Source organism: Lithobates pipiens, unplaced genomic scaffold (assembly GCF_037356315.1).
Source record: "Lithobates pipiens isolate NorthernLeopardFrog02 unplaced genomic scaffold, aLitPip1_a1.2 Scaffold_8, whole genome shotgun sequence".
Classification (NCBI taxonomy): Eukaryota; Metazoa; Chordata; class Amphibia; order Anura; family Ranidae; genus Lithobates; species Lithobates pipiens.
The window spans coordinates 277,577,430-278,507,012 of record NW_027507903.1 but is presented as its reverse complement, the minus strand read 5'-3'; the positions used below and the strand labels follow the sequence as shown (position 1 = coordinate 278,507,012).

The window sequence follows — 929,583 nt, the reverse complement described above, 5'->3', positions numbered from 1 at the left end:
AGAGAGGGGGGGAGGGAGAGGTAAAAGGTATTCAACTTTCTGCAATACTAACGGTTTTCTTTACCTCAATGCTCACTGTGTGGGTCTTCACTCAACAAGCTCCCAGTCTTTCTCACTAGACCTCCAGATCCCCTAGTCACTGGATCACCTAAGCTCTTTCACTGTAGCACTCAGTATCTTCCTCAAGCATCACACCTGCTTCCTTGCCGAGTCCCAGATACTCCTCAAGCTTCACCGCTGCTGACACATTAGGTCCCTGGCTTGGCACTCCACAAGCGTCACCTCTGCTGTGCCGCTGGGTCCCTGACTTAGCACTTGCTGATGCTTTCCCATTTCTTTACCGTCCCTGGCTGGCAAGAAGTCTGCTCTGGTACTGGCCTCAGGTTACTCACAATGGTCTCCAGTAGCAAGATGGGTGGTTCCTTGGTGGCAACAGCTTCCCTTCTACCTCTGACCACAACAGACCCCCCCCCCCCCCCCCCGTCCGGTGGAACAGTTACTTCTGGTTGGACTATAAGCCAGCAGTCCCAAGCCTGCACTACTTCTGGATAGGCTCTCAGATAGCCTAGTAGCCAGATGTCCCCAGGATAGGTCTTAGGTTTTTGGTCTAGCAGCCCTGGGTCATACGACACACGTCCACCCAGACAGCCACCCAGGTGGCACAGAACCCCGATCACCTGACTCCACCCAAATAAATAGGCTCTCCCAGCAGGCCAAGGGACCCAAGAAAATCCCTGCCCATTTGTCTGAGACACCCTATTCATTCCTAATCTGTCCTTGCAATGCCCTCGTCTTACCTAATGTCACCACATACCTGGCTATCTAGTGACAGAAGATCGAAGTGCAGCAATTCCAGAATTAGGGTGAAATTGAACTATCAATTGGCCAAGGCAACTATTACATGGCAATTAAATTTAATAGCAACCCTGCCTAAATATCAGGGTGCTATAGATTCATACCCAAAAAGACTGAGCGCTGAAATAAATTCTAAAGGTGCTTCAACAAAGTATTAGTTTAAGGGTGTGCACACTTATGCAACCATATGATTTTAGTTTTACTTCCCTCCACCTAAAAGATTTAATTTTGTTGTCCAGAGTTGTACAGTTTATTGGTCACATTAAAAGGTGGAAAAAGGTCTGAAATGATTTATCTTTGTCTCATTTTTTTACATCACAGAAACCTGACAATTTAACAGGGGTGTGTAGACTTTATATATCCACTGTATATCTCCATTGCACATCAGACCATACTAGTAAGGCTGGCCATCGATTATGAAATTTTCTTACTTTCAAACACGGGTTCGCATTAGTGATCATAGTATTTTGACAGAAGGCAAACCTCTAGCTGTCAGAATACAATTGTGCACTAGGAGGGATTCCCCCATCAACATTGACTGTCTGACAGCAAGAGGTTTGCCTGCCATCAGAATACAATAATTGCTGCCGGTGGCTTTTGCTGCTAGCAGTGATCGTATGAAAAAAAAAACATGACAGCCTGGTTGTACAGAAGTCCATTTGCAACACATTTTTCATTTGAGGAAGACCTGTCTGATAATAAATGTATAACTTTAGAACATCATCCATATTTTATACCTTTCCCCTGGCATGTAATAATCCTTGGGAAATTGATCAGACCCATAATTAAACGATACGAGAAAGAGGAGTGCTCCATCCACGCAGGTGACCGACACCATTGCATTGTCACTGTTCCATTCATCTACATACAGACTTGGCAGGCAACATTTTTCGGTTTTACATGCTGTCGGTATTCTAAAGTACACAAAACTTTACCTAGTCTGCTTCCATTCCTGGGCATTGCCATAAATGAGCCAAGGCTTCCACCTATAACACTGTGGGGTCTTCTCAGCGGTGGCTTCTTGAAGGATCCTGTGTATTGATGAAGGAAGGAGTGCATACTATGAGATGTTGGAGGCCTGCCATTCTTCACAATAGGTTCTAGAAATCCCAAAGGCCAAGATAGATCCATGCCATCAGAAAAGGAAAGATTGTAAAATAGGAAAAGACCCAAGGAGAGAAAAAAAAGGAAGAAAAAGAGAATAGAATTACTATACACACCACCTTACAATGATTAAGACAGAAACGGTCAAATCAGTCACCAGTTTTTAGAATTGTTGATCCAGATTTCAATACATATCACATTCAGTGTATTATTGAAAGCAGAGGTTCTTAATCAGGTGATCATAAAATAGCTTCCATCACCCATTAATCTTTTCTAAAATGATGAATGTATAATTTAAAGTGGTTGCAAACCTCAGATATGAAATAAGCAAAGAATTCTATAGTGTGCGTTTATCTCAATCCAGAGAACCAAGTGTCATTTCTCTGCCGTTTCGTTCCTCCGCCATCAGCATTAGTCAATTCCTATGATGTTTTCCTGACACCAGGAGAAAAGTGGCGACGGAAGGAAACAGTTTGACAACCTCAGCACTGTTCCTGTGTGCCATATAAATGGGGGTGCATCCCATCCCTCCAATTAGCTCTCCTCATTGATGTAACTTCAGCTCTCCACCGCCTTCTTTTCAGGGCTGAGAGATCTTGTATAAATTCTGCACTTTGAATAAATGTGGAGAAAAAACAGCTGTAGATAAACAGGTACAACCTATGTGGGAGGAATGGTTTCATCTCTGTGTATCACCTGAGGCCAGTAACTTCACTGAGTATATATAATGGTTTACAACCACTTTAAATTAATTTGGGATGGCTTCATATGCATGTCCCTTGTGTTGACCCATAGCTGTTCAAAAAACTGAAGTTATAAAATGGATAAAAATTTCAATTGCAGGCATGTGAATTCGGATTTTCATAAGCCGTGCTATAAAGATGTGACCTACAAATTAAAAACCTCTGCTTTAGGTGGTGTTAGAATCCCTTCACCAATCACAAACTTGTTTTAACCAAAACATTACAACTTGTTGATTGTAAGTTAGTTCATGCCCAAAAGATTGAAGGAAATGCGTGGAAAAAAGCCTCAATACCCTCAAGGCAAACATTAAAAAGATTGATTTATAAAATATATGACTGTGTATACAAAAGGGAGGAATACATAGCAACCAATCAGCTTTTGCCTTATATTAGTTTACAATGATTAAGAAAGATAAGATTTAATCAGATTTGGTGATACCAGGTACCTATTTACGACCTGTGTCGATATCATCAGTTTCACATGCTTTTGAGATCTTTCAGAATTAATTGACAGGTGCACTTGACCTGCGGATGACCTCCTCCTGACCTACATCTACTTCAAACCGGGTTTATATTCCCCATAACACTGCATGGGAATGCAATACCCATCCAGAAAGGTCCTTAAAGTGGTATCCCAGACAAAACAATTTTTATTCTTGGTTTTGGACCAAGCTAGAGTCACAACCGCTCGAGTTTTTGTTGCTTTCCGAGGTCTTACTTTGCCACTTTGGAGTTAACTCTGAGTTATACTCAGAGTAATCTTTTACATAATACGCTGTGAAACACATCATGGCAGAGCAAAGGGAGGATTGACGAACATCCATTGATCAATCCTCCAACTTCTCCAGGTTTGCAGCTGTGAGATTTTGGCTGCATTCGCTTTTCCCACTGTCTTTGCGATATGCTGCAGGTGCCATTATATTAAAAACAGCACCCCAAATTCGGATCGCAAATGCCGTATTATTGCAGGCACCAGATTGCATGGTACGGTAGTACTGGTGCGGCGCACTCTCAAAAGTAGTGCATACACTACTTTGTGCGATTCAGTGCAAATTGCACTGTAGGGGAATGTACAGGTGCATATTCCTGTGTCATTCTGGTGTGAAGCGATCCTCAGTGTTTGTAAGCAGTGCAAGGGAGACATCAAATGTCTGACAGATCTGACATCTCCATAAAAAGGACAAAAGGACATGTCACATAAAATTTAATATTACATAGGGGCTTAACAATCATTGTAACAGTAAGCGGAAGTAAAGGCAAAACCTAACTCTAAACTTATTCTCACCCACATTCTAAAGCCTACTACACACAGGCCAAATGTCTGGCAGCATTGACTGGTTCAATAGAAACTTCGGCCCATGTGTACTGCAGCCAGTCTCACAGGGGGATAAAAATTTCTGCCGATGGGCTCCCAATCAGCGTTCTCAGCCAATGGATGAAGCCACTCTGGCGGCACCCTCTGTGTGCAGGAGAAAGCCGACAATGGGTGGGAAATGCCTGGAAAAAGATGTCCCCCATAGACTTAATATGGGGCTTCCATTGTCGATGGCCTCTCCTACAAACTGAAGCTGCCGCTGACAGAGTGGCTGCACAATAGGCAGGTATAGTTATCTTTTCTTTACAGGGCTAGATAGATTAGGTTTCATTAATTAGGTTTTGCATTTACTTTCACTTTAAGTAAAAATATACAAACTTAAAAAAAATAAAAATAAATGTTTTTTAAAAGGACCCCCCTTATATACACACACCCCTAGGACATTCATAGGTTAACAGTTTGTGTAACACATACAGGATATCAACATAGATGCCAGTGAAAGAGGAATAATTCTAAGGCCTTTATTTACAGTTAAATGTAACACGGATAACCTATAAAAGATGGCGTAAAAGTAAAGCAACACTTGGAGTATTTTTGTTAACATTTTGCTTGGCCACAGGCAGCAGTAAAATTTGACATGAGTTCAAGCAAATCCATTCTATCTGCAACTACATTCAACAGACTCATTCTCATATAAGGGCTTTAGCTATATGTAGACTGATGAGTTGTTCTTTTACAAATACTAAAACTTAAACTTTTTCAGCTTTTCTGAGATTTTACTTCATTGATCCGGAAGAGGGGACCAATTACATATACAGTGGGTATAGAAAAGAATCACCCCCCTTTAAAAATTCAATTTTGTTGCTCTGAAGCCTGAAATGAAGACAGACAGCTTTTGTTTTATCCAGCTGTATTTACTCAGTGCAACTTATAACATTCATGTGAAAGATATAACAGCAATATGTCAGAAAAAAATAATAATTCAGAAACACGGTTTGTGATGGAGTTGGAAAAAAAGATCACCCTCTTATGTCAGTATTTTGTTGAACCAGCCTTTGTTTTAAATTACAGCCTTTAGTTTGTTGGGCTATGTCGCTACTAATTTTGCACATCTAGACTTTACAATATTTGCCACTCTTCTTTGCTGAACTGCTTAAAATGGAAGTAAACCCTTCCAAACAACTTTGACCTACAGGTAAGCCTAGATTAAGGCTTACCTGTAGGTCCAAGTAATATCTCCTAAACCTATATGGTTTAGGAGATATTTGCCCGAAAATGGGCACCGCTGTCTACGGCGCATGCGCCGTAGACAGCGGCGCGCAGGCGCACTAAATGCGGCAAGTCCAAGAATGGATTTGCCAAATTTGTCTACTCCCGTGCGCATGCGCGGGAGTGACGTCATCGCGGCTCCGGCGAATGGCAGCGTCGGAGCTCCGAGACGCGACTCCCGTGCGCATGCGCGGGAGTGACGTCATCGCGGCTTCTCCGCTGTCATTCGTCGGAGCTGCGAGAGACGCCACAACCAAGATGGATGCGGCGGACTACAGGTGACAGCGGCGACTTCGCTGGCTCCTGTGTCAGGTAAGTGACACATAATGAGCTACTATGCGATGCATAGTAGTCCATTATGCTTTACCTTTGCAGGGAAAAAAAGAGGAAGTAAACCCATCAGGGTTTACTTCCTCTTTAAGTCCAGTTAAATTTGATGGTGACCATTTGTGGACTGCAGTCTAATGCCACATACACACGATCGGTGTCTTCATCTGAAAAATCTTGGATGATTTTTCCTGACGGAATTACGCTCAAGCTTGGCTTGCATACGGTCACACAAAATTCCCTGAACTTTCGACCATCAAGAACGAGATGACTTACAACACTATGACGAGCCGAGAAAATGAAGTTCAATGCTTTTGAGCATGCGTCAAATGGTTTCCGAGCATGCGTAGGAATTATGTGCGTCGGAATTCCTACAGACGATCGGAATTTCCGATCGGAACTTTTCCCGTCGGAAAAATGGAGAACCTGCTCTCAATCTTTTGTTGGCAGAAATCCCGCCAGCAAAAGTACGATGGACCATACACACGGTCGGAATTTCTGACCAAAAGCTCTCATCTGACTTTTGCTGGAAGGATTTCCGATCGTGTGTACGAGGCTTAAATCTCATTCCACAGATTTTCAATGGGGTTTAAGTGTAGGCCCTGACTAAGCCATGCAAGAACAATCACCGTTTTCTCCTTCAACCACTGTGTGGTAATTTTTGCTGTGTACTTAGTGTCATTGTCATGTTGGAAGGTAAACCTTCTTCCCATTGACAACTTTCTGGCAGAGGGCAGCAGATTTTCCTCAAGAATTTGATGGTATTTTGCCCCACCCATTTTTACTTCTAACCTACCAAGTGCTCCCCCTGTTGCAGAGAAACACCCCCATAACATGATAATACCACCTTCATGCTTTTCTGTAGGAATGGCATTATTTGGATAATGAGCTGTATTGAATTTCCGTCACACACAGTTTGGCGTTGAGACCAAATACTGTAATAAAATTTTAGTCTCATCTGACCATAACACCTTTTTCCATGTGGCCTCAATCTTCAAGGCGCGTTTTGGCCTTTTTTGAGGGGTGGCTTATTTTTGCAACCCTCCCATACAAGCCACATTTGTGATATTATTGTCACATAACACATACACAATGACCACTCTGTCCTAAATTCCTGCAACTGCTTCAGAGTTGCTGTAGGCCTCTTGGTATCAAAATACATCTGGACCACAAGAATACTATGTAGGCAAAGCAAGTATCCAGCACAGCATAGTCCTCTGAATCTTTCTGTTATTTTACCAGCATTCAAATCGATCCACCAATGTGATTCTGCTGCAAAGGGCCTTAGTCAGAGCTATAGATAGGTATGTAGTAGGTTGAAAATGTAATCTGTGTGAGGTTAGCTTAAAAAGGTTGTAATCCCTCTTTCCTACTTCCCTCCACTGTGCAGTTCGTTTTGCTCAGCTGGGCCCCGATCCTCAACTTCTGGGGTCCTCTGGTGGTGCTGGTAGCTCCTCCCCACATTGAAGAAGGAGGACACCTGTGCGGGCACGCTCCTGAGTCCTGCTTCTCTGTCCATTCACATAGAATGCCGGACTAGGCCCCGCCCCCTCGTCATTGGATTTAATTGACAGCAGCAGCGCCCGTGTCATTGGATTTTTATTGAGCTTTGCAAAAGTAACAACTTTCCAAATGTACCAAACAATGCCAGGCACAGTGATACTGTGAGCACCCATAAAACATACACCCACATAGTCTGAGAGGTCTGTCTTCCCCATAAGTGTCAGACAGGCATTAGACTGACCCCAGAATTTAACTTGAGGGCATAGCCCATAAAGCAATATCAACTACCTGCAAGGTCGAAACAGACAATAAAGCTGTGTCAAAACATCACAACTGGTGGTAGGGTGGGCAATTTTTGTGACAGCTGAACCTCCTCAGAGCAGTTGGACGTGCTCCAGCATAGGCTTTTCCTAGAGTTCAGGCTCCCCCCATTCACCTCAGGTCTTTGTAGCCAATCCCAAGGGAGCTACTTAAAAGAGAAGTATGGGATATGGTTTTTTTGCAAATACGTACTTACCTAGGTGGATGCAGCATCGGTCCAATGCGGCATCGGTCCAATGCGGCATCTGTCCCCAGGCGCCTCTGCACTGAGAAATGAGCAATTGAACACCGTCGATCACTCGGTGCACACAGCTCCCCGAGCAGAGAGCTGATGACTGTCAGTCACTGCTCTCTGCTCTGCCCCTCCTCACTCATTGGAGCGCTGACCTGTCGAGCGGGGTGGGTGTCCGACTCAGGCTCTTAGCGGCTCGCTGGGATGGGTGTTGGTCCAGGGATCTAGCGGATCCCGACTCTGTGGTCATGATGATGCGGAGCCTGGACCAACTTCTATGACATCAGCAGAGAGCGGACTTCTGCTGGAATCGGGTCACAGGAGTGCAAAACAAAATACAGGAGCAGTACAGCCAAACAAACTTTGGCTGTACTTTTTGTTTTTTACTCCCTTTTAGGTTCACACCCACAGTGATGCCATGCTTCCAGCAGTCAAGGCTCCCTTTCCCTAAAGCCCCTTTCACACTGGGGCAGTGGGTGCGTCGGCGGTAAAGTGGCGTTATTTTTAGCAGCGCTTTACGGTCAATTTCGCTGAGCTATTCGACCGCTAGTGGGGCGCTTTTACCCCTGCTAGCGGCCGAGAAAGGGTTAAAACCCTTTGCTGGCGGTATAGCCACGCTGCCCATTGATTTCAATGGCCAGGAGCGGTATACGCACCGCTCCTTCACTGCTCCAAAGATGTTGCTAGCTGGACTTTTTTTTAGTGCCCTGTCAGAGCACCGCTCCAGAGTGAAAGCCCTTGGGCTTCAAACTGGAAGCACAGGAGCAGCACTTTCAGGGTGCTTTGCCGGCGCTATTTTTATTGCTGTAGCGCCTGCCAAGCGCCCCAGTGTGATAAGGGTCTAAAGGAGGTTCAAAGGTTTTACCTGAAGCAGGGACACAGAACTACAACATTTCTTTCCCTTCTGTCAAACTACATTGAGGCTGACCATACAGACACTTTAAATTTGTTACAGATTCCTAGAAAGAAATATCTTGCATACTGGAAACGCTAAAACCTACTCAATTAAGAGGACTCACTAAAATTACACTAAAGTTTCCCATTTATTTAAAAAGATCAAAGAACAGAAAAATACATTAATCTAACACTAAGGAAAAAAATGCAGGGACACTTCCTAAAGAAAACCCTTACAGAGCTGGTACTGTCCCCGGAAACACGGTACAGAAGGAAACCATGGAGCTAAGGCTATTCTTAGTCTATTGAAGATCTTCTGCAACTGTTACTTATGATAACCACTTAAACGACTGCTGCAACCTCTGTGTGCACAAGCTGGCCTATAAAGAGATCACACTTCCGTGTGAAAAACAGCATCTAGACACTGTGGTAAACCTTCCTGTAGCTCAGTATGAGAAGCCTGAACTCTCAGAAGAACGGTGATTATTTCTGTAAACAGATCATAAATAGCCTGCATCTATGACACAAGAAAAAAAGTGCCTCATCTTACAACCTTCCATGTTATTATTATTTTATTACTTTATGTATATTTTATTGCAGTTATGTCCATACACAACCCCATCTCTACCCGCTTTGCCACAATATAAACAAAGATTTGGGCACGGAATGAGCTGTGTAGGTCAAGAAATAATAAGGAATGCTTGTGAGCACTGGAAGCATTCATCACACACAGATTTGTTTTAATGGTTGGAAAATCTTCATGCATGTGCTTGTCAGGAGCTTGTGCCTTTTTCAGGAGAAAAGGGAACAAGAAAATCCCAGCCTCACACCAACAGCTGAGAAGCAAATATCAGTGAAATATGAAGGTAGCCACCTTCATTAGGGTGACACTTCATTTCATGTGGTTATGGCAGTGTAGCATTCACTGAAGAGCACACTTAGGCATGCACAGGCACTACAGGGCCATTACTATTGTGTCCTGTTCCATGTAGACAGCTCACCTGCCTGGTCTGCCCGCATGGGTAAAATGGTCAGTTTTGCTCCAATTCAAACCAAAAGTGTTTTCATTTGCACAGCTAGCTTTCTGGATAAGATGAGCCGTTAAACCCGATATACTGTAAATGGCAAAATTGTAATTATTTGCACTAAAACGATAACAACCCATATAGTTTTACACCATCAGCAAGCATGCTCCTTCTCCCTGTCTGCTCGCCTCCTCCCCCTCCCTGTCTGCTCGCTCGCCTCCTCCTCCCTGTCTCCTCCTCCCCCCTGTCTGCTCGCTCGCCTCCTCCTCCTCCTCCTCCCTGTCTGCTCGCTCGCCTCCTCCTCCTCCTCCTCCTCCTCCCTGTCTGCTCGCTCGCCTCCTCCTCCTCCCCGTCTGCTCACTCGCCTCCTCCTCCTCCTCCTCCTCCCTGTCTGCTCGCTCGCCTCCTCCTCCTCCCTGTCTGCTCGCTCGCCTCCTTCTCCTCCTCCTCCCTGTCTGCTCGCTCGCCGCCTCCTCCTCCTCCTCCTCCCTGTCTGCTCGCTCGCCGCCTCCTCCTCCCTGTCTGCTCGCTCGCCTCCTCCTCCTCCCTGTCTGCTCGCTCGCCGCCTCCTCCTCCTCCTCCTCCCTGTCTGCTCGCTCGCCGCCTCCTCCTCCTCCTCCTCCCTGTCTGCTCGCTCGCCGCCTCCTCCTCCTCCCCGTCTGCTCGCTCGCCTCCTCCTCCTCCTCCCCGTCTGCTCGCTCGCCTCCTCCGCCCCCTCCTCCCTGTCTGCTCGCTCGCCTCCTCCTCCTCCTCCCTGTCTGCTCGCTCGCCTCCTCCTCCCTGTCTGCTCGCTCGCCTCCTCCTCCTTCTCCCTGTCTGCTCGCTCGCCTCCTCCTCCTCCTCCCTGTCTGCTCGCTCGCCTCCGCCTCCTCCTCCCTGTCTGCTCGCTCGCCTCCTCCTCCCTGTCTGCTCGCTCGCCTCCTCCTCCTCCTCCCTGGCTGCTCGCTCGCCTCCTCCTCCCTGGCTGCTCGCTTGCCTCCTCCTCCTCCTCCTCCCTGGCTGCTCGCCTCCCCCTCCCTGTCTGCTCCTCCTTCTCCGTTCACCTCCTCCTTAGACCCCTTTCACACGGGCGGATAAAATTCAGCTTTTAGGTGCAGACAGATCAAGTTATCTACCGTAGCTAAACTCACACAATGCTTTCCTATGGCTCCATTCACACACTGCATTTAGCGATGGTTTCGTTACATGGGGTTTTGTGTGGTTAGAAAAAATAAATTTGACTTAGTCCAGGACCAATTTAGTGCAGCTACCTGCACATAACTGCATGTAATCGCAGTGTACCATTTCTTCTGCGGATAGGAGTGGCAACAAGGAAAGAAAAACAGGAAGCACATCAGAAATGGCAAGAATGTTCAACCGCAGCTAAACGCAGTGGCATGTAAATGCACATGCATTTACACTGCTAATCGCAACGTACAACTGCAAGTGATTGCTGTGCCTGGAGTCTAGGAATTTCAAAATAAAACATGCTTTTAACAGCAGGACAGCTGCCCGTGTGAAAGAGGCCTTACAAGAGAACATTGTACAAGGAACCCTTCAGTACTGATTGCAGGAAACAATAAACTTTACACTCATAGCACATACTCTGTCTCCGTCCTCCCCAGTGTGCGCCCACATACTTTCCTTAGGCCCCCTTTCACGCTATCGTGACTTCAAAGTCACACGATTTTAGGGAATGTCTGTGTATCAAAGTCGAAACAAAGTAGTACAGGGACAACTTTGAAGTCACACAGATATGAGTGGTACTCATTGGAAATCATGGGGTACAACTCGTCCTGCACCTTTGCAGTCCCAAGTCGCAGCACAAGGCACACAAGTGTGAAAAGGGCCTTAGCAATGTTACAGTCTCCTTCTGCAACCCCCCTTTGATGTTATCCTGCATTCTTAATTGAGTATGCAGCAAGAGCAAACACATGCTACATAAACCACACCATAATACTGCATTTAAATAAAACACAATTTCATGTTAGGCACAAAAGAGACATATTTTTCCATTATTAAAAAAATCTGAAGGAGTTCTCCCATCTTATTGGCACACATGTGATATGTATTCCCTGAAAGTGTTAAGTACTCAATTAGAAAACACAGGGTAGTCAATCATTTATCTTGCTTCTTCCCCCATTGGTACTTGTGCATGTTGATGTGACAAAAGAAAGTTAGGTTAGGAGCTCTATTAGAACAAGCAACTCTAAATTGCTGTGCAATATGTCTGCACTATAATTACACTGTGTATGCATTCCGTGTTAAAGCGGAACTACAGTGTGTCTGAGCATCACAAACCAAATACACCAATTATATTTTAATATTCAGAACAAACTCTCCATCCATCCATGCCTCTGTTATTTATTTTTCTAAGAAAGCACCCCCTAGCATTTCTGGCTGTGGCCATCTTGAGTAAGGGCAGGTGATTCATGTAATGGGCGGCACAGTGGTGTAATGGATAGCACTTTCACCTAGCAGTAAGAAGGGTTGCTGGTTCGAACCCAAACCACGACACTACCTGCTCGGAGTTTGCATGTTCTCCCTGTGCCTGCGTGGGTTTCCTCCAGGTACTCCGGTTTCCTCCCACACTCCAAAGACATGCTGGTAGGTTAATTGGATCCTGTTTAAATTGTCCCTAGTATGTATGAATGTGAGTTAGGGACCTTAGATTGTAAGCTCCTTGAGGGTAGGGACTGATGTGAATGTACAATGTCTATGTAAAGCGCTGCGTAAATTGATGGCGCTATATAATTAACTGAAATAAATAAAAATAAATGTAAAATTTACTTCTTGGAATCTGTCTTCCCATAGCTTAAGGCAGGGGTCTCCAAACTATGGCCCCCCAGTTGTTCAGGAACTACAATTCCCATCACTCCTAGTCATGTCTATGAATGTCAGGCCGCGTACACACGCGCGGACTGTTCGCCCAACCTTGTTCGGCAAACAGTTTGTCAAACAGTCCGCTCAAAATTTGCATGAGCGGACGTGCCCACACACGAGCGGACTGTTTGACGAACAAGGTTGGGCAAACAGTTCGCTCAACTTTTGAAATGAACGGACTCGCCCACGTAAGGCGGAGGCAAATCCGCCCATTTCGAGCGCGTGTACAGGTAGGCGGGGCCCGCGAAGGAGACGTCGCGGGCTCCGCCGCCTGGAATGGGCTTAAAGGGGAACCCCAACGACGAAAAAAATCGGCGTGGGGGTTCCCCCCAAGTCCACACCAGACCCTTGTCCGAGCACGCTACCCGGCCGGCCAGGAAAGGGGGCGAGCGAGCGCGCCCCCCCTCCTGAGCCGTACCAGGCCGCGTGCCCTCAACATGGGGGGTGCCTTGGGGAAGGGGGGGCCGCGCGGCCCCCCCACCCCAAAGCACCTTGTCCCCATGTTGATAAGGACAAGGGCCTCTTCCCGACAACCCTGGCCGTTGGTTGTCGGGGTCTGCGGGCGGGGGGCTTATCGGAATCCGGGAGCCCCCTTTAAGAAGGGGGCCCCCGGATACCGGCCCCCCACCCTATGTGAATGAGTATGGGGTACAATGTACCCCTACCCATTCACCTGTGAAATAAAGTACAAATAAAAACACAACACAGGGGGAAAAAATATTTTATTGCACAGCTCCGGGGGTCTTCCGTCTTCGGGGGTCTTCTCGCCGGACTCCTCCGCTATGTGTGTGTAGCTCTTTTGCCAGCGGAGGAGTCCGGCTTTCTTCCTCCCCGCCGCCGGCCTCTTCTCCCGACTTCGGGGGTCTTGTCCCCCTCTTCGGTTCTTCTGCCGGGCCACCGCGCCTTCTTGTAGCTCTTTTACAGGCGGTGGCCCGGTCTTCTGTCGCCGTCGCCGCCTTCCGTTCGTGTTCTTCTTCTTGTTCTTCTTGTTCTTCTCCAGGCGATGTTGACACGTCGCTCCCTCCGGCCGGAATGCCAGAGCCGCCCTGCGCTGTGACTTATATAGTGACAATGGGGCGGGGTCACATGGTATATGTCACATGGGTTGATGTCACATGGTGACCCCGCCCCCTTACGATGTCATAGTCCCCATGTGACATCAACCCATGTGACCAACCCATGTGACATATACCATGTGACCCCGCCCCATTGTCACTATATAAGTGACCGCACAGCGCGTCCCCGGCATTCCGGCCGGAGAGCTCGTCGAGTCAACATCGCCTGGAGAAGAACAAGAAGAACAAGAAGAAGAACACGAACGGAAGGCGGCGATGGCGACAGAAGACCGGGCCACCGCCTGTAAAAGAGCTACAAGAAGGCGCGGTGGCCCGGCAGAAGAACCGAAGGCGGCGACAGAAGAACGGAAGACGGTGACAGAAGACCGGGCCACCGGACCAGGCGCGGTGGCCCGGCAGAAGAACCGAAGAGGGGGACAAGACCCCCGAAGTCGGGAGAAGAGGCCGGCGGCGGGGGAGGAAGAAAGCCGGACTCCTCCGCTGGCAAAAGAGCTACACACACATAGCGGAGGAGTCCGGCGAGAAGACCCCCGAAGACGGAAGACCCCCGGAGCTGTGCAATAAAATATTTTTTCCCCCTGTGTTGTGTTTTTATTTGTACTTTATTTCACAGGTGAATGGGTAGGGGTACATTGTACCCCATACTCATTCACATAGGGTGGGGGGCCGGTATCCGGGGGCCCCCTTCTTAAAGGGGGCTCCCGGATTCCGATAAGCCCCCGCCCGCAGACCCCGACAACCAACGGCCAGGGTTGTCGGGAAGAGGCCCCTGTCCTCATCAACATGGGGACAAGGTGCTTTGGGGTGGGGGGGCCGCGCGGCCCCCCCCTTCCCCAAGGCACCCCCCATGTTGAGGGCACGCGGCCTGGTACGGCTCAGGAGGGGGGGCACGCTCGCTCGCCCCCCTTTCCTGGCCGGCCGGGTAGCGTGCTCGGACAAGGGTCTGGTGTGGACTTGGGGGGAACCCCCACGCCGATTTTTTTCGGCGTTGGGGTTCCCCTTTAAGCCCATTCCAGGCGGCGGAGCCCGCGACGTCTCCTTCGCGGGCCCCGCCTACCTGTACACGCGCTCAAAATGGGCGGACTTTCCGAGCGGGAACAGTCCGCTCATTTCGAAAGTACAGCGGACAAGCCCACACACGGGCGGACTGTTCGCTCAAACACAGTTTCAGCGGACAGTTTTTCGGAATTTCCGAAAGACTTTGTCCGTCCAACTGTCCGCTGAAACTGTCCGCTGAAAGCCCACACACGAGCGGACTGTCCGCCCAAACACTGTTCAGCGGACAAGGTTGGGCGGACAGTCCGCCCGTGTGTACGCGGCCTCAGAGTTTTAAAATGCCTTATGGGATCTGTAGTTTTGCAACAGCTGGAGGGCCGTAGTTTGGAGATCCCTGGCTTAAGGCATGGAGGCAGAAGGGTGTGTTTAGCTAAGAAAACCCCTCCTGCCTCTCCTAAAGGGTCTTTGGGGAAGTAAGACATCATTTGCCTAGGCCTGAAAATGAGGAAGTAACTGAGGAAATAAACAAAAAAGTTTAAAAACAAAGTAAATATGATAGTCTTTTAGAGTCCATTCACACAGGGGCAACACGACTTCCAGCAAGACTTTGGGAAGCAACTTTGACATGAATTGAGTATGAATCACAGCATGACTTGAGGCAACTTACAAGACAACTTGAAGTTGCCTCCAGGACAGGGGACTTTGCCAGTGGCCAATCACATAATAATCACCTCTGTGGAAGGGAGAGGTTTGCCTAGAAAAATATTTTTACTTCCTGGAAAGTTGCTTCAGTTAAGACAGGAGATCCGACTTGGAGGCAACTTCCCTTGAAATCAATGGGTACAAGTCGCCTAGAAGTCAGATTGAAGTCATACAGGAACCTTTTATGAAGTTGGAGCGACTTCAGTAGTGTACATTAAGATGGCTCCATTCACTAACATTGATTTATCATGAAGGAGAAGGGATCTCACCGCTCCAGCAGCACACATGCAGGCTGTAAACTGTCTCTTCGGATGGGAAGCCACAGGTGCTGGCTATTACCACTTGCAACAGACGAAAAACAAGCTGTGGACTGCCGCACTCTTCAGAAGAGCACTTTCTTTTATTGGTTGAGCTGTGATGTGATGTGATGTGATTTTCCAATAAAAGAAAGTGGTCTTCTGAAAAGTGCGGCAGTCCACAGCTTGTTTTTCGTCTGACATTGATTTCATCATGTTGCGCGACTTGAGAAAACTTGGGACGACTTCAAGTCAGATGCAAAGTTGCCCATGTGTGAATGGACTCTAATGCTGCGTACACACGATCGGAATTCCAGCCAGAAAAAGACAGATGAGAGCTTTTCAATGGAAAATGCGACCGTGTGTATGCTCCATTGGAATTTAGCTGTCCAAATTTCCGCCAGCCAAAAATTGATAGCATGTTCTCAATTTTCCAGACGGAAAAACTTTCTATCGGTAATTCCAATCGCGTGTATGCAATTCCGACACGACAAAAATCACGCATGCTCAGATTCAACTACGAGACAGAAGCTATTGGCTACTGGCTATTGAACTTCCTTTTTCTAGTCACGTCATACGTGTTGTACGTCACCGCGTTATAAATGATCGGAATTTGATGTGACCGTGTGTAGGCAAGACAGCTTGAGCCGTATTCCGTCAGAATTCTGTCGGGAAAACCATCAGAGCTTTTTCCGACGAGAATTCGGATCGTGTGTACGTGGCATTAGTGTTAACATGCCCTAGCTTATAGCAAACAATCAGTTTCTAATCACAATGAACTACAATAGGTGAATATTAACTTTGCAGTCATTTAGTGCAACAGTCAATTTTTTTAAATTATTCTCTAATTGAAAAACATCGGAATTCTAATTTAACAAAATCCAACTTTTCTTCAACAAGGAAATTGTGATTTATTTGATTTACTCTAAGCTTTCATTCACACTTGAACGTGAGGGGTTTTTGTGCATTTTTGGAAATGCAAATTGTATGATTTTCATGCTTCAGGCATTTTTGTTTTGGCCCATCATGTGTGACATCATATGACGTCGTCCTTATATTTGTTTCCTATTTTTTCTGTGTAATGCTTTCTCTTGTCATAATTCTTAGCCATGTCTGTTATTGTCCTCTGCAGATTGCCATGGTTTTTGTAATGGCCATCACTGGGGTTTTAGAGGTTCTTGTGGGCCCTCACCAGGCAGATGAGAGTCTCCACATCAAGTATGGACACTCCTGAATCCTACATTTTGTTCACAGGCCTAAGGCTGCTGGGAGGAGGAAACCAGTTAAATGCAAAAAACAAAAACATGTGGAGAACACGCTAAAATACTTGGGTTGCATGCTTTCAAGCACTCCTATTGAAGCCTAAAAGGTTCAAAAAAACATGCAAATCTGCCAGAAAAAATTAAAAATTATTACATTTTTGTCATGACAAGTGGCAGCATGAGGCTCAGGTGTAAGTGGGCATCACTGAATATAATAGGAATCTTCATGTTGAATGTTGAATGTACAAATCATTCGTTAATGGGGACGTAAATGTGCCCTCACCCCAGAGCTGCTTTTTTTCAGTTACAACAGCTAAAAATCAGAGAATGTTGCAAATATGCAGGAGTACAAGAGGCAAAGATTACAATTTATAACATTCTCTGATCCAAGCTGCCGGTACTTACTGGCTTTCCGAAAACTAAACCCTAGGGCAAGGGTTACACTACAATATGCGACACTCAAAAGTAATCATAGCTGGAAACGTTCAAAACAAATTCGATATTTTCATGATTTTTACCCAGTTTGTTCATTTAAAAATCAACTGATTTTTGCCACATGAAGGCAAGATAACTGTATCCTTATGAAGGCCTGTAGAAAGGTCAGAGCTGTGTTTTGTTGCTGGGTAAATGCCAAACAGATAAGAATTATTTAACATGACTTGCTTATGAACCAACAGTGAAGGAAGCAAACAAAGAGCTCTCCAATAGCACAGCATGGTCTAGGTGGGTGGAGGAGAAAAAGGAAGCATTCTCCTGTAACTACAAGGGAATTAACACTATACACACAAAAGACGTACCGTACACAATGCAAGTTTGTACAGATGCCACAAGTACAGCTGTCAGCAGGGGCACCTGCCAGCCCATGAGAGATACGTGTAGGCTGCCAATGCAGACCTCTCATTCCTAAAATACAGTTTTCCTGGTTATCTCACTAGAATATTAGCTTCAATACGTCAAGCCAAAGACCTGCACCATATAAGCAGTTGTGGGGGTTCACTGGGGGGAGATACTTGGTGGGGAGGGACAGCACACCAGCAGCATACCAAGTTCAGTAGTCAAAAGTATGTAATGCAGCAGTTAGGATATTGTAGTGGGGAAATTCAGGGACAAGAGCTCTGTACTTGGGAGGGGATTGGTAGAATTTGGAGGGAGGTCATTTCTGGCTGTGAGATTATGTACTCCTGAAGCCTGCATTCTACCGCCTGCACTCCCTGCGCTGTCGCGCCCAAAATGCCTGCGCGCGCCGGGCTGTCGTGCCCAAAACGCCTGCGCGCGCCGGGCTGTCGCGCCCAAAACGCCTGCGCGCGCAGGGTTGTCGTACGCAAACACCTGCACGCGCAGGGGTGTCGTACGCAAACACCTGCACTCGCAGGGCTGTTGTACGCAAACACCTGTACGCGCAGGGCCGTTGTACGCAAACAGCTGTTCTCCCAGCCACGTTGGATGCAAACACCTGTACTCCTAGGCACAGAAATAAAAGTTTCTATTGATGGAGTATGGCCCTCTGTACCCATGTGAATAAGCACATAGAATTTACTTATTTTCATAATCAAGCAAGCGGAAACAAACCTAACTAAAGTTCACTGCTACCACAGATTTCTTCTGCTGTATGTTCTCAGTGCTCCTGGCAACACTGACCGTTATCAATCAAGGAACGAAGCTTGGGGGAGCAGAGATACAGCAGGGCAGGTCGCAAGTTTGCTCCATTGTAGCCTCACACACTACAGTCCAAAGCTCCTAGGATCTAAGCACAAGGTATGAATGGAGACATACCAGAACAGGCTTCATTAAAACATTATACGCCTTTGTCAGTATTTGGAGATTCTAAAAAGGTGATGCAGGAGGCTTGTCGTGGATTACAATTCATGGAAGCAGAGGGGGGCACGACACAGAGCAAACCTCACACACCACTTCTAGGCAGGACACTGATCTGTGATTTGAGCCTCAGAGAGGCAGAGTAAAGTGGGGTGAACTTGGCATTATTGAAAAAAAATTTTTTTGGTAGTAAGATTAACTGGGCAGGCGGTGAGGAGACTGGTCACCCAGAACATAGGCTAGAGTTACCGGTCATAACAGGCATTGTAAAGGCAAGCTTGCTGCCACACTAGTCCTTTTAGTCCTCATAAATAAACATAGAGCTACAGTGCCGCAAAAAAATAAAATAAAAAAATTGCTAAAAAAAACAAAAAAACACCACATATATAAATATATATATATATATATATATCACTGTGCTATAAAATACACACAGTGCTCACAGTGTACAAGATCAAAATATGAGTGAGAAATATCTGAAAAAAAGTGTTTGTAAAAATTGTCCATAAGCCCAAATCAGACAAAATATCCAACTACCACACTTCTCCACTTTGTAAGTGCTTGTGAGTAACAAATCCAAGAGACCACCACCTGCACACTAGTGAATCTACGCTCAGCTTAATCACTGGACCGTTAAAACATAAAAAGGTCAGGCATGCATAGTCCCCTTTAAGGCCAGAACAGGCTCTGTCAGAAATGATGGATCACTCCACCAAATGGAGTATCACAGATAAATTCTGAATATAACTCAAAAAGAAGAAAATTTAAAAATCTATAGTGCTCTCGAGTAACCCCCAGGGTAGCAGAGAGAACTATGACTACTACTATTCTATGCCAGGAAAGCTATAACACTCTGCTGGAAAAAAATTATTATTATTATTATTATTATAAAGATACATACAATCATAGAGGCTGTCCCAAAAAATACGACAAAGTCTGGGCCATGTAGCTAGTGGCGCCTCCTACGGTGGTAGATGGTTATATCTCTGCACATGTAACCCAACGATCAATGCTTTTTGCTTGAGAGTGCATAGGGCCTTTTTACGTTCCTGAAACTGTTCGTCAGAATGGTCTGTGATACACCGGTTTCTCTAATTTTTGTGCTGTATGTTGTACAGTCCTTAACGCCACCCTAAACCATGTCTGGTGTCCTTGCCTTCAGATTATATGTGCCCCTGTGTGGGCTAAGTGCTTGAGACTGGAATGTTGTGTTCTGTGTATTTATTTTGTACTGTATTGATAAAATTCTAAAGAAAAGAGTTTAAAAAAAAAAAAAAATCTATAGGGCTCTTCATTGTGTACCCATGACACTATACATAAGTCACGTACAAGAGCAGGGACAGCTCTCACCACTTCAGTGTTAATGGACTGGTGGCTGCTGTTCTCCCTCTCGTCTGTAAGCAAAACTGGCAGGTCTTGGCACTCCACCCTACGCGTTACGTCAACTTCTTCATTGAAAGAAGTTAATGGATACAGTTGAATGTATAGATATAATACTGTTCTAGAAAGAGTGATGGAAGTTTGGCACCTGTATGATAATAGAGTGTGTTATCCTTCCTGTGCTTGCCTGGAAACATATCACATACATTGGTGTTCATTTACTATGGGAATGGAAAATGTTCACTTTATAAAGTGTATATTTAGTTTAGGTAATATAGTCCAGCTCCATTTACTTCAATCATCCAATCATTTGCAAGCAGAAATCTAATTTTTAAATTCCCTTGCAGATGTTTGGGTATTTAAAATGTATATAGCTTCACATTATTTACCAAGCCAAACTCTCACTTGGTTAAGAAAAAAACCTCAACTGTTAGTAAATCAGCTCGTCTATACTTTGTTTCATACCTTTGTAGTAAAAAGTAACGTATTAACAAGGATGCCCAGTTTAGGAAGCAGAAAGTTATGAATGAAGCAGGGGGATCATTCCTTGCATGTTCTCAGATGCAGCTTCCTTTCCAGGTACAGCACACTAGTGACTACATCTAATTTTACACCACATTTCATGGGACTAGCAGTCAGAGTCAGCGTTGCCTTATAATCAAAGGCTAAAAGCACCAATTATAGAAAAACAATAATACTTTATTAACAATTAATGCATAACAATAAAACACATTTAAAATACTGCAAACTAACTGCAATAGCAGCTAAACCTCTCCAATGTGGACTATAAAATGTCAGAAATCATGCCATATAGGACATGTATGACTTAAACAGATAATAACATTCACTGCTACATAGTAGGTGTTGTTGAAAAAAGACACAAGTCCAACCTATGTGTGTGATTATATGTCAGCATTACAGTGTACGTTGCGGTTGTTCAGGTGCTTATCTAATAGTTTCTTGAAAATATCAATGCCACTCCACTGAGACCACTGCCTGTGGAAGGGAATTCCACATCCTTGCTGCTCTTACAGTAAAGAACCCAATACGTAGTTTAAGGTTAAACTTCTTTTCTTCTAATAATGAGTGGCCTCGAGTCTTGTTAAACTCCCTTTTGCAAAAAAGTTTGATCCCTATTGTGGGGTCACCAGTACGGTATATGTATATTGAAATCATATCCCCTCTCAAGAGTCTCTTCTCCAGAGAGAATAAGTTCAGTGCTCGCAACCTTTCCTCATAACTATTATCCTCCAAACCCTTTATTAGCTTTGTTGCCCTTCTTTGTACTCGCTCCATTTCCAGTACATCCTTCCTGAGGACTGATGCCCAAAACTGGACAGCATACTCCAGGTGCAGCTGGACCAGAGTCTTGTAGAGCGGGAGAATAATGGTTTCATCTCTGGAGTTGATCCCCTTTTTAATGCATGCCAATATTCTGTTTGCTTTGTTAGCAGCAGTTTGGCATTACATGCCATTTCTAAGCCTATCATATACTAGGACCCCCAGGTCCTTTTCCATCCTAGATTCCCCCAGAGGTTCTCCCCCCAGTGTATAGAGTGCATTCATAGTTTTGCCACCCAAATGCATTTTACTTTTTTATACATTGAACCTCTTGTCATGTAGTTGCCCACCCCATTAAATTTGTTTAGATCTTTTTGCAAGGTTTCCACATCACTGTTTACAATGAATATTATCTATTTAAGTCATACATGTCCGATATATTAGTCCACAATGGAAAGGTTTAGCTGCTATTGCAATTAGTTTGCAGTATCTTAAAGGTTTTTTATTGTTATGTATAAATTGTTAATAAAATAATATTGTTTATTTTTCTCTGATTGGTGCCTGAAAAGTAAAATTTTTCAACTTCCTTTATTCATTCAACTAATATTTAGGACATGGCACTGCACTAATTTAGGCTCCCACAGTTCCACCCTGTGTTGGTGCCTTTTGCAACGCTTTGATTCATAAGGCTAAAAGCAGAGGTGTGCCTAAGCACAGGAAATGCACTGCTATTTTTCAGGAGGAATTCAAGACAAAAGTAAGCTCAGGCACAGCTAATGGTTCCAGATGTCCCCTTTTAAAATACGGGGTTAAAATACCCTGCACTACAGCAATCTGGAGAGTCGGCCGCCTGCGGCGCTCACACTACGCAGCGGTGGCCTGGCTCTCTAGAATGAGGCAGCACAGACTTTTTTTAACCCTTTCTGCAGCACTTACCAGCTGAGTAAAGAATAGGTGAAAATCAGATACCGTATATTACTGTATTTGCAGATTGGATACAGTAAACCATTATGGATTCAGTTGGGCTTTAAAAACTTGATCTCAGGCTTTCCAATAGAACCATTGCAGCTGAAACCATATCACATCTTGTACACAGGACACCCCTTACGTGGGTTCTGCCTGCTTGAATTTAGCATTCTACAGAAGAAAAAAAAAATAGTATCCCTGTGCAGGCATTTTTTGTAATTACTAAATACTGATAATGCTTTGCAAATTCAAAGGAAGCATGTTCATTTCTGAGATTGAGAGTGACAGAATGAGTGTGCTGGCTCACTTTCCAGTGCACAAATGAGAGCATATCAAAGGAATGTTGCACTTGAGCCAACTTTTATTATTTTAATGAACACAGTTGAATGACAGTCAATGGCAATGTCATATCTGTGAGAGCTGGTCTCTGGAGATGTGCATGGGTTTTGATCATGCTTGCAATAGCGGTTTGCTTCTATGTGTATTTCTACAGATAGCAGGCCTTTCCCAGATAATATGTCGAAGGAGAAAATAGTCCAATTTGGGCAAGGATTCTTGGTTTTCTAGACAGCTAAGGTTTACAAATCTCTACAGTATATACTGGCTGTTATGACCCGCAGATATACAAGTCTATCAATGGATTCTGCATTAACGGCAGTATGTGAAAGAAAGCGTGCAAGTCACTTGGAATTCTAATTACAAACACTATAAATAATAAATAATATTCTTCTGAGAATTGTAGAACAATGACAAGCCAATGCAGCAAGGGTTAAAATACTGTTTGCTTGAACCATGCAAGAAAGTTGAATTGTAGCTCAACGCAGAGCACTGCAGCCCAGTCTCCGGTGGTCTGACACCCCTGCCAAGTGCTCAGTTCCGTGAACAGCGCTATCCATCAAAGCATTGGGTATGAGGCATTTTCATTTTATGCTAAAGCCTGGTACACACCACTATTTTTTTTTTTTTTTTTAACGACTACGGTCAGAGCCACTGTACTAATGATCTGACGTTAGTACAGCGATCTCCCCCACTGATCTATTGTGTTCTGACAGAGGGACGCCCACCCCCCCTTCCCGAACACTCTGGTCAGTGCTCTGTCACTGGCTGAGAGCGCTGATCGGGAGCCTTTCAGCTTCTGTTTTTCCAGCATGCGCCTCCGACAGAAGACACCAAACAGCTGGCTTCTGTCGGACTGGCTGCTATGCACATGGACTGAATGTTGGGCACTTTTTATTGAACCGAATGTTGCTGGACATTCTGCCCATGCGTACTAGGTTTTAGAGGGGTCAGACTATGTTAAAGCTGTTACCAATTCTCCCTTCATTTTTTTAACCAACCTTACTAGGGGTTGTCATCTGCAAAATGCAGGTACCCACCCAGCAGATCCAGATTTGTCACGCTGACGTCCACTTCTATTTTGCCACCACTTGATCCCATGCTGCCATGTTTTTTCTGTGACATCATTGGTGGGCGCTGGCTTTTCTGGGTTCAGTCGGTGGGCCTACTGATGACATGTAGCTAGGCCCGCCCCCATCTCGTTTACTGAATACAGGACAATGCCTCCTGTGGTATGTGACATGCATAACCCAGGAAGCAAAGAGCACAGTGCGTGTCATTTGGCTAGGCGAATGTTGTTCACCTGGGGGCAGCCTGAAAACTTTTTTCTAAAGGTGTGGGGGGGGGGGGGGGGGGGGACAGAGTGAAGATCCAACTTTATTGAGCTTACTTCTATTTAAATAATGGATGCTGATCACCTTTTTACCCCCTCTGTTCCTGACAATTACCAAAACTTTGTGCATGGTCAGGAAGAGGTGGGTGTTAGAGATGAGACTGACTGTGAGACCTGCGGAATTTATAGCCTGAGTATCCAGGTAGTGCAACCTGGAACTGGACTTCCTCCCGCATATCCACTAAATAATTTGTAGAACATAGAAAAAATATGCATGCATGAAAGATGGGGCACTTCTAAGGAACAAGGTGTGCTTGCTTGAAACCTGTGAAGGTCATTTATTATGTTGCTGACTTAGATGTAGGTAGTCTTCAGTGGAGTTCTACTGTAAAGCGTACCTGAGGGGAAAGAGGGGGCACATTTTTAAAGCACCACTTGCACTGATCAGTAGGCTCCAGGTTCTGTACATTGCCTCCAGTTCCCTGTAGAGACCTGGGTACTCCTGTAAATTTTGACCAACTCCCTGTATACTAGTTCTGGACAGCTCTCTTCATTCACATGCCTCATTCTATAGGTTCATAAGATACATGAGACAGGAATAGAATTAATACTATTAGTTGGGTAACTAAGTTCTGAATTTCTAGGGATTGGGGGCCTAAATTTGGTCGCATCACCTGCCTCCTTCCCCCAGGCACCTCCACCCACACTTTCTTTTAAATACAGTAAATATACGACAGGCTGAACACCAGTCAGGTGTGACCTGGATTTAAACAAAAGCTGTCACAAGAGAAACATTCTCATGAAAATGCTTGATGCCTGGCTCCCTCCTTAGCCCTCTGGCTTCAGTAGAGGTCATTCTCAATGTGTGGGCATAACGGCCAAGCACCTAAAAAACATAGATGTTAGTTTAGGGTAGTCGGATCTTTAAAACATGATTTCTGGCTGCATTCTGTGGCCAGCTGCTCTGTGCACATTGCTGTCTGTCTTATTGAATAAGCTTGATGGTTCCTCAGATGTTTCTAACATTCTCTCCCAGCCTTTCATATGGCACTCAAGTGCCTTTCCAGCCAAAAAAAAAAAAAAATTAACAAATCCTAATGTATTCAGAAATCTCTGTCATGCGTACAGTAAAATGAACGTCCTGCATTCTCAAATCTTTAGTGCATCCGATTAACTTTATTAGAGATTTAGTAGAGAGATGGTATGTTGTCTCCTGCTCCATAAGAAATAAGCAGCTTAATCCATAACTGCAGATCCTCTTAGGTTTAGTTCTGTATTATGGAATTTTTATTACAGATGATCCCTTTTAAGATCTAAAATGACTGTAGTGATCTACCCCTAGCAGCACTGAGTTATTCAGTCTACTTTAGCACACAATGATAAAAAAATATATAAACTGACCTGACTGACACAAAATAAAAATTAAGATAAGGAATAGGGATGAGCTCGGTGTTCGTCTCAAACATCGGCTGTTCGGCAAATTCAGAACTTTGTGGACCGTTCGCACCAAATTCGTGTGGCGCGAACGGCCCACAATGCACTATGCCATCGCAGTGCATTGCTGGCTCATGATTGGCCAAGCATGCACTCTGACCCCACATGTCGGCAGTGAGGAGAGTCATAATTGGCCACAGGAAGGATGCCTGTGGCCAATTATTGCTCAGGGGGTTTAGTACACGCCCCACACTATATAAGGCCGCCAGCGCGGCGGCCTTGTGTAGTGTGTTTCGGCGTGCAGAGAAAGAGCTAGATAGGCAGGGACAGTGTGTTCTTTTCTCAGGCATCTTAACATTAAAGTGGTGTTGTGTGCCTCCAGCACAGTATACACCTGTATCTATCCTTTATTGCTGTTTTTTTCTAATAGAGGCATCTGCAGGAGTTAGTGGGTGTTGTGTGCCTCCAGCACAGGATACACCTGTATCTATCCTTTATTGCTGTTTTTCTCTAATAGAGGCATCTGCAGGAGTTAGTGGGTGTTGTGTGCCTCCAGCACAGTATACAGCTGTATCTACCCTTTATTGCTGGTGTTCTCTAATACTGGCATCTGCAGGAGTTAGTGGGTGTTGTGTGACTCCAGCACAGCATACACCTGTATCTACCCTTTATTGCTGGTGTTCTCTAATACTGGCATCTGCAGGAGTTAGTGGGTGTTGTGTGCCTCCAGCACAGTATACACCTGAAGATACCCCCTTGTTGCTGGTGTTGTCTGTTGCATATCTTGCATATTAGCCTTTAAAATTAGCACTTTTGATTTGGAACTTTCAAGTCCCATAGACTTTAATAAGGTTCTAAAGTTCGTACGAATTTTCAGACCGTTCAAAGTTTCTGGTGCGAACCGAACAGGGGGGTGTTTGGCTCATCCCTAATAAGGAAAGACTAACAAAGGAAATTGATTGTGGGAAAGTAAACCCTATAGAATTTACTATGAAGCAACAGGGAGAAGAGTGTAATCAATCTATCTCTGGCACAATTACTTTATTTGCCGATTTACTTACAGTAGATACTGGAATGACAAGGGAATTCTCTGTTCCCCTGTCACCCAACAGCATCACTATGCCTATGTTTCCCCTGGCTGCCACTGAGTCCTGTGATGAGGTCACAGGGAATACACAGAAGAATACATCTTCATAGGAAACAGCTAATTGAAAAACTACTTCCGCTACAGGCTTTGCATATGGTGACGGTGCTAGGGAGATCATTTTTTTGCCTTGCCCATTCAGCTTTAACCACTTGCATGAGCTGGGTAAATTGCTTTGGCTTTGAAGTTGACTTTGAAGTCAGAGCCAGGCAAAGGTTCACAAACACTGTCAAGAGGGAGTAAGAAGGAATAGGATTTATGGTATTTGGCTAGTCGTCTTCTGCTTGGCCAGCATCTGTTTTTCCATTTAGGCAAAAGTAACAAATTAAATCTTTCATTAAATAAGTTCACTCTAAATAAAAAAAAATGTACATTCTTTTTGCAGGTAAAAAAAAATAAAATAAAAAAAAAAACTATGCATTTAGCTATTTTTTTTTTGGAGCCTGTAAAGCACTACTGAGCGCTGGTGCCATGCAGATTTCCTGTGGATCTATCAGTGTATCTGTGTGCCCTTTACAGGAAAGCAGATACACTGACAGGAAGAATCAATGAACTACCACAGTGCTATGGTAGTTCACTGAGAATGTGGCCGTGTGGGCAGAGCGCCGCACGACCACGTGGATTTCAAATCGTGACAGAGAAGTTTCCCAATACTGCTGTCACAAGGGGAGCGGGGGGAAATGGGGAAGTAGCTACAGCATTAGAAACATTACAAGTTCCACCCTAAAAAAAGGTGGAAGATGTAACAAAGGTGAACTTATCCTTTAAAGTGGAAGTCCATGCAAAAACTAAAATCCCTGCATCTATAGATCTAACACTAACCTATCTAGCCCTGTAAAGAAAAATCGTGTATACATACCTTTTTTGAAGCCGTTCCGACCCGATCCGCGGCTTCACTGTGCGCTGATGACAGGTGCAGAGGACACGGACAACGACGGAAGCCCCATAGTAAGTCTATGGGTGACCTCACTTCCCATTCATTTCACAGCCATTGTAAGCCATGTCCTCTGCAGAGCTTCTGGCGCTGGAGATCGGATCACATTGGGTTAAAAAAAAAATGTATACAAATTTTTTTCTTCACAGGGCTAGATAGGTTAGGGTTAGATCGGTGGTTTCAATAGATGCAGGGATTTTAGTTTTTACATTGACTTCCACTTTAAGTGAAGTACTGTTATAATGCTGCACATTTACTAGAAGTTGCAAGACTACTTTAGTCTACAAAAAGGCAAAGTCCTGTCTTAGGCCTGTTTCACACATTTGGATTCTAACACATGTCGGACCTTGCTAAAACGCATCTGCAATAAATGGCAATGTTATTGATAGAGCCTGTTCTCATCTGTGTGCTGCAAGGCAGTGAGTTTTTGAAAAATAGATCAGATCCAATCTTTGCTACAGTTTCATGCATTTTTTAGGACCACGGGAGTCAATGGAAGTGCATGAAAATGCATGTATGATGCGCTTTCCACCCCCTGGATACCTGTCATGTGTTCTCATACACCAGTGCAACCTGGCTGCAGTAGAGGGATTCTTTGATGCAGAAATGTTGATCAGAAAGATTCAACGCATCCCCCGTTCTACAATCTCTCCCACCACAACTTTGCTCTTTGTGCACCAATACGCACCACAAGGAATCCTGAAAGTAGACCCCGAAAATCAACAAGTGATGATGTCACAGTGTAAATAGATTTTTATAGGCTACAGTATAAAAAAAAAAAAAAAAAAAAAAGCACATGAAAAGGCACGTGCAAGTAAAACATTCCTCAACGCTCATAAAAAGAACGGGTAACAAAATACATGAACCTAGCCATAAGCAATTTTATGGTGCAAAGTTACTTTTATGTTCTACCTATAGACATTATACAGTCACTGGGCTGAAAAAAACAAAATCACACTGCCAAAAGTTTTCAGTTGTTTTCAGTACATGCAAGTTTGTAGCCTCAAACTACACGTTTCCGTGTAGTGTGTGAACTGAGCCGCGGGCTCCAGGAACAGGCCAGCTGGGCGGCCACAAAAAGGCTGGGAGAGCAGTGTGGGCTTCAGGAACTGCCCAGGATTCGGTGACCCCTGGCAAATCATCATTTGACCCCCAGGTTAAGAACCACTGGTGTAGTCAGAGCAGGGCCGCTGATAGGGCAGTACAACCAGCCCTGTTGTACCGGGCCCGGCCAGCAGGGGGGGCCCGAGCAGCTTTTAACTTCTAGCTAAAAAAAAACAAAAAAAAAAACGAAATAACTATATTAACCTGCACCCACTTGATTACTAACATATATAAGGAATATATATTCATTTCCTGGGCCCCATCAGGTTACCAGAGGGGCCCAGGAGGTGAAAGCAGAAGAGGGACTTTTTTTCTATTTTCGGGTGCAGGGATACAATGCTGTGCCGCATGCTGTTCTCAGTATACCTGCACAAACTAAAGTTCTTCCTGCTCACTGTATGCCTCTCCGGCGGATGGATATTACTGTTATACGGCTCCCTTCATCCAGTAAGTGCTGCAGCTTGAGGGACTTATCACTGGGACGGCTGAGACAGACAGAGCAGCAGGAGTAATCTGGACAATGGCATTGGTGCACAGGCAAGCAGTCCCCTGCACACACACACACACACACTGACAGGTCACACTATTGTAGCATGTGCAGTCCCTAGACTCTGTGTGCTCATGGTTATTATCATTATGATGATCAGGGCACAGTAGGTGCTGTATGGCTCTGTCAGTGTAACATGGCTGTTGGGTGCTGACTTTCCTGATATATGACTGTACTGTGTGTTACAGACTATAACTCAGCACAGCCATAACAAAGTCAGCATCACACAGTCATGTTACACTGACAGAGCCACATAGCACCTGCTGTGCACTGATCATCATAATGATAATGACCATGAGCACATAGTGAGATGCTACTTTTACACATGTGATGGGGGAAGGGACAGTAAAAATACATAGCCAAGCTGCATTTTTACCACCCCCAAACCACTCTCCTTTCATAACCTTTCACCCAAGCTTTGCAATTAGGTCCTTTTTCATGCAGACCTGATTGAAAGCTCCGTATGAAGACACAAACTGAATGGGCACAGATGTCAAAACACTGACATCTCTCCCATTCAGATGCAGTTATGATTGGTGGGGCGCTGTAAATGTTAAATGTTCCAGCTCCTGCCTCCTGCCCTGACAGCGTGGAGGCAGGGGTGGGGTTATGGGCGGAGCCAGGATGGGTTGTGGGCGGGGTCAATGGGGCCCCGTCAGGTAGGCTGTATGGGGCCCCATGATTTCTAACAGCGGCCCTGAGTCAGAGCTAAGCTTATTTCTGTAGAAATAAGAAGATAAATTGGCAATTGGCCATTCCACTTTTGGAGAAACCCAAGCTTTACAGACTTGGATATTGTACTATACACCATGTTTAAGCAATGTTGTCAGTCCTAAACTGCTCTTCTTCAAATGTACATTTTACTCTTCAACTTCTTTTTAAGATATTTCATAAAATAATATGCAACCTTTAGTCAGAACATCACAGAGCCAGACCAGGCTGTGGAAAGAGCGCGACAATATGGTCGGCATCTGCCCACAACCCTGGACCGGCACTTGTCAGAACCTGAGCCAGCCGCTCACACACCAACCCCCCAGGGCAGTTTTTGGTGAGTCTGATGGGGGGTCAGGGCAGACAGTGGTGATTACCGTATATACTCGAGTATAGGCCGACCCGAATATAAGCCGAGGCCCCCAATTTACCCCCAAAAAACTGGAAAACTTATTGACTCGTGTATAAGCCGAGGGTGAGACATGGCTGTCCATCCCTGTGTGTCCGTCCATCCCTGTGTGTGTGTCCGTCCATCCATCCCTGTGTGTGTGTCCATCCATCCATCCATCCATCCCTGTGTGTCCGTCCATCCATCCCTGTGTGTGTATCCATCCATCCCTGTGTGTGTGTGTGTGTGTGTGTGTGTGTGTGTGTGTGTGTGTGTGTGTGTGTGTGTGTGTGTGTTCATCCATCCATCCATCCCTGTGTGTGTGTGTGTGTGTGTGTATCCATCCATCCATCCATCCATCCATCCCTGTGTGTGTGTGTGTGTGTGTGTGTGTGTGTGTGTGTGTGTGTGTCCGTGCAGCCTTGTGTGCGTGTCCAGCCTACCTGTGTCCCAAGCCTCCGTCCCGAGCCGCCGTCGTCCCGAGCCTCCTCTGTCCCGAGCCTCCTCTGTCCCGTGCCTCCTCTGTCCCGTGCCTCCTCTGTCCCGTGCCTCCTCCGTCCCGTGCCTCCTCCGTCCCGTGCCTCCTCCGTCCCGTGCCTCCTCCGTCCCGTGCCTCCTCCGTCCCGTGCCTCCTCCGTCCCGTGCCTCCTCCGTCCCGTGTCGTGCCGATGGATCGCCGCTCTTCTCGGCGGCCATTCTACGATTCAAAAGCTGCGCCTCCGTCCTCCGCCTGTGATAGGCGGAACACTCAATTTCCCAGCAGCCTGTGTTCCGCCTATCACGGACATCCTCTCATACTCGTCCGTAGTATGAGAATGAACGGATGTCCGTGATAGGCGGAACACTGACTGCTGGGAAATTCAGTGTTCCGCCTATCACAGGCGGAGGCGGAGAAGGAGGCGCGGCTTTTGAATTTTAATGTCCGCCGTCTGTCTGCTCGATACGCTGATCGAGCAGTCAGACAGCGGTGACTCGAGTATAAGCCGAGGGGGCACTTTCAGCCTCAAAAAAGAGGCTGAAAATCTCGGCTTATACTCGAGTATATACGGTAACAGCCACCTGCTCTCTGCTCACAGAGCTCTGAAAACAAAGTGACCAGCGGTGTTTGATCACTTGTTTCTCAGTCTTAGAGCTGGTGGGGGACCGATGCTGCATCCACCTAGGTAACTAGGATTCTTAAAAAATAATTCCCATACTGCTCTTTTAAAGAGTAACTCCACTTTTGCCGAGAAAAAAAAAATGAAAAACATTCCCCTCTATGTACATTGCAAGGATTTTAACAAACTGTTGCATATTCCTACCTTTTGTTATTCTGAAATAATAGCACTTTGTCTGTGTCCCTGGGCACAGTAAATGTGTATGGGGGTGATTTTATAATTATGAATCAGCTGCTGAACTTGCTGGACTCTAATGAGAAAACTGCAGGGTTTCCTATTGGGAGTATCTCACCAAAAATAATTTTTATTTTTTTTGCAGGGATGGCCAAGTTCCACCTTGTATCTTAATGCAGGCTTCTGAGAAAATTGGCGAGCCAATCACACAAGCAGGAAATTAACTTGTATATAACTTGTGTACACAACGGCTCCTGGTAGCCATATTGCATTGCATTTTACAGAAAATTACAGCACTGCAGATGAAGAATGAGAAGTTATTTTTTTTAAATAACATTCACTTACAATATGACTTGTGTAGTAACTGTATATGCTATAAAAAATCATTTTTTTTGTTATTTGCCATTTTTCCCCATGAGAGTGGAGTTAAAAGCATAAATTCCCCTTTATCTCCTGCTTCTCCCACATTTACCGTTTTTTTGTTTGTTTTTTAGTGAACGGGTGACTAGTACTCACAAATACCCACTTCCATCGGGATCACCTAGGCAAGTGGTCTCCAAACTGTGGCTTGGGGGCCGGCTGCATTCCTTTGCTTGCCTTTATCTGGTCCATGAAGCACTATTCACCCCACTGACACCAACAGTGGGGCACTACTCCTCCCACTGACATCAGCAATAGGGCACTATTCCCCCCCACTGATGCCAATGATGGGGCACTATTCTTTACCCAATACCCCCAATGGGGCACTATTCTTCCCACTGATACCAATGAGGTGACTTGTTTACCCCCAGGGCATTTTCTACTCACACTGGCCACTGTCCGATGCTGCCCACAAAGTCTGAAGGCCTGTAAATTGGCCCTTTAAAAGGTTTGGAGACCCCTGACCCCAGGCAATCTAAAGCTGAATATATATACTATACAACTTGCTTGTCCGATGCTGCATCTGTCACCCGGAGCCTTTGCGCTAAAAACCAAGCAATCCAACATCGCCAATCACTCGGTTTTCAGAGCTCCATGAGCAGAGAGCTGTAGACTGTCAGTCACAGTTCTCTACTCATCTCCCTCTGCGCTCATTGGAGCTGTGGAGGGGGCAGAGTGGGCCATCTTAGGCGTTCACCGGCTTAGAGAGGCTGACATGGGTGTCAGTCCAGGCACCAACCGGATCCAGACTTTGACGCAATGATGGTATCTTGACTGAAATCCATGATATCAGCAGAGAGCGGACGAAAATGAATTGCTCTCATGTGATCCATAGGAAAAGCCCAGCCAAACAAGCTTTGGCTAGACTTCTCCTTTAAGTAGAAGCTTACCTCCCCTCTCCCACAATACAAATTTTGTAACTGCTGCTGTTTGTGTTATTTTTCTCAAAAAGACTGAAGACTCTAAGCTCGGGGGTACCGCTTGAACTATATGAATCTCAGAAAAAAGACAAGGAAAAATAATAGATTTTCTCATTCAACACTTTACTGCCCTGATTATCCAATATATAAAATATTACATTGTATTCAGCTGCCCCGACTGTGAAATTTTCACCTAAAACAGAAATACAGCCAAGAAGAGCTACATTTCAGAATACACTCTCCCTTTTTTATAGAAGTAAATGGTGAATATAGCACATTGTGGGGAAATGGTAGCAGGATGTGGGCAAGCAAGTTAGTCTGAAGGTGAGATATTAGAGAAACAGGCCATCCACAACATACAAAGAGCATCTCCCGTTCATGCATGCTGCTTACCGTTGTCCTTACTACTGTTTTCTTCAATGGTCATTTGCTCTGCCAGTTCAGATAGAGACTCGTCTATGGTCTGACTGCCCCGCAGAGTGAGAGACAGCCTTCTCTTAAACTTTTTCATGTTTCACGTAAAAGTGCACAGAGTAGGGAAGCCTGAAAGATAAAAAGAAAAGATGTGGGGTACAGTTAGCACAGCTGTCTGCAGCAGTTTATGCATTAATGTTAATTTTGGAGAACTGCAGTCAAGCATTCGGTCTTAATGATTCATAGAATATGAGTGCATTTCTTCTGATTAACTGAAGAATATACAATGGGGAAATGTGCAAAGACTGTGCACATTCCATTCTTTGATTCTTATAAAGACATGGCAATCTGGTTAGCAGTGTAATTTTTCTTTATTTTACACTCTCTTCAATTCTTCAGCACTGTGTAAGGATTTTCTCTTTTTTACGTGACATACAAGATATTAGAAGGGGGGGGGGGGGGGGGGCGACGACAAAAAACACACTTCAAGTGGTTCTAAAAGGCTAATAAATATATATATATATATATATATATATATATATATATATATATATATATATGCACTCTGTATTAAAGTGATTGTAAAGTCTCATTTAAAAAAAACTAAAAAAAAAACTAAAAAATTAAAAATTAAAATACATGTTATACTTACCTGCTCTGTGCAGTGGTTTTGCACAGAGCAGCCTGCATCCTCCTCTTCTCGGGTCCCTCTTCGGTGCTCCTGGCCCTTCCCTCCTGTTGAGTGTCCCCACAGCAAGCAGATTGCTATGGGGATCACCCGAGCCAAGCTGCAGCTCCATGTGCCCATTCAGACATGGAGCTGCCGTTCGGCCCCACCCCCTCTCCAGATTGGCTAGCTGACTTTGACAGCCACGGGAGCCAATGGCGCTGCTGCTGTGTCTCAGCCAAACAGTCCCGGACAGCCGAGTGATTCGTGGACATTGCTGGACAGAGTATTAGGAGGTGCTGGGGAGGCTGCTACACACAGAAGGAGTTATATCTTGATTGCATAGCGTGCATTAAGATAAAAAAAAAACCTTCGGACTTTACCACTCCTTTAAGGTAAAGCCTTCCAGTATCAGCTTCCCCCAAATACCTACCTGACTGCTCTTTCAGGTCATCAGAACTAGTGTTTCGATTGGAAGATTTTCCCTCTGTTACTTTTCTGGAGAAAACCCAAAATTTGGGATTTTAGTTTTACTTTCAGTTTAAGGATGGGTTCACACTGTGTGTAGGTCAGCTTGCAGAAGGGGGTCCGCTGCGTCCTTGTTCACCGTTTTAGGTCTGAATTATTGGCTGAATTCTGACCTAAAATGGATCCAAAGATGCACAGGATTCCGTAGCCGTCTCGGAGATGTGTGAACCGGCTCCTTTGAAAGATGAGGAAACCTGCATCCAATTCGCAGTAGTGTGAACCCAGCATTAAGGATAATGGTAAACAGGACAAATAACAAGGGTGAATCTCCTTACTGGGGACAGACCGCAATAAAAACTGATAAGCGTTCCAATCCCTCTCCACTGTAAGCAAAAAAAAAAAAAAAGAAGAATTGTCTTTAGTTATACTTTGAAGCGGAGTTGCACCCAAAAGTGGAACTTCTGCTCGTTGTACTCCTCCCCCCCTCCGGTGCCACATTTGGTGCCTTTCGGGGGGGGGGGGGGGCTGGGGGAGGAGGGGGGGGGGGGGGATACCCAATACAGGTATCCTATTCCCATTTCTGGGAGCCCCAGCTGTGGGTATTGAGGTCTTCGCAGGCCTCCCTCCTGCTCCCTCCTCCTTTCCTGGCTGCCGGGCCAGTAGGAAACAGGAGCATGCGCAGTAGGGTTCCTGGCGTGAAGCCGTAAGGCCTCACTGCTGGGTTCCCTTACTCGCAATGGAGTCGGCATGCACTCGACAGCTGATGGAAACATCAGCTGCAGTGCTGACATTGCTGGACTCCAGGACAGGTAAGTGTCCTATTATTAAAAGTCTTAATTTTTGCAGAGGTGGGCAGACCACTGCTTTAAGCTTTACAATCACTTTCAGTTAGAATTATAATAGAAGTTATTGATTTCACACCAGGTGCACTGAGCTGCATATAACAGCACAAGGAAACATAGAAAACAATCGTTGTGCGTGTGCCCTGTTCATGCTATACATGCAAGCTGTGTAAAAAAGCAGCAGGTTTGCATATTTACACAAGTCATCGCATGCCAATGCATCGCAGCATAAAGTTAAATAGTTTTTGCCAACGTTGTAACAAAGCATCGCACAGCCCCTATACAAGGAACACCAGCAAGTGCTTGTTATGGAGCACAACGTGTGTGGTCTGGCGTAAACAGGCCCTAAATCTTTTCAACTGTATCGTTTTCTGTTTAAAGATGACACGCTAGTAAATGTTTTACACCCTGAAATAGATTATTTCATACTACGCCTTCTTTTTTTTTTATATTATGAAAAGTTTTGTACTGTGATGTTTTATCTAGTCATTTCTATTATCTTTTATCAAGTAGAAGTGCATGTCATTGGCTACCTTTATACAAGTGCCTCTGATTATTTTGCTAGGAACAATCAGACCTTTGAATGGTATGGTTTTTTTTATGCGTCATGCAAATACACTGGATAAAGCGCGATGGACAACCCCTTCATTCAGGAATAATCAGCTTAATAAACAGTGTGCAAATGGGAACTGCTAGGGCAACTTCTAGATCGATCAGAACGGCCCAAAGGTCAGCGAAGATCTGCTTCACACGTAGTCAGAAGGTTGTACAACCTAATACTCTGATCAGACTATTTATGTCTGTGCACAGGTACCCTCAAAGTGATACTAAAGTCTCTTTTTTTGCTTAAAAATAACAAACATGTTATATTTACCTGCTTTGTGCAGTGGTTTTGCACAGGGCAGCTCAGATCCTCCTCTTCTCGGGTCCCTCTTTGGCTCTCCTGGCCCTTCCCTCCTGCCGAGTGCCCCCAAAGCAAGCAGCTTGCTATTCCAACACAAAGCCATGGCTAGGCCCCGCCTCCTCTCATCTCATCGGTTCAATGACTGACAGCAGCGAGAGCCACTGGTGCTCCGCTTCCGTCTCAGCCAATGAGGAGAGGAGTCACAGGCAGCTGAGTCTCTCCTGTAACATCACTGGATAAAGATGGGACTCAGGTAAGTATTAGAAGGGGCTGCTGCACACAGAAGGCTTTTTAATCTTAATGCACAGAATGCATTAAGATAAAAAATCATCTGCCTTTACAATCACTTTAAGCCTAGTACATACTAGTCATTTTTTCTTTCAACCCGGCAGGGCCAAAAAAAAAAAAAAAACAGCTCAGGAGGAGCCGCTGTTCTAACAATCTGATGTTAGTACAGCAATCTGCCCTTTTGTTCTATTGTGTTCTGACAGGAGGACGGAACTCCTGCCAGAACACTCCGGTCAGCGCTGATTGGGAGCCAATCAGCAGATCATTTTTGGCCATGTTTGCAGACTGTCAAAATCGAAGAAAACCTAAAATATGCGGCGGCTGCATGCTGTATTGAGTAGTACTCGCATAAAGGGGGCAGGCATTCAAGGATGTATGCCCAGAACGCAGGAATTCCAAATGCAAGAACCATTCAGTATAGCATCCAGTTGCTGCATATTTTTGAGTCAGCTGGCAGTGGAGCTGGACACTGTACCAGTGCCACCCAAGCCCCTGAACATCCTGTAATTTGACGCACGTCGGCTAGACGTCCAGTGTACATATAGCCTTAAACGGATAGTAAAGGCAATTTTTTTTCTTTTAAATAACAAATATGTCATACTTACCTGCTCTGTACAATGGTTTTGCACAGAGCAACACCGATCCTCCTCTTCTGTGGTCCCTCACTGGCCCTTCCCTCCTGCCGAGTGCCCCTAGAGTAAGTAATTTGCTATGGGGGAACCAAAGAAGACTCGATCCCAAGCCACTGCTCTAAGTGTTCAATCACACACACACACACAGAGGCTCGGCCCGCCCTCTCTCTCTCCCCATTGCCTCATTGGCTGTGATTTACAACAGTGGGAGCCATTGGTTGTCTCATCCAATGAGGTAGGAGAGTCCCCGGAGAGCCGAAGCCTTTGTGGACATCGCTGGATCACGATGGGGCTAAGGTAAATATTACGGGGACTGGTGCACAGAGGTTTTTCACCTTCGTGCATAGAATGCATGAAGGTTAAGAAAAAAACCTTGAGCCTTTAGAACCAGAAGAGGTTGTATAGGTATTCCCACCCCCCCCCTAAAATAATAAACAGAGTATACTTACCTGTGTGTGCAATTGTGTTGCACAGAGTGGCCTTGAACCTTCTCTTCTGGGGTCCCCTGCCGGTGCTTTATACTCCTCTTCTGCTATTGGGGCACTCATGTGGGTGCGCTCCTGAGCTGAGCGAGGCCAGAAAGGCTCGAACCCGTTCCCTCCTCCTAATATCTGATTGACAGCAGCAGAAGGCAATAGCCTCACTGCTGCTGCGTCATGCAAAGAGAGGCACAGCGACCAGCGCTGTCGCAGACAGGCACAACGCTGGAACAAGATCTGGCTCCGGTAAGTATATAGGGAGCGGAGAGAGCGATGCAATTACTGGGACATTTTTTTTACCTTTTTGCAGAAAATGCATTAAGGTAAAAAATGTCCTGCCCTTAGAACTACTTTAAGCTGGCAGTATACTGTTTTTTTTTCAACATTTTCTGTATTGGATGAATTTCAATCAGTGTATTTCAAGCCTTATGCGGGCATAAACTGCCAATAACAAGGCTAAAACCGGCCCTCTGAAACCATATTATATGCATGGATGGAAAAATAGTGTGGTTTAAAAAATGACCCAAATTGCATCAGGAATTGAAACATTTATATATATAATTTTTAACACAAGATGCCAGGCATTTATAAATATGACCCATGTTCGAACAAAGATGAAAAGAAAAGAAAATAATAATGTGGCAAATTGGACAAAGAAAACTTAAGCATTATAGATTTCCCCAATGAGTAGGTGACAAAGAATACACGTAGCTATTTATATACTACTGGAGGCGCAAGTGGGCAACGCCGCTTAATGATTTCCTTTGATTAATTTTTTATATTTTTTTTTATCAATGTGTGCCTAGTTATAAATGAAGTTTCACGCAGAGTACTCTGACACCTGATAAAAAAAAAATATATAATATATATCACAAAAGACGCAAGTGGGCTTTCATAAAACGCTATTAAAATGGCTTTACAGGCCTTGATACTTTAAAGTCGCACACACAGAACAAGTCTGGGTCACAGTGACAGAGCTTCTAAGCCAGAGGACCAGCATTTCAGACAAGCAATTAGCAATTTCAGATGGAGATCAGCATTGACAGCGCCCTTATTTTTCCCCTCGACAGTCTGAAAAGTATTGCACAATAAGCCATCAAGGAGATGGGTTTACAAACCCATTAATATCAGCACACTATTGATAATGATATCGTTGTGTGATGGACGCCTGAGCTTCCAGTATGGATTGATAATAGATCAAAAAAATAAACAATGTAATGTTTAAATTTGACAACAGCATGACTTTTTTTTTATGTTTTATTAACATTCAGATTATTGTCTCACAATCTAGGTGTCTTTTAGCCAACTAAATATTCCTGGATGAACCCTCTGCATCCTGCTATGCAGCCTTTCTAGTAAACTTTTCAATAAAAAAAAAAAAAACTGGGATTTTTACTTCACATACACCATTTCTTCCGTTTTTTTTTTTGCTGACAGAGACAGCAAAGAATTTAACGCCCTCATCAGATAAATAGCTTTTTCCCAGTTTAGACATGCTCAGCAATGACACGGTAAGGAGGTGGAGTGGTAGAGACTATATATCACCTTTATCTGTGGAGGATTGCATTAAAGTAGACCTGTTGCTTTGCTCTCCACAGGTAAACAATATTTTCATGCCATTGCTGACCTCTAAAAATGCTTGCTGCCCAGTTGTGTTTGGTAGGGATGAGCACAGGCGTGTTCGCATGGAACACGTGCAGAGCCCGCCAGGAAGTCGGCGCAGCGCTGAGCTAATCACAGGCAGTGACATTGCCTGATCTCTGCAGCTGCGCATTGGGGCAACGTCTCACTGCCTGTGATTATCGCTGCGCCAACTTCCTGGCGGGCTCTGCAAGTGTTCCAATGTGAACACGCCTGAGCTCATCCTTAGTGTTTGGCTTCAATATGGAGACCCCATTCACACTTGTGCGTTTTTTAGCTCAAATCTTGACGCTCAGAAATGCTCAGCAAGCTGAAACTCTGTTTATTTCAATGTTCCCTGTTCACATTTGAGAGTTTGCCACCTGTACCTAGGGCTGGTGCAAAGATTTTTGACAGCCTAGGCGAAACTTAATTTTTCTTCCTGCCCCCCCTTGGCTCCACCCCTGCCCATGTATACCCCACCTTTTTAATACAGCGCCCATCAAATGCAGCCTCACCAGGGCCCATCAATGAATGTTTGCTTGCTTCTATTAATTCGGGAGTCGGGACACAGTCCTCCGCTGCCGTTGTGCCTCTGACACTATGTGCGAATGGAGCGGCGGCTGATTGCCGAGACTTAGTTGCTTGCTGCAGAGAGACGAGAGTAGGAACACCAGTGGCCGGGCGGCTGCCTAGTTTGCCTAATGGTAGCACCGGCCCTGCCTGTAGCAAAACGTACATGAGCTACCGTATATACTCGAGTATAAGCCGAGATTTTCAGCCTCTTTTTTGAGGCTGAAAGTGCCCCCCTCGGCTTATACTCGAGTCATCGCTGTCTGCCCGCTCGATCAGCGTGTCGAGCACACAGACAGCGGCCATTCTATTCAAAAGCCGCGCCTCCGGCTCCGCCTTCGCCTGTGATAGGCGGAACACTGAATTTCCCAGCAGCCTGTGTTCCGCCTATCACGGACATCGTATCATCCTCGTACTACGGACGAGGATGATACGACGTCTGTGATAGGCGGAACACAGGCTGCTGGGAAATTCAGTGTTCCGCCTATCACAGGCGAAGGCGGCGGCGCAGCTTTTGAACTTTACAATGGCCGCCGACGAAGAGGGCACGGGACGGAGGCAAGGGAAGGCACGGCACGGGACGGGACGGGACGGCGGCGGCAAGGCAAGGCAAGGCACGACACGGGACGGATGCAAGGAGGCAAGTCACGGCACGGGACGGAGGCAAGGCACGGGACGGAGGCTCGGGACAAAGGTAGGCTGGACACACACACACACACACACACACACACACACACACACGGATGGAGACACACACAGGGATGGATGGATGGAGACACACACACACACAGGGATGGATGGATGGATGGATGGAGACACACACACACACAGGGATGGATGGATGGATGGATGGAGACACACACACACAGGGATGGATGGATGGATGGACACACACACACACAGGGATGGATGGACGGACACACAGGGATGGACGGACACACAGGGATGGACGGACACACAGGGATGGACGGACACACAGGGATGGACGGACACACAGGGATGGACGGACACACACACAGGGATGGACAGGCATGTCTCACCCTCGGCTTATACACGAGTCAATAAGTTTGCCAGTTTTTTTGGGGGTAAATTGGGGGCCTCGGCTTATATTCGGGTCGGCCTATACTCGAGTATATACGGTACTTTTCAGGCAGATTTGAATGTTTGTCTCCATAGACTTCAAAGGAAAACCTTTGAGGAGCGAGAACTTATCAAGCATTTTTTTTATTCAGCTTAAACCGTAGCTCTCTAGTATCGCTCCACACCTTACACAGGTTTCTATTGGCCACAGCAAAAACGCCTAATGAAAAACAGCTGGGTGAAAAAAAAATGCCTATATTTGCAAATCTGCTAAAAAAATAAATAAATAAAAAAAACACACATAAAATGCCTGAAAAAAAATGTCTGGAAAAAAAATGCTTGAAAACACTCAGCTCAGGTGTGAATTTAGTCTGAATAACTTACAAAGCAAGCATGCTATAACTGAGTGTCCAAAAAGTGACAACATTCCTTGCCTATATTTGTATCAGGTCAACAAATCCAGCAGCAAGAGAGTAGGGTTGAAAAAGGTCTTTATTGATCTTGTTTGTTTCCCCCTTCCCTGCAAAGTAAAGGCATAATGTGCTAGTATGCATCGCTTACTAGAACATTATGTGAAACTTACCTGCAAACCAAGCCTGGCGTCGTCCCTGCTACAGGTCGGATCCATCTTTGCTCATCTTCCTTCCGGGGCTGCAGACTCTGGCTGTGTGGCTGGCCAGAGCGGTGTGATGTCACTTCCACATAGGAGTCGACGGTCATGGCACAGGCGTACATTCCTTCAGAGCGCATGCGCCGTGACATCATTGGTGCAGTATACAGCAAACGTTTAGAAGATATTTACAGTACCTATAGGTAAGCGTTATTATAAGCTTACCTATAGGTACAAACATAGGGAGGTTTACAACCTCTAAGCCCTTGTACACACGGTCGGACATTCTGACAACCAAATCCGATGGATTTTGTCCGAAAATGTTGCATACACACGGTCGGACAAAGTTGTCGGAAAATCCGATTGTACATAATGTGATGTCGTTATTTCGTTACGACAGGACTACGTTCAGGCTAGTAACCAATAGCTTTGGTCTAGGAATTTGATCTGAGCATGTGTGGCACTTTGTCCATCCGAGTAGGCTACACATGATCGGAGTATGTCCAATCGGAGCATTTTGATGGAAAATTTTACCGGCAAGTAGGAAAAGTTGGTCCGTTGGATATTCTGATGGAAACAGTCCGATGCAGACCACACACAGTTGGAATATCCGACAAAACGGTCCGATAGGACACATTTCTTCGGAATCTCCGACCGTGTGTACAAGGGCTATGAATTCCCTTCACTGGAACTAAGAGGCCAAGCCCAACCTTTGAAAAGAAACCCCACCCCATAATCCCCCTTCCACCAAATGATTTGGATCAATGCACAAAGCAAGGTCCATAAAGACGTGGATTAGCTAGTTTCTGGTGGAGGAACCTGACTGGCCTGCACAAACTGACCCCAACCTGATAGAACACCTTTGGAATGAATTAGAGCGGAGACAGCAAGCAAGCCTTTTTCATCTACATCGGTGCCTAAACTCATAAATGCTCTTCTGGAAGAACGGTCAAACATCCCGATAGACACACTCCTAAACCTTGTGGACAGCCTTTCCAGAAGAGTTTAAGCTGTTATAGCTGCAAAGGGTGGGCCAACCCAATATTGAACCCTATGGACTAAGACTGGTATGCCATTAAGTTCATGTGTGTAAAGGCAGGTATCCCAATACTTTTGACAATATAGTTAGAGAGTGTGTGTATGTATTTACTTCCACCGTATAAATTAACCCCTTAAAGTAGTGATTATGATTTTGTTTTTCCACCCCATCATGGCAACAGATGAAGTTGAAGTGGGCAAAGTACTTGCAGATTGCACCTAAGCCTCCTGGGATGTGTGACCTGACTATACCAGGAGTCTTAAGGCAGCCTTGGTGAGGAAGGCACAAATGACAGTTAGAGGAACCTTAGAAAAAGTATTTAGGAGAAACAAACCAATAAAAGTGCAGTTCTTTAACACATGAGGTTACAATTAAATACAAAGTAAAGTGGAGAATGAGGATGAAATTCTGCATTACGACACCATTTTGGATACACTGCAGTATTGGATTTACTTTGTTTTGGAGCCACAGGTACCAGGTTGGTAACTAGGTAAAGCACACAGAACACAACACATACCTAATCTGCCATCCGTAGCCAACCTGGCCCCCAGCTTATTTCCACAAAGGGGAATGTTTGCTGTACTTCCCATAAGCTGCTTGCTAATTTCTAGATTTTTTTCTGTGTGACAGGTACATGGTGACATCAGCCAAAAACCCTTGGCAGTGACATTTCTGGGAAAGCAATATACAGAACCACATCCTGCAGCCTTCAATTCTCTGCCATATGTTCTGCTAAGAACACCTGCGTGCCCGCTCAGAGAGGAACACAGCGTGGCATAATTACTCATATTGTAGCAGTACATGCTTACTCCTGTGCCCTAGTGACATTCTATTACAAGAGCCATTTCATCTTCTCTGAATCTAGAATTAGGCATCAACAGTCCTTTTCATATCATGTAAATTTGTTAATTAATCCCAAGTGGCTCATTGACATATTAATTCACCAGTACACTTCATTCATTACTCTCACTATTCATGTTTAGCATTATTTTTCCACTTAGGTACTTGAAAACACTCATTAACTAGCAGAGAATAACAGATCTAACCAACATCCAGTTGTTACTATCACTACAGACAGCGGGATTCTGCATGCGGTGTGAAGCTGCAGAATTTCAATTTCCTGTGTGCTGGCCAGACACAAATAAAACAGTCAGAAAACGGCCAGACCCAACAAATGGCAATTGCAAAAAACACGTCCTAGAAATGTTCATTCCTTTTGTTCATTCAATCTTTATTTTTACAATCGCATGGATGTTAGCAGAATTAAGGACCTGCACAACTTGGCACATCATACACGAAGCAGATGACATACAGTATCTCACAAAAGTGAGTACACCCCTCACATTTTGTAAATATTTCATTATATCTTTTCATGTGACAACACTGAAGAAATGACACTTTGCTACAATGTAAAGTAGTGAGTGTACAGCTTGTATAACAGTATAAATTTGCTGTCTCTCAAAATAATTCAACACACAGTCATTAATGTCTAAACTGCTGGCAACAAAAGTGAATGCCATCAGCTTCAAGATCGAACGTAGCGCACACCTGTTTTTTTTCTCGGTGACCTGGGGAGCCTCATTTAGGGCCAACAACTCTGTCGTTAGGGGGCTATTCTGAACCCCCCCCCCCAGCCCCTGGGGACAGTGGATGTATTAGTCACATCCTTTACTCTGAAGTATTTATGGAGGACTGCGCTATGAGTTACCATTGTAGTTACAGATCTGCCATTGCGTTTAAGTGATTTTGGCACTTACAAGCGCTTCCACCTTACATATTTGGAAGAGCGCTTCTAATAAGAAATACCACAATATTACTAGTTCCTGCTCTCTACACCTGATGAAAGTTCTCTAACAACAGAAACTGGAAACGCGTCGGGTTTGGGACATCTACGAGAGTATTAGTGGTCTTTGTATAGATGTTTTCTGCTGTAATTTTTTCGCTGTATATTTTATTGGAGACATCTCATGTCTGTGTGTCTCTTTTTATCATTCTGTACTTCATAAATAAAATGCATGTTTTAGTTGCATTTTGGTGGTGTTGGTGGTCTATTAAGGTCCCATTAAGGGGGTTTCCTTTTTGAATTAGATATAGGGATGGGACCACCACGCTACATTTGTTAACTCAGTGAAAGTCCTCCTCTTTGTGTAGTGTCAATAGAGCAGCACACATGACCACAAGTAGCATTTAGTATCTCTAAAGTGGTTGTAAACCCTTACAACCAACTTTGACCTACAGGTAAGCCTAGATTAAGGCTTACCTGTAGGTCCAAGAAATATCTCCTAAACCTACACGGTTTAGGAGATATTTGCCGAAAGACAGGCACCGCTTTCTACGGGGCATGCGCCGGAGACAGCGGCGCGCAGGCGTACTGAGCGCACCGTGGTCAATGTCGATATGCCGCGAGTGGCGGCTCCCGTGCACATGTGCGGGAGTGACGTCATCGCGGCTTCGCCGAATGACAGCGGCGGAGCAGCGAGACCCACGAGAAGATGGATGCGCCGGACTACAGGGGACAGCGGTGACTTGGCTGGCTCCTGTGTCAAGTAAGTGACACATAATGGACTACTATGCGATGCATAGTAGTCAATTATGCTTTACCTTTGCAGGGAATGAAAGAGGAAGTAAACTCATCAGGGTATACTTCCTCTTTAATGAACATGCTATCTAACAAAGCACACAAAATTTCACCCTGTGTGGCTAACTCAACTTGCAATGGCTGTAGGCAGAAAAGCTCTTTTCCCCATCTCTGGGTCTCAGGAAACGTAAGCGAAGGAAGGGAAGAAAAAAAAATTAGGTGACGAGAAGCGGTAAGAACTGTTATAGAGGGAAATAAAGACAGACCAACCAACCTGTATCTTCTAACCTGTTGGCCGTATGGACAAATGGGTATTCAAAAGACGTATACAAATCCTTTCCAGGCTGGGTTCACATCTTTGCTGTAATTTGCAGTCCGAGGTTTGGTGCGTTCCTGTTCACCAGTTCAGGTGAATTTTTGCACCTGAACTGGACCCAAAAACGCAGAGGACCCTTTTTGAAACTGCACCACCACCACCCCGGTCACATTCACACGTCATGCAAAATGGATGCGGTTTAAACGCATCCAATTCATATATATGGGAATCCAGGCTCAAAAATAAGACATCATATTTTAGAGGCATACCTATCCGTACACCAGTGTGAAGGAACTTTTTGACCGCACAGGTGTTTCTTGCATCTGCGTCCAGGCAATCCAAATCATATCTATAGGGACACGGTCGCTGGTCCCAATCTGAAAGCCGTGGAGGTATGTGTTCCAAAATAGCAACCCCACAGCTGTCAAATTGGGAATAGCAGCTGTGTCCATACAGTCACTGTATCCAAACTGATATGACTGCCCGCATGCAGATGCACAGGACACCTGTGCATCTCTCGCGTAGGTGTGTGGATTGTTACACCCCCGTGTCATCGAGGCCTAAGTCTCCATAGTAGCAAAATAGATCCACCCTGCTCAGGTAGCACAGAAGAAATTATATTGATCCCATGTATGCAGTGTATACACTGCATTTATATAGTATTCGAACCCTCTTAAATTTTGTTATGTTGGATCAGTTTTTCCTTTTTAATAAATTCACAGACATTTCTAAAATTATGTTTTCACTTTGTCATTTTGGAGCGCTGGGTGTAGATTAATAAGGGAAAAAATAATTTAAACTGTAGTAGCAGGCTGCAATATAAAAAAAATTGAAAAAAGCTCAGTGGGTCTGAATACTTTATAAATGCACTGTATGTACTCTGTTCTCCAACTGCAAGGTATGAGGCACCTAGCCACATTAAAGACGAGCTCCAGGCTTCCCAATAAAAATAAAGTCAGCAGCTACAAATACTGTAGCTGCTGACTTTTAAATATTAGGGCACTTACCTGTTCAGAAATCCAGTAGTGCCCTCACCTGAGCTGATTTTTTAATTGGCTATCAGGTGCTGGTGCCAGCAGTGAGGCCTTACGACTTCACAGCCATTTTTCCTGGAGCGGTTTGATTTGTGAATGGGCTGGCCATGAGGGGAAGGAGAGGGGCCCAACTTTGGGTCATCATAACCAGCTACCTGCCCCCCCACTAAAAGTTGCCAAATGTAGCAGTGGCGAGGGCGAGGAGGCACGCAAACGGATCTCCCCTTTTTGGGTAGAGCTCCGCTTTAAGGAGACAGGGCATTAAGGTTAACAATTCTTACTTGAGAGAGCAGTCGTATGGGAAAGCAAAGCCATTGGTCATCTAGGACCATTACAAGAAATCCTTCTTAACCTGAAAAAATCATGTCAACATTATTATTCTACAAAACTTATATAGCACCAACAGTTTACACAGCGCTTTACAATGTAGAGGGAGGACAGCACAATTGCAGTACAGTTCAATACAGAAAGGCCCTGCTCATAGAGCTTACATTCTAAAGGGAGGGGGTCGTGGTACAAAAGGTAATAGATGCGAGGAATGATTTGATGGGGGTGGCTCGGGGACATCAGTTCCATTACTTTATAATTACCATAAACTAAAAATTAAAAGTACTTTTACTATGGGAGCAAGGGCTCACAACAACCAGAGTTTACTAACTGTACTTCGAGAAATTCCAGATTATTTGTGATTGCTTGGTATGGGAAATGGTATGTCACCTATTCAAATATGCTAAAACAAAGTATTATTTTAAAGATTAATCTAGTCAATAAAGCTGTCCATGCACCAGCATGCTCAGACTAGCCATACTGCTGATAATATGTTAATATTTAGCCACAAGGGCCTACTCCTACTTTTTTACTGTTCTATGTGAAAGGGCCATAAGTGTCAAGTAGCCATATATTTATGCAATTTGGTCGTGAGTACTGTGCCTAGATTTTTTATATCCATCTGTTCAGCTCCAGAGGAGAGATAGCCATAGAATAAATGAAAGCCAACAGATGTGGTGGAACAACATTCACGTGTGGCCATCATACAACTAAATTATTCATCAAAGCTTCGGGATAACAGACTGTGAGAGGGGTCATTGTTGCTCTACAGAGGCTGATTATCATCAACGTTATAGGAGGGTACATATGGGCAGTTATACCCCTGAGAACTATGGGCAGTGAGAGGTTTGCATAGTCAGAACTTTAAGACCAGTCATTTTCTTTAACGTATGATGACACCAACTCCTTCATTCTTAGAAATAACCCCAGCCATGGTCTCTCAAAGGCACTTGTTGTCCCCCCAGGATGTAAGAAATTGCAAGCTCAAATTGGAAGAATCACTTTCTCTATTGGGCCCCTTAGGGCCAGTCTATCAGAAGTGGTTCCATTTGACACCTTGATTACTCTGTTCATAGCCTAAAAGCCGATAAGGGTAAGCTACAATTCTGAAAGGACTCCATACATACAGTTGTACTGCTTATCTCCAAAGCTAATAACAAATTCTGTGTTGTCTTCTCAGGGCTGGCTGATAAAAGATCACTGGCAATGATTAGAATAACGTGACTTACAAAAGGAAGAAATGATTGCTTATATGCCAAACATACAGCAGTTCTGCAACATACCGGCTTTGGGGATTAACAAAAGCGGAACTCTAATTAGTTTGTTTATGGATGTAGGAAAATTCTAGCGCAGGATGCAGATTTCATTGTGACTGTGGATTTCATTCGTACATCTAAAGACTAGCAAGAAGGTTTATGCTGCAAAAGCCTAATTGGACTTAACTTTAAGTAGAAGTTCACCCTAAAACTAAAACACACACACACACACACACACACACACACACACCTTTTCTAAAGCCGCTCTTGTCTGGTCTCCAGCGGCAGAAGCTCTGTGCATGAGAAAGCCAACAATTGCTGGGAAATTAATGAGAAATGGCATCGCCCATAGACTTACTATAGGGCTTCTGTTGTCGGCTGCCACTCCTGCATCCACCTCCACAGTAAAGCCACCGCTGACAGCTCAGCGTGGAACCAGAGTGGCATCAGAAAAGGTATTTATAGCGATTTTCTTCTTTACAGGGCTAGATAGGTTAGTCTTAGATTGTGGATGCCTATAGATTTACAAATTTTTGTGTTAAGGTGAACTTCTACTTTAAATAGGAGATATGGAGCAATAAACTTAGAAGGCATCAAAAGGTGACCAGCCTTCTTAATGATCACTTAACACAGCTCAGTAAAGATGAGGAAGGGTGGAAGTTTTATTCCAGGTAGTTGATCACAAAGCACAGTGTATCAGTAATAAGCATGACATCTGCATCCTGTCTATAGAAATCACAATTAGCTGGACGCAGGAAACGCAGCAGAGAAACCATGAATCATAACATATACCTACTTCAGGAGCATGGTAGAACCAGTCATTTCACACAACATACTTTATGTTCAAACTATGCCTTGAGGCCGACATCAAGGCACCAGAATAAGACATAGCTCCTTAAATTGTAGAAAAACGACTGATAAATGCTAAAAACCTTTAAAGCTAGGTTCACACGTGTCCAGGTTCAGTTTGCAGTCAGTTTTTAAAATGCGTCCGGTGCAAATTTTTACTTAAATTCGCACCTGAGCCGGACCTAAAAATCTCACAGGACTCTTGTAAAAATGGACTGCGCCCGTCCTGGACATTTGTGAACTCCACTGACCTTGCACGATTTCAAACCGGCATTTCAGTCCGACTTCATGGGTGATTTGACAGACATCTTGGCAGGTTCATGCACATACGTCTATTGAAACTGCCCCCGAAATCGCCAAAAGTAGTGCAGAAACTACTTTTGGGAATCGTTGTGGCGCCGCAAAGTCGATGTCGCACCGATTCGGATGGTGCCATTGCCTGGCAATAGGCTCCTATTTGGGATGCCAAATCAGCCCAATGTGAACGTGGGCTAAGTGATGCAACACAGAGAAATGGCAAGACATGAATTAGATGCTGTGTGATGCAGGAAAAGAAGTTGCCTGTCCCTTTAACAAATAGGGACAAGTTAGGTGAATGAATACATGGACATAGGGGAATCAGTTAGCCATTTAACTATAAACTGCAGCCACAACATCTAAGCCCATCAATACAAGGTAAGGCAATCAAACGACACAGGGAATATAACCACATGAAAACAACTAAAGCATTTGGAAGTGTACAACAGCTTTAATATTACTGTGAAAGAATAAAAGTCCCACAGCTGCAGTGTATTTGCTTTAGCCCAGGTTCACAGTGACAGCGGGATGGAAATTGCGTGAGTTCAGAGGGACTGAAATCATGAGAGTTCAACTGAACTCACACGATTTCGTACCAGCATGTCAGTCCGAACTGAGGTAGGCGATTTCAGAGACATCTGTAGGAGTTTCTGCACAAATGTCCAATGAAATCACACCCGAAGTCACCAGAAGTAGTACAAAAACGACTTTTGAGAATCAAGAGAGGGATGTGAGCCGCCTGCCAACAGGAATCTGTGGCATTTTTCTATATGGAGAACTGACGTATTCTCTCAATCAGGTGTGGACCTGCGCTAGTTTTAATTTCACTCTGAAATAGAAAATGGCGCAAGTAGAGCAGACAGTCTTGCAACAGGTTTACATGCTATATTAATGGTGCACACGCCACTTCTAACCGTTTCCTGTACCATAATAATGGCACAGGAAGCTTTGTTATATTCCCTGGTTTGTGAGTTATTGTCTCCACTAGTAGCAGAACACCATTGTGCCAAACATGCTCAGAAGTCAGAACCTCATCAGCTGGCCTTTGCTAAGAATAGTGGCCCGTTTACTTTTCTAACAAACCTAAGTGTAGGTACAGTTAGCCATCAATACATAATGCCTACACACAATATTGCCCTGTACACACGATCGGACTTTCCGACAACAAAACCATGGATTTTTGCTTGAAGGGTGTTGGCTCCAACTTGTCTTGCATACATAGGGTCACACAAATGTTAGCCAACAATTACAAACGTGGTGACGTACAAGACCTACATGATATCTCCATTACGAACGCTAGTTTTACAAGACTGAGCACTTCCGGCTTGTACTTGGTTCCCAGCATGCGTGAACTTTTGTGCGAACGACTTGTGTACACATGATCGCAAAGTCCAACCAAGTTTTGTTAGTGGAAAATTTGAGAACCTGCTAGCCAACAAATGTTCAATGGAGCATACACACAGTCGGACTTTCAGCCAACAAGCTCACATCCAACATTTGTTGTCGGAAAATCCGACCATGTGTACGGGGCATAAGAATATTGGACGAATGATCGTCCATTATTTTAAATTTTTTGGATGCTAGTCTCATATGGGAAAACCAATAGGTTACTAAAGTTACAAATGTTCTCCTATGACAAAATACACCTTCAGAAGCGATATGCAATGTATTTTTTCATTTTCGAGCATGCGCGGGCTTAGTCATAATATTTTCTGTACAAATACTATGCCAATTAAACCAAAATCATTTGTTCTGTTATAGTACAAGAAACTTTTTCTTGTCTGTCCCTTCGGAAAATTTTGCATGAACGGCTGTGATCAGGGCTCAAAAGCGGTGTACTAACTATCAGATTATTGATCGCTCCAAAAGGCGGTATTTTTCATCTTGTGTAATAGGCTTAAGGCTGATCTATATATAAAGTTTAAATTAAGCCTGGGGTCCCCCTTTAAACCCCAATCTAGAATCCACACAGAAGGTCCAAACTCCACACTATCAGTGAATGCTTGCTTAAGAGGTTTAAAACTCAAGCAGTCTCCAACAACGCATAATAGCAGCGATAGGCAGCATAGTACAGTCCCTCCTAGCGCTGTACCCTATGCCAGAAAGAATAATAAACATTGCACCGTAATTCTTCTTGTACACAGGAAATAAATGTCATGAACATTCTTTAAAACCGGTCGCTCTCTCTCGTTCTGCATTTACTGGCGCTTCCGCTTCCTTTAAAACACAACTAGAATAACCACTGAGCAATGACAAAGTAATTGGAGCATTTTGTTTTGCTTTACTATTAAAGCACATCACCTTGATACAGTGAGTCACACACACAGCATCTGTGTTACCGGTTTATTGAAGAGAGATCGGTGCGGTCTACAAAACCAGTGCTATGACACACACACAAACAAAAACAAAAGCCAGTTTCAAGTTCCATTTTAGCAGGGGAGGTTTCCAAGCTGCTAACATTCACTGTCACTATTGTCCAGGTGACTACCGTCAAAAAATCTAAAATTGATTACAACAAATACAATAAATATACAGGTGTCACTGGAACAGGAAGTGAGGGAGAAACTGAAACGAGGACACGTGTTCTGGTGGTGACAAAGTTTGGAGAGATTTTTTGCATACTTCCAATTTTGTTTCCAAACAGGAAGTGAAGGCATATCTCAAAAATATGACATAGAAAATAATATTAATAATTCGTCTAGGCGAATGACATGCAATTTGCCCACATCGCCTCCTGGGATATGTACATCTCATATCCCAGGAGGCATAGTCCTTCATTGGAAAGAAGGAGGTGGCAGGGCCATGTGACAGGTCCTCAGCTTAACCCCAGAAGAGCCGGCAGCTTACCGATTTGGTTACAGAGAATAATAGCTGCGTGGGACCGAGGGGAGTGCAGAGAAGAAGTGGAACTCAGCAGGACAAAAAACGGGATCCACTGGGTGGGTGAGTACCTTAAAGTGTGCAACGAGGTAAGTGGTATCCCAAAAGAAAAGAGGGAAAAGAAAAAAAAAAAAAAACACACACACACAAACACACACAAACACTTGGTACTGTAATGCAGGGGTCTCCAAACTTTCTAAACAATGGCACAGTTTACAGTCTTTCAGACCTTAAGGGGGCCGGCCCGTGGCCATTGGGAGTAGAAAATATCCCAGAATCAATGGGAGTAAACAATGCCCCATCTCTCGTGTCATTGGGGGGAATTGTGTCCCAGAGTTGGCATCTGTAAGAGTCCAGGGCTTATTACGCATGCACCAATGGCACGTTGCCGCAAGAGGAAATCTGTGCCAACTGAGCATGCGCCAAAGACACCTCAGTGCGCCAATCCACACCTGTGCAGAAGACTTGATGGAAAAAAGACAGGAAAATGCCCAGGAGGCATACAGGAAGTGACCTCAACTGATGGAAAAAGGCAGGAAAATGCCCAGGAGGCACACAGGAAATGACCTCAACTGATGGAAAAAGGCGGGAAAATGCCCAAGAGGCACACAGGAAGCGACTTCAAACTTCCCTACATAAGCCCAGCCCAGACACTGCCATATTGCTGGATTATTGTTCCTTGTTCCTGTGCTAGTGTGTGATCTGTCTGAACTATTTGACTACTCTTGATTGTTGCTTGCCATTGACCTTGGATTTGTACCTTGACCATTCTACTTCTTTGCCCCTTTTGTACTCAGCTGCCAGTTTGGAACCGACCCCAGCTTGGACCTTGACCATTCTTCTTTTGATTAACCCTTTTATACTTTCATTGCCAAACTGGACTTGACCTCGGCTTGGATCTCGGACTAAGGCTTGCACGGTGCTCCGCACCCCTGGCACCCGCGCCACTCTGTGTCCACCAAGTCTCTGTCTCCATCTCCAGAGGCTTCAAGGACCCAAGGTGCAAGGAAGGCCTCCCTACTACTTTGGTCTTACATCAGGCATGTGGCCCACTGGGTGGAATTATACCCCATCGTTGGTGTCAGTGGATGAAATCGTGCCCCAAGGGCCAGATAAAAGCAAGCAAAAGGTCGCAATTTTGGAGACAACTGCTTATAAAGTATTAGCTGGTATTTGGCTTCAATTTGTTAGTGTATTTAAATCCATTTAACACTCCCCTCGCTCAGGTGTGACAATACTGCTGTGTAAAGATATCTCCTGTGCTCGTTCATCCAGATTGGGGGCACTCTAATACAGGAGTTGTGTTACTGACAGATCACCAAGGGAAAAAGCCTAAAAAAGAAAACAAATGCAGCCATCACATCTAATGATTAGTAAGCTGCAATATATTACATTTTTGGTTTTAAGTTTAATATGACTTTAAGATACCAAAACACATAGGTCATCTGGCTTCTTTAAAGAACTTATACATATCCTTCATTCAGTCCCTAATGGTCAATGCTCTGCAAATTACAAACAGTTCAGAATTTTTCCTAACACTATACCTACCCCTATATTCCCCCAGGCACAAGTTACATAGGCTGGTCCAACCATATGTTCCCTCTATCTGCATGCTCCTATATAGACATTTGGCTTTTACTGCAATATGAGGAGTTCTGTGATTTACGAGTCACATGCAATTATGACTAATGGCTGGTAACAGCGCAATTGTTAAGGTGTATTAGCATTAGGACTGGTAAGTGGGGGGGGGGGGGCTTTCTAATTTTCACCCTAAGAGCTCTAATTTCTGAAAACAGCTTAGATTACTAAACTTAAAGACAACAAATCTTACAAAAAAAATCATTAGACAATCCAGTATATTGTAGACTGCTATGCCCTGTACTTTTGTTACTATGGATGGTACGTAAAAAAGAAATTCGTTTTGCTCCTGGTAAATCATAAACCAGATCCCTTTACAAATATTCTGCTGGGACACCATGGGACGACAAGACACACATTCTTGCCATGCATAGGTTTTACAGGATGAAGGCCAGCAATGTAAAAGAAGAGAGAGAATACATGTTTAATGATTAACAATATAAAACATAGATGGTCTACCTGCCAAAATTGCATTTTTTTTTTTTAAAGCCCAAACTTTCTGAAAGCTCTTTTCACTAAAAACTGCGGTCACATGATCCTCCAGCATTCAATCTTTCTCCTCTTTATTTACGACCTACAGGGGTCCTTCTTCTGGGCTATCATATCACTGCCTGCTTGACATGGACAATTCCCTTTTGGTTGTCCAGCAGAGTCCTCCAGTGTCAAGAAAAGATGTGACATCTTTCTGGCACATCTACAGCACTGGAAGAGCAGTGTAGATTTTTTTGGGGGGGGGGGGGGGGGGGGGGGAGAGTAGAGAGATGTGCTCTCAGCTGAGTATAATTTGTTTCACCAGGTTAAAAAAAAAAAAAAAAAAAAAAAATACCTGGCCAGAGCAGTAAAGGGGTTAGAAACAAAAAAAAAAAAAAAAAACGGTTGAGAGGTTAGAAAAAATACCAACATACTTCCCCTTCCATCTGGTTTCCATCTACATCCCCTAGGCAACATCCTGATCCTTCCATTGTGATCCTGGGAACAACGAGTATCTTAAATCTCAAGGGAAGATGTTCATGCACAGAATAGCATTAAAGCACCAATAAGAAATACTTGGCACTATAAACTAACCTCATGCTGTCACTGGTTTCGGAACTGGTCACCATATGATTACATGCACTGACTGCTGCATATGTTTTTACTACTTGCCATCCGAATTTTTAAAATCATGCTTACGTGATCCTTGTGCATCAGTAATGAAATGACTGCACAATATCTGGACCGTCTAGGTATTTGGCTACTTGCTCGAGCACGTCTCTACCTGGTGACATTGTGGGCTTTTCCAAATCTCCCCCAGTGGTGGGCTGCTGCTACTACAGTCAGAGGGCCTCAGGATGATGGATGGAGCTGGATATCCAGAGAGTGGAAGCTGGGATTGTTAATGCCCAAAACGTGATTGTTGCATTGGCAGCTAGTGAGCCGGTGAGTGTGGTCAACCCTCAGTTGCACATGGTGTCCCTTTTATTGGATGGTGGAAGCAATACATGGACATTTCTGGTGTTAAGAACTTTTTAGTTTATTTATGCATTTTTTGTGTGTTATTTTTACGGGTTTTATGCCCATGATTTAAAGTGGATGTTTTAATTTATTATTTACAAGATTTAATTAGCTGTTGCTATATTAAAAGCGGTGCTCCAGCCCCCCCACGAAAAAATTTAAAATGTCAACAGCTATACATACTGTAGCTGTTGACTTTTAATATTAGGACACACACCCGCCCTGGAGTCCACTGATGTTGGCACTCCAGCCGACGTTTCCATTGGCTCTCGGTGCTGCCACTGCAATAGCCTGTAAAGGGAAACCAGCAGCTTCAGAGCCGATTCCTTGATGCACAACTGCAAAGCACGCTGAATGGCCCATCAGTGGAGAAGGAGAAGGGGGACTGAATTTCTGACAAGGTCAGACAGAAGTGGGGACAGGTACCTGTCAAAAACAGGTAGGCTCCCTTGACCCACCACAAGTTCTTAACGTAACGGTTTTGAAAACCAGTCAAAATAGTTGTGGTCAGATGTGAAAAACGAACAAAGCACATCCCACATTAGTATGTAGTATTTTGAATCCAAATCACCAACTCTTGATCCTCTCTGATCTCGCCTCTCTCGCTGCCAAGTCCTAATGGATTAGCCTCTTGATGGGGAAAACGTCAGCCCGAGGCACACAAGTGAATGTTCTCACTCTGGACTCTAACCACTACCAAGAAACACCCAATGCAATGCTGTTTAACAAATGTCCAGGTAACCTACATCTTAAAAACAACCTTACCGGTACATTTGCCATTCCAAAATCATCTTTAGGTACAACTATAAAATATTTAAATAAACCTTCCAATGGCAATGAACAATATGTACATAAGTGTACTGTTAAGAGTCTGTACACTTTCATATCACTACCTAGTATTTATACAATCCCTCTGGTATCACTAGGCAGTATTTACTTATTAATGTCAATTTTATATAAGGAATTTGACATCGTTCCTTCCTGCTCATTTGTTAACTATTTTATACTTGCTACTTAAGGTTTTGAAACCGTGCAAGCTGTTCTGTATGAACACAATGAAATATATCAATCATTCTTAGATGTAATGGCTATATTAGTTTCCTTTTGCAGGCTTTCTTCCATTTTCATGTGGTCATCCAGCCGGTAAGTCTGTCTTTCAACAAAAAAGCTCTCTTGCCGTTATAGCGATGGGACAGACCATGTAACACTGGCAGGGATGCTTAGAATAATCAGCTTTTAAATATTTATGTAAAAACGATATGCCAAAAGGAAAAACAAACTACTGTTACCGATTAGAAAGTATTAGCTGGAGTTTGGCTTCAATTTGTTACTGTATTTAAATCTGCTAAGACATCTAACATCCGCCCCCCCCGCCCCCCCGACTCACAATGCTGAAGTCCAAATCTGCCCCATGTGCTCATTCATCCAGAGTGGTGTCTGTATAATACAGGAGTGTTACTGGCCAGATCATCAGGTGAAAACTGAAAAGGGGGGGGGGGGGGGGGATAGAAACGGAAAACTGATGCAGCCACCAAATCTAAGGATTGGAAAGCCGCTATATGTAACATTTTTGGTTTTGGGCTTAATATGGCTTTCAGCTGGCCATAAACTGTGCTTGCAGGCTGAACAAAGAGGCAGCCATCAGAATTCCCCAACGGCAGATGCATCAGTGGCTAAGAGGCACTTACACCTAGCAGATCTAGGGTCGCCAGTTCGAATCCCCATCACTACACTACCTGCCTCGAGTGTGCCTGCGTGGGTTTACTCTGTGTTCCTCCCACACTCTAAAGACATGCGAAATAGGTTAATTAGATTGTGTCCAAATTGTGTATGAATGCGAGTTAGGGACCTTAGATTGTAAGCTCCTTGAGGGCAGGAACTGATGTGAATGTACAGTAGATACACACACAAATTATATATATATATATATATATATATATATATATATATATATATATATATATATATATATATATATATATATATATATATACACATATACATACACATACATATACATATACACACACACAGATACCATGCTGTGTAAATTGACAGTGCTGTATAAGTACCTATAAATAATAAATCTGGCCAACAATTTTGGGAAAAAAAAAAAAAAAGGGGGGAGGGTGAAATAAGGTGGAGACGTCACTGTTCCCCTTCCCCATCTCAGCCAATCAGCGAACGATTCACATTTACTGAGAAAATCTTTGAATGGCACCTGCACTGAGCAGCTGACCTTAAAACAAAGCAGGTTACTGGTTGGATCACCAGATGAGAATTATGGAGGCCTGAAAAAAAAAATTATGCAGCCAACACATAAGGACTGGTAAGCAGAAAATATATTAAATTGCTTTTAGGCAAGGGGGCAAAAGATCTGCCGCTCCAAAATAGGGCCAGTTCAGAACTGTAATGTGATGGCATTCTCTGGTATAGTGCACGCTTTAAATGCAACACAGTGCGTGCCCGCTGTTACTGCTTCAGTCAAAGTGGTCATCATATTTTCCTATTTTTCTAATATTCGTAATTTAGTCTGATGCATACATGCTGAGCTAAAATGCATTCATAAAGGCTGGATGAAATTTATTTCAGATTTCTTCAGTACATTGGCAACTAAGAGCTTTAACGATTTTAATTAGTAGCAGGGAAACCAAATGCACCATCTGCTAGTGACACACAGCTGCCCTTTTGGCGTCATAAGCAGAATAATTTGAGCTGCTTCAAAGGCCACATTTCAAGGGCAAGAAGCATGCCTGCGCTTTCAAACCAAAAATATGGAGACAAGAGGCCAGTGTACAATTCTCCTAACATGAACCTTTAATGAATCTTCACCAACATCCATCAAACAAAGCAATCTATTGTATAGGCCTACAGGAGGCATGGCTGATACAGATGCCCATAATAAGAAATCTGGTAGCTTAATTACTAATAAACTGTAGAGTAATGAGGAACACCCCATACAGTATATGTCACTAGATATGAAATTTCACAGTGGCTGCTAAGAGTGGTTTCCATTTGCTAATGGTGTATCTCAGAAAAATGATCCCGTTTAGACTGATCCAACTACACCATTACAGACATGAGAATTCTTTTTATTTAGAGAGAACTTTTTTAAATGTGTATGAAAGATACATGGAAGTTGTACAATTACGGATACCTGGGTTTCCATGTAGTCTCTAACACCTTGAAAAATAAGGATATTGAACGTGAGAAGAGAACAAGTTATACACTATATTACCAAAAGCATTGTGATGCCTGCCTTTAGACGCAACATTTACTTTAATGGCAGCCCAGTCTTAGTCCTAAAGGGTTCAATATTGAGTTGGCCCACAATTTGCAGCTATAACATCTTTAACTTTTCTGGGAAGGGTGTCCAGTGTCCACAAGGTTTAGGAGCGTCTCTATGGGAATATTTGACCAATCTTCTAGAAGCGTATTTGTGAGGTCAGGCACTTATGTGGATGAGAAGGCCTGGCTGATGGTCTCTGCTTCAATTCACCCCAAAGATGTTCTATCGGGATAAGGTCAAGACACTGTGTAGGCCAGTCCAAGTTCTTCCACCCCAAACTCAATCGCCCATGTCTTTATGGACCTTTCTTTGTGCACTGATCCAAATCATTTGGTGGAGATGGGATTATGGTGTGGGGATGTTCTTCAGGGGTTGGGCTTGGCCCGTAGTTCTAGTGAAGGGAATGCCTAAGGCATCAGTGTATAAAGACATTTTAGGCAATTTCATGCTCCCAACTTTGTGGAAACAGTTTAGGGATGGCCCCTTCCTGTTCCAACATGACTGTGCACCGGTGCACAAATAAGGTCCATGAAGACATGGATGAGCAAGTTTGGGGTGGAGGAACTCTTTTGGATATATTTGTCCAAGTGATCACCGAATAAACGTTACCCATGAAACGGCAAACCTGCCAATAACTTTACAAGGAAGCTTGGCTAACCAGTTCTTAAGCCATAAAAGTCTGCATATATGTACAGACAAGAGAGCCAGATGAGAAACTTGATGCATTGAATCCTTTAAATCAGCGCTCTCCAAACTGCGGCCCACGGGCCGGATGTGGCCCTCTGCTTGCCTTTTTCCGGCCCTTGGGGTACTATTCCTCCCTGATATGAGACACTACTCTGCCACCAACATTGGGGGCACCATTTCTCCCACTAACACCAAAAATGGGGTACTATTCCTTCCCATAAAACCAAATGTTTACTCCCACTGATGCCAAAAAAAAATCCACTCTCGCTGTCCTCAGTCTGGCCCTCCTGAAGTCTGAAGGACAATAAACCGTCCCTTTGTTTACAATGTTTGGAGACCCCTGCTTTAAATCATCTACATCAAAACACAATGCTCAAGGAATGTCTGTCTTACTTTCAGGCAGATCATCCTCCTGGTTAGGCCTATCTGGCCCTTTGACCTGATCCTTTACGGACTGGCAAATACCAATTGCTGCAACAGCTGGCTGATAGCTGAACTGGCCAAAGAAAAGGAAGGCTTTAATAATAACTCCAATTTCTTTTGAACAGGGTCTTTCAAGCCCTGTGCGTTATCTACTGGACAAGTTAAGTTCTTGTTTAAGGAAGAGACTGCTGCATCTAGGGCTGGCACGCTCCATTTTTTAACAAACTTTTCATCCATGGGATATATAAAAAGGGAAAACCAAGAGTCCTGTCAGGATGTTTCCAATCAGCATACATTGCCTGTTGCAACAAGGGGGCAGAGGGAAAGTCTGTTGCGACCTGAAGATGCCTCAGAGATCCCAAAGAGGACCACGGGGGCTCAGTCACCTCTGCAAGAGGCAACTGAACCATTTCGGTCAGAGTCATGGTCCAAAAGTCTCTGCAACCGAGAGGCAGACATCGACTGGACAGCTTCTTTTCCAGATTTCTCAAAAGCAGACTCATCTGTCGGGCACTCCACCGAATCCTCATCAATCCCCATACTCAACCCATTCCTGCTCCAATCTAGGAGGCTCCGGGGAGGGGGGGGATCTGTCACGCTTCCTGCCACCCTGCGGGGTGGAGGCAATCATGCCAGTAATCCTGTGCTCCAACCTGGCTAGGGCTAAGGACAGTTGATCCTTGAAAGGATGAAGCAGCAGCGTCGACTGTAGGCACAATACCAGATAGGCACATCGGCTCAGATTGCACGGAAGCCTCTGGTCCTTCAGGGAATACAACACGAGGGATACAACTAGGTTCATCAGGAACTACTGATGACATAGGTGTACCCTTCCTTGTGGCGTTAGTCCCACTCCTCTTTTTGGAAGACATTTAATAGCCACAAACAAAGAGTACTTTGGTGAAGTTAAAACACACCTCAGAAGGGAGACCCTTTAATAGGGCTCACCAAGCCCCTGTGCAACAATCCTGCTAACCACCTTTAGCCTGCCAAGCAACACCTGGTGACTCATGTGACCCGGGTAAGGAAAAATGAACCACTGCAAGTGCCTGTTAAGAGCCTGCTCTGTGTCCCACAGCTGCCTTCTGGAAGCACCACATGCTTGGCCTACACAGTTTAAATAAATTGGGTGTGTGCCACAATGTTCTGTGCATGCACATGCACGTGCATGGTCCCGGTGAATGGGCGTGACTATATTCACGTACGATGCAAATCTTTGTGCGCTCAGATAAAGGCCACTGTGCATGTGCGGCAAAGCCGTGTGAGTCAGGGGCGCCAAACAAACTGCTGAGCACAATGGTGCACTTGCAAATGCACGTGTGCCATGGTGAACCAAGGCGAAATGGCACATCGTAGTGCGCCATCATACAGGTATGAAACAGCCAGAAACAAGCAAAAAAAAAAGGTATACTTTGCAAACACCCACAGCTAGCTCAGAACTCCCCTGTATGGTCACCGCACACAGGTGTTCAGCATTTAGCTAGCTTGACTAATTGTTACAATCACTGGGACACCCCACAATAATAGAATCAAGGGGTTTCACTTAAAAGTCCAGGTGCATGGCCACTTACAAACCAGGGGCCCAATTTTCACCCTTCATGGCGTGTTGCTGTCACTTGGACCTCTTCAAGGACTGGGTACCCTTTTCATGTTTAGGGTTCATTCCCTTGGACCTGTAAAGCACCCTGTAGGAAATGCCTTAGCGCTATAATGCCCAGGATTTCCACTCCACAGGGTCAAGCGCCCGAAGGCCACATTACAGGCAAAACCTTGCAGGATCTTGAGTCTTCTTTGCAAGGCTCGGGTACCATGCATCCAAGCATAAAAGCCTATGTCAAATGGATCCGATTGGTCAATCCCCTGATTCATTTTGGAACCATTTGTGGGACTAAAAACCTCAAGCTCAGAGAGCTCAAACAAACTGTGCCATTCACCTTGCAGACACTGGTAAAAAAACGAAAGTACTTCCTGTATGGGAGGAGTTATATAGGGGATCACTTTGTCTGAAGACCTTTGTTCTACCAGTGTCCATTCACCTGATGATGAACTATAACCCAGCAGGTAATTAGCCTGTGTGCCCCATGATGTATGGAAAATAAAAAGACAGACTGTGGGAGAGTTCCTTATGGTGTAGTAGTGACAGATATTTGAAATATATGATGAAAAGGTCAATTGCAATGGTGTACTCACATCTGTGAGGTTGCGGAGCTCCCTAATGGGGGATCAGACAACCCGGAGTAAAAGCCTACAGGGAATACGACTGTCCCTGCACAGAGTAAGGTCACTCTTGATGTTTGGTGGGTTGATCTGGACGATCCTATGTTTTGCGGCCTTAGGATTCCCCTGTCTTCACAGCAAGAGGTTTAAGAGCCTCAAAAGATGGACAACTGGTGTCACCAGGGTCGCCCAAATGTGAGGGCTCAGCTTCTCCTTCACATTCTGGCACTTCTGCTAACACCAGTTTCACAACTTTTGGTCCTCTTAAACCTCTTACTGCTTTCCTAGCAGTAAAAGGTTCCTAGCTAAGTTAAAGAAATGCCAGGTTGGGCAGAAGGGGTTAAAAAGGACATGAGGTCAAAGAGGAGGAGGTAAAAATGTACACTGGAACCACAGTTACACCCAGCTAGACTTACTGTTTGACTTGCGATTCTGTTCAGTCACATATCTAACACATCGTATAAAAACCACTGTAAAGCTGCCCACACACAGTTTGAATTTCAGACAAATCCTGAGAAATTGGTATAGCGGGTGGACCAGTCAGCCCCCTCCTGCCCCACATCCTTCAAATGAAAGATTTCAGAAAATGTCGGCTGAACAGCACCTTCATCAACTCAGATGCAGCCCCAGTTCAAGTATTTTGACCTTCGCAGAACGCAATAGCGGCAGAAGGGGATTCAGCTATCCGTGCTGTATAGTGTAGATGGAGTATGGCGGATTGGTGACAATGTAGATTCATTGTCCAATGAGCCAGCTGGAGGTAGAAAAAGAAAGCTACAAAACTGTACCAAGAAATTGGGGGTCAAAATTAGTTGTGCAGTGTGGGGAGACTGTGTAAAGCACAAGGGTAGACAAGAATTATAAAAATCCTTTGGCCGATTAAAAAGTAAACCAATGTTTTCAAACAGTGTACATAATCATCTAGGTGGCTGAATTGCCTCTTTAGGCCTGGTTCAACCTATGTATGTTGCGGTTGATGCATTTTCCCAGTGCAGTATGCATTTTTTTACATACGTTTTTGTTGTGTTTTGCGTTTTTGGAAGGGTTCTGTTGTCTTGCAGAAGAAACCAGCAAAACGCAGTAGCAACACATTAAAAGCCCAAGTACTGCAATTCTGATATGTTTCCATTAGAGATGCACCGAAATTTCGGCCGCCGAAACATATCGGCCAAAAATGGCCTTTTCGGCAATTTGCAGAAAGAGAAAAACGGCCGATAATGGAGACGAAAATGGGGCGTGGCCCTGCCCCCGGTGCCGCCCATCATGGGGGTATACTATAGCGCAGGAGAGCCGCCTCCACCGCCTGTTTGATCACAGCGCCGGGAACATCACAGCTTTAATTTCAATAGCTGTGTGTTCCCGGCCACGCCGTCACACACAGCCCCTCCCCCTTGTCCGGTCACTTTGATAGACAGATCATCCATCTAATCCTGCGGGTGATCTGTCTATCAAAGTGCCCGGACAAGGGGGAGGGCTGCGTGTGACGGCATGGCCGGGAACACACAGCTATTGAAATGAAAGCTGTTGATGTTCCCGGCGCTGTGATTAAACAGGCGGCGGAGGCGGCTCTCTTCCCTGCACAGGCTGGCTGCAAAATGGGACACAGGCACACTGGCCTGCAATGGGGGCACAGGCACACTGGCCTGCAATGGGTGCACAGGCACACTGGCCTGCAATGGGGGCACAGGCACACTGGCCTGCAATGGGGGCACAGGCACACTGGCCTGCAATGGGGGCACAGGCACACTGGCCTGCAATGGGGGCACAGGCACACTGGCCTGCAATGGGGGCACAGGCACACTGGCCTGCAATGGGGGACGCTGGCCTGCAATGGGGGACACCTCCTGTACCACATCCTCTGTCTGACCATCTCCTGTACCACGTCCCCAGTCTCTGACCATCTCCTGTATAAAAATATTTTTTTTTTAACGGTGTTTCAGTATCGGTGCTGTTTTGGTATTGGTTTTGGTTTTTGGCCTAGTGTATTTTTCATTTTCGGTATCGGTTTTGGCACCAAAAAACCCATTCGGTGCACCCCTAGTTTCCATTGACATTTATGGAACCAAAAAGGCAATCTGCTGCGGGGGAAAAAAAAAAAGTCCCCAAAACTTTCCAAAAGATGCCCCAGTGGAAAACACACAGACGTGAAAATGACTCTTAGGGAACCATGCTAAATGGACTGTAGCGTGTATTTGCAAAACTGAAAATGCACTGAAAAATGCTTAAGTGTGAACCAGGCTTTCGGTGTTCGACTAATGGCAACACAGTCTTTCCCTAACCCATCAGAATCCACTTTTGTGTTATATAATGATGAAAGTAAAAAAATCGACTTGGTTGTTAAATATAACTGACATTAATTCAAACAGACAAAGAGGTGTCTTAATATTAAAATATAAAAAATGCCATAGCTGTTCAGCCATTGAAATTGCATGCAAATTTGCTCTGTGGGAAAAGAGGCAAAACGACATAGTCTTAAGCTACGTTCACAGCAAATCAAATGTGATCATAAAACAAAAAGTGAATGGGAAAATACTGCATTATGGGCACTAAAAGGAGCCGTGAAGCATATTGTTCTATCCTAATCAGTGCCATCTACACAAAATAAAGAAGTATTTTTCCCTTTCATACAGTTTTATTTTATTTTTTTTAAAGAATACCATTCAATCTAAAAAAAAAAAAAAAAAAAAAATATTGTCTAGACTCACTTTTTGCCCCATTCGTACAGAAATAATTTTTATGGACAGTTACAGGTGTGCTCATAAGTTTACAAATCTTGGCAGAATTTATGATTTCTTGGGAAATTTTCAGAGAATATGAATAACAAAAACTTTTCTTTCACTCATGGTCAGTGTTTGGCTGAAGCCATTTATTATCAATCAACTGTATTTACACTTTATAAATCATAATGGCAACAGAAACTACCCAAATTACCCTGATCAAAAGTTTACATACCCTGGTGTTATCATTCATATTCTCTGAAAAATGGCTGATAAATCAAATTCTGTCTGGGTATGTAAACTTATGAGCACAATTGTATGTGAATACACTCCTTAAAGTGAAACTTTTCATAGTATATAGTACATGCTAAGTCAGTGATTCTCAGCCAGGGTTCCGTGTAACCCTAGGGTTCCTCCAAAGGTGGCTAGGGGTTCCTTCAGCATTGGGCAATCTCTGCCTCTCAAATAAGTTCCCATTGACACCATTCATCTTTTTAGCTATCTGTAAGGAGGTAATTCCCCCCAATGACCTCAAGTGTAAGGACCATTCTTCCTACTGACCATCACACTAATGTATCATGAGTTGTAGATCTCTCATTTTTAGCCGGGGCTTCCCCGAGGCCAGAGAACTATTTCAAGGGTTCCTCTGTGTTGAATAAGTTGAGAAAGGCTGTGCTAAGTTATCAAATTTCATAATGATACTCTATAGATACTCCTTCTACAGCAGAAGCATCCTCTGTGCAAAGCCAAGGCAATGATCATGCTTGCTGAATGACTGATAAAATGTAATCAGTTTGAAGATAAGCCATCTATAAAGTATAGGCATAGACTTTGACAGTGGTAAAAGGAAGGAGAAGCCAGAATAACGACAGTATCACTAAGCAGGGAAAACATCAGGTAAACCTATAAAAACACATATAAGTACAAAGTGCATGAAGCAAACAAGATTTTTACTATCCGCAGAAAGAAAAAAGTCTATACAATTTTGCTATGTTTACACAGATCTGCCATATTTTGAGATCTTACCTAGACATATCTATAGACCTCTTGTACGCAAACCAAAAAAGTAAATTACAGCGTAGGAGCAAAGTGTAAAATATAAATATGTCTGTTGTGGCACTCAAGAGATGCAGATGTCGCATATTTTTGTCCAAAGGAATGCATTGCAGAAAATACTGCGCAGTTAAAGAGATTCCAAGACCCCTTTCACACGGAGGGCGTTTTGTAGGCGCTATAGCGTTAGAAATAGCGCCTGCAATCTGCCCTCAAACGCCTGCTCCTTTGTCTCCAGTGTGAAAGCCCCGAGGGCTTTCATACCAGAGTGTTGCGTTGGCAGGACGTCAGGAAAAGCCCTGCCAGCAGCTTCTTTGGAGCGGTGAAGGAGCGGTGTGTTTACTGCTGCTCCCCATTGAAATCAATGGGGCAGCGCTGTATTACCGCCGGCAAAACACCGCTATTGCGGCGTATTGCCGGCGGTTTTAACCCTTTCTCGGCCGCTAGTGGGGGTAAAAGCGCCCCGCTAGCGGCCAAAATGCGCTGCAAATCCGGCGGAGAACCGCCGCAAAAAAATTTGCGTTTTACCGCAGACACTATGGGCGTGGCAGTGTGAAAGGGGTCTAAAGGTTGTTATTTAAAACCACCCCCCACCCCAAAAACAAAACATGTTATACTTGCCTGTGTAATTGTTTTGCACAGAGCAGCCCTGATCCTCTTTTTTTTTTTTTTTCGGTCCCCCACCGACTGTCCTGGCTCCACTCGCCAAGTGCCCCCAATAGCATGCCTCTTGCTATGGGCAAGGTTCACTGCTGAGCCATGGTCATGTGAATGGACATTGTCCATTCACACACAAAGCGCAGTTCGGCCCCGCCCCACATTTTACCTTACAGCTGAACTCCATCTTTTTTTATTAGACTTACATAGTTTGATTGTCCCCCACTAGCATGTGAGGCCCCTGGATGTGCAGTATAAACTGTATGCAGCTCTGGCTACATACACAATACTGCACTGCGTTCCGGGTTTGAGCCAAGACTTCCTATCTCATACCCAGAACACAGTGGAGTATATTACAGCGGCGCTCAGCCATTCACAGAAAACTGTGTAGTCCAATGAATACAAAGCTTCCTCTGACTGGCTTAGTCATAGGTAGGCTGATGTCAAAACCTCTGACTCAGCCAATCAGAAGGAGCTTTGTATTCGTTGATAGAATACACAGCTGTCTGTGAAGGGCCGAGTGTCGCTGTGTTATTATGGTACTTATATAGCACCGTCAATTTACGCAGAGATTTACATATACATTGTACATTCACATCAGTCCCTACCCTCAAGGAGCTTACAGCCTAACATCCCTAACCCACATTCATACATTCACTAAGGCCAATTTAGACAGGATCCGATTAACCTACCAGCATGTCTTTAGAGTGTGGGAAGAAACCGGAGTACCTGGGGGAAACCCACAGGGAGGAGAACAGGGAGAACATGCAAACTCCAGGCGTCGTCCCGACCACGTGGTGTCGTGGTCCAGATTTGAACTTTTTTGCTGCTAGGTGAAAGTGCTAATCACTACACCACTGTGCTGCTCATAGAATACTGTGTTCCGGGTATGAGAGGAAGTCTTGGCTCAAACCTGGAACAGTGTGGTATGGTGTATGTAGCCTCAGCTACATACAGTTTATACAGCACATCCAGCACCCTCACGTTAGTGAGGGACATAAGTTTGTTTGGGCCAGCTTGGCCCAAATAAAATAAGTAAAGTCTAACAATAGAGTTCAGCTTTAATGCATAGACTACATTAAGGTAAAAAAAAACCTTCTGCCTTTAGGAAGACATTACCTGAGGAATGCTTGTGCAAGCATGAGTGTATTTTTCAAAATGTAAGATTTTAGGTTTTGAAAATGACGCCCATACGCATGTGCAAGTACAGATGGGTGCCATGGGGTTTTATGTGATGCATTCCTATGAGTGCCACAACAACAGACCTATTTTAAACTGTATGCCCACACAATGTACTTCGTCGCTGTGTGCAAACAGCTACGTTTCCTAAATCAAGTAGGAAAAGACAAATATTTGCCACCCTTATCTATACTTGAGACCTAAAGCTAGGATCAGGAAAAGGAAAAAAAATGTTAAATGGCTTTTCAGGAAACAAACTGAAATTTGCATTGAAGTATACAAACCTTTGTTTCCTGAGCAAGTGGAAGCAAGAACTGAGTCACGCCGCTTTGAAAAAGCAGCCACACCTTATTCTTGAGTAAGCTTTCCGTAAACTTCATACTGCTATAAACAAACCATGGTTACCCAAAAGGCATCCCTGGGAAGAACCACATTAAGAACTTCGGATTGGGGCAAAAAACATTTAAAATCTCACGCAGTATACACTGGATATATAAAAGGCTACACACCCCTGTTAAGTCAGGTTTCTGTTATTAAAAAAATAAAAAAAAAATAAAAAGAAAAACCACCAAGATAAATCATTTCAGAACTTTTTCCACCTTTGTGACCTATAGACAGTACAACTCAGTTGAACAAACTGATATCTTTTAGGTGGAGGGTGGTACAAATAAAATAATATGGTTGCATAAGTGTGCACACCCTTTAACTTTGAAGCACCTTTTGATTTTATTACAGCACTCAGTCTTTTGGGGTATGAGTCTATCAGCATGGAACATCTTGATTTGGCAACACAGCCCTCTTCAGATCTTCCCACAGAGTTTCAATCGGATTCAGGTGTGGGCTCTGGCTGGGTTATTCCAAAAATGTAACCTTCCTCTGGTGAAGCATAGCTCTGATGCTTTGGAAGCTCTCTGCGGACCATGGCTTTTTCTGTAGGATGTGACTAAGAAAATGTCAGGAAAGACCTACTAGAACAGCTGAAGTTTATTTGGGGTTAATTTGAGGCACTTCAAATGATGGCAGTTGTGAACGGACTCCCATTTAACATGAGTTTGAATGTGATTGCCTAATTCTGAACACAGCTACATCCACAGTTATAAGGTGGTATTGCACACTTATGTAACCACATGATTCTAGAAATTATTTTAAACCAAACCCCCCCCCAAAGATTTCAGTTTGTTTTTCAATTGAGTAGTACACTTTATAGTTCACATTAAAAGGTGAAAAAAGTTCTGAAACGATTTACCTTTGTTCCATTCTTCTACATCACAGAAAACTGGCATTTTATATCGCGCGTTTGTGTCTGTGCGCGTGCACACACACACACACACACACACATATACATACACAGCATCTCACAAAAGCGAGTACACCCCACACATTATTGTAAATATATTATATCTTTTCATGTGACAACACTGAAGAAATTACACTTTGCTACAATGTATAGTAGTGAGTGTACAGCTTGTATAACAGTGCAAATTTGCTGTCCCCTCAAAATAACTAATCACACAGCCATTAATGTCTAAATCGCTGGCAACAAAAGCGAGTACATCCCTAAGTGAAAATGTCCAAATTGGGCACAAAGTGTCAATATTTTGTGTGGCCACCATTATTTTCCAGCACTGCCCTAACCCTCTTGGGCATGGAGTTCACCAGAGCTTCACAGGTTGCCACTGAAGTCCTCTTCCACTCCTCCATGACGACATCACAGAGCTGGTGGATGTCAGAGACCTTGCGCTCCTCCACTTTCTGTTTGAGGATTTATGTCTGGAGAAATGCTTGGCTAGGCCATCACCTTTACCCTCAGCTTCTTTAGCAAGGCAGTGTTGGTCTTGGAGGTGTGTTTGGAGTAGTTATGTTGGAATGCTGCCCTGTGGCCTAATCTCCAAAGTGAGGGGATCATGCTCATCTTCAGTATGTCACAGTATGTCAGTAGGTCACCTGGTTGCCTCCACACACGCTTGACACCATCTGAACCAAATAAGTTTATTTTGGTCTCAACAGACCACAGGACATGGCTCTAGTAATCAATGCCCTTAGTCTGCTTGTATTCAGGAAACTGTTTGTGGGCTTTCTTGTGCATCATCTTAAGAAGAGGCTTCCTTCTGTAACAGCCATGCAGACCAATTTGATACAGTGTGCAGCATATGGTCCGAGCACTGACAGGTTGACCCCCCCCCCCCCCCCAACTCTTCAACCTGTACAATGCTGGCAGCAAATATCCATTTCCCAAAGACAACCCCTGGATATGACGCTGAGCACGTGCAACCTGTCCTGTTAAACCACTGTATGATCTTGTCCACCGTGCTTCAGCTCAGTTTCAGGGTCTTGGTAATCATCCTATAGCCTAGGCCATTTTTTATGTAAAGCAACAATTCTTTTTATTTTCAGATCCTCAGAGAGTTTTTTGTCACAAGGTGCCATGTTAAACCTCCAGTGACCAGTATGAGAGAGTGAGAGCAATAACGCCAAATTTAACACACCTGCTCCCCATTCCCACCAGAGACCTTGTAACATTAACGAGTCACATGACACCAGGGAGGGAAAATGGCTAATTGGGCCCAACTTGGACATTTTCACTTAGGGGTGTATTCACTTTTGTTGCCAGTTTGGACATTAATAGCTGTGTGTTGAGTTATCTTGAGACAGCAAATTTACACCGTTATACAAGCTGTAAACTCACTACTTTACATTGTAGCAATATTAAATTTTTTAAGTGTTGTCACATGAAAAGATATAATAAAATATTTACAAAAAAATGTTAGGGGGCGCAGTCACTTATGAAATATGAAAATTTCTTACAAAGAAATGAAGGGTCCATCATTTTTATCATAGGTGTATTTTAAATGAGACGCATAAGATATCAACCAAAAATCCAGAAAAAAAAACCACAATACAAATGTCATAAACTGAGTTACAGTTCAGTGAGTAAAATAGGAAATTTGATCTACCAACCAATATTTCTGGCTCCCACAGACTGAATACAGTATGTGCTCATGTGGTACACGGATTAGCCCTGTCAATTTAAGACGGTGCTCCTAATGAAAATTCATTATGTGTATAAAAGACACCTGTCCACAAAATCTTTTTCTTCCATTCAAACCTCACAATCATGGGCAAGACCAAAGAGCTATCAAAAAAAGGACATCAGGGACACGATTGTAGACCTGCACAAGGCTGGAATGGGCTACAAGGCCATCAGCAAGAAGCTTGCTGAGACAGAGATAACTGTTGGAGTGCTAATTTGTAAATGGAAGAAATACAAAATAACCAACAATTGTCCTCGGTCTGTAGCTCCATGCAAGAATTTGCCTCATGGAGTAAGCCCAGAACGACATGAGAGGAACTTGTGAACGATCTCAAGGCAGTTGGGTCCACAGTCACCAAACAAACCATTAGAAACGCAATACGTTGCCATGGATTGAAATCCTGCAGCACCCACAAGGTTCCTTTCCTCAAGAAGGCACATGTATAGCAGGCCTCTCTGAATTTTGCCAATGAAAATATAAATGATTCAGGGAAGGTTTGGAAGAAAGTGCTATGGTCAGATGAGACCCCCAACTGAGCTCTTTGGTATTAACTCTCAAGCTCGCTGTGTTTGGAGGAAGGAAAATGCTGACTACGACCCTAAGAACACCATCCCTACAGTCAAGCATGGAGGTGGAAACATTATGCTTTGGGGCTGCTTCTCTGCTAACAGTACAGGCAGACTTCGCCTCATTGAGGGATCAATGGACGGGGCCATGTATTGTAAAATCTTGGATGAGAACCTTCTTCCCTCAGCCAGTACACTGAAGATGGGTTATTGATGGGTCTTCCAGCATGACAATGACCCAAAACATACCACAAAAGGCAACAAAGAAGGGGCTCAAGAAGAAGCACATTAAGGTCATGGAGTGGCCTAGCCAGTCTCCAGACCTTAATCCTATAAGAAATTTATGGAGAGCGTGGAAACTGAGTCACCAAGCGACAGCCAAGAAACCTTAAGGATTTAGAGAAGATCTGTAAAGAATTGAAGCGCAAAATCCCTCCTGAGATGTGTGCAAACCTAGTAACCAACTACAAGAAACAGCTTACCTCTGCTCTCGCCAGCAAGGGTTTTTCCAGCAAGTACCAAGTCATGTTTTCTTGGGGATCAAGAACTTATTTTACATGCATTTCTTCTGTATTTCTGGTTGATATCTGCCTCTATCATTTAAAATACACCTATGATAAAAATTATAGACCCTTCATTTCTTTGTAAGTGGGCAAACTTACAAAATTTGCAGGGGATCAAATAATTATTTTCCCCACAGTATATACATACATATACACACTGTATACACAGTATGTTATGCTGGTCAGAGAATACAGCTGGCCTTCGATTTTTTTATTAAATAATAATTTTCTTCATAATTGTTGTGCATAAGTCACTCCTGGAGCAAGAGGGCCAGTCATGGCAGCTCCCAATGTTTCACCCTCGTCAGGTTTCTTGTATGTAGTGTGTATGTAACCGTAGCATTGAGCTGCTCTTACTTGCTCCCTTTTAGCCTGGTATATAAACTATTAAAAGTCTTTTGTTTTAAATGTATGGCCTAATGCATACTGGACAGCTTTAATGCTTCTCCAATGGGCCTCCATACGCCCCCCATGTTAGCCTATAGGGAGATTTATGACAACTGGAGCACACAGAATCTGGTGCAACTGTGCATAGAAATCAATCAGCTTCTAACTTCAGTTTGTTCAATTAAGCTTTGACAATTAGCCCACATTCAGACAGAGGGCAGATTTCAAAGCGCCAGCCGGGGGGCGATTTGACAAACATCTGTGTGGGTTCAAGCACAGGTGTCCATAGAAATCGTCCCCGATTAGGGAATAGGTGCAGCCCTGCAAAGTTGGCGTAGCACCGATTCAGACGGGGCCATTGACAGCAATAGGCTCCGATTTGGCATGCAATTTGACAAATCAGCCCAATGTGAATGTGGGACAAAACCTAGAAGCTGCACCAGGTTCTGTGTGCACCAATCTCCTCCTGTGTGTCCATGAACACAGAGGCATTTAGATGAGTTTAGAGACAGCAGTGTTTAACCACTTGCCTACTGGGCACTTAAACACCCTTTCTGCCCAGACCAATTTTCAGCTTTCGGTGCGCTCAAACTTTGAATGACAATTACTCAGTCATGCAAGAGTGTACCCAAATAAATTTTTTGTCCTTTTTTTCCCACAAATAGAGCTTTCTTTTGGTGGTATTTGATCACCTCTGGGGTTTTTATTTTTTGCGCTATAAATGAAAAAAGACCGAAAATTTTGAAAAAAAATGCATATTTCTTTGTTTCTGTGGCAAAATTATGCAAATTATTAATTTTTCGTCATAAATTTTGGCCACAACTTATACTGCTACATATCTTTGGTAAAAATAACCCAAATTAGTGGATATTATTTGGTCTTTGTGAAAGTTAGAGAGTCTACAAGCTGTGGTGCGAATCATACAAAATTGATCACATCTGATGGACTGGTGGCCTATCTCGCTTCTTGTGACCCAAACAAGCCAGGAAAGTACAAATACCCCCCAAATGACCACTTTTTGGAAAGTAGACACTCCAAGGTATTTAGTAAGAGGCATGGTGAGCTTTTTGATGTAGTCATTTTTCCCATGATTCTTTGCAAAATTAAGATTTTTTTTTTCCCCACAAAATTGTCATTGTAATAGGTTATTTCTCTCACATGGCATGTGTATACCACAAATGACACCCCCAAACAAATTCTGCTACACCTCCTGAGTATTATAATACCACATGTGTGGGACTTTTTCACAGCCTGGCCACATAGAAAGGCCCAACATGCAGGGAGCGCCATCACGTGTTCTAGGAGCATAAATTACACATCTAACTTGTTGACTACCTATTACACTTTTGAAGGCCCTGGAGCACCAGGACAATGACATGTGGCACTGATGACACGTAGCACTTATACGTGGCACTGATGACACGTGGCGCTAATACATGGCACCGATGACACGTGACACTGATGACAGATGGCACTGATAAGTGGCATTGACACGTGACACTGACAACAGATGGCACGTGACACTGACAGGTGGCACTGATGACAAATGGCACTGATACGTGGCACTGATGACAGATGGCACTAATACGTGGCACTGACGACAGATGGCACTGGGGACAAATGGCACTGATACGTGGCACTGATGACAGATGGCACTAATACGTGGCACTGACGACAGATGGCACTGGGGACAAATGGCACTGACAACAGGTGGCACTGGGGACAGATAGCACTAACAGGTGGCACTGGGTGAGGATGGCACTTTTTTTCCTTTTTTTTGTTTTGTTTTCTAACTTACGGCCGCTGCAGCCGTTGATCTCTCCCTCCTCACGCGCTGTCTGTGTGAGGAGGGAGAGCCGTGCTGAGAGATGATCTCATATGTTTACATATGAGATCATCTCTCATTGGACACGCTGATCGCGCTGTAAACGGCCGCTGTGATTAGCCGTTTAAAGCGATCTGTGACTGGCTGTGTCTAAGGGACACGGCCAGCACAGAACTTCCCCGATGCACGCTGGCCAATGAAATAAATGAATGCACAGGTGCTTGATGCGCCTAAAAATATTACATGCATTTACAGGTGTTAAGCATTCTTTCTGCCAAAATGCCACTGCCAGGATAGGAGTCTAGGCAAAACGTCCATTGTGCATGAGGCCTTATATAAGAAATGTTGAGGCTGAACTAAGGCTGGATTCACACCTATGAAGTTTTGGTGCTTTGTGCATTTTGCAGATTTGCACTACAGTCCATTTAACATGGTTTTCTATGAAACACGTTCTGTAGTGCAAATCTGCAGAATGTAAAAAGCACTAAAAATGCATAGGTGTGAATCCAGCCTAAATCTTGTGAGCTACTAGTTTCCTGCCATCTCTGCAGACTACAAAACACTTCCCCATCGTTATGCAGAATAGAAGAGATGTTTCTGCAGTTGTGGATTTGTCCTTCAGATATACACTATGGTGAGTAAAGCATGGTCACGCTAGGGCAGGAAGAAGGTGCGACTAAAATGTTTCTGTTTAGGGCAATGGCTTCATAGAAGATTTGACCATGCATGTCCATCCAGGGCTTTGATCTAAGGCCAGCTTTAACAGTCACATCAGATTTATCTAAAGTTAACTGAACCTTAGGAGTTTGGGCTGCATTAACTACTTCAAAACACTAAATCTGATATACTGTCAGACATTAAAGTTTGGCTCCATGGCAATCCATCGACCTACTGGGTACAACCAACAGAACACAATAACCTTGGGACATCAGCATCTTGAGAACAATAGTGACATCATAGTCTGTAAATGTCCTGTCTGTTCTCTACTGTACTCTTATTACAGTAAGGATATAGGTTGGCACCATGGTTGTTAGCCTATGGAGTGTTTGTACAAAATGCACAGCACAGTAGAAAATCTGGTTACAAAGAAGGGATGTGATAGTCTTCAAAAGCCTTATGCAGACATTGTTATCTGAAGGTGAACAGTCTAAAGTGAAAACCATTATAGCACTGCTGACATGCTGAAAGACAAATTTAGAGATTGTTCCTTAGTAGTCTTAGTTGCAGATGTGATCAGTTTTACAACTGCTCTGCTTCATTTAGAGCACATTCTTTGTACTCCTCCAATGTAATGAAATATTCAAGACAATTAAAAGTTTACGCATATTCCCCACCGCCATAAAGAAAGCTACTCTGAAGGTTCACTTCAACAAACAATCTCAACTCATTGCAGCATTCTTTCACCTTCCCCTATCTATTTCAGCAACATATCCAATTCCCCAGCCATCCATGTATTATTCAAATGTTACAGATAGTAAACCTCCATCTGTATTCCCCAGGGAACCTGCTGGATGCATTTTTCCTCAATTTCATCCATTCACATCACTTCCCATCTCCTGTGAGCTGTCCTACACTGCATTTTCAGGGAAAGCCAATATATTCATTTCACATTCCCCCCAGCTTCTACATCAAGCATCAGCAGTTAGGTTATAAAACCATAATGACTCCTGGAAAAAAAAAAAAGTTAAACAAAATTATTCCACGCATGGTAAAATTATGTCAGTTTTAGTCATGTAAAAATGAGAACTTTAATTACCATCCAAAAAGGTACACATAAAATGTAACCTTTAGTATTTCAGCCTGCCATAAGCCTTAGACAAAATGCAGGCATTGCCCCTGTGTCTTCCGGCCCACTAAAATGCCAGGATTGAATGCACACCAGTTATAATGCTTGGTGTGCAAGGGGCCTTGGGGAGGGACTAAAATGACTTCCTGAACCTACCTCATCACCTCAGGGTATAAAGTTACTCTATGATAGACTGTGTTCAGCACTACACACCAATTCTTGCAATTCTATTAAAATGAAAAGCTCTACGCAGGGCTTGCGTCAATTTAGAAGTATGAGAACCAGTGCCCTCAATGTGCACAAAGACAAGTACAGGGAGCGATATGTTGCTGGAGACCACAGAAACCCTGCGTCTTGTGAACACTGTCCAACCTTGGGCAAGCAGGACATTGTTAGATAAAGCCAGGATAAGGGTGTTTCCCAATAGCCTATACCAGGGGTGTCTAACCCCAGAGAGTTTAGAATGTGGTGTGGGCCAGTCCAGAGGGAAGCCATGCAAGCACAGCAGCCACTGCGGCTGACATAAGTAATTCCGGCCCATGCACGTCTGTAGGGTTGCGGGGGATGGCATGCAAACATAGCAGTTAAAGCACGCCACATTGACAAGACAGGCAAATGCACACCTGGAGGGATCCTGTGGCTGCCATGTTTGCAATAGCACTTGCAGCAGGGAATGTAGGGGCACCAGGTAAGTAAATGCTGCATGCCTGGATCTGGGGGGGGTGATAAGGTGGGCTGCGCCCCCCCCCCCTCATTTCAGTTGTGCCCACACCCACAACCCCCTTTACCTCCCAACACAGCACATACATAGATAACATTCACACCAGTGATTAGGGCCTGCAGTGATCACTGCTGGATTCACTTTGTCTGTGGCCAGCAGCGATAACCGCAGGTCATCACTGGCTGTGTAGAAAGCCACGAATAGGTGGCAGCCACCAGCAACCTATCATAGTGAACGGGCCTGGCAGCCGGGCACAGGAGGAACTACTTATCAGCTTTCTTAGTGTATCTGATGTGCAGCCCAAGACCATTTCTCTTCTTTCAATGTGGCCCAGGAAGGTAAAAAGTTTGGACACCCCTTAGTCTATACTAAGATGACAAAAAAAAAAAAAAAAAAAAAGAAACTCCCTCATTAGGTTCTTCACCTTTTGTCTGCACCCTGTACTTGCCTTTTTTCAGATTCTCTATAATATTCTAATATTCTGCAACTTTGCACATGAATCACCACATCACACAGTGCAGGCAGCATCATTAGCCCACTGATTATTACATTTTCTATCAAGCTCTGTGCATAGCTTTCGCCTATACCAAGTGTGGGTGGTGTCAAACACCCACGTTGTGTAGGCTAGATGGTAGAAAGATCTGAATGAATACAGGCATTGCTGGCCATCCTTTATCTATGGGATGTGACCGGACAAAAATGATAGTAAGCTCTAACTATCAGGGCCCTCTGATTTATCCTGTACAATTGTATTCTAATTTTACTCTCTGCCCTGATATTTTAAAGCGCTACGCAAACTGTTGGCACTATATAAATCCTGTATTATAATAATAATAATAATATGCAAGTCTGACATCAACCAGTATCTTAGACAGAAAATGGTGTCGAGCATATGTTCTAGAGGACATCATATACTAAAAATTGGTACATTGGTGCAAAATATGGAGCACTTCCATAGAACATTATATAATTTAGTGGCTGATACAATGTCTCATCTTAAAGTGCAACTCCACTTTTGTTGAGAAAAAAAAAAAAAAAAAACATTCTCCTTTGGGTAATCAATGTACATTACAAGGATTATAACAACCTTTGTTGCAGATTCTGAAGAAATCACCGTTTGTTTCTCTGTACTGAGTCGGTCTAATGGGAGTGCTTTCATAAATTATCAGCTGTGCACCTGCACAGCACTAATGAGGAAATCTGCTGGGCCTGCATCCCTTTAGACGTGATTTCCTATTGAAAGTATTTCACTAAAAATTACATTTTTGTTGCAGGGGGGTGTCTGAAATCTGACTTGTAGCTTATGCAGACTTCTGGGAAAATTGGTGAGCCAATCACACAAGCAGGAAATGATGTTTCTGGGGAGTGGTCAGTACACACTGTGTGTACAGAACAACTCCATGTTGCATTTATAGAAAATTACAACGGCTGCAGATTGAAAAGGAAAAGGTAATTTTTAATAACATTCAATTACAGTTTGACTTGTGTAGCAATTGTGTACGCTATACAGTATTATTGTTGTTTACCATTTTGCTTTGTTTTTTTCTCCCACGAAAGTGGAGTTACCCTTTAAGATAAATTGACAGCTTTTCAGTTGTCTAAGCCAGTCTTTCTCTATTTTTTTTACCCAAGCGGAACTCCCAAAATCATTTCAAGGTTTAGGGTAATACTTATGTAGCGATGTAGTTGCTGCTATTAAACAATCCACCAATTCACCCCACTGCCAGACTTCATAGATCACTTTCAGAGAATGAACATTTTTGCTGGTCTCGTCTTTGTTGTTTTATTGGGGGGTACAACTTGGATAGGGGAAAGGGATACGTGATGCCCATAGAGCTCAGCATTGCCATCATATTTAAGATTTAAGCACGACAGCACAAAATTAGAGCCAGAAGATTAGATGTGCATTCAAACTGATTGTGAATCTCCTACTGAATTTACCTGCAGACTGTTGGTTCTCCTCTGCACAAGTTCCGCAGATTATTCCTTCTAAATCCCCATACCTTCCCCCCTGCAAACAGACCACAATAATCATGGCTGCTGAGCCCCTGACATTGTGGTCTGTCTGCGTGATTCCGTCAGCCGTAGCTCTCCTGTGTGTCCTCCGTCCTCCTCCCCTCCCTGCTCGTACCTGCGCCCGCCCCTTCACTTTTGTTGCCAGCAGTTTAGACATTAATGGCTGCGTGTTGAGTTATTTTGAGGGGACAGCAAATTTACACTTTTATACAAGCTGTACACTCACTACTTTACATTGTAGCAAAGTGTAATTTCTTCAGTGATGGGAGATACTGTGTGTGTGTGTGTGTGTGTGTGCGTGTATAATAGAGATGTATATATATATATATATATATATATATATATATATATATATATATATATATATATATATATATATATATATATATATACATACATACATACACACACACATACACACACACTGCATGACAGCGATATACAAGTACATAAAAAAAAAAAAATTACCCAGCAACAAATTATTTGATAGATGATATAGGCGAATATGAAGATGAGCAAAAACAAGTGCAAAAACACAAAATTCTGGTGTTTGCACTGTCTATGGCCTGTCTTATACTTGACAGCATCAGATGACAACTAAACCACTGTCAGCTTGTCCCTTTTGAGAAATGTAGATAACTAAGGGAAGCCTCAAATCAGGGAGAAAAAATATTTACCTAGGTTACCTATAATACCTAGGTCAGAATTGTAACTAATAGTATAATGAGCTTATGATACAAGATAAGAGCTTTGCAATATATGCCCATTTTCCCAAAGACTGTTTGATTTGGGCACAAAAAGGGCAACTATCTTCTCATGTCTAAACAGCTTGATGTCCATGGGCAGCTTAACACACAGCCCTGCATGAGAGAAGAATTCTTTAACCTTCATTATGTAGAGAATCTTTATAAAGCTGCTTGTTCATTCAGGCTGTACAGATCAGCCTAGCGTTACAGTTACATTATGATGTAACCACCCTCAACACTTCTTTGCATTCATACAGATCAGACAGAATGACATACCAAATAATACACGCTGTAGAAGTGCCAAGGAAATAAGTGTCAGGAGTGGGGTGACACCGTTTTCTCCTTACTCTGTACCAGCACCACAACACAATGAAACACTTTAGAATGCATCTACTAAAAAAGCAAGCACAAAGGAAGCAAGTCACAGCCAAACCTCAACAGTATGCGTTTTCTTTACCAAGCTCCAATAGTGAACAATAACCAACTTTCTAAGCTTTTTTTTTTTTTTCCTTCTTGTAATATACGGTTATTTGACAAGCTTATTTATGGGCTTTACCCAACTTGACCCTCTTTGCTTTGCACATTTCCTAACAATTTAGGCCTCATGCACACTGGACCTAATAAAAAAAAAAAACGCCAGTAGCGTTAGCTGTAGAAAGCTGCCGTTTCTCAGCGATTTTTAGCTGTTTTTTTTGGAAATCCATACCCCCACAAAAGCTTACTGCTCAAAAACGCTGATAAGCGGCGAAACAGCTGCGTTATTCAGCTTTCATGAGAGTTATGGCTGTACACACGATCCGAATATTGTACAACAGATCGTACAACCTTTTTCGCTGAATAGTCGCAAGTAGAAATTGAATAGGTAAATAAATGCCCGAAAAATTCTCGTACGACAGGAAAAAAAAATTGGAAGTGATGTCATGTGTTGCAATGTATTTGTATTGTATTTTTGGACGACAACTATACTGACTAAATGAAAATCGTACGATTTTTTATTTTTTGCGTGAAAGCGCCTCAGTATGAAAGGGGTCTTATGAATAATTACAAATGCAAATGGTTGTTGCAAGGAACAAAATATTCACACTATTCTAACTTTTAAAAATCAGTGTTCTAAAACATCCTTATTGAAAAGATGAGCGAGAATCAGATTCCTGCCATATCAGCAGTTCACAGAGCTTAGTAAAAAGAAACTGATCCTTGGCCTTGGAGGCACTAAAGAGATTACGTAACGCAGTGCGCTGCATATATCATTGTGAGAGTTGCTGCTGGAGCCCCGGGCCTTTCTATCTCGTCACACCCCTCGGGCCTGTGAATGCCAATGTGCTCACTCACATACCACCCAACAATAAATACAGCTATGGTCACCGTAACATGACACGCATTCTGCTACAAAACCTTCAGGCAGGTTAGAAGAAAAATAATAATGTTATTAATAGCCCTGTTTGCATCTAAAATCACTACATAACACATGGCAGCCATATTGTATTTCATCATTATGGCATGTTTAGAGACAGGTAGCCAACAAAGCATTCTTGTCCAAACTATTAGTATCTTTGAGGCCTACATCTGTGATCTATTTCCTGAGAGTTTGCTGTGCTCCTTTGAACATCTTTCTCCTAGGAGGAGAAAAGCAGCTTACTGCTGGCCCTTTAAGGGGTTTGCTATGGCGGGAGGCAGGACAGGGCTTTATGGCCACTCGACCGCCATGATTGTCAGTCACATGATCAGAAATGTCTAACACGCAAATGGTAAAGCACACAAATATGTGGCCGCTCAGCGCCAAGGCCCAGCCACCAAGAGACCGCCTATTTCCATGTGCTCAGCACGAAGAGGTTATAAAGAAAAAAAAAAAAAAAAAAGGAGAGTCTTGCACATGCGTTTATGCATTTTATTTGCCAGAGGGCATTATTGCACAAACGCACCTAGAGTTCATGCGTATTCCACACTTTCTGCTCAATTGCTCCCTTCCTGAATGGACTGGTGATTGTTATTATACAGGATTTATATAGCGCCAACCGTTTACGCAGTGCTGTGCTTTACAATTTAAAAAAAGTAGACAATACAGTTATAATACAATAAAATACAAGAGGATTAAGAGGGCCCTGCTCACAAGAGCTTACAATCTAAATTGATGGGTTTGTTTTTATTTCTTTTGTTTTTTTAGAGACTGTAAAGGGTGCATGGATACATAGGCTAACATACAGATGCTTTTAAAGGATAACTCCACTTTCTTGGGAAAAGACAATAAAAAAAAAATAATATATATATAGCGTATTCAATTGAGACACAAGTCATATTGTAATTTAATCACTTCTGCCCCGGAAGATTTTACCCCCTTCCTGACCAGAGCACTTTTTACGATTTGGCACTCGACCCAAACGAAATTTGCATATTCCCCCCCCCCCCCCCCCGCAAATAGAGCTTTCTTTTGTCGGTATTTTATCACCTCGGCAGTTTTTATTTTTTGAGATATAAACAAAAAAAAAAGATATATATATTTTATTTTATTTTTTTGCTATAATAAATATTGCGCAAATTTAAAAAAAATTATTTGCGTGATATTTGTTATAGCAAAAAAAAAATTTTTTTTGTTTTTTTTTTAACCAAAATCGCAATAAGCATATATTGATTGATTTGTACAAAAGTTATAGTGTCTACTGGGAAAGATTTGTGGCATTTTTTTTTTTTTTTTTGTTTTACTAGTATTGACGGTGATCTGCGATTTTTAGCAGTACTGCGACAGACAGAATGGAGACTTGACACTTTTTGGGGAATATTGGCATTTACACAGCAATCAGTGCTATAAAAATGCACTGATTACTGTGTAAATGTCATGGCCAGGGAAGGGGTTAACACTAGTGAGCGATCAAGGGGTTAATTGTGTGTTCCCTGTGTGTGTTCTAACTGTGGGGGGATGGAACTGACTAGGAGGGGACATACCATATATACTCGAGTATAAGCCGAGATTTTCAGCCCCTTTTTTTTTAGGCTGAAAGTGCCCCCCTCGGCTTATACTCGAGTCACGGAGATCAGGTAGACAGACGGCGGCCATTCCACTATTCAAAAGCCGCGCCTCCCTGTCTGTGATAGGCAGAACACTCAATTTCCCAGCAGTCAGTGTTCCGCCTATCACGGACATCCGCTCATTCTCATACTACGGACGAGGATGAGAGGATGTCCGTGATAGCCGGAACACTGACTGCTGGGAAATTGAGTGTTCCGCCTATCACAGACAGAGAGGCGTGGCTTTTGAACAGTGGAATGGCCGCCGTCTGTCAGACGAGGAGGAGAGGTGCTGCATGGCACACAGAGGCTGCAGATTGGCACAGGTAGGCAGGGATGGACACAGCGATGGACGGGACACAGCGATGGACGGGACACAGCGATGGACGGGACACAGCGATGGACACATGGATGTCTCACCCTTGGCTTATACATGAGTCAATAAGTTTTCCCAGATTTTTTGTGGTAAATTAGGGGCCTCGGCTTATACTCGGATCGACCTATACTCGAGTATATACGGTATTGTTTTTCCTACTTAGTAGGAACAAACGATAAGGCTCCTCTTCCATGATGCGCAGCGAGTCCCCTGCCATGCAGCCGATGCGCGACCTCGGTGGCTGCTAAAGGAATGAATAGTAACCATACTGGGGAGCCAATCTGAAGCAGTATATCTGCATAAGCTGGACCTATGATGCGTGGCCGCATTTAACATCAGCATACCTCTGATCCGTCACATTTAGGTCATAAAGAAAAGAAAAATAATAGGTTTACAGGTAGGCAGATCTAAACAAAGACATTGCTATCTTCTATCCAGTAGAACAACTTCATTTCAGAAGCACAAACATTGGAAGACAGGTGTGAAAAAGCAGAAAACACTGCATGCGTTTCACGGTATAAACCAGCTAAAAGGGTTTATTGGACTGGTTAGAATCAGCTCCGCTTGTATTGCTCTCCTGCTTGTAATGCACCTGGGAAAATGACTCATCCTTGCAGATGTAACAAATGCTTGTTATTTAAGGGACGGCAAAAAAAGAAGCAAATGTCCCAATTTCTGGATGGTCTTGAAACATATTGCTGTACAGAACCGCAGGCTAAGAAAAAAAAAAGCAACAGAAAGTATTTTCCAGTGGCATGTTTAACAGACGTTTAAAACTCAAATGCTCAAATAATGTTACGGTTTAGTATATTTTAGTTTATATTGTAAATTGGACAAAAAGTTGAAAGTGTTACCCTGAATTTACTATATCTGGTCTCCCACAGTACACCGAAATGCAATTATTTTAGTAAATATAAACCACTAAATGCCTTTTCTCATCAGCAATATATAGCAGTCTTGTGACTTCTATCAGTGTCTGGTTAAAGCTTGTAGGAGGAGTTTTCATTCTCCTCTGACTGTCCTCTGAGGCTGTAGGACCCCTGAGCCTGTGTCTGGACAGTGCTGATTGGCCCAGTGCTGATCACATGCACCCTCCTGAGAGAAAAAAAAAACCCTCTCCAGCAATACACATCAAAACTGAGCATGTGCAGAGTGACTTCAAAGGCTCTGTCTCATCAGGCGATGGATTGTGGACAGTAAAAAGGAGAGGATCATTGAAGATAGGATCAAATAGCCTTTTTACACAATGCAGAGGATTAACCCCTTAGGTTCCACAGTGAGTATAACAAGTATGCTTTACTGCATATACAGTATACGTTGTGGGTATAGTAACAGTTTAAGGGCCAAGTGTAGGTGGATATGAAAAACACATATACATGCATATTATATATATGGAGTGCAACTTTGACTCTATCTTGGATGGAGCAACTTGGATAGGACTTGCTGTTCCTCTGCAAAGTTGGACCCATTGTTGCATGTAAAACATTCAGGTACGACTATCGCAACTTTTAAGGGTTAACACTGAAGTCTATGGCAATCAAGCACGAAAGTCAGAACAAAATGATGCACACTGAAGTCGCCACAACTTTAGGTCGCACATATATGAATCGTTATCACTGGGAAAAAAAGGGGGGGGGTACTACTTGTCATGTGACTTTTATGTTCAAAAGTCATATAGCAAGTTGCACACGTGTGAATGTGGTGTAAAGTGCCAAAAATTGCACTCACAAGATCTAGACACTCCATGTGCAAGGGGTCTTTTAATTGTCTATAGCAGTTTTTCTCAACCTTTTCAATATGGAGGTGAAAATAATTTTCCGATCTCAAGCAAGCCCTGCTAATTATTATTACCTACAGCCCATGGCGTATTAGCATGAGGGTCGGTGGGAAGAATCCCTACTTACCGACAGCAAAATAGATCTTTGGTGTCAGGGGTTACTTATCTGAGAAGTAAAAATTGCTTATGGACCGTTTCACACCATGCCCACACATGAATTGCTCAGGAACGTGCTGTGCGTCCCTGTGCGATTCAGAAGCGGTTCTGTGTAGTGCGAGTTCAACCCATTTATTTTGAATGGGATAAAATAGCATTACACCACATCAAAGTAGTGCATGGACTTCTTTTTAAAACACTGCAACCGGATCACATAGTACACAAGTACCATGCAATCCAGTGTGGGCAAACGCTTTGCATTTGCAACCTGCGTTTGGGCTGTCATTAACTTTCTATTGAAACCTGCTGCAGATCTTAAAAGAAGTGTGTTTTGCATGCGGTCTGAATTGCCCAGGCATGGATAGAGTGTACCTGTGCGATTCATTTGGTGTGGACATGGTGTGAACTGGCCCTAAGGAACTCCTAGGAATCTCTGGAGGAACCCTGGCTGTAAATAATCATCTCTAAAATGTTCTTGCGGTGCATGTATCCTGTTTAAAAAAACGGCGGTATAATTTTCCCAAACGTTGTATCCGTTTATAACAATCTTTATCATCACATAAACATTTTGGAATACTGAATACAAAATATATCTCTAGTTGGTTGCATTTGCCAGGAACATGCATGACTTCCTTCGGCATTGTATTCAGTTCGAATTTGGCAAATCGCAATCGCTTATGGCAGGGGTTTCAAACTGGTGGCCCTCCAGCTGTTGCAGAACTACAATTCCCATGATGCATTGCAAGGCTGCAAGTTACAAACTCCCACAGGCAAAGCAATGATGGGACCTGTAGTCCCACAACAGCTGGAGAGCTGCCAATTTAAGACCCCTGACCTTTGATCACATATGGACCACGGTGTAAAGAAGTGCTCAGTTCTAGTCCTTTAAGGGGTTGCCCCCTCTGTTACATTCTACATTGCAATAGTGGACAAAATGGAGAGCATAATACCACCATCTAAACATCTTCACTGTTGTAAGGTGCCATTTTTTGAATACGTACAACTCAGTCTTCTAGCTATAAATCACAAGATCAATCCACGCGTTTTAAAATTCAGCAGTGAGCCAACTTCATGAGCAGGAATGGACATCTCAGGAGGAGGTCTACTTTTCAACAAGAATGCCCCCCTTAGTTACAAAGAAGCCACAAACACAACCTGTTGGGAAAATCAAAAAGTTTTTTTCCAGCCGAAACTGAGTCTAGGATTATAAAGAAAATTGCATAAAAAGTCTGTATAGCGGTTATTTAAAAAAAAAGTTAAAAAAAAAAAGTTAAAGAGAAAAAGCTCAATTTACAGAACAACTCCAGTCAAAATAAGAAACAACTAGCTTATCCCATTAAAAAGTTAAAATAATAAAAGCATCGTTTGCCACAATATTCACCTTTATTCTAGAGCTCTTCTTGTAGTACACATTTTCCACCACTAGATATCCTTAGCTTGATATCAACCAATATTCAACTTCCTCTTAAGTGGTGGTAAAAACAGGTAGTTGAGACAATTTTTCCACCCTTCAAAAATGCAAAGGCAACCTTACAAGGGTATCATACACAACGCTTACATATTCCCCCCGTTATGTTCGGTGATCAGTACCACCCTGCCAAATGTGACCCATTCAACTGAATCATGCCATGACCAATGCACTGTGGTTCTGGAATGATGGGGTAGCCTTCTAGCGGGCAGCGAGGAAACATCCCCTCACCTACTGTAAAACACCACCGCAGAGCACTAGTTAGAGGGCTACTGCCAGTGTAAACAAGCCCTAAAAAATACATTTATGGTGCATTTGTCAGCCGATTCATTGTGACTTCATGCAGCCAACTGTCCCTGGTGAACTTACAATAGACGACTCAGCCAATAAATTTCAGCAAGAAGAAATTGTTACTGCTTTAGGAAGTACCACGCAACAATTCATCAAAAGCTTCTGGGTCATCACATCTCACAAATGTCTTAGGAATTCAATGAATACAAGGTATTTTTCATTTCCGTTACAAGCGAGAAATCCTGGAAGCCATATAAGCAGTCCTTGGCAGCATCCTTGATTTAATGGATTTCAAATAAAAGTATTTGTGATACATCCACATGTGGCGGCACAGTAGTATCAAATATGCTGTACATCCTTCAGGAAAAAAATAAATAAATTACTGGAGTAAAGACCATTAAATCTGATTGGCTTGATCTATTTATCTAAACCAGTATACAGCCATTAATGACTGAACAGAAATCTGTCTAAATTGGCCCTAGTATATGAATGTGAGTTAGGGACCTTAGATTGTAAGCGCCTTGAGGGTAGGGGGCGATGTGAATGTACAATGTATATGTAAAGCGCTGCATAATTTGACGGCTCTATACAAGTACCTTAAGTAATAATAAATCATTAAGTAGAAACGCCAGGTTATTTGGCCTAATACAGCAGGCATTAGATTCATCTGCCAAAATACAAAGCCCAATTACTATTTTTCTTTTTTTGGGGTGGACAGGGAAAGGGTTGGAGCCCCTGCCAAGCTTCTATTGCCATCTGAACCACTATTAGGAGCCTTTCTGACAACAGAGGAAGCGAATGGAAATCTTTTTAACAGAGACACATTTTATCAGAGTGTTTTATTGAAGTGGGAGTAAACTTCCATGCGTGAATTTTACCTATCGGTAAGCCTGTAAGACAAAATTATTGGCACTTCTCAAAATGTAAAAAAATAATTGCATTCAAAGTTTGAGATGCTTCTGTAATTTGTAATAAAACTCGTCTGTACCAATTAACAGGTGCTGGCAATAGAGAAATCACACCGGCAATTAGAGCTGCACGATTCTGCTGAAAATGAGAGTCACAAATTTTTTTTTCTTAGAATAAAGTTCACAATTCTCGTGGCGTAACATCATCTTTCACATCATACAAAAAGATTGGGCTAAGCTTACTAGTTCGTTTTTTTTTTTAAATACGTTAAAGTGTATTTTTTCCTGCTGCAGCTGCTGACTTAATAAAATCAGACACTTACCTGTCCCAGGGTTCAGCGATGCGTGGCACTGGCGTTGTCACTGTGGGCACTCGGCTGTAGCTTCAGTGAGCCACGCTGCACGCTGTGACTGGTCGGGCAAACATCTGGGAACCGTGACGTGTCCCAGATGATTTCCAAGAGGGAGGGGGGAGAGGTGAACTTACTTCCAGCGCCGCGGTGCCCCGGGAGGAAGTGGGAGCTGGAACCCTCTAAAAAAAGGGTATTCACCCCCCCCCCCCCAAAAAAGTGATATGCCAAATGTGACATGTCAGGGGGTCACCTTCCCTTAAAGCGTAAGTTACATTTTTGGGTGAACTCCACTTTAAGTAGTTAAACTGACCTCACCTACATACCAAAGTTCATTCCTTTGATCTAAAAGTACAAATGTTACAGTGCTTGGCTTTATCTTGCCTGAGGATGTTGTGATAAACTTGCCAGGCAGCCTGTGTTTTTATTTTTTTTGACAGCTTGAGCAGAGAACTCTCTGTACTGGATACAGGAAATGCTGTTTTAAGATCAGGAGGGGGGTAGACTCACGATCTTGATTATTTAACGATTAATCAAGCAGCTCTACCGACAACCAGTTTAAATGGTGAAAAATTTACTCAACCTTTCTGTCACGTCTCTCTCTGTGCAACATGGAGCACGGAGAAGAGAAAGAGCAGAATAGTCTAAGGATTTGAGAACAAATATTGTGGAAAAGCATGGACAATCTCATGGATACAAGTCCATCTCCAGAGATCTTAATGTTCCAGTGTCCACTGTGCGCAACATTGTCAAGAAGTTTACTGCCCATGGCGCTGTAGCTAATCTCCTTGGACATAGACAAAAGAGAAAAACTAATCAAAGGTTGCAATGAAGGATTGTTCAAATGGTGGATAAAGACCCTCAATTAACTTCTAGACAAATTCAAGCCGACTTTCAGGCACAGGGAACAACTGTGTCAGCTCGCACTATACATCGCCATCTGAATGAAAGAGGGCGCTCTGGTAGGAGACCCAGAAGAACCCTATTTCTGAAACAGGAACATAAATAAGCCAGATTGGAGTTGGCCAAAACTTACTTGAGAGAGAAAAAAAAAAAAGACTGATGTTTTGGGGTTGCTTTGCTGCTTTAGGCACTGGATGTCTTGACTGTGTACATGACATTACGAAATCTAAAGACTACCAAATATTTATGGGGTGCAATGTAGGGCCCAGTGTCAGAAAGTTGTGTCTCCAGAGGTCATGGGTCTTACAGCAGGACAACAACCCAAAGCACATGTCAAAAAGCACCCAGAAATTGTTTAAAGGGGTCATAAAGGTTTAATTTTTTTTGTTTTTTTAAATAACAAACATGTCATACTTACCTCCACTGTGCAGTTTGTTTGCACAGAGTGGCCCTGATCCTCTTCCGGGGCCCCCAAGCGGTTGTCTTGACTCCTCCCCGCAAGACCTAACCCCCCCCCCTCTGGGAAGCGCTCTCCCAAGGGAGTTAGCTTGTGGGCATGCTCCCGTGTGATATACTCGGAGGCCATAGACCACGAATGTATCACTCGGCCCCGCCCCCACCACGTCATTGATTTGGTTGACAGCAGCAGGAGCCAATGGCTGCGCTACTTTCATCCATCCAATGAAGAGCCCACAAGAGCTGGGGGAAAGCAACGTGGGATCGTGTCCCACTGAGATTCTGGGCTCAGGTAAGTAAAACGGGGCTGGGGGGGGGGGGGGGGGCGGAGAGTGCAAGGTGTTTTTTCACCTTAATTCATAGGATGCATTAAGGTGAAAAACACAAAGCTTTACAACCCCTTTAAGACAAAGCGCTGGAGAGTACTGAACTAGTCAGCAATGAGTCCATATCTAAATCCAATAGAGCACTTGTGGAGAGACCTCAAAACAGCAGTAGGGAAAAATGAACCCTTCCAAACTGAGACCCCTGGAGCAGTTGGCGAAAGAAGAGTGGTCCAAAATCCCAGTAGATAGGAGTAAAAACTCAATGATGGTTACAGGAAGCAATTGATTTCAGGTATTTTTTCCAAGGGGAGTGCTTCCAAATATTAAGTTGAGGGTGCAAATAATTATGTCCAGTCCATTTTTGGGTCTTACGTGGAATGTGTCAGATTTGGCTTTGTTCCACCACATTTTTATGTTGTGTTATACTGATACAAACAAAAGAAAAACATGAGTGCCTAAATATTTGTAATTGCACCAATTTTCTGGGTGAAGTGGTGCAATATCTAAAAGAAATGCTGGGGTGCCAATATTTTTGGCCAGGACTATATTATCTATCTAATATATATATATATTATATATATATATATATATATATATATATATATATATATATATATATACACACACACACACACACACACACACACACACACACATACACATACATACATATACACACATTGTACATATAACATATAGGTATCCTACATATTCCATGTAGCAGAAGGTGAACTCTATCATACAAAACTGTAAACCAGCCCCAACTTTTAAGAAAAATTGATCTTCTTCGTTTTGGCTGTCAATAGTCTTCAATACTTTCAGGTTCTTTGCTCTTAAACAGATCAAGACTCTTGGTTTCACTTTTCTAATCTCCATGCTTGTTCCAGGTCAGCGACACGTAAATCACTGAACCCAGAAAGAGCCAGTTAACAGTCCAATGCAGAAAGAGACCAGAATAAAATATGACAGCCTCCACATTTCTTAAATGACAGGTTTCCTTTAAATCAGTGATATGCAATTAGCGGACCTCCAGCTGTTGCAAAACTACAAATCCCATCATGCCTCTGCCTCTGGGTGTCATGCTTGTGGCTGCCAGAGTCTTGCTATGCCTCATGGGACTTGTAGTTCTGCAACAGTTGGAGGTCCGCTAATTGCATATCCCTGCTTTAAATCATGTAACGGATGTTTAAAAAACAAAATGTAAAAAAATAACACATTATAAAATGACCTGTAACCTACACACAATTTCCATCTACGCCATGAACATTCTATTTAAAGTGCTTAGTGTATGAAAAAACTACGTAGGCACTTGTGACGTGCTCTGTATTCTCAAATGGTTCCCAATGTACACTTTATATTGGTGAACAGCAGTATATATTATATATAAATAAGTATCTCTAATCTCCTTCAACAGAGCACAGAATGACTCACCTGAGCTCCGCTTCATGCAGAGGTGTGGGTGGATTTCTTTGTACTCCACGTCTCTATTTTTTTTGTATTTTCTGCACTCTTGAAATGAAAGTACCGGTACCATGGAAATTTACAGAAATAGTTTGCTTTTTTATGAATGCAGATGTAGAAATCTTTAAATAAAATAGGCAAGGGAATTTACAGATATGGACACAGTTTAAAGAAAACCTGTCACTTCAACACAAAGGTTCTTTTGATAAGGCATCTCTCAACATGGATACTTACCTTCATCACACTCCTCCACCTCGCTGTTTATCTGAGGAATCCCAAGTCCTAAACCCTATGTGAGCTCCAAGTCAGCTATAAAACAGGGCATGACCCCTTTCACACTGAGGTCGTTTTCAGGCGTTTTAGCACTAGAAATAGCGCCTGTAAAGCGTCTCAAAACTTCCTCCCATGCTGGCCGAATGTAAAAGCCTGAGTGCTTTCACCCTGAGGCAGTGCGCTTGCAGGACAATATGATGGAAGCAGCACTCCAAAAATGCCCTGCCCATTGAAATGAATGTGCAGTGCTTCCAAAGTGCCTGAAAAGCTCTTCCAAAGCCCCACATGGGTGCTTTTAACCCCTTCTTCAGCTGCTAAAAGCACCCTGCTAGTGACCGAAAAGCTCCGCTTAACCACTTACCTATGTGTGCATAGACAGCTTTAGACTATCGCTCTCAGACTGAACGGCTCCATATTAACCAACAAGGGAGTACAGAAGTGGCAGAAATAGTTAGAAATAGTTAGCTGTGTGTATAAACTTAAAGTAGAACTATAGGCAAACTTTTTTTTATCATTTCGGCTAGAGTAAGGCAGGGTTATAACCCGTCAGATTTGTTTTCACCATCTGTGTCCCATGGGGGAGATTTCCCTTCACTTCCTGTCCCACAGCCAACCAGGAAGTGAAAGGAAATCCCTGCAAATTAAGGCAATTCCTTGGGGATCCCCATGTCACCAGAACTAGTGTCCCAATTGGAAGATTTCCCCCCCCCTATTATGCCGCGTACTCACGATCGGACATTCCGACAACAAAATCTATGGGATTTTTTGAGGACAACCCAAAATATGGGATTTCCTTTTACTTTCAATGATAAAATGGTAAAACAGGACAAATGGGGAGCGTGAATCTCCTTAACGGGGGGCACAGGCAGCAATAAAAACTGACAAGCATTCTAAACCCTCTCCACTCTATCCAAAACTAATAAAAAAAAAAAAAAAAAGTTTTGCCTTTAGTTACTGAGACATTCCACTCTGTAAAAAAGCTTTTTCAGCAATGCTGCTAACTGCGAGCAGAACTATATTCACTGGCTCCTCTGCAGATGTCCTTACCCGCTCCATCTGCTGGCACGTCTATCTTTTCCTGTGGCTCATCTACTGATTCGGGAGCCACTTCTGAGAACGCATGCATGCGTTTTTTTATTTGCAGGTTTTTCTACAAATTCTGCGGCTGAACCAGGTCTATACAAGCAAATACAATACAGCTAAAAAAAAAAAAAAAAAAAAAAAAAAAAAAAAAATTGCAAAGTAGCATCAGCACTCAAGAGTTTTGCTGCATCGATCTATGTTATACCAAAGTTTTCTATTCAATTAGGGCCCTAGGAGTCATCCAAAAAAGTAGAACACGTTCAAAGCTCAAAATAATCGACAGAACATGGTAAGACAGAGTAGCTTCCATGTTTAAATACGTATTTTGGGTAATGAAGTAATTACAGCTTAACTATTGCAAGCGCAAGCATTAATCACAGCAATTCATGTGCGCAATCTGGCTATGAAGAGCGAAGGCTGACAGAATGTGAAGAGACATAAGCATGAAGAATGCAGGCAGCCAAGCCAAAGCTGTTACCCTGACAACTCGTGGCCATCACACAGTAATGTGACGAGGACTTGGCTATAATGCTTTCTGCCTCACAAGAGATTTATTAGTCAGCATCCAACCAGAGGTCTATAGTAAGAGGGAACTACCAAGTGACTGGATCAATAACGTCCTTCAGCTCAGTGACAACATTGCTAGCAGTGAGATGGGCTCTCTAGGAGGAAGGGCCTTGACATGTACTTCAAGTTATTGTGGTTCCAGCAGTAGCAAGGACTGGTATGTTGCATTCCAAAGGAGTGACTAGATAGCCACACACAAAAGGAGAACGGCCATTCAATAGGAAACAAACCAGTCAGCACAGACCAATTCACAGGCCTGACAAACACTTTCCAGTTTGCATGTCACAATGGGAACCCAGACGAGAAAGCAGCACCAGGTTCATCTCCGACTTGACTAACACAAGTAACTTTGGTGACCTCAGAATTTCTGCTTCGCAACTTTGTACAACATATTATTTTCATCTTGTGATCGAAATAATTCAAATCACTTAATAACACTTAGGCAGGACATAGACTGTGCAAATTTCTCTCATGCAACCACGGGGAAATTTGCAAGATTCCCTCTTCAACACAGACTGTGTTGACAGGGGAATCCCTCCTGCCAAGCAATGGTCTTCTCCTGGTGGAGGGGCAGGAGCGGGTGGGCAAAGACAGCGATTATCACTAGCGGCTGTAGCAGCCGCTTGCAATAAATCGCAGGCAAATCCAGCAGGCCGATTGTACCCAAGTCGATCGATCAACTTGGTACATTCAGCCTGCTCATTAATGGTTCGAATCTCAGCCAGTTCCTGCTAAACCCACCGAGATTTGAACCATGTATGGTCGGCCGTTAGGCAGCTTTCATACTACTCTTCTGCAAAAACAAGGTAAAAACGTGCGTGTGTTTTTGAAGCATTTCCAGTGTGTTCTGCACTTGGAAAAAAGGGCAAGCCACTCAAAAAAATGCACTAAATACACAACTGCAGGTGCATTTTTTGCAGCACTTTTCATTCTATTCTTTACCTGCAAAAATGCAGTCTGCAGGACTTTTAAAAACGCAACTGACTGATGTGAAGTGTTCCATAGTATTTAATGGTCATGCACATTTCAAAAACAAACACACAAAAAAAAAATGGATCAGTGTGAAAGGACCCTTACTAAATATATAAAAAGGGTTCCCTTTTCTCTCCAATGTGTAAAAAAAAAAAAAAAAAAAAAAACTAAAACTAAAACAAAGAAAGAAATAAGGGTTAGCGTCTCTGTTGTGGCATTTCAGTGTCCCTATAGGGCAGATTTCTCCTCACTTCCTGGATAAGAAAGCGCTCAAAGGAGGCATAAAAAAATGCCCCACATTTCTAGGGCTTCATTCACATGGCCGCAGAGGGCCGTACACTGCATAAATATGTATATTTCTGCACAGCAACCTACACAAAGCAATGCTTCAGCTATATTCCGATTATCACACACCCACACATTTGCATGCATCCTGGGATGGATGTGACCCCCCTAGACAAAAAGAGGGGAAGACTAGGGCAGCCTGGCAACCTATCAGCTTCTAGCTTTCAATTTTAAAGCTTAAAATGAACAAGCTCAGGATAGAAGTTGATTGGTCACCACACAGAGCTGCTCCAAATTCTTTCCACTCTAGTTTGAGTAAACCCCCCCTCCAAGATTCTGTCAGTTCAAGTTTTAGTAAATTAACCCCTTAATTAAATCAAACCCCCACCCCCCCCCCCCCACACACACACACACACAGTTTGCATCCAGGGTTACACATCTCTATGCACACGTAAACTCTCCACCGTGCACTTAACAGACTGTCAGTGATTTGTACAGGCCGCAATTCACAAACACCTGTACTCCTGGGTGCAGAAATATAGACTTCTCTTCAGTGTACGACCCTCCCACCATTTCCGCAAATAAAACCTAGTAAAGTCAACATTTCTGTCAATGTTTTAATTTCATGCTGCACCCAATGATAGCACACCCCCTCCTCTTTTTTTTGTATGTAGTCAAAAGGGACAGGAAGTGACGGAAATTATCCCCGTAGAGGTCACAGTTCAAAATCTGAATAATTCCTCACAAAAAAAATAAAAATAAATAAATGGAATTGGGCTTTAACAAGCAGATTACACTAAACCTAAATCTCACCTAAAATGTGCGCCAAAAGCATAATGAAATACAAAATCAAAAGCATAATAAAAAATAAAAAGGCAAACCGCGTATAAATGGAAATTTACAAAATAAGTATGTTTTCCATTTCAACATAAATCCGATTTATCGAACATAAAAAGGTTTCCTATGTGTACATGTTGAAGCGGAATAAACTGCCCAGTTTTTCTCATTTTTACTAGTATTTTTAGGAAAATACTAGTAAAAAGTGAATGAAAAGGAGCCCGTGGCGTCAGCTGCCATGTTTGTCTGAACACACTTCTACCTTTAATTTACACTGACGGCGCACCTCAAACAAACTGTCAAACGTCAGTGACATTTAGATTGCTGTCACTGCAAATCATGGAAGAATGCCAAGAGATGTCTAAAACCATTCCAGCACGGCAAAATTCAAGATCCGCATTGATAGCCTCAGAACATGGCAAGATTCTGTGCTGAGCGGCTCTTTATTTCCACAGCAGCCTTTGATGACCAAACCACTTGTAGCTCCAAGAAAGCTACATATGGTTTCAAGGCCAAGTTTGCAGTTGGGGAGGAAGATACAGAACTGGTAGCTCCCCCCCTCCTTAACATATCCTTTTAGTTGCAAAAGCAGCGGCCAAAACTATAGCACGTTGCATTTGGCAGGCATGACCACCGCCCAAACGCGACCAATTCAAGTTAATAGGGCCACGCTGCATGCCATTGTGGCACAGTGGTGCAGGCCTTTATTTAAAGGGAGTTCATGCAAAAGCCCTCTGAAAAGGGATCTTCCGCAAATCGCTCTTCAGAGGGTGCTGCTTGTGTAAACATGCCCTTACAGCAGAAACTGGTTTTAGTCATTACTGTTGTGTATTAAAAAAAAAAGTATATAATGAGGTTTTTTTCCCCACATCCAGATCGCTGGACATTCTTTTAAAATGTTAACTTTCATTTATGCCAGATGGTATAGCTCATGCTACATTTCTAGCCCTCTAGGTTTTCATACAGTGCAGTGATAGAATTTTTTATTCACCCCCCTCTGCCTTTGTCCATTTACAGAACAACTTTATTTGGTTAAATAGTTCACGATCTACCCACAACCTCCTACAAAACAGATATAAGAGACTAAGTTTTGCCAGCCATTCTTTGTCTCTAAAATACTGCTATTATTGTAATATGTTTCCAAGCAGTAGAGAGGGAGACGTTTAGAGAGAACCTCAGCAGTGTGATGGTGCCTTTCCATAGACCAATTTGTGTGGCATAGAAACCTACAAATACCAGTGCCCGTCACCTATCTAGCACTGTACATTGCACAGCTATAACAGCTTCAACTCTTCTAGGAAGGATGTCCACAAGATTTAAGAGTGTGTCTATGGGAACGTTTGATCATTCTTCCAGAAGCACATCTGTGAGGTCAGGCACTCATGTTTGACGAGAAGGCCTAGCTCACAGTCTCTGCTCTAATGCATCCCAAAGGTGTTCCATTAGGTTGAGGCTACTCAAGTTCCTCCACCCCAAACTCACTCATCCATGTCTTTATGAACCTTGCTTTGTGCACTGGTCCAAATCATTCAGTGGAGGGATTATGGCAGGGGTGTCCAAACTTTTTTCAAAGAGGGCCGGATTTGATGAAGTGAACATGCGCGAGGGCCGACCATTTTGCCTGACATTCTTTGAATCGTTAAAATTCGGTCTAAGTGTGTTCGTTCGAGCACTAATACATTGCCCAACAAGAATTCTCTTGCCTTTGTGGCTGTGTGTGGGAAGAATTGAGCTTGGGCGTATTTGTACATACTGTATTAATTGGCGTATAACACACACCTTCACTTTAAGAGGGAAGTTTCAGGAAAAAAAAATGTTTAAATAAAGAACTGTGAAGCAAAATAATGGTCAGTGCCCACCAATGCAGCCTAATCAGTGCACATCTGCAGACCCACCACAGCCAGGAATGCCCCCCACCATAGCCAGGAATGCCCCCCCATAGCCAGGAATGCCCCCCACCATAGCCAGGAATGCCCCCACCATAGCCAGGAATTCCCCCACCATTGCCAGGGACGCAGCACCATTGCCAGGAATGCCTCCCCAAATGCCTCACCATTGCCAGGAATGACTCACCATTGCCAGGGACGCAGCACCATTGCCAGGGACGCAGCACCATTGCCAGGGACGCAGCACCATTGCCTGGGACGCAGCACCATTGCCTGGGACGCAGCACCATTGCCTGGGACGCAGCACCATTGCCTGGGACGCAGCACCATTGCCTGGGACGCAGCACCATTGCCTGGGACGCAGCACCATTGCCTGGGACGCAGCACCATTGCCTGGGACGCAGCACCATTGCCAGGAATGCCTCCCCAAATGCCTCACCATTGCCAGGAATGCCTCCCCAAATGCCTCACCATTGCCAGGAATGCCTCCCCAAATGCCTCACCATTGCCAGGAACGCAGCACCATTGCCAGGGACGCAGCACCATTGCCTGGGACGCAGCACCATTGCCAGGAATGCCTCCCCAAATGCCTCACCATTGCCAGGAATGCCTCCCCAAATGCCTCACCATTGCCAGGAATGCCTCCCCAAATGCCTCACCATTGCCAGGAACGCAGCACCATTGCCAGGAACGCAGCACCATTGCCAGGAACACAGCACCATTGCCAGGAACACAGCACCATTGCCAGGAATGCACTGACGAGCGCCAAAGGAGAATCTCCTGTTTACACGGCGGCTTCTTTAATAGAAAGTCCCGCCTCCTTTGATGGACAGAAAAGTCGTCCAATGGCAGTGCAGGAGAAGGACTTCCTATTACAGAGGCCGCCCGTAAACAGGAAATTCTCCTGTGTACGGCGCTCGGTCCTGTCCTCCCTGTACCTTCCGAAGCATATATATCAGGGGTAATGAATTCAAATTAAAGGAGGTCCGGTCGCCAAAATTTTCTTTGGGCCGAGGTCCGAATCTCAAGTCTGTGCTACGACTCAGAAATATTGTAGTAACTGTATATCTATCAAAAACATGAGAAATGTACAATTTCCTTAGCATTTCAACAATATTTATTGTCAAGTTAAATCTGGTGTCCCCATCACAGTGCCCCTTTACATCAGGTGTCCCCATCACAGTGCCCCTTTACATCAGGTGTCCCCATCACAGTGCCCCTTTACATCAGGTGTCCCCATCACAGTGCCCCTTTACATCAGGTGTCCCCATCACAGTGCCCCTTTACATCAGGTGTCCCCATCACAGTGCCCCTTTACATCAGGTGTCCCCATCACAGTGCCCCTTTACATCAGGTGTCCCCATCACAGTGCCCCTTTACATCAGGTGTCCCCATCACAGTGCCCCTTTACATCAGGTGTCCCCATCACAGTGCCCCTTTACATCAGGTGTCCCCATCACAGTGCCCCTTTACATCAGGTGTCCCCATCACAGTGCCCCTTTACATCAGGTGTCCCCATCACAGTGCCCCTTTACATCAGGTGTCCCCATCACAGTGCCCCTTTACATCAGGTGTCCCCATCACAGTGCCCCTTTACATCAGGTGTCCCCATCACAGTGCCTCTTTACATCAGGTGTCCCCATCACAGTGCCCCTTTACATCAGGTGTCCCCATCACAGTGCCCCTTTACATCAGGTGTCCCCATCACAGTGCCCCTTAACATAAAATGTGCACATCAGGATTTCCCTTAACATAAAATAAGTGTCATGCTGATAGGCACATTTTATATTAAGGGGCACTCTGATGGACACAACAAAACATGCCCCTTAACTTAAAATTTGCCCATCAAAGTGCCCCTTTTAATATAAAATGTACCTATCAGTGTTGCTCTTAAAATAAAATCTGCCCATCAGCGTGCCCCTTAACATGAAATAAGGGTCACACTGATGGGCACCTATTATGTTAGGAGGCATTCTGATGGACAATTTTTATTTTAAGGGGCATGCTGATGAGTATATTTTTAATGTGCACATCGATGGGCATATTTTGTAGGGCACATTTTGTTGTACCCATCAGCGTGCCCCTTAACAAAATATGCCCATCGATGTGCACATTAAAAATATACCCATCAGCGTGCCCCGTAAAATAAAATTTGTCCATCGGATTACCCCTTAACATAAAAGGTGCCCATCAGCGTGACCCTTATTTTATGTTAAGGGGCACGTTGATGGGAAAATTTTATGTTAAAGGGAACTCTGATGGGCACATTTTATTTTAAGGGACACGCTGATGGGTATATTTTTAATGTGCACATCAATGGGCATATTTTGTTAAGGGGCACCTTAACAAAACATGCCCATCAGTGTGCACATAAAAAATATATCCATCAGCGTGCCCCTTAAAATAAAATGTGCCCATCAGAGTGTCCTTTAACATAAAATTTTCCCATCAGCGTGCCCTTTACAAAAAAAAGCCCCTTAAAATATGCCCAACAGTGTGCACAACACTGATCACTAATAGATAACTAATGTGCCCACATACCTTAACTGCAGCAGGAGTGTGGGCACAACTGAAGCTGCCTCGTGATGAGATCCAGGACCCGGGAACCGCGGGCAGCAGGGGGGCAGGGCGCGCACGTGACGTCACACCCCTACTGCCCGTGTCTCTTCAGCTCCGAGAGACGCGGCCAGGAGCAGGGGGCGGGCGCATGCGCGCAGCGTCACTGGTTGCTGGGGAAACCCGCGGTCCCAGCAAACCAGTGATTGCTGTCGCTTGCTACACTGGCGGCATGGCGGTCCGGGCAGAAGCGCTGCTCGGTCCGGACTCGGACCGCCATTTTAGTGACGGCTGATATATATCTTTTGTGGCCCCGGCGCTGGGAGATCGTCGGGGGCCACAAAAGATATGTATGTCCAAATAACCAGGCGGGCCGTTCAAAACCGGGATCGCGGGCCGCAATTGGCCCGCGGGCCGGACTTTGGACATGCCTGGATTATGGTGTGGGGTTGCTTTTCAGGGGTTGGGCCTTGGCTCCTTAGTTTCAGTGAAGGGAACTCCTAATATGTCCGCATGCCAAGACATTTTGGACAGTTTCATGCACCCAACTTTGTGGGAACAGTTTGGGGAAGGCCCCTTCCTGTTCCAACATGCCTGCACACAGTGCACAAAGCAAGGTCCATATATAAAGACATGGATGAGCGATTTTGGGGTAGAGGAACTTGACTGGTCTGCACAACCCTGATAGAACACCTTTGGGATGAATTAGAGTGGAGGCTGCGAGTTAGGCCTTCTCAACCGACATTAGTGCCTGACCTCAAAAATTAGCTTCTGGAAGAATGGTCAAACATTCCCATAGACACACTCCTAAACCTTGTGGACAGCCTTCCCATTAGAGTTGATGCTGTTAGAGCTTCAAAGAGTGGGCCAACTCAATACTGAACCCTACGGACCAAGATTGAGATGCCATTAAAATGTATGCGTGTATAAAGGCAGGCATCCCAATACCTCTGGCAATATAGTGTACATACACAATTATTTTCAATCTCAACACACTGAACACACAGCCATCAATGTCTAAACCGCTGGCAACAAAAGTGAGTACACCCCTAAGCAATTTTTCTTTTTCTTTTATCACTTATTGCTGTCACAAGGAATGTAAACCTCCCTTGTGGCAGTATTAGGCAGTGGCAGATATTCTTTATGGAGGAATCTGGGGTCTTTAGGACCCCAAACTCCTCCTCTGCACTTCAAAGTATTCAAAACTCCAAGATCGGTGTTTGTGAACACTTTCTATTTTTTTTTGTTTTTGTTTTTGTTTTTTAAACGGGCGTCTTTAGGATGCCAGTAATTTGGAAGGGATGTCCCTTCCCACTGCTTGTGATAACGGCCGAGCGGCTGCTTAGCCGGATCAGTTGTTATTACAAGAAAGCTGACCATCCGCTCTATAGAACGATTGCAGGCATCACCCTGGTACAACCCCTTGAAGCAATAGCGGTACGTTTCTGACTGGTACCGATACTTTGAAAAATGTGAATGTCGCCCCGAGATAATAGGCCGCTCTGATAATCGGGCAACCCCTAATGTGCAGCACCATGGCAACTCCAGATCCTACAGAGACTAAGATGGCCGCTTCCTAGAGTGTAAAAGTAGAGGAGGATTTAGTTCCACTTTAATGCAGCTCTGTATTTTAAAACCAAAATGGAGTGAGGACTACACATGAGAACCACTGCAGAACATCATCACCTAAACTGGCGATATGATACCAGCTGGGCCACCTATAGCTACTGGCTTACAAGCTGACTCCACCTCAAGCAACCTACCCTTCTATGATCAAAACACTTTTTCAGCGTTCTGCCTTACTAATGAAGAATTGGGTTGGTTTTCCTAAAAATATATCTTCTTAAACTTGTCCAATGCCAAGAACATCCCCTCATAAAACACATTTAGGGCACTGTAATTCTGTAAGTTTGGTAAAGCCAAGAGAAATTAAATCTTTGTTATACTGTACTCTTTTAGTAGTAGACACTTCCAACTACTCGCTCCTTTCACCTCACAATGTGGTATGGATAATTACTTTTCCCCCACCTCACACACACTCTAGTGGCCCCTATGTGTCTATGGCGCCAGTCAGTGTGTTGTAACTTGTCAACCATTTAGTGATATGCACTTGGACATAAAGTCAAGTGGCAACCCATGCCAAACATATTCACAACCCAATCTGGATCCAGACTCATAGCTTAATAAACACAGTTTCAAATAATTTCTTTAGATCAATTATGAATGTAAAAAAAACCTTTGAAACTAACTGGAAACACAGTGAATGCAATTAACAAATATAATGCTAGATTTTGTAGCCCTATGTAGACAGCTGTATTTACATACTGCAAAAAGTTGCCAAAGACTTAACGCTCACTGTTGGGTGGGAACAAATAGTAGAACTTTTATGAATCGACAAAAACCCTTTCTACCTTTTTAAGCAAGCCAGCAAAATGTGCATAATACTAAAATATGAGCAGACTTAGGGTCCTTTCACACGGGGCGGATCAGTTCTGATCCGCCCCGTGGATGTCCGTTTGCTCAGCGGGGATCACTCCGCCGATCCCCGCTGAGCAGGGAGATGACAGGTCTGTCTCCGCACACTGTGCAGGGACGGACCTGTCACAGCGCCGCTCTCCCCTATGGGAGATCGGATGACGACGGACCGCAGTGCCCGTCGTCACCCGATCCGATCCGCAGACGGATGGAAAAATAGCTTTTTCCTCCGTCACACTTTTTCGGATCGGAGCGGGTCGGATGTCAGCGGACATGTCACCGCTGACATCCGACGCTCCATAGAGCTCTATGGAGCACCCGTTCAGGTCCGCCTGAAAAACTGACAGGCGGGCCTGAACGGGACGTTAGTGTGAAAGGGGCCTAACAGTATGATTTATAATGTAAAAATCATAAATAATTAACATAATGTTTTCAGCAAGAGCAGCGATCCCCTGGCATCACTACAAAGACAATTCTGCTAAAGTACGCCCATTGTTCCTGCTGTCTGGTAGTCAAGGCTTTATATACTGAGCAGTCAGGGCACATTCTGTATATTCAAATATTTTGTTTGATTAAAAAAAGGTGAAACTTCAAAAGTCTGAAGGTTGTGCAAGATATTTGGGGATCATTTCTTTTCCCCACATACAGGAATGATGCAGATTACATAAAAACACTATTGCACGGCTGACTGAGTCCCATGCTTTTTGAGTAAATGGTCCAGAACAAGCACGCAGCATGTTGAGTCAATAGAGTCAGAGTACATTCACAACTACTGATCTATATACTTAGGGCACTCTCACACTGGGGTGGGCGTTGGCGGTAAAGCGGCGCTATTAGCCGTAGTTTTTGCTGTGCTTTTCGGGCGCTAGCGGGGCGCTTTTAACCCGCTAACAGCTGAAAAAGGGTTAAGCGCCCGCAGAGAGATTAACCCTTCAATGAGCAGGGGCGCTCTAGGAGCGGTGTATACACCACTCAAACAATGCCTCAAAGATGCTGCTTGCAGGACTTTGAGCGTCCTGCCAGCACACCGCTCCAGTATGAAAGCCCTCAGGCTCTCACACTGGAGTGAGAGGAGAGGCGCTTTACAGGCGATATTTTTAGTGCTATAGTACCTGTAAAACTCCTCAGCATGAAAGTAGCCTTACAGTGGATGTAAACCCGATTCACAAAATTTGAGCTGGGCACAAATATCTGCAGTGTTTTCTTATCTCTCTTCAAAGCCCTATGTCCCATGGCTTTCTCCTGCTTGTTCTTCTGTTATCAGCCTGATAACTTATGGCAAGTTCTCAGTCAAGACGAAAGCAGCCGAAGTTTTGTGTTGGGAAGGATGCTTTAAATAGATTAGCAGAAAGCTGAACTATTCAATGAACAGCTCTGAAAGTCTCTACCTACAGTATGTGGAGAGGGCATGTGTGCCTTCCCTCCAATCAGCGGTCTTGGTTGTATGCCCAGGCTGCACTGCAGTGCTAACCAGGAATACAAAATCTAACAGGATCTGAACATAAAGAATATATAAAGCTGAAGACAGCAGCTATACATGTAAAACTTATGTAGGGAGATTGGTTTCATCCCTATGTATCATCTGAGGCTGTTTACTTCACTGGGTATATGTGAGGGTTTACACCAACTTTAAGTCAGTTACATAAATCTGAAGTTTAGTTATGGCATTTTTACATAGTTACACTGGAACATCTCAGTCCAATGTAAGGTGTATGTGGTCATACCTGTTGGATCTCCGCAGAAATTCAAAATCGCTTTTGTAGGCATACTACAGCGATTGTCACAAGCTTCCGGGTCCTGTGTTGAGCGCTGTCCTGTTGCTCATTTTGCATGGGTGCCATTCAAAGAACACTTTGTATTCTTTCAAATGCAAACAATTTTCTAATTGGAATAGGTGGAGATAGTGACATCACTGCCCAAGCCTTTTCATGCTCTCCAATCAGATGTACTGCATGCAAAGTGAATAAAAATGCAAATTGTTTGCTGAATGGTGCCGATGCCAGCTGAGCTACCTCCTGTATTTACAACGCATCAGAGCACCATGGGACCCTTAAGCTCCATTCACACCTGGGCGATTCGCCATGATTACAAATCATGGCAAATCACAGGATGCTTGTGCGATGCCATTGCTTCTTAATGGCACCCAAATCGAGGCATGATAAATTGTGTTGCAGTCGTGTCAGATCGCAACGCTTGCCGCTCAAAAAAGGACCAGGAGCATCTTTTAAAGCAGTAGCACTGCGACTTGCCCCGATTTATCATCATGCCATTTGGGGGTGCCATTAAGAAGTAATCTCATTGCACAAGCGTCCCACGATTTGGAATCATGGCGATTCCGTCCAGGATTCCAATCGCCCATGTGTGAATGGTGCCTTATGCTTGGACCTGAAGGTCTCGATTATTCCTGTATGAATTGAAAAATTATAAAGGCTTAAAAAAAAAAAAAAAATAATAATAAATAAAAGTTGCCGTACCTAAATGTCAGGTTTAATATAATGAATCCATAGGCTCACCGTGATGGCCAGGCAACTAGTATCTTCAAAAAGTGTAATCAGGACTGCCAGTCTTCATATTTCTATCGGTACGCGTTATCTTTAATTAGCAGAGAATATGCAAAATGCCATTACCTAAAATGCAATCAGAATCATGCTAAAATGATTGCACATCCTCACTGCCCTGTTCATCGTTTGGCCAAATTACACAGAATAATTTGGTGTATGAGCTCCTCCACTCATGGGACTTTACAACCCTGTCCCTCAACTATAACAGTTAGGCTTAACTAGTTAAGGGGTAAGCCTATTTTTCAGATTTGGCGTTTACAAGTTAAAATCATTTTTTTTGCTAGAAAATTACTTAAAACCCCCAAACATTATATCTATTTTTTTCAGACACCCTAAATAAAATGGTGGTCGTTGCAATACTTTGTCACACCGTACTTGCACTGCAGTCTTACAAATGCAATGTTTTGGGAAAAAGTACATTTTTATATAAAAAAAAATAAAACAGTAAAGTTAGCCCAATTTTTTTTTTTAATTATGAAAGATAATATTGCACTGAGTAAATTGATACCAAACATGTCACGCTTCAAAATTGCACCTGCTCATGGATGGCGACAAACTTTGACCCTTAAAAAATCTAAATAGGCGACATTTAAAAATTTCTACATGTTACCACTTTTGAGTTACAGAGAAGTACTAGGATTATTGCTCTCGCTCCAACGATCACCGTGATACCGCACATGTGTGGTTTGAACACCATTTTCATATGCGAGCGTGACTTGCATATGCGTTCGCTTCTGCGCACGATCTCGGCAGGACGGTGCGCTTTCAATTTTTTTTTCTTATTTATTTTACTTTTACACAGTCCTTTAAAAAAAAAATATATATATATTCCTATTACAAGGAATATAAACATCCCTTGTAATATAAAAAAAAAAAAAAAAGCATGACAGGACCTCTTAAATGTGAGATCTGGGGTCAAAAAGACCTCAGATCTCACATTTACACTTAAATGCGATAAAAAAAAACAAAAAAAAAACACCCCTTTAAGACAGTTGGGCAGAAGTGATGTTTTGACGTCAATTCCATAATCCAATGGTATAGAGCCGAGCGAGGGGTGATCGTTCCCTCACTCGCAATCCAGCCTCACCGGGTAAAGGACACCATCGTCTCCGCCGCTGCCAGTAAGAAGCGGAGACGACCGAAGTGTGGCAGGAAGGGGGGGGGACCCTCTCCTGCCCTCGATAAAAGTGATCTTGCGGCGAATCCGCCACACAGACCACTGTTATTTGAAAGACGACTGTCCGCTGTTGAAGATGATACTGTGGTTATGGCAGCTATTCCACTTCAAGCAGCCACAGTATAAGGACGGCAGGCAGTCCACAAGTGGTTAAATGTACACGGGACGTTTTACAACCTCTCCTTTAACTTGACAGATAGTAACCGAGGTTTAAAAAAAAAAATTTCCAAGCATCCGTGATTCTAATTCAGCTGGATATGTCAGTTTCATAAGATAATGTGCTGTATTCTGCGAGAGAATAGCCTTCTGAAAATCCCTGAAGCCTTCAATGATGTCATGCTACTCATTTGAGAAGGAAGGCCAATAAAACCATGAGGAGCTGGCAAGGGAAGCAAGAATTTATGCAAGAAAAGCAACGTTCCCTTCAGAAAGTAGCATTCCTTTCAACAACTTGAATAGTTGGTGATCTAATAACTGTGATATAAAAGGCTTAGAAATACAGGGTGATAAAGTATTTGTAGAGTACCCAGGGTTTCCAGGACATTTCTCAGTAATGATTTCATACTATCACAGCATGACAAGAGTCTTCTCTAGTTTATAGGAAATCTGCAAACCGCATTTAGTATCACATATTTATATACGGAAAAACTGTTTACCAATGGATTTGTTTTTTCATTTCTCATTACAGCATGTGCAAATAAAAAAAAAAAAAAAAAAAGAAGTTTAATTTTTTTTTAGGCCTGAATAAGGAAAAAAAAATGATTTCACCAACATTATCTAGGAGCGGTACCACCAACAAGCAAAAACATCCTTTTATCTCAACAAGGCACAAACTTACTTGCTGGGCACTGGGCGGGGCATACTGTATAAAGCTGACATTTTCTACATTATATTAAATAACGCTGTACCACATTTGGTGATTATCATCCTAACTGTAGCTCTCCTTCTACTTTAAAGTTCCAGAAAAAAAAAACTCTCTAAGCCCTCGTTCACATTGAATGCAGCTTTGAAATAGTGCCACTTCATTTGAAATTGCACAATTTCAAAGTCGCACGTCAGTGTGACTTTGAAGACATCTGTGCAGAAAAGTTGCACCCAAAATCGGCAAGAGTAGTGCAGGAACTACTTTTTCACATAGATGCGGCACCGCAAACGTCAGAGCCGCACAGATTCAAACATGGCTGACATCAGGGTGCTACGTGATTTGACCTGTCAAAACGCTCCAAAAAAAAAATAAAAAAAATAAAAAACTTAGAAACAAGAAAACATAATATACCTTGAAATTCTTACTGGGCACTTAAACCCCCCTCAGTCCCAGACCAATTTTCAGCTTTCAGCGCTGATGCACTTTGAATGACAATTGCGCGGGCATACAACACTGTACCCAAATGAAATTTTTATCATTTTTTCCCCACAAATAGAGCTTTCTTTTGGTGGTATTTAATCACAGCTGGGAGTTTTATTTTTTGCTAAACAAACAAAAAAAGATGCAAAAAAAATAAAAAATCATGTTTAATAGTTTGTTATAAAATTTTGCAAACAGGTCATTTTTCTCCTTCATTGAAGTGCGCTGATGAGGCGGCACTGATAGGCTGCACTGGTGGGCACTAATAGGCACAGATAAGGCGGCACCGATGGGCACAGATAAGGCGGCACCGATGGGCACAGATAAGGCGGCACCGATGGGCACAGATAAGGCGGCACCGATGGGCAAAGACGGGCACAGGTGGGTGGCACTGATAGGTGGGCACTGATAGGTGGGCACGATAGGTGGGCACTGCTGGGCACGGATATGTGGCACTGGGGTGCAGCACCTTTGTTGAGGCAGACTGTGGGCACTGCTGGGTGGCACTGTGGGCACTGCTGGGTGGCACTATGGGCACTGCTGGGTGGCACTATGGGCACTGCTGGGGGGGACACATTTTTTATTCAGGCAGGCAAAGCAGGGGGCAGGTGGGCACTGGCAGGGCTGGCCGTGATCGGGACATCGCCGCCGGTGATCGGCTTTTTTTTTTTCTCCTCGCGCTGTGAGCACGAGGAGGAATAATAGCCGATTACCGGCTCCGTTATATCACATGATCAGCTGTCATTGGCTGACAGCTGATCACGTGATAAGGGGTCGCAATCGACCCCTTGCACGGATCGGTGATCAGGCGAGTCTCGTAGACTCGCCGATCACAGAGGGCGCAGCGCGCGCCCCTCAGGGGGCGCGCAGGCCGCTCGTGCACGGGACTACGTCAATAGACGTAGTCCCGGAAAAAGGATCTCAAGTGGTAATGTAGCAGCGCAGGCATTAACAATAGCTAATGTTGACAGAGTTTAGTTTTGCTTTAACACTATGGTAAACTCCAGTAAGGGAAATTAAAATAAACTACTATATATATATTTTAGGGACATCACAATCTGGCATAGCCTGCAAAATAACAAGGCAACTGAGCACAAATCTACACACATATGAATAATGCACGGGATGTAGACCACAGCTCCCATGGGCTCATAACGATTGCCAGTGTGAAATGGCCTTGAGAGCAAGTATCACTAGATATGTTATGTGAATCTATAATGTCACTGTTCAATGACACAGCAAAGCAGCCAATGAGACTAAAATAGGGCAACTAGTGCCAAACATTTTGGAGCCTATTCTCAACTGCAGGACAAAATTCCTGTTTTTGGCTCAAGTCAAAAATGTTTTTGCCCTGAAAAAACTGAAGAGGATAAGACATTAGGTGAGGTATCTCATGCCTAGCTGTGCCCCATTATATTGCAGCAATAAAATCTTCACAAAAGGTTCTTATTCCTTCCTGCTCTAAAAAATACTTAGACCAGTCTTTCTCCAATTTTTTACCCTGGATGAACTCTTGAAATAAATTTGAAGTCTCTGGGAATCTCTACTAAAAATATATCTATATTTAACAATAAAATAGTATGATCAGTTAGCTGTTGAACGAGAGCCCAACTCTTGGAAAAGTAAAAGTTCTCTCTTGAAGTGGGGCTCTGCCCGCACTGCAATGGTTAAAGCCTTGTTTACTCTGTGGGTAATAAAGTACTTTTATTTACTGATCCGCCAATTCCCGGTAAACAGTGTTCCCCTATACCCAAAAGTGGCCTGATGCTTAAGTTTTGCGGAAAAGGGCCCCCACCTTACGTTTTGCGGAAAAAGGCCCCAACCTTACGTTTGGGGACTGTGTAGAAAGGCCCTGTCACTTGTGTCTAGAGGAGAAAGACCCCCTTCATTGGTAGTCATTGTGAGTGGGAGAGCAATATATCATTGCTCACTTCTCAAGGGACCCCTAGCAACCTCTGGAGGAACTCTAGGGTTCCACAGAACCTTGGTAGAAAAAGCCTGACTTATGTTGGCCATTAACTATACCAAAAATCTGCCGAAATTTGGTCATTTAGACAGTTTGCTCCTTTTTCGGCCAGTTAATGGGCATGAAATGAAGGACAAGTTTGCAAATTTTCTGCCGAACAAACGATACATTGAAAGGTTAATGTGTTTCCCGTCCGAACTGTCTGCACTAGGTATATATAAAAAAACAAAAATGGGGGGGGGGGGGGGGTGATAGTGTATGGCCAGCATTACACAGCATTTTAAAACTAACTTCTGTCTTTGAAATCCTAAACTGTGTATCCCTGCCACATAAAACCAACCGATCAGGTGAAAGGGACACAGAAAAATGAAAAAAAAAAAAAAAATAGTGCACAGTAAATCTCTAGGCCTAGAAACTTTTATTGGTCTTCGCCATGTATACTCTGATAGGAGTTGCACAATGCAAAATGGACATGTATTTTGTAAAGTGCTGAAAAAACTACTAATAATAATAGTAGTAAATGTGTTGCAGGGGCATTCAAACATCAGGCAAAAAAAATAATAATAATCTACTGTGTTGTATGACAAGCTAGGGCTTTGCTACAATGTAAGCACTTGCCGGCAGTAATCTCATTTGCAGCACAGTCAAATCAAAGTCCTGCTAATGAGATGATGGTCAACAAGTAGGGAAAACTCACAGTAGCAAAGAGGTTTTAATTGCCTGTGTAGCACTCCGCCAAAACCTGATCAAAATAGTCAACAGCGAAGGCTAATCTAATGTTCAATGTCCATTGATAAAGTGTATGTCAATATGACTCACTGAGAGAAAGGTTAGTTTAACAGGTTGGGAACTTTTTTTTCTAAATCGAAACAATGACATCACCAGAAATAGAAAAAAAAGGTGGTGTAATGGATGGTCACATGAAAGTCAATATAAAAGCTAGTATAATATGACGTGACATACTTAGGCATTGCTCCAACAATCCCGCCCATGATATTGACATAATGCGCACAAGTCAGATATTTGTCATGTACACATTACTTCGAAATGCTGTCTCAATACTGACTGTGTAACATGCAAAGGAATGCAGAAATAATTAATATGATCTCAAAGAACTGTACACCCTACTAGCTCTTAAATGGAACACCAGGCACCTCCAGCTGCCTGCATGCTTCATTTCAGAGCTCTCCCCAGCAATACGGTACCCAGGGCATTTGGCACCCGGGCCGGATCCTATATCTGGCGACCCAACCCCCACGTAGAAAAAAAAAAAAAAAGTGCACAATGCTTGTCGCTCAAAAGGAGGAGCTTATTTAGAGTAACAGCGTCGCATGTTTTGATTTGCCACAACTGCAGCACGGTTTATTGCATGGCAAAGCCGCACTGGGGGTGCCATTAAGAAGGGTAGGGTATTATAGTGGCAGGTTTGGGTAGTACAGGGTATTCTAGTGGCAGGTCTGGGTAATACAGGGCAGTGTTTTTCAACAGGTCACGTTTTAAGGATTTCCCTCTGAGCCTGAAAACGTGACCTGTTGGGGCACCTTGGGGACTGGAGTTGAGAAACACTGGTATAAGGTGTCATGGTGGCAGGTCTGGGTAGCATAAGGTGTCATGGTGGCAGGTCTGGGTAGCATAAGGTGTCATGGTGGCAGGTCTGGGTAGCATAAGGTGTCATGGTGGCAGGTCTGGGTAGCATAAGGTGTCATGGTGGCAGGTCTGGGTAGCATAAGGTGTCATGGTGGCAGGTCTGGGTAGCATAAGGTGTCATGGTGGCAGGTCTGGGTAGCATAAGGTGTCATGGTGGCAGGTCTGGGTAGCATAAGGTGTCATGGTGGCAGGTCTGGGTAGCATAAGGTGTCATGGTGGCAGGTCTGGGTAGCATAGGGCATTATAGTGGCAGGTCTGGGTAGCATAAGGTGTAATGGTGGCAGGTCTGGGTAGTATAGGGTATTATAGTGTCAGGTCTGGGTATTATAGTGGCAGGCTAGGGCTGTATGTGGTGACAAGTGTTCTCAGGCACTTACAGCATTGCCTGAAAAAGCAGACACTTATGGCTCCTGTGTTCTCTCCTTTCTCCTCCTTCAGCCACACCCCCGTCTCCACCCACCAACTCCAACTGCCACAGAAGATATTGAAGATGTCCCCAAGGGACAGCCTGACCTGATTGGATGGCTGGGGAGACAGGCAGCCACCCTTCCCCACACCCCTGGGACCCCTGCTGACCCGATGGACTTTTAATGTTTACAAATCTGGGTAAGTGCAGGGGACCCACTCATAAAGATAGCCCTGCTGCAATCTCCTCTCTGGATCATTCCACATTGCACACCCCCAGGCTGAAACCCCCCACCCTCTTCTGCTGCTGCTGGGAAGAACCTGGAAGTGGTTCTGGGAAGTAGAAAGTGCAGGGTCTGGAGGAGGAACAAAGGAGGGCTGGAGTCTGCTGAATTCTGAGACCAGGGGAGGACAAGTGGTTGCTGCAGCTGCAAAGAGGCACAGGAACTGTAGGAGGTTTCTATCCTTCTCTCTGTTGCTAACTGCTAAGGCAAGCTGGGGGTGGAGACGATAGTTGTGCTGTAGCTGCAAGAGGCGCGAGAGCTACACGAAAATTAACTGGAGGGCCAGATTTGGCCTGCGGGCCTTGTGTTTGACACATTGTGCCAAGGATGTCAAACGCAATTTCATTGTGGGCTGCATTAGCATTGTGTCACCCTCAAAGGGTCAGTTGTATCTTTAAAGCCTCGCGCATACGGTACGATTGTTGGCCGAGCGCCTTATTTTTGTCAAAAAGACAATTGCCAGGATCTTGTCTTGCATACTAACAGTACACAATTGTCATGCAACAAACACAAACGCAGTGACGTACTATGAGGAATTTCAGCTCTTGAGCGCCACCCTTTCGGCCCCTTCTGCTAATTTCGTGTTTGGGGAGCATGGATTCTGAGCATGTGCTTTTGTACTTTCGACTTGTGTACTGACCATACGACATCAAACCATTATCCGCCGACAATTTACTAGCCCGCCATCCAACATTTGTTGGCCAAAAGTTGGACAACTGTCAAAGGAGCCTATTAACGGTAAGATTTTAGGACAACAGTCTTTTCACAGACAATCCCCCGCCAACAATCGTACCCTTTGTACGAGGCTTTAGACTAAATACATTTATCCAGGACTTTTTTTTTCCTCATGCACCTCTCCCCCCTAACCAAAACAGTGGGAGGAAGGATCTTAAAGGGGGCAATAAATAACAAGAGTGTATTTTGTGTGGGGCTCAGCAACACGCTATGCACAAAGTGCAGGGTTCAGGAATGCGCTATGCACAAAGTACAGGCTGCAAAGTTCAAGGGGTGCGCAGCTTAGGGGTGTGCGGTGTACAGGGTCCCTGCGGTGTACACATCTCCCCTTGTCCCAGCCATGAAGGTAAGGCAGGCAAGGATCTGTGAAAGCCAATGAGAGGAAAGCTGACCTCGTACATACAGAAGGCTTCTGAGTAAACATTGGCGTGGAGGGCAAGAGCCGGAGGTAAAGAAATTTATTTCAACCAGCTAATGAAAAGTCCTGGGGGTGCGAGGGCCGCATGAAATGGTCTAGCGGTCCATATTCAGCCCGTGGAACTTGTGTTTGACTCGTGCGTTAAATGGGGGGGGGGGGGGGCGGTTGTTCCAGTGAACTGCCTTACCTTCTATTTACTTCTATTTACTTCTCTCCATTTTTACAATACAGTCCTCAGTGCAATATGTCTGAAAGAGCAGCTTTATTTGCTTTCCACATTAACATTCTCTTAAATTAACAAAAATATATTTTTTTCCCCCCTGAAATGTATTAGCTTACCCATGATGTCTAAACTCGCACATAACGCCAAATGAAAACACAAGTGAACATTATGATAACGAAGACATCCTTCAACGAGGCAGCACAGAGGACAGCCTTGTCTCCAGAAGAATTACACTGCTGTACTGAATTTCTTGTTAAAGAGTTGGCCGAAAATCTCGAGCAGCTAGTGTTCCTGGATTGCCAGCAACTAGCCAGGACAAGACATGTAAACATCTACGCTGAAGCCTGGCAGCAGGCTGACAGCTCTAGATAAAAAGATACCTTGTTAAAAAGTCTATCGGCAGGAGCTGGAAATCTGTTCACCACAAGGCCTGTGTAAAAAAACAGGAAGGGAGCAAGGAGAAACCACAGAAGACACGGCAGACTTCTACGAAAATGACTCTCTGTACTCAACACAAACAATATAGATTTCCAATGAGACTGGTGGTTCACTTTATATAAAATTGCAACTTCATGTGCCAGTCTATGGTATTTATGAAGGTGTCTCCGATACCCTTCTGAGCAGAATACTCCTAGTGGTCTACTGAAAACAGACCCTCTGTGGACCCAACTTCTAATATCACAATGGCGTGGAATGGGAACCTCAGTCATAAACGGAATATATCACAAACATAGAAGTGGATCTATACTCAAATGTCATTATAACGTTATGTTTATAGACATGCTAGGATGGATGCATGTTTAATAATGGGCCAAAATATTTGCATTTCCAGGAGAAATTGTTGCTCCCAAGTTCTCCCCAGAGCTGATAGCATGACAAAAATGACTAACTCTTTCCTAGATTAAGGCTTACCTGCAAGTACAAGAAATATCTCCAAACCTAAAAAGTATAGGAGATATTTTCAGAAATAGCAGCACCGATCACGCCGTTAGTGGTGGCACCAGCGCACATGCGCGGGAGTGACGTCATCGCTGCTCCTGCCAGTCACAGTGGCGGAGCAGTGATACCCAGAAGACACGCCGAGTCAACATGTCAGCAACGGAGGAGGTGAACGAGAGTCGCTTTGGGGGCTTCGATCTCAGGTAATTCATAACGAGCTAGTATGCTATGCATACTAGCTCCTTATGCTTTTGTCTGGCAGGGTTTACGTCCTCTTTAATATCAGAATCTCTGCTAAAAAGATGACTAATCCAATCTTAAAGTTAATACTCCCCTTCTACAGAGATTACATGACTAGAGTTTTGGTAATGCGACCAGTACCGATGGAAACCCAAGAAGAACATTCTCCAGGAAACATGTTTCCCCCTGTCAATTTTTACTCTTTACTATTCAGTTGGCTTGTGAGGCTGAGAGCCAGGGTCAGCTGATCCCACCCCCTCTACAGTGAACACTGTAAAAGCAGAGTGGAGAGCAGTGACTGACAGTCACTGCTCTCTGCTCCAAGCTGACCGAGAACTGAGCGATCATGTGATCACTCAGCTTTTGGTCTTAGAGCCAAAGTGGGACGGCTGTAGCATCACACCAATACTGCACAGTGGGGACTTTAGGTTGTTTTTTTGCAAAAAAGACAGTATAGCTATTCTGCAATAACGAACCTACTTGCAATTTTCCTTGTTTGCACATTTTCTCCTCCAGTTTTCTCCTCTAATTTTAAAGTGGAACTAATGAGGAGTGAGACGCCAGTGCCAACCCACCATCTTTCAAAGCCTGCAGTTCCTGCAGTCTCATGATGCAAGTGCTCAGAAAAAGTTTCTCATCCTTTCCACACTCCAGCGCTACCTTTCACAACCTACATGGATACTTGTCACTGCCCACTTCTGGGAGGAATGGTGGCCAGCGAAATTAAACGAGCGTAGGCTGTCATGGACCCCCACAGATGCATCGTAACACTAGCCTGGACTTACAGTACTGCTGCGCTAAGCCTCAGTTCACGCTGCTGTGACATGGGATCCGACTTGTGAGACTCAAAGTTGGGTGACATGTGGAATCCCATGTTAGTCAATGATGTCTGTCTTATTTAGCACTACTGAAGTCGTGGATGTGACATTACAGGAAGATTACCCAGGCATTCTCTGAAAGTTGCTTCAGTCGTAGTACTCAAGTCACCAGCAAATTGCACCATAAGTCGCACGACTTTCAGGTTGTGGCAGTGTGAATCGAGCCTAAATGGTTTTAAAACGTAATTGTATGAAAGCAGCTCAGTGTTACACCAAGTATCACCCACTGAAGATGCCATCAGACCAGCCAGAAGACAACAACAATTAAGGAATGTATTTAAGGAATTGCTTTAAAAAAAATGATGCAGCAATACTTGTTAAATGCTAAAGCATTTCTAAAGTAAAGTCAATTATGTTTTTAATGGGAAGTATTTTAAATTTTAAACACAGTAACCTGCTGAACAGGGAAGACTTATATACTATACATATGTAACACACACACACACACACACACACACAAACTGATACTGCACGAGCAAACACAGTAGATCTCAGCTTAGGCCATGATCTCAGATAAGGGCAACCTGACTCACAATGAAGCTCTGTGCTCCATCAGGATGCCAGGCAGACGTACAACATTCCACTCCTAGAGCTCCTCATGCAGGCTATAGTAGTTTGCTCGGGTGAAACTAGTCAATCCCCATGTAAATGGATTGAGCCAACATTGGCAGGATGTACTCTACATTCACTTAATAATACCGGCTTGTCCAAACAAGCAACAATCTGGCGTTCTTGACATACCAGGTATGCATACTTAGATTGTGATTTGTAGTTCTGAAATACGTTTTTTTAAATGAGTAATCAAAACCAGACGAAGAGTCCTATGGCAAAACATAATTCTACATTTCACCCACTTGGCTTTATTTATTTTTTTTTGCTCGTTCATAATATCATCTCATTCCAAAAAGATTCCAGTGCAACAACTGTAGGTACACAACGCAAACTAATACTAAGTTTTATGCATACCCAAAATGTATTGTAATACTAACTGCCATAATTTAGCTATAACTCCTAGAAAACACATTTAGAGTATTTGTAAAGTCAGAAGATTTTTTTTTATCTTAATGCATTCTCTGCATTAAGATAAAAAACCTTATGTGTGCAGCAACCTCCCCTAATACTTACTTGAGCCCCATCTCGATCCAGCGATATGCAAAAGTGTCACTCCTGATTGACTGAGACACAGCAGCAGCGCCATTGGCTCCCGCTTCTCTCAAAGTCATTTAGCCAATCAGAAAAGAGGGGGCATGGTCTGAATGGACACACAGAGCTGCGGCTCAGCTCCGGTGCCCCCATAGCAAGCTACTTGCTGTAGGGGCACTCGACCGGGGGGGGGGGGAATAGGCCAGGAGCTCCAAAGTGGGACCCGCCAGTGATGTCACTGGCTGCATGGACACTAAATATCTCCTTAACGGTGCACACTTAGGAGATATTTACACTTACCTATACGTAAAAGTTCATGTTGGAAGTTTACTTTCACTTTAATGGGCAGCAAGGCACACATTCAAGTATGAATAGGAAAGATGTGAAAAGTGTAGCTGAATTTTGCATTTAACCAGTTGCCGACCAGGCCATAGCCGAATGAAGGCTACAGCACGGTCGCATAACTCTAGGACATACTATGCCATCCTTCCAGAATCACACTCCCATCACTTGTAAAACCGGCGCCATGTGCAGTTTGGCTTCTCCCATCTCCTCGCATGCATTGGTAATACGGTACAGCGTGTGAGAAGGGGGAGCGGGGGGAGCGGGTGCAGCAGCGCTATGGGCTGGATCTGAAGTGCCCACAGCGCTGATCTGTGCCTCATCCATCCACCGTCCCTGCCTCACCCATCTTCATTCATGCTCCATTCCCATCTCATCCATCCACATTCATGCTCCATTCCTGGCTCATCCATCCACATTCATGCTCAATCCATGCTCCATTGCTGGCTCATCCATGCCACATCAGTACAGTGCCTCACAAACGTGCAATAGCTAGTCAAATTAGATTTAAAATGTATGTCCCTAGAATAACAGATGGCGCACCCTGCATGTTGGGTCTCTGTATGTGGCCAGGCTGTGTAAAAGTCTCACATGTGGTATCGTCATACTCAGGAGTAGAAGAATATGTTTTGAGGGGTAATTTTTGCCATGCACAAGCTATGTGTTAGAAATCTCAAACAACTTTGAGCAAAAAAGGAAAAAATGCCTCGTATAATAAACATTGGGGTGTTTACTTTCCAAAATGGGGTCATTTTTAGGGCGTTTCCATTGTCCTGGTGCTCCAGGACCTTCAAAAGTGAGATAAATAGTCAAGAAATTATATGTGTAATTTATGCTCCTAGAACATCTGATGGTGCTCCCTGCATGTTAGGCCTCTGTATGTTCAGGAGTAGTAGTAGAATTTATTTTGGGGTATAGTTGCAAGAATGCATATGCTATGTGTGAGAAATAACCTGTTAATACAATTTTGTGAAAAAATAAATAAAATAATAACCTTCATTTTGCAAAGAATTGTGGAGAAAAAACAAAAAAAAAACAAACACACAACTCACCATGCCTCTTACTAAATACATTGGAATGTCTACTTTCCAAAAAGGGGTCATGGGGGGGGGGGTATTCGTACTTTCCTGGCTTGTTAGGGTCTCAAGAAACGAGATAGGCCTTCAGTACATCAGATGTGATCAATTCAGTGATTGGCACCATAGTTTGTGGACTCTATAAGTTTCACAAAGACCAAATAACACGAACTTATTTGGGTTATTTTTACCAAAGATATGTAGCAGTATAAATGGTAGCAAAAATTTATGAAGAAACATTACTCATTTTATAATAAACCCAGTGTTGATCAAATACAAAGCTCTATTTGTGTGGAAAAAAAAAGGACAAAAATGTAATATGGGTACAGTGTTGCATGACTGAGTCATTCAAAATGTGAGAGCACTGAAAGCTGAAAATTGGTCTGGTTAGAAAGGGGGTTTAAGTGCCCAGTGGCAAGTGATTAAAGTTGCTGTAGACCCTCACATATACCTAGTGAAGGGACAAGCCTCCAGTCATGCACAGAGATGAAACAAATCCTCCTACATACGTTGTACCTGTTTATTTACAGCCATCTTTCCCCTACATCCATTAAGGCTGGGAGATTTTGATCGGCTCTCTATGGAGCCGGTTCACAAAACTCTGCTGCGGCTCCAGTACGAATTTGAGCAGGAGCCCTGTATGTCTTTTGGTCCATTTCCGGTCCGAATTCAGCCATAAATTTTGTCCTGAAACGGTGAATGGGGACGCATCAGAACCCTACTGTGAGCTGCATGCAAAGATAGCGTGAACCCAGCCTTAAAGTGCAGAATTTATACAGAATCCCTCAGCTCTGAAAAGCAGGGGACAGAGAGCTGAAGCTTTATCAGTGAGGAGATCTGATTGGGGGAATGGGACACACCCTCTTCACACAGGAACAAATCTGAGGCTGTCAATCAGCAAGAGGTCCCACCCCTGTCACCATTTTTCTCTTGGTGTCAGAAAACTTGTCAGATGCGATTCATGCTGATAGAGGAATGTAGCAGCAGACGGAAAGAACACTAAGCGCTGTTAATTGAGAGAAGCACACACTATAGAGGGATAGTCTTTGTTCATATTTCATGTCCGAGGTTTACAACCACTTTAAAACGTCAGCTGCTTAGATTTATAGATCTAGGACAAAACAATTATGTTCTGGTATCTTAAAATCTGCAAAATTTTGAGTAAATGTTCATCCATAAAATAAACTTATACTGCTTTAAAGTCCAACTCCAGGCGACTAAAATGCTTAACATTTTACTTTCAGCAGTACACTTAGTGGGCAGTGCTAAGATATTAATATTTCACAGGAATGTCAGGATGCCAGTAAACCTGGGGATCTGTAAACTGTTGCTATGCAACCTGTGCCATTTTCCAAAGGGCTTCATGTTATGGTTTAGGCTTATGTAACACAACACATAATGCAGAGTATGTAATTATTACATGCATCCATTTCGAATATATTAATAACTTTTAAATCCCTAAAGCCATGCTTTTCCTTTTGTTTGATCATTTATATGCACGGATTAAGAAAAGTACTCTAGTCTACGTAGGTCAGCGGCTTCCTAAATGAGAACTTATGCACATAGTTTTATTATTTAAAAGTTTTAAAAAAAGTTCACTTTAAACTAAAACCCACTCTGCAAGCTCCCAACCTTCTAGAAAGTAGAATCTCCCACATACTTCATTAGTCACCTCCAACAGCAGCCGCCTCCTCTGATGTTTGGATCATATCCTTTCTTGGACTTGCTGAGCTGGCCCAGCGAGTCTCCATAAAACGGTGCTGTCCCTTTGGAGTCTGTAGTGTAGGAATACGACCCTGATCGAATCCATGGGGGGGTCACTGCACAGACAACCAATCTTCCCATGCTAGATTTACTAACTGCAAAACGCTCCCGCAGAAAGAACACATACCACACAAAGTGTATGAAGGAGATCCCAAGTCCCGCAGAGAATTTAAGAGATAAATCTCAACGTTAAAACCCTGCAAAAGGATTAGGGTGGATTGAAAGCGCCCCCATGAGGGAGTGCACAGAATAGCGAGAAAGAATTGCCAGACTGAGTGTTGGATGGAGCCAATGCATCCTCCTAAGCACACAAAAATGTCATACAAGAAGACTCCAAAAGGAAACACCTTGCAAAAGTTAACCTCAAGCTATATAAGCTTAAAGAAAGCTTTGGACCCTCAACCCCCCCCCCCCCCCTCCCAAATCCAGCGTCAGGTGTTGGGGGCATTACAGGTTCTGAATAAGCCGAGGGATCACATGAGGGACTACTTGGTCCATAATGACACACATATTGCTGCTTACAAAGCAGACCTAGAACAGAGAAGTGGACTGAAATGGGCAGGGAAAAAAAAAAAAAAAAAGGGAGGTGGTGACCTTGAAAGCTGGACCCTCCTATGAGGGAGCAGAAGGGGAGAACCCCCATGGTAAGGGACCTGAGCTCACAGTCTGTGGACCTTTATTGTAATGGCCAAAAAGGTGAAAAGCCTCTCTAAGCCCTTGTACACACGGTCGGAGAATCTGTCGGAATGTGTCCTATCAGACCGTGTCGTCGGATAATCCGAATGTGTGTGGTATGCATCGGACTGATTCTGTCGGAATATCCGTCGGACCCAATTTTCCAACATGTTGGAAATATTTCCCAACCAACTGGGCCGATCGGACATACTCCGATCATGTGTAGAGAATTTTGATCGGACCAAGTGCCACGCATGCTCAGATCAAATTCCTACATCAAAGCTATTGGCTACTAGCCTGAATGTAGTCCCATCGTAACGAAATTACGTCATCACGTTCTGAAAGATCGGATTTTTTCACCAACAGTTTCAGACAATATCTGACGGGCAAAATCCGACGGGCAAAATCCGACGGGCAAAATCCGACGGGCAAAATCCGACGGGCAAAATCCGACGGGCAAAATCCGACGGGCAAAATCCAACGGATTTGGTTGTAGAAATCTCCGACCGTGTGTACAGGGGCTTAGAGGTGAAAAATAGTTACCAATACTGGAACTTTAAAGGAACCTGATCCGGCCAGATCTTGCTGGTTTTAGACCCTTTGGTAGGTTGCTGGCAACCAAAATCCATGAAGTGGATGTTCTTCACAGGAGGACAGCTAAGCGTCCCAAATGTGGATGCCCGGAAAAGGCACTAGGCTGAACACAGGAGCCAAGGCTCTAAAAAGTATAATGTTCGCTGAATGACACCAAGGATCCTGCTAGGGAACAGTTAGAGTTGGTCCCAGTTGACCCATTAGACCAGGGGGTCCCTCAGGAGAGAAAGGCAGCTGATGGAGAACAATGTACCATAAAGAGCTTCAAGACACAGACATTGGTTTTCCTCAGTTAAGGAGTGAAGGCCCAGATGAGGCACGGCTCTAGATACAGAGTTGACACCTGGACTGGAGCAAGGAGTCCAGGGGTGAGATGAACACAAGGACTGGGAAAGTGCATTAATCTGTTCAGGAGCAAAGTTAGATACAAAAAGAGCAACTGATGAGGGTAGCAAAGGCAAGGAATTAGTATGGGTGCCTATAGGGGTACTCTCTGAACTTGAATGCCATTGAGACAAAACTACATAAGGACTCGCCAGGGTTCACAGTCAGCCTCCTACTTTTAGAAGACTTTTCACAGGATTTATATGATCTCTGATTTGAGGGCTATAGAAACAGTACTCCTCCCTAAACCTCCGGGTAGTATGCACTACACCAATAAGGTCCGAAACAAGCCCCTGTAGTCTTGGGGGCGACAACAGACTGAAATACCTCTCTTTAGAGACAGACTGTCTGGAACATGAATTGGAGTCAGATCACCACAGTCAGTTAGCAGTGATGCTACTAGGCCCATAGTGTGATGTAAGGCCTCAGGTACTCACAAGTGTAACTAGTATAAGTGTGTTTCAGAATGCCACAGGTGACCAGGCCACTGTAGGCAGGCAGTAGGAACAGACTAAAGAATGAAGTTCCACTTGGTATTTTGCAAAGAAGGGGTAGCAGTAGGATGGTGTTTCCGCTACGCTGAATGGTGGAAAACAAAATTGGGAGCATGACACTCCACTCAGCAGATGGTATCAGTGCTCAGTCTATCGATGTTAATCCTTTCCATGGTAAAATTGGCAGTGCAGGAAATCTGAAAGGCTCCCAGGGGTGCAAACTGTGGGGGTAGCTCCTAAAGCTTCAGCCCAAATGGCCCAAAGACTCAACCTTCAGAGACAGGGCTGAGCACTGTCATGACATCGTTATACACAATATGTATTTGTTGCATTAAACATAACTTCTGCCTGACCATCTACTACATAGCCCTAAAAAAATATTTTGTTAATGAACAGAGCTGTACTGACAAGGCTATAAAGGCCATATAGTTTATTCTATAAGAATAAGAAAACATGTTGGCTAGCGACAATATCATGCCGACTACACATGGCATCTACTCTGTGCACAAAGTAGAAATCACTTTTATTTTCCTAGAGACCCTATGAAAGGTCCTAAAGATTAGGAGAAGTAATAAAATCTTGCATTACACACCCACAGCTAAAAAAAAAAAAAAAAAAAAAAAAAAAAAAAATGGAGAAAAACTCACATTATTAACACCTACACACCAAGTAATGTTTTCCGCTTCTCACTGACATAACGAATAATGATACCATAGCAACCAAGGCTCATGTACCACATCCCGAAAGACATGAAGAAATTGGGGCGTAAATGAAAGGTTTTCTCAGGAGACTAAAATAATAAAAATCAGGGAACAGAAATAACCAATTACATGAGAGCAAAAACGTGGAGGTTCCCCTTGCTGGCCCTGTACTTTTCTCTAATGAAATCGAAAAAAAATTATTTCTCTTGATGGAAAAAAAACAAAAAAAAAAAACAAACAGCCATGCTGGGCCCACTTACTTTCATAGGTGGACCCTTTCCAGGTATATTTTGCAATAGCGTTTTTTTTTTTTTTCAACCTAAATTGCTTACACTAGCTAAGAAAAAGGCCTCATTAAATTACTCATATACATGTAATTTAGGTAACTGCAAGACTTTAACAGCTTCCGGACCACCCCATGTACATTTACTGCGGCAGGGTTGCACAAAATCACATACCTGCATGTGATTTCATGCATGCGGTAGGGAGTGCCATGATTGGACACAGCGGGAGCCAATCAGTGGGTCTGTCGGCTGCTGCGACCCGCTGATCGTTCACAGGAGAGACGAATCAGCCATCTGCCTGCGTAAGGGCCGGTTCACACTGCAGGCGAGGCGAGGCGACACAGACTTGCCTCGCCGCGACCTGCCGCGACCTCAGCGGCAACTTGCAGATGACTTCTGTATAGAAGTCAATGCAAGTCGCCCCGAGGTCGCCCAGAAGTAGTACAGGAACCTTTTTTCTGAGTCGGAGCGACTCGAGTCGCTCCTCTCAGAACGGTTCCATTGTACAGAACGGGGGCGACTTGTCACACTGCGGCGAGGCGAGTCGTGTCGCCTCGCATCGCCCGCAGTGTGAACCGGCCCTAAACAAGGCAAATGGCAGATCTGTCAGGAAGGGAAAGAAAGATCTTGTGATTCAGCTAAGCTGAATCGCAGATCTCTCTATTACTTCAGTGTGACACTGCCCCACACAGTTAATAAGCACCTCCCTATGAAACATTTAACCCTTTGATCGACCCTGGTGTTAACCCCCTCCCCGCCAGTGCGATTTATACAGTAATCAGTGCATTTTTATAGCACTAATCACAGTATTGGTATCACTCATCCCCAAAAAGGGTCGCTCTGTGTCAGATTTGTCCCCTGTAATGTCGCAGTCCCACTTAAAATTGCAGATCGCTGCCATAACCAGTTAAATATTAAATAAAATGAATAAAAACCTAAAAAATACAGCGCTGTTCCTATGTAAACTTAATGTGAAGTAATGAAACAAAAAAAAAAAAATAATAATAAATTGTGAATTATAAACGCAGCAGCAGCTTTAACCGTGAGATACCCACAATTCAAATAATTATTCCCAAATAAGCTGCGCTATACTGATCCGATAAATGCTATGTGAAGCAAATGAGTGAATAAATAAAGCATGAAATCAAAAAATATTAACAAAGTGCAGACAGGGAAATGCATATACTAATGTTCAAATATTAGTCCATCATCCCATCAACAAAAAACGTTTTGCTTGTAATCTCCAACGTGTTTTAAACACACCACACCGATATAGGAAAAGTGTCATCAGAGTTTGCAGGAAAAAAGAGGACTTCCACCACCAACACTACTGCCGCTTACCAGCTACACTGATCCCATCTCAGAGACCAGATATCGCCAAATCAAAAACGCTTCCTCTGAGTCAGGACTGCATGGAGGGTGTATCCTCTTTAAGCGCTTGGTTCAAATGGTTAGAAGAATCCTACGGCCACACCGCTTATTCCAATGGTTAGAAAAATCCTACGGCCACACCGCTCATTGCCCAGCACATATAATAACGAAAGGAATCGCCATAGTGTGATATAGTCACGAAATTTAATATAATAAAAAAGATTGCACTTACATCAAGTAGAAAAAACTTTGCTTTGTAAAACAAACAAATTCGCCGGCCGGCTTAGTAACGCTGCCCGTCGCTTCCGGGTCCAGCGTAGATCGCGGTGACGTCAATACGTCGCTCCTCCCTACGCCGTTTCGTTATAGGTAACGTCTTCCAGGGGCACAGGCGGCGTACTGACTCACCGCATTAAATAGCACTGTGTACAATTAACTCCGCCCCGCTCTGAGCTTCCATTGACCATGTCAGTTAAGGGCAAGATTCCCTATAATGTGGGCGGAAATGAGATCACTTCCGCCACATGTGATCAGCTGTAATGAGATCACTTCCGCCCCATGTGATCAGCTGTAATGAGATCACTTCCGCCCCATGTGATCAGCTGTAATGAGATCACTTCCGCCCCATGTGATCAGCTGTAATGAGATCACTTCCGCCACATGTGATCAGCTGTAATGAGACGGCGGAAGTGATCTCATTACAGCTGATCACATGTGGCGGAAGTGATCTCATTACAGCTGATCACATGGGGCGGAAGTGATCTCATTACAGCTGATCACATGGGGCGGAAGTGATCTCATTACAGCTGATCACATGGGGCGGAAGTGATCTCATTACAGCTGATCACATGTGGCGGAAGTGATCTCATTTCCGCCCACATTATAGGGAATCTTGCCCTTAACTGACATGGTCAATGGAAGCTCAGAGCGGGGCGGAGTTAATTGTACACAGTGCTATTTAATGCGGTGAGTCAGTACGCCGCCTGTGCCCCTGGAAGACGTTACCTATAACGAAACGGCGTAGGGAGGAGTGATGTATTGACGTCACCGCGATCTACGCTGGACCCGGAAGCGACGGGCAGCGTTACTAAGCCGGCCGGCGAATTTGTTTGTTTTACAAAGCAAAGTTTTTTCTACTTGATGTAAGTGCAATCTTTTTTATTATATTAAATTTCGTGACTATATCACACTATGGCGATTCCTTTCGTTATTATATGTGCTGGGCAATGAGCGGTGTGGCCGTAGGATTTTTCTAACCATTGGAATAAGCGGTGTGGCCGTAGGATTCTTCTAACCATTTGAACCAAGCGCTTAAAGAGGATACACCCTCCATGCAGTCCTGACTCAGAGGAAGCGTTTTTGATTTGGCGATATCTGGTCTCTGAGATGGGATCAGTGTAGCTGGTAAGCGGCAGTAGTGTTGGTGGTGGAAGTCCTCTTTTTTCCTGCAAACTCTGATGACACTTTTCCTATATCGGTGTGGTGTGTTTAAAACACGTTGGAGATTACAAGCAAAACGTTTTTTGTTGATGGGATGATGGACTAATATTTGAACATTAGTATATGCATTTCCCTGTCTGCACTTTGTTAATATTTTTTGATTTCATGCTTTATTTATTCACTCATTTGCTTCACATAGCATTTATCGGATCAGTATAGCGCAGCTTATTTGGGAATAATTAAATAAAATGAGTCCCTAAATCTTTCCCGTAGTTTGTAGATGCTATAACTTTTGCGCCAAACCAATCAATACATCTTTTTTTTTTTAAACCAAAAATATGTAGAAAAATACATATTGGCCTAAATTCATAAAGAAATTTATAATATAGCAGAAAAGTAAAAAATTGTTTAACGTAAAGTATAGTTTAAATAGTTAAAACCTTCCGGAGCTGAAGTGGTTAAAAAACTATTTGTCAGAATTCCAAATCGTATAATGAAAAATAAATTAAATATAATATATTATAATAAAGCATTATCTTATTAAGGTGTTTGAGTTCCACTCTCAATTCCTGTATATAAAAAATAACGTAAACGTACTGACAACACATCAACCTGTAGACACAGTGACTACTAGGTCCTAAAAATACATGCTACTGGAAAGAATTTTATTTTTTGTATATCTCTCAAGGCAAACTCCCAAAAATCTATAAATTCAAAGAAAAAATCCTCCTCCTTTGAAACGGATATTACATAGGAAGCATTCTGTATGACAAAACTGCAGCCCCTCCTCCGACTGACTATGGGCTAAATTGCAGACAGCATTCACTATTACTGAAGCATAATTAAAAGAAAATTTTACACAGTCCAAGTACTACAAGTTTGCTGTTGACTTATCCCGACCCGAAGTTCTCTGAAACACAGGCATAAGCTTAGAATGTTCTCCCTACCCCGTTTCCCCGAAAATAAGACAGTGTCTTATATTAATTTTTGCTCCCAAAGATGCGCTAGGTCTTATTTTCAGGGGATGTCTTATTTTTCCATGAAGATGAATAAGGTACACATTTATTGATCCCCCCCCCCCTTCTGATCCTCCTGTGCCATTTTGATTCCCCCCCCCCCCTTAAATCCACCCTGTGTCATTTTAAGTAAGTCCCCTTTCCCCCACCCCTGTGCCAGTGGATTAGTCTCCCCCTCCCTTTACCAGACATTCCCCACCTTTATCAGACATTTCCCCCCCACCAAAGTTACCCCTGTGTGTCTGTGGTGGCCAGATTCCACACAATGTGCCCGACTTCTGCCCCGCTAACCCACACACTGTCTAATTGTGAGTCAGCCAGACTCCGCCAGGGCCGAGCGAGCAGAAGGTGGCAGTTTGTCCTGGTGGCAGGGCGGGCTCTCTTATGACGGGTGATGTCACTCGTCATCCAGCTCACTGATTTAAAGAGACCTCGCACCTGCCTGAACAGCTCCGGCTGCACTGCGGCCAATCAGTGAGCTGCGTGGCAGCGCCCACCGCTATGGTCCAGAGGAGTCAGTCGCCTTACGGTAGCTTCAGGGGCCTTTTATTCCGGGGTGGCCTTATTATCGGGGGTGCCTTTATATTACAGCGAGAGGAAAAGCTGGAAGTAGGTATTATTTTCGGGGAAAGACGGTAGTTATGAGATTTGTCCAGAGCTACTAAATTGGGAGTTGCAGATGTAACTGCTTCCGGTATAAAAGCTTGTGAATCTTGCACTATTTGCACAAAATTCTATTGCCAATAAGGAAGAAGAATCATGCACATCCAAGCCTGCCAAGTGATGGAAAAAAAAAAAAAAGGACAACAAAAAATAAAATGCACAAACCATAGAAAGCTTACTGCTACTGTAAAGTCTGTTGACTAAACGCACAATCATTCCTTAACAAAGCAACCATCTAAACTCATCTCACCCTCTCACTGCAAAGGAATTTACTATTTAAAAAAGTCACAGAGAAGTTTATTGGAACATAAACAAGAGGTGTCAAAGTTTAAACAACAAAAAAAAAAAAACACCATTAAAAATGTATGCACTCTGAATTCATTCATTGTAAAACTAACCCCTAACTATGGCCATCTCAAATGTAAAAAAAAAAAAAAAAAAAACACAAAATCACTTCTACTACCGAATGTGAATAAATCAGAAACTTTCCATTGCCTACAGACATAACATACCATTTGCCTGATCCAACCAGTCCAGCCCACCCATGGAAAAACTTGAACGATCATAAATAAAAAGGTCCTATTATTTATCACTGAAGACCAGGAGCTCCCAACTCACGTTATATAAGCAAACATGCAAGTTCGCACAATACAAATGTGCATGGACAATAGCTAGCGATCTGACGAAAGGTCTCGAGGCACCTAGATCCGATAGGCTACTATGGTGCAACTAAAGGGCCCCACTCACAATCACACACACACCGACACAAGAATTCATTCTCATAGGATTGCTCAACAATGAGGACAGTAGATTACAGTCAACCATGGAGAAATCTGATTGGAAAGCTACGCCCTCTGCTAATTTGCCAAAATATATTCCATTGCCATATATATTCCTCCCTAGTAAGCTTGTCCCAAATGCGCACACACTTGGGAGGAGATTTACTAAAACTAGAGCACTCAGAATCTGGAGCCACTGTGCATGGTGGCCAATCAGTTTCTAACTTCAGTTTGTTTAATTAAAGGGTAATGCCACTTTCGGGGGGGGGGGGGGGACAAAGAAAAAAGAATAAAATAATTTAGCGTGTACAACTGCGATACAAGTCATATAGTAATTGAACGTTATTAAAAATGACTCCTTTTCAGTCTGCAGCCGCTGTAATTTTCAATAAATGAATGCGACGTTTAGGAATATACGCCAGGGAGTTACGAAGAACAGTATATAAAAAGTGCGGCAGGAAGATCATCTTAAATATATTTACCCTACCTATTAAGTTCAAGAGGAGTTTAGACCAAACTTTTAAGATATTTTTTTAAGTCCACCGATGAGAGTGTCAAGGTTATTTTTAAGTTCTAGTGATATCGGCCACTGATGCCCAGGTAACGAAAGCTAGAGTCAATTGCGAGTGGGCATGAGGACGGAAGGGAAATCAGAACATAGTCTATTGGAAACAAGAGGGATTTTTCACAGTTTACTAAGAATACTGAGAAATTACAGAATCTTTGAGTAATCTGCAATTGTAAAATCAGTGTGAATAGATCAGCATGTCATCTGAGTAAAGAGACACGTTTTACTTCAGTCTATTGATCACTAATCCTTTGATAGACGAATTAGCTCTTATCAGCTCAGCTAGGGGTTCTATTGCCATGACAAATAATAAATGGTGACGGGTGAAACTCTGTCCAGTGCCTCTTGCGATGGGAAAGGATTCAGAAATACAGTTTCTCATCCGTAGTCTTGGGCCTACAATACAGCAGCTGAATACACCGCAGGAAGGTATCACCAAAGCCAAAAACTTTGCCAGTACTTCCTGTAAATACGGCCATTTGACCAAATCAAAGGCTTTGTGTGTATCTAGTGACTATACAGCCCTAGAGCTGTTTGGCCTGCAAATTAGTAAAAAGTCTACATAAATTAATGAGTGGACCGACCAGCGATAAACCCCTTTTGAACTAATCTAAAAAAAAAAAAAAAAAAAAAAAAAAAAAAAAGTGCGCTGCAGGTCGGTGATCTGTGCTCTCTTCCACGTTGCTCAGGTAGATCTCCACCTCTCAAAGGTTGCCTACCCCTGAACTAAAGTATACAATTTACCTAGAACTTCAAGACCAAGAATAACGAAGCATCCTCTGGAATCTGTTTTATTATGTTTAAGGGTAATCTGGGTCAGACTTAGTGATTAGTATAGAAGTAGCCATAGCCATTCAACTTGGAGGCTCTTTGGTTCCTAATTTGTAAAAAAAAATAAAAATAAAATGTACAGAAGCAAAATCATGTGTTTTTTGCATTTAAAAACTTTATTGGGAGTGCGTGAAAAAACACATTCAGGTGCTGCAACTTAAAATCCTACAGGGCCAAAAATGCAAGATTCTGCTCCTGTACTAAAAAATTCAAGTATAATCACTGAGCTATATAGGCCTACATTAAGGAAGGCCACACATTGTACAAATTTCTTTCCTTCCATATCAGGTTGAAGGAAAGAAATTTGCTCAATTCTCGCACTAACACATTCAGTGTTGATGGGGGGATCCCTCTTTCTGCACTGTTTCATTCTGACAGCAGAAGGTTTCCTCACTGTCAGAATACAATGATCACTGCCAGCAGATATAACCACTGGTAGTCATTCATGAAAACGGGGACACACACACACACACACACACACACACACACACACACACAACAGGCACTGGTTCAACCAACCTGCTCATAGATGGATCAAAATTTGTATGGTTCCTACAGAACCAGATTCATTTGGATCAGTCTATGAGTGGCTTAAAGTGTTACTAAGCCCACAACAGTAAAATCAGTCTGTAAATGGAGTAAACCATGCTGGTTATACTCACTGTGCAACCTAAGGGGTTAATCCTCCACACTGTGTAAAAGGATGTTTGATCCTGTCTTCCCTGATTCTCTCCTCCTTCCACTGTCTCCAATCCATCTCCTGATAGTACAGAGCCCTGGAAGCACTCTGCACATGCTCAGTTTGGCGTGTATTGCTAGAGAGTTTTGCCAATCGGCACTGTCCAGACAGAGGGTCAGGGGTCATGCAGCCTCATAGGACAGCCAGAGCAGAATGAAACTCCTCCTACAAGCTCTAACCAGACACTGATAGAAGTCACAAGACTTCTATATACTGCTGATGAGAAAGGGTATTTAGCAGTTTATAGTTACTAAAATAATTGCATTACCATGTTCTGTGCACTGTGGGAGACCAGATATAGTGAATGCAGGGTCCTGGGTTAAGTAACACCAACTGTGATTGAGGGCTCAGTGGTTGAACAAATGTCATATATACACAGTAAATAATAAATGCAGTTACCTCCATAGAAAATACAATGTGGTATTAAGATTACCCAGCTACTATCAAAGGTCAAAACAGACATGTTACTTGCAACCATCAGGCCACGTATGGTGCCCAGTCACATTTCCCGAATCTCTATCCACGCACATAGTTTAAGTTTTCCTTTGAAACAGAAGAAAGAAAAAAAGTTTTCTTCTTTTGATCCGATATGGTAATAGCTCAGATACGAACTACAGTTGGGTCCCTTAATCACAAGGCTAAAAAGCTAACCAAACAACATTTAGACCAACTATAAATATAACAAGTAATCATTTCATAGCATATATTTATGAACAGTAATACGATTTTATACCGCGCTTAGGTTTATTTCCTGTGGTTCCAATCTTTACGAATGATATTAATGAAGCTACAATTGAAGTAAACAATACTGCTCTGTTGATCTTGCCTTCACCCAAATGCTTTATTACTACCATTAGTCACAAAGGAAGGTAAAAAGGGAATGCTCGTTAACTGTATGTACAATAAATCATACAAGCCGGCATGACAGAGGGTCATTCGTAAGTGAGGCAAACAATACCCCGGAGCTTGAGCTGCAATTTCTCTTTTACATTGGAAAGCATGGAAGCATTTCAGACAGCAGCAAGCTCATCACTTTATGCCTGGGATGAGGATGTACTAAGCTAGGGGATCTGTGCTTCCCAATTCAAATGCCTTACATTATCGAAGAAATGACAGCACATACTCCTGCTATCATTAGGCTTTCTTGCTACACAATATTTTCTGGTATAAACACGACCACACAAGAACAAGAGGAGTTGAAGTTTGGCCAAGTCTGAGATAAATTTACACATACACGTTCAAATTTGGGCCTTTTGGAGAAGAGCTGAGCGAAATCTGTGGCATGGGTGGGCCTGTTGACACCACTCCACCCAATTCTTTGACCTGAAAAAAAACTAAGTTACCAGATGGAAAATAGATGTAGCCAATTCTTCAGGTATTCTGACAGCCATCCAACAGCAGGAGATTCATCTATTCATGCAATAGGGGCATCTGTCGAGTTCCCCGGTTAAGCCTACTGGCTAAACCAGGGAATCAAAGAGCCTGTTAACATCTGATATTGGGGGGGAGGGTGGTAAAACCAGGTGTTTGAGCTGCAGTTTGATTTTTTTCTACTGACTGCTCACCTGAACACTCGTATACAGCCACTCGCAGCTTTAAACATGCTGCAGCCGTGTCACGCTCAGCAGCAGTGTCTCTCTGAACCTAAGTAATGGAGTTCTACAGGGCCACACAGGAACTACACTGCAACCTCTTGAAATGCAAGCACTTGAGGTGCAGTATTACAATAACCAGGCAGTGAGGAGGCAACAAATTACCGACTGTCAAACACCTCCGAAAAGCAATCTGAGCATAGAGGGTGCTTGAATGAGCCCTAAGAGTGTACAGCCAGCCTAAGTTTCCAGCATACTTACACAAGGCCCGGGGCCCGAACATATTCAACCATCAAAAGTCCAGTTTGTATGACTAGATATGATCATACTGTACCATGCCCTGGTCCTCCAGAAAAGATGGGTTCAGGCACGCCATGCACCCGTGTGACACTGAGGTGTGGGCCTGGCACAGTCCAACATGGGAGAGGGGACGGAAGCCAACTGCACTCGAACATGGCTGGTCAATGTCACCAACAAATGACTCTGAATAACTGCTACTTACTAAAACATACATTATCTCGATTGATAATGGAAATGCCACTTTACAAAAACTCTTGTTAGGGAACATCTGGAGTACTCAATCCAGTTCTGGTCACCAGTTTTCAGAAGGGATGTGCTGGAACTTGAGAGAGTCCATAGAAGGGCAACAAAATTAATAAGGGGCCTTGGCAACCTCAATTATGAGGAATGACTACAAGCACTAAATGTAGTCTCACTAGGGAAGCAATGCTTGAGAGGAGACATGATAGCGATTTACAAATACCTCAATGGTGATCCCAGCATAGGAAAAAAACAATTCAGTCTCAGAGTGTAAGAGGACACTGGCCACACAATGAGATTGGAGGAGAAGCGGTTTAACCTTAAACTGCACAAGGGGTTTTTCACTCTCAGGGCAACAAGGCTGTGGAACTCTCTACCACAATTGGTGGTGGCAGTGGGGAGTAAGGATGTTTTTAAAAGACTCTTGGATGTGCATCTTAAAGAACACAATACACAGGGATATGGGAAATTATAAACATCAACGTACGTACACCTACACAGGTTGAATTGGATGGACCATTGTCTTTATTCAACCTTACCTACTATGCAACTATAAAATTGAACTGCTATTCTGTAATCACTGTTCCAAACTCGGAGAGCAGTTTTCAAAACCAGCATCTACCACGTGAAGCAGCATAGTGGCTAAGTGGTTAGCACGTCCACCTAGCAGCACTAGGGGTTACTGGTTTATATCCCAACCTCGATACTACATGCACAGAGTTTGCATGTTCTCCCTGTGCCTACATGGGCTTCCTCCAGGTACTCCGATTTCCACCCAAACACATGCTGGTAAGGTAATTGGATCCCGTCTAAATTGGCCTTAGTATGTGTATATATGAATGTGAGTTAGGAACCTAAGATTGTAAGCTCCTTGAGGGCAAGGTCTGGTATGAATGTTACAACATACAAAGTGCTGTGTAAAAAAAAAAAAAATAATAATAATAATAATTGGAGAATGAATTCAGCAACTTTCTGATAGAGTAAAGCTGGCCATGTATGCGAAAGTTTAGTATGACTTAAACTTAACGTTTTTCAAGCAGCCAGTTATATACACATTTATGACATCTAGGAGGTGAAATACTTAACCCAGGAATTTGTAATCGTGCTGAACCAGTTTTGTAATTTGGCATAACCAGTCTCGCAGTTCAGGCATGTACAGGTCGCTGACCTCCTATAAAAATTGGTAAAGAGGCTGTGGCTGGAAAAATAAGGAAACAGCACCATGTAGACAAGGTCCTATATCTGCTCACTCTGCTTTGTCAGCAGGCTCTCAGTGTTAAACGGACACCAAATGAAAACGGTTGAGGCAAACTCCAAAACACTGCTTGCTCTTCAAGTCTGAATCCTAATGTGCACAGAAAGCCAATGTACAGAGATGTAAGCATTTATACTAACTGTATTTAGGAGTATAGTAAATGATTTTATGCGCGGCATAACTAGATTAAAATCAGTCTCTATGAATCAAAATTCAGCTGGTTCAGCAGGGACCAGGCGATATTTTGATCCATGTATAGGCAGGGAGGTTGAGAAGTGAATCCACCAATCGACTCCTGCACTACCACCCTGTCAGATTTTCCTTGCTCAAGCAACACTGTAGCCTGCAATGCTGATCAGTGTATTCCGATGGTAAGGGAGTTTCCACACTTTCAAGATTCAATAGTTCAGTGGGGAGGATTCTCCCATCCACATCTAGTGTGTGGATGGGGGATATGAGCCAGTCTTTTTTGTTCAACCCGCTGGTTGAATGACAAAAACTGACTTATCCATGGCCTGCCTATGGTAAACAAAGTGGTTGAAAACCCTTCCATATATCCAGTGAAGTGCCTACACAGAGATGAAACAAGTCCTCTTACATAACGGGTATCTGTCAGCAGGCTTCTCTTCTGTATATCCATTCAAAGTGCTGAATTCATAAAGCTTGCCTGATAGTTCGGAAAAAAGGGGGCGGAGAGCTGAAGTTCCACTCTGCAGAGCTCAGTGAGGAGAGCTCTGAAAGCTGATTGGAGGGAAGAGACACACCCACCTTCACACAACACACAAGAAAAAAAAGAGCCGAGGCTGTCACTCTGCTGGAGTGCCCTCCCGTCACCATTTTTCTCTGTGTCGCTTGGTGTTCTTTTGATAGCAGAGGGACATGTTATTAGGGTTTTTTCTTCTTTTTTTTTTTTCTTTTTTCCCTGCTAAACCCCAAATAATTGGTTTTGCAAGCATTACACAAAACCTCAACTTTTTTAGGGTCTTTCTGGGGTAAAAAGGCTGGGATAGATAGTTTATTATTGGTTGAATGGCTTGAACAGGATTGTATCTACTATTCTACTCATGAGTAAGCACCATCATTTTATATATAAAAAAAATAAATAAATAAATAAATAGGTCAAGCTATTATCATATAACAAAACAGCCTTCTCTATCACAAAAGAGAACATGGTAACACACAGCTGCAATGCAAAACTGTACTAGTGACCTCAAGATACACGGTGCGTCTCCGAGGTCCAACGGGAGACTTCTGTATTGACAAGAAAAGTACCTATAGTATCAGACCAGCGACTATAAATAGCGTACGTCAGAAAGCCTGCGAGTGCCTGACACAAATACCTTGTAATACTGAGCTGACCCATCACCTCTCCGCTCACTTTTTCCACAATGCTCTCAGCATCAACAGCCAGGCTTCAAACCTCACCCATCCACATTGTGAACACCCTGCTAAGTCATTGGCTGCTGTCCCTATGAAAGTGAATTCCAGGCCTGTCCTCGCTGACGTGAACTCACTGGGTGAAAAGGGAATGCACCGCACACGAATCTCAAACTTCTTGCCTCTTTCTTCCAGACCCGATTACATCTCTTGCCTGAGGGCAAATACAAACAAACTTTCAAAAACAAAGCCAGTCTTAGACACATTCGTAGTTGAGTGCATTATATTTTAAATCTACCGTGGCAGACATTTGATGAAGTACCTAAATTACCACAGACCAACTTTATTTGTACTCAAAACTCTGCTTAACAACATGTAGTACATAACATATCATTAGACCGCTTATTTTCAAGTGAGGAAAACACGAGAGAGGGCGTAGGTGACTGCAGCCTACTGCTGTGGTAAAACTACAAATCCCATCATGCCTCTTCATCTAGGAGTAATGCCGGTGGCTGACAGGCCTCGTTCACGCAGATGGAGGGTCGCAATTGTGTTGCAGTAGTGCCAACCATGTTTTTACACCATGCAATCAAATGGGGCAGCACAGGACTAGAGCTTCCAGGTCACTTTGCAGCATCTCAGTTTCGACTCATGTTGTGTTTGGCAAGCATTTTGCCTGCCTCATACATCCATTAATGTCAACGAGGATGCAACGATACCCTACCAAGGTGATTTATATAAGAACATTTAGGTTGCCCATCCAAATATGACAAACTCTGGTGTAGATAGCTCTCCTTGCCCACTTCCTGTAACACCTTGTATTTTTCTATAAAGCTTAATAGGGGTTCCCTCATTAGAAGAAATGGGACTTTAAAGGCTCAAAGAGTGAACATGTAATTCTGTTAAAAAGTTATAGTTTTATTCATAGAACAAGGATAGTTTTTTACAGTACAGGTCTTAAGTTCATCAATGAGACAACTCAGGTTTTCAGTGAGAGCAGCATCACAAGTCTCTGAAACGGGTCTCCCAGGTGGATTTTTTTTTATTTCTTTTTTAAATTCTTGCATATCTTGGAGAGCGAATAGAATGTTGGAGTATTAGGAAAACTGGTGCAGACAAATCCCCATGCGTTTTTGGTTATGGTGCCATTCCTGAAAGCCGTGTCAACCAGATCATAAAGCTGTTTATTGAACATGTCGATCAGCCTTGGAGTTATGGGACGGTACCAATAGGTGTTGTCCAATATTTTTATTTTTTTTACACATGGACACATTTTTCGTTGTTCACGACAACGACATTACCTCCCTTTGATGGTTTGATCGTTAAGGTGTGATTGTTGGCCAGTCTTTCATCATTTGTCAAGTTATCCTTTTGTATGGTATGAATGGACAATTTTCTATATCTCGTTACTAATTTCAAAAAAGCAGCTACGTTTGAATTTGAGCTGCATGGTGGGAAACCATCTGATTTTTTTTTTCTAGGAAGGAACTTTGGTGAACAGGTTCCGCCGTTTGTTCCTCACACTTTTGTAGAAGTTGGTTAATGTCAATGCAATCGATCAGATTCTTCTGCAGAGTGTTTGGGCTTATCTGTAATATCTGCCATATATACCCCCTTTGTAGCTGGTTTTGAATACCAATATACCTGGTATGTGATCTTTATTGCAAGACTATACACATATACCTTTATACATATTATATGTTGCTTTGATCCATACTCCTATATTTTTCATTAACACTTTTTATCCCCTTTTTTTATGGCAGGTAGTCTTGAGGCTTGCCTAGCAGTCTCTGCCCTGGCAATTTTTTCCACCTACTTCCTGTTGGATGGTTTGGTGGTTTTTGTTTATTTGCTTTTATGATGGTTTGTGTCAAAACATGGGGGAGCTCTGCGACTATCACACTTTGAACCCACTTCTTTCAATATATACCGCCATATAGTATGGGATATAGATAAATATATATATATATATATATATATATATATATATATATATATATAATATAATTTGCACACATACACACACACACACACACACACACACACACACAATTATGTGTGCCATTTAATATGATACAAAAACGTATCTTTCTAGACCATATCAACATTACACACAGAGGTTTCCCTGAGGGAAAAGTCTCAAGTCTGAAACGCGTTGGATTTTGCTTATGCAACCTCTGCATGTTTACTTTAACAGTATCTTTAGGCGATTCTGCCATAAGTAACAACGTACCTCACTTTTACATGTATTTATTTATGATTAAATGTTTTGTAATGTATACAACTACCCTTGTTCTATGAATAAAACGAAATAAAACTAACATAATTACATGTTCACTCTTTGAGCCTATACAGTCCCATTTCTTCTAACAAGGGAACCCCAATTTTTCTATATAGTTTTGGGATGTGGCCACATACAGCAGAATAAATCTCCCCATTTTAAACTTGTATTTAGCCTAGTACCTGAATGTCGGCTGGCATCAGCCGGTTCAACAGAAACCGGCAGACATTCAGCCTTTTGTATGGCAGCCACTGTTGAAGGCTCATGCTTGAGAAAGGTCTGCCGACCGCCTCCTGATCAGCACTCTCCCAATGGCTGAAAGCACTGACCGGAGTGTTCTAGCAGCAGGGTCGTCCCCCTGTCAGAACACAATAGCTCAGCAAGGGAGATTGCTGTAATAACATTGGATTCTTAGTACAGTGGCTCCGACCAGAGTCGGCAGTTTTTTTTTGTTAAACCCAGCAAAAAACTAGTGGCGAGTACTAGGTTTAAGAAGGATGTTAACCCAATTCATGAAATTTGAGCTGGGCACAAATATCTGCAGTTTTCTTATCTCTCTTCAAAGCACTAAGTGCTCCATTCTTCTGTTATCAGCATGAAAACTAATGACAGGTTCTCAGTCAACTGTGATAAAACCAGGCTGAATTTTGAATCAGGGTGGGTGCTATAAAAAAAATTAGCAGAGCTGATCAATTCACAGTACAGTTCTGCAAGTCTCTCTGGCTATGTGAAAAGGGGGTGTGTGCCTTTCCTCCAATCAGCTGTCTCACAGTGTATGGCAAGAATCCACTCCCACAGGTGAATCAGAAAAAGAAAATTCTAACAGGATGTGCACTGTCTAAACAGTATATAAAGCTGAAGATAGTAGATATGCATGTTAAACTTATGTAGATTTGTTTAGTCTCTGTGTATGATCTGAGGTTGTTCACTTCACTAGGTATATGTGCGAATTTACATCTACTTTAAGTCTCACACCTGGTGAAAGGGGGATCTTTAGATTACTATATTTTTTTCTTTCCTTACATTTTTATGCAGGATTTCCAATCAGGTCGGCCTGTCAATTTTTCAGGTAGACCTGCCTTGAAGATCAATACAGACCAAAAGACAGGCAAATTATGTTTCACCACATGTGCCTACTTCCAAATTTAAACCAGGTTTGAAAATTATATATATTATATATATATATATATATATATATATATATATATATATATATATATATATATATATATATATATATATATATATATATATATATATATATATACACTTTTTTTTTATTTTATTAAAAATAATAAAAAGCATTATCTGTATTAAAGTGGTTGTCAAGCCACTATAAACTGTATACACCATCAGAACTGCCTCCAATTGTAGTATCCCCCCCCTATGTGTGATTTATAAAAATAAATGCTGCAAATAACTAATTTCACTGCCAAGATTGCGATCACATGACTGCCCAGCTTTCCCCTTTCCTCATCTGAGAGATGCAGCGGGCGGGGCTGAGATTCCTTTGCTGATGTCAGTCTGGAGGGGAGGAGGAGAGGAGCGAGCTGGCTGGTCATGTGATCGCAATCTCAGCTCTTAAATTAGGCATTTACACACACATATGTATATGTAAGTTAGTACACCCCTCACATCTTTGTAAATATTTTATCTTTCCATGACAACACAGAAGAAATGACACCTTGCTACAATGTAAAGTAGTGAGTGTACAGCATGTATAACAGTGTATATTTGCTAGCCCCTCAAAATAACTCAACAGAGCCATGGATGTCTAAACCGCTGGCAACAAAAGCAAGTGCACCCTTAAGTGAAAATATCCAAATTGGACCCAATTAGCCATTTTCCCTCCCCAGTGTCAAGTGACTCGTTAGTGTTAGAAGGTCTCAGGTGTGAACGGGTAGCAGGTGTGTTAAATTTGGTATTATCGCTCTCACTCTTCTCATACTGGTCATTGGAAGTTCAACATGGCACCTCATGTCAAAAAACTCTGAGGATCTGAGAAAAAAAAAAAAAAAATGTTCTACATCAAGATGGCCTACGCCATTAGAAGATTGCCAAGACCCTGAAACTGAGCTGCACAGTGGCCAAGACCATACAGCCATGGACAGGTTACACTCAGAACAGGCCTCGCCATGGTCGACCAAAGAAGTTGAGTGCATGTGCTCAGCGTCATATGCAGAGATGGTCTTTGGGAAATAGAAGTATGAGTGCTGCCGGCATTGCTGCAGAGGTTGAAGGGGTAGGAGGGTCAGCTTGTCATTGCTCAGACCATGTGCCGCACACTGTATCAAATTGGTCTGCATGGCTGTCGTCCCACAAGGAAGCCTCTTCTAAAGATGATGCACAAGAAAGCCCACAAAGAAATTGCTGAAGACAAGCAGACTAAGGACATGGATTACTGGAACCATGTCCCGTGGTCTAATGAGACCAAGATAAACTTATTTGGTTCAGATGGTGTCAAGAGTGTTTGGCAGCAACCAGGTGTGGAGTACAAAGACAAGTGTGTCTTACCTACAGTCAAGCATGGTGGTGGAAGTGTCATGGTCTGGGGCTGCATGAGTGCTGCCGGCACTGGGGAGCTACAGTTCATTGAGGGGACCATGAATGCCAACATGTACTGTGACATACTGAAGCAGTGCATGGTTCCCTGCCTTTGAAGCCTGGGTCGCAGGGCAGTATTCCAACATGAACATGAGCCCAAACACAGCTCCAAGATGACTACTGCCATGCTAAAGAAGCAGAGGGTAAAGGTGATGAACTGACCAAGCATGTCTACAGACATTTTTGGGGCATCCTCAAACAGAAGGTGGAGGAACACAAGGTCTCCAACATCCATCAGCTCTGCGATATCATCATGGAGGAGTAGAAGAGGACTCCAGTGGCAACCTGTGACGCTCTGGTGAACTCCATGCCCCAGAGGGTTAAGGCAGTGCTGGAAAATAATGGTGGCCACACAAAATATTGACACTTTGGGCCCAATTTTGACATTTAGGGGTGTACTCACTTTTGTTGCCAGCAATTTAGACATTAATGGCTGTGTGTTGAGGGGACAGAAAAATTACATTGTTATACAAGATGTACACTCACTACTTAACATTGTAGCAAAGTGTAATTTCTTCACTATTGTCACATGAAAAGATAATCAAATATTTACAAAAATGTGAGGGGTGTACTCACTTTTGTGAGTTACTGTATATATTACAGGAAAGGACTGCACCCTTTTCTAGTTTTCTAGACTTAAACATGATGGTCCAGAGTTAGCCTGATATAAACAGACACAAATCCGTTCTCTTCCGGCCGCCCATAGAGCCATCACGGGTCAGCCAACATCTGCTGTCAAAACGTGGGTAAAAAAAAAAAAAAAATGTAATGGGCATGGTTGCAACAAAACTGACCTCCGCCACATCAGCTCTGATTTAGCTGAGGATCTGTTGAACAAAGCAAAGCACTCCTGCCTTTAGGGACCCCAACTCACCCACTTCTATTTTTCGCATTGGAGTGCTTCTTGCCCCTTTCTTTTCTTAGTAATGGACCACAAATAGGAAGCATTTGTCAAAATTGTACATACCGGTAGTTGATTTTTTTTTGTTTCGAATTTCTATTCATCTCCTTTCCTGGTATGGGAGCAATAACTTTTTATCTTCCTGCTCAAACAATGACTGATATCATACGAGACCGTCTGATTGCACTCTATACTCATTACATGTGAACTGCTTATATGACTTGCCTGACCTGTAATTATACCCTGTCTTTTATTCATAAGAAGTGTAATTAAATGATGGAAGTTCTCCTCCCATACTATTCTGTATGTGCATTAGATTCATTACAATACAGTTTGCTCTGTAAGAAGGGGTATTTAAAAATAAAACCAAAACACACACACACACACACACACACACACGTTAATGGGAGCATGCCAAAACGGAATGCCCAACACGGCTACGACTGTTGCAGCATGGTATTTCAATGCAAAATCACCCATGGAATAAAAATAAAATAAAAAAGGTTGGCCATACACAACTTCAACTTCTGAGAATGTTTATTTGATTTTCTAAGGGCCCATTCACACTAGAATACAATACGAGAAACCTGTGTTTATGTGCAGTTTGTCACACTACATTCCAAATCGCATTGCCCTTGTGATCTGCAGTGGGTGTCATTACAAAGCATTTTTTTTTTTTTTTCAAAACAGCAGCTCTCCATCGCGCTTTCTATTGGCTAAAACAAAAACACCTGAAGCTGTAAAGTGCTTGTAATATGCTTCTAGTACACTTCGAAAAACGCTTAAAAACTCTAAAATGAAAAATGCCTGAAAGTTGCTCTGCTCAGCTATGAATACACCAATGCAGGCCATACATGAGTCAAATTCCAAACAAATTTTCATTTGAAAATCAGAACGTTTGAGTATTTTGTGATCCAATGATGCCACCATTGATTTTCGAAATTCAACCAACCAAACCTTAAATTTCACCTCATGTTGCTAAAGAAAAACATTTTCGTGGCTGGGAATCTTCCTCTCTTTCCGGGAATCTTTTCTTGCGCTTGTGCGCATTTCTTATTCGATTAGAAAATCGTTCATTTTTCTAAAAATCTACAACATGCCCGATCACTCAGATTTGATGGCCACATGAAATTTGGCCTTTGTTGTGGCCCACTTATGGTGCAAAATTCCAAAGAAAATTCTTAAGCCTCGTACACACGATCAGATTTTCGTCAGGGAATTGTGTGGCGACAGACTGCCTAAAATCTGGCCGTTATTACGCTCCATCAGACAATTGTTGTCCAACTTTCCACCAACAAATGTTGGACGGCCGGCTAGTAAATTTTTGGCAGACAACGTTCTGTTGTCAGATTTTCCTATTGTGTGTACACAAATCTGTCATAGAGAAGTCCAAAGTACAAACACGCATGCTCGGAATCAATTCCCAACAAACAAGACATTAGCAGAAGGTGCCCAAAGGGTGGCGCACAAGAGTTGAAATTTCACGTAGTATGTCACTACGTTCGTGTTTGTTGGTCGACAATTGTGTACCGTTTGTTTGCAAGACAAGTTCCTAGCACATGCCCTTCAGGTAAAAGTCTGATGCTTTGACAAAGATCCGATCGTGTGTACAAGGCTTTAGTTAAGATTTTCTAAAGATAATTATTTTGGAAATTTGACCCATGTATGGCCGGCCTCATTGGATTTATAAGTTCCACAGCAGCTGGAGTGCCAATGACTGCCTACTCTCGCACTAGAATTTCATCATGCTTCTTGCTTACATGTCCGCAAAGCTCATATCTGTGTTCTTGTCTAGCCTAATCAGACAAGTCCAAAAGACCGTTCCCACATGACCACACCAAATCTCCAGGAACCAACTGCCATTAGGCGCAGCAATGTTTATGCAAACAAAATTGTGGTGAATAAAGTGAGCCACATAAAATAAACAGGATGGCACATCAGTGCTGTTCATTTCTTATGATTAAGGATGAGCTAAGGCAGTGATGGCGAACCTTGGCACTCCAGATGTTTTGGAACTACATTTCCCATGATGCTCAACTACACTGCAGAGTGCATGAGCATCATGGGAAATGTAGTTCCAAAACATCTGGCATGCCAAGGTTCACCATCACTGAGCTAAGGTGTGTTCACAAGTCCACGTGCCCATGCCCGTCAGGAAGCTGACACTCCACAGTGCTACTCTCAATCTGTGCAGCTGCGAAATCGGCAAATGTCTCACTGCCTGTGATTAGCGCTGTGTAGTGTCAGCTTTCTGGTGGGCGCGGCACGTGGACTTGCAAACCCACCTTAGCTCATCCTTACTCATGATGTCTCCATTTTAAATCGGTGTGCAATGAAAACAGTGGCCACATATGCACACAGTGCTAGGACGGTCCCTCTACGTGAATCTGTAATCAGACTTGCTCCTCATGAGGATGGGTAGGTTCTCCTCCAATTCCTGTACACATGTACAGATAGAGACCAATTCGACAGATCAGTGCAGTGTCCGATTCAGCTGCGCACGATTGCGATGCGATCACAACACCGATTTCACGTGACTAACTTATCTTCTGCTGCACTCAAGGGATTTATAATGGTGGTACTCCACGCAGCACATAATTGGTGTCATTTCAAGCAGTATTAGCTGCTGCAGTGCGAAAACTCGATTCATCAACAAGAAAAGGCGTCATGAGTTAATAACGTGTGAAAATTTCACCCAGCATTAACACGTGAGCCATTACTTTTCTGATGTTAACACTTACCGCAGGCTTTGCTGTTTCACACATTTTGTATCCAAGGTATTAATGCTGCTTTTGTTCCCATCAGCTACAACCCGGTGGAAGGTTAGTAGTTCTCAGGTGTGAGCCTGCTCCTGTCATTTCACAGAGCAATGCTGGTGGATGCATGAAAAAGGGATCCATCCAGCTGTTCCTAGGCCCCCCTTTCATGCATGGAGCTGCATTAACTCCTTCCCACCAAGCAACAGTGTCCCTTTACACCTGGGGGCGGGACTGACTTCACAATCACATGACCACCGACTGGCAGTCACTGTAGTCATATGATCGGAAGCCCATGCCGTCAGCTCCCAATCATGATCAGAGACTGAGCACTGTCCATGACAGCTCAGTCACTGTGCAGGAAGTACACAGAGGGGATGTTCTCAGCATAGAAACCTCAGCTGTCCATACGTTACGTGGGCGGCGAGGGGTTAACCAAAGAAGATCAATCTAAGCAAATGTTATTCAGAAGGCTAACAACTTCATGCTTCAAAATATTTACATGAAATGTTCAATTAGCCAATTTCCAAGGAAAAATTATGACCCGTTCACACCAGTGAGCCACACTAAAGCCTGATTCACACCTATGCATTTTTAGTGCTTTTTTACAGATTTGCACTACAGAACGTGTTCCATAGGAAACCATGTTAAATGGACTGCAGTGCAAATCTGCAAAATGCAAAAAGCACTAAAACTGCATAGGTGTGAATCCAGCCTAATGGCTGTGGGTTCAGGCCTGGTTCACACCTATGAATTTTTAGCGCTTTTTGCATTTTGCAGATTTGCACTGCAGTCCATTTAACATGGTTTCCTATGGAACACGTTCTGTAGTGCAAATCTGTAAAAAAGCACAAAAAATGCATAGGTGTGAATTCAGCCTTAGTGTGGGCTATAGGCTTTTTTAGGTCTAGGGCACATGCGTCAAACACTAAGGCCCACGGGCCGAATCCGGCCCTCCAGGCCATTTCATGTGGCCCCTGCACCTCTCCTGCAACTGCAGCACTCCCCTTGTCTCAGCAGTTGGCAGCAGAGGACAGAACTCCTCCTATAGATGACTTGACATCTGATGTAAAAGGGGGGAGGGGGGGGTGTGCATTGGACATCTATACGTACAGATAAAACTGGCCCTTTGAGGGCAACCATAATGCTGATTTGGCCCACAATGAAACCCCTGGTCTAGGGGGGGGGGGGTCTGAAAAGGCAGTGGACTATCCCTCAGTGTCCTCACATCGAACGCAAGGCTTTGGGTTTTGCATTGTACTTAATGACATCAAAGAACCTGTGGCTCCCAGAGCATTGGGGTAGAAGGGGCTGTGGGGACTGGCTTATGCCGCGTACACACGGGCGGACTGTATGGCGTACTTAGTCCGTCGAAACACATTTCAGCGGACAATCCACTCGTGTGTGGGCTTCAGCAGACTTTTTCAGCGTGCAGTCCGGCGTACTAAGTATTTCGTTTTTTTTTTTATTCTGTCCGTCGTACTTTGGTTTCAGCGGACAATCCGCTCGTCAGTATGCTAGTTCGACGGACTAAGAATGGCGCATGCCCAGAAAGGATTTACACGGCGGAAGGGTGCTTTGCTGTGTCTTGGACTTCCTATTTCTAGTCCCGTCGTACGTGCTGTACACGTCATCGCGCAAGCTTTCGACGGACTGTTTGTGCATCCGTGTGTGGTCAAGTCCGTTCAGTCGAAAGTACAACGGACTGTCCGTCGGATTGTATGACGAACTAAGTATGCCATACAGTCCGCTCGTGTGTACGCGGCATTAGAAGCATGGAAGGAACCTATTGGAGAACCCCTAGAACTAAAACAAGAATTTAACCCTTCAAATACAAAGGCTACCCTTGGAGGATTTTTACTTTCTCTGGAATTCAGCTCTATAATGATCTAAGACCAACTTTCCAAACCTTTTTATCATGCAGAAACCCTTGAGAAAATGTTCTGGTCTCAAGGAAACCCTGCTAATAATTACTATATCTACAGCTCACTGGTTACTAGCGTGATGGCCAGTGGGAAGAACGCTCCCTACATTTGTGGTCATTTAAAAGAAAATAGATATCTAAAAGGGTCATTGGTGTTAGTGGGAACTTATCACAGAGGGAAAGATTTCTCATTGCTCAAGGAAACCCTCATTGAGAAAGGATAATCTAGGACAGGGGTGTCCAATGTTTTGACCTTCCTGGGCCACAGAGGATTTGTCTTGGGTCGCACATAAAATACACTAATAACAAAGAAAACTGGTGAGCCGTTCCTCCTGTGGCTCTCATCGGGTAGGTGCGGGCATCGGGCCCGTTTACTATGACAGGTCGCCGGTGGCTGCACCTATTCGTGGCCCTCTACACAGCTAGCAATTACCTATGGTGATCGCTGCAAGACACAGACAATTCACACTGGCCCAAATTGCTGGTGTGAATGTGCTGTGTGGGGAAGAAAAGAATGTGGGGGGGGGGGGGCATAGCCCACCATGGTACCCCCCCCCCCCCCAGATCCAGTGATGCAGAATTGACTTACCTGGTGCCCCTGCATTCCCTGCTGCTGCTGGTGGTATTGCAAAAACGACAGCCACGGCATCCCTCCAGACATGCATTTGCCTGGTTTGTCATTGTAGGATGCTGCGGCTGCTATGTTGTTGTGGCATCCCTACATATGTACATGGACTGGCTTGTCTGTGTCTGCTGCTATGCTTGCACAGCATTGCCCCAGATGGGCCTGGGCCACAACAATGGTAAATTCTGTGGGACTGCATGTGGGTTAAATGCCCACCCTGATCTAGGGCATAATGCAAGCTGCATGGCTGTCATTCTGATTGAACGTCTTCAATATCTCATAAATGTTTGGTCTGGAACAAATATGCAGATCAGAAAGGCTGGATTCACTTGCATTATGCTTGTTCTTGGCAAGCAATTTAGACAGCCAGATACCTAGCATTTTCAGACGCAGTTCAGCAACGGTTGTCGGTTTTTCCCTCATTTAAGGAAACTACTAAACTACAGCTGGTTCTAACAGATTACAGCTGCTCAACTGTCTCTTACACTCTTCCATTCAATCAGTTTCTAAGAAACAAGAGAAATTTGCCATCCTAATGGTACCATTTAAATGCCCGATTTTATGGAAGTCACAGATGTTCTTACACAGACTGTGCAGTGCCAACATGACAACAATGGCACTCATAGGGCAGTTAGAGATTGTGCCAAAATAATCTCTAAATGAATTATTCTGCTCCGCGACAAGCACTTCTGCCTTGTAGCACTGGTGTCCTCTGTTTATATCCTAGCCAGGACACTATCTGCATGGAGTATGTATGTTCTCCTGTGCTTGTGTGGGCACTCTGGTTTCCTCCCGCACTTCAAAGGCATGCTGGTAAATGGCTCCCATCTAAAATTGGTCTTATTCTGTTTATACATACATGGTATGCATGCAAGGTGGGGGCGTTCTTAGATTGTAAGCTCCTTAAAGAGCAGGGCCCTCGGATTCCTTCTATAATGAATTATAAAGGTAACTGTACTAACAGTATGTGCTGCACAAACTGTTGGCCTTCTATAAATCCTGTATAATAATAATAATAGCAGGGACGGATGTGAATGTACAGTATGTCTAGCCATACACAGTTAGGCTGTGTTCACACACGTCCGGTTGCAGTTTGCAGTCTGGAGTTCAGTGTTTTGTTCACCGATTCAGGTGCTAATTTTTACCTGAACTTGCACCTAAACTGGATGCAAAAAAATTGCACAGGACCCTTTTCAGAAAGGGACCGCGGCCGCCCTGGACAAGTGTGAACCAGCTCCATTGAAAGCCGGTCCAATTCCTGTTATGCAAATCGGAAGCTGTTAAAAATGCATCCAATTCACATATGTATATATTCATACCGAGGCCCCATTCACACCTGGGTGTTTTGTAGCTTCAGGCTTCAAGCTACAAAAATGCTGGGAGGGGAAAAAACATAAAATTATTCTCTATGGAGATGGTTCACATCTCCACTCCAAAACACCTGAAGCCAGAAGCTCAAAAAACACCTTAAGCTCAAACAAGTTCTGGAACTTTTTTTTTTAGGCAGATTTGGGCATTTTTCTGCTTTTTACACTGGTGACCTTTTCATCTGCACAAGATCGCAGCAAAACGCTGTAAAAAAACACCGCAAAAATTGTGGCAGATCATGGTAAAAAAACTGCCTGAAAAAAACTGCTACGCTCAGGTGTGAATGGGGTCTTAGCGTTTTGTTTTCTTTCCATTCAGCAATTGGACTGGCGCATAAACAAAACTCAAGCATCTTCCTCCAACCAGACAAATAAGGTGGAGGTAGGAATCTCCTTCACTGGGACATGCCATTCTGACAGCATCACCCCAGACTACACTGATCAATCACAATTTTTCCAACATGTGCCTTTGATGTTGATTAAATAATCGCCTTCTTTTGTGATGGAGAGGCCAAATACTGGATTTAAAATTTTTGATCAGTGTATGGGCAACTTATGTAAAATAACTGAATAAATTATCAGCCCTATATAAGGCCAGAGTCACACCTATCCATTTTTAGTGCTTTCTATAGATTTGCACTACAGAACGTGTTCCATAGGAAACCATGTTAAATAGACTGCAGTGCAGATCTGCAAAATGCTAAAGGACTAAAAATGCTTAGGTGTGAATCCAGGCTAAGGCCTGATTCACACCTATGCATTTTTTAGTGTGTTTTCAGTTTTGCAGAAACACACTACAGTCCATTTACATGGTTTCCTATGGGGATTTAGTTCACATCTGTGCATTTTATAAAAAGGACCAGGGACTTTTTTTTCTGGTTCCATAGACTTCAATGGATCAAAAGCGTGTATCGAAAAAATGCAAAATGTACCTGCAATATGCAAACGGCAACCTGCATAGGTGTGAATCAGGCCTTAATATGTTAGTTAATGTTATTTTAATTATATTAAAAATAAATTAGAGGAAAAAAAAAAAAAAAAAATCTTCTGGGGTATGTCTCTGTACACTACTAAAATAGAACAGAGGGAAAGACAGGGGAAAACCAATTTAAGGATTAAGCCAAATGCCGTGCAATAACCACCAAATACGGTAATTAACCTCTTCAACATCTTCTATGCAGCAATTATAGGAATAGCAACCTCTGTTTAATAATTTAAAAAAAATTCTTGTTTGAAATTGTTAAAACAGAGGCCGCTATACAAATAAATGCTGCATAGAATACGCTCTATATATAGAGAGTTATTATTCACGATTTATATAGCGCCATCAGTTTACACAGCGCTTTACAATGTATGGGGGGGGGGGGGGGGGACAACAACACAATTTTAGTACAGTTCAATACAAAAGGTAAAAGTTCAATAATATTATATATATATATATATACACACACACACATACACACACACACACACACACACACACACATATATATATACACACATATACATATATACACATATACACACACACACACGATATCTCACAAAAGTGAGTACACCCCTCACATTTTTGAAATAGTTAAAACAGAGGCTGCTATCCCAATAAAATGTTGTGTGTATATATTTTTTTTTTTTTTTTTTTATGTATTATTAAACAAAACACACACAAACTAGGACTATACTAGCACTAGACAAAATATGCGGCCGGGGGAAAAAAAAAAGGGCCACCTTTATGTTGTGTTTATTTCATTACACAGAGTAAAATGCGATTTGTACTAGATATGAGGGGGGCAACCATAGAAGCGTGCAGATCTCTTGATTTGTATTTCAGGCAGCATTGTGCTGATAAGTGATTAGCATTGTTGCTTTGCAGCTCTGAGTGGTGGGTTTAAATTCCACCGTGGACACCATCTGCATACATCCTATACATCCTCCCTGTGATTGTGTGGGGTTTCTCCTCTTATTATACAACATACTAGTATATTAAATTGTTTTCTCCCTAGATGACTCCTAGTGTTTGTTCCTGTGTACTAGGGACATTAGATAGTAAGCTCCTTTGAGGAACAACTGATGCAAATGAGCAAGTATAATTGAAAGCTTTCCATATAATCTGCAGACAGTGAAAATCATGCTAAGTATCATCATCCCTGCTAATCTGCGATTCCTGGCCCTCCCCATCCCCCTGAAAAGCGAGCTTCACCATTTGGAGCAGTTGCTGAGATGAATGCTTGCTGTGCTGATGAGATTTCCCTGCGTTCTACAGTCACTGGTGTTTCCCTAGAACCCCATGATAGGGCTACAAGAAATCACTCTGCTCCGTCACACACCAGCCAGCCTGCAACCGCCAATCACATCACGGCTGGCTGGACTTGCTGGTTTAAAATAGGTAAGCAAAGCAAAATAAACACAAAGGCCATGACGATTGCACTCACAGCCATCCATACGACATCTAGGTGACAGCAGGACTCCCAGAAAAAACAAAAACAAAACGCCAAATAAGATCATTGCTGACCAATGAGAATTATCTTTAGAGGGTGAATATTAACTAACAATCGTTTATGTTTACACTGTAGTCCTTTTAAAGATCCTGATCGAAAGATTTCTGCTATTTTACTGGAAAGAAATAAAAAAAAAACCAAAACAGGATCACACTTCATTGCTGGATTTTCAGGCATTTTTCAGCATTTTTTGTTTTTTTTTTAAAACATGTATGTTTTCAGACATAAACATTTTTATTTAGGCCAATGGAAAGCAGGCTGCTAGGAACCTATGGGGGGCAAAATCGCACAATTCTGTGACAGCACATTCCTTAATGTGAATGGGCTCTATAGAATTAAATGGAAATCCTGCGATTCTAGTAATGAGCCACAAAAATCGGTGATCACGGGCTAAAAGGAGCATTGATACGTGTACCAGGGCGACCTCTGCTCACGATGCTGGGACTTGTGTACACCAGATGTAGTCCCAAACATTTGTAAACGCAGTACAATCATATATGTAAGAACATTTTATTATTCCATAAGCACAGTTTGCATTGAAAAAAAAAAAAAAAAAAAAAAAAAAAAAACACACAAACAAAACAAAATAAATAAACACCAAACAAAACACCACAAAAAAATAAACACAAACAAGCAAAATACCACATACATTTTTTACACCAGAAGACATTGCACATGTAAATGTAACCCAGAAAAAAAAAAGTATATATATATATATATATATATATATATATATATATATATATATATATATATATATATATATATATATATATATATATATATATATATATATACATACATATATATATATACATATACATACATACATACATACATACATAATCTTTTTTTTTTATTATTATTGAAAAAAAAATGCACTACACAGGATTGCACTTTAAATGATCACTAACAGGACATGCTGAACCAAAACAAACAAACAATCAGCTACATATACAATGGGGTTATGTCAAAGGCTGGCCATACACTATATGACCTGATTATACAAATCTCCTTTATGTATCTGATAAATAAACTTTTCCCAGAATCCACTAAAATTATCGGATTAATAAAATACGTGAAAGGACATAAATCGATTTAATCAAAATTCTTCTGATCTGGGAAAAAATAAAAAATAAATTGTAGGAAAGTAGAAAAGCTGATTATTGGTGGTTAAAACACTCAATGTACAAATTTAAATAAAACGATTCAATCCGCACACAACTTCCCTTGCAATTTAGTTCAGATTTGACTGAATGGATCGGCCAGAACCAAATATTAGCCATTACTTTGCATTAACAGGCAGCCCTTTAATATTATGGCACATCGGATCGATTAGGGGATTACATGGTGAAAACAGAGATGCGACCGATAATTTTCAACAGTCCTCACTATTGATCCGCATCCCTACATGTGAAATATCGAACAAATGGGTTATCTGTTATAGATCCCGACTGTTCGTTATTGAAGAATGACTGAAAAAAGGAATAGTTGTCAAAGCATGAATGATCCTTGTGATTGTCGATAGATTTTCTGTCCAATCTGATCATATATAAAATCACTCGCTGTTAAGTTCCATACACGCTATTAGATTTTCTGAAGATTTTTGTCAACGGATTTACCAAAACCATATAATATGAGGTCAAACCTTAGGAGTTCCAATGTGTATACAATCAGGCAGGCCCTTGTACTACATGGTTTTGGTAAATCTGAAGACAAAAACCTGCAGAAAATCTAATAGTGTGTATGGGTCTAGATATAGAACGCTAAGGACAAACCTAAACAAACCATTTCATCCAATCAGTATCCCATCAGGCAGGCCCTTGCACTACAAAGTCAATGGTAGATGTGATTGTATAGTGTATGGGCAGGCAATTTCAAACATAGATCCATGTGTTGTGTATGAGATGCGATGTGCAGATCGCACACACATGTAGGACAGGGAAGATGTGTTCAGGAAGAGGTCAGGCTGACAGATGGGGGAGGGGGTGCATAGGACACATGGGGGCGATCAGGATACTCACAGGCGATGATCGGCTGTCTTCACACAGGCCGGATTGGGCGGTGTATGGGGAGATCGCTCAGTCTATACACACACAGTCCACCTCGGTGTACCGGATCGTCACCGGCTGTGCAGTGTCATGACCCGGACACATCACCGGGCTGTGCACACATCATGGCTCCTTCCCTCCCCCTCCCTGGCTGGGCCAGTCCTCTACTCGTCCGATCTCCTTCCCTCCGTGTACGATCAGTGACAGGCGCCTCTCCGGAACCTCGGGCCAAGGCTGACGTCTGCTCCGGATCCCTTTCTCCGGGTACGATCCTGCTCCGGCTCTCTCGCTCTTTTTTTTTTTTTTTTCTTCTACAACGCAGCAGATCCGCCCCCGGCCTGGCGCCTAATGGAGGAGGAGTAATAGTGTGAGAATGGCAGCGCGGCGCCCCCTGCTGCTTCCTGTCTGCTACTGCGTCATCTGGGGATTCCTCCATTCACAGGCTCGCTCTGATCTCTGAATGGAAGGACAGTCCTATCCGGGCTCACCCATCACTCCTCCGAGACGGGTGTACAGTGGCAAATGACAAAGGCTACTCTCCCTTCACACTGCTTCATTGTTAAAAAGCTGTAACTAAAGACAAAACGTTTTTTTTTCATCTTAGAGGGTCAGTTTTATTTCATCACCTGTGTCCCATTGGGGAGAATTCCCTTAATTTCCTGTCCCATAGCCCAAACAGGAAGCGGAAGGAAATCCCCCCAAAGTGAGGGAATCCCGAGTGGCACCAGAACTAGTGTCTGGGTTGGAGGTTTCCCTTCTTTGTCATGATGTCAAGACAAAATGTGACATTTTCCTTTACTATCACTTCTGATGATGACAGTAAACATGACTAATGGAGAGGCTGATTCTCCTGACGGGGGCACAGATCACAATAAACGCTGATTTGTGTCCTAATGCCAGAATCCTGCCCAAAACTAAACATAAAATAGGCGATTTCTTTACCCAGGGCTTTGTTTACATCTCAGGAGTCTATAGGCGGAGAATTCCAAGTATTACACGTTTCAAATACACGAGTGATCAAAACCATCGAGAAAAATCCACATTTGTGCAAAATCCTCATCCTCATCCTTCTCCAGAATAATCCTCTCCACAATGTAACTCCATCATCCTCATCTCTCTCCAGAATCATCCTCATCCCTTTTTACAATGTAACTCCATCATCCTCATCCCTCCCCAGAATCACCCTCATCATTCTCCAGAATAATCCCTCATCCCTTTTTACAATGTAACTCCATCATCCTCATCCTTCTCCAGAATAATCCCCATCCCTCTCCACAATGTAACTCCATCATCCTCATGTCCCTCCAGAATCATCCTCATCCCTCTCCAGAATCATCCTCATCCCTCTCTACCATATAACTCCATCATCCTCATCCCTCCCCAGAATCATCCTCACCCCACTCCAGAATCATCCTCACCTCTCTCCAGAATCATCCTCATCCCTCTCCAGAATCATCCTCATTCCTCTCCAGAATCATCCTCATCCCTCCCCAGAATCATCCTCATCCCTCTCCAGAATCATCCTCCTCCCTCCCTAGAATCATCCTCATCCCTCCCCAGAATCATCCTCATCCCTCTCCAGAATCATCCTCATCCCTCCCTAGAATCATCCTCATCTCTCTCCAGAATCATCCTCACCCCCCCTCCAGAATCATTCTCATCATCCTCATCCCTGTCTAGAATCATCCTCATCCCTCTCCACAATGTCACTCCATCATCCTCATACCTCTCTGGAACCATCCTCGCCCCTCTCCAAAATGTAACTCTATCATCCTCACCCCCCCTCTAGAATCATTCTCTTCCCTCTCCACAATGTAACTCCATCATCCTCATCCCTCTTCAGAATCATCCTCATCCATCTTCACAATGTCACTCCATCATACTCACCCCCCTTCAGAATCATTCTCATCCCTCTTCACAATGTCACTCCATCATCCTTATCACTTCTCAGAATCATCCTCATTTTAACCGCCTCAGCCCCGGAAGATTTTACCCTCTTCCTGACCAGACTACTTTTTGCGATTCGGCACTGCGTCGCTTTAACTGACAATTGCGCGGTCGTGCGACGTGGCTCCCAAACAAAATTGGCATCTTTTTTTCCCACAAATAGAGCTTTCTTTTGGTGGTATTTGATCACCCCTGCGGTTTTTAATTTTTGCACCATAAACAAAAAAAGAGCGAAAATTTTGAAAAAAACGCATTATTTTTACTTTTTTCTATAATAAATATCCCCCACAAATATATAAAAAAAACTATTTTTTTTCCTCAGTTTAGGCCGATATGTATTCTTCTACATATTTTTGGTAAAAAAAAAAAAATCGCAATAAGCGTTTATTGATTGGTTTGCACAAAAGTTATAGCGTCTACAAAATAGGGGATAGTTTTATGGCATTTTGATTATTATTTTTTCTTTTACTAGTAATGGCGGCGATCTGCAATTTTTATTGGGACTGCGACATTATGGCGGACACATTGGACACTTTTGAATTTTGAGACCATTGTCATTTATACAGCGATCAGTGCTATACAAATGCGTTGATTACTATAAAAATGTCACTGGCAGGGAAAGGGTTAATGCCAGGGGGCAATCAAGGGGTTAATTGTGTACCCTGGGAGTTGATTCTAACGGAAGAAGGGAGGGGACTGTGTAGGGGAGATAACAGATCGCTGTTTATACTTTGTATGAACAGACGATCAGTCTCTTCTCCCCTCAGAGAACTGTTTACACACACAGATCCCGGTTCTCTATGTGTCAGCAGCGATCGCGGCTCAGAGGGAAAGCAGCGGGCGCGCCGCACTCCCCTAGCAGCCACAGGGCGAAGCGATGTAACATAAGGTCGCTTTGCCCAGCCATGCCATTCAGCCGCAGTACAACAATTGGTCAGCAAGTGGCTAGTCTCAATTTACACTGCTTCTAAAGTCTACATTTCATGTTAAATAGAGCAAGGGAGGGCTATAACCCCTGTCAGTTTTATTTTGTTATATTTGTCCCATTGGGGAGATTTCCCTTCACTTCCTGTCCCATAGCCCAAACAGGAAGCGGAAGTAAATTCCCCCAAAGTGAGGAAATCCTGGCGTGTCACCAGAACTAGTGTCCACATTGAAGGTTTCTCTTCTTTTAATGTTCTGATATTAAGCTAAAATGTGGAAAATAAACAGGAGTAAAACCAAGGAACCAAATAAGGGGACCACACTGAACCGCTGTGCTCACACTCAAATGACCAAATGAGAAAGGACAGAAAAAACACACTAGGGCAAAATGTGGGATTTTCCTTTACTTTCACTTCTGAAGATAATGGTAAACATGACTAATAGAGAGGGTGAATCTCCTAATGGGGACACAGATTGCAATTAAGGCTATATTTCCACTATTGCACCCCCAAAGTCGCACGATTTTGCGACAATTTTTACCACTTTTTTTTTGTTGGCACGACTTGAAGCAATACCTGTGTAATCTTGAGGTCTATGGACCTCAAATCGCATCAAAGTGGGGCCAAAGTAGTGCAGGGACTACTTTGAAGTCGCTGCATCTTGAAGTCGCACAGATATGAATGGTACTCATTGGAAATCATGGGGGCGACTTCTCATGCAACTTTTCAGTCCCAAATCGCATGAAAAGTCGCACTAGCGGAAACCTAGCCAAAGACTGATTTGTGTCCTAATCCTGTCCTGTTTTGCCGTTAGCCAGGGCTGGATTTACATCTCAGGGGTCTATAGGCAGAGAATTACAAGTATTACACATTTCAAATACATGAGGTATGAAAACCATGGAGAAGAGTCCAAATTTGTGCAAAATATCAAAAAATAATATATAAAACATTACAGCAGCCAGAACCTTGGTGCATATTATCAGAAACAATGGAAAGTGAGCACAGCATAATACCTAACATGCGTAGATAAAAGTCCAATTAGTAGCCATCTAGTTCACCCAAAATGGGGGCTAGAAAAAATATAAAATCTTATGCCGCGTACACACGATCGGAATTCCTGCCAGAAAAAGACCGATGAGAGATTTTCATCAGAAAATGCGACGTGTGTATGCTCCATCGGAATTTAACTGTCCGAATTTCCGCCAGCCAAAAATTGATAGCATGTTCTCAATATTCCCGACGGAAAAACTTTCTATCGGTAATTCCGATCGTGTGTATGCAATTCCGACATGCCAAAAATCACGCATGCTCAGATTCAACTACGAGACAGAAGCTATTGGCTACTGACTATTGAACTTCCTTTTTCTAGTCACGTCGTACGTGCTGTACGTCACCGCGTTATAAATGATCGGAATTTGATGTGACCATGTGTAGGCAAGACAGCTTGAGCGGAATTCCGTCGGGAAAACCATCAGAGCTTTTTCCGACGAGAATTCCGATCGTGTGTACGCGGCATAAGAGCTGCACGTTTCTGGCTAAAATGAGAATCACAATTTTTTTGCTTAGAAGATAGATCACGATTCTTGTGTCGTAACATCATCTTTCACATTAAAACAAAAAAATTGGGCTAACTTTACTGTTTCATTTTTTTTTTTTTATTCGATGAAGTGTATCCCCCCCCCCCAAAAAAAACGCTGGGCAAATACAGTGTGACATAAAATATTGCAGCAATTGAAATTTCTTTCCCTAGGGTCTCTGCTAAAATATATATAATGTTTGGGGGTTCAAGTAATTTTCTAGCAAAAAATATTGATTTCAACTTAAGAAACAAGTGTCAGAAAAAGATTTAGACTTTAAGTGGTTAAACTTCCTGCATTTACACAAAAGAATGCCTGGATTTTTTCTTTACACACAGAAGTTTCCCTTTGATCTAAGAAGGAAGTTGGTTACAATGTTTCATTTTAAAAACTTGGCAGACTGCCCAGATGTTTTCTTTTCACAGCTGAGTGAGCAGATAAGTCTCTCCACTTACCTGCTCACTCAGAATCGACAAACTCTGCAATAGAGATCGTCTGGGGGGTTGAATCGAGATCACGATTTTTTTAACAATATATTGTGCAGCTCTAGTAGGGTTGCTTTTCGTTCATTAACCACTTCACCTCCGGAATGTTTATCCTCCCCCCTTCCTGACCAGGTCATTTTCTAAGATACAGCACTGTGTTACTTTAACTGACAATTGCGCGGTCGTGCGACGTTGTACCCAAATAAAACAAATGGCCCTTTTTTCCCACAAATAGAGCTTTATTTTGGTGGCATTTGATCACCTCTGGGTTAAAAAAAACAAGGGCAATAGATTTAATAGATGGGAAGTTGAAAAAAATGACTGACAGCCTGTTCACACCTGAACGTTTTGTAGCCCTACGCCTGAAGCTACAAAACGCTGGAGGGGAAAAAATCCATTATTCTCAATGGAGATGGTTCACATCTCCACTCCATGTCGCCTGAAGCCCAACGCCTGAAGCTCAAACAAGTTCCGGACCCTTTTTTGTCGCGCGAATTGGGCTGATTTGGGCGTTTTCATTCCCATAGAAACTAATGGAAACGCTCGATTCGAGCGTTTAGCGCGACAACGAGCGTTTCTACGGGCGTTTTGACGCTGTATCTGCTCAAGAAAAAATAAGCAGATGAAAAATATTTTTCCTATTGGCTGAAAAAAAACGCAGAAGTTAAAAAACGCTCGTTGTCGCGCGTTGTAGTGTGACAAAAAGCTAGTTGTCGCGCGTTGTAGTGTGACAAAACGCTCGTTGTCGCGCGACAAAACGCAGGTAAAAACGTTCAAACACGCTACACTCAGGTGTGAATGCAGCCTGAAGGTCCGATACCAACCTGTCCTTGTGTAACATCAGAACAAATTCTTTACAGGACAAAACTACCAAATTAGGTAAACACCTTGCAGAGGTGATGACAACTTTGTGAGAGTTGTGAAATGCGGAATATCCCTAATAGGCTCAAAAGCTATATTTTAAAGGGCTGAGAGTATAAAATTTAAATTGGAGACACAGCTGGGTGCCACATGAGAAACACCCAGTAGGAAGATATTGAGCGTGGTACTCTCTTGACCCTCCCTCTTAGATTGTAAGCTCTAACAAGCAGGGCTCTCTGATTCCTTCTGTAATGAATTGTATGGGAACTGTACTGTCTGTCTTCATGTTGTAAGAGAGGGGGGATTTGGGACTGTAAATGAAGCACAATTAAGTGCCTCCATCCCGGTAATAGGTGCGTATAAAAGGAAGTTGGGACTTTAAATGAAGCACTTGGATAGTGGAGGTGAATTTTAACCATGTTTAAATATTTATTGTTTGTTAATTAAAAAGACAGTAAAAAGTATCAATTTCATTATATGTAAAGGCATCAATATAGTAGAGGCATGATATATAGTATATACACACAACAGCGCCTGATAATAATAAATAAATTAAATAGTGTAGCATAATAGTACCCATAACGGCATGCCCGATATCGACAAATATACCCACATGGTAAGTATACATCCACTAGATATAAAAATTTCTTTGTATATAATTATAATGGCTCCGTATAAAATATAGCTGGGGCATCAAATCAAAAGCTCAATGCGTTTCGTGGGTGTATCCCCACTCATCAGGAGCCGATGCGACCAAAAAATTCCTACGGAATATAAATAGAAAGTATAATATACTAACCATATAGACAAATATATACGTTAATAAACATTTACTGCGTATAGATGGTTAGCCAGAACACACTCACCAATCCGGACGGCAAGTGCAGTGCACGGCGGTGGACGTAGGGTGGGCCAGGAGCATAATCCCTCCACGGGAACTGAGGCGGCATGAATATGGATGCGATATCGGGCAGAATATAGGAATGCACCACCCCACGGAAAAAGTTTCTATTGGAAATTTCCGATCATGTGTATGCAATTCCAACGTGCAAAAACTCACGCATGCTCAGATTCAACTACGAGACGAACGCTATTGGCTACTGAACTTCCTTTTTCTGGTCCCGTCGTACATGTTGTACGTCACCGCGTTCTTGATGCTCGGAATTTGGTGTGACCGTGTGTATGCAAGACAACTTGAGCGAAATCCCGTCGGAATTCCGTCTGGAAAACCATCAGAGCTTTTTCGAACCAAAATTCCGATCCTGTGTATGTGGCATGACAGTCATCAGTTTTCTGCTCAGGGAGCTGTGAGAACCAAGCGATTGGTGGTGTTTGACCACTCGGTCCTCAGTGTTAGAGCCGATGGGGGACAGATGCAACATTGAAATGATGCTGCATCCACCTAGGTAAGTATGATTCTACAATAAAAAAAAGTCCATACTTTTAAGTTGTTCGCATTAAGATCACCCAATGTCATTGGTGTGACCTGGAGATTAATTTTAAGTATATACAGTATACTGTATTTTTTTTTACAGTGATCTCCTATAGGCACTCCTATGGAATATAGTAGTGAAATTGGAAGCCAAATGTCGCGTAAAAACAGTCAGACTTTCTGGCAGAAAAGGTCAGACAGAATCATTCCATCGGATATTTCGATCATGTGTGGGCTTCATCTGACTTATTTTTTTAAAAAATTCTGACGGACCTAGAAATAGAACATGTTTTAAATCTTTCAGACGGAATCAATTCCTATCAGGAAAACCGTTTGTCTGTATACTATTCCGACAGACCAAAAACGACCTAAGGGCAGCTATTGGCTACTGGCTATTTAACTTCCTTTTACTAGACCCGTCGTACGTGTTGTACGTCACTGCGTTCTAAACAATTGGACTTTGGTGTGATCGTGTGTACGCAAGTCCGTTTCAGCGGAACTACGTCGGAATTCCATCATATTCTGACAGAAAAACTGGTCGTGTGTACGCGGCATAAGAACTGAACGTCTTAGCTCCTTGGCTTAGAGCTGGACCACAGCTTTTACTGACAGCAATCAGTTTCTGCATTAGTACCAGTGGGGGCCTGCAGGACCGGTTTTAGTTTGATACCAGGGACACAACATTTTAATGATTGTCTAAAGCCAAATTTTTTTTTTAACTTTAGATAGAATAGGTAATGGGGAAACCCCCATCAGTAATTTGCCATCTCTGTTCCAGAAAAACCTCTCCAAAGTTTCATAAATCCCCTCTTACACAGTTATTACCAGAACTATTACTGTTCCGACAACTCAAAAATTTGGGATTTGCCCTCACCTTTTTTATGGTGGCCACCAGGACAAACAGAGAAGTTTTCACATATGTGATGCATCATCCCCATCAAGCTATCTGCACCACAACTCATTCAACAAACCTAGGGGTAGGCATAGACCAAAATTCACAAATAATGCTTGTGATTTTGAATATTGCTTGGGATATTGGGGTGTTTGTGAACTCTAAAGCTAGGTTCACACTATTGCAGGTGCTGGAATGGGTGTAAATCGCACACGTTCCCACTCCAGTAGCCAAAACCCACTGCTCTTTAGCAGATGCCTGGAGTGCCCTTAATAGCACTCACCCACATCAGAAAACGCAATGCATTTTCAGGTACGTAAACCCACATGGTGCCGCAGCAGCCCGTGGGTCTATGACGTTGCCTTGTGGGTGTGTTTTGGAAAAAAGTTTAAGAACCTTTTTCTTGCCTGTCCTGCATGTACAGCAGCCCATTTAAACGGGCGACACGCAGAAAATGAAAAGATGTGAACCTAGCCTAAAGTCCCATACACACTATAAGATTTTCTGCTAATTTTTGTCTTCAGATTTACCAAAACCATGTAGTGCAAGGGCCTGCCTGATTGCCTACAAATTGAAACTCTTAAAGAGGAAGTAAACCCTGATGAGTTTACTTCCTCTTTCATTCCCTGCAAAGGCAAAGCATAATGGACTACTATGCATCGCATAGTAGTCCATTATGTGTCACTTACCTGACACAGGAGCCAGCGAAGTCGCCGCTGCCCCCTGTAGTCCGCCACATCCATCTTATGGTGGGGTCTCGCAGCTCCGCCGCTGTCATTCGGCGAAGCCGCAATGACGTCACTCCCGCGCATGCGCACGGGAGCCGACGCGCGCGCCAGCTCCGTCGCTGAGAATGCCGCGCTCAGTGCGCCTGCGCGCCACTGTCTACGGCGCATGCGCCGTAGACAGCGGTGCCTGTTTTCGGGCAAATATCTCCTAAACCATATAGGTTTAGGAGATATTTCTTGGACCTACAGTTAAGCCTTAATCTAGGCTTACCTGTAGGTCAAAGTGGTTTGTAAGGGTTTACAACCACTTTAAGGTTTGACCTCATATTATATGGTTTTGGTAGATCTGAAGGAAAAAAAATCAGCAGAAAATCTGATAGTGTATAGGGCTTAGGATGGCAATAAAAAGCACCTCAAGCAAGTGGAAGCTCTTGCTACTGGTGGTTTTCCAATCTCCCTGTAAGTGGACCCATCATTTTCATCTGCTGCAGAAAGCAACATTTTGCTTGTGTCCCATTTTCACTCCCAGATGAGGATTGTTGTGTTTCAGCGCTTATGTGACTCAAAGAGAAACGTATTTTCCTGGCCATACTTTTCAGGAAGATATCTGCTGATCTGTAGCCGACCCAAAGCTGGCCATACGCATATAGATTTTTCTACTAGATTCATTTTTCCAACCAACACAATGTAGATGGGCAAATATCCCACTGCACCTATTGTATTCTGACCGTTGGTCCCACCAGCTGTCAAAATACCTGAACAGGGCCAGCATCTGATGGGATTCAGCCAATGATTTTCAGCCTGGTCCCTCCTATTTTTTTAATCAAAGATGTCGGGGAAGAGGTGGTCAAAGGGGCCATTTACTAAGTGAATTTTGGCTGGTTCATCAGGACCTGGTCAAATTTTCTCTGTCTATGGCCAGGATAACATCAATAAGCTGTAGTATTTACAATCAGGGAAGTTTTATTAGATCTATAGACATGTGCAGAATGAAAAAAATTGTTTTGTTATTTACATAAATTATTTAAGTTCAATTTATTTAACTCGTTTAATTCATTTTCAGAATTTGTTTAATTTATTCAAATTCTAATTGGTTCAAACCTTCCAAATTCCATCAAATTGAGTTCAATTCAACAGAATTTAAAAAAATGTATTCTATTCTAAATTCTAATTTTGGAACATGGTTTCTATTCTATTCTATTCTTTTATTTTCTATTCTTCTCTTTTATTTTTTATTTTTTATTCTATTCAAATTTATTCTATTAGAAATTAAAATGTCAGAAGATGGTTATATTGTTATATTCATCCTTTTCTATCCTAGTCTTTTGTTTTTTCTGTTTCTATTCTTTTCTATTCTATAACTTTATCTTCTATTCTATTCTATTCTATTTGAATTTATTCCATTTGAATTTGAATTTATTCTATTCGAAATTTGAATTTCGGGTGATGGTTAAATTCGTTCTGTTGTATTGTTTTACTCTATTCTAATTGATGCTTTTATTTTTTATTCTATTCTACTCTAATCTTTTCTAGTCTATTCAAAGTTTGGGAAATGGCTATATTTATTCTATTCTATTATTTTCTATTGTTTTTTTTCTATTGTTTTCTATGCTATTATTTTATTCTGTTATATTCTATAGTTTTTTTTTCTATTCTATTTTAATTCACATTTATTTTACTTGAAATTTGCATTTCAGAAGATGGATATATTCTATTTTATTTTATTCCTTTTTAATATTCTATTCCTTTATTTTCTATTTTATTCTGTTCTTTTATTTCAATTCTATTTTGTTCTGTGTTATGCTTTTCTATTCTATTCTATTATTTTATTTTCTATAGTATTCCTTTCTTTTCTAGTCTATTTATTTTCTGTTCTATTATGTTCTATTCTATTCTACTTTTTCTATTTTATTCCTTTATTTTCTATTCTACTTTATTCTCTTTTGAAATTCAAATTCCATTCACAAACAATTTAAATTCAATTTGAAACCTATTGGAATTCTATTTGGAAAAATTTGATTTGAAGACTATTCAAATTCGATTTGAAAACTATTTGAATTCAAAATTGATCTGATATGTTGTTTCATTCATTTAGATGCTTTTAAATTCGTTACTATTGTCATTCGGAAATTCAGATGCATCCAAATTTCTGAAAAATTTGTACAAAGTTCAATTCAAAACAAACCGTGAAGAAGATCTGCCATATATGGGCAAACTGTAGCAAAGTGTCCCAACAAATTATATTCCATTTTTGGCAATCACAGGTTCATAGTTGGCTTTCTGTAATCTCTTTCTACTTATTTATTGCACAATTCATGTTCTGCCAAGTAATGATATGTGATGCTAAGACTGTAAAATCGAATGTATATACTGTATGAGCAGTTTCTTATAAAGCAACTGAACCGGACGGTGAATTCTTAGCTTCCTCCGTGGTCAATTACCCATAAGAAGATTCATGTTTCTGCTTGACTGAGACAAAATAACTGAACCAATAATTAAGTGGCCAGCACTAGAAGGACGATATCACTAGGAAAATCGCTGTGAAGGTAAACATACCGGTCGAACGAGCTTTTCCACATAAAGAAAAGTTTATACATATTTGAAGGATGTTTATGAAAACTGGAAAAACGCCAACATGGAGCAAATGGAATTCACTGAAAACATTGATCATCTCCATGCATGTCGCACTGACTGGTAATGTATGTCAATTTAAAAGCCTTGGGGTTCCTCTACCTTGCACCAGGTAATTACTCTCTGAGGTCAATACTATTTTTTAATAAAATTGCAGCTTAAATAAAAGCTGAACCCCTGGCATTTTCTGCAAACTACACTGTATTAAAAAAAAAAATCATAATAGAATTGTAGAGGCTGCTGTTACTGACCTCTTCTACTTAAAATGGCAATTGCCTGGCTGTTTTGCCTTTGGCTTTACCACTTTGAGGGCTTAATTCACTAATGATTATCACAAGTGATATTGGAAATATTTTTTAGATAATAACTTCTCCGCAGGATGTGGAAACCTTGCTAAAAGATCTGAACAAATTAATGGGGTGGACAAATACATAGCAAATGAGAAAAATGTAAAATAATGCATTTAGGTAGCAAAAATATGAATGCCATCTATACACTGGGGGGAGAACCTCTGGGGGAATCTAGGATGGAAAAGGACCTGGGGGTCCTTGTAGATGATAGGCTCAGCAATGGCATGCAATGCCAAGCTGCTGCTAACAAAGCAAACAGAATATTGGCATGCATTAAAAAAAGGGATTAACTCCAGGGATAAAATAATAATTCTCCCGCTCTACAAGACTCTGGTCTGGCCGCACCTAGAGTATGCTGTCCAGTTCTGGGCACCAGTCCTCAGGAAAGATGTACTGGAAATGGAGCAAGTACAGAGAAGGGCAACAAAGCTAATAAAAAGTCTGGAGGATATTAGTTATGAGGAAAAGTTGCGAGCATTGAACTTATTTTCTCTGGAGAAGAGGCGCTTGGGAGGGGATATGATTTCAATATACAGATGCCGTACTGGTGACCCCACAATAGGGATAAAACTTTTTTTGCGGAAGGGAGGTTAAAAAGACACCTGGCCACTCATTAAAATTAGAAGAAAAGAGGTTTACCTTAAACTATGTAGAGGGTTCTTTACTGTAAGAGCGGCAAGGATGTGGAATTCCCTTCCACAGGTGGTGGTTTCAGAAGGGGGCATCAATAGTTTAAAAAAAACTATTAGATAACTACCTGAATGACCGCAACATACAGGGATTTACAATGTAATACTGACATTTAATCACACACATAGGTTGGACTTGATGGACTTGTGTCTTTTTTAAACTTCTCCTACTATGCATGCAAAAATAAAAAAGTTACTTCATCAAGGTAAAATATAAAATTTGAGGTAAATATCACAAATTCATTAAAAATGGTGGGTAAAAAAAAAAGAATCCTACTGTAATTGCCCCACTGGATCATGTACCTGTATGTTGGCGGGTTCTTCCGGGTATGTGAGTTTGCATGCTGACCACGCTGTGCTTGGACACAGTGCGGGTTTGTCAATGTACCCAATAATTCATGGCTGAGACCTGCTTATCAGCTGTGTCCAATCATGGCACAGAGCCCTGTGTGTTTACAAACACACAGAGCTCTGTACACTGATCAGTGATCTGGATGTTTCTTTTCCCTGCATAGCAGGGAGAAAAAACAACCAGATAGAAAAGCATTACACATTACACATTGTTAGGCATAGAATTAACCCCTTGATTTCCCCTAGATGGTAACCCCTTCCCAGACAGTGTCATTAGTACATTGTCAGTGTATAGTATTAACACTGATCACGGTATGAGTGTCACTAGCGATGTCAGTGTCAGTTAGTGATGCTCTCAGAGAGTGTCTGTTAGTGCCAGGTTGTCCACCACCCTAACACAGTCACACTATCAGTTGAAGCAAACCCCTTTAAAAACACATCAGCCTGCAGGGACTCCAGTGATGTCACCCCTTATGTACTGGTGACTGTCCAATTTGGGAGTACCAAGCCATGGATGAGTGGCTAGAAAAGTGCTTTTAACTCGTGTTTGTGAGTAGTTTTTTATTCCTTATTGTGATTGGATTGGAAGTTTTTTTTTTTTTTTTTTTTTACCAAACACATGTAGCAGAACACATTTTTGCCTAAATGTATGAAGAAGTTTGATTTTTAAATGTTTTTATTGGATGTCTTTTATAGCAGAAAGTAGAAAGTATCATTCTTCTTTTTTTGAAATTTTCTGTCTTTTTTTTATTTCACAAAAAATAACAAATCCTGTGGTGATCAAGCAAAACTAATAACGCTCTTTTTCATGTGAAAAAAAAATGTAATTTGCATCCAGTGTTGCATGACTGCTCAATTGTCAGTGCAGTTCTGAATAGTAAAAAAGAAAATGATCATGAAGGGGTTAAAGTCAAGTCACTAAAAAAAGAACCACACACATATGTTATTATTACAGGCACTTAACATTTTAGGAATATACAAAATAACAATGAGGGGAACACTACAATAGCCAGTAAGTTAAAATTATACAATGTATCAGTGTGGAAATATTCTGCCCTAAACTCCGTAAAATAAATTGTAACATTTTTGCAATATTTCTGTGTGCCTTCATTCATAGGACAACCTTCCTTTGGTGCACTCTTAGACTGTGAACAAATAATTGTGATAAAACATCATAAAAATAACATTTGGTTTAAGTGCTAAATATTGCAAAACATAGATCTTTCATGTATTGGTTCAATAATAAAAACATTTTTTGTGAATTGACAATGTATGAGCTAAAAACAGAATTAGTTATTAGTTAGGCCCCTTTCACACTGGGGCGGTTTTCAGGCGCTACAACGCAAAAAAATCGCTCCTGTGTAGGGCCTGAAAAAAACGGCCCCTTTCACTCCACTGTGAAAGCCCGAGGGGCATCTACACTGGAGCGGTGTGCTAGCAGGACGGTGAAAAAAGTCCTGCTAGCCGCATCTTTGGAGCGGTGAAAGGAGCGGTGTATTCACCGCTCCTACCCATTGAAATCAATGGGGCAGCGCGGCTATAACGCCAGCAAAGCGCCGCTGCAGTGGGCGGTTTTAACCCTTTTTCGGACGCTAGTGGGGGCTAAAACCACCCCGCTAGCGGCCGCAGACCGCCGCTAAGACAACGGTAAAGAGGCGCTAAAAAGAGCGGTGCTTTACCGCCGACGCCCGCACCGCCCCAGTGTGAAAGGGGCCTTAGTATTTATCCCTAAAGGCCCGTACTCACGATACGAAAATCAGAAGGAAAAATTTGTACAAAGAGCTGTCTGCCGATTTTTGGATCATTAGTATGATGCTTTCAACAATCGATTCAGATTTTTCGTCCGACAAAAGCTAGATGTGCAGACTATAAAATTTTTGTCGTACGTGAACGCAACCTCCGATAAAAATGATAAAAATCGTAAAAGAACAAGACTATGCATGCTCAGAAACAAAAGAATACATACAGAACTATTCAACACATGACGTCACTTCTGACGTTGAATTCTGTTGTATGAAAATGTTCGTATTGTGAGTAACCTCTTCACTTTGGACATGAGACTAGCACGCAACAAAAATGGATGTTCGTTCATCCGAAAATCTAAGCGTGTGTATGAGGCTTTAGTATCTCTTGCCTTCTCCTGAGACGACTATGGACTATGAGCTTTGAAGTGAATGAATAAATGAATGTTAGAGGGAAAAGGAGATGCTGGGAGCTCTCAAAGGACATCACAAGAAGGAAGGAAAGCATAGTAGGAAACATTTTTATGAAAAATTAAGAAATGGACACTTATGGATTATGTTTGGAGATTAGGTTTGTCACATTAATACATGAATGAACAAAAAAACAAAAAATGTAAGGAGAGAGATAGGGTAAAGGCACTAGTCCCAATAATAAATAATGCTCACATACAGGGCTGCTGTTAGAAACCACAGGACCCCATACAGGCAACCTGACACAGGCACCAATGCTTCAGTTATGAATGGACACAGTGCGTGATTGGAACCGTTCACTTATTGCAGGGATATGCAATTAGTGGACCTCCAGCTGTTGCAAAACTACAAATCCCATCATGCCTCTGCCTCTGGGTGTCATGCTTGTGGCTGTCAGAGTCTTGCTATGCCTCATATGACTTGTAGTTCCGCAACAGCTGGAGGTCCGCTAATTGCATATCCCTGACTTATTGTATTCATTCAGGAAAGAGAGAGGCTGGTAAATATGACATATGTATCAGACCCTTCTCCCACTATCAATCTTGAAGGATCCGATTGTGTGCTTGCATCTGCTGAAGGGAAGGTGAGGAGGGAAGTCAGCATCACTGCAAGGGTGGGGCACACAGAGAGGCAGGGGGTAATCAGTGTGGCGGGAGGGGGGCCTTTACTGGAACCGATCCTTTGTATGGCTCTCTCAGCAGCAGCTGAAAACCAATAGGAGGGAGAGAAAAATAAGCCAGCTTTCAGTTGCTGTAGAGAGAGCCATACATGGGATTGATTCCAGTAATTGCCCCCCTGCCGCACTGACCACCCTCCCTGCCCCCATCCAATTCTCCCTGCTGCATGGGCTCCCTGCTGCCTGGGCCCCCTGCTGGCCCAGGATCCGTACAGGAGAACTGGTGGTACCCCCTTATCTATGGCTCTGCTAACATACAAGAGTAACAATAATAAAATTAAGGAAAGTGGTAGTTTTAAATACTAGTTAAAATGCTAATAATATTGACCTAATTAGGGGGGGGGGGGGGGGTTTAGGAAAACTCTAGAGAGACAAGACAGAAAAGAGTGGTGCAAACACCACCATAGTGTAGTATTTATTAGGAATTCTGATTTATAAATATGTATTAATTATTAATAATTGGTACATTTGATGATATACTCAACTACAGTTGTGTTTGCAGCACTTTTTACTGTTGTTCATTAATGTGAACCTGTGCTTTGCACGTGCAGGGCAAAGCAACAGGTTCTCTTTAATATCAGTTAGTATCACCAGTATTGCCACAAGGATGGAAGGGAAGAAAGTCATATGCCCATCCATATTGGAAGTACCAGGTAGGTCACTCCATTTTTCTGGGTAGATGAACAGTGAGGAAGGAAGGTAAATACAAGCAGCTGCGGGGGCCAGCATTACAGTGCATGGGCAAAGCTTAGGTTCCCTGTCTCAGCAGAATCACTTGTAGACTAGAGAAATCTTCAGTGCGCAACAGCCCCCCCTATTACTTACCCGAGCCCCATCTCTATCCAGCGATGTTTTGCACGAGAGCCTCAGGCTGTCTGGGACTCTCCCTCCTCATTGGCTCCCGCTGCGGTCAATCAAAGTCAGTGAGCCAATAAGGAGAGAGAGGGGGCAGGGCTGAACCACAGCTCCATGTCTGAATGGACACACAGAACAGCGGCTCAGCTCAGGTGCCCCCACAGCAAGCTTCTTGCTGTAGGGGCACTCAACAGGAGGGATGGGACAGGAGCATCGGTGGGGGACCCGAGAAGAGGAGGATCTGGGCTGCTTTGTGCAAAACCACTGCACGGAACTGGTATGTATAACATGTTTGTTATTTTTAAATTAAAAAAAATGAGATTTTAATATCACTTAGGAAAACTTGTATCTCCTTATTTCTCTGCACACGTAAGCCTATACTCCTTCTCAAAAGGAATTAACTTCAAGAAAAGGGGGGAAATATGTAAAAAATGAGTTGTTGCAATAATCAAGTTACATCTTTTATAGTATAGGAAACAATTCACTTTTTCACAATTTCTTTTCTCATGATTTTTTTTTAAATAGCCCTGTGTGATACCCAGGGAGCGCAGACATAGCATGGATTCCACTTACTCCCAAAGTGGATCAGCGAATGACAAAAATAATTCTGGATTATAGCTCTTCCCACTTTAGAAACAGAGACATCACTTACTGTATACATGGTTATATTTAGGGATCTAACTAGCTCTCCTGTTGAATCTATAGAAAGCTTTTTGTTTATGTAACAATTACTTTGTAACTCTATGCAATAAAGCAGACCAAGCCACACATGTCCATCCTAGTTCATTTAGCTTTGGTCCAATGGAAGTGCTCTGGGGGTGTCTGCTGTATGGTATATACTTCTGATAGTCATATAAACCTGTGAAAATGGTCATAAAGGATGGGCAAGTAAGTGGGCACCCCGTTTTGCTTCTTGATCACACATGAAGGGTCCTGGTCGGTATGGGTTGGCAAGGTAAGAACAAATACAAAGTACTCTTGATTTAACCACTTAAGGACCAGGCCTCTTTTTCGGACTTGGTGTTTCCATGTTTAAAACAGTTTTTTTTGCTAGAAAATTACTTAGAACCCCCAAACATTTTATATTGTTTTTTTTCTAACACCCTAGAGAATAAAATGGCGGTCATTGAAATACTTTTTTTCACACCGTATTTGCGCAGCGGTCTTAGAAGCGCACTTTTTTTGGAAAAAATTCACTTTTTTGAATAAAAAAATAAGACAACAGTAAAATTAGCCCAATTTTTTTTATACTGTGAAAGATAATGGTATGCCGAGTAAATTGATACCCAACATGTCACGCTTCAAAATTGCGCCCGCTCGTGGAATGGCGTCAAACTTTTAGCCTCAAAAATCTCCATAAGCGACATTTAAAAAATTCTACAGGTTGCATTTTTTGCGTTACAGAGGAGGTCTACGGCTAGAATTATTGCTCTCGCTCTACCGATCGCGGCGATGCCTCACATATGTGGTTTGACCACCGTTTTCATATGCGGGCGCTACTCACGTATGCGCTCGCTTCTGTGCGCAAGCTCGTCGTAACGGGGTGTTTTTAAAAAAAATTTTTTTTTTTCTTCTTATTTATTTTAATTTATTTTATTTATTTTTACACTTTTTAAAAAAAAATAAAATAAAATGGATCACTTTTATTCCTATTACAAGGAATGTAAACATCCCTTGTAATAGATAAAAGCATGACAGGTCCTCTTAAATATGAGATCTGGGGTCAAAAGGTCCTCAGATCTCATATTTGGGCTAAAATGCAAAAAAATAAAAAAAAAATAAAGAAAATCTGACATTTAAAAAAAAATATACCTTTAAGAGGTATGGGCGGAAGTGACGTTTTGACGTCGCTTCCGCCCTCCTATGGTATAGAGACGAGTGGGGGCCATCTTAGCCTCACTTGTCTCTATGCCCAGCCGACAGAAGGACCCGATCGCCTCCGCCGCTACCGACGGCTCCGGTAAGCGGCGGAAGGTGCGGGAGGGCGGCGGGAGGGGGGGTGGCACCTCTCCCGCCGCCGATAGCGGTGATCTCGCGGCGAATCCGCCGTGGAGACCACTGTTATCGTACAGCCGACCGCCGCCTGAAGAGATGGATATCTCGGTTGTGGCAGCAGCTGCTGCCGTTACCGAGATATCCCTCTTCAAAAAATGGACGTACATCGTCGTGCGGCGGTCGGCAAGTGGTTAATTATAGCAGCCGCACACAAGCACAACTTGCAAACACAATCAGTTTTCATTTACTGATAAAAAAGAAATAAACTCTTCTCTTGGTACCTCCTAGGACAGTGATGGCAAACCTTGGCACCCCAGATGTTCACATGATGCTCATGCACTCTGCAGTGTAGGTGAGCATCATGGGAAATGTAGTTCCAAAACATCTGGGATGTCAAGGTTCACCATCACTGTCCTAGAAGGCTACATACAGTGCCTTGAAAAAGTATTCACACCCCTTGAAATTTTCCAAATTTTGTCATGTTACAACCAAAAATGTAAATATACTTTATCGGGATTTGTGATATGTGGGATTTGGGATATGTGATAGACCAACACAAAATGGCATATAATTGTGAAGTGGAAGGAAATGATTAATGGTTTTCAATTTTTTTTACAAATAAATATCTGAAAAGTGTGGCGTGCATCTGTATTCAGCCCCCTTTACTCTGATATCCCTAACTAAAATCTAGTGGAACCAATTGCCTTTAGAAGTCACCTAATTAGTAAATAGAGTCTGCCTGTGTATAACTTTAGCTCAGTATAAATACAGCTGTTCTGTGAAACCCTCAGAGGTTTGTTAGAGAACCTTAGTCAACAAACAGCATTATGAAGGCCAAGGAACACACTGGACAGGTCAGGGATAAAGTTGTGGAGAAGTTTAAATCAGGGTTAGGTTATAAAGAAATATCCTAAGCTTTGAACATCTCACAGAGCACTGTTCAATCGATCATCCAAAAATAGAAAGAGTATAGCACAACTGTAAACCTACCAAGACATGGCCATCCACCTAAACTGACAGGCCGGGGAAGGGGAGCATTAATCAGAGAAGCAGCCAAGAGGCAATTCTGGAGGAGCTGCAGAGATCCACAGCTCAGGTGAGAGAATCTGCCCACAGGACAACTATTAATCATGCTGCGTGCAGTCCACAAATCTGGCCTTTATGGAAGAGTGGCAAGAAGAAAGCAATTGTTGAATGAAAGCCATAGGAAAGTCCTGTTTTTTTAATTTGCGAGAAGCCATGTGGCGGACACAGAAAACATATGGAAAAAGGTGCTCTGGTCAGATGAGACCAAAATTGAACTTTTTGGCCTAAAAGCAAAAAATGCTATGTGTGGCAGAAAATTAACACTGCACATCACCCTGAACACAGTATCCCCACCGTGAAACATGGTGGTGGCAGCATCATACTGTGGGGATGCTTTTCTTCAGCAGGGACGGGGAAGCTGGTCAGAGTTGATAAGAAGATGGATGGAGCCAAATGCAGGGAAATCTTAGAAGAAAATCTGTTAGAGTCTGCAAAAGACTTGAGACTGGGGCGGAGGTTCACCTTCCAGCAGGACAACGACCCTAAACATACAGCCAGAACTACAAAGGAATGGTTTAAATCAAAGCATATTCATGTGTTAGAATGGCCCAGTCAAAGTCCAGACCTAAAGCCACAATGTTCACAGACGCTTTCCATCCAATCTGACAGAGCTTGCGCTATTTTGCATAAATGGGAAAAAATTCCACTTTCTAGATGTGTAAAGCTGGTAGAGACATACCCAAAAAGACTTGCAGCTGTAATTGCAGCAAAAGGTGGTTCTACAAAGTATTGACTCAGGGGGTGGAATACAAATGCACGCCACACTTTTCAGATATTTATTTGTAGAAAATTTGGAAAATCATTTATCATTTTCCTTCCACTTCACAATTATGTGCCACTTTGTGCTGGTCTATCACATAAAATCCCAATAAAATACATTTTAATGTGGTTTCAAATGTGGAAAATTTCAAGGGGTGTGAATACTTTTTCAAGGCAGAAATATATAATATTTCTTTTAATAAAATGACCTTATTTTGCGCTATAGTGGTAGTGAATGCTCTTTGTAAATCATCATACTATAGTCTTTAGGACCAGCAAACACCCGTGTAAACTGTCACTAAGGATGGAGCAGCATGAGACTTTTGCCGCGTACACACGATCGGAATTCCGGCCAGAAAAAGACCGATGAGAGCTTTTCATCGGAAAATGCGACCGTGTGTACGCTCCATCGGAATTTAGCTGTCCGAATTTCCGCCAGCCAAAAATTGATAGCATGTTCTCAATTTTTCCGATGGAAAAACTTTCTATCGGTAATTCCAATCGTGTGTATGCAATTCCGACACGCCAAAAATCACGCATGCTCAGATTGAACTACGAGACAGAAGCTATTGGCTACTGGCTATTGAACTTCCTTTTTCTAGTCACGTCGTATGTGTTGTACGTCCCCATGTTATAAATGATCGAAATTTGATGTGACCGTGTGTAGGCAAGACAGCCAAAAACCATCAGAGCTTTTTCCGACGAGAATTCCGATCGTGTGTACGCGGCATAAGTCATCTCGAGTTCTGTGAATTTAGGCTACTCAGTCCCCACACAATGTGCAAAAATAGAATAAAATAAACAGAGTTGCAGACAAAGACATTAGTCACAATAGCAAATTCAAATTAGTACTTACAGCTCAGTTTCAGTTATTAGTCATATGTTGTATAAAGTAACAGGTAAGTAACTACAAAATAAAGTATAAAACTTTATGGCTGCCCTTGGCTATATTTGACTACTGTGGTTACATAGGGCACCTGCAGGGGGCACCCTAATTCAGATTTTTAACTCGCAGTGTGAACATTTACAGGGTGCCATTGTTGAACTCTCTGTTTGAAAATGCTGCTTGCCTGGCTGTTATGTTTATCCTGAGGTTTTTTTTTTTTAAAATATATATATTTATTTATGTAGAAAAACATTTCTCTTACAGAAAGTAAAATAAAGTAAAGTAAAACAGCAAGAAAAAAAAAAGGTAACATAAAAAATAAAAAAAAATAAAAAAAAAAAAGAATAAAAGGGAAACATCAGTTATCACAAAAGTGTCAAATATAGACTTCCACATAAAGCAGGGACCCGGATTCCTGAGGCTTCAGGATCCCAGCCATCAACTAGGGCACCATAGTACACACAAGCATGGCACCCTGAGGGTAAGGGGTGCCCCCCCACGGGAGAAAGGCCCACATAAAAATTTATGGGTTCCCCCCCCGCAAGGGACTCCCCGACATCAGTGACAACCCGGGAGATACCGAGATAGAACAGAAGACCAAAACACAAGGCCATCGGATCTGTTGAAATGCTGTAAGTTGGAACTGTTAAACAGAAACCAGTTAACAGGGAATATGACTAAGGGGACACTAAGAAGATATATAATAAAGCAGCAGTCATCTGCACTAGTTGGTAGGCTTAAAGAAAAATTTAAGGAAAAATTAAAATAAAACTAAAACAAGAAGCACAGACTGCATAGCATGCAATGATAGGAAAGTAAAAAGACCTTAAACTTTGGTAATGGCTGCATAATTCACATAGGTACTTTCAACGAGGGTTCTGTTAACTCCAACAAGGCAACGTCTAAGCTAGACGAAACTCTGGATCAAAAGTGTGGTCCTGCCACGCTGCCCACCTACTTAAAAATTTCTCATATCTGTCCATACATGTTGTCACCCACTCCTCCACTTCCATAATCCCATTCACCTTCCCAATCCACTCCTCTGTACTGGCCACATGTGTTCACTTCCAGTAGATAGGGATTAATCTCTTTGCCACATTTAGGAGGTGTGGGAGTGCGCTTTTCTTATAATGACTGAGTGGGATGGTAGGAATATGGAGTAGAAAATGAGACGGGGACAGAGGGACGTCTACCCCAAGTACATTTTTTATCTGATCTTTAACTTGGAACCAGAAGGGTCGAATCATGGGACACTCCAACCACAGGTGCAGGAGCGTGCCTCTCTGGCCACAACCTCTCTAACAAAGATTGGGGACTGAAGGGTATATTCGTGATAAGGTCGAAGGCACACGGTACCATGTCGTCAGTAACTTATAATTAGTCTCTTGGGTCCTGCATTCAGTAGAGCTGGAATGGGTTAATTGGTATTTGTATGTAAGTTGGGCAGCCAAGAACTCCATCCCCAGGTTGTGTTCCCACTCCTGAATAAACGCGGCTTTAGTTATTGTGGGAGCGGAACACAGTAGTTTATACAATACTGAGACTAAGTGGGGTAGGGGCTCTTTTTCTATGAACAGCTGCTCAATTGGGGTAAGTGTAGACAACTCCCTAATAGAGCGTTCATGGGCAGCAAAAAAATGATGCAATTGTTTGTAATGCCAAAAGTCCATGGGAAAACTTCAAAATCTCTCTCTAAGGGTTTCCATGGAAAGCAGCCTACCATTTTTTCCAGAAATTTACCACAGCTGGGATTACTGGCAGCTGTTCATGACCTAAAAAATGCCAGGCTTTTCCCGGGGGGAAACCATAGGAACCCGCCTACAGGTGCCAATGGGGACAAAGAGGGGGCCAATGAGAATAGTTGATGAATGTGATCCCAGACACGTAGGAGGTGTGTTGTGAATGGAGATGTTGTCGCCGACAACCCCCTGTGTTCCCGAGGCAGCCAGTGGCGCCACTAGGGTTAGTGTCACCTGGTGCGGAAAACATTGATGTCACCCCCCCTCCACCAACTATAGTCCCCCCTCAGTACAGACCCCCTCACTAAGTAAAGACTCCCCCTTCCTCAGTACAGACCCCACAGTATAAATCCCCCTCACTAAGAACAGACACTATTTCCTCAGTACAGACCACCCTCCATCAGTATAGACCCCCCCACTAAGTACAGACCCCCCTCTCTCAGTACAGACCACCCTCCTTCAGTGTAGACCCCCCACTAAGTACAGTCCCCCTCCCTCAATACAGACCACCCTCCCTCAGTATAGACCCCTCACTAAGTACAGACCCCCCTCCCTCAGTACAGACCACCCTCCGTTAGTATATACCCCCCTCAGTACAGACCCCCCTCACTACAGACACCCCCATCAGTGTAGAATCCCCCCTCTTAGTGCAGACACCCCCCTTTAGTGCATACCCCCATCGGTATAGAAACCCCCTTAGTGCAGACCCCCATCAGTATAGAACCACCTTAGTGCAGACCCCCCATCAGTATAGAATCCCCCCTTAGTGCAGACCCGCCATCAGTATAGAACCCCCTTAGTGCAGACCCCCACATCAGTATAGACACCCCTGCTTAATACAGACCCCCCCATCAGTATAGACACCCCCTTAGTTCAAACCCTTGCAGTATAGACACCGCCCATTTAGTGCAGACCCCCGCAGTATAGACACCCCCCTTAGTGCAGACCCCCCATCAGCATAGGCACCAATATCCCCTCTCATAGCGCCCCCCCCCCCACACATGTCCATTTACTTATAATAAAGTGTACAGTACAGACCTCAGAACAGCGTGGCCATGGACGTATACACACAGCGGTGTGTGTCCCTCGGGCTCCTCCTCCTCATTTGATGTAAACAGAGAGGCGGAGGCGCCGGTGGCTTTAGCCGGCTCCTTTGACACAGAGCAAGGTGCAGATCATCAGGGCAGCGGGCAGTGTTAGTGGTGCCGCAATCCACGTGTGTCACCCCTCTGGCGGGTGTCATCCGGGTGTGGCCCACACCCCCCGCCCCCACCTAGCAACGCTACTGTAGGCAGCCAAGAGGCATATGATAGATTATGGCTTTCCAAGCATTTCTCCAAGGAGACCCACAGTTTAGTGTGATTATCCTGATGTTTTAATACTTTGCAAATCACTGGCACAGAGTAAATATGTAGATCGGGGGTTGTGACTTTTTACTGACTTTGGCTGCGTTCTGGTTATAAGTCTGTTACTCACAGGAAAGGACTCATTTAAAAAGCAGAGTTGTGCTTTACAAATACAATCTGTCCTCTGCCAGCTCCTATGACAAGCCAGAGGAGTGCAGAAATAATGAATAGAGAATAAAAAAAAAAAAGGAGAGCCTGGTCCTGTGCCCTTGAAAATCGTGTGACCGGCCATTAAGCAGAGAGAACTCTGTGGAGCTGCCCCAATTATAACCTCAATTCAGAAAAAGTTAGGATGCTGTGTATAATCTACACAGGATGTAATCTTTTGCAAATCCCATAAATCCATATTTTATTCACAATAGGAAATAGAAAGCATATCATTGCACCATTTAAGAACAAATAAGGTCATTTTGAAATTGATGGCAGCAGCACATCTCAAAAAAAGTTGGGATGGGGCCACAAAAAGCTGCCAAAGTTGTACATATCATTGCCTAGATTTATGAATAGGAAAACTGCTTTGTTGTAAATGTTGCTGTTTTCAATGAGCCCCAAAGTATTGAGGCCAAAGACATATGGGCAACTGCCATTCTCAGAAGGAGGCTATCATTGGTAGCCTCTGCATTTCTCTTAGTATAGGTAGGCTTCCTTTAAACCTAATTGCAGGTTTAGATCTTTATAGCATATGGAAGGGTTAGAACCTCTGTCCATTTTGCATCCCCATTAGTGAAACTTACTCCGAACTTCTGTCTCGGTGACAGGGGGGCATCACAAGTACAGGACATGGTGGGGTATTCCTGTTGAAAATATAGACAAAGACCAAAAGTACATTTATTTAGTAGAGCAGGGAGATCACCTGTTGGGTTTTTATTGATGAGTCTTCCTCTCCCAGGCATACCATATGCCTTTAGGCTTAGTTTACACTTGTGGTTGGGGTGCTAAAAGCAGGTGGTTGAGCAGTGTTTTTACCTCTTCAACTGCTCCCTCTAAACTGGAAATTATTTTTGCACCCATAGAATTCAGGGCCACACCCCAACTGGCCCGCAATCACATGCAAGACCCAGTTGTGTGGGCTTTTAGGGGTCAACAGGCAGTGAGGTGGCCTCCTCCCCAGGAGCAACGAATCGGTCCATAAGAGGAGCAGGGGTGCTGCCCCCCTAGTTTGCATTCGGGATGCATGCGTTGCACCAGACTCATAGGTTTCTATGAGGTTTTTTTTTCAAGACACATGATTAGAGCCTGAGGCTCTAATTGGCTTGAAAAAGGTTGGGCTTGGGGCACAGAGTATTGTGCCCCGAATTCACCCACTTGTGAGACTAGTGAATCAATATTTACTATTGTCTTCCGGCATCTTATCAAGACAGAAGGCAGACCAGGTTGGCTGGGAGTAGAAGGCGAGGAAGCCGTGGAGGGGCTGAGTGCAGGGGACCATGGAGGTGTGAGATCGGAGGGGACCGGGAGGGGTGAGCGCGGGGAGGACTGTGGAGGGCTTACTGCGGACCTGATGGGGGTTTGTTTGCCACCCCCCAAAACATTTAGTATCAGCCGCCACTGCTTTTTGCCACATGTCAATTGCCCTCTGAAAAGCAATCCATCACAGAGTGTTCTTCAGAGGTGTCGTGCTTATGAGAGTAAATTTTAAACGATAATATTTTTAACATACATGATCAAACAAATATGACCAGAGTCTAAAAATATTAAATGTATTCACCAGACATGTAATCATACAAAATAGTTATAAATATATTGGTTGACAAAAACAAACATTATATAAAATTAAAATACTGATTGTTATACATAAAATTAAGAGTCTCAATTCAAACAACCCGCTAATGGGAGTGTTGTACCTTTTAAATGACACAGCAATAACCAGACATATAACCATACAAAATAGTTATATACAGATTGGTTGACAAAACAAATGTTAAATAAAATTAAAATCATAATTATGCTATATAAAAGATTGAATAGCAATTGAAACACCCGCTAAATGGGAGTGTAGTACTTTTGAAAGGACACAGCAATGGTAAACTTCCCTGTAGAATCAATAACCTTGTAAAAATGACAATAAGATAAAAGATCTGTTCTTCACAATTTCAACCGTTACTATACTGCAGATAAGTAAATGGTTAACAACGTGAAATAAAATTAGACGTTTGTTATTGTCTATAGAGTGGAGAGTATGCAAATGAAAAATATTGAAAATGTAATCTTTAGAGAAAAATCTACAAAGCGGTTACTGATTCGAGAGAATAATTATCAACTGTATATTATTCAATAAATCAATATCTAAGAGAACAAAAAGGAATATAAGGTAAAAATCAACACAACATAATTGCCTGTTCCAAAAATGGCTACTGGTCTGAATGGCTGGTTACCAGAGTTTTTAGAATGGCTGCTGTGGCTTTCAAAATGGCTACTCTTAAAGAGGAATTATTTCTTGTGACCTCCGTGTTTCAAAGCATTAGGTGTCCAGGAATCTTCATGAATAGAGAGGTATGAGTTGATGATTGGAGTGTGTGTGTGTGTGTGTGCGTGTCTGATTGAGTGGGTGATTGAGTCTCTCTCCATGGTATCTATCTGGCTCATAAATACCATGTCCGACAAAAGCATCATAAAAATTATAATAAGCTCAGCCCAAAAGGTATGACTTCTATGACTTCTTTTCCATTGGTTGTAAAAAGATCTAATGATTAACCTTTTCTGAATTCAGGTAATATCACCTTCAACCACTAGGCATGTCTGAGGGCATAAAAACGTGTTCTGAACTATCTGTTAAATAATATGTTTTATTTTCATAATGCGTATATGTTTGTATAATGGTGCTGATGAATACTGTATATGTTTATTGTTCATTGATTAATCAATATCACATAAAATGATTATCTATATGGATAAACATATAATTCTTGTATGTCCTATGAATACTTATTTATCTTGGAACAACACATGCTATATGTGTATTTTTATGCAGATGTAGTCACAATTTATATGTCTTTCATAACAATGATTGGTATCTTAACACAATTCTTACTTCTAATTTGTACATCAACATATTATATTTTTACCTTAGGACAGAATAATCATTGGGTCAGTAGAAACTAAAATCATAATTGTATTTATGACCTAGAATATAAGTAGACAGCGTAGACAGAATTCTGTCTGTCAGAAATGTTTGAAATGAACTTTGTACAGACTCAATGAATATTTAGATAGATTTTAGCTGTATAAACAATTCCTAGAGTCTAACAGCCAAAACCACATGCTGGATGGCCACTGTAGAAGTGAAATACATGATCTGCAAAGATCTGTTGACCTCGCAATTCGCACAGGTAAATTGTTATCTGGATTTTGGAGCTGGTATAGGCTGAGAACTGTTATACAACACTTCTTTTTAATTTTGAGACAGTACATCCAAAAACAAAATGCCAACACAGGAACATTGCTGAGGTTTGAATATTTATTTGAGATTTGAGTTTTGCAGAGACTGTTAACTTTTTTTTGTTTAAGGCTTAATGCACAGTGGCTTAAAAATCACTGATTCTACAAGAGTTTTGAGTTCTGCCTGTAGAAGCAGCTCAATATTATCCTATGTGTCCATGCACATTAGGATGATTACAGGCAAGGGTCAAGTCCTGGGGAAAAAAGTGCGGGAACTCCCACCCAAGATCCACTCGCCCACCAAAAAATAAAATAAAAAATGATACGCTCATATGCACGAACGCTTCAAAAGTGGTATTTTTCATCCAATTTTCGTATTGTATGAAGCTCAACTGTTAGTACATAAAAAAAAACAATCCTCAATAAACATAAATACAGTAATTCTCTGAATAATCAGCATTCATTCAATTGTGCTTCCATGCAAATGTGAACATCATGTTCTGATCTTTATTGGGGAATTTTATTTTGTATATAGAGTGTTTATATGGTGAGTTTACACTTTTCATTGAACAGAGTTTGGATAACAAAGGGTTAAACGGAAAGGTCATAAATTAACTGCACATTATCTGGACAGAATGCTTGGGGAGATAGTGATGTGTTCCTGCTTAGGAGATGTATGTTAGCTTGGGGGGCTGCAAAATCTGCAGGGATCTAACACACACTCTCTGCTATTCCAACCCTTCACATATTACCACATAAACTTCCCTCCTGGCGTTAAACTTTGCCAGGTATTGTGCTCAGCTTACCCACCCCAAACTCATGTTCCTCCCTCAGCTCACCTCTCTCCCTGCATGTCCTGTGAGCAGAATAACTGTGCTCCTCCTCTGGGTTCTCTCATCATATGGCACTGAAGATAGAGGAGGGGAGATTCAGCGGGACACACAGAGCAAGTATGCAGGAGACTGGGGGGGGGGGGGGATGAGGAGACAGAAAATCAGGAGGGGCCGGCGGGGAGGAGCACATCATGAGAGGTGACTAAATACAATCTCTTAGCAGCAGGGACCTGATCTACCTGTCAGCTAGCTGTGATTGCCAGGTAGATTGAAGCGGAAGCTGTCATGGGGCCCCCTACTGGAAATGCCTGAATGGTCCACCCCTGGTGTGCGGCACTTACTATTGTGAGCTGCTGGTGTAGAACATGCCACACAGCTCGTATACTTCAAAGTCTTGCAGGACATGGCTGCTAACGGGAACTGAGTTCCTGTTGTGGAAAAAGTACAGGAACTCCATTCCCATGCGTTCCCGCAGGACTTGAGCCCTGATTACAGGCATATTTTAAACTCAATGTTTAGAGGCAGGAAAAAAAAGCCTTCTGGTTTGTGTTTCTTATTGGAGTTTACTGGCAGAAAAAACGCACAACTCTCCTAAACTCTGTAGAACAAATGCTCTACAGTAGATGAGCGTTTTCTTCTGCCAAGGGAACCGGCGTTTTCTTTAAGCCTCGTGTGCATGGAGCCTTACACTGCAGATCCAAAATACTTATGTTTTGAAGTATATTGTTTCCTGAATATCTTCATCTTTTCCCAACCTGGCCATTCTTTCATGATGCAAGTTTGTTCTTGTCTTTCCACAGAACCTTCTTCCTGGGCGCAGTCTTGTGAATTTACTACATTTCAGCGACAGATCAGTAATATTCCTGTCCTGGTTTATACTAATTACATAAGTACTGATTTATGCAGGCATGGACCAGGTCAAGGTTGCTGTTATATCTAAAAAGTGATATGATAGTGCTCTACTTCACAGACCTTTCACATTTGATGATACACAAGCAGAGCTGCCTAAGATGGTGTGACATGCATGTACAAATCCTGATAATCCTGCAAAGTCTAATGACATAGTTTCCCATTGGTAGATAGCAGTGCACCCATATCAGTTTATATTAATATTTGTCTGCAAGGTATGGTGTTGAAGGTCAGATTATAGGGGCAGCTTAGTTTTTAATACATAAAAAAATACATATGAAAAATGCAAAGTCTTAAAGTAGAGCTATAAGCAAAACGTATTTTTTCATTTTTAATTTGGTTATAACCTCTGTCTGGCTGGAAGGTTGCCGTAGCTTACATGTTTTGCGCAAATGCTTTGATAATGCGCATACACGCAAAACATGTAAGCTACGGCAACCTTCCAGCTTGTGGTTCACAACTACACAAAGGATTCCTATTTCCAGAGTTGGGCGTTGGGCTCCAGTGGCTGCGCTCAGCTTCCCTGGCTTTATCCTTCAGCGGCAGCAGACACACTACACCCCATACAGCTTGGCACAGCGCTGTTGGATCATCGTGGTCAGTTCCATCCTTCACCGCGGCCAGCCAGTCAGGGCCGTCTTTAAGGCAGGGAAAAGGGGCAGCTGCCCTGGGCCCTGTCATTGTTGTGGGGCCCAAAACAGCTGCCTCATACTTGCCAACTATCCAGGTTTAAATTCCCTTGTACCTTGAAGTTTTATTCCTGTTCTGTGTCCCGATATCTCAGTGTGAAGTGCTGGTACTAATGCTGCCCAGCTCTGCCTTATTGTTGTGTACCAGTGACTCACCTTCAAACCCTGTGTTTACATGTAAATAACCAGCATTCATATGTAAATTGCGGTGACAATACTGAGTAAATAGCTGCGGCTGGCGGCATTGATATGTAAATAAAGGCATCATTCCTATGTATATCATGCTCCCCTGCTGTGAGGAGGTGATGTGTTGTAACCTCTAGCAACGAATCAGTGAGCCGTAATGTGTGCTGTAACCTCTAGCAACTAGTCAGTAAGCAGTAATGATATGCTGTAACTGCTGGCAACCAATCGCAATTGCTGCCTGATGTGATATGGAAAACTGATTTTAAGTCAAGCTGCTATTTATTCTATGTCTCAGAGTAGGTGGAGAGGGAAATTGAATGGGTGGGGGCCCAAAGAAAAATGTTGCCCAGGGTCCAATCTATATTAAAGACGGCCCTGCAGCCAGTGTCTCCCTGCTCATGCCGTATTCTGCTGGATCCTCATAGTACCTGACCTCCCATCAGAGGCAAGAGGCTGCCTATTACCCCATATTCTTCCATCGGGATAATAACATTCCCCATACTGTTTGGGATGACCTCTCTCTCCAACTTTTGTGGCCTTTGGCTGGTGGTAACCTTCCATCCATAGGAGGCCTTCTCCTCCTTCCAGCCTACTACCTTGCACTAAATGTATTGCTACTTCTCCTCACGTGTCTCTTCTTCTACCCTTCTTCTTACCCATCCCCTGTTCCTGACCTACCCCTCCCTCTCCCCTCCCTAGACACATACCCTTAGCCTCTGTGACCCAGTCACATTGACCTAAACCTTCAACTGCATCCAATTATGGTGCCTCTAAATGTTCTTACCCTTAATATGTAGGGCCTCAACTCCCCCTTTAAATGAACTAAAGCATTTTGTTTGTTCTCTTCACTCTCAGCAGAAGTGTTTTGTTTACAGTTTAATGTTTAGAGGCAGGAAAAAAAAAACCTTCTGGTTTGCGTTTCTGATTGGAGTTTACTGGCAGAAAAATGCACAACTCTCTTAAACTTCTCAAAACTCTGTACAACAAATGCTCTACAGTATATGAGCATTTTCTTCTGCCAAGGGAACTGGCATTTTCTTTAAAGTGGGGTGCCCCCTAAAAAAAAATAAAATAATAAAAATTAAAATAATAATCGGACACTTATCTGTCCCAGGGTCCAGGGAACGAAGCCCCCCCCCCCCCTTGTTCCCCGCTCCATTCTCGGCGCCGTCATTCTTACTGTGGGCACCCGGCCGTGGCATTACAGCCGGGCACCCACTGCGCATGCGCCGTGATACGCCGCACAGTCATCTGGGACACGTGACAGGTCCCACATGACTTGCGGTGCGAGGGATAGTGATGTCACCAGCCTGGGCAAGGAAGAAGGCAGACTACGAGGGACCCCCTAGCAACAGGTATTTAGAGGTGAGTAAACAATTTTTTTTGTTCCAATTATTATTATTTTTTTTTAAGAATTTTAAACTATTTTTTATTTTTTGGTGGCAACACCACTTTAAGCCCAGTGTGCATTGGGCCTTACACTGCAGATCCAAAATACTTACATTTTGAGGTATAGTGTTTCCTGAATATCTTCATCTTTTCCCAACCTGACCATTCTCTCATGATTCAAGTATGTTCTTGTCTCTCCACAGAACCTTCCTCCTAGGTGCAGTCTTGTGAATTTACTACATTTCAGCAACACATCAGTAATATTCCTGTCCTGGTTTATACTAATTACATAAGTACTGATTTACACAGGCATGGATTAGGTCAAGGTTGCTGTTATATCTAAAAAGTGATATAATAGTGCTCTACTTCACAGACCTTTCACATTTGATGGAACACAAGCAGAGCTAGTTATAGCTGCCTAGGACGGTGTGACATGCATGTACAAATCCTGATAATCCTGGAAAGTCTACTGACATAGTTTCCCATTGGTAGATAGCAGTGCACCCATATCAGTTTATATTAATATTTGTCTGCAAGGTATGGTGTTGAAGGTCAGATTATAGGGGCAGCTTAGTTTTTATTTTTTGGAAAAAAACGTTTTTTATTGAACAATTTACAGTTTAAACATATTTCTGCAGGTTATAATGCAATACTCTAGAAATGCATATAACAAAGATATGTGGTTTATGTACATATAAACACAACAATTCAGGAACCTATACAGATTTAACAATGGACTTAGTGACTATCAATTGGGTGGTAACCCTCCCTTCATGCTATTCATGTGATTTCACATTGGGAGAGGTTATGACTTTATGAACCCCCATTGCATGCTCATTGATGGGGGGAAGGGTGAAGGTGTCAAACAAGTGGTTATAGAGGGACAATAATTGGGAGTAAGTATCTCGCTGTATTGAGCGTAGAAGTCTATGGGTAACCCGTCTGAACCCAGGGCCTTGGATCTGGCGAAGCTTGCAATAGCTGAGATTATTTCCTCTTTTGTAAGAGATGCATCTAGCATAGCCATTTGGGCATCATTTAGCTGTGGGAAGGTAATTCCCGTTAGTAGATCCTCCAATTGGGCTGCGGTGGTGGAGACCTGGGTCGTGTAAAGCTGCGCATAGAAGTGCCTAAATTTGGCGGTGACAGCCTGAGGCTCCGTGATCTTTTCCCCATTAGGGCCAGTAAGTGAAATGACGGGGGGGACGGGGGGGGTGGGGGATGGGGGGGGGCGGTCTATCCTCACTATGTACTAAATAGGCCAACAGTTTACCCGATCTCTCTCCATGTTCAAACAATTTTTGTCTGGCAAAGAAAAGTTTTTTCCTGGCCATCTCGTGTGGAAGCTGGTTGACCACCCTGGTTTGTAACTTGAGTTGGGCAGCCCCAGCGGGAGAGGGGTTTGACATGTAGTTCTGTTCAGAGGAGTACAGATCTTGCATTGCCCCGTCCAGTGCGGCTGCTGAGTTAGCCTTCAGCCTGTTGATACAGGAGGTCAGAGTCAGGCGTACGTGTAGTTTAAAGGTTTACCATACTATATCTGGGAATGCGGATCCGTCATTCTCCAGTAAGTAAGTTCTCCAACTGTTACCAAGTTTGTCATCCTCCAGTAGCAGGGTGAGCCAGATTGGATTCAGGCACCACATACGAGGTGGTCTGTCTATTGGGTCCGAAAGCATAATCCAGTATGGGCTATGGTCTGAAAGTAGTCTAGGAGAAAACTCAGCTCTCAGCAACCTTGGGGCAAGGGTGTTGGAGATTAGTATTAGGTCTATGTGGGACATGGTATTATGAGTGGCTGAGAAACAGGAGTAAGCTCAGTCGAGCAGGAATTTAAGGCGCCAGGTATCAGTGAAATTTAAAGGAGGTGATAAGTCGGGAGAATCTAGTGTGGGTTGGAGCTGTAGTAAGTAATGGTGAGGGTGAGAGTTTATCTAATGCTGGGTTCAGCGTAATATTAAAATCTCCTGGCCACACTGCCTGAATCGAGGGATGACGAGTCATATACAGCAAGTCCTCTGTAATTATAGTAGAATTAAATGGGGGAGGTACATAGAATGCCATCAAAAGGAAAGGTTCACCATACAATTTAACAGAAAGAAAAACATATCGCCCAGGGTAGTGTGCCACGGGTAGCCAAGGGGGGACAATCAAAAGGTAACGTACCAGGGTTCGATGCATTTGCAGACTCCTGTGGTGGTGCGTAGTATGTGGGTGCTGGCGATTAACGATCAGTGGTGCTGATGGACATATTCAATCAGGTCACTCTGCTGCCTTTCTGTGGGGTTCTGGTCACTCCAACCAAGTAAGGACTTCCTCAGGATTCTCAAAGAAGAACACTCAGCCATCTCTCTCAACTCCAAGACGAGCTGGGAATAGCATAGAGTATTTAAGATGTTGTATCCTTGGTGGTGACCCTGTACCTCGGCAGAGAAGTCAGGGAAGATGGCGATCCTGGAATGTCCAAGGTGAATGTTACCTTTTTCCCTAGCCATGCCTAGCGCTGCATCTCTGTTCTTGTAGTTTCCGAATTTTGCTATAAACAGGGAGGAGGTTTGGCAGGCATACGGTGGGCCCTCTCCACTGCAAGGATCAGGGAGAAGGCCTCATGGCCATATGGGTCAACAAGAAGTTGCTCCAGGAAGGTGGTGGGATCTTTGCCCTCAGCTCCCTCAGGGAGCCTAATGAATCGAAGGTTGCGCTTCTGGAGCCTATTCTCCATATTGTCTTGCTTGCTCAGGATCTGGTTTATTTGGAGCTGCATACTATCCGAGCTGATCTGGAGTGTCGTAATGGCATCCTCACCACTCCTATGCGGGTTTCGGCTGTTGTGACCCTCTCACTGAGTTTTTGGAAGTCCTGTTGTATAAGCAAGATGTCCACCTTGACCTCCTCTATTTGGGCTGTCAAAGACGTCCGGCAGAATGCGATCGCCTCAAGCACTCTTGCAGTGTCATTTCCCGGAGTGTCCCGCTCGCTGCACGTGGCGCCGCCACCCTCCCCAGCTCTTTCTTTCTCCTGGTGGCGATATTGATCCAGTTTAGCCAGGGTGGCATTTGGCATTTTTGGCAGGGTCATGGCTAGTATCTGTGGTGGTCCTCACCCTCACTGAGTCTGACTAGTTAAGCTGTCCCCGGGGGTATGGAATTGTGGGCCAGAAAGGCCTGGATTTAATGCTGGTCAGCAGGCTGGGTGAAGCAAGATGGCCGCCAGCCTCCAGGACTAGGCCAAAGCCACGGTCCTTCCCAAACGCGGCCACCTCTGAGGCCTCGGTATAATCAAAGGGTAGTGGTACTGTGGCTGCAGGTGTGCAGGGCCTTAAGGGTTTCTTGCTAGACTGGTGCTTGATATGGCTGGGAGGTAATACTCATCTGCCAGCCGGGTGAAGCAAGATGGCCGCGGACTTCCAGGACTAGGTCGTAGTCACAGCCTTTCCTGAATGTGGTGGCCACGTTCGGGGTCTCCGCTCCACGGTGGAGCCGCAGCTACAAGTGCTCAGGGTCCTCAGGTGGTCCTGTTGGGTTGATTCAGGATTATGCTAGATTGCAGGATATAATAGAAAAAGGAGTAATGGACAGAGCACAGGGTACACACGTCCTACTCCATGCTGTGTCAGGCTACGCCCCCCTCGCAGCTTAGTTTTTAATACATAAAATGCACATCTGAAATGAAAAATGCAAAAAGTCTTAGGCTGCTTTCACACTGGGGCGGTATTCAGGCGTTACAGCGCTAAAAATAGCACCTGTGTAGCGCCTGAAAAAAACCGGCCCCTTTCACTCCAGTGTGAAAGCCGGAGGGCTTTCACACTGGAGCGGTGCGCTGGCAGGACAGTGAAAAAAGTCCTGCTAGCCACATCTTTGGAGCGGTGAAGGAGCGGTGTATTCACCGCTCCTAAACCGCTCCTACCCATTGATATCAATGGGACAGCGCGGCAATACCGCCGGCATAGCGCCGCTGCAGCAGCGCTATGCGGCCGGTTTTAACCCTTTTTCAGCCGCTAGCGGGGGTTAAAACCACCCTGCTAGCGCCCGCAGACCGCCGCTAAAACGACGGTAAAGCGCCGCTAAAAATAGCGGCACTTTACCGCCGACGGCAGCACCGCCCCAGTGTAAAGGGGCCTTAAAGTAGAACTATAAGCAAAACTTATTTTTTCATTTTTAATTTGGTTATAACCCCTGTCAGGCTAGAAGGATGCTGTAGCTTACATGTTTTGTGCACATGCTTTGATAAAGTGCATGCGCACAAAACATTTAAGCTATGGCAACCTTCCAGCTTGCGGTTCACCATTACACAAAGGGTTCCTGTTTGTGGAATGGCATTGACATTATCTCAAGTGCCTAGGCTCCAGTGGCTGCGCTCGGCTTCCCCGGCTCCATCCTCCAGTGGCCGCAGACACACTACACCCAATACAGCTTGGTACAGCACTGTTGGATCATTGTGGTCAGTTCCAGCCTTCACCGCGGCCAGCTAGTGCCTCCCTTCTCATGCCGTAGTCCTCTGGATCCTTATAGTAACTGACCTCCCGTCAGAGGCAAGACGCTGCCCATTACCCCACTTTCTTCCATAGGGATAATACCGTTCCCCATACGATTTGGAATGACTTCTCTCCACGTGTGATCGGCAAGCCTTCTGAAAACATTAACCCCTTCTCATCTAGACATCATTGGGGTACAATTAGTTTTTTTATAAAATATATTTACAAATTGCTGCAGTCTGTACCAGCACTAACAGCGTCTTATTAGTTGCCATGTAATTCTCTACAGTGCAATAAACTAACTATATATATATTGTTTTGGCTCCTACCCATAGAGTGCTGCTTTTTTGTCTTTTGATTCCTGCTCCCCATTTCTCCAGTGGTTGGCAGCTGCACTGGGTATCAGTTTTGTCCATGTATATCCACATATAACTGACAGTCTCTAGCACTTTAGGAGCCTGTTGTTTGTCCTATTTAAGGGGAATGAGCCAGGTGATCAGTGTTCTTTGAGCCCCAGGACGTGGCCTGGGGGCTGTATGTGAAGCAGAAGCTGAAGGTTAGGCCTAAGCCAGAGGCCTAGCCACATGTGTAGAGGCTCAGCCAGAGGTGAGCCTGATCGTTGCAGAGGTTCAGCCGGACGATGAACCGAATGTTGCCGGAGGTGAAGGAGAAGCAGTTGCCACATGGGACAACCACTCCTGTTACCAGAAGCCAGGTTTGTGAAGTCTGAAGTATCAGAGCAGCCTTTGTTCTGCAGTTCTGCATTCAGCTTAGAAGCCCTCAACCTGTATAGCTGTCTGCCTATTTTGTCTTGGAGTCTGCCAGTTGCTATTGCATCTGCCTAAGGGTGTTCAGGCCCTAACCCTTTGTTTGCATTCTGTTATGTCCCTCTCAGGGTGTTGCTAGCAATGCTGCCAGTGTCTGCTCAGCAAGTTACACACAGGCTGGATGCACTTCTTAACTAGGGAAGGGTTTATTACTCACTCAAAAAGCGATGAACATTCTTACATGGATGAGTCATACACAACAGATCTCCCTCTAATTATCATGCTGCTGCTTCCAGTCCCACACACACTGTGAATGACTTCCCGGTACAGCCCCTCCCCCAGCATGTATCAAGAGAAAGGGGTTAAGGGTCACAGTGATTCTGCATAAACGTTACACCTCCTCTTTTTCTTGAAGAAAAATAAATAAAACATAAAAAATATATATATATATATATATATATATATATATATATATATATATATATATATATATATATATATATTGTACAGGACTCCGTGGCTGGGTCCTGGAAGGTCGCTATGTTTCCCCTCTGTTTGGACTGTGGTCCCTTTAAGGGAACAAAAGTGGTTAACTCACCTGTCAGAGGAAGTGTGTTTAAAAACAAGACAGGAAGTTGTAGATGGGTGTGGAGGAGTGTAGAGGACATGATGGATGGTGTTTGTGTTTGGGTTGCAGCAACAAAAGTGGACAGCAGTGTCCTGCCTGGAAGCCTTCTGGCAGGGGAAGCTACCTGCCATAGAAATCAAGGACTGTTTGACTGAGACAGCAGTTCTGGACTGCAAATCAGTGAGACTAAAACCTTTTTCTTTTGTTTTTGGCTGCTGTAAAGCTGTTTAAGTTTAATAAACCTCATTTTGAGTGAAAAGCCTGTGTCCTGTGATCTAGCTGGTCCCCCGAACATTACAATATATACACTACCGTTCAAAAGTTTGGGGTCACCCAAACAATTTTGTGTTTTCCATGAAAAGTCACACTTATTCACCACCATACGTTGTGAAATGAATAGAAAATAGAGTCAAGACATTGAAAAGGTTAGAAATAATGATTTGTATTTGAAATAACATTGTTTTTACATCAAACTTTGCTTTCGTCAAAGAATCCTCCTTTTGCAGCAATTACAGCATTGCACACCTTTGGCATTCTAGCTGTTAATTTATTGAGGTAAGCTGGAGAAATTGCACCCCACGCTTCTAGAAGCAGCTCCCACAAGTTGGATTGGTTGGATGGGCACTTCTGGCGTACCATACGGTCAAGCTGCTCCCACAACAGCTCAATGGGGTTCAGATCTGGTGACTGTGCTGGCCACTCCATTACCGATAGAATACCAGCTGCCTGCTTCTGCTGTAAATAGTTCTTGCACAATTTGGAGGTGTGTTTAGGGTCATTGTCCTGTTGTAGGATGAAATTGGCTCCAATCAAGCGCTGTCCACTGGGTATGGCATGGCGTTGCAAAATGGAGTGATAGCCTTCCTTATTCAGAATCCCTTTTACCCTGTACAAAGCTCCCACCTTACCAGCACCAAAGCAACCCCAGACCATCACATTACCTCCACCATGCTTAACAGATGGCGTCAGGCATTCTTCCAGCATCTTTTCATTTGTTCTGCGTCTCACAAACGTTCTTCTTTGTGATCCAAACACCTCAAACTTGGATTCATCCGTCCACAACACTTTTTTCCAGTCTTCCTCTGTCCAGTGTCTGTTCTTTTGCCCATCTTAATCTTTTTCTTTTATTGGCCAGTCTCAGATATGGCTTTTTCTTTGCCACTCTGCCCTGAAGCCCAAAATCCCGCAGCCGCCTCTTCACTGTAGATGTTGACACTGGTGTTTTGCGGGTACTATTTAATGAAGATGCCAGTTGGGGACCTGTGAGGCGTCTGTTTCTCAAACTAGAGACTCTAATGTGCTTATCTTCTTGCTTAGTTGTGCAACGCGGCCTCCCACTTCTTTTTCTACTCTGGTTAGAGCCTGTTTGTGCTGTCCTCTGAAGGGAGTAGTACACACCGTTGTAGGAAATCTTCAATTTCTTTGCAATTTCTCGCATGGAATAGCCTTCATTTCTAAGAACAAGAATAGACTGTCGAGTTTCAGATGAAAGTTCTCTTTTTCTGGCCATTTTGAGCGTTTAATTGACCCCACAAATGTGATGCTCCAGAAACTCAATCTGCTCACAGGAAGGTCAGTTTTGTAGCTTCTGGAAGGAGCTAGACTGTTTTTAGATGTGTGAACATGATTGCACAAGGGTTTGCTAATCATCAATTAGCCTTGTGAGCCAATGAGCAAACACATTGTACCATTAGAACACTGGAGTGATAGTTGCTGGAAATGGGCCTCTATACACCTATGTAGATATTGCACCAAAAACTAGACATTTGCAGTTAGAATAGTCATTTGCCACATTAGCAATGTATAGAGTATATTTGTTTAAAGTTAGGACTAGTTTAAAGTTAGCTTCATTGAAAAGTACAGTGCTTTTCCTTCAAAAATAAGGACATTTCAATGTGACCCCAAACTTTTGAACGGTAGTGTATATATATATATATATATATATATATATATATATATATATATATTGTAAGGGATCTTCCCGGGGTAGGGTGTGTTTGGACACAGTTCACAGCAGACTTGGAATTTATAAAGCAGATCTTGGCGTTTATTCGTGGTACAAACAGTCCAGCAAACAAAATATACAGCAACACCGTGCTTTCTAAGTACCACAAAAATAAAAGTCCTAGCCCGGCTGGGCGCTTACTAACAGGTTCTGCTCACCTATCTGACACTTACAAACACAGCGTCTTTCACCTGGATATCGCAGGGTGAGTTTTAGCTCCAGCAGTGGCTGTGCTTGCAGCTTCCTTCAACACACAGATTGTTCATTCCCTGGCTGAGAGCAATCACCTGCAGACCCTGCAGAGCCTTTAGCTTCCCAGGCTAATTAGGATCAAAGCTCACCTGATCCCAAACCCAGAACTGGATCGGGGGATGTGGAATGACAGGTCCCTCTACCAAACCTACCTGCCATTCCATATAAACCCAGGCCCGGCAAAATTAAATAACAACTCAGCAGCATATCGCTGCTGAGAAACTGATCCATCCTGGATTTACCATCTCACACTGTGTAGCAACCTAGGTGAGATGTACACCCCCTCGATCACTTCTCCAGTGACATGTCTACAATATATAAAACAAGAGAACAAATACACAACACATAAAATACTCAACACATAAAGAACAAGGCAAACAGGATCAGTTCAGCAAGTAGTATCTCGAACTCAGTCCTATGGCTGCCGCAGCACTTCAGGAGCCTTTTTCTCCATTTCCTGTCCCATAAGATTTCAGTGCCAAAGAGTCTGCTGTCTTTGGCGGGCAGACTGGAAGGGATAGAGTCGGTCAAGGGTTCTGTAGATGTCAGTGGGTGTCCAACAAACCAATCAGTCTCTGCGACCCCCAGGCACATGTCCGGACTCCTCAGGAATATGGTCACCAACTTTTTCAGGGGTAGGTTGGGAACTTGTGGGATCATGCCAGACACCATGCCATGTGTCACCAGTAGAGCTCTGAGTAGACTCTGGTGGTTGGTTAGAAAGGGGGACCAGCTCTTTAGTGGTCAGCAAATGCCCTCCTCAACTGCGAAAGGTGTTGTCGAACATAAAAGCCATTCTCCAGGCAAACAAGGTACATTCTTCTTCCAAGAGGTCCATCAATTATACCAGGAAGCCAATGAGGCAAAACGCTGTAATTCCGAAACCATACAAGATCACCGGCACGGAATCCAGGACGGCCTGGTGGAGGAGGTGTTGGTGACTGTTCCTGTGGATGGACTAAATCCAGTTTGGTGCGGAGATGCCTGCCAAACATAAGAAAAGCAGGGTAGTAGCGTGTTTTGTGTTTCGGTACATGGTCAAGAAGTCCAGCAGCTTCTCCTCTGACAGTCCGATCTAGTCCAGAGTGGACAGTAAGTGCTTCTTAAACGTCTGCACAAACTGATTCTGCCAGCCCATTCGAGGCTGGGTGATAAGGAGCTGTTTTGTAGTGTTGGATGCTCAAGCCACTGAGGAAGGATTGAAACTCATGCGATGTAACTTGAGTTCCATTGTTCAAGACTATGGCTGTTGGCAAGCCATACTGAGCAATGAGCTTCCTTAAGACTAGAATGGTAGCAGGTGAGGTAGTAGAAGGCATTTGAAATACCTCCGGCCATTTTGAATGTGCATCTACCATGATCAAATACATTTTACCCTGGATTGAGCCAGCAAAATCAAGATGAAGTCTTGACCACGGATCTGTCGGCCCTGGCCAAGGTAGCAGAGTTCCTTTCTTTTGGGGTCGCTGAGCTTGACAGCACCCAGGACATTGAGCCACATAATCTTCAATTGCTTTATCCATTTGTGGCCACCAAACATAGCTCTGGGCTCGCTGCTTCATGCGCACCATGCCAGGATAGCCCTCATGCAGTATCCTTAGCATGGTTGGTTGCAAATACTTTGGTTGCAAGTACATATTTATATGTACATTACTATGTGTGCATGCTCCCCGGTGTATGTTAATCCCTTCGTTTAAGGCATTTTCACCGGGTAGTATCTGCATTGCAAACATTGTTGTTTGATAAACGGGGCATGTTCGTATAATATATGTATGTTTTTTAGATATATAAAGAGGCATTTTGACTTGTATACAGTAAGGGGATATGTATTCATCCAAATATTAGTATGTGAACATATATATATATATATATATATATATATATATATATCCTCTTTTTTGTTTCAAGTTCAAAGGATGCACTGAAAGAGGTATCGGATTTGAAGGTATCCAATTGCCCGTTTTTGGAGCAAAGGGGCAGGAACTGATTGAAGTTTCCTTTCTAGAACGTAGTCAATGACGAAATGCGTACGACGGAGCCACGCACACAAAGTCACTTCCGGACACTGATCGTGTGGAACGCAGCTGGAGTGCACGCCGCTCTCCCACAGATCAAGCGCTTTCCTTGTAACAGCTGATCTGAATGGACCTTTTTTGATTTTACATAGCAAGGTGTTTTGTCATTCTGAACACACTGGTTACTAGTGGGAGGAATAACGTTGCTGGTAAACCTCACTGGATGGATGTTATTGCTATCTGACAGATGGTTTTATATATTTTTATTTTTGGTTTATTAATTTAATTTTTTGATCATGTTTTTTTAATGGATTTTTAATAAATTAATTTTGCAAGTTAAAACCACTACACTACGGGAGCCATTCTTTGTCTCTTTTGAGGACTCATCTGAGCATACCTATATATATATACATACATACATACATACATACATACAAGTATACAAATATAAAGGGGAGACCCCCATGACTGCAAGGACCCCTTAAAGTGTGCGGAGTGGAGATAGAAGGTGAAGGAGCCGAGCAGATCCAGCTGGCCACACAGAGGGACTACACGCACATTACCCCTGTAGGGGTGCCAGGATCCAGTGAGTAGAGATCCTTGAGGGGGAGCACGAAAGTCACTGGAATCTCTTCTCAAGCACTAAAGTCATCTTTTATTCATTTTTTCTGGACTTTCTAAATATATATTTTTGCACTTTAATATAGTTTTTTGCACTTATTTTGATATAATTGATATATGGACATTTGGTTTTCTTATATATAGTTTATATATGCATATATATTTTTCATCACATATAGTCTCACAACGGTGTTGGGACCACAGTAATTATTATTTTACCTAATTATTTACTCTTTATGGAGTAATTTTTGCACTGTGTTACTTTTAACTATATTTATATGTATAATTGGATTTAGTATGTACAGTGGTGTGAAAAAGTGTTTGCCCCCTTCCTCATTTCCTGTTCCTTTGCATGTTTGTCACACTTAAGTGTTTCGGAACATCAAACCAATTTAAACAATAGTCAAGGACAACACAAGTAAACACAAAATGCAATTTGTAAATTAAGGTGTTTATTATTAAAGGTGAAAAAAAATCCAAACCACCATGAACCTGTGTGAAAAAGTGATTGCCCCCTAAACCTAATAACTGATTGGGCCACCCTTAGCAGCAACAACTGCAACCAAGCGTTTGCGATAACGTGCAATGAGGCTTTTACAGCGTCCTGGAGGAATTTTGGCCCACTCATCTTTGCAGAATTGTCCTAATTCAGTTACATTAGAGGGTTTTCGAGCATGAAGGCCTTTTTAAGGTCATACCACAACATCTCAATAGGATTCAGGTCAGGACTTTGGCTAGGCCATTTCAAAGTCTTCATTTTGTTTTTCTTCAGCCATTCGGTGGTGGACTTGCTGGTGTGTTTAGGATCATTGTCCTGCTGCAGAACCCAAGTTCGTTTCAGCTTGAGTACATGAACAGATGGTTGGACATTCTCCTTCAGGATCTCTTGGTAGACAGCAGAATTCATAGTTCCTTTTATCACGGCAAGTCTTCCAGGTCCTGAAGCAGCAAAACAGCCCCAGACCATCACACTACCACCACCATATTTTACTGTTATGTATAATGTTCTTTTTATGAAATGCAGTGTTCCTTCTACGCCAGATATACTTGGACACACACCTTCCAAAGGGTTCCACTTTTGTCTCATCGGTCCACAGAATGTTGTCCCAAAAGTCTTGGGGATCATCAAGATGTGTTGTGGAGAAATTGAGATGAGCTTTGATGTTCTTTTTGCTCAGCAGTGGTTTTCTCCTTGGAACTCTGCCATGCAGGCCATTTTTGCCCAGTCTTTTCCTGATGGTGGAGGCATGAACGCTGATCTTAACTGAGGCAAGTGAGGCCTGCAGTTCCTTGGACGTTGTTGTGGGGTCTTTTGTGACCTCTTGGATGAGTCGTCGCTGCACTCTTGGGGTAATTTTGGGCGGCCGGCCACTCCTGGGAAGGTTCACCACTGTTCCATGTCTTCGCCATTTGTGGATAATGGCTCTCACTGTGGTTCGCTGGATTCCCAAAGCTTTGGAAATGGCTTTATAACCCTTTCCAGACTGATATATCTCAATTACTTTCTTTCTCAATTGTTCCTGAATTTCTTTGGGTCTCGGCATGATGTGTAGCTTTTAAGGATCTTCTGGTGGACCTTACTGTGTCAAGCAGCTCCTATTTAAGTGATGCCTTGATTGTGAACAGGTGTGGCAATAATCAGGCCTGGGTGTGGCTAGAGAAATTGAACTCAGGTGTGGACAACCACAGTTATAGTATGTTTTACCAAGGGGGGCAATCACTTTTTCACACAGGGCCATGATGGTTTGGATTTTTTTTCACCTTTAATAATAAACACCTTCATTTACAAATTGCATTTTGTGTTTACTTGTGTTGTCCTTGACTATTGTTTAAATTGGTTTGATGTTCCGAAACACTTAAGTGTGACAAACATGCAAAGGAACAGGAAATGAGGAAGGGGGCAAACACTTTTTCACACCACTGTATGCATAGCATGGTATTCGTCATGTGCAATATGTGTTTAACATAGGGACTAAATACTGCTATTGCAAGTTAATGACCTATGGTTAACTCATCAGCCTACTCTTACTGTGTATATTGCATATATGGTTCTTGGAACTTGGGTATTATAGGTTTAGCATATATTATTACATAAGCTGTTGTTTGCACCTAGGTTTTTACTTTGCAAGTCTGTGCACTAATTTAGCACACTAACATACTTACTTTGGCACCTTCTAACACATTCTTTTATAGTGGATATTGAGGTGTGTCCTTTGGTATTTGGGGGATTTACTAGAGATTAGCTACTCCCATTCCCCCCACCCCACCTTCCTATATTCTCCTTTATTAATGGTTGATAGGACTTCTGGGAGAGCTGTCACTGGAGGGAGCTTCTCCTAAGGAAACTATTTATAAGTACACTTTGAGGTAGCGCCACTTACCCCATCTTTTTATACAACAAATACTGAGGTATAATCACTCTATTGCCCCACTGTAGGCAACCAGCATTAGTCACAAGCTCACATTTTCTGGTAAGGTATGGACGAAATTCACCTGGGACTTTCTCTGGCCATCCAGCCTGAACATACGAGAATATCTGAGACAGAAAGGGATCTGTGGCTGTATGTCTGGCAATTAGGGAGGTGGAAATGCAGGACCGTGGCCTGTGTACTTCCACTATGCGTATGTCTCTAGGTGGGTGGTCTCCAATTGGCCAATCTGGAAAATGCATCTGCATTGCCATGGGCCTCGTGGGAGTGATATCTGATGGAATAAGTATAACCTCCCAAGAATAAAGCGTACCTTTGTAAGTGAGATGCGGTTGTTGTAGAAATTCCTTTCTCAGGATTCAGTATGGACAACGGAGGTTTGTGGTCAGTGATAAGTGTGATCTCCCATCCATAGATGTACTTGTGAAATTTTTTGTGGCCCATACAATAGCCAAAGCTTCCTTGTCTATCTGGGAGTAGTTTTGTTCTGCTGAGGTTAAAGACCTGGAGGCAAAAGAAATGGGGAGCTCCGTGCCATCTGGCATGATATGGTAAAGCACGGCACACAGTCCATAAGGTGAGGCGTCACAAGCCAAGGTGACGTGTTTCTTTAAATCGTAGTGAACCAGAACCTGAGAGGACAGAATGAACTCTTTAGAAAGCCAAAAAGCTTCTTTACATTTGTCTGTCCATATCAATTTATCTCTTGTGTCCAGTAAGCGATGTAACAGGTAGAGCTGGTGTGCTAGGTTTGGCAAGAAACGGTGGTAGTAATTTAGGAGGCCAAGTTAGGACCTGAGCTGTGTGACATTCTGGGGAGTATGGCCGCAGGGCTGCCATCAGAGGGGTACAGCCGATACACATGTACTGGGCCTGAGTGTCTGCAGGGGCTTGGCGGCAACCAGGAAGTGTGCAGGAGAGAGGGCCCGGAGGAAATATAGTGCAGGTCTGCAGGAGACAAGCGGCCGTAGGCTAAGCATAGTAAACTAGCACGGCTGGGACTTGGGAGATGGTATGAGGGAGGGACTCAACAGCCTTTCAATTGCTCATTGGCTGAGGAGTCAGCAGGAGGTGGGCTGCTCCGCCTCCAGCTGCCTCCTTAGCCAATAGGTACACAGAGTGCACTGTCCATCACTGAAGAGCCTCCTGCTTCCTGTGTTGGTGGGAGGGACAGAATTCCTCTGTAAAGAAGCTGCTGCAGAGATCAAGGTAAGTGAAAAAAAAAAGTGTTTCCCTGAAGCTGCTAGAAGAAATGTACAGTGCACAGCCTGTGCTCCCCTATTAATACCAATCACTGTATTGCCAGACCTAGCACAGTGAAAGTAACATTACACATATGTAGCATAGGTGTCAGCTTATGTCACCATGTTGAAAGGATGGCAATATGGGTAGCATTACAGTGATTGTTATTAGTTCAGGTTCACTAAACTAGCCAATGCTCTGAAAAGCAATACATGCAATCCATACTGTCTGTGTTAATGGCAGAATGGAACAATTTTTTTCCTGCAATCCGTGGGACACAGATGGGGGGAAAAAAAAATCATAATTTGGCCAAAATGGGGAAATAAGTGCTTGCTTTATATATACTTTTGTATCATACATAACTAGAACATCTAACAGGGTTATGTCATTGCAGATTTCTCCTCACTTTCTGTCTTGATGTCACCAGAACAGGAAAAGAGGAAATCTCCCTGTGGGAATATAGCCAGCAATTTGTATAATATATATATATATATATATATATATATATATATATATATATATATATATATTTTATTATAATTTGGACATTATAAGGCAACAAATCAATAAATCCTGTTTTGGAGACACTAATGCCACGTACACACGATCAAACTATCCGGGGGACTTGATCGTGTGTGGGCTCCGGCTGACTTTTTGTCCCCAAAAGTCCGGCGGACTTAGAAAGTAGTTTTGACTCAAAAATTGTCCGGCGGACTGCGAGTCCGGCGGACAATCCGGCCGTGTGTGTGCTAGTCCGCCGGACTTTTGAAATGAACGGACTTGCCCACACACGGAGGAAAGTCTGTTCATTCTGAACTAAATAGCGAAGCAAGTCAATGTCGCCGCCTTAGGCGGCGAGATTGACACGTCGCTGGCCCCGTCACCTGGTATGGACTTAAAGGGGAAGCCCTACGCCGAAAAAACGGCATGGGGGTCCCCCCCAAGGTCCATATAAGACCCTTATCCGAGCACGCAGCCCGGCCAGTCAGGAAAGGGGGTGGGAACGAGTGAGCGCCCCCCTTCCTGAACCATACCAGGCCGCATGCCCTCAACATGGGAGGGTGCTTTGGGGAAAGGGGGGCCGTGCGGCCCCCCCACCCCAAAGCACCTTGTCCCCATATTGATGAGGACAAGGGCCTCTTCCCGACAACCCTGGCCGTTGGTTGTCGGGGTCTGCGGGCGGGGAGGCTTATCGGAATCCGGGAGCCCCCTTTAATAAGGGGGCCCCAGATACCGGCCCCCCACACTATGTGAATGAGTATGGGGTACAATGTACCCCTACCCATTCACCTGTGAAAATTTTTTTTTATAAAACACAACACACAAGGGTTTAAATAATTTATTGCACAGCTCCGGGGGTCTTCTTGCGTCTTGGGGGGTCTTCTCGCCGGACTCTTCCGCTATCTTCTGCTAGCTCTTTTACTAGCGGAGGAGCCCGGCTTTCTTCTTCGTCACCGCCCGGGGGTCTTCTTCCGACTTCGGGGGTCTTGTCCCCCTCTTCGGGGGTCTTGTCCCCCTCTTCAGTTCTTCTTGCCGGCCCTACACTTTCCTCCTTTAGCTCTTTTACTAGCGGTGGCCCGGTCTTCTGTCGCCACCACCGCCTCTTCTTCTGACTTCGGGGGTCTTGTCCCCCTCTTCAGTTCTTCTTGCCGGGCCTCTGCTCCTTCCTGCTCTCACCTTTTCTTCAGTAGTGTGTAACCCATGTCGGTCCACAGTGTGGGCACAAAACTCCAGTCGAGACTTGAAAAATTTGCATTTTGAAAGATTAGCACCTAAACCATATCATTGGAGTCTCTCTAGCACAGCTTCAACATTCTTTCTGTGTTTTTCATCAGTGGGACCAGTAATGAGCATATCATTTAGTAAACATTGGGTGAAAGTTATGCCTGCCGGGACCTCATCCATGATCCCCTGCCAAATGTCTGGAGCTGGGGCTATGCCAAAAACCATGCGGTTATATTGGAATAATCCTTTATGGGTGTTAATGGTCAACAGATGGTGTGAATCTGGGTGTACTTGCAGTTGCAGGTAAGCTTGCTTTAAGTCTATTTTTGTAAACTTTTGCCCCCCAGCCAGTGAGCCAAATAGATCTTCAAGTCGAGGCAACGGGTATTGATCCACAAGAAGTTGGTTGTTCAGGGCAACCCTGAAATCCCCATAAATTCTAATGTCTCCATTATTTTTCTTGACGGGCACTATTGGCAATGCCCATTCACTTCTATCAACTTTAGTTATGATCTTTTCAGCCAATAGATGGTCCAGCTCTGCTTCCACTTTCTTCTGCAAGGCAAAGGGCACTGATCTTGCCTTACAAAAATGAGGTGTAGCCCAGGCTTTAAGATAAGGTGGGCCATTTTTCCTTTTACCGAGTTCAAAGAGTTCTCAAAAACCTCCTTAACCACTTTCATTTTGCTGGTAAATGACCAGAGGTCTTTTTACACTTTGGCACTGCGCTGCTTTAACTGGTAATTGCGCGGTCATGCAATGTTGTACCCAAACGAAATTTGCGTCCTTTTCTTCCCACAAATAGAGCTTTCTTTTGATGGTATTTGATTGCCTCTGCGATTTTTATTTTTTGCGATATAAACGTAAAAAGACCGCAAATTTTGAAAAAAAATGATATTTTCTACTTTTTGTTATTAGAAAAATCCAATAAACTCAATTTTAGTCATACATTTAGGCCAAAATGTATTCAGCCACATGTCTTTGGTAAAAAAAAAGTCAATAACTGTATATTTATTGGTTTGCGCAAAAGTTGTCACATCTACAAACTAAGGTACGTTTTCTGGAATTTACGCAGCTTTTAGTTTACGACTGCCTATCTCATTTCTTGAGGTGCTAAAATGGCAGGGCAGTACAAAAACCCCCCAAATGACCCCATTTTGGAAAGTAGACCCCCTAAGGAAATTGATAAGTGGCATGTTGAGCCCATTGAATATTTTATTTTTTTGCCTCAAGCGATTGAATAATGACAAAAAATTTGTTTTTTTTTACACAAAGTTGTCATTAAATGATATATTGCTCACACATGCTATGGGCATATGTGAAATGACACCCCAAAATAAATTCTGCTGCTTCTCCTGAGTACAGGGATACCACATATGTGGTACTTTTTGGGAGCCTAGCCGTTTTACGGGGCCCTGAAAACCAAGCACCGCCTTCAGGCTTTCTAAGGGCGTAAATTTTTGAGTTCACTTCTCACTACCTATTACAGTTTTGAAGGCCATAAAATGCCAAGATGGCACAAAACCCCCACAAATGACCCCATTTTAGAAAGTAGACACCCCAAGCTATTTGCTGAGAGGCATGTTGAGTCCATGGAATATTTTATATTTTGCCACAAGTTGCGGGAAAATTACAAACTTTTTTTTTTTTTTTTACACAAAGTTGTCATTAAATGATATATTGCTCACACATGCTATGGGCATATGTGAAATGACACCCCAAAATAAATTCTGCTGCTTCTCCTGAGTACGGGGATACCACATATGTGGGACTTTTTGGGAGCCTAGCCGCGTACGGGGCCCCGAAAACCAAGCACCGCCATCAGGCTTTCTAAGGGCGTAATTTTTTGATTTCACTTCTCACTACCTATTACAGTTTTGAAGGCCATAAAATGCCAAGATGGCACAAAACCCCCACAAATGACCCCATTTTAGAAAGTAGACACCCCAAGCTATTTGCTGAGAGGCATGTTGAGTCCATGGAATATTTTATATTTTGCCACAAGTTGCGGGAAAATTACAAACTTTTTTTTTTTTTTTTTTTTTTACACAAAGTTGTCACTAAATGATATATTGCTCACGCATGCCATGGGCATATGTGAAATGACACCCCAAAATAAATTCTGCTGCTTCTCCTGAGTATGGGGATACCACATATGTGGGACTTTTTGGGAGCCTAGCCGCGTACGGGGCCCCGAGAACCAAGCACCGCCTTCAGGCTTTCTAAGGGCGTTACAGTTTTGAAGGCCATAAAATGCCAAGATGGCACAAACCCACCCCCAAATGACCCCATTTTGGAAAGTAGACACCCCTAAATTTACGGGTACACTAGTGAGACTAGGTAATAAATGGCGGGTGCCCTGAAACTATAAAAAAATACCTAACCAACCAGCGTCACCTGTAACAGTTATATGGTGATCACTGGTGAAAGGGTTAACTAGGGGGCAATCAGGGGGCTTTATGCGGTAGTATATGGGGGTCCCTGGCGCTATAAAAAGCTGCGGCGAACCTAAATACCTACCTGCCTAACTAGCGTCACCTGTGACACTAATACAGCGATCAGAAAAACGATCGCTTATTAGGCTGGGTTCACACTGGAGCGATGCGGGAACGCCACGAATCCGCGGCGGGTTCCCGCATCGCATGCCTCCCGGCGGCAGTTCACACTGCCCTATGCGAACTGCTGGGAGGGTCAGTGAAATGTTAATGACACCCCCAGATCAGTTCGCATATCGCAGTGCGATCTGCAAACTCGGATCGCATGGTGTGAACACCCATGTGATCCGATTCTGCTGCGGACCAAAAAAAGGGTCCCGTGCGAGTTTGCGGCGGGTGCGGCGGGTGCGGCGGGTGCAACGCGAATTCAGCCATACTATCTGTATGGCTGAACTCGAATCGCACAGAGATCGGATGTGATTTGCACTGCAGTGCGGTGCGAATCACATCCGTTCTCATAAACCACTGCAATGTGAACCCAGCCTTAGTGACACTGGCGACGGGGGGTGATCACGGGGTTAAACCTTTATTGGGGGGGTTAGGGGGGTACCTTAGAACTAAAGGGGGCTAACCCTAACTGCCCTAACAGTTATTACAGTCACAAATGACACCCGCCGTGTGATCAGGGGGTTAAACCTTTATTAGGTAATAAATGGCGGGTGCCCTGAAACTATAAAAAAATAACTAACCAACCAGCGTCACCTGTAACAGTTATATGGTGATCACTGGTGAAAGGGTTAACTAGGGGGCAATCAGCGGGCTTTATGCGGTAGTATATGGGGGTCCCTGGCGCTATAAAAAGCTGCGGCGAACCTAAATACCTACCTGCCTAACTAGCGTCACCTGTGACACTAATACAGCGATCAGAAAAATGATCGCTTATTAGGCTGGGTTCACACTGGAGTGATGCGGGAACGCCACGAATCCGCGGCGGGTTCCCGCATCGCATGCCTCCCGGCGGCAGTTCACACTGCCCTATGCGAACTGCTAGGAGTGTCAGTAAAATGTTAATGACACCCCCAGATCAGTTCGCATATCGCAGTGCGATCTGCAAACTCGGATCGCATGGTGTGAACACCCATGCGATCCGATTCTGCTGCGGACCAAAAAAAGGGTCCCGTGCGAATTTGCGGCGGGTGCGGCGGGTGCGGCGAATGGCTGAACTCGAATCGCAGAGATCGGATGTGATTTGCACTGCAGTGCGGTGCGAATCACATCCATTCTCATAAACCGCTGCAATGTGAACCCAGCCTTAGTGACACTGGCGACGGGGGGTGATCACGGGGTTAAACCTTTATTGGGGGGGTTAGGGGGGTACATTAGAACTAAAGGGGGCTAACCCTAACTGCCCTAACAGTTATTACAGTGACAAATGACACCAATGCAAAAAAAAAAAAAAATGCATTGGTGTCACTGTGACTGGGGGGGGGGGGGCAGGGGTAATTGGGGGGGTGATCGGGGGGTAAAGGGGGGGTGTGAGTGTGCCTGGCATGTTCTACTGTGTAGTGTAGTGCTTGTGCAACTCACCGATTACATCACTTCCTCTCCTGTGTTTACATTACAGGAGAGGAAGTGATGCAATGCTTCACTCCCATTCGTCAGGAGCAATCGCGAGGGGGTGGCCATGAACGAATGGCCGCCTCCTCATCACCGATCGCTCCTGCATGGATACCGACCGCCGCAGGCACCGGGCGGGGGCCCGATCGGGCCCCCGACCCGCGGGAAGGCAGGGACGTACATGTACGCCCATATGCCTGCCCGTGCCATGCTGTCGACGTACATCGTCGTGCGCCGGTCGGGAAGTGGTTAAAGAGTGACTTCAGGGATTCCACCCAATGGTCTACCTTAGAAAGCAATGTACATTGGGCAATGGGGGGCATGCCCAGGGCTTTGATCCAGTCCCTACCATACAGCGGAGGATCTCCTTTACTTTCAACATAAAGGCATAAAGGTTTACTGCGCTTGCCTAATGTCACAATGAGTTTCACATAACCTAAGGGCTGTAGCAGTTCCTTGTTGTAGGTTTGTAGTGTGAGATTTGTAGGTTGGAGCGGTAGGGAGAGACCCGATGCCTTTAAATCAGTCCATGAAATGACGGATACAGCCGCCCCTGTATCAACATCCATGAAGAGAGGACAGCCATGGAGTGTGTCCACTTTTATCGCAGGAGTGTTCCCAGCTCCTCGAAACAGTCCAACATGCTGGACACAGGTCTCCTCATCAGAGCTGGAGCTGTTCTTGTCAGTATCCACATGAAATGTCTTTTTACGTCTACATTTCGTGGTAGTGTTCGGGAAGTGTGAGCTGCTGCAAACACGCCCAATATGACCAGTCTTTCCACAAAGAAAACTAATGACATCCTTGAACTTGCAAGCAGGTGCACTGTGAGAAGTGTTACCACAACGGTAGCAAGTTGGTATTCTAGAGACAGAAGAATGAGGGTGGCGAGGTTTAGGTTGATTTGGCGACGGCCGTCGTGGGTGTCGGGTGATAGCAGTGTGAAATATTTCCTTTCCCTGGCTTGCAGGAGGTTCAGGTGGTGCCTTCAGTAGGGTGGCGTCCTGTGTAGCCAACTCCCTGACCGTAGCAAGGATCGTGGCTTTCGTCAGAGTCAAGTCGGGTTCTCTGAGTAAACGTTTCTGTATCGCTGGGTTGCAGAGTCCCATGACAAACATGTCGCGGAGAGCCGTCCACAGGTAGTCTCCAAACTGACAAGTGGCAGCTAGTTTACGTAAAGCAATGATATAAGTCTTTATATCCTCCCCAGCATGCTGCCTCCTACTGTAAAATTTAAACCACTCTGCGATTTCTAATGGCTTTGGGTTGTAGTGCTCATGTAGACTCTGGATTAACTCAGGCAGGGGCTTAGAGGCCGGCTTGTCTGGAGAAATTAAGTCTCTGAAGTGCCATATGCAGCCTGACCCAATGCTGTGAGGAAAACTGCAACTTTCTTTTCTACAGCCACACTATTTGCTTCCATATACTGCTCCAGCCTCTCCACCCAGGAACTCCATGATTCAGCAGCAGGATCAAATGGTTGAATAAACCCTATGAAAGCCATGTGTGCTAAAATCCACAATCCTCGTTGCCACTTTTATGTCCCTTGGACACAGGGTCTCTCAGGGTGTTGCTAGCAATGCTGCCAGTGTCTACTCAGCAAGTTACACACAGGCTGGATGCACTACTTAACCAGGGAAAGGTTTATTACTCACTTAGAAAGCGATGTACATTCTTACATGGAGGAGTCATATACAACAGATCTCCCTCTAATTATAATGCTGCTGCTTCCAGTCCCACACACACTGTGAATGACTTCCTGGTATAGCCCCTCCCCCAGCATGCATCAGGAGAAAGGGGTTAAGGGTTACAGTGATTCTGCATAAACATTACACATTCAAAAAATGACTGGCGCCCAATCATTCTATCTTGCTTTACACCCACTATTTAGTGAAATAATCTCAGCGACAAAAGCAATAGTAATAAAAATAAATTAACTGTTGCTCCCCTGAAAGAGTCAAGTGACTCCTAATGACATATATAACAAGATAGGGGGCGCTGTTCATGTGCCACAGTGATAGTGATTATGAATCTGTGCTATATTAAACCATCTGATGCTAGTAAAATGCACATATGTGAAAAACAAAAAAATTATCAAAATAGTCCCAACAAAGTATAAACAATCTTGAACATCCAGTGACAGAAATTTCTTGCTGTGTGATATTAATAAGGTTTAATCCTTCACCAAGACATCTTGCAGAAAAACTACATCCAAAGTGCAAGAGATAAGTGGTCTGCTTACCAGATGTATCTGACTTCTTTAATTAAAAAGAAAGTCAGATATTGCTTTGGCAGGATAAGGTCTGCTCGCATATCGATATGACAGGAGTGGTATGGTACCTCTTCCTCATAGTTAAAGGAAGGATATAGAAAAGGAATGGAAAGCATCCATAGTGTAATACAAATTTATTAAATAAAAAAAATAGTCAAATGGCTCATTAAAAAGTGACGACCCGGCACTGGGTTTGCTGGCTTGTCTGAATCACCTTGCTTCCACCTCCGTGGATGGCGTGCTTTCCACCGGCCATGTACAGCAACCAGAGGGACCGGAAGTGGCGTGAGATAACGTGACCAGGTACCGCCGCCGACGTACGCTTCTTGGTTGCGTCTTCAGTGGGTTACCCACGCTACAAAGAAGAATGTCAGCTCTCCCTGACTCTGGAGGTCACCATTAGGCCTCTAGGGGTTGTGGTCATTGCTACATACTTATTTTTTACGGTTTCACCATTACTCCATGCTCTGGGGCCTGTTTCCCCCCGCTGGGCCCACGGGAGATCCCAGGCCCCTGACAATGGAAGCTCTAGTTCCTTGTGTTTCCTTTATACCCTCTGGGTTCATAGGTGTCAGTTGTCAACATCTGATGCCACTGCCTTACCCCCCAGCAGTGGTCCTAGACCCCACCCTCCTTCCGACCTTTATGATTACTTCTACCACTGGAATTAACCGCCTGTTCTTGTGCAACAGCCTACTTTCCATTTGCTAGAAGTTCCCTATGTTTTTTTTGACTAGCGTTATTTAATTTGCACAATTTTTTCTACTTAATATAATCACTTCTTTGGCTGTCACAGTCTAGAAGACTGCTCAATCTTCCCCAACTAGTCCTCAAATACCCCCCATCTTTGTTTGGGTATTCTTTGGATCCTTTTGTGGTGGTAAGCCTCCATCCATTGGATGCCTTTTCCTCCTTCCAGCCTAATACCTCCAGGCTCCCACTAAACGTATTGCTACCTCTCCTCCCGTGTCTCTTCTTCTACCCTTCTACTTACTCACCCTCTGTTCCTGACCTACCTCTCCCTCTCCCCTCCCTAGAGAGATACCCTTAGCCTCTGTGACCCAGTCACATTAACCACAACCTTCAACTGCATCCAGTTATGGTGCATCTAAATGTTCTTACCCTTAATGTCCAGGGCCTCAACTCCCCCCTATATATGTACTAAAGCATTTTGATCATCTTCTTCACTCTCAGCCCAAATGGTTTGTTTACATGAGACACATTTCTCCACTCAGTCCACATCAACATTTTTTGGTTGCCAATATCCACAAGTATACACAGCCTCAGCCTCCACTAAACAACAAGATGTTTTGATTGTGTTCCATCGATCCACACCATTCACTCTCCAGGAGGAGACCAGAGACCCCGAGGGTCGCTATCTTATACTCACAGGTTACCTGCTAGACAGCAAAATCACAGTTGTCTCATTATGCCCCTAACAAACACAACCTATAATTTCTCTCCCATTTATTCTCTATAATTGCACCCCACAAATGTGGAACACTGCTAATTTGTGGTGACTCAAACCAAGTGCTTTATCCCCTTTTGGATAAGTCCCTAGCCTTTCCTATCAACAACTCCTAAACCAATACTCGCAACACATCCCCCACAGCTACTACCCTTTGTTACACTTGACTGTCCCTTCTTGTAAGCTCTAACAAGCAGGGCCCTCCGATCCCTCCTGTATTGAATTGTTCTGTAACTGTACTGTCTTCCCCCATGTTGTAAAGCGCTGTGCAAACTGTTGGCACTATATAAATCCTGTATAACAATAATAATATTGGACTCCTGGTGGGAACAGAACCCTGAAAAGTGACAATACACCCACTAGACCTAACCACCATGTCAGGTCACCTTGAAGCAAGGTGACAGATGCACACCGTAGGGATCAGTAGTGCACCGCAAGGTTGTGGACCCTAAGGCTGACTGCTGCGGACGGAGACAGATCCCACCAAGGTTAGAGCGTAAGATTCCCTGGGGCGCGGAGTCTAAGAGCCAGCAGGTGTTCACCAGAGCCTCTAGTGGTGAGGATGGACTTGGCTGCAACTGGCTCCAGGTCGCGACCCCCAGGTCCCCCAGCTCGCACCCACAGTAGGCAACAGGAGGATAGGGATAGTGAGGGATAAAGCCAAGGTCGGGGGCAACAAGCAGACAGGAATAGTCAGGGACACGCCAATAGGTCAGGATCACAGGCAAACAGGGATAGTCAAGGACACGCCAAAGTCGGTAACGGAACAACAGAAGAGCACACGGCAGGTAACAGGAAGCTAAAAACACAAAGGAATACACAATGGTTGATCAGCAGGGTTGGCCTGCAGTGCACAGGTTAATATAGAGTTCTCTGATAGGAGCTAGGGTGGAGTTATGCCAGAGGATGGATTACAAAAGCAGTCAGGTGAGTGTCGGCTGGTCTCTAGAGATGAACACATGGAACAGGTAAGCAGACAAACTCTATTGCATAACCATGACCCTCCCTGTCAAATAAACAAACCTTTGAAAAAGCACGATTAGAACTTGACCTCTTCTTGATGGAATCGGCAGGTCGCAACACACACTTTATATGAAATCAAACAAACCAGACACATTTCTGCCCCTAGCTCTCCGCAAGGCCAATTACACCCCTAAACCTATATGACTAAAACCACCCAAAGACACCTACTCCAGTAACGCCCTAAAAAGTCTTCAAGAATTCCTTAGAAAACTTTCTGTGCTCAGAACCCCGATACATTTGACCAAGCCCGCTTGGATACCCTTCTCTCTTCTATGCACCTCCCTTCTCTATCATCTTCCCACTGTGTGGCCCTAGACAGGCCCATCACAGCCAAAGAAATACAATATGCTTTTAAAACCTTGAAACCATGTAAACGTCCAGGCCCAGACAGCTTTTTGGCATCCTACTATAAATGCTTCGCAGCCCTGCTGACCCCCCTTTTGGTTGAAGCCTTCGATTCCCTCCCTGAAGGCCACTCCTTTTGTACAGACTCCCTCATGGCAGCTGTATCCATGATTCCTAAACCGAGTACGGATAATACCTCCTGGTCCAACTACAGCCTGATACCTATACTTAATATAGATATTAAGTTATTAGCCAAGGTTCTCTCCAATCGTTTTAACACCATCATCAGTACCTTAATCCACAAAGACTAAACTGGGTTTATTCCCTCCCGACAAGCTGGAGACAACATACGTCAAGCTACGCTTCTAGCCCATGCTGCCCATGCCCAGCTTATTTTGTCATGTTTTTTCTCCCTTGACATACTCAAGGCGTTTTATACGCTATCCTGGCCCTACCTCAACTTTATCCTACATTGCTGGGGGTTTGGCACACAGTTTTTGCAATGGATTTCTACCTTATATCAAAACCCTAAAGCTTATTTCGAAATGGTCCTCTTTACCACTAGCATAGATGGGCAGAGTAACAGTGGTTAAAATCCTAACGATTCCTAAAATCCTCTATCTCTTTAGGGTGCTCCCAATACAAACTCCTTCCTGCTACTTGTGCATCTTACAATGCAGAACCTCACAATATATTTGGGGAAAACTCAAGCCCAGTCTACTTAAAATAACCCCATACACTCCTCGCATCCGGGGCGGGCTTAGTGTACCCAACTTCACTAATACTCTTATGCTGCCAACCTGGCACAGCTTCCTAAGTAGCACTCCACCAAAGAAACCCCACTGTGCATTGCACTAGAAGCCATTGACTGTGATCTTCTCTCCACAGCGAACCTCCTGTGGCTAGCACCGAAGCAGCGTATGTCCATCACCAATCCCATCACTAAGTACAGCCTAACCATATGGGATAGACTTTGATGGCCCTATGGCCTCCAATCCCCCCACAATCCCCTCCTCGCCTTCCTCCCTAATCCTGCCTTTTACCCAGCCTGGTCCTTCCAGACCTCTTTTTTGGCCTGGTCAAATGCAGAATTGCTACACGTCTATCATTTTTTTTTGCTTCCAAAACCATTATATCCTTTCCCACACTCAGGGAGTCACATAATCTTCCTTCCTCTGAACTCTTTAGATACCTACAAATCAAACATTTCTTTGCCCATTGCGCACCACCTGACTTCAGGTTTTTCTACCTTTGAACGTGCATGCAAATCTGATCCACACAGACGAGGACTCATCACAGACTTATATGCACAACTTTTATCTTACCCAACATCCTCCCGCCAACATAAACTAATAAATGGGAGAGAGATCTTAGTCTAACGCTTGACCCAGCTGATTGGATGCAAATCTGGCAGGCAACTAAATCTGCATCATCAAATATCTTGGCTCTTAAAACCAACTATAAAGTGCTGGTACCTGGTCCCTGCCAGGATCTCTAAATGTATTCCCCTATATCCCCCTCATTACTTCTGAGGCTGTGACACACCAGGCGCGCAGGTACATACCTGGGGGGAGTGCCCCATAGTTTGAACCTTCTGGTCTGATGTGTTTGGGATCCTATCAACCCTTTTTGATACATCCTTGAAACTGGACCCAACAGTAGCGCTCCTGGATAACAAACCATTGGCTCTAACACACCGTCAGTTAAAACTTCTTTTTATTACCATAGCAGCAAAACAAACCATTGCAAAATTGTGGAAATTCTCCTCACTATGTATCTTAGTGGTAAAAAATAGGGTCACTCAAGCTTTGATCCACGCTAAAACTGAAGCAGTTATAATCATAGTTACATAGCAGGTGAAGTTGAAAAATGACACAAGTCCTTCAAGTCCAACATATGTGTGTGATTTTATGTCAGTATTACATTGTATATGTAATAGTGTATGTTGTGGTCATTCCGGTGCTTATCTAATTGTTTTTTTTTAATTATCGATGCTCCCCGCTGAAACCACTGCCTCTGGAAGGAAATTCCACATCCTAACCGCTCTTACAGTAAAAAACCCTCTACGCAGTTTAAAGTTAAACTGCTTTTCTTTTCATTTTAGTGAATGGCCGTGTGTCTTATTAAATTCCCTTATGCATAAAATTGTTATCCTTATTGTGGGGTCACCAGTACGGTATTTGTACACTGAAATCATATCCCCTCTTAAGCGTCTCTTCTCCAGAGAGAACACGTTCAGTGCTCGTAACCTTTCCTTGTAACTAATGTCCTCCAGACCCTTTACTAGTTTTGTTGCACTTCTCTGGACTCTCTCCAGCTCTAGCACATCCTTCCTGAGGACTGGTGCCCAGAACTGGACAGCATATTCCAGATGCGGCCGGACCAGAGTCTTGTAGAGTAGGAAAATTATCATTTTATCTCTGAAGTTAATCTCCTTTTTAATGAATGCAAAAATTCTGTTTGCTTTGTTTGCAGCAGCTTTGCATTGCATGCCATTGCCGAGCCTGTCATCTACTAGGACCCCCAGGTCCTTTTCCATCCTAGATTCCCCCAGAGGTTCTCTGTCCCCCCCCCCCCAGTGAGTAGATTGCATTCATATTTTTGCCACCCAAATGCATTATTTTACATTTTTCCACAATAAACCTCATTTGCCATGTGGTTGCCCACCCCATTAATTTGTTCAGATCTTCTTGCAAGGTTTCCACATCCTGTGGAGAAGTTATTGTCCTGCTTAGCTTAGTATCGTCCACAAATACAGAGATTGAACTGTTTCTCCCATCCTCTAGGTCGTTTATGAATATATTAAATAGGATCGGTCCCAGGACAAAACCCTGGGGGACCCCACTTTATACCCCTGCCCATTCTGAGTACTCCCCATTTATCATTACCCTCTGAACTCACCCCTGTAGCCAATTTTCAATCCATGTACTGACCTTACTTTGTACAGTAAACATTTATGGGGAACTGTATCAAATGCTTTTGCAAAATCTAGATACACCATGTCTACAGGCCTTACTTTATCTAGGTGGTAGCTCACCTCCCCATAGAAGGTTAATAGATTGGTTTGGCAAGAACGATTCTTCATAAATCCATGCTGATTACTGCTAATGATACAGTTGTAATTGTTAAAATCTTGTACAATTGATGTTAGGCTAACTTGTCTGTAATTCCCAGGGATGTTTCTTGGCCCTTTTTTAAATATTGGGGCTACATTGGCTTTTCTCCAATCAGCTGGTACCATTTCAGTCAGTAGACTCTTCATAAAAAATAGGAACAATGGTCTGGCAATTACTTGACTGAGTTCCTTAAGGACCCTCTGGTCTTATTAATTTAAGTTTTTCAAGTCTATTTTATATTTCTAATTCTGTCCTCTGTTTGCCACAAGGGTGCTTCCTGTGATGTGTCATTATTAGTATTATTATTATTATAATAAAGGATTTATATAGCGCCAACAGTTTACGAAGCGCTTTACAACATGAGGGCAGTCAGTACACTTACAATACAAATCAATACAGGATTGTTCAGAGGGCCCTGCTCGTTAGAGCTTACAATCTAGAAGGGAGGGTCAAGTGGAAACAAAAGGTAATCACTGAGGGAGAAAATGAAAAAACTGTTGATGTTAGGTGTGGGTAGGGTAGGCTTCTCTGAAGAGTCTAAAAGCTAATAGAGTAGGAGATAAGTGGACAGATTGGGGTAGGGCATTCCATAGGATTGGAGAGACTTTGCAAAGGTTCTGGAGACGAGCATGGGAGGAGGTGATGAGGGAGCTAGAGAGCAGAAGGTCTTGAGAGGAATGAAGAGAACGAGTAAGTTGGTATTTAGAGGCTAGTGATGTAGCTGGGGGCTAAATTTTGGATGGCTTTGTACGTAGTTGTGAGTATGAGGATAAACATTGCAGTTTTGGTTACTGAAACCCCCCGGTTCCCTCGTGAAGACTGGGAATAATAAATTCACTACCTTCGCCATCTTTCCATCTTTAGTAACCAGATTCCCTTCATCATTCTTTATGGGAACAATATAATCGTACCTCCCTTTCTTGCTGTTTATGTACTTAAAGAATTTCTTGGGATTTTTCTTACTCTTCCCCGCTATGTGCCTTTCATTTTCTATCTTAGCCACCCTGATTACACCCCACAGGATAGATAGGGTAAGTATATCTGCTTACCAGATTTTTTGACTCTCCAGGGTCTATATGCACATTAGTGAGCTTTTACCCCTCACTATGGGCTCAACCGCATCCACTACCCAGCCTGCTTAATTGGATTCCACAGATGTATACACCACAGTTATCATCTGTCAAAGAAACTTCAGAGTCCGGTCACACATTTATCATATGAAAGAGGAAGATAAACTCATTGCGCAACATTCTTTAAAACTACACAAGAGTTTATTAAAAGTTGTACTTACAACAAAAAAATGATAAAATTAGGCTCAAAATGGAAACATTTGTTTGTCCAGCACCCTCCACATGTGTTCAGACGTCACTGCTGCTCTGTTCTCTTTTTAAAGGGTATCCTATATTTATAGATATTGTAACGAAATGTCCCACACTCCGCTTGAGTACTTTTGTCATATACCGCTTCCACCCAGTCTGAATATAGATATCAGATATTCCAACCACTGCTAACAACCAACAAAACAAGACAATACTCGTTTGGTTGCTGAACATGGACTGTTTTTTGAAAACACAGGTAATATTCTGAACAACCCCCCCACCTTTGCATTCCAGGCGGGTTAGACTGTCCAATCAGCAGTGAGAGTTGTTGGAGAACATTGGAATACAGCCACACCCCAAATGACCCAGCAAAGAGTACGCAACAAAATGAGACAATATACCAACCACCCCAAGCTGGCAGAGACCATCATGGTCTCCTCAATAATGTCCTTTTGCATTACATAACAGAATATCTTCCTAAATGCTTGTAGCTCCCTCAAATGCCAGGGCCCATAGTCGGTAAGCTAGCATTCAGTCCCCTCCAAAAGCCTCTGTCCTGGGTGAGTCTGCAACATTTCTCCCCCCATCAAAAGTCAACTAACAAGGTCCCAGACCTCCACCTGGTCTGGACATGCATTAGTCAGGCAGAGTGAACTCACATAGTCTGTCCGCATGATCTCTATTCTTGGCTGCAAGGAATATTTGACCTCAGTAGGTGTGGGGCAGAGGTCATTGACTCTCTGTCTGGCTGCCAGCATTTTAGTTTAGTGGTTTTTAACATTCTGGGGTTTGGTCTGCTACTGGGCAGAGAGGCCGATCGCCCCAGCTTCCTGAAGCTCTAGAGACACTGTAGGTGCTAGTCCAGTGGCGCTCTGCCCTGTTGCCAGCACTTCTGCTGAGGACACCACATCATCCGCTTTGGCTAACCGTTGGGCAGGAGGCTGGATTCCTCCACTCCCAAACTGTGTAGCTGCCTTGGGGGAGGTGAGACAGCTGCTTCCTCTTCTGTTCCCTCATCTGGCTGCTGAGGCGACATGTCTGTGGTACTGTCTCCCAGGTGCATGGATCTTTGCTAGGGAGGAATGACTGCTTCCTCCACCCTAGCCAGCTGTTGGGGAGGGACAACGAACACAGTAGCATTTCTAGGTGGGGGCGGGGTGTGCGGGCCGCCAGAGGAGTGACACCCACTGCTAACACCGCCCGCTGCCCTGATGATCTGCCCCTTGCTCTGTGTTAGTGGAGCAGACTAAAGCCGCCGGCACCTCCTCCTCTCTGTTTACATTCAATGAGGAGGAGGAGCTCAAGGGACACACACCACTGTGTGTATACGTCCGCGGCCGCGCTGTTCTGAGGTCTGTACTGTACACTTTATTATAAGTAGATTGACATGTGCGGGGGGCACTATGGGAGGGGGGAGGGGTGCCTATGCTGATGGGGGGGTCTGCACTAAGGGGGATGTCTATACTGTGGGGGTCTGCACTAAATGGGGGATGTCTATACTGCGAGGGTTTGCACTAAGGGGGGTGTCTATACTGATGGGGGTCTGTATTCAGGGGGCTGTCTATACTGATGGGGGTCTGCACTAAAGGGGGGTGTCTGCACTAAGAGGGGGGATTCTACACTGATGGAGGTGTCTGTACTGAGGGAGGGGGTCGGTACTTAGTGAGGGTGGTCTGTACTGAGGGGGGTCTATATTAACGGAGGGTGGTCTGTACTGAGGGAGGGGGGTCTGTACTTAGTGGGGGTCTATACTGACGAAGGGTAGTCTGTATTGAAGGAGGGGTGGTCTGTACTTATTGGGGTGTCTATACTGACAGAGGGTGGTCTGTACTTAGTGGGGGGTCTATACTGACAGAGGGTGGTCTGTACTGAGGGAGGGGGGTCTGTACTTAGTGGGGGGTCTATACTGTCGGAGGGTGGTCTGTACTGAGGAAGGGGGGTCTGTTCTTAGTGAGGGGGATCTATACTGAGGGAGGGGGGTCTGTACTTAGTGGGGGGGTCTGCACTGAGGGGGGATTATAGTTGGTGGAGGGGGGGTGACACCAATGTTTTTCACACCCGGTGACACCAACCCCAGTGATTGGTCGAACATCTCCTCTACCTTCTCCCCCTATATCCTGATCTGCTGCTGAAAAGTGACCGCCACCTTCTCACTCTGAGCAACAGGGGCAGAGATCTCTGACTCTGTCCGGTGGCCAGTGCTTCAGCTGGGGAAGTTCCACAGATGCTGCTATTAATGCTGGGTAGAGCTCCATGGCATTCTGCCCTGATACTAGTTCTTTTGCTGGAGGCTCACTCAGTTGTTCTTCCTCAGCAGAAAAGTCAATTAAATCACAAGTCTCTGGAATTGACAGGTGAATTATAACCTATAACATCCTATGATGAATGGTCAATTAAATCCATACATTCTGTGGTCTGTGGCTGGAGAGATGAGCCGACTGCTCCATCTCCTGTGCCCTCATCCATCTGCTGAACAGACGCATTCCTCCATCCAAAATCATCCCATGCAGAAACAGGATCATCAACATCAGTCAGTACTTGCTGCATTTGCCATAAGACCTCCGCTTCCATAATAAGGGCAGGTGTCATAAACCATGAATAAAACTGAGACAGAAGTACAGTTAAATCACACTTGTTTATTATTAATAATAATAATAATAATAATAATAAAAGTAAATAGAACAAACGTAGTCAAAACATAGCCAAAGTTCGGTAACCGGAACAAATAGTCGGCCAAGCCAGAAAGTCAGGGATCAGTGTAGTGAAACAGCAAGCAGGATCTAGAGCCAGAAGGGATGTCAGCCAAGCAAGTCTTTAACAGTAAGGCAGGAGATAGTCTCTGTGATGTTGACCAAGGGGAAGGCAGAGATCCTCTGAGCTGGACGGCTTAAGTAGGGAGGACTGAGGAGCAGGATCTCATCGACAGGGGAGTAACTGTGGAGAGATAGGAGCTGGCAATTAGCTGACAGCTGAGTGGCCAGCTCAGAGAAGGAAGGGCTGATCCCAGCCCTGACAGTACCCCCTCCTCAACGAACCCTCCCCCTCAGAGGACCACCAGGCTTGAGGGGAAAACATCTATAGAAATCACGGAGAAGGACAGGGGCATGTATGTCCGAGGATGAGACCCAAGAGCGTTCCTCCGGACCATACCCCTTGCAATGCACCAGGTATTGTATGCACCCACTGAACCTACTGGAGTCAAAAATGGACTGTACTTCATACTCCTCATGGTTCCCAATCTGTACAAAGTAAGGACGTGACAGACACTGAGGTGGTAAAGCGGTTGCAGACCAAAGGTTTTAATAAGGAGACAGGAAATACATTTGAAATACGCATATTAGAAGGAAGGTCTAATGTGCAAGCCACATTATTAATCCTGCGAAGAATACGAAAAGGCCCAATAAACCGAGGTGCGAACTTCAGAGAGGGAACACAAAGTCGGAGGTTGCGAGATTACAGCCAGACCCTGTCCCCAACCTAGTAGGAAGGCGCAGGCATCTGTGGTCATCAAGGAGTCTCTACCTATCATTAGCATGATGTAAAGCCTCCTGGACTTGTGCTCAAGTGAAACATAGACCACGTAGATGCTCCTCTAATGCAGGAATACTCTGCGAAATAAATGAGTCAGGCAACATGGAAGGTTGGAAACCATAGTTCGCCATAAACGGGGACAATCGGGAAGCAGAATTCAAGGCACTATTGTGAGCAAACTCTGCCCAAGGTAATAGGTCTGACCAGTTGTTATGATGGTCAGAAATATAGCAAAATAGGAATTGTTTCAAAGACTGATTGGTTTGTTCTATGGCCCCATTAGACTGCAGGTGATACGCAGAGAAGAAAGCAAGACTCGCCAGAACCGGGACACAAACTGACTACCCCTGTCCGAGACAATCACCTTGAGTAGCCCATATAAGCTTCCTCAAGATCTGTACTGTCCTCCTGTCCTTTAGCTTAAATAGACAGGGGACACGGACCTCCCTCTCCTTTCTCTCTCTTTTCCTTTTAGAGAGACCGTTGGGATGACATAGCTCTACTGCAACCTCATGTGCCATCTTCCCAGATCATTAACTGAGCATTATGATGGACAACGGCCATTCGATACCCCTAACACCTTGTAATGAGCAACTCAACCATACCATCTACTGAGCCTGTCCCTTTTGACGAGTTTAATTGATGTTACTTTATTTTCATACAGAACTGTTTTGTTTATCAACCTTCTCTACCTGAGGCTTGCCTCTCATTTCATTTTATATAACCTATCATTAGGTATATTGGAAGGTTGTAAAATGCTTGATGTTATACATATTATGGTATTTGTTGACTGCCTACATTTTGCACCTATCTCTTTATGATATGGTTTTGAGCTGTTTTTACTCATTCCAACAAGGAAAAATAAACTACATGTAAGAAGCAAAAAAAAAAAAAAGAAGAGGAATAGAACACAAAGGGCTTTGTGTGGAAGGGAAGTTAGGTGATACAGGTAGTAAAATACGCATTAGTCTTTTGCTCCAAAACACAGAAAAATCAAAAGGTTTGAAAGTCCCACCAAGAGAATGTGCATAATATCGCCAGTGAATTGAATGACCAACTGGAAAAGGGAGGGCAAATACTAAAAGTACATTGCCAAATATAGGTTTTATTTAGGAATGTAAAGCATACTATTCTGACAGATATTATTAATAGGTGTTGATCCTACCTCACTTACACTGGCCGAATATTGGCTGTTTTGTAGAATTTAGACCAATTTTTATTAGCATTAAATATGTAAATATATATGTAAATCCAAAAGGTTTGTATTTTACAGAAAAAAACAATCCATGTGTAACTTTCAAAGCTTTTAAACCAAACACTGCCTCATGCATCTTCAATGGCAAAAAGTTGAATACCTTAGATATTCAGACATCTCTATCGCTATTAAATAAATGCTTACGCAAAGCTGTAAACAATGTTGGTTCCCATGTAGTAGCCAACACTGAGCACTTATTTGTGAATGAACATCATGCCGTTAAATAACTTATTCTCTTCTCCACCCCATTCTGACCTTCTTCACAGCAGAGCAGTATTAGAATTGTCAGAGTATACTGAGCTGAAGGACACGGGACAATTGATGTGTCGCGGGTTTGTATTTCTTCTTTTATCATGGAAATGAAGCCAAGAAACACAGACACTACCCATACTGTCCTCTCTGACCCAGAACAGCTGGCTAAGCTTGTTGTTATAGATTTGTCATTTGGTTTTGTGCCAGGAAGGAGGTTTGCTATGTTGAGGAAACAGTTACATTTCTAATAGTAAGAACTGTAAAGTTCAAACTTTTCAGCTTTTAAAAACGTCTCAAAAAGTTAGTAGTTATCAAAGTAGTCTGAAAATAGCTACCTTTAGGGAGGGGGACATTTCTTAATCAGGCACAATATACAGTATCTCACAAAAGTGAGTACACTCCTCACATTTTTGTAAATATTTTATTATACCTATTTATGTGACAACACTGAAGAAATTACACTTTGCTACAATGTAAAGTAGTGAGTGTACAGTTTGTATAACAGTGTAAATTTGCTGTCCCCTCAAAATAACTCAACACACAGCCATTAATGTCTAAACCTCTGGCAACAAAAGTGAGTACACTCCTAAGTGAAAATTTTTTAATTGGGCCCAATTAGCCATTTTCCCTCCCCGATGTCATGTGATTCCTTAGTGTTATAAGGTCTCAGGTGTGAATGGGGAGCAGGTGTGTTATATTTGGTGTTATCGCTCTCTCTCTCATGGTCACTGGAAGTTCAACATGGCACCTCATGGCAAAGAACTCTGAGGATCTGAAAAAAAATAATTGTTGCTCTACATAAAGATAGCCTAAGCTATAAGAAGATTGGCAAGACCCTGAAACTGAGCTACAGCATGGTGGCCAAGACAATACAGCGGTTTAACAGGACAGGTTCCACTCAGAACAGGCCTCGCTATGGTCAACCAAAGCAGTTGAGTGCACGTGCTCAGCGTCATATCCAGAGGTCATCTTTGGGAAATAGACATATGAGTGCTGCCAGCATTGCTGCAGAGGTTGAAGGAGTGGGGTGGGGGGGGGGGGGTCAGCCTGTGGGTGCTAAGACCATATGCCGCACACTGCATCAAATTGGTCTGCATGGCTGTCGTCCCAGGAGGAAGCCTCTTCTAACAAGCAGAATAAGGACATGAATTACTGGAACCATGTCCTGTGGTCTGATGAGATCAAGATAAACGTATTTAGTTCAGATGGTGTCAAACGTGTGGTGGCAACCAGGGGAGCAGTACAAAGATAAGTGTGGCTTGCGTACAGTTAAGCATGGTGGTAGGAGTGTCATGGGCTGGGGCTGCATGAGTGCTGCCGCCACTGTGGAGCTACAGTTCATTGAGGTAACCATTAATGCCAACATGTACTGTGACTTCCTGTCGACACCACCGAATGTAAAAGAGAGTTCCACATTCTTAATGCCCTGACAGTGAAAAACCTCCTATGCAGCTTACGGGTATATAACCCAAGTCAAGCTTATTATAATGTTCCCAGAAAAAGGACTCATGTTGCCCAAACAAATGCAATGTTGCCAGACTCAGAATCAATTCCACATCTCAAGGGCCAGAATCATTAAAATGTTTTTAAAATGGCGCTCTTAAAGTATAACTGTCACTGCCAGCTCTCCAATGCCTAAAGAGCCAGGACTCAAATGAGTCAAAATCATTAAAGTCAAGGGGATCAGCACAATATCCAGGCAACTTACATTTTCAGAAACTGCAACTAGCATTTTCAGAAAGTTACCTACTGTAACCTAGCCAGTTTTTCTTTCCTGTAAATTAAGAGCATGAAAACATCAAAGCTGCTTCTGAATATGAAATCACCGGGCCTTTACCCATGACAGTTCAACCTATGCCTTTAAGTTACAACAGTGGCCAAACAAACAATAGCTAGTTCCTGAAAAAAACTCAGGCCCATAATAGGATCACACAAGCTATGACCAAGCTAAAATCGAAGCTGTACTATTGGACAAAGTGACCCAATATGAGAAGCTTTGGAGACCTTGGGTTAAGAACTATCTACCCTCCAGCTTTGATAGTACGTTGTTACTACCATAACTACCATAACTACCCACAGGCATCCACACAGTGCATCTTTCACATATCCCTTAGATGACCCAGTCCCCCTCCCCCCCAGGGTTAGACACTCCCTAACCTCCCTTTCCTTTGCCTCTCCAATATTCTCTACCTATAGCTCTTCTTTTTATATACCTATCTTCCACAAGTTTATCCTAGTACAGTATCTAACAAAAGTGAGTACACCCCTCACATTTTTGTAAATATATTTTATTATATTTTGTGACAAAACTGAAGAAATTACACTTTGCTACAATGTAAAGTAGTGAGTGTACGGTTTGTATAACAATGCCAATTTGCTGTCCCCTAAAAACAAAACTGAGTACACCCCTAAATGAAAATGTCCAAATTTGACCCAAAGTGTCAATATTTTGTGAGGCCACCATTATTTTCCAGCACTGCCTTAAACCTCTTGGGCAAGAGATCTGCAGAGCTTCACAGGTTGCCACTGGAGTCCTCTTCCACTCTTTCACGATGACATCACAGAGCTGGTGGATGTTAGAGACCTTGCGCTCCTCACCTTCCCTTTGAGAATGCCCCACAGATGCAAAATAGGGTTTAGGTCTGGAGACATGCTTGGCGAGTCCATCACCTTTACCCTCAGCTTCTTCAGCAAGTCAGTGGTCGTCTTGGAGGTGTGTATGGGGTCGTTATCATGTTGGAATACTGCCCTGCGGCCCAATCTCTGAAGGGGGGGGGGATCATGCTCTGCTTTAGTATGTCACGGTACATGTTGGCATTCATGGTTTACTTAATGAACTGTAGCTCCCCAGTGCTGGCAGCACTCATGCAGCCCCAGACCATGACCCTCCCACCACCATGCTTGACTGTAGGCAAGACACACTTGTCTTTGTACTCCTTACCTGGTTGCTGCCACACACGCTTGACACCATCTTAATCAAATACGTTTATCTTGGTCTCATCAGACCACAGGACATGGTTCCAGTAATCCATGTCCTAAGTGTGCTTGTCTTCAGCAAATTGTTTGCAACCTTTCTTGTGCATCATCTTTAGATGAGGCTTCCTTCTGGGACCACAGACATGCGGTGTATGGTCTGAGCACTGACAGGCTGACCCCCCCACTCCTTCAACCTCTGCGGCAATGCTGACAGCACTCAAACGTCTATTTCCCAAAGACTGGATATGATGCAGAGCAAGTGCACTCAACTTCTTTGGTTGACCATGGTGAGGCCTGTTCTGAGTGGAACCTGTCCTGTTAAACCTCTGTATGGTCTTGGCCACTGTGCTGCAGCTTAGTTTCAGGGACTTGACAATCTTCTTATAGCCTAAGACATCTTTATGTAGAGCAACAATTCTTTTTGTTCAGATCCTCAGAGAGTTCTTTGCATTGAGGTGCCATGTTGAACTTCCAGTGACCAGTATGATAGAGTGAGAGTGATAACACCAAATATAACACACTTATTCCCCATTCAAACCTGAGACCTTGTAACACTAATGAGTCACATGACACTGAGGAGGGAAATGGCTAATTGGGCCCAATTTGGAAATTTTCACTTAGGGGTGTACTCACTTTTGTTGCCAGCGGTTTAGACATTAATGGCTGTGTGTCGAGTTATTTTGAGGGAACAGCAAATTTACACTGTAATACAAGCTGTACACTCACTACTGTACATTGTAGCAAAGTGTAATTTCTTTAGTGTTGTCACATGGAAAGATATAATAAAATATTTACAAAAATGTGAGGGGTGCACTCACTTTTGTGAGATACTGCACCTCTATGATTTACTAAAGCCTTAACGCCGCCTGTTTTCCATGCCTAATCTTTCGTTAGAGCACCATTTCTTACACTGATATTGGCCTTCCCACCCGATTAGGTTAGGAACTACCACGGTACTCCTTTTACCATAATACCCCGAGACTTTGGTATATTTTGACTCTAACATGTCATGTTTTTGTTTTTAACTATCTCTGCAATGTCCCCCCCCCCCCCCCAACTTGGGCGCCACTGGTCTAATGAACCCTGATGACAATGTTTCTGATATAATCATTTCATTACATTGCATTATTGTTTTGTTTGTACCCATCGTCATTTCAATATCAGTTTGTTGTACTCATCATCTCATGACACTCTGTTTGTAAGTGACATTCTAATTGTTTTCTGTACTTATCCTTCCTTCACCAACAATAATTTTGAACAAGAAAACATCAGAGTTTTAACATTTGCTTCTACTTTATTATATTACAATACTGTACATCAGATCTTAAAGTTTTTGTTACCACAACATTTCATATTCCTGATATGTGTTTGCTGTACCATGTACTTGTATGATAAAATATCCTGTTCTGCTTCTTTTGTGCAAAATAACCGGTGATCGTTCCACTTCTCCTGTTTTTTCTACTTCAAACTGAGCACCCTACGCTAGGCATAGAAACACATCCATCCATGTGTGTGGTCAATTTTTTGTCAGTATTATAAATATAGTGATAGCACAGCCTGCCTGTTCTCCATTGGCCAAAGATCTGTGCTGACACATCCCCATACACAACGATTAGCTTTAAATAGATTGGAAGAAGATAAGTCCATAATCATCTGGAATTCGGACAAAGGAGGCATGATTGTCAGCCAGCCACACATACATGTGATTAAAGGGGGACCCCACGAAAAAATTCAAATCTACTTTAACAGAACTGCTCATCTTAACCACTTCAATACCAAGTCTATTTTGGCACTCCTCTCCTACATGTAAAAAATCATAATTTTTTTGCTAGAAAATTACACAGAACCCCCAAAAATTATATATATATTTTTTAGCAGACACCTGGCGGTTATTGAAACTTTTTATCTTGCACGATATTTGAGCAACAATTTTTCAAACATGTTTTTGTTGGAAAAAAGTTTCATAATTTAAAAAAAATAACAAAACAATAAAGTTAGCTCAATTTCTTTTTATATAATGTGAAACATGTCACGCTTTAAAATTGCACACACTCATGGAATGATGCCAAACATAGGCGACACTTCAACATTTTTTATATACATGTTTAGAGTTACAGAGGAGGTCTAGATACCTCACGTGTGTGGTTTGAACGGTGTTTACATATGTGGGCGGGACTAACATGTGCATTAATTTCTATGGACAAGCTGCCGGGGACAGGGGCGTTTTACTTTTTTTTATTTGACTTCTTTTTTTTACTTTCTTTTACATTTCTTTTTATCACGTTTATTCCTATGACAAGGGATGCAAACGTCCCTTGAAATAGGAATCATTTGTGACAGTTCCTCTTTATGGAGAGATGCGGGGTCAATAAAACCCCACATCTCTCCTCCAGGCCGGAAAGCATGAGATCAGAAAAAAAATCCACAATCTCATGCTTACCCACCACAATCGCGGCTTTGTTTACATCTGTGGCCCGGACGTCATAACGTCGCGACCTTGCCTCCGACGATCATAGAGGTGACCGGTGACCATCTAGACACTGGAAATCTCTATGCTTGTCATCCAGCGGGGGCTGGCGGTAGGAGGGGGGATGTTCCCTCCAACTGCCTGTAAGAACGATCAAGCGGCGGAACTGCCGCTATGATCATTCTTATGGTTCACAGGATCGCCGGCGGAAAACAAGGATATCTGAATGATGCCTGTAGCTGCAGGCATCATTCAGATATTCCCACTGAAATTCCAGGATGTCATATGACGTCCTTGGACGGAAAGTTAACATCACCTCACTAAAATCAAATTTATTGCTATTGTAAAGCTATCATTTTTTTTTTTCAGTATCGGAAACCCACATGATCATTTTTGTGAATTGCAAAATAACTTATAATTTGATAAAATTACAGGCATGTGATGAATTGCTGATAGAAAAAAACCTTATTCAACTGTTAAAAAAGGCAAAAAATAAAAATACAGCGTGTGTATGCTTTTGTGAATTGATCCTTACAGGAGGACTGAACTGGTAATAATTGGACACCCGGAGAAATGTAAAATGTGTTTAGTCTCTCTGATACATAAAACGAAACAATATTGCAAAACTGGTTTCAGAGAAACAGTATGCAGGTTGCCTGTAATCTATCAAAGGACATAGAATAAACTGAAAGATAGGTAATAAATCAATGATAAATGATTAGAAAGGGAATAAACTTGATACTTATAGTCAAACCCCTTTTTTTATTTTTTATACAGTAGTAGAGAATGTTTAGAACCCCTGTCAAATATTTATTAAGATCTGTGTCACCATTGGGGAGATTCATTCTATTTGTTCTCCTAACTGTCAAAATTGATGAGAAATCCAACATTTTACAGTTGTCACCAGAGGAAAAGGTGATGGTAAATCTTCCAATGTGGATACCTCTGAAATGTCTACAGCTTCAAATGGATTTTAGACGCATTTAGGAAGTGTTAGAAAGTCTTTTCAAAGCTCTCAAAACACAATTTTTAAGAGGAGGACAAGGACAGATCCATGCCGTAGCAGTTCACAATCGTGTGTTCAGAAAACATTGCAGCACGTGTCTATTTACTTTAGCTGAGGCCATGTCAAGCTTTGTAAATTGCAATGCTTGCTGAATAATGCTGGCAGGATCAAAATCAATGCAAAGCCATGTAAATGCATTGTGTGTTGCAGACTAGTCACTAGTCATATAAAGAACTGGCTTGTGCTTTGCAAAACTTTTGTAAAATTTTGTTATAGGAGATCTATAGTCACAGCATATCATTTAATGGTTATAACATCAGCTATGTAATAATAATACAAACAGGAGTCATTTATGGCAGTCCAGTATCAGCTTACATGTAAAATGTCCTTTGATGTTGTGAGTGCTGCCTATCTGCTGGACATTTATTTCCATAATCTCCTGGATTCCCTGCATGTTTTGTAGCCTCTCTTCTGCTGTTTACATTCAATTTCTACAGACTACATGTAGGCAGGCTTTAAATGTGGTTAGCTGTCCAGGCACTAGCCCTGGCTGGTGAAAGGGTTAAACATATTTGGTTTGGTTCCCGGGCTTTTGGTTTTGGCGGGCCCATCAGTTATATAAAAAGATGGACATCTAAGATCAAGGGCTCTCCAGAGAAAGGGGAAATGGTCACTTATAGGTGAATTGTAGACTCACTTATGAGTGCAAGTGTGGTGCTGAAGAATCGGGGATCATGGACAGCACCCAAGCTTTGGATATTGCCATTATGGACTCTCACCTCAGGGAGGTATGTCTGGGCCACTACCCTATTTTAGTTAGGATCAGGGATATAATATTGCCCTTAAACAGTAGTACCACTTGGTGCTCCATCCAGCTGCAGTTGCCTCTTGCAGGCTGCAGGCTGTCGGCATCAGAGCTGGACAGTGCACCTGTGTCTGATGACATTTTGTCTGAAGTATTGGAGGGCTCTCAGAAAGTGCAACCCTAGATGGGAAGTGTGGCCTACATGAAGTTAATTCACATTGAGGGGAAGAAAAGATCACTAGATTTTAATGCTACAAGAGCTTGGAGTAAGCCTGGTAGCTTTCTGTGTTGACATTTCAGATCCATTATTACATGTATTTTTTGAAAAGGCATCTAAATAAATTACTTTAGAAAGTTGACGAGTGTAATAGTTTTGTATTTCTTAAATCCAGTTGGACTACAGAATGCCTTTTCAAAAAAATGTAAATAAAAAAATGGCTTATTGCTGTATCCAGTCTATCCGTTGTGTGTTTACAATGATATGAAATGATTTGTGACATTTGTAGACTTGTTATATACTGCACAAAGCCACGTTAAGGGTAACTATAGCGGTTGCTGCCTCCCCTGAAACTTACAGTCCCCTAGGGGACTATAGGTATAGAATATTGTATAACAAAGTGGGGTCAGTGGCGCTACCTCAAAAAGTGCACATTATATATATATATATATATATATATATATATATATATATATACTGAAAAACCTTCCCCAGTACAGCCTCCCTGTAGATACTCTTAACCAAAAAAAGAGAAAAGAGAGAAAGGTGTGAGGGAGGAGAGGTAAGGGGGAGGGGGGGATAGTCTGCAAAGGATCCAAAATCACAGAGGGCGTCCTTCAATTTACCCTATCAATGTAAATATATGCTGACTATATGCCAAAATATACTATTACACTCAATTTGTGCACCTTACATATGAAAACTGTGTCACATATATATTCTTATCACCCTGTGCATATACGTAATTGCTAACAAGCAATGTTGGTGCGTTATAAAAAAGAGAAAAAAATATATAAAAAATTAGGCAAAAAAAAATTAAAAATGATTTTAGGCAAAAAAAAGCACACAGTTAAATAACATCCCTATATCAAAATGTGTTCCATATAACACATTCATAGGCTGTGCATCCAGCCCTAAACCATGTGCATTTGAAAATATCCAAGTGAATAAGTATGATGATAATAGTAATAATAATAAAAATAGTAAAATTGGTAACTGTGACTCTTTAATATCATAAACAACAAAATCGTGAATATATGTAACCTGTGTACTTAAATAAATAAAATGTCCATATATACTTATATCAAATTAGTGTGCAAAAAAAGTCCAGAAAAATCCAGAGAACATAAACGAAGGTGACTTTAGTACTTGAGAGAAATTTCCAATGACCTCCGTGCTCCCCCTCAAGGATCCCTACTCACCGGATCCTCGCACCCCTGCAGGGGTAATGGGCATGTAATTCCACTGTTTCCAGCTGGACCTGCTCAGCTCCTGCAGCTGCTATCTCCACTCCACACACCTCCAGGGGTCTTTCCTTACCAACGGTCCCCCCTTTTTTTCCCCCATTTTGTTGTTTAAATGTATATAAGGATATACTCGAATGGAGTCCTGGAAGACAGACACAAGCCCTGTACCCGCCAACACTCCACCTTCCATGTACCGCAACGTCCCTCCGTTTAGGCAGCAGACCAGCTACAAATACAGTGTTCTCCAGACCTCTCCACCGGGGGGGGGGGGGGGGGACACAAAGGAAGGCGGAACCTGTGAACAGAGCGGAACATGGACAGACTTGTAGACTTGTACTAGTTTTTTGTTTAACCACTTACAGACCGGACCATTTTGCTGGTCAAAGACCAGACCACTTTTTGCGATTCGGCACTGCGTCGCTTTAACTGACAATTGCGCGGTCATGCGACGTGGCTCCCAAACAAAATTGACGTCCTTTTTTTCCAACAAATAGAGCTTTCTTTTGGTGGTATTTGATCACCCCTGCAGTTTTTATTTTTTGCGCTATAAACAAAAATAGAGCGACAATTTTGAAAAAAACGCATTATTTTTTACTTTTTGTTATAATAAATATCCCCCAAAAATATATAAAAAAACATTGTTTTCCCTCAGTTTAGGCCGATACGTATTCTTCTACATATTTTTGATTAAAAAAAATCGCAATAAGCGATTATTGATTGGTTTGCGCAAAAGTTATAGCTTTTACAAAATAGGGATAGTTAAAAAAAGCATTTTTATTAATAATTTTTTATTATTATTTTTTTTTACTAGTAATGGCGGTGATCAGCGATTTTTATTGTGACTGCGACATTGTGGGGGACACATCGGACATTTTTGACACATTTTTGGGACCATTGTCATTTATACAGTAATCACTGCTATATAAATGCAGTGATTCCTGTGTAAATGACACTGGCAGTGAAGGGGTTAACCAGTGGGTGGCAGTGTAGGGGTTAAGAGTTCCTAGGGGTGTGTTACTAACTGTGGGGGGGTTGGGCTTTCATTTAGTAAACACTGATCTCTGCTCCAATCACATGGAGCAGAGATCAGCGTCACTAGTTGCTAGGCAGAATGGAGAAATGCTGTTTACACGGCATTTCCTCCATTCAGCCGTCCCGTGAGACGATCGCAGGTATGCCCGCGGCGTTCGAGTCTGCGGGTCCTGCAACCGGACTCACGGGGGTCCCGACCAGCGCGGGAGCGTGCCGCCGGCGGCGCGCTCCCGATGGCAGGGCGGCATTGAAGATTGGACGTACATATACGCCAATATGCCTGCCCGTGCCATTCTGTCGACGTACATCGTTGTGCGCTGGTCGGGAACCGGTTAAAGGGTATAATAAAAAATTTCCTTTGCGAGAGGCAAAAATTATTAAATATATAGGAGTGAAGAATAGTAAAAAAAAAAATACCTTTATCAATTTTGTGTTATTAAAGTGGTGTTGCCACCAAAAAATAAAAAATAGTTTAACCACTTTCAGACCGGACCAATTTGCTGGTCAAAGACCAGACCACTTTTTGCGATTCGGCACTGCGTCGCTTTAACTGACAATTGCGCGGTCGTGCGACGTGGCTCCCAAACAAAATTGACGTCCTTTTTTTCCCACAAATAGAGCTTTCTTTTGGTGGTATTTGATCACCCCTGCGGTTTTTATTTTTTGCGCTATAAACAAAAATAGAGCGACAATTTTGAAAAAAACGCATTATTTTTTACTTTTTGTTATAATAAATATCCCCCAAAAATATATAAAAAAACATTTTTTTCCTGAAAGGCTCCATGGCAGCATACGTGTGGGTAGCCCCGCCTCCACGATTACCCAATAGGACCCAACTCCCATAAATCTTTGCTCCCGGCTACTATCAGTGTTCCTTTTTTGTCCTCCCCAGTAGGACCAGATGGTTTCTTTCCTGGAAATAAAACTTCACGACGATCGATTGGCTGATTGACTGAGAATTTTTCCTCCGATAGGCCCTGACTGTTAAGCAGGGTATGGAGAGTATTTGCAGAGTAGCGCTGAAGAAAGGATTTCCTACCTGAGTGCGCACGGTCTGTGTCCCATTGCTATGGGTGACCATTATCTGCTGGAGGTATGGCGTGTGTGTTCCAGTCCGTTCGGCCAGGTGATCGTTGGTGGAGTGGTGAGCCTTTTATCTATCCATGGCAGCATTGTATTTGTGTGTATTTCTTTTGTTTGTCTTGCGGTCTCCTCCATGCCGTTTGCGTTCGCTTCCGCGTTCCAGCAAACCTCTCTCCTACTTCCGGGTTATGCAGGCGTTCTGCGCATGTGCGAACCCGGTATGAGACCGAGGCTTGGTTCCCGCGCATGCGCGCGAGCGCCTCGCGTCTGACGTCGGCGATGACGTCACGGGCGCCAAATTTAAAAGGCTTTGGAAGCTGTCAGAACCCTGGGAATGTTTGCAGTGGTCGCAGCGACTTCCCGGGGCTGTCAGCGCGGCGGTTTAAGGTAAGAGCATGTCCCTTAGGCTGGGGAAATGCTTTTTAAAAAAAAAAAAAAAAAAATGTGTGCTTTATTTTTCTCTTTGGTTGCAGTGTTTCTTAAACTGTGGGTTTATTGTGAATATGGACGCCTTACTGCCTCCTAGTGGCCAGCCCGCTCATGTTAGGTAGGTCTTTAGTATTTATGCTTTTTATATATTGGAGAGAGTGTTTGGCATAGGTAGGATTGACTGTTTATCCTTTTCTCTCTCTGTCTGTTTTACCCTTACAGCCCTTCTGGGTCTGATCCACAACCTAACACTTCTAGACGCAGTGGATCATCAAGATCACACCGCCATAAATCCTCCTCAAGATCTAGCCAGCATAGGTCAAGATCTGAACAGCATAATAAGAATTATTCTCACCCCCCTGCTGCTCACTCCAGCAAGCGTACGGAAAAATCATGCTGGGGGTGCAGGATGCCTGTTCCTTCGGACGTATCCTTATGCGATCATTGCTTCTCCAAAGCTGCAGATGAAAGGGATGGTGCAGACCAGCGTTTGGAGTCAATAGTAAGACGGGTTGTGAAGGAGTCTCTGCAGGAGAGGGACGCTCTACAGCTGTGTGAATCCCCGTCAGAATTATTGGCTCCTCCACCTGGAGAGAACCCATTGCAGGAGACATGGGAATCCTCTCAGCCAAGCCGCCTATCTGCTCCCATCTCAGATAGTAAATCTGACTGTGAGGATCCTGGTTTAGGTTTTGACTATGGACTGGTGCCTTCATTGGTCAAAGCAGTGAGAGAGGCTCTGAAGTGGGAAGACCCTATTACATCCCCACTAAAGCAGAGAAAGTTCTTTAAACAGCTCAATAAGGAGCGACAATTTTTTCCCTTCCTTTCAGAGTTGGGTGACATTATTACCGAGGAATGGAGCAAGGTGGATAAAAAGGGTTCCATGCAGTCAAAAATCCTGAAATTATATCCCTTTAAAGAAGAGGATGTGAAGCACCTGGAGTCAGCACCACTGGTGGATGCAGCACTCATGCGTTTGGTGAGATATGTAACCCTACCCTTAGAGGATACGGTATCCTTTAAAGATCCTTTGGAAAGGCGGATCGATTCAGACCTTAAGAGGATATATCTGACTTCTGGAATGGCTTGCAAACCAGTGCTTGCAATGGCAGCGGTATCCAAGGCCATAGAATCATGGGCTGACTCTGTAGAGGAATTCCTGAGGGGTATTTCTATTGAATCAGCAAAAGACTCCCCTATTCAAGAAATCAGGATGGCGTCTGCCTTTTTGGGGGAGGCATCTATTGATGTTATCCACCTGATATCTCGGGATATGTTAGCAGCAGTCTCAGCTCGCCGTGCGTTATGGCTCCGTCCATGGCTGGCGGATCCAGCATCCAAACAGGCCTGGTGCCGTATTCCCTTTGAGGGGTCATCTTTGTTTGGTAACAAGCTGGATACTGCCATATCCCGGGCTACAGGTGGGAAATCTGGGTTTCTTCCCCAGGACAGACGTCTTCAAAATCAAAGGCGTCCATTTCCTAGAAGACAAGGCCCTGATCGTGCCAGGGAGGCGCGGAGCTATAGACCTGGTCGAGAATTCTCGAGGTCATGGAGATCCAGGCAATCTTCTTTCAAAAATACCTCAAAAGGGGGTTCGTCCGGCAAGCAGGATTCCGCGAAATCCTTTTGAAATTGGGCCCGCTCAAACTTGTCAGGTGGGGGCTCGTCTTCTCCACTTCAGGCATGTTTGGGCGGCCTCAATTCGGGATTTTTGGACTGTAAAAACAATTTCCTCAGGTCACAAGTGGGGTTTTATCAGCACCCCAAAGCTAAGATTTATTCCCACAAATCTTCCAGAATCAAAAGAGAAGAAACAAGTCCTATTGACCTACGTGAACTCTTTACTGGATCAAGGCGCAGCCGTTCCCGTTCCAGAAGAAGAACGTGGAGAGGGCATGTATTCCCCTTTGTTTCTGGTTCAAAAGAAAAACGGCACATGGAGGCCGGTAATAGATTTGGCCCATCTCAATTCCTTCATTCGCAAAGAGAAGTTCAAGATGGAATCTCTGCTTACCATCCAGCAGTCCGTGTATCTGGGGGACTGGATGATATCAGTCGATTTGAAGGACGCTTACTTCCATGTTCCCGTGGCAAAGGAGTTTCAACAATACCTCCGCTTTGCAGTAGGCATTCAACATCTTCAATTTACATGTCTTCCCTTTGGGTTAACAACGTCCCCACGGGTCTTCTCCAAAGTTCTTTTGGCAGTTGTGGCCTTTCTCAGAGTCAAAGGTGTTCGTCTCCATCACTATCTCGACGACCTTCTTCTGCTATCCCAGAACAAAGATCAGCTCTTGGAGCACAAAGACCTAGTCATCTCCACTCTACAGGAGTTCGGGTGGCTTCTGAACTTAGAAAAGAGTCACCTAGATCCAACTCAGTCTCTTGTTTTCCTAGGGGCGCAGTTCAACACAGCAGAAGGTACTATCGCCCCTTCCAGAAGAGAAGGTTGGAGTCATACGAGACAGGATTCATGCAGCCCTTGCAGCATCCCATCTCTCGGCTCTCCAATGTCTGAGGGTGATTGGCACAATGTCAGCCACCATTCCCATGGTAAAGTGGGCCCAGTGGCACACTCGTCCCTTTCAGAAGGGGTTTCTACAACAGTGGGACTTATCCAGCCAGACACAGCGCATATTCCTCACTCCAGCCATGAGGACGTCTCTTCTTTGGTGGCTACAGGGGAAGAACCTGCGCAACCACCATTCAATCATTCCCATCTCATGGGTCACGGTAACTTCAGATGCCAGCAACCGAGGATGGGGCGCTCACTGCCTTTCGGAGGTCGCTCAGGGCAGGTGGACGTTTCCATCACAGAGAGTCGTCTCCAATGTTCTGGAGCTAAGAGCGGCCTTCTAGGCGCTTCGGTCATTCCATCATCTGACAGCGAATGCCTCGGTCATGCTAAGGTTGGACAACACAACCGCGGTGGCTTACGTAAAGAAGCAAGGGGGAACTCGCAGCTGGTCCCTGTTACAGGAGACGGAGCCAATAATGAATTGGGCTCAGAAGAATTTGTCCAACCTTTCTGCAGTCTACATCCCAGGGGTGCAGAATGTTCAGGCGGACTTCCTATCGCGTGTCGAGTTGGACAACAACGAGTGGTCTCTACACCGGGAAGTATTCGATTGGCTCCTGACCTTAGGATTGTCCCTGGAAGTCGACTTGTTCGCTTCCCCGTGCAATCGGAAGCTTCCGAAATATTACTCAAGGTTCAGGGATCCCCAGGCATATGGGATAGATGCCCTCACAGAACATTGGAAGTTTCAGACAGCTTAGGCCTTCCCTCCAGTTCCGGTGATCCTGCAATTCCTTCGGAGACTCAGGTCAGAGAAGGCGGAGATTCTCGCAGTGATTCCTTTCTGGCCCAACAGACCTTGGTTCCCTCTACTGCTGCTCCTCAGTTTTCAAGAGCCAGTTCCCCTGCCTCTCAGGTCGGATTTGCTATCTCAAGGTACAAGGTTACATCCATGCCCATCATGTCTGAACCTCAAGGTATGGTTTTTGAGAGGGAAAGGCTAGAAGCTCTTGGTTGTCCGGAAGAGGTCATCCCAACCCTTCTCAATTCCAGACGCGGGAGTACTAATAGGGTATATGAGCGTATATGGTCCAAGTTTTCGGCCCATATGTCCACCAGAGAAAATTCTTGCAGTTCTCCAACAATACAAGACATACTAAGCTTTCTTCAAACAGGCCTTGATTTACCTCTAGCTATCAGTTCATTGAGAGTCCAAGTATCGGCTATTTCAGCCTTTACGGGTATTTCCTGGGCAAACCATGCACTGGTACAACAATTCTTCAAGGGAGCTACCAGGCTCAGACCCCAAAGAAAACCAAGGTTTCCTAAATGGGACCTCCCTTTAGTGCTGGATTTTCTCTCAAACCTTGGAAAGGATTCTACGGAGCCTCTGTCCATAAGGGATCTCACTCTCAAGACCATCTTCTTGGTAGCTATAACCTCAGCCAAGAGAGTTTCTGAGATTAGGAATCTAGGTTCGGAAGAACCCTTTCTGACTTTCTTTCCAGATAGGGCAGTATTGATTCCCATGTTGGGATCGCATCCCAAAGTAACCTCGGTCTTCCATGAGAATCAGGAAGTTGTGCTTCCCACTTTCAAAAACTCAGAGAGTCAGGATGTTCATCCTCTGGACGTAGGACACGCGCTTAAACAATATTTGGAAGTCACAGCTCCCTTTAGACAAATGAAATTTCTTTTTGTTCTCCCTCATGGCAAGAATAAAGGATTGCGAGCTTCGGCTAGATCTATCTCTACCTGGATCGTTCAGATCATTCAGAGGGCGTACAGAGCAAAGGGCTTGGCTCCTCCTGAGGCATTAACGGCTCATTCAACACGGAGTATTTCAACATCGTGGGCAGCTTCTCGCCATGTAGCGCCTGAAGTTATTTGCAGAGCGGCCTCTTGGTCTTCTATTAATACCTTTGTTTCTCATTACTGTGTAGAGCCAGCGGCTCTGTCTTCTGTTAATTTTGGTTTGCAAGTTTTGTCGGTTGACAATGCTAAATAAACTTTTGTTCTTTGCTCGACATTTTGCCCACCCGGGTGTGTTTGGCGAGTTATTTCCCACACGTATGCTGCCATGGAGCCTTTCAGGAAAATGGAAAATTTATATCAAATACTTACCGTAATTTTCCTTTCCTGATAGGCTCCATGGCAGCAGGAGTTCCCTCCCAAATGTCTGGAGTTGGCTAGTTACGGAACACTGATAGTAGCCGGGAGCAAAGATTTATGGGAGTTGGGTCCTATTGGGTAATCGTGGAGGCGGGGCTACCCACAGGTATGCTGCCATGGAGCCTATCAGGAAAGGAAAATTACGGTAAGTATTTGATATAAATTTTCCGTTTTCCCTCAATTTAGGCCGATACGTATTCTTCTACATATTTTTGGTAAAAAAAATCGCAATAAGCGATTATTGATTGGTTTGCGCAAAAGTTATAGCGCTTACAAAATAGGGATAGTTTTATAGCATTTTATTAATCATTTTTTATTATTTTTTTTTTTACTAGTAATGGCGGCGATCTGCGATTTTTATTGTGACTGCGACATTGTCGGGGACCCATCGGACATTTTTGACACATTTTTGGGACCATTGTCATTTATACAGTAATCACTGCTATATAAATGCAGTGATTCCTGTGTAAATGACACTGGCAGTGAAGGGGTTAACCAGTGGGTGGCAGTGTAGGGGTTAAGTGTTCCTAGGGGTGTGTTACTAACTGTGGGGGGGTTGGGCTTTCATTTAGTGTACACTGATCTCTGCTCCAATCACATGGAGCAGAGATCAGCGTCACTAGTTGCTAGGCAGAATGGGAAAATGTTGTTTATACAGCATTTCCTCCATTCGGCCGCTCCGTGAGACGATCGCGGGGATGCCCGCGGCGATCGAGTCCGCGGGTCCCGCGACCGGACTCACGGGGGTCCCGACCAGCGCGGGAGCGCGCCGCCGGCGGCGCGCTCCCGATGGCACGGCGGCAACGAATATTGGACGTACATGTACGCCAATATGCCTGCCCGTGCCATTCTGTTGTCGACGTACATCGTCGTGCGCTGGTCGGGAAGTGGTTAAAATTCTTCATAAAAAAAATAATTGGAAAAAAAACATTTTTTACTCACCTCTAAATGCCTATTGCTAGGGGGCCCCTCGTAGTCTGCCTTCTTCATTGCCTGGGCTGGTGACATCACTTTCCCTTGCGCCACACAGTCATCTGGGACCTGTCACGTGTCCCAGATGACTGTGCGGCGTATCATGGCACCCTGTGCCGCTCGCGCATGCGCAGTGGGTGCCCGGCTGTGAAGCCACAGCCGGGTGCCCACAGTAAGAATGACGGTGCGCGGATCGGGGAATGAGGGGGGGCTTTGTTCCCCTGCATCGCTGGACCCTGGGACAGGTAAGTGTCCGATTATTAAAAGTCAGCAGCTGCAGTATTTGTAGCTGCTGACTTTTATTTTTATTTTTTTAGGGGGCACCCCACTTTAATGATTAAAGGTCGCCAAAGGTCACTCAGCCCCCCTAAAACAGCAAAAAGATGTGAAACCGGGCTCGTTGGTTATGCTACGTTTGTGCTGTTTACATTTCTGTTCTATCTTTTATCATTTTTGCCTTATTAATGATTTATTATAGGTCACCAAAGGTCACTCAGCCCCCCTACAACAGCAAAAAGACGTGAAACCGGGCTCGTTGATTATGCTAAGTTTGTGCTGCTAAAATGTATATTTGTGCTGTTATGGTTTTTTAGTTATAACATTTTTCTTTTTTAATCAAACCTCACCCACTTTGCCCCCCTACAATCAGCACACATAAAAACCCAGGTGTGCTTCTTTAATGCTATGTTTGTGCTGTTTTGTGCCAAAAAGTGTCACTTAGTGTCTAATTTGTCCGCTGCAATATCGCAGTCCCGCTATAAGTCGCTGATCACCGCTATTACTAGTAAAAATAAAACAAATAAATAAATATTCTATAAAAATATCCCATAGTGTGTAGAAGCTATAACTTTTGCGCAAACCAATCAATATATTGGGATTTTTTTTTACAAAAAATATGTAGCAGAATACATATTGGCCTAAATTGATGAAGAAATTCGATTTTTACATTTTTCTATTGGGTGTTTTATAGTGGAAAGTAAAAAATATTGTTTTTTTTTCAAAATTGGCAGTCTTTTTTTTGTTTACAGCGCAAAAAATAAAAACTGCAGGGGTGATCAAAAACCACCAAAAGAAAGCTCTATTTGTGGGTACAACATCACACGACCGCACAATTGTCAGTTAAATTAATGCAGTGCCGTATCGCAAAAAAAAAGGTCTGGTCATGAAGGGGGGTAAACCTTCCCGGGGCTGAAGTGGTTAAAGGTAAAGAAGAGATTTGGGGTCTTTTTGACCACAGATCTCTTCATAAAAAGGACCTGTCATCCTTTTTTGTATTACAAGGGATATTTAGTTTCTTTGTAATAGGAATAAAAGTGATTAAAAAAAATAACAATAATAATTAAAGGGACAGTGTAAAAATAAAAAGTAAAATGAATAAGGAAAAAAAAGAAATGGAAAGAGCCCCATCCCTCCGTGTTCACGCACATTCTGTATGTAAACGGCATTTGCACCACACATGTGAGGTATCACCGCAAAATGTTAGAGCGAGAGCAACAATTCTAACGCTAGACCTCCTCTGTAACTCTAAACAGGTAACCTGTAAAGGTGTTTAAAGCGTTGCCTATGGAGATTTTTGAAAGAGAAGTATGTTCTTTTTTTCCCAGATTCATACTTACCTAGGTGGATGCAGCATTGGTCCGATGCTGCATCTGTCCCCTGTAATCTGCACTGAGAACCGACCAATTGAACACCGCTGATGGCTCGGTTCTCACTGTTACCTGAGCAGAGAGCTGCAGACTGTCAATCAGCAGCTCCCCTCCTCTGCTCCTCCACTCTCATTGGAGTGCTGAGCTGAGGAGGGGCGGGGAGCTACCTAAATTGCTGCATTTGTAAATTCCAAAAGCCGATATAAAGGAATAGTAGTGGCAAAAAAAAAACACTTGGTTTAAGCAATGTTTTTTTTTTCCGGTACAATTCTCCTTTAAGGGGGCGTGGCAAGGGGTGTGTCCTATGCCTGCATACTTTTTCTGATAGGTGTTCCTCATTCGCATCAAGTTGGGAGGTATTGGTATCTATTTACGCACTATTACATCATCTTTCACATTTTATAAAAAAAATTAGGGAGTATATTGTGTTTAGTTCATCATTTTTTCACCAAAAGTTGCGTTTGCGGCGCAAATACCACGAGACATAAAAAATTGCAACGATCGCCATTTATTCTCCAGGGTCTCTGCTACAAAAATAATATATACGTTTGGTGGTTTTGAGTAATTTTGTAGCAAAAAACAAAACAAAAACGTTTAAACAAAAAAGTTCCAGAGGAAGCATGTACATCTAGGATAAAAAGGAATTCCCCCCTCCAATAGCTGAATATAAAAGAACAATTGAGACACCGGAAGCCGCTGCATATATCTGACCCCGCATATATCTGACATGGAAATAGAAGTGGGCGTACAGCGAGTGACGTCACCCGCCTCGTGCGCCCAGTCGACTTCCCAGTGCTGCGGCTGACAGTGTAGCGGTTGCTATGGAGACCGTTCCCTAGCAACGCCTTTAGTATACATCTGACCGCCTGTACACTCGGAGAGGCGATCAATATGGAACCCTTACCGGCCACGTTTTATGGAAATGTAGACCAGAAGAATCCGGTGATCGCCACCTTTGAAAATGAAATCAAACAGCTGCTTGGTTTTATGAGAAAGCTGCAGAGATCGTCCCCGGGAGACACACAGCAGGAGGAGCACAGGAGGGGGTAACTCATACTGGACACATTGGATCCACTAATAATCTTATACTGCTATCAATGCAAATGTTCTTATACCCTATCAGAAGCCAAGGGGTGTTTTAGATAAATAAGGAAATGGAGAAACACCTGTGAGTTTTGCAATTTTTTTTCGCTGTGTGCCCTATTGGGGAGATTTCTCTTCACATCCTGGGACAGGATAGGAAGGGAGAGGAAGTCTCTCCAAATTGAGACTGTTGTCACCTACAGGTGTTCCAGTGACGATGGTTAGGGAACATTCACACCATGTATGTTGAGCTGAGATGATCTGCGTAGATCGACACAGACTGAACACTAAGGCACACAGAAAACACTTGTACCCTATTCAAATGACAGCACTGGGGGTTATTTACAAAAGGTAAATCCACTTTGCACTTGGAAGTGCAGTTGCTATAAATGTGAGGGGGTCATGCAAGGAAAATAAAAAAACAGCATTTTAGCTTGCACATGATTGGATGATAAAATCAGCAGAGCTTCCCCTCATTTCAGAGCTACCCCTCAGATTTACAGCGACTGCACTTCTAAGTGCACTTTCAGTGCCATTTCAAGTGCACTTTGCACATGTAGTGCAAAGTGGCTTTGCCTTTAGTAAATAACCCCCATTTTCTTGGGCAGTCAATGTCATTCCTTATTATCTCTTGTCTTTGGACATAAACTATGAAAAGACAAAAAATAAATAAATAACTTGTGTGTTACTAAACACAGCTGGTTGTATAAAATCATTTTGTAGTGAAGAATTTAAAAAAAATCCCTTTTGCATAGTGACAAAGTAGTTAACCACTTGACGTCCGCGCTATAGCCGAATGACGGCTACAGCGCGGACCTGAATTTCCGGGAGGCCGTCATAGGATGGCCTCCCCTTTGCACACTCCCCACGTGCCCCCTGCAGGGAGCACGCTGTGATCACAGAGTCACCGAGACTCGGGTGATCACCGATCTGAGTAAGCGGCCAATTCCGGCCCCTTACCACATGATCAGCTGTCAGCCAATGACAGCCAAACACGTGTGTAAACAAAAGCTCACAATTGTTTTTTTTTATCGCCTCATGCTGATAGTGTGGGGAGAAAAAAAAGCCGATCACCGGCTTATGCTCAAAGAACATCTGCCCCCTCCTCTGCCTCCTCTGTGCCTGTCAATGCCACCTGCCATCGCCACCAGCCAGTGCCCACAGTGGCCACCAGTGCCACCTATCAATGCCCATGAGTGCCACCTATCAATGCCTACAAGTACCATCTATAAATGTCCACCAGTGGTGTCAATCAGTGCCACCTAGCAGTGCTGCCTTTCAGTGTAACCTACCAGTGCCGATCAGTGCCCATCACTGCCAGCTATCAGTGCCACCTATTAGTGCCACTTCTCAGTGCCCACCAATGCCACCTATCAATGCCCTTCAGTGCCACCCATCAGTGCCACTTCTCAGTGTCACCTCTCAGTGCACACCAGTGCCGCCTATCAGTGCCCACCAGTGCTGCCCTATCGTGCCCATCAATGCAGCCCATTGGTGCCCATCAGGGCAGCTTATCGGTGCCAATCAGTGCAGCCTCATCAGCGTACATCAATGAAGGTGAAAAATTACCCGTTTGCAACTCTGCACTACAAGTGCACTTAAAGTGCAGTCACTGTAGATCTGAGGGGAAGGTCTGAAATGAGGGGAAGCTCTGATGATTTTATCATCCAATCGTGCAAGCAAAACTGTTTATTTTCCTTGCGACTGTACTTCCAAGTGCACTTGTAGTGCAAAGTGAATTTGTCTTTAGTAAATAAACCCCAATGTCTGCTTTTTTATGCAGTGCAACTTACTGCTCTGCATGTCAGATTTACTAAAATTGGAGCACTAAAGCCCCATACACACTATCAGATTTTCTGCTGATTTTATCCTTCACATTTACCAAAACCATGTAGTGGGAGGGCCTGCCTGATGCATACAAATTGAAACTCCTAAGGTTTGACCTCATATTATATGGTTTTGTGGTAAATCTGAAGGAAAAATCAGCAGAAAATCTGATGTGTGTATGGGGCTTAAGGATCTGGTATAGCTGTGCATTAGAGCTGCACAATTAATCGTTAAAAAATCGTGATCTCGATTCAATCCCCCTGACAATCTCTATTGCAGTTGGCCGATTCTTTCATGTAACAAGTGGAGAGACTTATCTGCTCACTCAGCTGTCAAAAGAAAACATCTGGGCAGTCTGCCAAGTTTTTAAAATGAAACATTGTAAGTAACTTCCTTCGTAGATCTTAGGCCCCTTTCACACGTGCGGACTGTATGTCCATATTTCATCCATCCGTTTTCAGATGAAATACGGACATACATGCATCCCTATGGGATGTTCATCCACTGACACCCGATATCATCTGTCTCCGCTATGGTCTGATTCTGCAGACGGAGGAAAATCCTATTTTTCTATCCGTCTGCAGAGTGGATCGGATTAACACAGACAGATCGTCCGTGTTCATCTGATCCCCCATAGAGGAGAGCGGAGATCTGACAGGGAGGTCCCTGCACAGTGTGCCGGGACCGCCCTGTCATCTGCCGGCTCAGCGGGGATGAACGGAGCGATCTCCGCTGAGCAAGCATATGTTCACGGGGCGGATCATCACGGATCTGTCCTGTGTGAAATGGACCAAAGAGAAACTTCTGTGTGTAAAGAAAAAATCCAGGCAGTCTGCCAAGTTTTTAAACAACCTGTAAATGCAGGAAGTTTAACCACTTAAAGTCTAAATCTTTTTCTGACACTTGTTTAAGTTAAAATCAATATTTTTTGCTAGAAAATTACTTGGAACCCCCAATCATTATATATATTTTAGCAGAGACCCTAGGGAAAAAAATGTCAATTGCTGCAATATTTTATCTCACACTGTATTTGCCCAGCGGTCTTTCAAACGCAATTTTTTGGGAAAAAATACACTTCACTGAATAAAAAAAAAAAATGAAACAGTAAAGTTAGCCCAATTTTTTTGTTTTAATGTTAAAGATGATGTTACGCCGCGAGAATCGTGATCTATCTACTAAGCAAAAAAATCGTGATTCTCATTTTAGCCAAAATCATGCAGCTCTACTGTGCATGATAGCCAATCAGCTTCTAACTTCAACTTGTTCAATGGAGCTTTGACAATAAAATCTGGAAGCTGAATGGTTTCTCTGCAGAGCTGCACCAGAGTATGCACTCTCCAGATTTAGTAAATCTCCCCCTTTGCATCGCAACATGCTGTGGTCAGTGCCAGATTACCAAATAGGAAAAGTAGGCACAAGCATATGGGTTTACTTCCTCTTTAACCACTTGGGTACCGCGCTATTGCCGAATGACGGCATTAGCGCGGACCTAGATTTCCAGGACTACGTCTATTGACGTCGTCCTGGTTACGAGCGGCCTGCGCGCCCCCTGAGGGGCGCGCGCGGCGCGCTCTGTGATCGGCGAGTCCGTGAGACTCGCCTGATCACCGATCCGTGTAAGGGGTCGTTCCCGACCCCTTATCACGTGATCAGCTGTCAGCCAATGACAGCTGATCATGTGATAGAACGGAGCCGGTAATCGGCTATTATTCCTCCTCGCGCTGACAGCGCGAGGAGAAAAAAAAAAAGCCGATCACCGGCGGCCGTGATCGGGACATCAGTCCCGATCACGGCCAGCAATGAAAGGCACCACATGCCACCTGCCAGTGCCCACCTGCCTCCCGCAGTGCCATCCTGAAAAATAACAAAGTAAAAGTAAGTGCCCCCCGTCTGTGCCCATAATGCCCACAGTGCCACCCCACAGTGCCACCCACAGTGCCACCCCACAGTGCCACCCCACAGTGCCACCCACAGTGCCACCCACAGTGCCACCCAATCTGCCTCAAAGGTGCTGCACCCCAGTGCCGCCCATCAGTGCCCAGCAGTGCCGCCCATCAGTGCCCAGCAGTGCCGCCCATCAGTGCCCAGCAGTGCCACCTATCAGAGCCACCTATCAGTGCCACCTATCAGTGCCCATCAGTCCCATCTATCTGTGGTACCTATCAGTGCCACCCATCCGTGCCACTTATCCGTGCCACCCATCCGTGCCATCTTATCTGTGCCCATCTTTGCCCATCAGTGCCGCCTTATCTGTGCCCATCAGTGCCGCCTTATCTGTGCCTATTAGTGCCGCCTTAACTATGCCTATCAGTGCCCACAAGTGCAGCCTATCAGTGCCCACCAATGCAGCCTATCAGTGCCCACCAATGCAGCCCATCAGTGCCCACCAATGCAGCCTATCAGTGCCGCCTTATCAGCGCACTTCAATGAAGGAGAAAAATGACCCGTTTGCAAAATTTTATAACAAACTATTAAAACATGATTTTTTTTTTTTTTTTTTTTGTTTGTTTAGCAAAAAATAAAACTCCGAGCTGTAACTAAATACCACCAAAAGAAAGCTCTATTTGTGGGAAAAAAATGATAGAAATTTCATTTGGGTACAGTGTTGTATGCCCGCGCAATTGTCATTCAAAGTGCATCAGCGCTGAAAGCTGAAAATTGGTCTGGGACTGAGGGGGGTTTAAGTGCCCAGTAAGCAAGTGGTTAACAACAGATCATAATAATATTGATTTTATCTTAAAAGAAAATTACAATGAAGATTTCTTAAAGCGATAGTGTAACTCGGCAGTGTTTGAAATAAAAAAACACCTGTAAGACAATGGCATAATGTGCTAGAATGCATCGCTTACTAGCACATTATGAAATACTTACCTTAGAATGATATTTTCCCCTGGTCTTTCTTCCGGGTTTCATGGATTCCGACACTGTGAGTGGCCGGAGAGGCGATCACATCACTCCTGCACATGCTCACGGGAGCCCTTGGTTCCGGCACAAAGCTCCGAAAGTGCCAGACTTTCAGAGTGCATGCGCCAATGAGGATACTGGCTGCATCCAGGGTGAATATCTCCTAAACCGTACAGTACGGGGGGGGGGGGGTGAGGAGGGGGTACTGTGTAAGTTCACCTTACAGATTTTTTACTTAAAAAAATAAAATAAAAAAATAACAAACATTTTATACTTATCTGCTTTTCTCGGGTCCCCCACCAGTGCCCCTGGCCCCTCCCTCCTGTCAAGTGCCCTCAGAGGAAACTGATTGCTCTGGGGGCACCCGAGCAGGCTCACTCCGGAGCTGCTACTCTGTGTCCATTCATGCACAGAGCCCTGGCTCGGCCCCACCCCTTACTCTCCTCATTGGCTCACTGACTGTGAATGACAGAAGTGGGCGCCAATGGCTCAGCCAAGGCTCTCATGCACATCGCTGGATCAAGAGGGGGCTTAAGTGAGTATTAGGGGGGCTGAGGGGGGCTGCTGCACACAGAAGGTTTTTTATCCTAATGCATAGAATACATTAAAGCGGTTGTTTACCCGCTGAATTTTTTTTTTTTTTTTACTCACCTGCAAAGAAAAAGGCATAATAAGCTAGTATGCACCGCATACGTACCTTAGAACGAGGCCCCGACATCTGGCCCGATCCACGCCAAGGGAGCTGACATGTTCCCTCTGCGTTTCTTTCGGGTATCGCGGCTCTGGCGCTGTGAGTGGCCGGAGCCGCAATATCGTCACTCCGGCACATGCGCGCAAGAGATTTCTTCCCGGCAGGGTCCGCCATCTGCCAGACTTTCAGCCGAGATTCCCCTGTGCGCATGCGCCACTGCAGTCAGCGGCGCATTGCGAGGGGAATATTTTTTTTTACCTACGGGTAAGCCATATTATAGGCTTTCCTGTAGGTAAAAGTCCCAAAATTTACTATACAACCACTTTAAGGTAAAAAACCTTCTGCCTTTAGAACCACTTTAAAGTACATTAACCATACACATCAGGTTCACATTACAGTTTTGTCTCTTAAAGGGGAACTTTATCGATAACAGCTTTATAAAAAATAATGTTATTTAGCAAGGAACAAAAAAAGAAAAGGAGGGCGCACCGACCTAGTGCATTACCACTAATAGAACTTTATTCAAAGAGCACAGCAAATAATATACTCACAAATGAGTATTGATAGAAGGCATAATCAATACAACAGGGTCAACTTTCCGAACATCGACAAGCCTGGACCTGATGTCAAGTAAATCAAGCAATACCCCAAAACAATGGCTGATGCGTTTCAGGGGAGAACCCCTTTCTTCAGAGCCTAGACGGGCAATGGTTTCTCGCATACAGACAGCCCTATATATGTGTATGTGTGTCACAGCAAGGGACATACATTCCACATTATTCAATATGATCCCTGAGCAGACGTAAATCATAAAGCGGAACTAAACCCGTAAGGGGTTTCAGAAAACAGTTGCATTCCTGGAATGCTGGGATTGCTAACTGTCACATTTGCTTGCGTCCTCAACCAAACTGTCAAACCATCAATTGGCTGGTGTCATAACTGATCACATGTGCAGCAACCATGGCAGTTCAAATAGAAGCAGTTTCCTTTTCTATAAAGAATAAGAGGGTTTACAAATTCAGCACAGTGCCGAAGAATATAGAGCAAATGGACATGTGCAGAGACAGTGTATTATTTAAAATGATTATTTTAAACAGTATAGATGCTTATTTTTAATATTATATAGCTATACATGCAAAAGGGGGCAGCCTAAAGTGATCTAGCAAGACTTAATTTTCTGACTAAAGTTCCACTTTAACCACTTCAGCCCTGGAAGGATTTACGCCCTTAATGACCAGGCCATTTTTTGCAATACAGCACTGCATCGCTTTAACTGACACTTGCGTGGGCATGTGACGTTGTAACCAAACAAAGTGTCCTTTTTTTCCCCACAAATAGAGCTTTCTTTTGGTGGTATTTGATCACCTCTGTGGTTTTTATTTGTTGCGTTATAAACAAAAAAAGAGCGACAATTTTTTTACTCTTTCTTCTATTATACACATCCCAAAAAAATTAAAAAATTTAATTTCTTCATCAGTTTAGACCAAGACATATTTTTGGTAATATACATATTTTTGGTAAAAAAAAAAAAATCACAATAAGCATATATTGATTGGTTTGCACAAAAGTTATAGCGTCTACAAAATAGGGTATAGATTTAGGAACTTTTATTTTTATTTTTTTATTGTTTTTACTGGTAATGGCAGTGATCTGCGATTTTTAGCAGGACTGCGACATTGTGGCAGACAAATCTGACCATTAGTGACACTTTTTTGGGGATCAGTGACACCAATACAGTGATCAGTGCTAAAAAAAGCGTTTAAAGTGGTTCTTCATTGTGAAAAAAATCAGTCAGCAGCTACAAATACTGTAGCTGCTGACTTAAAAAATAAAAAATTACACTTACCTGTCAAGGGATCCAGCGCCATCCTCACTAGTTCTTCACCGGTCTTCGGGTTCCCAGTGCCTGCATGTTTAGTGTGGGACGCTGGCTGTGACTCCTTGCGGTGGGCTTCCCACTGCGCATTTGCAAGCCATGCTTCACGGTGTGAATTGTCCTGCAGCCTGCTGGGACCTGTGACATGTCCCAGGCGGCTGTAGGCATGAAGGGGGTGCCAAACTTCCAGTGGAATCTCCTAGGCTGCTTGACCAGAAGTTGGAGCAAGTACCCACCAAAACTAAGTACCCCCCCCAAAAAAAAGTTCCTAAAGAAGAAAGGCAGGGGGAAAAGGGACATAAGGCGAAACTTTGCCTTTAGGGTAAAGTTCCACTTTGAAAGCTTATCTTCTTTCAGCTGTCAGTTTGTAAAAAAAATGAGTGTAACCTACATACTTGTAATGTACAATAGCGATGGCCATCTCCTAGCGGCTGATGGGTACACTACTTAGTTCAAAGTTATCCAACTAGAGTGCGCAAACAAGAAACCTCTGGAAACCAGCGTGGTGGGCCTCAAGGTTTCAGCTGTCTAGGGACCTACACAGAATCTAATCTCGCGCTGGTTGTGGTGCTTAGACTAGACTGAAGCATCATTTTACAGCCCTTCAATAAAGTAAAAAAAGCAAAAACAGTGCAATGAGGGTTATTTACTAAAGGAAAATCCACTTTGCACTGCAAGTGCACTTGGAAGTGCAGTCGCTGTAGATCCGAGGGGGACATGCAAGGAAAATAAAAAACAGCATTTTAGCTTGCACATGATTGGAGGATAAAATCAGCAGAGCTTCCACTCATTTCAGATCTACCCCTCAGATTTAGAGTGACTGCACTTCCAAGTGCACTTGTAAATAACCCTGAATGTGTTGCAACAATGCTTCACACCGCCCCTTATTTTACCTACACATTGAATACCAGTGTTGACACATTTTAGAAGGCTGGGAATGAACTCTGAATATACCATCAGTTTCTGTTGCAGTAATAGTATTCACATAAGGAATTGTAAATCCCCCACACAGAGCAATAAAAACCAGGCAGAGATTCTAACTCTTCTCTACCCTCTCCAACATTTAAAAAAAGTTTTGGTTTTAGAAAGAGAGTAGCTACATTTAGGCCTAAATGTGAAATTGTGAGGTGTGGCTATGTCTGTGCAGCCACTGCATTCCAATTGATATGAATGGGACTGCCTGCATGGGATGCACAGTACACCTGCACATTCCCATGCATCCCCATGCGGGCAAACATAGCTCTTGCACGGGCGTTTGAACAAGGCCTTAGAATTCCACCTCATGGTTACACACATAACACAAAGGTCTTCTAACTACTTCCCATGGGACACATCCGGCTTGCTACAAGATTTTAACTGTCTCTGAAAATACCTCGGCTGGCTGGCAGAGTAATACAGAGACTAACACCGATGGTGGTCAAGCAACCACTGAGATGTTTCTCTGCCCCCAGTAATTATAGGAGGACCACGCTTCTTCTGTCTCCCAAGTTTCATCCTGCTGCTCTGCACCCTGAAAGTTAAAGGGGGACTCTGCTGGGCACTCCTGGATGTAAGGGGGAACTCTGCTGGACACTCCTGGATATAAGGGGGGACTCTGCTTGGCACTCTTGGATATAAGGGGGTACTGGATGTAAGTGGATAATCTTCTGGGCACTCCTGGATATAAGGGGGGACTCTACTGGGCACTCTTGGATATAAGGGGGTACTGGATGTAAGTGGATAATCTGCTGGGCACTCCTGGATGTAAGGAGGGACTTTGCTGAGCTCTCCTGGATATAAGGACTGGGCACTCTTGGATATATAGGGGTACTCTGCAGGCCACTCCTGGATGTAAGGGGGGTTGTACTGAGCATCCTGGATGTAAGGAGGTACTCTGTTGGCCACTTCTGTAGCTAAGGAGGTACTCTGCTGGGCACAAGGGGGATATAAGGGGACACTTTGCTGAGCACTTCTGAACAAAAGGGGGGCTCTACGGAAAATAGATTTTTTTTCAGCCTGCAAATATTTGTAAAATATCCACTGTGGCTTTTGAACTGAAAGGTTTAGAGACCCCTGCACTAAGCAACACACCTGCATTGAAGTGTTTCAGAGTGCAATGCATTTCAGGGTTCAATAATGTCAATGGGCTGCCTTAAGAAGATGCATATTAATGAGCGACATAACACACGTTAACACATTTGCATTAAAGGCCTTTTAATACTTATTTGTCCAGTAAGGCATGCTGTGTTCTAGCAGCCTATACAGCAAAATACATGGTTATGCTTATTAGATCAGGGCCCCCACCTCCTGTATAAATTACTATACAGTCACACGAAAGGGTAAGTACACCCCATGGGGCACGTGAACTTTTTCTTCTTTGAGTGAAGATCTAATATTTGCCTGTTCAAATATCTTCAAAAATTAAACAATCTCTATGGGGTGTACTTTATTTTTCACATAACTATATATATTAGTAAGGCAAAAATGATCTGCGGTGTCTGTCCCAATCAGCAGGGGATCCGTGAACATATCCTTTTTCGATTCAGAGCCAAGCCAAGTATGTTACGTTTGTGACATCTGTGTTCATTCAGGTTTGCCCTCCCAGAGCTTATTGGACCCATGTTAGGTCTATGGGTGGATGCAAACAGATGCCTTTGTGAAAGGGGCCTAAAGAACACTGTTAGAATGAATACTTGCCTTCCCCCTGTGTAAACCAGGGGTCGGCAACCTGAAGATGGTGAAGATCTACCTGAACAACATAAAAGAGATCAAAGATCCTATTTATTTTAAGAAATTAATTAGCAAGGCCTATCTAAATAGTAAGGGAAGCTTTAAAACATATAATAAAACAAATGTCACTATAAAAATATAAACTTAGCCCATCTTAAATGTGGACAGTGTCAATAGGGCAGTGGATGGTGTCAGTAGTTTTTTTAATCTAATTTTTTAATTCATTTGTACAACTTTTTTAACTGCTTAAGGACCACCTGGGCACAATCACGTACCTGTAGGTTGCCTTTAAGTCCCCAGCCATGGGTCATGCATGCGCCGCCAGCGGCGCACGCGCGACGCGGTTCTGAGCTCCGTGACCACGGCCGCGGGACCCGTGGACCCGATCGCCGCCGGTGTCCCGCGATCTGGTCACAGAGCTGAAGAACAAGGAGAGGTAAGTGTAAACAAACCTCTCCTCGTGCTTCCTACTGAGGCTGTCACTGATCGTCTGTTCCCTGTTATAGGGAAAGACGATCAGTGACGTCAGATGCCAAGCCACGCCCCCTACAGAAAAAAAACACACACGCACACTTAACCCCTACACTTCCCCCTAGTGGTTAACCCCTTCACTGCCAGTGACATTTTTACAGTAATCAGTGCATTTTTAATCGCACTGATTGCTGTATTAATGCCAATGGTCCCAAAAATGTGTCAAAATTGTCCTTTGTGTCCGCCATAATGTCGCAGTCACAATAAAAATCGTTGATCGTCGCCATTACTAGCAAAAAAAATTAATAAAAATGCCATAAAACTATCCCCTATTTTGTAGATGATATAACTTTTGTGCAAACCAATCAATAAGCGCTTATTGCGATTTATTTTACCAAAAATATGTAGAAGAATATGTATCGGCCTAAACTGAGGAAAAACATTTTTTTTTATATATTTTTGGGGGATATTTATTATAGCAAAAAAAAAAGCTCTATTTTTTTATAAAAAACACAGAGGTGATCAAATACCACCAAAAGAAAGCACTATTTGTGGGAAAAAAAGGATGCCAATTTTGTTTGGGAGCCACGTTGCACGACCGCGCAATTGTCAGTTAAAACGACACAGTGCCGAAAATGGTCCAGGGCTTAAGTGGTTAAACAAAATTTGACTATATTATTTTTAGGTGCCCTGATGTCTCATTTTTGAGATAGAGAAAGGGACTGAGGAAAGACTCCCCAGTCCCTTTTTCTGCAGCCTCAACTGCAAGTGGCTGGGGATTTGGATTTTACTACCACCACCCATATTCTGGCGCTTTAAGGCTGCTACCCCCCTTCAGATCACCCCCCCCCCCACACACAGTAGTGTCTCTACTGACCCTCTGCCTCCTCCCATAGCAGTGTCCGCTGCCCTCTTTACATTACCCCCCCCCAGTAGTGTCTTCTGCCTATCTGCCCCCCCATTGCAGTGTCCTCTGTCCCCTTCACATAACCCCTCTCCCCACAGTAGTGTCCTCTGAACCTCTGCCCCTTTCCCCCACCCCCACAATAGTGCCCTCTGCCCCCATAGCAATGTCCTGTGCTCCTTTTACCTCCCCCACACACTTACAATAGTGCCCACTGCACCCCCCCCACATCCCCATATCAATGTCCTCTGCTTCTTTGACCCCCCCTACAGACACAATAGTGCCCCCTGCCCCCCATCCCCATATCAATGTCCTGTGCTTCTTTCTCATCCCCCCTACAATTGTGCCCCCTGCCCCTCCCCATCCCCATACCAATGTCCTCTGCTATTTTACCCCCCCAATAGTGCTCTCTGCCCCCCACCATCCCCATAGCAATGTCCTCTGCTCCTTTAAAACCCTCTCCACAATAGTGCCCCCCCTCCCCTTAGTAATCTCCTCTGCTCCTTTAACCCCCCCCCCCCGCACAATAGTGCCCTCTGCCCCCCTCTCCATCCCCACAGTAATGCCCTCTGCTCCTTTGGCATCCCCCTCCCACCACAATAGTGCCCTCTGTCCCCCCCCAGCAGTATCCTCTGCCCCCTTTACCCCACCCCCCCCCCCCCACACACACATATATATAAATGCAACAGTAAAATACAAATTGTTTCGCCTCTCCTACCTACATAGGTGTACACAGGAGGCCACACATCTCTGGACAGGGGCGGGAGCATGAGCTTATGGAGTTAACATTCCATAATACCAAGCCGGTGATTGGTTGCTAGTACTGCCCCATGTTCTGGCAACCAATCATAATTTCAAAAGTTAACTTGGCCAACTCGCTCCGTCCATTGCCTGTCAAGAGAATTGTAGCCTCCTGCTCTCCTGTGATTAAGGACGAGCGAGGAGGCTGGAGGAAGGACTGGCTCTAAAGTAGCAGGGGTCGGCAAAGCAGAGAAGGGTTTCCAATTGACCCGTACACCCGTCTGCGATCGACAGGTCGATTGGGATTGACAGGCTGCCGACTGCCGGTCTAAACTAATAGCATGTCAGTGCACATGGCACCACAAGGTACTTATGATTGCAAACATAACAACATTGTAACTATAACTTGAAAGTCGCTTTATAAACATGTTATTGTGTCTGCACACGTTGATTAAACAATGCATTGTAGCTTAAACTGTGTACATAACAGCAAAATACAAAATACAGCAGAGTATTATGTAATCATAGACAATATAAGGTACCTTCACATTAATTAATTTAAATAAAACTTAAGTGGTTCCAAAGGCTAATGGTTTTTCATTGTTCATCTTCAGCTTCACAGTATTCCCAGAAAATATCTATCTCTGTAGTTCCGGAAGCAGGGCGCTGAGCGTTCTGAGCTATATGCATCTTGAACTGTCGCAGAAGCTGCTATACCCACCCCTCCCTTCCTCCAGCCCAACAACAGAAGCCTTCGTATTATGTTAACTCACTCACAAAATACAAAGGCTTCTGTGAATGGGCAGCAGATGTGAGGGGTGGGCATACCTGCTCTGGGTCTCTGTCTGCTTCTCTCCTCACAGATCCCAGAGTGTCTCTCAGGCAGAGCAATAAACCAATCAAATGTAAATAATAAAGATAAACCCAGGGGATCTCATGCAGCTCCTTAGATTTAACTCAGTGTGCCTTCACTTTTTACAAAGTGGCTGAATTCTCTGGAATTCATCTTTAATGCATTTTCTGCATTTAAGTAAAGAATGTCCCACTACCTGTCCTACCTCTCTCTGTCAATAAACACTTTGTCAGGTCACCTGAGGCCAGGTGACAGATGCACCCTGCTGGGGTCAAGTGTGCACTGCTAAGCTTGTGGACCCTTCAGCTGAGTGATGCAGATGGAGCTCTGGGTGGTTCAGGAAAGCAGCTTTACCTGAGCACTGACATGGATTAAACAGGGAGCTAGAGCATAAGATTCCCCAGAGCGTGGAGTCTAAGAGCAAGCAGGTTTTCATCAGAGCCTCTGATGGTGGGGATGGACTTTGCTGCAGCTAATGTTCACGGCAGACGCTGGTGGATGGAGAGGAAGCAGCAGTGCAGGGCAACAAGAAAAATTTAGAAGGACAAGCCAAGGGTCAGGGTAACAAGCAAACAGGGATGGTCAGGAGAACACACCAAAGGTTGGGGCTACAAACAGACAGGGATAGTCAGGAGAACACGCCATAGTCGGTACATGGAATCAAACGTAGAGCACACAACAAGAAACACACTATTGCTTGGGCAAGGCTGGCTTGCAGTGCACAGTGTTAAATAGTGTTTCCCGTTAGAGGCTTGGGTGGAAAAGATTACTTAAACATGCAGGTGTGAGAGACCGCCGTCCCTAAGCTGATACACAGACCATAGGTAAGCAGACAGACAGGGCATGAAACATTACTTCATGACACACTTACCTGGCTCCATGTCACTATTCCAGGGCTGTCTCTGACTCCAGCACAACTCCTCTCACTTCCTGTATTCACAGATGAAACTGAGGGTAACAGAGACATAGGTGAGGAGGGAGTGGGGGTGTGGCATGTTCTGCAGTGTGTGTCTATAGACACACACAGCCTGGTTCAGGAAACACGGGGAGGGAGAAGTAGGAGGTAAGTGACCTTTCTATGCAATATCATTGCACAGAGCAGGTAAGTATAACCTGAAAAAAATACCTAATTTGTAGTTATCTCTTGCACTAGGGGCCATGTCCACACTGCAAGGGTAAATTTCCCATTTAAGTCTAGGGACTTGTTGTAGATTTACTTACCTGCGTGAGATCATTTTCAAGTTTCCCAGTGGTGGGATTTAACTTACATGACCCCATATTACCACCCAATATCAAGGGTGTGAGGAGGTCCTTAAAGTGGTGTTCCAGCCATTTCTGTGTTTATTATTAATAAAAACACACTCACCTGTCCCATGGTCCAGCGATGCGGCCACCTATAGCCTCGATTCTCTCCCCCTCCTCTCCTCTGCACTGGCATCACTAGTGTGGGCACCCGGCTGTGACACACCTAAACCTTATTGAGCATCTGTGAAGCATCCTCAAATGGAAAGTGGAAGAGTGCAAGGTCTCTAACATCCTCCAGCCATGTTATGTCATCATGGAGGAGTGGAAGAGGACTCCGGTGGCAACCTGTGTAGCTCTAGTGAACTTCATGCCCAAGAGAGTTAAGGCAGTGCTGGAAAATAATGGTGGCCACACAAAATATTGACACTTGGGTCCAGTTTGGACATTTTCACTTAGGGGTGTACTCCCTTTTGTTGACAGCGGTTTAGACATTAATGGCTGTGTGTTGCATTATTTTGAGGGGACAGCAAATTTACACTGTTATACAAGCTGTACACTCACTACTTTACATTGTAGCAAAGTGTCATTTCTTCAGTGTTGTCACATGAAAGGATATAATAAAATATTTACAAAAAATATGAGGGGTGTGCTCACTTTTGTGAGATACTGTATATACATTATATCTCCCAGCAGAATTCATGACAAATGTTAATTTTAAATTTATAGGTTGAGTACAGAAGGCAAGGTAACCTTTTTTTTTTTCTTTTGGGGACCGCCTAGCTTTTTCATCGTAAGTGCTAAATCTGTCTCAGAACTTTGCAAATCTGTCACAGTGGGCTGCTCAGGATTGCAGGGGTCACAAATAAGGGTCCGTTCACACCAGCCACTACATTACAATGCAGCAGCTGCTGTGTAGTGGGATGACAGCAGCGCCATTTTTTTTTTTTTTTTAAACAAACTTTATTGAATTGTGACATTCCATTTTCTATTAGCCGCTGTTTAGTGAGAGGTGGTGGATTGCCTTGTAACGCATTGCGCTAAAAAGAATCCCCGCTGCACCTGGAGTGAATATGGCCTAAAACTGTCACACAATCTTTGCTCAATGTGAGGCAGCTTGATTAGGCTGGATTCACACCTGTGCATTTTAAGTGCTTTTTGCATTTTCCAGATTTGCACTACAGCCCATTTAACATGGTTTCCTATGGAACACGTTCTGTAGCGCAAATCTGCAAAATGCAAAAAGCACTAAAAATCCATAGGTGTGAATCAGGCCTTAGTGCCTAATTTATATTGTTAATTTGCTTAATAAATAGTCCCCTGAATGCATTGAAGTGGAGATGTGATTGGTTTGTTTTAGTAATTCAATTTTTTGCGTGCCAAACCAGAGCATTGTCGTGTGTACTGACATTATTAAAAGTCTTTAGTATGTAGTGAACAGTGAGGCCAACGTGGTGATCATTCCCGCGCCATAACATGACGTTTTGGTGTTTGTGGTGTTGCTTAGTGAGTGTGTTGTTATCTCTATTCTGGGATGTTTCTCTGGCCTGTTCTCATGTTCCTCCCAAAGCTGTTAAATTGTCACTGTTTCTTAATTTAGGAAAGGCCAACTTGCCTCAGATGGATATAGACAGGTGAAAATGTAAAGGACTTTATGGAAGTACACAGACTTGGATAGGAGGAAGGCACAAGTTCAATTCAAAGTTTTAGTTTTTTTTAATAAGCCGTAGCTACCAATTTTATGAGAAGAGAAATAAAATATGTGGGAAGAAATATGGCATTGTAAAACTGTGTCTGTTACTTAATGTGTTAATTAACCACTTCCCCTCTCACATCTGTACATTTCTTATAGACCAGTGCAGTTTTTACATTTCTGCTATGGACCTAATTACTCAGCAATAACTTTGTCAATACTTAAAGAGGAACTTCAGTTTTCTTTTTTAAGGCTGGATTCACACCTATGCAGTTTCAGTGCTTTTTGCATTTTGCAGATTTGCACTACAGAACGTGTTCCATAGGAAACCATGGTAAATGGACTGTAGTGCAAATCTGAAAAATGCAAAAAGCACTAAAACTGCATAGGTGTGAATCCAGCCTAAAAGTCGGCAACTACAAATACTGAGGCTCTTACCATTTCCTGGGGTCCAGTGCTGTCTTCCCACAGCTGCTTCTTCTTGTGGGTCTCCAGCACCACCATCTTGGATATAGGAGCTGGCTGTGGCTTCCTGAGGATCCACAGCTGGCTTTCCACTGCACATGCGCACGCTTGCAATGCACTTTGTGTATGGTCCTACAGCCTGTTGGGACATGTGACAGGCAAGACCCACAATCCTCACCTAGGCGAGGATTGTGCCGATAAAAATCTGTATGGGCTCCACGCAGTTATAGGCTTGGAGGAGGGCGTAAACCAGCGGAACTTCACTTTTTAAGTGAAGTTTTGCTTTGAGGTAACAAAGTACAACAACATGTTAGTAGTGCACTGACGTGAAAATTACGGCGCCAAAACCAAAAATTCAGGATGCACTTGGCCGACAAACTGGAACTAAAATGCACAATTTTTTAAATTAAAATAAAATTAATAATTAATTTAAGTGGTTGTAAAGGCTTACAACCACTTATGCATTTTGCAAGGGGGAGGGGCCTAGAGTGCTGCCGGGGGATCAGGGTTGCTCTGTGCAAAACCACTGCACAGAGCAGGTAAGTATAAAATGTTTTTTTTTTTAAATAAAATGTTTTCCTTTACAATCACTTTAATGTGGCTGGCAATTTTGCATTGAAGTTAATAGTGGGCATTTTTACATTGAAGTCAATAGGATGCGATTTTTCATTGAAACCACTAGGGGGCCTTTTTGCACTGAAGTCAATGTGATGCGATTCTGCATTGAAGTCAATGGGATGCATTCTTTATTGAAGTCAATGGGACGCAATTCTGCATTGAAATCAATGGGGTGTGATTTAGCATTGAAGACGATGGGATGCAGCATGCCATTATCGACACCTTTTTTTTCTGGTAAAAAGGTGATAACCCTATTTTCAGCTGACAGTTTTTGGTGCATCCCTACAACATATGTTGTTTTTTAAAGGACAACCTACATATACACTAAAATTATGATTTGTTATCTACTTACTTGTTATTTACAAATTAAAATAAAGTGTTTTTTTTTTTGTGCTTTTGTGAAATGTAATGTTTGGGAAAAAAAAACTCAAACAATACAAAAAAAGTATAAAATAATGTTTAATAAAATAGAAAGTAAATAAGAATAAGCAGGAAAATAATCGGAGAAGAAGGCATTAATAATTAGGGTTTAGTAACGTAAACTATTAGTTGATAAGAAGTTAAACAGAGGCAATTTTTATTTTAAAAAAACAAACAGACTTTTTTTTTTTACTTGCCAAACTTCTTTAAGATCCCTTTCACACTGGGGCATTTTTCAGACGAGTTGGCACTAAAAATAGCGTCTGTAAAGCGCCTGAAAAATGCCCCATCTGCAGTCCCAGTGTGAAAGCCTGAGTGCTTTCACACTGGGGTGGTGCGCTTGCAGGACATTAGAAAAAGTCCTGCAAGCAGCATCTTTGAGGCGGTTTTGCGAGCGGTGTATACACCACTCCTCCACCGCCCCTGCCCATTGGTATGCATGGGCAGTGCTGTGGAAGGAGTTAAAAGCGTCCCGTTCCTGCCCGCATATAACAGCGGTAAAGCTCTGCTAAGACTAGCGGCACTTTACTGCTACCGCCCCCGCCGCCCCAGTATGAAAGGGCTCTTATATGACATAATATTCAGACTGAAGCTGATCCCTTTGAAGAATGAAACAGAGTAGATACAAACAGTAGCAATGTTTCTTTGTATCACATTATTTCACTTCTAAACAGTGTTAAAAAAAAAAACACAAAGAAAGATAGCTACCAGAGCTGCTCTATGCATACAGCAACTCCCAGCTTTGATTAATCAGAACTCAGAAGGAGGGGTTATGGCAGCAGGACAGAAAAGTTGGATTATGACGTTTTTTTGTGTAGATATCCAGTGTCCTAAACTAGTTACATTTAAAATGTACATCAGTTGAGTGCTGTGAACTTTGTGCTCCTATAAGGATTCGCCTGTTGTTAAAATAGTGTGGTCATATGTTTGGGAAGTGTGGTGTTTACTGTCAGTCCTAGGGTGTGGTTATACAATGCTATATCAGTTCCAGGGAATACACTTGATGTGGCAGTAGGTTGCAAATGTTATCAGGTGATTGGCATTATCTCCCTAATCCTGGAGGTGCAAGCATGTGGCTATCATTTCTTCAGGAGTTCAGATTAAAGAAGTGTAGGAAAACAAGTGGCTATGTGCAGTTCATGAAGACTGGCTGATTGAGAGCAGTGTCGGCTATGGTTTTGGTGAAGTTTCAATAGTTTGTTTGGACCAAGCTGGGTGCCAACCTTCTCTACTAGGTGCGCCCACTGTATGAGCGGTATAAACTGTATGTAGCCTCTGCTACATACAGTATACAGTGCTTTGTCAGTGGGATGGGTTTCATGCCGCAATCTTGGAACAAAATGGAGTCAAGCTGCTCTTCAGCCATTCAGAGCAAGCTTTGTGTTCATGCATAAAAAAAAATTGAACTGGATGACAGGAGAGTATGACCGTCTCAAAATGGAGCTGAGTCACACATGTCCTGGGCAGCCGCGGAGCGCACTGCAGAAGGGTCCTGTGCGGTTTTGGCTCAGTTTCAGGTCCGATTTCAGGCAAAAATGCGGACCTAATTCAGACCTTAAGGCTACTTTCAACCTGGGGTGTTGGGGGCGTCGACGGTAATGTCACTTTTGTGGAGGTTTTCGCCCACTAGCGGGGTGCTTTTAACCCCCGCTAGCGGCCAAAAAAGGGTTAAAACCGCCTGCACATCGTGCCGTATAGCATAAAACTGCCTGGTCACGAAGGGGGGCAAATCTTCCAGAGGTCAAGTGGTTAAAGTGAATCTGAGCTTTGCTCATTGAGAGCAAGGTAACACGTTTACTTCACTACAGACCTCCATAGCTGGATATACAGTATCTCACAAAAGTGAGTACACCCCTCACATTTTTGTAAATATTTTATTACATCTTTTCATGGGACAACACTGAAGAAATTACACTTTGCTACAATATAAAGTAGTGAGTGTACAGCTTGTATAACTGTGTACATTTGCTGTCCCCTCAAAATAACTCAACACACAGCCATTAATGTCTAAACTGCTGACAGCAAAAGTGAGTGCACACCTAAGTGAAAATGTCCAAATTGGGCCCAATTAGCCATTTTCCCTCCCCGGTGTCATGTGACTCATTAGTGTTACAAACTCTTGTGTGAATGGGGAGCAGGTGTGTTAAATTTGGTGTTATCGCTATCTCTGTCTCATACTGGTCAATGGAAGTTCAACATGGCACCTCATGGAAAATAACTCTCTGAGGATCTGAAAAAAAAGAATTGTTGCTCTACATAAAGATGCCCTAGGCTATAAGATTGCCAAGACCCTGAAACTGAACTGCAGCATGAGTGCTGGCGGCACTGGGGAGCTACGGTTCATTGAGGGAACCATGAATGCCAACATGTACTGTGACATACTGAAGCCGAGCATGAACCCCTCCCTTCGGAGATTGGGCTGCGGGGCAGTATTCAAACATGATAACAAACACCTCAAAGATGACCACTGCCTTGCTAAAGAAGCTGAGGGTAAAGGTGAGGGACTGGCCAAGCATATCTCCAGACCTAAACCATATTGAGCATCTGTGGGGCATCCTCAAATGGAAGGTGGAGGAGCGCAAGATCTCTAACATCCACCAGCTCCGTGATATCATCATGGAGGAGTGGAAGAGGAGTCAAGTGGCAACCTGTGACGTTCTGGTGAACTCCATGCCCAAGATGGTTAAGACAGTGCTGGAAAATAATGGTGGCCACACAAAATATTGACACTTTGGCCCTAATTTGGACATTTTCACTCAGGGGTGTACTAAATTTTATTGCCAGCAGTTTAGACATTAATGACTGTGTATTGACTTATTTTTAGACTTATTTTGAGGGGACATCAAATTTACACTGTTATACAAGCTGTACACTCACTACTTTACCTTGTAGAAAAGTGTAATTTATATACTGTTGTCAAACGAAAAATGTGAGGGGTGTACTCCTCCATACCTGGAATTAACAAGTATTGCCTACAATGCCTGGTGCTATTTCTAGGGTTGGGGAGATTAACCCAAATCTGTTTGTTTGCCCTGAATCGACAAAGCACAATTTTATTCTAAAATTGTTGGTTGGCCCAGCTGTATAAGCCCTTGTACACACGGTCGGACATTCTGACAACCAAATCCGTTGGATTTTGTCCGACTGATTTTGTCCGAAACTATTGCATACACACGGTCGGACAAAGTTGTCGGAAAATCCAATTGTACATAACATGATGACGTTATTTCATTATGACAGGACTACGTTCAGGCTAGTAGCCAATAGCTTTGGTCTAGGAATTTGATCTGAGCATGTGTGGCACTTTGTCCGTCGGAGTAGGCTACACATGATCGGAACATTTTGTCGGAAAATTTTACGGACAAGTTGGTCCATCGGATACTCCAACGGAAACAGTCCGATGGAGACCACACACAGTTGGATTATCCGACAAAACAATCTGATAGGACACATTCCGTCGGAATCTCCGACCGTGTGTACAAGGGCTTACACTTTGTGCTTGTTGATCCAAATTGTGGCAGTATCCCTTTCTTTGTAAATTCCAGTTTATAAATATTCTAAATGATAGAACCTGTGTAGAATGGTAGTGGTGTAGTAGTAGTGTAGAATATAGATGGCATCTAGGTAGTACTGATAGGGCTAACATTGTGATAAAGTTGACCTATCAGTTCATTTACACGTCTTTACATTTCTAAATTATCATTATATACTTCAATGGTATGTGTTTTTAAAATGCTGTACTTTAACCATTAAGTAGTCTACGATCTCTCTCTCAAATGACTAGACAGAGGAAGAAACTGGGAGAATAATGTAATTGATCTGCTGCAGGCAGGAGGAAGTATTTCCTCAATTTACTCCCCATCTTCAATCAGAGTGCAACTTTGTAACAAGTATTTTTGGCAGTGTATAGATGCCACAGGCATTCTGGGGACAAAGGCAGATGAACGCATTGTCAGCGTGAGTATCGTGATGTCTGTGAGAAAAGAAAAAAAAAAACTGTTAACATAAATAAAATACTTAACAAGAACACACTTAAGAGAAGTATGGATACACTTTTTTTAATCATAATTCTCTTTTGGGTCACAGGAGCACATGTAAATGTACTCCTATGACCCAGCGTCAGCTGATAGCGGGCCAATGCCCTGTGTCAGCTGAGGGGGCAGAGTCTAGTCCAATATTGTTGGGATCCACCAGTCTGCCTAACTGACAACTGGCTCCACTTTTCAGTGCACAGCAGAGCACTAGAGCTATCAATGCTTGCCCCCTTCCAAGCCTGGCGCTCCAGTGGGAGCTGGAGGAGCAGAGCGTGGTACATGACTGACATTCACCATTCTCTGTTTTCAGCAGACTGAGAGCTGACCTATCAGTGGTCGTATGATCTGTCAGATCTTGTTCTTAGAGCTGGTGGGGGACATGATTCTGCAGTGTATGTGTATATATATATATTATATATATACATACATACATACATATATATATATATATATATATATATATATATATATATATATATATATATATACACACACATATATATATATATATATATATATATATATATATATATACGCACACACACACACACACACACACACACACACACACACACACACACACACACACACACACACACACACACACACACACACACACACACACACACACACAGTGCCTTGAAAAAGTATTCATACCCCTTGAAATTTTCCACACTTGGTCATGTTACACTAATGTATTTTATTGGGATTTTATGTGATAGACTAACACAAAGTGGCACATAATTGTGAAGTGGAGGGAAAATTATAAATGGTTTTCAACATTTTTCAATAAATAAATACCTAAAACGTGTGGCGTGCATTTGTATTCAGCCCCCTTTACTCTGATACCCCTAACTAAAGTCAAGGGGAACCAATTACCTTCAGAAGTCACCCAATTAGTAAATAGACCTGTGTGTAATTTAATCTCAGTATACATGCAGCTATTCTGTGAAGCCCTCAGAGGTTTGTTAGAGAACCTTAGCCAACAAAAGCATTATGAAGGCCAGGGAACACACAGACAGCTACAATGGAATGGTTTAGATCAAAGCATATTCAGGTGTTAGAATGGCCCAGTCAAAGTCCAGACCTAAATACAATTGAGAATCTGTGGCAAGACATGAAAATTACTGTTCACAGACACCTTCCATCCAATCTGATAGAGCTTGAGCTATTTTGCAAAGAAGAATGGGCAAAAATCTCACTCTCTAGATTTGCCATTTCCCCTTCACAGACCCTGCTCCACAGTATGGAATCACAATATGTTCTGATGATGCTCAGGTTAACCATGGTTCCTGATTGCCAGTGCTAAGGCCATCTGTGAGCCCTACCACCCCCTTAATATAAGCAATTATAAAAGAAAATAAGATGTATATGTTTGTTACAATGTTTTGTTGCATGCCACATTAACTAAGCGGGCAGAACTGTTTCAAGTCTCTTTGTGCCACCTATGCCAGTTTCTGTTTCATAGTAAAATAGAACCTGGCACAGGGTCTACTGCTAATTAACAAAGGGATTTCAGTGTTTTTTTAATATAGAAAACTGACACACATCCAAGCCAGATCAGACCCCGTGTATGGGATGTGCACTGTCTGCAGACATCTCAAATGACTGTCTGCCCGTGCAGCGATACACTGCACGAGCCGAGCTTACATGATTAACAACCCTCTGACTTCCCTACCACACTCAGTTGAGGAGGGGAAGAGGATCAGAGTGAGCAGCTCCAGTTAAACTGACCTGTGCTGTATCTGTTACCGACACAGCATAGAGCAGATTGCTCCTAATTATCATAGTTTCTTGCTCCCTTTGATTAGGAGCAGCATTTGCTCCATTTTCTCAGCTTGGAAGAGTAGTACAGACAAAAGCCTGTGACACTCTTTAACTCCCTCAGTCAGCTAAAACAAATGCAAATTTAGCCTACGGCCCCCTTTTCTTTTGGGACTCTTGCTCTGCACCTAATATACAATGTCTGCCTATTGATCCATTACCAGTAATCACCTGGCTTGAAGCAGTAACTGAAATAACTCAAGCTTGCAAATTGCACTAAAACCGTAGCTTCTGTTTTGGAAACCGTAATGTAATGATTTTTCATAACATTAGATTTGCATTTTTAAACATATACCTCTTTTTTTCCAGATCAAGTACATTGTTTCATATTTGGGTCAAGTATAAACCTCGACTGCCAGCCTGGTATTATCAAGAAAAGCTTCTTAAGGTTGGAGATAGCCTTGTTCAGATCAGAGTAAGTCAAGGTTATTCACAGGCAAATGTATCCATCAAGTCAAATACATTTCACTTTTCTTCTTTTTATCATTCATACTGTTTTAATGAAGATTATCATAAAAGTGTGCTGCATTTTTGGAGGAGATTAGTCATCATAAAACCATCTATTCTAGGCACATTGATGAATCATACGGTATATCACTGATGTACTTTCATTCACCCTATTGAGAAAATTATGCTTTTAAGCCAGGAAGTAGGACTTTTATGGTCACAATAATATATATTATATTGAACGCCATTCTTTTTGTTGTAGTCTTGAAGGTGTTAAAACTCTTGATTTTTACTGATGTTGTTGGAGAGAATTTCAATCTGAAATATGAAAGTGATCGAAAATCCAACATTTTACAGTTGTCACTTAGTCATTTATCACCAACATATTTCACTTCAATCAATTATTCTCTCTCCCTGTTCCTTGAATGAGATCATAATCAGATATCTCCATCAGACTGATGCATACACTTGGAGCAGTTTGGGAGGAAACAAATGAAACCAGCAGTACTTTTGCATTGTGGTAGTATTCCAGAGTACGTGGAGGAAACCCACGCAAGCCTAGGAATTCATTATCAACATATTATCTCATTTATATTTTCTAGGAATATAAACTCGCACTTTTTCAGTGCTATGGCCGCTATCTGGAACAGTTTTGCTCAGCTGACATTGATGAAATTACAGATATAGAAAAATTTAAGGCTACATTTTTTCCATCTGGAACGGATGACAAAAATGCTGGTTTGACGGTATGTACAATGTTTATTTACATGTTTAACTCAAGTACAATTGATGAATTCTAATTGAAGGAACTCATTACTAATTAGGGAGCCTAAAAATGTGTATAGTGTGCCCCTGATTTTCAGTAATATTGTTTTAAGAGATATCCTATTTGATCAAAAGTTTGACACCTGACCAAGCCAGGCTCAGTTTAAATTCTAACTCAGTGTGCTGGAATAACTGTATTCTTGCACAAGCACAGGAGTGACAACATCTCATGCCAACCAATAAAGATGGTCACAGCTTGTGGAACATTGGAATGTTGGGAAAAAGGTAAGTATCATGGGGTTTAGCTCTGCTTTAATTCTAAAGCAGTGGTCTCCAAACTGCAGCCCAGAGGCCGAATGTAGCTCCTTGCTTGCCTTTTTACGGCTATTGGGGCACTATTCCTCCCACTGACACCAACAGTAGGGTAATAATTCCTGTACTGACATCAACAATAGGGCACTTTTCTTACCACTGATACCAACAATGGGGCATTATTGTTTCCACAGATACCTACGATGGGGCACTATTTCCACTGATACCAATGATGGGGCACTACAGTATTCTTTCCACTGATACCAAGGATGGGGCACTATTCTTCTCACTGATACCAACAATGGGGCACTATTTTTTCCACAGATAGCAACGTTGGGGTACCATTCTTAACACTAACACCAATGATGGGAAAACTATTCCTCCCACTGACACCAATGATGGGGCACTGTTCTTCCCACTGATACTAAGGATGGGGCACTATTCCTCCCATTGACACCAATGATGGGGCACTAATTCCCCTAATACCAAAGATGAGACTGATGCTGTGACATTTTTCACTTCCACTGGCCATGGTCCAGCCTAGTAAAGTCTAAAACACAGTAATCTGATCCTTTGTTTGGAAAGTTTGGAGATCCCTATTCTAAAGCATACAATGCCATTTACACATTTGCGCACTTCCAAGCTTGTAGCAAGATTTATGTATGTAGGTCAGTGGTCAGTGTATGTAGGTCAGGCAGTTCAGTGTATGTAGGTCAGGCGGATCAGTGTATGTAGGTCAGGCAGGTCAGTGTATGTAGGTCAGGCAGGTCAGTGTATGTAGGTCAGTGGTCAGTGTATGTAGGTCAGGCAGGTCAGTGTATGTAGGTCAGGCAAGTCAGTGTATGTAGTTCAGTGTATGTAGGTCAGTGGTCAGTGTATGTAAGTCAGTGGTCAGTGTATGTAGGTCAGTGGTCAGTGTATGTAAGTCAGTGTATGTAGGTCAGTGGTCAGTGTATGTAGGTCAGGCAGGTCAGTATATGTAGGTCAGGCAGGTCAGAGTATGTAGGTCAGGCACGTCAGTGGTCAGTTTATGTAGGTCAGGCAGGTCAGTGTATGTAGGTCAGTGGTCAGTGTATGTAGGTCAGGCAGGTCAGTGTATGTAGGTCAGGCAGGTCAGTGTATGTAGGTCAGTGGTCAGTGTATGTAGGTCAGTGGTCAGTGTATGTAGGTCAGGCAGGTCAGTGGTCAGTGTATGTAGGTCAGGCAGGTCAGTGTATGTAGGTCAGTGTATGTAGGTCAGCGGTCAGTGTATGTAGGTCAGGCAGGTCAGTGTATGTAGGTCAGGCAGGTCAGTGTATGTAGGTCAGGCAGGTCAGTGTATGTAGGTCAGGCAAGTCAGTGTATGTAGATCAGGCAGGTCAGTGTATGTAGGTCAGGCAGGTCAGTGTAGGTCAGTGTATGTAGATCAGGCAGGTCAGTGTATGTAGGTCAGGCAGGTCAGTGGTCAGTGTATGTAGGTCAGGTAGGTCAGGCAGGTCAGTGTATGTAGGTCAGGCAGGTCAGAGGTCAGTGTGTGTAGGTCAGGCAGGTCAGTGTAATGGTCAGTGTCAGGCAGTTGTGTTTACTTGGTAAGTCACACAACCCCACCATCCAGCCCCCAAAAAAATGCAATGTAATATGGTAACCTGAAGGCATTCTGTACACAGATGATGTATGGAGCGTGCCCCAGAAATGTAATTTCCTACTTGGGTGATTGCCTTACTCATTTTCCCAGAGGTCTGCACTAAGATACATGTTATATATTTTTTTCAAATAACGTTTTATTAATTTCCAGCGGTTGCATAGGAACATAAACTGTACAGAAGTACAGTGGTAGGCGAGTATCTACATAGCTTTGCAAGAGTAAGAATAGACATGCAATATGCAGTGTCAAATCACAGGCGTGTGCAGTAGATTTCAGTAGTTTGGACGGTGGAGTGCTGGGGGGCATGGGACACCAAAAGTCAGCTGCCCATCCCACGACCCCTACGGCCCGGTATGAGCTGCCTTGCGGCCTATGCAAAACACGTAATTCGTAGCAGACGAGGTCCGCTATAGAAACAGGGGAGGTGAAAAGGGAAAAGACAGAGAAGAAAAAGAAAAGAAAGTGCCAGAGATCCAGGTCGCCATACCTTATCCAATTCGCCCTTAGTCCTCCCGCAGCCGCCATCTCTCCAAGACTTGGTCAAATTCCTCCAGCCTGTCCCGTATTCTGGCAGTCATTTATTCCATAAGTTCTACGTCCTTTATCCTGGAATAAAGGGCTTCCATAGATGGGGCCAGTCGACTCTTCCAGTTAAGAGCTATTAGGCAACGGGCTGCTGTGAGGATATGTCTTAGAAGCTTCCTGGACGGCTTAGCCATCTTTGGTTGGGACAAGCCAAATAGGAAGAGCTTGGGTACGAACGGGACAGGCACCTCAAATATCCGGATAAGGAGCTGTTGGATTGATTTCCAGAATGGGGCTATCAAAGGGCAAGTCCAGTATATATGGAACAGGGTGCCCCTGTCCCTCAGGAGGCGCCAGCATCGATCAGAGGCGGAGGGATACATTTTGTGGAGTACAACTGGGGTCTGGTACCAGTGGTAGAGAATTTTATAGAAGTTTTCCTTGTAAAGGGTACATAGGGAGGACTTAGCTGCCTGTCTCCACACCCCCTGCCAAGCTTCCAGCAGAAGTTCCTCACCCAACTCCTTTTCCCATCGCAACATATACTTGTGCTTGCCCTTTGCATGAAAGTGGTGTGAGCTGAGGATGCGGTAGAGGTCTGATATCATTCCCCTGCGATTCCGTCCCTCAAGTATAATCAGTTTGAATGCAGAGGGTGGGGAGAATTGGAGTCTCGGGGCTATGGTTTGCGAAAAATGTCTGATTTGTAGGCAACTGTAGAATGTCTGTCGGTGGAGGTCGTGTTTAGTCTGCAGCTCTGAGAAAGACAGCAGTTTTCTCGATCTGGGGTCTACTAGATGTCCCAGGTGGAATAAACCTCGGGATGCCCAGGGCCATGACATCTGGTGGGTTAGGCTGTCCGGGAGTTTAGGGTTACAAAGAAACAAGGTCAGCAAGGATGCCTCCAAATGGAGCCTGCGTTCCCAGGAGAGTTTCCTCCAGAGCTGGTTAAGCTGAGCCATCGGCCCTAATAGCTGGTTTGTATCCATCTGTATTTCCGCTCCCCAGAGCAGGCTGTTCGGGTGCACCGGAGCTAGCCATAGCTTCTCTATCTCTGACCACTTGTTGTACGACCGTTGTGGGAACCATGAGACTATAGCCCGTAGCTGCGCCGCTTGATAGTACCTAACCAAGTCGGGGAACGCCAGGCCGCCGTCCGAGCGCAAAGCAGTCATAACGGAGGCAGGAACCCGATGTTTTTTATAGTTCCACAGGAACTTCAGCAAGTCTTTCTGGAGCAAACGGAGGTGCGCGTAGGGGATCTGAACCGGAAGCGTCTGATATAAGTAAAGGAGTTTGGGGAGAATTACCATTTTGATGGACGCGAGCCGACCTATGAGCGATATTTGGTGTGCCTTCCATTTGTGGATAAGTTCCCTAATCTCCCTGTAAAGGGGGGGGGGGGAAGTTGGCCTGGTACAGAGTATGGAAGGATGGGGTAATGAGAACCCCCAAGTATTTGAGAGAGGAGTTCTCCCATCTGTAGGGAAACACCGAGCGTAGGTGAGTCTCCTCCGCCGGTGGTATATTAATCGGGAGGGCCACTGACTTGGAGGCATTAATTTTATAACCCGAGATCTCCCCGTATCGTCGCAGTTCCGCATTCAGGTTGGGCAAGGACGTCCTAGGCTGGGTCAGGGTAACGATGATGTCATCCGCGAATAGAGATATTTTGAATTCCCTGTCCCGAACCAAAATTCCCCTGACATCCGGATTGCTTCTAATGGCCTCCGCCAGGGGCTCCACACAGAGTGCAAACAGCAAAGGAGATAGCGGGCAGCCCTGGCGGGTGCCACTGGCGATAGAGAAGATCGGAGATGTTGCATACGGGGTTTTAACTTGCGAGGTGGGGGTGGTGTAAAGGTGTTGTATTGCGTGTAGGAAAGGACCTTTAAAGCCCATGTGGCGTAGAGTTGCCGTCATGAATGGCCAGCTCAGGCGGTCAAATGCCTTTTCTGCGTCTAGACTCAGGACCAGGTAGGGGAGAGTAGTCTTGTTAGCTACGTCAATAAGGTCAATAATTTTTCTGGTGTTATCGCCCGCCTGTCTGAGAAGTACAAAGCCTACCTGGTCCTTATGGATCAAAGCAGGAAGAATCGCATTGAGGCTGAGAATTTTTGTGAAAATTTTTAAATCCGAGTCCCAGGATCCCTTCTGGCCAGGCAAGTGTGGAGGTTCGGAATGCCTGTGCTGGGCCTCCAGGCCTGCTGGCTCCGTGCTGTCTGTGCGGCCTAGGCCGGATCGCGGCCTGTGCTCCCCCGCGGCCTGGTCGTGCCTGGACTCATGAGGTAAATGTATGGGGCGGCTCAAGTTGTCCAGCTCCCGGAGGGAGTCCGTGGCGTGCGGGTGTGGGAGCTCCGAGCGGTGCTTGCATTGCTGCTGCGGCGGTGACCTGAGGTCCCTCAGCATCGCGGCCGGGCCGTCCGGCGGCATCTTGCGGCCTCCGCCCGGCGGAATCCCGGGTGGCTGAAAGAACACTTTAAGGGAGGATGACGAGCCCGGAGGCGGCTGAGATGACCCCCGGGCGGATGAGGACCTCGTAGCTCTCGATCTCCCCATCGTACGTGGCTTTAAACCCCCGAGTAAGGCCGTTGTAGTGCTGGGCTGGAGGAGAGCTCTCACTCACAGCGTCCTTCCAGCTCGGCTTCCGGTCACGCCCCCCCATAAGGTTATATTTTGGGTATCCCCTGCAACAAAAATCATTTTTGGTGAGATACTCCCAAAGGGAAGTCACATCTAAAGGAATGCAGACCCTGCCAATTTCCTCAATAGAACTCTACAAGTGCAGCAGCTGATTGATAATTATAAAGTCACTCCCATTCACATGGACACAGACAAATAAACAGCTATTTCTTCAGAATAACAAAAGGTAGAAATTGGGTCGGGAATGCTCCACGTGATTTTAAAAAAAGGGGTTAGGGACTTTTTTTACCTGCATTGAAACAGGTAGGGCAGCACAATAAAATGAATGGCCTGTCTACACACAGAACGCAGCATGCAGATGTGTAAACCTTGCCTTATACCAAGCACAATTGTGAAACCGTTACATACAAGTATGTCTCACTGAATGTTTTTGCTCTATTTTTTTTTTTTTTAGAACTTTGTGTCAATGTATAATGTGTCAAAGCAACAGAAAATTAAATAATAACAAGTTAATTGTGTTTAGGAAGTGAAAGCTGCTTGTAACTGGGGAATATAAAATACATTATCACCTTCCACACAGGGCTTTTCAACTGCAGTGCATCCATCCTGGCACTTCATTGTGCCTTGGAGGCATAGGTGGAGCGTCCAGCCCGATGCAGTCAGCTTGTCAATGTCTATGGCAGGCTGAGGCTGGTCAAAGCTGACCGTAGAGCTGTGTAGTACCATCGTTTAGGGACAAGGTTACGAACCCTAAAAGCTGGTGCCAGTTGGTACATAGTTCAGCTCCATCCAGAGCCATAGACTTTTCCAAATGTTTTGACAGGTAGACTGCAAGCAGGCACAGGCACAGCTGCAGTGAAATGCCAGTGTGGACACATTGCAGATAGAAGACCCCATGGGCATGGTACCTAAAGAGGGCATTTGTTTTTTTTTGTTTTTTTTTGTTTGTTTTTTGGTGATGCTTTCAGAATGCTCATCTGTACTTGGTACAGATGGATACATAGTGGTTCAGTATTTGTAGGTGCTTATACTTGCCTTGCACTTCATCATGTTAAAACCTTGGAACTGCAGATCTCTTCCTATGCTACTGCTTCCCTAGGTTAGCCTTGTATCCTGGGAGAGAGTAGGTGACAGTGACAGTAAATGACAATGCAGCGTTTACATTAACAGTATATACCCATAGATTAGTAATGTCTTATCAACGTGTGGGAAAGAAAGGTTCCTGAAAACTCATTTGATTCTTGTGAAAACTTTCTCAGTGTGAGAGTGTGGGAAAATTCTTTGCAATATGCAAATATCACCTGTGGCATATCTTCTCCTTTGTACAATTCAAGACATGGGCCTCTATTCCTACAATGGCAACCTATGTGCTTTCAATGAAGAACTATGAGGAAAGGCCACAGCCGCTAGCGGAGATTTGTGTTTTGTCCCGTGTTAGGCGCCCCTAACATAGGACTAAATGCTATCCATAAATTGATTGACTACGTAATCCATAAATATGAGGTGACCATTGTCTGATACCATGGATACGATCATATTTGTTTGGCAATTAGACAGTGGAAGGGGGGGAGTAACTGTAAAACATAAAATAGAGTTGGTCAATTAACGAGGTTGGGAATTGTATCCACCTTCCCATGGTATCCTAATTTACCTATAGAAAGAAAGCCGCATCTATGTTTATGACAGAAAAAACAGTTACACGTTTTTTAGGGGCCCCAAACACATTTTTATGAGAGCCTTTTCAGAGAAAAGGCTTTCATAAAAATGTGAAGTATGTGCAGGCACACGCTGAGATGATCAGGCATATGTCATGCTTCCAACATTGTGAGATGGAGAATAATGCCATTTACACACGGTCAGACATTCCGACAACAAAATCTGTTGGATTTTTTCTGACGAATTTTGGCCGGAACTTGTCTTGCATACACACGGTCGCACAAAGTTGTCAGAAAATCCGATCGTTCAGAACGAGGTCACGTACAACACCTAAAATGGGACTGTAAAGAGGCCAGTAGCCAATAGCTTTTGTCTCGTAATTTATTCTGAGCATGCGTGGCACTTTGTGCATCAGAATTGTCTACACATGATCAGAATTTACGCAATTGGATTTTGTTGTCGGAAAATTTTAGATCCAGCTCTAAAACTTTGTGTGTCAGGAATTCCGATGGAAAAAGTCTGATGGACCCTACACACGGTCGGAATTTCCGACAACACAGTCCAATCGCACATTTTACGTCGGAAAGTCTGACCGTGTGTACAGGGCATAATACCAACATTGCTAGGCAAAATACGCCCTTCCTATTTGCCTGGTGATGTATCCAGCATGTCAAATTACAAAGTTTGGAGTTTATAGAGTCAAGGAATCATTTGCTGGTTTGGAGTTCATCACTTCTGCACACATGGCTCAGTATATTCCAAAAGAAAAGCCATACGCTGATCATGTCTTCACAAGCTGTAAGATTTAAAGTAGAACTATAGGAACATTTTTTTGAGTAAGGGAGGGCTATAACTCCTGTTAGTTTTTTTATGCCATATATGCTCGATTGGGGAGATTTACCTTCACTTCCTGTCCCACAGCCAAAACAGGAAGTGAACGGAAATCCCTGTAAATTAAAGGAATCCTGTGGGGACCCCCAGGTCATCAGAACTAGTGTCCACATTGGACGTTTTCCCCTCTATTACATTTCTTGGGACAACCTAAAATTTGGGATTTTCTTTTACTTTCACTTTCAATGGCAATTGTAAACAGGACAACCAAAGAGGGTGAATCTCCCTAATGGGGGCACAGACAACAATAAAAACTTGACAGGTATTCACACAGCCAACAAGCTTCAGCACATGGACCTACACCCAGGACCACCAATCTTTAGGGAGACCTCATTGGTGTGTGGCTTTTCTTTTCTTCTGATACACATTCATGAATTCTGAGGCACCTTGCAATAGAAATACTAAACATATACACCACCTAAACACGTTGGTTGACTGGATAGCTGTCTAGAACGCTTTAATTCCTCTGGCTTAGATTGTTGGCTTCAAAAACCCATAAAACTGAAATAAAAACACTCCTCCAGAACACCGCAGCAAATGACGCTATGAGACAAGAAGAGGCATTTTTCCCTTCGTATACTTGGATTAGTGCCAGCATAAATATGTTTCATCTGAATTAAGCAGTTTTAGTACTAATTTGTACATGCCCATGCAACACAAACTATATACAAGATAACAGGAGCCTTCATATAGTAATTCACCTTGGTAAGTAATGGATTTTTAGAAAAAAAAAAAAAAAACACATTCCACTCTGCCCTTTTCTATGATTTTAAAGGTCTCCATACTTTCTTAATTGCCTTTTTTGAATGCAACGATTCCAAGTAAATGTTTTATTAAATATTACCAATCAAGGCAATATTTCACTAATTTAATTGTTATGCTTTTTTACAGTTCCATGCCCTGCAAGGCAGATGTATTTGCATGTACCAGTTGGTGAAGACCAGTGATGCTAATTTTCAAAACCAGGAATCTGTAAAGAAATGCCTTAGAATTTTGTCTTTTCTACAACTCATCATGCAGGTTGTCCTTCCACAGGAACATCTTTGTTGGTTGATTTTTAATGGTATGTATATCATGATTTGTTACTGGCGGTTAGCAGTAATGTGTGCAAACATCCATGTCATAAAACTAAATAACGTTAGTGTCTAATGCAGTCATTAGTCAAATATTCAGAAGTATTTATAGAATGATAATGGTAGATGATCTGGAGCTATATATCATTTGTAAAGGGAAAATGATAACAATACAGTAATTAATCTTACACGTAGAATTAATATGAAACAAAATTAAGGAAAATACATATATATCACAATATACACATTTAGGTAAGTTCTTCCATGTTTGGAAACCAGTAGGTTTTTGGGGCCTCGGGTGGCTGATAAATAGAAGAAGAAATAGTATCCAGAAGAGAACCAATCAGGAATTGCCATTTGTATGAATGTGAATCTTCACTATTAAATTGTTATAATATTGAAACCTTTCTGCGCAAGGATAGACATGTGCTGTTATTTCATTGTATTCTCTTCCCTTTTGGAGCTAACATATCAGTCCAGTGTGGGGCTGTAAGACTCTCATGATGCATTAATAAGAGCTGATAACTCTTCTGGAGGAAGTTGAAATTGAAATTTAACACACTCTTTGGTCTCTTTTTTTGCATTATATTGACAGCACCATAAGGCCTGGACATTTTTCTAACTCCCCTAGGCTCCTTTCCTCCTGGCATCGGAGTTTTGACGTAAAAAACACTTTACGCTTGTAAATTCGTGTAACGTGTTTAGATCCCTCAGTTGCTTGGGCGTTATTTAATTTTCTTGGTCATAATAATAATTTTTGGCCATTGAATTAAATTAACGCTCAAATATTAAGACATATTTAGAAGCGTTTACATGTGTTTTGGCGCATCAATCGTTTTTTCTGACAAAAATCCTGGATGCACTAGCTGTGGGTTTTCTTTTCTGCCTCTAAATTCCTCTACCTGCTTTGTGTGCATGGGCAAAACTTGCTGCTAAAATGCCACTTTTGGGTGGAATGACCCTTGTGTCATGTAAATGTAGCTCTACCCAGGCAGGAGCTGCTGATAAATGTTGGTTATCTGCTAAACTGCACAGCATGGGACAGGCATTTCTCAATTACTCCGGAGACAAGAAGCAATCCTTGCTTCTTGGTTTTGTTTTTTTATTTAGGGGTTTAAACTTGGATGGGGAAGGGTTGTTATGGGATGCCCATTTGGTCAGTAGAAACTCTTCAGGGACACAACCTATATACATCTGGTATTTACACACCTCTTTTTCTACCTCCAGCAAAGACTTGCTTCTCAGGACCAGCTAGCACTGACTGTTTGATCTAACAAAATCTCAGTTAGATCCTTGTGAATGTCCTTTGCCGGCAGGGGCCGCGTACCTCTTTGGTAGTGCAGCAAAAATAGAGGTCTTTGGTGCTAGCTGTCCTATTCTTGTGGCTACTGCACCCAGTACCATCTCTTCAGGCACTGCCAGACCGCCTAGCTTCAGCTGCCCCTTTCACTAGTCCTCCTGGCTACTTCTCCGCAGTCCTCCCAGACTGACTCTGCATCCATCCCAGACTGTTTGCACCCAGTCCCTTCAGGCATGCCTCTCGGTCCTTTGACTGCAACACTCACCAGCCCACGTGGCTGCCTTTTTCCCTGGAGATTTGCCTGGCAGTGTTCTATACTTGTCAGTATCCCTCTATGTGTCATGAAGAGGGGTCCCTTCCGTACCTGAGCCCAGGTCTGAGTTCACCCCCCAGACTGGGGAGCTACTCTCAAAGGCCCCCGACAGCCTAACACTCCACCTCCATCTTCCACCCCGAACTCCACACTGCCCCTTCTGGGCTGACCCAGAATATTTGAGGGGGCCTTCCCCCTGCCAATCCTTCTATTGGGGATTGGTCAGGGCCCTCAGAATACTCCAGCTAGCTCCTCCCAGACTCCTCCTAACTGCTTATGGAACTTTCTCCTAGTTTCCATCAAGCTGGGAGGAGTTACCAGAGAAGCTGCTCCTGAGTCACTCACCCAAACCAGAAAAAAAACACACAGGATTGGCTACCAGCCAAGCCTGAAAATGTACCTACACTAACACAATTTATCCTACTCTAGCACTCTAGCAACGCTAGGGGGTGCTATATAAACATGCAGAAGCATTTAGTAGAGGCAAGGAAACCCCCCCGCCAAACTACCCTAAGAGCAGCAGAAAATCTGTGCAGTGTGCAGGTGGCCTACATATGACAGTTTCTGTGTCTGTTATTTGCACTAAACTCAGGCAGGTGTAGGAACTGTTTTACTTGTTAAACCTGGTACATCTGCTTGCACAGACACAGTATATAGGTAAATAATCAAAGATCAAGTAATCTCTGAGCAAAAAAGACAAACCTAATTTATTGGTTTATGAGTGGATACTCATACCATCACAAATGCCCATTGATGACTGGTCTTCATTAATTATTAACCACTAACCAACAACTGATTTCAAACAGTTTTAAATGTCAAGTACATTTCTAATACTAAAAAATTAAAGTGCCGTGATTCACTGGCACCACCAGTGCCAGCCAGACATGCCCACATTTTCACATTCTAGTTTTGTTCCTCATAATAATCACTGAGTAAATGGGGGGGGGGGGGGGAACAACCTTTTCCTTTAAGCACATCCACTAAGGAAACAATGCATGAACTCTCAGACATTAGTCCTCATGGCTAGTATTGAAAAAAAATAAAACTTCCTTAGTTTGTAGCATTTATAGTATAGGAAAACAGGAAATGTCTCTTGTCTTTGTAAGACAGCCCAGGACCCTTGATTATTTATTATACAGGACATAGCTATTAAAGCAGTATTCCAAACTAAATAATTGCAGAAGGATACATCCTTAAAGATGTGGAGAAAGGATTAAAGTTCGACTTTATCAAGTATGTGTCAATGGCGCTAACAAACCTTAATAGTGTCAATCTCAAATTGTGTTTGCTGCAGTTAAATATATATCCCACCCTAGAGTGGGGTAATTAAAAAACAGAGAAAAAAGTGATAACTGCGCTAACTTTGATATATAATAAACATTACTAATTCAGCAATAATGTGCAATTATTAAATGATAAATGTGCAACTTTAAATGTTGATACCCTTAAAACAACTACGATCAAATGGTTCCCTATGTGCTTGTTCAGTGATACAATAACAGAGCATGAATCACCAAGCAGATCAAAAAAAAAAAAACACACAACAAAAAACAATAAATAATTTGGAAAGAGTCCAAGATTTAAAAGAGATTGATTTAAATATATTGTATATTATAGTCCCAGTGAATCTCTTCAGTGCAGTTCAACTGTAGATTTCTGAAATCAACCATTTGTCCGTGACTCAGCACATCTGTGTTCCACCAATTTGTGATGGTACCACTACCTTATAAGTTGGCCACTCACCAGAAGTAATCTATATGTGCACCTTTGGTTCATCTATGGGATAACCACTCCCCTCTCAAAGATCAGCCTGAAGCCTTCCCCAGTCAGCGTATCAGCAATATCAGCATGTCAGCAATTGGCTTCTGCTATGTTATTATCAGGAGCTTGTGCAGAAATGAATAGCCATCATTGCGCAGTATGTCTGCTACTTTATTGAAAAAAGTTAAAAACAATTGCATTTACAATTTTCAGTGCCCATAAGCTGGCACCAAGCCTTTCCAGCAGTGTAAGGCTCCTTTCACACGGACGATCCGTTCTGGTCCGCCTGTCAGTTTTTCAGGCGGATCTGAACGGATGCTCCATAGAGGTCTATGGAGCGTCGGATGTCGGATACTGCGGTCCGATACGGGAGAGCGGCGCTGTGACAGGTCCGTCTCTGAGCAGTATGCAGAGACGGACCTGTCCTCGCTCCGGCGATCCCCGCTGTGCAAGCGGATATCCACAGGACAGATTATCACTGATCCGCCCCGTGTGAAGGGACCCTAATGAAGCTGATTTCCCAACAAGTGTTCCCCTGTGGGCAAACGCGTCAAACGCGTAGAGCAGCCTCTACGCGTTTCGCAATCAAATTTGCGCCATCAAGAAGTTCGACTTTAAACAGATATTTTAAAAAAGTCAATTGATTCAGTTATGTATTCACAAAAATAGTATTTGTTAATGCAACTGGTCTTCATTATCTGTATCAGTTCAGTGTCTGAATTTTACTTGGTGTCTGACTGTTGTAATCATCTGTGCAGTAGACTTTAGTCTGGGAAAGGGAAGACTAGCACAAGGAGCCAATTCAGTGTGTTGCATACGCAGCGCTAACAAGGAACATGCTAACGGGGTAGAGAGGACAGTGATAGCTTCATCAGTCTGGTGCTATTTTATTGTGCAATCACAGGCTGGGGGCTGGGAAATGACCAAGCTGTATTGCATAACTATGATAGTCACCAATATGGCTGTGTTGTCTGTCTGGTAAATCTGAGTACTGGATGGACACAAATACCAATGCTTTCCTGTTCCCAGTTGTGTGTAGTCTTTACAGCATTGCCAGCTGTACGGGACACAGGGAATGTATCCTAGATGGTAGGTATATTTCCCCATTATTTGGTTTGTGGTCCCTTTAAGGGGATGACTTGTATGTTGTTTGAGTACTCAGGTGTTCTCACCCATGCAGGATAGTCGTGTTGGAAAGCAGAGGACTGATATTGTCAGGGCTGGGCTCAGCCCTTCCTTTTCAGAGCAGGCTTCTCAGCTGCCGGTTAATTGCCAGCTCCAATCTTTTCCACAGTGACTCACCTGATAATGATATCCTGTTTGTCAGTCCTGCTGGTTACTTAAGCTGTTCAGTTCAGTTCCCTTCTGCCTTCTTCTTGGTCAACACATCCAGAGACTCTCTCCTGTGTACCTGTTGAAGACTTGCTTGGCTGATGTCCCTTCTGGTTCCCGATCCTGCTTACTGTTCCACTATGCCGATTCTCCAGCTTACTGATTTGCTGATCTGTCCTGAAGTACGCTGATCCCTGGCTCTCTGATGTCCTGGCTTGTCTGACTATCCGTTCTGGTTACCAAGTTCTGGCTATGATTTGACTACATTGCTCTGTTTACCTTTTATTATTATTATTATTATATTAAACAAGGGTAATTTTAACTGCACTTCTGTCTCGGTCTGATTCATGGTTTCTGACAGTAGGCGAAAGCCATGAATTCAGAAGATGCAGTTAATCCACTTGTTGGTAATATTTTTTCCAGGTTGGATGAGCAGGATCACCATATGGATCAGTTTACCTTAGCGTTACAGATGCTCCTAAATCGCACGGCTCATCTGGAATCTCCCATTGGCTGCTCCGGTACAACCTGTGTTGCAGGCTGTCCCTGCTGCTGCTTCAGTCTCTGTGCAGGCACCCGCCTTAAGTATTACCTCGATAAGAGGTAAGTCTGGTTCCGCTCTGCTTCCCCAGCAATTTGGGGGTGATCCAGTTCAATGCAGAGGGTTTCTTAATCAGGTTGAGATATACTTTGAGATGCTGCCCCAGGAATTTTCCATGGACAGAAGCAAATTAGGTTTTGTGATATCTTTGCTTTCTGAGAGAGCCGTGGCCTGGGTAAACCCTCTATGGGAAACACAAAAACCTGTTGTCCTGAGTTACCTAGAGTTTGTGGCTTCCTTTAAAAGGGTATTTGATGTTCCCGCACACTCTGCTTCTGCTGCCATGTGCCTTATCATACCTGTCCAGGGAACACCCAAACTTTGAGGTCCTGTAGCGGAGGGTTTCTTAATCAGGTTGAGATATACTTTGAGATGCTGCCCCAGGAATTTTCCATGGACAGAAGCAAATTAGGTTTTGTGATATCTTTGCTTTCTGAGAGAGCCGTGGCCTGGGTAAACCCTCTATGGGAAACACAAAAACCTGTTGTCCTGAGTTACCTAGAGTTTGTGGCTTCCTTTAAAAGGGTATTTGATGTTCCCGCACACTCTGCTTCTGCTGCCATGTGCCTCATGCCCATCAAACAGATTACAAGAACTGTTGCCTATTATGCCACTGAATTCCATACTCTGGCATCAGAGATTGCATGGAACAATGAGGCCCTAGGGGCTGCTTTTTCTCATGGTCTCTCGGATACCAGCACGAGATATACCCACTGAGCTGGAGACATTGATCATGTTTGCCATCCTCATTGACTCCAGACTCAGAGAACGACTCTCTTTTAAAGAGCGCTTGCGGAAGCCTCCTGTATATTTGTCTCTGAGCTTTGCAGTGCCACTCTTGCCTCCCTCACCTCCCATCCCTCCTGGTACAGAGTCGGTCAGTGAAGATGAACCCATGCACTTTGGCTTCACGCGTCTCTCTGCAGTTGAGATTGCACCTTTATTGATGCCAGGCAGGTCACTTTTGGAAATCTTATCATACCTGTCCAGGGAACACCCAAACTTTGAGGTCCTGTAGCGGACCCCCCTTGGTGGCGTTGTTTTGTCCCAAGTTGTCCAGAAGCATAAGCCTCTGGTCCTGGTTATCCTTTCTTGGTCTGAGTCATCCGTCGAGATACAGGCTCTAATCGACTCTGGGGCTGCAGGACTGTTCAATGATGCTGCCTTTGGATCTAAGCACTTGATTCTGCTGCAGCTTCGTGCCACTCCACTTGCCATTGAGGCCAGGGCCGTCTTTAGCGCAGGGCAAACGGGGCACCTGCCCTGGGCCCAATGTTTGTAGAGGGGCCCCGTTACCCGCGAATTGTGGCCCCAATAAAGGTTTTGCAGAGTGCGCAGAGGACACGGGAGGCTGCATTCCCGTGCTAGCCAGCTGAGAGGGGGCGGTGCCGGGAGCTCCACTGACGCTCTGACCCCGCCCCCATGCAGCCGGAACAGAGCGGCTGTAGTGAGAGCCAGTGATCGGAGTGGGAGCATCAGTGGAGCTCCCGGCCCGCCCCGGACCTCTGTATTCCCCAGCCAGTATAGAGGGGGCGGGGCCGGGAGCTCCACTGACGCTCCCACGCCGATCACTGGCTCTCATTACAGCCGCTCTGTTCCGAGCATACAGGCTGCACAGGGGCGGGGTCAGAGCGTCAGTGGAACTCCCGGCCCCGCCCCCTTTCAGCTGGCTAGCGCGGGAATACAGCCTCCCGTGTCCTCTGTGCACTCTGCAAAACGTTCATCGGGGCCCCAATTCACGGGTAACGGGGCCCCCCTACAAAGCATCAGTGGAGCTCCCGGCTGTTGTAGTGAGATCAGAGAATGGAAGCCCAGCCCACATACCTCTAAATGTATGTAGTGAGTTTGTCTGGCCAGGTATGTCCTTGCACCCATAAAATGCCTGACTACTTAAACCCTGAGCTGTGTTATTCAACTGTCAAGCTGTGCGTTGCTGAAAGTTCTCTGACCATCACCTGTAGCATGTCTGCAGTCTCTGTCTCCTGCAGTATGTCCGCAGTCTCTAATTGTCTCCTGCCGTATGTCCGCAGTCTCTGATTGTCTCCTGTAGTATGTCCGCAGTCTCTGATTGTCTCCTGCAGTATGTCCGCAGTCTCTGATTGTCTCCTGCAGTATGTCCGCAGTCTCTGATTGTCTCCTGCAGTATGTCCGCAGTCTTTGATTGTCTCCTGTAGTATGTCCGCAGTCTCTGATTGTCTCCTGCAGTATGTCCGCAGTCTCTGATTGTCTCCTGCAGTATGTCCGCAGTCTCTGATTGTCTCCTGTAGTATGTCCCCAATCTCTGATTGTCTCCTGCCGTATGTCCGCTGTCTCTGATTGTCTCCTGCAGTATGTCCGCAGTCTCTGATTGTCTCCTGTAGTATGTCCCCAATCTCTGATTGTCTCCTGCCGTATGTCCGCAGTCTCTGATTGTCTCCTGCAGTATGTCCGCAGTCTTTGATTGTCTTCTGCAGTATGTCCACAGTCTCTGATTGTCTCCTGCAGTATGTCCGCAGTCTCTAATTGTCTCCTTCAGTATGTCCGCAGTCTCTGATTGTCTCCTGTAATATGTCCGCAGTCTCTGATTGTCTCCTGTAATATGTCCGCAATCTCTGATTGTCTCCTGTAATATGTCCGCAGTCTCTGATTGTCTCCTGCAGTATGTCCCCAGTCTTTGGTAATCTCCTGCAGTATGTCTGCAGTCTCTGAACCTCTCCTGTAGTATGTCTGCACTCTCTGACACTCTCCTGTAGTATGTGTATTAATGTGCCCCTTGCTCAATTATTCAGTGAGCGGTAATGATGTGCATTAACCTGTAGCAACCAATCAGCGAACAGTAGTGATCTGCTTTAATCTCTAACAGCCAATCAGTAGGTGGTAATGATGTGCATTAACCTCTAGCAACCAATCGGCAAGCAGAAATTATGTGTTGTAACCTCTAGCAACCAATCGGCAAGCAGAAATTATGTGTTGTAACCTCTAGCAACCAGCCAGCGAGCAGTAAGGATAGGCTGTAACCTCTGGCAAACAATTGCAATCACTGCGTGATCTGCTGCAGTAAACTGATTTTGAGTCTACCTGCTATTTTTTGTATGTCTCAGAATGGAGGGGGGGCCCCAAGAAAATGTTTGCCCAGGGCCCAATCAAAATTAAAGACGGCCCTGATTGAGGCTCTTGACAGAAGACCTTTACAGCCTGCCCATGTGACTGTTCTGTTGTCCATGGCTGTAGAGGCTCTTCACCATGAGATAATCCAATTCCAAGTTAATGCCTCACCTAAGTTTCCGCTGGTTATTGGTTATCCTTGGCTACAGAGGCACAACCCCTCTTTTGATTGGCTTCGTGCTCAGGTTCTCACCTGGTCGCCACAATACATGTTTCCAGAGTATGGCTAAGGTCCTATGCACCTCTTCACTCCTCTCCCTGCCGGAGGAGTACTGTGATTATAGCAATGTCTTTGACAAAGGTCAAGGTAGTTTTCCTCCACGCCGGTCGTATGATTGCACAATTGATCTTCAAACTGGTGCCATACCCCCTCGTGGCCAAGTTTACCCTTTGTAGGTCTCAGAGGATAAGGCCATGGAGGAGTGTGTTGCAGAGGCATGCTCTCGAGGATTTAAGGTCCTACTGGTTACTTAAGCTGTTCAGTTCAGTTCCTCTCTGCCTTCACCTTGGTTAACACATCCAGAGAATCTATCTTGTGTACCTGTTAAAGACTTGCTTGGCTGATGTCCCTCCTGGTTCCTGATCCTGCTTGCTGTTCCACTACACTGATTCTCTGGTTTTCTGATTTCCTGGCCTGTTCTGAAGTACACTGATCTCTGGCTCCCTGATGTCCTGGCTTGTCAAACTATCTGATCTGGTTATCGAACTTTGGCTATGATTTGACTATGTTGCTCTGTTCACCTTTTATTATTATTATTATTATTATTATTAATAAACAAGTGTGATTTTAACTGCACTTCTGTCTCGTTCTGATTCATGATTTCTGACAGATATACAGTTCTCTCAGGACTACTAAGTCCTTGTTTAGGACCCGGAATACTAGGATTCCGAGACTTTGGTTGGAAAGGAACCTCCAAACCCTGATTACAGAGACTTTGGTCCTGCAGGGGTTAAGACATCTGTAAGCCTTTGTACACACGGTCGGAGATTCCGACAGAATGTGTCCTATCGGACCGTTTTGTTGGATATTCCGACTGTGTGTGGTCTCCATCGGACTGTTTCCGTCGGAATATCCAACGGACCAACTTTTTCAACTTGCCGGTAAAATTTTCCGACAAAATTCTCCAATCGGACATACTCCGATCATGTGTAGCCTACTCCGACGGACAAAGTGCCACGCATGCTCAGATCAAATTCCTAGACCAAAGCTATTGGCTACTAGCCTGAACGTAGTCCTGTCGTAATGAAATAACGTCATCACGTTATGTACAATCGGATTTTCCGACAACTTTGTCCGACCGTGTGTATGCAACAGTTTCGGACAAAATCCGTCTGACAAAATTCGTCGGACAAAATCCAACGGATTTGGTTGTCAAAATGTCCGACCGTGTGTACAAGGGCTAAGGGAGTTTTGAAAAGCAATGGGAAGTAATCATCACCAAGCTGTGAGGGAGGGAATAAACCCTCTGGAGACTAAGACATGATATGATTAAATCCTGGGTCTCTTGTGGTACCCCTGAAGCAGACTGGAATCTCAAATCCTAGTGTGGGACTGGTATATTGGCCATAACTTTCTCTTGTTATGTTTGTACCATGGTGGTGGGCTGTTTGTTACTTATGCTGAAGAAAAGCTGTTTATTTTCCTGAATTTGAAAATGCAATAAAAACTGTTCACTTTTACAAGTGGCTAGCTGATGGTCTTGGGCTCTCCAGATTACACAGTTTATGAAGGTTTCGTCTGTTTAACCTGTAAGGTGTCTTCTACGACTTCAGAAGACATGAGCTTGGGTGTCCTTTGACCTTCTCTCTCGCTGACCTTGCACTGATTTTTAACGCTAATGGGCTGCAGGCTGGGTGTTTTCTGCCCTGCAGCTCATGTAAAGGCTGCGGGACAGTGAATGATGCAGCTCATTGGAGTAAACAAATTAGCACAATTTTAATTTGGCTAGATGGGTTTGTAGGATGCCAAGCTCATCTGTTTCCTAGTTTCTCTCTAAAGTTCCCCTGACATGCACGCTCCTCGTGCTTTGTGCGTGGGACGCATGCGCAATAGTGGCCGCTGGTTCCAGCACATGCGCATTAGGGGCCAATGCCTCTCAACAGCCTGGAACTGTCCCTAGCCAGCATGTGCATGACAGGGCTTGCCGGCACTGTCTGGCTGGTGCGTGCACTATTTTTCTGAGATCTGGAACTGTGCTCGGCTACTATGAGCCGTAGAGGCCTGTACTGTGCATGCAATGGCTGGGAAAAGACCTCAGAAAGACAGCAGCCCCTAATTGCGCATGTGTCTACCACATAGCCCCCAGCTGTCCCTACCACACACATCCAAAGCACTTCCGATGGGAAAGAAAAAGGCATAAAAATATAAGGTTTGGGGGCACAAAGAAAATAAAAATATTTTACAATATTTGAGTGGTGAATATTAAGGTTATTTTTATTTAAGGTTTATACTGCTTTAAAAGTCACATACTACATGATGTTATGGGCTCGCCCTTGGCTCTAGACCCCAAACCTTGTCTACTAGGGATATTTCCTGACGTATTAGATAAAACTACTGGCACTTTCCTGCAGGAAACCTTGTTTTCTGTTCGAAAAGTGATAGCTAGACAGTGGATGAGGCCCCTTCCACCCCGGATTGAGGACTGGAAACGGGAAGTTAATCTTACGCTCCCATACAAAAAATTCTTATATAAAAATAGGGGTTGCCCAGCTAAATATCATAGAATATGGGATAAATGGCTGCAGGAGGCTGCCACGTGTGATGAGGGAATTTGATGTACTGTTACAGTAAATAACATGTCAATGTTAGGACTTTCCTTGACTGTGATACATAATCGCTACTGTAATGGAAAAATGTCTTTTATCTACTGTTATGGTTATGACGCAACGCCTTTTGAATGTTCGGTGTATGCCACTGTGATTGTAATCTCTGCAATAATGTTCAATAAACATTACCTGTTTAAAAGTAAAAAAAAAAAAAAGTCACATACTGTAAGTTATTAAACAAAAAATTCAAAGGACAACCAATCATGGTAGTTGAACTACAACATAATTGTATTGTCCAGATTGATCTTCATTGACCAATCATGGTGGTTCAGCTGGACCACAAATGCCTGTACTCATATGTACATTTATATATTATATAGTATAGTATATTTCTGTAAGAAAACATTTTCTTACCTACTATAAACTGTGCAGTATTAATTATATATGGATTTTTAACTTTATTTTTTTTTTCTATTTTTGAATTAAGCAATTTCACCCTTTTTTGTGCTTAGGTACCCTTCATATATACACGATATGCAGACACTTAATGGTACTGGGACATTCATCACAGGTAGGAAACAAGTAACATTGTCACTGAGATACTGTATATTGCCACTTGTAACATGCTATTACAGATAATATGGAGCATTAGGTGGTACTTGGCTTCATAGGAAATGTGAAAATTATTCTGAATACATTTTGTTGGTCAGCACATAGGAAATTGAATATACATATTTTACAAAAATATCAATAGCTGTTTTTCCAAGCTATTGCTTTACTTTCTATAGATTGCTAACTTTTGGAGGATATATTTTGATATTCTTTACCTCTGATAACTGTTTGTAGCACTACCCCTGCAGGGGTTGCAGATGACTGGTTTCCCGACTCCTGCACAGCCAGGCGACCAGCATTTTCTACTTTCATCCAGCTACAAAAGGACAGTCTTTGAGCTTGGTTTTTGTTGTTTATTACAACAGCAGGTCAATCACAAGCCTTTTGCTACATTTTAAATTTTCACTTTCAATACATTTTTATTGAAGTAATTCAGAATAAATATCATAACATCTAACAGAGAAATATGGACCCTGCACTTTTGGCCATTAGGATTGTAGCCACCGATATCACAAGTTTGTGACAAAAACTCCATAAATGTTTGGAGTAGTAAACCTGTAATATAAAGGTGATCAGTAGTTAACGAGAAGGGTTTTGGTGGCTTACATTTTGCTTTTTGCTTTTTTAACGCTTGCACTTCAGCAGTTGCATTGAAATGCATAAGGCACGAAATGCACGTTTTGAATCTGCTGAGCTGGTCGAGATTCAAACTGTTAATAGGCAGGCTTAATGTACCAAGTTGGTTGATCGATCAACTTGGGTACAACCAGCCTGATGATCACTGTCTTCTCCGGGCGGGGGGTGGCTTCCCTCGCCTGCCCCCCTGCCAGGGGCAGACAATTGCTTGGCAGGAGGGATTCCCCTGGCAGCACTGTCTGTGTTGATGGGGTAATTGTGCAAATTTCTTTCCTGCACCCTGTGGTTGCAGGAAAGAAATTCACACTGTGTATTGGCCAGTCTAGGGCATAAGGGGAGCATAAGTCCTTAAAGCGTTGTGCTTTTATCTGATGTCACTCTTCTTTGCACTAGTGGCCAGACAACATTTCATTCATAAAGAGTGTCTTAGTTTTGTGTTATAATCATAATACTTGGATTCCTACCTCATTTCAGTCTTATCTAAAAACTCATCAAACACCATAAAGGCATGTTAAATATGTCAGTTTTAAAAGTAGGACATACTGTCATTTGTAGTGTAATTCTTTTACAGGATATTCATTTTTAGATTTCATTGTTTTAGCTCATTTCCTCCCCTGTGTTTAGGGAAGCAGATCAGGTAGTTATCTGCTCAAATTAAAATCTATTCAAAAATGATCATTCATAACACACAAACACACACACACACTCTCTCTGCAATGACATCAAAATCATTTTCATCATGCTTAGATTAAAGGCCTGGGACACTGGGTGGGCAGAAGGGGTGACTGCCTTGGGCACTGTGGTATCATGTGAAGTGGGGGGGCACCACAAGGAGATTTGGGGGGAGGGGATTTGTGTTGAAAGGGGGAATATGGGGGACTGCAGGGGGTAAGTACTCTTCTAGGAGGGGAAATTGGGGAGGGGAATGCTAAGAGTGGTGATATGGGGGCGAAGAAGATTTGTGATAGGTGGGGGAATTGAGGGGACTTTGTGCTGGTGGGGGGGGGGGGGGGGGTGTCTACTGGAAATGGAAGTTTAAGGGGTAGAGGATTGGTGCTAGGAGTGATTTTCTTGTTGGAGGGGGGAGGGCATTTGATCTAGGAGGATGGGGCAAATATTTGTGCTGTGATGGGTGATTTTGGCAGTGGGGGCCGGTTTGTACTGGGAGGTGGGGGGATTTATGCTTAGAGGGTAAGCATGCAGATTAATGCTCAATGTTTTGGTGGGGAGATTTTTGCTGACACATAAAGCTCATACATCTTGGAGAGGGAAGGGGGGAGGGCGCAGTTTGGCATGTTCGCCCTGGACTTTAGATGACCTTGTCCCAGCACTGTTTAGATTCTTATATAAGCCCAGTCTTAGTAGGTTCTCTTTACACTGTCCCGGAAGCTATTTTAAAATGACACTGGGATTACATTTGTTTGTCCTAACACCATTTTAAAAACTACACCCATCACACAAGTGGTTATCATAGCTAAGAAGTATCAAAAACATTTGCCCCAGGTATTTTATGGAGGTCAAGGCACCAATTAAACATATAGAGTATAAAATGCCATGCTCTTTTTATTACAAATATCCAATAAAAAAGTAAAAAAAAAAAAAAGGTGCACCAAAGCAAAACAAAAATGCTACATGTATTGTTTCAAAATGCAGTTATATTATTCTACATGCTCCAGTACAAACTACATTTACAACATAACTCCACAGGGTGGAAAACATCATAATCTCAATGCGTTTCCTGAAACAGGGTTCACTTCATCAGGAGTTTGATGATGTTGGTGGTGTCTGTAATTACAGTAAATGCATAAAGTAAAAAAAAAAAAAAAAAAAAAGAAGAAGGAGAGGGAGAAAAAAAAAAAGCTTACTAAACATCCAAAATAGTGGTCAACTCTGTAGATCCACACAAGAGGAGTCTATCTCGGAGGCAGTGGAAACCAAGGGACTCATTGTGTTCAAAGCCAAAGCTCTCTAATGCCATCTGTGACACCATCTATTCAACTTTAGAAGCTATCTTTTTAGACTTGGCAAAACCTGATGCATCTCTATCTTGCTTCTCGGCAGCAACAAATCGCTCTAATAATAGTGACAACTGACTGGTGACAGTGAACAATCGATCAATATAAGTGATCTTTTGCTGCAGTGACAAATGGACAGGTTGGATTCAGTTTATGTGACTGACCCAGCTTCCCAAAATAAAAAAAAGGAATACATTAAAATAAATCAGTTAAAAAATTATAAATACTTAAAATAATTAAGAATTTTTGCAATTGCAGATCTATAAAAATGGAAATATTGTGCTTATTCCTGTTCACACATACTTAAAGTGGTTTACACCTAAACCATTTTTTACCTTAAAGTGGTTCTAAATTATAAACGTTTCTTTACCATAATGCATTCAGCACCAATCCCCCCCCCCCCCAATCCCCCAGGCCCCAAACACTTACCTGAGTCCTCTTTATCGATCCAGCACTGTGCCTGGCTGCAGATCTTCTCTCCCTGCTCTCACAGGCTACACTGAGAGCAGTGGGAGCCATTGGTTCCTACTGCTGTCAGTCAAATCCTGTGAGGAGGGAGCAGGGGGCATCGCCTAGCACTGCTGTGTACGTATGTGGACGCAAACAGCCTGGTTTGGGAGTGTGCTCACACATGTGCCTTCATAACACATGGCTTGTTATGGGGCACACATAAGGGAGGAAGCAGTGCCAGTGTGGGACTGCAGAAGAGGAGGTATACCACTGTTCTGTGCAATACCATGGCACAGAGCAAGCAGGTTAGTATACTATGTTTATTATTTGAATTGAAAGAATAGCCTTTATCACCATCTTAATTTATCTTAGTGTTACACTCACAATGTATGCAAGATGTTAGTGGTAAACATTGAATGTAGCATTTCAATGTAGCTCTCTTTGATTAAAAGGTGATCTTTCAGTTTTAGTTATAATATTCTGCTATACTACATATAAATCACACTTATGTGATATCTTTTTTAGCCAAAAGACTTTATAATTTTTTTATATATTTTTTGTTTTTACTTTCTTCCAAATGAAAATGAAAAAAACAAAAAGGTTTGTGTCCAAATTTGCTACTATATATACATTAGCTCTATCTGGCTGTATAAAAAAAATAAGAAACCCCATTTTAAGCGTTTGTTTCCCCAACACTTTATATTCCTGAGATGTGGTTGCTGTGCCATGTACAGTACTTGATTGAGAAAGTCTCCTGTTCTGTTTATATTGCTTCCTTTATGTGAAATCCCTTGTGTTCCTACCAGTCCCTCTGCTTTCATATTAAAAACTGACCACACTAAGCAGGACAGCCCACCTTGTTCAGTTCCCCAGCTAAGCTGGGAATTTTGCCTTCTCTCCTACAATGATCAGACTTATCCTGACACGCCCCTGCTGCACAGCCATTCACTGGGAAGATCAGTGTACTGTTGCTGCTCCTTCCCCCAGCTCGTATGCAGCTGAGAACAGCTCTTATGCAGCCGATCACTTATAAAAAAGGGAAAAAAGTTGTTTATGTTTTTTTTTAATATCTATACAAAAATGTTTTGCCTTTAGTTTATATTTTAAACTGAATGGGTTGTTTTACAAGGTGATTGTTTACAATCACTTTAAACTCCCATGTCAGGATTTGGAGTTTACACAGGGCTGAGTTTTTTTCCCTTGCTCCCATGTAACCTTGCTGGTGCCCTGAACAAGCAATTGACATGCAGGAGGAAAGGGAATAAGTCATATTTTTGCTAATATCTGAATATACTAGGTATGTCACTGCTTGTTTCTGGAGATGTGGGAATGCAAAGGGAAAGTGAGAATACGCAGCTGCAGCAGTGGGTGGCATTAGGGTGAACCTGTTGCATTACACTGCTCTGGCAGCTACATTTTAAGGTGGGAAGGGTGGAAAAATCTCTAGGGCTAAAACTGTTAAAGTGGAACTTCAGTTCATTTTTTCAACTTTCCATCTATTAAATCTTTTGCCCTTGTTGTTTTAACTGGATAGTAAAACATTTTTTTGCTGCCAGTAAATACCTTATACAGCTCCCTACCTGTTTCTTTTCTGGTCATTAGCCTAGGCTTATGACATCATGCACAGCCTTCTCTCTCACTCTGTGAGAGTTTGCTAGGAAGGGGGGGGGGGTGAGTCATAAGAGGGCCAATGAGAGCTGCAGAGCTGGAGGTGTGCCTCTGTGTGTCTGTATAAATGAACACAGTGAACAGGCAGCAGCTTCAGCTGCCCACTATTAAAATGGATGCAGCCAGACTCATTTCTTGGATGCTGACAAATATTGCTTAACCTTTTTGCTAGTCAGAGACTGTGTATGCCTCACCACCATATAACCGCCTGCTAGAGTTATCCTACCAAACCCTTCAAAATTCCTACTACTGACTGCATAGTGCAATCATCCCGTGGTCAATGTTCTCATTAAACATGTGCGATTAGTTTTGTACGAATTGAAAATTCGTAGGAATTTCCGTAAATTCGTATATTCGGGAGGATCCAAAATAAGAATTGCTATGCTTCCGAATTTTGTATGAAATACAAAATTTCGTTTACAAATTTCGGATCCAAATTCTGTTACAACGGAAACATGACTGGTGTTTTGTTGACCAGAGGTTTTCTTCTGCTGCTGAGTGAGGGTTTGGAAAATGACCTTTTTTAATATGGGATTGGGAGACTGGTACTGGTAGTCGATGGGAGATTCAGAATCAGACAAAATAAGAATTTTCGTTAATTGCGATTATTCGTTATGATGAAGTTGAAAACCCAGGAAGTCAACACAGCACAGGGATGGTGGGAGCCCCTCATAATGAGCACAGCACATGGATGGTGGGAGCCCCTCATAATGATTACAGCACAGGGATGGTGGGAGCCCCTCATAATGAGCACAGCACAGGGATAGTGGGAGCCCCTCATAATGAGCACAGCACAGGGATGGTGGGAGCCCCTCATAATGAGCACAGCACAGGGATAGAGGGGAGCCCCTCATAATGAGCACAGCACAGGGATGGTGGGAGTCCCTCATAATGAGCACATTACAGGGATGGAGGGGAGCCCCTCGTAATGAGCATAGCACAGGGATGGAGGGGAGCCCCTCGTAATGAGCACAGCACAGGGATGGAGGGGAGACCGTCATAATGAGCACAGCACAGGGATGGAGGGGAGCCCCTCATAATGAGCACAGCACAGGGATGGAAGGGAGCCCCTCATAATGGGTACAGCACAGGGATAGTGGGAGCCCCTCATAATGGGCACAGCACAGGGATAGTGGGAGCCCCTCATAATGAGCACAGCACAGGGATGGTGGGAGACCCTCATAATGAGCACAGCACAGGGATGGTGGGAGACCCTCATAATGAGCACAGCACAGGGATAGAGGGGAGCCCCTCATAATGAGCACAGCACAGGGATGGAGGGGAGCCCCTCATAATGAGCACAGCAGAGGGATGGAGGGGAGCCCCTCATAATGAGCACAGCACAGGGATAGTGGGAGACCCTCATAATGAGCACAGCACAGGGATAGTGGGAGTCCCTCATAATGAGCACAGCACAGGGATGGTGGGAGCCCCTCATAATGAGCACATTACCGGGATGGAGGGGAGCCCCTCGTAATGAGCATAGCACAGGGATGGAGGGGAGCCCCTCGTAATGAGCACAGCACAGGGATGGAGGGGAGACCCTCATAATGAGCACAGCACATGGATGGTGGGAGCCCCTCATAATGAGCACAGCACAGGGATAGTGGGATTCCCTCACAATGAGCAAAGCACAGGGATAGTGGGAGCCCCTCATAATGAGCACAGCACAGGGATGGAGGGGAGCCCCTCATAATGAGCACAGCACAGGGATGGTGGGAGACCCTCATAATGAACACAGCACAGGGATGGAGGGAGCCCCTCATAATGAGCACAGCACAGGGATGGAGGGGAGCCCCTCATAATGAGCACAGCACAGGGATGGTGGGAGACCCTCATAATGAGCACAGCACAGGGATGGAGGGGAGCCCCTCATAATGAGCATAGCACAGGGATGGAGGGGAGCCCCTCATAATGAGCACAGCACAGGGATGGTGGGAGACCCTCATAATGAGCAAAGCACAGGGATGGTGGGAGCCCCTCATAATAAGCACAGCACAGGGATAGTGGGAGACCCTCATAATGAGCACAGCACAGGGATGGAGGGGAAACCCTCATAATGAGCACAGCACAGGGATGGTGGGAGCACCTCATAATGAGCACAGCATATGGATGGTGGGAGCCCCTCATAATGAGCACAGCACAGGGATAGTGGGAGCCCCTCACAATGAGCAAAGCACAGGGATAGTGGGAGCCCCTCATAATGAGCACAGCACAGGGATGGAGGGGAGCCCCTCATAATGAGCACAGCACAGGGATGGTGGGAGACCCTCATAATGAACACAGCACAGGGATGGAGGGAGCCCCTCATAATGAGCACAGCACAGGGATGGAGGGGAGCCCCTCATAATGAGCACAGCACAGGGATGGTGGGAGACCCTCATAATGAGCACAGCACAGGGATGGAGGGGAGCCCCTCATAATGAACACAGCACAGGGATGGAGGGAGCCCCTCATAATGAGCACAGCACAGGGATGGTGGGAGACCCTCATAATGAGCACAGCACAGAGATGGAGGGGAGCCCTTCATAATGAGCACAGCACAGGGATGGTGGGAGCTCCTCATAATGAGCACAGCACAGGGATGGTGGGAGCCCCTCGTAATGAGCACAGCACAGGGATGGTGGGAGCTCCTCATAATGAGCACAGCACAGGGATGGTGGGAGTCCCTCATAATGAGCACAGCACAGGGATGGTGGGAGCCCCTCATAATGAGCACATTACAGGGATGGAGGGGAGCCCCTCGTAATGAGCACAGCACAGGGATGGAGGGGAGCCCCTCGTAATGAGCACAGCACAGGGATGGAGGGGAGCCCCTCGTAATGAGCACAGCACAGGGATGGAGGGGAGCCCCTCATAATGAGCACAGCACAGGGATGGAGGGGAGCCCCTCATAATGAGCACAGCAGAGGGATGGAGGGGAGCCCCTCATAATGGGCACAGCACAGGGATAGTGGGAGCCCCTCATAATGAGCACAGCACAGGGATGGTGGGAGACCCTCATATTGAGAACAGCACAGGGATAGAGGGGAGCCCCTCATAATGAGCACAGCACAGGGATGGTGGGAGTCCCTCATAATGAGCACATCACAGGGATGGTGGGAGCCCCTCATAATGAGCACATTACAGGGATGGAGGGGAGCCCCTCGTAATGAGCACATTACAGGGATGGAGGGGAGCCCCTCGTAATGAGCACAGCACAGGGATGGAGGGGAGACCCTCATAATGAGCACAGCACAGGGATGGTGGGAGACCCTCATAATGAACACAGCACAGGGATGGAGGGAGCCCCTCATAATGAGCACAGCACAGGGATGGAGGGGAGCCCCTCATAATGAGCACAGCACAGGGATGGTGGGAGACCCTCATAATGAGCACAGGGATGGAGGGGAGCCCTTCATAATGAACACAGCACAGGGATGGAGGGAGCCCCTCATAATGAGCACAGCACAGGGATGGTGGGAGCCCCTCATAATGAGCACAGCACAGGGATGGAGGGGAGCCCCTCATAATGAGCACAGCACAGGGATGGTGGGAGCTCCTCATAATGAGCACAGCACAGGGATGGTGGGAGTCCCTCATAATGAGCACAGCACAGGGATGGTGGGAGCCCCTCATAATGAGCACATTACAGGGATGGAGGGGAGACCCTCATAATGAGCATAGCACATGGATGGAGGGGAGCCCCTCATAATGAGCACAGCAGAGGGATGGAGGGGAGCCCCTCATAATGAGCACAGCACAGGGATAGTGGGAGACCCTCATAATGAGCACAGCACAGGGATAGTGGGAGTCCCTCATAATGAGCACAGCACAGGGATGGTGGGAGCCCCTCATAATGAGCACATTAGCGGGATGGAGGGGAGCCCCTCGTAATGAGCACAGCACAGGGATGGAGGGGAGCCCCTCGTAATGAGCACAGCACAGGGATGGAGGGTAGACCCTCATAATGAACACAGCACAGGGATGGTGGGAGACCCTCATAATGAGCACAGCACAGGGATGGTGGGAGCCCCTCATAATATGCACAGCACAGGGATAGTGGGAGACCCTCATAATGAGCACAGCACAGGGATGGAGGGGAAACCCTCATAATGAGCACAGCACAGGGTTGGTGGGAGCCCCTCATAATGAGCACAGCACAGGGATAGTGGGAGCCCCTCACAATGAGCACAGCACAGGGATGGTGGGAGACCCTCATAATGAGCACAGCACAGGGATAATGGGAGCCTCTCATAATGAGCACACCACAGGGATAATGGGAGCCCCTCATAATGGGCACAGCACAGGGATGGAGGGGAGCCCCTCATATTGGGCACAGCACAGGGATAGTGGGAGCCCCTCATAATGAGCACAGCACAGGGATGGAGGGGAGCCCCTCATAATGAGCACAGCACAGGGATGGAGGGGAGCCCCTCATAATGAGCACAGCACAGGGATGGAGGGGAGCCCCTCATAATGAGCACAGCACAGGGATGAGGGGAGCCCCTCATAATGAGCACAGCACAGGGATGGAGGGGAGACCCTCATAATGAGCACAGCACAGGGATGGAGGGGAGCCCCTCATAATGAGCACAGCACAGGGATTGTGGGAGACCCTCATAATGAGCACAGCACAGGGATGGTGGGAGTCCCTCATAAGGAGCACAGCACAGGGATGGTGGGAGCCCCTCATAATGAGCACATTAGCGGGATGGAGGGGAGCCCCTCGTAATGAGCACAGCACAGGGATGGAGGGGAGCCCCTCGTAATGAGCACAGCACAGGGATGGAGGGGAGACCCTCATAATGAGCACAGCACAGGGATGGTGGGAGACCCTCATAATGAGCACAGCACAGGGATGGTGGGAGCCCCTCATAATGAGCACAGCACAGGGATGGAGGGGAAACCCTCATAATGAGCACAGCACAGGGTTGGTGGGAGCCCCTCATAATGAGCACAGCACAGGGATAGTGGGAGCCCCTCACAATGAGCACAGCACAGGGATGGTGGGAGACCCTCATAATGAGCACAGCACAGGGATAATGAGAGCCTCTCATAATGAGCACACCACAGGGATGGTGGGAGCCCCTCATAATGGGCACAGCACAGGGATGGAGGGGAGCCCCTCATATTGGGCACAGCACAGGGATAGTGGGAGCCCCTCATAATGAGCACAGCACAGGGATGGAGGGGAGTCCCTCATAATGAGCACATCACAGGGATGGAGGGGAGTCCCTCATAATGAGCACAGCACATGGATGGAGGGAGCCCCTCATAATGAGCACAGCACATGGATGGAGGGGAGCCCCTCATAATGAGCACAGCACATGGATGGAGGGGAGCCCCTCATAATGAGCACAGCACAGGGATGGAGGGAGCCTCTCACAATGAGCACAGCACAGGGATGGAGGGAGCCCCTCACAATGAGCACAGCACAGGGATGGAGGGGAGCCCCTCATAATGAGCACAGCACAGGGATGGTGGGAGCCCCTCATAATGAGCACATTACAGGGATGGAGGGGAGCCCCTCGTAATGAGCATAGCACAGGGATGGAGGGGAGCCCCTCATAATGAGCACAGCAGAGGGATGGAGGGGAGCCCCTCATAATGGGCACAGCACAGGGATAGTGGGAGCCCCTCATAATGAGCACAGCACAGGGATGGTGGGAGACCCTCATAATGAGCACAGCACAGGGATAGAGGGGAGCCCCTCATAATGAGCACAGCACAGGGATGGTGGGAGACCCTCATAATGAGCACAGCACAGGGATGGAGGGGAGCCCCTCATAATGAACACAGCACAGGGATGGAGGGAGCCCCTCATAATGAGCACAGCACAGGGATGGTGGGAGACCCTCATAATGAGCACAGCACAGGGATGGAGGGGAGCCCCTCGTAATGAGCATAGCACAGGGATGGAGGGGAGCCCCTCGTAATGAGCATAGCACAGGGATGGAGGGGAGCCCCTCGTAATGAGCACAGCACAGGGATGGAGGGGAGACCCTCATAATGAGCACAGCACAGGGATGGAGGGGAGCCCCTCATAATGAGCACAGCACAGGGATGGAGGGAGCCCTTCATAATGAGCACAGCACAGGGATTGTGGGAGACCCTCATAATGAGCACAGCACAGGGATGGTGGGAGTCCCTCATAAGGAGCACAGCACAGGGATGGTGGGAGCCCCTCATAATGAGCACATTAGCGGGATGGAGGGGAGCCCCTCGTAATGAGCACAGCACAGGGATGGAGGGGAGCCCCTCGTAATGAGCACAGCACAGGGATGGAGGGGAGACCCTCATAATGAGCACAGCACAGGGATGGTGGGAGACCCTCATAATGAGCACAGCACAGGGATGGTGGGAGCCCCTCATAATAAGCACAGCACAGGGATAGTGGGAGACCCTCATCATGAGCACAGCACAGGGATGGAGGGGAAACCCTCATAATGAGCACAGCACAGGGTTGGTGGGAGCCCCTCATAATGAGCACAGCACAGGGATAGTGGGAGCCCCTCACAATGAGCACAGCACAGGGATGGTGAGAGACCCTCATAATGAGCACAGCACAGGGATAATGAGAGCCTCTCATAATGAGCACACCACAGGGATGGTGGGAGCCCCTCATAATGGGCACAGCACAGGGATGGAGGGGAGCCCCTCATATTGGGCACAGCACAGGGATGGAGGGAGCCCCTCATAATGAGCACAGCACAGGGATGGAGGGGAGTCCCTCATAATGAGCACATCACAGGGATGGAGGGGAGTCCCTCATAATGAGCACAGCACAGGGAAGGAGGGGAGTCCCTCATAATGAGCACATCACAGGGAAGGAGGGGAGTCCCTCATAATGAGCACATCACAGGGATGGAGGGGAGTCCCTCATAATGAGCACAGCACAGGGATGGAGGGAGCCCCTCATAATGAGCACAGCACAGGGATGGAGGGGAGACCCTCATAATGAGCACAGCACAGGGATGGTGGGAGATCCTCATAATAAGCACAGCACAGGGATGGTGGGAGTCCCTCATAATGAGCACATCACAGGGATGGTGGGAGCCCCTCATAATGAGCACATTACAGGGGTGGAGGGGAGCCCCTCATAATGAGCACAGCACAGGGATGGTGGGAGACCCTCATAATGAGCACAGGGATGGAGGGGAGCCATTCATAATGAACACAGCACAGGGATGGAGGGAGCCCCTCATAATGAGCACAGCACAGGGATGGTGGGAGCCCCTCATAATGAGCACAGCACAGGGATGGAGGGGAGCCCCTCATAATGAGCACAGCACAGGGATGGTGGGAGCTCCTCATAATGAGCACAGCACAGGGATGGTGGGAGTCCCTCATAATGAGCACAGCACAGGGATGGTGGGAGCCCCTCATAATGAGCACATTACAGGGATGGAGGGGAGCCCCTCATAATGAGCATAGCACATGGATGGAGGGGAGCCCCTCATAATGAGCACAGCAGAGGGATGGAGGGGAGCCCCTCATATTGGGCACAGCACAGGGATAGTGGGAGCCCCTCATAATGAGCACAGCACAGGGATGGGGGGAGACCCTCATAATGAGCACAGCACAGGGATAGAGGGGAGCCCCTCATAATGAGCACAGCACAGGGATAGAGGGGAGCCCCTCATAATGAGCACAGCACAGGGATGGAGGGGAGCCCCTCATAATGAGCACAGCACAGGGATAGTGGGAGACCCTCATAATGAGCACAGCACAGGGATAGTGGGAGTCCCTCATAATGAGCACAGCACAGGGATGGTGGGAGCCCCTCATAATGAGCACATTAGCGGGATGGAGGGGAGCCCCTCGTAATGAGCACAGCACAGGGATGGAGGGTAGACCCTCATAATGAACACAGCACAGGGATGGTGGGAGACCCTCATAATGAGCACAGCACAGGGATGGTGGGAGCCCCTCATAATAAGCACAGCACAGGGATAGTGGGAGACCCTCATAATGAGCACAGCACAGGGATGGAGGGGAAACCCTCATAATGAGCACAGCACAGGGTTGGTGGGAGCCCCTCATAATGAGCACAGCACAGGGATAGTGGGAGCCCCTCACAATGAGCACAGCACAGGGATGGTGGGAGACCCTCATAATGAGCACAGCACAGGGATAATGGGAGCCTCTCATAATGAGCACACCACAGGGATAATGGGAGCCCCTCATAATGGGCACAGCACAGGGATGGAGGGGAGCCCCTCATATTGGGCACAGCACAGGGATAGTGGGAGCCCCTCATAATGAGCACAGCACAGGGATGGAGGGGAGCCCCTCATAATGAGCACAGCACAGGGATGGAGGGGAGCCCCTCATAATAAGCACAGCACAGGGATGGAGGGGAGACCCTCATGATGAGCACAGCACAGGGATGAGGGGAGCCCCTCATAATGAGCACAGCACAGGGATGGAGGGGAGACCCTCATAATGAGCACAGCACAGGGATGGAGGGGAGCCCCTCATAATGAGCACAGCACAGGGATGGAGGGAGCCCTTCATAATGAGCACAGCACAGGGATTGTGGGAGACCCTCATAATGAGCACAGCACAGGGATGGTGGGAGTCCCTCATAATGAGCACATTAGCGGGATGGAGGGGAGCCCCTCGTAATGAGCACAGCACAGGGATGGAGGGGAGCCCCTCGTAATGAGCACAGCACAGGGATGGAGGGGAGACCCTCATAATGAGCACAGCACAGGGATGGTGGGAGACCCTCATAATGAGCACAGCACAGGGATGGTGGGAGCCCCTCATAATAAAGCACAGCACAGGGATAGTGGGAGACCCTCATAATGAGCACAGCACAGGGATGGAGGGGAAACCCTCATAATGAGCACAGCACAGGGTTGGTGGGAGCCCCTCATAATGAGCACAGCACAGGGATAGTGGGAGCCCCTCACAATGAGCACAGCACAGGGATGGTGGGAGACCCTCATAATGAGCACAGCACAGGGATAATGAGAGCCTCTCATAATGAGCACACCACAGGGATGGTGGGAGCCCCTCATAATGGGCACAGCACAGGGATGGAGGGGAGCCCCTCATATTGGGCACAGCACAGGGATAGTGGGAGCCCCTCATAATGAGCACAGCACAGGGATGGAGGGGAGTCCCTCATAATGAGCACATCACAGGGATGGAGGGGAGTCCCTCATAATGAGCACAGCACAGGGATGGAGGGGAGCTCCTCATAATGGAGCACAGCACAGGGATGGAGGGGAGCTCCTCATAATGGAGCACAGCACAGGGATGGAGGGAGCCCCTCACAATGAGCACAGCACAGGGATGGAGGGAGCCCCTCACAATGAGCACAGCACATGGATGGTGGGAGCCCCTCATAATGAGCAAAGCACAGGGATGGAGGGGAGCCCCTCATAATGAGCACAGCACATGGATGGTGGGAGCCCCTCATAATGAGCAAAGCACAGGGATGGAGGGGAGCCCCTCATAATGAGCACAGCACAGGGATGGAGGGAGCCCCTCACAATGAGCACAGCACAGGGATGGAGGGGAGCACCTCATAATGAGCACAGCACAGGGATGGAGGGGAGTCCCTCATAATGAGCACATCACAGGGATCGAGGGGAGTCCCTCACAATGAGCACAACACATGGATGGAGGGAGCCCCTCACAATGAGCACAGCACAGGGATGGAGGGGAGTCCCTCGTAATGAGCACAGCACAGGGATGGAGGGAGCCCCTCATAATGAGCACAGCACAGGGATGGAGGGAGCCCCTCATAATGAGCACAGCACAGGGATGGAGGGAGCCTCTCACAATGAGCACAGCACAGGGATGGAGGGAGACCCTCACAATGAGCACAGCACAGGGATGGAGGGGAGCCCCTCATAATGAGCACAGCACAGGGATAGTGGGAGTCCCTCATAATGAGCACAGCACAGGGATGGTGGGAGCCCCTCGTAATGAGCACAGCACAGGGATGGAGGGGAGCCCCTCGTAATGAGCACAGCACAGGGATGGAGGAGAGCTCCTCATAATGAGCACAGCACAGGGATGGAGGGGAGCTCCTCATAATGAGCACAGCACAGGGATGGAGGGAGCCGCTCATAATGAGCACAGCACAGGGATGGAGGGAGCCCCTCATATTGAGCACAGCACATGGATGGTGGGAGCCCCTCATAATGAGCACAGCACAGGGATGGAGGGGAGCCCCTCATAATGAGCACAGCACAGGGATGGAGGGGAGCCCCTCATAATGAGCACAGCACAGGGATGGAGGGGAGCCCCTCATAATGAGCACAGCACAGGGATGGAGGGGAGCCCCTCATAATGAGCACAGCACAGGGATGGAGGGGAGCCCCTCATAATGAGCACAGCACAGGGATGGAGGGGAGCCCCTCATAATGAGCACAGCACAGGGATGGAGGGGAGCCCCTCATAATGAGCACAGCACAGGGATGGAGGGGAGCCCCTCATAATGAGCACAGCACAGGGATGGAGGGAGCCCCTCACAATGAGCACAGCACATGGATGGTGGGACCCCCTTATAATGAGCAAAGCACAGGGATGGAGGGGAGCCCCTCATAATGAGCACAGCACAGGGATGGAGGGAGCCCCTCACAATGAGCACAGCTGTCACGATCTGGAGTCAGGCTCAGAGGCCAGTAGCTATAGCAGCAGAGCAGATATTCATACAGGTCACCCTGGCTGGTGACACAGGTTCACCTGAGGTGCAGGGTCTAAGCACTAACCGGTATTCACCAGTGCTCCCAAAGGTGGAGATGGGCTTGGCTGCGTGCTAGTGCCAGGTCGCGGTCCTCAGGATAGCCCCACCAGGAGGTGAGCAAGCCGGGGGTCTGGTAGCAGATATAGCAGGTAGGGATCAATCAGAAGCGTAGTTGAGAAACAAGCTAAAAGTCGGTAACAAATAGTTGCAGGTTGGGATTCAGCAGAAGCGTAGTCCAGGAACAAGCCAAATGTCGGTAACGAATTGTAGCGAGGATACGGTCGGCAGCAGGAGAGATAGGCGCAAGATATTGGCTGGTGAAGGCACAATATTCTGGCAAGCAGGAAGTGCAGAGACATGGCTTAAATCAGGAAGTTCATGGGAGGAGCAAAGGGTTCAAGGTTCAAGGCAAACAAGATTCAAGACAAGATCATTCAAGGAATTGTCCAAGGAGCTGTCCAGCGTTCCAGGTGGCTCAGCAAGCAGAGTCACTGCCAGACACACCAGAGGTCCCAGGTTCAAGCCCAGGTCCCAACAACAGCACAGGGATGGAGGGGAGCCCCTCACAATGAGCACAGCAAAGGGATGGAGGGGAGCCCCTCATAATGGGCACAGCACAGGGATGGAGGGGAGCCCCTCACAATGGGCACAGCACAGGGATGGAGGGGAGACCCTCACAATGAGCACAGCGAAGGGATATTCAGAGCCCCTATTAATGATAAATTCATCATAACAAACATTTGTAATTGTTGCAAAAAGTTAACAAACATTCGTATTTCGTACAAATCAAAATTACAGTTCGGACACGAAATACGAATTAACGGCTAATATGAAACGCAACGAAACAAAACAAATTTATTGACGGCGCACAAGTCTAGTTCTCATGAAGTTAATTTTTTGGTGCTAAAAATTGCAAGGAAAAAACATTTAAAAGGAGGAAGGTGGGTAGTCACACAGCTCTAAATTGTTTACATTTGTCATGTCTGCAGGCACAGGGATCACATATCATTTTTTTAATTTTTCACTAAATGTATTGTTTTTTTATTTTTTCAAATAATGTTACATAATGACACATAAGGAGGGTTAATTACAGCAAACATATGGCAATGGTTTATGTAAATTGCATATGATGGTTAACATACATTGATACAAATACAAGCATCTTATCATAGAAACATAGAGAGAAAGAGAGACGTAATTATTTTTGATCAAATTTCACATAGATTGTGTTATATGAAATTCATAGGACATGAAGTCATACACCTAACTTTGGGTTTAAGAGCAATCAGAAGGTGATGTTTCCCATGCATACCATGTACTATAAATCAGTTCTTGAACAGTCACGAATATGGATGAGGATCGTGAACTATATGGATATTTTTATGCCATAAAACTAATTCAGGTCATCAGTTTCTGTCTGCCAAGGCTTTCATGAGAGATGCAATCTTGTGCTTGAATTCTAAAACCTCATCTAATGGGGACCTCTAGTGGACAAGGTAGGGAATGTGCGACATGAAGAACCTCAGGTAGTAGTGTTTGTTTTCTTGATCTTTGCAAACACTTTTATCAGAGCCTATATAAAATAATAAATCTAACTGTTAGGCTGTAATGCATTTATAGCATCATTTACTAGATAGTGACACTAAATAAATTTGTTATTGTCATTCTAGGCCAATAAATGTCAAATCTTTGTTAGCAGAGTAAACATTGTACCTTGTCTTTCTCTTTATTTAAAGGCTCTAGAGTTCCTCTTATGGGCAAGTGTGTGTATGGAATCATCGGTTCCCCTGCTATCACTTCACTATCTGAAATGGAGGGCGACACTCTACACTGCTGTGTGCCAGTGCTACTTTGACTGCGGAGAAGGAGTTCATGGAGAGGTAAAGTGCAATTTCCATATGCTAGAGGCACTGCAATGACTTTCCTGCTAGCAATGGCTAAAACTGGTACTTTCTCATTTAGGCTTACCTGTTTCAGTTTCCTTTTGATACAAAATAATACTAACCTTTGTAAAATCAAAGGATTTTTTTTTTTTTTTTTTTTTATTAGTGATGCATTGGGGGTTATTTACGAAAAGGCAAATCCACTTTGCACTACAAGTGCAAACTACAAGTGCAAAGTGCACTTGAAATTGCACTGAAATTGCACTTGGAAGAGCAGTCGCTGTAAATCTGAGGGGTAGATCTGAAATAAGGAGAAGCTCTGCTGATTTTATTATCCAATCATGTGCAAGCTAAAATGCTGTTTTTATTTTCCTTGCATTTCCCCCTCAGATCTACAGTGCAATTTCAAGTGCACTTTGCACTTGTAGTTTAAACTTGTAGTGCAAAGTGGATTTGCCTTTCGTAAATAACCCCCACTGTTTTGTATGCCAAGGCTGGAAGAAAAATAAAAGCTCTTCCTTGCTCATAGCAACCAGTGGAATTGCAGCTTTCAGTGCAGGTTAGCAAACTAAGGAACAATCTTTTTTGGATGTAATTTGCAAAGTTAATAGCCAGGTCTATGACCTTACACCCCCCTACTGTAGTTAAGCAATACAACCTTGTCACCCACATGCTCCCAGCACAATTTCCCTGTATTTTTGAGGTTATGACTTTGCTCACTCTGGCCTCCAGTGTTAGATTGGTAGTTCTGTGGAATGTAGTAGAGCCTAATTCATTCAGACTGTTGGCCCTTCTTCTACCATTCCTAGGGCTGGCTCACACCACATGCAGTCCAGTGCCTTATTTTTTTGCCTCAGAAAACACATGGATGGTAAGTTACATGGATTTCAATGGAAAAGTTTACACCAGGGGTCTTCAAACTACGGCCCTCCAGTTGTTCAGGAACTACAATTCCCATCATGCCTAGTCATGTCTGTGAATGTCAGAGTTTTACAATGCCTCATGGGATGTGTAGTTCCGCAACAGCTGGAGGGCCGTAGTTTGAGGATCCCTGGTTTACACCATTACAGTGTGTTCCAGTCAGTGGGGTATTTTTGTTTTGTGCTGCCCTGGGCAAGACTAAAATCTGATGCCACCTCCCCATGTAGTGGTATGTAGAGGTGTCACCCCCCCCCAATGTAGTGGTACGGACAGGTGTGACCCCTCCATGTAGTGATATGGACAGGTTTGCCCCCCCCCCAAATGTAGTGATATGGACAGGTGTGACCCTCCCCACCCATTTCCTATGTAGAGGTGGGGTCAGATGTGATGTTGACTGTCCTGTGTCTCACCTCCCCCTCGCCGGTATGATGCTAACTCTGTCTGGTTTCTTCCAGAACCTCCTCCGCTGCTCTGCCCTGGTGATTCTCGGCAGCCTCAGTGGTCAGCGCTCCACCATGGACTTGGTGCGAGAGGTGTTGGGCTCCTGGGGCCTCCCGATGTGGTGAAGTCTGGAAAGGAGAGGGAGATGAGCCATCTGTGGACATTCCGGGATTGGTCGGGCTCAGTGTCCCCCCATCGGCTGGCTCAGGCAGCTTCTTCTACCTGGGCACCGGGGACTGGTGGAGGAGCCTGCCATACATTTCCTGGATTCTGGAATTGTCTGTCTGGATATCTCTGGAGAGCAGAAAATCCACCTTCACCACCCACCAATACAGGGGGTTCATAGTGTAGCATCCTCTAGTTAGTGAGTGCTAGAAGTGAGGATTTTTGACAGGCTAGGAAAATTTGGACAGGCCTAGCTGGTGGCTAGGCCTGTTTGTTTTCATTCTGGGCTGGGAGTGGCTCAGGGAGAGAGCTGGGTGACTGACAGGTGGCATCACCATCACCTCCCCCTTTCTTCTAGAAGGTGCTGGAAGGAGAGAGGAGGAGAGGTGGAGCTGCCTGAGGGATCTCTAGAAGCCTTGACCAATCCCCAACTTGGATTGGCAGGGACCAGGCCTCCTTAAATACCTGTGGTCAGCCCAGCTGGGGATGAGTTGTCGGGTGGAAGAGCTGAAGTGAGAGGGTGTGGAGGCTGTTGGGCCCACGGGAAGCTCCCCTGTCTGGGGGTGACCCTGGGCTGGGGCTTGGGTGCATCCGGGAGGAGTGAAGAGATCCTGGAATCAGAGGCACATGAGAGAGCAGAAAAGAGGACAATGGGAGAGAACACACCAAGAGTCTCCAGGAGGACTACAGGTCACAGCCAGGAGGGCTGATGAGTGAGCACAGTCGAAAAGGATTGGGAAGGCATGCCTGAGAAAACGGGGACATTGCAGTTTGAGAGATGTGGAGAGAGGACTGTGGAGAAAGTGGAAAGGGGTCTTTACAGTTGGGCTGGCTTGCAGGGCCTGAAGAGAGCTATCTGGGAGTGGTAGCTGAGCAGAGGACAGCTAGCATCTGGACTATTCTACACCACAGGGCCCGAAGGTCCCTGCCCACAAAAGGCAGTTCAAGTGAGGCCTGGCAGAAGTAGCGTCAGGCCTACCCATGTGGTGCTAGCTGGTCCAGAGGAGTGATAGTCTGCAACAAGGGAAGCGGTGGCGGTGTGTGTCCATAAGGGCACCCGGGCACCGCCCCCTCTCTCCTGTCACCCCCTCTATCACCAATAGGTAGATTCATGCATTGCAGTACATCACTACGTTTGTGTTTGTTGGCCGACAATTCCTTGCCGTTTGTATGCAAGACAAGTTCCTGGCCAATGCCCTTTTGTCTGCAGAAAATCCGATTGTGTGTACGAGGCTTAACTCTTTGAGAAACCTGTTTGCTCGGGGAGGGGCCCCTCCCACCTGGAACTCCAAGAAGAATTTTTCTTTGAAAAAGAAAACACACACAATGCATATATTATGTATTTTTTTCCTTTTCCTTTGAAGTTCCACAGGAGCCTGAGGTCCCTGCCCGCAAAAGGCAGTTCAGTGAGGCTTGGCAGAAGTAGCGTCAGGCCTACCCATGTAGTGCTAGCTGGTACAGAGGAGTGATAGTCTGCAGCAAGGGAAGCAGTGGTGGTGCGTCCAAAAGGGCGGCCCTCTCTCCTGCCACCCCTCTATTACCAATAGATAGATTCATGCATTGCAGTACATCACTACGTTCATTTTTATTGGCCAATTATTCCTTGCCATTTGTATGCAAGGCAAGTTCCTGGCAAATGGTCTTTGGACAAAAGTCTGACATTTTGTCGGTGGAAAATCCGATCGTGTGTACAAGGCTTAACTCTTTGAGGAACCTGTTTGCTCGTGGAGAGGCCTCTCCCACTTTGAACTCCAAGAAGAAAGTGGAAAGGGATCTTGGCAACTGGGCTGGCTGGCAGGGCCTGAAGAGAGCTATCTGGGAGTGGTAGCTGAGCAGAGGACAGCTAGCATCTGGACTATTCTACACCACAGGGGCCTCGGGTCCCTGGCAGAAATAGCATCAGGCCTACCCATGTGGTGCTAGCTGATCTGCAGGAGTCATAGTCTGCAGCCAGGGAAGTGCTGGTGAAGGAACCTCCTCCAGCAAGTGAAGTGCTGGAAGAGGAACAGTGTGCAGCAAGCAAAGTGCTAGAGAGAAGATTGAGGTGTATGTACAGCGAGTGTACATAGTAGTCCCAATTGATGGATATACAATTCACAATTGATTGTTCTGCAACTTACAATTGATTGATCTACAATTCACAAGTGTTTGTTCTGAAATCCTGGGCATCCCATAATTCCCTAATATCCCCTATTCCCTCTATGCCTTCAGCCCCCCTCACACCTCTACGCACTCAGCCCCCCACACACCGTAGACTGTCAGGATCACTTTTGTGCTCCTGCTCCTCATTCCAGCATCTGGGTGTTGGCTGTTGCATTCTCCCTGTCTGTGTTCACCTGCAAGGTGATTGATATGGTCAGTAATCTGTTATGGGTAAGGATGAGCTCAGGCGCGTTCGCAAACAGCGTGTGCAGAGCCCGCCAGGAAGTCGGCAACGCACATCGCTAATCACAAGCAGTGAGACATTATCCGCGCGGCTACAGAGATTGGGAAATGTCTCACTGCCTCTGATTAGCAATGTGAAGTGCCGACTTCCTGGCGGGCTCTGCACGTGCTGTTTGTGAACATGCCTGACCTCATCTGGCTCCAGATCCTGCTTGCTGTTTTACTACGCTCATCTCCAGCTCCCTGATGTTTGGCTTGTCTGACTATCCGTTCCGGTTCCTGAACTCTGGCTATGTTTTGACTATGTTTGTTTTATTTACTTTTATTATTAAACAAGTGAGTGTGATTTAACTGTACTTCTGTTTCAGTCTGATTTCATGGTTTCTGACAGTAGGCAAAGGCCATGAATTTAGAAGATGCAGTCAATCCACTTGTTGGTAATATTTTTTGCAGATTAGATGAGCATGATCACCACATGGATCAGTTTGCCATCAGTTAGTGAGTCGCATGGCTCACCTGGAAACTACCTGAGTTGCAGGCTGTCCCTGCTGCTGCCCCAGTCTCTGTGCAGGCACCCAACTTGAGTATTACCTCTATAAGAGGTATGTCTGGTTTCACTCCGCTTCCCAGGTGATTTGGGGGCGATCCAGTACAATGCAGAGGGTTTCTCAACCAGGTTGAGATATACTTTGAGATGCTGCCCCAGGGGCTGACAGAAGCAAAGTAGGTTTCATGATATCTTTGCTTTCCGAGAAAGCCTTGGCCTGGGCAAACCCTCAATGGGAGACGCACAAACCTGTTGTCTTGAGTTACCCAGAATTTGTGGCCTCCTTTAAAAGGGTATTTGACGTTCCCGCACACTCTGCTTCTGCTGCCAAGTGCCTCATGTCCATCAAAACAGAGTATGAGAACTGTTGCAGACTACGCCATTGAATTCTGTACTCTGGCAGCAGAGGCTGCTTGGAACAGTGAGGCCCTCATGGCTTTTTCTCATGGTCTCTCAGATTCCATCAAGGATGAGATAGCAGCCCGAGATATACCCACTGAGCTGGAGAAGTTGATGACGTTTGACATCCTCATTAGTCCATACTCAAAGACTCTTTTAAGGAGCGCTTGCAGAAGCCTCCTGTACGTTTGCTTCCAAGCTTTACAGTCCCACCCGTGCCTCCCTCACCTCCCATGCCTCCTGGTCCCGAGTCGGTCAATGAAGATGAACCCATGCACTTTGGTTTCACGCGTCTCTCTGAGGATGAGAGAACCTTTAGGAGGAGGGAGAGATTGTGCCCTTATTGTGGCCAGGCAGGTCACTCTTTGAAGTCTTGTCATACCTGTCCAGGGCATGCCGAACCTTGAGGCCCTGTCATGGACAGACCTTAGGTGGCATTGTTTTGTCCCCAGTTATCCAGAAGGATAAGCCCCTGGTTTCAGTCACCCTTTCTTGGGCTGAGTCATCCGAGATACAGGCTCTAATCGACCCTGGGGCGAGTTCATTGATGCTGCCTTTGTATCAAAGCACTCGATTCCGCTGCAGCTGCGTGACACTCCACTTGCCATTGAGGCTCTTGATGGGAGACCTCTACAGCCTGCCCATGTGACTCATGAGACGGTTCCATTGTCTATGGCCGTAGGGACTCTTCACCTTGAGATAATACAATTATAAGTTATTGCCTCAACTAAGTTTCCACTGGTTATTGGTTATCCTTGGTTACAGAGGCACAACCCCTCTTTTGATTGGTTCCGTGCTGAGGTTCTCTCCTGGTCGCCACAATGCAGCAAGACATGCTTCCAGAAGGTAGCCAAGGTCCTGTGCACCTCTTCACTCTCCTCCCTGCCGGAGGAGTACCGCCATTTTAGCAATGTCTTTGACAAAGGTCAAGCCGGTAGTTTTCCTCCACACTTGCCATATGATTGCGCAATTGACCTTCAACCTGGTGCCATACCCCCTCTTGGCTGAGTTTACCCTTTGTCGGTCTTGGAGGATAAGGCCATGGAGGATAAGGCCATGGAGGAGTATGTTGCAGATGCACTTTCTCAAGGTTTCAGCCGCAAATCCTCCTCCCTTGCTGGTGCTGGTTTCTTCTTAGTGAAGAAGAGTGGTTAACTGAGACCTTGTATTTATTATAGGGGTCGCAATCATTTCACAATTAAGAATGCCTGTCTGATTCCGTTGATTATGGAGTTATTTGACCGCCTCAAGGGAGCAATGGTTTTCACAAAGCTTGATTTGAGAGGGGCATACAATCTTGTGAGGATTAAAGAGGGCGACAAGTGGAAAACTGTGTTTAATACCAGAACAGGCCATTATCAATACCTCGTAATGCCTTTTGGCCTTTGTAATGCCCCGGCAGTTTTCCAGGAAATCATTAACAATGTCCTCCGAGATTTGTGGCAGTTATGTGTGGTGGTTTATCTCGACGATATCCTCATATTTTCCAAGTCCCTGGAGAGCCATTACACAGATGTCTGTTGTGTGCTTCAGAAACTAAGAGAGAACAATCTCTATTGAAAATTGTAGAAGGTCGGGTTCCATACTACTTACTACTACTGGGTTCCATCGAGAACAGGTTAAATTCCTGGGTTATGTCATTTCCACTGCTGTTTTTTTGATGGACCCAGAGAAGCTTTCAGTAGTCCTACAGTGGCCCCGACCCATGGGTTTATATCCTCTGCAGCGTTTCCTGGGCTTTGCCAACTATTATCAGAAGTTTATTCGTAACTTCTCATCTCTGGTCAAGCCCCTGACTGATATGACCGAAAAGGACGGTAATTCACAGAGTTGGCCTCTGGAGTCCGTAAAGGCCTTTGAGAGTCTCAAGGCTGCCTTTGTTTCTGCTCCAGTGTTGGCACATCCTGATTCTACCTTTTATCCTTGAGTTTGATGCTTCTGAGACTTGAGTTGGCGCCCTTCTGTCTCAACGTCCTACCTCAGAGCGCTTTGCATCCTTGTTGCTACTTTTCCAAGAAATTGTCACCTGCGGAGTGCAATTACGAGATTGGTGACAGGGAGCTGTTGCCGATCATTTTAGCCCTGAGAGAATGGAGACATCTCCTCGAAGGTACCACTGTGCCGGTTCTCATTCTTACTGACCTAAAAATCTTGCATTCTTGCCTTAGGCTAAACACCTCTCTCCCAGAAGGGCACGATGGGCTCTTTTCTTGTCAAGTTTCATTTACATTGTGTCATTCTTACCAGGTACTAAGAATGTAAGGGCTGATGCCTTGTCACGACAATTTCCCTCTACTTCCAAGTTGAAGTCGGTTCTGGTGCCTGTGATTCCTCCTGATCGTATTCTGGCTACGGTTCGCACCAGTCTCATTTCTCCTTTGGGTGACAAAATCCTTGCTGCTCAGGTCCATGCTCCTCCTGAGAAACCTTGTGACCGCTGCTTTGTCCCAGAGAGCCTCCGTTCTGCCATGCTCCAGACTTACCATTCTCCCAAGGCTGCTGGCCACCCTGGGAAGAATCAATTATTTTGGGCCATTTCCCAACAATTCTGGTGCTCTAGTCTATGTGATGATGTAACTGCCTTGGTATAGCTGCCTGTTCTGTGTGTGCTCATAGTAAGACTCCATGACACCTTCCAATGGACCTTCTACAACCCATACCCAATGGAGAGAGGCCCTGGAACCACCTGTCTATGGATTTCATTGTGGAGTTACCCAACTCCCAAGACAACACAGTTATCCTTATGGTGGTTGACCGGTTCTCAAAGATTTGTCATTGTATTCCACTTAAGTTGCCCACTTCTAAGGAACTGGCTTCCATTTTTGCTCGGGAGATCTTTTGCTTACATGGACTACCCAAGGTGATGGTCTCGGATGAGGGTAGTCAGTTTGTGTCCCTGTTCTGGCAAGCCTTTTGTGCACAGTTGGGAATTCAGCTTGCTATCTCCTCTGCGTATCACCCGCAGTCTAATGGGACCACAGAACGAGCCAATGAGTCCTTGGAGCAATTCCTACGTTGCTATATTTCTGCCCATCATAACAACTGGTCAGACCTATTACCATGGGCAGAGTTTGCTCACAACAGTGCCTTTAATTCTGCTTCCCGATTGTCCCCGTTTATGAGGAATTATGGTTTCCAACCTTCTATGTTGCCTGACTCATTTGTTCCGCAGAATATTCCTGCATTAGATGAGCATCTCTGTGGTCTTCGTTCCACTTGTCCAGGAGGCTTTGCGACATGCTAATGATGGTTACAGACTCCATGCTGACCGGAGACACATGCCTGTGCCTTCTTACCAGGTTGGGGACAGGATCTGGCTGTCATCTCGCAACCTCCAACTTCATGTTCCTTCACTGAAGTTCGCACCTCGGTTTATTGGACCTTTCCGTATTCTTTGCAGGATTAACCCAGTGGCTTACGCATTAGACCTTCCTTCTAATATGCGTATTTCAAATGTATTTCATGTCTCCTTATTAAAACCTTGGTCTGCAACCGCTTTACCACCTCAGTGCCACGTCCTCACCCTGTACAGGTTGAGAACCATGAGGAGTATGAAGTACAATCCATTGTTGACTCCCATAGGTTCTGTGGGTGCATACAGTACCTGGTGCATTGGAAAGGGTATGGTCCGGAGGAACGCCCTTGGGTCTCATTCTCGGACGTACATGCCCCTGTCCTCCTCCGTGATTTCCATAGATGTTTTCCCCTCAATGCCGGCGCTGCCAAACAGAGGGGGGTGCGAGTGGGGCTTCAATCCCCTGCATCGCTGGACCCTGGGACAGGTAGGTGTCCGATTATTAAAAGTCAGCAGCTGCAGTATTTGTAGCTGCTGACTTTTAATTTTTTTAAATGGGAACCCCTCTTTAAGCCATCCAGTCCAGAGAAGCACTGCTTTCACCTTAGTCAACATCACAAAGACGCTCTCCTGCATTCTTGTAAAAAGACTTGCTTGGCTGACATCCCTTCTGACTCCAGATCCCGCTTGCTGTATTACTACGCTCATCTCCGGCTCCCTGACGTTTGGCTTGTCTGACTATCCGTTCCATTTCCTGCACTCTGGCTATGTTTTGACTACGTTTGTTCTATTTACTTTTATTATTAAACAAGTGTGATTTAACTGTACTTCTGTCTCGGTCTGATTTCATGATTTCTGACAATTGTTCCTGTTCAAGCCTCCCGTTTGTCTGACCTGCTTTGCTAGTCTGGATTTCCCTGTGTATTACCTGTATCGGATATTGGACTATTCCCTGAACTCTGCATGCCTTTTACCTGGACTGTCATTGTTATCCATCTGCTAACTGCAAGTAGCAAGTGTTTGCTCTGTTCGCATCTGCCCTGGCGTAGTGACCAGGCACTATAGCATTGTGTATAAGTCCTGGGGGCAAACAAGTACTGATAGACCTGCTTGCCTTAAGGGAAAGGGGGCTGCTTTAGGTGAAGCACACAGTAGCTAGTATAGTGTCTGACCACCTGCGTTGGGTTAGATGTGACATTATTACAAGCCTTTAACAAAAAAATTTCTGTCAAGATGGACTCTACACAGGCTTGCTTATTTGCTGAGAACATTTTTGCAAACTAACACGCCAAGTCCAGGAACTGACTGTGCGTGCAAATGCACCTCCAGCAGTAACGCTGGAGCCAGAGCCCAAAGTTGCCTGACAATTTTTCTGGTGACCCCCATATGTTTTCCAACTTTAAAAATATTTGTATGCTATACTTTAAGCTTAAACCTCTTCCTGTTCATAAACACAGCGGGTCAGCCTGATTATTACATGGTTACGGGGGGATCCCCAGTCTTGGACATTTAGTCTCCCCAAAGATGACCCAGTCAGAGGGTCGGTTGAAGCCTTTTTCAAAGCCTTAGGCTTACTATGTGATAATCCTGACCGTGTCCATTCAGCTGAAGCTAACATTAGGTCATTACGTCAGGTAAATGCACCGCTGAACAATACTGTTCTGATTTCCACACTGGGCACCTGACTCTGACTGTAAGAATCCAGTTCAGGTTAGGCTTATCAGACTCGATCAAAGAATCCTTAGTACACTACCCTAAACCAAAGTCATTGAATGAAGCCATGCAAGTAGCCATCCATATATAGACAGGGAAAGGCGTACAGAGAGGTTTGTTTCTTCTCCTCCCAGTATGTCACCTATTTGTCCCCATTTGTCCTCTGGGGAAAAGGCTAGAAGGAGATCTCAGGGACTCTACTTATATTGTGGCAACCACAGCCACTTTGTCGCTGGCTGTACTAATAAGCCGAAAAACACCAAGAGTCTAATGCGGGTGGGGTCCGCTTCTATAGATCATTCTGTGTCTGTTTTCCTCAGAGATAAATTATTTGTTCCTGCACAACTTAGCTCTGCCAAGTTTTCTCATCACCTCTCAGCTTTCATAGATTCTGGTGCTGCTAGCAATTTCATTTATAGGGACCTAGCACACTGTATACAGATTCCGGTCACTAAGGTGCACAGACCCTTCTCAGTCCTACCCATTGATAACTCTCCCTTGTCCATGGGCCTGGTGACCTTGTGCACTGTACCTATAACCTGGACCATTGGAGAATTTCATAGGGAGACATCAGCTTTTACTTGATCTCATCTCCTGCTTATCCCCTTTTCTTAGGATATCCCTGGCTTAAACTTCACAACCCGCACATAGACCGGCTGCAGAGGAGATTGGGTCCTGGTCCCAGACCTGCATCCAGAATTGCGTTAAAAATGCTGACCACTTGCCTATTTATTACTCTTGTGTGGCCAGTACCAGTCACATGCCTTTATTACAGTCCTATTCAGATCCTGAACATAATGTTTCCAAATGAGACTACAGTTTACATAACCATGTGCCTTTATATCAGGGATATGCAATTAGCGGACCTCCAGCTGTTGCAGAACTTCAAGTCCCATGAGGCATAGCAAGACTCTGACAGCCACAAGCATGACACCCAGAGGCAGAGGCATGATGGGACTTGTAGTTTTGCAACAGCTGGAGGTCTGCTAATTGCATATCCCTGCTTTATATGACTCTGTTATAACAAAAGACGCTGACAAGTCTATTGAATTCTCTACAGGTCACCTCTCCAGCCAATTGTTGTTGTTCATTGAGCTCCTGCTCCTCATTCCAGCATCTGGGTGTTGGCTGTTGCATTCTCCCTGTCTGTGGTCACCTGCAAGGTGATTGATATGGTCAGTCACCTGTTATGGGCAAACCAAACACTCTATCCCTTGCTTGTGATAGAGACAGTATACCTGCATTGTTCCTGTTCAAGTCTCCCATTTGTCTGCCCTGCTTTGCTAGTCTGGATTTCCCTGTTTCGGATATTGGACTATTCCTTGAAATCTGCCTGCCTTTTTCCTGGATTGTTATTGGATTGGATATTGGACTATTCCCTGAACTCAGTCTGCCTTTTACCTAGACAGTAATAGAACCACTTTATCCATCTGCTAACTGCAAGTAATCTGTGTGTTTGCTCTGTTTGCATCTGCCCTGGCATGGTGACCAGGCACTATAGCATTGTGTAAGTCCTGGGGGCAACCAAGTACAGGTAGACCTGCTTGCCTTAAGGGAAAGGGGACTGCTATAGGTGAAGCCCACAGTAGCTAGCTATAGTTTCTGACCACCTGCGTTGGGGTAGACATGACATAGATACTCAGCTGCCCCCCACACCTATACACACTCAGCTGCCCCCCACACATCTGTACATACTCAGCTGCCCCCCCCCACACACCTGTACACACTCAGCTGCCCCCTCACACGTGTACACACTCAGCTGTCCCCCTCACACCTGTACGCACTCAGCTGTCCCCCTCACACCTGTACACACTCAGCTGTCCCACACACACACCTATACACACTCAGATGCCCCCTCTCACACCTGTACACACTCAGATGCCCCCTCTCACACCTGTACACACTTAGCTGTCCCCCTCAGACCTGTACACACTCAGCTCCACACACACACACTGTACACACTCAGCACCCCCCCCCCCCACACACACACACATATATCTGTACACACTCAGCTCCCCCCCCCCACACACTGGTACACACTCAGCTGCCCCCCCCTCATCTGTATATATGTCAGGCCCCACACACACAGTTCTGCCCCCCCCCCCGTACACAAACAGCCTCCTCACTTCACTTGTACTCACAGCCTCCACTTGCAAGGTGCTCTTCCTAGTCCCAGGTCCTGTTTCTACATGTCCTTGTGAGACATGAGAGGAGCAATCCAAAATACAGTACAGGCAATACACACAAGGGGCGCACATGCAGGAAGCAGCCAAAGCTGGCAGTAAAGAGCCCGGTTGTGAGCTTAATAACACAAAGCAGCAGCTGCCAACTCGCACAAATATAGAGAGCCAGCACAGCTACAGAGCAACCGCCCTGCCTTGTTCTGTCCCTGATAGCTGGCCTGACACCCCCCAATGTGGGGCACCCGGGGTGGACCCCCCCTGCCTCCCCGTAAGTACGCCACTGGACAGGGCTCCCTGTTAGCACAATCAGGAGGAAGGAAATCTGCCGGAACTCACTGATCACACCGTACCGGACACAGGGAGATCAGAGTACACTGGATAATCCTCCATTGGGGAGAGGAGTGGGGACTTTTACACCCACGATCACCGCTATCTGTAGGGAAGAAGGGGGGAACCTCCACATAGATGGGCAGGACCTCTGAACAGTTGGACAGAACCTTAGCATGGAGCACTAGGACCTCCAAACAGATTAGCAGATCCTTGCGGGGCAGTGCTTCTCCTGCGAGCCAATCCTTTGAAGTTGGAAGCCCGGGAATGGCTCGACACCGAGCACCGCAAATTCTTCCCCACCTGTCCCCATCAACTGGATCAAGTGGATGGACACATCTTCAGCTAGATCCACCGACTGCCCAGGAAAGAAAAGATGATGACGCCATCTCCCACGAGCTACTGGACATGACCATGTCCCTTTTGCCTGGGGGGGAGGGGGGCAGCGCTGAATCCTTGAAAAATGCTGCCCAAGGCAAACGTCTTATTTGCCTCATAGCGGATACGCTCCTGGTTCCAGTACAGTCAACAAAGGTGGGACATACTGCATTTTGTCTACAGGAAACTGAATGGAACATGGTATAACGCATCAAAAATGCACTGGAACACATCTAAACGCATCCAAAAAACACAAACGCATTACATCATAAAAAAAGATAATACACAAAATTTTAGGGGAAAAAGCAACAGGGGGAAAAAAATGCACTGGAACACATTTAAAACGTATAATGTCTTTGCTCATGATTAAGTTCTTGGTAGTAGTACATTAAGACCTCTTGCACACTGTGGCGCTTTACAGGTGCTACAGCGCTAAAAAATAGCGCCTGCATAGCGTCTGTACAGCGCCACTTCTGTCTCTCCAGTGTGAAAGCCCGGGTGCTTTCACACTGGGGCGGTGTATACGCTGCTCCTAAACCGCTCCTGCCCATTGAAATCAATGGGGCAGCGCGGCTATACTGCCGCTATACCGCCGCTGCAGCAGTGCTTTGCGGTAGTTTTAACCATTTTTCGGCCGCTAGCGGGGGCTAAAAGCTTTACCACAGACGCACTCACCGCCCCAGTGTGAAAGGGGCCTTATTGGGGTTTTTTTGGCGATATTTCATCCTTTTTTTGTTATTTTTACTATTGCCAACTTTGTTTATTATAATAACATTATTGAATTGAAATATTGTATATAAAATAAGAGATACTAACCACATCTAACCGAGCCTACAATCTAAAGCCAACAAGGAAAAACAGTAAACATGGTAATTTGACCAGCTTCCAACTACTGGAATTACAAATGCGATCATAAGTGCTCTCCAAAAATGCATCAATCTACCACCCATGAGTATGAACAGCCAGAGTTCAATAAACTCTAGGGTTGAAATTGGGTAATAAGTTGACAAATTCAATGCAGTATTGAAAGATCAGATCTTAAATGAAAGAAAAACTATGGAAATGTCTACAAATGATTGTATATTTTTTCTCCCTTGGGTTTACTCAAAGCTACTGTATATTGATCCTATCTCCTTGTGGTTATTTGAGACCATCATTTTTATATTTAAATTGCTTTGTGATATTGACAAAAATAGAAGAAAAAAAAAAGCGGGGAGAAGGAGAAGTAGAAGTAGAAGAATAGGCTGAGAAGAATGATTGTTCAGAGACTGGATATCAAGTGTAAGAGAGCCCAAGGCTGGGTGGATAACCAGATGGAGTTATGTAGTTCTGAAGATCAGAAAATAAACAACAGGGTCAGGAAAGCAAAATTAAGACTATTCAACCCAACCTCTTTATTTACCATGGCAGTGATTTAAAGATTCGGGGATTTGGCCAAGCTTATAAAGAAGCAATACTGAGTCCATTAGTAAACAACACTGGATGATCGTAGGAGGATCAGATTGCTTCCAGTTCTTAAGAATGGCCTTTCTAGCATAGAAACTGATATAGAACACAAAAAGCTTTTTATGGCTAGATTGACCCACCGAGTCACAAATTCCTAATAAAAGTGTCCTTGGATCCAACGCCATAGAGAGATCACTAAGCATATTAATCTCCAGTACTACTTCCTTCAAGAAGTCTTGAATAAGAGGACAGTCCCATATTACAAGAAAATACATCCCCACCACCTGTTGATATTTTAGACATGGCTCGGATCGTGTAGGGTAGATTGACCCACGAGTCACAAATTCCCAATAAAAGTGTCCTTGGATCCAACCCCATAGAGAGATCACTAAGCATATTAATCTCCAGTACTACTTCCTTCAAGAAGTCTTGAATAAGAGGACACTCCCATATTACAAGAAAATACATCCCCACCACCTGTTGATATTTTAGACATGGCTCGGATCGTGTAGGGTAGATCCGGGAGAGGTCCTACGGGGGTATAGTAAGCCCTATGAATAAATTTAAGCTGTATGAATATGAATCTCTTGCCGAAATAACTGTGGGTATAAACTTCTGAACCCCTTCTTCCTATGTGAGGTTGGGAATGTCTTCCTGCCAGGAGTGGATACTGAATTTTTTTATTTGTTTATTATAGTTTCCCCTGATTCCAGGGATATCCTCTTGCTGTCCCTCCTCTTCTCCAGAGACAATAGGATACATATTTGTGTTATCAAATTGTTCTTGCTCTACAATGTCTACCCACTAGTGCAAATTACCTCAATAATTACTACAACGAAATACACTGGAAATTACAATTGTAGTCATATATATCAACAGCCCGCTTGCACTAATGTGTTTCTACACTTCACTGGAATGTCATAACTAAAAGTGCAGCACTACTCTGAATATCAATAAATATGCTATGAAAATTACCTGCTTGCTGAAAGTAAATTTCAATAAATATATCACCATAAATGCATCACAATTCTTAAAATCAACACAAATACCAATTATACTTAATAATCAACCAAATGACTTTAATGTCAATGGAGACTTAATTGTGCAAGTTTATAAATAATAATTAATAAAAAGTACTTCAGTGCTCTTAGATGAAAGTGCTCATGTGCTTCAAATAATACTCTTGTGCTTCACACTCTGTGTTCACAAACTGCTCACCTCTGTATTTGACTTATAAATAGGGATGAGCCGAACACCCCCCGGTTCGGTTCGCACCAGAACTTGCGAACGACCCCCGCGTTCGGCACGAACGTTAGAACCCCATTGAAGTCTATGGGACTCGAACGTTCGAATTGGAAAGTGCTAATTTTAACGGCTAATATGCAAGATAGTGTGCTAAAAAGGGTTTGGCGATCTGCCTCCTGCCTCAGGGGACATGGGTCACTGCAAAAAAAAGTTTTAAAAACTACCGTTTTGGCGGGAGCACTGATTTTAATGACGATTAAAGTGAAAAAAAAAGTGAAATATTCCTTTAAATATGGTGCCTGGGGGGTGTCTATAGTATGCCTGTGAAGTGCCACGTGTTTCCCGTGTTTAGAACAGTCCCTGCACAAAATGACATTAAACGGAAATAACACCATTTAAAACTGCTTGCGGTTTTAATGTTATATCTGGTTCCTGTAATATGGTTGAAAATCATTCAGAAAAATGGCATGGGTAGCCCTCCCTGCCCATTACCAGCCTATTTGGGTCTTGTACGCATATTAAGGGGAACCCCGTACCCATATTAAAAAAAGGAAATGCGTGTGGCCCCCAGGCCCTATATACTCAGAACAGCAGTATACAGGCGGTGCAAACAAGACAGGGACTGTGTAGGTTTGTTGTGTTAAGTTGAATCTGTTTGTCATTTTCAAGCGGTACATTTTTAAAGTGTAGCTCCAGTCAAAAAAAATATCTTTAAGCTTTTTGGAAAACATAGGGAAGGGTTATCACCCCTGTATAATTTGTTTTGTCGTCCATCTTTTTTCATCTCACTTGCTGTTGTCTCCTTCCGTTTGCAAGTAGGAGATGTTTGTAAATTGGATGTTTGAAAGTAGGGGCCTGCCCTATATGCTCTGCAGAAATGGCGGAACAAGGTGTTGGTTTTGCAACAACATTGTAAGCCCTCAAAGTGACTCTTGGTGGCCGCTGGAGCGCCCTGCTGTGAACGATTATATCAAGAATTGTAATTACATGCCATTGTTGAACAGTGGTAGAAAAATTGACCTTTGGTGGTTGTGGTGCTGGTGCCACAACACTATAAGTCCTCACAGTTACTCTGGGTGGGCACAGGAAGGGGCCCTCCTGTGAAATATTATATCAAGAATTGTAATTACATGTCCCTGTTAAACAGGGGCAGAAAAATTGGGCCTTAGGCACTGGTGCCATCACACTGCAACCTCTGCCATACACTCTAGTTTTATTGCAGGAATTAGCCCTGCTGCAAAGCATTGCATCAAAAATTGTACTTAAACGCCCCTGTTAAACAGGGGCAGAAAAATTGGGCCTTAGGCACTGGTGCCATCACACTGCAACCTCTGCCATACACTCTAGTTTTATTGCAGGAATTAGCCCTGCTGCAAAGCATTGCATCAAAAATTGTACTTAAACGCCCCTGTTAAACAGGGGCAGAAAAATTGGGCCTTAGGCACTGGTGCCATCACACTGCAACCTCTGCCATACACTCTAGTTTTATTGCAGGAATTAGCCCTGCTGCAAAGCATTGCATCAAAAATTGTACTTAAACGCCCCTGTTAAACAGGGGCAGAAAAATTGGGCCTTAGGCACTGGTGCCATCACACTGCAACCTCTGCCATACACTCTAGTTTTTTTGCAGGAATTAGCCCTGCTGCAAAGCATTGCATCAAAAATTGTACTTAAACACCCCTGTTAAACAGGGGCAGAAAAATTGGGCTGCTGGCATCACCCAGAACCAAAAATGTTCTTCCAACATATCAGCGGAGGAGGAAGAGGATAGACAATCAACATAACAGGACAGTCACTCAGCATCAGCATAGGCAGTCTTGAAGGGATGTGGTATTTCAAAAAAAATTATTCGGTTACATCAGCTTCAGGTGCTTGGTAGCTGTGGGTGATCCAAGACTGATTCATCTTGATGAAGGTCAGTCGATCAACTGATTCGGTGGACAGGCGCACCCTGTGATCGGTAACGAAGCCACCAGCAGCACTGAAGGTGCGTTCCGAAAGAACGCTGGATGCAGGACAGGCCAGGAGCTCAATTGCATACTGTGCAAGCTCTGGCCAGTGATCCATCCTCAAGACCCAGTAAGCCAGAGGATTTTCAGTGGGAAAGGTGTCCAAGTCTGACCTTGCCCCTAGGTATTCCTGCACCATGTAAATTAGACGCTGGCGATGGGTGCTGGAACCAATCATACCTTGGGGCTGCGGACTAAAAAATTGTCTGAACGCATCAGTCAGACGGCCACCTTCTCCACCGCTCCTTCTGACTGATGCCTCAGCAACACGTTGTCCAGGACCAGGAGTTTGTGACCTCCCAGTCTCTGGGAACGCGTTGCACAGAGCTTTCTGCAAGGCCTCCCGGAGATGTCTCATCCTCTGCTCCCTCTGCGATGGCAAGATAAGGTCGGCAACCTTACCCTTGTACCGTAGATCAAGGAGAGTGGCCAGCCAGTAATGGTCCCTCTCCTTGATCCGAAGAATACGAGGATCCTTCCGCAGGCTTTGCAGGATCAGGGAGGCCATGCAGCGTAGGTTAGCTGAGGCATTCGGTCCGGAGTCCTCTGGGTCACTAAGGACAACATGATCCGCAGCTACCTCCTCCCAGCCACGTACAAGTCCACGTGTTTCTTGGGACTGTAAATCATCCCTATAAGACTGCTGCTGCTGATGCTGAGTGCCAGCCTCCACCTCCATGCTGACACAATCATCCTCCTCCTCCTCTTCCTCCTCCTCACCCTCTTCCTGTGTGATGGGTGGCACAGCAGGAACACTGTCTGGATAAAGGGGGCCTTGAGAGGCAAGGAAGTCCTCCTCTTCCTGCCTCTGTTCTGCCTCAAGTGCCCTGTCCATTATTCCACGCAGCGTATGCTCCAAGAGGTGGACAAGAGGTATAGTGTCACTGATGCATGCACTGTCACTGCTCACCATCCTTGTGGCCTCCTCAAACGGTGACAGGACAGTGCATGCATCCCTGATCATGCCCCACTGGCGTGGTGAGAAAAAACCAAGCTCTCCTGACCCTGTCCTGGTGCCGTAGTCGCACAGGTACTCATTGATGGCCCTCTGCTGCGTGTGCAGCCGCTGCAGCATGGCCAATGTTGAGTTCCATCTGGTGGGCATGTCACATATAAGGCGGTTCTTGGGCAGGTTCAACTCCTTTTGGAGCTCAGCCAGCCGAGCACAGGCATTAAATGATCGGCGGAAATGCACACAGACTCTCCTGGCCTGTTTCAGGACATCCTGTAAGCCGGGGTACCTGCCCAAGAACCGCTGCACCACCAGGTTAAGGACGTGAGCTACACAGGGCACATGGGTCAGTTGTCCCTGTCGGAGGGCGGAGAGGAGGTTGGTGCCATTGTCGCAAACCACCATTCCTGGCTTAAGCTGGCGTGGCGTCAACCACCTCTCGGCCTGCCCCTGCAGAGCTGACAAAACATCCGCCCCAGTGTGGCTCCTGTCCCCCAAACAAACCAGCGCAAGCACGGCATGGCATCGTTTTGCCTGCGTACTTGCGTAGCCCCTGCAACGCCTACGGAGCACCGCTGGTTCTGAGGACAGAGCACTGGAAGAGGCCGTGGAGGAAGAAGAAGAGGAGGGGGTGGAGGAGAGAGGTGTGTCACAACCAATAGTAGCATTTTGGAGGCGTGGTGGCGGAACAACCTCCAATACTACTGCACCTTGTCCTGCATCCTTCCCAGCAGCCAGAAGAGTGACCCAATGGGCCGTGAAAGACAGGTAACGTCCCTGTCCATGCCTGCTGGACCATGAGTCAGCGGTAATATGCACCTTACCGCTGACCGCCCTGTCCAGCGAGGCAAGGACATTGCCTTCCACATGCCGGTAGAAAGCCGGAATTGCCTTCCGTGAGAAAAAGTGGCGTTTGGGGACCTGCCACTGAGGAACCGCACATTGTACAAACTCACGGAAGGGGGCCGAATCTACCAACTGAAAAGGCAGCAGTTGAAGTGCTAGCAATTTAGCCAAGCTAGCATTCAACCGCTGGGCATGTGGATGGCTGGGAGTAAATTTCTTCCGCCGGTCCAGCAGCTGGGGCAGGGACATTTGTCTGCTATAATCGGACGTGGATGTACCACTAGCAGAGTTCCCGGAAGCACTTGGCTGTGACACACCTAATTCTACACCTTCATTCCTCTCAGAGCAGGTTTCAGAGAGGACTGAAGGTCTAGTGGGGTTGGAGATGCCAGCTGATGAGGAGCAAGGAGAGGTCCGCTTTGTTCTTTGGTGTGGGTCTTTGAGGTATGCTTGCCAACGAGCTGCATGGCAGGTCAACATATGTCTGGTCAAGCATGTGGTGCCCAAGCGGCTGATGTTTTGGCCACGTGAGATACGCTTGAGACATATGTTGCAAATAGCAGCGGTGCGATCTGATGCACTCGTCTCAAAAAAGGCCCACACCAAAGAACTTTTAGAATAACGCGCAGAGGAAGCGCTCTGCGCAGAGGAAGCGCTCTGCGCAGGCGGAGCTCTGCGGTGTGATTCAGTCGGTGTGCTGCCCCTAAGCTGGCCCCCGGAGGGCATCCTGCCTCGTTGGACATGTGCCTCCTCCTCCTCCTCCTCCTCCTCCCTCCTTCCAGGCACCCATGTGGAGTCAGTGCCCTCATCATCCCCTCCCTCTTCATCGCTGTAGCAAACCTGGCAGTATGCTGCAGCTTGTGGAACATTACTGCCAGATTGCTGTCCTTCTTGAGCATCCCCTCTCTCTGTGCTCACGCTACTGCCTTCCTCTAGCTGAGTGTCATCATCAGAGCCCACCAAACACTGGGCATCCTCCTGGAGCATGTACCCAACACTGTGCTCAAAGAGTTCAGGAGACTCCTCAGGAGGACGTGGTGGGTCTAGGGAAGGAGTCACTGATGATGACATTGAGAGGAGGGACGACGATGTGTTGGCAGCTGCTTTTCTACTACCCTGAGACTGGGTGAGAGAGGATGAGGAGGATGAAGAGGGCTTGGTCATCCACTCTACCAAGTCGTTGGCATGTTGCGGTTCAACATGTCCAGCTGCAGAAAAGAAGGACAAGCATGTCCCATGGCCACGTGCTGATGACAATGCACCGCGTCCCCGACCAGCACTGTTGTCTCTAGACACAGAGCCTGCTTGCCCTCTTTTATCGGCTCGCGCCTGTCTGCCTCTCCTTGCTGGCCTTCCAGACATGGTAATGGCCTGAAGGGAGTTGGGTAAAACAGTAGTTGGGTAGTTTATATTGTGCTGGAGGCACACAACACCCACTAACTCCTGCAGATGCCTTTTTTATAGAACAGCAGAGTTAAAGGGGTATATACAGATGTATACTGTGCTGTGCTGGAAGCACACACAACTTCCAATAACTCCAGCAGATGCCAATCGGGCCCAAATACAGAACAGCTATGTAGGTGGATAATAGCGGTATGTACTGGGTACAGAGCAGGCACACAGCACGCACTATCTCCTGAGTGACACTGCTGACTGCAAGCTCTATTGTTAAAGATGGACCACTAGCTATATAGGTGAGGTGAATATCACGGTGTATACTGCGGTCAGGGCACGCAGACAATAACAAGAAAACAGCAGAGTTAAAGGGGTATATACAGCTGTATACTGTGCTGTGCTGGAGGCACACACAACTTCCAATAACTCCAGCAGATGTCAATCGGGCCCAAATAGAGAACAGCTATGTAGGTGGATAATAGCGGTATGTACTGGGTACAGAGCAGGCACACAGCACGCACTATCTCCTGAGTGACACTGCTGACTGCAAGCTCTATTGTTAAAGATGGACCACTAGCTATATAGGTGAGGTGAATATCACGGTGTATACTGCGGTCAGGGCACGCAGACAATAACAAGAAAACAGCAGAGTTAAAGGGGTATATACAGCTGTATACTGTGCTGTGCTGGAGGCACACACAACTTCCAATAACTCCAGCAGATGTCAATCGGGCCCAAATAGAGAACAGCTATGTAGGTGGATAATAGCGGTATGTACTGGGTACAGAGCAGGCACACAGCACGCACTATCTCCTGAGTGACACTGCTGACTGCAAGCTCTATTGTTAAAGATGGACCACTAGCTATATAGGTGAGGTGAATATCACGGTGTATACTGCGGTCAGGGCACGCAGACAATAACAAGAAAACAGCAGAGTTAAAGGGGCATATACAGCTGTATACTGTGCTGTGCTGGAGGCACACACAACTTCCAATAACTCCAGCAAATGACAATCGGGCTCAAATAGAGAACAGCTATGTAGGTGTAAATAGTGGTATGTACTGGGTACAGAGCACGCAGACAGCACGCACTAACACTACTGACTGCAAGCTCTATTATTAAAGCTAGATCACTAGCTATATAGGTGAGGTGAATATAGTGGTGTATACTGCGGTCAGGGCACAGACAGTAACCACTACACAAGAGCAAAATAGTAAATCAGCCAAAAACGATTGGTGTGTAACTGTGTTGAAGGTACACAGAACACCCACTGCTTCAGATGCTAACAAACACTACACGAGGCCGCCTGAAAGGCAGCTTTATATAGTGTGGGGCGTGCACTACACTGTCTGAGCTATGATTGGCCACAGGCAGGATGCCTGTGACCAACCATTGCTCTTCCCGCTACTGGCGCTGCGATTGGCCAAGCATGCGGGGTCACAGTGCATGCTTGGCCAATCGTGAGACAGCAATGCATTGCGCCATCGCAGTGCATTGTGGGCCACACGAATTTTGCCGCGAACGGCCCAAACGTTCGGAATTCGGCGAACGCACGAACGACCGATGTTCGAGTCGAACATGCGTTCGACTCGAACACGAAGCTCATCCCTACTTATAAAGATCTATAGATTAACCACTTGCTTACTGGGCACTTCAACCTCCCTCCTGCCCAGACCAATTTTCAGCTTTCAGCACTGATGCACTTTGAATGACAATTGCGCTGTCCTACAACACCGTACCCAAATGAAATTTTTATCATTTTTTTCCCACAAATAGAGCTTTCTTTTGGTGGTATTTAATTCCATCTGGGAGTTTTATTTTTTGCTAAACAAACAAAAAAAGATGCAAAAAAAAATCATGTTTAATAGTTTGTTATAAAATTTTGCAAACAGGCCATTTTTCTCCTTCATTGAAATGCGCTGATGAGGCGGCGCTGGTGGACACTGATAGGCTGCACTGTTGGGCACTGATAGGCACAGTTAAGTTGGCACTAATAGGCACAGATAAGGTGGCACCGATGGGCACAGATAAGGCAGTACTGATGGGCACAGATAAGGCGGCACTGATGGGCAAAGATCGGCACAGATAAGATGGCACAGATGGGTGGCACGGATGGGTGGCACGGATGAGTGGCACGGATGAGTGGCATGGATGAGTGGCATGGATGGGTACCACTGATAGATGGGACTGATGGGCACTAATAGGTGGCACTGAAATAGCCGATTACCGGCTCTGTTTTGTCACATGATCAGCTGTCATTGGCTGACAGCTGATCACGTGGTAAGGGGTCGGGATCGACCCCTTGCTCGGATCCGTGATCAGGTGAGTCTCATAGACTCACCGATCACAGAGCATGCCGCGCGCTCCCCTCAGGGGGCGCACAGGCGGCCGCTCGTGCACGGGACGACGTCAATAGACGTAGTCCCGGCAAAGCAGGTCCGCGCTGTAGCCGTCATTCGGCTATAGCGCTGATCTCTAGAGGTTAAATGTGTGCTTTGCTCTTTAAGGGATCTCAGATACCACTGTGTGGACTTAGAATTCTTCTCTCTTTCTCCTTCTGATGTATACTAGTTTAAATTAGTAATTGCACCAATATTCATCACACCCAGATCCACCAGATTTAGCTTTGTAAAAGTGCATTATTTTGGTGCACCACAAAGAAATGAGTATATCACCTAAAGGACTGACCGCTGTTGTGAGCAGCACTGCTCGATGTGGTGCCTGCTCACTTTTGGTACAACGTAATGACATCACTGTCCCTGCACTGATGCGTTTCGTCATAGACACATGACTTTCTCAAAGAATCGTATGCCAGTGTTACATGTTGGTTGAAAACACCACTGCTTGTTTACTGGTTGCCATGGTGATATATCCTTACTTACAGACCACTATACATCTATTTAAAACTGCTTAGAACTATGCATATCCCACTACAAATCTTCAGAATAAAACCAAACTATTATATTTAAAAAAAAAAATAAACTTACAATAACATAAACCTTTATTTACAATTTTTTGATATTTAACCCCTGTTAAAATGTACACCAACACCATCTAGTGTCCAAATTTTAATATTACCCATACTTTTAAAAGTCATTAATAAAGCCATTTCAATCTAGGGCAACATTTAACCCTTTAGGCTCTAATGTTTTTATTTTGAATATCCACCTAGATTCCTTCTGACTTAATTGTTTTACTTTATTATTCCCCCGCCAATGTAGTTTAAACTTTTCAACACACTGAAATTATAAACCTGAGACATTGTTATCATGATATAATAAAAGTGCTTTGATAAATAATACTTTTTTGTAATCTATAGTGATACTATAGATATGTTCTTTTATACTCTTGTTTAATGCTCCCTTAGTGCATCCCATGTACTCTAAGCCACATGGGCTTTGTATACAATACACAACCCTCTCTGTGTGGCAGCTAATACATTCTTTATTAATGTATTCTCTATTGCAGTGGTCATCAACCCTGTCCTCAGGGCCCACTAACAGGCCAGGTTTTATGTATTACCTTGGGGGAGATGCAGACTAGAATACTGCAATCACTGAGCAGCAAATGATATCACCTGTGATGTATTTCAGTTATCTTGCAAACCTGGCCTGTTAATGGGCCCTGAGGACAGGTTTGATGACCACTGCTCTATTGGTTATTTTTGGTGTATGCATTTTTCCCTTTTATTTTTAATATTATTCACCCTGGTACAGCTATAATAACATTTACCTTCAAAAAACAAAAATGTCTCTCTTTAGGAGGGTCTACTACATTTTTAATCAGTTTGATTTCTCAGGGTTGGTGCTTTTCGATAGATAAATATTGGTTTATCCAGGAGAATCCCCCTCCCCACTGTATATCTCCTTTAATTATAGACCAATGTTTTTTTCTTATTATGTTCTCTAATTTTTTAGGTTGTAAATTATAATTCATAATAATTGCCATATTGCCATATTGAACATTGTCCCAATATTTAAATTTTTCCTTCAATAACTCAAAAGTAGCTAAAAAAAAAAAGAATGAATAAAACACCTGTCAAGTTTTGATGTCTGTTTCTCTGTTGCACAGGTTTTACTTCACTTTGTCCTGTTTACAGGTTTCAAAAGGAAGCAATGGGAAATCATTGCTGCTGAGACAGCAATTGAAACCCAAGTGTGGTTTCTAACTCTTTCTCATTCTATTATAAATGTTAAAAACTTTTTTGTTTGGAGTTGAGTTTTAGGACTCATAACGTCGCTTTACCTTGTTAGTAAAAATCAATGTTTTGGCTGCTAAACTTACCTTGCATTATTTATAATGTTTATAATGTTCCCTCAAGCAAGTTCACAGACCATGAGATTTTGAAATTTTTTGGCGTCACGTAAAGTTGTTAGATTTTCTTAGCACCTACCGTACTATATACAGTATTCCAAAGCTAAAATAATATATCTTTACCCAATGCAGCATTCCATTTGCCGTATTATACTTGTAGTGAATATGTAAAACACAAACTTATTTTATCTTTTACAAATACAAATAAATAAATTCCGTTTCTATCCAATAATTTCCAATAAATTAAGTAAAAACAAATATCTTTTAAGGCCCCCAGTGGCCTGTGGCCTTCCTTGTTTACAGAAGATTATGCCATAATTAATGTTTGTTCGATGGTGCATTGTTTCTTTTTATACCATTGAGAATTATTGCAAAATGTTGTATTTGATGTTTGTGTTTCTTTTTAGGTGTTTGCTCGTCGTGCTCTCAGTAAGATAAGTGAGCTTAGTCAGCTTGAAAACATGAGTGATTCTTCCTACAATGAAGGAGCAAAGAAAGCTTTTAAAGAGTCCACTCTTAAGGTAAACAAGCATTTTTTGTGGCTTAAGAAGTATTGCATTGACTGGTTCAAGGCATGAGTTACAATCTCAATAAGATATTCACATACACGTGAGTCAGTGATTCATACAATGCATTTTTGTAATACTTGCTGTGAGGCTTCTTTTATAAGTTTCTATAATCTTCTTTTACTGAAATTTGTTGTTACGGATTTTCTTGCATGGAAAAGATCATCTGCCATTTTCACATCTCAGTTTCAAGGAACTACTTTGGGGCTAGGACCTGTATATAATGTTTGTAGTATAAGGTTCAGTTATATAAATGACAAGCTTCCTAATGGAAAAAGAAAAAAATCGTATAATTATATTTGCGAATAAATGTTTAAATCAATATAGAAAAGATGATTTTAGCAGTTAATTTCCCACAAGAATCAAACTTCAACAAAGAAAAAAATGGCAAATGTTGCTGGTAAGCCTCTTTTAACCTTAATTAGAGGATATTATTGAGCTTTAGGCTACAAAGCTGGAGTTAAAATCAATGAAAAACATCAGAGTTGCCTGTGTCCCAAATCTCTATTCACCTCCTAGGTGATGATAGGACAATTAAAGGTTTTGCGTATCTTATTTTGAGAAGAATGAGGAAGCCCCCTCCATCTTCCTTCATAAGCAGCATAAAGACTCTGGTCTTTGAGTCTCATTTTTAAATTGTGTAAAATAAGAACTGTCTGTGTTGCCATGTAACAACTAATCATATTAAATTCCACAAAAAAATAAGAAAAAAGACAATTGGAGAATAAAAAGATAAGTTGATTGAATGCCATGCAGGTTAAAGCAGTAGTATCCCAAAATATGCTTCCTTTCTTATTTTTACCTGTTGATCTGGCCAGTAAGTCTGTTATTTTTCAACTTCCTATAACAGACCAAGCTATCCAGGTAAAGTGGCAGTTAGAGAGTTGAGAAATAAATGTTTAAGATAAGAGAGAGAGGCGCCTCTGAGTGTAGACTGTAAAATTCTTATTTAATGCACAGGTGGTTAAAAACACTCACATTAAGTAGTACATTAACAGGCAATGTAAAGATTCCAAACTGGAGGGAGACCCTCGATGTGTCATCTGTATCCCTTGCGCTGGGGGAGTCCTGTTGGCATGTGTCCGCTCCTGGGGGCTGTATTAGATGTGCAGAGCCGGCCGATGTAGAGCAGTGAGCGTTAGTCCGAGGCGTGGAACGCACGAGGAACTCCGGGCGACGGGAGATGACGTCACAGGGGATGCCGTCGCCTGGAGTTCCTCGTGCGTTCCACGCCTCGGACTAATGCTCACTGCTCTACATCGGCCGGCTCTGCACATCTAATACAGCCCCCAGGAGCGGACACACGCCAACAGGACTCCCCCAGCGCAAGGGATACAGATGACACATTGAGCGTCTCCCTCCGGTTTGGAATCTTTACATTGCCTGTTAATGCACTACTTAATGTGAGTGTTTTTAACCACCTATGCATTAAATAAGAATTTTACAGTCTACACTCAGAGGCGCCTCTCTCTCTTATCTTTACAGTACTAATTGGGAACCTGTTTCAGTTTCCACTGGATGGCTGCCGTGTTTGGGCCGTACTTTTACCCCCCTGAGAGTTTTTACCCCCCTGAGAGTGATTAACCCCTTCCCTGTCGGATTTTAGACCTAGTTAAGGAAGCGGTCCTCTACTTCCGCCCCTTTCACTCCCATCCCCCCCATCCCTTTCCATTCCCCCTCTTGTGCTGATTGCACCTATAGCATTATTACTTGCAGAATTATCATTATGCCTTTTTAATATGTTTTTTAAATATTGTGTTTATTAAGTGTTTTTCACTTCTTGAAAAATAGTGATAGGCGGGTGGGTGTTTTTATGAGCGCCATAATACTTGTATAAATAAATGTTTAACACTGACAGGGGTGTTAAAATTTTCATCTTTTATTCATTAAAGAAACAATGATGGTGATAGTGCTGCTGGCCAAATGAGTCTCTGTTGCTCCTCCATTCTGAGTGGAGACACCCAGGTCCGCCATCAGGGGGGTACAGCCCATACACCTGTAAGGGGTCTGAGCGTCTGGACGGGCCTGGCCAGGTGGGAGAAGGCAAGGACTGGTGTAGGGGAGCTCTGTGGCTGCGCTGGCTTTTGGAGTGAATGTGAGTTGGCAGCTGTATCACTGAGCTTGCATTGGGCTCTTTGCGGACACCGCTGGCAAATTCCTGCATGTGCACTCCTCGTGTTTGCACAAGAGCTGAGACCAGGAACACCACCTTACAAGTAAGGGCTGTTCTACAAGTGAAGGGGGAGAGGGTGTACATGTGTGTGTTCAATGGGTACATGTGTCAGTGTACGTGTGTGTGTGATCAATGGGTACGTGTGTGTGTGTGTGTGTCTGTGTTCAATGGGTACATGTGTTTGTGCACATGTGTGTGTATGTGTCTGTGTACATGTATGTGTCTGTGTACATGTCTCTGTGTACATATGTGTGTGTATGTGTCTGTGCACATGTGTGTGTGTGTGTGTATATGTCTCTGTGTACACGTGTGTGTGCCTCTGTGTACATGCGTGTGTATGTCTGTGTACATGTGTATGTGTGTGTGTATGTCTGTCTGTGTCTGCGTGTCATATATACACATGTAAGGGGGGCTGAGAGCATTCAGCTGCTGGATCTGGATGTCTCTTTTTGGCATATAATTTCCTACTGTTAAACCTTGAAAGCACTAATGACTTATAATACATGTGTGCATTTTCATATATGACATTGTATGAGTGTTAAAATAAAAGTGTGTGCACTGAAGGACTTGGTGGGATAGCTAGTGGGCGGATTTGGTGGGATGGCCAGTGAATGGGCCCTGGGAAATGTTGGTGGTTAGGCCTGGGGGGGCCCCAGGCCTCAAGCTGTCTAAGGGGCCCCACAATTTCTGATGGCTGCCCTGGAGACACCCTAAGCCCTTGTACACACGGTCGGACATTGCGACAACAAAATCCATCAGATTTTGTCCGAAACTGGTGTTGCATACACACGGTCGGACAAAGTTGTCGGAAAATCCGATCGTTCGGAATGTGATGACGTTATTTAGTTATGACAGGACTACGTTCAGGCTAGTAGCCAATAGCTTTGGTCTAAGAATTTGATCTGAGCATGCGTGGCACTTTGTCCAGTCGGAATTCTCTACAAACGATCGGACAAAGTCCGATCGTATCATGTTGTTGGAAAAATGTTATATCCAGCTCTCAAACTTTGTTGGTCGGACATTCCGATAACACGATGAAGCCCACACACGGTCGGATTATCCGAAAACGCGATCCGATTGGACATTTTCCGTCTGAATGTCCGATCGTGTGTACAAGGCCTAAGACAGACAGTGTGCTACTGATTGAATTACAGGATGAAAATAAAGAAAACAATCCAAAATAGAAAACGAATACAGCCAGCACATCTAAGAAGTGGTTAACTGCAATATATTAACCACTTGCCTGGCCTACCGTAAAGTTATGTCTGAGCAGGAGCATTACTATCCTAGGTGGGTGTCATATGGCGTCCTCCAGGTGGGCTCATCGTATGTGCCCTAGGGGTCATGCAGCGGCATGGTCTTTCACCCGCTGTGTCCACCGGACATGTCGAAAGACAGATTTTGTACTGGGCTGGGCCTGATACCATGTGATCACTGTGACTGGTACCATGTGATCACTGTGACTAATCACAACAGTACACAATTGCTTTTATTTATAGCCATTCTTTGTGTACTATTGTGATCTCTGTGATTGGTCACAGTTATCGCATGGTACAGGGGCTAGTCACAGTGGACCTCTACCTTGTGATGGCTGTGGCCAATTGGGCATTGGTAGTAAACATTGGTACATGAATGGATGCCATTCAAAAAAATGATTACTTATAACAGGGATCAGATCTTGACTGTAAAATGCATTCATAGTGAAAAAAACATGCCATGAGTGTGTGTGTGTGTGTGTGTGTGGGGGGGGGGGGGGTTAGGTACCAGAAAAGATTTGGTAGGGATAGAGAAGGACACATGTTGTCTCAAGGCTTAGGGCACCCCATGAGATGGAGGGCTGAAGGGATACTGATGTGGTCTGATTAGCCCTGTGCAACATGGCATAATGTAGAGGGCTTAAGAAGAGAATGCAGAAGATAAAAAGGAGGAGAAGAAGAGAGAAAAAGTGAGAGGGAAAAAATAAAGGGCGGGGGGGGGGGGGGGGGTAAGGTAGGGAAGGAGGGATAAGAGGCAGGTCTTTTTTTTTGTTTTTAGTCACTGCCACACCATGATGACTCTGTACTGCTCTGGTGACAAAAAAAAAGACAAAAAAAAGAAAATTTTTAATTTATTTCTTCATTTTCCAAAAATTTTTCAAAAGGGCTCATTTGGGGGGTATTTGTATTACCCTGGCGTTTTAGGGCCTCAAGACATGAGATAATACTATACAATGAATTGGGTTATTTTTAACAAATGTCACAGAATACATTTTGGCCTAAATTTATGACAGAAACAAAGAAAAACAGCAGAGAGTGGACTTCAGCCCGTTCTCTGCTGATGTCACAGATGTCAGTCCAGGCACAGCATCATCCCGACCACGGAGTCTTGATCTGTCAAGTGCCTGGGCAAGACATCTGGTTCAGCCTCTCAGCGAGCCACTGAGAGATTGAGCTAGCCACCTCGCCAACTCCACAGCTCAGCGCTCTGATGAGCAAGGAGGGAGCAGAGCAGAGAGCTGTGACTAACAGTCTACAGCTCTCTGCTCATGGAGCTCTGAAAACTGATTGATTGGCGATGTTCAAACGATCAGTTCTCAATGCAGAGGCACCAGGGGACAGATGCAGCATCGGACTGATGCTGCATCCACCTAGCTAAGTATGATGGGGGAAAAAAAAATCCTTTACTTCTCTTTTACATACCACCAAAGGAAATCTTTATCTGTCTAAGAAAATGGATGTTCACACCCATGAGATCCGATGCCTATCTGAGTTTGCAGATCGCACTGCGATATGCAAACTGATTTGGGGGTGTCATTAACTTTTAACTGACACTCCCAGCAGTTTGCATAGGGCAGTGTGAACTGCCGCCGGGAGATATGCGATGCGGGAACCCACAGTGGATTTGCAGGGTTCCCACATTGCACCAGTGGGAACCGCCTCTTAGTGTTGTCAGTGGTGCCCAGTGTAGGGTTGCCACCTCATCCCTTTAAACCTGAACACGTATGCTGCTGAAAAATTTTCTGTAGCCAACACTTCTGGGTGTTCCAGATGCTGTCACATGCTGTGGTTCCTTCCACTGGCCCCTACATCTCTGCTATGTCCTCTATTTATGTAGGGATCAACAGATGGAAGATTTTTCAGGCAGCTGTACCTCTTTTAGACAGTGAAGGCAGTGGGATAGTAAGTATTAGGAAGTAGTAAAGGAAAGAAAATTGCTTGATTCCCCTATCAGCACAGTCAGTGTTAGTGGGGCAAACCCTTGTGCTTGCACTATAGTGGGAGATTTCTCCACTGTCAGAATACAATAATCACGGCTGGCGGGTATAGTCGATAGATCGACATTAATACATCCAGCCTGCCCACAGATGGCTCTAAATTCATCCAGGTCCTGTTGAATTTTAAATCCTCTATGGCTGGCTTGACTCGTAAAAATGAATAGCAGCAGGAATCTGAATACGTTGATACTATATACCGGTATTTAAAAAAAAAATCATGTTGGCAAATATGTAACATTTCGCAAAAAAAAATAAAAAATAGAGAAGATTATATGCAGAACATTTAGGGAAAAAACTGAGAGCAGCCTTATAAATTATTTTGCTGTGTTAGTAATTGTTTGCTGGAATATCTAGTTAATACTCATTAATACTTTTCTTTCTTGATTAAAAAGATGTAAACAACAATTTTCCATCTTCTAAACCATTAGAACAAACAAAATATGTAACCTCTCCTATTAAAGTTGTATAATCAATCATGAAAAACACAAATACAAATTTAAAAAATATGTTTTGTATTTTGTGATAATCATTTCTCATATTTGAAATAGCAGCATGATTCACCACTAAAACTTTTAAAACTAACAAATTCCCAAAACTTTTTTGTTAAAACACCCTTATTACGGATGCATGGTACCCAGCAGGGTGAAGGTTTAGACTTGGTTTCAATTGACTAAGTTGCAGTATCACTTGTGACATTTAGTCAGGAATTAGGATATGTAGGGCTTCCCTAGGGGTAATAATGAGCCCTTTCCTTGGTCAGAAGTGCTACATTTCAAAATACCGATAATGGTTATCAGCCTAGAACATTGTGGCAGTTCACAGTAGAGCAGCAATGCATTTGAGGACAGCCAGATGTCGTATGACCACCTGCTGTCAGTGACTCATCTGCTTGTTTGTGGGCAGCCTATTAATGTGACAGACTTATCTTAAAATTTGAAAGTATAATCTAAATATGATTAACAAATTGTAGATACACAAGTAAATTTGTATATATAATAACCAAATTATTGTTTTTCATCAGATGGCAGTGATGATCTTCAAAAGAGCTGTGTTTGAGTCTAGAAGAAAACCAAAAGAAATTCTTCGCCCAAAACTGAAGAACAATCTAAAGGATGCAGAAAAGGTAAATCTGATATATATCTAGTATTCCAGGACTGTTGTCACAATCAGGGGTCAGGCTTGAAGACCAATTGCTATAGCAGTTGCAGGACTACCACTAACCAGCAGGATAGGTACACATGCAGTCACCCTGGCAGATGACACAGGCTCATCTGAGGTTTGGAATCTAAGTACTAACCTGTTTTCACCAGAGCTCCTGATGGAGGAGATGGCTTTAGCTGCGTGTTAGTACCAGGTCGCGGTCCTCAGGATCGGCCCACCAGGAGGTGAGCAAGCCGGGGTTCAGTAGCGGATGAGCAGGTAAGGATCAAACAGAAGCGTGGTCAGAAAGCAAGCCAAAAGGTCGGTAACGAGTTGTTGCAGGTTGGGATCAGGCAGAAGCATAGTCGTGGAACAAGCCAAGGGTCGATAACGAGCAGATAAAATATAAACGGCAGCAGGGAAGATAGGAGCGAGATACAGGCTGGAGATAGCACCATATTCTGGCAAGGAGGAAGTGAAGAAACATGGCTTATATCAGGAAGTTCATGGGAGGAGCAAAGAGTTCAAGGTTCAGCTGAAATCAAGGTATAAGACAGGGTTGTCTAAAGGATCCGACAAGGCACTGTCCAGCATCTCATAAAGCTCAGTGAGAAGTTTAATTGCCAGACACAGCTGAGGTCCCAGATTCAAGTCCATGTCCTGACAACTGTACTTATTATCTTGTACTCATGAGCCAATGGCTAATGCAGCAGGGTAAAGTGGGCTCACTCCGAAACCAACTCCAAGCGTATGTACAGCGCTCGCTCCACTCATTTTAAGATTGGCCTTTACCTGTGTTGACACCCAGTTATCCACAGGAGTACAGGACCCAACTGTGGTGGAACTGCTTGCCCTCCAAACTGTTCCAGTAGACCGCGAGCTAATACCAGCCCTTCTACCCCAAGCATTATACACAGACAAGATGTTGGGATAAGAACCAAAGGAATGACCATTTATTGAACAGAAATACAGGTTTTTATACACTTCAATAGTAGATCAGTCACAGCATGAACAATAAAACCAAATATTTATCAAAAACATTACACAAAAGTTTAGATAACGAGGTAAAGTTGACACAAGGCAAATCCCATCATAGGAACCTCCCAGAGTTATCCAAATTAGCCAACAGACAGAAACAATAGGTGACTCAACAATGGGAATGCACACCTAGGAGGCATACAATGGGAGAAACACACTTAATAAACATAACACCTTAATATTTAGACTACAGCAGGAGCCCACCAGCATCAGGTTGCTTGAGTTGATTATATTAACATCTGCTCTGAGTCTCACAGTCTAAAGCAGTCATTGCTGGTTTGGGCATAGAGACCCCAAATATGTATATGGGTCCTCCAGTTCCCAGAGTCTGTATGTTTTGGGGAAACATGGACTTGAGTCCGAAGCAAGACCACTCCAAGGGTCCCCCAGGCACACACCTCCTAAAGAGTAGTGTTCCCTTAAATGCTAGGGCCCATAGTCAGTGGGCAAGAGGTCACCCTGCAGTCCCCTCCAAAAGCCCTTGTCCTGGTTGGGTCTGTCAAACCCAAATAAGAGTGAAGGGAACCAATGGCTCGCAGTAAAAGTTGGGCAAACTTACTTCCTATTTCTCTTGGGGGGGGGGTCTGCAAATATTTTTGAGATTAACATTAACCACTTGGCGCCCATACTACGTCTATTGACCTCATGGGCTTTCAGTGGTTATATCTAAATGATGCCTGAGGCCATAGACATCATTCAGATATTGCCGTTTTCAGCCGGCGATTCCCTGAACCATAAGAACAATCATAGCGGCTGTTCCGCCGCTTGATCGTTCTTACGGGCAGCGGGAGGGGACGCCCCCCCCGCCGCCCTCCGGTGCTTCTACCGACTCACCGTTTCCATCGGTGAGTCGGTCACAGGATCCGCCGGCCCATAGAGATTTCCGGCGCACTAGATCGTCCCCGGGGTCTCTATGATCGTTCGGAGGCCGGGCGCGATGTTATGACGTCACGCCCGGCCTCTGTATTCAAACGGCGCCGATCTGGCTATGAAGCCAGGATCGTTTTTTTTTTTTTTTTATTCTTCCCAGCCTAGAGGTGAGATATGGGGTCTTATTGACCCCATATCTCACTGTAAATATGTCCGATCATGCCATATTCCTATTACAAGGGATGTTTACATTCCTTGTAATAGGAATAAAAGTCATCAATTTTTTTTTTTAAGTGTAAAACTAAAATAAATAAATAAAATTAACAATAAAAAAAATAATATTTAAAGCGCCCCAGTCCCCGTGAGCTCGCACACAGAAGCGAACGCATACGTAAGTCCCGCCCACATATGAAAACGGTGTTCAAACCACACATGTGAGATATCGCCACGAACGTTAGAGTGAGAGCAATAATTCTAGCCCTAGACCTCCCCTGTAACCCAAAATATGTAACCAGTAAAAAAATTTAAAGCATCGCCTATGGGGATTTTTAAATACCAAAGTTTGACGCCATTCCAAGAGCGCGTGCAATTTTGTGGCTATGGGGCAGGAAGTGAAGGAAAACCTCCCCAGTGGGACACAGATGGCAAAGAAATATGACAGGAGTTATAACCCTCACTTACTCTATCCAACATGAAAAAAAGTTTTGCCTTTAGTTCTTTAGGACAAGGTGAAGATAGCAGTAATAGTAAGGGATCTCTGCTGGCAATGTAGACATGAACTTCTGAACTGTCAAAAGAAAAATTGTTAAGTGATCAAAATGTGCATACTTTGAACTCTACCATTTTATGTCTATGGCCAACTTCATTGTAAAACCTTTTTTTGCAATTGTTTACTCAGTAATGAAAGAAGTATCTCCATATGATTTTAGGCAATCACCTTTCCAAGCAACAGCGGAAAAACAAATAATTCATGTGATCTGGATGTGTTTTCCCTCCGAGTGCTGTGTCTCTAATGTTGATTATTTCATAACAGTAAAGGTTGTTATCCATAATTATGTCTAATTGGCAGAATTGTTTCCAGAAGGCAAGAAGTGTTGCTTGTTTTTTTAATTATTTTATTATACCCAAAACATTTCCAAACACTACTATGAAGATTTGCATGATTGTGTTTTTATGTGTTTCAATATGTAACTTGCCTGGTGGCATGATATTTTTTAAATATCTAACATTTTAAAGGACTGTCGTGTATTTATGTATGATTCAATCTAACTCTATGTTTTTTTCGGCAAATATGATAACACCAGGTACTGTTAGAATGAAACATACGTGAAATGGGGTATTAAGTATTCTACCCTTGCTGATTGGTCTTTAAATTTGGCTGATTCTAACTTCTTTTGGCTGCTGTCTAATGTGACCATACCACACACATATGACAGGTCACCCCCACTGTACCAAACAGATGCATGGTACCAATCTACAGTAACTCAAATTTTACTACTTCTGTGTGTGTGGGTGACTGTATATAGAAAGAAATTAAAATCCCAACCTGAATACATAGCCTTCCTCCTGCTAGATGCTGTGCTAGAACAGATTATGTGTTTTGACAGTGAGTAGTGGGAGAGGCAGTAGACTGAGTGATTTAGTGCCCCTCCACCTGGGTGGGAGCAAGGCGCAGGATATAATATAATATAATATAATATAATGAAAGTAGAAGCACTTATTGTTAAGCTCAAGTGTATTTTCCATTCTACTTTTTGCTATCATAGCAGAAGAGTAAATGGAAGGGTTTTTTGACAACCAGACTGGGATTATTTACTTCATTGACAGACCGGGAATTATTAACATTACCTCTTATGAATACAGTAGCTTCAGTGATATAGGTAATGTTCCTTCTACACATCAGTCTGATAAAATATATGTAAAGCCAGCTTGTCGGCACGTTGGCCATGTAATATAAGAGCTGGAGGCAGATAAAGGATCAGTGCACTTATGTATCACTTTGGGGGACCATAAGGCAGGTTGTTTATGGCTTGGCTAATTATCTTGAGCAGTAGAAAGACAGTGCAGAACTGGTCATTTGTTGCATCATGTTGCCTTGATTACTGTTCTCCTTATCCCCACTAGCATGTAGTTGGGATATGAGTAGTTGGGATATGAGTAGTTGGGATATGAGGGGCACGATCTATGACATATTGGCTGACATGCCAAAATAACATGCCAAATGTGGCATGTCAGGGGGTCAGGAGTCCTTAAATCAGAAGTTCCAAACCATATGTTGGTTTCTACAACAAGTGAGATGCTTAAATGTACCATGGAGAATTAGTATTTGTCGCTCCACCCTCTCTCAAAGTTTTTTTTTCACGTGTCTTATTTTGAAGAATACGTGGACGTACCCACTCATACTCATTCTCCATGATACATTTAAGCATCACACTTGTTGCAGAAACCAACATAATGTATTTAGTGGAACTTCTGATTTAAGGACACCTGACCCTCTAACATGGCACATTTGGCATGTAATTTTTTAGAGGGGGGGGGGACGGGGGGCAGAGTGGGTACCTAGTTTTGACAGGTACTCAGCTCCCACTTCTGCTTTTGCTGTCTAGACATTTTGAGCGGAAGTTCTCCATTCTTCCTCCCTTCCTGCAATCTTCTGGGACAATTCACAGGTCCCAGAAGATTGCCCGGCCATTGAGGAGGCGCAACAGGCAGCTGTGAAGCCACAAGCTATAATCAATACCCCCCCCAAAAAAAACAAATTTCTTCATCAGTTTAGGCCAATATATATTCTTCTGCATATGGTATATTTGGTAAAAAAAAAACAAAAAAAAAAAACACACTAAGCGTTTATTGATTGGTTTGATCAAAATTTATAGCATCTGCAAACTATGGGAAAGATTTATGGCATTTTTATAATTATTATTTTTTTTTACTAGTAATGGTGGCAATCTGGGATTTTTAGCATTACGGCAACATTGCAGCCAACAGATTGGACACTTTTGACACTTTTTGGGACCATTGACATATATTCAGCGATCAGTGCTATAAAAATGCACTGAATACTGTGTAAATGTCACTGGTAGGGAAGGGGTTAATACTAGGGGGCGATCAAGGGGTTAAATGTGTGTTCCCTCAGTGTGTTCTAACAGTATGGGGATACGACTGACTGGAGGAGGATATCTATCATTGTTTCTACTTAGTAGGAACAAACGACATGTCTCATCTCCCCTGTCCGAACAGGGATTTGTGTGTTTACACACACAAATCCCTGTGCGGGCTCTCTTGCACGCCCTCTGGCATCTCTTAAAGGGTACAACGTACCCGTACAGGGTTTTGCGCAGTCGTGCCATTCTGCCACAGTATATCTGCGTGAGGCGGTCGGCAAGTGGTTAAGATTTCTTATGACATTGGCTAAATTTAAAAAAATAACAAAACATGGCACCAGTCAAATGGCATACAGAAACTAAATAGATTTTGTGATAACCATATTTTAAAATAGAACTAGTGTTAATCAAAACAGAATAACAATGTGCATATGTTTTTTCATTTTAGTTACCATGGCCCCGTACTAACACAGAACGATTACTAGTAGAGATGTTTGGTAACAATGCCGCCCAGTTCCTTGCTATCATTGAAGCCCTGACCGATAGTAATAGACGAGTGCTCCAGGCTGGACCACCTTTGCCCGATGAACCAGAGATACATGATGTTATTGCAGAACTATTTTTTGCAGGCATTGATATCCTTTCAGGTAATGTTTGCTATGACTATATTTAAATAACTGTATTGTTAAGAAAACAGCTATAAATAAAGTCAGTGTCCAAAAATGGATTGCCCAAACATAAAGCACGGATTACAAAATCACATCTCTAAAATGTCAAAACAAGGCCATCATGTATGCAACTTGGATATATCATTAAAACAGTATTTATTAAAGTGGTTTTAAAATCAAGACATTTTTTACCTTAATGCATTTCCTGCATTGAGGTAAAAAATGTCCCACTACCCCCCCTCCACATACACTTACTTGAGTCCTCTCTCAATCCAGCGCTGTGCCCATCTGCAGCAGCACTGCTCTCTCTTCCTGGTGTCATAGTAGACTCTGAGAGCAACAGGAGCCATTGGCTGCTGCTGAAGTCAGTCAAATCCTGTGAGGAGGAAGTCGAGGGTGTGGCCAAACCATGTTGTGTGTGTGTGTGTGTATGTGTCTTAAAGCATAGACTTAAAGCAGAACTAATCCCCCCTGTGCTTTACAGCCAAGGAGGCTGCCATCCCAGTCGCTGTTTGATCTGAAGTTGCCATGGTGCTGCACATATTAGTTATGACACCAGACATTTAATGACTTGACAGTTCAGGTTAAGAGCACAAACAAATGTGGCAGTTATCATTCATGGCATGTCTTAAAGTGATTGTAAAACCTTGAATTTTCTCTTTAAATAAAAAACACGTCATACTTACCTACTCTATGGTTTTGCACAGAGCAGCCCTGATCCTCCTCTTTTGGGGTCCCCAGCTGACTTCTCCCCCCCCCCACCAAGTGTCCACCACGCCTCCATTGAGGGCACACGTCTCGCTCCTGAGCCGGTGTCCTATCATATATGGTCCCCCATCGGATAGTGTCTGCTGTGTACTGTGCATGCGCAGTACACAGCACACACAGATTCCGAATATACCTGAGGATGAACGGCGCCTGCGCCGTGAGTCCAGGTTTTATCCCCACCCACCAAGTGGACATAGACTTAGAATAAAAAGAGCCGAGCGCCCTCTAATTTTCACAACCCTATGTCCGCTTGGATGGGGGGGCTACCACCTCCACTCGAGGCGCAGGCGCCGTTTATCTTCGGAGATTTTCCGAAGCTTCTTCTGCCCTGTACTGGGCATGCGCAGTACGGGGCGGACACTATATGATGGCAGGACACTATCTGCCAGAACACCGGCTCTGTGAGTCCATGAACACAAAAAGCGCATATTGGCCCTACCCTTACTTCCTCCTCACTGGCTGTGATTGACTGTCTCTGAGCCTATGGTAAGGGAGAGAGCCGTGCTCTTGTGCACATTGCTGGATCGAGATCAAGTTCAGCTAAGTATAAGGGGTGGCTGGGGGAGCTGCACTTAGAAGGTTTTTTTTAATTCAATGTAGAAAATTCATTAAGTTAAAAGGTCTTTGGCTTTTAAAACCACTTTAAATGTAACCATTTTGGTAAACCTTTAAACTGACTTTTAGTTGTGCTTTAAATAAAGTGTAATTTTCTGACACGTCAATATTGTTTAAAAAAAAAAGTTAATAATGCAAGAACTGCTCCTACACAATAAATGCAATTTCTTACTAACCTTTAAATGAACCTGTGCCAAGACTATGGACAGTAGATTGCTAACATATTCCTACCAAGAAGTAAATGACTTTAAAAAAGTCACCCCTGACCTCTCTAGCTGCTTGTACTGTGAAGTAATTCCTCTGAGATTACACCAAAGAAGTCTATTTAAGATGGTTTTAGCAGTTTATAAACAGCCGCAGTGTATTTATATTAGAGGGTAGGCTAGCTGCAAGGGTTCTACTCTTCATAGAGAGATGCTGAGATTTCAGTTCACTTTGAGAATAATTCCCCAATGATACTTATCTGCTAGCTCCTAGCTATAGAGGTGAGTATGACTTGTTTTTAAGTGCTTTTACTGCTTTTTCAGAATGTATAAATACTGTTGTGTGTGTTCTGGGCACAAGTTCACTTTAATGCTGATATTTTTCTGAGAACACCTTCAGTCATTTAGTTAAAACCTTGTTTGTAGAATTGCTGCCCAATCTTAAGCTGCATTTTAATGTAGTTTTAATTAGATTGTTTATAAGATTAAGCAATATCATTAAAACTGACATGGCAATTCGTAGCAAATACGGGATATATAGTAGCCCTCATCCCCCATTATAAATTTGCTAGGGATGTAAAAAAAAATAAAAATTACCCCCAAAAACAGAAAGGAAATTACCATTGACCCCAGCTTCTAGTTGCCTCATCTTGGTAAGTGTGATGCCCCTAATGCTGCGTACACACGATCGGACTATCTGGCGGACTTTGTTTGGGCTTCAGCTGACTTTTTTTCCCCAAAAGTCTGGCTGACTTAGAAAGAAGTTTTGACTCAAAAATTGTCCGCCGGACTGCGAGTCCAGCGGACAATCCGGCCGCCTGTGTGCTAGTCCGCCAGACTTTTGAAATGAACAGACTTGCCCACACACGGAGAAAAGTCAGTTCATTTTGAACATGGCTCCAGGTAGATGGGACTAGCGAAGGAAGTCAATGTCGCCGCCTCCATATGCGAGATTGACACGTCGCGGGCCCGTCACCTGGTATGGAAAGAGGAAACCCTACGCCGAAAAAATGTTGGTGCCCCCCAAAGTCCATATCAGACCCTTATCCGAGCACACAGCCCGGCCAGGCAGGAAAGGGGGTGGGGACGAGCGAGCGCTCCCCCTCCTGAGCCGTACCAGGCCGCGTGCCCTCAACATGGGGGGTGCTTTGGGGAAGGGGGGCCCTGCGGCCCCCCCACCCCAAAGCACCTTGTCCCCATGTTGATGAGGACAAGGGCCTCTTCCCGACAACCCTGGCCATTGGTTGTCGGAATCTGGGCGGGGGGCTTATCGGAATCCGGGAGCCCCCTTTAATAAGGGGCCCCAGATACCGGCCCCCCACCCTATGTGAATGAGTATGGGGCCCCCTTTCCCCAAATCACCCCCCATGTTGAGGGCACGCGGCCTGGTAAGGCTCAGGGGGGGAACTCGCTCGTCCCCACCCCCTTTCCTGACCGGCCGGGCTGCGTGCTCGGATAAGGGTCTGACCTTGGGGAGACCCCCACGCCGTTTTTTCGGCATAGGGCTTCTCCTTTAAGTCCATACCAGGTGACGGGGCCAGCGACGTGTCAATCTCGCCGATGGAGGCGGCTACATTGACCTCCTTCGCTAGTCCCGTCTACCTGGAGCCACATTAAAAATGAACAGACTTTCCTCCGTGTGTGGGCAAGTCCGTTCATTTCAAAAGTCTGGCAGACTCCCGCCATAGTCCGCCGGGTTGTCTGCCGGACTTATTCCCCTAGAAAAGTCTGGTCGTGTGTGGGCAGGTCCATCGTTCGGAAAGTCCAGCGGACTTCAGCTGCAAGGTCCGGAGGGTTTTCCGCCGGACTAGGTCCACCGTACTAAGTCCGCTGGATAGTCCGATCGTGTGTATGCGGCATAAGTGCTTTTGCTCGATTAACATGATTGAATAGCATGGGTAGTTTGCCTTGCAAGTTGTAATTTTGGAAAAAGGGCAAATATGTAAACATGACAGCAAAGTCACTCTTGAATGTGAAATATATTAGCAATATAATTTGAAAGTACATGTGAATATATATTTTGCCTTTATTCCTTGTATTTGTTTCAGGTGGAGGAGTCAAACCTGAGCGTGCTACTTTGGGTAATATCCAGGCTGAATTGGGAAGATTGCTGAATGACTGCTCACTTTTAGAGCTAGCTGTGGAAGGTAAGAATCAGCAATACATATAGTAAATACTCAGGCTAGACAATGCTTAATTCTTTTTTTAAGAGGAACATTTCTATTCCCCAAGCACATAACCATAGTGGTAACCTCATAATCAGTTTCACTTGTTTCTAACATGTTCCTTCATTCAGATACATAGAGAGAAATCATGGATTTTAAAGGGACCAATATATAAAAAAATAATTTTCATTATAATACATTTACAAAATATCTTAAAAGCATATAAAAAGTGAATACAGACTTTTACAAACAATAATCAACACAACCAACTCTAACCACTGGGCCAGGGTCAGTAGATGTAACAACCACTGGGAATATCCCTTAGCAGAGTGGAAGCAGAATAGCATTTTGGAGATGTAAGCTCTACGTGTTTCACAATACAACGCTTCTTTAGGAGCTTATCAATATTTTACACTGAATAAATGGAAAAAACACATAAATATGCAAATTGTCAAAAACAATATATGCATTTTGTTTTGTAAAGGAAGCAAAAAGCATAGATTGAGACTGAGTTCAGGATCCTAAAACTAGGAGAAGGCATATATAGAGTGAAATGGAAAAAAAGCAGACACCATCACAACACCCAGTGTCTAGAGTGTATACTAAGGCCGCGTACACACGCGGGGACTGATCGCCCAACTTTGTCCGTCAAACAGTTTCGGCAAACAGTCCGCTCAAAATTAGCATGGACGGACATGGCCACACACGACGGACGAACAGTTTGCTGAAACCGTGCGCAATGACGTGAACGGCACGTACGACGGGACGAAAAATACGACGTTCTATACATTGCATTGTAACTTTCGGCGTGTAAATCCTTTCTGAGCATGCGCGGAACTTAGTTTGTCGAACAAGCCTACACACGAGGGAACTGTTCGCTGAAACAAGGTTTCAGCGGACAGTTTTTCGGAAATTCCGAAAAACCTTGTTCAGCGGACTGTTCGCTGAAACTGTCCGCTGAACGCCCACACACGAGCGGACTGTCCGCTGAAACCTTGTTTCGGCGGACAGTTTCAGCAAACAGTCCCCGCGTGTGTACGCGGCCTTAGAAAATAACATTTCTTACCATAGTTAAGTATGTATATGTCTAGCAGCTCCAAGGATGGGTACCTTAGTATTAGCAGTCCAGCAGACACACAAGAGGAGGATACTAACAATGCCTTCTTCAGAAGTACTAGTACTAATAACCATCCAGAGTTGTATGTCTGTAATTATTATTATTACACATGAATAATTGATACATGCTCATTATTTGAGGTTAGTATGATATAACTACTTTTCAATTAACAATGACTTTAGATAGGGACACATATGGTCCCTTATAAATTGATGTATACAATTTATGGATTTATCTTTTTCTATACCCCCAGACTAAACATCGAAATGTTGCCAGCTTATTACAAGCCATTGTTAGTATCCTCCTCTTTTGTGTCTGCTGGTCTGCTCATGCTTAGGAACCTATCCTCGGGCCGATAGACATACACATACTTACCTATGGTAAGTTATGTTATTTTTAAGTATACATCCCAGACACTGGGTGTGATGATGGTGTCTACCTTTTTCTGTTTCATTCTACATATGCACTACTCCTATTGAGGCATCAGGCTTTCTTTTAACCTGTGGATACTGGGTGTATCCCCACATTTTTTCTTGCCCTGGTTGCATGCCTTCTCCTAGTTTTGGGATCCTGAACTCAGTCTTAATCTGTGTTTTTTTTCCTCATAACGTCTTCCTTTACAAAACAAAATGCATATTTCTTTCTAGTACATCACGGGACACAGAGACTCAGTAATTACTGGTTGGTTATAGGGTATCACTAGGTGATTGGTCACTGGCACACCCTAGAAAGGGTGTTCAATCCCCCATATAACCCCTCCTCCTACTGGAAGTACCTCAGTTTTTTTGCCAGTGTCTTAGGTGTTGGTCACAAGTAAAGATGTGCTGTGCTGAGCTCTGCTGGAATATCCTTACTGGGGCCAGCTATGCGACCGGATCCATTCAAGGTGTCTTTTCCAGGCCGAATTGGATGGTACCCGGGCCTCGTGTCCGAAGAAACAAGGTTTTACCTGTAACACTTCTCTTTTTAGAGAGCTGAACCCTGGGATCCAGTATTTGTTTTATTCAGTCATATTCCTGGCAGGGTGCTTTACGGGCCCAGAACTGCGGATCCCCTATTCAAGGGGGCCCCAGTCTCTGATGGTTTTTTCCTAACGGAGCCCACCATGAGAGGTGAAGATTGGGTCTGTTATTCAGACCCTGCAGCTGGATAAGGTAAGGGAGACCCCTCAAGAATTTTTCTAGTTCTGGTAGGTTTTCCCCTTTTAAGTAAATGTATGCTATGCCTATAGTCGCCACCGGAGGCTGCCAAGAGCACATACCTTTTAATGCCTTGTCTGTCTGCTGCTGTCCACGCTCTATGCTTCTCCAAGCCATGCTCCAGGAAGGATGAAGGTAAGGGTTTTTTTTCCTTCTGGGATTCTCCCTCCACGGATTACGGGGCTGAGACAGGCCTGGGCAGAGAGCAGTAATATACCCCACCACCCGCCGCCGTCCGCCCCGTCCACCACCGCCATTACAGCGGCCTCACATTCACCGGCCCTTCCCTCTCCTCTGTCCCAGCCTCCCCTCCATGCTTGCCAGCAGGGTTGGAGCCTCTGCTCGCGCGGGAAACGCTCATTTTTAAAAATGAGCGGGGGGGCGGGCTGAAGTGGTCGGAGGAGGGGGGGGGCGGAGCACTAGGCTACACAGGCTTTAAAGTGCACTCTTTTTCAGATGCACAGAGCCTATGGAGGGACACAGAGCTGACAGGCGCATGTGAGTGTGGGAGACATAGGCATTCCCAGGCAGCATTTACTTAGGCACCAGACTGAGTCTTAAGTAGCAGCGGCAGTTGCTAAACTACAGGGCTCAGCAGTCAGTGCATTTTTGTGTGTGGTACCTCTACCTTTTGTTGCTTTGCACTATGGGTAAAAAAGGTTCAAGTACCCCGAAGAATAGGGGCTCTAAGAGGTCCCCTTCAGGCTCTGAGGACCCCTCCCCTGCAGCACCTTCCCCCCCTGTAGGACCTGGGGAGGCTGGCCAAGGAGAGTCGTTGGGGTCAGGGGCTGCAGCTGCTTCTGGCACTTCAGCCCCTGTGTACATTACACAGGAGGTTTTTTCCTCAACCATAAATGGTTTCGAGGAAAGATTAGTGGCCTTAATCGCATCTTCACTCAGTGGAAGAAAACGCACTAGGCCCCCCTCTGTCACCCAGGACCCTCAGAGTGAGGAACTCTGGGATAAAGGAGAGGAATCCCCCTCAGAGGATTGGGAGGAAACTGATGATTCCACTTCTGAGGAATCTAGTGGAGAAGGGCCCTCTTCAGCTTCTCAGAATGAGAAAATGTTGGTGCAAGTTCTTGCTGGATTGGTCCGTTCCACGTTTACGTTACCTGTACCTGTGTCAGTTAAAGAACCCACTTCTTCTCTGTGTTCACTGAAACCTCCTCAAACTGCACATGCTTTTCCTGTGCATGGTTTGCTGGAAAATCTTATCTATTCTGAGTGGGATCACCCAGCCATTTCCTCCGTAAACAAAAGCCTGACTTGTCCTGTTCGCTCAGATACCTAGGGATCCAACTGATAAGAAAATGGAATTCCTATTAAAAAATGTTTTCTCCTTGGCAGGTTCAGTAGCACAACCTGCAGTGGCAGCAATTTGAGTCTGTCAATATTTGAGAGACCATGTTAAACAGGTGCTTAAAGCCTTACCTAAACAGCAAGCCCAGGGGTTAGCTAACCTTCCAGCGGCTCTGTGTTTTGCTGTTGATGCTATCAGAGATTCTATCCTTCAGACGTCTCGCCTTACGCTTGGATTGGTACACATGCGTAGAATCTTGTGGCTGAAAAATTGGTCAGCCGAATCACCATGTAAGAAACTCCTGGGGGGATTTCCCTTTCGTGGTGGAAAACTGTTTGAAGAGGACTTGGACAATTATATCCAAAGGATCTCTAGTGGGAAAAGAACCCTTTTACCAGTCAAGAAGAGGAGTAAACGTCCCTCCTTTAAACGGGTGCTTTCTCCAGTACCAGGGGCATCAGCCTCCAGGCAGTCACGACGGCCTCCTCTGTCAAGCTCTAAGGTTAAAACTCAGAGTCAACCCCAGGGGCAAAAGAAGTCCTGGGGGAGAAGGTCTTCAAGACAAAACGCTAAGACCTCCTTATGAAGGGGTGCCCCCGCTCACTCAAGTGGGGGGAAGACTACTAAAGTTCTCAGGGCTCTGACAGGAGGAATTTCGGGACAAATGGGTGGTCTCCACAATAACTCTAGGTTACAAACTACAATTCTGAGAATTCCCTTCTCCTCGTTTCCTCAGATCAAATGTACCTAGAGACCAAGAAAGAAGAGAAAAAGAAGTCTCTCCTTCTAGCGTTGGAGTGACTATTGTCGCAAAAAGTTATCATGGTAGTTCCCATGCAAGAGCAGGGAATGGGGTTTTATTCAAACCTTTTCACGGTACCAAAGCCAAAGGAGATGTCAGACCCATTCTAGATCTCAAAGATCTAAACCGATTTCTAGAGATACAGTCCTTTCGCATGGAATCAATCCGATCGGTAGTCTCCATCCTACGAGGAGGAGAACTTCTGGCATCAATAGACATCAAGGATGTGTACCTGCATGTACCTATTTTCCCTGCTCATCAAAAATTCCTGCGTTTTGAAGTAGAAAAACGCCACTTTCAGTTTGTATTTACAGAGATCTTGGCCCCTCCTCCGGCCAGATTAAGGGCCCAAGGTATAACGATAATAGCATACCTAGACGACTTGCTCTTGATAGACCAGTCGGTAGCCTGCCTGGACCAAAATCTGGTCACCACAATCAACTACCTGGAACGCCTAGGTTGGGTCCTCAACTTAGAGAAGTCTTCTTTAAAACCAGTAAGAAGACTAGAGTATTTGGGTCTGGTCATAGATACAGCCCAGCAGAGGGTATTCCTACCCCAAGCAAAGATCAGTGCTATAAGAGAACTAATTCAGGTAGTCAGGGCAAAGAAGGATCCTTATATTCGTCTTTGTATGAGGTTGTTGGGGAAGATGGTGGCTTAATTCATAGCAGTTCCCTACGCTCAGTCTCATTCAAAGCTACTGCAAAACAGTATCCTATTGGCCTGGAACAGGTTCAGGTTCAGGCGTTAGATTTTGCGATGCATCTGTCCCCTACACCGCGTCAGAGCCTCAGCTGGTGGTAGATACCCAAAAAACTGCGGAAAGGAAAATCCTTTTTACCGGTTACCTGGACAGTGGTAACAACAGATGTCAGTCTTTCGGGTTGGGGGGCAGTCCTGGAACAGTCGACTGTCCAAGGGAAATGGTCCAAGACAGAGAGAGCCTTACCCATCAACATTCTGGAGATCCCTGCGGCGTATCTAGCCCTAAAAGCCTGGACACTCAGGTTGCAGGGTTGCCCTGTCAGGATCCAGTCCGACAATGCCACAACAGTGGCTTATATCAATCACCAAGGGGGCACCGAGAGTCGTGCAGCTCAGGAAGAAGTAAACCAGATCTTAATCTGGGCAGAAAGACATGTACCATGCATATCGGCAGTCTTCATTCCGGGGGTAGAGAACTGGCAGGTTGACTACTTGAGCCGCCAGCAGTTAGTGACAGGGGAATGGTTTCTCCACCTCAACGTCTTTTTGGCCATATGACAGAGATGGGGGGTTTCGGATGTAGATCTCTTTGCGTCCAGGTTCAACAACAAGGTCGACAACTTTGTGTCAAGAACGAGGGATCCTCTTGCATGTGGGACAGATGCGTTCGTCACTCCATGGCATCAGTTCTCTCTGATTTATGCGTTCCCTCCTATTGTGCTACTGCCAACACTCCTTTGCAGGATCAGGCAGGAAAAGAAGTTGGTGCTTCTGGTGGCCCCAGCGTGGCCCAGAAGAGCTTGGTATGCAGAAATAGTGAAGATGACGGTAGGCTCTCCTTGGACCCTACCGTCCCGTCCAGACCTACTATCCCAGGGATCAGTATTGCATCCTACCTTACAAACGCTAAATTGAATGGTTTGGCTATTGAAACCCACATTCTGAAGAATCGTGGGCTTTCGGGCCCTGTGATATCTACCTTGATCAATGCAAGAAAGTCAGCTTCCAGAATGATTTATCATAGAGTCTGGCAAGCATATGTCTCCTGGTGTGAACCCAGGGGTTGGCACCCCAGAAAATATGTCATAGGCAGAATCCTTAAATTTCTGCAAAATGGGTTAGGCCGCGTACACACGCGCGGACTGTTCGCCCAACTTTGTCCGCTGAACAGTGTTTGGGCGGACAGTCCGCTCGTGTGTGGGCTTTCAGCGGACAGTTTCAGCGGACAGTTGGACGGACAAGGTTTTTCGGAAATTCCGAAAAACTGTCCGCTGAAACCTTGTTTGAGCGAACAGTCCGCCCGTGTGTAGGCTTGTTCGTCAAACAAAGTTGCGCGCATGCTCAGAAAGGATTTTCACGCCGAAAGCTATAATGCAGTGTATAGGACGTCGTATTTTTCGTCCCGTCGTACGTGCCGTTCACGTCATCGCGCACGGTTTCAGCAAACTGTTCGTTCGTCGTGTGTGGGCATGTCCGTCCATGCTAATTTTGAGCGGACTGTTTGCCGAAACTGTTGGACGGACAAAGTTGGGCGAACAGTCCGCGCGTGTGTACGCGGCCTTAGAGGTGAAACTGGCCTTGAGTAACATCAAGGGCCAAGTCTCGGCCTTATCGGTTCTGTTTCAATGTCCACTTGCTTCACATTCTTTGGTCCGAAGATTTATACAAGGGGTATCATGCCTTAATCCTCCAGTTAGGGCGCCTCTGAACCCCTGGGATTTGAATTTACTTCTGTAAGCTTTACAGAAGCAGCCTTTTGAACCAATACATCAGATTCCCTTATTTCTGTTGACAAGGAAATACATTTTTCTGGTGGCCATTTCTTCTGCCAGAAGAGTATCAGAATTAGCGGCCCTCTCTTGTAAAGAACCGTATCTGATAATGCACAAGGATAGAGTGGTGTTACGCCCTCATCCTAGTTTTCTACCGAAGGTGGTCTCAGGTTTTCATCTAAACCAAGATATTGTTCTGCCTTCCTTTTTTCCAAATCCCCGTTCTACGGAAGAGAAGTCACTACATTCTTTGGATGTAGTGAGAGCAGTCAAAGCCTATCTGGAAGCGACGGCTTAGGTTCACAAAACTGATGTTTTGTTCGTATTGCCAGAGGGTCCTAAGAGTGCACAGGTAGCATCAAAATCTACCATTGCTAAATCGATTCGACAAGTAATTGTTCAGGCTTATGGTTTGAAGCAAAAGATTCCGCCTTTTCAGATCAAGGCACACTCCACTAGGAGAAGAGTTTTTGCTTGATGCTTAATGTTTCTAAGCTGAATAATTCATATCTGGCAGCAAATATTATAAACATTGGCAAAGGAAAGGGCTACTTTAAGACCAAGGCCTCATTCACACAGACAAATTAGCTATTTTGAGGCAATTATGTTACAAAAAACTGTGCCAGGAGCCCAGGTGTGTACCGATAGCCAGGGTTGGGGGGTAGTTTCACAGGGAGTGATTACCTGTGGCTAGGAAAAGGAACAGTCCTTTTTCAGCGACCCCTGGTGTCTCACTCTATAGTGAGTACTTTTGCTCAAGGGGTGCGATATGTAGTCCCTCCGATGCATCCACCGTTACCCCAGTTGGATCTGAACCTGGTATTATCGGTGCTTCAGAAACTGCCATTTGAAAATATCAGAGAGTTTCCCCTGTTGACTCTTTCCCAGAAAGTGGTCTTTCTAGTGGCCATTACATCGGCCAGGAGGGTTTCGGAACCATCTCTGTGTCCTAAGCCAACACATCCTAAGGAGGTGGCCCTTCATGCTCTGGATGTGGTTCAGGCTCTGAAGGTGTATTTGTCTGCCACGGTTCCCTTCCGGAAGTCAGACTCACTGTTTGTTTTGGTGGCTGGTCCACAGAAAGGCATGGTGGTCTTGTAGGCCACCATTTCCACCATTTCCAGGTGCATCAGACAGATTGTAGTACAAGCCTACACCTTGAATGGGCAGGTGCCCCCCTTTCCAGTCATGGTCCACTCCACGATGGCAATCAGAACGTCTTGGACCTTCCGACATCAAGCGTCTGTCGCTCAAGTGTGTAAAGCGGCGTCCGATCGGACAAAACGCGTATGGGCGGGATCGTGCAGCTGTTCACTGTCATGGTAGGAGTGCAGGTCTTCCCGGGACTCGCCACCAACACCGGAGTTTACTACCATCTTTCATCCGGGCTGTGGTGAGATCAGACCGTGCGCCACTGATGACGTTATATGTGATTTTATACTAACTACATTGTACGTAGGTTTTTAATGAGTGTGAATTTGGTTTCTTATTAAAATGGTATGCACTATGGATTGTATCTTTTGACTCTTTTCCATATGCGAAACACCAATGAATTTTACTTTGAGGAGAGAGTTTCTCTGGAAGTTTTGGCTTGGAACACCCGTAATGATCTATATCTAGAGTTACCTTTTAAGTGCCATTATATAACCCATTTAGGGGTAAGTGCATTACCATTGGGAGTGACACTGAGCACGAGGGTTCTCTTTGGAGATAGCGGTGTGGTGAATTCTTTGCAAGGGATTCCTCCCCTCGTCTGAGAACTGTGTGGAGCACTCTATTCACACTCTAAGCCCTTGTACACACGGTCGGACATTCCGATGGACAATGTCCGATAGGACCGTATTGTTGGATAATCTGACAGTGTGTGGGCTCCATCGGACTGTTTCCGTCGGAGTATCCGATGGACCAAGTTTTCCAGCTGGGGTATAAAATTTTCCGACAACATGATTTGATCACACTTTGTCCGATTAAATCCGACGGTTTTTGTTGTCGGAATGTCCGATCGTGTGTACAAGGGCTAAGACTTTGCACATTTTTTGAGACTTATGAACTATTCTGTCTTCATTTTCTGATATTTTTATTTCGTTTATTTATAACCTTTAGCGCTGTCAATATAGTAGCTACTGTTTACTAGTGTTTCTGAATAAGTGTTACTATATATTTTTTCAGAATTTTGTGATATGGTTATAAAGGAAAGAGCAGCAAACAAATATTTAAGGAAGAGTCTTTGTTTTATGAGAGTAGATTATGGAGAATCTACATATTTAATCCATGAGCATTGTAAACATCAATTTATTAGATCTATAGTTAAACATCTTCACGTGAACTAATAAATAGGTAAGGAAGAAAAGATAAATAAAACACTAATGTAGTTTGTGGTAGTATGTCTAGAAGAAATAATTATTGTTTCATGAACATGGCTTCATTAACTGACTCTACATTAATTTGTTTTATCTGGAAACTAATCCTCTTATAAATCAACAAAAAAGGCACACGCTTGATCCCATGGGTTAATCTGTCAGTCATACATATGCACACCCTTATTGATTAATGAAGAGTGTGGGTAACACATTAGTCATAGGCTGTGGATACATTTTAGTAATTATGGAAAAAATTATCTTAGGCCAAATTAACACAGAACAAATGTTAAAATACAATTTGTAATATAGATGAGTTATTTCACCTAATTTTATTTATCTAGTTTTGCGATTCGCACACATCTGTGCAGACAGTCACTTGACACCACTATTGGCTATTCAACTTGGCAACTTAGGCTGGTCATACATTGTACAATTGTCTTGTACAATTTCTGTACGGTCACCTTTAGATTTACATACTACTCTGTAGTGTGAGGGCCTGTCTGATTGGATACATATTGAAAGTGTTGTTTAGGTTTGACCTTATATTATGCAAAATGCTATGTGGCAGAAAACTAACACTGCACATCTCCCTGAACACACCATCCCCATTGTGAAACATGGTAGTGACAGCATCATGTTGTAGGGATGCTTTTCTTCAGCAGGGACAGGGAAGCTGGTCAGAGTTGATGGGTAGTTGGATAGAGCCAAATACAATGCATTCTTAGAAGAAAGCCTGTTAGAGTCTGCAAAAGACTTGAGACTGGGGCAGAGGTTCACCTTCCAGCAGGACAACGCCCCTAAACATACAGCAAGAGCTACAATGGAATGGTTTAGATCAAAGCATATTCATGTGTTAGAATTGCCCAGTCAAAGTCCAGACCTAAATCCAATCGAGAATCTGTGGCAAGAATTGAAAATTGCTGTTCAGACGCTCTCCATCCAATCTGACAGAGCTTCAGCTATATTGCACAGAAGAATGGACAAAAAATTTGCTAAGTTGGTAGAGACATACCCAAAAAGACTTGCAGCTGTAATTGCAGCGAAAGGTGGTTCTACAAAGTATTGACTCAGGGGGGCTGAATACAAATTCATACTTTTCAAATTTTTTTGTAACCATGTATCATTTTCCTTCCACTTCACAATTGTGTGCCACTTTGTGTTGGTCTATCACATAAAATCCCAATAAAATACATGTACGTTTTTGTTTGTAACATGACAAGGGATATGAATATTTTTTGCAAGCCACTGTATGTGGCATTTTCCTTATTATGTTACAGAATAAAAAATAAAAATGTATGTTTTTTTTTCATTTTTAGTCCAATAAATAGTGGCGGCTGGTGTGTTTTTTTTTTGGGTGGGGCGGCAAACTATCCACCCAACGCCACCCCCCCTGTCAGTCGGGGCACAGGTGACACCTACCCCCCACCACCGTTGGATGGTCAGCTGGTCAGGTCATGGGGGTCACAGGTCGGTCAGTCAGTAGTCAGGACCCCGCACTTCCACCATCTTGCGGGCTGTGGGTGGTTGCTTTCTTGGTTCCCCTGTGTCTCCGTCCTCCTCCTGGAGGCCAATCTGATTGGATCTCCTTTCGGCCAATGGGGTGATGGGTCTTGATCCCGCTTCCTGAATGGCCCGGAGGAGAATTAGTATTTACAATAGCGAATATTTATTTGCTATTGTCACACAACTGGGCGGGCTTCGGATGCAGCGATCTGCGCCCCAAGCCCAAACCTTTTTGAAGCCTATTAAGCCCCATACACACTATCAGATTATCTGCTGAGTTTTTCCTTCAGATTTACCAAAACCATGTAGTAGAATGGCCTGCCTGATTGCATACACATTGAAACTCCTAAGGTTTGTCCTCATATTATATGGTTTTGGTAAATCTAAAGGAAAAACTCAGCAGATAATCTGATAGTGTGTATGGGGCTTTAGACCCTCTGGCTCTAATCACATACTTGAAAGAAAAAAATTTGAATCTATGCATCCGGTGCCCTGCATGTAGATCAGGGGGCCGGATACATGGATAGGTGGGGGGGATGGGCCACCACTGACAATAAAGATGAAATGCTGCATATGTATATTTATTTGAATCATTTTAGTCAGCTGGTTGGTATTTGAAGCTCCTTTTTTAAATGTTTAGGCTAACTAGTTTTCAGGGAAAAAAAGTTTTTACAGAGCTCAATAACTGAATATCAGATTACAGAGAAAGCTGAATGGATTGGGCGAGTGGCTTACCCCCTTCCACTCTGCTATTTAGGGCTCCATGTGTACTCTTTTGGATAAATGCTTAATATATCTGGAAAAAAAAAATTATATAATATATCAGTTTCAAAAACTTGCAAACTACAAAATATAAATAAATCCATAATATTTTCCTTGTATTTTTTTATGTTGCACTTTGCTAGCCTTAACTGCCTGTCTAGGGCAGGGTTTCAATCTTGGCTGTTCGAGGACCCTTCACCAGTATCTGTGACATTTGGTCTTTAAAGTCATATCACATGACATAACTGACTGTGGTCTTATTTTTAGTGATATTATCTACCATTCCCTTATTTGATTGAACTCTGTTTTGCCAGTCAGAAAGAGTGGAACCACACAGGGGCATATATCCAGATTTATGTCTACACTTCATTTGTACTGGTCTGTGTCTGAATGCTATACGTGTATTATCTCAGTCTCTTAGCAAAGATGCAGACAAGACAAAAGTGCATGCTACATAACTGATGGCTTAATCATGTGCAGTAAGATAAATGAACTGCAATAAAACTGAAATAAATCATTCAAAAACAAATGTTCGCAGATCATCCTCGAAGATTCACAAGGTGCCAAAGGCAGCATTACATTGTCTAAAACTAGTTTAAAATGTTCCCCTTGCCACCCACACTTCATCCTGTGACTGATGAGTTATTGATATCAATGTCTTACTATGCAGCAGAGCGATTTATTGTGCTCTGAGTGTTCGGAGAGGAACATGGCTTTAAATCTTGTCTTTTTTCTGTTGTGTCTCTTCCAGAAAAGAATGCAGTCTCTGCTGAAGCTGTTGTGAAATTTTCAAAGTTAGCATTTAGCTATGAACACTGGGAAGTGTTTGATGCCATTATGCCTCCATTATACACCTTTCTACAGGTAATGTCATTAAAAGCATATCTCGTTTAAGCTGTCTTAGTAGTTCATACAAGGTCAAGCCTTGCTGCTGTATTGCCTCACCTAATGCCCTTGTCAGAGAACCCAAAGAACAGTGTGGGTTTTCTAATGCGCAAGTCTTATTCTTAAAATAATTAATTCAGCAACTGGCATACGAATGTGGGTTATGCAGTATGCTCTCATCTAAACCGACATTAATTGGGTGCAACCCTATCTATGTGTACACTATTCAGCCCCAATGCTTTTATCGCATATAGATAATGTACATTTATACAGTGATAATATTTTATACAATATGTAATAAATTACGATTTTTTTTATTTTTTTTTAAAGAAAATCTCTGGGCAGATATAAAGAACGCAAATGAATGCAGCACTGTATTTAGTAATGCATCCTTATTTGTTTTCAATGCGAGCAGTTATAGCACATGAATGTATTTTGGAAATCAGAGTCTTGCACTCCATGAAAGCAGTTAGTTCATGAGCTCTCAAGGAGCATGCTGGTAGTAGGAGAAACCAGAATGACAGAGAGATAAGCTCATCATTGTCCTGCTGTCCAGTCACAGGCTTGACAGCCTGGACTCGAAGGAAGTGGGTTGAGTGATGCTGAACGTCAAGATGGAAAAGTGAGGACATCTTGCATTGGAAAGGAAGTCTTGCTATTTATTTTATGTTAATAGGCTAATCTTTTTTTTTTTTTGGTTTAAGTTCTGCTTAAATTGCAACCTAGCTTTCTGGATGACTACAGACACATTATGGAATGTGGGCAGATTGCAGCCACTGCCTTTGGACCCTAGGCATCTTTTGTGCTAGTTTCCAGATGTGACTACTGCTGTACATCCCTGGCTCTGAATATGCTGCTGCTTAGAAATTGAAAGGGTCATACTTTTTAGTCCCGTGGAAAGACGTAGGCATATAGACATTTTCTGGCATGCTTTTGTTGCCAGCCATTTCTTTATACAGGAAGTGATACAGCATAAAAGTGACAACCAGCAATGCTTAGATACCATAGCTGATGTCAACAGTGACTACACTAATAGCCTATACAGTCTTCATTGTTTAGTAGTGTCCATCTACAATATCTTATTAAAATGCATATGTTTAAAATATTGGTTTAAATACTGGACATAAAGTACATTTGGCTTTATTCAAAATTTTGGAAAACAAAATATCAAACCTTTCAGGGCTTTTCTGCAGTGCAGCAATTACTTTTAGGAAAATGGCTTTTCTTAGTTTTTATGGGAAATATATCAGCAGTGCAATATGCTTTCCAGCAATGCATTTCACATCTATTTTACTTTCCTGTGAAGAGGTAATCTGTGTGAACCAATATTTTATGTCAGTGCATATTCTCTCATGCCAGTATGGTAGTAAGTCATACTGTTTTATTATTTTATATATATATATATATAGTACTGACACAATGTGGACAATTTCAACGGGTTTGAATACTTTTTCAAGGTACTGTATAGGTTGAGGTGGTTGCCATTTGTACTATCATGGAATGGAACCTGGGACCAAACAGCCAGACCAGTCCCAGTATGCCTTAGCACAGAGAACATTAAACCATTCACTTTAGTTCATCCCCAAAAGATCATATGATCTAATATTTTTATCAGACATGCACTACTAAGAGCCGGTTCACACAGCGAGGCGATGCGAGGCGACACGACTCGCCTCGCCTCGCTCCCGCAAGTCGCCCCCGTTCTGTACAATGGAACCGTTCTGAGAGGAGCGACTCGAGTCGCTCCGACTCAGAAAAAAGGTTCCTGTACTACTTCTGGGCGACTTCGGGGGCGACTTGCATTGACTTCTATACAGAAGTCCTCTGCAAGTCGCCGCTGAGGTCCCCGCAGGTCGCGGCGAGGCAAGTCGGAGACGCCTCGCCGCGCCTCGCTGTGTGAACCGGCCCTAACAGCAGGAGAGTTTTTAGGGAATTTTTATTTAAAATTCAGTTGACCTACTGTATGTTTTTGAATTGTGCGAGCAAACTGGAACACCCAGAGCAGTGATGGCGAACCATGGCACCCCAGATGTTTTTGAACTACATTGCCCATGATACACTGCAGAGTGCATGAGCATCATGGGAAATGTAGTTCCAAAACATCTGGGGTGCCAAGGTTCACCATCACTGACCTAGAGGAAATTATTACAAACTAAGCACTCAGGTACAACCCTGACCTGTTTGAATCATTACATATCTAAATTGGGGTATTTTTACAATACCTAAACCTTGGGCCTGCTTATAACTGCAGTGTTGTAGTGAAATGATGTACCCCTACCCTGCTAGGTATGTAACTGTAACCTAACAGCAGTCAGCATCTGTAATGCATCCCTCAGTTTATGGTCTTCTCAGTTCTTGAAAATTCAGTGGGTCTGTTCACTGTAAAAGGTGATATTTACAAACCCCCAGCTCAGTTGACTTATGGCACCAGAGTGAGTGGTAGGGCATTACACCATAGGGAGATTAGGTATGACAAAGCACAAGCTGATCTGTAAATTACTTAGTGGGGCAATGAATTTTCCCATCTAGGTTGGACTGGGACATGGTTCCAACCCTGCCATGTCTTTATTATTTTCCTGCACCAGGAAAGGGTAATCTCCCTACCATCCCTGGGGAGATGTTTTTGTCACCAATATCTAAATTCTTCAGATGTTCCTTCCTTCAAGGTTTTTAAATCTAGCTCTTAGCCTGTCAAGGTTATTCAGGAGGTGCAGAGATCTCTACACTAGAGAGCTAAGGTTAGCAGTGAAGACCTGGAAACAAATTCTAGTCAACTTTGCTGCATCCAAGCTGTGGAAATAATTTTAAACGAAATTCCAAAGACGAGATAAAATTTTAAAATTCTTTAATACAGTAAGTCCCCTACATACGAACCTTCAAGTTGTGAACTTTCAAAGATGCAAACGTGTTTGAAAAGTTTTTTTTTTTTATTCAACACAGTTTGCTGAACGAAAAAAAAACTGACCGATTGCCATACCAACACAAGCAATGTTGGTGCAGTGTTTTCTCCCCGCCAGAACGCAGTGATCATCGATCATGGCTTTTGTCTGCAAGCACTGATCTTTTTTGGAATTATGAACAAGTTATGCGGCATACACATGACCGGACTTTTTCGACGGACTAGGTCCGACGGTCTTCCCGACGGACTTTCGGTGGAGGTCTGACGGACTTTCTGAACAAAACGGACTTGGACACACATGACCGAACTAAGTCCATTTGAAAGTCGGTTAGTTTGAACGTTATGACGTAAATGGAACTAAACTAGGACGTTCAATAGCCAGTAGCCAATAGCTGCCCTTTTGTCGTATTTGGTCCATCGGACTAGCAGACAGACAAACGGTTTTCCAGATTTTTAGTCCGTCGGATATATTTAAAACATGTTTTATTTCTAGGTCCGTCTGACTTTTGGGGAAAAAAAGTCAGCTGGTGCCCACACATGATCGAATTGTCCAACGGATCAAGTCTACCGGAAAGTCAGATCGCGTGTATGCCGCATTAGACTTACCAACGAGCTCCCGAAACAGAACTTGTTCAAAGTAGGGGACTTATTGTAATGCATGATTGGAAAAGCTGCAGAGTCTTGAGAGGTGGCTACAAATGTACAGATTCTTGAGAATAACTGGAATAAGTTAAACTATATCAAGGGGGTCTAGGTTTTAAAAAAAACAGTCAACTGTACAATAAAACTGGAAGTGAACTATATATAATAATCCATTTAATGTGAAAACATAATTTTAAATATGTATGTATATTACTATATTAGTCGCGTTTGACTTCAATTGTATACAGTGGCACAGAGACATGTCTTTTAATCACATTTATATGTTGTAGACACAGGAAGATAAAAAATGGAAGAAAGAAGAAATGGTTCTTAGGATACTACTTGCTGCTGAGCCTTTGTTGTCTGGGAAAAAGCATACACACGGTTTAATAACCAAAGATGATCAAAAATCAAGATCAGTTATTCCAAATTATCTAAGCATTTTTGGACTTCAAGGTGAGTGAAAATATCATAAATGTACATTTACTAATGATACATTTTTAACATTTGTTTTATGTATTACATAGACCAATGGTATCCTGTGCAGTAATCTTATAAATCCACCAGGTGGCACCCTTATCAAGCAAACAGAATAAAGTACTCGAGAAGAATGTTTCAACTCGGCTAATATATTCCCTATGCTTGGTTTTGCCTCAAATGCTTAGACTTTTAACCCATTTGAAAATACAGCAAAGTGTTTTAGCCTTTTCTAAGAGTTTATTTTTTTTCTTTACACATTAAACAAGTTCTTTTAAGGTAAAAAGTCAGGAGTAGAAAGGTGAAGATGCCTCATTAAAGCGTAGTGTGCGCTTGCAGTCTAACTGATTAACGCTTCCTCTACTGAGGGGATAACCCGACAAATTAAAATATGCATGAGTCTTCACAGTGATTATGCTTCTTGAAACATTAAACACTATTCATAATCAGTAGACACTTCATGTGTATATAACTGATCCTTTATTTGTATTTATTTATTGGAAGAGAAAGTTGCATGCATACTAAATACAAAATGGTGCAAAGATTTTTTTTTTCTTTCTTTCTTTAAAGGATAACAACTTTTAAAAACACATTCGCTCTTTTAAGCTGTCTAGAAATGGCAAACGACTTTTATAAAATTAGGCAAAAGCTGTCTGCTTCTGGTAGTTTTCAGTCTAAGTGCAGCATAGAAGTCATCATTTGTGGCTTCAAAGTCATTGAATCAAACGGATATGTAGTGCAGTTGTGCCTTGCTTAGCTATTCTTAGCTCTTATCTGCATACATATTGTCTTCTACACTGTACCATTCAGGCTGAACATAAATCGAGCAATTTTTTACCCTTGCATATTCGAGTGATGACAGCTCTTAAAGCACAGAAAAAGAAATGTCAGAAGTAAGAGGTTATTTTAGCAAAGTGGTTTGGTATCTCTAGATATATTAAAAGAGGTAACCTGTTTTTAAAGTAAGGTTATCCTTTAAACATTTCTTTTTTTTTTTTTTTTTTTTAAACTAGTATCAAAGACAAAACTTTTTTTTTTTCCAAAAGAGGAAATTTCTCCAAAGTTAGCAAAATCCCTGGTTGTCATTGGGTCATCAGAACTAATGTCCCCATGTCTTGTTCTAGTGACAACCCAAAATTAGTGATTTTTTTTTTTTTACTTTTACTTTTGATGATAATGGTAAAGACGACAAAGAGAGAGGGTGAATCTCCCCAATGGAGATCCAGACAGCAATAAAAACTGAGGGGTGTTCTAATTCCTCTCTATTCAAAACTATGAAAAAAAAAATGCCCTTTGTTACACTTTAGGGTAAAGAAATGAAAGGCAGTTAAATGCATAGTTAAATTACTGTATATAAGTATTTATGATTCCTTTAAGCCAGTCTTGGAATCCAGGACCCTGACTTTACTTTTTCACTACAATCAAAACAACACAGCTTTCTCATGGACCTGCACCAGGCCACAATTGAATAGTGAAGCAGCAGCAAAGGATGAGTATCTCAGTAATATCTCCTATCAAAAAGCTTTGCACGTCAAGCTGGCCATAGATGGATTTTACCCCCCCCCCCCCCCAAGAAAGAGGGATAGATTCTTCCATTCACAAATCAAGATGGATGGAGGAATCCTCCTGCTGTATTCTGACAGCAGGGACTCGCCGCTATCAGAATACACAGTTCAGTGGCTTCAGCCAATAATCAAGATAAAAATTCCAACAAGCTGGTTGGACAAGTAGCAATAAAAATAATGTTGCGCTATAAGCGAATCATAAACATATAACAAAATATGTGAATAAATATTGAAACTCAAAAGTGAGTCACAAAATTGCCCATATTGTATGCAGTGGAAATAAACTGAACAAATGTCCAATCCAATTAGCACGCAGATGACACCATCGATCAACTTTCACTGTAGTCAGATCTTTGTAAACGAAAAAGCCTGTTGACCTATTCCTGCACCGCTGCTTGTTGCTGTGTCTCTTCGTTCATTTCCAGAAGCTGCCGGCAGAGTTCGGGACATTAGTGATCCATCGGTCCCTGCTGAGGGCTGGATTTGCTTGCGCTGTTGACTCCGCCTGCAGGGGAGTCCAATAGGTCAACAGGCTTTTTCGTTTACAAAGATCTGACTACAGTGAAAGTTGATCGATGGTGTCATCTGCGTGCTAATTGAATTGGACATTTGTTCAGTTTATTTCCACTGCATAGAATATCGACAATTTTGTGACTCACTTTTGATTTTCATTATTTATTCACATATTTTGTTATATGTTTATTATTCAATTATAGCGCCAAATTTTTATTGCTACTTGTTTACACCACAGGCATATTTGATTGTTTTTTGTTGCAGCTTTTGATTATTATGTTTTCTAGCGTGGTATTTTTTACCCTTACATATATAAAAGCCAGTTGGACAGAAGTTGATGGTTGAGCAGGAGCGTTCATACACGGATCAAAAGTCATCTGGCTCTTGTGGAACTGGCTACATTTTGGCTAGGTTAAGACTGACAGCACTATACAAACAAGCAAAGCTCAAGGGACAATGCAGAGGGCTACAGGAGGCTGTTTTCAAGGCCTTTTAATCTATTTTTAATGTATAACTGGATATGCATAGTTGGCAATGATCTCTGACTTAAAGGACAGTCCCAGGTTATGATTTGTCTTTCTGATCATCCATGTTTCATTGTTACCAGTTATGTAATACATTTTTAATTTTATACATGCTAGATTCATTTGTTATATTGTCTTTCTATTCTCTGAAATCTTAATGTTTACTAAAAGTCTCAAAAACTCAATTTACTTAAGAATTGACCAAAAAAATAGAAAATAGCAATGCAGTCTATGAATATGCAGTTAGTGCTTAGGTGGTCTCGTTGACTTCAACTCTTATATACATGTGGAAAAATAAAGTAGGTTTGTGTGGTCGCTCCATCTGTTCGGTGTATACAGTAATCACTGTCAGTTGTGGGGGGGCTGTATAGACCACCTGTCTACCAATAATCTTTAAGTAGTCATAGACCAATTAGGGACACTTAGATTAGTGTGATCCCTTAAAGTCTTGTGACATCTTAAGCCCCATGCACGCTATCAGTTTTTCTGCAGATTTTTTCCTTCAGATTTACCAAAACCATATAATATGAGGTCAAACCTTAGGAGTTTTAATTTGTATGCAATCAGGCAGGTCCTTGCACTACATGTCTTTGGTAAATTTGAAGGAAAAAAATCATCAGAAAATCTGATAGTGTGTATTGGGCATTAATGTTAATGCAAGCAAGGAGATTATGTATTCTATTTGTAATGTGCCAAACGTTTATATACGACTACTGTTTTTACTGTTGATCAACTATAACAGCTTTTTTTTTCATGACTGACGTTATTCTGTTTATTTGTGTTGGCAGGTGAATCTGTAGAAAACAAGATTCCAGATGATTATGTTAGACTGGCGGAAACGCTCTATTGCTGCATTTGTAACTCTTTACAGGTCAGCATTACTCTGTGTTAGCTCTAGGGAAAATAGGACATAAATATGATTCAATTTCAGTGTTTGCCAAGAAGTTACAGTACCAATAAAACAGGTAGTGATCCTCTACAGTCTGGCTTCAATTGTAAAGTGCATTTTCCAGTACAGACAATTGTTTTATTAATAATTTAATTCTAATCTATTACCTATTAATTTCCAAAATAAAGCCAATGGTTATGAATGCAGTATTGAGTGAAACCTTCCATTCTCAGATCATGCAGAAATAGTCGTATCATCATAATCCACTGCAGCTGTTTCAAACAAACTCATTCGCTACTCAAAATGTTCAGCCTAAGCAGACTCAGTGACATTTTATTGATATGCAAATTTAGAATTTTTGTCAAAAGTCACTAACTAAGTCCTCACCTCCATCTTTAACTTTTCCTCTTAGCAACTGACATATATCTACTGCCTTGTAGGAAGCAATGGTTCATGACTGTCACAAAAAGAATAGAAGTGTCTGACATGCAGCCTGCTTTCACATGTTTGCATTGCTAGAAGCAAGATGAAAATGAGAAATAATTTTGTGTAGTCATCTTCTGTTAGAATTTGTATCTCCACTCTTAGATTGTTATAATAATTCAGCTTTACTTCTTAGAATTTTTTATTATTTACTTGAGTTCGTTCCCCGTCAGAGCCGTCTCCTGTCTAATCTCAATTTTAATAACAGCCGCCCATAAAACTGTCATAACAATGAACAAAGTAAAAGCTTTGTTGATTGGCATTTCACTCTCCCCTAGCAACCCGGGCAGAGTGCCAGTTATGAGACCTGAGCTTAGGTAGCCTCCATGGAAGCTTTACCCCCTGACACTAGGCTAACTTGGTCCTGCCAGGAACAGAAAAAAAGTACACAAACATTTCTCAGACGTAAGGATGCACATTTTTTATTCCATTTAGGCTCAATGCACATTGTTTCTACAGGCGTTTTGTGTTCTGCCTGTAGAAGCAGCTCAATGTTATCCTATGTATCCATGCACATTAGGATGATTACAGGCATATTTTGAGCTCAATGTTTAGAGGCAGGAAAATAACCCCTTCTGGTTTGCGTTTCTAAATAGGGGATTACTGGCAGTAAAAACGTTAAACTCTCCTAAACGCATCTAAACTTTGTACAAATAATGCTTTATATGAGCGCTTCTTACTGCCAAGAGAATAGACTTTTTTGAAAGCCCACTGTGCATGGAGCCTAATGCCGCTTACACATGACCGGACTTTCCAGCAGACTAGGTCCGACGGAATCAGTCTGTCGGACAATCCGATCGTGTGTGGGCTAATCCGATTTTCATTAAAAAAAATCTGACGGACCTAGAAATAGAACACATTTCAAATCTGTCCGACGGACTCAATTCCTATCGGGAAAACCGTTTGTCTGTCTGCTGGTCTGATGGACCAAATACGACGCAAGGGCAGCTATTGGCTACTGGCTATTGAACTTCATTTTTTAGTCCCGTCTTACGTCATCATGTTCAAAATGAACAGACTTTCGAACAGACTTAGTCCGTTCGTGTGTGGCCAAGTCCGTTCGTTTGGAAGTCCGTCGGAACACCGCTGAATAGGCAGTCGGGAAGACCGTCGGACCTAGTCTGCCAGAAAGTCCGGTCGTGTGTAAGTGGCATAAAAGTGGAAATATGGATTCTTACAAAGGCCCATTACTGATTCAGAAGAAGAATATATTATCAATGAAAAATTCAGTCATTAGGCTTTCCCTTCCAGTAATGATGGACCATTGATGGATGTGCTTGATATAGAACCAAATTGTTATCCATTCCTACCAAAGTCAAATAAAAAGCAGTAGTAGAACTTTCAGAATAGTAGGATTACACAGGCTCTAGCATGTTTGCAGTGTTTAAAGACACACACAATAAGCTGATTCAAAGTCACCCTCTAAACTTTCTCTTCGCATTTTTTGTTTGGAAACAACCATAATAATATCTGCAGCCACATTGCGACACACAGAAGAACTTTAAATAAAAATAGGCACCCATTTTATTTTTCACAAAAGAATTTGAAATTTAAATGAGAAATTATTGAATGCTGTGAGTGATAGATAATCCATTAAAGTATGCGTCACTGCAAACAGTCAGTGAAACTGACAAGAAATCAGTGAAACTTGACAGGTTTTGTCTAGGTCTGCATATAAATCAATCACAGGGACGGTACAGGGGGATTGCTCTCCTTCTCTTATTGTGAGGAAACACGGGGCTTGCTTGGGCTCTTGTCATCATCTCAAGATAGAAAAAAATTGAACGTGAATTTCTTTTTTTTAAAGGTAAACAGAGGATTACCAAATGATTTATTATATGCATGACATATAATATAACGTTTTTTAAATGGCCAGTTTATTAGGAAATTACTTTATATATCTGTTTTTTTATTTATTTTTTTAAATGTTTTGTAATGGATGTTGAAAGGCTGTTTGCACTGGGCAGCATTTTTTTCCCTTTTATATTTTTGAATTAACGATACAAAAAGCTAAAGTTTCATTTGAAAATAGAAAAAAAGTACAAAAAGAATACAGTTACAATAATATTTGGTGTATTTAATTAGAGCAAGTTGGTTTAAGTTAGGTTTGCAATATCACATCGTAAAATTGTTATGCTACTGCTTGAACTGGGAAAGACAATATGACATACGAAAACGTTTAATGCACTTACTTTAAATAAACTTTAACTAAGAGAAATTTAGGGGCTTCCTTAGGCTGGCCATACATGGTTCGAATCCCAGCCAGTTCTTGCTGAACTGGCCGAGATTTGAATCAGTAATGGGTGGCTGAATGTACCAAGTTGATTGATGAACTTGTGTACAACCAACCCGCCAGATTTGCTTCCAATTATTGCAAGCGGCTGCTATAGCTGCTAGCTCCAATCATTGTCTTCTCCCAGCGGGGACGCCCCCCAATCTGTCTGTGTTCATGGGGGAATTGTGAAAATGTATTTCTGCAATGAAATTCATGCCATCTATAGGCTGCCTTAGCTGCAATCCTGCAAATATTAGTTGCACGAATCTATACTAACATATTGGCTTCAGTAATTATTATTATTGTTAAAATTATTTTTTTATTTCATTGATAAACATACATACAACAGTAGGCCACAGATCATGCAGATGATGGACCTCAACCACTGGCTACAATACACCTACTGGTGTACATTTACAAGAAAAATAAACATAGTGAAGAAAAAGAACAAAAAAGCAGTACCAAAGATAACCCCCTCCCCCTTCCCCCAAAAGCAACAGAACTTTTTGCCTAGACAGATACAATCATTGCTTTAACCCCCAGCCGGAGGTACTGCCAGCACTATATGACACCCTGCGCAGTCTTATTGGATACTGCCAGTAATACGGTCCCCTCACCCCCCCCCCCCCATAGTAAAAAAGAAGAGCTGGTATGGAGAAAACTGCTCCCTACCCCAGAGTGATTAGGACACCAAGTACTGGTTAGCTAATAGCCACCCAATACCTCAGTTGTATTCACCTGCCTTCTTTTTATATTATTCCAAGGGTCAGTAGCTATAACCTTCCTGAAATTAGAGACCGTGTCCATAAAAGCCACCCAACCTCCTCAGATCTTGTCAAATTTAGTTAGTGCCCCTCTGCTCAATTAGGTGGCTTTGTAAAAGGGTAATGTTGTTGACCAGTGCCTTCCAAAACTCCAAATTTGGAGTCAAAGAGCTCTTCCATGAAAGGATAATACACTTTTTAGCATAGAATAGCAATAGGGTAAGGAGAGTCCTTGTTGCCCTGGTAGTAGCTAAAGGTTCCACCAGATGCAATCGACACACCTTAATGGACATGGGGATCGAAATAGAAGTGACCGATTTAATAAATCATGCAACAGCTTGCCAGTAGGGTTTGACCTGTGGACAGTTCCAAAATAAATGCATGAAGTTTGCTAGTGGGCTGAGTACCTCCAGAATACAGATTGTTGGTTCCTAAACATTTTAGCAAGTCTAGCTGGGGTGAGATAAATCCTATGCAGGAATTTATAATGGATTAGTCTGTCTCTGGTAGAAACCAGATACTGAAATGCAGTTCCCCACATATCTTCCCAGTCATCCCTGTCCAACCCCAGGGCTACAGCCTCCCAAGCCTGTCTTCATGACTCCAGTAATTTGGTCGTCTCCTGGAAGAGGTCCTTATATAGGCTGGAGACCGGTTTAGATAAAGACTCACTGCGTGTCAATAATTCTAGGTCGCTAGGCTCAAGCTCAAGAGGCTCTCTGCCAAATTGGGAGCAAAAAAGCATGTCTCAATTGAATGTATCTAAAATAATGTGAGTTTGGTAGGTCATAGCGTAGTTTTTGTCATTGAATGTCATTAGGGTTTGTTCACTACAATGTGTTGTAACGACTTAATTCCGTATTTAGTCCAAACTACCGGGTCTGGGTAATCAAAAAAATTTGATAAGTTGGGATTTATCCATAAGGGGAGATTGGGGGAAAGCTTACATTGACTAGGCGGCCTCAATCCCTTTTGTCTTAGACCATGCCCTTATCACTGAGCGCAAGGAGGGAGTCAGGGGATAAGGAGCCCTCAGACCCCTGTAGACAAGGTGAGACAGCGCCTCATATGAGCCCATACATGCAGCCCCCAGAGTCACCGGGCATCATGCGGTGGGGTAGTCAACCAACGGCGTGCCACCAGCTAGGAAGTATTTGTGGAAGTTAAAGGACGGCTAATTTAGGGCGGGGAAGCCTCCCTGCCACAAGAAGGAGGAAATCATACTGTCGATTGACTTAAAAATAGACTATGGAATCCACACTGGAGGGTTCCCGAGGGTGAATAATAATAAGGGTAGAATCTTCATTTTAATCAGGTTTATCTTCCCAATGAGGGACAAGGGGAGATTTTTCCAGGTGTGAAGTTTCTTAGATATAATGACAAGCAACGGGGAGACATTTGGGCGAATGATATCCGTCACTAAGTTTGTATTTTGGAGTCCCAGGTACTTAATTTGCGTTACCCATTGCAGGGGGTTGTTGGGGTCTGCCTGATTAGGCACTGTATGGGAACGTAAGAGAAGTATTTTGGACTTAGTCCAGTTGACCTTGACACCAGAGACCACAGTAAATCCTCCTACTAGTGATAGCGTAGCTTGTAAAGAGGGCCCAGTATCACTAATGAACAGAACTAGATCACCTGCATAGAGAGCTGTAGTTTCAGTAAGGGTACCCACCCCAATCCCCCAGATTTGGAGGCAGGAGCGCAGTGAAATTGCCAGGGGTTCCATAACCAATGCAAATAAACCTTGTGAGAGGCGGAACCCCTGTCTGGTGCCTCTGGACACTGGAAAGGCACCCGACACCCTGCCATTAAATCAGAGGGCCGCTACCGGATGATCATATAGCAATGATATCCATTTGCGGAATATAGGATCAAACCCTATGCATTGCAATACATGGGTCGTATGTCCCCAATCAATGGAATCAAAGGCCTTTTCCAGGTCAGAAAAAACACCAGAGTCCCCCCGATGACGTCTGCTCATCTATCTGAGTATGGGTATTCACCCTCCGGAGATTAATATCAGTAGCTTCTTTAAGCATGAACCCGGTCTGGTCAGGTGATACTAAGTGGTGCAGAATTTTTATCAACCTATTAGCTACCATTTTGGTAAGTATTTTAAGATCCATATTTAACAGTGCTGTAGGTCTATAGGAGGAGCAGAAGAGAGGGTCCTTGTCAGGTTTGGGGAGTAACACCACATGGGCTTCATAAAAGGAGGCAGGTAGGATCAATCACCACATGCTCTATAGAACATGCCGCCGCTTTTGGATTAAGATAGCCACTCCCCTGGCATATGAGGAGGGAGTAGAATGTATGTCTCTCTGTATCCAGTTCCTGTTTAGGGACAACATTTTGTTACCAGTTAAATGGTTTCTTGTAGGAGGACAATATGGGGATTCTGGGATTTAAGGTATTGAAAGACTAGGGAACGTTTGAATTTGGAGTTTAATCCACAGACATTCCATGAAAGGAGGTTAAGATCACTCATTAGGTAGGGTAGCACATATCATGGGGACAGGAGAGATATTAAGGATATCTGAGAGAAGGGGGGGGGGGGGGGACGACCTGGGCACAGAGAGACACAAAGAATCACATAGCAGCATTTGAACATCATATACTGTACTAGGCAAATAACAAACCCCCTTGCGTGAGCCTTTACGGCAAGCCACAAAAGGAAAAGAAAAGTACCCCAAAGAAAAAATGTTGAAAAGAAAAAAAGCAAAACAGTCATAAAAGATAACAGGTGAAAAACACAATGCCCTGTTTTCTCCAGGCGAACATACTGTAACCAAAAAGGGAGAAAAACCGCTGGAGAATTTTTAGTCCCAAAAACATCATAGTAAACAGTAGTTGATTTTTCCAAGAGTCCATCCACTCAGGAAAGAGTCATGGAGACGTGTAAGTGGTTCAAAACATTCAGAACTGTACCTGAGGTTTCTGCAGTAAACAGATGAATGGCCTCAAATTCTGTAGCATAGTCTACTCATCTGGAAAAGTAGTCACAGTAGGAGATCACGGTTCTAGCAGAGGCCCTTAAGAGCAGGAACCCCAACTCCCAGCTTCTTCCCATCAAGGCGTTAGGTAGACTTGAGCCCCCAGCCCCGGGCACTAAGCTTGCAAGACATGCACCCTGATCGCAACTCTAGGTAATGGAATCCAGCGAGTCAACCTCATCTGCAGGGAAATCAAAAAACTTTGCAGAACTATTATGAATCCCTTTTAGGCTGCTCGGATAAAGCATGCTATACACCAGGCCCTTCTCCCTCAGGATATCTGTAAAGTAGCGTTGTTTTTTCTGTAGATCTGGAGAGAAATCAGCATATAGGTGTATGATAGCATTTTCATATTTCAGCTGTTCAGGTGTTTGCGGGCTTCTGCCAGGATCAAGTCTCTATCCCTGAAGTTAAGCAGGCGAACAAGAAAAGCGTGTGACCATGCACCAGCAGGCCTCTGGCCAGTGGGCACCCTGAGTGCTCGCTCCATCATGTACACTGGGGACAGGAGCCGTTTTAAAAAGACCTCTGCAAACACCACAGGGTTGGGGCCCTCCTCGCCCTGCGAAAGCCCAACTACCTGGACATTGTTACACCTGAGACGGTTCTCTACGTCTTGTGAGCAAGCCATAAGGATTTTAACCTGCTGCTGCAACTCCACCACAGTTTGCGCAGTGGAGGCAGCAGTTGTTAAGGCAGTCCCTGAATTTGTCCATATGCTGCCTAATCATCCATATTCAATCATTAGGGCGTCAATCTTCCCTTCCACAGCTGACTTACTCTCTGCAATAGCTGCCAGGATTGTTGCAGTGGACTGTTCTCCCAGCAGCTCCAGTGCAGCCTATGGAGCCACAGGGGACCCTTCCGGATCCGATGCCCCAAACGCCGCCATCGAGGAGTCTGTCTGTACCGCCACAGGGGCCGGAGGTGAGAATATGACAGGCAAGATGGCCGCAGCATGAGTGTTCGGCGGCGGAATACAGGGGATGGGAGCGGCTGATTTACACTTGCCAGTCATAGGAAGGACCAGGGTAGCCCCCCAAATCACAGGAAGGTGTTTGCTCAGCAGGATGGCCTGGGAAAAACCGGGATGCAGGCGGATGGTGTATATGGTTGGCAGGAGCTTAGGCTGAACACGTCTATCTCTTCTCACATCCCAGCCACGCCCCTTGGCTTCATTATTTGAGTTAGTGACTTATAAATGCAGATAAGGACTTTCCCAGATCTTTGTGATCTGCATACTTGTTCAGATCTTTGACAAGTATTTGGTCCAAAGGGATAGTCAGGCACCTATGTTTTTCAGAAGGAGGTCAGCAGTGGTAACCTCTATATTTTAGTCAGGAAATTTTATTTTATTTTTATCATATATACTATTTTATATTTTATTGGGAAAAACATTTCTTCTCACGTGGCACTGCTTACTGCTTCTTGCCAAAGAATGAATAATTTAGTTTAGCCCCTCTTGTGATTCACTCTCTCATCAAACTGCACAGCAAAAAAGAGATCACTCTGCCACTGCCTAATTCTTATTTATTGCTTGGTGGACCTTGCTTCTAATTAGACAGAGGTGATGATGCTGGTTCATCATCTAATGAGAATACTGGAGGTTGAGAGGTAACATAGAAAGCTACATTACTGAACTAGAAAATAAGCTTTTCATCTGCCTGGCTGCACAGTGAGGCAGAGATGGGTAAATTGTCTCAACAGAATTACAAATCTGTTGGCAGGTAAAATAGTGCACTTATTATTGGTTCAACCATGTATTTATCTATTTTCCAGATAAATGCAATAGATTTCACATTAAAAAATAAGCTAAAAAATGCCCATCAGCCAGTAAGTGGAAATAAACCTCAAAAATACTTACCTTCACCTCCAGCTTTTGAGTGGTTATACTACTCATTGGCCACTGTCACCTGTCTCCCAGCTACTTCTGGCTGACAGATTTATGGCCTCTTGATTGGCCATAACAAAGCTCTATTTGTGGGGACATAAATTTTGTTTGTGTACAACGTTGTATGACTGCACAATTGTCAGTTAAAGCAACGCCTGTGATCACACCATGCATGTGCACAGGGGTCAGTCATTCTGGCACAGCTGGTGTGTTGGGCATGCATGCTGAGCTGCGCATGTGCAGTTCAGGTTATATTCAATAGAAGACAGCGATCAGGCAGGTGTGTGTTATTCAATCCTGCAGTAACAGCTGGTTCTCATCTGGAAATATACCTCCCAAGTATTCCCCCTTCCTCTCCAGCGGCGAATACTTAGGAAGGTTTGGCGAGCAATCAGGGAGGCTTTATCCATTTATGGCCCTATGAAGTTTACTCCACTGTGGAATGATCCTAATTATCCTGAACTATGCAAGCTACAGGGATTTTCCCTGTGGAGGCAGCAAGGGATCTGTTTTTTTTGGACAATTATACTCTAGTAACACTCTCAAGGCATATGATCACTTATGTGCGGAATTTTTACTTACACATAAACAATTCTATCAATATCTCCAACTCAGGCATGCAATGCAGACCCAAAAACAAACACTAAACTTAATTGTATCCAGTTCCCCGCTACTGCAGGAGGTTCTGCAGGTGACCACCATAGGAGTTTGATATCGAGAGTGTATTCAGTATTAACTCCTTCCCGCCGAGCGTACGCAGATGTGCGTACTCAGCTTTCGGGGGTTATACCGGAATGATGCCCGCAGCTGCAGGCATCATCCCAGTACTGTTTTTTAGAGTCGGCGATCTGCTTTCTAGTGATAACAACCGATGCGGCTAAAAGGTGCTCAACTGTTATACTGGAGGAGCGGGAGGGGACTACCTCCTCCCGCCACCTCCCGCCGCTCTTACAGGGGTTCCCGTTCCATCGGGAGCCCCGATCAACAAACCGCTGCAAGCGGCTTCATTCCAGCCTCCTAATTGTAAACACGGAAGCAATGTCATGACATCACTTCCTTTTTACTCGGCTGCCAATGGCGCCAGTTTTAAAAAAATATACAGTATTCAGAATCGCCGAAATCTGAATACTTTGAAGTGCATAAAGAGTACCTGTCACCACCTATTACTGTCACAAGGGATGTTTACATTCCTTGTGACAGCAATAAAAGTGATCAAAACATTTTTTTTTAAAAACAATTTATTAATTTTAAAATAAATAAGAATTTTTTTTTTAAAGCGCCCCTGTCGCCGCGAGCTCGCGCAGCAAAGAAAACACATATTGAAGTCGCGCCCGCATATGTAAATGGTGTTCAAATCACACATGTGAGGCATCGTCAGAGAGAGAGCTGGTGGTCGCCTTGGTGGTCCCTGGGCGGAAAGAGGAAGTGGGACAGGAAGTTCCCCTCCTAACGAAGCCCCCCCAAAAAAAATTACATGCCAAATGTGGCATGTAAGGGGGCGAGGAGTGATTAAAGCGGAAGTTCAATTTTTTTTGGGTGGAACTCTGCTTTAATGTAGAGTAGGATGGGGTTGGATGGTGGCAAGAAATCAGCTGAATCTTTGTGGTTCTCTTTTACTGCCAAAAGATCAGCTTATATGACACTTAACTGTCTTTGAGCAGCTCTCCCAGCCCATATTGATTCGCTTCAGGAAACTGATTGTTTGCAAACAGCGTGTTTCCTTTGTGTCTATTCACCTTTAACTGTAGCTTCGTCAAACACAGTGTTTGAATTACATTGTTCTATTTGATGGCTCACAATAATCTGTTTGTGACAGCCATAAATAAAAACTAGCCTAATATAAGAGTTTAATTCTTTCCAGTTACAACTGGTAAAATACAAATACACAATAACATTAAAAGCAGCAACAGTAGGTCATATGTATTTAAATTTGTGTCTACAAATAACACATTGCTATATTATCAAATACAAAATATATTTTATCTGCTGATTACACTGAATCACTGCATAATAATGTCTGTGTCCTCAATAGGTAAGGCATGATCTGCAATGACAAGCATTCATTATTACTTTGCAAAGGTCCCTTTATTGATTTCAGACTGTGCTTCTCCTAATATATAATTTTCTGCTTGAGAAGTGAGGATGAAAATATTGTGCACGCTTTTGCCCCCAATTGTATACCGTTAAAAAAAAAAATTGCCCTGTAATCCTATTGCTTATTCTCTCTGCACAAAGTATTGTTAGTTCCATATGGGTTTATATGCTGATTATAGCTCTCTTATTAGTATTTCAAATAATTCATACATGTTTTAATTCATCATATTCTGTCCCAGGTAGCAAAGTGAAGCTGCCCAGGAGTGCTGTTTCGCACATCAGGCCCACCATTCCTAGACTTACCTTCTCAGCATTCCTCCAAACATCAGTAGTATACATTTACCAGTTATTAATGTAACTCTTCTCCAGTAATTCTGTGTTCTGAACTATTTTTGCATGTTACTGTTGGCTGAAAATGGAGATATAACAGCCCAATATTCATACTAAAACACAGTATAAGATGCCGTATTTATCAGCGTATAACACGCACAGGCATGTAACACGCACCCCAATTTTAAGAGAGAAGTTTAAGGAAAAAATGTTTTCAAAACCCCCTTTACAGTACACAGCCCCCCATCCAGTACACAGCCCCCCTCTTCCATGCACAGTACACAGTCCCCCATCCAGTATACAGCTCCCCTCCCCAGTACACAGCCCCCCATCCAGTACACCTCCCCCTGCACAGTACACAGCCCCCCTCCCCAATACACAGCCCCCTCCTCCATGCACAGTACACAGTCTCCCATCCAGTATACAGCTCCCCTCCCCAATACACAGCATCCCATCCAGTATACCTCCCCCTGAACAGTACACAGCCCCCCTCCCCAGTACACAGCCCCCCTCCTCCATCCACAGTACACAGTTCCCCATCCAGTATACAGCTCCCCTCCCCAGTACACAGCCTCCCATCCTGTATACCTCCCCCTGCACAGTACACAGCCCCCCCTCCCAGTACACAGCCCCCTCCCCCTCTACAGCATACAGCCTCCCTCCCCAGTGCACAGCCCCCTATCCAGTTCACAGTCCCCCTGTACAGTACACAGCCCCCCCCATCCAGTATACAGCCCCCCTCCCCCTGCACAGTACACAGCCCCCCATCCAGTACACAGCCCCTCATTCAGTATATAGCCCCTCCCCCTACACAGCCCCCATCCAGTACACAGCCCTCCATCCAGTATACAGCCCTCCATCTAATATACATCCCCCCTCCCCCCACACTGCCCCCCCCATCCAGTACACAGCCCCCCATCCAGTATACAGACCCCCTCCCCCCACACAGCCCCCCATCCAGTACACAGCTCCCCTACACTCCCAGGAGACCCCCAGCCTCCTGGGACAGCACTGCCAGCATACTCTACAGTTAAGAAAAAAATCAGCCCTTTCTACACTGCTCCTCCTGTGTCACTCATATTGTAAAACAAAGCTTGCATATACCTCAATAGATCAGTTTTTCACTGACCTGGTCACATGACTGCTCTCCGCTGACATTACATAGATGGTCATGTGACCACTTTCCTCTTCCTCCAATCTAAAGCTACACTCAAAGAGGAGGAGGAGGAGTAGAAGGAGGAGGAGAGCAGCCAGAAAAAAACTGAGCTATTAAGATATTTACAAGCTTCATTTTTATAATGACACTGACACAGGAGGAGCGGTGTAGGAGAAGGGGCTGGCAAGTGATTTTTCTCTCAAATTTAGACTATGCAGGCAGCACTGTCCCAGGGCCAGGAGAGGCGGGGCGGCCGGCCTGACACACCCCCCCCCCCCAATGTGTGGCTTTCGGGGCGGACCACCTGATCCCCGCCCCTTGTTGGTAAAACATATTATCTGCTTATAACACGCAGGCACTGTTTACCCTCTGTTTTCATGGCAAAAAAGTGCGTGTTATACACTGATAAATACGGTAATCTGCTGACATACAGGACAACTTTGATAAAATATGTTCTTATATTGTTCACTTCATTAGGATCTATAGCTTTATTTCCTATAATTTCTAGGTTGCTGTATGTGCCATACAGGACAGCGTAAGTAAAATTTTCTTCTTTATTAATATTTACTGTATATGCTAAAAATAACGTTTCAGCATATACTGTCAATAAACACATATGTAGGTGATGGGGGCAGACATATTTGCTTAATACACATTCAACAGCACAGTGATTGTACTTTGCTGCTTCTCTTATTTCACTGCAAAGCTTCCAGACAGGCTCAGTTTGGAGACAACAAACTCTTTGCAGTCCATAAAGATGGAAAGTTCCCCCAGTGCTGTTGTCGGAGACCATGTGATTTTGACTGCCTAGGCTTTAGGCCACAATTGGAGCTCAGAAATTCTGACATGTATCTTATTGATTCATGAGATCTATGAATTTTATTGATGAGACCAATTTAATCCCTTGGACATTTGAGTAAACCAAAAGACTGTTGTTCATTTAGAAATGAGAAAATCCTTGATCACTGAAAGACATCAGTTTCAAACCACTATTAATCCTTTACATTCTAAACCCCTGCACAGATAGGCACATTCCCTGTCAACCTTTGACTTTTCTTCTTAGGCAGTTTGATCAATTCAGTCAAAGGTCATGTGTGTAAATACAGGTCATGTACAAGTAATTCCATAGGTATTGTTATTCATATGTGACTACATGTGGATTGTGGATGCTTGTTCCTAATTAACACAATATATGTTTGTTCCAGGATGTCCAGCCTGACAGGGATGTTGTAATTGATGTTATTTTATTTCTGTGGCAAAAATGCAAGACGGGAGTGCAGAGAATCCATACTGGTGCAGTTGATGGATCCAAATTTACGCAGAAGTGTGAAATGAACAGCAAGGTATGGTTGAATTAATAGGAATGCGTCAAATCCCTTTTCATTTTATTGCAAATTAAACAAGGTCTCTTTGTCACATTTCCTGATTGTAAAACTAACTTTTGCTAAGACATATATATGTCAGATTCTGGATTGAGACCCCAAAGGGGAAGGTGCTACTTGGTCTGATTGGGGGGTGAGCGCATAGTGTGACTGGTGGAGTATCCACTTGGTGTTAAGTCACTCATTTGTCATCATTCACTGTGGACAACATTGGTTTACAGAAGATATTACTGGATTCATGGACTTTGTCTGACATATATATGTGTTATAATTTTTGTACCCACTAGAGGTCATTGGTTGCACTTACCATTTTTTGTGATATATGGGGTCACCATTTTATTTTTATATTATTTTATTTTACACACGACCAAACTTTCCGGCAGAATAGGTCAGATGGAATAATTCCGTTGGATAGTCCATTCGTTTGTGGGATAGTCCGCTCGTTTTTCTTTAAAAAATTCAGACGGACCTAGAAATAGAACATGTTTCAAATCTGTCCGTTGGACTCAATTCCTGTCGGGAAAACCACTCGCCTGTATGCTGGTCCGACAGAGCAAATACGACGCAAGAGCAGCTATTGGCTACTGGCTATTGAATTTCGTTTTCTAGTCCATCACGTTCAAAACGAATGGGCTTTCGAACGGACTTTAGTCTGTTCGTGTGTGGGCAAGTCTGTTCGTTCGGAAGTCTGTCGTAACTCCATCAAAGTATGTTGGGAAGACCATCGGACCTTTTCTGCCGGCATTAGATTTAATATACAGTATAGCACTTATTTTAAATTAGTAGCGCGTAAGTACATTCCTTTCAACTTTTACTAAGGCCTTCCACAAAAATGCGGGTCCACCCCAGTCTGCTTTGGAGTGAAGTCGTTTCCACACACTTTAAACTATATTTTCACTAGTGTTAATTTTCTCCATAGTCAGACTTGTGGTGACACTAGGAGAATGGCTTCTTTGTGCTGGAGAAATGGGTCTGTTATGCACAACAAGACGGGATAGGGAGATTAAAAGTGGCACTCTTTTGTCTGTTAATTCTGTGGTTGCTAGATACCATGAGCACTTTGGGGCTGCTTTACACATAGTGCAACAAAGGGCTATTGCTCACAACAATCACTAATGATAGTTCTTCCTTGTTCCACTTAATGGATTGGTTGCTATGAATAGCTATATTTCATCTGTTACCCACCTCATAGAGTTTCCCACAGTTCATGGAGGGTGCCGTAGTAAATTGGTGAATGGTGTCACCATATAATCATATGGAAAACATTATTTTCACCAGCACACCTTGGTATAGTGAAAACCTTGTATTTTATTCACATAAAGCAACCGGCATCACAGGCCGACATTTTAGGATCTCACAGGATCCCTTACTGCCTTGAGAAAAGTATCTTGCGAGGTCCTGAATCGGTTTGTGATGGCTGTTGCGTTATAGGAATAAAGGATACGATCATTACAATACCAAGATGTGCTGGTAATGATTCTTTTTTTTTCTTTATAGTTTCTATTAATGACATCTTTTTTTGCAGCAGTTTTAAAAAATCAGCTCTGAATGTTCTTACGGAAAACCATATCTTTCAAATTGTTGTGTTAGCATTCTCCTTATAAAGACAGGTCCTGCCTTCTGGCAGCATGAACTAAAAGCATGAGAATATGTTATCTTCAAAGTAAATGACATTCAAACAGATGGTCATTGACTTACTGGGAAGAGTCTTGTGGATTGTTTTAAAAATGAAACACCTACTGTGTGTTTAATTTCCTTTCAGAATTTAAAATCAGGTGGCAGACAGCTAAGTGCAAAGTTATACATATATACATACAAATTACAAAATATATATACTGTGTCATTACTGCTTTACCTATTGAAGAATTTGTAATTCTGTTCCACCAGTCTTTTGATTCATATACCTCTGCCACACTGCACAACTGGGAAGAACACTGTATTCACCCTAAAGCATGCCATAAATCATGCAATTTTTTTCCCTTCAACCAGTATTTATGATTCTACTACTCCCGTGTCCCTTGATGAACGCCATGAAAATTATTTTTACAGTGAGCACAGTTTGCCTGAATTCAGCTTAAAGCGGAGGTCCACCCTAAAATGGACCTCCGCTCATCGGAATCCCCCCCCCTCCGGCGCCACGATTGGCACCTTTCAGGGGGGAGGGGGGTGCAGTTACCTGGATAATCCAGGTAACTGCACCCACTTCCGGGATAGCTGTCTGCGGAAAGGGGCGTAGATTACGCCCCTTTCCGCAAGTGCCCGCCCCTTTGCGCAAGTGCCCCGCTGCCTGCTGGGAAACACACAGATCCCAGAGGCAGCGGGGACCGTCCTGATTGCGCCGCGCGCATCGCGCATGCGCAGTAGGGAACCGGGAAATGAAGCCGAAAGGCTCCATTTCCTGATTCCCATAGCCAAGATGGCGGCGGCAGCACCCGAGTGTCGATCTAGAGATCGGCTTCAGGTGCCGACATCGCGGGCGCGCTGGACAGGTAAGTGTCACTATTTTAAAAGTCAGCAGCTGCAGTATTTGTAGCTGCTGACTTTAAAAAAAAAAACAATACGCGGAGTCTCGGCGGACTCCCGCTTTAAACATGGCTAGTATCCTTAAAGTGGATGTAAACCCAATTTATGAAATTTGAGCTGGGCTCATATATCTGCAGTGTTCTTCAAAGAACTATGGCCTGTAGCTGTCTCCTGCTCCATTCTTCTGTTATCAGCTTGAAAACATCTGACAAGTTCTCCTTCACATATGATAAAAGCAGCCTGAGTTTTGTGCTAGGGAGGATGCTATAAATAGACTAGCAGAGCCCTGAACTTCAACCATCGGCTCTGAAAGTCTCTACCTATGAGAAGAGGGGGTGTGTGTCTTTCCTCCAATCAGCTGTCTTGGCTGTATGCCCAGATTTCCCTGCAGTGTTGAACGGGAACAGAAAATCTCCTTAGACAATCTGAACTTTCTAAACCGTATATAAAGCTGAAGATAGCAGATATACATGTAAAACTTATGTAGAGAGCAGTGGCGACTGGTGTTCAAAATTTTTTGGGGGGCACAAACAAAATGAAAAATACTGAAACCCCCCATCAATTGTAGCCTCACTGTGCCCATCGATTGAAGCCATTGTGCTCATCAATTGCAGCCATCGTGCCCATAAAATGCAGCCACTGTGCCCATCATATGCAGCCACTGTGCCCATCATATGCAGCCACTGTGCCCATCATATGCAGTCATTGTGTCCATCATATGCAGCCATGTGTGCCCATCATATGTAGCTTCTGTGCCCATCATATGCAGCCACTGTGCCCATCAAATGCAGCCACTTGTGCCCATCATATGTAGCCTCTGTGCCCATCATATGCAGCCACTTGTGCCCATCATATGCATCCACTTGTGCCCATAAAATGCAGCCACTTGTTCCAAGTTTATGCAGCCATTTTTGCCCAGTTTATTCAGCCACTTGTGCCCAGTTTATGCAGCCACTTGTGCCCATCATATGCAGCCACTGTGCCCACCAACCCCCCCCCCCCATTCGCAGGGCTTGTGGTTCTGGTAGCACCCCCAACCCCCCCCCCCCCCCCCCCCGCACACACACACATGGCTCTGACAGACCCCCTGGCATTTACCACCAGGCAGCAGCTCCTCTCAGTGCAGTGAGTGCACCAGAGCAGCGGCGACCTCCTCCACTGAGTCCGATCCTTTTCCTAAGTGCCAGAAATCCAATAGGGTGGCCTGGCGCTTTGGTCAATCAAGAAACAGGTCTGACACCCTGCCTCCTGCTTGGCAGGGAGGAAGATTAGTGTGAAAATAGCGAAAATTTATTTGCTATTGATACAAAATTGGGTGGGATCAGGGCATACTCTCTGCCCCCCCCCCCCCCCCCCCCCGAGCCCACACTATTTTGAAGCCTATTAGAGCCTCTGGCTCTAATCAGGTGCTTCAAAAAGTAACACCACCTCCCGCCCCTGCCATAGGTATCCATGTGTCTGGCATTCTGAAAGGTGCCAGGCGCATGGATGGAGGGATGCGGCACCCTTGCGCCCACAGTGCATGGGCTGTCACTGGTAGGGAGATTGTTTTCATCCCTGTGTATCATCTGAGGCAGTTCACTTCACTAGGTATATGTAAGGGTTTACATCCGCTTTAATATGCTGGTAACATTACTTATTAGTATACAAGTAACTGTAGCAGTGTACAAACCTAATTTAATAACAAAACACAAGCTTGCACTTGGACATGAAAGTGCCAAGAAAAGAAGTTTAGTTTATGGCATTTCATATCTTTATGTTTGCTACTTACAAAATGGGTTTGCTCTTGATGTACTGTATCCTTGTTGTTGCCTGGACAGTAAGCACTTTACTTATAAGGCCATGATCTTGATCTTGGAAAGGCAGAGAGGGCTTAAGGCTATGCAGTGTGATGCTTGGATTTGTTGAAATAAAAACATAAGCGACAATAATAGTAGTAATAATAAATAGCAGCTACACCATCTCTGTTTCAGCCACATATGCTGATCTGATGTAGACGTTATTACTACACATATACACATATATTATTATTTGAGGAATTGTTAATATATGAGCTGTGTGCTTTTTCCCATGTAGTGGATCTATATCCTTTGTCTTGTTTATGAAGTGATGCAACAATCCAGCATTATGGATACTGATGCTGTTATACTGGGAGAAGCTGCATTGCGATTGGCAGGAATTGCTGAAACCTTGGCCGATACCTCTAGGAAATATGGAAGAAAGTCAGGTAAATTATTGATTTAATCTTTTCTGGTGAATAGGTGCATGGTCGGTGTTGGAAAGAATCTACTTTAAGCAAAAAGCATTTATGATGCATCGTATTACATACATTACTATCAAGTGGGAGGTTTTGTTTCTGTGCAAGCAAGATATGTGCATTCTCATTGTCTTATTACCATTATTGGCAAATGTGTGCTATTAATCATAGTACCTGTAATTACAGTCAAATTTGAAAATCAAATACGATTTTTTAGATTTATTTTACCCAAAAACATTCTTTTTCATTCTTACAGTAAATTTAAACTGTAATTGGGTGACATTTAACTTGCTAAACTACTGTGTATTTTACACAGGTGTAATTGCATTGAACTTCTGGCAGGGCCAATAGGCATTCTTTGTACGTCTAGAAGAGATATAATAAGATGATTTTAACAGAATAAAAGGGAGATATTAAAAAAAAAAGTTCACTGTCAGGTTTTACATATATTTTACAGCTGACTTTATTGGCATCAATAGACAGTAGTTTAGTTGCTCCTCAGGGCTTGTGTATTTTAATTCTAAAATATATTGTAATAACCATATATTTACAATCACATTGGCTACACATGCAACTTTACAAATAGATATGCATCTTCACAAATCTTCATTTTTAAAACTGGGAACCAATTGAGTGGTTTAAATCATAATGTGTCTCAAGTGCCTACCCAGCAGGCATTTCCCAGTAATGCCCATCAGTTCTCACAATTTAATTAGTTAGACGGATATCCTGAATTCAAATAAACAATTCACGCCTTGTTCAAGTCTATTGTAATACCTAGGTAAATATTAATTGATTTTTAGAGTTTCTGCAATAAGGATAAAAAAAGAAAAAAACCATCACAGAATGAAAAGATTCTCAGTATTTTTCTATTTTCCGACATGTAGAGAAATGACAATGTCACTCTGCATTTTCCTTTTCTTCCAAGAAAAATGACATTCTCGGCTCCAAAACATTGAAACCTGCGTAAAGAATATGATGACTTAGATGCCAAAGTGAACTCATTACGTATAGCCTTCAACGTTAATGTGAAGTTGTGAAAGAACATGTGCCAGCCTCCAGTTTTCAGCTACCAAAAGCTTACTAATAGCAAATGAAATGTCAAATAGGATACCAAAATCCCGAAAAGGACATTTCTTTTTGTGGGTTTTTGCTTTCCTGTGTACGTTGGTTTTAAAGAGAAGTTAAAACTATTTTTTTTATTTTATTTATATAATGACAAGGAAAGAAGTGCACTGATTAATTTACAATAACACATAAAACAGGTCCTTCACCCTAGGATGTTTATTGTCTTTTATTTGCCAATAAGTAGGATACTTATGGTGTCCTTGCAAAGGATTTACAATCGTTCACAATTCACCAAGTTTTTAATGTATCTTAAAGTACACCTGTCATCTGTGTCCTGAATGTGCAAATTGACAGGTGTCATTTTAAACGTATCTAAACCTCAAAACAAAACAAAAAAAATATTCATGGGTTTAGATACACTTTAAAGGAGAAGTAGGACCAAAGCTCTTTTGGCTCTCCTTCTCCTGTGGGTCAAAAGAGTGCAGTTAGTTCATCGGTCCTGTAATCCAGATTCAGCTGACAGCATCTAAAGTTCACTCAATTCTCAGTCTTCATTGAGCAAAGAGCTGGTGATTGTGACTGGAGCACTGGGTTGTGGAGGGGTCTAGCAGATGGCTCAGCCTTTTAGTGAGCCACTGAGAGCCTTAGCCAGCTACCCCCTCCACAGCCCAGCTCTCCAGGGACAAGTCACCAGCTCTCTGGTCAATGAAGACCAAGAACTGAGCAGTCGGCAGCCTTTGATCACTTAGTTCTCAGTCTTAGAGCGGACAGGGGACAATGCTGCTTTCACCTAGGTAAGTATGTGTGTTTGTTCTTTTGAAATCCTGAACTTCTCTTTAAAGGGGTGAGTTAAAAAAAAAATTGCATTGCAATTTGCCCAGTGAGAGTACATGTACATTAGTTTTGTGTGAATGGAGCAGACAAACAAATATGAGCATATCTGTTGCTAGATAGCACTAAGTATCGTAGGAAATCCCATCTAATGACCAAATGCAATGTTTTCCTTTTTAAGTCATTCAAAAACATTTGATCAGCACAGAAAATAACCTAATACTATTAGTTTTTTGCCCTAATTGTACAGATCGAATGTACATGTACTGGGTGAATTGCTATGCAATGTTTTTATAAATACACGCCTATGTTTTCTTCAATGAAATAGCGCCTATGGAACATTTATTCAAATTACCAAACAACCTCAACAAGCTTCTATCTGTGGAGGTCAAATGAGCAAAAATGTTCATTAAAGGTAATCCTAAAAAAAGTATAAACTAAAATGTTACAATTTGCACCACTTACAAACTTAGGTTAATGAAAGGGATAAGGAATACTTGGTAACATGACTGTACTTACACTATTATATTAATTCCCGTGATGCTGGAATACTAATGCTTTATTAGTGCATTATTGATTAGTGTACTGTAATAGCTTCTGAATTTCTTTACAAGGTCTTTCATTTACTGTCTATTATGAGGATTGGGTACCTAATATAGGATTTCCTAGAGCAAGGTTGCAACTAATTAAATATCTCTTAGCTCTCCTCAATCTGTAACATAGATGCACATAAATTGTGAAGTTGAATAATAATGTTCATTTAATATGGCCTGGAGCCAACCACTCTTGTTATAATCATTATCAGATATGTTGGTAAATATTTGTTAACAAAGCAGATGACTGCCATAAGGCATGTGCAAGTGCTGACTTCCTCATTAAATAAATGCACACGTTTTCAGAGACCCCTATATCTACTAATGCAGATACCTGCAAGATAGTATAGTAATCACTGCTATCATGCCCATTTCCCATTCATTCCCTATTTTAGCATTGGCTGAGACCCGAGAACTTTTTCAGATCTAGTCCATACTCCTTTATATATTACATTCATTAATTATTTATTTGGCACTCCCTTATCATAAGAAAAATACCACTTGCCCACTAGAGTATACAATTCCATAATCTGTACCACCATGCTAAATGGTGGGTGTGTCCAAATTGCACAGTGTGAGTGGGTTAGAGGGGTCTCACTATATAAAACCTACGCCTACTTTGCTCTGGGTCAGGAGTAGGCAAGGAACAGAGTGCAGGGGTCAGGAGTGCATAAGCCACAGAATGTAGGGGCCAGAAGCAAGTAAGGTGTGCCCTCAAAGTGAAAATGTCCCCCTCCTTCCTCTTTATGAACTGAAAGAGAAATGTGATTTGCATAAATGAATGGAAGTATGAATTGAAGATATTAGAAATTATTTAAACTAGCAGGATTGAAAGTAGGAATGTATGCTTCTGTGGGCTGTTACCTGGCTGACATATTAACCTCTGATACCTGCTCCTCAGATCCTCACCACTAACCTGCAAGCTGTCCTCCACTTCCACATCCTTGTCCTATGCCACTTCACAGTGCAGATGCAGCTAAGCTCCAGTCTGGACAGGGCTTGCTGTGTGCTACGCCCATCCCATTTCCAGGCCTACCTGCTGATCTGGTTGAGCCCTAAGTGCTAAGACAAGAGGAGAACAACTCACACCTTCTCCCCAGCACTGTGAAGAGAGCACAACCCACATCTCCTCCCTGTTATTTCCTTCTCCCCAGGACTGACTCAGTGATGTCATTGTGTTCCCACTAGTAATGCCATACCATATTTGGTAAACATTTTTTTCTTAGTTATTGGTTGAACTCTGTGGGTCTTTTTTTGCATCCTAACGATGTATTCTATAACTTTGAGGTTTGTATCTGTTACATGCGGCCACATCCCTATATAGCTGTAGAAAAAGAGTGTCCTCCCATTTAATGGGACTTTAAAGGCTCAGAGAGTAAACATATACGTAAATTTAACAGCTGTATTTTTATTCATAGAAAATTACATACAAAAAGTATTGACAAATGTATCAAGAATTGTACACAGTACACACAATTGCACATTTGCAAAATCACACAATATTGCTATACATATCTATTGCAGAGATTGCAAAGGCATAGCCAACACATTTCGGAGTCACTTGGTTTCTTACTCAGGGATAGCTCTGCAGTATAATGTGGATACAATCTAGAAATAAAAGTCATATCTCATTAAAACACATATTTATATATATGCATCGGCATCTTATATTGACTATAGGGAATTGACATCAGCAGCGATCTGGGGTGACAGTTGGAGGCGTGCGGGATTGAATTCCCAGCAGTGAGTTTATGATGGAGGAGACTTGTAAGCATATCATCGCCATCTCGTGTGACAGTAACATCCAAGAAAGTCACCTCCTTGGGATTGCATGACATTGTAAAAGTTAGATTAAAATCATTTTTATTGAGTTTCTCCAGGCAGATCTTAACCACTTAGACCCCTTTCACACTTGATCGTTTTGCAGGTGCTACAGCGCTAAAAATTGTTTCTCCAACGTGAAAGCCCCGAGGGCTTTCACACTGAAGCGGTGCGCTAGCAGGACAGTAAAAAAATTCCTGCTAGCAGCATCTTCGGAGCTGTGTATACACGGCTCCTTCACTGCTCCTGCCCATTGAAATCAATGGGGCAGCGCGGCAATACTGGCGGCAAAGTGCCTCTCTCTGCCTTTCTCGGCTGCTAGAGGGGGGTAAAACCACCCTGCTAGTGGCCGAATAGCGCTGCAAATCTGACGGTAAAGGACCACCAAAAATAGTGGCGTTTTACCGCCGACACTTTTCCCATCCCAGTGTGAAAGGGGCCTTAAGGACTGAGCCTCTTTCTGAGATTTGTTGTTTACAAGTTAAAAACATTTTTGTTTGCTAGAAAACTACCTAGAACCCCCAAACATTATACATTTTTACTTCTAACACCCTAGAGAATAAAATGGCCTTCGTTGCAATACTTTCTGTTACACTGTATTTACGCAGCGGCCTTACAAGCTTACTTTTTTTTGGGCAAAAATACACTTTTTTGAATTAAATAATAAGACAACAGTAAAGTTAGTCTATTTTTGTTATATTGTGAAAGATAATATTACACAGAGTAAATTGATACCCAACATGTCACGCTTCAAAATTGCGCCCGCTCATGGAATGGCGTCAAACTTTTACCTTTAAAAATCTCCATAGGAAACGTTTAAAAAATTCTACAGGATGCATGTTTTAAGTTTCAGAGTAGATCTAGAGCTAGAATTTTTGCTCTCGCTCTACCGATCACAACAAGCTACTCACATATATGTTTGCTTCTACACATGAGCTTGGCGGGATGGGGCGCGTTGAAAAAAAAAAAATTCTTATTTATTTTTCCTTTTATATTTTATTTTTACACTGTTCTTTAAAAAAAATAAAAGTGTCACTTTTACTTCTATTACAAGGAATGTAAAAATCACGACAGGACCTCTTAAATATGTGATCTGGGGTAAAAAAGACCTCAGATCTCACATTTACACTATAATACAATAAAAAAAAAACAAAAAAAACATTTTGTCATTTGAAAAAAAAAATGGCCCTTCAAGAGCTATGGACAGAAGTGACATTTTGATATAGTTTCCGCCTGCAATTGTATGGAGATGGGTGGGGGCTATCTTCCCCTCACTCATCACAATACCCAGGAAGGAGAAGGATTCGATCGTCTCCATCGCTACCAACGGCTCCGGTAAGTGGTGGAGGGCACCAGAGAGCACCAGGAGGGGGGCCCTATTCCACCGCCAATAAAAGTGATTGTGGGGCGAATCCTCCGCAGAGACCACTATTATCGAAATCGGACCACCCTAGCTGCTGCCATAACAAAGATATTCCTCTTCAAAGATAGGACATATATCAGCGTGCGGCGGTCAGGAAGTAGATCCTCAGGGCCATCCCATATCATGAACTTGTTGTCGATATAGCGATGCCACAAAACAATGTGGTCTGTATATAGACAACTGCACGTCGGCCATGCGCATACATTCCCACTCCCCCAGGTACACTCTCTGCACCTGGAGGTAGTGGGAACTATCAAAAGTAAAGATGTTGTGATTGAATACAAAATCCAATGACTGTAATATGAAGTCATTGAAGGCCCATTCCTCCTGTCTTCTTTGGACCAGGACATGCCTGATAGCTGTTAGGCCTAGCTCATGGCGGATGGAGCTATATAAGGCCTCCACGTCAATGGTGACTAGAAGTGTGTGTGCAGGCATGTGAAGGTTGTCAAGAATTTTCAAAAAGGGTATTGTGCCTTTTATATACAAGGGGAGACTCACCATGTGGGGTCTAAGGTATTCATTGATGAGGTGGCTAAAATTTCCAGTGAGGACACTGTTGCTTTAAATGATTGGTCTGCCGGGAGCAAATAAAAAGTGGGGGTCTTTAGGAAGTTGGTACGAATGATTGATATGCCTATGCAATCTCTGCAATAGATATGTATAGCAATATTGTGCGATTTTGCAAATGTGTACTCATGTACCCCATTTTCTACTGTGTACAATTCTTGATACATTTTTCAATACTTTTTGTGTGTGATTGTCTATGAATAAAAATACAGCTTTTAAATTTAAGTATATGTTTACACTCTGAGCCTTTAAAGACCAGGCGCAGCATAGCCCTACCCCCACCATGGAGGTGGCGTGACATGCGGGATGACGTCACATGCCAAGGGCCCGTCAACATGCAAAAGGCCGGTCCAGATGTTGCTAGGCAACAGTGAGGAACATGAGAGTGGCAGCACCCCAAGGTGGGGGACAAGGCCAGGTCTCTCCCGTCCAAACCAAACCTATATTTATCTTCAAAATAAATAGTGCTTTTGGACAAATGCACAAGGCCTGTGCACTCTGTCTTTCGTCTTTTGTTTTCCGGTAATGTAGTGCATATGGATCACCCCGGTCTGAGGAGGTCAGCAAGGCTTGGTGGATATTTGATGGTGAGTTTTACTCCTATAGGTTCTGTAACAGAGAGCATCTCCATAATTTTTTGTTCCACACTTGAGTATGGAAGTTGGTTTTGTTGGGCAAAGTTTAAACAGTGTAATAATCCCACCTCCATCCCGTGAGACAGTGCTTATACCTGGAGGTGCCAAGAAATGCATCATGGGAGCAAGGATAGAAGATCAAATGCCCTTTGATAAGTGCTCTGCCAGGTGCACATAGTGGTGCGGGAGCTTAGCAAAAATAAGCATTATCAAAATCTTTAACCTTTCGCTGAGCATAGCTTAACTCAAAACTAAAAATGTAATATATTTCAGCTTACCAGTCCTTATATGTGGTGTAGTTTTCTTTTCACCTGGTGATGTTGCAAGAAACACACTTCTTGTGCAAGGCTGATAAAGATTGATCACTTTACTATATTTATGGAGAGTCAGCAGTGTCACCCTAAGCCCTTGTACACACGGTCGGAGATTCCGTCTGAATGTGTCCGATCGGAGCGGTTTGTCGGTTATTCCGACTGTGTGTGGTATGCATCGGACTGTTTCCTTCGGAATATCCGTCGGACCAAATTTTCCAACTTGCTGGAAATATTTTCCCACAAACTGCTCTGATCGGACATACTCCGATCATGTGTAGAGAATTCCGATCGGACAAAGTGCCACGCATGCTCAGATCAAATTCCTACATCAAAGCTATTGGCTACTAGCCTGAACATAGTCCCATCGTATCGAAATTACGTCATCACGTTCTGAAAGATCGGATTTTCTGACAACTTTGTCCGACCGTGTGTATGCAACAGTTTCGGACAAGATCCGTCGGACAAAATCCGACGGATTTGGTTGTCGGAATCTCCGACCGTGTGTACAAGGGCTAAGACTGGAGATGTGTTGGGAATACAGAACACATAACCTTCTCCTCATCATCATAGCATAGAGGGATTTCTGTAAACCACAAAGAGAACTGGGCACAATGATTACTGCTAACAGTCTGCACAGTCAGAGTGCATGAAAAGTTATCAGCTCTTTTTTGCACTTATTGAACAGATATAACACAATGCTTTCAATAGTACATTTGCTAGATTTAATTAGTAGAAGTTCATGGTGAGTATTTTCATATATACAGTGATATGGGGATGTTTAGTTCTTGTGGTAAATGTAGTTTTGTACAGTGAGTCCACGTCACACAGGAGTTATAGTTAAGGGCCTGGTAGCCCACTTTTATATTAAATAAAAATTAAAAGGTCCATTCAGGATTTCCACACAGGGGTTTCAACTTTACTCAGCATCAAAGATTGCTCTTATGCCGCGTACACACGATCGGACTTTCCGGCAGACTTAGTCCGGTGGACCGTAATCCGTCGGACAATTCGATCGTGTGAGGGCTCCAGCAGACTTTTTTCTTCTAATAGTCAGACGGACCTAGAAATAAAACATGTTTCAAATCTATCCGACAGACTCGAGTCCGACGGACTAAAAATCGGGAAAACCGTTTGTCTGTCTGCTAGTCTGACAGACCAAATACGACGCATGGGCAGCTATTGGCTACTGGCTATTGAACTTCCTTGTTTAGTCCCATTTACGTCATCACGGTCAAAACGAACAGACTTTCGAATGGACTTAGTCCGGTTGTGTGTGGCCAAGTCCGTTTCATTCAGAAAGTCCGTCGGACCTCCACCGAAAGTCTGTCGGGAAGACCGTCAGACCTAGTCTGACGAAAAGTCTGGTCGTGTGTACGCAGCATTAGGCCGCGTACACACGAGAGGATTGTCCGTCCAACTAAGTCCGTCAGAAAATCCGACAGACAGTCCGTCCTACTTTTGAATGAACGGACTTGACCACACACGATGAACAGACAGTCCGTTGAAAGCTTGCGCGATGACGTGTACAGCACGTACGACGGGACTAGAAAAACGACGTCCAATACACTGCAATGCAACCTTCGGCCGTGTAAATCCTTTCTGAGCATGCGCCATACTTAGTCCGTCCAACTAGCCTACTCACGAGCGGACTGTCCGCTGAAACCAAAGTTGGACGGACTGTATTACGGAAATTCCGAAATACTTAGTCCGCCAGACTGTCCGCTGAAAAAGTCCGCTGAAGCCCACACACGAGCGGACTGTCCGCTGAAACACGTTTCAGCGGACTAAGTTGGACGGACAATCCTCTCGTGTGTACGCGGCCTTACTCAGTCCCAACTGCAGTACCTTTCTGCAGAGGCACACTCCTAGCCTTCAAATATGGCTCTCCAGCTCCCCTGGGTTTGCTACCCCCCTGGGTCTCCAACTAATCTGGGACCCTTCTGTTTTGAGTTATTATTGATGAAATAATGGGGATGATCGATCTGCATATAAGTTGATGGTAGTATCCCACATCTATTGACCCAATTTTGCGAATCTTGTTCATGTCCCCTTCTTTGTAGTAGGCCTGAGTGACAATTTGGGTCTATATACTACCACCTATTTGGGTGGTTTAGATCCATTAAAGGTTTTTTTTTTGCCGGGATACATTAATAAGCCCCCTTTTCGTCTTTGTAGCGCCAGAATATTTTGTACATTTGTATATCTGTATCTCCCAATTGAGGGCTCTAGGGCCAGGCATTACTGTTTTTTATTCATTCTCACTTGTATGAGGTTTACTAGGTAATATCTGGGTTTGCTCAGGTGTTAATCTATTTGGGGATGGGTTGTTATATCTGGCTTACCATTGTTAATATTTGGTTGATTCTCTCTATATTAATACCAGCACCTGCATATAAAGCTCATATTTATATGATGACTATATTATTGGACTGTTGCGATATATAATGTAGTTCACTTTTGGGACCCCCCTTTCTATCCATCTTTATGCAAGCTTATTTGATAGTTCTGAGATATGCATTCTTAATGGTAGCTCATCCATCTTCTTTGGCTTACTGCCTCTCATACTATATATATATATTTCAATAAACTTTTTATTTTTTTCATTTAATTATCAAGGTTTACAAGGTAAGATCTGGGTTTGCCCGGTATCCAGTCCCTTTTGTGGTCTGGGCTGTAATTTTACGGCTGACCACTTGGGACATACTCCCATTAATTGAATAGGCCATCTTATTTAGGATAGGGATTTTCTCATATATAATATGGGGATTTACCGGTAAAAGTATGGCTGATTTTTAATTTGATTGCAATATTATGCTCTATTACTCTTGTGTGTTAATAAGAATGTTAGGGGAGCAATAATTTAATAATGGTTTTATTATTAGCTATATCGGGTATATGCCACTGTTACTGCGTGCAATTTTATATTTATACTCTCACCCTAGGGTTAATTTGGGAGCACCCGCCCCTTGTGGCAATGTATGTTGCTCATTATCTATTCCCTGTGGGGGGGGGGGGGGCCTGCATGGCCACTTGACTTATAAGCTGTGGGGTGTAGCAAGATGACGCTGCCTTTGAGAACGTCAATGACGAAATTCGTACGGTGGAGCCACGCACTTACGCTACTTACGCTAGCAGGGAGCTGGAACGCAGTTGGAGCTCACACTGCGAACCTACTCCTGCACACACTGTATTTGACTGGTTAGTTTTTTAAGGGCTGCACCCACTTGGTGAGAAGCCTGCTATTTGTTTTTATTTTATTTTTTAAATAAATTTACCTTTTTTACTATACTATGGGAGCCATATCTTTTTTCTTGTGAGGATTAATTCCTGGAAACCCATAAATTTTTTTTCTGGAAACTGCAATTGGAGAGTTCTGATTAGGAGAGTGGCTCTGAACATCCTGATCTGGAGGACTGACCGGATGAGCCATCAGGGGACACCACGCCAGGCGAATCTGCTGGAGGATATAGCAAGGGACATCCAGGGCTCAAGTCCTGCGGGAATGCATGGGAACGGAGTTCCTGCACTTTTTCCACAACAGGAACTCAGTTCCCGTTAGCAGCCGTGTCCTGAAAGACTTTGAAGTATGTGAGCTGTGTGGGAGGTGATACACCAGCAGCTGCCGACACAGCACGCAATAGTAAGTGCCGCACACCTGACCATTCAGGCATTGCCAGTAGGGGGCCCCATGACAGTTTCGGCTTCCTGTCAATCACAGCTAGCTAACAGGTAGATCAGGTCCCTGCTGCTAAGAGATTGTATTTAGTCAGACCTCTCGTGATGCGCTCCTCCCCGCCAGCCCCTCTTGATTTTCTGTCCCCTCATCCCCCCAGTCTCTTGCATACTTGCTCTGTGTGTCCCGCTGAATCCCCCCTCCTCTATCTTCAGTGCCATATGATGAGAGAACCCAGAGGAGGAGCACAGCTATTCTGCTCACAGGACATGCAGGGAGAGAGGTGAGCTGAGGGAGGGACATCAGTTTGGGTTGGTAAGCTGAGCACAATACCTGTCAAAGTTTAATGCCAGGAGGGAAGTTTATGTGGAAATATGTGAAGGGTTGGAATAGCAGCGAGTGTGTGTTGGAGCCCTGTAGAGTTTGCAGCCCCCCAAGCTAACATACATCTCCTAAGCAGGAACACATCACTATCTCCCCAAGCATTCTGTCCAGATAATGTGAAGTTCATTTATGACCTTTCCGTTTAACCCTGTGTTATCCAAACTCTGTTCAATGAAAAGTGTAAACTCACCACATAAACACTCTATATACAAAATAAAATTCCCCAATAAAGATCAGAACACGATGTTCACATTTGCATGGAAGCACAATTGAATGAATGCTGACTATTCAGAGAATTACCGTATTTATGTTTATTGAGGATTGTTTTTTTTTTATGTACTAACAGTTAAGCTTCATGCACACAATAAGAAAATTGGATGAAAAATACCACTTTTGGAGAATTCGTGCATATGAGAGTATCATTTTTTTTTTTTGGTGGGGGAGTGGATCTTGGGTGGGAGTTCCCACACTTTTTTCCCCAGGACTTGACCCCTGGGGACATCTAACCCCCTGGTTACCTATACATGCCAATCACCCCTGCAGGGGTAGTGGGAGCTGGTGAGTGGGGACCCTTGAGGGGGAGCACAAGAGTCACCTGATCTGCTGAGCACTGTGGTCACTTTGGATTCGTTGGCACTTTTTACAGCACTTTTGCACATTATTTATGTGGGATTATTGATTAGCATTAATTTGCTCCTATATATATAATTTTTTCACGAACATATATATTGACTTTTCACATTAAGTGTAATATACATACACACACACACATATATATATATATATATATATATATATATATATATATATATATTTTTTTTCGTTTTCTTTTTGTATATCTGTTATTATATACGGTATTCATTTCTTTTATTATTATTATTTTATTTTTTATGGTGTTGCAATTTACACTTGGGATGTAGGTATTTATTGGAATTGTAAGTTTAAGGCACTTATGGTTTTCACCACCTTTTGATGTGTTATATCTGTTACAGCATTGCTATTATTATGTCACATAAGAATATCTATTACTTCTGTATGTAAGCAAGGTGAGGGTGGTATACTGCTGTGGGTTATAGATTAATACCACCCCTCATCATATTAGGGTAGCGCCGCTCACCCCATCTTTCTTTTATAACTTCTACCTCTCCAAGACTTCCAGATTAGCTCCAGCCTCCCTAGACTCCCTAGCCTCCTTGACTTTCCCTGCTTCCCAAACCTGGGTAGCCATCCCGACCTTCCCAGTCCTAGGATACAGTTTTTTCTGCTCACAAAACATCTCCTGGCACTTCTCAAACTGACTCTTTGGGATTCCTGTGTCCTTTTTAAACCCATTTATATAGTGGCAGGGACTCTCACTGTCACAATACCTTAACCACTTCATTCCTGGTGTATAGTCAAATGACGTCCGCAGATGAGATTTCCCATCCTGGGTGGGTGTCATATGACGTCTTCCGCTTCCCGCCAGTAAAGGGAGCATGCGTGCCGTGTCACTGGGGAGCCGATGCGCATAGCCGGCGGCTGCAATGTCCGCCGGGCACCCGCGATCACTCCTGACAGGGCAGGAACATGGATCTGTGTGTGTAAACACACAAATCCACATTCTGAAAGGGCAGAGGAGACAGATTGTGTGTTCCTAGTATATAGGAACACCGATCGGTCTCCTCCCCAGTCAGTCCCATCCCCCACACAGTGAGGGAACACATTTAACCCCTTGGTCACCCCCTAGTGTTAACCCCTTCGTTGCCAGTGACATTTATACAGTAATCAGTGGCTATTTATAGCACTGATCGCTGTATAAATGTCAATGGCTTCAAAAAAATTGTCAAAAGTGTCTGATCTGTCCACCGCAATGTTGCAGTCCCAATAAATCGCCGCCATTACTAGTAAAAAAAAACAAAAATGATAAAAATGCCATAAACCAATAACCTTTTTTGTAGGCGCTATAACTGTTGCACAAACCAATCATTATATGCTTATTGCATTTATTTTTACCAAAAATATGTAGAAGAATACATATCGGCCTAAACTAAGGAAAAAATATTATTATTTTTTAAATTGAGGATATTTATTATAGCGCAAAAAGTAAAAACTGCAGAGGTGATCAGATACCACCAAAAGAAAGCTCTATTTGTATGAAAAAAATGTCAAAAGGAGTACAGTGTTGCATTACCATGCAATTGTCATTCAGGGTGCGACAGCGCTGAAAGCCAGAGGGGCCGGAAGAAGAAAGATAGACTTGCATAACCAGGCACGCCTCAACGTACGTTTCGAGTCCCGTCCTCAGGAGGCGTGCCTGGTTACTAAAATAGCTAGCGTAAATGGAGAATGTGGGCCAATTAAAAAATTGTAAAAAAATGCCTCCTGAGGACGGGACTCGAAACGTACGCTGAGGCATGCCTGGTTACGCAAGTCTATATTTCTTCTTCTGGCCCCTCTGGCTGTCAGCGCTGGAACGCACGCTGTAGCAGAATACAGATACAGAGGGTTTCTCCATTATTGTACGGACTCGTTGGCCCCAGTGCCGGGTGCTGGCACCATCAAAAGTAAGCGGCCATTTGGCATCTTGTTTTTATCATATGTTTTATTAAAATGGGATTACACTATGTTGCTGCCTGATTTCTTTGCATAAATACCCCGGCTGGCATATACTGGTGGAGAGGAGGTGCATAAACTCTGCATGGGACAATGCTTGGTTGAGTCACACTTGCAGTAAGCGCATTTGACCTTTTTCTAACCATTAGGCCGCGTACACACGCGGGGACTGTTCGCTCAACTTTGTCCGCTGAACAGTGTTTCGGCGGACAGTCCGCTCGTGTGTGGGCTTTCAGCGGACAGTTTCAGCGGACAGTCTGACGAACAAAGTTTTTCGGAAATTCCGAAAAACTGTCCGCTGAAACTTGGTTTGAGCGGACAGTCCGCCCGTGTGTAGGCTTGTTCGTCAAACTAAGTCTCGCGCATGCTCAGAAAGAATTTACACGCCGAAGGTTGCATTGCAGTGTATAGGACGTCGTTTTCTAGTCCCGTCGTACGTGCCGTTCACGTCATCGCGCACGGTTTCAGCGGACTGTTCGTTCGTCGTGTGTGGGCAAGTCCGTCCATGCTAATTTTGAGCGGACTGTCCGCTGAAACTGTTTGACGGACAAAGTTGAGCGAACAGTCCCCGCGTGTGTACGCGGCCTCAAGGTCAACACCTGCTGGTAAGGAGACATCCATACTTTGAGCAAATTTGGGTGTGTGTTACAGTTGGTGAAGGTGGTTTCATCTGCACAGTGGAAGTAATTTCTGCGCATGATCACAAACAACTCGGATTGAAACCTGCACAGAGGACATTCATATATATTTCTTTTCAGGATTGCACAGATTTTATGTACCTTATTGCATTTTTTCAGACTTTATTTATGATTGGACTTTTATGTTTAATAGCACTATTTTCACGTTGGTTTTTTTGTGTAGATGCGTTTGGTGATTATAGGTCAATTTTTTCATATCGTATTTTGTTTTAAAAAAAAATTTTTTGCATGCATACTTAGCCATAGTTCCAACAGCTTGGTATTATTAGTGTTCAATTTTCAGCACCCCTCATTGCACAATTTTTTTCACTGTCTCACCCTACTCTGCACATGCTCAGTTGCTTTCTATTTTCGGCGCTGTGCTGACATCAGAGCCACTAGAGGCTCACCACTTAAAGATTTACTGTTGCTGAAGAGAAAAGAAAAGCAGGAGAGGTGACAGGACAAACTCTGATGCCAGGGAGACACACAGGATTTTCTCTCCTTTCTTCTCATTGGCAGCCTGTGAACTTCAGCACTGTAAAATGACGGTCAGCCTTCCTTTCTAGCTAAGCCAAGACATACAATCAAGACTGGAAGTGTACATATTTTAATTACTGAAGGTGACATAGTTTTTTAGCCCAAGACAACCATGGTGCGATCCATAGTTACAGTGAAAGGTTAAACAGTCACCCAGGAATAAAAAGTGTGTAATTTACAACATTACCAGTTAAAAAGAGGTGCAAAGACAGAAAAGCTCTAATGCAGGCACCTTACAGTATCTAAGCTGTAATATGTAATATAGTGCATCTTTATAAGTCCTTATGTGGTGGTTTCATTTGTTTTCTTTCTTCCAGGCTTTTGTTCACTTTATGTCTACCTGGTGATTGTGCCCTAGGTTGACAACACTCAGTTATTGTACTTTATCTATTTAGAGGCAATGTTGTCACTCAAGCCTGTTTGTGCCTGACTTGGACTTCAGGATGCCTACCCCTCATCTAACATGGGAAAGGGTGTTCTATATTTCAAGAAAAATATCTGGGCATGGCTGATAACACTACACAGTACACATGAAGTTACAAGCTCTCTGGATTGCTTTTAGAATTAAAAAGCATTTACCAAACAAATATAACTCTTTCAGTGGTATATTTAACAGACTAAAAGGCATCAAATAAGAAAAGGTCCATTATTGGGGTTTACTTTAAAGCCAGGTACACATGGGCTGAATGTCAGGAGACATTATCTGGTTCAAAACAAAATGGCCGACATTCGGTCCATGTGTATGTTAGTCTGTTGGACATGCATGCTGGAAAACCAGCAGCCGAACGACTCCGGATTAGCACTCTCAGCCAATGTCAGAGAGGGCCATCCCCCTATCAGAACACATCAGCTCAGCAGGTGAGATTGCTGTACTAATGTCGGATGGTTAGTACAGCGTCTCCGACCGGAGCTGACAGTTTTGCTTTCGTTCATCTTGCTGGGTTGTAGGAAAGAAAACTTATAGTGTGTATCCACCTTAAGTTTGTGCACTGCCCGGGTAAAGAACAACTGAATGAATGCGAAGACTCAGACCAACAACATATTTTCATACGAAAGAAATCAAAATATATTATAAAATGGAATACATAACTGCTTTAGACATTGTAGACTCATACTTTGATGCATCTACCCAGCATATGTAGGTTGAGTAAGGTAAAGTACAATGAGTACACTTTTGTACCTGGATGGAAAGATTGATTTAATTAATAAAAATAGCACATTCATAACACTGACTAGGATTGTGTTTGTGAGCTCTGCTGAAAACACTGCCAAAGTGAATTTGAACTAGGGCCCTTTGACCATGGCGGAAATTAGTTTTCTGCTGCAAGGATATTCGTCAGACAACAGGAAAATTAACCCAGAGGGACACTTTGAACTTAGAGCCTGGAGAATCAGATTCTGGAGACCTTGTAAAATAAACCACTTAGCAGTGTAGCTAGAAGCTGAAATATATAATTGACCTGTGAGAAAAAAATGATATTTTATCCATGGTACTACAATTCCTGTAATCTGCGAATTAACCTCCCGATCAAAGGGCATGCTTGTATTCTTTAACCCTGGACAAATCTGTTTATAGTATTATTCATGTCCTATAATGTGAATAGTTGGAGGAATAAACAGATACAATTTTTTAAAGCAGCAAGATTATTTTCTAGATTAAATGAGTGTGTGCTTAGGTCAAAAAAATCATAATTCAGAATGCAGAACGTTTAAATTGACAGTGGGAGAAATTAGAGCTAAATACAATATACAGTTCGTGAAGTCTCAGAATTTTGTTCTTAGGTTGTCTTTGATGTGTATAAAACAACAATTTCCGCACTAAATTGTTAACCACTTGACCACTGGGCACTTAAACCCCCTTCCTAACCAGACCAATTTTCAGCTTTCAGTGCTCTCACATTTTGAATGACAACATCTGAATGATGTCTGTAGCTGCAGGAATCATTCAGATATCCCCACACAAAGTCAAGGACGTCATATGATGGCCGGCAGGTGGGAAGTGGTTAAAACGCTTTTTTTTTAAAAACAAAGTTGTCCATTTATACAATATTTCTAAAACTTAGCATGTACATACCAAAAATGACAGCCTGAAATAGATTATCCTACTCCTCCTGAGTACGGCGATACCACATGTGTGAGACTTCCACAGCCTGGCCACACACAGAGGCCGAGTACAGCCTGTATGGCTGAGCATAGCAGAGTATGGCTGAGCATGGCCGAGTATGGCTGAGCATGGCTGGGTATGGCTGAGCATGGCTGGGTATTGCAGAGTATGGCTGGGTATGGCAGAGTATGGCTGGATATCACAGAGTATTCCAGAGTATGGCTGGGTATTGCACAATATGCTAGGGTATTGCAGAGTATGGCAGGGTATGGCAGAGTATGGCAGGGTATTGTATAATATGGCAGGGTATTGTAGGCCATTTACCATGATCCGTGATGAGCCAGGTCCTCCGGATCCGGGGGTCACGGACGTTCTCGGGTGCACGCCCCAGGTGGCGCACGAGAATGGGATTCTGGGAGGAAGTCACTGTACGCCCTCCCAGAGTTATGCAACTGCCCTGTAGCTGCTATTCGGTGACAATAATCAGTCCATGGGATTTCCATATACATCCATATAAAAATAAATGTGATAAATTGTTGCAACATGGGTCCAAAGATAGTGAGCGACCGTACACCCAAGTGTGCCCTCCACTGTATTAGTACAAGATGTGCCCTTACCAGATAGCTAGATTCCACGTTATAGGAGTCTAGTCACACATGGAATCACAGATCATGAAGGATCCATCCACTGAAGGTGGAGAAGGATAGCGTCATAGCCACTGGTGCTGGTTGGTCACTCTTCACAAAAACTTTCCCCACTCAGCTCACCTCCCTTCCTGCTTGTAGTGTGCAGTAGCCGGCAGTAGCTATGGCTATATTCCTCCTCCGGGTCATATCACACTGCACTGAAGATGGGGGGGAATCTGATAGCTAGACCCAACGTTATAGGAGTTTAGTCACACATGGAATCACAGATCAGATATATGCAGTCAAGGGACCCCAGTAGGTATTAAAAAAAGGGGCAGCTTTGTAAAATGTTCATTAATTACGAGGGGCGTTCAAGTCAAACCAGGACTTTTGGGTTTATTTAAAAAAGTAATACATTTCAAGGTGTGGAAACTGCTTTTATTTTTCAACCTACTCCCATGCTACATTTATACACTTATCCCAGCGTTTAACTAATGCCTGGAAAGCTTCAGCATAGAAAGATTTTTCAGTAGGCCTGAATCATCCTAGGACAACAGCCTGCTTCACTTCACCATCAGTACTGAAATGATGGAGCTCCCACTGCTGTCAGTCAATATCGGTCAGCCAATGAGGAGAGAAAGGGGAGGAGCCAGGCTGCGGCTCTGTGTCTGAATGGACACAGGGAGCTGTGACCTGGCTTGGGTGCCCCCATAGCAAGCTGCTTGCTGTGGGGGCATTCAACAGGAGATAAAGGACAGGAGAGCCAAAGAGGGACCAGACAAGAGGAGGACCTGGGCTGCTCTGAGTAAATCCACTGCACAAGGCAGGCAAGTAAAACATGTAAGGCAGAAAGTTTTTTTTATCTTAATGCATTCTATGCATTAGGATAAAAAACCTTCTGTGTGTAGCAGCCTCCCCAGCACCTCCTAATTACCTACCTGAGCTCCTTCTCTCTCCATCGATGTCCACGATTCCCTCAGCCATCCAGTACACTCCTCCTGATTGGCTGAGACAGAGCAGTGGGGCTATTGGCTCTCACGGCTGTCAATCAAAATCAGTCTGCCAATCAGGGAAGAGAGGGGATAGGGCCAGGTCGGGGCTCCGTGTCTGAATGGATACATGGAGCTCTGACTCACCTTGGGTGACCCCTGTAGCAAGCTACTAGCTGAGGGGCACTCAAAGGAGGGAAGGACTACGAGCAGCAAAGATAGACCCAAGAAGAGGAGGATCCAGGCTGCTCTGTGCAAAACCAACTGCACAGAGGAGGTAAGTATAACATGTTTGTTATTTTAAAAAAAATAATAATTTGCCTTTACAATCACTTTAAACCCAAAAGCAAACATTCATTATAGTGCAACATAACATACAAATTATTAGATGTGATGGCTGCATTAGCTTTCTTTTTCAGACTTTTTTCTTTTATTTTCACCTGGTGATCCTGCCAGTAATTCTGTTGTTTTTCAACAGAAAAAGCTGCTCTGTAGATATATCAGAGAGTTGAGACAAACCAGATACCACTAACAGGGGGTGCTTACAGTACCGCCATTATTTTGTTTACAAATCTTGCACACTACAGTCATCACCTTGAACTATACAAACAAAAGAAACCACGAAAACAAACAAGAATAAAGTAACCAGATTTTGGCCTCAATTAAATATTGCCTAATATGTTCTGGCCAGGATCAGGCAATATAGGACTCTCCCAGATGCTAGAAATGTCATACTGTCTATTCTATGTTATTATACAATGGCTGGTGGTCTGTCCATCCAAACACCACTATTAAATATTTATGCCTAATGTGACTTTTTATTTGCATAAATTACATTTGTTAGTTTAAGGTTTCACATGGATACTTTGTGCTCCTTTGTGCTGAGATAAAAAATCCTTGGCACTTTATGGGACCTGGGGAGCCACATCAGCCAAGCACATCCAACAAAACAAGGAAATTACTATACATGGCCATGATTGCCATGTCTTGGCACTGACGTTTACTCACATGTGTGTGTGTATAGGGCTTCCCCTGAAATGCACCACTTTCATGCTTGTGGAGAAGCTCTGTGCGCGCATGCACAGGTAAATGCTAATGCAGAAGCCAATGGTGTTTAACTGAAAACGTCTGCTTACAGCCAGTTACTTAAAGTGTAGCTCCACTTTCATGGGGAAAAAAATTGCAAATAAAAACAAAAAACAATAAGGCGTAAACAATTGCAACACAAATCATATTGTAATTCAATGTCATTAAAAATTACCTTTCCTTTTCAATCTGCAGCACTGTAATTTTCTGTGAAATGCAACATGGCAACTGGTAGGCCTTCTGTACACACATGGTGTACAGTACATCCCCCAGAAATGCCTTTTCCTGCTTGTGTGATTGGCTTACAAGATACAAGTTGGATTTTGGGCATCCCCTGCAACAAAAATGGCATTTAGGTGAGATAATCCCAAAAGGACATCACGTCTGAAAGGAACTGGGCTTTGCCACTTTCCTCATTAGGACCCTGCAAGTGCAGTAACTGATTGATAATTAAACACTGAACGTGTTTAAAAATTGCTGCTCTAAACCCCTAATCCAAATTAAAATAATGAAATAAGTACAGCTGCTGACTAGGGATGAGCTTCGTGTTCGAGTCGAACGTACGTTCGACTCGAACATTGGTCGTTCGGGCGTTCGGCGAATTCCGAACGTTTGGGCCGTTCGCGGCAAAATTCGTGTGGCCCACAATGCACTGCGATGGCGCAGTGCATTGCTGGCTCATGATTGGCCAAGCATGCACTGTGACCCCGCATGCTTGGCCAATCGCAGCGCCAGCAGCGAGGAGAGCCATGATTGCCCACGGGCGTCCTGCCTGTGGCCAATCATAGCTCAGGCTGTGTAGTGCACGCCCCACACTATATAAGGCCGCCTTTGAGGCGGCCTCGTGTAGTGTGTTGGCATCTGAAGCAGTGGGTGTTCTGTGTACCTTCAACACAGTTACACACCAATCGTTTTTGGCTGATTTCCTATCTTGCTCTTGTGTAGTGGTTATTGTCTGTGCCCTGACAGCAGTATACACCACTATATTCACCTCACCTATATAGCTAGTGATCTATCTTTAATAATAGAGCTTGCAGTCAGTAGTGTTAGGAGATAGTGCGTGCTGTCTGCATGCTCTGTACCCAGTACATACCGCTATAATCCACCTACATAGCTGTTCTCTATTTGGGCCCAATTGTCATCTGCAGGAGTTATTGGAAGTTGTGTGTGCTTCCAGCACAGCACAGTATACATTTGTATATACCCCTTTAACTCTGCTGTTTTCTGGTTATTGCCTGCATGCCCTGAACGCAGTATACACCGTGATATTCACCTCACCTATATAGCTAGTGGTCCATCTTTAATAATAGAGCTTGCAGTCAGTAGTGTCAGGAGATAGTGCGTGCTGTCTGCGTGCTCTGTACCCAGTACATACCGCTATAATCCACCTACATAGCTGTTCTCTATTTGGGCCCAATTGTCATCTGCAGGAGTTATTGGAAGTTGTGTGTGCTTCCAGCACAGCACAGTATACATCTGTATATACCCCTTTATCTCTGCTGTTCTATAAAAAAGGCATCTGCAGGAGTTAGTGGGTGTTGTGTGCCTCCAGCACAATATAAACTACCCAACTACTGTTTTACCCAACTCCCTTCAGGCCATTACCATGTCTGGAAGGCCAGCAAGGAGAGGCAGACAGGCGCGAGCCGATAAAAGAGGGCAAGCAGGCTCTGTGTCTAGAGACAACAGTGCTGGTCATGGACGCGGTGCATTGTCATCAGCACGTGGCCATGGGACATGCTTGTCCTTCTTTTCTGCAGCTGGACATGTTGAACCGCAACATGCCAACGACTTGGTAGAGTGGATGACCAAGCCCTCTTCATCCTCCTCATCCTCTCTCACCCAGTCTCAGGGTAGTAGCAAAGCAGCTGCCAACACATCGTCTTCCCTCCTCTCAATGTCATCATCAGTGACTCCTTCCCTAGACCCACCACGTCCTCCTGAGGAGTCTCCTGAACTCTTTGAGCACAGTGTTGGGTACATACTCCAGGAGGATGCCCAGTGTTTGGTGGGCTCTGATGATGACACTCAGCTAGAGGAAGGCAGTAGCGTGAGCGCAGAGAGAGGGGATGCTCAAGAAGGACAGCAATCTGGCAGTCATGTTCCACAAGCTGCAGCATACTGCCAGGTTTGCTACAGCGATGAAGAGGGAGGGGATGATGAGGGCACTGACTCCACGTGGGTGCCTGGAAGGAGGGAGGAGGAGGAGGAGGAGGAGGAGGAGGCACATGTCCAACGAGGCAGGATGCCCTCCGTGGGTCAGCTTAGGGGCAGCACACCAACTGAATCACACCGCAGAGCTCCGCCTGCGCAGAGCGCTTCCTCTGCGCGTTATTCTAAAAGTTCTTTGGTGTGGGCCTTTTTTGAGACGAGTGCATCAGATCGCACCGCTGCTATTTGCAACATATGTCTCAAGCGTATCTCACGTGGCCAAAACATCAGCCGCTTGGGCACCACATGCTTGACCAGACATATGTTGACCTGCCATGCAGCTCGTTGGCAAGCGTACCTCAAAGACCCACACCAAAGAACAAAGCGGACGTCTCCTTGCTCCTCATCAGCTGGCATCTCCAACCCCACTAGACCTTCAGTCCTCTCTGAAACCTGCTCTGAGAGGAATGAAGGTGTAGAATTAGGTGTGTCACAGCCAAGTGCTTCCGGGAACTCTGCTAGTGGTACATCCACATCTGATTATAGCAGGCAAATGTCCCTGCCCCAGCTGCTGGACCGGCGGAAGAAGTTTACTCCCAGCCATCCACATGCCCAGTGGTTGAATGCTAGCTTGGCTAAATTGCTAGCACTTCAACTGCTGCCTTTTCAGTTGGTAGACTCGGCCCCCTTCCGTGAGTTTGTACAATGTGCGGTTCCTCAGTGGCAGGTCCCCAAACGCCACTTTTTCTCACGGAAGGCGATTCCGGCTCTCTACCGGCATGTGGAAGGCAATGTCCTTGCCTCGCTGGACAGGGCGGTCAGCGGTAAGGTGCATATTACCGCTGACTCATGGTCCAGCAGGCATGGACAGGGACGTTACCTGTCTTTCACGGCCCATTGGGTCACTCTTCTGGCTGCTGGGAAGGATGCAGGACAAGGTGCAGTAGTGTTGGAGGTTGTTCCGCCACCACGCCTCCAAAATGATACTATTGGTTGTGACACACCTCTCTCCTCCACCCCCTCCTCTTCTTCTTCCTCCATGGCCTCTTCCAGTGCTCTGTCCTCAGAACCAGCGGTGCTCCGTAGGCGTTCCAGGGGCTACGCAAGTACGCAGGCAAAACGATGCCATGCCGTGCTTGTGCTGGTTTGTTTGGGGGACAGGAGCCACACTGGGGCGGATGTTTTGTCAGCTCTGCAGGGGCAGGCCGAGAGGTGGTTGACGCCACGCCAGCTTAAGCCAGGAATGGTGGTTTGCGACAATGGCACCAACCTCCTCTCCGCCCTCCGACAGGGACAACTGACCCATGTGCCCTGTGTAGCTCACGTCCTTAACCTGGTGGTGCAGCGGTTCTTGGGCAGGTACCCCGGCTTACATGATGTCCTGAAGCAGGCCAGGAAAGTCTGTGTGCATTTCCGCCGATCATTTAATGCCTGTGCTCGGCTGGCTGAGCTCCAAAAGGAGTTGAACCTGCCCAAGAACCGCCTTATATGTGACATGCCCACCAGATGGAACTCAACATTGGCCATGCTGCAGCGGCTGCACACGCAGCAGAGGGCCATCAATGAGTACCTGTGCGACTACGGCACCAGGACAGGGTCAGGGGAGCTTGGTTTTTTTCTCACCACGCCAGTGGGGCATGATCAGGGATGCATGCACTGTCCTGTCACCGTTTGAGGAGGCCACAAGGATGGTGAGCAGTGACAGTGCATGCATCAGTGACACTGTACCTCTTGTCCACCTCTTGGAGCATACGCTGCATGGAATAATGGACAGGGCACTTGAGGCAGAACAGAGGCAGGAAGAGGAGGACTTCCTTGCCTCTCAAGGCCCCCTTTATCCAGACAGTGTTCCTGCTGTGCCACCCATCACACAGGAAGAGGGTGAGGAGGAGGAAGAGGAGGAGGAGGATGATTGTGTCAGCATGGAGGTGGAGGCTGGCACTCAGCATCAGCATCAGCAGCAGCAGTCTTATAGGGATGATTTACAGTCCCAAGAAACACGTGGACTTGTACGTGGCTGGGAGGAGGTAGCTGCGGATCATGTTGTCCTTAGTGACCCAGAGGACTCCGGACCGAATGCCTCAGCTAACCTACGCTGCATGGCCTCCCTGATCCTGCAAAGCCTGCGGAAGCATCCTCGTATTCTTCGGATCAAGGAGAGGGACCATTACTGGCTGGCCACTCTCCTTGATCCACGGTACAAGGGTAAGGTTGCCGACCTTATCTTGCCATCGCAGAGGGAGCAGAGGATGAGACATCTCCGGGAGGCCTTGCAGAAAGCTCTGTGCAACGCGTTCCCAGAGACTGGGAGGTCACAAACTCCTGGTCCTGGACAACGTGTTGCTGAGGCATCAGTCAGAAGGAGCGGTGGAGAAGGTGGCCGTCTGATGCTTTCAGACAATTTTTAGTCCGCAGCCCCAAGGTATGATTGGTTCCAGCACCCATCGCCAGCGTCTAATTTACATGGTGCAGGAATACCTAGGGGCAAGGTCAGACTTGGACACCTTTCCCACTGAAAATCCTCTGGCTTACTGGGTCTTGAGGATGGATCACTGGCCAGAGCTTGCACAGTATGCAATTGAGCTACTGGCCTGTCCTGCATCCAGCGTTCTTTCGGAACGCACCTTCAGTGCTGCTGGTGGCTTTGTTACCGATCACAGGGTGCGCCTGTCCACCGAATCAGTTGATCGACTGACCTTCATCAAGATGAATCAGTCTTGGATCACCCACAGCTACCAAGCACCTGAAGCTGATGTAACCGAATAATTTTTTTTGAAATACCACATCCCTTCAAGACTGCCTATGCTGATGCTGAGTGACTATCCTGTTATGTTGATTGTCTATCCTCTTCCTCCTCCGCTGATATGTTGGAAGAACATTTTTGGTTCTGGGTGATGCCAGCAGCCCAATTTTTCTGCCCCTGTTTAACAGGGGCGTTTAATTACAATTTTTGATGCAATGCTTTGCAGCAGGGCTAATTCCTGCAATAAAACTAGAGTATATGGCAGAGGTTGGAGTGTGGTGGCACCAGCACCAGTGCCTAAGGCCCAATTTTTCTGCCCCTGTTTAACAGGGGCGTTTAAGTACAATTTTTGATGCAATGCTTTGCAGCAGGGCTAATTCCTGCAATAAAAATCAGCAGAGCTTCCCCTCATTTCAGATCTACATCTTAGATTTAGAGTGACTGCACTTCCAATTGTACTTTCAGTGTACTTTCAAGTGCACTTGCAGTGCAAAGTGGATTTACCTTTCGTAAATAACCCCCAATAAATTTGACTAAAGTGGTATCCTTTGTGGCAGGTAGAAATGGAGTGAACACAATGGTGGCTGTGTGACACAATGGGTAACTGGGAATGAATGAGCATTCATCAAATGTAAAATAATGGATGGGTACTTCTTAGCGGATACGGTGGGCACACCTGTCATATGACAGTGGGCCAGTCAGGCGTATGTTCTGACCAAAAGTCAAACACTTATCCGTGCTCCCAATTGGAAGAGGGACGATATCAATGAAGACATCTCTCCAGAGGCAGGTATTGTGCCAATTGGTCAATCAGGATCCAGATAGTGTAATCGAATATCCAAGACTCAGGCGAATGAAATGTAAGCCAGACCTCCGGAGGAGATCAGTGGCCAAGTAAGTGACACAATGGAACGGTGTCACATGTAGACCATAAAAGAAGGAAAAAAGAAAAAAGGAGGCTTCATATGGTGCAGGTCATAAAAAAATTTGATAGATTTGAATCTTATAAAAAAAATTAAGGGAACATCAAATGACAGATGTTAGTATTAAAAGTGATCACAAAAATAGTAGAAGCAATGTGGGAAGCATGTATAGCAATCCCTACGCGTTTCAACCTAGTGGCCCCAGTTGAAGGTCATGCCCCAGTTGAATGCCACTAGGTTGAAACGCGTAGGGATTCCTATACATGCTTCCCACATTGCTTTTACTATTTTTGTGATCACTTTTAATGCTAACATCTGTCATTTGATGTTCTGTTAATTTTTTTTATAAGATTAAAATCTTTCAAATTTTTTATGACCTGCACCATATGGAGCCCCCTTTTTTCCTTCTTATATGGTCTAAATGTGACACCGTTCTATTGTGTCACTTACTTGCCTACTTATCTCCTCCTTTGGTCTGGCTTACATTTCATTTGCCTGAGTCTTGGATATTTGGTTACCTATCTGGATCCTGATTTACCAATTGGCTCAATACCTCCCTCTGGAGAGATGTCTTCATTGATATTGTCCCTCTTCCAATTGGGAGCATGGATAAATGTTTGACTTTCGGTCAGAACAAACGCCTGATTGGCCCACTGTTGTATGACAGGTGTGCCCACCGTGTCCGGTAAGAAGTAACCATCCATAATTTTACATTTGATGAATGCTCATTCATTCCCAATTTCCCATTGTGTCACACAGCCACCATTGTGTTCACTCCATTTCTACCATCTGCCACAGAGGATAACACTTTAGTCATATTAAGTGGACTTCCATTCACAAACTAAGACCCCTTTCATATTGGGGCGTTTTTTAGGCGTTTTTCAGGCGCTTTAGCGTTAAAAAAGCGCCTGTAAAGCGCTTGAAAGAAGCCTCATCTGCAGTCCCAATGTGAAAGCCCAAGTGCTTTAAGAGCCCTTTCACAATGTCAGTGCCTGAGAAACGCTTGTAAAGCGCCGCTTAAACTAGCAGCGCTTTACCAGCGTTTTTTGAGCGTTATTGGGGCGCTTTCAACCCCTGCTAGTGACCAAATAAAGGGTTAAAAGCGCCCACAAAACGCTGCTGCCAATAGCGCTTTTCAGGCGCTTTTCAGGCGTTTTACAGGCGTTTTACAGGCGTTTTACAGGCGCTTCCCATTGATTTCAATGGGAAGGGGCGCTTTAGGAGCGTTGTCTTCACCACTCCAAAAGCGCTGCAAATAAGCTTCTTGCAGGACTTTTTTTGACGCCCTGCCAGCGCAACGCCTCAGTGTGAAAGCACTCAGGCTTTTACTTTGGGATTGCAGTTGCAGCTTCTTTCAAGCGCTTTACAGCCGCTTTTTTTAACGCCAAAGCACCTGAAAAATGCCCCAGTGTGAAAGGGGTCTTATTGTTTTATTGTTTCATCAGTGTTTGGACTCTATTATATTTTAGCCAGCACACACGATTATTTTATTACTTCTGATTTTCAGTTATTTTATCACATTTGTTTATACTTTGAAACACATTTCACTATCATAGTGATCTTTATTCATAAGTGCTACACTTTTTTATCTTCAATTAAAAAAACACTCCCATCCACATTCACATTGCACATGGACACAGACAAATTTCTTCGAAATAACAAAAGGTAGGAATCTGCGACAAAGTTTGGTAAAATCCCTGTAATGTACATAGATCACCCAGAGGGGAATGTTTTTTTCTCAACAAAAGTGGAGTTACTTTTTAAATTGATAGCAGTACGTGACACATGTGGCTCCCCAGGTACCAGAAAGCGCTAGGCGTTTTATGCCTTAGCACAGAGGGGCTGGTAATGTCTTCAATTCTGGAAGATAACAGAAAATAAACTGCGCTTAATGTTACATACTAATAAAAATAATAGCAGTGTGCTTTTGAAATAACCAGTTCCCAACATGTTATAAATAAGCTTCTTTGTATTTTCAATTGGTGAAAATATTATAACTGATATTAAATCTTGAAGAATATTAAGGGTTTAAGAGATTTACCAGAGTGTGTATATATGCAGCATCATCATATAAATGGCTTTTTCTTACGTACCCTAAGTAGAACGGATAAATAAAATAACACGTTGTAGTATTATATTTTATCCTGAGGAATTATTTTTATGCTTTTTATTGTAATCATTTTAATTTGTTTTGTGAAACCAATATGCTTTATTTGCATTTTTTGTAGTTCAGTTTGATGTATTTTCTAACAAAAAAAAACAAGGATAAACAATGAAACACAATGCTATTGTTAATAGTAAGTATATCTGTTCCTTCCTTTTCAGACAAGTCAAATGAAAAAATGAACATGGACTTGAGTAATCAAAGAAATAGACCTGGTTTTATTAAGGTGGGCAGAGTATTTTTCTTCTTCAATGTTTTTATTGATTTTTTGAAGTTACAAATAACAATTGCATAAAGGCACTTGGGTGACTAAATGTACAGAAAATGTTACAAGGGTACATTCCTGTGCGTATACAAGTCAGCATAATAAAGCGGGATTATGAGTTTTAGTAAATCTGGTTTCTAAAGCTTGTAAAAGGTTGTTCCAACATGAAGCAAGGTCAATAAAGACATGGATGAGCGAGTTTGGGGTGGACAAACTTGACTGGTCTTCACAACCCGATAGAACACCTTTGGGATGAATTAGAGCGGAGACTGCGAGCCAGGCCTTCTTGTCCAACATCAGTGCCTGACCTCACAAATGAGCTTGTGGAAGAATGGTCAAACATTCCCATAGACACCCTCCTAAACCTTGTGGACATCCTTCCCAGAGGAGTTGTTATAGCTGCAAAGGGTGGGCCAACTCAATATTGAACCCTACAGGTTGGGATTAAATTCATGTGCGTGTAAAGGCAGGTGTCCCAATACTTTTGGCAGTATAGTGTATGTGAAGATTGATGTGTGTGCTTATTAGACATCTAATTCATAAGCATTAATGTATAGAAAAAAATTTGCACAGGTTTCTCGAGCTGTCATCTTAATTTTCTTAAGCACCTTCAGCACCATCTAGTGGCAATAATGCAGTATTTTTTCTATTTCAGGAAAAAACACTGCAATATTGCCACTAGATGGCACTGACAATCCTAGGAAATAAACCTATTTGAGCAATTACAGTGAATCATCTTTGAGCTTGTGTACATGACTGACATATTCGCACAGGATTTTATTTTAATACGTAGACCCCATAATGAAAACAGAATGATGCCTGATTATATCTCTTCAAAGATCTATGAACATATCAAACCCATAGTCCCATTGAAAGCTGCGGCAGCATAGATTTTACTAGACGCTACATAGGTTGAGGTTATAAATCAGGAAAATGTATTGGGATGGTATATGGCTGGAATAGTCTGGAATAAAATATATTTTACAGAGGATTTTCTAGCAGCGGTTGGTATCAATTGATTTCATTTCGCTGTCTGACACAAAGATAGGTGTGCTATATACTCGCTGCAATTAAGTATATGTAAAAATAAGACACAGAGCACGTATAGTATATAAAGACACTACTATTATATTTTAAGATCAATTTAAAAACAAAATTGATACAAAAAATCCACCCATGGACCATTGCACCATGTTATATACAGTATTTAAATGATCAGATTATTGTAAAAACACGTTGCTGTATATTTGCCAGTCTGCCAGGCAGCTTTAATCCTACTGTTTTGAATGTTCTAAAATATATAATCTATGTATACTGTAGGCATGTATCTATAAAAGTGAAATAGTAGTCACCCCCTAAATACCTCCAATTCGAGTCACTACTAAAAAGTTAGAAAATGATAGAGACTGCCATTGCTTTTGTAGAAATTCTAGTGGTTTGGCTGTTACACTGAACCACAAATTTAATTGAACCCTTGGGAAGTATCACACCAAAACTAAAATACCTGTTGCAGAGAGTGAACAAAATTTGACGTGCAGACTAATGGGAAAATCAGTAAGCCAATAACACAAAAAAGGAAATTACTTTTTCTGGCTTGTTCTGTACAGAACGCCTCTACTTTGCCATATTGGACTGAGATTTACAGAGAATTACAGTGGCTGCAGATTAAAAAGGAAATGTAATTTATAATAACATTAAATGACAACAGGGCTTGTGTAGAAATTGTACTTTATATGCTACAGTATGTGTTTTTTTTTTCTTTATTTTATTGAATTTTTACTACGAAGGTGGATTTTCCCTTTACAGACAATGCAGCAAAGGTGGTTATATTCTTCATCTGTTTCTCTGGTTTCTTTAGCACCAGGCCTTCCAATCTGAGCCAAGGTTCTTTTTTGCCTCTTGGTAGAAACAGTCCTGTTCCTAGAAAAAAGTATCAGGTTAACATTACACATTGGGAGGGGAAGGGAGGGGAAGGGAGGGAGACAGCGCAACTACTGTGGTGTAGTAAGTTTCAAGAAGGTTTAATTACAAAGAAAATTTGAAAATGGATACTCCCAAAATGTATAAAAGCCACACACACATATATATATATATATATATATATATATATATATATATATATATATATATATATATATATATATATGTATATATATGGAAGTCCACAGGAGAGTGATATGCAGCGTACACAGGATCGAAATTTCCATCAACAAATGTTCGATGTGAGCTTGTTGTCAGAAATTTGGACTGTGTGTAGACTCCATTGGACATTTTTTGTCAGAATTTCCGACCAACGAAATTTGAGAGCTGGTTCTCAAATTTTCCAACAACAAAATCCGTTGTCGTAAATGCCGATTGTGTGTGTACACAATTACGACGCACAAACTTTCACGCATGCTCGGAATCAAGCAGAAGAGCTGCACTGGCTATTGAACTTCCTTCTTCTAGTCCCGTTGTACGCATTGTACTTCACCATGTTCTTGACGTTCGTAATTTCCGTCAACATTTGTCCAACCATGTGTATGCAAGACAAGTTTCAGCCAACATCCGTCGGAAATAAATCCACAGTTTGGTTGTCCGAAATTCCGATCATCTGTACGCGGCATAAGCCTGTCGTGGAGGCACAGTGCTGTGGCTTCCTGGCAGAGCCATTTCCCCATTAACAGCCAGTGACACAGAGATCCAGACTTTGTGCCTGTAGCAGCTTATCATCCATCCATCCAGCTGCACCCTTTTAGGACTGTGCCTCCACCACAGGCTTATCCTGTGGACCTCCATATATATGTGTGACTTTTATACTTTTGTCAGTAAGCACACTTAGGCCATCAGTTCCTTTTGTCTATCTAGAAGGGCCATCCACTCATAAAGCCCCCCCCCCCCCCCCCATTAATGGTCTGTATTGTCTTTGTTCATTTTATGGTTTATGTTTTAACGGCATCATTCACATTTCTCATGAGTGGTTGAGCGCTGATAGCCTAGCGCCATTCCTTGCATTGGGAAATAGTAATTTTTTATTTTTAGGTTGGTTAACATTACACATTGGCCCAACTTTTGATTTTATCACACTGGGGCAGCTAAAAGTGGTTGTAAACCCTCACATATAGCCAATGAAATGACTGGCCTCATGTGGTTCACAGAGATTTAACAAATCATCCTACATAAGTTGTACCTGATTGTCTGCAGTCTTCTCTTCTCTGCATCTGTTCAAAGTGCTGAATTTTTAAAGCTTGGCTGAGAGTTCATAAAGCAGTGGGCGGAGAGCTGAAATTACACTTTGCAGAGCTCAGTGAGGAGAGCTGTGAGAGCTGATTGGAGGGAAGGGTCCAATCATCACAGCACACAGGAACAGAGCTGAGGCTGCCAATCAGCTGGAGATCCAGATCCAGATTGCCAGAAGTGACTCATGCTGATAGCAGAGGAAGTAGGCAGCAGACAGAAATTATACTTAGGGGGTTATTTACTAAAGACAAATCCACTTTGCACTGAAAGTGCACTTGGCAGTAAAGTCGCTGTAGATCCGAGGGGGACATGCAAGGAAAAAAAAACAGCATTTTAGCTTGTACATGATTGAATAATAAAATCAGCAGAGCTTCCCCAAATTTCAGATCTACCCCCCTTAGATTTAGAGCGACTGCACTTCCAAGTACACTTTCTGTCCAAAGTGGAGTTGCCTTTTGTAAATAACCCCCATAATGCTCTGGATTGAGGCAAGTACACACTATAGAGAGATATGTATTGCTCATATTTCATATCTGAGGTTTACAACCACTTTAAGGGTTTCAATCCACTTTTGTGTAAAAAGTTTGGTGTTTTATACTCTTTTTTTTTTTTGGCTAACTTAAAGTGGAACCTCACTCAAAAAGTTAAGTACCACTGGTTTGCTCCCTCCCCTCAGCCTGTAAATGAGTTACAGGTTTTTTGTTCCAATTTATATCATTGCCCGCAATCCTCAGCTAGGAAAGGATGATGCCACTTGCCCAGCCTCCTCCACTCCTGCAGCCACCAGGGACACATCACATGTCCCAGGAGGCTGCGTGACCATTCACAGAGAACAGCCGGCTCCCATACCCAAGATGACGGCACTGGGGACCCACAGAGGTAAGAAGATACACCTGGGGAAGATAGCGCTGGACTCCAGGAATTGATAAATACCTGAGTTCTAAAAGTAAACAGCTAGAATATTTGTAGCTGCTGATTTAAATAAAAACAAATTCCTCTTTAAGTTATTGAACTTGAAAGCTTTTGGAATAACTTAGATCCTTTTTCAGGCTTTATACAAATGTATAAATATGTGAAGTCGGAAGAAAGTAACTTATTATGAACGTAAGTTATTCAGAATGCTTGCATCTTTAACAACTTAAGTTAGCCAGTAAAAAGGTATCACTTACACTCCAAATTGCACGGATTAACTGGTGGGCAACATGGTACAATACTCTACCACTCCACTTATTTTGAAACATTCTTTCAAATCACACATTACTGGTAAAATCAATCTTATTGATACAAATACAATTCAGGTGAGCTGTCATAGAAAAATCTATTTGGATATTTACTTTGTCGTTGGTACAAACAGGTCCATGAGTCTTATGCATCAGACATGGAGGGCCGAAAAAGAAGGATTAATTGATCCCACAGGGATGTCTTTTGGAAATTAAAGCTTCAGGATTGTCTATTATGTTCTGATAAAGTAGCATTGTAAACTAAGTGTGGCAAACATCTTTTAAAAGCAATTATCACCTAAATATGTTTTACTATTGCTCTAGAAAACACCAGTTACGCAGCTGATCTTTGCATATGAAACCCTAGACAAGGCAATAAAAGGATTGTCAATTTCACGTTCAAAAGGCTCTGTAACAAGTGGAGAAGTGGTGGACCACTATATCACAAGGGTTAGTATACAGACTTTTTGTATATGAATTTGTTCACTATGAAGCATAGTGTTGGATCACAGGAATATAAATTGCTTTAAATAATGTGTAGCTGTTGCTCATAGAAAGGAAGCACATTCCAGATGCTTCTTTGTCAGTGCAGATTACAATGTTACGTTGTAAAACAAGCATGCAGTTGGGGATATGGAAACAGCCCACTCATTTCTTTACTCTTTTTTTGTAACTCTTTATTCAAATCAGAAACCTCTTACAATCCACAAAGAGTAACTGAACAATGGATAGTAGGGAGAAAGAAGTAATCCGAGCGTTACTATATCTTTTTTCACTCTTTTTAAATAAAATGTATTGAATGCATATGAGAGTGAGTGTCTATCTTGGTTAAAGAGCCAGTCCAAATCCTTACTTGGATAAATAGAACAATAAGAACCATTTATATGGATACATTTTCAAAATGTGTCACAGATGTGGGCACACAAGGCCATTAATGCACCTGGAAGATTGATATCTCTATTTGAATTTCTTGAATTAAAACCTAGGTGTAGTAAAATGTGTTAAATATTATTCGGTGTATAGTGTCACCAAATTTATATAAAAAAAATAAGGAAATCGGCTCAGAACATCTTCATGGTTCTCCACAAAACACTTGAAAACATTGACCAAGCATCATCCATTGTGGCCAGTTAGAAGAGACAATTTCTTGTGTTTGAAAAAAAATGCTTTTGTGTTAATCTCTGTATTTGGATCCACACAAATGTGCAAACAGATTTGCCATACCTAAGTATAGTGTGAAGTCCATTTTGAAGGTGACCTAAGCCGATTTTTTTTTTTGTTCAACTGATTGAATGCAATTTTTTTTATTTTTGTATAATGCATGGCTTGCCTTACAGATAATTTAGAAATAAGATAAAGGATAAGTCAGAGGTGTGTGTGCAAGTGAAATTAATATCTTGCAGGCCGGGTAATAAGACAACTAAACCATAAAATACAGGGACAGGCATACTGAAACTGTAAATTTAGTTTACACTTCAGTACATGTTTTTGGTAAATTTGAACAAGTTTTGTGCATACCAGTTAATATAATAATAATAATTGGGTTTAACTTGCCAATAATAGTAACACCATGGGGGCAAAAACTGAAAATACACTTTTCTATTCATACAGGACTCCAGCATTTTTAATCAGTATGGTTAAATTATATGCAGCCACATTCAAGTGATTGGACACTGACAAAAAAGCTTCTGGCAGGGACATTCCCTACATAACCTCTCCCACTCTAGCTAGCCCTAGTTGTTTTCTAGTGATTTAAATTTGGATTAATTTCTGTGGGGCACCTTTGCATCTGCACACATCTCCTATGTGGCACCTAGTGCACCTATGACTGTGTGCCCAGTGTCTTGGGTCCCCCTCTGTACTGCAGCATATAAGCAGCTAGTATTACAATTACTCGGTTTAAGAGGCCTACAGGTGTTTAAAACAAAGTCATTCACTCTCCCTCCTTACCGCTGTGCATATTGTGAGTACCCCTCTGGGGTAATTTTCACAAACATAGTGGATCATAAGTGCAGAATAAAGGTTCAGAAGGACTTGCTAGCACAGACTTAGCTATTAGGCCCATTGTGGGTGGTAGTTTCTCCATATAGGGCACTAGTACCTTTTCCTATTACTCCCGGCCTTCCCCTGGCCTTTTGAATGGCTCTCCTGCTCTTTTCAATCTAGAGAAGAATTTTCTGCCACAGTGTCAGATTCATAGGTGGAATTTTCAGTATGTTCTTGCTTAGCATTGGAGCATCCTCAGATTGTACTAGGGCATCCAATATAGAATTCCTTAAATTCTTAAAGACTTTCCCAGTCCATGTGCTGGTACAGCCAGTCCTGCATGGATATTCACCCATTGAAGATTTGTTCTGACAGAATGTATCGTGTTTGAGAACAGTTTTAATTGTAAATGGGTACTTCCTGTGACAGATCCTGCTTTCTCTTGCCGTAGCAAGACCCTCATGGTCTCCGTGGACAATATGCCTATCTTCAAAGGTCCCAGTTGATAAGAGGTTAGAGGCTCTGTTAAAGTTCTTGCCCCGTAATGTGAACCGTGGTTGCACCTATGGCAATTTGTCAGACCACTGCTGCCTAAACTAAGCTTATGGGCTGCAGTCCTAGATTGATTGATCGTACAACCAGCACACCAGGTTTTACCTGCAAATAAGGCTAACAACTTCTATAGCCGCTAACAATAATCACTGTCTTTTCCTGGTGGGGACAACTTCCCCCGCTCCTCTGCCAGGAGAAGTCAATGGCCCGGCAGGAGGAATTCCTGCATCAACACTGTCTGTGTTGATTGACGAATCAAGTGAATTTCTTTCCTGCAACCCATGGTTGCAGAAAAGAAATTTGCTTTCAGAATGGCTGGCCTAAGGCCTTCCTTCCTAGGGTGGTCTCTACCTTCCACTGAAATCAGGACATTGTCTTTCCATCTTACATCCTGCTCTGAATTATCCTAACAAAATTTCCCTGCACTGTCTGAATGTAGTGCACACTGTGAGAGTCTACCTCTCAGCTACTGTTTCCTTTAGGATTCCCTCTTGTGTTACCTGATGGTTCCAGTATGGGTCTTCTTGTGTCTTGTTTTATTTTTGCTAGGTAGATCAGACAAGTTATTATTAGAGCCTGCAGTCTGAAGGATAGAGTTCTGTCCTTCCCTCTACTAGATCTGTTAGTGCTTCATTGGCCTTCCAACATCAGGCATTTGTTTTTCAGATCAGAAAGCTGCCTCTTAGATTTCTGTTCTCACATTTGTTAAGTTCTGCCAGGTGAATATTTAAGCCTATTCTGATGCCAGTTTCGGGCATAAGGTGCTACAAGCTGCTCTCCGACGCTATCAGTCCTTCTTGACCCATCTAGTAATGTGGGCCTCTTGGCATATATTCTCTGTGCTGCCCACTGATTGAACTTCTTTTGGATGTTCCACTCATAATGATTTAAGAAGCCTGTCCTGTAATGTACGACCGGCAAAATATGATTTTTAACTTATCATTAAAATCAATATACAGTAGTACAGTATGAGACATGGGTCCCTCCCCTCGGTCTTTGTGATCTCCCTATTGCTTGCCACAAAATTGATGCTAGCAGGGAGTGGGAAGGGATTTATAATGGGGATTTCCAAGCAGCTTCCAATTATTTCTAATATACAGCACCCAATTATGCACTTGCATGCTGGTTGTCCAATGCGTTTAAATAAACACCAAGCGATATATTTATAAAGTAATGATTCTGCCAGTCACCAAACATTCACATTAATGTGTTTTTTAAATTACAGTGATTGATTTAGCGCGAGTGAATGTTTGCTGAAAGTCACATCCACTGCCTCTTAATGTGGAAAAAAGTTGCTGATTTCTGATCTAAACCCTAATTGAATGACATCTAGTTTGCTAAACCACTAAATATCATAAACAATTACAAGGTTTTGTGTTTTTTAATTAAATACCTTTTTTATATTGGTTCATTTATTTTCTTGCATCTCAGCATTGCTAATCTCCTTTAGCCTCCAACACCTTTTTTCCATGCACTTGCTCTGGTGTCTACAGCATATCATTGCTGTGGATCAGCTTCCTGATAGTAACAATTGTGGACTGTGAATTGTGTCAGCATCGCAACTTGTAGTCTCCATCACTGAGCATGAGACAGGGTGATAAGGCAGGAGCACTATTAGGAGACAGTTGTCACTCGATAACTGAAAGTAAACAACTTAGATTTGCAATAACACCTTAAAGCGTATATGCGATTTTTATAGACTGGGTTTTAATCTACTTAAAACACAGCTGACATCCTCCTTAGTGGACCCATTAAAAGACACTGCAGGCATTCTCAGATAACTGGCATTAAAGAGAATTTGTCGCTGAAAACAAAAAAAGGTGCAGGTATAAAGCACCACAAATACTCTGTAGGAAACCCTTATATGTATATACTGTATATATATGCTTTGGCCAAATCCTAGACCATTCTGACAGACAAAGGTTTTATGACACCTTTAATAATGCATTGTAGGTGCTTCGTAGGATCGGGCCTTTTGATTGTACACACTGCAATATTAATAAATGACCCTCTGTATCTTGTCAATTTGCAGCCTACTACTACTTATTATATGAAATTCCGATTCACATACCATGACTTAAAAAAATGCTGTTTACGTTTTTAACCACTTCAGCTTCTGAAGGCTTTACCCACATCCTGACCAGGCCATTTTTTGCGATATGGCACTGCGTCGCTTTAACTGACAATTTGTGCAATGCTGTACCCAAATAAAATTGACGTCCTTTTTTTTCCCACAAATAGAGCTTTCTTTTAGTGGTATTTGATTGCCTCTGCGCTTTAAATTTTTTGCACTATAAAAAAAGAAAACTGAAATTTAGAAAAAAAAAATATATTTTTTACTTTCTGCTATAATACATATCCCCAAAAAATGTAAAAAATAAAAAAATGTCTTTATCAATTTAGGCCAATATGTCTTTTTCTACATATTTTTGTCCCAATAAGTGTATATTGATTGGTTTGTACAAAAGTTATAGCGTCTACAAACTGCGGATAGATTGAGGGAGTTATATATATATATATATTTTATTTTACTGGTAGTGGCAGAATGACAGAGATCTATGATTTTTAGTGGGACTGCGACATTGCTTCGGAGAAATCTGACACTGAGTTTCACTTTTTGGGGACCAGTGACATCAATACAGTGATCAGTGCTATAAAAATGCACTGATTACTGGATAAATGACACTGGCAGGAAAGGGGAAAGGGGTTAACACCAGGGGTGATCAAGGGTTTAAATGTTCCCTAGGGAGGTGCTTACTAACTGTGTGGAGCAGTGTCACACTGAAGGAAAAGAGAGATCCGTGATTCAGCTTAGCTAAATGACAAGATCACTCTTTCTCTTCCTGACAGATCCACCGTTTGCCTTGTTTACACAGGCAGACGGCTGATCTGTCTCTCCTGCGAATAGGGTTGCCACGTCATCCCTTTAATCCAGGACACATTAATTACACAGGTTCTGTGGCTGATTAAGGGGGTAATTAAACTCACTTGGTGCCTTATCTGCATTAAATCAGCATCAGAACCTGTGTAATTCATGCGTCTTGGATTAAAGGGATGATGTGGAAACCCTACCTGTGAATGATCAGAAAGTCGCGGAGGCCATCGCGGCTGCCGTACCAGCTGACTGGCTCCTGCTGTGTCCGCACATGCCCTCTAAACCACGTGCACAAAATCACATACAGGTATGGGATTTTGCACAGCTGGGCCTCCATGCCACAGTAAATGTACGTAGGGCAGTCCAGAAGTGGTTAAATGATCTTTCCTGAAAACTCCAGGATTAAAAAATCCTAGCTGGCTCCCCATATGCAATGCTTATGAAGGGGCTAGGTAACTGTTTGTGCCTTAATTAACCATGTCTGTACTGTGCTGGCAGATTTCGTTGTCAATTGTTAACTCGATGTGCACACTGTCTGTCCTAACAAAGGATTAAAGACCTCAAGTCATTGTATGTTAATGCACTGTCCTGAGTATTGTCCCCCAGCTATCCCCTATCTCCACATTGCTCCACATCTTTGTGGAGATTGAATGCAATAGAAGCTGTCTGTAGAGTCCTATGTATAATTTTACTCCAAATAAACAGCTAGAAAGGTAAGATTTGTTTTAAAATATTTTTAGGTGTGCTGTGCGAATGGAGGTTTTCGACTACAAAGGTAGAAATACACTTTAAAGCCAAAGTCTTCACTGGTAACACAGTGCATCACTATTTTTAATAAATGGTGGCACGTAAATTTGTCGTAAAGGTATTTAATGTCATACTACCAGCTTAAATCTGGGGTTCACTGGACATCTGGATAAATAATCCTGTCCCAAGATGTAGTTCTCTCTCATGTTTACTTCTTCTTATTCAGCTGAATGTATGAAAAAGGCATGTATTATGGAGATTTCTTGATTACTGAATATTTAATGATTTGTAAATTCTTAGTTGTCTTTGAAGTAATGTTTGTTAGGATTATAAACTAATTAAAAAACAACAACACAAATGCATACTAATCCTTTCTCTCTGTGTTTTCCGTCAGCTGGGTGTAAAGAGACAGCATGAAAATAACACAGCTGAAGTGCAGAGAAGCTCCTCCAAGTCACTCACACATAACGTGACGATGATGGATTTACAGCTTGAGCTAATTGTGGCCCAGCACTGCGTGTCAGTCAAAATCCTCAATTGTCTACAAGGTAAGCGATGACCCTGACGTAATATACCTGCTCAAAGTCATGACTGTTATGACAGTGCCCATCAACACTTTACACAGCGAAGCTAATTAACATGCTAATGCAGCTGAGTTGATAGATTTATGTGGGTTTATTCATATTTTCAATCTATCGGTCTGTAGACAACATACTCTGCAACATCCAGAAATATTTTTTTTTTTTTTTCACAAAAATGTCTAGATTTGCTACATTTTAAAGGTTTTCACTAAAGACTGTGCATACGATGTTCCACCTGACTAGAAAAATTCAAACATTAAAAAATAGCAAACTTGTAGGTTGATATCAAGTGCTAAAAAAAGTTTTGGCTGGTGTTCCACTTTAACCACGACAAAGAATTCCCAGAGCCCTATCGATTAGGTAAAAGGACAGGACAGCAGACAGGGGCAGGCAGGAGCTGCTCTTATTATTATTATTTTTTTTTTTACAGAACTATGGGGTCAGTTCACTAACGTTTACCGTTTTCACACAAGAAAAAACAAAATGATTATGCGGTATTCCCTGAAAAATTAAAAATGTGCCTGTATTTATCGCCAAAATACCAAGCTCTTAAGTCCAATTCACAAATGGAACAGAGAGTAAAAAACATGCAATATTTATCAGCAGGGTTTTACTGGCAGTATAGCCTGCGGTATTTGTCAGAAACAGTGTGAGGGTTCCCCCCAATAGCTGGTTGCTAAGGAGCTAAGGTTCCCTCTAAAATCCATACTAGACCCGAAGGGCATGTTATGTATTGGGGGGGGGGGGCACTCTGTTTTTTTCCATAATTTTTTAATTGCCGTCATATTTAAGTAGTTATAGTTAAAGACGCGGCGGCCGGCTTCCCGTTCCGCTCTATAGCAACCAGCTCAATGCGATGAATTAGCGCATGAAAATTAGCGGTAATTACTGCATTATTGAAAGTTTGCCACAGTAGTTATTTACTGCACAATTCTTAGTAAATTGCACTTTCAAAACTGATTTAATGCAAGAGCTATTCTACCGCATTTTATTTTTCATTATTTAACTCTTAGTGAATTGAGCCCTATGTATCAAACTTCTCCATTCCCATATGCAGTATTAACTTAGTTTTAAACAAATAAAAATTTAAAAATGCTACGCAAGGCATTTGTTATTACTTATTAAAGGTTATCACCTCTACTTGGCTATTGTGAGTGCTAGTGCTCCACTAATAGATAATACATTTCATTTGTATTTTACATTTATTTTACCTAATAGTGAAAAATGTGCACTGTCAGAACTTACATGGCAGAGTAAAAAAATAAATGTATGTAGTACATCTCTGCAATACATGCACACTGCCCTGTGTTTTAGACCCTGACCTGTTGTTCTGCCAGAAATGCACAATGTGACCTCAATGGTGTCAGCCCTGCCTCATTGTCTTTTGCTAAACTGCCTAAACCCTACCACTCTCTTCTCTATCTGTACAGCATATACAGTAATTATATGTAGTTCAAGATAAGAATCACCAACATACAACCATAAAAGAAATGGTTGGTATTGAGTCACTTATTAGTAATTCAAGTTTCTTTTAGACTGTCATTCACAGGTAACAAATGATCGATTTGTTAGTACAACGGTATAGTGCATTCTTCACAGTCATGTGTACAAACAGTTTTTATCTTGGGTGTGTTGGAATAACCGTAATATGTACCCATGTCTTTTGGTTTTAGTGGACGGTGAACAGATGAGATTGTCTAAAAACTGCAACCAGAACAAAAACAGTGAGCCTATAAGTTTCTACACAGGTAAAATAATGCAGTGATTACTTGACAGATACGTATACCTATAGGATATAAACATGTGAATTTTATTATATATTGTATTTCTTTTGGATTGCAGAATCGGAGATAATTGACAATATCAACAAGAACAACCTGTCCAAAGCCATATTTTTAATGCAAAAGGCAGTACTGTTTACTAAGAGACTGGACAGTTCTCCTAATAAGCTTCTGGAGGTAAATGTATTCGCATTTTATGATAATCATACTTTATGCATATTGGTGAGACTGCAGAAATGTATTGCAATCCAGCTGACCAACTGAAAACAATCCGTTGTGTGGTTTGCTAATCTCAGCAATGCTGTTAAAAAGCATGGTGATAGCTACCTCTAGTGCCTTCTTTACAAATCTATATATTTAAAGTTAAATGCTAGGTGATACTTTTTTTTGCATAATTACATTGATCCAGCTCGGACCTATGTAAGTATGCATATCTCATACCTAAATAATTGCTAAGGAAGCTGTAAATCATTGTAGTAGTCACCACTACTACAGTGATCAGTGGCGGCCTGTCCATAGGGGCCGCCCCCCCCCCAGCAGTAATTTTTTTTTCATTTAAACATGTCCCTTTAAGAAAAAATAAAATAAAAAAAAAGTCCTTATGTGCACTGTGTCCTGGCGCCGGGCGCAGTGCAATATGGGAAGGGCCACGTCTATGCAATCACGATATTGCAGACGAGGCGCTTCATTTGCTGCAAAAAACTTGCTCTGTGGCGCAGTCGATCGCGCCACAGCTTCTGGCGCGATGGACTGGCCGCGCAGGTTTCACTTTCACCTGGGACATGGGCGGGCAATCAGTGATTGCCACTATCTTCTGGGTCCTGTGCCATACAGTTGCCCTCCTAGTAACCATGGTGGAGATTGTAATGTCCCCATCCCACTTCTCCACCTTGTGCAATCAGGGAATGCCTTGTATTCTTTAAAAATTGCTGTGGTAACAAATAAGCACCCCCCTGTTCTTACTTTGTGGAATGGCACAGGACCTTGAAAAAAGTAGTAATCACTGTAGTAGCAAGGACTACTACAGTGATTTGCAGCTTCCCCAGGGATTGCTTGAAGCGCTGTTTTCTTCCGCCTGAAGCTTTGGCCTGTAAGCAGCTTCTCAGCTTCATTATGTGCAGTGCAGGGCTATAAACCATGCATTTTATGTGAGACAAGCATGTGATCTGGGCCCACACTGGCGGCGGCACTGTACTGGTTGCACAGCTGAAGGAACCCTGCTGCAGCAAGGAATAAAATATGAACTCTTATTCATGCAACCCCAGAGTAAATGAGCATTCTGAGGGTAGTTTGTTTAATTCCTTGAGCCAAAAATGTTTTATTGGATTTTGATAGGAAATGTTTAAAATCCTTGTCAGATTATCCTTCACCTCCTGTATTGGACACACAACAGGAAGTGAGAGAAAATCTCGACACCAAATTAAATCCCCTGTTAAGCCTCATACACACGATAGGACTTTGTACAAACTTTCCCTTGGATTTTTGTACAAAGGGCGTCGGCCCTGAACTTGTATTGCATACACACAGCAGGACTTTTTCAGCCAACTTTCACCAAATCATGTGGTTTTTCTGCTCTTTACTGCCACCTTTGGTCAACTTCTGTATTGTTGTCTGATCTTTTGCATTGGTTCTGAGCATGCCTGTTTGCACTTTGTACAAAAGTCCTATGGTTTTCTCTACACATGATCAGACTTTGCTCCATCGGACTTTTGTTGCCAGAAAGTTTGTCCGTTCGCACAGCCAACAAAAGTCAGATGAAAACCAAAAAAGTTTGTCCGATGGAGCGTACACACGGTCGGATGTTGCTCCAAAACAGCTAATTTGCATGTTTGTTGTCAAAAAGTCTGATCGTGTGTATGGGCCTTAAGACAGAGAAACTTTGAACCCTTAGCGTTCCATTAATTGTATAGCTCAACCAAGTAAATCCAATGCAAACTGACTGCATCCTATTTCACCCAAAGCTTTGTCCTGACATATTGGAGCAGTGGTATGCAGACACAAGCACTGATGAATAAGCTTTCTGGTGAACTTTGCTATAACTGGATACTATTGTCATGGCTCCAAGGAGAGAAATGTGCCCAAACCATGGCTTGCTGTAGATTGAATAGAAAGGGTAATTTTAGTACATTAAAAATAGGCTTTGTGGAAATATGGAGTTTTAATTTTAAAGAGGTTTAAAGGTAAGAACTTTAAAGCCCGACTCTGGGAATTTTTAATTGTCCCTCAGCAGGGTTTAATATTTATATTTATCTATTCTCTGGCATTGTCTTTCTCAGTAAATCCATTCAGTTACAAAACCTCAGTCTTTCTTGTTGCATGACGCTGTATGTCATTCAACCCAGAAGGCTGAAGAAATACTATGGGTGCATGGTGCAATGGACCCGTTCTTGAGTGGGTGTAACATTGACACATTGCACTAATAATCTAATGATGCAAAGAGCAGCACTGAGCTCACTGAGGTCTGTCCGCCACTGTGAGAAGATCTGAGGACAAAGAGGACCCTGGGAGTCATGTTACCATCCTAAAAACATGTACAGTGGTGTCTCCAGCTTTCATATTTAGGGGGGCACATGGGGGGACAGGGACAAAAGTAGGGGGGCAACTATAAAACGCAAATATATATATATATGTATCAGTGCCCATCAATACAGCCTGGTCAGTGCCCATCAATACAGCCTGGTCAGTGCCCATCAAATGCAGCCTGATCAGTGCCCATCAAATGCAGCCTGATCAGTGCCCATCAATGCAGTCTGATCAGTGCCCGTCAAATGCAGCCTTACCATTGCTCATCAATGCAGCCTTACCATTGCTCGTCAATGCAGCCTGATCAGTGTCTATCAAATGCAGCCTGATCAGTGCCCATCAATGCAGCCCTACCAGTGCCTATCAAATGCAGCCTGATCAGTGCTCATCAATGCAGCCTTACCAGTGCCCATCAAATGCAGCCTGATCAGTGCCCATCAAATGCAGCCTGATCGGTGCCCATCAAATGCAGCCTGATCAGGGCCCATCAAATGCAGCCTGATCAGTGCCCATGAAATGCAGCCTTATCAGTGCCCATAAAATGTAGCCTACCAGTACCCAGTACCCAGATCTCCCATGGAGCTTGGATTTGAATATCCCGGCAGCCGCTGTAACAAAGTTCCCCCCTCCTAGACCGGCTCCTATGATACACATCACACTGGTCCAGTTTCCTGGCATTGAATCAGTGTTCCATCTATCACCGGACACGAGCCAGTCTAGGAGACGGGACTTTGTTACAGCTTCCGCTGGAGGAGGAAGGAGGGGAGGACGGGTGCGCTGGGATGACACTCCTACCTGACACCTCCCCCCAATGTGTGGCACCTGGGGTGAACCACTCTCCCCGTTGGCACGGATGCTCTCCCTTGTGATTCCTCTGCTCCTCCTTCCTCCCTCACACTTACCGGATCTCCATCCTTCCCCCTCTACAGGTCCCACACACACACAGCATGGCCAATCCTGGGCCCTGCTATATGTGGCAGTGTGTGCCATAGAAACTAAAATTGTTGCGGCGTCAGGCCCAGAGAAGTAGCGAGTGGGCAGTGCCACTTGAGCTGCATCGCCCCCCTCTGTCTCAGCTCACTGTGCCTGGGCGCGGTGCACCCTGTGCACTGTGCCCAGGACCGGCCCTGTTGGGGGGGTACATGGGGGCCCCCCTCTGTCCCAATGATGCTGCTGGACATGTAAAGGTAAGTATAAATAAAAAAATACGGGGGGGGGGTATTGGGGCTTTAGGTGGGCTGGAGGGGTCCAGAGTTGGTTTATAACAGTAGATGGCTTAGATCAACCACATTGCTGATTTGTTCTTGTGTTGTTTTATATGCAGGATTCAGAGAAATTGATTCAACAGGCTGACGCTGAAGAGAATGCAGTCTTTTTATCTTGCGTTAAACAACCAGAATCTAAAAATGGGAAATTGATTATTCCTCCTCCACCCATTTTAATTAGCAGAACAGAAAATTCAATGGTGTTTAAGCCAGCTCCATTCGCAGCAGGCATTAAGGTGATCATGATCATAGACTACGTGGCCATATACAACATGGGCAGCAATCATTGAATCAGGTTTAATATACTATTTCTGGTGCTTTTCTGTATTTTACACAGGTGGCTTGGTACTGCCTATTTGGACGCTGTGTTACAGGACCCAGTTTAAAAGTAAGGCTAAATGATCACCATCTTCCTGGGACAGGAGAAGAGGTAATCTGCTTTTGACTTTGCTGTGATGTATTTCCCATTATACTTTTAACTTACGGTAGGTAAAAGTTTAAAGCTCCGCACAAAGCTAAGGAGGAATCTTTTCCTTGGATCCGCAAAGAAAGGGGTGCAGGCGTATCGTTATACTTATGCAGAAAGTAACATGCACATAAATATAAGGAACTCTGCTTTTTTGACCAGCCCGTGTAACCAGCAGTGTCAGCCTACACGCCTCAATCAAACCACACTCTTCGCCTTTCGCCCTGCTCACTGGGGCTTAGTCATAGGGGTCTAAGACTTTGAATTTGCTGCTTTTTTAAAAGTAGAAATCCAGGGGAAATTTTTTTCTGTAATGCCGCGTACACACGATCGAATTGTATGGCGGACTTAGTCCGTCATACAATCCGGCGGACAATCCGGCGGACTTTCTACCGAACGGACATGGCCACACACGGATACACAAAAAGTCAGACGAAAGCTTGCACGATGACGTACAGCACGTACGACGGGACTAGAAATAGGAAGTCCAAGACACAGCAAAGCACCCTTTGGGCTCCTTCTGCTGACTTTGCGTTAGTGGAAGTTTGGTTAGAGACGATTCGCGCTTTTCAGACTTCAGCTTAATTCGTCCGTTATTTTATTTTTTTATTTATTCTCGAATTGGAATATTAATCATAAGATGAGGATGAATAAAGACATTTGTGATAACTGTGTGTGAATATAAGCAGCAAAGCAACTTCACTTTTCTCGCATTATGAAGAAGAAAAGAATGGGCTATATTAAAAGATCACAAAATTAGCAGCATGACGAATATGCTAGCTTCAATATGAACACTAGTTTTACAAGACAGAGCGCTTCCGCCCTGTAAATCCTTTCTGGGCATGCGCCATTCTTAGTCCGTCGGACTAGCATACTGACGAACGTATTGTCCGCTGAAACCAAAGTACGACGGGAAGATTGGTGCAAACCGGCCTTCTTAGTACTCCGGACTACACGCTGAAAAAGTCCGCTGAAGCCCACACACGATCGGATTGTCCGTTGAAATGCGTTTCAACGGACTAAGTACGTCATACAATTCGATCGTGTGTACGCGGCATTACATGCACAAGTGAAATAATCTACCTCTAATGCTGATTATCCTATTGTCGACTATCTGCTAGTTACTACAAATCTTTTTCATCTTGGGTACTACACACAGCACTCCTCCAGGGATGCAACTAACAATTCATACAGTAGAAGATCATGATGTTTTCTTTCTCTCATCCTCATCACAAAAAGCCGTGCATTCTTTTTACATAATACAATAAAACCTTGGTTTGAGAGTAACTTGTTTTGAGAGCGTTTTGCAAGACAAGCAACATTTTTATTTTTTTTATAAATTTTGACTTGATATACAATATCTCACAAAAGTGAGTACACCCCTCACATTTTTGTAAATATTTTATTCTATCTTTTCATGTGACAACACTGAAGAAATTACACTTTGCTACTATGTAAAGTAGTGAGTGTACAGCTTGTATAACTGTAAATTTGCTGCCCCCTCAAAATAACTCAACACACAGCCATTAATGTCTAAACCGCTGGCAACAAAAGTTAGTACACCCCTAAGAGAAAATGTCCAAATTGGGGCCAATTAGCCATTTTCCCTCCACGGTGTCATGTGACTCGTTGGTGTTACAAGGTCTCAAGTGTGAATGGTGAGCAGGTGTGTTAAATTTGGTGTTATCGCTCTCACTCTCTCATACTGGTCACTGGAAGTTCAACATGGCACCTCATGGCAAAGACCTCTCTGAGGATCTGAAAAAAGAATTGTTGCACTACATAAAGATGGCCTAGACTATAGGAAGATTGCCAAGACCCTAAAACTGAGCTTCAGCACAGTGGCCAAGACCATACAGTGGTTTAACAGCACAGGTTCCACTCATAACAGACCTCGCCATGGTTGACCAAAGGAGTTGTGTGCACGTACTCAGCGTCATAGCCAGAGGTTGTCTTTGGGAAATAGATGTATGAGTGCTGCCAGCATTTCTGCAGAGGTTGAAGGGGTGGGGGTCAGCCTTTAAGTGCTCAGACCATACGCTGCACACTGCATCAAATTGGTCAGCGTGGCTGTCATCCCAGAAGGAAGCCTCTTCTAAAGATGATGTACAAGAAAGCCTGCAAACAGTTTGCTGAAGACAAGCAGACTAAGGACATTGATTACTGGAACAATTTCCTGTGGTCTGATGAGACCAAGATAAACCTATTTGGTTCAGATGGTGTCAAGCATGTGTGGCGTCAACCAGGTGAATAGTTCAAAGACAAGTGTGTCTTGCCTACAGTCAAGCATGGTGGTAGGAGTGTCATGGTTTGGAGCAGCATGAGTGCTGACATACTGAAGCAGAGCATGATCCCCTCCCTTTGGAGACTGAGCCACAGGGCTGTGTTCCAACATGATAATGACCCCAAACACACCTCCAAGATAACGAATGACTTGCTAAAGAAACTGAGGGTAAAGGTGATGGACTGGCCAAGCATGTCTCCAGACCTAAACCATAATGAGCATCTGAGGGGCATCCTCAAACGGAAGTTGGAGGAGCACAGGGTCTCTCACATCCACCAGCTCTGTGAGTGGAAGAGAACTCCAATGGCAACCTGTGAAGCTCTGGTGAACTCCATGCCCAAGAGGGTTAAGGCAGTGCTGGAAAATAATGGTGGCCACACAAAATATTGACGCTCGGTGCCCAATTTGGACATTTTCACTTAGGGGTGTACTCACTTTTGTTGCCAGCGGTTTAGACATTAATGGCTGTGTGCTGAATTATTTTGAGGGGGCAGCAAATGTACACTGTTATACAAGCTGTACACTCACTACTTTTCATTGTAGCAAAGTGTTATTTCTTCAGTGTTGTCACAAAAAAGATAAATACACTATATATATATATATATATATATATATATATACATATATTATATTTTATTATATAAAAGATATAATAAAATATTTACAAAAAATGTGAAGGGTGTACTCACTTTTGAGAGATATTGTACAAGCAATGTTTTGTCTTGATATACAAGTAGCGTCATGTCACAACTGAGTATAAAAGAGTAGAGTGGCGCTTCTAAGTGTAGCAATATAGTTACATTTAATGAAGGTACAACATTTAGGAACTCACATGGTTTATGATTAAAACAGGCACATCTAAGTATGCAGGCATCCAGAGAAAAGATGTCCACATAGACCATCCTCCTCACTGTCATTGACGTCGTCCCTTCCACGTTGCGCTCCGCGAGCAGTTCAAGCCTCACTTTCAGAAGCTCTACAGGAGGGTAGTCTTCCTGGTCACGATTGCAGACAGCTTTACGCCAGATGCCTGCATACTTAGGCCGCGTACACACGGGCGGATTGTCTGCCCAACTAAGTTCGTCAGACAATCCGACAGACAGTCCGTCCAACATTTGAATGAACGGACTTGACCACACACGATGAACAGACAGTCCGCTGAAAGCTTGCGCGATGACGTGTACAGCACGTACAACGGGACTAGAAAAACGGCGTCCAATACACTGCAATGCAACCTTCGGCCGTGTAAATCCTTTCTGAGCATGCGCCATACTTAGTCCGTCCAACTTGCCTACACACGAGCGGACTGTCCGCTGAAACCAAGTTTGGACGGACAAAACCAAGTTTGGACGGACAAAATTACGGAAATTCCGAAAGACTTAGTCCGTCAGACTGTCCGCTGAAAAAGTCCGCTGAAGCCCACACACGAGCGGATTGTCCGCTGAAACACGGTTCAGCGGACTAAGTTGGGCAGACAATCCGCCCGTGTGTACGCGGCCTTAGGCCGCGTACACACGCGCGGACTGTTCGCCCAACTTTGTCCGTCCAACAGTTTCGGCAAACAGTCCGCTCAAACTTAGCATGGACGGACATGGCCACACACGACGGACGAACAGTTTGCTGAAACCGTGCGCGATGACGTGAACGGCACGTACGGCGGGACGAAAAATACGTATACACTGCATTATAGCTTTCGGCGTGAAAATCCTTTCTGAGCATGCGCACAACTTTGTTTGACGAACAAGCCTACACACGGGCGGACTGTTCGCTGAAACAAGGTTTCAGCGGACAGTTTTTCGGAAATTCCGAAAAACCTTGTCCGTCCAACTGTCCGCTGAAACTGTCCGCTGAAAGCCCACACACGAGCGGACTGTCCGCCCAAACACTGTTCAGCGGACAAAGTTGGGCGAACAGTCCGCCCGTGTGTACGCGGCCTTAGAGTTGGCTCTTTTAATCATCAACCAAATGTTGTACCTTCACTAAATGTAACCATATTCCTACACTTAGAGGCGCCCTCTTCTATTTTATACTCTGTAGCTCCTGCTGATTTTTGCGTCTAATCCCCTTTCGGAGGTTTCTATTTGTGGATGAACATTTTATGGTTACACAACCCATCACATTGCTATAATCTTTTTATATGGACTAAAAACTGAAGGACTTATGAATAAATGGTTGTAGAAGGAATCCATTATTTCTTAACGGGAAATTCGCTTTGATATACAAGTGCTTTGGATTACAACCAAGGTTTTACTGTACAAGGCATTCTATTAATGGACAAGGGAAAATACCATCCTTTACCTGCCTGGCCTGCCCCCTTTTGCAAAGAATGCTTTGTATTCTGTGAACAGTATACAAGGCTTTTTGTGAATGGACAAGGCAATAGAAAATAGAGTGAGAGACATGGTACTTGCAGCACCAGAGGAAGAGCACTGCTCAGGGCTGTAAGAAACTAATACTTGTACTGTAACCAGCAGCCAATATAATAAACAACATTAAAGGTAAATTATTTCATGGGTGCCTATGGCAAAACATTGTTTTTATTGGAGCTCTACTTTAAGCTTAACTGATGCCGTGTAGCTGCAGTACCGGACAGTCAGGGCGGTTTCATAAAATGTGTGCTAACGTCACGTTTATGCATATATTTCCTCATTTAGCAATACATTATACTAAGTGGAGGCTTTACAATCATGAGTAAATATCATCCATTTTTCTGATGTGCTAAAAAAAAATGCACATGGCAAAATGTATTTTTTAGGCTTTTGCATTCATCGGGGTGGTTATGTTTTAACTGTGTTAATGCAGAATGCACTGACAGAGAAATAGGGGCATATTTAAAAATCCGTAACACATGTACCTGGAAAATGCACCTGCTCTTTAAGCTGAACTCCAGGCACAAAAACTCAGTGTAAATATTTTCATCAATAGCCACAAGCCGCTTGCTATGGGGGCACTTATGTCTGCTCGCTCCTCAGCCCCGTTTCTAAAGATTCCTAATGGTAATCTTTGTATATCTCTTCACAGGTTCCAGCAAATGGCAATAATTTATTGAAGGCTAGGTGCCTGAAAAAAAATGAGAGGTACATCTTTGCTGTAGCAGCATATTCAAGAGATGGACGTCTCATTGGGGATTCAGTTGGAGAAACCACTAAACCAATTCTTGCCTTTCCTCCTCTGTCTGTGCCTGCCACATGGGCCTACCTAGCACAGGTAAGTTTCATTAGTATAGATTAGATATGTATACAGTGAGTATAGAAAAGAATCACCACCCTTTAATATAATCACAATTTGTTGCTTTGCAGCCTGAAATAAAGACAGACACAGTTTTTGTTTTATCCAGTTGTATTTACTCAGTGCAACTTATAACATCCAAGTGAAAGATGTAACACCAACATGTCAGAAAAAAATCAAAAAATCAAAAACAGAATCACTGAGTTGGAGAAAGGGTCACCCTCCTTGTGTCAGTATTTTGTTGAACCACCTTTTGCTTTAATTACAGCCTTTAGAGCCCTTTCACACTGTGCCGCCTAGGGCGTCAGCGGTAAAGCCACGTTACCATCATTTTAGCGGTGCTATTCGGCCGCTAGCGGGGAGGTTTTAACCCCCCGCTAGTGGCTGAAAAGGGCTTAAATCCACCCGCAAAATGCCACTGCAGTGGCGTTTTGTCGGCGGTATAGCAGCGCTGGCCCATTGATTTCAATGAGGAGGAGCGGTGGAGGAGCAGTGGAGGACCGGTGAAGGAGCGTTGAGTTAACCGCTCCATCACTGCTCTAAAGAAGCTACTGGCAGGACTTTTTCTGACGCCCTGCCAGCGCACCGCTCCAGTGTGAAAGCCCGAGGGCTTTCACACTGGAGACAATGGAGCAGCTGTTTTAGGGAGGTTTGCAGTCACTATTTTTAACAGTATAGTGCCTGCAAAATGCCCAAAAGTGTGAAAGGGGTCTTACTCTGTTGGGATATGTCTCTACTAATTTTGCACATACTTTGCAATATTTGCCCACTCTCTTTGCAGAACTGCTCAAGTTCAGTTACATTTGATGGTGACCGTTTGTGGTCTGCAGTCTTCAAGTATTTTCACAGGTTTGGGCTCTGACTAGGCCGTGCAAGGGCATTCACCTTTTTTTCCTTCAACCACTGTGTGGTCATTTTTGCTGGTCATTGTCATGTTGGAAGGTAAACCTTCATCCCATTGACAACTTTCTGGCAGAGGACAGCAGATTTTTCCCATCTATTTTTCCTTCTATCTTGAAAAGTGCTGCAGTTCCTTCTTCACACCCCCATAACACGATAATACCACCTCCATGCTTTACTGTAGGAATGGTAGTATTTGGATGGTGAGCTGTATTGGATTTCCACCAGACATACCATTTGGTGTTGAGGCCAAATAATTTAATTTTAGTCTCATCTGCCTATAGCACCTTTTTCCATGTGGCCTTAGAGTCTTAAAGTTGCATTTTGGTAAAACTTTTTTCTTGCAACCCTCCTATACATGCCACATTTGTAAAGAATTGATAATGTTGTCGTATGACCACTCTGTCATAAATTCTTGCAACTGTTTCAGAGTTGCTGTAGGTCTCTTGGTAGCCTCTCCGACCAGCTTCCTCCTGGTACATTTATCCAGTTTGGAGTGGCATCCAGATCCAGGGGAGGGGTCTGTGTTGTACCAAATACCTTCCACTTCCTACTAATAGACTTCACTGTGCTTCTAGGCATTGATAAAGCCTCTGAAATTTTTTAAATATCCATCTCCTGACTTGTGCCTGTCCACAACTATATCCCAGAGTTCTTTTGACAGTGGTTTGCCATCCATAGTTAATTGTTTGCTTCAGTTGCAGTAGCAGGGACTGAAATGCTCCAGGAAAGCTCTTTTCATGCTGAGCTAATCAAAATGACCACAGCTAATCACATTTGAAAGTCAAATGGCTTTATGTGCCATTGAGAAGGTGATTGGCTACACCTGATTGAGTTTACAATTCATTTTTGGAAAGAGGGTAATCCTTTGAACTCAGCGATTCTGTTTACTTATTTATTTTTTTATGACATGTTGTTATATCTTTCACTTGGATGTTTAAAGTTGCACTGAGTAAATACAGCTGGATAAAACAAATACTGTTTCTGTCCATTTCAGGCTGCAAAGCAACAAAACATGATTATTTTAAAGGGAAGTGACTCTTTTCTATACCCAGTGTACACGCAACTGAATTCATGGTTGAAATACATGTATGCAAACGTTGTTCAGCCAGTCTTGTGGTCTCCCACCTTTGGCAAACTGCTCAGACAGGAAGATCACTCTAGTACTTCCAGTTCAGCTTTACTGCTTCCTACATCACCTCCCTTCTAATTGATTGGAAATAATGGCACTGATTCATTGGGGGTTATTTACAAAAGGCAAAACCGCTTTGCACCAAAAGTGCACTTGGAAGTGCAGTCGCTCTAAATCTAAGGGGCAGATCTGAAATGAGGGGAAGCTCTGCTGATTTTATCATCCAATCATGTGCAAGATAAAATGCTGTTTTTTATTTTCCTTACATGTCCCTCTCAGATCTACAGCGACTTTACTTCCAAGTGCACTTGCAGTGCAAAGTGGATTTTCCTTTAGTAAATAACCCCCATTCTCTAACAACAAGCTGGACGTGGAGAGGAATTTAGGAAGCTGTATAGCTGATGTAGGAAATAAGTGTATCTCAGGGGCACAACGGTAAGTGAATGGAAATGTTTTCAAAGTGAGGGGAAATCCACTCTTAGGCATCAGTCCTGGGAAATGGGGTCTAGATACAAGATTTCCTCTCACCTCTTGTTCTAGTGACACTCATAACAATATAGATGCACTAATTATTTTTGTTGCTGGCATTGGTCACCATGATGCAGAGGGAACAAAGACAGAAATGAAAACTTTACATGGGTTCTAACCCATGCCTACATTTCCAGAACAAAGATGTGAAATGAATTTACATGCATTCAGATGGGGATGTCCCCGCTCTCTCTCACTTAGCATGTTAGGACTTCCTGCTGGTTGTTTTTGCAAGTGGGTCTAGTGACCATTAAAAAGGCATCATGAATTCCCATGGAGTCCAGATATTGGTGTAAACAGCTGTTTAGCTGTGCTTTGAGGTATTTCAGATTATGAACATCATGACTATGTTTATATGTGACAGCCTTGTTAGTTGCTTTCATTTTAATGCTCTTAGATATCTTGCTGTAAATGGCTTTTTAATAGAGCACATACATTTTATTACCAAAAGTTTTGGGACACCTGCCTTTACACGCGCATGAACCTTATTGGCATCAGAGTCTTAGTTCGTAGGGTTCGATATCGAGCTGGCCCACCCTTTTCAGCTATAACAACTTCAACTCTTCTGGGTAAGATGTCCACAAGGTTTAGGAGTGTGTCTATAAGAATGTTTGACCATTCTTCCTGAAGCGCATTTGTGAGGTCAGGCACGTATGTTGGATGAGAAGGCCTGGCTTGCAGTCTCTGCTCTAATTTATCCCAAAGGTTTTCAGATTGAGGTGCAGGCCTATCAAGTTCCTCCACCCCAAACTCGCTTATCCATGTATTTATGGACCTTGCTTTGTGCACTGGTCCAAATCATTTGGTGGAGGGGGATTATGGTGTGGAGTTGTTTTTCTGGCGATAGGCTTGGCCTCTTAGTTCCAGTGCAGGGAACTTTTAATTAGTCAGCATACACATTTTGGACAATTTCATGCTCCCAACATTGCGGGAACAGTTTGGGAAAGGCCCCTTTCTGTTCCAACATGACTGTGCCCCAGTGCGCAAAGCATACATATGTTTATGAACTTTGCAGGTCAAAAAGTAGATATATGATTGCATTATGTTTATCACATATCGGTGTGTGTCTTTAGGTATTTTCAGTAAATATTTCTGATCTTGATCAAATTATCTTTATAACTTAGTCCCATGTAGATTTCAGCCAGTTAATGAAAGCTTTGGGTCCAGAAGAAAATGTCACTGACATTTGTAAAATATCCAAACAGAAAAACGTCATCACCGGGTAATGGTTCTTTAGAACTTCTCCGACAGAGGTTACATGATCCCACATAGAAATATTGATGCGTTTCAGCCCGGGTGGGCTTTAGTCATAACCAGTCATATAGTCATAGTCATATAGTATTTTTGAAAAATACTATAAGTGAACAAAAAGGGTTGTAAGAGACTAGTATATGCCAACAGCACATGTAAAAAAATGCCAATGACATTGCAAGGGGTAACACGTCAGCCAAAATGCTGCAAAAAATTGATACAATGCAATGACAAGTTATGAGAGATAGTTGTGATTCCTAATATGCCACATAAACAATTCTGTTCTGAAACATGTAAGCATTTTCAGCTTAAGATTGAATGTTAACAGAATCCTATTTCTAGAAATGTCCTAGACGTGTCTGGCTGTTGTTTAATTGTGCAGACGATTGTGAGTTTTCCTACAGTTCCAATCTGTTTTCAGCAATGAAATATTATTTTCATTTGTACAGAGCGCGTATCATGTTGGCAACTATAAAGTAGCTAAGAGGGCATGCTCCATGCTATGGAACTACTTTGTTTTGTCACCAGTTCCTTCATCTACTGATCTGGCTATATCACAAAACAGGGAAGGTTATATACATCAGACAAGGTAAGTAGCTACAAGAAATGTATCCGTTGATCCATTATTTTTATTTGCTGCCTTCTAATTTTAAATCATGAAAGGCCCTCATGTTATAGTAATCCCCCCCAGAAAACAGAAAAAAAAAGAGCTGAATAACTAGGTTGCAAGTGCTACTGTCTAAGTAGTATAAACAGTATTTAATGGTGCAGCGCAGAATTTAGAGCTGGTACCTCTGAGTCCTTAATGGAAAAGCAGGCATTTGGTTCAGGAAAACGCAGAGCTTCTGTGTGCCTCTATTTTTGTGACTTGTTCAAGCTGGCCTTTCAATTTGACCACTCATGCCACGTACACACGATCGGAATTCTCGTCGGAAAAAGGTCTGATGGTTTTCCCGATGGAATTCCGCTCAAGCTGTCTTGCCTACACACGGTCACACCAAATTCCGATCGTTTAGAACGCGGTGACGTACAACACGTAGGACGGGACTTGAAAAAGGAAGTTCAATAGCCAGTAGCCAATAGCTTCCATCTCGTAGTTGAATCTGAGCACGCGTGATTTTTGGAGTGTCAGAATTGCATACACACGATAGGAATGTCCGATAGAAAGTTTTTCCGTTGGGAAAATTGAGAACATGCTATCAATTTTTGGCTGGCTGAAATTCGGACAGCTAAATTCCGATGGAACATACACACGGTTGCATTTTCCGATGAAAAGCTCTCATCAGTCTTTTTCTGGCCGGAATTACGATCGTGTGTATGATCTATTTAGCATCAGTGTATCATCCCCTTCAGTATATACTGAACAAAAATTGGCAGATGTAAAGCTGAACACACATCTAACAATTTTTGCAATTAGCCAACACGCTGATAGAAAAAGGCTGAACAGATTGCTCCAGTCATATAAACGAGTTAGATGAAGGAATCTTTCTCACTGTGCTATTGTATTCTGACTTTGGGGTCTCCTCCCCCCTGATTGGCTGCAGTACCAATCAAACACAAATTTCCCAACAAGCCCATTCATGAAAAGCTGGTCGTTAGAATGGAAACAGCCATAGACAGATCAAAATTCATTTGGTCCCTGCTAAACCGGCCGAATTTCGAGCCATCTATAGCAAGGCTTATAAACACAGCTCTCCTATTCTCTAATTATTATGATTAAGTAATAAGGAATGTCCATAAATATCACTTGAAAATGGTTTTAGGCACTGGAGAAGGTGTTTATAAATTGTAAAGAAGCTGTGGTTTTAATATTTAGCAGTATGTTACTTTGTATATTTTCATGCCTATATACAGTGCCTTAAAAAAATATTCACCCCTCTTGGCATTTTCCGTGTTTTGTTGCCTCAAAACCTAGAATTAACATGGATTGTTTGAGGATTTGCATCATTTAATTTACAGAACATGCCCACAGCTTTGAAGATATTTTTTTTATTGTGAAGCAAACAACAAATAGGACGAAATAACAGAATGAGTCAATGTGCATAACTATTCACCCCCCTAAAGTCAATACTTTGTAGAGCCACAGCTCCAAGTCACTTTGGATAAGTCTCTTTGAGCTTGCTACATCTTACCACTGGTATTTTTGCCCATTACTCCTTGCAAAGTTGCTCCACCTCACTTGTGAACAGCAATCTTTAAGTCTGAGTACAGATTTTCTATTGGATTGAGGTCTGGACTTTGACTAAGCCATTCCAACACATTTATGCTTCCCCTTAAAGTGTTGCTTTAGCATTGTGTTTTGGGTCATTGTCCTGCTGGAATGTAACCTCCACCCTAGCCTCAGATCACACACAGAGTGGTACAGGTTTTGCTCAACAATATCCCTGTATTTAGCACTATCCATCTTTCCCTCAACTATGACCAGTTTTCCAGTCCTGACTGCTGGAAAAACAGGTGTTCTTTGTATGATGTGATGTGTAGCGTTTTCTTTGATGGCCAAATCTCATCAGACCAGAGCACCTTCCTCCATACAGTTTGAGAGTCTCCCACTTGCCTTTTCGCAAACACAAAACGTGCCATTTTGTTTTTTTCTGAAAGTAATGGTTTTCTTCTTGCCACCTTGCCATAAAGCCCAACTCTATGGAGCGTATGTTGTTGTCCTATGTACAGATACTCTAGTTTCTGCTGTGGAACTCTGCAGCTCCTCCAGGGTTACCTTAGGTCTCTGTGCTGCCTCTCTGATTAATGCTCTCCTTGCCTGGTCCGTGAGTTTTGGTGTGAGGCAGTCTCTTGGCTGGTTTGCTGTTGTGCCATGTTCTTTTCATTTGGTTATGAGATAGATTTGATGGTGCTCCTAGGGATCATCAGAGAATTTGATTTTTTTTTTATAACCTAACCCTGACTTGTACTTCTACAACATTGTCCCTTATTTGTTTGGAGAGTTCCTTTGTCTTCATAGTAGTTTTTGGTTAGTGGTGCCTCTTGCTTAGGTATTGCAGCCTCTGGGGCCTTTCCAAAAGGTGTGTATATGTACTGACAGATCATGTGACACTTAGATTGCACACAGGTCATTTCACTAATTATGTGACTTATGAAGGTAATTGGTGGCACCAGAGCTTTTTATGGGCTTCATAACAAAGGAGGTGAATACATACACACGTGCCAGTTATTTTTTTATTTCTGAAAAATAATTTTATATATATATATATATATATATATATATATAATTTTTTTTCTTCTAATTTTACTTTACCAACTTAGACTATTGTGTTCTGATCCATCACATATAATTCAGATTAAAAAAGACATTGAACTAAAGGCTGTAATGTAACAAAATAGGTAAAAAGCCAAGGGGGTGAATACTTTTGCAAGGCACTGTACCATCAACAAATGCATAGTTGTTGGTTACCTAGGGTAACCTCGTAGGATTTGACTGAACATTGTCACACAGAAATTAGAATTTGTTTTCTTACCAGTTGTTGAATACCTTTTGATGTATTTCCCTGGAAAACAACATATTATATTCTACATAGTATGCATGAAATAATAGATAATGCATAGATATTTCTAGCCACTCTGTCATGCATTTCTTATTTTTTTAAAAAGGGCTATTGAGGGTTTCCATGGTAACTATAATAGCCAATGTAGACCTGCTGTGTATATGGAAAATGAATAATTAGCACTTTGTTACTCTCAAGTAGAATGTTAGTCTTTGGTAATCTCTAACATCTTTCATCTTCTCTAGAAACTAATCAGCTTTGATAATCATGACGCAATTAGTATCATTATTAAAATAACATTTTATTTTTGTAATTCTTATTATATAAGCTTAAGTCTTTGATAAACCTGTGGATGTGACGCATATGCTTTCCCATAGTTTGTGTAATGACACCATATCAAAGTCTTCTCCCATACTGCTGCAACTATTCCTTGGAAGTATTTTTACAGTGAGTGAAATAAACATAAAAGAAGGAGCACTCTTTTGTGACTCGCTTTGTGATGGAGGTGTTCTTCTCAAGGGGCAAGTAAGTAATGAGTTAATAACTGTTATTAATGAGTACTGATTTACCGAATATTAATAAATATATATGAAAGGGAATGTGATACAGCTATATTATTGATGACTGAGATTAAAATTAATATAAGATAATTAATACTAGATCAGAAATGACCTTGGGTCCTTTGAAAATTATTGAAAAAAATATTCATTTTTATTCACAATAGTATAATTAATGTCAAAATCAAAGTAATAATGTTATGGGCATAATTGACTTTAACATAAAAATATAGATTGCAATGTCAGAAAATTAAGTGAATGCTTTTTCGAATTTAGAACTCCAGGAAATTTAAAAAGTCTGTTAACTGCAGTTAGTTTATTAATAAAAAAAATCATAAAAAGCATTTAAAATACTGAAAGTATAATTGCAATATACATGTCTTTTTTATTATCTTCCTACAATTCCCTGCACAGAAGAATAACGCTTGTAAAGCTAGGTTAACATTTGCAATGCACAGTACTCTCTGTCTAAAAGCATTACCCAATCCAAATGTCCAATTTCTTTATGGGGTATAATTATTAAGCAGTGGTTTAAATTGCACAGTGGTCTGCATTTTATAAATGGGCTGTAAAAAAGCGGTCCGCGGTGTACATCGTGGAGTATAACAGAGAGTGACAGTGTAATCTGCTCCCCATTATAAATATGCCCCTATATGATTATCTTTCACTGCACACTTTACGGATATTATTAAAAATTCTCACAATGTTCACGTTTCCAAGATCACTTTTCCAACGCCTACAGAAATAAAGATTAGTAATAACAAAACCTCAGTCAGGGGCACACCTTCCTTCTTGTTTGCTGCATATGAATAACATGGTCCTTGGTTGTCCAAGAAGTAGAGGCCTCCTGAAGCACTGGAATAACAAGCAATCTTTAAATCCTACAATAATTTGTCTCCCACACAGCTTTGATGCTCTAAAGCAGTGGTCATCAACCCTGTCCTCAGTGCCCACTAACATACCAGGTTTTATGTATTACCTTGGGGAGATGCAGACTAGAAAACTGCAATCACTGAGCAGCAAATTATATCACCTGTGATGTATTTCAGTTATCTTGCAAAACTGACCTCTTAGTGGGCCCCCAGGACAGGGTTGACGACCACTGCTCTAAAGGACAACTTTACGCATGCATCGTCCTCTATACAAGTGTGAGTAGTGTGACCAGATTTGCGTTTGCCTCCAAAATGCTCTATGCTGTAACCAAATCACTTCACCTACCAATGTGTTTTATTTGGAAAAAACAAGGTATCCCCCATTGGGAACGGGACTATGAGGGCAACAAGATTACCAAATAGGATTGTTTAAAATAGCATATTTTTATTGATACAAAAAGGAACGTATGAACATACACATGTGATATAGTGTCTGTGTAAAGACACATAAAAAGTACACCTTTCACTGTATAACCATGTTGAAAATACATATACTTTGTTGTCTCCAATGTACCCAACACGTTTCTGGTTTGAACACCTTTCCTTAGGGGTATTGGTAAGGAGATATGTATTCATTCAATGGTTCACTTGGAGTAGTGTACAGTCATGCACATGAGTAAAAACATGGACAAGATCAACCTGCCTTCGCTCGGGTGGGACAGGCATGAAGGGGCGTCAGCAGCGCCAGGTCACATGAACCCCCACAGAGGTCCCCAATATGGAAGCCACAAGTATGGGACACAAAGGTCTTGAAGATTCTGTGTCTTCTCAGTAAAATATATAGTCTGATATCATAGAGAAGTAATATGGTCTTGTATGTCAGCAGGTCCCCCTCATGGTAAACATCTCCCTAGCTAGAGTCCAAAGACTGAACATCCGTCTACGGTCCTCCTGGCTGTAGCACTTAATGAACCTGATTTATGCTCTGTTGTTAAAGAGACGACATGCCCACATATGTAGCAGGAAAACATGAATGTTTTATCAATATCAGTCAAAGACTATGATTTTTGTCCTTTTGAGTGTTTTATTACATATTCTTTATGACGACTACGTAGAATGTAAAGGATCAGTCCTTTCATTTCTAAAAATCTACTGAAAGTTCATGGAGACCTAAAGTAGAATTCCAGCTAAAGACCAACTAGGCTTAAAAATGTTTCCTCCCCCTCCTAATACCTATACTAACTAATCTATGTAAAAAAGATGTATATACTTACCTATTTTCAGCCGATTCAGTCCAGTCACATAATGTGTCTCTCTCTATCCCCCTGCAATCGCCTCTGACTGACTTGGGGATCACATGACAGGACCAGAGCAAGCTGAAAATAGGTAAGTATATACATCTTTTTTACAAAGGTTAGTTAGTATAAGAGGAAGGAGGGAGCATTTTTAAGACTAGCTAAGCTTTAGCTGGAATTCTACTTTAAAGTGGATCTTCACTGCATCTGATCACCACAAACCAACAATACTATTTGATTCATTTTTATTATTTAAAGCAAACTCCAACATTCCATCCATGTCCCTATGCTTTATTTTTTTGCAAAATCAATCACTTTGAAAATCAACCCCATAGCATTTCTGACCTTGGCTATCTTGAGTGGCTATCTTGAGCAAATGATTTATGAAGCACCAGGAAGTAACTGAATTTAGGTAAAAAAAATGTTTAAAACATGTAAATATGATATACTTTCCTATCTATTTACTAATGCTAGCAGCATAAGGATTAAAATGAATAATGAATGTTGATTGGGAGAGGGAAGTTCCATTTTCGGTTCCTGTGAACAGGAGGTGCTGCAATTGGAAGGGAACATCCAAGACCCCCAGGTGTATGGAGATGGAAGCAGAGAAAACTTGCTGTTGGAGTGTTCAAGACATTTTAAAAGCAAGGGTCTGACTTACCACCAGGCCACCAGGCACCATTTATAATTAAAATGCCACTGTTAGGTGGACTTGACCTTCAATATTAGAACTGTAAACAATGGTGTAAGAACTTCCATTAAATAATGGGAAAAAATGGTAGCAATTCAATATAACCTACTGTGTTCAGATTAGTTGGGTAATTTCACCCCACTAGAATGAAAATTAAATGATTAATGCCATTTGCCTGCAAATGTGTTGTAAATGCCTTTATAAAAGTGCTCTGATGGCACCACTTTATTACGCTTCTGCCCAACATTTCCTTACAATGTAATAGTCATATCCCCAAATAACACTTTATATTGTTTTCACAACATTCTGGATGTCAGTAGGGCATACAAGGACTATGCAGCTGCTTAATGTTCCATTGACCGAAGAGTATTATGCTCAGCCAACTTGAAAATAAAAATTTATTGCTGCAAACCTCTCTAGGAAAAAACAACAAAAATAAAACAAAACTTGTGTTGTGAGGTAATGGGGATTATGGAATCTAAGAAGCGAAACAGTTGACCAAATTGGTAGTGAATGGAGTATAACCAAGGAGCAAACCATAGTAATTCTTCACTGCACATTAGAAGGTTATTATTGAAATAACTCTCTTGAAGAGACAACCACAACAGGCAATTTGGAAAATCAAAGTTTATATAATCCACAAAGGGAAATATATGTATTACAAATTGATTTGCAGGAAACAGAGTTTATAAAAGTATTTACATTTAGATTGGCAGAACCCTTTAGTATAAGATTTTACAGAAATATCTGCTCCACTGAGCTAAATATCTGTTTGTTATCTTTAGCTTTGTCGGATAGCTGAATGCGAAAGATTGTTAGTGGCTCTTGATGTTAGTACCTTGCTGAGCGATGCCAACTATGCCCTTCAAGCTGTTGTTCAATGCTATGGTCTGATTGCTCCAGTAATCTATCACAGAATCCCTTCTGTTCCAGTAGTGCAGGTAAGCAGAAATGTACCCATACAAATTCATTACAGCCATGATAAGCAATCATTTATATTTATGTTTTTAAACAAAACAAGTCATTCAGATACAAGCAATAATGATTGATCCGGTCTGATGTAAATGTACCTATTAATATTAGAGAGGTCTGTTGTGAAGCTTCAAATCACACATAAGTAGTCAGCACCGAGTGTGGTGCCACACAGTGGGTGAATGAAGCCATTCTGTGCAAGAGAGATCCTATTGCTCTCTAATTAGACACCCGTCATTTGTTAAACTAACCAAGTTCCAAAAACCTTTTCGTTTCTTGTATATTATGCGGTCATATTTGTATTAGCCTTTACCCTTTTAATTACAATTTTGTTTGTACATCTCCTATTGTTAAGCACTATGGGTTATTTACATTGGATCTTATGATTTATGTTTTGTGGTAACGTATATACTTACTTTTCAGTGCTGATTTATTTCTGATATGTAAAGGTTGAAAATTTGAAAGTATATGTATAGATTTAATAAACAGCTAAAACATTGCCAACAGTAGATATGCCTACGGATCTTTTATCTGTCTTTTTGTCATTTTTCACTGGGCTTCTTTTTCCCCTTGCAATTCAGATGCTGATGTCTTTTCTTTAATCTTAGCAATCAATAAAGCTCATGGTGTTTGAGTTATGTTATTGGGATTTAGTCTTAAATTGATGTCTTGGATTGATTGACTACGCTATCCATAAATATGAGGTGACCATTGTCTGATACCATGGATACGATCATATTTGTTTGGCAATTAGACAGTGGAAGGGGGGAGTAACTGCAAAACATAAAATAGAGTTGGTCAAAAAACGAGATTGGGATTTTTTTCCACCTTCTCATGGTATCCTACTTTACCTATGGAAAGAAACCTGCATCTATGTTTATGACAGAAAAAACAATTACACGTTTTATAGATATACATATCTGAAAGATACAGTAATTCAGTGTCCATGATAATATCCACTACGCCTGCAAGAAACACTATAAATGAGTATAGTTTGATTTCCCAGGCAAGGGCCATAGGAGAATATGTGTATGGTGCTTGAAAGTACAGGGACCATCGAGGGACATAGGAATTGTAGAAATTCTTAAATGGTTGGTTATACTGCCACTTCCAGGACATTAACAAGCAAAAAAATTTTAAGGCAGCCTTCGTATAACCCTGCCTCCAATTATCATGCCTCTGTTTTTTGCTTGTGTCCTAGGAGGTTTGACAGCTTTTGCTCAGCACTGCAGAAAAAAAAGCTTACTAAATTTCCGTCTGTATTTTTACTAGCTCTTTTATTTTTCTTCATTCAAGATACTTGGTAAAACATAGATATTTTTCTTCTTTGATGTCTTCAATCAAGACTTCAATTATGCTGTTTGAGCTAGTCTCTGCACAGCAGCTATCTGGATCAAGGTTCTTTCAGCAGCAGCTTTCCAGGTTGCACCTCAGGGAACTGAAGATTGCATGGCTTGTTGGGAATATGACCTTTGGACACTAGGGTCTGTATTTTGGTGATTTCCAGACCCTTGTGTAGAGTGTAACTTAGTCACAGAGCAATCTCCAGGTCCAGAGCTGCGGCACAGCCACTGGTGTGACCCAGTCTTTCAGGACTCCTGTAGTAAGTGAAGCTGGTCTGGCTGAAGCACCAGGAGTTACCTCATTGATGGTATCAAATGGATTTATTTTCAAATCCCTTCCACCGTCATTTTGCTGTGGTAATTTTTAAGGCTGATGAAAAAGAGCATTGACATGATCTGCTATGGGGAGTGTAGCGCACATGCGTACCATGTTTATTTTACTGCTATTCAGTCTAGTGGAAGAAGAACTTCATCTGGTCTGGGGTCTAGTTCCACTGCCTGTCTTCAGTAACTTGGTCACCCTCATTGTCATATAGAATTATATACTTAGTGGTTAGGTAGGTTTGCTGTGTGGTTGCCACACCTTTAAAACACCTATGGATGTTTGTTAGAAGGGTTTATTTTCATCCTTTTGGTCCTGATGTTTATTGTATTCTAGTTTGCATTGCAATAAGTCCTCATTCCTGCCTGCCTTTATATACATGTTGTTGATCACTCCACTTTCACCTTAGAAAAGATTTAGGGTAGTGCTCTTCAGTTTTGGAGAGCTAAGGGTTTCTTCTATTATCTCCATTTTCCTGTGTCCCTCAATGGACAATAAAAAAAAATTGTATGTACTGAAGCTGGCTTAATATATTTTGATTGCATCACTGTGCATTGTATTGTGCTGCAGCGCATGTGTGTTGGAGCTGCATTGCCTCAAAATGAATGGCACTGCAATGAGTAAATCCACATGTTACCCATACTGTATCACCAATGTGTGTTTGACCCATCTTTTGGGCCCCATCATACATAGGTATGCCCTTGTTATCAGGTTTTGAAATTGTTACCATTCTACACATGGGAAGGTTCCTAGAGGAATGAACATCTTTTGATATCTCCATTTATCACTCTACCAATCTGGGTTCCTAAAACTTTAACCGTACTTTCACTTACTATATATTATACATTTCTACCTGTCCCACCAGCATCTAAAACAGCCACTCTGATAGGATAGCTTCATTGAAGAGAAGTTCTTTTTATATTTCAATATTTTTTATTAAAAGAACAAAAAAGTTTAGAATAACCAGACACATTGCCAGAAAGGCGTAAATTTTTGGAATCGTCGCATCACAATACAGAGAAATAAAAGGTATGGCTATAATCATCTATCACAATAACAGAACGTAACAGGTGTGATATGTATCTAGAAATGAATGGGGGTTAACAGTAGTCTCCCAGCTATATTCCGGAGTACCCCTGTATGAAGGGAAGGTAGAGATCCAGAGTCACGGGAAGTCCCGGTTGCGATCCCTGGGACAATCTCAGGACTCACAGTCTTATGTGGCCCCATACGTGATCGACTGTATTCTGTATAAAATTTCTGAAAGAGAAAACAAGTAATGAAGAGAAGAAAAGAGAGAAGAGAGAGAGAAACAAGGGAAAAGAGGGAGATGAGGAGAGCGAGGGTCATCCTGGAGTTTACTACTGAGTTGAAATCAATCCACGGGTCCCATATCTTGTTAAATTTCTTGGTTTTATTACAAAGAATATGGGTGAGTTTATCATTAATCATAATCCAATTGAGTTTACTTTTAACCTGGTCAAGAGAAACTACAGACTGTTTCCAGTGTCTAGCAATTGTGATTCTCGCCGCCAACAATATATAGTTAATCAATTTTACAGATTTTTTGGGTGTTTCGTCAGGTAGTTTGTGTAAGAGAGCGGCTTCTGGAGATCTGCGATCTGTTAAGAGGGGGATTGCCACCAGATAGGGTGCATCGTCCCCAACTGTCCACATCGTCGGAAGCAGTTTGGCGAAGTAGAAGGATGCATCTTAGCTACCCTAGTGGGTATCAAGTACCCACATAGGAGCGTTTTATAGTTGGCCTCTATAAGAGTGGTATTAATGGAAATTTTGGATAGCTGATAAGCAATATCTTGCCATTCAGTCAGATCAAAGGTAAGGTTCAAATCCCTTTTCCACTGGTCCATATAGGCAAGTTTTGAGTCTGGCTTAGTAAAAGAAGTATATATCGCAGATATCCGATCCCTCTGGAAGGCTCTGGCCTAACATGTCAATTCAAATGTTGTAAGCGTAAGGGGGCCCACCACTTGGTTAAGTTTGGATATGACAAACCATGCGATTTGGTTGTATCAAAATATTTAATTAGGAGGCATTAGAAACTTGTCTTTAAAATGTTGTATAGTATATAACTGATCCCCGTTAAGGAAATCGCCAATTCTCAGTAGCCCCTTATTGGGCATCTATGGAGCAATCTCGATGGGCAATCTGGGCTGCTTGGTAATATGCTTGTAAATTGGGAAGACCAAGCCCCCCCTCCATAGGTTTAGGTGTATAAAGTGTTCACTTTTGTATTCAAGGTATCTTGTTACCAATTTTCCAATGCAAATAAAAAAGGGGATATTGGGCATCCCTGTCTCGACAGGGAATAGTGGTGATTTATGACCTCTAATGGAAACTTGGGCTACTGGGGAATTATATAACGTTTTCAGCAGGGAAAGGAACGTAGGACCGAACCCTAGGGTCTCAAGAGTGACAAAAAGGTAGTTCCAATTTAGGCTATCAAAGGCCTTATTAAGGTCCAGTGAAAGGAGCAAGAGTTCCCGGGTGAGTGGAGCATCCCGCGAGATCAGGTTACGCGCCACTGAGATCAGGGTTATGGATCTACAAATTTGATCTAGGGTCTGATGTCCCGTTATAAATCCCGTTTGGTCTTTATGAATGTAATGTTCTAAAAAGGTGTTAAGGTGAGAGGCCAAAATTTTCATAAGGATCTTTAAATCGCAGTTTATTAGTGAAATTGGGCAGTAGTAACGAACGTCAGTAGGGTCCCTGTTGGGTTTAGCGTTAACACTAATATAGGCTTTATTTTCATGCAAAGGGACCGTACTGCCATCCCACAGGGAATTAAAATAAAGAGCCATCTGTAGAACTAATTGTCTGGAATTTTTTTTATAATAAAGATTAGGAAGACCATCGGGGCCAGGAGATTTATGGAGTGAGAGTGTTGTGATAGCATCGCAGATCTCCTCGCCCATAAAAGGTTGGTCCATAAGGTCTTTATGATCATCTGTGATGGACAAGAGGAGGAGATTCCCCAAGAATTCCCTAATGGATGGAGGGGCCGCGTCCCAAGGACTTCCATATAGATCAGCAATCATGGAGCTCCCGAATAATTTTTTGGGGGTCCTGAGAGAGATGGCCTACTGACAGTCTAATTTTGGGGACTGCCAGGTGGTAGTGCCTAAGGGTAAGCTTGCATGCTAATAAAGAACCTTGGTGGTCTTGCCAAGCGAAAAACTTGTGATTCGTCCACTGTAGTTGTTTCTCGGCCTTAGTGGTAAGGCAGATATTAAGTTCCAAGCGGGATTGTTCCATTTCAATAAATAGATTAGAGGACGGAGAGCTGTTTCATTGTAGAACATACGTATGTAATCAATAGTAGATGTATGATTCCATTGTTTGAGTTATACACTCGCGTGAAGCGACTGAAATGTCTACTTTTCTTTCTATACTATTTTGCTATTCAACTACTATTTTTGTACTTATTCTTGAAAATTTCAATAAAAAATACTTTTAAAAGAGGACGGAGAGCGTTTATGTTGTTTAGTTAAAGCTTCAAACTCCCTGGTCTTGGCAGAGATCAATTCAGTGTGAGCTTTTTTGAGTCTGGAGGACAAATGAATAAAGGTTCCCTGGACAGAAGCTTTGTGTGTGGCCCTGTTAATAGCAGGGGATGTGTCTCAGTGGAATGTTAATATCAAAGTAAGTTTGTAAATAGTTAGAAATCTCAAGACAGTGAGATTCGTCACCGAGTAGAGATTCATTCAGTTGCCAATGTGGATTTGTTGTCCTACTGGTAAGGTCCGAGATCTGAGCCATAACGGGGTCATGGTCCGACCAGGAAGTAGATAATATCTTGTCAGACTTAAATTTAGGCAACAGTCCTGAGAGGAGAAATATGTGATCTATACGTGAATAATGTCTCATGTGTTCTTGAATAATGAGAGTGATATCTAGCGGTGGGGTTTGCTTCCCTCCAAGCATCCACTAAATCATAATGATAAATCAGTTGTGCAAATTTGTGACTCTGTTTAGGAGGGGGTCGGAGTCCTGCGGTGTGTGATTTGTCTTTAGAGAAGTTCTTTTTACAGAAACAATGCCTAGAGCCTAAATACTTTTTGCTATACCCTAAAAATTGTGCTTCCAGGAGAGAGATTATTCAGCTCAAATGCAGAGAGGATCACCTGTCACTTAACAGCACAGTCTACTAATGACCGCAAAAAGCTTATTCACAGCAAAGATGGGTGCAAATTTAGGGTCAGTCAGGATTTATTAAAAAAAAAGTGCATGCATAGGTCCTTTGTACCAAAGCTAAATACATTTCAATAGAAATGCGTTGGTACTAGATATAAAAGTTGGAAGCATGTTACCCGGAACATTGTTACCATGCTATCAGAGTTAGTAAAGCCACATTACCCAAATCTGTAAATTGATGTCACTGGGGCCAGAAAGAATATTTTTTTTTTATTCAATAAATTTAAAATAAAATTAAATTGAGTTAATATAAGTGAAATACAAACATTCAGTGTGTAAAGTACAGTACAAGTCTCAAAGAGCAGTCAGGTACAATTCTTTCATGTGGATAATTCAGTAGTATTCAAAAACTTCTGAGTATACAACGTTTAGGGTATAATGTTCATTACTTATCATGTAGCCATACAGGGGGGAGCCAAACTCCTTTCTGTCCAGATGCTCCAGGACTTGGGGAAGGCATCATATTTCAGAGCGTTCATGGCCAACAGACGCTCAAAGGTATAGTTATCATTGCCCAATCTCACCACATCTGAGAGGTTAGGAGCTAGAGTTGGTTTCCAGTTCCTAGGTACTGCTAAGTGTGGTACTAGTAATATGTGGGTAACAACTGGTTGGTATGGGGGTGGGTAGAGGTCTATCCCTATGTTCAGTAGGGCTAGGGCAGAAGTTGGGCTTACCAATATCCCCTGCAAGTGGATACTAATTTGAATGTTTGTCTCCTGAAGCTGGTGAGCAGGGATGAGTTTGATGTTTGAGTCAAACGTAAGTTCGACTCATACATCGGCTGTTCATTTGTTCGTAGAACCAACAAACATATGGTGCGCTCGCTGCAAGTTTGCCTGCCGTGTAGTGCCCATAATGCACTGCAAAATTGCAATGCATTGACAGCTGCTGATTGGCCAAAGCATGCACCTGACATGCATGCTTTTGCCAATCACAGCGCCATGTGCTGTGAGAGCCATGATTGGCCAAAGGCAGTGTGCTTTTCATAGCTAAGGGGCTAAGTCCACACCCCAATCTATATAATGTTGCTGATTACATGGCGGCTGTATATAGTGAATGAACGGAGATTAGGCAGGTAGTGCAGTGTACAGTCAGTCAGTGTAGTATATATAACACAGCTCAGAGTATATAGTGCAGCTAGTGAAGTATATATAATACAGTTCAGAGTATATAGTGCAGTCCGTGTATTATATATAATACAGTTCAGATTATATAGTGCAGTCCCTGTAGTATATATAATAGAATTCAGAGTATACAGTGCAGTCTGTGCAGTATATATAATGCAGTTCAGAGTATACAGTGCAGCCAGTGTAGTATATATAATACAGTTCGGAGTATATAGTGCAGTCCGTGTAATCTATATAATACAGTTCAGAGTATATAGTGCAGTCCGTGTAGTATATATATATAGTCCAGAGTATATAACTCAGTCCGTGTATTATATATAATACAGTTCAGATTATATAGTGCAGTCCCTTTAGTATATATAATAGAATTCAGAGTATATAGTGCAGTCTGTGCAGTATATATAATACAGTTCAGAGTATATAGTGCAGTCCGTGTAGTATATATACAGTCCAGAGTATATAACTCAGTCCGTGTATTATATATAATACAGTTCAGATTCATATAGTGCAGTCCCTTTAGTATATATAATAGAATTCAGAGTATATAGTGCAGTCTGTGCAGTATATATAATACAGTTCAGAGTATATAGTGCAGCCAGTGTAGTATATATAATACAGTTCAGAGTATATAGTGCAGTCCGTGTAATATATATATACAGTCCAGAGTATATAGCTCAGTCCGTGTATCATATATAATACAGTTCAGAGTATATAGTGCAGTCAGTGTAGTATATATAATACAGTTCAGAGTATATAGTGCAGTCCATGTATTATATATAATACAGTTCAGATTATATAGTGCAGTCCCTTTCGTATATATATAATAGAATTCAGAGTATATAGTGCAGTCTGTGCAGTATATATAATACAGTTCAGAGTATATAGTGCAGTCAGTGTAGTATATATAATACAGTTCAGAGTATATAGTGCAGTCCGTGTAATATATATTATACAGTTCAGAGTATATAGTGCAGTCTGTGTAGTATATATAATACAGTTTAGAGTATGTAGTGCAGTGCAGAGTATATAATACAGTGTATTGAAATGGTTGAGGGAAACCCTATGACAGAATTAAGAAAAAAAATGGCGTGGAGTCCCCCCCCCAAAATCCATTTGGGTTTGGTATAGGTTTTAAGGGGAATTCCACACCAAAATAAAAAAAAACAGCATGGAGTCCCCCCTAAAATCAATACCAGGCCCTTTAGGGCTGGCATAGATTTTAAGGGGAACTCCACACTAATTTTAGAAAACATGGCATGGGGCCCCCCTAAAATCCATACCAGACCCTTATCCGAGCATGCAGCCTGGTAGGCCAGGAATAGGAGGGAACGAGCACCACCCCCCTTCTGAACCATACCAGGCCGCTTGCCCTCAACATGGTGGCGGGGCTTTGGGGGGCCCCCCAAAGCACCTTGTCCCCATGTTGATGGGGACAAGGGCCTCTTCCTGACAACCCTGGTCGGTGTATTAAAAATGCACTGATTACTGTGTAAATGTCACTGACAGGGAAGGGGTTAACACTAGGGGCGATCAAGGGGTCAAATGTGTTACCTAGGGAGTAATTCTAAATGTGAGGAGAGGGCACTAACTGGCCTCTATACAAGGAACTGTCAGTCTCCTCCCCCTGACAGGACATGGATCTGTGTGTTGATGGGGACAAAGGCCTCTTCCCGACAACCCTGGCTGGTTGTTGTCGGGGTTTGTGGGGGGGCCCCCAGATCCCGGCCCCTCTATGTGAATGGGTATCGGGTACATTGTACTCCTACCCAGTCACAAAAAAAAGTAAAAAAGTCAAAACCACAACCGGCCTTTTTTTGACAATTCTTTTATTAAAAAAAAAAAAAAGATGTGTCTTGTGATGTACATCCATCTTCAATCACGCTGCCCAACGGACCCGAAAAATAGAAAAACAAAAAAGCTCCACCTCGATGGGAGGCCTCCTGGTGACTGCTGTCTTTTGGCTTTGACAGCTGTTATATAGGCAAGGACAGGGCCACACGGTAATGTAACCGAGGAGCCCACCCCCTTCTGACCTCATGTGATGCCAGAGGGGGCAGGGTCATCCAGTTACATCAGCGGATGGCCCCGCCTTTGTCTATAGAAGAGTTTTTACAACGAAAAGACAGCAGTCACAGGAGTCCATCGAGCGGCGTGATTGAGGATGGATGTACATCACAGGACGCTTTTTTTTCTTTTTTAATAAAGGAATTGATAAAAACTGTCTCTTGTGGGGACAAGGTGCTTTGGGGTGGGGGGCATGTTGAGGGCATGTGGCATGGTATGGTTCAAGAGGGGGGGCACTTTCTCGCCCCCCCAGTCCTGAACTTCAGGCTGCATGCTTGGATAAGGGTCTGGTATGGATTTTGGGGGGGCTTACATGTTTGCTAGAACATTTTGCTAGTTCCAGGTGTTCTGGTGTGAACCAAACTGGGGGGGGGGGGTGTTCAGCCCATCCCTACTGGTGAGATTAGGGGAAGCTACATTTCTAAGGACAGTCTCACTATTTTAGGAAGGACAATGAGTAACTGGGGGATTGAAGTCACCTGAGACTGAAGGACCATGTTACCAGAGGTCGCATGCTCATAATACCCGTAGCACTGTTCCCATTTGGTGAAGTTAACACGGTCATAGTAACCTGTGATTTATTCCCATTAGAGCTGCACAATTCTGGTTAAAATGAGAATCGCAATTTTTTTGCTTAGAATAAAAAGATCACGATTCTCGCAGCGTAAAATGTTTCACAAAAAAAATGGGCTAACTTTACTTTTTTTTTTTAATTCATTAGAGTAATAAAAAAAAAATTGCATTTGAAAGATCGCTGCGCAAATACAGTGTGACATAAAATATTGCAACAACCACCATTTTATTCTCTAGGGCAGTGATGGCGAACCTTGGCACCCCAGATGTTTTGAAACTACATTTCCCATGATGCTCCTGCACTCTGCAGTGTAGTTGAGCATCATGGGAAATGTAGTTCCAAAACATCTGGGGTGCCAAGGTTCGCCATCGCTGCTCTAGGGTGTCTACTAAAAAAAATATATATATATAATGTTTGGGGGTTCTAAGTAATTTTCTAGCAAAAAAAAAGATTTTTTACTTGAAAACAACAAATTTCAGAAAAAGTTTTAGTGTTTAACCACTTGCCGACTGCTGTCCGCATATATAAGTTGGCAGAATGGCACGGCTGGGCAAAGTAACGTACCCGTACGCTACTTTGAAATTCCCGCCATGCGTGCGCGAGCGCCTGCCGCAAGCTCTGTGACCGTGCCTGCTGGACCCGCGGACTCGATTGCCGCGGGCATACCCGCAATTGTGTCACGGAGCTCAAGAATGGGGAGAAGCCAATGTAAACAGCATCTCCCTGTACTGCCTAATGACAGGACACTGATCGTCTGCTCCCTATCATCGAGAGCAGCGATCAGTGTCCACGTCACACACAGCCCATCCCCCAGACAGTTAGAAACACTCCCCCTAGGACACACTTAACCCCTCCCTGCCCCCTAGTGGTTAACCCCTTCACTGCCAGTGACATTTTTACAGTAATCAATGCAATTTTAAAGCATTGATTGCTGTATTAATGCCAATGGTCCCAAAAATGTGTCAAAACTGTCTGATGTGTCCGCCATAATGTCGCAGTCACAATAAAAATCGCTGGTCGATGCCATTACTAGTAAAAAAAAAAATATTAATAAAAATGCCATAAAACTATCCCCTATTTTGTAGACGCTGTAACTTTTGCGCAAACCAATCAACAAACGCTTATTGCGATTTTTTTTCCTGCCAAAAATATGTAAAAGAATACGTATCGGCCTAAACTGAGGAAAATAAATGTTTTTTTTTTTTTATAGATTTTTGGGGGGTATTTATTATAGCAAAAAGTAAAAAAAGTTTTTTTCCAAATTGTCGCTATTCTTTTGTTTATAGCGCAAAAAAAAAAAAAACGCAGGGGTGATCAAATACCACCAAAAGAAAGCTCTATTTGTGGGAAAAAAAGGACGCCAATTGTGTTTGGGAGCCACGTTGCACGACCGCGCAGTTGTCAGTTAAAGCGACACAGTGCCGAATCGCAAAAAGCGCTCTGGTTAGGAAGGGGGTAAATCCTTCCAGGGATGAAGTGGTTAAGTGGTTAAACTTTTTTCACTTGCACACAAAGTCTATTCCATTGACAAATTGTTGCAATGTTTATACTTAAGTTCAACTGATAAAGAATGTTGTGATTCTTGGCAGACTGCCCAGTTTTTCTCTTCTTTTCTTTTGAGGGCTGTGGCATCAGAAGAGCAGAGAGAATTCTTTGCATAGAAAGAATTGTGAAACGCTTTAGTCAAGATTGCGATAACGATTCTTGGTGATTAATCGTGCAGCTCTAATTCCCATGTACCGTATACTACAGTATAGCTGCACTGCACAAAGTTTTGAGTTCATTTTACCTGTAGTGCCAACTCAGCTGCTTTCTATCTGTGGTAAATAAAACCAAAGCACAGTGACCAAAATTCACATGGAAGCACCAGTGACCAAAACTCACATGGAAGCACCAAATATGTGTTGACTATGCAAAGGATCTTTACCTAATTAGACCGATTCTTAATAGTCATTATTTAATGTGCTATAATAAGAGTAAGATATTACAATAGACGATTATTTTCTAGCAACAAAGAGGTTAATACTATAATGCATAATTTCACATTTTTGTTCATGTTTTCAGATCCTAATTAAATGCTTGGCAGTTTTTCAAGAGATCCCCAGCAGCACCTGGCAGAAAAAACAGGCTGGTGTAACAGAGGGCGTACTGTACATGACAGCCTGCATCGTGTATTATGTAGCCAAGGTACTTATTTAGATGCTTCCAACATGGCAATCAAAAGAATGCTTATTATATTTCTATTTTAGGATGACATTCAAAGCAAACACTTCTCCTGTTACTTATGTATTTCTGATAATTGAACATATCATTATTTCTGAGTCGTGACCCTTTTATGAGCCTGTGTAAATATTGTGTATGATTAACGGATTAATGCATTTAATAATCTACCCTGTCTAATCCCATGATATGTATATTTTCTTTTACTACCACAAAGGCAGGAGAAGCTGTAGGAGTCTGGTTCACTAAAAGCAAAATTGCCAGGTTCATATCGTAGAAGAGAGCATTTTCCAATGTACAGCTACCTGCCGCAGCCAATTGAAAGTTATCTGTCTTTGATATCTCTTTAGATGTTTGAATTCTGGTTTCTGTGGGTGCCTAAAATTTACACTAAACTGTAATTTTACACACTGCTGTGTATAAAAAGCAATTTCCAGATATTATGATGATCTGCCTGACGCCATCAGAAGATTTAGATGCTTTTGTAGCAGCTTAGAGATTCTCAGTCGTGCTACGGCCTCATGTCAGCAGGCGTGGTTCTCCTGCGTTGACATGCATGGAAATGCTTGTCCAATGCAGGTCAGCAAAACCCCATTGACTTTAATTGAGCAGTGCAGACACATGGCAGATAAGGGCTATGTATGACCTACTTTGCATTGTGTTACATTGTGTCCTATTAAAGTGCATTGTGTTTGAATAGGAAATGCAGCATTTAAAAAGAATGCCGTCAACATGATCCCTAAGATGATAGTTTTGCAGCACCCAATTCATGAGCATTATAGCATATCTAAGGCCAGTTTTTTTATATTTTGTATAGAGTGGAATATTGTAAAGCAACTACATGGGATCAGTAACGAGAAGTTTTTTTCATGCTAATACTAAAATATACCAGCTATATTTGCAATTTTAACTTGTATATTCAATATATACAACAATGACACACATAGTGAGGATGCTAGTGAAATTGAATACAAGCAAATATCTCCATCCCAATCTTATTCGTAACGCATCTCTGGCAGGGCCGTCTTTAATTTTGATTGGGCCCTGGGCAAACATTTTCTTGGGGCCCCCCCTCCACTTACTGATTGGCTGCTAGAGATTAAAGCAGATCACTACTGTTCGCTGATTGGTTGCTACAGGTTAATGCACATCATTACCTCTCACTGAGACTGCGGACATACTGCGGGAGACAATCAGAGACTGCAGACATACTACAGGAGACAATCAGAGACTGCGGACATACGGCAGGAGACAATCAGAGACTGCGGACATACTGCAGGAGACAATCAGAGACTGCGGACATACTGCAGGAGACAATCAGAGACTGCGGACATACTGCAGGAGACAATCAAAGACTGTAGACATACCGCAGGAGACAATCAGAGACTGCGGACATGCTACAGGTGATGGTCAGAGAACTTTCAGCAACGCACAGCTTGACAGTTGAATAACACAGCTCAGGGTTTAAGCAGTCAGGCATTTTATGGGTGCAAGGACATACCTGGGCAGCCAAACCTACTACATACATTTAGAGGTATGTTGGCGGGGCTTCCATTCTCTGATCTCACTACAACAGCCGGGAGCTCCACTGATGTTTGTAGGGGGCCCCGTTACCCGTGAATTGGGGCCCCAATGAAGGTTTTGCAGAGTGCACAGAGGACACGGGAGGCTGTATTCCCGTGCTAGCCATCTGAGAGGGGGCGGGGCCGGGAGCTCCACTGACGCTCTGACCCCGCCCCTGTGCAGCCTGTATGCTCGGAACAGCTGTGGTGAGAGCCAGTGATCGGAGTGGGAGCGTCAGTGGAGCTCCTGGCCCCGCCCCCTCTATACTGGCTGGGGAATACAGAGGTCCAGCTCCACTGACGCTCCCACTCCGATCACTGGCTCTCACTACAGCCGCTCTGTTCCGAGCATACAGGCTGCACGGGGGCGGGGTCAGAGCGTCAGTGGATCTCCCAGCCCCGCCCCCTCTCAGCTGGCTAGCATTGGAATACAGCCTACCGTGTCCTCTGTGCACTCTGCAAAACCTTCATTGGGGCCCCAATTCGCGGGTAGCAGTGCGGGACCCCCTACAAACATTGGGCCTAGGGCAGGTGCCCCGTTTGCCCTGCGCTAAAGACGGCCCTGATCTCTGGCCATTCTTAAAGGGCATTCATGCGTCTGCGTTTATAAATGTTTTAATACATATTTAAAATTAATGTAAAATGCAGGATGAGTTAGGTGATAATTCATATAAATTGCATGTAAAACCCATGTAATGCATGGTTTACATGGATCTTGTATTAAAATAAAAGCCGGAACTCCCTACTTACGTTATGTTACTTTTAAAATGTAATGTTGTAACATGCACTAAAAACACCCTGCACTGCATTAAAAATGCTTTCAGAACACATGTAAAATGCTTATTCAAACATGCATGAAAACATGCATATTTTCCAACGCTCCGCTGTGAATGACCCTCAGTCTAGAGCTCCAAACTGTGGCCCGTAGGCCTAATACGGACATTTGCTTGCTTTTATATGGCCCTTGAGGCCTTATTCCTGCCATGGACACCAACAATAGGGGGAAATTGCTGCCACTGACATCAATAATAGGACACTATTTCTCCCACTGACACCAACAATGGGACATATTTCCTCCCAACGACACCAACAATGGGACCTATTTCCTCCCAATGACACCAACAATGGGACATATTTCTTTCCAATGACACCAACAATCGGGCACAATTCCTTTCACTGACACCAAAGACATTGGGACATTGTTTACTTCAACTGGGCACAGTCCGCCCCCCTGAAAGTCTGAATGAGAGTAAACTGGCCCTTTGTTTAGAAAGTTTGTATACTTATCTGCCCCGTGAAATGGTTTTGCACAAAGTAGCCCCAATTCTCCTCTTCTCAAGTCCCTCACCAGCGCTTCTGACTCCTCCCTCCCCCACAGCAAGCAGCTTCCTATGTGGGCACCCAAGCTGAGCCACAGCTCTGTGTGTCCATTCAGACATGGAGCCACAGTTCAGCCCCGCCCCTCTCTCCTGATTGGCTAACTGACTGATAGCAATGGGAGCCAATGGCGCTGCAATCAGTAGGGAGAGTCCCGGACGGCCGAGGCACATTGCTGGATAGAGATGAGGCTCAGGTAAGTATTGGGGGGGGGGGGGTGCTGCACATAGAATGCATTAGGATAAAAAAAAAACTTCTACCTTTAACCACTTCAGATCCGCGCTATTGCCAAATGACGGCATTAGCGCGGACCTACATTTCCGGGACTACGTCTATTGACGTCGTCCCGGTTACGAGCGGCCTGCGCGCCCCCTGAGGGGCGCGCGCGGCGCGCTCTGTGATCGGCGAGTCCTTGAGACTCGCCTGATCACCGATCCGTGTAAGGGGTCGATCCCGACCCCTTATCACGTGATCAGCTGTCAGCCAATGACAGCTGATCATGTGATAAAACGGAGCCGGTAATCGGCTAGTATTCCTCCTCGCGCTGACAGCGCGAGGAGAAAAAAAAAAGCCGATCGCCGGCGGCCGTGTTCGGGACATCAGTCCCGATCACGGCCAGCAATTCAAGCGGACACCTGCCCCCTGCCAGTGCCCACCTGCCACCCGCAGTGCCATCCTGAAATAAAGTAAGTGCCCCCCTGTCAGTGCCACCCAGCAGTGCCCATAGTGCCCACAGTGCCACCCAGCAGTGCCCACAGTGCCACCCAGCAGTGCCCACAGTGCCACCCACAGTGCCACCCAAAATCTGCCTCAAAGGTGCTGCACCCCAGTGCCGCCCATCAGTGCCCAGCAGTGCCGCCCATCAGTGCCCAGCAGTGCCGCCCATCAGTGCCCAGCAGTGCCACCTATCAGAGCCACCTATCAGTGCCACCTATCAGTGCCCATCAGTCCCATCTATCTGTGGTACCTATCAGTGCCCATCCGTGCCACCCATCCGTGCCACTTATCCGTGCCACCCATCTGTGCCATCTTATCTGTGCCCATCTTTGCCCATCAGTGCCGCCTTATCTGTGCCCATCGGTGCCGCCTTATCTGTGCCTATTAGTGCCGCCTTAACTATGCCTATCAGTGCCCACCAGTGCAGCCTATCAGTGCCCACCAATGCAGCCCATCAGTGCCCACCAATGCAGCCCATCAGTGCCCACCAATGCAGCCTATCAGTGCCGCCTAATCAGCGCACTTCAATGAAGGAGAAAAATGACCCGTTTGCAAAATTTTATAACAAACTATTAAAACATGATTTTTTTTTTTTTTTTTTTGCATCTTTTTTTGTTTGTTTAGCAAAAAATAAAACTCCGAGCTGTAACTAAATACCACCAAAAGAAAGCTCTATTTGTGGGAAAAAAATGATAAAAATTTCATTTGGGTACAGTGTTGTATGACCGCGTAATTGTCACTCAAAGTGCATCAGCGCTGAAAGCTGAAAATTGGTCTGGGACTGAGGGGGGTTTAAGTGCCCAGTAAGCAAGTGGTTAAAACCACTTTAAATACAGTTGTTTGGAGGTGACATCACAGCTGGCATTACAAAGAATACCTTTTCTTTTAATATTTGTATTTAATTAAACAACATGATCCACGTACAAATATAAAGATAAGCGTTTGGCAGGGTAGTAAAACTCTATGAAAATACAGTATGTCATCTGTGCACCAGATTACAGATTTAAAAAAAATGCTTTTATTGCACAATAATCACATAATAAGGTAACATTTTTGTGCACAAACAACATATATTTAAAAAAAACTTTCTTTATGATACTCCTTGAAGTGTCTGAGTGCCATGTATACTTCTGTTAACACAAATAACCTTAGCCTAAAGTAGGACAAAATAACATTTTTCTATTATTGGCTAGAGTAGGGAAAGCATAAATCTCTATTGTGTTTTTATTGCTATTAAAAAAAAAATGAATAAAGAAAGGCTTTTTGTATGTTTGGAGCACAATTTAACACTTCAATTTTGGAAATGGCTATATGACATTCTATTTAGCTTTTAGAAGAGTAGGAGAAAGTGACATTTGCTGTACTTTTTTATATGGTAATCTAAAGTGAAATATCCTGCAGCAGGCCTTCCGGCTACATCTCTCAAGGACACTGTTCTGGACGCAGGGTTAAATTTACACAAAATGGTGCCCTGGGCAGAAATTAAAGTGCATCCACCTGTGCTGGGCTACTGTAACAGCACAGGGCCATTAGAAACCTATTGTTATATACAGAATCATTGCTACAATGTCAGAGGAATTATCATAGTCACATTAAAAGAAGAACAAAGTTAATGGAACCAGAACAATTTCATTCTACAAGCTGGTAATGCCATACCAGCCAGTAAGTGATACCATTTCACCAGAAACACTGTCACCAAGATATTAAGATCAGTGAGTCTGTTTTGCCCAAAGCTGAAAAGGCCAGAATGGTATTGTCATGCTACCAAGAATTAGAAATCATATTAGTGCGGACTGTGTTGTTAAGCTTCTAAAATCGGAAAGGCTGTTTCTATTTTCAAATTTTACAAAGTTAATATTACTTTACTGACACTGTATTATTCTACCTACCTTGTCTCCCCATGACAGTTTAAAAAATCTTGCCTATTGACGCTTAGGGGCTCATACACACAGAGGGTAAAAAACGAGCTGCAAAGCCACTACCAGTGCCAGGAAAAAACAGCTGTAAAAACTTGCTTTTGGGAGCTTTTTGTATTGGTGTTAATGCACGTGTAGCCGTGCTAGCTTTTAGCGGTGTTTCTCTGCCTCTATTCAAAATCAGTGGTTTCCTCTGAGAGCCCATTGATTTGAATAGAAGTCGCACCAGAAGTCAGATGGTGCAACTTGTGCGCTGAGGATCTTAAAGAGGAAACCCCCGCCAAAATGAAAATTAAAAATAGTGTGAAGTCCCTCCCAAGATCCAAACCAGACCCTTCTGAGGCTGTTCACTTCACTGGGTATATGTGAGGGTTTATATCCACTTTAAGTACATGTAGCGGTGTGTTGCCACTAGTTACTAACATCCACCATGTCACCCTGCTGCCTTCATATATCACCTCTGAGACAATGAACAGTCATTTGCTTTGTTTTAATTTTTTTGTTTATTGAAGGATATAACTTGGTTAGGGAAAGGGGTATATGGGATGCCCATAGATTAAATCACTTTGCCATCATATTTATAAATTAGAACGTTGGTTGAGCCTTGAAGAAATAATGCACATGTATAACATCTACAGCCTCTTCCCTGCATCACCATGAAGATTATTGCTCCTCCTCTGCGTAACTTATGCAGACTATTGCTCCCAGGAATCCTTCCCTCCTGCAAAACTTATTCTGTAGAACATTATGTTTCTTGCCACATCTTTTAAATGCAAAAGAATCCACTCTGAATAGTCTCTAATGCTGACTCTGATGTTGCTGCTACTAGGCCAGAGGCCTGCAGTACCTCTCCCCAGAGGCCTAGTAGTTTAATAACATGTGTTGAATGGTGGGCTACTGTTCCCAGCTAGCCTAGCTTTCAAATCCTACGCCCTTGGGCCACATCGATTTGACACTATTCCCCACAGTCTCTCTTCTGCTCCAGCATTCCTCATCAATGACCGTGTAATGATGAGGACTTCATCCATGACCGTGTAAGGACTTCCTGGCATGTCTCCACATCCAGCCCTCCACTGTGGTACACTCACCAACCTTTCTCTGCCCCGAGTCCATGGTGAAGAACTTAACTGGACCGTATGTTCCAACAGCTTCTCCTGCCCCTCTGCTCCAAGAATTTCTTATCAATGTCTGTGTAATGATAAAGACTTCACCCATGACCGTGTAAGGGTGAAGTTCCCTCACGGCTCTCCAAGGCCTCCTCCTGTGATCGGCGCACCACCCCCCCCCCCCCCCCGATGGGGATGCCCTCCTGCTGCTGTATAGTATTCCATCCTCCACTACTCCCGACCGACAACTTCTCCCAGTGGCCTGTTACCTCAGCTTATATAGGAGGCCTGCCCCTACCAATTTCAGTTGGGGATTGGTCAGGGCTCCTCACATGAGCTGCCTGCCGCTCCAGTTCTAGGCCCTGCCCCTCTTCCAGAACATTCTCCCTGGAAGCAGGGGAGGAGCTTCAAAACTGAAGTACAGGTGGTCACACCCATTGCTACACTAACCACTCCCTGCCCCCAGATCAAAACAAACAGGCCTAGCTTGCAGCATAGGCCTGCCTAAATTTAACTGTACTGACAGAACCTAGCAACAATCCTCACTCTAGCACCTACCTATGGTAGAGGGTGCTACATACAGTTATAATGTATTTGGGGATATGAAACAGACAGCATGATGCCTCCAAGAGAACATTCTAGCAACAGTTTTTAATAAAATAATGAGATGACATAAGGGGTGGAATTTATACACTAAATGAGCCTGGGATCTTCTGTCTTGGCATGCCACCAGGTTTAATTTGGAAACAACTCTCCAGATTTGTGCGAGTTGAAATGAAGGGGTGATATGTGGCTTGGCATTTGAGCAACACATGGTTGTGCTTATGTGGAAACTTTGAGACCTGAGGACAATACAAGCAAAGTTTAAAAAAACAGCTTGGCTAATCACAAACCCCGTATGCCATCTTCCCCACATGTCAAAAGTTTAATCAATATACCCAGGTCATGATCAAGACCATGAACAGCCATAATAAAGTTAAAGTGGTTGTAAACCCTCTATCCCAACATCAGCTCATTTTTCACTTGCGATGTGGCTATAAATCATTTGAATTATTAACACTTTTCAATTATTTTGTAGCATTTCACTTTTATTTATGGACACTAATATGATTTGCACTGTTGTTTTGTGTGAATTATATGCATATTACATCTACTGAGCACTGCAATTATTGTTATATTTGTATAAAGGTTGCCTCCAAGTTTGTCCAGGGGTATATTGGACCTTATGCAAAGATAAATCCAGTCTCATACACACTTTGTTTATCTGGGCATTTAAAGTCACTGAATTCTTTCCATGTTTCTTTGCTTAAGCCTCTGGTCCTGAATAGGTTTTCTTGTTCTTCATCTTTAGCTGTCTTCTCAGCTGATTCATCCCAAGAATTCAAGTTACTCATAGAAAAATAGTACTGTATCTAATTGAGATAGTATCTAATTCATTGGAGGGTTTTGGGCCCTGAAGAAAGATCTAGGGGCTCTTCAACTGATGCTTCAGCTCCCTACCTGGCAAATCAATTTCATTTTTGCTTTCCATTGGAACCAGGAGCTCGATATGCTCTGAAATCCAGCACCATGACTACTTTCAGTTGTGCAGCCACCAGCACCTCTGGGTTTCACCCTGGCAAGGTGACATATGGCTGGGCATCCGAGCAAAACATGTTGCTACTTGTTGAGCCCACTTGCTGAAGTAATCTTACCTGTGTCCTCTGTGCCTCCTGAACTGGTAATGTTTGGTATACCACTGCAGTTGTTCTGTTATACCTCAGTGTCCCTGTACCTATTGCAAAGTGTGTGCCCTTGTCCATGCAGACTCTGTTGCAATCACTTAGGCTGTCTATCTTTCAGTGGACTTGGGTCCCAGTGCATGGCCGTACCAAAGAGTGTCAGGCATGTCTGCCCAACCTCTTTTTCATAACTTCTCTGGCAACAAAACAAAGTTCTGACTTCACAACACCACTGGATTTCACATGTTACTGGAAACTGTAAGACCTGTACCTAACCCATTTGCTTGCTAACAACCAAAGACCAAATATCAAAATGATATGTTCAATAGCTTGTTGTGTGAAATGTAATCATGTATCTGACAGCTATAAAACAATGAGCTATTCTCATTTTCTTTGTTAGCAGTAATACATAAAACTATGGATAATGTGATCTGGTTTTGGCAGAGGTATTATCAAGCATTTCATGTTGATATATAGAAAAATTCCTTTGTTCAATAAAAATGCAGAATATTACACGTACCTAATTGTTCAGGTGCTGAGGAAATGATTTGTAATTGTCCTGCTCAAAGCAAGATCAAAAGACATGGCCTAATGGCAGTGATATTTTTCATCTCTTTAGAAATGTATGAAGGACAGAACACAGCAAACAATATTCTGTTTGCTGTGGCAGTTCATTGATGTATGGTGTAATGAGATTGTTAGGAAAGTATAATGAATAGCGCTGCTACAGTGTAAGGGAAAATAAGACTGAAATGCACATGGGATTGGCGTCACATTAAAGTCTGTTGTACGCATTGTGCATGTAAACAGCTGAAACCAGGAGGAACAATTGAATGCTAGGTTTCACAAGAGGCTTTGCTGCAAGAAATAATTGATGTAGCAGATTATAATACATGAGGAATGAAACACCCCATGGTGGTGACTACTTGCTCCAGTAGCTGTTAAAGAGCCAGGCCTTCTCCATTGGTGGTCTCTGATGGTACACTTAGCCTGTTCGATGCCTACACTGTAGCTGGTATGGACAGAAGAAACAGTTCTAGATTCAAGCGTATGTATCATTATTTTACATTCTTTATAGGGATATCATACAACTAACAGTTTTAGATCTGAAATTACCCCAGAACATCATGTTATATGTTTTATTATGTTTAGCCACACCTGAATTTTGCTGCTGATGTATATAGCCTTTTAGGTGCACATACTGTAAGCATAATAGTAATGGTTTAGTACAGAGTTTATCAAACTTAACATGCTCGTCAAAGACAACACCAAGGCTTCACATGCATGCCTTTGCAAAAAGTAACGCTTTAAATTGACCAGGTACATTTAAAATCTTGCATATTACTAAACTGAAGTTGTAAAAAAGCTGTGGCATTAATCAGCCTTGCTAATACTTATACTTGTGTTTGTAAGTCTCTTATTAGTGTGTGAAACCCCAAAGGCACCCCTGTGTCTTCAGGGTGTCCCTGTATCCCCCCTTGTGTCCAGGTGTGCACAGTGCATTGCCTATATTAGTTGCACCTCACTAGGGTAGTTTAAAGGTAAGCTCCAGGTATGGTTTGTACCCCAATTCCAAAAAGAGTTGAGACGCTACATCAAATCTACATAAAAAACAGAATGCAATGATTTGCTTCTAAACCTATATTTTATTCGCAATAAAAAATAATAAACATATTAAATGTTTAAACTTATGCTATGTACACACGAGCAGAATATCCAACAGAAAAAGTCAGACGGAAGCTTTTCATCGTATATTCCGATCGTGTGTATGCCTCATCAGAATTTTTTTTTTTTGGAAAATTCTGACAGATCTAGAAATAGAATATGTTCTAAATATTTGTGAAGGAACTAACAATTCCTATCGGGAAAACCGCTTGTCTGTATGGTGTTCTGATGGACCAAAGACGCATGCTCTGAAGCAAGTACGAGACGGAAGCTATTGGCTACTGGCTATTTAACTTCCTTTTTCTAGTCTCATCGTACATGTTGTACGTCACCGTGTTCTTGATGATCAGACTTTGGTATGATCGTATGTACGCAAGACAGTTTCAGCAGAATTCCGTCGGAGCTCCGTCGGAAAAACCTTCAGAGTTTGTTTACCGGTCGTGTGTACAGGGCATAAGAAATTATACCATTTTAAGAAAAAATAAGGTTGACTTTGAAATTGATGGCAGCAATACATCTCAAAATAGTTGGGACAGGGCTATGTTTACCATGGTGTAGCTTGCCCTCTTCTATTAACAAGACTTTTTTAACACCTGGGAACTGAAGCCACCAGTTGCTGGAGTTTGGGAGAGGTATGTTGTCCCATTGTTGCCTGATATAGGATTCTAACTGCTCAGCAGTCCTGGGTATTCTTTTTAATATTTCTACAGTGGGTGTGACTAGAGATTTTTCAGAATTTTTGAAGCCATGTAAAAAAAAAGTTTTCCCTCTTTTTTTGTGGAAAAAAATGGAAATTATTGGAAACATTTAAAGTAATTTTGTTACACTGGGAAGGAAATGCAGTGTATATAAATGTATTATGCTTAAAATAAAAGTACAGTTTATCCTGTAAATAAACAAAACTTGTTTTATTTTATTTTATTACAAATGGAATAGTAAGGACTGTGTATGTTAAGAACATTACAACTATACATGAGAACAGATACCCCTCCCCCTTTTTTCTCTCTGAATAATTTCAAAGCTTCCTGCCAATATGCATATTCAGTTATTGATAATGCTGATCCAGAAGCATGTATTGCTCATGCAAGAGCTTGATCAAGCTTGAACAAGGGTTCAGTGGTTGTATGTGGCTTTTTGCTGGCAATTTATCGGAGCAATGGTTGGTGTTGGCACTTTAATCATCATGGCACCATGGTTGATATGGTGTCAAGATGATTGGAGCGCATTATTTCTATTATTGCATTGTAATATAGAATGAAATAGTTCAACTCACCATAATGCAGAATGTGCCATCAGATGCAGTGTTTTACTTACCACGTCGCCTGCCACAAGATGTAGATTGTCACTTGCCACATTGCCTGTCACCAGATGCGGATTGTCACTTCCCACGTCGCCTGCCTTCAGATGCAGCTTGTCACTTGCCACATCACCTGCCAACAGATGCGTTTTGTCCTTTGCCACGTCCCTGCCACCAGATGCATTTTGTCCCTTGCCATATCGCTTGTCACCAGTTGAAGCTTGTCATCTGCCACATCGCCTGCCACCAGATGTGGATTGTCACCTGCCACCAGATGTGGTTGGTCACCTGCCACCACATGAAGATTGTCACTGCAATGGTGGCAGCACAGGGGTGCACATTAGTTCAGAGGAAAGCCTGGAATAGTGGGTCGTGAGGGGGAACAGTGATAATGGGGGGTGGGTGGTGAGAGATCTGCTACTCTGCCTCACCTCCAGCAGTGTAGCGGTGTTCTGCCTCACTCTGTGGGATGAAGAACAGTGATGGGGGCAAGCGGTGGGAGATGATCTCATCCCTCTGTTCCCTGCCTCACCTCTAGCAGTATAGCAGCTCCACTGTGAGCGCAGAAGAGCAGTGATGCAGGCGGGCGGTGAGAGATGATCCCATCTCTCTGCTCGCTTGCTTCATCTCTAACAGTGTAGCAACCCCGCTATGAGGGCGGAAAAGCGGTGATGTGGGTGGGTGGTAAGAGATGATGTAATCTCTCTGCTCGCTCCACCGCCGCATGTCAGACAGTGCAGCCCCGGCTGCAAACAGGCCATGGCCTGGTAATGGGCCCCGGTCTGGGTGATGACCCCTGCATGTAGGTTCACCTATTTCTAGTGGTCAGGTGTCCACAAACATTTGGCCATGTAGTGTATGTGGTAATTCAGGTCTTATGCAGCACATTAATAATTCAATGTGTCTGGTAATATTCTTTGCAAGTTGTTCAACAAGGTTGTCGTAGTTTTAAAAAATAGGATAATTGTACATTTTTGTATTTCCACTGCAAGTCAAAAAAATAGCTGACATACATTAATAAACTTCCTATTGATTTAAAATGATCAATAACAAAAACAAAATATAACTATTTGGCATTATGGCTTTAGTTGCTAGATAAAAAAAATATATACACAATTCCCTTAATAGGTCATTTTGTTTAGCACTTTTATTAGTGATCAGTTTGCCAAAGCAGCTGTGATTTAGCTAGTTTTAGGTTTGTTAGCGAACCGATAAATACATTAATATGTGCTGAATTTTGTGTGAAAATCCACTTCAAAAGATCATTTTAAAATTCTGTTAAACGTGCTTTATAAAGTGGATTGAAGGTCAAAAGGTCCGTTCTAATATTACTTCAACTTTTTTGATTTCCTTAGGGCTAGCACAAAACCATTTCATTTTAGAATAGTTTGATCCGTATCTTTTTGTTTTTTCATATCGTTATGCAGTTTAAAACCTTTTAGCAGAGTCCAGTGAGCATCTTTGAAGCTTTAGGCGCTTGTGTCCGGAACTAATTGCCATCCAATAGCCACACAGAGAACAGATAGCCTCAAAAGATATCTAATAAGACTGTTATGTCTTATTTTTTAAGGAGTACTCTGTATATGAATAGAACTAGTTTATTGCATATACAATTATCATCTTGTAGAAATGCTTTAAAAATCGTGCTTTTAGTTATGATTTGCAGTGTTCAATATATATATATATATATATATATATATATATATATATATATATATATATACGCGGCAACAGCCATGTATGATCTTCCAGCATGCAAACCGTTTACAGCAAAATTTTCCTCTTTCTGTCTTATGAAAACATTGTCAGTGGAACACGAAGTGAAGGGGGGAAGTCTAATGGCGTCCTAGTTAGCAGTAAAACCTGATGGGTTTTAATTCCCTAAATGGAAAATTGTATCAAATACTTCCCGTAATTTTCCTTTCCTGATGCCAAACCATGGCAGCATACTAGTGATAGGCTCCGCCTCTCTTCCACTCCCTCAGAACCAGTGAATAATTATTAGGCCCCACCCTATTCTTTGCAATTAGCTACATACCGAAACCTACAAGGGTGGGTCCGTATGCTGCCATAGTTTGGCGTCAGGAAAGAAAAATGATGGTAAGTATTTGAGGTAACCTCTTTTCCCTGACGAATTCCAGCTGTAAAGATGAACCTACTGGCAGATTTAGTTCCTATAGAGGAAACACTGCAGGATCCCATCAAGACCCATTTGCCTCTGACATCAACAAGGCATGTTTGTTTTTCGGACCATTCTCTGTAAACCCTAGAGGTGGTTGTGAGTGAAAATCCCAGTAGACCTGCAGTTTTTTAAATACTCAGTCTGGCACCAACAACCATGTCCAAAGTCCCTTAAATCCCCTTTCTTCCCCGTTCTGATGCTCAGTTTGAACTTCAGAAAGCCATGCTCACCATTGTATAGATGCCTAAATGCATTCAGATGATGCTATGTGATTGGCTGATTAGCCATTTGTGTTACCTAATAAAGTGTCCGGTTGGTATATATGTATAAAACTGATGTAAATGAACCATATGTAAAGTGCTGCGTAAAGTTTTAGTGCTATAAAAATAGCTATAATAATAGCAATAATTATATGGTGTGAAAAAAAAACAACAAATATGACAGGCTTAAGTCACAAAGCTCTAACAATCATTATATGCAGCAATGAAAGCCCATGGGATCTGAAAATAACACTCATGCCTCAAAGTGGTTGCTATAGCAGATAACACATTCATTTATAGCTTAGTGAATAACCTAATCACAAATGTTGTAACAACACAAATGAATACATTATGAAAATACACAATAGCTTTTCTTCAGGAAATGATGCCGCACACATACCGTTTCTTCTTATATTATGCCCACTTCTACATTTTACTGCTGCTGATATAGAGAAACACTTTGCTTCTAAGTAAGAAGCTCTTCTCAGGCAAAAACTGGTTTGAGTTTCCAAGCCAAAATTATTTCTGTTTCTAATTTAACCATTTGCTGTCCACACTATATACATAAATGGTTGGATGGCACACTCCTGAGGGTGGGGCGGTGTAACAATTCGGTCACTTTGAATGCGGCTTTGAAATCGTGCAACTTCACTTGAAATTGCACGATTTCTAAACTGCATGTCAGTGCGACTTCAGGTGCGACTTGAAAGACATCTGTGCAACTTCATGCACAGATGTCTAAGCTGAAGTCGCACCTGAACTTACAAAAAGTAGGTGGTGCAATAACTACTTTCAAAACCAGTGGAACTTTGATGCAGACCAATGTGACCACTTCCACTGTGGACAATAGGTTCCGACTTGCCATGTAATTTGAAATGATCAAATTGCATGACAAGTCGTACTGGTGGTACCAGGGGCAAAAATTTCATTTTTTTTTAGCCATTGTACACACGGTCGAAGGTCCAGTGCCAATGAAATAGAAAAAAAAAAAATATATATATATATATATATGTATATAATATAATTGGTCCACCCTCATATTATTCATTTGAAAGCTAAGTTCCACTCAAAAGTGGAACTTCCACTTTAAGGACTCCTCACCCCCTGACATGCCACATTTGGCATGTCATTTTTTTTGGGTGGGGAGTGAATACCTAATTTTGACAGGTACCCAGCTCCCACTTCCACTCACGCCGTCTAGGCGGCGACTCCTCTCCCTCCCTGCAATCTTCTGGGACACGTCACAGGTCCTAAAAGATTGCTTGACCATTCAGGATGCAAAGCAGCAAGCTGTCACAGCCGGGTGCCCACACTTGCAATGTGGGTGCCACGGAGAGGAGAGGGAGAGAAGCGAGGGTCATGGGACAGGTAATTGTGTTTATTAAAAGTCAGCAGCTACACTTTTTGTAACTGCAGACTTTTAATAAACTGAAAAACGAGTGGAACTCCGCTTTAAGGTCATCACAGAGGACAAGTGGGCACTCCTTGCATCTGGAGGAAAATAGATTTAACCTCCATGGAAAGGCTTCTTTATGGTAAGAGCGGTGAAAAAGTGGAATAGACTCCCTCAGAAACTAGTTTTGGCCAGATCAATAGATTGTTTTAAACAAGGGCTGGATGCAATTCCAAATGCACAAAATATGACTGGATGTTAGCATTTATGGGTTATAATGCCAGGGATTGTTGATCCAGTGAATATCCAATTGCCTCCTAGGAAGTCGGGAATTTTTTCCCATGCTGGAGCAAATTAGACTATGATTCATAGGGTTTTTTTTTGTCTTCCTCTGGATCAACTGTGGGTAAAGGATTCTGTATATGGAGGTTTATTTATTCAATTAATTTTTTTGCTGCTGTTTGAACTTTATGGATTTCTGTCTTTATTTCATCCTAACTACATAACTAAATATGCACAGTTAAGCAAACAAAAAAACTGTAATTAAAAAATAAATAAAGGGTGGATTTACATCTCTATACAGTACATTATCCAACAGGTTTCTGTGCATTGCACTGCAGTATTGTGCCTTTTGAATTAAACCCCATAGTTTGTTCCCCAAAATGCACAGACAGGAACACTCTGTGGGGAGAATTTATCAAAACTGATGTAGACAGAATCCGGAATAACTGTGCATGGCAACCAATCAGTTTCCATCTTCAGCTTAATCAGTTGTGCTGCGTTAGAAAAGAGGTGTAAGTGCTTTGTATTCTGCATTGCGTGCATTCACCAGCCATTTAAAATGAATGGGCTGCTTTAATGCAATGCTTGTTAGCATATGTAATAATAGTGTCCATTAATGCACCCCAACTCTGTGAACCCAGCAAAATCCTGGTAGAATAAATATTTTAGTTCACTTGACACTTGAAAATGTTTTCTGACTGAAGCAACGTGCACTGTAGCCAGTCATAGCAATGAAGATTAGAAATCTGCACACACTGGTGTTCATAATAACAATAACTTCCTTTTAAAGCATGTTAATGAGTGTTAACAATACAATTTAAGGTTGTTCACTGTTTATATGCGTGTGCGTATATACAGTGTGTGTGTATATATATATATATATATATATATATATATATATATATATATATATATATATATATATACACAGTATCTCACAAAATATTTTATTATATCTTTTCATGTGACAGCACTGAAGTAAGGACATTTTGCTACAATGTAAAATAGTGAGTGTACAGCTTGTATAACAGTGTAAATTTGCTGTCCCCTCAGAATAACTCAACACACAGCCATTAATATCTAAACTGCTGGCAACAAAAGTGAGCACACCCCTAAGTGAAAGTGTCCAAATAGGGTTTAGGTCTGGAGACATGCTTGACCAGTCCATCATCTTTACCTTCAGCTTCTTTAGCAAGACAGTGGTCATCTTGAAAGTGCTCTTGGGGTCATTATCATGTTGGAATACTGCCCTGCGGCCCAGTCTCCAAAGGGAGGGGATCATGCTCTGCTTCAGTCACAGTACATGTTGGCATTCAGTGAACTGTAGCTTCCCAGTGTCCGCAGCACTCATGCAGCCCCGGACCATGACACTCCCACAACCACGCTTGACTGTAGGCAAGACACACTTGTCTTTGTACTCCTCACCTGGTTGCCGCCACATACGATTGACACCATTTGAACCAAATAAGTTTCTCTTGGTCTCATCAGACCACAGGACATGGTTCCAGTAATCCATGTCCTTAGTCTGTTTGTCTTCAGCAAACTGTTTATGGGCTTTCTTGTGCATCATCTTTAGAAGAGGCTTCCTTCTGGGATGACAGCCATGCAGAACAATTTAATTCAGCGTGTGGCATATGGTCTGAGCACTGACAGGCGGACCCCCCCACCCCTTCAACCTCTGCAGCAATTCTATCAGCACTAATACATCTATTTCCCAAAGACAACCTCTGTTCTGCGTGGAACTTGTCCTGTTAAACCGCTGTATGGTCTTGCCCACCGTACTGCAGCTCAGTTTCAGGATCTTGGCAATCTTCTTCTAGCCTAGGACATCTTTATGTAGAGCAGCAATTATTTTTTTCAGACCCTCAAAGAGTTTTTTGAGAGAGTGAGAGCGATAACACTAAATTTAACACACCTGCTCCCCATTCACACCTGAGACCTTGTAACACTAAAGAGTCACATGACACCAGGGAGGGAAAATAGCTAATTGGGCCCAATTTGGACATTTTCACTTTTTTTTTTTGCCAGCGGTTTTATTTTGAGGAGACAGTAAATTTACATTATTATACAAGCTGTACACTCACTACTTTACATTGTAGCAAAGTGTAATTTCTTAAGTGTTCTCACATGAAAAGATATAATAAAATATTTACAAAAATGTGAGGGGTGCACTCACATTTATATATGTATATATAAAATAAAAAAAGAATATTCTCTTTGAATGAAAGACTTATCTTTTAATATTTTTATTTTTATGAAGGTGCTCCGTTCATGGGAGGAATACGAAATAGCAGCATCTGTAATAGAAACTGGGAAAAAGTTACTTGATGTCACAGAAAGTACAGTACAGTCAAAATTAAGTGATGACCTTGAAAAAGCAAAGGATGGAGGAGAAAAAGAAAAGGTATGGTTTTAAAAAAACTCACACAAGGAAACAGAACTTAATATGTCCAGCATAGGAAATTATATTAATACTATACTATGATTTTGTCATTACTTTGTACAATACTCATTAAAAAAAAATGCCAGATAAATTATTGCCCCTCTTCGTCTACAATTACAAAAAATGGATTTTGTGAAATTGCATGTTTTTATCTAAGTAGGTTTTCCAGGAAAACGTCTTTAATCGCCATTTATTGGAAATAATTGGATACCAAGATACTCTCGGGCATACCAGTCCTTCTGTCATCAGACCTACCCGATTGTTAAAAAAAGTACAATGGCAATAACCAATAAAATTATGGCAGTCCATAGCCTGGACTGTTCTTTTTTTTTTTTAGATGTAGGTTCAACATATATAGGTAGAGTGCATACTATAATGCTTAGCGTATAACCAAATATGACCACAGGTTGATGATGTCATGTTTGGAACAAGCATTTATCTTCTATTGTATTGTGTGTGTTTTGATGTTGCAGATTTGTTCTTTAAGTGTGGTTAATATACAACTCCTTTGGGCCACAGGTACAGTGCCTTCAAAAAGTATTCATACTCCTTAAAATTTTCCACATTTTGTTATGTTACGATTAAAAACGTAAATGTATTTTATTGGGACTTTTTGTGATATACCAACACAAAGTGGCACATAATTGTCAAGTGGAAGAAAAATGATAAATGCTTTTCAAAATTTCTTACAGATAAATATCTGAAAGTGTGGCGTACATTTTATTTTGTATTCCGCCCCCTAAGTCAATACTTTGTAGAACCACCTTTCGCTGCAATTACACCTGCAAGTCTTTTTGGGTATGTCTCTACCAGCTTTGCACAGCTAGAGAGTGACATTTTTGCCCATTCTTCTCTCCAAAATAGTTCAAGCTCTGAATGGAAAGCGTCTGTGAACAGCAATTTTCAAGTCTTTCCACAGATTCTCAATTTGATTTAGGCCTGAACTTTGACTGGGCTATTCTAACACATGAATATGCTTTGATCTAAATCATTCCAATGTAGCTCTGGCTGTATGTTTAGGGTCGTTGTCCTGCTGGAAGGTGAACCTCAGCCCCAGTATCAAGTCTTTTGCAGGCTCTAACAGGTTTTCTTCTAAGATTGCCCTGTATTTGGCTCCATCCATCTTCCCATCAACTCTGACAAGCTTCCCTGTCCCTGCAGAAAAGCATTCCCACAACATGATGCTTCCACAACCATGTTTCACAATGGGGGTGGTGTGTTCAGGGTGACGTGCAGTGTTAGTTTTCTGCCACACATAACATTTTGCTTTTAGGCCAAAAAGTAACATTTTGGTCTCATCTGACCAGAGCACCTTCTTCCACATGTTTGTTGTGTCTCCCACATAGCTCCTCGCAAATTGCCAACGGGACTTCTTATAGCTTTCTTTCAACAATGGCTTTCTTATTGCCACTCTTCCATAAAGGCCAGATTTGTGGACTGCACGACTAATAGTTTTCCTGTAGACAGATTCTCCCACCTGAGCTGTGGATCTCTGCAGCGCCCCCAGAGTTACCATAGGCCTTTTGGCTGCTTCTCTGATTAATGCTCTCCTTGCCCGGCCTGTTAGTTTAGGTGGACGGCCATGGCTTGGTAGGTTTGCAGTTGTGCCATACTCTTTCCATTTTCGGATGATGGATTAAATAGTACTCCGTGAAATGTTTAAAGCTTGGGATATTTTTTTAGAACCTAAACCTGCTTTAGACTTCTCCACACAACCTATCTGGTGTGTTCTTTGGCCTTCATGATGCAGTTTATTCACTAAGACCGAACTTATAATAAAACCGAACTTATAATATTTCCTCCCCCACGCGCCTCTTCCCCTGATTTCTCTGTCAAGTGTAATGGCACACCCATCCACCCATCCCCACATGTCAGGGTGCTAGGTGTTATCCTGGACTCTGAACCCTCTTTTCAGCCCCACATCCAATCACTTTCCAAAGATTGCCGCCTCAACCTCCGTAACATCTCTAAACTACGTCCCTTTCTAACCAATGAAACCACAAAGCTCCTGATTCACTCCCTGGTTATCTCTCGCCTTGATTACTGCAACTCCCTCCTCATTGGTTCACCTTTAAATAGACTATCCCCCCTTCAGTCCATCATGAATGCTGCTGCCAGACTCATACACCTTACAAACCGCACAGTGTCTGCTACCCCTCTCTGCTAATCCCTCCATTGGCTGCCACTTGCCCAACGAATTAAATTCAAAATACTAACACTTACTTACAAAGCCATCCACAACTCTGCCCCCAGCTACATCACTAGCCTAGTCTCAAAATACCAACCTAATCGCCCACTTCGTTCCTCCCAAGACCTCCTGCTCTCTAGCTCCCTCATCATCTCCTCCCATATCCGCCTACAGGACTTCTCCCGAGCCTCGCCCATCCTCTGGAACTCACTACCCCAATCTGTCAGACTGTCTCCAAATTTATCCACTTTTAGGCGATCCCTGAAAACTTTCCTCTTCAGAGAAGCCTATCCTGCCTCCATCTAACAACTTCACTATTGTCTCCATTAGCTCATCCCCCACAGCTATTACCCTTTTGTATAACTTGACCCTCCCTCCTAGATTGTAAGCTTTAACGAGCAGGGCCCTCTGATTCCCTTTGTCTTAAATTGTATTGTATTGTAATGTCTACCCCAACGCTGTAAAGCGCTGCGTAAACTGTCGGCGCTATATAAATCCTGTATAATAATACCGTAATAATAATAATAATAATAAGGTTCCCTAACAAACCTCTGAGGGCTTTACAGAACAGCTGGATTCATACTGAGATTAAATTACACACAGTTGGACTCTATATACTAATTATGTGACTTCTAAGGGCAATTGGTTCCACTAGATTTTAGTTAGGGGTATCAGAGTAAAGGAGGCTGAATACAAATGCACGCCACGCTTTTCACATATTTATTAAAAAAAAAAAAAATTAACAACCATTTATCATTTTCCTTCCACTTCACAATTATGTGCCACTTTGTCATGGTGCGTTCTGATAAGGAAACCCTATAAAAGGGGCCAGTATAATACTTATGACAGAGCAAACTCTGAGACGGCCTTGTATCAGTGTGCTCTCCGTAATTACGTGTTATATAATACAACTTAATTTGGAACTCCTCTTGTCAGAAGGTGTTTTTACAAGTTTCCTATAAGATAAGAAATTTGAGATAAAAATCACTTTTCAGTATCAAAAACAACAAAATGGCAAAGGAATGGATCAATAAGATGATCAGGTTATTTTATTTAGAGTTGATAACCAACTCTATCTACTTTAAGCAAAAACAGTTTCATCCTACTTCTTCCGTTGGCACTCTGATATCTGTTGTACTTCTTCTGGTGTCTGCCAGGCTATAGTAATTTGCCCCTCTATAGTTGATAATTTAAACTAAAAAGAATCTATCAAATGGGCATACCATGAAAGTCATTAGCATCATAGCCTGAGCAGATACCTTCTTGAAGTGTGTCATTACTGTTCCATGCACCTTTTTATGGGAAACATCAACTCTAAAAATGTCCATCTGTTTCCCTTTGTACATAAGGGCAAAGGGCAGAGAGTGAATGCTGGGATTGCTCAGAACCTCTCAGAAGCAGTATGGGTATGATCTATACCTTGAATTGGTCTGCTCACACTCTAATGATTGTTCATCAATATTTATATCTATCAAAGTGATAGCAACATTATACAAATGTTAGAACAGTGAACACTCTACAGTCATGACAATTGTTTTCATTAATTTATTAGTAATATGCTGTGTCTGTTTATCCACTTCCGCCCCGAAAGGATTTACCCACTTCCTGACCAGGCCATTTTGTGCGAAACGGCACTGCGTCGCTTTAACTGACAACTGCGCGGTCGTGCGAAGTTGTACCCAAACTAAATTGATGTCCTTTCTTTCCCACAATTAGAGTTTTCTGTTGTTGGTATTTGATCAGTTATAGTGTCTACAAAATAGGGAATAGATTTATGCCATTTTTATTATTATTATTATTTTCTACTAGTAATGGTGGTGATCAGCAATTTTTAGCAGGACTGCGACATTGTGGCAGACAGATCAGACACCTTTGACAATTTTTCGGGACCATTGACATTTATACAGCGCTCAAAGCTAAAAATAGCCGCTGATTATTGCATAAATGTCACTGGCAGGGAAGGAGTTAACACTAGGGGGCGATCAAGGGGTAAAGTGTTCCCTAGGGAGGAGTTTTTAACTGTGGGGGCAGTGTACTGACTAGAGGAGGAGAGAGATCACTGTTCCTGATCACTAGGAACATCAGATCTCTCTCTACTTACAGAGATCTGTCTGTTTACATTGACAGATCCCTGTTCTGGCTCTCTGAGGACCGATCGTGGGTCGCCAGAAGGCATTGCGGCCGCCGGCCACACACCTCGGCTCCAACGTTGCACCGCGCACGTGTCCCATATAGCTCTTAAAGCACCAATGTACACCTACGGCAGTTTGCGCAGCTGTGCCTGCCTGCTGCAGTAAAATGACGGTGGCTGGTCGGGAAATCTATTAAAGTATGTTGGTGTGTGACAGTGATAGATCTGGTATATTTTTACTGAAAGTTCCTGCTTATTAATAAGCCTATATTACACAGTAATGGTCCATTTATACCTTTGGAACTAAAGACACAACCTTCCCTGTGTAAACGTTTTTTGTTACAAAACAGGGTGGAATAAAACTTAAATAACATTGCTGGCAACTAGAGTTTTTTGGTAGAAGAAAATGTCTTTATTGCTTCAACCTGCTAGCAAATGTATTTTCTGTGTGCATGCTATCTGCAGTGCATGTACATTGTACACTCCCAGGATCTGTAAAGTACTGTGTACAGTATTGAAGCCAGGTCCTTTTATGATGCTATTCCAGCACGCATGCATCCAGTAGCTGAATAGAGAAGACACCAGGTCAGAAGATGACCAGGAGAAGATGGCACAGCAGTGGATAGAGTAATGAAGGACAGCACAGACCTTGCAACACTGGAGAAGGCCAAGCCCAGGGGATGGGTGTGCGCAGCATGATAACATACTGATGTGATGTATTAAGTATTGGAGTTTTAATCAACCTGACAAATATATTTTATGTTGTATTTTCTGCAAAGTTTAACTGTTTTTTGTTTATTGGTATGTAGGGGTCCTTTCACAAAAAGCATCAAAAAAAGAAACTAATTATTGTGGAAAAAGTTAATGAACAATTGACTGCCCTGGAACAAGATCTTCTAAAATTGACTAAACCAGGTAAGTTGCTTCTGTCTAAACTATGGTGCCTTATTAAATATAAACACACAGGTCCATTTAGGAATTCGGCCCAAAATGCAGTGAGGTATCCCATGGAAATAGATTTACAGTATACTGTCGTATGGGATTCAGATTTTTTTGGTGCAAGTTTAATACGCATCATTACTTAATGTAGAATCACAGTCTTTTTTTTTTTAATGGGGTTAAACTCCCTGCCATTTTTTTGCTGATTTTTGTGAGGGAGAATCCTCTCACTTTTTTTATTTTTTTAATAGCCATCTGTCACCAGACCCATATGCAAAGGACAATGTTTTTTGGGTTGCTGAGGCATCCTTAGGGAGATTCCTTTAAAGTTTCTGATGGGGTTTATAGAAAGTGAATCTAATACCTGTTCCTAGATGAGAGCTGACAAAAAGTGCAATTTCCACTTACCTTGGGAAATTACCTCTCACCTTTTTGTTGAGTCTATGGGCCTGTAAATAAGAAAAAAATCTTCCAGTGGGGATACAGCAATAAAAACCTTACTCGATCCATAACTATGTCTTCGATTCTACTATAAAGTGTACTTTTTTCAAGTAGTAGGAAGCAGTTAAAACCCCTTTCACCTGTTTTCCATTTGGGGAGATTTCCCCTTGCTTCCCAACTGGAAATGAGAGGAAATCTATCCTAAGTGAGAGGAAATCCCCACTTAAATCAGAGCTCCACCCAAAAGGGGGAGATCTGCTTGTTTGCTTCCTAAGGGGGTAGCAGATAGCTGGTTTTGACAGGTATCTGCTCTCACTCCGGGGGGACTTTGTCGTGGAGAGGTCCCCCAGAAGTTTGGCCCCCCTCCTCCTTCCCCCACTGCCGGGTCATTCACAAAGTTTGTCTGTTCGCACAGCCAACATTTGTCCGATGAAAACCGAAAAAGTTTGTCCGATGGAGCGTACACGCAGTCGGATGTTGCCTTAAAACAGCTTGTTTGCTGTCAAAAAGTTATATCGTGTGTAAGGGCCTTAAGAGTATTTTTGCCATAACGGATTGTACTTGTTTTTGAACTTTTACAGCCCTATGGAAATTACTAGCTAAATGTTTAATAAAAATGGTAATAATGATCGCTGTTAAAGCCAGAGCTATATCTTTTAATAAATAATATTAATACAAGGAGAGTTTGTTGCACATGTGTAACAGTGCTGAACGTAAATCCTAGTACAGTAATAGGTATCATGAGAACCATGAATAAAAAATGTACTTGTGTTAATCCATAGGTAGACGGAAATCATTTTAATTTCCATACTTCTATGATCCATTGAATAAACGACTTTGTACACTGTAGTTTATAACAGTGTCATTTAGAATACATACTTATATTCTCTGCCAAAAGATACCTGGCTATAATTTCCCTAATATCCTATACATTCCTAAACAAAGGACAATATCCAACTATGGGGACTCTCCTAAATGTAATTAGCCTAACTTGTGGCAATTAAATTAACAAGTGTATAACTAAATCAATGAGATATGCATCTTAATCAGCTAATTATGCAAGTTGGTTGCTGAAGCATATGATAAATTAATTAAGTCAGTTTACACTCTAGTCATTAAATTATAAAAAAAATAGGATAGATTTAGATTTTAATGGCATGAGACTGAAAGTAACCTTTAATATTTTCCTTTCAATAAAGAATATATAAAACCTTGGCTGTGGTCATGTTCCACGGTTCTTGTATTTTGAACCGAATATTGTAGTTTATTGCTTAAATTTATGTTTACTTAGTGAAATGAAAGCGTGTGATGTAAGGTTATTTTATATATTAAATAAGAACATGAAACTCAAATAAAAAAAAATGGCACCTATGTCTGATGTGTATTCATTGATATCAACGTTTAAAAAGAGCAAATGCTAAAGTTGACAATGGAGTCGCGGTACTTTTTTAACCCATAGAGGGCATCTGACATCTTTGACTGCTGAATTCCAGACATACAGAATATTATATAAAACACCAATGCATGTAGTTAGGTATTTATTAAAAAAACAGTAAATGTATTTTCAAAACTAGTCTGAATTCGCCTTTATATCAGCTCCCTTTACAATAACACTCCAATAGTGTCAGTCAGGTTCTGCTGCTCTGCATTTGTGCTTATAGAAAACATGCTGAAGGCATAAGAGACCAGAGTATTGTCTCAAAAATATGCTACTACTGCTTCTTTATTGCTAGTTATCATGATTATGGGTGAGGGGGGTATCTTGGCCAAGCTATGCTGTTACCGTGGTGAAGGTTGAGGATGTAGCTGGGCTGTCTGGCATAGGAGTTTGTGCTACTAAATAAGCTAAGCATAGTAATATGTTTCTGGTTTTGTTACTTTTCACAAATTATATAAAATATTTCAAGAAAAAATCTTTTATTGCTTTTAATGGTAAAACCATACATGCCAGACTAGAGCATAGACGATGCAAATGTATCCACCTAAACTTTTTGGTGGTGTTTAGATTTGGCTGCAGATTTAGTTTGTAAACTTTAGACATGAATAGCAAACTAGAGAAAGTACAAAGTTTATTATTAATAATATATTACTAATAACCAAAGTATTTGCATATCTTTAAATATAGAATGCAAATAAATTACATGATTGCTTACTGACAAGGAAAAAATCCTAATATGTTTTGAATTGACCATTTTTCATCGATATAATAGCTTATTGGGAGTTTTAGGCAAGACAGCCCTGAGCGGTATGAAGAAATGAATATTAAATTGCTGTTATTTTTTAATAATCTCTTCCTGCACAAGCTTTTCTCATATTGCATCTTCCTTCCTGAGTGCTTTAGGGATGAATCTTTTGTTCTGACAGCTCTGCCCTGCATATTGTAATTCCAGTAGTAGAAATCTGGTGACTGCTAAACAGCAAATAGAAGTCCACTACTTGGTATTTCATTTTGACTGATCTGAAGGAACTTTGAGCTAATTTCCATAACACACACTCCACACAGTGAGATGGTATGAAAGGCGTAAAGAAGGCTGACAATCAGAGTAAACACTAAAAAAAACGGCAAAGTAATAAGCAGTCACCCTTCTTTAACAGGAATGGAATGTATTCCAGTCATAATTTTGCAAAATAAATTTTGCAAAAGAAATTACATCAATTCTTTTTTTTTTTTATTTCTTTTTTTAGGCTCTGTTGTTTAGTGGCCTCCGAAAAAAGCATGCTGCACCAATGTGTTATACAGTTTACATTGCCTTAAATGTCCTATCTCTGGAGATTATTTTGGGGAAAAGAAAGCATATGTTATAATTCCATTTTCCATTCCAAGTTGCTGTTATCCTTGAAAGAATAGGGCTACCATTCTTCAAACTGACTAATTTATACACGTAGGGGTTTATTTGCTAAAGCTGGAGAGTCTAAAATCAGTCTCACTTTTGCATAGAAACAAATCAGCTTCTAAACTCAACTTGTTCAATTAAGGTTTGGCAATAAAACCTGGAAGCTGATTGGTTTCTATGCAGAAGTCAGATTGATTTTGCACTCTCCAGCTTTAGTAAATAAACCCCACTGTGTACTTGGGAAAAAAAGAGCATGCCTTCAAAACTGTTTATCTTTACTTCTTAAAATACCCAAAGGTGTTTGAGTGTCTACATGTAATAATTTATGGTCAGTTTTTCTGTTCCTTTATTACTATTCATTTTTTTATTTGAATGTTCTCTAGCAGGTAAGAAAATACCTTGTAAACACTTGCTTACCTACTTTAAAAAATGTCATACATTTTCCAATATAGAAATCAACTTTGCTTGTCTAATTTAAAAAAATGTCATACATTTTTTTTTCCAATATAGAAAAGCACCTTACGGTATCTATACTGCAACATCACAAACTTAACAAGCAGCAGTTTAAAAAAGAAACATAGGACTATGCTCATTTACAGCCATACTAACTACAAATTCTTGAAAATACTTGCATATCAGAGACAACTCTCAGAACCTCCACAACTTACATCACAAGATTAGGAGGACTCTGAGGCAACATTTTAGTCTTAGGTCTCTACTATCAGAAAATCTGCTGTGTTACTGTGTTACTGTGTGACTTGGCCAAGTAAAGGCTCATTGTCCTTGCCAGGTGGATATATGCTATCGACCCTTGAGAACATTTACAGTTCAGTTACGTGTATGCACTACCAACCCATCAATGACCTAAACAATGTACAGGACCCTGAGGAAAGTCCACATTTATTTACTTGTTGGTACCTTGTAAAAAAGACATATAGTACCTCCTTATTAGGGCAGACATGACCTGAAATCCTAGCTCAAAATCGTCAGTGTCCCCTCTTATTAAATAAATGTGAAATTCCTAGTAAATCGGGAGTTTGTTAATACAATAATGTACCCCAATCGGCTTGGACCTTCTTCAAAATTCCCACGCATCATCAAAAGGGGATCTCACTCTTCTATAATCTTCTTCAACAAAAAAGCATATTTACCAAATCTGCTCCACTTATTAGATGGGAAGATTTAGGATGCACCTATACGGTGGGCCAGTGGGAAAAAGCTTGCAACGCCACATATAAAGCCACCTGTTGTTCCACACTTTGAGAAGTGTCCATCAAACTAACACAACATTGGTATACTCCCGATAAAATATCTAAATTTAACAACAAACTAGACAACAAATGTTTGAGATTATGTGGACAAAAAGGTGATATGTTCCATACATTCTGGACGTGCCCTAAAATTTCAATATATTGGGAGCACATTTTTCAGTTACACTCTGCAATCACCAACACAATCATACCTCTAAATCCTTCTCTAGCTCTACTTTCTCTTGATATCGATCGTTACCCTAATCCAATCAGAAATGTCTTAACAAATGTTTTAGCCCTTGTACACACGGTCGGACATTCCGACAACCAAATCCGTCGGATTTTGTCCGAAATTGTTGCATACACACGGTCGGACAAAGTTGTCGGAAAATCCGATCGTTCAGAACGTGATGACGTTATTTCGTTACGACGGGACTACGTTCAGGCTAGTAGCCAATAGCTTTGATGTAGGAATTTGATCTGAGCATGCGTGGCACTTTGTCCGATCGGAATTCTCTACACGTGATCGGAGTATGTCCGATCGGAGTATTTTGTCAGAAACTTTTACCAACAAGTTGGAAAACTTGGTCCGTCGGATACTCCGATGGAAATAGTCCGATGGAGACCACACAAAGTCGGAATATCCAACAAAACGGTCCGATCGGACACATTCCGTCTGAATCTCCGACCTTGTGTACAAAGGCTTACTGTCAGCCAGAATCAGTATTACCAGGAAATGGAAAAATCCTGATCCTTCTACAGTAAAAGAAGTGGTAGAATCGAATTCTATGAATCAACATTAGCTCTCTGACATAACAATAAAGAACATAACTATAAAATGTGGCAGCCATGGTTAAAATGGACTAACTCCCAAGACATTACTCAGGTTTTATGTTCCTAAATGTGTTGCGTAAACCTTTTTTCTTTGTATCTTAGTGTAACAGGTGGATACCTCTGTCCCGGACACAGTATAGCACCCATAGGGGTGTTCGGGACAATAATCGATTTCATTACCTCTAATTTACCTAGATTAGCCATATATATAATAATATGATGATAATACCTGTACTATTGTTCTTATATTACCTCTACAATGGGTATATCTATAGCTACCTGACAATTATATTTGATATTTCGCATTAGACACTGTTGTATATGTATTTACATGTTGTAATGGTATTTTATTTTATCTTATTGTATGTTACTTTTCTTGATACACTTTCAATAAAAACTATTGAATTGAAATTCCTAGTACAGGCATACCCCACATTTAAGTGCACAATGGGGTTTATTTACTAAAGCTGGAAAGTGCAAAATCAGGCTCACTTCTGCATAGAAACCAATGATTTTGCACTTTCCAGCTTTAGTAAATAAACCCCATTGTGTACTTAAAAGTGGGGTATGCCTGTAAGTCCAGTTTACTGCTGAGTTCTAGTCAGCAGTGAAAAAAAGGTGGGAGCTATGTTCCCAGATGGCAGGTGACCCTGTAACTGCTGGTCTGCATGTAAACTGATTTACTGTAGACTGGTCCAATCCAGTTTAAATTGCAGTTAAAATAGATATATTCACTTAATCCCCCGTATACACAGGCAGAATGTCAGGGGACATTTGCTGGTAAAAAAATACTGCCTGACATTCTGCCTGTGTATATGTTGGACGTGCATGCTGGAAAACCAGCAGCTGACCGTCTCCCAATCATCGCCCTCGGCCAATGACAGACAGCATTGATCGGGGTGTTCTGGCTGGGACAACCCCCTGTCGGAACTCAAAAGCTGCTGTACTAACCTCGCATGGTTAGTACAGCAGCTCCTGACCAAAGCAACCCGTGGGGTTGCGCAAAAAAACTGTAGGGTATATCTGACTTTAGTGTTTTCATTACCACACTAAAGCCTAGTACACATGATGAGATTATCGGACGAATGATCGTCCATTTTTTTTGCATGCTAGTCTCCATATTGAATGCGAATAGGTTACTAAAGTATGAAAAATTTTGTATGAAAGAAAAAAAAAATTGGGAGTGCTGTAATGTATCTGTATTTTTTGACGAAAACTGTACTGATTAAACAAAAATGGCACGATCTGGTATCTTTCGTGAAAAAAAATTGTGTTTGTCCTTTCTGAAACAGCTGTGTATGAACAACTAGATTATTGTACGATAACGTTGAAAGGGGAATTTTTCGTCCAGTTTTCTCATGCTGTATGAGGCTTTAGAAAAGCACACAGATAAACACTCTACAACCAGTATGGCTGTCAGTTAGGTCACCAGTATATTTTTATGTTATTATAGGAAAGTAAAGCACCCAGAACAAATTCAGAAAGGCTGGCATTCAAATCTTTGAGCTGTGAAACAGCAGTACATTAGCATAAGGATCCTCAGTGATCCTCAGTGATATTCAAGGAAGTTAGAGGTAGAGGTACCATCTCTAGTATAAACTGCATTGCTATCTGCAGAATGTTGTCCAGCAATAAATAGACATCCCGGCAGTACCACAAAGTGCTCCTAGCTACCCCTTTGCATATTTTGACTTCTTTTATGTCTTATCCTCCCTGAGTTTCCCTTCCCAGGCCTTTGCATTTAAATGTGTATTGCTTATTCATTCAGATGCCTCTTATCTTCTAATCCTCATAGACACAATAAAACGATTAAGCCAATCTAAACCTGGCCATACATGGAGCGATTTTCTTTCGTGCAACCATCTGTTGCAGGAAGGAAAATCGCTTGATTCCCCTACCAACACAGTCAGTGTTGAGGGGGAATCCCTCCCATAGAGCCATTGAGTTCACCCGGAGGGGGAGAGCCGTCCCCACCGGGAAAATACAGCAATTATTGCTAGTGGCTCTAGAAATAATGACATGTAAAATCCGACAGGCTGGTTGTACCCAGATTGATCAATCAATCAACTTGGGTACATTCAGCCTTCCCATACATGGTTTGAATCTGTTGAACCAGCCAAGATTCGAACTATCTATGGCCGGCTTAAGACCCAATACCATTTCATCAGAAAAAACTCTGGCCTGTCATAACACTTCTGTGAAAATATTTTAAACACGATTTTGCCTAGTTTTACACGTATGTTTAATATGTACTGATTAATAATGTGCTGTATATTCAGCTTGCTTTGTCTATTCCTGTATTAGGAATTTCACAAATTACATTTACTGATCCATGTGGTTTGCTTATAGAAAAAAAAGTAGTGATAAGTAATTACACTGATAAAATATATAACTTCACCATAATGTTGTTTCTCACTCTGATGCTCTCCTTTAAAAAAAAGAAAAAACAATTAAGAGATTCTTGCCACTGGAAAGAACAAGCTGAAACAGCAAAACGTAAATTTACCACTTGCTGAGCGCACATGTTGGAACAGAATTGTAAGCAGTGAAATTGCAGAGAAGCTTTAAAATGTAATATTGCTCAGTCTCAGAGTGACTTTCTTTATTAGTAAAATAAAGTCAGTAAATTTAAATATGTATTACTATAGTAATATAACTTTATTATTATCCTTTTGTTTTACAGTAACTGGAACAGAGCTCACTGGACAAGAGGATCCTATACTTCTTCATTCAGTAGTAACATGTTGGGCTCCAAATGCAGCTTTTAAAGAAAGTATGTATTTCATAAACCAGAATTCTAAAAACGTATATATTTAAATTCAAGAACTAAAATGTAATAATTTGAAACCTACCAGTATTTTAGGTGGAATTCCAAGCACCATCTAAGTAATCTTAACAATTTTCCCTCCCCTTTTCTAACACCTATTTTGAATAACCTATGTAAGACAGATCTGTATTCTATTTCCCCTGTGGCTAGAAAAGCATGGGAGTGGTGACATCACCCAATAAGCTTACTATGGCACATTAATTGTTGGCGCTCCTTCATCACCCCTGAAGCCACGCTTGCTAACAGGCAAATTACATTTTTTGCGAGCGGAAGAAAATATTTGTTGATCCTGCCATTAAAACAGTGTTGAGCCTTCTCATTCTCACAGAAACCTCAAGTATGTTGTATCTATCAGGAGGTGATAAGGTGTTCAGGAGAGCAACCAAAGGTGATGAGGTGCATTCTTCCACAGAGCTCTCTGTCTCTCTCTAGCTCTTCCTGCTCCAATATGTACTTGCACTCCATTTGCAGACATTACCCCCACTGCTTAGTGATCTTGGATGGGACTAACAGAAAGATAGTGCAGCACAAGAGCTATCAACATTCGACAATTCATCTATTTAGATTTGATGCAATTCACTTAGATACCTCAAAATGGCTATTGGAGATCTTTCTGGAACTAGCCCATTGTGGGACTTGCATAACATGACATACATGCTTGTATGTGTATATTATATTCCGTCATCCTTTTATTACTTTACAATTCACAAACCATCTTCTTCGGCTTCTGTGCACCTTTAGGGCTCATTCACATGAGATCTGTCTTCGTACATTTTTATTCTTTTTACAACTAAGGCAAAATACATTAATTGCAAGAAAATAGGCAGTTTTCACACCATTATATAATATAATAATAATATATGTTGCTTAAAAGAATACGTTTTGTATTCTGCATTTAAATGCATTACCCATGTTAATTCAACTGGAATTGAATTGGAACTTTCCTTTCCATGATAGGTATCCCTTTCTGGTTTGTATACTAATACATAAACCCCTTTTAGGTTAATTTTGCAAAGCTTGCTTTAACGTAAAAAGAAACTAAGAAAGAAATTGGGATGATTGCAAAGGCAATGTTAAATAATTAATATTTTTTTAAGTGGTTTTATAAGATGTGATAACTAATGCTTTGCGAGGTTTCCAAAAAATACTCAACTAGGCACTAAACAGTTTTGCCTTTTTCAAAGATATGCTCTCCAAAATGATATTGTTTTACCATGACAAGAACTCCCAGGCTCTGTTTTGCCGACAGCATCTTGTACTGCTACTGTTTAGATACATTGGTGCACCCTGAATCCCCCTTATATGTGATGGGATGAACGATGTCTACTTTTCTGGGGGTATTTGATTATGTCTCTTTAAAGTTAAATCTGAAGCTAGGGTCCACATTAAAATTAATGTGGCAAATTCTTTTAAACATCTTGGGAGTAAAACAAGGCTTCCAGTGATGTTCAATGGCCAAAAGATGTCACTCTTCCCTAGGTTTTGTGTAGCTATCAAGTCTGATATTGGCGTAGCTTTGCTTCACCAACTTTAGATTGATGCCATTGTCATTTCAGTCTAATGATATTTATCAGTAACCTGAACACTAATATTGTAGGTATTTTGCTGATGAAATATTATTATTTTTTTATATATAGGTTGAGCTCCACACATGCAGGTTAATGTCAGCATTCTATAAACCATCACAGTTTCATATTAGTTAAGCTTAGACATACCAACACAAATTCTGATAATCTGCTTTTTTGCCAATAATCATCTTGCGTATGACCACCTCCAGCAGTCCTGTCTGCTCAGACATAGGGATGGTCCCAATGTTCGAATCAAACGTAACTTCAATTCACACATCGGGTGTCCATTTGTCTGCAAACAAAGCGAATATATGGGGCATTCGCGGCAAATTAGAGCACCGCGGAGTGCCCCACCTGACCTGCATGCTTTGGCCAATCACAGCGCAAACTGCTGGGAGAGTCATGATTGGTCAAAGGCAGGGTGCCTCTGTCCAATCATGCCTCAGGGGACTAAGTCCTTGCCCCACACTATATAAGGCTGCTTACACAGCGGCCGTATGTTGTGTGATACATTGAGAAGAGAACTTGAGCTAGATTAGGCAGGATCGTTAGTGGCGTGCAGGCAGTGTAGTATATATTTAAATTGCCATCACTGTAGAATATATACAGTGCATTCTGTGTAGACTATATACAGTGCAGGCAGTCTAGTATATATATATATATATATATATATATATATATATATATATATATATACAGTGCAGCCGGTACAGAGTATATAATACAGTGCATTGAAGTGGTTAAGGGGAACCATATGACAGAATAAAAAAAAATGAGATGTGCCCCCCCCCCATCCATACCAGGCCCTTTGGGTCTGGTATAGATTTTAAGGGGACCTCCACGGCAAAAAAAATAAATACATTTTTGTCGGTGTCCCCCCAAAATCCATACCAGACCCTTATCCGAGCAAGCAGCCTGGCAGGCCAAGAAAGGGGGGTGATCGAACACCTCCCCTCCTGAACCATACCAGGCCGCTTGCCCTCAACATGGGGAGGGTGCTTTGGGGTCCCCCAAAGCACCTTGTCCCCATATTGATGGGGATAAGGGCCTCTTCCCGACAACCCTGGCCATTGGTTGTTGGGGTCTGCGGGTGGGGGGCTTATTGGAATCTGAAAGCCCCCTTTAACAAGGAGGTCCACAGATGCCCCCCCAAGTGAATGGGTAACGGGTACATTATGTCTTTTTATATATCTCAGAAGGTGAAAGAAAAAAAAAAAAAAGGAAAATTGACAATAACACTACAAAAATCAAAAATCACCTTGTGGCGCTACAAACGAAACACTGCTAAATAACAGTGCCCTACAATGTCCAAAATTGAACTACGTGAGAATTATAAACGCATGTGCATAAATATAGTACAATGAACATTAAAATAAATTGTGATTAAATAGCAATCAAAAATCGCATATAAGTAATAGCAATCAAAAATCGCATAAAAGTAATAAAGTGAATGAGTGACAGAACATAAATAGAGCAAATAAATAAAACAAAATATTTTCTGCTACAAATAGTGCTCTAATAACGATGTGCAGTCCCAAAGAAATTTGGTCTCAAAAATTCGATATTCAATTAGACACACTCAATGTCTAATAAGAAAAACTGATGATAGCATTAGTTCAAAGACTCCTTCTCGAGTTAAAATTCTATAGCAAAGTGTCCATAAAACGCAAAACCTCCACCGCACCCTAGGTGTTCGTGCCCCCCTCGTTTAGAACACTCGTTTAGAACACACATTATGTCTTTTGGCTGTGACAACTGTTATATAGGCAAGAGCGAGGCCACCCAGTGATGCGGGGTCATCCAGTTACATCAGCGGGTGGCCCCGCCCTTTTCCTATATAACAGTTGTCAAAGCCAAAAGACAGCAGTCGCCGGGAGGCCTCCAATGGAGGCAGAGTTTTTTTCGTTTTGCTATTTGTTATTTTTTCGGATCCATCAATTGACGATGGATGTACATCATGGGACACTTTTTTCTTTTTTAACCACTTCAGCCCTGGAAGATTTGGCTGCTAAATGACCAGGCAATTTTTTATGATACAGCACTGCGTCACTTTAACTGACAATTGCGCGGTCGTGCGACATTGTACTCAAACAAAATTGACGTCCTTTTTTTCCCACAAATACAACTTTCTTTTGGTGGTATTTGATCGCCTCTGCCATTTTTATTTTTTGCGCTATAAACAAAAGAAGAGCGTCTATTTTGAAAAAAACACAATGGGGGTTATTTACTAAAGGCAAATCCACTTTGCACTACAAGTGCAAAGTGCACTTGAAATTGCACTGAAAGTGCACTTGGAATTGCAGTCACTGTAGATCTCGGGGGGACATGCAAGGAGAATTTTAGCAAACAGCATTTTAGCTTGCACATGATTGGATAATAAAATCAGCAGCGCTTCCCCTCATTGAAGATCTACCCCTCAGATTTACAGCGACTGTACTTCCAAGTGCAATTTCAAGTGCACTTTGCGCTTGTAGTTTGCACTTGTAGTGCAAAGTGGATTTGCTTTTGTAAATAACCCCCAATATCTTTTACTTTTTGCAATAATAAATATCCCACATTTTTTATCAAATAAAATAATCTTTCCCTCAGTTTAGGCCGATATGTATTCTTCTACATATTTTTGGTAAAAAAAAATTGCAATAAGCATATATTGATTGGTTTGTGTAAAAGTTATAGCGTCTACAAAATAGGGCATAGATTTATGGCATTTTTATTATTAATTTTTTTTTACTAGTAATGGCGGCGATCTGTGATTTTTATCAGGACTGCAATATTGCGGCAGACAAACTGGACACTTTTGACACATTTTTGGGACCATTGACAATTATACAGCGATCAATGCTAAAAAAATGCACTGATTACTGTATAAATGTCACTGGTATGGAAGTGGTTAACACTAGGGGGAGATCAAGGGGTTAACTGTGTTCCCTAGGTATGTTCTAACTGTAGGGGGATGGGACTATCTAGGAGCAGAAAGAAATCAGTGTTCATACTTAGTAGGAACACATGATCTGTCTCTACTCCCCTGAAGAAACCGGAATTTCTGTGTCTACACACACTGATCACGGTTCTCGTTCTGTCACGAGAGATCGCGGGTGCCCAGCGGTCATCGCACCCATCTCCAGTGGCACACCCCTAGTGGCCAAAAGGCCAAAAGTGACTTAAGGTAACTGCGTTTCGCTCAGCCGTGCCATTCTGCCGCAGCAAAACTGTGGTGGCTGATCAGCAAGTGGTTAAAGGAATTGTCAAAAACTGTCTATTGTAGTTTTTACTTTTTGACACTTTATTTGGTGAATGGGTAGGGGTACAATGGGGAGAGGGGGGAGAGAGCAACAGGAGAAGATGGCGGCGGGAGACCCGATACCCATTCACATGGGGGCTGGGATTTGGGGGCCCCCTTGTTAAAGAGGGCTTCCAGATTTCGATAAGCCCTCCACCCAACTGACAACCAATGGCCTGTCAGGCTGTTTGCTCGGATAAGAGTCTGGTACGTAATTTTTTTTTTTCATTTTGTCGTGGAGTTCCCCTTAAAATCTGTGTCAGACCCAAAGGGCCTGGTAGGGATTTTATGGAGGACCCCACACTGTTTTAAAAAAAAAAAAAAGGTTAGGTTAATTTTTCCTTGGTTTTTTCATCTATATTGCCAGGAGGCGGCAATACATTACTGCCGCAAGCAATTTTAAATTACATTTTCTCCTTTAGAAATGTAATTTTGCTGTGGCAATGTTCTACACATTGCTCGGATGCGCCACTTTACAGGCAGATGAAGGGGACCCCCCAGGCACGATATTTAACCACTTGCTTACTGGGCACTTAAACCCACCTCATGCCCAGACCAATTTTCAGCTTTCAGCGCTGATGCACTTTGAATGACAATTGCGCGGGCATACAACACTGTACCCAAATGAACTTTTTATCATTTTTTTTCCCACAAATAGAGCTTTCTTTTGGTGGTATTTAATTACAGCTGGGAGTTTTATTTTTTGCTAAACAAACAAAAAAAGATGCAAAAAAAAAATCATGTTTAATAGTTTGTTATAAAATTTTGCAAACAGGTAATTTTTCTCCTTCATTGAAGTGCGCTGATGAGGCAGCACTGATAGGCTGCACTGGTGGGCACTGATAGGCTGCACTGGTGGGCACTGATAGGCTGCATTGGTGGGCACTGATAGGCTGCACTGGTGGGCACTGATAGGCATAGTTAAGGCGGCACTAATAGGCACAGATAAGGCGGCACCGATGGGCATAGATAAGGCGGCACTGATGGGCAAAGATGGGCACAGATAAGAGGGCACGGATGGGTGGCACAGATGGGTGGCATGGATGGGTGGCACTAAGGGGCACTGATAGGTACCACTGATAGATGGGACTGATGGGCACTGATAGGTGGCTCTGATAGGTGGCACTGCTGGGCACTGATGGGCGGCACTGCTGGGCACTGCTGGGCACTGGTAGATGACACTGATGGGCACAGATATGTGGCACTGGGGTGCAGCACCTTTGTTGAGGCAGATTGTGGGCACTGCTGGGTGGCACTGTGGGCACTGCTGGGTGGCACTGCTGGGTGGCACTGTGGGCACTGCTGGGTGGCACTGTGGGCACTGCTGGGTGGCACTGACAGGGGGGGACACATTTTTTATTGATGTGGCACTGGCAGGGGGCAGGTGGGCACTGGCAGGGGGCAGGTGGGCACTGGCAGGGCTGGCCGTGATCGGGACTGATGTCCCGATCACGGCCGCCGGTGATCGGCTCTTTTTTTTTCTCCTCGCGCTGTCAGCGCAAGGAGGAATAATAGCCGATTACCGGCTCCGTTGTATCACATGATCAGCTGTCATTGGCTGACAGCTGATCACGTGATAAGGGGTTGGGATCGACCCCTTGCTCGGATCAGTGATCAGGCGAGTCTCATAGACTCGCCGATCACAGAGCGCGCCGCGCGCGCCCCTCAGGGGGCGCGCAGGCCGCTCGTGCACGGGACGACTTCAATAGACGTAGTCCCGGCAAAGGAGATCCGCGCTGTAGCCGTCTCAAGTGGTTAAAGGAATATTTCATTTTTATTGTTTCATTTTAAGTATTATTAAAATCACTGCTGCTGAAAAAACAGTGGTTTTAAAAACTTTTTTTTGCATTGATTCATGTCCCTTAGGGCAGTACCCAGGTCCCTATACACTTTTTATGGCAATAACTTGCATTTAAGCCTTTAAAATTAGCACTTTTGATTTTCATGTTCATGTCCCATAGACTTTCATAGGGTTCGCATGCTCGCTTACAATTTTTTGTCTGTTCGCATGTTCTGGTGCAAACTGAACCGGGGGATGTTTGGCTCATCCCTACTTGTTAGGGCAGGATAGTCTTACCTGATAGATATATGGATATAGTTGGAGCAAGACAAAAGTTATTCAATGGTTGTATTGCCACAAACAGTGCCAATGAAAACTATTTAGTCTTATGCCGTGTACACACGACCGTTTTTCCTGTCGGAATAAACTCTGAAGGCTTTTCCGATGGAGTTCCGCTGAAACTGTCATGGGTACACACAATCACACCAAAGTTTGTTTGTCAAGAACGCGGTGACGTACAGCACGTACGACGGGACTAGAAAAAGGAAGTTCAATAGCCAGTAGCCAATAGCTTCCATCTCGTACTGGCTTCAGAGCATGCGTCGTTTTTCGTCCGTCGGAACAGAATTTTTGTAAAAAAAAACTCAGATGAGGCATACACACGATCGGAATATATGATGAAAAGCTTCCGTCTGACTTTTTCTGTCGGACATTCCGCTCGTGTGTACGCGGCATTAGACATTTTTATGTTTTATGATCTTGGAACACTGAAATATGGTGGAATATATTTTTAGCACTGATATAAAAATAGGAGAAATAGACTTGATGATAACAGATCTAAAAGTTATTTAAATTATTTAAAATGAATAAAAAAAAACTGACTGCATAAATATATACCCCAATTAATATGACTTACCTAAATTATAACTAAACTTTAACTACTGCAGCCAAATTACATTTTCCAAATTACATAATTAGTTAACTAAAGATCAGTTCCATTTAAGTAATTATTTGTCTGAAAGCCTAATTCTCTCCTCTAGGCTCCGGTATCTTTTAGATTGTATCAGTTTTGTTGTATTTAATTAACCCTCTACCCTCACAAGTCTTCCAGGGCCTGCTGCAGAAAAGCACCCCAAAACATGATTCTGCCACCTACTTCCGCACCTAGATCACCTCCATTTAGCCAACTATATTTAACCACTTCCCACCCGGTCAATATACATATACGGCTGGGTGGGAGCTTTCTACTCCTGAGAGGACGTTCAGGAACGTCCTTCAGAAGGAGGGGGATCGCGCGTGCAGCGGCGCGATCGCGATGTGCTCGTGTCAGCCCTCCTGATCACATTACGGCCATGTCCAATCACGGCCGCCATGTGATGTAAACAAACAGCCGGTTGCTAGGCAATCGGCTCTCCTCTCCTCACACGGAAGTCGTCGCTGAGGAGAGGAGAGCAGATCGCTGCAGCCGGCTGGTGTTCAGTGAGTATGAGCTGTTTTTACAGCTTTTTACTAACTGATCACTAGTCTAGTGTAAAACACACAGTGTAAACACACATGTCACCACAACACACATGTCCCCAAATAATAAAAAGACATGTCCCCAAATAAAAAAACACATGTCCCCCCCATATGTCCCACTAAAATCACATGTTCCAATGATTATCTGCACACATATGTACGTGATCACCTGCACACATATGTACATGATCATTTGCGTACATATGTCCGTGATCACACAAATCAATTATTATACACTTAACTGAATTTTTTTACCAAAAACATGTAGCAGAATACATTTTGGCTTAAATTTATGACAAAATTCGATTTTATTGGATTTCTTTTAAAATAGAAAAAATAAAATATTGTTTTTTTCTCCAAATTTCCGCTTTTTTTGCGCTTATATCGCAAAAAATAAAAAACTGAGTCGTGAATAAATACCACCAAAACAAAGCTCTATTTGTGCGAACAAAATGATAAAAATTTCATTTGGGTACAGTGTAGCATGACCGCGCAATTGTCATTGAAAGTGCGAGAGCGATGAAAGCTGAAAATTGGGCAGGGAAGGAAGGGGGCGAAAGTGCCCTGTATTGTAGTGGTTAAATAAATGTGTATCTATAGCATGGGTCTTCAAACTATGGCCCTCCAGTTGTTCAGGAACTACAATTCCCATCATGTCTAGTCATGTGTGTGAATTTCAGAGTTTTACAATGCCTCATGGGATGTGTAGTTTCGCAACAGCTGGAGGGCCGTAGTTTGAGGATCCCTGATCTAGAGGATCCAATTTCTGGTGAGTCAGTACTGTAGCATAACCCACACCATGAAGACAGAAGAGCACTCCAAGCAACATCATGAAAAGTAATTTTAAAGCATATTGAAGCACAATAAAGGTGATTCAAAAGTACACATTTCAAAGTCACTAAAATGAATACTATAATTAGTGATTAGGAAACGCGAAGATGAGCTTGGATTCGGTCCGAAACCAGAAACAAGCTATCATTGCCAAGCCAATCAACCAATCATTCCCTTCCTTGCAGCTGCATATACACAAAGGGGCGGGGAGGATCATGATATCATTGAGCTGTTATGGCCACATGGCCTTATTAGGTCAGTGACATTGAGGGTATGGCGCAACTGTAGATCTGCCAAGAACATCAAAAGTGAGTGACTGTGCAAGTAACAGACAAGTGAGGAAGGTCACCAAGAGGCCTATGACAACCCTAAATAATTTACAGGCCTCAGTGGTGCGACTGGATACACTATACATACAAAAACAGTTGCAGCTTTATAAAAGAATGGCAGAAAGAACTGTTACATAAAACCCATCTGACATCTTGTCTGCAGTTTGTCAGAAGGCATTTTGGAGACTCTGAAGTTACCTGGAAGAGAGTTATAACACCAAAATGTAGCTTATTGGCCAATTAGCGCTAACTCTCATGTTTTGCATTAGCTATACACTCTGCATCATCATAAACACGCCATCCCCACCATAAAATGTGTGCGGTAGCATCATGTTGGGGGATGCTTTGCAGAAGGTCCTAGAGGGATTATGAGGATAGAGGGTAAAAAGAATACAGTCAAATTGAGACAATCTGGAAGAAACTCGATCCTAGGGAGAACATTTTTCTTCTGGACCAGACAATGGCCATCCACAACTCTACCCTCATTTTCATAATCAATCTCATCTCAAAATACTGCACAAACCATCCACTTTACTTCTCCAAAGACCTTCTCATCCAAAGTCGCCTTCTCCCATGCTTGTGTCCAAGATTTATGTATACCCTCTCCCACCCTCTGAAACTCTTTACCCCAACCTGTATGGCTATCTCCAGTTCTGCCTGAAATTTTACAGTTTTGAACAACACAGTTCACTACAGTTTGTATCGCTTTTGCTTCCCCTTTAGATTGTAAACTCTCAAAAGAAGAACCCCTTATTCCTCTTGTCTTGAATTGCATTGCAACTGTGCTGTCTCCTTTTATATTGTAAAATGTATGCAAACTGTTGCTGTTAAAAAAAAAAAAAAAAAAAACTATAATAATCCTGATAATGACCCCAAGCAATTAAGTCTACTTTTACACTGGGGTGGGGGTTGGGGGGGGGGGGGGGGGCTGTTATAGCGGTGCTTTTCAGCCGATAGCGTGGATATTTTAAACCCCGCTAGTGGCTGAGGAAAGGGTTAAAAGCACCTGAAAAGCGCCACTGCCCAAGCGCTTTGCAGGTGCTTCAGCAGCCCTGCCCATTGATTTCAATGGCAGGGGTGGGGGTGGAGCGGTGTATACACTGCTCCTCCCCTACTCCAAAGATGCTGCTTGTAGGACTTTTTTTTCCTGTTCTGCACTTGGGCTTTCACACTGGGGCTGCAGAAAAGGCAGTTTACAGGCACTTTTCAGGCGCTATTTTTAGGGCAAAAACACCTGTAAAATGGCTCAGTGTGAAAGTGTAAAGTAAAAACCATTTAACAAACAACAATAGCAATGTCTTGGACCTCTATCCAACATAGATTTTGACTCACAATGCCCATGCAACCTGCCAGAGTTGGAGCGATTTTGCATAAAGAAATAGGGGGAAATATCAATGCCCAGATTTATACAGTCAGCTATTTTGTGGTTTTCACTTAAAACCACTTTTGACAATAAACAGTATATTACTGTTGATCTGTATGAAACCAAAATCAAAATTAAAGCCACTGGGATTTAATTTTTCATGATAATAATACATAAAAACGGGTAATACTTTTTATAACCACATTTAATGTTGTTGCATAATATGACTGTGGGCACCTGCCATGCTGGCACTCATCTGTCAGATTTAGTCACCACTGTGGATGGTCAAATGGGTTGAATATCAGATTTCCCACCACAAAAAGAAGGGGAAGTGTTTGGTGGCCCCATCAGACTGTTTACAGACAGTAATTCTTTTGGTAAAGTTGGTACATTTTTATGTAAGGTAGACTAATAATCTTATCTTGACTCTTTTGATACAGTCATGAAATTCAAGAAAAAATCTCGTTTCCTGGAATTTATTGTTCAGTTGTTGCAGCGAGTTTTATTAGAGGAAAAGCATCAGAAAGTACTTGAGTGGTCTGCAGCTGTGCTTGACTATTTGAAAAGGTAAAGTTTTGCATCTTCCTGCGTAGATTGTGATATAAGTAAAATTCATGAAGAAAAAATGGTTTCTCCTTTGTACATTTCAAGTCATTCATTCTGGACTTGGTATTGAATGGTATGAATTCAGCCCAGAAGTGTTTTTTATCTATCTATCTATCTATCTATCTATCTATCTATCTATCTATCTATCTATCTATCTATCTCTGTTTCTATCCTCCCTCATGTGATCCACCCATTTGAGTGCGTTATCAGAAAGCTGTACTTTTGTTAACTGCTTCCCGACCGCCTCATGCAGATATACTGCAGCAGAAGGGCACGTACAGGCAGATTAACGTACCTGTACATTGCCCTTTAAGAGACAGCTCGTGGGCATGACGCTGGCGGTGACCGCGTGCCCGCTGGGAGCACCGTGACCGCGATCGTGGGTCCCGTATACCCGATGTCCGCGGGTATACCCACGATCATCTCACGGTTTGGAAGAACGGGGAGATGCTAATGTAAACAAGCATCTCCCTGTTTTGCCTAGTGACACTGTCACTGATTAGCTCTCCCTGTAATCGGGAGTGCGGATCAGTGATGTGTCACACACAGCCCCTCCCCCCCACAGTTAGAATCACTCCGTAGGACACACTTAACCCCTACAGTGCCACCTAGTGGTTAACCCCTTCACTGCCAGTGACATTTTTACAGAAATCAATGCAATTTTTTAGCATTGATCACTGTATTAATGCCATTGGTCCCAAAAATGGGTAAAAATTGTCCAATGTGTCCACCATAATGTTGCAGTCACGATAAAAATCGCTGATAGCCGCCATTACTAGTAAAAAAAAAAATATCAATAAAAATGCCATAAAACTATCCCCTATTTTGTAGATGCTATAACTTTTGTGCAAACCAATCAACAAACGATTATTGCCATTTTTTTTACCAAGATATGTAGAAGAATACGTATCGGCCTAAACTGAGGAAAAAAACATTTTTTAATATTTTTTGGGGATATTTATTATAGCAAAAAGTAAAAAAGAATGTGTTTTTTTCAAAATTGTGGCTATTTTTTTGTTTATAGCGCAAAAAATAAAAACTACAGAGGTGATCAAATACCACCAAAAGAAAGCTCTATTTGTGGGAAAAAAAGGACGTTAATTTTGTTTGGGAGCCACGTTGCATGTCCGCGCAATTGTCAGTTAAAGTGACGCAGTGCCGAATCGCAAAGAGTGCTCTGGTCAGGAAAGGGGTAAATTCTTCAGGGGCTGAAGTGGTTAAGTGGTTAAACTTTTTTCACTTGCGCAAAGTCTATTCCATTGACAAATTGTTACAATGTTTATACTTAAGTTCAACTGATAAAGAATGTTGTGATTCTTGGCAGACTGCCCAGTTTAAAAAAAATTTAAAAATGTACTTTTTATTTTCAATCTGTAGTCTCTGTATTTTGGAAAACTGTCAAAAAGTTCAATGGAGTCTACACCTTTGGCGTATAGGAAATGTAATTTCCTGCTTACGAGTTTCTCAGAATAAAATTTAAGGCACCCCCTACACTAGGGATTTCATTTTTTGGGAGATACACTGACTTTTCTACTAAATGGATGTAGACACTTCCGTGTTTCCCATTTGACCAGTAAAATTTACTCAGGTGGTTATAATGAAACCAGGCTCTCTATTAGGAAATCAGTCTGGGAAGGACACACAATGAAACAAACAGCAATTTCTCTTTCAGAAAAATGTAGAACTCTATAACATACTTGTCTTTCAAAATCCTTGCAATGTAAAAAGAAAATTGTCCTCAGGAGATACTTTTTTTTTTCAATAAAAGTAAAATTACAATTTAGGCTGGGTTCACACTGCTGCGATGCGGGAACACTGCAAATCTACTGCGGGTTCCCGCATCGCATGCCTCCCGGCGGCAGTTCACACTGCCCTATGTGAACTGCTGGGAGTGTCAGTGAAAAGTTAATGATACCCCCAGATCAGTTCGCATATCGCAGTGCGATCTGCAAACTCGGACAGGAATCGGATCGCATGGTGTGAACACCCATGCGATCCGATTCTGCTGCGGACCAAAAAAGGGTCCTGTGCGAGTTTGGGCCGGATGCGATGCAAATTCAGCCATACTATCTGTATGGCTGAACTTGCATCGCACAGAGATCGGATGTGATTTGCACTGCAGTGGGGTGTGAATCACATCCGATGTCGTACACCGCAGCAGTGTGAACCCAGCCTGCAGTGCAGTGCGAATCACATCCGATCTCGTACACCGCAGCAGTGTGAACTCAGCCTTAGCATTAAAAAAAAGTAATGCATAACTGAGAGTGCCTGACAGCAGATAATAAAGGTTTGTAGTGGAAACGTCAGCCAAAACTTTTTTTTGTGGGAAAAAGTTACATGCTAGGTTATTGTTGTCCACCTCCCTTAGATATACTGCTAAAGCTGGCCATACATTATACAATTATCTTGTACAATCTTCCTAGATTTACCAAAATCATATAATATAAGGTCAAACTTAAACACTTTTAATTTATATGCAGTCAGGCAGGCTCTTGCACTACATAGTTGAAGGTAAATCTAAGGGGAAATCTGAGGTGTGAAGGTTGGTCCACTGCTAAATGTTGATCACACGTGTTGCTTTCCAACTCCATAATTCTATCGAATAACTTCCACTTATCCCCCCCCCCCCCCCCCTCCGGTGCCACATTTGGCACCTTTCAGGGGGGAATAGGTACCTGTTTTTGACAGGTACCATTCCCCACCAATGGCAGATCAGGCTGCGGCCTGGTCTCCCGGAAGTTCGGCCCCCTCCTCCTTCCTCCACCACTGGACCAATTAGAAAGCACAGTTCACTTTCACTTGCGCAGTAGAGGGCTAGCTGTGAGGTCAAAAGGCTTCACCGCCGGGTTCCCTTACCCATAATGGTGGCGGCTGCACCCGACAGCTGATCCAAACATCGGTTATGGTGTTAACATTGTGGGCTCCCTGGACAGGTAAGTGTCCATATTGTAAAAGTCAACAGCTGCAGTATTTGTAGCTGCTGACTTAAATTTTTTTGTGGGGGGCTGGACCTCCTTTTAACAGCAGAAACTTCAGGTGACCACTTATGTCTGATTCCCAATGCTGAAAGTTATCTGCAGACACAGTAATTTAAAGCAGAACTGTGGGCAACCACTAAAATTGTAAATATTCATATTGTCCACTGTCCAGGCCTCAATCTGGATCCTGCATATAAAATGTTTATACACTATGTAAAATAAATTTTCCATAATGCTGTACTTCAGTTTGCTGGCATGGGAGAAGGTCGAAGAAGGACTTGGAAGCTAAAGAACAGTACTGTGTTGTGGCATCCTCCTCTTCCCCCAGCATATTGGAATAAAGTGGGCATGTTGATAGTTGGGTACATTGTGCCTTCGCCCACTTTTGATAACAGTGGCCACAAAGCAGTCACTGATCAGATCTATGACAGTCATTGGACACATTGGGGTAGATTTACTAAAACTGGTGCACACAGAAATTGGTGCAGCTGTGCATAGTAACCAATCAATTTCAGTTTGTTAAATTAAACTTTGAACATGGAAGCTGATTGGTTAGGCACAGCTGTGCCAGATTCTGTGTGCACCAATTTTAGTAAATTCAGCAAAGGGATTCACCTATTTCAAATTCAAATTGAGCAACATACCATTTTGGGTGTTGTTTGGGCTAACGTTGATTGCCATACTTTTATTTGAAAGGCTACAAAAAGGCTTTAAAGTTCAAATAAAGTCACAAAAATAGATATGCAGTCAGATTGATGTTGTACAATCAGCTTCCAGTGTCATTGTTTTACCTCCACTTCCATGGTTATGCACATGTGTAGGGTGTCTAAATACGACTGTGCAGTCCAATAGGTACTATAGTTGCACCCAGTGCACCAAGTAACCAGCACTAAATACAGGACTCTGTTTCTCTACAACACTGGTCTGTGTAAGGATCTTTGTGTTTATGAGTGTGACAATACCTCTGCTATACTTGAGGCAAAAGGCATTCATGGCATCTCCAAGCAAAATGCAGTGTGTTACAGATCGTAGTGTGAAGGGTAACAGGACTATAAAGACATTAAAATGTGACAATTCAGCTAGGCTTTTAGCTAGATAAAAGGCAAAATTAACATGTTTAATAGGCAGAAATGTTTATTTAAACCTAAACATCTCTGTTCATGCATACATCAAACCTTGCTTGTTTCCTTTTAAGCCTAAATATTAAGCTACTTGCATACATCTAATTGTGATTTTTTTTTTTTTTTTATGATGTTTAGTGTGGGCTTTTACCATCTATGTGACATGCATTTTTCCAGGGTTTACCATACTATTACACTGCTTTCAAAGTGACATGTATGGAGGAAAAAAGCAAAGTAGAAACTCATTTCAAAATGACATGATGAAAAAACCCTATGGACACCAACTATATGGCTTGCACTGGAAAATGACTGTTAAAATCTATAAGCCTAATTTGCAGTGCTATTGTGGAGAAGTAATAGTCCTTAAAATTGATTTATGGACATTATTTGTTTGTTATTTGTTTTTCTGGTTCCTCAGGTTTTATTACCTGTTGATCCCTTCAGTAGATCCATTATATTTCAACTTCCTTTACTAGAGAGACAACACTTCATTCTGCAATAACATCAGGAAGTAGCATTGTCCCCCTGAGGATTGATCAAGTCATTCTAAAGTCTCAAGGTTTTTAACCCTAATGCATTACCCGTATTAAGGTAAAAGACATTCCACTAGCTGTTCCTATTTGATCCTGCACTGTGCCCATCTGCAGCTGCTCTGGTCTATTCTTGGTCTCGCAGGACATATTGAGAGCAGTTGGCTCCTGCTGCTGTCAATCAAATTTGCTGTGTGTGTGTGTCTATGGATGCACACAGCCCCACTCAGGAGTGCACCCCCAATAGGTAGAGTGGAGAGCAGCACAGAGGAATCCCAGAAGAGGAGTTAAGGAATTGAACAGAGCAGGTAAGTATAAACCTCTTTTTTATTTTAGGAAAATTTCAGCTTAAAGCCTAACTTTTTCTAATAATTTGTAGGTGTTACAGAAACAGTTTTTTTTTTGAGGAAAAAAAGTTTAAACCATATAAATGAAAACTGGCTATTTTATGTACAGGCAGTGTTGCGTGGTTTGCCCCAAATTCTACAGCTGTCACCTTTGCTAGATAGCTGCATCTGCATGTGAAAGTGGAGAAAACTTTTAATTAAAAAAAGTAATAAAAAAAAAAAGATTTTGTTTAAAGAAAATGTCTTCTTGAAGCCACCTTTCTACTGGCATCTTGGCAATGTATCGAACAGTCTTTGGCACTCTGCCTTCTACTTGTTCTTTAAAGTAATAATCTTTGCGAATAGCAGAAACAAAAAACTAATTTCACAAATTTTTTTTTGAGAATGCACTCTCTAGTAAATCTTTTGGGTTAGTAATATTTCAAAGGCCATCACAATATATTGTCATGTAGTATGTGGTTCTTCTAAGATAATAGCTTCAGATTCAGTTTCTTGCTTAGACAGATGGATAGGTCCATTGAAAACTTTCACAACTCTATCATGTACAAGTCCTGTGAATCATGTATAAGCCCTGTGAGTGTGGTTTAATCTTTGCTATACAAAAAAAAACCTTCAACAAATGCTCAAATACCAAAGTGCATTTTCTGTTTCCAATATATCAAAATAAAAGACGAAAACCCCTGACAACAAACTGAATTTGATTTCTCAAGCAAAGCATGCTTCTGTATAGGTTCTCCTATAGCCAGATGGGTTTTTTTTATGTGCAGGTAGGGAAAAAAAACAATACTAATTTATTTTTTAAGCTAATTGATAGTTAGTAGGAAAGAACGTGTAAAACGGTAATTTATACATACATTATATTGCTTCTTTTTTAAAAAACATTTTTACAATTAAACTCCTGATATAATCTGTATACATTTTACACACAGGACATTCTTGTTGTTTAAAAATAAGAAAAATCGTATCTTTCGTTTCCAGATATGGGAGTTTTACATAACAATCCATATTTAATTATGACACTGTCAAAAGATTTTAGATTATTTTTGGATTAACCAAAGTTTGTTCACAAACTCTGTTTCAGCTATATTAATTTATTGCTTAGCTTATATAAATAAGTTTGTTATGCAGTCCCAGTTAAGCAGCCCATAGCTAATTTGAAATTCTTTCCTTCCACCACAGGTGGAAAGAATGAAAATCACTCAAGTCCCCCATCAACACAGTCAATGTTATGCCCCGTAAACACGAGCGGAATTTCCGTCGGAAAAATCTTGACTGTTTTTTCAGACGGAATTTCGCTCAAGCTTGGCTTGCATACACACGGTCACACAAAAGTTCTATGAACTTTTTGCTGCCAAGAACGCATGATGTTCAACACTACGATGAGCCAAGACATTTCTGAGCATTCGTCAAATTGTTTCCGAGCATGCGTAGGAATTTTGCGCGTCGGGATTGCTACAGCCGATCAGAATTTCCGATCAGAACTTTTTCCATCGGAAAAATAGAGAACCTGCTCTCAATCTTTTGCTGGCAGAAATTCCACCAGCAAAAAGTCTGATGGAGCATACACAAGGTTGGAATATCTGACCAAAGGCTCTCACCGGACTTTTGCTTTGCGATCGTGTGTAGGGGGCTTTAGGGCTCTTTCACACATGCTTGTTCATTTTCATGGACTTCACTTACTCAGTGGGGGTTTATCCCCGCTGAGCCAGTGGATGAAAAGTCTGTCTCTGCTCAGTGTGCAGAGGTGGACCTGTCAGAGCCCCGCTCTCCTCTATGGGGAATCAGATGAAAACGGCTGTCCGTTTTCATCCGATCCACCAGATGCATGGAAAAAAGGGTTTCCATCCGTCTGGATTTAGTGAAGCGCATCAGTGTCAGATGTCAGCAGACATGTCACCACTGACATTCGTCGCTCCTTAGAGGTGCATGGAGCGTCCGTTCAGGTCTGCCTGAAAAAATTGACAGGCGGACCTTGGCGGTCCGTATGTGTGAAATGGCCCTTAATTGGGGAATGCCTCCCGCAGCACTGTTGTGTTCTTACGGTGAGGGAGCTCTCCTGGCTGGCAAAAAGAAATGATTACTGCTAGCGGCTGTAGCCGTCGGCAGTAATAGCATGTAAAAAATCCAACATAATAGGAAAAAAAATTCGGAAAATTGAACGATAGATCGACTTGTGTATAATTAGCCTGCCCACAGATAGATTGAATCTCGGCCGGTCCCTTCTGAACTGGACACATTTTGATCCAGCTTTAGGTCTGCCATCTTTTCAGGTTAAATAGTTTTTGGGACAGTGTGCATTAGATTACCACATTTTGAGACACCTGATTTTAGCTCTCACTCTTTTTCTTGTAGAAATACAAGTTTTGTGCTAAGCACAAGTTTCCATTTGTTTTATAAAATACGAGAAAGATAACTTGAATTTTGTATTAGGTTTGAAATCACTATGCTTTAGTGCCCATTATACAAAGTTCTACTACCCTAAAAGATAGTGGGCGCCATTCACTAAATCAGATCGCATGTAGTATTTAGGTGTCCAGAAAATTTTTCCCTAAACATCATATGCGTTCCTGAAACTGTCAATTCACTATACCGTTTTGTGGAATTTGCTGCAAAACGCTAAGGTAAATAATGCATTAAAAGGATGTATAGTCAATTCACAGAAGGAACTAAATGTTTAAATGCATGCAGTAATTAAGTAGTAGTACTACTCAGCGGGCGGTCCTGTTTCAGATAAAACTGGTCTCTGCAGTGGATTTGCCACACTTTTATGAGCAGTGGGAGAGGGGGCCCCCCTCCTGCTGCGATCCGGTGCCCTCCGCCACTTATTGGAGCCGCCGGGCAGCAGTGAAGGCGATCGCATCTGCTCACTAGCTTGCCATGGAGACGAGTGAGGGGAAGATGGCCCCCACTAGTCTCCATATCATTGCAGAGCAGAAGCGACGTCAAAACGTCACTTCCACCCATAGCTCTTAAAGAGACATATTTTTATTTATTTTTTTCAAATGACATTAAATTTTTTATTTTTTTTTATTTATTGCATTTTAGTGTAACTATGAGATCTGAAGTGTTTTTGACCCCAGATCTCATATTTAAGAGGTCCTGCTATGCTTTTTTTCTATTACAAGGGATGTTTACTTTCCTTGTAATAGGGATAAAAGGGACACACTTTTTTTTTCTTTAAAATTAAAAAATAAAATAAATGAACAAATAATAAAAAAAATAAAATTTAATTTTTTTTTAGCGCCCGATCCCACCAAGCTCGTGTGAACGCATAGGGGAGCAGCGCCTGCATATGAAAATGGTATTCAAACAACACATGTGAGGTATTGCCACGATCGTTAGAGTGAGAGAAATAATTCTAGCCCTAGAACTCCTCTCTAACTCAAAACATGCAACCTGTATAATTTTTTTAACCGTGCCTATGGAGATTTTTAAGGGTAAAAGTTTGTCGCCATTCCACGAGCAGGTGCAATTTTGAAGCGTGACATGTTGGGTATCAATTTAATTGGCGTAACATTATCTTTCACTATATATAAAGAAAATTGGGCTAACTTTACTGTTGTATTATTTTTTAATTCAAAAATATATTTTTTCAAAATAAAAACTGCGCTTGTAATAAATATGGTGTGACAGAAAGTATTGCAATGACCGCCATTTTATTCTCTAGGTTGTTAGAAAAAAACAATATATAACGTTTGGGGGTTCTAAGTGATTTAATAGTAAAACATTTTTTTTTTAATTTGTAAACACCAAATCTCAAAAAGAGGCTTGGTCCTTAAGTGGTTGAAGAAGTATAGAAAAGCTTGTTTGGCTATACTTCTCGTGTGGATCACAGGAGTGCAATTCGTTTTACACGCCTGTGACCCGGGCTGAAGTCCGCTCTCTGCTGATGTCACCAATGTCATTCTAGGGTCCACATCATCCCAGCCATGGTGTCTGGATCCACCAGGTGCCTGGACTGACACCCAGTTCAGCCTCTCAGCGAGCCTTTGAGAGCCTGAGACGTCCGCTTCATCTCCTCCACAGTTCAGCGCTCCAATGAGCGAGGAGGGAGAAGAGCACAGAGCTGTGACTGACAGTCTACAGCTCTCTGCTCACGGAGCTCTGAAAATGGAGTGATCGGTGGTGTTTGATGACTCGGTTCTCAGTGTAGAGGCGCCGGGGCGACAGATGCAGAATCAGACCCACGCTGCATCCACCTACTGTAGGTAAGTATGATTGGGGTAAAAAAAAAATCCTTTTCTTCTCTTTTAAGGCAGACTGTGCACTTTGCAAGTTGCTCCAGAGCTTAGTACTTGAGGTAGAGCTTCACCTTACAAAGAATACCCAATCACGTGCAAGGAAAAAAAACAGCATTTTTGCTTGCACATGATTGGATGATGGAGGCAGATCTCCCTCTCTTTTACTAAGCTCTGGAGCAACTTCACTTGCAAAATATTCACTGCATGTGCCATTACTTTTTTAAATCCACATATGGAAATTACATATAGTAAAATCTATTTTCTCTGGTCATTTCACCAGATTTTTAGAGACTTTTTTGTGAATATACAAGCATATACATCATTTGCTGCAAAAAAAACCTCCCAATCACTGCAAACTTAATACAATGTGCATTAATATCACAATGGTATAATCCCTTGTTAAAGTGGGGATACTTTACCTTTTCACAATTAGATATCTTCCCACTGACAAGTTCCCACTGACACCATTGATCTTTTTAGCTATCTATAAGGGGGTAATTCTTCCCAATGACCATAAGGACCATTCTTTCCACTGACCATCACACTAATGTATCATGAGTTGTAGATATATAATCGTATTTAGCAGGGGTTTCCTGAGACTGGAAAGTTATTTCAAGGGTCCCTCTGTGTTGAAAAGTTTGAGAAAGGCCGCATGAAAGTGTAACTAAAGGCAAAACTTTCTTTTTCAATTTGGACAGAGTAATGGAGGGTTAAAACCCCTGTCAGTTTGTTTTTCTGCCATCTTTGGCCCATTGCGGACATTTACCTCCACTTCCTGTTCCATAGCTAAAACAGGAAGTGAGAGAAAATCCCTGCAAATTAAGGGAATCCCTTGGGGTCCCTGAAGTCAACTAGCTTCCCTATTAGAATATTTCCTCTCTATTACTTTTCTGTGGACAACCAAAAATTTGGAGTATTCTTTTAACCACTTAAGCCCCACACCATTTTTTCCCCAGACCACTTTTTGCGATTCGGCACTGCGTCGTTTAACTGACAATTGTGCAGTCGTGCGACGTGGCTCCCAAACAAAATTGATGTCCTTTTTTTTCCACAAATAGAGCTTTCTTTTGGTGGTATTTGATCACCCCTGCGGTTTTTATTTTTTGCACTATAAACAAACATAGAGTGACAATTTTGAAAAAAAACGCATTATTTTTTACTTTTTGTTATAATAAATATCCCCCAAAAATATATAAAAAAACATTTTTTTCCCCAGTTTAGGCCGATACGTATTCTTCTACATATTTTTGGTAAAAAAAATTGCAATACGCGATTATTGATTGGTTGCACGAAAGAAAGTCACATTGTGTGTGGCCTGCCCTAAAGTGAAAATGCATACAAAACAGCTACTCCCCTTTAAACTACGCCTATGAGAAAGTTTTGTAAGCATTGGGTTTGCTATACTAAAGGTAAATGTGCTGGCCCCTTTGCAAGGGAACATTCCTTTAGCTTTGTGAATGAGGTGAAGCTCTGATGACCTCCAATCATGAACAACCAAAAATATTGTTTTTTATTTTTAATAATCTAATTTTCCTTTCACGTGATCGTGTAATTTTTAAGTGAATTCTTACCTGAATTCTGTTGCAAAGTGAACTGCCTATTTTCCTTTTGTAAATCAATTCTTATAAGTCTAAAAGGATGCAAATGGTAGAATCCAGGAGCACTATATCCCAAGAATTCCAAAAATCCAACATAGTAACATTAGTTTTATAATAATTATATCTTATTGTTATATCTCTTAGCCCTTGTACACACGGTCGGACATTCCAACAGAAAATGTCCGATTGGACCGTGTTCTCGGATAATCCGACCATGTGTGGGCTCCATCGGATTGTTTCCCTTGGAATATCCGACGACAAAGTTTTAGAGTTGGGCTATAAAATTTTCCAACAACATGATCCGATCGGACTTTGTCCGATCGTTTGTAGAGAATTCCGATCGGACAAAGTGCCACCATGCTCAGATCAAATTCCTAGACCAAAGCTATTGGCTACTAGCCTGAACGTAGTCCCATCTTAACAAAATAACGTCATCACGTTCTGAATGATCGGATTTTCCGACAACTTTGTCCGATCGTGTGTATGCAACACCAGTTTCGGATAAAATCCGTCGGACAAAATCTGACGGATTTGGTTGTCGGACTGTCCGACCGTGTGTACAAGGGCTAAGAGGTTTTTCAGTTCTGGGTTTTTGCCTACTGGTTTTATGGATGCAGTCTGTTTTCAAACCTTGCACTGCTACAGTATGTCAGGGAGTGAAGAGTACATAAGTTCCTAAATCTAGCTCCAACTTAGTTATGTCCTAAGTTACTTTAAATATACAGAATGCTTTGTATGATTAGAAAGTTTTGTCTTCCTGACCATTATAAAGTGTGCTAAAGTGTGATTTTAGGCTGGCCATACATGATTCTGATCTTGGTCTATTTAACAGGAATCGGCCAAGATTCAAACCGTTAATGGGCAGGCTGAATGTACCAAGTTGATGTTGGGTACAACCAGCCTACCGGATTTGCTTGCAATTATCGCAAGCAGCTGCTAGGAATAATCACTGTCTTCTTCCGGTGTGGATGGCTTCGCCCGCCCCACCCTGCCGGGAGAAGACAATTGCCGATTCCCCTGTTAGCACTGTCTGTGTTTTAATGGGAGTATTGTGCGAATCTCTTTCCTGCAACCCATGGTTGCAGGAAATAAATTTGTACCACCTTAGTGTTGCCTTGTCAGTGTCGACTAGATTGTGTTAGATCTTTAATTCTACCAAGGTGGACATTTTCAATTTATCCTCACTAATAGTGCAGGGATCAATCATCTGTTTTAGTTTTTTGGAAAAAGCTCCACCAAGGTCCTTTTTGGTGGTGACCTTGTAATTGACATAGGTCTTATTCTGGGCATACGCTGATTGAAATTTGGCTGGCTCATTGGGGACTGGCTACATTTAGATCAGTGTGTTGGGATCTCTGCTTGACAGAAGTGCTATGTTTGAAAATGTTGTAAAATTTAACAGAATACATTGTCCTGGCAGGGGGTTTCGCCCATTTACCTTACTTGTCCTCGACTCTTGCATCCACCTCGCTCCCAGCCTGGTGGCTGAAGGAATAAAAAAAAGCTACTGTCTTTGGCCATTTTTAGAAACTGGGCCTACTGATTCTGCTGCACACATTGAGGTGCCATACTAGGGTGGTAAAGTATGTCCATGCTCTTGAAAAGTCTGGCAAACCTCTATCAGATCTCTATCTATCGGACACTGTTGTGACATCTGTGTTTTGGGGTTGTTAGCAAGTCAGATAGCGCAGCATCAGTGGTTGATGGACATGCATATGTTAACAGCACCCTTCAACACTGCAGAGCTGTGCTATTATGTGAGTTCAGGGGTTGTACACAATCCTTTTATATTTTCTATGCTGAATTTTTTTATGGCTTTTATTAAGAAAGTGGTATTTAAACTCCTTTTTGTGTTGTTAAAGTAAATCTGAAATGTTCAATACTGTCGAAACAGCACAGGTTTTGTAAGGCAAGTTAACTTTAAATGCAGTACGCAAATGAATGAATGTACTATGTTGTGTTTATTAATTATTTATTAATAACAATGTGCAGCATTCTGTACGTAATTTATAACATTAAATGATTATTAATTTACAATACAGAATATTTCACTTCATATGCACTTATATAGAAAAAAGTTTCATATGGTTATGGGCCTTGCTTTCACTTTGTGAAATTGATTTCTAAATTGAAGTAGCAAAATAGATTTGAATCAATAAACTGTCATCTCACACTTGTACAAAGAGAGTGAAATGTTGACAACCACCTGCTTATTGATTTTTGTTTCTACCTGCACGAGTATTGCAGGGTATTAATTTGTAATGTAATTCTATTTTTATTCAGTGAAATAGTAACAGACTAAAGCCAAATTCTAGATTCTGATTTTATGAAGGGTCAAGATGAGACTTAAAAAAAAGCTGAATTCTTTACAGTTTAGAAGAAACACAGATACAAAATATTTCTCTTTTGCCCTCTCAGGTGACAAAGGGGGTAAATCCCATGAAGGGGTCTCCTGATTAAATAGATAATTGCTCTAATTTATGAAAAAGTCAAAGGAAAACAAAAAATGTGACTTATAGCAAACATTCACATGTCTCCTTTGAATTTCTAACCTCACTAGGCAAAATGCCATGGGGCTTGTGCTTGTAATGGTTACCACACATGACTTTCCTTTCTCCAGTGTTTTCAAATCCCACTTCAGTCACATTTCAAGTTCCACATCAATATTTCATAGTTGGCTTAAATATTTATTTCTTCAGCCATTGTTTGTTCAAGTGTTGTGAAATACTTAAGGCACATCTCAGCAGATAGTAGAGGACTGTGAACTTTTGTCTTGGGAAATAAACGCAACTAACGGGTCCATTACCTCACTAGTTTAACACGTCCAGCTGCAGCTGCTGGACATCAAGTACAATCCTTGGAGGTGTGTACTCCAGTGGTGACATTAGCACAAAAGGGATATCAGACAACTCTTTTACATGTCTGTGTCACATGATTCACAGGTCACCAGTAATCCTTTGCATGTAAATGCTGCCAGATCTGACCCCATTTTTCCTGGATGTTGTTTTTTTGTTGGGTAACTAACTTGCATCTTTTCCACACTGGAACACCAAAACATAGCTGCCAACCTCCAAATATTTTTTTAGTAACTGAATTTTTGGAACATTTACTGACAGAACAACGTCTTGCAGGACAATTTTATGGGTCAAGTGGTAGACACACCAACTAGAAATAAAGCGTTACTGGATCTACTGATTACCAACAACACAGACCTGATCACGGATGTGGAAAATATGGGGCAATTTAGGTAACAGCCATCATAGGTCAATTGGCTTCAGTATAAATCACACAAATAGGAAACATAAGGGGAATTCAAAGACACTGAATTTCAAAAGAGCCAACTTCCCTAAACGACATGCCTTTCTAGAAGGCATAAATTGGGATAAAATCTTGGAACAAAGAACACGGAGGAGAGATGGGTTTGCTTTAAGAGCATATTAAATAAGGGTATTAGCCAATGCATCCCATTGGGTAATAAATTTAAAAGAGCGAATAAAAGTCCTGGATGGCTTAACTCCAATGTAAAAATGCATATAAAGGCAAAGGAGAATGCCTTCAAAAAATACAAGGTTGAGGGATCATCATCAGCATTCAGACTTTAGAAAGAATGCAACAAGAAATGTAAGGGTGCAATAAGGATGGCTAAGATAGAACATGAAAGACATAGTGGAGCAGAGCAAAAAGAATCCCAAGAAATTCTTTAAGTATGTAAACAGTAAAAAAAGGGAGGACAGCCCATATTGGCCACATAAAGAATGAGGAAGGTTACACAGGATGGGAAGATGGCGAAGGTATTGAATTTATTCTTCTCCTCAGTCTTCACAAGGGAATGTGGGGGGCTTCAGTAACCAAAACTGCAGTGTTTATCCTCAGGACACATCACAGGAAGCACCTCCATGGTTAACAGAGGACAGAATTAAAATTAGACTTGGGAAACTGAACATTAATAAATCACTGGGACCAGAAGGCTTGCACCTGAGGGTACTGACTGGAATGGTACCAGCTGATTGTAGAAGAGCCAATGTAGCACCAATACTTAAAAAGGGCCCAAAATACATTCCTGGGAATTACAGACCAGTTAGCCTAACATCAATAGTATGTAAACTCTTGGAGGGGATGATAAGGAACTATATACAAGAGTTTAGTAATGAGAACGGTATCATTAGCAGTAATCAGCATGGATTCATGAAGAATCGTTCTTGCCAAACCGATCTATTAACCTTCTATGAGAAGATGAGTTGCCATCTAGATAAAGGAAGTCCCATGGATATGATGTATCTGGATGAGGTTAGTGTTGCGCGGCGACTTATATAGGAACAATGGGTGGGGTCACTGGGTGATGTCCCGCCCATTATGATGTCACAGTCCCCGCGTCCTCTGGGGCTGTGACATCATAATGGGCGGGGACAGCACCCGACGATGTCCATATATAAGTCGCCGCAAGCCGCATCCCTGTCATTGCGGCCAGAGACAGCGACGAGTCAACATCTCAAGAAGAGAAGAACAGAAGGCCAGAAGGCGGCGAAGACAGCAGTGACAGAAGACCGGGCCACTGCCAGTAAAAGAGCTGGAAGAAGGAGCGGAGGACCGAAGAGGGGGACAAGGCCCCCAAAGTCATAAGAAGACCCCCGGGTGGCGGCGAAGAAGAAAGCCGGGCTCCTCCGCTAGTAAAAGAGCTAGCAGAAGATATCGAAGGAGTCCGGAGAGAAGACCCCCCAAGACAGAAGAAGACGTGCAAAAAATTATTTTTAACCCTTGTATGTTGTGTTTTATTTACATTTTTTTCACAGGTGAATGGGTAGGGGTACATTGTACCCCATGCTCATTCACATAGGGTGCAGAGCCAGTATCCGGGGGCCCCCTTATCCGGGGCCCCCCCCTTCCCCAAAGCACCCCCCATGCTGATGGCACGTGGCCTGGTACGGCTCAGGAGGGGGCACACTCTGCTCGTCCCCACCCCCTTTCCTGACCGGCCGGGTTGCGTGCTCGGATAAGGGTCTGATATGGACCTAGGGGGGACCCCCACGCCGTTTTTTCGGCGTAGGGCTTCCCCTTTAAGTCCATACCAGGTGTCGGGGCCAGCAATGTGTCAATCTCTTGATGTCTTTTTCAACCTCGCCTACTATGTAACTATATGTAACACATTTTTACAGACAAATATCATATATTCTAGAAACTTGTATTACTTAAAGCTGACTCCAGGCAGAGGTAAAAATAATTCATGAGGTTATTTATGCTTTAAAAAATGGTGAAATGTATTTTTATATGCTGCTAGTGAACGTATTAAATTTGGCTTGGAAACAGCGTCTTGTAATCCCCTCTACAGAGGAGGGAAAGTGAGGGAGGGGCAGCACTAGAAGTCAGTGATGATGCTGTATGTACAAAAGCTGACAAAAAAACATGCTGATATGGGGAGAGAGTAGGATGAGGGGGGGATGTAATGCACAGGACCCTGCCTACTGTGCTTCTCTATAGTAGCATTGCAGTGCAAGTGCGTTTTGAAGTTGTGTTGGGTTCCATTCATAACCAATGTCATTGCAGCAAATCCACCATGTTGTAAATAGACCTTCACCATCCATTCACAGGTTGGGGGATAGGAGGTGACCTAGGTTATTTTGAAAATTGAGGTCCCGTGGCCAGCTGTAAATCTCAGAAATGAATGGATAACATTTCAACTCCTAAAATACCTTCCATTGATGTATTTCAACAATGTATTTTGCTTGCCTGGATTTCAGATAAAAAAAAATAGTAATTATTACAAGACAGTATTTCAGATTAAACAAAAACCATATAAAGCAAACTGGTTTGTTTTAAAGCAATGACACTAGAAGATAAGTGTCATAAAATCACGATGTATTAAATATCGTGCATGACTAAATAGGTGTGGTTTAATGGCTGAGGCTAGTTCATTATAAGCATAGTAAAATATGGGGATGTAGGCAGAAGCATGTCACTGTTTTATCATGCCCATTATAAGAAATTGCCAGCATGTTTCAAGAAACTACTAGAAAACACTTCCATGCTATGGAAAATTTCTTGCAAATATCTCTGATGCACATTACTCTTTGAAGTAAATGAAATGTAAATATGCTTTTTACTTTTCTATTTTGTTCTAGCTAAGAGAGTTAATATTTCACTGTTGAATCATACCCAGTCCCCTATGCAGAGGGCTCCCAGTATGGAAGGTCAGAACAAGGTGCATATACTGGAATCATTTCAGGAAAATATTTAATCAAGATCGGATCCAGGAAATAGTGCTGCTGGTGTTCATAGTTCTACAACAGTTTCAAAGACAGTTATTTTCACTGACAGCATATCACTCATAGGGCTCTTTTGCAAATGTGCCAGAGTTCACTATAGTGCAGAGCTGGTATAAATGCAAATAGGGTTCTGAGCAAAAATGAAAGTAGGACCTCAGGAGCTAAAAGTCAGCAAATAATATATTAAAATGCAGACAGGAAATTTTAGGCAAGCACTTGATAAGAGCAAATGTTTCAGCATCGCCACCATTCCCTGTATTTTGCACAGCGCACCCTAGAATGCATCATTATGCATAATGCACAATGCACTAACAAGCCGCATACATTTTACAGCTCCTACCTGTGGGTCTACAGGCTGCCACTGGCTTCACTGCAGGCAGATTCAAACCTTTGTCATGATTGTGCAAGATCTTGATTATCATCAGTACTTTGAGCATGCAAGTTCATTCAGTATCTTTTTTTTTCTATATTTCTCTATTTAGGAGGAATGAAACTATTCTTGGAAAAAAACAAAGTGATCCAGCAGATGATGTGCCAGTAGCAAATGATTCTTTTAGGAGATACACAACAACCCTTGTTGAGTATCAGAAGGTATGGTGCTTACTAAAACCCCTTTTTCTTTATATAGCCTTTAAAGAGAACCTATCAGGGTAGAAATATAGGACTTGCCATTGTTGACTAGATGTCATCCTTATCCAGGCTTCTTTTATTAGTAAGTCATTGACTCCTACCAAGCACCCAAATAAGTGTTTTTCAGTATCATCTGTTAATACATGTAGCACTGACCCCCGAAGGAGCGGCTGGTTTTATTAGGCTTACTGTTACCTTCTTGACCTCGTGTACGTCTAGGGGTTTCCCGAGATAGATGGCCCAAAGAATTGCAGAAACTGACCCTGGATCCACTTTTTGGGATATTTATTTGCAAAAACAAGTAGACAGAACAGTCCCTCAAAGAAGGGTAGAGGGTTAGTTAGGAAGTTCAGGTACTTTTGGAACTGCAAAAGATAGGAAGTCTCTCACTATAGGAATCCAGAGAATTACCTTTCACAACTGGATTCTCAGAGCTACCGGATAGACCTCCTCTCACTAGGCCTAGCAGCCGATAGAGTGTTTAAGCAAAGCAAAGTCTCTGCCACAGACTTGGATGTAGAAGACTTGAACAAAAGTCTCTGCCACAGACTTGGATGTAGAACACTGGAACAAAAGTCTCTGCCACAGACTTGGATGCAGAACACTTTAACAAAAGTCTCTGCCACAGACTTGAATGTAACTGAGGGACGTAGATAAATTTGGAGAGTTATCATACGGTAACAGTATCTTGCAGCCAGTCTGGTGATACCGTATGAGTTTAGATTCACTTAGTGTCTTTCAACTGAGCCTCCAGGCTCCTTCTGAGAAGCCTGCCTTACGCGTGGCCTTCTCCCAAAGAGTTCCCCTGGTTGCTTCTCCAGTTGCTGGGCCTCCCCACAGATGAAACGGCACCAGACCACCTTTGAATCCTCCTCCCAGTTACTTTGCCTCGGGCTAGCCAACCCCAAGACTTGAAATTGGATGGATCCGCACCCCAGGCCATGAGGGCCATGGGGGCCATGGGGGCTGGTCAGGAGGACCAGGACCAAACAGACAAAAAGCTCTTCTGGACCGGAACCCAGAAGCATGTGATCTCAGTACCAAGTACCCTCTCCCAGAATGCACAACAGGATGACACTCCCACTGGGTTGGCTCAGAGAAAGAATGGCACTTAATATGCCCAGCTAGACTGCATTCTCACACTTGCCAGTGGTGACAACGACACCTGTGGCCAAGCAGAACCCAGTGAAATCCAGGTAGACTGGTACTGAAACCATAATTTGGTATAATTAACCCTAAAACCCAACTATGGCTTTAGAAATTCTAAATAGAGAAAAACGCATAGCGAGTGCTCTTCAGGAGCCGGCACTACATACACATTTTTAGAAAATCGCTGCTAAAGCAACAGTAAACTCTTTCAGAGCCTATCCCCCCCATAGATGGCATGTAAAATGTTTGGAATTAGTAGATGAGGTAGGGCCTAGCATACCCTCAAAAAAGATACTTTAACACCTTTATGGCACAATGACAAGGAAAAGTGCCTTATTTTCCTCCTTCACAGGATATGGTTTTGCTAGACTTTGGGGTGGATTTACTTAAAGTGGAGGTCCACCCAAAAAAAAAATTAAAAGTCAGAAGCTAGACATACTGTAGCTGATGGCTTTTAATAATAGGGCACTTACCTATCCTGGAGTCCAGCGATGTCGGCACCGCAGCTGATGTTTCCATCGGCTGTTGGTTGCTACTGCCACCATTGCGGGTAAGGCTACCCGGCAGTGTAGCTTTTCAGCTTCACGCCGGGAACCCTACTGCGCATGCGCCTACTGGTCCAGCGATAGGGGAAGGAGGAGGGAGCCCCAGCCATGACATCAATAGCCACGGGTGAGACTCCCGGAAGTGGGAAAGGATACCTGTCCGCCCTCCCCCACCCAAAGGTGCCAATTATGGCACTGGAGGGGGGGGGGGGATCAGATGAGCAGAAGTTCCACTTTTTGGGTGGAACTCTGCTTTAAGGCAAATAAACTGTGCACTTTGCTAGTGCAGTTGTTCAAGAGCTTAGTAAATGAGGTAAGGCTTCACTTTGCAAAGAATGCTCAATCCCATGCAAGGAAATAAATAAAATAAAAAAAACTGCATTTTTGCTTGCACATGATTGGATGATGGATGTCAGCAAGCCTCCCCTTATTTACTAAGCTCTAGAGCAACTGCACTTGCATAGTGCACAGTCTGTTTGCCTTTAGTAAATCCACCCCATTAGCTCAATATGCTAGTTTTTAGTGTAGAAAACCCAGTGTAGGAATTTTAACCCCAAAAACAAAAGTGAATTACATGGTGACTACCCATCACCCTAACTTCTAACATGCCCCTAATCACCCTCACCTTAACACTGGGTCTTATCACTTCCACTAAACTTAACATTTAACCTCACCCCCTAAATCACATTGTGTCTCTGCTTTTGATGTTATAGAAAATGGATAGTCTTTAAAGTGTTTTTTTTTTTTTTAGATACACATGGAAAACCTACCAAATGTAAAACATATAACTAATGTGTATTACATTCCTTGTGTGGCTGATATCTCAATAGCTGTTAAACAGCTAGAGGGAGTCCTTATATTGGTCTTACCCACTGGCCGAATACAATGATCACTGCTGGCGACTATACCTACTGGCAGTGATTAGACGAAAAAGAAAAACATCAGGCTGGTTGCACTGAAGTCGATCGATGGATCGACTTTAGTACAACTAGCCTTCCCATACACGGATTTAATTTTGATCTGCCTATGTATGGCTTAAGGCTGGATTCACACCTATGCAGTTTTGGTGCTTTTTGCAGATTTGCACTGCAGTCCATTCAACATGGTTTCCTATGGAACACATTCTCTAGTGCAAATCTGCAAAATGCAAAAAGCACTAAAAATGCATAGGTGTGAATCCAGCCTAAGGCCTGTTTCATATATACTTCAGCTTGTAAAAGAGCAGTGTTAACAGTAAGCTTTTACAAAGCTTTTACAGAGCTTTCAGCAAGCTTTGTTGAAGCTTTTAAAGCGTCCTTCAGTTCCACTTTGAAAATGTTGAACACAGATCCTTAGCGGTATGCTGATTGCCACTTTAAACAAGCTGCTAGCAGGCTTCAGCACTACTTTGAACCTTGTTGAAACGCCAACTAGCAGCTTTTTTTAAAGTGACATTCAGCACTCCCAATAGGATCTGTGAATAACATTCCTAAACAGGAGCTAAAGGGGGCATTAAGGGCTTAGAGAGAGCTACTCTAAACCTGGCAAAAGTTTCCTGAAAGTTTTATAAAAGTTTGTTTTCATACTGCCTATAATACAAGCTGAAGCCATTTGAAATGGGCCCTTTTTTTATCTGGTGGGGGAATCCCACCCATAATACCCTCCTTCCAAGACATTCTATTCAGACAGTGCGACTATCGGCTGTCAGAATGCATTAAATACATTAATAATAATTGAAAGAAAAAAAAAATCCAGCATGTGCTTTTATTTCTTTGCAGTGCAGATGTGCTAAAGAGTCATTCTCAAAAGAGATTGATCTCCGAACCATTGGAAGCCTGTTGCTGAAAAGCACTGGCCCATAGCAACCAGTCAGCATTCTGCTTTCAATGTCTGGGTTGCAAAAATAACAGCTAGCTCCTGTTATCAATGCAGACACTTTGATCTCCTCCAACATTTAAAAAAAAACAAAAAAAAAGCTATTGTTGCAGGTCTTCTTGGCATCTAGATAAAACCGTCATCTCTTTTATTTTAAGGAACAGGCTTCATCAACAGTCAAGCAGACAACAAAGCAAAATGTGGCAAAAAGATCAGAAAATGTCAAAGCACGGCCAAAAAAGAAGACTCAGAGCTTGCATCTTCACAAGTCTGTATTATATCTGGATTCTGTTCCAGCTTTGTGGTTGTGGGAAATTTGAGTGTATTAATTTAGAAGTGGTAATATTTTTAAATTATATGTTCCTAGAGGAAATTATAAGCATTTAAAGTAATGCCTAAATGATGTCTTTAGTGCAAATGTATGCAGTCATTAGTGTAATTAGAAGTAATTGTGTTGTTGCCTCCATAAACCATGGTCTGAGCACATCAATCTAATGAACACAGCAATTTGAAACAAAACTTTTACTTTCAAAAACAAAATATGCTGACAGCTTTGCCAGCTTGCCAACTTAGATCTTGTCTAAACACCAGCATTTCATTGTGGTTTACCGCACCTGCACACTGCATGTAAACCATATAGTGTATAGAAGGGGTAGGCAACCTCCAGCTGTTGTGGAACTACATTTCCCACAAGGCATTGCAAGGCTGGCAGTTACAATTACTCCCAGAGGCATGATGGGACTTGTAGTTCTGCAACAGCTGGAGGGCCCCCGGTTGCCTACCACTGCTGTATTGTATCATTGTAGGAAATTGTACAATTCCAATATCTGCTGTTACCCGTGGTGCGCTGTGAGTGAGTGAGTGAGTACACTGAAAGTCTACCGAGAGCTTAGTGATAGGAGTCTTCCTTATGCCAGGGTTTTCAAAGATTTATATGGTACCACTGTGATACACAACTTGACAATATTTATTTTGGTGATTGGAGCACATTACATAATTTCATATTCAGTATTTTTTGTATTTTTGGGGTTTTTTTCCCCCCATTTTTTGCCTTTTTCCAATTGTTTTCTGTATCCAGTTAATATTTTATTAATCAATTCAACTCCGGAAATGTAACCCCCCTTTGTGACCAGGTAATTTTTTTCGACACAGCACTGCCTTATTTTAACTGACAATTGTGTGGTGGTGCGACACTGTACCCAAATAAAATGTATGTATTTTTTTCTCCCAAAAATAGAGCTTTCTTTTGGTGGTATTTGATCATCTCTGCGTTTTTTTTTTTTTGCACTGTGACCAAAATAGACAGACAATTTTGAAAAAAAAAAAACTATATTTTTTACTTTCTGCTATAAAACATATGCAATAATAAAATGTAAAACATCAAATTTCTTCATCAATGTAGGCCAATATGTATTCTGCTACAAATTTTTGTTAAAACAAACAAACAAACAAACAAACAATAAGATATTGATTGGTTTGTGCAAAAGTTATAGCGTCTACAGATTATGGGATATATTTATGTAATTTTTTCATGTCTTTTTTTTTTTATTAGCAGTGGCGGCGATCAGCGACTTATAGCGGGACTTCAATATTGTGATGGACAAATTGGACACTAGCTGACACTTTTGACACTTTTTTGGGGAGCCAGTGACACTAATACAGTGATCAATGCTAAAAATATGCCTTTTCACTGTACTAATGACACTGGCTGGGAAGGGGTTAACATTAGGGGTTATTGAAGGGTTAATGGTGTGCCTAGCCAGTGTTTGCATACAGTTTGGGAGGTGCTTTTACTAGGGGAAGGCATAAATAGTTGTCCCTGCTTTTCAAGAAATACAGGATCCATGCCTTTCCTACTGACAGAATGACAATCTGCCTTGTTTACATAAGCAGACTGCCGTTCTGCCTCTGTACCGAATGATCAGTGGGTGCTGGCGGACATCAAATCTGCTGCACCTGCTGATCAGCCCTTGCTGTGTATAATCACAGTGGGAGCAGGCCACAGCGGCACGCTTTCGTTCCCGCTACTCGGAAGTGCAGAAACACGTATATATACATGATCCTGCGTACAACGGCCATCCTGTAGCAGTATATCTGCTATAGGGCATTTGGCAAGTGGTGAATTTGTTTATATTTCTATAGCGCTTTTTTCCCTGAGGAAAAAGGCACTTTATATGTTGTTGAGGCAGATTGTGAAGTAGCTATCTTGAGTGTGCTCAGTAGAAAATCATACTAGAGCCAATTTAGACAAGAACCAATTACACTACCAGCATGATTTTGGAGTGTGGGAGGAAACCAGAAATCCCAGAGAAAACCCACACAGGTTCAGGGCGAATGTGAAAACTCCTAACTGGAACCTACAGGCACACAGTTTTTCTCACCCAAAGCAGCACATTTCTGCTAAAAACACCTCTTCTGCACAAATGTGAAAAAGACGGAAAAACACGCATCGTGCACACGGGGCCATTTTTTCTTAATGAAACCCTAAACGTGGATAGCAACCCCATTTTGTCACACCACAAGCATGGCAAAACAGGCAACATGAAATTAATTTTGTTCAGTGCAAAAAAAGGTACATGAGCTACGACCGACATTCGGCAGTGTATGTCGGTCTGTCCCACAGAAGCTAGCCGAGCATGCCCGAAAACCAGCAGCCGACCGACTCCTGATCAGCGCTCTCAGCCAATGTCAGAGAGCACTGATCGGACTGTTCAGCCGAGGGGGGCCATCCCCCTGTCAGAACACAACAGCTCAGCGGGGGGAGATCGCTGTGTTTTTCAAAATTGTCGCTCTATTTTTGTTTATAGCGCAAAAAATAAAAACCCGCAGAGGTGATCAAATACCACCAAAAGAAAGCTCTATTTATGGGAAAAAAAGAACGCCGATTTTGTTTGGGAACCACGTCGCACGACCGTGCAATTGTCGGTTAAAGCGACACAGTGCCGAATCGCAAAAAGTGGCCTGGTCCTTTGGCTGCAAATTGGTCCGGGGCTTAAGTGGTTAAAGTGTATTTTTTCCCAAAAAAATCGTGTTTGAAAGACTGCTGCGCAAATACAGCATGACATAAAATATTGCAACAACCTCCATCTTATTTTATGGGTCTCTGCTATATATATATATATATATATATATATATATATATACATATATATATATATATATATATATATATATATATATATAAATATATATATATATATATATATATAATGTTTGGGGGTTCTAATTTTCTAACAACAAATACTGATTTGTACTTTTGTAACAACAAATGTCAAAATAAAGCCTGGTCAGCAATCCAGTGAGCTTGTAACTTCTTATTTAAAGAGGAAATAAAGCCTCTTAAAAAAAATACACCCTGCAAGACAAAGCATAGCATACTAGCTCATTATGAATTAATTACCTGAGATCGAAGCCCCTGCATCGGCCCTCGTTCGCCTCGAGTGACTTCCGGGTATCGCGGCTCCAGCGCTGTAACTGGCCAGAGCCGCGATAACGTCACTCCCGCGCATGCACGCTGGTGCCGCCACTAACAGCATGATTGCCATTAGAAACAGCATGCTCAGAGTGCGCCTGCACCTGATGTCTATGGTGCATGTGCCATAGATTTCGGTGCCGCTACTTCTGCAAATATCTCCTAAACCTTTTAGGTTTGGGAGATATTTCTTGCACCTACAGGTAAGCCTTAATCTAGGCTTGCGTGTAGGTTAAAGTGGTTGTAATGGGTTTACAACCACTTTAAGCAAACAACACAGGGCCTTTGCTACCCTGGGGGTTACAACAGGCACTGTGTATGGAAGGAAAATAAGTGCTGAGAATGTAAACAAGAAGTAGTTGTGGAGGAGTTATGTAGTCGAGCAGCGGAGAAGTCTTAGGCATACTACGGTATACACCGTGTGAGGCAAGCATTTGTCCCACCGGGATGCACAAGTGTCCCTGGAACACGTTAATCCCTGTGTGGGAAAACATGTGTATACTGTAGTACATCCATGTGAACCAAGCCTTACAGAGCTTATAAGACTACTTGAGATTTAAGTGCAGAAAAAGCAGCATGGTCACCCTAACACAGTTGTATTAGTACACATATGTACTGGAATGTTGAACTAAATATGTTTCTTAAAGCGGAGCTCCACCCAAAAGGAAAAGCTACACTTATCTACCTCCTTCCCTCCTCTGCTGCTGCATTTGGCACCTTTTAGGGGAAGGGGGGAGCGGGTACCTGGTTTTGACAGGTACCCGCTCCCACTTCCAGCTCAGTTCACTGTGGCGAAGTGAGCTGGAAGTTCGGTCCCTGCCTACTTACCGCCCTCCCCCTCGCAGCTGCCCTGATGTGAAAGTTAGTTGTGCATGTACAGTAGGAATCTGGCTGTGAAGTCGCAAGGCTGATTGAAGAATCGGCCCGGGTGAGGGCACAGCTGGATGCCTGGACAGGTAAGTATCCTAATAGTAAAAGCTGTGACTTGAAATTTTTTTGTGGAGGGGGGGACTCCTTTTTAAATAATTTTGCCCATACATACACTGTTATTATTTTTTTCATGCTTAATGATAGTTGCTTAGATATTGTAAATGTTGAGCCTAGACATAAAAAAAGATATACAGAAAGAAAATACAAAAAGTTATAAAACGTAAAGCAATCACCCTTCACTATTAATCAAGTTAATAGAACTAAAAATACTATCCTTTGAAAATTGTACTGTTCAGCATTTTACTTAAATCTATACTCATATAAAGCTGTTTTTTCTTCTTTTGTTTTAGACTTTCAGGAGAAGAGCTTGAAAAAAAAGCTTTTACAACCTTGACCGTACTGCTGACACCTATTGTTGGTAGATATATAAAACGTAAAAGACTTATACAAGCCAGCATAGAAGAAATGCCATGGAGAGCTCAAATGAATCTAATCCTGGCACTAACTCACTTCAGCTTGTTTAAGAAAAAGCTTAGTCAGCTGTGCAGTGAAGAAGTGGTGTGTACCCAGAGCAATCACAGGTAAGGCATAGCGCGACACGTGAGTTGCCTAACAACAAATGTCTTTCATTAGTATTCTTTCACTTTATTAGCAAGAAACAAGCAATTACTGTTAGATCCACAGGTAATGAAGAGACATGGTAGACCCTGGCCTAAAGTTTACAAACTTAAATATTGTCTTGTCTTGTTAGTCCCTTTAATGCAGAAAGGACAAATTGGCCACCGGGTGACCTTTTCTTTTTCTCTTTGTTGCAGTCTGTTAATGGGAATGTGATCACAAACTTTGTAATTTTGCTATGTTGTAGTGTTTCTTTCTTAACACAGCTGCAGAGGCTAGGCCATTAGTCTCTGCTACTTTTCACAGCTTTATATGCAACTGTTGCATATTACAACTTTGTGCCTTGCCTGATTTTAAAGCTAAAGGCAAACTGCTAAATACACAGATGCACAAACTTGTCTGGCAGCAAGGAGACCCTATTTTTCTCTGTTGCAGTTATGTATCTCCTACAAGTCTTATACCTTCCCCAGGCTGTCACTGGACAATGAAAGAAAGATCAATAGACTGCTTAGCTAATTTCTTTGTCACTCTGCTCTCTCCTTCTACCAGCATGTTCCCTTTTACCATGTGAACATTGTGGCACAGTTGACTAAATTCTTGTGTTGCCTCTCCCTCTCCCAGTTTGAACTCTACAGGGCAGTGAACTTCATGAGGCTGGTCCCAGGTCAAATTCAGGTGCTTACCCTACTTGCAGAAAAGAAAGGAAAAAAAAAACCTTCAAACCTGAACTCCAGCTTAAAGCAGAGTTCCAGCCTGGGGGAATTTTTATTTTTTAAGTCAGCAGTTACAAATACTGTAGCTGCTGATTTTTAATATAAAGATACTTACCTGTACAGGGAGGCCATGATGTTGGCACCCCAAGCTGATTCATGCATCGACTACAGGTGCAGGCACCATAATTGCTAGTAAGGGAAACTGGCAGTGAAGCAAGTTCCTTTAGTGTATTCGGGAACACAGTTTCATCTTCCCATTGGGCCATAAATAGGCTCGCCACACTGGGTGCAAATTTTGCTCCCATGGCAACTCCTGTTTTTTTATGTTAATAATTGCAATTATACCAGAAGTAGCTGTTCTTTAGGAAAAAGTCTAGACATTTGATGAAAATTTTTCTCTGAATGCAGGGTAGTGTGGTGTGTGTTCTTAGGCCCTATAAAGTGAGGACACGTCCACTGTGGACATAATCCATGGTCCTTCTTCCTTAGGTATCCCTTCTAAGATTTGTAGCACTTGCTTTGTGTCTCTCAAATATTGTATATGTATTGTATATATAATCTTGTATTTTGTACGGCTGGCTGTAAATAGTTGTCTATGTATTGTCCAATTCTGACAGTAAGGGAATCTCTCCCATTAACTATCGGTCTAACGGGAGGGTTCACCTTATGTTTATGGAGCTTCGGTAATGAATCAGTTTCTCCCTCTTAACTGTGTGAGAAAAACATGGTATTGTGGATAAATCTTATACTCATAAGCTAATGGCTTTTCCTTGTAGTTAAGAGGACTGGGCTGGAAGGGAGCATATGTCTTTTAGACACATGCCCCTTCTATGACACTTCAGTGAGAGGCATGCCTCCACTGCAGCATTTTTATTGGACAGCTGGGGCTAATAGTACTTTACCATTGGTCCAAGACTCCAAGTTGTTCATTGAGCTCAATGCCTCTGACAAGAAGTGAGGAGAGGCACTGTGAGCTCAACCTCTCAGTCTGCTGCAAACCGAGTGAGCCAGCTGGTATTTAAACTGGTCAAGCTGTATGTAGCTTCTGACAGGGGTCTGGGGTCTATGTGACCTCAGGTCACTGAGCTACGACCCTTGAAGCTTGATTTTTTTTAATGTTCATGGCAGTTGAGGCTCTTCCTTCCCTGCCTTCCCTGACTGTACGTCCCTGTCAGTGTGTCTGCATATTGCCAGTGGTAATAGAGAGCATCAACCAGCCATGGTGTTACCAGGGTTTAGTACATGCAAATCTGTCCCCTATATGACTCTTGCAGGATTGTACATGTCAGTGCACTGATAGGTGATATGTAGTGCCAATCAAAGTGCATATGGGTGTGGCAGACTGCTGCCACCATAAAATAGATTTTTTTTGGGCAAGCTTGCTTTATGTGAGTTAAATTCCTACTACCACTATAGCAGTAGATTCTGATGCTTGTGTTGGTCTACTCTTCCTATAAAAAGAAAAAAGAAAAGAACTGCGCAATCCCTAATATTTCTATTAGGATATAAGCCACCCCACCTTAAAACAGTGCTTCTTATGACTTTAAAATACAAAAAACAAATCTAATGACTAAATGTGACATAAGACAATGCCTACAACTTGTGAAATAAACATATATAATAAACCCCCGTTTGCTGTGAACCCAGAAGTGAGATATGCAATACTGGGTCTATAATGCCAAGAATCCAAAAAAAACATGTGAAATTGAGTCAAATAAGACTATAAAAATTGTAGAAAGTGAATCAACATAAGTGTGACAATATTATAAAGTCCTTTATGAGTCCAACTGGAAAACACCCCGTGTTCAAAGGAATTGGTCCAATCCAGAACCCTTTAATTAGCGTGAAGCAAGACCAGGTGCACCTCCACCAAACAGATAGCACTAGCCCCTTACCAGATGCCCCAGTAAGGAGCGCTTTATCACAGATCAGATCAGAAGATAGGTCAGTCTTGAACCATCCAAGTGGAGCATTCTATCGTAAACCAGATTAGGGGATACGCCAGTCTTGAACCATCCAAACCAGGGAAAACACTTTTTGGAGCAGGACTCAAATATGTTCCATTGGAGAATCAAAAGGTCCACCATAGGAAGAAAACAATACTCCAAATAGTGTAAAATCATTTAATAAAACGCAAATAATAAAAAGAGATACACTTACAAACGTAAGAAAACACAGGGCATATCATCAAATGGGCAAGCGTCGGCCGATCGCGAACTCCAATCGATATCCCTTCCGGTACCAGTTCAATTGAGGCAAAGAAGCGCGTCACGCCACCCAACGCATTTCGTGAAAAGATCACGTCGTCTGGGGTATGGGTGACACGCCATGTTGCCTCCATTATATAGTAACTGTCTAGCACAAGTGACCTCCTCCATTACACAAGCCTACTCCATTTCCGGGATCATCCCGGAAGTGTGACATGTAGGTTATCAATCTATCAAATATCAACCTAATCCTCAAACTGGGTGATGTGAATCAAATAGACGTACAAAAGGAGAACACTGATCAATATAAATCCTAAACATAAAATAAAAACACACAAGGGCAGTGTCGCTGTCGGCCAGCGGGCCACCCCCTTCCGTACCCACGGAGAAGGACCAAGCCTCGCTTTCACAACCATTGGCGTGTGGGGTCAGAGGACCAGAGCGGCGGAAGTGACGCATATCCGTGCAGTCACCCGCCCCTCTCTGGTCCGCGGCCAAACGGCGACGCCCCCTGTAGCGGCGTGACGACACGCCGTGCGTGCCAGGCGGATGGACAGCGCGCGCCACCCCCAACACGGAAGTGCGTGCGCTCCATCTAATACCAGGCCTCGCTTACATTCCAGAGGTAGAACGGCAGAGAACACCTATGCCAGATAGATCTTTCCTTAAAAACACAAAAAAAGGGGATAAAATCAAAAAATCGGCACAAGATAAATGAAGAAAAACAGGGAGGAGGAGGGGACTTGTCCACACAGTCACAATATACAAAGATTACAATAACAAATGACAGTTAAAAATCAAAATGAGTAAAACATAAAAAGGCTCACTATGTAGTTAAGCACCTCAAGTTTATATAACAATATTGTAATAACAGTGCTAACTAGAATACAAAGCTCACCCATGGCTATAAAATAGGAGGGGCATCAACAACTATAATACAAGTACCCCAATCTAACTACCTAGACACTCAGAGCCCAGAGTTTTATTGGGGGCTATCTCAAAACATCTCAAAGTATTGTGAGAAAAAAGTTTTTTATATAATAAAAAATCCAGAGCTCTGAGCTACGGAGGGTACGGAAGGGGGTACGGAAGGGGGTGGCCCGCTGGCCGACAGCGACACTGCCCTTGTGTGTTTTTATTTTATGTTTAGGATTTATATTGATCAGTGTTCTCCTTTTGTACGTCTATTTGATTCACATCACCCAGTTTGAGGATTAGGTTGATATTTGATAGATTGATAACCTACATGTCACACTTCCGGGATGATCCCGGAAATGGAGTAGGCTTGTGTAATGGAGGAGGTGACTTGTGCTAGACAGTTACTATATAATGGAGGCAACATAGCGTGTCACCCATACCCCAGACGACGTGATCTTTTCACGAAACGCGTTGGGTGGCGTGACACGCTTCTTTGCCTCAATTGAACTGGTACCGGAAGGGATATCGATTGGAGTTCGCGATCGGCCGACGCTTGCCCATTTGATGATATGCCCTGTGTTTTCTTACGTTTGTAAGTGTATCTCTTTTTATTATTTGCGTTTTATTAAATGATTTTACACTATTTGGAGTATTGTTTTCTTCCTATGGTGGACCTTTTGATTCTCCAATGTAACATATTTGAGTCCTGCTCCAAAAAGTGTTTTTCCCTGGTTTGGATGGTTCAAGACTGGCGTATCCCCTAATCTGGTTTACGATAGAATGCTCCACTTGGATGGTTCAAGACTGACCTATCTTCTGATCTGATCTGTGATAAAGCGCTCCTTACTGGGGCATCTGGTAAGGGGCTAGTGCTATCTGTTTGGTGGAGGTGCACCTGGTCTTGCTTCACGCTAATTAAAGGGTTCTGGATTGGACCAATTCCTTTGAACACGGGGTGTTTTCCAGTTGGACTCATAAAGGACTTTATAATATTGTCACACTTATGTTGATTCACTTTCTACAATTTTTATAGTCTTATTTGACTCAATTTCACATGTTTTTTTTGGATTCTTGGCATTATAGACCCAGTATTGCATATCTCACTTCTGGGTTCACAGCAAACGGGGGTTTATTATATATGTTTATTTCACAAGTTGTAGGCATTGTCTTATGTCACATTTAGTCATTAGATTTGTTTTTTGAATTTTAAAGTCATAAGAAGCACTGTTTTAAGGTGGGGTGGCTTATATCCTAATAGAAATATTAGGGATTGCGCAGTTCTTTTCTTTTTTCTTTTTCTACACGTATATAACACTTTTGGTATGTACTAGAATTGCTGCATCAAAAAAAAAAAATTATTTTTCGGTTACACACTGTAGCGCAGATTTCCTCTCTTTTTTTTCCTACTCTTCCTATAGTCAACATGCCTGTGTCTCACCTTAATAATTCCTTGATCATCCTATGTTCACCTCTGCACCAGTCTCCCCAATTTTGGTTGATTGGTCATAATTCCTAAGTAGGGACCTTGTAGCTGGTGACATTCACTTTCAAATTATTGATAGCATTGACCAGATGATTGTTGCATTGATCTTTATGTGTGACATGGTGCTGGACGCTAGCTGGTTCATGCCATGGCAAACCCTTTTGGCTGTTCAGATCTGGGTAAGGCTCTGGTTTAAATGCTGTTCAGGGGAGCAACAGTGTTGAAAGGCTTTGGTATGCCTACCTTTCTTTAAAGACCATTCTTTTGCCTCTTCATTGGACAAAATCTTTAAAGATTCTACAGGGAGTAGGTGTACACACTTACCACTGCTGCACAAAGCTGAAGATCAATGACACAGTTTGACACCATCCATTTTTACATCAGTATCAAAAGGTTACCAAATAGTTTTACCTTTTGACCTCTGACCTTATTCTTTGCTTTGTGTCTTCCTATGCCTTAGACACATCAGACACATCAGACATACCTATTTTAAGCCATTCAGTGATTGTCCTAATGGGCTATCGTTTCTGAAACCCAAAGGAGGCATTCATCCAATTTAGGCCTTTTGTACAGAATTTATTCGGTCTGCAGTGATTTTGTTGGTTTTACTGAGGAAGACAACCACTATTTGCAATCAGACCTTCCATTTGACCTTTTCTTAGTTTCAATAGCGTTCACAAAAGGCCCACCACACTGATTCTGAGTCTTATTTATCTCATAGGTATTCCAGTTATTTGATACCTGGATACTAGACATGTGCAGAGTAAAATATTTCGTTTCGGAATTTCGTTTTCGTCCGAAAACTTAATTTATTTAGTTACTCCCGAAATTCGTTTTTATTTATTTCGTTTTTCGTTCAAAAATTGCATTCGTCCGAAAATCCACATGAATTACGGTCGAATCTGTCTTTGAAGGCTTATTGTGTCTGTCGAATGTATAAAGAAGATTCGACGGAGCTAGTATATAGCATACTTTAGAACCCTATTAAAGTCTATGGGACTCCAACGTTCAAAATCTAAAGTGCTAATTTTAAAGGCTAATTTGCAAGTTACTGTCCTAAAAAGTGTTTGGGGACCCGGGTCCTGCCCCAGGGGACATGTATCAATGCAAAAAAAAGTTTTAAAAACTGCAGTTTTTTCGGGAGCAGTGATTTTAATAATGATTAAAGTGAAACAATAAAAGTGTAATATTCCTTTAAATTTCGTAGGGGGGGTTGTCTATAGTATGCCTGTGAAGGGGCGCATGTTTCCCGTGCTTAGAACTGTCCCAACACAAAGTGTCATTTATGCAGGAAAAAAAGTCCTTTATAATCACTCGCAGCTATTATGAATTGTCGGCTCCGTAATACAGAGAACACTCATTGAAAGTCATTGATAAAAAAATAAATAAATAAATTAAAAAAAAAGCGTGGGGGTCCCCCAAATTCAATTACCAGGCCCTTCAGGTCTGGTATGGATATTAAGGGGAACCCTGCCTCAAATTTAAGAAAAAATTTGGCGTGGGGTTCCCCCTAAATATCCATAACCAGACCCTTCAGGTCTGGTATGGATATTAAGGGGAACCCCGCGTCAAATTTAATTTTTTTTTTACGTGGGGTTCCCCCTAAAAATCCATACCAGACCCTTTATCCGAGCACGCAACCTGGCAGGCCGCAGGAAAAGAGGGGGGGACGAGAGAGCGTCCCCCCCTCCCTCCTGAACCGTACCAGGTCACATGCCCTCAACATTGGGAGGATGCTTTGGGGGTCTGTGACCCCTCAAAGCACCTTGTCCCCATGTTGATGAGGACAAGGGCCTCATCCCCACAACCCTGGCCGGTGGTTGTGGAGGTCTGCGGGCGGGGGGCTTATCAGAATCTGGAAGCCCCCTTTAACAAGGGGACCCCCAGATCCCGGCCTCCCCCTGTTTGAAATGGTAAGGGGGTACAAAAGTACCCCTACCATTTCACAAAGAAAGTGTAAAAAATGGTTAAATAAAACAAACACACTTTTGAAAAATTCCTTTATTAAAAATAAAAAAATAAAAAAAAGATTCCAGCGGTGGTAATCCACTCTTGCTATCCAGCGACGGACGGTCATCTCTCCAGCGATGTCTCATCTCATCCAGCGCAGCGAATCCATCCTTCTTCTGTCTCCGTGGAGGAGACACTGCAGGCTTTCCGGCGGCTGACGTTTCTTATATACGGAGGGCGGGGCCACCCGTCACTTTGACCCCGCCCCCCTCTGACGCAAGGGGAAACCCGGGGTTCCCCGTGACGTATGGGTGACCCCGCCCCCTCTGATGTAACGGAAACCTGCCTGTGTTACATCAGAGGGGTGCGGGTCACCCATACGTCACAGGGAACCCCGGGTTTCCCCTTGCGTCAGAGGGGGCGGGGTCAGGTGACGGGAAGCATTTATTTATGTCCGATCTTTTGTTTTTCGGATTTTGTGCTTTCGTTATCGTTTGTCAAAACGAAAACGAAAATAGCTGAAATTCGGACGAAAATGCATTCGGACGAAAACGAATGCACATGTCTACTGGATACTTTGTTACTGCATGAGCAGACCTCCCTGCCCTTTAACTCCACTGCTCAGTGTGGACTTTGGAGGACTTCGGATGGATCCTGAAAATTAAGAAATCATGTCTGATTCTGTCACACTATTTGAATACTTGGCATTCTCCTGGATATCCTTCAAGGCATTTTTTTCCAGCTGCAGGAAAAGCTGCAGAAACTGCTGAGTCAGGTTTGGCAATTTTTCAATCTGACATCATTCTATCTTAGGGAACATCATGCGAGTGCTGAAGCTGGTGGTATCCACCTTTTTAATCATTTTAATTTTGCTCAGTTCTACTGACACTTATGTGTCTCATGCTGTGACACTTCACAGCATGAGACAAATCCAGTCTCTTTCTGGACAAGAGGATTTGGTTACATCCTTAAACCATGATGTCTTCCATGGTGTTTTTGTTTCCTTTCATTGGAAGCTTGTTATGATTGACACCAACTTTCTGGCTTGAGGCAGAGTTTTCGATTATCTGATTATGGTTGTTGGTTTCAGGAGGAATCAAAGCTTCCAATCAACATCCCACAGTTAAATGCAATCCCTCTGTTCTTGTTTTACTTGACCCCCTTTCTGACTGTTTGTTTATTGTTCTGGGTTCAGTTGGACAGTGCCACAACTGTGGGCTTACCTCAGTCATTAGGGTGGCACCAATAATGTTGCGGTAATGATGGAAGTAGAGTCCAACCTGTCCTAATATTAATCAGCAATTTCTGTGGTAAACACTCCTGGATTGGAAGACTGCCAGGTAGAAATTTTCAGCAGAAAACAGATGGATCTGTGGTTTTGGTCTCTCCTTCCTAAAGTGTTGCAAGACCTTTGTCTATGTTGGGTTACACCACACATGGACTTGCTAATATCATGGTTTACCAAGAAGCTGGACAGGTTATTTTTTAGGACATGTGACTTGATGCCAGTTGCAGCAGATGTCCTGGTAACGCCAGGGGATAACTTTATGCATTTATTCTGTTAAAAAATGTACCTTGTCTATTTTGAAGGATCAAGACCAAGAGCATTCCAGTAATTCTCATAGCACTGGCTTGTCGTCTTTCATTTGTTAGGTGATGCTCTGTAGCCTCAACCTGATCAGCCAGATCTCTTATCTCACCCTGCCTCTTGGTTGTTGGCTTGACAGTCTGACTGTTGAAGCCTAGGTTCTGAGACAGGAGCATTTTGGATATTTATAGGCTGCAACCTGGTTTTCTGCACATACTTTTTATAAAATTTTTAAGGACAATATGTCTGGCTATTTAAGGCTATTTGTTTTCCTTTTTTGAGTTATTTCTTGTTATGGTGGTTTGCCCCTCAGTTTAGACTGCTTTCGGACATCCATAGGTTTCCTTATTGCCTATTATCATCAACGTTGTGTCTCTCAGTGGACCGTAAAATCCTTTTCTCTGAGTCTATCAAGGGATAAGCTCCTTCCTCTCATATGCTGTTATTCTCTCTTTGGAGTGCTTGCTACAACTGAACAGGTGTGACGTGGGAGGGCCTATAGCAGTGATGGCGAACCTTGGCACCCCAGATGTTTACACTGCATAGTGCATGAGCATCATGGGAAATGTAGTTCCAAAACATCTGGGGTGCCAAGGTTCGCCATCACTGGCCTATAGGATTTAGAGGTCTGGCGTTAAGTTTTCTATGTGTGTAATGGCTTACTTGTTCTGAGACAACAACACTGAATTCCTGTTGATAAAATTGGTGCTTAGTGATACTATGTATGTTACAACTTTGTACTGGCACTTTTCCTAAATTATATACAATTTGAATTTATATAAGAAAAAGGCTGTACCCCTCAATGGACTTCAGTTTTATGGTGAGTACCAAAAACAATCCTATTTTACCTTTCAATACATCGTTTCTTGAGTCTCACATGTTCACCCTTCTAGACACTGCAGCTTACTACAGTGGCAATACTGTCGATCTAGAAGGCAGTAAGCAGGACTAGATGTGGCTGATTAATAAGCTACAGCTAAGGGCAGTAAAAATACTCATAGCTACGCCCCCTGTCTTCTCTTTCTCAATCTTTTCATCTTCGCAATCTGATAGCCAATACATTGCTGTATTGAGCAGGGGTGCAGATAGATACCTGTGGGCTATTGCTGTATGTAAGATGTGAAGGCCACATGGCATTTCTTAACAAAAAACACTAATTTAAACAGATGCCTCAAACAGTATAAAGAAATGTAAGCAGAACAAGGTCTCCTATATGAAAACTAAACCATGCTGATATATCTGTCTGTACAAAGAGGAGTAAGAAAAAATATATATGTCAGAGTTAAGGGTGCAGTAGCTATTAGTTTATCTATTACTGCTGTTGTTGTGTGATTGGTTTTAAAAAGAACCATTCGTGATTTTGCTTATACAGATATCTGATGTGTAGTTTTTAAGAGTTATTCCAACCAAACCTTTTTTTTCTGTTTGGAATAGAGTGGTAAAGCATTAAACCTCTGTTAGGTTTTTATTGCTATCTATAACTTTAGTGAGATTTTTTTGCCATTTCCTGTCCTGCTGACATTGTTGTCACTAAGATAGGCAGTGAGGAGTAGCATATTTTTTTATTTAATTTTTTTAGTAGAGAACGTTTTTCTTTTAGTAGAGTGCGGTAATGTTGGAACTTTTGTCAGGTTAGTACTTGCAGATTTCCCCTCACTTTCTCCTTTCAGAAAAATCAGCAGGGCTGGAAGTGTGTGTTGGGGGTGTTTGTTGTCCAAATGAGGCACAGATAGCAAAACAAAATAGATATAAAATTCATAGAAGCGCTAACTCTTCCGCTTTCTATTAAAAAAAAGGTATAGTTCAGCAAACTAAAATACGAGAGGAAAAAAAAAATATACAGTGTATATATATATATATATATATATATATATGTGTGTGTATTGCAAAAAAAGTATGTGAACCCTTTTGGAATGATATGGATTTTTGCACAAATTGGTCATAAAATGTGATCTGATCTTCATCTAAGTCACAACAATAGACAATCACAGTCTGCTTAACCACTTTCAGACCGGACCATTTTGCTGGCTTAAGACCAGACCACTTTTTGCGATTCGGCACTGCGTCGCTTTAACTGGCAATTGCGCGGTAATGCGACGTGGCTCCCAAACAAAATTGACGTCCTTTTTTTTCCATAAATAGAGATTTCTTTTGGTGGTATTTGATCACCCCTGTGTTTTTTATTTTTTGCGCTATAAACAAAAATAGCATTATTTTTTACTTTTTCTTATAATAAATATCACCCAAAAATATATAAAAAAACATTTTTTCCCCTCAGTTTAGGCCGATACGTATTCTTCTACATATTTTTGGTAAAAAAAATTGCAATAAGCGATTATTGATTGGTTTGCGCAAAAGTTATAGTGTTTACAAAATAGGGGATAGGCTCGCTCGCAATGGCAGGGCGGCATTTAAAACTGGACGTACCTGTACGCCAGTATGCCTGCCCATGCCATTCTGCCGACGTACATTGGCGTGCGCCGGTCGGGAAGTGGTTAAACTAATAACAGACAAAGAATTAAATGTTACCATGTTTTTATTGAACACACCATGTAAACATTCACAGTGCAGGTGGAAAAAAATGTGACAACCTAGACTAATGAGCTCTCTCTCCAAGAACTAGTTGGAGTGAGGTGTCAGCCAACTGGAGTCCAATCAATGATATGAGATTGGAGGTGTTGGTTACAGCTGCCCTGCCCTATAAAAAACACACACCAGTTCTGGATTTGCTTTTCACAAGAAGCATTGCCTGATGTGAATGATGCCTCGCACAAAAGAGCACAGAAGACCTACGATTAAGAATTGTTGACTTGCATAAAGCTGGAAAGGGTTATAAAAGTATCTCTAAAAGCCTTGCTGTTCATCAGTCCACGGTAAGACAAATTGTCTCTAAATGGAGAAAGTTCAGCACTACTGCTACTCTCCCTAGGAGTGGGAGTCCTGTAAAGATGACTGCAAGAGCACAGCGCAAACTGCTCAATGAGGTGAAGAAGAATCCTAGAGTGTTAGCTAAAGACTTACAAAAGCCTCTGGCATATGGTAACATCCCTGTTAGCGAATCTACAATACGTAAAATACTAAACAAGAATGGATTTCATGGGAGGATACCACAGAGAAGCCATTGCTGTCCAAAAAAACATTGCTACACGTTTACAGTTTGCACAAGAGCACCTGGATGTACAGCAGTACTGGCAAAATATTCTGTGAACAGATGAAACCAAAGTTGAGTTGTTTTGAAGAAATACACAACACTGTGTGCAGAAAAAGAGGCACAGCACACCAACATCAAAACCTCATCCCAACTGTGAAGTATGGTTGTGGGGGCATCATGATTTGGGGCTGCTTTGCTGCATCTGGGCCTGGATAGATTGCTATCATCAAAGGCAAAATTAATTCCCAAGTTTACCAAGACATTTTGCAGGAGAACTTAAGGCCATCTGTCCACCAGCTGAAGCTCAACAGAAGATGGGTATTGCAACAGGACAACGACCCGAAGCATAGAAGTAAATCAACAGAATGGCTTAAACAGAAGAAAATACGCTTCTGGAGTAGCCCCGTCAGAGTCCTGACCTCAACCCAATTGAGATGCTGTGGCATGACCTCAAGAAAGCGATTCACACCAGACATCCCAAGAATATTGTTGAACTGAAACAGTTCTGTAAAGAGGAATGGTAAAGAATTACTCCTGACCGTTGTGCACGTCTGATCTGCGACTACAGGAAACATTTGGTTGAAGTTATTGCTGCCAAAGGAGGTTCAACCAGTTATTAAATCCAAGGGTTCACATACTTTTTTCCACCTGCACTGTGAATGTTTACATGGTGTGTTCAATAAAAACATGGTAACATTTAATTCTTTGTGTGCTATTAGTTTATGCAGACTGTGATTGTCTATTGTTGTGACTTAGATGAAGATCAGATCACATTTTGTGACCAATTTGTGCAGAAATCCATATCATTCCATATCCATATCATTCCAAAAGGTTTCACATACTTTTTTTTGCAACTGTATATATATAAATATGTGTATTTTGAAGGTGCCTGACCAATATATCCAGGACCATGTTAGACTATGCTTATATAGTTACTGTAAGGTAAGTGGTTCGTAACTACAACTGCACCATCTTTCAGAGTCTAAAATAAAATCCTAACTTAAGTTTTAATTTTTCTTGTTATTTAATAAGATTTAATTTTAATTAATACTCTTGGGGTAGAGATCAAACTGTTAATGTTCATTTATATGTAAATCTTTTAATCATGTGTATGAAATTAAGAAGACCCTGGCAAAGTGACAAACGGAGCCTTTAGCTCAGTATGTAAATTAGGAAATAGCACTCTCCAATACTTTGAGCCCTACAAATGTAAAAAGCATTATTGATAGTTTTTGTACATAGAATATTGGAACATTATTATACCCACTTGTAAAATGTATTTTACCATTGACACAGTAGCTGCAGGATATAAAGCAAGTAATAATGCAGCTGTGAACACATTACAATAAACTTAGCACACCTAAGATACATTTTTTCTTTATTCATCTCTCATTTCAAACGTAAGACTGTGACCATAATAGGGTTGATTTACTAAAACTGGAGAGTGCAAAATTTGGTGCAGTTCTGCACAGAAACCAATCAACCTCCATTTGTTTTGGTCAAAGCTTAATTGAACAAACTGAAGTTAGAAGCTGATTGGCTCCCATGCACAGCTGCACCAGATTTTGCACTCTCCAGTTTTAGTAAATCAACCCCACTGTGTAGAGGCCTACATTTTTAAAAAGCTACAAAATGTACTCTCAACTAGATTTATAGTTATTTAGTATAGTTTTTTCCAAAGTACATCACTACTTACATGCAGTATCATGCCAAACAGGTATCAGTCATTGATTTTGATATTCTATATTCTCTAAATTCTTGCTACGAAAAATGCCCATTAGTTTCCAGTAGCTGTCACAGATGTTTGACTCACACTTGGATTAGTGCACTAGCTACTGACACTTCATTTTAATCATATAGGTAAAGGGTCACCATTTTACAGTTGTCCTTTTAAAAAATATATGTAATACTATCAATTTCACTTAAGCGTTTACTCTGTTTTGTTATTGGTACCTTTGAGGGGGAGCATGTTAAGGTAATATCACATGATAGTTCTGTTGGCATGAACTGTAGTTAGAGACATGCCCTGCCTACATCATAACCTTACCTAAAGGACCAGGCCACCCAAAAGTTTTATCCACTTCAATACTGCACATAGTCATATGACGTCCTTGACTTTGTGCGAGGATATCTGTATGATGCCTTCAGCTACAGGCTTCATTCAGACATCATTCTTTCCAACCAGCGATTCTATGCACGATAAGAATGATTCCGCCGCTTGATCGTTCTTATAGGCGACGAGAGGGGATGTCCCCCCATCCCACCACCATCCGGTGCTTCTCCAAGCTCTCCCGTGCCATCGGGGGCCCAGAGAAATATGATGGTCACAGTCATCTCTATGACCGTCAGAGGTTCCCAGATGTAAAAAAAAGCCACGATCGCGGCTGTTAGCATGAGGTTGGTGAATTTTTTTTCTTGATCTCATGCTTTCCAGCCTGGAGGAGAGATGTGGGGGTCTTATTGACCCCACATTTCTCCATAAAGAGGACCTGTCACAATAGATTCCTATTACAAGGGATGTTTACATTCCTTGTAACAGGAATAAAAGTGATCAACAAAAAAAAAGTAAAAAAAAAAAAGTAAAAATATAAAAAATTAAGTAACTTTTTTAAATTTATAAACGCCCCTGTCGCTGGTAGCTTGCGCTCAGAAGCGAACGCACATGCAAGTCCAGCCAACATATGTAAACGGCGTTCAAACCAGACATGTGAGGTATTGACGTTTGCGTTAGAACATGTGCAACAATTCTAGCACTAGACCTCTCTAAACTGGTAACATGTAAATATTTTCAAAGCTTTGGCTATAGAGATTTTTAAGTACCGAAGTTTGGCGCCATTCCATGAGTATGCGCAATTTTAAAGTGTGACATGTTGGGTATCTATTTACTCAGCGTAACATCATCTTTTACATTATACAATAAAAATTGGGCTAACTTTACTGTTTTGTTATTTTTTTAATTAATGAAACCGTTTTTTTTCCAAAGAAAAGGTGTTTGAAAAATTATTGCACAAATACCATGCGAGATAAAAAGTTGCAATGACCTCCATTTTATCCCCTAGGGTGTCTGTTAAAAAATATATATATAATATTTGGGGGTTCTGAGTAATTTTCTAGTAAACAAATGATGATATTTACATGTAGGAGAAAACTGCCAGAATAGGCCCAGTATGGAAGTGGTTAAGCCACTGGTTTCTCATAGGGGTATGAATACTTTTTGAAGGCATTGTAGTTTGCGAAAATTACTCACTGTCGCCTCCTAAGTAAGCGAGTTCCCATTTTCGGTGTGGGCATCTGAAGTCCACTTGTAGCTCCTTTTGGAATTCCCAATCTTGCGCAGCACGGCGGACTTGTATTGCGAAGGCTGGCCATTGACTCCTTTGATTGATGACACATATATCCCAGAAGCCAACGGGTGTCCGCATATGATGTACCTCACCACGGTGAGGTACATCTGAAGTTTATCTGTGTAATGGCCAAAACAGGTATTTAAGCCAGATTTTCTGCTGATTTTTTCCTTCAGATGTACCAAAACCATATAATATGAGGTCAAACCTTAGGAGTTTCAATTTATATGCAATCAAGCAGGCCCTTGCAGTAAATCTGAAGACAAAAATCAGCAGAAAATCTGATAGTGTGTATGGAGCTTAAGAATTGAAAAAAAACCCTAAAACATTCTGATGATACATGGCAATGTGATCAGCAACGCAGGGGGGGGGGGGGGGACTCCACTTTAACTGACAAAACGTATCCATTTTTATCTGCAGGCGAATTAAACAGTGTAGATACAAATGTAACAATGTTACTTTGTATCCTTCTGTTTTGCATCTGAACAGTGTTGATAAACACTGAGTCACACAATTCTTTTTTGACAGCAGCAGCTGCCAGAACTGCTGTATGTATACAGTAATTCCCAGCTTCATTATTATAGCCGAGAATTTGCAACAAGTGGAAGTGGGGGAACTCAGCAGAGGGGAACAAGGACTGCTACATGTGTCCTCTGTACTATGATGATGTTTTTTGCACATGTTTGGTACACCCTGGGTCTCAAACTAGTTAAGTGTGGTTGTTTATGATTAAGTCATGATACCATCATGATTCAAAATTCACAATCAGGGGTGCCACACAGGGCTATAGATGCATACAAAATGAATATATAGACATTGTAGTGGTTGGGGTTAATGACCTACAGACAAGGCTGGACTAAGTGACAAAAACAATTCCTGTATGTAATACATAGCAGCCCACATGACCAAACTGGCATGCTTGTTGACACCATAACAATAACGTATTGGCATTCCTGCAAGCCATATAAGGCTTAAGGGTTCAGTATGTTTAGCCTACTAAGCAGGAGCTCATACAGATCTCACACAGATCTATACATTTCACTGGAATAATGCCATAAGTAAAAGATTGACAATCAATGCTCAACTTTAGATAGCACCTCCAAACATAAGCTCTTTCACCAGATTTGCTAGTATTTAACCAATTCCGTACTATTGACTTTTTCACAAATCATTAATACAAGGATAAAGATATCTAATAGAAAATAATTGACAGTTAAAATATGTATCCTGCTTTTGGATATGTTATCTCAGCGAATTGAGCCTTTTGTCTGTTTTATTAGGGTTATGTTCACAACACTAACCTACACGGTAAAATGTAGCCTTCATCATGCGGACTAGCATCCTGTCGGCCCCAGCAGGCAGATGTGCGATGTGCGTGTCAGCGCATCACACAATTCGCTTTTTTTTTTTTTTTTAACACTTTTGCATAGTGACACTTCATTCATGTCACTGCATAGCAGAGCAGTGCATGGCCATATCCAGTATAGAGTGAAAAAATCCAGACATGGTTAATTTTTCTTCACTGCAACACACATCCCACAAGCATTTTGATGTGAACAATTGTTTTCTATGTTCCCTAGAGGCGACCTGCATTTAATTGTGGAAAAACGCAAGTCAGTACACATAGGGGGTTATTTACTAAAGGCAAATCCACTTTGCACTGAAAGTGCACTTGGAAGTGCAGTCGCTGTAGATCCGAGGGGGACATGCAAGGGAAATAAAAAACAGCATTTTAGCTTGCACATGATTGGATGATAAAATCAGCAGAGCTTCCCTTCATTTCAGATCTACCCCTTAGATTTAGAACGACTACTTCCAAGTGCACTTTCAATGCAAAGTGGATTTGGCTTTCGTAAATAACCCGCATAGTTTGAACAAGCCCTTAATGTATATGTAAACCCAGGAAAAAATTTATGTGGTGGCTGCAGTAGTTTTCTTTTTTAAGGCTAAGAACATTTTCTGCAAGTACAGAAAAATATCTCTTGATCCTGCCAGAAATCCGGCTTCCTTATAACTCTTTGTGTACTGTGGAACTATGTGATATGGAAGAAATGGAATGGAATGTTCTGTAGTCCTAGCACGCTTCCTGTCCTTTGGTGACGATGCTGGTCCTTAGTACATATAGAACAATGAGGGAGCATTGTCAAGCTAAAATAGGCATTGTGTTACTGGCAGGATCATCAGGTGTAAATAAAAGAAAAAGAACAGAAAAATAAAACGAATGCAGCTACTACTTATAAAGAATGGTATGCTGAAATATATTACATTTTTATTTATGGGTTTAGATACACTTTAATAACATTTTAATCAATTGGTTTAAGAATTTAAGAACAATTGTTGGCAAATGCATCACTGATTGCTTACATCACAAGTTAACGTTTTTACATGCCAGATCACAAATGTTGAACTCCAGCTATACAGTGCTGGATAATAATTTTTTTTAAAGATTTTATTTTGGCTTTGAGCCTGTAGAACATAACTTCTGTGATTTTCTCCCAATGCCACATGCAGTTAAAAAATACACTATTTTGTCTGACACATCCAATAATGCAGGCCCCAGAAAGCAGATTTGCACACAGGTTTAACCACTATTATTAGGACATTTATTAGAAAATGGCCTTCTTGTTTTCCCCATCTCTCCTGGGATCTCTGTATGAATCTTCACAACCCGCTTTTAAACCAATTACTTTGGTCAGATTGAAATTTTTCTAGTTGCTATTACATTTGTTACGAGAGCTCTAGCTATTGATCTACTTTTTATGAGAAATCAAAAAGAGCCAGAGAAAGTTTCACTTGACAAGAGCATTCTCCCCAAGGTGTTTGTCATAATGTAAATGAGAAAGCTCTAAAAGAGGGATATGTCGGCTGATACAAAAAAAAAAGGGGGGCAACAGATCTTGAATTGATAAACCTTTATCACATCATAGATGTAGTATACCTTAAAGTACACACGCAAATGGCAATTACCATGCAGGAAAGTTTATTTTAGTCCTCTGTCAAAAATCGTTTGTGTATGGGCTTTGCTTTACTTTCATGTCCTTAAATTTCAAATGGCCTGGATAGAAGGTGTGTCTGCATAGGCAACATAGTGGTGTTTATGCAGTGCCTCATTACCTTTGGAAGTTTTAATGTTTTATTGTCATAGAACATTGACATGACAGTAGATTATTAAACCTAATTAGCAGGAATATGCATTATAATATATATAATCCTACATAACTTATTGTAATAAACAATTACCTTTGCATTTCATTCTGCGACTGCTGCAATTTTTAGAAACTGTCAAATACTGTCAAAAACGTTCAGTATGGCGGTCGGGAGGCTTTCCATACAACATTGGTATACAGAATGCCACTAGAAATGTAATTTGCTGCATGTGATAAGTGACTCATTCCTTCCTAGTCTACATTGAGATATACATCTCAATTTTTAGGCTGCAATAAAAGGTGAAATTTTGGTAGAATAATCTTTAAAGCTTGGTAAACATGGGCCAATACATGGGCCAATCAAGAGAAGCCGGCTGACATTCAGCCCGTGTGTACAGCATGTCTGACAGCTGGGAGATCGCTTTACTAACAGTGCATAGTTAGTACAGTGAGCTCCTCCCGAGCTCATAATTTTTTCCTTTAGTTTAGCCCACTGGGATGAACAACAATAAAAACTTGGGGTGTACCTAATCTAAGCCCCTGTACACACGGCCAGACATTCCGACGGAAAATGTCCGATCGGACCGTGTTGTCGGATAATCCGACCGTGTGTAGGCTCCATTGGACTTTTTCTGTCGGAATGTCCGACCAACAAAGTTTGAGAGCTGGATATAAAATTTTCCGACAACATGATCCGATCGGACTTTGTCCGATTGTTTGTAGAGAATTCCGATTGGACAAAGTGCCACGCATGCTCAGATCAAATTACGAGACCAAAGCTATTGGTTACTAGCCTGAACGTAGTCCCGTCATAACAAACGAACGTCATCACGTTATGAATGATCAGATTTTCCAACAACTTTGTCCGACCGTGTGTATGCAACAACAGTTTCGGACAAAATCCATCAGAAAAAAACCATCCGATTTTGTGGTCGGAATTTTTGACCGTGTGTATGGGGGCTAAGGCTTATCTACTTCTAAAGGGTTATGAACACTACAGCTTTGCTTAAAAGGTTACAGGTCTTTGTGGTTGAGAGTGGAAGAAACTATGCATATAACAACTGTTACTCAGGTGCTTCACCACTCACGTCTTTATGGGAGAGAGTGGCAAAAATGAAGTAATTGTTAACTAAAACTCACATGACAATTCATCTAAACTGTCCCTCAATGCATTTGAGAGATGCTGAAATCAACTGGAAGACTTTTTTTGGCCAGATGAGAAGAAAATTTAGTTTTTTGGCCCTAAGATTAAATACTGTGTGTGGTGTCCTGTTGTTGTTTTATCTTCATATTTTCCCAGACTTTTGGGCTCACTTAATTGGGCAGTTCCAAAGTTATCCTGAGAGACCTCTGGTTCTGGCCAACTGGGCACCGCTGGTGTCTCTTGGCACACTTCCAGCCCAACAACTAAAACAGCTAAAATAAAATATATACTTTCATCAGTACAGTGCCATGTTCAAATGGATCAGGGGTTCTCTCTTAACACACTATGGTATTTTCGGGTTTGGGGCCTTTTCTTTCCCACTGCCCAGTTCCCAGAACAATTGAAAATCTCTACACAGGTTCACACTGAGCAGCAGTAATGGGGACACGGTTACTTCATGGCAGACAGTCTTGAGACTAATGGCAGACAGTCTTGAGACTAATTTCAAAGGTTACCAGCACTGTGGAGTACTTCTTATAGTCACTGTATATACACATTAATCCTACCTGACCCTGGATCAATAAGTCAGAGTCTATGAACCGAGTATAAGGGAATCTTCTCAGGTGGGACCTCTCAACACCAGGCAACCCAGCGACCACTATTGTCTGCCTCTTGATGCCTCTTCTTTGTGGCTTTGCACATAGTGAAGGTATGTTTTCTAGGAGAGATAGATTGTTAGAGTTAAAAAATAAAATATATCAAAAATGTGCTTAACTATAAGGCAGGGGTGCTCAACCTGTGGCCCTTGGAGCCCTCTGATGTGGCCCTGAACCTCAAACTGAATGCAGGAGTTTTGGTGCACTTACTGAAAGTGCAATATTATAGATGTCTATGGCAAAGTGCAGCTAACCTGAAGGAAAGTGGGTAAACCACAGTATGTTTGCATGAAAACAGCCTAATAGGGGGCTCATTTACATTTGTGGTTTGGAGAGAAGCAAAACCCCATAGTTGAGACATGGTTTTACCGCATACCCCAGTCACTGCTGTAGCATCAGGGATCATAATGGCGACCCTGCCCCATGCTCCAGGGGGCCCGTGTGACCTCCCTGTCACATTCTGTTTTACAGTTGGACAGGAGGAGTGGACAGGGCAATAGTTACAAGAACGGATCCTCTAGATTTTTCTCCTGCACCTAGTGAAAGCTGGCTTCTCTTCCCCCTCCTGCTGACAATTAGCGGCTGCAGGTAGAAAATGTTTATTATGCTATTCAAAATAAAAATTTCAAAATTCTGAACGATTTCACTTCATTGTGACCTGCGACTGGTTACCAAATCATTTACGTGTCCCTCACACTTCAAAAAGTTGATCGCCCCTGATATAAGGCATCATGCTTCAGTGAAGTAAAGCAATTTAAGTTCACTAAACTTTTTCAAACTTTGCTTACATAGACTGGTTTTTAGCTAATTTATTGTTGAGTTGTGTTTAAGCTATCAAAGTCATATTTCAATGAAAAAAAAAAAAATACAAATGATCCAAAATGACATCAGGATTTCTAAGCTACTGACTTGTTTTTGTTTAAACACTTTTTCCTTATATTTTTTCAATAGAAATAAATGATAACAAGTTTTGCCCCCTAAACTATACGTATAAGGGGTTCTCTGTACCACTTTACAATTGTACATGAGCTCATGTGGAAGTATTTATAAATGAAACACCAGAGACAGGAATGTATATTAAAAAGGCTACCACTTTCCAAGCCCCCCCCCCCCCTCCCTTTGTTTTTGTTTTTCTATTAGGTGTAATATTGATCATTGGGATAGATACATGTTTTAGAGGTGGGATTTAATTTATTAAACGGCTTAAAATAATTGGACTTGTAACCCTAAATTATCCTCCTCCATCTAAACTTAATCTTGCAAAAATCTGCTTTTTTATTCTTTCTTGTAAATGTTTCTCATACAATAACAGAGCAGATGATTTTTGTGTTATTAGTATAGCATTTGTACTAATGTGTTAGTACTAACATCTAAAAAAATCATGTGACCAAGACCATTCATGCTCATAAATGAAAGAATACATTACAATACAATACAACACATTGCAAAAAATGTGTACCAAAAAAATGGCGCCTTGTGGGGATGAGAACATATAAACAAACAGCTGCCCCCTTTAAAGTGAACGAATCACTGGAACTGTGCGAAATTCTAAAATAAAGAATAAGGCACTATTCATGTTCATATGAAAAAACTGGCACAAAGAAAACACTGCATCAGATTCAAATGTGCACATTAATGAGAAAATAAACAAGCATAAAGTCCATAAGTGAATAAATCCCAACACCAAAACTGAATACTCTGAGATAAAACTTCTAGATCTTTCACCACGAGCGCTCAGTATGAAGATGGTCACTCACCAGAGCTGTTTGACCCCTTTTTACGGGATGGTCAAAAAACATGTTGGGAACATCAGATTAGTTCCACTAATGCCATAAATACACACCAATTGCCACTCAGGAAGGAGCTAGAATTTAAAAAATGACTCCACAGGAAACACAGATAAAAGTCTCATTGTGTAGTAATTTTTAATAAGGTAAAAACTGCAGCAATGATAGCAGTTACACTCACATGTGATAGTGCCTAGCCTGACACACGCTAAACAGCGTGAGTCAGCTGATCCCTGGGGGTAGCGTGCATTCCATGTCTCACTCCGAAGCTGCAAAGCCTGGTGTGGGGTATCAAATATGGACCCGGAAATGAAACGCATTACATCACTTCTGAAGTTGTATTCTGTCATATGAGAATTTTCGTAAATTTAGTATTCTATTGGTTTTTGATATTAGACTAGCATGCATAAAAAAACAAAAAAAAAAATATCGGACGATTATCATTCGTCCGATATTTTTATCGTGTGTACTAGGCATAGGAGGCACGTTTTTTTTTTTTTTTGCAGAATAGGTTAGAGAGAGAAGAAAGGGTAATAGTCTTGATCTTAGTTTTAGTTTTGTTTCGCTTTAATAAAATGCCTTCTGTTCAGGATGCTTGCCCACAGAGGGGTTATTTGCAAAACATCCAGCTAATGAGAGATTAATATATCAGAGACGCATGTATGCTTTTGAATGAAAAGTACATAATTATGGAAGCAATGCGAAATTCTATTTATATAATATGTGTTAAATGAATATCTTTTAGCTGCTAATGACTATACAAACAAACAAGAGAAACACGGGGCAAAGCAGCTGGATTTTAACTTACTTTGCCATAAGGTTTATTTCCAATCCTGAAAGATCTGTCCATTTGGCATCGAAACCAAGGCCTCTGGATTGCACAAGAGACAATAGAAGCAGATATACCATGTCCTCATAAACTGCCAGATCCAGCCTTTGTACAGCTGGATTTTCCATCTCACTTGGTTCATGTCCAGTCAGATATCAGTTTTCCACTGGAGCCAATTTTTCTCATAAACCCATTTACTTTGGCCATTGTACGAGAAGCTTTATGTCTGACTAGACTTTATCTGCATTGGCATAGCCTAAAAAACATGCCGGCATATGAAAACCTGTATACTCCTATTTCTTAATGACATTTTATATGTATTTTATATGTACTATTTTGTTTCACCATGTTTCTTTTGAAGGTGATAAAACAAAGTGATTCCACAGGCTAGCTGTGAAAATCAGTCCACCTGAGACTTTAGACTGCATTTGCTTGTTGCTCCTCTCACAAGGGAAACCCAATGCATGGACGCACAAGGAAAAGCAGTAAATCTAAATGCATGCCCAGGTTAACACTGATAAACATGATTTTAAAACAATGCCAACATGATGCTGTAACAGAACAGCAGCTAGACTGAGACAGAGCAATCTGCTTCCAGGCTAAAGCTTCCAGATTCTGGAAATGCCTCCAGAGCTTGTATTAAACATTAAGGATAAGTATCGGGTTATTTTAAGAATGCTACTTTGCAATAGCTGTTTTGTTTTTTGTAGCCCATGTCAATAGTACCTGCTCTCTAGTTTTAACTTGTTAGTTAAGTGGAAAAGTGTCTGTTTTTTTAAGTTGTTGTGACTGAATTAATTGCTTGGAATTAACATTTGTTTTGGTTCCATACATGTGTTTTTCCGTGTTTGTGCAGCTATAGACTTCTAGATCCTGAATTATTCACTTTGCATCATGCTGGCACTGTCGTCATGGCAACTGAAACAAAAGCTGCGGATGAGCAAGTGTCTAGCCCAGGTCACCTTCATCCCTCACTTAAACTAGATCTTCCACCAGATGCCAAGCTAACGGGTAAACACTTTATAAAATTCAACTACAATATCCAATATTATTCTGTGTTTTTGCATTTAATTACGATTGTAATTGCATTCTCAAAATGCCTCCATTGAATTGCAAATTGGCTGTGTAATAGCTTCACTTTTAAGTGACTGTGCATCGAGCATTTTGAAAAAAGACATGCTTTTCACCATGTGCTGCTGCTGAAATCACTTAAACAGTGTTGTGTCTTCCGACAACCCACAATTTGTAGGCAGTTGACAGATGACTTTTATTTATACATTGCTGATGATGATGATGTAATAAATGAAAGCCATTTGTCAGTTGATTACTTTAGGTAATGTGCTAATGTTTCGCTTATTGTGTAAATGTAGTTTGCTTCTCATAACGTCTGATATCAGATGAGCACATTCTCACATCTCGTAAAAAGTATAAATGTTTCAGCAACATTTTACTAGCATGACTTGTGTTACCTTGTTACACACTATCAATGAAATACTATAAATTATCAATTAAATACAGTATGTAACAGTATTAGCTGTCAGACACAGTGTTCAAAACGTTTTTACATTAGTTGTATGGGTTTTTGGAGAAGACTCCCGAAGGCTAATTTGGAGCATTCAGGAAAAAAACAGTAAAGTAAAAAATGTGAAGCTTAGTTTGCAGTGTTTCTGTGACCTTGGTTCCTGCTGGTTCCAATAAGAGCCGGTTCACACTGGGACGACTTGTCAGGTGACTTAGCTGCCTGACAAGTCATGTCCCGTTCTGTACAATGGAACCGTTCTAATCGGAGTGACTCAAGTCGCTCCGACTTAGAAAAAAGTTCCTGTACGACTTTGGGGGCAACTTGAGGCGACTTGCATTGACTTCTATAGAGAAGTCGTTTTGCAAGTCACCGCTGCTGTCGTGTCCAGGTTGCCTGAAGCAGTCGCGCTGCAAGTCGTGCTTCCTCAGTGTGAACCGACCCTTAAGGACATGTTTTGGTTGGGTTTCCTTTCTGTGTAACACCCATCAACTGAGCAGGAAGTAAAAGCACATCTTTCTAATGAGCACACAAATGGAAGTAAAGTCTGACAGAGGTTCTAAATCTTCCTCCCTTTATTGGAAATTTTTTTTTTCTACCATGCCACCAGGGAGAGATGTTCAGCTTACCTGGAAATATAGTATCACTGTGACCACTTGGTGACCATAACACAATCGCCAGGTAGAAGCTTCACTGATGATTACTGATACAGGCTGGAATGTTGAAAGTATAGTGTTGTAAGTACAGTGTGGGTAGAAGCTAGCTAAACGTTTACTGAACATTACCTTTCTACCTCACATAAAATCCCTAGACCAATTTTTATTTTTTCGTATAAAAGTCTGGAGAAGCAGCAGCATATTTTTGAAAGCATGCAGGACACTACGTCATCCTCCAGGGCAATGGTAGGTAATGTCAGAATGGGGTAACAAAATCAGAAGATGGTCGGGTAAGTCAAAGGTTAGAAGGCAGGTAACAGAGAGAACAAAAGCCAAAAACAAGTCAGTTCAGGTAGAAAGGTAAGTTCAATTCAAAATTCGAATCCAAGTTCTTATTCACAAGGTACTTAGAATTAGGCACTGAGCTTGAGGTAAATCCCAGATGGGAAGGAAACACTCACTTCCTACAGCTTAGAGTACATAGTCTTCAGCAGATGAGAACAGAACTGCAGAAATGATACACAATATGGCACATAATCAGGTTTTAGTCTGAGGTTGGGTTGTGACAATTTTTATTATCTATATCCCCTTTGTTCTCATCCCCTATCACATAGACAAGAAATGGAGAAAAGTCTCCCGGAAAGGGACACAATCAGCAAAAAAGAGGTTCCAATCTCTTCTGCAAGCTATCTAAAACAAAAAAATAATATAAAAATAATAATGTAGAAAGACTGAGGCTGTTTGGCAGCACTGAAATAAGTGTCACATAGATACACTGGGATGAGACATTTTCTGGTTTTGAGCTGGTTTTACATCTATTCTTGGTGTTATCTGTTTTTTTTTTTTATTACAATAGTCCACAATTAGATTTATTCAAAACAAGGTTTCAGGCTAGAAATCTTGTCATGTCTTATCATCAAGGTTGCCATTCCATGCTTTTAATGACTCGTATAGCTATATTATACACAGATATGTTTTCAGTTGAATGAAATAAGAAAGGCCATACATTTCGCAATTTTTTGTCCTTCCACCACAGGTGGAAGGACAGAAAATGACTCAAATCCCTCCTGATGCGCTATTGTGTTCTGCTGTCTGGGAGCCTTCCCTACCGGCATAACACAGGCATTAGTGTTTCTGGCTATAGCCATCAACACCAATTGATCAGAAAAACAAACAAAAGGCTGGTTGCACACATTGATTGATGGGGGAATCAAACGATTTTCTTTGCGCAACCTGTGTTTGCAGGAAATAAAATCGTTCTGTCAATGGTCCGCTTAACCGCTTAAGGACAGCCTCACGCCGATGTACATCGGCAGAATGGCACGGCTGGGCACAAGCACGTACAGGTACGTTGCCCTTTAAGTGCCCAGCCGTGGGTCACGAGCACGCCTCAGGCGGCGCACTCGCGACCCGGGCCTGAGCTCCGTGACCATGGCCACGGGACCCGATTGCCGCTGGTGTCCCACGATCGGGACACAGAGCTGAAGAACGAGGAGAGGTAAGTGTAAACAAACCTCTCCTCGTGCTTCCTACTGAGGCTGTCACTGATCGTCTGCTCCCTCTTATAGGGAAAGACGATCAGTGACGTCAGACGCCAAGCCACGCCCCCTACAGTTAAAAAAACACACACACCTACACTGCCCCCTAGTGGTTAACCACTTCACTGCCAGTGACATTTTTACAGTAATCAGTGCATTTTTAATTGCACTGATTGCTGTATTAATGCCAATGGTCCCAAAAATGTCAAAATTGTCCGATGTGTCCGCCATAATGTCGCAGTTACAATAAAAATCGCTGATCGCCGCCATTGCTAGTAAAAAAAAAAATTATTAATAAAAATGCCATAAAACTATCCCCTATTTTGTAGACGCTATAACTTTTGCGCAAACCAGTCAATAAGCGCTTATTGTGATTTTTTTTTACCAAAATGTAGAAGAATATGTATCAGCCTAAACTGAGGAAAAAATATATTTTTTATATATTTTTGTGGGATATTTATTATAGCAAAATGTAAAAAATAATGTCAAAATTGTCACTTTTTTTTGTTTATAGCGCAAAAAATAAAAACCTGAGGTGTGATCAAATACCACCAAAAGAAAGCTCTATTTGTGGGAAAAAAAGGACGTCAATTTTGTTTTGGAGCCACGTCGCACAACCGTGCAATTGTCAGTTAAATCGACGCAGTGCCGAATCGCAAAAAGGAGCTTGATCCTTTAGCTGGAAAATAGTCTGGGGCTTAAGTGGTTAAAGCGGTTCTAAAGCCTTAAGGTTTTACAGCTTAATGCTTTCTATGCATTAAGATGCAAAACCTTCTGCGCTGCAAAATCTCCCCCAGTCCGCCCTTATACTTACCTAGTCCAATCCCATCCAGCGATGTGCATGAGAGCAGCAGCTCTACCCCCTTTCTGGGCAGAATGATATCAGTGGGAGTCAATCAAATGCAAAGCCACCCGCTCTGTGTCATTAGACACAATGGAAAGCAGCTTTCTATGGGGGGCACTTGCTGAAGAGGAGGAGCCTGGAGTGCTGGCGGGGGACCCCAGAAAATGAGGATCAGGTCTGCTCTTTGCAAAAACCATTGCACAGAGCAGGTAAGTATAATATGTTTGTTATTTTAATAAAAAACAAAACAAAACAAAAAAACAAAGCAAACTTTAATGACACAGCATAAAATCACCTGAATCTTGTCAATGCTGTGCTTACTAGGTTGTGACAACGGTTTCGGTAAAACAATTTTATAATTTTAATGCCCTATACACAAAGTGAGGTCCATACTGTATTAGCGTGCTGAAGTGAGAGGTAGAAAACAGCAAGCCCGTTCTGATAGCCCAACATCACCGCATAGCCCCAGAAATGCTCTTATGGCTGAATGAAAGCAAATCTCTTCAGCAAAGTTTCAGTATATAGCACAAAGCTTTACAGTATGTTGTGTTTGTAATGTCACTAATTTTGGCCATAAAACGTGTTCCAGTTTCCTGTCTCAGAAGCTGGGAATTTTGTATAAGTATTTATTCTAGATTGAACTGATTCCTGTAAGAAACCTGGACACTAAACAATTCATGATTTTTGTTTCTGCTTTTTACTATATAAAAAAAAAAATACAATGCTAATAGCAGCAGCAAATAGCTGACATCATAAGCTGTCAACGCGTACTATCTCATTATTGCCTGACGCTTTCTGATAGTAGGCCAATGGTGACTTTCTTATGCCACTCTGGTGGTTTTCCCGACGGAATTCCGCTCAAGTTGTCTTGCCTATGCACAGTCACACCAAATTCTGATCGTTTATAACGCGGTGACGTACAACACGTATGATGGGACTAGAAAAAGGAAGTTCAATAGCCAGTAGCCAATAGCTTCTGTCTCGTAGTTGATTCTGAGCATGCGTGATTTTTGGCGTGTCGGAATTGCATACACACGATCGGAATTTCCGATAGAAAGTTTTTCCATCGGGAAAATTGAGAACATGCTATCAATTTTTGTCTGGAGGAAATTCGGACAGCTAAATTCCGATGGAGCATACACACAGTCGCATTTTCCGATGAAAAGCTCTCATCTGTCTTTTTCTGTCTGGAATTCCGATCGTGTGTACGCGGCATTAGAGTTGCTATTTGCATAAGAATAGGCACACTCCTCATCCTCCTTGTGACATTGCTTAGACCCAATAGCGCAGGAACATTACACTGTATTGTGGGATGGAGATAGGTAGAACTACTTACCATTACACTGCAAGGAAGTGTACAAACTGTTGGGGGTTTTGGTGGCACTGAAGTGAGACTTTATGCAGCAATATTCATGTGCTAACAGCTTAAAGAATATCTTACCTCAACATTTCATATTCCTGATATGTGTATGTTGTACCATTCACTTGTGGTAAAAATATTCTGTTCTCTTTGTATTGCTTCCTTTGTGTGAAATTCCTGGTGTTCCTGCCAGTCCCCCTGCTTTCCTATTTGAAATTGACCATTCTAGGCATATTCATCCCAAAGTGGTCAGTTTTCTGGCTGTTCTGGGAGCACAGCCTGCCTGTCCTCCAATGATCAGACTTGTGCTGACACGTCCACCTGCACAACTATTCACTGAGAAAGTTGGTATGTTACTGTATCTCCGCCTCTAGCTCTCTTAATACCTTATGATATATATATATATATATATATATATATATATATATATACACAGTATCTCACAAAAGTGAGTACACTCCTCACATTTTTGTAAATATTTTATTATATCTTTTCATGTGACAACACTGAAGAAACAACACTTTGCTAAAATGTAAAGTAGTGAGTGTACAACTTGTATAACAGTGTAAATGTGATGTCCCCTCAAAATAACTCAACACATAGCCATTAATGTATAAATAGCTGGCAACAAAAATGAGTACATATGCCCAATTACCCATTTTCTCTCATTAGTGCTACAAGCTCTCATGACTGAATGGGGAGCAGGTGTGTTAAATTTTGTGTTATCGCTCTCACTCTCTCATACTGGTCACTGGAAGTTCAACATGGCACCTCATTGCAAAGAACTCTCTGAGGATCTGAAAAAAAGAATTGTTGCTCTACATAAAGATGGCCTAGGCTATAAGAAGATTGCCAGGACAATGAAAATGAGCTGCAGCACGGTGGCCAAGACCATACAGCGGTTTAACAGCAGTTCATCCCAAAGGTGTTCTATTGGATTGCGGTCAGAACTCTGTGCAGGCCAGTCATGTTCTTCCACCCAAAACTCACTCATCCATGTCTTTATGGACCTTGCTTTGTGCACTGGTCAAAATCATTTGTGATGGGGGGATTATGGTGTGGGGTTGTTTTTCAGGGCTTGGGCTTGGCCCCTTAGTTCCAGTGAAGGGAAGCGTCAGCATACCAAGACAATTCCATTCTCCCAACTTTGTGGGAACAATTTAGGGATGGCCCGTCCTATTCCAACATGACCGCGCACCAGTGCACAAAGCAAGGTCCATAAAGACATGTATGAGCTAGTTGGGGGTGGAGGAAATCGACTGGCCTGCACAGAGTCCTGACCTCAACCCGATAGAACACCTTCGGGATGAATTAGAGCAGAGACTACAAGCCAGGCCTTCTTGTCTAACATCAGTGCCTGACCTCACAAATGCGCTTCTGGAAGATTGGTCCAACATTCCCATAGACACACTACTAAACCTTGTGGACAGCCTTCCCAAAGAGTTGAAGGTGTTATAGCTGCAAAGGGTGGGTCAACTCAATACTGAACCTTACGGATTAAAACTGACTGGGATGCCATTAAAGTTCATGAGCGCATAAAGGCAGGTATCCCAATACTTTTGGTAATATAGTGTGTGTGTATATATATATATGTAGATATTTATATATATTTGCATTGGAGAAGGTGCCCCTTCGTTATGCTTTAAAATAAATATATATATATATATATATATATATATATATATATATATATATATATATATATATATATATATAATACACAGTGCCTTGCGAAAGTATTCGGCCCCCTTGAACTTTTCAACCTTTTGCCACATTTCAGGCTTCAAACATAAAGATATAAAAATTTTATTTTTTGTGAAGAATCACCAACAAGTGGGACACAATTGTGAAGTGGAACGAAATCTATTGGATTTTTGAAACTTTTTTAACGAATAAAAAAATGAAAAGTGAGGCGTGCAAAATTTTTCGGCCCCCTTGCGTTAATACTTTGTAGAGCCACCTTTTGCTGTGATTACAGCTGTAAGTCGCTTGGGGTATGTCTTTATCAGTTTTGCACATCAAGAGACTGAAATTCTTGCCCATTCTTCCTTGCAAAACAGCTCAAGCTCAGTGAGGTTGGATGGAGAGCGTTTGTGAACAGCAGTTTTCAGCTCTTTCCACAGATTCTCGATTGGATTCAGGTCTGGACTTTGACTTGGCCATTCTAACACCTGGATACGTTTATTTGTGAACCATTCCTTTGTAGATTTTGCTGTATGTTTGGGATCATTGTCTTGTTGGAAGATAAATCTCCGTCCCAGTTTCAGGTCTTTTGCAGACTCCAACAGGTTTTCATCCAGAATGGTCCTGTATTTGGCTGCATCCATCTTCCCCTCAATTTTAACCATCTTCCCTGTCCCTGCTGAAGAAAAGCAGGCCAAAACCATGATGCTGCCACCACCATGTTTGACAGTGGGGATGGTGTGTTGAGGGTGATGAGCTGTGTTGCTTTTACGCCATACATATCGTTTTGCATTGTGGGCAAAAAGTTTGATTTTGGTTTCATCTGACCAGAGCACCTTCTTCCACATGTTTGGTGTCTCTCCCAGGTGGCTTGTGGCAAACTTTAGACGAGACTTTTTATGGATATCTTTGAGAAATGGCTTTCTTCTTACCACTCTTCCATAAAGGCCAGATTTGTGCAGTGTACGACTGATTGTTGTCCTATGGACAGACTCTCCCACCTCAGCTGTAGTTCTCTGCAGTTCATCCAGAGTGATCATGGGCCTCTTGGCTGCATCTCTGATCAGTCTTCTCCTTGTCTGAGCTGAAAGTTTAGAGGGACGGCCAGGTCTTGGTAGATTTGCAGTGGTCTGATATTCCTTCCATTTCAAAATGATCACTTGCACAGTGCTCTTTGGGATGTTTAAAGCTTGGGAAATATTTTTGTATCCAAATCTGGCTTTAAACTTCTCCACAACAGTATTACGGACCTGCCTGGTGTGTTCCTTGGTCTTCATGATGCTCTCTGCGCTTTCAACAGAACCCTGAGACTATCACAGAGCAGGTGCATTTATACAGAGACTTGATTACACATAGGTGGATTCTATTTATCACCATCAGTCATTTAGGACAACATTGGATCATTCAGATATCCTCGCTGAACTTCTGGAGTGAGTTTGCTGCACTGAAAGTAAAGGGGCCGAATAATTTTGCACGCACCACTTTTCAGTTTTTTATTTGCTAAAAAAGTTTAAAATATCCAATAGATTTCGTTCCACTTCACAATTGTGTCCCACTTGTTGGTGATTCTTCACAAATAATTACAATTTTATATCTTTATGTTTGAAGCCTGAAATGTGGCAAAAGGTTGAAAAGTTCAAGGGGGGCGAATACTTTCGCAAGGCACTGTATATATATATATATATATATATATATATATATATATATACATACACACACACACACACACACACACACACACACACGTAAGGCCTTTCATTTCTGTTTGAAATTGAATGGGTTATTTTGGAAGGTAAAGATTTGCATATACTGGTACTGCTGTCCTCTACCTGCCTCTGCTGCAGCTAGGTTTGTAAGTTTAGTTAAACGAGGAGTGTGGGTTTAGGAAAAAAAAAAAAGAATACACACAAAGGGGGAAGAATAAACTGCAGTCCTGCCACCCATAGGAGAAGTACAGATAAAAAAGCTTTGGCCATTCTCCTTTAACCACACGTTTTTGTTAAAATATGCTGTACTGTAATGACTGTATAAAAGTTGGGAAAAGTAGTAGGTGAGAGTGAACAGTGATGTAAGAATTTGCATGCTTAGTCATATAGAATATCTTTCGTTTTACTGTGTATGACTAAGTGTATCTCATCTGTTTATCACAATCCTATTCTTCTTCAGTATTGTGCATTTTCTGTAAATGTGTTAACCTCAAGCATATGCTGTATTCAATGTTCACTTGAATTATAATTGTAATAATTGTATGCATTTGTTCTAACACTTACTCATCTATTTTTCTCCTCATTATTTAGATTCAGCTGACTATTCAGAGCCGAGTACAAAACGGAGTGATATGGATACTCCTCGCACTCAGATGACCAATGACACTGAAACATCAGTCCCAGCTATGAAAGAGCAAGCAAAATTAAACATGTCTTCAATTATACTTTTGGAGCATCTTGGGAAGGTTTTTGATCATCTGAAAAAAGCACTGGTAGGGCATGTAAAATATCTGCTTCAAAATAAAATATTCTCTGTTACATGCTTTCTGCGTATTTTAATTAAGCTGTTTAATCGAAAAGATGAATATAATGATCAAATGCATTTGAATGGTCAATTATTATTCTGAATTTTTATTTTTGGTAGTTATGAAATAGTTACATGAAGAACACTAAAGAGCTGATTAGATATGTGGTATAGTATTAGTTTTATCTCAGCCCAACAAAACTGTATCAGCTTGATATCTATTAAGTTTAGGAATATTTTCTGTAATTATTTCATAAATCAGAGTATCCACAGTGTTAATATAAATTACTACTGATATTTGAGTGACACCTACAAAATTCATCATAACGTCACTAAATGCCCTGAATCGTTTGCCTCCTGAACGTACCTTCTTTCTGAAGTAATAAAAGGAATTCAATAACTACGTCTCCGTTTTGCAGTTCATGCAGCATAAACTCAATCAGAAATTAGATTCGTTATCTGTCAAAGGCAATCTGATGATGCCAACATTGAGGTTTCCCTGCTCTCAGTTGTGCTTCACTGAGCTGGTGTCAGTCATTCTTATATATAAATATTGCATGAGGGTTAGTGACTCGTAATCTGTCAGGGTGGCTGGACTTACAGAGTTGTTGATTTGCATGTTACCAGTTCTGCCAGAGGTGGGAAACCAAAAAGATTGATTTACAATTGTATTTAGAGAGTTGAGCAGCTTCACTTTTGCACTCTGTCTAAATTATATAATATATCTAATCATGTTTTCTTACAGTTAGGTTCATTGTGTTATCATGTTCAAACTATCAGTAAATCAAAAATACAGTTTTAATGTGTAATATTATATATATATATATATATATATATATATATATATATATATATATATATAAATGTTTTTGTTGCTTCTTATGCCACGTACACACGACCAGACTTTTCAACGGTGGAGTTCCGGCAAAAAAAATTGAAACATGTTCTATTTCTAAAGTCCGTCAGATTTTTGGACAGCAAAGGTCCGATGGAGCCCACACACGATCGGATTTTCCGACGGATTTGCTCTGTCGGACCTTTGCTGTCCAAAAATCTGACGGACTTTAGAAATAGAACATGTTTCAATTTTTTTTGCCGGAACTCCACCGGACCCAGTTCCTATTGAGAAATCCACTCGTGTATATGCTAGTCCGACGGATGAAAACCGATGCTAGGGCAGCTATTGGCTACTGGCTATGAACTTCCTTATTCTAGTCTAGTCATACCTCACCACATTCGAATCCGTCGGACTTTGGTGCGATTGTGTGTGGCCAAGTCCGTTCATTCGGAAAGTCCGTCGGAACTCTGCCAAAAGTCCGTCGGAAAGACCGTCGGACCTAGTCCTTCGAAAGTCAGTTCGTGTGTACGTGGCATTACAGTTTGTTTTACAGAGTAGTACAATTAACTTAGCATTGCATACCTATAAATTATAGCCCTATTTTTCTAATAGTCATATGAAAGCTTTATAGGTCTGCCATGTCTTTTAGGTGAGAGAAGTAATGAGGGCTGCTCTTGTTGACTTCATGGTAATGCTAGTTTTCTGTTTTTTATGTAGACCTATTGGTTTCAATATTCTATAAGTCACTGACTTGAAAGAAGCATGTGCATCAGAAAAGTTAGAAGTCCTTAACTGTATGCTTGTTTCCAATAAGTGACTCAAAGTATTGAAGCATGTCGGTCAGTATAATAGTCAGTAAATTAGCATGTTCAGAAGCAGAGATCTGCAGTGGAAACCTTATGTAATGAAAGGAAAAATTGGGTTTGTTCTAGGTTACCAACACTAAGGCCGCGTACACACGGGTGGACTGTTCGCCCAACTTTGTCCGTCCAACAGTTTCGGCAAACAGTCCGCTCAAAATTAGCATGGACGGACATGGCCACACACGACGAACGAACAGTTTGCTGAAACCGTGCGCGATGACGTGAACGGCGCGTACGACGGGACGAAAAATACGACGTCCTATACACTGCATTATAGCTTTCGGCGTGAAAATCCTTTCTGAGCATGTGCGCAACTTTGTTTGACGAACAAGCCTACACACGAGCGGACTGTTCGCTGAAACAAGGTTTCAGCGGACAGTTTTTCGGAAATTCCGAAAAACCTTGTCCGTCAAACTGTCCGCTGAAACTGTCCGCTCAGACAAAGTTGGGCGAACAGTCCGCCCGTGTGTACGCGGCCTTAGTGATACATTTTCCATCTCAACGGACAGCCCACTTATTTTATGACCTAATCTGTTTCTAATAAGAAGTTTTAGGGACAGACGAAAAACAAGTTCTGGACTGCCGCACTCTTCAGAAGACCACTTTCTTTTATTGGAAAATTCCATCACAGCTCAACAAACACAGCGAACAAGGAAAAATTGCTGACGTTTCGCACTAGCTGTAGTGCGAATAGTGAATAAGCACTACAGCTTGTGCGAAACGTCAGCAATTTTTACTTGTTCGCTGTGTTTGTTGAGCTGTGATGGGATTTTCCAATAAAAGAAAGTTGTCTTCTGAAGAGTGCGGCAGTCCAGAGTTTTGTTTTGCCAAAGTTTGAAATATCTTTTTGCATATTATTTGTAGTATTATTTGTAATTACATATGTACATGGTTGCAGACATATATGCTCATACTGTTTGTTGACTGAGTTCTACTTTGCAGTGCTATACAACTGTTGTGCTTTGTACCCCTTCTCACAATTCATGTCTACGGGCTTGTGTGGCTAATGTCTTCTGTAGAGTAATTGCACTTCATCACTGAAAGCTAGCTTTAGTGGCCAATCAATACATTAAGGCCTGTTTCAATCGGGCTTTATTTTGCTTAAGAGCAACGTGAACAACAAGCTTTTACAAAGCATTTTCAGAGCTTTCAGAAAATTTTGGTGAAGCTTTTAAAGTGCCATTCAACTCCAGCTTTTAAATGTTGAACACAAATCCCAATGGGAGTGTAGATTGCCACTTTAAACAAGCTGCTAGCAGGCTTCAGCACTACCTGAAGCTTGTTGAAAGTCTGCTAAAGCCTGCTAGCAGCTTGCTTAAAGTGGCAATCAATACTCCCATTAGGTTCTGTGTTCAGCATTTACAAACTGGAGTTGAATAGAACTTTAAAGGTTTCAACAAAGCTTATTGAAAGCTCAGAAAATGCTTTTACATTGCTCTTATACAAGCTTAACACAATAACAAACATGTAAAGTATGCAAGCAAAAATGAATTTACCTTAAGCTACTTTACATTGTTTTATTCTACTTATAACTCCGATTTTTTTTCTTGTTGAATATACAATATCCTCTACCTTAACTAAACATTTTAGACTTACAAGGTTGTATTTTATTCCATGGGCTGCTTGATGAAGCTTTGGTTTTGAAATATTCAGGTTCTTGCACATCGAGGAGGACACTGGACATTGCTTCAGAATGTGTGTCGTGTACTTTGGAACCTTGTACTTGAATTGCAGGTGACTGCCAAAGGATTTGATGCCACTAAAGGATTTTTTCCCATCACAAGGGACCTCCTGAACAGTGTAATATGGATACCATTCTACTTTGCAGCAGATTCAGTCCTTGACATGATACTTGTCCTCCAAAACACTGGTTCTTTGAAGGTATGTGATCCACTTATGATTTTTTTTATTTTGTCCTATTTAACCCGCATCTAGCAAAAAATATAATAGGTAAATATCACGTCATAGGGGCTTCTTAACAAAAAAAATGTAACTTTATGTACTACAAAAAAATTACAGTTTACAGATATTTTGGGAGACCTGACCCTTTTAATGTGCACTACATTTCATTTTTTTTTCTTTTGGTTACAAGATTCATGGAGGATGCACAGGAACAATGGCCCGCCATCGCTGACTATCACTAAAATTCAGCCCTGACAATCAAAGCAAGCATGATGGCCACTCAGTGACCACAATTAAGTAATTTTAACTCTAAAGCTTGTGTTAGGCAAATCACACCTTCCTGTTATGCAGTGGCTTTGCTCATCAGGCTGTAAAAATCAGTTTCACGGGGATGATTTTGTCTTTCGAATTTGACTGCAAAATTATACACTTACCACTGTAAAAATGTGAATGTGTCCCAAAGAAGATATGTTTGTATAGTAAATATTTGGCATTCCCAAGAGAAATGAAGTTCTGTCCCAGACAGCTGAAGATAAAACGTTACATTTACTACAGTCAATTAAAAATGTCCATATAGCAGAGAGAATCAGAGAGGAATAAAGCTGCTGGCAAACACTACTTTCATGCTACACATGATTCATTAGTGTCTTGAACAAATTCTGGTACAAGGCCAACACACATTACTCTTTCCCAGTAACATTTTACACTTGCTTACTGATTCTTTATTTTTAGACACAATAAAAAGTGCTCATAGCTACTGTTTTTCCCAGCTTTCCTTCGTTGCCTGTTTTATAAAGGGTGGACTGTAAGCAGCCTTTATTATGTTTTCTCAAGAACAGAAATCACCTTACGTATGTCTTCAAGATACTGTGATCTGTACATGTTCCTGGCTGAAGGTCATTTTTATTGTGTATTAGAAATAAAAAAAATATCGTTTTAGGCATAAGATAACTAGAGAAATTAAGATGAAATGAAATGATAAAGAAATAACTGTCATAAATACTGCAGCTTGGGAAAAGTCTGAATGGCAGTAGATGCAGAATAAAATGTAGCTTTCAGTTACAGTACAATAAAGTGCATGTGAATATTTAAAGCTAATCAGAGCCCTGCAATGTATTTTGGGTTATTTCTCATGGTATTCACGCAAATGTTCTTCACTTATAGCAGCCCCCTTTCCCATAAGGCAAGGAGGCCTACCGGTACTCAGTTGCCCCCAGGACTTATACACAATGCTATAGTGCCTAGCAACCACGCCAGGGCAGAGGTGAACTGAGCAAAGCAAATAAATACTTTTGGTTATCAGACAAATAGTGTGGTTCTATGACAGTCTAGGGAAAAGGCGGGCTGAGTTCAAGAAATAGTCCAAGGCGCCTCTAAGTGTAGCAATACAGTTACATTTAATTGAAAGTACAACCTTTTCGAAACTCACATAGTTAATGATTAACCACTTCCTGCCCGACCTATAGCAGAATAATGGGCAGGCAGTGGTTCAGTTATCCTGACTGGGTGTCATATGACATCCAGCAGTATAACTGTATGCTTGTGGGGGCCCGTGGGGGCATGCATCCGGTGATCAGTGGGTGCGGCGCGTCAGTCCGACACACCACTACACCGATCTCCGTAAAGAGCCTCTGATGGAGGCTCTTTACCACATAATCAGTAGTGTCCAATCATGGCTGATAAGAATGTAAATAGGAAGAGCTGTTGATCAGCTTTTCCTCACTCACGTCTGACAGACACGATTAGAGGAGAGCCGTTCGGCGGCTCTCCTGACAGGGGAGTCTGTGCTCATTGTTTATCAGCCCAGCAGCCCACCCCCGAATGCCTGCCCAGGGCCACCAGGGATGCCACCAGTCCACCAGGGATGCCCACAAAGGTACCCTAAAAGCTATGCAACCCTGGACCACCAAGGAGATGGCATTCAGTGCCCAGGCAGATGGCAATCTGTGCCCACTAGCAGTGACATCTGTCAGTGCCGCATATTAGTGCCCATATGTGTCGCCTATTAGTGCCCAGCAGTGCTGCCTATCAGTGCCACCCATAAGTACCAATCAGTGCAGCCTTTTAGTGCCCAACAGTGTCGCCTATCAGTGCCCACCAGTGCCACCCATGAGTGATCATCAGTGCCGCCTATCAATGCCCATCAATGCAGCATATCAGTGCCTCCCATCAGTGCCACCTATCAGTGCCCATCAGTGCTGCTAATCAGTGCCCATCATCAGTGCCCATCAGTTCCACCTCATTTGTGCCACCTTCATTAAATGTAACCATATTGTTACACTTAGAGGTGCCTCTTTGCTCTTTTATACTCTGTAGCTCCTGCTGGATTTTGCTTCTAATCCACTTGAGGAGGCTGACATTTGTGGATGGGTATTTTATGGTTACACAACCAAATCACATTTCTATAATCTTTTTATATGGACTATTAACTGAAGAAATTATGAATAAATGATGTGAAACAAATCATTTGAGTTTCAAGTATTTCTTATGGGGGAATTTGCTTTGATATACGAGTGCTTTGGATTACAAGCATGCTTTCGGAACAAATTATTATTGTAATCCAAGGTTTTACTGTATATTATTTTCTTGGCAAAATGATTTCTTTAGAACTAACATAGTGCAATTTGTTTTCTTAGGTTGTTGATGAAAATGAAAAGTTCAGTGTCCCCAGCTGCATGGGTGGCATTGCTGATGAGGAAGGTGGATCAAATCTTACTTTTGAATATCCACTTGATGATGTCACAGTAATTGATATGCGCTGGACATGTGATCTGGTTCTAAAAGCTATAGAAGTTTTATATCACATGAAAAGATGGAAAGCACTGGTTCATGTAGCAATCCAGTTCAATATACTGACTCAGTAAGTCTCTCTGCATTTGAAAAACAAATCAAAATATCTATTATATAAGTATATCTATGCCAGCTGCACACAATTAGGAAGCATTTTTTTTCTAAATTCACATGAATATTAAAGCATGAAAATTTAAAGATGAGTTTCTTGACATGAACCACCATCCTGAATTATAGCATGGTGCTTAAAAATAAATTACAGACAAGAGACTAAATACACTGTTGAGATTATACAGTATATTACATAAATCCTACCCTACTTGCTTAAAACTTTGCAATTCTGTTCAACCAGTTACACATTATTATCCAGGCACCACAGGTTTGTTTAGGGCACCCCTATCCTGCTGATTAAACTAGAAGATTAGTGATGGAGCAACAATGCAATTGTGATGTAATCCCAGGGAATTAGATTGCTGTCCCTTTCTCCCCTTGTCCTATTAGGAAATTAAAGTAAAGACAAACTGGGGTACAAAAGTAAAATGTGTGCATAGTGGTTTGTACAAATTTTCTTTTTTTATTACATTTACGACTAAAAATAATTAAATAAAATTAGTCAGGTAAATACGAACTATTGCATATTTATAATAGAGGATACTCGTCTTCCATGCATCCAACATCATTTATTTTATTTTTTACATCATTAAGCTGTGCTAAAATAAGTCCCTTGTTTCATCTCCAATGATTTACAGAAATTCAGGTGGCTCAGTTCGAGGTTTTTACAGACAAGATTCAATTCACAAAGCTGAACAAAGATAAGGATCTTTCTTTTCAGCCAGGGGATGGTATTTTTTCAAATCTCATTGGACTCAGTTGAAAATAACTTTGAAAATACGTATACTTATCCTTATGTGTTAGCTTTGTGAATTGAGCCTAATGGGAGCTGTAGAGCAAACCACTGTGCATTCTGTTTATCTTTGTTTTCTCTGGGAACCCTCTGTTGTGTATCATAACAAATATTTAATTATAAGTATTGAAAAACACATACAAAACAACAGCTTACAAATGTATAGACCTAAAGAAAATAAAAATTGACTTAAAACCATTATAGTTTCTCTGTAAAATAAATTTCATAATTTTAATGAAAACATGTTGCATGTATAAGTGTGTGTGTGTGTGTGTGAGTGTGTATATATATATATATATATATATATATATATATATTTTTTTTTTTTAATATTTATATTTACATATATTTATATACAGGCCTACTCCACTTTTAAGTACACAATGGGGTTTATTTACTAAAGCCGGAAAGTGAAAAATCTGTCTCACTTCTGCATAGAAACCAATCTAACCCCAGCTTGTTCAATTAAGCTTTGGTAATAAAACCTGGAAGCTCATTGGTTTCTATACAGAAGTGAGCCTGATTTTGCACTTTCCAGCTTTAGTAAATAAACCCCATTGTGTACTTAAAAGTGGGGCATGCTTGTATGTGATATCACTGTGGAGTTCAGGTATAAAACTTACTAAGTACTTTATCAAGCTGGGCTTAAAAAAAATAAGTATGAGTGTTCTAAGACTGAGAACTGAGTTATCAAAGACTGCTTATTGTTCAGTTCTCAGTTTTCAGAGAGCAGAGAGTTGGTGACTGCCGGTCCAGGCACTTGAATGGATCCTGAGCCTGGACAAGGTGAATGTCGTCAGCCAACAGCGGGTCCCGCTGAAAACGAGTCACAGAAGTGCAGGACGAACTGCATTCCTGTAATCCATAGAAGTAGGGCGAAAAAAGCTTTGGATATACTTCTCCTTTAAATGTGTGTTCCTGTGTATTTATTTTCCCAACAACAAATGAATGGCAGATCCCAAAAATAATAAATTACCGCTTTATTTTTGTTATTATACCTCACTTTCAGGTTTCAGGTCTGGTGGTTTAGGGTTCTGTTCCATTAACAAAATCAAAATGGTTTCACAATTTTTCAAATTTCTTGTTACGTTGTTGGGTAATCAGCATCTGTCTTAACGCATTGCATGACACCATAGTGATTTAATGAAGGGGGCCGAGTTACGAGTATGGCAATAAATGCTGGGGTATTTTGCCAATGATCATTTGAATTGAGGATGCCACTAGTAAAGTAAAATGTCTGCAATATTACATGATAAGCTCAGTTAAGTGTTAAAAACTACAACTAACCATTTTGTTTCATTGTTCAACAGCATTTTATAGATAACTGGCAACTAATTTTCATATTGGGACATCAAAGTGAATGACATTAAACAGTATTTGGCCACATTGTCATAGTGCCATATCTGTAGATTTCTTTCAGGAAAAAGCAAGACCAAATGGCTACACAACATTTTCTCCTGTCTTTTTTAAAACATTGCCTCCAAGACAGTATATATATGAAAATGTTAAAGGAAATCTAAAGGCTCTTGCATGACAGTCTGAACAAGTAGGAAATATAGTTACTATGTAATGCACAAGCCTCATAAGGTGAACAAAAACGTCCTTTACACCCCGTGACTGAGCCAAATCCTCCTTCTTGTGTGTCTCACACACTCCCCCTCCCAGACCCTGCAGCTCTCAATGGGAGCTTTTTAATAGCAGAGGCAGTTTTGTCAATCCAGAAAACAATTGGCAGGACCAAGCATGGCCAAGTGCTGATTGGTAGGCTTCATGCTTTTGAATCAGCAGTGATAATGCCCCTGCAACATTTTTTTCATCCCTCTTTAGTACAAGCAGGCACAGCCTACATGAGAGTAAAAAAAGCAACTCTAAATTCAAGATCAGTGTAGCATCGTCCAATAGGGGCAAAACTGTTGTTCCTACCTCATTTTGAAAGAAGCGGCAGTTCATAAATATCACCTTATGTGCCCTTTCATGCCCTCATAACCTAACAATGGTTACGGCAATTTCAATTGTAGCCAGGATGTGTCTGCTCATGGCTTCATTAGCTTTCAAATGATCATTAAGACCCCTTTCACATTGTGCTGCCCCGGGCATCAGTGGTAAAGAGGCTATTTTTAGCGCCGCTTTACCGTCGTTTTAGAGGCGCTATTCTGCCACTAGCGGGCAGTTTTAACTCCCCGCTAGTGGCCAAAAAGGGGTTAAATCCACCTGCAAAATGCCACCGCAGCCGCGTTTTGCCGGCGGTATAGCAGTGCTGCCCCATTGATTTCAATGGGGAGGGGTGGTGAGTTCACCGTTCCTTCACCGCTCCAAAGAAGCTGCTGGCAGGACTTTTTCTGATGCTCTCGGGCTTTCACACTGGAGTGAACGGAGCAGCTGTTTTAGGGTGGTTTTTAAAGATATAGCGCCTGCAAAATGCCTCAGTGTGAAAGGGGTCAAAATATAAGGTTAGCTGCTTGGAATTTATTGGAAAAATCTTTTTTATGTATTATTTTGGCTTATGTAGCGCTAATTGATGATGATGTCTTCGAAAATTTAACATGCTAAATTAAATTGCCTGTTTAGGCTGTTTAGAAACTTGTAAATATGAAGTATGTGTAAGATTTTAACATACCTTTCTCTGTACGATAGTGAAAGATTTACAGAGCAAGTAACCCCACTGTTGGTTCATGCACAGAGAATGTTGGCTGCCATCCACACACCACCAGGCAACAGTGATGACAAGGTTAGTCTCTGTTAATATTCATGTTACTGGATTTAAATATACTTATGTTTCCCAGGAAAATATTTTTTCTGTGAAAAAAAAAAGGTTTGTATCCACTAAATTGGATTTTCAAATGCATATTCATTATTATCCAAGTTTCTGTAGCCCTCCTTAACACTATCTACCACTGAAAAGGATCATGTGCTAGTCTTAATTATGTTTAATCATAACTATCTGTGTTCTGTTTGGTTAAAAGATGCCCAACTGCACCTTAAAAAAAATGGCTGATGTTCCATTTTAAAGCTACAGCTTGGAATCAGTATAGACATGTGTGGATGGGCACTTTGCCAACTCTATGTTTACAGGTAAATCAGACACTTATTGGTAATGTTTTTGTGCCCCGTGGTAAAAATACCCTTTGCATTCGCAAAGATAGGCTCAATTTTTTTATTAGGTGTTCAACATTTTGTTTATTGCACCTTTTTTAATATTTAATACTTGTACATATATTGCATTTTGTTCACACAACTGTTGTGTATATACAGGTATATACAGTATATATCAGTGATGGTGAACCTTGGCATCCCAGAATCCCAGATGTTTTGGAACTACCTTTCCCATGATGCTCAGCTACATTGCAGAGTGCATGGGTATCATGTGAAATGTAGTTCCAAAACATCTGGGGTGCCAAGGTTCGCCATCACTGGTATATATAATCCTTTCAATATGTAATATATATATTTTTTTAATTTGGATCATGCCAATTAAACGTATTTACTACATGTAAAGCTGTGTCATGAAATATAACTGTAGATTTTTGTTTTTGCGATTTTGAGTTTTTGATATAATGATAACCAATAACCTTTATTTTTTGCTCAAAGAAAAAGAAAAACACAATAATTTTGAAAGATCTTTTGGTGAAAGATAAAATGCTGTTATGATATTTTTTGCTAAAGGACAAGATAAACATCGGCTTGCCTCCCCCACACTGGATTAGCTGTAAAGTCACATTGCTATTATGCTATTTCAAGAACATGCACACTATAAATTGAATAAAAAGATTTGTTAACATAAGCTTTCAGATCTATTCTTTTTTGTGTTGATTTTTTTTAGATGCATTGCAGGAATTATATAGGAAAACAGCTTCATGTTGGCACAGTGTGTAATAAAGTGAGGAGTCCTGGAGAAGATATTGATCGGAAGGGACACATTGGTCATTCAGGTCAGGGCTATATTACATCTGTTAACTTGACATACATTTGTATCCTAAGCAAATAAACAATCACAATGTTCTTTATCTCCATCATCCCTAATGCATGCAGAAACACACTATTCTACTTTTCATCTTTCACACAGGACTTTGGTAGTTAATGCATCTTTTAAACTTTTTGTAGAAAAGAAAACTACTGCTTGTACCGCTTGTACACATTTAAGTGCCCCTCTGTGTCTTTCTCTTTTTTTTCTGTCTCTCTCTCTCTCAAAAAAAAAAAAAAAGTTTGCGTATATATATATATATATATATATATATATATATATATATATATATATATATATACAAGCTATACACTCACTACTTTACATTGTAGCAAAGTGTTATTTCTTCAGTGTTGTCACATGAAAAGATATAATAAAATATTTACAAAAATGTGAGGGGTGTACTCACTTTTGGGAGACACTGTATATGCAGTATACAGTGGGTATAGAAAATAATCACCACCCTTTTTTTATCCAGCTGTATTTACTAGTGTAATTGATAACATCCAAGTAAAACTCCCTTTGCAGAACTGCTCAAGTTCAGTTAGATTTGATTATGACCATTTGTGTCATTCCACAGATTTTCAATGGGGTTTAGGTTTGGGCTCTGTCTAGGCCATGCAAGGACATTCACCTTTTTTCTCCTTCAACCACTGTGTGGTCATTTTGCTGTGTGCTTTGGGTCATTGTCATGTTGGAAGGGTAAACTTTCATCCTATTGACAGCTTTCTGGCACAAGGCAGCAGATTTTCCCCAAGAATTTGATGGTAATTTGCCAAATCCATTTTCTTCTATCCTGACAAATGTTCCAGTCCCAGCTCCAGAGAAACACCCACGTAACATGATATTACCACCTCCATACTTTACTGTAGGAATGGTGTTACTGTGAGGGAAAAGGTATTTGATCCCCTGCTGAGTGGCTCAAGAAGAAGCACATTAAGGTCTAGCCAGTCCCCAGACCATAATTCCATAGAAAATATGTGGAGGGAGCTGAATTTTCGAGTTACCAAACATCAGCCTCGACACCTTAATGATTTGGAGAGGATCTATCTGTAAAGAGGAGTGGGACAAAATCCCCCCTGAGATGTGTGCAAACCTGGTGGCCAACTACAAGAAATGTCTGACCTCTGTGATTGCCAACAAGGGTTTTGCCACCGAGTACTGCGTCATGTGAAGGGGTCAAATACTTATTTCACTCATTAAAATGCAAATCATTTTATAACTTTTTTTAAATGATTTTTTTCTGGATATTTCTGTTGTTATTCTGTCTCTCGCTGTTAAAATAAACCTACCATTAAAATTATAGACTAATCCTTTCTTCGTCAGTGGGAAAACTTACCAAATCAGCAGGGGGTTAGATGCTTTTTTGCCTCACTGTATATGAAGACATATCGTTTGGTGTTGAGGTCAAATAATAAAATATTAGTCTCATCTGACCACCTTAAACACACCTCTGAGGCCACATGGAACAAATCAGATGAGACTAAAATTTAAAGATTTGGACTTAACACCAAACTATGTGTGGCAGAAATCCCATACATCTCACCATCCAAATAACACCATTACTACAGTAAAGCATGGAGGTGGTGATATCCTGTGGGGGTGTTAGTGGAGACAAATCCCAACAGACTAAATGCTGTAATTAAAGCAAAATGTGGTCCAATAAAATACTGACCTAGAGGGGTGATCCTTTTTACGACTCAATGATTCTATAACCCACAGAGCGGACTTAACATTATGCTTGTAAATAAGGCCCTAAAATAATCAAATTAAGATTTTACATGAATGTTTTAATGTCAATGTAACCTGTCTGGGCACTGTGGGGTGTTAATCTGGATTTTTCTTATATTTCAGATACTAGGGAAATATTTTATAAAGCAGAGTTGAGTCTGCCCAGAAGAAAAAGTGCCCTGTAGACACGGTCGGACTTTCCGACAACAAAATCCATGTATTTTTTCCGACGGATCTTGGCCCAAACTTATCTAGCATACACATGGTCGCACAAAGTGATCGGAAAATCCGAACGCTCTGAACGCGGTGATGTACAACACGTACGACGGGACTATAAACGGGCCAGTAGCCAATAGCTTTCATCTTGTAATTTATTCTGAGCATGCATGGCACTTTGTCCATCAGAATTGTCTACACACGATCGGAATTTAAACGATCAGATTTTGTTGTCGGAAAATTTTAGATCCAGATTTAAAAATTTGTGTGTCGGAAATTCTGACGGAAAAAGTCAGATGGAGCTCACACACGGTCGGATTTTCCGACAACATAATCCGATCGCACATTTTCCGTCGAAAAGTCCAACCGTGTGTACGGGGCATTAAAATAACATGTAAAGTTGGTCATACACGGATTGAAATTCCAGCTAGTTCGCTGTATCCTGACAGCAGAGGGTGCTGTTGTCAGGTTACAATGTCTCAATGGAGGGGGGGGGGGGGGTTGTTCAATCCACGTTAAATCTATTATCTTTAAAACTAACTGTGTATGGCCAGCTTTACTCTTCAGAATAAAGCAGTAATACACAGTAGAGTTGGACATAGAAGACACTGCCTTTTTATAATACAATTTCTCTGTAAATGAAATGATTTCTTTCATTTTTGTTTAAGCATACACATGAAATGCCACACGCCATGTTTCTTCTATGTACAGATATGTCCTTGTAAAGTCTAGCCGACTAGCACTCTTCTCTAATGCTTTTCACCTGAGATTAGGGCTTAATGAGAACATGTCACTGGAAAAATAATTTCAACAATAATATGCCTGGAAAATATATGTGCATTAACCAGTTAACCTCCAGAACATTTACCCCTTTTCATGACCAGGCCACTTTCTCCTAAAAGGCACTTTATTATTTTAACTGACGATTGCGTGGTCATGCAACACTGTGGGGGTTATTTACCAAAGGAAAATCCACTTTGCACTGCAAGTGCACTTGAAAGTAAAGTTGCTGTAGATCCAAGAGGGACATGCAAGGAACATAAAAAAAACAGCATTTTAGCTTTCACATGATTGGATGATAAAATCAGTAGCGCTTCCACTCATTTCAGATCTACCCCCTTAGATTTAGAGAGTCTGCACTTCCAAGTGCACTTTCAGTGCAAAGTGGATTTGCCTTTCGTAAATAACCCCGTTTGTTTTTTTCCCACAAACAGAGTTTTCTTTTGGTGGTATTTGACCACCACTGGGTTTTTTATTTTTTGCACTATAAACAAAAAAGACTGATAATTTTTGAAAAAAAACCAAAACAAAAGTCCAATTTCTTCATCAATTTAGACCAATATGTATTCTGCTATATATTTTTGGTAAAAAATCCCAGTAAGAGTATATTGATTTATTGGTGCAAAAGTTATAGTGTCTACAAACTATGGTACAATATATATACTGGAGTTTTTATTTAACTTTTTTTATAATAGTAATGGCGGCGATCGGCAACTTATAGCGGGACTGCGATTGTGCGGCGGACAATCTGACACTGACTGACACTTTTGACACTTTGTGGGAACCTGTTACACTAATACAGTGATCAGTGCTAAAAATATGCACTGTCACTGTACTAATAACACTGGCTAGGAAGGGGTAAAACATCTAGGGTGATCAAAGGGTTAAACATGTGCCTAACCAGTGTTTTTGTGTATACTGTGTGCTGCTTTAACTAAGGGATGTTCTGAATTTTATGCCTTGCTTTACACCGTCCCAGTAGGGCCAAAAAAAAAGTCCTACAAGCAGCGTCTTTGGGGCGGAGAGGGATCGGTGTATACACTGCTCCTGAACTACCCCTGCCATTAAAATCAATGGGCAGCATTACCGAAGCACCTCCTTCTTTGGAGTTAACAAAAGGTTAAAAGCACCCACCCTCCTGCCTGACAAAGGCAGATTTCTCTATCTCTATCACTTTGAATTCTTTAAAGATGAAAAAGTGAAAAAGTTGAAAAAAATATGTAATTAAAGATCCACACCACTGCTAAGAGGTCCAGACGCAACGTAATTTCACTAAAAGTCAAGGGGACAATCCAGTAGTAGTAGCCAGTGCATTTTTGGGATACCAGAGCACCCCCTTTTATCAGGGAGTGATTAACAACTATATGTATAGACTAGAAGTGAACTGGACCTTTAATGGCAGCCACAGGCCTTGTCAGCAGCTGCTTCGGCTGCCAATTCACTTCTAGACTATTTGCACTGTAGCCAATCAGGCCCCAATGAAGGGGGCACTCTTAGTCCACTTTCATCTTAGTAGTGGTTTGGTGCTTCAATTCTTGGCATGGAGATCTCTCTTTATCTATGTAGCCAGAGGTGAAGTTTAATCTTTGAAATAAAAGGGTTGCATACTTGTCTTTACCCTCAATGTCCCTTTTTGACCCCTATGATGAGGAAATTTAGCAGAACAAACTCACACATGCAAGGAAAGAAAACTGCACTCAATCACAGCATCAAATTCCAGTCATCAAGGAACACTGATGCTCAGGCTTGACCTCTGCAAGCCTCTCCAGTAACGATTATGATAAGCGCAAGCCAGCACTCCAGTACAACTAATGCCCTGTATACAGGTTCAGACTTTCCGTCAGAAAATGTGCGATCGGATCTTGTTGTCGGAAAATCCGATTGTGTGCGGGCTCCTTTTTCCGTCGGAATTTCCAACACACAAAGTTTGAGAGCAGGATCTAAAATTTTCTGACAACAAAATCCGATCTTTAAATTCCGATCGTTTGTAGACAATTCCAATGGACAAAGTGCCACACATGCTCAGAATAAATGGCAAGACTAAAGCTATTGGCTACTGCCCTCTTTATAGTCCCCACATACGTGATCTACGTCACCACGTTCTAAACAATCAGACTTTCCGACAACTTTGTGTGACCGTGTGTATGCAAGACAAGTTTGGGCCAAAATCCATCTGAAAAAATCAGATGGATTTTGTAGTCAGAATGTCCGACCGTTGGTACAGGGCATATGAGTTAGGCCCAGAGTGGCTGAAATACATCAGCATACCTGTTGAGCTGTTTTATAGGCATTTGATGTAAAAAAGCATACCACAAATCTTTACTGGAGTGCCGACTTAAGTTTATCAAACACACAAACTCAAAAGTATTCTAAATGAAAATACATATAGACCCACTCTGAAAAGATCATCCATAAAATGGCAACTCCTTAAATAATAGTGAAACTTGATGGCCAAATCTATACCAATGAGTGACTGCAGCAATTTAAATACTTGATTCCAGTGATTCTCAACTAGGGTTCCTCCAAAGGTTGCTAGGGGTTCCTTCAGCATTGGGCAAATTCTGCCTCTCATATAAGTTCCCACTGACACCATTGATCTTTTTGAGCTATCTGTAAGGAGGTAATTCTTCCCAATGACCACAAGTGTAAGGACCATTCTTCCCACTGACCATCACACTAATGTATCATGAGTTATAGATTTCAAATTTTTAGCAGGGGTTCCCCAAGACCGGAGAACTATTTCAAGGGTTCCTCTGTGTTGAAAAGGTTGAGAAAGGCTGACTTAGACAGTTAATAGAAAAAGTTAACTAGTACAGGAAAGAGCAATCATAATGGTAGATATAAGCAAATACAGTATAGCATCATGCATTCACTATATCTAATGAAGGGGAAAACATATATATAAATATTTTTCTCCAAATCAGCTCTGAAAATGCCCCCTCTGGCGAGAGAATAACACCTCACCCTTACTAAATTCACCAAGTAAGGTCAAAATTGTTAACTTAGTGCATGGTTTATGTGGCTGTCAATTGTCATGTGTTGGAGCTATGGCTTTCTCAATAGCAGTGCATCTTCCTTTTCTGTCCCTTGCATCAAGTTAACAGAGAAAATAATAGTTAACCAATAAATAAGACTCTTAGTCAGCATTTTTTCAATATAGCCCTCTTTTAAAAAAAGCTGTTTATATATAGTACATTTGTAAGCAAAAGGTATACAAATAAACATTCTTAGATCAAACAAATCCACATTTTTTTTCATTAAAAAAAATCACATTTATCAAAGATATTTTAATCTATACAAATATATGGAACTAATCTAGTAGTCACATTCAACAGGACTTGTTCTGTAATGTTGAAGACATTCTGTAGCTTTTCCAAGCCACTTTTTTTTTAACAATAATTAGTGTCAGGAAAATCTCCCAGCATTTATATTCACACAGGTAGCACTGACACCTCGATCCAATCACCATGAAAATGCAGTTATTATTGTGCAAAAACAGTCTGGGAGATGTGAAAATTGTGGAACCACCCAATTCTTGTTAATAATGTCATCCTTGGTGTTAGGAAGGCTTTACTGGAGTTAATCCCTTGATTTACAGAGCTGAAGGTGTGAACTGTTGTAAAAACGACAGGGAAGAGATGTTAAAATTAATATGGGGTATTATATTATATGGGAAAGACAGATGGGGCTAATTTAGAGTGCAGCTTCCAGGTTTCTTGTCAAAGCTTAATTGAACAAGTTGAAGTTAGATGATTAAGTTGGTTACCATGCACAGCTGCACAAGATTTTGCACTCTCCAGTTTTAGTAAATCATTCCCATGGTGTCCTAGGTTTCTAACCATGTTTAATGATGGTTTCTCCAGTGTGATGTAGATGGCCTCTTTCACACTTCTTGTGAATTTATTGTTCTCTGTCCAAAATGTGCACCTTACTGTCCTCAAAACAAGTCCCTTTCCCTAAACGTATAGGAAAACGTTTGAGTCTTTGCCTGTAGAATTCACCCTCCAATGTTGTCTCCCTAATGTACAGGTCTTTGCATTCCTCCCTACACTGCGCTGCAAATACCAAGTTACTTCACTTGTGTTTGGGTGTTGGCACTCTTGGAAGTACAAGCTTCCATCTCTGTGTTTTGCTGGAATAGAAAGACACAGGGATGCTATATTTGATAAAGATCTTTCCAACCCTCTAGCTACATATGGGATAACTATATGAATGTGTGCTTTGCTTCTCCCCTCTGTTGGATGGTGCTGTGTTTTTGCTTGATTTTGTGGATGTTTTAATAAAAGGCCAGTGTGAGTAGCCACAATCCAAAGCACTGTTGAGATGTCTTTGGCCATAGACTATGTGTTTGTTGTTACCATTTCAACCGAATGTTGCAAAGTTCTAATTACCCCTAGTCTGTGTTAAAGTGTGTGGGTGGGTTTACGATAGACCTAGATGGTTAAGTTCACTGCCCTATGTGACATGCAACACAGTTCAAAAAGGGTAATGCGTTATTCTCTACCTCTTCCCATGTAAACTCGATCTTTATAGGGTTGATTTTACTAAATGGCAAATATGCTATTTACAAGGACTTTTCCCTTAGTATAGTGAATGAGGTGAAACTCTTCTTACTTCCATCATCCAATCATGTGCAAGCTAAAACCTTTTTTTTTAAATTTTCCTTGCATGTGATTTGGTATTCTTTGCAAAGTGAATGTTCACCACATTAACTAACCTAAGAGAAACTAACCTAACCAATCTGTACACTAAAAGATTGTATTTCTGATATAAAAATTTTGACCCACATATCATCCACATACCTGAACCAATGACTTGGTGTTGATCCCCTGAAACAATTCAAGGCTCTCTTCTCCACTCCCACTATGTTCAGGGGAATTAGGGTGGGATAAAGGTTTTCACATGACGCAGCCATATTTTTGTCTTCAGAAATTATCCTTGTACTTGATATAGGTGGTGTTAAGCCTTGTACACACGATCAGATTTTCGGCAGGGAATTGTGTGATGACAGACTGCCTAAAATCCGACCGTTAGTACGCTTCATTAGACAATTGTAGGCCAACTTTCTGCCAACAAATGTTGGATGGAAGGCTAGTAAATTTTCAGGGGACAAAAGTCTGTTGTCAGATTTTCCTATCGTGTGTACATAAGTCTGTCACACAAATGTCCAAAGTACAAACACTCGGAATCAATGCTCACCAAACACGACATTAGCAGAAGGTACCCAAAGGGTGGTGCTTAAGAGCTTAAATTCCACGTAGTATGTCACTAAGCTCATGTTTGTTGGCCGACAATTGTGTACCATTTGTATGCAAGACAAGTTTACAGCACACGCCCTTCACACAAAAGTCTGACGCTTTGTCTGTGGAAAATCGGATCTTGTGTACGAGGCTTTAGACACAGGCCCAGCTAAGAACATACTTGTTCTGTGTGGATGTAAATGCTGAGGTATTTGCTTAACACACATTAGAACTGAAGGAGTATCTTGGATAAGCTGTGAAATGTCTTCAAAATTACAGAACAAGTCCAATTGAATGTGATTTAACTGCTATTAGACAAACGATGACCTGAATCAATGAGAACCTTCACAGAAAATTGGAACTACAGTGAACCAGCTTGTTACGGTTTTGTCATCTGCGTTTCTATTAGCATAAATACTGGTCTGATCCCTTTATTATGTTGAACTCAAGGGACATTGCATCTTTTATATCTGATAAGGAAAAAGACACCAGCTTTCTTTATCTCAAACAGTTGATTGTTTAACCACTTGCTTACTGGGCACTTAAACCCCCTCCTGTCCAGACCAATTTTAAGCTTCCAGTGCTGTCGCACTTTGAATGACAATTGCATGATCATACAACACTGTACCCAAATTAAATCAAATCAAAATAATTTTCCCACAAATAGAGCTTGCTTTTGGTGGCATTTGATCACTGCGGTTTTTATTTTTTGTTAAAAAATTTTAAAAGACCGATGAGTGGTGGGCACTGATAGGCGGCACTGATGTGCACTGAGAGGTGACACTGAGAAGTGGCACTGAAGGGCATTGATAGGTGGCATTGGTGGGCACTGAGAAGTGGCACTAATAGGTGGCACTAGTGAATAGGAAATGTAGTGGTGCGCTGTACGTAAGGAAAGTGTATCTATTGGTAAAAGCGATATATAAAATCCACAATAAGGGGATATGCGATTTCTAGGATCGCAACACACTGCACTTTGAATGTTATATTGTGTTTTTTTCCTTTTTTTCCATTACTTTACGTTTTTATGTTGTAGATTCTATACCAATAGTAACGAGTATTATTGTTTAATCAGTCACAGAGGCACAGTAGAACACTTGCACTTTATGCGATTTCACGATCGCAACACGCTGCACTTTGGATTTTATATTATTTTTCACTATTTTATGTATTTATGTTGAAGATTATTATTAGAAATGAGTGTTGTTGTTTAAATTAGCCACACAGGCACACCTTTTTATCATACCTATATTGTTTGCTGCATATCCCCTTATTGTGGATTTTATATATCGCTTTTACCAATAGAAACACTTTCCTTACGTACAGTGCACCACTACCTTTCCTATTCACTATTCCCCGGGGCTCAGATATTTCCCTTCCAGTGTGTGCAGCAGTACCTTATCTCCCTCTATTTCCATGACGTGGCGCAGGAATAACTTATTTTTACTAATTTTTTTAATAGGTGGCACTAATAGGTGTCACTGATAGCTGGCAGTGATGGGCACTGATAGGTGGCAGTGATGGGCACTGATGGGTGGCAGTGATGGGCACTGATCGGCACTGGTAGGTTACACTGAAAGACAGCACTGCTAGGTGGCACTGATGAGGCACTGATTGGCACCACTGGTGGGCATTGATAGATGGCACTTGTGGGCATTGATAGGTGGCACTCATGGGCATTGATAGGTGGCACTGGTGGCCACTGTGGGCACTGGCTGGTGGCAGTGGCATTGACAGGCACAGAGGAGGCAGAGGAGGGGGCAGATGGGCCTCCTTCCTCTTTGGGACCAATGTCCTTTGAGCATAAGCCGGTGATCGGCTTTTTTTTCTCCCCACGCTATAAGCACGAGGCGATAAAAAAAACAATTGTGAGCTTTTGTTTACACACGTGATCAGCTGTCATTGGCTGACAGCTGATCATGTGGTAAGGGGCCGGAATTGGGCTCTTACTCAGATCGGTGATCACCCGAGTCTCGGTGACTCGGTGATCACAGCGCGCCCCCTGCAGGGGGCACGTGGCGAGTGCGCAAAGGGGAGGCCGTCCTATGACGACCTCCCGGAAATTCAGGTCCGTGCTGTAGCCGTCATTCGGCTATAGCACGGACGTCAAGTGGTTAACTACTTTGTCACTATGCAAAAGGGATTTTTTAAAATTCTTCACTACAAAATGATTTTATACAACCAGCTGTGTTTAGTAACACACAAGTTATTTATTTATTTTTTGTCTTTTCATAGTTTATGTCCAAAGACAAGAGATAATAAGGAATGACACTATTAACACAGCAGAAAGCTGCCCAAGAAAATGGGGGTTATTTACTAAAGGCAAAGCCACTTTGCGCTACATGTGCAAAGTGCACTTGAAATGGCACTGAAAGTGCACTTAGAAGTGCAGTCGCTGTAAATCTGAGGGGTAGATCTGAAATAAGGGGAAGCTCTGCTGATTTTATCATCCAATCATGTGCAAGCTAAAATGCTGTTTTTTTATTTTCCTTGTATGGCCCCCCTCGGATCTACAGTGACTGCCGTTCCAAGTGCACTTTCAGTGCAATTTCAAGTACACTTTGCACTTGTAGTGCAAAGTGGATTTGCCTTTAGTATATAACCCCCAATGTATCATTATATTATATTACATAGAAATGATTTAAACATAAAAAGCGTTATTACAAAAATGATGATTAATAGAAACAAAATGAAATACATATTTAAAATGGTGGACACATTTTCCCACAGCACACTCCAAAAACTTTCCTTCCCGTCTTTGTTGGTAGCTATTTAGTTGATAAATATGTGAAAAGCTGTTGTTAGCTGTTGTCCTGCACAGATAATGATGATAATATTTACATGTGCATTTAGTGTTTCATAGAACCTTTATCCACTGTAATTTATAATAGAGTGGTAGCAGGCATTCAGGTCAATGATGTAAAAAAGGTTATTGAAAGCAGTATTAATAGTATTTTCATTTCCTTAACACATATATATATATTGTCAGCCTAGGTTCACACTGACAGCAGGTTAGAAATCGGCTGAACTCACATAATTTCATACCCGCATGTCAGGTCCACTTTGGGAGCAATTTCAGAGACATCTGTGTGGGTTCATGGACAGATGTCTATACAAATCGCACCCCAAAGTCACCAAAAGTAGTACAGGAACTACTTTTGGGCACCAATTCGGACAGTACCATTGCTGACAATAGCAGCCGATTTGGCATGTGATTTGACATGTGAAATCACATGCCAAATCGCAGCAATGTGAACCTAGGCTTAATAATTGGGTGATGCAAATATTGCATACAGTTTTAATTTGCTATTTTACAGTAACTTCCATCATATTCATGTTTTGGAGGACTAGATCATCTTGAAATGCACGCTACAAATACAGCCCTAACCTTCAAAGCAGGTATATTAGCAGAAGATAACATTGTGCCAGAGGTTTACCCAGTCTGCTGAAAGCCAGAAGTTTCTAAATGAAATAAAAATCGATCCCATGCACTAGGAAGCCCCCTACTAAATGATCAACATGCTTACTTCATATACTGAGGTAGCATTGCTCCCTTGTTAGCATGATCAGCTGGGTGTCACTCTGTCACTGGTACCTAGCTGGTAGGGCTAGATACTGCAACAAGTTAGCAAGAGAGTGACACAGTAGGACCTAACAATTCGGTCCTAAAACTCATACTTATATCAACCACTTGTAGGTTTTTTAAAGTTTGTGTGGAAGCTGTTTGTGTTGGATTTTTGGAAAGCATTTTAAGGTTCACTTATTTGTACTATTTAAAAAATTGTGTTATACTGGAAATTATATTAAAAAAATGAATTATTTACTTAAATATTTGTTAAGTGATCTCCGACATAAAGCATATTCTACAATAAGAATGCCACTTAAAATACAAAATGGCCCAAGCAAAAGACTGATGTGAATACACAATAAATATACAGTATCTCACAAAAGTGAGTACACCCCTCACGTTTTTGTAAATATTTTATTATATTTTTTCATGTGACAACACTGAAGAAATTATACTTTGCTACAATGTAAAGTAGTGAGTGTAAATTTGCTGTCCCGTCAAAATAACTCAACACACAGCCATTAATGTCTAAACTGCTGGCAACAAAAGTACACCCCTAAGTAAAAATGACCAAATTGGGCCCAATTAGCCATTTCCCCCCCCCCTGGTGTCATGTGACTCGTTAGTGTTACAAGGTGTGAATGGGGAGAAGGCATGCTAAATTTGGTATTATCACTGTCACTGTCTCATACTGGTCACTGGAAGTTCAACATGGCACCTTATGGCAAATAACTCTCTGAGGATCTGAAAAAATCGAATTGTTGTTCTACATGAAGATGTCCTAGGCTATAAGAAGATTGCCATGACCCTGAAACTGAGCTGCAGCATGGTGGCCTAGACCATACATCAGTTTAACAGGACAGGTTCCACTCAGAACAGGCCTCGCCATGGTCGACCAAAGAAGTTGAGTGCACGTGCTGAGCGTCATATCCAGCAGTTGTCTTTAGGAAATAGACATATGAGTGCTTCCAGCATTGCTGCAGAGGTTGAAGGGGTGGGAGGTCAACCTGTCAGTGCTCAGACCATATACCACACACCACATCAAATTGGTCAGCATAGTTGTCATCCTAGAAGGAAGCTTCTTCTAAAGATGATGCACAAGAAAGCCCGCAAACAGTTTGCTGAAGACAAGCAGACTAAGGACATGGATTACTAGAACCATGTCCTGTGGTCTGATGAGACCAAGATAAACTTATTTTGGTTCAGATGGTGTCAAGTGTGTTTGGTGGTAACCAGGTGAGGAGTCCAAAGACAAGTATGTCTTGCCTACAGTCAAGCATGGTGGTGGGAGTGTCATGGTCTGGGGCTACATGAGTGCTGCTGGCACTGGGGAGCTACAGTTCATTAAGTAAACCATGAATGTCAATATGTACTGTGACATACTGAAGCAGAGCATGATCCCCTCCCTTCAGAAAGTGGGCCGCAGGGAAGTATTCCAACATAATAACGACCCCAAACACACCTCCAAGATGAGCACTGCCTTGCTAAAGAAGCTGAGGGCAAAGGTGATGGACTGGCCAAGCATGTCTCCAGACCTAAACACTATTGAGCATCTGTGGGGCATCCTCAAACAGAAGGTGGAGGAGCACAAGGTCTCTAACATCCACCAGCTCTGTAATGTCATAATGGAGGAGTGGAAGAGCACTCCAGTGGCAAGCTCTGGTGAACTCCATGCCCAAGAGGGTTAAGGAAAATAGGAGTATAGGTGCTGCAACATTCCCACATAAAAGCTCTGCCCGGTGCTCAGACTTTGAGGCTGCTGACACCTCCAATGTACCAGAATAAGAAAAGGGATGGTCGGCACACAGGATGACATCCAAAATAGTATTCCTTTATTAAATACATGTACAGAGCTGTAAAACAGCCTACGCATTGCAGATGTTAGTCCTTAGTCATGGCTAATAAAAAACTAAATAATTAACACTTAAATAGTATATAAAAAAAGTCACATGATTAACCAACACAGGTGAATTAAAAATGCAAAAGGGAAAACCCAGCATGACTCAATGGAACACATCACAAAAAGTAGACATATGAAAAACCAGGCATATAGAAAGTGACCCACAATAGCATGTGTAGTTTGTATTTTTTCCAAAATGGAACATCATAAAGATAGTGGGTGCTACACAAAGATGATATTGCCTAGATACTAAATGAATAATAATACTACATTTTTTTTATTTTGTAAGCATATGAAAAGCCTGGCATATAAAAAGCAATTCACAATAACACATAATTAATATTATCTCAAAACAGAACATCATTATGTTATGTGGATGCTTCATAGCCATTAGATGACCAGCCGCTGGAGTTATACTGCGACAGATTGGCTCTCCTGGGCAAATCTCCATAGCTATACGTCAGCCACTTTAAGACCACTAGGGGGTACATGCGCGATGACAGAGCCAATGCGCGTACTTGGTGTCTGCGATGTCCACCGGGCACCCGCGATCGCTCCTGAGAAAGACAGAACGGAGTTCTATCAATTCAAACAGACAGATCTCTGTTATGTCAGGGGAGAGGAGACAGATCTGTTGTTCAAACTAAGTATGAACAGCGATATGTCTCCTCCTCCAGCCAGTCCCATCCCCCACAGTTAGAATCACTCATTTATCCCGTTGATCGCCTTAACTTTGCGCAAATCAATCAATATATGTTTATTGCAAATTTTTTATACCAAAAATATGTAGAAGAATACATATCAGCCTGAACTGAAGAAGTAATGTTTTTTTATATTTTTGGGGGAGGGAATATTTATTATAGCAAATAGTAACAAATATTGTTTTTTTTTTTCAAAATTGTAGCTCTTTTTTTGTTTATAGCGCAAAAAATAAAACCACAGAGGTGATCAAATACCACCAAAAGAAAGCTCTGTTTATGGGAAAAAAACACAACATCAATTTTGTTTGAGTACTGCGTCACACGACGGCGCAATTGTCAGTTAAAGCGACGCAGTACTGTATTGCAAAAAATGGCCTGATCATTAACCACTTACAGACCGGACCATTTTGCTGGTCAAAGACCAGACCACTTTTTGCGATTCGGCACTGCGTCGCTTTAACTGACAATTGTGCGGCCGTGCAACGTGGCTCCCAAACAAAATTGACGTCCTTTTTTTCCCACAAATAGAGCTTTATTTTGGTGGTATTTGATCACCCCTGCGGTTTTTATTTTTTGCGCTATAAACAAAAATAGAGCGACAATTTTGAAAAAAACGCATTATTTTTTACTTTTTGTTATAATAAATATCCCCCAAAAATATATATAAAAACATTTTTTTCCCTCAGTTTAGGCCGATACGTATTCTTCTACATATTTTTGGTAAAAAAAAAAATCGCAATAAGCGATTATTGATTGGTTTGCGCAAAAGTTATAGCATTTACAAAATAGGGATAGTTTTATAGCATTTTTATTAATAATTTTTTATTTTTATTTTTTACTAGTAATGGCGGCGATCAGCGATTTTTATTGTGACTGCGACATTGTGGGGGACCCATCAGACATTTTTGACACATTTTTGGGACCATTGTCATTTATACAGTAATCACTGCTATATAAATGCAGTGATTCCTGTGTAAATGACACTGGCAGTGAAGGGGTTAACCAGTGGGTGGCAGTGTAGGGGTTAAGTGTTCCTAGGGGTGTGTTACTAACTGTGGGGGGGTTGGGCTTTCATTTAGTGAACACTGATCTCTGCTCCAATCACATGGAGCAGAGATCAGCGACACTAGTTGCTAGGCAGAATGGAGAAATGCTGTTTACACGGCATTTCCTCCATTCAGCCGTCCCGTGAGACGATCGCGGGGATGCCCACGGCGATCGAGTCCGCGGGTCCCGCGACCGCAATCACGGGAGTCCCGACCAGCGCAAGAGCTGGAAAATAAAGTTAAGGCAGTGCTGGAAAATAATGGTGGCCAAACAAAATTTTGACACTTTGGGCCCAATTTGGTCATTTTTACTTAGGGGTGTACTCACTTTTGTTGTCAGTGGTTTAGACATTAATGGCCCTGTGTTGAGTTATTTTGAGGAGACAGCAAAGTTATACTGTTATACAAGCTGTACACTCAAAGTGTAATTTCTTCAGTGTTGTCACATGAAAAGATATATTCAAATATTTACAAAAATGTGAGGAGTGCACTCACTTTTGTGAGATACTGTATATATATATATATATATATATATATATATATATATATATATATATTTTTTTTTTTTTTTTTTTCTTAAAGCTTTGCGTAAATTGTCAGCTCTATATAAATACCTGTACTAAATAAAAAAATAATAAAAGAAAGTAATTGTGCCTGAAGATGATAGTAGAATGCTGTTATACTTCAATTATGGTATAAGCAATGATTTAGTAAATTAACCAGTAACTGGTGCTTTGCACAAGAAAAGGAAAAAATGTTAATGGGAGATTAAAAAGAAATATAATCTATTCTGGATGTCTATCATGTTTGCTAAGAATTTGTGCAGTGCTCAAAATAGTTGTATGGTTGTCAAAATCCACTCGAAAACCTAGCACGTGCATGAAAATTTGCTTGTTGTTAGTCTGATGGCCAGGATTCTCATTTTTGTGACCAAGCTTTGGCTTAAACTGTTTCTGTAATAGCATCTAAATGGTATTTAAAACAAAATTTGATTACAATAAATGAAAATATGTAATTGTATCAGTGATTTGTAAGTGCTCTAATAAAAGCCAAGCTGCAAGTGTCTTTTGTTCAGCCTTGGCGTAGAATATTTGTAGTAGAGTACAGTAATCAAAAATTGCAAATACAATGCTGTTACATTCACTTATCGTGGACACATATAGCAAAAAAAAAAAATGACAAGGGACTCTATCCCTTACAATAAATGTCTATACAGGCATAACGCACTTTTAAGTACACAATGGGGTTTATTAACTAAAGCTGAAAAGTGCAAAATCAGGCACCAACCAATGAGCTTCCAGGTTTTATTTCCAAAAGCATAATAAAACAAGCTGGAGTTAGAATCTCATTGGTTTCTATGCAGAAGTGAACCTGATTTTGCACTTTCCAGCTTTAGTAAATAAACCCCATTGTGTACTTAAAAGTGGGGCATGCCTGTACTCACATTTTAAGCAGTAGAGTGTCTTGGTACATTGCAGCTTTGCACAGTTTTCTAATTTTACTGGAATGTACCATTAAAGTTTTTTTTACCAATAAAATCTAAAGATCAATTAACTGACATTACTTATAGTTACGGTTTTGAGGTTATTGTACTGCATTCTTAAGTGACAGCAAGACCTTCAGTCTTTTTGTGGATACATTACTAACTAAGGTCATCCATTCAGAAGTAAAAGTGCTCATAGAATACACCGTTTATGAGCAGATGAGTCACTTTGTTGGTTTTCACCCACGGTGGAAATTCTGGGCTCATTGATTAAAAATGAAGGAGATGTATAAAGAGGACACATCTTCTTGTTGCTGCACAGATTACTCACAGTTAGAGCTGTACATTCAAATTATAGTGAATAACATGTCTAACCAGTTAAGTCATTATTTTTCATAAAGGGCTACAAAACCAACAATTTATGTTCCCTTGCAGATGGTAGACAACTTAAGACACCTATATGTGTCCCACTGGATGTGATGGACACATTTTCTTGCTTCCGTGATAGTCTTCAGGAATCAAAATATTCAAGCAGAGCACTTAAACACAGCAGAAAACTACTGATGTTATTTCTTGCTTACAGCCAAGGTAAAACGAGTCAAATCTTTTATTTGAAAAGCTTTTGATATAGTTATTACTGCAACACGCTAATAGTTGCTCATATTTGAAAGTTTATTTGCTTACATGGTAAACTTTACTTTAAAGGAAACGATACAGTATTTGTAATGAGGACACAGCACATTTTTATTTTAAAGTTTGCACAAAAGTATTTTTTATGTAACTTTTAAATTGTTTAACATTTAACTTTTTTTGGTCTGCAAAGCTTTAGTGGGTAAATTTAATAAACAGAACAGTGGATTCCTTCCATAAGAATGTAAAAGAATGCAGTCAGCATCTTTTCTCAACGACTATGAAAGGAAAGGCAAACACGGAATTACTGGTAGCTACATAAAGATTTTACTGAGTTCCATAAAACAGTATTGGGTTAGATTAGACCTATGAACACGTTTTTAATAAGAGGAGAGGAAATGTAAGGGACAAGCACTGTGCAAGCCTGCTAAGAATAGATCATTTAAAAATAATCCCCACCGGGTCTTGAATGCAAATCTAAAATGTGCCAGCATTATCCTTATATAGCTGTGGTCATGGAGATCTAAAACCCTGTTGTGCTCCATTATGCCAGCCCTGACTTGTGCATATATCTCCCACTTGTACCTCCTGAGCTCCAGAGCTGAATACATGTGATTAAAATAAATAACCCTTCAATGTACAGTACAAAAAAAAGAAAATAGTCAATTATAACCGACAAGTGCAAAGCCAGATATGAGCTGGTCAAGGTACAATGTGCAAAAACACACTATACATTGCTCAATATACACTATATGTATGTGCTTCTAGTCATAGCACTCATGAAACATTAATTCATTAGTTGTGCAAATTTTCCTAAACACATAAATATGATAATAAACATTCAAGTGAATTAATTAGAATATATTACTTATTGTACAATAAAATGATATAAATAGAACCAAGAATAAAAGTCCATGTGCAAAATTCATTTGTAGGAATCCCAGTTTTCAAATAAAATGGGTTAAGTGACTACTCTGATTGTCCAGTTGAGTGAATAATGGATCCAAATAATGATATGTGGGACTTCGCCAGGGCGCACTACCCTTATGTGAAGAGAGGCTTATCAAAAAGTTATGACCCTCAAGTTATAGAGTAGACATAAACCGCTTTATTCGAAGATGCCTTTTGGGTCTGACCTCATCCAAATGTACCCACACATCAGAACAGGTGACATTCAAATCCTTCACATTGGCTACTTTCAGATTTCTCCCCAAGAGCTGATTGTTTACAACAGCGTAAGCCTCCAGATCGTATATGCAAGCAATAAATAAACCTCCCAAGGTGCAGTATCAATGGTTAAAGGCGATTTTTTGAATAAAATTGCACTTACTCCACTTCAGAGGTAAAAACAGCATTATGTCATTACAAGCAAGATAATGCCACATCCCAAATGGCCAACGTTTCATGCACATGCGTGGTGATGTATGTCGCCCCAACGTGTTTTGTCATACCTGACATCATCAGGGGTTCAGGCTGCACGTCTGTCACCATTCCTTTGTATAGTTAAGCTTGGAAAGGAAGACTGCCATTGATTGGCATTCCCCCCACATTATTATGCAAAAAGGTTGTTGCCAGGAAATCATCAGAAGCCATCCAGCAACCTCCCACCGTGATACATCAATAAAGATCATAATTTACAGCTGTTTTAACTAATGCTGGACTTATCTAGTCAAGGCCCACCAGAGGACAAAAAAATATATAGTCATTCATAACTTACAATGCCAGGTTGAACCAGTTAAAGCCCCCTAGAGGACAAAGATGTAAGACCATTCTTAGATATACTTTGGCCCCCTGGTTGTCAAAAAAGATATATACATACTTAATAACTTAGAAAAATAAAATAAAAATCCTCAGAGGATATAACAATGTGCTCCATGGTCTGAACCAAAAATATATCAGCTGCTGAAAATCACTATAAATGGGGGTTCCTCACATCAAATATAATGATAAATAATAAAGCATGTGTTGCGATGCAGAAGAATGGTGCTAACAAATATATAACGCAATACTACTTCAAAACATATAGTGAACTAAGCAAGTAAATATTTATCCAGCAGTTTATACCAGTGTAAATTAAAATCCAAGAAGCGCTAATAAAATCCTACTGGGAAGTAAACCACACTTCCAGTGCTGCAAGGAGTAATAGCCACCACAAGCTAATGGTATTTAACAGAAGATTCTTCCCTTTACCAAATCTTGGTCCTGCTGGTGAGTGAACTCAGGACATTTAGTGCTGTAAGAATTGTTTGTTTTTATTGTGCTCCACCTCCAGTGATAAATAATAGATTCATAGCTTATTAATTGACCTATGAGTTAAAATAGGTCAGACAGCGCCTTCTTCCCTGTACTGGAAAACCACTCAGGATCCTTGATCTTCACCTTTACTTGACCTGTGGAAGAGTTACCCCCCTTCATGACCAGGCTTCTTTTTTTTTTTTCGATATGGCACTGTGTTATTTTTAACTGACAATTGTGTGGTCATGCAACACTGTACCCAGATAAAGTTTGTATTTTTTTTTTTTTTACCCACACATAGAGCTTTCTTTTGGTGGTATTTGATCACCACTGCATTTTTAATTTTTTGCACTATAAACAAAAATGACTAACAATTTTGAAAAAAAAACCCACTATTTTGTACTTACTGCTATACAATATATCCAATAAAAAAAATTGTAATATCAAATTTCTTCAACAATTTAGGCCAATATGTATTCTGCTACATGTTTTTGGTAATAGAAATCCCAATAAGCAAATATTTATTGATTTATGCGAACGTTATAGAGTCTACAAACTATAGTATATATTTATGGATTTTTTTTAATACTAGTAATGATAATGATCAGCAACTTTTAGCGGGACTGCGATATTGTGGTGACAATCGGACACTTTGCAGGAACCAGTGAAACTAATACAGTGATCAGTGCTAAAAACATGCACAAGTTGTTAAACATCTAGGGCGATAAAAGGGTTAACTGTGTGCCTACTGGGTTTTAGTGTACTGTGTTAGGTGCTTTTACTAGGGGAAGTGATTTTTTTCCCCTGCTTTGCTGGAACACAAAATGTATCCCTTCCCCCCGTCAGAATGGAGATCTGCCTTGTTTACATATGCAGATTTCAGTTATGTGTGTTTCACCAATGATTGGTGGGTGCAGGAGGACATCCAGAGATTGACACCTGCAGATATAATAATCACAGCAGAAGCAGCCCACTGCAGCGTGTGCGAACCCCCTACAGGCGGAAGTGCAGAATCATGTATCTATACATAATCCTGCACAGGAGAGCCTCCCTGTAGCAGTAAATCTGCTATGGGGTGGACAGCAAGTGGTTAAACTCAACACTTACCACTAGGTTCTGTGGATATAAGCTAAACATCACAGAAAAACACCCATAGTGTAGTAGGTTCAAACAATCTGACCAATTTATTGAATAAAATGCACTCACAAGGTTAAAAATGTATATTGTAAATAAAGTCAAATCCAGTATACAATCATAGGGTACTTGCTGCTAATCCCCATCCTCAGCTGTGATGTCACCTGGCTCCTCCCCACATGTAAATTATGATCTTTATTGATCTATCACAGTGGGAGATTCCTGGATGGCTTCTGACTGTTTCCTGGCAACAACTTATTTACACAATAATGGGGAGGGGGGGGACACAACCAATGCCAATCTTCCTTTCATAGCTTCCCTATATAAAGTTGTGGTGATGGACGTGCGCCCTGAACCCCTGATGACATCATGTATGATGAAACGCATTGGGAGGAGCCAGGGCATATGTCACTACGCATGCATGCAGAACATCGGCCATTGCAATTTTGCAATTTTATTCAATATATTTTAACCATTGATACTGCACCATTGGAGGGTTATTTATTTCTTGCATTTACGATGTAGAGGCTTAAACTGTTGTAAACAATCGGCTCTTGGGGAGCAATCTGGAAGTAGCTAATGTGGAGGGTTTGAATGTCCTCTGTTGTGACGTGTGAGTAAATTTGAATGAGGTTGGACCCGAAGGGCATCTTCAAATAAAGTGGTTTACGACCACTCTATAACTTGAGGGTCATACCTTCTTGGTAAGTCTTCTCTTCACATAAGGGTGGTGTGCACTGGTGGGGTCCCACATATTTTTTGGATCCATTATTCACACAACTGGGCACTGGACACTATTTGGAGCTTGGGATTCCTTCACATTAAATTTGCACATGGACTTTTATTCTTGGTTCTATTTATATAACTTTATTGCACAATAATAATTGAGAAATAGTACGCATCACTTTTTAAATAATAAATAAAAGTCCATCAACCAAGTCCATGCAATTTCAATTGAAGTTAAGGGCAAAGAAGTCACCTCATATGTGCATACAATATCCCAAAAGAATGATGGGAAGAATTCTCTACCGGCACCATAGCATGCAGGGCCTCTTATCCTCAATTGTGGACCACCTAGATATGAGTGGTCAAACATCGCTCGATTAAACACGAGCTATGGTCGGATGGTCCTCATAAATGATCACTGGTGACCCTGCCAGCAACACACTTCTTGTTCCTAATCCAACCTAGTCCAACTCTTAAAGAAGTTCCATTAGAGATGATACCAGAGATGTTGAGGATGGATCAGGAATACTCTGCTGTGGTGTGAATGCTGGTTTATATGGCAAGGTAGATCCCTCCAGGGGTCAGTAATAATAAAAATACTTTATAATTGCTGCACTTGAGTGTTTTATATCATATTTAGGACATTTTGAACAATGAATGAATTTACAAATCCATGTTTTATAAATGCTGTGACTAGAAGCTCAGTGTATATTGATCATTATATACTGTGTTTTAGCACAGCACATTGGGTATATCCAGATGTACCTTGACCAGATAATACTGTATTTGGCTTTTCACCTGTCAGTTATATTTGACATATTTCTTTTGTTTGTGCTGCACATTGAAGAGTTATTCATTTTGAAATATCTGGTGTCAAGGTATTGTTCTGGCTGCAACATTTTATACATTGCAAACTAGCTAATTTTTTTTTTTTTTTGTTTATGTTTAATAAAATAGTTCTAATTTGCTGTACTTGTATAGAATGTTAATTCAAAGTCAAACATATCAATAATGTATTAATGCCCAAAATATATATATTTTTTAACAAAATTATTATTTATAGTAAAAAAATACATAAAAGAATACTAGTTTATATGTTTTTAGTAGACTTTGGGGTCGATTTACTAAAACTGGAGAGTGCAAAATCTGGCGAAGCTCTACATAGAAACCAATCAGCTTAACTAAACAAGCTGAAGTTAGAAGTTTATTGGCTCCCATGCACAGCTGCACGAGATTTTACACCCTCCAGTTTTAATAAATCAACTACTGTCCCAGCAAGATTAAAGAAATAAGTATAACTATTTGTGTTTTATTCTGTCTGTAAATGTTGTTTTAAATATATAATTTAAATGTGCAGAAAGTGCAGAATATGTCCTATTTCCAGGCTTACTGTACCTAGTTTTATAAATGTCCCAATTTTTTGCACATGTTACGGTGTACAGTGTTTCAGGCTAAAAAAATATTTAGCCAGATTGTGATGCTGAGACCTGTAGTCACTGAGCTCCCACTTTATAGGTCGCTCATAAACTTTATAGTTCTTTCCATGGTAGCAGAAGGATTTAAGTGTTTTCTGTAATATAACATTTCTAAAAGACTGCAAGAGGTAACAGCCACAACAAAACAAGGGAAAAACCGAGGACTGTAAATTAACGGTTTACAAAGCCGCACTACAAAAATTATTCCTTTTGTGGGTATATATGTGGCAGAGCAGTACTATAAAGATGTCATATTTTTACTAACCGTTATTTTTTTCTGGGCTATAAATTAAGTATATTATTGCATAACACATGAAACCTACAATTTTCCATATAAGGAGATAACACGGCTATTTGGAAAAGATCGTAGCATCATACACTATATTACTAAAAACATTGGGACACCTGCCTTTACATGCATATGAACTTTAATGGCATCCCAATGCGAAGGGTTCAATATTAGGTTTGCCCACCCTTTGCAGCTATAACAGCTTAAACTCTTCTGGGAAGGCTGTCCACAAGGTTTAGGAGTGTGTCTATGGGAATGTTTGACCATTCTTCCAGAAGTGCATTTGTGAGATCAGGCAGTGATGTGCATGAGAAGGTCTGGCTCGCAGTCTCCACTCTAATTCATCCGAAAGGTGTTCCATCAGGTTGAGGTTAGGCGTCTGTGCAGGTCAAGTTCCTCCACCCCAAACTCGCTCATCCTTGCCTTTATGGACCTTGCTTTGTGCACTGATACAAATCATTTGGTGGAGGGGGGATTATGGTATGGTGTTGTTTTTCAGGGGTTAGGCTCAGCATACTAAGACATTTTAAACAATTTCATGCTCCCATCTTTGTGGGAACAGTTTGGGGGTGGCCCCTTCCTGTTCCAACGTGACTGTGCACTGTAAAGACATGGATAAGTGAGTTTGGGGTGGAGGAAATTCACTGGCCTGTACAGAGTCCCAACCTCAGCCCAATAGAAAACCTTTGGGATAAATTAGAGCAGAAACTGTGAGCCAGACCTTCTTGTCCACATCGGTGCCTGACCTCAAAATACTCTTCTGGAAGAATAGTCAAACATTTCCATAGACACACTCCTAAACCTTGTGTACAGCCTTCCCAGAAGAGTTGAAGCTGTTATAGCTGCAAAGGGTGGCCCAACTCAATACTGAACCCTACGGACTAAGACTGGGATGCCATTAAAATTCATGTATGTGTAAAGGCAGGCGTTCCAATACTTTTGGGAATATAGTATATATACATATCTAGAACATGCAGTAAAGTCAAAGTGTTCTATGAATCTCATAAACAAAAATTAAGCAAGAGAGTGCTGACTAGAGGCATGACACCAAGACAGCCTACAAAAGTATGATTGCACCAGAATTGGGACAATCAGGAGACATAATTACAATTATTACAGCGAAGGCTTGATTATAAGCTATCTTTGCCAAGATTTGTTGATTATGCTGTTGCATGTAGCTTGCAAGCATATTTTGTATCTTTGTTTAGATAATTTGTACATAGTGTGAGATTTGTCATAATCGTATTTTGTTTTTAGACTTCAATGTACAAGAAAGGCAGAGTGGTATGCACATCTCCTATGGAAAAGTTGGTTTCTCTGCGGGGGCATTACAATCTCACCAGTCTGTCCCTCCAGACCTTTCAGATGAAGAATTTCTCTCTGTGTGTTCTATTGAAAACAAGCCAATCCCTTCTTCACAACTTTCAATTGTTATAACTTCCTATGACAAGACTATTGGTAAGACAATTTATTCTCTGACTGATAATAAGCCGTTAGATCAATTAATCTGTGGGTTGGGGATTAATGTCTTCCAGATCCAATAAGTAATGCAAAGTCAGACAGTGACAGGTAAATAGTCCCAAATATATCAAGTTAGTTTAATCTTCTGACTGAGATGTAGGGGGAGGGGACAATCCGAGGGATAGATTAGTATGCACATGGGATTTTATAGTGTTACCATTCTTTGAACAATTCAGTTTCCCAACAAGAGCTGAATATTGTAAGCCCAGACACTGCTCCCTGTCGTAGTATGCCATGCACTTGCCAATACATCATTTATCTTTTACTGACATATCCATTTATTTGCAAATTTGTTTCCACACAAACAAATTATAGGTTAACCTAATAAGTAAAGGTCCTGTGAAAAAAACACAGCCCATTCTAGCCAATGGATGTCGTGCCTCTCATTGTACATTGTAGCTGGAGGTAATTCATACCTCAGTGGTTTTTATTTTTATGTATTTATTTATTTATTTATTGGAGCACATATTCCAATAACAGCACACAGTATACCTGTTGGCTAGCTTTTTTTGCTAGGGACAATAATTTCTACATCTTTTTTTTTTATCTAAGTAGGTCATGTTATTCATAAAGCTATAACACAAAACTTAAAGCTGAACTACAGCCTTCCTTTCAGCACAGTTAGGTCCGGTTCACACTGAGGCAGCATGACTTACAGCGCGACTGCCTCAGGCGACCTGGACGCGACCACTGCGGCGACTTGCAAAACGACTTCTGTATAGAAGTCAATGCAAGTCACCCCAAAAGTCGTACAGGAACCTTTTTCTAAGTCGGAGCGACTTGAGTCGCTTCGATTAGAATGGTTCCATTGCACAGAGCTGGATGCGACTTGTCAGGCGGCTAAGTTGCCTGACGAGTCGCCCCTGTGTGAACTCTTACGGACTCATCTCCTGTACTGAAATCACATTCACTGCACACTGACAGCTTTTCATGGTATGCATTAGAAGGTGCAACAAGCCATATAGCAGGGATATGCAATTAGCAGACCTCCAGCTGTTGCAGAACTACAAGTCTCATGAAGCATAGCAAGACTCTGACAACCACAAGCATGACACCCAGAGGCAGAGACATGATGGGACTTGTAGTTTTGCAACATCTGGAGGTCCGCTAATTGCATATCCCTGCCATATAGAATCTGCCTTATTTCCTGGAGGATGTCCAGGATCATCTTGTCTTTTGCTCTCCAGCCATAATGTTCACCCCCTTAATTTATTGGATTTCCGTTCTTTCAATCATGGAGACTCAGCATAACATGGGGTCGTTACCTAGAATGACCTGCATGCAAATGCAGTCTGCTTGGAAAACCTACTTCTGTGACTGACATCCATGTATAAAGGCATTTATATATTTGCATAACTCCTCCCAAGAGCCAACCCCAGCACAAATTAAATATCCTTTCCTACAATTCTTCATTCTCACCAGTAAGTCCCACGCACCGGCACAAAACATACAAAAAATCTACTTTTTTATGCAGTGCCACATAAAATTAGAAAATGGAGCTGCACTAAAAATTACACAAAAAATGCAACTGGTGCACATTTAAGTTGAAATTACTCCCAACACCAAAGGAATTAAAGATTAGTCAATAGGTATAAACATATGTGCTCTTCATATGACTTGTGACAACACCACAAGCTCGTGTTCTTCCACCACATAGATTCTGTGCTTACCAGAGGCGAGTTATTATGAGCTTGTGGCTATTAACCCCGCCAGGGCATTGTTCCAAAGGAATGGTGATGACAGCTCTCAAGTGCTTGAGACCAAAACACACAGCAAATTACCACAGGGATTCAGTCATTCAATGGTCTCACTTGGAGGCCAGAAGGTAACCCGAAATGAAGAGGAACTCCCCATAGTGTAAATCGTATTAAAAAAGCATTTATTTAAAAGTAATGGTTGCACTTACACATAGTAAGACGTAAAACTTGCAAAGACAGAAGCCAGCCGGCAAGAGAACACCCATCTACTACTGTACACAGCGTCAGCATGTCAATCTTTCCAGTGCCACAGAACCCATGAATGTATTCATTCACTGCAACATGCTTACACAGCATTATCACAGCCCAATGGTGTGAATCCAGTGTAAAGCCTAGTGTAGCTAAAATAAAAATCAGTAAAAGAGATACAACCTACGGGCAGTAGGATGTGTTCCTTGTGCTGATTCCTCTTCTGTTAGTAGAAATCCTCCCTAGTGAATGCCCCTACCTTCACCATCATAATCTTTTGGTGGGGCGGAAGTTAATATAACTAATCGACTTTCATAGGCTCTCATTAAGAGAGCCTGACTAGGCCTGCCCTTTATGACTAGCTGCTCCATTCATAGTAGCTGCACTACAGTTTCTTTAAATGGGGGGGAGGGAGAGGTATCAATCACCCATCCATCCTTAGATCCTGTTTCATTCATTGAAACTGTAGTATGGCTTCTATGGGTGTAAAGGTCAACCATAGTCGGGATCTCTTGATGAGACCTCTGGCAGCCCATTAGCTTTACTAACTCCCATACTAACTCCTGCTGCACTGGAAGATTACCATGGGGGGAGGGGGGGGGGCTTTCCACTAACAGGGAACAAGCAAATGAGACACCTCCTACCAGCTAAAAGTTATGTCTTTGTGCTGATTTTTCTATTTATTTTTGCTATTTATTTTAGCTACACTTGGGCATTAAAGTGAATCTTTAAAACAAGCCCTTATTCATGGTGGTAGCTGTAGACACTGTGGATAAATTATTTGCTCAAATTCACAACAGAGGCACAACAATCTCAGACATTTTCTGTGGAGAGAAAGATCTTGGCATTCTGCGTACCTTCTAATGTAACCAAAAACCATATGTTTCTGAGCTCTCAGAACCTGGGATTTTTGAAGGTAAATTAATGTTTCCTGGCATGTTTTTCCTCAATGGCAGCATTCCTGTGACAAATAACTAGCTGAAACGGGTGGGATCATACATAGAAAGAAATGTATTTGAAAAGATTATTGCTTAGAACAAGCTAATGCTGACTTGATAGCATGTCTGCCGAATTCTACAGATGAGAAAGCTCCTGGGTCCATTCTGTAATGTCTCATAAACGTAAGCTGGGACGACCATGTTTTTTGAGGGTAAATTAATTTACAGTACATGGAGCTAGAGAAGTTAGTGATAGCTTGTTTTAAAACTGCTTTACTGCTTGTTAAGACTATGTAAATACTTTAATGTCCATAGTCTGAGTACAAGTGTCCCTAACATGATAATACATTTAATCAGAGCTAATTGTTACTAGTGCTGAGTGTGGATTTCAGTGGATCCCTGTTTATTCTGAAACAGGAGTAATTAAAATGTCCTATGTACAATGTATAAAACCAAACCTAAACCAAACTCAGTAAGGGCCTGTGTTAAAGAGCTTTTGTTTGCTTCAGATGGGTTTTGCATTCTCATACAAGTCTATGGGAATGCAAAGCAAACTTCAAGCAGGTGAAATCCAGATCACAAGACCATCTTCAAGTAGAATGCACCTGTCAATGAATTCTGAAGAATCCTAAACTGACATCAAACTTATGTCATCAACAAAACCCCAAAACTCATCAACAAAGGCCCTTACTCAGTTGATAGTCAATAAAAATCATATCTTTAGGTCTGGGTGCAGGAACTGTATGTGAAGTTTTGCTAGTCTCCATGGCCAAATGAAGCATTTACAGTCATTCTCAGAACTGTGCATTTTTTGTTTGCACACAGTAGATATGACATTATTATTGCAAATTCATAATTGTAATTAACTTTATAAAACAGAAATCCTCCATTCGGACAGACAACAGAGCCTTAAAGCACAAGCCCTCCATGAACTTGGCAATCTCTATCTGTATGCAGGGAATAAAAGGTAATATTTATTTAACTTATTGTCTCAGATATAGTATAGTATGCTTAAAAATGTTGGCTTATTAAATAAAGAGGAGAGATTGCAAGTAATGACCAAGTAGGTTAATGGTTTCATTTTGAAACTTGTACCCACATAATTACTTTTGCAATCCTGTTGCTTTGGACAATAATTCCAAATTTACCCGCTCAAAGTTTTATGCCCTGGTTGCCTTGTGTAGTACTGCACAGCTGATGGTTGATTTGTACCAGTTGCGGCTGGTGCTCAATATTTGGGGGGGGGGCAGCAAACAAACTTGCCCCTCCCGTGGTAGACAGAGGGCATCGACGATCATTGCCCCCCCACGTGGGGGATGGACGGCAGTGATCAGTGTCCTCCCATAGGGGATTGACAGTGGCGATTAGGAGGCTGATGCTGCTTCTTGTTCCAGGGAAGAGCTGTGGATGTTGCTTCTCCTCACAGTCGAATAGGAAGTGGGTCCTCCTGAGACCCGACTGGCTGGGAGTTCTAAGACTCCAATCGGGTCTCAGGAGTCTCTTCCAGATTAGCCGGGAGGAGAATCAGGAAGACAATAGCGAACATTAAGTCACTATTGTCACACAACTAGGTGGGCTCCCTGAGCCCACCCTTTTTTGAAGCCAGTTAGAGCCTTCAGGCTCTAATCATGTGATTAAAAAGAAAAAAACGATTGAAATCCATGCGTTCGGCACCCTGCATGTAGATTAGGGGCCAGGCGCATGGATTAGGGTGCGGCGCCCCTGCACCCCTAATGGATGGGCCGCCACTGATTTGTACTATTTTTTGTAATCTAAGACAATGTGTTTGACAAGTCATTATTGAATACTTTGACATTTTCCTGTAAAAACATAAGAAGAAGAAGATGAGGTCTAGTGTTAATAACCCCTAGCTAATTTTGGATACTTTTTTTAAAGTGTATGTTACCCCAAATGTCTTATTCCTAATATGTGTATGTTGTATCATGTGCTTGTATTAAATGTATCCTATTATTTTGCATTGCTTCCTATATGTAAAATTCTCTGGTGATCCTGCCAGTTCCCCTGCTGTTCTATTAGAAATTGACCGCACCAGGGCATGAAAGCCTAGCAATCCTAGAGTGGTTAGTTTTCTTCTTTGTATTCCACATGGGAGCACAGCATGTCTGTCCTCCAGATTTATGCTAACACTCACTGGGAAATCAGTGTACTGCTGTTTCTCTGCCTCCTGCTAACACACCCCCTTCAGCCTCCATCCCCAGCTCTCTAAGCCCCTTATGCAGCTAAAAACAGAGATCATAAGATCACTTATAAAACAAAAAGAAAAAAAAAGGTATGCATAATATACTAAATGGGTTGTTTAAGGGGTCCCATATATTTTATAGATTTTCTTCAGCATGAGTTTGTTAGGTGTAATGTAATACTGTATGTGTTTTCAGTTTGCAAATTGTATGCTATAATTTACTCTGCTAGCAAGTGGAAAATAATCGTGGAATATCATATTTGGTCGTATCTAATGCTAATAGAATATTTTATGAACAAGTACAGGAAAAGTGGAAAAGCACCATGAACAGAGGTAGCAGCCACTACCAGACCTCTGTTATTGGGAGGGGGGGTCATAGCTTTCATACAGGCTTAGATGTCTCCCCATCAATATTACACTGATCGAGTAAACAACATAATGATTCGTGTGTCAGTTACAGTAGGCTTCCAGACTCATAGGTTTGTAATATTTTCTGACCAATTTGTGAGCATGGTAGGCATTTTTAATAGTGAAGAAATAACAGGGTCACAATCTATATTTTGTAAATGCCATTTTCTGGTCATAATATTCTGACAGGCTTCAGTCAGCAGAGAGAGTGACCGTGAATGATTGCAAAGCTGTAGTTGCAACACGGCAGGGGTGTCAGACCACTTCATTCAGACCACTGCTGTTACACAGCATGCATTCTTTAGCTGTAGCCTCTTGCTAAGCATGGGAATATCTTTCTGTAGCTGGAAGAAGCTGTAAAAGCAACAATAACTGTAAAATATTAGACATGTTATGTTTGGAGGCACCCTGGCTTTATTGGTAACTTTTTTACATTGCAAGTGGGCTTTAATAACGTCTAAATTAATGATATACAGAGGAGTGCAGCGCATATCAGGGCTCAATAAAACATAAAAAATGTGATAAAAAGCCCATATAAATCCAATGGAAGATCCGAAGGTGGACAGTCCCCGCAGGCAAAGATTCCACTTGAGAAAATTGCTGCCTTCTATGAAATCGTCAGTAGTGGTCAGTATTTTCACTGTCTTCCGTTATATTGGCAAAGAAAGATTGGTGCTTGGTCTCTATTTCCCGTTGGACTCTAGGGTCTTCTAACAAAGAGGGGTCTAGCCTCCATAGTCTCGATGGTCCAAGTCGTAGGTCGCTTAGAGTGGTTGAAATAGGGGCATGATCAGACCATGAAATGAGACTAATGTCAAATTTCATGATGTATTGAAGGGTCTATTTATCCACCAGGAAGGAATCAATGCTTGAATAATATAGCTACGAGTGGGAAAAGTATGTATAGTCATGTTCAGAGCCATGCTGTGCTCTTCATACATCAAAGATGTATGGAGAGCACAGCATGGATGAATTTCGGACAGTTGGCAACACTAGTTGTCACTCCCACCTCTTCATAATACAGCAGACCCCCATAGAGACACCCATTAGATTAGAGTCCCCTTATATCAGCACCCCAACACTTATGGGTGGCTCTAAGGGGGTGGGGTGCTGATATAAGGGAACTCTGATCTAATGGGGGATCTCTAAGGTGGAGTGCTGATATAAGAGGACTCTGCTCTGTTGGGGGGTCTCTGGGGGATGCTGACTGCTGGTTTAATGGTTGTTCACAATCCATTAGATCAACAGCCAGTTAGTGTCCTTTTACATTAGCAGCTCCCATCCCTTAACGACCTCCATTACATCCCACTTACAGGAACAATTAGGTTGAGTTTCCTCATATCAGTGCCTCCTGTCCCTAAAGAGCCAAAATAGCTTTCCTTATTGGCAGGAGCGGCTGCAACGCAGGAAGTGTGGGAGCCAGAATTTGGGGGCAGAACTGGGAGGTGGAGCAGTTCTAATGTAACATTATTTTCCTCCCACTGTGCAATGGGGGGGGGGGGGGTTAAGCAAGAGAGTCAAGTAAAATGCAGAGAGAGTACAGGCAGGCACTGCTGTGGTGCACTGACAGGATTGGAATTCTCGAGGAAGAAGGTCCTGTGTCATTGTCTTGGTGGCTCTTATTTGACTTTTTTTGGAATAGGTAACGTTGGATTGTTCCTGTTGGTGTGCAGCCTTTTTATTCTTTCTCATTGGTGATCATCGTCGGCGAGCCGTGGCTTGCACCCAGCGCATCTGGACTTCAGTGATTGCTCACCAGTGCTGCGGTGCATTGATAGCAGAGCACCCGGCACTGGGACAGGACGGTTAGACTGAAGATATCCATGCTATGGGTAACCAGGTTCAGGTGGATTGAAACCTGGTCACCCAGCACATTCAGGATAGCACGGGACTAATTTCTGTGCCCCTTGAAATGTTGCGCCTGGGACGACCACACCGGCTGACCCTCACGCTATGCCACTGGATCTAACATTTGTCTGTATGCTTGTTGGGGAGATTTCTTCAGCGTTTCTGCCTATATTTTTTAAGGGTTGAAATCTCTCTCAGTTTATTGCTATCTCTGTGCACTTTGAGAAAATCTTTGCTCCCTACCTTTTCGGGTAAGGGTGTCAGGCAGAACCAGAAGTGAAGTCTCCTCAAGGGTCCAAAATAGCAATAAAAACTTGAAAGATGTTCTAACTTCTCCAGCTGTATGCAAAAAAACAAACAAAAAAAAACATTTGCCTAGAATTGATCTTCAAAGCACACTGGTACTTTGTCCTGTCAGGGTAAAGCAAAAGGTTTGCATTACCTCCCCCCCCCCCCATCCCATCCCCAGTAGTATGTACTGTGCCTAGTGTTTCTTTGCTCCCCCAATGCTCTGTATGGCACCAAAACTGAAGTAAATTTGCAGTACTTCTGTGTATAGAGAGGTCCAAGTGACAGCATTTGGCATTTCAGTGCTGTTACATGGGAGTCCGTAGCCTTGTGTAAGCTTGAGACTTTTAGCTTATACAGGACTCTTTTTCAGTCCATGTATCTGAACAAAGTTGGAGTGGTGCAGGTAAAAGGAAGGCAACTATATGTTGCTGGGGAAGTGTGCAATAACGTGGACCTGTATTGGTTCAACCCCCACCAGTCTTTATATTGGACCAGGCTAGTGTTTCCTGTTTATCGCTAGTCAGTATATTTACTATATGGCACTACAGTATTTTTCTAAGTTCCACCCTTTTTAAAAAAAGTTCTCCTACTATTGTGGTGCAGTATTTGCTGCATTATTTGCTTACAGTCAAGCAAACACATTGAAACGAAAAGGCTATAATACACAATATCAACTTGTAATGCCTCACAATGGGTTAACTTTCTTGTCAGTTTTCCCTTGGTATAGCTGTTTATCTTCTTACATTAGAGTGTGAAAAATGACATTCTTTGGAATGTACCATATTTATTATAGCAATTTAGTTATCAAGCTGACAGATAAAAGCTATAATCCATTACAGCTTTACATTGCATTGGAAATTAATTTATATAATCACACTCTGTAAATGTTTGTTAAACAAAATTGTGTTAAAAGTGTGAGGGCAGCCAGCTTAAGTACATGGGAAGAAAACCGCAGCTTCTTTTCTCTCGCTGTGTGTGTTTTATTGTTATGTGATTGAATATAAATGGTATAATGGATTGTAGTTACAACCTTGCTTGATTTGTTGAAAACATTCCTACTATTATTTAAAAAATCCAAAAGGAAACATTTTAAGATCCACTGTTAGACTAGCGTAAACCCTTTTTAAAATGACCCTTATCTAGACAAATCACTCCAATTTGTGAGCCCTTTGATGTTCTAAATGTTGGGCTGTATTTCCACAATTTAGACACATAGTAGTTATTTGAGTGGGCCATTTACTGCTATGGATATGTTTTCCTTAATGTGCGTCTATAAATATGTGTGTGTTTGTATATTTATATATATATATATATATATATATATATATATATATATACAGTGGCGGCTGGTGATAAAAAATGTTGGGGGGGGGGGGCGCAAACCCCTCCAGGTCCCTATCTACCCATTCTCTGCTGTCATGGCTCCTAATACCCGAACACATACACAGAGCGCACAGTACATACAGAGCACACAATGCATACAGAGAACACACAGTACATACACGACAGATACAATACACACAGTACATACACAACACATACAATACACACGGTATATTCACAGAACGCACAGTGCATACACAGAACACACAGTACATACAGAACATACAATACACACACAGTACATACAATACATACACAGAACACACACAGGACGCACAGTACACACAATACATACACGAAACACACAGTACATACAATACATACGATACACACACACACAGAACACACAGTACATACAGAACATACAGTACATACAGTACACACACAGTACATACAATACATACACAGAACACACACAATACATACACAGAATACACAGCACATACAATACATATGATACACACACACAGAACACACAGTACATACAGTACATACAATACACACACAGTACATACACAGAACACACATAGTACATTACACACACACACACACACACACACACACCACACAGTACATACAATACATACACAGAACACACACAGGACGCACAGTACACACAATACATACACAGAACACACACTACATACGATACACACACACAGAACACACAGTACATACAACACACACACAGTACATACAATACACACACACAGAACACACAATACATATACAGTACATAATATACACACAGTACATACACAGAACACACACAGTACATAGAATACACACACACACACACACACACACACACAGAACACCCAATACATACAATACACACACAGTACATACAATACACACACATACACAGAACACACTTCTTCCCAGCCTGAATGTCCGTTTTGAGTTTTCCACATTTTAAAACAACCTGTTGCTGTGAAGCTTCCCCATCTTATCACAGAGTCCAACAAAGTAGCTGGCAGCTGCCATGCCATGAGTTACTGTATCCGGAGCAGTCTACCTGAAGGGGGGTGAGCAGAGTGACATACAGAGTTCTGATGATATCAGCCGATTTGTGAGCAAAATTCAGTGGAGTAAATGCAGGAGGGTTAATCACACTTGCATTCAATTTTTTGGAATGTGTAGTGAAAAGGGGGGGGGGGGGGATCTAATCTGGTTTCACCAACAGCTGAATAGATGAAAAGTAAGAGTAATCCTCGGGTGACATAAAAATGTGATCTTTCCACACAAGCAGGCTTACAGGCAAAACACTCACTTGGACAGGAATCTCCACAATAAAATTCTCCTGGTGGGAGTGAGGACAGCTTCGTAAAGAAGTATAAGAATTGAAGGCATAATTAGCAGGGCCAGACAAGAATGCAAGGGCAGTAAACTAAGGCACTACAATTACACATCAGCTAGGCAGCTGAGCTGGCAAATGTTCCTCAGTACACAGTACTAACAAAAAGCCTCAGGGCTGCAAGGCACTTACCTTGCTTCCAGCTCCGCTCGGGCCATGCAAAGAATGGAGCTGTGAGGTCACTTCCGGTTTTCGTAAAACCCGGAAGTAACCTCTAAATTAAACAACAATGCTCCCGCCCATAGTGATTCTACGGGCGGAAGCGAATTGGCACTTTCATTTGCGCCACAAGGCGGGTTAAAATCCCGCAAATGAAGCTCCACGTCTGCAATCTCATGATTGCATTGACGTGGCGCCCGGACACAGTGCACTTAAGGACCTTTTTTAAAATTTTTTTTTTTTTTTTTTTAAAGGGCCAGTTTTAAAAAAAAAAATTTTTTTTTCATTTTTTTTTCATTTTTTTTCTTTGGTGACTGGGGGGGGGGGCGGCGCCCAGGCGCCCCCTATGGACGGGCCGCCACTGTATATATATATATATATATATATATATATATATATACAATGCATGCAGATTGTGGCTGGTGGCTGGCTGAGTGCTGTTCATAGTTTCCTAAAATCATCACAGCACCCTACCTCATTACTAATCCCAAGAGCCCTCATTCCTGATGCAGGCAATGGGCTGGCATTTGGGGGGAGTTTTGCCAAAATTAGAATGCCTAGCCATTTTGGCAATCTTCCTAGGCAAGGTTGCATTAGTATGGAGACCACTCCAGGTAACACCCACATGTGATGCTGTGCCTCTATGACTGAAAGATCTGATATGAATGAAGGGGGCAAACAAAGAACAGTACGGCTGGATGCAGGATATCCTCCAGCTGGGAAATAGGGCAGGCTATATCTGACTTGTTGGTTCTGAAACCCATACATTAACTACCAGTAATTGATTCCATAAACGTACTCCAATTAGTCCCTGATCCATGAATGAGTGAAATGTATTGCTTAATACACACAAATTTTCCTAAAACTGGAACCAACTCCTTTTATTCTGAGTTTATTAGGAAATGGTAAAATGCAGACACTATCTATTTTTTTTATAAAGATTTGCTCTGCTTTACAGTAACTCTAAATGAGGATTTTGTGACAATAGCGCCGTAATATTAAATATTAAAATTCTTATGTTAATTGGTAAAAAATAATCTTCAGGCTCCTTTCACACACTCATTGCCTGATGTGTTGAGTAGGGGATTTGTGAAAAATTCCCCTCCTGAAGTGAAGCAGAATAGGACGGTCCATTCAGTATTTACCTCCATTTAACAAAAGAAATCCAGACCCATATAAGATGAATGCATCCTTTTACATCAGACTGCCTCTGATCTGACACATTTAGGTCAGAAAAAATGGAAAGGGATGCAGACCTTTTCCATCATTTTTTGGACCTAGACAAGCTAGAAGGTAAGTTTACATCATCATGCCCATAGACTTAAGCTGGCCATACATGAATCAAAGTTCAAGTTCATGAATCAAAGCAGGGTTTCTGCAGCTCGATTGGTGCTGCAGGCTGTAGCGGCAGTGCCGATCAGTGTATTCTGGCGGAGAGGAAATCTCCCTGCTGTCATAATACAAAGGCTCAGTTGCAGGATTCCCCCATCCCCACTGAGTGTGTGGATGGGGAAATCAAGTCATTTTCTTTTATCATTGGACTCACTGATTGAACGGAAAAAAAAAGAGTCATCTATGGGCTGCTTTACATGGAACTTCCAATCAAGTCCTCCTGAAAAGAACTGACAAGCCGACTTGATTGGATCATTCATGTGAAAAGGGATTTAAGGTATTTAATCAATCAATTAATCATGCAATCTTTGCATCAACAGAACAATTCCATGAATATGATTCTGATTACATTCGCTTACTATACTGCCCTAGGCAGTCACATTTTTTCTGCCACATAATTCAAGTATATACAATGTTCAGATGCTGGCTTCTTTTTTTCACAGCTAACTAAATATTACATTGGGGCTTTGCTATAGGAACTCTCTTTTGACAAGACAATTAATTTGTCATCTATTAGCTCATAATCTGCTTTGCATTTGATATTCATCAACAAAGATGTTCTCCATTGTTGCTGTCATATTTATCTAGTGCTTCCAGTTGTGACTGTCATTGTCATTTACTATATCCAGCAGGTTAATCTACAAGATTTTTTTTTTTTTAGTTTGTTTGCTTCTCATTGGAATATTACATTGTGGTATTTGTTCCATACTAAGTGCGGTCATTTGTAATAGTAAGACAACTGAAATGAGCTGATTTTAGTTTCATTATTTCAAGGTCATCTGCAGTTTTCATTTATATATTTCGATTTTTCCAGGACATTTTGGAGCATATGCAAGCACAGTTTTGCCGGTATTTAGCACTGTGCCAGCAGTCTTGGGGCTTGTGCTGATAGGCAAATACAACTTTCTTGCATTCCATTTGCATTTGACATCAGTTTCTGGGATCATTCAGTTCAGAGGATACGACTCTCTTTACTCATACTTAATAAAGGCCTTTTGTTTGCACCCAGCAGCTGAATGTAACGGGGGAGTGGGGGGGGGGGGGGGTGAAAGGTAGGTAGTAACTATCTGTGAGTCTCTGGAGGTTGGCATTAAAATGTAACCTGTGGTTTTGTCCTGTATGGTAAAAATAGTTTAGCTTTTAAAACCTTCTGAACCTGTTGCAGATTTTGAAACCCATGCTTGTAGTACCTGCTTCACACTGGAATCGCTCAGAAAAGCACTGCCCAGTGCGTTCTGATCTCTGTGCATGAAACTTGGACAGAACGTGGGTTTCCTGCACCACGTTCTGGTGTGAATGGGTCCTTAACCACTTGCAGACCGGACCAATTTGCTGGTCAAAGACCAGACCCCTTTTTGCGATTCGGCACTGCGTCGCTTTAACTAACAATTGCGCAGTCGTGCGACGTGGCTCCAAAACAAAATTGACGTCCTTTTTTTCCCACAAATAGAGCTTTCTTTTGGTGGTATTTGATCACCCCTGCAGTTTTTATTTTTTGCGCTATAACCAAAAATAGAGCGACAATTTTGAAAAAAACGCATTATTTTTTACTTTTTGTTATAATAAATATCCCCCAAAAATATATAAAGAAACATTTTTTTCCCTCAGTTTAGGCCGATGCGTATTCTTCTACATATTTTTGGTAAAAAAAATGACAATAAGCGATTATTTATTGGTTTGCGCAAAAGTTATAGCGTTTACAAAATAGGGATAGTTTTATAGCATTTTTATTATTCATTTTTTATTATTATTTTTTTTACTAGTAATGGCGGCGATCAGCGATTTTTATTGTGACTGCGACATTGTGGGGGACCCATCGGACATTTTTGACACATTTTTGGGACCATTGTCATTTATACAGTAATCACTGCTATATAAATGCAGTGATTCCTGTGTAAATGACACTGGCAGTGAAGGGGGTTAACCAGTGGGTGGCAGTGTAGGGGTTAAGTGTTCCTAGGGGTGTGTTACTAACTGTGGGGGGGTTGGGCTTTCATTTAGTGAACACTGATCTCTGCTCCAATCACATGGAGCAGAGATCAGCGTCACTAGTTGCTAGGCAGAATGGAGAAATGTTGTTTACACAGCATTTCCTCCATTCGGCCGCTCCGTGAGACGATCGCGGGGATGCCCGCGGCGATCGAGTCCGCGGGTCCCGCGACCGGACTCACGGAGGTCCCGACCAGCGCGGGAGCGCGCCGCCGGCGGCGCGCTCCCGATGGCAGGGCGGCATTGAATATTGGACGTACCTGTACGCCAATATGCCTGCCCGTGCCATTCTGTCGACGTACATCGTCGTGCGCTGGTCGGGAAGTGCTTAAAGTCTGAGAATGCCTGAAATTTTTAATTACAGTACCGGTACAATACAGTGGGTAAATGTTTACATAGTTGCTTTTACTTCTGAAATGAAGATGGAATCCAGGAGCACTCCAGCAATGGAATACTCTTTATTGCAAAAAAAAGGCTAGCAACAATTTAAAAAGCTGGAGTGTTTTAATTGTTTTTTAGTCTTTGATGTGCTGAAAAAAGGAGGATTTGATGCACAGAGTGCTCCTGGATTCTATCTTCATCTTTAATAATGTTGGAATATATCTTTGTAGCAAGGTCTCGGCCTTGTCCAGTTCAATGAGGTCCTCCAAGGCCAAGGATAGCTGACATCCTTCAATATGTAGTGGGTTGTGAGGCATAGTGGGTGCAAAGATGGTGAAAGTCATTGGACGCCAGACACTTCTTGGATGTAAAAGAGGTTTTATTTCTTTTGACAGTACTTTTTGTATTTTTGGGGGAAAGAGGGATAGGGCCAAAACACCTTAAAGTAGTTATAGATTCAATTGGCAGACTTCAATATGAAGACAGCCATGCAGGGAAAGGCCCCAGCAAGCGCCACATCTGCACATGCAGGAATGCTGTCTCTTATGGTAACAGACTTTAACAGTTCCTAACTCAAACACAACAGTCCTTTCAGCTTCACTGCAACTTTCTCTTGTAGTTCTTCAACACTGAGCTCCCGGTCTCTTACTAGACCCACTGATTCACTGACTCTGAATCCTTTGAGCTCCTCTAAGGTTGGTGGTGGTATCTCCCTCAAACGTCACCCCTGCTTCTCTGTTGGGTCCCTAGCTTGGCACTCCAGATACTTCTCAAGCTTCACCCCTGCTAACTGATGAGGTCCCTGGCTTGACTCACAAGGCTGCTCTGCAAGTGTCTCCTCCATGGGTTGGGTCCCTGACTTGATCACCGCTTGAAGTTTCCTGATTCTCCCCGTGCCCGTTCGGTGAGAATGTGGTTCCGGTACTTGCTTCAGTTACTCACTGTGGTCCCCAGTAAAGGTGGTTGGTCCCCTTGTGTCGTCAGCTTCCCTTCTATCTCTGACCACTGACATATTCTCTGTCCGACAGAATTGTCACTTTTGGTTGGACTGCAAGCCGCAGTTCCAACCCTGCACTGCCCTCTTACTTCTGTATAGGCCTCTCATACAGCCTGGCAGCCAGATGCCCCCGGGATAAGCCCAATCTGGGGCATTTGACACACATCCACCCAGACAGCTGTCCAGATGGCACAGAACATAGATCACCTGACCTCACCTGAATATATAGGTTCTCCCAGCAGGCCAAGGGATCCAAGAAAACCCCATTGGCTGAGACACCCATATACTCATAACCTGGTCTTGGATTGCCTTTCTGTCTAGTACCACCAAGTACCCGGCCCGGTGGTAGAAGAGAAAAGTGCAACCAGGCCAAACATAGGGAGAAATCAATAGATCTGTATCAATCAATCAAGATAACTACCCCAGGCAAGTAAATTTGTGAGGAGCTCCCTGACTAAACCCCAGGATGCTACATTTCTATTGGGTGAGCAACACTAGGACCAACCCCAAACATGCTGGATAAGTATGATTTCTCTTGTTACAAAGACAGACGTCTATGACCTACCTCGGTCAATCATGAGTGCCAAGCATTTATGAACTTTATCTTTCTTACATAGATTTTGTCTGCAGTGTTATTTGAATAATTTATAGATATGAGTTATTATCCACCTGCAAAACATAAAGGTATATGAGTGTTGTCACCACAGGGTGGCACTGTGAAAAGCACAATTAATGATACACTATTCCAAGTCCTAGAATAGATATATGTAGGAATTGGAAGAAATTTACTTTTCAGGCATACTGTACTTATTTGTTAAAAGAATTAATAATGTTTATTTATTACAAATCATTCATGAAAAAGACTAGGACAAGAATAAAAACATTTACGTATGTGAATGTGATTTTAAAAACATGTGTCAGTTACCAACCAGACAGTCCAGAGTTTAAACTGACCCTCCATAGACTGGGTTGGTAGGGTGACAAAAAGTTATTTGGCTTCACAAATGAGCTCCTTAACCACTTACAGACCGGACCATTTTGCTGGTCAAAGACCAGACCACTTTTTGCGATTCGGCACTGCGTCGCTTTAACTGACAATTGTGAGGTCGTGCGACGTGGCTCCCAAACAAAATTGATAACCTTTTTTTCCCACAAATAGAGCTTTCTTTTGGTGGTATTTGATCACCCCTGCGGTTTTTATTTTTTACGCTATAAACAAAAATAGAGCGACAATTTTGAAAAAAACGCATTATTTTATACTTTTTGTTATAATAAATATCCCCCAAAAATATATAAAAAAAAATTTTTTCCCTCAGTTTAGGCCGATACGTATTCTTCTACATAATTTTGGTAAAAAAAATCACAATAAGCGATTATTGATTGGTTTACGCAAAAGTTATAGCGTTTACAAAATAAGGATAGTTTTATGGCATTTTTATTAATAATTGTTTTTTTTTTTTTAACTAGTAATGGTGGCGATCAGCGATTTTTATTGTGAATGCGACATTATGGTGGACACATCGGACATTTTTTACACATTTTTGGGACCATTGTCAGTTATACAGCAATCACTGCTATATAAATGCAGTGATTCCTGTGTAAATGACACTAGCAGTGAAGGGGTTATCCAGTGGGTGGCAGTGTAGGGGTTAAGTGTTCCTAGGGGTGTGTTACTAACTGTGGGGGGTTGAGCTTTCATTTAGTGAACACTGATCTCTGCTCCAATCACATGAAGCAGAGATCAGCATCACTAGTTGCTAGGCAGAATGGAGAAATGCTGTTTACAACGGCATTTCTCCATTCAGCCGTCCCGTGAGACGATCGCGGGTATGCCCGCGGCGATCGAGTCCGCGGGACCCGTGACTGGACTCACGGGGGTCCTGACCGGCACGCGAGTGCGCCGCCGGTGGCGCGCTCGTGATGGCAGGGCGGCATTGAAGATTGGACATACCTGTACGCCAATATGCCTGCCCGTGTCATTCTGCCGACGTACATCGGCGTGCGCTGGTCGGGAACCGGTTAAGAATAAGACATGTATATGCATATGGGATGATCTAATCATTTGTCATACAATGATAGTATATAAAGGGGTTGATAAAGCCAAACCAGAATAGATCAATTCTGCTCAATGTTCAAAAGGTACAATCAAGATTTGCTTGAATAGTTTTGTGCTATATGAAAATATATGTAAAGTAGAAAAGGTATAAATTCGTCACTGAGTTGAGGCAGGCAGGTAACACAGGAACTTCACAGGGGGTGCCCGATCACTATAAAGCAGCTACAAATTATAATAATTAAGCATGTAGTATTGGGTAAATAAGACCCTTTTCGGTTTGTGAAGAAGGTGGGTAGTCACATAAATTTTCCTGAAGGATGTTTCACTGAGCATGTGCATATACATATATGCTGGGGCTCGTTAGGGCACTTAAAAATTGCGGAACCAGGAAAGGGCTAAAATAAACAAAAACTTGGAAATGTCCATATGCATCAAAGGGAGCTAGCTGAATGCTAGACCAAACACCATCCATGGCCTGAGGCAGGACCTAGTCATCTCTTGGGATCCCGGAGCTCTAGGACACGCGTTATGGGCCATGTACACTGAGCCATAGATGGTATTTGATCTAGCATTCAGCTAGCTCCCTTTGATGCATATGGACATTTCCAAGTTTATGTTTATTTTACACCTTTCCTGGTTCTGCAATTTTCAAGTGCCCTAACGAGCTCCAGCATATATTTATGTGCACATGCTCAGTGAAACATCCTTCAGGAAAATTTCTGTAAGCGACTACCCACCTTCTTTGCAAACCGAAAAGGATTTTATTTACCCAATACTACATGCTTTATTATTATCATCATTCGTAGCTGCTTTATAGTGACCGGGCACCCTGTGGGACGTTCCTGTATTACTTGCCTGCCTCACCTCAGTGACAAATTTATACACTTTCTTCTTTACATATATATTCATATAGCTCCAGAAGAAGCGCATCCAGAGTGCAAAACTAGTCAAGCAATTCTTGATTGTACCTTTTGAGCATTGAAACAGAATTGATCTATTCTGGTTTGGTTTTATCAACCCCTATATACAATCATTGTATGACAAATGTTTAGATAATCCCATATGTATATACATCTGTTATTCTTTAGGGGCTCATTTATCAAGCCATAAGAACTTTTGTCAACCTACCAACCCAATCCATGCAGGGTCAGTTTGAACTCCGAACTGTCTGGATGGTCACTGAAACAATTTTTTAAAATCATATTCACTTATGTAAATGTTTTTATTCTTGTCCTAGTCTTTTTCATGAATGATTTGTAATAAATAAACATTATACATTTTTTAAACAAATAAGTACAGTATGCCTGAAAAGTAAATTTCTTCCAATTCCTACACATTATCCACCTTTGGGTGACTTGTTTGGCATATATTCATGTATGCTGACTTGCTTTCATTTGAATTATATCTATGAATTTTGAACATTTGAAATAGAGTGAGCTTTCAGCAAGGTTAGATACACATGAAAAATTACTCTAAAGTCCAATTCCCAGATATCAGCAACACCTCCCCCTCCCCCGCACCAGCAACCTGAAACCACACTCATGTGAAAGTCCTTCTCTCTTCTGTATGCTCCCTGAGGTCCTTTTTTGAGTGTTCACATCACATCACTACCTATGTTACATAGACACTTCCTATTGGTGGAGGCAACATGTTCACCTGCCAGGTCCTCTTTTATAGGCTTTAGAGGCAAGAGAACTTGCAGGGTGATGAGGGGATTATTGCCCAAGAAAAAAGTGAAAAATGCCCAATCCCAAGGCAAGAATTTAGCTTGGCATCATAGAAGGCATGGGGACGGGGACTTTGACAAGACTGAGGAGTATGGAAATTGATGCACAATGCACTGTACAAATTTTCTTTTTTTTTTAGTTTAATTAATTTCAAGTCATTCTGGACTTTAAGGTTAACATTTCCATAATATTAAACACCCATATGTATTCCTCATACAACTTATGTATTCAGTAAGAGTAATATCTCACACATTTGTGTGCATTACTCTTTGGATAAAACTCCATGTCTCTTTATATCCAAAACACATCCATTCTTTATATGTTGTTTATTATATTGGTTTAGAACTGAAAAGGTTAAGCTTTTGATGATGTTTTGCCACGTACACACACTAAATTTCCCCTATAGTGTCATATTTTGATGCATTTTATATGTTACAGAGCTGCTTTCAAATGCTGGTGTCAAGCCCTTGATGAAACGCTCAACATGTCTGATGCTCTTAATTCATGGCAAGAGCTTGATGGCTCCCCAGACAGCATAAGCAGCAAAAGATCTAAAGATTACAGTAAGAGATTTTTATCCCAAGCGGGAATTTGGGGTTGTTTGCTGGCTGCTGTCATTGCTTCTAAAATGTCTCGGTAAGTATTGAAGAAAAAAATTTCTTGATTTACTTTTATTTATCACATAATTTTTAGTGCCCAGAGGGGATCAATAAAAGCTTCTCCTGGTACATGCTTTAGAAATAAACTATTACAGTACAGGAAGCGCAAAACTTCACTGCAGCAGCAGTTCAGTTAGCCGAAAGCTTTTTGTATACTTGGTTTATGCATATGTTCTGTCTGAGAAAACAATAGGCTTTTCAATGTGAAGATTTAGATAGTAGAAGACATATTTTGTATACAATATATTTCGGCACTTGTCGTTCTAAACATATACACACAGAGGACAGAGTATATATAGAAAGAAGTATAACATTCTACTACAAGTATAACATGTACCTTAAGGGGCCAATTTTGAAAAAACAGTAATGTTTCCTCCACCCCCAGCATTTTTTTGTCTCTTTCATAATAATAATAATAATAATAATAATAATAATAATATAAAAGAAGTGGTAGGCTATAGTTGGGCCATACCACCGCTTTATAAATTTGCTTCCAAGTGTTGCTTTATTTTAGTGCACATTGATAAAAAGGGAATCTTGGTCAGAAATGCTTACACTGAGCAGCTGCCTGAGGCTGTTTTTTATTGGATAGTTTACAGTGGCGGCCTGTGCATTCTGGGCACACGGGCGCCGCCCTCCCCAACACCTCCGCTGCCCTCCCTATTGAAGTGAATGAATTTTCACTATTTTCACACTAACGTTCCTTCCTGCCAGTCAAGGAGGAAAGTCAGTGAGACCTGTATCTCAATTGGCCAAAGCATTAGGCAATTCTATTGGATGCCTAATGCTTTGCAGAAGAGGAGATAGGGCAGAGGAAGCCTTAGGAGCCGAGTGGACACCAGAGACAATCAGAATAATAGAGATTCAAATTATTCAATGTTTCTTCAATGTTGTTGTTAAACTTTGCCAGACTTCTTTTTTTTTTTTTTACAGCTCCTGGTGCTGACCTTCTCTGTGTACTTGGCAATGCAGCTGTGATTGTTCAGAGCTGAATTGCCAGGTACTGGGTCAGGGAAGGATCTTGGCAACAGGTCAAAAGGACTGGACGTACTAGACACGCCCTGTGTAGAATGATGAGATGTTTTTGGGCGTGTCTACTACGCCCAGAGTATGCAACTTGTTAACACAGTGGCTCCTCCCGAGCTCTTCATTTTTTTTTCTTCACGCCACTGAGTTGAACAAAAACGAATAGTGTGTACTAGGCTTTAGGGCGACAACCATGGCTCCCTTTATAGATACAGTGGATAAGTAATACAGCCAGTCAGGGACAGTGTGTAGTTTGTGGGCTTACCAGGTGAAAATTAAAACAATGAAACAATGAAAAAAAACAAAACAAATGCAGCCACTTTATTAAGTGCTAGTTATCTGCAATATATTACATTTTTGGTTTAGTTGTGGATACATTTTAGGAAGCAGCAGCTACCTGATAAGGTCCTCTCTGTGCTGTCTTTTTCAATCAGCAAGCTTTATTTTCACTAGATTTGCAACAAAGAAGAATGTAACAAAGGCCTGCTGTCCTTTCCCAGACTTAATGCTAATGTGCAGGAACTTATATTGAGCAAGTACACATTGAGCAAGACAGATTGGGATACAATTTAAAAATATTGTTTTCTATTTGCCAGCTTACACACAATAATACTACCTTTATTTTCTGGAAATTTAAAATGCACTGAATGTCTCAAAATCTATTGAATAGAAAAGCAAAGATTTCTTTCATTATTGAAGAAAATGAGAAAAAGCTTTATAGCGGTTTATAGTTAGCGTGTACAGTGGAAGTTACAAACATGGGACAAAATAATTGACCCTTATCAAAATAGTAATACAAAAACAATGGGGCTTCATAACAAAAAAGGGACCCCTGATTTACTTATCGCTATCGCCAAGGTGATTCTTCTAGTGACAGGTAATTACATTTATAGAAATCATATAGATTTTTTAAATATACATATGCTTGAATTTTTTTTCAGATGTATTGTTACCTGTATAATTCACTGTATGTCCAGTGTTTCTGGGCCTCATAGCAATCGTCTTGTTTGCTGTAGCTATGATGATGCCCTTGCAGGACAAAAGTTGGGATAGATTTGTGTTCACAGTCCGGCAGGCTTTCTGTTATTTCATTGGTGCCAACCAGAGATCTATTTTTGTATGAACTTATGTCTTTCTGAATTTGTAAACCCACAAGGGAGTTTTCACTCCAGCATTGTCTTTGTAATGCCATCTTTTTTTTTCTCTGCAAGAATGTCATTATCTGTTCAACTGAACAGTTTAAATTACCAATGCCACCCTAGACACAGGATTTGAAGTAAACCGTCATGAGAGAAATACTTGAGATGACACTGCTGAACTTCTGAAAATGCCTATTTCCTGTCCATTACACAGACCCAGTAGTTTGAATAATTTGAATCATGCAGAACAGCAAAACCAAGGTTAAAGCTGAACTCCAGGAATTAGGCAAAATCTACCCTTACAATGCCACCCTTGCACTGCAAATGTTAAATGCTTGTTTAGTTTAGGGGTGTAGAGATAAGATGTATTAGTTATTCTATCCCTCAGTCTGCTAAGCTCCAGCGACGTTCTCTTCTACCTGAAGGTCTGGGCTGTGAGTAGAGTGTGGATGGTCCTTCAAGCTCATCGGGTACAGTGCAGGCTATTAACCCTGCATTGCACACGAGGGAGGCAAATGTGCAACAATGAGAGCACCTTATGCCCCATACACACGATGAGAAATTCTGTCAGCAAAAGTCGGATGTGAGCTTTTGGTCAGAAATTCCGACCGTGTGTATGCTCCATCGGACTTTTGCTTCCAGCCAGCAAAAGATTGAGAGCAGGTTCTCTATTTTTTGGTCAGAAAAAGTTCCTATCTGAAAATGCGTTCGTCTGTATGCAATTCGGATGCCCAAAAAAATCACGCATGCTTGGAAACAATTTGACGCATGCTCGGAAGCATTGAACTTAATTTTCTCGGCTCGTTGTAGTGTTGTACGTCACTGCGTTCTTGACGGTCGAAAGTCTAGAGAACTTTTGTGTGGCCGCGTATATGCAAGGCAACCCTGAGCGGAATTCCGTCAGAAAACCATCCAAGTTTTTTCTGATGGAATTTCTGATCGTGTGTGTGGGGCATTAGAGAGACAGCAGTGTAGCATGGATGGAAAAGCCTGTTGGACACAGGAATAATTGTTACATCCTTGTACCTGTAGACTAAAGAAATATTTCCTTGCAGGGTAGGTGTTCTCACTGCAGGAGTAGATTTTCTTCAATTCCAGGAGTTTTGCATTATGTCAGACCCTTAATCTGTATACTTGTTCTGGGCTAGTGAGTTAAAGTTTTCAAGCAAGAAGACAAGACAATGTTTTTTTTTTTTTTTTTATAAAGAGATAGGTAAAGACAACCTTTTGGAAAAACATAATAAATGCATATATTTTTTCAGGGAAAAAATGGCATTTATTATTTTTGCCCGTTGGAGCTTGCAAAGCATTGCACCTGTGATCGGTGGATCGTGGGTGCAATGGCAGACTCCTGCAGACAAGCCCTACAGCTTTCAGTCCCTACCTCTGTACAGGGCTGTCAGTTTGAAAGCTGCAGAGCAGCTTTTTTTCTTTTTTCCTGTTGGAGTCGCAAAGCATTGCACCTGTGATCAGTGTGCACCTCTGTACAGGGCTGTCAGTTTGAAAGCCACAGAGCTTGAGATTGAACTACAAGTGTACTCATTAACACCCTCACAGTTCATTGAGAACTACAAGCGGTGGCCGACAGGATTTGTAGTATGAAAGAATTACATGGCTCCGTGGACGCTGTCACACGTGGGGGGGTTGGCCCTAGTGCGGAGAACATGTGCTGTTACGCATTATACCCTAAATATGGGTGGCAAGTGTAACATGTTCCAGAAGGTGAATTTATCCTTTAAATAGCAGCAGCAAGCATGATGTTTATTCCTGGACAGAAACCCTAGCTTAAATTCTACATATAAGGGCTAAAATGTAAAAGCTAATAATATGATACCTATTACATAATAGCCCCTAAAAAAATCAACACACCAGGGGTAACTAGTTAAAGCAAAGTTTCACAAAAAAAAAATAATGAAATATAACTGTAGACACATAAATAATTAAATACAAGTAGGATTATAACATGTAGAAGGTCATCACTAAATGTAAAATACTTTGGAGCTATCACTGACTAAGTTACATTTCAGAGCTTAGAAAGGGTGAGCAGGCCTTCACATTTTAGTTGAACTCCAGGCAGATAAAGGAACACAAATGAATGCAGCTCTGTTTTAATTATTACATCATTAAATGTATTTTATTTTTCAATTCAAGCTTAGCTTGGGAGAGGGTGCCAGTTTGTTGTGCAGCAGTGCTAACAAGGACATGCTGACAGGAAGCACAGCGACTGAAAAATGGGCTCATCGGTTTACTGCTTCTTTTACTGTGCAACATGGTGGGCAGGTACAAGATGTATACCTTAAAGTGGAAGTAAACCCTCCTATCGTTTTCAGTCAAGGAAGCTGCCATCTTGGCCTCTAATAATTCTTCAACTGCCATAATGCTGCACATGTGATCAGTTATGACACCAGCCATTGGATGGTTTGAAAGTTTGGTTGAGAGGACAACCAATGTGAAAGTTAGCATTTCTGGCATGCCGGGAATGTAAGTGTTTTTTGAAACTGGGTTTACTCCCGCTTTAACTGCAGTAGAGAAAAATCAGGTCTCCTACCCTTCCAAAACAGAGCTGTAACTCTCGGGGCTAGATGCACAGAAATAAAAATCTGTATCTGTACTATATCTTGTTCATCTTCATGTTTCATTTATCTTTATAAAGGTTGTTTGGACCAAGCTTGTCCAAAGAAACAATTTACTTCACTCACAGTTGTAGCGGCTGTGTGCCCGATATAAACTACATACAGCGTTGTGTTCCAGCAGCAGGATGAGATCTTTCCATCCCACTCCCACAACATAATTCAGGCTGAGCACAGCTCAGCTATTCACTAGCATGCTTTGTATTCTATGATTGAATACAAAGCTTCCTCGGAGGCGGAGTCATCAGCCTGCCTCTCTGCCTTAGCCAATCATAGGAAGCTTTTTATTCATTCATAGAGTACAAAGCTCCCTCTGAATGGATGAGCAGCGCTCTGTCCGACTCAATTTTGTTTTGGGAGGGCAACAGAAATTTAATTTCCTGCTACTGGAACACAGTTCTGTATACTGTATGTAGCTGAGCTGAGGCTACATACAATTCATACAGGACCGCTGCAACTGTTAGTGAAATAAATAGTTTGTTTGGACCAGCTTGGTCCAAATTAACTCATTAAAGTTAAATGAAACCTGGAGATCCACTTTAAGAATGAGGATCTCAGGGAATGACTGCCGTGCCATATATTAATTAAAAGAGAAGTATGTTTTTTGTTTTTTTTATTCATACTTACCTATGTGGATGCAGCATCAGACTGATGTCCCCCTGCCATCTCTGCACTGAGAACCGAGCCACCGAACACCGGCAATGGCTTTGTTCTCACAGATCCTCGAGAGAAAAGCTGCTGACTGTCAGTCAGCATCTCTCCTTTCTGCTTCTCCAAGCTCATTGGAGCGCTGAGCTGTGGAGGGGCAGGGAGCGGCCATCTCAGCGGCCCGCTGAGACTTCCATCAATCAAGGCAGCTGGCAGACCCAGACTTGGAAGGTCAGGATGGCACACTGCCTCGACTGATTGCAGTGACGTCAGAGGTGAGCAGACTTCAGACTGATCTCCTCTGAAAACAGGTCACAGGAGTGGAAAATGAATTGCACTCCTGTGATCCAGAGGGGAAGCCCAGCCTAAAAAGCTCAGACTGGACTTCTCCCTTAAGTCATAATTATTGGTTTTAAATATAAATTTTAGCATACTGATTTATTACATTATAATATTATCAATCTGGGTTAATCTTGAATATACTCCAGCTCCCATCCTCACATTTTTTACTTAAAGTAAAGGTTGTAAGTCTACTACTGTCCAATATGCCATCTCAAAAATATGGTCTTTTGTAGTCATTTTAAGCCTAGGAAGAAAAATCTGACAACCATGGGATGGGGGGAGTTCCAAGTTCCACTCTTCCACCAATACCCTAATAGTTGCGCTTTGGATCGTCAAAAGCTGTAAAAAGAGGAATGCGGGAAGCATAGTGGCTTATTTATTAATAAGTTATTATGGCTCCTGCCTTGCAGCACTAGAGCAGTATGTTTGTTTTCCTGGCTTCCACCCATATTGGTCCCAGTGAGTGCGTTTAGGAGTAGGAACATTAGATTGTAATCTCTGAAGAAAGCAGCGACTAAAGTGAGTAGATCAGTGTTTTCAGTAAACGTAACCAAAAAATGTATCAGTGCTGTATAAATAAATACAATGAATCATAGATAATCTAGAATCCTAATAATTCTTGGCAACAATCACGTAATAGTAAATTGCTAAAATTAATTATGACTAAGTCATAAATACTGGACAAAAGATATTCTTTCTCAGCTCTCTTTTTATATGCCCTTTTTGCAGTTACATCTTGACATCAAATGTCAGAAAGAGAACAGATTGCTGCCTGTTCTCAGCTTTACTTTTCAAGGTAAGACACTCGTTTGTGATTCATATGTATTTTTTTGCACAGTTAGAAAATATCAGAAATACAAATGATGTAATATGCAACGTCTGTTTTCATTTCTAGTCACTGTTTTACGCGTCCCTGCCTCATCCAGATGAAGACCTTGATTATGCATTATATGAGATTGGGGAAGGATGCGAGATAACTGAACTTATTCCAGGGATTGACCTGTTTTCTGATCGACACAGAGCAGATGTCAACACTGTTGTCTCTAGTCTGGGTTTTCTCATTTCAGAACTTTATTCATTTGCTCAAAATATCATGGTTAGTCCCAAGTATAAAAAACACACACACAAATCTTTCAATAAATATGCTGATATCCTTCATCTTCAGGTTTTATTTTTGTGTACAAATTTCAGATTCATTTCTTTATCCCTGAAAACAATATGCTTTTCCTTTTCCCTCTTGTAGTTTTAGAATTGTTTTCCTGCTGATATATATATATATATATACACACACACTATACTGCTGAAAGTATTAGGACACCTCCCTTTACACACCCACGAACTTTAACCACTTCAATACCAGGCACTTACCCCCTTCCTGCCCAAGCCAATTTTCAGCTTTCAGCGCTGTCACTTTTTAAATTACAATTTTGCAGTCATACAACACTGTACCCAAACAAAATGTTTATCATTTTGTTCCCACAAATAGAGCTTTCTTTTGGTGGTATTTGATCACCTCGGTTTTTATTTTTTGCTAAACAAATAAAAACAAATAAAAAAAGACTGAAAATTTGGAAAAGATTTTCTTTGTTTCTGCTTTAAAATTTTGTAAAAAAGTATGTTTTCTCCTTCACTGATGGGCACTGATGAGCTGCACTGACGGGCACTAATAAGGCGGCACCGATGAGGTGGCACCAATGAGATGGCACTGATGAGGTGGCACTGATGGGCACTGATAGGCGGCACTGATGGGTGGCACTGCTATTCAGCTCTGATGGACATTGATAGGCAGCACTGATGAGCACTCATAGGTGGCACTGGTGGGAACAGAGCACAGACCCCCCTTGTCAGGAGAGGCGCCGATAATCTCTCCTCTACTTGCATCTGTCAGACGTGAGTGAGGAAAAGCCAATAAACGGCTCTTCCTGATTAACATCGTGATCAGTTATGATTGGACACCTCCTCACCTCCGTCAGGGCCTCTTTACTGAGATCGGTGATGAGGTGGGTCAGACTGACGCGCCGCACTACTGATTCGCCTATGCTGAGTGCCCCTTATGGCACATGATTACGGCTTATCCTGCTGGACGTCATATGACGCCCAGTCAGGATAACTGAACCACTGTCAATTTGCTATAGGCTGGGCAGGAAGTGGTTAATGGCATACCAGTCTTTGTCCGTAGGGTTCAATATTGAGTTGGCCCACCCTTTGCAGCTATAACAACTTCAACTCTTCTGGGAAAGTTGTCCACAAGGATTAGGAGTGTGTCTATAGGAATGTTTTACCATTCTTCCAGAAGCACATGTGTGAGGTCAGGAACTGATGTGGACTAGAAGGCCTGGCTTTCAGTCTCTGCTCGAATTCATCCCAAAGGTGTTCTATCGGGTTTAGGTCAGGACTCTGTGCAGGCCAGTCAAGTTCCTCCACCCCAAACTCGCTCATCCATGTATTTATGGACCTTGCTTTGTGCACTGGTCCAAATCATTTGGTGGAGTGGGGTTTATGGTGTGGGGTTGTTTTTCAGGGGTTTGGCTTGGCCCCTTAATTCCAGTGAAGGGAACTCTTAAGGCATCAGCATACCAAGACACTTTGGACAATTTCATGCTCCCAACTTTGTGGGAACAGCTTGGGGATGGCCCATTCCTGTTCCAACATGACTGCGCACAAGTGCATAAAGCAAGGTCCATAAAGACATGGATGAGCAAGTTTGGGGTGGAGGAACTTGACTGACCGGCGCCCCGATAAAACATCTTTGGGATGAATTAGAGTGGAGACTGTGAGCCAGGCCTTCTCGTCCAACATCAGTGCTTGACCTCACAAATGTGCTTCTGGAAGAATGGTCAAACATTCCCATAGACTCTGTACACTCCTAAACCTTGTGTGGGCAGCCTACCCAGAAGAGCTGAGGCTGTTATAGCTGAAAAAATGGGCCAACTGAATACTGAACCCTATGGACTAAGGCCGCGTACACACGGGCGGACTGTCCGCCCAACTAGGTTTGTCAAACAGTTTGACAAACAGTCCGTTCAAAATTTGCATGAGCGGACTTGACCACACACGACGAACGAACAGTCCGCTGAAAACTTGCGCGATGACGTGAACGGCACGTACGACGGGACGAGAGATTCGAAGTCCTATACACTGCAATGCAACCTTCGGCGTGTAAATCCTTTCTGAGCATGCGCGGAACTTAGTTTGACGAACAAGCCTACACATGAGCGGACTGTCCGCTCAAACCAAGTTTCAGCGGACAGTCTTACGGAAATTCCGAAAAACTTTGTTCGTCAGACTGTCCGCTGAAACTGTCCGCTGAAGCCCACACACGAGCGGACTGTCCGCTGAAACACTGTTCAGCGGACAAAGTTGGACGAACAGTCCGCCCGTGTGTACGCGGCCTAAGACTGGAAATCACACAAAATGTAGACTGTTGAGTTTCTAACTCAGAAACGTATTAGAATTATAAATTGTTTGGAAATGTAATATTTTACATAGTTTTACTGATGTGAGATGATAAACAAGCATTTATTTAAACCTAGAAATGTATTTATTTTTTTTAAACAGGTTTTGCCATTGCTTACTTTGTACCAGTATTTTGCTTCTACAGTATGCCGTGACCCTGTCAAATGCGTGGAAGGAAGGCTTTTAAAGGTTTGTGAAAGGCTAAGTTAATCTTATTGATGTCAAAATAAACACATGGTGGTATGACTGAATATAATTAAATAAGTTACACTGACTGACATTATCTTCCCAGGAATTGGCTCATTTTACTGCTCTTTTGATGATTTTCTGAACAGTATAGCAATATGTTCCATAGTAAAAATTACATCTGTGCTAATTGTTAGCTTGTTGCAAAGTTTAATCATTCAGCTGGTTTCAATAAAACATCACAAAGCTATGTTTTATTGCTGAACATGTGCAACCTTTGTAAAAAAAAAAGTGTGTTCATTTGATAAACAATAAGACCTTTTGAAGATTTGCACAAAGCAGACACATACATATGTCACATTAGAGCCTGACATATGTGCGACTATACACTGTATAATATGCTGCTACCGTACATCTACACATAGAGAACAGCAGGAGGATGTAAAATTACGACAATGCTAGTGTAATGTTTCCTTCTTGATGTACCAAGTTGTATTAGATTGGTTTGTATTAGGTGAACTATTTGGCTGACATATGAAGCGTTACTATCCTTCATATTGTCCCACAGTGGTTCCCAGATATTATCATGAAAGCCACATGTTGCCCTCAGTTACCTTAATATGGCTTTCAACTGCTTCTGTGCAAAACCTAATGTAATAATGACGATAACAACACCACACATCACACAGTTAACATCGTATATTGGGAACTGGAGATAAAACCACATTTTAGTAATCCTTATTACATTTTTGACCCAAGATCTCAACACAGAATCTCTCTGCAAGGCCAGTATACCCATATTTACTAAGTAGGGATGAGCTTCGTGTTCGAGTCGAACAGACGTTCGACTTGAACATTGGCTGTTCGGCCCTTCGGCGAATTCCGAACGTTTGGGCCGTTCGCGTCAAAATTCGAGTGGCGCGCGCGGACCACAATGCACTGCGGTGGCGCAGTGCATTGCTGGCTCATGATTGGCCAAGCATGCACTGTGACCCCGCATGCTTGGCCAATCGTAGCGCCAGCAGCGAGGAGAGCCATGATTGGCCACAGGCATCCTGCCTGTGGCCAATCATAGCTCAGGCTGTGTAGTGCACGCCCCACACTATATAAGGCCGCCTTTGAGGCGGCCTCGTGTAGTGTGTTAGCATCTGAAGCAGTGGGTGTTCTGTGTACCTTCAACACAGTACACACCGATCGTTTTTGGCTGATTTCCTATCTTGCTGCTGTGTAGTGGTTGTTGTCTGTGCCCTGACCGCAGTATACACCACTATATTCACCTCACCTATATAGCTAGTGATCTAGCTTTAACCACTTAACAACTGCCCATTGCCGATTAACGGCTTCAGGGCGGTTGTTTAACTCTGAGAGGCCGTTAATTAACGGCCTCCCAGAATTCTGCTCTCGCGCGCCCCCTGGGGCGCGCACTCGAGAGCATCCGTGACCGCCGGGTCCACAGGACCCGGCGCATCACGGATCACGGTAAACGGCCGCTCGTCGCGGCCGTTTACTACGTGATCGCTCCGTCAAATGACGGAGTGATCACTTGTAAACTTGTTCCTCCCTCCCCTCTCTGTACCGATCGGTACAGCGGAGGGGAAAGAGATCGGTGTCAGCAGCGATGTGGGCTGCATCTGCAGTGCCCACATCGCTGCTCACCAAATTTAACCCCTCAATTCCCTGCCAATACTCTGCAATACCAGTGCATACTCTGCAGTACCCTGCCATTACTCTGCAGTACCCCGCCATTACTCTGCAGTACCCCGCCATTACTCTGCAGTGCAGTACCCTGCCATTACTCTGCAGTACCCTGCCATTACTCTGCAGTACCCCCCAATACTCTGCAGTACCCCCCAATACTCTGCAGTACCCACCATTACTCTGCAGTACCCCGCCATTACTCTGCATTGCAGTACCCTGCCATTACTCTGGAGTACCCTGCCATTACTCTGCAGTACCCCGCCATTACTCTGCAGTGCAGTACCCTGCCATTACTCTGGAGTACCCTGCCATTACTCTGCAGTACCCCGCCATTACTCTGCAGTGCAGTACCCTGCCATTACTCTGGAGTACCCTGCCATTACTCTGCAGTACCCCCCATTACTCTGGAGTACCCCCCAATACTCTGCAGTACCCTGCTATTACTCTGTAGTACCCCGCCAATACCCCGCCAATACTCTGCAATACCCTGCCATAAATTGCCATACCCAGCCATACTCGGAGATACCCAGCCATACTCGGTGATACCCTGAAATACCCAGCCATAGACGCCCCCCACCCCTCACCGCCCTCCGGTGCTTCTACCAACTCGCCAGTACGATCAAAGCCAGAATCTTTTTTTTATTTTTTATTTCAGGCTTCCCAGCCTAGAGGTGAGATGTGGGGTCATATTGACCCCCAGATTTCACTGTAAAGAGGACCTGTCACCCCATATTCCTATTACAAGGGATGTTTACATTCCTTGTAATAGGAATAAAAGTGATCAAAAATATATTTTTGGGGAAAAAAATGTCAAACTAAAATAAATAAAGTAAAATGAACAATAAAAAAAAAATTTTTTTTTTAAAGCGCCCATGTCCCCATGTGCTCGCATGCGGAAGCGAACGCATGCGTAAGCCCCGCCCACATATGAAAACGGTGTTCAAACCACACATGTGAGGTATCGCCGAGAACGTTAGAGCGAGAGCAATAATTCTAGTCCTAGACCTCCTCTGCAACTCAAAACATGTAACCAGTAAAAAAAAATGTAAGCGTCGCCTATGGGGATTTTTTAAGTAGCGACGTTTGGCGCCATTCCACGGGCATGTGCAATTTTGAAGAGTGACATGTTTGATATCTATTTACTCAGCATAACTTCATCTTTCACTTTATGCAAACATTGGGCTAACTTTACTGTTTTTTTTGTTTGTTTTTTAAGCACAAAACTGTTTTTCCCCCCCAAAAAACGCGTTTGAAAAATTGCTGTGCAAATATCGTGCGAGATAAAAATTTGCAACAACCACCATTGTATTCTCCAGGGTCTTTTGGTATGCATATGCTGTGTGTGTGAAATAACCTGATAATATGGCAATTTTGTGGTAAAAAAAAAAAAAAAAGGAAATAGGCCGTCAGTACTTCAGGTGTGATCAATTTTCAGATATTGGCACCATAGCTTGTGGACTCTATAACTTTCACAAAGACCAAATAATATCCACCAATTTGTACTTATTTTTACCAAAGATATGTAGTAGTATGAATTTTGGCCAAAATTTATGAAGAAAAAATTACTAATCTGCTAAATTTTATAACAGAAACGAAGAACAATTCATTTTTTCGCAGAATTTTCTGTCTTTTTTCTTTTATAGCACAAAAAATAAAAAACCGAGCGGTGATTAAATACCACCAAAAGAAAGCTCTATTTGTGTGAAAAAAAGGACAAACATTTCCTATAGGTCCAGTGTTGCATGACTGAGTAATTGTCATTCAAAATGTGAGGGCACCGAAAGCTGAAAATTGGTCTGGTTATTAAGGGTGTTTAAGTGCCCAGTGGTCAAGTGGTTAATAATAGAGCTTGCAGTCAGTAGTGTTAGGAGATAGTGCGTGCTGTCTGCGTGCTCTGTACCCAGTACATACCGCTATAATATAGGGCAGGCCCCTACTTTCAAACATCCAACTTACAAACATCTCCTACTTGCAAACGCAAGGAGACAGCAGCAAGTGAGATGAAAAAAGATGGACGACAAAACAAATTATACAGGGGTGATAACCCTTCCCTATGTTTTCCAAAAAGCTTAAAAATAGTTTGTTTGACTGGAGCTACACTTTAAAAATGTACCGGTTGAAAATTACAAACAGATTCAACTTAACACAACAAACCTACACAGTCCCTGTCTTGTTTGCACCGCCTGTATACTGCTGTTCTGAGTATATAGGGCCTGGGGGCCACACGCATTTCCTTTTTTTAATATGGGTACGGGGTTCCCCTTAATATGCGTACAAGACCCAAATAGGCTGGTAATGGGCAGGGAGGGCTACCCATGCCATTTTTCTGAATGATTTTCAACCATATTGCAGGAACCAGATATAACATTAAAACCGCAAGCAGTTTTAAATGGTGTTATTTCCGTTTAATGTCATTTTGTGCAGGGACTGTTCCAAACACGGGAAACACGTGGCACTTCACAGGCATACTACAGACACCCCCCAGGCACCATATTTAAAGGAATATTTCACCTTTTTTTTTCACTTTAATCATCATTAAAATCAGTGCTCCCGCCAAAACGGCCGTTTTTAAAACTTTTTTTTGCAGTGACCCGTGTCCCCTGAGGCAGGAGGCAGGTCCCCAAACCCTTTTTAGGACACTATCTTGCATATTAGCCGTTAAAATTAGCACTTTCCATTTCGAACGTTCGAGTCCCATAGACTTCAATGGGGGTCTAACGTTCGTTTCGAACGCGGGGGTCGTTCGCAAGTTCTGGTTGCGAACCGAACCGGGGGGTGTTCGGCTCATCCCTATTACTAAGTTATACACCTCTAATAAGTATGAAGCCAATCATGCATAATAAGAGCTCATTCAAACCTTTGGCGAACATGTTTTCGTGCATTGGGTTAAGGTATTATAAGATTGCATGGTGACAACAGACTTGATAACTTACCATCATATTTCAAATTATCTATTAACCTCCCATAGCGGTGATCCCGAGTCTGGCTCGGGCTGGGATTTCAGTACCACGAGCGGTAACCTCGAGCCAGACTCGGGATCGCATCGCTGGATACAGGGAGGATACAGGGAGAGGTTACTTACCTTGTCCCCTGGATCCAGCAATGTCCTCCACGCTGTGTGAGCGAGCCGTCCTCCGCTCGATTCACACAGTGCCGAGTGCCACCGAGCTCCGTTCCAAACACTAAATCTAATGACAGCGACAATTCTGCAAATGAGCAAGTTTCAGTGTTTTTGGATTTGATTACATTATTGAATAATTTTTATTATTATTTATTATTTATTATATTTATTATATTATAAATTTTCTCATACCCGGGATGTCTACTAGACTCTTGTTTGAACAGATTTAAGAGAGTTATTCCTAAGAATTCCAGGCCTACAATATAAAACGCCAAATTTCCATGCAAAATAATTGTACTGCTTTCAGCACCTAAAATCAGAACTAATCATACCGCCATCGAGGTTAAGAACCACTTCACTGTGGGTGGCATATTGATTGAATGGGTTATTGACTATAGATTAATTATTCTTATTGGAAGAGATCAACTGGAAAAAATTTATAATTTATGCCTCATTTACACCTGAGCTTTTTGAAGCTCGAAGCTCCAAAACGCTCAGGGAGAAAAAAAAAAAATTATTCTCTATGGTGGGGGTTCATAGCTCCACTCCAAAACGCCTGAAGCCAAATTCCAGAAGCTCAAAAGGGTTTTTTTGGAGCTCAATTCAGGTAGATTGGTGCACTTTTGAAGCAGCTGAAAGCAGAAACACATAGCAACAAATGATGACACAGATGATAATTTTCTCTATGGGCTAATACGAAAATACCAAAGCTCCAAAATGCTTGGAAAATGCTGTACAAAAATGCTCAAAAACACAAAACAAAACACACAAACAAAAAAGTGGAAAAAAAATGCGATGTAAATGCAGCCTAATGGAAACGTGTCGATAATGGCCACAATTAATTGAAAAAAATATGTTATTGTAGATAAGGGGTCTTCAAACTTTCTGAACAAAGGGCCAGTTTACTGTACTTGAGACCTTGAGGGGGCTGGACTGTGGCCAGTGGAAGTAGAAAATACCTTAGCGTCAATGAAACTAAAGAATGCCCATCATTGATGTCAGTAGGAATAGTGCCACATCGCCGGTGCTAATGGGAGGAATAGTGCCACATTATTGGTGTAAATGGGAAGATAAGTGCCCTATTATTGGTGTCAGTGGGAAGAATAGTGCCCCACTTTTGGGGCCAGTGATGGGAATCGTGCCCAATTGTTGGTGCAGAAAGAAATAGTTCATTGTGTCAATGGGAAGAAGTGTGTCCCAAGGGCCTGATAAAGGCAAACCAAGGGTCACATCCGGCCCCTGTATCTCAGCTTGAAGACCACTGCTGTAGATAAAAATTATAATTTTATTCTAGAATTTGTCCTCTTTATAATGACAGTAAAATTATGATTATGGTACAAAGCGTTGCAAGTTATTTGCAAGTGAAATAAAGGCATTTTTCTTTTAATTTGGAGGTTTTTTTAATGTAACACTGAAAAAAACAAATATTAGGACTCAAGCTGAACATGAAAAAAGTGTAAATAATAATAGGCAAATAAACAGAAATGAACACAAAACAATTCAGAAGATAAATAACAGTGAAGGGAAGAAGGGAAAAATTAGTTGATTACAGCTGATTAGGGTAAATTAAGGGTTAATAAGGAGGTTGAAAATGATTAACCACTTTGTCTCTAACATACCCCCTATGGACCAGGCCATGGGGGTTATTTACTAAAGGCAAATCCACTTTGCACTACAAGTGCACCTGAAAATGCACTTGGAAGTGCAGTAGCTGTAGATCCGAGGAGGACATGCAAGGAAAATAAAAAACAGCATTTTAGCTTGCACATGATTGGATGATAAAATCAGCAGAGCTTCCCCTCATTTCAGATCTACCCCGATTTACAGCGACTTGCAGTGCACTTGTAGTGCAAACTGGATTTGCCATTTGTAAATAACCCCCCATATTTCAAATTCTTGCTATGTGTCTATGCATGAGTCTATAACTTTGTAAAGACTTATGATAAAGAATCGATACATATATTGTTTTTTGGGGGACAAACAGGGCTGTCTTGTGACCCTAAAGTCCTCTGAGAATTTTTTACATTTATTTGCATTGATGGTCTTTTTTCAACCTCACCTATTATGTAACTATATGTAACTATGTCCTTCCACCATAGCATACATACGTTCATATGAACCATGTATGTGTACCAAGCGTATTACTTCATCACTAGTGATATGATTAGGAGATTTACAATTACAGACAATTGTTATTCTCGCTGCTAGCAGAATGTGGATGGTTACACATCGGAGATGGTGAGGGAGATTATCAATTCCGATGCTAAGCAGGGCTAATTCAGGAGTTAGAGGGGTGGGGATACCTCTGACCTCTGATAGTATTTGGAACACTTCTTTCCAAAACATTAAATCCTTAAAGATAACAATGTACATATGTGCTTTAAAAAAAATGTTTCCAGCAAATAACTTAAAATAGAAACACGCAACAGGAGATGAAACTGTTAAATAGTACTTATAAAAGGGTGAAATGAAAGGGTTAATTAGGGAAAAAAAAGAGCAAGTCCTGTTTAGTTAAGAATCAACTCCCTGTGTACACAATAAAAAACTTTCCTCTGTCAGCAGCAGCTCTCTCATTCACAAATCTGCCTGACAGGGAATGCAGCAGATAAGATAGCTACTATGTTACTTGTTTGTTTTGCCTTAAAATGTTACCTTGAATTCTCACTGAGATTATTTGTCAGAGTGATCAGTGAGGAAGGCTTCAGACTAGCTCCCAGTCATAGGATCTCAGGGCTGTGCACAGAAGCTAAGTAGAAGGAGATGATAAAAGATAAGGCATACAAGACATACAAGTCCTGTGTACAGAGGAGGGGGTTTTATGGACGTTTGTAAGACGCCCAGGGTAGGCAACTGGTTATCGATTTAAAAAAAAAATGTTTTTTTTCTTACTTGTGAGTGCTTTAACTGACATCACTTGCAGATCAAACCTCATCCATTTGATCTGTGGATGAATAGAACAATGTAAACACAAAGTAACAGTTATTTTATTTTGTATCTCTCTATCATTGTTCTGAGCAGTGTGTAGAAAGGGCAACAAATTGTCAACAATCTGCATTTTATTTAGTTCTATATTTTGTTTCTTATACCATGTCCTACTTCCTATTCTATTTGAATGTGGCTCATTAGATGACAAAATGTTTGGAACCTGCATTTGGAATCCTATGACACGTATGTATTAGAGATAGAACTAAATAGTGAAATAGAGACATCGAAGAATGGATAACACACAGTTATAAAGGCTGCATTCTCATTAATGTTTTTCATTCTGGATGCAGTGAGAACCTTTTGAGTGTGCAGGAAAATAATGAAACATAATTTGTACATCCCAGCCTGCTTCAAATTTGCTATTTTGCAGCTGAAAAAATCCTGGACTGGCAAGTGGAATAAACACAGCTGAACATCACAAATGACCATTACAATGCCAGCTGAAGCTAAGAACTACAAGAAATGAACACTTGCACCTGTCGCTGATCAAATTTAGGTTAACTGGTCCCAGGAATCAAGGCTGATAAAAATCTGTTAAACGTTCATAGATGTATGACTGTAGCAATGTATTTGGCCAAACAAAGGTGTAGCATTGCTGAAAAAAACCCTGCTCTAGTTTCTAGTCACTACCACAAGTTTGTATTCTTCAAAAAATATTTGTAAGGCTAGGTGCAGCATCAATTAGCGACCAATCAAATTTCATTACACTCTGGTTTGATGAGCGAAGAGGTGATTTCTGACTGACTGCTATGGATTTCTGTACTTTACACATCCTCAGTGATCTTTACGTTTTTATTTTTTAACCACTTTCAGACCGGACCATTTTGCTGGTAAATGACCAGAGGTCTTTTTACACTTTGGCACTGCGCTGCTTTAACTGGTAATTGCGCGGTCATGCAATGTTGTACCCAAACAAAATTTGCGTCCTTTTCTTCCCACAAATAGAGCTTTCTTTTGATGGTATTTGATTGCCTCTGCGATTTTTATTTTTTGCGATATAAACGTAAAAAGACCGCAAATTTTGAAAAAAAATGATATTTTCTACTTTTTGTTATTAGAAAAATCCAATAAACTCAATTTTAGTCATACATTTAGGCCAAAATGTATTCAGCCACATGTCTTTGGTAAAAAAAAAGTCAATAATTGTATATTTATTCGTTTGCGCAAAAGTTGTCACATCTACAAACTAAGGTACGTTTTCTGGAATTTACGCAGCTTTTAGTTTACGACTGCCTATCTCATTTCTTGAGGTGCTAAAATGGCAGGGCAGTACAAAACCCCCCCAAATGACCCCATTTTGGAAAGTAGACCCCCTAAGGAAATTGATAAGAGGCATGTTGAGCCCATTGAATATTTTATTTTTTTGCCTCAAGCGATTGAATAATGACAAAAAAAAAAATTTTTTTTTTTTTTTACACAAAGTTGTCACTAAATGATATATTGCTCACACATGCTATGGGCGTATGTGAAATGACACCCCAAAATAAATTCTGCTGCTTCTCCTGAGTATGGGGATACCACATATGTGGGACTTTTTGGGAGCCTAGCCGCGTACGGGGCCCCGAAAACCAAGCACCGCCTTCAGGCTTTCTAAGGGCGTAAATTTTTGAGTTCACTTCTCACTACCTATTACAGTTTTGAAGGCCATAAAATGCCAAGATGGCACAAAACCCCCACAAATGACCCCATTTTAGAAAGTAGACACCCCAAGCTATTTGCTGAGAGGCATGTTGAGTTCATGGAATATTTTATATTTTGCCACAAGTTGCGGGAAAATTACAAACTTTTTTTTTTTTTTTTTTTTTTTAACAAAGTTGTCACTAAATGATATATTGCTCATGCATGCCATGGGCATATGTGAAATGACACCCCAAAATAAATTCTGCTGCTTCTCCTGAGTACGGGGATACCACATATGTGGGACTTTTTGGGAGCCTAGCCGCGTACGGGGCCCCGAAAACCAAGCACCGCCTTCAGGCTTTCTAAGGGCGTAAATTTTTGAGTTCACTTCTCACTACCTATTACAGTTTTGAAGGCCATAAAATGCCAAGATGGCACAAAACCCCCACAAATGACCCCATTTTAGAAAGTAGACACCCCAAGCTATTTGCTGAGAGGCATGTTGAGTCCATGGAATATTTTATATTTTGCCACAAGTTGCGGGAAAATTACAAACTTTTTTTTTTTTTTTTTTTTTTCACAAAGTTGTCACTAAATGATATATTGCTCACGCATGCCATGGGCATATGTGAAATGACACCCCAAAATAAATTCTGCTGCTTCTCCTGAGTATGGGGATACCACATATGTGGGACTTTTTGGGAGCCTAGCCGCGTACGGGGCCCCGAAAACCAAGCACCGCCTTCAGGCTTTCTAAGGGCGTTACAGTTTTGAAGGCCATAAAATGCCAAGATGGCACAAACCCCCCCCAAATGACCCCATTTTGGAAAGTAGACACCCCTAAATTTAGGGGTACACTAGTGAGACTAGGTAATAAATGGCGGGTGCCCTGAAACTATAAAAAAATAACTAACCAACCAGCGTCACCTGTAACAGTTATATGGTGATCACTGGTGAAAGGGTTAACTAGGGGGCAATTAGGGGGCTTTATGCGGTAGTATATGGGGGTCCCTGGCGCTATAAAAAGCTGCAGCGAACCTAAATACCTACCTGCCTAACTAGCGTCACCTGTGACACTAATACAGCGATCAGAAAAACGATCGCTTATTAGGCTGGGTTCACACTGGAGCGATGCGGGAACGCCACGAATGCGCGGCGGGTTCCCGCATCGCATGCCTCCCGGCGGCAGTTCACACTGCCCTATGCGAACTGCTGGGAGTGTCAGTGAAATGTTACTGACACCCCCAGATCAGTTCGCATATCGCAGTGCGATCTGCAAACTCGGATCGCATGGTGTGAACACCCATGCGATCCGATTCTGCTGCGGGCCAAAAAAAGGGTCCCGTGCGAATTTGCGGCGGGTGCGGCGGGTGCGGCGAATGGCTGAACTCGAATCGCACAGAGATCGGATGTGATTTGCACTGCAGTGCGGTGCGAATCACATCCGTTCTCATAAACCGCTGCAATGTGAACCCAGCCTTAGTGACACTGGCGACGGGGGGTGATCACGGGGTTAAACCTTTATTGGGGGGGTTAGGGGGGTACCTTAGAACTAAAGGGGGCTAACCCTAACTGCCCTAACAGTTATTAGTCACAAATGACACCCGCCGGGTGATCAGGGGGTTAAACCTTTATTAGGTAATAAATGGCGGGTGCCCTGAAACTATAAAAAAAGAACTAACCAACCAGCGTCACCTGTAACAGTTATATGGTGATCACTGGTGAAAGGGTTAACTAGGGGGCAATCAGGGGGCTTTATGCGGTAGTATATGGGGGTCCCTGGCGCTATAAAAAGCTGCGGCGAACCTAAATACCTACCTGCCTAACTAGCGTCACCTGTGACACTAATACGGCGATCAGAAAAATGATCGCTTATTAGGCTGGGTTCACACTGGAGCGATGCGGAAACGCCGCGAATCCGCGGCGGGTTCCCGCATTGCATGCCTCCCGGCGGCAGTTCACACTGCCCTATGCGAACTGCTGGGAGTGTCAGTGAAATGTTACTGACACCCCCAGATCAGTTCGCATATCGCAGTGCGATCTGCAAACTCGGATCGCATGGTGTGAACACCCATGCGATCCGATTCTGCTGCGGGCCAAAAAAAGGGTCCCGTGCGAATTTGCGACGGGTGCGGCGGGTGCGGCGAATGGCTGAACTCGAATCGCACAGAGATCGGATGTGATTTGCACTGCAGTGCGGTGCGAATCACATTCGTTCTCATAAACCGCTGCAATGTGAACCCAGCCTTAGTGACACTGGCGACGGGGGGTGATCACGGGGTTAAACCTTTATTGGGGGGGTTAGGGGGGTACATTAGAACTAAAGGGGGCCAACTCTAACTGCCCTAACAGTTATTACAGTCACAAATGACACCAATGCAAAAAAAAAAAAAAAAAATGACATTGGTGTCACTGTGACTGGGGGGCAGGGGTAATTGGGGGGGTGATCGGGGGGTGATCGGGGGGGTGTGAGTGTGCCTGGCATGTTCTACTGTGTGTGTAGAGTGTTGGTGCAACTTACTGATCCGCTCTCCTCCGTGTCGGAACGAAAAATACCGACACGGAGGAGAGAATACATCACTTCCTCTCCTGTGTTTACATTACAGGAGAGGAAGTGATGTCACCGGGGATTTCTATTCGTCGGGAGCGATCGCGAGGGGGTGGCCATGAATGAATGGCCGTCCCCTCGTCCGGGATCGCTCCCGAACGAATACCGACCGCCGCAGGCACCGGGCGGGGGCCCGATCGGGCCCCCGACCCGCGGGAGGCAAGGGACGTACATGTATGTCCTTATGCCTGCCCGTGCCATTGTACCGACGTACATCGGCGTGCGGCGGTCGGCAACTGGTTAATAAACCTGTAAGAGGAAAAAAAGTAACCCACTGTAAAGATTTTCCATTAAATACTACAGTGGCATTTGGACTGTGGTTGCCATGCGTTTATGTTAAAGGACAAGTTCAGCTTTCATAACATGGTACACCCATATTCAAGGTGTAACACAATTCTAATGCATCGCCCCCCTCCCCCCGATCCACCCTTTTTGACAGTGAGCGGGGGTCTTCTCCCCCCCCCCCCCCGCTAGCTGTCACAATCTAAACAACCGTCCCCACTGCATTATTCATTCACAGTGTTCTTTGAATAGAAAAACTACAAGTACCGACATCCCCAAAGGCTCTCAATGAACTACCATGGTGCTGTGGAATGCTCTGGTAGTTCATTGATTCTTCCAGTCAGTGTGAAACTGCCTACCCGTACAATGTAGGAGTCCTGCATGGCACCCTTGATCTGCTGATTGTGGGTGCAATACTTTCCAGGCTCTTACAAAAAAAAATAGTAAATGTACATTTTTTTACTTGCAAAAGAATGTGCAATTATTTATTCATTTATTTTTAAGTGAACTTATCCTTTAAGCCTGTCTGCTGTGGGCATTTTTCTATGTAGTGAACACATTTTCATGGCCAACTGTGCGTTTAACCTAAACTAAATGCACCCACACACTGTGTTCCAAATTATATACAGAAGTGTGCACTTAGAACATTATTATGAACATTCACAATTTAGTAATGTTTTTCTCAAATGTAATACTATAATTGCATGTAATACCATTGTATTAAATGTACAGTGCTGTAAGATGACACATTACAAATACATATAATGTATCCAAACATAGGTGATATGTATATATCATAGTTTTAGGTGTTCTTCAAATAAAAAATAAGTATTCTTTAAAAATAAGGAACGTGTATCCATGGTCACAATGAAAAATGAAAAATTCAATTATTTCTAGCCTACTCTTACAACTCTGAACAATCTTGTAGTTGGTAAACTTACTTTGTGAAGATCCCCACACATTTGCATCCTTGAATTCTGTGACACGTCTTTACTACGCCCTGTGGGTGGGCACTGCTGTGTCACAGAATGAGAGGAGGAGTTTCGGCAGGCGGGTCAGTACAGGAATCATAGCTTACAGGCAACAACGTAGCATGGGGTATGTAGTACTTAGAAATTGAATGTAAACAGCAGGGGAGAATTGTTTGTATTGCTGTCACAATGCTGATGTTATAAAATGAAAGTCTATACTGTGATCATATAACTACTGTAGGCTGTTACCATTTTTTGAGGAACTTTAAATGTTACTGTATATACACTAATCTTTGCTTAATTGCTTTATATTTGTTACTCTTAGCAGGTCAAGCATTAGGGTCTCAGCGTGATTCATTAAAAGGCATTATAAGGCATCTACTCTATTAATATATTTAAAAAAAAAAACATATCCTCCCATAACAAAATGCACAGTGCTTAACTGTGCATGCATCTGCAATCATATCTCTTCTTAGTGCCCCTACAAAGTCCCATAACTGTCTATGAAATCAACCAAATGCAGCACCCAGTTATGGTGTGGTAACAATGCTGCACTGCTCCTAAATACAGGGTAAAGTTGTCACATGTAGGCTGTGCCTGTATGCACCAAAATTGGGATGAAAAATAAGTCAGGTGGGTTGCTATCTGCATTGGCACTGCTGGTTCAGAAGCCTGTAGCTTGCTGATCAGCACCTGGCCACACCTGGTCCAGCCCACAGCTTTTTGGGTTGCCAGCACTGCGCCCATTGCTGTAACCCTCAAACTGTGTGCTGCAGTGTCTGAGTGGGGTTGAATGTGAGACACAAATGAAAGAAGATTTAACTTAGTCAATGAAGGCAAAGGATTTTTTTCTGTTTATGTTATGAGGCTTGGGTATCTGGGAATTTTTTTTGCTCATACAGGAGCCTTATTTTAATTTTTATCTTCCATATTTACTGATGATTTATTCATTTCTCTGTAATAATTCAATTTGTTAGATACAGTATACATGTAAATTAACAATGAAATTACCTATTTTTGAGTGATGAATTTTGTTGATTGCAGAAAAAAAATCTCTAGTGGTTCTGAATAGAGACCACCCTGATGTAAAGAATCTTGTCAAAGTGTGTTACTGTTTTGAAAGCCTTTTTCTATGTATGATGTGTATTTATATGTGTATAGGAGGGCAACTGTATTTGTTGATTACATAAACAGGCTCTGTTTCCTGCTTTGCTGTGCTACAACGTGGCACTTCTCCTTCTCACAATACAAATCTGTGAGCTGGTAGAGTCTTTAAAAACAATGTAAGTCCAATGCGTCTAATATTAATTTGCATTTGGCTAACTAGTTAATAACTATGGTTTCTTTGGCAGCCTGTAGTAATTTGTTTTTATAAAAGTGTAAACTAATTACATTTTTTTCCCTCTGATTTAAGATTAAAGCGCTCACAGATTTAAACCTATTTGCTGAGGCACTCCATGAATTTTTGCTACTTAGTAATGGACAACGAATTCCCAAACGACCACATGAAGGATTCTGTCCCGGGAAACCATTGGTAAACCAGTTAAATAATAAATTTTTAGTTGTTACCATGCATACTGTATTTCCTTTAGTGTCTTTCACAGCCCAGTTGTATGTTTTTTTTTAACAACTTTAATGTATTCCAGGCAAATGTGAAATTCTCACCCTCAAAGACCCTCCTCTACAATGAAAACCTACAGGTAGGCTGAGCATTTTATTTTTTTGTTACAGGGATTTACCATGCAGAACATCTATATCTAACATATGTGTTTTCATATCTTTTTACATTTATTGTCAACTTGTGTTGACATGTTGTAATGCGTAAAATTCCATGCTTTGAAACAAATAAAACAAAAAGTGACAGCTGCAGGATTTGATCCCCCGCAAACAAGACCACAAAAGAAAATGAGAGAAATGCCTGGCAGGAGAAGTGAAAACCATGCGCCATGTTAAAACCAGTTCATCATTTCACGATGAATCCAGAACTGATATTTCAAAATTGAGTGCCTGCCGACATGTTGAGTTCCCCATTGGTTTCTTATGTGCATCTAATATTACAGCAATGTGGCACTCACATAACCGTTTAGGTCTGCCAGTTGACTAAAGCCATAATAGGGGGTGTCTGTGTGAGGAATGTAGTCAGAAGATAGAAGCTTCCACTCAATGTTTTGGATGAACTGCCCCTTTATCAACAAAGGCATGCCATAAGCATCATTTTATACGCATTGGTGAAAAGTTCTGATCTTGCCTGCTTCATGCTACTAGAGGTTTCACTGACGCAGAAGAGTTACACAGTTAGGTTATAAAAAGGAAAATTTCATCAAGTTCACTATTGGGGTTTATTTACTAAAGCTGGAGAGTGCAGAATCAGGCTCACTTCTGCAAAGAAACCAATCAACTTCCAGGTTTTATTGCCAAAGCTTAATTGAGCAAGCTGAGGTTAGAAACTGATTGTTTTCAATGTAGAAGTAAGACTGATTTTGCACGCTCCAGCATTAGTAAATAAACCCCAATGAGTGTTTCACAAGAAGAAACACAAGTGTACAATTGTTAATCAAGAGCAAAATAAAATCAACTGTGAAACTGTACAGCTAAGAAATAATTTCCTCTATCTGACATTATAACATTTCTACATGTCTCTGAAAAAATATAACTATGGTCAATATTTATAAAGCAGAGAATGTGACATTACCTAAACAATACACTGACATTTGAAACACATCCACCAGGAATTGGTGACTATCACATCCGTTGCTTTATAAATATACCCCTATGTTTTATAATGTGAGTTATCCATGTGCAACATAATCCATGTTTTCTGGTAACAGTAAAAATTTTAAAACTGAAGTCCAGGTAAACAGCCTATATAGAGTTAAAGAATTAAAATTTGTAATTCATTTCAGCCAGCTTTTTTATCCTTTGTAAATTACAATGCATTTAAGCTGGGGTATATGAATCATTAGGTCCCAAAGCAGAATTTTGATGGTGTCCTCCAGGCTAACTCTCTCTGTAGCAGATTGCAGTGTCTACTGTGACAATACGTGTCACTGATCATAACATAAAGTATGTCTAAATCAAGGACAGACAGCAGGAGAGCTGTCAGTATAGTCAGTACACTACTGGGGACAAGTGCTTTGGCTAAAAATTGTAGTTTTAGTAGCAATAATAATAATGATACTGTACTATAAGGTTTTTACTAAAGAAAAAATTTCTGACTGCATTAGGCATACACAGTTAATTTCAGTCTGTAGAAGATCAGAGGGCACTAAATCTACACTGCTAAGACAGCTAAGCACATGCTTCCCGCTGCACAGAGAGGGATTTGTTACTAGTGAGGATCCTGAGCTCTTGACTTCAGACTTTCTACACTGAAATCACTTTATTTTCCTTTAACAGCCTCCCTAATGGGATTGCCTTCTACCCAAGGCCAACAGCAGACTCATAGGGTTCTATTTCTATTGTTACATCACTGCACTGGGTTAAGTAATCTAGATTGGTTCAAGGTTCACCTAAATTTTTGCCTGGACTGTAAAGAAACAGACATAGACCGATGAGATCTTTTCTCAGCTTTCCCCTCATGTAAGCATATTCTTTAGTGGTATAGCACTGTGCAGAGCAGTAGAGCCCTGACTAGCACAAAGTGCTGACCCTCCCTCAGTGCTGGGAATTAGAGAATACTGATCAGGACAGGATCATGCATTGTATGTAAAATCATATTTTATTGTTTTTTTGGAAGGAAAATTTAGCTGAAATAAATGGTGGTGTTTATATCTGGCATTTAGCTTTAATACGATTTTGAGAAACCGTAAACCTTTATTTAGTCAATGATTTCTTATATCACATATTTGCAGAATTGTTTGTTGTTGTAAATACAGTGCTTTGCAAAAGTATTTACCCCCCCCCCCTTGGCATTTTTCGTGTTTTGTTGCCTCACAACCTGGAGTTAACATGAATTGTTTGAGAATTTTCATCATTTAATTTACAGAACATGCCCACAACTTTGAAGATTTTTTTTTTTAAATGTGAAGCAAACAACAAATAAGACAAAATAACAGAAAAAGTTGTTGTGCATAACTATTCACCCCCCTAAAGTCAATACTTTGTAGAGCCACCTAGCACAGCTCCAAGTCACTTTGGATAAGTCTCTATGAGCTTGCCACATCTTACCACTGGGACTTTTGCCAATTCCTGCTTGCAAAACTGCTCCATCTCCTTCAAGTTGGATGGTTCGCACTTGTGAACAGCAATCTTTAAATTTGACCACAGATTTTCTATTGGATTGAGGTCTGGGCTTTGATTAGACCATTCCAACACATTTACATGTTTCCCCTTAAACCACTCAAGTGTTGCTTTAGCAGTGTGTTTGGGGTCATTGTCCTACTGGAAGGTGAACCTCCATCCTAACCTCAAATCTCACACAGAGTGGTACAGGTTTTGCTCAAGAATATCCCTGTATTTAGCAGCATCCACCTTTCCCTCAACTCTGACCAGTTTCCCAGTCTTGACTGCTGAACAACATCCCCATAGCATGATGCTGCCACCATGTTTCACTGTGGGGATGGTGTTCTTTGGGTGATGTGATGTGTTGGGTTTGCGCCAGACATAGCGTTTTCTGTGATTGCCAAAAAGTTACATTTTTATCTCATCAGACAAGAGCACCTTCCTCCATACATTTTGGGATTCTCCCACATGCCTTTATACAAACTCAAAATGTGCCATTTTGTTTTTTGCTGAAAGTAATATCTTTCTTCTAGTCACTCTGCCATAAAGCCCAACTCTATGGCGCATACAGCTTATTGTCGTCCTATGTACAGATACTCCAGTTTCTGCTGTGGAACTCTGCAGCTCGTCCAGAGTTGTCTCTGTGCTGCCTCTCTGATTAATGCTCTCCTTGCCTGGTCTGTGAGTTTTGGTGTGCGGCCGTCTCTTTGCAGGTTTGCTGTTGTGCCATGTTCTTTCCATTGGGTTATGATAGATTTGATGGTGCTCCTAGGGATTATCAAAGATTTGGATTTTTTTATAACCTAACCCTGACTGGTACTTCTCCACAACATTGTCCCTTACTTGTTTGGAGAGTTCTTTGGTCTTCATGGCAGGTGTTGCTTAGGTGTCACAGCCTCTGGGGTCTTTAAAAAAGGTGTGTATATGTAATGACAGATCATGTGACACTTAGCCCCTGTACACACGGTCGGAGATTTCCACAACCAAATCCGTCGGATTTTGCCCCTCGGATTTTGTCCGTCGAATCTTGTCCGAAACTGTTGCATACACACGGTCGGACAAAGTTGGCGAAAAATCCGATCTTTCAGAACGTGATGATGTAATTTTGTTACGATGGGACTACATTCAGGCTAGTAGCCAATAGCTTTGATGTAGGAATTTGATCTGAGCATGCGTGGCACTTGGTCCGATCAAAATTCTCTACACATGATGTCCGATCGGCCCAGTTGGTTGGGAAATATTTCCAACATGTTGGAAAATTGGGTCAGATGGATATTCCGATGGAATCAGTCTGATGCATACCACACACAGTCGGATTATCCGACGACACGGTCCGATAGGACACATTCCGACGGATTCTCCGACCGTGTGTACAAGGGCTTAGATTTCACACAGGTTGACATCATTTCACTAATTATGTGACTTTTGAAGGTAATTGGTTGCACCACAGCTTTTTATGGGCTTCATAACAAAGGGGGTGAATACATACTCACATGCCATTTATCAGTTTTTTATTTCTGAAAAATAGTTTTATGTACATATTTTTATAATTTGACTTCACCAACTTAGACTATTGTGTTCTCATCCATCACATATAATTCAGATTAAAAAAACATTGAACTAAAGGCTGTAATGTAACAAAATAGGTAAAAAGCCAAGATGGTTGAATACTTTTGCAAGGCACTGTAGGTTTACCCTGGAGCTTTGCTTACTAAAATGAGGGAAGTCTTAACTTCCATAGAGTTATAGGAACATCTAGTGCTTGATGTGTATTTCCCCGAAGGTATAGCTCCTGTCTCTAAGGTTTTAGCAGAAATGCTTAAGGCTTTTTAATTGGATACTTACAGTCTGCTAGCTAGCCTTCAAGACTTTTCTTTAGTAAAGCATGTTATCAGCTAACAGAGAACATTGAAATCTAAAATAACAATGGTAATAATTCTATAGTTTAAATATTGATTTATTAAAGTAAAATATCAGTAGAGTATTTCAGTAGTTGTCATATTTAAATTTCAGGCTATTGAAGAAGTCCTCAACATAACACCCAGCACACGTTTACTCTCTGTATGCGATCAAGCAGCTGCAAACAAGCTAACATTGGCTAAAACACATTTTCTTATCAAGTTGGCTTCAACTATTAATGTTATTCCTGAAGTGGTAAAGAAGTCTGATGGATTTGTGACTGAGGAAAGCACAAAGCAACAAGGTAAAAACATAAAGATTTTTTCACCTAAGTCACAATCTCTTCTAGACTAGTAGGATAAGGTTAGACCATCTCCCAGGTTTTTATTGCTGCCTGTGGCCCCATTGGGAAGATTTCTATTTGATTCCTGTTCCTATGACAATGTTGTTGCCGGAACAGAAAGCTAAAGTAAATATGTCCAGAGGGCTTTAAAAGTCTAATGTTTCTAACCCTTTTCTTCTTTATCAAAAACTAAAAAGAAAAAAAGTTCTGAATGAAACAATACTTTAAGAAGCAGAACCCACTGAAATAGCCACATTTTCATCTCAAAAGGACATATATTATCGGCGCTTCAAGGTTTCATAGTATGCTCCACTATTTGCCAGTCTTTTTTCATGATTAGCATTATCCCAAAAAAGCAGTAATGTTAATGCAACTGCAGTGTTATGATATTACCTCTCCAAATGTTGTCATCTCATGATGTAAATGTCAGAAATTGCCTCATATCGTTGTAAGTTGTTAGAACTTCATCAGATGGTGTAACAGATTTTACAAACTTTGTTATTATTCTTTGTTATATGATTTATTCTAAGACCTTTGTAAATTAAATATGGATCAGAACAATAAAGGCAATGAGTTTTCGAGGAAATTTTTTTAGTTAGCTAATCCCCTTCTCGCTAAGAGTACACATATATGTGGCCTCATAGAAGTGGGTCTTCTTCTGTGGGGATGCATATATGCACTACTGTAATTGTAGTGCACTTACAAGAATATGAGGCCATTTCTGACATTTACATCATGAGATGAAAACATTTGTCACCACTAGCTCTGGGTCTTGTACTAATGATCAAGAGACGGCAGGACTGCTTCCCGATCATATAATTTCTGTGTTTGCCTATGATTGACTAGTACAGTGATCAGTCACTGTATAGCCCCCGTGTTGCTTCTTCTCTTGAAGGGAGAAAAAGATATACTGTATCCTTTTCTACTTGCTAAAGTAGAAGATTGTAAAAAAAAGTTGTGTATGAAATGAATAATAATAAAACAAAGATAAAATAGCTAGATCAGGCTTTGATCTATGTCAGGATTAGGGTCAAGGTTTGGGGTCTAAACTTTTGTGGTCATAAGTAGCTTGCTATGGGGGCACCCGAGTGGAGTCACTGCTCCCTGTGTCCATCCAGCCCAGCCACGCCTCCTTTCCTCATCTGCTGACTGCTTTTGATTGACAGCAGCAGGAGTCAATGGAGCCACGCTGCTGTCTCAGCGAATGAGGAGGAGAGTCCTGGGCATCCGAGACATTGCTGCAACATCCTTGGATCTAGATGGACCTCAGGTAAGTATGAGGGGGCTACTGCACACAGAAGGCTTTTATATTAATGCATATAATGTATTAAGATAAAAAACTTTTGCTTTTACAATCACTTTAATTCTTCAGTTGTAAGCAATACAAGAGGGGAACTAAAAACTTCCAATAAGGACACCTGTTTCGGTGATAGTAGTCTAGGACGGAAATTCTCCTTCCTTTGGAATGGTTCTTCCCACCTTCTGTTGTGTCCCTGGAATAAGAAGTAAATATCTGTGAAGAGAGATAGACTTAAAAAATTACCCTTTCCTAGAAAGAAAAAAAAATTGTCGGGAGATATATGTAAAAAAGTGTATACTATTCATCTGGCAGCATCTTGGGAGTTCTAGTATACCAGTGAGACCTGTGATTTTAACAATTATAATAAAGTATAATGCTTAAAAAGTTAGATGCCTGTTAATATTTTTGGACTTGCTACCTTATGCCTCATATTTGTCAGCTATAATTAGGTCTTTGAATGTTTACACCATTAAAACACTTAAGTGTTTCTAGATTTTAAAATTACTAGAGTATTACATTAGGAATTGTATTGGCTTAGGTCTTCTGTTTATCTAATCATTATTTTTCACACTTCATATCACCAGACACCGCTGAGCCAAAAGATGAGGATGATGCATGTGTGCAACTAGCTTCAAAACAAGATTTGACCCTATCAATGCTAAAGGTGGGCTGGAAATATATATTTGATATGGACATAGTGAGGTCTGATGAGCCTCAAACTGTGAAGAGAATAGCAAAGTAGTTCTTTAATATATACCATATTTATCAGAGCATAACACCCAAAGGCATATAACACGCACCTTAATTTTAAGAGAGAAGTTTCAGGAAAAAAATAAAATTTGAAATAAAGAATTTTGAAACAAAATGAGGGTCAATGCGCATTAATGCAGCCTTATCAGTGCCCATCTGCATTGCCCATTAATGAAACCTGATCATTGTCCACCTGCAGCCTCACCATTCCCCATGATTGCAGCCTAATCAGTGCGCCTCTGCAGCCTCACCATTGCGCATCATTGCAGCCTGATCAGTGCCCATCTGCAGCATAACCATGGCCCATCATTGCAGCCTAATCAGTGTCCATCAGCAGCCTTGCCATTGCCCATCATTGCAGCCTGAATAGTGGCCATCTGCAGCCTTGCCCATTATCACAGCCTAATCAGTGCCCATCTGCAGCCTTGCTCCTCACTGCAGCCTAATCAGTGCCCATCTGCAGCCTTGCTCTTTACTGCAGCCTGATCAGTGCCCATCTGCAGCCTTGCCCATCATTGCACATCTGCAGCCTTGCTCCTTACTGCAGCTTGATTATTGCACATCTGCAGCCTGATCAGTGTCCATCTGCAGCATTGCCTTTGCCAAAATAGACAGAGTCAGATCTTCTGTGTGCTCGGCTCAGCGTCACTCCCAGTCCCGCCCCTTGGCCCGGATCCTATGGTGGACATATTGCCGGTCCAATGCCGGGATGTCAGTGCTAGGAGCCAACCGGGGGCGAGTCTGGGCATGACTGCAAGCCGAGCTGAGTACACAGGAGATCTGGCTCTGTCTATTTCAGCAGCGCTTGTCCCCTCCTTCCCCTCCCTGGCAGCCTATAGCGATGTATAACACGCACACATGATTTTCCTCCTATTTTAAGGAGTAGAATCGGACACGACTAAACGACTGAACAACAACTATACTCTGTGCCTTTTTTCCCCCAAAATTTGCAAGTGTGTAACAAAAATTGTTAGATTTATTCTAACACTAATGCTTAAAACACCTTTGAAGAACAGCAAATTTAGACAGCTTCATAAATGTCTACTAGCTAGAATCTGAGGCCCTGTTATAAATGGTCAGGTCATAAAAAGTCTGGTGAGCAATAGAAATTTGTCAGTTTGGTTTTTGATCCAAGACTGAACTTCCATACATCTGAGATCCGGCTGTAATGGAATTACTGCAGAAGGTCTTGATTCCCAAAACAGATCTTTAGTTTGATCACATTTATTCCTACGTATGGAGACCTGACAAAAATATATTGACAAGGAAAAATTAAACCAGAGGTGGGCATCAAAAATGGTGAAAGGCCTGGGGGATAACACATGTGAAGAAAGGCTAGTATGTGTATTCAAGGGGAAAGGAGAGACATTACTGAAACATTTTAAATACATCAAGAGGGCGAATAAGGTTTAGGAGGGCAGTATTTTCAAAATAAAGCTAAGCTCAAGAACACAGGGATATAACCTTAAAGTAGCAGGGGTAAAGTTCAAATCTAACCTTGGAAAGTAATATTTTACCAAAGAAGTATAAAGGGGCAGACTCGATGGACCACTTGATCTTTTTCTGCCAGTAGTGTTCTATTTGGTATATTATCTTCAAAAAGTGGCTACACTAATGTATAAGAAGATACCAGTCAGACACCAAACATGCCTAATTTACAAGGTCCTAAGAGTATAATGCAGTACATCAGATCTATATTTAGTATCTAACAAATTGTGATTTCATTCTGCTATCTTATATTTTGGTTGTCGAACTGTGAAAGCTTGTCAGGTGGAAACATGAATCTATTCAGTATAGTTGCTTTAAAAGTATAACTAAAGGCAAACCTTTTTAGTTTTGGATACAGTGGAGAGGGGTTAGAATGCCTGTCAGGTTTCTATTGCTGGCTGTGTCCCTGTAAAAGAGATTTACTCTCTCTATTCATCATGTTTACTGTTATTGAAAGTGAAACCACATTTTAGATTGTCCCCAAAACAGTAAGGTGAGAAATTTCCCAATGAGGAAACTAGCTCTGGTGTGCCTAGTGAAAACCAGGGATTCCCTCACTTTGAAGGTATTTCCTCCCACTTCCTGTTTAGGTTATTTGACAGGAAGTGAAGAGAAATCTCCCCAAAGAGATGGCAAAAACAAATCTGTCAGAGGTTATAACCCTCCATTACTCTATGCAAAAAAAAAAATGTTTGCCTTTAGTTGTACTTGAGGGTGCATTTGCTGAGCATAATAACATGCTTTCAGTGAACCCTTGGACACAATGATACACATTATATAAGATACATCCAATTTGTGGTTGCCATATCAGGTTTTGTGTCATCGGGGGTTCTTTAAGTAAACACAAAAACGTTTTTGTGCATGTAAATAGCTCAATTTGTGAAGGAGTTGTCTCATTTTTTTAGATGAGTACATAAATGTGTATATGCATTGAATGCAAACCACACCAAAAATATATGTACATATGCCTGTTAAATAGAATGCCTTCAGGATAGTTTGTACATTAATAAATGTGTATATATCTTAAATTGCATCATGTATTAACTCACACTTCTTTTATTTAACTTAGGATATTTTGTTAAATGAGGCTGAAAAAAGACTGACATCAGTTCTTCAGGATATTGAAATGAAATGCCAGAGCCAATTCTCTGAGTGTTCCGCAGTATACCTGGAGATGGTAATTCAGACAAAACTTCAACTTTCTGAAATAGCACAGCAGAGGCATCATACTGCAGTAAGGCAAGTGGAACTGGATACAGATATTTGGTCTTCTTCTGTCATGCTGTAAATGGCTAACTCAGCCCAACACAGAAACTGATGTGAAAATAAACCGAGACAAGAAAACTGCTATACAAAAATGTTTATTTGATTTTGTACAATCTTTGTGGAGATGTATTAAAAATTAATTTTACATGGCACTGTACTATATGGCAAGCTCTTCATAACCTGTCAGTTTATACTCCGTCCTTTTTTTTCAACCCCTTCTTCTTCAACTAGCAATACTGAAATAACAGTGTGCAATTTGCAAAATATGGCTGTATAATATTGGGCTGTACATGCATTTTAAACCAGAGGTCTTGGTTGCACAGGGGCCAGAGGGCAAAATGAATTATTTGCAAGGCCCTGTCTACTATGCAAAAATGATCTTTGCACTGGTTTATAGAAATGCTTTTTGGCTTCTTTTAATGCACTCACCATAATTTTTATGTTAAAAAAGATAATAGAGGGGTAATTGCACTGCAAAATAACCGTGTATAACATATAAAAAATAAAGTAGCACTAAAGCCAATTTTTTTATTCATTTTGGAAAGCAGACTGACAGCAATAAGAACCTTACAGGTGTTCTAATTAGACTTGTGCACAACGGAAAATTTTGTTTAGTTTCGGTTCGTTGTCATTCGTAAAATACATAATTTCGTTCTGTTATATTCGTTATGTTACGTTAATATGTTTTCGGATAATTCGTTATTATTCGTAGAGTGTCGAATTCATTCATTTGTATTAGTTGAAATTCGCTATTTATGTATGTATAGACATTCGTGATAATGATTCGTAGTTTGGAAAGTCGTTTGTGTATTGAATCTTTTAACACACACAATGACAACATCTCTTCTCCTCGGCTCAAATACAATACAACACACTTCTAACTCGGTTCTCAGGAATGCACTTTGCCAGTAATCCATCCTCCAGCACAAAATTAATTAGCTGATTGGACTATAAGATTTACTTTGAGCTGATCTTTTGTTTCATTAGATCTTTAAAGAATTACCGAATCATGTCGAATTCATTCGAATTCATTCGTTATATTTCTTTCGTATTCGTTGTAATTCATTATTTTTTTATTCGGACATTCGGATGCATCCGAATGTCCGAAAGATGCAAAATTCGGCCGAATTTCGATTCGTTACAAAACGGATTGCACAAGCCTAGTTCTAATCCCTCTCCACTCTAGCCAAAACTATCCTGCAACATTTGCTTTATTCGCATGATCTTTTAGCAAGCCTTTCTGTCTTAAAGGAACCTTGTTATACAAGAAACATAGGGCTTTCCTTTGCCTTTCTCATTCAGAAAATGTTAGCTCCTTGGCTGCTATCCCATCCATTTAAGGCTTTTCAAGCCAAAAACCTGGACAAGGTATGCACATCAGAGGTTATTAGAATATATTGAAGACACTGATGCTAGACATTTAATATTTTCAGGAATAGTTCAGCAAAAGCTGGCCTCATATTTCATTCATGAGAGGTTTGCTTCAAGTGAAAGATTACCATAATACCAGATACCTAATAACTCTTTTTATTTCTACAACTGTAGTGTGGCCATGGCATTTTCTGCCCTGAAGATACTTCAGGAAGCAAAGATCCTTACAGAGAAATCCCAAAGTAAGAATGTGCCTTCATCACTTAACAGGTCCACTCCAAGGAATGATCAGGTAATTGAAAAGTTGTCAAGGAAGCAGATTCTGAAAAGCTGAAGCTGGGAATATTGAGCGTGTTTCCAAATTTCATGTTTCATTTTTAGGTTTAGAAAGACTAAGGTAAAATCTGAGGCTACATGCACACCTAAGGCTACATTCACACTTTTTTTTTCAGGCATTTTTTGGAGCATGATTGCAAGTTCATGCTTTTGACAGGCCTTTTTTTAGATATTTTTTAACTAAAAGGTGTGGAGTGCTGCTAAAAAAGGGAAGCACAGCGGCTGTTTGAGCTGAAAACGCTTAAAAAACACTTGAAAAACACTCATGTTGAGCTATTCAGGCATTCCCATTGAAGTCTATTCGGACAAAACGCTAAATTCTGCATGAAAAGTAACTTGTGTACTTTTTGGAGAAACTACAAGCAACAGAATGCTCAGATGTGAACAGGAGCCATTGAAATGAGTGGGATTTTGCTCAATGAGCATTTTTGAGCTTCAGGTTATAAGCTACAAAATGTTCCAATGTGAATGTAACTTTTGTAACAATGTAACAATTATTTGTGTTATATTAACCACTTTCAGACCGGACCATTTTGCTGGTAAATGACCAGAGGTCTTTTTACACTTTGGCACTGCGCTGCTTTAACTGGTAATTGCGCGGTCATGCAATGTTGTACCCAAACAAAATTTGCGTCCTTTTCTTCCCACAAATAGAGCTTTCTTTTGATGGTATTTGATTGCCTCTGCGATTTTTATTTTTTGCGATATAAACGTAAAAAGACCGCAAATTTTGAAAAAAAATGATATTTTCTACTTTTTGTTATTAGAAAAATCCAATAAACTCAATTTTAGTCATACATTTAGGCCAAAATGTATTCAGCCACATGTCTTTGGTAAAAAAAAAGTCAATAATTGTATATTTATTGGTTTGCGCAAAAGTTGTCACATCTACAAACTAAGGTACGTTTTCTGGAATTTACGCAGCTTTTAGTTTACGACTGCCTATCTCATTTCTTGAGGTGCTAAAATGACAGGGCAGTACAAAACCCCCCCAAATGACCCCATTTTGGAAAGTAGACCCCCTAAGGAAATTGATAAGAGGCATGTTGAGCCCATTGAATATTTTATTTTTTTGCCTCAAGCGATTGAATAATGACAAAAAAAAAATTTTTTTTTTTTTTTTACACAAAGTTGTCACTAAATGATATATTGCTCACACATGCTATGGGCGTATGTGAAATGACACCCCAAAATAAATTCTGCTGCTTCTCCTGAGTACGGGGATACCACATATGTGGGACTTTTTGGGAGCCTAGCCGCGTACAGGGCCCCGAAAACCAAGCACCGCCTTCAGGCTTTCTAAGGGCGTCAATTTTTGATTTCACGCCTCACTACCTATTACAGTTTTGAAGGCCATAAAATGCCAAGATGGCACAAAACCCCCACAAATGACCCCATTTTAGAAAGTAGACACCCCAAGCTATTTGCTGAGAGGCATGTTGAGTCCATGGAATATTTTATATTTTGCCACAAGTTGCGGGAAAATTACAAACTTTTTTTTTTTTTTTTTTTTTTTCACAAAGTTGTCACTAAATGATATATTGCTCATGCATGCCATGGGCATATGTGAAATGACACCCCAAAATAAATTCTGCTGCTTCTCCTGAGTACGGGGATACCACATATGTGGGACTTTTTGGGAGCCTAGCCGCGTACGGGGCCCCGAAAACCAAGCACCGCCTTCAGGCTTTCTAAGGGCGTAATTTTTTGAGTTCACTTCTCACTACCTATTACAGTTTTGAAGGCCATAAAATGCCAAGATGGCACAAAACCCCCACAAATGACCCCATTTTAGAAAGTAGACACCCCAAGCTATTTGCTGAGAGGCATGTTGAGTCCATGGAATATTTTATATTTTGCCACAAGTTGCGGGAAAATTACAAACTTTTTTTTTTTTCACAAAGTTGTCACTAAATGATATATTGCTCACGCATGCCATGGGCATATGTGAAATGACACCCCAAAATAAATTCTGCTGCTTCTCCTGAGTACGGGGATACCACATATGTGGGACTTTTTGGGAGCCTAGCCGCGTACGGGGCCCCAAAAACCAAGCACCGCCTTCAGGCTTTCTAAGGGCGTTACAGTTTTGAAGGCCATAAAATGCCAAGATGGCACAAACCCCCCCCCCCCAAATGACCCCATTTTAGAAAGTAGACACCCCTAAATTTAGGGGTACACTAGTGAGACTAGGTAATAAATGGCGGGTGCCCTGAAACTATAAAAAAATAACTAACCAACCAGCGTCACCTGTAACAGTTATATGGTGATCACTGGTGAAAGGGTTAACTAGGGGGCAATCAGGGGGCTTTATGCGGTAGTATATGGGGGTCCCTGGCGCTATAAAAAGCTGCGGCGAACCTAAATACCTACCTGCCTAACTAGCGTCACCTGTGACACTAATACAGCGATCAGAAAAACGATCGCTTATTAGGCTGGGTTCACACTGGAGCGATGCGGGAACGCCACGAATGCGCGGCGGGTTCCCGCATCGCATGCCTCCCGGCGGCAGTTCACACTGCCCTATGCGAACTGCTGGGAGTGTCAGTGAAATGTTAATGACACCCCCAGATCAGTTCGCATATCGCAGTGCGATCTGCAAACTTGGATCGCATGGTGTGAACACCCATGCGATCCGATTCTGCTGCGGACCAAAAAAAGGGTCCCGTGCGAGTTTGCGGCGGGTGCGACACAAATTCAGCCATACTATCTGTATAGCTGAACTCGAATCGCACAGAGATCGGATGTGATTTGCACTGCAGTGCGGTGCGAATCACATCCGTTCTCATAAACCGCTGCAATGTGAACCCAGCCTTAGTGACACTGGCGACGGGGGGTGATCACGGGGTTAAACCTTTATTGGGGGGGTTAGGGGGGTACCTTAGAACTAAAGGGGGCTAACCCTAACTGCCCTAACAGTTATTAGTCACAAATGACACCTGCCGGGTGATCAGGGGGTTAAACCTTTATTAGGTAATAAATGGCGGGTGCCCTGAAACTATAAAAAAATAACTAACCAACCAGCGTCACCTGTAACAGTTATATGGTGATCACTGGTGAAAGGGTTAACTAGGGGGCAATCAGGGGGCTTTATGCGGTAGTATATGGGGGTCCCTAGCGCTATAAAAAGCTGCGGCGAACCTAAATACCTACCTGCCTAACTAGCGTCACCTGTGACACTAATACGGCGATCAGAAAAATGATCGCTTATTAGGCTGGGTTCACACTGGAGCGATGCGGAAACGCCGCGAATCCGCGGCGGGTTCCCGCATCGCATGCCTCCCGGCGGCAGTTCACACTGCCCTATGCGAACTGCTGGGAGTGTCAGTGAAATGTTACTGACACCCCCAGATCAGTTCGCATATCGCAGTGCGATCTGCAAACTCGGATCGCATGGTGTGAACACCCATGCGATCCGATTCTGCTGCGGGCCAAAAAAAGGGTCCCGTGCGAATTTGCGGCGGGTGCGGCGGGTGTGGCGGGTGCGGCGGGTGCGGCGAATGGCTGAACTCGAATCGCACAGAGATCGGATGTGATTTGCACTGCAGTGCGGTGCGAATCACATTCGTTCTCATAAACCGCTGCAATGTGAACCCAGCCTTAGTGACACTGGCGACGGGGGGTGATCACGGGGTTAAACCTTTATTGGGGGGGTTAGGGGGGTACATTAGAACTAAAGGGGGCTAACCCTAACTGCCCTAACAGTTATTACAGTCACAAATGACACCAATGCAAAAAAAAAAAAAAAAAATGACATTGGTGTCACTGTGACTGGGGGGCAGGGGTAATTGGGGGGGTGATCGGGGGGTAAAGGGGGGGTGTGAGTGTGCCTGGCATGTTCTACTGTGTGTGGGATGTGTTGGTGCAACTCACTGATCCGCTCTCCTCCGTGTCGGAACGAAAAATACCGACACGGAGGAGAGAATACATCACTTCCTCTCCTGTGTTTACATTACAGGAGAGGAAGTGATGTCACCGGGGATTTCCATTCGTCGGGAGCGATCGCGAGGGGGTGGCCATGAATGAATGGCCGTCCCCTCGTCCGGGATCGCTCCCGAACGAAAACCGACCGCCGCAGGCACCGGGCGGGGGCCCGATCGGGCCCCCGACCCGCGGGAGGCAAAGGACGTACATGTATGTGCTTATGCCTGCCCGTGCCATTCTGATGACGTACATCGGCGTGCGGCGGTCGGCAAGTGGTTAACCACTGCAAAAGTAGACATTTCTTAATTCTATCTGCAATAGCTCAAACATTACTTGGATTGAGAATGTTGAGCCATGTATGACTGCCTAAAATTGTGACTTCCAATAAAGGCTGTGACAAAAGATATCCCTCAGTCAAGCATGTATATTTGCTGTTAGTTTGATTTGTGTATTTGTTTTAATTAGTGTATTCCTCAGTACCGTATATACTCGAGTATAAGCCGAGATTTTCAGCCTCTTTTTTGAGGCTGAAAGTGCCCCCCTCGGCTTATACTCGAGTCATCGCTGTCTGCCCGCTCGATCAGCGTGTCGAGCAGACAGACAGCGGCCATTCTATAATTCAAAAGCCGCGCCTCCGGCTCCGCCTTCGCCTGTGATAGGCGGAACACTGAATTTCCCAGCAGCCTGTGTTCCGCCTATCACGGACATCGTATCATCCTCGTACTACGGACGAGGATGATACGATGTACGTGATAGGCGGAACACAGGCTGCTGGGAAATTCAGTGTTCCGCCTATCACAGGCGAAGGCGGCGGCGCAGCTTTTGAATTTTACAATGGCCGCCGAGGCGCCGACGAAGAGGGCACGGGACGGAGGCAAGGCAAGGCAAGGCACGGCACGGCACGGCACGGGACGGGACGGGACGGAGGCAAGGCACGGCGGCAAGGCACGGAGGCAAGGAGGCAAGGCACGGGACGGAGGCTCGGGACAAAGGCTCGGGACACAGGTAGGCTGGACACACACACACACACACACACACACACACACACACACACACACACACACACACACACACACACACACACACACACACATGGATGGAGACACACACACACAGGGATGGATGGATGGATGGAGACACACACACACAGGGATGGATGGATGGATGGAGACACACACACACAGGGATGGATGGATGGATGGACACACACACACACAGGGATGGATGGACGGACACACAGGGATGGACGGACACACAGGGATGGACGGACACACAGGGATGGACGGACACACAGGGATGGACGGACACACACACAGGGATGGACAGGCATGTCTCACCCTCGGCTTATACACGAGTCAATAAGTTTGCCAGTTTTTTTGGGGGTAAATTGGGGGCCTCGGCTTATATTCGGGTCGGCCTATACTCGAGTATATACGGTATTTGTAATTTTGTGCTCATAAGATTACATACCCCTGGCAAAGTTTGTAAAATGTTATCCATTTTTGCTGCTATGGTGACAAGACCAAAATTGAACTTAATGGTTGAAACCATAAACAAACTTGTTGGGGAGGAGTCAATAAAGCCTATGAAGAGAAGCACACCATCCCTACTGTGAAGCATGGAGGTGATTCTGTACTTTTTTGAAGGTGTGTGAACTACAGCAGTACAAAGAATTTAGTCATAGTTTATGGCAAGTTGAAAGCAGCATATTATCAGAAAGTGTACAAGGAATATTTTCATTCATCAGCCCTGAAGCTGTGCATGGGGCACACCTGCACTTTCTAAAATAGCAATGATCAGAAATATATGGTCAAGTTGACCTATAATTGGCTATAGCAGAAAACAATGAAGGTCCTGCAGCATCAATACATTCTGCTAATCTCAAGCCCATTGAGCCATACTGAGGAGAGCTCAAACATGACTACCCTGTAAATTAAAATGTGTATACTTACCTATTCTGAGGGTGCTACTGTCCAGTCATGTGATCTCTCCAGTGGCTGACTTCTGTGAAGAGGAGAGATGGCTGATAACAGCTACCAAGCCTGGGCAGTGATGTGACCTATAGGCTTACTATAGGGGAACTATTGTCAGCTGTCCCTCCTCTTCACCGAAGCTGGGACCTAATCAGGTGATAGGACCAGAGCCCCCTCAGAATAAATAGGTATAGACATCTTTCCTTTACTGAGTAGTTAGAATAGTCTTAGAATAGGGGTGGAAGCAGGTTTAGGTATAGTTGGGATTTGACTGGAATTCTACTTTAAGCTAGTGAACCATGCAAACTTTTGAATGGTGACATTTTATTATCTTCTCTTAATGCTATGTTTTATTTTATGATTGTAATGTTCTGTGTTCTCTTAACAAAATTGTTTGTATTTTATTAAGCAAAGTGGCTTAGGGTTTATAACTTCTGTCTTGCAGCACTAGGGTCCTCAGTTCAAATCCAAACTATGGAGTCCACATTGTGTGGGTTTCATCTAGGTACAGTACTTTGATTTCCTCCACAAAGAAATGTAGTGTAATTTGCTCCTATCTAAATTGCTCCCACTGTGTGTATGTATGCATGTGAGGTAGGGGCCTTAGATTGTAATCTTCTTTAAGCTTCCTGAGGGCAGGGAATGATGTGAATGTAGAATAATGTATAAATATCTGTAATAAATAAGTTACAACAAATTCTGCCAGGATTATGGAAACCTATGAACACAACTGTGTATAATATACAATATACTGCATACTATAATATAATGTAATTATATATATATATATATATATATATATATATATATATATATATATATATATATATACACACAGTATCTCACAAAAGTGAATACACAACTCACATTTTTGTTAATATGTTATTATATAAATTTTCCATGTGACAACACTGAAGAGATGACACTTTGCTACAATGTAAATTAGTGAGTGTACAACTAGTATAACAATGTAAATGTTCTGTCCCCTCAAAATGCATCAACACATGGCCATTAATGTCTAAACCGTTGGCAACAAAAGTGAGTACACCCCTAAGTGAAAATGTCCAAATTGGGCCCAATTACCCATTTTCCCTCCCTGGTGTCATGTGACTCGTTAGTGTTACAAGGTCTCAGGTGTGACTGGGGAGCAGGTGTATTAAATTTGGTGTTATCGCTCTCATTCTCTCATACTGGTCACTGGAAGTTCAACATGGCACCTCATGGCAAAGAACTCCCTGAGGATCTGAAAAAAAGAATCGTTGTTCTACATGAAGATGGCCTAGGCTATAAGAAGATTGCCAATACCCTGAAACTGAGCTGCAGCTTGGTGGCCAAGACCATACAGCGGTTTAACAGTACAGATTCCACAGATGCCTCGCCATGGTCTACCAAAGAAGTTGAGTACACATGCTCAGCGTCATATCCAGAGGTTGGCTTTGGGAAATATACGTATGAGTGCTGCCAGCATTGCTGCAGAGGTTGAAGGGTTGGGGGGGGTCAGCCTGTCAGTGCTCAGATCATATGCCGCACACTGCATCAAATTGGTCTGCGTGGCTGTCACCCCAAAAGGAAGCCTCTTCACAAGAAAGCCCACAAACAGTTTTCTGAAGACAAGCAGACTAAGGACATGGATTACTGGAACCATGTCCTGTGGTCTGATGAGACCAAGTAAAACTTATTTGGTTCAGATGGTGTCAATCTTGTGTGGTGGCAACTAGGTGAGGAGTACAAAGACAAGTATGTCTTGTCTACAGTCAAGCATGGGGGTGTGAGTGTCATGGTCTGGGGCTACATGAGTGCACTGGGGAGCTACAGTTCATTGAGGGAATCATGAATGCCAACATGTACTGTGACATACTGAAGCAGAGCATAATCCCTTCCCTTCTGAGACTGGGCTGCAGGGCAATATTCCAACATGATAACGACCCCAAACACACTTCCAAGACGACCAGTGCCTTGCTAAAGAAAGTGAGGGTAAAGGTGATGGACTGGTCAAGCATGTCTCCAGACCTAAACCCTATTGAGCATCTGTGGGGCATCCTCAAATGGAAGGTGGAGAGTAGTGGAAGGTCTCTAACATCCACCAGCCCCGTGATGTTGTAAAGTAGTCATGGAGGAATGAAAGAGGACTCCAGTGGCAACCTGTGAAGCTCTGGTGACCTCCATGCCCAAGAGGGTTAAGGCACTGCTGGAAAATAATGGTGGCCACAAGAAATATGGACACTTTGGGCCCAGTTAGGACATTTTCACTTAGGATTGTGCTCACTTTTGTTGCCAGTGGTTTAGACATTAATGGATGTGTGTTTAGTTATTTTGAGGGAACAGAAAATGTTCACTGTTATACAAGCTGTACACTCACTACTTTATATATATATATATATATATATATATATATATACACACATTGTATATAAAAAATAAAACTAAACTAAAAAATATCTTGTGTTCAGTGTAAAAATCAATTTTCTTTCAATCCTTCTCAGACCAGTAACCAAGCTGTCATCCAGCCTGATGTTTCAGAAGCCAGGGAGCGCCTTAACATGCACCTCTGGCTGCACTGTCGACTTGCTCTTGTCAGAGCCCTTGTAAAGCACATACGGGGCATAGCAATAAAAGGTATGAAACTATGTTACTGATTACAGCAGTTAACTGTCTCATATTCAGGTTCTTTTTAAACAGAAAGCTATTCAGCAGCTATATTAATTCTACAATTATATTATCTATTTATAGTTTAGACTTAATTTGGTATTAACAAAACACTTTACAATATATATGCTTTTAAACATGCTTGAATATTATCCAGTAGTTCTTTAACCCCCTGCAACTTGAGCTTTAAAAGTTGGCCGGCAATTACTCACCCCTTTCCAGTCCAGGCCAATTTTCAGCTTTCAGAGCTGTCACCCTATGAGTGACAATTACTCAGGCACGCAACACTGTACCCAAATTAAATTCTTATCATTTTTTGAGTCAGATAGCATTTTCTTTTAGTGGTATTTAATCACCACTGTGTTTTTTTTTTGCAATATAAGTGAAAAAATACCAAACATTTTTGTTTGTTTTTGTTATAACAATGTACAAATAATCTTTTTAATCTTTTTTCATAAAATTAGGCCAAAATGTATTCTGCTACATTATTTTAGTAAAAATAACCCAAAACAGTTTGTATTATTTAGTCTGTGTGAACGTTATGTGAAAGTTATAGTCTACAAACTGTGATATATTTATTTGAAAATTGGTCAGTCCTAATGTACTGTCTATCTCATTTCTTGAGACCCTACGATGCAGGGTCAGTACAAATACCCCCCAAATGACCACTTTTTGGAAAGTAGACAGTTCAAGGTATTAAGTAAGAGGCATGGTAAGTTTTTGAAAGTTGTCATTTTTTGTCACAGTTTTTGGAAAATTAATAAAGTTGTCATTTTAACCACTTTAGCCGGGAAGATTTTACCCCCTTCCTGACCAGAGCACTTTTTGTGATTCGGCACTGCGTCGTTTCAACTGACAATTGTGCGGTCGTGCGACGTGGCTCCCAAACAAAATTGATATATTTTTTTTCCCACAAATAGAGCTTTCTTTTGGTGGCATTTGATCACCCCTGCATTTTTTATTTTTTGCGCTATAAACAAAAAAAGAGCGACAATTTGGAAAAAAACATTATTTTTTACTTTTTGCTATAATAAATATCCCCCAAAAATATTTAAAAAAACTATTTTTTTCCTCAGTTTAGGCCAATACGTATTCTACATATTTTTGGTAAAAATATTGCAATAAGCGATTATTGATTGATCCGTGCAAAAGTTATAGCGTTTACAAAATAGGGGATAGTTTTATGTGTATCGGCGTGAGGCGGTCGGGATGCGGTTAAGGAGCTATTTCTCACACACAGCATAGGCATAATTGCAGTTACACACCAAAACACATTCTGCTATGCCTCATGGGTATACCATATGAGTATGGGAATACCACATGTGTGCATAGAAGGATCTGAAATCCAAGGAGCACCTTTAGGCGTTCCAGTGGCATAAATTATGCATCTAATTGCCTGACTACCTATCACATTTTTGGAGGCCCTGGAGCCCCAGTACAGTGGAAATACCCACAAAATGACCCCATTTTGGAAAGAAAACACTACAAGGAAAGACATAATGAGCCTTTTAAAAAAAGTTTTTTTGCCACAAATTTTTAGAAAAATGTAGGAAAGAAAACGAAAATAATTTTTTTTTTTTATTTATTTTTTTTTTTTTACACAAAGTTGTCAATTAATAATATATATCTAACAAACAGCAATTACATACTTGGACATAAACCCAAAAGGCATTCTGATACTCCTCCTGAGTATGGCAATAGCACATGTGTGAGACTTTTTCACAACCTAAGCACACAGAGAGGCCCCAACCAAAGGAGCACCATCAGGCTTTCTAGGGGCATAAATTATGCATCTAATTTCCTGACTACCTCTCACATTTTTGGAGGCCCTGGGGCACCAGGACAGAAGCAACACCCACTAAATTACCCCATTTTGGAGAGTAAACACCCCAAGGTATTTTAAGAAACATAGGAAGTCTTTTTTAACCACTTTCAGCCTGGTCCTTTTTTCTGGCTTAAGACCATAGCACTTTTTGAGATTCGGCACTGCTTCGCTTTAACTGACAATTGCGCGGTCGTGCAAAGTGGCTTCCAAACAAAGTTGATGTCCTTTTTTCCCCCATAAATAGAGATTTCTTTTGGTGGTATTTGATCACCTCTGCATTTTTTATTTTTTGCGCTATAAACAGAAAAACAGCGACAATTTTGAAAAAAACACATTATTTTTTACTTTTTGCTATAATAAATATCCCCAAAAAATATATAACATTTTTTTTTTTCCTCAGTTTAGACCAATACGTATTCTTCTACATATTTTTGGTAAAAACAATTGCAATAAGCGATTATTGATTGGTTGACGCAAAAGTTATAGCATTTACAAAATAGGGGATAGTTTTATGGCATTTTTTTTTTTACTAGTAATGGTGGTGATCAGCGATTTTTATTGTGACTGCGACATTATGGCGGACACATCGGACATTTTTGACACATTTTTGGGACCATTGTCATTTATACAGCAATCAGCGCTATACAAATGCACTGATTCCTGTGTAAATTACACTGGCAGGGAAGGGGTTAACCAGGAGGTGGCAGTGTAGGGGTTAAGTGTGTCCTAGGGGCGTGTTACTAACTGTGGGGGGCGTGGCTGTGTTTTACAGATCACTGATCTCTGCTCCAATCGCAGGGAGCAGAGATCAGTGTCACTTGTTGCTAGGCAGAATGGGGAGATGCTGTTTACATCGGTATCTCCCCATTTTCCCTCCCCGTGAGATGATCCCTGGTATCCCCACGGCGATCGAGTCCACGGTACCCGCTGTCGGACTCACGGGGGTCCCGACCGGCACATGTGCGCCATGCTTGCGGCGCGCACACGATGGCACAGTGGCAAATTCAAAGTGACATACCTGTACGCCCATTTGCCTGTCCATGCCATTCTGCTGATGTAAGTAATGGCGTTGATCAGCGATTTTTATCATGACTGCGACATTATGGCCGACACATCGGACATTTTTGACACATTTTTGAGACCATTGTCATTTATACAGCAATAAGTGCTATACAAATGCACTGATTCCTGTGCGAATGACACTGGCAGTGAAGGGGTTAACCACTAGGGGGCAGTGTATGGGTTAAGTGTGCCCTGGGGAGTGTTTCTAACTGTGGGGGGCGTAGCTACGTGTGACATGTCACTGATCTCTGCTCCCAATCACAGGGAGCAGAGATCAGTGACACTTTCACGAGGCATAACAGGGAGATGCATGTTTACATTAGCATCTCCCTGTTCTTCCTCCCCGTGAGGCGTTAACCAATTAATCACAGTTGAAAACTTTGCTGTTACAATGATCATCATTGTAATGGCAAAGTGTTTAAAAAATAAATAAATCCCTGACTAGCCCCCAGAGTAGTTCAGTGTTACTATGGTGACACTGAACAACTCTGATGAAAATGTGAAATAGTAACATTAAAAAAAAAAAGTTTTGTTTTTCTTTATAACTACTTGCCGACCACCCGCCGCAGAGGTACTGCGGCAGGGTGGCTCAGCCGCACACATCGCTGTAGCAGTATGGCGATTCATGCACTAGCATTTGTGGGAGCGCGCATGCCACCGTCGTTGTGCACACCCTCCGATTGACCAGCGGAGAAGCCAATCAGGGGGTCGTTCCCCGCAGAGACAGAACGGGGATCTGCCGAAGTAAACAAGTGTCAGAGGTTGACACTGAGATCTGTCTTCCTGCTCAGCAGGAAGACTGATCTGTGTGTTTCCCCAGTCAGTAATCACAAACAGGGAACAGATTTAACCCCTGATGTTACCCCTTCTCTGCCAGTTTCATTAGTGCAGTATCATTGCATATTTTTTATCACTGATCACTGTATTAATGTCATTGGTTCCCAAAAAAAGTGTAAAAAATGTCAGTTAGGTGTTTGATCTGTCCGCCGCAATGGCGCAGTCCCGCTAAAAAACACTAATCGCCGCCACTGCCAGTAAAAAAAATAATAATAATAATATGCAATAAATCTATCCCCTATTGTGTAAACGCTATAACTTTTGCGCAAACCAATAAATATACGCTTATTGGGGTTTTTTGTACCAAAAATATGTAGAAGAATAAATATTGGCCCAAACTGATGAATGCATTTGTTTTTATATTTTTTTTTGGATATTATAGCAGAAAGTAAAAAATATATTTTTTTTGTTTCGTTTTTTAATGGCCTTTTTTCTTTTTTTGTTTATAGCGCAAAAAATAAAAGCTGCAGAGGTGATCAAATACCACCAAAAGAAAGCTCTATTTGTGGGGAAAAAAGGATGTCGATTTTGTTTGGGTACAGCGTTGCACAATTGTCAGTTGAATTAACGCAGTGTCGTATCGTAAAAAATGGCCTGGTCATTAAGGGGGTAAATCCTTCCGAGGCTGAAGTGGATAAACATAGTCACCAGTCAGTGTCCTGGATCACTGCCACATCATGTCATATGATGATGCACTTTTGACAGTATACAAAAAAAAAAAAATAGTTGAAAAAAAAATAAGTTTTATTCAATATCTTGCTTTTCTAAAAAATGTGGACAAAAAACTACAACTTAAAAAAACTGGCCATGTCTCTTAATAAATACCTCAGACTGTCGACTTTCCAAAAAGGGGTCATTTGGTGGAAATTTGTACTGTCCTAATCAAATACCACCAAAAGAAAGCTCTATTTATGTGAATTAAATTGATAAAAAAATTTCATTTGCGTGGAGTATTGCACAACTGCACAATTGCCAATTAAATTTAGCGCAGTGCCGAATAGCAAAAGGTCAGGAGCGGGGGGGGTAAAACCTTCTGGAGTTTAATTGGTTAAACCTTGTATTTTTGTGGGCTCGTTGGCAGTTCCTTTGTTGTGTTGCTGCCCACCTGTCCGTTTATTGCTTGAGTATGTCACATGGTCTAACAATACAAGTCCTGTGTCCTGTACTGTACAATTTAAGATAACAGGAATTTTGATTTACCTGTAAATTTCTTATCGGTACAGTACAGGACACAGGCAACTCCCCTCTGTGTCTTTATCACAACTTATTGCTTGCTAAATAACCAGTCTAACAGAATGGGCAGGGTTTGCTGTGAGGTTTGCTGGGCTTGTGTGCTCTGTGGGTGGTCCTAGCCAGTTTTTTGCCAGTGTCCAATCACCTGAAGCTAACTGCATATAACCAATAGTCTTATGCCCTGTACACACGGTCGGACTTTCCGACGGAAAATGTGCGATCGAATCATGTTGTCGGAAAATCCGATCGTGGATGGGCTCCATCGGACTTTTTTCTGTCGGAATTTCCAATACAAAGTTTGAGAGCAGGATCTAAAGTTTTCCAACAACAAAATCCGATCGTTTAAATTCCGATTGTGTGTAGACAATTCCGACACACAAAGTGTCACGCATGCTCAGAATAAATTACGAAGCAAAAGCTATTGGCTACTGGCCCATTTATAGTCCTGTCGTACGTCGTTTACGTCACCGCGTTCAGAACGATCGGATTTTCCGACAACTTTGTGCAACGGTGTGTATGCAAGAGAAGTTTGGGCCAAAATTCATCAGAAAAAATCCGATGGATTTTGTCGTCAGAAAGTCTGACCGCGTGTACAGGGCATAAGAATGCAAGTCCTGTGTCCTGTACTGTATGCCAAGATAGGTCCTGTTTCTCTAGTTATCACACCAGTGTGAAGCCATGTGGACATGTTGTGGCCTGTATCTAAGATTGTCCAGACCTAGTTGGTTGGCGTCTTCAGGTGTTGGGCACTGGCATGGTCTGTCATTGTTTTGTGGGGAACATGAGCAATGTTTTGGGGTTGATTTACTAAAGGCACATAGACTGTGCACTTTGCAAGTGCAGGTATTCCAGAGTTTAGCCAATGAGGTGAAGCTTCATTTTGCAAACAATACCCAATCACATGCAAGGAAAATAAAAATAATTGCATTTTTGCTTGCACACAATTGGATGATGGAAGTCAGTCGAGCTTCCCCTCATTTACAAAGCACTTCCGGAGTGCACAGTCTATTTGCCGTTAATAAATCAGTCCCATTGTGTTTATGAGAATGATTGCTAGACCTTAGTGAATCCCAAAGTGAGAAAGGTGTTCCACTAATGGTGCACATCAGTGTTGTGAGGGGTACACTGCCTAGAGCAGCCTTTCTCAACCTTTTAACCCTAGAGGAACCCCAAAAATAGTTTTTAGGTCCCGAGGAACCCTTACTAAAACCAACTTAGAACAATGCCCCTTATACTTGTGGCCAATAGGAAGAATGTCCCACTTAAAGTGGTGCTCAGAATTCCACCCTTAAAAGGCACCCTTAAAAGACAGCTAAAAAGATATTTGGTGCCATGCTGCTAGCTTTGCTAAGTGATGCTGAACCTCAAACTCTGTACACACCATCAGAAAGGTGGTTAATCAGCCACAGCTCAAGGAACCTCTAGCAACTTCTGGAGGAACCCCAGGGTTCCACGGAAACCCTGGTTGAGAATGGCTGTCCTTGAGAATGTTGGTGGTGCCCATATGAATGCTTACTTCTTGGTCGCATGCTATGTCATCCTGGCAGCTTAGATAAGGCATCGCCCTTAGTCATACCTACCAAGCAAGGTCTTTTTTAGCTTTAGCTTTAGCTTTTTAGAAATGTCTTCTTCTTTAGGGCTCACTGTCAGTTCTAGAGTAAGCAGTCTTCTGAATAGATTTGTCTGTCTTGGAAGGTAGTGTGGATGACCTGTTAGGCTCCAATGCATTTTTTCATACTGCGAAGAAACGTAGGATATTTTTTAACATGTTCACATCAATGCATTTTTGTGCCTCTGCTTTTTTGGAAAGGGTCGGACTTTTTTAAACGTAAAACTGTTTTTGCTTTTTTTGGTTCAATAGACCTCAATAGAGAAGCTGCTGAAAAGCATGTAGTGTGTTTTTACCGTGATTTTGCTGCAATTTTGCTGCAAATTATCTTTTTTAATCTGCCCAACAACAAATCCCCCCCCCCCCCCAAAAAAAGCATTAAAAAAACGCAAATCGCAGCAAAATAGCGGTGAAAAATTGTGGTAACAACACAAAAAGCACAGCAAAAAGCACTGCAGAAACGCTCAAAAACAAACTGCATACTGCCCAAGACTCCACTCACACCTGATCGCAGGCAGAATCACCGTGATTCCACAGGCGATTTTAAGTTGCTGCAAAACATTTGCAATGCTGCTACTTTTGCTGCTACTAGCATCCCAATCGCGCTACTATTTTGCCATATTTTGCGGTAAATTGCGCTGCAAACGTGCTGCAATCGCAGTGTGAGAATTAAAAATCAACACAAGCTTCTTTTGGGGAACAGCGTCACGCGTTACGATTTGCTGTGATTGCAGCATGATTTACCATGCAAAAATAGTGGCAAAATTGCAGTGCAATTGGGGTGCCATTTGAAGTAATGGCATTGCAAATGTGTCCCATGTTTTGCAGCAGTTTGAAATCGCCGGCAGGATTGTGGCAATTCCGCCCGCAATCAGATGCGAATGGAGTATTAGGGAAATAAGGTAAGACTGGATTAACATCTCTGCGTTTTGAATCGTAGACAGATTTGCCACGATTCAGAGCCGAGGTGTGAATGAAAAATCGCAGCAAGCGCATTTGAGGTGCCATTCATTTGAATGCAATCTATAATCGTGGTGCGATAAATCGTGGCAACCCACATCGCGTGAAACATGTTGCCCCAAAAAGCAGCTCCTGGACTCTTATTCTGTCATTCACCCCTTGGCACTTTAAATTGCGGCAAAGCTACCCACGATTCAAAATGCTGAGATGTGAATGCAGCCTAAAAGGAGAAATAACAGGATAGGGAAAACTTCCTTCTGAAATTGTAACTGACTTATGAGCCATGCAAAAAAAAAAATCACAAGTCGTTGGTAGACATGGCAAAGGTCATGACAGTAAATGACAGGGATTGGGGTTGATGTACTAAAACCGGAGCGTGCAAAATCTGGTGTAGCCCTGCACGGTAGCCAATCAGCTTCTAACTTCAGTTTGTTCAATTAACCACTTCAGCTCCGGACCAATAAATACCTTAAGGACCAGAGGTCTTTTTGCAATTTCGCACTGCGCTGCTTTAACTGGTAATTGCGCGGTCATGCAATATTGCACCCAAACGAAATTTGCGTCCTTTTCTTCCCACAAATAGAGCTTTCTTTTGATGGTATTTGATTGCCTCTGCGATTTTTTTTTTTGCGATATAAATGGAAAAAGAGCGAAAATTTTGAAAAAAAAAGATATTTTCTTCTTTTTGTTATAAGAAAAATCGAATAAACTAAATTTTAGTCATACATTGAGGGCAAAATTTATTCAGCCACATGTCTTTAGTAAAAAAAATGTCAATAAGCGTATATTTTTTGGTTTGCGCAAAAGTTATAGCGTCTACAAACTAGAGTACATTTTCTGGAATTTACACAGCTTTTAATTTATGACTGCCGATCTCATTTCTTGAGGTGCTAAAATGGCAGGGCAGTACAAATCCCCCCCAAATGACCCCATTTTGGAAAGTAGACACCCCAAGGAAATTGCTGATGGGTATGTTGAGCCCATTGAATATTTATTTTTTTTGTCCTAAGGGATTGAATAATGACAAAAAAAAAATAATAATAATTTTTTTTTACAAAAAGTTTTCACTAAATGATATATTGCTCACACATGCCATGGTTATATGTGGAATTGCACCCCAAAATATATTCCGCTACTTCTCCCGAGTATGGGGATACCACATGTGTGGGACTTTTTGGGAGTCTAGTCGCGCACGGCACCCCGAAAACCAATCACCACCTTCAGGATTTCTAAGGGTGCAAATTTTTGATTTAACTCCTCACTACCTATCACAGTTTCGAAGGCCATAAAATGCCAAAATAGCACAAAACCCCCCAAAATGACCCCATTTTGGAAAGTAGACACCCCAAGCTATTTACTGAGAGGCATGTTGAGTCCATGGAATATTTTATATTTTGCCACAAGTTGCGGGAATATTACAAACTTTTTTTTTTTTGCACCAAGTTGTCACTAAATGATATATTGCTCACACATGCTATGGGCATATGTGAAATGACACCCCAAAATACATTCTGCTGCTTCTCCTGAGTACGGGGATACCACATATGTGGGACTTTTTGGGAGTCTAGTCGCGCACGGCACCCCGAAAACCAATCACCACCTTCAGGATTTCTAAGGGTGCAAATTTTTGATTTAACTCCTCACTACCTATCACAGTTTCGAAGTCCATAAAATGCCAAAATAGCACAAAACCCCCCCAAATGACCCCATTTTGGAAAGTAGACACCCCAAGCTATTTACTGAGAGGCATGTTGAGTCCATGGAATATTTTATATTTTGCCAAAAGTTGCGGGAATATTACAAACTTTTTTTTTTTTGCACAAAGTTGTCACTAAATGATATATTGCTCACACATGCTATGGGCAGAAGTCAAATTACACCCCAAAATAAATTCTGCTGCTTCTCCCGAGTACGGGGATACCACATGTGGGGGACTTTTTGGGAGCCTAGCCACGTACGGGACCCCGAAAACCAAGCACTGCCTTCCGGATTTGAATATAAAATGCTACCAAAAAACCTGTTAGCGATGGCAGGGATCAGGCCTGACTCTGCGATCGCTGCAGTTATGTGTTTAGTGTTTTGTAAGTGACAGTGATCGATCGATACTGCACTTGGGTGGGCTGGGCAGAGGGGCAAAACGCAGGTGCCAGCAGGTATTTGGGCTGATCCCGCTAACAATGCGTTTTTTTGGAACCCTAAACTGCTGGGGACGCTAGTATAGATCTGATCAGATCAGATATTGATCTGTTCAGATTCTATACCACTACGGGAGGTGTATGCTTTGTGTGTGGGTGTTAGCGGTACTGGCACTAACCTAGCGCTGCCTGGGGCGACGCAGACCCTGACCCTAAAACCTAATTGATATCACCCGCCGGGTGATCAGGGGGTTAAACCTTTATTGGGTAATAAATGGTGGGTGCCCTGATGCTATAAAAAACAAACTAACCAGAGTCACCCGTAACACTTATACGGTGATCAGTGGTGAAAGGGTTAACTAGGAGCAATCAGGGGGTTCAAATTTTTATTAGGTAGTATATGGGGGTCCCTGGCGCTATATAAAAACCTGACGGGGAACCTAAATGACTAACTGGCTAACCAGCGTCACCAGTGACACTTATACTGTGATCGCTGGTGAAAGGGGGTGAAAGGGTTAACTAGCAGAAATCAGGGGGTTGAAACCATTATTGGGTAGTATATCGGGGTACCTAGCGCTATAAAAACCTGGCGGTGAACCTAAAAAAATAACTAGCTACCTAGCGACTGTAGCGACACTAATGCAGCGATCAGAAAAACGATCGCTTAGTGACACTGGCAAAAGGGGGTGAAAGGGTTAACTAGCAGAAATCAGGGGGTTAAAACCATTATTGGGTAGTATATCGGGGTACCTAGCGCTATAAAAACCTGGCGGTGAACCGAAAAAAATAACTAGCTACCTAGCGACTGTAGCGACACTGATGCAGCGATCAGAAAAACGATCGCTTAGTGACACTGGCAAAAGGGGGTGAAAGGGTTAACTAGCGGCAATGGTTAATGGTTAATGGTTAATGGTTAAAACCATTATTGGGTAGTATATCGGGGTACCTAGCGATATAAAAACCTGGCGGTGAACCTAAAAAAATAACTAGCTACCTAGCGACACATGCAGCGATCAGAAAAATGATCGCTTAGTGACACTGGCAAAAGGGGGTGAAAGGGTTAACTCTAGGGGCAATCAAGGGGTTAAATCTTTATTGGGGGGTGATAGGGGGCTACCCTGGACCTAACACTAACTGTCCTGACAGTTTTTACTGTCACAACTGACACTGAATGCATTGATCAGTAAAGAAATGATCAATGCAATCAGTGACACTGTGACTGGGGGGGGAGGGGGGGCGGGGGGGGATCGGGGGGCGATCGGGGGGGGGATCGGGGGGGGGTTTGTGTGCCTGTGTGTACCTACATGTCAGTGTAGTGTTGGTGCACATTTACTTTTACTTTTCTCCTCGTAGTCCGGTCAAAAAGACCGCCCCGAGGAGAATGACATCACTTCCTCCTTCCTGTGTAAACAATACACAGGGGAGGAAGCTTCTCATTGGCCAGGAGCGATCCAGAGGGGGTGGCCGAAAACCAACGGCCATCCCCTCATCACGGAGCGCTCCTGGACCGAATCGGACCGCCGTAACCAGCGGGAGGGGGTCCGATCGGACCCCCCACCCGCTGGAAGGCAATCACGTAGATGTACGTGATTGTGCCTGCCTGTGCCATTGTGCTGACGTACATTGGCAATACGGCGGTCCTCAAGTGGTTAAGCTTTGACAATAAAACCTGGAAGCTGATTGGTTTCTATGCAGAGCTGCACCAGATTTTGCACTCTCTAGTAAATAAACCCCACTGCGCTAACTGTTATAAATATCTCCTTCTAGCATATGAAAGCAATGCTGGCTCTGAATGCAGAAGACTATTTTTCTTTATTTTCTTTCCTTCTTCCCCAGCCTTCTCATAATCTTTCCTTTTTTTATCATTATCCTTCTGGAAACAAATTCTCCAGAGCTCACATAAGATGCAGTGGCAGATGTTCCCATTTCTTTCTCTTTCTGATTGCGTACATGATCTATATTAGGTTCTTTCTTTCTAAGTATACCTTGCTGTGACAAGCCTACTAGAGAGTAGGACATTTTGTACATGTGCTACAATTAGTAATGTGTAATGGGGAACTGCACCTTCATCCCACAGGAGTATTCTTTTTTTACTTGTGCAACTAGATTGCCGGCTGCCTTTTCCTGACTGCTTATTTGCTGAATGATCAGATTTAACCTCCTCTCTCCTCTTCTATGCTTGACAGTTCTGTGCCATTAATGTTACACTTTACTGACAGTATCCGAGTGTACTGACAGATGTATTGTTTTCAAAACAAGATTGCTGTTATGGGAAAATAACATTTTTATTCATCTGTTCTAGACCAGGACATGCTTGATAGCTCAGCTCTAATAACTGAGGGCATTGTAGAGTCGGAAACACTCAATGACTATGAGATGCAGGCTCAGTTCATGCTACAAGCAGCATTCCTTGATATTCAAGAGAGGCATCCCATACAAGGTGTTCAGCTGCTCCTACAGGTACACACGCTAATACTGTCTACTTATTATTGTATTATTTACGTACTGTACGTTTACTGAATTTCATTAGTATTTCAAGTTTTTGACGTTTTGGGTAGAGCGGAGATGGATTAGAACACCTGTTTTTATCGCTGCCTATGCCCCTGTTTTGGAGATCCACCCTCTCTTTCCATTATCACAGACAGTAAAAGTTAATGAAAATCCTACATTTTGGGTTGGCACCAGAACAGGAATAGAGGGGAGATTGTCCTATGGGGACACTAGTTCTGGAGGCCCTGTCGGAGGAAGTGGAGAGATTTCCCATGTTTTGGCTATGGGACAGGAGGTAAAGAAAAATCTCCACAATGGGGTGTAAAGACCAAATGCGTGCGGACTAGACCTGTTTTTAACGCATTCTGTTAGACAGGTTAATTTGGTTGTCTGCGAGCTGGTGGTAAGTAGGCTTTGGTTTTTTTACTGGGCATTCCCCAGACATTGTTGTTACCTGTAAAGACCAAGCTGTCTACAGATCAGTAGCCAGAGGGAACGGCTTCTGACTTGGAAAGATGTCACATGATTAATCCTTTACACTCCCCAGGTGTTCCAAACTGTTTAAAGGGACACCGGGGTGGTAGGAATGGGTTAGAGTTTTTGTTACCCTAAAAAAATATATATTTTCCCATTCAGTGCATGTGCTGTGTAATTTGGCCTTTTGTATCACCTGAAATACCTGGCTGATCCTGCCTGGTTCTGCCGTAACCTTTGCAAACTGACCACGGTTTATCATGGCTGCTGAGCCCTGACACCGTGGTCAGTTTACATGGCTCCGTCATGCTCAGATCTCCTGTCCTCCTCTCCCCTCCCTTCCCTGCCTGTCAGCTCGTGACAGTGCCACTCCTGCTATTATAAAACTATCATACTATCATGCCATCCCCTCTGTTAATTAAGGACATGTGCCGCACAGTATGGGGGTTATTTACTAAAGGAAACTGCACTTTGCACTGCAAGTGCACTTGGAAGTAAAGTCGCTGTAGATCCAAGGGGGACATGCACGAAAAATAAAAAACAGCATTTTAGCATGTACATGATTGGATGATAAAATCAGCAGAGCTTCCACTCATGTCAGATCTACCCCTTAGATTTAGAGTGACTGCACTTCCAAGTGCACTTGCAGTGCAAAGTGGATTTGCCTTTCGTAAATAACCCCTGATGTGTTTTATAAAAAAGATGCAGATTTCTATCTGATTTCAGAGCATCTCTCAGCGCACATGTGACTTCTCAGTGTCATGAATCTGCAGTAAGTGAAAGATAAGTGATCTGAGATGAAGCCACGAGGATGGTGGTATAAAGCATAGAGGTAGAGCCTATGAGTGTTTTATACATGTTACACTTGAAATCTGCTGGACTTGTGTTTATATGCTGTTTTTTCTTAATAAATGTGAGTGCTGGGGTGGTGAGGTTTATTCAGTTTAACACACAGGTGATCGATCGATCAGCTTGGTGCATTCAGCCTGCCCATTAACGGTTCAAATCTCAGCTGGTTCCTGCTGAACTGGCCCAGATTTGAACCGTGTATGGCCAGCCTAACATGCAAGGCCTGTGTATTACATGTTTATTTGTATAATAAAGATTTTTTTACCAATGTTGAACAATATATAAATGCAAAGGTATTAAAAAACAAAACAAAAAAAAACAAAAAAACTTTAGTTTATATATTTTCAAAAGGTAAAACATGACCAAAAATCTATTTAGTTTCCCTTTGAGCTAAAAAAATAAATATTCTGTATTAGTGGTGTACTGCAACCACCAACCATCCTGACATAAGGCTTAGTGCTTGCCAAGCCTGATTGCTTTTATAGTGGCATTTTTGGCAATGCAGCACCTAAGGTAGAATGCATGTTAGGCACAGTAATGTCTTTATTAAAGTAGAACTGAGAAAGATTGAGCAGCACACTGGAGTTCAGGCTTCATTCATACCTGCGCGACTTGTAATGCAACTTTGGACACACACGTCTCATGGCAAGTCCTATGTATTTCAAGGAAGCTGTTTAAATCTATGCAACTTAAAAAAAAAAGGTTCCTGCACCTCTTAGATGCAACTTTCATGTGGCTTGAGTACTATAAACATCAATGTAATCTCTCAAAAGTTGCATGAAAGTCGCATCCTAATGTTAGAACTGTAACAGTTGTGCAACAGTCAAAGCCAAAGTCACATCCATGTCGCACATATCCAAAGTTGCATCAAAGTTTCAAAGGAAATCACATGACTTTGGAGTCGCACAAGTATGAATGGATCCTTATGGTCCACAAGTACTCAGACACACCTACCATTCCAACAAAAATTTCAGAGTTGCAAAATCACATGTCTGAGCCTGAACTTTGCAAAGGGGACTTCCGCACATCCTCAAGCTAGCCAGCAAAAAAAAACCCTATAACAATTCTAAAACTTCTCAGGTCAGGTTCATACATTTGCAAAATTCTGCACCTTTCCCTGTTTACTATTTTCAGATACATCCAAGTGGCTGCCATCTTTGCTTTTTTGGTTTATGGTGCTGACACACACACTAGAGGCCTTCAGCTGCCTTGTAAACTTGATGGCTAGGATTCCTATCTTTAAGGAGGAAAGGGCTGCCTCAAGGTTCCAAATATGGGCCAGCTATGGTACCAACTATGTTCCTATAGTTGGAAAACTCAGTTTAGTGTTAGGGAACACATTTAAGTGCCTTAATAACTTCCATTCAAATTCAGAGTTATGAAACTAAAACCTCTGTTTTTAACCAGAATAGATGGAATATATTGGTTAGTTTAAAAAAAAAAAGAAAAAAAAAGAGAGCCGCCTGGGTACTTCCTTTTAATATGGCACAACTCCATCCCTGTAATACATATAATACAAAACAAATTAGCCCATGGGACTTTAAATGAGTTGGTCATAGAGGTCATAACAAAAGAGTGTAGTAAATTGATAAGGATTTATTAGGGTTCCAAGGACATAATCATAAATGAGCATAAAAACATTATGAACCATAGCTTGAACATATTTGTTACAGTACTGAAAATACATAGGACACATATACAACTTTTATACTCGACGTGTTTCGCAAGCTCTGCTCGCTACCTCAGGAGTTGTAGTATATGCAGGATATCTAAAAAATAGTAAGTATTGGTAAGATATAAAATACAATGATGATTGTGGTTAGAAGAGAAGTACGTGGCCTCTAAGGGTGGATTCACACCTATGCATTTTTAGTGCTTTTTGCATTTTACAGATTTGCAAAACAGAACGTGTTCCATAGGAAACCATGTTAAATAGCCTGTAGTGCAAATATGCAAAATGCAAAAAGCACTAAAACTGCATAGGTGTGAATCCAGCCTAAGAGGCACCCCATACTCACATTATGGTCAGTTGATCTATAGGACTGATCTCCAAGGGTAACAGCGGAAAAAACACTTTCCGCTGTTACCCTTGGAGATCAGTCCTATACACCAATTGACCATAATGTGAGTATGGGGTGCCTCTTAGAGGCAACGTACTTCTCTTCTAACCACAATCATCATTGAATGTTATATCTTACCAATACTTATTTTTTAGATATCCTGCATATACATCAACTCCTGAGAAAGCGTGCAGAGCTTGTGAAATACGCTAAGTATAAAAGTTGTATATGTATACTATGTATTTTCAATACTGTAACAAACATGTCAATGGTCAAGCTACGCTTCATGATGTTTTATGCTCATTTATGATTATGTCCTTGGAACCCTAATACATCCTTATCAATTTACTATACTCTTTTGTTATGACCTCTATGCCCAACTCATTTAAAGTCCCATGAGCTAACTTGTTATGTATTATATATATTGGTTAGTTTTATTTTTTGCTGACGAGCTTAAAAAAGTATGCTAGTGATCCCTTTTGTACTGTTTTGTGTATTGCCCTGCTCAAGTGCACCTTTCCCTGTGTGCTAGTTTCAGACCAATCAGAGCAGCAGTTATCTTAGCTTTTTTGGGCCTGTTCTGTGTTTAGGATAATGTCTCTTGAGTTTTAAAAAACCAAATCCTCTATTAATCCTTAATTGTTTTTAAGTGTTCTTTATGAAACAGTTTATGGCTTAGGTTTACAACACATAAAAAATATATATTGCAAAAATACAATAATATCTTCATATAATATTTGCTCTCTTGCTGTTTTTGTTCACATCACAATGTAGCTTGTTTCCTAAAAGTAACATTTTCTATAAGCATTAAGGTTTCACATCTGTCATAAATCTTTAGTTTTAGCTGTTGTATTCAGGCTCATGGCATACAGATCAGACCATAGATGAGCAATGGTAACAACACATCATTTATATTTTGAAAATCACTGTGACTTTATCCTGTCAGTAATACAAGTTTAGCTGGAATAGGATTCATTAAAATAGAAATAGATTGTTATATATTTTTGTGTATATGTGCTACTTTACCACCCTGCAAATGTTTGAAATACAGTAAATACTGAATCTGCAGATGACATTTTGAAGGGTGATAATGAAGATTAATGAAAATGTTACTGCCCTCTGCAAACTCGGAGTAGCTGTGCATTGCCCTGTACCATCAAAAAGAGCAGCTACCCATATTGTTATCCAGCATATGCTCCATACATCTGCATCTGCAATATATATACAGTTTATATAATGCATACTTAACCATCTACTCAGGTCTACTTATGAGTTTAAGTAAGACACAGTATTCTGAATATTGTAGTCCAAATATTGAAACACTGATGTTGATTATATTGCAGGCAAATTATTTGACCTCCAGAAGATTTACCCCCTTCATGACCATTTTCTGTGATACGGCACTGCGTTACTTTAACTGACAATTGCGCGGACATGCAATGCTGTACCCAAGTTACATGTGTGCCCTTTTTTTACCCACAAATGGCTCTCTTTTGTTTGATCACCACTGCGTTTTTTGTTCTTTGCGTTCTAAACACTGACAATTTTGGGAAAAAATATATATATATTTTTTACTTTCTGCTATAAAACATATCCAATAAAAATGTTTTAAAAATCCAAATTCTTCATAAATTCTGGCCAGTATGTGATCTGCTACACTTTCTTTTACTAGTAATGGTAGCGATCAGTGACTTAGAGTCATAGTGTGGCTGCGATATTTCAGTGGACTGTTGGATACTAACTGACACTATTGATGGTTTGTGGGAACCAGTGACACTAATATAGTGATCATTGCTAAAAATATGCAATGTCACTGTACTGACACTGATTGGGAAGGGATTACACATCTAGGGTGATCAAAGGGTTAACTGTGTGCCTAGCCAGTGTTTTTGTGTAAATAGTATGCCTCTGCCCTGAAGATTTGTGGGTGCTAGCAGACATCTATTGCCCGGCACCCTCAGATCGGCCTCTAAGTAGTCACAGCAGAAGCAACGCGTGTGCACGCCCACCCCTAGGCAGAAAAGCAGGTTTATATACATTAATCTGCACAGAACAACTGCAGTATACAACTGCAGTATACAGGGGGTCCCTGGGTTACAAACAAGATAGGGACTGTAGGTTTGTTCTTAAGTTGAATCTGTTTGTATGTCGGAACAGGTAAAATTTTTAAGTGTAGCTCCAGCCAAAAAATCTATTTTTAAGCTTTTTGGATAACATAGGGAAGGGTTATCACCCCTGTAACATTTGCTTTGCTGTCTGTGCCCCTGTACAGAAGATTTCACCTCACTTTCTGTCCCAATGATAATTGGATTTTGAAAATTTTGGGCAGTTAGGGAAACAAGGATTGGTGATAAAGCAAGTGGAGACACCCTTTTCCCATATTAACTCTTACAAGGGAGAATTTCCCTTCCTAGGGGTAGAATTCCTCTTACTTCCTGTTATCTCCCTCTGTTTGTAAGTAGGAGTCGTTTGTAAGGCAGATGTTTGTAAGTAGGGGGCCCCCTGTATCTGCTGTAGGGCAGCCCTTAAGTGGTTAATAAAAGCTTTCACATATGTTATAGAGCACCAGTGAGACAGGCTTTATGTGTATTTGGGGCGTTCTGTAGAGTTTAAAGGTAGCAAATGCATTCACTAGGCCTAGTCATAAGAATCTGACATTTTTCATGATAGGTTATATATTAAACAGAGGCTTTGGAGTTTGGTAGTTGCAAAGATCCCAGATAGGATTCCCTATATGATTTGGCACAATACTCTGCACCTGCAGCATTTATACCTTTCAATACACTGGGTGAATCTACATTTCAACAAGAACATCAGTCTATGTCTCCCTTTTGCTTCATATATTATGAAATAGTGTTAACAGAGGTTGGGCAAATGGACAAAGAAAACAGTGTAAATCGTAATCTTTGTCTGCATCACTTTTATAATGTTTCAGAATATTTTACAATTGTAACTTCAATGCAGTAACATCAAAATACCTGTAATCTTATGTTGTTGCAGGCCTGTTTGAATGTGGGAACATTTTTAATTTTGCATTCACACATCACCACAGATATGCTAAGTTAAAAAAAGAAACACAGTGTCCCAGTTTTCTCAAACAATGAAACACCAAAACCCACAACTAAAAAGAGAGATACAGTAATCCTTGAAAAAAGTTTTATACATGGCAAACTTCATTAGCATTGACTTTGATATAAGTATCTTATTTTCACACTAAAGAAAAGAGAACTACGCAGTCTTTGTTTATGCTGTGTATTATATCTCATGATTAATAGATAATCCTGTTCTCTTACTAATGCTAGGCAGATGTTTATTAACTATTTTTATGAATCCAAATGTTAAAAAGTTCACTTTTTTTTTTTGCTAAATTCCAGCTTCCTATATACCAATATAGCATTATTGTACCTGTTTTTGCAAAAACAAAACAGCTTTCAATTTATTCTACCCGTGCTTACCTCACTCACTTACTTCTTTTGCAAAATAAGACAGCTTTCTATTCATTCTACACAGGCTTAATTCACTCTCTTCATGGATGTTTAAAAACCCTGCTCCATTATTTCTGCCTTACTTCCTGAACAGACTATAGGTCATGACACAGGAAGGAGTTGACAAGCTCAGGTGGTCAACTTCCTGTGTCATGACCTAAAGTCCGTTCAGGAAGTAAGGCAGAAATTATGGAGCAGGGTTTTTAAACATTCATGAAGTGAGTGAGGTAAGCATGTGTAGAATAAATGGAAAGCTGTCTTATTTTTGCAAAATAAGTATATTAATGCTATATTGATACATAGGGGAGCTTGAACTTAGTAAAAAAAAAAGGTGAACAAATGTGTGTATTCACTGTCTGCCCAGTTAAATCATAAAATGTATTAATAACTAATTAAATTGGCATATAATTGGCATTTTTTATTTTACCTACAATATGTGCCTTGAACTTTTTTGATGTGGTATCTGAGCAATATTTCAGTCATTTCCATTGCATTTAACAATATTGTTTAAATAGTTCCATATTTTGGTAAACCATATTCATCTTGCAATTTTTTATTTTATTTTTACAATTTTTTGTTTGGACAAATGGGTCTGCCCCACCAACACTGGTTAAGTGGCAGTAGGTTAATACTTATAACACTGGACTATACTAGAAGGAAATTTGCTTATTGTTATTCTGTGTATGAATGCTCATAGGTTTATCATCATATACCCTATAAATAGCACAAGTTCATTATATGGATGTCCTAAACATAAAACCTGTTTATCTATTTGAACAGAGTATAATTCACTTGCTGCAAGAAAAGCCGTTCATTTCTCCCATGGCACAGATAACCCTTGCTCAGAGTTTGATTCTTTCAGCTGATTTAATAGAAAATAATGAGGATCAGCAATTGGTTTGGTCAAAGCAGTTAAACATTTTCACTTCAGTCCACAAACTCATCAACAAACAAGTAAGTGTATTAGTGTGATGCTCCTTATATTATAAATGTTCAACAGACTCTCTGAAAAAAAACAAAAAACTAGTTTCTGAATGTGCCTTAATACAGTATCAAATGAAAATTTGGAAGGAAGACATGAGCATTTTATTCACATCAATTTATATAGAAATAAATGCAACAAATAAAACTTTTTTGCTATTTGTACAACTACTAAAGGTTGGAAGGCTTTCATTTGGCTTGCTAACTTGTGTTTACGTAAATGATCGAATCTAGAAATATTTGTTTTTAAATGTACTGTACCTTAATCATCAGGCTAAATCATCAGTTACTCCATACCTATATTGAATACAATGTAAACATGTAACATTTTGTTTGTCAAAAAACACACCTTGGTGTGCCTTTTCTTATCCAATTAAAATGTCTGAGTTAATTATCCATAATGCATTGGAAAGAAGTACATGGTTGTATACATCATGAAACTATTGCACAGCAGTCTGGCCATGCCGGGGGAGAGGATCGGATATGAAAAAAACCTTCTGCTGAAATGATAGCTCTCAATTAACCAGTGAGCCCTTGGTAATCCCACCATTTTTTATTGATTAAAAGACTCAAATATGTTAAAAGTAATGCACTTATTTTTAAAAGTGCCCTCCTGGCATCTGGACATGACTAATATAGAAGAAGTGTTGCTGGTCAGTAATCCCATAACCTTCTGTTGTTAAAGTGTTACTAAACCCAGGACCCTGCATTCACTATATCTGGTCTCTCACAGTACACAGAACATGGAAATGCAAGTATTTTAGTCAATATAAACTGCTAAATACCTTTTCTCATCGACAGTATATAGCAGTCTTATGACTTCTGTCAGTGTCTGGTTAAGACTTGTAGGAGGAGTTTTCATTCTACTCTGACTGTCCTATGAGACTGCAGGACCCCTGACCCTCTGTTTGGACAGTGCTGATTGGCCCTGTGTTGAACACATGCACCCTCCCAGGAAAAAAAAACACACCAAACTGAGCATGTGCAGAGTGCCCCCAAGGTCCTGTACCTTTAGCTGATGCATTGGGGACTGTGGAAGAAGGGGAAGATCAGAGAAGACAGTATCAAACCTTTTTACACAAAGCAGAGGATTAACCCCTTTGGTTTCACAATGAGTATAACAAGCATGCTTTACTGCTTATACAGATTGATTTTGCTGTTGTGGTTTTAGTAACACTTTAAACTAGTTGCATGTAAAATGCATTTAATTATTTACTAATAAATACATAAATGAATTAACATGTCTAATATATCTGCCTGGAGTTCAGCTTTAAATGTAGCTGTTCTTAAATTGGATTTAGTGATATTGCCAGGTTAAGGGCACAGCAACCTGCTTCAGCAAAGGGTCAGTGAAATGTAAGAAAAGAGTATAGAACATATTCAAATGATGTTTACAGATAATTTAAGGATTTCCAGACCTCTATCAGCAGAGAGTTACATTGTGTAAGGTGAGGGAGAAGATACAGAACGTGCTGGGGGTATGGACATTTTTGAGATGCCTGATTAGTATCAGTGGGCTTTTCTTATTAAGTATATTATTTAACTTGTAAAATATATTATATGTGCAGCTTTCTTGTCTTGGAGAAACCACAGAGCATGATATAACAAATCCATCCCTACCTCCTTGCAAGAATATCTACTTACCACACATGTCTCTACTGGCTAAAACCAAAATGAGGATTGGTAAGTATAAGCAGAGCAGCTAGCTTGCATCCGCTGAATCTGTGCTTTGCCTTCATTGTTCTTTTATTAAGTTTTTTATATCATTTACAAAGCGCATTGTTGACTTCATATAAAATAGATATAATTGTCTAGGCATCATATTGATTATGAGATGGGCTTCTCTGTACTCTTGTAGATCAATGTGCTGAATTTATTCAGACATTGTCAGTAAAATCTGTATAGTAATTGTGCGGGGCAGTAGAAAGAGCAAAGAAAGAAACACGTGACCAATTATCTGTCTAGTGTGTCCATTTTTTTTTTTTTTTTTGGCTATTTCTCTCTTTTTGCATTTCTGAAAAGTATTTTGTGCTGAATGTTTGTTATCATTCATTTTACTGTAATGTGAAGTTAGGAATTCGGTATGATTCCATTCTACAAAATTTGCAAACTTTATTCTTTATGTCTTTTTTCCTAACCCTAGGCTGTAGGATTGAAAATCATTTATCTTAAAAATTCTGAGCATGTAGAATTGCAGCAGGAGATATGGATTGTTTTAGTTAAAAGTATTTAAAAGCAAATCTTTTTTTTTCCTAGTGTAGGGAACGATTAAACACCTGTCAGGCTTTATTTGCCATTTGTGTCTCATTGGAGATTGAAAAACAGTTCATTTCCTGTCCTGTAGACAGGAATTGAGAGCAAATATTTCCAAATGTAGACTAAAATTCCTTCTTATGCCCCATACACACTATCAGATTTTCTGCTGAATTTTTCCTTCAGATTTACCAAAACCATGTCCTACAAGGGCCTGCCTGATTGTATACAAATTGAAACTCCTAAGGTTTGACCTCATATTATATGGTTTTGGTAAACCTGAAGGAAAAACTCAGCAGAAAAACTGATAGTGTGTATGGGGCTTTAGACAATTATCACCAGAACTCATCCATTGCTGTTCTGGTGGCAACTTAGAAATTTGGATTTTCCGTCACTTTCAGTGACAGTGGTCACCAGGACAAATAGAGAAGGTGAATCCCCTTATTGGTGAAACAAACGGCCAAAAAAACTGGCATACAGTACGTTATATGTTCTAAATCCTCACCATTCTATCCAAAACTAGGTTAGGTTTACCTTAAATCCTTTTCTTTACTGTCACCATGTCAAAATACAGTTTTTTTGTTTTTTTTTAATAAGGAATATCTTTAGTTGGTTAAAGTGATTGTAAAGTCTTGTTTCTTTTTAGTTAAAAATAACAAACATGTTATACTGCTCTGTTGCAGTGAATTAGTCCAGATCCTCCTCTTCTCGGGTCCCTCTTCCATGCTCTGGCCTCTCCCTCCTGTTGACTGCCCTCACAGCAAGCAGCTTTCTATGGGGCACCCAAGCCCAGCCACAGCTCCCTGTGTCCATTTAGAGACAGAGCCATGGCCTGCCCCCCCCCCTTCTCTCCTCATTGCCTGACTGACTTTGATTGACATCAGCGGGAGCCAATGGCACTGCTCTGCTGTGTTAGCCAACGAGGAGCGGAGTCCCGGCAGCCAAAACAAACCTACAACATCGCTGGATCTAAATGGGGCTCAGGTAAGTTTTAGAGGGGCTGCTGCACACAGAAGCATATAATGCATTAAGATAAAAAAAACTTCTGCCTTTACAATCGATTTAATTGGTATGTTGAATCACTGTCCTGGTCATGCTTAGTAAAGGTGTAATGTCCCCAAACTTAGCTTATAGTAGTTAGTCCATTTCAACTGAACTTGTTTTGTAATGCTGAAGATGTTTCTCCACTTATCCAAGGAGCTTTCTTGGTTCTTTGTTGGTTTCTTAGCAGTGAAGAAGCTGCTTGGATGAGTTGCAAAATGTCTTCAAAAAGTGAAGTTGAATGTGACTACTTATAACTATACTATGACCGGGATAAATTAGAGCTTGAACATCCACTCTAAACACGGTCACATACGTGTCCCCAATGCAGCACCCAAACCGTTTGCTATGGTATCCAGTATTCCCCTAAGATTTGTATGGTTTACATGTTCACTTACCTTCCTCTACTACATCTCAGGTCCCCTGTTTTTAGTTTAGAATGTATGTGCCCCTCAGGAATGGAAAGATTTTGTAACATATGATGGTTACAGTCACATCACAATTACTGCAAAGTGTTCACCATGAGATGATTACAAAAGTACAACATTTTGAATTTAGAATTTCCAGCAAAAACCTAAATACAGACTTTCAAAAGATTTGTGATTTTGTCTAGCCAGTCTTGTGATTTATTCACCTCTTCCACACTGTACATCAAGGAAGATCAATCTTCATTTTCAGTGATTTCTTGGTTCAAATATTAATGGAGGTGGGCTCGTCTCATCACTCATATCCCTCTGTCAGGACCATCCCTTTTGATACTAGAAACCACTTAATCTCTTATCCCAACCTTAGTCAGGCGAGAGAGAGATATATATATGGGACGTTCAGTGTACCTTCCAGAGAAAATTCAATGCATATATTTTACAAAAAGAATATCTTTATTGCAAACAAATACAACAGATAAAAGCATAGGATTCATTTACTTAAAATCATCATAAAATATGACCATCATTAAACACTGGAGTACAATAGACTTTCATGTATGCAACTGTCCCACATGAAGGATCGACAAATGTCGCAATTAACTCACTTCCTCAGGATCCAATACAATCAACTGGTGTAATATAATAATCAAAGCATAGCCCCATTATTGCCTACATGCCAGTAATACTCCTTCAGACTACAGACTACTACACCTTTATGTAATGGGTTCCTTTTTATTTATTTTTTAGAACCATATCAACGATGTCAATGGGGGTAGGTTTTGATTTTCCTTCCCATGTTCTATCTAATTGGAAGGTATTATACAGTACATGTACAGTATATACTGTATATCTTTGAATACATTGGTACGTTTATGATTTTCTCTTTTCGTGCGATGTTTTGGATTGATCATATAGTATATAGCAGGGATATGCAATTAGCGGACCTCCTACTACAACTACAATTCCCATGAGGCATAGCAAGACTCTTAGAGCCACAAGCATGACATCCAGAGGCAGAGGCATGATGGGACTTGTAGTTTAGCAACAGCTGGAGGTCCGCTAATTGCATATCCCTGGTATATAGTCATGTAAAATATTTTTTTTGTAGAAATTGATCACCTTACTTGTATGGGAAGTATCTTACTTGTATACAAAGTGACTACAGTGTTAATCCTTCATGCCTCAAATAGGACAGCTGCATACATAAAAAAATATATTTTATTCCAATGTGTTAAGCTGGCCTTACTTTATGATGATTTAAAAAAAAAAAATATGTTTTATTTTGAACTGGCCAGTCTCTCCTGACATTTGGTCCGTGTATACAGGGCTTAACCACTTCAGCCACAGAAGAATTTACTCCCTTCCTGACCAGACCACTTTTTGCGATTCGGCACTCCGTCGATTTAACTGACAATTGCGTGGTCGGGTGACGTGGCTCCCAAACAAATTTGATGTCCTTTTTTCCCCACAAATAGAGCTTTCTTTTGGTAGTATTTGATCACCTCTGCGGTTTTTATTTTTTGCGCTATAAACAAAAAAATAGTGTCAATTTTGAAAAAAATGCATTATTTTTTACTCTTTGCTATAGTAAATATCCCCAAAAAATGTAAAAAAAAATTTTTTCCCTCAGTTTATACATATTGTTCTACATATTTTTGGTAAAAAAAATCGCAATTAGCATTTATTGATTGGTCGTGCAAAAGTTATAGCGTCTACAAAATAGGGGATAGTTTTATGGCATTTTTATAGATTTTTTTTTTTACTAGTAATGGCGGCGATCAGTGATTTTTATCGGGACTGCAACACATCGGCCAATTTTGACACATTTTTGGGGCCATTGGCATTAATACAGCGATTAATGCTAAAAAAAATTGCATTGATTACTATAAAAATGGCACTGGCAGTGAAGGGGTGAACCACTAGGTGGCGCTGTAGGAATTAAGTGTGTCCTAGGGTGTGATTCTAACTGTGGGGGGAGGGGCTTTGTGTGACACATCACTGATCAGAGCTCCCGATTACAGTGAGTGCTGATCAGTGACAGTGTCACTAGGCAGAACAGGGAGATGCTTGTCGGGAAGCGATGCGGTCGGGAAGCGGTTAAGTTTGGGATGAGAGATTAAGTGATTTCTGATTACTTGGTTCAACTTTACTGATTGCTGGATAACTTGCTTGCTAATTGGACAGAATTGATAATAATGATAAATGTGTTGCCTGCCTGACTCGATGAAAAAGATGTGTGAAATCAAAAGACTAGGTGTACTAAATTACCAGTTCTACAGTTATGAGAGTATATTATTATATTATATTACCAAAAGTATTGGGACACCTGCCTTTACATGCACATGAACTTTAATGGCATCCCATTCTTAGTCCGTAGGGTTCAATATTGAGTTGGCCCACCTTTGGAAGCTGTAACAGCTTCAACTCTTCTGGGAAGGCTGTCCACAAGGTTTAAGAGAGTGTCTATAGGAACGTTTGACTATTCTTCCGAGGCACATTTGTGAGGTCAGGCACGTATGTGAATGAGAAGGCCTGGCTCACAGTCTCTGCTCAAATTCATCCCAAAAGTTGAGGTCAGGACTCTGTGCAGACCAGTCAAGTTCCTCCACCCCAAACTTGCTCATCCATGTCTTTATGGACTTTGCTTTGTGCACTGGTCCAAATCATTTGGTGGAAGGGAATTATAGTATGGGGTTGTTTTTCAGGGGTTGGGCTTGGCCTCTTAGTTCCAGTGAAGGGAACTCTTAAGGCGTCAACATACCAAGACATTTTGGGCAATTTCATGCTCCCAACTTTGTGGAAACAGTTTGGAGATGGTCCCTTCCTTTTCCAACATGACTGCACACCAGTTCACAAGTTGCACCAGTTCATGTGCGTGCAAAGGCAAGCGTCCCAATACTTTTGGTAATATAGTGTATCTTAGGCAATCTAGAAACAATTGGTAATTAAATAGCTAATTGCACAAGAAATTCCTAACATATAACATAATATTGAAACGAAAGAACCAACAGGTGTATCAGACTCCCCACAGAATGATACTGTCGGCAGGTAACCTGTTTGTCAAAGAAGAAAAAAAAACATCTTTTATCTACATACATATTTACCATTAAAATACCGGTATATACAAGAAAATAAATCTCATCAAATATCTCAAAAAAATACAGTGTATATTTACACTCCTCAGCCACTTTTTTAGGTACACCTGTTCAATTGATTGGTAACACATAAATTGCTAATCAGCCAATCACATGGCAGCAACTCAATGCATTTAGGCATCTAGACGTGGTGAAGACAACTTGCTGAAGTTCAAACCGAGCATCAGAATGGGAAAGAGAGGAGATTTAAATGACATTGAAGGTGGCATGGTTGTTGGTGCTGGACGGGCTGGTTTGAGTATTTCAAAAACTGCTGATATCCTGGGATTTTAACACATAGCCATCATTAGAGTTTACAGAGAATGGTCCGAAAAAGAGAAACTATCCAGTGAGCGGCAGTTGTGTGGATGAAAGTGCGTTGTTGATGTCAGAGGTCATAGGAGAATGAACAGACTGGTTTGAGATAATAGAAAGGCAACAGTGACTCAAATAACCACTTGTTACAACCAAGGTATGCAGAATACCATCTCTGAATGCACAACACATTGAACCTTGAAGCGGATGGGCTACACCAGGTGCCACTAAGAACAGAAAACTGAGGCTACGATTTGCACAGGCTCAACAAAAGTGAACAATAGAAGATTGGAAAAACGTTGCCTGGTCTATTAAGTCTCGATTTCAGCGGCAACATTCAGATGGTAGGGTCAGAATTTGGTGTAAACATGAAATCATGGATCCATTCTGTCTTGTATCAATGGTTCAGGCTGGTGGTGGTGGTGCAAAGGTGTAGGGATTTTTTTTCTTGGCACACTTTGGGCCCCTTAGTAACAAAGTGAGCATTGTTTAAATGCCACGACCTACCTGAGTATTGTTGTTAACCAAGTCAATCCCTTTATTACTACAGTGTACCCATCTTCTGATGGCTACTTCCAGCAGAATAATGCACCATGTCACAAAGCTCAAATCATCTCACCACTGGTTTCTTGAACATGTACTCCAATGGTCTCCACATTCACCATATCTCAATCCAATAGAGCACCTTTGAGATGTGGTAGAACGGGAGATTCACATCATGGATGTTCAACCAGAAAATCTGCAGCAACTGCGTGATTCTATCATGTTAATATGGACCAAAATGTTTGAGGAATGTTTTCCAACACCTTGTTGAGTCTATGCCACATTAAGGGAGTTCGGAAGGCAAACCTGGCACTAGCAAAGTGTACCTAATAAAGTGTCCAGTAAGTATATACTGTATATATATGTATATACAGAGAGAGAGAGACCGTGTATATGACATTTAAAATGTTAATGTAGTTTTGAAAACCTCTGCAGCCCCAACCCTCCATCACCATGACCTCTTCAACATAGCAGGTCATTAAACCTAGCTGAGAAAACTCACTAACTGTCTTGCCCATGGCCAGGCAATGTTTACAGCCTCTGGCATAGTTAAAGTGTGTACCCTGCACCCAAGCCTCCTATCCTTACATATCATGGTTTATGGTATAGATGATATACAGTGAACTTCAGGCTACATTCAACAAATGTTATATATGGCCATCCTGGTCAGATTTGCGTACCCTCCAGGGATTACATGCCAACACTATAAAAGTAGGATAGAAAATATTAATATAGCTTCGACCTTATGACCTAAAATTTTCTCAGTTCCAGAGACATCGCTGGATCTTCATTTTGTGATGAGTAGAAAGTTAGACTTTTTGCTTCCTTCACTGATATTACCTAAGCTTTCAACGGTTATCAACATAATATACAACCTTTAGTTTGGACAAAGGAATTACCCAGCAGCAGTAATTAAAAATGGTTGCTATTTAATTACCAGTGGTTTGTTTTTACATCAGTAATATAAAATATATGTCATCTGGGCAGACATCCAGTAGCAGCTTTTGTTTTGTGCTAGACAGCCGTGTGCTATTCACTGGTCTGAGTTTCCTTTTATCAATGTCTTATGAGCTTCTTTTCAGTTAAGTTTATTGCAGAGAAGGCCAGACTAGGCTGAACCTATAAATAATCTTTATGGCTGCTTGTTTAATCTGTTTTCTTACAATTTCTACATTTAAAGAAGACCCCTGAGCAATCTAAACAGGCCATGTAATGTGCAATTTCAGATAAACAACCCGTTGCATTAAAAAAAAAAAAAAAAACACCTGCCATTTATGATATTTTCCTGGCTGTAACAGTCATACGCATTTAGAAAAAAAACACTCTTTCTTGGCATGTCAATGGTAGGGGAGGACACAGAAAGCGCGTCTTGTGCTAAATCTCTTTAATCTTAAAGGGTCACTGTCATGAAACAATTCACTTGTGTCACTAGGCTTTAATGCTGTAACGTGTGTTCTACAAATGAATCATAGAATGGCTCCTTCAGTGAAAGCTTGGATACAGAATAGTTTTATCTTGTAACAGAAACCCTTTAAAACTTGCTGCAATACAAGATGCATAATATTCACATAAAGAGTATGTAAAGGTGAAACAGTTTTTCTAGTTTTGGATGGAGTGAGGAAAGGTCAAGTTTATTGGTGTTTATTGTCATCAGGATAGAAAGTGATGGAAAATTGAAAATGTTGGTGTTGTCACTTGACCAGGAGGTGAAAGTAACTCTTCTAATGAAACACTATTTCAGCTAACAAATATCTAAAATGGGATTTCTGTTTTTTAACACCCATGATGTACATTGTCAATGGCTCACTACTCACTAGCATTCAGGAAAATGTTACCTTTGCTTCCTAGTGTATCACAACAAAAATAACTTCATGCAATGTTGTATTTTCCTCTCCTGTCCCTTTAGGGAGATTTCCCTTTACCTCCTGTCCTGCAGATAGCAGCAGGAAATGAGAGGAAATTTCTTCAAAGAGATAATTTCACTCTAATGCCGCGTACACACGACCGGACTTTTCAACAGCAAAGGTCCAACGGAACGAATCCGTCGGACAATTTGATCGTGTGTGGGCTCCATTGGACCTTTGCTGTCCAAAAATCTGACAGACTTTAGAAATAGAACATGTTTCAAATTTCTCCGCCGGATCCAGTTCCTATGGAGAGATCCGCTCGTCTGTATGCTAGTACGACGGATGAAAACCAACGCTAGGTCAGCTATTGGCTATTGGCTATGAATTTCCTTATTCTAGTCCGGTCATACGTCATCAAGTTAGAATCCGTCGGACTTTGGTGTGAGTGTTTGTGGCCAATTCCGTTCATTCCGAAAGTCCATCAGAACTATGCCGAAAACTATGCCTTCGGACCTAGTCTGCCGGAAAGTCCAGTCGTGTGTACGCGGCATAAGGCTAGGTTCACACTTTTTCAGGTGGCTGCGGGAATGGGAATAACACCTGTTCCCACACCCGCAACCACCCGCAGCCAAAACATGCTGCTCATAAAAACTCACAGGGCTGTCATTCATTCTAAATGGCATCCTCGTGCATCTAAAAACACAGCACGTTTGGGGGTGTAGGCACTGCTAGGAAATCCCATGGATTAAAAGCACCAATGAGATTTCCCTGCTGCTGCATTTTAAGAAAGGTGCAGGAACCTTTCTCCTGCATGAAACGCAGGCACATCTGCCCATTCAAATGAACAGCTATGCCCGCACAAACCCAGCTTGCAGTCAACAGAACAAATGTCTCCATTGGGATATTTCCCCTCATTTATTGTTCTGGTAACTATTCTAAAATGTGAGTTGTTTTCCATTCCTTTATGTATATGCATAAAAAATTTGGCAACACATACAGTGTAACTTTCCTTCCTAAGGCTTGATTCACACCTATGCATTTTTAGTGCTTTTTGCATTTTGCTGATTTGCACTACAGTCCATTTACCTTAGTTTCCAATGGAAAACGTTCTGTAGTGCAAATCTGCAAAATGCAAAAAGCACTAAAAATGCATAGGTGTGAATCCAGCCTAAATCCAGTGGAACTATGTTCTCTGGGATTTATCCCTGATTACTAAACAATGAACATATTCCTAGTGCCAGCCAAAATAACAGTGTTAGCTCCTCATTGTTATCCTGGAGCAGAGTTCCCCAACAGCATTTACTGTGTGAACTGAGAGAGAACTGTGAGAATGAAAGATATGCAACAACATGCACGTCTCTATGATACAAAGGTCACACTTTTAACTGGCATGTGTTTTGTGGTATGACATCCTAAAGCTGTCTATTAATGGCACTGATTCATGTTTTCTTCAGGACGAGTGTTGACTCTCCAAGCGAGTTCTCCATCTGAATCATCTATTAACCTGTCTGAGTTGTTGCCATGTTTGAATCTATACAAAACAGCTTTACAAGCGTGTAGAGGGGCATCATTTCGAGAATATGACTTGGAAGCAGAATTGCTTTTCCTAAAAGGTATACATCTTGGCATTTTAAGTGGGAATACAAACTAAATACTGCAACACCTAACTTGTATTTATCATTCACTTTAGAACAAGCCGACAGAATAATATAAATGTTGTTACTAACTTTTTCATTAAATTGTGTTAGGGATAAGTAAGGCCTCATGTATACGTTTTTTTGCTTCTCATTTGTTTTCTTCCTCAACGTGAATTCAAAAACTCATCAGAAGAATCTCAGTGCAACTCAGAGGCAGTTAAAAGCAATATCTTGACCAACTGAAAACAAGTCAAAGCAACCAAAAGCATAGTGTACTTGGCACACTTCTGAGTCTGACAACTGTGTATATGATCTTTGAGAATCATTGTGCCATATTCTAATTCTAATACTCTTTACCATGTTTATTATGTTAAATGTGTTCCACCTATATAGCATTATTTCCTTATGATGGTAGGTCATATTCTATATCAAAGTGGCTTAAAGTAGGCAAAACTTATTTTTCATTGTGGATAAAGCAAGTGAGGGTTATAACCCCTGTCATATTTCTTTTCACCATCTGGTTTTGTCAGGTACCCACTCCCACTTTAGAGTAAGATCGCCATTGGAGATCTACAACATTTCCGGCCCCTCCTTCTTCCCCCTGCTGCCTTCTGGGAAACGCAAAGGTCCCAGAAGACGGTGGAACCATTCAGAAAGTGCAGCAGTAGTACATTGGCCGTGAGGCCTGAAGGCTTCACTACCAGTTTCCCCTACTTACAATGCCGGTGCATGCACCCGAGCCGATTGATGAATTGGCTCAGGTGCTGACATGGCGGACTCCCTGGACAGCTAAGTGTTCTTATATTAAAAGTCAGCAGCTACAGTATTTGTAGCTTCTGCCTTTTTTTTTTTTTTTTACAGACTGGAGCTCATGTTTAAGCAGCACTGTCACCTATTTCCTAGCAATAGTCAGATTAAGGGGTAAACACTACTTTATTAAAATGGAAGAAAGGTAAGAAGGTTTTGCCAACATCAGCCAGTTGTTAGTGTAGCACTGACCCCCGAAAGAGCTGCTGATTTGAATTGGGCCTGCACTCTACTGAGAAACCCCCCTTCTGAATGACTCTGTCCCCTTGGCACAGCTGTGGTGCAATAATAATACAGTACAGTGTAAACAATATAATGTACCTGTGTCTATCCCTCAGGATCCTCTGGCACTACCTGGTGGGGAAAGACAGTAAACCACACACTTGTACTCTTAAACAGGAATGCTTTTACTGAAAATATAGCAAATGGGTGGTTACAGGGTTTGCACTGTCATTCCAACGTAGAACGTCAGCACAACGTAAGTCAACAGGCGAATACAATAAACAACATGCAAGTATGTTACTATATAAACCTGGGAGCTCCCCTTATTTAAAGTCTACATGAGGCCTCACTTAATGTATTTCCTCCTTTATCTTCTTTCTTCGCTAGATTAAATAGTTCCTCAGATAATTGTAATACAAAGGGGTAAGTAGAGAAAGTTAACTTAGAACACTCCAGGTATAACTCCAGAAACTAAGTGTCATTTGCTCAATTACGCTTCGGTGGAACAACAGGTTCCAGTGAGGCCTATTAGTAAGTCTAAGTACTTGTAATAGATTAAACAGTGGGCCGCAACCCGCTCACCAATTGGATCAGAGTTCTGAGTGATTGCTTGAGTCCTACAACTGCAGCTTGCTTCCGCTGACTAGGCCAGATGCTTTGTGTCACTCCACCGACTGGATCCCTCTCTCCGCTGCTCTAACAAGCGTTTCCGATCCCCGTCGATCTGATCACCAGCTCTTGGCTCCATCAAGTCACCCAGCAAACAGTCCAGTTTGCACTCCGCTGTGACTATCTACCGATGCGTCTGTGAACCTTACACACAGTTCCGCACAGGCAGGCAACGTGGATCCAAGAGACCAAATATGGCCGCTGCAGTCCCTTTTATACCCTACCCAGCATGCACTGCATATCAAAGTGTTCATGGGTAGGTCACACAGACTCCTAGATAGATGAGGTCAAATGACCAAAGTAAACACAGTCACTTCCTGTTATCTTTCCAACACCATGAAAAAGGAAAATAGCTAAAGTCCATTTCCAGTTTTGGTCACTAAATGGCATCCAATAGTAGCGAATAACATTGTCCATAGGTTTACATTGTACTTCACATTAATTGCATTGATACACAATTATATCCCTGCTACATTCGTTTGCATTTTAAACCCCTATGAATTAAATCTGCGCAAATCACTTTCAAGATGGCACCTTTTATTGTTTTGATAGCATACTAATATGTGCCTTTTCTAAAGCTAAACTAACTGAAACTTCTTTAATCAAATTTATTTAAAAAATTTCTTTCCTTTTCCATTCACTATGTTTGTATTACTTTTAATGTTGTTGGAATACAGTCTTTTTGACTTAACTTAATTTTAGGTAAGACCGAGCACCTGATGTTTCTCCTTGGAGACCATGAAAAATCCAGAGCCATCAAATCCTTTTCTGAGGCTATAAATGTGAGCAGTAATTATGATCATAACTTTAGGTAAGAAAAATACAGGTTTTTGTTAGGTTGAATGACACGTTTTGGGCTATGCTGATAAGTATATGCTTTCGTTGTGTAGCCAGAAATTATTTTCTCAGAATTATCAGGTCTGAAATTATTTTTGATAACAGTTTTCAGTGAATTTTATGAAATATATAATCACTACTAAGCTATTAGGAAATTGTTCATCTTCAGTGAATTGTTAACTGCAGATACTTGCAATCCTATATTGCAATATTTACAACTACTTATAACAATATGAATAGCATAACTTATTTTCTAGTCATTTTTAGTTACAACTTTGTATACAAACTTTAATGCTTTTTATTTATATCTCTCACAGCCTAATAAGAAAAGCTTATTTGGAAATAGCTCTAATATATATTCACATGTCCAATCTGGATACAAACAAAAATACTATAACTCTTCGAACCACAAAAGCACCAGAAACTCCAACATCAAAAGGAAAGGTAATTCTTGTATATAATATATATGTTATCATTATTAGTTGTGGTTATAGTATTTTACTTTAAGATCTCTGCTGTGAATTATTTGGCTAGAATAAACTTAGAGTTAGGAATGTTCTTTACTGGCAGGATATACGCTATCGTTAAATAATGCTGATATATAGAGATAAAATAATACTCTGTTATGGGTTTAATCAGTAAAATGTTGGATGGATTCTTTATGATTACTGATTCTACTAGCTATCAAAATGGTTTTTCAAAACCCTTAAAACTGAATTCCTTGCAAACCGCTAAATCAGTGTTTCTTAATTCCAGTCCTCAAGTCGCCCCAACGGGTGAGGTTTTCAGGATTTCCCTCAGGTGAAACCGCTGTGGTAATTACTAAGGCAGTGAAACTGATCAGATCATCAGCAAAATAATAGGTAGCCTGAAAACATGACCTGTTGGGGCATCTTGAGGATTGGAGTTGAGAAGCACTGTGCTAAATACATGGTTGAAATACACAGTACATATTGTATGTATGTTAAATCTTTTTTTTTTGCCAGCTACAATATATGTATTTCTGTTGATCCAGTGCTGAGATTTACAGTCTTTCCAGCTTTCCAGTAGCACAACAAGGCTGTTGACCTGACTTTTTTTCTGCTAAAGTTAGTAATACTGATAGCTTACCTACCTGACTGAACAGCAGATGCAGCAGATTGAGGTCCTCTTTCTCCTCCTGTCAGTGTGTTTCATTTCACTATATTTGAATGCAGCACACCTGATCTGTACTATATTAAAGCCAAACCTTTTTTTCTAAGATTGGGATAGAGCATTAAAGGGTTAACACTCCCCATCATTTTTTTTTTTTTTACTGTCTAAGTTCCACTGGGGAGACTTTTTCATCACTTCTGTCCAGAGAAGCAACATGAAGTGTTCACCTCTTAGAGCAGTGTACTCTAGCATCTTCCCATATACTGATGCCGCATGAAGTAGCTGTATCTCACATTAGCTCCCATAGCATGACCCTCAAATCACCCTGAAAAACCTGCCTGACCCCCCACTGCTGCTCGCAGCCCCCCGGGTGAATCTCGGATTGCCCATGGATCATTTTGTGGAGAAAACCGGGCCCATGATCGCAGACGGCCCTGACAGCCCAGCTGCAAATCAAGGCCCCGGTCTCAGCCTTGTCGACCACGAGGCAGACACGCCAGACATGGATGTCAGCAGCTGCTCAGCTTCTCCCTTCTCACCACATGCCTCCCCCTCCTTGCACCAAGGAGACAACAATACAGAGCGCATAGCTCAGGCAGTGGCAGCACTATTGACCCCCCGTGATAGCTGCCTTAGGAGAGAAGGCAGTGAATGCAGGGATGAAGCAAATCAAAAAACAACTGGGGGAACACACAGCCAGGCTGAATGAGGCTGAACATTGCCTCTCCAATGTGGAAAAAGATTTATATCAAGCACAAGCAGGCACAGAACAAAACAAACCCATATATACTTCAAAAACTGTACAATTTGGAAAATAGATCCAGAAGGAGCAATCTACGCTTTGTAGGCATCCCAGAATTCCTCCAAGCATCAGCCCTCACTGAATTTTGCAACAGACGAATCTTTAGGCCTTCCTGGTCCCTGCACAGTAGAACTGGCCCACCACATGGGAGCTTTCTTATCCGAATGCAAGACTCCTTTCCCAATAATCGCTAAATACCTAACTGGAACAAAGCCTCCATCTTGCAAAAATTCAGGCAGTCTAGATCCCTTCAAATAGATGGAATACAGGTCCTGATTTTTGTGGACTACTCCATCAAAGTCTCCAAAAAAAGGAAAGCTTTGCAATACATCTGCATGGAACTCTACCAGCGACAAGTGAAATTCACTTTGGCTTTCCCTGCAACTCTCCCTCTCGAGGCCAGCTCTCCTTCCAAGATCCTTCTGAAGCGGAGGTCTTCCTGCATACACTTCATACAGAATCACACTCAAACTCCTCATCCAGGGCTGTCCCAAATAATCACACTCTGGTCCAAAGGAGCCCACAGAAGGTTTCTCCAAAATGACTCAGATATTCTGGACCTGACCATCGATCAACTCCTCGTTGATCCGGTAACCGCAAAAACCCACTCCGTCCAATAATTGGTGCTTGCATGCTCTATTGTAGGTTTTCCCAGGTTGGTCTTCACCTCAATTAACGTTCTCCTCTGATATAGCCGTCAACAAACTGACAGGCCTTAATACTATGTTTATTATTGTTATCTTTAACCATACTAACAAACGATCTACTAACGGCCAAAACCAATCGACATTATTCTGTACTCCTCCTCCTGGACCTCTCTGCTGCCTTTGATACAGTTGACCACCCCCTCCTTCTCAAAAAACTCCACACCTTTGGTCTCTGTGACCGTACTCTACAATGGTTCTCTTCCTACTTATCCAACCGCACCTTTAGCGTTTCTTACAACTCTACTTCCTCCTCTCCTCTTCCTTTCTCTGTTGGGGTCCCACAAGGTTCTGTCCTTGGACCACTCCTATTTTCAATCTATACCTCCTCTCTGGGTCAACTGATAGCCTCCCATGGCTTCCAATACCACCTCTATGCTGACGACACCCAAATCTATCTCTCTACCCCTCAGCTCACTCCCTCTGTCTCCTCACGTATCACTAATTTACTATCAGAAATATCAGTCTGGATGTCACACCACTTCCTCAAAATCAATCTATCCAAAACCGAACTTATAATTTTTCCTCCCCCATATGCCCCTTCCCCTGATCTCACTGTCAAAATTGATGGCACAACCATAAGCCCATCCCCTCATGCCAAGATTCTAGGTGTAGTCTTGGACTCTGAACTCTCCTTCAAGCAACACATCCTATCACTGTCCAAATCTTGCCGCCTCAACCTCCGCAACATCTCCAAAATACGCCCCTTTCTAACCAATGAGACAACAAAGCTCTTAATTCACTCGCTGGTCATCTCTCGCCTTGACTACTGCAACTCCCTCCTCACTGGCTTACCTCTACATAGTCTAGCACCTCTTCAATCCATTATGAATGCCGCTGCCAGACTCATCCACCTTACCAATCGCTCGGTGTCTGCTACCCCTCTCTGTCAATCCCTCCACTGGCTCCCGCTCAGCCAAAGAATTAAATTCAAAATACTAACAATTACATACAAAGCCATCCACAACTCTGCCCCCAGCTACATCACTGGCTTAGTCTCTAAATACCAACCTACTCGTCCTCTTCGTTCCTCTCAAGACCTCCTGCTCTCTAGCTCCCTCATCACCTCCTCCCATACTCGCCTCCAGGACTTTTCCAAAGCCTCCCCAATCCTATGGAATGCCCTACCCCAATCTGTCCGCTTATCTCCTACTTTATTAGCTTTTAGACGATCCCTGAAAACACTTCTCTTCAGAGAAGCCTACCCTACCCCCACCTAACTGTATTTTCATTTTCTCCATCAGCTCATCCCCCCACAGTTAAAACCTTTTGTTTCAACTTGACCCTCCCTTCTAGATTGTAAGCTCTAACGAGCAGGGCCCTCTGATCCCTCCTGTATCGATTCGTATTGTAAGTGTACTGTCTGCCCTCATATTGTAAAGCGCTGCGCAAACTGTTGGCGCTATATAAATCCTGAATAATAATAATAATAATAATACTATGTTTCCACTGCATGAAATGACCCCTATGGCCTTACTGCATACAGCTACCTCTCTCCCTCATACACAACCCGAGATTGCTGCAAAAGATACCATTTACTTTTTTTTTCTGCATCATTCGGGTCAGTACTGGGAGCTGGCCTATACAGTGAACCCATGCGGAAAAAAGCAAAGTCCATTCATTGTTTTTTAACATGTATATTTCATGCTTTTTCCCCTATAAACCCTCTCCCATTTCTCTCACTTCTATCCTACACTACCCGTCACACAGCAGACACTCAAGCACCAGTAAACTCTCTTTTGAGAATTGCATCATTCTACATTAATATAACAGTTCCTCCCTCCAGGTCAGAACCCGATACAAACTTAACACCAGTCCAAATCCCCCCAAAAATTCTCCCCTCCATGAAAATCACCTCTTGGGATGTAAAAGGGCTTAGGTCCCCCAACAAGAGTCTTAAAATCATTTGCCATCTTAAGAGACTTAAAACTGACATTGCCCTACCTCTGGGTACATACTGTCCTGGGTTCCAACGCAGCTGGACGCAAAGCAGGGGTTCTCATCTTGATACACACAAACCTCCCCTGTGAAGTCATGTCTGTAACCCCTGACGCGTAGGAAACAAAGACCTTGTGATATCCAATATCTACGCCCCTAATAGCCCTGGCAAACAGTTCTTTAGCGAGATCACAACTAGATTAATAAACACCCCGCATGTCCCACATATAGTTGGAGGTGACTTCAACACCACACTACACCCGACGGATGACAGATCTACACCCAAATGCCTCCGCAAACTCCCCAAAACCTATGACTTAGTGCAGTTCACATCCACAAAGGATTCTCTCCATTTCCACGATATCTAGCGACTCTTACACCCAGCAGACAGGGAATTCACTTTCTACTCTAACCCACATAACGTCTTCACCGGAATCGATTACCTCTTCTGCACTGACAGTCTTGTCCCAATGATCTTTGGAGCAGACATCCATGACATAGCCATATCAGATCATGCCCCTATATCAGCAACTCTTGACAACCCTGAACCTACATCCTAACCCCAGAATATGGCGCTTCCCATCCTATCTTCACAACAACTCTGATTTCCAATCATACATGGAGGAAGCGTGGAAAGATTTTTCTACAGCTAACTCACCATACGCTGACAACCCAAACCTTTTTTGGGAAGATGGCAAGGCCTTCCTTAGAGTCACTTCTTACAAAAAACACATTCTAGCAAATTACAAGATGGCTAGCTCCAGACTCCGACTGGCACAACGATCTCTATATACCCTAGACTCCCCCGAAAACAGAGCTAAATGGCAAGCAGCAAAAAGAGCTTTTGACAGCTGGGCAGACACGCTAGAACTGACAAAAAGGGCCCATTTAGACGCTACTCTCCACAGATTTGGCAACAAGCAGGTAAATTGCTGGCAAGGCTATGCAAAGGCCCCTTCCACTCTACCCATATCACCTCCTTGCAAGACGCCTCCAGGCATCATTAAAACCTTGCAACAGGAGATCAATAAAGTCATGCTACAATATTACTTGTCACTGTATGCTACTGACCCAATAGACAAAAAAGTCCCACAATCTTTTCTCGATAAAATATCTTTACCAGCGGTCACTCCTTCCAAACTTGAAGCCTTAAATGCACCCATTTTCTTATCCGAAATATCTACAACCATTCAAAATCTAGCGCCCTCTAAAGCAGTGGGCCCTGAAGGGTTTACAGGGAAATTCTATAAAACCCATCCTCCTCAGTGTCTACAGAGACATATGGTCATGCAGCTGTATGGTGAACCAGGCCATCATCAAATTACTTTTGAGGAAAGGAAAAGACCCCCTTTAACCGGGCTATGTACACTTCTCCCGCAGTCAGACTTGTGGTGGCCGGCCTACTCTCTCTCTGGAATTCTGACAAATTCTGCCTCTACAAGGGCACGAGACAAGGCTGCCCCCTCTCCCCACTGCTATTCAACCTAGCATTAGAACCCTTTTCTAGATACCTAACCTAAAAGGCCCCACTACATGGGATCAACATTGGCAAATATGAAATACGCACCTCCCTCTTTACCCATGATGTTCTCATCTTCTCAGCGAACCCCTCCTCTGATATGTCCACTATTAAAACAATATTTGATCAATTTAAACTTTGCTCGGGTCTCTGCATTAACTATAATAAAAGTGAAATCTTCCCCATAGGCACCCTCTTAAACCCCCTGGGCCTCACATTTGCCTTTCACAGTAGCCAAATCACACATAACCTACCTAGGCATCAAAATAGGGAAGCTACCATCTTCTATATATCACCTCAATCACCCCCCTCTGGTCACAAAGATATCCCAAGAGTTGGATAACTGATGGATCTGCCTCTCACTCCTGAGAAGATCCCATCTAGTGAAAATGGTCAGTTTTGCACGCCTGTTGTACCCACTACAAATGATCCCATTGCTCCTGAAACATAAGGATATTAAAATGTTAAATCTTAAAGCTCTAAATTCCTCTGGCAAAACAAACGACCATGCATTGCTTTTGCAAAGTGATATCTTTCCAGGAACGAAGGGGGTATTATTCTTCATGACGTCTGAACATACAACTTAGCATGTCTTCTTCGGATAAGGCTAGATTGGATATTAAAATCCTCCCGCTATTCAAACTACCCCATTTAATCACTAATGGCCCATAGAATCAACACTTTCTCAAGAGGAACTCGAAAACTTTGAAACTTCATTCTCATACAATGGGGCTATCCCTACACCTCCTGGGATAGAGGACACCTCTGACAACTATCTCACAAATGGAGGGACTTGAAACCCCCCACACCAATAAAACATGATCACCCTTCTTCCTCACCGGTATCCCAATCATCGGCACCCCAATCGAGAGCAACCAACTCATGACTTCAGTCACAGTCCTAGTGTCTTTCTACGGTACAGTGGTGTCTCCCTCCTCCAGTCCCCTTCCCTCCTTATCTCTTCCCCTCTTCTCTTCCACCTTGTAGTTTTAGGGACCTTCCACAGATGATCCATCCAGTTATCTCTGCGCGAAAGTTCTTCTCATATGTGGTTCATTATCACTCTTGTACTACAATGTAAATTACGTCTAAGCTACATGGTTTAAAGAGGAATCAAACCCTGATAAGTGTTACTTCCTCTTTGTTTCCCTGCAAAGGTAAAGCATAATGGGCTACTATGACACTTACCTACAGGGGAAACCCACGATGTCCCTGTCTTCCTCGCTAGTAGCGAGCGTCCATTCTTCACCCCTCTTCCTTCTGGGGCCACGAACTCCAGCTCTGTAAATGGCTGGAGTCGCGTGACGTCGCATGATGTCACTCCCACGCATGCGTGCGGGAGCCGCCTTTAACAGCATGACACAAGCTAGAAACGGCACAGCGTGCCGAGAAGAAATCGCTGTGCGGCGATTTGTAAATATCTCCTAGACCGTGCAGGTCTGGGAGATATTTCAAGCACCTACAGGTAAGCCTTAATCTAAGCTTAGCTGTAGCCAAATGTTATATTAAAATGTATTATCATCTTTGCTATACCCTGTAATGTAATTTCCTTCAATAAATTCTATTGAAAAAAAAAGAAATCTTTCCATCTTTTATCCAAAACTAAAAGCAAAGACATAGACAGAAGCAGAACTTAACCACTTGATCTTCAGAGGATTTACCCCATTCATGACCAGGCTACTTTTTGCTATACGTCACTGCGTTTCTTTAACTGACAATTGCGCGGTCATGCAACACTGTACCCAAAAAAAAATTTATGTCATATTTTTTCCCACAAGCTTTATTTTGGTGGTATTTGATCACCACTACATTTTCTACTTTTTGTGCTATAAACAAAAAAATACAGACAATTAAAAAAAAAAAAAATGAAAAATATATTTTTTACTTTCTGCTATAAAACATATCCAATAAAAACATGTATGAAATAAAATGTCTTCATAAATGTAGGCCAATATGTATTCTGCTACATATTTTTGGTAAAAATCCCTATAAGCATATATTAATTGGATTACGCAAACATTCTAGCGTCTGTAAACTAAAGAATACATACTGGAATTTTTATTAATTTATTCATTTTTTATACTAGTTATAGCGGCAATCAGCGACTTATAGCAGGACTGCGATATTGCGGCAGACAATCGGACACTGACACTTTGCAGGAACTAGTGACTCTAATACAGTGCTCAGTGCTAAAAATATGCACTGTCACTTTACTAATGACACTGGCTGGGAAGAGGGCTAAACATCTAGGGCGATCAAAGTGTTGACTGTGTCCCTAGCCATTGTTTGTGTTTACTATGTGTGCTGCTTTTATTAAGGGAAGAGATGGAATTGAGTTCCTGCTTTGCAGGAACAGAGAATCCATCCCTTCCACCCTGTCTGCCTTGTTTACATAAGCAAAGCTCCATTCGGAGTCTTTGCCCAACGATTGGCGGGTGCCGGTGGACATCAAGTGCCTGACACCCACAGATTGGCTTTTTCTCTGAATAATCACAGCATAAGCGGTGCCCCCCACCCCCACAGGTGAAAGTGCAGAATCATGTATATGTGATCCGGCGCACAGCTGCCGCCCTGTAGCAGTAAAACTGCTATAGGGCGGTCGGAAAGTGGTTAATAATGGTTGTAATTCTTCCATAATCTATTCACAATTAAATCAAAGCATTTTAGCTATATAGTAGATACACTTTAAACTGTTTTCCAGCAACAGTCAAGTATAAATGTACCGTAAGTGCTACATTATAAAAACTGAAAGAGGGGGGAAAAAATCAAGATATTATTAACATTAGCACAATGACAGTGTCTATTTTTTAACCTGTACGGATTAAGCCTAGGAAAACTACTAAAATTTACCTAGGCTTAATTTCGATTTTGTTGATAATGTGAGTAAAGCTTCGGTGGTGTTTGTTAAGGTGGCAGAATATACTCTAAAACGATAAGAATTTCTTCAAAAATGGCGTGGCATTTCTCTACGTTTTTGGCTTATCATTTAATAATCCTAATCTGAACCTTTCAGGCAGCTAAAGTGCTGGCGAGAGACGGTGGTGAGAAAGTATTGAGCCCATTGGAATTCTACAGAATGCTGGCATGGATTGCAATACGAACCGCTACACAGGTGCTTCTTGTTTTTAGTAAAAAATGCTTTTGTGCAAATGTTATTATAAAGAAGGGTAATTATTAGCTTTTAAATAATATGATCTGGGAAATACTTAGAGAGGTGATTTTGTAACTTACATTCATGAATAAATGTAGTGTATGTTTCAAGTAGTTATCCCAATAGGAAATATTTGAAATGGTGATGTTCTTGCTGGGTGGTATTTTACAGCACACAACTGACGTGCTGTCCAGTAATCTTATAAATAAATACTGCCAATGTAAAACAGTAGGCTGAGAAGCAAAGTTATATAAATGTATCTTATTGTCTGTACAGCTGTGGGAACCTTTATATGCACAGCTGTTATTGTGAATCATCGTTTTTTTCGAATAATACATATAATGTCATCTAATTTTTATTTTATTTTTATTTTTTTGCAAAGCATCTACCACCCACTCAACATATTTGTATTTTTTCGGACTACTAATTATATTATATTATATTATATTATACCATATTTTACCATTTACCTATATATTTTTTCTACATATTTTTTTTTGTCACACTGTTTGTTAGTTTATACCTTTTTTACTCATTTTTGGGTCTTAAGGCGTTGGGAACTATGCATAAAAAAGACATATTGGTAGAGATATCCCTAGTTTGTTTTAAGCCTATGTTTTAATAAAGAAAGAATAAGCACAGGGGACATTAAAGAGGAGTTGCAGTCTCCTGTGAAAAAAATAAAAGTCAGCAGCTACAAAAACTAGGTTGCTGGCACTTACCTGTCCCATGATCCAGCGGTGTGCTCACCCCAGTAGGATTAACCCGCGGCCTTGGTTCTTGGCACCAGCATGTTTACTATGGGCACACGGCTGTGACAGCTTGAGATTCAGACCCGGGTGCCCACTGCGCATGAGTGAGCAGCAGCGCTGCGTATCGTGAATGGTGGCTGCAGTCTTGTGGGACCTGTAATGTGTTCCAGAAGACTGCATGGTGGGATGGAGGAAGGAGAACTTCCACACCGATCATCTGAGGGTTGAGGAACCTCTGCTCCTCAAAAGTGCCAATTCTTCAAGAGGAGCTGGGGACGAGTCCTTAAAGCAGAAATAAACCTTTTGGATGGAGCTCCACTTTAATTACTTACAGTGAGATGTGTCACTTGTACTACTTTGTGATTGTTTCGCACACATCTTCCTCCTAGTGTTGGGGGTTAATAGAACCAAGGGATCTGTCACTGTCACTCATTAAGAATGCTTGACTATGCCTGCCTTTGACACCCAGCTCCCTCATTCATAGAAGTAATATTATTATTATTATTATACAGGATTTATATAGCACCGACAGTTTACGCAGCGATTTACAACATTGGGGTAGACATTACAATACAATTCAAGATAAGGGGAATCAGAGGGCCCTGCTCGTTAGAGCTTACAATCTAGGAGGGAGGGTCAAGTTATACAAAAGGGTAATAGCTGTCGGGGATGAGCTAATGGGGACAATAGTGAAGTTGTTAGATGGAGGCAGGATAGGCTTCTCTGAAGAGGAAAGTTTTCAGGGATCGCCTAAAAGTGGATACATTTGGGGACAGTCTGACAGATTGGGGTAGTGAGTTCCAGAGGATGGGCGAGGCTTGGGAGAAGTCCTGAAGGCGGATATGGGAGGTGGTGATGAGGGAGCTAGAGAGCAGGAGGTCTTGGGAGGAATGAAGTGGGCGATTAGGTTGGTATTTTGAGACTAGGCTAGTGATGTAGCTGGGGGCAGAGTTGTGGATGGCTTTGTAAGTAAGTGTTAGTATTTTGAATTTAATTTGTTGGGCAAGTAGCAGCCAATGGAGGGATTGGCAGAGAGGGGTAGCAGACACTGTGCGGTTTGTAAGGTGTGTGAGTCTGGCAGCAGCATTCATGATGGACTGAAGGGGGGATAGTCTATTTAAAGGTGAACCATTGAGGAGGGAGTTGCAGTAGTCAAGGCGAGAGATAACGAGGGAGTGAATCAGGAGCTTTGTGGTTTCATTGGTTAGAAAGGGACGCAGTTTAGAGATGTTGCGGAGGTTGAGGCGGCAAGCTTTGGAAAGTGATTGGATGTGGGGCTGAAAGGAGAGTTCAGAGTCCAGGATAACACCTAGCACCCTGACATGTGGGGATGGGTGGATGATTGTGCCATTGCTCTTGACAGAGAAGTCAGGGGAAGGGGCACGTGGGGGAGGAAATATTATAAGTTCGGTTTTGGACAAGTTGAGTTTAACCACTTAATAACCGCCCTATAGCCGAATGACGGCTTTAGGGCGGTTTCTTAACTGTGGGAGGCCGTCATATGACGTCCTCCCAGAATTCCGCTCTCGCGCGCCCCCTGGGGCGCGCACTCGAGAGCATCCGTGACCGCCGGATCCACAGGACCCGGCGCATCACAGATCACGGTAAACGGCCGCTCGTCGCGGCCGTTTACCACGTGATCGCTCCGTCAAATGATGGAGTGATCACTTGTAAACAAACCGGCTTCATGTTATGACGCCGGTTCCTCCCTCCCCCTCTCTGTACCGATCGGAACAGCGGAGGGGGAGGAGATCGGTGTCAGCAGCGATGTGGGCTGCATCTGCAGTGCCCACATCGCTGCTCACCGAAAATTAACCCCTCAATTCCCTGCAAATACTCTGCAATACCCTGCCATTACTCTGCATTACTCTGCAATACCCTGCAATACCCTGCATTACTCTGCATTACCCTGCATTACCCTGCATTACTCTGCATTACTCTGCATTACTCTGCATTACCCTGCATTACTCTGCATTACTCTGCATTACTCTGCAATACCCTGCATTACTCTGCAATACCCTGCAATACTCTGCAATAGTCTGCATTACACTGCAATACTCTGCAATACCCTGCCATTACTTTGCATTACTCTGCATTACCCTGCAATACCCTGCAATACCCTGCAATACTCTGCAATACCCTGCAATACCCTGCAATACTCTGCAATACCCTGCAATACCCTGCAATACTCTGCAATACCCTGCAATACTCTGCAATACCCTGCAATACTCTGCATTACCCTGCAATACTCTGCAATACCCTGCAACGCTCTGCAACACCCGCCAATACCCTGCAACACTCTGCAATGCTCTGCAACACTCTGCAATGCTCTGCAACACCCACCAATACCCTGCAACACTCTGCAATGCTCTGCAACACCTGCCAATACCGTGCAACACTCTGCAATGCTCTGCAACACCCTCCAATATCCTGCAATGCTCTGCAACGCAATGCTCTGCAACGCAATACTCTGCAACGCCATACTCTGAGATACCCAGCCATACTCTGATATACCCAGCCATACCCAGCCATAGTCCGTGATACCCTGCAATACCCAGCCATAGACACCCCCCCCCCCCCTCCCGCCGCCCTCCGGTGCTTCTACCGACTCGCCAATACTATCAAATCCAGAATCTTTTTTTTTTTTCAGGCTTCCCAGCTTAGAGGTGAGATGCGGGGTCTTATTGACCCCACATCTCACTGTAAAGAGGACCTGTCATGCCATATTCCTATTACAAGGGATGTTTACATTCCTTGTAATAGGAATAAAAGTGATCAAAAAATTTATTTTTGGGGAAAAAAATGTCAAACTAAAATAAATAAAGTAAAATGAACAATAAAATTTTTTTTATTTTTTTTAAAGCGCCCCTGTCCCCATGTGCTCGCATGCAGAAGCGAACGCATACGTAAGTCCCGCCCACATATGAAAACGGTGTTCAAACCACACATGTGAGGTATCGCTGCGTACGTTGGAGCGAGAGCAATAATTCTAGCCCTAGACCTCCTCTGTAACTCAAAACATATAACCAGTAAAAAAAAAATTTAATCGTCGCCTATGGGGATTTTTAAGTAGCGACGTTTGGCGCCATTCCACGAGCCTGTGCAATTTTGAAAAGTGACATGTTAGGTATCGATTTACTCGGTGTAACTTCATCTTTCACATTCTGCAAAAATTGGGCTAACTTTACTGTGGTTTTTTTTTTTTTAAGCACAAAACAGCTTTTTTTCCAAAAAAAAGCATTCGAAAAATTGCTGCGCAAATACTGTGCGAGATAAAAAGTTGCAACGACCACCATTGTATTCTCCAGGGTGTTTGCTAAAAAAACATATATAATGTTTTGGGATTCTATGTAATTTTCTAGCAAATAAATGATGATTTTTACATGTAGGAGAGAAATGTCAGAATTGTCCTGGGTGCTCCAGAACGCCTGATGGCGCTCCCTGCATGTTGGGCCTCTGTATGTGGCCGCACTGTGTAAAAGTCTCACACATGTGGTATCGCTGTACACGGGAGTAATAGCAGAATGTGTTTTGGGGTGTAATTTGTGGTATGCATATGCTGTGTGAGAAATAAACTGATAATATGACAATTTTGTGAAAAAAAAAAAAAAGTAAAAAAAATCTTGATTTTGCAAAGAATTGTGGGAAAAAATGACAACTTCAAAAAACTCATCATGCCTCTTACTAAATACCTTGGAATGTCTTCTTTCCAAAAAGGGGTCATTTGGGGGGTATTTGTACTTTTCTGGCATGTTAGGGTCTCAAGAATTGAAATAGGCCGTCAGTACTTCAGGTGTGATCAATTTTCAGATATTGGCACCATAGCTTGTGGACTCTATAACTTTCACAAAGACCAAATAATATCCACCAATTTGTACTTATTTTTACCAAAGATATGTAGTGGTATAAATTTTGGCCAAAATTTATGAAGAAAAAATTACTAATCTGCTAAATTTTATAACAGAAATGAAGAAAAATTCATTTTTTTACAGAATTTTCTGTATTTTTTCTTTTATAGCACAAAAAATAAAAAACCCAGCGGTGATTAAATACCACCAAAAGAAAGCTCCATTTGTGTGAAAAAAAGGACAAAAATTTCATATAGGTCCAGTGTTGCATGACTGAGTAATTGTCATTCAAAATGTGAGAGCACCGAAAGCTGAAAATTGGTCTGGTTATTAAGGGTGTTTAAGTGCCCAGTGGTCAAGTGGTTAAGGAAGTGTTGTGACATCCATACAGATATGTCTGTTAGTAAGTTGGTGATGCGTGAGGAAACTGATTGAGTGAGTTGAGGGGTGGAGAGATAGATTTGAGTGTCGTCGGCGTAGAAATGATATTGAAAGCCGTGAGAGGCGATCAGCTGACCCAGGGCAGAGGTGTAGATTGAAAATAAAAGAGGTCCAAGAACAGAACTTTGGGGGACTCCGACAGAGAAGGGAAGAGGAGTGGAGGAAGTAGAATTGTAAGGTGACACTGAAGGTGCGTTGGGATAGATAGGATGAGAGCCACTGAAGAGCGCAGTCACGGAGACCAAGGGAGTAAAGTTTTTTGAGGAGGAGAGGGTGGTCAACCGTGTCAAAGGCAGCTGAAAGGTCCAGAAGTAGGAGTACAGAATAGTGTCTGTTGGTTTTTGCAGTTAGTAGGTCGTTTGTGAGTTTTAAAAGAGCAGTTTCTGTTGAGTGTTGAGGGCGAAATCCAGATTGAAGGGGATCAAGAAGGTTGTTTTTAATGAAGTAGTCACTCAGTTGGTTGTAAACCAGGTTCTCAAGGAGTTTAGAGGAAATGGGAGCAAGGAGATAGGGCGTAGGTTGTTAGGATTGATTACAGCTTCTATGTTACAACATATATTACAGCTTCTATGAATGAAACGTGATCTATAAATGGAGGGGGTGGACCTTTCAATCACCCGCCCATCCTCCATTCATAGATTGTGTTTCATTTATAGATACTTTCATACAGTGTCTATAAATAGAGCAACTTGGTGGAAATTGTGGGCATAATTGGGCAATCTTGACTGCATCTCACAGCTCTCTTAGTAACCCCCACAGTACTGGAAGATTGATTATGGCAGCTAGGGGTAGGGGGCATCAGAGAAGAGGGAGGAGGATTCCTGCTACATGAGGACACAGCGGCACAAGGGACACATCTCACTGAAGGTAAGTAATGTCACTTGTGCTTATTTCATTTAAAGTAAATTTGGGCTGAGAGTTCAGTATAGCAACATATGGAAAACTACCCATATTGGTCAGCCTATTGTCTGTTGTTGTAAAAATTGAAAACTGATATCATAGTTCACGTTTTATGATAAGAAACTGGTCATGTGTGTGCTAGTATAGCAGGGTACATTGCACCATAATGTTATGTAAGCAATTATAAGAGAAGTGTGGGAGCTGTATATACCTCCAAATAAACCCCTGCCACCTCTGTTTTATGGGTACTTTTAAAAAAAGTTGTATAATATTAATTTAAATAGTTATTTATCAGATGTATTATAGCTCTTTTCAAATGTTAGCTTAAAAATATCACTCATTTATGTTCATATAGAGACTGAACAGGCCTTATTTTGAAAGCATTTTTGAACTCAAATTTTTAGTATTTGTAATATGAGCTCACAATCTGAGCAATTTTACTCTTTGGGCAAAGGGCATCTATATTCCGCAATCATCATGAATTTTTGGGCACCAATCTCTTGAGTTGATATGTTTGTGTGCTGCTTTTTATCACAAACAAGTTACAATGAACAGTTTTAAAAAGAAATGAAAGGCAAACCATTTTTGTATAGCTATAAAAAAAACATTATAAATACCTTTTTGCCTTTTTTTATAAATGATCACATTCCCTCTGTTCTCAGCTGCATAAGAGCTGGGGGGATGAGAAGCAGCAGTTCACTGAGCTCCCCAGTGACAGGCTGTGAGGGGGAGGGTGGGTGTCAGGACATGTCTGATCATTGGAGAACAGCCTGATTTCCCAGCATAGCTAGAGAACTCACCACGGTGTGTTCTCCTGCTTAGTGTGGTCAGTTTTAATCGGAAAACAAAGGGACTAGCAGGAATGCCAGGGATTCCATACAAAGGAAGCAATGCAAAGAGAGCAGGATATTTTCTCATAAAAGTACATACATCAATGATTCTCAACCAGGGTTCCTCCAAAAGTTGCTAGAGGTTCCTTCAGGATTGGGCAATTTCTGCCTCTCAGATAAGTTCCCCACCGACACCATTGATCTTTTTAGCTATCTGTAAGGAGGCAATTCTTCCCAATGACCACAAGTGTAAGGACTATTCTTCCCACTGACCATCACACTATTGTATCATGAGTTGTAGATCTCTAATTTTTAGCAGGGGTTCCCCCGAGACCAGAGCACTATTTCAAGGGTTCCTCTATGTTGAAAAGGTTGAGAAAGGCTGAAGAACATGGTACAGCAGGTACATATCAGGAATATGCAGTGTTGGGGTAACAAATACTTTCACAATGTACAAAGGATAATGTACAAACAAGACAGACCCCTAAACAGAGATCTCAACCCCCCCCCCCCCAGTAACCTATAATATTAAGGGCTCATTTGTATATAAAACAAAATACTGGGTCAAAAGTAATGCTGCTCTTGTACATTATGGGTAATTCAAATATATACTCAAATCATCTCACCTACCACCTCCACCCCACCTCCTCTCCCTTTCTCTCAGAAATAGAATCCAAAAGCAGACAGCTTTGCTCTTTCATTATAAAATGAATGTGATGGGGGCTACTTACTAAAACTGGAGCACTCAGAATCTAGTGCAGCTGTGCATGGTAGCCAAACAGCTTCTAACTTCAGCTTGTTCTGTTAAGCGTTGGCAATAAAATAAAAAATAAATAAATAATTTATTCATCAGTTTATATATATTCTTCTACATATTTTTGGTAAAACAAAAATCACAATAGGCGTATATTGATTGGTTTGCGCAAAAGTGATCGTGTCTACAAACTACGGGATAGATTTTGGGACTTTTATTTTTTTTACTTGTTTTTACTGGTAATGGCGGTGATCTGCGATTTTTAGCAGGTCTTCGGCATTACGGTGGACAAATCTGACCCCAAATTACACTTTTTGGGGACCAGTGACATTATTACATTGATCAGTGCTATACAAATGAGGTTAAGAGCTAAGTATGGGGTTTGTTTAGGATTCAGAGGCAGAAGCTAGGTAAAGGTCAAGATTAACTTGTTAAGTTACTATTAGGTTGTTTTGAGTGATAAATAAATTTTTAAGTTGAGATTAATTTTGAGCCACTGAAACAATTGCTCTAGTTTCATCATGTCGGCATGCAAGCAAAGGCTAACATTTTACTGTTATAAAACCATTCTAGCTATGCATATTCAGTAAGGAAAAGACACTATGCTTTCTCAGTAAAATGTTTATTATACGAATGGTCAGATAAATACTTCTGAAAAGATAGGTTTCAAAAAACAGCAGAACACATCCAGACAGGACATTCTCCCGGGAGCTGGCAAGAAAGACTGTCTGATGTGAAGACATCTGCTCAGTTTTTATCCATTGTTCCATACTATTTTATATGCCTTTATGCTATAAAATACTCCTGTAAGTTGTAATACAGGTTCTGTTCTCATGCATACATCCAGTGTTATACATTTTTTAATTCTCCAAATCCTCAAAATCATTTAAGTAGCGTTGTGCAACGCGTAAATGATTTTTGCTGTTTTTTTATTATTATTTTTTTTTATTATTAGAGAGACACATCTTTGAGGTATTACTCTTCTGGCTGTATAAGTAGCATCTGTTTCTGTGCAGGGTCTCCTGGAAATTTTATGATCAGAACAGATTTTATGGGCTGGCATAATATCCTATAATCAGATTTGTGCACATTACAGGGTGAAATCTGTTTTGCTTTTCACTGTGTCTAGAAGTTATTTAGTGCAGTAGTATGCTAGGAAAGGGAGCATTTGTCACCAGAAAGATTTTCTTCTGCAATGTATTCTGTCCGTTCTGATAGATAGCAGAAGAAAATAGCCATTTCTTCTCTTGTGCAGCACTGCATGGACTCTAATGCTGTCCTTGCCTCACCTTCAGTTTAGAGCAAAAATAATGCCTAATAAGGACGCTTATTAAACTTAGAACTTATTTAAACTGACCTTTCAGTAAAATGTCAGAAAATAATATATTGCACAATGAAGTAAAAAAAAAAGAAAGAAGAAAAATTAAAAAATGGTTTACTCTTGAAGGACTTGCTAGATTTCTTTGGCCTAATGTCTGTCTGATAGAAAAAGACAGATAGGGGAAGTGATGAGCACCATGACAGTATGAGATAGATAATGGAATCATATGTTGTTGTCACAAGGAATATACTGAAGCAAGTGTAGTCCTAATCACTATTTTATACAATACACACTTCTCTGATCCAGTAATGAATGGACTCTTATGCCCTGTACACACAGTCAGAAATTCAGACGGAAAAGGTCCGATCAGATTATGTTTGTGTGTGGGCTCTATCTGACTTTTTCCGTCGGAAATCCCAATGGAAAAACTTGGATCTAAAATTTTCCAACAGCAAAATCGCATCTGACTTTTTCCGATTGTAGAAAATTCTGACAGACAAAGTGCCACGCGTGCTCAGATTAAATTACGAGACCAAAGCTATTGGCTACTAGACTCTACCTAGTCCCGTTGTATGCAATGAACGTCACCTCGTTCCAAATGATCGGATTTTCAGACAACTATGTCCGATCATGTGTATGCAACACGTTTCAGCCAAAATCCATCGGAAAAAATGCGACAAATTTTGTGGTCGGAGTGTCCGACCGTGTGTACAGGGCATTAGAGGTATGACCACATGTACCAACCAGCTGCTAATTCCATTTGTTAATCAGATTTCAACTGGCAAAAGGAGAAATTTTTGACCCATACCTAGAGTAACTATATACTGATTAGTGAACCAATTTATTAGGCATACTGCTCCTTCAATCTGAAATTCCCCTTGGCTTATTTGCTGAATATTTGCTAGAGTTGGATATGTGAAAGTTCTCATTTAACCAGGTCATGGTATAGCTTGTAGTAATTAGTCATATGTACTTGTTCTGTAATGTTGAAGAAATTTCACAGTTTACCAAGCCACTGTCAGGTCTGGGCTCCTGCTCTGTCAGTTACCAGCCACTCGTTTCCATATTGACATGATAACCTGAATCATTAGTCCAGTCTGCTGACATCCCCTTTTGGCTATTTAAACAGCTTTGCTAATTTCCTCCATGCCCTTGCGTGGTCTATGATCTTCGGTTTGCTCCGGTGTATGACTTGGTCTGGCTGACTTCTCTTTCTGTTTTTGATCCTTACTACGCTGACTTCTGGCTTCTTGACTCCAGCTCGTCTGATTACCTGCTCTGGCTTCAGTTTGTGACTATGTTCCTGAACTGTATTATTTTTTGGTATTTTATTAAAAGTGTGATTTTAACTGCATTTTCTGTCTCCTCCTGCATTATGGTTCCTAAAAGCCACTTCAATTTCAGTCCAGCACTGGAACTGAAGAAAAGGTTTGGTAAGCTCGGGAACATCTTCAGCATTACAGGGCAAGTCCAGTTGAATGTGATTAACTACTACTAGCAATACCTTTGCAAGATTTAGTACAATTCCCAATAAGAAATCCAGATCTCAGTATAATACGGAGAATACAACAGCCTCCAGTGCCAATCTGATTTTAAAATCCAGTTTCTAGGGTGAATCATTCACTTTATCAATAATTCACCGATTGATTCCTATGAAGCACCAATTTCACTTTATTCATTCATTAAATACAAAACTGGGGTCCTATTAAAACTCAGTAATCACACCACACCCCCAAATAATAGCCATGCTAATAGGAAACAATGGATAAGGGAACTTTAAAGGTGTGACCACTTAATGAATTAAATACGTGCAAAATATACTTAAAAGAAACTTTTTAATACTGACACGTAAAGTCATACATAATAAAATATCATAAAGAAAATATATTACCATAGATCACATCAAAGTATAAATTATAAGTAAATAACACCCATAAAGAGACTAAATCTAGAGGCAGAATAATACAACTAGGAATGAGTGAATGTTTCGGCCTGAGCACAAGTTCGGGTCAAAATTTCATTGTTCGTCGTTCAGCGAAGATCCGAACAAACGGACCATTGTTCAGCCCCTTGAACAGACCAAAATGCATTGCAGCGCTGAACAGTGCATTGCAAGTCCTGATTGGCTGAAGCAGTGAAAGCTTCAGCCAATCAGGGCACAGAACACTGTCAGAGTCATGATTGGATACTGTCATCATGACTTTATCCAATCATTGCTCATTCTCAGCCTACAGTATAAAAGTATTCTTTCAATGGCAGCCATTTTAAGTGTAATTTCAGGATGGAGAGAGAAAGAACAGGGCTCTGTTTAGTGCTATTAGTTAGTTAGTGTGCTATACTGTGCTATTTTGCTTCAATTGTCAGTGTAGAATATTAGTTTAGTGCCGGTCTAGGCATAATGTGAGTTTAGTGAGGGGGACCATCATTCAGCTTTGCATAGTGTGCAGCTCGAGTAGAGACAGCTCAGATAGTTCACTGTAGTGTAGTGAGACCATGTCATTCATACATACATTAGTGTAGAGTAGGGACAGCACATACAGTTTCAGTGTAGTGTAGTGAAACTGTGTCAGTAATCTTGACATTAGTGTATAGCTAGAGTAGGGACAGTTCAGATAGTGTCAGTGTAGTGACGGTTGAACACCGTCTATTTTATTGTGTTACTGCCAGTTTAACACCATATAGTTCTGTCTGCATTACTGCCAGTTTAACGCCATATAGTTTTGCGTGCGTTACTGCCAGTTTAACATCATATAGTTCTGTGTGCGTTACTGCCAGTTTAATACCATATAGTTTTGCGTGCGTTACTGCCAGTTTAACGCCATATAGTTCTGTGAGTGTTACTGGCAGTTTAACTCCATATAGTTTTGTGCGTTACTGCCAGTTTAACGCCATATAAATCTGTGTGCGTTACTGCCAGTTTAACGGCAAATAGTTTTGCATGCATTACTGCCAGTTTAACGCCATATAGCTCTGTGCGCATTACTGCCAGTTTAACGCCGTTTACTTCTGTGTGCGTTACTGACAGTTTAACGCCATTTACTCCTGTGTGCGTTACTGACAGTTTAACGCCATTTACTTCTGTGTGCTTTACTGCCAGTTTAACGCCATATAGTTCTGTGCGTTAGTACCAGTCTAAAATGTCTCCACAGGCACATGTGGATGTGGTGGTCAGTCCTCAGGCAGGGCATCATTTCCTCTGTTTAATGAGTTTGCCCATGCCATCCCAGCCACAGCATGCAGAGGAGGTGGTGGACTGGCTTACTAAACCTTCCTCATCCTCATCATCCTCTGTCACGCAAGCAGAGACAAGTGTGCAGTCCCCTGCAGTTGCCTCCTTGTCCACATCTATTCCTGCCATAGCCCAAACATCAGCCATTGAGGAGTCAGTTGAGTTATTTGACCACAGCAGCAGCCACTTGCGCCTTGATGATGCCCAGCCATTACTAGATTCAGATGTTGTTTCTGAGGTTGAGGATGACAGGAACATGAGCCTAGAGAGAGGGAGAAACACTGGTAGACAAATTGGCATATTTGTTCCCCAAGCCACAGCGTATTGCCAAGTTGTCTCCAGTGGTAATGATGAAGATGGAGGAGATGGAGAGGATGATGATGATGAGGTCAGTGATGCGACTTGGGTGCCAGATAGCACAGAGGAGGAAACTGAAGGTGAGGCTACACAACCCCAAGGAGGCCGACATCAAGAAAGAGTAACTAAAATCAGAACAAATTGTAAAATAAATTAATTGAAAAGTGCTGTGCTATGTAATTTGCACTATACACCCAATAATTGGATACCAAATGTATATATATCATAGAAGCACACAAATAATGACCAATGGGGAAGTGCCAATAAATAATAAATACACCTCCTGTCTGCCCTTAGACAGGGAAAGTTGACACATGTGCCATGCCTGGAACATGTCCTCAATTTGGTGGTGCAGCGTTTCCTAAGTACATACCCAGGGTTGCAAGATGTACTAAAGTAGACCAGAAGAGTTTGTAGCCATTTCAGGCGGTCATACACAGCCAGTGCTTGGTCGGCTGAAATTAATGAGGAATTCCACCTGCCCATAAACCGCTGATTTGTGACATGCCCACCAGGTGGATCTCAACTTTGGGAATGCTGCAGCGGCTATACATGCAGCAGAGGGCCGTCAATGAGTACATGTGCAAGTACAGCATGACAACAGGCTCAGGCCGCCTTGGCTTTTTTCCCCACGGCAATGGCTGATCATTAAGGATACATGCACTGTATTGTCACCATTTGAGGAGGCCACACGGATGGTGAGCTGTGATAGTGCATGCATCAGTGACACATTCCCTGTTGCGTTTCTGCTGGAGCAGACTCTGCGTGGCATTATAGACAGGGCACTGGAGGCAGAGTAGCAGGAGGAAGAAGAGGACTTCCTTTCCTCTCAAGGCCAACTTTATCCAGACACCATCATTCCTATGTCACAGAACACACAGGATGAGAGAGGGTAAGAGGATCAGGAGGAGGATTATGGAACTTTCATAGGCTTCGAGGAAGAGGAAGAGGAAGACTTGTGTCAATCTGTAAGCAACGGCTTTCCTACCCCCAGGACCCTTGGGAATAGTATGTGGCTGAGAGGAGGAAATTTCAGATGCTGTCATCCTGAGTTACTCCAAGGAGTCTGCTTCTCAAACCTCGGCAAATTTCAGGAGCATGGGCAAAGTCATGCTTCAAAGCCTGCAAAAGGTCCCAAGAATACATGGCATAAAGGAGAAGGATGATTACTTGTTGGAAACCCTCATTGACCACCATTATAAGAGGAAGGTCTCAGAACTTATCCCATCCCCACAGAGAGAGCAGAAGATAAAATCTCTTGAGGACACATTAAAGAGCATTTTATTGAATGTTTTTCCTGAATCCAGTAGGTTACAGTGTCATGGAAAACATAGTTTTGAGTCTTCTGTTGGTCAAGAGAGGAGCGTTGGAGAAGGCGTCCACCTAAGTAAGGCATTTTTTTAGTCCTCGCCGCCCAGGGCTGTCAGCTTCCACATCCCATCAGCAGCGTCTGCATCACATGGTGAATGATTACCTCAGGGCAAAAACAGAGATGGAGAGCTTTCCAGCTGACGATCCACTGACTTACTGGGTCATGAGAATAGACAACTGGCCAGAAATTGCCCAGTATGCTATAGCGTTGTTGGGCTGCCCTGCATCCAGTGTGCTTTCAGAACGGGCATTCAGTGCTGCAGGAGGTTTCATTACTGATCATAGAATGCATCTATTCACAGACTCCGTGGACCATTGGACTTATAAAGCCCCTGATGCCAATGTCACTGATTAAGTCTTTTTGGGATGTGGAATCTCTGCAGGAATTCAAGGCTGCCTAGCTTTGAGGGCGTTCAATCATTTCATCTGAAAGAATGTTTTTGGTATAGGTTTCATGGGCACAAAGACCAAAGACCAATTTTTCAGCACCTGTTTGACAGGTGCATATCATTGCAATTTTTTACAGCAAAGCCAATTCTTGCTTTCATCAAGAGTACCTCTATAGGGTTATGGTGGGAAGGCACCACCGACACCCAAAGAGTCATTTTTCTGCACCTGTTTAACAGGTGTATATCATTGCAATTTTTTACAACAAGGCCAGTTCTTGTTTTAATCAAGAGTACCTCTATAGGATTATGTTAGGAAGGTGCCACCGACACCCAAAGACCAATTTTTCTGCACCTGTTTAACAGGTGCATATCATTGCAATTTTTTACAGAAAGACCAATTCTTCCTTTTATCAAGATTACCTTTATAGGGTTACGGTGGAAAGGCGCCACCGACACCCAGAGATCAAATTTTACTCTTCCACTACTTCTATCCAAAGTCAAAGTGACACCAGAATGTACCCAAAAAATCTCTAATCTTGTTCCCAGTGCACTACATTGTGGCCTGATCATATACACTGGCTCCGCAGCTGTTACTGAGCAAAATAAAGCAGCTTGCAGGGAAAATTTCATTTTCTTTTGGCTTTATAAATGCAAATATTGCTGCATTGTCCCCTTAGTCTAACAGGTAGACTAAGGGGACCCCCCAGGCACTATATTGGAAGGAATTTTTCATTTTTATGTTTTCAATTTAAAAATCAAAAAATCACTGCTCATTTAAAAATTACGTTTTTCACAAACTTTTTTTTTTATCGATGCATGTCCCCCAGGGCAGGACCCAGACCTCTATAACCATTGTATGCCCAATTACTTGCATATAAGCCTCCAAAATGGGCACTTTTGATTTTTGATGTACGGGTCCCATTGACTTTACTGGAGCTCGTTATTCTGGTCCGAAAGTTCTGGTGCAAACCGAACAGGTGTCCGTTTGGCTCATGCCTAAATGCACCATGGTGGTACATTGATATCAATACAAATCGAATAAACAATATCTTGTTACTGGCTGCTTGAAGAATATAGCCTCATAAACTCGACAAGTTTTGCACTCTTGCGTCCTCAGCAGGAATAGGTTAACACTGACACTGGCCACTAATGCAGCACAAAGGGGTTAATTAACTGCTACTGGCCACTAATGAATTAGAGATCAATGGCAGTGTTGAAATAGTGGCCAGTGTCAGTACATTAACCCCTTCATGCTGCATATTACTGGCTAATGGTTTAATTAACCCCAAATCACAAAACCCATGACAGTTCCCAAGACATTAACCAGTCCAGTGCACTGGAAAAGATTCACTATGAAATTACACTGTTAAGCAACATATATTCTCCTCTGTCTGCCATTGCTCACTTACCTAATTCCAGCAACATCCACACTCCCTCACGGTGCCTCTCACTCTTCCTGTCCCAGCCTCTGAATGACATCATGTCAGAGGCAGGGACTAGAAATGATCTGTGGGGCGGAGTTCACTCCCCCTGACAGAGAAGTGTAACTGATGTCTTCTCAGCTGAGTGTAGGATCACACGGGGCGATCCAGCACTCGGCACCCCGCTGCAGCTCTGCAGGGGCACTTTAGGCCTGACTTGGGCAGTGATCTGTGACTGTGTACTGATGTGCATGTTCATCTGCCATCAGGCACAGTTTAACCTAGCAGTGCCCGCACTGTCACCTTGCAGATTCCGGGGGGGGGGGGGGGGGGGCGCTTGATCCCCCTTGCCCCCTCTTGCGGACACCCATGATAGTCACCTTCCACAGCGGTCCATCAAGTATGACATATGCGTACTTCCATTAGTCCGAGCTGGACCAATGTAACTATGTAATAAAGATCATACTAAGACTTCAGTCTTAATAATTCTTACAACCCCTACTGAGATAATACATTTGATATTTACCCTCTCAAATATTACGTTAAAGAAACTTTTTTATATTTAAAGGATAAGTTCACTTTCCAAAAAATAATAAATGCACATTTTTTACAGGTTAAAAAAATATGCATTTATTTTATTTTTTTCAGAGCCTGTAAAGCATTGCTGATTGTGGGTTTAATACCACGGTCTTGCAGACTGTCTGTGTAGCTGTCTGCCCTTACCTCCGATACGGGCCTCTGACAGGAAGCTCAGTGAACTACCAAGAGCATGGTAGTTTACTGAAAAACTACTAGCCGACAGCCACAAAGGCTGTTGGGACTTATAGTTTTTCACATTCACAGAACACTGTGATTGAATGATGTGACAGGGCAAAGCAACGCAAAGCAACGCACGGCCGCACTTTTTTTTTTCTTTTTATACTGTGACAGTAAGTGGAGGGAGAAGCTCCCTAGCTTGCTGTCAAAACTAGGAATCGGAGGGGTGCGGGGGCCAGTGCATGTGTAACATGTCACATGTTACACCCTGAATATGGGTGTAACATTTTACAAAAGGCGAACTTATTTTTTAACTCCTTATATCTTTGTTTATTTTTAAAGTATCTGAAAATGTTATGGTTAGATTGAACTTGACAATGAAGCAAAGGAAATATGATGATATTGTACACAGCTTGTATTCTATAAAAAGACATCAGAAGTGTCTTTACTTAAAATGACTTTGATGAGGAATAAGTTCAAATTATAAAAATAAACTAGAGACGAGAGTTCCAGTCTCTGTCACAAAAAAGATATTACCTTTCTTATAAACTGCTTGTTAATTGCTCTAGGCAGGAAACTTCGAAAACACTGGGAAATCTTTGCCTCCCCAGAAAAAAAAACATTAACAAGCAGAAAATTACCTGTCTATCTGAATGTCTTGCCCTGAACCTCTTCTTTAAGGCTGGGTTCACACATGTGCGGTGCGAATTCCAGCTCCGTTTTCTCTGCGAAGAGAAAAAAACAGCTGTTCATCGGTTCCTCTCCATTGTAGCTGTGGATCAGTGAGCAGGGAGAGGTGGGAGGTGTAGTGAGTAGAAGGAGAAAATTTGTGTTCAAAACGGAATGCATCTGCGAATCAGATGCATTCCCATAGAAGATAACGTGCTTGTAATTCGCACCGCAATGCCCAGAAAAAGCACAAGTTTTTGGGCAATGTGCAGTGTGAATGCAACGCACATATGTGAACCAGATGCATTTAAATGTCCTGCAAATTGGATCTAATTCACATAGTTGTGAACGGGCCCTAAAGTCATTACCTTTTTTACATTTTTATAGTACTTCGTTTAGTTTCAGCAACAGTTACTGTATTTACTTTGACACAATATCTTGAATCTTTTCAAAGGTTGGTGAAGCCATGTTGGCATATAAGCAGCTGATTGGAGAAAGCGATGTTACTGTGCAGACTATTAATCCCCAATTACATCAGAACATACCATCATTTGCTTGTATAGATCTACTAGCAAATTACAAGGAGTTCTTGCCAGGTATGTCTAGATACTAGTGATTTTTCTTTATCATATTTATGTAATAAGGTTGTTGAAAGTTAGAATCCAATCCATTTTCACTTTGCAGCAATCACTTGAAAGTTCTAATTGGTTACTTTGGGCTTTACACAATGGGTTAGATTTAGTGAAACTGGAGAGTGCAAAATCTGGTGCAGCTCTGCATAGAAATCAATCACCTTCCATTTTTTTTTTGTTATTTGTTAAAGCTTAATTTAACAAGCTGAAGTTAAAAGCTGATTGGCTACCATGCACTAAATAAACCCGAATGTGCCTTTGTGAAAAATAACATATACAGGTGCATCTCATAAAATTAGAAATATCATAAAGAAGTTCACTTAATTCAGTAATTCAATAAAAAAAAAGTATATAGATGCGTTACACACAGAGTGATCTATTTCAAGCATTTATTTCTTTTAATTTTGACGATTACGGCTTACAGCTAGTGAAAACCCAAATTTCAGTATCCCAGAAAATTTGAATATTACATAAGACCAATAAATAAAAAGGATTTTCTAATAAAGAAATGTTGTCTTACAGAAAATTCTGTCCACTTACAATGTAGCATGCACTCAATACTTGGTTGGGGCTACTTTTGCATGAATTACTGCATCATTGCGGCGTAGCATGGAGACGATCAGCCTGTGGCACTGCTGAGGTGTTATGGAAGTCCAGGTGGCTTTGATAACAGCTCATTCAGCTCATTTGCATTGTTGGGTATGGTATCTCTCATCTTCTTCTTGACAATACCCCACAGATTTTCTATGGGGTTTAGGTTAGGCAAGTTTGCTAGCCAATCAAGCACAGTAATACCGTGATCATTAAACCAGGTATTGGTACTTTTGGCATTGTGGGCAGGTGCCAAGTCCTGCTGGAAAATGAAATCGGTATCTCCATAAAGCTATTCATCAGAGGGAAGCATGAAGTGCTCTAGAATTTCCTGGTAGAAGGCTGCGCTGGCTTTGGATAAAACGCAAAAGACCAACACCAGCAGATGATACGGCTCCCCAAATCATCACTCAGTTTTAAGAGTCTTCACAATAGAAGCACATGCATTCTGATGGATAGATAGTGGGCAGGTGAGCCGGAAGGAGTCCACCCCTCCTTAAACACTTGAGGTCCGAGCCATAGGCAAATGACAGCTACAGCGCGGACCTCAATTTCCGGGAGGCCGTCATAGGACTCCTCCCCTGTGCACATGCCCTGCATGCGCCCTGCAGGGTGCGTGGGGAGCGCACTCTAATTACTGAGTCACGGAGACTTGGCTGATCACCGATCCTAGTAAGGGGCTGATCCAGGCCCCTTACCATGTGATCAGCTGTAAGCCAATGACAGCTGATCACATGATGTAAACAAAAGCTCGGTGATTGTTTTATTTTATCCTCACACTGATAGTGTGAGGAGAAAAAAAAAGCCAATCACCGGCTTATGTTAAAGGGACATCAGTCCCGAAGAGAAAGGATGCATATCTGCCTCCTCTGTGCCATTCAGTACCCCCTGCCAGTGCCACCTGTCATTGTCACCTGCCAGTGCCCACAGTGCCCACCAGTGCCACCTATCAATGCTCATGAGTGGCACCCACCAATGCCCACAATTGCCACCTATGAATGCCCACCAGTGGTGCCAATCAGTGCCACCTAGCAGTGCATCAATGAAGGAGAAAAATTACCTATTTGCGAAATTTTATAACAAAATATAAAAAAAACGTAACAAAAAATAAAAACTGCCGAGGTGATCAAATACCACCAAAAGAAAGCCCTATTTGTGGGGAAAAAATGATAAAGATGTCATTTGGGTACAGTGTTGTATGACTACGCAATTGTCATTCAAAGTGCAACAGTGCTGAGAGCTGAAAATTGGTCTGGACAGGAGGGGGGTTTAAGTGCCCAGTAAGCAAGTGGTTAAAGAGGCAGGAGAACACTAAACACCCAGCACATAGAAATATGGCAGCAAAGGTGTCAGTGCGTTGCCTGACCAATATATTAACAATACAAACAAATGGCCACTGCCCCCACCTGTACCCACCTTTAACTGGCCTTTGCAGCAAGGAGCACTGGAAGGGCAAATAAAAGGTCTATGTCAAATAAAACCAAAGAAATCTTTAAGGGCTCAACTTGCCCACCAGCCTACTGGTCATACTATCCAGTTTGGTTTTGTTACATTTATTTGTTGCTAAATCATTTACCTATCCTGGTGATGTTATCAGCCCTGCCTGTGTTCTTTCCTGCTGGACTACAGACCCCCTTCGCCTTATGTTATAGGGATGTGTAAAGACAGTTGTTCTGTAGTCCAAAAAGAAGAGAATTGGCAGGGCTGACAACACTTTTGAGGATTTTAATGCAGCAGAGGTACTTTGTTGTCACCTCAAATAGGACGTTAAGAGCTCACTGGATTTTAATAGATCAATTTTTCTGTTACTTGAATTAGGGAATGTTTTGCATACTAAATAACTTAGACTTAGATACTGAATGTTTTTTTTGCCTAGGTATACACTTTAAAGTAATCCTTACATATACCTAGCAAAGTGACTGGCCTCAAGTGATACAGCGATGAAACATTTATCCCTTTTACCTGTTTATCTGCAGTTTTCTCTTCTCTACATCAATCCAGAATTTATAAAGCTTCTCTGAGCTGTCAGAAAACAGGGGACAGAGAGCTGAAATTACAGTGTGGAGCTTAGTGAGGAGAGATGTGAGAGCTGATTAGAGGGAAGGGACACACCCCTTCACACAGCACACAGGAACAGAACTGAGGCTGTCAGTCACAGGCTGTGTGCTGCAGATCCCTCCCCTGTCATCTTTTTTCTCTTGATGTCAGGAAAGCTTGTCAAAAGTGATTCATGCAGATAGTAGAGTAATTTGGCAGCAGGTAGAAATTAGACTTGGTGCTCTGGATTGAGACAAGTACACACTATAAAAAGATATTGTTGTTTCATTTTTCATGTCTGAGGTTTACAACCACTTTAGGGATTGTCTAGCTACTCTGCTTTACTTTAGACCTGACACATAAACTTGTGTGGTGCTTTAAATTCCTCTTGTTTTTTTTTTTAAGATAAAAACAAAAAAAAAAAAGATTAAAAAAAAAAAATCAGACGAAAAATTCTTGAGTACACACTCCTATAAAATATGCCTGCTGAAAAAAAAAGGTTCTTTCAAATTCCAGTATACTATTGTATTGTAAAGTGTTGTAAGAGGAACAATGAGCTGTCTGAAAAACCTTGCAATTTTGATATACTCAGTCAAAGGTATCATTTAAATCTATGATTGCTTGCACGAAATACATTAAAGTTCCATTCACAAACCACTTTCAGTGCCACACTGATTGCTTGCTGAATGATAGAAAGATGATATTGAAATATATAGTGGCTGAATGAATGAAAGCACCTTCCCTGTACAAATCAGCCCCTTTAAAACACCTGAAAACAGTGAACAGAAAAAAAAATCAGAACCTATTCTTGGCACACGTTTATCATCATCGTTCTTTCATTTAACAGGGAAAACACAGGTACGTGGTACACAGCTGAAAAACCTCTCATGTGCACTTAGCCTGAAATGCCAGTTGCACTGTGGGAGTTTCATAAATAAGCCCTCATGATGTTATTGGTTTTGCTATAAAAAAAATGGCAATTTTACAGACATAGAGCCACACTCACTCTGCTGTATGTCTCATCCTGCTGTTGCCAGATGTGAAAAGATATTTTCTGTTCAGTTCTGTACAATAAATTAAAGCTGTAAAGGTTCGTTTAAATTACCTATAAAAATAATAAAAAAAAAAAATGATTAAAGGAAATCTGATATAATAGAAATATGGGAGCTGCCAATGCTGACGTATTGCTCTGTGCAGTGGGTTTTGCACAGAGCAGCTCCGGGATCCTCTTCTTTTCGGGTCCCCCCGCTGGCACTCCTGGCTTCTCCCCCTCCAGAAGTGCCCCTCAAGAAAGTTATTTGCCCTGGGGGTACCGCTGCATGCTCGCTCCTCGTTGGCTCACTGGCTGCGATTGACAGGGCGGAAGAGTCCAGAGATTATATTGTGAATATCGCTGAATCAGGGGGATCTACAGCTACCTTGACCTTACAAAGGCTTGTTTATTTATCTCTATAGTTGAAAAGAGAGGCGGGGCATTTGCTTGCAATTTAGTACATACTATTATTGGCTTATTTTAATGTTATTTATTGCAGTTAATCAAAAGTTGTGAATTCATAGGTTGTCATGACTACACTGAAAAACAGGAAGAAAATGCAGGATATCATGAAACAGGAAAGCTTAATCTTCCCATAGGAGAGCTGTCTTGGGTTCATATCATCCGCTATCAGAATCACCTAATGAGATTGAAGAATATTCTCACGCTGACAGGTAAATTGTTTTTTTTTTTTTTTTTTTTTTATCACTGCTTTGCTGGCAATGTCATCCAACAAAAATAGTAAGCTGTAGCATAACATCTATTTACCGTCAAAATATAACAATTAGAAGAAGAATGTATAAATAAGCAACTTTCTGTTTAATCTGTATAGTGCATGATGTAAGTATAAGTAAGAAAAGAATCGGCCTTTGTGGAACCACAAGCTCTTTGTAGACACTGCAACAGTACCAATAATTGGTCCTCGTTCTAAGTCAGCAAATCACTTGTGATACTTTATATCCCTATAAGTAGGGTGAGATTCACTTAAAGACCTGTCATGCAAAAATTGCACTTAGCCAAGAGTTTTTTCTCTTTTTTTGAGATGGATTATTTTCACTTGTCGGGAAATCAGAGTTGCAGTAGCAATCAGCTATAGTAGGAACATAAGCTAAAATAAAACGTAACCTTTTATTTATGATTGGTTATTTTCAGCTGCCAAGTGACTTACAGTTCACATCATGGCATAGATAGTGTGTCAAAAACTCCTTTGTGTTCCTTCTCCTACAGCTGTCAAACATTCTTGGCTTTTTGGATCACTGTAGAAAAAGTTTAATGTGAAAAAAACAACCCCATCACTCCCACTGAACTATATACAATGCAAGGAGTTTAGCACAATTTATTGGACATTTGTGCCTTTCTCAGTTCTAACAAGGGATGGGCTGAATGGACCCCTGTTCGGTTCGTACCAGACCTTTCGAACACCATGAAAGTTTGGACACGAATAACAAACCCTATTTAAGTCAATGGGACCCAAATGTCAAAAATCAAAAGTTCCCATTTTGAAGGCTAATATGCAAGTAGTTGGGCATACAATGCTTATAGGGGTCCGGGTCCTGCCCTGGGGGACATGTATCAATAAAAAAAAGTTTGTGAAAAACATAATTTTTAAATGAGCAGTGTTTTTAGATTTTTTAAAGTGAAAGCATAAAAATGGAAAATTCCTTCCAATCTGGTGCCTGGGGGTCCCCTTAGTCTACCTGTAAAGTAGCAGATCTGTACCATACCTGCTGCAGCAAGAATTGCATTCATAAAGCAAAATAAAATGTAGTTTTCCCTGCAAGCTGCCTTTATTTTGCTCAGAAAAAGCTGGGGAGCCATTGTGTATGATGAGGCCACAGTGTAGTGCACTGGGAACAAGATTCGAGTTTTTTTGGATACATTCTGGTGTCACTTTGAATTTGGAAAGAAGTAGCAGGCTCGTAAAAATTGGTCTTTGGGTATAGGTGCCGTTTTCGCACCGTAAACCCTTTAGAGGTAATCTTGAGCAAGAATTGGCCTTGCTGAGGTGCTCTTGATGAATGCAACAAGAAATGCAATGATATGCACTTGTCAAACAGGTGCTGAAAAATTGGTCTTTGGGTATTAATTGTGCCCATGAAACCTATACCAAAAACATTCTTCCAGATGAAATGATTGAACATCCTCAAAGCTAGGCAGCCACGAAGTACTGCAGAGATTCCACATTCCAAAAAGACTCAATCAGTGACATCAGCATCAGGGGCTTCATAGCTGGTATTCCAGGACTGATTTATTTTTATAAAAGTCAAATGGTCCACGGAGTCTGTGGACAGATGCGTTGTATGATCAGAAACAAAACCTCCTGCAGCACTGTTCTGAAAGCACGCTGGATGCAGGGCAGCCCAACAACTAAATAGCATACTGGGCAGTGGTCTATTCTCATGACCCAATAAATCAGTGGATTATCAGCTGGAAAGCTCTCCATCTCTGTTTTGTCCCCGAGGTATTCGTTCATCATGTGATGCAGATGCTGCCGATGGGAGGTGGAAGCTGACAGCCCTGGGAGGTGAGGACTAAAAAAAATCCGAAATGCCTCACTCTCCTCTCCTCTCTTTCCCAACAGAAGACTCAGGCCGCGTACACACGCGGGGACTGTTCGCTCAACTTTGTTCGTCAAACAGTTTCAGCGGACAGTCCGCTCAAAATTAGCATGGACGGACTTGCCCACACACGACGAACGAACAGTCCGCTGAAACCGTGCGCGATGACGTGAACTAGAAAACGACGTCCTATACACTGCAATGCAACCTTCGGCGTGTAAATTCTTTCTGAGCATGCGCGAGACTTAGTTTGACGAACAAGCCTACACACGAGGGGACTGTCCGCTGAAACAAAGAAATTTTTCGGAAATTCCGAAAAACTTTGTTCAGCAGACTGTCCGCTGAAACTGTCCGCTGAAGCCCACACACGAGCGAACTGTCCGCCGAAACACTGTTCAGCGGACAAAGTTGAGCGAACAGTCCCCGCGTGTGTACGCGGCCTTACAACTACGTTTTCCAGGGCACTGTAACCTACTGGAGTCAGGAAAAAATGTTCAATAAAATCCTCTTTAACGTGTCCTCAAGAGATTTTATCTTCTGCACTCTGTGGGGACAGGATGAGTTCTGAGACCTTCCCCTTATAACGGTGGTCAAGGAGGGTTGTCCAACCAGTAGAGCTGCACGATTCTGGCCAAAATGAGAATCACAATGTTTTTGCTTACAATAAAAAGATCATGATTCTGGCGTCGTAAAATCTTTCACATTATACAAAAAAATTGGGCTAACTTTACTGGTTCGTTTTTTTTTATTCATTAAAGTGTAATTTCTTCCCAAAGAATGACTGCTGTGCAAATACAGTGTGGCATAAAATATTGCAACAACCACCATTGTATTGTCTAGGATCTCTAATTATATATATATATATATATATATATATATATATATATATATATATATATATATATATATATATATATATATATATATATATATATATATATATAATGTTTGGGGGTTCTAACTTGAAACCAGCAAATGTCAGAAAGAGGATTAGTGTTTAAATGGTTAAACTTCCCTCATTTACACACCAAAGTGTATTCCTTTGATCTAAAGGACAAATCATTACAATGTTTATACTTAAGTTCCACTGCTAAAGAATGTTGTGATTCATGGCAGACTGCCCAGTAGATCTGCACGATTCTGGCCAAAATGAGAATCAAGTTTTTTTGCTTAGAATAAAAAGATTACGATTCTCTCACAATTCTCGCAACGTAAAATCTTTCACATTATACAAACAAAATGGGCTAACTTTACTGGTTAATTTTTAATTTATTTTTTAAATTCATTAAAGTAATTTTTTACCAAAAAATTGCATTTGAAAGACCGCTGTACAAATATTTCTCCTCCCCGCGTTGTCTTCTGGGGAATGGGGCGCTGTGTGTTATGGGAACTGTGATAGAATGTTGGGGCAAGGACCCGAGAGCCGAGGGATGGGTTGGCCCCAGGCGGCCGACATCGCGGGCACCCTGGACACGTAAGTGCACTTATTAAAAGTCAGCAGCTACAATGTTTATAACTGCTGACTTTAAAAAAAAATAAAAAATTCAGCTGCCCCCCCCCCCCATTTAAGTTCAACTGATAAAGAATGTTGTGATTCTTGGCAGACTGCCCATTTTTTTTCCCTTCCTTTATTTTGACAGCTGTGGCTTCAGAAGAGCAGAGAGAATTCTTTTCATAGCAAGAATTGTGAAACATTTTAATCAAGATTGTGATAACGATTCTTGAAGATTAATTGTGCAGCTCTACTGCCCAGTTTTTTTTTCCTTTCTTTTGATGGTTGTCGACTTCAGTAGAGCAGAGAGAATTCTCTGCCTAGAAAGAATCGGGAAATACTTTGTCAAGATCGCAAGGGGCAAAAAATCGTGATAACGATTCTTAACGATTAATCGTGCAGCTCTACCAATCAGTAATCATCCTTCTCCTTTATGCCACGTATTCTTTGGTTCATTCACAGGCTCTGAAGCATTAGGTTGCCCAAGCACCTCAAATTTACAGAGGCTTGAGAAGCAGACTCCTCAGGGTCACTTAGGATGACAGCATCTGGAACTTCCTCCTCCCAGCCACATACTAATTCCAAGGGTCCTGGGGTTGGAAAGCCATCACTTACAGATTTACGCATTTCTTCCTTTTATTTGAAGCCTTTAATAGTGCCAGAATCCTACTCCTCATTCTCCTCCCCTCTCTCCTCCTGTGTGTTCTGTGACATAGGAATCATGAGAGGAAAGGGAGTCCTCCTCTTCCTCCTGCTGCTCTGCCTCCAGTGCCACACAGAGTCTGCTCCAGCAGGAACACAACAGGAATTGTGACACTGGTGCATACACTGTCATGGCTCACCGTCCTTGTGGCCTCTTCAAATGGTGACAATACAGTGCATGCATCCTTAATGATCAGCCATTAGCGTGGGGAAAAAAGCCAAGGCGGCCTGAACCTGTTGTCCTCTGCTGCATGTATAGCCGCTGCAGCATTGCCAAAGTAAAGTTCCACCTGGTGGGCATGGCACAAATCAGCTGAACTGAACACTGGCTGTGTATGACCGCCTGAAATGGCTACAGACTCTTCTGGCTAGCTTTAACACATCTTGCAACCCTGGGTACGTATTTAGGAAGCGCTGCACCACCAAACTGAGGACATGTGAGGTTTGACCCATTTTTGCACACCGCCATTCCTGGCTCCAGCTGGCGTGGTGTGAACCACCTCTTGGTCTCTCCCTGCAGAGCTGCAAGAATCTCTGCTCCGTTGTGGTTCCTGTCCCCTAAACACAACAGCTAAAGCACTGCATGGCACATTTTATCCTGACTCTAGGAACAGCCGTTTGAACACTTAGGGGGTACCTGATGTTCATAGGACAATTCTGCAGAGGAGGGCATGGAGGCAGCATTGGAGGAAGGAGTAGAGCTCACAGGTCTGGCATCATCACAACCAGCTGTATGGAGACATAAGGGCACAACATGCTGCAGCACCAAGCCCTGTCCTGAATCCTTTTGAGTTGCCAGCAGCGTTACCCAGTGTGCTGTGAGCTAAATATATGCTCCCTGCCCATGCTTGCTGGACCAGGTGTCAGCAGTAAGGTGGATTTTATGGCTGACTGCCTTGTCCAATGATGCCAGAACATTCCCTTTCATGTGATGGTAGAGAGAAGAAACGGCCTTACGTGAAAGGTAGTAGTGACTGGGAACCTGCCATTGTGGTATAGCACATTGTGCGAATACATGGAAGAAAGGGGGCAGAATCCACCAGGCTGAAAGGCAGAAGTTGGAAAGCCAACAGCTTTGACAAGCTTGCATTTAGATGTTGCGCATGTGGGTGGCAGGGACTGTATTTTTTTTTCCGCTGCAGCAGATGGGGCAGAGAAGTTTGCTGGCTACAGTCTACAGCTGATGTGCTGCCAAGACCTGGGACACCCTGTGCTATACGATCAGCTCTGAGTTATACCAGTGGAGGCTGCTGAGAGGTAATCACTCACTATAGCAAAGGTAGACTGAATTGGGTAAGGAGGAGGAGGGACAGATTTGTGCCCCTTTTGTGTGGCTTTAAAATTCAGCAGCTACAGTATTTGTAATTTTTTCGTGGAAGGGGCCTTGCTTAGGTTTAAAGAGGAAAAATGAAATCTATTGGACCCTTGCTCAAGGGAATATGCTTTGGTCATGCAAGAGGGGAAGTGAGAGAGATCCCCTTCCCATCCCCCCTTTTTTTTGCTCACTTTCATTCTTTTCTCCTCCTTTAATTTCTGGCCATTACTGAGTGATGCTATATTGAATATCTGTTACATATTTTTTGGGGTTTTAATGTTAAAAATCACAGATGAAATGTATGCGCTCTTTAATTTGCCATTTGTACTTTGGCCTTGATGAGCAACTTTTCAATCGCCAGGATGGTTTTCTGTGTAGTTTATTATGTCATATAACTTTTTGCATTGGCCTTTTTAAAGTCTGTATATGATCTTTCTGCATTCTTATCTGTTTAAAAAATGTTTTTTTTTTTTTAATAAATTCTTTTTATTCAGTTCCCCATCCCCCCAAAAACTCAACCATCCAGTATACTATTGTAGGAGCATTTACCTTTTTCCAATGTAGTAGAATAGCCTTCCTACCATAGAACAGCCATATATTAAGTAAAGTGCGGTGTGCCAAGAAGGGACAACCTCCTCAACTAAACCTATGAGGCATACTCTTGAGGTTGTAGGAACTGGGATACTGAGAACCTCTGTCAAGCAGGAGGTGATCGCATACCAGAAGCTCTGGATCCACGAGCAACTCTAGAAGATGCGCTCTGCATTTGCCGGTGAGGCAGAGCACCTCCAGCATTCATCCGTAACAGAGGAGTATATGTTTGCCAACCTAGCTGGAGTATAGTAAATCCTATGCAGATACTTAAAATGTATAAGGCAGCCCCTAGCAGATACCAGGCGCTTAAAGGGGTGGTCCCACATATCCTCCCAGTCTTCTCCTTGGATTTCAGGGATTTCAGGGATATCCACTACCCTTTTTTCCCCTACATCTAGTTACATCGAGTGGCGTTTTTTTGAAAAAGGATTTATACGTAGTTGATAGAGGTTTGGGCAATTACTCTTCCGCCAATAAATCTTCCAGAACAGTGGGGAGTACCTCCACCCTCTGAGTGGAAAATTGTGTCTGGAATGCATGGCGTAATTGTAGATACCGGAAAAAGTGAGAGTTAGGTAAGTTGTGTCTTGCTTTTAGTTGGTCAAACGTTAAGAGTTAGGCCTCTCTTGTAATGTCTCCTAGTACTTTAACCCCCCTACTAGCCCAAACTATGGGATCCGGCAGGGAATAGAAATGAGGTAGGTTGTGGTTCATCCATAATGGGGCAGATGGTGTAATTTCCACATAGCTGGGGGAAATTTGAGTTGTATCTATTTCCCAGGCTTTAATTGTTGCCTTCATGGAATCTGTTAGAGGTAGATTGGATTTTGGGCCTCTATAGAGCGCAAGTCTCAAACTCTCATAGGAGCCCAAATGAGCAGCCTCAAGGACCGTGGCCGAGTCCCCATCCTCCGCCCTCAACCAGCGTCTTGCAAAAACCATCTGTCCAGCTAAGTAATACTTCTGCTAATCAGGTAGTGCTAGTCCCCCCTGCCCCCATGGTTCCTGAAGTACCTTTATGCTTATGCATGGTGGTTTGGGAGACCACAGAAAGTAACTAATAATACTATTCAGTTTTTGGAAAAATGATTTGGGGACTCATACTGGAGAGTGCCGTAGGAAATATAGAATAACTGGCAAGAACTTCATTTTCAGGAGATTTATATGTCCTAATACACATAGAGGAAGCTGTTTCCAAGCCTGTATTTTTTGTGTCAGGCGAGGAACCAGTGGTAGAAGGTTTAGTGGCATATAATCCCATACTTTGGCCGTGACTTTGACCTCCAGGTACATGAGAGTGGAGACCCACTGCAGTGGGACACTGTCCCCATCTACCCTTCGCGCCCTCGGACACAACGGTAAAATTGAAGACTTGGTCCAATTCATTTAAAAAATGTTTACAATAAAGATTGTTTAAGAAAAAATAAAAAATAAAATAAAAAAATATATATATATATATATATATATATATATATATATATATACATACACACACACACACACACAGTGGTGTAAAACCTACTAATCATTCATACTTTGTGCTCACTCTTCCGTTACAGATTTAGAGCATAGCTTTTTATGCTGGAAATATACATATGATATGCTAGGGAAGAACCTGGCAGTTAGAAATTTTTTTATAAAAATATGAATTGCCATTTTTTTTTTTAGCTTCTCAACATTTTTAATCAAAATAAATAATGAATCATATTCTCACAAGTCAGACATATGGAAATAATAGACCGTAGGCATGACAGTACAAATGATGATTAGTGTTGGGTATAACAGAGCAAACTAATTTCACAGTAATGTGAAATTTCTAATTGTTTCCTAAACAACTGACATTTTTATTGTTTTTATTTTTATTTTTTTTATTTTTATTTTTTTTATTGAAATCACATTCTATGAAATTTCAAAATAATTAAAACCCCTTTTTTTGCATGTTTTTCAGAGAAAAGCTATGGGACAGTGTCTACTGGGGATACAATGTACTCTGTTTTTGGTAATGGGATTACAGTACGCTATGCAGGGATGCACTTGTTCCTCAAGAAGTATCTTTATTCTTACTCTACCTGCTGTGTGATTGACTTCCCTGCAGAACTTCTCTGGGGACTGGAAGACAAGTCAACAGTATTTCACATTCCATCTAAGGTATGAGAAATTATAATACCACACTGAATACCTTTACTGATATAGAAAATATGTAATTGTGCTCAAACCAGGTTTAGACTTCTAGCATTAAAGTGAACATTTATGACTTCACATTAGATGTCATGAATGTGCTATGTGCCCCTATAATATATTTTATCCAGCAAACTTTTATCCATGTTGTAAGTTTATGTAAAATAGTGATGTACTGTATAATGCCAGATTTGTTTGGGCTGCTTTGATTAAAGGACATTGAATCAACATTAGCACATAAGGTGAAGCTTAGATTATTTACTGTGTTTGAACAAAATACCAAACATGCCAACATCCCTGCTGAAGCAACTACATCTAATGTACCAAAAGAACAAGGGCGGGACATTTGAAGTACGCTGTCGTTTTATAAACGTATATTTATTGTGTATAAACAATTTTTTTGGCAACAGCCAAAATGATGATGGGTTGCAAGCACATTGTGACAAATTTACCCTAATATATGTAAAAATCAGTGCTGCATAAATGCTTAATGAGCCCTCAAAGCAATATAATAACAAAAAATATATAAAATATGTAAAACGATCAAAACATATCAATTTGTGCACATGGATGTGTGAATATTTCAGCAAACACAAAATATATTAGTTCCAAAACCAAATGGGAGATACAGTATCTCACAGAATTGAGTACACCCCTCACATTTTTGTAAATATTTTATTATATTTTTTCATGTGACAACATTGAAGAAATGACACTTTGCCACAATGTAAAGTAGTGAGTGTACAGCTTGTATAACAGTGTAAATTTGCTGTCCCCTCAAAATAACTCAACACACGGCCATTAATGTCTAAACCACTGGCAACAAATTGAGCCCAATTAGCCATTTTCCCTCCCCGGTGTCATGTGACTCTTTAGTGTTACAAGGTGTGAATGGTGTTATTGCTCTCACTCTCTCATACTGGTTACTGGAAGTTCCACATGGCACCTCATGGTAAAGAACTGTCTGAGGATCTGAAAAAAAGAAAGCTACATAAAGATGGCCTAGGCTATAAGAAGATTGCCAAGACCCTGAAACTGAGCTGCAGCATGGTGACAAAGACCATACAGCGGTTTAACAGGACGGGTTCCACTTAGTACAGGCCTCGCCATGGTTGTCAAAAGAAGTTGAGTGCACATGCTCAGCGTCATATCCAGAGGATGTCTTTGGGAAATTTACATATGAGTGCAGCCAGCATTGCTGCAGAGGTTGAAGGGAGGGGGTGGTCAGCCTGTAAGTGCTCAGACCATGCGCCGCACACTGCATCAAATTGGTCTGCATGGCTGTGGTCCCAGAAGGAAGCCTCTTCTAAAGATGATGCACAAGAAAGCCCACAAACAGTTTGCTGAAAACAAGCAGACTAAGGACATGGATTACTGAAGCAGAGCGTGATCCCCTCCCTTTGTAGACTGGGCCGCAGAGCAGTATTCCAATATGATAACGACCCCAAACACACCTCCAAGATGAACACAGCCTTTCTAAATTAGCTGAGGGTAAAGGTGATGTTCCCAGCATGTCTCCAGACCCAAACCTTATTGAGCATCTGTTGGGCATCCTCAAATGGAAGGTGGAGGAACACAAGGTCTCTAATATCCACCAGCTCTGTGATGTCATCATGGAGGAGTGGAAGAGGACTCCAGCAGCAACATGTGAAGCTCTGGTGAACTCCATCTCCAAGAGGGTTAAGGCAGTGCTGGAAACTAATGGTGGCCACACAAAATATTTTCACTTAGGGGTGTACACACCTTTGTTGCCAGCGGTTTAGACATTAATGGCTGTATGTTGAGTTATTTTGAGGGGACAGCAAATGTACACTGTTATGCAAACTGTACACTCACTACTTTACATTGTAACAAAGTTCCATTTCTTCAGTGTTGTCACATGAAAAGATATAATAAAATATTTACAAAATAGTGAGGGGTGTACTCACTTTTGTGAGATCCTGTAAACAGTGCACTGTAATATCTAAATAGTGTGAAATCAAAACAGTCTTTGTAAAAGAGTCCAAGGTATCCATAACTTGGTGGAATAGTGCACTCCTTGTAAGCCTAATGAAGTCATGCTGTTGGCACATGTTGGCTGAGGCAGACTGGAGGGTCACCATTTCTGTATCCACTACTAACCACCTTGCTGGGTCCTGGTATAAGAAAGTAGTGTGCTGTGACCTTTGTAATGAGGGTCAAACTTTAAGGTGAGAAATTACTGTACCCTTGAGGGGATGGTTTTGTTCATTCATCTGGGAGTGCACTATTACACAGAGTTTTGAATACCTTGGACTTTTTTTTTTTTGCACAAGATTGTTTTGATTTCAGAATATTTAGATATTACAATGCATCATTTATTTTTTTTGTTTGGTTCATGGAACTATTATATTTTTGTACAAATTGATATATTGATTATTATAATTTTAACTACTTGCCACCCGCCATATAGCAAAATGACGGGGGCAAAGTGGTTGTAATATCCTGACCGGACGTCATATGACGTGATCAGGATATTAAGCCGCTGTGCGCCCCCGGGGGCACGCATTGCGGCGATCGTTGTTGCGGGGTGTCAGTCTGACACCCTGCAACTACGATCTCAGTAAAGAGTCTCTGACGGAGACTCTTTACCACGCGATCAGCCGTGTCCAATCACGGCTGATCACAGTGTAAATGGGAAGAGCCGGTGATCGGCTTTTCCTCACTCGCGTCTGTCAGACGTGAGTAGAGGAGAGCCGATCAGCTGCTCCTCTGACAGGGGGGGTCGGTGCTGATCGATTATCAGCACAGCCCCCCCGAGGATGCCCACACTGGACCACCAGGGACGCCACCAGACCACCAGGAGATGCCAGCACCAGGTATGCCCCCTAGACCACCAGGGATTCCAGCCAGTGCCCATAATGAATGCCAATCAGTGCCCATAATGGATGCCAATCAGTGCCCACAATGGGCATCACTGATTGGCATGCATTATTGTTTGGCACTGATTGGCATCCATCCCTACAATACTTTAAATTACAATGCCGCCTATCAGTGCCCATCCATGCCGCCTATCAGTGCCCATCCGTGCCGCCTATCCATGCCCATCCGTGCCGCCCATCCATGCCGCCTGTCCATGCCCATCTGTGCCGCCTATCCATGCCCATCCATGCCGCCCATCCATGCCAATCCGTGCCACCTATCCATGACAATCCGTGGCACCTATCAGTGCCTATTTGTGCCACCTATCAGTGCCGCCTATCAGTGCCACTTCATTGGTGCCACCTCATCGGTGCCCATCAGTGCTGCCTTATCAGTGCCCGTCACTGCAGCCCTATCAGTGCCCATCAGTGAAGGAGAAAACTTACTTATTTACAAAGTTTTGTAACTGAAACCAAAAAAACATGTTTTTTTTCAAGATTTTCAGTATTTTTTTATTTGTTTAGCAGAAAATAAAAATCCCAGAGGCGATCAAATACCACCAAAAGAAAGCTCTATTTGTGGGAACAAAATGATAAAAATTTAGTTTGGGTACAGTGTAGCGTGACCGCGCAATTGTCATTCAAAGTGCGACAGCGCTGCAAGCTCAAAATTGGTCTGGGCAGGAAGGTGTATAAGTGCCCTGTATTGAAGTGGTTAAATATATTTTATATTTTTGTGTTATTATATTGCATTTATAGTTAATTAAAGGGGTTGTAAAGGTAAAAAAATGTTCACCTTAATGCATTCTATGCATTAAGGTGAAAAAACATCAGACAATACCGGCCCCCCCAGCCCCCTCGTTTTACTTATCTGACCCATCGAAAGTCCCACGCTCCCCACGACATCCTCTTCACCACTTAGCCTGGCTGTTGATTGGTTACAGTGGATGAATTGAAAGCAGTGCCACCATTGGCCCCCGGTGTTGTCAATCACATGCAGTGATGCGGCGCGCCGGGGGGGCGGGGCCAAGTGATACAGTGAGTGGCTATGGCCCCCGGCTGTATCACGGGAGCGCGCCCGCAAGCACTTCTCACCATGCGAGGGAGCTCGTATGGATGTGAGACATCTTTGCGGGGGGGGGGGGGCCGAGATAGCTGCCGAGGGATCCCAGAAGTCCAGGTTCGGGGCCACTCTGTGCAATACGAGCTGCACAGTGGAGGTGAGTATAACAAGTTTGTTATTTTTTTTTTCTAAATACCTTTACAACCCCATTTGAGCTATATAAACAATATGCTGTACAATTATTTTGCATAGAAATTTGGCGTTTTATATTGTAGGCCTGTAATTCTTAGCAATAACACACTTAAATCTGTACAAACAAGAGTCTAGTAGATATCCCGGGTATGACAAAAAAAAACACAAAAAAACATAAATTATAATATAATAAATAAGTATAAATAATTATGAAAAATAATAATATAATAATAAAATTAATTTCCCCACGGTTCACTATCGCTCAATTCTGCAAGTGTTCTCATTTACTGTCGCTGTTTTCATTACTTTTGACTTAAAGGGACACTTTTTGGTTGCTATGGACAATCTCCAGTTTCCAGGCAGAAAGAACAGTATATATAATATAAAACTGCATGCAGGGCATTGTACAAAGCACTGGGGACAAAAGGGATGTGAAATTATTTCATACAGTAATGTAATCTGTAAGATTACAGTGTACTGTATGTGTTATGTATTTTCTATTTTTTGAATTTGCTGCCGGGCTCCGTCCCCATGCGTCGCAATGCTTGCAGGGAACAGAGCCTGGCACACAGAGGCATTGGGTGGAGGACAGATCTCGCGGACACAGCAGGGGGGACATTGCAGGATCCTGGGGACAAGGTAAGTACATTGCACCAGGATCCTGCAATGCAATCCCGAAGTGTGGCTCGGGGTTACCGATAATGGTACTGAAATTTAACCTCGAGCCACACTCGGGAAAACCGCCAGGTAGGTTAAATATCCTAGTGATTAATACAAAAAACTGTATATATTTTCAAAAATCATCACACGACAGATCACATATCGTACAATCACTTAAGTTTTCTATAAAATTAGAACTTACAACCACCAATATACATTCACCGGCTACTTTATTAGGTACCCTTTGCTAGTACCTGGTTGGAACCCCTTTTGCCTTCAGAACTGCCTTAATTCCTTGTGGAATATATTCAACAAAGTGTTGGAAACATACCTCTGAGATGTTGCTCCATATTGACATGATATCATCACACAGTTGCTGCAGATTTGTCAGATGCACATCCATGATGCAAATCTCCCTTTATACCACATCCCAAAGGCGCTCTATTGGATTGAGATCTGGTAACTGTGGTGGCCATTGGTGTACTGTGAACTCATTGTCATGTTCAAGAAACCAGTTTGAGATGATTTGAGCTTTGTGACATGGAGCATTATCCTGCTGGAAGTAGCCATCAGAACATTGAGTACACTGTAGTCATAAAGGGATGGACATGGTCAGCAACAATACTCAGATAGCATTTAAACAAAGCTTAATTGGTACTAAGGGGTCCAAAGTGTGCCAAGCAAATATCCCCCACACCATTACACCAGCCTGAACCATTGCTACAAGGCAGGATGGATCCATGCTTTCATGTTGCTTACACCAAATTCTGACCCTACCATCTGAATGTCACAGCTGAAATCAGCACTGAAATCAGGACTTGCACATCAATATTGCCTTTCGAACTAGCCAACTTGAATGCATAACCTAGCAGCAGGAAATCTGGGCACTGAGATGATGTACATTATGTAGCTTGGGTGTAAAATGTCAGTGGAGTTATTTTAATAAAAATTGATTTGTACCTTTTTCAAGTTTCATATTTTCCAACTCAGAATTGCAGAAAAGATTTACTGTGGGATAAACAGAATTAGTTAAAAAAAAAAAAACCTATAGCAACACTTTTTTTGTTTAATGATTCAACTAAATGTCATCGCTCTCCTAATAAATCAGTGGTTTTTTTGGGGTTTTTTTTTTTTTTTAATTATTACTGTGTTTACATAAATCTCGGAATTTATTTTCCTAGAGAAAATGTTGTTACCTTAGAAACTACCAAGTAATTAAGCTTTTTTTTCCACTTGCTGTGTGCTTGCGAAACATCATTTTGTGTTTAAAGCAATTAAATGACATGTGAATGCTAACTAAAATATACACACTGTCTTCTGCTCTGAGAGTTGCAATTTCCTAAATGCCAGCAATGACCTTACCATCTGTTTCCTTAAATGGGGGTGCCAGCTGAATCAGTAGGAAGCCTTAACATTTATAGTCTTGCAGATCTGACTTTCTTTATGCGGCACATAAAGCTCATCTTTATAACAGATGAAATCGACCCTCGTCTGCTATACGGCTTCATATTATCAGTTAATATATGTTGCTAATGTAGAAATTACACATGAGGTCATAAGAAAAAAAATGCAGCTTGACTCGTTTTTAATGCAGGTTATCTAGCCTTTGTACCATCTTGGCAGTAGTAACGTTTTCACATTGACCTCCTTAAATAGCTGGCTTAAATCGCAGGAATTATGTGATAGGAATAAACATGAGTTTGCATACTGTACAACTTGCTTGGCTGCTTACAGTTTAGATAATCAGCCCATTCTAGCATTATCACTGGACTGCTGTTTACAATTTACCTAACATGCTATCAGTAGAAAAAGGACATTATGTGTATTGAATGTAGGTTACTCCTGCGTGGTAAAAAGCTTGTTACCTCTATATCTACATTAACGTGTTAAATTTTGAGTGTTGCCTCACATAACAAGGAACTAGCAAAAGTTAATAAAGTACCATCATCCAAATTAATATAGAAAAAACAAGGCAAGAAGGGTCTGTCAGGGCAGTTGCTGTGGCTGACCATTGGATACCCATTGAGTAGGTTGTACTGAATATCAGTACTGATAAACAAATGAATCTTAATATAAATTTGAATACATATAAACAAACACATGCAAAAGAAAAAAGATAAAATTGAACCACAGATAACTACTAATGGGATCACCCAAGAGATAAATGTTGATGTGGGGTATAGACAAATTGATCCTCTACTAGTTTTGCGGATTGAAACGGCTTCCTCAGGAGGCACTGTTTACAAAACTTGTCACCATAGCTTTTCCTATCCACTTGCAAACCCTCAGCTAGATCACAGTGCTAATAAATAGCCATCTTTAAAATCTATGCAAATATAGCACAAAATATTTTCTGCAGTGCCTTACAGCTGTAAACATGCGATAACACTCTAAGGGGCCTTAATACAAATTCAGTACTGAAATTCAGTTATGACTGTACTAATTATTAGTAAATCCTGAGATAACATGAAAAGATGTTTAGTGTTAGGTGAGAGCTGAATATTGTGGTAACTGAAGCACAATCATCCGTTTTTTGTTTTTTTTGTTACCATGTGCTGCCCATTTCCATGAACAGGCACACAAAATGGACAAAGTTCACTCATTATAACATGTTATTTAGTATAGTTATATAGCTAATCTGGATGAAAAAGACACAAGTTCATACAATTCAACCCACAGAGAAAAAACACACACACACACAAACAAATACCTCTATATACACAACCCTATACCCACAGTTGATCCAGAGGAAGGTAAAAAAAAAAACGAACAATAAAGCATGGGCCAATTTGCTCTAGAGGGAGACAAAATATCCTTCCCCAACAGGCAATCAGATATTCCCTGGATCAACTTTACCTATACATGCTAGTATCCAGTTATATTTTGTGCATTCAGGAAAGAATCCAGGCCTTTAAAACAATCTACTGAGCTGGCCAGAACCATAGTTATTATTATTATTAGGAATGCGACTAAATTTCTTCTCTAATTGGCTATCATTACTAAAAATCACTAGTAGAAAAAAACTAGTAGAAAGGCTTTGATTGTTCTTATTTTAAAGCCTGATAAATCTTCCACTCAGTGTGATTCCATCTTTTTCATCAACGCTAATGCTACAGTGCTGGCAAAGGTTGTTAGCTATCTGACTGAGCAGATATTTGGATTCAGTGATGGGATCTGATCAGTGTGTTTTTCCACTCATATGAACATCCATAGATCATACACAAACTTGCAGTATCCACGTGACCACTCCAAAGATCAAGCAGTGATACTCACAAAGCATTGAAAGTGTTAAATGTTGTTTGAGCGCTCCCAATCATTTTGGTTTTGCCCCAAATGTATCCATTGGATTAAACTATTATATATAGCTCCTGTAGCCAGACTCAATGTCAAAAATTCTATTTCTGAACTCTTCCCTGCGCACAGAGGGATGAGACAAGGCTGCCCCCTGTCCCCTATACTTTTTGCCCTCTCCATAGAGCCCCTAGCAATAATATGCTCTTCCCACAACATCAAAGGTTTTAAAATAAATTCATTAGGAGAGTGCATATCTCTGTATGTGGATGACTTTAATTTAGACTTTAACCAGCCCCTCTTTCATCTACTAAATCTCCTCAGGAAATTCGGAGTGTATTTCAGGTTTACGATAAATTGGGATAAATCCCTACTATTTCTGCTTGACCCAGATTCATAGCTCATAACTTTCATCTCTTTTCAAAATTGAGAATTGTGAACATGTTTTAAATATCTTGGAATAATCATACAAACCTCAATTCCGCCATATATAATTAATATTGTCCTGCCACTTATTAATTGCCTCCAATCCAAGACCATGCAATGAATGGACCTCCAGATAATTCTAATGGGCAGAGTAAACCTATTGAAAATTAATTTTTCCCAAGATCTTGTAAATATTATCTAATTCCCTCTACACAGTACTCCGTCATACAAAAAAAATAAAAATAAAAAAATGAAGTATGATCTTCCTACTACAGAAATGAATGCCTAGAATATTGTTAAAAACTTTTTCACTCTCCCAAAAATCAGAGGGTCTAGCATTTCCCAACTTTCACTGCTATTACCTAGCAGCACAACTGAGCAACATTCATGACTAGCTAAAATGCTCTAAAGACAACATGAGTACAGCCATGTATGCAGCTGCTCTAACCTCTTACATATAACTTCACAATTCACCATATAGGCACAATCTAAGATATCTTGTTGGAATTGTTGTAATAAAGGATTATAATATTCTTTACAGTATGCAAACTAACTATAACTATAATTATAACTATAACTATAATATATATATATATATATATATATATATATATATATATATATATATATATATATATATATATTTGTATATATTACCCCAAATAATCTGATTTGAGGGAATCTTGAGGTCACTACAGTTCCCAGTATTGCTCCTCCTTAGGAGTAACATTTTTACACCAACTTTTTGTTGACAGCATTTTCCAAACCTTACAAGAGCTCTTCTAATAAGCATCTATACTTAATCAAACTGCATTATGCTATTATGGCACGGCTTGGTTCACTGAATAAATATCTCTGCCACACAGAATTATAAAAAAAAAATGTTCTGTTAACAATACTAAACTAGTCTCTCAGTACTATGCAGAATTAACTGCAAATGTCTGAAAATACTGACATATCACAAACAAATGGCTGTTTCCACAACTTATATCACCAGATTTGGAGGACTTTGAGGCAACATACACTGTATACTCTGTCATCTCCACAAGAAAACAAACTTACTGAATGGTATCATCAGATCTACTATGCCCCCTTAAAGTGGAACTTTAGTCCAAAAATGAAGTCCTGCTGGGTCACTTTAGGCTGGCCCCTTGTGCAGTTATAGCCATATAAAACATTAAAAATAAGTGCCTATACTGTTTAAAACCCAGTGATACATCATCTCACTTGCTCTGCACATGCTCAGTTGCTCTCTATTTTTTGCCACTGTACTGAAAATGTAGAGGCCAATCTGCTGTCAGCCTAAAGATTTAATTCTCCTCAGGAGCTCTGTCTGGGCTTCAGCAAAATGGCAGCCACCTGCAAGAAGAAACCGGAACAATGCTGGAGGCAATTTACAGAACACACAGCACACTCATTTTGGTAGCATAATTATTAATGTGGATTGTATGTTCCGTGCTAAAGAACATTACTTTCGATCAAGTTGTTAAATATCGCACCTCATTGTTTTTGTTGTTTATGTTGTGGAATGAAAGCGGTCACCTGTCACTCTATATGGCCTTGCTGCTTTCTACAGTGTATTTGGCAGAAAGTTAAGGAATTTATAAAATAACCTTGTGGTCTTCCTAATATTTGCTGCCTCAAAACATGTTGAGTGTGGTAGACTCCATACAAAGTATTTTCTATGTTTATGCTACTTCTGTTCCTAAAAAGCCATTCATATTACTTTGAAATGGCCTAAATGTTTAATCAACTTTGTACACCCCTTGTGTAAACATATATATATATACACACTATATATATATATATATATATATATATATATATATATATATATATATATATATATATTGAGAGAGAGAGAGAGAGAGATAGTGGGTGTCCACAGAAAAGATTTAGGGTTCATTGTCTCATTCACCAGTTACATCTCCAGTGTTAAGTGGTCTAGAAGAAACCACATTAGTATATTCCCTTTATGCATTATTGTTCTTACCTCCTGTTACAATCATGTATACTGCCTAGACCAGGCATGTCCAAAGTCAGGCCCGCGGGACAATCGTGGCCCGCGGGCTGGTTTTGAATGGCCCGCCTGGCTATGAGGGCTGTCAGATGAGCGAGCCCCTGCCGAGCTGTACATCGTCACTGTGAGAAGCTCTGTGAGCTTCAAAAGTGAAAGTAAAGTGCAGAGGAGTGTGCTGTGCTCTCTGCTTCCCCCTAGAGTGCAGTACCCGGCTGAATGAGGAAGCTGGAAAGGTACTGTACTATGCTAGAAGCTAGATTAATTTTAAAAGTGCCTTATTCATGTGTGTGGTCATGTGTCTGTATGTGTGTCTGTATGTCTGTCTGTCTGTCTGTGTGCATGTGTGTGTTTGTCTGTCTGCCTGTGTGCATGTGTGTGTTTGTCTTTCTGTCTGTCTGTCTGTCTGTGTGCATGTGTGTGTCTGTCTGTATGTGTGCATGTGTGTGTGTGTGTGTCTGTCTGTCTGTCTGTCTGTCTGTCTGTGTGCATGTGTATGTCTGTCTGTCTGTGTTCATGTGTGTGTGTGTCTGTCTGTCTGTGTGCATGTGTGTGTCTGTCTGTCTGTGTGCATGTGTGTGTGTGTCTGTCTGTCTGTCTGTGTGCATGTGTGTGTCTGTCTGTGTGTATGTGTGTGCGTGCATTTGTCTGCATGCGTCTGTGTGTATGTTACTTTTAATCCAGACCCCCCCATTCCTGTACCATCAGAACTGCTTTTGTAAGGCTTGTGTGTGATAGCAGCCAGGACTGCTGCTCCTCTGCAAAGCAATCCATGCACAGATCGCTTTTCAGAGGCATTTGAAAGGCGGAAAAGAGGCATTATGTTGCCTCCTCGCCACCTGTTTTAAGCCTGTAAATGCAGCATCACTATACCGCAAATGTGCAATCCACACAGTTGTGGGGTAGTTGCAGTGCAGGCCCATTCACCCTGGGTATACCTCCAGCTGCAGCCATATCATGTGTACACCCCCAGCTGTTCCCTCTGCAGCTAAAGGGGGAGAAGTTGGGGGTGGTAAAAACAGCCATGTAGTTTTACTGCCCCTCCAACCTGACATGTGAACAAGCCCTTGGTTCACATCTGTGTGGCTGTGTGCTGCGTGTAGGGAAGCCCATTCATTCCAATGGGCTTCCCTACCCACAAAAATGTAGGGAAAGAAGTCCCCAATCTTTTTTTTTATTATTGAACTGCACCAAAAGCACCCTATGTTTGGTACCCCTAAAGAGCAGAGGCAAGAGAATTCTTGCTGCGCAGTGTATTAGTGCTTGAACAAACACGCAGACAGAATTTTAATGGTTCAATGGTTGGCCCTCGTGCATGTTCACTTCATCAAATCTGGCCCTCTTTGAAAAAAGTTTGAACACCCCTGGCCTAGACCTATCCATTAATGCAAAAGACTAGGTTTGTTTTTATTGGACATGCATATTACAAAGCCAATAGAAATCATCAGTAAAAAAATATATCAACAGATGGCGTACAAGCCTTTGAACATGCTATTTAGTCAACAACATGCCTCTTTTGTAGAACATGTTCCAGCAACACACAGTAATGTATATCATTGTAATATCAGACTTCAGCCAAAAGAACATTAAATATGTCTGACATTTCCAAGGAGTTTCATATTAAAATGTTGTATAGGCCTATTTGTTCGTTTTGCTTTTTCATATATTATCATTCTGTTTTCCTTAGATCACTGACTGCGGTAAACTGACAGGTGCAGGCATAATCATGTATTATCCTGACTGTTGTGGATAGCTAACAAGCATACAATCTTTTGATTATTTTGCTTCATTATAGAAACAAAGCTTTGCTGCTTTTAAACATGTCATGATGAATTCAGTCAAACTCCCCCTGTAATGTAATGTCTAAGTATGGTTTGTGCAAAGATGAAAGCGTCATTATGCAAGCATCCTTTATTGTGATCAGATAGGGCAGATTCTCAATGGAAATTCATAAAGGCCTTTATTGAAAATCTACCAAACAAATATGTTGATTTTATGAAATAATTAAGGTTCTGTAAATGTTAAGTGCTGGCTGTGCTGTGCTTCCTCAGAGTTATTGATTTCATTTTTCATTGGTTTCTAAATGAACTACTATGATAGGATTTGAGGTCTAAGATGATTTCATTTTGAAAAATCTTATGAAAATGAATATTAAAGCTTATTGCATCTCATATGGCCATATCTCATAGCTGAATAGCTTTGAGTTGTGTCCTGCATTTTCCTTCTTAAGGACCTATGGCTCCTTTAGACTATATGGCTATAAAAGCATGCAAGGCCACCAAAGATGGCCATACCACTGCTTAAAAAAAAAAATATATAGGGTATTTAGGAAGAACAATTGTACAGTGATCCCCTTTTGGGCCCATTTATTTTAATGAATCAGAAATAAAAAAGGAGGGGGAGGAGGAAACCTGTCACATTACTTTGACAGATTGTGTGACAAGGGCTTTCCTGGACTGTCCTTTGCAGCTCTTTTCTGTAGGACACTGCAGGCTCTATGAGACGCTCTGCATTTTATGAATGAAACTTAAAATGAAGACATGGATAATGTCTGTGATACAAGCAGAAAATACCCAAGCTCAACCGCACAATTGGAAAATACTTGCTGAGATTCGGTGCTCAGGCTGGGGGATCCCCACTCCCCTGTTCAAACGTCCAAAGCAGAAATTAAGCCGGAAACTTGATAACTCCTTGGTATTATATTTATTTGGCTACATCATATACACAGGATCAATGCTGACATGTTTCGGCTATTACAGCCTTACTCATAGCATGATTAACATTAAAATGGCTTTGCTTAAATATTTTAAAAACCCTTTAGATTTAACCCTTTAATTTTTAGAGTTTTACCAGTGGTAAGAAAAACAACATTGCTTTTTTTGTGTTTGTTATAATACCTACAGGTACTATAGTCACAATAATACCTACAGGTACCTAAATACTGCATGAAGTTCCTAAACCGCATACAAGATTGGTAGATGCTGTTTATTAATACCAACAGTCTGACTAAACTCAACTGAAAAGGATGTCACAAAATGAATAGTGTTACTGAAATGTTTTTGGCCCTTAGCAGTTAAATGGGAGCTCGTATTTATTAATGCTCCACGGTCTCTACTGATCTACTATCTGTAATAGATTCCCCCTCTATAGTGTATCTTGTTCTATATATTTTACTAAGTGGCAGTATGTATTCAGGTTCAAATGTTTTTTTTTATGTATCTATATTTGTAACGCTTTGTACAGCATCACAGAATTTGTTATATTAAAGCGGGAGTTCCGCCGTTTTTTGTTTTTAAAAGTCAGCAGCTACAAATACTGCAGCTGCTGACTTTTAAAATAAGGACACTTGCCCGCCCAGCATGCCCGCGATGTCGGCACCCGAAGCCGATCTCTCGATCGGCTCTCAGGTGCTGCCGCCGCCATCTTCGGTATGGGAATCAGGAAGTGAAGCCTTGCGCCTTCACTTCCCGGTTCCCTACTGCGCATGCGTGAGTCGCGCTGTGCAATAAGGATGGTCCCCGCTATCTCTGGGATCCGTGTGTTTCCCAGCAGACAGCAGGGGGCCCAAAGGAAGTGATGTAAATACCCACAGATTCTGTGGATATCTATGCCGGAAGTGGATGCAAATACCTGTACTATACAGGTATCTGCACCCCCCTCCCCCTGAAAGGTGCCAATTGTGGCACCGGAGGGGGGGAGGGTTCTAATGAGCAGAAGTTCCACTTTAGGGTGGAGCTCCGCTTTAATAACAGTAATAATTGTGGAAGCCTGTTGTGAGCTTGGGAAAAAGTAAAGAAGATTTCTCATTAACCACCTCAATACAGTGGAGTTACACCCCCTTCCTGACCAGACCAATTTTCAGCTTTCAGCGCTCTCACAGTTTGAATGACAATTACTCAGTCATCCTACACTGTATCCATATGAAACTTGTGTCCTTTTTTCCACACAAATAGAGCTTTCTTTTAGTGGTATTTAATCACTAGTGGGTTTTTTATTTTTTGTGCTATAAATAAAATAAAACGTAAATTTTGTGAAAAAAATGCATTTTTCTTCGTTTCTGTCATAAATTTTTGCTAATTAGTAATTTTTCTTCATAAATTTTGGCCAAAATTTATACTGCTACATATCTTTGGTAAAAATAACCCACATTAGTATATATTATTTGGTCTTTGTGAAAGTTATAGAGTCTACAATCTATGGTGCCAATCACTAAAAATTGATCACTTCTGATCAGGCCTTCAGTACATCAGGTGTACCTCATTTCTTGAGACACTAACAAGTCAGGAAAGTACAAATACTCCCCAAATGACCCCTTTTTACAAAGTAGACATCCCAAGGTATTAAGTAAGTAGCATGGTGAGTTTTTTTAAGTTGTCATTTTTTCCCACAATTCTTTGCAAAATGAAGATTTTTTTTTTTTTTTGATTTTTTTTACTAAATTGTCATATTATCAGGTTATTTCTCACACACAGCATATGCATACAACAAATTACACCCCAAAATACATTCTGCTACTCTTCCCGAGTACGGCGATACCACATGTGTAGGACTTTTACACAGCCTGGCCACATACAGAGCACTAACATTGATGTAGTACCTTCAGACGTTCTACGAGCAAAAATTACGCATCTCATTTCTCAACCACCTATTACACTTTTGAAGGCCCTGGAGTACCAGGACAATGGAATTTCCCATAAAATTACCCCATTTTGGAAAGCAAACACCCCAACGTATAATCTGTGAGGCATAATGAGTCTTTTGAACGGTTCATTTTTTTCCAGAAGTTTTTGGAATATGTGGAAAAAAATTAAAACGCATTTTTTTTTTGCACAAAATTGTCAATTTATAAGATATTTCTAACACATAGCATGTATATAGCAAAAATTACACCCCAAAATACATTCTGCTACTCCTCCCGAGTATGGCGATACCACATGTGTAGGACTTTTACACAGCCTGGCCACATAGAGAGGCCGAACATTGAAGTAGTATGTTCAGGCGTTCTAGGAGCATAAATGACACATCTCATTTCATTCCTACCCATCACACTTTTGAAGGTCATTGAGCACCAGGACAGTGAAATTACCCACAAAATGACCCCATTTTGGAAAGCAAACACCCCAACGTATATTCTATGAGACATGGGCTGGAGATAGGTACTCGGGTACTCTGATGGCCTGGTGACAGGTACTCGGGTACTCTGATGGTCTGGTGACAGGTACTCGGGTACTCTGATGGTCTGGTGACAGGTACTCGGGTACTCTGATGGTCTGGTGACAGGTACTCGGGTACTCTGATGGTCTGGTGACAGGTACTCGGGTACTCTGATGGTCTGGTGATAGGTACTCGGGTACTCTAATGGCCTGGTGGCAGGTACTCGGGTACTCTGATGGCCTGGTGACAGGTACTCGGGTACTCTGATGGCCTGGTGACAGGTACTCGGGTACTCTGATGGCCTGGTGACAGGTACTCGGGTACTCTGATGGCCTGGTGACAGGTACTCTGATGGCTTGGTGACTGGTATTTGGGTACTCTGAAGGGCGGTGACAGGTACTCATATGGACTGTGACAGGTACTCGGGTACTAAGATAAACTGTGACAGGTACTCTGGTACACAGATGGACTGGAACAGGTACTCGGGTACTCAGATGGGCTGTGACAGGTACTCGGGTACCCTGATGGACTGTGACAGGTACTCAGTACTCTAGTGGACTGTGACAGGTACTCGGGTACCCTGATGGACTGTGACAGGTACTCGGTACTCTAATGGACTGTGACAGGTACTCGGGTACCCTGATGGGCCGTGACAGGTACTCGGGTACCCTGATGGGCCGTGACAGGTACTCGGGTACCCTGATGGGCCGTGACAGGTACTCGGGTACCCTGATGTGCCGTGACAGGTACTCGGGTACCCTGATGTGCCGTGACAGGTACTCGGGTACTCTGATGTGCCGTGACAGGTACTCGGGTACTCTGATGTGCCGTGACAGGTACTCGGGTACTCTGATGGGCTGTGACAGGTACTCGGGTACTCAGATGAACTGTGACAGGTACTCGGGTACTCAGATGGGCTGTGACAGGTACTCGGGTACTCTGATGGGCTGACAGGTACTCTGATGGGCTGTGACAGGTACTCGGGTACTCTGATGTGCTGTGACAGGTACTCAAATACTCTGATGGACTGTGACAGGTACTCTGATGGACTGTGATTGACAGGTACTATGAGGGGTGGTGACAGGTCCTCTTTATTGGGGGGGGGGCAATCAGTATGATTGGTGTACACTGTATGCGGTAACGAGATGTTACCGCAATCTCCTCCTCACACACGATCGGTGTGTGAGGAGGAGAACCCGGTAACATCCCGTTACCGCAGTTTGTTTACATTTTTGTGATCGGCTGTGAAAGGATCACAGCCGATCACGTGGGTAAACAGCCGGCCAATGGCTGTTTACCAGCGTCGGTGATGAGCAGTGTTCCCGGGGAACACGCCGCCACCTACGTGCACGCGCAGCGCGCTCGCGATTGCGTGCATGCGCCGTGCACGTTCGGGGTGTGGCCATCTGTGATCGGCCGTGACTTCATCACGGCCGATCACGTGGTAAACAGCCATAACGAATGGCTGTTCACCCCCTTCGGTGGCGAGCGGTGTCTCCGTGACACGCCGCCACTGAAGAAACAGGGATGCGCGCGCACGATCGCGCGCATTCCCTGTTTAAACGGGAGGCCGTCATATGACGGCCTCCCGCCACAATAGGTGCGCCGCCTGGCCGTCATTTGACGGCCGGCGGTCAGCAACTAGTTAAACCTTCAAAATTTGACATAACAATTGACCAGTGTTTAGGGGAAAATAAGCATACTAAAATCTCAAAAACATGGTTTTAAATCCTCATACACAAAGTTGTAAAATGTGTGAAACAGTATACACATTCAACATAATATTTCACTGATACACAAAGCCCCTTTGGGTATTAAGAGGTTTAACCTGTTTGTGGTTTCACTGTAGGATTCTAGCTGTAATGCTTAAAAGATCATTTGCTATTGTTCAGAGGCCTCTGGTGCAAGAAACCATGAAGGGCTCCCCTGACCCCCAGCCAGTAAACACAGTTTACTATGCTTCAGTTATGAATGGACAGAGTTAGTGATTTGATTCAGAAAAGGAAGGGACTGGTAAATTACATACTGTTTTTACCAGCCCCTTCCTTGCTCTCCATCCTGACACATTCCCTGCTGCAGGCAGGTGGCTGGAGAGGAGAGAGGGAAGCTGGCAGAGTTGTTGGGGGATGAGGGGAGGGCAGGAGAGCACTCAGGGGCTGGGGCAGAAAAAAGAAGCGGAAGCTGGATAGAAGGGGTGGCGGGAGTGGCATATAGAGGAACCAATCCCCTCCATTTTCCACCTCCAGCCACTAAATGTCTCCAGGAGAGAGAGGAGGGAAAGCAAGTTTTCATCAGCTGCAGGAGAAAAATAGAGGGGATTGGTTCCTTTATATGCCGCCCCCACCACCCCTCCTGTCCAGGTGAACAGGGAAGTTGCAAATCCCCACAATTACAACCCCTGTAGTTACGCCCCTGCTATTGTTGCAAACTACTGTCAATGAGATGTCCATACTTGAACCAAATGTGTCGTTTGGCCATACTAAATGCTGTTTTCTTTCCTTTGTTTTAGGAAAATTCAGGCAGTAAAGAATTTCATCAGAAAACACCAGAGTCAGTGAAATCTACTTCCAGCATGTCAGCAGATAACAAAGCAGAAAGAGAACATATAGCAACAATTGCTTTAGACAAGGAACTTTGTATGCAATGTTATTTTCCACCTTTAGAAAGACTGGGACACATAAATCCCATGGTAATATTTAATTGGTCCAGAATAATATTTGTGCCATATTTTGTGTGTGTGTATAGTATACAAAGTAAAACATTTAAACCATCTTCCTTCAGTTTAAACTCTTTCTTCCATAAGGGATATCCATGCACAACTGTATTTGAATAGATCATTTCCAGATATTCTAATATATTGACTCCAAACTGTACAACTTGCATAGAGACTAACAGTGGGGTCACTGATTGACATTGGATACACTGTGGAAAACATCTCTGATGTTGCTAAAACAAACATTAATTGCATTCAGTGGTGACCAGCTACTTGTGTATCCATGAATGGAGGAATGAGGGTACTTAAAAATTAACCACCACTGGTTGCCAAACCTCTAGTGCCAGAATCCAATATTTTCAGAATTTTCACAGTTATATGAGTAATAGATTCTAATCTATGCAATAATAAAGTCTCTGACACCAGTTGTCCAATATGTGGATAGGGATCTCGTCAAGAATTAATTTCAGTAGTATACATAAAACAGTGTCCATGATGCGCAACATCTCTGCATCAGAGCATTGTAATCCACTCAAACATGTAGTTATTAGGCATCATTAACTCTGCACAAAAAAATAAAAACAAACCTTGAGCCAGAATCCAGAATATATTAGCCACTTCTGGCAACATTATGAAGAATAGAAACCTTGCAATACTTAGTGTATTAGTGTAAGCAGCTTAGTGTAAATAAACTGATTTCGCCACTCAGCGGTGACTTCATCAGAAGATCAGGTATGTAGTGTAACATGGACTCTTGCTGAAATCCCTACCCACATATTTTACAACTTGTTTCAGAAACTTTAAATGTTGAGTGGATTAGGGTCTATAACTCATTCCAACATCGTAATTTCTGCACATATTTGGATTATTGTATTAGAGAATTAGAGAAGACATCATTCCTCTATTTATGGACACACAAGGAAATGGTCACCACCTGAAAAGGATTGATGTTTCATTTAGCAACATCGGATTCCTATTTATATATCTGTTTAAGATTAGTGACAAGTACCATACTTTTGACAGGTTCCTTCTTGGAAAAGGAGGAACGCCTGTGGCATGTTTTTTTCCCCTTGTACCATATAGATACTGCGAGAAACGCCATCACTGGAAAATAATATTTATAGTGTTACTGACCCAGGGCCCTACGTTCACTATATCTGGTCTCCCACAGTACACAGTACATGGAAACACTATTGGTTCAGTAAATATAAACTGCTAAATACCTTTTCTCATCAGAAGTATATAGCAATCTTGTGACTTCTATCAGTGTCCAGCCGAGCACTGGTTAAAGCTTGTAGGAGGAACTTTCATTCTCCTTTTACTGTCCTATGAGGCTGCATGACCCCTGACTTTCTGTCTAGGCAATGCTGATTGGTCCTGTACTGATCACATGCACCCCCCTAAAAAAAAAAACACACACACCAAACTGAGCATGTGCAGGGGCTCTTTTCTATCAGCAGATGGATTTAGGACAGTAAAGGAAGGGGAGGATCCGAGAAGACAGGCTCAAACAGCCTTTTTACACAATGCGGAGGATTAACCCCTTAGGTTGCATAGTAAGTATAACAGGCATGCTTTACTGCATATACAGATTGATTTTGCTATTATAGGTTTAGTAACACTTTAAGACAATCAGCTTGTAATCACACTTTTGATCTGTATGCAGAATATACAGTTTGGAGTCAAAATTTCAGCATATCTGGAAACTTGCTATTTGGCTCACTATGTGGATAGACACCCCTTGTGAACGAGTGGGGGTTTGAACCAAAGGGAGTTTTTTTTCCCGCCTGATTTATAATATTTATTTAGCAATGCAGGTCTGCACATCACTATTATCTACACCATTTAGCAACCACACCAGCAATAGATTGTTTTATAGGGTGCTAAACCCCTCCACAGTGTATTAATATGTTAGTAAAATCATTGTAAATATATAGAATAAGCACACCACATGACAAAAATGCTTTAGCAATAAAGTTGTATTAGGCATATACAATTATACAATACAATGGTACAAATTGCCAAGTATGTCATATCACATCAAGCATGGGGACTGGTTTTAACTTTTAATGGAATAGGGTAGATTCAGGGAGTCTTGGTTTAGTTGTTTCCCAGATATACTTAGGGACTAACTGCTATTAGACATGTATATAATACATAGGAACTGGAATGGAGAGGACCCAAATGAGGTAGAAAATCTTAGGTAGTAGAATTATCTTGGCAGCTGTAATTCTGCCTAAACATGAAATATTAGGTGGGTCCCAGCTGGCCAAAAGAGAAGTTAATTTGGCAAGCAGGTGAGTGTAGCTAGCACCATAAGGTAGGGATTGAGGTGCCCAGGTGAAGGGGAAGGGGTTTTGCAGAGAAAGGAGGTCTTATGAAGGGAGAGAGACACTATGAGCTTTTGATTTTGTTCCATTTACCTTAAGGCCAGAGATTTGTGTGGAGAAGGAGTGGAGATGCGTGGGGTGAAATAAAAAGGAGAAAATCATTTTTGATGATGTCCTGCAATTTTAATCCCGTAATGTTTTTTGTTGGCTCAAATTCCCTTGCTAATGCAAATAAGACAAAAATATAAAAAGCTGCGCCAACCCTCTAACCAATATATAAGAAAAAGAAATAAAATTATATGTAAATAAAATATAAGTGATTGATATATAAATAATTGATGCAATCAAAACACCTCAAGTGCATATAAATCAGAAAATGCATAAAAAATGACAATGCAAAAAAAGATCCGTTCATAGAAAGTTCATAAATGTGTCCATATGATCAGCAATTGTTTTCTTAAATGGAGACACCACCGTGATTCAACACACTCAGAATGCGCACAAGTACCCGTCACCGTATAGTGAGTGTGCTTACCAGAGGGTATATAGGTTGGAGCATTATAATTAGATGGTAGATCACACCAAAATAATCCTCCTTATGATGGGTCCGCTCTCCGCATCACAACAGCACTCCCAAGAGAATATTCTATTCCATGGTCCCAAAAATGGTACTCAGTGGCCCCCTCCAGCAACTTCCCTCGCGTCTCCGCTCTACACTCTCCGAAAAAGAACGTACCCAGTACTTCCTGCAAGCCTAATTTTCTCCCGGGTAGTGCGTTTCCACTACCCGGAAGAAAATTAGGCTTGCAGGAAGTACTGGGTACGTTCCTTTTTCGGAGAGTGTAGAGCGGAGACGCGAGGGAAGTTGCTGGAGGGGGCCACTGAGTACCATTTTTGGGACCATGGAATAGAATATTCTCTTGGGAGTGCTGTTGTGATGCGGAGAGCAGACCCATCATAAGGAGGATTATTTTGGTGTGATCTACCATCTAATTATAACGCTCCAACCTATATACCCTCTGGTAAGCGCACTCACTATACGGTGACAGGCACTTGTGCGCATTCTGAGTGTGTTGAATCACGGTGGTGTCTCCATTTAAGAAAACAATTGCTGATCATATGGACACATTTATGAACTTTCTATGAACGGATCTTTTTTTGCATTGTCATTTTTTATGCATTTTCTGATTTATATGCACTTGAGGTGTTTTGATTGCATCAATTATTTATATATCAATCACTTATATTTTATTTACATATAATTTTATTTCTTTTTCTTATATATTGGTTAGAGGGTTGGCGCAGCTTTTTATATTTTTGTATTATTGTTGGGTGTTCGTATCACATTTATTGGCTGCTGCCTATACTACACACCGTTAGTTTGCTTTTCACTATTTTTACCCAAGCGCGGTTTATACTTTTTCCTAATGCAAATAAGAGTGGGGAGAAGGGGCAACCCTATTGTGTTCCTCTCACATTAAATAAATTGTCAGATTTTAACCAAATGCACATGGTCTAGAGTAGAGAGACAGTACCCATTTCAAGATATGTAGGCCGAAGTCCTATCGTGCAAGGATATAAAACAGTTATTGCTGGGAAAAGGAACTGAAAGCCTTCCGTATGTCCAGAGATAGAGGGTAAGCTGGAATTCTTTTGTTTATGGCATGTAACAAAAGTGATGCTCTTTGGATATTATCACTTTGTCTATTAAGGATGAACTCAACCTGATTTTTATTAATCAGGGTGCCTATATTTGGGTTAAGTCATAGCGTGAGGATTTCAGCTAAATGCTTAATATCAAGATTGAGTACTGATATTGGCCTGTAGTTGGAGCAGGTTATGTCATCTGAAGTTTTGGTATCATAGTTATTATCATAGTTTTTATAATGTCAATGCCCCATACACACGATTAGATTTTCCAACAACAAATGTTGGATGTGAGCTTGTTGGTGGAAAGTCCAACCATGTGTATGTTCCATCAAACATTTGTTCGTAGACTTTCCACCAACAAATGTTAGCTAGCAGGTTCTCAAATTTTCCGCCAACAAATTTGTGTTGTTGGACTTTCCGATCGTGTGTACACTAGTCCATCGCACAAAAGTCCACGCATGTTCGGAAACAAGTACGAGCCGGAAGCGCTCAGTTTTGTAAAATTAGTGTTCGTAATGGAGACATCATGTACGTCTTGTATGTCACTACATTCGTAATTGTTGGCCAACATTTGTGTGATCGTGTGTATGCAAGAGAAGTTGGAGCCAACAACCTTCAAACAAAAATCCACGGTTTTGTTGTCGAAAAGTCAGATCATGTGTACGGGGCATAAGAGTTTCCTGCCGGAAAGACTGTTGCTTCAGGTGGCTATTAAAGAAGTCAGCAAACTCTTTATTATGAATCAGAAAGATTATCGGGACCCAGTGTCTAAGGTTTTAATGATTTTATGACTTGAAGGACTTAGTCTGATGTATATAATGGGCTGTTCTAGGTGATGCTTATGTAATTCCGATAGGGTAGTAAAGCTAGGCCCTTGAAAAGGCTTTCTGACTGGGAGTGGGAAAAGGTGGCAGTGGATAAGTATAGTTTGGAGAAGTGTTTACAGGATTCTTGAAGGACTTTGACTGTGGTCGCTAGAGTATAGTGCTCTGGATAATTTGGGGTAAATATATTTAGGGCCATGGTCAAGTTTGGCTAGTTAAAGGGCTAGGAGTGTGTTTGGTTTGTTAGCTTTGACATAATATTTATGTTTTGACCTGCGTGTTTTTATTTTCCCCGGGTTCTATAATTATAACTCAGATTCCACTAATAAAAGGTTTAGTACACCACAGGCTTTGCCAAACTGAAGTCTGTTGGCTGGGGTGGGATGGGCTTGGAAGTTAGTGATGTCTGAAATTATTTTTCCAGATGTTGGAAATGTAAGTGTATGCATTTATTGATCTGGAAGGTGAGACATATGCATGTACCTCTTATGTTTGTGTGCTTCATAGAGCAGAGTTATTGAATTAAATATTACAGAGGTCCAACCAGCCAAATTTTCTGCCAGCAAAGGTCTGAATCACATGTTTGTGTGAAGACTTCTTCACATCACCAACCCCCCTCACATCACCCCACCCCCCACAGCACTGCCCCCCTCCACAGAACTGCCCCTTCACATCACCTCTTCCCCCAGCACTGCCCTTCTTCACATCAAGCCCCTCACATACAGTACTGCCCCCTTCACATTATTCCTCCCCATAGCACTGCTCCCTCACATTACAAATCCCCCACAGTAGTGTGATCTGCCCTCTTCACGACACCTTCCCCTCATTGCATCATCATTTCATCAGAAATCCACAGTCCCCCAGTAATATGCTCGGCCCTCTTCACTCCCCTACAGCACTGCCCCCTCTCAAATCACAACCTTGCTTCTTTACAGCCCCCCTACAGCATTGCCTACCTTCACAGCCCCCCACAGCACTGCCTTTCTTCACCGCCCCCCACAGCACTGTCTACCCTCACAGCCCCCCACAGCACTGCCTACCTTCACAGCCCCGCCACAGCACTGCCTACCTTACCAGCACTGTCACAGCCCCCCACAGCAATGTCTACCTTCACATCCCCCCACAGCACTGCCTACATTCACAGCACCCACAGCACTGCCTAATGTTACAGCCCCCCACACAGCTGCTTACCTTCACAGCCCCCCTAGAGCACTGCCTAACTTCACAGCCCCCCACAGCACTACCTACCTTCAAACCACACACAGCACTGCCTACCGTCACAGCCCCACACTGCACTGCCTACCGTCACAGCCCCCCACAGCACTGCCTACCGGCACAGCCCCTCACAGCACTGTCACAGTCCCACACAGCACTGAGCTGTATAAAAGATGATCTAGTATTCTTTTGATGACCAGCATTGCTTCTAAAAATAAGTATATATTCATTAAATGTAACAATAATCATATCACATATGACATCTAAAGTAACTTTAGTTTTTACCTGATCTCTATGATACATATACAACTGCCGAGTTAAAAGCAGAAAACGGCATCATCATAGGGCAGGCAGTGGCAAGCAAATATCGCCTATACATGGAGGAAAAGGAGAAGGCATTAAAAAATGGTTCTATGCATTGTGAAAAAACTTCTGACAGTGACCGGCCCCCCAGCCCGTTTGTTCCCTCAGCAGAGACACCCTCACCTTCTCTGCCCGAGGCGCCGGGGCCGATCCCAGCATTGTGTCTATGCATGCAAATGCTGGACTCAGGAGCGCGCCTGCGAGGTAACACCCAGGGAGAGCGCTTCTCCCAGGGGGTTTACCGATGCGAGGAGGAGCTGCGAGTGATGATCAGGCCACACTGTGTAAAACGAAACTGCACAGTGGAGGCAAGTATAATATGTTTTTCATTTTAATTTCACTTTAATTTCTGGCTGTCGCACCTTTGTGGTGAAAGGATAGTTGCTGTGATACCGCTATTCCAATTATATGAATAATTTTATACTACTATAAAAATATATGTCAGCATGCGTCCATTTCTTGTTTCTCTCTAATGCTAATATACATTATTTTTCAAAGATATGTGGAGTATTACAAGCAACACTTCAGTTGAAAAAAAAAAATGAAAATCCCTACATACCATTGGTTTAAAAAAATGATATAGTAGTATTGTCTCAGTTTAATTAGTTATTCTAAACTGCCAGTGCTGCCATAAATATTGTTGTTCTCGCTATAATTTTTGGTAATTAATGTGGTTAATAAAATATACTTTAGGTTGAAAACATTTAAAAACACATTTTATAGGGCAATGGAAAATACAAAGTATGGTAAAAGAAAACAGAAACCAAATTTCTGACTGAAAACTAATAGTCGTTATCATGGATTATGGTACTTTATCATTGTTCTTTATATTGCTTTATTGAAGTTTTGGTCGTAAGAACAATAACTTAAACAGATAAACTTTGTACGAATGTGTATATTTTCACATATATTTAATAATGCTGATATAAATGAAAATAAAGAATGACATAATGCTCACAAACATTTATTTAATGTAGCGTTACACAGTAGTGTATATATATATATATATATATATATATATATATATATATATATATATATATATACTGTACTTACCAATCTTTCAATTTTATATTTCAGGTGTTGCTAATGTATGCCTACAACAAGCAGAATATAAATGTTAGAGACCTTGGAAAATGTGATCCAAAAGAGCTTCAGTGTGGCTACATTGGGATGCCTTTGACACGGTAAGTGGCAAATCAAAATGTGGGCAGGTTAAAAGGAGTAACTAGAATTATGAAAGACCTGGGTTACCCTTGGGCATGCTAAGGAATACAATGATGTGATGCAATACGCATCATGCCGAATGGTGTATACAACCTAATTGCGTTAACAGTGGAAGGCATGTGAAAGAGGTATGGTTAAATAAAAGCTAAACATACTCACTGTATACATGACACATGATAGTTCTTCAGTACCCACAAATTATGCTTTGTTTACTGTGCCACAAGAGCCTCAAAGGCATTACCATAACCTCAGTACCTGGAAAGGATACAATGGTGAAGAGTGGGTGTAGCTAAATTACCCCAGATATTTGATGTGTTTTTAATCACTTTAGTCCCAGAGCATTTTTTTTTTTTTTTGTTTATATGTTTAAAAAACAATTTCTCTTTCGTTCATTGACGGACACAGCTCCATTAATCTTGACCATAGGGTTATTTCACCATCTTCAGGAAAGGACTAGGCAGAACATGTGTAATACATGTGAAAAAACAACAGAACTATACAGTTCCGCCAAAACGATTACACCCTGAATTGGAGAAGCAGCAGTCTTCTCCAGTCTGCATGGAACTAGCAGACCAGTTAGCCTTAAGTATGTCTATGACGCAGCCCTGGATACACTTTCTTTGCTCTCCAGAGCATCAGTATCAGCAGTGGTGCTGCCACGCCTGATCTGACTGAAATTCTTGTCTATGGACTATGCATCTAACAAAGCCTTGAAGAATTTGCCCTTCCTTGGTGAGTGGCTATTTGGAGCCTCGCTGGATGACATTATTAAGAATGTCACGGGTGGGAAGAGCACGTTGCTTCCACAGTCCAGGAAGGGTAAGGAGCCACGCCACAGGCAAGGGCCCTCATTTTCCACTCAGAAGAGGCTTTTTCGTCCACCCGGGACCTCAGGTAAATGCTCCCAGTCCGACAGGGCGACTACTGAGGGACAGAAGCATCCCTGGCCTCGCAAGCCCAGCAAACCTGTGAGCAAAAGTGCTACCGCATGAAGGTTTGCCCCCGCCCGACACACGGGTTGGGGGGGTCACCTTCGGGAGTTTGCAACTCAATGGGCCTCTCGGCTGTCCGACCAATGTAAACTGATTTCATTGGGCTAACAGATAGAGTTCCTCTCTTTGCCACCAAACAGATTCTTTCCCTCCAATATACCCTTACTCCCAGCTCGCCGGGAGACCCTGTTTTGGGAAGTAAGGGACCTGCTCAGCCGCGGGGTGATAGTGCCTGTTCCAGAAATGGAAAGGTTTCAGGGATTGTTTTCCAATCTGTTTGTAGTCCCCAAAAAGGAAGGGGTACGTCCAATCCTGGACCTCAAAGCCCTCAATTGCTTTGTGAAAGTACAGAGGTTCAGAATGGAATCAGTTCTCTCCGTAGTCGCTGCACTCCATCAGGGGGACTCCCTGGCGTCTCTGGATATCCAGGATGCGTACCTGCACATACCCAAATGCCTCAGGCATCAGAGGTTTCTGTGATTTGCAGTAGGGCAAGACCACTACCAGTTTGTGGCTCTCCCCTTTGGCCTGGCTTCAGCACCCTGAGTCTTTACCAAGGTATTTGCTCCAATTTTGGCGTTGTTGCAGCAATGTGGGATCGCAATCGTGGGTTACCTAGACAATCTCCTTCTGAGAGCAGCTTCCGCCTCAGACTTAAGGGAGGATGTGGCGATCACCATGAAAACCCTACAGGAATTTGGGTGGGTGTTGAACCTCAAAAAGTCGGTACTAGTGCCAACCCAGTGCCTGGAGTACCTACGCCTACTGCTGGACTCCATGGAAGCGAGAGTGTTTCTCCCTTCAGACAAGCTGCAGATCCTGAGCCACGGTGAAGCTGTTGATGTACCGCAGGAGGCCTCATGGTTGCCTCCTTCGAGGTGGTACCGTACGCCCAATTTCACACCAGAGTCTTGCAGAAGGAGAGATTGTCAAAATAGGACAAATCTCCCTTATCCCTGGACCGGCAGATTCAGGTGAGCCAGTTAGTCAGGGACACTCTTCTCTGGTGGCTGAGATCTCCGGCCCTTCGGTCTGGGAAATTGTTCCTGCCTCTTCATTGGATGGTGATCACAACGGATGCCAGCCTGACCGGCTGGGGTGGAGTACTGGGCGTACAGTCGACCCAGGGTCTCTGGTGGAGGGAGGAATCCCAGCTGCCGATCAGTGTGCTCAAGCTTAGAGCAATCAGGCTATGCCTCTCCACATGGTCGATGAGACTACTAGGTTGTCCGATCAGAATCCAGTCAGACAACGCCACGGCAGTGGCATATGTCAACTATCAAGGAGGAACAAGAAGCTTGGCTGCGGCACAGGAGGTCATTCACATCCTTCGGTGGGCAGAGCGGCATGTACCAGCCCTGTCGGCCATATACACTCCGGGAATGGCAGGCAGACTATCTAAGTCTCCAGATGCTGGACCCAGGAGAGTGGTCACTGCATCAGGAGGTGTTCAGGCTCCTTATGGCGACACATACCGGCCCTGTCGGCCATATACATCCCGGGAGTAGAAAACTGGCAGGTGGACTATCTTTGTCGCCAGATGCTGGACCCAGTAGAATGGTCACTGCATCGGGAGGTGTTCAGGCTTCTTTGCCTGCGGTGGGGCACACCCGAAAGGCTCAATCGAAAGGTGCGGAGGTTCTTGTCCAGGAGATCCTTGGGCGGATGTGTCAGATGCGTTAGTGGCCACATGGGAGCAGTACCGGCTGATTTTTACGCCTTACCTCCACTCAAACTATTACCACGTCTGCTCCGCAGAGTGGAGGCCAAGGGTATTCCAGTAATACAGATTTCCCCAGATTGGCCTCCTCGTCCTTGGTACACCTGGTGGTAGATGCGCCTTGACGGTTGCCGATGCGAGAAGACCTTCTGTCACAAGGTCCGATACTACATCCTGCCTTACCATCGCTGGTTTTAACGCCATGGCTGTTGAAAGACAGGTGCTGAGGAACCGAGGTCTATCGGACTCGGTAATTTCCACTATGCTGAGGGCACAAAAATCTTCTTCTCGGAAGATATACCATCATATGTGGAAAGCTTATAGCTTCATGTGTGATGAGATGGAGTGGTGTCCACACACCGATTTGGTGTCCAGGATCCTGCTGTTCTTACAGCGTGAAGTGGACCAGAAGTTGGCCTTGAGCACAATCAAGGGACAGATATCAGCCTTGGCTGTTTTTTTTCCAGTGACCCCTGGCATCTCACTCATTGGGGAGCACCTTTGTGCAAGGGGTCCGGCATGTAGTCCCTCCGGTGCGTCCACCCCTACCTCTGTGGGATCTAAACCTGGTGCTTTTGGAGCTTCAGAAACCGCCATTTGAGAACATCAGGGAAATTCACTTGGTGACTCTTTCCCAGAAAGTTGTCTTTCTGGTGGCTATTATATCTACCAGGAGGGTTTCTGAGCTGGCGGCCTTGTCTTGCAAGTCGACCTATCTGGTTATCCACAGGGATAAGGTGGTGTTGCGTCCGCAACCTTCTTTTCTGCTGAAGGTGGTTTCTGCCTTCCATCTCAATGAAGACATTGTGTTACCATCTCTGTGTCCTAAGCCGACACATCCTAAAGAGGTGGCCCTCCATTCCCATTCTAAGGGTATATCTGTCTGCCACCATTTCCAGGTGAATCAGACAGATCGTGGTCTAGGCTTACACCTTGAAGGGGCAGGTGCCCCCTTTCCTGTCATGGCCCATTCCACCAGGGCAATTGGGACCTCTTGGGCCTTCCGACATCAAGCGTCAGTCTCTCAGGTGTGTAAGGCGGTGACTTGGTTGTATGTTCACACTTTCACAAAGTTCTACAAAGTTGATGTAAGCGCATCTTCTGATGCTTGCTTTGGCCACAAAGTTTTGCAGGCGGCTGTGTAATGTTGCAATTTACACTCTTCTTGTTATAGAAGTTGCATTTTGATTGTCAATGCATTCTGATGCATATGTTGACCGCAAGTTCTGATGCGGTTGGTTCGGATGGCGACTCTTCCGTTGGAGAGCACCTCTGGTTGTGGGTGAATTTATGTTTGCTGTTCCCACCCCTCGTTATGACACTGCTTGGGGACATCCCTACAGTCACTCTGGTGAGGCGATATGTAACATAGTGTATATATTTTATGCATGAAGGGCAATCAGTGTGTTTATCCATAGGTGCCCCTCCCCCCACTGTGAATTTACATTTTTATGTGTGTATGTTGGGGTGGGGCTTCAAAAAATGTCAGTTGGGATTTTCAGTGATTGGGTGTAACTTTTCTTTTTTTTTTTTTACTAAAACTTTTTCATCACATAGGAGACAAAAAGTCCCCCACGCCCCCCCCCCCCCCCCCCCATGTAATGCATTGTTTAGTGAGCGTGTTTCCAGCACAAATCCTAGACTAGACACTACACATATATACAGCACCCAGGTTTAAAGCCCACTTCCTGGACACCACATATATGTGTTATGTGGTCATGAAGGGTTAAAAGTCTACAGCTACAAATTAATTAAAAGACACTTACCGGTCCAGGTAAGTTATGTTTACTGTGGGAGGTTGACTGTGACACCCTGTGGCTTCACAGCAGGTTCCTTGCTGCGCATACGTAAGCCGTGCTGCACTTAGTAAATAGACACGCAGCCCCCTGCGACCTGCCCCAGAAGATTGCAAGCAGGGCGAGTGGGGAGGAGAACTTCTGCCGGGTTTACCTAGGTGATGCCAGCGAAAGTGGGAGTGGGTACCTTCCAGATATAGTTACCCCCTCAAATGAAAAAAAAAAAGTGGCAGAAGTAGAAGAGGAGGGGGGAAACAGTGGAACCTCCATTGTAAAGAGGAAGTAAAGCCTCTGAAAAAAAATACACCCTGCAAGACAAAGGCATAATGAGCTAGTATGCATAGCACACTAGCACATTATGAATTACTTACCTGAGATCAAAGCCCCCGCATTGGCCCTCGTTCACCTCCTCTGATGCCGCCATCTATCCTGCAGTGAATTCCAGGTATCGCAGCTCTGGCACTGTGACTGGCTGGAGCCACGATGACGTCACTCCGATGTCGCTGGTGCCTCAACTAACGGCATGATCGCCGTTAGAAACGGCATGCTCAGTGCGTATGCGTCCGATGTCTACGGCACATGCACCATAGACATCAGTGCCACTATTTCTGCAAATATCTTCTAAACCTTTTAGGTTTGGGAGATATTTCTTGTACCTAAAGGTAAGCCTTAACCCAGGCTTACCTGTAGGTTAAAGTGGTTGTAATGGGTTTACAGGGCAGTTTTGCTTTAAAGCTGTAGTAAACCGCTGTGTGTGCGTGATTTTTACATTTTTTTATTTGCAGCCTGTAAGGTAAAGGTAAAGCCATAATTTGAAAACGAAGCCCTCCAGCTCTGCGCTGTCACCACTGAGAAGGCTTCCCTTTTTACCCGGTCTTCCTTCTGGGTTTGCAGACTTTAGCTGTGTGAGTGGTTGGAGCCATGATGACGTCACTCCCACGCATGCACATGGGAGCCGCCGCTTACGGCACAGGACTCTGAAGGAACGGTCCTGCTGGTGAGGTCACCAGCTGCATGTACAGTAAATATCAACTAAACGGTGCAGGTTTAGGAGATATTTACAGTACCTATAGTTAAGCCTTATTATAGGCTTACCTAATAGTTAAAAGCCAGAGATGGGAGTTTACGCACACTTTAAGTAGTAATCCTGCTGTTTATTAGCCTTAAAAAGGGACTCTTATATACAGTAAATGTATGTTTGCTATATGGCTCAGCTTTTCTCAACCTTTGTACCACATTTCTGTCAGTGGCTAAGGGCCCTTTTATATTGGAGGTCAGTAAAAGACTTACTCCCTTTGATTAGTGATCTGTGAAATAGGACCCTAGTGGGACCCATAGGATATTAGTGGTCAGTGGGAGAAGCAACCCCTTACACTGCCAATCAGTGGACAGAATACTGAAAAAAGGTTGTTAAAAGAAATAAGAGAAGAGGCTCCACTGGGCCATTGGGCCTATGATGCTGGATCTGCCGATGTTCATGCCAAAACTACACAGGCACTGTCATGTGGGAAAGTCCGTTTGTTACAGTTTAAAGAACCCCTAGCAACCTCTAAAGATAACAGCCTTTTTTCTTTGTTTCCAGTCCTTTGCTATGAAATGGAAGAGGCATAATTCTTTATATCAACAAACATTGACCAATTTAGGTTTTGTTAGAGCTTTGCAGGATATAATGTGAATTTTCTGATTATGTGTGTTTCTATTTTTTAGTGTCCTTTCGCTGCAAGAGAAGTTAAGTATTCTAAGGAAGAAGGCAGAACTCTCTCTCAATCCTGTAAGAGATGTCTCTGGGGAACAGCAGAAAAGGTCTGCTCATATGGCTAAAGAGAGACTTGACAATAAACCATTCCTGATCACACAAGAATTACAGGTATTGGACAAAGAACACATACAACGTTTAGAGCTCATGTCTGATGGTTACTTTTTTTTTTTCTTGAGGCTCCATTCCTTTAAATCAGGGGTCTCAAACTGGCGGCCCTCCAGCTGTTGCAAAACTACATGAGCAAGGCTGACAGTTATAAGCATGACTCCCACAGGCCGAGGCATGATGGGACTTGTAGTTTTGCAACAGCTGGGGGGCTGCCAGTTTGAGACCCCTGCTTTAAATAAAACTACAGAACATGTTATTGGCAGGGGGAACTATTTAATTATTTTTGGGTGCTGCGAAGTAATCTATCCCTATGGATTAACATAGAAGAGGCTGGATGTTCATGTAATTGTCAGGGACCACATTGCAGCAATTACCCCATGTACAGCCTAAAGACATTCAATAGACCCCTTTCTGCTCCCGTTTCCACTCTGAACAAGTGGGGCTGGCAAGCACGAAGGGGATCATTTAATGACTTTCAGGTGCAGTAATCTCCTTTGCTGCAGTTTCCAAATTTAAATAGAAGTCCTGGCCTCCTCTACATTGGGCCAAGACTTTAATTGTTGGGAAATGCAGATTAGTACGTTACACCCGAAAGTCATTAGATAGTTCCCTCTTTGCCCCCCCCCCCCCCAACCCCTCCTCTGCTCCATGCTGAACAAATGTGGCCCCGGGGAAGTTTTTTTTTACATTGATGCAGACTCTTTACAATGCCCTTTAAAGAGCAACTCATGTTAAATTGCTTTTCAGAGGGCATTTGACAGGTAGTGAGGAGGCATTATAGTGACTCTTACTGCCTGATGTAACCCTGCAATGCTGCACAACTGTACACAATCGCAATGCTGTTTGTCAAACTCTGATAAAATTGCCATGACGGTGAAGCAAAGCATCAAGGTGTTGGCATATGTACAGCCCTGCCCAACTGTATTTTGGCAGTTTAGGAAGGTAGCCCGGGGTTGGTTAACTGCAGCTCAGCAGCCCTTCTTTAAGTTATCCATCTACCCCTCTCTAAAAGAGCCTGAAGTGCCCAGTAGTTTTGGATTATTGTACACTTGTGTCACCCTGTGAAGAATGATCTATGGTAAATTGCTTTTCAGAGGGCATTTGACAGTTAATGATGAAGCGTTAAAATGGTGGCCCCATTCACTGTAATTAGTCACATTCAGCCGCTCTGAGATCATTTTTGCAGTGTGGCAAAACATCATGAGTACACCTCATCCCCATTTTGACACTTAGTATATTTTTCTATTTTTTTCTATATCATATTTTGGGATACTTTATGGATTTGGATGTTTTGTTTCTTGGTTTAATATAGATATATTTATAGATTTAGTCAATGTTTAAGTGGGTTTAGTTACCCATCCTTCAGATATATTTATAGATTTAGTTAATGTTTAATGGGTTTAGTTACCCACCCTTCATCACGTGTTTTACAACGTGGTTACACATCACAAATCATTTTATTTATAATTTTCTAGATATTACCAATATTTTTTACACATTTCTTTAGATATTATTATCACTAACACATTCAAAATTATTGGACAGATTGTAGGATTGAGTTTATTTTTGGATAGATTGATTTAACATACACCTGGGCACAACGCTGTCTTTTTAAAAATATTCCAGGTTGAGATTTTTCTATCCGATAGCAGCAGGATAGGATTAATTAAGTAGTATCATCTTGGTGCGGTCTAACCCATTTCTTATTACAACGCCTTTGCCTATGCATTACACCCCTCCTAACCCTTGCACTCTGTATTTTACATATGTAAACATGCGGGGTGATTAGATTCAAGTGGTGCATGCCGTTTCCAGAAACATGCCACTCCAGGTCACGTTTTTAGGGCATGGCAGCCCACTTTTATTTAAAGGAAATGAAAAAGTTCGCACAAACAGTAATCTTCCCTCGCAGGGGGTTCCACCATCACTGTATAAACACACATTTCAGCCTCCTGGCTTACTCACTGTCAGCTTCTTGGTGTTCGATGGCAGGGCACATCTTTCCCTTCTACAGACTTGCACACACAGGCTGCCATCTGCATTCTTAGCCCCCGTACACACGGTCGGACATTCCGACAACCAAATCCGTCGGATTTTGTCCGACGGATTTTGTCCGACGGATTTTGTCCGAAACTGTTGCATACACAAAGTTGTCAGAAAATCCGATCGTACTTAACGTGATGACATTATTTCGTTAGGACGGGACTACGTTCAGGCTACTAGCCAATATCTTTGGTTTAGGAATTTTATCTGAGCATGCGTGGCACTTTGTCCGATTGAAATTCTCTACACATGATCCGGCAAAGTCCGATTGGATCATGTTGTCGGAAAATTTTATAGACAAGTTGGAAAACTTGGTCCGTCGGATACTCCGGCGGAAACAGTCGGATGGAGCCCACACACAGTCGGATTATCCGACAACACGGTCCGATCGGACACCTTCTGTTGGAATGGCTGAGCGTGTGTACAAGGGCTTAGACTCCGAGACCTCCTGTCTGTTTCTCTTGGAGCCACCTCCTACTGGGACCCTTCTGACCTCCCAGGCCAGACTTCCTGTCTGCCAGGCGGAGCTGCCTCCAAGTCTGAGCCCTGAGCTCTCTTCCTGGGAGGATTATGATGCCAGCCCACAGGTGTACAATTAGCAAGCCTAACAAAATCAGGCGTAACCTGCCAATATACACCATGACACAGGGTCGTATCTCCACAATACACACATTTTAAATCCCTCCCACTATTAACACAATTTTGCCACACCCAAATGCCTGCAGTCTAGGGGAAGGGGTGGTTGGCCTCAGGCCTTGGTAGGGGGGCTCTGCAGGTAGGCTGAGGTAGGCTATATTGGGCCCCATGATTTTTAACAGTGACCCGTATGTGTGTTTATATATATATATATATACATACACACAGTTGTGCTCATAATTTTACATACCCTGGCAGAATTTATGATTTCTTGAACATTTTTCAGAGAATATGAATAACACAAAAACATTTCTTTCACTCATGGTTAGTGTTTGGCCGAAGCCATTTATTATCAATCAACTGTGTTTACTCTTTTAAATCATAATGGCAACAGAAACAACCCAAATTACCCTGATCAAAGTTTTTGTGTTATCATTCATATTCTCTGTCAGGGTATGTAAACTCATGAGCACAGCTGCATGTGCATATATAGTATCTTGCAAAAGTGAGCAAACCCTCAGGCCGCGTACACACACAACTTTGTCCGTCCAACAGTTTGAGCGAACAGTCCGCTCAAACTTAGCATGGACGGACATGGCCACACACGACGGACGAACAGTTTGCTGAAACCGTGCGCGATGACGTGAACGGCACGTACGACGGGACGAAAAATACGACGTCCTATACACTGCAATGCAACCTTCCGACGTGGAAATCCTTTCTGAGCATGCGCGAGACTTAGTTGGCCGAACAAGCCTACACACGAGCGAACAGTCCGCTGAAACCTTGTTTCAGCGGACAGTTTTTCGGAATTTCCGTAAGACCTTGTTCGGCCAACTGTCCGCTGAAACTGTCCGCTGAAGCCCCACACACGAGCGGACTGTCCGCCCAAACACTGTTCAGCGGACAAGGTTGGGCGAACAGTCCGCGCGTGTGTACGCGGCCTCACATTTTTGTAAATATTTTATTATATCTTTTCATGTGACAGCACTGAAGAAATGGCACTTTGTTACAATGTAAAGTAGTGAGTGTACAGCTTGTATAACAGTGTAAATTTGCTGTCCCCTCAAAATAACTCAACACACAGCCATTAATGTCTAAACCGCTGGCAACAAAAGTGAGTACACCCCTAAGTAAAAATGTCCAAATTCGATCCAAAGTGTCAATATTTTGTGTGGCCACCATTATTTTCCAGCACTGCCTTAACCCTCTTGGGCATGGAGTTTACCAGAGCTTCACAGGTTGCCACTGGAGTCCTCTTCTTCTCCACCATGACGACATCAAGGAGCTGGTGGATTTTAGAAACCTTGCGCTCCTCCTCCTTCCATTTGAGGATGCTCAATAAGGTTTAGGATCTGGAGACATGCTAGGCCAGTCCATCACCTTTACCCTCAGCTTCTTTAGTAAGGCAGTAGTCGTCTTGGGGGTGTGTTTGGGGTCGTTATCATGGTGGAATACTGCCCTGTGACCCTCTGTGAGGGGAGGGGATCATGCTCTGCTTCAGCATGTCACTCTACATGTTGGCATTCATGGTTCCCTCAATGAACTGTAGCTCCCAAGTTCTGGAAGCACTCATGGCGCCCTACACCATGACACTCCAACCACCATGTTTGACTGTAGGCAAGGCCCACTTGTCTTTGTACTCCTCACCTGGTTGCCTCCCACACATGCTTGACACCATCTTAACCAAATAAGTTTCTCTTGGTCTCATTAGACCACAGGACATGGTTCCAGTAATCCATGTTCTTAGTCTGATTGTCTTCAGAAAACTGTTTGCGGGCTCTCTTGTGCACCATTGTTAGGAGAGGCTTCCTTCTGGGACGACAGCCATGCAGACCAATTTTATGCAGCATGCGGGGTATGGTATGAGCACTAACAGGCTGACCCCCCCACCCCATCAACCTCTGCAGCAATGCTGGTAGCACTCATACGTCTATTTCTGAAAGACAACCTCTGGATAAGACGCTGAGCACATGCACTCAACTCCTTTGGTCGACCATGGTGAGGCCTGTTCTATGGCACCTCTCTCAATTTTGTTGCCAGTGGTTTAGACTTGAATGGCTGTTTGTTGAGTTATTTTGAGGGGACAGCAAATTTACACTGTTATACAAGCTGTACACTCACTAATTTACATTGTAGCAAAGTGTAATTTCTTCAGTGTTGTCATATGAAAAGATATAATAAAATATTTACAAAAATGTGAGGGGTGTACTCACTTTTGTGAGATACTGTGTGTGTATATATATATATATATATATATATATATATATATATATATATATATATATATATATATATATACAGTATATACACTGTGTATATATTTGTTTTATTAAAGTGCGCACCCTTATCTTCCCTTCTTAGCCACAAACCCACCAAAAAAAATGTATGTAAATGCAGCCTTGTGTGTGCATGTATTTTGCAGTTCTAAACCCGGATAATATATGCTGGAGAGATGTAAACAAGTCATAAGCGTGTATAACAGCTGCATGTTAGTCATAACTCCCATATCAGAATGTTGGCACTTGCCAGGATTAGATTCTGTTGATCAATCTTCCAATTTAAGTGATATAAAAATAGATATCATTTTCACATTTCTACTCAGTTGATATTTCTGTATTATTTGTTTACTGCTTATTGAGCCTGAGAAACCCTGTGTAATGTGTTGTGTTATGAAGTCCTCTGTTGTATCAGTGCAACACTGGGCTCCTTTATCCAAATGTTAACCTAAGTAGGATTTTCTTGCAGATTGATTAACCTCACAGTAATTTCCCTTAGCCTTTTATAATATGCAGACCATGAGTACTGTTCAGTACATTCTCCTTTTAAATGTGCTGAGAATTCTGAAAACAAATTGGCCTTCTGTGCTTCAAACCAATGGAGAAGTCAATGGAGCAGCTTTGTAATCTGCATTATAGATCAGCGTCAACCAAACATTACACCCCGTATGGCTTTATCATTTTAGTTTTACTTGAACCACTTTGTTATCTGCTTCATTTACTTCTGTGTACTTCTCAAAATGTTCAGAGTGATGCATATGCATTGAGAACCTCACAGGTTTGCATTGGCCATGCTTATTTAGAACAGCACACCTACAGTAAAAATGTAGTACCCCTTTCATTTCATTTCATTTCTGCAATTTAACTTAAAGTCTGGCTCAAGCCAAAATGTTCTCTTTAGCTCTGGGTGAAGTCAGGAAGGGTTAGGTTTTATTATATTTTAATAATCAGGACAACCAATTAGGAGAACCTGTATTAGTATGTTTTGTTGCTGTCTCTGTACACATTGGGGAGATTCCTTTTAACACTAACAGCATTAAAGACCAGGCACAGGATATAACTCTCCCAACTACATGAAAGTAGGTGCTTCCACCTCCTGGTATTATAATGTGGCTTTATCACCAGTGGTCTGCCAGAGGCAGCGGACTCCTCATCCACACCATCTGGATAAGTAAAGAAACGCCAGCACTCCAATGTGCAATCTTGTGTTTAATGGCAGGTAACACATGGCAGCCAAAAATGTCAACACATTTCATCTAAACTAGGCTTATTCATGACTAGCACTGCTTAAATAGTGCACATTGACTAGGGGTGTGATTAAAAACATATGGGTTCAATAAACTTTATACAAACAGACACATTATAAGGAAGTTCGTGGTGTCTCCAGCAGTACATTGGTTAGTGGGGATACTTATTCTTATCCAGTACAGGCATGAAGTACCGCAGTAGACTGCTTTCAGGAGGTGGTAGAGAAGGAGTTGCAGTGGTTAAAAACTAAAGCTAATAGTGATTCCTTCATATCTAACATTCATAAAAAGGAGTTGGATGAAATACAAAAATGGAGTGATAAGTGCAGCTGACAAGGACAGAGCGTTGGTTGTACTCAATGCAGTGCTATATAATGCTATATAGGGATGAAGCCCTAAGACAATTAAGTGATGTAGCCACGTATTGGCCCTTGCTGTCTTATCCCACTGTCCCTTTAAAAAACTGTTGGATGATCTAATAGAGGAGGACAGGTCTATGGGATTACGTTCACCCAAAACTGTGAATTGTCTGACCATGTGTGACCCAACCACACCAATTTTTCATTATTTACCGCAAATTCATAAATTAGGTGTAAGACAACCATTCTATGATTTGTGTTTTGATGTTGCACTAATCACTGTTTTCTGTTCTCCGTGACTCCGTAGGAAAGAGGTTTCCTCTGTTCCACCTTTTGCTTTCTCTTGGCAAGATTCTCTTTGTCATGTTTTTCTGCTGTCTTGCTGTCTCTGACCCTCTTAGGTGAATTTAAGGCAGAAACAATTAATGTTTCTCCACCACTATTGAAAGAAGTGGTAGAATAAAAAGTAGCGATTCTCTTTGAGATGTATTTCATGTAGCTCTTTGCAACTGGACATTCAACTGGCTCCATCACTAAGACCTTTTGAAATTCTCCTGATGACCTCTGACACTGCATTTCCTTCACAACCTTCATGATTTCCTCTAATCTACTATCTGGGGGTGGTCTCTTTTTGGCATTGTTCTTTGAAGCGTCTAGCCTTTCCCCTGCCATAACATCTCTTTCCAGCAGGTTACCCAGTGTTAACCAATTTAGCTTGTTCTGTTGTATTCCCTTTTGAGGCCAGGGAAATCACAGCCTTCTGAACATCAGTGAGAGATTGTTGTATGCCGGCTTGAGCCTGAACCACTTAAAACCACTGTCTATTGAAAATCAGTGGGAAATTGTTGCATTCCAACCTAAGCCCGACCTGCCTGAGCCTGAACTGCTTGGGTCAGTAAATTTTGCATCTCAGAATCGGATTGCACCTGATGTTTGATTTCCCCTGAGGTTTCAAAGTCTGATTCGAAAAAAAAAAAAAAATCTTCCTCTTCCTCAGGAAATATCTCTCCCACCTGAGCAGAAGATAATACAATTTTATCTTATTATGGAGTTGTCTTTATACTAGTGAGAAATTCCTCCCCCAACAAAGCTTCCTTTTTTTTTAATAATTCATGATAAGTAGGAGAGTTTCAAGAGCTTCTTAACAGAAATGTCAAGACTACCGGATGGTTGACCAAGTCAAACTCTGTCAGTGGTTCATGAATTAATCCTTTGATCTTATCCACTCAGACGATATAGCTGGACAGGTAATTTCTCTCTCTTTTTTGTGCTACACCTTCTTGAAGGTGCCAGAAAATTTGGCTTGTAGTCACCACTGGTGTAGAAACAATTTATGGACTTACGAAGTCAAATGAGATTATTACTGTAGTCTCTACTCCATCAAATAATGAAACTTTTTGTGACTGTAGGCAAAGAGGGATTGTATCTCGCTACTTGCATATAGCAGGGTATACATGTTCCGTTTTTTTTTCAATCAACCAGTGGGTTGAATTGATTTACATCAGACAAATAAATGAGCACCTGCCAGACTCAACTCTCTGCCCAATCTTTGCCAGAAAGGCTCTACAGAGTGCACTACAGATTTCTGATATGTAATAAGTGCTGCTTTACAGAAGCAAAAAATCTGAATAGTGCAAAAACTTGTAAACCAATGTGTACATATTATGTTAAGAATGATAATAAAATACAAAGCATAACCATTCTAGTGATTCAGTGCCAAACCATAATGTGGTGGTATTCATAAATTTAATATTTCATGATAAATCTAAAAAAACAAAAACAAATGCCCCTGATGATGTCAACAATGTAAAGTGATATTAAAGATTTGGCTTTATAAAAAAAAAAAAAAAAAAAAATGTCATACTTACCTGCTTTGTGCACTAATTTTGCACAGAGCACCCCCGATCCTCCTCTTCTCGGGTCCCCTGCCAACATTCCTGGCCCCTCCCCCTTGACTAGTGCCCCCAATTGCAAGCCACTTGCTATGAGGGCGCTGGTGTATGCTTGCTCCTGAGCCCGGCTCTATGCATCCATAAGACACACAGAGGCACAGCTCGCTCCTGCCCCCCGCTCTCACCTCATTGGCTCATTGGCTGTGAGCTGTGATTGACAGAATTGGGAGATAATGTTTCCCGGTGCTGTCTCAGTCAATGAGGAGATGGTGTCCTAGGACATTCGAGGCTCTCATGCACATTGCTGGATTGAGAGGGGGCTCAGGTGTGTATGGGGGGGGGGGGGTGGGGGGAGCAGCACATAGAATAAATGAAAAGTCTTCAGGCTCTACAACCACTTTAAAATGCCACTGACCACCAATTTTTTTTTTAGGCGAGTTTAAGTACCACTAACCACCAATAATTGTGGTATTGTTTTGGGGAGGCAGCATTTAAAGTGTTTTGTGTTTATCCATGATATCTAGCCATTGTGCACTCTGCAATTGCAGAGCAATGCATTTTTATCCTACAGAGACTTTTAAAGGCTAAGTACACTTTAATTTATTTTACCCAGTAGCAGCATATCTTCATTTCAAAAAATTGTGGCAAAAAATGAAAGCACATTGGGGTGTCCACTTTCCAAAATAGTTTTTATTTTTTTAAATGTTAGTACCATACTGGCATTTGTATTTGTTACAATTTTTACTAGAAAGTAAGGAGCATTTTTTCAAAACATTTGGTCTTGTTTCCTTTATATAGTGAAACAAAATACAGTGGTTATTAAATACCAAAAAAGCAACCTATCTTTCTTAAAAAAAATGATATAAAATTGATTTGGGTACAATGTTGCATGAATGAATAATTGTCAATCAACCTATCACAGCACTGAAGTTAACTGCTGAAGTGGTTAAGATAATAGACACTAAAAGATGCAACAAGTATATGGACCTGCTAGAATGATTCTCCTTGAAGAAATTAAGTTTCCAGACAGTTTTCTTTATCCAGCAGACTGTAAGGCAATTGTCTGTATCCTCTATATTTAGCTGACAGACTTTCCTTGACTATGCAAAACAAACTATCACGCCAACTCCTTTTGAGATGAACAGATAAATGAAGATACGGCAGATAGTAGCAGAATAATGCAATTCAAGAAATGAGAGTGACAGCCACTGTAGCACAATTAACTTCATAGCAGATACCATGTGGTACTTACAATCCCATAGTCAGCTCTCCTCAGTCCTACAAGGCTGACAGGAGATACAGGTGGAACCCACTCCAGCTTCTCTGCTTTCCTTTGCTCTCTGGTAGGCACTGAACAGTGATCTGACGAATGTCCATCTTCCCAGGCTGACCTGTAGAGGATTTTACACATACTACAGACTGACACATCTCCCCTTTCAGTTGCCATCCCATAGAAATAAATTGTGGTGATTGTTTTGGGTATATTTAAGTAATTAAGACCAACTCACCACCTTTCACTGGTTGTTAAGCAAGCTGTCAACTTCACAGCCTACAGCTCCCTAGCAACCGGTGATGCTGACAATGGGCAGAGCCTGATAGGGAAGCTGAGACACTAGTTCTCCATCCAGTTGGTTGTGTGAGAGGTGCATTTGCAGGAGTAAGCTCAGCTCCACTGAGGACCAAGTGTTTGTTTGAACACTTTGGTCTTCACACGTGGTGAGCGCCCAGTTTACAACAGGTACATGAATTTGTTGCCTGCACCAAGATTCGCCTCACAGAGGCTTGCCAGAATTCTACAATGTGTCTTATACACTCTATATGAGTTGCCCTGAGAGTGTTTTCTAGTGGCAGCAAAGCGGTCTATGTGAAAAAGTAAACATTTGTTGCCACACAACCGTTGAAAATGCCAGCAAATGATTGTATAAATATCACCATACATCACTACTCGTCAGCACTTTTCAGATGATCTCCTGTATGACTTGGGGAGGCTTCATGAACAGAGATAAATATAATGCAACTATCTTTAAAGGCATGTCATACAGAAAAGGTATTGTTTTGTGTTATTATCTGTACACTTTAAAGTGTCATTTAACCCACACTATAAATAACTCTCATGACACGTTAGTTATATACTGTAACATAGTGTGCATACTCACAAAGTCACTAAAGAATTTGTTTTGTGTAGAGTGAAATATACCCGGTTGATTTTGCCTTAACCTCCCTGGCGGTACGATTATTTCGGATTTTAGGTGCTGAAAGCGGTACCATTATTTTGAATGGAAATTTGGCGTTTTATATTGTAAGCCTGCAATTCTTAGGAATAACTCACTGAAATCTGTTTAAACCAAAGTCTAGTAGACATCCCGGGTAGGATAAAGTTTGAAACACAAAATCATAAATTATAATATAATAAATAACTGTAAATAATAACAAATAATAAAATAATAATCATACTTTTTATTCAATACATTTTAGTAAATAATATAATCAAAAACACTGACATTTTTTTTTGTCAAACAAGGGTGCAATATTGGTAGTCATATTGCTTCAGTAAACGTCTCTGGTATGGAAAATTTTAAAACATGGTACAGCAGTCCAACATCACAGTCAGGACAGTAGAACCTTGTTTCTTTTCGAATTTTCCTTCCAGTGTCATCACGCTTAGAGCAGCAAACGACACACATCCTTGTGGGTGCTGCCTTCTTTTCTGTTGGTGGAACGTGGTCCATAAAGTGCCGACCAGTCAGGCGTTCCGGGTTCACAACGCCAGCAGCACGACGGCCAGATCTGTTTACTGTCGTTGGTGTTTGGTGCCTGAGGAAAATAAGTTCGGCAACTTTCCAAACAGAGTCCACATGAACAACAGGCTTGTCACTATTTTTTTTTTGAAGAATGAAAGCATTCCACAGGCACTGCTCCAGAACGTGCCTGGAGATTTTTTTATAATATTTTTTCTGTTGCTTCCTCATGGCTGGGTAAAAAGTCATGGCCTGGTCAGCACGGTCAACACCTCCCATAGTATGGTTGTAATCCATCATGACTTGGGGCTTCAAGATGTCTTTTCCACCTTTTGTTTGTACCAGGACAGTAGAGGTGTTGTGAATGGTACTCATTAGGCACACGTCTTTTTTGTCGCGCCATCTCAGTGCCATCATTTTTCCTTTTTGCCAGGCAACTATTTCTCCTGCCTTGAGCTTTTTATTGACAAAGGTTGGTGGCAAGTCACGCCGGTTAGCTCTAACGGTCCCGTATGCATCTGTTTTATGCTGCAAAAGGAACTCATAGAGTTCTGGAGAACTGTAAAAATTGTCTGTGGTTACACAGTAGCCCTGATTCAGCAGCGGTTCAATCAGAGTAAGCACGGAAGCGGTTGCCAGTCCATAGTTACCGAATCTCTCATTGAACTTGGTTCCTTTCCCGGTGTAAAGTATGGAATTCCATATGTACCCAGTGCTGGATTCACAGAGCACGAATGATTTTATTCCAAAACGTGCCCTCTTGGACGCAATAAACTGTATCCAGTTGAGTCTTCCTTTGTAGGCCATCAGACTTTCGACGATACTGATGTCTCTGTCGGGTACATAGGTCTTCTGGAAATTTTGCTGAATCATTTAGTAAAGCCCCCAAATCTTTTTTAGTTTTGGTGCTGGATGAGAAGTCTCGTCGAATTCCTCATTATTCTCAAAGTGCAGATACTTCATAATAAGCAAAAATGTGTACTCCAACTTGACGGTGCCAAAAAAAGGAGTTGCTAGCAATTTTTTAGTGGTCCAGTATCACTTCTGCAGGGGTTTCCCAACCACTCCCTGTAGAATTATGAGGCCCAGAAACTTCCAGATGTCCTCCTTGGTTACTGGTTCCCACTTTCTGCTCCTTGCAAACCTCTGATGCGTAGTAGCTTGTTGTTCGTGGTACCGATTTGTCTCCATAACAATTTTTTCTATAACCTCATCGGTCAAAAAGAGTTGGAGATATGCCAATGGGTTGTCATCCACATCCACTTTGATACCAGGTGTTCCAGTAAATGGATATCTTGGGGGCGCTGCATGCTCCGTACCGCAGTCAATTGAGCACCAAGTCCGCACATCACTGGGCAAAGTCGCAGGCTCATCGCTAAAATCGCTTTCCGTGCCTGACGACGAACTTCCCCGCGCTATCACTCACTTCTGCAAGCGATTCTGTATCGCTGTCGCTGTTTTCAAATAGGTCATATGACACTTATGAGGTAGAGGCGCGCTTTTTTGATGCCATGGTCGCTCTGCAGTTTCCAGACACAAAGTACAGTAAAACTGCAGGCAGGGGCACTGGATAAAGCAATGGGGGCAAGCTAAGGTCAGTTTTATTTTATTTAGAAATGTAATCCAATAGGATTACAATGTATCAGTATGATTGTGTTTTTAACTTTTTGAATTTGGCGCTGGTTCCACCTCCCTGCGTCGCTACGCTCGCAGGGAACGGAAGCCAGGGCACACAGTGCATCGGGCGGAAGGTCCGGCTGCCGTACACTGCGGGGATACATCGTGGGATCCCGGAGATAAGGTAAGTTATCTCTTTCTGGATCCAGCGATGCAATCCCGAGTGTGGCTCAGGGTTACTGCTAATGGTACAAAAATCTCACCCCGAGCCACACTCGGGAATACCGTCAGGGGGGTTAAGCTGTCCCTCCCATCTTCTCTGTGTCCCCATTGCAGCCTGAGATAATGTAGACTGGCTGTTCTCATATAATGAGCATGCTCCAGTTTCAGTTCCCTTGTAAGTTTTTCATTCCCTCCTGTTTATTACATGTGCAGCCAACATAACTATAGAATTACACATATGGGCGTTTAAACAATGGTAAACGACACTCCCCACCCCTCTCCTACATGTCCTCTTATTGTTAAACACTATGGGTGCGGGATTAATATGCTGATTGATTACATTCACTAAGAGACTCACAGTAAAGCTTAGTTTTAATAAATCAGTATTAAATATATCAAATGTAATAGCAAATACCTGTGAACTGAAAAAAGAGCCTTGAATACAGATGCTACCTGTACAAAATAAAAGCTACACCATATTAATGCACAAGAAATACACTTGATGTTTAATAAAGATGTATAGGGAGCTGTAAAATTGTTTTTTTTTATTTTTTTGTTTTTTTTTTAGTTATGATGTGTTTTGAATTGCTCTTCTGAACCAGGGCTATGCAGAGTCCTTCCGAATCATGGTTTTACAGACACAGACTCATACTGTAGGGAGCATATCAGCAGAATAATAGAAGCCCATCCCAAGGATCTTTCTTTGCAGAAACCAAAGAACAGGGAAATATCTTTTGAGAAGCCCTACAGCTGTAATGTACTAGGATTAAAAAAAAAACACAAAATACAGTACAATGTTTATCTATACAGTAAGTGAGTGGTGCTCCCCTGTTTCTTATAAAGCAGTCATATTATCTTTTTTCTGTTTACAGACAGCGATCTTGGAATGCTGTTCTGAAGCTCAGTGTTTGCTTTCTTCTGCTTTTGATCCTCGATCGGTAACTCAGGTATATTTTCCATTCTAAATATCTTCATAAAAGTAATACTACAAAACAAACCCTGCATAATTGTAAATGGTACACATTCTGTAATTGAATTATTTACTGTTTTTCATAAATTTACTTAGTGAGTCTCACTCTGTACTCCTCTCCGTTTGGTAGGTATTGCAGCAAAATTTTTCTTTGCGATATTAATCTTCTTAAGTGAGAAAATGGATGTGATGCTTGCCTATGACAAGAAAAATGATTCTCTCACAGCTATAATTTCCTTCTTTTCACAGGCTCCATTTGACATCACTTTGCCATCATTAATCAGGCTGGAGAGAGTCTTTGACCTGACTCACGGCTGTATGTTAATGAAGGGAAGCCTGTTAGATTGGGTAATGTCACAGTTTACCTGAGCTATACTATGTTGTCACTTTTACTTATTTTGTTACCTTTTTTTTAGCTATCTAAGATTTTTTTTAAATATTTGCTATTTTTTCTCATGCTAGATTTTTTTCACTGTATAGCAAAATATTTTTTCTTTTTTATATTACATTGCCTATCGGAAAATATCTGATAAAAATCAATCTTATTGTTTCCTTTTAATTTCTGAGACCAAAAATAAAATTTACCAGCTGTAAAAAGTTCTAGAAAATAAATAAAATGTGTTTGTGTAATGTAAAATGCTTGAAGCATACCTGTCATGGACCACTATTGTAAATAAACTGTCTGCAGTTCATACTTGTATCGCTACCAGGAGTGTTCAAGAGCTTGGAGCAACTGTTTTTTCTTAAGAAGATTTAAACCATATGAATAAAAGGTGACTCTTATATACACTCCAAAACTGGTGTAGTTTGTTCCAACCTCTGTCACTGTAACTTTTGCTGGATAGCTTGGACTACATGTAGAGTAAAATATATAAAAAAACATGGTACGTAAAAAAGGAATCAATATTTTGAATTCTATCATTACACATCATTATACATTATCATGCCTTATTATGTTGTTTAGAATGAAACTTTTTGCACAATAGTGGGCCTTAATGTGGACCGCAGGTGTATTTGAAAGGTTTGTTTTTTCACAACCCCCACTTCTCAATTCCAAATGGCTTAAAAAGCCAGTTAAGATGAATTTTTTTCCTAAAAAGGAAACATACATTGACTCTGGTTCTGTTGCTTTCAAGAGATTATGGTGAGGTCACCATGCCTTCAGCACGTGCTGTGCACTCACATGACACATGACTGTGCTCCAGCCCATTGCAGGAGTGCATTTTCACATAATTTAGAGCACCCAAGTCTACCAAGAAGCACCATGATGTCTCAGAAGTGTTGGAAAATAGGACAAGCTAAGATGATTTTTTAGCCAACCTTTTACAATTTATTCAATCTATTTGTATTTGGCGGGTGGGTGAATAAAGCAGACTTTCCATTTTTAAGTGAGCCAGGAGCATACAAATGTGGAGACCCCAAATTTAGGTCTGGGGTCTGGTATGCCTCTCCCATTCCACTGTGCTCCTAACTTCACAATAAATTTCACTTACCAATATAATCTGAAATTATAGGGGATGGACGGTGCTCTGTTTTTTGCAGTTGAAAGTCTATTTTTGTACATTGAATACCCTAAGATCTAGGCTCCTGGGGCACGCAAAGGAAAATAAATCAAGACATCAACAGTAAATCAGATATGTTCCAACAGGTATTTAAATAACTTTTTTTTTTTGTTTATTGATGAATTGCTCATATGATACATACAATCATTGCAGTATAAAGTCAAAGACAAACAATACATACAGTATATGTCTTTGTAGGTATACATAGTGTCTGAGCAATGCCAGAAGATGCAGATGATAAATTTCTTATACCCCTTCCATCCCCAAAGAAGATAAAAAGGGGAAAGGTAAAAAGAGGAAAGGGTCTAACCAGCACTTCCAAACTTTTATGATAAAACAATGTCATACTTTTCTTCTAATATGTAGAAAAATATGTAGAAGAATACGTATCGGCCTAAACTGAGGAAAAAAAATATTTTTTATATGTTTTGGGGGGATATTTATTATAGCAAAATGTAAAAAATAATGCGTTTTTTTTTTTCAGAATTGTCACTCTTTTTTTTGTTTATAGCGCAAAAAATAAAAACCGCAGGGGTGACAAAATACCACCAAAAGAAATCTCTATTTGTGGGAAAAAAGGACATCAATTTTGTTTGGGAGCTATGTCGAATGCCCGCGCAATTGTCAGTTAAATCAATGCAGTGCTGAATCGCAAAAAGTGCTCTGGTCAGGAAGGGGGTAAATTCTTCCGGGGGTTGAAGTGATTAAAGAACTTTAAGAACTCAAAGCACTTCAAAATTTCCCCCTGCCAATGTTCAAACAAGTTCATCTAGGTTAGCTGAAACAGATCGGAAGACAGAAGGTAACAACGCTGCACACTGAAACCCAACCACTATACGGGGCATAATCATATAAATAAGCCCCATAGGCAGGGCGAAACACATCAGAGGAGCATAGGCAGGAGGAGTTCAGGCCTTAAAGCTGTATCTTTATCTTTCTATATAGTGGCTGGGTTCTGGTGTGCATCGTTTCTACCTTCTGTCTTCCAAAAAGGCATTTCATCCTAATGTCGGCTTATTTGAAAAAAAATATGTATATTATTTAGCAAACAATTAATAAAAGTGCACTCAATAAAAATCTGTAATGGCTGAGTCATAGTAGAACTCCTCCAAAATGGTCCTTATTACCCGACCAGCGCATGATGATGTACGTCGACAGAATGGCACGGGCAGGCATATTGGCGTACAGGTACGTCCAATATTCAATGCCGCCCTGCCATCGGGAGCGCGCCGCCGGTGGCGCGCTCCCGCGCTGGTCGGGACCCCCGTGAGTCCGGTCGCGGGACCCGCGGACTCGATCGCCGCAGGCATCCCCGCGATCGTCTCACGGAGCGGCCGAATGGAGGAAATGCTGTGTAAACAACATTTCTCCATTCTGCCTAGCAACTAGTGACGCTGATCTCTGCTCCATGTGATTGGAGCAGAGATCAGTGTTCACTAAATGAAAGCCCAACCCCCCCACAGTTAGTAACACACCCCTAGGAACACTTAACCCCTACACTGCCACCCTCTGGTTAACCCCTTCACTGCCAGTGTCATTTACACAGGAATCACTGCATTTATATAGCAGTGATTACTGTATAAATGACAATGGTCCCAAAAATGTGTCAAAAATGTCCGATGGGTCCCCTACAATGTCGCAGTCACAATAAAAATCGCTGATCGCCGCCATTACTAGTAAAAAAAATAATAATAAAAAATTATTAATAAAAATGCTATAAAACTATCCCTATTTTGTAAACACCATAACTTTTGCGCAAACCAATCAATAATCGCTTATTGCGATTTTTTTTACCAAAAATATGTAGAAGAATACGTATCGGCCTAAACTGAGGGAAAAAAATGTTTTTTTATATATTTTTGGGGGATATTTATTATAACAAAAAGTAAAAAATAATGCGTTTTTTTCAAAATTGTCGCTCTATTTTTGTTTATAGCGCAAAAAATAAAAACCGCAGGGGTGATCAAATACCACCAAAAGAAAGCTCTAGTTGTGGGAAAAAAAGAACATCAATTTTGTTTGGGAGCCACGTCGCACGACCGCACAATTGTCAGTTAAAGCGACGCAGTGCCGAATCGCAAAAAGTGGTCTGGTCTTTGACCAGCAAAATGGTCCGGTCTGCAAGTGGTTAAAATCCACACATGGCTTTTCTTCAAGCAATAGCCATAATGTCTCATAATATGTTCAGAAAAGTAGTTGTAATGCAGATAAGATAAAAAGTAACACGCTTGTCTCCAGCGATATCCAAGGGTTACAAAGAATCCATAAGAAATTGTGCAATATACAATCCTCCTAGTTTACCTGTAATTCCACAGAAATCAAAGGATCTGTAATGTGTAAAACAGCTGCATGTTATAATACATTGAAACATTGTCCCCTGATTTTTAGTTTAGTGGTATGCAGGAAGGCAGGTGTCCCAGCATCAAGACACCACACACAGACACACACACACACACACAGCCAGCAAGAATGGAGTTGCTGCCAGCCCGGGCACCTACCTCTCTGCATGACACTGTGGCAAGTATCAAGAAAATTTGTAAGGATGACCCTGTGTTTTTAAGTTTGATACTTTCTATCTCATCTACATTACAACTAGTTTTACAAATATTTATATATATATATATATATATATATATATATATATATATATATATATATATATATAGGATACGTTATGTTTGTTGAGATCTACTATTAGACGTATACCCTAGAGATTATGTTTAGATAGAAATAAAAGATAAAATAGAAAATATTTATAAAACCGCTGCTAATTCTGCAAAAGGACAACTGACACAGCAGTTGAAATATATGCATTCAGAACTTTAAAAGTCTTGATAAAGTTACAAAGAACAGCTATTCAAATGAGATACACCTCAATGAAGATAATTAATTACTTATAAAGAGTTAATAAACTGATAAATTATTGATGTACTGCTGTTTAATTTCTACTAAGACAAAGCTGCTTGCAGTGCATTTTTAACATATACATCAAATGCACCTGTTTCTGTGATTAAAGAACACTTTAAAATTAATGAGCTACCTCTTTTTTGCAGACCAGCAAAATACTTGATCGTATTAACTTTGTTTTGATTTTTATAAGAGGTGTCCTATCAATTATCAGTTTATATGAAGCACAATGCCAAGGAAATGTTATTTAATAAAAATTAGAACTGCTTGCTGCATTGTCTATTATATATTGCTACAACTGTAATAATGTGATAATTAGAGTGTGTATGTGGTTTGAAGAATTAGGGTATATGTATAGCCATACATGGGGATGATATGCTAAAGACAAAGGGGCTGTTCACTTTGCAAGTGAGATTGCCCCTCAAGCGTATTGTGAAGGTTTTACTTCACAAAGAATGCCCAATCTTCTTAAAGGAAACCAAAAAAATAAACAGCATTTTTGATTGCATATGATTGGATCATGGAAATCAGCAGAGCTTAATCTCATTCATTAAGGTCTTGTGCAAAGTCCTTTGAAAAAATTCAATGTACCTTGTAAAATTAACAGCCTAGTCCCATTAGTAAATCAACCTCATAGAATTTTTTAATAGTATTTCATTTTAGATTGAGTAAGGAAGGGTTACACCCCCTTCCAGGTAATCTCCCAACATGATAAGATACAGGCAACCAGAGTAGCAGCTGCTCTTCACCAAATAACATTGTTTAGAAAAAAAGAATATGCCCTTGGGACTTTAACACACATTACATCACACATTTGTTAATATAAAAAAAATATATACTGTATTCTACAAAAAAAAAAACTAAAATCATCATATATGTGCTAAAAACCTATGTAGTAGCTCTGATAAACCCATAAATATGATCCCCCACATATAATTCATCCATAAAAAAGCATGTAATAACAGCCAAATAAATGAACATAATAGCACCAACATGTGGTTCAATCATTCCAATCCAAGATCTTCTTCAGGGACTCTCGAAAAGAGGGTGATCTAAAGCTTCAAATTAATAAACACTCGCCCGCCAAAGCATCCTTAAATACAGCGATATTCACTATGGATTCCTGAGCTGAGGTGGATAGGGGTGTCTTCTGGGGGTACACGGGTGATCATATGAACAACAGAAGTGGCCACAACGACCCATAGGAAGGCCAAATGACATGGAGACGCAAAGGTATGGTATTCCTCTTCCTTATTTGAATGATGGTTGCACATGGATCAATTGCCAAAAAGTCCACCGGGATTTTACATATGTTCAATAATATGTTGAGGCCATGAATCTCTCCTTAATTGTATGAAGGTCCCCTTTAGGATCCACCAAAATGAAGCCTCCAATCCCCTAGAAATATCCACCACAAACACCATATCCACCATGACAGCACTCCAAAAGTGATCTATTTAACAGACCTTAATGACATCTGCTCCTCTTCTACCACTTGGCCAATCAGATAATATCTCGTCTTCATTGAAAACATTCAAGGTTCAATGAATTCTAGATTCAAGTAACAGGGGTGTAGGAGCAAGCAATACTTGTGTTCAGTGCACATAGGGAAAGTCGACTGAGCACCTTCCGGAAAAGAACACTGCTCACTGTATCTAGCATAGGCTACAAAAGGGAATTCCCGATTCACCACTGGCCACACAAATGTGGCATCTGGATAATTCATTTACTCAAGCTGGCCCAAAGTGAGTGTTTAAACTAATCTCAGCAAGTATTTTTAAAAGAGACACTGTCTCAAGCCGTCAGTTTCAACAAAAATCTTCTCAAAAAAATGATGTGTGAATTTAACATATTTTATGCATTTTGTATACCAGTAAAAGTCTCCCTTGTGTAGACAAGAGCTGCACAATGTTGGTTGCGAGGTCAGCAGCCCCAGCAGACTCAGAGCTGTCACTTGAGTGATATAATATTCGCTTTATCTCCTGCCATGAATGCTACATAAAAGGTTATGTAGGGAGGTGAAGGGAGGGGCTGAGGAGCTGAGACCCATTAGACACTCCCAGTGGAGGAGAGGGCTTGTCAGGAATCAGCGGCAAGGAGACCAGACACGTAGCTACACCCAGAAACTGAGACCAAGCAAACAACGTATATATCCTTAAAGTGATATTTATTATTGGTGAACACACACCAATAAACATACACAGCAACCAGTAAAAACATAAACCACTCCAGCAAACAAGAACATAAATAACTAATAAACCTAACTACTAACTATATACAATATATGTACAATATAAGGGACAAAGGTACAAGAGCAGGGAGCAGGAGCATGGCAGAGGGGTGCAGGAAGGATCAGGATACAGGAAGCACAAGGATCTGGTAGCAAAGGGACATTCAGCAGGATAGTGACGCACTGGGGGAAGGGAGGAGCAGCCTTAAATATCCACCTGGCAGCTGAACCCTGGTGTCACTGATCATTCCAGCCTGCTCGCTCTTGGGAGACACCTGCTGGTGGACACTGGAGCTGCAGCAAACAGCCCAAAGCAGCACAGTGCCACCAGCAGGTGAACTCAATCCTAACAGACACCCCCCCTTAAGGAGTGGCCTTTGGACGCTCTAAACAGCCATAGCTGAACCAGTCATCAATTACATGAGCCCAGAACAAAAGTTCCCCATAGACTCAAGTGCCAATTTCAAAGTGAAATGTAATACTACCAAGATCCTGCTGGCCAGATTCTCTGAGATGTACAGCATTGGGTACTTAAATTCCCTCAAAACAGCAGGTACCCCCATGCTGGGGTTCTACGGGTCATTTGCATACTTATCACTGGGGGCATGTGACAATACCGGAACCCAGACACTGAAGTGTCTCATCATAACCAAGTAGCTTGCCTGGTTTCCAGGACTTGCTGTGAACATGAAAAGCCACTTTGGTCTCTCTGAGGCACTGGTTACCCAACCCGGGGCTCCTAGTATACCCGGAGCTGTGGCAATCGCATCCAGGTCATGGCAAGGCACAGATTGTACTCTGCCATTCCCAGGAGCTTACCACAACCAGGGCCATGAAGGCAGATGCAGCTACCAGTTGCCAAGGGTATGTTTGGACCACCAGGCTTTGGCGCCATAGGAGTAACACACTGCCAGAGGGATTCAACCGAGGCAAGCCTCAAATGAATCTCAGGCCAAGCAGGTGACCCATATAAGGTATGCGAGGACTTGGAGCTTTCAGACCCATTAGCAGGTGGACAATCAGCCTTTGCATGACAATCCAACTGAGCAGCTGGCATAGTCAATAGAACCTGGCGGGGTGGTAGGGAGAAGATATCTAAGATCATCAATGATAGTCATCGGACAGCAGACCATCAGAGGCAGGCAGATTGTTGGGCACAGGATGTCCAGAGGCAGGCTGGCAAGCAGGAAGAGGCACATCAGGCTGAGCAGTGGTACTGGTATCAGCATAGTCCAGCTGGGTGGCAGGCTTGGCAGCAGATGGTAGGTCACCCACAGCAGGCAGCAGCATGGTTGAGGAATGGACATCAGAAGGCGAGATCAGCATGAAGGAGGACTAGACACCATCGGAAGGCGCATCAGCATGGAGGAGGACTAGACACCATCAACAGGTGGCATCAGCATGGGGAGGACTGGACACCATCAGGAGGCGGCATCAGCATGGAGGTGGACTGGACCCCATTAGCAGGTGGCATCAGCATGGAGGAGGACTGGATCACATCAGCAGCAGTCATCAACATGAAGGAGGACTGGATCGCATCGGCAGCAGTAATCAGTCATCAGCATGGGGAGGACTGGATCGCATCGGCAGCAGTCATCAGCATGGAGGAGGACTGGATCGCATTGGCAGCAGTCATCAGCATGAAGGAGGACTGGATCACATTGGCAGCAGTCATCAGCATGGAGGAGGACTGGATCACATCAGCAGCAGTCATCAACATGAAGGAGGACTGGATCGCATCGGCAGCAGTAATCAGTCATCAGCATGGGGAGGACTGGATCGCATCGGCAGCAGTCATCAGCATGGAGGAGGACTGGATCGCATTGGCAGCAGTCATCAGCATGAAGGAGGACTGGATCACATTGGCAGCAGTCATCAGCATGAAGGAGGACTGGATCACATCGGCAGCAGTCATCGGCATTGAGGAGGACTGGATCGCATCAGCAGCAATCACCATGGAGGAGGGCTGGGCACCATCAGCAGACAACTTAGATAGGGGCAGAGTTATAAGAGCAGGAGAAAAATGTTGTTTCTTTTTGGGCTTAGATACTGAACTCCTGCACATTATTGCATTGTGCTGACCACAGTGTACTGCTGATGGGAAGGTAGTAGCAGTACTGGGGAAAATAGAGGAAAGAGTAGTACAGGAAGAGGCCTAATAATATACTTACATAAATGTGAGGGGGTGTACTCACTTTTGTGAGATATTGTACATGAATATCTTTTTTAGTCAGTGCTTTGTTTGCTGGTTATTATTACCTCTCAGCTCACCCTTTTAAATTGAGATTAATACCGATTATTAGGGATGAGCTGAACTCCCCCCTGGTTCGGTTTGCACCACAACATGCGAACAGATAAAAAATTTGTGGGAACATGTGAACACCATTAAAGTCTATGGGACACAAATCAAAGGTGTTCATTTTAACGGCTTATATGCAAGTTATTGCCGTAAAAAGTGTTTGGGGACCCAGGTACTGCCCCAGGGGACATGTATCAATGCAAAAAAAAGTTTTTTCAGCAGCACGGATTTTAATAATGCTTAAAGTGACACAATAAAAATGAAATATTCCTTTAAATATTTTGCCTGGGGGTCCCCGTAGTCTGCCTGTACAGTGGCGCATCTTTCTCATGTGTTTTACTGTGCTGCAGCAAAATGGGAAGGAAAAAAAAAGGAAAAAAATGATGAGCGAGCGGGGGCTTATCAGAATCTGGAAGCCCCCTTTAACAAGGGGACCCCCAGATCCCGACCCCCTATGTGAATGGGTAGAGGTACATTGTACCCCTACCCATTCACCAAAAAAAGTGTCAAAAAAGTAAAAACAACAGAAGACAGTTTTTGACAATTCCTTTATTTAAAAAAAGTGTCCCGCGATGTCCATCCATCTTCAATCATGGCGCCTGACGGACTTGAAAAATAGAGAAAAAAAAGCTCCTCCTCGATGGGAGGCGCCCGCTGACTTCTGTCTCTAGGCTTTGACAGCTGTTATATAGGTAAGAGCGGGGCCACCTGGTGAAGATCAATGTGCTGCTGTTACTCATCCGGCAGCTGTTATGCAGCAAATGGTATGTGATCACTTATAAAAAAGGGTATTTATAGTTTTTTTTTATATCTATACAGAAATGTTTTGCCTTTCATTTCATTTCTATTTAACTTGAACTGGCTGTTTTACAACTCTTTAGGATAACAAATCAGAATTCTAGTTTATGTGTTCCATAAAATGAAAAGTTCTACCTGATTGGATGTGAGCGACAACAAAGATTTTTATTTTGTGGTTATTTTATTTTTTTAGTTTAATACATTTCTCTTTGTTGTCTGCTCTAGCATATTGGTTTTCCATGGCTTCTACATAATGTAGCATGTAGGCATTTTCATCTCAGAGCTCTTTCACACTACCTGCATTGTGGGAATGGGAGGCAAATGGGCTTGTTAATGCATGGTAACACATGCTGGTGCATTGCTATGCAATTATAATTAATGCAAGTGCACTGTGCGCACCAAAACACGCAGTGGGGGTTATTTATGAAAGGCAAATCCACTTTGCACTACAAAGTGCACTTGGAAGCACAGTCACTGTAAATCTGAGGGGTAGATCTGAAATGAGAGGAACTCTGCTGATTTTATCATCCAATCATGTGCAATCTAAAATGCTGTTTTTTATTTTCATTGCATGTCTCCCTCGGATCTGCAGCGAATGCACTTCCAAGTGCACTTTCAGTGCACTTTGCACTTGTTGTTTGTACTTGTAGTGCAAAGTGTATTTGCCTTTCGTAAATAACCCCCAATGTGTGTTGCAGTAAGCAATGCCTCAATGCAAAAAAACACATGTACTATGGTGGTCTATTGTAAGCAGGCCCTTATAGCCTATTTACACCATTGCATTGCAGTAAGATGCGTTAACACAACACATAGTGCATGTTACCTGCATCAGTGTGATGCAGTTAAAAAAAATGTAATGGTATGCAAATGCACCTTGTCAAATAAAGTGTGGTGTGCGGTGCTTCCAGTAATCCAGTAATGCCTTAACACAATGCATGTTACTACATGTTCATCAATTTACTGCAATTATACTATTTTCAGTTGGTTTACAAGAGCTTTTTGCTATCTTTTGTATTTCCTGGGCCATGTTCAGCTTTAAGGCTCTTTTACACATATATGTCCGTTTTGACAAGCTCTGCTTTTTAAGCAGGGATCGATCCGTTGATCCTGGCTGAGCCGGTGGATGACAGGTCCGTCTCTGCTCATTTTGCAGGGACGAACCTGTCAGAGCCCCGCTCTCCTCTATGGGGGACTGGATGAAAACGGACCACCTGTCTGTTTTCATCCGATCTGCCAGGCGGATGGAAAATAGGGTTTCCATCCTTTTGCATTTAGCAGTCGGATGTCAGCGGAAATGTCACCGCTGACATCCGTCACCCCATAGAAGTTCATGGAGCATCTGTTCAGGTCCGCCTGAACAAACTGACAGGCAGAGCTGAAGAGGCCTTATTTACTTTTTATTTTATTTGAAAATATTGAGAGACTCATTTTTAAGATTTATATTCATATAGTAAATGCATTTATAAATCACTTTGAATGCTTTTTTATTATGAAACTGGCATTTTTAGCATTACTTTTTATTAGTATCAATTCATCACCTATTACACTGCTTGTGGGAAGTCACTGGGTTTTATTTACTAAGGGAGCTAAAAGCTAAAAGCTGTTCACTGTACACAAAATGTATGTTTAACAAGCTTTAACAAGCTTAGTAAAAATGGAATTTGTGTTTAGACCCCTTAAGTGTATTTTAACCTTTAGAGACAAATTTGGTTAGCACCTACTTTAAACTTATTGCATGTTCCCATTCACATAGCTCAACAAAATGTAAAAATTTGTGCTTATCACTTTGCTTGCTCTCTTCTGAAAACTCCAAAAGTGTAAAGCCAGGTACACACTACAGTTTTGCGAGGTTAGTGCAGCAATCTCCCCCCACTGAGCTGTGGTGTTCTGACATGGGGTGTGGCCCCCCCACCAGAACACTCCGATCAACGCTCTCTGCCACTGGCTGAGAGCGCTGACGGGAGTCGGTCGGCTGCTGGTTTTCCAGCATGCACGTCCATCAGAAGGCAATCAAACAGCCGGCTTCTGTCAGACAGACTGTCATACACACAGGCAGAATCTCGTCCATTTTTTTTAACCGGCAACATTCTGCTTATGTGTATGGGGCTTAATATCCTGAAATATCTATTTGGCTTTTCCCTTCTATGGCAAATATTTTCTGGATAGGGAACCATCTCTTGCTCCTTTCCAGTGTTCTTTTATTATTGAATTGCTGGAGTTTGCAACAAAACAGTTATTTATGGTTCAATCAACAATATTTCCTCCAATTACGAGGAGTGGCTATGGGGGTGAAATCCACTCCAAGCTTTGTCTTATTCATCACTTGGTTTAAACGTTGAATTAGCCATTAACTCTTTCATTAATAATGCTTAAGAAATTCATATTGATAGTTGTTTTTTTGGCTTTTTGTTTTTGTATATGCCCAGTCGGGTAGTCGCTCTCTCTCTTGTTTCAATTTATTTCATTGCATTGTAGTTATTTGCACATGATCCCACATGAGAGTCCACTTCACGTGTGTACATATAAATACTTTTTTTTTATAGGTCCAAATATATACTTATACACGTATTTTTTCTTTGATTAATACCACGGTAAATACATCTCATGATTCGTAATCTATAATTGTTATTATTTTTATTCATACCCAGCTCCCCTGTGTTTTCAGAGGGAAATGTTTTTTTGATTTTTGGGATTTTAAATTTTATTCCATTAATGTTTGTGTTACCGCATAGTCTATGAGTTCTTCAATGTGGATAACCAGTAGTAGCCAATTTTCATTAATAGGTATAAGAAAGTATTCCTGCGCCTAATTAAGGTAAAACGAAAAAAGGGAGTTGTACTGCTGCACACACTGAAGTGGGGTACCTGAACACCAGTGGGAAAAATAAAAAACAGGAGTAGTGGTGCGCTGTACTATGACAGGAAGTCCAGCCTAAAGGCTGGTGGGCTGTATAGGCACTTGAATAATTTAGACGGCTGATTTGTCGTCACATAAGGCAAAATGTATATATAAATCAATGTGCATATTTTTTATGGGGGGGATAGTAAAGAACCCTCAAGAGCACTGTAACATTTCTTATAACATCAAAGGTATGTTCAAATATAAGTGAAAAATACGGAAAAAAACACAATCAAAGTATTTGAAACAAGTGATTCCCAATGTGATTTATTATGACTATCAAAAATCGCATAAAGTGCCAGTGCCAGAAAAAAATGAATCAATACTATAGTAATACGTGCAAGATTCCTCTACACCATACAAAAATGCTAAAACAATGTAGGTAAAGCAATGAGCAAAATATCCGTTCTACTGTGCAAGCTGTGGCAATTATATCGAAAACAGAGAAAATAAAATAAAACGCATAAAGTGCCAGTGCTGAGGGAGTAAATACAAAATCCCTCTAAGACAATATTGAAACTATGCAAATGCCACGGTGAAAAGAGAAGTTGAAATTTATCGGAAAATGTCCGTTGCACTTGTGCAAAAAACTGTGGCGATTATATCAGAAAATCGCATAAAGTGCTAGTGCTTAAATAATAATAACATGTGCACAATATTAGTAAAAGCGATGCAATTGGTGGTGGTGTTGGTTATGGTGGGTGTATCCCTCGTGGTCCTGTGTGGTCAGGTTATGGGTGTCCCCTTACCTTACAGCTGTAAGGTAACAGCGTGTAATATATATATCCTCAGGGTCCCTGGTGCTCTTTGTCTTTGAAGTCCTGCTGTGGTGTCCCCAGATCCTGGCGTCAGTATCCTGACTATTGCGCTGTATTGGTCCCTTTAAATGGTAACTCAGCAGCATTCAGCGTGGGGGTGCCTTAGCAATTGGTGTATATGTAGGGTTAAAAAGATGTGGAGGAAGGATGCCCCATAGTGTAGTAATTTTTTAATTTAAACGTTTTTATTTAAACAATAGATAGAATACTCACAAACAAAGGAGATATTTAAAACACTGTATAAACGAGCACCGAGCTCGATTTGCGTCACTTCCGGTAGCTCTCGTCCTGACACGTGTTCGTCACGGTTTTCTGGCACTGGCACTTTATGCGATTTTTGATAGTCATAACAAATCGCATTGGGAATCACTTGTTTCAAATACTTTGATTGTGTTTTTTTCCATATTTTTCACTTATATTTGAACATACCTTTGATGTTATAAGAAATGTTACAGTGCTCTTGAGGGTTCTTTACTATCCCCCCATAAAAAATACGCACATTGATTTATATATACATTTTGCCTTATGTGACGACAAATCAGCCGTCTAAATTATTCAAGTGCCTATACAGCCCACCAGCCTTTAGGCTGGACTTCCTGTCATAGTACAGCGCTCCACTACTCCTGTTTTTTCAATTTTCATTAATATTATTACGTCCTTTTTTCATAAGTTTTGTTTTTTTTCTTCAATGTTTTTTGGCTCCCAAAGTCTTACTTTTACACACCTTCTGAATGTGAAGTTGCAGCGGGGCACAATATTTACTTTGGCCGGTGTGAGGGTGCATGTTTCCGGATTCTTGGAACACAATCCTGTCGCATTGTTGAGGCGCGTGATGTAATTATGTCACCATGCACTGCTGTCGGAGCGCAAGCGCACCAAGCTGGAATGCAAGTGCATCAGGCTGGTTAGGCGCATTATGTTATGATGTCACCATGCGCCTTCTGGTGGCGTTGTGGGATGACGTACGTCTCGTAATCACCCCCTATGTCGAGGCTGTTTTTATGGGCACGATTTTCTCCAAGTTGAGGCTTGCAACTTTGTATCATGGCCATACTGTGGCATTTAACGCACGCCAGTTGGCACACTAGAAGCAACATTACTATTAGGTTTTGGAATACATCACACATGGTCTATATTGAGGCGTAGAACGCATTCCAATCGGCCATTTTTTCAAACCGGAATTAATATTAACAACATTGGAAACACGACGGGGATTTGGCTCTCATGTATGAGGTCACAGTCTCTATAAATATCTGGACGGCTGCAGTGCAGGGACACCCCAGACAATGTCCTTGGAGATGAAATGCGTCGGGAAGGACTCCATTGCCGACATTTGTCTTTAAAAAAAGCGCTGATTTTAACCTTATATATGTAAGTTTTCCTACTTCATTAAATTTATTGTGTACTTAAACGGAATTACGCTATGTGTCCCTTTTTTGTTCTCCCCCTCATATTCACTGCATCTACGGACATTTGATTGTTGTCCTCTATGAGATACATCTATACAGTCACCTAAAAGTTTGAAGATAGCTGGGCATTCCTGTTCTAGCCACCTGGGGATTCCAGTGTTCATCCCACCGGTTGTTCATACAACATAAGCCTGTTTGACTCACAGAACATATGTTCTTGTCAGTTCAAATGTTCTGGTAAGCCTCCTAGTTTTTGGTGGTGGTACCTCTCACTTCAACTATACATCCTGTTCACCATTGGGATATTCACATGAAGTGCTTGAACAATATTTCATTTCACATGGAACTTTGAATCACATTTTGATTATTTGCTTATTTGGAATTTTTTTCTTATAGTATTTGCTGCCGGTTATAGTGTTTACCATTTGGGGTTTACAGCATACATTCGTTGATGAGACAGGCATAACTAGACTTGTGCACAACGGAAAATTTTGTTTAGCTTCGCTTTGTTTTCATTCATAAAATACATCATTTTGTTCTGTTATATTTGTTATGTTACATCAATTTGTTTTCTGATAATTTGTTATTTTTGTAGAGTGTCGATATTCGTTATACCAAATTGATTCGTTTTGTATGTATATCGATTTCATTCAATATCTATGTATATATATTCGTGATAACGATTCATAGTTTGGAAAGTTGTTTATTGAATCCATTAACACACACAATGACAATATCTCTTCTCCTCTGCTCAAATACAATACAACACCCTTCTCACCCAGTTCTCAGGAATGCACTTTGCCAGTAATCCAACCTCCAGCACAAAATTAATCAGCTGATTGGACTGTAAGATTTACTCTGAGTTGACCTTTTGTGTTTCATTAGATCTTTAATGAATGAACAAATCATGTTGAATTCATTTGTTATTTTCACTATAATTTCTTTTGTATTAGTTGAAATTCCTTATTTTATTTTCTTCGCACATTCGGATGCATCCCAATGTCCGAAAGATGCAAAATTCGGCCAATTTGCGATTCTTTGCGAAACTGATTGCACATGTCTAGGCAAACCTGCTCTTTGTGTGCAGCACGTTACTGCATACTTGTGCAATAAAGTAGTGTGCACCCTTCCGGTATGGATTTTAAGGGGAACCCCATGGCAAAATGTAAAAATAAAAAAAAACATTGTGAGGATCTCCCCCAAAATCCATGCCAGACCCTTATCCAAGCATGCAGCCTGGCAGTTTAGATAGGGGGGAGGCGTTCACTCCTGAACCATACCAGGCCACGTGCCCTCAATTCCTTTATTACAAAATAAAAAATCAGTGTCCCTCAATGTAAATCCTTTATTAATCAAGCTGCCTGCCGTACCGCTGACCTGCACTTTGACAGTTCTTATATTATTACTCATCAGTTGTTGAGGATGCCGTAGCCAGATTCCCGACCCCACTCCTTAAAGTGGAGGGCCACCCTGAAAAAAAAAAATATTAAAAATTACAAAAAAATCTAAAAAAAAAAATGAAAAAAATTTTTTTTTTACTTACCAGAAGTGCCTGTTGCTAGGCACATAATCCTAATCTTCCTCTTCCTCCTCCGCGGAGATCTTCTTTCTTCTCTCCTCCGTGTGGCGTCTTCTGGGTAATGGGCCGCGCTGTGTTCTGGGAACTGTGTGTTCCAGAACACAGCGCGTCTCATTCACAAAGCGCTGCGTGACTTGCGCATGCGCAGTAGGAAACGGGCAGTGAAGCCGCTTCCCTTACAAGGAATGGCGGCGCCGGGACCTGAGAGCCGAGGGACGGGTCGGCCTCGGGCGGCCGACATCGCGGGCGCCCTGGACAGGTAAGTGGGCTGATTAAGTCAGCAGCTGCAGTGTTTGCAGCTGCTGACTTTTTTTTTTTTTAAACGGCCCTCCGCTTTAACAAACCGATTACACAGTGGGCAAAGCTTGGCCCAATCAGACCGCAGAATGCACTGTGCAGTGTGCAGTGTTTTGCAGGGTGTTTGGGCGAACACCCTGCAAATTCAGGTGTTTGGCGAACGTCCAAACCGGCAAATGTTCGGCTTGAAGTCATGCTCAGGGCAAACTGTTCACCCAACACTACTGCCAAACATCTAATTATTGCTACAGGGTAAGTTCTGTGTTTTGCCTTGAAGTTTGTTGCCTTTTCTGGTGCTCTGACACTGAAAAGGTGTCACACAATGTTTCTGTATTTGGATGTGACAAACTTCTAAAGTTTTCTGCAGGAGAAAACTCTGCTTTGTGTCTCAATGCTTGCAGTTTAAATGCCCAGGCACTGTAAAGGTGCTGCACAATGCTACCAAATTTTTATTGATTTTTACAGGGTACCTCCTGCATTGTATCGTAACATATGTGGCCTATTCCAGTGCTTTCTCCCAAACTCATACATGAAGTCTATATTTTTTGGCTACACAAATGGTATAGGGGTTTAGGGAATGTAGGGCTGTGGGTTATTTGTGCACTCTGTTTTGACATTTTCATAATTTTTAAGACAATGCAGTAGTGAAAAAAATAAAAGAAACTCACAAACTATACTATTAAATTGTTTGCCACTGGCCAGTCAGTATGAAGCTGGGGCTATTGCTTTATTTATTTTTTTAAACGTAAACTTTCCTATAGCTTTTTTAGATCTGTTGTGGCTGCTACTTCTATTGGTCAATTCAGACATATTACTGCTTAATAAAATAAAAATCAGGTGTCAAAATTACTAAAAATTAAGTGAATAAGATTGGGGTACAGCTGCTGTATTTAAAGTGGAAGTAAACCCATGGATTTAAACAGTTAAAAAAAAAAAGGCATGCCGGGAATGCTAACTGCACATTGGCTGTGCTCTCAGCCAAACTATCAAACCATCCAATGGCTGGTGTCATAACGAATCACATGTGCAGCATCATAGCAGTTGAAAATTAAACAGAAGCAAAGATGGCAGCTTCCTTGGCTGAAAACGATAGGGGAGTTTACTTCCACTTTAAGCCAAGCTAAATATAAAAGTTAAAAAGTGTGACAGTGTCCAGCTCCCCGTGCCCTTTTTGACAATTGCATATTAGTTTTGGAAATGGCCAGAACTTAGTATCAAGATTTCCTCACCTATGCACTTTAATGGGACTGCCCTCCCCCTACCATGAACTGAACCTGGACAGATTTACCCATCCTTAGTTATGGATACTTTTAGGTGTAAAGATGGTGAAGCACTCTATTGGGAGATAAATTGTGTTATTGGAAATGAACAAACAAAACTCATAGTATTACTATTTCCATCTATTGCAACTTAATCCTGTAGCACAGTATAAATGAATACATTTTCACACTTGGTTGGCTATGCTGAGAAGTTCCAGCTGGATTAAAATGCACAGCTGTTAATGCTATTGGCAAATGACGGCAGTTTGTCATTTGCCAAATGTATTTGCTATGCGATCAATTAGGATCAAACTATTCTTGGGTGGGTCAGTCAATTTGTGATATTTATCAATGTAGCCAAAGTATGGTCATGCCTTTTAGTTAAACAGATTTACTGCCATGCCCATTAATCTAAATTTTTCAACATTGTTTTAAATAAAAACAATTAGGATGATAAAGAATCTAAAATGTGTATGCTTACAAAATGCAATATATACAGTGTGTGTGTGTGTGTGTGTGTGTATGTATATATATATATATATATATATATATATATATATATATATATAAATAACGAAAGGGAGAGTACATAGTAATCTAATACTATTTTATATTAATTACAGTCATATGAATGTCATATAAGCTTTCATTTATATGTTTCTAAAGACATTTTTACCTTTTTTTCTTTTTAATCTAGCTTTCATTATTCAATTGAGACCAATGGCACTGGTATAGTGGCTATTCATCACAGCAGAATTTTAAAACAGAGGCCAGTCTCAGCAGCCTTCTGTCACCCCCCCCCCCCCGCCAACACTTGCGCAGGAGCCGCCACCTATTAATGACAGTTGGAGTTTAACGCTAAGCCTAGTAGCTGAAACATTCAGATCCTTGATTTCCAATATTCTGCAGATGTCTGTTTTGCCTTTCACTGCAGCAATAAATCACTATTAGACATGATCTGCTGCTAAACAACTGTATAGGGGTCTGGATCTAGTCTCCATTGACCAGATCAAGACCCCCATGAAGAGAAAAGTTAAAAAAATTATCTTAATCTTACACTAACAATTTATACAAATGTTTTCCCCATGTGTATGTTGCAATGTAGCGCCAAAAGGGGAAAAAAAGCTCTCTTATGCCCCGTACACACGAGCGGACTTTTCGACATCCAAACTCCGACGGACTGAGTCCGGCGGACTATCCGATCGTGTGTGGGCTGCAACGGACTTTAGCGAAGCTAAAGTCTGACGGACTTTAGAAATGAAGCATGCTTTAAATTTTCCCGACGGAACTCCGCCGGACCCGGTCCCCTTTGAAAAATCCGCTCGTGTGTGTGCTACTCCGACGGACTAAAACCGACGCTAGGGCAGCTATTGGCTACTGTCTAGGAACTTCCTACGTCGAATCCAGTCGTACGTCATCACGTTCGACTCCGTCGGAGTTTGGTGTGATGGTGTGTGGTCAAGTCCGTTCGGTCGAAAAGTCCGCCAGAACTCCGTCGGAACTCCGGCGGAACTCCGGCGGAACTCCTTTGGAGGTCTGTCAGACTTAATCCCTCTCGTGTGTACGGGGCATTATGCTATGTACACACAATAGGATTTTCCAACAACAAAACTGTGGATTTTTCTCCAAAGGATTTTGGCTCAAACTTGTCTTGCATACACAAGGTCACACAAATGTTGTCGGAAATTATGAACATCAAGAACGCAGTGAAGTACAACACATATGACAAGCCGAGAAAAATATAGTTCAATAGCCAGTGCAGCTCTTCTGCTTGATTCCGAGCATGTGTGGACTTTTGTGCATTGGAATTGTGTACACACGCTCAGAATTTCCGACATCAAGTCTTGTTGTCGGAAAATTTGAGAACTTTTTCTCAAACATTTGTTGGTGGAAATTCCGAGAACAAATGTTCTATGGAGCATACACACGGACAGACTTTCCGGTAACAAGTTCACATCCAACATTTGTTGTCTGAAAAACCTATTGTGTGTATGGCCCATAAGAGTCAAACTCGTATGTTTACACTGAACTTTACCAGTCCATCATGCTCCAAAAAAAGTCAAACAAATTTGTTTTAACTTGTTTGCACCAGCCGTACGCATATGTGCAGCCACTGGGCAAGTGGCTGCTCCCAGCATAGAAATTAAGCTGTTGCAGGCAGCTCCCAATGCATACTTGCCAATCCCAGAAGTCACAAGATCTCATATCTGCCTCCTCCTTCCAACATTTATATCTTCCTAAAGGGCCGAGGGGTGGTGGATGGCTACTAATAGATTTTTTTGTTTATATTTTGAGGTAAATATATGGGGGTGTAAATTTTGCCCCATAAAAAAAAAAATTGTGGAGGTGAGACATTGCCCAAAAAAAAAAAATGTTCTGGGACTCAAGGGGATTTAGGCCCCTCACACAGGCTTTCTGGTCACGTCTACCTGTCATCCGATGCTCCATGAAGGTCTATGGGCAGGCAGATGTAAATGGACTTGTGTCGGTTTACAATTACATATTTTTAAGTCTGTCTAGGTCCACAATAAAAAAAAAGTAGAAATGTCTTTGGTGTAAAAAAAAAAACAATAAGTGGATATTATTATTTTCTTTAAGTTATAGTGTCCACAAACTATGGTATACATATTTGATAATTAATCAATCCTGATTTATTGACAGCCTGTCTAAACTCCTGATGCCCTTAAAATGTCAGCACAGTACAAATAACCCCCAAATTACCCCTTTTTGAAAAGGAGACAGACTGGGGTATTTAGTAAGAGGATGGCAAGTTTTTGAAGTTGTCATTTTTTTGTCACAATGTTTTGGAAAATGAAGAACTTAAAGGATAAGTTCACCTTTTCGAACATGTTACATGTTGTGCCTGCCTGTCCACATCATACATTCATTGAGTTCTGTGAATGACAAACTACAAGTACAAACAGCCCTTGCAGCTGTCAGTTTGTAGTACTCAGTGAACTACTATGGTGCTGCTGAGTGCTCTGGTATTTCATTGTCTCTTCCTGCCAGTGTGTATCTGCCTGCCTGTACAAGGTACAAACAGACAGATACACTGACAAGTCTGCAGGAGTACTCTATGGTACCTGCGATCTGCTGATCGCGGGTGGAATGTTTTACAGGCTCTAAGTAAAAAATATATATTTTTGTTTACCTGCAAAAAAGATGTGCATTTATTTATTTTTATTTTTTTTTAAAGATGAACTTATCTTTCACCTTTTACTGTTTAAAATGAAAGGCAAAGCATTTGTGTATAGATATAAAAATAATATATATAAATAACTTTTTTTTCCAAAAGATGACACTTCCTCTGTTCCCTCTGTTCTCAGCTGCATTAGAGCTGGGGGGGGGGGGGGGGGAGAAGCTGCAGCACACTGAGCTTCCCAATAAAAGGCTGTGCAGTGGGGAGTGTTAGGACAAGATTTATATTCTGGCCTAAATACAAGTGAGAATAAGGCTTTACGGGTATTTATTATAGTTATCACATTCCTCTCTCTGCAATGCCTTCACCTGCTTTTCTTTATAGGACAAAGACATCTTTGTTCATGCCCTATCCAAGGTCAGCAGGCACTTCTTGGACCGAGATGCTGGCTCAAAATGACACGGTCATGTAATTCTGGTTCCTGTGTAATACTAGTCAGGGTTTACAAATGTATGACACTGATTGACCCCACTCCTGATACAGCCATTTTACACTACTAGCACGGCCCCTAGTTTAGTGGCACTTTACCGCTGTTAAAGAGCCACTAGCAGGGTGCTTTTAACCCCGCTAGCTGCCAATGAAAGGGTTAAAACTGCCCACAAAGTGTCGCTGCCGAAGTGCTTTGCAGGCGCATTGGCAAGCGATGCCCATTGATTTCATACACTGCTCCCACACCACCACAAAGACGCTGCTTGCAGGACTTTTTTTTCGGTCCTGCAAGTGCATCCCCCCAGTGTGAAAGTCTGAGGCTTAAGAGGCGCTTTACAGGCACTATTTTTAGCGCTAAAATGCCTAAAAAGCATCTTCAGTGTGAAAGGGGTCTTTATGCAAGACTACAAAGTTGCAGTATTGTAGCAGGAGAGGAGACTGAAGAAATGCATCCTTCTGCCTACAGCAGACTGATAACATAATCTCAACCTAGGTAAGTTACTTGACTGGAGTTTAAAGTGGTTGTAAACCCTAATGCCCCATACACACGAGAGGGATTAAGTCTGACAGACCTCCAAAGGAGTTCCGCCGGAGTTCCGCCGGAGTTCCGCCGGAGTTCCGACGGAGTTCTGGCGGACTTTTCGACCGAACGGACTTGACCACACACCATCACACCAAACTCCGACGGAGTCGAACGTGATGACGTACGACTGGATTCGACGTAGGAAGTTCCTAGACAGTAGCCAATAGCTGCCCTAGCGTCGGTTTTAGTCCGTCGGAGTAGCACACACACGAGCGGATTTTTCAAAGGGGACCGGGTCCGGCGGAGTTCCGTCGGGAAAATTTAAAGCATGCTTCATTTCTAAAGTCCGTCAGACTTTAGCTTCGCTAAAGTCCGTTGCAGCCCACACACGATCGGATAGTCCGCCGGACTCAGTCCGTCGGAGTTTGGATGTCGAAAAGTCCGCTCGTGTGTACGGGGCATTACAAACCACTTTGACCTACTGGTAAGCCTAGATTAAGGCTTACTTGTAGGTCCAAGAAATATCTATATATATATATATATATATATATATATATATATATATTTACCCAAAGATAGCCACCGCTGTCTACGGCGCTTGCAGCGTAGACAGCGACACGCAGGCGCACTGGGCAGGTCACAGATCGCGGCGATATGCCGTGAGTGTCGGCTCCCGTGTGCATGCACGGGAGTGACGTCATTGCGGCTCCGGCGAATCACAGCGCCGGAGCAGCGAGACCCGGAAGTCACTCCAGGATACATGGCAGCGGAGAAGAGGAAGACGGAGGACCGCTTCGGGGGCTTCGTTCTCAGGTAAGTTATTCATAATGAGCTAGTATGCTATGCATACTAGCTCATTATGCCTTTGCCTTACAGGGTGTTTTTTATTTTTTTGCCTTTACTTCCTCTTCAAAGTGACACAAACTTTTCCTAAAATAATCCATACTCATCCACTACTTAATTACCCAGTGATCTATTTTTAGGCAAACATTCTTACTGTGTTTTTCTGTCTCCTTGTCCTCTTAGAGCTCCTAATGCATGCAGCTCCAGCTCTCTGTTATTTGTGTTGTCTCCTGTCGCAGGCATGGCAGAACAGAGAACTGATGGCATCTAATTAACAAAGGGGTCTGTCCCCTTTTGTTACTTGAAAGCAGCATCTGCTTAATTTTTTCTGCTTAGAGAGACCCTGCCCCCTTCTGACACCATGTGATGTCAGAGGGGGCGGGGTCACCCGTTTACATCACTAGGTGGCCCTGACCCTTGGATATTTAAGAGCTGTCATCGTGAAAAGGCTGCAGTCACGGGTACGCCTCCCATCGAGGCAGAGTTTTTCCGTTTTTTTTTTCCCGGGAATGTCGGCACCATAACTAAAGATGGATTTACATCACGGGACGCTTTTTTTAACCACTTAACAGAGCCTTGTTTTAACATTTGGTGTTTTTTTTTTTGCTAGAAAATTACTTGGAACCCCCAAACATTATATATATATATTTTCAAACACCCTAGAGAATAAAATGCTGTTGCAATACTTTCAGTCACACTGTATTTGTGCAGCGGTCTTACAAGCGCACTATTTTTGGAAAAAATACACTTTTTTGAATTAAAAAATAAGACAACAGTAAAAGTTAGCCCAATTTTTTTTATATTGTAAAAGAAAATGTTACACCAAGTAAATTGATACCCAACATGTCACGCTTCAAAATTGTGTGCGCTCGTGGAATGGCAACAAACTTTTACCCATAAAAATCTCCATAGGCGATGTTTAAAATTTTTTGCAGGTTGCCTGTTTTGAGTTACAGGGCCGGTCTAGTACTAGAAGTATTGCTCTCGCTCTAATGACCACGATGATACCTCATGTGTGGTCACTGCTCATGTATGCGTTCCCTTCTGCACGCGAGCTCGGCGGGATGGGACGTGTTAAAAAAAAAATTCTTATTCATTTTACTTTTTTTTATGTTTATTTTACACTGTTCTTAAAAAAAAAAAAAGTGTCACTTTTATTCCTAATACAAGATATTAAACATCCCTTGTAATAGAAAAAAAGCTTGACAGGACATATGTGCGTTGGGGGCACTTTCACCCCCGCTAGCGGCTGAGAAAGGGTTAAAACCGCCCGAAATACGCCGCAATAGAGGCGTTTTGCCGGCGGTAATGCAGCGCTGCCCCATTGATTTCAATGGGGAGCAGAGGTGGAGAAGCGGTAAACACACCGCTCCTTCACCACTTCAAAGAAGCTGCTGGCAGGACTTTTCCTGACGTCCTGCCAGCGCACCGCTCCGGTGTGAAAGCCCTCGGGCTTTCACACTGGAGACAATGGTGCAGCAGTTTGAGGGCGGATTGCAGGCACCATTTCTAACACTATAGCGCCTGCAAAACGCCCCTTGGTGTGAAAGGGGTCTAAGATTCCTCTCAACTCAACTCTTAAATATGAGATCTGAGGTCAAAAAGACCTCAGATCTCATATTTACACTAAAATGCAATAAATATACAAAAAAATGTTGCAATGATATGGAGCCTAGTGGGGGCCATCTTCCCCTCAGTCAGCTCCATACCACAGACCAAATCTGCCACAGAGACCACTTTTATCTGAAAGTCGACCGCCCACTGAAGAAGAGGATACCAGGGTTATGGCAGCTAGGTGCTGCCATAACAACGATACTCCTCTTCGAACAGCCGACTTATAACGACGGTGGGCAGTCAGCAAGTGGTTAATAAAGGAATTGTCCAAAACTGTCTCCTGTCATTTTTTTGGTGAATGAGTAGGGGTACAATGTACCCCATACCCATTCACATGGGGGGTTGTAATCTGGGGGCCTCCTTGTTAAAGATGGGCTTCCAGATTCCGATAAGCCCCCCGCCCACAGACCCCCACAATCACCGAGCAAGGGTGCTTTGAGGGGGACCCCAAAGCACCCTCCCCTTGTTGAGGGCTTGTGGCCTCGTATGGTTCAGGAGGAGGGGGCACTCTGTTGTCCCTCCATCTTTTCCTGCAGCCTGACAGGTTGCATGATCAGATAAGGGTCTGGTATGGATTTTGGGGAGGACCCCGTGCCATTTTTTTTATTTTGGCGTGGGGTTCTCTTTAAAATCCATACCAGACCTGAAGGGCCTGGTAATGGACTGGGAGGGGAACTCACACCATTTTTTCAATGATTTTTATCTATATTGCCTGGATCCGACAATACATTACAGCCACAAGCAGTTTTAAATTACATTTTTTTCCTTTAGAAATGTAATTTTGCTGCTCTCATTCATTACACTATGTATGGCTGCTATGTTAGTGTGGAGCATTTTCTTAGTCCCCTGAGCCATGATTAGCCATAGGCACCCTACCTTTGACCAATCATGGCTCTTACAGCAGACTGCACTGTGATTGGCCAAGGCATACAGATCAGGTGCATGCTTTGGCCAATCAGCAGCTGTCAATGCACTGCGATCTCGCAGTGCATTATGGGGTGTTCCGCTGGGGCTCGAATTTCCCGCAACTCCCCTCATAATGTTCGGAAATCAGCGGGGCGAAAACCCTATGTTTGAGTTGAACTTATGTTCGACACGAACTGCGGGCTCATCCCTAATCATTATCAATGCAGTCTTATCAGTGTCCATCTGCAGCCTTGTCAGTGTCATTTGCAGCCTTGTCATGCAGCCTTGTCAGTGTAATTTGCAGCTTTCTTTTGGTGGTATTTGATCACCTCTGCAGTTTTTATTTTTTGCGCTATAAAGAAAGAAAGACCAACTTGTTTTTTGTTTTTTGTTATATTTTTTTTTTACCGTATTTATCGGCGTATAACATGTGCCGGCGTATAACACGCACCCCAAGATTAGGAGGGAATTTTAAGGAAAAAAACTTTTAGGAGGGAAGTTTACAGAAAAAATTTACATTTAAATGCTCATCAATGCAGCCTTGTCAGTGTCATTTGCAGCCTTGTCATGCAGCCTTGTCAGTGTAATTTGCAGCCTTGTCATGCAGCCTTGTATGTGTCATTTTCAGCTTTGCCATTTAAAAATGGCGCCGCCGAGATACAGAGCCGAATGTCCTGCTTTCGCCCGCCTATGGCTGTCTCCGGGTTGCTTTTGGGCGCTCTCGGTCGTTCTCAGTGGCTTTCGGCCGCACTCGGCCAAGAGCCGTTGAGAATGGCCGAAGGCGGCCGAAAGCCATCGAAAAGCCGCCCACAGGCTCACAATCGGAGGTAGAATAATATATATCGGCCTAAACTGATGAATAAATTCGTTTTCTTATATATATCTTTTTTGGATATGTATTATAGCAGAAAGTACCGTATTTATCGGCGTATAACACACTTTTTCCCCTTAAAATCAGGGGAAAATCATGGGTGCATGTTATACGCCGATCCCCCTCCGATTGTGAGCCTGTGGGCGGCTTTTCGATGGCTTTTGGGCGCTCTCGGTCGTTCTCAGTGGCTTTCGGCCGCACTCGGCCGAGAGCCGTTGAGAATGGCCGAAGGCGGACGAAAGCCATTGAAAAGCCGCCCACAGGCTCACAATCGGAGGGGGATCGGCGTATAACATGCACCCATGATTTTCCCCTGATTTTAAGGGGAAAAAAGTGTGTGTTATACGCCGATAAATACGGTACTTTCTGCTATAATACATATCCAAAAAAGATATATATAAAAAACAAATTTATTCATCAGTTTAGGCCGATATATATTATTCTACATATTTTTGGTAAAAAAAATCACAATAAGCGTTTGGTTTGCACAAAAGTTATCGCATCTACAAACTATAGTATTGTTTTTACTGGTAATGACGGCGATCTGCGATTTTTTGCGGGACTGCTCCATTGTTGCAGACAAATTACACTTTTTGGGGAGCAGTAACATTATTACATTGATCAATGCTATAAAAATGCATTGATCAATGTAAAAATTACACTGGCAAGGAAGGGGTTAACACTAGGGGGTGATCAAGGGGTTAAGTGTGTTCCCTGGGTGTGTTCTTTAGGGGGTATGGGCTTACTGGAACATGACAGAGACTGTTCCCTCTACCTTACTTGCACAGACAAAAGTACAGGTACATCGGTTCACGCAGGAGAGCCGACCTGCCGCAGTATATCTGCATGAGCTGGTCGGCAAGTGATTAAGGGGGGGATATGATCAACATGTACAAATACATAAGTCCAAATACATAAATCCATATAGTGAACTTGGTGTTGAAGTATTCACTTTAAGGTCATCACAGAGGGCAAGGAGGCACTGTTTATGTCTAGAAGAAAAGAGATTTCTTCTCCAAATATGGAAAGGTTTCTTTACAGTAATAGCTGTGAAAATGTAGAATAGACTCCCTCCAGAGGTGGTTCTTGCCAGCTCAGTAGATTGCTTTAAAAAAGGCCTGGATTCTTTAATAAATGTACATAATATATTGTATACTAACATTTATGGATAAAGTTGATCCAGGGAATATTTGACCATACTTTGCTGTTTTTTTGCCTTCCTCTGGATCAACTGTGGGTATAGGATTGTGTATATGGGATTGTATGTTTATTTTATTTATTTTTTATTGGTTGAACTAGATGGACTTGTGTATTTTTTCAACCTGACTAACTACGTAACTATGTAACCAATTTTATTACCTTCCCAACACAGCAAGGTAAACATACGTAATTGATCATCTCCATGCTTTTTTCTCGCATTACAACCAAATAATGTTTTTTCCTCAAGGCTCCTGTTACTCCCACCAAGATCTAATATACGTTGTATCAATTTTCAATAAATAAAGTAAAAAAACTTTGTAAATCATAAAGCCATTTATTTAAATGACATAAAAGCAATACAAATGCTGTTCCAGTCATGTGTAAAAATGTGCACACAACACTAAAACACTCATTAGAACAAACAGAACCAATGATTCTGGCTCAACCTGATGTGTTTCGTCATAAGTATTAATTTTTTAAAGTCAATACTATGTCAAGTCTACCTTTAAAAAAGTCAATATTTTGTCGAAATGCGCTCAGTTGCGCCACCATAATCAGAGGATCTGTTTGTTCAAGTAGTTGGTATAGTGTTGGCTGCACTTTTTACACGAGTGTGAAGTTTATTATCTGATGTATCTGATCTTGCAGTTTAAACAAGAAGTTAGGAGTTTACTGGATTTCTGTGGGTCAACAGGTATTTTTCTGTAATTTTTAGAGACAAAACATGGGGAAATGTGATTGAATTACAGAGATGTACTGAATAGATAGATAGATAGTTTTTGTTTTTATTTTGCCCAGATATACAAGTAAACCCATTCATAAAACAGTTTCATTTCCGGGCATGCTGGAAATGTAACACTCCCATTGGTTGTGCTCTCAATCAACCTGTTAAACCATCCAATGGCTGGTGTCATGACTGATCACATGTGCAGCATCATGGTAGTTTTATATTAAACAGAGGCAAAGATGGCAGCTTCCTTGGCTGAAAACGATAGGGGGGGGGGGGGGCTACTTACACTTTAAGTTGAGCCAGGTTAGCAGTGATTCTTGGCAAATGTAAACATTTTCAAGCATTTTCAAGAACTGGGAAGCTAGACATTCTTTTACCTGGGGCAAAGGCTCAGATAATCGCTTCCCCTGAAGAGGATGGTGTCAGTAGGGCAGGGGTTGGTGTCAGTAAGGCAATGGACGGTGTCAGTAGTGTTTTATTTTCATCATATTTTTATTATTTTTTACAAATTTTTAGCCCTGTTGGGGGCTTTAATGAAATATTTGGGGTCTAAAGAACCCTGAAACATCCCTCACAGTAGCTGGTGGGAGAAGAGAGGAGCGGGTCCAGCAGAGCTGCAAGGGAGTCAAGTGAGCTCTCAGGGGAGCAGTAGGAATTGGGACCTGGAAAGGAGGGGCAGCGGAGGAAGCATTTAGTGGAACTGATGGGCTGTATTTTCCTCTTGCAGCAGCTGAATGTCAACGGGAGAGAGAGGAGGAGAACCGGGTTTTCAGCTGCTGCATGAGGAAAATATAGCCCATGGGTTCCACTTAATGCAGCTCCTCCCACCTTTCCACTTTAGGTTCTGATGGGTTGCTGACCCCCAGGCTGTAACATAGATATAGCTATTCTTTTCCAACTCTTTCCCCCTTCTGACCCTCTTCTGCATGCTGACACCCCTGGCGACACCCCTCTCAATGGAGCACACGAGGCATAGGCCCCCCACTCTGCCCCCCCCCCCCCAGTTAAAGTGCAACCAACACTTTAATATGATGTCAGATTGTTGACAGAAACTGCTGGTGGTAGGATGCAATTGTCCATTTTGGTTGTTTTTTGCAATTGACAGCTTGCAAAAATTGCAAAAAAGTGTGTAACCAGCATAAGAGTCAGAGACCTCCCTAGTTGCATTTCCCCACTGCCATGTTTTTGCCAGCTTCAAACATAATCACTATGACATTGCCAGGACTTGCTTACTGACATGCTACCTAGAGTGTTCTAGATATAGGGTGACCCCACTACATAGTACAAGGAGGACCAACTCCCTAAACTCCTATCCACTACAAATAACAAGGACCCATGTATGGAGGCCCAGGCAATTTCTGGACCTTTTATTTTTATTTACTGCATTTATTAGAAGCTGTTCTAGTGAAGTCTGTGTTTCTCATCCATGGATGATTGTTGGAATATTAATGTTTATAGAAACAAAAGGTGGGAGCCAGGTCTTTTATAAATGGCTTACAATTACGTGAAAGTCCTGCTATCCACTCAAACCTAAGGGCCTGTGAAAAAAGTGACCTGCTATATTTTGTCTGCTGTGTGTTTCACATATTCCCTGTATTGAGAACATGATTTTGGTGCCATGTTATTTAAAATGCTGTATTTGTCACGCAGTCCATCTATCAGACATCTATTAATTAAGATGATTTATCTTGGTATACATGCTGTGCATGATTAGAATGCTAGTATAAACTGCTCAGAAGGCACAGCGAACGGGTTAAACACATTGTAGGTTTACATCAAATTTGTTCATTATCAGATGTTTTGGATGCAACGGACCGTATCCATATTGACAACACTGCTTAGAAACAGAAAACATTTCCATTTGCTCAGTGGCCAAGCAATCTGTGATTCCAATCAACCCTTTCTAACTGTGAAGGCAACATGTCTGGGGTCAGATCACGATTCATTTATTTTTAGCAATTGCATAGTAAATGAAAAAATTGGGAAAGCGATCATAGTGCTGTGCCTGTTTTTTTTTTTTTTTTTTTGTATAGGATTATATGAGCTGATTTATTTTATACACTTTTACATTTTTATTACATTTCTGTGTTAAAATAATTGTCTTTGTTAACTAGCATTTTAGGTAGCTCATCAGAAAAAAATAAGTATGAGAAGTAAATATTGTGCAGAAATAAAAGCCCAGAATAAGGATAAAGCTAAGGCTATAAAGCCTAAAGTGTGGCTGAATTTCTATTTTATTTACACAGCTTTCTAAAATGGATTGTTCATTGTGATTTGTGATTGCTCATAACAAATTAAAATTAGCCGTTGTGTACATTAAGTGGTTCTGAAATACATTCCTCTCCAACACACAATTTTATTTATTTCCAGATTTTTTTCTTTCTAATAAGCATAGAATTAGGGGATAGGATAGTACATTCTTGCAGACATAGTATTAGCTAGTGTAATGGCAGAGTGGAAGGTTGGGCAGTGCTTGGCAGTGGCAACTTGGAATATTAGGACATTATAATCGCCTGTGTGCAGTTTACAAGCAATTTGGCGCATATTGCTCAGTTATTTAATTTTGGCTAGGACTGATAAGCAAGCTATTGTCAAACAAAAGACATGGGAAGCTGGGCACTGCCATGTGGGACATGTACCAATGACAAAAGTGTAAAAAAAAAAACAGATAAAAAAGAAAATCCCCCCCCCCCCCCCCAAGCAAAATTCTCATCTGTCCAAGACAGCTCCATCACACACTGACAATATGGCTGTTGTGTGCCCATCCTTTTATAGAAAGGAGCTTGCGATTGTCATGCCTTCAATCTATTGGCTCTTGTGACTCAGCTGACCAGGAAGATGCTTTTATTATGTCATTATAGGGTTGTTCCTTGTCCTTTTCTACTGTATTATAGTTCACCCTGCCCATGTTTGCCTCTCCTTTTTTGCTAATTATAAACAGAACAGAGCAGCTGTTATATTTTATTTTTTCTGGATTTGGTACCAACACACAAAGTCTTCATCTGCTTTGTAAAGGTGATGCCTGGGCTTCTGGTGTGTTGCTGTATTTTAAGGAAGAGGCCTGCCTCCAGGTGAGCATGCTCTCTGTTAGTACTTTGCTTTATATGTTCCTAAAATTGGCAAACTCAGATATTTATCAAAAGTGCCTTGATGTGGCAATTTAAGTGGGAACTCTGATGTAAAGGGAAATGCTGCAGACTCTTGTATATAGATAAAGGGGGAGGGCTATGGTAACCAGAGACCCTCTTACATCAGAGCGTTCCTCATTACATCAGGGTCCACAGTGTTCCCCTTTACATCATGGTCCACACTGTAAGGGGGAACTCTGTGGACTCTGATGTAAGGGAGAACTTAGTGGACTGTGACGTAAAGAGAGAACTTTGTGGACTGTGATGTAATGGGGAACTCTGTAGAGTCTGATATAAGGGGGAACTCTGTGGACTGTGAAGTAAAGGAGATCTCTGTGGAGTCTTATGTAAGGGGGAGGGGGCCCTGGTGACCAGAGACCTCCTTACATCAGCATTTTCCTTTACACCAGAGTCTGCAGCATTCCCCCTTACATCAGTGTCCTTTACATTAGAGTCCACATTGTTCCCTTTTATATGGGGCTCCGAAAAAAATTCCCCTTTGCACTCCTAAAGTGGAAACTTGCAGATTCTGATGCAAGGAGTAATTCTGTGCTAGGTTATATTAACCTGACCTTCATGTAAAAAGAGGGATATTTATTTTATCTTTTGTTATACCTTAAACACATTGCTAATTGCACTAGCTACATGTTTGTGGCATAAATATTGGTATTTGAACTTCAAAATTAAATTTTGGTAAGTTTTATAAACTGTTAGTGAAAAAAATGGCTTGGTCAGTACATTATATGTAGGGATGAGCCGAACACCCCCCTGTTCGGTTCGCACCAGAACCTGCGAACAGACCTAAACTTCGTGTGAACTTTAGAACCCTATTAAAGTCTATGGGACTCGAACGTTCTAAATCTAAAGTGCTCATTTTAAAGGGTAATATGAAAGTTACTGTCCTAAAAAGTGTTTGGGGACCTGGGTCCTGCCCCAGGGGACATGGATCAATGCAAAAAAAAGTTTTAAAAACGGCCGTTTTTTCAGGAGCAGTGATTTTAATAATGATTAAAGTGAAACAATAAAAGTATAATATTCCTTTAAATTTCGTAGCTGGGGGGTATCTATAGTATGCCTGTGAAGGGGCGCATGTTTCTGGTGCTTAGAACTGTCGCTGCACAAAGTGTCATTTGTGCAGGAAAAAAAGTATTTTAAAATCACTTGCGGCTAAATTGTCGGGTCTCCGTAATACAGAGAACACTCAATGAGTGTTCTCTGTATTAGCCGACAATTCATTCATTCATTGATTAAAAAAAAAAAAAAAAAAAAAAAAAGCGTGGGGGTTCCCCTAAATTCAATCAAAAGGCCCTTCAGGTCTGACATGGATATTAAGGGGAACCCCGTGTCAAATTTTAAAAAAAAATTGACGTGGGGGTCCCCCCAAATATCCATACCAGACCCTTCAGGTCTGATATGGATATTAAGGGGAACCCCGCATCAAATTAAAAAAAAAAATTGACGTGGGGGTCCCCCTAAATATCCATACCAGACCCTTTATCCGAGCACGCAACCTGGCAGGCCGCAGGAAAAGAGGGGGGGACGAGAGAGCGGCCCCCCCTCCCTCCTGAACCGTACCAGGCCACATACCCTCAACATTGGGAGGATGCTTTGGGGGTCTGTGACCCCTCAAAGCACCTTGTCCCCATGTTGATAAGGACAAGGGCCTCATCCTCACAACCCTGGCCGTTGGTTGTGAGGGTCTGCGGGCGGGGGGCTTATCAGAATCTGGAAGCCCCCTTTAACAAGGGGACCCCCAGATCCCGCCCCCCCCCCTGTTTGAAATGGTAAGGGGGTACAAAAGTACCCCTACCATTTCCCAAAGAAAGTGTCAAAATGGTTAAATAAGACAAACACACTTTTGAAAAATTCCTTTATTAAAAATAAAAAAAATAAAAAATAAATTCCAGCGGTGCTAATCCACTCTCGCTATCCAGCGACGGGTCTCCGGGGTCCAGCGATGGATGATCATATCCAGCGACGGGGGATCTCTCAGTCCAGCGCTGTCCATACATGCTTCTTCTGTCTCATCTCCGGAGACACTGCAGAGAGCCCAGCGCTGACATTTCTTATATTGGGAGGGCGGGGTCACCCGTCACCTGACCCCGCCCCTCTGACGCAGGAGAGGGAAGCCAGGGGTTCCCCAGTGACGTGTGGGTGACCCCGCCCCCTCTGATGTAACGGAAACCTGCGTTACATCAGAGGGGGCGGGGTCACCCACACGTCACTGGGGAACCCCTGGCTTCCCTCTCCTGCATCAGAGGGGCGGGGTCAGGTGACGGGTGGCCCCGCCCTCCCAATATAAGAAATGTCAGCGCTGGGCTCTCTGCAGTGTCTCCGGAGATGAGACAGAAGAAGCATGTATGGACAGCGCTGGACTGAGAGATCCCCCGTCGCTGGATATGATCATCCATCGCTGGACCCCGGAGACCCGTCGCTGGATAGCAAGAGTGGATTAGCACCGCTGGAATTTATTTTTTATTTTTTTTATTTTTAATAAAGGAATTTTTCAAAAGTGTGTTTGTCTTATTTAACCATTTTGACACTTTCTTTGTGAAATGGTAGGGGTACTTTTGTACCCCCTTACCATTTCAAACAGGGGGGGGGCGGGATCTGGGGGTCCCCTTGTTAAAGGGGGCTTCCAGATTCTGATAAGCCCCCCGCCCGCAGACCCTCACAACCAACGGCCAGGGTTGTGAGGATGAGGCCCTTGTCCTTATCAACATGGGGACAAGGTGCTTTGAGGGGTCACAGACCCCCAAAGCATCCTCCCAATGTTGAGGGTATGTGGCCTGGTACGGTTCAGGAGGGAGGGGGGGCCGCTCTCTCGTCCTCCCCTCTTTTCCTGCGGCCTGCCAGGTTGCGTGCTCGGATAAAGGGTCTGGTATGGATATTTAGGGGGACCCCCACGTCAATTTTTTTTTAAAATTTGATGCGGGGTTCCCCTTAATATCCATATCAGACCTGAAGGGTCTGGTATGGATATTTGGGGGGACCCCCACGTCAATTTTTTTTTTTAATTTGACACGGGGTTCCCCTTAATATCCATGTCAGACCTGAAGGGCCTTTTGATTGAATTTAGGGGAACCCCCACGCTTTTTTTTTTTTTTTTTTAATCAATGAATGAATGAATTGTCGGCTAATACAGAGAACACTCATTGAGTGTTCTCTGTATTACGGAGACCCGACAATTTAGCCGCAAGTGATTTTAAAATACTTTTTTTCCTGCACAAATGACACTTTGTGCAGCGACAGTTCTAAGCACCAGAAACATGCGCCCCTTCACAGGCATACTATAGATACCCCCCAGCTACGAAATTTAAAGGAATATTACACTTTTATTGTTTCACTTTAATCATTATTAAAATCACTGCTCCTGAAAAAACGGCCGTTTTTAAAACTTTTTTTTGCATTGATCCATGTCCCCTGGGGCAGGACCCAGGTCCCCAAACACTTTTTAGGACAGTAACTTTCATATTACCCTTTAAAATGAGCACTTTAGATTTCTCCCATAGACTTGTATAGGGTGTTCCGGCTTTTCGAATTTGCTGCGAACAGCCCAAATTGTTCACTGTTCGCTGAACAGGCGAACAGGCAATGTTCGAGTAGAACATGAGTTCGACTCGAACTCGAAGCTCATCCCTAATTATATGTAAAAAATTGGTCCTGCCAGTAAATTTCACATCGGGAGGATGGCAACCCTAAATGTCACTTCCACATATATTTACAAATGTATGCAACTAAGAAGTTAAACTTGAGATGACAAAAACGGAGGGGGAGAACTGCATGGGATATATAGAAACCAATTTTGTAGAAACAGATGTAATATTAATTTACATACAAAAAGCCACATGTTAAGTTCTTCTTTTGTAAAACGAGCTGTAGATAACTTCTACATGTATCTCACACAGTCACATATATTAATTTAGTGTGTATGTCTAGTATGTATACAGTATAGTTTTTACAAATGTTTCTGTTGTATTGAATCATATGCAGCTCCCGGTCTTGAAAAATAGGATTTCAAATTTCACATTGTGTGACTATGGCTCAGTGCTGCTTGTTTTCAAAGGAAAGAATTCTGAAATGTATGTTTAAGGTGGTCAGTTCTGTGATGTGTTCTGTTTACATGACTGATCAGCTGTTCTGCACGACTGCAGTGTGCTCGGTTTATTAGGTCAAAAAAGTAAAATGATCTGTCATGGCTTAGTGACAGGTTCAGTGATTGATGCTAGGGTGGCGGGTATTATGAGGAAACAACATATGCATTACCACTACGGTTAATCTACAATGTAAAGAATTAACCAAGACCAGTAAGTATTAAAACTTAGAATAAAAATCTTCAATCCTGTTCCTAAAAATAATGTCTTGCTCTAAAATATTTTCTGAATCTGAATACAATTATTACAAATTCTATATCAAATTGTTGACTCTCATACACTATTATTTTTTACCAGACAAATTGGGTGATCCTATACCTTGCGTAATCCTGATTCTTTAACCGGTTCCCGACCAGCGCACAACGATGTACGTCGGCAGAATGGCACGGGCAGGCATATTGGCGTACAGGTACGTCCAATCTTCAATGCCGCCCTGCCATCGCGAGCGTGCCGGCGGCGGCGCGCTCCCGTGCCGGTCAGGACCCCCGTGAGTCCGGTCGTGGGTCCCATGGACTCGATCGCCGCGGGCATACCCACAACCGTCTAACGGGACGGCTGAATGGAGGAAATGCTGTGTAAACAGCATTTCTCTATTCTGCCTAGCAACTAGTGACGCTGATCTCTGCTCCATGTGATTGGAGCAGAGATCAGTGTTCACTAAATGAAAGCCCAACCCCCCCACAGTTAGTAACACACCCCTAGGAACACTTAACCCCTACACTGCCACCCACTGGTTAACCCCTTCACTGCCAGTGTCATTTACACAGGAATCAGTGCATTTATATAGCAGTGATTACTGTATAAATGAGAATGGTCCCAAAAATTTGTCAAAAATGTCTGATGTGTCCGCCACAATGTTGCAGTTGCAATAAAAATCGCTGATCGCTGCCATTACTAGTAAAAAAATAAATAAAAAATGATTAATAAAAATGCCATAAAACTATCCCTATTTTGTAAACACTATAACTTTTGCGCAAACCAATCAATAATCGCTTATTGCGATTTTTTTTTACCAAAAATATGTATAAGAATACGTATCGGCCTAAACTGAGGGAAAAAAAAGTTTTTTTATATATTTTTGGGGGATATTTATTATAACAAAAAGTAAAAAATAATGCGTTTTTTTCAAAATTGTCGCTCTATTTTTGTTTATAGCGCAAAAAATAAACCGCAGGGGTGATCAAATACCACCAAAAGAAAGCTCTATTTGTGGGAAAAAAAGGACGTCAATTTTGTTTGGGAGCCACGCCGCATGACCACGCAATTGTCAGTTAAAGCGGCGCAGTGCCAAATCGCAAAAAGTGGTCTGGTCTTTGACCAGCAAAATGGTCCGGTCTGTAAGTGGTTAATCCCTACGCTGCCCCTCACAAGACCTGCCTTGTCTATCCTTTCCCTACCCCCCTTTTTTTTATCTTAAATCATTTTGTTTGTAATTTGAAAGGAACAATGTTCTCCTAACAGATTTGTACCTGCTGGGTCATTTATACATGATCCGTAAACAATTAAATACTCTGAAAAATAATAATTGTATCATGTCTGTTGGCAAGTATTACTTTTGTAATGCTTTACAATTGTGTATTTTTGTGCGGATACACCTATAGCTTGCATGTCTAAACTATACTTTAATAACTCATGTCTTCTCTTCATAAAACAAAATAAACATAATACACAAAAAACATAGAATAAAACAGTATTACTATATAAAAAGAAAAACTTTTAAAATGTTGAGAAACTGAGAATGATATTGTAACTGCAGGAAACAATGGATGGAAGAGAAACACACAATCTAATAAAGGCTCCGGTAGTAGTTCAGTGAACCCTGATCTGATGGGATCTATGTACAGCTAAGCTAGGTCTTTACCAACGTTTTGACATAAATGGCTGATTTCCTGTCCCTCTTGGGTTACCGTCTTAAATTTCTACATTGTGCTCCAATTAAATGGTTTCATTTGAAAAATTTAGAGCAGCAAAAGTACAACTTGAGACAATAGCAAGACTTCCAGGTTCTTTGCATGACCATTAAAGAAATGTGTTGACATATACTGTGGTACAAAACAAGAAAAATAATATATGATAATAGCAATAGGGCCACCTAGCAATAGGAGGTATCTCTTGCAAAATAATAACTTTTGGGTCAATAGTGAGTATATGTTGTAGCTCTGCTTCTAGTTCTTGGTCAAGTTGTGATTCCAGCTATGATGTCACCAAGAATGTCTGTAAAGAAACACTAGAGGTGAAAGGACTTCTATTAGATAAAAAGAAGGGGAACAGGTAGGAAAAAAGGAAGAACAGATGGGTAGACTGGGCATGCAGGAAGAAGAAGAGGGAGGAAGACCATCTTGCAGAAGCAAATAACTCCTCATCCTCTACGGACATGATTTAATGTATTTGTTGGGGAAGAAATGAAGTAGCCTGCACAGAGCCCTGACCTCAACCCTCCTGAATACTTATGAAATGGATTGGAATGTAATTGCAAACCAGGTCTTCTTGTCCATCATTAGCATCTGCCTACCCAAAGGTTCTACTGCTAAACAGGCACAGATTCCCACAGACACACGCCAAAATCTTGAAGAACCCACTACCAGAAGAATGGAGCATGTTACAGTTCTAATGTAGGGGAGGAGACTCTATAACACATATGTCAAACACAAGGCCCGTGGGCTGAATCTCACCCTCCAGGCCTTGTCATGTGGTCCCCGCACCCAATTTTTCAGCTGGAACATGGCAGAACTCCATTTCGCCATGCACCCTCTGCTCTTGTTGTCACACGTAAACAAAGAAGCCTTCTGTGTTTACAAGAAACAGCTTTGCTCTCAGCAGCTCCTGAAATGAATAAATCTCTGCACAGACTCAGTGCAGGGACAGAACTCCAGAATTTGAAAGAGAGAACGCTCTCCCTGCAAGGTGAGACAGAGCCACATACAGAGGGAGGTACTAGAGCCAGGCAAGGTGGGGAAGGGAAATGCAAGGAAGCTTCATGGGGGGTTTGAGTTGCACACTGTGCCTAACGTACCCCTAAACCCTACACTCTTTATGTGATGTACTCCCAAACCCTGCACTCTGTACATAGCGCACCCCTGGACTTAACACCGCACTCTGTGTTTAGCGCACTCCTAAACATTGCACTCTTTACATAATGCACCCCTGAACCTTGCACTCTGTACACAGTGCACTCCTGAACTCTGCACTCTCCTGGTAACATAATCTTGAGCTCTGCACTCTGTATGTAACGCACTCGACAACCCTGCATTCTGTTTGTAGCACGCTATAAATACAACCGGCCCTTTGAGGGCAACCATACTGCTGATGAGGCCTGTGATAAAATTCTCAGCTCCTTGGGCAGTGAGGAAGGAATCACCTTCCAGTGTGTTGAGCCCAACAGTGGATGGTGGTGGCGAACGCTTTTGGGCTGCTATCACTCTGGTACAACCAGGTGGTCATTTCAGCAAGAAGACTTGAGTGAGGAGGAAGGAGCGCCCTGTGTCCAGAGCAATGCAACTCTTGCTGTAGGATTCACATTTCTTGAAAATGTAAACATGTACATTGAGCCAATGTGGTTTGGGGGAATGAACCCCCTTCTTCAGGGCCATGAGTGCATACTTTTGGGTGGGGGTGATTCCCAGAGCTCTTGCGGCCTCATTACCAGCCAGCACTAACAGCCCTGAAGAAAGGGGAGTCCATTCCCCTATAAACGCTTTACCATTTTGTGGCTTTTTGTTTTATGACCCTACATCAAGAGTTGCATTTTTCTGCACACCATGCTCTCCTTCCTTCTGACATTTTAAAAATAGCAATAGCTACAGAAAAACAGTATATGCAGGGCGAATGTGGATGGATTGGTGAAGCTAAGCTAACTTTAGAGTAAAAGAAAAAAATGGCTTTGCCAACATAACAGCTTATTATGGATGTTGTTGCTGCATAATAACAAATTATTAATTTCAAGAAGACAGAAGTAAACATGTCAACTTGTGTGCTCCTTTTACACACAAATGATGGAAAACAACTGAAAATAATGCAGTAATCTAATGACGGATGTTACGATTAGAAGAGACATTTAATTATTCCATGAGAGTTGTGTAGCTTCTTTTTATATTTTGATAGCTTATTTAATTTAAGAACTGTAGCTGCGAGGTATAGTTGATATAAAGCTTCTATGACGTCCATTTATGAAAAACACCATTTCCTATGTATGAGCAACATCATTCTCTGTACAGTGCATAACAAATGTGCACTGCTAAAAAGCCCTTTTCTTTCTTGAGTTCTCTCTCCTGTTCAATTAGCCACAGCTGTCCTGACCTGTTATGCCTTCTCAAAATAGAATGCTTGCACAGACTAAGGATTGCTACTTTCAAGTACTCCAATCCCGAATGAAAGAGAAAAACAAATAACATATGATTATTATAAAAAAAAAATATATATATCATGGCATTTGTTACTATGTTCTCTGCTGCTAGCAGGACTTAACAAACAGTAAAATGGTATGGGGAGATGATTCTATATGTGTCTATAAAAAACACACATTTAGCATAAGCCCTATAAAGAGTATACCAATAGTACTTGTTAAAAAATCTTTGGATAAATATATTGTGTATTGTGGCTCTATAGAAGCTGGCTGACATAGAAAGAATCTCAGGAACTCAGCCACATGTTCAGTATTCTGCAAGTCCATGCAGGGGATTTTCACCATCAAAAACAGGTAACTAAAATTACTGAGCCACCTAGCTCCCTCTTCAGCAGCGCCACTGCTTAGGCACTAACCTTGGTTTTTGGCTGATCCCTCAGACCATCTTACACAATACCTATGTGTTTATTCAGCTTTACCAGCAATCATGGCTGTCCCAGCCAATTCAGTTGCAGCACCCTGCTACCTGGGCTCACTCCTTAACCTCTTGGTAGGGTATCTCCTAATAACCCAGGCCCTCTCACTCCTCTAAGACCTCCAGATTCTCTTAGTTCCCTGAGCTCACCTTGTCACCCTGGCTCTCTCAATCCCCCAGACTCGCTTAGCAACCTCAATTCTCTAAGTCCTATGGTCATGGAATCTCTCTTCTAGCATGGAGTGCTGTCTCTTGAGTGGACTTTGGAGGCACTTACAACAGTCAAGTAGAGTAAGAACTATTTTTATTAAACAAAATCTATGTATGCAATAGCAAAAAAAGAATGTATATCACAAAACAATTTGAAAGACAAGCAGCACTGTCCGTGATACAATGTAGCTAAAAAATATATCACCCATACAGAGTAAGGTAGACCGAAGTACTCATTACCCTACGTGTTTTCGGAGGTATTATGATCTCCTTCATCAGGGGTAGGTATGGGACATAAAGAATAATTCTGGTGGAGAACACAAATTGCAGGACATTAGGATGTAATAATGACATACAGACAATGTAAATTCACCCAATATTATACTTACATATCAAATTACAAAGATGTAGACATGCGGCATGTTAGTGGTTAAAAAACACTTGAAACGAGCAGACATCATACGTGGCTTTCCAGTGTACAAGGCTCACTTATATAAATGTGTAAACACTAGGCTGGATTTACTCCCAAGGTAATGAGGGGGTCCTAAGGATCCCCTTCCCCCTCCTCGATGGAGCGGGGGTGGCACTGGACACAAGCCGTGGGATACACTGAGGCGACAGTGGCAAAAGATCCTGGAAAAAAAAAGAAAGAAAAGACATAGGCAATGTGGTGTTTGGGAAAAAAAACAAAAAACCCCACAGACTCATGATATATGAATCTGGATACAAGACGGGACTGGTTAATATAAGCAAAAAGAGTACCTGTGGTAGTGCCCCCAGTGGGAGAAACTAATGGATAAAAGCAACCAAGTCTCAGAGATGTACTCGTAGCTGTAAAAATATCAGTATAATTTTTTATTATTTAAAAAGAGAAAAAGCAAGAAAAAAAAACAACCAACCCAACCATATATGAAATGAAACACAGAAATACAACCAGGCAGTGAGCCGCACCATATGGCGGGAACCGCCATCGGTGTGTAGCAATGAATGGACAGGCTGGAGGCAATTGCGCGGAGAGATAGGAGACAGAGAACCACGAGACCGCCCGCTCGGCGTCCCACAGCAAACAGCTGTGGAGTACTGGCGGACATTGAGTCTGGGGTTTAAGAAGGCCACCTCTCCAATCAGCTGGCGCAGAGCTGATTGCAGCAGCTGATGGAGAGGGAGGGGAAATGGGATCAGATGCTGGAACGCCCCCTGAGCAGTGTGAGTGGCCCCGTCCCCAGTGCGCATTTTAAGAACACTAGCGCCAAAACGGGGCCCCGCCCACACCACCCACCGACACACTGAGCTTCCCCAGCGGACAGCGCATGTCCGCTGGAGTCGCAAGATGGAGGGCAGTCAGCGCTGGATGCGTCGGCTGCAATCTCCATAAACGCCGCTGCAGGTGAAAAAGACCCCCGGTAGGTTTGTGTGCCGGGCGATCCCTCTGCGCCGATCCAGGCCGGGGGGGAAACAGGAGAGCAAGGGCTGAAAAGTTAAGGAGTTACTTACGTACAAGGAATGCATTAAACAGGGTGAATCACAAAGGGGGGATGCCGCCGAACAGTACAACAGAGCCACCATATGTAGTTCAATGAAATAATAGAGGAGGAATTCCTAAATATATAAAAATATTAACAGGAGCCCTGGAAGCTGGAATCCACCAATTTACAAATAATGAAGTACAAACAGAGAGTAGTATTATCTACAAATGCAAAAAATTTATGCAACATACATAGATATGTCATGGCATTAGAAGGCATACTTTGTAATGTAAGCCCACATGAACTAGAAATATAAATAAGGATGTAAGACTCACAATCTTATTATGCTAGTGATGTACATAATAAAAGGGCAACAACTGCAATAATACTACTCTCTGTTTGTACTTCATTATTTGTAAATTGTCTCCTAATGGGAGCCCAGACCTGTCCCCTAGGTGGAGCACACATCTGTCTCCTGAAGGAAGCATTGCACTATGGCCAGGCCTCACTTATAAAAGTAAGACTTGGACACAGGATTGAAGACTTTGTCCCACCTAAGACTCTCTGAAGTATTCAGGTTCTGGACTCTGACCTGGGATTACAAAACCCAGAGAAAACTGAAAACCCTGTCTTCTCCACTCAGACACAGCACTCCGGAACCCCTCAAGCTGTATCTTTGAGAACCCTTTGTGTCTTATGCCTATACTCACACAGTGGCTGGGCCTAACAGTGCCATAGTGGGTATACACATGCCAAGGCCAGGATGATTTGCATTGCAATTCGTCAAGTATTCTCTGAAAAGCAAGCCACTTCATTAACATTAGTTTAAAATGAACCTACCATTCAAAAGAAGACATGTAACTTTTGACCTCTGCCTTTTAAAATCCTAGTTGCCTGGCTGTCATGCTCATTTGCTTTCAATAAATTCTGAGTAGGGATAAAATCAGTTGTGTTTAGATCCTAGTACAAACCCACATGAGAGATCATGCCAGGAAGCTGTTACTGTACTGGAACATTCATTAGCGGTGGAGGCATTACCCACACGCAACCACATGTATACACATTTGGCCTTAGGGAATGCCACACCCCCTTATGATTGGCCCATTACAAGTAACACCTTCATGGCAGGCTTGCTTAGGTGGATTTGGACCAGGATTTGAACATGCTCGTCTGAGCTCATCTCTATTTCTGAATCACTGATTCCATACAAGTAAACAAAGCAAGTGGTCTTACTTGTTGCATGCTTGTTTTAGATTACTGCTAACCCAAAGTAGCAGTGCTACCCAAATAACAAAGTGTAGGATACTAATAAATACCAACAATAAAGATAATGCAATATCCTCATAGAAAAACACAAGTGCCAACAAATATCAATTATGGCAATGACATTTTTTATAGAAAAATACACAAGTGCATCCAATATTACATTCCCAGCAGTATCATACAGTGCATTCAATATTATAGTCCCAAGAGTGTCCTGAAAATTTGTGATCAACACAAACGTGTTTTTCTTAGGCACAGTGTTTGCGTTAGTTCACAATCAGTGTGGTTGATTTAGTAAAACTGGAGAGTGCAAAATGTGGTGCAGCTCTGCATGGTGGCCAATCAGTTTCAAACTTCAGCTTGTTCAATTAAGCTTTGACAAAAAAAAAAAAAAAAATGGAAGCTGATTAGTTTCTGTGCAGAGCTGCACCAGATTTTGCACACTCCAGTTTTAGTAAATTAAGCTCAATGTCATGTCAATGGCGGAATTACCAGGGTCGCAACAGTCGCACTTGCGATGAGGCCCTGGCATTCTGTCACTGTGGGGGGGGGGGGGCCCAGTGGGGTTGCTATTCACAGGGCTCTGAGCGGAAAGCGTGTCTCTCATAGAACAGAAGCACAGAGACACCGGCATTGACAGTTATCCTCTCTCTCTCTCTCTCTCTCTCTCTCTCTCTCTCTCTTTTTCTCTCACAGCTGATCTTCTCCCCCTCCTCTCTCATATGTGCTCCGTGGGCAGTCAAGTGTGAAGCTAACAAGCTCACATTTCCTGAAGAAAACACACAGAGAAGAGAGGAGGGGTGAGAAGGGGAGCAGATCAGATGTGTCAACTGTCATCCCCTGCTAAAGAGGATGGACGGAGAGGGAAATATAACTTTCAATGCTGGTGTCTCCGCTCAGATCCATGCTGTCCTGAGAAGGCAGAGGGCACTGATGGGCACTGATAGACGGCACTAATGGGCACTGATAGATGGCACTAATGGGCACTGATAGAAGGCACTGATGGGCACAGATAGAAGGCACTGATGGGCACTGATAGGAAGCACTGATAAAAGGCACTAATGGGCACTGATGGAAGGCACTGAAGGGCACTGATAGAAGGCACTGATATGAGGTATTTATGTGCACTGATAGGAGGCACTGATAGAAGGCACTGATGGGCACTGATAGAAGGCACTGATGGGCATTGATAGAAGGCACTGATGGGCATTGATAGAAGGCACTAATTGGCACTGATAGAAGGCACTGATGGGCACTGATAGAAGGCACTAATAGGAGGCACCGATATGAGGCATTTATGGGCACTGATAGGAGGCACCGATGAGCACTGATAGGAGGCATTGATGGTCACTGATAGGAGGCACTAATGAGCACTGATAGGCTTCACTGGTAGATGACATTGATGGGTACTGATAGGTGGCACTGAGGAACACTGATAGGCAGAACTTAGGCAGTATTGATGGCCACTGATGGGCAGCATTGAAGAGTACTGATAGGTGGCACTGATGGACGCTGTTAGGTGGCATTAATGAGCACCGATAGGTGGTGCTGATAGGCAGAATTGATGGGAACTAATAGGCCGCATTAATGAGCAGGGATAGGTAACACTTGTAGGCGGAATTTATGGGCACTGATAGGTGGCATTGATGTGCACTGATAGGCAGCATTGATGGGCACTAATAGGTGGCATTGATGAGCACTGATAGATGGCACTGATTATCAGTGTAAACAATTTACTGACATTCTTGACAGTTAGCGGCAGTCCTTTACTAACACAGACACAGCGTGGAAGGAAAGGGCTGTGGATAACTGGCAAGTCTGTTTACATGTGATCAGATGATCACATGGTAAAGGGCCGCTGTGCTTGCGCTGGATGCACGGTTTTGGGAGGATATCCATAGACACCCTCCCAAAATAAGAAGCCTGGGGCTCGGATGGAAGGGGGGCCCATCATGGTTTTTTGCACCGGGGGCCCTGAAGGTTCTAGTTACTCCTCTGCCCAATGTGTCTCTGCAGGTAGTTGAAATGAAGCTCTGTCCTTCCTCTCAGGAACTTACTGTGTTGCAGATCTCTCCCCCGTCCCAACAAAGAAGGACCAAGCAAGGGAGTAAGACGTATCTCTACTTGGCAGTCTATTTTTGGGCAGCCTCAGACAGGTTAGCAGTGGAGTCGTATTCCTTTAAATGCTTGTGACAAAGAAGGTTGTTGTAAGTAGGATTTTTTAAAGTGTCTTGTTTTACTGCACAAGTTGGAGCACACTGTTCTTTTTATTTTGCAAGGATGGAGGGCAGAAGTAAACCTGAGTTGGCGGAACAGTGGTGTAGTGGTTAGCACTCTCCCCTAGCAATAAGAAGGGTCACTGGTTCAAATCCCAACCATGACACTACCTGCCTGGAGTTTGCATGTTCTCCCTGTACCTGTGTGGGTTTCCCCTGGGTACTCTGGTTTCCTCCCACACTCCAAAGACATGCAGGTAGGTTAATTGGCTTCTATCCAAAATTGGCCCTAGTATATGAATGGGGACCTTGGATTGTAGGCTCCTTGAGGGTAGGGACTGATGAGTGTGCAATGTACAGGGATAGGGACAATTGTAGACACTCACTCAGGTTGAACTGGATGGACTGGTGTCTTTATTCAACCTTACTAACTATGTAACTATGAGTTTGAGTCCTGACCTGAAGGCAGAAGCTGTGTGAGAAGGAGGCAGTGCTGGAGGAAGAAATCTGCAACAAAGGAGGGACGGAGATTAATTTTCACAATCTGCAGCAGACTTTTTTTTGTGAGACACACTGATTGAGAAAGATGTCTTGATCAGACAAATCAAGAGGGGTAAGTTTTGTACCTTATAACAACGGTCCCAATGTGTGATACAGAGATTTCTGCAAGAGCTGATCTGTGAAGTGGACAGAGCAAAACTTTCCCTGTTGCCAGTGAGACAAACATTTATCCCATTTAATAGAAAGTGTTTATTACCTGTTTTGTGTACTGTCGGTGTTACCTTCTCCTGTTACAGAGTCAAGATGGTTTGTGTTGCATTCAAGACAATCTCAAATGGTGAATTACTTAGCCATAGCGATTATTGTTATATTTTGAAGAAGCTTCTCCTTAGAAGGTTTTATGGACCCTATTGTGGTCAGTCAGTGTTATTTTTTTCCCATTGTTTGGTCATCAATTCATATCGGCTGTAGGTTGTATTGAAGAGGAGTTCAGTATATTTTTGGTATATTTATTTTCATATTTGTTTTCTTATTGTTTAATAGGTATTTCATATAGGTACAGGTTCTCGTAGCATCAGCTATATGTTGTTTTGTATGCAACATACCTACCAGTAGTAATTTCTCCAAAATGATGCACTACTAACTTCTGAGGGCAAAAATCTATTCATATTTTTGTTGAATAAATGATCGAAAAAGTAAATTTTCCTTGTGTTTTTTTTTTACATATTACATATTATTACATTACTTCTACCTGTAGGCACTGTTTGAAAAAAAAAAAAAAAAAAAATTGAATGTTTAAGAAGTCAACAATTTCAACCAATCAAAAGACAGTGACTAGTGCAGCGTACACACGAGCGGACTTTTCAACATCCAAAGTCCGACGGACTGATTCCGTCAGACTATTCGATCGTGTGTGGGCTGCAACGGACTTTTGATTCGCCAAAGTCTGACGGACTTTAGAATATGGAACATGCTTCAAATTTTTCCGACGGAACTCCGCCGGACCCGGTCCCTTCGAAAAATTCGCTCGTGTGTATGCTATTCCGACGGACTAAAACCGACGCTAGGGCAGCTATTGGCTACTGGCTATGAACTTCCTTATTCGAGTCCAGTCATACGTCATCACGTTCGAATCCGTCGGAGTTTAGTGTGATTGTGTGTGGCCAAGTCCGCTCATTCGAAAATTCCGTCAGAACTCTTTTGGAACTCCGGCAGAACTCCGGCAGAACTCCTTCGGAAGTCTGTCGGACATAAGTCCTCTCGTGTGTACGGGGCTTTAGAATTCCTCTCATAAAAATATGTGGCCTTATGAAGGACGGGGTCCCTGGGGAGTTGTTGCTTGCAGGCTTCATACGTATTCACTATGCCCTGTCAGTAAGCACTTGACCTGCGTAGCCCAATTGTCCCCCTTTTTCCCAATCCCGTACCTCTTACCAGCCCTCTTATAGACTATGATAATGAGACCACACCTAATCTTTGGAGTAAACTGGCCACAACAGCCTTTTATTAACATAACCAAAAAATATATTTACTCCCTCCAAAGATATGTATATATAAATATATAAATACATATAAACAACCGTAAACAAAATTTTTGAACAACTTTAGAAACTCCAGTCTGGTGATCTCTAACGGTGACCCACTTTAACTCCAACACCAACCTCACTGCTTTTACCATTTTACATCCCAGGCCTCTAGCTGTGACCGCTCAGAGACAACCAAATTCCTGCAGTACAAACACCTCCCAGTATTCCGTCCACCGTTCAGGAATACACTGGAGGGGCCCCTATTACCAATGAGCCCCCCACACCTTTAGATCACCTCTGTTTACCGCCACCGTCAAAGACCACCAGAAAATATCACGCCACAGCCTGAAAGGGTGACCACCTTACCCTTGAGGGCAACCCCACACCCGCAAAGCCTTTTGAATCCCATCTTGTAAGCCCAAGGACCACAGGTCAATCCCAACATCCGTGAGGTGCACACCGTCCCTCCTCAGGTATAAACCCACATTCAACTCCAGCTCCCGGTGTCTGATCACCAAACCACCATTCTGAACCACAAACCTCCCCACCACTTTATTCACCCGGATTTGCGTCTTCTGAATGCTGGCCACCGATCTCGCCCATCTCTACTGTGTCCTAGCGACAATGTCTGACCACACCAGGATAGTATCGGGAAACCTGGCACGCAGCCGCATAAAATCAGCTTTTATATCCACCAGCAGATCCCTGACCTTCCGGGCTCCCAGGTCATTCCCCCCAGCATGTATAACCAACACATCCGGGGGCCTATCCAGCCACACATACCTTTCGACCACACTCATCACCCTGTCCCACTGCATTCCAGGTATCCCCAACCAATGCAATTCAGCTTCATTTCTGGAAATCCCCAGCTGCCTCCCTTCCGGCCTCATGTCTCCTCTCCTGGCCCCCCAACAATCCAGGGAAGCCACCACGCCACCAGAAACCCGCCTCCACGCGCAACCCCAGGGGCCCGTGACCCCCCACTCCCCCTTTTTTTTTTTTTTTTAATGTTGGTCATGTGAAGGGATGCACGCGAAGAAAAAACAACTAAGGACGCCCCCACTCCAGGGACTGCCCAACCGCCAACTGTGGTCTAACGTAGGACCGAAACCTATGCGACTCCCAGCGACCGATCCTGCGTACCGATGCCTCATCCAACCCGCCCTGGGCCGCCTCGGTGGCCGCCCCGATGCGGAAGGAGTGCGAAGCATATTCAGAGCCCACCAAACCACACCGTACAAGACAGCGCCGAAACACAGACACAAACTGGAATCTCGATAGGAAAGACCCATCCTCGTGTATAAGGAACGGACCTCGATTCCCCGGCCTCACGTCCCTGTAACCCCGAACCGCTGCCACCGGGCAAACTTGCGCCCCCACCAACTGAAACAGACAAATGTCCACCCCCTTACCCTGTTGGTCCGTTTTAGATCTCCGAAGAAATATCCGCACCACCGACTCCCCCACCCTCACATCTTGATCCCACAGGCCCCCCGGCACCGTCCGAGCCGGGCTGACCATCTTCCCAATCCGAAACGCCCCATAAAAGGCCAAGGAAAAGGCAGCGGTAAATAACGTCACTTCGAACTGCAACGCGCAAACGGATCCCAAGGCGGCGCATATGGCCACCAAAATCCCGAACGTCACCGGACGCCTCGCGTCCCCCCGTCTCGCCTTTTTACGATAACCCTGCAGCATCTGCCGCACCCAGAAATCCTTCGTCCAGTCCTCCGACTGCAGCAATTTAAAAAGAAAGGACAAGCCCGCCATTTTCTTGTCAATTGCGGACGCCGAACGCCCGCCCTCCACGTTCCGTACAACAAAATACAGCACCAGCAGGCGCCAATCGCTGGCTTCCCCGGACACCTCCTGCACCAAACCCTGCCATTCCCGCCATACCTTCTCGTACGCAGACCAGGTAGACCCACTTACAGACCTCCGTATCCAGCCCGCGGCGACTCCAATGGCAGCGCCCAAATCCACCCCGGGCAAGGAATCCCGACCGAAGCCGCTCCGGGCGCCAAGTCCCGGAATTTGTCCCACTGGAAACGAGACAGCGAGTCAGCTAATGAATTCTCCACCCCTGGGATGTGAACTGCATACAAGAATATGTTTAAACTCAGGCACCGCAGGACCAATTGGCGCAACAGTCTAATCACCGGGGGGGGGACGCGGACATGCGATTCACCACCTGAACCACCCCCATGTTATCACAATTGATACGCAACTTCAGGTCCCGGCAACTCTCACCCCACAGCTCCAACGCCAGCACTATCGGAAAGAGTTCCAGCAGTACCAGGTTGCCCAGGAAACCCGCTTCCTGCCAGGAATGCGGCCAAGGTTCCACACTCCACTTGCCCTGAAAGAACGCCCCATAGCCCGTAGACCCGGCCGCGTCCGTGACCAATTCCACGTCGAAATTGCTCACCAGCCCAGACATCCAAACCGCCCTGCCGTTATAGGAGGACAAGAAAGCATGCCACACACCCAGATCGTCCCTGTGTTCCTTAGGTCAAGCGAACGAAGTGCGTCGGTGCCTTCACCCCAGCCGTCGCCGCCGACAGCCGTCGGCAGAACAACCGCCCCATTGGAATGATGCGGCATGCAAAATTCAGCTTACCCAGCAAGGACTGCAAGGTCTGCAACTGAACCTTCCGACGGCCCTGAATCTCCCGAATGTCTCTTTGCAAGTCCACCAGTTTGTCCTCCGGTAGCCTGCACTCCATGGCCTCTGAATCAATCACGATGCCCAAAAAACACCCCCACTGGGCCTTCGGTCTTTTCTGCCGCAAATGGCACCCCGAAAATGCTTGCGATGTGCTGCAACGTGGACAAGAGAATCGCACACACAGCGGAGGCGCGGGGACCAATGCAGAGAAAATCGTCCAAATAGTGAATGCTTGATTCAAGGCCCGAGACATCCCTCACCACCCACTCCAGAAACGAGCTAAACTGCTCGAAAACGGAGCACGAAATGGAGCAGCCCATAGGCAAACACTTGTCCACGTAGAACTGCTCCCTCCAGTGACAACCCAACAAGCGAAAGCTGTCCGGGTGCACCGGAAGCAACCGAAACGCCGACTCGATATCCGCTTTGGCCATGAGCGCCCCCCGGCCGTACCGGTGAACCCACCGGACAGCCGTGTCGAATGACGTATAGGACACCGTGCAGATTTCCGGGTCAATTAAATCATTGACCGACCCACCCTTGGGAAAAGATAAGTGGTGTATGAGCCGAAATTTTCCCGGCTCCTTCTTGGGGACAACCCCCAGCGGAGACACCACCAGATCCTCCCACGGCTTCCCCACAAACGGCCCCCCCCTTGCGACCCAGGGCCACCTCCTTTCCCAGTTTCTTATCCACCACTGCAGGGTGCAGCAAGGCCGACCGCAGGTTTTTGGCCACCGGCGGAACCACCTGCAGGTCGCAAAGTATCCGGAAACCATCCCTGAACCCCCCCGCCAACAGCCCGGCCGCCACCCTGTCTGGATACTTACTTAGGAAAGGAAGCATCCTTTCCACTCTCACCGGCGTCCTCCCTCTTGTTCGCAGCGTCGCCGGGACGTTTTCCCTTCCTAAAGCACCGAACTTGCAGGCGTCCTCGTTGAATTGCCAGCACACTCACCACTTCTTTCCGGCCGACAGTCCTGAGGAGGGTGTACCCCCGGCCCCCCCCTGAAAAAACTGGGGCGGGGCCCTGGCCGAGGACATGAGCCTCATCCAGAGGCTGATGTCCTTGTGATCCCAGCGCAACTCCGGACGCACCGCCTTCCGCTGCCGAAACTGATCGTCGTACCGGAGCCAGGCCACCCCCCCGTAAACCCGGTGGGCTTCCCCTATGCCGTCCATATAGCAAAACAACGCCGAGCAGTGCTCGGGGTTCTTTTCACCAATGACGCTTGCCAAAATCGCAAACGCTTGCAACCAATTCGCAAACGTCCACGGGATCAAACGGTAGCGCCTCTTCTCCTCGTCATCTTTCTTGGTGTCATTGGGCTTGACCCGATCCAAGTTAAACTTTCTAACGGGAGCAGCGAGAATATCTCCACATACTCACCCTTAGCGATCTTCTCCCGGACTTCTGGTTTTAAGTGTGCTCCGAGCGGGCCCTCGAAGCAGATGTACACTTCGCACCTGGCCGCGTCTCCAATCCGCACCACATCCGCACCACATCCGTCCGCGCGACCGGAACCTCCCCCTTGTCGCCACCCTGCCCGGCAGTCACCACCGGCCCCGCGGCCGCGGGTACCGGGGATTCCACACCCGCCAACGGCGCGACCACAGCCGCCCCTTCGACCGCACCCGCCACCCACGGCGCTGCCAGGGAGTGCCCTGACCCCCCCAAACCTATCCACCAACGCCCGTAGCCCCTCCAACAGACCCTGCATAGGAGCCGTGGGCCCCGGGTCCGGTAGGCCCGACCCCGGCCGCTTAGCACCCCTTAGAGGCACAACCGGCGCCACCTCCCCCGGCACCCCTTGTACCACCCCCAGCAACCCCTGCAAGGCATCAGTTAAAACAAGTGAAACAGACTTACCGGGCCGACCAGGAACTCGTCCCACAGCCGCACTGCCGCTCTCCACCGCCGGGGCCGCCTCATCTGCATCCGTGGACAGCTCCCCCTCCGACCGGTCACCAGCGGCTTGGTCTGTCAAGTCTTGAAGCCCCCTGGGCGATCCCCCCAGAGGCTGCAGCAATCGGGTGGTCGAGAAGTACGTTCCCCACAGGGGCCTTGCCCCACGACTGGTGGTGGGAACCAGATCTGGGGCGCCCCCCGTACCACCCGTGGGCGTCTGCCATCTCCCGCTGTCCGCCGACAGGCCGTCCTCCATGCCGCGTGCCCCCGCCCCCGACCGGGGCCGCCGGGACACCGGATCATCATCTCCGTCCGTCATGTGCGCGCCACACTTCATCCCCCTGCTCGTGCTGGGCCCCCCAGGGGGATCCCCCACGCGATGGGATGCCGGGCTGGATGGCGGGGAGCCGGCGCCATTGCGGCCCGTGGCCCCGCCCCCCGGGGTGGGCTAGCGGCGGGCCGACCGCCCAGGGCCCCGAGAATCCCTAGTCCGCTTCTTCGCCGGGGGCACCGACCTGTCCCCCCCGGGCTCCGCCGATCACGAGGTGGCCGGGGGGCGGGGCCTGGCGAGAAGCGCGCCGGAGGTCGAGACCTCCGAGCCCGCAGCACAGGCTCCCCGCTGGCAGTCCCCTCTCCTTCGTCTCCCATCAAGCCCGCCACCTGCCTTGTGAGCCACGCCGATCCCCTCACCACCGCCTGCTCCCGCAGCCGCTCAAGCACCGCCTCGATTGCCGCCATGTCGGAAAAAACGGAGGAGCAGTGGTAAAAACTGCCTCCTCCAACGTCCACTACTCGTGACTGGCCCCGCTCTGTCTACGCCCCCCCTTATATATGGCTCCTCCTACCCGTTACGCCCTCATCTCTCCACCTATCCTGTTATCCCCTGGGTTCCCCTGGCACCCGGTCATGCCCGCCCCTCCATTACCCCTCCCCTTCGGGCAGATCATTGCGGGGCTCCCTGCTGTGTCAGCGAAAGCTTGCCTTCTGAACTACAGATATGCTAAGGGGAGGATTTTCGGAAAGTGGGGTCATTATAGTAGTCCTTAGAAACTGAAAGTAAAAAGCAAAGCATGCTGGGAATCCTGAAAGTTGTGGAAAGAGATGTCCAGCAGACACATAGCACTCAAAATATAAAAGGAGATTTTTCAAGCAAGCTTATATTGAATTAGCTAATGTTTGTTTTTTATTACAATGCTTATTATATAAAATGAATGTATAAGCTGTCTGTGCAGAATTCTTTTAATGGCTGTAAGGATGAAGAACCACACAGGCTAGTAGGAATGACCTGAAGAATGGGCTGTGGAATTTCTCTCTCTCTCTCTCTCTCTCTCTCACCCCTTCATTTATTACTAACAATATTCAGATTCCAAGGAATGTTTGAATCCAGATGGTGGCTGTGAAAAGTTATAAAGCGGTTGTAAACTGCATCTGGTAAAAAAAAAAAAAAAGAAGAAGAAAAGAAAAACACCTGTAAGGCAATTGTATAATGTGCTAGTATGCATCGCATACTAGAACATTATGGAATACTTACCTTAGAACGAAGCCCCCCTGCGGCGCCTGGTCAATTCTGAGAGGGCTGACTTCTTGCCCCAGTCTTTCTTCCAGGTTCATGCGCCCTGGCTGTGTGATTGGCAGGAGCCATGATAACATCATTCCCACACAGGAGCACTCGGTTCCAGGACTAAGCTCTGAAGTTCCGGCAAGGTACGCTGGACCTTCAGAGCGCATGCGCCAGTGATGTCACTGGCTGCATGCAGGGTGAATATATCCTAAACGGGGCACATTTAGGAGATGTTCATTTTACCTACAGGTAAGCCTTATTATATGTACTACCACTTTAATCATGACATTTTGTGTGCATCAGGTTTTCTATATTTTGGAAGATATTTTTGGTAATTGCCCTCTTGCATCACAATCAAAGGTTTTAATATTACCAGCATAGTGGTCTGATGCACTACAGCACATTCGGATGTAGACCTGAAGGACTAAGCATTTGCTTTCTGTCTGCGTTTCATGTTTAATTTTCAATTTGACCAGTGTGTACCCTTAAGGAAATTACTTTAAGGTGAACCTATGTATTTTGACTTGCAAAGCCAGGCTTCATGTACCCTGTAGAGTATATGCTGGAAACACATGAATGCTTCCTCTCAAATACATCTTCATTAAAACTGGTGAAGTAAGTGTGAAGAAAGCAGTGCCTTGATATGATTGCTTTCAGGCCAGTTTTCTAACAAACTCCAAGGAAAGCAACCACAACATCTATTTTCATACAAGTGCAATGTGATTTGAAAGCAGTACTGCAAACATGAAATGCAATATCCTGAAAAATATATTTCCCACAAGACAATTCAAGGTGGATTGATGGGTTGTCCTCATTCTGTTCACATTCTGTTGCTTCTTGCATTTTTTTTCCCTCCTGTTTAGTTGTTGATCTATATAGCTTGATTTTTTTCCCTTCTATAACTGAAATAAAATGGTAAAATGGTTCATCGTGAAAATAATAAATAACTTTCATATTTTTATTTAAAAGTTCCCATATACTGTATATTGTGTAAAACATTGTATATAAGGATTTAATTATTTTTTTAGACAGAGATGCATATATAATATACAGGTGCATCTCAAAAAATTAAAACATCATCAAAAAGCTATTTTTTTCAGTAATTCAATTCAAAAAGTGAAACACATATATTATATTATATATATATATATATATATATATATATATATATATATATATATATATATATATTATATAGACTAATTACACACATAGTGATATATTTCAAGCATTTCTTGCTTTTAGATTTGATGATTATGGCTCATAGCTAGTGAAAACCCAAAATTCAGCATCAAAAAGAATTTTTAATGCAGAAATGTTGGCTTACTGAAAAGTGTGTCCATACAGTATAGTATGTACTCAATACTTAGTCAGGGCTCCTTTTTGCATGAATTACTGCATCAATGAGACATGGCATGGAGGGGAACAGCCCGTGGTGCTGCTGAGGTGTTATGGAAGTCCAGGTTGCTTTGATAGCGGCTTTCAGCTCATCTGCATTGTTGGGTTCCCCATGACTGTACTCAACCAGACTGAAAGACCATTTAAAGCTCAGGAAACCTTTACAGGTGTTTTGAGTTAATTAGCTGATTAGAGTGTGAGACCATGGGGGTTATTTACAAAAGGCAAATCCACTTTGCACTGCAAGTGCACTGAAAGTGCACTTGGAAGTGTAGTCGCTGTAAATCTGAGGGGTAGATCTGAAATGAGGGGAAGCTCTGCTGATTTTATCATCCAATCATGTGCAAGCTAAAATGCTGTTTTTTATTTTCCTTGCATGTCCCCCTCAGATCTACAGCAACTGCACTGCCAAGTGCACTTTCTAGTGCACTTGTAGTGCAAAGTGGATTTTCCTTTAGTAAATAAGCCCCAAGAGTCTACAATCTTGAACTTTTTCACAATATTCAAATTTTTTGAGATACTGAATTTTGGGTTTACACTAGCTGTACGTCATAATTATCAAAATTAAAAGAAAGAAATGCTTGAAATATATCACTCTGTGTATTGCATGTATATAATATATAGGTTTCACTCTTTGAATTGAATTACTGAAATAAATGAACTTTTTGATGATATTCAAATTTTTGGAGATGCACCTGTATATTGAAAAAGGATGCAGCAGCAGTCATCTGCATTGTGGCTGTCAATGATACACAAGCATGTGGCTGACATTTAAGGTGAATAGAAGGATACACACTCATATGAAAAGCATAATGTAGCAATCTGTATAGCTTTGCACACAAATATGTAATTAAGTTAAAAGTTTCCAATTATTGATATAATTCAGAACAAAAAAAAGGTGAACTAAATTGAAACACATAATTGATTGATAAAAATATTGTATAACATTTTAATAATAAAAAAACAAAACAAAACACAATCAACATGAACAGTAAAGAGTGATTAAAACCACATATGCTACTAATAAACTACTACTAAAAAACTATGAGCTATGGTGTTGGTGAAGACTCTTTAAAGTCCCTTGAACGGCAAGAAGAACAAATCAGTCAATCCTGAAGGAAATCAACCCTGAATGACAGAAAACAAGATAGATAGATAGCATCATCGAAACAATGAACATGAAAATAACCAAGCTCTGAGGGGGCGGAGCTAGCCGGAGGTCTTGATGGACACTTAGTAGCGGAGCTCTGGTACCAGCAGGACAAACACGGCTCACATTGACCTACCAGGGCCATCTCCCCCTAACCTGTGTTCTTGCTCTACAGTACCAAGGAATGAGAAGACATCATGCCCAGGGGCAGGAAGGAGGGGAATCACCCTCAGAAACTCACAGAATTATTCACCCTCAGGCCTAAACATCCTGGCATCTGGCTTTACTAATCACTCAGCACAGAGTGGAGCAGCCCTCCTAAAGGTCCACAATTTTAACCAACTACACCAAACTCTGGGAGCCCAGAAAAGGCAAGATGGATGTCATGGATGCAGATCATGAGCTGAGCTCTCTCCATGACATAGGGGATGACACCAGGGAGCTGCCAGATTCCATAGATCTAGTCCCGACAAATAACCAGCCTGTTATAGACACTGTTCTAAAGGGGATGTTAGTCTCCCTTTGAAGCTCTCTCCATTCAGATATGATCTCTTGTGTACAAAAGTTCAGCACAGAACTATGGTCTTTTTCAGCTAGAGTGACACACATAGAGACCAAGATTGGGGAATATGCAACCACAATTAAAAACTTGGTAGAAGCTAATGAAAGTAAAGAGGATGATTTGGAGGAGATAAGGCCAAAATGGCAGACATAGAGGACAGATCCAGAAGGAATAATGGGAAGATAAGGGGGGTCCCGAAATCTCTCCAGCAGCAAGACCTGCGCAATTATGTCTCCCAACTATTCAACACAGTAATGTCCAATATGTCTGACTTAGACCTCACAGTGGACAGGATATAAGCCCACTTATCTCTCTGACAATATAACTAGAGATGTCATACTGAGTATGCATTTTACCACGCTAAGGAACGGTTAATGGCAGCATCCAGACAGAGAGAACTTGTGAATTGTACCAGGAAATACATACTAGATCATTTAGTGGCAATTGAACCCAGTGTATTGGTATCAGTTAGAATAAATGGTGAGTTGAGCATAAATGAACACACAGAAGGTGTCAGGCTAGGTGCAGATAACAAGTAACAGTTCAGGTGTGCTGATTATACAAAGAGTTCAAAGCACATACCATGAGCAGGTCTAAGCAGAGCAGGTCGGCTGGGACTTGTAGTACACCACTGCAGACGAAGGTAGATGATTGCTGGACCTTGTAGTTCACTGCTGTAGATGAGGATAGATGATTGCTGGACCTTGTGGTTCACTGCTGCAGATGAGGGTCCTAGTAGAATCAGGCAAAGCGTAGTCTAGGCAAGCTGGGTCATACACAGGTAGATCAGAATCCAAACGGTACCGAATCAGAAGCAAGTAAGGAGGGTCAAAACAAGGCGGGTCAAACACGAAAGTCACAGAGCAAATATCAGCTGGATCAAACACGAGTGAACTCTAACACGAGCACTGACTGAATGCTGATACAGGTGATTTAAACGTGAGCTGGCCAATCACTGTTGTTTCCCAGACACAGGCTGTGTCAGGTGAGTTGTGCTGGGTCCTAAAGGGATTCTAGTACTGACAGAAGGTAGGTTTGGGCACAGTCCCCTTGACAGTATAATTACTATGCCAAGGTAACTTACAATAGGTTTCTGCATCACTAGACTGGCATTAACTAACAAGTCAGCAATAAACAGTGCATATAAGCATTGACTGCAATTTGTATAAGAATACTATAACTAGAGTGCGTTCAAGAGAATAGCTAGGATATGGTGCAATGTTCACTGAAACGTACCTCTTAGCATAAGCAATAGGTGAAGGTCCATGTGTAACAGCTTGTAAAGGGACAGTCTTTAGTCTTAATTATTTAGCTGGTTAGGGTTGGGGCCCAATTTTAATGTTGGTGCATATGAGAATAGTCCCAGTTGAGCCTGCAGGCAGCAATAAGTCTACTAGATAGCTGTATCGTTAGTTCCTAAAGTGCTCAATCTTTCTAGCAATCAATAGTAAACCCCCACAGCAGCAGCTCACTAGTCCCAGTGGTATTGCAGCTCACTATTTGGTCACACAAAGTGATTGGTCCACTCTCTGCTCTGCACCCAGGTGACTCTGGAGGTCAGCACATCTGGACTCAGCACTTTTGGATCCTGCTCAGGATGCCATTATGCAACCGTGCCCGTGCACATGGGAAGGCAATGTGCACTGTCTGGGTTCCCTCGGGGCAAGAGAAAACTATGTCCTGTACAGCTTGAGAAAATGCAGCACTGACAATCTTCCTTTGGGAAATGCAGTTCAAAAGCTCTTGATTACAGTAGAGTCTCTATCCTCTGGACTACAGTTCCCACAATGCAGTGCTGCCTTGCACAGTCTGTTGAACTCTTCTAACCAGTTCAGCCCTGCAGGGCAGCTGCTACAGAGAGCAACTACAGCTGGTATTTCTCTCACCTTCCAAGCATCTGGCTACACATATTTACAGTATCTCACAAAAGTTTCCAGCACTGCCTTAACCCTCTCGGGCATGGAGTTCACCAGAGTTTCACAGGTTGCCACTATAGTCCTCTTCCACTCCTCCATGATGATATCATGGAGCTGGTGGATGTTAGTGACCTTGCGTTCCTCCACATTCCTTTTGAGGACATCGGGGAGGGAAAGTGGCTAATTGTGCCCAATTTGGACATTTTCACTTAGGGGTGTACTCACTTTTGTTGCCGGTGGTTTAGACATTGATGGCTGAGTCTTGAGTTATTTTGAGGGGACAGCAAATTTACACTATTATACAAGTTGTACGCTCACTACTTTACATTGTAGCAAAGTGTCATTTCTTCAGTGTTGTCACATCAAAATATATAATAAAAAATTACGAAAATGTGAGGGGTGTACTCCCTTTTGTGAGATACTGTATTGTTATGTTATTATTGTTATTATTATGGGTGTCATCCAAAGACCAACACCATGTAAATTTGCAGTTGAATGCTACATTGTCTACATTGCAAGAAAATGATCATAAGTGTTTAAACCAACTGCAGGGTTTTTTCTAATATGCCAGCAGTGGCGGCTGGTGAAGTTTTAGGATGTGGTTAGTGTCTGAGATGAACAAGGGACAGAGGGAGAGGGAGAGAGGGATCGAGGGACAGCAGGCCCAGATCCTACACAACAATAGAAATATGTGTATTCTAGAAAGTTTAAGTTTAATCAGCAGATAAAGATATTTCAAACACCTGGTGGTAGAACTTCAATCATCCTGGCACCATGGTTGTTATGGTGTCAGGATGATTGAAGCGCATTATTTCTATTATAACATTGTAATATAAAATGAAATCATTCAACTCACCATAATGCAGAATCAGTGGGAGCCCTGAACGTGTCACTAGCCACGTCGCCTGCCACCAGATGCCAGATGCCATCAGGTGTTCCCAGCGGAGTCCGTCCTTACATCAGGTGCCCCCAGCAGAGTCCCTCCTTACACGCAGCCTGTGTCCCACCAAATGCAGCCTCTGTCCCACCAAATTACAGCAGCATGTGTCACCATCAATTGCAGCAGCATGCGTCACGTCCAAATTGCAGCAGCATGCGTCACCATCAATTGCAGCAGCATGTGTCACCACCAAATTGCAGAAGCATGTGTCACCACCAAATTGCAGAAGCATGTGTCCCCATCAAATTGCAGAAGCAGGTGTCCCCATCAAATTGCAGCAGCATATGTCACCATCAATTGCAGCAGCATGCGTCCCACCAAATGCAGCCTCTGTCCCACCAAATTACAGCAGCATGTGTCACCATCAATTGCAGCAGCATGCGTCACGTCCAAATTGCAGCAGCATGCGTCACCACCAAATTGCAGAAGCATGTGTCACCACCAAATTGCAGAAGCATGTGTCACCACCAAATTGCAGAAGCATGTGTTTCCATCAAATTGCAGAAGCATGTGTCCCCATCAAATTGCAGAAGCAGGTGTCCCCATCAAATTGCAGCAGCATATGTCACCATCAATTGCAGCAGCATGCGTCCCACCAAGTTGCAGCAGCATGCGTCCCACCAAGTTGCAGCAGCATGCGTCCCACCAAGTTGCAGCAGCAGGTGTCCCACCAAGTTGCAGCAGCAGGTATCCCACCAAGTTGCAGCAGCATGTGTCCCACCAAGTTGCAGCAGCATGTGTCTCACCAAATTGCAGCAGCATGTGTCCCACCAAATTGCAGCAGCATGTGTCACCAAGTTGCAGCAGCATGTGTCCCACCAAGTTGCAGCAGCATGTGTCACCATCAATTGCAGCAGCATGCGTCCCACCAAGTTGCAGCAGCATGCGTCCCACCAAGTTGCAGCAGCATGTGTCCCTCCTTACACGCAGCCTGTGTCCCACCAAATGCAGCCTCTGTCCCACCAAATTACAGCAGCATGTGTCACCATCAATTGCGGCAGCATGCGTCACGTCCAAATTGCAGCAGCATGCGTCACCATCAATTGCAGCAGCATGTGTCACCACCAAATTGCAGAAGCATGTGTCACCACCAAATTGCAGAAGCATGTGTCCCCATCAAATTGCAGAAGCAGGTGTCCCCATCAAATTGCAGCAGCATATGTCACCATCAATTGCAGCAGCATGCGTCCCACCAAATGCAGCCTCTGTCCCACCAAATTACAGCAGCATGTGTCACCATCAATTGCAGCAGCATGCGTCACGTCCAAATTGCAGCAGCATGCGTCACCACCAAATTGCAGAAGCATGTGTCACCACCAAATTGCAGAAGCATGTGTCACCACCAAATTGCAGAAGCATGTGTTTCCATCAAATTGCAGAAGCATGTGTCCCCATCAAATTGCAGAAGCAGGTGTCCCCATCAAATTGCAGCAGCATATGTCACCATCAATTGCAGCAGCATGCGTCCCACCAAGTTGCAGCAGCATGCGTCCCACCAAGTTGCAGCAGCATGCGTCCCACCAAGTTGCAGCAGCAGGTGTCCCACCAAGTTGCAGCAGCAGGTATCCCACCAAGTTGCAGCAGCATGTGTCCCACCAAGTTGCAGCAGCATGTGTCTCACCAAATTGCAGCAGCATGTGTCCCACCAAATTGCAGCAGCATGTGTCACCAAGTTGCAGCAGCATGTGTCCCACCAAGTTGCAGCAGCATGTGTCACCATCAATTGCAGCAGCATGCGTCCCACCAAGTTGCAGCAGCATGCGTCCCACCAAGTTGCAGCAGCATGTGGCACAAAGTTACAGTAGCATGTGTTCCACTGAATACTATTTAGTCAACCTAAAATACGACTAAAACTAAAACAATTGAGATGACTAAAATACGACTGAAACTAAAAGCCATTTTAGTCAAAAGACTAAAATTAAACTAAAACTAAAATGCCATTTTAGTCAAAAGACTGTGACTACAACTAAATTGCAATTACTGAAATGTATTGGAGATTTTAGTCGACTAAAACATAGGACATTTTAGTCGACTAAAATGTACTGGAGATTTAGTCGACTAAATACGACTAAAATCAAAACAATTGCAGAAGACTAAAATGGGACTAAAACTAAAATGCCATTTTAGTCCTAAGACCGCTTCTAGTCCTTACCGATAATGTCATTGTGAAATATCATCAGTGTAATAAAAACTATATCATGATTAATAATATTAAGATGATTCTCAAAAAAGTTTTACAAGGGTAATAACACTAATGCCGCGTACACATGATCAAACAATCCAGTGGAAAAGTCAGGCAAACTCAAGTCCGCCAGACAATCCCCCCGTGTGTAGCCTCCAGCGGACTTTTTTTACCCAAAAGTACGGCGGACTTAGAAAGTAGTTTTGCACTCCAATCTTACCGCCGGACTCACATTTCGGCAGACAATCCGGCCGTGTGTGTGCCAGTCCGCCGTACTTTTGAAATGAACGTACTTTTCCAGCCCGGAGAAAAGTCCGCTCATTTTGAGGCGTCGCTGGCCCCGCCACCTGGTGTGGACTTAAAGAGGAAATCCTACGGCGAAAAAATCGGCCGGCCAAGAAAGGGGGTGGGGACGAGCGAGCGCCCCCCCCCCCTCCTGAGCCATACCAGGCCGCATGCCCTCAACATGGGGGTGCCTTGGGGAAGGGGGGGCTAGGCGGCCCCCCACCCCAAAGAATCTTGTCCCCATGTTGATGAGGACAAGGGCCTCTTCCCGACAACCCTGGCAGTTGGTTGTCGGGGTCTGTGGGCGGGGGGCTTATCGGAATCCGGGAGCCCCCTTTAATAAGGGGGCCCCCGGATACCGGCCCCCCACCCTATGTAAATGAGTATGGGGTCTTGTCCCCCTCTTCGGTCCCCGCCCGTTATGATGTCACAGTCCCAGCATCCTCTGGGACTGTGACATCATAATAGTCGGGGACATCATCCGGTGATGTCCCTATATAAGTCGCCGCGCGCAGCGTCCCTGCCATTGTGAGTGGAGGATGCCACGAGGCAACATCTGAAGAGAAGAAGAGAAGAACAGAAGACGGCCATAGCGGCGACAGCGGCGACAGAAGACCCGAAGAGGGGGACAAGACCCCCAAAGTCGTAAGAAGAGGGCGGCGGCGGCGAAGAAGAAAGCCGGGCTCCTCCGCTAGCAAAAGAGCTATCAGAAGATTGCGGAGGAGTCCGGCGAGAAGACCCCCGAAGACGGAAGAGCTGGGCAATAAACTATTTTAACCCTTGTGTGTTGTGTTTTATTTTTACTTTTTTCCACAGGTGAATGGGTAGGGGTACATTGTACCCCATACTCATTCACATAGGGTGGGGGCCGGTATCCGGGGGCCCCCTTATTAAAGGGGGCTCCCGGATTCCGATAAGCCCCCCACCCGCAGACCCCGACAACCAACGGCCAGGGTTGACGGGAAGAGGCCCTTGTCCTCATCAAAATGGGGACAAGGTGCTTTGGGGTGGGGGGGCTGCGTGGCCCCCCCTTCCCCAAGGCACCCCCCATGTTGAGGGCACGCGGCCTGGTACGGCTCAGGAGGGGGGGTGCTCGCTCGTCCCCACCCCCTTTCCTGGCCGGCCGGGTAGCGTGCTCGGATAAGGGTCTGATGTGGACCTAGGGGGGGACCCCCACACTGATTTTTCGGCGTAGGGATTCCCCTTTAAGTCCATACCAGGTGGCGACGCCTCCTTCGCTGGCCCCGGCTACCTGGAGACGCGCTCAAAATGAACGGACTTTCCTCCGCGTGTGTGGGCGAGTCCGTTCATTTCAAAAGTACGGCGGATAGTCCGGCGGACTTAGTACGCCGTATTAGTCCGCTGAAAAAGTGCCGTGTGTGGGCAAGTAGCCCGTTCGGAAAGTCCGGCGGACAGTCCGGCGGGAAGTCCGCCAGACTAAGTCCGTCGGATAGTCCGCTACGTGTGTACACGGCATAAGGAACAAAATGTGCATGGACCCTTTAAAGAAAATACAGTTATAAAGAAAATTGCTGAAGCGAGATCCTAAATTCTTATTTTTCATCTATTTTCACAATACTGAAATACCTGTATATTACATATTCTGTGGGGGGAAAAAAAGTTCATATGCTCATTAAGGCTAAGTAAGAGAATGCAATTATAAGGAAAAATGCTAAAGGGAGATCTTCAATTCTCATTCTTCATTTGTTTTTACAAAGCCAAAAAACGTTACATTTGTACGTCTCCCAGCACCCTCTGAAAAAAACTGCCAGTATGATGCATTGCTAGTGCATCCTGTTGTGCTTTGAAAAATTTGCTCTTAGGAGACTAATTGCTCATTTCGATCAGTGCAAAGCATGTCTCTGCACCCTGCATTACCAGTTGCCTTTCAAATTCTGGTTTAAATCTAATTGGTGGCAGTGAGAACATTTTTACAATCAGGCTTTTTGTATGGGTGGGAAAGTACCTTACAATGATTGTTCCAGTATATCAAATATACAGGGGTTGGACAAAAAAATGGAAACACTACATTTATTTACAGATGTGAGACACCTAGCTAAAAGGTGGAAAGCCTCACTTTTGTCATTCATTGTATTCAATAATACAGAGTCACAGCAGGGCTTCCTGAGCTTCAAATATGGCAAATTATTGGTGCCCACATAGCTGGTGCCTCTGTGACTAAAGTGGCCAATTTATTTGCAATGTCAGAGGACGCTTTCACGGCATATACAGTTTCCGGGAAAGCGTTGCCTAATAAGCATATTCGCTGTCGACATGGTCAACTGACCAAAAGAGACAAAAAAAGAGTGTAGTTTCCTATATGGGAGACACAGCAGGAAGCCTGTATTGGCTGTATTTTAGGAGTAGCTTTCCTGCATCCAAAAGAGGGCTTCAGATTTAAAAATGACTCACTGAGACATGCTGCTGCACAGATATGACTGGATGAAAAATATGTAACCACAAAAAGAAAAAACCCTCAGTGAACTGGTAAAGTTATCTGTAAAATTATGCAATGGTGTGTAAGTCCACTGCTGTCATATTTAGGAGGCTACTCATAGTAGGGGAGGTTGAAGAAAGACACAAGTCCATCACATCCAACCTATGTGTGTGATTTTATGTCAGTATTACAATATAAACATTATTAGTTTTGTTGCCCCTCTCTGTACTCGCTTAATTTCTGTCAGAAACCATGAAAACAGACAGAGACAGAAGTACAGTTAAATCACACTTGTTTAATAACAAAAGTAAAAGAACAAACGTAGTCAAAACATAACCAAAGTTTATTAACCGGAATGAATAGTCAGCCAAGCCAGATGTCAGGGATCAATGTAGTCGAACAGCAAACAAGATCTGGAGCCAGAAGGGATGTGAGCAAAGCCAGTCCTTAAACAGGAATGCAGGAGATGTTTCTTGTGATGTTGACCATGTTTGTTCTTTTACTTTTATTATTAAACAAGTGTGATTTAACTGTACTTCTGTCTCCGTCTGTTTTCATGGTTTCTTACAGTAGGCAAAGGCCATGAATTCAGAATATGCAGTCAATCCACTTGTTGGTAATATTTTTTTCAGATTGGATGAATTGGATCACCACATGGATCAGTTTGCCATGGCATTAGAACGCTTCTGAGTCGCGCGGCTCACCTGGAATCTCCCACTGTGGCCGCCCCAGTACAATCTATGTTGCAGGCCAACCCTGACAATTTCCAGCATATTCCTCCTGAGGACTGGTGCCCAAAACTGGACAGCATACTCCAGTTGAGGCCAGACCAAAGTCTTGTAGAGTATAAGAATTATCTCTTGAGTTAATCCCGTTTTTAATGCATGCCAAAATTCTGTTTGCTTTGTTAGCAACAGCTTGGCATTGCATGCCATTGCTGAGCATATCATCTACTATCAGGTCCTTTTCCATCCTTGATTCCCCCAGAGGTCCCCCCCCCCACCACTGAGTAGATTACACTTATATTTTTGCCACCCAAATGCATAATTTTTGGTTTTTCCACATTAAATCTCATTTGCCATGTAGTTGCCCACCCCATTCATTTATTCAGATCTACTTGCAAGGTTTCCACATCCTGCGGAGAAGTTATTGCCCTGCTTATCTTAGTATCGTCTGCAAATACAGAGATCAAACTGTTTAAATAGGATTGGTCCCAGTACAGAACCGTAGGGGACCCCACTTTCCACCCCTGACCATTCAGTGCTTAGTGTACTCCCCATTTATCACTACCCTTTGAACTTGCCCTTGTAGCCAGTTTTCAATCCATGTACTCACCCTACAGTCCATGCCAACTGACCTTACTTTGTACAGTAAAGGTTTATGTGGAACCGTGTCAAATGCTTTTTCAAAATCCAGATACACCACATCTACGGGCCTTCCTTTATCTATATGGCAGCTCACCTCCTCATAGAAGGTTAGTAGATTGGTTTGGCAAGAACAATTCTTCATGAATCCATGCTGATTACTGCTAATGATACCGTTCTCATTACTAAAAATTTGTATATAGTCCCTTATCATCCCCTCCAAGACTTTAAATACAGTACTATTGATGTTAGGCTAACTGGTCTGTAATTTTGGGCCCTTTTTAATTATTGGTGCTGCATTGGCTTTTCTCCAATCAGCTAGTACCATTCCAGTCAGTAGACTGTCAGTAAAAATTAGGAACAATGGTCTGGCAATTACTTGACTGAGTTCCCTAAGTACCCTCGGGTGCAAGCCATCTGGTCCCATTGATTTATTAATGTTAAGTTTCCCAAGTCCTCTGTTAACCATGGAGATGCTTCCTGTGATGTGTCATGAGGATAAACACTGCAGTTTTGGTTAATGAAGCCCCCCGATTTCCTCATGAAGAGTGAGAAGAAGAATAAATTCAATACCTTCACCACCCTTTGTAACCAGATTCCCTTCCTCATTCTTTATGGGGCCAGCATGTTCTGTCCTCCCCCCTTTACTGTTTATATACTTAAATCCTTTCTTGGGGTATTTTTTGCTCTCCTCCGCTATGTGTCTTTCTTGTTCTATCTTAGCAGCCCTAATTGCAACATTACATTTCTTGTTGCATTCTTTGTAAAGTTTGAATGCTGATGATGATCCCTCAGCCTTGTATTTTTTGAAGGTCTTCTCCTTTGCTTTTATATGCGATTTTACATTGGAGTTAAGCCACCCAGGACATGTGTTCGCTCTTTTAACCACTTGCTGCCGCCCTCTAACAAATGACAGCTGGGTGGTGCGGCTCTCGTTCTGGGTGGACATCATATGATGGCGCCCAGAATGGGCGTGCAGCACGGCAATCACAGCCTCGCTGTGTTGCTAAGACACAGCATGACCCCAATCTCTGTAAAGAGCCAGAGATGCAGGTAATCAATGCTCCTCATCCTCACAATGACAGAGTGTGAGGAGAGGAAAGCCAATCAGCGGCATCTCCTCACAGAGAACATCTAGGCATGTAATCAGGGCACTGATGATAGGTTCTCTGATTACAATAAAGCACCCACAGTGCCAAAAGTGAGTTCCCACCAGTGCCAGCAGTGTGTCTACCAGTGTCAGCGGTGAGTGCCCCCCAGTGCCAGCATTGAGTCCCCACCAGTAAATAGATCAGTAATTTGTGTTGCACTCCTAAGTGAAAATAATCGTGTTCATAAAAAATAAATAAATAATTGCTTCACAGTATATAAATAGGCACAGTGAAAGGAATAAAGTGCAAATAACAATAAATCTTAAATTACAGTAATAAAATGCATATGCAATGAAGCAAAAAATATTCACGTGCAAATGTGTTGAGCAAATAGCTAAGGTGGTTATCTGGAAAACAGACTTTAAGCTAGCCGTGGAAAATAAATAAATAAAACATATCACATAAATTAATAAATGTATAAGTCCATAAAACCAAAAGTGCAAATAGTGCTAATAAAACACAGACAGGCGCTCCGCAGAGTCCAAGGTTCAAGGTACAATGTGAAGGTGTTCTAAAGGAATATCAGGTGAAAGTGTTCTAAAGTAACAGAAAATCACTCTGTGACTTTCGGTGAAGGGTGGATTTTCGGTGTACATAACACCCGGTGTGTACTAAATTATTACCTGTGTGTAACTGCTGTCAGGTAAGCAGCATTAAAAAGAGAGAGGGAGCACGTGAATATTTTTGCTTTATTACATATGCACTTTATTACTGTAATTTAAGCTTTATGGTTATTTGCACTTTATTCCTTTCACTGTGCCTATTTATATACTGTGAAGAAATTGTTTATCTATTTTTTATGAACACGATTATTTTAACTTAGGAGCGCAACAAAAATTACTGATCTATTTACTTCTATATGTGTAGTGTTTGACCCTTACAGTGTTTGCAGCACCTTTGTGGGTTTTTTTTTTTCATTTTATTTCCTTACTAGTGCGGGAGTACTAATTTTTACGATTCCCCATCAGTACCAGCAAACAGTGCCCACAAATGCCAGAAATCAGTACCCATTAGTGATGCCAGTCAGTGCTGGCTATTACCGCTGCCCATCAATACTTATCACTGCTGGCCATCAATGGCACCCATCAATGCCCATTAGTGCCCATCAGTCCTGCCTATCGTGTTGCCTATCTGTGCCCACCAGTGCCGCCTATCTGTGCCAATCAGTGCCACCCACCAGTGCCACCCATCAGTGCACACCAGTGCCGCCTATCAGTGCTTATCAGTGCCACCTATCAGTGCCCATAAGTGCAGCATATTCGTGCCTCCTCATCAGTGCCACCTAATCAGTGCCCATAAGTGTCACCTTATCAGTGCCCATAAGTGCTACCTTATCAGTGCCCATCAGTGCAGCCTATCAGTGCCCATCAGTGCTGCCTCATCAGCGCCCATCAGTGAAGGCGAAAAATGACTTATTTACAAAATTTACTGACAGAAACTAAGACAAACTTTTTTTGAAAACATTTTTAGTCTTTTTTTTTATTTTTAGGAAAAAATAAAAAACCCAGAGGTGATTAAATACCCCCAAAGAAAGCTCTATTTGTGTGAAGAAAATGATACAAATTTTACGTGGTTACAGTGCAACATGACCGCGCAATTGTCATTCAAATTGTGACAGCCCTGAAAGCTTAAAAATGGGCCGGGCAGTAAGGGGGTGCAAGTGTCCTGTATTGAAGTAGTTACATTTATTTCCCAATGGGAAGCACTGGCTAATGCCCTTATTTAAAATGATCTTAAAGTAAACCCATCTCTCCTCCGTGTTATTTGTGCATAAGATTTTATCCCGATTAATATCTTCTACTCAAATGGCTTTTATAAATAAATTCTTTATTTACCAAGATTACAGACAGATACATAAATTTAAGCAGCATAGTGATATAAAGATAAGCTGACAGTTAAACTTAACAATTTCCAGAGCATATGTTTAGATGAAAAATGCAGAGCATATCAGGGAAAATATAGTAAAGGTGATTATAGTAGCTGTAATAAATTGTTTATTCTAAGCCCCCTTAAGAAGACACATTTTAAAATTTAACAAAAGAAGTTTTAATCCTAAACTGAGAAAGGAGTTCTTTACTGTTAGTGCATTGAAAATGTGGAACTCCCTTCCTGTGTTGCGTTTGTAAAACAATATGATTTTTTATATTAATCAGACATAACATTACATGGGACAGTCTATTTATTAGTCATAGAAAGAGAAATCAGAATAATGTCAGGTTTGGCTTGAGTGTATGCTTCTCAAAATAAAATGCTATTGGACACAATGGGAACGTAGATACCATTGTTGTATTCAGTTGACATGCTATTGTCCCTATAGCTACATTCTCTAACTGAAACCTACAGAGATGTCTGTTAGTCAGTTGTTATGGTAAATAACCTGACATATAAAAGGACTTATTATGCCTTAAACACGAGGGACTTCGTCATGCATTAGATCCAAGGATAGTCTGTAAGACCAGAAGCCTCTCATCATGCTTTAAGACCAGAAGCCTCTCATCATGCTTTAAGACCAGAAGCCTCTCATCATACTTTAAGACCAGAAAAGGAAGAATCTGTACTAGCCAAGAAGAAAGATGCTGTGAACAAGGCTTATCGCTGAAACTAGTCTGCAGCTGACTGTACTCACTGTGAAGGCTTGAAAATAAATACGCTTGATAAATACGCTTGATGGTATGGAGTTGCCGGCTGCTTTTATACGATGACCGCTTGTCTATTGGTGTGTGAGAGGACACCACAACTTGGGCACCCTGACTGCAAACTTCCAAAGTAAGGCCTCTTTCACACTACGTCCCGTTCAGGCCCGCCTGTCAGTTTTTCAGGCGGACCTGAACGGGTGCTCCATAGAGGTCTATGGAGCGTCGGATGTCAGCGGTGACATGTCCGCTGACATCCGACCCGCTCCGATCCGAAAAAGTGTGACGGAGGAAAAAGCTATTTTTCCATCCGTCTGCGGATCGGATCGGGTGACGAAGGGCACTGCGGTCCGTCGTCATCCGATCTCCCATAGGGGAGAGCGGCGCTGTGACAGGTCCGTCCCTGCGCAGTGTGCAGAGACGGAGCTGTCATCTCCCTGCTCAGCGGGGATCGGCGGAGTGATCCCCGCTGAGCAAACGGACATCCACGGGGCGGATCAGAACTGATCCGCCCCGTGTGAAAGGACCCTAAGACTTTGTTTCCCACTGCTCTGAGCCATACAATCTTTGATCAAACCAAGAAGAAAGATACCTGATTTCCAAAGCAACTGCCAACTGAGTCCTCGTTGTCAAAGGAGATCACAAACACACAGTAATACAGTAATACTAATGTAAACAAGCATCTTCCCGTTCTGCCTAGTGACAGTGTCACTGATCTCTGCTCCCTGTGATTGGGAGCAGAGATAAGTGACGTGTCACACATAGCCATGCCCCCCCCCCCCACAGTTTGAAACACTCCCCAGGACACACTTAACCCTTACCCTGCCCCCTATTGGTCAACCCCTTCACTGCCAGTGTCATTTACACAGGAATCAGTGCATTTGTATAGCACTGATCGCTGAATAAATGACAATGGTCCCAAAAATGTGTCAAAAATGTCCGATGTGTCCGTCATAATGTTTCAGTCAGGATAAAAATTGCAGATCGGCGCCAAATACCGCTAATCAAATACCACCAAAAGAAAGCTCTATTTGTGGGAAAAAAAGGACATCAATTTTGTTTGGGAGCAACGTCGCACATTTGTCAGATAAAGCGATGCAGTGGCGAATCGCAAAACGTGCTCTGGTCAGGAAGGGGTTAAAATCCTCTGGGGCTGAGGTGGTTAAAGTCTTGTATTTTTTGTTAAAAATAACAAACATATCTATACAGGCTGGCACTCCTGCCTCCTCTCTCCTGCTAAGTGTCCCATCAGCAAGCAGCTTGATATTGGGGCACCCGAGCATGGCCCTGCCCCTTGTCTCTCCTCATTGGCTCAAAGACTTTGATTGACAGCATCAGGAGTCAATGGCACTTCACTGTGGTCTCAACAAATGAGGAGGGAGAGTCCCGGACAGCCAAGTCTCTTGTGCAACTTCGCTGGATCGAGATGGGGCTCAGATACGTATCAGAGGGGCTGAGGGGGGCTGTTGCACAGAGAAGGCTTTTTATCTTAATGCATAGAATGCATTGAGATAAGAAAACCTTCTGCCTTTACAATCACGTTAAAGCGGAACTTTACCCTTAACAACTTGATAAAAAATAATGTTCTTTAGCAAGGTACATACATTCCAGAGGTGTGGTGGTACGGGGTAAGCTAGGGGGTACAGTGGTGACAAAATTAGTTGGGGCAAGCCAGTGGTGTCAGGGTGCACAGGGGTGGCTTAGTGGTGCAGTTAGTTACAGTGGTCCAAGGCGGGCTGCTGAGGTGCACAAGGGGAGTTACAGTGTGTAGAGGTGTTTGTGAAGGGGAAGAGTGGTTGCAGTGGTATGTTAAGGGGTATAGAATTTTTTTGGGGGGGGATGCAGTTGTGGCAGAGGTGTGTCATAGGGGGATGCAGAGGTGTGCAAGGGTGTACAGTGGGGGTACAGTGGCTGCAACAGAGGTGTGCATAGAAGCACGATGATGTCAGAGGTGTGCAGCGTGAGTGCAGTTTTTGCACAGGTGTGCTGGGAGGTGCACACAGTGGTGGCAGAGGGTATGAAAGGGTACAGTGGTGGCAGAGATGTGGGAAGGGGTACAGTGGGGGCGAAAGGGACATTTGTGATAGAAGTGTGTGGAGAGTGCCATGTTGGCAGAGGTGTGCAAAAAATACATTTGTGATAATCATGTGTGGAGTGGAGAGTGCAGTGGTGGAAGAGGTGCGTGAAAGGGTACAGAGGTGACAGAGGTGTGCATGGGGTACAGTGGCAACAAAGATGTGCCTAGGGTACAATGGTGGCAGTGGTGTGCAAAGATTACATATGTGATAGGAGGTGTGTGCAAAAGCTATATTTGTGGTAGAGGTGTGGAAAATGCTATGGTGACAGATGTGCGCAAAAGGGTACATTGCTGGCAGAGGTGTGCGGGGAGTGCAGTGACGATTGAGGTGTGAAAAGGGTACATTTGTGGTAGAGATGTGTAGGAAATGCCATGGTGGCAGAGGTAAGTGGGGAGTGCAATGGTAGAAAGGGTGTATAAAGAGGTACAGTGGTGGCAGAGGTGGGAGAAGGGGTACAGTGGTGGCAATGTGTTTAGGGTGCAGTAATGGAATAAGTGTTTAGGGAAGCAGTGGGGAAAGAGGTGTTTGGGGAAGCACTCCTGATTGCACAGCATACAGAGTGCAGCAGTCAGAATTATGTAATCAGAAATGACATATGCATGACCGATATACATACTTGCTTGTGTATGTCACACACTGTACATATGGTGATTGCGCTTCATGTTACATGCTCCTGACCGCAGTCCTTTGTGCACTGGTCGTACATTACATTGTGCCCTGTACATTATATACTCCAGACTAGGGATGAGCCGAACACCCCCCGGTTTGGTGCGTACCAGAACTTTCGAACGGACCCCAAATTCGTACGAACTTTAGAACCCCATTGAAGTCTATGGGACTCGAACGTTCGAAATTAAAAGTGCTAATTTTAACGGCTAATATGCAAGATACTGTCCTAAAAAGGGTTTGGGGACCTGGCTCCTGCCCCAGGGGACATGGGTCAATGCCTAAAAATTTTTTTTTTTAAATGGCCGTTTTGGCAGGAGCACTGATTTTAATGATGATTAAAGTGAAAAAAAAAGTGAAATATTCCTTTAAATATCGTGCCTGGGGGGTGTCTGTAGTATGCCTGTGAAGTGCCACGTGTTTCCCGTGTTTAGAACAGTCCCTGCACAAAATGACATTAAACGGAAATAACACCATTTAAAACTGCTTGCGGTTTTAATGTTATATCTGGTTCCTGCAATATGGTTGAAAATCATTGAGAAAAATGGCATGGGTAGCCCTCCCTGCCCATTACCAGCCCCTTTGGGTCTTGTACGCATATTAAGGGGAACCCCGTACCCATATTAAAAAAAGGAAATGCGTGTGGCCCCCAGGCCCTATATACTCAGAACAGCAGTATACAGGCAGTGCAAACAAGACAGGGACTGTGTAGGTTTGTTGTGTTAAGTTGAATCTGTTTGTAATTTTCAACTGGTACATTTTTAAAGTGTAGCTCCAGTCAAAAAAAATATTTTTAAGCTTTTTGGAAAACATAGGGAAGGGTTATCACCCCTGTATAATTTGTTTTGTCATACATCTTTTTTCATCTCACTTGCTGTTGTCTCCTTCCGTTTGCAAGTAGGAGATGTTTGTAAGTTGGATGTTTGAAAGTAGGGGCCTGCCCTATATGCTCTGCAGAAATGGCGGAACAAGGTGTTGGTTTTGCCACAACATTGTAAGCCCTCAAAGTGACTCTTGGTGGGCGCTGGAGTGCCCTGCTGTGAACGATTATATCAAGAATTGTAATTACATGCCATTGTTGAACAGTGGTAGAAAAACTGACCTTTGGTGGTTGTGGTGCTGGTGCCACAACACTATAAGTCCTCACAGTTACTCTGGGTGGGCACAGGAACGGGCCCTCCTGTGAAATATTATATCAAGAATTGTAATTACATGTCCCTGTTAAACAGGGGAAGAAAAATTGGGCCTTAGGCACTGGTGCTGGTGCCACGACACTGCAACCTCTCCTATATACTCTAGTTTTATTGCAGGAATTAGCCCTGCTGCAAAGCATTGCATCAAAAATTGTAATTAAACGCCCCTGTTAAACAGGGGCAGAAAAATTGGGCCTTAGGCACTGGTGCTGGTGCCACCACACTGCAACCTCTCCCATATACTCTAGTTTTATTGCAGGAATTAGCCCTGCTGCAAAGCATTGCATCAAAAATTGTAATTAAATGCCCCTGTTAAACAGGGGCAGAAAAATTGGGCCTTAGGCACTGGTGCTGGTGCCACGACACTGCAACCTCTCCCATATACTCTAGTTTTATTGCAGGAATTAGCCCTGCTGCAAAGCATTGCATCAAAAATTGTACTTAAACACCCCTGTTAAACAGGGGCAGAAAAATTGGGCTAATGGCATCACCCAGAACCAGAAATGTTCTTCCAACATATCAGCAGAGGAGGAAGAGGATAGACAATCAACATAACAGGACAGTCATTCAGCATCAGCATAGGCAGTCTTGAAGGGATGTGATATTTCAAAAAAAATTATTCGTTATATCAGCTTCAGGTGCTTGGTAGCTGTGGGTTATCCAAGACTGATTCATCTAGATGAAGGTCAGTCGATCAACTGATTCGGTGGACAGGCGCACCCTGTGATCGGTAACAAAGCCACCAGCAGCACTGAAGGTGTGTTCCGAAAGAACGCTGGATGCAGGACAGGCCAGTAGCTCAATTGCATACTGTGCAAGCTCTGGCCAGTGATCCATCCTCAAGACCCAGTAAGCCAGAGGATTTTCGGTGGGAAAGGTGTCCAAGTCTGACCTTGCCCCTAGGTATTCCTGCACCATGTAAATCAGACGCTGGCGATGGTTGCTGGAACCAATCATACCTTGGGGCTGCGGACTAAAAAATTGTCTGAAAGCATCAGTCAGACGGCCACCTTCTCCACCGCTCCTTCTGACCGATGCCTCAGCAACACGTTGTCCAGGACCAGGAGTTTGTAACCTCCCAGTCTCTGGGAACGCGTTGCACAGACCTTTCTGCAAGGCCTCCCGGAGATGTCTCATCCTCTGCTCCCTCTGTGATGGCAAGATAAGGTCGGCAACCTTACCCTTGTACCGTGGATCAAGGAGAGTGGCCAGCCAGTAATGGTCCCTCTCCTTGATCCGAAGAATACGAGGATCCTTCCGCAGGCTTTGCAGGATCAGGGAGGCCATGCAGCGTAGGTTAGCTGAGGCATTCGGCCCGGAGTCCTCTGGGTCACTAAGGACAACATGATCCGCAGCTACCTCCTCCCAGCCACGTACAAGTCCACGGGTTTCTTGGGACTGTAAATCATCCCTACAAGACTGTTGCTGCTGCTGCTGATGCTGAGTGCCAGCCTCCACCTCCATGTTGACACAATCATCCTCCTCATCCTCTTCCTGTGTGATGGGTGGCACAACAGGAACACTGTCTGGATAAAGGGGCCTTGGGAGGCAAGGAAGTCCTCCTCTTCCTGCCTCTGTTCTGCCTCAAGTGCCCTGTCCATTATTCCACGCAGCGTATGCTCCAAGAGGTGGACAAGAGGTACAGTGTCACTGATGCATGCACTGTCACTGCTCACCATCCTTGTGGCCTCCTCAAACGGTGACAGGACAGTGCATGCATCCCTGATCATGCCCCACTGGCGTGGTGAGAAAAAACCGAGCTCCCCTGACCCTGTCCTGGTGCCGTAGTCGCACAGGTACTCATTGATGGCCCTCTGCTGCGTGTGCAGCCGCTGCAGCTTGGCCAACGTTGAGTTCCACCTGGTGGGCATGTCACATATAAGGCGGTTCTTGGGCAGGTTCAACTCCTTTTGGAGCTCAGCCAGCCGAGCACAGGCATTAAATGATTGGCAGAAATGCACACAGACTTTCCTGGCCTGCTTCAGGACATCCTGTAAGCCTGGGTACCTGCCCAAGAACCGCTGCACCACCAGGTTAAGGACGTGAGCTACACAGGGCACATGGGTCAGTTGTCCCTGTCGGAGGGCGGAGAGGAGGTTGGTGCCATTGTCGCAAACCACCATTCCTGGCTTAAGCTGGCGTGGCGTCAACCACCTCTCGGCCTGCCCCTGCAGAGCTGACAAAACATCCGCCCCAGTGTGGCTCCTGTCCCCCAAACAAACCAGCGCAAGCACGGCATGGCATCGTTTTGCCTGCATACTTGCGTAGCCCCTGGAACGCCTACAGAGCACCGCTGGTTCTGAGGACAGAGCACTGGAAGAGGCCATGGAGGAAGAAGAAGAGGAGGGGGTGGAGGAGAGAGGTGTGTCACAACCAATAGTAGCATTTTGGAGGCGTGGTGGCGGAACAACCTCCAACACTACTGCACCTTGTCCTGCATCCTTCCCAGCTGCCAGAAGAGTGACCCAATGGGCCGTGAAAGACAGGTAACGTCCCTGTCCATGCCTGCTGGACCATGAGTCAGCGGTAATATGCACCTTACCGCTGACCGCCCTGTCCAGCGAGGCAAGGACATTGCCTTCCACATGCTGGTAGAGAGCCGGAATCGCCTTCCGTGAGAAAAAGTGGTGTACAAACTCACGGAAGGGGGCCGAGTCTACCAACCGAAAAGGCAGCAGTTGAAGTGCTAGCAATTTAGCCAAGCTAGCATTCAACCGCTGGGCATGTGGATGGCTGGGAGTGAACTTCTTTCGCCGGTCCAGCAGCTGGGGCAGGGACATTTGCCTGCTATAATCGGACGTGGGTGTACTGCTAGCAGAGTACCCGGAAGCACTTGGCTGTGACACACCTAATTCTACACCTTCATTCCTCTCAGAGCAGGTTTTAGAGAGGACTGAAGGAGAGGTCCGCTTTGTTCTTTGGTGTGGGTCTTTGAGGTACGCTTGCCAACGAGCTGCATGGCAGGTCAACATATGTCTGGTCAAGCATGTGGTGCCCAAGCGGCTGATGTTTTGGCCACGCAAGATACGCTTGAGACATATGTTGCATATAGCAGCGGTGCGATCTGATGCACTCGTCTCAAAAAAGTCTCAAAAAAGTAGCAAACCTGGCAGTATGCTGCAGCTTGTGGAACATGACTACCAGATTGCTGTCCTTCTTGAGCATCCCCTCTCTCTGCATTCACGCTACTGCCTTCCTCTAGCTGAGTATCATCATCAGAGCCTACAAACACTGGGCATCCTCCTGGAGCATGTACCCAACACTGTGCTCAAAGAGTTCAGGAGACTCCTCAGGAGGACGTGGTGGGTCTAGGGAAGGAGTCACTGATGATGACATTGAGACGAGGGAAGACGATGCGTTGGCAGTTGCTTTGCTAGTACCCTGAGACTGGGTGAGAGAGGATGAGGAGGATGAAGAGGGCTTGGTCATCCACTCTACCAAGTCGTTGGCATGTTGCGGCTCAACATGTCCAGCTGCCGAAAAGAAGGACAAGCGTGTCCCATGGCCACGTGCTGATGATGATGATGCACCACGTCCACGACCAGCACTGTTGTCTCTAGACACAGAGCCTGCTTGCTCTCTTTTATCGGCTCGCGCCTGTCTGCCTCTCCTTGCTGGCCTTCCAGACATGGTAATGGCCTGAAGGGAGTTGGGTAAAACAGCAATTGGGTAGTGTATATTGTGCTGGAGGCACACAACACCCACTAACTCCTGCAGATGCCTTTATTATAGAACACCAGCAATAAAGGGTAGATAAAGGGGTATACTGTACTGGAGGCACACAACACCCACTAAGCCCTGCAGATGGCTCTATTAGAGAACAGCAATAAAGGGTAGATACAGGTGTATATTGTGCTGGAGGCACACAACACCCACTAACTCCTGCAGATGCCTTTATTATAGAACACCAGCAATAAAGGGTAAATATAGATGTATACTGTGCTGTGCTGGAGGCACACATAACTTCCAATAACTCCTGCAGATGGCAGATGGCTCAAATAGAGAAGAGCTATGTAGGTGGATATAGCGGTGTGTACTGGGTACAGAGCACGCAGACAACACGCACAAGATCCTAACACTGACTGCAAGCTCTATTATAAAAGATAGATATATCGCTAGCTATATAGGTGAGGTGAATATAGCGGTGTATACTGCGGTCAGGCCATGCAGACAACAACCACTACAGAAGAGCAAGATCGAAAAATCGGCCGATAACGATCGGTGTATACTGTGTTGAAGGTACACAGAACACCCACTAACTGCTTCAGACGCTAACACACTACACAAGGCCGCCGCGCTGGCGGCCTTATATAGTGTGGGGCGTGTACTACACAGCCTGAGCTATGATTGGCCACAGGCATCCTGCCTGTGGCCAATCATGGCTCTCCTCGCTGCCGGCGCTGTGATTGGCCAAGCATGCTGGGTCATAGTGCATGCTTGGCCAATCATGAGCCAGCAATGCACTGCGCCATCGCAGTGCATTGTGGGCCGTGAGCGCCACACGAATTTGGCACGAACGGCCCATAACGTTCGGAATTTGCCGAACGGGTGAACAGCCGATGTTCGAGACGAACGTATGTTCGACTCGAACACGAAGCTCATCCCTACTCCAGACCCCTGCACACTATATGCTATATTGTAAGTACAGTACATACTCCAGACAAAAGTGTTTGTCTTAACAGTTGCTGGTTGATTAGCAGTCATTGAGTATTTTAATGACATTCTTTAACCACTTACCAGTGTGTATTCAGTACCAGTTTGGAAAATACACAATATGATTCATAAAAAGTAACATTTTATTCATACACCACTTAAAATATATAGTATAAAATATTTGGGTATCCCAATATATTACAATGTGCTCTAAAAAATACATTCCAGAGTATGGACAAAACATCCTAACAATACATGTGTGTCCCTATTACTTGATACACTCCAAGCAGGAGGGCAGAGGTATAGTGGGTCCTCAAAAGTCATATATTCCTCAACAAGTTTTGCGGAACTTTGTCGATTCATCAGGAGAATAATATCTGTAATAGATTGATAGAATACACATTGTGATCACAGTTAAGTTACATAAGGGTATGTGCTAATTATTACCATCATAATGGGGAAGCAAGGGAAAAACAAAAGCTGCTGCTTACCAATGAACCCATATAGCCCTATATGGTGAAATTGTACTATCCTATACTGTATATCCCTTTATTATTATTATTTTTTTAGGGGAAATTTGGCAGTGTTGTGACTACGGCTATGTGTGTTTTTATTGGCAACTATGCAATGGCTTTGCCCTACTTGGACAAAGCATTGGCTCAATTTAATGTTGATGTATGGGAGTTTAAAAACTGACATGCACACTCACCTCTATGCTGCAGCATTGGTATTATGCTGCAGCTGTCTGACGTCGCTTGGTTATCACTCTGCGCCTCCAGAGCGGCAGGTTGGGGAGGGGACAGGAGTTGCTGTCTCAGGCTCTCAGCCACATGCTAAAAGATGGAACTAAAAGTCAATCAGACAGTGGGGTGGATCCCAACAATATTGCCGGGATCCTTCCCGGGTCTAGCATGGCTATGCCCCATCATCTGATAATGGGCAACAGACTTCTATCAGCTGACTCTGGGCCACCAGAGGACAACGGTAATAGTACTCATGTGATCTACAGGAGAAGAATGGCCAATACAATTTTGGCCATACTTCTTCTTTAACATCAATCCAAACACAACTGATAAAGTATCACTAAACCCACATCATAAAGCAATACATAAATGCTGTATTGCATGCTGTTCATACTAAACAAATTGAAATATAATAATGTACCATTGTCCTATCAATTTGAGAGACAAAAAGCAGAAAATTTGAAGCAACTATGGGCTTTCATGGAATGGTAAAGACTCACATACACATATGTATAAAAATATAAATTTATTAAGACAAAAGCATTATTAAAAAGGTCCTATAAAAAGAGAATACAATACACATATGCTAAATTCTCTGAAAAAGAACTGAGTACATAGACGTGTATCCATTCATGAAGGAGGGATCCAGGAGTCGTCCTAGGTCAGTTCAACCTCTACATGTTTCGCGGTGAGATCGCTTCTTCAGGAGTATGCTTCAGAGAATATTGTGTGTAGATATCTCTATAGAAAACATACATACATAATCAAGCTTCAAAACAGAAAAACAAATAAATACAGTACTGGTTACACCGATTTGGACGAACAAAAGACCCAACTCAGCCTGCCATAGGGGTGAGCCAATCCAAAATCAGGAACTCAAATTAAATACCATATAACATGCAATTTCCACCCTGTATATACAGTATTTCCCCAAATAGAATGGATATGTGAAGCTTACCAATACGGGACCAACCCAAACCAATAGGGCATCCTAGGCCCCTAAGGGCAATTTTTGGGTGAGTGTGGAAGCCAGGTCACGGTCCAAAAAATAAACAAAAACTGTCAAAAATAAGCACGCAAGAAAAGTATAAATGATACCGCAAATAAGTTATTGCTGATATAGTGTGCCTACAATTCGAAAAAAAAAACCTGGTTGATCCTGATGCTCGCTATCTCCACCTTCTGTTCCTGTCCCCAATTCAGCTAGGGATTTTGCAGCTGTGGTGGCAAATCTGCACATGCTCAGTTTTTAGTGAGTTTTTATTCTGAGAATTACCATCTGAGCAGCCCATGTCACTCTAGAGTAACACATGTGTGCGTATACACAGTAGTAAATGACAGCCCACTCCCTGCCTCCTCCATGCCTACTAACTAGCTAAACAAAATGGTGATGATTGATGGAGGCTTCACCTCTCTCTTATTCTGAGAGACAGGCTGCAGGTGCATGACACAGCCTGTGACTGGCAAAAATCTGCCCACACCATGCTATTTCCAAAAAATAATAACAATTTAATTTCAAATATATATGTGTATGAAAAATTAACACAGTTTTTTAGATATTATGTTTTTTGTTTTGAACATGTGACCAGCAGCAGAGAACTAGAAGCTCCTCCTGCTCATGTTTCTTTGCAGAAAGGCTGAGAATGATCTGGGTCACATGACAGCTGTAAATCGATTAGGAAAAAGGTACTTAGATGTTTCTTTTTATTAAAATTATTACAGTGCCATCATCCCCATACATAAACAGAAGGGGCAATTTAAATCGAACAGTGTGTATTCAGTATAACTTTAAAGTAGAACTATATTCAAAAATCTTTTTTTTTTTTTCATCATTGTAGATAGAATAAGGGGGTGTATTTCCCCTGTAAGTTTTTTTTTTCCATCTGTGTCCCATTGGGAAGATTTCCCTTCCTGTCCCATAACCAAAACAATAAGCAAGAGGAAACCCCTCCAAAGTGAGGGGAATCCCTGGTTGTTACCAGAACTAGTGTCCCCATTGGAAGATATCTCCACTATTCCTGTTCTGGGGACAACTCAAAATGTGGGATTTTCTTTACTTTCATCGATAAAAGTGATAGCGGTAAACAAAAAAAATAAAAAGAGATGACACTACCAACTATGTGTAGCCATTTATTAAAGTGGTTCTGCACCTAAAAAAAAAATATTAAAAGCCAGCAGCTACTAATATTGCAGCTGCTGACTTTTAATAAAATCACACTTACCTGTCCCAGGGTCCAGCGATGTCGGCGGCAGATGATGAGCGATCGCTCGTCTCGCTGCTGCCACCGCCGCCATCCTCTGTCAGGGAATCGGGAAGTGAAGCATGGCGGCTTCACTGCCCGGTTCCCTACTGCGCATTCGCGAGTCGCGCTGCGCGTCTCTTCAGATCCCCCGCTGTGTCCTGGGAACAGCGTGTTTCCCAGAACACAACGGGGGGGGGGGGCGGGGCGTCTGCGGGGGTCTGCAGTGGTCTGGCTGGAAGTGGGTGCAGGTACCTGGATTATCCAGGTAACTGCACCCCCCCCCCCTGAAATTGTGGCACCGGAGGGGGGAGGGATCAGATTAGCGGAACTTCCCCTTTAGGGTGAAGAACCGCTTTAAGTTAACAAAGATTTAAAAACTGATGCACTCACTACATAAGTTGGAGATAAGGCATATCACAAAGGCTTTCCATGCAGAGTTTGTCTGGGAAGTGGCCAGGGATCACAGAGTTAGGCAGGGAGATATGCAAAGCTGCACCTGGAAGCTGCTAAATGGTAAACGGCAGGGCCAGAGTCACACTGAAATGCAAGCTGGAACAGAGGCAATGAGGACTTCTGGAAAGCTTCAGCGTGTAGTCAGAGGCAGTCTACTTTCTCCACTACAGGTGGTACTCGTCTGTAGTGGCAATGAGGGTGGAGGAGGAAGTTGAGAGGAATCTATTTCCTTTATCGTTTCCTCAGTCACATGGAGGCAGCTATCCAATCAGATGCCGGCACCCCATGTGACCTTGGCGGTCATCTTGGGTCAGGCAGAGTCCATTTAAGATCCTGGCTCCTGGGTTTAGCATGCATTTTGTGAGTGGCTAGAGTAGGAACAGGTCCCCTGTCTGTCAGGGACAGTGCATAGTGCGAGGGAAAGGTTCTAGAGGAGAAGGAAAGTGCAGTGACACACCATCCTCCTTGGACGCCTACCTGTTTGGCTGCAGACCGGCCAGGTCACATTCCATACCTCGAGACAGATGCTGTTGGCACATGTGGTCCACCACTTTACTTTGCTGTTACAACTTGTGAAGTCGGGTTGCTTTTCCGCCGGGCCTGTTTTTGCTGGACTTTGTTATAATACATTCTTGAAACTGCACTTGTACTCTGTTTGTTTTCTGCCGTCGCATCAAACTGCACCTACCCACAAGCGGATCTGGTTGGTTTCTGCTGCTGTTGGCATATGTTGTAAGGATGTCGGCGTTGATGGGAGGGGCTATGTGTTTCGGATCCTCTGTGCTCCTTTGTCAGGCTTAGTGGACACTGACTATCCAGCAACTTCCTGGCACAGTTCTACATACCGGCTGTCTCAAGGCCTAAATACTACTACACACTATAAGAAGCAATCTCTTTCACAGCAGGTCGAAACCGAGGATGGTACTAATTGTACGAAAATTCTCGAATGACAACGGCTATTTTTTGTTGTTTATTGTTTTTGATTATGTGCAGTCTTTCCTATCCATTATTTCTCGTATGAAAACAGTACACATTAAACGAAAATCATTAGTTCTGTTCACGAACGAGAAACATTTTGGAGTTTGCCCCTTCAGAAATTTTTGTTTGGAAAGTCTTAATCGGATGTCAAAAGTTCTGTACACACTATATGAAAATCAAATAATCGTTCCTCATATGGAATTTTTCTTTAGATTTTCTCATAGTGTGTACCCCACTTTACTCTGTGATCCCTGGCCAAACTCAGCATGTAAAGTTTTTGTGATGTGCTGTTGGCAGCAGTGGGAGCCAATGGCTCCCACTGCTGTCAATCACTGCCAATGAGTCAATCAGGAGACAGAGAGGAGCGGCACTGAGCCGTGGCTCCATGTGTGAATGGACACACAGAGCTGTGGCTCGGGAGTGTGCCTGCTAGGGTACCCTCAGAGCAAGCTGCTTGCTGTGGGGGCACCCAGCAGGAGGGAGGGGCCAGGAACACCGCAAGGGAACCCAAGCAGGTAAGTACTGTATAGACATGTTTGTTATTTAAAACGAAAAACACAAGACCAAGGAGTTTGAAGCTTTAACTAAACAACACAAATGCTCTCCGTCCCCTAATTTATTTATTAAAATGGAACAATACCGCTTGGAACTTAATATCTGCCTTACCACAAGGGCCGAGAAACAACTATGGTGGACAAATCACAAGTTGTTCACCTGGTGAGACTGCCCAGGTTCTTTATTAGCACACAAGCTTACCCCTAGGCACTCCCACCTGGCACTCCCCAAAATTAGACTGTTGGGAGGCCATCTCTCTCAGGACCCCCCAAAAATTCAGGAGTGCCACGATTTTTACGCTGACCCATATGGAAATCCTTGGGACGCTGCCCCTTCATCCATCAGGGAGTTCTTGGGGAATCTCCCCCTCTTGTACATCGCAGATGATCATAAGGACCTTATGGACCAACATTTTACGGGTGAGGAGATCTGCGATGCTATCAAAACACTGTCACTCCACAAATCTCCTGGCCCCGATGGTCTTCCTCATCTTTATTATAAAACAATTTCCAGACAGTTGGTTCCACATATGGCTCTTTTTTTAAATTCCCTGCGGGATGGAGGTACAGTCCCTTTGGACAAAAATAAGGCATATATTAGTGTTATTCCTAAACCCAACAGGGACCCTACTGACGTTCGTAACTACCACCCAATTTCGCTAATAAATTGCGATTTAAAGAACTTTGCGAAAATGTTGGCCTCTCACCTTAATACCTTTTTAGAGCATTACTTTCATAAAGACCAATTGGGATTTATAACAGGACGTCAGACCCTAGATCAAATTCGTAGATCCATAACCCTGATCTCAGCAGTGCATTCCAACTGGAATGCTCCACTCACCTGGGAACTCTTGCTCCTTTCACTGGACCCCTAGCTATGGCGATTCGTTCCCACCCTGATATTCACGGTGTTCATTGTGGCCAACGGGAACATAAATGTTAATTATTTGTTGATGATGTTTTTATGAACATCACTAATCCCCAAGTAACTTTGCATAATTTTCTGTCCCTACTAGACCATTTCTCACAAATGACTCGGCCTGACTCTGAAGTAAAAAAAACAGTAGCATTTAACATATCATTACCCTCTGCTGAGGTGCAGACTCTTCAAAATACATATAGTTTTAAGTGGGCTCCTCATTCTCTCCCATACTTAGGGGTCCAGCTCACTTCCTCTATAGACACTATATATAGGGCAAATTACCCCCCTTATTTAAAAGACTGAAGGAGGATCTTCGCTGTTCGGCGGATTATTCCCTTTCATCGTTCGGCAGAGTCAATTCAATAAAAATTACGTTCTTACCTAGACTCCTTTATTACTTTAGAACTTTACTGGTAGCAGTCCCAAAGGGAGACATACAACGTTTGCAAGCTGAAGTCCTGCATTTTGTGTGGGGTAACAAGAGACCTTGGATACAAAAACTAACACTTTATACACCTAAACCTATGGGGGGGCTTGGTCTTCCCAATTTACAGGCATATTTCCAAGCAGCCCAGATTGCCCAGCTAGCCTACACCACAGCTAAAGGCTCAGTCCCCCATAGAGGCACTTGCTTGCCATCCGTTTGCTATAGGATCCTTAATGTGGCTTCCTAGTCGTCTATGCCTGCCTATACTATGCCCCACTTTATCACATTCTTTGGCAATATGGGATAGGACACGCAATAGCAGTCCTTTATCATCCCCTCATATACCACTAGCTCCCATTCTCTGTAACCCGAAGTTTCCACCTGGTTTGACTCCGCAACTGTTCCAGTGGTGGCTTAAAAGCGGCTACTGAGAACTGGAGATTTCCTTAATGGGGATCAGTTGTATACTATACAACATTTTAAAGACAATTTTCTAATGCCTCCTAATGAAATAGTTCGATATAACCAAATTGCATTGTTTGCCAGATCCAACTTTACCAAGTGGTGGGCCCCCTTACGCTTACAGCATTTGAATTGATATGTCAGGCCGGAGGATTCCAGAGTGGTCGGATATCTGCGATATACACTTCTCTTACTGAGCCAGATTTGAAACTTGCCTATATGGACCAGTGGGAGAGGCATTTGAACCTTACCTTTGATCTAACTCAATGGCAAGATATTGCTTATCAGCTATCCAAAATTTCCATTAATACCTCTCTTATAGAGGCCAACTATAAACGCTCCTACGTGGGTAATTGATACCCATTAGGGTAGCTAAGATGCATCCTTCTACTTCGCCAAACTGCTTCCGACGATGCGGACAGTTGGGGACGATGCACCATATCTGGTGGCAATGCCCCCTTGTAGCTAGATTTTGGATTAGGATTTTAAATTTCATCAACTCAGTAACGGGGGGTAAACATTTGCAGATCTCCAGGAGCTGCTCTCTTTCACAAACTACCTGACAAAACACCCAAAAAATCTGTAAAATTGATTAATTATATATTGTTGGCAGCGAGAATCACAATCGCTAGACACTGGAAACGGTCTGTAATTCCTCTTGACCAGGTTAAAAGTAAACTCAATTGGATTATGATTAATGATAAACTCACCCATATTCTTTGTAATAAAACCAAGAAATTTAACAAGCTATGGGACCTGTGGATCGAATACATTTAGACTCCATAGTGAATGCCAGGATTACCCTCTCTCTCCTCATCTCCCTCCTTTTTTCTCATGGGGGGGGTCTCTTTATCTCCTTCTTTCTCCCCCTCTTCTCGTCTCTTCATTACTTGCTTCCTCTTCTAGAAATTTTATACACAATACAGATGATGACGTATGGGGCCTCATACAGCCGTGAGTCCTGAGATTGTCTCAGGGATCGCGACCGGGATTCCCTGTGACTATGGATCTCTACCATTCTTTCATACAGGGGTACCCCGGATCATAGTTGGGAAACTACTGTTATACCCCATTGGTTTTTAGATACATATCACATGTTACGTTCTGTTATTGTGATAGATGATGGATATGTACAGTGCCCCCTTGAACTTTTCTGTTTCAATATGTTTATTGAAAATTTTGAATAAACAGGAATAAACAAGAGACTACAATCTGCTCCTTGTGCGCCCTCGCAGGGGCTACAAAGCATGAATATGAAACCGAAGGGCAAACCATCACATTATACTTATAAAAACACAAGAAGGGAAGGAAAAAGTGTAGGGAATGGTATCGAGACTGGCTCCAGTACCAAGCAACTCGTTCCTTTATCGTTTCCGGGGGGCAAGCCCTTCTCCCACTACCCCCTCCTATGGGGGGCAGCAGTATTTGTTAGCAATGAGAGAGATTACAAAGAAGAGTGAAAAGAGATAGGGAACAGAAGAAGGAAAGGTAGGGAGAAAAGAGGGGGAAGAAAGGAGGGGGAAAGTTCGGGTGTGGACGCCTCGCCAAGAGGAGTTAGACCAAGCCCAGGCATGCAGCTTGGAGCCCGGGGAACTCATAGGAGATCCATGGCTCCCAGATTTTTAGAAACTTAGCATGAGAATTATGGACAATACTGGACATACGTTCCTGAAGTAGCATAGCAGTCATGCAGGTTTTAACCCCTTGAAAATCTACCCGTTGGGACTTCCAGGCTTGGACAATGGTCCGCTTGGCCGCTATAAATAAATAAGTAGCCAGCTTCTGTTGAGGGCATCGCAAACCAGGTACCAGGCAATGTAGAAGAGCTAGCTTAGCATCCCTTCGGATCGTAAGGTGGAAGAGTGTCTGCAGCAAACCAAAAATCCTAGACCAGAATCCCACCAGCCTTGGGCAAGCCCACCATGTGTGCAGAACATCACCTCGCTGTCCACAGTTGCGGAAGCATCTGTCAGTACTCCCAGGGAAAGCCCGAGCTGTGCGGGCAGGTACCCAATACCATCGGAAAATTACTTTATATGCAGCCTCTAGGGTATTTGTGTTGAACGAGCATTTGGCGACCGTTTTCCAGGCCCTGCTCCAGTCCTCTGGGTCTACTGGGGCCTGAAGGTCCTTTTCCCATTGAGTCATATAAGAGAGGGGTGCTGATGGCGGGCGACCATTCAGAGAGGCATAGATGACCGAAATAAGACCTGGGGACCCTGGGGCGTACTGGCATGAATGTTCAAAAAAAGTTTTTTGGAAGGGGTAGGTGGACATGCGGTGCAACGTTGCAATCCAGTGCTTTAATTGGATAAAGTGATAATGCTCGTTAGCCGGCGCCCCATGTGTTTCCCGGATACTCTCCCAGGAGGGGAGTAAGCGTGAGGAAAGAACATTTTGGACTTGTGTGTAGCCATGTGAGGACCACCAGGAGAATGCCTGTGGCTCCTCCAGACCCGGGGGGAAAAGAGGGTTATGAGTGATGGGGAGTAGGGGTAGAAAGGGGGACATCAGATTACTGGAAAAGCGAACTGAGTCCCACACCCGCAGACCATGGAGCAGCATGGGGCTTAGGGAGGGAGGGCGCAGATTCCTGGGGAGCCAGAGGAGTGCCTGAAGTGCACAAGGGTCACAGCCAGGCACCTCCAGGAGCACCCACAGAGGGACATCCGCGGTTGCATAGTCAATGGAGAGATCTGGGCTGCTGTGTAATATTTTGAGATATTGGGGACCCCCAAGTCTCCCCGGGAGTCTATGGGTATAAAGGGTCGCTCTAGGTACCCTGGGGCGTTTGCGCGCCCATATAAATTGGAGGATTTCATTCTGCAAGAGTCTAAGGAAAAAAGTGGGTACCCGGACAGGCAAAGTACGAAAATAATAAAGGACTTTAGGAAGAATCGTCATCTTCACTGCCGAGATCTTGCCTACCCATGAGAGAGTGGAGAATTGCAGGCTTGCATAAGGGTGGACACCGTTCGCAACAGGGGATAATAATTGGTTGAGAAAAGGGAAGAATAAGACGGTGTTAATTTGACACCTAAATAATCAATCGAGTTGGATTCCCAATGGTATGGAAAATGGTCCTGGAGACGCTGCACCAGTTCCAGAGGGAGGGTAACGTTCAGCGCTGTGGTCTTGGCGGGGTTAATTTGAAGACCCGAGAAGGCTGAAAATCGGTCTAATACTAGTTGCAGGTTGGGCAGGGAGATAAGCGGGTTTGATATGGTCAAAAGGGCGTCGTCCGCAAAAAGGTTCACTTTGTATTGAGTGCCCGCGTAAGGGATTCCCGAGATATCGCTATTGGCCCTGATCGCCGCCGCCAGCGGCTCCAATGCCAGGATAAATAGTGCCGGGGACAGGGGGCATCCCTGTCTAGTCCCCCGGAGTATCGGGAAAGGGTCAGAAAGGAAGCCCGCATATTTAACCGACGCCGACGGTGCGGAATAGAGGGCCTGGATCCATTGCAGAAAATGTGGTCCAAATCCCCATTTGGTTAGAACAAAGTAAAGGTAGTCCCAGGAGAGCGAATCAAACGCTTTATAAATATCTAGGGAGAGCAAAAGTCCAGGTATTTTACGCTGATGAAGTATATGAAGGAGATGGACCACCTTGCGGACATTGTCCCCCACCTGATCCCTGTGAATGAGGGCCTGAAGATATCTGTTGACCCTTGTGCTCAGAACCTTTCCCAGAACCTTCAGGTCAACATTCAACAGGGATATGGGATGAAAGGACTGCGGGTCTGTGGCTTCCTCGGGTGACTTAGGAATCATAGAGATATAGGCTTTCAGCGAGTCTGGCGAGGGTCTTGCACCTTCCCGGCAAGCGTTGAAATAAGACGTTAGATGGGGCGTGAGCAGGGACGCAAATGTCCTATAGTATAGACCGGTAAAGCCGTCCGGGTCCGGGGCTTTGGATGGCTTAAGGGACTTTAGGGCTTGGGCGACCTCCATTTCCGTTATAAGAGCATTCAAATTGGCCTGTGCCGAGGACAATGAAGGGAGACAAATCGATTGGAAGAATCTCTCGGCCTTGTCCTGGTCGAAGGCAGCTGGCCCACTACAGAGGGAAGAGAGGAAGGAGGCAAAGCCAGCCGCTACCTTGGATGGATTTGACGTGAGTCCCCCACCTGTCACCTGTAATCGAACCGGCCTGCCCGAACGTCCCGCTGAATTAAGTTTCCTAGCTAACATAGGACCAGGTTTGTTCGAGCAACTGTAGAATTTATACTTGGACCAGCGCAGGGCTTTCTCCGCCTGAGCAGAGGCGAGCAGGTCCAACTCAGTGGCCAAGTTGTCACGTGTCCACCTATGGGCTACCGTAGGACGCGCCTTCCACGTCGCATCTGCCGCTTCTAACAAGGAAGTCAACTCCCGTATCCGCTGCTCCCTGGCCTGCTTTGTACGGGAAGCGATCTGGATTAGATGTTCCCTGACCGTCGCCTTGTGGGCTTCCCACAAGGCAACTGGAGAATCAACTGAGCCTACATTTTCTGTAAAATAGGTTTGGATATGTGTTTCTATTTGAGATGATGTTGCTTGCGTACTCAGGAGGGATTCATTAATCCGCCAGAGAAAGGCCGGACGGGAGAATCCCGCCAAGGAGATTCCGAGGATCAGGGGATCATGATCAGACCATGGAGAAGTGGCGATAATGATCTTATGTACCAACGGCAGGGAGTTAAGTTGCAGAAACACGTGATCTATCCTACAAAAACTCTGGTGGGGGTTAGAGAAAAAGGTAAATTCCTGTGACAACGGATGTTGCTCGCGACACACGTCCACCATGCCATATGACTGGAAGAGATCACGCAATATTTGTTCTTGGGAGGCATCACGGGACGGAGGCACTTCCCGGAGACTACACCTGTCCAAAGCGGAGTTAAAAACAGAGTTGGAGTCTCCCATCATAATCAGGAGGCCTTTTTGGTGCCTAGTGATCACCTGAAGCAAATAGGAGAAAACCCTCTGTTGAAATTAGTTAGGAGCATAGTATCCAACCAAAGTGACCTCCTGGTCCCACAGGGTGCCCTGCAAGATCAAATATCTACCCGTAGGGTCCGCGATTTCCTTAGAACAGGTGAATTGGAGATTACGCCTAAAGGCCATCAGCACCCCTCTTTGCTTCTCAGAAGCAGAAGCCGTATAAAACACTGGATAATGGGAGGACAAATATTTGGGGGATGAGGATAGGGAGAACCTGGTTTCCTGCAGACACACCACATCAATAGATTGAGATTTTAGATGACGGAAAACCTTTGACCTCTTAATGGGGGAATTAAACCCATGGATGTTCTGCGAGAATATTTTCAGCACATTCTGAGCCATCTGGAGCGTAAAGTAAGGTCCATATCATTATAGAGCGGCCAACAAGGTACGTACTTACCCTGGTCCCATGGCGAGGCAATCCGAACCCGAATAGGGGAGTGGGAGGGAGGGAAACACAAGGAGAAAGAGAAAGAGAGAGAAAAGGAAACACAGAGTAGACAAGTGAAACACATAAACACCACAATTGGTGGGCATTGCATCCTGCTACAGGACACTAAAAGGTGTGGCTCTACCACCAACCACAAAGCTAGCAAATAGCAAAACATAACAGCAATAACAGCAATAATACTACAATATTACTAGAATATTACTACATTATTACCTTATTACCGCCCCTGCAAAGGGCAATTATAACTAGAACAAAAACAGGCGAGACGAGCTAAGCCCATCTCGTAGTACTGCTACCGGGTAGCAGTGGATAAAACTAACAATGGGATTAAAGGTTCTCCCCAGCCGGCGCCACCCCACAGGAAGCGCCCGAGGGGAGAACAGAACCTCGGTCACCGAACGTGACCCCGGCGCTGAAGCGCCGTTAGGCCCCCAGGAGTCCAACAATAAGAGGGGACCCCGTAAGGCCTAGGCAGAAGGCCACCAGTGCTGATTATGACCCGCCCCCTTAAGGGGGGGTGGACCTGAAATAAACCATGGCTTGACCCGAGCAAGGAAGGGAGGATAGGAAGGAAGTGGGGGGATCAGGGAAAGAAAGAAAATAAGGAAAAAATTTATAGGAGGGGGGAGTGGTAAGGGAAGGGAATTAAGAGGAGAGGAATGGGGAAGTAAGAGGGGGAGCAGGGGGGAGGAGGGAATGGCAGGAAGGGGGGAAGAGAGGTGCAGGGTGTGGGGAGCAGGGGAGTGGAAGGGATACGGGGAGGGAGCATGGATGAGGAGAGGAGGGAGTGGGGAGAAGGAGGTAAGGCAGGGTAAAAGATGGAAAGATTAAAGGATTAGAGCCCTTTATAGTTCCTAGGGTCCAGAAACCAACCAGTGCACATAGAAAATTAGACTTTATATACATTAAGCCCCAGAATCGGCCCCCCAGACTGCCCCTAACCCACCAGGAGTATGGTCCCACTTTCCTCTCCTCCCTTAAAATAAAAATAAAAATAATAATAAAAAAAATATTATGTCCCGAGAGAAGGCCCCCAGGTTAGCTGGGGAGTTTGGGCAAAACTAGGCAGTCTTAGTAGAGCTGGATCACCGACAAAAGCCTAAAGTCTAAAGTGAAGGTGCATAAGGCCTTTATAATAAGTAAAAACTGAAAGTAACTATAAATGTATAAAATAAAAACAGGGAAGGGGGGGAGGCATGGGCCAGGAGAGCATGGTCACATCGTCTGGTATGAGTCAAGAACCAGCACAGGCAGAAACAAACAGTGCTTCAAAGGTCCGGGGAAAGCAACCGGGCAGAGAGCAAGGGATCATGGGCAGGCACTCCCGTGTGGTCGTCATCCCGGATATGAATAGGGGGATCGGGCATGCGGCTGGGCATCAGGGGAGGGCCGTTTCCGGTTCCTGACTGGTTCCCACACACGGCCCAAGCGCCCAGAGGGGGGCCTAGGACCTGAAGCCCTCTCACGGAGGCTGGGGTCATCCAAAGAGGGGAGCAAATGTAGTGCTTCAAAAGTCGCCTGGGCTTCCTCCACGGTGCGTACAGTGTAGCCCCGGCCCTGGTAGGTGAAAGCGAGGCGAAAAGGAAAGCCCCATGTGTATTTGATGTGGCGTTCCATCAGAGCTGAAGTATAAGGTTTCAGTTGTCGTCTCTTTTGCACTGTGGAGGGGGCCAAATCAGTAAAGAGCTGGTACTTGTGGCCTTGGAAACGGAGTTCAGGCTTGCCCCGTGCTGCCTTAAGGAGCGTTTCCTTAGTGCGGTAGTACGTGAACTTGATGATAATGTCCCGAGGGGGCCCCCCTCCTTCTTCGGCCCCAGGGCCCGGTGGATCCGGTCAAATTCCATGCGATCAATGGGGATGCCTGGGACCAGTTCCTGGAATAGGGCCGTGGCAGTGGAGGTTAAGTCCTCAATAGTTTCAGGGAGTCCCCTAAGCCGGAGGTTCCCACGTCTAGACCTGTTCTCATAGTCCTCTAATTTTAGGAGGGCTGCATCCAGCTTCCTGCGGATGTCCTGCAAGTCCGGCTCATGGTGATCAATGACCGTTGCTGCAGCCTTCATTCTATCTTCCAGCGCATTTGTACGGTTACCCAGCTCACGGATTTCCTTCGTGAGATGCGTGGCCAGTTTGGAAGTGGCTGCTGATAGTTCCCCCTGCAGCATGGTTTTAAAGCGAGACAGCAGGTCTGCATCCCGCAATGAAGGCACTACATAGGGTTGCTGGACTTCTGGTATGCTTTCTGAATCTGAGCAGGCCTCGGGCTCACCAGTGAGCAACGGAGGGGTGAAGTCCATGTCTGAGGCCTGTGAGTTCAGCAGGCCGTCCGGTGGAAAGGCCTCAAGGCTAGCTCGCACAGCTTGTCTCTTTGTGGTGCTCCGCGCTGTGCCTGATTTGCGCCCCATAATGTCAGTCTCGATGCCGGGATATAGCGAGCCCAGATTAATGTGCAGGAGCGGTTATATCACAGCTGGTGTGGTCGGTGGTGGAGAAGCGCCATTAGCTTGCGGCCATCCTGGCTCTTAGCTCACAAGCGCCCTTGGTATATAGTGATTTCCGATAATGCCAAGTAATTACATTCTCCCCTCACATCAGCAGGCTGTAGTAAGAAGAGTTTTTTTGGTTGGGTATAGCAAGATGGCCACCGTCATCCAGTGTAGGCCGGAGCCAGGGCCTTTCCTGGGAAGAAGGGCTGCAGCAGGCTGGTATTGGTGTAAATTCAGGGGCAGTTAACAGGGCCACCTCTAGCCTCGGCCTACTCACCTCCCAGGGAGACAGCACCCACCCGATAGGGAGAGAGAAGCAGGGAAGGCTAAGGGTAACCCCCCAGGGGACTTACCAGGCCAGGGGAAGTCTGTTTCTGATGGCCGAGAGGCGGCTCCGGTCTGGGAGGTTCAATGTGTAGAGGGACCTCTCCCGATGGCCGTCCGCCGCAGATGCGGTGGTTCCCGGCCGTCCCAACAGGCGAGCACGGTGGTTCCGGAGGTCGAGTAGGCCGCAAGATGGCGGCCGGCGTGGGCGTGGATCCGCGGCAGGCCGGATCGCGCTGTCCACGGGCTATGGAAAGAGGCCAAAGTCGTTCCGAGCCATAGGGCAGAGCGGATGGGTGATTTCTGCGGCCGTGTAAGCAATCCACAGCGGAGGATGGCTGTGGATTGTCGGGAGGCCTCAGGTCTTCAAGATGGCGGCGGCCGTGGGTGTCTGAAGGCTGCAGTACAGAGTCCAGGGAGTAAATCGGAGTGCAATATCAGCCCAGGACTCTGCAGTGGGCCAAGCTGATGCGGCTGGTATGTTTTTTAAGCCCGTTAAGGCGATCAGATTCGAGGATGGCTGCGGATTAGATGCAGAGTATCCAGAGCTCTCTGAAAGGACGTCCGACGCCGTTCACAGCAGGCCACGCCCCCCCTTGAACCTTTCAACCTTTTGCCACATTTCAGGCTTCAATCATAAAGATATAACATTTTTATTTTTTGTGAAGAATCACCAACAAGTGGGACACAATTGTGAAGTGGAATGAAATCTATTGGATTTTTGAAACTTTTTAAACTAATAAAAAAATGAAAAGTGGGGCGTGCAAAATTATTCGGCCCCCTTGCGTTAATACTTTGTAGAGCCACCTTTTGCTGTGATTACAGCTGCAAGTTGCTTGGGGTATGTCTCTATCAGTTTTGCACATCGAGAGACTGAAATTCTTGCCCATTATTCCTTGCAAAACAGCTCGAGCTCAGTGAGGTTGGATGGAGAGCGTTTGTGAACAGCAGCTTTCAGCTCTTTCCACGGATTCTCGATTGGATTCAGGTCTGGACTTTGACTTGGCCATTCTAACACCTGGATACGTTTATTTGTGAACCATTCCTTTGTAGATTTTGCTGTATGTTTGGGATCATTGTCTTGTTGGAAGATAAATCTCCATCCCCGTTTCAGGTCTTTTGCAGACTCCAACAGGTTTTCATCCAGAATGGTCCTGTATTTGGCTGCATCCATCTTCCCCTCAATTTCAACCATCTTCCCTGTCCCTGCTGAAGAAAAGCAGGCCCAAACCATGATGCTGCCACCACCATGTTTGACAGTGGGGATGGTGTGTTGAGGGTGATGAGCTGTGTTGCTTTTACGGCAAACATATCGTTTTGCATTGTGGGCAAAAAGTTCGATTTTGGTTTCATCTGACCAGAGCACCTTCTTCCACATGTTTGGTGTGTCTCCCAGGTGGCTTTTGGCAAACTTTAGACGAGACTTTTTATGGATATCTTTGAGAAATGGCTTTCTTCTTGCCACTCTTCCATAAAGGCCAGATTTGTGCAGTGTACGACTGATTGTTGTCCTATGGACAGACTCTCCCACCTCAGCTGTAGTTCTCTGCAGTTCATCCAGAGTGACCATGGGCCTCTTGGCTGCATCTCTGATCAGTCTTCTCCTTGTCTGAGCTGAAAGTTTAGAGGGACGGCCAGGTCTTGGTAGATTTGCAGTGGTCTGATACTCCTTCCATTTCAAAATGATCGCTTGCACAGTGCTCCTTGGGATTTTTAAAGTTTGGGAAATCTTTTTGTATCCAAATCCGGCTTTAAACTTCTCCACAACAGTATTACGGACCTGCCTGGTGTGTTCCTTGGTCTTCATGATGCTCTCTGCGCTTTCAACAGAACCCTGAGACTATCACAGAGCAGGTGCATTTATACAGAGACTTGATTACACACAGGTGGATTCTATTTATCACCATCAGTCATTTAGGACAACATTGGATCATTCAGAGATCCTCGCTGAACTTCTGGAGTGAGTTTGCTGCACTGAAAGTAAAGGGGCCGAATAATTTTGCACGCACCACTTTTCAGTTTTTTATTTGCTAAAAAAGTTTAAAATATCCAATAGATTTCGTTCCACTTCACAATTGTGTCCCACTTGTTGGTGATTCTTCAGAAAAAATTAAAATGTTATATCTTTATGTTTGAAGCCTGAAATGTGGCAAAAGATTGAAAAGTTCAAGGGGGCCGAATACTTCCGCAAGGCACTGTATTATAACCATGCCTTGCATTTCTCTGTATTGTGATGTTGACAATTTGAAAAATTTACTCCATTCTGGCAATATGTCTGGTCATTCTAGACTTTGTTATTCTTTCAATAAAAATATTAAAATATAAAACAAAAAAACAAGACTTTAATATCGCTTCAAGGCTTGTTAATGAGGAGCTGCAACCATGACTAAGAACATTTTCTCTGTGCCGAATTATTACCCATAGACCAGCCCACCCTAACCCCATTTTTACCCTGGAATTTTGTGCCATATCCATATACAGATAGCAATAAAACCTGACAGGTGCTCTAAGCTGTATCCATTCTATCCATGCCTTTAGTTATACTTCAACTAGTACAGTAACTCATACTTGTGTCATATTTGTCACAAACAAACGAACTATTGGTTCACCTAAACTACACCACCAATCAAACTTCGCGTTTCCCCAACACTTGTAAACTTTTGTCCCCGTCCCCACTCCGTCCACAAACTAAACTTAGAGATAGCCGCGCGTCCACGGCGCTGACCTGCCCGCGCACGCAACCTGTGTTAGTGCGCGGGATGCAAGGAGACGGGTCGCATGACGTCACGACGCACCTCGGGGCCTCAGTGCAGCCTAGGGGAGGCGGGGGAAGAGAGCGGTTGAAAGGTGAGGATGTACAGGGGGTGGTGAGGGGGTCTCAGAGCTCACCTGTGTAGTCTGTCAGTCCTTAGTTAGTCGTAAAGCCGGAACATTTCTGTACCCTAGGGGGGAGGTAGCTGGACGCAGTTGTCATGGCGGGAGGTTTGAATAGTTTAGTTGTAAGTTTGGTGTCACAGTGCCAGGGAGCCGTGTGACTGCTTGTTGCATGGCAGCTGAGACACTCTTGTGTTTACTGTGTGAGCTGACCTTCCTCATACACTTCTGTTGTGTTCTGTGCACACTAACACATGGCTTCTGACTTTCAGGGAGCTTACATAGAGCCTGCCATCACACTGATACACCGGGGGAAGCTGGCATCTTAGTGGGCTACACTGTGAGGGATGCTGACATCTTAGTGGGCTACACTATGTGAGGGATGCTGGCATCTTAGTGGGCTACACTATGTGAGGGATGCTGGCATCTTAGTGGGCTACACTATGTGAGGGATGCTGGCATCTTAGTGGGCTACACTATGTGAGGGATGCTGGCATCTTAGTGGGCTACACTATGTGAGGGATGCTGGCATCTTAGTGGGCTACACTATGTGAGGGATGCTGGCATCTTAGTGGGCTACACTATGTGGGGGATGCTGGCATCTTAGTGGGCTACACTATGTGGGGGATGCTGGCATCTTAGTGGGCTACACTATGTGGGGGATGCTGGCATCTTAGTGGGCTACACTATGTGGGGGATGCTGGCATCTTAGTGGGCTACACTATGTGGGGGATGCTGGCATCTTAGTGGGCTACACTATGTGGGGGATGCTGGCATCTTAGTGGGCTACACTATGTGAGGGATGCTGGCATCTTAGTGGGCTACACTATGTGAGGGATGCTGGCATCTTAGTGGGCTACACTATGTGAGGGATGCTGGCATCTTAGTGGGCTACACTATGTGAGGGATGCTGGCATCTTAGTGGGCTACACTATGTGAGGGATGCTGGCATCTTAGTGGGCTACACTATGTGGGGGATGCTGGCATCTTAGCGGCCTACACTATGTGAGGGAAGCTGGCATCTTACTAAGGTACACTGTATGTATGGCTGTCAATTACTCAGTTATGCAACACTGTATCCAAATTAGATACCTTCTATTGTGCTAACAATTTACTCAGCACATTCGTCTCTGCCCTCAAGGAGCTCACATTCTAAGGTCCATAACTGACATGCACACTTAACCACTTCAATACAGGGCACTTTCGCCCCCTTCCTTCCCAGCCCAATTTTTAGCTTTCATCGTTCTTGCAATTTCAATGACAATTGCGCGGTCATGCTACACTGTACCCAAATGAAATTTGTATCATTTTGTTTGCACAAATAGAGCTCCGTTTTTTATTTTTTTGCGATATAAGCACAAAAAAAAGTGGAAATTTGGGGAAAAAAAACAATATTTTATTTTTTCTATTTTAAAAGAAATATAATAAAATCAAATTTTGTCATAAATTTAAGCCAAAATGTATTCTGCTACATGTTTTTGGTAAAAAAAATTCCATTAAGTGTATAATAATTGGTTTGTGTGATCACGGACATATGTACGCAAATGATCATGTACATGTGTGTGCAGATAATCATTGGGACATGTGATTTTAGTGGGATGTATGTTTTTTTTAATTTAGGGGCATGTGTGTTTTGGGGACGTGTGTTTACACTAGACTGGTGATCAGTTAGTAAAAAGCTGTAAAAACAGCTCATACTCACTGATCACCTGCCGGCTGCAGCGATCTGCTCTCCTCTCCTCAGTGACGACTTCCGTGTGAGGAGAGGAGAGCTGATTACCTAGCAACCGACTGTTTGTTTTGATCACATGAAGGCTGTGATTGGACACAGCCGTCATGTGATCAGGAGGGCCAATCGCAGAGCCCTCCTGCCGATTCGAGATGCGCCGTGTCTGGGTGACACGAGCGCATCGGGATCGCGCCGCTGTGCGGGCACCCGCGTGAGCGATTCCCCCCTCCTTCTGAAGGACGTTCCTGAACGTCCAGTCAGAAGGAGGCGGCTCCCACCCGGCCGTATATGTACATTGGCCGGGTGGGAAGTGGTTAAAGAGATAGTAAACCCTGATGAGTTTACTTCCTCTTTCATTCCCTGCAAAGGTAAAGCATAATGATGGACTACTATGCATCGCATAGTAGCCCATTATGTGTCACTTACCTGCCACAGGAGCCAGCAAAGTCACCGCTGTCCCCTGTAGTCCGGCGCATCCATCTTCTCGGTGGGGTCTCGCTGCTCCGCTGCTGTCATTCGGCGAAGCCGCGATGACGTCACTCCCGCGCATGCGCACGGGAGCCAACACGCGCGGCATCTTCGTTGTTGACGGTGCCGCGCTCAGTGCGCCTGCCTTCGGGCAAATATCTGCTAAACCGTATAGGTTTAGGAGATATTTCTTGGACCTGCAGGTAAGCCTTAATCTAGGCTTACATGTAGGTCAAAGTGTGTTGTAAGGGTTTACAACCACTTTAACTAAGAGAGAAATGATAAAGTGCCAATTAACATAGCAACGTGTCTTTGGAGTATAAGAGTAAACCCATGCAAGCACAGAAAGAACATGCAAACTATTTGGTTTCTAAAGCCTTGTACACGGTCAGATTATTGGACGAATTTTCGTCAGTTTTTTGTTTGATGCTAGTCTCAAATCGAAAGTGAAGAGCGTACTCGCCATCAGAAAATCGGACAGATTTCAATGTCAGAAGTGACATAATGTGTTGAATTGTTTTGTTGTGTTCTTTCATTTCTGAGCATGCCTAGTCTTGCTCTTCAGATTTTTTTTTTTTTTTTTTTTTTGTCCGTAAACCATATTAATAAAAGGAAAATCAGACGTTGTGGTCACATCAGACACATTTTCAAGCCTGCACATCTAGTTTTTGTCTGCTGAAAATTCATAATTGTCTGTCAAAAGCAGCATACTAACGATCATATAATCGTCAGATCGTTCATCGGATGAAGTTTATTTTCAGATTTTCTGACCGTGTATGGGCCTTTTACTGAGGACCCCTGTTCTGCAATGGGGAAAAGCTTGATGTCTGCTTACATTACAGGGTTTGTTGCTGTGTTTACTTCACTGAACAAAAGATGCACTGACCTACAATACAGTGACCAGTCATAAGAGGCTTATAGCATTTTGGGTGCATGTTTACTTGATTACTTATATGGCGGTTGGGGGAGTCTTGTCATGTTGTGATTTAGATTTCAAGATCTGCTGTTGGTATGGAGCTGCATAAAGCCACAACATGCTGGACCCAAGGAAATAGTACATGCTGTGACTATTTATTTATGCAGGCAGTAATGCAGGGAAATTGCCTTTCTATGAATTCCATGTCATCCTAGAGTTTTCCAGGATTTGTATTTAATAGTTCTCATTATTATCCTTCATATGTAGGAATAACCATGCAGGACAGCATCAGACTTGCTTCAGCTGGTGATGATATTAAAATATGGGATTCGTCATCCATGACACTGGTAGAGCAATTCAATCCCCACAGCACATCACATCCCGTATCTTCGTTGTGTTGGAGCAGAAACAGTATCCTTTGACGTGTGCAGGCTGGTACTCTTCTTGGTGGTTCATTTGTTTATTTCTGTAAAATGTAACAAACTTTGAGCAGTAATGCAAAGCACAATGTGCAATTATGTATTGTAATATCTGAATATAATTATATAATTATTATAATTATAATTATTATATTTATGTTGCTTTATTGGTTTTCCTTTTTTAACCCAATTATATTGCCTATGTTTACACACAGAGGTTGCTTTACTTATATACCGCAAGCTCATTTGCTCTAGTTCTTAGGGGAAGCTCTGCTGATTTCTATCCAATCATGTCCAAGCAAAAATGCAGTTTTTACTTTTCCTTGCATGCAATAGAGTATTCTTTGCAAAATGAAGCTTTACCTCATTTACTAATCTCTGGAGCAAGTGCACAGTATGTTTGCCTTAAGTAAATCAAGCCCAATGTACTTTTAGCCTTGCCCAGTCACTGTTTTTATTTGGTTGTGCGTGGCCATATTGACTTATGCGTTTTTTTTTTTGGCAGAGAAATTGTATTCTTCAAACCTCTTTCCGAAGTGCCACATAAAAAGCTCCTGGCTGGATTTCCTTTCCGCTGTGAAAAGCTGTTTGGGGAGGATTTGGACAAATATATCCAAAAAAAATCAAGTGGGAAAAGCACCCTTTTGTCAGTTAAGAAAAAGAGTAAATGTCCCTCATTTAAACGGGCTCTTTATCCAGTACCAGGGGCATCAGCCTCCAGGCAGTCACAACGGCCTCCACCATCAGGTTCAAGAGGTAAACCTCAGGGACAAAAGAAATCCTGGGGGAGGAAACCCACAAGACAGAACGCTAAAGCCTCTTTATGAAGGGGTGCCCCGCTCTCTTGAGTGGCAGGAAAACTTCTGCAGTTTTCAAAGGTCTGGCAGGAAGAATTTTGAGACAGATGGGTGATCTCCACAATGGCTCTAGATTACAAACTAGAGTTCTGAGAATTCCTGTCTCCTCGTTTCCTCGTCAAATATCCCCAAACACCCAGAGAAAAAGAAGTCTCTTTCTAGCGTTACACCCGACTTTTGTCGCAAAAAGTGATCATGGTGGTTCCCATGGAAGAGCAGGGGTTGGGGTTTTAGTCAAACCTTTTCACAGTGCCAAAACCAAATGGGGATGTCAGACCCATTCTAGATCTCAAAGATCTAGACCAGTTCCTGAAAATTCGCTCTTTTTTCATGGATTCAATCTGATCAGTAGTCTCCATCCTACAAGGAGGAGAACTTCTGGCATCAAGCGACATCAAGTATGCATACCTGTATGTACCTGAAATACCTGCTCACCAGAAGTATCTGCGCTTCTAAATAGAAAAACCTCGGTTTTCAGTTTTTAGCCTTGCCTTTTTAGTCACCCGTTTTCCAGTCTCTGCGATTGCAGAACTTTCATCAGAGGTGTAGAGAGAAATATATCACAGCAATTCTTTCTAAAGATGTATGCATTAGGCACATTAGATAACAACCAAACCGTATGGCCACACTTTTCAAAAGAGGTTCTGAATAGGATGATGCCGCCCAATAACAGATCTCCCAGATAAATTCAAAACGGGAAATGTCCCGTGTATACTGCTGCCTTAAGAGTCAGCCAGTAAACAATGGGGTATGTTACAATAAACCACCAGCCATTTGCTCAAGGGCCCCAATGGGGATGTCCCCAAACATTTAAAGATAAGGGAGCCGGGAGGCTCTGACTGTAACCAACACAATTCGTTTGACTAAACAGTGTGAATGTTATTGGGCGGCATCATCCTATTCAGGACCTCTTTTGAAAAGTGTGGCCATACAGTTTGGTTGTTATCTGATGTTCCTGCTGCATACATCTTTAGAAAGAATTGCTGTGATATATTTCTCTCTACACCCCTGATGAAAGTTCTGCAATCGCAGAGACTGGAAATGGGTTGGGTTTGGGACATTCTGAGAGTTATTTTGTATACATGTTCTCTATGTATATGTGTTTTATTAGAGATACTATGTGCTTGGAAGTTTCTCTTTTAAAGTTTTGCTATATGAATGAAATTTTTTTTTTTTTTTTTTTTAAACTTTGGTGGTATTGGTGGTCCATTTAAAGTCCCATTAAGGGGGAATCTTTGTCTATTCACTATAGGGATGGGACCACCCTGCCTGATCTTTCTGACACAGTGACAGCTACGCATCCCTTTGTCTAATCCAACGGTTAGAGCACCCCTGAACCCTTGGGACTTGAATTTTAGTTCTGTCTGTCTGCATTACAGAAACAGCCATTTGAGCCCATACAACATATTTCTTTGGTCCTTTTGACAAGGAAGCTAGTTTTTTCTGGTAGCCATTTCTTCTGCAAGAAGGGTATCGGAGTTGGCGGCTCTTTCTTGTAAAGAGCCATATTTAATCATTCACAAGGATAGAATAGTATTGGGTCCTCATCCTAGCTTTCTGCCAAAGGTGGTTTCCAGTTTTCACCTAAACCAGGATATTGTTTTACCTTTATTTTTTATTTTTTTTCTAGAACTCTGTTCTAAGAAAGAAAAGTCACTACATTCTTTGGATGTAGTGAGAGCAGTCAAAATATATTTGAAGGTGACTGCTCAGATTCGGAAAACTGATGTTTTGTTTGTGTTGCCTGAAGGTCCCAGGAAAGGACAGGCAGCATCGAAATCCACTATTGCCAAATGTATTTGACACATAATTGTTCAAGCTTATGGCTTTAAAAGGAAGGTTCCACCTTTTTTCTAATCAAAGCGCTCTCCACCCCGGCTGTTAGTGCTTTGTGGGCAGTGCATCACCAAGCCTCCATGGCTCAAATCTTCAAGGCCACAACCTGGTCTTCAGTCCATACATTCACTAGATTCTATCAGATGGATGTGAGAAGGCACATCCATCATATCGTCTTTGGGCACAGTGTACTGCAGGTGGCAGTATAGGTCCTCAGGTTTGATTGAATGCTACTTTTGTTTGTCCCCTCCCCTCAGGTGGCATTGCTCTGGGATGTCCCATACAGGGACATCCCTTTAAAAAAAAAAAAAAAAAAAAAAAAAAAAAAAATGCCGATCACTTTTATTGCTGTCACAAGGAATGTAAAGCTCCTTTTGTGACAGCATACCTCCTCTGACATTAAAAGTATTTGATCACGTGAAGAAAGGTGGGTTTGAATGGTTTTGATTACATCCAGGTAAACAGGAAGTGATGTTTGTCTATTGCTTTCAGGTTACCATAGCCCAGAGCTGAACAAAGCCAATCCGGCTCTCCGATCAAGCGGCGGAAGCACTGGCTGGTCCATCAAAACCCCCAGTTGGACTGGGAGATTTATGGTAAAGCTGCAGGAGGGAGGAGCTGTCCCCTCCTGCTGTTTGTAATAGCAATCTAGCAACTAGTTAGCTGCTAGGATTGCTTTTAGACAGCTGACCATTGGCTCTAGATAAAACAGTAGCAGCTGCAGGCATCATCGCGGTACGACCACTTTGAATTCCAGTGCTGTAGTAGGTAAGTGACTGGCTGGCAAGTAGTTTAAAGTGACCCTTGCAGCACAATATGCTTTTCCATCTAACCGTACCTATGTGTAGAGTTTGTGGTAAGCTCTTTCTATTTTTATTTCCTTTCACTCTTGTATAAATGACACCAAGAATTAGAGCTCAACAGTTTTAGCAATAACTTGCAAAATGGAATAACATAATGGTGAGGTAGGGGCACACACACACACACACACACACACACTCACTTTGACCTGCCTCATTCCCATTTTAATTTATTGCAGATATTTATATTAGACTGTTAAAACAATGAGGAAAGAGATTCCAATTTTTGTAATAAATAGACATACTGTAATACATTTTTGAAGCATATTGTCAGATTGAATATTAGAGACATCATTTTGCCCTCATGGTTTATTTGTGAATATATTAAATGGTGTCCCTTTTTAAAATGTTTAAGTTCTTTTCGTTTTTTTTTTTTTTCTCAATGTGGTTCTGTTGGAAGCTGATGTTCTTGTGACATATTGATCCATTTTGCAAAGCTATAGCTTGAAAAATGCTAAGGCTGAAGAACTGTAACATGAGCTAAAGCACAGCTGATTGTGCTTAGAATGCTCGAGTTAGACCTCTATAGTTTCAAACTATTAACTAAAGAATGGCAGATTGTTAAATGGATACAACTTTCTCTCTGTGCTGTGGGATACCTGCATTAATGAGTCATTGATGGAAACTGAGTCAATTTATATTAGTGCAATGGACCATTTCTGCTCAGCGAACACATTTGTTTCCTTTTAGTTTGTCTGTAGTGCAGCCTAACAAAACAATTACAAATCAGTATCTGATGGTTTATTCACACTGTGCAATAAACATCGGAAAGCAACATCGGCCAGTCCATCAAGATAGAAGAAGTAATTGGTGTGTTTGGCAAGGTGATGGTTGATTTATTTTCTTTCTTTCACTGCAATTACAACAAGCCGCAGTAAAGCAAATAGCTAGTTCCTTCTGTGTGAAAAAGACGCACAGTAGCTTTATTTTATCACTTTGACCTTTTTTTATATAAACTAAAAAGTAGTATGTACAGTATCTCCCAAAAGTGAGTACACCCCTCATGTTTTTGTAAATATTTTATTATAGCTTTTCATGTGACAACACTGAAGAAATTACACTTTGCTACGGTAACTCAATACACAGCCATTAATGTCTAAACTGTTGGCAACAAAAGTGAGTACACCCCTTCGTGAAAATGTCCAAACTGGGCCCAATTAGCCATTTTCCCTCCTCTGTGTCATGTGAATAGGGAGCAGGTGTGTTAATGTGGTGTTATCTTTCTCACTCTCTCATACTGAGCAGTGGAAGTTCAACATGGCACCTCATGCCAAAGAACTCTGAGGATCCGAAAAAAAAAAATGAATTTTTGCTCTATTGTTAGGATGGCTTAGGGTATAAGAAGATTACCAAGACCCTGAAGCCAAGACCATACATCAGTTTAACAGGACAGGTTCCACTCAGAACAGGCCTCGCCATGGTCAATCAAAGAAGTTGAGTGCACGTGCTCAGCATTATATTCTTAGGCTTTCTTTGGAAAATAGATGTATGAGTGCTGCCAGCAGTGCTGCAGAGGTTGAAAGGATGGGGGGGGGGGGGGGGGCGGTCACCCTGTCAGTGATCAGACTATATGCTGCATCAAATTGGTCTGCATGGCTGTTGTCCCAGAAGGAAGCCTCTTCTAATGATGATGCACAAGAGAGGCTGCAAACAGTTTGCTGAAGACAAGCAGACTAAGGACATGGATTACTAGAACCATGTCCTGTGGTCTGATGAGACCAAGATAAACTTACTTGGTTTAGATGGTGTCAAGCGTGTGCGGCAGCAACCAGGTGAGGAATAAAGACAAGTATGCCTACAGTCAAGCATGGTGGTGGGGGTATTGTGGTCTGGGACTGCATGAGTGCTGCTGGCACTGGGATGCTACAGTTCATTGAGGGAACCATGAATGCCAACATGTACTATGACATACTGAAGCAGAGCATGATCCCCCCTCCCTTCAGAGACTTCCGCAGGGCAGTATTCCAACATAATGACCCCAAACACACCCCCCAAGACTACTGTCTTGCTAAAGAAGCTGAGGGTAAAGGTGATGGCTCCAGACCTAAACCCTATTGAGCATCTGTGGGGTATCCTCAAATGGAAGGTGGAGAAGCGCAAGGTTTCTAACATCCATCAGCTCCGTGATGTCATCTTGGAGGAGTGGAAGAGGACTCCGTGCCCAAAAGGGTTAAGGCAGTGCTGGAAAATAATGGTTGCCACACAAAATATTGACATTTTGGACCCAATTTGAACAATTTCACTTAGGGGTGTACTCGCTTTCTGTTTCCAGTGGTTTAGACATTAATGGCTGTGTTATTTTGAGGAGACAGAAAATTTGCACTGTTATACAAGCTGTACACTCACTACTTTACTTTACATTGTAGCAAAGTGTCACTTCTTCAGTGTTCTCACATGAAAAGAGAGAATAAAATATTTACACAAATGTGAAGGATGTACTCAATTTTGTTACATACTGTATGTAGGTTCTTATATGTACAGTATTTTAAGAAAGTAACAGGTCAGGTTACAGTTTTTTGTATTTTTGGAAGTTTTTTTTATAAAGGAGTTCTGTGGTCACAGCATACACTTTCATTTTATCACAGCAGAATTGTAATCGCAATGCAAACAATTGACAATCCAATATAAGCTTGCTTAAAAAAAATTATATTGTGAGTACCACCTGTCTGCTGGCCGCCTCTTTCCACAATTTTCCTGGATTCCCTGCATGCTTTGCTGCTTTTCCTCTGCTGTTTATTTTAAATTTAGAAGCATTACTTATCCCATAGTACCTTGCTCCCTGCAAGAATTGAATACCATACTTGCTCCCCTTCCTGAAACTCCTGCCAAGCACCTCCCACGTAGTTCAGAAGGCAGGATCTATGAATTCTGTGACACAGCAATGCCTACTGGCGGGGCATAGTGATTATGTGTCAGAAATCAAAGCAGTAAATTTGTGGGTATCGTTACAAAGTAATTTTACAAACTTCAAGATTGTGCAGAGTAATATAAGTAATTGAACTCCATTGTGGAAGTGAATATATGATTTTACATTGTGACCAGACAATTGAACAATTGACAATTGAAGATCAGCCTTGTACGATCCATTCTACATTGGCTTCAAACCCTAACTAAATTACCTTTTTAGTTTGATTTATGAATCATAAACGGCTATTATGTATGGTTTTTAGAAAACCCTGTATTCACCCCCCCCCCTTTTTTTATAGTGTATCCTAAGACAAGAAGTGTACTCCCTATATAACCCCTCCCACTACTGGGGGTATCTCCAGTTTTTTCGCCAGTGTCTAAGGTGTTGATCACGAGTAAAGATGTGTTGTGCTGAGCTTCATTGGAGCAATCCTTTCTGGGGCTAGCCATGCTGACCGGATTCATTCAAAGTGTCCCATTTTGAGCCAAATTGAATGGTACCCAGGCCTTGTATCCGAAGAAACAAGGTTTTGCCTGCGAATGCTTCTCTTTTTTTAGAGAGCTGGACCCTGCGATCTAGTACTTTTTTGGTCGTAAGGCCTAAAGTTTTGCTGGCAGGGTGCTGTTGCAGGTCCACGATTGTGGGTTACCTCTAGGTTCCCCTCCTCCTGAAGGTTTATGGAGCCCCTTGTGAAGGGTAAAGATTGGGTCTGGTTTACCACAGAAAACCCTGCGACGGGAAGGTAAGTGGAGTTTTCTAAGAAATATTTTTGAATTTCCTTATGAATGTCTCCTATGAGTAAATAATGTCATGCCTATGTGTCACCACTGGGGCTTGTATTGAGCATTCACCACCTCTTGCTTGAAACGGCACTGTCAGGAGCCAATTACTTCCTCCTTCTCTGGCCAAAGCAAAAGATCCTCTGGTAAGAAAAAGGGGGGATTTGTCTCCCCGCCTGTGGCCCCCCCTATGCTGGGATTCCCCCCCCTCGGGGGATATAAGAGCCCGGATTCATTTTTAAAAAAAGGGGGGCAATGCAGCGGCCACTCGGCAGCTTTTTTTCAACCCCCCCGCCATGCTAGCTCTGGGTCCGAAGGTACCTGTAGCCCGCTGCTCGCGTGGGAAAACCTGTCCTTTTAAAAATGGGGGTGGGGCCGTAGGCAACGTGGGGGGCGGGGCTAAGGGGGCTCGCATTCTCTGACGCCAGGTGCACGGGGAGGAAGCTTTTAAAAGCTCACTGTGTGCTGCTGCTGGCTGTGGAGAGAGACGAGAGCAAAGAGGTGGCATTCCTTCAGGTTTGACACGGCATTTCCCTTGACACATTATTACTGCTTCAGGCTGGGCATTAATATCAGCATTTTATAGCTGGACTATAGCCTAGCAGTGTGTGCATTTTTTCTGGTAGTGCCTCTGCTTTGTGCATCAGGCTATGAGTGGAAGGGGGACCAGAAATTCCTCAAAGGGTTCTAGGGGTTTGATTGTTTTACAACAACCTAAATCCATGTCCAAAAGAATGTCACTCTCTGAGAGTGATGTGGCCGGTCAGAGTGAGCCGTCAGGGTAGACTGGTGTTGCAGCAGCGCTGGACACTTCAGCCCCCATATATCTATATCTATATCTATCTCTATCACACAGGAGGTTTTTTTTCTTCTTCTACCATTTCTAGTTTGGTAAAGAAGATTGATGCTATGATCACTCTCCATAGTGGGTCTAAACGTAGCAGATCCCCATCCAGTGCTCAGGACCCTCCATCCTGAGGTACAAGGGGCAGGGGATCAGGAAGGACTTCCAAAAGATCTGGAAGATACTAATATCTCCTCTTCCGAGGATCCTAATATGGAGGGAGTAGTCTTGCAAGACAGTTAGCTGGTACACTCCCTTACTAAATTGGTTCGCTCAAACTTTTTGCTGCCTGTAGCAGTCTATTGATGAGCCCACCTCTGGTTTGGGATCACTAAAGCCTCCCCTATCTGGGGATGCTTTTCCTATCCATTCATGGCTTAAAAAGCTGATATATTTGGAATAGGAACACCCGGATAAGAAGTTTTTTCCTCCAAAAAAGTTTTCCACACTGTATCCAATGCAGGAGCAATTGATGCTGCAATCGCCTCTGTGAATATAAATCTCACTTGTCCGGTAGACAATGCGCAGATGTTAAAGGATCCAACAGATAAAAAGTTGGAATTTCTTTTTAAGAACATGTCTCTGGCAAGTTCAGTAGCGCAGCCGGTTCTTGCGGCAATTGGTGTATCTCAGTCCATAAAGGATCAGTTTGTAGCGATACTTAAGATTCTTCCTAATCAGCAGGCCCAGCAGTGGGCTGGTTTATCAGATGTACTATGTTTTACGGTGGATGCTATGAAAGATTCTATCATTCAAGCCTCACGGCTTATGCTATGACTAGTGCATACATGCAGAGTCCTGTGGCTCAAAAGTTGGTCAGCCGAAGCACCGTGTAAGAAGCTCTTGGCCAGTTTCCCATTTCTTGGTGATTGGTTATTTGGAGACGATCTAGATAAGTATATACAAAAGATCTCCTTTAAGTTTGCTTCCTCTCCAGTGCCAGGAGCATCTGCCTCTAGGCAGTCTTGACAGCCTCCACCGTCAAGCTCAAGAAGAAGACCTCGGGCAGTCCCAGGGCTAAAAAAGGACTTGGGGTAGAAAGCCCCCAAAACAAAATGCTAAAACCGCCTTATGAAGGGGCGCCCCTGCTCGCTCTGGTGGGGGTAGGCTTTTGAAATTTTCAAAGATCTGGCAGGAACAATGTCAAGACAGATGGGTGGCTTCCTCAATTTCTCTAGGTTAAGAGCTAGAGTTCTGAGAATTCCCGTCTGCTTTCTAAGATCAAATGTTCCCAGAGATCCAGAGAAAAAGTCTTTCTAGCTCCGGATCATCTCTTATCCCAGGAGGTGTTATCAGAGGTTCCCTTAGAGGAACAGGGTTCAGTGTTTTATTCAAACCTTTTCACGGTTCTAAAACCAAACGGGGAGCTAAGACCCATTCTAGATCTCAAAGATCTGAACCGGCACTAAAATATCCAGTCCTTTCGCATGGAGTCAATCCGAAGGTTTTTTTTTTTTCCATCCTGCAAGGAGGGGAGTTTTTGGCACCGATCGATATCAAGGATACATATCTCCACGTGCCAATGTTTCCCGCTCATCAGAAATTTCTATGCTTTGAGGTAGAAAATCATCATTTTCAGTTTGCGACTCTGCCATTCGGTCTAGCCACCGCACCGTGTGTGTGTTCACAAAGACCCTGGAACCTCCTATAGCCAGGTTAAGGGCTCAGGTCATAACTGTCCTAGGGCTGCTCAACTGTTTTCATTATCGATTAGTTGGTCCACACCTTCCGCTTGTCCGTTGGTGGGGAAAAAAAAATCCTCCCCTCCTATGTAATCGGCCCTGTGTCATCCTTCCTGTGTCCTCGGCGCCGCTCTCTGTGACCAGGTACGTAGTCGCCGCTGCACGTCCGTGGCGCGCCTCTCCTCGCTGACGTCACGTCATTCACACAGATCTTCTGAGCCCCACCCGCTGCTGCCTCGATGGAACAGAGAGGCGAGTGCGAGAACCTGTGAGGAGACTGAGCCGAGCTGCACACAGTGACAGTGTGAAAAAAGGTAGCGGCTATCGGCTAAAAGTACCCACAGTAAAAACCACACACAGTACAACATTCAGTGCCCCATCATCATTGGTTTGATGTCATAGTCATAGTGCCCCATTGGTGTTCCTGGGAGGGAGAGGGGGGGAATAGGGGCCAATTGGTGTTTCTTGGGGGGGATAGAGCCACATTGGTATTTCTAGGGGGGGGAATAATGGTGGCCCATTGGTGTTTATGGGGGGGGGTAGTGCCCCATCATTGGTGTCCCCGGGAGGAATAGCGCCCCATCATAGATATCAGTGGGAGGAATAGCGCCCCATCATTGGTGTCAGTGGGAGGAATAGCGCACCATCATTGGTGTCAGTGGGAGGAATAGTGCACCATCATTGGTGTCAGTGGGAGGAATAGAGACCCATCATTGGTGTCAGTGGGAGGAATAGCGCCCCATCATTGTTGTCAGTGGGAGGAATAGCGCCCCATCATTGTTGTCAGTGGGAGGAATAGCGCCCCATCATTGGTGTCCCCGGGAGGAATAGCACCCCGTCATTGGTGTTGAATAACAGTGCATAGAAATATTGAAGAATCACTTATTTTTTATAAAACTGTACAATACATACAGAATATTACACCACGTCTCCGCACTTTATTTTTTTATTTTTTTATTTTTTATTTTTTTAACTTCTAGTTGCAAAAAAAAATTATAAAAATGGCAGAGGATGCTGCTGACACAATGACGTCAGAAAAGGGTGTGCAACCCAAATCTAAGGCATGGGAACATTTTAATTTAAATGCTGTAAAGAAGGTGGTCACCTGCAAACTTAAACGTAAAATGGAACTTGCATGGCACGGGAGCACAACAACGATGAACGAGCTCATGAAACGGAAACACGTGGGGTTCACAGTGGAAGGCGAAACATTGGGACGGTAAGTTAAACCCAAAATGATATATAGAGTGAGTTACACAGAAATGGCTTTTCCTGCATACTAATCATACATATTATCTTTTTCTTTGCAGAAAGAAACAGCGCACCATGACCGAGTTTGTGCAGCAAAATCGTCTGTGCACTCCTCAACAATCAGCAGTTATAACAGATTCTGTCATGAATATGCTAGTCACCGACATGCGGCTACTGTCCATGGTTGAAGACCGAGAATTTAAAAGCATGATCAGTGTACTGAACCTTGGATATACTTTACCATCAAGAACCCATTATACCAAACTAGTGGAGAGAAAGTACCAGGAGACATTTCAGAATGTGAAGGATGCCATCAGCGCTAATCAAAGCAGAATTGCCATTACTGCAGACATATAGACAAGTATAGCGACCGAGGCTTTCCTTGGCATTACATGCCACTACATAGCAGAGGATTTCTATCTGCCTCACTACCATGCCTCTGGAAGACAAACATACAGCAGCAAATATTGCAGAATGGTTGAAGGAGGTCACTGAAAAATTTGAAATTCCGGCTCAGAAAATAATTGCCATTGTGCATGACAATGGAGCAAATATTGTGGCTACTGCAAATATCCTGGCGGACAAGCATGGCTGGGCCAGTATCCGCTGCACTGGCCACACCTTGCAGCTGGTGATCAGTGCTGCGTTAAAGAATTCTGGAATTGAGAGAGCCGTTAGTGCTGCAAGAGGACTAGTTGAACATTTAAAAAAAAAGTGAGCTAGCCAGCAGCAAATTGAAGGAGAAACGAAAGCAAATGGGTACATCTGAGCACAAGCTTCTTCAAGATGTAAGCATAAGATGGAATAGCACTTACTATATGGTCGAACGACTCATTGAACAAAGGTGGTCGGTAACTGCAACTCTGTCTGACCCATCAGTTGCACAAAGAGGCAAACATTATCTGGACTTAAAACGAGACAAGTGGAGTATTCTTGAAGAACTTTCCACTGCTCTTAAGCCCTTTGAATGCTGCACTGTATTCATGAGTGGCCAAGAATATGTCACCCTATCATCTGTGCCAGCACTGGTAAAGGGGCTGTTGCGGTCCAATGAAGGTGCTTCTTATGAATCATCTCCACTAAAGAGCTTCCAAGCTACTGCAACAGACCAACTTCAAAGCAGATGGAAGGGGATCCTTGAACACTTCCCAAACACCGTAATTCTTTCCTCTGTCCTGGACCCACGATTTAGAAGACAAAAATTTTTATCGCCAGAACAGATCATAAACGTGCAGGCAAAAGTACAGACAGAGGCACTTGCTTTAAGAAGGGAGATGCTGGTGCAGCAGCAAATGACCACCACGTCGCCTGTAACTAGAGATGCTGAGCCTTCAACATCTACAGTGTCAGCATCTCATTCTCTACTTGACATACTCCTTGAGTCTGGGGACAGCAGTGAGGAGGAGGAGGGGCAACTTGAGGTGGATATTCACACACAAGTCCGAAATTAAGTTCAGGCTTATTTTGGTGAGAAGCCACTTCCAAAGGAGGGAAACCCTTTGAAATGGTGGAAGGGTAACCGAGATAAATATCCTACTTTGGCAAAACTTGCAAAATCCTTCTTGTGCATCCCAGGCACCTCCACTCCATCGGAGCGCCTCTTTTCTGCTGCAGGCAACATCCTTTGTCAAAAGAGAGCCAGCCTTAGCCCTGAGCATGTTAACATGTTAACTTTTTTACATTCAAATGCAAAGTTTCTTGAACAGTTATAGTTCACCTCTTTTCAGAATGTTTTTGTACTGCTGCAAAGTTAAAAAAAAATTATTCTGCAGTTTGAGTGTAACACTCAGTTTTTTCATTACTTTTAAATAAAAGAAAAAAAATGAACATTACGTTTTTTTTTAAATGATTTTATCCGATTAATCGAAAAAAATTATCGGCCGATTAATTATGAAAATCATCGTTAGATGCAGCCCTAGTCCTAGCCTATTTAGACTATCTGCTTTTAGTAGATCAATCCAGTCTCTAGTCTAAACCAAAGTTTAATCTCAGCTGTAAACTACCTGGAATTCCTAGGTTTGATCCTCAACCTAGAAAAATCCTCCTTAAAACCATCAAGGAGATTACAGTACTTGGGGCTGACCATAGATACCGTTCAAAAGAAGGTATTCTTACCCCAGGCAAGAATCGGCTCCGTACAAAAACTGATTCAACTTGTCAAAGCAAAGAGAAATCCTTCCATTTGGCTGTGCATGAAATTGTTAGGGAAGATGGTGGCCTCCTTCGAGGCTGTCCCTTTATGCGCAGTTTCATTCAAGACTGATACAAAACACCATTCTGTTGGCCTGGAACAAGAAGGTTCATGCTTTAGACTTTCCAATGCACTTATGCCCTGAGGTGCGTCCAGAGCACCTTGGTAGTCAATATCCAGCAACCTCCAAAATGGGAAATCCTTTCTACCAGTATCCTGGAAAGTGGTAACAACGAATGCCAGCCTTCTGGGCTGGGGAGCAGTCCTGGAAGAAGCTTCTGTCCAGGGGAAATGGTTCAAGTCAGAAAGGACTTTGTCCAACATTCTAGAGATTCGGGCAGTATGTCTGGCCCTAGAGTCCTGGACGCTCAGGCTATGCAATTGTCCTGTCGGGATTCAATCCGACAATGCTACGGCTGTGGCCTACATTAATCAGGGGGGGCACGAGAAGTCATGCAGCCCAAAAGTGGTGAATCATGTTCTAGCTTGGGCAGAAAGCAACATTCCTTGCTTATCAGCGATTTTCATTCTGGGGATAGAAAATTGGCAGGCGGACTACTTTAGTAACCAATTGTTTCCAGGAGAATGGTCCCTTCACCCCGACATTATTCTGTCTATGTCAAAGATGGGGTACTTCGGACGTGGATCTGTTCGCGTCCAGATTCAACAACAAAGTCCACAACTTTGTCAAGGACGAGGGATCCACTAGCGTGCGAAACAGACGCCTTGGTCTTCCCATGGGATCAGTTTTTACTGATCAATGCGTTTCCTCCTGTTCTGCTACTTCTGTGCCTTCTCCGCAGGAAGGGAAGGAGATGATTCTAGTGGCCCCAGCATGGCCCAGAAGATCTTAGTTTGCCGAGATCATAAAGCTTGGCGGTAGGAGTCCCTTAGACCCTGCCACTGTGGCTAGACCTTCTTGCTCAAGGTTTGGTATTCCATCCTACCTTACAAACGCTAAATTTAACAGTTTGGCTATTGAAACCCACATTCTAAAGGACCGTGGGTTATCTCCTTCAGTAGTGTTTATTTAGGTTAATGCTAGGAAGCCTGCCTCATTTACTATAGAGTCTGGAAGGCATATGTTTCCTGGTGTGGATCCAGGGGGTTAGCACCCCTGGAAGTATGTCATAGGTAGGATCCTTTGAATTCCTGCAAATGGGATTGGAAATTAAGCTGGCCTTGAGTACTATTAGGGGCCAGGTCTCGGCATTATCAGTATTTTTCCAATGGCCTCTTGCTTCTCATTCTTTGGTGTGTAGTTTTATTCAGGGGGTAACGCAAATTTAATCCCCCTGTCAGGGCACCTCTAAATCCTTAGGATTTGAATTTAGTCTTGTCGGCTCTACAGAACCAGCCTTTTGAGCCTATACAGGAAATTTCCTTGGCTCTTTTGACAAGAAAAATTAGTCTTTTTGGTTACCATTTCTTCTGCCAGAAGAGTATCGGAATTGGCGGCTCTCTATTTGATCATGCATAAGGATAAGGTGGTATTGCGGCCTCATCCTGAATTCTTACGGGAAGTGGTGACAGGTTTTTATTTTAAACCAGAATATTTATTCTGCCTTTCTTCCCAGAGCCTCGATCTAGGGAAGAGGAGGCACTACATTCCCTTGATGTAGTAAGAGCGGTCAAAATCTATTTAAAAGAGACTGCTCAGGTTCGCAAAACATATGTTTTGTACTGCCAGAAGGTCCTAAAAGAGTACAAGCAGAATCGAAATCCATTTCCAGATGCATTTGTCAAGTGATTGTTCAAGCTTATGGTCTAAGAAAGAAAATTCCTCCTTTTCATGTTAACGCGCGTTCCACCAAGGCTGTCAGTACCTCTTGGGCCGTGCATCACCAGGCCTCTATGGCTCAGATCTGCAAGGCCGCAACTTGGTCTTCAGTCCATACATTTTATCAGATTCTATCAAATCGATGTTAAAGGTTATGAGGATATTGCCTTTGGGCGTAGTGTACTGCAGCCTGCAGTAAAAGTCCACTAGCCTCTTAATACCCTATTTTTTTTGTTGTGTCTCCCTCCCTTCATTGCCATTGCTATGGGACATCCCACATAGTAACTACTATGGCTCTGTGTCCTCTGATGTATGAAAAGAGAACAAGATTTTTAAAACGGCTTTCCTGTAAAATCTTTTTAGTACGTTGGGACACAGAGGACCCTCCCTTCTTTTGGTATACACGTATATTGCTTGGCTACAAAACTGAGGTACTCCAAGTAAGTATTAAACTATACAGTGGAAGACACACTTTCTGCTTAATGTTGCATTGTTGTCGCTGTGCTTTGTCAATGGCAGAACAACGGGCGGGGGCAGAGCTGAAAGCGCAGCTTCCACTGTACTTTCCAGCAAAGGTGAACAAAAAAATAAAAATGACTGTGCCTGTTATGTGTTTTTTTTTTTTTTTTTTTTTTTTTTCCCCCAAATACTTTTTATTGAAAGACTATATCATTGTACAAAAGATAGTCATTGGATAACAAATGAATATGCAGTACAATGAGTCCAAAAAAATATGCGTGGTACATATAAGTTTCAAGAATTACTTGCATATAGTAAAACACTATTGTCTCGTGGAAGCATTAAGCTAGTTAATCACATTAAGCTTAAACTAGTTGAACCAATATTGCACATTTCCAACGAAAACATATCCGCAAATCACTTGTTTACAACTTTCCGCTCAACTTTATGGTGACATGCAACTTATCACCGCCTAACCGGTAACGGGATGGAGAAGGGGAAGGGAAGAGAGAGAAATAATTGATGTCACAGACACAGGACTATACTCTGGAATAGGTTAAGGAGTTCCAAATAGATCAGTTTGATGTGTACTTTGCCCCCGAGCCATCTCTATATGCCATTATCTGTTCGTATTCGGAGACCATATTGATTCTTGTGAAAAGTTCCCTGATGCTTGGGATTTCGTTTGTTTTCCACTTATACGTTATTAAGGACCTGGCAGCAAATGTGATATGCATTGCTATTGACCTGACTGAAATTGGGTAGTCTGACATATTAATACTCAGGATTGCCTTCTCAGCCGAGGGTTGAGTAAGGACTCCAGTTGTTCTCGCAATCAGCTTGCAGGGCCCTAAATAGGTTTAATTTTGGGAGTAATAACATCTTGTATGCTGCTAGGCGGCCATGCCTAGAAATGTAATGCTTCTGTGTTCTAGAGATTTCTTTTTGAAGTACAGTTAACATAGAAAGGTAGTTGGCTTGAAATAAATTTGATGTGGATGCAGTTAATTGGCTTCCTAAGTAAGATATTGAGGTTGGGGACCATGGATATGGAAAGGTCCCTTTGGATGTCAGATCTAATGGGTTTTTTAATTGCTATGCCCAGAATACTAGATTTAGTCGAATTTACCTTTTATAGTAGGAGACTTTGCTAAACAATAAAAGGGTTTCGTGAGCTGCTGCTGCTGATTTGTAAGGGTCTGACAATGTCAAAATGACATCATCCGCAAATAGCAAAATTTTATGTTACCTGTCCTGGGAAGGGATGCCCTGTATTTAAAGGGTGCTTTCTAATCTTTTCTGCAAGGGGTTCCATTATTAATGCAAAAATTAATGGTGACAATGGGCAGCCTTGCCTAGTTCTATTGGACATCTGGAAGTTTTTCGAGAACATGCCCTCAATATATACAAAGGCTGAAGGAGTAGAGTACAGTGCGAGTATGGCTTGTTGAATCGGGCCAATCAGGCCAAATTTCTCCAATACCTTGGATGGATATCCCAAATGCACTCTGTCGAAGGCCTTCTCTGCATCCAGTGTAAGGAGCAGAGAAAGCCTTCCAGATTTTTGGCCACATGAATAATATTCAACATCCTTCTCGTTGCATCATTGGCCTGCCTTCCTGCCACAAAGCCCACCTGATCCTGGTTAACAAGCAGGCAAGTCTGTTGGCAAGTAGTTTAGCATACAGTTTAACATCAATGTTTAATGGAGAGTTTGGTTGGAAATTCTGTGGGGCTGAGGGCTCTTTACCCGGCTTTGGCAGAGTAATAATGGTTGCTGTTAACATTTTGTGTGGGAATGAGGCTTTGGTCGTTGGGGCATTGAAGATCTGCTTCAAATATGGGGCTAATTCGTTTTGGAACAGCTGATAGTATTCAGTGGTATAGCCATCAGGTCCTGGTGATTTATTGTGTGGCTTGCTTCTTATAGTTTTTCCTATCTCTGAGATGAAGGGCGAGTTCAGGGAAGCTAACTCTTCCCTAGAAACTTTTGGTAGGTTGAGGCTAGAAATTCAGATATTAGGCTGTCGGATGGTTGGAATGTGTCTGGGTCATCCTTAAGATTGTATAGCTCTTCATAATAGTCGCTAAAAGCGTCCGCTATGTCCTTTGAGGTTGGAAACCATTGTCTTGGGTTCCTCATGTTGGATTCTTTGTTGTACTGTCCTTTCTTTTAGCTGATTTGCCAGCAGTTTACCCGCTTTGTTGCTACATCGATAGTGGGTTGCTTTCAATATGCGAAAGCGGTTCTCCTGCCGGGAAATCAGGTGAGAGCTCAAGTCTTGTCTTGTGTAAAACAGTAAGTCCCTGTTTTTTTTTTTTTGTGTGGAATTTTGTTAGAGGTTTCTAAATTTTGTATTTTGGTTAACAGATCGTCAAGCCACCTCGACCGCTGCCTTTTGAGCCTAGCACTAATCTTTATGAGCAAACCCCTTACAAAAACTTTTATGGGTGTTCCAGAGTGTGAAGGGATGAGATACTGAAGGAGCGTTCACAACAAAAAAATCCTTCGTGGCTTCCCTGATTGCTTTTAAATTTTCAGGTTTGGAAATGGTAGAGATGTAATTTCTCCATCTGTTAGCTCTTTTTTTCGGCACCCCGATCCTCCACACTCATGGAAATAGGAGCATAACCCGACCAAGAAATAACATGTCAGGTTTTACAACCTTTTTGTAGCAGGAATATGTCAACCAGAAACAGGTCTATACGGGAGTACGTATGATGCACATTGCAGAAAAATGTGAAGTCCTTTTCGGAGGAATGCTGGCACCTCCACACATCCAGGAGGCCAGAAGAAGTGATAAAGTGTGACACAGTAGTCCTTCGGGTTTTATGGCATGTGGGGTTGGACATATCCATTTCTTCGTTTGGGGTTGCATTAAAGTCCCCGCACAGCATCACATGGCCCTGTTGCACGGATTTTACTTTTTTCCATATTTTCTTTAAAAAGCGGATTTGGTTGGTATTGGGTATGTACACATTGATCAGTGTATATTTTGAATTTGGAAATCTTGCATATGAGGATGATAAATCTACCGGAGGAGTCCATGTGGGTTTCCAGGTGGGGAAAAAGTAACGGTGTCTCTTACTGCTATTGCTACACCCGCCTTTTTTTCTTCTGGCCGTTTGCTGTAAATACATGAGGAAATTCGTGGTGGCCAAAAGAGGGCTGGTTGTCTCTCATAAAGTGAGTCTCTTGGAAACGATGACACTTTTGAGTCTGGGTGTTTCCTTTTGGGCCATTTGGTGTTTTGTATGGGCTGTTTAGGCCCTTAAAATGCAGAGAGGACATACTGAAAGCCATTACGATACTGTACAGGGGACGTACCTTGTTGGTCTTGTGTTAGGCAGCCAGATATTCGTTAAGCCCCAAGTGCCGTTACCAGTGACCTTGATGAGACAGAGTGGCCCAAGTCAAGTGGTTGACTTTACTCAGAAACTTGTGTTACTTAGTTCAGAAGTGCCTTATGTCCTGTGCCTGTAATAAAAAGCAGGGGGAGAAAACGGGGTAGATACACAAGTATAGGTAAAAAAAAACAGTGATCCTGTGAGGAATCTGTGCGGTTATGGAACCGCTATGGATTGGGGGTAAAGTGGTCAGAAAGAGAGAGTATAGAATTTAACTGAATGGCATCCCTCTGGGCCTACGGGCAAATTAAAGATGAAGGATGAATTGCTGAGCCTCAGCCAGTTTACGTGTCCGAGCTTGCACGAGTAGACTGAGGAGATTGCGGTGGGATCTTCCCATTGTGATCGGGATCCAGTATTTGGCAGTCCCTCATTAGACGAATGCCATCCTTGATACTTGTCACCACGTATGAATTACCATCTTTGGTAATCAGCAGTTTAGCCGGATACAACCATCTGTAAGGAATGCGGTGGTTGTTCAGTGGTTTAGTTATAGTGGCTAGCTGCCTGCGTTGTTTGCATGGTGTATGCAGAAAGGTCTGCAAAGAAGGATAAGTCCTGTAGCTCTGATGGCAGGTCATCACGCCTTCTTGTAGCCATCATGAACTGGTCCTTGATGTGGTAGAAGTGAACCCGGAATATGGTGTCTCTAGGGAGATGGGACGGGATATTTTTTGGCGTTGGTAGCCGTTGTATACGGTCAATTACCAAGTCTTCTAATGGTGCATCTGGGAGCACCACCTTCATCAAATTAACAAAGTGATCCCTCAACTCTTGTGGTTTGACTTATTTCGGGAATCCACCGAATTTTTATATTGTTGCGTCTCGATCTGTCTTCCAAATCGGGCAGTTCTGATTTGATATTGTTTGAGACTCTTTTAGAGACTGATGAGACCTCTGATTTAAATTGCTGTGTGATGGCCAAAATGTCAGCATGCAAAGTAGAGCGCAAAGATGCTAACATGTCTTTAAGGGTTGTGTCCATTGCTGGCTGGTTTAGTGTAGGGAAGTCAGTGATGGATTCCTATAGTTTTCTGATGTCATCTAAAGAAGAGTTGAGAGCACTCACCTCCGCAGCATCTGCTGACTCTTGTGCCTTTCTTTGTCTGCTCTTAGCCAGGCTAGAACAGGCAGATGGAGGAGGACAGTGTGCCTGTTGCGGGCTATTGTTGCTCCGGCTGCCGCTGTGTTTCCCTGCTTGTCCCTGCTGTTAGTACAGGCCACGCGTGTCACTGCTGCATTCGTCTGCACCATCTTGGCCAGAGAGATGGCGTGGCTGTATCAGAAAGTCCGTTGTTTTGCCATGTCTGGTTACTTTTTTCCTCTTACGGGATGGCATCAGGGAGGGAGCCCGCTGCTAGTGTGGGGTATGCCGGCTAAAAACGAGGCTGCTAGTCACTGGGATCGCCCGTTATGGCCCAGGGTAAGACAGAGCTGTCCTAATGTGCTGCCATCTGCTACGCTGGCTAGCCACGCCCCCCGTGTGCCTTTTTTTAAATTTTTTTGTAAAGTGTTTTGTGGTTTTCTTTACTGAATATGCCAGTCATGGTTATCCATTGTGTTCAGTGTTTTCTGAATCCATGAACTAGTGGAACAAGTAACTGATACAGATAACTGCACTGATATTTCCACATGTAGGGATGGTGTATAAAACTCTGTTCAAACACAAGCATATTTTCCACAATAACATAAAAACTATAATTGTGCCAAACTTTTATATTAATCAGATTGTGTCTGTTTTTTGAGAGTCAAAATGCTGGCAAATATAGAAACCTATAGAAAATACACAAAACCTGAAACTCAAAATAAAAGTCCACTTTTTATGTATAGCAGCGCATGCACATTTTTTACAAAACATGCGTTTAAGTAAAAGTTCAATTCAGTGTCCAAAGAACAGGGTGCTTTGTTCTATCCACTCGCTTTGTGATTGAAACACAGCTTCCACCATATAGATCACCACTCGTGGAACAAAAGACGACCCCCCTATGGGGATGCACTCACCAAACGTATGAAACCAACAAGCCTTCAGAATGCCAATGTAGTTTTCTCCTTTTGCCACTAGTTATCTCCCTTGTTGGAAATTGGCTCAGGAAGACCGCATTGGCCTTTATTAGCATACGGGGACAAACCGGCTGCATAATTCACTGACATTTCTTTAAACAAACAGACGGCTATACTAAAAGAAAGCGCACAATGATGACGCACGTTACACAGTCAACCAACCTCTGTGTAACGTGCGTCATCATTGTGCGCTTTCTTTTAGTATAGCCGTCTGTTTGTTTAAAGAAATGTCGGTGAATTATGCAGCCGGTTTGTCCCCGTATGCTAATAAAGGCCAATGCGGTCTTCCTGAGCCAATTTCCAACAAGGGAGATAACTAGTGGCAAAAGGAGAAAACTACATTGGCATTCTGAAGGCTTGTTGGTTTCATACGTTTGGTGAGTGCATCCCCATAGGGGGTCGTCTTTTGTTCCACGAGTGGTGATCTATATGGTGGAAGCTGTGTTTCAATCACAAAGCGAGTGGATAGAACAAAGCACCCTGTTCTTTGGACACTGAATTGAACTTTTACTTAAACGCATGTTTTGTAAAAAAATGTGCATGCGCTGCTATACATAAAAAGTGGACTTTTATTTTGAGTTTCAGGTTTTGTGTATTTTCTATATGTTTTTGTTTTTAAAAAAAGCAGCAGCTGAAAAATAGGTGGCATACCGTGTAAATATTGTATTTAAGCACCCAAGAGCGCAGAGCAGTGTGCTGTAAGAGCTGGCGTGAATTATTGATTTAGTACATTTTTGACAAATATAGAAACCTGGTAATCATTTTTTACAGCCCTGTTTGGATGCGAATTATACAGATGTAGGCTAATTTGTTAGTATCTATACAGTTCATTGAAACAATGCTTCCTTCCTCCTGAAAAGCGATAAGAGTAAATGCGTTTTGTTTCCAGAGAAAATTGTCTGAGGAGATCAGAAATTTAATTATAGACCAGCATGTTGAAAGTAAAGGCTACAAGACCATATCCAAACAACTTGATGTTCCTGTGGCTATAGTTAAAACATTAAGAGATTAAATGTCCACAGAAGTGTAATTGACTCCCAGATTGAACAGAAGAATAGTGTGAATAGTAGACCAAGATTCAAGGAAAGCTTCTCCTAAGATAAACAAGCTGAACGCTAAGGTCAAGGTACATATTTTTTTTAGCAACAGTGGACTCAAAGAAAGTTGACTCATGAGGAACCCACTGCTGAAAGAAAAAATATATACAAATGCTTGACTGCTATGTGCTAAACTGCATATTAAAAATTCACAATGCTTTTGGGAGAATGTCCTTTGAATATTGAACTAATGTTGCTTGCTAAAAAGCTCCAGTTTTGTCTCGTGATGAAAAATGTAAACTTTCAAAGAAAAAAAATCCCCACAGTACCTATTGAGAAACATGCAGGAGGCTAGGTTATATTTTGGGACTTCTTTGCTGGAGAAGGCACCCTTCAAATCTCGGATAGTTTGACCCACAAGAGTGGGTCAAACTACCTGTTAAAAGGTGCAATTGAGGGCTACAGAAATCATTTGTTTGCCATGATTTCCTCTAAAGGTTGTGCATCAAAATATGAAGTTAAGGGTCTCATATTATTCATTTTTGTCTATACGGTTTTTTATTTGTTTTCCTTTTTCAATTGAATCAAAAGCGTAGTCTTATTTTTAACTATGAAACAATGATCAGTGACAATTACTTTGGACAGTTGCAATTTTTTTTTCAGAGGATATTGTAGGGAATTCCTTTTTTCATTTAAGTGTACCAACAAATTTGTCAGTGCTTGTATGATTTTGCCTTTGTGAAGTATTGTGTGCTTTGCCTGGGGTTCATTAGTTTTTTTTTTTTTTTTTTAATGACCTTGTGTGCATCTCCTGAACAAGTCTGGCAATACAGTGCCTTGTAAAAGTATTCACCCCCCTTGGCGGTGCCTCACAACCTGGAATTAACATGGATTGTTTGAGGATTTGCATCATTTAATTTTACTGAACATGCCCACAACTTTGAAGATTTTTATTGTGTAGCAAACAACAAAAGGGTCAAAATAACAGAAAAAGTCAATGTGCATAACTATTCACCACCTTTAAAGTCAATCATTTGTAGAGCCACCTTTTGCGGCTCTCACAGTTCCAAGTCGTTTTGGATAGGTCTCTATGAGCTTGCCAAATCTTACCACTGGGATTTTTGCCCATTCCTCCTTACAAAACTGCTCCAGCTCCTTCAAGTTGGATGGTTTGTGCCTGTGAACAGCAATCTTTAAGTCTGACCACAGATTTTCTATTGGATTGAGGTCTGGGCTTTGACTAGGCCATTCCAGCACGTTTACATGTTTCCTTTTAAACCACTTAAGTGTTGCTTTAGCAGTGTTTTTGTGGCCATTGTCCTGCTGGAAGGTGAACTTCCGTCCTAGCTTCATATCACACATAGAGTGGTACAGGTTTTGCTCAAGAATATCCCTGTATCTAGCACCATCCATCTTTCCCTGACCAGTTTCCCAGTACCGACTGCTGAAAAACCTCCCCACATCATGATGCTGCCACCACCATGTTTCATTGTGGGGATGGTGTTCTTTGGGTGATGTGTTGGGTTTGAGCCAGACAGTGTTGTCTTTGATAGCCAAAAAGTCAAATTTTAGTCTCGGACCAGTCCAGAGCACCTTCCTCCATACATTTTGGGAGTCTCCCACATGCCTTTTCGCAAACTCAAAATGTGCTATATATATATATATATGTATGTATGTATGTATGTATGTATATATATATATATATATATATATATATATATATATATATATATATATATATATATATATATATATATATATATATATATATATATATATATATATATATATATATATATATATTTTTTTTTTTTTTTAATAACCGAACCCTGACTTGTACTTCTCAACAACATTGTCCCTTACTTGTTTGGAGAGTTCCTTGGTCTTCATGGCAGTGTTTGGTTAGTGGTGCCTCTTAGGTGTTGCAGCCTCTGGGGCCTTTAAAAACGGTGTGTATGTAATATGTAATGACCGATTATGTGATACTTAGATTGCTCACAGGTGGACCTCATGTCACTAATTATGTGACTTCTGAAGGTAATTGGTTGCACCGGAGCTTTTTATGGCCTTCATAATGAAGGGGGCGAATACATATGCACATGCCAATTATCATCATATTTTTTATTTTTATTTTTTTGTCTAAATAGTTTATATATTTTCTAACGTTACTTCACCAACTTAGACTATTATGTTCTGATCCATCCATTATAGTTCTGATTAAAAAACTTTGAACTATAGGCTGTAATGTAACAAAATGGGTAAAAAGCCAAGGGGGTGATTACTTTTGCAGGGCACTGTATGAGGATGCAACACTAGCGGTTTTTGCTTTGAACTTCTATCAAAGTGAAACTTTCAGATCAAAAGTACAGAAGCAATAAGTTAGCAAATTCTATTTTATGCCATTTATTGGTTTCAGAGATTTTACAGATTATCTCTCCTGGCATCAGCTTTACATTCTTTGTACTTGAACTTAAAACTGACCTTTGTTGATAGAAGTACAGGTTAATACTAGCATCTGTCCTCCGCACTGTCTGTAACAAATTTCACAGATCATGTTGCACGGTCCTTAACTGTAAGTTCAGATCACTTCCTGGTCAGTGCTTCTGGCAGTGGTGATAAAATAGTCTTTTCAAGCTGTAAGTCTAAACCGGTTCCACTGTTGGAGCTGGCAGAGGGGGTAAGTAACCTTTTAGAATAAATTTTCTCTGTTATACTTTTTGTTTCTGAATTTTTTTATCTGAATATACAGCGTGCTCGTTATCATATTTTTTTTTCTATCTCCTAACCATTCAACTTCTTCAAATTCGCTAGCTTCACTAACAGCATTGCATTGTAAATATGCTATGGGATAATTTGTGTAAGGATAATGGCGGAAAGTGGCACGCAAACGTTATAATTAGATGTCATCAAGGTTACTTTAACCACTACAATACAGGGCACTTTCACCCCCTTCCTTCCCAGCCCAATTTTCAGCTTTCAGCGCTCTAGCGCTTTCAGTGACAATTGCGCGGTCATGCTACACTGTACCCAAATGAAATTATCATTTTGTTCGCACAAATAGAGCTTTATTTTGGTGTTATTTATTCACGACTCCGTTTTTTTTTTTTTTTTTGCGATATAAGTGCAAAAATAGCGGAAATTTGGAAAAAAAACAATATTTTCTTTTTTCTATTTGAAAAGAAATCCAATAAAATCTAATTTTGTCAAATTTAAGCCAAAATGTATTCTGCTACATGTTTTTGGTAAAAAAAATTCCGTTAAGTGTATAATAATTGGTTTGTGTGATCACGGACATATGTACGCAAATGATCATGTACATATGTGTGCAGATAATCATTGGGACATGTGATTTTAGTGGGACATATGTGGGGGACATGTTTTTATTATTAGGGACATGTGTTTTTATTATTTGGGGACATGTATGTTTTGGGGACATGTGTGTTTTGGGGACATATGTGGGGACTGTGTTTGTACTGTGTGGTGTGTTGTGTGTTTACACTACACTGATGATCAGTGAGTAAAAAGCTGTAAAAAGCAGCCCATACTCACTGATCATCAGCCGGCTGCAGCGTTCTGCTCTCCTCTCCTCAGCGGTGACTTCCGTGTGAGGAGAGGAGAGCCGATTGCCTAGCAACCGGCTCTTTGTTTACATCACATGACGGCCGTGATTGGACACGGCCGTCATGTGATCAGGAGGGCCAATCAGAGCCCTCCTGCCGATCTGAGATGTGCCGTGTCCGGGTGACACGAGCACATCGGGATCGCGCCGCTGCGCGAGCGCGCGATCCCGCTACTCCTGAAGGACGTTCCTGAACGGCCTATCAGGAGTAGACGGCTCCCACCCGGCCGTATATATGCATTGGCCGGGTGGGAAGTGGTTAAAGAGGACCCGAACAACTGTGAAAGGTTTGCCCAGAAACTGGAAACCAAGAGCAGAGTTTATCAGAATCGCCTGTAGGCTTCCTGCAGCTGATGTTTTTCCTGTTAACTAATTTACCTTGTCTTTACCGTGTGTTTGTGTGGAGGCAGCCATTTTTATAGGCTTGCATGACTTTGCATCTGCTAAGCTTCTGTCAAAGTTGTCCCTCTGATTACACTTGGCTGATTATGATGAAGCGGAGAGATTGTTTTTTTTTTTTTTTTCCTCTGCATGTCCTCATGTACAGCTACTTCTAGCACAGGGTGAAGAGATGCTGATTGACAGTCAGCCTCTCTCTGCTTAGGGAGCTGTGATAACCGAGCCATCAGTGGCCTTTGAGCGCTGGGGTCTCAGTGCAGAGGTGGCGGGGGACAGATGCAGCATCGGTGCTATGCTGCATCCACCTAGGTAAATTGAATTTTTTTTTATATATATATACAATGCCAAACTGTATTGCTTGTTAAGTACTTTTTCATTTATTTTATTTTCTTACTTATGAATACTCAGCCTAGGCCAGTGATGGCGAACCTTGGCACCCCAGATGTTTTGGAACTATATTTTCCATGATGCTCTGGCACTTTGCAGTGTAGTGGAGCATCATGGGAAATGTAGTTCGAAAACATCTGGGGTGCCAAGGTTCGCCATCCCTGGCCTAGGCTCTAGGTCACACAAGGGAGCTTGGGAGCATTACATTTTTATTTTTTTTCTATAAGGCTGCTCTCACACTGGAGCGTCGGCAGTAAAGCATAACTATACTTAGCGGCGCTTTACCACCGTCTTTGCAGAGGTTTTCGGCTGAAAAGGGGGTTAACGACCCGCAGAGCTCCACTACGGCGGCGCTTTGCTGGCGGTTCGCTGCCCATTTATTTCAATGGGCAGGGGCACTTTAGGAGCTGTGCATACCTTGCTCCTTCACCGCTCTAAAGATGCTGCTTGCAGGAGTTTTTTATTTTAATGTCCTAGCAGCGTATCGCCTCAGTGCCGTTTTTCCAGGCGCTATTTTATTTATTTTTTGTCCAAAAGCACCTGGAAAAACGCCTCAGTGTGAAAGGGGTCTTTTAAAGACATTTGTTGAAGATCTGAAGTTTTCTTACATGATATTTCTTGTGTTATCATTTTTTTCCTCTTGTTATTTTTATGGTAAAAAGTACATGTGTGTGTGTGTGTGTGTGTTTTTTTTTTTTTAACAATTATTTTCTCCTTTCATTTACTATAGAAGAAACAAACTTGTGTAAATCTGAACTCAGGCTCCCAATATGTAGTAAGTGGAGGGCTCGATAATACAGTTAATATTTGGGATTTAAAATCAAAACGACTTCACCGAACACTAAAGGTAACCCCTCCCAAAAAGTAAATGGCCTAGTGATTTTAATCACAAGCTTTTTATATTGTCATTATGTACTTTTCTGAGCTTTGCTATTTTTTTTCCTTTTCAGGATCACAAAGATGAAGTTACTTGTGTTACATTTAATAGTAATGACAGCTATATTGCCTCCGGTTCTATGAGTGGAGAAATCATACTGCATAATGTAACTACCAATTTATCCAGCACACCTTTTGGCCATGGAAGCAGCCAGGTACTACAAGTGTCTATTCCTTTTATGTTTTGTTATGCTGTGTTTTCAGTTGATTTTCACTCTGTTTCTGTATTTTTCAGCCCATTCGACATTTGAAATATTCCTATGTGAAGAAGTTTTTGCTTGGTGCTGTATCTGACACTGGTTGTGTGACCTTGTGGGATGCCCACAGCCAGAATCCATACCATATGTTTGAGGGTGCTCACAAGGCTCCAGCATCTGGTATCTGTTTCTCACCAGTAAATGATCTCCTCCTTGTGACCATTGGACTAGACAAAAGAATTATCTGTTATGATGTGTCCAGCAAAATGTAAGTTCTATAAAGTTAACTGCATAAAAGAATTAACACCCATAAAGATTGATCTTTGCCTGCCTCACCATGATTTGTCTTATCTTTTTTTTGGGGAATATAAAGGGATTGATTTACTAAAACTAGAGAGTGCAAAGTCTAGTGCAGCTGTGCATGGTAGCCAATCGGCTTCTAACTTCAGCTTGGTCAATTAAGCTTTGACAAATAAACCCTGGAAGCTGATTGGTTTCTATGCAGAGCTGCACCAGATTTTGCTCTCTCCAGTTTTAGCAAATCGACCCCCTAGTCCTATTGCAATTTCTAGATACAGTATGTATTGATTTTGAAAATTGTCAGTCCTGCAAAAGTCATAACTTTTCTAGTTTAACTACTGTTCTACTTTGCATGTGTTTGGTATGTTCAAAAACAAGCTCATGGCTGCAGTAGCAATTGTGTGTTTCAGTCTTTCGCAGCCGGCTCTGAGCTGTAAAATTCATCTGGGCACCTGTAGAGCCACCCAATCGCATTTATGTGCTGCCCCAATACTAATTTCTATTCAGATTGTGCTTCCTTATGAATAGTAGTTTGCAATGTACTTTAGTTTTCCTCATTCTCATTGCTAGTCTGCTCGTCAACTCATACTACTTGAAAACAATACAGCAAGGGTCTGTTAATCTGAGTGTTAAGCAGAATAGTGAAAATATGGCATTGCATGCAGTCAAAATAGTTATGGCACAGTTCATCACGTGGTAAAGGGCCTCTGTGATTGGCTCTTTACCCCGACCTGTGATCACGGGTGTCTGAAAGACATAGTGATCACAGAGCCCTCCTGATTTGTGCCCCGGGGAGGCAGGGTTGTGGGAACATGTCAATAGATGCCCTCCCGGCTATAGTGCTGTCAGCAAGAGGTTAAGATATATGCTTGATGCATTATGAAAAAGGACTGAAGAATACTGGTCTTGTGTTGATGGAAATGTACAACGTGCTTTTAGGTCCATTCTGCTTGTATTTAAAGGATAAGTTCACCTTTAGTAACATGTTAAATGTTGTACCCATATATAGGTTGTAACATGTTACTAACTGTGCAGCCCCCACACCCACCTAGTTCCCGTTGTGACAGCGGCTGGGAATCTTCTCCTGACACCCACTGTTACAGTTAAAAAAACAAACAAAAAAAAAAAAACACTCCTCCCGCCCTGCCCTGTCATTCATTCACAGAGTTCTGTGAATGGGAGAGCAACAACTACCGTCAACTATTGTGGCTGACAGCCTGTAGTTCTCAATGAACTACCAGGGTGCTGATGAGTCACTCTAGGTAGTTCATTGATCCTTCCTGCCATTCAGTGCATGCCTGTATGAGGTACTGACAGTCAGGTACACAGTCTGCAGGAGCCTAAGATAGTATGGGTTTACAGGGGCTTCTCGGCTGAAAGTCCGGCACATGCCGGACCCTGCCGGAAAGAAATCTCCCATGCGCAGTGACGATATTGCCACTCACAGCGCTGGAGCCGCGATACCCGTAAGATACGCCATCAGCTCCCTCAACGGGGTTCGGGCGAGATGTCGGGGCCTCATTCTAAGGTAAGTATTTTATAATGAGCTAGTATGCGGTGCATACTAGCTTATTATGACTTTTCCCTTGCAGGTCAGAAAAAAAAAAAAATTGTCAGCAGGTTTACTACCGCTTTAACCTTTAACATCAGTTTCAGATACTTCTGAGGTTATCAAGGACCCGTTGACACCAGGTCAGTCTGCTGTGGTGTATTTAACACATGCATTTATGTGCATTGCTTTAACACTGCCTATTCATTTGTATTGGTCAGTGCACCCTGTCACACTGGAAATCAGACCTGCACTTTGACTCCTGCAGTGCACCACAGTGTATGGTAAAATAAGAAAAGTATCTGGGTGTGTTCACGCTCAGCATAGACCTAAACATGTGTGGTGTTTTTCTTGGCGTTTTTTTTTTTTCAGTCGGAGTTTATTCGATTTGTGCCTGTTCAGTAAGGCCTTGCAGAATAATTTTCTGTCACTAATGTACATTCAAAACATACTTATGGTTTTAAAAAAAATGTTGCTTTGATTGGTGTTATGAATTTGCTGAGTGCTTCCAACATTTATAGATGGCTAGCCTCCTGTATGTAGGGATGGTTTTGTAAATATGTTGCAAGGACAGATCATTCAGCAAGAACTTTAATGTGCAGGGAGTTTAGTATTATTCATTGCATTTACACACCCAGGTGTGTCATAAGCCTAGGGAGAAAATAAAATGTGTTTTCAGTAAGTACGCTTTTGTGACTTTTACATTTTTACCTGCTGTACCATGTTTTGGATTTTCATAGAAGGCTTAGTAGTAGCAGTAGTGCCTTCTTATAGGAGAATGTATTCTGATTTTTTTTTTTTTTTTTTTTTTTTTTTTTTAAAAGGCTTCACTGTGGTACGGCTTTTTTTTTTTTTTTTATAGTTTTTTTGTTCCCCCCCCCCCTTCACAACATAACCACCTGGGTTATATTTTCTCCCCATGTATTTTGTAAATACTGTCTATTGTCTTTAATTATATAAGCTGTAATCGTCTAGTAACCCTTCCACTGCCAGGCCCTGCATTTCACTTTTAACCTCAGTTGCCGGACCATTTTTGCAGCGTGTAACTTTTGTATTTTTCACTTGCAGCTTTCAGAGTTGATAATGAATCCTCCAAACCATACATATTTCTCTTATATTCACCGACCGACACAGCTCCTCTCTGTAACTAACTGGGTTGTTTAGCCTGCCATTAGGAGAGCTAGGCAAAATTGTTATACAATACACAGAACTCTGTGCTAAGCAACCCTCCCCACTGCTCCCAGCAGACTCAGTTTTTATTTTGCCTAGTAAGGAGAATGACCTAGGAAACCTGCGGGCCCTTGTGATCCATTCTTTTGATGCAGGTTTGATGTTTTTTTTGCGCAAGATGAATGATCCTGGGATCTTCTATCAACTGCCGGCTGGGTGACAGGCTGGTTAATGATATCCTTGTAGTCTCCCTAGTCTGGCCATCGAGCATGTGCAGGCCGCAGCTGAGGCTCGACAGGCCACGATATGCCTCAGCTCCAGAGGTGGTCGTGAGCTTTAATGCTCCGGGGTATACATATGACCGGGCTACTGCTGTCTGGATCACAGTATACTGGGCCAACATCTATCCTGTAACTGCGCAGGAGTAGGTCTGTGATGGAATGTCTCCCAGCTCTTCAGAACTGGTAAGTACGGCTCACCTTGCTTCGGTGGGGTAAGCAGCTGGCCATTCCCTGGGAGGTCGATTCGGGGGCTACCTCACCTCCCTATCTTCTCTCCCAAGTCCCCATCTCCCCTCCTTCCCCCCTCTGAGGGGGGTGGCTGCATGCGCTGCGGGCGGTGTGCGTGCGTGTGCGTGTGTGTTCACGGGTTCGCTGGATTCTCACCTGTGGGGGCTCTGTGCGGTTGGCGTTGGTCCGGGTCCCAAAAGGGTCTGTGGAGGTTGTTCTGGCTGTAGGCAGGTAGCACTGTTCTAGGTTTGTTCTTTCACTGCATGGCACTGTCTGGCGGCCATCTTGGATGTGGGAAAGGCTGTATTCCCCTTGTGAGCAGCCATCTTCTTTAGGATCTCCTATTGGTTACATTGGCAGCTATTTTCTTGAAGCCTGAGGGCTCTTTTCGCCACAGTTCTCTTGTGGCAGCATTACATGTGCTCTCACTTGATGTTTCCTGTGTCCACTGTGTGTACAGGACGCTGGATGGCTCCTTGCTGAACGCTGAAGCTAGCTCTGCAGAACGTTTCACCGCTGTTATAAGCAGCTGCTGCTGACACCGTTTTCTCCTCTCTGCAACTGGGAACCTCCTAGGGACTACAGGCACTGCTAGGGGCATTCACGGAGGCCCCAGTGTGGTGAGTCTAGCGCTAAGTACACCCCCCCACGCGGCGGCAGCAGGAGTGTGGGACCTTCACTGTCCTAAGTCCCCTTGCAGGTGGCAGACAGGCTAGGGTCAGCATGGCTTCAGAAACTGGTGTTTCTTCCACTGAAATCCAGGCTATTGCAACCGGGTCACCTGTGTATGGCGTGGTGCAAGTGGGCACCCTGACGGCGGTCCTTGACACTTTTGTTACAAAGATAGGGGCGATGTGTGGTAGGAAAGGTGCACGTAAGAGGCCCCTGCCCCCCCCCGTGCTCTGGGGAGAGCTCTGATGCAGACTCGGGCCCTGCTGCGGCTGGTGACCCCTGCTCTGACCAATCAGACGTGGCTGACCAGGACTGTTCAGTGAGGATGAGTCCCCGTCCGGGTTCGTGCACGATAAAGCGCTAGTTGGAGCACTTATCACAGCTGTGCATGATACCCTGAAGATACAGGAGCCAGCGGATCCCTCTGCTGATGTACCAGCCCCTTTTGGGTCCCGCAAGCCAGCACGTTCACCTAAGGTGTTCCCGTATGACTTATTTTGACAAATTCATGTACAGGGAATGGGGTCACCCGCAACGGACCTTTTAGGTCCCCAAAAATTTTGTGGTGCGTTACCCCTTTGAGGAAAGCCTTCTCAAAAAATGGTCAGCTCCTCCGGTCGTGGACCCCCCGTATCTAGGTTAAAAAAAGTAACCACGATCCTGGTTGAAGGGACTCCTGCATTTAAGGATCCCGCGGACAGGAAGGCCGAGGCGGTGGCTCGTTCCTTGTTTACGGTTGTGGGGTCAGCCGTGTGACCTGTACTGGCATCCGCACTGGTGTCGCAGACACTGACTGAGTGGGCAAAACTTTTGCACCGCGAATTGGGAGAACAGAACGCCTACCCTGTCTGCGTGGAGCTAGCAGACCAACTAGTGCAAGGCCTTAAGTATGTTTGTGACGCGGCCTTGGATACTCTCCCTCTGTTATCCAAGGCTTCAGTGTTAGCTGTGGTGCTGAGGCACCTAATTTGGCTAAAATGCTGGTCTGCTGGCCAAGCATCCAAGAAAGCCATGACGGATCTTCCCTTCCTTGGCGAGCGGCTCTTTGGAGCCTTGTTGGATGACATTATTAAAAATGCCACTGGTGGTAAGAGTACCCTACTCCCACAGGCCAGGAAGGCTAAGGAGCCTCGCCGCAGGCAAGGGCCCTCTTTTTCCGATCACAAGTGGCTTTTTCGTCCGCCCGGTGCTTCGGCAAAACGCCCCCAGCCCGACAGGACGCCCATGGATGGTCAGAAGCATCCTTGGAACCGCAAGCCTAATAAGCCTGCGTCCAAAAGTGCTACCGCATGAAGGTTGGTCCCCACCCACTTATCGGGTGGTGAGTCGTCTTCGGGAGTTGGCAGCCCGGTTGACCTCCCAGTTATCCGACCAATGGGTCTGCGATCTGATTTCCACAGACTACAAGAAAGTTTCTCTCTTGGCTGCCAAACAGATTCTTCCCCTCAGCATATCCGTGTCCCCGGTTCGCCGGGAGGCCCTGTTAGGGGCGGTAAGGGACTTGCTGAATCGGGATGATTGTACCGGTTCCGGAATCGGAACGCTTCCAGGGGTTCTACTCAAATCTGTGGTTCCCAAGAAGGAAGGGGTACGTCCGTTCTTGGACTTGAAAGCCCTCAATCACTTTGTGAAGGTGCAGAGGTTCAGAATGGAATCGGTTCGCTTAGTAGTCACTGCACTCCATCAAGGGGACTCCTTGGTGTCCTTTACTCATCCAGGATGCATACCTGCACATACCCATATGCCTTCGGCATCAAAATTTTCTGCGTTTGGCAGTCGGGGAAGCCCACTACCAGTTTGTGGCTCTTCCTTTTGGCCTGGCATCAGCCCCCCCGAGTCTTTTAACAAAGTTCTGGCTCCAGTATTGGCGTTGCTGATGCAACGTGGGATCGCGATCGTGGATTACCTGTACGATCTCCTCCTGAGTGATAACAGTGATTAGGGGCGCTCTACAAAAAAACATTACCTAAACCACAAATTTACAAAAACTGTGGAAAAAATATTTAAAACAATATAATAATCACTAGAGTGAAAATATGCACATATAATGATCACTATTATTACCCTTTTAGGGTAATGAATGTTAACATTGGTGAACCACCATACATAATTCAAATAATTAGCAAAGTAAAGTCCAAAATGACGTGTCTCTACAATAAATTCTGCTGATCCAGAATATGGAAAACAAATATTGATCGTGATAACAGTAAGTCGGGAAAAAGGCTTGCGACTCCCTCCACCATAAACGCAGCACTACACCAGTTGTGAAGATACAAGCCCAAACTACTTACCAGATCCGTTTGGCCACTTTAATTAAAAAGTAAGTCAAATAACGCTTGTACAGGATAATGCCTGCTCATATGGATAGTGATGCACATGACAGTAGCTGGTACGTCTCTCTTCACAGACTCAAGCGGCAAATGTGGAAGAATACAAAAAGATCCATAGCGTAATACTGACTTTAATAAAAAATTACGCAAAAAAACAGACAGCCAAAAGGCTCCTTACATGGTTATGTGCCCGACCTGGCACTGGGACTGCTCGCTCTGAACAAAAGACTCAATCTCCGAATCATAGAAGAGGTCCTTCCGCATTCGATATTGGCGTGCGTTCCATCTCGCTTGATGCTAGCCAAGCACAGTGCATTAGCTGACTTTTTTATTTTATTTTTTTCTGTACCCAACTCCTGATGAATGGCATATAGCCTTGAAACGCGTCGTGTTTCCATGGGGTGCTCAGTCAAGTCTGTCTCATGATCTAGTTACTGGCCCATATATACCTTTTTATACATTCAAAATTGAGTACTGTGTAACTATTTATGTGTATCTTTGGTTTTATAGCAGCTCTGTTACATATGGTGTACCATTGCTTGTCAATAGGAAATATCCTGTATTATATCTACAATTAATCATGTTCAAGATTGATATTGTTAACCTTATTGCCTAATGCTGTTTCTATGACATGTTACATATTGGCATTTATACTTTTTTTTATCAATATTCAAACACTTCTCGTGCTGCCATGCTGAAACATTTGTATCCATCGTGTATGTGTGTGTGTATATCTGGATGAAAATACTTTACTTGTTTCATACTATTGTTACTTAGTAAACTGTTGACCAACCTTTTCACCTCCACAAGTCAATTGCCTCATTTAAAGTCCCACATTCCTTTCTTATTTACCTGAACCAGGGATGGAGGTACATTTATTGTGCCTCATTTAAAGTCCCATACTTTTTTTTATTGATTTATCACATTCCTGGAGGTCAGCTTTAACCTGTACAGATTATTGCATTGACCAGCAAAGACTCGTGGGTGTACATATTGGTAGCACGTTTCCCTTCCAACTTGAATGTTTTCTATTTTTTTTTATTTTTTTATATGTATTCTAAAGGCAGGTTTTGTAACTGTTGCTTTCAAAGGTTCCTAACCCTTTAGAGCCCTTTTACACTGAGCCGTGGGTAGCGTTAGTGTTAAAGCACCGCTAGTAGGGCACTTTTAACCCTCCGCTAGCGGCCGAAGAAAGGGTTAAAGGCACCCGTGTTGCACTGCTGCTGAAGCCTTTTGCTGGCGTTTCGGCAGAGGTGTCCATTCATTTCAATGGGCAGGAGCTCCACCGCCCCAAAGATGCTGCTTGCCAGGACTTTAATGCCCTGCCAGTGCAGCGCCCCAGTGTGGAAGCACTCAGGCTTTCACATTGGGGTGGCAGGGGAGGCTTTTTCGAGGCTCTGTTTTTAGCCCTTAAGCACCTTCAAAAATGCCTCAATGTGAAATGGGTCTTATTGCTTAACCATACCTAACTTCTTGGAAGCAATATACGAATCTACATTTTGCTTTTTTTTGTGTTCAAGAGGCTCATGAAGGGTAGCACAAACCTGATGAGACATTATACATGTTTGGTTATTTCCATGTGTAATGATGATTATTTTTAACTTTTTGTTCTTTTTACTTTTTAGTCTTCTTCAAACTGTGGTAGTGGAATCACCTTTGACTGCTGTAGACTTTATGCCAGATGGAGCTACACTGGCAGTTGGCTCTTCTCGTGGGAAAATTTACCTTTACGACTTAAGAATGTTAAACTCTCCAATTAAAACAGTTGGTGCTCATAAGACATCTGTGCAGTGCATTCAGTTTCAACACAGCAGCAGCCACAAGGTAAGTTATGAATAAAGCAAATTGTGTAATGGGTATATAACCCCATTTATTTACTATGTATCTAAAATATACACTACTGTGCAAAAGGTTTAGGTAGGTGTGAAAAAAAATGCTATAAATAATGCTTTCAGAAATAGAAGTGTTAATAGTTAATTTACTTTCCATTTTGTAAATGGATAAAAATAAACAGAAGAGAAATCCATATCAAATCAATATTTGGCGTGCCTTCAAAACGGCATGGATTTTTCTAGGTACAATTGTACACAGTTTTTCAAGGAACTCCACAGATAAGTTGTTCCAAACATCTTGGAGAGCTAGCCTCAGATCATCTGTGTATGTAGGCTTCCTCAAATCCTTCTGTATCTTCATGTAATCCCAGACACATGCCATGATGTTGAGACCAGGGCTCTGTGGGGGTCAAACCTTCACTTCTAAGACTCCTTGCTCTTCTGAAGATAGGTCCTAATGACATTGTATGTTTGTGGTTGTCCAGCTGCAGAATAAATTTAGGGCCAATTTTGCAAAGAATTGCAAGGGAACCTTCACCACGCTTCACTTTTGCCTGCAGACACTCATTGTAGGGCTTTCCAGCCCTTCGGCGAACAAACTGCCTCCTGCTACAGCCAAATATTCCATCATCCATCCATAGCACCTAAGAAATATAAATAAATCTGTACTGTAGAAATAAAAATGGAAAATGTGCAGCTGCTCTCGCATAAGGGCAGTATAACAAAACCCAATTGACACTCACTCTTTATTGTCTTAAAGACTCTTTGATTTTTCAAATGGCACTGCATGTTTATTAGGTCCAGAGCACCTGCTGCCATTTTTATGCATACCAGTTACTGTGTTTGTGAAGGGTTGAATCGCCAAGCCTTGTATCCACATCAGAGGTATAGCTTTTTGGGCACTAATCTTTCATGCCAGACTTTTTTAGACAGTAGATGAGTGTACCTGGGTCCCACTAGTTTCTGCCCATTTTGTGCTGATGACACTGCTAGACATGGAATGATGGGTCTTTAATCTGCTGCATTATGTTCCCTTGGCTAATTGCTTGAACAGCACATCTTGAAACCCAGTCTGCTTTGAAATCTTTTCCTGGGAGAGACCTTGCTAGGGCATTATAACTAACTTGTGTCTTGTTGCTGAGCTCAGTCTTGCCATGCTGTACAACCTGTGACATGAAACTGTATTCCACTATCCCACCTTTATTAGCAGAGTTTGGGTGTTCCTCACACAGTTCTAAGCATCTTAGTCAGCTGTTTGTCTTACAGTTGGTGTTTCAGCCTGCATATGAAATTGATGCTCATTAGCACCTGCTTGGTATAATTAGTTAATCATACACCTGACTCTAATCCTACAAAATCATTGACTTTGCAAGTGTAAGAATTGATGCTGGTTTGAAGGGTAGTCACACCAAATATTGATTTGATTTAAACAAAAAATCTATGCGATCACTTTTGCATTTTGATAATTGCTTTAAAATGACTATTTCCCAAAGTGTCTTTGAGGAAAGCACCTGAGAGATCGTAGCTCCTCTCGCCGGGAAACTCCTCAGCATCCAGATCTTTAACCACTTGCCGACCGCCGCACGACGATATACGTCGGCAGAATGGCACGGGCAGGCATATTGGCGTATATATAAGTCCATGCCTGCCCGCGGGTGGGGGGCCCGATCGGGCCCCCCCCCGGTGCCTGCGGCGGTCGGCATTCGTTCGGGAGAGATCAGGGATGAGGGGACGGCCATTCATTCATGGCCACCCCCTCGCGATCGCTCTCGACGAATGGAAATCCCCCGTGACATCACTTCCTCTCCTGTAATGTAAACACAGGAGAGGAAGTGATGTATTCTCTCCTCCGTGTCGGTATTTTCCGTTCCGACACGGAGGAGAGCGGATCGGTGAGTTGCACCAACACTCTACACACACAGTAGAACATGCCAGGCACACTCACACCCCCCCTTTACCCCCCGATCACCCCCCCAATTACCCCTGCCCCCCAGTCACAGTGACACCAATGTCATTTTTTTTTTTTTTTTTTTTTTTTTTGCATTGGTGTCATTTGTGACTGTAATAACTGTTAGGGCAGTTAGAGTTAGCCCCCTTTAGTTCTAATGTACCCCCCTAACCCCCCCAATAAAGGTTTAACCCCGTGATCACCCCCCGTCGCCAGTGTCACTAAGGCTGGGTTCACATTGCAGCGGTTTATGAGAACGAATGTGATTCGCACCGCACTGCAGTGCAAATCACATCCGATCTCTGTGCGATTCGAGTTCAGCCATTCGCCGCACCCGCCGCACCCGCCACACCCGCCGCACCCGCCGCAAATTCGCACGGGACCCTTTTTTTGGCCCGCAGCAGAATCGGATCGCATGGGTGTTCACACCATGCGATCCGAGTTTGCAGATCGCACTGCGATATGCGAACTGATCTGGGGGTGTCAGTAACATTTCACTGACACTCCCAGCAGTTCGCATAGGGCAGTGTGAACTGCCGCCGGGAGGCATGCGATGCGGGAACCCGCCGCGGATTCGCGGCGTTTCCGCATCGCTCCAGTGTGAACCCAGCCTAATAAGCGATCATTTTTCTGATCGCCGTATTAGTGTCACAGGTGACGCTAGTTAGGCAGGTAGGTATTTAGGTTCGCCGCAGCTTTTTATAGCGCCAGGGACCCCCATATACTACCGCATAAAGCCCCCTGATTGCCCCCTAGTTAACCCTTTCACCAGTGATCACCATATAACTGTTACAGGTGACGCTGGTTGGTTAGTTATTTTTTTATAGTTTCAGGGCACCCGCCATTTATTACCTAATAAAGGTTTAACCCCCTGATCACCCGGCGGGTGTCATTTGTGACTAATAACTGTTAGGGCAGTTAGGGTTAGCCCCCTTTAGTTCTAAGGTACCCCCCTAACCCCCCCAATAAAGGTTTAACCCCGTGATCACCCCCCGTCGCCAGTGTCACTAAGGCTGGGTTCAGATTGCAGCGGTTTGAGAACGGATGTGATTCGCACCGCACTGCAGTGCAAATCACATCCGATCTCTGTGCGATTCGAGTTCAGCCATTCGCCGCACCCGCCACACCCGCCGCACCCGCCGCAAATTCGCACGGGACCCTTTTTTTGGCCCGCAGCAGAATCGGATCGCATGGGTGTTCACACCATGCGATCCGAGTTTTCAGATCGCACTGCGATATGCGAACTGATCTGGGGGTGTCAGTAACATTTCACTGACACTCCCAGCAGTTCGCATAGGGCAGTGTGAACTGCCGCCGGGAGGCATGCGATGCGGGAACCCGCCGCGCATTCGTGGCGTTCCCGCATCGCTCCAGTGTGAACCCAGCCTAATAAGCGATCGTTTTTCTGATCGCTGTATTAGTGTCACAGGTGACGCTAGTTAGGCAAGTAGGTATTTAGGTTCGCCGCAGCTTTTTATAGCGCCAGGGACCCCCATATACTACCGCATAAAGCCCCCTGATTGCCCCCTAGTTAACCCTTTCACCAGTGATCACCATATAACTGTTACAGGTGACGCTGGTTGGTTAGTTATTTTTTTATAGTTTCAGGGCACCCGCCATTTATTACCTAGTCTCACTAGTGTACCCCTAAATTTAGGGGTGTCTACTTTCCAAAATGGGGTCATTTGGGGGGGGTTTGTGCCATCTTGGCATTTTATGGCCTTCAAAACTGTAACGCCCTTAGAAAGCCTGAAGGCGGTGCTTGGTTTTCGGGGCCCCGTACGCGGCTAGGCTCCCAAAAAGTCCCACATATGTGGTATCCCCGTACTCAGGAGAAGCAGCAGAATTTATTTTGGGGTGTCATTTCACATATGCCCATGGCATGCGTGAGCAATATATCATTTAGTGACAACTTTGTGAAAAAAAAAAAAAAAAAAAAAAAGTTTGTAATTTTCCCGCAACTTGTGGCAAAATATAAAATATTCCATGGACTCAACATGCCTCTCAGCAAATAGCTTGGGGTGTCTACTTTCTAAAATGGGGTCATTTGTGGGGGTTTTGTGCCATCTTGGCATTTTATGGCCTTCAAAACTGTAATAGGTAGTGAGGAGTGAAGTCAAATATTTACGCCCTTAGAAAGCCTGAAGGCGGTGCTTGGTTTTCGGGGCCCCGTACGCGGCTAGGCTCCCAAAAAGTCCCACATATGTGGTATCCCCGTACTCAGGAGAAGCAGCAGAATTTATTTTGGGGTGTCATTTCACATATGCCCATGGCATGTGTGAGCAATATATCATTTAGTGACAACTTTGTGAAAAAAAAAAAAAAAAAAAAAAAGTTTGTAATTTTCCCGCAACTTGTGGCAAAATATAAAATATTCCATGAACTCAACATGCCTCTCAGCAAATAGCTTGGGGTGTCTACTTTCTAAAATGGGGTCATTTGTGGGGGTTTTGTGCCATCTTGGCATTTTATGGCCTTCAAAACTGTAATAGGTAGTGAGAAGTGAACTCAAAAATTTACGCCCTTAGAAAGCCTGAAGGCGGTGCTTGGTTTTCGGGGCCCCGTACGCGGCTAGGCTCCCAAAAAGTCCCACATATGTGGTATCCCCGTACTCAGGAGAAGCAGCAGAATTTATTTTGGGGTGTCATTTCACATACGCCCATAGCATGTGTGAGCAATATATCATTTAGTGACAACTTTGTGTAAAAAAAAAAAAAAAATTTTTTTTTTGTCATTATTCAATCGCTTGAGGCAAAAAAATAAAATATTCAATGGGCTCAACATGCCTCTTATCAATTTCCTTAGGGGGTCTACTTTCCAAAATGGGGTCATTTGGGGGGGTTTTGTACTGCCCTGCCATTTTAGCACCTCAAGAAATGAGATAGGCAGTCGTAAACTAAAAGCTGCGTAAATTCCAGAAAACGTACCTTAGTTTGTAGATGTGACAACTTTTGCGCAAACCAATAAATATACAATTATTGACTTTTTTTTTACCAAAGACATGTGGCTGAATACATTTTGGCCTAAATGTATGACTAAAATTGAGTTTATTGGATTTTTCTAATAACAAAAAGTAGAAAATATCATTTTTTTTCAAAATTTGCGGTCTTTTTACGTTTATATCGCAAAAAATAAAAATCGCAGAGGCAATCAAATACCATCAAAAGAAAGCTCTATTTGTGGGAAGAAAAGGACGCAAATTTTGTTTGGGTACAACATTGCATGACCGCGCAATTACCAGTTAAAGCAGCGCAGTGCCAAAGTGTAAAAAGACCTCTGGTCATTTACCAGCAAAATGGTCCGGTCTTAAAGTGGTTAAATTGTTGCCTCTCATCCACTCATCTTCAGTTTCTGTTTCCCCCAGCTTGGCAAGAACATTTTTAGGGGAGCTAGGGTCTCTTTGGGCTCCTGTGAGACATTTTATGCTCCTCACTTTACTGTTTGTTTTCTTCTTCTGAGGCTTTGGTCCTCCTAGATCTCTTCCCGGACTTGTGTGGCATAACGGGCTCCTTGTACCCCTTCTATGCCTGGGGAGAGCCCATACTGATGTGGCCCCCCCACAATTTTCTCCAGGGACACGTATGCTAGTTTTGCGAGTGGCCTTGGCCCTCTGTCTTATTTCCTAAGTGCACCAGGGTTATTTACCTTTTTTGTAGGTATTGTGATATCAGCTGTTCCCCCTCTCTCTTTCTTATGTTTGGTTGCAGGCTAAAACCTCTGTCCAGCCAGTTGATGTCCAGCTTCTAAAGCTAGATTGGGGCAATTGTGGTCTAAACCTCTCTGTGCCTCTTGCAATGTAGATTTGGTTTAAAACTGAGTCCTCGCCTGTTTGCACAGACCTCGTGACCTCTATTAAAAATGACCTCTGTGCTACTTTTTAATCTTTTCGGACTAGCTTTCCAGGGAACCCAGGTCCTTCTGGCATCTTCACCGCTCTCTAACCTGCTGAATTGGCTGAGGCCCAAACAGGTTTACCCTCGGCTCTGGAAGCTGGATCCCTTCTCACTCTTAAGTCTGATTCAGAGGAAGAGGGAAAGATTGATAGTACAGATATATCTTCTAAATTCAAGACATCTCTGGAGGATGTGGGGGAGCTTCTTAAGGCAATTCATGCTACCCTGGGCATAGAGGAGGAAAAGGGGCTAACCTTCCATGACCAAATGTACATTGGTCTTAATCTTAAAGGCTGCGCATTCCCAATCCACTCCTGTCAGTTATGATTAGGAAGGAATGGCAGCAGCCAGAAAAGAAGTTATTCTTTTCTATATGCCATAAAAGGAGATTCCCATTCGAGGATGCAGAGAACTAGATGCAGCTTTCTCTGATATCGAAATCTACCGATTTTAACCTTTGAAGCTATTGGAACTTAAAAGAACCAATGGGCAAGAGAATGGATATGCTTCTTAAAAGGTCTTGGCAGTCTATGAGTAATCTGAAGCCGGCCATGGTTAACCACTTGTTGCTAGGAATTTGGAACACTGGCTTGACCAACTTAAATCACATATTTCGGCACATTCACCCAAGCAAGAAATCCTGAGGTCCTTGGTAACTTTATTTGCAACAGTAGCTTTTATCGCTGATGCATCTGCAGCATCTTTTGGAATGTTTGCAAGCTCCGCGGCTCTAACAAATTCTGTGAGGAGGGCCCTGTGGCTGAAGACTTGGCCAGGGGGGATGCAGCTTCTAAGAGTAAATTGTGTGCCATTCCATTTGCTGGGGACTTGATGTTTTGGAGCTGAATTGCTAGCTGCAGCAAGAGGATAAGGCTCAAACCCTGAGTCTCTAACGGATCCCCTACCAAGGCAGGAGTGATTTTTAATCCTCCTGTGCAATCTGATAAAATGCAGTGACTCCATCCCCCCAGAGGGAGGAACGCTTCTGGAGTTTCTTCTATAGTGGGAAGTTATCACTTTGAATCCTTACATTCTAAACGTGCTCTTCCCGGGGATGTGTCATAGATTTTGCGGAACCTCCTTCGACAGGATTCTTAGTGACGAACATTGAACGGACACAAGCTAAGCTCTCGCAATGAAGTCTGTGCTTCAGGAGCTGATGTCCCAGAAAGTTATTAAGCTGTTTCCTCCGGAAGAAATTCACAAAGGTTCTGAAACACTCAGGAAAATGTCGTCGTCTTCTAAATCTAAAACCTGTAAACAAGTCAGTCGAATACAGAACATTTTGAATGGACTTAATTTTCTCTGTCAGAAGCCTATACCAGGGGTCTTGCATGGCATCAATAGATTTACAGAATTATCTCCACATACTGATTGCTCCTCAATCTTAAAGTTTCCTCAGTTTGGCTCTGAATTGGGAAAATCAAGTTCAGCAGCTACAATTCAGGACCCTCCCATTTGGCCTTTCTTCTGCCCCAAGGGTCTTCACAAAGGTCGTTGCGGCAGCATTAGCACCTCTCCGCCTCAAGGTAATCTCTGTAATACCTTATTTGTGCTACCTTCTGTTTTTTGCACCATCCAGAGAGAAGCTGCATCAGAGTTTAATCAGAGCCCACGAACATCTAAAATCCCTAGGACGCATTGTGAACCTCCAAAAATCCAACCCATTACCTGCTCAGGAAGTACTCTTCCTAGGTTAATAGATCAGTTGAGTGGAGCAACAAATCTTTTACCCAGAAGAGAAAAAGAGAAGCCGAGCATGGAGACAGTGCTGCAGTCCAACCAACTTTTTTCCATCATGCAGATTATTTTGGCCCTGGGAACATTGACTTCATCAATAACAACAATCCAGTGGACAAAGTTCCATTTCAGACCAATTACTGGCTTTTATTTTGAGAAATTGGGACCGTCAACTCTCTGGATACCCTCCTAAAAATGCCCACCTCAGAAGCTTTTGGTGGGGGAGGAACCAGACCGTAATTTCTATTGGCCAGTTGTGGTCTATCCCAGTAGAGTTAAGGACAGAAGCCAGCATCTGGGGCTGGGGGGGGGCCTATCTGAAGGGGAAGCTGCCGTAAGGTTTGTGGTCAAGGATGGAAGCCTCAGAGTCCTAGAATTGGAGAGAGCTAAAAGTGGTAGGGATGGCTTTGATGGCGTTCGTCTAGGAAGTGCATGAATGTAATTTTCTCAGCAGGCACCGCGTGCAGGAAGCGGAGTGGTCCTTTAAACAGGGAGGTGTTCACCTTAATTGCCCTGAAATGGGGTCAGCCACAAGTAGATCTTTTTGCAACATGACTGAATGCTCAAGTGTCTCTGTTCTTTTCTTTGAACAGGAACGATCACTACTTAAGAATAGATGCTTTAGCTCACAGCTGAAAGTTTCACCTGTGCTATGCCTTCCCGCCTTTTCAGTTAATTCCAAAGGTAGTGAAGAAAATCCATGAAGACACATCCGTGAACCTTATTACTCCTTTTTGTCCAAAAAGGGCTTGGTTTTCTTCCCTACTGCAGGTGGAGGTCAAACCACATTGCCACCTTCAGCTGAGACAGGGCCTTCAGATTCAGGGTCCTTTATACTACCCAAAAAGATAGCAAAACTGAAGTCGACAGCCTGGTGTCTGAGAAAAAGAAGCAAAGGCTTTTCTGACCATCTGGTTTCTACTCCATTGTCAAGCCAAAAAAAGGTGACTAGCTCCATCTATTTCAAGGTTTGGAAGGTGTTCAACACCTGGTGCAGAGCTTCAGGTTGAGCTTCACAAGATATTCAGTTCAAGAATTTCTATAGTATGGTGCAGGCATAGGTCTGGCAGTAAGTACTCTTAAGGTGCAAATTGAAGCCCTGAGGATTTTTCTGGAAAGGTACATTGCAACTGGTGGTTAGATTTTTTTTTTTTTTTTTTAAGCCCCCACCCGATCCAGACCATGAAAGGTCAGAACCTTTCCAACATGGGATTTGTCTTTAGTTCTGCGGGCCTTGACTAAAGCACCATTTGAAACTTTTTTTAATTAAATCTTTTTATTTTATAAACATATAAAATGTACTTACCGTTAAGAATAAAGAAACTACCAAAAGATAATCTTACACAATTCTATCAGTGTCATGATTAATAGCTCCCTACATACATTATTCTTTAAACCCCTCCTATCCCCCCATCCCCTCCTAGTGCCTTATTTTTCAATCACTTTTTTACTGTGCCTTAATTTTTGTGGAATTAGTAAACAATATATTACCACTATCCTACTTTCCCTCACATAGATTACTTTGTCACCCTTCTAATCTATTCTCCCTTCCCTATAACATCTCCTCTGTGTTTAATTCTCTCTTGCCATGTGCCCATTGATACCCTTTATGGTGGACAACCCATTTTAGCCAACCATGGTGTCCACAACTTCAAAAAAAAGTTCTTTCTTCTACTGTATACCACTTTTTCCCTCCATATGGTATTGTCCATCACCTTTATCCATTCTTCACACGTGGGGGATCTTACCGATTGCCAGTTCTGGGCTAATAACTTTCGTGCCTGAAATAGGCCCCTTATCGCTGCTATTTTAACTTTTTACGATATCTTCCTGTCTTCTATTTTTCCCAATAAGGATATCTCCTCCCCCGGTTTAAGCATGGTCCCAATAGTATTGTTAATAACTTCAACTATTCCTGTCCACTACCTAAAATAATTTTGGGCACTTCCACATCATATGTATCAAATCCCCAGTTTCTTAACACCTTGGACATTTAGCGTCCACTCTATAACCAAATCCAAAAAGTTTTTTTTGGGGTATAAGCCCTATGTTAAAAAAAAAATAGCTGGGACATTTTTTGTGCAGGGGACGCTGAAACCAGGTCACTACCTTCTAATAACTTTCTCCACTGTGCTTCTGTTATCTTTATTCCAAGATCCTCTTCCCGTCTTTTTTTATTTCTAGCCAATCCATCCCTAGTAATAAATTTACTGCAGAGCTGTGCATATATATCTCGGATATCAATCCCTTAGATGACTCCCTATTCAACACTTTTTTTTGACTAAGAGGGGTTTTACACCATACTACCATTTGATTTCTAAAATGTTTCTCCCTCCTCAACTCCTCAAAAGACTTCAACCTACTCCCCTCATATAGTTGGGCCAATCTTGCCACACCACACTTTTCCCATACACCTACTTTACCTATAGGTGTGAAATCTGGAAAGTGCTTATTATCCCACAGTGGGGTATATTCTGTTGGTCCTACGTATCCCATTCCTTTTTTTACTGCCTGCCAGACCTTTGTAATTAATCTTAGTGTAGGGCATTCAGAAAGGAATGAGTCAGCTTCCAGAGCTTCCACCTGTTTAACATGCTTAGCTCCCTGCAACAACATCGGCTCCTTTTTATTCCTATCCTCCACCCTATCCCAGCCCCTCAAATGCTGTAGCTGAGCGGCCAGAAAATAGCGGTGGTGTGGGACTGCTGCTCCCCCTTCTTTTATTGGTAGCTGCAATGTCTGTAGGCCTATACGAGGTTGTCTCGTCTTCCATATTAGTTCCCTAAATAAAGTTTTGATCTTTTTAAACCATTCCATTCTTATCCAAACTGGAGCGTTGTGTAAATAATACAACTGGTGCATCCAAACCATTTTAATTATATTAATTCTGCCAGCTACTGACAAAGGTAGATGTTTCCAAATGTCCCGCTTCTGACTAAATCTAAACAGGAGGGGAGCAAGATTATCTCTTCTATATTGGTTTGGGTCCCTTGTTAGCCATATTCCCAAGTATTTCATTCTGTCTCCCACCTGCAGTTGAGCAACTGCAGGCGGCAGAGAGCTTATTGGGTCTCCCGCCAGTAATGCAGACTTCTCCCAATTAATTACCAACCCTGATATCCGTGCAACGTTTTTCACTATATTCATGGCCGTCACTAAGGATACATCTATATCCCCAAGAAACAGGAAATCATCTGCGTATAATGCAATCCTGTCTTCACCCACTTCTCTTTTAAATCCCTGTATCACCCCTGCTGCTCTAATGGCAATCGCCAGTGGTTCAATTGCCAAAGCGAACAACAGGGGCGACAGGGGACATCCCTGTTGTGTACACATCTCAAGTTCTATCGGGTCAGAGTACATGTTAATTTTTATTTTTGCTCTAGGGGTCCTATAAAGTGCTTTTACCCAACCTATAAAGGTGGGTCTGAACCCAAACATCTGCAGAGCCCACCATAGATACCCCCACTCCAAGCGATCAAAAGCTTTGGCGGCATATAGAGATACTAATGACCCGCGACCCCATGTTTAGCATCGGAATCTGTAAGTTTAAATACACCCTCTTGATGTTAACACTGGTGGACCTATTCGCTATAAACCCCGATTGATCTGGGTGTGTACTTTTTTGTATATGTCTATTCACCCTTGCTGCCAATACTTTTGCAAGTATTTTTGCATCAGAGCACAACAATGATATTGGCCTATACGATACAGTGTCCTTAGGGTCTTTCCCTTCTTTTGGCAGCACTATTATCGTGGCTTCTGACATTGAAATAGGCAGCCCCCCCTCCTGATACCACATCCTCAGTACCTTCAATAGTTCTGGGATAAGCACTTCCCTATACCGTCTATAAATTTCTACTGGAAGACTATCTGGTCCTGGAGACTTCTGATTGGCCATCCCGGCCACAGCGCACTGTACTTCCTCCAGGGTTATGGGGCTCTCTAGTTCTTCTTTCGCTTGTTCTGACAGTGTTGGCATTTCTATCCCTTCAAAAAATCTATCCCATTCCCCCCTCTAGATTTATATAGCTTTGAATAATACTGCCTAAATGAGTCCAGAATTTCAGAGGTCCAAGAGGAGATCCCCCCGGCAGCCTAATTGCCGCGATCCCTGACAGGGAGTTGTTGGTTTTAACCAGCCTAGCAAGCATACGGCCTACACTCTGCCCATCAGCGAACGCCGCTTGTCTCTGAAACCGGTGCTTATTCTCCACCTTTCTCATAACAACATTTCTATATATCTGCTGGCTTCTGAGCCATCTCTCCTGTTTTTCAGGGGTTGGGTCTTCCACATATTGTTTTTCAGCCTCCATCACTTCCTCTCTGATACTCTCTTCCCATTTCCTAGAATTTCTCTTAATCCCTGCCACCTGTTGTATTATTAAACCTCTAAGGAATGCCTTTAGAGTGTCCCATACCACCCCTATTGGTGCTGTCCCCTCATTTAAAGTTACATTTGAAACTTTAGTCCTACCATCCCTCAGGTTGATCACATAAAGACAGGTTTTCTTGTCTGCAAGAGGAATCGGTGAACTCCATGCCCTGTCTGTAAGAGAACCTTTTATCTATTCCGGACAGACCCCACTTTTTTACAGAAGTTTGCTTCAGTTCAGAATTGTTCTCGAGATGTTGTACTTCCTCCTTTTTGTTCCAATCTAAATGGGCAAAAAAGGAAAGGTAATTTCACACGTTGGATGTAAAGAGGACAGTTTTTTGTATTCCCTTGAAACTGCCAAGGACTTTAGATGTACAGTACATATTCCTTGTTCTAGAATCCCCCAGTTGGTATTCATGCTCACTCCACTAGAGCTCTCGCAGTAAGCTGGGCAGAAGAGGCTGTTGACCCCCCCCCCCCCCTCCGAACAAATTTGTAAGGTGACTACTTGGTCAAGCCTGTCAACTTTCGCCCGCCATTACAGATGGGGGATTGATGGTGGGGGATTGGGCCTTTGGTAGAAAGGTCCTACAAGCTGTCATCCCACCCTAAGGGGGTAAGGCTAGTTGTGCTCTCAGGTGCTGTCCTGAAAGACGCTTTGGGAAAATTCAAGTTAGACTTACCAGTAACTTGTTTTCCAGTAGTCTTTTAGGACAGTAACAACCCACCCTTATGCTGTATTTTACATATGTTTGTGTTTTAGTCTACTGGCGAGTAGATGAGGCAGCCTCCATTTAAATATCTGGATGATGTGTTTGATGTGTTTCCTGTCGCCTGGTGGGAGGAGCTATAATCTCTCACGCTGTCCTGAAAAACTACTGGAAAACAAGTTACCGGTAAGTTGAACTTTAAATTTTTTTTGTTGAAAGCATTCTTACTGTACAGTATTTGTTCATATGTGCCTAAAAACTTTTGCACAGCACTGTATATCCCTAACCGCTTCCGCCCTGGAAAGATTTACCCCCTTCCTGACCAGAGCATTTTTTTCCGATTCAGCACTGCGTCACTTTAGCTGACAATCGTGCGGTTGTGCGACGAAGTACCTAAACAAAATTGACATTCTCCCCCCACAAATAGAGCTCTCTTTTGGTGGTATTTCATCACCTCTGCGGTTTTTATCTTTGCACTATAAACCAAAAAGGGACAATTTTGAAAAACTATATATTTTTTTTTTTTTTACTTTTTGCTATAATAAATATCCGATTATACGATTTTTTCCCTCAGTTTAGGCCGATATGTATTCTTCATATTTTTGGTAAAAAAAATAAATCGCAGTAAGCATATATTGGTTTGCGCAAAAGTTATAGCTCCCTTTAGAATAGGGGATATATTTTATGGCATTATTATTAATAATAATAGTAATAATAATAATAATATATTACTATTTTTACTAGTAATCACGGTGCTTTTTAAATTTTTTTTTTTTTATCTGGACTGCGACATGGCAGATTTACTGATGGGTTATATAGGCACCACTAGGTGATGGACACTGGCACACCCTAGACAGGAAGTTTAGCCCCCTAATATAACCCCTTCCCTAACTGGGAGTAACTCCAGTTTTTTCGCCAGTGTCTTAGGTGTTGTCATTTTCCTCTCTGTGTTCATGCCTCACGCTTCCTCCGAGCCCAAGCTCCAGGTAGGATGTGGGATTTTTCTTTTTTTCTTTTCAAGGAATGTCTCCCCACAGCTTTCTTCAGGCTAAAGGGCCAGTTGACGGTACACACCGCCTCCCGCTGCCGCCATTACGGCAGCTTTCATCCATCTGCTCCCCTCTCTCCTCTGCCCCAGCCTCCCCTCCATGGTGATCCGATCAGGATTGGAACTCTCGGCTCACGCGGGAACGCAATACTTGTTTAACCACTTGCCGCCCGCCCTATAGGCAAATGACGGCTGCAAAGTGGTTTCAAAATCGCATCGTGGCGATCGTGGTTGCGGGGTGTCAGTCGGACACCCCGCAACTACGATCTCGGTAAAGAGTCTCTGACGGAGACTCTTTACCATGTGATCAGCCGTGTCCAATCGCGGCTGATCAGTGTAAATAGGAAGAGCCGGCGATCGGCTTTTCCTCACTCGCGTCTGTCCGAGCCGATCGGCTGCTCCTCTGACGATGGATCTGTGCTGATCGATTATCAGCTCAGCCCCCCCGAGGATGCCCACACTGGACCACCAGGGATGCCCAGCACCAGGTATGCCACCCTAGACCACCAGGGATGCCAATCAGTGCCCACAATGGGCATTACTGATTGGCATTTATTATTGTTTGCTACTGATTGGCATCCATCAGCACAAAACAATACAATACAATGTCACCTATCGGGGCCCCTCCGTGCCGCCTCATCGGGGCCCCTCCGTGCCGCCTCATCGGGGCCCCTCCGTGCCGCCTCATCGGGGCCCCTCCGTGCCGCCTCATCGGGGCCCCTCCGTGCCGCCTCATCGGGGCCCCTCCGTGCCGCCTCATCGGGGCCCCTCCGTGCCGCCTCATCGGGGCCCCTCCGTGCCGCCTCATCGGGGCCCCTCCGTGCCGCCTCATCGGGGCCCCTCCGTGCCGCCTCATCGGGGCCCCTCCGTGCCGCCTCATCAGTGACCATCAGTGAAGGAGAAATCATACTTATTTACAAAGTTTTGAAACGGAAACAAAAAACATATTTTTTGTCAATTTTCTGAAAGCTCAAAATTGGTCTGGGCAGTAATGTGTTTAAGTGCCTGGTGAGGTGGTTAAGAGAGACAAGGGGAGGGGCGGTATGAGTGTTTGGAAGGAGAGTTAGCGTGGCGTCAGATGTGGTTTGACGCCCACAACTAGGGCTAAACTAAGCTAGAAGATGCACTGTTTTGCAGGTGCACAGCTCAAGGAGGGACACAGAGCAGATGTGAGTGTGGCTTGGCACTATGGGCAGACGAGGTACAGGTACCATGAGAAATAGGGGCTCAAGGGAATCTCCCTCAGGTTCTGAGGTCCCCCCTCTGCAGCACCATCTCCCCCTGAAGGACCTAGGGAGGCAGGTCAGGATGAGCTGTCAGGGGTCAAGGGCTACATCTGCTGCTGGCATTTCAGCCCCTGTATACATTACTCAGGAGGTTTTTTCCTCAACCAGAAGTAGATTAGAGAAAAGATTGATGGCCATGATCATATCTTCACTAGGGGGGAAGAAAGCTCATTAGATCCCCTTCTACCCAGGACACTCAAACAGAGCAACTCTGGGAAAGGGGAGATGATTCCCCTTCTGGCGATCGGGATGAGGATGACTCCTCTTCTGAGGAATTTAGTGAGGAAGGACCCTCTTCGGCTTCACAGGCTGAGACATTTCTGGTGCAATCTCTTACTAAAGGGGTCCGCTCCACATTTAAGTTAATGTACCTGAGCCGATTGAAAAACCCACTTGGGTTCACTTAAGCCTCCTCAAGCTGCACGTGCTTTTCCTGTTCATTTCCTGCTGGAAAAGCTTATTTATTCTGAGTGGGATCACCTAAATTAACATTTAGGCTAGGTTCACATTGCTGCGATGCGGGAACGCCGCGAATCCGCGGCGTTTTCCCGCATCGCACACCTCCCGCCGGCAGTTCACACTGCCCTATGCGGACGGCTGGGGGTGTCAATGTTATGTTAATGACACCCCCAGATCCGTCGGCATATCGCAGTGCGATCTGCCGACTCGCACAGGAATCGGATCGCATGGTGTGAACCCCCATGCGATCCGATTCCGTTGCGGACCCAAAAAAGGGTCCCGTGCGAGTTTGCTGCGGGACCGCTGCGAGTTCAGCCATACTATCTGTATGGCTGAACTCGCAGCGCTACGGAGATCGGATGTGATTTGCTGTGCAAATCACATCCGGTTCTCCCCCCGCAGCAGTGTGAACCCAGCCTTATTGCTATTAAAATACTGCTGATATAAAATGAAAGCGTATGCTATGACCAGCCCTGATTTTCCACTCCCATTTTGCAAGTGGAAAATTATGACGAGTGTGGGCTGCCTGGGGGAGGGGGTGGGCACCGCCGCCAGGCGGGTTTGAATGGGAGCCATTCTCCCAGCGATCGCCAAGGGGAAGAGAGGAGAGCAGGAGGCCGGATTATCAGAAAGCAGGGAAAAATCACTTGTAACAGCTTTTATTTGCATTGCCGTGTGTTTCCACTGCCACATACAGCCCCACCTCCTGGCCCGGGTACTTTTATATAAGTCACATGTCCCAGCATTGGACAGAGGTGATCTAAATACCCGGGCCAGGAGGTGGGGCTGTATGTGGCAGCTGGAACATGTGGTAATTCAAATGAAGCTGTTACAGTGACGTTCCCCACTCTGAGGATCCACCCGGCAATCCTCTTCCTCTCCTCTATTCCCCTGCACAGGTGAGGCTGCATTGTTGGGCACTGATAACGTTGTTAACATTTTATTTTTGTAGCTTCTGCATAAAACATTTTAAGTGTCATTTCATGAGATTATTTCTGAGGGCGTGTTGCGGGGCAGGTTAGGGGTTGGGTGGGGCAAATGGTGGCGAGTAACCCTTAACCTCCCTGGCGGTGATCCTGAGTCTGGCTCGGGTTAGAATTTTACTATCATAAGCGGTAACCCCGAGCCTGACTCGGGATCGCATTGCTGGATACAGGGAGAACACGGGGAGAAGTTACTTACCTTGTCCCCTGGATCCAGCGATGTCATCCACTCTGTGTGATCGAGCTGTCCTCCGCTCGATTCACACAGTGCCCGAATGCTGCCAAGCTCCGTTCCCTGCGACGTTACGGCGCACGGGAGCGGAGATCGGCGCCAAATTCAAAAAAGTTAAAATACACAAAACACACACAGTACTGTAATCTGTAAGATTACAGTGCCGTATAAAAAATGACACAACCCCTTTGTCCCTAGTGGTCTGTGCAGTGCCCTCATGCACTTTTTTATATTATAAATACAGTTTTTTCTGCCTGGAATTTGGAGATTGTCCATAGCAACCAAAAAGTGTCCCTTTATGTCCAAAGTGATTTTAGACCAACTAGAAAACAGCGATAATAAATTAGAATCACTTGCAGAACTGAGCGATGGCGATTTGTGGGGAAATTCGTCATCAAACACTAAATCTAATGACAGCGACAATTCTGCAAATGAGCAAATTTCAGTGTTTTTGGATTTGATTACATTATTGAATAATTTTTATTATTATATTATAAACTTTATCATACCTGGGATGTCTACTAGACTCTGGTTTGAACAGATTTGAGAGTTATTCCTAAGAATTACAGGACTACAATATAAAACGCCAAATTTCCATGCAAAATAATTGTACTGCTTTCAGCACCTAAAACCAGAACTAATCATACTGCCAGGGAGGTTAAGGCCTGGCTAGTAGCTTAGGACTTGAATTTTGAGCCCTGCTATGACCATAGATCTCTTTTTAAGGATTTCAGAGAGATGAGGGCTACATTTCAGAATGTATTTTTCTGTGTTTGCAGTTCACTTTAGGGGTAACACAGGTCAGCATATGAAGGATTTTAGTGTCTCCTACTATCCAGACCTATTCAGCAGCGTTGTTTTTTTTCTATTTTATTAGAGGGGGGAAGCCCCAGGCTGTAACTTTAAGAGGAATTTGGGGAGATTGAGTTCGAGACATGATGATCTATACCAGTGATGGCGAACCTTGGCACCCCAGATGTTTCGGAACTACATTTCCCATGATGCTCATCTACACTGCAGAGTGCATGAGCACCTTGGGAAATGTAGTTCCAAAACATCTGGGGTGCCAAGGTTCGCCATCACTGATATATACTCTCTGTCTTTATCTCCCTTCCGGCAACCACCAAAATACACCTACATATGCTGACCTGAGTTACTTATAAGGTAAGTTATAAGGGATTACGGGATTTATTTACTAAAGGCAAATCCACTTTGCACTAAAAGTGCACTGCTCTGCTTAATTTATAATCCAACAATGTTTATTTTCCTTGCATGTGCCCCCCGGATCTACAGTGGCTGCACTTCCAAGAGTACTTGTAGTGCAAAGTGGATTTGCCTTTAGTAAATAACTCTCCATGTGTTGTGTAGGTGAGCCATCAATTTAAACATGCTTAACATGGTATGATTACCTTTTTGCTGTTTTTATGCTTAGTAATAAGTTAAATTTGAACCTTCCATGGGTTTACAAATCAAAACCTAATGTGCGATTTTGAACATAAGATTATCAGTTTTAAATGTAGTTACTTATAAACCAGTAGTTTTTTTAAATATTTTTTGCTGTTTGTGATATAACCTATTCTGTGAGTGTTTTTGGCTACTAAACTATAAAGAGAACCTATGGGCAATACTTTTCTGAAAAGCACTGTAAACATTAGAGGTGGACCAGTAACTGTGATAGTGACATCTCTTATTTTTGTTACAAACGAGGAGTTCGATTTTTCTAGAGTTAAAGTATTATGAAGAGGGAGCTCAGTGTCGAGAACAACGTTTACAGTAAGATGAATATAAAGGAGCATCAATATTGTTGCGGCTTTTGCAGGGCAGCTGCAATAGTTTTGTGTGAGCTCAAGAAGCTCGGTAAAGAGAGGAAGGTTGAGGCCTAGAAGAGCCAGAAACTGTCCTCTTGTGAATGCTGCCTTCCCTAGATTAGCATCATGAATTGCCATGGTGCAGGCAGGTGGGCCACCCGCAAACACAATAGCAGTGGTAATGGCTGTGTGTTGCTGCAGGTATGTCGATTGAATGGGTGTATTAGAGACCGATGTTTTACTGGGTACTGTGTCAGTGATGCTAAGTATATAAGAGACATTTAAGAATGGGAGGCATTATTAAGGTTGATTCTTGGTATATATCTCCAGAGCTGTCAGTGATTGCTAGTTTTAAGAGATTTGTTTATGCCACTATGTGCTTCTGCTTCATTAAATCTGGAGATATATACCAAGAAATCAACATTAATAATGCATCCATTCTTAAATGTACTATATTATTTTA

The 929,583-nt window shown here is 42.6% G+C and overlaps 3 protein-coding genes across 6 annotated transcripts in view; 2 read left to right on the top strand and 1 right to left on the bottom strand.

The window, feature by feature from the left end:
- CDK17 (cyclin dependent kinase 17) overlaps window positions 1–151,162 on the bottom strand; it is a 239,520-nt gene extending 88,358 nt beyond the window's left edge. Inside the window, exons 1-3 of one of the 3 annotated variants that reach the window (XM_077472064.1) lie at window positions 150,808–151,162; window positions 33,220–33,369; window positions 1,791–1,886 (exon numbers count right to left, since the gene is read on the bottom strand). In XM_077472064.1, coding sequence (XP_077328190.1) covers window positions 1,791–1,886; window positions 33,220–33,337 — 214 coding nt within the window. In that variant the 5' untranslated portion in view covers window positions 33,338–33,369; window positions 150,808–151,162. Of the gene's footprint in view, window positions 1–1,790; window positions 1,956–33,219; window positions 33,370–150,807 lie in introns of all 3 variants that reach the window. The other 2 variants (XM_077472063.1, XM_077472065.1) reach the window with 2 other exon arrangements.
- An 85,739-nt stretch (window positions 151,163–236,901) lies between these two features.
- Window positions 236,902–775,749, top strand: CFAP54 (cilia and flagella associated protein 54). Of its 2 annotated transcripts, none has more exons than XM_077472059.1 (69): window positions 236,902–237,112; window positions 260,731–260,836; window positions 261,471–261,614; window positions 270,176–270,347; window positions 282,087–282,145; window positions 299,379–299,522; window positions 324,895–325,008; window positions 331,501–331,602; window positions 337,080–337,278; window positions 340,934–341,032; window positions 353,328–353,440; window positions 357,293–357,458; window positions 360,870–360,952; window positions 374,165–374,302; window positions 378,941–379,091; window positions 407,190–407,254; window positions 412,057–412,182; window positions 418,287–418,440; window positions 420,147–420,221; window positions 420,316–420,431; window positions 424,102–424,278; window positions 424,380–424,472; window positions 429,814–429,999; window positions 434,281–434,420; window positions 437,709–437,856; window positions 441,532–441,687; window positions 453,434–453,556; window positions 471,328–471,471; window positions 476,639–476,744; window positions 484,811–484,900; window positions 496,064–496,190; window positions 513,787–513,895; window positions 517,647–517,750; window positions 522,235–522,465; window positions 546,275–546,429; window positions 555,316–555,497; window positions 558,884–559,111; window positions 561,769–561,992; window positions 565,461–565,554; window positions 566,647–566,755; window positions 583,888–584,040; window positions 591,199–591,399; window positions 595,226–595,313; window positions 610,973–611,170; window positions 617,708–617,774; window positions 617,874–618,074; window positions 620,537–620,623; window positions 635,320–635,439; window positions 635,552–635,605; window positions 640,140–640,329; window positions 642,253–642,332; window positions 644,976–645,145; window positions 646,718–646,835; window positions 655,260–655,392; window positions 667,386–667,543; window positions 675,222–675,395; window positions 676,991–677,105; window positions 686,435–686,593; window positions 689,018–689,126; window positions 689,470–689,596; window positions 698,263–698,361; window positions 715,893–716,034; window positions 720,256–720,405; window positions 728,341–728,540; window positions 746,762–746,941; window positions 754,428–754,534; window positions 760,790–760,949; window positions 774,855–774,929; window positions 775,202–775,749. In XM_077472059.1, exons 1-69 carry the CDS (start codon window positions 236,958–236,960, stop codon window positions 775,319–775,321), a joined length of 9,342 nt encoding a protein of 3,113 aa, XP_077328185.1. In that variant the 5' UTR covers window positions 236,902–236,957; the 3' UTR covers window positions 775,322–775,749. The 2 variants fall into 2 exon arrangements, with proteins under 2 accessions (XP_077328185.1, XP_077328184.1); XM_077472058.1 differs by having other exon boundaries at window positions 517,641–517,750.
- Window positions 775,750–871,114: 95,365 nt separating this feature from the next.
- NEDD1 (NEDD1 gamma-tubulin ring complex targeting factor) overlaps window positions 871,115–929,583 on the top strand; it is a gene marked incomplete in the record, with an annotated part of 138,295 nt that continues 79,826 nt past the window's right edge. Inside the window, 7 exon segments of the mRNA XM_077472056.1 lie at window positions 871,115–871,223; window positions 874,631–874,774; window positions 899,318–899,412; window positions 901,871–901,987; window positions 902,091–902,231; window positions 902,312–902,541; window positions 910,429–910,627. Of these exon segments, the coding sequence (XP_077328182.1) occupies window positions 871,136–871,223; window positions 874,631–874,774; window positions 899,318–899,412; window positions 901,871–901,987; window positions 902,091–902,231; window positions 902,312–902,541; window positions 910,429–910,627 (1,014 nt within the window).

Coding starts and splice junctions, on each gene's coding strand:
- CFAP54 (XM_077472058.1), top strand. CDS start 236,958: ATGGAACCCTTACCGGCCACGTTTTATGGAAATGTAGACCAGAAGAAT. Junction 270,348..282,086: donor TTGTTGGTTGATTTTTAATG/GTATGTATATCA, acceptor TTTTGTGCTTAG/GTACCCTTCATATATACACG. Junction 434,421..437,708: donor GGTTATATACATCAGACAAG/GTAAGTAGCTAC, acceptor GCTTTCCCATAG/TTTGTGTAATGACACCATAT.